We start from the raw sequence: 1,143,834 nt of genomic DNA, 5'->3' as shown, positions 1-1,143,834 counted from the left end.
TGCTTTTCACACATACTCCCAAAAATGTGCAGAAATTCTCTGGCTCTGGCTTCTGAACTGGCAAGCCAGTCCTTCACTCCCTGCAGATCAGCTGGGCTGGTGCTCTCTGAGTTTGAAGTGCATTGTGCTAGCAACATCTGACATCTACAAAGAGCCTGTGCACTGCGTCTGGTGGAGTCACTGGATTTGCTGCAGATAAAGAGGCTTCTGTAGCCACCAGACAGCTATTGAAATTAGAGGTCCTGATCCTTAGGACAACAGGGTCAATAAAATCTTAAAATTGTTGGGATGCCTATGCCTGCTATAGACTGGTAAACCACCACCCTCCTGCTTCCTTCTCCTCTCACCAAGTGGTGCTCACTCTGGTGTAAGGTAGTTAAAAAATTATATTTAAAATGTGCTGTAGCATACTAAATATTTTCTGAAGTTGCTGAGGGATTTAAGTATAGAGCCACATTACTCAGAGGTAGTATAGCAGCTTTTCATCTTGAAATATAATTAATTAGATACAACAGAATATTTTTGCAAGCATTGCTCTTTCCCAAACATAAAAAAAAATTTTTGCAGTAACTACATAAGAATTAATTGTGGACTCCATAATCCATACCTCTGCATATAGTATAAAAAAAGTCTTTCTGCTTGGCCATACTACCTGAAGCCTGAGTTAAGATCAGGGTTCCTAAAACTCACTACAAGGTGGTTAAAAAAACTTCAACAAGCTGTACCAATATGTACATCTCCTCATGTCAAGGGTTCTTTTCTAGTATCACTATGGAAGAAACTCAGAACATTGAATGTAGCTTGTCAGGGCAGGATAGATATTCTACCATCAAGTAGGATATAGTCTATCCCAAATCCCTCTCTGGCAAACAGTGCAAAATCACTGCTCCAAATGGGCTTCTGGCAATTGTTAACGTAAATTAAAAAGCTTCAATTAGCCAAAACAGATCACTGCTTTAAAACACTACCAGGCTCCCATCTTCCACATTTCTTTGAGTTTAATTTTTCCTTTATTTTTCCTCTCAAAGAATATAGGAAAAAAAAAAAAAAGAGAGAGAGAGAAAGGGAGACAAGAATGGGAAAGATCCCTGTGGCATGGTGACTCTCCTCAGCCTGAGAGCTGACACTGAACATTGGGGTTATCTCAGCTCCATACTCCAGCTGAGCTTGTTTACTCCTTTGTGCAATTATGAAGTTTTGCTGGCTCACTTTCAAGCTATTGCAACAGTCACATCCTGGGACTCTTCCTCCATCTGTCTGTCTTCAGACTGTAGTACATTCCCATTTATTGCACCAGGGACAGAGAAAAACTGGGTCAGGAGAAAGGCAGGTCAGTGCTTTTTCCTTTGCAGCAAAGCTAGCGCCAAGGCTTTCAGCTGTGCCTGTGGCACAGGCAGAGTGGGTGCTGGCTGCAGTTCTGGAGTCAGCAAACAGCCTGAGAGGGAAGGAGATTCTAATGGATTTGGTCAACCTGGTGATGCAAGGCTTCTCTAAACAATTTTGAGAACAGAAACTGGTGAAAAATAGAAAAAGGATCAAAAAAATGCACACAGTTCCTTTCCAGCCTCCTCTGCCTCCAGTACCATCTGGTTAAAATTGATGTAGCTTGCCATGGCTTGAGCAGGCAGGGTGCTTGCAATCCTAAATGTTCCTATGGTACACAAAAAGACAGGATATTTTGAAAAAATACATAGTTTTATGAAAATATAGTGTTTGGTATGCTGCCTCAGGAAAATGAGATATGCAGCACTTCCAGCAATGCAGGTAATATTAATACAAGAAAAAATAGGAAATATGATTGCATATAACACTTACGCTATTATTTACTTTATCTGACAACTGCTTTGAACAGAAAATAGCATTTTAGAAAGATTTTTCATTTCCTATACTAATATTAAAAGGATCTTGAGGTGAAAAGGTCACTCATTTTTTCTGAAGGGTGTGGTGACATAGATCAAAAAGTTATATCGTGGCATTAAATTTGCTTCATTACAAACTTTGATCACTATTGGGTTGTTATGATTCTTATTGGACAAACCCTTTGAAAAATCAAGTCCCACTAGCACAGTTTTGAAATGCTATCTCAAGCATCTCTTTTGAAATTCCTTTGAAATATTTTTGTCACATTATTTGTTCATACTAGTTTGTTTTCCTAGTCTTTGAGTTCAATATTTTCACAAGGAACCTTTTATAAAAAAAAAAAAATCTAATAGCTCCATCATAAAAGAAAATGATATGCCAAGTTTGCTGAGTATACTGTATATTACTTGCCACTTTGATAGTTACCTAATATGCAGATATGGGCATAATTTCAAGTTGGTAGTGTTACCTTATATTTTGATTTCAATAAGCTAGGCAAGCTGTGCAATTCTTCTCCTGTGTTTTCATCTCTTAGCACAGATCTGTTAGTTTCTGAAGAGAAGGATATTGTACCATTTCTGGATCAATGTGAATAACTTCATAAGTCACCTCTTCCAGAGAAAGATTACAATAATCTATTATTTGATATTCTAACTAATACAGAAACTGCCAAAACCAGATTCATTACTGTCTAGAGGGAAGAACTGAAAAAAATAAAACATAGGGAACCACATGAATAAACCACATATAGAAGCAATTTATTATTGCAGCCTTCCATGTGCTTATGTATGCAAGCATACTTTTATCCATCAACTTTCCTAATTCATTTTCCCTTCACACTTGGGTTTGTTTCCAGCAGTGGCTTGTTTGGGAGTTTTTTTGCAGAATGTAATCAGTCAGGATTAGTATACTGTCATAAAAGTTGCTTTTTATACACATGAATGTCTATAAATGGATATATATGAATACAGATAAGCCTGTCCTGGAGTCTGCAGTCACATGGCTGAGAGGCCAAGTGTGACAGCCATGGTCCTTAGCCCCTGTGTCAGACTGGTCCCAGTGGCAGTCTGCAGAGCTGAGGTCTGCAGTGCTGGAGCTGCTCTGGTTCCAGGTGAGAGGGAGATGCTGCACTCTCAGCACCAAGGGCTCTGTGCAGGAGGTGATGCTGGTTCTGCACCCACCGGACACACTGGGGTTCACAAGGGGACATTTCAGTAAAACACAAAGCTTCTCACACTGTTAAAGTTTAAAGGAAAAGTCCAGCCAGACCACAGGCCCATGTCAACAGTAACACAGAAATTGAAGCAAATGCAGAAGGAGACATTTAGTATTTTATGTTTAATGATTCTCAGTGTCCATTCATTTTTACAGTTGTGCTTTTTTCCCCAGCAGATTCTTAGCCCCTGCACATCCAGCATCAAGGAGTTCCTTGGAAAGAAGCATCATTAGAGGCTTGGGAGAGATGAGTACCACACAACAATACAGAAGAATGATTGGCAGGTCTGGAAAGACTCAAAGTCAAAACATGAAATCAGTTTTTTGAGAGCCTAATAAAGAAAACATAAATTACAGCTGGCAAATATTAGACAGAAAATTAATAGGAAGGGTCATCATAAATTTCATAAAGAGAAGCATGAAAATGTTTAAAACAAACAGTAAGATTTTTTTTTTACCTGTTTTGGAAGAAAGATCTTAAAGAACATTGGGTTTTCTGGGTCACTAGGGATAAAAGGCAAACCTTCAAATAGACTCAGAAATATGGAAAGGTGTCTGCACTGAAGTTGGTCACTTCCCTTAAGAACCATTAGGCCATCTCGTAGATGAAAAAGTCAGAAATAGAATTTACAGTGCAGTAAATTTTCAGTTCCAGATGTTGCATATATGTAAAGGCTGTGATGAAGCTCAAGGCTGGATTTGCTGAGCAGTCAGTAACTACACACAGTATCCATGGTGGCTCCTCCAGGAGGCCAAAGAACTGCAAAGGCCACAGCTGCTCTTCAAAAACCTTTCTAGACAGTACAGCAAGGGAGACTCTGCCAATATAGTCTATTGGCATCAAGCTGGGAAGAATCACTGGTAAGCAAAAGGACCAGGACAGAGGGCAAAAAAGACGTTATGGACTGAAGCAAGAGAAGTAAGATTAAATCTGGCATAAGAAAGTGCAAGATCCTCTGCCAATGGGGTATGAACAGTTTTTGCTGTGGATATAAGAAAAACTTGTAGATTGATGGGATAATTTTGATCTCCTTCAGACATAATGGTAAAAATAAAATAAACAAACAAACAAACAAACAAATAAAAGCAATCAGATAACAGGATATATCAGGATATAAATTAACATGAGAGAGATGGAAGAACAAATGCCATTCCACAAGGCACTGGGTTGACTTCGTTCATTTGTATTCAAGAATATCCATAAAAGGGAAATCCTAGGTACAGGAGAAGAGCTACTTTGAAAGTGGGAGGACACTTGGAGAGCTTGGCTACCTCAGTCTGTCAAACTGAAAACTGAAGTGTAAATGTCTTGAAAATTTATCAACAGAGTAAATACCAGAAGTGAGAATACTCTTAAAAAACAACAACAACAAAAAAAAAAAAAAAAAAACAAACCAAAACAAAACAAAAAAAAAAACAAAAAAAAAGGCAAAAGAAAAGTGTGCTTAAATATATTGGTAAATAAAACATCAATAATGAAGTAAATATTGATGATGCACATGTTTAGGATGATAAATAAAGTGCTTCCATTTTGCCCTCTAAAATGGTGAGCTGGTCACCAGGAGCACTGCAGCAGTCTGACAGGTGAAAGATCTCATGTTCCTAGTCTCAGACTCCATATAATCCTGAGGAGCATCTGTTTTGCCAGAAGGGAGGGACAGCAAAGGTAAGTGGGCATCCAAACTCTGGTATCCCATTCCCAGCTTGGAGAACCAAGCTATGGAGTAATGGCTTCTCTTACGGGGAGAAGGCATCTCCTTCACTGATAACCTCTGCTATATATGCACCAATTCATCCCTTGCTGGTGGCTGCAGTAACTGCAGTCTGATTTTCCAGAGCTTTAAGAAGTGGCAGAGATTTGCTTATGCTAAGAGTTAATGCTGAATTATGACACTTCACAAACCACTGCACTGCAGATAGGTTCATATCTCTTTATTAGGATTTTTAAAGGTCCTAAATAAAAATAAAAAAATTAAAAAACCCAAAACATTAATTGCATTCATGGTTCATTAATTGGCTTGTTAGAAGTAAAGTATTTGCTCATGATTTCCTAGATTACTGGGCAGGTCATCAGAAAGATTACACCTTTCTGAAGCTTGCATAATTAGCTGTTAGCTAGGATTAGTCCTCAGTATTGAATTAAAATGCTGTGACAGCAGGCAAGAAAAAGACCAGGAATGGAACCAAAGCTGCAGCCTGCCAACTTCACAGATACATGGTACTCTCCTCCGAGATCAGCTCATCAGCTTGTGAAGGGTCCTTCTCAGCACATAGCCCTTCAAAATTGGTGTGGAGGGGTCAGCATCTCACTAAATACCTCGGCCATGTGCTGAATCATCTTGTTACACCCCCAAAAGTAAAGGAATGCTATTAAATCAGGCAAAACTGGAAGTTGTATTTGCAGAATGATCTGGACCTCCTGTTATTTATATCTGTAAAACAATTAGCCCTTGCACTCTCCTTTCAACACTCAATTCTATCTTCTTTTTGAAATGATAAAGGGAATTAAGTTTGTGGGTGTTTCTTAAGTAACTCTGAACACAGTTGCTATCAGTGTGGTCTCAAGGATTTCTCTCTCCTTTTCAGCACTCACCATCTAAGTTTCTTCAAATACTTTTATATATGGGCTGGTGCTGTGCCAACCTTTTATCATTTGCTTACACTTGTTGCCTGTTTGCTGCTTACAGACAGAAAACTAAGATTTTCCCATGGTGGAGAGAAGTATTTTGTTCTGCTTGCTCAGGCTCACACAGCAAATGCCACCTTTGCTTTGTGAGTTTCCTTGTCACTTCTCTGTCTCTCCTTCTTCTCTTCTGCTTCCAGAAGCAAAAATATTTTGTCTTGAAATAAATTCTCTGCATTCCACTTGCTATTTTTGTGAATGATGTGAGGCAAATACCTGATTTTCATTACTCTAGCAACCAGACAGGTTTTTTCTTTTCTCAAAGCTTTGGAAATACTTAGGTGATCAGGGATCCTGATATAGCTCTGTGGATATGACTCACCCTTCACCTCCAGGGACATTCACATTCAACTCAGGGAGCAGAATCTGTAATTTGAATCTGAAGGACAATACTTCTGTTTCTATATTCACAACTCATTGAGTTTTAGAAATAATTTGTGTCAGCCCCATCCTAAGTCTGTGCCTCAACTCCATTAACACACCCACAAAATCTATTAGAAAAATACACAGAGTGCATTGAATGAAAATGTTGCATGTTTCCTACAAAAAGTAACAAATTCCAGCATTAACCAGTGGAAAATGAGGTCTCTGTATCAGCACACATGGAGGCAGAAGGGGATTAGAGTCCTTTCAATAATTAAAAATGTATAAAGTTGAGGCTTGACTCAAAGCCTGAATCACAACCCATTGAACTTTCTGGAGTAATTCCAGAGGCTGCAGTAGGTTTTGGATCAGTTCCAGACTCCAAAAAAGAAGTAGGTGAAATTTAATAACCTGATATATAAATGAGCCCGCATTAGACAAACTAATAATCTCATTTTGGGCTTCAACTCCATGCATCTTGTCAAGTCTGAGGCATTTTTAGCCTCTTAGAAACAGCTGTAGCATGAATGGTCTGAAGAAAACACAAAGTAGATGTCTATGCTACACAACAGGGCATTCTACAGAGACCCCAGAGCCACTGCTGGCTGCACATTGTCCCCTCAGCTGCGTGGCACCATGCCCAGGCTAATAAACCCTGCTGAGCACCATCATTTGTGAGCGTCAGAGCAGCTTTTCCCAGCTCCTCTGCTCCTCACACCCATCCCCATGTGGAAACTCCACCAGTGTCTGTCCTGTCTGCACAGCTGCTCAGAGACTTGCTCCTAAAATGGATCAGGTCAGCCAAAATCAACTCATTAAGCTAATTAAGTTTACCTGGTTCATCTCCATTGACTATGAAAACAGGAATGGCTTTACAGGAGGTGCTCCATGGGTAGATGCAAGTGGTGTGGAGCTGCTTGGAGTGTAAAATGGCTGTGCCAGAACATCTGTCACCCAGCTGCCACCCAGGAGTTTACCCCAGAAATGTTGCCTTGGTCTGTCATCTAAAAGTCTCTGTGTCTTTTTCTCCCTTAAAAACATTGTAGTAAGTCCTAAACATTTTTTCCCAGGCAATGCTTGCAGCCTTCTACATTGGTATAACTGTTTTGTACTGAAGCAAAGCTGTAGCTCAGCTTGCAGTCAGAAATTTGGGATTCAACTTCATATTGATAAAAAGGCATCCAATGCAAGTAGAGTGATTAAAAATAAAACTGGAAAAGTCCTTTACTGACTTCTTTTGTCACATTTCAGCTCTTACAGGACAGAAGGCAAGTGTAAAAGGAGAATGGTATTGCTCCATCTGCTATGGGCTTCTGAGCAGAAAAAATCCCTGCTATCCTAAATATACCAACACCAATATGGTAGGGTAATATTTTCCCCACCTTTGGTTTTGTCAAGTCTTATTCCTTCTTGAGACTGTTGATCATGTTTCTATGTGAGAAGAAAGTCTATGATTGCAGGTTTCTCACTAGTGTTGCACTTTCTAAATATTGAAAAGGCAGCAGTGGCAATTTTGCTTGTGGAGTTGTGGTATGCAACATTTTCCCACCATGCTTTAAAGTTGCTTTTAAAGTGGAGTGAATCAGCACTGTTTTCCAAATTCCAGGAAGAGGCTATAACTCTTATGAACTCTAGAGGAATGGAAATAACAGTTGGTCATTTTACTGCAAAAAGCAATATTGCTCTAATGCATCATTTGAAACCTTCACACAGTTCATTATAACTATATTTTAAATCAAACTGTAAGGTAGTTAACCCCATAAATCTGAAAAGGGTCTTCTGGAAATCACAATACTTTCTTCATAGGCCAGTTTTTGTACCACTGAAATGAAGAAAGATTTTTACTTTCCTGGGAAAAGATAACAAACATTCATGTTGTCAAAACTCAGAGAACTATTTTAAATGACAGTAACACCAACTGAACATATTGAGTGCTGCGTTACAAGCATTTTCTCTCATCAGTCAAAATATTTTCCTGAGCAGTTCAACAAAATGTTCATCAGCTCAGCATAAAAAGATCCCTCTCTTGCCTACGTGGTCCAAATCAGGAGGAATCCCACTGAAATAGCACCACTGCTGCACCCCTGATACATGAAGGAGAACCAGGTAAGAGAATAAAGTGTAAGTTACCTGCCATTTTATATTAACTACTCCAGGAAATCACCTGAGAGACTTCCCAAACTAATCACCTGTTAAAACTATTATTTATCTGTATTATGTGTAGTTGAAAACAAAATTTTTATACACGTGTTTGTATTTTAAAATATAGATTCTTTTCCATTAGAAAGGTGTCATTCTTTCTTGCCCATCACAATAGTTTCTTTCAACATACCAGATCCAATTACTGGTGTACAGCATGGGTTTCCCAAATTTGTGGTACTGCAGAAGTGCTTCATAAGTTAGCAGGGTTTAAGAAAAGGAAGCAGAGAATACCAAGAAATCCTCCCAGTTTGGACAATATACATGCAGCATAAATCTAGGGCCCAATACAGAGACTTACAAAGGTGACCTGAAACTGAGGTCAACATCAAAATGAAGAAGCAATGTCATTAATAAAAGTGTATGTAATATTTTATCCTGTATGCTCTCTCTCCATCTGTAACTAATCTTTACCATGTGTAAAGGTGCTTCTAACTAAAACTTCACAGAATTGAATGTATTAGATAAATATGCTACTACCCTCTCTTTTCTTTTCTTATAAAGTTGTCAAAACAGCACAGTAGATACCAATGAGGCCTCTTAGGTTTTTGCCCAATCTTTACCTTTTTGCAAGACTGTATAAACAGCATGGGCTCAATAGCTCTTGACTTCATGATGGTGAGACCAGAAAATCCCAATCCCTGTTCTTTTCTGATATATATGCCATACAGCAATCAAGTGTGAGCTGCTCTGATGACTTCACTCTGAAGCACACTCCACACTCTGGCAGTCATTGTACAGGTTGGATGGGGATGGAGGAATTGGGAGGAGTGAGAATCTTGACCCCACTTATTCCACATTTTCTGGCCAGTGGGTTTAATTTCTTGCCTACCAGATGACTAATGTCTAATCACTACACTAGACTGACTGTGCATTTGCCCATAACTGCTATTCCTAAATCAAATTATTCCAGATTTCCTCTGTTTGATCACCTAATCCAAAACAAAACCCCTTTGAGATGCTACTACTAACTCTAAGCCTTCCCCAGGAAGATCCATAAAAAGTTCACAGAGGTGAAGATGAATATATGGAATGCAGACAGGGCAGGACTGGAAAAAAAAAACCCACACCTGAAAAATCCTCCCAGCTCTTTTGACATCACTGCCCTTTTCCCCAAAAAATGGGGAAAATGAAAGAAAAATCTCATCATAATTTCTGAGCTGGCAGGGAATACATCCACAATTACTTTTCTCCCAAATATTAAGGGTTAACATTTCATAGTAGTATGAAAGCAAGAAGACACCCACTGCTGCAGCCTTCAGAGCTATAGCATAATGAGCAGCAGAATTTTCCCAAGGGAATGTAAAGCTAATTTCAATGAGATTTTTATGCTGCCAGACAGACCTGGAGAGGAAGACACTGGCTGATGGAACTTGATACATGTGATCTGGAAATTAAAAACTGTCTAGCCTCCTTTTACAGTCATATCCACCAAGAAGGAACTTAAGAGTAGCCAGTTCTAGCCTTCTATATGCAGGTACCCAAGCTGAGCTGGTTGCCTCTGCATTCATGGAAAGACAGCAGTGTCTCCAGAGAGTGATTCAGGAAAGCACTTAATCACATACTTAACCTCTGAAGTGTGCTCAAACAATATTGAATTCTCTAATTAAAAGGGAATGTTTCCAGTGTATAGCCATAGTGATGAAAAATGCAATGGACATAAGAGCATCAATCCCTTGCTCCCTCCAGTTAGAAACTGCTCTCAAGGTTTCTCTTTAGAGCCCGTGCCTTTAGCTGGCCTGCTACAGAAGCAGTAAAGAAATCATCAAATAAGAAAGTATTCTGATTCAGAGACCTGTTGGACTTAGCTCCCAAGGGGAAATCCCTGCACACTTACACCTATGAGTGGGATTAACAATAGCACTGTCAACTCATCTTGTCAACCTACTGCAGTACCTCTAAAATGGTTGACTTGGAACACTATAAACAAGACAGCTTTTGTGTTCACAGTGACAGAAATGTTTGCTTACAGTGAAGTGTGTGTTTCTCTCTGACAATCTTCCAGTATTTCAAGCTGAAATCCTCTATGCAGAATAATGCTTTTTCAAAGAAAAAGCATTTTTTCCAAAGAATTTGAACACACAGCTGAATATTTAAGGCATGTTGAAAGTAAAAATATCCCCTTGACAATGTTGTATACTCTATTTCACCACCAAAAACAAACAAACAAACAAAAAAAAAGTAAAAAAGGAAGTATGTGTGTAAATGCTGAGGCATACTTACAACATTTTATATTCATTACTTAGAGCAGAGGGTGGGTGGTTATCTTGTTTTTGACAGTTCTCACATTTTTGCAGTCTGGGGAAATGTGGAATAACATGCAGCTCTGACACCCTGTAAAATATATGGCATCACCAGTTCTTGTACTTAGTTTTTTTCTTCCTGCCAGTGAGGGTTCATTTTGTCTCACTTCAGGCATCCAGTCTAAGAGTTTATTCAAGTAGACTGGAATAGTTCATGAAGGAAAATAAGTATGCTAAAATGGGCCAAACCTGTGCTTTTTTACATGTTATTTTTTCTTGGGTTGTTGCACTTAAAATAAAATTAGTTTCAGGTGTGTGCTTAAATTGTTACCATTCAGTATTAACAAAAAATAACATGTGCACACACTTCCACTTGAAAGAAAAAACAAAACCAGAAAAAATTGTATTTCCACTGAAGGTGTCTTACTGTATGTAAATTTTTTTGTGTGTTTTCTGGGTTTTTTTTTAATTAATAGGCACTTGTTATAGTGCCTCACCATCTCCAGAGCAAAGGCTGCAAGTTTTCACGCTGAATTCCAGAAACAGACGTATCTCCCAAAAGGTATGTGTATTTCTGCAATTTGTGGTAAAGCTTTAGAAGGATACCTGGATCTCAAAAGCCAACAGTCTGTTGCCCACAAAATTATAGTAAAATCTGGTGTGCACAATAATTCAATGCAAAAATTCTCTCCTTGAGCATTTAGTAAAGCTGATTCTTTTCTTATTTGAAAATGTAGGCGATGGAGGAATAGCGTATAACAGTGCATTGAAGAGTATCATAGAATAACTGTCCTGTGTGACATTACAATCTAGGGTTTGTATGCTCAAAGTTCTTACATCAGTCAATATTATCTTAGAAACTGACCCTGCAGTCAATGAAATCAAAGAGTAGTTTGTCACTGATTTCAGAGGAACATGCTCTAAAAGTGTAGGCATTCCTCCAAGTGAAACACTTCCTTATCCCAAGACTTTTAGGTAACCTATAGGAAGACACAGAATACTGGAATGACAATCTGTTGAACGCAAAAGGGCAGGTGGCTCAAGGATATAAACAAATGCATCAGCATTCACCAGGACTGCTTCATATTGGGCTGATCTTGAGTAGTGAGCAGCACAGACAACAGCATTTGCAAAACGTGGCCTCTGGTCTTGTCTCTCATCATCTGTACTTGGTGATGCATTATTTTTATCCTCCTCACTCAACATAACAAGAAATGTCAGTAAGTGTTCTCTAAGACACAGAGTGGGGGAAGCTCCAACAAACAATACTTTCTGCAAGAGACTGAGAAACTTAAATAAATAAATAAAATCAACTATGGCAGTGTAAAAGCAGTGACAGATTTCCATACAATTTTAGCAGAGATTTGTTTTGAATAAAGGGGAAGTTTGCTCTGCATAGTAAATGCAGCAAAATAGTTTGGTTCCTTGCGGCTTAATATGGACAAATGAAACCTTAGAAGAATATGAAAAGAAAGCTGATAGAAATTATTCTGCACTGCTGTTATTTCTGGGCTGCCAACAGCACTGCTGACAATGCCATTGCTGCATAAAATCATTAGCTCCTTTTCCTGTGGATACCTACGATACAAACATCAGTATCTTCAGGCTTGCATTTGATTATAAACCTTCAGAGAAAATGCATTTCATTTAGACAACACATTGGACACTCCTGCTATTTCATATCCTGCATATCTGCAAAATTGTTTTGCCCTCATGCTGCTCAGATGCACAAATGCTTTGTGATCAATTCAAATAAACACTTTCACTTATTTCAGTGCGTAGCACTTCCAGTCTTCTCTTGTGCTTCAAAACCTATTCCTTTGACTCAGAATACTGATAATGAATTTAAAATGAGATCAGTGGCTATACATACATGGTGGGTAACTTTCAAATTCCACAAAAGCAGAAGGGCAATAGGGTCCTAAAAAGGAGCATTTTTAGATTATTAAGTACCAGAAAGTATTGAAAAATTCAGATTGAGGAAAATAGTTAATTCCTCTGGCATGGAAAATTAAAACAGAAGTATACAAATGCTTTTTGTGTTAGATGGAAGACCTACTTGAGGCCTAAAAGTGAAGTCATCACCCATCCCATCTCCTTACCTGTAGTACATATCTTTCTTTAAAAAATATAATTTACGTTATAAACTTAACCTAGGCATATTTTCTCCCATAAGTAGCCCTTAAAATTGTAATTTATTGGCTAAAAGATTTATAATTCTGGGATTTCTCAGTGTTCTGATAATATACCAAGTATATATAGAGAGATACAGAGAGAGATACACAGGTATCTGTAGTAGTCACAAAATCTTTTAATCAGTTTTTAACAAATTCTGTTAACAAATTCAAATGGTCTACAAAAAATATATCATGAGAGTTAATTAATCACCTAACTGGTGAGACTTGGCTTTCACCTTGGCCCACACTTAACTCTCAGCCCTGCTGCAGCCCTACTTCTAATCTGACTTTAAGATTTAGCAGCTCTCTAACAGTCAACAGCCCTCTAACAGTCCCCAGGAGGTTTTCCATAAGGATCTGTTTGACCCTTGCTGTAATTAACTCCTGAATTCCTGCCCCACTTTTCTTCTAGCTGTACACAAACCCACCAAGCTGTGCCTACAAGCCAGCAAAGCCTTCTCAGCTCTTTCCCAGGAGGGTGAGAAATGGCCAACAGCGTGAAGTGGCCCAGGCAAATATCACCATCCTTCTTCACTTTCTAAAATAATTAAAGCAAAACTTTCCTGCTGCTTTCTGCTCCAGCTAGTTAGTGTATGTGCTCAAACTCCCATTTACTTGTACATCCTGCTTTGCTTGTACTAACTTATGTTTGCATGTACACTTCAATGTTTGTTTGTAGCTCCAGTTGTGTTTGCAGATATCTGAGCCAGGCACAGCGTTTGAAATGTTTGTTCCCTGACCTTTTTGGCTGACAATACAGTTCATCTTAGTAAAGACATCCCAATTTTGGAGTGCTCTAAGTGGATGGAATAGGCTGATACTGAAAGTATTGCTTTAGTCACTGTAACATCACTTTCATGGTGCTGTAGAACAATTAAAACATATTTCTTGATTAGAATTAATGTCATTACAATGGAAACTTCTGTTTTCCAAAGATGAAACTGTATTTGCTAATTCACTGCTCCAGGGCTACAAGCATGCAGTCATTCTAGCAAAGAAACCAGTGAATTACACAAAATAGAGAGCCAAAGGGTGTTAGGACCACACAAGTGTACCTTGTTAGGACTGGAAAGGGTTACCTTTGTGCCATTCCCTTTCTCATTTACAATCATTGCCCCTAGAATGGATTCATGTTGTGCCATTTTCTCTTCTAGCCACAATAACAATGAAGTTTTCAAATCCCCGTCCGCTCTTTGATTTGATGGTCATTCCTGTTGCCTCTTTTATACAGTCTGGCAGCCTGAACAGTAAAATCACCAATGAATCAAAATACTGCTTTTCTTAGGGAAAACTTTTGTTCTCCACTTTTTTTTTCAACTTTCACCTTTTGCTTTCACCGTACCTTCCAAAGAGAGCCCAGGGGGGAACCACCCAGCTCCCCTGAACCGACCCTAAACTTCAATCTTTTCTTTTGCCGCAGTGATTCCCACTCTCCATTAGGTGGCATTAGTTCAAATTCTATCTTGGAGCAAATTTGGTCCAATGACAGTTTCCCGTTAAAGTCCATCTCTGAGTGGGCTGGACCATGTCTTCCTTTCTCTCCTTGTTTCAGACCTGTATGTTGCCCACCGATAGAGCTGTTAATTCTGTATGTTTGCCAGGGTCCCCTGCCAAAAAATATCTTTGCAAATGTATACCATTTTGATTAGTAAATAATCTTTTCAAATACAAAATTTCCTGTTAGTTTCTATATTTTTTTTCAGTGTGTAGAAAGAACTGTGCATATGTGTAATAGTACATATGTGTATAAGACCAACAAAAGAACAATAAACCATTGCCCAACATTATTTCCATTGTTTCCAAAAAATAAAGTTCTTAAAAGGTGAAAGAGAAACATTTCCTTATCTCGTTCCTAAATAACTTCCAAAAAAGAATAAGGGAATAAAAACAAATCCAACAAAATCTGTTGTTTCTGTGTTGTTAATTCTGTGAAAGACAGCACTATGTAATAGACAGACTGGAGTATAAAACACCCTGTTTTCCTATGATTTTTTTTTTAATTATTACTGCAAAATGTGACCTAGAAGAATCACAAGATGCACAAGTTCCCTCAAGATAAGTTGAAACCTGAATAAAATCAAATAGGAAAACCAAGGTGAAGATACAGAGAGCTGGCTGAGGACTGCAGCTTGCTGCAGAGGCTGGGGATGTGCTAAATTAGGGTAAGGCAGAAATAGTTTTCAGACATCTCTACTTCCTGCTTATCTTTTACACAAAATATACACTTCCATTTCAAATGTCAAATTTCTTCAAATGCCCTGGAGTTTGCCTCGGTGGGAAGGGCATCAAAGAGAACATTAGTGTGGTAAGCATAAGGAAAAAATAATGAATCTCTTCCATTTCTCTTTAGAGTATGGGAAGAATTAAACGCAAGACTAACAAGGGGGAAAAAACAGTTATGAAAACAACAACAGATCAGTCCTTTGCTCTAAATATGCACTATGTTTACTCTCTCCTCTTCCTGTAATTTTATGCAAGTCTTCTTTTTAAGTCAAAACCCCATAGTTCTTATAGGCAAAGAACCACCAAAGTATGTAATCTTTATGGCTTCAGGCAAACCATGGTTCCTGCTGATATTCCTGTATCTCAAGAACAGCAGAGGTCTTCCTCTGGAAAAAACTCTTTCAAAGCCTGCATTTACACTGAAGGTTTTATTTAAACTATCTCAACTTTGACCTAGAAGCTATGGGAGTGCAGGTTCTGCCAGCAGATTATATTGTAAATCTCATATTCTAAAGAGGCCAAATTTATGACAGTGGTCTTTTCTCTCTCTCAAGCTTGTCCCGCCCACTCAACCCCCAGTAATTTTGGGATATATTAGCCAATGTCAATTAGAAAAGTGTAGAAGTCATACAGATGTACTGATGCTCTCTCCTCTTGTGTAGGTGCAGGGCTGTAAACAAGTTGACCTGATAATATCCTCTGATTTTGTATATTTCTCAAGAAGTGGAATGAAGGCAAGGGCAGAAGTTTCCATAGAAAAGAAAAAAGAGCAAAACATGAGACAGTCCAGAGAACTGTGAATGACCAGAGGCAAAGGCCATTTTTTTTTTGCAACAACACTGTCCTCTGTCATAAGATTCCAGCATAAACAAGGCTGACACACATCATTCTGGCAGCCTGCACTTCTCAGGATTCACTTTCATTTACTTGTACAGAATTTCCCTTAATGCAAAAAGCAGCATCACCCCTTTGCTTGTCTGATGGCACAATGCCTGTACCCTCAGGATGGTGAGTCACAGCACTGCTGCTCCAATCTCAGCAGCATCAAGGGGCTCAGAGCAGCACTGTTGGGAGGGGACACATGTCCTCCCACCCCGTGGAGACACCTCCAATAACTGCTGGCCCTATTATCTATGCTGATAGTAGAGACAATAAAGAAACCCTCCAAGTACTAAGGTGATGATCCCAGTCTTGTTCCTGAATATTTCCACAAATCAAAGTGTTTGAAGGACTCGGTGCCTGTTTTGGGAAATATCTTTAGCTGTGAGTTTCTTCTCAAGCTCATCTATAATGGCAGCTCACCTGCAAGGTCTGAATTCCATCCCTAAATCAAATTTCTAGCTGAAACTCATTCTGATAATTAGTTCTGAAGATAAAAGGTCTGCTCATTTTATCACAAACTGGGAGACTGACTCAAGAGGCAATCCATTGCTGAAGCGGACTAGTGTGGAGTAATAGGCATTTGGAACTCAATACATTTCAGCTTTGCTCAAGAAAGAAAAAATAAAAAAGCTTGAGAGCTACTTTCTGTGCATGCAATCACTTACTCATATTTAATAGCAATTGGAAAAGAGAAAAAATTTGACAACTTCACTACAATTCGACAACTTTTGCTAAAAATCCAGTGCGCTGAACTGCAGCAGTCTATTAAATTACACGTTGCCTAAACCCACTCTGTCCTGTGTTAATTAAAAAAGACAAATCAGATCTTGAAAAAATGTTTTAGCAAGAGAAAATAGACAATACTAAAACACTCAAAAATTATTGTGAGCTTTTCTTAATGGCAGCAGTGTTTCAGTAATTATTTTAAACTGGTAATATGAAATTGGCAGGTCATGCTGAAAAACAACAACACAAATGAACAAAAAAACACCCCTACTTTTGGCTTTTCATTTGACTGTAAAAAAATGTAATTTCAAACCAAAACTATGGGAGTAGGTGAAAATGATGACAGCAAAATTAAAACTGATCTTAATGGTATAAAGTAGCAATTTTTTTCTGTTACTCTTCTAGCTCCCCTCAGGGTTATTGCAGATTTTAGATGAGAAATATTTACTGATCAACACTGTTCTCCTGTATTTGGTGGAGGCAATCACATGTCTAATTGTGACAAATGTCTAAGTCACATTGTGGCATCTTTATGAGTACTAGTTCAAACCAAGTTAGCATAGAATCCCTGTCTATCCATTCCAGAAGATATATCAGAAGACAGGATGGGTCTTTCAAGAGAATGGAAACAAAAAGAAAGAAATGTCTCTTCTTCACAGTACCTAAGCTGGAGATGTCTACTTGCTTTTCTACAGCAACACTGAGGATAGGAGACCATGACTCCTCTGAAAACTGTTCTAGGAGAATACAATAAAGGTGGTAGGTTAGTTAAAATCTAAACATATTGGAGAAAAAAAGGAATACCAAGTTTTGTTCAAATGCATTTTACATGTCTTATGCTCCTAGGCTTAATGCTATTTACATCTTCTGCATGTGTGGTTGACCACATTCTGACTTAAACTTCATGGTATTTTGAGAAGACTGTGAGCATGGAGAGATGGAATTTTCTCTGTCATGTTATAATTCTGCAGAAGAAAAGGGAGTGATCTGTGCTCACATGTATGCATTGGTGGTCAGGACTGAAGACTCTGTGGTCCCAAACACAGTTCTGTGTGCAGTGGCACATAGGTCTGAGCTAAAATTCCTCTGCTATTATAGGAGTCAGATTTTTTAGGGTAAGATGACTACAACATGTAAGCTATTTCTCAAACACTTTGGAAATTGTGTTTTATATACCAACTACAGCCATGCATATATTATGGCCTGTTGGCTCAGGAAGGTAGAACTGGAAAGCAAATGAATAAATTAATTGTCTGGGTCAACCTTATTGTTAGGTCTCCAGTATTTTGTCTGGATGGCCTTCAGTCCACTCTGGAGTTTCATGCCTCTCAGCCCGCGAAAAAGCCCCTTGGCAGTTCACCGCTGACCCCTGTTGAGTGACAATTAAGAAAGTGAGGGAGAATTCTTACAGAAAACCGGCAGCTTTGCTGGTGTATTAATCGACAGTTTCACAGCGCTGTCCTGCAAACTGGAGGCAGCTTTCCTTGCTCCTCTTTGCAAGAGGATGCTCCTGCCGCTGCCAGCGACACCCGGCCCGCTCGGGGCTCCGTGGGATGGGACTTGTGCGCCCTGGGCAGCACCCACCCCGCCCCTCCTCCTCCTCCCACCCCTGCCACCAAATTACATATATAGATAACGGGAATGACACATAAAACACCAAACAAACATACCCAACACCCAACCCAGACCCGCGGTTGTTGATATTTTTCACCGCCCCTTCGCATAATGAATATATTCGCGTTTCCTCCCACTCTCCCAATGGGCTACCAGCTGCAGAAGTCCTGAATAGCGAGCTTAATTGGGCTTTGTCATGCAGAATATCTCCATTTTCTATAGCAGGTTACAAAGGGGCCCTTGGCAGACGTGGCGGGCTCCTCTGGCGACGGCGGGTCCTGCCTGGCTGCGCCCAAAACCTCCGCACACCGCGCAGGTAGCGCCTCCGCCACCATCCCCCGGCACAGGGCCACCTCCAGCCCACCATCCCCCGGCACAGGGCCACCTCCAGCCCACCGCCCCCGGCACAGGGCCACCTCCAGCCCACCATCCCCCGGCACAGGGCCACCTCCAGCCCACCGCTGTCCGAAGCTGCCCGGTACAGGATCACAGCTGCTTTTCCGCTGCTCCCTGGGCTGCTCCGGGACTCTCCGATCCCGGCGGATCCTTTTCCCTTGGAGAACACGGCAGGAATGTCAGACGTAGTTTATTTCCGACACGACCTTTTATTAAAACTGGGACCGTATGACCAAGTATTCCGGTTTCATAGCAAATTGGTGCGGTGAGGATTAATGGGCAAACCCCGGACTCAAAAGAGATTTGCCATTACGCGTTAATCGTATATTCTCTATTTGATATAAATGGTGTAGAGTATGGAGTGTAAATATTCACCGTGAATTACAGCTAATTGCCATTTGGAATCCAAGCTACTACTTCTGCCCACTGATTGGCATTGTTTTCTTCAGACTTATCTTTTCCCCCTCTTGTTTCTTGTTTTGACAGTTTCAATCCAGGTCTATATGACATAGAAAACTAATAAAATTCTCATTTCATTGTTAATCTGATTTCATCGCAGTATAGGTTTTACCCTCACACCTGCGTAGCAGGGTGTAATTCCATTAATAATAATGATAAAAAAAACCCCTAAATCAACATATTCACTGCATGTCTTTTCCCTGATGATATATTGTGAGCAGTGAGAGTTGAAAAAGAGCCATTTATTCTCACCGTGAATGAGTCTGCCTGGAACTGAAGACTTCACCTGCCTCCTCAGTCAATTAGGAATGTATCGAAAATTCTACCAGAAAACGAGTTAAATTAACCGTTAGCTAATTTCCTTGTGTCCCTCCTACATAATCCCCCCTTTTCAGCTTGCCCCAGAAATTACCACATGTTGCAAGGTTCAAATAGTGCCTAATGAAACAGTGACTAAATGGTTCTCTCAAACCCACAGTGAAGCCCTTTCGCTGTGCCTTCAAAGCCTGGGGGGCTGCAACGGTCGGGGGTCCTAATTTTAAAAAACATTTTACATCTATATATATATATAATAATTATCGAGTTTGGCAGCAAAGTCTCCCCCGGTAGGGCTGCGACGTCTCGCTCTTCCCAGCGCGCACAGTCCGGGGCTGCGGCGGCCCGGCTGCCCCCGGGCAGAGGGAAAATATCGTCCCACCAGAACACGGCGGGAAGGGCCGGGGACCTGAGGGGACACGGCGGGAAGGGCCGGGGACCTGAGGGGACACGGCCACGGAGAGACTGCGCGTACACGCGGAACCGTGCCCCGGCGTGCGTGGGAACACGCATGGGCTGCCTGCGGGAGTGCACACAACTTTATTTCTAACACTCTGAGCCGGCGCTGCCTCCGGGGGTGTAGAAACTTCTTCGGAAAGACCGCCTCTGTTTTGCTGGGCTCTGCCGGGAGGCAGAATTTCTCGCCGTCGTGTCGAGGTCTCCCTTTCGCTTCCTTTACATTCACACGGAGGCGGAGCGTTTTTCCCTATTTCATACAGCGGTTCCACGTAAATTGTAAACCTCGGTTTTACCGAGGCTCCTGAATTTAAGGTCGGGAAGAAAAAAAAAAAAAACCCTGGTCGGCAATCTTCTATATAAAACCCTCCAGAAGAGAAGATTTGCCCCACAGTTACGAGCTCCCATTTCTGTCTAAAGCGGCTTCACTGAAGTGTCATCTACTAAAACTCGGTGAATTCCGTAAAGAGAGTAGAGTCACTTATTTGAAACGGTAAGGCTAATACAAAGTCATCAAAGCACTATGGTTCTTGTCTTTAAGTGACAACCCTCTTTATTGAACTGTTTGAAATACGCCTCCTGCCTTTCAATGTCTCTCTATCCATCTTTGTCTGTTCTTCAGAAAAGCAGACAATATAAAGCAAAGCCTGGCGAGCTCCCCACGCTCTGGCTTGGGCAGTGCCAACGTTAGCCTTGAAATTGTCACTCCTTCATTAATCTGAAACTAGTTATTTTTCCAGAGCACACAGCACACGCTTCCGATCTCTTTGGGTTCGCTTCCAACAGCTTAAATCCCCCCGGACACGCCGGCTGGGGTCGGGGCAGGGGGGAGGCGTGGAGGGGCCGAGGCCGGTTCATCGCCTTGAGCGGGGCCGGCTGGGAAGCGCGCAGGGGGGCGGAGAGGGGCGCGGAGCAGATCCTGCGTGAAATCGGCCCTTTCACGGCGAGGCTGAGCGCGCTGCAGCGCGGACACACGCCCCGAGGTTTTCCGAGTGGCACAGTGGGTTCGGGCTGTTTGTTATTCCGCTGTCATGCGGGACTCCCCGGCAGCTGCCCGGCGCACGGCGTTCCGCCACCGGCGGGGGCCCGGCGGAGCGAGGGCGCCTTCCCAGGGCCGGGTTCCACCCAGGACCCCCGGGCCCGGGCTGCCAACCTTGCCTGGGGTTTCTCGCCCAGACCGAGACCCAGTTCAGCCGACAGAGATGCGCAGAGGCTGCGGGGTGCGCTTCCTGCTATCGTCCTTATGCTTTTCGAGCAGACACTAAAAGAATGGGGGGGGGGGGGGGCAAGTGTTTTGGCCGAGTTTCTTTCCCGAAGGACTGCATGCGGTCATCTTTAGGCTCCGGATCCAGAATGGGAGTGCTCCCCGCCCTGCCCACGTCCTCCGAGCTGGTGTAAGGACGCTCGCCGGAGTCCCGGAGTGGTGGTAATAGGACTCGCCACTTCCTCGCCATCTTATTCCCGTGGGCACCACAAAAACTCCCGGATGATCCTTTCTGGCCGTGGCCTCGTCCTGCTGCTGTGCCGTCGACTGAACCGTACAGGAGGGAAAAAGAGCCCCGGGCAGCATCTGAGCGGCCGAGCAGCGCTGCCGACGATTCGGCTGCCCCTGCCCGCAAGGGCAGCACGAGGGAGGCGCTGGGGAGCCGCACCCGAGGCCGTGTCCCGTTGGGGTTAGGTCAGCGGGAGGGGCGGGAGTAGGAAATCAGGATAAACTAGGGGTGAATGCAACAGGATTAGATAGACTGTCTTCTCTCTGCCCAGCTCCAAGTACCTGAGATACTGAGGAAGGAGAGCTTCCCTGCAGTTTCCTGGCCTGGATCCCTACACTGTGAACCCTCATCTCCGTGAGTGCTTGGGGCTTGACTGATGAGGTCTAGCCTGCCCCATATCCCCTAGAGAGGATGTGCAGCCAGACAAAACACTGAACCCTTCAGCCTGGGAATCTCTAGAGTGTACTTGCCACTGTGTCCCAGCTACACCACATGTGGAAGCATGGAGCTGACCGAAGGGCCTCCACTTCCCCACGTCTGGGGTAGAAGTGCGAGATGCTGGTCACAAACATTGTGACAAGAGCTCAGACAGTGAGGAAAGGCTTCAGCAGTGCCTATGGGGGCTTCAGGGCAGGGTTGGAAAGAGCAGCCGAGAGAGAACGGTGTCTTTGGCACTGCAGTTCCAGCAGCCTGTGAGCTAGCACATCTGCCTGGGAGCAGGTTCAACCAGGGGATCCACAACCAGAGGTTCTGACCTCAGCCATGCAGACCAAGGTCACAGAAACTCCTCAAGAGTGATGTTTTCTTCTTCTGATTTTTTTTTAATTTTTATTGAAAATAGTTAAATGGAATTACAGTTAGTAAATAAATATCTCAAGGGAAAAATTTTCTGGAGGGATGATAACCGAACAGGTTACAGAAGGTCAGTAGTAGGGTCACCCACACAAACATGAGTCACACCTCTTGTGCCAATGCTCATGCTTTAGTTGTGTGACCTTCCCTTTGCTGGGGCCCCTAGGTAACCCGGAGGGCCATTAGGAGCTGTTCCATACCTGAAATCCACACAGGACACAGGCAACTCCTCTGCCACCATGTTATGCCATGAATGGCTCCATCAGCAGCTGAACAGTGAGAGGAAAATATTGCACTTCACACTTTGTGGGAGGAAAAAAAAAGGATAGAAAGAAGAAGGGGTGGGGGGGTAGGGGGACAGGGGGACGGGGAAAGAAAAACCCAACACATTTTAATGTAAATTTGCCTAAATTTCAAAATGTTGAATGCTGGATGTGGACCATACAAAACATTTCCTGCAAATTACAGCATATTCAGCTTCCAGTGGTGTTTCTGTCACACTGACTTGGCCTGCCAGGTTCAGGTCGAGTTGGTTCTATCCACCTTCTGAAATGTGTCAGGGCAAACCATTGCACCAGTCCTCTTTTCCGAAGTTTTTTACATTAAACATATACTATGAAATAAAATATTGTTGAAATATTTTTGAAATAAATATTGTCTCAACTGTCCCAATGATAGCTTGTATCTGATGATGTTGATCACCATCATAACTACCTCCCAACCCTTGAAAGACACATGCAAGCATTGGTTGTTACAAGAACGACCAACTAGCTTCATTTTCCTTTTTTTTTTTTAAGAAATTGCTAAACACTGCAATGAAGAGAAATCTCACTGTTTACTTTCTAGAAACACAGGGAAATACCAAATTATTCACTGGTGCATATTTCTACAGAGGTACACTCAGAACATATACACTCTATCAAGTGTATCCTTGCAGTTTTAAAATATCTTTGAGTTTTGCAATCTTAGATTTCAGAGACTGTGATGCTTTTTCTCACCCAGCAAAGTTTTGCTTTCCTAGGCTGCTGGAGGCCTGTTGACTCCCTTCTGTTACAGTACTGGGATGACATTGCTGAGAGAATGGGCAGTACTTTCTGTGGAACTAACGCCTCTTCCCAGAGCTTCAAGGTTGGGAAAGACCCACTATGATTGTAGAAGCAATTTAGACACAGGTGAACTGAAGCAGAGAATCAGCAGTTTTCAGATTTCACCTCAGCAAATTTTAGGGGAAAAGGGGACAACCCCTCAGTCATACCCTCCATGAAGTCCCTCAAGAAGGAGTCACAAGGACCTCAAAAGCCTTTGGCTCGTTGGTCTCCCCAGCCTGGCAAGTGAGAGGACTGCCACTGGGGTACCAATATCCCCAGCCACTGAGCTGGCATGCTTCTGGCCTCTGTAGTTAGCTCAGGCAGTGAAATAACAGTGGTATTAATCAGTGAGATTTTGTATTTGTTTTTCAAGTCCAGGCTAGAAACATCAGTCCTGCCTTTCCCTTCCTGTCAGATGTGTATGTGCTGACTCTGCCTCTGCCCCAAGCCCTGAAGTTGGTCCAGGCTGTGGGGCAGTGCCCATACCAGGCTCTCTCCATCCTGCCCCAGCCCTGCCCATGCATCTGGCCTCTCCTCCAAGACAGGCCAGCAGTGCAAGTGTCCCTGTGCTGTGCCTGCCTCTCTCTTCAGCAGCCAGGGTGATTGCAGGCAAGTCAATGTGGAGACGTACCTCTGAGCTGAAGCTCCGAAGTTAGGGATAAAACACGATAAATATAGGGATTGTTTCAGAGGTTGAAGTCAAAAGTGTATATTGGATTAGTGGAAAATCCATCCAAGGAAAAGGTGAGAGAAATAACATAATGTGCAAAAGGCATTTCTGATTTGCTTATATTGCTTGCTGTATATAAGCTTGCTGTCTGTCAGTACTCAGGAACTAGGGAAAAAAACTGTAAAGGGGGTCATTTGGGACCGACTAGTTCCAGGTCCATCCCACTCTCATGAGCCACCTGTAACTCTCCTGCAAGGAGCTCAGGATGGGCTGCCCAAGGCAGAGGCAGGATGGGACCCGTGGCTGAGCGCGGCCCGACGCAGATTGCTGAGGACTTCAACCGTGCCTCAGCCTAACGGGTTTGCACTCAGATCTTCTCCCTAAGCCTGGTCAGGGTGCCTAATGAAATCAACACCGAAAAGAGCTAACGCTGTTCCGGCGCCTGAGGGGAAAAACAAACCCTGATCTCTGCTTAACATCGACCTGTAAAATAACTTAAACGGAGCTTCAGCCTGGTGAAGGGTCGACGTGTGCAGCCAGCCCCCTCGGTGAGGGAAGAGCCGGAGCTACCAGGCTGGCGGGGCGGGGATCCCGGCACACAGCCCTTCTCCCGGCCCCGCGCCGCGATCGGCGGCCCTGCCAGCGGCAGCCGCTTGTCCCCAGCGCGGTGCCTTAGGGCTGGCAGACGGGAGAAAGCTGTCAGTCGCCAGGAGGGCGTGCCCTGGCTCGGCTTGGGAAGGAACACAAGGCTGCTGGACTCAGAGGACCGGCTGTATTTGCATTCCGGCCGGAGCGGAGTTCCCCCCCTTCTCCGCCCCCCAGCCGTCCCGGGTCACAGGGGAACAGAAAACATGTTCGTGTTAGTAGCCGATGGCTTTTATTTTCACTCTTTACGCAGATCGGACACATATACAGCGATGCTTTCACCGTGGGAAGGACAAGGACTGCAAAGGAAAGCACCTTGCCCAGCCAGTGCACCTTCGCTGCTGCGACTGGGCTAACACTTCAGGAGAGGAAGGGGGAGTCGGGGGGGTAAGAGGAAAAAAGTTAAATTCTCGTCTGATTTCATTTATTTAAATAAATATAAATATAATTTTTATATAAAACTATTCACAGACAAACAGCCGTCCCAAACCCAAATGGGCGATCATTATGACTTTTCTTATTTTTGTTAAGAAGTCCGTCCAGTAGGTTCTTTACAGGTTTTAATTTGCTTTTCAGGTTAGTTTTTTGTTTTTTTCTCTGTCGCCTTTCGGCTTCAAATGTGTTTCTTTTTTTCCTTTAAATTGCCTGTGGGGATACAGAGGAAGACACCCTGGGCTATGCGAGCCTTGTCCCATGTTACATTTTTGAAATGAGCAGGTGCTCTCTCCTGGGGTTACATAAATAACGTTTAGGTTGACCTCCCACGACTAAAACGTTTGCATTCCGAAAAAAAAAATATATATATATATACACTTCTATTTCTATTACTGCGAATGGATGACAATGAAACCTCCGCGGCGGCGAGGGCCAGCCCGCTGCAGGTTAGCGGGCTGCCGTCCGTGGGCAGCGGTGCCAGGTAAGTCGCCGTGCCGCCACCTCGCTCCGGGCTGGGACCCGGCGGCAGGAGCGGAGCTCCAGCCGGGCTCATAACGGGGAGATCTCTTTATCCTCGGTAGCCGATGAGGGGGATAGAGACTCTTCATCCTCTGACCGGGGGTAATGCCCCTGGCTGGTGCTGCACTTGCAGCCCCCGTGCGTGTTTCGCTGGGTGCCTTTGCCTTCTTTCTTGTGCTTCACCCTCCTGTTTTGGAACCAGATTTTCACTTGCTTCTCAGACAGGTTCAGGTACGTGGCTATCTCGATCCTCCGCAGCCGGGACAGGTACATGTTAGAGGAAAATTCCCTCTCCAGCTCCAAGAGCTGGGTGCTAGTAAAAGCAGTCCTCATCCGTTTTCCATTTTGAATTTGACTGGATTCGGACCCTCCTGGACGGGAGAGAAATACGAACTTCAGCGGGACAGGGAAGAGTGGGAGAGGGAGGCGAGGCAGACAGACAGACAGAGAGAAGACATTCCCCAGTAGCTTTCCGACCCGGGACAGCCGCTCTCCCTTGGCGACACCCCTTCTCCCCCTGCCCCCCTTCCCCGGCGGCCGCAGGGCTCCTACCCATGCCGAGGCAGTGAAACCTCCGGGGGTCGCTGACGCTGTAGGTGGTGGCGGCGCAGGCAGGTGGGTGATGCGCAGGGTGTCCCAGGGCGGCGGCGGCGGCGGGCACGGCGGCGGCGGGCGGCGGGTGCTGCGGCGGGTGGTGAGCGTGGCCGCTCCGCGGGCAGCACTGGGCCTCGCCTGCGGCCGCGGGGAACTGGCTCTTGAGCAGAGGGATGGCCCCGCCGGCGCCGCCGCCGCGGGACGAGTGCAGGTGCGAGGTGACACAGAGCGGGCAGACGCAGAAGGCGCCGCTCTTTCGGGACGGGCAGCCCGGGCCCGACACCGACATGACGAGGGGGGAAGGCATGCTGAGAGGGATGAAGAAGTCCTGGCCGTGATGATGCTCAGGAAGGGACGGAGCCGGCCTCGAGGAGTCTTTGATGATTAAGGAATCGACATAGAAGGAGCGTGACATTGCGGAGGGCTGCGAGGCCGGGGGCGGCTCTCCCAAAGTCGGGTTTTCCTGCTCGGCCAAGTTGCCACTGAAGTCCTGGCGAGTCGAGAAGGTGCTTATGTTTGAGAGCTGAACAAAAGGGTCCCTGGAGAGGGCCGGTCTTAAAGTCCCCCCGCCTGGATCCCCTGCGCCGGGGTTTTATATCAAGTATTTAAACACGTGATGGCTGAAAGCCCCGCAGATCTAAATCTCCCCGGCTTCCCAGGCCGGCAGGAGAGGCTGCCGGGGGGGACCAAAGCGGGGTAGGGGAGGGGGGCAAAGTGTGCGTGCTTGCTCGTTGCCCGATGACTTCACTCCTTTGCCTCCGCCTCAAATAAATTATAGGAGCAGAGAAAGCGGGGAGGGGGCGGCTGCTCCGCGGCCCCGTCACACGCCGCGCTCGCACGCATGTCTCTCTGTCAACACACCCGGGACGCTGGGGATAAATTTAATCGGAAGGAATTTCTGCTCGGGGGTTTTCCCCAAGGACAACGCTCCTTTCCCTCGCCGTGAGGGAAAGAGAGGTGAGAGCAGGTAATGCCCTGAAACACGCGGTTCAACTCCGCCCCCCTGACCCCCAGTAAAAGAACATCCAAAGGGCCGTGGATCCCACAGAGGCCTGCGGCCAACACCTTTCCCCAGTCCGGCCCACTCCCTGCACTCAGGACTCCTTCAGGAGGCTCTTTCTGCATCAGAGGAGCCAGGTACACAAGCAGCCATGGATATAAGGTTAGGGATGGAGCGCGTTTGTGCGTCTGTGCATACGTACGCACGCAGGGTGGGTTGAGTGGCTTTTTTTTCTCCTCGCCCTTTTCACCTCAAAGGAGTCTTGCCAAATTGGCAATTACTGCAACGGACAAAGCCTTCAAATATCTGGACACTTCTCAGCCAAACGGTATCAAAACGGAAAACTTCCAAGCGAACTTTCCCGGCCTCTCCAGGACCGCAGTGCGTAGCGCTAATGAAAAGCGAACATGTCAGGGAGGGATTCTTTGATCTCCACCAAGTTTGCTGAAGCAATCATTCAAACTAAAATTGGATAAACAGCTAAATACGGTCGGTGGCTCGGAAGCATTTCAGAATGCATTACAAAGCCAAGGTATTCGCAGCATATTACGCGATTTTCCAATGACCTGTTTTATGGGAGTTTAAGAAGAGACTTATCGTTAATAGAAGGACTATCGCGTGCTTGTTTAGTAGATGCGAAGCGGCGTTTAAAACAGTGCGGATCCCATCCCACTTGACACGGGAAAGGGAAGTGACAATTGTGCTCTAAAGCAGAAAACACAGACTATGCCTGATTGCCGGAGGCTAACCAGAAACTCGGGAGCCCAGCAATAGCCGAAACGTGTTTAGAAGCGGTTAGTGCAAGGGCCGGGCCGCGGGCATCCTATCATCCCTCCCGCACACCCAGTCTCCCGCTGTTAAACCCAGCAAAATAAAACCGCCTTCTGAAGGAGCCGGCATTTTCTCGCCCGGGAACTCGAGCCTTGCTAAGAGAAGGGCCCGGTCTCGACCGTGTTGTCCCGTCCTCATCCCCATCCCCATCCTGCCGCGGGCGGTGCCGCTGTGCAGGGACCGGCTTTCCCCTAGCCCTGCTCCCCTTTTCCCCTCGCACCTCCCCGGGCAGGCACCATGCAACAGCTTTTTTAGGGACACCCTGCACTCGGTGATCTGAGGATTTATGGATAGCAATTAAAGTTTTATGAATTGCAGCTGAGGTCTGTTATGTGGCTATTTGAATGTGATTAGAATTCAATTAGAAAGTGTTTACCGGCCGGCGGGGGCTCCTGAGTGTAAACAGACAGCTATTCCAGCAATGCGCTAATCCCGCGTCTTGTGACAACAATTAGGGGCTCGCGGGGTTTAGGCGGGTCGGCTCCAACCTCACCTACTTTTCCCCAAACTGCTGCCCAGGACTCAGCCGAGGCCCCGCGACCGCCAGGCCCTGGAGCCCCAGCGACCGCAGCAGCCCGCGGAGCCCTGGGGTCCGGGTCCGCGGGGATCCCCGGGGCTCTGCCTCCTGAGCTCCCGTGGGGCCCGTGAGATTCTAGTCACGGTCACCGTGCACAAACATGGCATTTTTTGGTTCGGCTCTTCCCGTTTAAAGCAAAGTGTATCTGGAGAAGGTTTGAATTGATATCTGCATTTTATTTTAATTTTTTAAATTAATTTTTCTGTTTTCCTTTAGGAGATACTATTCTGGAAAATGAAAATATAATAGTACAACCCCAAACCTCGATGGAAAAAGCTGTCTGCAGTGATGGAGTGGATCTGGGGAGGGGCTGTCGTAAGGGAAGGCAGACAGAGAAAGAGTCGGATCAAAATTGCAATTTGTAATTGTTATAATAAACCGAACGCAGTGATAAAAGGGAGGGGAAGAGAGAGATCAGTAGGAAAAACCCACCCCTGAAAGCCAGAGCAAGAAAAGAAGTCATTTGAAAGCAAAGACATCCCAAACCAGGCGGAATGATGCAAGGCGTGCGCCCACATCACATCGGCCTCGTTACAATTTTATTTTTCAATAATTCTGTCCGATAAAATTTCATTGTCCATTAAGTAATCCCCGAAATGAGAGCTCTTATGAGCCTATAATGAGCTCTAATTGCTACGACTGGGAGAGCCACGTGGAAGGATTTAGAAGGTATTAAGCAGTTGGGTACAGAGCACAGGCTGTTACCTAGCCATTACTTTCATAATTCAAGGAGAAAATTAGTCCTTTTAAGGGAAAATCCTTTGATTCCCTTCATTCTGCTCGGGGTGACAGAGTATAGCTTTGTCTGCCTTTAGTTCAAGACAGTGTAACAAATGAGAATGTAACGAAATTGCCCCCTTTTGAAAGTGGAGCAGTTCAAAAAGAACATCAGAGCCGCTCCCCTGGTCCGCCGAGCGCAGGACTGGGTGCTGGTCCCTCTTTTCTTCCAGATGTCTCTAACACCTTTATGTAGAAGAGATTCACGGCTTAAATGACAAAAGCAACTCTTTCCCTTCCCTCCCCCAACCCCGGCAGAAGAAAAAGCCATGCCCGCCTGGAGAAAGTGCCGGCTTTCAGCCGCGCATCTCCGCGGAGTTCACGGGAGGAGCTGCTTCAGCGGAAAGTGCCGCAGCCCGGGGACATGTTTTAAACTGAAAAACAAAACAAAACCAAACCAAAACAAAAAACAACAACCAAAAAACCAGAAAAATAAAAAACCAACCAAACAAAAAAAAAAAACCCCAAACCAAACAAAAAAAAAACCCACGCAAAACCTAAAAAAAACCCCCAAAACAACACCTGCAGAGCAGCCATGGCCGCAAACATCACACCGGGGTGACATGCGGTGGGACTAGGCAGGCTGCGCCCCGGGCTGGAGCAGTTCCCGTCCGGGAAAGTCCCGCTCAAAATAAAGCCTTGCGTGGGTAAGAGAGGGGCCGCGGGCTCCTGCGCTATAATCGCATTTATTCGCTACTCTAGCATTGATTTCCTATTAATTTCCAAAGTGATCGGCAATCCCGAGGCTGGCCTTTCTGAAGTGAACGCAATCTAAAGACAGGACTTGCCCCCAGCTCCCATTAAGGCGGTCATTATAAAAGCGTGAACAAGTCTATTAATGTTTTATTGAAAGCGCATCGTTAACTTGTATCCATCCTTTTCTGAAAGTGGCATTGTGATATTGCTGTCTGTGGCACATCTTACCCAATATAGCCCGAGATTTCTCCATTATCTGTAACCAAGCAACACTTTCTGAATACCAAAAATTGAAAAGAACCGCTTAGTCTTCAAGAAAGTCCTCAATAATAGTGGAAAAGAACAAAGATCCAGGAGACAACAAAATGCCACAGGGGTGACTTTTCATGAGCAATTATCTCTCATTAATCAGAAGAACAGCTGCAATATTAATTTTCTCTCTTTCTTCCTCTCTTTTCACAGTCCCCAACATTTGAATAATCATAAATTTTGATTTCATGGAGCAGCTACATTGCCAGCGACTGCCAGCTACCTAGGCAGGGCGCACGCTTTGCACATAGCTCTTATTTTAAGGCTGCCAAAGAATAAACTGAAGAAAAGAAAAGAGAGGAAAAGTCCGGATTGCTTTCCCCCCTCCCTTTGCCTCAGAGCACGGATTAAACCAGCAGCCCCTTCCCTCCACCCCTGCCGCTTTCACTCATGGAAAGTAACAGGCGAAAGTACCGAGTGTCTGCGCCAGCTTCAAGCGTGGGAGTTTCTACAACCTCGCTGTCCATTTAACTTCCAAACATGAAGCCAAGCGTTGTAGATCTGTCCAAAGAGACAATCTTTGGGCGTAACACACATTGTGAGACATCAAAAGGCCTTGGCGTTATGCGCACTGAGAAGCGTATTCAGCACGAAGGGTGCAATGCCTCTCTTTTCAGGGGCTCAGCCGCGGATTGTTTAACAAGTGACGTCGCCGCGGCAAGAAAACTGCGCTCTTCCAAAGATAAGGATGTAACATTAAATCTCGCTTTTTTGGATTTCAAAGAATCTCATTAAGGGCAGGGGCCGGAGGCGGCCAAGCCGGGAACGGGAACCATGTCCCGGGGAAGTGAGCGCTCAGTGCCGCCTGCACTCGCTGCCTGGGGGAACAGGGCACAGTGGAGGCCGAGATCCCACCACTCCTGGAACTCTGCTCATCTTCGGGCATCCGCCTTTCCCTCCTCGGCCCCAGAGGGCAGGGACGCAAAGCCTCTCTCTGGACTGAGGAGAGGAAAGGCAACTTCCCACCTTTCCCCGCAGATGCTGATCCCTAGTGTCCTTCCCTTCCGTGAGAGATTTCCTTTGCCTCCATCCCTGGTCATAAATTACCCCACCTAGAGCTTGGCACAGCAACTCCCTTCCCCCTCCAGGACATGGGGCCGTTTCCGAGGGAATGAAGGGGCACTCCTGCACTCTCTCAGGAAGGACAGGCCCCCGGCTGCCCTGCCTGGGACTGCCGAGCCCCTCTTGCCCCAGTGCCCTCTCGCCCCTTGTGGAGTGGGGGTGGTGGTGGATGGTGGGACACGGAGCTCCAGCAGGAGCGGCCCCCTCTCTCTAGGAAGAAACCTGCTACATCTTCCAACCTTCGGAGAGATGATGCTACTTCACGCTGGTGCTGTTCATAAAGTTACTCATTCCCACGATTAGCAGTAAATTTCTACATGAGTCCTCCAGGGAGACACTGATCCCTTGTTTTTGAATGAGTGCTTCCAAAGAGCTCCAGCAGCAGCCTTTGTCTACTTTTTAGTGCCTTTTGCTTTTACCTGCAGGCCCACAGACACAACCATCTTTCATGTAAAGAGCAGCCAGAAGGCTTAATTATGCTATACATTTTATTTGGAGGGGGAAAGGGGCAAAGTTTTCCCTAAGTCAATCAGGTCTGCTCATATATACGCAAACGTAGGCCTTAATTCTCTCCCTCTTCAACACTCTTAAAAAGAGTGTTAGCACTTTGATGGGTTCCCTTCAATGGGAGCAAAAATCTTTTGTCTGCATCTCCTCACCAGAGTGCCCTTCTATAAGAGATCATGTGAAGAAGACTGAATAAGAAAATATCCAATGAGATTGTTATCCACAGTCTTGCCTGATATTTCTTTGAGTCTGCCGTGTTTCTAGTACTCTTCAGGTATGGGGCAGCATCAGGCCAGACACTACAGGTGGTCTGGGCTGCAGTTTCATTACTGGCTGCTGTTTACAGCTCTAACAGCTAAAACTGCTATAGTTGTTATGCATGATATGTGTGAGAGAAAGCTGTGATGGTGTATCTTTAAAGGGGATAAAGTTAAACCCCTGCAGCAGCCTCAGTGGAGTTTTATGTTGGGAGATAGAGATGAAACCCCAAGCTTATGTTAGTCAGAACAAGGATTCAAAATGCTGCTGCGGACTCTAGAACACACCAATCATGATCTGTTTTGGTTTTACAGTGATGTACCACAAATCAACACAGGATTGATACTTTGTAGTGATACAGGCCCCAATCCAACAAAGAACATGAAATTCTGTGTAATATTAAACATTCTACTCCATTTCTCTCCTTGAAATTCAGACCTCATGAATTTCGATCCTTAGGTGTCATGGTTAAGTTGAAGCATTCTGCCTAATAGTGATCAAGATGCAGTCTTTTGAATTTTCTACCACAGGAAGTACCACATTTTTAAAAGGCAGGTTAACAGGAATGGACATTTAATGCTGCTTGTGAGAAAAATGAAGAGGTCATCAAAAAATATCATATTGTAGGAGCTAACTATTTCACAGTCAGAAAACTGTAAATTTTGAGTTTAATTCACAAAACCTAAACAAATAAAATGGTTATAATTTCTTTATTTTTCCTGTAATGAAAGTATGGATGTGGTATAGTTCAAGAACTGTAGCCTGATGAAGGAATTACTTAAGGAGAGATGATACCACTCCTCCAAATTCAGAAAGCAGACAGGAATACAGTTACGACAGAGTTCCTCAAGGATAAGTCTCAGAAGAAGTTGAAATACTTTGTTTAACTTGCTTTCTTGCCACAGACAATAGGACTTCACTATTCATAGGAAGGAGGTGAAGGCAGTACCTGTGGAGGCTGGAGTCCCATACTGGAAGAAGCGCAGTGATGAACAACAAACTAGGAGCTCCACTGCTGAACGTGACATTAACAACCCAGATACATTAAACCATGTCTATCTACAAAGCATCACTGCAGTGTGGCTAGGTGACAGGTGTGACAGAGCAGAACAGGCAAGGCCATTGCACTAAGGAGACAGAAATACTGTGCCTGTGGACTCTGGAGCATGTCAACCATACATGGAGAAACCCACGTAGATGGTCAAAGCCCATGACACTGTGCATGCTCATCAGTGATGGCAGACAGATTTCCATGTCCATCTCAGAAAAAAACTAGATCACAGCACATCCAGTGAACAGAGCTTTAAAAGCATAGTATCAGAGGAACATGGAACCTCATGAAAAGAGAAGACTCAGAGAGAGGAGACATGATTTTTTTTTATACCAGTGAGGTAAATATCCACAAGAGAGAAGAGCTACTCCATCTAAAGAAGAGTATTATCATAAAAACAGGTGGATATACTCTGGCCATGTAGAAATCTAGCATGGAAAAAAAGGCAAAAAACCCCCTTCTAACTATGAGAGAAATAAGGTTCTGGAACTCCTTGTGGGATTTACCAATGGGAATATGTGAAATAGAAGTAGTTTTAAGAGAAAACTTGACACATTTCTGACTGTTATGTAACAGTCCCTGATATGATGAGACTTTTTCTGAAGACACATACAACTCTGCTTAACATCCATTTTGAAACAGTACTGACTTAATTCCAAATTGTTGATTATTTCAGGGAATATGTTGTCTAAAAAATATGCTGGATTTGTACTCCTAAAACCTAAGGTCCACAGAGTGCCTAGAGCAAGTGTGGAAGTAGTGCTCTGCTGTATCCTTCCTGTCCTCTGCCCTGTACCATCCCTACTCATTGCCTGTTCAGTGTTCTGCCTCTGCTCCAACAGAAACTGTTGTTCTTGTTTGGGTTTTCACTCTGTTTTTACATTTGTTGTTACAATGTGTAATAAAAGCCATACGTGTCCAAGTAGTCAGGTTTTTTCATATGTCAGAATTGGTCAGATTTTGATACAATCTGTAAAGCTCTACAAGAAATAAACCAAATCCTCTCATTTTTTCAGTTCCATTTTCACAATATAGTCTTGGCTTTGCATGAGTAGGTGTTATGGGAAAACAAGTATCTAATGCCTGTAGCTGGAAGCAGCTCTTTATCACATTCATCTTTTTACATGTGTTTTTATCCTCAATTTAAAATATAGGAACAAAACCAAAAGTTTCAGGAAGCAGAGTCTGAGTGACTAGGTTACCTCTACAGGCTAGAGGTACCCTACTCCTGCCTTCCTATGAAGAAAGTAACATTGAAGAAGGACACAATATAAGCATGTAAAAATGAAATAAAAATGAATGTTTTTACTAAAAAAATATAAAAAAGGTTTTGTGTAGTCTGCTTCTTCTTTCTCATGAATACCTTGTTCAAACTTGTATTTGAAGCCTTCTGTTTGAAAAATCATGGAAACAAAATAATTGCACGTGTTTTATGACCTTGTCTAAGTATATTAGTTCAACGCTTATTTAATATGCTATCATATTGAGGCTATGCCAAAATATAATAAAAAAGAATGATAGATGTCTTGAAAATAATTGTATAAAGTTAGTAAAAAGACCCCAACACATTAAAGCAAAAGAAACTCCCCAAAATCAACCAAATAATCTAAAACAGTATGAAGCCTCTGAAGGAGGAAGAAGTGTTGGAACCTAAACTGGTAGAAGATATAACCAGGAAGGTATAAGTTACAAGTTTATTGTGCAAAAAAATTACTATGATACATTGACCAGATGAAAAAACATCAGTCAAAAAGGAGTCCAAAGTTTTAAGAGTAGGTCAGACACAACTGTGTCCACATTAGCAGTCTGTGTTCTCTCTTTTACACTTCAGCTGAGCCAAGGAATGAATATTCCTATTAAAACATGTATGTGTCTGGAATACAAGTAACACTACAGTGTATAAGAGGTGTGGCTGTCTGCACTCTCAGATGTACTAGGACAGACTAGTTACAAGTCAGAAGATGGAAAGCTTTGGGTAAAATACTACTCTCAGCTCAGAGCTGTAAGACAGAATAACTCTGCAGCTATTCTGAATGGTGCAGTGGGAGTAGAATTTGGCCTGGTGTTTTCAAAGGTTAGTTAAACAAAATATGACCTTTTTCAGGCTAGGGGAACAAAGGAGGTCAGCTCATTCTCCAGAGCTACAAAAGGTCTTTCAAGGATACCAAAGAAATAAAAATAAAAGCCATGATCACACTTCCTAGATGCACACATAGAAACAACACCTGTATGTTAAGGTATTACCCAGTGGAAAAACTCCTGGGAGCATCCCCATTAATAAGGCGTCCCTCCAGTAATTCACCCACTGTGGGAAAGGTGTACATATTCAAACAATCTATTTTGTCCAGGGTGCCAGAGCAAGACAGTTGCAGAACTGAGATTGGCAAAAACCTCCTTTTTTTCAGCATCACAGTGCTTCATAAGGCACCTTGAAGAATTGCAAAGAGCCTGCTGAATCTGGTTGTACTTTAATAACTCATTGGACAGAGGAAGCCTAATGCAGCTTTCCCATTCCTTTGTGGGTAAGAACTTACATAGGTTATTTTCCTGCTTGCAAGGACATTCTGGTACAAGTTTGCCATCGTGTACAAACAGATCAGTTACCCAAACTTCACTAATTTAATTCTCTGCTGCAGGCTGGAATTGATACTCTAGTCTCTTTGGAGGGAGAAAAACTCTGCTCCAATGTCATAAAGGAGCTGCAGTGAATCTGATCACAAAGTACCTATGAATCAGATGTGCAACTTTTTCCTCTGCTTCTTCTTCACATGCACATCAAGAAACTGTTGCACTCACATAGTGATGCGATAAAGCAGATTTTCACTGAGCTGCATCAGGTGATGCTTAGGGTGAGACTGCTAGCAGTCAAAAATGAACTTGAAGGAACTGGATCCTGCAGAAAGGATATTCTTTTCCAATGTCTCTCTTGCTTTGAAAGGAAAGTAAGTTTGTTTTGAGGTTGCAGATTATTCCCCTCTCTCATGCTTTATCACAGAGGTTGGAATTGTTATTTGTTCCCTACCTTCCTTGAGGAAGTCATGCTCTAGGAATGTAATATATTCCACTATACATTAATTTTTCACACTTTAAACAACTCATAATGAAAATATCTATTTTTTCATTGTTTAAGGATGATGTCCAGTACTATCAGAGAGAAAAAATATCTACTTGGAAGCAGTAAGGATGCTATTTTAAAGATATTCCAAAGGAAATAAAAATGACATTTTTGAACGAGACGTGCTAGAAATCTCTCTTTGCTAATATGCAATAGGAATGAACATGTTAGCATTCCCAAATACTAGTGAACTTGAAAGTATTCAGAGGAAATCTCAACTGTTCATGTTTTGATGATTTTAAATGAAAGATACCCTTCCCTGTTCTCTCTATATCAACATTTGTCACAGTAACTAATGAGGAAGTAATTATAATGTAATTTATCAGAATAATTTGACAGGCAAAGAATTATGTTCTTGATCCTAAAGGACTACATAGTTCTAGTTTTCCAACATGTGGGTAGCATAGCAGAGGGTATTTGTCTTTAAGAAGGATAAAAACTTTTGCACTTTCTATTCTCAAGCAAAAATGGACAAAGGCATTGTCTAATTCTCTAAAATATGTTACATGAAGACATTTCACCTTAATACAGATTAGTAAATCTTATTTTAACAATTTCATAATATAAAAGCTACTTCTTTTTACAGTGACTTTGAGATTTATAGTTCAGTTGCAGTAGTTAAGTAATCACCACTATGTCTTTAAGACAGTGAGTAAAACAATTTAGTCATTTAGTCATATTTACCAAGAGGAAAACAGCTGTCCTCAGAATAAACATAAACTACAAGAAGGTACTGAAGGATGGAAAACCAAAGAAACAAGAAAAAAAGAAGACATTAGTTTAAAATCTGCACTGATATTGAGGGAGGTGTGATTGTTCACTCCAATAGCAGCTGGGGGAGGCCTGCATTTGTCATTGGCCATTTTGTTGTGGGACATGTTTTGGTTCATTTTTTTAAGAATAGAAGTTGACCACAGCTTTACCCAAGTTACAGTATCTGTATTTCTAATATATATGGCAGAGGACTCAGCCCACATTACTCCTTTATACTTGTTTTCAGCACTTCCAGCAGATACTGTTCTTTCTTAAAGGTGGCCTTCTGAAGAAAGTATTGATATTGTACATCTGCTGTTTTAAGAATGTCTTTAAAACTTGATGTTCCATTTGTGTGTTTATATGATTTTATTTACATTTTGCCTTAGTTGACTTTATGCTTTTAGTCTCCCAGCACTGAATAAAACCCCATCAGTTTCAATGCTAGATTAATCTTAAATCAAATACAAAAGAGTTTTGTGTATTTCTGTTTAATTGATGTGATTATAGGAAAAAACCCTAAAAGCCAAGCAGTATGTTGTATTACATTCTAATATTGGTAGGAAGAGAAGAAACAAATTGTTGTCCTCCAAGAAGAAAGCAAAACCCAATGAAATGCCTAAAAACAGCCAAGAGTTTATCCTGCCTGTAGATTATGTGAAACACAAGTAGATCTTTAAGTCAAGCATATCACAAATTCTTTATGGATTTGGATATTCTGCCTTCAGAAATTTGTAATCATTTGGTCTTGAAAGATCAGGAGTATCCAACTCCACCCATCCACAGTTTTAACAGACTTGAAACTACAAGGACTCTATTCTTTGTTTTGTTATATGTTAAGGGAATTCTGAAAAGGAAGCATCTGCTTTTCTCTTTACATGCAATTTATGCTTTCTGTACTTTATTTATGATATAGTCTCTTTCAGAAATACTATATTCTATATAGAGGTATCTTTTGAACTTGTCTCATTAACCTCATGCAATATAGGAAGCTGGAACAAAAGGAAAATAAAATAAATTGCTTGACAGAAAAAAAAAAAAGGCTAATAAAAAAGGACATGAAATGGAGCTATTCAACATACCTTGTTACTCTAAGAGCTTACTCAATCCTGCATCAGAAAGTCAGAAATAGAAATATTACTTACCATAATGGTTTGGTGCCAAGAGTTCCCTTTGATTTTTGCACAGAAAATCTTGGTTCATTTATTTGGGGTTTACAGGGATTTTGCAAAATAATCAGTTAATCAGCAAGAAATGACATAATGAAATTGGTCAGACAAACAAATACAATGCTGTGACTAATAGTAAGTTCTAGTGTGTGAGTTTTATCTATGTACCTGTTCCTCACTTTGCCTTTCCATGTTTCTGAAATACTGTAAATAATTTTTAAAATTTTATTTGATTTTACCATTAGCAGAAACATGTACATTATCAGATACACTTTATCCAGATTTGTCATGAGCAATGACATTTAAGCAGGACAGAGGAGCCAACCCAGAGGTGAGGGAGTCTGTGTCAAGGGAAGGGACTGATGACAAGGTCTCAGAGCAGACCAGGTCATTAAGAAAAGCACAGCCTGATGTGAGTGCCCTTGGAGATTTGCTACAGTTCTGTAGCTTTGTTAAACTCCCTCTGCAGTGTATGTTATTTCTATCTTGTCTCCTCTGGCTTCTGCTTGCCCCCTTTCCTTGCTATCACCACCCACTCTTGTTTTCCTTCTGGCTACCTCTCTTAATTAATCAGGGAAAGAGAAGCTGTTCCTGCCAGCTTTGCTTTGCTATTGAGTAGTGGTAGGAGTTCAAAGAACAAGGTTACGCCTGCACCTGCTGCTTGTTCTTTGATGCCCTGTTGCGTGAAACAATTTCCTTCAGAAGTTCCAACAATGTACTAATTAACAAGGAAAAGACAGGGAGAAACAAGACAAAGACTGTGGGAGGAATGAGGTGAGTAACAACTGAAAGATCTCAGAGGAAAGCAGGGGAAAGAAGCAATTACAAAGGGGGAGCTGGGAAAGAAACATAGAAAAAAGGAGAGGGAGAAACAATAAAGGGAAGGAAAGTAAAAAAAAAAAAAAAAAAAAAAAAAAGGAGAAACCAGAAGACAGGGAACTGGAATAAAGAGTTGCAAAAAAAGAAATTATTTAAAGTCTCCTTTAGATTACAATATGCAATTCTTACAGAGAACTCTGAGAACAGTGAGTACCTCTGTTAGAGAGATCTGTACATAGTATCAGTTCTCCCCTATTGCAGTAAGGAAATTCACTGGGGAGGGAGGGCATTCCTACCTGGAACAGCAGCACAATGCTCCCCAGTCTGGACTCTAAGGCTAATATCTTTATTTAGATATAATGAGAGTTAAGTTGCTTAAAAATGCAATTAGTATCAGCCTGGCATTACTCTCACTGTTCCCAAAGAAAGGATAATGAACTGTAAGTGGGAGTCCCACAGTGTTGGGTCAGAGTAGACACCAAAATAATCACAAGCAAACTCTGTGATGTAAAAACATGGACTTGGAAGTACATGGCTGGTGGCAGGGCTGGCACATAGCAGGGACACATCAGCAGTGGAGAAGAAGTGACAGCTCACTGATACTTCTTGAAACAAAGGACAGGTCTGCCTTCTTCAGTGCAGGTGGTAGAACAAGCTGCACAAAATGATGAGTCTCCTTGCAGCCTCTGAGGGTGGTCCAGTACTGCTGAGTCCAGTGCTGAAGGCTTCAAGCACACCAGGTGCTGTGAACACATGCTGAAGCATCATGGGCACCTCAGCCTAGAAACTTAGAACTTCTACATTATACCTACCACAGCTCCTTATCTTTTAAAGGCTGCCACATACTGAACACCTGAAAACTGTGGACTGTGGAACCAGCATTTGTTAGGCAAGTAATATACACCTAAATTGAGATTGAGAGGCATGAGACTTTCTTTCTCTTTATCAAATCCACCAAGTGAGTTAACCAAGCTTGTCATGCCACACAGCACAGGGATCTGGTAACTCAAACATTTGTTTGAGTTAAGCATACTAGTATGAAAAGTGCATTAAACATGAGTTAAGCATACTAGTATGAAAGTGCATTATTACTCAGCTGAATTCTGTGTTATTCTGTAGAATTCTGTTATTTAGGAAATGAAACCTGTTGCAAGTAGCTCATGATAGAAATACTGTCACACTTCTAGTGTGACAGCACAAAATGCTGCTTTCTCCTTTGCAGCAAAGCCAGTGTTATGAATTCTCTCACAACCACACTGTTTCTACCCTGGTTTACCCAGTCAGCATTGCCACATCTTTATATACACTCTACACCTGAGAAATACACCATGAGGATCTTTATGAGTAATGGAGAGTAAATGGCAATGTAATCTTTCAGAAAATAAACTAATCAGTATAACGAATTCAGGGGAGTGCGACAAAGATGACTAGAGGGATCAAGCACCTCTCCATTGAAAATAGGTTGGTTTTATTCTTTTGGGAGAGCTGGGGTTTTTCAGCCTGGACAAGCACTGGGGAGACCTCACAGCAGCCCTCCAGTACCTAAAGGGAGCCTACAAAAGGCTGGAGGGGAAGTTTTTACAGGGGCCTGTAATGATAGGAGAAGGGGAAATGGCCTTAAATTGAAGCACAATAGGTTTAGATTTAGATGTTAGTAAGAAATTCTTTCCTTTGAGGATGTTGAAGTGTTCAAGGGCACTTTGGATGGGTCTCTGAGTGATCTGGTCTAGTGGAAGTTTCCCTGCCCATGGCAGGAGGATTGGATGATATTTAAGTTCCCTTTCAACTCAAACATTCTATGATTCTATGATATACCGAAACAAGCCAGGAAAAAAGAGCTGCAGGTTTCAAAGGAAAAGTTATAATGTGAAAAGGAGGCTATTGTAAATAAGATATGTAAAGTACTAGGAAAATAAAGAGGAATGCAGAATTCCCTTCACACTTACGAAAGTGGACAATGGGAGTGCTACAGATGTAATTTATTTGGACTTCCGTAAAGCCTGTAAAAGCCCACAGCATCCTTTTTTCTTAATTGGAGAGAGATGGAATTAAGGGGTCGGCTGTGAGATGGATAAGAAAGTGGTTGGATGGTTGCATCCAGAAGGTGGAGGTCAACAGCTCCCGATGGACATCGGGGGTAAGTGATATCCCTCAGGAGTCTGTACTGGGACCAGCACTGCTTGATATATTCATCAATGGCATAGACAAAGGGATCTAGTACACTTCCAGTGAATTTGCAGATGACATTAAGCTGAGAAGAATGGTCAACACACCTGGAGGATGGGATTCCATCCAGAAGGACTTGGACAAGCATGAGAAATAGGTACATAGGAATCTCCTGATGTTTAACAAGCCCAAGTACAAGATGCTGCACCTGGGTTGGGGCAACCACCCCTGCCAACCCAGGCTGGGGATGAACAGATCCAGAACAGCCCTGCTGGGAGAGACTTGGGGGTGCTGGTGGGCGAGAGGCTGGACATGACCCTGCCATGGGAACTCACAGCCCAGAAACCCAAACGTGTCCTGGGCTGCACCCAGAGCCCCGTGGGCAGCAGGGGAGGGAGGGGATTCTGTCCCTCTGCTCTCATGAGACCCCACCTGGAACACTGAATCCAGCTCTGGGGTCCGCAATACAGGAAGGACACGGACCTGCTGGAGCGAGTCCAGAGAAGGGCCACCAAGTTGATTAGAGGGGTGGAGAAATGCTGAGAGAATTGGGGTTGTTCAGCCTGGAGAAGAGAAGGTTTTCAGGTGACCTGAATGTGGCCTTGCATACCTGAAGAAGGCCTACAAGAAAGATGAAGAGGGACTTTCTACAAGGACATGTATTAGACATAGCAAAAAATTATTTACTGTGAGGGAAAGATGCAGTTTTTATATTTTCTGTAAAATGCATTCTATGATTCCTATGATTCCCAGATTTACCTTTTTTTTTTTTTTTTACTGTTTCAGGCTGAACCCTCTGACATTATATATTAGCTACTGCTGCAAGTAGGCAATCCAACAATCTACTCTGTCAAATAAAAAAGATCTTCTCCCCCTTTTTAAAATGTCATCCTACTAGTGCTATATCCTGTGTCACATTGCCTTCCACTGTTGTCACAAGAGCTGATGGCCTACCTGTTGCTAAGGCCATTATGCTCACAATGGCATTTCCCAGTCTTTGTTCTAAGTTTTGGTTACGAAAAATACCAAAACTGCCAAGAGAGAAGAATTCCTGCAATTTTTAGGGTTTTCTGCTTAGCATTCATCAACGTAGTCCTAAATGGGCTGCTACTCTGCAAATTCATTGTTAGTCTCCTCTGCAAACAGTGGCCTAAGCATGATGCTTTCCACGGAGGATTCAAGGCTGCCAGAGGAATGGCAGATCCAGGAACTGACAGTACCAAGGGACATGCACACACCTGGTCTCAGCCTTCAGCAGGTCAGTCTTGGCCAGGGGCCACTTTCCCCACATCTCCATGTACTAAACCAGAGGGACCAATGGGCAACCCCTCAGCTCACAGCAGATGTCCAAATACACCCCCCAACCCCCTGTGCCGTGGGCTTCATGGATGCTCAGAAAAGGGATAAAACCTTGTGATCAAGAAGGCCAATGGTATTCCAGGCTGCATTGGGAAGGGCAGGTGATCCTGCCCCTCTGCTCAGCCCTGGTGAGGCTGCATCAGGAGTGCTGCGTCCAGTTCTGGGCTCCTCAGGGCAGGAGAGACTTGGAGCTCTGGGAGCAGGTCCAGTGGAGGGCAACAAAGATGAGTAAGGGATTGGAGCATCTCTCTTGTGAGGAAAGGCTGAGGGAGCTGGGCCTGTTCAGCATTGAGATGTCTGAGAGGGAACCTAATCAGTATCTATGAGAATCTGCAGAGAGGATGTCAGAGGATGGAGTCAGCTTCTTCTCAGGGGTGCCAAGCAATAGGAAAAGGGACAACGGCCAGAATCTCATGCACAGGAAGTTCCAGCGCGGTGTGGAAGGAGGAAGAACTTCTTTACTGTGCAGGTGACCACCCTCCAGAACAGATTGTCCAGAGAGGCTGAGGAGTCTCCCTCACCGGAGATACTCAGGAACCGTCTGGACACAATCCTTTGCCCCGTGCCCTAGGCAGACCCCCTTCAGCAGGGCTTGGACCCGATGACCGCCGCGGTCGCTGCAGCCGTTCCGCGCCCCTGGGAGGGCCCGCTCCCCGCACCGCCGCCGCACGCGCCGGCCGGCTGGGAGCGGGGCGGGCCCGCGGCCGGATGTTGTTGTTGTTGTTCCTGCCCCGCCCCTCGCCCCCTCCCCCCGCGGAGGGTGACGGGCGCGTCCCCGCCCGGAGCCGCCGCCGCTTCAGCCGCTGCCGCCGCCGCGGCCCCGCTGCCGCCCGGCCCGGCCCGGCCCCGGGCCGCCCCCCTCCCGTCCGCCTCCCTGGCCGGCTCCCGTCGCGTCGCCCCGGCTCCTCTGGCTCATCGGACGCCCCGGCCCGGCCATGGCGGACTTCGATGAAATCTACGAGGAGGAGGAGGACGAGGAACGGGCTCTGGAGGAGCAGCTCCTGAAGTACTCCCCCGACCCGGTGGTGGTGCGCGGCTCGGGCCATGTCACCGTGTAAGGGCCGCGCGGGGCCTGCGCGGCCGGGGCGGGCGGCGGGGCAGGCCCGGGCGGCGGGCCGGGGGCGGCCGGGAGCGCCGAGCTCCTGGGCACAGCTTGGGCAATTCGGGGGGTGGGCGTGGGGAGCACCGGGCCGGGGCTGCTGCCCTGCCCCCACGCCCGTGAAGCTGCGAGGGGGCTCTTGTCGGCCCCACCGAGCCGCCAGGAAACTCGCAGGCAGGTGCGAACCTCTAAGTAGGCGCTGAGGAAACGAGACTGGCTTGGGCTGTGACTGGCAGAGGAATGTGAAGTATTTGCCCAAAATGATGAGCTGTCAGGAAGTAAGGTGCCTGTGTTCTCTGTATAACAGCTATGTGCCAGCACATGACTGGCTGGACTGTTGAACAAGGTTGTTTATGTGCCTCTTACCGACTCCCACTTAACTTGTGGCTGCTGATATACCTCTGAGGACTTTAACAAAGAGAAGGCATCAGTTAGTCAGATACCTACGTGTAAAGTTATGTGGTGGTTGGTGTGTGTTGTTCCACTGTGTTTGACATGGAAGCAACTTCGTTTTGTGCGTGTTTGGTATCTGAGTCTAGCGGGAAGTGACCACGAGCTTGTGTAGTACTTCTCAATAATGTAAGAGATGAGGATATTGTTCCTTCCATCAGTTCTGTCAGTCTCACTCCGTTGAAGTGTAGTAGTTGTCAGTTACAATGTATAGTGTCAGAAGCTGAAATACAAACCTGGAGACAAGGCACAGTAGTACAAACTTTCGGTTTATTTTGTATTCAGAGTTCAGCAGTACTAGGTTTGCAGTACAGATATAAAAGACATACTGTGGTCTGCTTCTCTGAGTCTCATAAACTATATTGATTTTCAGATACTGACTGACAAGTTTTTTTGGCACTTGGGTGCATTGTTGCTTTATTATTAGGTTGACACAAATGCTAATAGCTGATAGCAGTTAGCTGTCTAGTTAAAAACAGGAAGTTATGGATAGACTGAGAGAGATTTGAAAAGTTAGAAGACAAATGTGGCTGGAGGCCAAGGAGACCCTGTGAAAGAGTAGAAGCATGTAGTCAGTGTGTTGAGCTTATGATTGTTTATTGTGAACAAAAGCTGTTCCAGTGATTCACTGAAAATAAGGCAGCAGCCTTAGTCTGTTTCTGAAAAACTGAGCAAAACCACAATCAAATAGTTTTCACATTAGCAAATGAAAAGTACAAACTGAAATGGAGGCTAACACTGGTTTCTTCTCTAAGACTTGAAGGTAAGTTGTGCAAGACAAGATGAAGACCCGTTAGTGGAATGTTGGAGAAGCTTTCGAAGCATTGACTGTGACTAGTAAGGGCCTTGTGGTTGAAGGATGGCTAACTTGATAATTGTTCATTAATAGTTACTAGCTCATTATTACTTTAAGATCTTCCTTAAAGTACTTTTTGTTCTTTAGGTTTTGAATGAGCAATGAAATACCAAAGTGTGCCTCCAAAATTAGGCAATTGATCTTCATCTACTTTATTTACTGTGCCAGGTGTTAACAGTAAACTACTAGCATTTATCAATAGCATTGTCCACTTTTACCTTTGTACAGCCTATAACTTTTTTGTTATTGATCCAGAAGCTTATTATTAAAAGTTAGATCTCTTTTATAGCATTCATTTGGTAGATATAAGGAATAGGTGAAGTCCTGTGTACGTGATGAATTTGTCTTGCCAGTATAAAAGCACACATGCATTCTGAAGGACTGACAAAAATGATCAGCAGTTAAGCAAATACTGGGTTGATCTCTCCCTGGCTCTGCAGTTTGAAGAGTTGCTGACTGCTTCTGCTGTGTGTGTATTTAAACAGAAGCTCTCTTTTCATAGTCTGTTGTCATATCCTTTCTGATCTTACATAGGAGTCATAATGTTGTGTTTGAAAAATGTCAATTCCATGACTACGTATTAACATCAGAAAGACATTTACCATTACTTGATTTCACCCAACAGAGAATGGAAGTGAGTATTTTCTAAGCTGAGTAATTAAAATCAATTAAAGAAAAGCAGTTAAATATTAACCAAATAAAACATAAGTCTTTGCCTCTTGAGGATGTGGAGCTTTTGGTTAGCACTAAGTTTTCTCCTTAAACTCACTGTTTGAAGCAGGCTGCCAGCAATGCTAATATTTTTTTTAACATTGTTTTTTAAATAATTGGGTAAACTGTTTTCACACCAGCAGAGTTTTGATAGCTTAGTAGAAAGGAGTAACATCACCTGGTTGCTGAAAATTTGAGGTTCTCTCTTGTTACGGCAAAAAATTTGAAAGCACTGTGAAAATAGAGATCCTTACTTACAACTGAATTAAAAGTCCAAGGTGTTTCATACTTGTTCCTGAAATCTGTATTATGGTAGGAATGGAGGTACATGATGTATTTGAAATAGTGAAGAGAATATTTATGATAGATGTCTGATAGTGAGTGTTTTCCTGTTCCTCAACTAGTTGAGACATGTATCATATATATAGCAGACTGTGTTAACTGGTAATACTGGATTTATTCCTGCAGTGCTGGAATGATGGAGAGCCATTGGGATGTGCTGATGAATGCCTTTCTGTGCTGTTGTTACAGCACCTTTTATCTTAATGCAAGATAACTTTTTGTAGGGGGAAAAAGAACTTAGAAAAGATGTATTTACCCAAGTAAGTTTCTTTATTGTTAAACTGAAGTCTGCTAATATATTTTTCAACCTTGCTCTGTATCAAGGACACATGAGTGAAAACAGGGCTATGTGAGAATCATGAAGCATGTTAAGATTTGTGAAATATATATTTATTCTTTAAGGGTTGGGGACATGTGGACCTAAAGAGTAGAGTTAAGGTAGGGAAAAAGTGGTTTAGTGTCTCCATAAGAGAGGACAAAGAGATAGAGGATAACATGTGTCAATTTTTTGTGTTAGGATGATCTGAGCTGCATGCTGGGAAAGGTTCCAAATGGTCTGTGTCCTATACTGTAAACTTCTGTACTTTAAAGTTTCCACCTCTCACCATTTCTTTCTCCACTGTATACAAGGGCAGGAATTTATCTGTAACTTTGAAGTGGAGTCAGGTTCCAGAAATGCTTGTTCAGGTCCAGGAAGGGTAAAGAAAGTACTCATGCATAAGGTGAGCATGGATCTCTTGAAGATATGATGTAAAGTGGGAAAGGCATAGAGCAAGCAGAGAAGGGTGCAGGGTGTCACTGTAGATGCTGTATTGTACTAAAGAAAGCTAATAGGACAGCTGTCTAAGGAAATGCATCTCCAAAACATTGATTTCCGATATTTTAAGGCTTATTTTTGTTGGGTTTTTTTTTTTTTTTGTCAAAACAGTTATTCTGTTCTGTAGTTACATTGAACATGTAGGAGTGTTCTATGGAGTTTCTAATACTTTAATTTCCAAATTTTGGCTTGCAGTCGAGTGACAATTCTGAGATCACATAACTACTTAAAATGCTTTTATGTGCTTTTATGGATGCTTTTAATATATGGAGTCACCCTTTTTACTACCTGCATATGATGACAGCACTCTGATGTGTCGAGCTCAAAATTATACTGGTAACTGTTTGAGTTAGCTTCTGCTTTGCTACCCCACCATATATTAAAAATTACCACAAGCCTTGAGTACAAGCTCTCAGTATCTTTGCTTATAACTTCAACCAAGTGTGACTGCATTGGTTGGAAGTTTCTCTGCCTCACTCTGCCTCAGTGTTTGTAATTTCAGATAGCTGGAGAGCTTTTCCAGTGGGAGTTGCTTTTGTCAGGCATGACTTTTTGTGACCTTTATGAATATTTGTTTGTGTTTGATGAAGCTGTCAACATTTGAATACTTAACAAATATTGATTTAATAAACTAATTATATAGTGAAGTGGTGTTACCTTTTAGTTTTGCGACTTGTGATGTCACTTGCGTATCTCAAGCTTGGAGTCATTCTCCAGGCTTGGCTACTTGTAAAATGTATGTGAATCAAAGGGTTTTTTTCAGACTTTGGTTTCCACTTCAACTTACTGGCAGTTTTAAGTAGGGCATGACACTTAACTGATAGGGCATGACTCTGACATTTATGTAACTTTTGCCTCAGCGCTTAGTTTCACTCAGCAGTTTGCAGAAAAGGTGGATGGTCCTCCTGTCATGGAGTATTCAGCAGGGTTTTCAATGGTAGCAATGTTTTCAGTAAGTTAAGTTTCCTTTGTTCTGTGTTGAAGTAGTAAACTTTCCGTGTGTGTTTCTGTGTAACAATTCTCATTTGTTATTTCACCAGTTTTGAGAGACTTACAGACTTGCAGAGCTACTATTCTAGTTGCAAATACTGAAATATGGTAGATAACTTCTATGTAAATAAGGTCTCCTTTGAGATTTTATTGCAGCCTTTCATTATGCAAAGGAGGCATATAAGAAAGGTGGAGAAACACTTTTTGCCTGGGCCTATAGTGGCAGGACTGTGGAGAATAGTTTTAAACAGAAAGAGCATAGGTTTAGTTTGGATATAAGGATGAAGGTGATGAGATGCTGGAACAGGCTGCCCAGAGAAGGTGTGGATGCACCATCATGGGAAGTGTTCAATGGAGCACTTGGTTCATTGGAAGTGTTGGTTGGATGCAGCTTTGAGCAACTTGATCTAGTGACAGGGAGATGGGATTGGATGATTTTTGGTTCCTTCCAACACAAATAATTTTATGTTTCTATTGCCTGTAATGAATGATTGGAAAATTACCTGCTTGCCTTTTGACCCTATGAAAAAGTCACCTACATCCCCAAGCTATGTAGCCCAGTGTGCTGCTGCAAACTTTGGCAACAGGTATTGCTGTGAATGGATTGCATGTAAGTCTGGCTGTTCCTGGTGTCCAGTCTTCTAGTACTGTCTGGCATCTACAGCTATGTGAGTGATATATACTTCAGCATTGTCTTTGCTTTAGTGTGTTTGTCAGGGAACTTGTGTAATCTTGCTTCAAATCTTTTGGCACTGTTTTCATTAGTAATGTTGACTGGAAACAAACCCAGAAGTTAGCTACTTGCACTTTCTTTTTAGCTGCACTTTCTTTTAACTGTAGTAAATAAATTTCTGACTATTTTCACTCAGTGCTCTCTGTTGTGGGATCTGTTGATGAACACTCCCCTTACCCATTGCCTTCTGGAAACTTTGCACTTTAATAATATGTTCCCCTCAACCTTCTCTTTTCCAGCTTAATGTCAGCCTTAGTCTATTGAGGCTTTATTCCATTTATTACACTCGTCTTCCTCCTCTCTGCCTTTTTCTAGCTCCAAATCCTTCATGAAAGATGGATACCAGAGCTGCGCCCAATACTGAATATGTTGGTTTCATGGAGAGTCAAAATGATGTTAATCACTTTCCCAGTGGTGCCCAGTATTTTATTGCTATTTCTGGTGACTGGTGCTTGCATTGAGGTGATGTTTAAGAGAATCATGAGTGGTGATAAAAGATCTATCCTGTGAGCTGTACCTGTCAAACTAAAGTTTGACAGGTACAGCTCACAGGACATGCATATGCTTGTGTCACATAAGCATAGTTTAGGAATCCCAAAATTCACCATCTTTTATTTATCTACAAAGAAGCTCATCTGCCACTTTTTGTCCACTGGATTTTATGAGGTTTCCACAGTAGCTTATCACATAACTGCTGGTTTGATTACTTGGACAAAGTTCTCCATTGGCATGCAGATCATTCATTTCAGTAAGAAAAACAACCCCAAAACTCTCGTAAGTACCTAGTGCTCAATAGCATATTGTGAAAGCAAATTATGTATTTAAAATCTTCAGCTGTCAAGGCTCAGGTAAGCTTTTCTGCATACAATGCAGCAATGTGTGATAGGTGTTGCTGCCAGTATATCAAGTCTTGAGCAGTTTAGTTTCTGATTTTTGTTTATAGTACCTGATAGAGTGCTCTGGTTTATACTCAGGATTTTTAAAATTACAGCTTAAATTTTACAATGACTGCTGTATACCAAACTAGTAGCCAGTCACATCAATGATTTTATAGTCTGTATAGTCTCTGCTTGAAGTTGTTGTCCAGCCCAGATGCCAGAAAATATTCAGATTTTCCTTGAAGTTCATCTGTTTGTGAACCCAAGCAAACGACTGTAACGTAGAAAACATTTTTAATAAATAAACTGTCACTCTTCTGACCTTTAGATCTTGTGAAACTCAGTAGATTCAATAACTTCAGCTCATTTCAAACTGCTTCACAACTTTACATTTATAGTTAGTTATTGTTTAAGCCGTGTTTTGTTACTTAGCATTTTGTGTTTTGAAACTTATTACGTATTTATTTTCTGAAAATCAAGCTGGTGTTTATTCCATTTTTATGCTTAGAACAGTTATTTAGCACCAGATGAGCTTTTCTTCAAGATACGTCTATACTGGTGCAGGAGAGAGGTAGTTCAAACTGTGGCATTAAGTTGCTTCCCTTTCTCCTTAAGTACTTTGCTTACCTCACTTGCCACTATTGCTTAGAGGTTTTGCTGACTTTGGGGAAGAGTCAATAGTGTCAAGAGAACTATGAGAAGAGACTATGGGCAAAGTGGTTTTCAATCTATGTATGTTTTTGTTTGTTAGTATAATTTTAATAATTACTCTTAATAACAAGTGGTGTCTTCCTGAAATTATTGCTGTTACTGATACAGACCCTGAGAGTATTATGAGGTGCTTGTAAATTGTGCCATGGATTAGGGTTATTTATAATTTTGGTACAATCTAAATTTTGTTTTTGCAGGTTTGGACTAAGCAACAAATTTGAAGCAGAATTTCCTTCATCTTTAACTGGAAAGGTGAGTATCTCTGTATAGAAGTTTGGAATTGGAGTTCAGGTTTTATTACAAAATCAAGTGTTCCAAGTATAGAGTACTGGAAAAGTAATAAAGTACACTGCTGTAGTACTAGTTTGTTTATTCTTTTTCATTTCCCTTGTAGGTTGCACCTGAGGAATTCAAAGCCAGCATCAGTAGAGTTAACAGTTGTCTTAAGAAGAATCTTCCAGTTAATGTTCGATGGCTGCTATGTGGATGCCTTTGCTGCTGCTGCACTTTAGGTTGTAGTATGTGGCCAGTTATCTGCCTCAGTAAAAGAGTAAGTTGAATGATTAATACAGTTTTTGATAGTTGGAATTGTACTGATTGTACTGGTTTTGTCTTATTTTGATTTTTTTTTTCTTCCTTCACCATTAAAAACTGTTGCTAGATCTTACTTAAATCACTTCTATTTTGTACATTTTGGTATCAGTTGTCCTCTGTACTGGTTAAAGTTACAGAAGACACCAGTCAGAACTTAGAGCTTATAAGTCAATGAGAGGTAGCTGAATGCCTCCTAGAGCCCTTTGTAAACTACTGTTGTTACTGAACCAACTTTCAGTATGCTCTTTAATAGCTGCATCTTTTCTGTGATACCCTGAGATGATCAGAATTTGCCAGTGAATGAGTAGCAGTTTGTTTTTGAGGAGTTTCTGATTACACTGTGGCTCCAAAGAACCACGTTTTTTTGTTAAAAGAGCAGTTTTTAAAAAGAATACTTGATTTTTCTTTTTGATTTTTTTCTTCCAAGCTTAGTTGAGTAAGATGCTTTTTTTTTTACATGAAGAATTTGAAAACAGGCTTTTGTCTATGTGCACTTGGCACTTAGAGCATTGTTCACAACAGAAGCTCATTACACATGCCTGGTTTTCACTTCCTTTCCTCAGTGCTGTTAGACTACCTTCCTACCTCTTCTGTGTATGTAAAAATTGTGTTTGGCTAGTTCTATTTCACTACTTTGCAAGAAGTGTCTATGCCTCCCCATCATATCCTCACTAGTACTGTTCATCTTTCCATTTCATGTCACGCCTTGTATATGTTCTCTCCTGTGTTATGCCTCTTAATACTACAACTTGTCTACAGTTGCGTACACAAGAATTCAGAACAATGTCATGATTTTCTTTATCAAAATCATAATTTTTTTAGAGGTAATAAGTAAAGGCATTCTGAAAAAATACTTATGGGATGAACATTTATAATAATAAACCTGGTATGCATTTTCGTATCATCTGACTGTGTTGAGATCTAAATGCTTAGTCCCTTTAAGAGATTACTTAAGGCTAGTTTTAATTATATACAAAATAAAGTAGAAAAGTCTCCTGGTAATGTTGAGTCTGTGGAGAAACTAACCAAAACAAAAATATTGGTGTCAGTGTGAATTATATCAAACCCTAAGTTTTTTATCCTCAAGCTGTTGCAAACTAGTAAGTATCCTGTAGCATTATTGTATATCCATAGCCCAAAAAACTGCTAGAAGAAATTAGAATATAGTGATTGCTTCAGCAGATAAGCAGGTGAATTCACTAGCTTGCAGAGAAGACCTTTACCATTCAAGGCCTAACACTGTAGGTAGCAAACACAAGAGAAGCATCCATTAGTATGGTCCATGTTTAACTTCTCAATGCTAATGCTTCTGCTGTTACCAAGTTTGACCCAGTTTTCTCACATATTGTGTTGTAGCAGGAAATGATAACAGGATGTAACTTGGTAGGGGCTGATGTCACGAGCTCTCATCTTCTAGACTGGGTCCTATAATAAACTTTTTTACAGTGTCAAGCAGTGTCAGAAAAAATACAAAGGCTTCTAGCATCTGGAGTCAGAAAACAGTTTGAAGCTGAGGAAAGAGGTTCTGTGTGGGAACCTGGTCAAGCAACAGTTAGAGAAGAAGTGTGGGATAAGGTAAAAAGGTAAGGTCCTTCCAAAAGGATAAATCTGGAAAAGAAAAAAAACCACAGATACTTTGTTCAGAGGAGGCTGGAAAGAGGGATAACAGTTTCATTGTTGCTGTAATATAGAATGCCTAAGGAGAGATGAGTCCTGGAAAGGGTATGTTGCATTTTTCCTGTTCAAGCTGGTACCAGAAGACATTTATGGACCTTTGCATCTTTTTCTGCACTTGGATGTCCAGCATTAGTGCAACTTAGGACTCAGCTGCCTAAACAAAGTATCTTGTGCCATTGTAGATGCACAATGGCATTAGACACTGATGACATTTTGATTATTCTTCCAGAGTAAAAGTAATTTAAATAAATGTGGAGATTTCAGATCAGCATTGCTTGTCCATATCAGCAGCTTGCCAAATGAATGTGTGCTTACAGGGTTGTTTCTCAGATAGAAAACTCAGAACTTGGTGTCTGTTGGACATCTGAAGAATATATAGAGAGAATTAATTAACATGTGTACTTAAAGACAAAGTGAAAGGGAAGAGTCTGCTTTCCCAAGCTCCTGACTCTTAATCCTGGAAATGGCTGGGTAAGAATATTTTTCTTTGGTAAAGGAGTTAAGGGGGAAAGCTGTGGGATATTTTTCAAGGACATGTTTGGAAATTCTAGTGTAGAAAACAAGCAGAAGAATTTTTAATGATTCTAGTCAGGGCTATTACTTTTACTTACAGAAAAATGGTGAAAAGTTACTGCCATTTGGCTTGATTGTATAGATACGAGTGGATTAAATTTTGTCTTGGTAGATCTAGAGCAGGAAAATATGAAGTGATATCTTAAAATCCCTCTTGAAGTGATATCCTTAAATCCCTCATACTGGGAATTACAGGATTTGAACCCTGTGAGATCTCAGTATTGAATTGCATCCACAAGCTTCTGCATTAAAGAAAAATTTTAGGACTTTAATTTATGTCAGAGTGCTGTGACAAGTGCAGGAAACTAACAATATGTATGTTCCTAGAGGTGTGGAAAGTAAGAGACAGTACATTGTGAATTACCTGGAACTGCTCAGCAAAAACAGCACTTGTAAAAAATACCTGGTTCCTCTAGGTTCCAGTCTGCTATTTGCTCAGTAGATTCCAGTAGAATTGTGTTAAGAAGCAACTTCATATTCTCCCCCCACAAAAACAACAACAACAAAAAGCCACCAAAAAACAAAAACCAACCAAACAACAACAACAACAACAAAAAAAAAAACCAACAACAAAAAAACCCACCCAAACCAAAAACCAACTACCTTGGTTTGCTGCTACTGCTGCAGTTTTTCTAATATGTAAGACTAAGGTATTTGGTGTGAACTACTTGTGTCTGACTTTACCTGTGTCTTGGAGGAGGGTTGTGTTGATCAAATTGTCTTCTGTGCTTTGACTTCTTTAGCCATCCTTTCCCTGGCTGGACTCAGCCATAGGTATAGTCACAACAGCCAGGATTCTTGGGGAAACAGGGGTCCATGATGATGTATGCTTGTTTCTTCCCTTTAATTTTTAGATACAATGAATTATTTCCCATTTGTACTCATACTGTAAAAGAAGTGTAACAAATGATCAATAAATAAAAGGTTGCTTTTTTACATTGGTTGCACTTATCTGAGAAGTGTTAGCCTGAGAGCTTTGTGAGCTCAGCCTTGTTCTAAGTGATTCCCAGTGAAAAGACAGTTACTTGGAGCTGACTTGTGTTATATCCTTTGCTGCAGTGATCACAAAAGACTCCCAAGACTTTATAATTAGAGTTTGATTTTTGAAAGCATGATGGGAGTGTTCCCATCATGAAATTTGTGCTGATCATGTGTTAATTGCACAACAAAAATATACAAGTCTTCATATTTGCTCTTTTCCACTGAAATAGAAGACTGATAAATTTGTTTTGTTGAATTACTGATATAGTGAGCTAACAAGTGGGAGGGTTTCTCAAGGATTTTATTAAATGAAACAACAGTTTTAATATAGAAGAGGAATTTTTCTCAGAATGACCAATTAAGAAGTGTCTGTTTTAATGAGTCTTAATCTAGCTACCCTGGTCTTGAATTAGTGGTATAGTTTGTGGCTTTTTCAAAAAAGATTTTTTTTTATAGTTCATGTAGACAAAATGTCAATTGTAGCTTCAGAGTTAGAATAATTTTCTTAATGGTTATCTTCATTCTATATTTTTACTGCCTTTCATTGACTTTTTAAGTTCTAACATGGGAAAGTTATCACAAATCTAAGTACAAATTGTGAAATTGTTGAAAGTTTATGTATAATTGGAATACATGCTTCTTTTTATGTAGTGAAAAATAAGGTATTGGTTTGTCTCCTTAAATCAGGAGGTGCTTCAAATGAGGAATTAAGCCACAAATGTTTGTAAGTTTAATTGTTAATTATATAATTTTAATGGGTTTCCATGCAGTGAAAGCTTTCCTTTCACTGGATTATTCTTTTCAGTGCTGGTTTTGGAGTCTTTTTTATAGTTTTGTTTCCTTTCTTTGTTTGCACTGAGATATTTGGAAAAAGCCTTCTACTCTTCAGCAGCAAAATAAGTGTTTTATTTGATTCAGTATATTATTGCTTCTCTCCTTTTATGTGGTCTTGATTCAATTTTAATTAATAAAAGCTGCAAGAAAGTTGCAGGAAGTACAGTCCTTCATTTGCAGATCTAGATTATAAATTATCATAAGTAGTTTTACTCATAGAATTTGCCATCTTTTCTGGGACAAATTCCAGGTAAGTGAACAGTAAGTCTTTAAGTTGTTCTTTTAAAAAAAAAGAATGCCATAGTGGATTATAATTCAAGAAGCACTGCAGGCTGAGGTGCCCATTTGAAGCCACTTTTTCAAATGAATTGGCACTCATTTTCAGTATTAACTAAATGCTGTAGTTCCTGATGGGTAAATAGGATATATAATTTCAACAGAAACAGTAACAATGAATGCTATGATAGCATTGCAGTACTGCTAGATTTCTTAAAAGCTGGTATTGTACAAGTAAATTGCATGTTTTAAATGTTTCATGGGCAATCTCTTAAAATGAATAGAATTAGATATTTAACAGTGTGATCTGTACTAATACTTTCAAGAGCAATTTGTTTGTTTGTTAATTCACACAAAGCTGATGAACGCTGCTTAAGCCTCATCATTAGTTGTCACACTCATAGCAGTTCACATCTTCGGTGTGCTGTATAAACATAGCTAATTACAACTTCTAAAGTATAAATTAAATATGTAGTGGAGGAGCTGGAATGAATTTTCTTAAATGTGATAGTCTTGTTTGTCAGTGGATGATACTAAGATTAAAATATATCAGATCAGTTTATTGAATTTATGAATACATTAAATTTCTTTTCAAAACTGAAGAAAATGTATTTTTTTCTCCTATGCCCATCTGCCAGGGACTTAGCACTGGAGGTACTCTTAATGGCATAATGCTTTTCTGAGGAATTCCACAAGGCAATTGCTTAAGACTAAAGGTGCCTTGTTTTTGAAGCATCTGTTTAGACAGTTTACATTGTAGTTCAGTTTGGAAGAATCCTTAAAATTGTAATGTATTTATGATTATCCTAACCACAGCGCATGTAATTTCTGTGTTGGCTCTAGTCAACTTAGTATAATTTTTTTTAAAGTGGAACTTGTATATCAAATATGCATTCTTGACCATTGTTTTGAAATGTATTCAGAGGTCTGGGGTTTTTTTAAAAAGTATTAACTATGGAAGGAAACTTCAGGAAATCAGAAGATTCAGGCCTGGAATATTTTGCTTTAGATATTATTCACTATTATTTTTGAAAATTTTATTTTATTTTATTATTTTTCACTATTATTTAGAAGAGTCACTAAGTCATCCATATACTCAAGTAGCTCAGCTTGTAGAATAAATAAATGTGAAATTATAATGTGTATACTTATGTGGTTAGTGTTTTTCTCTATATGAAATCAGGTTTCATTTCCTTCACGCTTACCGGGTTTTAATGTGCTTTCCTAAAGGTTATAGTATAGAGTTGGTGCACAATGGGGTGTGGGAGCAACTAGTTTTACCATGTCTTTTAATTTGCAGACTTGCTTGGTGGAGAACCAGGCAATAAGATTGGCATGAAGAATACTTACAGATAAAAGGAGATCACAGAATACTAGTTTGGTTCTTTATAGATCAAATGTAAACCTTTTAGTACTTAAAAAATATGTATTCTGAAGTTAAATTTGTGATTGCTTTTTTTTTTTTATTTTCTATAAATCCTAAATATAGTGTATCTCTGGCATGTATAGTGAATATTCTAAATGCTATTTAAAATTTAGTTGCATTTGTAATTAGAATTATGTCTCTGAATATTTTAATATTATTCAAAACAATCTGGGTAAAATTACCATTTCCATGTTATAGCCATGTTGTGCTGGCTAAGGTATATAAAGGGATCATGCAGTGGTTTGGGTTTGCTCTTCCTGTCCAGGTTGATGTGTTCCTGTAACTACTAGCATGAGTTGGGTAAAATTGGCATAGAGCTGTTTTGAAAGAGCATGCTAAAAATTATCTAGTTAGTTGTAAGATTTGGAAATTAGTCTAGAAAGGAACATTTTTAGGGTTCTGTCTTTAGCAATTTAGAGATAATCCCAAATAAGGAACATATGCAAACACTGCCGAGGAAAGAATTAGAAGGCAAAATTACTTGAAATTTATATAACAAAATTAAACTAAGTAGAAAGCACTTGACAGAACAATAGCTTGTTAGACTGTTACTGTAAAACAGAAAATCAGATGTACCCTTTGAGAGGGTTCATTCTCTTCAGCATGCAGACTAGTGAAGTGATGGATTTTACAATCTGCTACAGTTTTGTCAAGTCGTGCAGCCTTTCAGTCTTTCTGGCCATGAGGCTTCTCTCCCATTCTTGACCACTGCCCTTAGACACTCCTAACAGCAGAAGTCAAAGGATTCCTATGTACTAATAAACTAAACCTGAGAATGTTCCTCGGAGTTGGTGCTTTATAATTTGTACTTTTAGGAAGGTCCCTGGCAGGCTGTGGGTCTGTTTGGTGTAACAATTCATAGGCATTATCAGAATGCTTCAGGCACTGAGTGGTTCGGAGGTTATGAAAACTTACTGATAGAGATTATAAGCTGTTCCCTGCCAGCTGGCTTGAAATGAATGGGAATGTTTCTGGGCACAGTTTCGTTTCTTAATAGAGATGTAATCAGAGATCTTTTAGCTTCTCAACCTACGCTGGCCTTGAACTATTTTCCATAGCATAACTCTGGGATATTTTGGAAATAAATTACAAGGACCAAAATTAACATCTCTCTAACCTTGAAGGAGGAGATGGAATTTTCATACATGTTCAGTGTAAAATTTCCCACAGATAATGACACCTGATGAGTTATTTGGTGGAGATTTGATCCTATTTTCATCCCTTTGTGGTCAATTCCATTTTACATGTTCATTTTCTGTGGCCTTTTCTGTGAGAATGTCCTTCAGCAGGAGGTGGATGCTTTAGTGTGTCATGGCTAAATTTGAATAATTTCCTTGGAGTGATCAGACTTTCATGGATTTTGTTTCCATATGATGACAGAATCAGAGTTAGAATTTAATCCTAGAATGATTGAGTTACAAATCTTTATTTAAAAGTTCAACAACATGAAGTGTAGTCATGATGCTTCATGGATCAGTTCAACACCTGTCTGCCTGTGAAATGTGTTTTTTTTCACCACATTTCAAGGCCTTAAGGGAAGTGTGTTATTTTTGCCAAGATCAAGACTATTTCTGCTACAAGGCTTCTCCATGTTACGAAATTTTTACAAATGGTTACCTCTAGTCAGTGTTACCTCTTTATAGAAAGTAGCTAGCTTAGCTTACAAGATCTAAGTTAGTGATTTAGCTCTTGTAGGACAGCTAGAATATCCAGTGGCTAAAATATCAGTTAGCATCTTGAATCCTTTAGATTTTGTGTATTTGAGAGGAAACTTACAGAAGACTTGAATGAACTTCTAGGAACTTTCTTTGATAGTTTCTCTCTGCTAAGTGTTTCTTCTGCAGACTAAAATGCCTTTGGAAAATACTCATTCAGTGTCTGTCAATTAGTACATTGGTGATCCTCTCCATTTTACTCCTGGATAATATAAATGGATTGTATGTTTCTGTACACCTTCTCTATTCTGCACAAGTTTCATGGCTTTACTGCTTTCTTAAACACTCCAGGAATTTGACAATCAAGGCAACCAGAGTAACTGAAGAATCATCTTAAGTTTAGATACTAAAAAGTGTTACATGCAGTAGTGTCAAATAACACTGAGCTTGCCTTTATGTCAGCAAATAGTTTGGTGGAAGAGACCTTTCCAGAAAGTAATTGGAATGATTTGGTTCACTAAGCTTTAAATTCATCTCTTAGTGATGTACCAACCCAGGGTTGAGACCCATACAAATGAGGTTAGGTTATGGATCGTGTGACACCATATCCTCAGGGCTATCTTCCAGAATGTGAAGTTTCATGAAGTCAGCTTGATGTTGTCGGTTCTCCTGCTCCAGAATTCTGTTGGTTATATTTCTCTCAGTGTGATCTGGAGCTTTGATCTGTGCTTTAGGTTGGACTCGCTTTCTGCACGAATTAATCAATCTAGTAAGGCAGAATGCAGCAATAGCAATCTTGTTGGATAAGGCAGTTATTTTCAGATATTCTTCATTATATTTAATATAGATTTCACTTGCTTTCTTGCATGGATGCTGAAGTGGCTTCTGGGATGAGCATCCTTAAAATGGTCTAAAATAAGAAATATCCTAGCTACTAATAGGAGAAATTACGCAAGATCTGCATGTTCACCTATGTAGTAGAACAGACACCTTTTCAAACTACTGTGCACTAAAGCAGATAGTCCAGGATGTCAGGATCTGAAATTAACTCAGGTTTCACCTTCGTGATCTTCTCCCTTCACAACTGGAGAATTCCTTAGCAACATGGCAATCTTAAAAATTTGCATTTTCTATTGGTTTACTTGAGGTATAGTGTTCAAGATGAGGACATTCTCAGCACAGATGTACTTCCTTCAGTTATGTGTGCTTTGCGTACAGCTTTGGCATTTTTGTGGTAGCAGCATGGGCCTCAAAATTGGCTTGGGGAATGTTCTGATGTATTGAAAGTGAGGATATGAGATTCAGTTATCTTCTAACTTTCTATTTCATTTGTGCTGATGGCTAAATTACTTGGGTATAAATTTTGTAATCAGAATGAGTAGAAATTCCTGCTTCTGTCTTTTCTCTCTTTGAGTGAGTGGAATATAGTGATACTATAGTTCCAACCTCTGGCAGGATCCTTTGACTTTTTTCTGTGGTGTATAATACAAATTCTGGCCATGTGAGAAGCTAACAAAAGTCTGCTTAGTGTTGTCTCTTTGTATTTTGAAATTTAAGCATAAAGGGTATTTGTTCGGGGCAATATTCAAAACCAGTAATACTTGATTGTGGTAAAGTTTTGTATGAGGGAATTTGAAAATCTCATGCTATTTATTGGGCTAATAGTGCACTACTTATACATATGTATGATTTCAGATGACAAGTTAAAGATCAAATGCATGTAGGGGAGAGTCTTTGGGAAAACAACTACAAATATAGTTGTTAGTGGAGGATCCTGTTGTTGCTATCCAGTTGTTTCCCCATATAATAAAGACAAAGGGAGGTACTCAAATTAGCACCACTTTGGGAGTCATGTAAGATCCTTTTGTTTAGTATTGTACCAGCCATTCACCGATTTACATCGGGACTTGAGGTGGCCTTGGCCCATTTGCTCATGTGGTTTAGTGCAGTGTGCATGTTCCTGGCCATGCACTGCCAGAGGGGTCCTCTTGCTGCACAGCCTTCCTGTCCAGATCATAATTCCATCTGGAACTAACTGGATAGACACTGCAAAGGTGTAACAGAAATGTCTTTCAGTTGGTCATGGATTCAGTACTCTCCTTCTTTCTGCATGGAAAATTCATATTTAGGCTTAGATTTTTCTTTTTTTCCCCCATGTTTGAGGGAAAAACTTTATTTTACTGAATTAAAAATGGTAAGCATCAGTGAAAGTGTATTCTGCACTGGGGTTTTTTGAGAGTCTGATTTTTCAAAAGACACTCTTAGACATTAATGTCTTTAAAGAATCAGTTATGTTACAGAAATATTTCATTAAACATTCCATCTAGACAATCGAAGAGGTCTAATTTACAAAATTCTGTGGATAGCATTGAAGATTGCTTTTTTTGTGAAATATGTTACGAAGCATTGAAGACTGCTTTTTTCGTGAAATATGTTACGAAGCATGTTTTCTTATCATTGGTCTGCTGAAAAGTGTACTTGAATTGCAAGTTTTTTTTCTTTGCTCAAATATTGGACTGGGTGAAAAAAAAAATTAAAAGCTGGATAGTATTAAATCTTCCTAATAAGCAAGTCTCTCTTCCACTTAATTTGTGCTTTTGTTGTGGCTAACAAATAATTTGCTGTATGGGTTTTTCTGTACACCATTGATAGAATATACAAGCTTGTCATCCTAGTGTGCTGGAAATGCTACACTCAAATCAAGTGTTCCTTTCTGGTTTTGTATATCCTCACCTGCTCCTCACTGTAAATCATTGAGATGTCAAGAGCAGTGATTAATTAAGCTGCACGTGCAAGTGCTTTTTTTCACCTGTCAAGTAGGAAGAAAACTTACTATAGTGAATTGTGTGATGCTGTTTAATGAATTTCTTCTTTTTTTTTCCAGGCTCTGAGGTTTGCAGAAATATTTTACAGTCTAATTTTCATTAACATTTCTATATTAGTAATATGGTATGTTTGGGAGCTATGACTAGTCCAGATTATACTATAGGAAGGGTAGGTAGAATTTAAGGCTATGGGAAGATAAAGGATCATGGTCTTGAGTCTGCATGTATTTTTATCTCATGCTAGTCAAATGACTTTAAGCTGTCCTCTTGTTTGAATAAACCAATTAATAGTACCTATCAATTTCTTATTTATATTTATGTATTGTAATATAGGTGTAATTTTATTGGAATTTGAAAAGCTTGGATGTTTTTCACAGTCTTTAGGGCAAACAATGAAATTAAATTGTATAGTGATCTTAATCTATTATTAAAAGGTCCTGGAAAGCAAGATTACAAGGTAGATTCAGGTTTTGAATCAGTTTTGCCATTGGTTTAGCAGCGGGTGGGCAGGCAGATGCCTGCTCAGAGTAGAACCTATTGCCATTTTTCACCATTGATAGAGTAGCCTTTCAGAGTCAATGAGCTCTGTCAATGTGAGCTTGTCAAGGCTACAACTTCATAGACCTGAGAGGCGGTTTGAGAGGTCAGCCCTTTTCAGGTTTGCTGTGATGCAAATGAACTTTAATGCTTAAACAACTATTGGAATTTTTATGTCTGCTCCTTGTTCTTTTTTCTTCACAAAGTCATTGACGAGACATTCAGTGCTTTTTAAATTGGAAGTTGCATTGTGCTAAAGACCTAGTACAGATTTACGGAGGGCTGAAAGCAGTTAGATCATGTTCTTTTCATGGTGCGATTAGAATCAAATCGATTTCCCTACAGCCTTCAGCATTCAGATGGCAATTTTAACAAAGCTTAGGGGCTAGACAAGGGACAAAACGACTGAACTGAATGTTAATTACACTCTGCAGCCTTATTTTCTTTTGATTTGGAGCTGACTGGCAACTAAATTAACAAAAGTGTGACCATAACTGCTGCCCTATTTTCATTTAAAAGGAGAGCAGACTCTAAAAGGCTATCTTTACAAAGAAACAAGTGAGGTCTACTGATTATTGTTAAAGGGCACTGTCTTTAAAAACATAATAATAAGAATAACTCCAAAAATACTCAATTTCCAGTTGATGTGATAAATTAGTCACTGGTATGCCCACCTTTTGATAATTCCTTGGCTTGTGATTTTAAAATAAAACATAATAAAAAATTTGCTGTAATGAATAGTGATAGCAGTGGTCTAATTTTTAATAATGTGACCACAGTACATGCTTAGCTGTGTTTCCCCAAAACTACTTCAGTATTAAACTAGAGGATGTTTGAAAACCAAGATGTTAATGTTTGGGGGGAAATGAGCAATTTGTTGTCTAATTTTGATTTTAGTTGGACATTTTTGTTTCTCATGACAGCATTTAGTTTGGTTTGTTAAGGTTCATTTACTGTACTAGTATTTTGTAGTAATAACAGCAAGATGCTTTCCCCTGACCCTTCTCTGCCTTGTGAGGAAGCTGCAGCTGCATGAAGTTGTATTTGAAACTTGTCATTGCTCAGTCCTTTTGCACCTGCAGCTCTGTTGGTCTCATCTTAACACCTGGCACCATGAATTATCCTCTTTTTATTCACTGTCTGTAGCAAATCCCATTTAGAGCTAAGCAATATATATTCTGGCAGTTAAATGACCATAAATGTCAGTATGTATTTCTCAAATGTAAATATAACTGAATAATTATATTCAAAATGCTGTGAAACTTTGCAGCACAGAATGTCCTTTAATTCTTGCATGCATAATCTTAAAAAGCTGGGCAGAACAGCTTTCAGGATTCTCTATTTGAAATGTCAAGTTTGGATGGCATAGGCAGCAAACCTTTCCTTTAGAATGCTAAGTATTTGGTTTGCTCTCTATACAGATCATGAACTTAGTAATGCTTTTTTGTGGAATTTACTGTAACTTTCTGCATTTGCTTTTTCACTCTCTAAAATCTGGATGTAAGTTTACTTATTTAGAGTAGTACTGTGTATTTACACTTGACCTACAGCACTGCAAAATAGTTTGCAACATTTGTGAGTTTATATGCTGACCTTAGCAGTACATTTAGATCACGGATCCTAAGGGAGCAGTGTTCCTGCTTTTTATACTTAGATCCCTTTGAAATTTCCATGATCTTAAAGTGAAAACTGCCGTAAGAACCCAGAGAGCAAACATACCAACAGTTTTTATCCCAAAGTGATTGAAGGTACTTACTCGGCTATCATAAAAAGTTGTTTCTGTTCTAGATACTATTTAATACCAGACAAGTTTTGATCATACTACAGGCCACCTTGTACTCAGTCACTGTCCTGTACCTCTCTCCTTTTCACAAAAAAGCAGCTGCAAAACAAAGTTTTTCTAAAACCAGTCAAGAGTAAAATTCTTTCTCATTTGTCTTCCAGACACGAAGATCGATTGAGAAGTTATTAGAATGGGAAAACAATAGGTTATACCACAAGGTGAGTGCCGCAGGGAGCAGCTTCGTACTGTTGGAGTTTGAATTGCACAGTATGGAAACAGATGCTTTTGTTGAACAAAAAATATGAAAGGTGAACAAATGGGCTAGTCTGTGTGCTGCAATAAAATACAGCTCATTTTTCTTCTTTTTCTTTCCTCCTTGTCTAGCTGTGCTTGCATTGGAGACTAAGCAAAAGGAAATGTGAAACGAATAACATGATGGAATATGTAAGTTAAAGGGCTGTTTTGTGAGTTTCTCTATTAAATGATCATTTATTTTGCTTCTGATCTTATTCTTTTCATGATTATTAATCAGTAAAGGTGTCAGGAGCTTAATCGCCTGAGTGCAAGGATTTTCTACGGTTCACAGATGCATGGTTTCATGTGCAGGACTGATTTATAAAGTTATGAATGACTTGAAAACAACGCTTCACTGTGTTCTGAAAAATAATAAATTAATTGCCAAGATAAAATAGCTTCAACATGTGCTGATGGAGTGTGAAATTTTAGATGCTGTATAAAGAATAACCACAACTTTGGTTACGCAGCAAGTCAGATATGGCTATTTTATATAATGCTAATCAAGTCCAAAAGTATGGAAGAAGACCTTTCAACTAAGCTGTTGGAGCTTAAGAAACAGCCTTTTTAGATTTTAACTGCCCCTTACCTCAACTATCTTGAAAGTATTTTTATCTCCAATTGGTGTCACTAAAATATTTTCAAATCAGTCTCTGGAGTTTTAATCTACTTTAGTCTTTGGCTGAGACTCCATAAACCTGTCTTAGAAGTATACAGTGAGAAGTTGTGTGGTTTAAAATTAATGGTGTCCTGTGTAGGATTTAGCTTGCAACTTAGTCTTTTTGGTGCTGTTCTTATTTCCATTTTCAATATATCTTGGAAGTACAGAGGATAGGGTGAAATTAAGCTGCTAAAATGTAAACAACATTAGAATTTCCATAATTTCTTTTAATGCTTTAGTAGCTAGGCTGTAGAAGGTTAGGTTTTTAAAAATAAAGATTAGCTTTGAAGAAATACCTACTGCATCAGGTGTAACTTAGTTGTGATCTTCCATTACACCGCAGGTTGTCTGTTCTTTAAAATAACAAATCTACAATGCCTGTAAAAATTTTTAAATGTGATTTAATAATACAAAATTATATTTAAATTATCTTTGTATTTTAGTCTTCCCTTTTTCCCTGTCCCTCCACTAGATCTTGTCTCTTGCCTGAAATAGAGGGTCTTCAAAAAGCATTTTTTTACAGAATGGCTCTATTCAGTTCACGGAATAAGTACTTTTTGTAAAATTTATTCTACTGAAATATTTAGGTTAGATGTAGGGGTGTGACTGAAAATGGAATAAATTAAATTTCAAAAAATAGACTTACGCTTTGCCTAAATTAAGCATTTGTATTTTGCTGAAAACCTTATTTTTCTCCAGGAAACATTGTCAAACCCAATGTTCTGCAGATTCAATTGGAAAAAAAATAATGTGAGTTTGTAAATACTATGGCCCAGCAATATTCATTCTGTCGAATAAAATTTCAAATAATTTGACCTGCTTACTATAATAATATATACATGGGCATATAGTTTTACAGGATAAAGGCCAAAGATTTTATTTTCAATTTGTGAAACGTTGGATATACTTAATGAGAAAATTTTTACAAAACCTCAGTGTGACATTTTCTTGCTTTCAGTGAACTGATCTGTTAGTATCTCTAAAAACTGCCCCTAATATGATTGTAATTTGATTTTAAATAATAGACAAATAGTAATGCCTATCCTCAACTTTTCATAAAATAGATGATTTAGACTCTTATACACAAAACTTGGTGCTTCACCAAACTGAGGTTTGAAATCCACTGTAGTAGATGTTAAATACATAATTAATTAAATTAGGAACAACAAGATGATCTTATACCTTTGGCATAAACACAGTGCTCCAGCTTTACTTCTTGCTCCCTTTTTGAAAACTTGCCTGAAAATCAGAAGCCCTGGTATCTCTACAGAATACAGTGGTTGACTCAGGTCAGTGATAAGTGGATTTTGAGCAGTTTGCATTACTTCTGTGTAAAAAAGTCACCCCTGAATATCTCAAAAAATAAACTTGTATACCTGATTTCCATATTTGTTATTCCAAAAGTGCTTACCTTAGAAATAAGATTGGAGACTTTATTTTCTGAAGCTTTGTATGCTTTTAGAGATAGAAGTCTTTATTCTCTAAGCAGCTAAGTTGTATTCTCCTTTACAATCACAAGCATTGAGAAATAATTAACTTCTTAAAAAGGTAAGCTTCCCTTACAAGTAAATAAAATCCTTATTTATGTTACCTGATGCATTTATTTGTTTATAAATCGGATCATGTTGCTGTGTTATAACTGTCTCAAAATAAAGAATGTGCAAAATTCAACATTTTCTTCAAGCTTTCTATTTAAAGAGGATAAATACTTGAATTGTGTTCTGGAGTGGACCCTATAGTGTACTTAGCTGAGAAAGATGGTGTTTAAATTTGAATTGAGACCATAAGAATAATCACGCAAAACCATTAGTCAAGTTCTCATTAATACTTGAACATTTATACATATGGGAGCTTTGCAAAAGTTGACACACTTTATTATACAGGTACTGAACTATAAACATAGTTTTAGAATCCTGTATTAAGTGGCAACAATTCTGAAGTAAGTGAAATTGCAATTGAAAATTAACTTTTCATGCATTGTGCATTCAGGAGGTTTGTTTATGTTTTAATGAATGCATTTATATCTCTTTTGTAATTTTTTTCCCAATAAATAAATTACTGCATAATAATTCTTCAACATAATTAGCTTACTTCAGTTTGTGTTTCATATGAGTAGGCAAACTTTTCCAGTTGAATTTTATTCTTTGAGTATTGGTTTTCATCACCAAACCAATTACCATACATGACTTTTCTAATGGTCTCTTACCTGAGACAGATGCCATGATTTTTTTCATCACAACTTGATATACTAAAAAAAACCCAAACCTAAAACCATGTGAATTATAATTGTGATAGATAATAGGATTGCTGCCATTTTTAATAAGTATTTGTTTTCTTTTTATACAGGTCATCCTTATAGAATTTTTACCAAAGACACCGATTTTTCGACCGGATTAGCATTCAATTTATTTATAGAGACTTACTCAAGTATGTTGTCTTTCCAATGGTGCCTTGCTTGGTGCTCTCCTGGTAGTGACATAACTTTGGTTCTACAGAATCTTGTGGTGGTTTCATTTGTTTTTGTTTGTTTGTCTTGGTTTTTCATGTTTGTTTGTTTTGATTTATTTTTGGTTGGTTAGTTGTTTTTTGTGGGTTTTTTTAAATAACAGTATGTTCTAAGTGTATTTGGTCAAACTCTGCAGAGTAATTTCATACAAATGTTAATTACTACTTAAGTTATTTTTACTTTTGCTACTTCTGTTTATTAATGTATCTTGATTTTCAAAGAAGTCTTTTATATGTATGCGCGCGCGTGTGTACATATATATATATTACTATAAATACACAGCTGAAAATGATATACAAGTGAACAGGTATTTTTTTATCCCTATATGATACAACTGGTTGACTGTACATTGTGTAAATTCCTTTAGTCATTCTGAAGTTGCTGAAGTTCCTTCTAAGATATTTGGAGGTTTCTGTCAGTGACTAGTCAATTGTAAATACTTCTATTTCTTTTTGGGATATTGACTAGTCCCTTCCAGCAAAAGGAGGAGACAAAGTTCTTTTTGAAACTGATTTTTGGAACCCAGATATTATTAGTAGAAATCTCTGTGCTTTTCATGAAGAAGTCCTGTCAACTGGTTTTGAAAAAAAATGGCTTTAAAAAAATTAAAAAAGGCAGCCAAGTGGAATTATTTTACTCAGACTGGAAGAATCACTGAGAACATTGCATGCATCTGATTAGTAGAATTCAAGATCACAAAAGTATATTATTATTGCATTTTATAATGTAGCTGTTTTAATTCAGTCAATTGCCATGTGCCAGCTTTATTCATACTGTTTACCAGAGCTTGTACACAGGGGTGCAGAAGGACTTGTTTTAGTAAAACTTAATTGACCAAGAAAACCTTTCATGTTTTTTTTTTGGTTTTTTTTTTTTGGTTAAAACTACTTATGCAGAAAAAAATTATTGAATTCTTGAACAGTTCCAGATGCAAATGCCATGTATTCAAGTAATCAAAGCAGGGTGCACTGGGCAACAGTGTATGTTTAAATGTGTTAAGACAGTTATTTATTGCACCCTTTCTTTTGCTCATTTTGGTTTACAAAGCTTATTTTCTGCACAAGTATAAGACTTTTCTTAACTGGATATATGATATGTGCTTGGGTCAGGCCAATTGTATTTCATTTTGTCTGGTTATACTTTAGTTTTACATATCTTCACACATAGCTTTTGGGGTTTTTTTTACTTGCAACTCTCATACTGTATAATTTACTTAAGTATCTAAAATTACTGTACACAAAATTGATCTAAGTTAGGAACATGTTCCTTGTACAGATGTGTTAGCAAGCAATAATGTGAATATATTAAAAAACAAGATATACTCTGCTTAATATTTGTATGAATGAAAAGCTGATACCACTACAAGAATAGTCTTCTCTTTTTAGTCTTTTAAATACAAGTTTTATTTCAAGGTACTGTATTACATGTACCTTGATGCTGTGAGCTATTTTTCTATGTCTTCAAAATATTTATTCTCTGTAAAATATTCCCTAGTGAGTATTCTATTCCTGAATTGTTCATAGGGGGAGTGGTCTAGAAAGTTTTAAGTTTTCTTAAATCTAAGCTTTCTGTATCTGTTCCCAAAATTCATCCTTTGTTCAGCTTTCATCTGTGGATTCCTACTGTTCACTTTGAGAGTAGCTCAGCTATGCTTTCCGTACAAGCCTACAAGGGTGTTTCTTTGACTTAACAGAATATGATTTTTAATTAACAAATCCCAGTTTTGTGCTGGCCTCAGTCTTCGGAGTGCCACCCATGATTTCTCTACAGAGTAACTGTTTATAATTTTCTAAAAATCAGTTTCAACCTCTTCTTCAGTACAAATCTGGGTCTGCTACATTCCTCTCACCCAGAAGTATTAATTATAACCTCGGACTATTTTCAGCCTGCGGAAGGACAGAAACCTAACATCGATGGCAACAGAGATGGGGGAGGTTGGAGGTGCAGAGGAAAGGTTGGAATTGAATGGAAGTGATAACTGGTGATAAATACTTATCACCAGAAATAGAATTGATTTCTTTTGTGTCAGTTTTCAATAAAATGAATATTGGATCATATGAGGCCTAGGTTTTATAAAAAAATTTATTTTACTATAGAGATAATTTGTGTCATGGATGCAGTTTTCCACTGATGTGGAAACCTATCCCTCCCCTCTAGTGGAGGGTATGGCTTGTGATATGGTCATAGCAGCTATTTGCCTTAGTTTAGTACTCAAACTTCCCATAGCATGTTCTGTCCACGTCCACAGCTACCTTGCCAGCAGCACCCAAACCCAGTGAGGGTAAAGCAGCTTTAGGTGTGATGTGTGCTGAGACCAGAACAGTGAACAGCATGTGACTTACAGGTTTGCAGAGTATCCCATTCAGAAAGCTTCCACATCAACAGTAGTGATGCTTCAGTTCTTGTCTACATCTAGGTGCATCAGCAGTCATAGGCTTGGTTAGCAGGCAGGCATTTCTATATTACAGCTGTGACTTTCTCTTTAATAAATAATATAGAGATCCAAAGTAGAGCTCTGAGCAACTAAAAAGTTAAATCCCTTTATAAGGAGGCCAGACTTACTTGCTCCCTCAAAAAGTATTTTGGATATTTTATTAATACAATGTCTCTGACTTAAAATATAATCAGGAAATTTGAGAAAATGCCTATATTGAGAGATTAGTTTTATCTCAGAAGTGGTACTCTCCTCAAGAAGTAGTACATTCACCTAGTAAGAATGTTACAAAACATTTTCATACAGTCCCTTTCAATTCATTAATTACAGTGATGGAAATTGAAGATGGCAGGAGATTTAATCAGCTGTTTAATGCCTGCGGCAGTTGTCAGGATTTTCTTTTGATGTTGCTTCTGAAATACTAAATCTGTTTATTTTGATTGCAAGTGAGAAGACATATATTACCTTTTTTTGTCACTTGGCAAAGAATGAAATTGCACAGTTTGAGCAGACTAGAAGCTGTAGTAAGACTTCCAGGACACAGCCTACTCTTTGCTAAAATAGCTATTACATTATAGTAACTTGTTTAGCTTATTGCAGCTCAGCAGTTCCTACAAATAATCTTATCTAGTTCAAATTTCCTTGAACAGTTAAGTTAGGTATGAAGTTGATAATAATACTTTAGCAAATTATGCTAATTATGCCTGTTTCATCTTTAGCCTGCTGAACTAATGGTGAAGGCATCAATGAATCCCTGTGAGAACTAATTATTAGTTTTAGATATAGTTGCCTTTAACCGGTGAATAAAGATTTTTTACTTACTGTAATATAATAGAAATGAATTCTTTTAAATTTTTTAGTCATAGGTGGAAATAAGTTCTGAGAGAGAAGGACTTTCTCTCTGACCCTATGTGAAGAATTCTGAAGAGCTTACTTGTTGTTAAATAGTTGTGACTCCAAGTTTGTATTGGGATTGACAAACTTCACCAAAAATGAAAGTGTTTATGGAGATACAGGAAGTCAGTAAATTTTTTTGTAGTAGGTCAGTAATTTTAATAAACTATTTATGCAAATCCAAAATTTCCCATGATATTTAAACCCAAGAAAAATAGTTTGTAAAAACTTTTTACAGAACTTAAATGCAAATTATAATCTCTAAATCAATGATATGTTTTTGTAATTCTCAAGACCATGATGTTTAAATGTAATACATTGTCTCTCAGATACAGGCTTACTTAAAAGTCAGTTTTAATTTTTTTTTCCTAAAAGTTATTATTTAGCCCCAAAGATTTTAGGAAGAGCTTTAAAATGCAATCTGTAACTGCTTAGAAGCCAGGAGCCAAGGAAAAAGAACATGTCTTTATTCCCTCCCCCCCAACCCACCCCCCCCAGGTCTTAATTTTAAATTGGTCCCCTTGTTTTGGAGCCTTAGTTTATGGGTTTTGAGCAGCTGGCAATAATGCAAATTGTCCACCAAAACCCCATTTGAATTCTGAACAGTTAAAGAGATCACTTTATTGAAGAAGTGAAAGACTTGTTAAGCAAAGAAAATCCGTGGTTCTTTTAAGTTCTCCCAGCACTGCTGTTGAGTAATTAAAATAAGGATCATGATGACCTTACATTAGGTCAAAATCCAGATGATTTTGTGTAAAGGAAACAGTCAATTAGAGAGGTCTCAGAGTCTCAAATGTCTTGGATTCATAGTAGTGACTTATTAAGGATAAGTGGCACTGGCTAGTTTTGTACCTGTGACTAAAATAATTTATGTTGCTCTTCAGCAACCTCACTTATGAAAAGAAAGCATTTTAGAAATCTATATTCATCACTATTAATTTGCTGTAATTTCTGTGCTTCTCCCTATACCATGTTGCATTTCCATGACAAACAGCTAAGTGTATGATAATTATAATGCCTTTAATAGCCATATTGTAGGTAGAAATATTAACTTCTCAGGGACTAATAGGAAATACGAACATGGAATAAATGAGCTGAATGCCTATCTGCATGAAGGCTTACTTTGCAAATGTCACTCTAGAAACTTGATTGTAATATGCATGACCATTATGAATGTTATTCAATATAAAGTTATGAGAGCTTCTTTTACTCTGTATTACGAGGCTGCTGAATGTCAAAGTATGTTGAAGAAGGATAAATGAAGGGTTTTTTTTTCTGATTTGGGTAGATCGATTATTTCTAATGGTGCTACCTTCTTAATTCCTGTGTTTATTCTTTGTAAAGTTTTCTCTGTAGGCTGAGTGAATCAAGGGATACTGGTGTAGTAAGAAAACAGTATCATTCTTCTTAAGAAAGTAGAATAATTTCAAAGGGCAAAGTACTCTAGAAGTGAAAAAAAGTGACTGCTAAAAACATGCATTTATTATTCATTAGATATCAATTTATACTGTTTTGTTGGTAACTGTGCATTTCATTACTTTTTGAACTTTCTAATACATCAGTCAGTGTAGGCTAAATTAGAAACCATGTTTGAATTGCTTGAAACCCTTGTTTCCTTGCTTGAAAGATCATATGTTGACACTTGTGCTGATGTATGTATGTATTCCTACAATATAGCACCTGAGTAATATACATCTTTTATAAAACTACATTTTACTGGTTTCATGGAAATTGTTCTTTAAGAAAAATAATCTGTTTTTTTAGCTCATAAATATTTAATTAAGATTTATTTTCTTGAAGAAGGATTCATAAATGTTTGGCTCTTCAAAATACAACAGTTTGGTAGGAACAATTTAGTGAGGCAAAAGATGAAATATAGGAATTAGGAGAAGCAACACTCAAAAGATTGGATTTGGGGATTAGGTTTAGAGTTCTGTGGGTATGGCAGAAAATAGTTTTGAACTGAATGAAATGGTATTGAATGATGCAAATTAAACAAAAGCTAGCAGTCCATTTTGGTAATTACGTAGACTGTTTATTAACTTCTGTTAATTTTTTTTATTTTGGTGCGTTATTGATTTATTTTGGTTATGCTCTAGTTGATAGACAATTCTGCTATCATGCAGAATAATAATGCAGAAGGTAAGCTTCCTTCTAAACTCAGAATCTCTTCATTTAAAATTGACCAAAATGGAATTGCTGATGAGAGCTGCGCTGAGTGCGGAACAGTCTTTTCCTAAGCTGGAGCCTGTAATGCATGACTAATTGTTTCCAAAGAAAATTCTTGACCTGTCCAGACAGCTCCTGTCATGTGACAGTATATCTAAGGCCCACAAGTAGGATCCAGTTAGTACAACTTATGTTCAGGTAAGTAAGACTTCTGTAGTTAATTGTAGTTTTACAGAGAAGGGAACCATTGACAAATGCTCACTTTGGGAGAACAAATAGATTTTTATAATGTTTATTGAAACATGCTTTTTTCTTGTTGTTTGCTCCTCATTTATAGCTTAGTAAATGAAAGTTACTTTGCCTCGTATTGAAAACTAGACTTAGTAGTCAGCTGAAGACTTTTTTTTTTTTTGTTACAGTATTTTAAGTTTATGAATACATTTTTTAAGTCATGTTTAGAAATGTTTCAAAAAGTCATATCCTGGTGCAATGTAACTGATATTTTTAGTGGCTGTATGTTTAAACTGGTTTCATTGTGCTGATATAAGTATCTAACTCATCCACTCCAAGTATGTATCTCTGATCCTTTTATGCTAGCAATAGGCTTTCTAACTTGTTAGGATATGCAGTGTACCTACGGCTAATATTGTCAATGAATAGTTTGGTTCAGTGAGATAACAGGGAATGTGAAGTAGTTCCTGATATAAAAAGTGTGATCCAGATTCTTGATTTCATAAAGGGCAGAGTCTGGAAATCAGAATATGGACTCATTCCAAACATAAATTTAAAAGAGAATAGTAAACTACAAAACAGTGCCTAAATGTTGTGTGCTAAATTATACCTGTGTAACTCATGTTGCATTAAAAGAATTTGCAGAGAATTGCATTGGACTGCGTGTGCTTAGGAAAGATCTGTTAAATGTATGAAGCGGTAATAGTAAATAAATCACTGAAAAGATGTTGTCATCAAGAAGGAAAACTTAAACCCCAGTATTTTGGAGTATGCTAAAAATCCATTTCAAGCAAAAAACATGTAAGCAATAATTTAACCTAAAACTGGAAATTAAAGAAGCTGCTAATTACAGAGAGACTCGATGTTAATTTAGCCTGTTGGGCATCTCTCCTCTCACGAAGAGTTTAGAAAGATAGGTTTGCTGTGATTTCTACTATTGTAACATTCCTCTTCAAGTATCCTAAGTCCAGAGACTTAGAAAAAGCTTAGAAGCCAGCACTGTGTTTATAGGGTGCACAGCTTTGGGAGGAGAAGATAGGAATAAAAAGATTTTTTTAAGGCTGCAAAATTGTATATATGCATATTTAAGACTATTTAACCATGTCTGCTAAATTAGTGAGGGTAAACTATTGTTGAATTCTGGAATATTACTTAATACATCAATATTGGTTTTTCCTGACCTGACCCAGAATTGGAAAGGACTCCAGTATAACATTTTTTAAAGCATTTCTTAAGTTGTATGTATTATAAACTAATAAAATAATTGTTTAACCTATCTTCTAAGCCTTACAGTTTTTCATCTGTGTTGCGGGGAGGGTGTGGCAGGGAGAGGAAGAAAAGGAAAAAGTTGAGAAACTGCTGTATTGTGCAATGGTCTCATCTTACTTCCAGTTTATGCTTTTAGTCTAAATGTGGGGGGAGGGTGAGAGGGGAGAGAAAACATTTTGGATAATTTAGGTGACTCCAGGACTAGAGTTACCAAATTACAGGTATTGCCTGCTGTAAGTGTTTCAAACTGGTTTTTCATTAATTCCACATTTGGAGTTCTTTAAGCTTTTCAAGCACTAATGATAGTAGGATTTATTAAATGTACTATCATTATGGTTGAATGGTGACTTTGAAACTGTGTCTATGTTTTTATGTTTTATTCACGTGTGCTCTCAAACAAGACAGGTTTTCCATGTACTAGACACCACCTATTCAGAAAGGAATCATTCTCATCCATGCAATTCACATGTTTCAAGAGCATTCAATATGAAATACTGCTTAACCTGAGTCTTATGAACATAAACCAAGTCTGAGCTCTCCACCATGCTGAGGATGGCCTTGGTTCTCATCAGCCGGCAGCTTTTCCTTGCATGAAATGTTTTAAGCTCGTTGGTTACTCTAGTATGGAAGTCTTGACAGCCTCTTTATAATGTGCGTGTGTATAATGTCTCTAGCGTGCATGAGAGGTGTGTTAGACATGCTCATGTCCCAGCGTGCGGGTGGGGAGGGGTGCTCCTGTCCGGTGCTGTGAAGCATTCGGGTGTTGTAATGTGGGCTTGCAAAGCGGTAGATACAATGTTGCTGAGCAGAAAAGCGCACGATAGATTTAATGTAGCCAATTGTGTACTTTTGAAAAAAAGAGTAACTGTTCAGTGTGAGTTAATTTTGGATTTTTTCAGCATCTCTCTTTTAGGCTTTGTGCTGCATTCTTCTAGACAAATGCGTATTCCATGTGGGCCACTGTTCTGCTAAATGCTCTCAGTTCTCCTTTTGCAATCAAGATTATGTTGCTAAGGAGATTTTGCTTTTATTGGTGCCATTGATTTGTGTTAATACGTTTTGAATACCTCTCGGTATTCTTCCGTAGACAAGGCCAAAAGAAAAACTTCCCTGAGTTTCCCGATTTACATCACAAATGGAGCGGTGGTGTAATGAAGCCGATATAAAGTGGGCAGTTGAAAGGGAACTAAAGAAGGGCACTCAAGTGAGAAATGAAGAAATGTGCCGAGAGCGGTCTGCGGGCCGCCTCCGGCCCAGCTGCGGGAGCGGGCCGGGCCCGGCGCCGGGGCAGGGGGACAGCCCGCGCCTCCGGCCGCCCGGACCACCCACTCGCCGCGCCCCGGCCCCGCGGATTACCGGGGCTGCCGCTGCCGAGCGCCGGCCGCCGCGGGGCACCGGCGGGACAGCGAGCTCTGCGGGGCTGCGGGAGCGCGGCCTCGGCCTCCGCAGGGATGGCCTCACCGCCCGTCTTCCCGTCCCTGCGGCCGGACCCTGTGCGCGGCGCCGCGGCTCTCGGATGGGGCGCAGAGGAGCAGCGGGCCCCGCTTTATCGAAGCACCGCCACGGGCAGGCTGCGCTCAGTCTGCGCTCGGGCACTCTGGCTTTGTGGCGCCCTTGGCGAGGAGCTGGTGGCACTCTCTGGGCATTGCTTCATCCCTGCGAGCCTGCTTGTCCTTTCAAAGGAAACAAACAGAAAAACACCACCACCCTGAAAAAACAACTCCACCAGAAAAACAAATTTACAAAAAAACCCCAAAGTAAGCCCAACAGTTTAAAATAAAAAGATTAATTTTACGCCACTTCAAAGCCTTTTAACCTCATGTCCATAGATGACTCCACTGAAGACAAGTCTCAGGAGGACGTTAGGTCTCCTGCCTTCATGTACAAGGACCTCCATTGCCTGCTCTGGTTCTTCTGTATTACATAGATAAACTCCTGAATGACTCAAAGTCTAGGTAGTTTATTTATATGAGAAGATTATTCAGAGAACATTTGCACCAAAAAACCAAAGAGAGTTCCCATATTCCAGGGTTTGCTATCAGAGAAATCTGCCTGTGCTGGTCTAAAACCCTTCCCCCTGTGTGATGCCAGGACAGCAGAGAAGGTCTGTGTCTGTCCACAAACAAAGTAAAGGAGAGGTGTTTATATGTGCAAAGCAGAGTGGTGGTTGCACATACTCAGAGATGAGGATTTCTCTTGTGCAGCCCCATGGTGTGAAGGGAGGCAGTGTGAGCGCTATGCTGTGTGCTGGCTGATGAGCTGGGACGGTGACTGGTTTCACACACCTCATTTAGATTATGGTCTTCACCAAGACAGAGGTGACCCGAAGTTGCAGATTCACATGGCTTCTGATCCAGAGGAGCAAAAGTGATTTATATATAGAAAGGGTTGCTCTATTTTTTTGTGTCAGGACCAGCAGTCTCCTTTATGATATATATTGCTTACTGTGAAAATGTCCCTTTGCATTTATGAAGGCTCAGCTTGCAAGCTAGAAGTCTTTATTCTTACTGTATTGATCATGTTGTATGTAAAATAAACTTTGTCTTGCATTTTTTGCTCTCTGCAGTATTAAGCCTCTGCCAGGAAGATGACAACAGAGGCTTGCTGAATGGATGGGAGTAGAACTCACCCTCTTTACTCATTTTTGAGGGGGCCTTTTGAGGACCCTAGATGTTAACTGATTTCTTCCTATTTGTGTGCCTCTGAAGATCTGGATCTTGAGTAATTGTTTAATAAAATGAGGATAACTATTCTATCTGAATGATGCAAAAATTATTTTAGCAGTGAGTCTTACTCAGGATCTTATGCCATTCTGGTTTAATTTCACAGTTCTAAGTTAAATACTTCATCATGTTTCCAGAGTGTGTGCAAAAATACATCTCTAGTTTGTTTTTTAATAGTTTTTGCAACACACTCTATGGAAAGGGCCTGTTTTATATGAGATAATGAGTTTTGAGGTTAATGAGGATAAGGCCCAGAATTCGTAATGTATCGTGTGCCGTACAGTAAAAACAAATTGAGAAGCAGACACTATTTTAAAATCCTCTTTTATTTAGCATTCAGAACACAGCCACATTGCATGATTAGCTGATTTTAATGACTGTCCTCTAATCAGTTAAATGGAACTATGTGAAAAACTTAGAAAGATTATATTTATGGAGACAGACTGTTTACATTGTTACACCTCAGCTAAAAGGATATTTGGCATGTATGATACAGCTAAGAGAAAAATGTGGCAGGCTGAAGAAACCTTGAAGACAATTGGATCCAGCCCATTCTTTCTCTCCCCACAATGCAAGCTCTGATGACTTAGTATTTTAATTAATGTCAACCCTTACCATCAGTGCTCATGGGAACAATCATTAAACCAACACAAAAACATTTTAAATGGCTGGCAACCTACCAGATACTGAGCTAAGCATTCCCATGGTAGAGTGGATGGTTTCTTAGCCAATTCTGCACTGGATTCAATAAGTACTCTAACAGTACTGGCTCAAAAGGCTATTATTTTCATATTAAACAGTGCAGTATGGTTTCTAAATTTTATTATAAAATGTTTTATATTTACTTCCCAACACTAATATCGATGTTATTTGTATGGATGTGGTTGAACTTTACTAAAACTGTTACTAAAACTGTTTTTTTTCTTTTTCCTTCTGTTCCCTCCTTTTTTTGTTTCCTTGCTGCTAAACCAAAACCATGTATGTTTTAGTTTTTTCTCTCTCTTATATTGCACATGATCAGATACCGTCTAAACCAATAACTGGTTTCCCATGTAGCTTAAAAAAACTGCTGGCCAAGAGAATTTAAAAATTGGCCCAATTGTATATTTTTGGTTTTGTATTATGTTACTTTTGCATGGTAGGAACTGGGTCGTGTCTCTGACTACCTGATAGATACTCCGTTGTCCTCACCGCTGCAATATTTGCTTGTCAAGTATACTAAGTAGCCTGATCTCGATTATTCCTCGAAGGTCTTTTTGCCTCCTCCCATCCTCTGTTTGCTGTTTGCTCAAATCGTTTAAACGTGGAGCTCAATGACAGGCTATTAGCGCTGACTGGAGCCACACATAATGTGGCCACATGTTGTGTAAGCTTCACAACTTGTCTGCTAATTCGCCTCAGGCCTGACCTGAAATACCCTTACTATTCTAGCTCTTAGCCCTTCCCCAGCACAGACAGACACTCATGCTAGCTCCTATGACACATTGGTGAGCTCTTTGATGTGGGGCCAAATCCCGCCTCGCTTTGTGCCGAAGGTTGTGCCGCGGCAGTCGGTGAATCTCCCCGAGGAAGAGGAGAGGACAGAGGCAGCTGTGCTGTAAGGACAGGGATGGGGATGGGGATGACTCCTCCTCTTCTGGCGCAACCCTTCAGGAGTGAAAGCCCAGAGCTGAAGCGCATTGGGCAGGGCGAGAGACACTGCCCTCCTCTGCCCATGGCTCTGTGAATCCCACTGATGGATTGCTGGGGAAGATGCAATAACCGTAGGGAAAATACAATTTCCATAGGAAGTCCACAAGCTGTGAGGAAGTTACATGGCAGGGGAAGCCAGGCTGGCAAGCAGAGAGTGCTGTCTCTTTCTTTCTTGTCATTAGGCTCTCTGATGCCATTGCGACGGGTACTAAAAGGATGGGTGTTTTAGTTAAGTTGGGAGGAAAAAAAAGAGCAGTCCATGTAGGAAGAAGATAAGGATAATGAAATACATACTGGGGAGCTCAGAGAATGTACTCATTAGAAGAGGAGCTTATTGTGCAGTAAATAAATGTAAAATAAAGTAAATAACCTAGAAGGATCCAAGCCACAGAAAGTGACAAGATTGATACAGATGTGTAGCACTGATATCCAAAAGGGAAATGAGTTGGAGAAATGGATTTCAGGTTATGATGCTGATTAGGAAGAAAAGTGTGTGGTAAATTAGGCAGTAGGACTGACAGGTTGATATGGCTGATTGGAGAATGCAAATATAGAGGAAACCTTAAAAAGGCAATGGAAACCCCAGCAACAGTAGATAAACAGTGTTTAAAAAGTAAAGCCAATAGCAGACTAGAAAAGGGGAATATGAAAGTTTTGGGAGTATGGAATTTAGGAGGACATGGAAAAGGAAAGTTTAGTGAAAATTAGAAAATTATTAGCAAGGAACACAGAAAGAAAAATAAAAAGAATAAATGTAAAAGACCAGAAAAGAAAGATTTTAGAAGTGAAAAGGAGAGAGTTATGTGAATTAAAATCATGGGGGAAGAAAAGTGATATGGTCATAGATAAAACTGGGGGAAAGAAACAGGATAAACAATGCACAGTCTGTGTTTATCTCTTTGGAAATACCTTTAAACCTTCCAGAATATAGACAGCTTTGAAAACTGCAAACCCTAAGATCACCAGCTCTGCTTTGGTGTATCCATCTTCATCCTAGAGGATGAAAAATTGGGAAGATCTTTACCATTCCCATTTTGTGAATACTCTTTCCTACTCATGATTTTTAAGTTATAGGAAGAACTCTCACCCCATTTATTCTTATTTCTGTATCCTGTCACCCTGAAACTCTTCCAGTATTCAGTCCCACATGTATCCCAGAGACTGAGACTCACAACAGGCTGTTTTCAGATCTTTGTTGAGCTTTTCTTCATTCACAACCTGAATTCTCTGACTCCAGGAGATAGAGGTAGTAGGGGAGGCTACATTTTACTTCTAATAAGCTTCTGCAAACATCTTTCCCCATTAAACTGTATTTATTTTCCTGTAGATGAAGGGGTTTTTCAGAAGCACTGTAATGATCTAAGGGTTTTTTTTCCCCACTTCAATTCAGTTTATTACCCATATTACAAATACAGGCTGTAAAACCTTCAGTTGTTACAATGTCCAGAAAGTTTCTGGCAAAATCATCATCCGTTTCATAAAGGTGAAACTTGCTGTGGACAGATGAATTGTTTTTCTAGCCGAGGCATATAATTAGACCAAAAGAATTTTCATGTAAATTCTTCCCCTGGGATTAATGAACAAATATACAGAATGCCATGCCAGACCACGGGCTAAGGACAGATGTTCAGAAGATTTCCAAAAAATTGAAGCCAGGCATATAAAAACAATTTAAAGTTGATGTAAGCAAGTCTGTGACAAAGATTGTCTCTCTGTGAAATATGTGTACAGAGTGTACAGAGTGTACAGTGCTTTAATTTACATAGCAAATAGATGTTCTCATTTATATAATAAAGCTTAAAAGTTTGAATTAGAAAAGTAAACTTGTTTCCCTTTGTGCTGTACAAATATGTGTGCTAGAGATGGACTGTATTTCAAAGAATGTGCAAGTAGTTAAACAGGAGAGGCAAACAGAGAAGCTGAATACAAGGAAAATATTTGTTAGTTCCCTTAGAAATAATGGTGCTTCTTCATCATTTCCCCCTACTCATTTCAGCCTTGCTAAAACTAGCCTTGCCTGTCACAACTGCATACCAAGCATCCTCTGTCACCCCACCCAGCAAGGGTTTAGTTGGGGGGGAGATGTGTGTTAATCAACAGGATTCTTCTGTGTGTTTTTTTTTTTTTTTTTCCATTCTGAAGAGCAATTGTCTTTCTCAGGTCTGGTATGAATAAAAAGAAAGAGTAAAATCAGCATAGCTGACCAAAAAAAAAAAAAAAAATCCCACCTAAAGACAGTTTGGGTTTCTTTCCAAAATACAAGGCATCTCACCCCTGAAAAGTTTTACTTCTGTCTAGTAGCATATAGATGTCTTGCTTTTCCCCATTCAGGTTAGTTAAATGTTAAAACTTATTTTCAAAGATTCTCTTTCCTTCAGCAGAGAACTGACTCAGCATCCCAACAACAATGCATTTAGAGCAGGCATTAGTTTTGAAAATGTTGTTTCAACTCTGTGAGAGACCATGGCAACAAAGATAGTATGAAGACCTTTGAACAAATCTTTGAATACTGTTTAGAAGGAGGAGAATGGATAGGAAAAGAGAGGGAAAGAGAGCAGGATTCATTTGCTTCTTAGTGATGCTACCATTTTAAGGGGCAGTACTAATTCCTATAATAGATTTCACTTCTGGGCAAAGAATGCTGTGGAATAGCACCGAATGAGTGCCACTTCCCATTGAGATAAAGTCTAGGGCTGTACTGAGGGTTTTTTAGCCCGTGTTTGTTTTGACAAGTAGATTCTTTTGCTTTATCTCTCTTAAACAAGAGAAGTTTTAAGGCTGAAAGATTTGAGCCCTCTGAGAAATCAAAACCTAAGTCTTTGAGATTGTGCTAAGTATATTTACTCAAGATTTATGACAAATCCCACAGAAGTAAGGAGAATGCTTAATACAATTCAAATAGGCTGGAACTTACCATCTAAATAAGGACTAATCTACTGCCCGCCTGTGCTTCTCTAGGAAGGGACACCACCAGTGTAAAACAAAAGAGGATTTTAGGGAAATAGAAAGTCTGAAAATCCTCATAGTCTATTCATGGGTTGTCCCCTTTTAACTGGCATTTCAAAAGTTATGCCCGCTCATGACAAATGAACTTTTCAGATTTTGCATTCTTTTTATGATTTTCAGTCTGTGCTAAGAAAACCCTATAATACTTTCTCTTGTTCTAGCTATAAACATGGAATAATTTTGATCAAAGGAGACTGTTTCAACAGCTGTGTTTCAAGGCAACATGTGCAACTCTCTTGGCAGCTTCAGCTAGTAAGGTTTGAAGAAAGAAGTATTTGCAAAGTCTTTGCATGTTTGAATTGTCAAAAATATTGAATATATTTTCTTTACTTGGTAGGATCTCAAAGCCATAGTCAGGCAATAAAAAAAGCCCTGCAGCAGGAACCCTTAATTAGTTCAAAGAAATCAGAATGATTGCTTTTGTGATTTTGTTTTTTTGTTGTTTGGGTTTTGGTTTGATTGACAATCTGCCTTATCCAGCTATTTTTCATCAGGAATAAAATTTTATTTTCTTAGATAAATGGTCTGGGATTAGTTACGGGAGAAAAGGAGGGACTGTTGCTCTTTTTTCCTAAACAGGGAAGAGGGACTCCCCTCTCATTTCTTTTTCACAGCCAGGGAAATGAACACGTCCATTATGCTGGACAATGTGGAGCAGAAGTAGCAGGTGGTGATTGCTACTAATCAGGAAGTTAAGTAATAGCCATACTTGAGCACTTTCTATAGGATTACTGTTTATGGGAAGATTTGTCCCCTATCTGGGCACCACTGGAAAGAAAACAGAGTCTGAAAGATGAAGACGCCTATTAGCTGCAGATTTTCCATCTGCTCCCCAGCTCCCCACACACTACACACACTGCCGGCTGCCTTCCCTTTACTGCCCCAACCTGTTCAAATGATTCCAGCAGACAACCAATAAATCCATAAAAATAGATCCTTCGCTTAATCCTGTCCTTGCTCCTCCATTCCTGCTGAAGAAAAACCAACCTTTGGCTCAGCATACTGGCTGGTGCCACTGTGAGCTGTTCTTGGCTGATCAAAAGGGACATTGATTCCCCTGGACTAGGCTTTTAAATTGAAGTCTTCTCTTTTTAACAGCATGTATTGTCAGGAAAGGGAGAGGAAGCGATTATTGCCATTTGTACTCTAGGAATTACTCCTTTATTGTCTGACAGATGCCAATAAGTGGCTTGGATTTGCCAAAGAGGTGTAACCCTATGTCACAAACCCTTCACCATAAGGTACCACAGAGTTCATCCTCCAACACAGAAAAATCACAGAATGGTTTGGGTTGTAAGGGACCTTCAGAAATCCACCCCTTCTGCAGAATGGACAGGGACATGTTTTCACTAGATCAGATTGCTCAAAGCCCTGTGAAATGACATGAACATTTCCAGCAATGGGACATCCACAGTTTCTTTGGGCAACATGTTCCAGGATCTCACCACTCTCACAAAACAAATTCTTCCTTATATTTACCTTCTTTCACACTGGTCCCACTGATCTTGTTGGCCCTGTTATTGAAGACAGGACAAATCTTCTGAATCCTCAGCTGAGAGTTTGAGTGGTGTTACACACCTCTAGTTTTTCTGTTTCTGACACTTTGCTCTGCTCTAACATCAACAATATGTCATTCAGATCCAAGAGTAGATAAAATTTGATATACAAATTCAAGCCCCAGTACTGCAGAAGCCATGAGCTTCTTAAATCTCCTAGCACCTCACAGGTTGCCCTCAGGACCCAGGGAAGATTAGGAAGCCAGGCACTTTGCTGAGCCAGAACCCAGCAGCTGTCCCATTAAGTTCACTGCTTTTCTTTCAGGGAGGACAGTAAATGATAGACACAGAGTGATTCAGCACTGCCCAATATCTTGCCAAGGGAAGGCTAACTTACATGTATTTTATATGCCTTCTTGAATTTGTCCACAAGTCAAAGTCACCTCAGCAGTGGTTTGATGGGTTTTGGTGTTTTGGTGTTGGTTTTTTTCCCCTTTTTTGGGGGGTGTGGACTTAAAGACTGTGCTAATTAGGTCTGACATTTTGAAATTTTTGGATCAATACAGGGCATAGCATTCTTCTATGCTGTGAGCTGCAGATTTTCAAGTTTCCCCTCTGGACTAATGCAATTTATAAAATTAGGTACGACCCCTGGACTTTGATGTACTGCCAGCATGTCCTGGAAGCGTAAAAGAATATCCTAAAGATCACCAAGTACAGAGCCCTCTGAATTTTCTGTAATTCCTCCAGGACAAAACCTTCTTTAAATACTGTTTGTTCCAGTCATTTCAGTACCACTGTTTGCTTTCTTATCTGTTGACATGGAGGCTTAGCTTCCTCAGAACATTTTTGTCTGAAAGACCAGTATTTTCTTTTCCAAGCATCCCATGAACAGACCAATTGTACTTCATCAATTTTAAATTTTGACTGTCTGCCAACGGCTTTCAAATCTAAAGCCAATCAAAATTTAAGGAGATTCAGAAAACACAGAAAGAGGAATATATCCACTTCAAAAAGGTTACCCAATTGTTTGTTGTTGTTGTTACATTTTGTCTCAGGCTTTCAGCATTTTGGCTCTGTTTATGTGTCCTTGTTTAAAAGTCAGGGCTGTGCCTGCCCTTCCCGAGGCTGCAGACACACAGTGGGCTGCTGTGCAGTTCATCATTCACATTCAAGCCTCTGCTGACTCCAGAGTCCAGGCTGACAAATTGCCAAGAAAGATGACTTCTGCATTTACTTGGAGGGACTTCACTTTCACAGCTGCTGTTTATCATAAGTAATATATCTTGGAAACTTCATATCATGTTGTGGGTTTTTATGGGCATCAAAATTTGCTTAACAGACTACAGATAAGCCTCATATAATTATATCTGCTGGTTACACATATAATTATGAGTAAGACTCTAACCTAGCTGTATGTCAGGGAAATAATAAATACTGTCTGTACCTGGAATAACTAAGATCCAGTGCTACTTAGCTTCTCAGATATGAAATGATTCATGCTGTAACACCTCTGACATCAGCATGACCCCAGAAGGATGGGTTTGCTGAAAGTTGTCTCCTAAAATTCAGGAAATTCTACCAATATAGTATGAAACTATGTAAAAAGCTACTGCTGTATCTCAGGTTTTTTACTGACCACAGGGTCTATATCTTCTGAGGCCATCACCTTCAGGAGCAGGCCTGCCACCCTTCATGGTCATTAGAAAACTCTGTACCAGTAGGAGGCAAGGGCAGATGTCTTCCTGCTGAATGGTGGCATTCTGATTTCTGTGTTATACCTGATTGGCATCCTACAGAGAATTTGAAAAATCAATGCTTCCCTGCAATTACTTGTGGTCATTTTTCATTATCCAAACAAAGACAAAACCATATCATATGGACAGTTTCTATGTTTTCAAAACTGCTGGTGTTTGTAATTTTGATTGCTTTGATATGTACCAAGAATTTCAGTGCTATTTACCTGAGACTGAACACTTTAGAAAAATACTGGGGTTTGAATATTTGAAGAGTTATTTTCCTCCTCCTGTCCAAGTTAGGAATGCTTTGGAAGATATTTTGTCTGTGATAGAAAAACAAAGAATAAAAAGTTATCCAACTCATGTAACTATGACAGGTTTTTGACACATTCTTCATGTTTAATAAAAGAGTGTGAGAACAGACAGAAACTAACATTACTGGAGGTTTACTTATGAACAGTACAGAAAATGAATGCTACCTTTGCTACAGTAGTCAAAGGTGACAACACATGCTTATGGGGTTTCTTGTTGGTGCCCTAGAAAATAAAAAGTAACTAAGGCAAATGTGTTCTGTACCCATGTATTTGGGTAGTGGCAAGGCAAAAGGAGGGCTAGGAGACAGTCTCAGATGTGGTAAATCGGGTTTTCTACACAGGGGATAGGCATGCATGCTGAAAGAGTGGAATCAAAGTAGAAAATTACTTTAAAAATCGGTTTAAGCCTTAAGACTGTGTCTTGGGGGGGAAAGAAGAACCACAACACATTGCTCTTCTTCTGCCAAACTTGAAATGAGAAATGTTGCCCAGGTGCCAGTGTCTTGGGGAGAATTTCTAGGCTGTAAAACTCATCCTCAGAGAGAGGAGATTAACTCAAGCTACAAGGAAGAGTCTGTGTCTCAGAGATGGCTGAGTTACAGCCATACTTCCATCTCTGGTGTTCCCAGAGTGTTGTGTTCAGCTTCTCTCCAGTCGGTTTGCTCAAAGTTGCAAGTTCCATTCAGGTACTCCTAATTCTCCCTTTACAATGTATTACATTATTTTCTGCTTGGACTAAAGTGTCTAACTCAGGAATTTAACTCTGGAAAACATAATCTGAAAGTTATGAGTGACAATTAAGAATGTAAGTTTTTTGGTTGAGGCTATAAGCTGATGTAGATCTGCTGTGACTGTAGACAGTTAACTTTCCTAAGAAATTAGTCTAATTCTTTTAATGTTCCCTTAGTGTTGAAAAGAGAAATTATGGAAAAGTATAAAATGTCTAGGAAAGTGAAGGACATATGATTTTAGTTATAGGCTAATTTTTAGTGTAATAAGTGAAATTGGAATGACAGTGAAGTACCTCCTAAGTAAGTATTCCTGTATTTAAGCTGATAGTTTCTAGGATGCCATTTTGAAGTGCTAAATTGTAAAGTGCTTAACATAGTGATTTATAGAAGTCTAAACAACACTCAGAATGAGAAGTTTTTCCCCCTAGAATTAATGGACTTTTTTTGGTGGTAAAGAAAGCTTTCTTTCTCTTCAAGAAGCTTTGTATAATGTGAACCGATTCTGTATAGATGAGGCAGAATGCTAGAGGAACAGAAAGGTTTGGTTTGTTTTCTTCAGAAGTCAGTTTTAGCCTTCTTCCAACAGAAAATCACCAGATTGTTTGAGCTCTTGTTTGCTTACTTCAGTGCTGGGTTACTATGCTCTTGTCCTCCTGGGAGATTTTTTTTTCTCTTCCCTATTCCTGTCTCTCAGAATCTTGGTATCATCCTTAAATGCTGTAACATGGTTTAGACAAAAGAGCAGTGAAATACCAATTGCAGAAAAAAATCACATATGATTTTGTAGTGTGTAGTGCAGGGTTCTTGTCTAACTGCATTGCCAAGCTAACCAATAAGATATAAATTATGGTTTTTAATTTTTAAATGCAGGTCTGTTTTAATCAGTATTCAGTATATCCTTGTTAAACGACATTTTGCATATGTACCCTCTAAAGGGTGTATTATAAAAATATTAACTGAATGAGAAACCTTAGCCCCATTTTATGTTTGTGGGATGTACAAAATGTAAATTTACATGTGGTTTAGGTAGTTGAGAATACAACATATCTGATGGTGATGTGTAAGGAGGCAAGCTCTCTACTCACACATCACAAAGTGTGAAACCTACACCTACAATCTTAATTGAAGCTAAGGTTTGCTAGCCTGCATGGACCACCAGTATCACCTAAAACAGAAAAAAGAAACAAATGTTTAAGTCATTGAGCATCCCACCCACGCTCCTGCCCATTAGTTCCACTCAGCCTGTACTAACACTGCAGTTGTGCTCCAGCAGCATGCTCCGACCATCTGGCTAACCCCAGAGACACATGTGGGCAGCATCTCTTCAAAGATCAATGCCAGCTTTAGCCACAGCACCAACAGCTGTATCAGCCAGAGAATGGAATATAGATCTCCCAAGTTCCTCTTCTTCCATAAAAGACTAAATGACCTGGGACTGACAGTGTTAGTTAAAAGAAGAATCTTGGTCAGATTTGCCTATATGTTCCCTCTTTCTTTGTAAAATGTACTATACAACTGATTATAGTTAAAGAGCATCAACTACAGTGTGAATCTGCAGTATATATTAGCAGGTTAATATTTTTAAATTGCCTAATGGAAATGAATAATACTCTATTGAATTAAAAAAAATAAAAAGGGAAAATTACCCAATTAACAATTCACATCATCTTCAGCATTCTATTCTTGGGAAGTACTACTGTGAGCTGTCTGAAACTCACTATGGACATGTCTCCTTAACTGTTTGCAAGTGTACTTTGAAAACATTTTTCAAAAAATTTAGGACAGTGGGATAGAATATTTGTATTTCAAGTATCATGCATGTAGCCCATCCTCAGCAATGAGAAGTGTTACATTGCTTCCTGCTTACCTGTTGTGAAGCTAATGTGTACCAGAAATGATAGAGTTACCTGAGCATCTGAATTCCTACGTGGAACTGACCAGCTGGCAGCGTTCTTCCTGATGCACCCCAGCACACCACAGTTCTTGTGAAAATGTAGGTTATGTAGATACTGAATACATAATTGCCAGTCACAGGTAATAAAGGTCACTAAGGAATAATCATATTGGAAACAAAGGTAAAAATGCTTCTCACTTTTTAAAGGGGAATCCCATTTACCTGCATGTGTATGACTGCAGTATCATATGGTGCTGAATAGCTCATACTGCTGTGAGCTCACAGCAGCTACCCAGTTTTACAGCTACCCAGTCAGCCACCCTGCAGAACCCTATACTTGTAAATATATGTGTTCTCTGGACAAATGGTATTTCCAATGACAAACTTACAAATATATTATACAGGCAAACTCAGTCCCTGCAAATAACCAAGAAAGACAAGATGAATATAGATAATACTTTGATAAGTGATTCTTTTCATCTTAACCCCTTTCTTCTTTTTCAAAGCTCCATTTTTAGCCATACACATGGCAACTACAGATATACGACCATGTGTAAGGAAGGTAGAGGGCAGGTAGAAAAAAATCCTTTGATCTTTTTTTCCCCTCCATCTGCAGTGTGCCTTGGAAGAAGCAGATGAAATAAACAAAATACACAGATCCACCTCCAGATTGTCTTTCCTCATTTATGACTACCACCAGGCTCTTACTGGTGTTTCCCAAAGAAACCCTGATTAAGCCACACATCCACATTCAGGATCTCTACTCAGATAACATTTTTATTTTTTTTTATTATTTGAGGCTATACTCTCCCCCACACCATCAGTAGCTAACCACAAGGCCCTTCAGATAGCTTGTCCAACTGCACATTAACAGGCTATTAACCCTACGCTTTCCCCAAGTATCACTTGTTTTTCCACCACTCCCAACCCACTTCATTATATAAGACCCTCCCCCTCCTTGTTTGCTTTGTAAAGATCAGGAACTGAACACAGCTGCTTCTTGTTTCTGAGGTAATTGCCAGCATTTCCACAGCTGCTTCAGGAATGGGTTGAGGTTTGAAGTGGCTGGTGGCTGGCATGGTTTTTCTTTTTCCTTTTTGCTTAGTTTCTGACCTTGTATGCTGGTATCTACTGGCAAAGAGATGAGCACCTCACTGATGATGTGGAAGTGCCTTGGTCCCAAGAAAGATTTTTCACAAAGCAGGAAAGGATTCATCACATCTGCAGAAGAAAAGGTACAGGTTAAGGTTTTATTGTGAGGTGTATATGCTGACTTGTAATCAGACACACATGCCATGTTTCTTCAGCCGGTCAATTTGCAGATATTTCAGCAGGCTTTTGGTCACCATCTGGAAACAGGACAAGCAATCAAACTTTACCTGAATAACATTGTGGAAATTGCTCCTTGATTACCAATGTATACTGTGTGGTTGAAGTTGCATAAAATACACTGTAAGAATTACATCAAAACTGCAAAGCCAAGCAATCCAAAGATTGACTTAAAATTGCCTAATAGGGCTTCTAAGTGCATACTTGTTCTGGTGGTCTCTAGTGATTTATTGTTACATACTGCTTATTTTTTTCTTCATCCTTGCTCAGAACATGCTAAAAATACTTTAGTCTGTTTAGCATAAAATCTTGTTTAATGTCACAACTTTAGAGACAACTTCTGATGTTCCCAGAAATATTCAGTAACTTCAAGTGTACTACTGTCTTTGCTCTTGCACTTTTCTTGCTTCTAAGAGCTACTTTACCATGCGACTCTGTGGCACTGCTAGAAAGTGCATCCCATACACTGGAGAAAAGGCAAGGTCCTGTGGATTAAAAATAAAGACTGCAAATATAGATTGACTGCAATGGGAACATTAAAGCTTCTAAATTATTCTGTATTAGAAATGGCTTGTGCTCTGCTGATTTAGATTATGGGCATATCTGTTGTATGCCTCTTTACCCTTGCTCAGCAGAAATCTTGGCTAGGACAAGGGATACTGCAGGCCAGGCTATGTGAAGAAACTTTGCTTACTCAGAACTGCATGTACATCTGCAGCTGCTGTTTTTGTCTGCTTAGCTTTGTAAAAATAAAGATAAGTTAACCTTCATCTGCAGAGACACGATAGGCCTTTCCTGAGTCTTTCATTCTTGAAGTCTAGATGCCAGGGATGTCACAGTATAAGAGCCACAGTCAGACAAAACTTTTGACAAGGTTTTACACATTTGACAAAACTACAAGTGTGCCCAGTCTTAGGTACAGGTTGCTGTCTGCCTGCCTTGGGGCTGGGAAGGGGGAGAACCATGAAGAGCAATGGTCCCGTGGTTCACTTGTCTAATGCAGGGAGAATCAACTGTGTGCCTTTGTTATTTCAGTTCTGACTCTCTTCTGTCCTTGTTACTAAAAAAAAAAAAAGAAAAGCAGGGCATGTTTGACTGGATTGTTGGTGTCAACTGTAAGGGAAGCGTGCCCTGAGAAATGGTTTGAGGTTGAATAGTAAAATAATGAGTTACCATGGATGATTTTGGGGAAAACTGATGCCATTCTCAGTCACAAATGCAAAGGCTCAGAGGAAGTCAGAAAGGTGCATTGAAGACCTGCTTGCCCCCTTTTGTGTGTTAACTGAAAGGTGTTTGATATGGCACTGACAGGATGAATGTGGGCATGAGTTTAAATATCACAACAGGATCATCCGGCTGCTAATTCTAGCAGTCTGAGAATAAATCCTGATAGAGAAGTGCAGTGAGTTTAATGAGAAATTCTGGTAAAAGGAGGTGGATTTTTTTTCCTCTTTTAAAATACCTAAGTCTTTTTCCTGTGATCTATTTTTCCCCTCTTAATAGCTCTGTGTATTGGTTTGTCTGCTTTGGAAAACAGAAGGGTAAAATGCATGTTTGCAAATGTAATTTCTCTTAAATACTTCTATTGACTTTAAATTATTACTATCAATTTTCTATGCATAGGCTTCTGTGGCCTTGTAAAGGAATATTTTCTGCAGATCCTTTACATCTCAGTGGCTTGTGACTATGCAATTTTGTTGTCTTTTCACAATAGAACATGAAATTGATATTGAACTCCTGATATTTGTTGCACTGACTCATTGGTACCTTTTTGTACTGGAAGGTTTTTCAGGAACTATGCTTGTGTCAGCTTAAGCATTTCTGGAAATGATAGCAACTACCTGATTTTTTTAGTTGATCCAGAAATGGTCTGACTAGCATTGTGGGCTGGTGCCTTACTCTGTATTATTTGAGGGGAAAAAAAGGACTCTATGTACTGTCTGGTTATAGGATGGCATCCTTCACATCTCTCATTCTTTTTTTTCCCTGCAGTAGCTGGGAGCATAATCTGGTAGTGTGTTAATCGCTGTCTGTGAGTTTGCTGCTTTGGGATACTTTAACAGATAAAGTAAAAGGTATGTGAATGGGTGTGTTCTGTCAAATAAATCTGTGAAAAATTACATTCAATTCTAGGTAATTTAAAAATAGCTTAATAATTTATGTATATAATTTGGTGCAAAGAAAAGGTAATTTCATTTTATAAATACAAAAAAATCTAAGTCACAGCATAATTTAGTGATGAAGTTTCCCTTCTATTTAATTATTTTTAAAGACTCCAGCTACTTTCAGGTCTTAAAAGTTACTTTTCAAACAATACTTCAACAGTCTAGTTTTACACTGTTTGAAACTTTACCTAATGAGTGTCAATATTAGAAAAAAGTAGTGATTATGTATTAGTCTTACTTATAAGCACAGGGTGAAGTAAATTCATAGGGATATCTAGTGCAACTTTTCACTTAGTGTCCATGCATCTGTGTGAATCACTCTGCTTGAAGTAAAAAGCTTTCTTTCTCTAGACATATGCAAATTCACCACTGGGGAGAAAAGGGAATTAAACTCCAATACCAAAACATCAGTATATGTACTCTTAAGCACAGTGTACATCTGTCTACTGAGTAATTTTTAGGTAAATGCCTACTTGGGAATAGTGCAGAAAAAGACCTTTCAAAAAAAGAAAAACCTATGAACTGTGTAAATTTACTCAGCCTCTCCTATTTTTGAAATAAATTGCTTCCATGTGTGTTCTACCATTTCTAGGTGGACCTCCTGAAGCTATTCCAGTATAATTCACTTCCAACTTATATAATGGAGTAAAAATATCTCATCTGCTAGTATATGTCCAAACTGACCCAGAATTGCACATTCAGGACCACTTTATAAGGAAAATTTGGTTGAGCAAAGAGAAACAGATGTTTCCTGCCCAGTATCATGAAGTGAGTTAGCGAGTTGGACGGACATCCAGGATTGCAGTTGCTATGATATTCTCTCCAAGCAGCTTCAGGACTAAAGATTTTGATTTTCAGCAGCTTTAGGAGGGGGCCAGCATCCACTGTAGATGCAATTGCCAAAGCAGAATGTGAGAGGGGAGACAAGGATTACTGGGTCAGGAATCAGCACTGAGTGACTGAGTAGGTGGAGTTCGGTGTCAGTCCCCCAGGGTGCTCACCTGTGGTGTGGGCTCTCGGGTGGGGCTGTAGCTTCAAGCACGGTGGCTCAGGACTAAAGCACCACTTGTGGTGGTTCATCAGCTGCCAGTAGAGCCAAGTGAAGTTACTGTAGGCTGCCTTGCGTGTCTCTTCCTGATTGGAGGCATGCTGAGGGTCCTCGAAAATCCAGACCAGGGCATTTTATGGCCACAGAAACAATAAAGGAAGATAAGGGTGTGGGGTGGAGAGGCAGAGTGTGTATGTAAATAATGCAAAGGCCTCCTGTTTTTTCAAAATGTAAGGCAGCTGTGGCTTCTTCTGTGGCTACATGTTTTTCTTGTGGATAATGGCTCCCCTTTGTAGTTTACTTTTCTTCCCCCAGGGACACTTTTGCTTCTTGTGGACTGCTGTTAATATCTAATTTTTCCAATTTCATTTTACAAGCTAGAATAAGTGTCTGGAAACCAAGTATACACAGTCTAGGTAGAAATCAAGGTATCCCACTTGCACAGAGAGTGCTACAGATGCCTGTCTATATGCCACCCCCATGTATTCACGTGACAACATTTTAGAATATTCAGGGTTCTTCAGGCAATACGGGTAAAGTTCATGAGGCAGTAAGACATGGAGTCATACATTTGTCCTAGAATGTCAAAAGGCTTGTGTTTCATACCTACTTTTATGACTATTTCTGTAGTTCTCTATGTTGTTACATGAATAATTTGAGAAAGGTGATTTTTTTATTTACCATCTGATTTACTACTTAACAAAGAAGCCTATGTAGCTTGTTTTTTTCTTTTTTTTTTTCTTTTTTTTTTTTTGTGTGTGTGTCACTGTGTCACAGAGGGAATTTTTACTCCAGATTATTTCTATGTCAGAATAATGCAGAGGAATGATGGGTTCAGAAGAGGTAAATCTTTGCTTCATCAGCACTTTGTATGCAAACAGAGTGACTGATGCAGTCTGGAGCTCTTTCCTGAAGGCATCATGCAGGAGGCTGGTTGCTGGAAATGGAAAAATAACTAGAAAGATAGTGGGCAGATCAGCACTCTATAATCACAGTTTGAGCTGATTTCTAATGAGCTTCTGTCAATCTTCTGCTTCCACAATGTTTCCAGAAAGAGACTTGACAAAATGAAACCAAGGGAGGAGGGCAGAGCAGAAGTAAGTCACCACCAAAAACCTACATGTATAAGGGCTTTTATCTACTGATTAATGGTATGGCTTGTGATTACACTTTGAAAATAGTGACAAGAAAAGCTGGTACAGTGATTTCTGTTACATGGTCTACATCCACAATAGTTATCTACTTTGACTTTTTAGTATTATTTTGCTAGCAAAAAAATTTGGTTATATAGAACATTGAGGCAATTAATATTTTCACTGATTTGTGGTTGTTTCTGGTTTTAAAGAGTGTATCAATAGGTGCCTTGAGAAAGTTATTTATTTCAACTATATTACATTGAAACTAAGTTTGGCTTAGGAATAAAATTAGGTTTTTTTTTTTATCTGTGAAGACTGGAGTGCATTTACATTAGTTATCTACTGCATAAGGAAGAGGAAGTTGCAGTTGGGAGACTGCTTAGTGGAATTAAGGAACTAGGAAAGTTATTTTTAGACTCAAGTTTTCTGTTTTTTCAATATTTTGTCTGGGCAAGAAAACTGGAAACAAATTGAACACTAGGGATTCATGAAGAGAAGAGGCTGCCTGTAACATCCTCATGGGGCTGATGAAGTTTGTAAATTGCTGCCACTCATTTCACTTGTTTGAGTTTCCAGGGAAGGTCAATAGAAGTGAAGACACTTCTAACTGGCTGCAGCTCTCCACTGCTGTTACCCCCTCTGTACATTTGACCTCGAGGTCTCCCACCCCGCAGCAGGGAGCTGGTTCCCTCTGAGCTAGCTGATCCATGCAGCTCCAGAGCAGTGTTTGCTGGCAAATTCCTCTTTTCAACTACCATAGAAAATAGATAGGAGCAGATGGGGCATCTTTCAGGTTATGGATTAAAAAGAGGTTGAGAGAGCAGGTAGCAGAATATAGGAAAGTACAGGCCTTTATTTCCCACCTCAGCTTTTCAGTTGTGCCATGAGCAATTGGATCCAGTAGATACAGTTCTTAGTTTGTAACAACAGTAAGCTTGAAATTATACAAATAGAAGAAAACTTTTACAGCTAACTTATAGAGAAAAATAGAGGAAAGAATTGTTCTTTAACTTCCATTTCCAAACCTTGAGCTATTACTACAATTGCACGGGCACTGTTCTCAATACATTCCAGTAAACAATTATGGTAGATCCATCTGAGTCTGTTTTCTGCTTCTGATGTTCAAGTCAGTGACTGAAGACATTGGCAGCCTTTGTTAGAAATAGCTTGTATTTTGTTGAAATGCACTATGCTTACTCCTACAGGTTTCTTCACAGGAATTTCTGTAATGCATAATCTCAAAAATGGTGATTTAGCTACTACCATGACAGGTTGGTGGTGGCTCATTTTCGAAAGCCAGACGCCAGCCACAGCTGGGGTTAACTCTGGTGCTCTCCAGCTATTCTCTGCTACTGTTCCCTAGGGTGTGACAGCTCTTCTGAATTTTGATTCCTGAAACATCTTAAAGCATTTCTCACTTATGTCCATAAGCCTGCTGAGAAGTTATTTCTAAAATAAGGGCAGAATTAATTTATTGACTTTTTAAATATTTCAGTGACTCTTTTACTAACTTATTTCTGTTGGCATGACAAATATATGCATAACTGTAAGGAAAAGTCCTCATCTGAACTGTCCTGGGTTGTCTGAGCCCAGTGCACACAGAGGCTTGTATAATTCTCAGTGGACTGTGCAGCAACTTTGTTAGAAGTTCATTGACACTGGGCTGGATATGTGTCATCCATCTTGATGTCAGAAAAGACATTTTAGGCTGCCAGTATTGCTGCTGCTGTTTTTGTGGAGGTAAGGATACAAGCTGATTCCACTTAAAACTGCCAGCAGTGAGCATGAGGGTCCATGGGAATGCAGAGAACACAGTTCAGCTTCATGTGGCAGCTGCTGTCCAGTCCTTCCCATGCAGGCTGGGCACATGGGGGTGGCATTAGGCAATACCTGAACTCAGCACACATAGATCCAGGAGCTTGTGAGGGCATGCCTGTGAAGGACAAATGCAGTGGTGGGAGGAGGAAAGGCTGTCTAGCAGAACTTTTGCTGTTAAAAAGGTATTGGTGAAGGAAATTAAAGTTTTGTATTACACAGGTTACATGAAATCATTAAGTCGTATGCACCATCTGTGTTATTCATCTCTAGAGCCACTGGGGTTCTGGTCACTTAAACATGGTATTAATGTTGCATTAACAAGGAACAGCTTAAACATAAAAGGGAAAGCATTATATTTATGGCAGTTATATAAGTCCTTCAACAGATTACTGCAGTTAAATGAAAGCTACTGCCACTTAATCTAGTCACAAAACTATATAGTAATTCTTAAATTTATCATAATTATGATGATATTGAGTAATTTCTGTTTGTTCTTGTTTCTTTGCAAATGAAATTGAAGTATACCTTACAAAGATGGCATATCTAGCTGCATGACTTCCAGGTGCATGAATTCTGTTCGTCTGCTAATCCCTTGCTGGCTCTGGACTTTTTTGGCAGCTAAACGTTTCCTGGGGTGCACTGTAATAACAGGCAGCTGTCCTATCAGCTCCACTGAAAAAGGAGATAATATGGCAGACAGCATTTGCTTTTCCCTAGACCCATTTCTTAGAGTTCCTTAAACTGATTCAAGTAACTGCTCTTAGTTGATGATGTAGTTTGTGTAGAACAAGGATGGATTTCTTGGGAACAAATGTAAAAATTATCTGCTGCAGAGAAGGCATTGTGCCATAGTTTCCAATCACAACACTTGTAAGGAGTTGATGTGTTTGTATGGAGGAATGGCTATTTCAATACAGCTGAGTATTCCCACAGACTTTAATCTGCAAGGAGGCTCCGTGCAGTGATGAACAGCCCCTTCTGGATTCTCATCTCTGTCCCAGTTGCCTTGTCAACCTGGGGATTTAAACTGAAGAGCATATCTAATGAGGCATTGAGTTTTCTGGGTAACATTTGACTTAGTGTCTTGCTGAAGTCTTTGGTCTCTCCTCTGAGAGGCTGAACATCCTCAGCCACCCCTGAGAGGATTCAGTTTTTTCAGTCTGCAATGGAAGTTAATGTTAATGCCCCACAGTGGCATTGAGCACTGCGCTGGGACATATTTCATGTGCCAGCATTCTGGGTTGAACTTCCCTGCTTGAAGCACCTATGTGAAGTAGGAGGTGCCTAAGGATAATTAGGCCAATTAGAACAGTTTAATGCTTTGATATGTCTAGACAATGTGTTATGACAAGATAGTTTTTAGAAAGGCTCAATATTCTGAAGTTAGCCATTCTGGAATTGATGTTCCATGGAATCATCCTTCAGTTTATGGGTGCTAAATGGCTAATCCTGACTACAAAATTTTTCCCAAGAAAATATTTTCATTTAAAAAACAGTCTTCCTATTCTTATTTTCACTTGCAGACATGAACAAGTCTTCTAAGTGAAGTAATTAAAATTTATTTGCAAAACATATTTCCACATCCCAGTCCATCTAGCTTGTATGTTTCTCTCTATATCTAACTATATTATTTTGTGCTGAAGTTGAATTTTCCCCTAGGCTGGTAACCTTTGGAAAGTTATATGTGAATCCAGTTTATCTCCAAAGCTGCAGCATAACAGCTGCATTCTTAGATTTGTACATGGGTAAACTGTTGCTTTAAGTAATCTTGGATCACTGGGATGGAAACCATGTGATGAACTGCTGCTCAGTGTTTATTTTTTTATCAGCTCTTTGATGCTTGCACTTTTATCCATTTACTGCTCTTCTCTAAGTGTGAAGCATAGGGTGGTGTTCAGTGTTGTAACCTTTTGTTGTGTGGTATCTGAAATCAGTAAACCAATGGTGTTATCACTGTGGCTGTTCAGTAGGAACACAGTTCTGTCCTTTGGAAATGAAGAACTATCTTGATATAAAACTAAGTGGTGCTTAAGTTTTAAAAAATAAACACCTTGTAAGCATATATGTGGGCATTATATGATTCCTAGGGGAAAGAGGGAGGGATTTCAGCCAGAAATTTTCAGTTTCTGAAAAACTGTGGAGAAGGGAAGCACAGCTGACTTGCCAGCTACTGAAGTCCTTGAAGTTGATTTAATCCTGATGTCAGGCACTCTTTCCAAATTGGGCAAACAGCCCATTATGTATACTCTGGGGATGAAGTTGAATTTGGTGGTCACTTGCATGTCTTGAGGCATGAAAGCAAATTTGTGGTTAAAGCATCTGTCAGGGGATTAGGAAGGTCTAAAGTTGAAAGCAATGATCTTCTAGGAAAACATAACAAGCTTCCTCTCAGCAGAAAGTGCCTATGGCTGCTCTGCTGAGCACTGGCCGTGCACACCATTCCCTTATGCTGAGCGAGTCACCCTTGGGGATTTTCTGGCTTCCATGCTGCGCTACCAATTTATGCCACCTAAAGGCACAGTCCGTAGCCTGCTAATAGATGTGGCATGGGCTGGGGGCAGGTTTCATCTTTCTAATAGCTCTGTACCAGGCCACACTTGCTAACAGTATCCTCATTCAATGAGCGACTGAAGGACAACATAACCCATTCTTGGATAGGAAAGGGGGTAGTGACTTCTCGTTGCTCTCAGAGCAAGGGATATATTGCCTCCTTCCATCATGCAGACAACTTTTGAACTCTGCTTGTAATTCTGCCCTGCTGTGTCTCCCCCTTGAATCCATGGGAACAGATCCCCTGTGGAGCCTGGCCAGCTGGGCAGTGGGACGAGGTGGGCAGAGGGAAGGGACTTTTCCTTGGATCCCGGGGGGCTTGGAGAAGCTCCCTCCTGAGTCCAAACATGAGCTGCTCCCACAAGCAAAGGAAAGAGGCGCTCTCCCTCAGGATTAGTTCCAAAGTTTAATGAGGGCCTGGAGAGATCCCAGGCCACATCTGGATTTGAAGGGCATCCAAAGCAAGAGAGAGAGGGAGCCCCGCCCAGAGCAGCTGATATAGGGGGGATGGGGAAACCCAAACAGCCAGTGGGGGAAGGACATGGGAGCGGCTCTCAGGGGGCAAGGCCTCAGAGTGACCACTGAGGAGGGGTCCCAGCCAGGGTCCAGTTACCTGGTGACCCTGGGGGAAGGATCTGGACAAAGGGGAAGGGTCACCAGGTGATGGACACATCACCTGGGAGGAGACAGGGGGATGGGTTGGGGTTTGATGGACATACAGGGACTGATGGGAAAGCTGGGATAAACAAACAGGTACAAAGAGGTGATATGGAGGGACAAACCATTATGAGGGGATATACAGTGCAAACACAACTCTACATTGCCCAAATTAGCTCAAATGTAAGTTGAAATTCACTTTTTTGAGTGCTTCTTTCCATTTTGTTTTATCAAGCTCTTGGAGGAACTGAAAAACAACTTAGGGAAAATTTTACTTGAAAATTTCAGAAATTTGGTCTCTGTGTGAAATGAGGCCAAGAAGATTCCAGATATCTCAAACTTGCATGTAAAAAAGACTTAGAAGACTTGTTCCTTAATAACATGGGCTAAAACCTCTCAGTGCTTCAGTCTTGCTCCTGCATGAATCTGAGTTCTCTGGTCTTCAAATATACAATTCAAGATCCTTGGAAACCTCTCAGTGAAATGCAGGATGCTTCTGTTACAATCTCCAATACTTTGTGAGACAAGCAGGGGAGCAGGTTAGGTGGAATTCTTGGGTCTTTCTCCTCAGGTGAGTAACTGACACTAGTAGTGGCAGTGAGTTTGAGATGGAAATACAGAATAAGGATTTCCTTGCTTCTTAATTTCTTGTGGCTATTCATGAAGAGATGCTGATCAAAATCTACCTTTGATTTTTAAAATTTTCTTCAACTTGCCATCAAGACTGTGTATGGTTGTTAATTTGTTGATACCATGTTGAGTGGCTCTTAGGAATTAATGAAAAAATATTATTTTGTTTGCATAACTACTAGTGGAATTGTTAGATGCATAAAAATCCAAATGCTCTAAAGTTCATGGATCTTATTTCAAATATCCCAGCCAAGTGTCATTAGAAGAAATTTTCTTTTATCCGTTATGTTTTCCAGACTACCCACTTAAAACATATGTAATGCTGTAATTCCTTAGTGTGCTTTCCCTAGATGAAATTCAAATATTTTGATATCAGTTGGGTGTGACTGCCAAAAGAGAAAGCTGAGCTAAAAATAAATGGCTGCACCTACTTGAAGGTTTGTTACAGAATAGATGTTTCTGTGGTGTATCAGAATATTGCATGAGCATTGTGAACAGTTGTGATACTGCTAACATAAAATTTTCCCTTTAAATCAAACTATTGAAATTGAAATTCAGCCAGAACAGAACCTAGCTCAGTGCCCTGAAATCCAGTGGGTCACAGCCTCCAGCAATCAAAGGGTTATTTCCAGTCCAAAGGCAGCGTCTTCCACAGCAGTGCCATAAGCCATTGCACTGGGTGGCTTGGTGCTGGTACCTGGGGAAGGATGCTTATCCAGGGAAATGTGGTGTTTGGCAGTGCCCACAAGCCTGCAGCAGCCGGCTCCGCTTGCGGGTGCCGAGATCATTATGTCAACAGCCTGAAATTCTGGTGGGCAGCACGTGCTGGTGGTCTCTCTTGAACTGACTACTCTGCATGTTTCCAGATGTTAGTTGTATTAGAAACAATTGAAAATTTACGGATGCCTTCCATATATTGCTTATTCATGTAAGACACGGTTCTGGTTGCCAAAATGATGTACTGGGATCATGAATAAATAGAGATGTGCAAATGGGATGTGAGAATTCCATAAAACAGTTTTTTTTTAAATGAAGATGTTTAAACAATATGTTGGAGAATAGCCATGTTATAACATAAACTGGACTTAATGGACTGTAGTGCAGGAATGGTGGCGAATGATATCTAGATTCAGTTGGTGGGCCATCAGTGTTTGCTGCTACTGGTTCTCACTGATTTTTATGAGCCACTCTGTGGATTACCCAGTTACAGAACTGCTCAAATGCCCTCTTGATTAAAAATGCTACTTCTGCCAATGTTTCTCCTAATGCACAATGCATTTTTCCTTCTTACAATAAATAATACATTTGTATTTCTCTGTTTTCTTGGCTTTTGCGAATCATAGAGACTGCAGCATATGCTGGAAGTTGCAAAATTGTCCTGTGTTCTGATTCAAGCCCACTTAAAAGAAGAAAAGAAAACACAGATCTGCCCCTTTCTAACAGGTTCAAAGATCCCTTATGCCTGGATTTAGGTTTCTGCTTTTTTGAAGAAGAGGTGTAGCCTTTGAAGGTCTTTTAATGTCTTAGTTCTTGTGTGAGCATTCTACAGTTTTCAGAATGGTTGGCCAGGTCGTTTAAATTGCCACTATCTAAATTGCCATTTGCCAGTTGATGGAATCCAGAAGTAACACTTTGTTGAGTGAAGCTGCTGGAAAGATGCTTCACAGAGGTAATTGATTGATTTAAGTTCTCTTGCTATTCCTCTAAATTCGCTGGTTTCAGTATCAAAAGAAGTATGAAGATGCCAAGCCCAATTTATCTGCCTGTGTGACTGCAAATACATACTGGTATCTGACACTGGGACCGCAAAGCCAGCAGTTTAAGAACGGTAGTGACAAAATGAATATGTTGCAAGAGAATAATGGGCCTTCCAACTGACTTTAAGTCCTTTACCTCTGCACTTTTCAATAAGGACAAGGGAATGCATAATAAGAAATATTGTCGAGTGAAGCTTTGTGCAGGATGGATTTATTCCCTGTATTGCTCCATAATTAACGCTCCAAATGCATTAATTATACTGATTGAAAATGGTCAGAGGTGTTTTCCTCCACCACAGAATAAAGGACAAGCTAGATCTATGCAGTACCATATCTGATACTTGCAAATGTTTAAAATGGTTAAAAGTAGATTTTGCACAAACTCAAGGAGCTCTATAGCAAACTGACTGCACTATTTATCTGAACTTCCCTGCACAGATAAGGCTTGTGATCTCTGGTTGCAGCTCCTGAAAGCCAACTGTGTTCAAACAAACACACCAGCAAACCAGTTTGGGCTCATCTGGCTGATGCTGATGGAGCTCTGTGTGGAGAGTTGATAAGATATGCCAGTCTCTTATCTCCCTGCTTTATATCTGAAAGAAACGTGGTGAGGAGTGCTTGCATGGCTATGGAGAGCATTTGATTTTCCCTGATGCTTCACAGCAAGAGTAAAGGGTGTAGAGGCGTTTCACACCTCTCAGCTCTGCTGCCAAAGGCCCCCAAGAGGCCATAAATAGGTGAACTTGCCTGAGACAGCCCTGGACACAGCACTGAGGTAGAAATCTTGTGGATTTGTGTAGGTTTTTACAGGTTGGGACTCATGTTTCAGATGAGTGTTCTGCACAGCTGTAACATTGCTGTGCCCCACAATTACCTGAGGTTATTGACAAGTCAATTAAGGAGTATAAAAATCACACATGTGGCTTGACTATATCACTCCACCAACAGAGCAGAAGCTGAGATCTGGATCTGAACCTAGGAACTGTCACGTCAGTGTTGGTTACACTACTGACTTGGCTGAATTGTCACCTTTATTAAGTGTATGTGATATATGGCTTCTGTGCATGTATACGTTACTGAGGAGAAAGTGGAAAGAATGAACTGCATCTCCATTGCAATTAATTTTTCTGGTAGGACTGATATTATCTCCTGAAATCCAGGATCTAAAAAAAAGTGCATATTGTGTCAGCATTTAGACTTAACAGGTAATTTTGCTGCTACAATGAAATCTGACTATTGGTATCAAGTCAAAATTATACTGAACTATGTACTAAATAATATCTATTCCCTAATGATGAATTCATTTTCGGTTAATAACAAGTCTTTGTGAAGTATAATGAAAAATACAGTGCCATCCATAGTAAACTGGCCTCTGTTTTCTTTGACAGCATGCCAGTTTCTCAGCTGCAGCACTACTATACTATTCATCTCCATAAAGGGCTTTTTTGAAAGCATTATTAAACAGCAGGAAGGAATGGTGTATGACAGCTTCATTAGTCACTAGGAGCCAAACCTGGCCACTTTCTGCTGGGAAATATTAGCACAATCCAAAACATGTCTGGGTTGATGGCATCCAAACACTTTTTTCCCCAAAAATTTTTGGAGTGTGGCCAGATCTTGGTTTGAAGATCCTGGAATGGCAGCTGTACTATTAAGTCCACTTTAGCTGAAGTTTGTCTTTTTCTATGAGGAAAACATGGATTTCTCTGTCTTAAAGTCCAGAAATATTTACAGGAGACTCTTTAATCTGAAACACACAGACAAGGGAAGTTCTCTCCAAATGCACAATGTGATCTTGCTGAAACTTCAAATGCCCCAGTACCATACCTGCAAGCAAGCCCCTTTGTACCAGACACAATGCTTGATCATTTTGCATGTTTCTGTGCAGTGTTTGGTAAAGGTGCATCCAGCTGGCAGGGTGCTCTGACATGTTAAGATGCTCACAGTTCTACTGAGATCAGTAAATGTGAGGTTCTGAGCTAATATGTTTTCAAGTTCTATTTGTTAGCCTGAGACTAACTGTATGTAAAGTGAGACCCTTCTGCATCTTGCTCAACAAAAGTCCAAGCTACAGGATAAACATCAAGGATAAAAATCAAGTTCCTGAATGCATCTGTTGCATGATTTATTGCTCTTTTGGAAATATACCATGCAATTTGTAAAGTGAATTACCTGTCTAAGAAAAGTATAATGAACAAAGCCTGCAAAAATCATGTTAAATGATTTAGCTAGCTTTGATTCCAAGAAAACACCACCTAAAAGTCAGTTCCTTGTTCAGCAAAGCCTCAGTATTAGAGAAGTCCAGGGAATTGGTGGAACTAGTATTAAAAACAGTGTATACAAAGGAATATTTTATGGTCCAGCTGTTCTTAATTTCTTGTATATTTGTAAAAATAAAAGTAACCCTTAATACATTTTATACTTTTCTATCCACCTGGAACTTTCTGTAAATATTTTACAGGTAACACCATTCATAATTAACAGTAAGCCAACAAATGCCTGGTGCTTGAGTGATAACTTAATGTACACTTGCAAGCTTAGCCAAGACCTGGTGTGACCAAGCCAAACGCAGGAGGGGAGATTGTGCAAGAGTGTGTCTGCCTGCTATTGGAAATCCTGGTTTTTTCTATGTCAGCCAATGTGACCACCCCATATGGACTGCTCTGTGGGCTTGAGCCCAAGCAACAGACTTGGATCAGAGTCCTTGGGGGCTCCAGCTCTTGCTGAGCTGCTCTTGCAGTGTATACCAGGTCATTGTACTTGCACAAACCTGCAGTTGTCAGCTTTGGTGTCTTCTACTGCCAGTAACAGCTGAGACCTTTAACGCATTGATCACAGGAGGCAATTCTCTTCCAAACTGTTTTTTTTTTTTAACATGGAGTATTTGGTGTGAGAGTCAGTTCTCATGATTCTTGGGGGCTCTTCCTTGTTCAAGCTATCTCAGCGACAGCCTTGAAGTTAATGTGTGTTGGCCCAGGAGCCTTGTAAGGGGTTTACTGGTAACAATAGCCACAAAGCCACAACTGAAAAACTGTGTGCTTAATCTACAGGATTAACACAAACAAGATGTCCTTGAGCAGGATAGGTTTACAGCAGTCTAGCAGGAGTAATTTTCTCTGAGAACAGAAAACAAAACCTTTGCAGGCAGTCCTGGGGCGACGGGAGCAGAGCAGACCCCCGGGGTGGCTGTCAGCAGTGGCTACCGGCTGTCCCTGCTGCTGGCCCACACGAGCTGCTCGGCATCTGCGTCTGGGCCCGTGCATGGTGTCTGCTGGTGAAGCTGTTCCCAGCTCTCGGCTGGTGGAGCTGTTCCCAGCTCTTGGCTGGTGGAGCTGTTCCCAGCTCTCCGCTGGTGGAGCTGTTCCCAGCTCTCCGCTGGTGGAGCTGTTCCCAGCTCTCCGCTGGTGAAGCTGTTCCCAGCTCTCGGCCGGTGGAGCTGTTCCCAGCTCTCGGCCGGTGGAGCTGTTCCCAGCTCTCCACTGGTGGAGCTGTTCCCAGCTCTCCGCTGGTGAAGCTGTTCCCAGCTCTCGGCTGGTGGAGCTGTTCCCAGCTCTCGGCCGGTGAAGCTGTTCCCAGCTCTCCACTGGTGGAGCTGTTCCCAGCTCTCCGCTGGTGAAGCTGTTCCCAGCTCTCCACTGGTGAAGCTGTTCCCAGCTCTCCGCTGGTGAAGCTGTTCCCAGCTCTCCGCTGGTGGAGCTGTTCCCAGCTCTCCGCTGGTGAAGCTGTTCCCAGCTCTCGACCGGTGGAGCTGTTCCCAGCTCTCCACTGGTGGAGCTGTTCCCAGCTCTCAGCCGGTGAAGCTGTTCCCAGCTCTTGGCTGGTGGAGCTGTTCCCAGCTCTCAGCCGGTGAAGCTGTTCCCAGCTCTTGGCTGGTGGAGCTGTTCCCAGCTCTTGGCTGGTGGAGCTGTTCCCAGCTCTCCGCTGGTGGAGCTGTTCCCAGCTCTCCGCTGGTGGAGCTGTTCCCAGCTCTCAGCCGGTGAAGCTGTTCCCAGCTCTCGACCGGTGAAGCTGTTCCCAGCTCTCGACCGGTGGAGCTGTTCCCAGCTCTCAGCCGGTGAAGCTGTTCCCAGCTCTTGGCTGGTGGAGCTGTTCCCAGCTCTCTACATGCTGCAGCCATCACTGCAAGGAGCTTTTAGTGCAGTTTGTCCTGGTGCTCTGAGGCGCTGGTGGGCATGAATTACAAGACACCTGAACTCACATGTGTCCTTTCTGACCTCTCTGGGTGCATCAAAGCCAACCTTTGCTCAAAGGGAGGATTTGCTGGTGGTGGAAATAATCCTCTGCTACCAGGGGCCCAGAGAAAATGGTGATGTCCATTTGTGAATGGCAGCTGGCGAACTCCATCTCCTACTGCAGCTTCCAGTTCTCCTCCAGCAATAACAACGTCTTTTGTCCCACACCTTTGTATTTGTTTCTCAGTTAATGACTCTGCAGTTCATTTTTGTTCACTTTTGTTTGTGAATGTGTTCGCTTTACCTTGGCCCACTCAGTCTTGCTGTTGGACCTCATGGAAAGCCCTCCCTAAACTTAACAGAGAGCCAAGGAGAAAAATGTTTCATATTTTCATGTTCTCAAAACTACCAGTTGGAGTGGATTTATCTAAAAATGGGTTTAACCCTTTTCTAGTCCTCAATGCAAAGGATACCATCGCTTGTTGATGATATTCCTTGAATCTCAGCCATCCTGATTTAGACTTTTAAGATGGTCTTTGCATCCAAGAAGACCAGAAGTTGCCTATGAAAATTGTTTTTTTTTTTTTTTTTTAGGTTAAAGAGAATACCTAACATGCACAAATGAAAAAAAAAAATCACGTTCTCAAGAAAAATTACCAAAAAAACCCATATAAACTTTAATTTTATAATCCTTCTTTACCAGTTGGAGTAATTATGCTTACTAGGAATCACAGTATTTACTGGGGTAGCATGGGTTTGCAGCAGCTTCCCTGGTAGCTGATTTCTACAAAAATACAAAATGTAATCCTAGCCCAGAAGTTTTAATGGACACTGTGTCTATGTGCTGCAGCTTTGCAGGTGTGATGGATAAATTAATTTCACAGCACTCCCTTGAGATGGTGCCCACAGCAAGAATCTGGGCCTGGAGATCTGAAGCTAAATTCCTCTGACTAATTTTAAAAGCAAATTGGTGGCACTCTAGAGAATAGTGAAATAAAGCAGGGGAGGAAAGGGGTGTAGGGATGCTGCTATCCAAGCAGGGATGAATCAGGGGGTTAAGGAAGGCATAACAATAAGGAATGGAAAGACTTAGGAGTCTGAGTTAGCAGGTGACTTCTGTGAAGGTAGGGAAAAAAATATTTGCTATTGTAATGCTAGGAACAGATTGCTTCCTAATGCTATGTGTAAAGGCAGATGGAGCAGTGGTGGGTGAAGAAGGCAAGTGAAAGGGCGGGGGGTTACATCTTCCTCTTTCAGAAACTTTCAAATCAGAAGAATTTGTACACTTTTTTGAAAATACTTCTAGCCTTAAATACAAAAAAGATAGTTACTTTGTACAGTGAAATAGTATATTACAAAGAAATTTCAATTTCTGTCATGCCTTATATTGCCCTTACATTTACAGCTCTCTGTACAAAATAGGTACTACATACCTGTGTCAGCTGAGTCTCAAGCAACAGCAGTATAAAAACTGCTTGTGAAGAATGTGCTGACCCTGGACAGTATCAGAATATTTCACCAGCAAGACCTTCAACAGGCACAAGTGAAACTCTCCTTAACCAGAGTAGAAAGACCATATATTAGATCAGCTATAAGAAATGAAATAATGCTAGAAACACTGGTCAAGAAGGATCTTGCTTCATTACAGATATCTGGCAATAAGACTTCTGCCTGGGCTTATAGAAGAGAGTGAAAATCTTTCACTTATTCTGTGAAAGATTTTTATCATAGTCTCTGAGAATATCTAGGTTGTTTGAATTCTGAATAATTTCTGATTAACCATGTTCCTGGTTTTGGCAGTCTTGACTTATTAACATGTAATACATTACCCAACACACTGACCTGTTAACTAGTCTTCTATCTGAGATGCCATAAACACCTCTGCACTTTCATTTTTCAACATCTATGAATGATTTTGGAGCACACTAATTGCTAAAAGAAGCATTTTGACTCTGGAAGAAAAGCAAACCAGTTTGAAGGTCTGTCATCCCCTCACTGTAAGAACCACTCAGCACAGACGTGACTGTCAGCATTTTATCCAGGTTGTGAGTTCACTGTCTTGTGCCTGGTTTGGACAAGTTGCCTCAGAGCCAGGCTGAGGCACTATCACATCTCTTTGCACAGATGAAAATGATAGTTAGGCACTGAAGTAATTGTGCAAGACAGCAACACATCTCCAGCATGACCAGCCCTGCTTTTAGGCTTCTAAGGCTGGATGGACTAGAGGGTGCCCTGTGTCAGCTGGCAGTTTTGAGTCCCTTTCCAATACCCATATTACACACATATTTTCCAGTATGTGGAGCAGAAAAGTTAATAATTTCCGAGTGATTTCTTCTCTATCATTTGTGAAGTTAACCAACTTTACAATGACATCCATTTGTTTTGGGAAGGCTTAGGAGGAGACTGAGACCAGTACAAGTAGCGTTCGGTTAATAGAGTAGAAAATGAAGACTCAAGTGCAACACTGAGAAGACTTTGCTTCCATTAAACTGTGCCAGTACTTCACATGATCTTTTTGAGTGGAGGATGATGAATACATGATTTGAAGTGTGGGCCCAATATCTACATACAGGAGTAAGTTCTCCGAGGCAGAAATGGCTTCATAAGCCAACATGACCTCTCAAATGAGACTACAGGGCTACTGTGCAAATGGGTGCCATCCATCTGCTACTCAGCTGGCAAAGGCTGACTGTGTTTCAGAAGCTGAATGTTCTTCCCATGCAGTTAATTTTTTCCCTGGCAGAAAATGTTGATGTGGAGTTTGATTTTAAACAATGGGAAGAATAATGGGAACTACAAAACGTTCCAAGGAACTCCATTTCTTTCACTTGGCCCAGTTCCTGTCCTCAGGCATTGTACTGCAAGAAAAAAAGCCATCCTGGTAGAGTTCAGGCAATACCCTGCCTGAGGGTTTTTCAAAGGATGTTTGAGAGGTAACTTGTGATTGCACCAAACCAGTGCTGCAAAGAAAGAAATCTTTCCCTGAAATGGTAATAAGCTGCTCTGCTTGTAAGAGGTTTCTTCCCTTCTGGCCTGGGAATGACTAGTCAGTAACTGAAGGGATGAGGTGGTGAGGTCTGTATGGTCGGCTAAGGACTTGGGGCAGCCTTGTGCAGCTCCAGGCACTGTGGTTCCCACTGCAGTCTTGCTGACCAAAGGGCCTTCCTGAGCTCCACGTGTCCAATGTATTGAGTCACTAAAATGCATATGATCTATGCAAGCACTTTTTAATTTTTTTTTACAAAGGTGTACCTACACCTTTGTGTCTATCTCCCTATTCTTACACTATACATTTTGGATATTTATTGTACAGTTTAAGTATTTGCTTTAAAGAAAATGTAATTCAATGTCTCCCCATAGACTTGCTGTTCCCCATAAACATTGCCTGGAAACATCTGTTTCCCTCATATGGATCTCATAATTTGTGCCTTGGATTTCATCCAGTGCTCTGTGGAAAACTGATGCCTTCCAGAGACAGAAACCTGATTATGAGAAGCCTCATGGGCAATAGTGAGTGCCTTTGTTGAAACTGATTTTGAAGACATGGAGAGAAACAGAGATGGGAGAAGCGGTTTTTATAAAACTTTTTTCTTTGCAGGGACATGTCATGCACTCTTGTAGTCCTTTCAGGGAGAGGCAGAGTAGCCTCTGCCTGAGTCTGCCTCTCTGTGTTTTTGACCCTGCACCAACTCCTCCCATACCTGATAGACACAGGGGTCTTGAAGATAACAGTGTTCTTGAAGTTTCACCAACGTAGGTTAGTGGAAGAGGAAAAGGACCATTTTCTCCAAGTGCTCTGGCTGCAGCACTACATTGTTGGGCTTCAGAAAATCTATGCAGAAAGAATTTGCAAAGAATATGAGGATTAAATAACTAGTCACAAAACACAAGTAAATACACCAGACTTTCAGTTCCAACATTGATAAAATAATTGAAAATAAAGCACCTACAGACTCCAAGCATCTTGAAGAACAACATGTGCTGTGTTCTGTACTGAACAGGAGCTTTGCAGACAGAAACCTATAGGACTGGGTCTCTTCTTCACTTTTCTCCCTCTCTCCATGGCAGTGAAAGATGGTCCCTTCTACAGAGGAGAAGTCCAGGAATTCAAGAAGGAGGTGGAAGAAGCCTTGCCCTTTGACCTGCTCTGGCTTGCACCAGCTGATGGTTCAAAGGAAAGATAATGTATTCATTACCAGTCTATGCACTTCTTGGAGTTTGAATGCTCTTTAGTGTTTCTTGTGGCTTTTCCTTGTGGAGAATGAGAACGACTTAGCTTAAAATAAAACAGCTGGAGAAAAGAAGTGACAAAAAATGGTGATGGGAGAAACTTGCCAGAAGAGGCAAGGATTCAAAATTCCTTTTCTGTGTTTGGTGTATGAGTTCTGTCCACCTAGCCATTTGTCTTTGAGAACAAGCCTGAGGAGGAGGTGGCAGTTGTTATATACAGATGAAATGATCAGAGACTTTGCCCAGGGCTGCAGTGTTCAGATATGTCCTCAGCCTGAAGCGCCCACGATCCCTCATCTTCTACTTCCTCCCGTCCCCAGGACAGTGGTGTTAAGCATTTGCGTCTGAATGGAACCATTTTGCACTACTGTGATTAAAATCTGCATAACAAAGTCAGTTGGGCCAAGTTTGCAGTCAGTCAAGAATTTTATTGGATTCAGCTCTGCATTTAGCTTTGCTCCAAGCAATTCTGGATAAATAACCAATCCATGCTGTATTGTATTGACCTCCTAAACATGTCACAAGACTTAGGAGTTCAGCCTGTGGGAGCAGGAACTTCCCTTGTGTTTCATGCAATGCCAAGTTCTTGGACTAACATTAAGAAATGGTCCAAGATTACCATTGTCTCTGCACAGGAAAGTTTTTACCTCTACTTGGAAGAGCACTGTGGTCCACCAGGCTGTACATTTGCTTGTGACATACTACACTTCTTGGCTTTTGGTAGCTGCCCACACCCTTCCCTTGTGTTTGTTGTAATCGGTTACATCTGTCAGTTTGTTTTTGTGGACATACTGACCTCAAATAGGAACAGGAAACTCTCTCTTTGGGAATAGCAGTGATGAGGTACATATCCTTTGTATTGGTGCTCATGATCCCTGGTTGTTTGGTTTGGGCTCACCTCTCTGTACACATATTTGGTTTTGCCAGGCCTCTGGAATTTTCTTCTATTTTGCCCAAAGAAACTTTTAAGGAGGGGCTTTCCTTCTTGAGCAGTGAATTTTGGATACTCCCATGTGCTCGCTATGTCCAAATAGCATTACACATGTGCTGCTACATGAACTGTTCACTTAAAATTGCTGGGACTGGGGCTTTGGTACTGGGCAGATCAGGACCATGGTGAATGTATGCATTGCATCTTGATTAAATGAAAGCAATGGCTTCATTATTCCTACACCTTTAAAAACTTGCTTTTATTGTAGTTCCTTCTTTCTAATTCTTCATCCTGTGCTCTTGTTATCTGCCTTCTTGCCGCTTGCCACCCTGCAAGAATTCTGATGCAAAAGGGTGGTTAAATGCTAAACTAAGTGCTGCTCTCTTGCTCTATCTCTTGGTGCTGGTGAGACGCCCCAGAAGAATGAGCCTGGGTCTGGGCCACCGAGCAGTCCCCAGATGAACAATGTAACTCTGCAAGCATGAGTTGCTTTCAGTGTTCTCCTGGCTCTGACTTTGCTCTGCAGGAATGGAGCTGCCAAATTCTAGTCAGAGAGTGGAGAGTCAGTATTTATGGGATCTGAGCATTATTTTATGTCAGAGGAAGAAAAATAGGGTAGATTATAGTCACCAATCCATTTGTGTTCTACAGACGCACAAGAAGCATCATTAGAGTTTGAGTCCAGCAAAGACCTAGTTTGTTTGCAGCATAACTCAGTGTTTTGCATTCCTGAGGAATAGGTGTCTCTTGGTTCTGAGTCAAATGATACACTTAGGAAAGAAAGGAAAAACCAGAAAATGTGAGTACAGCTTGCAGTCTGCCTCTTCAAAATACAAGCTGTGCTGAGGTAAAACACTTCCCGGGATAGCAGCCATCTCTGGGTGGGGTTGTTTTGGAGGAGGGAATTCAAGTAGGCACAGACATGAGTGAGGAAACTGCTGCAGTTTTCCTGAAAGTGGAACTATGTTTTTAAAATTCCTATCCACCCTCAGAACTTGGGGTTTGCTGTGTGTCTCTTCTAGGCAAGTACATCTCAAAAGCTAGCATAGTTCATATTCAGATGGCTGCTGTCTGTACTGAACATCAGCAAAACGCTGGGTTTGGACCTTGCATCTGTCTCTTCAAGAGCCTGGTCCTTTCCTCACAATCCAACCTGAAGTCTGTCACTGGGAGGGAGGAGGCTCTGTGTGACTGAGTGACATGGCTGGCTTTGGGAAAACCCAGTGTGTGATCCCTCGGACCCTTCCCAGCCCCCTGCTTGCTCACCAACCCTGCCTATCCTTTATTTGTTCGTTGTATTCTTTATATTTACTGCCATCTTTCCCAGAACTGGGGAGCCGCGGGAGCTGCGGGGTATCGCCGCTCCCGCTCCGCCCTCCCTCGGGTAGCAGCAGTGGCGTTGTGCCTTCCCAAAGGCGGGCAGCAGCAGACCTCGCCAGAAGCGTTTTAACCGGGGGCTGGCACAGCAGCGATGCTGAGCAGTGTGCTGACCTCTCCCTGTCCCCATGGGATGCTGCGGACGCCTGAGCCTGGTCCTGGCTGGCTGTGGGGGTAGGGATGTGCTGACGTGGCTCGCTCAGGGAGCCCGGGGAGCATCCTTATCGTGCAGCGGAGCTGCTGCTCTGGGACCGGGCTAGGGAGCGCCTGGCAACAGCGCGATGCAGCAGGAGCACGTTAACCTTTCGGCTGGGCAGTCCAGGGATGTTCAGGGAAAAGAGGAGCCTTCATGTTTCTTAATTTTTTTTTATGAAACCTTAAAAAATATCCCCCGCCCTCCCCCCCCCCTCAGTTTCCACACTTTATATAGGGGGAGGGAAGGACCTCCAGCTCAATATGAAAAGGTGACTTTTTAAAAGAGTAGCAGTTTGGAAGCGACGGCAAATGGAACTCGTTTGTTTGCTTTTGTTTAGGTTTGGGTTGTTGTGAGGATTTTTTTATTTTACTTTTTTTTTTTTCTTGTAATAGCATTGCTCAATATTTAATCTTCTGCAGAACAAATAACTTCTGCTTCCTGTGTTATGAAATCTTGGAAACAGTTTTGAATTTTAAGGAAAGCAAGCACACTTCTGCAGAGAAGATACAGCAAAAGAGCTCCCTCTCTTGTCCATTGTAGGTTTTGGCTGCAACGTAAAAGTATCAGGCTAAAACCAGAGGGAAACCGGTGTTAAATTACATTGAATTGAGGGTTTATCTGCAGTTTTCTGCTTTATATCAATTTAATTCAAATGTTTGGAAAAAGCTGAGTAGCAATTGTCGGCATTCAACACCCAGTTGACAAAATGAAACCAAAACTAATGAAACATCCAACTGTTTTTGATAAAGCACTGAAACGCCACTTCTGAAATAAGTCCTTAAAAACACAGTGAGAGATGTGTCTTTCATGATATCTATAAAATATTCAATAAAAATTGGTTTTGATTATATTTTTCTCATCAGTTTTAGTTACCAGTAAAACTTCATTATACCGGTTAAAAATAAAAATCTCTTTAAAGCCTCTCAGAGTCAGGTCAGCTGGGCTTAAACCAGAGTAAGTCCGAGGAAAAGATGTTTTAACAGCAGCTATTGAGCTGTTGATTGTTAATTACTGTGGAAAGCTAGAAGCAGATAACTTGTGAAGTGTTACTTTTCCAAGGTAGTTCTAGCAATCCTGTATATGTGAAATGTGACTTTCTGGGCACTGCTACAATAAAAATTGCATGTGCAGTGTTAAATGCTCCATTTAATTTGTGCCATACCTTGTAAAGTCAAGTTACTACATTTGTTTGCTTGGTCTTCCAATCAAAATCTTTCATTTAACAGGAAAATGGCTATACTAAGAAGTCTTCTTAATGATACAGTGCTTCTTCTAAACTGTAAATTTTGCTGTATTTGGAATATGTTTTCTTTTATGAAACACATTGTCACTTGAGATTTAATATCATGATTAACTGCATTACCAGTTTTACAATTCCAGTAAATTTTTTTCCTACTGAAATAAATAGATAACTTCCTTACAAGCTTGCATCTGAACACTTTGCAGAAAATTACTCTTATGCCTTAGGAGTAGCCAAGTGCTTTTGATAATTCATCTGAGATGACACAGCAATTGCAGCATTGCAACAGCTTTGCAAATTCTGCCCTGCAAGAAGATAGAAGCCAAGCAGCATGTAAATCTGCCCCCAATATTTTCTTAAGCTCCATGCTGTCCTACCTAAAAGCTCCTACAGATTTCCCTTCACTCAAGGCCAGACTGATGTTTGTGAAGACATTTAACAGTGATAGTTTGGACTGAAATCTGCCAGTCTTATCAAGGCTTGGGGGATACTGGCTTTGCAGAAAGAGTTGAATGACTGTGGACACCACTAAATGGATCCCTTGTACTCAAGATAAATTGTGTTGCTTTAAAACAGTGGGCAGAAAGGTCTTCAAAGTTTTAGACAGGGATTAATTAAAGAGGCAAAACAGATCTTCCATCCAGCTTGGCTTCTTGCTCTTCTTAAAGAAACATTTCACTTCAACTAAAAGCTAATTTAGCTTTTAGCTTTAATATTAGCTTCAACAGAAAGCTAATTTCATTGCCTTATTTAAAAAAGTTACTTTAGCATTTCAGATTTCTTATTACTTCAATGGGATTTTTTTTCCATATTATATATTTAATTCAGTCTTTTCATAATACAATCAGACATTTTGTTGATGGCACTTTCACAGTGTTTTCAAATAACTTGGAGAGTATTGTTACTTTGATTTTAAGTGTTCTGCACTCTTCTACTGATTGGAGACAGAGAAGTACAACTTGGGAAACTCTATGTATGCTAAGAGAAAAATTCTTACTTTAGCAAACAGAAATAAAAACAATTTATCCTTGCAAAGAAAATAGTGGGAACCTCTTGATATGCTTGTTTTCAAAAGTTCTTAAAAGCAAATGGATTTGATTTTTTTCTAATTAAGGCCTCAAAATTTTGTTGTATATCTTAAGTGGGCTGTAGCATAATGGAGATATGTTCTGTAGCAGACTATGAATAAATTACAGAAAACAGCCTAGTAAATTTAATGAGCTAGGTTTCTCAGGGAGGAAGCAAATCTTCAGCTGAAATGGGATGCATTTCCCTCCCCTCAGTGATGGCATGTGCTGCTATGAGCCATCCAGAGGTGATTAGGGGAGATGGATCCTTCCTGGACCCCTTCTGCCTCATCCTCTACCCCATCTTCCCCTCTGTGACTGTTGGGCTACATCTCAGCCCCAGCAGGGCATGGCTGCTCCAAACCTCAATTACCTGGGAAGAGCAAGAGATGGCTGGGAAATGTGGCTTACTACCAGGAAACTCAGTTTTACTTCAAAAGTATGGTATTTATTTTGAAAGTGACACCTAGCATGTTGAAGGTGGCCTTGGCAGACTGCTGGCTACTGTTTTGTGTAGGTTTTGGTACTTGGGTATCTTGCTGGTAAACCAAGTGAAAAATAATAACAAAACTAGAACAGATGCCTACTTTACAAACTGGAAATAAAGAAACTTTTTTAGCTGACCTGCACACAGAAATCCAGAATCTGAAGGCTTAACTACTCAGTCTTTTTTGGCACCAGAGCACTTCTGGTGGCATTGTGCTCTGGGCTCCTGAAAATTTCTTTTTTTTCATTTAAATCTCCATGAGCTGCTGTGTAAATAAATAAGGAGTAGAAGGCTGTGCTGTCCCTTTCCAGAGCATTCCATGATGCTGTGCATGGGGCCAGCACACCAGTTATCAACCATGTCTCCCAGCAGACACCCACCCCATCTGACAAAACAGGTCTCCCAGAAACCTGCCTTTGAACTTAATGTCAACAGCAGAAAAGTGTGGGGAAAGGGCTCTGTGAGGTGAAGACCCCCAGCCCCTGCCAGGCTTTGCTGTGTATTTTCCAGCAAACCATGGCTAATAGCAAAGGAATTTTCTGAAAGTGTTACACTTTCAGAAAATGTTGATTTCCAGTGTGGTGCTTTTTCAGTTTTTCCATACTTTTTTGGTCTTAAATAACTTGGAAAGAAGTTCAGAAGTAAATAAATAGCAGGATGCTTTGTCTGAAGATCTCAGTGTCACGCTAATTGTAAGTCAACTTGAAAACAGCTCAGACAATTGCCTTTTTTTTCCCTTTTTTTTAAATCTAAAGAAAGCCAGCTCACAACTTTAAAGGCTGTAATCCATATAATAAAACACAGAGCAGGAGAGGCCGATTCAGCAGCATCTGCTGAAAAGTCCACAGCATACAGAATGTACAATAATGGATCCTATCAGGCAGTGAACTCTCATTTACAGGGCCATATGCTTTACAAGGAATGTTGATAGGTTACCCTTATCTCTGTTTGTCATCACTTCTTCATTTCACTGCTTCCAAAGGAAAACACTCCAAATTGTTAGCATCCTCTACTGAACCACTGCCATTTCTTATTTCTTATGTTGGACCTTCCGCCTTGGAGCTTTCTGCCCCCATATCTTAGCTTCCTTGTCATTTCAGTTCAAAGATGAGCAAGAGGTTACTTTCCCCCTGCATGGTGGTACTCACACTGTTGTCTCTTTATAACAGGCTAGAGAGCTTGTCACCTGCTGCCAACATCTGAGGACAGGAGCTTAGGGAAAAATAGCACAATAAAGCAAACAAGCCCATAAAACCACACTTAGTGATTTGTCATGCTTCTCTGCATCCTGTGAAAAACAGGCCCCATTTTCCCCCACAGTCCAAGGGCTGCTGTGTTTCCTGCATGCATTCCTTGTGTAAACCTGGTGCTAGCATGCCAGAAAATCCCACAGTAGAGACAACTGCTATTTTTGTTCTCACCTGCAGGATGACACACCAAATTGATGTGTCTGATGTGCTGGAGAACAAGAAAAGAAATAGAACTAATAAGAGTCTACCATGGTTGGATTTGGCAAATACCAAATTCTGCACCATCTTGTAAGACTTAACATTGACAATGACACCCCTTTTCCAAAACAAGAGAGTCAAGTGTGGTGTGACAGTCCTATAGGACGTGGAAGGTGCAGTGGGGCATGTGTCAATAGGAAATAGAATCATGGTGCTCTCTTCATTCAAGAAGGACAGGTTTTGCTTTTTGCATTTTCCCTCCTCTGCCCCAATTTGTCCATGTGACTGGTTACACAGTGCAGGAAATTCTGTGCTGTGCTTTTTGACATTGTAAAGCTCAGTATATCAAAGGAAAGGAGCTATCAGTGCCCAGAGGTTCACTGAAATGCCTATGGTGTGTACCAGGAGAAGAGACTTGCCAAGGAGCTAGCCCAGTTCAGTTGGAGTAGGGCAGCTTATATAGGGAAAAGAGGACACAAGGAATTTCTAGGCTCAGGCAAAAAGGTTGAACAGACTAACAGCCTCCTGGAAGGCCTCAGTTAAGAACAACACTAGGATCTTTGCAGAGACAGGCAGGGGAGCTGTGACCTTCTCTCCCCACACTGAGCAACAGAGCTGGCCTTGTGCATGTGGGCTGTACAAAAGGACTTGGTGAAGCCACTCATGGGACTGGCTTTGTGCTCATCTCAGTCGTAAAGACATCAGAGTGAATGATTCAGGATGTGTCTTGAATGCTGGCTTTGCCTCAGGTTTAATTTAATTCCAAATTCAAAGTATTTTCTTACACAACCACAGTTTTGACCTTCATAGTATGTTATTAGCTTGCTTTTGCTGGGAAAGATTTCCAGAATCTCCAAGTGCCTAGTGCAGAAAGTGAGTTGCAGCTTCCCTTGTACACCACTGTAAAATGTCCATATTCATAAAATATGTTTATTTTGCAAAAATAAGGAATGTTATTGTCTGTAACATTTTGTCTAACTTTCCCGTATTTTAGCTCAGATGGTTTTACAATGTCAGGGGAGTCACACTTTAGGGATGTGTGGCAAACGGGCTGTTGTACAAGCCTTGTAGGAAAAGATTGATAGCTAGGTTGGTTGTTTTGACACATCTGAAAGTCCCATCTCCCCTGTGCTTTTAGAAGCGCAGAATGTGTAATTTCCCTTGTGATGTAAGGGCTCAGAGGATCTGCTCTTCTGAGTCTCCTCTTTCTGGAGCAGATTTCAGTAGCACAGCTCAGATATCAACTGAGCTTATGGTCATGCCTGAGCCACCTCCTGGGGTCGAGTCATTACAAAACTCAAAGAAGGAGGTGTGGGCTGGGGGTAGCAGCTGTAGACACAAAAGAAAAACTGTTAATATGGGAGAGATTGCCTGAAGGAAAATAATTGCAAAATAACTGGAGAAACTGGGAATTTTTTTGCTTTAAAATGATTTTTATCTGACTATATAATCACATAAGAAAACCATAGTAAAGAAACCTGACTCTTCTTTACACCAAACAAAAGTACCTTTCTTCCTTAATAACACACCAAAGGTATGTTGTTTGTTTGTGTGAGGCAAATCTTTCTGTGGGAGCACTAAACTGCAGGGCTCACAGCTGTGCAAACGGAGGGCACACTTGCAACTGCTCAGCACATGCAGCACTGCTCCATATGGAGCAGAGGTGGAAAAAAAACAGGCTTCAAAGCTGCTTTTTGAGAATTCCTTCTTTTTCACTGTTAGCTCAAAGCTAAGCAGGGAGTGGTGCTAAGCCCAGTTCTTCTCATGCCTTGTAGCAAACAGGGGATAATACTGCTTTTCAAGAAGAACTGCTATATTTCATAACAGCAAATGCACCTCCCAGAAAGGTGTCTAAGGTGCAGTTCTCCCCTCTTGGCTCCCTCAGACAATCAAGGTGCAGGCAGCCACCATTCTGTGTCCTGAGAGACTGCAAACAGCAGTACCCTCCACACCACAGCACCTTTCTCTGGCCAAGGGTGGGCAGCTACTTCAATTTACCAGGTACAGGAGCCAGAGGTGATGCCTTGCCCAGTGTGTGTGACTGAGTCTCGTGCTCACGTGTCCCTTTTCCTGCCTCCTGTCAGTCTTTCTTCTCTTGGTCAGGTCCCTGGGCCTCTCTCAGCAAGGGACAGGTCCCACTCAGGGATGTCACCTCATACTTCAAGTTTTTTCTTGCAGTGAGCCTGCCCTTCCTCTGGTTTCTCTGGTTTTTGATCACAGCATCTCCCTTAGCGCCCAACCTCTTTCCCCGTATCCACGCTTTTTCTTTTCCCCTGTGCACATCCTGACTGCCGTTCTCACACTGGCCTTTGCTTAGCAAACACTGCTGTAGGTGGATGTCCAGGCAGAGCGAGGAGCGCAGAGGCTACTGGAAGATGGTGAAACAAAGGGCTGACACATGGCAAAATGCCACTGCAAAAAGATTCCCTGTGGAGAGTGCGGTGGCCTGGAATGGCCTCGGCCCCAGGGCTTGGGGACTGCTTTTTTCTGTGCCATGTTGACTTAACTCTGTAAGAAGCCCATCTTGACTGCATCTGAGCATCCCTGTGGAGTTGTCTCTTTGTTAACTGTGTTATCAATTAAAGTCTTGCAGTAATCCAAAGAACTTTTCTGTTTATGCTTCCTGGTACATTTTTTATTAGAAATAGCTCTTACTCATGCTTGCTGGATACTTTTCCTGCCACAGAAGAGATCTGAGGTTTTCTCCCCAGTTCAGAGCCTTCTTTGGCCAGCTTTCCTATCCTGAGGCAGGAAAGGAACAACTTACCTGCATTCCCTCAAAGCTGACTAACTGGAAATGCGGACACTGGTGTAGTCACAGCTTGCTCTGGTATAAAACATCAGAAACTACAAAACTCCAGTGGCTGCAGCTTTTTTTTTTTTTTTTTCTCCATAGTACAATATTTTAGAAACCAGACAGGAAGTTTTACCCATGTGATGGCCTGTGGCAAAGATAAACTGACTTCTGGTGATTTTAGGAGAGCTGCTGGTGAATTAATTTCCATTGTATTCTCTAATTCAATTGCTTGCACTAAGTAAATGTATTTTCACTCTACTTCTAGCTTGTGTTTGTATAGCTTGATAGTGAAATGGGGTCTGGCTTCTGCAGAAAAAAAAAACTCCCCTGTTCTTTGAGACCCCATGTTCATTCATCTCCTTGCCCCCAGTGCATTTTTCTGTCAAGATCCCCATTCTCTGAGCTCATTACATTCCCCATCTCCTCTCTCCTCCAGGCCCCAGCAAACGTCTCCCACTACCCCTGTAGTCTGACCTTGGACCTCAGTTGCTCTCCCTTTCTGACCCCAGCTGTGCATCCTGGCAATGTGCTGAGCCAGGGAGCTCTGGGAGGGAGAGGAAGAAGGACAGAATTTGCCTTATTTGACTCCTGTTCTCCCTAAAACACAGAGCAGCTGCAGTGAGAGGTCACCACTGGGCACATGGATTCACACTTCCTGAAAGAATAATCTCTTTGTGAAAAATTCACCAAAATCAAGGGCCAGAGCACTTTGCTTTCTGTACCAGTTTGTAAGAACACAGCAATGTAACATCAGGTTTTGGCACTGGATCCCAAATCATATAGAAGTACTGAGAGGGACTGGGGAGATCAAGGCTTTGAGAAATAAGGGACAAGTCTAATGTAGCACAGACATTCAATTATGCTTTAACCCAAATAATAGCTTTTACCAATCACCCCACTGCTTTCAAGAATATGTTTTCATGCCTAGCTATAAATTAGTCCTGCTCAATAACTAAGGAATTTCATCCAAAATACGACAGGCATCAGTTTGTGGTAGAATGCAAATAGCAATTGGAGAAGGGATGATATTAAGATACAATAATGAAAGCTGACATGTTTAGGATATCTGGCAACAGTGACCTACTGGTCATCTCTCACTCTCAGTAATTGCAATTGACAGGCTGCTGCATTTGCAATAATTTAGGAATAGGAATTAGGAAAAGTAATCCATAAAATATTTTGTGTGAAGTTCTTGGAAAAAATGGTCTCCATACTCACCCTTCATTCTCTGAAAAGTTAAGTAAGCAACTCTATTCCAATTTTTTGTGAAAGTAATATGTCTCAAAGGTTAAAAGATCTTTGAGATTTATGATGAAAGGGCAGTGACTTGTTGCAGAAAATGTCATTTTGTGCTTCTGGAGTATTTTACCCACTTTGCTGGCCTTTGTCAGGACTTGATCTGAGGGACTCACTATTATAATTAATACAGTTTGTCAGCCCTCTGTTTCTGAAAGATCCCAGCTTTCTTTCTCCAAAATAGAAGTATAAATCTAATTGCAAAATAAATCTTGAGTCCATGAATGGATGTCAGCCATAAAGGATTCTCCAAACTCTAGAAATCAGCTTGTTTAAGAGTGTTAGATCTGAACTGTAAAGATGTTCTTACAGGTGAATATTGATAGCTGTTTCTTCACTGATTGTACAGACAACCATTCAATATCCCAAAGATATGGTCAGTTTTATTGCTGGGAAAAAGTAACCATTTGGACTTTTTGTTTGACTTTGGACTTTTTACCTTCCATTTTCTGCTCTGATTTTTAGTTTTAGCAACCTAAAAGTAAATATCTTCACTGAATAACTTTTCCTCTGAACTCTGGCATTAATCAATGAACATTAGCATCCTTGTCAGATATCAAAATGAAGTCCATACTATGGGCCTGTCTCAGTGTGCTTGAGTCCTGTGCAAGTTGGTGATCAGCGCTTTTAAATCAGGGAGCAACACTAACCCAGTGGTTGCCTGGCTAGTGGCAACTGTGGATAGAGATGAATAAATAAACTAAGCATGTTTAAACATATGTCTGTGCTTATACAATACACATTCTGAAAATCTACCTGCTATTTTGATAGAATGAGGACAGAGAGTCTCCTGGGCAAAGCTAGTCTTTGCCCAAAGGCCGGTTTGTGTGCCGAAAACATATTTCAGAAGGGAAACTTGGGGTAGATTTTCTGGGAAACATCACAGGAAGCTTTCCTATATCACAAAGTAGTTTTCAGCACAGCCAGACATCACTCTATTTTTCTTCACTGCCCCAACAGATCCCAGTGTGAATACAATTTCCTCAGATTCTGCTACAAAGCTGGGGACAGATAAAAGAAAGGGGAATTTACCAGTTGATCTTTTATTCTATGTCACTTTTCCCCTTTGTTGGAAAAGTGAATATTGACTGGAAGCTTGCAAAGAAATTTGAATCTGGGAATATATATCCTACTTAAATGAAGAGCTGTATTGCCCTGGAATTTGTGGTTCAATGCAAATAACTGTTAAATGTAAGACATTCTGTATATTTACACAAAATCATATAAACAGGCTCTTTTAAGTACAAAACTTAGTCCAAGCCAAACTTTGAAAAGGATTCTGAACAAAAAAAAAACCAAAACCAAAAACAAAAACAAAAACACACACACACAAAAAAAATTAAAAGTGAAAATACAGCTATCAAGAACACAGCCAAAATTGTGCTTCAAATAATCACCTCAATGGAAGATTTGATTTATTCAGTTTAGAATTTGATTTATATCTGGATAGAGATCATTCTCAAAGGGTAATCCTTTAAAACTCTTGTAGTCTGCCCAGTAGCATAGTGGTAGATACTTAGACAGAACTACTTCTTATAACAAACTTCCATAAATCAGCTGTAATTCGTGAGGGACTAATATCTCTCAGTGGAGTTGGCATTAGTTAATTATCTCACCAAATTTCTAAATCTTTTCAAGCTTTACTGATCATTCTGCCCAGCTAAGTTCAGTTTTTTTAAAATAACAGTTGAGGATTTCAGCAGTGCTATTTTCTCCCTGCTATCTATAGAAGAGACAAACTCAACACTAGAGCCAATGCTCAGTCTTTGCACTGGAAGTTCTGCCTGTAAAGAACATATCAGCACTGGATTTGAAGATCCATGTGATAATTCCTTCATGGAGCATGTCTAATCTAGATATTCTTTCCCTTCCGGGAACATGAGGACAGTATTTCTGGTGAATGTTTTCCAGTGTTTCTGAATGGCAATGCACCATTTGGACTTTTGCTACTAGTTTTCCTCTGTGCTTTTTCTGGCCTTTCATGGCCATGTAAGCTTCCATGTAAGTTTCTCTCTGCTTAAAAATTTATTTATTAATTAATTTTCCATTTGGCTGCTGTGATTTGTTCCAACATTACTGCCCCTCAGAGGCCAGTTTGGGATTACCACCATGATTTGCTTGTCCCCGCGTGGTACCACTTTGACAGGACGTCCCCAGCAGCAGCCTTGCTTCCTTATCTGGTGCAGCTTTCTAAGGCACCTTAAATCTGCCACTTCACAATATTCAGCAATATTGACTATTGCTGTTGAATTCCCATTTCTTTCATTTTCTGAGGCTTTTACATGGTGAGGCTACTCCAAAATAATTTGAAATATAGGCTCTGCTCTGTGGAAGTAAACTGGAGTAGGGGTAAAGGTGCAGAAAGAGCGGAAATACCCATTAATTTCAGTGAAGATTGATTAACAGCAATGACTTTACCCTTTTCAGTTCTTGTTTGTTTGTCCAGGCTTCATTATTTCAAATGGGCCAATGCACTCTCTACAGCAGGAAAAGGTTAGAGACATAATTAATTCAAGGCATTTGGCATTTCCTGTCAAAATGGCAGATATTCATCACTCTGTGAAGATTGCTGGGTTTCATGTCCACTCAGGACTGATGCTCAGAGTGTTTTCCCAGCATGGCTCTGCACAACTTGCACATCTCTGCATTCTGAATTCTTCCTCCACAGCCAAGCACAGTTCTTCATGCTGACCCTCAGTCTGCTCGAAACCTCCTGTCAAACCCATTGCTGCCACCTCTTCCTATCCTCTTCTAGGGTACTCTGAGAAGTGGCTGGAACTCACCTGGCTCCCTATGCCCTTAGGAGCAGCAGTGGGTTACCAACATGCTGCAGGGATGCTGTTCTGCCTCTTTTTATTGTGGTGGCAGGGACCCTGCAGCCATTCCATGACCTTGCTGCTGTTCACTGCTGTGCTGGCCAGGAAACTGCATCAGAGAGGGTATAAGAGCGAGGGACAAATTATGGAAAACAGGGAGAACAGAGCTTTGGAGAATTTAAATGAACAAAGTCTATGGCTACATGGCTGGGTATAAGCCAGTTTCAGACTTTCAGGCACATTAGCAGAAAACTGTTAAACAACACTTAAACAGTAAAATAAAGAAACTGTTCTTGGCAGTAAATCTCTTCTGTGGGGTGCTATGCCCCCCAAGGAAACTTCCTGGCAGCTCTCTGCCTTAGGCTGTGGAAATGTACCCAGTGAAAAGGGAAGACCTTGATTATGAATAAAACCAGCAGTTTAAATACTTAGGTGATTTGATAGCATTTAGATGCAGTTTTTTGGCTCTTTCTATGTGGTCACAGCTCTTACACTGCTGTCTGGAGGACACAGGTTCATATATTTTTTTCCCTCTTTGTTATAGCAGCAATGGAGTGGATCACTCAGAGAACCTGTCTGTTCGCAAAACCCTTGTGTGAGACGAGACGTTAAAGAAAGAGTGAAATGGTTTTCTGATTTGTGAAAAGTCTGGCAGGTTAGACTTTAACTTACAGAAAATAATTAAATTAGATGTGACAGTAGCACAAGAAGTCCATAGTATGGCCCTGTCTTGTAACTACCCTGAAATTAGGTGAACAAATCTGGTTGATAATGGCTTTAGAAAAGTAAATGCAGCATCTAAATTTGACAGCTATGCGGCTGAACTGATAGATATGGTGATTGTTGTTGGCACACAGCAGAAAAATAGAATTACATTGTGTTTAATCAAAGGGACCTAGTCGGGATAAGCCTTGGATCCCTTCTCTACATGAAAAGCAGGCTTTAGAACAAAGGAAGTTCTGCATAATGTTATTTAGTCTGCATGAACCGCTAACTGTGTGTCAGAGCCCTGATGAAGTCACTGCTTAGAAACCATTAAGAGATAGCATACAATTGATGTGATATACTTTGCATTAGTTGGGTAACATGTTTCTGGCAAGTAATGCAGCCATCAGATCTAGTGTGCACAAACAAAAATTGCCAACAAGCTAGGGTACGTCACATATAAAACCCCAAAGATTTCTGCCACCCTAAGAAAAGAGTTTCCTTTCAAAATGTGCTGTCATACCATTCTTTTTGTTGTCCCATTTCTAATGTGAATCAGAACAGTAGATTTTTCTGAAAGGGAATATCTCCAAGGATGAGTTTGATATAGCAAAAATATAATTTCTGGACTCCCATAAAACTTTAATATGCAACAAATACTGACACTAGAAGCCAAGGGAAAAGTGATTAAAAAAATAGTTTCCTGCAGGAAGGAAGCCCTTGAAGAATAAAAACCAGCACAAATGGATACCTGAGCATACACCCTTTATTTTTGGGGGGAAACATTTTAATTAAGTCATGCAGTTCACCCCCACCAAAAATCATTAAATCATGAGGGTAAGGAAAATCATGTAGTACCAAGGGCTGCAGCTATGTGAGCACACAGGAGGGGTGAGGAGTGGAAGGGGCATGAGTGCCCTCTATCACCTATCACAGAATAAATCAGAGCTGAAATTTTTCTTTTGTGTGGTTTGGAACAGACGTGGGCCTCAAAGACAGAAGATTTGGACCAAAATACAAGTCATCCCTTTATCTAGTTGTAATTAACTCCAGGTGGTTTCTGCTAACATAATGCAGATTTGAGTCTCATTTATCTTTTTTATTTGGAGAGAGCAGAGCTTTCACATTTTTGGGAAAAGTCAGAGGAAAAAAATTAATTGTTTTCTTATTATGGCAGATCAGATCTTTCAGTTTGAATTCTTGGCGTGATTTTTCTTTCTTTTGATAAAGACAGCACTGCCTGCCACTCTCTGACAGATGAGCTGAACGTGACATGGGACAAACCAAAACTGTTGAAGGTCTGGGCCAGTCATTAAAACTGAATCTTGTCTATCAGAGCAGCAGTGAAAATAGATGTTTCTACTGGTGCATACTCGTCTCTTTCCCTGACAATAAATCAGTGCCATAAAATCCCTTACTTAATCTTACGCTGTATTTTGAAGATTATTGAAGGATTTCTTCTTTCTTGCTTCTTGGCTGTGTCAACTACAAAACCCTGGAGCCCTTACATGTCTTTCTTTTTCTCCTCTCCCTCTTCCACATCAGCATCAATCAGAAAAGTTCACTGGAGAATCCAAGAGAGTATAAAGCTGCTGGGATGAAGCTGGGCTTGTTTCTGTTCTGTGCTGGCCTGAGAGTAGACACCTAAACCACATTGTTGCCTGAATGCTGCTTGTAATCAATATTCCTCTCTGGAAATCAGATCCTTCTTAGGGCAGTCTTGAGGTCTGAAAATTTGGCTTCTTTCTGGTCCCATAAGTCTCCAAAGAGAGAAAAAGTCTCAAAGACTGATTGAGAGACTGAGCAGTGCAATTAATCGGGACAGGGTAAGACCTGCATGGATGGACTTTTTATGACTTGGGATGTGAGAGTTGCATGGTGTGGCTCCACAATGATGGCTGAGAAAAGCAGGGAGTAAGCTCCAAGAAGGAGTTTGTGCTTCTTCTGGAGGGAGAAAAAAAAGTGGTGTTACTCTCATTATGCTGCAGCTGAAGCTGATTCAAGGGGTCTGAGGCGACAGTGCTTCTTAGCACAAACCAAACAGCAGCAAGAGATACTGGGAGTTCTCTGGATCCCTTTTGTGTTGCAAACAGACACTATTTGCATGAGTCCATTGCAATAGCAGAAAAGGTAAATCAGGTGCTGGCAAGTGTGGACACCTGCAGCAATTGACTTCTTTCCAGCACAAGTACAAAGACATTCAGCTTTCCAGCACAAGTACAAAGACATTCAGCTTTCCAGCAAGTAACTTTCTCCTAGGAAAGAGGCACAAGAAAAGGGAAAATGGAGGAGAAAACGAGTAAAGATAATAAAACAGCAAAGTGTTTCAACAGCAAAATGCTCTGCAGGCTATGTTTTGGGAGGAGGAAAGTGGAAAATTCAAGGCAGGGTGTATTTTTGAGGTAGCTATACCTGTCACGTTTGGTTTCAGCATTGCTTGTTATCTTGGGAAAAAAAGGGTGAGTGGAAGATGTGCAAATATGTTAAGGATATTAAGATGGGATGGAAAGTCTCAGTGATGCAGGGTGGTTGTATGGTTGAGGCAGACCATATTGCCTTTTCCTTCACCTCCCCAAAACCAGCAAAAAGACTGAGAGAACGGAATATACCAGAAAAAAATTCCTGTCCTGGCTACTTCAGAGAAACTCCAGAACAGTGCTTCTAGTATAATCAGGGTCAGATTTTGGCCAGAGTTGTGGAATGCTTTAGGAGACTGCTGCAACAGTCCTGACAGGCAGTTCATTTAATGCCACACCAAGGGACTCCCCCTTGCTTACCATGGGTATAAACCCTACTGTGACTTGGCTCTATAAGCAGGGGTACAAACTATTTACTTTCTCTTTAAGTATTTGTGTTAGTTTTGAAAATTATGATGTGTTTTCATGATAAAATTACAACTTCTATAAATTTAAAATTGGCTTCCAAAGCATTTCTGTCCAAGCCTTCCTCACCACTTAAATTTGTTGACTTAATCTAATTCAAGAGTCTGCACTCTTAAATCCTTTAAGTTCTCAAAAAAATGCATTTGAAGACACTAACTGAAAACTTTGAGTTTATTTCAAGTGAGTTTCATTTTGAGCAGCTGACCTTTTGGCACTGGCTGTTGAGGTGATGTTCATTTTTCTTTGGCTGGCTAAAGCCAAGAAATGGTTCTTGTCTGGCACATCAACATGGAATTCAATAAGGGGCATAAGCAAGCAGACGATTTAGTCCCTGAGGAATGTTTTATTAAGTGGAATGGTGGGAATAATACATAGGCAAGTGTACACAAAAAAAAAGCATTATAATTGCTAAATATAGTGTGTAAAGATGCATTTGTAGCTGAGAGTTAGTGACAAGAAATTTGGTGCCATAGAATGTGTTAGCAAATGAAAACTAAAAAGGAAAAAAGAGACTCAAAAGTGGATAAATATTTTAAAATATAGATTTAATTCTGAGTATTTGTGGAAAATCTAATATTTTTGGAAACTATAGTTACCCATTTGCAATGGACTTGGTTTCTTATGAGTAGAAGTTATTCAGTCTTCTCAATGGCACTAATTCACCAAATATGATTTGTGCTTATAATTTGTAGTATATTAATGGATTTTAAGTGGTTCCAGCAATTCCATTAAACGTAGATGGAACAGCTAAGTGAACAGTTTGCCAAAGGTGGAGACACCACAGTTGTGAAACCAGCCAGTGGTTTATGTCAAACACAGTCATTTAAAAAATATAGAGGTGAATTAAAGTAAAAGTGACTTAAAGATTAGGTATTCTACAAAGTGTTGCTCTAAATGAAGACAGGAGTATGAGCAGTAACATCTGGATGGAATAAAGACCAATCTGAGAACTAAAGTAACATAGTGTTGCTTATTTGAACAATTTCAGTGTTAGAAAATAGAAGTTAATATGAAGAACAAGAGTCTCTGGGAGTTTTTGGAAGAGGGACAGAAAGTTGAGAAATGATGCAGAGTTTTCAGTTGCTTTATTGCTCATCATAAGCTAGATACTTTTTTAGCATTTGCTTATGATGTACCCAGTGCTGGATCACACTGTCAGCTTTGGGCATCTTGGAGGTGTAAAATCTGCAGAAGGAGTCATAAAGCCAGCTGACAAGGGAGCAGAGGTGGCAAGAGAATCCCTTCTGTGTGACTCTTCTGGCTTCACCTGGGGCCACGTGGGGACTGAACATATGTGTGTTCTTTTACTTGTAAGAAAACATGCATTACAGCCAAGTTTAGATTTTCCTTTTTGTTTAGACTTTTACTTATAGAGTGGTTTTAGTCAGTATGGAGGTCTCATATGCAAAGACATTTTTACTTTCATAAGAACTGCTCTCTTGCATATAACAATTTTCTTTTTTTGGCCAACTTCTTCCTCATTAACCTACCAGAGGATTATACACACCAGGGTTTATTTAGATGATCTTTCAAGTGTCCTTCCTGTTTATAGAATAATTAGCCACATGCACCAGAAAAAATATGAGGCCAGGGAATGGAGGATACCATGCTAATAGGAAGCACCTTCATGTAAATAAGGGTGATGCTCCACAGCATCCAGTAACTACATCTTCTTCCAGGATGCAACCAGTTTAGAAATGCTTGTTTGGAAATAGAAATATTTATTCTATTAACTGGACTTAGCAACATATGAGATGGCCATGTTTGCACACACACAAAAAGGTGAGATTTGAAGTGGAGTGTAGGAAATTTCTTTGGGTTACTGATGCTGTCATATCTTTGGGAGAGTTGATTATTCCTTTGCCTGATGGACTGAGATAATTTCCCCTTGATATTATTTACTTTGACTACATGAATGAACGTTCATCTTTGCACAGGGGAGGACAATGTAGATGACAGAATAGGCTCCTGTGAGCATACTGTTGTGCTTGCTCAGAAATCTTTATTTCTAGAGTGCTTACTAAAGGCATAATCATATCTGTTGTTAACACTATGTTTATTTAAGGACACATATGGACAACAGAGCTGCTATATCACCAGCACGAAGTCTTCCCAGATTTCTCTCTGAAATCCAAAGTCTCTGTATATTCAAAAATACTTGTCAAATAAAATAATGAAGACAAATTTGTTCATTTTTATTAGAAATTAATTTTTCATTTTGGCATCTTTTGAATTTTGTGGTGTTTCCCAGTGTTGACAGTTGCCAGTGACCTCCTGTGGACCCAGGTCTACATATGGTGCACTGACCTCACCCACTAACAAACAAACAACAAAGATGATCCAGAAACTCATTGATGAACAAAGTTGAACACTGCAGGTCAAATGGAAATCAATTACAAGCTGTGTATTAGACTTTGGCAGTTAACACCAGCTCTCACCCACAAACTGGGATGGAGGCAATCAAACATTAGATCTGCTCAGGTCATCCTGTGGCTTTGGTGTCCATTTTTCACTCAATATAGGATAGGGAACTATAAACATCTGAGAAAGTGGATGAAGTTAATAGATGACTTGGATATAGTGATAGATCCTGTGCTGAACACATTGTGCCAGTACAAACAATTAAAATTATTTAAGGAGAAAAAACCCTTCTTGTAGTAAGCAGTAACACGGTCACAGCCATCTAAACAAAATCTGTTAATTTTTGAATTTAACTCTGCCTCTGATTTATGTATAAATTCTAATTGGTATCATCTGTCTAATGCAATTAAACAGTTTTCAGCACTGAGCCTCTCTTAACATTTAAATAAACACAGATGATTTTTCCTCAGCAATAGACCTAATAGAACTGACATCAACAGACTTGCAAGAAAAGCACTTAAATGAATTAGACATCCAAAGCCCATTAATTTCTATTTCTATATAGCACAGAGCTTTGAAATGACCTATGAATTAACTTAAAATATTATTTTATACCAATAGTCTTTGAAAATTTTGTGAGCTGAGATAGTTCCAGTGCTTCCACTTAAAATACAAGCCATGACTCCTTGTAACACTTAAGTTACACATCTATAACATGTACAAAAGTATCCTGAATGAAGAAATCATTTTTAATGTATCTAGTAGCTATTGCAGACTTCTGGAACTATGAAAAGGACCCATCATGAATTACCTTTGTCTCTTCACATGGAGTTGCTTTCAACCTCAGTTGGTAATCAAAAATGCAGGGTATTTCAGGTTGTGGGTCACAATGGTGATGATGGACACGGATGTCTTAACCACAGTCCTTTTGGTTTCCAAGGCATTGAAGGAAGTCCTGTAGACACACATGGGATGAAACAGCCCAAACTTTATTGACCCAGCACCTGACCCAAAACCAAGGGCTGTTCTATCAATCCTTTTTTGTATCTGAGAGTCTTCAGTCTCTCTTTGTCTTCTTCTTTACATTTGTTGCTACTTCTTGTTTCCTTAAACACCTACTCTCACACAAAACATATCAGGGCCCCATCATGCTTCTCCTCAGTTCCTGGGCAGATGTAAGATGTGTAACCCACATTTGATTGGGGTGGTGATGAATTCCTGCAGCTTGAAAGCTCTGGATGTGGCTGTTTGTAACCCAGGGAGGCTCTCCGTCAAACTCGTTCACAGTAGTGAGCATACCCAGATTCTTTTAGTGTATGTGTTGCACAGTTAATGTGTGAGCGCAGTTAAGGTTTGCATTTTGGGCTAAGGACTTTGTTTATAGTCCTTGGGTACTTAAAGCATTTACCCAGCAATGTTAACTTTGTAATGGGGAGTTTCTGGCTTGTCTGTGGTCTGGATATACTGTGGTGGCTGGGCATTTTCCAGCAATATTGCAGCAGGTTCATCTCTTTCATGGATCATGGGATTAATGCAGAAAAAAACCATAATTTCAGTCCATGTAAGGTGGAAAGCAACAATATTAGTAAATCTGCATATTCATCTCTGTGCTGCATTTATTTGAAGAAAGACTTGATCATAATTATTTTATGTGTAGAAGCCTATGGTATCTCATGAAAGTCTTCTCTGGCCAGGAGTTCTGGAGGCAAAAAATAATTTGCATAAAACTCAAATGGATAACAATCTGTGCTTTTAAGATAAGCATGACCACCAAAGAGGCCCTGGGTCAGAGCATTAAATATTCGCCCTTGATCCCAGGGGCTTGGCTTCAATGCACAATGAGACCTTAATTCTCCAAGGATTGGTAACTACAGCTGCCTGCAAGGAGTCTCAGCTGAGGACTTTTATAGTTTGCATCTGGCTCACAGCTCGTACCTTAAATGTCCTCCAGGGAGCTTACAGTCTCATTTTTGTCCTTTAAACACTAGAACAAAATTAAAATGAAAATATAAATGCAAACCTTTTTCCCAAACCATGCGAAGGTCAAGGAAATAACCTCTTCTGCAAAAACAGCAGGAGCACATACAGCAAAGCAGATATCATGAATAAAAGTAAGCAGCTATTATAACACCACTAGCAATCGCCTTTATAACTGGCTAGCAGTTCAGAAATGTTGAAAATGTTATTTTAAATGACTTTCAACAGCAAAGGATAGGATATTGCACTGGGCATGATATTCTAGGAGGTGGGTCCCACTACCTTCTACTCATATACATTTTTCCATAATAAGTCAAGGCAAAGAACTACTTTCTCTGCTGCTGTTTTTAAAAGTGAGCTTTCAAGAGAAAATTCCACCATGACTCTTCCATCACAAGTGGTCTAACAGCAGTGGTGGGGACATGCACAGAGCCCAGGTCAGAAATGCTGATGGTGCCCTTAGGAACAGGGCTCCTTACTTACCAGCAGATCCTCCATGAAGTACATGAAAGGCTGGAGCCTGGGGGCTTCAGCCACCAGTTCCCATTTGTAAGGAAGCTGTTTGGCATCAGTGTTCCCACACTGCCCCAAGGCTTCTGAGCAGCACGAGGAGAGATGATTTTCCCTGCCTCAGGATGAGCCCTGGCACCTACCCCCTTGCACAGGACACACTGCAGGAGGAAGGACAAGGAAGGCTGAGTGTGGATGGACAGAGATGTTCTTGCACCCCATGCATCTGCCTTTCCCTCAGCAGCAGTTTGCTGACCATCTCTCTCACATAGGTGGCAAAGTAAGAACTGCTCTGTTGTCACAGGCTCTCCCTAGAGCCAGAATCAGTTCTGGGCAGACAGCATAAATGTGTTTGAGTAGAGAACAGCAGCCTCTCCCCCTACCCATAGGTGAGGAGAAGTTTGATCCAACTGCTTTATCAATGTGGAAGAGCAATGATCATTTCATTACACACAAAATGTACTGCAGCCTGCTGACTCAAAAACCCCAGGTCTTTGTTGCAGCATTTTGTGCTGTGTTTCTGTGTTTTTATGATGCATACATAGACTGAAGATCAAAGGCTGTTTCTAGGTCATTTTACCAATAAGATTATTGAGATTTCCTGCTAAATCACTGAGAACAGTGAAAATTTGCAGTGTTTTTATTAAACTTTCATAGTCAGCACACAGCAAAATTAGAAGGTATATCAGCTTGGTTTTGAATACCTCAAAGAAACCAAAATGCTTAAAAACCAAGCAGTCAAACAAAAGTCAACTTATAAATCTCTTGAAAAGTCCCAGAGACCTTCCAATCTGTCTGCTGACACCTTCTGCCTGTCTCTGACCCTCCTAAATCTAAGTGTTTATCTAAAGTACAAAAGTTGACAGTTTGCATTTAATAAAAGTTGCTCATCTTGTCAATCTGCAGAACTCTTGTTCCCACTGGCCATTTCCTTGATGATGTGTTACAGCAGTGCAATAGCCAGCAGCGCTTACAGAAATAGATGCAAAATGTGGCCTGATTAATTTTAAATATGTCCATTCTTTAATACAAATTGTAGGTTGGAAAGAGAGGCTGTGTATTTCAACTAGCAGAAATTCTGTTTTGGGAGAACAATTACTGCTCCTGATAACACACATTGTATAACAAAAGAAAAATAAATAAAATGGACCTAGTTTTCTCACAGGCATTTTCAAGGGCTCTGTAATTAACAATAATTCTGAAACAGTTTCAAGTTTCTGTGTACATTTTTGCTCATCAGCAAAGCTAAAGATCTATTACACTTGCAAGCATCAGAAAAAAAAATTATGTCAACATGTGCTGCTTTTGTGTCTCTGAAGTTTTGCAGACTAGGCTTCATTCCTGTGTACTTCCACATGGGGTCTTCCCTTACCCCTATGCTTTAAATGCAGCATTTTCCCACATTATGTAGAATGTAGATTGGAAGTAAATTATAATTTTGAGAAATACATATTTCCTTGCATATCACATAAGAAGTCCTGTTAATAAGGTAATGTTAATCTTTAATGCTGAGTATCCCAACCAGCCATCACAAAACAGTGTTACATTTTAAAGATATTGAAATTTATTGATTATACTTAGTTTCCCTTTTGTTTAGAAGAAAGATTTTTTTTCTGATACACTGTAGAAAACACACCAGACTGAGGCATTCTTAGTCAATGCTAAACATTATTCATTTTTTTACAAGCAATTGCTCTCCCCTGGACTGGAAGGAACTGTGGAGCCTTCCCGGTGACCATGGATGGCTATATCATCTGAAACAGCCTCTTAATTTTCAGGCTGCTTCAGGTCTGTAAACTCTATTTGGTAGCTTGGAGAGGAAAGCCAAGTGTGCTGGGACCAGTTTAGGCACCATGAAAGATCAGCCAGGGTGTGGGGGTATCAAGCTGCTGGGAGCAGCTTAGGATCACCAGCAGGTCCTGCTGCCTATTTTCCCATGCTGAACCGTTGCATTTTCTTCAGGAAAGGGAAGATGTAAAAGGGAAGCAGACACTTGTGTCCAAGCCCAGCAATAAGGAAGGATGTGCAGGACAGCTGAAGAGCAAACCCAGCCTCCCTTAGCTGCAGACCCCACTGGTGCCTCTCTGGAAGGCTGTGACAGGGCACAGGGGAGTGGGCAGGACAGGAGGGCTGGTGGCAAGCCTGCACTGATAGGTGTGGTGAGACACAGAGGGTCGCACTCCACACAGGAGTTGAGGACTTTTGGGTATGGACCATGTGTGTGTTTTCTAGTTTCGTTTTTACCAAAGTGCTCATTGGCAACTCCATAAACGCACACATAAATATCAGTCTCTTCAGAAGAAGCAGTAATATGTGCTTATCTCTTCTTCTTGAGACTTCATTGGTATCCTCTGTCCAGCTCACAGGTACATTCTGAAACTTTATTTCAGCCTAATGTAGGTGGTAATAAAGCTAATACTCATATTGTCCCAGGCTGTCAGAATACCTTTAAATCTATGTATTGGGCAGATAAGCCAGGTGTTTTTATTTAAAACAAATTGACTTTTAAAGTCTTCTTAATTAGATTAAGTGTGGTTTAAATACATATTTTTTTCCTTAGTTTATGAACTATATCCTTCAAAACAAATATTCCTTAAGAAAATGCAAAAAGGCAAAATTCAAAGTTATATACCTTTATCTTACTGTTGCTACTTAAAAAATGTTGCTGAAGAAGGATTCAGGCCTGTAACTTGAGTTTAAATATGAAAGATTATGCTGGAGGTGCATAGAAAACACTCAAAGTAGGTATATAAACAAACTTACAAATGAAAATTGAAATGAATATTGTATTGAAAAACTGCATATGCAGACTGTGGCATGAGGCTTGGGAGAATGCAGCTGAGCTTCTGTTGACAGAAGTGGAAGGCGGCTTACCTTGTGCTCATCTCCCCAAGGATGCTTGTGGGAGGCCCAGCTCATGAATCTCCTGTTGGACAGTGCTGAATCCTGACCTACGTATGGTTATAATGAGAGGCATTCTTTTGACAGCTTGGAAACTCATGACCCTTGGTTTGCAAAAGACATTTTTAAATAGCAGTGTTTTGGACTCTGAAGAAAATCCGTGCTTCGGCAGAGTAAAACATTTCTTTAGTTTATTTTTCTCTTAAGAAACTCCACTCCAAGTCAGCAATCTCATCTTCTGGTCCTGGTTAAGGCATCAAGCAAGGGAGCCAGGCTTTTACAGACAGGCTTATGCTAACACAGACACCCCTACACTCCCTGGTTTGTTTTGTTATAAGGCAAGTGAGGGTCACCCAAATTTTTAGCTGGGGAAGTTCACAATTTTAGTCGTGACCCAGACTGTGTTTTAAATAGATGGAGCCCAGCAGAGTTGTGATTTAGTTGCCTGAGGGGTTAGTAGTTTATTAGCTGTATTTGTGGTGCTGATGAGAGCTTGGGCTTTTGTAGCACCTTGTCTGCCATGCAGAGCAGACCAGTGGGGTGGTTTCCTTGTAAGGAATCTGCCTTTGGAGAGTAACCTGTGTTGTGAAGATCCAGCTTTATGTCCACCTGGGTTAGGAAGTGTCAGGTTTTAAGGTATTTAGAGAAGTCAGGTTGTGAGATATTATATTTCATTTGGGAGTCCTAAAACTAGCACAGCTGGTGAAGCTGGGGGAGGCCTGGGGGATGATGTGAACCCCCTCTTAGCTGTATCACAGAGATCCTTCCAAGAGGAGGGATTTGATGTTCCTGAACTCCCTGCAGCCACTCACTGCCATCACTGCTCTGCGGAGGCTTTTTGAGTGTGGCTTCAAAGCTGTGCTGTCTGGACTGACACGTAAACCACAGTGCACAACCCTAAAGCTTAGGCTCAGCCTCCAGAGGGAAAGTGCGGGGGTTTCTTCTGGCCACAGAAAGCTGTGTTAGCAGTCTCTGTGCCAGGCTGTGGTGTGGAGGGAGTGTGTGAAAGTGGCCAGTGCTTTCTGGCTCACATGCCCTTGGGACCACTTTTTAAAAATATAATTTATTGTATGAAAAAATGAATTACTGTAGTTTAAAGTAGCCCTGAGCTCTCTGATTTAGGGCTACTTTGAATAACTTCTGGGAATTACAGGCTTCCCAGAATCAGCTCTGTTGTATCGTTATTTTTATGCTGCTTTTTCACTGGGACATGGAGATGGCCATGCTTAGTGAGGCAGTTCCCATTGCAAAAGCTACTCTGCCAGAAGGCCAGATTTCTGTTTGCAGTTCACCCATAACAGCAGAATAATTCAGCTGCAGAGTACAGGTTTGACCAACTTTGGTTTTAGATGTATTTTTAAACCTCACTGATACTCTATTTTGGTATATATGTATATGTGTGTGTAAATATATAATACCTATAATGTATTATCTATAGTAACATGCATTTTATATACCTTTAATGCTTGTTTATATGTATAAAATATGCTATTTTCACTGGCAATCTTACTGAAGAATAATGCTGACAAGACAGTGGCCTGGCATGGATTTTAAAATTAGATCAGTTTTTAATAATTTTTGTTATTCATGATATTAGGCTCTGCAGTATGTACTAGACCCACACTGCTGTGGTCATCTGCTAGATCACTGACCATTGTTTCTCCTGCACCTCTATATTAAGTTTTTATGCAGTACTGAAGTTTTAACAGTACACCCAGCCTTCCCTTCTTCCCACTTCTTGCTGTAACTTTTTCTGTAATACACATTATTCAATTCATTATACCTTTTTCTCCATTAATTGACCATTTACAATTCACTGGAACCATAACAATGACCTGTGCTCTGCAATGAGAGTAATGGAGTGTCCCCCTGACACAGAGCCAGCCCACCTTGAAAGCCCTGACATTACCTCCACCCCGCTGGATTAGTGGAGATGTGGTTTATATTAGTGACCTGAAGGAGGTTCATGCCCTCTGGGAGAAGGCTGTTCCCTGGAATGGCAGTGTGATTAATGGTTTATTTACAGCAGTGACATCAAGGCTGTCAGGACTCTTCATCAGTCTTTGATGTAAAACACACTAAGAGGCCCTAGGTCATTCTTATCTGCTCAGGAAGAGAAATCAGAAATGAGGAGTGGTTCAGTGTGGCCACAATTCTGGTACAATTATTTTCCACGATGGCAAGAGCAGAAAAAAATGATAAGGTCACATTTACATCACTGGCCTTGCTGGTGAGACAGTATGACCACAAAGAGACCATGGCTTCCCTGTTTTGGCTGGGGGATGACAGCAAGGCAGGACTAGTAACAGGCAGTCTGTTGAGAAAATGCAAATACCTACATCAAATCCACAGGGTATTGTGAAGGGGGACTGCTTCAGTTCAGCACAAATCATCAAACAGGACAGGTTTTTCATGTCCTTGGTGAAGCTGAGTTTAGACAGAAAATTTTAGGGGCAACTGTGTAGTCCCCAGTACTATCATATATAGTAATTTCCAATTTTTAATATTTCATACTATAATACTATTTTAGAAAAGGCTTCTGCTCTTGAAAACTTCCTGTGTTCTTGCTGAGTTGGCGAAGCATGGTCTGATTTTCCTCAGCTCTGTGTACTGGTAAATCCCACGCAGCTCGCAGCTCGTGGGCCGGCTGATCAGTGAGATAATGCTGAGGCAGTGTCAGCCTTTCCCTCAGCCCCCTGATGGGAAGGGGTTTGCTGACACTCGGCACGCTTGCAGGGACAGCCAGCTCCTCCCTGCCTGGTCCAGCTCCTGTGGGGCAGGACTCTTCCAGGAGAGCTCCTGAGCTGGGGGTGCTGCTCAGCGCCGTGCCCGCGGAGCTTTGGCTCTGCGGTGCCTTCCCAGGGCGCTCACTTATAAATGACTGAGATGCCTGAGAGCTTCTCTTGGGCCTACTTGAAATAATAACTGAATGAAAACCAGTTCCTGAATCTGAGCCAGATAAGACTCAAAGTAGCGTTGGGGAGGGAAGAAAGCTATGTTGGAGAGGCTCAGCTTCCCCAGAGCTTCTCCCTGTTAAGAAGTTTGGCACTTGTGCTATCTGTGTGTTCCAGCCCACTTGGCTTGCTGTAGGCTCCTCACTCCTTCCTGGTGCCAGAGCAGCACAGCCCCACGATCGCTTTTCTGCGGCCAATATCCTGGCAGACTGCACTCTTTCTTACTGGGTTAACATCTACACACAGCAGTCTGTGACTGGCAGGAACATACATGGGATATCCCTGTGAACCAAACCATTGATCTTAACAGAGCATTGGCTTGTTCAAAACCCTGTTAACAGGCTTGCTTGGCAGAGCACATTTTGTGGGGCCTGCTCTATTCTTGGCTTCTTGTCGAGTACTGTATGGAAATTAGTGTATGCAGTGAGGACCACCCAAAGCAAATGATTTCCATTATACTTAATGAGTACTTAAACACAGGAGTGTAGCATATATGCTACAGAGATTTCTCAACAGCAGGTGCTACTTAGGAGAAGCAAAAAGCCCCAGGATGTCGTAGGAACAAACCACCCAAATAAAGCAATCAAGAAAAAAAAAATGGAAGCAAATTGCAATTTGCACACAATGAAAACAGATCTAAACAAAGCTGTGCTTCCCTGACCCACCTTTAATCCTCTAAGAGGTCTTTAGACATTGCAGTAGATGGCTTCTAGCCTGCTGTAGTATTTTCGTGACAAGTATTTCCATTTAATTATACAGCTCTGTGTACAGGACCTAGAGCAGAAAGACTGGAAAAGACAGAAGAAACAAAATACACACAAAACAAATCTTTGTTGATGACTTTCCCTGTTTCTCTTTCCCCCCATTTCATGGAAGATTTGAGGTAACAGAAGTTTATGTGGCTGATGAGTCACAAACAACAATCATTATTGTCAATACACATTATACATATATTTTAGTATTTTCCAGCTCTAGAGAAAGTTGCATAATTTTCTCATTTTCTAAAACTTTCCCAGACCACTCCCTTTGTAAAATCTGTGAAAGGGCTTTTATCTATTCTGTGGTCAAGGCTCTGTCCTCTGTTCAGCCTTCTTGTCCCAAAATGCACTTCAGTAAAACCAGAACAAAGTTGGGCTACCCTCAGAAGACTCCATTCTCTTTCTTCTCTCCCTCCTAAATTTCTTATGGAACTCAAAAGCCCATTTTGCTGAATGCTGCAGGATTTGTTGCTGACGAGCAGCTGCAGCATAGAAATCAGCAAGGGGAAGCTGGATTTTCTGGCACCCATTCTGGGAAACACCTGGACCTCCATCCTGGTTCTCTCCCACCGCTCTTGTCTGGCTATTGCAACCCCTCAGTATGTGAGGGGAGGCTCACCCCTTGCCATGCACATCTCTTTGTTCCTTCTGTGCCATCCAGAGAGAGGGCTCTGCTCCTCACCTGCCTGCCTGCCTGCTGGAGGGGACATGCACAGTCTGAAATGCTCAGGGCTGTCATCTACAGCGTCTCAAAGCGTGTGCACTGGGTGAAGCACTGGGTGAAGCCAGCAAGAGGTAGGGTCTGCTCAGACACCAGCTGCCCAGATATTAGATGGGAAGCTCTGTCCCTGGGGTGCAGAGGCAGGGCATCTGGAGCTGCTCTGGGCTGCTGCTGGTCAGATCGGGCTAAAGCTCCCTGCTTTTGTCAGACTCCTCCCTACCTCCAATGTCCCAGTGGACAGCACAGACTGTTCTCCCCTTGCAGGGAGAAGCAGGTGATGTACATGACTGTTTTAGGAGGCCAGCAATCCAAGCGTTAAAATGCAGCTCTACTACAAGCTCTGTTTTAGGTACAGTTCAATCATTAGCAGCTGAATCATATCTGCTTCCCAGATCCCCTCCTCTAGGGGAAGGCAGCCCTGCCAGCTCCCTGCATGACTTGAGGAGGACCTGCCGACTTGCTGGCCCAGCTTCCCACCCAGGAGCCAGCTCCCCACCCACACTGCCTACAGAAGGAGGTGCAGAGGCTTCATGCAGCAGTCAGTGCAAAGCAGGAACAGGGACAGTAGGCCCTTTTTCCCACTGGCATAAGTTAATGGGTCACAGATTGTTTCTAAATCTTAATTCCTGCATCAGAAGTCACAGCTTGAGCAAGCTGCTTTGCCTGTGCTCCCTCTAAACAGTATGTCAAATTTCTACTGTATGCTCAATCCAGAGCCCAACATTGCTTCTTGAGTCTGACATAACCTGCTTTACATCGCAGAGTTCTTGGTGTGGGATATATAGCAGGGTCTGACAGTCCTTACGTTGTGTGTAACAGTTCTTCAGGTGTCAGATTTTTCCAGTTTAACATGCAGCAGATGTGCTCACAGTCTTTTCAGAACTGTTTTAAAAAACAGCTACAGTCAATCTATTTTCAAAGCTGGCTGGCTAACTAATGTGTCCTTGTTAAAGGATGAATGTTTTTATAACTACTGATAGAATGTCTCGTCATTTTTTCAGTGCTTTGTCTATGAAACATTGAACTAATGACTATTAAAAATTACTGCCAGATTAATTTGTTGATATTATATGTTCTTGAAAATTTTTGGCACCCAGCTAGAAAGACAATGGCTAATAGTCAAGCACTGACAAAATTCAGTGATGTATTTTTTCAAGGAGGTATTGCAACTTTTGAATTCTGTAAGTGTTTCAATTATCAAATGCCTGTGGGTTTTGTATGAGGTGTCTGAAACACAGCTAAACTAAATGGATATATAACACTGACAAACCAAAAATTGGAGTAACCACAATTCTCCAGGCCCTAAGAGTTATAAGAAATCTCTCTTGAAGAGTGCAAGTGTGAAATGGGTATAATGCTGCTACATCAGAGTTAAAGACAAAAATCCTTTATCAAAGCAAAGAAATAACATCTGATAATGAAGCAAATAGGAACCTTCTTGCACTTGGAGAAACAAGAAATAATGCTGCATTGCTGTACATGAAGTTTTGTTTGACAAGGATTGAGTGTGAGGCATGTGGACTTCTTCCAGGTCACAGAAAGAAGCACTGTTGATCCTGGAGTTTTTACCATACTTTGGAGGTGTTTGTTCTCCTATCAAAGTAGAAACACAACAATGCTAGTCACGTAGTGTCTTTTTCTTAGGCACTGGAATGCAGGGGTGGTTTTCTGCAAGGATGGGCTGTACTTTGGTCAGGATACAGGAATGGGCCTCAAGTATGAGGTGATAATGCTCCTTTCCATTGATTTGCTGGGACATGTTGCCTGTTCTGAAGCTGGACTGAGACATGTAAGTTAGCTTTTTCTGGCCCTCAGTGTGGTGCTGGGGATTTTGTGTGATGCCTCCATGAGTGAGCAGTGTGCCTCTTACAATACCCAGCCACAGCAACTTGTCCCACTCAGCCCAGAGAGAAAGGACCACCAACTGTGCTGGGCGTCACAGGAACTGACGAGGCAAGAGTTGCTTGTTCTGTCTTAGACAAGTCTCTTATGATCAGATCAGTGGAAGAACTCTTACAACTTGAGTAGGATGTGGGACATTTATGGGAAGCCCAAGTCCAATACAATAAAGATCCTGCTCAGCTAGTCTCCCAGCCTAGAAGCAATCCAATCATATAGGCCTTTTCTTTAGGTTCTCCCTGCACTTAGGGCTACTGTGCTTTCCAGTTGTGCCCAGGGCTTTGGCTGAACTTAGACCCAGGACTAGAAATTCCTCTGCAGAAATCCCCTGGAATACCAAGTATGCCGAGGCTCACATTGTGCATATGACCGCCATGGGCATGATACCCCTTTGCAAAGCACTGGAAGCTGCTTCCCTTTTTTCAAGGATGGCAAGAGACAAAGAAGCAAAAGCCCTGCCACTTTATGTTCCCCCTTTCCCTTGAGATCTGGCTCTCTCCTCAGTTTGAAGGAACTCAAATCTTCTGGTCTTGTCAGCTGAACAGAGTCCCCTACCCTCAATCTGCTGTACTGAGAAACCTGACTCCTGTCTCACTTTTCGCCACATACCCACCTTCTCACACTGATGCACAAGCACCAAAGTGATCAAGGCTCTGATGAGAGCTTGTGCATGGGATGGAGTTCATGGTGGTGTAACAGGCATATCCTGGGCAGCACGGAGCACAGCCTGATGAAGAAGTCAGCCTGTCCTACATGCAATTCCTGCTCTGGAGGCATGGGATTAGAAGTCACAAGTGCCCAACAGTCACCTTCAGGATAAAGAATTCACAGTCTTGCCCACTGTCTTCTCATGCTTTTGCTTTTGTCTGTTTGTGTCACAAAATTTAATTTAAAATCAATTTTACTAGCATAAATGCTGATGTCATTCAAGGGAACTGGGCTTTACTGGCAGCAGAAGAAGTGTAAAGTACAGCTGAAGGAACAAGGTCTGAGCAAAACACATTTACAAGCCCTGAGTCATCACAGGCACTACACTGTAATCAAGAGCATTGCCTGTTTACTTCGCTGCGATTAGTATCAGTCAGCTGCTCTTTGTTAAATGGTTAGATCCTTAATAATAGGAAATTTCCCAGAGTTATATTTGGAAATCCCATCCATCTGTCAAGAATTTACCTGCTGGCCCTTCACCTCGTGTGCCAGTAGCAATGGCTTTGGCACCAGGGTGGCCAGTGACAAGGCTAGTCCAGCTGGAGATGCTGGACACCCAGGAAATCCCAGAGGTGAATCAGAGCTGAAAATTAATTGCTTTTAATTAAGCTCAGATCTATGTGCCATATCTGAGATAAAGTAATGCCTGAGATATTAACAGTGTTCCTGGTTATGCTAAACTTAAAAGGAATTAAAAGGAAAGGCATCCCTTAGCTTTATGCAGATTAGCTTCATGCTCCATCTTTGACATGGAAACAATTATTACTTGAATGTGGTCTCCTTTCCACTGTCGTCCTGAATTTGCCTTGTCTCTTAGCAAAGTAATGCATGTTGAAAAGATTAATGGATTAAACATGGCCAGAGCTAAGCCTATTACACTAAAGCCCCTTAAAATCAATCCATAGCTGTAAAGGAAGAGCTCACCTGAAATACAAGCCTCTGGGAATATCTATAGGATGCCAAGACCATCCCTACCCCATGGCTTCTGTTGTAGGCACATCCACACTGGACACACCAGCTCTGAATGTCACAGGCCAAAGCTGGTCACTGCTCACTCAGACTGAGCTTCTTTCTACCTCACCACCACCCAAACCATACCCTACATAGCTAGTTTTAGCATTGGGAAAGATCTGCTCTCAGATGATTTTACTGGACTTTTTCCCCTTGACTTGCCAGAGGTTTCTTTTGCAATTTCTGGTCTGGGCTCAAACCCCAAAGCCACGGCTCTAGAGAATCTTGCTGGTGTCATCTTCCACTCTGTCTTCCATGTGGAGCCTCATGCTTCCTTGCTGCTCCATGATGTCCCTCAGCATTTTCTCAAGAGGTTTTGAAGAATGTTTCACAAATAATTGGCCTAGCATGCTGAAAAAATAACCATCTTGTTTATCTATTTTCCAAATTGTTTACCACAACTGGTAACTTTAAAATATAGTTTACAGTGTTTGAACAGTCTATTTGATAATTTGAGTGTTATCTTTAGATATTTCTAAACATTCTGTAAACTTTTTTTTTTAATAGGTAATTATTTCATATATAAAAATGGAAATGGAGGGAAGAACAAGAAAGCCTGACCCTTAAACCAGGGTCTTTAAAAAAGAGGAGGGAGTTATTCTTTCAAGTCTGGAGCTGACATTACCTTTCTGCTCCATGATCCAAAGGAAACACTGTGCCTTAGGAAACCTGCACCTGGAATTTATGTCCACTGGAAGTGGCACAAATGGAAGACTATATAGAATTTGGATGCTTTTCAAGCCAGCTTTTCATGTATTAATGCTGAAGCCAAAGAGATTGCCTACACAGTAGGGTTCTGCTCCACTGTTTGCATCTGTGGCCAGCTAGCAGAGCCTCCATGTCTCGTTTCAGGCTACCTGTTAAACTTACAGGGGAAGATAAGCCTTATAAACTTCACAGTGTGGCAAATCAGCAGCACTTAATCCAATGCATCAAGATTTTCACAAGTCAAATTCTGAATTTGACCTCAAGCCAGCAAGACCTGCCCATATCTAAATTGTAAGAAGGTTTAAGAGTATTTATCTTACATATGGGGAATATAGTACTGGTGCCAAGCAGAGGCAGTGTGAGCAAACACCTCACATCTCCCAGGGTGTGGGGTTCAGCCCACTCCCAAAACACCTGGTTGTGTTGCAGTTATCTCACTTCGTTTGACTGCAAATTATAGCCATTGATCTCCTGTAGCATGACAGCTCTATACTTGTTTGTAGGTCTCTTGATACTGAAAAATCAGATGAACAAATTTACTGCAAATAAATTCAGACTAAGACAAAATCTTTTCAGGAATATCACTTAAATGTCAAATGCAAAAGAACCCAACAAGGAGGCCAAGCAAAAAGAAGTGAGAATCACCAATCCTGGTGTGAAATACAACATCTTTGGGGAAGTACAGAGGGTCTTTAGTCAGTTAACTAAATCAACAGTTAACTAAGGTGACAATTTAGGGGTGCTTGATTTTTAGGGGTGTTTATCCATTCTTTTCAGGAAAACAGTTCTTGCAGGGATGTCAGATAAAAGTAAGGTAAAAAAGTGAGGTAAAAGTCTCACACTGAGAAATTTAAAATACTTCCAGTGTAGTAGTAAAAATTAAATAATAGTAAAGTAAATAATATTGCAAATAATATTACAAATTACACTTATAGAATATAAGAAAACAACCTTGCTCTTTAGGTGTTTCCATTGCACAAATTTAACTGATGAACTAGAATTTGATTGATGGTCCGAAAATGCTCACCATATGTTCCTTCTCTGTATTCCAGGAGAGCAGATAAACATACAGTCTTCTCTTGACAAGAAAGATTTTGTAAAAGCCATATACATAAAACTCATAAATAAGAGATGTTTTGTCTCCATAGACAGTCTTATTTTTAAAAACATGGTATCTTTCTATTTAGCTAGGAACATAGAGCACGATTTGTTTGTTCCTTTTCTTAAGGAAAACAGGGCTCACTTCTTGCCTGAGAATGTTTTTCTGTCTTCTTTTTTCCTTAATCTTTTTCAGGATGAGCCTTGTGATGTAAATAATACTGACAATTTGAATTCACTCTAAAAAACAACAACAGAAGTGTTTTGTCTTACTGCAATTGCAGTGTAAAAGTTTAGACACTGGCAGGAGCACCCTGAGGGGTGTAGGGTCACTTGTTAGGTTTCTAAAATCCATTCTCTCTTCATTTCAAATGACCACTGGAATGTCATGAGCATTTGGAAATCGCTGCTTTTGCCTTGAAGGTATGTTGAATCTTTGCTGTGGAGAATGACCATAATGCTTTAAAATCTAACTGACCATCAACATTTCCAGATGTGCAAGGAGGACTGATTTCTTTCTCAAAGCTCCTTTTCAACACACAGCCAGCCAGCAACACAGTTCAGAACATATGGAAAAGGCACCAAGCGTCTGACCTTCTGCTGGAAGAGACCTTTACTTGAGATTTGTCCAGTGTGTATCTTACATAGAAACTAGTGTTAAGTATACAAAGCAAAACCACATTTTTGGCTTTAGTGAAACAAATTGCAGCTCCTGACACTCCAAAAGAATGCAGGCTACAGAAAAAGGAAGAAAAAAAATGAATGCATCCAAAGTAAAAGAAATCCAAAATGCTCAAATCCAAACCCTCCCAAATGTTCTGCTCAAATGAAAATATCAAGAGAGAAATTTACTTTGATTGACACAGTATTTGTTTCTGCTAAAAAGATCCTGTGCAACTCTCTTTCTGCATGCACATTTACAGTAATAGTGATTTTAATGATTTCAAATTACTATTGATTCTTTAATAGAACACTAAAGGGAATAATAGTATTAATTTTTGAGAATAGAAAATCCTCATACAAATTAAATTACACATGCAAGGTGGTACATATTTTATGTATTTTTCTATTACACATGTACATGTAAAGCAACATCTAATACCCTAGTTCTTTTTTCAAAACACGAGTCTTTTGTTCTTTCCTCCTCTCCATGTAGAAAAGCAATATACTTTTAAATGAGTAAAATTCCCAAAGCAACAAGCAAACAAAAACCTAAATCTTGACTTAATGTTATAATACCATGGCAGTAAATGAGGACTCAGGAAATGTCCTATTCCAAATGCATAGCTAATAACAGAGGCTTAAGACACTGTTATAAAAGATAAACTATTCACCAATTCTTCACTGGGCTGTACTCCAGGGAAACTGTATTCTTCTTTGCAGAATTCTAGGACTGACATAAAGGTAAATAGAATAAATGTCTATATTAAAGAAAGGTTTTGCTTTTGCACATTGAAATTATCTCAGAGAATTTATAAACCTAAGATTGAATAATACCTTATTTTGCCAAAGCCCAGGTATAATAAATATATCCTCTCAGAAGTACAGTTTGGATTTTTTTAAAAGCAGCAGCAGCAGAATTGTTAATTGTATGAGTTATAACTTATGAGCAAAGCAGGGCACTGAGCTAGGGGAGTTGTTTTGAGGTTTTCCTGCAGAGTATGATGCCTATGTCAGTCCAAGTACTGTTTGATTCTCGAGTGTCTGGCATGCCATTTCACTTCAATTTGTGGCAGAATTTGGCCTCAAAACTCAGGAAGTAAAAGGTGGCTACACAGATTTTTGCAGTTATCACTCTTGCTGCCAGTAAATGCTGTGGATCCTGACATACATTCAGCCTTTTAGAAACATTTGGAAAAAATATATTTCAAACTATGCTAAGTTATTTTTACATTGGAGAAAAGAGTGTAAAAAGAGCCTTTCATGTTAGTTTAATTGGGTCAACTTACAGGACCAGCCATTTGGCAACAACATAAATTTTTGCTTGTTGATAAATTTCCCCCTTGGCATTAGATCACATTGAAATATATTTTGTTTTACTACCATGGATGTTACACCTACATTTTTTTTGTTTTGACAAAGTCATCATATGATGGATGAAAACATGAAATAATTCAAACACAAGGACCGAAATCCAAAATACTAACTGCATTTCCATTTTTTTGTTTGAGCCATTCCAAATTCCTTCATATTTGCAAAACCCTCCCAGATATTTTCAGTCTTTGACTGATGTACAGAGGAACCTCTTTGCAGAAACCCACTCTTTAAGACACTAACTCAGGGACGAGTTGATGTCCTCCTTTGTCTTGTCCAGGTTCAGTATGGGGTTTGTTGTTAAAGAAGGGTTCCTTGTACAAGGCATGGCAAACAATTAATAATAGCTGTATCCTGAGGGTACTTGGTGAGGGGTGACACAGGCAAATGCAGCTGTAGCCACAGGGGATGTGAGAGAAGCACTCATGCACAAAGAGCAGACAAGAGAGTGAGAAAGGGGACAGAAAAATTCCAGGGATACTTAAGCTCTCAGGACCAGCAAAACTGGGGTGGGTTGGTGTAGATTTAAAAGGTTCAAAAGTGAGACATAGAAATTCTGGGTGGTTCCAGAGGCTGCGGAATCCAGCCACAGTTACAGGGAAGGGACAGAATATGATTTGTTCCAGGCAGTTTTTAGCTGTACAATAAAACTCTACAAAATGTTTCAGGAAAAGGTGTTGCTCAGGAGCATTTGTAGATGAGTCTCCAGGGAGATGTCAGGATTTAATGCCAGGTCTTCATACAAATACATCTCATGCTGCAAAAATCTGAGTGAAATTGATCCTTAAGTCACAGTTTGTTGGCCTCTTAGATAACTTCTCTTCACACTTGAAAAATTAAGAGGATGTAAAAAATAGCAATATGCCATGGAAATCATCAGGGATTGCTTATGTGTGTCCACTAGTAGATATATGGCCTCTGGAACCATTTTGTATCTGCTGAAGTCATTAGATTGTTGGATGATTAGCTTGGGGATGAAGGGGTTCAGGTCCTTGGCCCCAGTGCCCAGCATTGGATAGAGAATAGCCCCATCTGTTCCAAGAGGCTTTCCAGCAAGTATGTTCTGTTTAAAAACGTGCCTTTGGAATGAGATCTACTTGGTATCAGTACACATGGGCATTCACATGTTCCTTGTCAATATTTTTAAAAATTCAGCTTCTTGCTAGCTAGTGCAACAGTTGGAAGGCAGCCCATAATGGATAAAAGCCCATGGGTTTACACAGAGACAAGATAATATGTGAATGAGAATTTATATCAGCTTTGGCAGGGCACACTATTATTGAATGTCCTGACTTTCCCAATAGCACAGGATGGTTTATGCCTTACAATAAGAGGGTAATTGAAGACTGGGAATGTTAGAAATGATTTCTTTTGGACCCAACAGATGCTGGAGATTTTTACTATTATTACTACAATTATGTGTGTGCAGAAAATACTCTAGGGGAACAAGCAAGGTCTGTATGTATCTATAAGTGGTTGTATCATAGCATAAAATCCTCACATGATATCCTGCCTTGATTCATACTGACAAAAAATTTATGCTCTCCAATTTATGCCCTCCCAACTTTATGCCCTCCCTCTGGCATGGGACAGATTCATGGATAGAGGTCTCAGGTCAATGAGATGGGGTTTGGTATCTCAAATCAGGTGGTCCTTTCTTTTTTCTTCTTCTCTCATGAATCTGGGTTAGAAGGGAAGTTGCTGTGCTTCAAACCAATGAAAGGAGGAGAAACCAGTCATTGCCATTTCCTCACACTCAACTTTGGTCAGATGTTATAATCTTTTTAGTAAAAAAAAATCCTTACCAACTCCAACATTAATCAATTAGTGAGTTTAATATATATCTTGACTTAAAGGTTTGAAAGTGCCACTTATTTTTAATAAAGCTCTGATCTTGTTTTTCTGAACATGCTAAACTTCTTCCTCTAGTCATATCCCAAGTCTCCCACAGCCTTTTTCTCCCTCAGCCCAGTGTCAAATGTCTTTGAGGGGCAGCTGGTGTGGCCCCTGCTCCTTCTCCTTCAGCTGTGCCCCTGGGGTGGAAGACAACCAACACCTCTGGCATGGTGTTCATATTTGGAGATGGAAAGAAGGGAAGTTGCCTCTTATTGTAAAATATTTTGAGTTGTCTGATATATCTCTGTAAAAGAAACAGCCTCAAAGCTCTCATTTGCAGTACACTAAAGCAGATGTCTAATAATACCAATGTTTGTAAAATTTTTTCACATTTTTACATCAAGAAGCAACACTTATTTTAACTGTGCTTGGTAAGACATTGTGACAGGAGAGTCTCTGTCCTTTAATTCAGTGCTGAGACCATCACAAAGATTTCATGTTCCTTCTGATTACTCCCTTTGCTTCATACTTCCTCAATTTTCTATTTTTTATTTTTGGAAAAGATGAAATTAAATCAATGGTGCTGGACTGAAAGAGGGATCAAGGACTGCAGTTAACTGGATAAAAGTCTAAACAAGAAGGGAGAGAGAAGTGCCATCTTTTGATGACCTGAGAACAAGTCACTAGGCTCCCAGGGGAACGAGCAGCAGTGCTTCCTGAAGTGGGTTTCGAGAATGGGTTCAGGATGCCTATTTTAATAGTCAGCTACACCACGTCTTTTCCAGCACAGCTCTGATCTCCATGTCACAGAACTCCTAGGGGGAGGCAATGGGTGTAATGAATTCTATCAGCTGAGTTGGATAGTACATTAATTTCTTCCTCTGCAAATGCAGAAAGAAGTTCCTTGGTATTCTGCTGGCCCTCCTCACTGTGAAGGGTGCTATGGTTGTTAATACTGGTAAAGAACTTTCCATTTTGTTATCTAAAAAATAATTGGTTTTAGGATTTAATAATGTGTACAAATAATTTTTTTGAGTGCAGAGTTAGGATTATAAATTGATCTTTCTGTAATTCATATCTAGGAACATAAACATTAATTTAGAAGCTTAACATTCATGACATGACCAGTGTTTGAATATAATGCTCCTGTAATTTCATGTGTGGTGATACCTGTAAGACTTCATGAGCACATGTTTTATATCACTAAAATGTCAGTGTGCACTTTTTGTACAATCAGAAGATATGTTATCCATCATGCAAAGAGGGATTTGCACAGTTGCTTAAAAATAGGCCATTATATCTCTGCATATTTTAAATGATTTTAATGTCTAAATGTAGCACAAGTCCTCCCTCCATCTTACTATTCAAAAGGGCTGAAAATTCACAGGTAACACACAGCATATATTTGGCAAACTGCAGGTTTGTGCCATTGTCTTAAACCTTCAGGTAGAATGTTCTTTACTCCCTGAATCCTAGGCTTTCAGACTTCAGGCTGTAGAAAGATCTTTCTAAATAAAAAAGTTCAAAAGATGGTTTCCAAAGCTGAGGCATGCTTTGGTTCAGAGTTCTTTCAAGCAGGGCAGTCCATCATGTAGGGACAATATGGATTTATGCATGTTTGCCTTTCAGCAAAGTCAAGAATGTAGTGACTTTTCTCCCTACCAAAAATACATTAGACCACCAATTTTCCTTAAGGGGTTTCTTTGTAGAAACCACATCTCTTTAAGAAAAAAAATTTTGCTGCTGCCATACCAGGGCCTGACCATCACATGGCAACACACATCTCATGTGAGAATGATGTGTCTTTAATTTACTATGGGAAAAGAGTCTTCAAGGTTATATACCTAACATTTTTAGTTGTTGCTGCTATTTGGGAAACTAAATCAGAAAATCATGCTAAGAAAGTAGCAGTATCAAAAATGTCCCAGTAATTTTCCCCCCAGTAACATTCTGCTGTAATTGCAGCAGCACAGCAGGTTGGGAGGAGAGTTCACAATATTTTGAAAGGCCTTGTTAAAATTTAAAAGACTAATTCTATTGCACAAGAGAGGAAATCTTCATTTATCGCCAGGATTTAACATATTTATGCCGTTGGCAAATGTCTTTTGTATTCCTCACTCTCCCAAAGCCCCATCATGACTCATTAAAAAGCATTTTGTTGCAATAAACTGCTTACCATTGTTCATATTTGGGGCCAAGTTTTCTAAGATGTCTCACAGTAAATCTACAAAGGACAGGGGCTCTGCTGTGCCCCTCATTAAGACATCTCCCTGGATGTCCATGTGTGCTGGCTGGGCTGCCCACAAAGGGAATGGGAAAGTTGGTGCTTTTGTGGAGAGACAGAGGTGAGCACATGGAGTTTGGGGCTGAGCACCTGGCAGTTCAGAGGAGAGGAGCAGTGAGTGATCTAAGTGCTTCACTTTTCATCAAATTTATTAATCCCAAGTTCTCCTCAAGAGATAAGCCAGAGAAGACAACCACTTAATGAGAGCCTGGGCATAAAGTGATTTTGAAGAAATACCAAGACATTATTTTTGTCCAGAATCATTCATGATGGTTAAATGCTAATGATATGAAAAGGGTTCAATAAGTGTTTGCCTTATTTTAAAAGTAGTGACAGGCTGTCCCTGGACCTCATGAGAATGTAGTGCTTTCCATTTTCTCAGTGCCTGAGTGGATACAAAAAAAAAGACCATTTAGGCAGAAGAAGAGTTTTCAGTTTGGTTTCCTACAGAAATGAAGCAAAAAGGATCTTAGTCTGTGAGATCCTGTCCAAATAATTCCAAACCCACAGACTAATTCTTACCAATTTAGCAGAGGAGATAGTTCATAGATATCAGCCCCCGCAAACTTTGTGAAAATCAACATCTGGGCAGAGGAGAAAGGCCCCATTAACGCTGCAGTCCATGAAGGAAAACTCTCCATACTGTTTGACTGCAGACAGCTGTTGCCTAGCCTGCCAGGTATATCTTGGCCAGATGCCCATGGCCTTTGGCCTTGGGTTTTCACATGGCCAGCCAGATTCACACACTTGTGCTCCAGAAAGAGGAGCCTGGGGTGGAAAGGTGAAGCAGGACACAAATTTGGTTTCATGCCTTCCACTGCTATTGTCTTATTTTACTTGCAGACTAGGCTTCATAAACAAATGTCTGCAGGGATTTAAATCCCACTGACTGCAATTTCTATTGTATTTTGGAAATCCCACCACAGAAGTAGAGTTCTGTCATGCAACCAATTGTAGATTGGTTAATTTGATATCACTTATGTCAGCTGCCTATTTATGAGTAAGTAAGAGACAAAGACACAAAAGGACTATACTTACAGCTAAGTCAATGTGGTTTCAGAAGAAAATGGGACTTGCTAAGTGCTCCTGATGTCAGAGCTCTAGAGGCAAGGGTGACTGGGGCTGGTAGCTGGTACAAGTGGTGACTTCTGTAGTGCACTAACAACATATAGCATCCTTATTATAAAGCAGTCCTTTTGTGTATCTAGCAAGATACTTAACAAGTGACTTAATGTATGGCTAGCTGACATCTCCAAATGAGGTCATCTAAAGAGAGATGTAGCTAAACAGACCAGGGATGCTTCTGTGGTGTCACAGGGACCAGTGTTAAATACACTGTTACCTACTGAGGTCTTTAATGACCTTCAGGAAAACATAGAATTTCTCCTGATTATAGTTTTGCAAAGATTAGCATAATTTGCAATTAGCATAATTGCAAGTTGAGAAGAATCACCTTCTCTGGAGTATTTTTTTAAAACCAGGTTACCTTAGGTCTGTTGAGGATCATCCTTTCTCTGTGTATAGTTTAGGAGAATAAATTAGACTTGAGGTCCATTCCAGGGTTACATATCTGCTGGATTGCAGCCTGGACCATAAAGCAACTATGTTAGTCTTATCATCTATGGCTTGGATTTTCCCAAAACTTTTCATTGACATAATACTTTAAAGCATACTAGGATCCAAAAGTAAAAAGTCCATGCAAGACTGATACATTTACAGTCATGCTTAGCTTTGTTACCACAAAGGAGGTTGTGAATTCTTCATAACCAATGAGTAGGTCTTCTAAATGATGGTTTCACTTAAGCTATGAAATGGAAAATCATTCAAATGAATAAAGAATAGAAATATTATTTCCATTTGTATTTTCAAGTAACAGTCTTTAGTAAACTGTTGCCAAGTCAAACTGTCTCTGTACAGAGACAAAATGCATACAGGAACACTATCAAATCTAGAAGCTCCTAAGTGGGTGAGTCTTCCTTGACTAGTGTTTGGAAATTGGGTGGTCTAAGACAAGAAAGAATCTTTGCACTGCTAGTCTGACTCTAAAGTGTTGTGTTTACCCTGCTGTAATTTTGTAGCAGGCCAGTGCTGCTGAATAGGCACAGTTAATAAATCCTTGTGTGTTGGTGGTGTGGCTACCTCCAGGCAAAAAGGGAAGGGCAGGCCACTTCCACTGCTTGGATGACCATTGCCAAGCCTGTATCTGATGGGATCCCAGCCTCTGTCAGAGTAGGGCTCCTTTCATGGCCACACACAAAAGGAAGAAGGCATATCTGCGTTCAGATATTTGACAATCCAATACCACTGAGGAACTGGGAAGACTGAACTGCTCTCACAGCCCAGATAGGGATCCTCTCAGTAGGCGGTAGAGATTTAGGCAGCTTTTTTTGAAAAATCTTACTGTTCCCACTTTTTCTGCTAGATTTCCCATAGGCAGGGGAGAAATTGCATGCCAGAGGGGACTTTTTTGCACTGATGCAAACTGGTTACACATACAGACAAGAAGCTGATCTGTTCTCTACATCAACCAGTGCAGAGGAATCAGTGCAGAAGAAGGAGAAGAGATTGAGCTAGCTGCTTGAGCAGACAGCATTACCTATCATCCTGTCTGTCCCATGGCATCTGGGAAGAAGGACATAGCTCTGGCACTGGGGCTGGTCTCCTGGCTTGGGAGAGGACATATGTGGGTAAGGTGGATCCCACTGGGGTCAGGAGTAAATGGGAAATAGCCAACTCTCAGAAAAGCAGCACTCAGGGAAATTACATGTGGGCATGGTCTGGCTCATCTGGTGCGGGGTGCTGCTGCAGAGTAAATTGCACACACATATATCAATGCTTATATAGGCTGCTTCTGGAAAAGAGGAGAGAAAAATCCCAACTCTGCTGCGAGTTGTGCTGGTGGGTGTGCTCAGGTGTTGGTGCATTCCCATATGAGGGTGCTGGGAAGAAATGAGTGGCTGTTGCCTTGGCTCCAGAGCCACATTATGGAATCTCCTTACTCTGCCTGATACGATAACCAGATGAGACTGTTAGATAGATAAATCATGATAAATCATGAATCATCACCCCTAGTAAAATGCATATGTTACACAGCTGTGCTCTGAGCCAGCCACTTTCCTATCAGCATGTCTCAGGGCTGTGCTAGACTCTCTAGAAGCAAAAAGCAGTAGTCTGCTCATCCTGCCCAAGTGGGTGCATTTCCCAGACTTGCTGCATGATTGTGTCTGATCAGGTCCAAGCAGGCATTATAGCCCAGCAGTTTGAGAAAGCACTGCAAGAGCAATGTGCTAGTTCAGTGTTAAGCAGTTCTTACTTACAGGAAGGTAACTGGACTGGTTCAGGGAACTACTTCAAAACTCTACCAAGCAATTTTTCGAAGACAGAAGTTTATCAAGTGATGGGCTTGATATTCCTAACACCAAAGAATTTGCCTGTTTGAGTTTTGCTTTGTTTTCATTTTGTTTAAAAGCCGTGATATTTGTACCACATGCTTACCCAGGAGAAACATTAGAAGAATGTCATAATGCTTGTAAAATTAGACACTCAAGAAATACCAGAGTCAAACTGCAGTGCACTCTTGACTCGTCTCCATTGCTTTAATAGTAGTGTTTAACCACATGAATGCAGTGTCTCCTCCTACTTGTTCAGAGTGGATGATTGTTTCTCAAGTAATATTACAGTTTTTTCTTATTCAGTACTTAGCATTCTGTCTTATTTTCTTGTGATATTTAAGATAAAATTGTTTGTTCCTGGCTTAGTCTGATGCCTGCCATTATGGTAACTTGATGTTTCACAAATATTACAACAGTTATTTTTCTGGTGCTTCATTGAAATAAGTGTACATTATGGTGACTTTGTGCATGGAAAGTTAGTCAAAGAATGGTAAAAGAGAAAAGTCTGGGATTTGGGAATCTTCTGGTAGAAGGGTCCACTCTGTGAATGCTCATGCAATTCAGCAAACTCTAAGCAGATTAGCTCAGGTTACTAAAAAAAGAGGACTATGCAGAAGGCCAGTGAAGAGTTTAGTTCATCTACTCTAGTATTATCTAGGAATAAGTGAAAAGCAAATCTTATTTGCTGGCCCATATTCTGCTGCATTACATGGGAAATTAACTTTTTTCATCTGCAGTCCCCAGCCTCATCTCCTAAAATAAATTGTTTTCTACAGAATCTGGATTATATCAACAGTTTTATATCGTGTCTAAGTCTATTGTATTTCCGAAGTTTCTCTTCCCTTTGCACTAGCTCTGTTAAGGAAAAAATTCCAACTACTTGTGGAATTGCAAGACAATATCTCAAAAAAACAAGCATAAAAGGAACTGCTTTAAGCTTGTAGAGACAGTCTTACTTCAGGCTTTAGCTGATATTACCAAACTTAGTTTTATAAGTAATGGTCTTTGCTTTGTTTCCCTGGTATAACTTCCCAGTTTGCTTTTAAAAGACTATTTCTGCCCCCAAATATTTTGCAACAGAACATTGTTAAAGTATGTATTTGTCACCTGAACTGCACCTGAGGCCTTAAAAAGTATTACACAGACATCTGGCACTTTAAATAACATAGTTACTGGCTATCCATAATTGCTGCTTATGCATAGGGACCTAGGCAAGGGCAGAGAGATGCCACTGGTCACCATCTCCTTGCACAAAGGGATGGGGAGCATCAGGCCAGCCAGGCTCAGTCTTGGCCTCGGGATGGGAAGATGCTCTGGTAAGCATTGCCTTTGCATATGGGTGTTTCTCACCTCTGCCCACTGATTCCTGCCACTTCTGCCCATGTGCTGTATGCTTTGCTGTCCCTCTTCTATCTCCCCTCTGAGGCTTCCTACTCTTGCAGTTATGCCTTGGCTGTCACAGTCCCTGTGCTCCTGTGCTCCTGCAGCCAAATCCCAAGTCCCACCCTCACAGCAAGAAGGCTTGAATGTTTTTCTTGTAAGTATACAGTGTCTTTTTTAATGTGAGCTAAAAATCCTGAATTTTCCTCAGGCATTTTTCTCAGAAAGAACTGAAATATATGGGTCCAAACTTAAAAAATGTGTTTGAAGAAGAATTCAGGCTTGGTTTCCTTCAGTCCTGCTTCTGGTGTTTGTTGTTACTGTCTTAGAGGGAAAATGGGCAACTATAATAGAACTGGGAAAAGATTGAGAAGCACTACAGACAGGTCAGGCTAATCATACAGTGTGTGTTCTATATACGTAAAGAACTTAAGGTGTTTATATTTCCCCAAACAGTGCTTGACAGCAGAAAGCATTTATGTGCTATCCAGTATCTGTGAAATCTACCAAAGTGCTTTTATAGGATGATTTAACATCAATAATAGTTCCATTTCATGCCAAAAATATTTATACTCTATGATTGCTACAACCTATGTATTAATCAAGGATAGCAGAGAAAGTACAGTTGGTGGAGAAGTTAGGATAGTATTTTCCTTGCAAGCATACCAGGGGCCATGGAGTGCTCTTAGACCCCAGAATTTCAGAAGAAATTTACTTTTTATCTGATCCAGTATGGCAGCTTGAACAAAAGAGAGATTTGGATGAAGCAAAGAAGGATAGACATAAAGCTTCAGCTCCTCGAAGGTGGGGTAATAGCCAAGGAGCGAGGTAATGGCACTACAATCCTTTTGATAAAGGCTCGATGAGTGAGGCTTGAATCAGTTAAGCAATGCAGTAGCTCTGCTGACTCACAGCTCAGGACCTAAAATCCTGGAGCCCAGAGGCCTGGACTGGGAGCACAGTGTTAAATTGAAAGGAAGGTGCCTTCTAATTTGACTCGATGGCAAGCATCATCATTTTTCCAGGAAAATGTGATGAAGTAACTAATGCTTTGTTGCAGCATACCTGACTTACTCCTTCCACTCCACTCCAGTGGTTTTTATATCTTTTTGTCAACAGGATGTATTTTGTGGCTGCTCTTCGTTTACACATACAAAAGGACAGTTTATATTCCCTCTGTAGGCCTGTCGCTATTTTATAGGGCCAGCTGCTTGCAAGAAGTTTCGGAGAATAAAACTAAATTAATAATTTCATACTATAACACAAGAAAAATGCATGTGAAACATACTTTTTCCACTCTGGCTTTAATTTACTTGGTTACAATGTCACAGGGAAGTAATTTTGCCATTTTCTGGAGGCATGATTACATTATTGTTGTGTATGTCTGTCTGGTTTTATCAGCTGTGTATCACATCAAATAACATGAAGTGACATGACTAGTAGAGTCTGACGGGATGCTCTGGGAGAGCCTCTGAGCAGAGATGTCATCTTTAATGCATCTACAAGGAGTTTTGGAGTGCACTTTTTTCATCCTCACCATTCCCTGTAATTAGTGCACCCTAAAGATCCTGCTCCTACTAAGATGGTCCTGGGAAACAGTTCCTGCATTTGCTGCCCATAAATATGGGCCATGTCTCTTGCATTATGATGTCCAGAAGGAAAAAAAAACCTCTGAAGAAAGCAGTGTCTTCTTAAACTAACCACAGAGACATCCGGAACCTTTTCCTTTGTGCTACCTCTTGCCTTTGACATTTATGCAAGGTTTCAGAAGTTAAAGTCCTTCTAACTTTTCTTGATTCTTGGCCAAAGTCTGCTCAGCTTTCTGCCTGGGGCAGGAAGTGAGTTGCTGGCAGCTCTTTGGGCTGTGTGACTTGTTTGGGGACGTTTGTGAGGAACATATACCCATCTACACCTCTCTCCTTGGGCCACAGGAAGCAGGCAACCCCAAAAAGTGCAGCAAATCTCTTCCCTTTGCTCTCATCTTTAAATACTGCTGAGGAGGGGGAAGTGAGCAGCAAGGCAGCCCTTGCCCCCTTGGCAGTGGGATCCTTGGCCTCGTGTAACCTGGCTCCAGTGTGTTGGTGAAAGAACTGCCCATCTCTCTGCATAAGCTGAAGCCTGTCACAGCCACAGTAAGATTTCTGCCCTAACCCCGAGCCTGAAGACCAGTGCTCCTTCTACCTCCATGCCAGACATCATATCTCCCCTAATGCTAATCAGGAAGGCTAAAATTAACCAGGAACGTAGAAGCAGCTCCCAGATGAACCATGGCCAGAAGCCCATGATTAAAGACATAGCAGGCTGCAGGTCGGCTAAGGCTGCCAACAAACCTCCTGAGAAGGAAGAAAACACTTAGAACTGTCAAAGCACTTAAAGGTATGAAACTCCTTTCTGAGCTAGGCTACTTTTTTATTTGTTACTTTTTGGTTTACCTATTTTTTTTTTCAGGGAATTTATGCTGCAAACAGTAGGTTCCTGAAAAAGATGCTCCTTACCTGAGCAGTGTTTTGAGTTTTTGAAGGATCAAGGCTGCAGAGTGGTTGAAAGGGTTTACAACAGGATCAGGCTGTGCTGCTCTCAGCTGTGCTGCTGACTCTCTTTTCTCTTAAGTTTCACCAAGTCACTTAAACCCTTCTGCAGCTTCATTGCTGCATGACCTAAAACTTTTTTTCAGATTGAGAGCCTTCTTTCCTAAGACTCAAATTTCTAATGAGGAACTACAGGACTCTAGAGGTGTTGTGCTAAAGGCAGCCATACTTGAGGTTAATAACTGCAGGAGATGAAACATGTTATGGTCTTTCTCTTTTTCTGTATTTTATTTAATTTGTGCATTTGAATTGCTTGGGGGAAGAATCTTGGCTCTGCTGATTTCTGAGTATTGTCAACCACAATAATACCACAATGTAACCCTTTGGGTATAGAAGTTATGAAGTTTTGTCCATACAGTCACTGTGTTAGTAGCTTTTCCTATTTCTACATGTCTTAACACAGGAACAGAGGAAACATTTACACTTCTTCTTTTTTTTTTTTTTTTTGCCTTTGTTCATAGGAAAAAGTGATGGCTTAACCACATTTTGGCAAGGGAAATAGGAATAGGTGCATGAGCTAAAATTTCTTTTAGCTCTCTTTATATTGGCTAATTGTCAAATTGACTTGTTTCCATTCATGGCTACGCACAGTACTGGAATTCATATCTATGTATATGTTTATATATGTAAGTAAAGGAGGTGTACATATTTTTTTACAAACTTACTTTGTTGTCACTGTAGAAAATAAAAAACAACTGCAGCAGACTGTGTGTTGTGGAAGGTGGTTGGTTTAATTTTGTCACACACAGCATTAGATTGTACCAGTGAGTGGTAGAACAAACTTACAGCAGGCTACTGCCTCAGGTCCATGTGTATTTACTCTTCCAGATTCATTGTGTGGTGAGAGAACTGTAACAGTGAATCAAGATAAGACTCAGTGCATGAGAACAAAAGTAGCAGCTAAAATCCATTTTCCTGAAATTGTTCAGCTGCATCTCTTGAGATATTTTAGACTAAGCTATACATCTAGGGCACCAAAATCTGGGGTGGTTTGGGTATCATGCTGAGCCACAATGAGTTCAAGGAACTATATGCTTCTCTGTAGGAGGCAATGGTCTTTCAGAGAAGGGAACAGGCTGTATTTTGGCCCAGATCAAAGGCTCTGGGAGAACCTGCTGCTCAGCTGCTGTCATAGGATGGCAAATGGTTGGTGCCTTCTGCAGTGAGGAGGTCCCTGGGTGAGCCAGGCTCCTTTAGTCACCCTCCCACTGCTTTGACACTGCCTGCTGCCCAGCTGTGGATACCAAGCAAAGAAAACCAGAAGAAATACATGGATTTTATGGTTTCTTCTCTGCCACTATTTTCCTGTAACAGACAAGCAGTTAGTCTTATTTCAGATCTTAATTGCGTTAACTGTACTATAGAAGCAAAAGTTATAATACATAACTTCTGTTATAATACATAACTGCAACAGTTATAATACATTTCTGGATCAGAAGTCCTTCTCAGGAAGGGATTTTTTGCAAACATAGCTGCCCTGCCTGCACAGGATGGAATTGCTGGCATCCACTCATCCTTTCAATACTTTGCACGCACAATTATGGATCCTAGTCTTTTGCCAAGTCTGTTAAAATCTGGAATTTGACATTTTGAAGACTAAAGTTCTTTCTGAAAGGGAAGTCTGCACTATGTAGACTGTGAGATTTGAAATTCAAATTCAGCTCTTGTTCTGGCCAGGGAAATCCTCCAGCCAAAGCACTCCTGTAATACCAGGGAATAGATTGGAAAATAACCAGCATCATAGAAGTCTCTGCTTGTGAAAAGTACACTTTTTGTTGAGCTGTTCAGAAATGCATTTTGTTGAGAGAAAGGGAAGTTTTTTGGTTTTGGTTTTTTTTTTGTTTGTTTGTTTGTTTTTGGTTTGTTTTTTTTTTTTTTTGGTGTGTTTTTTTTTTTTGTTGTTGTTGTTGTTTTGGGTTTTTTTTTTTTTTTTGCCTGTAAGCTGTTAGCAGAATTTTCTGATTTATACAGGTTGCTTCTTTCACTATCTGTTTCAGAGACCCAAACTGTTTGTGATTGGGTGTGTGAGGTTTGTCCTTGGTTAGGTTGGCTGGTGATCACAGCTCCTCACTGTGTGATGAGTGAAAAGGTAGAGATTGGAAGAACAACACTGTGACAGCTTTACTTGGTGCCATGGAAGGATTGATGTTTATGATGTGCATAATGAACATAAAACACTTTATATTGCTCTTTCTACATGGTGAATGACTGTCCCCTTAGCCTGAAGGGGGTCACCTGTTCGTCTAACACAGATGTCTTAATGAGTTTTTCAGGTTCTGTAGTGATGGTGTTGGCAGGGCACACCACGAGGTGTACAGGGCCCCTCCAGGCCCCTTGCTGCTTCTGCATATTCGAGCAGCTCCTCAAGGCATCTCCTTTCACCCGCAGCAAGCTGCAAGTTTGTATTCCCCACCATCAGTTGTTGGATAAGCCACTGAGATCCACATCTGCAATTTCTGGGCTGGACAACAGATGTTGTGTCCAATCAAGAATTTTTCTTCCAGATCTACATATGGTTGTGACTGTCCCAGACTCTCTCATTTGGCCTCCAGCAATTTGGTTTACTGAGGGAGGATCGCTACAGCTCTCTGCTCATTGCATTGACCTCTGCACAGCCACAGGTCTACTTGATTTTTACTTTGATATCTTATAGGAGGGCAGCCTAGACTGAAAGTCCATATTCTTCATGACCATCTCCAGCAAGATGGGTCCTTTGGCATCCTGCACTGTGAGGTTTGGTGCAAGTATGTGCCATCAAGGCTTGCTATTTTTCTTGAACTGGCTGAGGTGGTAGGAAAAAAAGGGACCTTTCTTATCTGCAGAATAATCTGTAAAGGCACACAGATATATACACTCAGATAGATTCAGAAGGTTTCATCAGTTAGCCTTGAAAGTTTTATGATTCTTTGGCTTGATTTTTAGCCTTTCATCTTTGTACATTGAACTACCAGCCTAATGCATCCTCTGTTTTCCTCTTGTGAGTAGGGATAAGCCAAAGAATATATCTATCTAAAAGATGAGAAAGCAGGGGGAAGATAGAGAAAAGAAAACCCCTATTTTAAGTGCAGTTTATTTCTGTCCCAGTGGAGGTGTGTGAGACTCCTAAGTGTAACTGATTCATCATGAGAGCTCAGCAAGGTCTGGTTTCTGCCAGTCTCTGAGTTCAGAGAGTGCTGTAGGAAAGATTGCATCCATCCAGAGTGGCGTATCTCTGCTGATGTGGCAATGGACTAGCTCTGGATCGTCTGTGTATTAAATTACAAGCCAATTCATTTAAGAATAAACCTTTTTAGTGTGTTTGCATATTAATTGCCATTAAATTGTGAGAAGGATGGAAGGGAGGGAGGAAATGAGATAATCCCATCTCTGCAGAGTATAAGAAATTATCACATTGTTAGCTGGATGAAAGCCATTGCCAGCTCAACTGTAGCACATGATTTGCTGGAAGGCAAGAATGCTTTAGGTATTTCTGAGTTTGGAATAATTGCACTTCCCCTTCAATTGATACCTTGTGTGGTACTTGAGCATATGGTATGGCACTTCAGTGGAATGGATAATTTAGTTTTAATGTGTCTTACGTAGAAGGTTAGGTTTATGAACACCCTGCTAAGTCACACCGCACTGAAAATTGGACTGTGTTGAGGCACAGACACAGATAATCATAGCAAGGCTCTGAGTGTTCCTCTGATGTTCCTTAGATTACATTGAATTTGGCTTGTCTTGTTGGAAATTTTTTGGCATCCATTTATCTGGATTTCCTGTAACTTTTCTAAAAATTGTTTCAGTCTCAAAATCCTTGTTTTAGACTCCCCCACACCCCGTAAACATGGACTTTCCCCCCCTCTTATGGTATAATATTACCATAAAACATCAAAATGTTAAAAAAAAAGTCATTGGAATACAAACTACATTTCAAGTGACTTTATTTTTCTAAGCAGTGCTTTATATTCAAGAGCTATATCTAAAAGACCAGACTTCTGTGAGCTTTTTTATTTTAAATATTTATTAATGGAGTAAACTGAAGTCTACTAATGAAAGACAAACATGTTATGTATCCCACCTACACAAGCAGCAGTACAAAAAAGATGCTCATCTGGAATGAAATCCACTTGGACTAGAAAATAATGTGCATCTAGATGTATTGTTCATCCAGAAAGCATCCTCTCCTTCCTGTTTTGACGAGCATTTCATACTTCCTGCATGCAATTGAGCTATTATTCTTATTTTTAGTTGAGATGGAAAAATGTTTTCTCTCAACACTCTGCAAGTTAAATGTCTTTGTCAGTAAGTTAGAATAGATGGTAACATGTTTGGTAGATTTGTACTAATCCATTGGTATAAAGTAGAAGTGTGTGCTGTGTCTATAGCACTTCTGGCACCAGTGAAAGGACACAGCCATACTTTCAGTCTCTTTCACAAATAGCTGTATCTTTGGTTAGTCATTTAAAAATGTGGAAGTCTTTCCTGTGTTCCTGTGTGTAAAAGAATGTGAAATTTGCTCTGATGGGTGAGACCAGATTTTGCATGATTCAGTTTGTCTGACCTGTTAGATGACTCTAGCTGAATTGCCAGTCCAGTAACTCCTGAAAGAAGAGGCATCATCATGCAGGACAAAGATCCTGGCCTGTGTTCTGGAAACAACCCAACATTCTGGAGAAATGTGCCTGGAAGACTAATTATGATTACAAACCTTTGAAAGAAAATATTTGTGGCATGAGAGACAGGGCCATGACTACCAGCAGTCATCATCCTCTGAAAGAGCAATCCATTCATTTACAAATGTAACTCAGTGGAAGCGTTGCTTTTGAGCAGAATCCTCTGAAAACCAGACATCTAAATCTAAGTTAAAACATCATTTCCATTTCCTGATCTTCTAGAATAAACTCTAATCTAGTCCCACTTGTCCTCAGCAATTTTTCTTTGGCAGTGACATCTCCAGGAAACATGTATAGCAGCTTAGAGCACCACCTCTGTACTTGAACAAAATAGCTGAAATTTAGCACTCAAGCCTCTGAAGATGAAGAATTTAATCCAAACCCTCTCTCTCTCAGCCCAGGATTTATAGCCCCTGTCTGTAATCACACAAAAGTTAATATTTGACAGTTGTGAGTTTTCTTACTGTGAGCATTTCTCGCAAGCTGAGGCTCAGATGGGAGGACAGTTTTAAGGCTGAGCAAAGCCTTTCTAAACTTCATGTGAACAGCAGCAATCAGACCACTGTAACTGCTGAGCAACAGTGGATTGTGGTCATGTATTTTGGGTTGTTTTGTGTTTTCTTTTTAACTTTTTGCTGTTCTGAGGCTGGAGCAGGACAGACCAGTTCCTGTGCCAGGCTCCACAGCTCCTGCCTCAGCCCCAGCGAGGCAGGAAGGCCGCCGGGATTAGAGCCGAAGCTGATGGCTGTGCTCCAAGGTGCACATTTCCTGCAGGAAAGCTCAGCTGGGAATGCTGAAAACCAGCTGGAAAACCAGGTCTTGCACAAGGCTTCTTCACTGGAGCCTGTGAAGCAAAAAGAAGTCAGAGGGAGCTCAGCAGTGTGAGGTTCTGATCCAAACCAGAGAAGGCACAAGGTGCTTTGTCAGGGACCTCATGCAAGACTTAAATATGGGCTGACTCCCTTGTCCCTGCAAATGAAGACAGGTGTGAAGCAAGGGAGTAAAATTTCTGGCCAGCATGTATCTGAGGTGTCTCTGCAAAAGCCTCTGGCTCTCGGTAAGGATGTGCCACCATTTGGGAAGTGCTGTGCTGGCTGCCCTTGGATCAGACACTCTTGCACTCAGAGTTGGGGCTCCTGGGTGTGGCAGCATGAAGCTCACAGCCTTCTGCTCTGGGGGACCCTGATGCTCCTGCATCCACACTGCTGCTCCTTTGCAGAAATCTTTGTTTGTTTGTTTATTTGCAGCTGTTGTACACAGAGTATTCAGTTTCCTTTTCTCCCCTGTATTAATAGGTCTCTGCTGTCACAGTTTGGATCTCCAGCCTAACACAGAGACAAATTCAGACCACACATAGAGGCTGGACAGGAGATGATGACCTGGTAGAGCTGCACACCAGGTGCATCACCTCCCACATAGTGCTTGGGCCACACAAATGCCCCTTTACTGTGCCAAGCAGAAAAAGTCACTAACCACTGACCTAACAGGCACCCTACTTTTACTGGTGCCGTCTGCCTCGGAGTGTACCCCTTTATTGCTGCTGATGCGCCCAGCAGTGCCTCTTCCCCTTCTGCTCTTTCAAACTGTGATGGAGGTTCCCAAAAGAACAGATTTAGGGCTGTACTGACATGCACTGTGGTGCAGAAATAGGCAAGTCCTGGAGCTGGTGGCTTTGCTGGACTTGTAGCCTCCCTAGACCCCAATAGGTGCTGATGTTCAGAGGCTGGACTTTAGGGGAAGGGGATTTCCCCTTTCACTGACTGCTCCCAGCAGAGCATCTATGATGTGGGTCAATGAACCAGAGCTTTTGGCCTCACATGCAGAAGAAGACCAGTGTAACAAACCAGTGGTGAGTTCATGTAGCTGTGTCAGGCTTCCTCTCTCTGCTTGCTCACAGGGGGAGTTTTCCCTCCAGCTCTTGAGGCAGTACAGCTGTGCCACTTAAATCTCCTGCAAGACCTTCTGTCTTCCACTAGAAAAGAAAACTGCAGATGTTGAAAACAATGGTGAAATATGACCCATCAGGTTCAAGGTATAAAATAGTTCAGCCTCTGTGATGTGCTGCTCTAATTCCATAGCTGTTCATTGTTTGAAATGAATTCTTACTTGAATTCAAAAATTAAAAGCATCAAGACAGAAATGAACAAGCGATGTAGATTCATGCAAGGGCATGTCTAAGTTTTTCTTCAAACCCATTGGTGATGGGTATGAGAGAGAGACAAACATCACTGCAGCTTTTTCAGTCTTCATAAATTCAACCTGGTTTAGTGTCTGTCAATTTTGCCTGACTCAGAACACCACCATAAAATTTGTGTTTCTCCAACAGTTTTAATGGACTATAGAAGCTATAGGAGCTATATAGGAGTTATTTCAGACTTCCCTCTGTTACAGACTGACAGTAGGATGAGACCCTTACTGCCCAAAGAACTGCAGCAATAACTCGGTATGGGAACAGCTTTTGTCCAGGCAGCCTGCCCCGAGGCCCAGGGACTCTGCTGTGCTGTGACATGGCATAGCAGTGTGGTCCCATCTCCCCTCCACTGCTTTCCCTTCTGTCTGGGTGCAGAGGTAACAATTTGAGCATTAGTTATTCACTCATAATTGTAGCATAAACCAACAGTAAGATCAGAGAGAATCAGTGATCCCTTCTCAGTCTAAAGCATGGTCATTGAATCTGGTTTTTGAAAGCTCCTGTATTGGTACCTCTCTGCTGCGATGGTTAGCCCAAACATAAATATCTCTGATAGTGATGAAGGGAGAGAAAATCCTTCTTAGGTCACCAGAAGTAATGGATTAGGTCATGAAAACTTTTAATTTTAAACAGAATTACTTGGCCAAGGTGGGCTGTTTGAATGCAGGCAGGACACTTCTGTACTTTTTAGAATTTGTGGTTAAAATATTCCCCATAGACTACCTTTTCCACTCATCCAGCTTACACAAATATTTGACTTGAACTGATACTGCTATTAATCTGTTTAGAATGCTGCTATACTGTTTACACAGAGAGGAAAGCTGTAAGTCTGCTTGTCCAAATAGTTTTAAGCAAGGGCAATGCTGCTTTTTAGCACCTGGCATAAATATTTGGAAAAATTTATAAACCCCAGATAACCTTGCCTCTCTCAGATGTAATTACTGCTTCCTAAAACCTCTTCCCTAAATGTCCTCTCTTTTTTGTTGTTGTTGCTGTTGCATTTAAGAAGAGATTAATTTTTTTTTTCAAATTTTATTTGCACATCCTTCATGAGCCTTACCAATTCTATGACTTAATGAACTAAAATATTTGTCTACCTGTATTTTTACAGATAACACAGTCTGGCAGAATGCAGCAAGATCACTTAAAAGTGCCTGTGATGTGAGTTAAAATATACCTACTTGAACAGATCACTTCAGAACAATGCATTAATCTGACTCAAATTCGGTATGTCCTGTTTTTCTACTTACATACATTTGAATTGCCTCATTATTCCCTTGAAGATTTCTTATACTGAGAAAGATTGCCTTTAAATAATACAAATCTCAGTGCCACTGCAGTATGGTGGACCTTGGTTTTGAGGCTTCTTTAGCTGAGGTATATCTGAAACAGGTTTGTTTTTTCTTAAGATTTTATCCATTACCGATGTTTTTGTCATTTTTGTTAGGAAAAATGATGTGATTTTTCATGGAAGGGAAAGAAACCCCTTCAGTATTCTTGAAGCAGTTTATGGTGGTGGGTTTTTTTGTTGTTGTTGTTTTTTGTTTTTTTTTGACTGTGAGACAAAAAAGCAAAGACCAGACAGAATATTTTTATTCTATTATGATTATTATACCGATATTCCAAGAGTGAATCACTTGTGCTTCCAAGCAATCTCCCCACAGAGAAAGAGGGAACTGAGTGCCTTAGGGGCAGGAGTGTGTTTTGTGCATGGAGTTTCTATACAAACTATTGATAAGTGCTGTGAGACAAAAATATCTTTATGAAGTGTTTTTCCAGCTTCATTTAAAATTTCTGTGATCTTCTCTTTTTTTTTTTTTCTTTTTAAAGAAAGCAAGAAAGTATTGCTTTTGCATGAGAGCATCTTTGAGTTTTAGAGATCAGTTTCAGTGTGCTTGACCTCTTGTACTACTTGTTCAGCTTCCTGATTCTAAAACATTAACTTCCTGATTCTAAAAATCTGGGTCTGTAGAATCACACTAATAAAAATGCAAATTGATGAAGACTAAAACTGATCACTGGAGTTAAAGTGAAGTACAAACTCACTGCAGAAAAAAAAATAACCAAATTTTGAAATGAAAAATCCAATTTAAAAATATGGGAAGAATTTGGAATTTCTTTGCATAATTTTCAACTGCTTCTTGCCTAGGGGACAGCAACATCAGGGAATGCAAGGAGCTGACCCAGAGATCTGGGGATGATGGGATCTGCCTGTCAGGGGATTTGTGGGCACTGAAGGGGAAGAGAAGGCAGTTCCATAATGGAGGAGAAGCAGTTTGGAAAATGCTGTTGGTGAGGAAGCCATGGATGCTCTAAAGAGAGCACGCTGTAGAGAAGGCAAGCTAAGGACCAATCAAGCCAAGAAAGTTTGAAATATATTACATATTTGTTATCAAGGTTGGAAATACAAACCATGTCATCTGTATGACTGTGAAGTTAGATCAGATCTTTTCTATAACAATGTGCACAAATATCACCTGCAAATTCCAATCTATTTTCCCTAGACTCCATGGATCTGGTGAAATTTTGCAAATTGTCCCAAATGCCATGTGTGCAGGAAATGAGTAGTCATACAGATAGGGAAGTGATGAAGGGGTACATATTTCCTAGAGAAGTCAGAGGAGGAAGAGATGACAAAATTTGAGAGGCATTTTGAAAGGAACTGTGCCATAATTATATTCTGTGCAGTGTCACATATAATTTCTTTTTAGCTCACAGCAATCTCATTTCTTTCCAGTCTGCTTTCTCATGTGCAGAAAATCTACTAAGTTGCATTTAATTACAACCCAAAGATTAAAAAATTATTTGTTCCTTTTGAACTGGTGCTCAGTAATTGTTCAAAGTGCCTGTAACCCATACTGTATATTGCAGAGCAGAGCAATTGCTCCCATCTCCAGGAAGCTTTCCAGAACCTTCTTCTCTGCATTGTCTCTGAGCCAGGAAATCTAAACATGTATTGCAGTTTGTCAAACTTCCCAAAGTGCTGCTATGTATTTTGAACTATGGTGAGACTCTCTTTATACCTCCCTCAACCGTGAGCATGAGAGCATGGAAAGAAGAAAGGAAAAATAATAAAGAGAAAGAAGAACAGAAGTAAGATGTTTGCATTGGAAACTTCAAGTATTTGTATACAGTCTGATTTCAAAGCTGGGGGTCTGCCCTCAGCCTTTGCACAGAGGCAGCCAAATGCCTTAAAAAGCTGACAGTAGTTGAGCTGGGTGCAATTTTTTGGTCAAACCTCTTTAGACATAAGTAGAGGGAAGGAGAAATGGAGAGAGGAAGAAGAAGGGGTAGGTGTAAACAATGAATTTGTATTCAATGACATGAAGAAATATTGTGAATTTGTGTAGGTGTTAGCAAATGGTGTTAGGAGAACAGAAATGCAAATACAGATGTCTGACAGGTAATGCACTTAATTTGACATAAAAATATTTACAGATCTTCTTCCCATGTGTCCTCTAATTCTGTTGAAATAAAATATTGCCACTTTCGTAGGAGTTTTATGAGCTGAGCAAAGCAAGATGGACAAAAGGTTTTTTAAAATGTGTACTTTATTCATTAAAATATTTGAAAAATATTTATCAGGTTTATCTTTAAAAATCTCCACCCAAACCTACCTGTATATTTCATATTATTACTATTCACATCCTTCTGAAAAATTCCCACAAAATATGAATGCCAAGACCAGATGTTTTCAGCATTTTGAAATGCTAGACACTCATGAAGGTGTCTGAAAGACACTGAAAGACACACAGAGATTCATCTGTAAAAGCTGAAGTTTGGAAGTGTTGTTGTGCTGCTCTCCACGCCTACTTGCAGCGGAGCAATCCTTCGTAGTAGATTGCAAGACAGGACTGTACTGAACACCTCTGTACTGAACCTTGCTGCCAAACACAGTGACAGAGAGGAGGGGAAGAGGGGAAGAGCTATTGAGTTAGATCTACTTTAATGCTACTAGGAGAGGAAGGCAAGAGAAGCCTCAGAAGATCAGATACTGGGAGTTCTGCCGGCCTCTACCACAACACAGAGCTTCCTTCTGACCTAGGAAGGTCAGGAGAGAAGTCACCATCTGAGCTGCTTTTTGCTGTCATCCTAGCTTTCCCCGTGTTTTCTGTCTTACCCTTCCTAGGAGCACACCTCAGGTACTGCTGGCCTGAGACCTGTGTGTAAGGACAGGACTAGGGAAACCAACAGGTCGAGGGAGGCAATTCTCCCCGTCAACTCTGCTTGTGAGACCCCATCTGGGGCAGTGCATTCAGATCTGGAGCCTCCAGCACAAGGAAGCCATTGGCTTGTTGTTGGAATGAGTCCAGAGGGGGCCACTATGTTGAGCACAGTGCTGGAGCACCTCTTCTGTAAAGACAGGCTGAGAGAATGAGGGCTTTTCAGCCAGGAGAGGAGAAGGCCCCAGTGAGACCATATAGCATCTTCTAGTAGTTAGGAGGGATTGCAACAAGGCTGTAGAGGAACATTTCACAAAGGCATATAGTGATTTAACAAGGGGGAATGGCCTTAAGCTGAAGGGGGGTAGGTTTAGATTAGATATTAGAAATAAATTCTTTACTGTGAGGGTGGTGAGTCACTGGATCAGGTTGCCCAGAGAGGTTGTGGACTCCTTATCCATGGAGGTCTTCAAGACCAGGTTGAACTTCTGAGTAACTTGGTCTAGTGAAAGGTGTCCCTCCCCACAACAAGGGGTTTGGAACTAGATCATCTTTCAGGTTCCTTCCAACCCAAACTACCCTATGATTCTATGATTAAATGGTAGCCAGAAGAAACTTTTCAGGGACAGGTGGATCAAGGTAGCACTCCCTCTAGCACAATCTTCAGGCCATCAGCAGTGATAATTGATGTTGACTTGTGATAATGTGATTCAGGATTCACCATTCTACAAGAAGTACACACAGCACAGAGCTTTCCTTGCAAATATTTCTAAAGTCACAGGACTACCCTGTTTTGTGAAAACCACTTCTCCAAATAATTATATGCAGCCTGAAATAAAGTATTGGGCCTGGGTGGTGGCCGAGATGAGCTGTGCCCTGTGGCCCTGGCTGGCTGCATTGGCTGGTGAGAAGAGAAGGGGCAGGAATTTAGCTCTGCTTCATCTCCTGTCCCCGAGCAGACCTCTGCAAACAGGGCACAGACAGAAATCTGTGCTTGAAATAAATAAGTCCATGTTGCAATGTTTCATGGCAGGAAAGGTTTCGAAAAATGCACAGCCTAAACCTTATGTGCTGCAGAGTAATCCAGGCTCTTCTACAATTGCTGAAGAATTTTCCTTTTGCATCTGAAATGCCTGCACTTCCAGGACAGGCTCTGAGTTTTATGGCTCCAGATGGAACAGAAAATGGTTGAGTTTGGATTCAGCTCATGAAAACAACAGACAGAAACACTGTGCTGTGTTGTCAGCCTTTTTCATTAACAGGCAAGGGAATGCATTGGATGATATGCTCTGTGGTTATATGTTACTTAAATATGCTGTCCCAAACTTATGTGTGTAACAAAATTCATGATAGGAACTACAAGAAAAAACTCAGTACAGCCTCTACAGTGTGATTCTCCTACTGGAAATCATTAAAGAATGGCTTGTTTCTTACTCCCTATTAACACATCCATTTCTGGGACAGATTTTTATTCTTGCATTAAACCAAAATGTAACAATTTCCCAAAAGGAGGGAGGATGACAGGAAGACTGAATGGCTGAGGACTGGGGGAATGGATAAATGCTGTGGTACTGGAGTCTTTCCAGGTCTCCTGAGCTATTTCTGCTTGTGCAATACTGATTAGTTTATAGAGCATTTTCTCTGTAATTTAAACCTATCTGTTTTCATGAATGACTCATTTTAAGAAATAGTGTCCTGGAGAAGGGCAAATCTGTGCTATGTACTTAGAGTAGAAGTATCCATTTTTCTTATTAAAAAAAAAGAAGAAAAAAAAAAAGAAAGAAGGTGAGATTTTCTATGCTGAATAGTTAAAAAGTCTGCCTGAGGTGAAAACAGTTCTAGTATTGCTGTTAAAATCTAGTCTCAAACATAGTAAATCTGAAAAGATTTATGTTGAGCAATCAAGTTAAGACTATAACAAATGCTACTAAAAACACTAAAGATTGTAGCATTCAGTGAAACTCCACAAAATTAAAATAGGCAACAGATGATGAGACAAAAAATTCCAAGCACCATTAGGATATTAGAAAGAAAATGTATGCTTTTATAGCATTTTTCTGGGAACAGATTTCCTACAGAAGACATACAACCTACAGCTCAGATCTAAGAAGAGGAAACAGCATCTTCTAGCCTTTCTATAGTGGTGGCATAAGAATCAGCTGGATAACCTCTTAGTATTGAAAACAACTGATCAGCAGTAAAAAAATTGATATTTTATCCAACTAGTATTACAACAGAGAGATGATTTTATGATCTCTCTCTGGGAGAGATATATATTACAGTTAATTTACTTATTGATTATATTATACATAGATTACTTATATATATACTTATATACATATATATATACTTATATACATATATATATACTTATATACATATATATATACTTATATACTTATATATTACAGTTAACAGTAATATTTTTGCAAAATTGCCAAGCTCCATAAATGGCCTAGAAATGCTACAGGGTATTGAAATTTTCATAGATATATAAATTTACAATGTTTATATTGACAAAAATATTCTAATGCATTCCTGATTTCTGATGAAAAGGAGTAGATGAAGTTTTCCTTCCACAGAAATGAAGATATTGTCTGCATGATGAAACAATTTCAAATGCTCAGCATCATTGGCACAAACAAACTAGTCATCTGCAACTGATCTGAAGTCAGCTTGTAAGGAAATTGGTCCATAATGTCTGGTCAATGACCTTGCAGATGGTATCATACATCATAGTACAAGTAGGAGAAGTGGTGAGAACCCTGAAACAGAGGTTAGATTAGAAAAACTTATCAAATGAGACTCTGTGACTTGAAGCCACAGAGCCTCCAGCTTCCTGGGATGGCATAGACTTCTAACTTCCTTTCAGTGGAACAAGTTTGATGAATTTCCATTTTTCAGTGTGGATGTTTTATTGTGGTGTTTGCACATTCACACTGCAAGTAGGATTCCTTGCTAACCTCTTGCTGACCCTTTTTATACTTTCCCTTCCTGTTTAGGATCTCAGCTTCCTTTATTTTCCTGAGCACTTTCAAATATTTACCGCTAGGTGCACAACCAGATGTGCAGCACCTGTGCTCATCCTCTGAAGATAAATTTCCAACAGAACCGCTCATTTTGTGTTCTTATCCATCACAGCTAGAATATACTTAGCTCTTAAGGGATGGCAGAGGTATAAAAGGCACTGTAGGGTATTTTTATGATTTGCTAGGACTAACAAAAGGGCTAACTTAAGCTATTATTATTTTGAAAAAAAAAAGTGTTTTATCATTAATCTTTCAGACTATGGAAGTAGAAAGCAGTCTTTGTCATCAGAGGAGTTACATATTTTTTCCACATAGAAACTTAAGAGACCTCCCCTTGTTTAGTAACTAAACCTGTAGTAAGAATATATGAAAAATACATGGCACTATATGGCAGCATTCCTGAAGAATATGACATACATGAGAATGAGAAATATCTCTTTTATAAAGCTTTGGGCAATAGTAAATGCTAATGGGTTTTTATGTTTTTAATTGTTCTAAATTCATTGAAATTTGATGTAGACTTCTTTTTTTGTTGTTGTAAATGCACATCATTTATTGGTTTATTTGCTGAAGTACAGATTTCCATGTATAGTTTTATGACTCCAAAGGTTGTCAGTTTGTGCATGTAACAGTTGATGGTGTCAAAAGGAAAAATATTCCCCTTACCTCAACCCCACTGGGGGCTGTTTTTCTAACCATTGATTTGTTAAGTGGCAGCTAACCATTCTGAGGGAAGGGGAGGACTCTTTCTAGCTAGGAACCCCATTAGATATGATTCCCACAGTTCATCCCTGGACTTAACATGCATGAAAACAATGAGAGCGACACTCATGGCTGGAGAAAATATTGAGCTTGTCATATGAAACTGTATTTGACTTCGAAACCCTGATCCAGACACTGTGATTATGCCAGAAAATAAAATCTTCCATTTTCTTGCCAACATTCCTGGCTGTCAGATACTTTAGGCAACAGGAGCCTAGAGCCCCATTATCTATGTGCTTTATAACTCCCCTATGGTTTGAGGTGGACTGAAGGGGTTCACACTTTTTTACTTCACACCTCAGCTGTCTATTATTTTATTTGCTCCCCTGTATCCAGATGTTATTCCCTCACTGAGAGTAGTATTTCTTCTAGTGCCTTCATTTCTTTGAATTGGCAGTTCAATTGCACAGATTCTTTATTGAGGAGGATGGGAACCTTTGGTCAAGGTTCTTCATTCACAGGTGATGTGGAGAAGGAAGCAGGAAAGCATCTCTCTGCAGGTGTTTTCTCATTCCCAGACACCTCCTGTGGGGCCAGAGCAGATCCTCACTCTGACCCCATGGGGCTGTCTTTGCTTGTTACTTGGGTGTGAGCCACTTCATTTCCAGTCAAGACTGCCTAGCTTATGTAAGAGCTCACTTACTTCTTTCTGGTGTGTCATCTTGACATGCTCAAACACTACCACCAGCACTGCTGTGTCTCCACAGGGCCTTCAGAAGGAGGTCAGGGACATCCAGCTTGCACAGGGTGTTGAGATTCCCTGCTGAGCACAACAAGGTTGCGGTTTGATTAGGTATTCAAACTCCTATTTTTGGTTCCATTTTTGTCAGCAGGAGCATTATTTTTGCTGATAACCTCTCATCTGGGCAGAATCTCAGCATAACTCTCCCCAGGCTGATTGATGACTTCCTGGAGCTGGCGTTGCAAAGCCGTCTGCTGAACGCTGCTTCCTCCAGAGGCTCCGCCAGAGCTGCCTGGGCTGTAAATGATTGTGCACACAGGCAGCTCAGGAGCTGCAGCATGCTAACATTTTATGGCTGTTTTTTCCTTCTCATTATGTCTAATACTAGTCATCCAGGTGCTGCAGGCTTTCCCTCCCCCAGCTCTCCTGGTTGCATGAACTTGTTAGGAACTGTTTATCTGACACTTACATTACCAGGATAAAAAGTTGCTACATTTGGTTTTTTTTTTTTGTATTTCACTGTAGCTATACTCTTGCAGAGGCATTAACAACTGTACTGCTGCAAGAGTATTTGTTTCCATCTTTAATTTGGATGATTTCCATCTGCATCTGCTATTTACTTTTGGAGTCATGGTAAAACTTGAAGTTCACATGGGTGATAAAGATCTGTATGAATGGATCTAATCAAGATTTCTTTTAGAACAAACTATGGAGACCTGCTGACCTTCCCAACCAGTCACCCAGAAAATATGTCTATGGATTCAAGTAATTTATTAGTCTTGGCTTTTATTTTATTATTTTGTATATTGCTCACCATGAAATTTTTTCTTGCTAAACATGAGATCCTGCTGGGGATTTTGGTAGCTCTGCTCCAATTCTGTTCTTGTATGATTGAAATATGTTGTTGTTTTTCTTCTATAAATGTGAATATCTTTCAGTTGACAGAGGATTTTTTAGCACATAGATTGCTGCATCCAACGGCTTGATCTGGATTCCATGCTCTTACTCATTCCAGCTTGTTAATGTTATCTGCTGGTTTTTAGAGAAACAATTTTAGCTTTTATTTCCTCTCAGATCAACTTCCAGCCCCATTTACCGCCTCCATCAAAAATCTCTGAGATGCTACTGTCTAAATGTCTTGAGCTATAGTATAAATAGATCTAGCAATTTGTTTATAAACATGCCTTTTTGCACAGATCACAGGGAAAGAAAAGATATAGGAGGCATTTTGAAAAAAACAACCCCACTTAGACCAGTGCATGTTTATTCAGGAGCCTTGTCTCCTTCTGGAGTGTATGATAAACAGATACATGATTGAATTAGATTCTCTGCTCAAGCATCTCCCATGTACTGCGAAAGGATGTAGCAAATAAGAACAAAAAGTCCCATCTTGTGTGGTGTTTGTTTGAGCAACACCACTTGGAGAAAGGAGGCTTATTGCTCCCCAGATCTCATCATCCCGTAAGGCTGGAAAGGATGACAAGTTTGTGGAGGGGGTTGTGCTGCTGCCCTCTCTGCACCATGGTCCTGAGGTCAGCTGGGAGCCTGACCCCAGCCAGCCTCCCCCCACAGCGGAGGGGGGTGGGTGTGTGTCTGTCTGTGTGTCTGTGTGTGTGCAAGGACCCCCAAGCAAAATTCCCACCTCCTCGTGTGGAGGGCATGTATTCCATCACAGCCTTAGATTGATTCCAGATGAGCAGAGACAACTTCAGAGGAAAGTTTGTCTGCAAAGGGGGTGATGCTAGAAATGGACTTTCTCCTTGTATAGCCTTGCTGCAGGCATGCTGAGCCCAGTTTCCCCCTGGAATCAGGGGAGAAGATGTGTGAGCTGGTGAGCCACTCTCTGCAAAGCTCTGTCCCAGAATTGTCCTCTGCTCTGCAGCAGCTCACCCAGAAAACCATCTCTGGATCAACATTCCTCCCTCCCTAAAAAGCAGACAGAGAAGAAGAACACCTTGGTGGCATGGGCTCTGAACCATGCCCATGCCATCTGCTGGGCTGTCATCTGTTGACAACTATGTCTTTAAAGAAAAATAATTTAATGAAGTGCTATTGAATATATTGAAAATATATTCAATAGCCCAAGACTCTTTCATTTAGTGCAATCATGATGAGGAAAGAATTGCCTGTGGCTGCAGTCAGTAGAAGCACATTCAGATGTGGGGTAAGGGGTGGCTGTGTGAGAGGTGATGCACCCAGAGAGTGGGGTTCTGGAGAGGGTCACAAGCTGCCTGTGAGTCAGTAGAGTGGCATTGCCCCAAAAAAAGCAAACTTCCACTGCCTTTATAAACAGGCACACAGTCTGCAAGAAACGTGAAGTAATCCTTCCGTCCGGCTCCACACGGTTAGTGCAGCTGGAGTACGGCGGATGACGCATTTCCAGAGGGTCTGGAGAAAGTGGAGTTAGTCCAGAGGACAGTGGTGGGACAGGTTGTGTTTCTGAGGCCTGTGATCACTGAAGGAAGGATGGAAGAATTAAACCTACTGTTGTACTAAAAAGGGCAATGGATCAGGCTGCAGTTTTAAAGAATGCATAAATGTTACTAGGCCTACTCTGTTCTCCTTGGCATCTGTAGAAAGGATATAAATTAGTGACTTTAATTTCAGCCAATAAAATCCAGGTTAAATGCTGAGAAAAAGTTTCTCTTTGGGGAGGAGGGAAATAGCTCCCAGGTATAAATTTTGTGACAAAGCTGCAAAGTCAAAAAGCTGAGTGACAACATTGGTGTCCATCTTAGGGGGACAGGGAAGCAGCAGGGAGCCTGGTCACTCTTCCCTGTCCTCCCCTTCCCCAGGGCACAGGATGCTTGCCAGGCACCTTCCTGCCCACCTAAGACTGTACCAACCCCCTGGTAGAAAGCAGACACTCAATTTCTATCTGTAATTGACCTCAGCTTCTCAGTGCAGATTTTGTTCTTCCTGAAGGAGCTATGTGTTGTATTTTGTCTAAAAGGAAAACTTCTTATAATTTCTTTGCAGATTTATTCTTGGGCAATGCTGGACATTACAAAGGTTCAAAACAGATTAATGTCAGTGTTGCAATTCCAGATTGTTTCTTTTTCCCCTTTGAGGTGTATTATGCCTGGCATTTTAATGACTCCAGTTAATAACCCAATTTTTGCTCAGTGTGTTTTGGTTTTTGTTCAGAAACACAAAAATGTTAAAATGTGTCATTTAAAGGAATTCTGCAGAAGCATAAACTATGTTAATCTACTTTAGAGCTTGGGAAGTTAAGAGCTTCCATATGTCAAGATGCAGTCCTGGGTCAGAATATAATGTATGCGTTCACAGCATGTAGAAATGGTAAAGCACTGGAGTCAATGTCCGGGAGAATTCAGCATTTTTTTCAGATGAAATAGTCAAAACCTGAGAATATTCCTGGCAAGGCTTTAATAAGCATGATTGTTTCAGGTTAGACCTGCTGCAAGTGCCAGAAGACTATGAATTTCATTCATTTTTCTTGAGGATCCTGGAAAGAGCATCAGCACAAAACATTTTCCTTTTATCTTTTTTTTTCAACTACATTTGATAGTTACAGTTTCCGTTTAGACTGACTCTGGCATTGGATAACTTATAATGGGTATTCCATGGCTTTGGAGACAAAACGTTTTACATGGAAATTTTAGATACCCCTGTGAAGTTGAAGAGCAGCTGCAGTGGCTTTTCATATCTAAATGAATGGGATTTAATTAAATAACAATCCCCAGAAGTTCAATATTAGGAAACGAGTCTCTAAGGTGTTTATCAGAATAAAGCACAGGCTGCTGTCCGCACCTCCCAGCAAACTGGGGACACAGGAGGATGGCAGAAATCTTGCATCAGTTTGCCAAAGCTCCCTCTGAGGGACTTCCCAACAGTGGAAGCCCCTTTGTTTTGTGAAGTCCTGAATCAGAGCATCACTTCCAAGCACAGATTTGTGCAATCTGGACTACATTTTAGAAGGAAATGGTCTGCTACTCAGAGATGTGTTTTTCTAGAAAATGTATTTTCACACAAACCCTTCTTTGATAAATATATTTTCTAAGTTGCTAGTTTAAGGTTTACTTACTTTGTAAAACATGTTATTTGTGTGGATTTTTTTCTTTTAGAAAAAACTGAATGTTCATCTCATATTCAGAAGTGCTGTTTATTTATTCATCCATCCAAAGGCTAAAGCATTTGACTGAAGCATAAATATTTTGGCGGAAAAGATGCCACCAACGTACATGGAAATTTCTCTTTGTGCACCTGAGATCTGTGGATCTCCAGCAGATCTTTGGTTTATGCAGTGCACTGCAAGCACATAACTGCCATGAGGAATTACCATATCTTCTTCACAAAGAAAAGAAAACACTCTCTTGTGTGAGGAGTATGAATTTCCTCTGAAACCTAAATGATGTGCAAGAATGGCAGCATCCCTCTTCTCATTCAGTTCAGATTAAAAATATTTCTTATTTCTTCAACTGCAAAAACTTTGGCCATTTTAGGTGAAAAATTTGCAAGAGCAGAAGCGATGAATAACCTTTTCTAGTTGAGTTCTGAAATAAATTTTTGAACCACATTTAATAAATATTTTATTTAGCTGCTGCTTTTTTGGTGTCAGAGCATATGCTCACAAGTTTCCTTCTTACTGTCTTTTTAAAAAATCATTCAGGGATTTTTTTTGGTATCAGCTTTTATCCCTTGGAATAAACAGTCATATCACAGTGACATAGCAGATTGTCAGAGAATTTTTACCCAAATATGCTTCTGTTTGATTTACAAAATTTCAGTTTCTATTAAATTCTGATAGGATGATGAATTTCAGAAGCAAAATAGCTATTTCTTGTTAGTCAGCCAGTACCTTGCTTGTTTTGGGCTGCAGAATAAAAATGCAATGAGACTAATTGATCTAAATTATGCAGTGATTTTTCTTTTTTTCTTAAAGCTTTATTTTGGATCTTTGGATGTCTCTGACTTGTTCTGGATTATTGGTCTTCCTTTTTTTTTCCTGAGCTACTCTTTGGGAGAAGACGTCATTTTCATTTGGTTCACAGCTTTAAGTGTTATCTTTTAGATATCAAGACTTCTGGGAAACTCAGGCTCTCATTTGGTCCATTAACATCCTGTTACCATCCCTGGAGCCCCCTAGGCCCTTTTCTGTGTTGCTGCCTCCAGCCTGGCAGGCAGTGATGTATTCTACTAGGGTACAACAAGCCCTTCTTCAGGAAACCAGGCACCTCACAGCATTTCTTGTGCCAACCACCACAAAATAGCAGTAAGTAATGAGCAAATGTGATGGGGTGACACAGGCATCACTTCCAAGGAGCCCTGTCAGAGAGCAGTGGAGTGGTCCCAAATCATATCACCAAGGAGTTTCTGCAGTGTTGTACAAAAGTTTATGCTTCATTCAAATACTTTCTTATTTGGAGTTTTTCTGCATTTAAGGAAGAAATTGTGTTGTTTTCTTTTTTTAACCTCTTTGTAAAAATGTTGCATTCCTGAAAAATGCCCAAAGAGCTCCACTAAAAGACTATGGCTACAAGTCTGAAAACTTGCATTGCTCCTGAGGTATCTGGCAGCCCCAGCTTGTTTAGGAACCTGTCACCAGAACACAGGAGGCTCTTTTCTGAGTTTCAGACCCATTCCTTTCTTTTCACTGTTGTTTATCTCCAGTGCTGAATGCATAGAAGGGGAGATAAATCAATGCAATTGCTGGTATTTCATACTTACACAAATGCATAATTGATGCTATATGTACTTCCATTTTGTTAAACGATGATTGCTGCTGAAACTTAAAGCAGGTCAAAAGTGCACAGAAGCCACCTCAGGGTTAAAAACTAAATAAATAAATAAATAAATAAATAGCAGAATATGTTGACTCTGGTGTGGAGAAATGCACATCTGAACTCCCTGTTGTATGCATGAGGTGTTTCCTCACTTACCAGACAGAAAATTTTGGAAGAACTTCCTGTGGTGACACGCCTCACATCAGCACTCAGCAGATAATAACAGGGAATAAGGCTGTGACTCGGGATTAACATTGTGCATGCAGGGTCCAGTTTGGGACTTCCTGCACCAGTGATCCTGCAAAAATTTAAGGAGCCCAGAACAAGAACCACCAAAATGTGTAAACATCAGTGAGAAGAAAAAGAAAAAAATGGAAGGAAAGAAATCCTTTTATATTTCCTATTCATTTCCATCAGGATATCTGTCACGCAGCAAGCAGAGCAGAAAGAAATCAGAAAACAAGTAGAAAGGTGCTTTAGATGGGTAGATACAAGTGGCACAGGCAGTGGAAGGAGGGAAAGAATTTGAATGTCTGTGGTGCCAGGGTTAAGTCTCCTGTCCAGGGCCATGGCCTTGTGGATGAGCACCCCAAACCTGCTGTGGGGAGCAGGAGCCTCCTGTGGCTGTGGAAAGGTCAGGGTTCTCTGCAGCCACCTCCACTCCTTGTTTTGAAGGATGGGTCCAAGTCTGTGTGCTCAGTGATGCACTAAGCAGGTGGGAGGTGGAATCTGTAAAGGAGGCCTTAACTGTTGGAGATGGGCTGACTCAGAAAATAATGAAAAATAATAACAAGAGACAGCAAGAAATAGGAGTGTGGTAAATAATGTGGACAATTCCTGCAAAGGAAAGCAGTGAAAGGCTCACTGCCTCCAACAGAAAGGGAGACATTCTTCACCATAGTAGTGGTTAGGTTATGTAGCAGGTCTTTTCCATCTCTCTTTCTGAGATCATACACAACCTGCCAGGCATGTTTCCTCTAATTAAGCATACCATCAGGCACCATTTACCCAGGGGTGTGCCTTGGCTCCTCTGCTCTTTCCAGAGTTATGCAATTACCTCCATTAGGCATAGCTCCCTGAGCACAAGCACCCATGACTCATGGATGGCTGTCTACCTGTCCAACTGCTCACAGACTCAATTAAACACCAATCATGGAGAAAAACACAGGGTCCATTTGCACTGCAGCATGCCATGGCAGCCTGGTGCATGAAGTTACCTTGTAAAGGTGCCAGGTCAGGACCATGAGGGGAAGGGGGTGGCCTTCCCCTGCATATGCACATGGGAAGCTAGGTATTGCTCCAGCACTATAATGACAACACTGGGCTTAATACAAATATTGCTATCTCTAAAAAAAAAACAACAAACAAACAAACCCTAAAAAATAGATTGGAAGTGATGATGTATGCTAAATGCTGTCCTTTTTAAAGGTCTGATCTCTACTTGCTTTGATTTCAGTGCTGGTCTTCATCAGTGTCATTTTTAACACTGCACACTTGGACCACTGAATAGCAGCGATCCCCGGCACGATGTAGTGGATGGCGTTAAGACTCCAGTCTAATACTTGAGACGCCTTGGTTTTATTCCCTTCTTTGATGGTCTAATCCCAGATTCATCCCAGCTAAATTTAGGAACTGCCTGAAGTAGGAGCTTTGCCTCCTTTCCAGAGGAGCCAGGGAGGATGCTGGGCTGTGTCTCTCTATTCTATGTATTACTTAGAAGCTGGGGAGGGAGCTGAGGACATTGGGGAGGGGCTGGGAAAATATAAAGAGACTGGAAAAGAAGAGGGACTACTACCAAGCACTGAAGTGAAGGACTAACTCTCAGGTAAAATCCATCAATTTTCATCGCTGAAGTAGGAGAAATGGGAAAAAATGTTAAAAAAATGAGAAATGTTAAAAAAAGAGTGAGGAGGAGAAATATGTGGAGCATAGTGAGGCATGTTGAGACAGTAATGGGGAGAAGGGCAGGGAACTTTAATTTAGAGACCAATCCCAGCCTGTTTCTTTATGCACCAGTGCTGCATACCAAGTACTCTTGAGGATTTGAAAAAGCTAGCCTTTCCTTATGGACTTGTCACGCCAAAGCTTGGATTCTCTGTTACAATTAGAAAACAAAGTGACAGGCAAGCTGCTGTCTTTCCATAGATCTCTCGAAGAGGTTCAGAGGATGGGGTGAACCATACTCAGGGGAAAGAAGTGTTCACAGGGTTGCCAGTAGCAGCACTGCTTGGTACATCAGCTTACACAGAAAGTGCCCTCATGAAAGAGAAGAAATGGTAGATTGGCAGATGTTGTGATGTTGAGCATATGAAGATTAGAGCAGATGTAGTATTTAAGACTCTGTAGTATGTGGCTACAGATCATCACCAGAACATGAAGAGAAAAAAATCACTGGATTTCCACAAGCAGATGTTAATGCACCAAAGCTGGCTTCTTCTTAATGATTTGCCTTTTTGTTTGTTTGTTTTGATGAGTACAGCAAGTATGTTATTATGTGACTGTGGTAAAGAGCAGTGGTCTCTAATGATCACAACAGATTAATCCTTACGAAAGCTCTGTGAGTAGTAGCATTATTATTAATGCTGGCAAAAGTACTTAAAGGCAAAGTATGAATAAATGCAAGGTGTTCACATTAGCATTCTGTATGTTTGATAATGAACAGCCCCATGGACGTGCATTTGCTCTCACCATCTCCTCTGGAGCCTGCCACAGATGAAGAATGGGCAAAGTGTTGCACTGATCCTGAAGATGATTGTTGACTTTTAGGAAATGTCGTCCTACATCCTGTTGTAGCTTTGTTGTGGTTGTTGATATTGCTGGTTTCCTTTATTTCTGTAGTAGGAAGTCTGGGGGATTTGAAGCGTGTCTAAAATGCTTCTATTCATTTGTATCTTAGTGGACTTTGACTGTAATATGCAAAATAGCTTTATATAAAACAAATTACAAAAGTACATATAATTACAGAATATATATATATATGTATGTATATATAAATATATATATAATTACAAATAACCAAAAAGCTGTCACTCTACATTAAAAAAAACGAAAAGGAAGATGTTTTAAAAAAGGGGAAAATTAAATATTCCTGGCAGCTTCCCTGCAGCAGATCCACTATGCAGAAACCATGTAAAAATACTGACTTCCTCTCCCTCTATCATTATTCTCTTTCTCTACATTTATGATTTTTTTTAACTGTTTGATAATTTCTTTCTCATTCCTAACACAAGTTTCCTGAAAGTCTTGTTACTGGGTTGAGGGTAAAATCAGATTCAGAAGAAAGTTTCTATTTAGTGACTGAGCATGTGGAACTTCCCAGTAGCCTGTGAAACTTGGTGCTCCTGCTTCTTGGGCAGAGCTGTGCTTGGAGCAGCCACAGGAGGTGGTGCCCCACTCCTGAATCGCTAGATTTTTCCCCTGAAGGAAGAACCAGAAGCATCTCCTTGAAGCCTTACAGGTGGGGCAGCATCCTGCCAGTCAGCACCAGCTGTTAGCCAGTCACCCCTCCAGGCAGTGGCATCCTGAACACTTCAAGCTGCCTTGACTTGGTCACTTAATTGGATGGAGGGACAGGTTGAATTTTGCCCTCAGCTTCCTGAGCTTGTCTGCACAAGTCACTCCACTGTCCTTGTCCCTGCTGTGCATCCCCAAGTTCTATCTTTAAAGTGAGATAAAATGAGCTGCCAAGGTTTTGGGTGACTTGTCCAGGGTACTTTGATGGGTCATTTGGTCAAACAAGGTGAGAGCAGATGTTGTTTTGTCAGCACACATGCTGCCCTGGAGAGACTGGTGTGTTCCTCAGCTCCTTGTCTCTTGGGAAAAGTGATCTGTGAATGTGCAAGAAACATGCTGGACCTTATGAACAACAACTGGAAAAGAGACAAGGGATACTGCTGTTTTATTTATTTACTCATGTGCTCCCAAAGTGGCAGTGTGGCCAGAAGTACTAATGGGGCTTTTTGAATATGGATTCAGGAAATGCTCCTGGGGTTTCAGTCTAGGGCAAAGATGTCATTGGTGTGAGAGAAATTTTGGTCTGGGAATGAAGGTGTGTGTGTGTCCAGAAGGACTCTGACCAAGATGTTCAGCATTTGAAGAGAGGGATGAAGGGAACCTGAAGATTATAAGCATTTCCCTGGAAAATAAAACCCTCAGGCCTTGACACACATCCTGTGGCATATAGCAGGCTGTTAACTAGGTGTTAAACTACTGAGTTTTATAGTGCATTCTTCATCACTGAGAGTTTTTGAAACCACAAGTTGATTTGTAAGTAAATGTAACTAAAATGGATGTGTTTAGTTCAAACTGGCATTCATTCAGGGAAGCCTTCTCACCTGTGTAGTAAGGCATATCAAATTGGATACTTGTGCTAGCCCTTTTGATTTATGAATTTATTAACATTTTTTTCAAATAGTGTGTTCACTGAATATATTTCACAGATTGGAAAAGATGTTCTGTGTGATTGTAAAACTTGTTGTGGTCAGCAGTTTGTAGTAATTTTTGAACAGGAATGCATTTTCCTGTAAAGTACAACTAACTTCTACCCCCTCCTCTTCACCTCCACCCTGGCTTGTGAGTTGGTTCCAGTTTCAAATACTTAATCATGGGAATTTTTGGTGTTTTATATTCTGGGTAGAATTCAGAGATTGCAAACTTTCTGTGATCCACTTTATTGCAGCAAGATTCTTTCCAGAAACATTATACTGTGTGTTGCTGTTTTGTGACTGAGGCATGTGGTAAATCTACTTCAAGAATGAGTCAGTGCCAGATTTCTATGTTGTCATGCATATAGACCAAAATAAGAAACATCTGTCCTTTTTTATTTAATTAATTGAAAAGAAATATATAAGTACAAACTATTGTATGTAGTACAAGGTGATGCACAAGTGAAATAAAAAGAGCCACTTGGAAGCATAGTCTGGAGTTTATTTTAAAAAAAGTAAATCACTAAATATTATTTACTAATAATTAATCTTGACATTTAATATTTTGCATCTCTCTAGGGGTCACCACTATTTGTCTTGTGATGATGACCTGTGTCTATGTGGAATGCTATTATCATCTTTTAGGGTCTGAAATCAATTGCAATTTTTCACCTCTGTTGAAGCTTGCTGTTGTGTTTTTACATATTGACTCCAATTCCATATTTTAGAAATTATTTTTTCTTTCAAAATGTTTTATTGCTGTGCTGTTCTTTGGGTCCTTCTTAGAGGGACACATCCTTCCCCTCTGTTCACATTTTTCATGCAGAGCAGATTCAGCGTAACTGTATGGAAACCTGTTCCTGGCCCTGAAAGCTAAAATTGGAAGTATACTTCTCGTAGGTTAGTGTAAATAAAACCCAATTAATTTTGCTTTAATAACTGCAGGCAGGATGAACCTTAGCTCAATACAAATTTTTCTATAAGCTCACAGGCAGTCCTCTCAATAAAGACAACAAAATTACTGTCATATTTATCATGCTGGGGTGTTTCAGCTCCATGGGATAAACTTGGCAGTGTTCTTCTGAGTTCTTGGAAAGCAGCCCTATACATCTCAGTTTGCAGCATTCCAGCAGATCAGGAAAAAACTATCTCTCTTTTTTCACCCTTCATATTTCATATAGTGATAGTGCTTTCCCTGAGTGCTTGTTACAGTTATTTTTTTGGAAAACAACATGCATTTTTCTGTACAATGTTGGCCGATAACACAACAAGACTATACCAGTGCTCTTCCCTTAGATTAAAAAATCTCAGTCTAAACAAGATTGAGAGAGTAAGGGTTGAGTGAAATGTTTTAGTTCAGAATTTCTTCATGAACCTAGGCAGAATTTTAATATGCTTTGGAAAAAAGCAAATTATTTATTTTGGGGGAAGGCAGGTTATAATTGTAGAAGCCTCTGTATCACCTTTAAAATATCATAAATATAACTAACATATAACTAATATAACTAAAATATAACTAAAGATTTACATAATTTTTATATTTTGTTCAAAATGCTTTGCAAATTTGATCATAAATATTTCATGTTCCTGAATGAAATAATTTCTTTTGGTTTACAGAAAACTTTGAAAAATAACTATAATTTTTTTTAGCAGAATTGTAACCACTCAGATATTCAGTCACATGTGTCGCTCCTTGCCCTCATATTTAGAGCCTTCTCAAAATTACAGGAAGGTATAAAATAGCAAATATTTTTAAATATTTTTTTTCACTTTTGTTTCTAATTTTTCCTGAGCAGTGTTTGTCCTGTCTGGTACTTGCTGCCATGTGACTTCTTGTGACACTTCTGCCTTTGTGTGTGCATCAGTAACTTAAATGTTGGACACAGTGCTTTGGACTTTCGTTAAGACCAAAAAGTAATATTACTGAAAAAGTATTAGTCAGATACAATAGATAATTTTCTTCAAATTTCTACTTTATATTTGTCCTGCTGTTCTTCTAATACCTCATTAGGCACTTTTGCTTGCTCATGGAGACGTGCATTTCACAAGCATTCACTTCCTTTGCTCTTACGGTAGTTTTAGTTGTTGGTGATCATGACAAATTGAAATCGAGCAGTTGTAGCAGTTTAGTGAAGATTCAACAAGACAGGAATGTCAAGAGTGCACTAGCTTGTTTTTAGGAGCACTATCAATGCTCCCTTTATCCTGTGGGAACAGTTGTGCCTTTGTTTTGGTGGTGCTGTTTTTTGGAAGATGAGTGAATAAGAGACCATTGATACTTTTCCCCCCACAAAATCTCATGTGTGTTCTTTGCCTGGCATGCTGCTCTCTGAAGTGTAAAACTAGTGTGTCACTTTGATTTTTACATATTTAAAGACCTAAAAATGGGGGAGGAGCAGTGAGTACCAACTCTGCAGGTACTACTGGATTATTTTTTCCCGAGACTCATAAAATGAGACTATTCCCTGGCAAAACCACGGAGCACCAGCGCCGGGTTCCCAGGCCTCTAACAACTAGACACGTGTTGATGAAGGATGAGGTAATTTCCAGATGAAGGGTGGACAGTGCTGCAGGAGTAACGGGGCAGGACAGCTGTGGTGGGGATGGTCTCCTCACAGGTGGCTCCCACCGTTGGGCTCCGTAGGCGTCTGAGGTAGGTCCCGCAGAGGGAAGGAGCAGGGAAGGTGGAGGAAAACAATGCGTCACTACCAGTTCGCTCTGTGCGTACCTATTTTTTTCATTCAGTTCTCCCTTTGGTTGTAACAGGACAGACTTTGCATGACAGATGGCTTATTGTTTCTCTCCTATAAGCTGCTAAAAGATTTCTGAGCAGGAACTCACAGTGTTCCTTTGGGAAAGGCACTTTGCAAGATCTGGGCACTGTCTTAAGGGACTCGAGATCCAAATCACGTAGACCATGGGCAGAAAAAAAGTGGGGGGGCTTAATATGTAGCATTCAAAAATACATTTGCTGCTTGTACTAGACCCTCTTTAGTCTGGGATTCAGAAAACATAATGATTTCCAGATATAGCCAGTATTAAAAAATACAATGTTTTGGTGTTAAAATGTTAGTTGAAACTAATGGAAAAATACTGAAAATATAATCTTCCTGTAGAAAAAATCAATCTAAATTTACATATTGATAAGAAGCACAGGACCTTTAGAAACATCCATAATGAACCTTATGCTTTTGTAGATGGTAGAGAATGTAAGCAAATTTAATCAATTCTTTTCTAGTATTTTTTAGTTATTACAAAAATTGTGTCTAAATATAAGTATATAATAGTTGTGGAAATAAAATATACAGAATATTTCAGCTTAGATACTCAAGGTCTATCTGGTCTATACCCACAACAGCGAGTGGCTAGACCTCTGGCCCTGTATTTTAGTGCTAGAGGCCCTAAAATACAGGGCCAGAGAAGGCACACTACATAAGGAATGGTTACTCAAAATCAGGGAATATGTTCTGTGTAAATTTCTTTCAGAATTCTCTATACCATAAAGTAAGACAAGAGCCTGGCTCTGGCTGTTTCAGTTTCACAATAATATTTTTATGGATGTGGTATCAATTTAAAGCTCATCCTGTGGCTTTAATTCATCACATGAAAGCTGACTAATCTTTATGTATATTTGTGGATATTTTAGCAAGCACAAAATAACATTATGCTTAATAACAACTTATTCCTTTATTTGTTTTGTTTAAAGATATCATGAATATTGAAGAGCAAGTTTGATTAACATTAAATTTGTTTGTGGTTCTCAGGCATATCCAGTATCTTACAGAATCATGGTAGAAAGTAGTGGAAGAATAACCAGGTGTAGACTTGCAGAAGTAAACAAACCTAAATTTTTTTACCTTACGACTAAAAGAAAATGTGTTATACCTCTGGCCTGTCATTCAAAAGTTTTGGTGATATTCCTAAAAATACAGAAAAAAAACATTCAAACCTGGCCCTGTAAGAAGACAAAAGGTTACAATTTAAAAAACTCAAAAAGTGCCACCAGAAAAAGACAACTTTTGAGCAGGCTGGTGTGAGGTGCTGAACAAATGCAGAGCTGGACCCCTAAGTGTTTAGAGCTGGATCATGTAAAAGGCTACAGACAACAAGCTACTTGTTTCCTCTCAGGAATCATGTGAAAGCTTTCAAACCTTCCACAGTAGGTGAGATCTTACCTCCCTCTAAGTTAGTGGGGCTTTATACTGACTCACCTAGGAGCAGGCTTACATTCTCATGATCTGATAAAAGTAATGCTGAATGAATTAAAAATCATGTTCTCAGAGATGTTCTGGCTCGGTGTTAGACCTTTGAGTGATGCAATATCTTTTCTGTTTTCCTGTGAAGATCCATTACTTGATAAACCTCATTATTAGTTTTGGGGTATTTTTGTTATTGTTTCTTTTTCTTTAATGATTCCCATGTCAACTTCCCCAGATTTGAATGACATAAGGAGCTCCCTTGGTGACCAAATTCCTGTTAACAGCTTAAATGTGTTCGGGGAAGGGAGGAGGATTTGCACTCAGCAAAGGATCTCCAGCTCACAAGCTCTTATTTTATTCTTTTTACTTGAAGCTTCATAACAAGGATGATTTATTTGCAAATGAGTTACTTTAATAATAGGTTTAGAGTTACATAGAATATAGACAATCTTGACCCCCATCTCTGCAGCTGTAAAAGTAACAGCATGGGTGTGGTTGCCTGGTGGCTGGCCAGGATGATCCAGTTCAAGGGGGTGGATAAAATAACATTTACACTTACAGTAACTGTTTAAAAATGTAATTTGAGTTCTGCCAAATCCTTCCAGTTCATTTTGGGAATCCAGCTTATTAAGGCTGCCAACACTCAATTCTTCACACCTTAGTTTCTTCCAAGTTGTCTCCTTCTGCCAGATGCATTTTGCTGCAATACTGTCACTGCAGAGCATGAGGTTCCTCCACCAGCCTTGCTGTGTACATGGTTCTGGTGGGACTCTCCTTGCTGTGAGCCTGCCCAAGCAAGAAGTGACTGAGCCTGGCCCGTGAGACTCAGCATGGAGGGAGGATGCAATCCCAGAGGAAGTGTTCCACTTACAGACAGCTCTGTTTGTGTCTGCTGCAGTAAATGCTCCCAAGACAAGTAGGGTCAGGCATTTGTTGGATCTTGAGAAAGCATGTGGTGGAGAAGATGGAGGCTTGGAAGCTGGAACTTGTCGGTCTGAGTTGGAATTTCAGAAGTGTTCCCAGGCAGTGTGGGCAATGGGAATCAGGCACCATGTCTAAACAACAGAATGAGGTCTTGAACACTTTGCAGACCCACAGCTGCTTAAAAAGGGGCAAGTGTTGTCTGAAATAGCCAGTTCGCTCCAAATGGACTAAGTGCTCACTCTCTCAGTGTTCCTGCTAAGGCAGCACTTGTTTGAGGACACAGGGTGATCCTGCACTGTGGCTGGCAAGGCTGTCACACATAGCTTTGCTGTGTCTAGTCCTTGCAGCTCTAACCTGCCTCACCACAGTGCTGAGCAGTTGTGAAGTGCTGCAGCACTCTGGAACAAAAAGTGGAAGGCAGCAGTTATGGATAGGAATAGCAATCACTTCCAGTGCCATACTGTGAGCTGTGCTTACTCGTGTAAACTGATGCATTATAGGGTTTTTTAGATAAGGAGCCCCAGCAGGGTGGTGCTTGGGCTGCTGCTGCTATTGCAAAGAAAATTGTTTCAGAGAGTTTGCAGTCTCTGCTGTTTCAAGGTCTATGTTCACAGCAAGTCAGTCCAACCCAGCATTTGGGAATACTCACAAAGCTCTTGCTAACACCAACCTGTCGCATGACAGCATCCATAACTAATGCAGAATGGTTCACAGATCTTAAGACCTTAGGGTCCACTGTCTGCCCCGTCTTTATTATACCATCATATTTCGTTCACTTTGGGTAAAATACGTGTTTTTCAAATCAGCATCTAGTCTTGAATATGAGAGAGGTGTAGAATCACCTCTTCAGTGACTTGTTCACATGGCAACTTATTGCATGAACTTGTTAAATCAATCTTTCTCCCTTGAATTTAGCAAAGTTCTTCAGGTTAAAAAGATGTGCTTTTTTTCAGATTAAAAAGCAGTCTTAGTACCTTTTCTTTGTGAAGGTATACACAGGTGCACATGGTCACCAAGTCAGCCTTGTTTTGTGTCTTGATCCTGCAGTGTTAAGATTTGTGTTCTTTTGTCCACTATCTTCTCTTATCCAACACAATTAGAACCCTTTGCTGATTTCAAACAAGTTTGAAAGAGTGTAGAAGTCTCAAAGAAACTTCTTGCAGGCTTGATGAAAAATTGGCCTGGGCAGAGGAGAGAGATTCAGACAAGGGAGACCTCATGTGCCATACACTATTTGGCAGCACATGGCCAGCCAGTCAGTGGGAAGGTATTTATAGGCCACCTGCAGTACACATTAGAGGAGTCAGAATAGACACCAAACTGGGAAGACTTTTCCTCAAGTTTTGTTTACATCAAGCCCATTTGCACTAAAAAATTATATGAATTTATGCATCAGGAAATGTGCTGTTCATAGAACATGTTCTCTTTATTTTTTTTATAAAACTTATTGGTGTTAACTTTTTAAGCTTTTCAGTAAATTCTATTTTCTTCTGCTCTCAAGTCCTCTGTGTCTTCTTGTCTTTCCCTTTTACTCTCCAGATTTTTCAAAACCTAAAGTATGTGTACCAGACTATATGACTATATGTACAAAACTGTTACTGATTTTAACAATGTCTTGTTCACAGACTTACTTTCTCCTTTCTTCAAAACTTTCCAGCTTTTCTTGCTGTAGCTTTGAAAGGTGAATGTTGCTTATGTGTCATGAACCCCAACTAGACCTTGTAGCTGATGATTTTTAATGTGGTGACTACCCAGTTCTGCAGACAGAGGCTGTTTCTGAAAGCATGGCCATTCTTGGCTCTGGACACAGTCTCTAGAATAATGTGAGGAGTTTTCCAGATCACTCTATTCAGCCACTGTGGTATTCTCAGCAGGGCAAGAAGCCCTTAATCAAATTAGTTTTAGCTGATAATTATTTTTTCTTCTACTGAAGTAAAATACCATAGCGCTTTTGCATAGTGCCCAAAAAACTCTGAAATAGAAATGAACAAACTACATTGTCTCATATATGAGAGCTAAAAATTACATCACTGATGGAGTAAGACATCACTGAGGACAATATAATAATATTTTAGAATAAATCTGCTCATTTTCCATAATACACTGACTTTCAGTTAGTCTGCAACAAAAAAGTGGTGGCTTGCCTGAGGTCCTACATACATGGTGTCAGATGATCATCAGTGTCTTTAGAACCACTGCATATAGACTTTATGAACATATAACTCTGCAGTTAATTTTATATTAAATTATTTTATTTATTACTATTTTTTATTTTAAATTTATTTTATTTTTATATTTTCCTTACCAGGAGAATATTCTTAACAAGTTCATTGAAAGCCATTGGATACTCCTTTTTGAATTTCCTTTAAAAGTTTTGAAACTCTGCATTTTCTATAGGAAACTCAATGTTGGTTTTTAAAGGAAAATCACTATAAAAATCTTCAACACCTTTAAATAAGGTGTGGATATTTCTTTTTCTCTCCACAAGCTTCTATTAAAAATTTCACCAAATTAAAGTGATTCAAACACTGAAATTTCCATTCAGTATCAGCACAGAAATTATAGAATTATGCAGCCAAAAATCTGGAAGATATTAACATAAACTGTACCCCAATCCTCAGCATATTTAAATCAGATTAATCAGGAGGAAACAAGAGACTATAAAATTGTTTAGACATTCAAATAAGTGAAAACCAATTTTAGGAAAGTTTTCTATCTTCATTCACTAAACAAATTCAATCAACAAGATGTGCTTAAGGTATCAATTGAAGCAAGCATCTAGGAGTATATTGTTTTAATTAGGAGATGGCAGTTTCAAATGCTACTTTTGAATCCAATCCAATGCTTTCAATGTACACAGACTGTTTCCAAAACACACTTTTAAATATTAGAGCTTCAGCTCTGGTTTTAAGAACTGCAGTTTGATGAGCTGTTCTGGTCTGGGGCTAGTAAACAAGTCTAGAAATTGCTGGACTTCTCCCAGCAGAAAAATCGTCATCCGCTTACTTTTAATGTTGTCTGGATTTGTCAAGTCTGTCCTGCAATCTTTTTCTGTGGGATAACATGCAATGCAGTCATCTCCTGGGAATATGGGAAGATTTTCAGTTGTAATAATAACATTCAAGTGAGCTTTTAGTGAAAAATATTGCTTTTGTCTCTAAAAGAGGTCAGATTCCCTGAAGCTAAATTTTCACAACAATCTGCAAAGTTTTTGATATATCATTCCTGTTGAGTTTTAATAGGGAAAGAGTGCTTAGGTTTGTAAAGATGTTGGATTTAAATCCAGACCATGGGTCTGGTTTTTTGGGCTTCCCAACATACAACAGATGTACAGGTAAGAGCAAACTAGTTTATGTGTGGATACAGGACAGCGTGAATTTGCCAGCATTTGTGTTATGTTCCTCATGGACTTAACTGGTCAAAAAAGATATTTTCATCCATGCAGCATTCTTCTGGTTGTTATGAAGATGTGCAGACTTGTGAACAAAAAATTATTCTGTGCTGGGCTTAAGTGGAAAAAAATGTGTGCAGTTCAGAGAGAGAGATGCTTTTGGTTTTTGTTTGTTTGTTTGTTTGTTTTGGTAATTTTAAAACTTCTTTTTGTTGCTCTGCTCTTCATCAGCCCAACGCATTCTAGCATGATCAACTTAAATAATACTGACCCTGCCCTTATTAACATTATACTGGGCAAACACTTTACTAGGCAAAACATCTGTTGGTTTGAGAAGCAGTGTATTTCTCAAACTTTGCAGGGATTTTTGTGTCTGAAGAGTCTGAAGAGCTTCTTAGGCATAGACAACACTATGGATAGTGTGTGTAGTATGGCAGGCACCTTGTTACCTCTTTATCCATGAACATATTTGGACAAAGTCTAAGACACTGTCTGAGCTACCATATGCCTTTTTATAGGAAGGAGATGCTGATTTCTTCTGCTTTTTTTAACACCTTTAAAAATGCTTGGAGACTGCACAGTATCTGTGTTCTTACTGCCTTTACTGCAGGAAAGACCAGCTATTAACAGTCAAGACTGGGCTCTTTGAACTCAGGATTGCTTTATCCTTTGAAGATATGATGGTGAGGGTGTCACTCCATCAAAACGTAGATGGGTTTTGAAATATATGCACAAAAAAAGTCTGAGCAGAAGGGCCCACTGTCAGAAGTCTGGAGGTGGGTACCACAGGGAGATGGAGGGAGGGCATTATCCAAACTGCTAGGAAAGCTGAGAAATGGAGCTGAGTCACAAGTTTCTGACCAGGCTGACTCCAAGTTTCATAGACATTCTTTCCCATCAGGCAGCAGGGCTCACCCTGTGAGCCATCCAAAGTCTCCCTGGCTGGATGGGGAGCCTTGCTGGCTGGAAGGGAGAAGATATCTCTGATTACTCTGACAGGATCACTACTGTGCAGACTGCTTGCAGCTGTAACAAAGTCCTTTCATCCCACAGAGGGGATGTAAGATCTGGTTCTCTGGTGGGCTGGGTTTCTTTTCTTGGTATGCTGTGTAAAAAGTCAGAAAGACTTCCTTTTTGCACTGCAGTACTGCTAGCCTGGTTGTTACATGACACTTTTTAAGAGCTATTTAAAATCTCAGCTGACTGAAATGTGGGGCAGAAAGCCTGTTTTGTATTTTGTCACACAAAATATTATGTTTATTCTTCACTAGATTAAAAAAAAATCTAAACTCTTTGTTTTAATGTGGGCTGAGTCTAAAAGGCGAATTCTTTAGGTTTCCAAATTTACAGAGTCTTCTTCCTGAGTGATTAACTGTTCCCACATTTGTAAAAAGGAGGGAAGAGAAAACTGCAAAAGAAGTTTTTAAAAATTGTCCTGGACATTAATGGTTGTTTTCTGATTTTTTTTTTTTTCTGCTTCTAATTCTTATAAAGGTTTCTCAAGTCCCAGTATTGTGATCCTCTTAATGTCTACTATTAAAATTAGTTCAATATTGGGAACATTCATATAGAGTTGGTCTGTTTTCCATCATAAAGCATTTTTGTATCATAAAGCTCTGAACCAGGTCTTTACCTCCGTCATTAAACATGAAGGGACAGAAACTCAGCTGGCCTACATTGGCTTAGTTCCATGGAATTTACTGCTCTGAACAAGTCAAAGATTTCACCCTTTGCAATAAGATTCCTCCTTATGAGATTTATTTTCTTTTGGTTATACAAATAATCCTTGAAATACAAAAGAAAAGAATTGAATTGATTCAGCTTTGCCTAATCCATGGAAGAAATAATGAGCAAGGCAAATTGCAGAATTGCAGCCCCAGCTGCAGCAGTCTGCAAGTGGCAGGACAGCACCATGCTGGAGGCTCTCTGCCTGGAATTTGCCCACATGGCTGGGACAGCTGTGAGCTAACTCAAACGCCTGCTTGGAGAATGCACAGGTAGTTGAATCTTAGCTTAAGCCAGTGCCTGTAATAAAATATAGCCCTCTCCTCTGTGCAGCCTCCCACAGGCAGGTTCCTGTGGCAAATCCACAGGCACTGGCCCTGCCTGGCTCCTGGCCACCCTGGCAGACCTGCTGCCACCAGCCAGCTGTGATGAGTTGTCACTGAGTCAGTGACAACTGCAGCAGCGCTGATACCCAGACCCTGGTGCAGCAGCAGAATCGCTGCTCACGTGGTTCCAAAGTCAGGGCAGCCCACCCTAACCACCACTGCTAGGAAAGCCTACTGATAGATTTATTGATTTATTTATGGGTTTATATCAACCAGCCATAAATTATTAGCTAAAATAACAGAAGGACCTGCCTTTCAGGCTGATGGCAGCCACATTTGTCATTTTTTGAGCTGGAGTTCGATTTTGACTCCGGCTTTGCTCTTCCTTGAACTGATAGACAGCCCTGTTTTAAGATTAGATGAAGACATCAAAACCTGAGGACAGAAACCACAAACTTCTAAATACCCAGCCTGGCATTTATTTGTACCATCAGTCTCCTCCTTCCTTCAGAAATCTCCTCCTTACTTTCCCATGCAGTTACCCACACAGTAAATGAGTGCTCCTCTTTATAGGACACTTTCTTTGAGGGCCTGATAATTTTACTGGCTTCTGGGGCTTTTTTTTTTTTTTTTGTCCTCTATCTTTCTTTAAAAACTGTCCCAGCTGAGTTGCAGTAGCATGGAGAGTCCCAGCAGAGTGCTGTAGAGCTGCACTCTGCTGAGGTTCTCAGGTCTCTGCCGTGCAGTTGGAGGGTATGTAGGCATGATATTCTGAAATGGAGAGGACAGATTATTAATCTTCAAAAAGAAATGTAGAAAACATGAAAAACCATTATTTGAGATGTCTGGCAAGTGTACTGTGAGGCTCTGTGAAAGAGATGAGGTGGTGGTTGTAGAGTTTGTTACTCTATGAACTAAACCCAGAACGCAGGAAGCTCCCGTCAGTTGCTTTGTGGTAGAATAGTCAGATTGAGTTTCCACTTCATCCTGTCTTTCTACTAATGAAGAAAAATGTGCACCATTTCAAGTGGCAGTTCAGGACAAAAACACAAGCAAAGTCTACATAAGCAAATGCTGGAGGAGTGCTGCCTCTCTTTAGCTTAGTGCAATTGTTTTTCTATGCATGGGCTTAACCAATGCCAGCAGGAACAGCACATCCTGCTGAATGGGAAAAACTAAAGGACAAAAATCCAGCCTGGAGTCAGAAAAAGAAAACTAGCTTAGGAATAAACAGTACCTGTCAGTCTCAATGACACAGTCATTCTGCTCCTTCCTATAGCATTTTTCTGGTGCTCATTGCAAGTAATTCATACTCAAAAGGAATTCTGCATAGGCTGGTAATTCCAGCCACCAGCCAAGATTTCCCGCTCCCCGTATAAATGAGGTAATTCCCAAGACATGGACGTTTCGGTTTTCACAGCTATGCACTGAATGCAGAACCAGTCTTGTTTAAGGTTGGTGGGACCAGTCATATTAACCAAGAAGTCAGGAAATTACCTGCATGGCATGGCACAAGCAGTAAAGTATCCTTTGCAGTGCAGCAGTAGCAGGCAGATGAAACCCATGGACCCCAGGGGAAAAACCCTCAGTGAGGGCTAGACCAGGGCAGGAGTTCATTCTGGGGAAGGGCATGTCTGAGAGATACCTAGGAGGAACTGGCCTGTATCCAATTCCATCTCACCAATCCTGTATTTACCATCTCTCTCTGATGCATGTGGTGGTGCCTTCTTCTGTTGTACTTGGACTGTGAGCTATCTCCTCCACTCATTCTAAATACAGCAGTATTCTGCATTTTCCTCATTGTCTATATGGAAATTGTACTGTCATTTTTTATTTCCTCCTCTGTAAGAAGGAAGGTGGGAAGTTTTTTTTTGTTTTAGAAATAAAACATTTGAAAAAGAAAAGCCTATCTAAAGAAACCCATATATTTTTCCTTCTTGAACTCTAATTTATCTGAAAGCAGCTCAAGTTTTCTTTCTCCTTCAGAGCCCAGGTCCTGTTCTCCAGCATGGCGAAGCACCTCTGATACTTCACAAAGCCTTCACGAGGATTTGCAACGGTATTTGCTTTCTGCTATCCCACCAAATACAAAAACTTGTAAAATTCAGAAAGCCAAAAGAATGAGGTCTGGACAGCAGTCATGAGAATGCCTGAGAGTATAGCCTCTGGCAGCTGCCTTCTGTACCAGGCAGCACTCAGACAACTTTTCCTAGATATTGCACTCCTGAAATTAGGAGATGCCATGTAAATCTCTGTAAACTGCCACACCATATTGTATATGGCAGTGCTTAGCACTCAAGTGCTGCTTACCTTGTTTCTGAGGTATTTTTAAGTTGGTACATTGTTTTTTTTGCATTTTGTTGCTGTGTTTGTTTTTGAAAACCAACCAGATGTGGAATCTGTTTGCAGTTGACAGAAAGAGTTAAGTGAAAAAACTGTTTTATTGCTTTGATTACCAAGCTCTTTCAGGTGAAGCCATGTTATCTTAAAAGGTCTTTAAGTAGATAACCAAATAAACAAGATATTTTAAATTAAGGACTTCATAAAAGGTCTTGAGAGAAGCTCTTTAGTTTTCCTTTCAAATAATCCTGGAGAGTTCACCATGGAAGTCTCCTATTTTGATATAAATTTCCTGGAGAACAAGGCACAGGCAAGCTCGAGCTCAGTCATGTCTCTCACATGCATGTGCAAACACGCAGCTGCACAGGGAGCTTGCAGACAGAACCAGACTGTTGTGACAGCGGGTTATGACAACACAGGTTTTGGTGATGGAACTTTTCAGTTCTGATTCCTATGTGAAATCATGCCTGGTTTTGGGAACTAGCTAAATTGCTTTCTTATTTAAGGAACTTCAGCAAAGGACTCACAATGGTAATATTAATTAAGAAAATTCACTGTCTTTTTCTGCAGAGCAAATAGATTCAGTGGATTTTTATTTTAGCCTAATCTCTTTTAAAAGTCTGATCAAATAGTTTGGGAATGCTGAGTTCTACATACAAAATGTTGCTTATGACCAATTAGAAATACATAATGCTGTCTCTGTTCTAATTTTGGGTGAACTCTGTATTAAGCAAAGGACAGACTTGTAGGTCTCTGAATGTCCTGGTGCCAGCACAAATTAATTTGTAGCTTTCTCATATTCTCCATGAGCACAGAAAGATAGACAAAGCTTATGAAATAGCTTATGAAATACTTTCACCAGCACTGTTATGAGAAGCACTCTGCTGAAGATGCAGCTTCGGGGTCCTTACATTAACTTGGCTTCTTTTTCTTCTCCACACCAGGGTAAGTTCTACTGCTAAGAATATTGTTTATAGCTGAGCTGTGCCTACACCAGGGCTAATTACTGCACAAGAGCTCTCCGTAGTGGTCCATATACCCAGGTACCCTATATGCAGAAATGGGCAGTAACAAAAATCAGTGGAAGAGATAAAAACAATTGTGCAGAGTGCCTGAAGGCACCTTCAGGAACCTTTACAGGTTTGGAAATCATGGGCCAAAATTTGAATATAAGCTACTGTGTTTAATATACATAGAAGAATAATGCTCTGTAGCTCTGATCAGTTTAGGTTTTGATCAAGGTGTACTTTGGACCTTTAGCCAAGGTTGGAAATGTATTTCCTTTTGTTGGTTTTAAGCCTGCTGCTTGATAACCTGATTGATTGCTGCCTATTTCCTCTGTATCAAGGAAAAGGGAATAATCATTCCCTGTTTATTTTCCCTGTGTCTGTTATGACTTAATAGATCTTCATTGCATGTCCTGTATTGTCTTGATATGCTGCAGTTCTACTGTTGCCTTCAGGGGAAAAAAAATCTCTGAATATATCCATAGATGAATGCAGTGAGAAAACATTTTCTTCTTTAAATGATTTCTGATATTTCATACAGTGTCTCCAGAGCAGCATGTTGACATTTTCCCAGTGATACTGACATCTGTTTTCCACATGGTAATGGGTATTTTAGAGCCTACTACAGGTACAGTTAAAGTAATTTTTCCATAGTACACTACTTTTAATGTACCAATCCAGTTGCAACACGAAAATGTTACATAAGCAAAACTCAAAACTAGCCTATGATATTTCTGGGGAAAAAAACAAACAAACAAACAAAAACATAAGTCCACAATAAAGCATGGCTTTGGTTTCTTATTTTGATTGTTAATATATCATAACTCTGATTATCCATTTTGAGTCAGCTATTACAAGCTGCAGCTTATCTCCTAGGACACACACACTACAGTAGTTCAGAAATGCTTAATTATGTCATATCTTTCATTTTGCTGTAGTATTATTAGAACTCTGTGTACATTTAAAGGACTTCCATGCCTATTCTTGGGGTCTTTTCTAATTTTTTTCCCTATCATTTTTTTGGTGAATTTTCTGCCAGTAGTTAAATAAATGGCTTTGAGAAGTTCATGATCTACAGTAGATAGCTATTGATTTGCAGGCTCTTGGCAGCTTCATGAGCCAAGATAGGATTTAAATATGAGTTGTGTTAATTATGCAAACTATGCAATCAAGCTACACATTGGCTCTTAATTAAGGACTGGCTCAAGCACAATAGATTCCTAATTGTAAAATATATGTTGCTAATTTAATTGTTTAATGCAGCTGTTAACCGCAAAAGAAACATGGAGCTTGAGTTCTCTCCTGACAAAGAAGTGTGCTCCTGAGAGAAATGCTACCTTTAGAATGGGAATATTTGAGTGTTTTTAAAAGGGAATCTCTTAGGCTATGGCTATGTTGCTGAATTATGCTTTCCTTCAAAGGTAAATGCATGCGTTTGGGTGGAGGGGGGAAAAGATCAGTTTGTTACTATCAGCAAAATTAAATTCCTTTCTCTCCAGCCTTCCCCCACCTTGCTCATACTTGTTGCCATTTCTCTCAATGGTGTGAGCCCTAAATATACAGGGATTAAGATAACTATACACAGGGTCTGCTTATGTGTAGTTCTGCATAGACAAAAGGGTCACTAATCTGAGGCCTGAGCTCTGTCACCGAGGCTGTGTATTGCATACTTCATTGCTGGCAGGTTCAGCTCTGTGTACCACTAATCTTGCATGTGTGTGAACTCACTAGGCTTTGTTTCAAAAATTATTAAAATGACCTTTCAAGTAGCCAATTAATTCTATTTAAATACTTGCTAATGGCCAGAGAACAAGCGCAGTGCAAACTAAAGCTAAATCTTCAAGTGCTGTTTTGCCAATAATTAGACTCAGGGCCTGCAAGCAATGACCTGCTATTAGAGTTTGCCTGAAAGCCCTGACACTTTTCCCCTAACAGAAGTGGTATTGAATGCGGGGCTGTCATGAGGGAGCTGCAATTGCATTCATTTGCAGTATGCCCGAGGGTAAGAGACTTGCATACACAAGGTGTAGAAAATACTTAGTTTACTTGTTAAATCAGTTCACTCTGCTGTTTCCCATTGGCAAAAGTCTTTACCAGCTGTGACTGTAGATCCTGCTAAAGCTTCATGGAAACAGTATCTTTTTGCTCCTGTTTTTGCAGGTTAGATCTTAATTCTTTGTGTTGCAGAAATTTTGAGTAGAGATTTCTGAATGAGAGCAGGAAGGAGATGCTCTCTCCTGGGCTGCCTGGGTGGGCAGAGCTAAACCAAGCTACTCAGGTGACAGCAATGTGCTCTTCTTTTAGGTGTCCAAACAAGACAGTGGTGCTTTGCCTGTCAGTGCCTAAAACCTGCCTGGAAATAACAAGTAAAATATTTTATATCTGCCTTTGAAAGGAGGTGTGTGCCTGTAGTTCTGGTTTGGTACAGTTCTGTATGTAGCACATTCTAAAAGGCTTTGTTGGTGGACAGGTAAAGTATTTTCCTGTAAAAAGTTTCTTAATTGTAGCAGAAGGCTTTCTTTCTTTTTCTATTCTTTGTCTTACCAGATGTTTGCACTTTGCTTGCACATTGTGGTTGTTAATGGTCAATACAGACATACTACAGGTTTAATTATACATATAAACTAAGTGCCTAGACTGTGAAGAGCTTTCATGAAACTTTGATGCTTTCATTAAATTTGACAGAAAAACTAAAGATATGTAAATTCTCAAATGGCATATAATTTCTAGTCTTCTTTCACTCTACATTTATGTCACTACTTGATTTGTAAAGTTACAAAAATGTAGACAAGAATTTGGTTCTTATCATTCATACTTACAAGCCAAAATTATTTGAGCAAAGCCAAACCCTTTGAAATAGGTTACATTGCTCAGACATTGCTGCTAGGTTTTCAACCCATTGGACAAGAGTCCTCATTTCTAAGACTTTTTCATTGCTACACTATGGACAGGTAAAGCTGGATGCAGGATACCCTTTTTAATTCTCTAGAACCAGATGATCTGGAGAGAAGTCTGAAAAGCAAAAAATTATGCAGATGAGAATATTTTGCCTCAGAGTGTCTTAGTCTGGTTCAACAGTTGTTGTTTCAAGTGTGTTCAAGAATAAAGATTCCCTTGTCTTTGTATGGTTTAGCTCACTGTAGAGGCAAGAGTTGTCTTTCAAGCTTAAATTTATCCATGGATCCAAGTTATCCAAATGGTGTTGGAATCACTATTCTTTCATAGCATCACCCATTGTTTGTGCTTAAGGAGAGCAATGCATCAGCACTGCATCCTCATCTGCTTAGTATCAATTAAATAATAATGGGGCCTATGGAAAGGCCTGTTACGATTGTTTTTTCCCCCCTAAGAGATCTGATACATGGAGTAGCTTCACCCCAAAAGCAATGTGATCCCTATCCCTGTGATTGATTGTTTGCTAACAACTGTAATGTAGGTCATGTGGGAATTAGAGCTGCTTCCTTCTAAAAAGGTGTGGGATCAAAAGCCCAGCTGAGGTGGATCTACACCAGTGCATACAGTGAGAGCTGCAAACAGAAGGAGCAGGAAAACTGATTCAGTTTATCATTCGGTGATGACAGAGTTGCATGTTTATGGGTAAGAATCTGGAGGAAGGCCAACAAGGCAGGTATCCTGGTGGGAGTCTGTGACAGGCCACCCAACCTGGGCAAAGAAGCAGCTGAAATATTTCATAAGTAGCGGGGAGAAGTCTCTGGCCCTTGGCGGGGATGTCAGCTGGCCAGATATCTGCTGGAAATACAACACAGCAGAGGACACAGCCGAGGAAGGTTCCTGGAGTGTGTGGCAAAAAACTGCCTGGTGCTTGTGAATAGAGAAGAACTGCTGGTGTTTGGAGGCCTCTTGGGCACAGCAGTTACAAAATGACGAGTTTTGATCCACAGAGAAGTAAGAAGGGACTCAGCAGAAATGCTGTCTTGGACTTCCAGAGGACAGACTTTGGCCTGTTTAGGAGACTGGTTGAGAGAAGAGGGGATCAAGGGCCCCTTCAGTCAGTTCACAGATGACACAAAGTTGAGTAGGAATGCTGATCTGCTGGATGGCAAGAAGGCTCTGCAGAGGGAACTGGATAGGCTGGGTTAATGAGGAGTTTTATGAGGTTCAATATGGTGAAGTGCTGTGTCCTGCCCTTGGGTCACAACAACCCGGGCAATGCTACAGGCTGGGGGCAGAGTAGCTGCAAAGTTGCCCAGCTGAGAAGGACCTGGGGGTGCCAATTGACAGCAGCTGAAGATGAGCCAGCTGTGCCCAGCAGTTTGCTTGTGCTGCTCCATTCCCTCCGAGCAGAGCTGCTCCTCTCTAGGTGAGGTGATTTGGTGGCTACAAATGAACAGGAGATAAAGGAGATGCAGGTTATGCAGGATAAATAAATGCAAAGGGTGCTTCAGAAGAGGGAGGAGGGTATATTAAGGAAGAGAAGAAGTGAGTGTTTCCCAGGAGGAGAAGGAGGAGGCAGGGTGGGATGACCATGTCCTGTGGAGAGCCCCAGATGTCCAAGGTAGCCATAGCTCCTTGGCTGGTTTGCCCCTCTGCAGCTGTGGGGTTATTCCAAGAATGGTCCTGGTAGCCTCCAGAGGAAGTTATACATCTGTGCTCTGTGCTCTGCCCTTGAGATGGACATCATGACATGATTGAAAGACCACAAGGAGGAAAGAAGTAACCAGCAATCATGGCAGATTCCTCAGGGCTCCTGCTGTTGACAGGTCTAGCTAAGGCATGAGGGAATACACTGTTATTCCAGAAAGCTTTAATGATTTTAGCAGTTGGTGTGCAAGGAACCCAGATTTTTTAAAATTTTTTCTTTACTGTAATAATAAGTTTCCTGGGGTGCCATAAATCATTTATATTCACTTTGCTATGATGCTTTAGATTTAATTTGATATTTTTTTTTACACCAGTGCAATCTCTTGCTTAATGACAAATAGAACTCTTTCCCTTAACCATTAAGAGATTTTTTAGTGTAATTTGTGTGTAATTTTATAAAAGTGCCTGAAAGCCAGACAACTAAGTCTGTTCCATTTCCTGTGAAAGAGATTTCTTGCTTTGGTGAAACTAACTGCCTTGGTTTCCAATGTGGTTGAGGGAGCTGGGGGAGGATGCATGTCAACGTGTATATGGCCCATATACACATGATTCTATGAAAAATGTGGTTTTCTGCATACATAATAGAACATGGGTGTAATGATGCATATTTGGAGTATGGGTATAATTTCTGTTCTCATTCATATGATTTGGTGACAGGGAGTATGTGTTTATAGTAGATATATTCAAGTATCCTCTATACAATACAGGCTCAGCCTGCACTTGGTGTTGTGGCCAGACTGGTGCTTTCTAGGCAACTCATGCAAGTGTTCCAAGATTAGCTCTGAAATTTAGGGACATTCAAGGACATTCATAATCGTAGGTTGTTCTTACTGCTACCATTTTTAGCTCTCAAATAAACCTCAGCAGAATGTTCCTTGAACATCAAGAAACAGGGTTTTTATTAACCAAGCACTGGCACAGGTTGCTCAGAGATGTGGATCTCCATCCTTGGAGGTGCTCAAAAGTCATCTGTACTTGGTCATGGGCAACTAGCTCTAGGCAGTTCTGCTTGAGCAGGAGTGTTCCAGAGGCCCCTTTCAACCTCAAGTATTCTATGGTTCTGCAATTCTACTCCATATTGGAGCTGTTTTGTACCTGTTCATGTTTAGCAAGACTTAAAATCTCCCCCTTCATTTTAAGTCTGTCTATCTTTCCCTTAAGAAGAAGTAACTAAAGGAATGACATTTTTTTCTGGGATGATGTGAAATCTCAAGATACTTCAGTCTGGTGTATCTTCTGTGCTTCTGCTGCCTAGATTTAATTTGCTCAGAACTAATAGCAGGCCTTCTAAGAGGATTATTCATGTGAAAGTTCCTGCTGCTTTCTGTCTAGCAGAGATCTGCCAGGCAATTCCTAGGGCTTGGTGTAATCTATTTTCTACTAACTTCTTATTTAACTTAGCAAAGCATGCCCTGAATTTGATCTAGCTCAGCCATCCACTTGGATGGCTCACACAGTTGAGTTGTCTGAATTGGAAAGGAATGAAAAGCACCCAGCTGACACTGGCACTGCACATTAAAAAGGGAAGAGCTCCACTGTGTCAGGAAAACAATTCATCTAGTGCTTTTCATCTTGATCTGCAAACAATTTGCATGGTCAGATTGCCCATGCCTGCTCCTTAGAACCTGTGATCCTCATACTCTTACCCCAACTGTTTCAGTGCAATTTTCCCCTTTGAGTTCTATATATAAGTTTGAGTTACAAAGCAACAAGTAATGTCCAAGTGTAAAGGAATTTTCTTCTCATCCCAGCAGCAGGAGGCAACAAAGGATCTCTGTAGGAGAAAACAGGGCTCCCAGACCATCCTATGCACTGGAAGCCAAGCATCTTGTGGGAGCTCTGGCAGTGGTCTGTGCCTCTCAGGTCCAGGTCCTTTGCTCCTGGGGCTGTCACTCTTGCTTCCTTCTTGTCCCTCTGCTCTGCTGCATTTCCTCTGTCTTGAAAATGACTCAGCACTGGGGCTTCTGCCACTCAGCATTGTGCATGAAAAAGCAGATCCCTCTTTCCACACGCATACATTGCATCCTGAGGTGTAAATCAGGATGAGCATTGCAGTCCCATTGTAGACTAAGCAAAACGTCTGCTTTCCCCAGCCAGAAGAACAAGTAAACAATGACAGGCAATATTTGCCATACAGCAGTCTTGTGCAGCCTGTGATTTGCAGTCTGTTGTTGATTCATAACACATAGGAAGATGAAAGGAGACATGATGGCTAAAAACACCCTGCCTTCTGGTCATAGCAATGGGAAAATAGCTTTTCTCACTGGCAATGCTCAAGAGAAAGTTTGCAACTTACAACAACAACAAAAAAATACAAGGATAGTGGCTTTTCTTCCCCTACAGTGGTAGATTACTCCTTGATTTCAAAATGGCTAGAAAACACTGTTTCATGCATTCAGCCTGCTAGCAGGAATTGATCCTCTGGGAAATAGTTGATGTTCAAGCATAAATAAGTTGTGAAAACATACTGGCTAAGAGCTGATTGTGACTAGTGAATATAGTTGAGACTAGCTGATTTATGGTTTTAAATACTGTTTAATTAAAACAGACTTACTACTGTTCTTGAACATGGCAAAGCCCAAGACAGGTGGCTGGCTGTTACAGAGGAGCCATTCCTGGCTACTATTGGAGGGGCTGCCTTTGGCAGTGCATGTGGAAATCACATTGTCTCTGTGTGGTATCTAGTCAGCTTATTTTTGAATAAGAGCACAAATCTTCTGGCAGGTGTGTGGTTGCAGTTACAAGGCTGGGGGAGACAGGGAGAGTTGGGCCTGGAAAGGGCTCTTTCCCCTGGGTCAATGCTGGGGCTGCTCTGCAGCTGAAAAAATGCAAGGCTAAATCCAAGTCAGATGGTACTGAGAGGGATCCTGGTTTCTGGGTTTTTTTCCGACCAAACCCCACAATATTTCTGGTTTTTGGGAAACAAATTAAGAGGTTTTTGAGTGTCACCTTTACTGAGCAGTAAGGAATGTAGCAGTTAAGGAATTGGTCCACTTCTCCTATCACTGTCTTGCCCAAGGCAGAGGCAGTCAGGAGGACCTCAACCTCTCCTTTTCAAGTTCTTCCACTTTGGATAAACAATTAACATTTACTAGAAGAGGGACTGGTGCTCAGGAAGTCTAACCTCTCACAAGAAGACCCACCAGGCTACTGATTCATGCACACATGTGTGTTCTCTCTCAATGAATAGTTAATGTTTTATTAAGGGTGGAACGGTTCCAAGGGGATGATTCAAATCTTCTCCCTGGATCCAATACTTGGCTTTCAGCTAATACACTTTTTGTTCCATTAGAAATGTCATTGCTTTTACACAACTCTTTCTTCTTCTCCTCATCTAAATGGTCTTCTTTGTTGCAGTTGATTTTTGTTTCGTTACTTGCTCAGACACTGCCCTTAACTTTGCTCCTTGACCCTGAGAGAAGATCTGTGCTTCCATTATATTTGAGATTAGCTGAGTCTGTGGAAGGGCCAAAGGCAGTTTCTCCTCTGAACCAAGCTGACGAGGGCTAAATTTTTTCCATCTCCACACTGTCTCCCAAGCCAGTCAGAGAATATTGCCCCTCACCTGCTCCACGTGCCCTTGATGAGCCTGTAGGTTCTTGGCACTTCTCAGCAGCCTGTTTGAGAAATTAGCAAATGTGAAAGGGTGCATTCAGTCCTCATCAGACCCATTTTCACTACCTTCTGCCTCCCTCAGGGTAGTTTTGAAGGAGGAAATACAAACTACAAGTGGTAACCAGCATATGGAAGAAGTGGGGTCATGCTGCATTTCTTCGCAAAGGGCGAAACCCAGAGGTCCTGAGCTGAGGACATATACATGACCTTTATTCTGTGGAATATAGTCCCAGCCTAAACCTGAACCTAACTTGGGTTCACATGAAAAACATCAGCTTTTCAGGACTGATGTTTTACTTGGGCTGTGACGTTTCAGCTCAGGATTTTGTGCTGAGGTTGTAGATACATTTCTTTGCCCACCTGGTGACATTAATACATGTGTTGTTGCACAACATGTTCTCAGGTGGTGGAGGTGGATGGAGAAAGTGAAAGTAGGGGTGAAACAGCTGAAGGAGATGAAGTTGTTGTCTCTGCACTGGCTGTTGGCCTGACTGGTTGGATCAGTCACAACCCAGAGAATTAATGGCCACTTCATAGCTGACAATAAGATCTGTAGCTAAGTGGCACTTACAGGACTGGTAACAAATTGAACAGCTGATGCAGCCATGAACATTATGCGTTGACCTTCTGCTTTCTTTGGTTCCTTCTGTCTTTTGGCCAACATGTCTCTTCTAGCCTCTCTCTCCATCCCTGAAGATGTCTTGTTTGCTTTACCACCAAGTGGTGACAGGAGATCTGCATAAAACAATTGTAGAAACTCCCATGGTAACTGGCTCCTTGGCTAACCAAGCCCTATCTGTTGCAAACCACAGCAATTGCATTGATATCCCAGAGCCATTAAACCATTCCATATGGGAAGTTTTGTCATGTAGATAACCTTGTCCACAACAAAGCCTAGTAAAGGACTTGTGATGTTAGGAATAAACAACACAAATCAAGAAAAGAATTAACATAATGAGAGAACATGTCTGCAGTCTGCTAGTTGTAAATTATAAATTCCAGTTGCCCACTATGCAGCTGTGGGAGAGGAATGTGAGTGACACCAGCACCTACACTCAAATTTCAGATCAGTTGCACCACTTGCTTTGATTCAACTTGGTAAAAACAGTTTTTATGATATTTACTATTCTTCATGTGGAGCAAGTTGATCTTATGATTCAAAATGCGTATAGCTTTGCAAATTGACCTCAACTCCAGATTTCTGGGGGTTTTTAGAGGACAGTCATTGTCCTCTAAACTCCTTAAGATGTTTTCTCTAGTTCGTTGTTGTGTCCACCCCCAGCATGAGCTTCACATCTTGGCTGTCTGAATAAACTCCCTCTTACAGGAAAATCTGTAACACCTTATCACAGTTTTCACTATTGCATATGGCTTTTTCTTATCCCAAATAGCATTTGGGCTAACTTGGGCATTGCAGAATGAACTTGGGTTATGGTATCTAAGCCAGTTTAGGCTGTTTTGCCATGGTAGGGAGAGAAAATTAATGATGTAATTACACTGAGATTTAGTGGCCAGTTAAAGTGCAGAATCTCACAGGAAATGCAGTAAGAAGGAAAAGTCATTCCACTTCTGAAAACCATAGCCAATGTTCCCTCCTAAACTTGCCAGCTGCTGTTTGCCAATGCTTTTATTAGCTGCTTTGTAAAGGGGCCAAAGACACCAAAGAACCTGGGAGCTTTTATTGCAAGTGGATTAAGACTCTCCTAGGTGTGGTGGTTGTTCAGAGATTATGCTGTAAGTAAAGCCAAGCAATGCCACCTTGGGATAGGGAAATTATAGCACAGTAGCCCCCAGCCAGGGAAAGAGATACCTAAACTGTATCCCCCTCATTGGAGAGAAGCATGGACAGAGCGCTGGAAACAAGCGCTGATGATTTTCTCATGTAAACCATTTTCTCCACTGCCTTGCTGGCCTTCATTTGGTCTGTGCAAAACACAGCCCACCTGCAGGTTTTGCACATCTGGTCCCTACTGCTGCTTGGCTGACTTGGGAGTGTGCTGGGAGCAGAGATGCACAGGCTGTGTCCCACCGCTGGTCTCACAGCATGCCTCTGTGTGTGATGCAGCTGGCGGTGCGGACATGGAGCTGAAATGCAGGTCCCTTTCGAGGGGTGAGGTTGGGCTGTTTGGCCTGAAACTTCCAACTGATTTAACTCATGAAGTATCCCTGCCTCTGCCAAGACTCTGCTGCCTTTTTTGTGTCTTTACAGAGATCTTGTCCTCTCTTTCCCTAATAATACTTGTGGACCCTAACAGATCAAGGCAAACTGAAATGATTATGCTACCAGCAGGGTATCAAATCTCCATTTTTCATTAAAGACTTAGAATATGGATTTTTGAAAAAAAAATAAAAAAACCAAACCACAACATCCAGTGGGGAAAATATCCTGGGAAGCTGATGCTTTTTATGCATAGGTCAAAGTCAAGCCTTCCCTTTCAATAATTGAAATGCAATTAGTAAGACACAGCTGTAACTCATTCAGGTTCTCCTCTGAATTTCTGTGTGCTGAGGGCTTATAAAGGAGGCTGCTCTACACCACCTTGCAGGAGTGCAGTAGATGCATTCAGCTGCTTTCAGGATACTTCCTAGTCTTTTATTAAATTACTTTTCAAGTAGCAGATATTTTAGGATTTTTCTGCAACAAGATGAAAGAAATATTCTTAATTTTCTCTCTATTCTTAAACCTTCTTTCCATGTTTTCCAGATCTGAGCAGGTGCTGTGTTTTCTTTCTTGTTGTAACTATCACACTTTAACTCTTACTTTATCTTTGTTAAAAGCTATATTTTTATGAGCTTGTGGAACATGTTCTGCAAGTACTTTCCTTTTCCTTCTGGATGTGTAGTAACTTAGCTTTAAATTGTTATTTTCAGCATGTATTCTGAAGAGGATTTTAGCTATGTTTCATGATAGCAGTGAACAGGTAAATCAAAACACTGGGTTTGAAGAACATCAGACACCTCTTAGAGGAGAAGACTGTCACTTTATAGACTTTCTTCTCTGAAGAATGGCAGCAACACAGATGTTTCATCAACTGTCATATGAAGGAAATTTTTGTCACCTCTCTGTTTCTTATTCTGCATGAGTGTACTTCCGTAGAGAGCAAGGGTAATTTGGAGGTCTGTCCATGCCCCTCACTCACTGCAGCCCAGGCAGCTCTCGTAGATACAAAGGACACTGGCAGACATCACTGCCTGAGCACCAGTGCTCCAGCTCATCAAATCTGCCGAGCAGATGGGAGAGCACTGTGGCAAATCCTATCCTTCCTCTCTCTACAAGGCTAATGTAAAGCAACTCCACTCTCTTTTATGGAAGCTTTTTTATTGGGAAGTTTCAGTTTTGTATATTTTTTTCCTCTTTGATACCTCATCTAGAACAATTTGAGGTGCCATGGGTTTCACAGTCAGCAATATTTCATTAATGGTTGCCCATGTACCTACATTTTCATGAATGTGATTTGCTGTGGTGGAGATAGTTCTCCCTCTCAACATGCAGAGAGCAGCAGGGAGCAGAGCCTCTGGCCCTGGTTCAACCAAGGCACAGCTGAAGTTCAACCATCTGGAAGAGAGAAAGGATGACAGGGTTACTGCTGAGCCTCTCCCATGGGAAGGTATATTCTCTGTTGAAGTAACATAGGCCAGCAGTCCTGTTTGAGCAGCTCCAAGACCAAGTCCAGAATGTGAAACCTCTTTTGTCAACTGCAGCCATGCTAACTGCAATATGGGCTGGAAAAGACCCGAGGAGAATCGTCTCTTATTTAAAACAGGTTGTTACATACATCAAACTAGAATAAGTCTTCCCATGACCTGACAGAGAGGGGTAAAAAATACCTAAAGCAGAAAGTTGGTTATAGAAATTGCTATCCAGATAAGAGTGTCTGCTAAAATATTATTATGACTGGCAAATGAGCCAAAAAGCAGCCATTTACTGCTAAGGCTTTGGGTTTGAAACCTGGAGGGGGTTGAAAGGGACTGTTTTGAACAGGATTTTGGCAATGCTAATGCTAATCTGACAGAAACATTTAATATCCACTCAATTCACCTCCTGTGTTGGTATTGAACTAGCACTCTGTGAAATGACTGAAAGAGAGTGGTGGAATGAAGATGAAACAAACAGATGATAAAATAACACTGCACAGTGTAAAGCACTGTGAAAGAGTACCCTTTTAGAATGAAAAAACCCCTTTCCATTGATAAAGATCAACAATAATTTTGTGGGGGTGTTTTAATATGAGAGCCACAATAGTTTCTAAAATGATGTTTCAATTAACCATGATTTATTTTCTGCTGTTACGCACTTTCCTTTTCCACAATTGTTGTGCTGTGACCTACAATTGCATTCTAATATTTTAGCACATGTTTTGAGTCTGCAACAACAGACACTGTGAGACCATGCAGCATATTCTGGTTGGTCTCTGAGATCCTTTCTGAATGAGTGATTTTGGCCTTGAGAATGTTAGTTGTGAGATGAAGTTAAGGAGTGCAATTCTTGTTCATAAGACCTCTCTTGCCTTTTAAGGAAGACCTTTACAGTCAGTTTTTCCCTTGTTTCTTGTCAATTTTTTTTTCCTGGAGAAGTTAAATTGGGGTGCTGCCCACAACACTCAGCTCTGAACTCTCATAAATGAGCAGGAACAGGCAGTGCAGTTCCAGCTGGCCAGTAAATGAAGTGTGACAAAAAGCTTTACCTTTCTATTTTAAAACAGAACAAATCTTTAAACTGCTGTAGATAGAGAGATTACAGGCATTGAAGCAAATTAAAATAGCATATATCCTGTGTAGCAGATGACAAGAGATGACTATTTCAGTCCTTCACAATTTTAACTCCATTTTCCTCAAATGTTTTATGCAGCTTTCTGAGACACCTTAATTGCTATAGGATACCCTCTCTCAGCAAAGATTTCCATTAATGTTGCCAATTTGCAATACAGGGAATGATAATACTTAAACAAAAGCAATATCTTTAAAACAAAGCCCCTCTTTCAATTTAATATTCTGACAGTACCCCAGTAAAGGAATGAAGTTAAGGTACAAAATTGTTAGTGAGACAATTTTGAAATTACATAGATTTGGGCATGATTAATGCTGCAGACCCCTGACAAGTATCAATTAGCATCAACTGAACATAATTATTGGTTCCAATTGCCTGGAGAAGCTCTAGTTCAGTAAATGAGAAGGTAGAGAACAGCAGGATGAACAGGAAGCAGGATGTACTCAAAGTACCTGGTTCTGAATATGTAAGTTTAGTAACTCCAGACTGATATTCCAACCCCTGCTGACAAACCACTGGTAGGCTCATGATAATACCAGTGGCACAGGGAAACTCATGTCTAATAAGATGAAGGAAAGGTGTAAATAAATCATATAATGGTGACCTGAATATAGAGGGGCATGCTTCAGAGACATGCATTTTTTTCTACTTTAAAAAGTTATTGAATTGTTTTATTTATTTGTTATTGAATTAATTTCCTGAACAGATACAGTTAAGATGCTCAAAAATGCATAGAGAAAACAGTTCCTTTCCACTGCAGACATATGAAAGATTGTCATATTTATGTTGTTTTCATTTCAACAGTGATGTTGAACAGGTAGCTGCTGCCCCAGGTGTTGCTATATGAGCATAAGAGGATGTAAACCTGTTTTTTTTTAAAGTCCTCAAAACCTCCTGGAGTAGAAAAGGGACTTCTTTGGAATGGGTGGTGCAGAACTTTTCTACTTTCATGTAGAATAAGGCCTTGTAAACATTTGACAAGCAGATCTCTCACTTGATTTTACAGAGAACATAGCTTTGACAAAGAGCCAAGTCAAATCCTCTTGTGATCACTAGGAAGATTTGAACAGACCCTGTATGAAAGCAAAACAAAATGAGATTTATTCTTTCAAACAAAGAAACAAACAAAAAAACCCCAGAAATACACTTTAAAAATCCAGCAACAACCTGACCTTATAGATGTTTGTTCTCAGTCCCTGAGAAAAAACATTGTAATGCCATCAGGAACTCAGCCTACCTCTAAGGTGAGTGACTGCTTAGTCATGGTGTACAGGAAGGACTTAAAGGACAGAGAGAGAGAGAGAGAGAGAGAGGGAGGTACCAGGCACATCTGTGCAAAAAGGAACCAACCTGGAGTCTGCTGCTATCAGTAAAAACCTGCAGTTAAATTTCCACTGTCCTTTTAGAATTTTGTTGGCTGTGAAGTGAAGCTGCACTTGTAACTTTCCATCTGTTGTGCTGCTGTAGCATAGTTGGAGGGTGAACATTGTGAGAAGTGGCCGAAGCCTACAGCTTGAAATTATCAAACCCACAAACTGAACCTGCAAAATAAACTGTTCCACATAATATATAGCTATATGAAAAGCTATGAGCTATAAGTATAGCTATATATATAGCTATGAGTAAACAGCCATATCTCAGCAGCTAGTAATTTCAGCATGAAACCTCTTACTAGTCCCACTATTTCCCTAACCATTCTAAAAATCGGCTAACATCAGAAATCATTATTAGCATTATTCCTCATAGTGCAGGTTTCTCAGTTCTTTTAGTCTAGGTTGTAAGCAAATTTTCTTGCTTGGTTTTTTTTTTTATATATATATATATATTAGGAATACAAATATCTTATTTGCTTTTTGTTTCTGCCCTCATCAGAATTTCTTTTTGTATTTCTTACAATTCTGGTTTTACAGAAGATTATGTTCTCCCTTCCCCTCCTTCCAGGTGTGTACTTGCTTGAGCTGCTGGTATGTGATCACATAGCTTTTCTATCTACGGTGCTGAAGCTCATGCAGATACTATCTGTGCTGTAAAGACAATCCCCTAGTATTTAGCACAAGTGTGCCATTTCCTCCTCTCAGGCTGTGATATGAATGCGGGTTTTTGTATGCTACAACTAGAAACATTTGGGAGTTTCAATAGGATAAACTTTATGACATTACATGTCCCTTATGTGCAGGTGATGCTGCTGTTGCTCAGGGAACTTACTCTTTCCATTTACCCTCAAATCTTCTAATCCCTGTGTGAAGGCCAGACAAGGCTGTTTCCTGGCACATTAATCTTGGACATTAAGAAAGATGCCTGATTAATGCATGTGCACATGGAGCACTCCACAGAGATGTGCCTGTTAACATTAATGCTGCTGTCAGTAATGTGCTTTCTGAAAGACAGGATGCTCAGTCATGCTAAGAAACAGAGCACAGGCCATGCCTGGGGACATTCCTGTGGTGTTCAGCCCTAAGACAGATGTGCAAATGGAGTCTGCCTTGTTTTCTGTCCTGACAGCTTTTATATGGGAACTGAGCAAGCTATCACTAGCAAATTAACTGTTTTAGTGATAGGATGCTTTGCTTGCTAGTCCACTAATTTTGGCAACTGAGAAGGCATACACACATTTTCTCCTATCACAGGTACCAGAAAATGCAAGCAGATGTATCACAACATGGATTACAGGAGGATGCTGAAAGGGAGGATATAGCCTTTATGAGGTAACACTTGAAATCTCATGCAGATGCCTGAATTTAGGCATCCGGTGTTAGATGAGAGACCCCAGAATATCTGAGATATCCACATAGAGTTGGTAGCAATGCCACAGGAAATACAGAGGGTCTATGTCATGATGGAGGCCAGGCATCCTCAGCATTTGATTGTCTGAAAGGGCATAAGAAGCCCAACTGTTGAGTTGCAACCCTAAGTCATGAGGTGTCAATAAAAACATGGTTCAGTTCTTAGCAACTGTTTTTCTGTGGATAGTCAATGTTTGTCAACACAATTCAGTATTTGGGAACACAATTCAGCATGAAACAGGCATTATTTCGATGTTTTTGTTTGTGTTTCTGCCTTCTGTTGTGGAAAGAAACACCTCCATGAAGAAGTTTTGAAAGCTGTCAGCTATGAGGTGATATTTGAGCTCAGTTAGCAGGCCATGCAGACTATCTTAATGCCTCAGTAACAATGCAAATGTTGCAAATCAAGGCTTCCTGCAACACATTTTTGAAATAACAAGAATAAAAATAATGGGATTTGTCTTGCTGTGTTGCAGGGATACTGTGTTCCCATCTGGCTTAAAGGTTGCATGGTTTGCCTTATCCTTTCAGGAACAGCTGCTTGGTTTCTGCTGGGGAAGATGGATGGTCCTTGTTCTCCCTTGGTCAGGTCAAGAGCTGAGCAAACGCACAGAGCTGATAGCCTCAGGCAGTTCATCTCCTATGGATCAACACCACTGCTTGCAGCCTCTCCTGTTTTCTGTTTCTCACTCCCTTCCCCCTCCCTACCTCCATAAATATGACAAGCAGAGCTGCATTATACAAACTCTTCTTCCACAGTGGAAACATCTGCAGCTTGAATGCTCCTGCAAAAATGTCACTTGGGGAAATCACTCTTCATTTTATGAGAAACCTCTCTTTCAAGCCCTCAGAGAGGCCGAGGGGGAGGGGACACTGGGTTTGACACTAGTTCTGTGCTGTTTTTCAGGGATTTTGTGGAAGAATGTTGTGTCTGATTTTGTGGATTGTCAAAATGAAGCCAGATGGCAGTGGATTAAGTGTAATGCTGTTTTGTTGTTCTTGGGTTCGCGACTGCGCTTCCCCTGGAGCAAGGGAGCCCCCCCCGCACAGCAGCCCCAGCCCTGCGTGCCCCCGGCCACCGAGGGCCCCTTCCCATGGGCTCCTGAAAATGCTGCCCTGGAGGGGGGTAGAGGGGAAACTGTCTTTTGGTGAGGACTGCTAATTGGAAACGGCTTCCTTGACATTTTTCATGCCTAGATTATTCACCAAGAGCCTGTTTGCTGCGCTGTCCATCCGACGAAATACAGGTATTTTCCAATTGTAGTAATGGGTTTGCTTGCTGAAGTGAAGTTGCTGGGTGAGCAGCTGAGCTAGTGGAGCCTAGTATCTTACAGTTTTGTATTTGGTAGTTGTATTTCCTGATGTTTAGAAAGGTGTGACTTTAATTTAAATGTTTCCCATGAGTCATTCAGGAATTTCAAGCCTTTTGTTGATTTCTCAGTGTACTTATGCTTCAGTCTTTCTGTCCATATGAATGCTTAGTGAGGTCTCTTTCCTCTACTACTCTACCTTACTTTCTTTACATCTATGGACACATAATATGTTTGAAATCACTATCCTTGCTCAAAGATAAAGTAGTGGAAAAGGCCACTGGACTCTGAAGAATAGAAGGAGGATGCATAGACAGACACAGACAGACAAAGGTGTGATTGCCTCAACTTTGTTTCCTTAAGAAATTGAGTTAAGGATAAATTCTTAATTAGGAAGAAGATGAATTTAAAGCTGTGATTCTGAATATTTTTCTACTTTCTTAATTAAAGGCAGACATGCAGAAAATTTCCTCTTGCAAGAATTGTTCTTCTCTATACTCTTTCCCCTTGCCATGACACCTTTTTATTTCCAAGATAACTTTTGACTGATTGGGTAATGGAGCAGTGCTGTCACTCATTCAGTGTGTGAGGGTCACTCAAGCTCTGCTCCCTGTTCTCAGCACCTATAGATCAGTGCAACACCCCCTAGTTTATGAAAACACCAGCAAAGGATGCTCTACATTTTTCTTTTCAGACTGCAGCATCACTTCAGCCGTAAGTTTAATACTTTTCCTTTAATTTACTCCTCCATGATCATTCATTGCAATTTCAGTTCAAACCAGCAAATTTTATTTGGTAATGAAACTGCATGTTCTCATGTAGACCACTAAGAGTCTGCTCAGGCTGTTTCATAAAGTCCTTAGGCTTGGAAAGCATTCTGACAAAAACCTGCTGCTTGATAACACAGGAGAAACCATGAACCAAATCAGTGCTGCTGCCTTGTTGTGCTCTGCCCTGTTCTTTCCTAAGACAGCTTCTCAGCTGCTCAGGAATGTTTTTGAAAGTCAGCCACACTTCACAACTGTTCAGAACTTTTAAGCTTTTTTCAGTAAGTCACCATCCTCTATCTTTTTTGAAAGTCCATCTTTTAAGAATGTCTTTCATGTTGTGCACAAAATCCTGTACAGATCCATGTAATGTTGAGCTGTTCTGGAATTTCTTGTGCAGATCTAGTCTCCTGATCTCAGCTGCTTAGCTTACAAAGTCTTTGATGTGCAGACTGTCTGTGTGGTTTGCACAGAACAGTCTACTCTGAGAGTTTTTAGTAGGAGAAACTGGCAGAGAGGAAGGGCTGCAATTAGGGTACTGCTATTATATTGCATGTTGTCGTAGTGTAGAGTATAGATATCCCTACTCTAGTAATTGTCCCCAAAACATAATAAGTAATGGCAATTTCTATAGTGACCATCTACTACCAAGATGCTCAGAAAGTCTGGGACTTCCTAATCTTCAGTTCAGTGAGTTTAGAGATAATTTTTTCTTGATTCTTGAGGAGATACCCTGGTGCTATAAAGGAAAATTTTCAGTCAATTTGCATCCTAGTACTCAGCTTGTAACCTCTGGATTTCACCTTCTGCCTTGGTGGTCCAGGGGGGCAGCCCCAACATCAATTCTGAGTGTACTTTCATCTTCTTGCACAGTCTGGAAGATTATTAGATAATTAGACATATTCCAGTATTTGACTAATGTACTGAGTCTATTTTCAGCAGAAAATTCAGTAGTTGTCTGTTTAGCAGAGGTGAGTTTGGATGTGCTTTTGTTTGTGTTTATTCTCAGAAGTATTTTTCATTTATAGTGTGAGCATCTCCCCCTCAAATTCTTCTCCTGTTTTCTTTACTGTATCCTGTTGTAATAGTCCCTTTGGAAGGTCTTTTAAAGAGTATTTTTTACAGAGTCTGAAAACTTCCTTCCTGGCATTTGCATTCTCTCTTCAGATGTCAAAATCAAAGATAATGGTCCATTGCTGGTGTTTTGGGAAGGGAGGGGTAGGCAAGAGAGTTTGCAGTCTCTACACACTCGTCAAGTCAACTTACTTTACGTGCAGTGTGAGGGACTTAGTGTGTACCAACAGTAGCTCACTGTTAGCCAGTACAAGAAGGAGACATTTAAATTCAAAGCAAGCATTTTGAAAATTGTCAGTATTTTCTGATCCATTTCCCCACATACAAAGTGAACAGATCTTCCAAGGAACTTTGTGAACGTGGTACAAATCTAAATACGAATGGCGATTTTGTCCTCAGGGCATGAATGTAGACTTGTTCTGTCAGCACCAGGGATGCTCAGAACAACTGCTTCAGTCTGAAGCCTTTGAAAGATAATAGTAATGCCCTTCATTTACCCTTAGTGGTATCTCACACAATGTAAAGTGTCAGTTCCCTAATAAAGCAGCAAGAGAGGTCAGCAGCAGGAAGCACAGGTATGTCATCATTGTACGTGTGGAGATTTGGATTCAGCTCCTGCCATCATATCATACATATAAATAGTTTGATGCCTTTGCTGTCCCATATCTGGAATATTTCAGCATATGTTGTCTTCAGAGGCCTAAAACTACAACAGCAAATGTTATGTTAACATTATCAACTGAGATTCCAATAGATGAGCTGTGGTAGAAGTGCTTTTTCAAAAACTTCTGCTTTGTATGCCTGGGTTAGACCTTAATTTTCACATTTTCAGAAGTTAAACACACTCAATAGATATTCTTCAGAAATAATTTAGCTAGAAAAAGCCACACAAAATATTCAAAACATCACCAGACACTGAAAGCAGAGTTTATAGTTTTGTAATGAGTTAGGAAATAATTCTTATTTTCTCTATTTTTTTGAAGAACTTTCTGTGGTTTTGCTGCAGCACAGAATACACTGAAAGGGGAAGTACACTATGACAATGACCTAAGAACAGATTTCTAGAATCACAGACTATTCTGAGTTGAAAGGGACCCATAAGGATTATCAAGCCCAACCCTTAAGTGAATGGCCCATACAGATGTCAAACCCATAACCTTGGTGTTATTAACACCATGCTTTGACCTGAGCTAATAAGTCAGCTAAAAGGACTTTTGAATTTTTTTCAAATAATTTTGTTGGAGTAGCCACTTCTAAAGTGTTTCCAATGTATAAAACCAAAAATTTTCTCAGGGAGAAATTATATTTGAAATGATACTAAAATAATTTGAAATAATCCTAAGCATTCACATTGTAGACCACAAACAAATTCAATACTACTACTACTAGTACTACTATTTTCTTTATGAACTGCTTAAATGTCATTTAATCTTCTGTTGAATGTTATATATGTATGCATTATATATAATGTGTTATACAGTTACATATTCATTTGTCATGTTTTTGAAAATACACAGCATCTGAATACACAGTGTAGAACACAACAATAGTTAAACTAATCCTTTACTACAGTGTAGAAAACAACTGTAGTTAAACAAACAGATCCATGACCACCAAAGTCAAGGAATCTTACTTTAGATTCATGACTGCTGTAAGCTTCAGGAGAAGATTTTCCGATTTTTGGATATTTAAGACCAGTTTATCATGACAGCAGCAAGAGCTCTGCATTTTAATAAGACATTTTCAGAGAGAGTTTTCTCCTGGTGTAATGCTATCAGTCTTTCATCGCCATGTGAAAGCTTACCTGCTTTCACCAAACTTGTTTAAGTGCTGTTGAAAGCCTCTGTCATCTGACAGAAGTGGCTGAAATTGTTACTCAAATCCAAAAGTCATTGTGGCTTCTTGGAGACTGACAGGTACAGAAGCACAGTTACATGAGCTGCTTAAAATACAATTTCTGTGTTGTGGGAGGGCAGAAACTCATGAAAGGAGGAAGGACTTGCTCTACATGGAAGAGGTCAACAACACAGTTACTCCTCTATCCACTATTTTCAGGCCTTTGGCTTTGTAAATAGAACAACTAAGGACAGAGTAGCACTTGATCATTTGAGTTTTAGATTACATTTCTGAGCTAAAGACCTTCAATTATCACCATCTCAGTTTGCAACAGGCATTGCTAACAAAGTTCTCTGTATATGTATAATGTGTTATACTCTTCATTGGCCTGTGTGTCCTGTGTGGCCATGTTCCTTACAACATTTGTTTCTGGTGTAATCTATACTATATGCACTGCACTCTCCTTTCAGTAAATAAATTAGCAATTTAGCAGTTAGCATGTGAGAGGAGTGTGCTTAGACTGATGCTTAACTCAGTGAAAGAGAGGTTATCTGCAAGATGTGCACTATTCCCTGTTTGCTGAGCTTGCTGGATCAGCACACAGTGCCACAGTCTCCAGGCAGCAATGTGTTTAGATTGAATATGCTGGGCTACTCAGGAACCAGTGGGTTGAAAAATTCTCACTGCCTTTGAGGTGGCCCCTTTCTGTGTGCTCTTTCCCAGCAGAAACCTTTCATGGTTTGCTGTGTGGATATACTAGAACTTGAAGTGTGTGTGACCAAAGGAACACTTGCAGTCCTGAAGGAGCACCATTCCTCCAGTTGTACCAATTAGTCCAATAAAGGATACAACTCTTCCACACACAAAGAAGATCCCTTACCTCTGAGGTAGGAGAAGAGTGCCCACAGTGTCCATAGCATCCTGACTCAAATTTATGTCTTTGCAAGTTCTCATTGCATTGGTGGAAGTGACACACTTTGTAAAGCATGTCCTGTTTTTCTTAGCTAGATTGCACACGCTTTAAACCCTTCCAGGGACAATCCAGGGTTCAGTGCTGAGTGTTGTCCTCTTATGAGAAGGCAGGTACCAGCACAGTAACCAGGCAGATCCAAGGGCTCCGTGGGCCCCTGCCTGTTTCCAGAAGGCTTTCTGCAGAATGTTCTAGTTCGTGCTGTGTGGAAAAAAAGTTGTAAGTGGGTAACTGTGAGACATGCGCAGCTGTTAAGGCATTTTTTCTCCTGTGCAGAGCACATCTGGGTCTCTTCAGAGAGTTTCCATGACTGGCTCAAGCCAGCATTGAGCCTTTTGGCTGCAAGGTGTTGCAAGTATTGCAGAAGACTGCAGTTCCTTGCTAAGTTGTGCTTGTGTGGCCTACATGGAGTACTTATACTGATATTAAAAGTTTTACTTGCTGAATTATTTTGCAAGGCCACCTGCAAAAACATGACTCTGACACAGAAAGAATGATGCTGAGTGCCATTTTTTAAACAGTGCTGCAGAGATTGTATTCCAGCCAGCCCGTGTCAGCATTCCACAGGTCAGCACAAAATATCCATGTTGGTTTTGGACTGACTACATACCATGGAGCTAAACCCTGTACTGGCTTGTAATATATACAGTACTAAAAGATGGAGAGATTGAATAGGTGTGGCTGGGACAAAATATCCTGGCTCTTGGGAACTGCCACAACTGTATTTAAAGCAACTGCACGCAGAAGGGGGTTAAGAAAGTAAATGTGGTTCAAATTTTCCTTGTCAGGAACAAATTAAATCAGCATGGTAGAGGATCCAAAGAGAAATACATTTGGAAATGCTTATATGCTGAAGCTGGGAATCTGGGTAATAAGTAAGAGCAACTAGAATTTATTAATTATCAAGATAAATTCAACTTCATCGTCTCCTCAGGTTACAGTGCTAGAGGGCTCAATATGTTAGAATATTGTATAAGTTGTTTAAACAGACCAAGGGTGACAAAAGAAATTGTGTGAGGGGAATGACTATTTCTATGACCTGATGACATATATCTGCCTTAGAACAGGGAAATGCAGGATCTTAGGAAATGCAACACAATAAATATGCTGATTATCATGACTCAGCAGTGAGCAGAGATGGGCAGAGGTGACATTAGAAGTCACTGAAATGAATCTGAAGACAGCTTGAGCTACTATTGCATGTGGGGAGGCAACTACATAATTATGGGGAACTTTATTTGGCACACCTGCTGAAGATTTTATTTAGGTACTGGTGAAACATCAATAGAATAAATACTGGATGATTGTTCTGCAAAAAAAGTTGTTATATCTAGAGTGGAAGAATTCTCCTTTTAGGTAGCCTGATAAATAAAAGTGAATTTATCCACTAGACTGGAAATCAGGTGTTGTCTCAGGAAGAACTGATCATGACCTGGTTACATTTAATATACTTGAAGAGAATATAGTCCCAAATCATAATATCCACACATGCTAATTTGAAAAGGCCAATTTCCCAAAGCTAAGGACTGCCCTTAATAAAACTGAATAAGAAGAGGCCTGCAGGCATGAACAATACTGAAAGTTTTTCAAGAGCAAAACATTGTTAAGACAACATGTATGGCAAAAGAAGACAGACAGTAGAAATTGACTTACTCGTCTGTATACATGTGTTTAAACAGGCATGAATTTGTCCACATTTATCTATATATGGGACTCATAGGTATACAGGTTTATAGACACTTGTGTGGGCATGCAAACACACAGTAGTTACATATTTAAATAAACCCTGTAGCTGTATATTGGAAAAATAGGCTATAAAAGGAAGATAAATATCCACATATATATATATATATATGGATATATATCCATATATGTATATATATATGTTATTAAATATGGAAATTATTAGTAACTTCTAAATCAAAATCTGCTCTGATTTTACATTCTGAAAGAGTTTTAAATTTACATGAGGAAAAAAAGAGTAGCAATGATGTGGACCAAGAAAGCATTGTAGGTACTGAAAATATTAATAAGAAATGTATAGATGGCTGAAATGTTCAAAAATATTTCTGGTTTATATTTTGAGAGAAAGAATATGGTTTGTATATATCATGTGAGGAGGATAAATTCTTTTCCAACCCATCTGCAACTAAAAGAACGTTAGACAGTTCCTACTTTGAGAAGCCAGCTTTAAGGCAGTAGCCCCTGTTTTGTGAGCAGCTGTGCATCCTATTTTTTTTTTTTTTTTTTTTCTTAAATTGGCTGAGAAGTTTTCTGGCCCTCTGATAAGAACTTTTGATAAATTTGGGAACATTGGAGCAATCTGTGAAGACTGAAAGCATGCTCATTTCTTTTGCCAGTGCCCCAGTGGCACAAACAAGATAATTCTGATGACAGCATGGCAGTCAGCCTGACCTCACTTCCAGCAAAATAATAGAGAAGCTGATATGGGAATTCAAGTATAAAGAACAGAACTGTTGTTCATGACAACCAATGATGTTTTCATTGACTTCAGGTCTTGTCAGGTAAGCTTGGCTTGCTTCTTTAATGTAGATTACCCAGTTGGTTAAACAAGTAACTATAAGCCTAATAGAAACTGAAAGTCTTCAGTTTGATATCCTACCATAATTTGATAAAAATGTAGCATTTTACATTCTTGTTTAAGAACATGTCAAGTGGCTAAGGGTGGATCAAAGGAGTTGTTGCAAAATCACTCTAAGAATAATTATTTTTAGTGAGATTCCATAGCCAGATCAGGAGTCAGAACTCTTCTGGCAATGTGTACCTCTTAGTCTTGCAGGAAAAATACTGAACTATTCACTGATTATACATAGCACTAGAGAAAAGGGAATCTGAGTTGTCTCAGGAGTGGAATTTAGACTGAAAAAAGTGTGCTTTAACATGGTCAAGTGTAAAATTATAAACCTGGAAACTGGGAACATGTACTATACGGGGGAGACAGCTTCAGGAAAAAAAAATTGAGACTTTGGAAAGACTTTGGAGACCTTAATGGACAGCCTTAGAATGTAGTCATAGCTCAGTGAGAGGGCAAAGTATCTGTGTGATCCTTGGTACATGTACAAAGGTCTGATTTTGTTTGTGTTTATTGTATGTATGCATATGGAGAGACTCATGGAGCAACATCAATCGCATCATGGGCAGCATTTTAAAAGAGGATTAAAAATTGGATGAGAATGCAGGGAATAACGAAAATGTTACAGCAGGGCTAGCTAATACACCTGCTATATTGGGAGGTCTCTACTGCTGCCTTTTTGTTCCACATTAAAAATAGATGAGGATGTTAGTACAAATAGAGGTACCAGATACAGATGTTAGTAGATTAAGAGATAGCAGATACAGATTCCAGCTCTTCCATCTTCCCAGGAAATGCATAACATGAATTGATGACAATAATCTTAGGTAGTGTCATCAAATTAGCAATAAATTATCCATGTGTTTTTACATGTATGCACAATTAATTCCCAGAATAAGATACCAAAGAGACCAGTGGACTCACCACCTTTTGGTTCTTCAGACCAGAGTGGAATGTCTTTCTAGAAAGACTCATTCATTATAGGGTTAAACCCAGGTGGTGGGTTCCACAAAGGGACAGAGCAGGGGATGTGCATCTTGTGACATGCAAGGAGTCAGACAAGATAATCTCCATCTCTCAACAAATACTGAACTCTTCAGGTACAAACCTGGATGTAAAAATTAATTCAAGAGTGAACTGAGCACACTATGTATTTATACATGCTTTATGTACAGAAATTTCTCTCCACCTTAAAACATTTCCTTTACTGTGTCTAACAAAGTATGGGAGAATTAGTGAGATGCTTTTTATGCCAGAGACTTCTTCGGTAATTAGAAGCAAATCACTTAATTTTTGTGCCTTGATTTGCCCACTTCTGGAGAATCCATCTCAGTTTTCCTCAGTTCCTGTCTTCATGCTGGAGAGGCCTCTGGGAGGAACTGCATAAATGCATTCTTCCAAAAAGACACAAATAATGTGAAATTTCAGGTAGGGCACAGGACTGATGTTTCAAATAGATCAGAGAGCTTTCATCCTGCAGAAGGTACTCGTGTTACCTTGGTCAGCAATCCATCTGTACTGTGAACCTTGATGAGATAAATAAAATTGTCCTAGGTTTGGTTATGTAATGAGCTTGCTTTGCAATTTAACTAATGAATGTGTTGAGAGACCAGAATAATCTTCTAACTTCAAGAATTTCTCCCAGTGGAAAACATATAGTGCCTGCCTATCTGTAATATTATCCTCTCCCTACAGCCAGTGTGATTTGGCCACTTGAATGTTAGTTTTGCTTATGTATGTAAAGCTCAAGTGTTCACAGATTTTTTTTTTTCTGGAAGAGGTAGAAGGACCCCAAGATTCCCTTGAGAATTTACAGGTGGGTCTGTGGGCTTTCCAAGTCAAGGCCATTCTGAGGAATGCCATATAGGCTCTTTGGTGGGATGATTTTTGTTTCTGGTATGGTACAAGTTGCTGGTTTGGGATTTTTCCCAGTAGGCCCATATTTAATCCTGTTTTCTCTCAGTCTCTGAAAGCAGTCCGTTTCAGAAAAATAGTAGTCTGGTACTACTGTTGGTTCATTAACTGAGGTCAAGAGATTATTTTAATCTTGAGATTTTAATTTCCTCATTATGCTCTTGTTCTCCTTCTCAGGAGCCATCTAGAAAATGTAACGATACTGGATACAGAAGATCCAGTAGGTGCTTATAACAAATGAAACTTGACTTCCCAGAGTAACATACACTTTGTAAGAGCTTTGCCAACTGTAAATTATACCAAGTAGGTCAGTTTTGGAAGTCAGCATCTTAGTTAAACTGTCACACTGTACAGAATTGCTATTTAATATTGGTGATTAATGACTACAAAGTCCAACCTAATTTCCAAGCAGACTGTCAGTGGCACTCAGTAGTCAGCAGAGTCCATAGTACAAGTGCTTGGCAATCCTTTTATATTTTGTGATCCAATTCAGTCGCTCCTTTCACACAGAGGAAACAAGAGAGGGAACTGATATGAAAATGCTGGCCTGCATACTGGAGTTGTGTCTACACCTGATTATTCCCCTCCTAGAGTTTTTTCCTATTCTTCTGTATGCGTCTACAAACTGAGGTGTAATCCCATGGGAGAACATTGAATGTTTGTGCCAGGTGTGCATGTGGTCTGCCATTTGGAGGTCAGGAGAGATAGTTTCCTCTGGGGGACTCCAAACTCCTCCTGTCTCATCTGTCCCCACCACTCTGAGTTGTGACCCACAGCTCTTGCTGCTCCTTTCCTGGCATCATTCCTTCTCACTGCTCCTCCACTGAGTCAGAGGGCCAGCCAGATCTACCTGTCCCCTTTGTCCTGGTCCTCATCCCACACTGGGGACAAGGGTGTATTTTACCATTGTGGGTACATCATAGAAATCCCCAAGGAATCTCTAGTGCTGTTGAGTACTTGAAAGACACAATATGGCTCAGGCCCCTGCCAGAGCTGTGTGCACATGTAACATGCACTGGAAAAAGCTCTTTTATTTCCTTTTTTGTAAGTAGTATGCTGCCTGGCCTGGACCAGGGACTGGGAGAGAGTGGTCAGTGGCAGGCAGAGAGCTGACCTGACCCCTTGCCTCTTCCACTCCAGTTTCACGGGGCTTCACAGGAGGATGCACAGGCCTCTCTGCAGGACACAGTGATCTTTTCAACCCAACACAGATGGCACCTATTACAAGATTATCAACTAACATTGATTACTACAGTTTCCCCTAATATGACATAATCTTTTAATGTAGCTTGCACAGTGTGTACTGCCAATGTTTTCAATGTATGCTGAAATAATTTAGTTGAAGTAAATAAATGAGTAAGTCTAATACAATAGAGTTTATGACATGTCCTCCTGGAAATAATTTCAGCAGTAGTGAAATATGGAATATCTGTAACTTGAAATGTCTGTCTTTATACCTCTATTTGCACAGCTTGAGACACATGTATAGATTTATTTTAAAATTAAACAGCTAAATATGTAATTTTTTTGCCTGCAGTGTATAAATCTATACCAGAAAATTAGAAGTTTATCAAGCAGTGCTCAATGCACCAGTCAGATCTATGATACCCTGTCATTTTGGTGCAAATTAATGAATTGTAGTAGGAAAATGGTCTCAGAAAATCTGCTGTAGGCAAAGGAGACAACTGATAAATAATACAGTACACAGTAGTTTAAAGGAAGTTCTTCTATGCTCTTTCCCAGCAGATAAAAGACAGGTTCAGCTAGGATATTCCATCAACAGGTACCAAAGAGCTCACCAGCAATTTGGTTCAGAGCCAATAAATAACTCACCTTCTAGGAAATTAATTTTCCTGATACGTATAAAGAAGTATAAATGTCATTCCAGAGTGAAGAATTTGGACAGGAATGAGTGCCCAAGAGGGCTGTTTGTGTGAGCAGGAGAGCAGAGAGTGTTTTGTCTGAGCAGAGACTTACAGAATTTGAGTGGAAAGGAAAACAGGAAAGCATATCACGAGATAGGAAAGGCAATTTAAGCAATTCAGTAACATTACCGTGAGAACAAATGAGTTTGAGCTGGCCCTTAGTCTGGAAACTTAGAAAAGCCTCCCAGCAGAGGGAGGGAGGACAAACTTGGCCAGTTGCTAGGATGGAAATTAAGTCTGTAACTGAGTGTCTGATGTGGTCACCTGTGACAACAGGGCTCTGGGCTTCCTAATCTGGGGCAAGCAGCCTCAGAGAGGCCTCCCATGCGAGGAAGGATTTAAACACAGGCTTTGCTCTGTGGGGATGTATTTGCTAATATTTAAGCTTCTGTAGCTTAAGCATGTTTTTAAAAGTACATTTCATATGCATAGTTCAATTTTGCAGACGACTGACGCATGAGGCTTGCATATCTGGCCTTGTGATGCCATGGACATCTGGTCCCGTGCGGGCTGTGTCTCTGCATCCTGCACCCATCCTGGGGGAAGAGCAGCAGCTGCACAGTGCCCCAGATCCAGCACAGCTCTGCCTGGGTTTTGAACAACTGTACACTGAGCACTGGCAGACTGGCTTGGCAGGAACCCATCCCAGGTTTTCTTGAGCAACTTGGAGCTGAGGTGCTATGCTGTCAGGGCAGAAAAGGCAAATAGTACGGCATTCAAACACAGTATCTACAAATACAAAATATAAATACTGCATTCAAATACATCCATCCAGCTAAAGGGTATGACTGTTACACTTGATGGTAGAACTTGATGTGTCCTTTGATGATTTCTTAAAATAAATATTTAACAAGAGATTTAATAGTCACAAATAAGAAGCATGCTTTTAAAATGTTTGAAGGTGGAAACAAACTTGCATAAGAATAAATTGGAGGCCAAGACCTGGTAGCAGTAGATGTTTACATCAAAGGCTGGGGATTTCCTCCTGCATGTTTTCAGCATTTACTGCAGTTGCTTGATTCAACTCCATCTCCAAAGCTGTCTTCCTTCCTAAATAACACCTCCTTCCTTAGGAACAAATGCTTGAGATGGCTGAAGTAATTGCATTTATTAGTGATTCATGTAGTTGGAAGGGTTTCTTTTAGTCTATTGAAAATATTTTTTTTAAAAAATATTTTTTTTGCTGCTGCCTTTTTTTGCTATTAACATTCACTCTCAGCTGTTGCATCACAGTGTAGCAGCAAGACACCTTATCTACAGTACAACATTTTATCCCCTTCTTGGGTGCTTTTTAAACTGACCTTTACTGGGTAAGAGGGTTTAATGCAGTCTTAATTTTGCAATGTTCAGAAAATTAAGAGCTTGTATTTTCAGACAGCTGAATTTGGGATTCACAAATTGCTCTTATGTCGTTCAAGTGTTCACCACCAAGTATAAAGGAATAAGGTGAAGATTTTCAGATTACAAACTATCAATTCTGGGTTAGAACTTGTGGACCCCGTCTTCCTTTTCAAAGGGGAAAGCCAACATGAATCTTCTGTCTTGAAGCTATTTTCAGGATGGTCCACTTGTATTTGTTAAATTTGAGCCATGTTGATTGTCAGGTTAAAAGAAGAAAAGAAACGCAAGGAAGAACCTGACTGAAAATGAACTTTGGTATATCCCGGAAAGAAAAGTAAAAGCTTCAAGTTACACTATTGTATGAGCAGCCTGCACATGCTTATCTGCCTGCAGGAGACATGACCAGGAGGGTGTGGTCTTTTAAACCTTAAATTGCTCAGGTTTATGCAATTCAGCTTTTCTGTATCTTCTGTCATGCCATAGGCTTCACCATCTGACACAGGCATCAGCTGCTGTCTGCCTGCAGCTGAGGGCTGAGCACAGGCCCTGCCAAGCTGCTCCAGCCCCAGCCTGGTGATTTTACACCTGCATGACTCCCTGCAGTGGATGAGAGACACAGCAAAGCCACACACGTGAGTTGAAAGACTTGTATCTTTCTTTGTGCTGTTCTTGCTTTTCTCCTTGAGCTTGGCGTGAGTTGTTCCAGAGGAGCAAAGCTGGGAAAAATGCTCTGGTAAACAAACCAGCCCTGTTTAGTGGCAGGGGAGTGGGCTCAAACCTCAAACCTCAGCCTGCACACTCTAGAGTGCCATGCAACTAGGCAGTGATAAATATCTGTGTCTGTCATTAGTGATTCAGCTTCCCCATAGCCCAGTGTAGAGCTTGTTTCCATAATCTAACAGAAATGGCTATACAACATACCTGTAGGTTGCTGCACTTCTTGGTAGGCAGTGTTAAAATACTACTTACACACATACATGCTGGCATGCAAAAACTGCTTAGTTCATAACCTTTTTGTTAGCTAGATGTGCTTGGGTTTCTGTCTTCCCCATTGCTAAGAAGATATATTTCTTCAGTAAAGTGTGTTGAAATCCAAACAATTATTTGTGGAGAGGTGTCATTTGTACTGTAGCTGCTTTAGCCCATCACTTTATTAATCCTCTGGAAACCCATTTCTTCCCTTCCCCCAGGTTAAAACCCACAAAGTCTCATTGCAGATGTAGGAGGTGAATTGAGGCTACATTCACCACTGCTGTATCTTCCTGCTTGATTTTATGCATATAACTGCAGCTGAGGTGAGGGAAAAAAGAAAACTTGATTCCATTTTTATCTTTAGCTCATGTTCTTCACACTTAATCTTACACTTAGTTCTTTACTCAAAACATCCTGGAATTCAGTACCAGTATATGCCGCAGTTGCAAACCCGTGAATATACATGAATAGGCATAGCTGCTTCTAAGTTTTATTTATATCCATAAGACTGATTGTTCATATGAGAATGTGTATATTCACAGTGCCAACACAGAACCCAGAACAGCAATGAGGATACATGGACATCCTCACTCACTGAAATGCATACTTAGAGTACCCAGCAGACAAGAGGTCCGAGTACATAAATCAGAATGACCTGTTCACATGTTTAAACTTCTTAATGTTTTGGGTTGTTTTTAATGACCAGGGATGGACTGCTTGCATCAAGCTCTTAGCCATTTTTACATCTGCCAAAGAAAAACACAAAAACCAGAAAAGGTGCATATTAGAATTGTATGTCATGGTTTTCTATGATTCCTGATAACTATGAAAAGGTTCCTTCAACAGCAGGAAAAGCAGGACAACCTTAGGTGACTGTACTGGGCACTATGCAAGGCACTTCCTTTCCCATAATCTTTTGTAGAAATGGAACTCCCACTGCACAAAACACTTTTCATTTGCTTATTCAGGTTCATGCAGAACAACATCAAGCAGTTCCATCAGTTCATTGAAACAGCAGTGTTTCTTATCTGCTGTTGCTGGAAAAGCACAAATGCTGACCTGCAAGCAAAAGCCAGAAATCACTGTCAGGAATTTGGAAAGTTGCTGGTGTGTGAGAAGTTGTATCCTCAATACTCCCATCTACTTTCCTAAGACTGAAAATTCCTCTTAAGGAAGTGATCTGTTACTAATTTGCTATTTTATTCTTCCACCCCAAACCTCAGAGCCTACGTGTATTTTCCAAAGATATAAATGGAATCAATCTGGGAAAGCTTTGTTGTCTCTCATCGTTGTTTTATCATTGCCCCCTGAAAGTACTCTCCCACTGCTAACTTCTTTTACTTGTTTGTGGTCCTGTAGAAGTGTCCTCCCCTTTGCTCACATGGGTTCTGCTTTCATAAGGGTATTCCAAGCCCATGTGTTTGAACATTAACTGCGTGAGGACTTTGTTGTAGCAGAAAGCTGGAAAGAGGAATGTTCCTGGCTCTGAGTTGTGATCATCTACTAGAAAAGAAAATTGAATTGTCTTTTGGAAGAAGTTTGAATGTGCTGGCATTTTCCCTAGTATAGCTTTTCTTTAGTAAAATGGAAATAAATTTTGCACGCAGGATGAGATGATAGCTTAACTCCATTTCACTGCAAACCAGGAAATCAAGCAGCATTGTTTCCAGAAGGAAAGCAAATTAATACAGGCTTTCAAATGTATGGAGTCTCCTCAAGGCTGGCTGCTGGAGAGAAGCAGTCTAGTATTTCTGGAGATGTCAGCCTTGTCTGCAGGGCTGGGTGCTGCCACCTGGCTCCTCTCACTGTCGGAGTAGATGGAGGCCTGTGTTTGATTCGGAGAGACTCTGTGGCCAGAACCTTTTGAGGAGGTAATGAGACCCCACTCTTGCTAAATGGGTGGGCACTGGTGTCCTGCAATGCTGCCCAACTGAGCACTTGTTTGCTGTGCATGTCCAGTTCTTTCACAGAAATTAGAAGTTGGGATGGACACATATGCAGTTGATTTTTCCAAGGCTTTCCCTAAAGGCTCAACCTGAATCTGCAAAAATAATCATCATCTGAATCATGGGATTCAAAAGGATTCAGCACAGAAGACAAACTTTCACCTTCAATACATGTTCATGGAATTGTTAGTTGGCAGTTCCTGTTGTGTACAACTGCTTCCCACTGTGTACTGTTCTCATCCCTCTGAGTAAAAATCAATTCCTCCTTTACAAGGAACTAAACACTCAAACTTCCTACATGTCTAGCTGCTCATGGAATCCTCTCATTGGTCCTCCAGTTTCACTTCAATACACCAGCAACATTCTTACTGGAACAGTCTTAATAAGATAGATGGGTTTTATCTGCCAGTAATTTCTTATTAAGAAATGCTTCCTATTTCTCTGTCTGGATTGGTATATCTTTCAGAAAATGGCTTGTTTGAAAGCAGATAGATTTTTATTGATTTTGGATATAATTTCTGTCAACTTTTTGCTTGTCTTTTCCCTAACCTTTTGCTTTCCATGGTTATAGCTACATGGTATAAATTGTGTTGAAATGCTGATATTAAAAAGGCATAGGTGATGCTATTATCTTATTTCATTTTCTACTACAAAGCTGATTTTTTATTATATATTTAACAGTGTCAATTCTCACAGGATTTTACAAGTAGAACCCACTGCAGGAAAGTATAGCTTTGGGTTCTCATAGTTTTAGTCTGAGAACTCATCTAATCACACTACTGCGATTTAAAAGAGTATCTCAGTTTAGAGCCAGTCAAAAAGGGCCTGAAATAAATATGATTTGTAGAAGGAACTTCAAATAATTAAAAAATCCCCTTGCCTGCCTGCACACAGCAGATGACATCTGATTGTGAGATGGATGCAGGAAGCAGGACAGTTTGAGCATGTAATTCCTAATTGGTTCTCATCACGGGACTAAGCAGCACACAATTGGTCTTCACACCCACAGAACCAGTTCTGGAAGCAGATATTAATTCAGCCACAGACTTAACTATCTTTCCCAGGCTGGTGTCACTCGTGTGTCCTGGCTGACAAAACCTTAGCAAGCCTCTTGTTGTTAAGGGGAGTATTACAAGGCCATCAGCACCATATGCATGTTAATTAGCAATGGGCTTTGGGGGAGTTCCCATGAAGCCCTAATTAAAGCAGTGATGAATCAAGTCCTGTGAGTAGTACCATACGCAGGGCTGTTGTTTCCCAGCACTGAGCAGATGAAGGCAGAACCAGGCTCTACAGGATGTGTTTTGGTGGCTGAGGGCTTGGTCACTATAATAAACAAAATTTACTTGCTGAGACTTTTGTTGGGCAGGGAGCTTAGTCATTATCCTGCTACCAAAAAAAAAAAAAAAAAAGAAAAAAAAAATAAGGCCAGGAACAGAAACTACTGCACAACCTCATCTAGAAAGATCTGCTTCTGCTCCTACTTGAATACTTTAGGTTTACCCAGTCCTTTCCATTTTAAACAGACTTATAAGCTCTGCTGAACACCTAACTCCCAAGTGACCAATAGGGACTAACAGCAGATATAAATGGGCACTGTCAGCACTACTTCATAAGAGAGGTCTGTTCAAGAGCCAAAATCTAACTTGTGTCAGCCCCAGAAAACTGATAGTCAGACCACAGTAACTGGGCTGCTGGGTTCAGCCTCTTCAGTGTATCTCCCTTTTTCCAAGAGTACATTTTTCTTAAATGTAATATTCAGCACTCAGCGGTGCAAAAAATTGTAAAGTCATCAAAATTTCTTCCTCTTGCCCACTGAAATATCTCTTTATAGCTTCATATTGTGTGTTTTCCCATCTTTTTGGAGGCTGCCCCTAGGCTGTACCACTCCCCTATGTTATTGAAATTTACCTCTTGACCTCTTACCAGGTCTTGGGCCCTCCTTTTTCCAGGGGCCTGAATGGGAGTGGGCCCCAGCAGTTGTGACCCTGGGACTGAGTGTCAAGGCATGCTTTCAGATTGTGCTGTTTTAAACAGCAGAGTGTCACTGTACCATAAAGTTCTTCAATGGGACAATTTTTTTCTGCTTAGGATTTGTTTATTCAGTCATTTTTGTGGCCCCAAGTAGGAGGAGGAAAAATTAAGATACAAGTATAATTTAAGTTATAGTCCTTTACAGGCCTATAATTTTACTTGTATATAGTATATAATATTTAACAATAATTTATATTATTTTATAACGTATAATATAATAATTACATCTAAATCATATTATCGGATTTATGTGCAACATAAATAAACTTGAGATACAGATGATTAAATCCTTGCTCCACTGAATTTGCTTTATTTTTCCTTTGAGTGCAATGGGCCAGAGGTTTTAACCCAAGCATTTTCTTCTATTGTTTAGAAGTTACTCTGGGGAGCCAATTGCTGTAAGTTGCTGCTATCCCTCCTGCAGGTGCATGTCCATAAAGCAGAGGATGCAATCCTAAAAGTCAGGAGTTTGTCGGGGCTTTCCCTCAGATCAGGTCTAAGAGCATCTTTGGGGTCACCTTGCTGCACAAGGATTGCTGCGACAGAATCTGGGCACTGGCCCCACTGGCATGGGAGCAGCCAGCTGCCCCTTCCCCTGCTCACCAAACCAAGTAGGTGCTTCTAACCATGTGGATTGCTTCTGAAAAAAGGTCCCCACAGGGTGTTGTGAGAACTTATTAAGTAGTTTGCCAAGTATTAAGAAACTCCTGGATCAGAGAAGCAGTTGTAAAGGCAGAGTGTAATTAAAGCACAGTTTACTTTATTATGTGTTATTAGCAGGGTTACCAATCACATGTTCTGTGCTTTGTAGTTATTAAATGTTATCTCGTGGTCACATGAGAAGATGCTGTGTGGTCTGAAGGTGGCAGGTGCCATGGCTGTGGGAGCCAGGTTGAGGTGTAAGGTTTCAGTGTCCTGAGGGGAAGAAGTCTTCCACTTCCATTTTGCTCCCTGTTCATCAGCTCCCTCTTCCCTCCCCTCTCTGGGAGGACAGAGAAGTAGCATCACCCACCTTCCCTGGTGACCCACTTGGGGCCCTGGGAGAGGATTGCAAAAACAGATTAAGATTTACTGTGAAGCTGTATTAAGTCAAGATTTTCACAATCCCATGCAATTTACTCTGCCTATTGTATTTTTATTTTAAAGTTAAGTAGGGCAGCCTGCAGAAAGCACATGTGGTCTGCAGTCCCCATTGCAGACACAGCAGACAGACCTGCAGCAGGGACCAGGGGTGCTCTCCCTCATGCAGTTTGCATGTTGTACCTGTTCCCACTTTACCAGCATCTTAAAAGGCAGCTGGGGCACTGGTTGTCCAGTCACAAAAATACAGTTCTGTCATCTGCTCAAATGGCTGAAAGCAAGCTTGTAAGTATTTGTGAGGCTGCCAGTCTTGGCAAAGTCAGAAGGAGCAATCAGCCAAATCAGAGTGGTAGTGCACCTTTTGTTACATAAGTAGCCATGTCATTTTATAATTTAGTATGTGAAATGCCGATGGCATTTATTATGTCAATTACGATGAGCATATGTTTAGGAAGCCCTTGAGGAGTCAATCATAATTGCTCACATAGCCTTGCTTCAACCACATGATTGACTTCCTTTGAGCAGGTAGACTGTGTGCCTTTGGGAAGCAGTTACCCACAGCCTGCCCATTTTGCTACAACTCATCTTCACACTTGGAGTCTGAGCTTTTAGTTCTGGCATAAGCTGTTGATCCAAGTCTGGGTTTACTGAGCTTTAAAAAAAGCAAGAAACAGAAGTTAATACCTTAACCATCAGTATTTGACAACTAGAGGCATGCCAGCAATAAGTCTTCTTGGAAGCACTACTTTCTACTGAGGTGAGTTCATTCCTAGGACATTTTCCTTGTAGTAAGGAATACTTAACCTGATGGATATGTACTGTCTTACTCAGATCTTCTCTTCAGTCAGATCTTGTCCAGCTGTTCCTAATATTGTCAGTACTTGTGGGCTGATTTTTTTTTTTTTTTTGTATTTTAACATGCTGAGTTTAGTTTTGTATCCATGAAATCATCAGAAAGAGTAATCTAGGTTTACGTGGGCGTGTGAGAGACAGACAAAAAAATAGAATATATTTCCATACATTCCTAACAGGCATTTCAGCTACATAATTCCACAACAAAAATCTTTTTCCAGCATTGGTTTATTCTGTAAATTCCAGCATGAGCCACAGAGAAAAAAATTCTTTTCAAACAGTCTGGTTCTGGTTTTAGAAGTTACTTTGTGTGCAGGCACAGTTTGACGTTGTTGGGTCTCACAGCTTGAGCTACAACTTAAAAAGTTGGGGTTATTCACCTACTGTACTGTACCATTGGATTTTTCTATTCAGTTGGAAATGCCTTTCATCACTCAAGGCTCTGCAAAATACTTTGATTGTTATAAGCTCTGAGAAGGACTTTTTGACTATTAATAACTTTGAAAAATCAGCTGTCTTAAAACTGGGGCCGGGCAGAGGAGAGGTTTTGGAGCTCCTGTTTGTTGTCTTAGAGACGTTCTGTACTGATGTGCTGAACTTTTAAATACAATTATTTTCCTCTAAGAGCCAGTTGTAACAGTCTTTCCTATCATCTTAAAAGTCAAGATGAATTCTTACCTGCTAAATTGGTATCTCTGGGATACACAACTCTCCTCCAGCTACTGGCTTTTTACCTGGAGGTATGCATCTTGCCTCTGCCCATAACAAATTTCTATCTAATTACACATCGGGAAGAAAGAAAATGTTGTGATTCTTCTTTAGTCAGAATAGATTTAAAAATAAGTGGAAAGGTGGGGAAAAAAGAGAGTAGTAATACATAGGAGGAATTCTGGTCAGAAGGCATGATGATAAGATTTTGGGCACCTTAGTGTTTTATAAACTTCCTTCAAACAAAGTTTCAAGTCTAGGCAAACTGACTCATCCCTTTGGCCTTTAGTGCAGCTATACCAAGATTGGTGCAAATTATTAGTGATATTTTAGAGCCAGGTCTTTGGAATGCAAATCTTTTTTAATGTCTTTTTTAATCTAAAATACTGTATAATACGTATTATTAAAATGTAGATCACTCTATAATGTTTTCCACAACTGTTGTATAGTACCACCTTGAACAGTAAAGTCAGTATAATCTATAAAAAACTTCAGCTGGAGAGAAGCAGTTGGTACAAAGCACAGTAATGGGAAACCTAGGAAGCTGTTACTGGGGAAAATGTTTTGATGAAAGGTAGGAGGTCAAACAGTTACCATTTTACTAATGGCAAACAGTTTTCTAAAAGCATTCAACCTCATACTTCATTATAAAATCTGAATATTAAATAAGTAATGTGATCTTGCAACCCAGATTCTGGCAGAAGCAGTAGGGACACAGCTAACCCCGCGTAACTGGAGGACTGTTGTGCTTTTGCTTGAGAGGGTGAAGGAGGACCTCTGCTCCCTCCTAGCCATAGCCACTCCTCTCCCCAGTGAGGGTGAGCCACTAGATGGGGACAATGCCCACATCTATCTAGCCAGTGGCAGCTGGGCTGAGGCTTCATTAAAGAGCTAATTCTGTAACTGTGAAAGCTGTCAAGCCTCCTGGATTTGATGTGGATATTTTTTAACATGAACAGACAAGATAGCAGTCTCCAAACCCTCAGCAAAGAAGCTGATTATCAAGAAAGCATGCTCACAACTAGTGTGGTGAAAGGAAGGCCAGGTAAAAGCATCTCTGGAAGAATAAGGAGCTCCTGCCCTTAGCTGGCAGCTGTGAATGCTGCTGTGGCAGAGTGGTTTCCTTACATGCCTGTGAATGGGCCCCTTTGGCCATACACTGCCTTACTGACCCACAGAAATGGATGGCTGTGAGTCACTAAGAGATGCACATTTGTAGGAGATAACAGCCCATGCTGGGACTGGGGGAAAGATGCAAAATTACTTTGCTATCATAATTTAGCTAAGAAGAGCACAACAGCTCTGTCAGTAGAACCTTCATCTCCCACAGATTGTACAGCAGGAAAACATGGTGTGAAAAGGCATCTGTTTTAATCTGCAGATACAGGATTTGTTATACACATGCTCTGAGTGTGTATAAAGCAGGAACATTAATAAAGTGTCCCTTAATCACAGAGAGAAAACCAACCTACCAAACCAACTAATATTTGTCAATCTTCCTGTGCTATTTAGAATTCATTTTCTTTATACATGCTGGCCACTCTTATCATTGACTGAAGATTTCATTACCACCAAGCTGTACTACTTCAGAATGAACTACTGGAGTTGAACTCCTCTTACTGTTCTGCAGCTCATGTGTTTTGCTCCTCTATTTTCCAGTAACACCTGCTCAGTGGCTTATCTTTCTTCATTTGTGATTTAAGCCAGTAGCTACTCCTCCAGGCTCCATGTCACTTTTTCTCTGGCCTTAAGGCATCTGTTTTATTTTTTCTGTGATAGCCATTTCCACAATATCTTTCATCACTTAATTATTTTTCCTTTAGCTTTTGTTACTCATTTTTTGCTACCTGAAGTTTCTCCCATTTTGTGCCATGCTACTTCCAAGTGCAGCCTCGTGAACTGCTGGGTTAATATTTGATGGTGACTAGGCAGAGGCAGTGAGGTTCTCCAATGCTGCTTAGCAAGCCCTTGTCTAGCTACACTGCTGCCAGTGTAACTGTGGTGGTAAGTCAGAATTTAAGCTTAAGATTGGTTAAATGCTTCACTGGGATGGGATAACTATGGATTTGTTATTGCAAGGAGATGAAAGGTATTCTCTCTACCTACTCTTCATGTTTACTGTCCAGGCTTTTTTCTGTTATTCTTGTAAGTGCTTCTGGTGGCTGCAAATTCCTAAGCAGTAAGGACCAGTAAGATGCAGACTTCCTCAAATCAGTGCAGCCTGTTGGGTAACTTTTTAAAAAATATGTTATCATGACAGTGGTTTTCACTGTGGTCACAGCCCTGGGGTTATTTTATGCCCTGATGTGACCATTGTCATTACAGCTTGTGGCTGAAAACTTGGAAATACGGATATCCAGATAAAAATGTTCTTCCTTCATAATTTGCAATTTATTCTTGTGCTTCAGGTCTCTGCCTTGGACTGAAGCTTGATTCACCACAGTGCCACAACACTGTGGCATTCTTACAAATCAGTACTTGATTTTCTTTATTCAAGCCAACCTGTGCTAGGTGCTGTAAAACTATGCTAAATCTGGGATCTGAGCTGTTGAAAACTTCCTGCACAGCAGGGAAGCAGCAAATGATGGTGATGTCTGCTTAGGCATGGGACCACCACCTCTTCTAAAAGCTTCTCCTGCCAATCATCCTTGCAAGAACCACCCTCTGTCAATATGGCTCTGACTATAAGAAGCATGAGACTGCCAAGGTGACATCCATGTTCCACTGAGGCTGCCAGTGGTGGCTGACACCAACTTGAACATAGGATTCCTCCCCTCTGTTTTCTCATCTCTTCCCCTATGAAGGACAGGGCTTGAAGAATAGAGGTTCAGTGCGGAAATTATTACCTTTCCTATTTCACTGTGGCTTTCCATCTCCCTGAGCAGGTTTTGTTGCTCAAAGTGTATTTTTGTTTTTTATTCATAGATTATGGAAGGAGTAGAAATATGCACTAGTAATCAATAGGTCAAATTTAAATACCTTCTCCCCTGTCTTCTACAATGTTCAAGAGGAACGAAGACTTTAAGTTTCCTAAAAGGACGTAATACAAATTATGTAGCTATTATATGACAGCACATAAATGTTATAAATACAAATGACTGCAAATATTACAAAGAGCATCTGCCTCTGACTGAATCTGTATGACAGTTCCATCACACACCCTGCATGCTAACTCTTTTGGTGGTATAATCATTTCTCAAAAATGGCAATCATTCAATTGCCTGATATGTCCAGCAGTTTATGAAGGTTCATGAGAGAATGTGGACCAGGTTAGCCAGAAGGGTTTGAGATTTTTTTTTTCCAGTATTTATATTAGTATGTAGACAAAATTTTCTAAATAATAGTTCTCATAGGACTCGAATTTCCGGTTCTAAAAACTCAGTGCCTGTTAGTAATAAATGTGGATAGTTTTATCTCCCTGTGCTGTAGCAAGTATTTGTAATTTATGCAAACATTGTAAAATTCAGGTACAGCTCCCCACACCTGCCCTTTTCCACTAGCATTGCATTATTAGTATGTCAGATTGATAAAGAGTATCTGTAACATGGCCAGGACAGCCAGACTTTGCCTCCTCTGAGGCTTCTCTCATCATTTTTGCTGCAGCAGAACATGGCCTTAGGGCAGTGGTGCCTCTCTTTCTCTGTTGTCATTGCGAAAATAATTGCAGTAACTTTGGAGCTGTAGTACTGTTGCCAGCTGTACCTAATTTGTATCAGGGGTCTTGCTGTGTTGTACATGTGGAAGTGGAGGACAGGTACTTTCAGGGTTAGGGCATGAGATTGGGCAGGGGTGGCTCAGATGCCCATGTACCTGTTCCTGAGGGCTGCTCTTTTCTCAGAGCAGGCATTGGCTTTAGCTTTCAGGTTGGCTGATGGGAGCTGTGTATTGGGTTTCCTGCCAGCAAGAAGCAAGAATTCTGTCCTTGAGAGCATCCATGAGACAGCAAAATGCTAGAGTTGGCTGTATTCTGGTGTGTGGTGCATAGGGTAAGCACCCACATGGATGTGGTGGTGCAAGAGGACACAGCTGGGGAGTGGAGAAACAGCATCATGTTGCCCACACCCCTGGATGGATGCAAGGCATTCTGAAAATGTAAAAGACAATGAAGTTTATAACACAGTGCTATTTTGTCATGCTTTATTGGTTTCTAATTAATTTTACATTTATTTTAATAATCATGCAATTTCCCAAGCCATGTGTTGCCATTCTTGAAAGCAGTCCTGTTGACTGGAGATCCCTCCATGAGCAAGGGATGTGGAGAGCATGGACGCCCACTCACAGCCACCCCACTTCACCTAGAAGTTATCCAAGAGGTTCCTACAGGGGCCACTTACAGTGCCCAAATAGTCTCCAGCACATCCCCTGATAATCTTTTATCTCATTTTATTTTGCTGTGTGTCACCGTAGTAGATTAAATAATAATTCCTACATTAAGATAATAGGTGGAGCTGCTGCCTGCACTATCGAGAGATGTTTGTTTCTTCACAAATAATTTTCCATAAAGCTCTGGTGAATTTTTTTACAAAAGGGAACATTTGACCCAGTTTTGCATATTTTAAATATTTGCAAGGGTTCTAAGAGGCAATGATTTTAATTCCAGTGAAGCTACTGCTAATCAGGAGGCAGAGCTTATGCAGAACTCTCTCTTGCAAGCAAAAACAGGCACTTAACATAATTGCTTCATAAGAATAAGATCTAGCAAAACATTGAAGAGAATGTTTGACATTTAAACATCTGGTTAGTGTTAGTGGGGCTATTATTTTACCTTCATGTCAGAAAAACCTGCCATGTTAAAGTTTAATTTCTCAGGTTTAGAACCCATGAGCTTTGCATAAAAATAAGGGTTTATTTATACGAAAATATGCTCTGTCATAGTCATATTTTTCTTATTATTCTTTCCCTCATTTGCCCTCAGACATGGGTGTCTGTGGCTGACACATTGTCTCAGCAAATTAAGTCAAGCTGAAAGCAAGGGTACAGTGCTAAGGCAGAGCAGCAAATAAGATTTACATTTTCAAGCAAGAGTAGTAATTGGGCCATTGCATATTTTATATCTCCATGTTTATTTTCAGAGTGTTATATCAAAATAAGCATAGAAGTAATGAGACATAAGTGCTCCAACAAGCAGTTGGGGTTCATCAAGTAAAAACTACAAATTACTCTTTGGTTTTACTGCCACCCACAGAGTTTACATCTTTAAAATACCATCAGGCAGGTGTTGTGGCCAGAGCTAATTGGGTTTTTAGCTAGGAACATACTGAGTTTCTGTACAAAAAATTATAAAGGAGTAGGCCTTCTTTTGAGCAATACACTATTTAGCATTGTGCTGTGCACTTCAGTTTAAGTTCTAAATTCTCATAACCCAAATTATCCTCCATCTGGCTACAATACAGTGTTTGTATGCTTGTGTGTATTAGGTGAAGCTGCTGCTCTCCCTTGCTGTGCTGTACAGGCAACCTGGCCAGCAATCTTTATTCTTACCTGTATTTCTGCACACAGTCTTGCAGTGTTTGCCCACACACAATGCTACTTTTCTGGCAGAAGTAATGTGGCCACAAAATCGTCTAACTAGAATTGCAATTATATGCTAATTTAAGGTTTTCAACCATTAAATGACTGTAGTATTTCTCCCTATCTTGATATATTTCTTTACAATGAGAGTGTCAGTGTAAATTGAGCTATGTTTGTGAGAGAATTAGTCTCTGGAATTAATTCTCTCTTTTTTTTCTGCCCTTCTTTGCTTTACTCTCTCATCCCAAAGACACAATTGTTTCCTAGTACCTGATATAGTACTTCATATCTAGATACATACTGCAAGTATGGCAAGAAAACACAATCCAGAACATAATCCTTTGGCTTTTCTCCCCACAGATCTGACGGCACACAAGCCTTGCTACAGTTCTCACAATTAGAAAACAGGTTGGGTATTCCCGCCTGCCCCCTTTTGAATTGCATCAATTCTGATTATGAGCCAGAAAGAAGAAGAAATGGAGGATAGCTCCCCACCACTCTGTGTCACCTGCGGCCAAGCACATTTACCGGAAGAAAACCACTTGTACAGCTACACCGAAGAAGTAGATGATGATCTGATATGCCACATTTGCCTGCAACCTTTGCTTCAGCCATTAGACACGCTCTGTGGTCACACCTTCTGCACAGCCTGCCTTACAAACTTCCTTGTGGAAAAAGACTTCTGCCCCATGGACCGCAAGCTTGTGATTCTCCAGACATGCAGGAAGTCCAGCATACTAGTGAATAACCTCCTGGATAAGCTAATGGTTAGCTGCCCTTTCACAGAACACTGCTCAGAGGTTGTGCAACGTGGTCACCTTGAACAGCATTTCCAAACCCAGTAAGTTGTTGTTGATAGACCTTTTTTGACTCTTATTTTTGAATAGAGGAAAAAATACCTTCAAATAATACTGATCAAAATATACAGTTAACGTAAAGAAAGAGTTGTTGATTTCACTCCCGATGAACACAGTGTCATTAATTTAGAGCTCAATTTAGTCCATTTATAGTCCAAGATACAGGCTATATCTTACTTATTCTTTTTTCACAATCAAATGCATCAATGCATTTAAGGTACTTCATTCTATCATTAGCAGTTCTGGGTGAATACTTTGTGGTTAGCTGCACAATGACAGTATGTAGGTAGTCTGCATGTTTTTGGAAGCTGAGCTATTATAAATATTTTAATAGCACATTAAGGGTTTTATAATTGCCCTTTCTTCAAACCTCTTTTGAATCACAAATGACCTATATGAGAAGTAGAGCAGAAAATATTCCAGTTTGGTATTGGTGTTTGAACCTGAGTGCTCCTTTCTTCCAGGTGAGCACTTACTCAGGGCACCATGGGGCTCACAGAGAGACAGAGTCTGGAAGTCGAGCTGGACTCCCTCTTCACCCTTATCCCTCCACCCTATCACCCTCAATCCTGCCTCTGGGAGAGACCCCTCCAGGGAGCAGTTTGGTTCCTCTGCAATGAGAGGACTGAATGATTCTCTATTTTGCAGAGTAAAAGCATGTGCTGCTGCTTTTGTCTTGCATGTTCTGCTTTTTATAAGGAAAGTAGAAGGGTAAAAAGGTACTTTCAGGGCTGTGATTTCTGACAGCAGACTAACACTTGGCCACAGTCTGCAATAACAGCACCTCAGGTCTGAGGAGAGATAAGGTCTAAGATGCGCACTTTTCTGTGAGCTGTATCTGTTACCCAGGGAAATTACTTCCCCTGAAGTTTGGAAGTGTAAATCATGTTGCTAGGTGTGTACTTCTGCATGGGAAATGTGAAGGAAGCCTTGAGCAGCCAGCACGGGGCTCCAGACTGTCCTGCACAGACATGGCAGCACAGAGGACCAGAGCATGGCTGGTGAGCAGGCTGCTGAGCCAGAGGGGGAAGGTATGTTCACATACTGCACACTTGGCAGTCTGTGAGCCCACAGCCGGGAGTGGCTCTGCAGCCTGCCATTCAACATGCCCTCATTTGCACCGGAGACCTCATTTCCTGAAGCACCTCGATTCTCACTAGGGATTTATTCACAAAGTTATGGTATCCTAACCAACCAAAAATGTGATGATTTTGCATTACTAAAACAAACAAACAAAAAAACCACAAAAAAAAAAAAAAACCAGAAACTTTAGGGATGGGTTTATTAATCCCTTGAGAAGGTCATGAGACCACTTTTCACATGCTGGAGGTTTGGTGTTTGTGGATTTGGGTGCCCTTGTCCCCACATTTCTGGACCTGGCTTTCCCTGCGAGGGTGCTTCTGGCTCATGGTGCAAGAGGCAGTGGCAGCAGGCCCCAGCCCAGGCCACCAGTGCTCTGGGAGTTCCACTGCGTTGGCTAAGGGGACAAAATAAGTTACTCATAATTTCCTGTCTTAGGTCAGTACTTCTCTAACAGGCCTCAAACGTTAATTTCAACAGAAATGCAGATAAGGGGACTGTCAGTCTTCTGTGAGCTGCTGTCACTGAATTTGTGTTTCTCTACAGATTCCAACCACAAAATCTTGAGCCCCTAGTGCAAATGTCCTTTCCCTTTGCTATACATACAGCTGAATGTAATGTGATTTAGACCTCCATTTGTCTTCATTTTTTTGACATGATGATGCTGTGGCCATAAAATTAGCAGGATACCCATTCCCAATTTACCCCAATTTACAGTCCCCAGTAAATAAGCAAATTGGAATATTGGTTTTTGAATGGAAGCCACACAGCCAGCACAACTTCTGATTTCTAGTATTGATTTTCCTATGTGGATATGTGCTGTCCTGTCTCTTAGTGTCTTTTCCTTAAGGTGGTAGAAAAAGTATCCTTCACTACATATCTTACAGAATTGCAGTGCTATAAACAATTATTTGGTCCTGTAAAGGCCTGGCAAGTTTTATTCTAGCTCTTCCTGTTGAATGTCAGTGGCTTGGCCTGGATCTTCCCCTCAGGATCTTCAAGATCTTGTGCTTCTGGCTTGCTTGGCCTGAGCCCAAGCAGGGATAGAAAGAATTGTCTTGGTAACATATTCCCACCATCTCTTGCTGTTCTCTCTTCCCTGTGTCAGGTTCCCTTCACCAGGCCCCAGGGTTGCAAACTCCAGGAGCAGAAGACTGGAGAGATAGAGTAGGGTCTTCCTACCCTAAAGCCTCTAATGTAGCATTGCTACATAGGCTGGACATTTTTCTTCTTTGCTACTCATGACATGGATTTTCTTCCCTCAGAACGGTTGGGAGTGCTGAGTTACCTTAAGGTCTAAGGGAGAATAGGAAACCACAGGGAACTTCTGCTGTTGGGTGTTTCAGTTTTACAGGGAATAGGTACTGCAACCCCACTAGCATTCCCACTTGAGGGAAGAAATAGGAGGGAACATTCTGAGTGATCCTTAAAGGTGGACTTCTACATCCTTGTTCTTGCCGACACTGCACAGTACCTTTTTTTTTTGTTTTGTTTTGTTTTGTTTTTTTTTTTAAGCACAGCATTAATTCATCACCTGAGGTTCTTATGCCTTTAATTCTTGGAAATGCAGAAACCCCATCTCCCATTAATAGTAAAGAGAAGGATGCTGTGCTCTGTCATGCCCAGGGACAGATTAAACAGACTGAGCTGATGCTGTTCTCTTTAATTCTGGTGAATCAATAGAGGGAAGGGAAAATGTATGATTTTTATAATTAAAAAAAATCAGTAATAATCATAAATATTTGATGTCTGCATTGAGAACAGTTCAGAGCCCACCTGACATCTCCACAGAACACTATTGTGTTCTCAGTGAATAAATAAAAGTAGACTGCTAAGGTCACCAGCGTGGTCAGCAGTCCTCACATTACTTGCATTATTCAGGTTCAGACCAATCCTGGTTCTCAGAAAGAAAACAAAAGTTTGCCCTGATCAGAGATGAGGTCACTGATGGAACAAGGTGAGCTTGCTGTTTTATGCTTTGTAATTGATGAGAGAACTTTACCATTTTTTTTAAACACTGGTTACCATGGAGCAGTCCACTGAAAGCATCCTTATTTAAAATGTTTGCAGTTGCATCCTTCAAAAAAAACCCTGAGAAGAGACATGTCCTTGGATTATTACAAGATTTATGTTTGTACAAAACCATCTGACTGGATTTGGGGAATTCAGACTGAGATGCAAACAGCCAGCAGTTGGCTGTGATCTTTTGCAGTGTTTTACTTTAAAAAGGTGTGGTCTTCTGATATCGCCTGCTACAAAACTCCACAGGGGGCATTTTTTTCCCCTCCCTTGTCAGACAGCTACACCCTTCCGTGATGCATTTTAGCTCATAACCCATCTGCTTGTGGGCAGTGATGTAAACATACCAGCTGCCTCTGAAGAACCACTCTGAATCCTGCAGGAGGCAGGTCTCTTCCCCGAGCATCGCTCTCCTCTGCAGCATAAGTCACTGTCTCGCCAACCACGCTGTGCTGTCCCTAAACCCTCACATCTACCCATCTGAGAGTCAGATCGAGTAATCCTCTTACAGGTCAATGATTTTTGCAGTGTAGCTTCATTTCAGGGATTTAAGCTCGATTCATAATGTGCTACCATTGCGTTTAAATGGAAAGGCTTGCTTAGAAGGGGCTTGGCTGGCACGAAAGCTTCTCGTTGTGTGTCCCACCAGCACAGAGAGACGGTGGGAAGGAGGAAACCTAGCAGCAGTGCCAGCACTGCACTGAAAATGAAGGCTCTCCTGTTACTGGTCCTACCTTGGCTAAGTCCTGCAAACTACATAGACAATGTGGGCAACCTGCACTTCTTGTACTCCGAGCTGTGAGTACGCACAGTCGCGCTGGCATCGTGCTCTCTGTCTGTCTGTCTGACCCGAGTGGTGGGAAGGGGCTCGCCATGAGCGTTTTGGGGGGTCTGTCTGTGTGTCTGTGCCTGTGCATACATGTGAAGAAAATCCTGTGACGTCTTGCCAACAGCTCCACACCGTGCTGCTTCCCATCCGGAGGGCTAATAATAGCAGTACGTCCCCATTGCTTTCTGCTTTGGGAGCAGCTGAGATGTACTGAGTGAAGCTGCTTTTTTCCTTATCAACTTGTTTTTCTGTGCTGATATATTAGGTGTTTGTTGGTTTGGGGTTTATTTCCATTTCCGAATCCGTGTTTTTCCTTTATTTTCTGTAAATAGCTTTTGGGGGATCTGGGTATAGGGGAGGGCATCAGGCTAGACACCCCCAGTAGAGCACTGTCTGTGTACATGCATAATGTTCTGTGTGTAAAGCTGCATGCCTGTAGCAAAACGCTGAGAAGCCTTTCACCAGAAATAATTCACTTGAGACAGAAGAGAATTTTCCCGTATTTCTGTTTTTGCCCACAGCAGAATGTTGTTTTTTCTGTGAAGCAAATTTAACTGTAACAATCCATTAACATATCTTCATGTTTTTAAAAAACCCACCTCAAATGACCCCATAGCTGGTCTTTCCAAGCCACAAAACAAATATTCTATGATATCTCTGTAAATGTTACTACTTTAATTTGTGCTTTAATTTGAATGTTATTGTACTAGTTAGTGGAGCTTTTATGACTAGAAATAGATATTTGTTTCACTATGTTTTCATTAATTATGTGTTGTTTATATTTTAACAAAATATAAACTTTCAAGATCTTAATTGAGATAATGAATGAAATGTCTAATTCTCTCAAAACTGAAAAATGACTGTATTATGCCTATTGTGGGAATATTTTAGTAACAGTTGTGATGAGTATCAAAGAGACTAATTTTCAAATTATTTTGTCCCTACTGTCAGACAAAAATAGCAGTGTTTTGCAGAAACACAAAGTCCCCTTTTGAAATCCTTGTGTGATGTGCATGGCAACTATTAATAATTTAGTCACACTGCGTACAACAGCTAAGGATTTCTGTATGCTGTAGGTGTTTTTAAACATTTAACAAATCTAGTGTTGAGCTGTGTCCTCATTTTAATTTACTGGCATTTTGTTTAAGAATGTTAATTAAAACAAAACAAAACAAAACAACCGCAAACAAGAAACAAACAAAAAACAGTTAAGCCAAGCAGGCTACAGGAGCAATCAAGCTCAAAACAGGGCAGATGAACACTTATAATGGAAACAATGGCATCTGGGACATCTAGTTTCCAGGAAAACAAACCAATGAGATTAATCAGAGCACAGGCACAGATGCAGCCTACTTGCTTTTCTTGGGGAATTCAGGTTCACTGATTCTCCCAGGATAAAGGGCTATGATGTACGGTAGCTATTCATCTCTTATTTATTTAGCCTTCTAACCCACAGAGATCTTAGTTCTGCTGAATGTCTGCAGTTCTAATGGAGTGGGTGTGGACTGGGGCTTGGACGTGCATCTTCAGTAGTCAGCAATGAGAGGTACATATCCCCTCTCCAGCCCTGGATGCTCTCTGGTGCCAGAAGCCATTGCTCAGGGCCTCCCACACCACTCTGCCTCTGGCCAGGGCAACAGAAAGTACGATTTACTGTGGCTGACACAATCCAAATGGGCATCAGGAAGTTTGACCTCCTTTCAGGAATTTCTCCTTCTCCTCCACACGTATGTAGTGCCTCTGGCTGCTGCTGGATGCTGCACAAGGCATTGATACATTAATCAGTCGGATGGATTCAAGGTCCTTTCTAATAACAGCAGTTGAAAGAAAAAGAGAAGTACTGTTTTCAGTCCTGTTTAATCAGTTTATACAAATGTTATGACCTACAGGTTGATTCTTCAGTTGCTTGGTCACTTGGACATTTTTAATGCAATTTTATGAGTGAAACAGATAAACCACTGATGTCCAGGAAAGCCTGACACCCAGGGGCACAAGTTAACTGCCACAGAACTTTTGTACCCCAAACCAGCAGCTTTGTAAATCTTTTCCCACAGCCGACTGAAGAGCCCCTGCTGTGTGTAGTGTGTCTGATGACTTGCACCATGGCTCAAAACTAGGCCGTAGTAGGCAGAAAGCATTTTTTTCATTGTCGTACTATCTTTGGTTGCTGGCAAATACACATACTGGCCTCAGTCAGGACTCATTTTCTTGGCTGTCAGCCACCAGGAATACCAGTTGAGGAGGAAGAGTGGGATGATGGGTTTGCTAGGAACAAGGAAAGAGCTGGAGGATAGGGGAGGATGCAGTTACCATCACCGGTGCTGGCACAAGAGGAAGAATAAGGGTGCTGGGATTTACACTGGCCTGTCTCTCACAAAATCCATGTCTTCCCTTCTACTCTGTTCAAAAGTTATGTTATTTGTATTGCATTTCTGAGGTTTGCTTTAGTTCCAGGGCATTTTTGTTCCTAAATATGGAATGGACTACTTGGAGAATAAGGATTACAGCATAGCACAAAACTCATCTGGAGAGGCAGGCCTTGGAGTCAAACTAACAAATAAAGAGATTTTAGGAGATTTGAAGAGGAGAAAATTAAGTTGGAGAAAGGCTGTGCCACACCTTTGCACTTCAGCTGGGTGCCACACAGGTAGTTTTAGTTTTCTGTTAGCAGTCTGATAATTACAGGTATTCCCAGGAAGCACATACATATACATGTCCCCTGATGTTGTTACCCACACTAAAACCACTTCCCTGGCTATTGTTTGTTGTCCTTCCCTTAGCACAGATCTCAACACAATTGTTGTTCCTGTCCTTGCTCTTTGCCAAATCATGAAGAGCAGCATGTGGTAAGCCAGGGTTCTCCCTCTTGAGGAGAAGCCCATGGAAACATCTGGCAGACGAACAAGGGAAACCTGTGAGATCTACCTTGAGGGGTCTCTGGGACACCCGCCCAATGTGTCCCTGCACCATTATAAGGGTCTACACGGCTGTTGAGGAAACCCTGCCCAAGGGTCCATGCCTTCTTCTTTATATATCTGTAAAGACTTTGAAAGGCATCTGCTCACTTTCTTTTAGACATATCTTCAGACATATCTTCTAACATATCTTCATAGAGGAAATACTTGCCCCAGCATTCTTTTGGGTTAAGGAATGTTATTCCCTCCAGTTAAAAACATGGTATATGAATGGAGAGGCAGCCTGTGGTCACTCTTAGGAAACTTTCCTAAGTGTGATGACCTGGTGGCACTGCTCACACCATTGCTATCCCTCTCACATCATAGGACAAGCTATACAGCAGGGTATTCCTCAACATCAGGATTTTCTGCACCTTCAGCTCAAAGAGCCACTTAGAAATAAAATTGAGGGGAAGGAGGTTGCAAGACAAGGCAGTAAATAACCTCACCTTGTCTCCTGAAGGACATCAATCATGTGGCAGCATGGGGTGCTTTTCAGCCTTATCCCAATTCAGCACGTGGCCATGCTGACTGAGTGCCTGGGATGGTGCTGGGAATTGCGTGTGCTCGGCATAGGTCGAGCACTAGGAAGTCCTTGGCAGCCACCCTTGCTGGCACTCGTTCCCTCAAAGGATTAAACAGCTCCTGGCCTTAGTCCCTGCTGGTAATCCATCAGCTAGATCTACCCCATTTATCTGAATCAAGCCATTGTTTTTTAAAATCTTTTGTTTGTTAGGTGGAAATGCACAACTTACTCCCTCGTGTGAAAAGAGTACATTTTTTTATTAACCCTACTTGAGTTTTGCATGAAACAGTCAAAGGAATCTCGCCAAATTAACTGGATTGAGTTTCCCCATATGACTTTTATACAATAACTACTCTCTTAAATTTCAAATCAGCACTTTGGGCTGGAATAACCAGAAAAATTTAGTTTCTCTGTTTATTCAGTTTTAAAAGGAGAGATGCATGTGCCAGCTCTCTTCTAGTGCCATTGAGCAAATATTTTTAATGGTAAAAATAGTGAGGTGCACTCTTCCGGCCCCCTTACAGCCCTGAACTCTGCAGCCAACGGTCTTTAATTTCTGTTCAACTCAGTGGGGAAACTTGTGTCTGGCTTCAAGTCTATCCTTGTAAAATATCCTCCCCACACAGAGGCTGGGGACCACAGCACATGCAATACTCATGGCAAAATTGATAAGCCTGGAGCACCTTTTGGGCTCATGTGTTAGTCAACTGCAAAAGCTACATGTTGGCCTCCTTATTCTGTGCAAAGCTGTGTTTATGGAAATCTGTGTCAAAGATAAACTGTGAGGTTAATTAAAGCTGAAAGTGCTAGAAATCAAATCTTGAATGGAAATATTCTTAAATAATAATATAAATTAAATGTTTAGGATATCTATATTAAATAGCCAGGACAAAGCACACTGAGATAAAAAGGATTCCGAGGGTCTTTTCCAAGATATTAGAATTGGATGTCTCTTGGAAAACAGAGCTGAGGTGAATTAAAACAGAAAGTCATGAGTGTGCCATGGGCTACCATTAGCTTCATGCCTATGCTACAGCTTCACAAAGGGATCACACATGGAGTTGGTTTTCCTTCAGAATTCTGAGCTCTCCCCCAAAATCTCCAGCAAAGACCTACTCTCAGCCTAGTCCCTCACTGCAGTTAGTCTCACCCTTCTCCACCATCTCTCTCCCTTGCCCTTCTACTTCTGTCCTCTGCCTCATACCTCTTCTGGTCCTTAGCTTTGTTTATTCCCCTCCTCTTTCATGCCATGGTCCTGCCTCTATTGTGCTTCTTTGTATTTCCAGCCTTTAGATTTGCACAGGAGAGCTTGAAATGTTAGTACAAATAAGGCCAGAAAAACCCTAAGCAGAATCTCATGTAGGTGAACTGAAAATACGCTGTATTATTGTTAAAAGTACAAAAGAGTTGCAATAAAACTCTTAGTATTGAAGTGCCCAAAGAGGATCTTCTAAATATATTGTGTTGCATTCAAGAGTGTTTTATGTTAGCGTTAGGAGTGCAGCAGAAAGCTGTCATTTAGTTGACTGTAAATGTCTGGGTCTGGTCACTCTTTAGCCAAAGATTAATTGCACCCCTTTAGCAGCACAGTGGGATCTGGGTTTCTGCCCCACCTTCTGCCACCCTCTCACAGAGATGGTACCTTTCCCCAGCAGCACACTCTCCTGGCTTCTCTGCATAGGTTAGAGAGTGCTGAGTTTTTGTGGTATGATTAACTGTTACTGGTTAGCATTTTTTCCCCCAGTGTTGTGATTCTAGGTGCAGAAATAAATTTGTCTAGGACAGCTCCAGAAACCAAAAACCCCATGAGAGCATTAAGAATTTGTTGGCTCTGCTCGGGAACTTTGTGTATAAGGAAAATTGGCATTTTAGTTATAGACTGAGAAAGATCCTGCTTCATTCCCTTCTATGCATGCAAGAAAGTTACCTACCTCCACACACTTGAGATCAGAATTAGGCCTTTTATTCTTCTGGATTGTTTTCTCAAGGCTTCTCACACCTTTGGAAAAGGCTGACATTGGCTAGTGTCAATCTCAACAAACATATTTTGTTGCCAAAAGTAAAACCTCAGCCAGCCAAAAAAACACTAAAACCCTGCCAAGATGGAAAGGCAATGTAACAATTATGGTTGGCAGAAATGTTTCTTTTTATGAATGACTTACATCTCAATTATGTTTGATTTTTCTGTAAGTTGCTCAAAAAAAAAGTGCTTACATGGCTGGCCCATGTAACAGGAGCACAGAGGGGTCAAACATTTACCCCACTTGGAAGCCCCCTCACAACAGGCAATCTACATTGGAATGGGGACCAAAGAGGGCAAAGCACCAAAGGTCTGGTGGGGTAGGAGGAAGGAGTGAGGTGGTGGGAGCTGCAGGAGGTCGGTGATCACTCCCAAGCAGCAGACTCTCATTTCTTGCCTGACATTAAGCCACACAGGCCGTATGCTGCAAGTTTGGCCGACCTCTGCAGCTCTCTGACAATTAACCTAGTTTAACACTGGCACTGGCAGCATGACAAGGATATTTTTCCTTGAGCTATTTCTCTGACAAATCTGCCAGAACTGGGCTGTCCTGCAACGTGAGGATAAGCACTGCTCTTGCAGGGCTCTGTTGTAGCTTAAATCCTGCTCTGAATACTGGTTCTGAGATCAGCCACAGCACAGCTTGTTACACTGTAGGGAAGCAGACTAGCGGGTCTGAGGATCTTCTTGGATAACTTTAACACTCTTGACCTTTTGGGGGAATTTTTAAGGTCTGGCCTTTAAGGTCCCCAGTCCACAGAGTAGCTAACTGCATTTCATAACTTTCTCCATAAGAGCTATTGTTCAGGAACTAGAACTGATATTCTGCTTCTTGGCACGTGACAGCATGTCTGAAATACCTCCTGGAGCCATGCAGTAACTGGGTGCACAAGGATGCCAACAAGCACAGGACACAAACTCTGAGGTTTTGTAGTAACTTCACTGGCAAGGTTGGACTAATAACGGCCTGTGTGGCAGCATGCAGGTGACTGCTTGGGGCTACCATTAATATTAATATTCCCCTTTCAAAAGCAGGGTCCAGGCTGGTCCCTCTGTGTTGAACTGGTACCTCAGTGGAGGTATCTGTTAGTCTATAACATGTCACATGTCATGATTAAACCCCCACTACCACCAAAGAATTCCTGGTTTGGATCCAAACTATGTTTTGGGATTAAGAAAGTGAACTGATTTTGTAACATCTTAAAAAGCTGAATGAACCCCTTGGCCTCAACCAAGTTGCAGCTGGTAAAGGCTGCATTTCTCCAGTGAATCCTTGGGCTCTCCCTAGAACATGATTTATCCATACATTTAATTTATTGATTGACAACAGATTTTGAATACTGAGCAAGGCAAGTTCAGCAGCAGCCCAGTGAAATAGCTAGAGATTTCAACAGATGTACAACTTTTGCACAAAGAAAAAGTTCTTTAAATCATCCATAACTTTTACATGGTGTACAGTATTTCCTCCCCACATGAAAGAAAGTAGGCTGACTGTAACAGTGGATAAGTCAAGTCATATATTCAGAAAATTTCTTTGTCATTTTGGTTGGATTTTTGCTGGCAGCATCCTCAAATCGTATTGACAAAGTCTTGTTCTTCTCAGCAGTAGAGGCAGACAACCAGATTTGTAACAATGACACATTGCCATTGGCTGTATCTGCTCCCATTCTCTCTTTTAATATATATATTTAATATTTATAGAGGATACCTGGGAAAGGAGTAAAAAATCACCATTGACTCCTCTGTTTTAATGGAGTTGCCTTGCTCCATAACATTGCTATGACACATGGTATGAAGTAGGGTAAGACAAGATATTTGCAATTGCTGGAGCCATCTTAATTTTTATTTGCTTTTCTACTAACTTACAGCATTATTTATCTGAATAATGTAAAATAAGTGAATAAAATGCCTTTAGAGCTATAAATTTCAGCTACAAAATTCAATCATTAGTCTGTTACTTTGTAACTTGTTTTTTTCTACTCAGCTGTCTTGAAATCATGTTGGCAGTTAGCAAGTGTTTTAGATCAGCAAGTCATTTCATGTGCGTGTATTGTGAAGCCTATGCTCTTTATTACGCATTGCAGTCCCATCATTCACTAGACAGGGTGCAATATATTTTTAATGCAGAATTTCAATAATTTAGCAACCTCTTAAATAGAAGGCAAGGGAAATCTGCTCCAAGGGTTGTATTCTCCTTTCTCCTCTGCAGAACTTAGTGAATGGATAAGATTAGTACACTCGTGGCCTTGGTTTTTTGTGTTTTATTAAGAACAGACAGGACTAATTTTGAAAGTATAATTCAGGCACTTTCTTTTCTTCTCTCATATGTGACAAGCATTATTGTTATATGTTACTTTTAACATGCAGTAAGTACTGGTGATATTCCACTGGTTTTAACTTTCCTTCCCATGTAAAAGGAGTAGTGGAATGGTTTCATAGAAATGTCCACAGAGACCTCTTCACTTGTAGATTTTATAATTCAACAGTATGAAAGGTCAGAAAACATCCCTTGCAAAGCAGGTATTTATGGAGAGGAGATGGGCATGATTAACCAAATCTGTCCAGTGATCCATGGGAGACCACTGAAAGCAGAGAGTGCACTATGCTGCTGCTATTATATGAGAATGTGTATGTTGATATGGATGAGCAAGGCTGTTTCTCTTGATATGTATGAACATCTTCTGCCAAGAGGCTAAATTACAGTCAGAAATAAGTGCTCTGTATGAAAAGCACATGTTGCAACTCAGCTCTTTGCCAGGCAGGTTTTGCAGTGGGAGCAGAAATCCCAGGAGTTTGTTGTGGCTTGCCCTTGTCAGCTCCCAGAGGAGCATCAACTCTGGTTCTGATTTAAACAATTGGCACATCTCTACTTCAATCATTACTACTTGGTTGGTTTCTACAGTGGGAAGATGGCACTGCTGGAGTAAGGATGTATAAGATTCTTTTTTAAATGCAGTGTGCATTGTGTACATACTGGTGTTTCTTTTTTTTTTTCTTTTTTTTTTTTTTTTTTTTTTTTTTGTTCTTGGTGCTGCTGTGCCTGAGGTTGTCATTGGGATCTGTTGAAGGGACACAGAATTGAAAGTGCCAGTGGCTACTACTTTGCTCCAACCCAGGCTGTGATGGAAATGTTGATACTAATAATATTAATAACAATGATAATTACTAATAATATTAGTAAATCAGTTTAGCTATGCTGAGAAGATTTTGCTGTGGATGTCCAGTAGTATCTACTGCAACCCATGGCCCCCTGCTGGAGCGTGGACCCTGCCAGTAGATTGGCAGAATCTTGTGCATCCCACACAGCCCCTAGTGCTGGGAGCATGCTCTGTTCTCAACATTTGCTTTCTACCTGCGTTGTGCTGTCATGGGTCAAAGATATGGCCAAATAAATGTACTTTCCTTGATGCCATATCTGTCAATTTTCTCAGTGTCCATTTTTAGATGGCATTTAAATTTTGCATATCTTGATGAATTTTAGTGGATTGAATGTGCACAGTTTCTAGCAAACGTGCTGCTTTCAGGTTCTTCCCTCAGAGGAGATTAAATTCTAGTACATTTTTTATTCTTCCAAGGCATGAGTGTAATGAAGTTGGACAGTAATGGTTGCTACATTTCAGTTTTTTTCTGCTCTTTCCCCAGTAGCCTAAGTATCTGTAAGTTTGAAGGCACTTACAGTTATGGTCTTTGAGTTCAAAATAAATCAGAAGAGAACAGACCAAAACAGGACACAGCATCTAATAAGTTATATTGTATACATATAAACTTGCACTTAATATGTTCAGCTGGGAAAGCAAACAAATTCAGCCTTGTAGATCTGCCTTTTGTATTATCTAGGTTCAAATAATAGTGAAGTGACCCAAGTGAACAAAAGAAATCTGTGAGGGGAGGCCAAGATTGAGTAACCTTCTTCTGGAACTGATGAACTGTAATCCATACCAGATATTTAAAAAAAAACCCACCATTTGTTCCTGTTCCATTTACCTCACAACAATATGTCCTGTCCTCTTATCTCCTCTTCTCGCCTCTCCTCGCCAGAAGATGCTAAATTGCATCCTTCATATTTTTGCTAACTCAGTATTTGCAGAGAGGTTAACAGTCTCTTTCTCAAAGAGAAAATGCATTTCACAGATTTTATGTTTGTTAAGGGCTGCTAATTGTTGCTCAGATCTTCCTGTGCTACATGTCTCCTCTGTTTTTCAAATCTTCGGCAAACAGAGGTTGACAACCAACACAAAAAATACCATAGTGATTTTGTGCCCTGTGGTGCTTTACAACACTAAGAGGACTCACAGCTGACAGCCTGTGATGAAAGTGTTTGATTTGTTTGCATGTTGGGTAAAAATAACAGTTTACTCTTAAATAGGTGCTTATCTTTTTGCAGTGCTACATAAACTCTCTGGATGCTACCTGCCGAGTATGAATTGGCTACTTCTGCCCTATTTATCTTTTAAGAAAAGATGCAGGGGTGAACTTTAAGTAGGTTCTTCTGTGGGTTCTCTTGACAAGACTTATAAAGCTCACTTAGTCTCTGTCCTCACACCACCCGGCTGACTCCCACACTCACTGGGCCTGATCCCTCAGCTGTCCTCTGGGGGCCCTGTCATCCCCCTCGCCATCATCTGCTCCAGAACCTTGCTGGGCCCTGAGATCAGGCTGACACGCCGGCAGTTCCCCACATCCTCCCTGTGGCCCTTCTTAGGCATGGGTGTCACACTGCCACCTCCACTCATCTGGGACCTCCCCAGCTGGCCAGGACTGATAACAATGAAGGATGGAAGAGAGGCTTAGCCAGCTTTTCCATGGGCTCCCTCAGCCTCCCTGAGGGAGTCTGGGCCAGGCCTCCAGACTTGGCAGCGTCCAAGTGGCTGCACAGGTCACAGACAACTTCCTCCGGCTCTGGTCTGGTCTGCCCCCGGTCCTTGTGTGCCAGCTCAGGGCACTGCTTGTCCTCCAGAAAACCCATCTGACTGTTGAAGGCTGAGGCAAAGAAGGCATTCCATAACTCAGCCTTTTCATCATCCCTTGTATTCTCCTCATCTCAGTGTTGATTAAAAAAGGGAAATTTTCCTCAGAGCTCTGGTGTTCCAAATCTTTCTTAACAGAGAGTTTTGTTCTCCTTTACAGTAGTGGCCAGACTAAATTCAATCAGGTTTTTGTCTTTCTGATGATCTGCCTACCTGGGGTCGGGGCAGGGACACATGGTGGGCTGGGTGGGAGTCACACTTTGGCACGGCACAGGGCTTTCTTGGGGATGTTTGGGGGTGGAGCACACAAAGTGGGACAAGAGAGAGCTGCACACCTTTGGGAGAAGAACAAGCGTAGGCAAAGGCGAAGGGCAGAGGACTAAAAAAGGCTTCTCTGACCAGGGGCATCTACATGGAAACCGCCAGTCCTCGGGGACGGGGGATGGGCAGCCATGCCCACCAGGCCTTTGTGACCTGCAGTGACATAATGCCCTGAGACCACTGTGACACGGGTCCATGTCGCAGATCTTAGGGCTACCTCACCCTGCAGTGGCCACTCTCAGGAGAGCAGCTTTCTGAGGAGGCAGCAGCTTCTCAGGACGCAGCAGCTTCTCAGGATACAGCAGCTCCCTGGGTGATTCTGGCCAGTTTCTGGCAAGGAACACTCAAAATGTGGAAGCAACAGGAGGTGAATGCTCACGGGCAGCCCCGTCAGGGGCAGCCACTGCTGCACAAACAGCATGGGCCAGCAGCAGGGCAGGGCCATGGCCTGCCACCCGTGCCAGCCGCACGGGGTGTGCCGCTCTGCACTGCCACCCAGCCGTCATGGAAGCATCTGGAGCGCTCTGAGACAGAGGAGCTCATCAAGGTGCAGGCAGGGCATGGGGGCAAAACCTGCAGTGACCTGTTTGCAGGCCTGGGCCCGTATCTACGGGAGAACAGGTCCATCAAGACCTCCTCGACAACCTCCAAGTGGCTAAGTGGCCGCCAGGAGGTGCAGGGAATTCCTTGGTCAGCCAAGAAAACTGTGCGTCGCAAGCAGCTGTGCCCAGAGGATGATGAGGCTATGATGCGTCGTCTATGTAAAATGAGGGAGGAGCTGGAGAAGACAGAAGACAAAGTCTATGAAGAGACGTTTAAAGCCATCTTCTCCTCTCTGGATGACACAGAAAGGCCACTTGGGTCCAAGTGCATCCTCAGCGATGCATCAAGCCTCACTCAGGAGCCAGCTGCAGGCCCCTCGGTTCAGCACGGCATTTGCAGTGGGACCAATGACGCCACAGGAGAGACACAAATGTCCTCAGAACTTGTGTCTCCTGAGCAGTTGTTGGCTGACTCAGGCCCTGTCATGGATAATTCGCTGCCCACCAATGCTCTTGTCAAGGACTCCGCAGGAGAGGTGGAAAACAACACAGAGATTGCACACCCTGACCTGTTGGCAGGCCTGTGCTCTGTCTCTGGTAACTCCCCATCCTGTGCCTTCCTCAATGAGCTCCTGGAAGTGTGGGAGGAAGAGGAGCTCTATGACAGAGAAGCGGAAGAAGAGAGTGACAGCGAGCCATACAGCCTGTCGTCTCTCTCACTGCAAGAGGAGGAAGCAGAACCACCAGCTTCTCCCATGGACAGGGATCCCTGCGTCGAGTACCACAGCCAGCCTCTCCCCACGGCATTGCTCCAAGACTTAAATATGTCAGTGGGTGGTCCCTTGCCTGCTGACCCTGTGGAGGAGGCCGAAAAAGCAGGCATGGAGGCTGGCTGTGGCCGGGCTTCCGCTCCCCAGGAAAAGCCCTGTGAGGATGAGCTGCCAGCTGGGCTTTGCCCGGTGCCTGCCCAGCCCCTGGCGTGCAGCATTCCTGCCTGCCCCGCTGGCAGCGCAGCCGTCCCGCAGCCTCCGGCCCCACGGCGATGGCACTCCATGGCCAAGAGGGCCCGGCGGGCTCTGCGCCGCCTTTTGTCCTTCAGCTGCCTCAGCGGGCAGCTGGAGGAGTGAGCCTGGGGCCAGCACCAGGACGGTCACCAAAGATGCCTCAGGGCTCACCCTGAGGCAACCACCTCCTAAAGGTAGGTCCTGCTGCCAGCCCCAGCCCCTCACCCTCAAGCCAACAGCAAGGCAGCCTGGTCAGGGAGAGCTGGCTAAGCAAGGATGACAGCTGCCTTGTAGAATCCCAGAGGAGCTGACTCTAGGCCTGGGCTACATTTTCCAGGGGCATCCCCACCCTTCCCTTCAAGGCTGCAATAGGAGCTGACAACTTCTACTTGAGCCTCAGCCTTGCAGGTAAATGAAGGCAAACCCATTCTCTCTTCACATGGCAAATAGGAAAACACCTCCCTGGATACTTGTTACATAAATTGGAGAAAGCTGCTAACCCCTGATGAATGACCCTAGGGTTTCACCTTCTAAGGAACCACCGGGATGCCAAATGCAGAGACCTGCAGGGTCAGGACAGACCAAGAGGATGCTGCTGCAATCAAGCAACTTGGACTGACCTCTGCTTGATCTCTCCCCTCCCCACCCTAGTCTTGCTCTTTCGCATATCAACCCACCCTCAATCTTCCGCGCACCATCCTCACTCTTCACCCTCTTTCCTTCTCGCCCTCCTCTGTCCCATCCCTATCTCTCCTCCCCACCTATCTTGTTCAATAAAATCCCCATTGTTAAGTTCCATAAATGGTCTCGTTGGCACCTTAATTTGTGCACAGAAATCTCTCACTAATCCCATCTCAGAAGGGTCATACATATACACACAGCACTCGAGGTCTGGCCTCCCCATTGCCCGAAACAGAGTGACAGTCACTCTGTGGCCTGGTCCTGGTGGCCACATTAGTGCTGACACAGAAGCCCAGGATGCCACTCTCCTCCTCGCCAACTTGGGCAAACACTGGCTCACATTTGGCTACTCTCAGCCAGCACCTCAAGGCCTTTCCTGCCGAGCACATTTCCAGCACCTCTGCCCGCAGCCTGGGCCACAGCAGGGGCTTCTTGGGACACAAGGACAGCACCAAGGCCTTGCTCTTCTTGAACCTCACCCTGCTGGCCTCACACCACCCAGCTGACTCACCAGTACCAGGCTGTGTTTTGGTTTCTTTAGCTGTTTTCCACTTGACTGCTCCTGGCTACACTAAAGCTTTGTCTTTCTCTTGCTTCCTCTAAATTCCTGTTTTGTTTCCACCTCTTCTCTTACCTCTTGCCTCTCCAACACTTCTGCCCCACTAGATCCAGCTATACCAAAAGATCAAGGTTATCAGGGAAGTGTGGCTTTGAACACTGAATAGCATGACAGCAACATGCTTCTTCTGTCTGGTAAAGGAGAACTATTCTTGGGTGCTCTTGGATTGAACTGCGAATAGAGATCTCTGCCATTTCAAAACCTCTTGAAGTTGGTAGGTTCAATCAATCAATTGATGGACACTTCTGCTGGGGCTGCACAAGCCGTAGTTGTAGTGGTGTAGTGGTGTAGTTGTAGTTGTAGTCATTGTTGTAGCGGTGGCAAGACCCTGTCTGCATCCTTCTCTTATCTGTGTAATAGTGAAAGAGTCAGTGAAAGGACAATTCACTTGAATGTCTTGTCTTGTTAAAGGAGAGGAAGAAAAAAGATAAACTGACTGACTTGATCTGTCAAAGATCCTTGTGGTTGACTCCAGTGGTGCTGAAGACACCAAGACGTGTTCCCTCTATTACTTTGCACTGTTGCAGCACTGCAAAATTCTGAGCTGATTATGTTTCTTACTTAAAATTTATGGATTAATGTATGAGTAATGTACAGTGAATTTGAGCTGTAGAACTTAACTTCAGCAAAACATGTGGAGCTGAAGGCTAAAAGCAAGGAAATCTTTACGGGTTGACCAGATTTGCTAAGACTCCCTTCATACTACTTTCACTTCAGCAGTCTTGGTGAATTCTAAACATTTGTCTGTTAGACTAAACATAGGTTAAGGCAGGCCATGGAAATAGCTCCCTTGAAGAGCTGACATCTAATCAGAGTTTTATCAACTGATCCTCTGCCTAGTTAAATTACCATCTGGACTGAAATTCTTAAAAGAGTTGGAAATTGTCCTACAAAACCCCCTACAAATGGTGAGAATAAAACAAACAACAAAAAAAATAGGAGTCATAAGTTCTCTCCCAGTGTAATTCAATTCCTCTTCCTTAGATGATTTGTTTAGTTCCAGAACCTTGCTCTAGTTGTTCTATGTGCTGTTCCAGTACCCAAACAGAGGAAGAAGTTATGAAAACAGCCATATCTAAGTGCTTGATTTTTGCCTCACTTAGTCCTATACAGGTATTACTCCACTGACTTCAACAAATTGCTCTCTTGAATTTAATTTGAATTAATTTGGAAGAAAACAAGGTTTTGCATACATGGGAAAACTTCTGCTTTTCACACCTATAGAGCAGAGAGATAGAATAGTAAAGATTCAAAATAATATTTTCGAGAAAAAGACCTCTAACCACACTCATTTACACCATGTGGTTTTTAGCAGAAACATCAATTTTACAAAACAGAACATCCCTTGAGAGAATGTGGGTGAATGAGTTGAAACAATATGAATAAAATGTCCTGGACTCCAGCTTCTGCAATCATTGTGACAACCTCTCCCTCCCTCAAAAAACACACACCCCTGTGTGGGAGATTTGTAAAACCTCAGACTTCAGTTCTCCTGTCCCTTGTGACAATGGTAGTTGTATGACAACAGATCTTATAAAACACTGACTTTTCTCACGCTTTTTAATTTTTGGTGAAATAAATTTATCTCCCTGCACTGGCAAACACAAATTCCATTACTTTATCGCTGACCAGAAATCCCTTTGGAGAAGTGTATTATCAGGAGAGTAGCAGGACTCAGGATAAAACTGACTCACTGCAGAATAGTTACATCTGCTGCTGAAGGGCCAGGGTATAGAAAGATCCCGGTTTGTCTCCAGCTCTGAAGTCTGTAAATCCTTGTAAGGCCCATGCATGCCACCACAGAAGGCTTCTAGATGTTTAGGGGTGAACAGACTTGCTGCCTATCTTACAAATTACTGAGGAAGATGTATGGCATAGCTATAGACTGAGGATTAATCCTGGTCCCCTCTCACCACCTCTCATTGACCATAGTGATGGGGATTACGTAGGAATCAGTTTGACATATCCATTTCACCTCAGTTCTTTTTATATTGACTGAAGGGAAAATTTGGGTTTACAGTTTCTTCATTCAAAATCTGTGTGATTTTTTTCCTCATCTGAAGGTGTCTAAGTGTGGTACCATGTGGCACATCTTCCTCTGTCTGTCCTGCTTCCTGAGGAGGCCGTGGACACAAAGGAGGACAGGAGATAGCACATGTCCATCTGAGACCTGCTTTGGCTTGCTGCATAGGAATACACTGGCAATATTTCAAAACAGCCTTGAGATAGTGTTTTGCCTCTGAAGGTATGTGACTTCCTGCAGAACCCAGGAAAAACAGAATTTTGCTGTTTTCTCTGGGACAGCTGGCCCAAGAAGGCAGACACAAGAAGAGAAGTAGAGTCATGGGTATTACCTGAAATCCTCCTGGGACATTCTGTAGATGTGACTGTGACTGAGCAGGAGAGGATTCATAAGCTGCTGCATCTACACTGAGACACAGCTGTGCTCTCTGTTAGAGAGAAACAGAGAAACTGGATGCTAGGTAATTTCATAATTTACATGTCTGTTTTTCAAGTAGTGTTTGCCATTTGGAAAGTTAGTTGGGCCTGGACTTCCTGAATAAAATTTTCAAGAAAGGTTTGAAACCATGTGAGGCATCATTCTGGAACCACCTATTGTGCTTTCTGACAATAACAGCTCTCTTGGCACCTTTTTTCCCTCTCTCTGACATTTCCACAAAGAACAGCTGTGCTGCTTACAGTCCCCTGTGCTAGGGAAGCAGTTGCTGATGTAATCCTCCCCTCCCTTCTGGCTGCTTTGCAAAGAGTGTTTTTTCCAGGTCTTCTAAAACAGTCACATTGCAGAGAAATGGTCCTCACCCTTTGAAGCCATTGGTGAGTTGTCAGGTCCAGGGCTGAGCACAGACATTCAGGTGACTCATATTTCTGCATCTTTAGCAATATGTGGAAGCAGTAACATATTTAGTAACACATGTTACTAAAGTCCTGAGCTCTTTTTTGGTTTTAGAAGGCAAATGAGTGTTACTTTCATTCCCCTCTCTCCTTTTTTATAGAGATGCTGAGGGAATAAAGTGCTGTTCCTACAGTTAGGACTTTGTGGCAATGCTTTAACTCTTACTACTTTGTGCTAAAGTAGTCTTAAGAGCCAAATCCTGTGTTGTGGGAGACATTAAAAAAAACAAACAAACATAGTAAGCAAAAAAGACCTTTTATTACATATTAAACAAAGCAAACTTAGTAACTATGTGGCATACTGAGGGGTAGACCCTGTCTCTCAAAGAGAACCAGGCTTGACCAATTAGGCATTTAGTATCCAGAAGAAAGGGTGGCAAAGAAAGGGTAGGAATTACCCTAAAAAGATGATTTGAACACACAAGGGAGCTAATCCATAAAAAATTTGGGTGTGAAGTGACAATACTGTTCTTGTTCTAGGATAGCTTCTCTGGTCAATATGAATACTCTTACTCTGGAATGGGTATGTCTGCAGGGAAGCTATTCTCAGATGTGTGTCTACACACATTACATAGTGAGCCTGAGGTGTCATTCCACAAGCACCACAGTGATCAGGTATTTCCCTGTTGCAGACAGCCCCTAGGAAGCAGCACCACCTCTGTAAACCGAATGTGGTTAACCTTTGCAGAATACTTTGTGCTCCATTTTGGAAGGTCATCTTAATGCCAGTGTCTTAAGTACTCAGAAAACCCTTCAACATGGTGCTGTAGCATCTTCAATTAGCTTTTAAAGAAAAGTAAAATAATTTGCCATGCAGCTGTTCTGTTTACAATTGCTAATTGTTAGGTATTTATTTGCCTTTCTTCTTCCTTCTTTTCTCTCTGCATTGCACTCTTATAAACACAGTGCTGAGTATCTGGCTTTGCCCTTCAGGAAGCAAACTTGCTTCAGGGCAGTTAAGGAAGTTCCTCAGAAGTTGAAGATAGGTAAGCTGCCAACCACCGGTCTAAGACATTGTGAAAAATTACTACAGAAACCCATGCCTCAATTTCTAATATAAATATTTAAATGCACTACAAATTTTGTTTAGTCTGCTTACCCATTTTTTTAAATCCTCAGTGTCCATGTCAGGCTGAGGTGGATATTTTGTAACCAGTGGGAAATTACTCATTTTATCTATTAGACTGTTTTCTATTATATGACTTGTCAAGCCATCTGCATTAACAGCGTGCTGTGTTTATATTTACATGAAGTAAGTGGGATTTGTTTTATGTATGTCCCAGTCAGGGCTGCAAACATGTCCAATGCCCCCAGCATGGTGCTGTCTGCTGGACACTAGTATGCATGTCCAGCTGGAGATCCTGTCTTTTGATGATGGTTTGGGTCACCTTGAGTGATGCCTTTGATGTGAAAATTAGCAGATGAGGCATGGCATAAGCATGCTGGTGGAAGTTAGATTGCCAGCTGCCTTCTGAAGGACCAGGGCCATCTCAGTCTGAAGAAGATAGATGTAATTATCCCCATCTCAGAGCTGATAATGAAATTACATCATTTCCAATGCCACCTTCGTTTTCCTCCAGGGAGTCCATCATTACTGCTAACAAGACCCAAGTCTACTTAAATTGTGACGTTAACAAAATCACAGCCTGGGCTGGAACAGCCTCAGGCACAGAGGCTGTCTGAGTCACCCAGATGCCACAAACTGTCACACAGAATTCACAGTTTGAATTCATTTCAGGACAGGCTGTCACACAGCAGCCTCAACCCATTTTGTGGGAGCAGCAAGGTCAGGCAGGATGTTCCTTCTAGGACAGCAAGAGCAAGGCCACTGTCCTGTATTATCTAGGGAAATATAATTTTAGCCCATGCTCAAGGTTCAGTACTGCAAACCTGCTGCTCAGGTTTTCCCACCTTGTTCTAGGTGCCCAGCTGTACACATGATGTTTATATTTTAAAATTGAAAGCAAGACTAGTCATTAGAACTTGAATATTGAAATTTCCAAGGCTGCAGTGTTATAAAAGGGAAAAGAAACTGCAATTTCCTGAAGATGTATTTTTTATTCTATTTCCAGTACTTTAGCTGAATGAATACAAAAGTTAATAGGATGAAATGACTGCCTTTTATCCTGAAGAGGCTTTTTAAAAAATTGAATAATTAAAGGGAAAAAAAAGCAGAGAGAAAACACCCAATATCTGAATGGGGCCTACAGGGAAGCCAGAGGGGGACTTTGCCAGTGACTCTTGTGATAGGACAAGGAGCAATGGGAACAAATTGAAAGAAGGAAAACTTAGGTTAGGTATAAGGAAGAAATTCTTTAATTAGAGGACGGCAATACACTGGAACAGCTTGCCCAGGGAAGTTGTGGATGCCAGCAGTGTTCAAGGACAGGTTGGACAAGACCTTGAACAGCCTGGTCTAGTGCAAAGTGTCCTTGTTCATGGTGGTTGGTGTTGGGACTAGATGGTCTTTTAGGTTCATTCCAACCTAAACCATTTTATGATCTTCTCTTATTTATACAATGAAAAAATAGTATGAAATCTGAGCAATTAAAAGCAGCTAAGAAAACCTAAAGAAACATAAAACATCTGTAAACTTAGGAATATGAAGGAGCAACAGCCTGAGAAAAATTGGTTTAAAGGAAGGTACAGAGCAAAACTTGTTTACTCCAACTTTTTTCACAGTGAGTACAATTGTTCACTGGAACAACATCTCCAGGGATATAGTAGAGTTCCCATCACTTAAGGCTTTCAAGATGCTTAAGGTTAATCACCTCAGATAAACGTTTTATCACTCAAAGTTTTGGAGAGGATGCTAGATAATCTCATCTAGGCTTCCTCTCCTATGAAAGGTTGGACAACATGATCTGTTGGGGTCTCTTCCAGCCTAGGCTCTTCTTTGATTTTGTGGTACTTTTTTTTTGTCAGAGATATGCATTTTGTGTTGTTGGTAATATTGTACCCACTTCTGAAGGCATCTTTAAGGTTTAATTATTGTTTGCACTCTATTTTTTCTGTTTTATTCCTTGATCCACCAGTTATATCCTGGTCACCTGAGAAAACAATACAGTTTTCCAGAGAGGTTCTCAGTCCATATCTGAAACCTCTAAGGCCAGTTCTTCAGCTTCAGACTGAAGACAGGCTTGTGTACCTTGATGGTAATGCCAGACTTTCCCCAAGATACTGGCTGGACTAAAAGGGGAATGCCTTTCCTCTCTCAAATTCAACTGAAAAGCCACAGCAGGTTCTGAAGAAGGACTCAGTTTCTCCCTCCCTATGTGCCAGGTTTTAATTTGGATGCAGCATTGGTCTCCCTCTTGCTTAATTCACCTCTCAGAATAAGCTTCAGCGGGAGGAGCAGAAATCAGCCTTATCCCAACCTGAGCTTTAGTCGTTAAAGCACCCCTGAAAACTGAGGTGGGAGGGTGTGAGCTCCTTCAGCCTCCCCTACCAAGTGAGAACTGAAGTGGTCTGCATACAACAGGAGGGAAGCCACGCCACTGCTTTCTTGGGTGCTTTCCATGACACTGAACACAGCACTGCCTGTTGGTGCCTATCTGGGGAGAAGGGTGAGTGAATTGGGCTTTTTTCAGATTTGGGTAAGGGAATTCAGGTTAAAAGTATTTCTGATAGTTCTGTTATAAAAGTATGTTCCAAAAGAAATTTTTTTTTTTACAATTTTTACAGCATAAGTGATCATTTCCTACTATGTGAGATTTCAGGAGACTATAAACAACATTCCAGCCATACTTGTGCTGTGGCTGGATTTGGACTTTCTGAAGCCCTTAAATGTTTTTACAATGTGTGTTTATTTTGATGGTTGGGTGAAATATCTCACTGAAATAAAACATAAAACACAAGCAGTGAAGATTTTTGTATGCCAGGTGGGTCTGGGGGGATTTGTTCTGAAAAGTGGCTTGTGATGTCCCTCTGATCCACTTTCTTCTAATCATATGTGCAAAAGAGAAGACTGCAATGCAGTTTATTTATAGAGGTGATTTGGGATCCTTATTTAATATTAGACACCAGATTTTATAAGAATATGGGAAACATTTGTGATATTTCAAGAAGCTACTTAGTTGTACTGGCAGAGATGTTTGCTTAAGACTCAGACAGGCATCTGACAGGGATCTCTGTGGTTTCTCAACTGCTGAGGTGTGCTGAGACCTCCTTTTGTTGTGACCTTCCCTATGAGGAAGCAAAAATGCGTTTAGAGAGTGATATGTACCAAGATCTGTTAGGAGTATAATTTAGATATCCATGCTGACCTAGAAGGGATCTTATGTGACTTTTGGGTCACAGTGGTCAGACAAATGCCACCAGAGCTAGACCTGTGGATGGTTGTCCACAGCATGTTTTGTGAATAAGATTGTATGAAGACAGCATTTGTTATTTTCTGGATGTAGCTCCATTATTTTCTATAATTTCAAACTCCAGTGGAGAACATAGTAGTAAACCCAAGGCTTGAGTTGAAAACATCCTGAAAGTGAACACAGTGTTCTCTTTTTATTATATCTAGAGGCTTATGGGCATGTGTTACTTATCTTTGCCAACAGAAGCCTCACACCTGCTCTCAGTAGTGCTGGCTTGCTGAGTCTGTGACACAGCAGATATTGTAATTAGTTTTATTTTAAAAATAAATGCATGCTAAGTACAAAGTTTCTGTCTGTCAGGCTTTTCTGTCTGTAGCTGCAAGAATTTGGGTTAAGCTGATCTTGTCAACCTTGTGAAAAGCCAGCCCCACTTGTCCCATTGCAAACATATTTTGCTCAATGCATCATACAGTTTTTATAGCCTAGGTGGGGATAGCAGGAGGGGAAGACAATGCTGAGATATTAAATTCCAGGAGACTAGTTATACCTGTTGAAAATAATCTGGTGATCAAAAGACCGAACAATAAACATGAAAAATATATGAACAATAAACGTGAAGAGCTTATGAATCAACAGATTGAATGCTTATTCTTAATATTAATTATATGTGGACTTACATAATTTGAAAAATGTAGTGTACTGGATTGAGAGTATTGGATTATGAGTATTGGATGAGTGTATTGGATATGAGAAAGAGCATTGCAATGCCTCAAGGATTCCTCTGTATTTTCACTTGTTGTTTTTGTCACAGATAATCTGATTTTAGCAGAAATTTCTGAGCCTTTGTGTATATATGTTGTGATTTTCCTTAGGTTCATTTTTTTTATTAATGTTCTAGATTAGGAATATTTTTAGTGATCTTGCTGCAGCTTCACTATATACTATCTCAATTCCTAATGTAAAAAGGTGCATTATCATTATTTTATTAGTATGAAGCAAATCAGTGGTCAAGATTGCTGGCTGAGTGCTAGCTCTTTGAGTGGTCTTGGATGGACTTGAAAAGCAAATATGAAGCTCAGAGCTGCTCATGGCAGGTCTTATGTTGCTTTCTAAATACTCAGCTGATACATATTACTTGTGATCACTCCCTCATGCATAACTTCTGTAGATAGACAAATGTACAAATATTGCTAAATACCTACATTTTCCATGAAGAAAACTCTCTTTTTAATTTGTGTTTTCTCATTTTCTTTTGGAAGAATGTTCAAGCTTGACTATTCTTGAGGTAATAATAGCTGAATCTTTTAAGTATGTTTTCTAGGTAATGATACAATACTGAAAGGTGATGAAAACTCTTGGTAAAGTTTTCATCAAGTTCCACTTCTACTGAAGTCAAAAAGAGTTTTTAATACTTCAGTACTTTAATACAGCCCTTGGACAGGATTAGTGGGTTTAAATAATGTATTATTTGTTGAATACTATAAGTATTACAAGCCATCAGCAAGGTTTACAGGCTCTCACCAGCTCAAAACTGGTAGTCCCACATGTCTTGTGTGGAGTTGCGTTATTTGAACTAACAGCCGAACTGGGGATCGGTTTGTTTACGGCTGGCTGTGGCAGATTTTCGTAGCGATACTTAATTATATCGCGAATTTGGAGAGCCAAACGGGTGAATATGGAGAGAGAGAGATCCGACTGTCGCAGGACCTCCCCCGCTACCTGTTCCCAAAAAGGGGCTTGGTATAATTTAGCTGGCGAAATGTCAGGGAAAGTCTGCGACAACCACTGAACAAACTTCTTAACTTCAGATTTTTTAACCTTAATTCCCCCCACTAAAAGGATACCCACAACTTGGGAATAAATGCTCTTCTGCGGCACGGACAGCCTTGCACCCATGCTGTTAGATGTTAAATCGTGCCGCAGCGCCTACGATTGGGAAAACACGAACGAAAAACAAAAGACCACACTTCCGGCTTTGCCGCAGTCCTTAAGCTTCCCGCCCAGAAAGGGAAACACCAAAACCAGGAATTTTTTCCCCGAACCCCGGGGAAAAAGAAACCCACCAAAAAGGGATCCTTTCCCTAAACCCTAGGGGAAAGGAACCAACCAAAAAAGGACTGGGAAAGCCCCAGGGGCCCCTATACTCACAAACCAAAGGGGTCCGAGAGGGAAGGGTGGAAAAGAAAAACCAATCGTAGAACTCCTCCGCGAGAGGATCGACTCCGGCGGTGCGTTCCGGAGCTGCCGATCCTGTCCCCGAGAGCGCCACCCACTAGAACGTGGGTCTGCTCTCGCCGGGGTAGCTGACGGCCAGGAGGACGAGTCTTCGGGTTCGCACGACCCTAAAATCCTCAAACGAGGGGTCCAACGCAGCAAAAACGGGGCCCCACATTGGGCGCCAGCTGCCGCGCTCCCGCCCCAAATCCCTTTTCTCTCAGCCCTGGCTAGCTCTTGTGGGGCGAGGGCGGGCGATGGAGGCACCCTCCGCCGCTCCCAGCTGGGGTTTGGAGAGTGCCTTTGTGGGTTCCGGGCAGCGCTAGCAAGCCTCGCAGTGGTAAATGAAGAGCGGATCCTGCTGGGGGCTAAGTCCGAGTTTATTGTAGCCCAATGGGGCCAAATATCCTAGAACGGTGCCAGCCAACAGGAACAAGCACAAGGTGCTTGCACTGGCTTATAAACTGTAAGGGAGGGGTATCCAACGACCAATGGGGATAGGGATAGGGGGTGGCTCCGGGATGGGGGGATATGATGGGGTCCAATGGGGGAAAGATATGGGGGGAGCCCCAGGTCCTCGCCCAATCACCCGGTGCCCTGAGTAGAAGCTTCTGGATGGATGGGAAGGGGCACCGAGTGATAGACAAGGCACCCGGGGGGGGTAAAATGCCTCTTTCAGGGTGATGGATAGATACTGGGAAGGCGGGAAGGGAGGACAAAGCGGGAAAACTGGGGATAAACCAAGTTGCACACGGGGGTACAAAGGAATAAACCAATACATAATATAGGGATAATAAAACATACAAATAACGCAACTGTCTTGTTTTTCACTTTTATTTTGCTCTGAATCTCCTAACCAAGCACTCACAGATCCCTTGCTGTGTCAATACCTGAGCACCTACCAGGAATTAGAGATAGTGTGCTACCTCTGTTTTTCTTGCTTGTGTCAGCTGTTGTGAGTAGATTGCATGAGATATGTAGATCATTATTTGGAAGCTTCAGTCTTTAATTAAGTTCAGTATAAATAAATATTGCTGTTGTTTTGTATCACACAAGATCACTCTGGTACTGTATGTCTGGACAGTATCTTCTCTGTGATGACAAATGTTTGTTTAGTGTAATGTAGGCAAATTAGTTTGTCTGTAATCTAGGAGTAAATAAAGAATAAGAGGCTGACTGCAGTCTTCCACCCTGCTTAACTGCTCAGTTTTGTAGCTCCAGGTCTACTTGTGCTCTACAAGCATTAGAGGCATCTTAAAGGCAGTATTGGAAAAGATAGAGGCTCTAGAAGCAACTCAAGGCTATGCCTTATGTGAGCAGTGGGAACAGTCTGCTGATGTCTTTGTGCATTCTCAGAGCACTTGTGACTTGAACAAGTAGTTATGTTAAGTAAAAACAAGATGTGCTAACCTGTGAAAAAGGTTTAAAAGCCTGGGTGCCAACTTGCCCATCTCAGTTCTCTCTAGCAATTTACAACTCCATTCTCCTGTATGTAAAACAGTTGAAATTTGTTGTGTTGCTTTAAGACTAGAAATTGAAATTATAATCCCACCTTGGAGAAAAATCAGTACAGTTGTGGTTTCAAAATCATCAGTGACAAAATAAGGGCCTGAAAGAAGTGTCAGGAGAGAAAGAGAACATGATCTGAACCAACAGTTTGTACTGAGTCCCAGCAATAACTGGGATCATTGCGCAATAATCCCAGCCATTATTTTTGTCTGCAATTGCAGGCAACTAATGTAATTTCCCAATTTCTTCCAATTCCTGTTCCCATGATAGATGCTAATGGGCCTTTTAAAAGATTCCATAATAGAAGCTCAAGATGGTGGTTGAAATACAACTTTCTGAGTTTTAAAGAGAAGGGAGGGAAAAAATCCTAAACATGACCTCATGTTAGATGATACTTTGATAGCATGCACATGAAACTTAAGCTCTACATTATATTTAAGATTAAAAATGTGTTCCAAGTTCTTTCAACTCTCCTGAAAACTAATAGGAAATATGGAGATAGCCCCTTTTTTCAGTATGAGCAGTCAAATATGAAATAGATATTTGGTATTCATTGAATGCTTGTTCAGTTTGTGTCTTGACACCGAGTCTTTGTCCATTGGTAGTTTTGGGAACTGTGAGGTCTGAACTCTGCACTGCAATTCTGTTCTTCATCAATGTAAAATACTTTTAAGGGCCTCAAACATGATGATGAGCCATGCTTGCTCCTCCTTCTCAGCAGACAAATCCCAGAAATGGGAGTATGTCACTATAGCTGAAGACTAAATTGTAATTATCAAGAATGCTCAATATATTTTTCCTGATATGCTTGGAAAATCTTACCTTTTTAACCTATGAGAACTACAATCCCTTTTTCTACTGGTGGACCCAAATTCATAAAGAGTAGCTGATGTGGAAATATAAGTATACAGATACTCCTGTGCACGTTCCTTATATAATGTACAAATATATTTTGTTTGACAGCACCTTAGTGCAAAAGCATTGTGAAAATGACAGCCCTTCCCTGGGGTCAGATCTTTACAGATAGGACAAAGCACAAATTTAGGCTTTGCTAGTAAGGTAGTTTTCCAGAATTTATTGAGTTGTGATGTCTTCATTAACACAAAACTGTGGAAAAAACCCTTAGGAAGCCATAATGGGAATATGCAGAAATTAAACTGAAACAGATAAATATATGAGAGGTTTTCCTATCTGGTGGGAAAGTATTTAAGCTAAATAACTTTAGCTTAATATAATAAATATTATGAGGACCTTTATAAATATTTAGAGAGTAGTAATGCAGAAATACAGAACCACTAAATCTGTTATGTGCTTTTACTATGGCAAAGGCCTCTGGCTGACAAGAGAGAGCAAATAACATGAGAAAATCTCTCTGACAGCTAGACAGAGAAGCCATTTGCCTCATCTTAGTTTCTATCATAACTATTTCTGTGCTGACACCGAGAAGAGCAGTGTTTTTGGAACTGTAGGAAGAATTGCTGATCCTCAGCCCTCCAGAGGCAGCAGGGATCATGCCACAGGCCCATGCTGCCCTCCCAGCCAGACCTGATGCCCCAGGTTTCAGGAAGCTGTCTCTAAAAGGCATGGTTGTTAAAGAGAAAGAGCAGTAGTAACTGGGACAATTTCCCACTTAAGTGAAAAATATGCTTTTTTTTCTCCAAACAAGATGGCAAATCTCTGACACTGAGGGATCATCAGGGAGAGAATACCCAAGTGCATCAATGCCAGGGTACAGAGTGCACAGAACAGCAGTGGCAAGCACCTGGAAGTATTGCTGGCATTATGGAATTCAAGTGCAGGTGCAGATCAGCCTATTTCTAGTTGCATGCTTAGATATGGGTTTTGCAGCCTGTCTTTCAGCAAGTGTTCACTGGAAACTGTAATCCAGAAGTCTAAGCTTTTCTTTTAATATGGCTCATTCCGTTCTTTATCAATATTGAGTAAGGTTTAATGTAAGCAGGACCTTCTAGCCGTAGCTGATAATTACAGTAGCTTGAGGATTGTTTTTGACATGAGAGAGTTCTTTCTAAAAAGCAGAAAAGACACATGCATAAAAAAAAATTGTGTACTTAAGAAGCTTTTTTCTATGTGCAACATTTGCACAATTATGAGTATTGGATAAGTGCAAGTTAATCCTTGTGGGAACTTAGAATTACTAAGGAAAAATAATTTCTGTGAAGTGCTCTGTTCCAGAATTAATTTCCCTACACAGCAGGAAAAAAAAAAAAAAAAAAAAAAAAAAAAAAAAAAAGGAGAAATTTTGTACACAGGACCAGGATTCACAGAAGCTAATTTTCTGAGCAAGGATGTTACATTACAATGTCATCAGGTTCAAAGAGCAGTAAGGTAGTGATCACCTTCACTGCCAAAGATACTGGTGTCTCTTTCTTCTTAAGTACCAGTATGGTTGAACTGGATGGGAGACCATGTATTTGCTGCATTTTAGCTTATATCTGTAACATGGGATATAATGGGAACTCAAGTGCCTTGCTTCTTTTTTGTATTTGACTCCATTTTCTTGGAGTATTTCCTGGCAAAAGTGAGATCAGAATAGTTGGTGTTAACCCTGAGAATTTATCAAGTCACTTCACTCCCTTGTGATGGAGTTTCAGAAAACTTCAGAGTTTAAGTGAAATCCATGTGGTTGGTGTTTGGGTTATGTTTGGACTACTAACACTGCTAAAGCACACATGGTGTGAATGGTTCCTGTGGGGCAGGAATTCTCAACACCTTCTTGTGAGTCAACCCCTCCAATTAAACCCCATGTCTCCTTTCTTCCCAGGCACAGCAGGAACCTCTCACCAGTGTCTCACAAGCAAGGTTATCAGCAACAGGTTATCCAGGATTCTTCTGGTTGATCGCTTTGGTTTCTCCGTCATCCTTTCCACTGGATTAGTTTATGGGTACTAGAGCATTCAGGGAGTTTGTGTAACAGAACTATAGCACACACTGTTGATACTTTGGACCCAGCTTGTGTCAAGACCAAATAACACAGGGATGAGGCTTCTTGCAGTGAGACTGTAGCTGAAACATACTTATCTACCCTGATCAGGGTTTAGCTATGGAACAGCAATGACAGCCCAATATGCAGTATTTTCTTCTGATGGGCCATCTTAAGTGCTTTGTATTATATACAAATATTATATATTATTCTTAGTTGCATTCCAACACTGTGTCTGCTGCTTCTGCACTAAAGCAAAACATTGCAAAATATGAGGGGTGCTGGAAGTGAGGTTGAGAAAACACTACTGGAGCTGGGCAGGAGTGGGGTCCTGCTCTGTTTATTTGCATTGGGCCTGGGTCACAACCACTGTGACTCTTTAGATTCTCTCTGTTCCACTGTTTCATGCCCAGGCAGAGATTGTGAAGTGACACAGAAGGCAGGGCATTTTTAAGAACATATGCATTATAGATGATAGGATCATAGATTGGTTTGTATTGGAAGAACTGTAGAGATCATTTAGTTCCAGTGCCCCTGCCATGGGCAAACATATATATTTTTTTTTTACCTGTGACATTGTTTTATTTAGATCACTAGAAGAGAGGTGAAAAAATCCATGCAGTTGTCCTTGCTTATGTTTTGGTTTTACATTTTTTCCTTGTGTCATCCTGGATATTTGAAATCCTTGAGGTCAATCTTACTTTCAATTCCTCCTTTGCTGGGCAAGTCAGGGATACTTCAAGGAGAACTGTCTCTTTTCAAACCGCTGTTTTAATTTGAATTTCAAATGATGTGGATATGTTTCTGTTGGCCTTGAGTTTAACTGAAGGCTGTTTTTATGAATGGTAGGACCAAGTTAAGGCTGCCACAGGATTTTGGATATCCTTGCTCCAGCTCTTGGGATGTGCTGCTCCTGAAGCCTGGAGTGCAGGGAGTCCCTCAAGTGTGGAACAGGGTGCAGGGCAAAGATTGCCCTGTGGCTGCCAGTGTTGATACCAGCCAGAATTGCAGCCCTGGGTGAAATTTTAGCAGCCACCACTGCTCTCATACCGCCCAGTGGTTAGCTCATACCAGAATATCAAACAGTAGATATCTGCTTTGTGAAAGTGGCTGTGCAAACAGAATAAACTATTTTCTCAGTTTCCTGTATGCACCTAGTGACGCTACTTTAATGGCACAAACTGTACAACACACATTATTCATGTATGTTTATCTCTCTGGGGTTTGGCCTTCAAATTGTTTCAGTGTCATACGCCTGCACGGATGTACTTACTGTCCGGCACAACTGAGAAGGAACATAAATCTGTAGTTCACCTTGGCCTCCAGACAGTGTTGAGTTCACTTTCTGACTGCCTATGTTAATCAGGTATCCCACTCTTCCAGCTGCAAATCAGACATTGTGATTAATACTCACAATGAGAGAGCTAATTACTGCTGGCATGTAGCTGTTTTATGTTTCTCTCTTTTCTAGGAGCCAAATCCAACCATATGGAAAAATGTAGCTTGAACACTATAAATATGATTCCACTTAGACAGTCATCTCTTCTGTTTTCTGTTATCACAGCAGTGTCAGCACAAGCAAAACAATGAAAGTGAAGAGATACTGTTGCAAATTTTATTACAAGTTTGAGGTCTTGGGACTTTTTTTTTCCTTCTTCAAGGACACTGTGTTAATCTGAAGAAAGAGGTCTTGATTTGTGTTCATTTATGCCTGCCACAATTATTTAAGAAATAGCTGCAGTGATCATACTTGAAGAGCTCTGGTTCTTCTTTAACTATTTCTGGCAGCGCTAGAAAGATATGCTTTGTGCTTTATATCATGACAACTTGTCTTCTCCAATAAGCCACATCTTAAACTGTGTCAGTCCTCTCTACGTTCAAAGTAGCTGTCTTCTGTTCATTGCTATTGGAATGAAGCTGTTGACTGTGTGTCTGCAGTGCAGCCAGCAGCAGCAAGTGAAGATTTCCACAGAAAGGGGAAGCTGTAGCAGTGAACTGCAGATGGGCACCAGGCAGTGCTTGAATCCAAATAGCTAGGAATCTTTGGGCTGAGCCACTTCTGATCTTCATATTGATCTTCATAGAGCTTTCCAAATAAAAAAAAAAAAACAAAAACATCTGCATTTGAGAACCCATTCACAAGGCTGGTGTTCTAGTATCAGCCACTGGAACTTCACTGACATGTGAAAACCACAGGCAAATGAAATAAAATGAGGAGTAGGAATATCTCTTATCATATTCTGAATCTTTGCAAGATTGTTGTAAAGCTGTTGGACTGTCTTTTGAGAACAGCAAACAGCTCTTCCCAAAGCCACTTCCTTGTCTTGAGTTTTTAGACTATTTTTAAACTATTTTGTCAAGCATTCGTAGGCTGGATTAGCAAATGTGACTTTATTGCAAGAGGGAGATGTCAAGGATGGGTTCCCAAAACACTGTCATGAAGATGTTTAGGTGAGTATCAAGAGAGAAAGGCCTTTGTGCTTCTGCTTCCCATGAAATCTAAAGGAGAACATCCTGCCATGTGTTAGGGTTCTAGGGGAGTGAGAAAATCTGGAAAAATATCTGCTGTAATGTAGGCAGGAGAGCTCTTCCTTTCTTTACATGACTACTGTTGCAGTCTTGCCTAGGAATGGGTGCCTGGAAAAGCTGTTCATTGATCTTTTGAAATAGTTGACTAATCTTCTCTTCCATTAGAGTATTTTCTTCTGCCTCATTTTGCTCGTGTAAAGTTTCGGAAATAGCTTCCATTACAGCCATTCCTATCCAAACCTTAAAGCATATACATAACCCTGACACAGTTGCATCAATATGACAGAGTTTGGTTTGGGTAGTTTTTCCCTCTTTAAAATAAAAGTTGTCAGAAGCAGCACGAAGTAAATGATGGTAAACCATAATCTAATGCCAAAAAAAGGTTCTGATTCAATTGTCTCATCTAAATCAGTACCATGATAGAAATTAAACTGCTACTCTGAAGCTGATACAGAGAGCTCTATGACATCTCCTCATATCATCTTTCTCTCCCAAGAACTGCTTCCATAATAATTTCTCTTCCAAGTCTTCTGTTCAGTGTACTACTTCTTTTCATAACACTTAACCCACTAGTGTTGTGTACTGTATGTTTTATGCATTGCCTTTTGTGCATGCCATATATTACTAAGAGCTTTCTATCCCTAAGGGTTTCTGCATCTATTTCTGTGAGTTTGTCCTACAGGGCACTTTCATGAAAGTCATCAGTTAGCCTTTGCTGTGAAGAAATGGATAATAGTAATTGAAAGTAGGCCAAGCCCATTAGATTATGATTAAAAGGCAGATTTTAATTTTTTTTTTTAATGCACTGAATGTGTTTTTAGTCGGTGGGCACTGGGCAGAAGTGGTGCTGGTGAAGTCATAGGTGCTGTGTCCTTGGTCACTCTGTCTTTTCAGTTATTTTATAGCTTTAATTGAATACTGACTCATGAAGACTACTACAGTGACCTTTAATTTTATTCTAGTGACTTTCTTTCATTAGTCTTAAAAAAGAAATGCCATGCATGGTCCTGCCTTTGCTGTTTAGAATGAATCTAGAGCAGATAGTTGGAAGTGTAACTAAGTGTACGTCAAAGCAGGCTTGTAACTTGCCCCTTATAATGCTGTATCTTCAGCTCTTTTGGGAACATGTATTTCTCCACTAGAAACAAAGGATTTTCCCCCAGAAGTAGTTTAGGACCTGCCTTGAGGTCCCCAAGCTGGTGAAGTCCCAGGCTGGCCCAAGGACAATGTCATGAGGACCTGGTCCCAGCCCCTTGGTGGGAGCTCTGCACTTCCTCCTTGACTCTGGAGAGGTTGCAGGGTCAGTGGGACCCCCTACCCCAACTTGCACCTCTTCCTCTGTCAAGGCAATGACCTGCCTATTTTAGTGTCTCAGCTGAGCTGGAATAGCAGAGTTGACAACTTCATCTCTGTGGCTGAATTCGAAAACAATTCATCAGATGCAGTTCAAGTAGTTAATGGTCTGTACAGACACCGTGTGGGGCCTGGATTCCTGCAGTGTCCAGGTGTTCAGCTCCCACCTGCAGCCCTCCCGTTATTGTTTGCTCTGGTCTCTGCAGACACAGTGCTGTGCTCCACATGTGAGCACGCTGGTGACCAGGAGGGTTTTTCAGGAGGCAGGACTGGGTAAGCTGCCTTTTATTTCACTAGCAGACCCAGAGAAACTGTCAGGCCTCACCCTGCTCTCTTTCATCAATCAGAGGCAAGTAGGAAATTACAGATTGTGGCCTCTGGCTTAATTAGCTACCTGCTATTCTTGTCCTCTTGCATCCACAGTAACTATTTATACACATAAGACTACATACAATGCTGAGGTTTTCTGTTTTTCCTTGACCAGCAGTACTCTTCCCATGTAAGGTGGTAACTCACCTTCTTTGAAGCACACACTGGCATTTTTCCCTCTTGTTAATCATCCATATTTCACTGGTCACCATGATCATCACACGCTGTACTCCAAGTGATTCTCTGGAACCAGAGAATTTCCATAAGTATGCAGCATTTAAACACAACTTGCTATCATGTCTCTCTTTCCCTCTCTTCTCCTTAGATGTAAAGGAGCATCCCACTATGGCCTTACCAAGGAACGGAAGAGGCGTTCCCAGGACTGCTCTCCAGACCATGGCTCCAGCTTAGCAGTAGCTGCCCTGGGCCCTGAGCTCTCAGCAGCTGCAGCCATTGCCTTAATGACAGACGAGCCAGGGCTGGTGAACCCAGCCTTCAGCCCCACCTCAGAGGACAGCCAGCTGGGCAGCAGCCCCGGAGACCCGCACCGCAGCAACCGGAACAGAAGTAAGAGCCAAAAATGGTGGCTTCAGAGCCTGCTAGCCCCTTGCAACATTCATTTTTCTGTTAAATATTAGCCACTGGAGGATTAAAAAAAATTATAAAAAAGAAAAAGGGGTGGGGGAAGTGAAAGCTTTCATTTTTCATGGTTTATCAAATTGTGCACTCCGTGACACAATAGATTTGAGGTTTAAAAAAAATGGCTTGGCCAGGGGCAGCATCAAGCTGAAAATGGACTAGCTGTACACATGTAAACTGCAAATCTTTAGAAAGATTATTTAGGTAGGTCAGCTCAGTTGGAAGATTAAATGTTATGTGTGATGGGCGGGGGAGATGGTGTAGCTGGGTAATGTGTCGCCACTAAATCTTGGTGGCTCGAGTAATGCCCACAGACATAGGCACCTACCCAAAACCCTGTTGGGAACTGTATTTCACATTTGCCAAGTATTTTCAGGAAAAAAAAGCCCTTAATAATTGCCTTAGGAACTTAGAGACATCAGCCAGCTTCTTTGGAAGGTGCAGTTTGGAGGAGCTGGTCTTGCTGAAATAACATTCAAAGACAAGCTGCATCAGGAAACTTTGCCTTGATCTTTCACCTTGTGATACTTCACCTGTGTCTGATGAGTGTCATGTTTGAAAAACATGGCCTGGCCATAGCCAAAGTCAGAAGTGTTAATGCTGAGTTCAAAGCATGTATTTAAGGATTTTGAAGCTAAAATGGAAAGCTCACCTTGTGTGCTGCCAGTTGTGTATTGGGAAAATGTATGAAGGGATGAAGAAACACTAGGAAATGAGAAGCATTATCCTTTTGTTGTGCCAGGGTTTGGAGAGGTGAGGAAAGGAAGGGTGCAAGAAGAGAGCACTATAATCTCAATAAATTCTGTCAGTTTTATTGAGTGTAGAGGCCACAGTCTGGTTTGAGGGAATGTTGTATTATTAGATTACAATATTTGGCTAGCATGCAGAGCTGGAACAGACAGAACATCAACAGCCATGAAGATATCTTTAGCAGGATGGAAAAGAGTTACATGTTTTGAAAGTATTATAACTTTTCTTTTGTGTTGCAGTACCCGAGTCAGAATATATGAGGTTTTGGTCCCTCCTACCTGATAATATTTGAATTTTTTGACATGAAAGAGTTGGCAATCATTGGTAGCTTTAAAAGCATTGCAAGGTTTTGAGGCAATAGTAGTAGTGGGGATTTTTTCAAGAAGAGTTTTTAACAACTTCCAGCTTTTTTCCTTCAACATGTATAGCTTGAGAAGGGCAGTGCTTCTTCCTTTTATATGTATTTTTCACAGAATTGCTGCTGATTCTGTCTTGAAGGACGATTATTCTTTCAAAAGCTACCACACTCACAGAAGATTTCTCCATGTGGTTGGCAAAACAGACAGGAAGGTGGCAATTTGAGGGTGTGGGATTGAGGTAGGGTGATTGCACCCAGACTCAGGTGGGTGCAGCCTTGAAGTATCAGCAGGACTCAGGGGCAAAGCTGAAGTACAAGCATCCCTGATGTTGATGTTACATCCCCATCATATGCTGAGGGCTGCAGAAATGCTGTGGTTCTAGGCCAAAACTGCTGAACTGTACTGATTTGTTTTTTTTCCTGCTGTTGCAGCTCGACACTTTGAACGTTCCACTATAAGAAGCAGATCTTTTAAAAAAATAAACAAGGCATTCAGTGTTCTTCGAAGGACAAAAAGTGGAAGTGCCGTTTCCAACCAGACTGATCGGGAAAGGGAGACTGTTGGAAACTCTGCTGCTGGAGAGGAAGGTAATGTTTTGTTCATCTTGTGCTATCACTCAAAATGGGGTAAGGAGCCCTATTCAGGCAGGAGATGGATATCCATGACTGACGGGCCTTTCATGTGGTGGGCGGTGCGTGATTAAAAAAAACAAACTAGAAAACTTTCCTTATTTTCTTCATTCAAAAGATGTTACTGACTGGCAGGCAAGAATATTGCTGGGGTGTGTGGGACCTCATGTAGGGCTGTTCTGGTAACAGCCTGTATGCTATAGCCAGCCCAGGATCTAACCCACGGGATGTGGAATCTGGGCATCTGGGATCTATTCCTGGAGCTATCATTGATGTGCTCTGTAATTTTGTACAAGTCTCTTCATCAGCATGTGCCTGTGTCTCTAAAACAAATGGATCACAATAATCATAATTTAGATGAACTTAATGAGTTTTGGCTAATGTTTATGAAGCACTGGAAATTCCCAGTGGGAGGATGGTATGGAAGTGTGAAGTACTGTAATTATTCCGCATTTCTGTGGGCTCCTTTATTACCTCAGCAGGCAGGTGATGAGGTAAGAATGCTCTGCTCTTAAACTGCAGGGAGAGGCAGGTTTGTCTGATGTATGTCAGGGATGAGGGGTCTGGCAGGTAGTAACACTTAACATTTGGCATTCTCAAAGCAATAAGCAAATGTTACTAATCAGTTTGGACCATAATTATGAAACCAACAATGACATTCATGCATCCAGAGGAAGTGATGATAGAGTGGAAATCAATGTCTTAATCAAGGTCTTCACTCAGCTTGATGCCTCAGCACCTCCCAGTTCAAATGTTCAGGATGCAGGCTTTAGGAATACAAAGTATTCAACTTCCTTTTGCTCTGTATTCAGGTTCTCATTGAAACACACACAAAATAAGCACAAAAGGCTGCCAAATGCTACTTTCAGGTGTCATTGTGATGCCATTATGAATAGTGGCGAATTAGAGAGCCATGTTCAATATTCTTCTGCTTTATTTGTTCATTCTTTCAGGAGAGTTTCAGTGTTACTGTGTTCTTGGTACTTACTCTCCTACTTCACATACTTGCTGATAGAGCCGAAATAAAACCTGGTAATTCAAAATTGTGAACCTTCTCCATAAAAGGGATGGAAATATACTCCTTGACCTGGAAACATCATGAATAATTTTACTATATTTTGAAATATTTTAAATAATTGTTATTATTAAAAATCATGTTTTTTTCCCCCCCAAGTAAAATTTTACAAGTAAGTTGTTTATATCTCTGAGCAGGCAGATAGATTTCTTGTTCCATAGCAACTCTTCAACCCACTGTGAGCAAATCCTTGCCTTTTTTTAGAATTAGTGAAATTCTCTATGCCTCAAGTTCATATTTTTCAAAAGACATCCCTTCAGGAAGAGATACAGACCATTTTCTACCTAGCCATAAAACTGACATTAGTAAATTTCCACTGAAATCTTGGCTTTATGTCCAGGGTGTGCAAATAACCTGGATGTCAACAGCACCTATCCAGTAGCCCAGTGCAGTCCAGATGTTAGCAGAACTTAGCAGAAAAGTGAGGATGTAATTGGCCTTTACATTCCCAGCAAATGAAAAGCATTGTTGTCTCTGTAAGGGATGTAAAATGGCAATCACTCCAGGGCCCCACTGACAGTGTCAGGATTGTCATTCTCTCCTTGGCTCTGCTTGTGGTTTCATTCCTCTGCACCCAGCACGCCTGTAAACTTCCAAATGTATTCTGCTGCACTGGAAAAACCAGGTAGACATATAATTACTTAATAAGCAGTTACTCTAAAGTACGAGATCACAGAAGCTGAGTACCTAAATTACTTTATTAATTACATTTGCAAAGAATGCATCTGGAACTAGATTTTTAAAAAATGCAAGCAACTAACTTTACAAATATATTCAAATTTATTTAAGCAATACAAATACAACGAACAAAGATTGCAATTTAGTCCTTTGCAACAAGTGCTTTGTGTAATGGCATCTCAAAGGCTTTTTCTGTTTCCTTTTCTTGGAGAAGGAAATGAATGTACTTCTTTCTGTAGCCGTTATCATCATCCTGCCAGCTGGGGGCTGTTTTTCTTCTCCAGTTCTGTATGTTTTCTTGTTTTATTTATTTTTTTTAAACCTCAGCTGCTCTGAGCACTCTGCAGTTAGACTTCTGATTAGAATTGTTGGTCAGTCTTCAGGGATAGTTGCTGTATGTTCTGCCCTGTGCTCACTAAAAGTCTTGCATATTGAAGAAAAGAGAACCCTGCATATCTCACCATTGCCATGCCACTGTCCTGGGAATGGAGGTGCTCCTGTGGGGCTGAATGAGGTGGTTCCTCACTTCAGAGATCCCCACACCCAGTGGGAAAGGTGCTGCTGCCTTGCCCACAGTTTCACAGGTTTGTGTCTGGGACCATCTGAGAACAGAACTCTCACAACTCCTTGCCCCAGGAGATCAAGCAACACTTCTCTGACTCACTGGTGAGCATTTTCCTCACCTGGTTTAGTCAGTGCATGAGCAGAATAAAGCTGAGACTGTACCAGCCTCACAGAGTGATACAAGCCCCTTCTTGCTGATAACCTCTTCTTGATAAAGGAGAGATAAGATCATCTGGCAAAGCTCAGTGTGTAATTCATCTGACTCCAGTTTTCAGAATATCCCATCTTAATTCATATGTCTCTGTTTAATCTATTTTGCCTCTATTTTGGTCAAAGGAGCTCTGAGAATGAACTCAATAGCAAGTACCCGTGTATTAGCCTTCAGCAACCTTTCATTAAGAGTGTGTAGGTGCCTTTAATCTGAAGTTGCTATTTTTGTTGAGAGAGTGCTCAGTTGCAATATGACTGTAAGGATACAAGACAAAATAATGGTTTCTGATGAGGGAGAGAAAAAACATTCAAATTCTGTTAACTTGAAGCTGAATCTAGTACTGGTTTTGGAAAATTCTTTGACACCCAGGGACATTGTAAAACATGATGTATAATATCAAATGTGTTTCTGTTATAATTACAGCAGAGTTACAGTCTAATGCTATCTTACACTTGGAGCTGGTAGCCATCCTGAACTGCAGAGGTTACTTCATGATTTATGTTTATATCCTGTGGTTTGATTTGTTATAGGTGCTCATTTTGGATTTAAATTATTCAGGCTTTCTTTGTTTCTCTGTTTTTGCGGCATTTTCAGTAGAGAGTTGTTAAATGTCCAAACCAAAGAAAATGTTAGAGGTGAATGAAAAGTACAAACACCAATGAGAAAATATTTGGGGGGAAGGAGCTGTTAAGATTTTTTCATTTTTAATATTTAGTTATTTGTAAAAGAAATATTAGTTATTTTCAAAGAAATATTTCTCTGTAGGCAACACCCAAGCTTGTGATATTTATCTGAGAGCAATTTCATTAACAGCATTCACAGCTACAAATAACTTTCCAGGTCTGAAGTAGAAGTTTAGAAAGTTTAAAAGAAAGAATTTCATTCTGAGATGTGAGGGAAGGTGACAGGGACATGCTTAAGGCACTGATGCATTTAAGATGTAATATCTTCTGACTAGATCTACTAGTGTAAATGACCTTGACAATCTACTTAAATGATAAAATATCTCCAAGCAAAGAGTGTCCAGCTTTGCTGTGCTTATTTGTATCACTTGTATTATTTGTGCTCTTCAGTTGGCTTTACACCTTAAATTCAGTTCCAAGAAGGACTATAGATATATATACTCTTTACTCAAACTGATCTACAAATACAAGTTGTGAACAAGCTAATGTTCTAGGAGCAAAGAATTTGCGGGTACAATTGAAAAAACTAAACTTCCTTACAGTTTTAGAGTAAAAGAGCTGTGTTTTTGACTTTCAAAAATACTCACTGATCTCATTTTGCAGTCAAAACATTGTAAAACAAATTTAATTTAGGATTGCTTGAGGATGGCAAATGTTTTTCAAAGTCAAACTCAGTCTCAAAGTGGATGTGGTTCTACCATCTGGTGTTGCTTTGCAGCAGTCAAGACCAAGGCAGCCCCAGCAGGCACTGGCAGAACCACAGAACAGGCTTCCCTCTTGTACTGTTCAGTGTGAACCCTGTTATATTTTTGAGAGATATATATACACACACATATATATGATAGATAGATAATGTAAATGCTTCAGTGTTTGGAAAAGTATGTGAAGAAAAAGAAGGTAAATGAAACACAGGTGGTATCAACCACTTCATGACATTAAGGCTTTCTGTGTACAGAAAAAAAAATTATTTACCCAGCCCCAGGACAAGACAGTGCAGCCCAACCTCTGTCTCAGGACGGTTGCACCCACAGAAATCCCACTAGTTTTCCTAGTTTTCTCAGATTTGATTCAGTTGCCATTCTGATTTCCCAGAACAGCTGTTACAGAACTGGTTCAAAGTACTCTGCTCTGGAACGATGAGCCAGGCAATTTCCCGAAGAAAAAGATTGTCTCTGTAGCATTTCCTCTACTGCAGACTGATGAATTTGCCTTCTGTGTATGAGAGTCACTGCTCTTTAGATACACAGTCAACTCCACAACAGTTTCATTTTAGTTCTCTTAGGACTCCTTTGGTGAGAGGAATGTCCAGAAGCAAGAAGAGAGATTAGAACTGGCATCACCTTCTCCCTGCCCCTCCACTGGAGAAGCATCTCCAAGAATTAATGGAAGGCATTAAATCAAAATGATGGCAAAACTTTGAGAGAATGGCATAATAAATGAAAATCTATTGGGAAGGAAAATTTGCAGAATAAAGTTCCCCACCAATACAAGGGCATGTGACACTTAATTTTCCAAGACTAGGTTATACAAGCTTAATTTAAATTCTGGTGCCCAGATGCTGGGAAGGATGAATGTGTGCTCCTGCAGATGGTCCTATTTGTGGGGGTGAGCTGGCACATTAGTCAAGCTGCCTGATCTAAATGAGGACTTGCAACCACAGATACAAGTTTTGTTTACAGTGACCTTTGATTAATCTGGACTCAAGAGTCACTGCAGACATTGCACATTGGCACACTGAGTCCTGGGAATGAAAGCAGAAGCTACCCTCGTGGCAGTACTGATGGAAGGAGCATGATACGCACAGAAGTCAGCAGAAACCTGAGCACTGAAGGAATGCTACCATTAAATATTATAAACTGTGGGGGAAAAATAGAAAGCATACTTAAAATTTTGTAAATACTCTGTCATGGTGACTATACTAAAGAATTCTCAGTGTCCAACACTGTGCCAGACAAATGAAGTTCACTGTGCAAAGCTGGTCTCTTCTATGTTGTTTACCATAAAGTAATGTGTGAAAATATTGATAACATTGCACACTAACATTAAGAGAATATTGCTTGAAAAAAAAGCCTACACAATCTTTCTGAATGCAGGTGACATTTTATTATATTGACAGATTCAGAATGCTCCACACAACCCTCTGTGACAAAAACACAACACTCTGTGGGAAAACCTGGAAGAATCACCAAAAACAAGACAGAAAGTTTCCTTCTTTCTAGATTCAGCAGCTCTTCGATATTTAAGGACTGGAAATATAAAATGGTAAAGAAAGGTATGCAATATTCCTGGGTTTTCCTGCTCTGGAAAACCTGACCAAAGAGAATGGATAATTTTAAGTAAGAGTGTAAGGGCTGGAAAATGGAATCTGTGAAAATTGTTACTCCAGCCTTACAAAAGAACATATATATGTCTGAAAGGTACAAGCCCTCAATTCAGTTTAAGTTCCTTCAATTGGGCTCCTGAGGCCCCAGTCATTGTATGCAACCAGGTGCTGAAGCAGGGTCCATCTTTTCTGGGTATGGTCTAGACATTAAAAATTCAATTTGAAGACATTGCTTTCTAGACATGGCATCATCATGAAATATGCATGGTAAGTTTTCATCAAACTGCACACAATGTATGCAGATTTTTTTGGTGAAAAAGCAATTACGAATTTTCTTATTTTTAAAAAGTGTTTTTGTGTACTTTATAGTTTATCAAAATAGGCATTGGCCTTTTACTTAGGGCAGTCTAGGTTGTTGAGAATCCAAATCTCCATGTAAATGTCTGGATGAAAAGAAGAGGCAAGTCTTCAAGTAAGAGAGCAGAAATTAATGGATCATAGATAAGTTATTTTGGTTGCTTAGCCCGAGGAGAAAAAATTTGTTTATTGTGTATATTTTATAAAGAATGCAAATTAAATGAAGAGATAAAGTGAGACAGTACAGCCTGCTAACCATGAAAAGGTGGCATTAGAGACTTGCAGACTGGCAAAATAAAAACATCTTGGAAATATTTCGGTTGCTGTAGATTGCACATTTCAGAAGGAAATTAGACATTAAAAATTCCTCTAAAAAAATCTACATAAAGTCATACTGAGAGTCAGCCAGGTACCACTGCAAGGCTTAAGAAACCAGGTAAGGCATTGTTCAAAATGAAAATAAACCTGTTTATGTTTATATGTATGTAAAGATGTGGATAAGTCTTGTACAAGTGTGGAGACTTGTTCACTGCCACATTAACCTGATTTTGCTCTGGGATAATTACACGATAAATACACTGTTGAAATAACACGAGAGTGTCAATAGCTCGTTCAGTCCACAATTTTCCATGGACAAGAAATGCAACTGGATAATTCATTTAGAAGGGTTTTTAGAATGAGCTAGTAAAATGAACATCAGTGTCAAAAAGTGTAGTTTGTTAGGATGTGAAGTGAATAATCATAATAGGTCTATTATAGCACTGTTTTGGTAGTCTTCAATATATACATGTATATTAATTTATTTGCATGCAGAGAAGATCTAGGTATCCTGATTTTCATCTGTATTTTTACACATAACTACCCTTTTAGCCACACTAAGAGTGTGAAATGTGCATGCTTATTCTGATGCAGGGATCAGGCCATTGGTGATTTTTGAGGAGTATTTGTATTGTCTGACTTTAAGCACCCCACTGAGAGGCCAAAGGTAATTGCCTCTTTACTTACACAGCAGTGGAGAACATTTGGCACCTCCGGGTGTGATTTAGCATGGGAATCACTCTCTTTGGGTACCTGTGGACTACAAAGAAGTCAGAGCAAGTAGATCACCAAACTGTGCATTTGAGGCCTGGATTTAGATCAAGTGAATCCACCCTTCAGGCTAGAGAGAATTGAGCAAATTACAAGGTGAGCAAATAGCATTTAGAAAGTAGAGGAGCATGGGTGAAATGAAGCACCTTCCATTCCCGAAACATTAAAGTTGCCTGCAAAACGGAAGTAAACCTGTATTAGCACAGAAACTGCTATTACAAGAATAAATGGTTGAGTATTAGGTTGGTGAAGGCTGTGTAGTTATCTAGACAGACTTTTATTGCCTGTCAAATCTGTGTAAAACCACAAAGTCGAAGTCTGTGCTACTGGTAGGTGCTTTTTACAGACATGGAGGAGGACAGCTTCCCACCCTGAAGAGCATATGATCAAAGAAGTGGTAAGGGATGCAACGTGGTGTTTCTTAATATTTTTTCCTGTTCTTTCTTTCCCCTTGCTCTCTCTCTCAAAAGGTTTTGGTGCCTTGCTGGTTTGTTGCCTGCTAATTCTGTAGTAGCAAATTTTTATTCTTTCTCAGATTCTGGTCTATAAAGTTTCGTTTTTCACTAACCACTGTTCATTAATGTTCACTACGTTAATTTCTAAAACAGGTTCTTGAAAAAATATTAGCAGTTAATTTTTTGACTTACAGGTTTGTCATATAACCACTGGATTGGATTCACATGCAAAAAGTTTAAATGTTTTCTCTCAGCTTTGGGGAATTCAAAATAACTGAAGACTGATATGCCTGTGCTGGAAAATTCACTGCTGCTTTTACTTCAACTTTGCTCACTGCTGAATATGGATTAAAATTTTCAATTGACCTAGAAGGAAAGAAAGTGTTAGTGACATGCTGTGAAATCAGACATGCCAGTTGAAAAGTAGGGTTTGGAAGATGACACTCTAATCCAGTGCATTATAAATACAAAAAGGACTCCTGCCCACTATTAGTCCCTCCTCCCCACAGCCAGATTGCCACGGTCAGCAAGGATATTTCCAGGTACTTTGGGCATACTGTGGTTTTAATAGAGACATCACAGTAAGAACCACTCATTCCTATTTCCTAGAGTTCAAGCAGTGATAAAAGTAGAGCAGTCTGGTAGGGAAACTACTGTGTGCTTTAGTTTGTCCAAACCTTTGATTTGTTGTCTTTCTGGTAGCTAAAGATAAATAAGACTTCCTTGGATGTCACAAGACGAGAGCCCTGTCCTCCACTGTGACACTAAAAATTGAGAAAACAGGGCAGCCTGGGATGCTACCAGTGAGATAGCGTTTACAGCCCAGCACAGCAGGGATGGATGTTTGTCGAGGTGCCCATGACCATCTGTTCTGGGGCCAGCCAGAAACTGTTGGCCTGGTTCTGAGGTGTCTCTGGTGACTAAAATGCATTTGATTCACTTAAAATATTGATGTGTATAACTGTAAGTACATTTTATCTGTCCAGATCACATCAAAGGTTTAAGGCTGTATTTTGTGGGGGAAAAAGGAAGTTTGAATATATTATTTGTAGAAAGATCCCTTCAAGTCCATTCAGCAAGCTTACCTATCCTTTTCTTCCTAATTGATATAAATCACATCCATGCATAAAAGCTAGCTTGACTAACTGGCAGATACTTGAGGTTATGCAGTGCATGTTTCAAAAAAGCAAAGCTGTGTTATCAAATAAATACCTTACAATATGCATTTCCAGGTTTTCCCAGGCTGTATCACCTGATTCCAGATGGGGAAATTACCTGCATTAAGATCAGCCGTACCGATCCCCATGAAAATCTGGCCATTAGGATTGTGGGAGGCAGTGAGACCCCTTTGGTTCACATTATTATACAGCATATTTATCGAGATGGGGTAATTGCCAGAGATGGAAGATTGCTGCCTGGAGATATGATACTAAAGGTACAGTACTGTGGAGGTACGAGATAAAAATATCCTGACAAAGAATAAGATTGTTAAAGTCGATCACAATGAGATTTGCAATGTTGCATGCAGAAAGCCATTCTAAAGTTCAGAGCACCACCTGTAAGGCACTACGATTTCCTAGCTTTTGCTGACTCCAGTGGTAGCTGAGGACACTTGAAGCATGCCAAGATTGTGCTATGCCTTCTGTTTTATGCCAGACAGATTTGGCCAAAGAGATTTCCCAGGATCACAATGTGGGCAGACTTCACTCTAGCAGTGAATAAAAATGCTTCTGGATGGTGGTTCCCAGCAGCATCTGGATAAGCATCCACCACCCAGCTACATGTTTCAGGGAGTCTTTTTGTCCTGGTGCCAGCACAGAGCAGCAGAGTTAATGGCACCACTAAGACAAAGCTATTCCTGCAGAGCACATCCAAACTGCGCAATGAAGCTGTGACTGTAGCACGGATGGGCCCAGCCTAGCTCTTCCCAGTCATGGCTGACTGCCCAGGATTTACCAAGGATTCCTGTGAATTTCAGCCCCATCCTGGTGCAGCTCATGCTGTTTATGGTACCCGAGGTAGCAACCTAAAGCTAGTTGAGCTGTGTCGCTCTGGGTGCAGTCCTCCCCACCAGACTGCAGCAGAACAGCCTCGTCATTTCTACATAGGAAATCTGCAAAAGTCAAGTACTTTTGCACCAGCCAAGTACTTTTGTCCATGCTGGGGAGTATTTTTCTTACATTTTTGGGATGTTTCTTAATATTTAAATGGTTCAACCTGTGCAGTATAAAGCTACATGGAAATATCTTGTCTGATTCAGGTTTTCTAGCCAGTGATGAAATACAATCTTACAACTGGTTTTAATTTAGCAATATAAAATGCAATACCTAGTTAGTCTTACACATAAGAACATGATGGGATTGACTGGAAACTCTTTTTTCCTCTTTATTTTCCTCAGCCAAAATTTATAAATGGTAGTTATACAGTTTTACTCTCATCCAAATTAAATCTTACATGGAAAACACTGGGAAAAAAGGAAAGTCTGATTCTCTAGTGTGGTAAATCAGCATAATTGTTAGTAAATATTCAAGGTATTTAAACTTCTATTTGAGGCTCTTTTCTTCTTTGTAATTAGAGATTCATTAGTGAAAAAAAAATTTTACTGTCGTTAGAACAGCTGGGAGATAAAGAAGAAAAGAAACAGCAGGAAAACAGTAGGAGTGAAAGGAGAGGCTGGCAAGGTAATTTGAAATCAGAAGCCTGTGGAATAAAACTAAGATATATGAAAGGATATTGAAGCTTGGGAAAGAGCAATAAGAAAGATGAAAACTAACATGCATGTCTGGAGACTATCAGGGAGAGAGGGGAAGAAAAAGGACAAACTTTCTGTGCAGTGCATCCTTTTCTTGCGGGGAAGATTGTTCTGCACCACAAACTTGGCCTTCTGTGTGACACAGTTTGAAATAGCACATGTCACTTCATATGAAGACATCTGTGTATATAGATCTGCCCTCCTCAGTGCCAACTCAGAATATATTGTCATTCTGCTGCTGATTTACACTTCTCTATTCTAGGTAAATGGCATGGACATCAAAAATGTGCCTCACAACTATGCCCTGTCAATCCTGAAGCAGCCCTGCCACGTGCTGCGGCTGACGGTGCTCCGAGAGCAGAGGTACCGATGCCGGAACAGCGGACTTTCCCTTGATGCTCACTGCAATAGGGATGACAGCTTCCATGTTGTGCTAAACAAGAGCAGTCCAGATGAGCAGCTGGGAATAAAGCTGGTCCGCAAGGCTGACGAGCCAGGGGTATTTATTTTCAACCTGCTGGAGGGTGGCATGGCTGCCCGTGATGGACAGCTGCAGGAGAATGACCGGGTGCTGGCCATCAATGGGCACGACCATCGCTACGGCAGTCCAGAGAGTGCAGCCCAGCTGATACAGGTTTGTCATCCCCACTTTAACCACAGGGTTTGAGCTGTGCAAAAAACCAAGCAGTGTCTTTTCACCATCCATTGCAAACACTGAGTCTGTGTATTTGGAAGAGGGAAGGAGTCAAGGCTGAATGGGAATTTACTCCTCTGAAAGCTTCTTGGTTTTATTGTGGGTTTGAGTGTGAACATGGGCATGGACTCTCACAGGGGTGCCTGATACCATCAGATTTTGTAAAATACAGATCAGTGCAAACATCTGTATCCTCTGATCATCACCAGAGTGATGCCAGCTGCCAGAAGGCATGCCAGCCTGCACCCTGGCAGAACTGGTTCCAGCAGAATCCTGACTCCTCTGTCTCAGGAGTCACAGTGCTCTCTGGTTCAGTCCTGGAACAAACCAGAGTAGCCTAAGGCAGTGGACTACCAGTATAAGGTAGTCCACACCCTGTAGGTATTTCTTACCTAAATCCAGTATATGGAAATACAGAAGTTTTGGGAAAATGGATGTGTAGTTATTAATATCTGTTTAGACTCATGTGAAGTACTAAATGAGTGCTAATACAGACCTGTCAGATAGAAAAAACAAACAAACAAACAAACAAACAAAAAAAAACTAACAAAAAAAAAAACCTTTCTCAGCCGCAAAATTGATCAGCTTCTGCCTAATCTTCCCTCCAGAACCAATTGGGGTTTTTTGTTTACAGACTATGTTTTTAGAAAACTTCAACATAAAAAGTAAAGCCGAGAATCTTTTGTTGCTTTTATCTCTTTTTTATAACTGTTACTATACATGTGCAATTTTGAATTTCATTTGGAGGCATGTAGACTGTTCACATATTGAAGAATTTCATGGGCTTCAATAACAAGACATCAAATCAGACCAGCTTCTTCTTCTTTCTGACAGATATAATCAGAGTAATATCAGTCAGACTGAAACAAACAGTCAGTTCCATGCATTTTGTGGAAAGGATTCCCATGTTAGCATAGAATCACAGTTGGTTGGTTGTAGCCAACTTTTTTTGTGAAGTTTATAGCATAGGTGAAGAAAATGTCATCCCCTTACATAATGCCAGTTGTTGAAATTCTGGTCCAGCATCTTTCTGGATTACCTTACGTAGCTCACTGAGAACAGAAGGGGAAGGTTTAAATTCTCTGAGGGCAACAAGTCTGGAATGAAAAATTTTCTAAAAAGCTATTATTCTTGGAACAATTCTTTATGGCTACAAAATAAGGCATAAGTGCTTCATAAGCAAAAAACACATGAGATGCAATGGAAAAAATTACTAACAAGAGTATTCACATACAAGTGTTTAAAAATGCTACTAGAGCCCTTATTGGTCTCCAAAGAGTGGATGTTAATTATAATAATGCTTGAAATGCACACCAATCCCTTGGAATTTAAACAAGTCCATCAAAGGGGAAACTCAAGTTTCCAAACAGCCAGGATTATACTGCATTGATGTGAGCTCTATGAATCACAGTTGTCTAATGCAAAATTCCTGGAACCTGTGTCTTTTTTGTTATGTTTTTCATCAATTACCATTTGCCTTTCCTGTTTCCATGTTATGCCAGAGAAAAACCTTTATACTTGAAGCCACAGGTGTTTTGCGTTTGCTTCTTACACGAAGGGCTATTTCACTGTGTCTTCTGATTTCTCAACAGCATCCTTCCTGCCTGTGGAGAGCTCAGCATGCCACTTGCAGTGCATTGAGGTCTTCTAATTTATGGTGGTGAAAGCTGCAAATACACCATCAGTTTCTTTAAAAACAGAACATTCACTAAAAGGTTCAGTGGCTTGTTAAACCAAGCACAGCAGGAAGAATGTCAGATTTCTGTGTAATCTGATTATTTTTGACTTTTAAATAATGAATAATTGAGACAATTGAGGCCTACAGAAACGATACACTAGCATATGTGAAGCAGTTGCTAATCAGTAGATTAGGTGTCTGGCTGTTTATAAGCTCTGAGCTCTGTCACAAGAACTGAAATGAAGAAAACATGTAAGTGCTAATTAGGAATGTGCACACATCATAACACTTGGGAATTTGCTGCCTCCTGTTTGTCACATCATCTTAAGCCATGGCCTTGTGTCAGAAGTGGCACTTTGAATCTAAATAACGAGACATTCCACATCTGTTTTCCATGAGAGTGACAAGAAAAGGAGCAAGGTAACAGATATGAGGTGCCCGTGTGAGCACATCAAGCCAAGATACATGGGCTGAGTCAGATTTTACTGACCCCAAATGTTCACCCTTCTCCTCACCTCCTTCCCCCACCATAGTTCAGAGCAGCTGCTAGGAGCAGATGAGCAGCTCTTCTACCCAACAACTGCCTCTGACAAGCAGGTTGTGATGTGGAGCATATCTGTGCTCCATCATCCTGGTGAGACATGGAGCAGCTTCTGCCAGGAGCAGCCCTGCTGCCTCTTTCTAAGATGCGATTCTCTACTAGATGGTCAGAAGCTGCCATTGTGTCTCTGCCTTCCTGCTTGATTTGCTTTGGCTGTAACAGATTTTAATTCTTACAAAAGAGTGTTTCAGCTCTTACTGGCACTCAGTATCAAAGCTCACCTCCTTTCTTTGATTCTCACTTCAACATAAAATACAGAGAAAGAATTGTGGGAAAAGCCACTGGTAAGAGGGAGGGAGAGATTAGAATGAATCAGCAATAAATAATCTGATCGGTGGAAACATTAATGGGTTTTCCTATGTATGTAAATACAAAAGCTGTTCTTGTTGTTTGGATAACTTTCTAAACCACTCTGACTTCTGAGAAACTACTCAGCTTGACTGGCCCATAGACAAATGTACCATTGCAACAGAGACTCTTGTTGAACTTTTGCTAGTTGTTCTATGAGAATTAATCATGTTTTACAACCTTTCTCTAAATAACCATCTTTGAGGCTTACCATATGGCAACAGATAAATTTCAAAAAGAAGTTGTGTTAAACTGAAACTTCGTTTTTGACAAAACTGTATTTTCATAGGGCCACATGCCCTTGGGAAGTTCGTGTTGTTCAGTTCCACCTCAGTCATATTACAAACTAGGGACCAAGATGGTTTCCTTTCTCCCAACATACAGAATTCTGCTTTTGGGTACCAGTTGAATTAATATTCCATAAAACCGGATCTGTTAAAAATGCCTAGGAAGTTATTTTGAAATATGTGTGTGTACACCAAATTATATATTAAGAAGCTGTAAAGATTTGAGTTTCTAGTTAAAAAAAAATAGCATATCCCAAGATATTGGGAAAGTAACAAAGATGTGCACTTTTTTTACTTCGCTGAAAATAGCATGGCTTGAACATGTATATTTCAAGTTGAAGTTGGAGGTCTAGGAGAGGTAAGTTGCTTTTTCTTAACTAAAATGACATTTTTCCAATGCTTTTTTAAAACTCTCATCTACAGCTATTGAATTCAGCTCCAGAAAGGACAAACCAAGCTATAAAAACAGAAGCTTCCTCTGGCTTCTGTTAATTGTCTGTGGAAGTTTTGATTTCAATAGCACAACTGGATCTGGGTTTAGTTTTCAGCTGCTTTTTCAGCGCCAGCTTCCCTTGGAGCTTCTCCCCATTGAGCAGTGCCAGGAAGTGAGCCAGGACGTCAGCAGCCCCCGGGGCTGTGGTACCAACAAGCATTCCAAGTGCAGCCCCAGGCCATCAGGCTCCAGATGTGTTTGTGGGGGGCTTCACGCTAGATACTGAGCTCTTCCTCCCATATAACCTGAGAGCAAGCAGGCAGGAGTGCCTCTGCAGACTAGTCATCAAGAGCCTCTCCTTCCTAGCATAACAGCCAGGTCTTTAGCCTAGAGAGAAGGAGATTAGAGGATTAATTTTTACTTCTTCTGAGTATGCTTCTGTAGCACTGAGGTTATTGCTACTCTCAGTTCAGTATGTTGGTTTATGGCAGGCATCTATGATTTATCCAGGTAAACTCCACTCCCTCTCAGTTTTATCTTTGCATCACTGTTGTCTTGAACAGATTCATATGAGCCTCACTGAGGGGCAAATGAAGCCATTTGCTTCTAGGGAAACAGTACTTATTCAATAAGACAGAAAAAACCCCACCTGTATACAGAATTAACATTAAGATCAGTCAAACACACACAGAGCCCCTTAAAAATAACAAACATAATCTCAGTAGAAGCACTGCAGCACCTCTCAGGCATGCAAGTATTCTGACTGCATGATGAAAAAAGGCCAAGTAGTTCTTTGAGCTTGGGTTATTTGCTTTGAAGCTGCTCTTCTTGAGTCAGAGTTTGTGAGCTGCTTTCCCATCCTAAACTTCATTACCCTGTGTGCTTTCTTGTGCCTACCCTCTTTCTCTGTGCTCTGTTGCAGTTAGGATTTCATTTCACTAAAGAAAATAACTTTTCTCCCTTTCTTTAAGCTTCCTTTCATTTGTCATGTTCATTGCATGCAGGTGGACTTAATTACATTGTTTATTCCCAACTTCCACTGGGCAAGGCCTAAGCACATCCCTGGTTTCAGGGTTAATTGTATCTTTTTCAGCTTTCCCATCCATTGGGCAGCAACAGCTCTGGCAGTCTGCCTGTCTCTCTACCATGGCAGGGAAATTTCTGCTTTGCAGTGGTATACATAGGTGTAGATGAGAGCTGATCAGAGCTGACTGTGGTGGATCGCTGCTTCCAGCCAAATTTGGGGCAGGTAGAAAGGATTTTGTAGAGTTAACACCAAATTTTCAAGAGAAATATTAAGTAGCTGACAGTAAACTTTTATGGACTTCATTGACCTGAACTGATGCTACTGCTTTATGTCATAGCAACCTCATTAATGGGAAATCCAAGCCTGTTGAAGTGGTTCCTGCATTTCACAGACACTCAGGGGCTGAGGTGCAGGGGTTTGCTGCACTGGGGCCATGGGATTCACACTGTGCCTCCTCCCGCAGGCCAGCGAGAAGCAGGTTCACTTCGTGGTGTCGCGGCAGACCAGGCAGCAGCCCCCCGACCTCCTGCAGGAGACGGGCTGGAGTTCCAGTGCTGGCAGCTCCCAGCCTTGTCCCGCCGAGAGGAACAACCCCAGCAAGGTGAGGGCACTTGTGTGGTTTCTCTGCCATCCGTGGGACAGGGGAATGGGAGGGCAGCTAGTGTTTCATGTCTAAGGGTGTTATCTCTGGCTTCTGTCACCAGAAAAAAACATGTCTTACTTGGCAATGGAAGCACAAGAGCTGTGCTGCTCATTATTCATCCACTGGTTCTGCCCTGACTCTGCCTGGCATGGGGAGGGAAACAGAAGACAATGGACAGGGCTGGGGGGTGCTGATGTGCACACAGTAGTCTGGCCATGGCCACAGATCTCACCAGCAGAGTGAATCTGCAGGGGACAATGCGCTCCAACAAAAATAATTTATTTTTTGGAAGTTTTTCCACCTGTAGCATAGTCTTCAGACAAAAAGCTTTCACATGCTGGCCTGAAAGATTCCCATAACCTACTTGAAAATTATGGTCATCATTAGGCTGTTGCTCGTTTATTAAAATGCCCTGGCTGCTGAGAGCACAAGGACTTTCTGTGGAGCTTTCGACCCAAAGCATGTTTGGTCTGCTTTTGGCAGCACCTGGAACTTGCATGGTGTGGGGTCTGCAAGGGCTGCTGGTGTGCAGCACCCAACCCAGGGACACAGCACAGAGCAGCCTTCTTGGCCAGATAAGGCTGTGGTTACCAAACTGTGCCCCAGCTGTGCCTATGTACCTGGTCAGAGTGTGTGTTTAGTGCATCTAGACTCACGATATTCTCTTTCCATAAGACAGAAAGATGTTGATGCTCAAACTTACAAGGTTTGAAATAGGAGCTAATGCTGCTAGTTTTGAAAATATGTTTTCTGAGCTTGCTTAGTGTTATTCTTTCCACTTTAGATAGAGCAAGGCATGTCCTTGCAGGAACTGAATTTGTTTATTTCACTAAATTTGAAGCCACATGTCTGACTAATTTACATTAATCACTCTGAATGTCACCACTTATGCAAACCCATGCAAGCTTGACCCTGGCCACTGGTGCCAGGGGTGTATCAGGGAGGTGTGCAGGCAGGGCTTAAGTTCATCCTGCTTGATGGATAGCCAGTTGTGTCCTTAAAGGGACCTCTGGACCAAATATCTGGTGCACAGCTGTCAGCCAGGAGACAAGTCTAGCTCTGGATTTTACAAATGTTAAAATATACCCATTTTTGCAGGTCTTTTAAAACTACATTATTCAGTGTTTTTATGTGTTAAAAATGCTAGTATATATTTACGTATTTTTAGTTTTCCACAAAGTCACCATCAGAGCTCCTATTAGGTGAGATCAGATTAGCAGGAGTTAAAACAGAAAGCAGTCAGTGTTCAGTAGCTACTACCAAGTAGCAAGTAGTCCCCACCTAATCATGCATCTGCAAGGCATGACTTTCTGATGAAGCAATGATTTCCTTAGGAAGATATTTGTAGGACAGCAATTAGCTTGTGTTGCTACTGTATGCTTCCTAGGGAAGATCCAAGCACCTGCTAACTCTACCGTGTTGGTCTGAGTAATTAATTGATACCACATGGGATTATTTGGGAACACGACTTGTCTCTCTCTACCCTGAGATCCTCATTTTCTCTTCCAGTACCAAGGGATGTTGGAAGGGAGTTCTTGGTAAGTCTCACACTATTTTGGGTAGCTGTGGGATTGAAGGCATAATGTTGGTTTCATAACAGTCCTTTAATGAGTGAGTGCTATAAAGACTAATGAATCATCTCTTGTTGCATATGGCACAGTTTTTAGGGGGATTTCCATTTTTCCACAAGAGAGGAGTACTGCATAAGCACATGAGTGGGTGTACTGCTGTGGGCTTCTGTCCAATGCCACCATTTGGGCACTTTCCAGGGAAGATCACAGCCAAAAGAAAAAAATTCTGAGCTGTTCCTACCTCCCTTTAGCTTTGTGTGTATGTAGCAGAGGGCTTTTATCAGAGAAATGCTCTGGCAGTAGATCAGCAGATCAGTACAGCCAGTAGATACAATGAGCTTCAGGCCCTGTAGACTTTTGGTCTGGTACAAACATTACTGGAGAGTTAGTTGCCCTTTTATAGGGCATCATTGTGTAGTTTTAAATATTTCATGATATTTTGATGAAGGTTTAACTGAACATAATTTGCAATTCAAGATTTTTAAACTGGCTTTGAAAGATTAAAAATATTATATATTTTAAGTAGGCATTACTGCAGGAGTAATGCTTGCAAGCCTAGGGCCTGTACAGTGTCCTAATGCAGCACATGCTGCTGCCCAAAAACCAAGGTAATGCTTATTGGTTGGACCTCACTATCAGGGGAGCCTCCTATGTGTGTGGTCTGATGAGTCTGCTACCTACTGCTATCTCTGGGATTGCTTTATTATATGTGATTAATAGAGGATTGCTAGCTGCTTTGATTTCTGGCTAATTTTAAGGCTTTTCTTTGTCCCCTAAGCTTACTGAGGAAAGTGATATGGATGGTCAGAAATGCTCTTTGAGTGAAACTGCTCCCACTGTAGAGCACGTATGCATACACGGGCTGAAATCTGCTCTCAACCCATGGCTGTATTCAGCATCAAGAATAAACTCTAGCTTCCAGCAGCCATCTGGCTCGTGCAGTGGCTCAGGAGCCACTTTGGGCCAAGCTCTTGGCCTCAGAACAGCCAACCTCCATCTGTACAGCATGGGGAGGTGCCTCTCGTTCAGGCCAGTGGTAACCAGCCATTTGCCCATAAGGCTCTGGATAAGAAGAGGATCATCTCTTGTGACCATGTCCTTCTCTGGTGGCAGCGGTGCCAGGTGTATGGTGTGCCAAGAGATTGGTCCTGCCCAGGCTCTCATGGATCTGTTTTCATCTGTACAGAGATTGGGGAAGCACAGCCCAAACTGTTCTGGCTGCTGCCTGGATTCAGAGAAGAGATATCACAAACTCTTGTGCAGCTGAGGTTGTGAAGCCAGGCTGTAATGCATAAACAGGCCTGATTCAATTCTTTTGAACACACTGGGAGCTTTGCCATTAATTAAATAGCACTTATTTTTAATTGGAACTGTTTTCTTATTTCTTTCAAATTAATTGTCTAGTACTTAGAGCAAAGAAAATGTTGCTGGAGCAGGCAATGTTTCCTGACCATATGAGCAGGTTAACCTTCAGGTGAAGTACATTTTCCAAACAGACACAGCAATGTTTTTTGCCTGCAAGACACGTGTCATGGCTTTGATGTTGTGATAATTGGCTGTAAATATTTATTTTCCAGTAAATACACAGCAAAGGAGGAAAAAATAAAAAGAGGAGGAGATGAACTGCTATGTTTTTCTTCTCCTGACCTCCAAGGTCACTTCAAAATGACAGAGAAGGAGAATTGTTTAGAAGAGAATGCACTGAAATGCAGTCACTGATAAACACTGACTTTTAACTGGTTTACTTGCTATCGATTATACCTCCAAGCAAGTTCTATGTGTGTTTACTAAAGAAAGCTTTACTTTCCTTTCATCACTGCCTTCGTCTCAGTCAAGTCACCCCAAATCCTTTCTGTCTGCAGCCATATAAAAAATGACATGTGAAAGGGTAGCTTCAAAAGGAAGTTGGTCCTTTGTGATTCAGCATACAAGTACTGGTACTTCTATAATTCTTCACTGAAATGTAGCAGGACAATTTGTTCCCAAGCAGTACTTTGAAATCTTTTCTCTCTGTGCTGATTCCTCAAAAAATACTGATAAACCAGCTAATGCTCTAATGCTTTTGTTGTCTGAGACGGGATGTATGCTGCATAAGTAACAGGACTGCTCTCTCACTCAGAGTGACAAGTAGAATCCCAATTTCATGTTTTGCTACAAATTTCAGATCACGATTTTGGGAAAATTAGTAGTGTTCCTATCCCACATGTTTCAAAAAGTGGCCTTTTCCTGATGCAAAACCATTTCTTTTCAAGAGAAAAAGGATATTTTTGGAAAACATGGTTGAAACATTAAGTTTAAAGATAGAACTATGTTTAAAATATTTACACCTTAAAGACAAAGGTGAAAGGTTAAAATTATCTGGATCAGAACATAAAATTTATCTGGAACAGAACATTTTCTGAAGGTTTTAAAATCTTCAGAAATTCATAGGTTTGTTTGCAAGCCCTAAGCCAAATTACTCTGACATAGTGCCTATGTTCTCTATGGACCACATCTAACATGTCCAAACAACTGTGTTGTTTGGTTTTCTCTCAGAGAATTCTTCTTTCCACTGTGCTCTTTGCCTTTTGTTTCTGGAGCTCTGTGGCAGCTACTGTTCATCTGCTCAAGCATGGAGAAGTCTTTTGCTAAGCTTCTAGAGGGTCCCGTGTTTTGTTGTTAATGTTGCATCATAGAAATCTTGATTTAGTTCCACCAGACATTCCTTTAAAAAAAAAAGCACAAATCAAAGACATAGTCTGCCCTACTCCCATAAAACAAATTCTTGTCATAGTCTCCCTTTGTCCCATCATTGTCACTTAGGGAGACATTGTGGATTCATCTGTTTCACTTTCCATGCTGCTAGCCCAGGAACCAATTTGAAATGTCTTTGCAAGATGTCAGATTTCGAAGAAGAGATTAATGTGGCTTTAAATGAGTTTTACAGATTATTTTTGCATATTAAGAATGCAAGGTCGTATTTATGAAAGAGAAGAGTGTTTTAAATACATGTTTGAAATGGATTTAGAAACGTGTTATTATATATGGGCCTGGAGTGGATAATGCTGTTCCTGCAAGAGGGGCTGGGATTGTCAGGAGTTGGTGTCAGGAGCACTGCTTATGAAATATTTAAGGAAAGCAATTAACACTTAAATCCAGATTTATTTGCCTTTCAAACTCTTCTCTAAGATCTGAGTGCATGGAAAACATGACATTCAGTTCTCAGGTTTTGTTGGAGCTTGCATTGCAGTAGTTCTCCATCCCAAGGGCACCTGTGGATTTGTTGCACCCTTCTCTTACGCACCAGCATGACCAGCTGTGTATATTTAAGTTTTCCTGTTCAAGGGCAGAAGTATAAGGATGACTGTCCCAAATTGACCTTTCAAGCAGAAGCACTAAGAGCATCCTGGAAACTGCTGGCTTTTCACTGTAAATATCCTTCTCTTTTCCTGAGCAGAAACACTTATTATTCAAGCGTATTTCCACCCATAACTTACACAGAAACACAAATATCTGGAAGATCAAATTAAATATGTCTCTTCTAATATATCCCCAATGGTTTCATTCCTCAAACCCAAGAGAACTACTTCTTACTAACTATACAGCAAGCAGCAAGATAAGAAGCATAACCTGATAGTCAAAGATATGATGACCACTAGTGATATTATTATCAAGAACTTTTTTTTTTCTTTGAAAATCAAATTCCTCATTTACATTTCAAGGACTTGATTGTGTTAGCCTTAGCACTGAAACAACTCTGGTTTTCATGGAGCAGTGTCTGACTTTAACTATTAAAGCACAGTTATCTTGGTAGTAGCTCTGACTGCAGATGCTTATTCCCCTGAGGGAGTCCTACTGGTCATCAGGCCAGGTGGCTGGGAAGTGTCTTGGTGTTACTTCCATGAATATTTGTTTTGATAGAAAATGCCAAAACTGTCAGGGAGGTCGCCATGCCCACAAAATGTGTTTCTTGTTGCTATTTTCTCCATCACAGAGCACCCTTCACACTGTCACCTGTCATGAGAAGGTGGTGGCTGTACGGAAAGGCCACACAGAATCACTGGGAATGACTGTGGCAGGTGGAGCATCTAACCGGGAATGGGATTTGCCTATCTATGTGATAAGTGTGGAACCTGGAGGAGTGATCAGCAGAGACAGCAGGATAAAAACAGGTAAAAAGGGGGGATTTTAAAAGCATTCTTTAAATCAAGAGCTTCTTTTGAAAATTATGGGATAGTGAAAGAGCTTTACACTCTGACATCTTCAGCAATTCTATAGATTTTGGGATGTGTCAGATTAGAGACTCAAGTCAGCTACTAGAAAAGGCATAATTATGCAGGCATAATATGCATATATCTGTGAAGTAGGATATAGGAACATTCTGGTAGATAAAAAGATAAATAGCTTTTCACAGAAAAATCAGTTCACACCACCATCTCCTAACTCCTGATATATTCATTGTGCAACCTTCATGTGTTTTTAAAGTAATTTTTTTTCACATTTGTCATTGCATTCATGAATTTGAATGAAATATACAGGATCAAAATTCCCATTATATATGAAGCCATATTAGTGCCTTGTGGCTCAACCTCGTGTCTGGAAATATTGGCTTCCTAACCCCATTTAGCTACTGATATGACAGAGTAAAACGAATAGTTTCTCCCCTTCTGCATGAATAAGCTTTTAGAGCAAGATGAGGACCATATTTTATCAATTGATTTTGTGGGAATACCTGGGCAGCAAAGGAAAGATGAAACTCTCAGGTTTCAGGATGTTACATCCTCAAGAGCTAAATCCCTCAGCAGCCTGCATACAGCAATGACACAGCTCTCCTATCTTTCATCCCCTATATTCTCCTTCAGTCCAGTCAGTGCCTGGAAGCTGGAGGGAAATCCTGAAGGCAGGGAAGTGAAGGCACCCAAAAATGGGGCAGAATAGCTGCAACCCAGTCAGACCCCAGGAGCCTGGGTCTCAGTGCCCAGCATTGGCACACGGAAACTTCCTCTTTGTGTCTGCTCAGTGAAACCCATGTGAGAACACAACAGGAGCAAAACAGCAAGTTTTCCCTTTCCTTCTGCTGGGAGATGACTGCCTCTCAGTGGGACACACTTTCCAAAAAATATTCATCATGAGGTAGCATTGAAAACTCAGCCTAGTTAATTTGATAAAATTAGAAACAAATGAATATGTGATGTTATAATAGCACCGTAGGCCTCTGATTTAGAGCAGCTCTTAAGCTGTTTTCTTGTCCTTCTCATTGGGGACAGACAAGAAGAGGTTAATGTTCATTTGCAGTGCCTGGACTGGCAGTGATACATCCCTGCCTAGAGAAGCATCAAGGCTAAGCACTGAGGGCACCCAAAGCCCTGGCATGGGAGCCTGCTATGAAGGATTGCAGAGCACTTGGCACTGTGGCTGCTTGTATGACATTAGTGATGTCTTTATTGTTCTTCCTGTAGTAATTGAGGTCATCTTCGAATTTTTCTCTCTGGCTGCTGTGCCTATATTATAAATAAGGCACACAGAAAAATGGTTTGGCTTGCAGCCATTCAAACAGGCATTAATGTGAAAATAATAATATATTATTCCAAAAAGCAAACTAGGAAGAGCCAGTTGGAGTGGCAGCTCCTAAGGGAGCGCTGGGAATAAAAACATCACTGAGCTGTTGGGTTTTAAGCTTAGGTTGAGTACAAATGTTGTTAGCTGGAAGTGGACTAGAGAGACCCAGACCAGTAGTAGGCACCAGTACCAAAGCTTGTTGGTACAGCAGGACCCCAGCTGTTTGTTCAGCTCCAGATGCAGGACATGACGTGGAAAGAAACCAGGACAAATCCTCTGTTCAGCCACACAACGTTTCTGTATACAGGAATCTTCCCTCTTGCCTGTGGCATGTTTACTAGCATATGCTTCGTTAAATGATAGGAATAACAAAAAGCATTGTCAGGCAGCCGGTTCTTGGCCCCGGATTTGACTCACTTGTTTGTGGAGGTGGGGAGGGGATCCTGGAAACACTTGCAGGATTTTTTATCATCCGCTTTATTGGTCTCAGGTGACATCCTCCTGAACGTGAACGGCATTGATCTGACGGGAGTCAGCCGGAGTGAGGCCGTCGCCCTGCTAAAGAACACCAACTCCTCGGTGGTGCTCAAAGCCCTGGAGATGAGAGCATGTGAAGCCCAGGAGGAGCGGGGTCACCTACCACCCCCTGAGGACACACAGGTGACCTCCGAGAGCAGCGAGTGGTCACCATCCTGGGTTATGTGGCTGGGGCTGCCACGGTAAGTCCACAGATTGCAACCTCTTGCTAAGGGGGAGTGGGAGGAAAGATTTGCATTTTCTGGCAATACTTTCTTTTGGCTTGATTCATTGCACTGACATCTTAATTAAATCCAGGCTCTGTCAGTGACTTGACTCTAAATAACTCCCTTTCGTAAATGGGTACGTGTACATGGCAAAATAGACATGCAGTTCCCCTTGCAAGGGAGGATAGGATACTGAATTGTTTCAATCTTGTAAACATATCTGGCACTGAGGGAGTGAAAGGAAAATCTTACAGGGATACAAGGGCTTGCTGAACTGGAATTTAGGCTCAACCACTCTGCAGAAGGCAGATAGCCCTCCTGCAGCACTCAAGCTGCACAGCCCTTCTCCTTAGCCAAATCCAGCTGATTTGCTTGACTTTACCCAGATGTTGCAAAGTTTGTGCAGTTGGCCAGTATCTCCAAATCACCTCTTTTAACCCCACCCCCGCCTGAAAAAAGTCCATTTGTCACACACAGGAAGCAGCTGTGTTGTCATTTCAGCAAGGATAATAAGAGCCACATCGCCTGTTGCCAAGCTCTCAGTGTGCACGGTATAATACCTACAGCTTTCATGACATTCCAGAACGTATGAAATGAGGACACGTTGTGAATGTGTCAATGTGCAAAGCTGGGATCACAGAGTTGAAACTGATACTCAGTTTTAAGAAATGAAGAATTTATCTTCTAAGCTCCTCTTGACTGTCCTCCTAACTCTGACAGCAGCTCAGGGTCTCTTTTTTACAGGAGGGCAGAAAAAGATGGTCTGCAGAACAGGTGGGCTTTCCTCTAGGCAGTTTCAGGACTCCTTTTCATTTCCTATTCTTGCATAACAGGTTTCCCTCTTTCTAGCTGGAGCCCTTTTGAGCTCGTTCACCTTGCAGCAAGGTCTGCTGTGAGGGCCAGATGTTTTTCAGGGCTTGGTCTGATGCTAATGACTGGATAATGTGTGCTGAAGCACTGCAAGAGCAGAAGGCAGGCTGTCTGTTTGTAATCCACAGGCAAAACGTTCCTCCTCCAATGAAGAGGACTACATCTTTATACCTATGAAAGAAAAGCAGTAAAAAGAAAATGCAGTAAATGAATGCCCCTTAACTTGCTACCCCAGGCAATGGTAAATTTTCCTCACTCAGTCTCTGAAGACAGGCAGGCCCAGGGAGATCCTCATTCCTGCTAACATCTACACTACCATGGTGAGGGTAGTAGACGATGAGTAATATTCTCAGTGAAGAGACAGCAACAGACCAGAGGCCTGAAGATGCTGCAATCTGCAGTACTGAGTCTTGCCTTCTATCACCATCCTTTGCTAGATGGACTGAAACACATAAACCACCCTCATTGGGCAGTGTAGAAAACCTGAGCTGCCTGATGATCATCATCTACTCACAGCTGCCTGAAGTTCCCACCACCTTGGCATGGTAGTGGACATGAAGGACAGAGCTCCACAGTGCTGCAGACTTGCACTCACAGTTCACATCATTCAGTTCCACTTTGCAGTTTGGCAATAAAATGGATTTTCCCATTTTAGAAACAGTTTCTGAGCTCATTTTAGCCTTCCTCTTCTGAAGGCTGCATGTGTGAAGGCATTCCAACTCTTTTCATCTGGAGGAAAATCAGCCCCAGTGTCAGCAAGGCTGAAGACAAGAGCTCATTGTAACTCTATCCCCAGCTGCGAGGCCGTGCACAGAGCACAGCATGGCCCTTCTCCTTCAAAGAGACATGGGGACATTGGTATGCTGAGTGGGGACACTGCTCATCATCAGACTAGTGCCTGGGACAGGGACCAATGTGCATTAGATGTGACAGTAACGAAGGTGCTCTTTTTTCTTATTAGCAGCTGATTGGCTGAGTAGGGGCACAAGAGGATCAGGTTTGGCATTGCTCACCAGGTATTAGTAGACCCTTCAGTTTTCCCCAGCATAATTGTGTTCACTCATTTACTGTTTTGATTCTCCAGGGCCCGCATTAGATATCTGAAAGTCCTTCAACAAGTTCTCTCACGAGGATGTGTATCATGTTAACTCATTGTGCTTCAGGTTGAGCATTTAACCTTTCTCCGACTTTCAGTTTGCTTTTGGCAAGGATCACATCTCACTAGGTCCCAAGATATTGTCAGCAGTCTCATGACATTTTCCAGATTGTTAGAGAAAATGATATTCTGTCTAAATAGATGTCTGACAGGTCCATCTTGGGAAAAGTGCCTGAAGGGCAGTTATGGGGCAAAATGTTGAAGAATCACCTACTTTAATTAAAACAATTTACTAGAAGGACTGCTCCAAGATATGTGAGTCTAAGAATGTTTGATATAGCTAATGGAAAAGTAGAAATGTCAAAATCATTATTATGCAGGATCATACAAAGTACTTGGGAAGATGGGCAGGAAGGGGTACACCTATGTAACAACAATTGAACAAATAGAAAAGGCAGTAAAACTGGTAGGCCAGGAACAGGCATGGTTTAAGAAAGAGGAAGCTGGATTATTTAAATTCTTTTGAGAAGGGAAAGATGTGGCTCAAGACAAGCCCTGGCAGTACAGTTGAACTAAACACTAGAGCATGTCTACAGACTTCTGTCCATAACCAATGAAGTAGAAATCAGGCTAACATTAATAATAGTTTCAATATTCAAAGTACCTTACTGTAAATGTCTGATTTTCAATACTAGAACAGAACTCTTCTGTTCACAGGAACTGCATGCATATTACAGAGATGGTACAGACAAGAAACACAAATATTGAGAATTGGGGAATTATATCATATTCCTAGATGAAACTGGTAGCAGCAGAATGAGACAAGTTATCTGATCCCTTGCACTAAAGCTCAAAGATTCGGAAAAGCCATCTTGCTAATTTAACATTTGTGGATCTCACTTAAATTTTGTCCTTTTCTTGTGAGATCTTAGAATTGTTTTTTCCCACTTTTGCATGGCTTAATAATACATAAACAGCTCCTCTGTTCTTTCTGTAGTACGATCCAATGTGTGGTGGTTATAAAATACGTGCACATGTGCATCTGACATCTGTCAAAACTTGGCCTGCACGCAAGCGGAGGGGCTGCGGGCTGGGCGGCGGGAGGAAACAGTGATGCAAAACCTTAAGCATTTTTGCCCGAAGACTTATTTCAGGGTAGCTAATTTAATTGTTTGTTGTTTAGGAAGACAGAACTTCTTTATTGGTACAGGGACATGTTGTTGTGAAGCATGCACAAAGGCAATAACGGGGAACAGCTGGCAAAAAGCATTTCCCCAGCTCTGTGATGCTGCTTCTACCCTTGCTTTGTTTTCCTGCTCTCCTTTCTTTGCTCTCCTCACATTTCCTTCCCTCAGCTAGTACTTAGAATACTTTTTACATCGTCCTGTCATAACATTTACAAACATTAGTACTTCACACAACTGTCTTTCTTCATCTGTAAAGTGAGATGAGAAAGAGACAAGGTGGCCAAAGTCATTCTGCAAACCTGGGGTAGAACAAGATGTAAAACATGAAATTAGGTCAGAAACACCTCCAAAGCAACTCAATCTGAACTGTAGGATGCTGGTGGAAACAATTCTCAAATATTACTTACTTGGCTGCCATTTGTGTACTGTAATGGGAGGGAGTTACCCTTTTGATAGCTGTTAATGCTGAAATCGTCCTGCAGTTGGGCTGGTTATCATTCCTTGAGCATAAGGCTACTTGTGCTTTATGAAAATCAGCAGGGAATTGTACATTTAACTACTTGAAAACAGACACTTTGAAATTCCTCATGCATTAGTAACTGATGCTTAGTTGTAGTATTGCTCAGGATTGGACCCTGTGGCTACACTGTATATCCCCAAATCTTGTATCTGAGGCACGTTCACACATAAGTTATTCCTTATCCTCATCTTCCCGAGTATTTAGTGATAAAGGCTGAAGACTGTGAGCTGCTCTCTTCTAAGGAGATGGCTCTCCTTGGACTGGTTGCAGTTTGGTGGGTTATGGTAGTTTGACTGGGTCAAAACACCCAGACTGAGGCTTTCATTATCACAGAAATATGAGCCACTCAAACACACTAAGTATCTTTATATAATTATATTTTTTCTCTATGGTACTTTGTAGCTTGTCTTTATGATTAAACAGCCCTAAAAGAATTGACTCTCTTTGGGCTGCTCTTTGCTTAGGCAGAGCAGGCATCTCTGCTTGGGCACTGAACTCTTTAGGAGAAGCAGTACCTGCAGTACCTACAGCTCAGCTTGGCCTGCCAGCATCCTTTTCACAGTTGTGACAGTGCTGACAAACAGCACTGATGCACTGCCATGCTTATACCTCTATCCTATAGGATGGAGATTAGAAAACATTGAGTTAAAGATATAAACACATTTTAGACACTCCTATTCTTTTGTCAGTCTCTAGCTATGGCTGTTGTGATGGGTTGGACCTGCCTGCACCAATACCCACAGCAGGGTGAGTGAAAAGGGGAAGAGTGAGTAAACTCTGGTCAAAAGATGGGCAAATCCCTCACTCATTATTGCTGTGGCCAAAGCAGACGTGACTTTCAGAACTGAAAGCATTTAATTCCCAATTGGGTATTGGGAACCAAAGAAGACAAGCTTGTAAACACTTTGTGAAAAGGGGAGAAAAGGGGTTTCCCAAACTGACAATCTCTTCTCCTGACTTCCATGTCTCCACTGCCTTCTTGTCACAGCAGGTTACACCAAATCCCTTTGGTGAGGCAACAGGCAGCGCAGGGGCTTGGAGTCACAACAGGGTGTTGCTCTCTGCTGTTCCTTGGTTTCCATGTGTTTGCTCTGGCAGAGAGAACAATCCTAATGCTATTATGCTGTGTCTATTTTACTTAATTTATCATACACTTTGACAGCAAATATGTATTTAGGCTTTCTGGACTGATGGAGACCATGCAATAACCTTATAGACTGCATGTATAAAATGCACTTAAGGTGTGTTTGGCTTGACTGCCTTTTATCCTCCTGTCTTTACCTGCCTGCCTACTAATTTTCTATGGCATTAGGATTTAGCTGATTACCTTTCAATTTCAGGGATGTGCTGCTGAAGGAGTCGTAGGTGTAGCACTGGGTAGCAGAGACCTCTGCCCCAAAATCAGTGCTGAATTAATAGCACTAATAGCTGAATCCTGGAACTGCTTGGTCATACTTGATAAAGTACCATTAAACATAAAGGGTTTAAGTGATTTTGTGCATTTTTTAAGTCCACAGATGGTAAAGTAATAATGCCTGGTTGCTGAGGAAGAAGCAAATGTCACCCATTTCTTATATTAGCAACCAGTGAATTCTTATGCAAATATTACATACCTGCCATCCTGGCAGCAGGTGAATATCAGTAGGCCTTGGGGGACTAATCTAGTATTACTGCTGTGAAAGACAGCAAATGAACTTTTTAAAACACTAGGTATATCAGTCTTGAAGATAAAGTCTGTCCTCCTATAGAAGTGTCAGATGCTTCTTAGAAACCTAAAAAGTCTCTGAATAGAGCTTTTAACAGTTGCCTGCTGCAGGTCAGCCTATATTTTAATATTTGGAGTAGCAAATGTATTTTTTAGTCATTCAGAATTTCAGTCATTTCTGGGGACACCACTAATGATAAGTTAGTAAAGTACTATGGACAGAAATTTTTATCACTCACTCTCTAACAAATGGAATTAATTTGGTTTAAAAAAAAGGAAACAGAAATTAATGTACTCAAAGCATTAGGCAACATTTAAGAGTCTAGTAACACTGTTCTTGTTTTCCCCTATTCCTAGTTTTGGAACCTAAGCTTTGATGAGCATAATATATAGCATCATAAAATACATTAAGAAGACAAATGGAGGGAGAAGCATATTTCAGGTCTCTTACTACAAAATCTTGCGTTAATCGTTACAATACGGACAAGTTATCTTCTTGAGAGCAGATTCAGTACTCCAAAGCACTGGCTCACATGGATAAGTTTCTCTCATCTTCCATGCTCTAACTTATCAGGTTACTCAACAAGAAAAGCTCAGGATCCCTAATTCCACCAATATCTGTCTTTGTGTCATCTGTCATTTTTGTAGCGTCATCTGTCATTTTTGTAGTTCATTCCATTGGCCTTAAAATTATTTTACTTTGATGTGCACCACAGTAATAAGTGCCTGAGCAATTTGACATAATTAATCATATACGGACTCATATCTGGAAGATAAGTCATGGGGTGTACAAGGTAGAAGAAATACAGCTTTTTGAATTGCTAATTTACAAACATTAAATCCAGGCTTAAGTGCTTTTCTCCATCACAGTAACTAGATAATTTGCATAGACTCCTACCCTATGAAAAAAACCTTATTTATTACTTAAGTCCAAGACTAATTTTACTTTTGGGATAACTGGTTATCTGGTTGTAACAGGAAAGCAGTACTACAGGAACAGAAGTGTGGGTGCTTAAAACAGTGAAAATATGGCACTACTTTTAACTCTTAAAAACAGTCTATGGGTGCATGAAAAGGCTGATTCATTATTAGTGGTTCATCGGAATCTAAAGTTACTGTAAGACATTTAATTAAACTGGTTTATTTCAGGTATTTGTACAGCTGCAAAGAAATTGTATTGCGAAGAAATACATCTGGAAGTCTTGGCTTCAGCATTGTAGGAGGTTATGAAGAACATACTGGGAACAAACCATTCTTTATCAAATCCATTGTTGGGGGAACACCAGCATATAATGATGGCAGAATTAGGTAATGTTTACTATCTAAAAAAAGTTGCATTTAAATAAGTTCTTCTGGCTAACTTCTGGGGGTTTTTAAAAACCATGTTTTCATTAAGGCAGTGCAGAGATGGAGGAAGGACTTACTGATACAGAACTAACTCTGGGAGATATGGAAACAGGACATAAGTATCCTGAAGTTTAACAGATCTGCCTTCATAGCAGAATGTTTTCACATGTCTAGCACTCTACTAGTATGTAAGTTAAAAGAGTCAATTTGATCTCTGGGGTGGTACAAAGCATGCCAGCACAAAGGTTTCCCACACGGTTCTAAACACCCCAAGCAAACATCTTCCCTGCAAACACCAATACACTTGAAGAGAGTAAATGCACAATCATGGCATAAACTTACATCAATTAACAAGGTTTAAAAGTTACAGTTGCTCAGAAACGGATCATTCTAGTATCTAAAGAGGGTCTACAAGAAAGCTGGAAAGGGACTTTTTACAAGGGTGTGTAGTGCTAGGACAAGGGACAATGGCTTTAACCTGAAAGGCAGTAGTTTTAGACCAGATATTACAAACAAATTATTTAATGTGAGGATGGTGAGGCACTGGACTAGGTTGCCCAGAGAAGTTGTGGATGCCTCTTCCTTATTCAAGGACAGGTTGGCTGGGGCTTTGAGCAACCTGGTCTAGTAGAAGGTGCCCCTGGCCAGAGCAAGGATTGGAACTGGATTATCTTTGAAGTCCCTTCAACTGAAGCCCTTCTGTGATTCTGTGATGATGTTTCATCAGCATGAATGTCAAAAGAACTATATCATGTTTTCTTTCAAATATGTCTAATTAATTATAAATTTGTAACAAATGCAAAGAGGTGTTTTCACCTGCTTTATTCCCTTATTCATGAACAGTAGTTAGCCAGAGAAGGAACCATAATACTAATTTCTACCCTTCCCCCAGCTTAAGGATGTGCTTTGGCATTTGAACATAGTTACAATAAGTCACCTTGTTTAATTGTTGTCTTGCATTTATTTTTTCAGATGCGGTGATATCCTCCTTGCTGTCAATGGCAGGAATACATCAGGAATGATGCATGCCTGCTTGGCAAGGATGCTCAAAGAACTAAAAGGAAAAATAACTCTCACAATTGTGTCCTGGCCTGGCACATTTTTATAAAACAAGTCTTCCTGGAGAGTATAACAAGTATCGTAACATGTGGAAAAAAATTCTAAGAAAGGAACACCAGTCTTTGCTTTTTTGGGGAGTAAAGTATGTATTTTTAAAGAAAAGGTTTGCGAAATTTCAACCTGCATGTCAAGAAAAGTCAAGTTTAGGCAAAGCAGTGACACCCATCAGAAAATCACTTCAGAGTGATCCAAGCTACAGACTTAAGTCCTTCCTTCCCTGTGTTCTTAAGGGTTTTTTTGTTGTTTTTTTATACATACCTATATATCTATTTAATGCATTATAATAATAATAATGAAATTTAAGGAGCAACAGCTTCTGCTCACCAACTTTATTTTGATTTACAAGAAGAAAATCTTGAATAATTTACAGAAATATTTCTTGCAATTTTTCTAGTTGCAATAATCAGGTGAAGGTTTTTATCCAACACGTTAATAGCACTTTGATTATGTGTACCTTTTCATGGTCAGCATGAAGCTGGTATTTTCAAGACTTTCAAGTACTGTTTGTTAGTCTGTAAAACTGTGAATGAACTTTCTAAAATAATTAAAAATAATTGTATCTGTGTACTTGTACAGACATTATTTTCATCCAAAACCAAATTACCTCGTTTCCCTGGTTCATTCTGATTAATACTATTAAATCTGGGATTTTTATATAGCATATTACTTTTAAGGAAGTATACTGCACCCTGCTAACACCATCAAGTAAGTCTTTTGAATAGCAGTAAAATTTTCGTGGCACTGCCTTATCAATCACACTCGATCCTGTTCTGAAAACGATGATGGTCTTATACGTCTCTTAAAATAGTCCTTTGTCTTTCGCTGGAAATTACTCATGTTCCACAGTCTTGTTTTTATCTCACAAGCTTGCAGTGGGAAGAGGATATGTTTGTTAATCTTTATCATGTTAAGGGCAGCTGTTCCCCTAGAACAAAGACTAAAATGAACTCTCTCTTAAGCCACTGAAAAGCAGCAGGGATGATTATCCAGCTTAATTCATCCTTATGCACCCACACAAACCAGACATAATTACCAAGTGTATCATCACCATGCTCAGTGTTCCATTCAGCTAAGAACAATCGGCACCTTTCCCACTTTCCCGAGGTTGTTTTGCTTCACATTATCACAAGGTTTTTGAAGACCCTGCAGTTCTTGTGTGTCCCTGTAGTAAAGGGTGACCTCTCCAAATATGACTCCAAAAGCTATGCTAAACCCACACTGTTCCAGATGTTGGGAATGTAATAAAATGAATGCACACTGTTTCTAAAGTCAGTAAAAGAATGACCTTCCCGTTGGCTCATGAAAAAAGGAGACAATTTAATACAAAGAATTTAAGCCCTGCTTATATTGTAAGAGCATAAGCCTCTAGTTGTAAGATTTTTTTTTCACTGTTCCTTAAAATACAAAGTCAGTCCAAGAACCTTAACATGAAAAATTCATTCTTTTATTTTCAAAAAAAACCAAAGTAACCTTTGATTTCAAACTAACAGAACAAGATTAAGAGCAAATTATTATAATTCCCAGAAAAATAACAAGATTTATAGTAATCTATTTCTGGCACTAATATATATGCAAGTAGGCAAAAAAATCACACAAGCCTATTCCACAGGGGCAGCTTCAGTGTTTTCCTGTTCAGGAGCAGGTTCACCACTGGCTTCTTTTCCTTCTTTGCTTCTTTTCGACTTCTTGTGTTTGTGCCTTCTGTGGCTATCCCCTTCTTCACTGTCGTGACGACGTCTGCTGTTACTAAATAGACAGAAAATATGCCTCAAACACTTGACACTTCAGGCCCTATTTCATTACAAAATACCAAAAAAACAGCCTCTGCATTCATATTTGAAAACTGGCATCTGCTCCCAACTCAAGAGTTTTTGGATGTCAGTGCAGAACTGAATTTTTCCTGGAATGGAACATGCATCTATCCATCCTGTACATTTTGGGGGAAAAAGTGAATGATTGTTCACATTTATAACCCATATTCTAATATAAATGCTTTTAACAATGTCACACACCTATTGGCATTCCTTAATAATTTGACATTCTTGTTGACCCCATTTTCTGGACGTAAGTTTTATTAAAATGAATCAGGCAGAACAATTTCTATCAAGTGACTGTGAGGATTATTTTACTTATTGAGAATGACTGTTAAGTTGTTCTGTTCATGCTGCTGAATGTCAGCTTCATTCCATCCCTTTCTGACTCACCGTTTTTATCCTTCTTTCCCCAATGTCCTAATTTCTGTTCACATACTGACTGTCACATACATCACTCAATATGAGGTTACCCAGGGTCAGTATTGCTTCTTGTCTGTCTACATTTTATATGGCAGACTTGTTCCAAGTAGCACATTCAAGTGTTTACAGCCTTTCCACAGAACTCCAGTTTGTTTGGGGTTCTTTTAAAAGTTTACTTTTTTTTTTTCTTTTTTTTTTTTAAACTGGGCAAGTCTTTCATATCTTATTAAAAAAAAAGAGAAATCAAACCTTCGAGATGACTTGTGTCGAGTCTCTTCTTTCTCTCTGTGTCTCCTGTCTCTGTGTCTGTCTTCTTTCTCTCTGCTTGTCCTATGGCGGTCATAACCCCTCTCTGCATAGTCTCTGTATCTGTAGCGTTCTTCATCACTGATTCAGAAAGAAGAGATTTTCAGGACAGTAAGACCAAGGAGTATAACAATAACAAGCTAAATGACAGGAAAATCTTAATATTGCTTCTGGGTGTCTATATGAGTTCCAGTACTTAAAGGATAATAAAGTTCTTCATGTTATACACTAGACTTGTGCAGTTAATACAGTTTTGAAAGGAAATTGTTCATTGAAAATGAATGAAAAAAGAATACAACAGCGCCCTATTAAGTTTATATAGGAGTTATCAAGCTGTTAGCTTGAACCTGTATCTAACTGTGAAGGAAATACAATCCTATATAGGCTTCAGAAACGTTTTTGGATCAGTGTTTGAAACATTCAACACTTGTCAGCACACTTGTGGACTATTGTACAATTTGGGTAAACTAAAATTAGATTTTGGTACAGTTATCTATTTCCTTACATTTGCTTCAAGAAAATAAAATGCTAAGCACAAAGAGTAAAATATACTAAATGTTTTGGGCTGCTTTTAAAATGAATTTTTCTCCAATGCTAGTGCTGTCTCTACTTCCACTTCTCTCTTCGATTGCCATAAAATGATGCCCTGCCACAATGTTGGTAAAAACCCCTAAATATCACAGGTTAGACAAGGGTTCAAAGGCTCTACTTAAAAACATATTTTCTATTTTGACTTGATGAAAAGGACAGTTCTAAGAGTTTACTGAAAAACGTCCATTGTTAGCCAACACAACTCAAACAGTACATTAGCATAGCTTAAAAAGGCACGTTCATTTCATCTAAATTCATTCTACTAAGAAAACTAGATGAATTTTTCTTCATTCTACTAAGAAAATGCTACTCAGCATCATTTAATAGTGCAACTTCAAAACAAATGAACTTAGTGTAATTATTTATATATCACATGAAGCCTTCCCTAACCACAGTTGCGGAGATCCCCACCAAGTCCTAAAGAAAGGCACAATGTAACCAGTCTTTCTAAAGAAGTAAAATCAGTAACCATTCAGATACTGTTGACGTAATGACAGGCAAGTGTTTCTGTCTCTGCCAACATTTACCATGAAAGAAAGTATCTTCCTGAGGTGCCTGCAGCAGCAGAACGGATTAGACAGATCACACAGGGAGAACAGCCTGGGGATTGTGAGAAATCCTCAAGAGATTTCTCATATCCTGGAGCAGTGAGAACTGAGACCAACCCCATTTTACCTGCCACAACTTGGATTCTCTGTCCATTTCTCAAGTGAGGATATTACATTAATGATTATTACAGCTATGCATGAAAACTCAGTGAGAAGGGGGAACACCTGAAGCAACAGCACTAGTCTTTTTATGAGTCCCTGTATGATTACATCACTAAGCAAATGACAGAAATTAGTAATTTAAGACACTGTAGAGAAACATTAACCACCCAATAGAAAATTCTGCTTTTCTAAGGGACACAAAAAATATTCACACATCAAAAGCAGGAAAACTACAGCTATAACTACTCAACTCAAAATTATGATTTGCCACTGTTAATTGATTTTATAATGCATTTATAACCTCAGACCTGAGAGTAAGCTGATCAAATCCTGAAAAGCACGTTTGTAATCAAATGGCACAAACACTGAGGTTGGAAGACATGAACGGAGGTCATCAGGACTAAAACTCAGCTAAACCAGGGCCATCAGGACCAGCTAACCAGTACCATGTCCAGACAGCTTCAGGATAGATCCATGGATGGAGACTCCCTGGCCTCTCTGTGCAACTGTAGTTTCCTCTCACAACTGATATTGTTCCACAAAACTAATATTTTGATGATCAGTATCTAATTAAAAAGTTAAAATTTGAATGCCTACCACTAACTTCTGATAATCTTGCCGTGCCAAATAGGATGGCTACTTGTAGACCTACAGCTTGGTTTCAAAGATGAGCTCCAATGCCCTTAATGGTAACTCACACTTTGCATTTATTCTGTTACCCATTTATTTTATAACACTCTAGGAAAAGGTTAAAATATTACTGATACTCCCTTTTAAACCTTATTTTGGCAAACTACTAAAGAACCATGACAGCTTGTAAGTGTGTCTGATGAAAATAAACAACTTCTCTAAGTAAAGCAAAAAATCAATTTGCCAAGACCAGTGTGTTGGGAGCTTTCAGGATCACGCTAATGGTGTTCAATGTTTTTGACCTTTATTGCACGCTAATTGTGGAATCTCATTCAGTTTGCTGACCACCAGGACACCAAATTCTGTAAAGCTGCAATCCAGCCAGGTAGACCCTCATCCGCTCTTCTGCATAAGATTATTAATTTCCAGGACCTTAGAAATACAGTTGCTGGGGTTTGGTTTTTTGGTTTTGTTTTAATTTTTCAAATTGCTGAGGAAGAACAACAATAGAATAACATATCAATCAACTTCCAATGTCTACATTTTTAGTGGTAACTAATTGACTTGAAACTACCAAAATAAAAAAAGAAAAAACAAAACACAAAACAAAATCAAAAAACCCAAACTGAAGTCCCAGCCCTTGCAGAAGGGAAACAGTCCAAAAATGATGGCTTCTTCTCAAGATGCATTGTAAAAATGCACACTTTTCTCTGAGAATAGCAGGGTAAAAGCAGAACAGAATACAAAGACAGCCGAAAGTTCATTTTTAAACCACATTTTGGTTATAATAGAATAAAGATAATCCTATTTTCCTAAAATTTTAAAAAACGTTGTAGCAAAAACACAGGTTATTCATCTGGAAAACAACTGCTAAAAGCATTGAAAGCTGTAATGTCTGAGTAGTAAAATGCTAAAACTGATGCTTACTACAAACCCCACCGAAGTACCACTTGATCAAAGTTAAAACAAAGGGAATGTAAGTAAAAGCTATAAATCTGTGGAATCTTTAAAATGGTTCATGTTCTCCTCACAGTTCCGTTAATTTTATTTTCCTAAGTGCACAGAATTGAAAATAAACCTTCTTAAGAAATATTATATCTGCATGTTCTTTTTTAAGCCTCTCACACATCTTCTGTGATTCCCAAACCAACTTATCCCAGTTAAGGGCCTCCCATTTTCTTATACAGCCATGTGGCAACAGCTTTGCTACAGATGGTGGATAATTTAGTCACATAAAAAAGTTGAGGCCTGTTCTTCCCCCTCCTTCACAGATAACTCTGGCAGCAGCACAGAGATTTCTTGAGGCCTGGAAGCTATTAAGGTTCATTTCAAGCACCCTTGAATGACCAGGGCTCTTTCTGGCCTTCAATCAAGCTGTCTGAGAAACAGATGTTTAGATAGGTCTTCAGCCCTCAGAAACTGACCCTGGAACAAAGCACATGCCCGCAGAAGAGGACATCACCACACCAGCATACATAGAAAATCCCCCAGCCCGCACCCAGTTTGGGTCTTCAGCTAACAATCATCATGCAAAAATGTCATCTCTCAACCGCAGTAATTTTGACTCTCAGTACTCTCCCTTTAGCTTAAAACCATTAGTAAAAACAATCTGCCTAATAGCTAACATATATATTCTGCAAAAATTTAAACTTAACAATGAACACTGAGAAAAGTGTCAGATATTTACCCCAAAAAGCAGATAACAAGAAGAGGAAATTTAGAAAAAACTGGCTAACCAGTAGACCTCTGTTCTATGGAGCCATAGTGAGCTCAACATGAACCACAGAACAGTTGTAGCTTTTTTTAAAAGCAATTAGAAAGCTGAATACATTTTTCTGACATTATTATCAACTATCAAAATTAAGTTCTTGACCTTGAAATAATAGTTTTAAACAAGAGAGGAGAGATTATTATCCAGCCATTTTTAATAACCATATTAACCATTTTAGCAGGTATTTAATACCATTAATTAAGGTGAAATGTTGCAACATGTTGCTCTTAGTACCGAATTGACAACTAAAATTCATTTGGCACTTCTACAGATTTTTCTGTAGATTTTTTCTAGACCTTCTAATGTCAAAAAGAGATGGGTATTTCAGATGTTTTCAATACTTAAATCACCTTTAACCTCTAAAGCATTATGACCAATCTGCATGTATACTGTCTTTTTTTCTGCTTCTGTTTCACATGTAGAAATTTAGAATTATAGTTTTGAAGAGAAAAGGGCAAAGGTGAGGAAGCCACACCACCCAGCTCTTTGGGATATACAGCGGAACACTAAATTTGAATGTTGAAGTTTAACAGAGACAAGGGTTCTGAGCAGCGTCACAGCAGGTTTAGGATGTTTCACTGACCTGTTGAATGCACTTGAGGATGGACTGTGATCTCGGTCCCTTTCCCTGTCTCTGGTACGGTCTCGATCTCTGTCTCGATCCCGGTCCCGGTCGCGATCCCGATCTCGGGATCTCTCTCTCTCACGTTCCCTATCCTTCTCTCTTCGTGCATAGTAATCCCACTGTTTGCTGGTGTCCAAAAGACTAGACCATGAGGGTGCAGAACCTGCAGGGTGTGGAAAGGTGACTAAAGAAAGAGATGTAGCTATTAGAAAGAACAAAATCAAATATCATATGGAAAATAATGCACGAAAAAACATTTGTCATTTTTCAATCTTCATGACATTTTTAAATCTTCCCCTTTCACATAATGCTATGCAAACACTGCATTTTTTCCGTGATTATTACTCATTTAAATACTTCTTATGAGGATGTACAGAACCAAGGTACATACCCCAAAGACTGTCTAAATACTTCTGGGGGAAAAAAAAGATGTGCAACTACTTGCTTAAAGAATCTGATTCTTTGTGGTCAAATGGCTTTATTTTGGGAGAACAACAAAACAAAAACAACCAGAAAAAAAAACCTGCCTTTGAAATGCAGGTGCTTTGAAAATACAGTTCAGAAAAAGGACACTTCCAGCCTTATATTTAAATGCTATTATTTTTATCTCTTGTACTTTAAAATCATTGTATTTAAAATACAATGATAGCTATGAAGTTCTCATTCATTGACTTATATTCTATACTATACTTTGTCATACTTTTCTGATTACAGATGTAAAAGGAGCTTAAGAAATAAATTCACTCTGGGGAGAAGAAATAATGATCCCACTTGTGCTCTGTAAGATAACTGAATACTCAGCACAAACACTAATACCACTAAAATGTAACAGTTTAAGAAAATCAAGCATAGTCTTAATCTAGAAGTGACATGTTAAGAAGGAAGTTTTAACACTGTCGCCCAACCTTTTTTTGACAGCTAGCAATGGGGAGAAGGAATGCTTCTCCACTGCTTTTTGCCAACTTCAGTGTAATACACAACTGCTACTTTTAATGCCCCAGTTGTTCTGTCCTGCCCTCCCTCACCAGAAGTCCCGTGAACGCATCCTGTGAAGGAAAAACAAGGGCTGAGTATTTAGCTGGAAACAGCACTCTCTAGCGGACTTACAGTACTGAGGACTTCTCCCTTTCTGCTTATCTGCCTTGCTAGCTTTCCTAACTTTCAATGAATCGTTTGTTTTGAGCTCCACTTCATCATCTATAATATGAGAACAATATTTACTTGACTTCATGGTGTCACAAAAAGATTAAAAGTACAATTAACATAAAAATCCACTGAACAATGTAAAGTGTGTTACTGGTGCTGTATTTAATACTGTTGAATTACAAAACCATGGCTTCTGCTGATAGCTATGTTCAGACTGCCTTGCCTGTAACATCTGGGGTATGCCTGCCTCAGAAAGCTTTGGCAGAAGCTTAAGAGAGCAGTTTGCCAAGCATCCAGAGGGGGAATACAAAAGACCTATACAGCAGGCAGTGGAGCAGGAAAGAACACTTCATTGTTAAAATACATTTGCAATGAAAAGTATTATAATTCCTTAAAAAAGCAATTATACAAGATTTTGCCTCTAATAAAATGCTTGACACAGTTTAACTTCAGGTCTACAGCAAAATGAAGGGTTAACAGATAAAAATGCCCTAATACAATATTCTGCTGCTCATAATGCTGCCAAGACCTGAAATTCGTCGAAGGAAAGCAGCCAGAAATAACAAGAAAAACCAGCTGGACTTAAAAGACTGCTAATTTCCTTGACTTGCGACTATATCAACAATACATGTATGGTACATGAGACTTTGGCTGTCAGTGTATTCTGATCTAAAGTTTAAACTAAAGTTTAAATGTATACTACAAACCAATTATTAATGGTAGTACAAACTTTTACAATAAATTTTGGGATACTCCAACACATTTTGAGTAATTCTCAATCAGACACAAGTATTTCTCCTCAGTAACATAAGTTAAAACAGTAATTTGACACACTGCACATTTTTATATCTAGATTTTCACGAGGAATTATTCACAACACCAGAAGAAGGTTACTTTCTAGTATGAATTGGTGTTCTGCTTTTACTACATTGAATGAAATAAGTTGTCACTTCTGTTATTTCTACATTAATTATTCCAGTAATTTCTACAAGAAGAAAGACACTTCAAAAATTTAACTCTGATTTTATTTTTAAAAAAAGAAGAGAGCTTTGAATAATTACTAGTTTTGGAGACATGAGCCCAGTTTTGGAGATACTTAAAAAACTTAAATCTTTACGGCATAAAACAAACTATTTAATGCTTCTTCCTTGTACTTCAAAAAATACTGACTCTTAAACTGTTTCTGCAATGTTAAATGTCTTGCAAGTTCCTAAGATTTAAAGAACATTTGGCGCACAGACTAGAGAAGTACTTGAGGAAAAAGCAAACAAGCATATGATAGAAGGCACTTCAGTGGTTGATCAAATGCAACTCAAGCAAATCCAAAGATATGATGGCAGACGTAGCACTGAATTGTGAAAGGATTTAAGTTCAAGTTGACTAAACCACATTGATGTGGTGGAAGAGCACAAAAACAAAACAGACTTTCTTGAAGTTATAAGTTATTACTTTACTATGTAACCTTCCTAAAGGGTCTGCAATGGCAAACCCAACTGACCACAAGAGAAGAGACACCAAAGCATGAGCTAAGGAATTTGAATAGGCAAAAGAAGCGCTAGTACCTTAATCAAGACTGGTACTTTTTATAATTTGTTCCATTTGCACATCTTCCCCTGCAATTCTAGCAAAGCTAGGAAATGCACAGACTGTCAAAGAAGACAACAGGTTGGAGACTCAGTGCTATTATCCAAAGCAACTATTAAATAAATATACTTAGTGACTGTAAATCACAGTGATTTCTGTATCCTGCTGCACTGTGGAGCTCTCGATGTCCCCAAGGTCTGATTCAGAGAGCTGCTAAACACTGTCCTATAACAGTGATCACACAGCACAACAGGGACTGTGACAGTATGATGCTGACTAGGAAGACATTTTTCTCTAAGAGATGAGCAACAGTGATAAAATGCTACTGAGTCTCTATAGATTCAAAAATCCCTATGACACAGACAGCCTTGAGACAGACAATTGCTTTGGCAGCAAATATGAAAGCTTTTGCTGCAACAGGGATACCAGATACACTGGAAGCACACTGGGAAGATAGGAGTGGACTGTGCTCCTTGGTCTCCATAATTGTATAAAGACAAACAATATTTTAATCCTGCTGAAGAAGTTCAAATTCAATGTTGGCATGATCATAGCAACAGTTATCCTTTAGAACTGGTGCTGCAACAACACAGCATGCTATTATCTCTAAAGGTCAACATAAAACTTGGAAATATTCTTATGTCCCTGACAATATTTGACAGAATAGAATATTCTAATAAGAGACATCAAAGTGAAGAACATTCAACACTGGAGACTATGTAATAGATGCCACATATATACATTAGTATGTGTTATTAAGACAGCTTTCCTTATGATACTCTGCATGGCTTTAGTTGTACATCTCAGGTTTTACCTTCTTGCTAAAACACAAATTACTGTTAAAAACAAAGTCTGTGTAAAGTCAATGTTTATGAATTCTTTTTTAAGAATTCTTGAAATCATAACAAGCTTCCAATGCATGAAAGCAAACATTTGATAACTGATGAGGATCCATACAATGTCACTAAAGTACTGCTTGTTACTCCATGAACTGCTACAAATTCAAGAAATTGCGAGCCATTACAAAATGTCATATTGTATACCCATGCTTAAACTTTGGAACATTTGGGAAGGAGATTTGCTGAATATTTGATCTGTGCTGAACATCACACATGCTCAGAAACAGACAAAACTTTCCCTACAACTTCTCACCAGCTAGGTTCAAAGGAACAAAGAGCAAGGCAACAGAATTTAGCTGACAGAAAAGGCACTAGACATGGGGCGGCTTGGCAGATGTATTGAAGGCAGAGATAGTGGCTGCCAACATGCAAGGTCCTGCCTCTGGGTGAAGGCAGTCCTCAATGTCAGTACAAATGGCAATGAACTGATTCAAAGCAACCCCACAGAGAAGGATTTGGGGATACTGGGAGGCAACAATTAAACACGGCCAAGCAGTGTGAGTTTGCAGCCCAGGAAGCCACTTGTATCCTGGCTACATCAAAAGGAAGAGTGGCCAGCAGGTTGAGGGAGGTGATTCTTTGTGCTCCCTCCTACGACACCACCTGGAGTACTGCATCCAGCTCTTAGGACCCCAGTACAACAAAGATATATTAGAGCAGATCCAGAGGAGGGCCTTGAAAAATTAGCAGAGCTGGAACATCTCTCCTATGTTGTTCAGGTTGTTCATCCTGGAGGAGAGAAGGGTCTAGGCACACCTTATTGTGGCTTTTCAATACTGCAAAGGGACTTACAAGAAAGAAAGATGGAGACAGACCTTTTGCCAGGGCTTGTAGTGACAGGACAAGGGACTATGGTATTCCTCTGAGAAATGGTGCGTTTAGATTGGCTATAAGGAAGAAATTCTTTATGACGATGGTGGTGGGGCATGGGTTGCCCAGAGAAGTTGTAGATGCCCCACCATTAGAGGTGTTCAAGGCCCAGTTGGACAGGACTGTGAGAAACTCATCTAGTGAAAGGTATTCTTGCCCATGGCAGGGAGGCTTGAAATAGATAATCTTTGATGATTCCTTCTAACTCAAATATAATTATATCTACATTATCTTATTTTCTCCTTCAGATCACGAAGCAGAGCAGTGCTAGCAGTTCTAAACTCAGCATACATTCTGTGGATGCCCATTTGGTGGCACATGTTGAAGCTTTTATTTTAGTTCATTCTTATTTCACTTTTACTGGAAAAAACCACAAAGTCATGTTTTCCAGCTTCAGATTTTTTTTCCTATAACAGTGATTAGAAAAGGAAGACAGACTTTGCAATACCATAGCTGAAGGTTATAGTGTCTTAGACAAATGGTTTTTCAAAGGAGAGGTACATTATCAGGATTTCTGAATGACTGCTCTTAGTAATTAAAATTCTGATGGTATCTCAACTGTACTTGTTCTCCTGCTTTTAAATCTTTGAAAAATTCTCCCTGACTTGCAGTCCATATTAGGGTATATAATGCTTCAACAATCACAGTTCTTCAAAAGCAGCAGGAAAAGATATCCAGTATATAAATTAATAAGCGAAATAATAGTATTTAACAATAGTAGTTAAATTTGCAACAGCATCTAACTATTTACAATGGTCAGCATTGTGCTTTCATAATGAAATACTGACAGGACCTGTTTAGTTTTCTAGCTAATATCCTCATAAGTGTATCAAACAATTTGATATCACACTGTTCAAAATTTCCAAAGCCAGCAAGCTTGCTTACTTACCACTGCCATATGAAAATGCACGAACAGGACGACCATCATAGCCAGAAGAATGTCCACTGTGGAACACAGATGCAAAACCAGTTTCAGCATATTAAAGATAAACGCTAAAACTCAGCTTTAGCAACAAAGCCACCTCCTTCAATAAATAGATGCATACATATAATATATATATTACATACAATATATACAATCAGAAGTAGCACTCATTCTCAGCAACTGTCAGTACAAAGTAATAAATTTACTTAAGTGCACATATGATGTATTAAGTTAGGATTTTTTCTCAATTAAATCATATGAAGATTTTCTCAGAGATTTTCCATCATCCTCCTGTACCATGTATATTAACAGAAATTTCAATTTCAAAGGAACAGATGTGTGCATCTTCCTTCAGTGAGATCCAGAGGACTGACAAGAGGCTTGTACCATCTTAAGTGAGTTTTGCATATGACCTGGTTTTGGTGTCCAGCAAAATACAAATTATTTTTCAAGGACTGTGCTGGCCAACCTTTTTCCTCCTTATGTATATATTTTACATATATACAAATATATGTATGTGTATACATATAAATTCATATAAAAATGGTATTGAAAAATTCCTAGCCTAACAGATTAGCCTGTTACAGCTGAACACTTAGAACAGAATATAAATACAAATTTAGATTCTGTGGAACTCTGGCACCTCTTATAGTTTACAAGAGCTTGAATTGGTGCTTAAGTTTTTGTGTACATCTGAAAAAAAGGACATGATAGCTGAAAAGTATACAGATCACAAAAATAAGCCTTCAGACTGCTAAGGAATACTTTAATAATAATTCCCTTAGGTCTTGGCATTGATTTACTATCAAAACTGTAACTAATGTGGTATTTTGATTACGTGTCATAACTAAATTAGTAAGTGGCCAAGTAACCTACTCAAAGAATATGTTGAGAGGTGAGACTAGTAACATTTCTGTAAAATTACTGTAAATATCTGAAGCTGTCTCCCCTTTCCCAGATGTAAATCCATAAAACAATAGGCAATGCAAGAGTATTCATTTATTTCAGTTGCAGAATACTGATAGATTGCTTAGTAAGATTTCAAACAGACAATCACCTGTCTATTGTGGGTATGAGGGAAGGTGGAGGACCTCCAGGTGGTGGTGGAAACCCTGTAACAAGAAATTGGGTAAGGAGGGGAGAAAGTAAAAATCTATCAACCATAAAAGAAGCAGGCTAAGCATACAATGGCAAACAAATCCCAGAGAGAACAATGAAAAATCGTTTCCATGTAAATAGGTGTTTATTTTGTAAGACTAAGAACTACTTTTCAGCTTGACAAAGGCAAAACATTCAATACGTATTATCAGTGTTTCAAATTAAAAAATTTATCATTCTTAAAAATATGGTGATACAAAAGCATGGGCAATTCTAACAATACTTAATTAATTAACAACAACCAAAACTATTTACTGCATAGTTGAGAAAAAATATTTTAAAGAAAAAAAAGGAAATATTCATCTAGAAAACTGGCTGATTAGGTCCACTAGTCAACAGCATTTTCATACAATTTCTTTTCTGCCCAGCATCAAAATAACTGAGCCTACATATACACATATAGTATAGTACACATCACCCTTTATCTATGTAATTGACAGAAGTTGGTAATTTGCACATAAGTTTTCATCTCTTAACCAAATGTGGAAAAAAAGTCTAAGCACATTTACCTGGTGGTGGCACTGTTATTGGTATACCTAAAAAGACAACAAATATCAGTTATAGTAATAGTTTCTTATCGGTAGATCTAAAACCAGATTGAGCTTGCACTATGTATATGATCAAGAAGAATGACAACATATTTTCTGTGTCCTCAAGATGTCACATTAATACTGATTGTTAAAATTTTATACAAGCCTTGTGAAGTCTAACTTTTGATTTAAATTCCTATTCTTTAAGATCTTATTTATTTAGAGGCAAAACTAGTGAAGAGTGACTCTGTGTCTCAAGGTTAGAATTAAGTTCATAATTCTAAAATTCTTAGTATTCAGAAGGAAAGCAACATCCCATAGACTACATTCACTTTATTTTACATTCCATTGCTGGATGGAAGGAAATGCAATTGGCCTCTGACCTTCAATAGCTTGGCACAGGAAACAGTAGGTCCACATGAACAAATAATTCAGGCAGCAGTAAGCAATACAGATATCTGAGTCAATGCTATGATACTGCAGTTCATCATTCATTTGCTACATGGAGGGAAAAAGATTGTGTTTTACTCTATTTTCTTGTAACTATCTGAGAAAGGAGCATCCTTTAACAGAAACATGTGTAAGAATTACTCGGACCTGATTTTCAGATCTAGCTAAGCTGTTATGAAACTAATTGTTCCCAACTAAATTAGCTGGCCTAATATATGTACTGCATCAACATATAAACCTATCTTACTGATTAAGAAAGGAATGATTACAAGGTAAAAATAATTTGTACACTTCAAAGGTTCTTATCTTCTCATGCTTTGCAAAGACCTAGCTTTACCTGAACCGAACACATAACACTGCTATATAATAAGCTGGGCTAAAACAATACTGGCAGAAAATAGCCTACTTCACAAGGCATAAAGCACTTTGAATTATCAGCAATTCTGCTTCCATTAAAAAGTATGTATGTTCAATCTGACAGCTCATGGCAAAACTTTGGGGAGGGAGAGAACAGAAAACTCTGGCAAGTGCTTTCATCAGCATTGACATAATTGCATAAACATTTGCACAGAACAGTACTGGCTACTGCATGACAAAGTTTACATATATCTCATTAGTTCAATACCAAAATTAAAAGACCATTGTATGGCAGCAGCATTTTATTAAATCTACATATTTATAATGTTTATAAATGCAAACTGCTCCCAGACTACCTTGGTAGAAGGACAGAATGAAGGAATATGCAAGCAGAGAAACAGAGATCAGTATCAAAGTTCACTAATTGTTGGCAATTTATCTGACATTAATTCCTAACAGCATTAATCCTATAGGATTAAACACATGGTGAAATATAATTGAGATTTCTGTTCAATCTGAAAGATTTATAATCTGATCTCTTAGCCAAAATGTAAATCAGGAGACAGTGAACTTCAACAGCCAAACTTCTGAACTGCATGAGCCATTTTCTTTTCACCAACATGCAAGCTTTTAATATGCACTACAGTTGTTAAGAACACTGGGTATCACACCATAACATTTTTGACAGTGTAACATTTAAAAGACCAAGCACTCCAGATGAAAATTCCTGAAAGAAAATCAAGATTAAGAACTCAAACTGTTGCACAGCCAAAGTGTTTACTATTCATCTTTTTTGGTTAATTGTTCTAATTAACAGATCCTTCATGAGCCGAAAACATAGAAAAAATAAATAAATGTTAAGCATATATATATATATATATATATAATAATATATTATATAACTGCTATAATATAGCAATGTTAAGAATATAAGCTAGAAAAATACCAGAAATTCTCTCAAGGTGATTTATTAGCTCCATCTTATACTAAAAAGGATTTCAATTGCTGCACTAAAACCAGTATATTGTTTGCACTGCAAATGGCACTCAGCACTATCCAGAGAACTGCCTGGAAATCCACCAGCTAACTCCTCTTTATAGAAAGGAAGAATTTTGTATTAAGCAATACAAATTTTGTATTAATCAATAGTCCTCATTTACAAGAATGTTTTCTGTGCAGAATTAAAAGTAAAAATATCACCACAAGACTAAAAGCCAAATGAAAAATTTCACTTAATAACCATTCAAACAAAATTAAGATAGACTGAATACAACTAATATCTAGAGACCAAATGTCCAAATAGTTTTAATGAATCATGTAGAGCATTACACCAAAAACCCATAAGCATTCTTTCCCACAAAAATCTTTAAGAACTTTTAAAGAGTCATGATTAATGCTTATATAATCTTAAAAGAGAAGCTAATTTACTTGATGGTATCACAAAGGAAAAAAGATTCTATGTGCCAAATTGACAAAAAATCTAAAAAGATCTAAACAAATGCTTTTCATCACCTTCCTCACTAATAGACAAATATGACACAAAACAAGACAAAAAAAGATCCTAAGCTTCAGTTAATGGAAAATAATTCCTTACCTTCCTTTGCCTTCTAAGTGTATGAAAATATATTTGTAGTGTCACCAGCCAATTACTGCTTCTGAGAAAAGACACTGGAATATTTTGTCACTTCTTGCAATGAAGAAGAGACTACATTGTACCAGTGCAAGAATGTGGCTTAGTATCGACCTTGTCATGTCCCTACAACACTGTTGTACTCCCATAAAGATACATCCAGCATAAACCTAAATACTCAGACTTGTGGGTCAAAAGCAACACAAATGTCTTTAGTGCATCATTTTACCTACCACACTCAAAACTGCCTTCAGAACATTGTATACCATCCTACTAGCTCAGGCTTGTAAGTATTTACAGAAAATCAAGTATGTTTTCCTAAAGAAAAGCCATGCCACACATGCTCTGCTTGTGGAATAAGGTATCAAATATGAAAAACACAGCCAGAGTTTAAGAACATACTGTAAATTAGCTAAACTGCATAACAGCCCTCAGAAATGTAATGTATCTCAACTTGGTTCTCTTGCCACAGGCTAAATTAGGTTAAATTCTCTATATCAAAAGATAAAAAGTACACACTTAGGATGCTGAGCCCGAGCAGTCACACCAAACCCTGGTGTACATTGCGAAGTTATGCAACAGAAGGTTAGTATTTATGAGAAATTTCTTTTTTCTTAAATCACAAATACATGTCACATTTTAAACTACGTACTTAAACCAAAGCACATAAACCAACTTTTAAAGCCTTGGTAAAAAACATACATATTTTACTTTAGATGGAAATGACACCAACATAGCAATAAACCTAGCAAACAGAAACTAGCACATATTTTGACACAGGCAGTAATTTCCTAGGACTATTTGAGAATTTTCTACATTTGGTGCTCTGAATTGTTCCAGGACTTGTTCCTCAAAAAAGACTTGAATCACAAGAGTGAATGAATACAGAACAAGAGACCTAACTTCAAAGCAAGATCCTTTTTCAAAGGCGCTTTTGGAGGATGTTTTATATTTGGAATACTTAAGTTTTCTGGCAAGTAGTCCCAGTTTAATATTGGCTAAGTGTAGTTTTTTTACTTCTCCTCCAGTGAACCAAGGAGGGATGGCAGAACCTATTTTTGGAACATCTTTGATGATAAAGAGCTGGCAACAGCACAATTAAAACGCAGGCCTAAGGAAACCAAATCCACAGCTCTTAATCATTATTTTAGAATCTACTTGAAGTTCTGAAAGGATGTTCCAGAAGACCTTCTGAACAATCCTGTGTCATAAACGTGCCTGTAAACCATGAGACTAAAGCCAAACCGGCTCGCTTGATCTACAGCACATGTGGATTTCCTTCACCTTACAGGTGAGGGGTTTCATAAGAGCAGTCCAGTAACTGTATGTGACATCCCTGCACCAAGTGTGTCTGGGGTGTCTGTGGAGGTGGTTCTCATGTTTTTGATAATATACAACTTAGAACACCTTTTCTGAACCCAGTTACAATTAAAATAATTACTTTCTAAAAAGTTGCAATGCATTACATATATTGTTTTATCATAAACATTTAAATGAAGCTTAAAACCACAGCAAACATTATTGTCACATCCATCCCCTTTCTGTCCTTCCCCCTCCCCAGTAAGGAAACATCACAAAATCACCAGAGCACTATCTCACTTTAGATACTATATTTTTTATATTTATATTTTAAAAAAGGAAAAAAAAAGGAAAAGGGCACATTTTCTATGTGTTCCTCCATCATGGAGGAAAGTCAGAGCTTGCAGGCAGAATGAGTTAAGTTTTAAAATTAGGAGGGACAATTGAAGAAGCAACTTCTTCTATGAGAATTTAAACCCTATAAAAGCTCATACTAGGTGCTTTCAAATAATGTGACTTCTTTGCTTCTGCATAAGAATATTAACAGAGAAACTTTTAAGAAATTCCTTCTGCAAGCAGAATAGCAAGGAAACTTCCCAGCATGATTTTCAGAGTAAGTCAAGCAAAAGAATTCAAGGAACAGGAGAAAATAAGGAAATCAGTCTTCTCTGCAGACAAATGCCTCACTTTCCTACTCAAATACACCACAAAGATTATCCATCTAATTTAATTTCTCACAGACAGTTCTTAGTTTCTTGCCAAATCCTTTTGAACTTAATGTCTTAAAATGACAAGGACAGGTCACTGTACCTCTTGTGCAAAAGCCCATGACACTTCTGTCAGGAAATTTCCATAAATGTCACATTTCAATAAATGTTTAATAAATATCAGTACATTTTGCAATAGATTAATAATGGGACGAGTTCTCAAAGAGCTTTGATTCCTCTAAGATTCACAGACACAGAACACTGGAAAAACACATCAGGGATTAATAAGACTTCTAACTGGAAGAAAGGATACAGAGCAAATGCAACACTTATCAGACTTTTGGAAATTTACACATGCAGTGAGAAAGAAGGAGAACTAGAACTTCTCTTGCTGTTTTGACCTTAGACATTAGAGAATCCAACTTGCAACATAAATTCATGGTAAACCATACTTCTAGTTCAAAAGTTTGTAGAATGATGTGTTAACATATACCTCTCAATTGCATTAACAGTTACTGAATTACAGAATACAGCTTTTCACTTCAAACATTTTGAAGAACACAATAACCAGCAATTAGTCTCCAAGTAATTATTTACTACTTGGGATTATGCTTACTGAGAAAGTACAAATAAAAGTTTCTGGGTTTGCCTTGCAGACACACTTAAGAAAAGAGCAGAACACAAAATTCTGAAATTCTGCATGATGCACCTCAAGAATCTGATGTTAATAAATCTCTCATTATTCACATCCTATGCAGTGCAGGATATTTACCTGGTGGGGGAATCAGAGGTGGAGCAGTACTGACAGTTGGAGGGGGTGGGAGGAAAGGAGGTGGTGGAAGGTGAGTAGGTGGAGCTCCTGGAGGGAAAAATGGAGGTGGCTTGGTAAAACTGTCTACTTCAGGATTAGAGCGTTCTGAAAGAACCTGTAAAATATCAAACTCTAGTTACAATTGCTATGTGAAAAGAGTACAAGACAGGTTTCCTCTCTTTCAGTTACTAAAATAGGAAAGCATTACTTCACATTTAAAGACCCATATTCAAAATTGTAAATTCTACCCATGTACCTATATTCAGTGTCCCATATTTGCCAAGTACCTTTCAAGGCCTAAGAGCACCTTAAATTTGCATAATGGAAAATATTTACAAATTAATATGAAAAGCAAGAAAACAACCCAAGACTATAAATTACTTAAATACTCTGAGATCAGATGAAAAATACATGGTAGTGTTTTCAATATTAGCACTACAATCCTTTACTATTTTCACTATTTAACCTCAATCTCAGTTGGCATAGAAATGCAACTGGAGTACCAAGCAACCCTGATCCTTCTCTCTGATTCTTCAGGAGAGAAGTGTATTCCATCTGTGTAGACGTAGTTGCTTTCTCAGGATCATAAAAGTCTAGATTAAAACCATAAAGACTAATCTTGCAATTTATGGTAAAGTACTTCAATATAATTAAAAACAACCTACTACCAATTGTTTATTCCTCCACACCTTATTTTTAAAAGACTGCATTTCTCAAACTGCATACAAGGGGGCTTTCACTTCCAGCATTGGTGTCTGGCAGGAATAGGGGGACAAATGGGGAGTTCAAATATTTATGTTTTCACTCCATAAACAAAACAATCCCACACAGATCTAGCAGAGCCAATGCTGTCTCCTGGATTGTAAGTCTGCAACATCACTCGTTTCTTTTCAGGAAGAGGTATACCAAAACATTTCTCTTTTGAAATTTATCAAATATTTAATCTTAATATATTTTGGAAACAGCCAAAATTTTATTCCTGGACTTAAAGTTACTTATGAGTTACTCATTCATGTATACTGATGCTTTAGTCAGAAGCTATGGGGGAAGCAAAAATGTATTTTAGTTGAAAATAGAATGCAAAACTGCAGTGTAAAACCTGTATGTTGCTGTTTTCATTAGCACGCCGTCGTCCTTCCACCCTGCTGATAGTGATGGTCTGTCCAATCACATCTATTGTGCCAGATATTCGCCTGCAACACATGAGAAACCAGGATCAACAAGCAGAATCGGAAAAGGAGGAGAAAAAAGTAAGAGAAGCAAGCTTTATGGACTTCTCTCATTCTAAATGGCAAAAATTCTTTCTTCTGTGGAAAACATAAAAGACTGTTTCTGAAGAACATTAAAGGTGATGAATTTGCTGAACTATGCAAGAGTATAGAACTAAACAATGCAGCAAAAGACTTCTTTGATAGGCAAAGGCAAAACTGACTCTACGGCAGTCTCCTTCCCCCTCATAAAAGACAGTACTTCTGCTTTTCTGTTACAAAAAAAACCCCAAACAAACAAAAAGATCACAAACTTCAGTAAGAAAAGAACATATTAAGCAGAACTTTCTCAAAAATCTAACATAAACAGCTATAAACTATTTATTAGAAGTAATTTCTAAATTGTATGAAACCATAATAAAGGATTCCATGGAAGTTCAAGCAAAGGTAAGGCAGAAGAAAAAACATTAGCATAAAACATAAACACTAAAATTTGAAGTAGAATCAATCTCTCAAAATCTTCAGGAAATTAACCTCAGAGGAATATACTGACACAAAAGAAGTACTCCAGGTACCAGACCAGAAAATATGACAAGTATCTGAATGTCACCTAGTAAAACTAAAGCCTGATGTTTGTGACAACAGGAATCACTATTTTGAAGAGGGGAATAATCTAGTATTTTTCTGTTTGCAGCCTTAAAATGCCAGAAACCAAGGTTTATAGAAAATGTATAACTCTTATGTAAATATAACAAAATCTATTTGCATAGGAGTTATAAAAACCAGGTTGGACTAAGGCCTTGAGCAACCTGCTCTACAGGAAGATGTCCCTGCACATGGCAGGGGAGGTTGGGCTAAATGATCCTTAAGGTCCAATTCAACCCCTTAACATATGATTCTACCTGCTCTGCAGGCCACTATTGATTTCTAAAATAGGTTAAAAAGTAGGATTCACCTAGGTCAACTACGTTAGAAAATGAGATATAAAACTACAGTGCTAATGGTTAAGAGAAACAAAGGCACAAAATCTGTCTCACCTATAAGAGACATATATTTTCACCTGTAGTTTCACCTATAAGGGAAACCACAGTAGATAAAATTGATATTTACCAAGAGCATGATATGTAGCAGTAAAAGACTGGAAAAAAACCTTCCTGAAATTTCCACAGAAAAAATTCCATAGAAAGAAAAAAAATATTTCTAATTCAGAAGACAATTTCCTGTCTTTTTTGCATCTAGTGTACTACTAACCGCATGAATACAAATATTAGGGAGAACAACTGTAAATTGGAATTATAGGCTCAGAGTTCTGTCAGACTGACAGTGTGGACTCCAATTGCTCAGATACCTAGATTCCAATGCAACTGAAAAAGACACAGCAGATACTAGAGCATGAAGTAAGATCTCTCAGAGATAATCTGAAGTTTGATAGCAGACTGCATACTGAGGATGATACAAATGCCTGTCCTCTGAGCTTTTCAGTATCTGGGTTTAGAGCTTCGTCCTGGATGTTAAAAAGCAAGCTTATTAAGGACAACAGTTTAGAGCTAAAAAAAATTGAACAAAACCAGTACAATGGTACAAGAATAGAGAACATACCTTCAATTAAAGAGTATATACTATACAGCAATATATACTATACAATGATAACAGAAGTTTAAGGAATTTTCTGGATCTTAAATTTAAGAAATGACACTGGATTATTATTTTCCTTTAAGTAACTGAATTGAAAATATAGGTATTATAAAACAATTGTTAAAACAACTGTTCTCACCATCTCAGTCTTCACTGACAGTGCATTTTGTTTGAGAATTCTAAGACACTTATTCTCCTTTATTACTGGTATCGTCTCTTAATTATCTAAACCATATCCTAGAAAACTCATCTTACCTAGCTTTAGTCCTTAAGTGTAACAGATGACACTCTTCTACAGCAAAAGGTCCCTTCCTGGCTCACACCACTGATTTACAGGGCTTCCACTTGGGAGTGATGTACACAGCAGAATTAAGACTCTTCCTCTCTTATACTGTTTGCACACTGCCAGCAACTTTTAGAATCAGCACTGAAATCACACACAGTGACACCAGTGCAAGAGAACCAGGCATCAAAGAAATATATGCCTCAACTATATTACAATAATATTAATTCTGGCTTGGGGAGCAGCCCAAACACTCCACTGCAATATTAAATGAAGCAAACCCAGACTACCAATTAGTTGGTTCCTAGGCATCAATTTTACTGAAATAAACAGTTTCACTTAATTTTTTTAGATTCTGAAGAGTATACTTCTACTCACTCAATCTCACTGAGATTATACTTTGCATTTATTATTTAAATAATGCTGTATTGTGTTATGTCCACAGTTCTTCCCAACAACTGCCAAGAGATTATTTTTCATAATGATGGATTTTGCCATCATACCTTGAACTTGACAAATTCTCTATTTCCAAGATTGCACGAATGCTTTCATTGAGAATTTCACTAGAAGAGCTTGCAATTGAACAAAAGAAAGCATCGACTGAGCTGCAAATGAAGCAGCAGATGACATCTCAAATCACGTGTTAAGTCACACACACATTAAGCCACAGCAAGCTGGCACAAGGAGAAATTTCCACAACTCCCTAGACATGATCTAGATTCACAATAAGTAGCAGGCAAGACTTGGTTTCTGTCTCAGTGCCATAAGCAAAGAAAAGGAAGGGCTTGGCTTGTCCTTTACATGATCGAGGCACCTGGGATACAGATGCATTCCCAATGGATCCTCTGAAACGTAAGAAGGCAATCCACACGTGTGGAATGCACATGAACCCACAGCAGAGTTCATACAAAGTGTAGCTTGAAAGGAACATTCCAGCAACTCTGAGTTATCTCACTCTAATTAGAGAACGGTTATTTATGAGCTATTTGCACTACGAATACCACTTCCATGGAGAGTAATTCAGAAAGATAACTCAATCTCATTTGGCAAGCTCAGCTTAGATTCTACAGAGAGAAGAGAAAGAGGTAGAAAAAAGAGGAAAAAAAGAAGGCAAACCCAGTTATTTTCAAAGTTCATAGCTTCAAAAATCCTCATCCTTACCACAGATAAAATAAATAAGCTGCTTTTTGGAACACCCCCATATGACTTCAGAATCAGACTAACTATGGGATGCCACATTTATGCAGTAGACTTATTTTATAGTCTAATATGTATGGAATTACAATATGCTTCAATATTTCTTCCATTCTTTCTTGTTTTGCTTATGTATTTTATGTTTTATTTTCCTCCTCTTGAGAACAACCTCAACTTTGCTGAGCTCACCACTAATTGATACGAATAAGAACCAAGGAGTGAAATGAAACCATTTTTATAAAAACCCACTTTTTTTCAAAACAACATCTGAGTTTCCATCCCTTCCATCACATTTCTCTGAAAGCAAAACCCATTTAATTGTAATATACACTTTAGTAACTGTAAAAGCACAAATGGAGGTTAAAAACCAAAACACTTCTGACAGAAAAAATTTTGTGATGGAAAGCTGTAATTGGTATTACTTGAATGACAAAATACAAGCTTTTGTAGCCAGCTTATAAACGAAACCTATGCTTATTTCTCTATTACTAAAGAAAAACTATCTCATAGTCCTTGAAAAATAACATAAGGAAAAATAGTTGTCTGGAAACAAGACACTTTTATGAAGTAGTTGGTTAGGACACATTTGAAATATGTCAAAGTCCTCTTCTTCGCCTAGAAAGCATTGTAGTCAAAAATCAAAACACGTTCCTTCAGGTTTTTACCATAATTATGAGTATGCACACAATAAGCCTTTAACTGTTCTCTCTCTGGAGAACAAAGATATTACTTTATACCATTCTATCTGTATACAATGTCCATTTACTAAACTGTTTTCATTTTGATTTAACGCCTCCTTCAGGATTATGCAATACTTTATGCTACTCAACAGCCCTAAGTATCACAGAATCAAAGCAAGAAATTCCTGTGTCATTTCTTAACAACTAATATCTAAGCTGTGATTAAGGCAGTCACTGTTCACACAGTATTTCCCAGAGATACACTGTATGAACAAGCACTTAAATTACACATTTAAGGTAATTCTAGGAATTTGCAACAATTATTTGCTGGTGAGCAGTAATACTCTTCCTATTCCATAATCTACAACTTCCATATTGGTAACAAGCAATATTATTGCTAGACCTCAGAGTTTTTTTGAGACAATTTGCAATCACATACAAACATATACTGGACTCAAATCAAAAAGGTAAAAACATAAGCACAAAATTACTTCAATGTTTGTTTACAAACAAATAAAATAAAAAGCAAACACCACTATCTGTCCCCAACCTGGCAACTGAAGAGCTATATGTAATGTCCATGTGTAAAATCATCTATGAAGGAATATTAAAGCCCTGACTAGTAAATGAGGAACTAAAATGTTAAATGAGCATCATGCCCTGAATTGTTTTTCCCCTTTACCTTAATTCCCATGATTGGTCCCTCCTGTATTGTTCCTACCACTTTCTGATGCCTGAACTGGCTTTTCTGGAGGCAGTGTTTGTGACTGAGAAGAGCTGCTGCTTTTCTGGTGTGGTAAATTGCCTAGGTCTTTCTGTTTTCTTACTGATCCTCACACCAGTTCTGCTGTACCAAATCGTATCAGTTTTCTCTCCCTTTCACAAAACATATCAACTACTGCTAGAAGTTCAGAGTTTTATTGCTACATGAGAAATGCTTCCAGCAATTTCTCAAGGCTATTGCAAATGCCACATGGAATAAAGGCAATTATTTTAAATTACTGAAGAGCTACACTGCTGAAAATGTTCTGCCTACCTAAAATAAACTCTTTAACTAAAGAAAGAAATTAGTCCAACCCCATAAAACCCTGTCTGGTTATACAGAAGTTACTAATACAGGCACTTAGAAACACGAAATACTAGATGTATTATGGAAAAATCATTAAAGTGGAAATATATATAATCCACACACCTAATACATATTCATTCACTCATTGAGCGACTCTCAGACTTCAAAGCATACAGTTTTCTTTCAAAATCTCTTCCAACCACTTCATAGAAATACCTTTCTTTACAGAATAATCTATTTTAAGCAAGCGTATCCATAGGAGCAGGTATTAAATAAGAGAAGATGTCAGTTTTGTCATTGTAGCAACTTACAATTACAGTATTCACACTAAATATATACAAAACAATCTATTCTACCTACTGGAATGCACAAGTGATAACAATTCTCAAGGTGACATGTCACAAAGTGATACATCAAAATAAATGTCACAAAGTGACACAGGTACCACAACTGCAAATTTCACACATAATATACACGATACATTTTTTCTACAACTTTATACTTGACTACATTTTAGTAACCTGGTTGTTAATTACTTCCGGAAGTAGTTTAGAGGTTTTTTTGTCCACCATTGAGATGAACAAAGAACTGAAATCTTGTAACAAAACCTCTGCTAGATATAGATTTGGAATCCTTACCCTGTGAACAACACATTCCAGTTTGAGGACTCTGTTACAAGAATATCATACATTAAAAGCAATTCAGAAAAGAAAACTTTAAAAACAGCTACAAGGTTAGCATGAAGTTTGGAAAACTCTTCTTGTTTCTTTGACAAAGTAAAATAGAAAAACAGAACTAAAATCTATTAAACACAGAGCAACATAGCTGACAGCTTGGAGAAAAATTTAGGCTACCAGAAAGAATATTCTGGAAGTGAAAGGAAAGTGCAGGCAAGGATATGATTGATTTCCTCCTGCCCCCCCAAGAAAAATACATTTGGGTGTTGAATTGACTCTTGCAGGATGGAATAACTGAGCAAAAGTGCCTCTAAATTAATCCAGGTACTTATGAATGCAGCACTAAAGATGGGTCATAGCTTCTCATCTTTAATGGTTGACAACAAAGTGTCCAATGTACTCTACCTTTCCTATCATTGTTTGTAATATGATGTAATATAAGGGCTTTTAATTTGCACAGAACCAAAACTTCTAAACAGGATCACTAAATAATTAAAGTAAAGCAGAAGCATGGGTTCATCCTAAGCCAAGTGCCAAATATCAAACAGCAGTAGCTTAGATACAGGAGACAGAAATTATTAAAGCCTGGGGCTGGGAGAAGGAACTCAGTAAGAAAATAATTTCTCTCATTTTGAAGAAAATATAATAAAATACTCAAACATGGAGAAACCAAAGCTGCCTTGCAGGAAAGAGACTAGGAATTCCAGGAATTCCTCCACTTGTTAAAGTCATAGCTGTCAGATTCTGTATTGTTTAACTGAAAAAAATAAGTTACCTAAGACTCATAAGGACCCTAACCAGAAATACTATTATGGCAAATTTAATCATACACAGAAAGCACAGTGTCATAAATCAACAACTGAATTTCTGTAACTGTTTTGTTAGTTGGTCCTGCTGTTTTTTCTCCCCTTTTCTTCTACTTTTTCCCAAATACCCAAGAAGGTAGCACAGCATTAATGTGTGATTATGCCAAATAGGATTACGATATCTCTACCCTTCTTTTTTACCTGTTACAGAAACATATTTCCCTTTCTTTTTCTACAAAAATCGTAAACTTCAAAGCCATAGAGGTAACAGTAGAAAGAGTTTTTTGGTCATGAGTTACAGATAACTGACCTGTTTGTTGGAATTCCTGATTTGAATAAGGCAGGAGGAGATGTGAAATCAGGTTTGGTCGACTGCACTGCCAACTCTTTCTCCAAATTTCCAGTTCTGCCTTGCTGTACCTTCAAAATAATGTTTCATCATTAGTTTACCCTCACAAGTGCAGTAGCTCCAACACTCAACAAACACACAGACAACACAAAAAGAGATTAAGTCCAACTCTATTCAGAATTTCAAAAAGTGTCACCTCTACAGCTAGAGGTGTATTGTGTTTGATAGATATATAATGATCAATATGCCAGAGAATGCATTTTTACAAAGATTAGACAGCTTAAATATTTCTTTTCCAAGAATTTCATTTGTATGTGAACAGACCAAACTGATTTTCTTGAAGAATTTCCTGTATGAACCAAATTACATTTTGATTTTTAAAAGGACACTTATTTAAAAAAAATTCATAATCTTTACAAGATTAGAGATATCTAACAAGCCTGCTATCAACTAGCAGCAAACCGTGAGACAATAAACTTGAATGGATTCTCCATCTGCCTCATTGATCATGAGATCCAGTAACCACTTAATTTCTGAGTCATACCAGTAAGTCATCTCATACTCTGGGTTACGCAAACTGCAAAAGACTTTTTATTAGTTCAGACTGAATACTTCAGAAACACCCTGTTGTTGCTGAAGTACTGCAAAATTCCAGACACTTATTAAAGCTATGCAAAACCTTTGGTGCAAGTACATCAAGTATTGTTTTACTTCAGCAGCAGTTACATGTGAAAGAAAAACCTACATGGGTTAGTATTAAAGACAAATATATAGTGATTCAATTTTTAAACTTACTCCCACTGTACCAGCTACATCACTCTACGTAGCTAGTTTATTCATACTATAACATTGTATATGCTGTGATCTCACAGCTTGTAAGGAAGTGAACGACTATGTTTCTGCAGAACCTCACTTTTAAACATGGGCACGTTTCCCGAACCCACAAAAATGTACATAAGTAGTTAAAATTAATTTAAAAATTAATTAATATTTCCTATCCAGAAGTATGAGGGGAAAAGGTCAAATAAAAAGACTTCTACAAATTAATGAGCAATTGAAAAATGTAGGAGATATTCTTGCCACTTACGGGAGATTAATATAAATTACATGAAATATAATGGAAATTACATGAGACTGTTTCAGAAGAGAAGGAAAAAAAAGTTATTGAAAATAATAATTATGTGTAAACTCCTTTTAAAACATGACCGACTCTTACAACACAATTATTACCTGTACTGTTTGATCACCAGTCAGTACTGAGATGGAAATAAGGGAAGTTTTGGGTTGGACTACTTATCCTTTTTCCTTCAGAACATTTCAGAAAAGTTTGAAATTACAGTCAGTTGCAAATTGTAACTCCTACTGTCCACTATTTCTACTGTCCCACAGCACTATTAAAATGGTAACTGAAAAAGGTATAAAGCCCCAGAAAACTTCTGATCCATTCTTGCTAAAATAAAATCAAAATAACTGAATAGTGTCAAGTAGCACATAAGAGAAAAACACCCATCTGCAATTGACAGTTCTGTATCCGCAATTGACAGGAGTACACAGAAGAAAGAAACTATTCCAAGTAATTTCAAAGACAATTCAAGAACAAAAATTACTACATATTAATAATAGATAAAATAAATAACCTTTGTTTTATAATTTTAAGTTTAGTATCAAATAAGTAAATGAGAAACTGAGAAGATAAAAAAAAGTTCAATCCTTAAAATAAATGCTGTCACATAGGTCTTTCTATTCCCTGAAAACCAGCATTTCTGAATGGAAAAATTATTATACATAACTTGATTTATTGTTAGCTAATCCCATAAGGGCAACAGAAAAATATGGAAGATTGATTTTCATTGTTGACATACATAGTTATGACAACAATCACAGTTGTCAAGGATAACTGTTACAAAACATAGCAAGAGCTACAAACATGCCATAATCTACAAAACTTCCCCACCACATCTGCATACATTCTTTCATCTGCACAAATGAACACACTACAACTACAAATAAACCACCACATCAAGAAAAATAATTTCACTGGAAAATTTTTTAGTTCACCAGGCCACTAACTCACATGCTTGCAGAAGAGTGATCAACAAAGCAACATTTTTTAATCCACATTTTGTGACATATACAGAAAGTCACTGATGTAGGATGAGAGTATGAAATAATGGCTGTGTCCATATCAGTTGTTCTTCTATCAGTCTGTGCTGGCATGGGAAGCAATACCCAAGAAAAATGAGAGCAACCAACAAAATTTTACTAAAATTCACCTTTAAAAGATGGTATCTGCCATCGAGAATCTCTGCACTTGGTCTTACTTCCATAGCTTTGTCTTCAGCCTAAGTTAAATAACACATTGCCCATTAAGATACCACACAATTCTTAAATGATGGGCCACAGTCTCAATAAAGGTACAGATGCAATCTAGCTGTAGCTGTCTGTCACACTATCCACACAAACTGCCAGTGAAGCAACACAGCAGGGTCGAGGGAAGGGAGTCAGGTGCAAACTAACAAATGTACTGAACTGGGCAGAACAAGCTTATGACACACAAGCAGCTTTACAGGGAAAAAACCATGTACAATACAAAAAAAAGCACTATTTACCGTAATTTTATTTGTGGTTGAGGTAACTGGCAAAATTTCAAGACCCATTCGTATTCTCTTTTGTTTTTCACAGTAAGCTTTCCAGGTATCTTCATTGAAGCCATAGTTAAAATAATCTGAGAGATCAGCCCCTTTAAGTAGAGAAGCATGGGTTTTTTTAGGATGTTACAAAGTTCATCTTTCCTCCACTAAACATATATACATCTCTACTTAGAGCATCAAAACTGATTAGGTATTAGTCTAAAAAGCATAACTGAAATGTACAATTCATCAACAGAGATTCATTGCTAAGATTGCAAAGAAATTAAAATTTAGTCAGAAACAGTAACTTGCCTAGCATCATGAAGTGGGGGCCAGGAGTACAGAATATAATGGGTATTATAATCCCCCATATCTTTACAACAAGATAAATATAAGATCTATAGATTTGCTTTATGTTCAGAGAAGAACCGCTCCCTTTTGTTTTGCTTGTTCTGTATTTGACTTCTCACTTTGTTTTGGCTCCTAGTTTCATTTGATGCCATGAAGTATTTTTAGGGTAAGAGAGAACAGCTGTAACTCACATGCATAGAATATAGTTAATATAACTAACATTTCAAACACCAGATAATCAAAGGCTTCTTTTTTTTTTCCATTTTGCAGACACTAATTGTATTACCATAGCAATATACAAACACTAGTAAAAAACCTACATGGAGCAGCAAGATGTACTGGTCCTAAAAAACCAAATCAATGCTGGTAAAATCAGAAAAGTCTGGACAGATCACTTGAGCCAACTAGACAATCCAGAGGAGACTCATGGAAAATCCGTGCGGCAAGTCTCAGTTTCTTATTCAAACCTCATGGATGTCTGTGCATGAACACAACCTAACACAGACAGTTATGTTTCACCATTATTCATGCTAAAACTAGTCAGAACTATTTTCCATTTTGCTTTACCTTGTGTTTCATGGCACAAAGCAATGGCAGTAATCTCCATAGGAATACAGATTTCCAAGGAGAGCTGAGGATACACATGTATTTAAAAAATGGCCTATCTCTTTCTCCTGGCATGTGATAGGGATGTATACTAACAAACAGGGCACACCCAAGCACTCTGTGGCACAGCAGGAAGACAACAAGTAACGCAGCTGCTTTTTGCAAATTATGCTGTACAGTACCTCTGAGGAATAGCTAAAATGACATCCGCATGCAATCAAAAGAAATCACTATTAAAATAACTACTGAACACCTATGAATCAGTTAACATAAACCAGATATTACCTGGCTTCCTCCAAGGTTTATCTTCAAAAGAATCTAAATCTACTTCCAGAAGTGGCACACCATTAATACTCCCTGGTGCATCTAGATCCAGTCCTTTAACTTTTGCACCTGTGAAGAAAGGTTAGTTAGAGCCTTCTGTCTCTACGAAATGGAATTTTATCAGTAGCATTACACTTAGAATAATAAGAAACAAAAGCCAGACAACTTTATCAAGAAGTTTTAAAAGAAACAATTATTTCCTTAATACAAAACAATCCAATTTGTTTTTTACCAATATTACTTTATAAATTTTCTTACCAGAAGATCCATAAGCTCGTCCTCCTGCCTTAATATTGAGATTCACAGGTGCTGCTCCATAACTTCAAGAAATTAACAAAAAAATTAATTAGAAAAAGAAAACTTTTAAACCAGACGAAAACACAAAACAAGAGATAGCTAGATCCAGAAACATATTGGACCCAGGCTCAATCACCATCCTGAATCTCTAGCTTTCCAAGCTGGTAACTGTAAAAGTAAAGAGATCAGCCTAGGAGGAAGAGAGAGTACCTTTCTATGCTCAGTAGCAACTTCTCCAACTAATAAACAGTAGTGAAGCAAGTCCCAGTCACTCTTCCTGAGTTGAAAGGATAAAGACCTTGATAGAAACAAGAATGGACAGAACCAGAAGAAGAGAGAGAAAGGAAAAATGCAGTTCATTTAGGGATACAGATGACAATCTGGGGATTAGAGTAAAAACAAAAGAAAAAAAAAAGGAAGGGTTTAGATGGATAATTTTCTCCTTTCATAATCATTCAATTTTATCTGTACAGATGTGGAAAATGCAAGCATTTCTCTAAAGTTACTGAAGTGCTGTTTCAATGTACTTCTAGTAATCATCCATCCCTGGGAACAACAGAAAAGTATGTAATTTTTCACTTTCTAAAATACTTGAGAGCTTTCTTCATAAAAATGCACTCGGAAACCTAACTACTGAATAGATTTAACTACCTTAGGAATTACAGTATTGTTCATTTATAACATTAAGAGCTAGCTCTCCCTACCATTTGTGTGCAATGTAACTTATCCTCACAGGTAACCCATATACATAAAGAGATTTGCATATAATTAGAAGGTCAGGGTATAGTTTACAGTATCCACTTCCATACAGTGCTTGTTTTCTTTCAAGTGCTACAACAGCATAAACTGATGCAAACATTTAACCTTCTGATCTGCCACACAGTATTTGTTCATGATTTTGTGAAACAAATCTGTCAGGTTTTTTAAACTGCAGTTGACTACTATATGAAAAACTGTTTAATCCTATAAAACAGACTTGTTCTACAGCAGTTAAAATGTATAACAATGTTCAGTTTGTTTTAGATATCTGCTTTTCTGTGAACTTTCTGTCTAATTCACCCAAAAAAGAAGATTTTTCAAAAGACAGGCATTTCTATATAAAATTTTCTACTTTATTTAGGTGTAGGATCATCTGCTCATTGTTTCCTGCACACATGGAAAGAACATCAGCAAATCCACTGAGAATACAAATCTAGTTTTGCTTTAGTACCACAAAGTTTGAAGCCACTGCCTAGGCCACAAGAATACTGCAAGTTACTGAAAGCAGAAAAATAAAGAACTGAAAGAATTGGTGTTTTTCTTGTACATTAAAATAATGTACATTTGCTTGCACAATATTATAGAACATGAAATACTGAAAGTTTTAAAATATTATGTTTCAAACAGGAGTAAATCACCTGCATCCTAAAGTTAAAAACACGATATATATGAGTCAGACCTACCTGCAGACCTGTCATAATTCAGTTAAGAAATGGCACCCTAGTAACTCTGGGTTTAGTAAGCATAAAAATATTAGCGTTGCCAAGAAAAACAAGCAAACCATGTCCCTCAGAAAACTTCCATGCAATGAAAAGTATTATTCATAATTTTGAGTAAAATTAACACTGTATAAAACAAGCTCTTTTTCAAGACCAGAAGGGATAGTAGCAAGATCAGTATAAACACCTAAACAATGATCTTGAGAAATAATCTTCAGCGACTCACAGCTTCATCCTTAAGTACATTAAAATCTTATTTGAGAACATCAATAGGAATTGAAACTACAGAAGTTTAATTAGAACTGTATCCACTCCAAACACTTCTCATGTTCTTGCCATTCTATCCTTTGGAACCAAAATGTCCCTGTCACAGTAACAACCCCAAAAATGCTATATAATATAGCCATTCTCTAATAAAAACCAACTCACACCTTTACAAACTTAATACAATGATTTCTCAAACTCTGAAAACACAATTTAAGCTCATGTAGAACTCCTCCTTGTACTCCACTGATTTAATTTCACTTGTTTTCAAGCCACTGTATCATTAAAAGCATTGTTAAAGAACTGAAAAAGTTCTTAATTGACAGTAATTGTGCACACAATCTGACATTTTTGGCAAGTATTAAATGGCAAATATGTGGCAAAGATAAAAAATATATAAAAAATACAAATATAAAAAAGACAAATAAATGGCAAGCATTAAAGAGACTGCATTAATAATTAAATATAATCTCAGAAGTTTCTCCAGTGTTTGCAAATAACTTACCTAAACTGTGGAGCTCCTGTCTTAATATCCCCTATGGTGACTTGAACATCATCTTCATCATCATCACTATCACTATCACTGTCATCCTCAGCCTCTGCCACTTTCTATAAAAGAAAAAGTAATTGCTTAGACAAAAAGCAGTCACCTTCACAATGGAAACAACAATCCAGACAAAACCATCCATTCTAAAAATCTTTGAAAGAAGAAAATTCTCCTTTTCCTAGACTTTAGAATTGAGTAGCATTAACAGCAAATTTAGGAGGCAACAAGTATCTGAAACATCTGGAACGAAATAGAGAAGTGTCTTTAACACTAGGTTAAATTTCTCAAGCATAAAAGTTTCCACTATCTAATATACTTCTTTGTTCTATCTAGCTCATACACATTGTTTCTATCCTTACCTTGTCATTCAGGAAAGAATGAAAAGATATGGAAGACTACCTTCTTGCCATCATCTATTATATAATCAGCATTTATTTGAGTTATCAAGTAAACGTTTTTCCATTTGATGATAAACACTGGAGAAATCTATTTATTTCTAAGTAAGACACATAAAATACTTGAGACATTTCAGCAAACAGACTGAAAAATCAGATACAAGAGCACGTTGTATGCTGTATGATACACTGAGATTTTTAGACTCCAGAGAAGCATTTAAACATGTCCTTCCTAAGTACTGATGATCAATTCAGACCATTTTATTTGTAATGTTTTTTTTCTCCCAATGAACACCACTCTCCTTTTTCTACGCAGAATTCAATAACCCTGTACTAATTAGTCAGTTCTTCACAGTTAGACCTTGATCTTACTATATTGATTAACCTTGTATCATCACAAAACTTGTGATTTCACAACGTAGCTCTTTTCCAAGTCAATACCTTAAACAGCACAGGTTAAGCATAAAATTCCAGGGAATCCTCCCTGGAGGTGACTTTCTTTTACTGTGAAAATGGAACCTTGACTTCTACCCAGTGTTTTCCATCTATTACAAACCAGCTAAAATTAGTTATCAACATAGGACTCATTCTATTACTGCATAGTTTTGAAAAAATATTTTTAAAAATACTTTGGCGAGGAACTTCTTCAAAAACTTTGTGGACTTTAAATGAACTTTTCCAACCAAATCACCCTTATTCACATATTGGAATCCTTCAGCAAGAGGCTGAACTCATCAAAGCCAAGCTGATTCTGCCCTAAACAGCCTGCAGTTATCCATGCACAGCTGAGTTCCAGCCCTTTGTCTACTATACCATCTATTAAGTTCCCCCGTACATTAAAAAATCAACAAACATCAACAGCTCCTTAGAAGATAAGATGTTGGAGTACAGTTCATCCTCGCTACACATCATTATAATTTCATAATGACAAAGAGTCTATTCTCGGGGTAGGGAAGATGGGGCAAGTCTAGATCAGTATAGATATTCTGTAAATGACAGCTGAAAACAGTCTTTCAATTCCGTATGGCTGAAAAGTGCAAATTCATCATTCATCAGGCAACCCACACAGATGCCATTAAAAAAGCATGAAAAAGGAAATAAAATTTTGCCTCGACAATGTACCTTTTCAACCAAAATCCATTTCACTTATAATCAATGAATTTTTTAGTTCCCTCCTCACAGAAATATTCACCTGTTCCTATTCAACCAACTTGAACAACACCCATTTTTCTAAGCTGCTGCTGAACATTCATGGACACCATTTACCATTAAGTTCTCAATTTTATGGAGATATTCTAATGATAATCTAAAAATGTCAGGCTTTATACAGATAAAAAAAATTAAAAATACACAAGTACAAAAAAATAGAGCCTATAAGGATTTCCAGAAATACAAAAACCTTTGATGCACTTTTAGTAGCTTTTCAGTTTAAACAACTGAAATAAGTTTTAAAGTTTTAATAACATTTTCCCCCTATTTTAAATAAACTGTAATGCCTTTCATAAATAAAGTGTTAGAGTTACTGTAAAAAAAGTACTTCACTAAGAGGCCCGTTCTTGAAACTTGCAGAAATAGCTCAATAATGGCTTCTACATCACTTAAAGTTATTTCTTGGAAGATATGTTAAAAAGTCCCACTGAAATAAAACAAATTTTCTCATAGAACTCATACTTAATTTTTTTCCTCTTCACAGTAACCTGTATCCTTTAACCAACACAGCAACTGTAAATTTAATTTCTTGGTCCTTTCCTTCATTGCACTAACACTGATATTATCAGACAAACTAAACATTGACTACTACAAAACAAGTGTTATGTTGCCTCTGAAAGGCATATGTGATTAATTTCTTGGTTCACATTTTCACATAGTTCTGCAAATCCTGCTTGTCTATCATATGCAAAATAAGAAAAATTATCAGAGGACTTTATTTTCTTATCAGTAAGAAAAAAATGAGCTATCATTTTGAAAAGGATGTCTCTGAGAAGAGAGGTATCTTCAAGCACCGTCTTTCTGTCCTCCCCAAAAAACCTGGGAGTACTATTTATTTATTTTCTGTAAATTAGATTTTAAAAGTGGACTTAGCTGGAAATTTGATTTCCTAATTTAGTAACTTCTACAGTTTCTGCAGATCACAAACACAATTTAGAAAAAAAAAAAAGGTGCACATTTAGGCATTAAGTCATTTAAATGTAAGCCTTAGTCAAATTATTAATTCTTAATAAGTCATTAAATCAAAACAGATTAAAACAGTATTTCAAAAACATGTTTAAAACTACCGTTTTTACAATGCCATTTTCTGCAGCTTCCTCTTCACTTCCAGGCGGGGGTGGAGCGCTTGAACAAAAACAAATAGAAAAAGGTGAAACTAGGTATTTATGACATGTTATTTCACAGGTATCAGCTAATGATGAAAAAAAGCTTGGCTACGTTCATTCCAGATGATAAGCCAAAGCTCCAGTTGTCTTCTGCATTAATTAAAAAACAAAGTCAACTTATTAAAAAAAAAAACCTAGATGAATATAACTTTATATTAGAAACATTTAGCTATCATAAATCATACTAACTGGATATTTGTAGAATAGTTGGAAGCAATGACACCTGGACCTTCCTTTGAAATCAAATTGAAATACTTTGCAACATATGAAGGGAGAATAAGTTGTTTGGGTTTTTTTTCCCCTGCAGACTGACACTTTTCAAAGATATAATGGAAAAAAAAAATAAAAAACCACATTTAAACACCCACAGGTAATGTTCCACCAAAACAGAATTCCCACATCAGCATCGTAAAATTTTCTTCTACCATATGGAATAGTTACAATGCAATGATATTTTATCTGTAGATTGAGAACCATAAAATTTTTAAAACTACTGGTCCATCTAAAAGGATGAGTACTGTGACATCCATGCAAATGAGCTGTCTCACTGAGCCTATCTACAGCTGTTTCCTAGACAGTAATATTTTAATTTCCACAGTCCCATTAGCTGTTAGGATGCTGCATCACAAAAAGCAGAGTAAGCAGGGAGCCATCTAGAAACAATATTTTTTCACTGAAAAGGTTATTTCTGAAACAGAGTGTGCAATTGCCAATTTTCATTGAATAGAATGAATCTAACCCCATACTCTGTTGGCAACACACCCATTAGTGCTGCACACAATACAGCCCAGCTATTGCCTCAGGATTCCAGCTTGATCGTTTCACTTCATCACCTAGTAAAATGACAGGTACAGAACCTCAATAACACATCACCATTCCTGTATATACAAACAATGCCAAAACTGAGAGGCCAGAGACCACAACTTTTAACAGCTGAACTGTCCCCATACTTCCACAGTTCCAAACACAACTCCTAAGATGCATAAGTTAGTATTTTTTATGCTTTTTGTCCAAAACTATGCATTGCAAGACCAAAATGCCAAGCTAGACACTACTGACCAAAAACTGGAGTACACTGTTTCTAAAGATCATTTTGGCCTCCATGCAGGTAATTTTCCTAAGTAACAGTAGTAGTGACAAACACATTGGTCAAGAAAAGGTAACTGAACATAAGGAATGAACTGATATAAATAAAGCCCAAAAATGTAACAACTTCTTTGTTCTGGAAGAGAGAGGATTCAAGTCAAATGCAACAGAGGTCTAGAAACCCATTAAGTGAGATGGAAAAAGTGAAAGAAAACAACTCTGTTTCTTATACTACAGAAATAATGGGAATCAAATAATCACACCTAGTAGCTGCTTCACAATAATATCATATATAGTCATGTCATGGAGATCATTACTGCTTTGTCATTCTGTGCTTGTTAAAGTTGATACGAGCTCAAAAGAGCAACTGAGCAGGCTTATGAACAAGCAATCCACTAAGGCTAAGCAAATGCAAGAGTTCTTACTGAAAACATGGAAAACATCTATAGAAAATAACAATGCATGTTTTATATACTGATTTTCCCTTTATTTGATTCATATACTTTGACAATCAATAATTTCTGTATTTTACAAATTATGAGAATTTCCTTCATTCAGCATGAGTGACTGATTCCCTTTTCCAGTCAGTCCTCATTACTAATCTCCATTAACTTTGTTAGTTTTCAAGGGAGCATCTTTGTGCCTTCACACAGCTCTTTGCAACTCAAGCAGGCTCCCCTCAAATATTTCCAAAGCTTTCCTAAGTTTCTCTAAGTTTCTTTCAAATACTGTCTTACTAGTAAAAAAAACAACCTAAACTAACCCTGCTTTCACCTAAGCAGATCTGATCTGTACATCAAACTACCTGGTAATCTTCCACTGCTTCCTTGTATCCCTGTTTTTGCAACTACACTGAAAACTCTTCAGGAGAAAGAATATTTTTTAGTTGGTAAATTATCTCAAACAAGTCCTGATCCATCATTAAGACCACAAAGCACAATAATTAGACCTATTGGCATTTTGTAAGGGGTTACTGCTACATACAGTTAAAGTAACTTTCATACTTAACGGACCCAATTTCACAGGTATAGTCATTTCACAGAAAAGCAAAGTCCAAACATACTATCTTAAGGACATTTTTTAAGACACCAGAGCGTGTTCAGGTCCTACCAACTTTCAAGGAGCTGGGAAGAAGAATGTAGTGAACACATCTTTTGTGCAGTCATGCTACAGGGCTTTCATTTGTCAGGATACTCACCTAGATTTTTCTTCCTCTGGTCTCTCTGCTTCATTTTCATCTACCATAAGAGAAAAGAAACACAATACTTAAGAACAAAATCCCTAGGGTATCAACTGTAACAGATTATCTTGGCATGCAGAGTATTAGGTAAGTCTTCAGAGACATATTGACTATTGAGATATGTTGTTAACATTTCAACTGTGAAATCAGTCGAGTGCTCACAGTGCTCTGCACTGACAGGTCCACCACATGGACGAGGTTTAGTTTATATGTTTCATTAATATCTGAACGTAAAGATAGTCCCTAAAGTTGTACAAAAAGTTAATAAATTAAAAGTTAAGCCTCTTTCAGTATTTCAACGCCGGGAACTCGGGCAGGAGAGCATCAGGGAGGGCTCGGTGCCCGCAGGGATGCCTGTGGGGCAGGGACACCACGCGGGGCTCTCGCCGCTGAGGCCCGGCCCGCCTCGGCCTGCGCGGCCCGGGCTGAGGGCCTGCGGCACCGGCAGCGGAGACCGGGGAAGGGACGGGGCCGGGAGCCGTCGCCCCCGGGGCGGCTGGCCGGGAAGAGAGAGGGGCCTGAGCAGCCACGGGGGCGGCGGGACTGGGGAGCCTTGTTCAGCGGCCCGGCGAGGCGGCTCACGGCGCGGCCTGCGCACCCCGCGCGGCCCCCCCGCCGCGGCGGCACGGGCCGGCCCGCCGGGGAGGCGGGCTGGGCACGGGGGTCGGGGAAGGTCCGTACCGCCATAGAGCCACTCCTCCTCCTCGTCCCCGGCGGCCCCATCGGCGTCCGCCGACAACCGCTCCGCCTCGCCGGTAGACATGGCCGCCTCCCGCGGGACGCGCGGGCCCGGCGCCGGCAGCGCCTCCCTCCGCCGGCCGCCCCGCCGCGCCGCCCCCGGGCTCCCCGGCGCCTCGGCCCGCGGCCAGGCGCTGCGCGGGCGGGCGGCCGCGAACGCCCAGCGCGGCCTCTCGCGGAGGATCCGCCGCCGCCGCCGCCCGGCGCTTCCCCTCCCCCCGCGTGAGTGACACGCACAGGAAGCGGGCCCGGCCCGGCCCTGCGGCGCCCCGGGCACGGGCTGCGGGGGGCGGCCCGGCCGGCCCGGCCCCGCGACTGCCCTCCCCGCCGAGCCGCCCGGGCTCCGTCCGTGCGCGCCCACTCACCGCGGCCGGCCTGTCGCCGCTCTCCCGGGGCGCGCTGCGAGAGCCGCCTTCCCTTCCTCTCGCTGCCGTGTGCTCTCGGTGGTCCTTGTGCTCTCCTGCGTCCCTGGACGCCCGTCCGTCCCCATAGCAGGGATCACCGGCAGCATGGCCATCTCCTGAGAACATCCTCGCCTATCGCCAGAAGCAGGACTTGGCTAAACACACGTACGCTCCAGTGCCGTGCATCTGTGCATCTACTGGCGGCTGATGGCAGCTGCCGAGGGAGCGTAACCACGGGGTAAACACGCCGCTGCCTCTGCTAGTACTGTCCCTCGGCTCAGCAGCTATCCAAGCTGGACGTAGTATTTTAGGTTTTACAACTCTTCATAGATTTTTTTTTTTTCCTCCACAAATTTCCTGACTTTGTTTTTAGGTACAGTGAGAGTTTAACATTCATAGTATGCTGTGAGTCTTTCAACGTGTTTCTGTGTTCGAAGTGTTTCTATGAATTTCACTAATTCTGTTTTAGAAGCGGTGAGGAGTAGTGAGCCATTTTTCCTGGTGATTTGCTCACTTTACATCTGTGAATGCTAGACAACACCTGCAAGGTGCATTAGAAAGGTTAAGTACCAACAACTGTCCAAATAAGTTTCGACCAGATGTGTGTACAAATGGAGCTTGTGGTGTTTCAGGATGTATGTGAAAACTAAAACAGGGGTCTGCTTTTTCACAGCAGGTCAGTTTGGGAAAAATCAGACTAGAGGACTGTAACATAAACACAACTCACAGTGAGGGGATTTTATTTTAATTGCCTACAGAGAGAAGCTTATTTGAATGTTTCATATATGGCATGACATTTCACTGGAGTTCACAAGAACAACCAACCCACTCAAATTTATTTTTCACCCCCGCAAAATTAAATGTCTGAGTATTGTGGAACAGGTAATGAATTATGTGATGTAACTGGGTAGGTTTTCATCTTGCTATTTCATTTTTACACAAATAATTGTGGAGTCAGCAAAGGCATTTTTCACCACTGAGTCACTTATTTCTCATAAGACAAATGTGTATATGTAGTACCTCTTCATAGACATCGGTGTCTGAATTTTCATTCCTGTTATGTTTACTTTGCCACTTCACACAATAGTAGTTAACTAGCCCCCATCCTTAGTGTTCATTTCTCAAATCAAAATCGTCAAGAAGACTATTAACTTACATATTTATCTAGCATCATGAAGCTATATGCCCTATAGTTAAAATAACAGATTGGTGCTAGAAAGAAAGCACAAAGAAAGGGAAGAATGCATCTGAGTAGCAATATCAGTAGAGAACACTGAAAGGAAAGGATCTGATTTAATTACTGGAAATCTAGTGAATTCAGTGTTCCTCATGTTTTTCAGTGTCCTGAAACCATTTGAATCTGTAAGATAATTGAATCTGTAAGAGACCTAAGAACAGCAGTTAAGATGGAAGGTAAAGTAACTAAGTATTTTATCTCTTTATTAATGCTGATAATCCTGCTGTGTCAGAAAAGGTGCCTTCCTGGCTGTGCACCAAGGAGGCTGCCCAGCTGAATTCTATGTAGAGCACAGATTTGCAGGCGGGCCATCCATTTTCTGGGGAGAAGAAACTGTAGATGCTTGTTATGGCATTTTTTTTCTCGTTAGTTTTGAAACCGATTTCGAGATGATAGGCTTTTAAAGGGGGACATGGAATTAAAATAATTTGTCATACGTCTCTAACTGTACAGCGAAAAGTCGCATTTACTGAGCGAGAGTACTCCGTGTCGCCAGGTCATTCACCAAAGCACTTGCTAACCCTAGCACAGTGAGTACCCAAGAGCAGGGCAGGGGCAGCGATGAAGGTCCCTCCCGCCTCTGGGGTCCGGACACGCAGAGCGCCGTGGCAGCGGCCGTTCCCGCGGGAGCGGCCCGGCCCCCGCCGGCGCCCCGCCCCGCGCGCGCGGCCAGCCCGCGCCCGGCACGTCATCGCGCGGCGCCGGGGCGCGCCGGCACGTGCGGCGTGTTGTGGCTGTCAGCGCCATGGCGGCGCCGGAGGCGCTGCGGCAGCTCAGCCGCCGGGCCTGGGAGCCCGCGCTGGCCCGGGCGCGCCGCGCCGCCGTCCTCATGGACGCGCCCTCCGCCGAGGCGCTGCACTGGGCCGGCGGGGCGGGCGAGCTGCTGGCGGCCGGGGCGCTGGCTGTCAGCGCGTTGTCCGCCGAGGCGGCGGTGCCGGCGGGGGCGGCCCGCGTCGTGTTCGTGGTGAGCGGGACGCTGCGGGGCGGCGCGGCGGCCGCGGTGCGCGGCGTGCTGGAGCGGGGCGCCGTGCGGCACTGCTCCCTGGTGTGCGGCGACGAGGCGGACGGCGGCGCGGCGGCGGAGCTGGAGGAGACCTTGCGGCGGTGGATGGGCGAGGGCGGCCGCGCCGAGGTGGTGCTGCGCGGCCCGCCGCTCCTGGCGCCCGTCTCGGCGGAGCTCTGCCTGCTGCCCGCCCTGGCAGCGCTCCTCCCGCCGTTGCACGGCCCCGGCGGCCCCGGCCCCGCAGAGGTTGGACTGGGTGCGCTGCCCGCCGAGCTGCGGGCGGCGGTGCGGGCCCTGGTGGGTGAGCTCGACTCTCTCTTCACCGCCCTGGGCCTGCGGGAGGAGAGCTTCGCTGTGGGGGGCCTCAGCAGGGTCGTCGCCGCTGAGCTAGCAAGCTATGCCTCAGCCAGAAACAGGAGGAGGACAGCCACCAACAAGGCCTCTGTCATCTTCGTGGACAGGACGTTGGACCTCGCCGGTAAGAAATCCTCACCTGCTACGTGCTGTCATTCTACAGGGCCCATAACTGCCCCACCGGGAGGGTGGCAGATAGTAGGAACCCTGGTGACGTGGTGTTACCAAAAATCCATATTCCACTTTGTACCGTGTCCTCCCATGTGGATATAGCTCTAATTCTGGGTCGTTGGTGGGATTGCTCTTGAGATGTGGTCTGCTAAAATACGCTTGTTCAGTGGTTACCAGGCAGTGATGGTAGAACTCTGGGCTTCTCGTGAAGCTTGGAGAAACGTGGCTGGGTTCAAAGCAGTAGTTCCTGTAAGTTCCACATCATCCTGCTTCAGTAGGAAAACTCGGTGTTGCAGCATTCTGCTGGTGATGCCCAATGTTCTCCTTTCTGTTCCAAAACAGCTATTACCGTGGGGGATATGTCTATGATAAGCTTTTGTCCTGCTGTCAGTTTCATGCTTCCTGGATTTAAAAGCCATTGCTCTCAAGCATCTAGATCATCCATTACTCTTCTTACCCAGTTGTTTGGAAAAGTATTTTACAGGCTGCTTCCATGACCCCAAACTCTGTGCCATACCCCTAGTGCCAGGTGCATCCTTTCATGCAGAAATAGATTAAATGGTTTGGTTAAGTGGTGGTCCCTGGGGGTCAGTGACCCCAAAGTCATACTTAACCACCCAATGAACTGGTGCTGGTTTCCAAGTTAGGAGAAAAGTTGACATAACTGAGCTGATTACTCTCCTGTTCTTGGTTTGTGTTTAACATGATCTTACAGAATAAGCAGTGTTTGGTTCCATTCCACAGGCTAATGGTTTGAAGAGTAATTGTATTTAGCCACCAGGTATGCAAACAGTTCTTCATCTGGCAATACTGGGAGCATGTTTCATCCCATGGCCGTGATGGTTGCTTACACACCCTTGTATCCCAGTGGATTATAGAAATGAAGAGTAAGGCCGAAGGCTCTGCTGGAAATCTTAAAATTTGCTGCAAACTAGAAGCCTTAACTGTGCCTGTGTACCACCTTGAGGTGTGAAGGAAACGGTCTGCATATTTCAGACTCAGCCTTATGGATTGCTATGAAGTATCCAGTGAACCTATTTGTCACTCTTATCTTTATGTCTGTCTAGGCAGACATACATATGTCTCTGTGTAACCCTTAGCCATATCTATGTGCCTGAAAGTGTTTCAGTGCATATTGATATAGGAGTGTCTGCATTTGCTATCCCAGTCATACATACCTCCTGCTGGCATGCACAGGATGTGGGCCTGGTTTTGTTTGTAGTCAATAATTCAGGTCATAATTTTTTGCCACCACATGACATGTAGCAAGTACTTGGCACAAAGTTGCACCCCGCAGCTTGTCTGTTTCTGAATTGTCCTCCGTATTTCTTTTCCTCCCATAATTTTGCCATTGTGTACTCTTGAACTGCTGTAGGGTTCATAGCTATCAACAAGGTGCTAAAGAGCAGCTATGAATCCAGGTAGTTAATGCTATGCTGAGATTTGGAAGATTGCTCAGAAAACTGCAGGAGAGTGGACTTGGATAAGAAACCTTAAAATGAAATTATGAGAAGAGTGTTGGTTTGGGGTGGGAACAGGGAAAGGGTTTGTTTGTGCACTCAGATAGTGAGAAGAAATAAAAACAAGAAACAGAACCAGATGTGGGATGAGAGGGAGCTGCCTGACAAGGAGACTCTTGAGGAGGTATGACGAGAGATATTTGGTACCAGCTTAAACCTGGGAAGTGTGGAATCTCGTACTTCAGTAGGAGAAGGTTTTTTGGAGATAACATCAGGGCTGTAGTGAGCAGCATTGGAAGATATCAAAGCTCACAGAATAAGGGTGAGAAGTTACAGGATTTGTTTTTTTAAGATTCTATTCTCAGTACCCATAAATGAAATTAAGATCCTTGCATGCAACCATTTTTTTTTGTTACCAAAAATGCCTCCAGAATTCATTGGTAATTTCATTGAATTATTCCTATGGTTTGGATGTGATACTCATGCTATACAATGCAAACTGAAGGAAGAAAGATCTGGTGCATTTCAGAGGTAAAGCTGAATTTAGTGCCACACAATAAGATTTGTTTCATTGTTTTTTTAAAAACTGTACAGTAGACACTGTTGCTCATGAGAAGCTGCTGAGCAGTCTGTTGGCTGTCCTCAGAAGTGGTGAGTAGAGAGGATCAAAACTAGTCCCGTGCACCCTTCTAAAGTCAGTGCAGTTTGAAACTGAGTCTCTGTGATTTCTTGTCCTCATCTTGTGAAATTTTACAATCTTTTCAGGCTTGGTTAATTTATGCAGTTCAAGGTGACAATGACTTTTTAAACCTCTAGTAGATATTTTGTGATTGATTTGATGAGGCATGGCAAAGGCCAGTAGCACTGGTGGACCAGTGGAAACCTCCAAGAAGTAACAGTTGTGGGAAAGAGACAGAGGCTCTCACTTGTGTTCATAGAAGCAGCTTAAGTACTCTGAGTTTTCCCCCTGTGCCAAGAAGAAAGGAGGGATGTCAGTAATTAATGTGGGTTTATTTGCATTTGGAGTGTTTCTAGTTTAGCCAAATGTCTTGTCTAACTAAATGTTGCTCGAACGCAGCATGTGTGGAGAGACAGATGTTGCTTTCGGTACATGGGGTGGAGGTTCAGAAGATTACCGTGGGTTTTCCCTGTGCAACTTTGCAATTGTTGCAGTGTGCCTTACACCTGACTGAAATAGTAAGAACAATGCAGGGATTTTGGAGAGCAAGATGGTTTAGGAAGTCACAAAGGCAGCCCAGCTCATTCCGTCTGTATTTCACTGGTCTAACTCTGGCTGGGAATGGTAGAAAAGTAGGTGGCTGTTATTCTGAAATTGTTGCAGTTTTTGGTGAAACAAATGGGTAATAAATCAGCTGAGTGCTCAGATGTCCACGCTGCTGTACCACTCCGTACTGGACATATGTGCCTTCTTTGCTTTCTGTGGATAAAGGCATTGCCAGCACAGACTTTGGCTTCACTTTCCTTTTCCTTTTTCATCTTTGTTTCTCTTTTTGGCTTTTTTTTCATTATAGAAAAGTGGATAAACCATGGAAAACCATGGCTTACAGCCTGGATACCTGGCTGCTGTAGAATTGCTGGAGACAATCTTCTGCTTCTGCTATCCAAGAGCACTTAATAATCTGACCTTAGTAATGTACTTGATGTAAGGGCCTTGTTTGGATTTATGGAGCATGTGAAGCTAATTCAGCTGTTGAAACAGATACTCTGTCTTTGGAAATGGTGAAAACATAAGAGCAGATAGCTGCCACACAGATGGACTTAGAAGGAGTAGGACCATAACCTGAGAGAAATTTCTCCTGCCCCTCAGTGGTGCTTCAAAAGTTCCCGTTTTTCCATGGTTAAAGCTAGGAGAACAAAACTAAGCTCAGCACTACTGTCCAGCCCTGTGTTGATGGCTGAACCATAGCTTAAATGGCAGACTACAAATACCTTTAACTTGTTCCTGACCTAAAGGCAATAAAGTTTCTGGTCCCTCTGTCTTGACTTTTATCTGTAGCGTGTGTCATGTTTTTCTCCTTTGACTTGGCTCACAGCCCTAATATTTTTTAAGTTGGTTGTAGAGCCTGTGTTGAGAGTTCATGAATGGAAAGAAAAGCATGCGTGTTTGAAATCAGGAAAATTGAATAAACCATGCCAGCTGAAGTTCAGAGTTTCCCTTGGAATACAGTCAAATTGACATTTTATACTTTGTAACTTGGTTAGTTTAGTTATTTCATTTTTTTTCACCTGAGCTGCCCTCCGTTCATATAAAAGTGATATGATCTTGATTGTGGCATGCCATTGGTAATTGTTTATTTTAATATTAGGCTAGTCTGTCTAGGTAGCTATTTATGCAGCTTGTATATAGTCCTTTAAAGCACAGCCCTATTAGTTTATGTAGAAAAGTATAGCATGCATGTGAGTGTATATATAAATATTTGCTTGCTTTTTTAATAACCATTGCAAATATTATTTAACAACTTCCTTAGGCAAAGAAAACTGTTTTTCATGTCTAAGTGTAAAATCAGTGAATATCTAACTGCTGTAAAACTAGGTCTAATTTAGTAGTAATAGTAGTAGTAGTAATAGTGCATTTTAAATTAATTTTTCTGAAATATTTTAAGTCCTTTTAACTTTACACATTCTAGAAATTAATTTTACTTTTGTAGAAAAGTATTTTTGAAAAGCTAAATGTGGTTTTGGTGTTAGGAGTACCAGTGTCCTTCTCCCCAAAACATTATTTTCTTTTCAATTCCTTGTGTGTGTTTGTTTGTTTTTCTAGTAATGCAGCTGATAGTTCTTGTGTCTTTTTTTTTTTTTTCCGTTTTCCTCAGGAGCAGTCGGTCATCATGGTGACAATCTTGCAGAGAAGATTCTTTCTGTGCTTCCTAAACTTCCTGGCCACAAGACTGATGTAATGGTTAACATGGTGGAACTTACAGCACTGCAGACTACAGATGAAACTTGCGGTATTATAGCACCTGGCTGCTTAGCACAACCAAAGTAAACATTCTTTTCTTAATTCTTTTTTATTTTAAAATTTTTTTATTTTTTAATGTTGAATATGTTTGTTATCTCTCTGTGAAAAAATGAACAGAGAACAAGTCTTTAAAAAAAACAAAACAAAAGAAAACAGTCAAGCTTACAGCAAAACCCCATCTGGTCATAATTCTGCTGGAATGTAATAGTCTATATGTGTACATTAACTGAGTAGGCCAGATAAGACTTCCAAAAGTGGAAGAATCCCAAGACCTTTTAGATTTAGGTTGCTTAAATTGCTGTAGATTACTGTAGCAGAAATCAGTATAGATTAACACCAAGAATTATCCTTGTGAGGAGAATTTTTTCTCCTACATTTCTTTTTCTGCCTAAGTAATAGGTCATGCAAACAGGTAGGTCTCAGTGGTGACTTTCTTTTCCCTTAAGCTTCTTTATAAAGTTAGCTGGATGGTGAATTTTTGTTAGAGTACCCGTTAATTTAAGGTTATATCCCTGTTTTCAAACACAGTACCTGTGGAGAAAGGATAATAAGGCACAAATTCGGGTGTACAGACAGCTTCAGGGGGCTTGATTTTTGCTTAAACAAGAACAACCAAAAAGCAGTAACTTCAGGCAGTTGTACTTAAGCCATGTATAATGTGTAGCTATGATACAAGTGGAGCTATGTTACAAGTAACATGCATCAAATTTGATGTTTCACTTTCTAAATTTAGTTGTCCAAACCAAAACTGTCCTGGAGCTTCTGTTACTATGCAAAAACAAGGAAACATACCAGGTGCTGGTTTCACTCCACAAGAAAAGTTTTTCTTAGCAGTGCTTTAGAAATTTATACAGTGCAAAGGAGATGAAAAGTTCTTTCTCTTTTACTGTAATGGTCTCCTCATATATTAGAAAATGGTTTTTCGAGATGGGCTATTTAGTATAGTTTATATTCTTCTCTTTTGACTTGTTTTGTGATTTTACACCTGCACTATATCCTTTTTCTTCCCTTCCCCCCAACAAAGATTTCACAGATTTCTACCATTAGCAGCATATGGTCTTTATTTTCTGAGAGCCTCCAGATCCTTTGTCACCTTCCATCTCTCACATGTGCTGTAACTGGGTCGAGTTTCTGGGTTTTGCATTGCATAACTCTTCCATAGAAGTTGGAGGAGAAATGTTTCCTTATAGAGGTGCACTCAGTTGTAACTTGCTGCCAGGGTGACTAGCTTAAGTAAAATTTGTTCTGGTTTGCTTCTCACTGTCTGCTTTCCTGCTGATTCCTAAAGTAGAAGTGAAATGTCCTTAAAGACCTCTGTACACAGTAAAATGAAGAGGTCATTGTCCATAGTAGAACTTTGTGGTAGCTTTTTGTGCTAACTTTGAGTAGCTGCTAGAAATAAAGAAAATCCTGTCAGTGTAGACTAGGAAAAAAAAAAGATATTTACTGCCCTAAGATTATTGACCTGTGCTACCACTCTATTATTCTCACATTATTGACATTGAGGAGACTAAAGGTAGTGCTGGTATGCCTTCCCATGGCTAAATTATTACTTCAGTCATGTATTCGTGTTTTTAGTGACAGCTGACGGAGTTTTACTACGTTCTAAGGTGCCTAGTAGTATATATACACATCCATGCTTGTTTGCCTATTTGCTGGCTAATGGGAAGGTGCTCTCTGGTAATAGTAGATAGTTTAAACATATTTTGCAGTTTCATATGGACACAGCTGCTTAAAGAACAGCAGGATTTGTCTACGAGATGCAAGTGTGGCGAAGTTGGATGACAGCAGCTTATACCTGGGACCAAAGCAGTGGTGCCATTAACACACTGGTCTATAACAGCTTATCCAAAATACCCTCCCTCTGCAAACTCATGGTACAGAATCTGTTAACACTGAAAAATTTTGGGAACAGATCAGGCAAATATTTTAAACAGTCTTAATCTTGCCTTGTAGCACAGCAAAAGGAAAAGATGACTTTTGAAAATCTCTCTTGTTATCACTGTTCAGAAGAGTGAAGTTGTGGGCCTTAGAAGAGTCTCCAAACTGCAAGTGACAGTGTGATGTTCAACTTGTTTTTTGCTTCTTCTTCAATTATATAATGATCAGGAATAGTTCCTGGTTTAAAATAGGCACTTCCAAACTAGCTTAAGACAGTTGATGAAGAGTGCTTGAAACCATAACAGTAGCTAAAGGTGGTACTTTCCATTCTCTTCAACAGGACTATTTTCAGTGTTCACTTATAAATGCTAACATTATTCATCTTTGCTAGTGTAAAATGATTGTTTTTCTGAAGCAAAAAATGAAATGGATTAAAAATTCCCACCAGTAGGTTTCTGTGTCAATTCCATAAGAAATTCCTTAGGATGCTCTCAATTCCTCATCAACTTGGTTGTTGCCCTTGGTAGCTGGCTTAGAAGTGTTTCTTATAATTGAAAACTTAAGTCTTCATTTGTATTTGTAAATGGTGCATGGCAAGGAGTGTTCCTCTGCTTGTATATTTTCTGTTTACTCTGGTGAGTGAAAGTGCCAGCCATTTCCCCAGAGACAAGACCAGTGACTTCAGTTACACCCAAATGAAATGTTGGGGGCTCTTTCACATGAAATTTTTTGATCTGACTGTGGCATTTCAGACTCACATATTCAGAATATTTTTTAAATGTTTTCATTGTTTTCTCTCAAGTAATATTTGAGCATGCTGTAGTAAGGGAAGAGAGACAGTCTGGTCCTTGCATACAGCTTGCTATATTTAACTTCTCTTATGGCATGCCACTCCAGCAGAAACATCTGGGCTCAGTTACAGAGTTAGCAAACAGAATTAATGAATAATTTATGGTTGGTGTGGTGAAATAAAGCAGGGCTCTTTTCTCAAATCTAAGGAAATAATGGGCTTCTTTAAAGATTTAGATGAAAATGTAAATGCCATATGCTGCTTGAGTTACTGTACTTTGAAGGTGCTCTCTTTGTGAGGGAGGGAATTTCTTAAAAAAAAACCAAACTATTTTACAGTTCTTGATTTTTTTTTTAGTTTTATTAGCCTGAAAAATCTCATGGAGTAATTGTTTGCCCTACTGTAGTCACTGATATATTGCTGTTCAGTGTGGATGATAGTAATATTCTTTCAGAATTGTGTCAAAATATTTTATTCATTTTTATATACAGATGGATGTACATAACAGAAGGGAAACAGTTCACAGGTATTTAGCTAAAGACATCCACTCTTGATGAGAACTGCTGGTGTCTGGTTCAGAAAAGTAGTAGCCACCCTGTCCTTTCTAATAGATGATGCATAATAGAAATGAAATTGTAGTGAAAGCTTAGTGATAGGAGTGAATTGAAAAAATTGATTGCAGTTCTCTTGCTAGTCTTTGTATTTTGAAAACCCATACAGTGTTTTTGAAGAAATTCTTCCAAATGTCAGATTCTGATTTTAAGCATGCATATAGTACTTCTTAGGTGTTGGCTGTTTGGATGAACATCAAGCTCTGTGTGTTTGTGAGCAATCCATCCTGTACATTTTATAACATTTTGGCCACATTGTTTCTCAAAACACTCATCTTGTGTTTTGGAGATCTTTTTTTAGCATGTTGAAGTGTCTTGCTGTCAGTAATTAGTTTATTTTGATGGAGGCTTATCTTTTCTGCCTCTTGTGAGCTGGGAGCTGAGGTGCATGAAGCCTCCGTGGCTCCCTAAAACCCAAATGAGGGTTCAGGTGCCTGAATCCTGGTTACAGGCCTGTGGTGTGTGAGAAGTAAAGATTTATGTACACTGTGGTCTACCAAAGGAATATCTGTTTACTCTTTTTACAATATGCTGTTTTATTAGCCAGGAATACTTTTGATATGCTCTCCTATTTTTTGAATAGATTGAATATTTAATTTGCTTATGCACATTTCAAGGACTTGCTGAACAGAGGTTTCTTGCTTGTTTTTCCACTCTTGCTTCCTTTCTCCAATGTTTGAAGTTTATGGGCTTCTTAGAATTCAGTATGGTGTTAAAATCTTTTTAAAAAGTCCAGATTTTAATTTAAAACATATATGTATTTAATGCAATATGCAAAGAACCACTGGACTCTTGCAGCAAACATTTTTCCATAAAGATGAAATACTTCAATGTAACATTGTTCATATCTGGGCTGCTATGCCTAAAGCAATTCAATAGGCAATAGAGGTGAGCTGTCTGGGCTTTTGACAGAGCAGGTGGAGCCTCTAAATCATCTGTATTTGAACTGGGGGGAGAAATAACAAGTTGAGAGTGAAGTGACCATGTTGATGGGTGTGATGCAGAAATCATTTTTATGCAGGCCAGATGTTTGAGAAACAGCACCCACAAACATCTTTCTTTAAGTCTTTTATTAAGAGTGGAAAGGTAGGTGTGCTGGGGGAATGAGTTAGAAATTGGGACATTCCTGGAGATGGAATGATAAAATTTCATTGTCTCATGTTAGTGGCGGTTGAAAATACATACTTCTCCCAATCAGTCTTAGTTCTGAAGTTGTTATTCACATTTTGGACTTATCAGTACTTTTTACAAATACTACAAGTTGGATGGAGAAGAAAGCTCTGTTCCAGCTGCATCTCTGCATTTGTGTGTGATGTGATGATTCAGTGCTCCTCTGGTACTGGTGGAGCCTAAAGAAGGCCATTAGGCCATGAGGTGAGGGGACTTGTATTCCAGTCCTGATTCTGCTTTCAGCTTGCAGCATGATCTCAAGCAGGTTGCTTAATTCCTTTCTGCCTCTGATTCCTCTTTTGTCCTTGTCCAAGGAACTTGTTTTCTAAACCAGTAAAACAGGGAGTTTCATAACATACAAGTTTGCATACTGAAGGCAGAAAAATCCTAGGGATTCTGATCTCTGGGGGTACAAGTAACAGTGCAGATGGGTACAAGGGGAGTTAAGGTGTCAGGACTATTGAGCACAGAATCTCCATTTGTGCTTTCTTTGGTACTGTGTCCTTCCCACTCCTACTCACAGTGCTGTGTTGCCCTGGGGAGGAAAGACAGTTTTGAGTTGTATTCACTTGGCCCCTTTTCCTGGGAACTGATGGAACAGCAGTTCCAGTGATCTCTGTGTAACACACACTGCAGTATTCTTTGAACAGTCACATGTATTATGTCAGTTTCAAATGAAATATTTTTTTGTGTGTGTGTGTATGGCAAAGAAAAGGGCAACAAGGAATAAAACTGAAGAGGAGTATAAAGTCTCCCTTTAACCTGGAAAATAGACTTTTTTTGAATAGTTGATTTTATTCTCTTGAGGTTTTTTTAATTGTTTGTTTTTTTTTTTAATCAGGGAACAAGCATCTGAAGAAAATTGGTGTTTTGTTTTCTTTTTCTTGGATGTTTTTGGTATTTTTAGTCTTTAAAAATATTTCCTTTACATCAGCTGTAGATATTAATTAGGAATAAAATCACAACTTTTTTTTTTTGCATGCATACATTTTTAGAAGCTTATAATGAGAAGGTAATTTGGGACAGTGTTATTCGAATGAGCTTGAAATTTATGGCACAAATACAAGTAATTTTCCTTTCTGGAATGTTACTGTTAAAGAGGAAACATTACTATTGCAGTAAGAAAATCCAGATGTCATGATTGTATTGCTTCATATCCACTGCGAGTCTTGCAGAGCAGAAAGGGTAACCCAAAACAAAGGCTGATGAGGCTCCTTTAGACGGAGAGAGTCAGCTTTGTGCTACAAACTGCTTTTGGATCTGTCCCGCTATGTTAGTGGTGGCTCAGCAGCAGCGGGGTGCTCCCTGCCCATCCCTGCTGCTGGGGGCATTTCTCCAGCTTTTCTGTTGCTGGACACTTCCCCCTGCTGGAGGCTGCACGCTCCTGCTCTCCTGTCTCTGCTGAACTCTGCTCCTAAAGATTGTTTGAAACCTAAACTCAACGCCCCCAAGATAAAAAAGAACCGCAAACCAACCCAAAAGAAGCCACCACCCATGGTACAGCTGTTTCCTTTCTCCCTTTCTGAACAAGATGAGCAGCACTTTCGGGATAGAAGGAAGTTTTAACTGAGAATTTATGAAAAGCAACCGTCCCATTGCATTAAATAAAACTCTGAAACTTTCTTTCACCAGTGACAGGCAAAATTACAGCCTAGTCCTGTGCTCCCAGGACTCATGTTGTGCCCCTAAGGGTCCATTTTCAGGGAGATGAATTGTGCTTTAGAGGGTTTTTATGTTGGTATCTTTTGCCTTTCAGCAGTCCAAGCAGGAGGTGCTTCACAGAGTGGCAGATTGGGCTGTAGGAATGCCCCAACACAGCATTCCTTCCTCTCTTCCCCCATGCTCCTGGACTGGCAGCCTTCCTGATCACCACTTTAGTGTACTCATACAGGCTTAGAGCACAGTTCTGAATCAAGGCCTATTTAGTTTCCTTGTTGTTTGAAATTTCTCAGGGTATCTTCTTGTTGGAAATAAGAGCCCGGGCTGGATCAGCTTCTGGGGTTTGTCAGTCAAGACAAGCTTTCCAGGAGGTTCTTTCTGCTCAGTTTCAAACCAGCCAGAATCAAATGAACGTAATTGACTGTTGTCACAGGATGAGATGAATAAGCTGATAAGATTTATTATATTTTACAATAAATGTGTATATTTACCCAGATCCTTTCAACATGGGACCTCACTGAAATGGAAAAAATGAAGGGGTGAGAGGGCTGTGCTGAGAGTGGAAAATTCTGGACAGAGGTCAGGACCTCCAGCTTGCCTGTGCTATGTAACATACAGTGTTTTTAGAAGACCTTGCTGCCACTCTGCAAAACCCCAATTTGCCGCAGTAGTGAATCTGTTGAGGGAGGCAGCAGAGGAATCTCACAAGGGTTCTTTGTCCAACCATCCTCCTTCTAAAAGGTGTCACATTTTTGTCAATTGTCTGTTATGACAGGTCTCAGAGGCCTTAGAAGCTGTCTTCTAGATAAGAGGAAGTTTGAAGCTTATTTTCCTTGAGATAATGAATCGAGCTGACAGGCTCTTGGCATCAGCAGAGTGGCTCTTCCTTATCTATGCCTCTCAGCCCACAAAAAGGACTTCTGGGGGCTGTGAGAAGCTGGACTGCTCAAGACTTCTTTCTTGTACTTTGAGAACCTCTAACTGCCCTCTTTGTCTAGTCTACCCAAGCTTAGTAATGAAACTGTTCAGCTGGAATTTAGACTGTTTTTCCTGGACCCTCTGACATTATCATAGCAGTCCTCAAGAGTACAAGGATCAAGAGTTTTGATATGGTGTTGCCTGTAGAATGAGTTTGGTGACAATGGTAAAATCAGAACTCTTCATGCTTAATTTTTTGAAGACATTTTTAGTTCTGAAGAAGAAAGACTCCCAGTATTTATATTATTCTCCATATTCTCTCCCTCTATTTGAGTTCTGCCATTAAGTCCCAAGTTTTTGATTTTCCTTTATCCATGGAAAGACAATGAATCTTACCCTGAAGTTGTCCAGCCATCAGCATGTCTGAGTACTTGCATCTTCACCTGATTATCAGAGCAAGGTAACTTAATGCCAGTAAAGAAATTCAGTGAGTACAGCCCCTCAGATAGTTTGTCATCTAGCTGTTCCTTTGTTACCATTGTGCTCTGTTCTGCAGGCTCATTCCTTGCAAGATATAAAGAAGGACAAATCTCTTTCTGATGACCTATCAGAAAGAGTAAGTACTGTCTGTACTCAGGACAGAAATAGAAGATCTTTATGTTGCATAAAAGCAGTGATTTTTTTGTCTCTCTGTATCATTTCTTTTTAAGCTGACAACACTTTCTTATTTCCTTAATGTTTTTGTTTGTTAACTTTGTGAGTTTCTTTTTTCCCCTGTGTAAGTTTGCAAAGTGCTTTTTTCTTGGTGTGGCCACAGTGCCTTTTTTTGCAGATGTATTCAGAGTTTAATAGTAGCATAAAGACTGTGTCTGTTTAAGTAGACTTTATGATTCTCTCAAGTGAGCTCTGATCTTTCTTGTGTTGTAGTACAATCTCCTGGAGACTATTGCTTTGGCTGATGTTGTGAGATTTTTGTAAGACTAGCTCTTACTCTGTTTGGCCATCTGCCTTCAAGTTTGCCTCCTCAATGACCTCAACAGCGAGGTTTTAAAATGCAGTGATATGCATTGGCCTTACTACATACTGCAGAATTACTCATTTGCTGTTCAACCATAGTGCCAGAACAGAGAGTGACTGAGTGACCTGGAGGGGTGTTTTCATTTATCATTTTTATACTATAAAGTAAGCCTGCTGTATCTTACAATAGAGAGAAATGTACTGTAATAGAGTGATGAGAAGAACAAATGACAGCTGCTCATTTGGATGACAAAGTAATGTTTGGGAAGGAAACAGTATTATCTGTTGGCAACTGGTCTGATTGCAAGTTTTGACTATTTGATTTGGGTTATTTCATGATTTCAGACTTAATATGAACCAGGAATCAAAGATTACACAGGCTTAAATTTATGTGAAGTCAACTATTTTCTTGTCAGAACTTGAAGATGCTTTTACTTTGAAAAGCAGATGGAATCTTGCACAAAGAAATACTCTGGTTTTATACATACATAAACAACTATTGATTTTAATTTAATTGAGCCAGAAATCCAACATTCTTTTCTGCTATTTAGGATGGCTAAGCAATATTTAGCATGGCTTCTGTTATTTAGATGGCAGATCTTTGGAATCTAATTCATGATCCCTAGGTCTAGTGTTTACCTGTGTGTGTGTGATTTTTCCAGAAGTGTATTTAGGGGATGCTGAAATGGCTATCTCTGCTTTATAATATAATTGTTCACAGTTTCAAAAGTAGTTTTGAATATTGACCAAGCCAAGCCAGTTCTTATGCCCTGATGAACTGCAACCCCCAAGCAGACCTTCTGCACGTTCTGGATGACTGTACTTCACCAAGTACCACTTAGTTTCCATAGATTGTGAGTATATTTTTTAAAATTATCTTTAACTGGGAAAGATTTCCAGCCTCTGTGGGAGAGAAAAAGCTTTATGACCTTACCTAATTCTCTGCACAACTCTACTACTTATTTAAATAAGTAACAAGAAAAAGATATCCATATCAGGTCATTTTCACTAACTGGAAACAGCCACAGAACACAAGCTGAATGTATACACTGCATGTGACTGCTTAAGCTCCAGTTACCCCTTAAAAGAAAGGGAAATTAACCCCAACAGAAAAAGCTGCAGTTCTTTTTGATTATAGGAATGGGTCGTAGCTTCAGACTTTCTTTGACAGGTCAGAAAACACCATCAATGGGACACTTGGTTTGGTGGTAAGGAGGATATGTGGAGGAGGAGGGAATTAGATGGCACCAAATGATTATAGAAGCCCGTTTTAGGAGGAGGATGCAGAGTTAATGTTGAATGACTACAACAAACAACCAAAAATCCAGAGATGTTGGATTAGGACAAAATTCTGCTCTCATCACTCATTCTGTGGCAGGCAGAAGTGTATCAGGAAGGGGTTGTGAGAAGATACCCAGAACACCAGGTAAATATATACAATGTGGACAGAAGTCCTTTACTATTTCTCATGACACATCAGTCTGAGTATGGAAATGGTTATAAAAATGAAAGCCTGAGGCTGGAGCTTTATTCTTTCTGAATAGCTGTCAGTTTGGTTTTGAAGGCTGGAATTGTCCATATTAGGTTTGCATGAGATCTGAGGAAGCTAGGGCTCTAGGTTTGCTTTGAAACTATGACAAATATGCTACTTTGAACTAAGAGAGGCGAATAATGAAGATATGCAGGATTCAGCCCTTAAGTTGATCTAAGTTTCTCCAACATGCTAGCAAAGAATCTGGCTCTGCATGTTCAAACATCTCATCTTTAAGATGTAAAGACTGCTTCAGTAAAGACTGTTTCACAATTTATTTTGGATCTCAATGTATCTACTTGAATACTTGTTCTCAGCTCATAAAAAGAGTATTTTTGACTATTTTAACTACTTATACCATAAAACTTACTAAACAGTGATTTTTGTGGTAACAGTCATTTATGCAAAGAGTTGTCTTTCCATCTGTGATGAAGATGTATTTTTGCACATTAAGCCCTCAAAATGGTTTGGTCAAGAGTTTGCATTGATGACTGCAGGCCTTAGGCAAGCAAATGAGGGAGGGAGGTCAAAGGAGACTACCAAAAATTGGCCTTGTAAATCAAAAACATGGAAGAGACAGAATTCTTGTCATTCCATGGTATCTGGGTTTATTTTCTTACATTTCTCTAATAAGAAAAACACACGTCAGATGTGTTCTTGGTAAATGTTTTCACTTGTCTCATCTGTCTCTGCTGCCAAACGTGACCCAAAATACATTGGTCTTACATGCCTTGAGGACATCTACTGGATAGCTAAGCAGCGCATCTGTAAAAGTGGACTTGGCACTCCAGTGCAATCCCTAAATGTAGATTCAATTGTCAGCACCTCATTACTAACTGCTCTTTCCCTGGAATCATTTTTATTCAAATAACCTTATGCAATAGCTTTAAAACGCAGAGCAGAATGTTCTAAAGTAACCTATTGTATTACATGTAATACTCTCAAGCAATGTTTGTTGTAAGGATCAGACTTTATATTTAGTATAATTCATTGCTTTGTCCAAAACTGAAATTAAAATCCCTGACAAGTAAGTTTTTAATATACATATTTTAAAGAGGTGCTTGCCAAGAATGCTTGCTTTTGCTGTACCTTGTAGTGCACAAAATCCTACTCAGAAGCTTTCAATTAAGTTGATTCATGCAGTAACTCAGTCTGGCATTCTGGATAAGCTGTCCTGCAGCTTGTAGGAAAGAAACATTTTGCTGAAACATTTTGTTGGACTAAAAGGCAGCCAGTTGAAATTCAGATGGGGTTAAGTGATGGTTACGAGTACAAAGAAATTATTTGTATGCCCCTTTTTTCCTTTACCCTGGCAGAGTTTGGCCACTGTTAGAAGAGCAAGAGTGAATTTTGGGATAATCCTAGAATGATGGCCTGTTTTATTGCAGTGAGCAAGAGGGCTAAGAGACCTGTGATCTATCTGGGAAGCCTTTCAGCATCAATTGTTCCCTTTACTTTATGAAGTAGTACATATCCAGATCTGCTAATTGCAAAACAGGGTGGATCAGGTCACAATAAGCAATTCTACTTCTGACAGAGAATTTCACTTTTCAGTGATTTTTTTCATTTGTTTGTCTTGAAGGAAGCAAGTGTTCATCTGGACGTCAGTTGTTTTTTTGCTGGCAGTCCTCCATTTGCTGTGGTGTGCTTGGTTGTTTATTTGGACCAGTCTGCATTTAATTGTTGCTCTGGGGTCTAAAGATCAGGTGTCACTTCTGCTTTTGAATGGTGATGGACAGCTGGAATAACCTTCTTATTTTTGACTTTTTGTTGATTTTTTTTGTTTGGCCTTTAACTCTGCTTGACAATGAATCCACATGCTATTCCAGTCTACGCAGCTTACCTTTCTATTCTTTCTACAGGAGACCCTTTTGAGAAATCTCTGAAGACTTCCAAGGAATGCATTATGACTGTGGGGGTGGGGGTGCAAGAGAAGACTAGGAAGGAGCACTTCTAGATCTGGTCCCACGCTCAGTCCATACTGAGAAGCTTAGTCCTGAATACCTGTCAAGAAGTGACAACACTACCATATGTTTGCTTGGAACTGAAACTTGTTTTTCCAAGTTCAAGTATGATGCATCGTTATCCACAGAGTGCCTCAGTATCACCATAATTGTTTAAGATTCCCTTTAGTACTACTTAACAATGGAAAAGTTTTGGAGTAGCTAAATGTTGTGTTGCCTGTAATAAAGGCTCTTCTGCAGAGATGACTGCTGTGAAGCAGTCATGAACAGTATGTATTATGTATTTTTAAATAACATAATTTTTAAAAGGAATAGCTAGGGGTTAGAGGAAGGATAAGACTTAAGTTGGTTTGAGGTGTCCTGACCACATCTTAGAGTTAGGACACTTTGCCCAGTGGATAATTAATCTGCTTTTCTCCTTTCACAGAGCATGTTCAAGATCATGTCTGTATACAAGATGAAGCTTAGTGGGTTTTAATACTTCAAGGATTAGTAAGACTAAAGATCAGTTGGCGTCTGTCAAAACCAGCCCTACTTTCCTGAGGTGTGTCTTGTTTGTTCTTCACTACCCTCAAAATAAACTGCTAGCTCCCTCTGCTTCAGCTGTCAGCAAATAGGGTTAAAATGATCCAACCTTGAGTTTGTTAAATACACTTGGTGTAGATCAAAAAAAAGAACTTTAAAAAGAAGATTAATAAAATCCCTCTTTTCTTGATATAGTTTCAGTAAAGGTTTTGAGATAATCCAACTTTTGAATAAGACACACTGAAATTCATTTTAAGATATTCATAGGCATTTGGTTGCAGGGTAATAATCATGCAAGATTATAGACTTCAGAGGTTCTTGAAGTCCGTAAGTAACTGTCATAAAAGGACCTCAGGCGAGGATGCTGATCTGTTTCTTGTTGATACAATTGCCAGGCATGGCTTCTGTTTCAGACTGTTTGTGTGACTAATGCTTCCCTTCCCCTCCTGCTTCAGCCTGGTGAGCAGTGACAGCTCTGCATGGATTCCTTTTCCAACACTCCTTACCTTCCCAAATGTGCCTTTTTTCCCTCAAGACTTGCCTTAGGGTAAGGTAACGTCTTCCAGAATAAGCATGACGACAAAAAATGTTGCAGTTTTTACGTAGTCGTGTAATGGTGTGAAACATCACTGCCTGTTGGTTTTGTAGAATGTGAATAGAAATATATTTAGGTCAAACCTGCTTCTTCGCCAGCCATTTCATGCTGGTGCTGTTGCTTCTTCCACCAGAAGCAGCCTTACTTGTTTAGAGGAATTTTCTTTCTCCCAAAACATTTGATAGCTGATGCAGAAATTATCTTGTAGCAGTAATCAGCTGCCATATGAAGTTGGAAAGCTAAGTCACTTTGCTTACATGACTTCCAGTGCGTGTGTGACAGTGTTATACTTAAGTCAGAATTTTCCAAAGAGAGTTTTGGTTTATTGGTCAGTAACCTAAATCCAGTAATTTTGAAATTTGCAGGCAGTAGAGCTTTATGGAATTAAGCACTACTTCTCCTTTTCTCAGGGTAGTTTGGGAAGATGAAGAGTCCTGATCCAAGCAGATTCTCCCTGCAATATCAGCCTCTTCTGTTTAGTCAGCTGATTTTACAGATTTGATGTTCTGTATTTGGATGCCACAGCACATGTAGGGCATGTTGATTTATATCTGTATTTTCTTACGATGTCACAAATAGAGATATCACGTTTATTTTGTATAGCTTTGTTAGTGTTGGCATATGTCATTTGCAGAAGGATAGCTATGAGAGGAAAGGAAGTCCAGGAATTGCAGAGATTTTGCTTGATGTTTAGTCCACAAACAGATCCCTCTTGGTCTTGAGAGGTGTTGTATTTGTAAGGCTTTTGTGCGTTCTCAGTGTTGCTGGTCACAAGCTTATATGTGTAACATAACATGTCACAGCTGTAGCTTAATAACAATCCATGCAGGCTACAGGGTTCATGTTGCTTATGACAGTGGTAAGATATTTATACAATATTACAATTTTGGGTTTGTATTTTTATTCCATCTCTGGATTGTTTGATAACTATTTTTTCTACTAATTTCATTCTGATTTTGTAGCATTTTCTAGAAAGGCAGAATTAGTTAATTTTAAAATTACTAACTAAAAGAAATTGCTAGTCATTCTGTAAATCCTCCAAATTAAACTCTGACTTAATATGGAGGTCATCTTCCTATCTTTTGTACTAATAAGGAAAAAAATTTTGAAGTGCAGTTTAAGGAAACTGCGTTAATGTTTTGCAATATATAATCTAGTTGAATATTCCATATTATATTGCTTCCTTATGTTTCACCTTTTGTTGACCTTCAAGTTTACTGGTTCAAATGGATATTAATGATCTTGGGAATAGCTAGAATAAACAGAACTCAAAAGGGATGAGAACCCATAGCTCCCCAAGCTGTTTGTTGGACTGTGTAGTTTTGGTTTTTAACATAGGAAAGTGCTGTGTTTGCCATCTATAATCAGCTGAAACTTTGTAGAAATGCTGTCTGACTAGAGGATTATTGTGAACAAATAATTTGACAAATATATATAAAATTCTACATTGAAAAACTTCTGGATATTTTATAGGTTTTTTTTCATTAACTGTTCTACTGTTAAGCTGAAACAGAAATTCTGTATTACTAATCTATATAAATAGATAGAATAAGAGGATTTCTTAATCAATTTTCAGGTACTCTCTGTATACCTGTGCATGCGTGCATTTTTGCTGACTTGTATGATTTGTATTAGGGTAAAATAAGTGCAGGGATTATTTCTCTGCTGTCTTGGTTTAATGCACACTGTTGTCATTTGTTTACACTGTAATTCTTTGATATTGGAAGCAGCAATGAGTGGAGTTGCATTACTTTTTAATAACATCATTCGTGCACAGCTGCATTGTCTCCCACATGTGGTTATTAGCAAGTAAAGTTGTTTTTTGTCATGGATGTTTAAGTGTGCATGTTAAACTTTTTGGCTTTCTGAAGCCAAAATACTTATTTTATGTGTATCAGAGCATATATATATATATACAAATAGGTCTATATTTAGATCCACATGAAACCAGACTGTGATTAAAATGCTTGGACTGAGGAAATGTTTGATAAAACTGAGGATGGTAGGTTTGGCAAGAGATGAACATGCTTCAGATGGTGGTTGACCACACTCATCAGACTTGTGTACATATTTTAATTTATAAATCTGGCTATTTGAAAAGTAGATATATGAATGAGCCAAATAGAGTTAAGTTTCTCTTTTATTTTTTTATTTAAGAAAAAAAAGGGGAAATGTAGAATGCTATGTTATCATTTACTTTGGTTGGGAGTTTTTGTTTCCCTTCTTTTTAATCAATTCCTGATGTGAACTGAATCCTTGCCAACCTTTTAATAATTATTTATTAAATTTTATTTTAATTCAGTTCACCTGTGGGACCAAAAATATGTCAAATGTTAAGAATCTGATTTACTTTCCATTATCTATAAAGGAAGGAAAAGGAATTCATCCCAAAGCAAAGAACTGTAGGTAAACAGAGAAGTTTTGTGACATCTTGGGGTTGCTGTGTTGGTTGTGTTTATAAGTACCTCCTGAAATGTTTATTTTTAAGTTCTCCCATGCTCTGCTGATAACAGGGAGCATATTTCTTCCTGGTTTGGAGTATAGTGGTTGTGGTTTTCTCGGAACATAGTAGTTTATAGTTTGTACAAAACAGCAGTTTTGCAACTTAAAATTGCAGTGATGTTTAAAAACTGGTTTGATGTCACTCTGTTCACATTTTTTTTTTAAATAAACTTTTGATTTTTTTTGTGTTCTCAACATATTTTAGACCTTGCTACTATGTTTGTGAAAACCCTGTCCCATATTTCCTTATGCTTCTTTGTAAGATAAATGGAAACTTATTCTCTCATGATGTTCAATAACAGAGAACACTTTCCTATTACTGTTGGTCTTTGTCACTAGCACTGTCTTGTGAATCTTAGTTTCTCTTCTCCTAATGGTAAGCAATAATCTGTTTTTTCATCCTGTGTCTGAAAATGATTGCAAAATTCAAGTTAACTTGACTGGCATTGCCCTGAACCCAACTGTTCCTTGTCTTATTGGTGTGTTTTAACCCACTTTCCTCTGGTGCACTCCACAATGTACCCTTCTTTTGTGAGCCAGAGCTTTCAAGGAATGCTCTGCCTGTTGGGATTTTTTATGGCCATGTTGAGTCAGCTGTAGACAAAACCAGTGATGAAGGAAAATGTGGACTGTATCCTGTGGAACTCCCTGGCAGCACCTCCCAGCTGTCAATGAGTAGGCAAAGGAAGTTCTTTGCTCCTCATTCAGTTTGCAGAGTGATTCTGCATTCTGGGTCAGTATTACTGGCACAAGAAGACCCATGCCAAAGTAAAAGCAGGGGAGGAGCCAAAATACTAAGGAATTTTTTACTTCTATTGGCAAATCTTGCCTTTTTATGAATGAATCTACTGTATTAGTCCAGTGAATACTGTGCTTCCTTGGTATGTATACCTGGATATTGAACAACATACAGTGAACTGACAAACTCCTTGTCACCTTTTTTATTACAAATATTTCAGGTAGTCCAGAGGAGAATCCATTGTAAAATTTGTGGCTGATAAGCAGCTCCCAGTTTTGCTCAAAGTGCTTCAGCGTTGGTGGCTGCAAGCTGATTTGCAACACTTTAAATATTGTTTTAGAACTGCTTTTAAAATGACTGGCAGCTTCATTTTATTTTAAACAACAGACATAAGTGTTTTAAAATAAATTGGTGACAAAAGGCTCTTAAACATTTAGTCTTACTGTAATGATTTTTGTCTATATTTTTAAATTAGATTGTTTTCTTTTAATTAAAAATTGATGGTGCTTTTGTCTTGCAGAAAATTAATTACTGTATAGTTTGATAATGAAGTTCCCTAACATCTAATAAATAATAACTTCGTCATACAGAACTATGTTCTGAAGTATTTTAACAGTATATGTACTAGGAAATACTCCTAGTTTGGATATACTAAATATCAAACTATATCAGATATGCAAGACCTCTTGTTTTCTTTTGGGGGAAGTTCAATAGTTTGCAGAACTAACAATATAGAAAATTAATTTATGTGACCCTTTCTGTTGTAGGACATGATTTATTTTTTGCTTAAGTATCTCATGAAGCATTGATTATTTTTTAAACTTTGCAGTACAATTTAATTGACAGATTAATTTCTGCTTTCATCTGTTTTTCTAGTGAGATTATTTCTTTAAAATTCCTGTTTGCTGCATGGAAAAATGCAAGTCTCAAAACCTTGTGTTGTTGAGGCAGAAAAGTTGGTGTTTTAATAGCACTCTGTGTGACCTTTAGTGAATCAATTGTTTTATCAATCAAATTATGCTAGTATGAGTTAATTAATTAACTTGATGTGATACAGCCTTCCTGGAGTATACACAGAGAGGAGGGAGGGGAAAGAAGGGTCTGTATAAACACCATATGCAAAGGCTGAAGCTATCAGCCTGCCATTAGCTTTTTATCTAAGAGGCCCTTGGCATATAAATCAAACAATAACCTCTCTGTTTTGACTCTGTGCCAAAGTATACAGCCACAGTTGAGTCTAGGACAGATCACGCCCACCGAGTGGCTTGAGGGCTTGGAGTGAAACTGGGAAATAACCATTAAATTATTCAGGAACATATTTATGTTCTTTAATGTTGGCTGTTGGATGCTTTTTTTGGTACTATTTTCTTCATGTTCTAATTATAAAAGCCAATACATGGAAGCATTTTAACATCCATCTAAGTGAGGATGTGAGATAATGTTCTAAGTTGAAGGGCTGCAAAGAACTTGTTTTGTAAAAGGTTTTGTCAAAATTTTTACTAATTTATGGCAGAGGTGGTAATTTTAATTTTCCTGCAGTTTTCTTCAAGAACAATGCCAAGATGACATTAGTTTTTCTGTATGGTCTTTTCCTAAGGTTAGGCTGGATTGGAATATAGTTCCATTTTCTACTGTCTTAACTGCATTTAATTAGGCTGAGCAGATCTGCCAACTGTACAAAATGTTCAGCAGCACAATGACAGCCCACTGCTAGGAATCACTTTAAAACCTAATGTTATTTTGCTTTCTTAGAAATACTGTTAGTCCCTTCTGGGGATGTGCAACTTACATTTATTTGAAAACAAAAATTTTGTGTATTTTGTATTTTTCTCTGACTAAAGTACTGCTGACTCTTTAGTTGAACACATATTGGCTGAGACCATCAAGAGTACATGCTTGGGATGTGCTCAAATTGCAGCCATGCTAGAGAATGAGCTCCTGGAAATACCGATAGCTGTTTCTAATATGGAAAATTTTAGAGAAACTATGTTGGACTGTTTGGTGAATTTCAGAAGGGTGAAATGAAGAGCAGCTTCATTCTCTGAACCCAGCTGTGTTCTGGGAACATGGCAGTGTGGAGCTCTTCTCATCCACCTGGTATTCCCCACAGTATGTCCACACAATCCCTGTGGCATGGAGGAGCTGCTGTTCCGGCGAGGCAATTCCAGATATTGTTGGTTGTTTCCAGTGAGGAGCTGCTGTATGTGGCATGGGGTGCAGTCAGGGACTTTGTTGTCCCCACCATTGCTGTCAGGCTGGCGCTTGTCCCCAGAAATCTACAGGACTTCTGATGTAGCCTTGGTGCAGCCTCCGCTGTCTGCAAAACAGCAGGGCAATTGGAGATGGGAGGATGTCTCTTCATACATGGCCCTTTGCTCCAGGCTCAAAGCCAAATCGTTGCATCTTATCACAGTCTTGTGCTTCTCTTTGTTTTATCAGTATTCAAGTGACATATTGCAGCAATGGATTTGTCCTTTGTAGTAATGGTCTTCTGACCACCTGGTGTTGCTTTTTGAAGTGATGTGCACTTAAACGTGCGTGTTGCGTTGTCTTTAAAGAAATGTGTTATTGCAAAGGCAATACTTGGCAGCACACCCTTTTTTTTTTAACAGTCACTCAGTTTTGGGCAGCTTTGTGGTATTAATGACCTTCAAATTTAATCTTTACTGAATTTTTCCCTTCTCCCTTTCTCTTGTGAAAATATACAGATGCAGCTGAGCTGTAAAGCTATGTAGACAAAAGGTGAAAGCTTTGCTGATACAATAACCACAGAATCTGTCACATGTCGAGACTACCAGAATTTTCCTTCTGATTTTTTTTTATCTGTGAAAGTATAAACATGACTACTTTGTTATGCTGAAATTCTGTCATTTTGGTTAATTAATTTTTGAAGCCTACTCAGTTATTTTCTGTCTCCTATTCAGAGCCCGTGTCAGCAAATTGCTGTTTGAAATTCCATGTCCTTTGCCAGGTGTATAAATAAGAACATTTGCTTATTATTTCTTCCTTATTAGTATCTTGCTTATATGATGTCCTCCACCTGGTTATTTGCTGTTTATGATGTTATGATACAGGCTGTGCTTTTACCTGATGCCAAGAGGTTTAAAACCAAAATAAAACTGTAAAAAGTCATATTTTTTCTCTTCATTTAAGCTATAGGAGACCTGTGAAGGAAACTGTATGTAGATACTGATTTCTCAAATTGGCCTTTGAAAAGGTTGTGGAAGAGACTTTTGACCTGTTTTTCGGTAAGCCTGGGGGCATAGCAAGGCCTGCATGTAACTGAAAAAAATGCCAGTGTTTTATAAGGAGAAAACAGGATGACCTGAATTTGTCCTGTTAGGCAAAGAAGTCCAGACAAAAATCCAGTAATAGATAATGTACATGTCACTTTTATCTTCCTTGACTGGAAATCAGATCACATCATAATAATTTACAATGGCTTGCCAGAGACTACATATGTGGCTCATAATTCTGGTGATTATGGTGTGCTGCTTGGACAAGAGTGTTTGACTTGTTTTTATTGGTAAATTACTATGCTGATTGAAGAAATATATTGCCAAACTAATACTATAAATGTTAGGAGGGTTGGGAATGGTCTATTTGTACATCCAAAAACATAATGATAAATTAGGAGCACTTAGTAATTGAATGAACATATTTTCTAGTATAGGCATACCACTTCCTGACCTTTTACTCTTGCATTAGAGACCAGGAAGACCATATTTTAATAATTTGTAAATAATAGACAAGACCTGAAGCACTAAGGGAAGTAAATACCATTCTTTACTGGTGGTATGAAGCAAGACACATGTCATTTCAGCCAAGGGTAAATTGTGGTGTTGTGCACGGGGCCCCCTCAGGGTAAGTGCCTCTAGTTTACTGTGTTTGCCTCTAGTTTTGCATCTGCTCTGAGAGTTTGCTCTCCATTGACTGGTGCTTGATTTCACCTGTTTCCAGGCTACTGCCTCCAGCTTGGTAATAGCACATCCCAGTGCCCCAGCCTCCCCTGTTCTCCCCAGATCTGTTCAAAATGTCTAAGCCTACAGATAATCAGGGATAGGGATGCTTTCTGTCTGTCAGAAAAACTTGGCAGTGTTGCCCTTGCAGGACTGGACCAGACCAGATCAAGAGAGTTAAGTGTCAATTATTTTAACAGATGCAAGATTAGGCATTTGATAATCAACCTGTAAATGTCTAGATCAAACAAATTAGTTTAGTTATCAGAACACGTTACTGAAAGGAGTTCCATGGGAATGAGAGCAAGCTTCCCCACAGTGAGTATTGCTGAAGCTAGTGCACCATCACCAAAAGAGCTGCTTACCATACTGTACCCTTACTTTTGCTCAGGGTTTTGGTTTTTTCACCCTGTATCTTTTAAACAACAGATTTCATTGTGTGTTCTTTCCTTTGGATATTATAAATTTGAGAAGCCAGCTGGTTAGCCACTTCATGGCTAAATAGTTTTATTATCAATTTTTATAATTGATGAACTGGCTTCTCAAATATATAATGTAAATTTTTATTTTTGTTTTTCTCTTCTTGAAACACCTGCATCAAGCTTTAGTCGACATTGAACATCCCAGTCTGACTGATTCTCATCAGCACCTTTTTCCTTGCAAAATTGCCAGGAAAATTTCAGGATTCTTATAGACTATGGATCTGATGACTTGGTCCTTTTCCCCTCTGTCTTCCTGATTCAGCTTTGAAAACTGGTATGCAAATACCAGAAGTAGGGGAGCTTCATCTTTAGTTATCTAGATTTCTCCCTCTTTCTTTATAATTATTTTAATTGTCATTTTAAAGTACAAATTATATGCAGTTAAATTTTAATTAGTTTTGAAACAGAGAATGTCTCATTAAAAAAGTTTGTGTATGACGGGAAGGGAGAAATTTGCAATTATGAGATGTCTTTTAAAGGCTGCTTTATGTAAATTTAATGGTATAACTGTGTCCAGTGGGGCTTTTCAGAGACTTATGCTTTTTCTCCGGACTTAATGTGATATTTTTGTTTAATAAATGTTCTGCCAGGTTACTGCTACGCTTGTTTTTATTAAATTCTGTTTTCTGATATAACTGGGTGATTAGGTACAATACAATGACTATAGCAATAAAAGAAATGGACAGGGTATCAAATCTGTGAGCAAAACTCTACCCTTTTTGGTGAAACTGATTTTCTGGAGAGGCTCCTGCATCTTAGTGTTCTCTTCTCTTCTCTTTGTCAGGTTTGCTGTGCCCTGCAAAACATTTTGTAATAGAAAAGCACACAAGTGTGTACTGTAATATTTACCTAATTTTGTTACCTTTTTTTTTTTTGAGGGGTGTTTTTGAATTCCTGAGATGTTCTGTTGTGTAACTGTAAAGGATTTATTTTTTTCTTAAGCAAACTATCATCATTCAGACGATGTCTTTTAAGGGTTTTGTAATACATTGAATATTGAAAAAAAAAAACAACAACCCAAAACTGTTTCATTTCAGAAAACTTATTTCAGAGTGCAAAGGTTGACTAGATAATGTGTAAAATCAATACATAGTTCTTGGGAAGTAAGGGAATGCGAGATGAGGGAGAAATTAATTGGGGTGGTGGATTCCATAGAAATCACTGATTACCAGTGTCACCAGACTGGGGCACTTGCACCAAAGCAAAGGAACTGCAGATGGGAAAAGGAGGAGGGGAAGGGCACCATGACAAGAGCTGGAAGGCAGTTCCAGTTAAATGTTTCCCCAAAAGGGTAAGATAAGATAATAAATTTTCCAAGTGTTAGAAATCTCTAAAAGGAAAATGTGGTAACTTCTCAGATCAGGCATGAGGCAACACCAGAGCCCTGTGCTGTGTCCTACTGACTCATTCCCAGCAGTCATTCCTGTCTTGTTACTGATGAAGGTTAAGAGTGGGTGTTTTTCAAAGCAAAAACCTTTATTGGAAAGGGTAATAGAGCAGCAGAAAAAATACAAGTACTTCTGTGGATTTTTTTCCCATTATATTAAAAAAAAAAAAAAAGAGCTTATAATTGTTTTCTGTGGATTGACCTAGTCAGTTGACTGTTAGCTATTGATATACATTGACCTCACCCTGCTTATATATAGTTATATATATGGTACCTAAACCACTAATTATTCTGTAGAGCAGTGGGAAGAAAAATGTCTACAGAAAATCTGGATGACAGAGATGTAACATACAGGAGTATGGTTGACTCTCCTCTCCCTTAAGGTTGTACCAGAGTTGTTTTGCTTTTTGCTATTTTTGGTGTATTAAAGCAACCCTCAGGAATCCTGCAAACTTTGGTTCTTGGGATTAAAGAAAAACTTGCTGTGGCTAAAGGAGGAAGAAAAAGATATACAAAGCAAAAAGTAAATCCACACCCCTCCCCTTTTTTTGTTTTCCTAAAGCATTAGTATGACTCATTCTTAATGTTTGTTTCTTTGTTTAATGTTAAATAATGGGTCTGTTATTTTGGAGTAGTATTATAGCTTATTAATAAGTAGAAGTACCAGCTGAAACAGGGACTTCTGGTAGTGATGGTACAATATAGTGTGATACATGTTGCTTTCAAAGCCTTGCCACCTAAAATGACAGGACTGATCCACACATGATGTGGAAAGGGAGAGCAGCTGTTGTGGTGCGGCATGACGAAGGAGGGAACCATCCTCTGCTGCCAAGCAGCAAGCAAGGATTATGGAAAAATGGTGTAACCTTATGATATGCACTCTTTTATTGACTTCTATAGATGCTTTTAGGATGAGTTTTCTACACTTTACTATTTGGTAAGTATCTTTATGAAGTATAGGAGTGAGAAAGATGAGACTACAAAAGCCCATGCAAAATCTGGTAGGCTTTTATTTTAGCTTCCTTATGTTGCTTGTTTTCCTTTGTTTGAAAGGCTTAGCTCCTGGTGTCTTGTTTATGTGAGACTGTGCTTACATTTATGGGGATGAAGGGAATTGAGAATGAGTACAGTTAAAGATCTTGAACAGAAACTTTCCTTTTTTTTTTTCTTCCAAATAGGGGAAAAAGTATTTTTAAACCTAGCTTCCTACTGTTTCAGGTTCTGTTCCTGATCTCTATAGATTTGGTATTGGAACTGTGTCTTCAGGAAGGGATTAGTTATCAGGCAATGCAGTGGCCATATAAAATCCAAACCTCAGGCACAGTTGTAAATGACAGCGAGACATGTGAATGTGATGTGAACAGGATCAATACAGTGCATTTACAAGTGATGTTGGGTGGGGAGTAGATTGAGTAGATAATCTGTAAAAATAGCATACCTGAGGATCACGGAATCAGAGCTATTAAAAGACCTCCAAGATCACCATGTCCAACCTTTGACTGAGTACTCCCATGCCCACTAAACCATACCACAAAGTTCCAGATCTACTAATTTTTGGACAGATATGGTGACTTCCACCACTTCCCTGAGGTGCCTGTGCTTTTAGGCACCTTTTTACCCATTCCATCAAGAAATTCTTATATTGTGTTGAAGCATCTAGTTGCTTTGGAAATCTCTCATTTCTTGCACTATTGTATGTTACATATCACTGTAATTTTTTCTTGTGAGGAATCTTCTTGTAGCTGCTGCCCACGAAAAGTTGCAGCATCACTGCTCAGATCGCACTTGGTGATGGAGTAGAGGGAGTTGCTGCAGGTGCCCAGCTGCTTTTAGGAGGTTTTGCCTCCTGCCTCTGTGTTTAGAAGGAGAAATGGAAAGACTGTGTTAGGTCATCTGATTTTTTGTTTATCTTTGCCACCCATGGCAGTAGGGTGAAATTTACACTTCCTATTAATTTGTGATTTGTTCAGAAGAGGGGTAACTCAAACTTCTTCCCACAGTCCTTCCACCCACTCAGGCTTTGACAGAGGATGTGGGTTGCTTGGATATCAGAAATGGAGCTTGGTGACCCTCTTACCTGGTTTGGGAGATAGCTCAGATTTACGAAATACAGCCCTGCTGTTACAGCAGAGCATAAAAACAGCTGCTCTGGAATGGGTATCTAATTAATTACAATGGATTTCTCTTTCCATGAAACAAAGCTTGTTTTGGCATGTCTATAAGCATGTTGTAAATAACATCAAAATGTCTTTAGGAGTTAAATGTCTACTGAGGAGAAAACAGAGGGAAGCTTTTCCTTTAAAACAAAAAATACATTTAAAAAAAATCAACATAGTTAATCCCAATGTGTGGCTTTAGTCCCAAGCAAGGGATTTTCCTACCTTATCCTCCCTTGCCACTGAGAGAACACTGAATTAATTCACACTAGCAACAAATGCAGTGCCTTGGAGGAAAGAGAAGACTGACAGGGAACTGAATGCAGATGAGCTGCACAAATCCTAATTTAAGTTTAGCAGCAACAACAAAAAGGAAATCTTTAATTACAGAAATCATAAGGACAGTTAATTTCGGCTATGGATTATTCATTTCGCCTACAGAGTATCCATGAAATCCAAAGTGACAGTAGTTCATCAAAATTACAACAACAGCCTTCAGCATTGGGAGTACCAACTTTTTGCATCCCAAAGTGGGGAAATTAGAGCCCATCCTTTCCATAGCTTTTTAATAACTGAAGAAGTTTGAACTGTATCTGATATTCTCATGGTTGGACAGTAGTAGTTACTTTTAGAATGTCATGCTTATTAATTATTTGTGAATTCTAATGCATTATAATTGGTAGCAAAAAAATCTAGCTTTTCTTTGCTTGTATCCTGCCTACCTGAGAGATTATTAAGTAGAAGCATTCATCTCAAAACATAAATGTTGATATAAATTTACTCCATTATTCAAACAATGGATGTTTGTTGTGTAACAGTGTCATTTTCTTACAGTGAACCAGCTGCCAAAGCTCTCTGGGAGTCCTTCATGAACCTCAAACAAAAGGAAGCTGTGATGGAGGCCAGGAGACACCTTGTGGAGGCTGCAAGCAGAGAAAATTTACCAATTAAGATGAGCATGGGTGAGTAATGTGACAGTCTCCCTTACATAGTGATAAAGTGAAAGATGATGCTGGCTTCTCTTTTTCCACATAACTCTCTTGGGCAAATCCACTCATTTTTAGTTCATCCCCATCGTTGTCAACAGGTTTCAGGGCAGCCTTCATGGCTACCATAGGATCTTTCTGGTATATAAATGAGAAACTTTTTTTTTTTTTTAAATTCAACAGCCTTAAAAAGATTGAGAACCGTGGTGAAGCATTGGAGTTCTAGAAGGAGGGTTTTAAAGGCATGTAAATGGTTAGCAATGCTACTTGTCTTTATTTTACAGAACATGAGAATTTGTTGTAAAAAAGTTAGCAATATTTGTGTCTTGAAAGCAGACATCATAAATAGCAACTGGAAGTTGTGCAGCTCTTGTATTATATAGGTAGTATTTACTTTACATAGGTAATGAGGTTTATGTTAAGTAAGGCTGCCTGGCTCAGGGGAGTTTAAGCTGAAATCCATGTCTGGATACACTTTATACCTCAGTTTTCAAAATATTAGAGAAACAGATTAAGACAAAATGGTTTTCAATAGCTCTTTTAGAACCTCATTCTCATCATGTACCATACTCAGTAAAACATGGAAATTGATATATTAGGCATATAAAAACTGGTATTGCCTCTATACAGCAATGTTTTTAGTATTGTGTATACTCTTAGGTCTACTTCTTGCTGAACTTTTCATTAAGAGAGAAAAATTCTCATAAAATAAGAGTAAAATACTTTTATCTGTGACTCCACAGTAAACTGCCAAGATGTTCTAGAATTAGATGTACAACCAACTAATTAATTCCTTACAGCTATAACATGTAAGATATTGTATGGTCTTTATAAATTTCTAGAGCATGCATTTAATAGATTATTAATCAGAAATAATGGATTTCTGCAACAGTAATGTTGTAAGCTGTTTCAAAGAAATGGAAAAGGAGTAGCTCAGAAAAGGCTATTATAAATTTGTCTGAAGGAGGGAAGGTTCAGTAAACAATAAAATCTTGTTTAAGTTTTTAATATGTATGTGAGTGTCCACCATAATAATGTTAAGAAGTCCCCACTATTTTTCTGTGACATACACTTTAAAAGCAATTATTATTAATGTTGAAATTAATCTTTGTTATAAAAGTAATTGCTTCATGTCTTCAAGAGATAATGATCGTTCTGTGACCTTTACTCCTTTGTGTGAATGATTAGATTAGCCACCCTTCCCTCTGTGTCCCCTTCCTGTGGTATCCAGTGAAGGCTGCAGTAACCTAGTTTTTAATCACAGTAGCTGACACTTACTGGATATCTTGCATACATAGGCCCGATATGGTGCTATATGGAAACATCAGGAGCTGATGGTGAAATAAATTCCTGATTTTTTTGTTGTTGTTGAAATGTAGCATAAAATAATACTCACAGAATTTTGTTATTTTGTGAATTTTATATTTATCTTGCACTAGACTCATAGTCTTAACTTTGTAGTTGAAATTGAAAGGCTGAAGTAAAGTTTGAAGTAGGCTTGTAAATGATAAACAGGGATAAAATCAGAAACAGGGAGACAGAGGCACTACAGTAACCAAAATAAAACATTTCTTACTGAGTAGAAATGCAGAAAACCCAAAACACATACCCAAATGTCATATTGTGCAATGACACATATTTGTTGATGGCTTCTTAAAATGAACATCTATTCACTGCTTGTTCATGCTGCAGAACATCTTGCTTTTCTGTAGGGAAGCTGGAAATTGTGCTGTTTATCAGTTGCTGCATTTGCTGAGAAGCAAAAAATCGTAGTGGCCTGTTCTGGTCCTGATTGCTGTGTTTTTTTGAAATACTCCTTCCTATGCAGCTGTGATATGAGGCAACTCTGGCTGGAGAGAAGGGAAATGCTTTCACTGGGCTCTGTGCTTAGACTTGAGCTTTTTATGATTTTACTTCAGGTTCTGCCTGTGTTGGAAGATCTCAGTGGATTGCACATTGTTTTTCTCAACACCTAGGGCATTTTCTGAGTTTTTTATGGCCCTGATATTAAATGTCAGAGACTTTCTAGCATGAAGGTTTCCTCTTACTCTCTTTACTAAGACCAGCTGTGTCAGATGGTAAGAGTATTTTCCATAGTACTTCTTTTTTGCCTTCTTTTTCCCCCTGGAAATAAGGAGTGAATTACATTTGAAAGCAAAGCTTTGAATTCCACTTGGTGTAGCTGAGCCCTCCTGCAGTGGCCACCTGCCTGAAAAACTGCATCACTTGTGACACTGGCAGCATGGGAGCCCTTTGCAGTGATGGGAAACTCAATCACATCCTGTTTCTGTATTTTCAGTGAAAGGAAAAGAAATTCTGTTGGTTTCTGGGCTTTGAAAGGCTGCTCATTACTCTGAGGTGTTCTTGTGCTTGCCCATGTTTTCCGTGCAAGGGATTTGCCTGATGCCCACCTTTCCTCTTTCTCTGCCTCCTGTGTGTGGCAGGAGCAGTGACAGTTCTGGGAGGATACACGACTCAAGCCTTTGCTTTCTGATATCTTCTGAATGTGTCTTCTTCCTCCTGAGAAGGAAGGAGAGTAGGAAAACTGTAGAAGGGGACACATGTCTTCTCTCCAGCACCTCTAAATGTCTGCAGGCCATTGAGAACTCCAATCTTTTTCCATTGAGATCAGCAGGAAGAGAGGAGAAGAAATCTGATGAAAGAGAAAAAAAGAGAAATAAAGGATACAACAATTAGGGTTACATTTATTGAGCAGGGTAAATTACAGCTCTGCTTTCAGGTGTTCTTGATTTGCATATTCACTGTTTTAGTTGTGTCAATGGAAGTGGTAGTGGGGGTGTCTGAAGTATTTGTTTGCATGTAAATGGTGCATGTAAAAGGACAGTAAATAAGCTGTCCTTTTCTAGATGTCATTTAAATAAAGAGGCATTAAAATATTTCATGTCAATCTATGTACATACACCCTCTTCAAAAAACCCAGAAGCCAACAGACAACACTTTTTAAGAAATACATCAGCTCCATTTTTCCTCTGAGGTATTTGCATTTGTGTTATGTACCCAGGTGAGGGCTGGTAAGTACTTGCCAAATTCTGGTCTCATATCCTGTAGGTGTGTAGGTGTAAATACATAGGTGTAAATAATTTTGACATAATAAAAATCCTCTCATTTAAAATGTATTTTATTTAAAGAATTAAATACCCTTTTGAAAAGGTCTTTGGAAAAAAGATTGTCTTAATAGCTTTTGGGCAAGATTTATAGCATTGTACTAAATTTAAGTCAAACTGTAAATACTGGAAAGGGATTACTTCTGCCCACCCCTTAGTAAGTGAGTGTAACAAAGCTGCTCTCAAGCAGCAGAGAGCTGCCTTTTCTATTCCTGAATTTCCTGCTCCGTTCTTCATACATCTGATGTATATCTTCATCATTCTCTGAGCATGGCTGCCCCTGACTCTTTGAAAGCTTTACTATTAGTATCGTATTTGGCAGTGGTAAAAACTTTGCTACAAATGTTCTTTTGTGGCTTTAGCAATACCCCTACCCTTCTGATTGAAAAGAAGACAGTAAACCTAGACTGAGTCTGAATTCCTTTATTGTGTCTTTTTACTGGCATGGAGACTGGTGAAAGTTGAAACTCTGGTACAGTAACAGAAACAAAGTGCAGTGTGCTGTTACACAAGCCCTTGTTAGCGGGAGAAAAGCCTTTTGGTTTCTTTCCATTTGAATTGTACAAATATAGTTTTAAAAATCAAGCTCACTATAAAATTAGCAAAGCCTTAGTCTTTGTGAAGTAAAAAAAGAATGCTGTAGCTTTCTCAGATGGGGTGGTTTGTATGGGTTGAATGGAACTCTTATTTGCTTGGGTAGAAATAGGAAGATGCTGACATTTTAGTGTGACAATATGAAATAATATTTTGAGTTTATAGCAATAGCTTAAAATGGCAGGATCAATGCAGTAGATCAATACTTTATCTAAAAACATAAAGCATATAAAATGTGCATTATTTTATTTTTAATGAAGAGTTGCACTGGACCCGCAACAGTGTTTAACATGCTTTTTGTTCTGTTTGAGACCAAAATAAAAATATTCAATACGATACATTTCTGGAATAAATTTTAAGGATAAAAGCTACCATCCAAGATGACGAGCTAATAAGGTAGGTAAGTACATATATCTATATCTTTCTAGATAAAACAAGTATGATCTTGGTTATCTAAAATCTACCCTGGCCAACCATTAGGACAATTTTGTGATGGAGACAAGTAGTGAGACAGCACCACTCTGAGTTTGAGGTCCTTACAAGGGAGTAGAAAGGTCATCGTTGCAGAGCTCAGTGTGGTCTGTGGGGTATTTGAATCCATTCTGCATCATGTCTCTGTAAGTGATAAGTACCTGGATAGCAGCTGGGTTTGGAGATACTATGGCCCCTCATTTTGCAGAGAAGACATCATATTGTAGGCTTGTTCTAGGGATGCTTATTATGTTTCTCTGATGCCTGTTTACCTGGTTTCCTAATCCTTTGGGAGAGCAAGTAGCAGGACCAGTAAGGCAGCAGCTGAAGTTCTCCTCCAGGCAGCCTCATTAAGTGAGTGGCTTCCTGTACCAACTCAACTGACACTGGCCTGGCTTAGCCTGAGGTGTCCCAAATGTCTAATAGTGGGTCTCATGCTGCCCCTTAAGGGCTCATTGATCTTCTTAGGGCATTTTTCCAAAGGGAGGGAATGCTGTTTTTCTCAGACCTGAATTCCTCCCATTGTACAGCCTGGATCCTGAACAGGCACTTCTTAGGTTAAATTAGTCTGTTCTTTGTTTCTTTAAAAGTAACAGGAGTCCTGCAGTGTGGGACTTCCTAACCAAGTGGATTTTTTTTCCAGCCTATTGCAATAGTGAGTTCCTGATTTTTCCCTGTAGTGCAGCTAAAAACTTAGTCTTGACCTGAAGCAAATGTTCCCAACCTCTGTGATGGTCAATGTAGCAGATGTTTCATTGCATCATTCACCCCTGGAGGCAGGAAGGCTTTTTGCTTTTCAGTGTGCTAAATGTTTTTGAAGACTTAGAAGTCAAGTTTCTGTAAAATTTGGAAAGGTTCATATTTGGGAGGCTTCTGTATAGGCCTTTGCATTTCTAGGGGAATGTACTTTGAGTATTGTGGGGGTAGACTTTCCCTGATAACTGTTGATGAAGGTGGTTTCTTAACAGTATTTAACACATTAAGAACTGTAGAAAGACATTGATATTATGGCTATTTCACTTTACAGTATTACAACAGGCTGAATGAAGTTCAGGGCTTCAATCCTGCTAAGGGTTCACCTAAGTAACTAAATAAATCCCATCGTCTTATAGTCATCAGAAGATGATGGGTTTGCCAGTTAAGGACAGAAATGTTCCAAGCTCCACATGTGCAGAGAGTATGCTGTTTTTCTTAAACAGCTAAAATTTTTGCTTAATTTCCATAACTCACTAAATGTAACAGAACAGATGGATACTCATATTCCTACCAACAAAATGCTGTTTTTCAGGAGATGTGACAAAGTAGCTGAAATGGAGAGACATTCATGAGCAGAAGTTTGGTTTTCATCAGTAAGTGACACCGCATTAGCATGTAGCATTGTTTAGGAGCATCACCAGCTGAGGAGCCATCATTAATTTCTTTCAAGCTGTATATTGTGCTTTTCACAATTTTTCTTTTCATTCTCACCTGCTGATACAGAGAATAGCATCTTTGAGAGCTTAAAATAGTTACTCAAAAGCAAAAACAAACACACCTCAAAATTAGTGGAACTATGTGAAGTGAGACATCCATGTGCATATTTTGCGACTTATCTAGACTTTTTTTTCCTGTCTAGCGTATATAGGTTCCTGTAGTTGAAAGATTATGTGGAGCAAGTAGTTATGCTCTTAGTGTAAATCCTGTGCAGGTTGAAGATTGATTTAAGGTCTTACTGGGCTTGGAAACAGCTGTTGGTGTGGAGGCAACTGTGTGGCAGAGGCTTGGTGGTGAGGAAGATAAGGCAGTGGCAGAAAGCTCATTTTGAGAACACAGTTATTTATCCTTTCTTATCAAGTGCATCCTAGAGGAACAATTACTTGATGTAAAGTTGATTGAGAAGGTCTGGTAGGAATTTTGCCCCTTTTTGATAACTGCTTCCATCATACCACAGAATGAAGGATATCAACAAATAGGAATGAATTGTAGAATAACCTTGGGTTGGAAGGGATTTCTGAAGTTCATGTAATCTGATCTCCTACTCAAACCGAGGACAGTTTAAGAGTTAGACTAGATACGCTATACCTTGTTCAGTTGGATTTTGGATATTAATGTGCTAGATTGAGCACTGGCCCACTAAATTCCACAGCCTGTTTGGTTACTCTACACCGGTCTTAACCACTGTTGTGGAGAAAACGTTCTCCTTTCTGAGCAGTTTAATTGTTCACATGCTGCAGTGTGTGACCATGGGTTCTTGTCCTCTCACTCTGCACTTCCAAAATATCTGATTCAGTCTTCCCTGTAATCACTCATCACATCCATGAAGACAGTAACAGATATCGCTGCTTTCATATCTTGAGATTAAGCACACACATCTCCCTTAGCCTTTACCTATGCATCATTTTCTCTAGCCTAGATCATTGTAGTGCCCCTTCTCTGAACCTACTCTAGTGTGTCTTGTACTGTGGAGCCCAAAACTTCATATTCCAGATGCTGTCTCTCAAGTACTAAATAGAGATTTACAACCACTTCCCTCTGCCTGCCAGTTGCATTTGTTCTGATGCCACCTAGTACAGTATTCACTTTAATTGGTGCAGGGGCATATGACTGATCCATGTTCAACTGGACAGACACATTTAATCCTGAGCTTCGAAGGACTTAGGCCATAGATCCACTATTAGCCTATTCTATGAGTTTAATAGTAGAGGAACTCCCAACTAGCACAGCAATACAGAGTATTTCATGAGGAAGAAGTAAAATCTAAAATGAAAAAGGCAGCGATAGGTAGCTTATTTTTATCCAGCTCTGTCCATCTTGTAGCTGCTCAGCTGATTCAGTCAATTATTCTTTCTGGTTTTTTTTGTTTTTTTTTTTTTTCTTTTTTTAAACAACTTACCAACTTCTTTAATTTGTCTCTTATCTTTCCTGGCTCCCCTCCTTCCTTTGCCTCCTGAATTGTCTTTCAGTAGGTTATGTTCCTTTATGAATTGGGGAAAACACCACTTCACATCTACCTGTTATTTGTTCAGTGATTTGTATTATCTTTAATGGCAGAGTATCAGCAGGCTCTCAAAGTGGAGGATTTCTTTTTTGAGAAATGTGCACATAAATACACCTGAAGTGAGAAGAGTTAAAAATGGATAGTTAAATATCTGTGTCATTTATACATCCTGTGTGAAGAAAAAGTACCTTGAAGTACCAAAGCATCATCTGAATTGTAGAGATGAAAATAAGGGTTTGGTATGTGCAATCCCACTGGCTTTTGCTACTGCAACAACAGCCACAGCTTTTGAGAATGGCTTTGGAAGGAATCCTGGGAGTTAGGTTGTGCCCTATTCTTCAAGGAAGCATGCTATGATTATAGAAGGAGACTGAGATTGATCATGTGAAGTGTAGTCATAACAAAAATAAATTTTAAGCAGAATAGGTAAGTAGAGTTTAATCCAAAACTGCAATTTCCCAGAATAGTATTGAAATATATTCAAAAAAAAAAAAAATTCTTAGGGAACATTCTGTAGCCTCTCTATTGCAAGAAGCTTATTTGGAGGCAAAATTTCTCCCTCCATATTTTAGGAAAGTATTCCCTGCAGGTGACTTTAAATGACTTTTAGTCGTTCTTGTTTAGCAGATCAAGTGTTCTTCAAATTTGTTTTGTGTGTTGTGAGTTGGTTTGAATTAGGGTTTTTTTGTTTGATTGTTTTATGACTACTTAATTATGGGTTGTGTGAGTTTACCTTAAAAAAAGAAGTGTAATATTGAGAGTACTCATTCTTGATTTAAGTTTAAAGAAAAATTTTGTCTCATTTGGAAGTACTGAATACAACATTTTACCCTAAGGTCTTGTTGAATTTTTTTTTAATTTTATTTCTAATTCTGAGACTTCATATTCTTACAAAAATAACTTAGGTAAAATTAGTTTTCAAAGTATCCGTAAAGGTATTTTTGTCTTAATTGTCTGTCATTGTTCTGTGAGTAATGTACTGCATGCTAAGTAGTTTCTTGTGGTGTAAGGTGAGCAAGGGTTCAAGCCCTAATAAAATTGTAAAGCCTATTGTATTTATGTCTCATACCTCATCTACTTTGCACTTCACTGCTGTGAAACAGCAGATGGAAGTGAAACACAGAACCCTGTGCAGTGATGGGAAACAGAAAAATATATTGGTAGTATGTTTTCTTTGATTAAATTGTGGTTGGCACATGGCTGCAGAACTATTTGGCAAACCTTACTGTTACTTTTAAGAAGGGACTGGTGTGACATTAGTCTTTCTATGATCCTTGATATTTTTGGATAAAATTTTAATTTTTTTAAAAATTATTTTTATATCAACGTTTTTGTAGAAAATAAGCCAAAACGCTGAAATACAAACATGAGGCCAAGTCTCCTTCTGTGTCTGGTTGCGATTTGAATTTAAAATAATTCTTAAAAATTTAAAAGTAAGCACAAGTGTTGCTTTTGCAGAAGTTCTATAAATATATAATTTCATTATTTGTATTATTTCCTAATGTCATATTGAAAAGCTTATATAAACCTCAATATGAAGTCTTTTTGCCTTAATAAAAGTATAAAGAAAAGGCTATATTAATGTGTCTTTCTCTAGATAATTTCAGTGATGTTCATGGTAGTTAGGAGTAAACATTGATATGCAGATAAACTTTTGTGGAGTTTTGAAACAAAAGTTTAATGAAAATCCACGTTGTTACTAATTTTTGTGCTGTTTAAATCAAGAGAAAATTATTTTGAGTGGAAGGATTAAAAATTTAAATAGTGTTTACTTGCGCATATACTGGCAACTGGTATTATTTTTCAGGATTTCACAACTAACTTTACTTATTAATTTTCTTGTTCATATAGTGATGGCAAATCAGCTACTAATGTATCCAAACAAACAACTTTTATACATAACAAACCAAGTTGTCCAGAAAAGCCTGAAATGCTTCTTCTAGTTTTTGAGCACCTGTGATAAAGCTAGATCAAAAGTCCTTCTCTGTAGAAATAAGCTGATTAAAAACAAAAGAAATATCTATACACACACAAACATAAATTTGTAATGTATCAGTTATGAATGCTAATGCAACTTCCTGAAAAGAAGTAATTGTATTACCATCTTCTGTTTTCTGCTTAAATTTATATTTGAGGGGTTTTTTTCAGGTAAACACCAGACTTTTTTTACTCACTAAACTTGCTTAATTTTTTGCTGATATTGATTTCTATTGTATCATCTCAGTCTTGAAAGGAAATATTTTGATTTTTGAATTTGAAGGGTTTTTTTAAAAGAGGACCTCACTATACAGTAGACTGACCATTTGTGATAAACAAGATGTGGCTAAAAATACAGGAGCAGGTTCCTTAAGCCTCTTTGCATCTGGGGGAAAAATAAAATACTTCAAGTTCAGAAAATGAAATTCACTGCAATTGCTGTTCTTTTATATCTGTGGGGAAGCAGCCTGGTTGAAAATGAGATAGAACTTGCTGTAATGTGCGCTGTGATATCTTAATTTTGTAGGATGCATCAGCCACAAGGACTGTGTTTTACACAAGGAAGACTTGATGAGTATGGGTTGGGAGATGCTGATTCTGGCATGCAGTGGGAACACATGGCACCTGCACTTTGGTGGAGCATTGTTGGGGGTATCAACACTAAGGGATGTGCTTTGTGTGTCTGACGATCACAGAAAGGACTTTAGAATTTGCTTACGTTAAAAAAGGAGGGGGAACAAAGTTCAAGTGGCTGAAAGTGATATAGAAGTAAAGGACCAAAGTGTCACCGAGAAGAACGTGTGCCAAAGGATTTAAAGAAAAGATAAAATATGTGCTGGTGTGCTTCCAATGACTGTAGGTGGAAAACTTGAGGTAGAACATGGCAATTCAGTACAACTGTGTGGGTTGCCCAATGCTTTTTTTCCCCAAGTATAATTGTGCAAGCCTCTTCAGTCTCGCAAAGGATGACTTGTTACACCAGAGACATGGTGAATTACATATGTACATACTCATACATCATCATGTTTTCCATCCCTATTTAATTACTTACCACCCAAATGATTGTTAGGATATTCTCAGCTGCAGAAATCTTCCAGAAATCATAAGAAAAATAAGTCCTGTGAATAGTGTACCAAAGAACAATGACCTCCTTCTCTGTGGGGCAGTGTGCCAACAACACAATGAAGTGCTTCAGTGTCTGAGAACATATGTCGTAGGGCTAAATGAGGACATGCGCAAGCCACCTGACATTCCTTTGGGAATGTTATTTTTAAGACAAACAAGTTGATTCATTTCTGTGTGAAGTTTAAAGTGTTCTGGATATGATTCAGTCAAATTTGTAGATTGCAAGTCCTTTTGCAGAAACAGTGAATTACTGTTTCCAGGGCTTACTGGGTTTTAAGGGCTAGAGACTCTGTTTGGGAGTTGGCCTAGTACTCTGTATTTATTAACTTGGTGGAAGTGGCAAAAACTAAGTAATAAAATCCAACCCCTATGCATATTTACTCAGGATTTTGAGGACTATTGGGTAAACTCTGGTATGCCAGTATTAAATTACAAGTTTAATATTGATGGTAACCCCTGGAAAGCTTAATTCTGGAAGACAAGATTTCACCTGTTTATTCACACAGTTCTTTTTTTAAAAAATTTGCTTTAATATTTTGGGGGGCAATCAGAGAGTATTGTAGACACTGGCTAGATATGATTGTTATTTTTCTGTGCATGCTGACTTAACAGTCAGAAGAGGGAAAACTGAATGGTAGAGTACACAAAGAAGGAAACAATAATTTGAAGGGCCAGAACATTTAAAAACAATGTTCTGAAGGACAGAAAAGAAAAAATTATCAACTGATGTTGAAACCTAAACTATATATTTGTCAAAGCTTTCAGGATGTATTTGAAAACATGAAACTGTAGATGGTCTAGGAGTCATAAATCATAACTAGGGTCATATTTAGACATCTGGATTTAGATGCTTAGAGCCAAAAATCTTGTATTAGACTGCTTTAGTTACATTTGTCCCACCTAATTGATTAGGTTTTATTTAAGGCATGTAAAAGAATTTCAAAAGAATAGTCAATGAAACTGATATTTAAGTGTGGTTTCCATTTTGTAATAAAATACTAAGACTTACTAGGAGAGAAAACTAAAACAGCAAGCATATGGCACTTATGTGAATATAATTGGGCTCTATAGGAACATTGTTAAAACAAGGATTTCATGATACCATACACATCTAGTGATAGAGAGTAAACTGCTTTTGGGATAACTAACTCTATGCTACAGCTGATGGGACTGAAGCCAAGTCAGGCTAGATGTTCAAGCTCACATTGCAAGTGCTAGCTGAGTAGTAAATAGAGTTCAGCTTTATTTGTTCTGAGTATATGCCTCTATTCCAGAATTTGCTAAGCATTAACATAGTTGTCACCATCGTCTGTGGCTCCATGAAAGCCACTGCAACACACACCTTTAGATGTGAGATGTGGCAGGCTCTGCCTCCCTCGAGGTCTTGGGATATACTAGAAAGCCTATGACAGACAGGGAAGAGTGGCTGACCTCCAATGCCTGTGTTCTGCAGATGTTAAGGTGGCAAGAGGAATGGGAGTCAGTAAGGGCCGGTCACAGCCCTTCCTTCATGGCACAGTGCTGTGGGGGCAGGCAGCAGGAGCCTCCCCCTGCCTTGTGGCAGCGTACTTTGTGGTGTACTTCGGGGACTGCTCTGTGGGAACTCAAAATGTCTCTCAGACATTTTTAGATGTTCCAGGCCTTGGTCAGAAGCATTCTAGACCCTGGCAGACAGCTGAAAAACAACTGTGATTTTGAGTTTGAGCCATGGAATGAATTACCAACTTTGGAGGTGGAACAAGCAATCACAAAAGGTTAGATAGTATAGTATAAGTAGTTACGAAGTAGAGGGGAAATTTTTTTAGTATTGTACAGGGGGGTTTTAGCACATGTACAGGGGGGTTTTCACTTTGTACATGGGGGTCAGAAGTTCTAAGATGGAGGAAAGTGGGCTGAACCCATCCTTCTTCCTTCTTCTTCCTTGCCTCCATGTTCTTGGTGATGTTGGCACTCACAGATTGGTTTAGAGTAGAAAAACACTTGGCAATGTAGGTAGTAGGTATTGGGGAATAATTGTAAACATGTTATACGTAATATATCATATAAAAGATAGCAGCAGCCCTGGGCGGGGAGGGAGACGAAGAAGACAGCAGATAGAGAGGATGTCAGGGTGTGTGTGTGCCTCTACCCAGGCCACTGATCAAATAGCTGCAGTCCAATAACATAATCTGTTAGATAACTAGCAATAAACTGCCTTGAGACTGAACAGCTAAGCCTGCGGAGTTTTTCTTTAGAAGCACGGGTTGGAGGAGGAATTTCACCACCACATGTGGCCCCAAAACAAGGCTGGGGTTCCCACATGCTCAGACTCCCAAAAGGGACTTTTCCTGGCATTACTCTAGTAGGGACTTGCTGTTTGTACTCATACCTGTGATCGTGGGGTTTTCTGGGTACTGGTGTTTCTGCCACAAAAAAGGGAGAGTCCTACAAGTGACCCTAAACCCCAGGACAGATGGGCTGACGTTTGCAGGAGGTGAGCATGTGCAGTTAGAAATAAGCCTGAGACATCTGTTTTCAGTCTGCTGTAAGGTTTAGAGCTCTTCAGGTCCAGAGCCTTATTCTGGAGAAACTAGCCAAACAGCATCCCAAACTTCCCTTCTCTCCAAAGAACTAGGGATTAGCTGATATTCTTTTCTTTATTAACAGTTTAAGGGCTGGGTGACTTTTGAAGTAAGCCAAACAAAAGTTGAGATTAAATTATTTTCCTGGCGCTTGTTGTTAAGGATTGTTATTGAAGCTTCCCAAGAAGTACAAACGAATTTTGAGTTAATAACAACATCTGGAAATTAGACTAACAAGGAGACATAAGGGGCATCATCTATCCTTCTCCATTGCTCTGACTCAGTTTGTCAAATATCCAGCTCCCGTAGCAGCACAGTTGCCCATTTGGCTTTGTGGAGTACAAGTGCTTTCTACATTCCTCTCAAGTATCCAGCATTGCTACTAGGAGAGATAGGTCTATGCTGCTTAGACTGTGGACAAGGAAAACAATTTTTCTGGATTTCTTCAGCCCTCTACTGACTTGAAAAATCTCATCTGTGAGCATAAGCATGCCAAGATTGTTTCTTATTCTTCATTCTTTCAAGTGGAAAATGGACCTCAACAAAAGGATTCCAGCCAGTGAAACTGTGTTCTTGCATAAAATTGAACAAAGTTAAAAGCTGTGTGTATTTGGTGGTTCCTGCAGTGTTGGAAGAGCATCCACTGATTTACTCAGTTGGTCACAAAATGTACTTTCCTCTTTACTTGTTTCCTTGTCCCTATGGAGATAATTTACTAAGTGTTACATGAATAAAATAAGGCCTGGATGTTTGGAACAGTGCATTGATAATTCTGACCTTTGCTCTTTAAACACCTTGTTCATCCATAAATTTTTATTGGATGCATAAGCACTTTTGGATTCTGAATTTTAAAAACTTACTTCTAATAGTAAATCCATCTTGAAAAACAGTTATATTCTTGAAACAATGCCTGCATTGCACTACATAGACTGCAGCATTAATTTCAAATGGAAAAGAAGTCATACTGGTAAATTGTGTCTTAATGTTTACAGATGTGGCTGTTGACTTTTTGTTTAACTGTTGAGGTGAAAGTCTTTCTGTTCCACTCAATCTGCTCTTACTACTCAAACCCAGATTTTTGACAGGCCTTTAATATGAGTTGCTGGTAACTTCTGCTACAATATGTCTGCTTTGAGTGATCTGCTTTGCCAGTAACAGAAATACTTCTTCCCTTCAGATTAATTGTGTATGTCATCATTTGTACATGTACTATGAACTGTGTATATTTGATATGGTAAAATATTGAAAATGTTGGTATTCAGTGCTGCTGTTTTCATATTTAATAATAAATTATTTATTCAATTAATTATTTAAAAAAAAAAACGAAAACCGAGCAACACCTGTAATTGAAAAGTAGGCAAAATTGTTCTGCAGCTCTTTTGGTATCTGCTCTGAATACTTGAAAGTTGGAGGTGGAGTTTGACCAATATGTTTACAAATTTATTATCATAGGAATAAAGGATTGAAGGGGGCCATTTATATTAAGTTAAGTCTTGTGAACATTTATGCAGCTGCTCATTAGACAGTCATCAAACCTCACCTTAGAACAAGTTACATTTGTTTGCATCCACTTTTGCCTCCCCTACTGGAAGACTGATTGAAACAGTGATGTTTCTTAATGTCTTGTGTAAATATATTAACATTATTTATCCCCACTGGTTGCAGTACCAGTATTGAACTTTCATGTAAATTTTTTTAATGCATTCATAGAGACCTCTTTTTTTTTTTTTAGCTGATGCACTGAGCCTATATAAGCCAGACATTTCTGTTTTGCTTTCCTAACTTTAGTTTTCCGTTATAGTTATTGTTATAGTGACCTCTCTGTGCATGCATCACAGTTTTGAGTTAAACTTTCAGGAATGGGGGTGATTTGTGCTGCAGAGTGCTCCTGGAGGGAGAGGCTTTGTATTGAGGCATTTCTATAGCCTCTACGTATTGAAGCATTCTGTGGTCTCTGTTTTTACTGCAGCTGTATCGTTTGAAAGGAAATGTACCTGCTCTTTTGCAATGAAGAGGCCTAGACATTATTTCCTCCTTCTGTCATTTCCAGGTTTTAACTCCACATTTTCAGCTCTTACCCTAGCCTCAAAATGCATCGTTTTTATGCTGTTAAATTTCATCCTACTTATATTTGTCCAATATTCAAAGCAATCCAAATCTGCTGGCTGCTCTTTCTCTGTATTAATGATGTTCCAAAAGCTTCTGACAGTACCTGTTTTGGCACCATTTATTACCAAAATTTGTACTCTAATTATGTATAAGCACATAGAATAACACTTTTATTTTACCTTTTATTTTCATATTCTAGTACTTCTTTCTCTATTGCATATTACCTGCCATCTGTTTCTGAGTGTTGCTTAGGTATCTTAAAATTCTTATAATCCTAGTCTTTTCCCATTCAAATATGGTTATAGCACAATTAATGCTATGGTAAATCCATTTGCATTGTAATTAATTCATTAATTGGTTACATCTCAATTTGACATCATGTTCTTTGATAAATGTACTTTGCATTTTATCCCATTTTTAGGTGTTACGTAATTTTTTCTTCTAGGATATTTGTCCTGAAGCTTTTCACACTCTCGACATCAGCTAAATAACATAGCTGATTTCACCATTTCTTTGACACAAATGTTAGATTTCTCTTCTACTAGGCTAGTCTAGTCTCTGTTATGTGTTACTTTTTATCTTCCAGTTATCAGAGCCCTAAAATACAGGGTTGCTTCATCATACTGATGTTCAGGGACTGTTTTCTGGATGGGGCAGGTCCCTCAGTATTGAGATTGGTCACTAGTCTGTCATGTTTCTGTTACTTCTGTAGTATCCAGTCTATTCCCTACACTATTATTTCATTCTGTTTCCCAAGATTATTTCTTTAGTGCACAAATGTCAATTGTGCCAATGTAGCCATTAATTTTGTTTTAGCTGAATTAGTTCCCACACATCATCAGTCTGTTTTTCTTCCCTGCTTCCCATGTTCCTATATTCTGTTAAGTTTTGGGTTTTGCTGTGATACTTCCCAGTGACTACCTACTGATTTTATCCTCCCTCTTATACTTGTGAAGAGGCATGAGGCTTCAAAGTGTTAGGGTGATTTGTGGTGTTGTTATTGTTCTTGAGGTTTGTAGCTGTTTTTATGTGTGTGTGTGTGTGTGTGTGGTTGGTTTTTGTTTTGTTTTAATATTGCTTTCGGTGGATGTAATTTTTCAAGTCCTGTATTGGGATTTAATGTAGTTGACTAAGTTGTTGTTTCACACATTCTACTTGATAACTGTTAATGGCAAAGGTTATTTCTTGGACAATATGGAATTCCTGGCATTTGTGCAAAAAGGTTATCAGTATTTTTGAATCCCCTAACTGTGGTTGAGGTCAAGCTTTTCCTTTCCACATCCAGGAATTTAAAAATTATCAAGTGCTTTGTCAGCATATTCTATTTCTCACAAGTCAGGCTTTGATGCCCACACAGACTTCTGACTGTGCATGAATCTAGAGTTTGGAGCAGCCTATGACTGTTACGGAGCCAGAAGAAGAGAGCAGGACAAGACACTTGCACTAAGGTCTTTTTGCCAGTAGTTGCCATGTTCTGCCTGTGAACCTTGAAATATGCCGTAAGAGAACAAAATGACTGTTGAGACATGATGTGGTTAAAATAGATCTCTTCTTGATTTCTGAGGACCTATCTGCAACGTTGCAATGAAACTATTTAAAACAACAGAGGGACTTCAAAATCCAAGGGCTGGTAGGGTTGAAATTAGATTAACAGTAGTCTGTTGTGCTGAAATCTCCCTCTGTGAGCAAGCAGCAGGGAAGGTGATGAGGATTTAGGCCTCAGGAAAAGTCATCTAATTGCTGATTACTACCAATTACTTTCCCAAATTCCTTTCCTCAGCTACTGGAATAGTAGAATACTGGAACTAGATTTATCAGCCAGCTGTCCAGGGAGATTGCTGTGTAGAAGTTGGCTGGAACTCTCAAACCCTGGATCTGAGTGGTTCTCTGGGTATTGTAAACATCACAGCTGAGATGCTGCACTTCTTAATGCCAGTATAAGTTTTGTTAATGATTTGCTAAGGTCAGGATTTTTCTTGTACTTACATATGTGTTGGACTTTCGTTTTGGTGGTATTCTGAGGGTGGGAAAGAATTTGATTGTTTATCTAAAATGGTGCTGAATGGCTCTCAGACTGATCCAGTGCTTCATCTGGATTCACTTTCATAAGAAACAATGTGGAACAAAACTTGTGCATTTTTTTATTTTTAATTGAAATCAGAAGTCTTATAAGCCCTCCTATTTTTCTGATTTGTGTGAGGGAAGGGCTGGCCTGTTTTCTCAGTTGAAGCAAGTTATCAGATTTTGAATATGCTACAATATATCAGGACTGCTCTGGGTAATAATGCAGTCATTATCAAAGGTATGCTGCAAGGCATCATGGACATTTTCAAATCACCGTGTAAATCTGCCTGACACAGCTTTAAAAGAAATAAAACAAGACTGAAAGCTCCAGTGTTTAGTCTAAAAACACACATGGCCATGGTTGCTGTTTTAGCCTATGTGGGCTAACCGTGGAAGCCTTTTGTCAGCCCTCTGGCCTCCTGAGCAGTGTCAGCTTGATTTGTGTGTTAATTTGCTGACTTTTCAGTTTGACTCTTTCTGTTGAAATTCACATAAAGAGCCCGTGTGTTTTCGCTTTATTTAGCAGCTTTTCCAAATCTAAATGCTCTTCCAAAGACTACCCTTGATATCACTGAAACTAAGAGGAAGAGCTTTCAATATTTATTCGCTGTTGGAATAATTTATTTGCCATTTATATGATACTGAAAGGATGAAGGCAGATGGGGAGCCTTGTTAAGTGATGATATGACCAAATGCAGAGAAGAAACAGTGGCAGTTTTACAAGATTTTTCTCCTTTATGGAAAAATTCTGACCAAAGTGAGCCGTGTTGTAACCTGTGAACCATTTAGCATCAGGACACCCTTATGTCTCCCTGGCACCAAAGAGTGTCCTATTTAACTTAAAGGATCCTCCTCACTCCATCTCATATATCCCTGCTTTTTAGGTCTGGTTTGCTTGAGGAAGATGACTTGTTACTGGCAGAGGCTTCCAGCAACCAGCCCTGGACTGAGTTGCAATCCAGACTTGCAGCTAGGATGGTGTTTTGACACCTTTTTGTCTGTCTGTTGATGGCATGTGTAATTGCCATCTGGGGTGATTTTCTTGGGATAGATGAGCTGCCTTCCTTCCTGAAAGAGATCCCTCCTAAAATATAAATTGCTTGAGCAGTTCAGCTGGCATTTTAATGCTGGATGGAACAACAGCTAATCCTGTAGTGTTCATCAGACCCAAATGGTGCCACTCATGCTTTTCTAATAAGAAGAGATCTACAGGACTGTGTGGGGTCATTGGGGTGTGTATTTTCAAACAGCTGGTGAAATCATGCTGTGGTTACTGCATGTCAGAAACTGAAGGGTTACACCTTGGAAGTATCCTTTCCAAGAAGAGCTCCAGAAATAAGTTTCCTTGTGTCACTAACATTATATTTGTTTCTTGAGTCAAGACTAATCAAAAAATATGCCCTCAGGAAATGGTGAGAAGATCTGAATTTGCTGTAAGGTAAAAAGCTCACAAATTCCCATTGGACTTCTGGTAAAAACAGAAAGACTGTTTAGAAGTAGTCATCAAATATTATTTCCCTTGCTGAAATGAATGTTCCTCTTTGAAAACAAAAATATTGCCCTTTATGTTACCATTTGTTATACATTGTTAAAAACCTGCCATATTACATACCTCAAGGCACAATTCATGGGTGATGCAAGTCTTTGTCCTGACCTGTTGCTGCAGCTGAAACTCCCAGTGATTGCAGCAAAGCTAAGATCAAGCCCATAGTGGAGAGGCCTCTAAAGTTCTCTATAACCTTTTCACTATAATTTAAAAAATTTAGCTTTGCATTTGTCTCCACTGAATGCTGTGTTCTGTTTTCCCTTCTACAGGCAGAGTCACCCCAGAACAGCTCAGCTCATACATTCAACTTTTCCGAAACAACCTCAAAGCTTTGGAGAACCACTGTGGTCTTCTACAGCTTGTGCTGGCCACAGTCCAGACTTTGAAACACCCCCAGACTTCCAAATGGGACAATTTCCTTGCCTTTGAGCGATTACTTCTGCAGGTACACATTCTGTTTAATGGTTTGATTTTCCACTGCATTCTGTAGGTTGTATTTGTTTATGAAGAAGTGCATTGGGATGTCTTGCTAAGGAGCTGTTCCTTATTACCAAATGGATAATAGGAATGGGAACCTACATATTTATTCTGTGTCTAAAAAATTAATTAAACAAAAGAGTAGGCATTAAAGGTGAAGCATATAAGTAATCTGAATTGGGTAAGAATTTTACATTTATATGAATTTTCAAGAAGATACAACTTCTGACATTGCCTAGGATTGTTGTATCATTGTCATCATTTTATGCTTCTTAAGGTAACATGCTGAATCAAATGCAGAGAGGAGTTTGTCACTATATAAGTGTAAAACTTGTGTAATTTTCTGAGTTGGAAATTCCATGCACCAAGAGAGTGAGGTTTCTCTTGTTCAAAACTGTCATCTACGCTCAGTTTTTCCCACCACCACATTTTTTATGGCATCCTGTTTGTGACTACAGTATTATTTACATACAATTTTCTATCACATTTGGATTGCTCTCAGGAAATTAAGAGTAAGTGATATTTTGAACTTTATCCTACTAACCTTTGGAGATGTACCAAACAAAGAAGGAGCTTTTTCTAAGAACCTAGTAAAGCTAATTTCTGCTGAAGTTCATAAAAAGCTTAAAATGTTTCTTCCTGTACTTTTTATTGTTTTAACCATCTTCTGAAACCCTAGCAAGAAGCATGCCTTGATGAGCAAACTCCTAATGAAGTTAATGAGTCAGCCTTAAATGAATGAAAACCAGATACCTCTGTAAAAATCAGGTGTCTAGAACAACCAACCAGTTTGATTCTCCTCATGATCTCTGGCATCAGGGTACAGTCCCTGGTCCTTCAAGAAAAATATGCCCATACTTCATAGTTTTGTAGTCAATGGCTTCCTGCAAGGTTTGGAAAGCAAAAAAACTGCAAAACTTAGATAGTAGCAAGCTCTTGTCTAAATTAATTTTTAAAATTATTGTCTCTTGGTGAGACTGAAATATTTTTGAGTATCATAGGCAACTTTCTTTCTCTATTTAAAAAAAATGAAAAATCCACACCTCAGGTACAAAACTCATTCTAGCCATTCTTTAGTTTTTCTGTAGAGGATGGGACTGACATTGTCCCCTTTTCTCTTCCACAGTGAGTCATGTCACATAGCTCTTCTCAGAGGCTGGCTAAGTTCCATCTTAAAACCAGTTCAGCTTTAGAATTAAAATAAAGCTGCAAGCTCAGCATAGTTTTCACAACAACAGACAGCTGTCTATATAAAAGCCATGCAGTAAATCAACAAGGAATGGGAAAACAGAGGTAAAGAACAACCAAACTATATATTTCATGAAATAGAAATGTTTAACAAGCACTCTCATGATCATAGGAGGCTTTGAATTATACCCTCTGCCTTCCACCCATCATATTAAGGTAAACTGTGCTAGCCAAAGCAAACTTTCTAGGCTAACATTTGTAACTGTTCCTTAAGCACATACTTGTTTTCAATATTTCAAACAACAGTTATTTTGAATTGTATAGACTCTATTTTGAAGACAAAATCTGACATGCATTATCTGCTCTGAGTGCATGGCCTGTCTTTGAGCTGTTGACAGGGGTTTGTAGGGAGAGCAGTGTTGAGACCCAGAAGACATTAGAGATATTTTTATTTTAAAAAATCAGCCAGGACATTACTTTGTGAATGGTTGGTACATAGCACACTGCACTAAATTTGGTGCTGTGGTATTTTGTTTCAGCAGTACTACTGAGAAATTCTTTAGCATGTTTGTTATATTTCATATAGTTTAAAATAATGAATCTTAAAGAATCCTCAATAACAAGTACCTGTTTTAACATGAAAGGAGTATTGTTTCTATTGTATATTGGAACAACATGGAAGACAACTGTTTGCAAAAGATGTACTGGGACTAATATCGTTAGATTCTGACAATGTAGGAGTTCTAGATTTTCTGCTGATGGATGCATGTCAGACTCCAGCTGATGCTAAAGGAGATAATGCAGTAAAAACAGTTGATGTTAGAATCTCAGATTTCCGAAAAAAAAAAAAAATCTGCACAGTGTTGGAATTTCTGTCATTACTGGATCTCTCTGACGGCTCTCATGAATCTCTGCTTAGTCTATTTCACACTTTTCAGAAAAAAGCTACATTGTTAATAAGAAACCTTTAGTCTAACTATTACACTAACCTTTTTGTTTTTTTCTTTTTCTCTCTACTCCTTGATTTACCCTTTTCAATTGCAAGTACTCAGTTCAAAAAATGGTCTGCTAGAGGTCAAAACAGCCTACTTCTACTATTTTGTCACAACTAAAATTTCTACATTTTTCAGACTTATGCTGGCTCATTAAGTTTTTTACATCTGCATCAAGTTTGTTTTGACTGAAAGTCTGCTAAAAGTATAGCTGCATACTTAGCATGGTGTTGTTCTCTCCTTAACTAGGATGGATGAATAGTTTGAGACTGCAATTGGATTTCAGTGGAATCATGGTGTTGGTCTCAAAGGAAAGAGGATCATGATATAAGAGTAATGCATCAAAAGGATTAATTTTGTTGATCACAAGTTTTCTCTGAGTTCTACTGCTCTACCTCTGCACATGATAGAGCTTTCAGTACTGAGGAGTTTTAAATATTGTGTAAATTTAAACATTTTGGCCTATTTACCAAGGAGGTATCCTACCCCATTGTATTTTTCTTCTCTTGAAATCCTCTTTCTGATTTTTCTCATTCTGACCATATGTAAAACTGATAAATGGGAAAGGGAACAGAGACCAAATGCTGCATCACACAGCCTGTAACTATCCAGTATTCCTCATGTGACTGCCTTGTTTTCCTGCAACTGAAGATTTAATATTTAGGGAGGTAACAAAGTAAGAAAGAGTGTTGCCACGCCATGCTTTTTAGTTATATTCCCTCTTCCTCTAAAATGTATGTCTTTATTGAAGGCTTATTAAGCAGTATGGGCCCATGAAATACAAAAACACAGGAGGAGCTCTCTCCAGACTAAACAAAATGTGACACTGTGAGAGAAAAAAACTTGCTGTTTTTAACATAGACTGTTCATATCTTTACTGAGCAGGGATTTCTGCCTCCAAATTCAATTTAAAAGTACCCAGCAGATAGTGTGAATAAGACCATAAATGTGCCCCAGGGGAAAGTGTTGCTCCTCTTTGAATAGCACTATTCTAAAATTGCTGATACAGTTGGGTACTGCCTCTTAGAATTTGCTGAATCCTTCTGGCATAACTTGTTCTCAAGATTTAAGAGTAAATTACTTGTCATACTGAGTAGAAGTCTATTTCATTAATATGCCCACCATTTAAATTCCAAGATTACAGTTTTTTTTAGTGACCCTTCCCAAAAGAGGAAGCTACCTTTCTTTTTTAGAATGAGGACAATTCTCTTCTTTTTTAAGATGTCTGGGGTAAACTTCCTTCTAAAACTGCAGATATACCAGCATTGCTGTCTTAGAATAGCTGGATTGACAAAAATAAGGGTATCTGAAAGATTATTAAATTAATTGTTATTATAGTGTTGGACAGGGAAATCTTGCTTCTTGAGATTGTTTGTGCCACAAAGTTTTTGTACCTGCTGTCCAACATTTCATAGTTTCCTGGGAAATTCGACAGCTTCAGTACTGATGTAAAAACCATGATGCCACTGTTAGATCTCAGAACTGTCAAAATTTTGTTTTGTGATGTTGATTAATGTCACATAATCTCAAGAGTAATTTGAATTAAATTCATAATAAAGAATTCTCTAAAAACCCACAAACCAACCAAATTCACAAAATCAATCCATAATCAAAAATTGTTAACACATTCTCAGTCTCATCCTTTAGATCAGTGGATATAACTACCTTTATGATGCCTATCTGACTTAAAGTCCTTTCAGCTACCGTAAAAAGAAATATTTTAGCAAAAGCAACTGGAATTTTTAGTCACTCCTGTTAGTAATACAAGTAGATCAAATACTTTGGTGGTGGAAGCTGTATACATAAAATTAGGTGGAGAGCTCTTGACAGTATAGTATTTTCATGTTTAAAATTCCAAGTACTAATTAGTACTAATTTGGTGCCGTAAAATTTATCAGAATACCGATTTTATTGTTGTCTTGGTGTCTTGTGTAGTCTTGGTGTCTTGTGTAACAGACAGTATAAACATGTTTTTAAGGAAACAGAGACTTAATGCCAGATGTCATTCCAGTGTTTTTATTTTCCTTTTGGCAGAAAGTAGTTATGAGTTTAATCAATGACATCATTCTCTTATGAATATTAGTGTTCAAACTCAGAAAAAAAAAGAAGTGGAAAAATCTCAATCCTGCTGAGTATTTTATATTGTAGTTAATGTTTCAGCAGCAAGATCTAATAGTAGGGTGTTAGTAACCATGCCATCCTGTGCTGTGATTCTTTTCCATTTTTGCAAATGTAAGTTACACGACTCATTACTTGATCAAGGGTGACGTTATTATTTATTTGCACATAATAGGTTAGGCGTTCCTCACACATACATCCCTGCACAGAATCTTTTGCCAATAAATTTGGAAACTCTTAAGACAGCTTACAAATTTTCCCTGCCTAGAACACAATGTAGTTTTCAGGCTGCTCAGCTTTTCTACAGGATTCAGTAGTTACTAGGTAATATTTATTGACTCTAAACTGGTGTAAATCAAGAGCTTAAGCATGGGCTGCAGTCTGCTGAAGCAAGCAGTTTACTAGAAAGTGAGAAAATAGAAAAACTTTTGTAGTAATCGCTCTTGCTTGCAAGAATAATTCATAGGTCAGCTATTGAGAGACCTTCACTTCCACATAGACTAGATTAAGATCAGTGACATTCCTTGTTATTATTTATATTGCTTATTTATGTGTAATTTATAATTACATAGCTCAGTGCAATAAATTATCTTTTTGGTGGTCTACAATGTTGATAAGTTAATCTCTTCAGATTAGATATTGCAACAGTATTTGGAAAGAAGACCCATAGTGTTAGCTGCCCACAGTTAGAGATTTTACATTTTAAAAATAAATATTGAAATTAGCTCAGTTACTTTTCAACATAAAGCTACATATGGAATGAATTGTCTTAGTGGGAGTCTTGCATGATACCATGGTGGTTGCAAAGGTCATCCTCTGGAATTTTGGATGAGATTGCAGTTTGGACACTGATACACATTCTGTCTTACCCAACTAAGCAATCAAATGTAATTTGTTGATGAAGTGAAAACAGTCATGTATCAATTACTTAAGCTTCCAAATTGTTTATTGTTAGTTCTTATTTAGCTGTCTGTTTGATAGACTTGCTGCATTTTCACTGTAGTCAATTCCATTACAAGTAAACCTGTTTGTATGTGTGTATATATATCTATATAAATTATTTCTTCTATATGTATATATAGAATTCTTATAGTTAAAATAATTTCCTGTATGTAGAATGCTCTTGATCAGACTACTTTGAAAGTACAAAATAAAATACAGGTAAGGATTGTTTTAACATTAAATAAATGCTTTGAGAGTAAACAGGAGCTGTCTTTATTGACAGTTTTTTATTCTGTTGAAAGAAAACTATTTGAAGTTTATCTAACTCTGGCTGACAAGAGGTTAAAATATTTTAAGTGTAGTTACCATATCATATGGGAATTAAGAATATCTTTCAGTATTCTTGTCAAATAAATATGTTTGCATTTGGTCTGAAAATTGCCAAGTATTGCCATTATGGCTCTCATTTAAAACACAAAGATGTCCTTCACTTGCTCTGTGAAGAGGCTAATATTTTGTATCCGGACAGAGGTCATCTAGAACCACTAAATGAAGAAATGGCTTTCTTAAGTGTACAAATGTCAACATCTGTAAAACGTTTAAAGCCCTGTGGGAAGAGGCTAAACATATTAATTCAATTGAAACTGTTAAATTAATGTTCTATGTACAAAACCAAAATACTTGTTGTAAAATAAAAGAATCCCAATGTATAAATTATTGTAATAGGAGCCAGCTTTTCACAGGGGAAAGCAGAAAACCACTATCACCCCCTCTAGACAAATGCACTTTCTTTTGTTAGAGGTTTAAGCAATTAATACCTTTCACTTGCCAGTGTTTTTAGCTAACATGTTGTGATTCCATGGCAGCTGCTATCTGGTTAAGCCATACTGAGGAGGGCTGCATTACTGTCAGTGTCATATGAACACTTGCTGCCAGTGAAACCCAGAGTCCTTCCCCAGTCCTGGGAATCCCTGTGCAGAGCTAGAGCCCTGCATATCACTTGCCATTCTTTCTCCTCTGTGGCTTTTCTCCTTAAAATGTAACATTAACTCCTTACTTTCTGTAAGAGTTAATATTAACTGTGCCAAAAGGTGGGTGCCCTCAATCCCTGCCAGTATATGTAGAGGAGTAGTGAGGAGACACAGTATTAACAATATTGAATAAATAATAATTTATTCTTACACTGACAGTTGTGCTCCAAGAAGCAAAGCTTCTGTTGCATGTACTCCCAGTAAATCCTTTCTTTGCCCTACACATTGCTCCAGTGATAAGAGTTGCCTACTACCTGATTTTCTTTAGATGCAGGATCTGGTTTCCAGTGTCTGCTTCTTAAGGAGATTGGTACCACCCTCACAAACAAAAAAAATTGTCTTACTTTATGGTTTTGCTTGCACAGGACAGACTGAGTCATGCATGAAATGTGTTTTTAAAAGCACTTTTCCTACATGGAAATTGTCTCCAATAGACTGGACAAATGTCATGGCTTATTAACCTGCAGAAAAATGGCTTGCATTATTTTGGATCCAACAAAGTGGAGGAGTCAAGAACTCTTGGCCACAGCATCTTTTATATTGGAAGGCAGGGACTTGTAAGCAATGCCTTTTTAGATGTGGCTTCTGTGGTCACAGGTAAGCAGTGTAACACTGCAGATTCTTTTAGTTTATCTTTTTGCCTCTTAACCACAGAAATCCCATTAGCAATGCCCATTCATCAGTCTCCTGATGGACAAGTTAATCGTCAAGGTTTTGCTGAGTACTGAATCAAGTGTGTTTTTATGGTGTTAAGCCTCTGCTAATAAGCTCATCAATTTGATGTTAATTGAGTATTACTGGCAGGCAAAGTCATATGAATAGAGATGGGGAAGTAGACAACTCCATTTGTATTCTAGCATTTTATTTTGTATCAATTTAATTCATTATGCCACTCATAGTTATTTGATAAAAATACTTGTTTTTTGCTTTCATTAACAGTACTGTAGTCTTTGAGGAAATAAGCATTGCCTTATTTTTACAGCCCCTGTGTCCTCCCTCCAAACAGATGCTCTTGTAATAATAATGAAGTCAACACCACAAAGCACAGTGTATAGTGAGAGCTTTATTTATAGGAACTGCTTATCATTGTGTGTCTTAGCTCCAAGGCAGTAATCACCTATCAAATCTCTTATCTGCAAACCAGTTTGATAGTGCCCACACTGTATATGTGGGTCTGAGTGTGATTATATTAGTCTGTCAGTTTGGTTTTCCTTCCTTTGGAGGATATACTTGATTTCCTACAATCAACAGATTGTAGGAAATAATCAAGTGTATTATTTTGCCTTGCTACAGACTAGCAAGGCAAAAGCAGAGAAACAACACACTTGAAAACTAGTGAAAACTTTACTGTGGCAAAATTAACAGTGGGGCTGCCACTGTCTCCCCACCTTAATGAGTTATATTAACTTTCAACAGGCCCCCCATGCTTCATTGGATCAGATATTTCTAAGCACATGAAGCATGCATAGACATAGAGGTGCACTTACTTTCAGTAGGAAAACGTGTATATTCTTTAATTTGATTTTGCTTATTTGATGGAAAACAAGGTGGTGTTAATTTTCTGAGCTTGCAGGCCAGCTGAGATCAGGGTGGTCTAGGACTTAACTCTTTTCTGACTTAAGATTTTGTCTTTTATGTGGTGAAGTGGAACTGGCAGTGTGTTGGAGAACTCACAGAACTGTTGTTTTCAGTGAAAACCCCACCCCCAAAGGAAGCTACACAGAGAGACACTAGTACATAACAAGCTGATTGTGGCTCAGTCCAGCTGTGAAGCCATGGTAGATTTTTGTTCATTATAAATTATAATCAATTTTTTATAGATGTATAGACCTGTGTGCTATTGTTTGCTCATTCCCAGCAAAGAAGGCAGGTTCAGCTCTCCTTCTCTAGGTTAGAAAAGCAAGCCATGTTTGAAAGCAGCATGCTGATTTGGCCAGCAAAATACTAGTGGAATTTTACCTTTGCAGTAGATAATGAAGAATAATTTTTAAAATCAAATCTGTACTTTCCAGTACTTATTGCCAGGCAATGTTTTGGAGTTGACTGGTTAGGTCTACTTAAAACAGAGTTGTTGCTCTAACTCTTCCCTCTTAGAGAGATGTAGAATATTAGAATTTAATCAAAGAGATTACTACTGTATCTGCTCTCCCACAGGTTTGTGTAACAAACAAACGACTCAACCAACTAGGTGTTTCCACACATTCCTGAGTTTTCTTGGGAAATTAAGAGAGATTTTCCACTAGGGGTTGTCTTTCTTTAGGTTTTATCCATTTCACATTTCTTCAGCTAAGTTATCTTACATTACCATGAAGTTTCTTTAAGGACTCTCAGTCTAAAAAGATGCCTCTTTAGAAGCCTCCCTATTTTACCCCATGGCACCATATTTGAGCAGAAGAGCATTAAAGTCAGCATACCATTGACCTTGAAAAACTGGATTTATGCTCAAAGCTGCCCGCTGACTGTGGTGTTCCTGGCTTGGTGCAGAGCAGTGTGAGGGCTGACACACTGGTGTAATAACACTGCTTGATTCTCATTTGGATCCCACCTTCCCCCAAAAAACAGAAGGAAATATTTGCTCCATACCTAGAAATTACTTGCATTTCCTTATTCTGAAGCTTCTGTAGCATTGTAGTTTCTGTGTTTACTCTTTTGTGTATTTAATAAGAATACTTTGTTAAATAAAAATGTGTTAGGCATAGGAGAAAAAATTAAATTTCCTTCTGGATGTCCCCCCTGCACCACCTCATCCCAGATTGTTTTCCTTTGTGTGCCTTTAAAACAAATAGCATATGGTTCTGTGAGTGTTCCTGTAATTTAAAGTAGTGGTGTTGCCTGCAGAAATGAAGGGTACTTCATTTCATAAAACTTGTATGGTATTTTCTAATGAAATATGACAGCCCATTTGTGCAGCTGTGTCTAATAAGGCATGAATACATTTAACTGCTGTTTACGTCCTCACACTGTTTGTTTGAAGTACAGAAATGCTGTACAGTCACATTAAGTAATTCAGTATAGAAATCTAACTTGGACTGACTATTGATGGGAAGTATTTCATGATCTTGTAGCAGGTTAAAACATATGGTTGTAGTTACAATAAATAAATTACTTGGTCCATAAACCATTGCCATTCAGCACAACTGTCAGGTTGATGTAGGTTTATTCTTCAGGAAAATAAAATGTAGATAACAGATAAGTAATAAATTATAATCTGAGTCTCTGGGGAAGGGAAAAGTTTCAAATTCTTTTTAATGAGGGCACTTGGAAGAGAAGAGGAAAAGGTAATGTGCCAGAGATGAGAAGCTCTCCAAACATGACTTAATTCTATTCATCAGTTTTCCTTCTAGTATTTCTTCCCTACCCATCCTCAAGTCTAGGGAAATGAAACAGCTACTAAGCCGTAGGCAGCAGAGGATTCAGTAGTTTTGTAGTTGCATCTAATTTACCCTTGCATAGTACTGTTGCCTGTTCTGAAAGGAGCAGAAATGTTTTTCTCTGATAAAAAATAAGGAACATTTTCTTTCCGTTTTTAAAAATTGTCTCTGGCTTTATCTGAATTTCTTAACCCAGTATTCTTCTGCAACACAGAAACAGAGATAGGACAGTTGAATTTGGGAAGATGTAGATACTGTATTGTAACTATTAATAGCTGTAGATATTAAATGTATCTGTTCAGAATGTTTTCCAGTAACAGTATCAGAGTGTGGGTAACATAAAGGATCCCTGAAGAAGACTAACACAGATCCTCAACTGCCTTTTTATTAACATATATTTTAATTATGACTTTGGTGTTCCTGGTGACCAGGCTCTCACTGGCATTATTTTTTTACATTCTGTTTGGTTTTGAAAGTATATTTTAAAAAATTATTTAGTCTTACATCTATTTTAACAGATATGGTTATGAAAAAATTCTGCAAGTCTCTTATGTCACAAACAATGAATATTTAAAAAGCTTAAGTTCTTGGTATCATGTAACACTACTTAAAGTTCATTATCTCTATTGCACAGTAGCCTAATCTGGGCATAATTCTTCTGATTGTATATGATCATAGGAATATATTTTAAAATATATGTTCTTGTACAAAAAAAAAAAAAAAAAAAAAAAAGGTGGAAATCTCTCTTGGCTTTCTCACATAATTAGATTATTCTGCTTCCATCTGTATAGGTGTTTCCTCAGACTATAAGTGTATTTTCTGACCAGGTTATTTAATTTCTGGAATTCCGCAAAAAAATACTCAATGCTCAAGGCTTCAATACACAACACTCAAGTACCCTGAATTTCACAGTTCTGGAGAGCCTCTGGAACAATTCAGTTAGCACCTTCTGTGTCCCCATATCTACTGCTTACCCAAGCTTGTCTTGGTGAGACCTTGGCTTTTGCCATAGATGTTGGAAATTTATGTTTTTTCCCTGTCCTGTGGAAGACAAAGCTGTTTGAGAAGCTACCTACTGTTGGAGAGAAATGGTTCACTGCATCTTCTCATTGCATCTACAGAGATGACAGTAGATGCGCAAGGACACACGGTGCTGCTGCTGCAAGGGAGTGTTTTTCAGGTTTGGCTTTCACTACATGCTGGTTTAGTTTCATCTGCTTGTTCACTGCAGAGAAGGGGTTGAATATACTGGAGACATATGTGCCCACATTTAATTTGTAGGGGTCTGACTGCAAGGATTGGCAACAAATGTATAGATTGGGAAGCCACCACATATTTTAGGGGAATTCTGTTGACAGCTTACAAAAATTCAGTGTTTTGCTTTGGGTTCTGATTTCATCCAATTTTTAAGCTACATGGAATGAATATTTTTCTCTTTATGAATTCACCCATGTAAGACTATCGGTTTCAAACATCAGCATCTGCAGATGGTTTTGTTGCTTCTGTAATATTAATTGTTTCCTAGCCTATCACTGTGTACATATGTGTTGTATCCATAGCCTGAGCAAGATCTTCAGAAATGATCACTAGCAGAAACTGAATTGTTTCTTTAATACCTGATGGATAAACTTAGAGTAGTAAAGATAAGCATGGAGTGGTGTAGCTCTTCTCATTATGTTTCCCTTCTCTAAGTCAAAAGGAGAGACACAGTTTTAAGACATCACTAAAGCACTCCTGCCTGGCACTAGTTTTCTTATCCTTTTTCTACACGTGTTGTTCATAGGAGTTTTATTTTCACAAAATACAAAGAGGCAGAGGAAAGCTTTCAATCTTTTAAAATACTTTAAATCTAAATTTTAATTGTTTTCAGTAAGTAATGGCACAGGAATAGAGTTTCTTTATGTAAAAATACAAAAGCTAGATGCTATCTCACACAGCGAGAAACATATTTTAAGCAGATGGGCTTTCAAATAAGGATGGAAACAGCAACTGACCAGGTGCCCAGTTTTTCTGTCCTGAAGAACTAAAAATAATTTACATATTTTTGTTTTCAAAACATTTGCATGTCATCTTGGTGTGATTACTGGCACATGTTGTATTGATTCAACTTTATTGTCACATTATTCTTTCACATTCAAGGGTCACATGTGCTCCACATCTGGTGAACATTGAAAAGTCTTTTGAAAAGCATCACCATGTTTTTGTTCTTAGAAATGCTTATGACAAATATCAATCTTGCATCTGCTTCTGCTATTGGTTGCAAACAGGATGCACTAGGCTGTGCCTACTGTCCAGTTACAAAACCACCAATGATAACATAATACATTTCCTGTTAGCTGAAATGATTAACTGCTTGGCTATTGGTCCTTGTTCCTTGCACTAGAATGACTGATAAGAATTAACTTTTTTATAGTTATTCATGCTAAAATATAGTCTTGCTTTTGAGGACAGCATGCTTTAAAAACTGCTAGCATAATATTCAATGTCGAAAGTCTCCAAGAAACTACTACTTAAATCATTCTCAAAAATGAATGTTTTCCGACAGATCTGCTGGTGCAGTTCTGGTTTGGTACACTGCTCAGTGCATTTTGTAGTGTGATTGCATGACTGTTTAGAACACTTCATGACAATGATGTCGCATTCATCATGAACATCTGATAGTGTGAAGTATGCTCATTGTGAACTCCATCTGTTTAGAATATACATTTCCCTGTACCAAAATGGTTGTATGCAAAGAAGATTGCAGTGTGCTTTTCGCACATTGTTTATTATATAGGGCAAAGTTAGACATCATGATTAGCATCTTCTTGCATTTCCCCCTTAGGTGCATATTATATAAAATCTCATTTGGAGATACCTAAACCCAGACTCAAACCTGAAACATGTTTAGTTGGGCTTAGAATGAAGGAGAAAATATTCTCTTGACTGAATAGTGACCTTCATTTCTCTTTTGGGACTTGACTTCTGACACAGAGCGAAGGCCAAAATAAAACCCAGACTGAGTTAGGGCCCTGACTTAAACCTGCTTTTAATTAAGCCTTGTAAAGAAGCTTTTCTGCTAAAACTCTCAGGTTGAAGAGTTCATGCAAAAAAACCTCCCTGTGCCTTACGAACAGCCAAAGTGGGGACATTCAAAATTACAGTTTTGAATAGTTTAATTCAGAAAAAATGCAAGTGAGAAAGTCCATAATAGTTATTTAATGCAATTTTTTTCAGATCACTCCTTCTCCAGTTATTTTCTTTTTTCATCGTTCTGTGTGTTTCAGTTAAAACTTAATGCTTCTACAAGATGCTTTGATATGAACAAATATGAAAATGAAATTGTTTTGGTTTCCTTTTTTCCTAATTGCACATAAATCTGGTCCAGTTCAGCTGGACGCAGTTACAGCGCATTAGACATGTAATACACATTTCAAATCAGAATCCTTGTGCCAAGGCAAAGGTCAAAGTAATTTTCTTGTTTGTTTGTTTTTAAAGGGATTAAATAAATGTAGTTTTACCACAAGGAAACTGACAGCGTCGATTGCTTACTTATGGCTTTGAAGTCCACATTTTAACGGGAGAGGACAATCCTGTCTGGATCAGTAGCAGGGATAATTTCAGAAGCAAAGGCTGTGTGTTTTCTGTGCAAAATGATGCCCTTTGTGCAAGACGTCTGCTAGATCACTTACACTATCAGCCCCAGACAAGAGCTTATACCACATTAAAATAAAGCTGTGGCTTCAGTGACAGGCTGTAAACAAAAGGGGTGGGATACAGTTAATGGCAGCAGTGTAGTGCTAAAGAAAAATAAATAATTCCCTTTTACTTGCAACTGGCAAATGCCCAAATGCTGAAACATCATCAATCATCCTTGATGACTAGATGAGATCATAAACCGAATGAGGAAAAATAAACTTGAATTTAACTTAAATTGTAATTGGCACAGTAAAAATTAACTTTCACCCTAAAAAATGTTTTCTTCTTCCAAAACATTTCTAATTGCCGCCCTTTCCAGCTTTTCCCCACCCATTGCAGAAGTTCCAAGTACTCCTCGCTATTGGTAATGTCAACCTTCCATGTCTGTTTCAGCACATGCTTTTAGTTTTTTTTGTTGAGAAGCAAGCTGCTTTTGCATTTCTTCCAAAAAAAAATCTTAAGTGTAGTCTTCATATAAATACTGAACATCATGTTATTCATAACCTCATAATTCACCAGTCTACCAGCTGAATAATATAGCAGGCATAGAAGACTGAGAAGCAAAGGATATTATACAGACCAGGAGAGTCATTCTGATAAAAATCTGTTGGGGAAAAACTTCCTGAGAAAACTACACTGAGTTTCTTTTTCAGTTCTTCACACATTACAGTTTATTATGAACAAAATACACACTCTAGGGAACAGTTATGTAGTGTTAGGAAAATTGACTTGATATTTTAATTTTTACAGCTGTTTGTGTTTTGCAGTATGATTTTTTTAAAAAGTGTCTATATCGTATCCCTGGCGAGAGTTGTTTGTTCTTCACAAGTGCATAGCTTTAAATATAAAAGTTAAGTTCTGGAAAGTTTGAGATCTGGTATTGAAATAATACTAAAATTCCACCAATAGTATGAAGTCCTGACATTGTGAAGTCAGCTTTGAAGCTGGCAGACTACAACATTATTTAAAAGATAAAGCAGTGTATCACAAATATTTCAGTCAGGCAATGATCATTACTGATTATTTGAAAAACATCCAGTGTGACTGGAAGAACTGATTTGATTTTGACTGATTTTAATAAGCAATAAGGAAGGAAATGTTGTAGTTTTAGACCATTGGTTTAAAGGCAGTGTTACATCCTAGCTATTCATGGCACATACCAAGTAAATTGAGAATATCAGTCTTGTTCTTAGGGGGTCTAATTGATGCCAAATTGGCAGAGATTGAGTAGTATGGGAACACAGGCTACCCCCTAACCTCCTGAGCTTTTGCATATTTACTTTACCAGTTGTGTAGATAAGGTCTTTTGCTTCACCATGCTGTCAATCTGGTCTTTGCTCTAAGATGAAAACATTGAATTTAATTATGTTGCATAGGCTTGGGTCAGCCCTCCCCTATGATATCAGATGTCTAAAGGGAACCTCTGATGACAATTAGTGTGTATTGCTTGTGAGTGTTGGGAACAAACTATGTGAGCAATCTTTTCAATAGATACACTGAGAGATTGATTTTTTTCCTTCTTAATTAAAAAAAAAAAAGGCATAAATGCTGACTTAGAATAGCTCTGACTATGTTGTGTTAAAATGGTGGATCAGTCATGCTGTTTCTTTATTTGCATAATAAGATCTGGGGGGAAATCTATTCTAGACTGAATTGAATTTCTGCCAGCATATGATGATGCCATGTTATTTTATGTGGAGAGAACTGTAAGCTGAGAACTTGTGATTTTGGAGGAATGTCTTTCAAAGGCTTGCAGCTCATTGCAGCTTGGAGGGATGCAGCTAAAATAGTATTTTAGCATTTTTTTTCTCCTGTTATACATGTCAGGTTTTTTGTCTGTGTTGGCAGGAGGCTCAGTTTGTGGATAGATGTTTATCCTTTTGTACGTGATCATGTTCATGTAGTCATTCTCGCCAGAAAGTGTAAACATAAGTACAGAAGGTTTTCAGACACCCAGAGTAGCTTTTGTGGACGTGGAAGATTTAATAGTAGTCAGTAGGGAGTCTCAGTGGCCAGTGTAGGAGCACTTGCATGTGAGAACTGTGGGCAGTTCTGTGCTGTTGTCAGGAGAGGGAAACATGACTGCCATGCACTAGGGACACATGGCCCTTCTAGGGCCACAGTGTTTTTTGAAAGGCCCAATAGTAAAAGTTAATTGTAACACATTGTAGAGTATTTTGTTTCAATTTTGCTTTACTGAAGTTACCACATACATTCCTCAAGTAGTTTGATGTAGGCATTTAATGACCTTGTCTTCTCAATTGATGGTGTAGTTACATGAGATAGGTGGCTAGTGAAACATGTGACCTAATTCAAGGCTGAGAACTGGGGGAGTGGTTCTTTATGTCCAGTTCTGTTATTTTGCAGTTGGCTCAGTGTTTGCTAGCCTGTGCTGAAAAGAAGAGCTGAGAAAAGATAGTTGTGCTGGTTCCAAGGAGAACTTCTATCAGTTGAAAGCTGAGTCAGCTCTTGCAAAGCCCATTGATACCTCAGTCTCAGGATAAAGAGCAAGTTTGGAACATCCCGGGATTCCCAATGTTTTTTCAGATCAAGAAATTTTACCTGTTGTTTTGCCATTAGCCAAGTTGCTTTTACTGTATGGTTTCTACTTTCCTACCTGCAGCATCAGAGCTTGTTCTGAATGTTGTGGCCATGGAACTAAATATTCTACATTTAATTGCACTCTTTGCTGATTACAGCATGAAGTACTGGCTTTTGGAGCTCACCCTTGCTCTTTTTCTGGTGTTTGGATTATTATTGGTCATTTGACTGTTGATCAGTTGCCTACTAGTTATTCTCAGGCTAAATGTTTTGATATTTTGTGCTAATTTTCTGTTGCTCTATGACTGAGGATTTTATTAGCTTCACACCAAAATTTGGTAGATCCATGTGTTGCAAGGATAAGGGTATGTTCTGGAAGATGACCTAAGTAACAAGTGTTCAGGCATCCTCCATGAATTCAGCACTTCAGTTAAATGTAAAACACTGCTGTTCCTGTAGTAATCTAAAACTTGAGCAAGCTGGGTTTTAGTAAAATCAGTAAGAATTAGTAACAGAGATTTCAGAATTTTTTCCTGATAATAATTTTTTCTTTCAGTAACAGCAAATATATAGTTTTATGTCCTTCACTTTATCCATATGTACTTAAAGGTTGCAAGTTTAAAATTATCACTAAACTAGTAAAACAGTCATTCTTATTCTTCAGTGATCTCTGGGAATTTGGTACCAGAAAGATTCCAGGAGCCAACTCTCCTGCAGGAATGAAGAATTCTGATTACTTGTTTCAGAGTATTTGTCCACTCCGTGGACTGGTTTGAGGGTCAAGATCTGGCAACGACATTTCACTCCCAAAGGAAGTAGAAGCTATTGAAGCCAGTGGGTAAATTTAAGTAGCTTCATTTTTCTTTTCTAATGCTTCTGCCGAGGATCATCTAAGCCTTCACAAAAGTTGTGCTAAATAAAAGGAAACTGTTGCACTTTAAGTATACATTTGCCTTTAGTGGTTAATGGAACATTCACATCATCTTTCATTTTGGACATGAAGTATAGTAACTTCTGGTTTTTCTTCAAGGAATTTGGTTTGTCGAGGAAACATCTGGTTTATGTAAATGAGCAGGGAATTCGATACATGAGAAGATTATTGCAAAATAGCATCTACGTGGTCTCTGCTTCAGTCATTCAGTTACCTTTTGCAAAAATATAAACAGCTATTACATCTGTAATTGCTGTCCCTTTTTCAGTGTGCCGTGTTCATGAACATGTTTTGCTCCTGCGAATTTAAAACAAATAAAAAAAAAAAATTAGGAAGAGAGCGAAGCAGCAGCATGTCGGCAGCAGAAAGGACGCAGCAGGATTTTCCTGATGCCGAGGGCCGAGCTCAGCCTGGATCAGTCTTCCAGGCGGCTCCGCGCCCGCGGCGCTCCAACAGCGCCACCTGCAGGGCGCGGCCGTGGCCGGGGCGCTCGGGCCGCGCCGTCCGGAGCGCCGGGTGCCGCCGAGAGCCGAGAGCCTGGGGGCTGTCCCCCCGCGGGGGCTGTCCTGCCCTGGGGGCTGTCCCCCCGTGGGGCTGTCCCCCCGTGGGGCTGTCCCCCCGTGGGGCTGTCCCCCCGCGGGGGCTGTCCCCCCGTGGGGCTGTCCCCCCGTGGGGCTGTCCCCCCGTGGGGCTGTCCCCCCGTGGGGGCTGTCCTGCCCTGGAGGCTGTCCTGCCCTGGGGGATGTCCCCCGTGGGGGCTGTCCCGCTGCTTCGCCTCCCTCATCCCAGATCCGGTCCCGCTGCAGCGTGTTGGGCTGCGCACTGCACGCCGGCCTGCTTCCACACCAGCGGAGAGGTCCGCGCACTTCTCTTTGCTCTTCTGCACAAAGCGAGCTAGAAATTCGCCTTTATAAATTCAAACACAGAGAAACAGTTCTTGTGTTAGAGTTTAATTATTCTCAGTTCAGCTTTGTTCTGTCTCGGCCGTGTCTTATTAAAATTATTTTGGTGGCATTTCTCTTGCATGTTTTCTGATGTGGAAAAACAAATCAAAACCCACTTATCACATGAATCATTGTTAAAGTCAGCAGTAGTCCTCTGTGTAAAATCTGCCAGTAAAAGCCGGGAGGATGGGGATTAAACCTGGAGCACATTAAATTAGTTCCAGTCTATCCCAAGCAGGCTCTGCATTGCTTGCTTAGGCAGGCAAAACGGAAACAGGCAGTTTATAACGAGGCTGGTTTAAAAACCATGGGGTTCATTTGAAAAAGATTTATATCCCTCACTTACATAAACATTACAAACGTGGGCTGCAAGCAGGAGGCAAATCTTTATCAAAATCTCTTTAAGAGCTTTTTCATTGTGAGTAAAATGGACAGCGTGTACTCTTGTTTGAAGATTCGCCAATATCTGTACACTGATCTTTTCTCAGTGCTCTTACTAATTAAACTATGACTCAGGGTAGAACAGCGAGACCACCAAGCAGTAGTTTGCTAGGGTCTGACAGAAGTGGCGATGACTGAGGTGGCAGAGGGACATTTTTTGGAGGGAGGAGAAGAGATTTTCCTGAGACTAGTTTAGGATTTTTGTAGTGGTTATTAAAAAAACAAACAAACAAACAAAAACCAAAACAAAACAAAAAGTGAAAAAGTGAAATTTTAAAGAGAAATTACTATCTAGATTTATTTCCACCCACCCCCTTCCCATGCTGCTTTTCTTAAACAGTAGCAGAGATATTTTGTGGGGTATGTGATCTTTGCTAGGGCCTGCAGCACTTTCTGTTGGGAAGATCAAAACATTTGCTCCAGGAAAACAAGAAGTATTCTGGAATGTGAGGGTCCCAGGTGACAACTGGTTTGCTACTCACATGGTAGTGCTACTCACATGGTAACATTTCTGAGTAACTTAATTGAAATGATATTGTTTTGAAAGGTTATTTTTAGAAGGGATAAATATACATCAGTGCAGTAAAAAAAAACTATTTCTAGTAATAATGCAGTTATTTCTAGCTGTTGCAATACCATTTTACTGCATTTAAGGTATATCATATGAGTTGTTCCGATCCTGGATTTAACAGAAAGTGCTTTTCATATTTCATTGTGATGTTAATAAATAGTGTCTAAAAGAGATTTGTAATACTAGTCTGTCTTCCAAAATATGATCCAAGACTCAGATAAATGACTTAAAGTATTTTGTGCATTATAATATATAACTAAGGTACTCTGGATTCTCTCATCAAACTAGAGTGTCTCAGACCTCTTTTTGCTTGCTGCAGTGGTGTCTCCATACGGAATATCACTTATGGCCCAGAAGTCTGATTGTCATGTCCTGAGAGAATACCGACAGATGGCTTGTTAGAAAAGTGGAGTGCTGTGGAGTGATTTAAGAATTTTCTAGTAGTTCTTTAAGAAGAAATTTTGATTTTTCTGCTGTTATAGTAGTATGAGTATGCTACAATGGTAAAGGCTGAAAGCACTCCCTTCCTGAAGTGTGGGGAGCCAGATAAGAAGGAAAGAAATTATATAAAAATGCTGTATTTTCTCTTTTGTAAGAGCTGTGCAAGGGAGACTGTGCGATACACAGACATACCCATACTGGCTTTTGAAAAAAGAAGCCAGTTGATGGTGAGCTTCATCTTGTGACAACTTGATGGCTACTGATGCTCACACTAGGTAGGTTACAGGGGGCTCAAGTCTGTCTCTGCTGGATCGGTATCAGCATACCATGACTCACAATGTAGGTGGGGGCTCTAAAGGAAATTCTTAGCTACACTGAATGTTATTTCTCATATCCAGGCCTCAGCGTCAGGCTATCAGAGCACTCAAACTCATGATTAGTAGCATGGGAAGCTGCCACTGCTTACAGGTGTAGCAAGAAGCTCACATTTGGACTTGGAGCTGAGCATTGGTCTCTAGAGGATCAGTCTAGTGCTGACAATGTGGGCCAGTATTCTTTCTTTGCTACCAAAAATCACAATAGGTAACTAACTGAAAAACATCTTGGAACCTCACTTTCTAGCACATACAGCTGAATTTTTGGGGTTTTTCTTTCTTTATTGGATAGGTTTGGGACCTTTTTTATATTGCATATAATAACCACTTTTTTTTGCCTGTTAATGGAATCTGAATTGTGTTGTATTTCAGGACATGTTTATACTCTCCTAAAATAATTTTTTAAAAAGTAGTTAACATAGAAGTAGCTTAAGCCAGATCTGGTCTTATCTTTAAAGTGGAGTTGTTTTTTTTTTTCCCTAGTTAAAATGAAGTGGAATATACATTTGCCCACCTCTTTAGAGTGAAACTTGGAACATAAATGCTTTCTGCATGAAGCAACTAAGAAATATATATGAAATAACTGAAAACTTCTGAAGTCCTTAAATGTTTGGAATGGCATGCATGATTTAAGTGGTTTTAGATATTAGGACCAGATGTCCTGTGCTCCAGTGGTATCCCTTTGTGCAAATGGGATATTATGAGGGATAGCTATGCTGACTCAGGCGTTTGACTGAGTGGGAAGGAAATCCCAGGGGGACAAAAAGTGGGATTGTTTTTCTAGTTGTAGCTCATGCTGGACAAACGGATGGGGAGGAGGTGTGGCAGGAGCAATCCCCAGCAGCCAGGATGCCCTCACATGGCCCTTGCAGCTGGCAGTGGGAAAGCAGTTTGACATCTTTTCCATCCAGAGCAAGGGGCCAAGAGCAGAACCCCTGCTGGTGCCACCCAGCTGGCCTGGCTCCACGTGGGGCTGATGGGAATGCTGAAAGGAACCAAAAGAGGAGAGGACTTGCCACATGCCAATCCAAGGAAGGGCACGTGGGCCAAGAGGCAAAGAGCATCATGACTGACAAGCAGGTGTTGCATGTATTCTCCAGTAACGAGCACCCTAAAAATTCACATGCCCACACCAGCTCTGGCTGTGCAGTCTGCTCACTGCAGGTGAATACCAGCAGAGAAGATTCCTGCCCAGCTAGGGAGCTGAAGAAACAGTTTGTAAGTGGTTGAGTTAAATTGTGTTTGAAAGGAGAACTGTTAGCTTCCAGAGCAGGAAAGCATTTCCAAGATGGGATGAGGAGATTAAAATAGTGGGATTTCAATAGTGTTTCACGATAATTGTCATTTTGCCTATGCCTGTATTTCACTTGATATTTAATATTCTATACATCCTGAGTAGTTCTTGTTGCTCCAGTTCACACATTTATAGGGGAAAAAATGTCCTTTTCTTTGGAGTATCACTGTTCTGCCATCTGCTGCTCTCTGAAACATGATTAGTTTTTCATGGTAACAAAAAACTGGACAGGAAAATTAAAGTTTTAACCTGATACATTTCATAGGATGGAATGAGATATGGTTGTATAATTCACTTTCTTTTATTCTCCCCAAAATGAAGAGAGAAAAAAAATGTTCTTCTGTGCACAAATCATGCTGCAGTGACCATCCTCCAATGAAGATGTCCTGTGAATGAAAGATTCCTTCCACACACAAAAATGAACCAGGGATTCTTAAGTTATAAACTTAGTTATATATATGACATCTGCCTTTAATCACCATGAAAGCCTGAATCCTGCTCGAAGCATAGTGAGCCTTGTACAAGGGCTAGAAATGTCAGTACTCTATTGTGATAACATTTACTGTACTGATCAACAGCCGTGGTGCTTTGCAACAGAATGATAATCTGCCTTTATGTGTGTTGCTGTTGTGTCTCCTTCCTGTAGTTCCAGCTGGGGCTGTGGACAGAGCAGTGGGATCTCCTTTGCAAACCTCCCATGTCCATATATTTTTATGTATTATGTCTTTGTCTATCTACAAACCAAGGTGTAAAATATTTCAAATACAATGCAAAACATTTTCAAATTAGCTACTGCCTAATTTTCTCTAACAGCATATGCTGGCATCTAGTCTCATACAACCATCTCATACAAGTTGATGTTTTAAATCTTTCAAGTTTCTTGACATGTAGGAGTTTCAGTCACTAGTATTTTATTAAATTCCAGTAGTTTTTGGTGTGTGTGTTTGTCTTAGTGGTAGATTTTCACCAAGTTCCTTGGCCACTTTTTTAAAAAATAAAGGAGCAAAATAGAAGGGATAAGGAGAGTGAATACTGCTTTGCTCAGATCTGTATCCATTTCCATTGAAATAGCCAAGAGAAAGTTGAATCTCAGGGATGCTGCAAAATGGATGCAGTATGTTCTGGTCAAGACAGTACCCCTATTCAGCATATTTTATGTAAAAGTATGATCTCTAAGCATCACTAAAAGATATCAGGTCAGGTGTATGTTTGGCCCAACCTCAGCTGAAATCATTATTTGAGTGATGCTTTGGTGCAAACTGTCATTGTGGCTTGTGGCAATGTATGATTGATAGCCTGGTTGTCTGTTAATATCAAACTTGTGGGGGCAGAAGTTGACTGGATTTATTTTAAAAATTCTGATGGCAAGATAACACACTTAAACACAAAAAGCCAGAAAACAAATGTCTTTCAAAAGGACCCAAACAGTCATGCAGGGTCCAAACTATTTTTGTTTTTCATATAACGTTTTGCCTTTTACCCTCACCCCCAGCCCTCATTTTGCATTTCTGGTACCAGAGTCCACCATGGTCCAACCCATCACCAAAAGTCTGGAGGTTTTCCTGCAGCCCTGAGGAGTTTTTGGAACATTTGATGCTAGATTAACATGGTACTGAAGGAGGATGCATAAAATGAAGGTTTGAGAGAAAAGTTATGATAGAAAATGCAAGAATGTGAAGGAGAAGAACAAGATGGGTTTGTTTTGACTGTCAGTTTCCTTTTATGACTCACTGCTTACAGCCTTCACAGCATGTATTGCCTTCCTTTCTGCTGTTTCTGAAGTATTTTCCTCTCACAGTTCACAATTCCTTTCACTGCAATCAAGAATTATGCTAAACAGTTCATAGTTTAATTCACCAGATTTAATACACAGTATTCTATTCCATAAGGCCACCAAGTCTGTGCTTTCTGCTTTTTTTCTGCCCTTTCACCCTCAAAAGTCTTTGAAATGTGCACACCACAGAGAACATCATCACCAACTTGAGAACTGGAAAAGTCATAGTTTCAACTTCCCTCGTTCCTCCTGTGCCTTTCTTGACTAGATTCAAGAGCTGTCTCATACTCTGAAATTTTCTTCTACCCGAAGAGACATACATAAACTTTCTTCCTTTTGATAAAAAACTGTCTCCCACTATGAGATTTACCCTTTCAATTGTTTTGTAACTCCTTTCAATGGTATCTCTAGTTTTTCACATCCTCTTAGAAATACGGACTCTAGGACTCAGCCCGATATATAGGAACTGATCCTGACAGTGCCACATACTGTAGTAAACTGCTTTCCTACTTCTGTCCCGTGGAAACTGTGTTTTATAGTTACATTGGTGCTTTTGCCTTGGCCTTGACGTAAGTATGTTTATTACGGATTGGATCAAAAATGCAGCTGAGCTAGTTTGTTTAACAAAAAAAAGTTCACTTCTGCTCAAAAGCAGCTGCCAAGAGAAGATTAAGAGAACAGGACAAGGTTATATGATATTCTCCCTGTTCCAATCATGAGTTCTGTAACAGTTGTGGTTTCTGTGTATTTACTAATATTTGAGGGATTTTTTTCCCCCTGTGAGATTTCCCATCATCTTTGCAAGCTCAAGTAAGAATTTAGCAGCACAACAACATTTGTCAAGAAGTTCCACATCTGAGCAAATTGCTTGAGGAAATACCTCAATTTAATTTGCTCTTTAAACTGGCTCCTTACCAGCTTTGTGTACTGCCTCTTTGTTGTTGGGGTAAGACAGAGTGAGCAGTCATTCCCTACCTGCCTTCTCTGGTCCACTCATGAATTTTTAGACCTTTTCTCTATACTGAGTCATCTATTTTTCTAATCTGTGTGATTATAGCTAGTTGTCTAAGCAGTAATTCAATAATTTTCTTTGTCCTGAACATCTCCCAAATCTATCTCTTGGGACAGAATCCCCTCCTTTTGCAGGCATGATCTGCACTATTGAATGACCAAATTAGTTATACTATATTTTTCTTGATTTATACCTCTTTTATTTGTTTTCTAACCCTCTGGATTCTTATCCCTTGCTTTGTTTGTGATTGAATGCCTTCCCATTGTTTCCCTCAAAGTTGATATGAGTTTTAACCTCATAGGATACTTTGTTATCCCTGTGCCATTTTCTCAGTTTTGAACCCCTACCATCTTCTAGCAATTTTGTCAGTATTACAATACTTATAGAAACCAACTGCTTCAAAAGCCACACACAAAGAATCCTGGCAAATTCTACAGGTTTTATCTTGACTGTGCCTGTATTCCTTTTTCATTCTTCTGACACTGTTTTTGCTGTGATTGCTGCTGATTCATGTTTTTACCAAGAATGACTGTGCAAGCTAAAAATTTTGACTGAGTAGGTTGGAGTATTCGCTTTTTAACCTGCTGATGAGTCTCTTACGTTAGACATGAGATGATTTAAGTAAAATTCTCCTTATCCTTGCAGAGCTTCATCTAATAAAATCCAGACTTAATAAATATCCTTTTTTCAGTACGCTGTTGCTTCTGAGCCCCCATGAACCCATTAAAATATCTTAACATAGCTGTACATGTAGATGATCTCCAAAGAGAGAGGGAAAACCTGGACTATACTATGTAATGATACATTGCCCAACAGCATAACTTACTACAATGAGGTGATTTTGGTGCTGTGGAAGAAGAGATACCAGTGGGCATTTGAATTTTTTAAAAATGTCTAAGTCTTGCAGTACTGAGATAATGACAGAATCTGCTTGTTGTAGCAAAAGAAACAAAAAAACCTGAAGAACTTGTAAGATTAAAACGAATTTGTTGTCAAGCAGCTGTGGTCCTCAGTGAAGACAGGAGAAATGTGTTAAGAAGAAATCTTAATTATATTGTTCAAAATACAGTTTATTTTATGTCCCAAGGATATTCGTTAAAGAAAAATACTGGAATATACTACTTTGGCTGTGGGATCCAGATGAAATCCAATTGCTTAGGTCATGATCATAGGCTAGGGAGTTATTGGCAGAAAGAACTGTCCTGGGCTTTGCTTTTGTTTTGGTTTTGGGAATGATAGGGCTTGAAAAGCTTGTTTTAAATACTTGTGTTGTTATCACATATTAGCTGTTAAGTGTCAATGCTGTGTTTTTGGAATTATGCAAGACATGTTAAAAAAGTTATCTCTGACCAGAAGAACTTACAGATGTTGTGCTTTTAAAAAGTTTTATGTTGTCAGTAATTTCTTCTTGCCTTTGACTTGTCAGTGTATTCTGTAGTAACTTACCATCCTGGATAGATATTCATCAGGTATATGTCGTGTTGACTGATAGACACCAATTAAACATCTGGCCATTTGGCAGTGTATTGAAGAAGTCTTCAAATGAACAGGTGATTATTTCTATAATTTTCTTTTATCTCTTGTCAACCTTAAACTCTAGTTCATCTAAGCTTCAGGCCAGCACTGTTGTATAAGGAGGCAGTCCAATCTTGTCCTTGACAGCTATTGTGTCTCTATGGCCAAACAGCAAACCCAAGCAGAGAGCCAGTATGGTTAGAATTATTTGTTTAAATGCAGAGTCACAGAAACATTCTAGCAGGTGCAAAAGGAAGAGGCTGCTGTGGTGAGTGAAAGGTGAGAATGAAGTCTAATTGGGAGAGCATGGACATAGGATGAATGTGAATTTGTATCTTTGACAGCATGAGCCAGGTCAAAAATAGCTTCTGGAAAGCTTACTCCTTTTCTTTCATTTTTTAATAGTAAAATTTTAAGATGCTTTCTCTACAAGGGGAACCTGAAAAATGTCTCTCCAGTTTTGAGAACATAGTAATTTTGGCAATGTTCAGACTGGGTGATAAATGCAGAAGAGAGGGCAGGAGATCAATTTGGCTCTTTAGGGATATTTCATTCAAACAGAGGAATCATTAGAAGTAAATGACAGAGGAGGCAGGTCCTTGATTCTTTTACTGTTTCCTGTGTCTCTTACTAGCAGTTTAGTTCTGCACAGTTTTCTTTATATGTGTATTCTTGGTGGGTTTCTGTATCTTTTATCAAGTGAATAGACAGACGCTGCCACTAAAGAGAGGAAGATGCAGTCTCTTGGTATTGGCAGGGGCAAGTCATAAAGCTGTTTTGGTCTCCAACAAAAGGCACTTGATGTCTCTCCTGATCTTGAATGGCTTACACTTTTTTTTTTTTTTTAAACTGGAGGCAGCCATTTACTGCCAGCGTCTTACATCTCCACTCTCAGTCTGCTTGAGTTCACTCAGTGCTTTGTCTGCTTTCCCCCGAGGCCAAAGTTTGCCCATTCTCCCTTCAAGGAGAGGCTTTGTAAGCCCCTCCCCAACTGGAAACATAAGCTTGAGACTAAAAATTTACTTCCTGCAAGAGGATATATATAGATAGTGGACTTTGCTTATCTAAAATCACCTGTCTGAATAACTGTATGCTCTATATTTTGGCATTTACAGATTGAAGTGTTTCCTAATGGTGAGAGTGTGGTACTCTGAAGAACGTTTTTTTTTTGTGTGTGTTGTGTTCTGACCTGCCTAAGTCAATAATTATAATGATTTCTAGAGCTTCATATGGGGAATCATAATTTGAATAGTAAGATCATACTTAACTGATTTCTTGTGTCAAATCACTAGTCATGTGTAGGCCATTTAATAAAAACTAAATACATGAAATAATTGTTTTGCAGGGAGTACAGACATCTTCCCACCCATATGGAAATTATGTGCAACCAAGCCTAAATCTCAGCCAAACAGTGTAAAACAGCAAGTAGCAGAACTGCAGCATTTGATTTATGGGCAGCTGAGCACTGCAGGCAGCAAGGACTCCACCTTAGCTTGGCAGTGCCTGTTGTTTTCACTAAAATTACTATTGCTGCAGAAATCTATTACCATCAAAGGATCTGAGCCAATTTCACATACCCACGAGGTCCTCCTTTGGTGCCATTGCCACTTTTAGCAGTTAGAATGTTCTTGCCTCTGTCTGGACAGTGGAAAAGTTAATATGCAGTGTGGCAAAATCACAAACCACAAACAGTCAAACCCAGGTAAAACATGAAAAATCAAATAGGGCAACATTGGAAAGCTGCTTATTCCACATCTCTTTTCCCACTTAAGTTATCAGTAAAAGGAGCTGTTATTAAATAGGCCAGTCTAGGAGAATGGGGCAGCAAATTACCAAAGGGCTTGTAAGTTTTCACTTATTCTTCTGCTGGTTTTACCTGCAGCTGGGTTTTCTGGTTGTTTTTAGTTTTGGTTTTCCCCCAAAAAAATCTTCTCTTGTATAAAGCTGTTCCCATTCCAAGAAGTTCTGTTTAACTCATACAACCTCTGAAGGAATTAAGCATGTTTTCTTCCTGAACAGAAAGCCACTAGAATATTAACATACTGAGGTAGTCTTTCAAGATTTATCTCCTCCTTCCTCCTAGAATTTAAAGAAAATAAATTCCACTTGGTTGAAGTTGATTTTTGTTTTAATATTTTTAATTACGAGTTGAGGACACTAGGCTGGAAGCACAGGGGTTACAGTGCTCAGTTCTCTTCTAAGTTTTGTCACGGATGCGTGTTAATTCAAGTAAATTCTGACCCTTGTCTTCTCTTGCTCCCAAACTCACTCTTTTTTCTATTGTGAAAAATAAGTCTAATGATACACATGGCTTTAGATTCTTACAGGGTTTTTTAATACTCAACATAATGTCTCTCACAGAATTGCAAAACATTTTTTCTTGGGTTATTACACTTTCTCCTAATTCCTGTAGCTCCTATAAATAAGACTCTAAATAAGATTTTTGAAGCACAATGTCATGTTCAGCATTTAAACCCCCTGCCCCCAAATTTATTTGTACTTTCTTCACTATTATTCCATCTGCCAAAATTCAGGCCTTTTGCAAAAATCAGCAAATTGACATCAGTTTATTTATCCTTAGGGACATCAAATTATTTCACCACTTAAGTTCTAAAGATAAATAACTAAAGGTGGATGAAAGAGACAAAAAACAACAAAAATCTGTCACAAACTCTCCCTGAATTCTGGGGAATGTATGATTAGAGCATTAAAATGTCCAAACAATGCAAGCAAGCAGAAAGTGTTTGAACTTGAGCCCTTTTAGCTGGCTCTGCATTAAGCAGCATTAATGTTTTTATACAGTCTTTGGAAAGCTCTGAATTGACTTGTTTTTATTATTTTTATTGGCTCCCTTGATGATAGACAAATGGGGCCAACTTGAGGGCAACATAACCAGCAGGAAATTTGGGTCATGGGTAGTTACATTTTTAAAACTCATGTTCTAGGGCTGTTCAATCAGGGTAATTGATTGATTGTTAGGTGGTGCAGGGAGCCTCTAAATCATGAGAGGTGGCCAGATAATGACAGTCTGCCAGTGGATTTTATTTGAGGCAAATTTCCCACCCCCTGTAGAGCCATGCTCTGCAGTGAGGTTGTGAATCCCTTTTTTTTTCACGCACAGTCCAGTCCAACTGCCCTGTTTGGACAAAATAGCCTCTAAAACTTGGAAGTTCCATTTGAAGTCCTCTGTGGTGCCATTTCCCAAGAGATAAGGGGAGAAACATTCCAGAGAAGTTCATACCCCAGAAAGACCCTATGTGCATTCTGAAATTAATGGTTTATTACAGCTCTTTAATTTTTTTTCCCTCTTTCATTTTTACTTTGAAGATAAGAGGTGGCAATTGTTACTTGAAGTTGTTGAGTTTTAGCCTGTCCTACAGTAAATCACCTTGAAAGTTTAGACATGATTTTTTTTTTAATCACGTATGTTTGAAATTTTGCCAAAGATGCTGTACATGTGTAAGTTGCAGGAGCTATGAACCTCAGGCAGGAACTGCTCACTCTACTGTTCTGTACAACCATGGGCATCCTCAATGCTCCATGCCTGTGGCTAATCTGTGCATGCAAAATACAGCTTTTTCAAGAACTCATCTTGCTGGTGTAGCAGCATGCTATGCATTTAGAGATGGAGTGAAGTAGAATTTGTGTATTGGGAAGGGAGGAGGGCAATAGATGATGTGCCAGTAGATGATGTTCAGTAATACCTGGCATACATCTTGCCTCTTGATAAAAATGGATTCAGGTTAATACAGACTGAAGTTCATAATCTATTCCAGAATTACTCCACATGTGGGTTTATCTTGATTTCTTAGATTTTTAGGGCTGATTAGGCTTTTGTTCATTGCAGATGGCTTCCTTATGATAGGTGCATACCTCTGAGTTCCTTGAAGCTTTGTTTTTTCCATCTTAGCATCTGAAAGGAGCTGTACTGGCATCCAGATGAGAATTTATTTGTGTCACTTTTTCAGAAGAGCAGTGGTAATACTGAATTTAGGCAGGGCTCAGTTGAAATCCAGGAATCAAACAGCCTTGTTTCGAGGATGGCCCAGTTACCAGCACATGCCAGACCAGTGCCAAACACCATGGATTTGCTTCCTGGGTGGAGCAGTGCTTGGACATACTGTGTATGTGATTTAGTCCCTGCCCAAACACTGAGGGTGCCAACCCCTCCTGGATTTCACAGTGTTCCTTCTTGGCTCCCACATGCTTTTGACCACTGCAGCTTTGTAATTTGCTGCTTCAAGTCTGCAGTTGCACTTACTCTTAGACTTAGTGGATAGTTGGAAAATTCTTCTCCAAGGTATGTATTCAAATGGAAACATAACATTTGACCACACTGAAGTCCTAGGAAAGATGGGTCCATGGCAAAACTTGTATGTCAAGAGCAGGGTGGGGTACAAAAGTCCATGGAAGTGTAGTTTCTTATAGCACAGCCTGGAAAAAAGTTTCTTGGGGCTTAAGTAATTAATGCTTTCTTAATGATTGTGATTTTAGTGGATCACCATACATATAAAAATCACTTTATGATAAGCTTGTTAGTGTTTCTAAGACTGATAAAGAACAACTAAAAATTCAACCAGACCCCCTGAAGTTTTGTGTGGAGTAAACCAGGAGATAAAGCTTTCAGTTTCTGTGTTCTTAAAGCCATTGCATGGTTTTGCTGTTGTATAAATTTGTGTATCTTCCTAGTATGTTTGATTTGTATTTTATTTACTTATTATGAATCAATTTAAAGGGTTTATTGTTGGCTGTGGTGCCTATTTACCATGACTAGTCTGTGTGAAGTTCCTGTAGTAACAACCAAGAATAAATGTCTGCAAACTTGGCTCCTCATATTACAAGAGATTTGATGTTTCACTGTACACTATGAACTGACCCACAGGTTTTCACAGGGGGATGTTGTAGGTGATCACAGGGCAAGGGGCAGGGTACTGGTGTTGCAGGAGACCTCCTGGATGGACCTGAGCAATTGATACCACCAGGCGAGGAAGACTGTTCTTTCCTCCCACACCTCCCTCCCCCTACAAGAGCAGTGTTCCTCCTGTTTGCCTTGCTGTGTTCCCACCTCTCACCTGATCCTGCTGCTGAGTTCCCACCTAAGCCAAAGCAGAAAATTAGCTTGTAGAAGTTTCATCCACAGGTGTTTGTGGGCAGTGAGGGTGGCAGTTTGATGGTACAATTAATCACTGGCCTGTTCTGAGTGGCAGAGACCTGCACAATGGATCTAAATGCTGGCCCTGCATGATGTGGATCTCAGCAAGTCAATGGAATCTGGGCTTTGAAACCCTTGCTCATGTACAAAATCAGACCTGAGGATGAAGCCTAAAATTTAGAAGAAGTGTTTGACCTTGTGCTTTGTACCATTTCTACCCATACCAAGGGATGGATGCTCTCATCATACTGGTACTTGGAGAAGATCTAATCATAAGGCTTTTCAGGTGCTAACATGCTGCTTCCCTAAGAAAAAAACTGTAGACAATTAATAAATTTGCTGCCTGAGCAGCTAATAAATCACATGACCATCTACTGACCACTGAGAATGTGAATATTGAATGATGTGCCACAGGAGTATGTCTGGTCCAACTTACAAGCATTATGGAGGCAATGTGACACAACCTTCCTTCTGTTTTCCAGACTATTGGTGAGTCAGAAATGCCCAGTGTTTTGAACCAGTTATTGCCAATGATCAAGTCTTACAACGAAAGGACAAAAGATGATTACGCCTGTGAGGACTTCCTTGTTTTGCTGGTATACATATATTCTGTGGTTGGAGAAATCAAATGTGGAAAAGAGCTTGACACAGCTGAAGAAGAGGTGAAAAGGGCCCTTGTCAAGGCAATTTGTGATGAGCCAGAGCTATCTCCTCTCTTGCAGAATATTACAGGTAAGGTTCTGCTTGTGTGGTGAGAAATTGGATGTCTGGGAACGTGTGAACTGGGAGAAGTGCATAAAAATGGCTTGACTTGTCTGTGGTGCTGAGAGTACATGAGTAAGCACAAGGATTTCCTGTAGATTTGTTCCATCTCCTGTGTTCATGTATGCCAAATGCTGACAGGCTGTCCTTGAAGAGTGCTGAGTCTGATGAAAGCTCTACAAGTTGTTCTTTTTGTTAAAAGTTTGCTAAGTTTGTGTGTTTTCATAAGGTAATCTTTTCCACAATTTCTTTCATTGATTGGTGTAAAGTTGACCCTGGGAAGTCAGAATTAATCCTGGAAACATGTTCAGTGAACCACAGTTGCTTTGTGAATATGAGGAGCTGGCTTGTCTGGCATTAAAGAAGAAATGTGTCTAAAACCAACACTGAGCTTTTTGCTGAAACAACATGAACATTAGCCTTTAAAAATACCATGCTAAGCCTTTTTTTTAGGTGAGCACTCACAGAATAGGAAGGCCCTAACCTCTTGTTGCTGGTATCACATTATAGAAAAAGATAATTGTTAAAAACTTAATTTTAAGTGAATGAACTGTGGCTCAGGGGTGGCTTAGCATGGCAGAAGTGATCTCACTTTATTCTATCAGTTTTCTCAGTATTTAGTAATACTGAGTAGGTCATTGACCAGGTCATCTTTGAGCTGGGGAGCATATGAACATACATGAAGATGTTGAGAGGAGCTTACAACTGAAAGCATTTGCCAAGAATTGGCCTAAGTGGGGAGTCTCAAGGGAAGTGGAATAATACTGCCGTTGGTTATTCTGGTACTATTCCCTATGGACACTTCTAATTCAAAATACAGGTGTGTTCTCACTGGTCTGCTGTTGCTTTGTATGTAAAATACTGTAGTAGTTAAAAGATTTAGGGTGGGAATGGCGTCACTCAGTCATATTTGTACTGTGGTGTTATTTTAATCCTCCTGGCCACAGTGCCCACAGTGTTCCAGGCTTCTTGTAGGCTTTTGCATTCCTGTTTTTCAGTAGGTACTGCATATCTTGTCCACCAAATGGTGCTTCCCTCACAACTTCAGTGGTTCTTCTAGTGAATGCGATGCAGTAATTTCTAAATCTCTGTTTTCGTATTTTTCCATTTCTCTGATAATCAAAGACGTTTTAAATCACAGTTTTGTCAGCTTGTCTTCATTGTGCTTCATGTAAGTACGTGAAGATTTTAAGTGTCTAAAACTTCAGCCATGTACCAAAGAAAAGCTGAAGAGAAACCCAGTACAAGTAGTTTTAGACCAAGCCCATCATTATTATGTGATCAAATTAATTGCATAACACAAAGCTGAGTCTTTACATCCTTACATATCGATGTTTTAGTCTGTGCAATCTGCACAAGTAGGTGACAGTATTACATACTTTTTTGTGTACTTATTCCTTGATACTTTTTTAGTTCTTCAGCATTTTTTGGTTTTACATCTTATTTATTTTGAGTTATCCATGGGAGAGGGCAAAGGAAAATAACATCTATTGTCATAACCAGAAATAAACATCATGTTGACAGCAAAGTATCACATGAAATTTCTAGGAATACTCCATAGGTAGTTTTCAAGCCTTTATTTATCCAACCATTTGCTTTCAGTGCTAGTGGAATTTGCTGAATTTGCAATTTGCTGTATTTGCAGTACAGTTGAATTGGGAAGACATAAAGCTTGGCCAGCCTTAGACCTACTCCTCCTTGATCTCTGTTTTGCCAGGCCTGTTCTACAGCCTGCTGCCCTCTGAACCTCAGGGAGCTTGTCTGCTACTTGAGAGGCAAAGCAAGGCAGAACTGAAGGACCATCCACAAGCTTTCCTTCAAAGGCACAGCAAAACTCTCTTTGTAGTAGGGCTGAAAGTCAGGGAATAGAGAGCAGTGACAGTTTCTCCTTTTTGTACTGTCATAGATATAGTGCCAATACATATTCTGCTACCAGCAGAACATCTATGAACTACAAACTGACTATTCCTTTTAACAGATGCAGGTTGGCATATTTTCACAAAGTCAGCACAGGTCTGCAAGTTAGCAACAGCCACGAGTCTGGACAGATCTTGTTCCAGACCTACAGCGTTCTTGCCCTCATTTTACTTTTAAGTCAGAAACAAGAAAACCTTTTTTTTGTTCTTAAGGGGCCACAAAATTTAATTGGACTAAAATAAATTTCAATAATGCTTATTCATTCATGATCAGAGCAAAGTAAAATGCTCACGGTCTTTTATTTTCACCTGTCCATCAAGGTAAATAATAGGAACAATGTTAAGGGATTGATCAGGTGAGAAAACTGTGCCAATTATTGGATGGATTTGATGGATTTGAGAGACACTGCCTGCTGGCTCATTCCTCACCTCTAGGATGACGTTTCAAACCCTGTTGGAAATCCATGATTGGACAGCTTGAGTTATAGCAAGAGATAGGAAAATTTACTGTTGCCTGTAAAAAAAGGCACACAGAAGTAATAATATATAGGTTGCAAATCCAAGCACTTCAAAATTGAGAAATGCCAGTAAATAATTTTCCCATGTTACCATCATTTGACTCCTGTATACATTGTAACACAGTCCTCAATTTCATGATTATATAGTGTATTTTCTATGAGCCATGGCTGCATTCACTGTGTGGACTGAACACCACAGAGAACTAGAACAATATAGCTTCAGTTATTCTTCACATGAGAAAGCACTAATAAAGTAAGTGAGACTCTTAGGATATTCAGCAAGTAACTTTCTCTGGCTCCCAGTTTGCAGTTGATGAAGTGGATTTGTGCTCTCAGCTTTGTGAATAATTTTGGAATTTGAAGCAGAAAGTCATTAAATTACATTTTGAGGTATTAGTGATTACATGTCTTTGAACAGAGGGGACTTTATGCTCTGCTTCCTGATACACCTGGTGCCTGATGTTTTAGCTTGGGCCCAACACTGTACTAAGGCTCTGTGGTTGATTTAAATTGAAATTTAAATTAACTGTGGCTCTTAACTGCTGCCTCAGTCATTTGCTTTCTTCTTTTCTGCAAAGCATGAAAGTTGTGCAGTCTTGACAAGTACACGTTTTTCTTGGTTTTATTTGTTGTTCCCATAGAGTCACTTGAGAAATTCAATGCAAAACCTTTTAAAAGAAGACTTGTCTTTTGAGATCAAATTATCAGCCAAAGCATTAGTCAGGTTTGTATGGGTTATCTTTTATTCCCGTTATATTTGTTAAACGAAAACTTATTGATGCTTGTATGAGTGTATGCCTATAGGAAATCTCCAGTTATGTGACTATCTCACAGAGCTAGTGCAAATCTCCCCCAAAAGAGGCAGCCCACAGGTGCACAGGGCATATTTGTGCTATTTGGTGTTACCTAGTGAAACTGGACTAGTATTTCCAGCAGTGCAAAGAAAGGAATTGTCAGAGACAGGGCCTGTCTGTCCCGTTGGGCACACTAGGTTTCCCTAAGGTGCTCTAGGTTACAGCCCTCTGCAGAATATGTTAAAGATGCAGCACTTGCACAGGCTTTTATTGTGTAAAAAGCACAAGCCCTTCCAATTTCCTGGCTGTTGAGTGTTAGGATACTCAACCTTACTATTGCCTGAACATATGTTTTCCCAAATATTTGTACAATAGAATTCTTCATTTATGTAACACCTTGTTTCATTGAAGCACTAAAAAACATCCTGGAACTGTGAAGTAAAATGAAAATGAAGTGCATTAATCACACATTGAATTTGAAGAAATACAATACTAATTTTTGCATGCATAGTAATATAAAAGTACATTAGCAGTGTCTTGTTTGATGGAACTGTTAAATAATAACTGTAGTGCTAGAGTATCCTAATGCCTTGGGTAATAAAACTAAATGTAACAGTTCCATGATTTCTCCTGGGTGTAATTTATCTCAAACATATGTTCTTCATCACTGATTCCAGCAGAATGTTACAAATTGGAGGGGAAAAAGAATAGACCAGAGCATAATGGAAAATGATGCTTTTCCCAGAATTCTAGGTTTAGGAGCCTTAGGGTGGGGCTTTTTGGCAGCTGTTTGAAAAAAAAACAAAACCAACGCTGCAAAATAGCATATTTATTTATCATCTTATCTGTTCATCTAGTTTTCTAAATGTCTATGAAGGGCTGTGTGCAAATGCAAACATCTGCAAAAGTAATGCTAATAGAGCCACAAAACAATAAAAGTCTATTTTTTCAGCTGTGCCATTCTCTTTTTCTTCTGCAAGTCTCTGTGGGATCTGTGTAGAGCAGATCTGCTTTCCATGGTGTGCTCTGAGACCCCAGCCCAGCCGCAGCACAGGCAGCTGGCTGTGCTGCCCGTGTGCAGTAACTCACCTGGTAGGGCTGTATCAATTATATCCTCTTGAGCACAGGTGTAATAGGAATAAAATTCCTCTTTTGTGCCAGGAACTTTTTTTGTGACAGGAATTTTTAATCACAAAATGGATTTCTGGACCTTTCTCTTGCTTTTTCTAAACTCTGTATGTTATATAATGCAGGGGGGAAAAGCAAACTGAGGACTCTTTAAGTAAAGACCAAAGTGGAAATGCAGAGTTCTTTAGTGTCTAGAGTCTTGCATAAAGGAAATACAAGCTGTCTGAAGCCTATACTGTACCCTTTTTGACCTGTGTAAAAGTCTAGGGATTGGGAATCATAAGTCTCTTATTTGTCTGGAAATGGATCTGAATCTTTGGTTGTGAGAGGAGAGGTTGGATGCTATTTCTTCCTCTTTTCTCATAGATTTGGGTTAAATTTGAAAGAACAGAATAAAGATGGTGGGCCAGGGGGGGATTCCTTGCCCATGGCAGAAGGGTTGGAACTAGAGGGTCTCTTCCAAGTCAAATCACTCTGTGATTCTATGATTCCAAGATTCTGTGGAGTGCAGGCATTGCCATATTGGATTAGGCACTTCTCAACTGATTCTGCTTGTCCTCAGCACATGATTTTTGGGGAAGATGTGTCATATTAATGAAGTTACATGCTAATGCCAGTGTGGCCTAAGTATCATTAATCCTAAAGTCACTCCTGATTTTGCAATAAATGTTTGCATTCCTAGACAGGGAAAGCCAGTTCTCTCAAAGGACAGACGTACACACTTTTATTTGGTTGTGGTCTTTACTTAACTGCTGGTTTGGAGCAACAATTTCCCCAACCTGGCTATATTATGGGTGGGTAGGTAGGTATGAAATTGGCTGAAGTTGTACTGTATCCCCTTTAGACTAAATGTGCCACTTGTTTTGTGTAGGAGAGAGTATTCCCAGCTTCACAGTAGACCTATAGCTCAGGTATCTGGTGGTGATTTTTTTATTCATACAGAAAAATAAACCACTGTTTAAAACATAAAATCCAAGAGTGAATTCTGCGTGGTTTTAAAATTTCCATGCTTTTACAGAAAACAAGTGTTTCCTGTAAAGATAATAAAGTTTGCACTAGTCCATTGTAAGTCTAACCCACCCCCTTCTTTGCATACTAGCTTATTTCCAAGTAATCTGTGAGTTTTCCAGCAGAAATGATGGAAAAAAATAGTTGTGACTTGTAAAAAAATGAAGCATATTATGGCAACAAATAGACAAATTAGAGAAAGGGTTGATCTGGTGTTTCTGTGTAGCGTAGATATTTATGTTGGGAACTATAAGTGGTTGTATTTATTCAAAATAAAATTAAAACATCTGCAACCAAGTTGTTACTTGCTATCATTTAGGGAAATACAGGAACAAAAAATTAATATTGTCCTTTCTGAGTTTGCAAAGATTACATAATTCAATAAATTAAAAGTTCTTTGTTTTGAATGTTTAGAGAAGTCTTAATGAGCTGTGCTGTCTGCAAGTCTTCTCAAGAATTTCCATTTTGCCCATTCACACTTCAGGAGCTCTGTATTTGCAATATCTGCACAAAAAAACAAGAGCCATGTGTAATCAATGCTGGATCCTTCTGGGGTGTTCCTGCACGTCTGGGTAGAGGACTCAGATTTAAAAATTGATCCATGTGTGTGGAAATTGGTGCCAGTAGATTTAGTAAATAGGCATCTGTTCCCTACCAAAACAAAAGATTCTAAGTGTTGTGGTTTAACCCCTGTCAGCCCCATGCAGCCTCTGCTCATTCACTCCTCCCCCATGGGATGGGGAAGAGAATCAGAAGAGTAAAAGGGAGAAAACTTGTGGGTTGACATAAAGACAGTTTAATAGGCAAAACAAAAGCTGTGTGCACAAGCAAAGCAAAGCAAGAAATTCATTCACCACTTCCCATGGGCAGCCATCCCCAGAAAAACAGGGTCCATTATCTGTAGCAATGACTTGGGAAGAAAAATGCTATCCTTCCAAATGTCTCAGCCCTCCCTTCCTTCTTTTTCCCCCAACTCTATATGCTGAGCATGACTCCGTATGATCTAAAATATCCCTTTGGTCAGTTGGGGTCAGCTGTCCTGGCTGCGTTCCCCCCCTTTCAAGCTCCTTGTGCATCCCAAGACTGCTGGGGTGAGGTGAGGAGCAGAAAAGGCCTTGAACTCTGTGTAAGCATTGCTCATCAGTAACTAAACTATCCATCTCTTAAAATATCCATCTCTTATCAATCATATTTTCAGCAGAAATCCAAACCAGACTCATACCAAATATTATGATGAAAAATAACTGTATCTTGGTCCAAACCAGCACAATAAGCTAAATGGCTCATGTTAAAATTTCACAGGGGTTACAGAGGGTGAGAGAATACCTTAATACATCAAATAGCTAAATATTTTGAAGGTCCAAATAGGCTTCTCTCAGAAATACTGATTAGCTTCTTCTAGTCCTAGTCCTTGAATATGTAAAGAGCCATCCTCATGCCTAATGTTAGTGGGACAGCTTTTCTCTCTGGTTTGAAATGGGAAGATCTTTTTCCATGAGGTTAGTTTGTGTGCATGATAGTAGGCTGCATTGTTTGGGTAATCTTTGTTCAGTTTCCTGCAAGTCCTGCAGCTCCGTAGTGAAGACAAATGCCAGAAATGTCACATAGTATGATCTGTGTAGAGCTATCTATACATATCTGCTGTGATAGAGAGAGAAGCTGCAAATGGTGGTGTGCTGTGGCTGTGCAAACATCAGGCAACCATGCAGGCATTAATACTGCAGCTAGAGAAAATCCAGATCATTTTCTTCCCAATTCTGAAATGAAAGTTGGATGTTCAGAAAGCTTTTTTTCCTGTTGCCCCAGCTGATTTTATAGACATCTAAAACACCCCTCTCTGTGTGTAAAATGACCTCCTGGTATCTCTGTTTCTCTGTGTGTTTTGGACATGAGCCAGGGGAAGGCACTCGTGGTCCAGCAGTCGCACGTGGTGGTGGATCAGACCTTCACCCTGCCAGGAGCACTGGAGAGCCACAGCAAAGCTGCTCCCTGGCCAGCTGAGGGGTGCCTGGGGAACAGGCACAATTAATGAACCCTGAGATGCTGCCACTGCTGCAACACCCCAGTCCTTTGCTTCATGCTGACATTGAGCAAAACAAGGTCACTTCACATGTCCCAAGAGATTTATCTGATTTACACAACACTCAGAAGGATTCATGGGGATTTTTGTGATCTCTGCAAAAACAAGGAGAAATTGGGTATGCACTGAAGCAATGACCTGCTCTGCTTCAGCTGATGCACGTAGCCTACATTTCATCAGCTCACCTTAGGATTCTTGAGCTCTCCAAGACCACAGTACCTTTCTGCTGTGACCTTCCTAAAGGGTTTTCTCATTTCTGTTCAAAATCTGTGGATTACAACTGGAAGATAAGTGAGCCAAATCAATTGAGCCAAATCAATTGCAGGCCTTTGCTTGGGAGGATTCCTGGCCTATTTTTCAACTGGGAAGTATGAAGGGTTTCTAGTGAATTGTTTGAAAGACAAATTGCAGTCGTTTTCTAGATTAATTTATATCTACATTTGCATAGGCATATTTTTTATAGGTTTTAAAAACTTCAGGCATAACTTAAATATTACTGTTAAAGAGCAATGGTCCTAAACATGAGAAAATCTGGTTGCTTTCTACACATGCAGGTATATTTTGTTTGGATTTCATGATGTACATTAAAATCTATGGTAAGAGACAATCCCAATGGAAGGCCAGTGGCGTTGGGGATTTTTTTTTAACCTTTTTATATGTTGTCTGTTTATTTTGTCTTCAACACCTGCTCTCAGTTGGTTTCAAACTGGATAGTAATTTTCATTGATGTGTTTATTACATGAAGTCTTTTTTTTCTTTTTTTAACATGAGACATATGCCTGCAGCTCCACAGGCCAGTGTCTTGCTGCCAACTTAGCAGACAGCCAGCTGCAACAGGAAACTGATACCCTGCAATTTTCATTAATGATTTATATTATTTTTCATCATGCAATTTCAATAGCATGTAGAAGATGCTTCTAGTATCATATATGTCTTTGCTTCAAGCATAAAATGAAAACTGAAGCATCTTTAGAATTAGGCACCTTTTTAAAAGGTACTTCCGTATGTATTTGGCATGGTTAAATAATTTTTTTCTTCTTTTCATACAAGTCACTTCCTTGTCAAACTTCCAGTTTGGACATCATGTTGTAAAATGATGAGTAAATCTTGCTGTTTTGGAGAGCACACCCAGCCTAGGAAACCAAAAATTGTGAAGTATTAAATAACTGTCAAAACAAAAAGAAAGATTTGTTAGTCATCACCCATATGACAGAAAACTAGTGAGATTGTTTTAGGGTTGTTTTTCTTTTGTATACAGACACAAATGTTAAAGTATTTGCTGTAGACTGCAAATTTTCCCTTGATTCATTTGAGTGCTTTCTTGTAAGAATTTCTAAGTATTCCATTCTAATTCTTGTCAATTTGCTATTTTAAATGCATGATGTGTGCTGGATCTGATGGCCCAAGGACAGACAGCATTGCCTCTGCAGAGGCAAGGAGGAATAATTGCCATCTTTAGATATTTCTAGTTATTTTATTTAGCTCAGTGGTGGTGGTAATTCTCTTGAAACCATGAGATTTTATCAGAGGTGAATGCTGTTCTTTGAATTTTGGACAGCCTATATATGTCATGTTAACAATCTCCAACCATCTCCATATATTGTAATGATAGTGCAATATGTGGAAATCCAGTATTTCAAGAAGGAGTCAAGCCCATGCATAAATGGAGTTCTGCCATACCACAGTGTTAAACCAAAGAAATCTTTTTGAATAATGGGCAATAACCAAGCAATCTTTTATCTTGCAACACTGTTGTTGTGTTGGTCATCTTACCATCGCAACAGAAGAACCAGGACTAGAAAAATCACATTTAAAAGAATTTCTAGAATTTAATAAATAGCTCAGAGAATTGTGGCTGAAACATGCATCACTTGCCCATGCAGTTCACTCAGCATATCCTGACTTTCCTCTCTTCATCTCAAGATTTTGAAGACTTGTGGATTTTGGCTCTGGACGTCTGTTCAACTGCTCATTTTAGTCAAGATTATTTACTTTCTTACATACTTTCACATATACACAATATTTTAAGTGTTAGGTTCTGCTTTTATATAAATTGGTGTGAAAACATATATTTCTCCTTGTGTTTGCAACATCTTAAGGTGAAGTTTAAGGGGTGGATCAAACTGTTTTGGTGTTGTCTATGGATCAATTCTGACTTAAGGGGATAAGCAGGATTAAATATTTTCATTGTCAACCTTGTCTAATGAAACTTTTTTCCACATAAAAATTAAAATTAAAATAAAAATTAAACACCTTTTTTAGAAATATTGTAGTGCAACTACCATTTGCATTTTCAATAATCTTCAAGTATTGTCCTGTGTTACAGAAATTCAAAAACTCTACCTTATTAAATCAGTACTTTCTCACGAATCTCTTCATGTGTACTCATGCTCTACTAAGAAATAACTAACAAGCAGATCTTTCACAGTCTTGAATTTTAAATCAGCATGGGGAAGGCACTCTTATAGTCCTTTCTCCCTATTTGTTCTTGTTTAGTTTTAAATTTTATAGTTGAGTAAATGTCACCTCTTGTAGTTAAAGTTGAGGTCAAGTTACATTTTGCTGTGACCCTTCTGCTCTCGTTTGCAGACACTGGGACTGTGGTCTGTCAAGACAGGAAAGCTCAGAGATCATAGCCTAAGGATTTCTTTCATTCCTCCCCTTTCACAGACATCATTTTGTCAGGCAAGGAAAGTAATGTTTGTAAAATTGGACTGAGGAGGCTTTTTTAATGGAGAGTTCGGTGTAAATAACAGAATGATGTTTGTGTTGTACACAATTTTAAAAAGCCAAGTGCATCACTAAGGCTAGTTTAGTACCAGATGTCTCATTCCCTCTTACTTTCCCACTTTGTTCATTAAAATAAACATTCTGAAAGTCGTTGCCTGATGAGAGGTGGCAACAGCCAGTCACAACCAATTAGACAAATTTAACTGGGGAAAAACAATACAAATAAGGAATTTGACTTGCCTGGGTTTGTGTTAAAGTGTGGAATGTGTGGATATAATGTCTGAATGTTCCTTGTTGATTCAAATCTCCTTAAGGCTTTTGTTTCTGGTACTGCCTATGTATATTTGTTCTACAGATCTATGTACACCATGTGTATTGATGTAGCCACCAAGACCTTAAAAAAATAGCAGAGAGAGAGAGAGGTAGAATGAGTTATAACACAATCTTTGGGGTCCGCTTATAGCCACAGAGAGGTGATGCTGCTAGTTCACCAAGCTGTGCTTCCTAGATGACATCTTCTTTCCCAGGCTGTTACTGAATCTCAGCATGCCTGTACCAGAAAGCTCCCCAGAGATATGCCAGGATCCCAGGGAGAATTCTGACTTTCTTCTCTTAAAATGTTGAACAGTTGGAGAATATATAGAAATGGCAGAAGCATTCTTGTGTTATCTTAAAGGAGATATGTTATCTTTATTAGACTGGAGGTGCAAAAGAAAAAAGCCTAACAAAAATTTGGAAAAAGCCATACCTCCAATAGCCTTACCTAACAGCAGGTGAGACCTGGGAGTCAGAGGAAGTGAAACAAACTCCTCAGTTTCTTCTTCTTTTGCACCTTTCTGTCATCTTCTTCATACTCTGCCCACATTCCTGACAGTCCTGTGCACTAAGAAGAAATCCTGTGCAGAAGAAGTAATAGGGGCTAATTGATTGCTTCTGCATCTTAATGTTGTTCATGCTGAGGGGCTGTACTTCTGGCATTTGTTAACTTTTGAGCACTTGCCTTCATGAACTCACCATTGTTCCTTTGATGCTTTCCACATAATTTCTGAAGTAAGCAAACAAAATTCTCAAAAGCTGAAACAACATTTTGGCTGTAGAGAATGATACTTATTTTACTGCAAGTTCAAATAATTTGTCTGCACATCATAGCTGTCTGCTGCTTGAACTAGTGAAGTAATCAATGCAATAGCAGGTTGTTTTCTTTGTCTTCCAAATGGACCAAATGTTTACCAGCAGGTAAATATACCACCTAGGCTTTGCAGGTATTTGACAGCCACAGAGCCCTGAGGTTTATGAAGAATTAATTCAATTTGTGATTTTCTGCCTATATTCCTTTAGCTTCTTCTGTGGCTTCATGCCACAACTCTTTTCCTCTGCCATCCATCTCATATGCTTCCCTGTCCATCTGTTTTTTCATCTGCCCCCATTTCCAGCCAGCTGTCTCTGTCTCCATCACCCACATGTATCCAGCCCTTAGCTCCTTGTTACACTTGCTTTTTTGTTTACTATTGCGAGCCAGGGGACTATGTACAAATCATGAACAGGACAGGACTGCCGAGGAACGCGTCTCGAGCTGTCTGTTTTCTAGCATCAGTCTCATTACGTGGTTGTGACAATGGGAAGATGCCAGCAGCTCACATCCCAAGCTTTAAAAGTTCTTTGACCAATCACACAAAGCAAAAGCATATTGACAGTAGTTCTATCCAACCACTATACACACACGTACCTTTGGTTAAAACAATGCTTGCTTCTTTTGAATACAATACTTGCTTGCAAGCCTTAAGATACAATGTACAGAGCTCCATGATTAAGCTTAGAACTTCCTAATATCTTGCTAAATATGCTTTTCTGTAACTTAGGGACTTACTCTAGCCAAGCGTTAATACACTCACATTGTTCTATTTGTCCTTACTTTCTACTTCTTGTATAATTTTTCTGCTTACAACTTTTATGGCTACTGCTTAGCTCTAATCACAGTTCTGCTGTCTCAGGCCTGCCTTTTGCAACTTGCCCAAAACCTTCTGATTTTAACGATTTCCACATTTACCTTCTCCTAAAGTTTGGCATTGGTTTCCCCAGACTCCCACCTGCAGGCTGTCTTGTACCCTTGCTGCGTTCATGTAGGTGAAGTATCGTCTTTGTCTTTGTTATTCCTAATTTCAGGTCAGACATTTATTGTGAGGAGACTTCAGTGACCAGGTGAAAATGCCATGTTCTTACCATCCCACTCATGTTCTCCAGAATAAGCTATTTAGGACAGTTCCATCCACAACTGGTTATGATTTTTTTTTTAAAAAAGGAAAAAAAAAATAAAATTAAACAAAGACATGCTTATTTTTTTATAGCTTTCTAAAACTCTCTATGTTAACTCCATCCTACATTGGGACCCCAAAACATTTACTTGTATTGACCAGGAATGAAAGTGAAGAATATTGGGTTTGTTCCTGTCACCTTACTTCAAGGCAGGTTTAAAACAGGAACATTGTCTGTCTGTCTGTTTGTCTGTCTGCCTTTATACAGCACACAGAAAGGCCTTTTTGAGGGTATGACTCATTTTGTTTAGTTAGGTGTCTTGAACCAGCATTAGGAAGTACCTGTCCCTCCATTTCCAAAGAAGAGCTGTGGGAACCATTCTTCACCAAGCTGGTTTTGTACTTACGGAGCAGGCATCCCTGCCCAGCAGAATGGTGGCAGTGAGTGCACAGTCTGCCCTTTCATCAACAAAGGTCAGGTTGCAAAGTTTGGGTGTTGCTTTGTTTCTGTTCATAATTATTCATTTTTGCCTTTTTCTTGCCTTTACATTCTGTAAAACCATTTTTCTTCAGAAATACTCTTATATTGGAAGTTTATCTTATATTTAGGAAATGCATCTCCTTTTACCAACACTGTCATTGTCCAATGGTCTGGATATTTTACTTTGAGTTCATGGCCCCTAAGTTATGTTTATGATGGTTACTTTTCAGTTCTTTGGCTTAGACAGGAAATATGCATTTGTCTGGCATGTATTTGAGAAAGAATACTATATATATGTGGTAATATATACTTATTTACAAGTTTTATGAGACATTATTTGTTACTTTTGCTTTTATTTGTCATGCCAATTTACCATTTTCTCCCTCAACACAGTGTTTCTGGCAGATAGACAGGAACTGGAAATGCATCATGCCTTTGATTTTGTAGTGAGTGGGGCATTCTGCATTTTTCAATGCACATATCCCTTCTTTAATTAACTCTCTCGATGGCCCTGAGTTTAAGGTGCCATCTTGGGTGTTGCCTGTGCAAATAATTTCTTCCAGTCTCTTATTTATAGTGATGGATGGACTGGTTTGATTTGTTTTTCCTTGTAGCAGTTGTGATTGTTGGATTTAATATCTATTTGATTCTAGTATATTTTGCTAGTATCTCTTTCCTGGTTTTCTGGAGATAAACTGCAATGAGTCATAAAGCACTTATTCCCAGAGATAGCTTCAGTAATTGAAGGGAAACCATGAATACTTCAGGCAAAAGAACTAGATATTAAACATAGATGGGAGGAAGGTCACTGGTTTTTGTTATTTTTTCCCCCTCCCTAAGTAGATGAAGTTCTCTTCAAACAGACTGCACAAATACCAATTAGTGTGCTTCGTTCTGAAATGTAATCAAATTTAAAATGTAAAAAATCCCTTTCGGCTACAGTATGATCAGGCCCCTAATTATGAAAGGCATATGTTCCCCTCTGTCTTTCTTCCTTCCACCCATGTAGATAATTGTCCTCCTTGAATGATTTCTTCTTTGCAGAAATCTTTGTGATGCTCTGCTCCAGGTTTGCTCAAAGCAACGCTGTTATCTGTGCATTAGGTTTGTGTTGTTGGATTCTCACAAGAAAATATCCCATATAGTTGCACTGATTACTTGCTATTTCGTCTGTCATCTGTGTTTTGGAATATCTCAAAGCTTGTCAGTCTTCCGCTGGGGATTACATCATTTTGGGGGTCTCAACCGCCCTGAAACAAAAGCATACTTCAGTGGTAAAATATGTACGCCCGGACAGCTGGCAGTCTTTCAAGGGCCCAGAGTTGACACAGAGTTAATCTCAGAGAAATAGCCCCTCCCTCCCCACAACCCCCCGCTTTTTTAACTTCCCTTTCTTAATGTAGGGATTTCTTTATGGATAGTAAATAGTGGCATAAAAATACATTTATTTGCTTTTTTCACAGCAGTTGCAGGATTTTATCTGGTGGTGACTTTGGTTTCTGGTCTTTTGACTCTTTTGACAATGGTCTGTTTGAATTAACTGTTTCTTTAGTGGTAAGCCTGATCATTTTTTGATACATGCAAGTTTCTCAGTTATTAATTTGCCTTTTCTTTCAGAGGCAGACCTCTGAGGAGAAAGTTGCTTGCACCTTCTAAGCTCCCTTGTCCTGTATTGACTGTTAACAACAAATTGGTCTCACAGACTGTACACCCCATAAGCACCATTCATGTTGTAAGGACTTCATAAGGGTTAAACTGGAGGACAGCTGGTTGCATTTTATACAGTATCCACTGTATAAAATGGCTTGAGAGCCATTGCAAGAAGGTTCTGAGAAAAATAGCAATGCAACATTGGACCAAGAATTTGCTGTGAGCGAATTCTCCATGTGTGTAATTAGCCTAGATTTTCATTCTATTTCTACTACTTTGTTGAGTTTAGAAGATGTATCGTGCATTTCAGTTGTTCTGAGAAAAATCTGTCTGCCAGATTACCAACTCCCAGCTTTCTTTTGGGTAGACTGATTCTACATTCGTGCCTTGGTAGGTTCTGTTTTGGTACCAGCTTCTGCTGTAAGGTTAATGCATAGGAAAACCCTGCTTTGGGAGCTACTGCATTTAGAGACACTGCCTGAATATCTCTCTCTCTTAAACTCACTATGTCGGGATGTAGCCAAAATAAAAACATCTACAGAATATTCTCAGCTTTAACAGTATATTTTTTATTTTCCTAAACTACTATTTAATTATTTTTACTTATCTCCCTAACATTAAAAATTTGCCTTTTCCTTTTAAAGAGGATTTAACCGTTGAGTATGAGTAACTGATATGAACTAAAAAATAACAAATAGAAAATATAAATGAGATAATAATACTAACTTATTTTAATTGGCATATAGCACCAATAAATAAGTTGCTATTGCTAGGGACGTAGGTGTGAATCTATTTCTATATTTGATTCACCAGAAAATTTGTGTGAGTTTCTACTTGATTTTTGATCAATTTTTATTTAATTTGAAAATATTTCATAATTAGAGAATTTGGGAAGTGGAGAAATTATGCTTTTGTTTCACATAAGATGCAGGCATCTCTGGTATGACAGATAAGATTTTCTTTATGTAGAAAGGCATTTATTTAAATGCGTGGAAAGCAAATATAAAAATGTTCTGGGATGTTTTTTTAAGACTGTAATTTTCCAAGGACATCCCTTAATAAGATTTTCTATCTCCTTTTAACTTATCACAGATGAATGAACTCCATGTTCCTCTTAATTGTCGTGAAATTTAATTTTAATTACTCTTTCTTTCGTCTTGTCTTGCAGCAACTTTCTAATATAAAGTGATTAGATGGACTTCACAGTCTTTACCAGGCATACCATTGCCTAAAGAGAAGTTGTAAGCAATTGAATGGAGTTGTGCAAGCTCCTGATGCTGTTGTTTAAATCTGTGGCAAATCTGATTTCCCATTGGTTTTGCATACAAGTCATGCAGTCAGGTGTCTGTTATGCAGGTTGTACAAATTAAAATTTTATTGAAGAGCTTGTTTACTGACTAATGGCAGCTGTCCACAGGGTCCTTAACACTGAGCTGAAAATTTATCTTTTGATTTGAATGGTTTTCACCCTTGAAAGCATTAGAAAGTCTCAAGAGCATTGCTATTTTTAACTAAATAGAGTTTGTGTCTTTGAGTTTACTTAGGCATCAGCCCAGAGATCATTGAAGTCCATATGAATTCTTCACTTACATCAGCATGCTCTAGGTCATGCCCTTAATAAATTGTTGTGTTTGCTCGCCAAACCAGAAGAGATTACAGCATAGAAAGTGGTGTGGTACAAACCAATGATAGCCTGAAGTACTAATACTATCTCCAGTCAACTCCTCAAAAAAAGAGATAAACACCCCACAAGAAAAGCTGAACTATTTATTGCACGACAGTTACCTTTCACCTAACCCTGGTGAAAACATCTTGGCATTTCCACCCCATGCCCACACCAGTGTGAGTGAGGAGAAGTTGGGGTGGGCAATAAAATGCCATGTAAGATTTTGGAGCATGAGTGTTTAATCATTAAGCAAACACTGATGCATTTGGGAAATAATAAAAGCATTCTGATCTTAGTTTTTAAAGTCTCTTGATCTTGATTGGACAATTATATGTATAATGCAAATGTTTGGAAAGATGTGATGAAGATGATAGTAACAATTAAGAAGCCCTGTATTAGGAACCATGGAAACATACTTGGATTATAAAATTCAGTAGCCTAAAAATTAGGAATTCAGGTAAATTGTACTGCATTGTACTGTTTCACAATAAGGAGAAGAAAAGAAAGACAAGATAGTATGTAACATTCTGTTAGTGTTTAGAGAAAACCATGAAATTAAGAAAAATCAAAAGACTGTATCAAAAGGCCCTTTCATGTCATTACATTATAACTGAATAATCCTGTGGGTTTAAAAATAGCTTTATAATTTAAAAAAATGGAAGAAAAATACCCTAAAATTAAAAATATCCCAGACAACCAAGGAATTCAGGATAAAAAATGTGCAATAGGGAAAAAAATAAAACCAACCTGATTTTGGAGTTTAATTTTAAGGCAAGCATCTTCATCATTCTCTCTTAAAAAGCTTACAGAAGCAGAATATTTTCTGCATTAAATAAGGCTAAATTCTGTTCAGATCCTTACTGAATGGCATAGAAGGAATAGTCATAGAAGGGGAAAAACATTGGTAGATAGAAAATTGCAGTCTAAATTGAGAGTTGACAAAAACACAAAATCTGAATACAACGACTGAATGGAGAGTTGACAAAAAGTCCTTTAGTCGTGGGTCTGAAAATGCAAACCCTTTTACTTGCTTTTGTTTAGCAGATGTGCTAACCTTACTGCCTTAATGATAGGACACCTTTTTTTCTGTGTGAGGCTGAATTTCATCTTTCCAGTAAGAAAAAGCACAAGCTACTGAAATGTGATAATAGTATGAAAATATTTCATTTTATTTAGTTTAATTTTTAAAATGGCTTTTTTCTTTTGAAAGTACGAAAAGGAAATTGAAAGAAATTGATATTATTATGCTAAAATGTTGTCTGCTTTTCAGTTTTGTTCTGTACTAAATTATTCCCTTGACAGGATAGAAAATATTTATACATCCCATTGTATGATGTATCAGCCTCTGTGTTTGTGTCTGGGCTAGTAAAAACAGAGCTGCTGTTGAAGGGTGGAAATAATCATGCTGGCTTATGTCTGTGGTCAGTACTCCTGCCTCTGTTGGGTACATTTTTTCCAGAATGTATCAAATGCTGTATATAAGGTGCGGCAGTGGCTGAGGAAAGGGCTGCTAAGGGGCCCTTTGGGCAAAGGCTTTCACTTACACTTTATTCTGTTCTCTAGCACAGGTGCCTTGGTATTATTAGTGTTCATATTAAGTGCCTGAGGTTATTTTCTGATGCTGGCAGAATCTCCAAAGATGTTTGTCACTACTGGCCCAGGAATGAGGACTGGTTAGATTGGTGCTCCTCACCCCTGAGAGTAAAGTCCATGTGATTTCTTCAAGCTGCTTTAAGGTCCAGCTGATGGAGTAGGTTCTTTGAACACAATTCACCAGCTACTTTGAAAAGATTATCACTGAAGGCTCTTCAGTACAATTTTCAGTCACCATGAGCTCCTCTGCAGTCCCAGGTCAGATAGGAATTCTGATATTTTGCAGATGGACCCAGAGGGGATCTCAGCTCAGGTTTCTGGACACTTAGCATAAAGCCACAAGGCCCTTGGGAGGGCACCATGCATCAGTGAGAGCATCTGAAGTTCAGATTTATCTAAGAAAAGAAGCTGAGTCCTGGAGTCCATGCTTTCCCTCGCCTTGTCTGTTGGATGGAGAGCAGGGCAAGTGCTGGTGATTAAACAGAGAGGTGCACACCATGAATGCTGGCTCTGTTCCTAAACTCTGTTTATCAAAGAGGAAGGTACTTATTAGCACAAAAGTGAGAAGGGAGTGCTACTGGCCTACAAGTCATTGTTATCTGGATTTTTGCATGGGAATAGTAGGGAAGAAGAAAATGTGCCTCCAAACACAGCCTTATCCACTAGCTAGTTTCATAACTTCCTTCACACAATCAATTTGCATTCCTTACAAGCAGTGTCTTGCTTCTGTTTTCTCTCTGCCAAGGGGAAATGGAACTAAATGGCTCATTTTCTTATGTGATTTTGGCATCTTCTACACTTCATAAGAAATAGTAGATTTTTTCTAAAGATAGTCTTGAATAGAACTATACCTCAAATTATGCATGAAGCCTCATAGCATATGTTCTTATTTATGAGTACAAGTGGTGTTTTGTTCAGATAAGGTTGTTCAGTTTATCCACACAAATGCTACACCACAAACAACTGCCATTGTTTATAAACCAGCATAGAGAAAGCAAAAGGTCACCATGAAATAACCATAATGATTTATTAATTATGATAAATATTAAAAGAATAATGCAAAACACATGCTCGGTTTTCTTAGACACCTGCAAAAAAAGGTATTTCTTTACGCAGGACAATTCAACAGAAAGGATACGGTTTTCTGGCCATTAGATTAAGGACAAGTAATGAAAAACTGTAACCCTGTAAAAAAGCAAGGACTGATAGCAGTTTGCAGCATTTTTTTGCAGGTTGTTGTTTGTTCTAACTTTGATTAATTCCTTGATCTGGATGACAGTGCAGCTTGTCTATCAGCTTATACCAGCATGGCCAAGGGAGTTGGTTTGCAGTGCCAGAGGGTGCTGGGTGGGTTGAGGACTCCTGCTGTCATCCTGCCTGCTGAGCAGCCTAGACAACCATTTGTTTCATGAACTCTGTTCCCCATGATTAGCACTTAATCAGCCAAATTCATGAATTCCATAGCTTTCACCATGGCATCCTTCTGCTCTTTCTGTTCAGTCTTTACCCTGGTTGTTGAATTGCTAGTGAAATAAAATAGCAGGCACTCCTCTTGGAGTTAGAAGTTGTGTCAGTCCCTCTGGTGCCCTTCAGCACATAGCTGGTGCTATCATTGTCCTGCAGCTTTTATCTCCTCATAACAGCAGAAATGCATCCCATCTGTTAGGTTGTTGGATGGTTGCTAATCCCCACTTCCCTTCTTTCTCCCCATCCCCACAGCATTTTTCTCTAGGGCATTGATTATATCTTTATATACTCTTCTTTATTCATTTTAATCTAATCTACCTCCCTTACATCATTCTCTCCTCTTCCTGGTGGGAAGTCACATGGAGAGGAGCTCCCCTAGCCCCGTGTGCATTGTCTCAAGAAGATATCTTGTGCTGCTGAAGGTTCTGTTTTATGCTTTGTGGAACTCAAGGTCTAGACACAAATTACATTTTGCCTTTCAACAACAAGGGCTGTTCAGCCTGGAGAAGAGGAGACTTTGGACAGGTCCAATAGCAGCCTTCTAGTACTACAAGAGAGCTGGTCAGGGACTTTTAGAAGGGCATGTAGTGATTTAATGAGGGGGAATGGGTTTAAACTGGAAGAGGATCCATTTAGATTAGATACTAGGAAAAATGATAAGGAAAAGTTTGCCCTGAGAAGTTGTGGTTACCCCATCTTGGATGTGCTCAAAGCCAGGGTGGATGGGACTCTGAGTAACCTTGTGTAGTGGTGTCCCTGCCCATGGCTAGGGCATGGAACTAGATGATCTTTAAGGTCCATACCAGCCCAAACTATTCTATGATTCTATAAAGTAGTGCATTTTTAACACATACCTCCAGTAAATACAGCAAGAGAAAAAACAGTTAGCAATGGTCCCTTGGGGCAAGTATTCCAGCTGTCTTGGAATTTTATAGTGTCTCAGTTAGGCATGTTTATATCCCCCCCTCAGAAACATTGCTTCAAGGACATGGGGGTGCTATAAAATAATACCACAGTGCTGGCAATGTTCTTGCTAAAGTCCTTGTAGTATTTTTCATACTTTATTCTTTCTAAATAGCTCTTTGTTATGCTGCTCTACAAAGGAATACTGCTTCAGCATAATTGTTAGATTTCCTTTGTTCCCCAGAAAATTGTCTTATGCAGCCGCATTTATTTAAGAGACTACGTAGCTTAGCCTCTGTTTGCATTTTTAGATAGATTATTTTTTTCTCCATAAATTGTATCAATCTCTGCTCAGATGAAATGTGAAATTAAATTTTAAAACTGAAAACAGTTTTTTTGGTTTTAATTGGTTATATAAACCTTCTTTATATGTGCTGAAGGCTTTTAAAAACTGAGTTCAAAGGTACCTTGATAAATTTAAATGCAAGTTTTTCTAGTTAATAATAGAACTGAGAGATCATACCATCCTAAAAGCTTCAGTGGACTAGACCTCATCCGTTGCTATCTGGTTTTTATCCGTAAATTGGAAATTGGTTCTCTGTATCTAACAAGCAAGGATTTTCTCAGCTTCAAGTGAACTAGCCTTTGAATTGAGCTACATGAATAAAGTGACTTAAAATGTTTCTCCCTGCACCTGCAGAAGAAGCTGCAGCTGCCAAAAGATGAATACTTCAAAAAACGTGGATTCAGCCAGTGATTTCTGCCAGTTTAGTACTTTGATGTTCTTTGAAAATTCAACATCAAATGGACAGTAATGTGGGTTATTTTGTAAGTATACCCCTTTAAAAAAACAGCATGATCTCAATTTGGAATCTTAATAAGCAAAAAAATTCAATTTCAATGAAACTGTTGATCGAGGCAGTTTTTAATACTTGCTTTTTATTTATCCTCTTGGCTCTGAAATTAGTACTGGTTTTCTATATGATCATGTCAGTGCAGGAAAGGGAGGCTGTCAGCAGAGACAGGTATTTATTTAGAAAGAAAAAAAAGATAAGCCAGGGAGGGAAGCATCATTTCCCTAAGTCACTAGGACTGAAGGGTGTTCATCTAAGGTTTCTGGAAGAATTTCAGGAAGCAGCAGAATTGCATTCACATGTAACTTACTGAAAACAATTACTTTAACAAAGAAACTGATACGACTGACAGCATAACTAATTTAGGAAAGTGGGTTTATTTCTGAACTTACTTTCCTGCTGGCACAAAGAGTGAAGTACTGAAGAGAGAAGTATAACAGATGGCTGTTAAAACCACTAAGCACAGGCAGGAAACTTCTGGGATACAGGGGAAGACAGTGCCCAGGGCCAGGGGTTGCAGGAGGTAGCAATGACCCATGAAGGAATTCACCCCAGTTTTTAATGGCACTGCAGATAAATTCCTGCTTCTCCTGATAGGACAGTAGTCATCAGAAATCTGGATCATCAACAATGTGCTGTTGGGCCTCCCTCACATTGTGATGGGAGGAGGAAGGAGCTATTCAGTGCATAGTCTTCTTCACTTTATTCTGCTTGAAAATGTAGAAATATTGTGATAATCTTATGCATTTAGAAAGCAAGTTGTAGAAATTCACCATACTCAAATGCAGGAAAGAGTATATAACTCTCTCTCTGGCTTGTACCCAGTACAAATGACATCTGATTAACTCTTTTGCAAATAGGAGATTAGCTGTGTTTTAAGCCTGGACAGCAGTTGTCAAATAAATTCTTTTATTATTAGCATTTTTGAGGGGTTTATATTGCATAAGTTGAGAATGAGACTTACAAATGAGGTAATTCTTCTCTTTATTATGTTCAGTTCTATAAATTAATAGACAAGGTAAAAAAAAAATGAAGCAATGGGAAGTGAATAGATGGAACAGTGTACAAGGAACCAGGATTATCTGGGAAAGTTGAAAAAGGAGAAAAAACAAAAAGTCTAAACCATGCGTTTTTATATGAAGAATTTTGTTCCAAGTTCTTATTTGCCTGTAATATGGGGGTGCTGAAATTAAAATGATTGACAGTTTAGAGGCTGTTAGTGGAGATGTTTCAAATACATCTCTTGTGTTAATTTTCTATTGTGAACCCACGAGACATATTCAGTTAAGTGGTGCACATATGCACCTTCATGCACTTCCATGAATGTATGTGCCCTGTAAAGTCTAGGCATGGCTGGAAGAGATGAGGCAAGATCTAGTGCTAATTTCCTTTTTTGTGCTCTTGTCTGAGCAAAGTTTGCAGGATACAGTCATATGCTGATATTTCAGACTGTTAGGTGTCGTGGTTTTAAAGGTAGCACCATTTCATCAGAAAAAAAAATCCCTCAAATACCAGAATTACATACATTTTTTTTTTTTAAATAGCTGAAATATATTCTATTAGCAGTAATGATGTGGTAGAAATAAAAATCAAAATGCCATATTTCACAGCTGAACACTTCAAAGGATACTCCTCTCCCAGTAATCCTCTGATCTGCTTCATGTCACAGGTCACCTAAACAATATTTACAAAACTCCTGACTGGAGCACTCATTCAGGATTTAAGGTGTCGCAACTTTTTTTTGACATAAAAAGTTCAAGTGCACCGATATTTCTCTAAGAATTTTACATCAGAGTTTTTTTTATTATAGACTTGTGTTTATGCATATGTCTCCTAGATACCAGTGTAAAACTCATCTGGTGAGGGGAAAGCTTTTCTCCTGACAGCTGTGTGATGAGGTTATGCAGTATCTGGTAGCTGGGTTGCTGCTTTGAATGTGTTCAAAAAGGTGAGGACCAAAATAGGAGGCAAAAGGCTTGATGTGCCAAACTGAGAAACTGGTGAGAACTCCAAGTTCCAGTTACAACTGAACATAAATATCCATATATTCTCCACAGTGCTTTGCCTTGGGAGAGTAAAATGCAGCAACTAGTAATTGCTGCTATAATTTTGAGTGTGGGCTGGATTTGGTTGTAAAGTCTCTCTTTTGGCACCAAACTCATCTTGAGAAGCTGGTGTTTACCACACAGTGCTTGGGCAGCAATGGATTCTGCTGTCTCAAGCAGATATTGTTTTTAATTCTAGGTAGTCTTTCCAAGTCCTCCAAGGGATGATGGTTTGGGAGTTTTGTACTGATCAGACAGTTGCTAGTTGCATCAATTACATGGTCCTATCTCCTACACTTTACACAGACTAAGCTTATTTTCACTCTGTCTTATTACTCCAAGCAAATGATATCTGAATGAAGTTGATTACTGCAAGTTCCCATGCAGTTTGTTGCAAACCCTTGCAGTAGGAAGGCTGCTTGGCGAAGCCCTGATGTTAGACATGTTGGCAGGTATTTGAAGAGACTTTTAATTTTTTTTTCCTTTTTTGTTTTTACAAGACAAGAGCATATTCAAAATATTCCTGCCACACCAAGATGAAAGGGCCAAGTTCCCAGGGTCACAACTGAAATAAAACTCGTGAATATTTTACTCTTGCTGAAATAGGAATGCCTGGTTGCTTTGTCCATGAATGATTGGAAGGAAGAAGGATATTTTTTCAAATCTGTTTAATTAAGATGCCTCTTCAGTTCCCCCTATCCTTCATTTCAATAGGTTTTCAGAGGCTTTCAAAACAGAGCTACACAGGGCTCTATTTCAAGTGTGCTGTAAAGACTTGATAATATAGCCTCTGTGGCTGGGGCACAGAATCTTCCTTATATAGCTTTTCTGAACAGGATGCGCTTGTTCTGCTACAGATCTTGCATTGTTTATTCCTGATAACCATTCTCAAGTCAGTATAAATGACACTTCCAGATAACTTTCTTCCTCCCCGATAACAATCTGGTAGTTTATACCACTTTCCAGAAGTGTATATTTCTGTTTAGTTTTTAGGGTGCATTTGGTATGGCCAAAGTAGTAATTCTTTCAGTATCTGCCAGCTAGATCAGTTTTGAGAAGAGTCTCTTCAAAGCAATGTCTGTTTAGAACTGACTTATTTATGTGCAGTTTCTGTTCTACAAAAAAGCAGTCAGTGAAATGGAGCATCAGTTCCCGGTGCCTGAGAAAGAGGCCTGAGAAAGGTCTCAGAAAACAGGTACAATTTAGAAAGTCATTTGCAAGGACTCTGTGTCCTCAATAGCTGTGCACTTGTGCACATTTCAGACCTTATTTTTAAGGCTCAGTTTTTCTAACAAAGTACGGTTGGATGTGGAGACAACAGTGGGTCATGCTAAGAAGGAAGTGATTGGGATCCAGGGAGATAACTAGCAAAGCTCTTCAATGGTGGTGCACTCAGGACAGTTGTAGGGTCCCTTAAATGGCTTTAGCATATTAGAGGTGCATGCATGTAGGTTGCTGGTGTTCTCAGGTGTTGTGGGGGAAGGTGGGCTGTCATTCAGAAAGGAACTGGACCATGTCAAAGAGCCAGAAACTGGGCAGAATTTCATAGGTCAAAACAGATGTTGAGACTACTATTGAGATATGTTGTCTGGAAAGAGTGACTGTGGTATATTGCTGAGGTATCACAGACAGGTGATCCTAAACTAGAGCTTCTTGTTCATGCATGTCAGGCAGCAAAATGGCCAGGCAGATGGGGCATTAATGTTGCTGAATTTGAACTAGGAGATTTCCTTTAGTTCTGTTTGCTCACATGCATGAGAAGTTGCTGTAGATGGAATAAGAAGAGGGCTTGTTGCATGTTAGGGAACAAGGTTTTGGATGCTAAAGAGGAATGTGCGTTTTACAGGATGGAGAATGATTAAGGGTAGGGAGCAAAGCAGGAGTATCTTACATGGGGACTAGCTGGTTTGAGTTGCATAGCATTACAAAAACAAAGGGAGGAGGTGGATGCTCTATGTAAATATGCTTGGGAACCAAAACCCAAGCAAGCAGTGGTGTATGCTGCATCTCTCAGAGGACAATATTAGTGTAAAAACAAATAGCATAAAATTGATGATAAATAATGTAGGAAACCAGTAACAACTATCTAACTGTGGAGTAGCACACTTGTATGTAGGTCTGAGGGCACAGAAGTCCCCCACTAACATCCTGTTCTCCAAACAGAGCTCTGTAAATAAGTAGGACTGTATAACAGGGTGGCCCACAAAATAAGAAATTATTAACAAGGGATTGATAATTGTCAAAAAATACATTTCCAATCCTTTTTGTTCATAAGTTATAATACATCAGAAAAATAAACACAAAGGTTGTAGGGGCTTATTAGCTATAATATCTCTCTTGCTATCTCTTTCAAGCATTTTAAAGTATTTTGATTTTTTTTCTGTTCTGAAATTGCATTTACTAGTAGAAAAATGAAAATATATTGCCATACTTGTAGGGGGAAAAATATGTTCTGTTGGATCTGGCAGTCCATGAGGTGCAGGGCTGCTGCAGTTCCATGTCCCCATGTTCAACCAATAGCAAGGCTGAAGATATATTCCAGCAGCTACATGTGCAGATTGTGTATATCTAGATAAATATAGATAAATACATAAATAAATGTGTATATAGATAAAGACAGATATGTATAAATATAAATATAAATATAAATATAAATATAAATATAAATATAAATATAAATATAAATATAAATTAAATATAAATATACATCCCCTCCTCTGAGTCCTCTGTTCAGATTCCCCATCTGCCATTATGCCACAGTGCTCCTCTGGGCTTGTGCAGATGGGTTATTGGTGCACTGAAACGTCACCTGTGATGGGAGTAGGAGTAGCTGGGCAGGATATTGTTTGGGCTCCTCCTCCTGTCATCTCACCATGCTCCTTCAGGGGTGTGCAGATGAGATTTTGTCAAGTAACTAACAGTGAACAAGCTCAGCTTGGAATGTGGTTCAAAGAGCAAGTGGCTCTAAAAGACGGAGGAGTCTCCATTTGGTAGCTGCACAGCACAGATCCAAGCTTAACATGAAAAACATTGAACTTCACTATATTTTCCCAGAAGATTGGTGGAAAAAAAGTTAAAAAGTAGGACTGCAACATGGAAATATCTATATGATTGCAAATATGTTTGTCAGATGATACTGGGAAAAAGAAACTAAATGCAGACATTCTCATCAGGGTATGCCCTTATGATGCATAGAAATACTCTGTTCATTCTGAGCTTTTAGGGAAATGTTATATAATATTACTTAAAATACAGACAAATGGATATATTAACTTTTTTTCCTACAAAGTAAATAATCCTCTCATCTTCTGTTTTCACTTATCAAAGCTTTCTGTTTAAGTTAATGGATACATATGGGGATTTTGCTTTCATTATACCTAGCTCACTCTTAGGTACCAGAGAAGTTTCCTACATGCACTTTTTGACATAGATGTGGCTTTAATACTTTTCTGTTTATGGTAAATGATTGCTGCCCAGGTAGCTGCAATTATATTTATGCTGAGGTTTTTTCCCCTCCAGGAAATGTGTTTATACACTCCTCAGCTTGTCACTCCTTCCAAGTGGAGTGCCTTAGTGAAGTTGCTTGTGTGACATTATAGTCAGAGGAGAAGAACTGAGTAGAATCATAAAATCATGGAATTATGACCTTCAAAGACCATCTCATGTATCTAGACATCTTTCACTGTCCCAAGTTGCTCAAAGCCCTGTTTAAACTGATGTTGAACACGTCCAGTGATGGGTAGTCCATAACTTCTTTGGACACTTCTCCAGTATCTCACTACTTTCGCAATTAAAAAAGTCTTCTTTACAGCCATTCTACTCTCTTTTAGTTTAAACTGAGTAGCAGTTCTTCCAGCTTTGCTGAACACCCACTTCTCTTTCCTGAAGGAAAAAGGCAAGTACTCTCATCTTATTTGAAACACACAGGTGATGAACAGATTTCCCTCTCCTGTTTCTAATTTTATTAAAATAATCATTTGGACAATTCAAAGCTTTTATTATTTGTTGCCTAGCAAAAATTTCAGTCAAAGATTTCTTTTAAGAAATCATCTTGAATGAAGATGAGAAGGGGCTCCTATTCTTTCTAGCTAACAAATGTCTTATATTTTGCAAATCTTCATTACAAATGCAGTAGAAATCTTTACATTTTTAAGATGGTCAGAGTAGGATCCACTTTAAGTGGGCACATTCCCTAGCAGTAGATATATATTCTCCCACTTATGTCTTGCTTTCAAACAAAAAGGCAAAATAAATCTTTTTTGGCTCTACAACATCATTACATGCCAGGAGTACATAAATTCTAACAGTGGCTGATAGTACTTTAGCAGTAACTAAAAGCTGTTGTTATAATGCAGTCCAAAAGATGTTCAGAGTGGTTGCAAAGTGACATGAACCAAATACATTAGTCTGTAGAAGAGCTGTAAAATCTGCCAACTATGCTCTTCCATCTTCATGTGTCTGGCTTCAATGTAGATGGTGTGGTTCAGCCTCCCTTTAAGATTGGGTGCTTGAAGTGTGCCTGACTGCCAAGATCTATGTAATTGGAACCTCTATTCTTAATTACTTGAAAAATTGAAGGCTCAACTTCAATTTTCAACTTCAACTAAGGATGACATAGAGAAAAATTTGGGGCAATAGGAAGGAGTTGCATTACTCCATGGTGCCCCTCTCTTTTCCAATAAAGCAGTAGTTGTGCAGCAGTAACTGTGCAGCACATTTATGTTGTGCATGCAGAATAGGCCTGGCATGTCCCCAACACACTGGATTCTCCATGGATGGGCTGCACAGCACATGTACAGACTCTTGCATAGCTGACATTTCTTTCACTAAAATATGGGAGCCATGTGTGCACATGCCTGGGTTATGTGCCATGACTGTGCAACATCATCTGGCCAGGTCTGCTTGAACCATGTGTCCACTGCAATGATCCTGTGCCACACAAAGTGGTTTGTTACATGCTGAAGTAAGAGAAGGGAGTGACTCCTTTCTGCAGTTCCAAGTGATGAGAAGTGGGAACCCCAATACTGAAAGATTTAGAAAGTATGAGTCTTTGGCATAAACTGTTTTTGTCTAGGATTGTAGCTAGATTTGGCTACACATCTGTCTCTAAACTTCTGTAAGGAAATATAGCTGTTGTAAATATAAACATCTTTAAAACTTCCATTTAATTGGTAATTCCACAAATCTACAGTATTTTAAAATTTATTTTTTCCATATTTAACTTCTAAGGGCACTGAAATAAAGAGGCTTTGCAAAGTGGTGTCTAAAGCATAGCTGTTAGAATTGTGAACAGCTGTGTATGGGAATCACACAATGCACATAATGTACTGTGACAGCAGGGGAGCTAATCTGCAGAGAATTGATGTTTTTTTTTACTTTCAAGGTCACTTTAGACACTGCTGTGCAAATCAGCCCTCAAAATTACAAGATAGAAGAAACTATTACATATTTTTATGAATGTAGAAGTTAATAAGAGTGGCTTTAATAACATTTATGTGAGCAAGAATTAAAGATCATAAAGGCATTTTTACATGAAAGAGATAAAATATCTGAATGATCTGTAATAGAATTTAGGTCCATTTGAAGCTCAGATTAGGGTTCTTTTTGAATTGAAACAATGCACAGCTTTCAGTGTGCTTAAAACTTTCATTCAAATGCATGTCTGTTTGATTTTTTTTTTAAATTCTATAACCACAGAAGATATTAATCCATTTTCTTTCTGCTTTAAAAAAGACATATTTCAACTTTATGAAGTAGGTGTTTTCTGCAGAATGGGTGCTGATGAGAACCATGCACAGAACAGGAAGTTCAGAAGACAGGGGATGGCAGCCGAGAGTGGCTCCATCTGCTCTGGAAACTCATTGCTGTAAGCGTGGGCCAAAATAACTGACAACACAAAGTCATTATTTATGGAAAGACTCTGAACTCTGGCCATTTGTCAAGCTGACTCAAGTAGTCTGCTGCTGGGCCTGATGAGCTAGCAAGTATCTAACATAGATTTGTGCTCTAATAAATGTCAGATACAGAGGCGTTACTGAAACAAATTGCTAAAATATCAGTAGAAAAGGGGAATGTACATCGAACAGCAAAAGGCCCTAATAACTGACTTCACTAATAAGGACTGGAAAGCATAAAGATGCATTAATTTCAAAAGAAAAGCGTGGGAGAGAGCAGCATGATATCCCAGCCCTGAGGCCAATGGCAGAGCTCTCACTGAGTGTTACAGAGCTAGGGTTTCACCTGCCATGTACATCACTTAAGTGTACTTCTCCATGCATTCACTTCATCCTAAGGGAGTCAGGATGGTTCATGAGTTTATGAAATTGTTTCTGTGTCTTCCTATTTAGTAAAAGTTCCAGTCCCCAAAACAATGAAAACATTCCCTGTTCTCTTTAAAAATGTGCATCAGAAAGGATAGATTATATCTTTTAGACTAACAAAAAATGTTTAGATGATGATGTGCTTTTTTTAATGCTAACTTCTATTGAAAGCTGGGATTTAGAAGAAAATCAGCTGGAAGAAGCATGGCAGATTTCATAGCCAAGTCAGGTTGCATTTTTTTTTTTGACTGTTCTTTTGAGAGATTCCCAAATCTTGTCATCATTCTCAAACGGATAAATTATATCATGTTAAAAAATGACCAGAAGGAAGACTTCTTTCTGTAACTGTATGGTATATATGCTATATATACCCAAAAGCTAGAAATTAGTGTGCTTTCCTGCTCAGTTGCTCTAGTACCTAGTTTAATAGCAATAAGTAACTTGAGGCTGTCTTCAAAATGTGTCATGATTCTTAGTTAGTTACAGGCATTTTCCTATTGCAAAAACATTTTCTAAAATAGGCACTTCTAAAATAATAATAAACCCAAACCTCCAAGTAGAAAGCCTGTCTAAATTCATTGCTTGGCTGCGTGACACACAGCAAGAAAGGGAGCCACATGTTCCTGTCTGGAAAGTGATCAGTTACATTATTCTAAGCATTAAAATGTGTCCATATGTGTGCATATGTACACACAGACACGCATACTTCAGATCATGCTGATAATGGCATTTCCAGTCTCAAAAAAAAAAATATATATATATTGTGTACAAAATACTTTCTTTATCAGGCATAGAATTTCATTGTGGTCTAGCCCTTCAACTTTAAAAATACTCTATTATGATGGCAAGAGCAGTCTTAGAGTGGTTGGTTAACTGATTCTTTCATTTAATCTGTTACTGAATGAAAAAAGGAATCCATTGATCTCCTACTTTATTTATTTTATATATTTTATATTTATATTTTCATATTTTATCTAGTGTAAATGCAGGTTATGCGTATCTGTAGTTCTAAAGAAAATAGTGTGTCTGTTATAGTCCTGTACATTGGACATTCTAGAGAGCTGAGAGTCTCATGATGAGTTGTAGGCATGTGACTGTCTTTTATTACATGGCTGTGTTGTCTCCCTGCACAGAATGTTAAAACCTGTGCCAAAACTCTCTCCGTACTATCAAAGGTAACACTTCCTCCAAAAGTGCTCCCAATGAAGTCTAAAATGAACAAGGTTCAATCTAGAACTAGTGGTGAAGTTGTGGATCGTTTGTATAATTGCAAGTGCTCATAGCCAGACTGGACAGTGCTCTGAGCAAGCTGGTCTAGTGGAAGACATCCCTGCCTGTGGCAGAAGGGTTGGACTGGAAGATCTGTGGTGGTCCCTTCCAACCCAACTATTCTATGATTCTGTGAAGCAGGACATTAATAATGAGGGGGTGAGGGGGCAACCATATTTCTGCTAACCTAAGAAAAACCTTATCACAGGCTGTAGAAAAGCTTTGTCAAAAGTGGTAAGATGGAAAAGAACAAAGCCATCTTTCAGCCATTGGGATTTGAGCATATCAGCATGATTAGGAGCTGTAGATGATGAGGAAGCAGCTGAAATTATACACTTGGCTTTCAGCTTGATCCAGCCTGTTTAGGAGGAACTGGAACAAGGCTTTGGAACCTTCCAGAGTTGTGCTGGTGACAGTAACAGCGTTTGTTAACAGCTCTGACCCTGTATGGGGGTTTGTCTCTTTGTCAGTGGGTGGTGCAGAGAGGCCCTCCTAGGACAGGGTGTGCAGTGGACCATGGAGTCAAGGTGCAAGCACCCTGAGCCATGCTGGAGCATGCCTATCACAATGTTCATTACTGTCTGCTTAAAAATAGACCCTTTGGGGGCTCTGAGCATTAGGTCTGATCTGATGGTGAGCCTTCAAACACATGGCAGTGGCTTTACCTCTGTTGTGTGAGATGTTACTGCACATTTTTTATTATGTTCATGAGATTTAGCTGTGTTTTTGTGTCTCCATTAGGAATTTATTTATAACAAAAGCAATTTATTTTGTCAGTTAACTTATTTACTTTTCCTTCACTGAATTGTAATTTTCAGTGCATAAGACAAGTCTTGGTTTTGGGAAGGGGAGAAGGATCAGATATTTACAAATGAACAGCCAATTTCTAAATTCTGTGCTGCAGAGGTTATTGTGGATTTTTACTGCATTTGATACTCATTATGCTGTACACGATCTGTTCTTTCCATGAGGAATCCTGCAGATTTAAAGGCTCACACAATGGCTGGTTTAATTAAAAATACAGTGTCAAGAAATTTGGCACCTTCTTCATTCTTTGTTCAAATAACAAATGTTAAACACATGGACTCCAATTAATTCCCAAAACAATTTAACTGATTTGAGTGGCATTACAGCAGGGGTCATTTAGGCTGTGACATTCATTTCAACAAGTTATTTTTTTATTAACTTCTCTAATTAGAATTGCCACAAAATATTTGGTGGTAAAAGAGGAGTAACCTGAGATCTGGGAAAAGTGGCATCAGCTATACTTTTATTGGCAAGTAATTTCATAGAATCACAGAATCCTATAAGGGATTGGGTTGGAAGAGACCTTAAAGGTCATTGAGTTCCAACCCCACTACTGTGGGTAGTGAACCTTCCATTAGACCGGGTTGTTTAAAGCCCCAACCCTACCTGTCATTCAACAGGGATGAAGCATCCACAACTGTCCTGGGCAACCAGTTCCAGTGCCTCACCACCTTCACAGTAAAGAATTTGTTCCTAATATCCAATCTAAACTTACCCTCCTTCAGTTTAAAGCCATTCCCCCTTGTCCTAGCATTAATTACCCTTGTAAAAAGTCCCTTTCCAGCTTTCTTGTAGGGCCCCTTTAGCTACTAATTTGTGGGTGATTTTCTGACTGTTGTTCTGCTAAGTTGTACCACTGAAGAGGAGAGTATTTTTATTAATCCCTCTTTTTCTGCTTTTTGGAGAGTGACAAGTCTTCTTCTGTAACTAGAGTTCAGTTATATTCTTGCAAATTGTCAACTGAAGTAGTTTGCTGCTGCAAGTTATTGGTAATAATGATTGCAAAATTAGGCTCTTAAATTATAATATTGTCAAAGAAGCTATTACATACAGTAATAAGAATCTTTAAAATGTTTTAACTGATACTTGCTTTGAGAAATAGTAATTTCACATGCTTTTGCTGCAAATGTTGATTTGTATGTGCATCCATACTCATTTCCAAGGTGCAAAATTAGCAAATGACTAGTGGATTGAATCAGTAAAACTATTGTGCTCTGTGCAGAAGTGAATAAACCAGCTATTTTAACCCCAGCTTTGGCTTCCCCTCTCCTGGGCTTCCTAGCGGATCCTTTTGAGATATATCTGCTCGCACAATAAAGACACTTTTTATGCTTTTTAGTACTTGCTGACTATTTGCCAAGGATTTCTATGAAGTATCTGTGAATATAGCCTGAGACAACACGACACTGCTTCCCCTGTTTCCTGTGGTGAATGGCGAGTCCCAATGATAAACTGTAACACTACTCAAGGTAGGAAGGGTGAGCTGCCAGAAGCTATTTATCACTCCACTGGCTTTGTACCATGTACATCCGTCTGAAGTTAAATTGAGGTTATAAGAGGAGTTTTCTTTTTGCTCCAGCTTTGCCAGCAATAGTATCTTGCATAAAGATGAACATAAAAAGTTCAGTGTTCAGCCCTTAGATGTTCCCATGTGATGGAATAAAGATGGAAGTGATAAAAAAATTTAACTTCAGTCCTTTCATTCTATTTGATGTTGCAGTACAGATAAAAAAGTGATTTCTCTTTTGTCTGTACGACCTCATTTTAGAGATGGTATATATTTCTAAGATAAAAATAAAACTTACATGATATTCTAAGCAAAGCTTTGGGTAATTCTTTGCAGTTCAACTCATTCTAAACAGATAAAGACTCATAAAGTTAATCTTCCTGCAATAGAATGTAATTTTAATTTTTTGTGATGTTTTTCTCTTATTCAGTGCCTAGTGCTGTGAATCCCACAATACATAACTGTTTTGTAAAATGGAAGTATTGTCCAAAGAACTCAACATGCTTTCAGCAGCCTAGCACTTCTCATTTTAGCACATTCAAAGCAGACATGCATCTTCTTTTTATGTGCTGGTTGTGTTTTCATGTTAATGGCTGTGCCAGGTGTTGCTTCACCTCAGAAAGAAAACTGAATCAAAGAAACAAGAGACTTCACTTGTGAAAAGACAGTACTTGATATGCAGCCATGTGATAGCAGGTGGCTGTTGATACACTACATGCTCTGACACATCTTCCAATAACTCACAGTTTGCAGTTGTTGCAAAATATGGTTTTGCTAGGAGAGATTTCCAGTGATTGTATCATTCTTTTACAGTTTCCCTTCCTACTGACTGCAGTTTGTTTAAGTTTGGGCAGTTATTTTTGAGCAGTTGGCTCATGCTAACAGGAATATTGGCAGCCTGTCTCATCAGCTCCAGGGGCAGAGGGTGCTGAAGCCGACCACCCTGCTGTCTGAAGACAAGGAGCCTGAGAGCAGAGCACACTGCTTGGGAGCAATTCTGTGCTGGGTGACCTCCCCTCCACTCCACACAAAGCATCTCCTTTCCCATGCTTTCTCCAGACCTTGGCAATAGCAGAGAGCTAAATGGATGAGAGGATGTGGTAGGAGAGACAGAGCTGGGGATGAAGGGAGGCAAAGGAGGCTTTATTTCTAGACCTTGAGTAGATATGTATCAAGTCTTTATGAATATTTTGCATATGACCCCACAGCTTTAAGTGAGGCATGTTTTAGATAAATCAAAATACATCACTGTAAAAAAAACTTACTTGTATTACCAAAATACCATCATACAATCAAAATTCACTTATTCTTTAAATTTATGTAACAGCAAACTATTTCATGCTTGCATGTTAAAATGCTGAATATGTTAAAAATGTTTAATATATAATTTTAAAAAAATGTCAGTGCAGTAAATATGTTTTCTTTTTACACCAAAATACAAAAATGCATTATGAAAATGCCATGAAGAGAAATAATTGATTGCTAGTTCATGCCATAAAGACTGACTGACTAAACAGCACTATTAAGTAATTAAATTGCTTTAACCACAGATAGCTAGGCCAGATTCCTTTACGTGATTCCTGTCCCCTACCCAGGAGTTTTATTTCACTTGATGTTGGCCTTGCTGTAAGCTACAAACACACAGATAATGCGTCAAATCCAACTCACAACCTTGTTTTTGTCTTATGAAAGAAAAAATTGGTTTGCTCCAGTATTTTAATGTTTGTGCTTAGAGAACTTTAAAGAGGTCAGTTGCTTTCAATTCTTCAATGTGTGGGGAGGGTTCTTTCATAAATAAATGGGGATATTGAAGCTGCTCAAGGAAAGGAGACATTTTCTGCTAAAAATCCAGTTCTCATTACTCACTGCCTGGTTTTACTGTGCATTCCCCTTTTCTTTTGAATTTTGCTCTTACAAGGAAGTGTAGCTAAATAAATACAGTAGCACAGAAGCAAATGGAAAACATCTGTTGTTCTTATTCAGGAATGTAGTGACTCAGGTTTTATGAACATCTGAACTCAGCAATTCTATATATTTGTAGATTTTTCTAGTTTAGTGTCATATAGTGTAGTTTAGAATTGTTGCTATAAAATACATACTTCAAGAGAATACTGTAAGAAGTGTGGAGATTGTGCTTGCACTTTGGAAATGCCAAACCTGAACTGGAATGAGAGGAAGGTGTTTTTTTGGTTTAGTTTTCTCTTAAATGGAAATTATTCAGAACCCCAAGGAAATTTGAAGAGCATGCAGGAACACGCCATGGCTTAGGGTAGTGCCTGTGTCTGGAATGGCCTCTACAAAGAAATAAAAATTCCTGCTCTTCTCAGAGTGATCCTTTCCTGATATGCCACTGAGTTCTCCTGCTATTGGAGCATTACAAGATTTGCAGAGCTAGTGGTGGATCTTCTAGCGATAATAGCAGTGTAAAGGAAAGGGGTAGTCTGGAATTTGTAAACTGCAAGACTAAGGTGTATTTGAAATATATGGAAGCACAGGGGGCTTTTTTATAGAAAATGGGTGGTATTGTGACTAAAAGAGAAGGATACTGTAATGTAACATCTGGTCCTGATAATAATCTGACCATATTGAGAATGCCTTTCTCAAGTTGAAAATGGCTTCTTCTGCTAGTATGGCATATTTTTTGAATCAGAGATCATTGTGGAAATCTTTTGCTGTTTCTCACTCCCTCAGACCATGAGTTCCATCTCCTTTTTTTTCTGCAGCTTTCTCCTTCTCTGCATTTAGAGCCCCTTCAAAATTTTATTCTGTGCAACTCTGGTATTTGAGACATATAAATATTACCACATTGCCAGAGCTACATGTCATTACTTTCTTAAACCCCTATTGTTGCCATATTTTTATTTGCTTGCTTAGGAGTATTGCCAATGTTCATTAATTTAGTACCTGTTATGTTGTTTTTATTTTGGAAACTTAAGGACCCTTACTCACACTCATCTTCTTCAGCTGCAAATTGCTGAAAATGGGATTACATTAATTCATTCATGTATCAAAATATAGCTCTTCATAGAGCTCATTAAAATCTGCTTTCTTGAAAGCTAAGCACTTCGTTCCCACCAAATGCCAATGTACATTTTCTTGCAGTCATGGCAGTAGTGATGTGACATCATCAGTACCTTTTTGGTAATCTTCAAAAAGGGAAAAAGAGCCCACAGTTTCTGCATGTTCAGTCACAGAATGTGCTGAGTTGGAAGGGAGGATCATCGAATCCAACTCCTGGCCCTGCACAGGACCATCCCCTAGAGTCACACCCTGTGCTTGAGAGCACTTGAACTCTGTCAGGCTGGTGCTGTGACCACTTCCCTGGGGACCCTGTTTCAGTGCCCAACACCCTCTGGGTGAAAAACCTTTTCCTGACATCCAACCTAAACCTCCCCAGACTCAGCTTCATGCTCTTCCCTGGGTTTTGTCACTGGTCATCATAGAGGAGTAAAGGTACTAATCTGTCAATAACTGTCTAAAGCTAAAATTGATCTAGAAACATTTTCAAACTTTGTGGAAATTCAACACCTCCAAAGATATTTTGGTTCTATTTATTGGATATCCAAGCTATAATAAAGGACTACATGCTGGGCACCAAAAGCTTGAAAAATTAAAGTTAGTCATATCACCCGGCTTTAAAGTGTATGTTAAAAAAAGCTGAGACTAACACAAACATCAGCTATCAGAAAATATCTTGTGCTAAAAAAAATTAAAATGAGCTTATTAAAACATGCAGATATTTCAGAATGAATTGGTGAAAAATGCAGCATCAGCCATGAGGTTAACAACTGATAATTATGACAGAAAAGACCTTCCTGCTTGTTGGCAGATGTTAGGTTGCAGCCATTCCTCTGCCCTGAAGACATTTACTAGTGTGGAAGGTCTTGTGTAGTTTGAAACACTAAAAACTAGGTATATCAAATCTTCTGTGTTGTTTTCAGCACTGGAATACTGATGCAGTGAATGCCAGCTCTGTTTTCTGTATCTGTTTTCTGCTACATGGGGAGCAGCACCTGGAGTCAGGCTCACCCATAAAAAGAATGCGTGTATTCTGTGATTTTGCTTGTATATGCTAATTATTTGCGTTGGTGTGCATGCTATTATTTCTTAGCAAGAAGGTGAAAAGGGCATATTGCCCTGAAAATTGCTAAAAGAAAAGTGTGAGGGTACCTTTGTAAGGTCCAGAGTGAACTGGGAATTCATTCCTCTACATCTCCCACTTAGGCAATTTCAAATCCTGTGCTCTTGAAGGTCAGTTGAGTCATGTCAGAGCCAATTCGAAGGAGAGCTGTGTGGTTTGTAGCTTGAGGATCTTACTAGTTTCAGCCTTCGCTCTTAGATCTTCAGTAGCTTGTTGTATGCCTCTCTGACAGTTTGTATCACCTAAAACATCTTGCTTACAATGTGTTCCAAGCAGCTAGGTATGTTTGTTCATGCAGGTTTTACTGTCTCTTTTGTGCTTTCTCAAATTTCCAGGTTAGTCCCAATGTAAGGTTTTTAGATACTGAAAATATTTGGTTTACCTTCAGTATATTTACGTTTCCAAAAACATTTCTGTACTATTTTCACTTCATTATGTAGAAAGTTGGTGTACAAAGCCTGGAATTAGAAATGGTTTTATGCTCTACCCTGGTCTTATGTTTAACTGAAAAGAGGGGCTACAGTTTTGCTCACCTAATAGAATGACAACAGCAGTAGGTAGTTACTGATCTTGGGACTTGACTTGTAGACAGTTTTTGTTAAGTCCCAAAGCACATGCTGTTGATGCTGTGTAAGTAGTAAGTAATGATGATGAACTTTCAAGTAAAGATCACAATTTCCATTTGTCTTTGGAGCTGTCATCATGGTATCTGAGGGGCTTGAAGTTGTTAACCCCTCATGTAGATGGATATATCAATCTGGAACAACTGGCAAATTCTTAACAGGAATGAACTGGGGTAATTCCATATACATATGAGCATCTGTGTTGCTTTAATCCAGCCGAGAATTTGTCCCATAATTTTCATAACCTTGTGGGTCTGTCTATGGTAACCATCCTTAGAGAATGCTGCCATCTACCATGACCTAAAAGGTGCATCCAGTCTCAGTTTAGGGGCTCAATTTTTGTTGTGGTTTGTTTTGTTTTGTTTTGTTTTGTTTTGTTGTTTTGTTTTTTTTAAGAATTACTGAGACTGAGAATTCCCCTCCTAATGAGAAAACCAAAACTCCATTCCCTACCATAAGTGATGCTCTAGCAGGAGGAGATGGCTATCTCCAACTTGAAATTAAGGGTTTCAGATATCTGAAACCTGTGTCAGACACACATAATTTTGTTAGTCCTGCTCCCTAATGTTATATTTATTGGCAAAAAGGAAAGACTAGCTACTTTGTAGGAATTTTCCATCCTTCAGGTTTTTAATTTTGTGCTTCTACCTTATGTACATATTTATAGACATACATATATATATAAATCAGTGTCTGTCTGTTTATTGGTTTGTTGTTTTTTTTTTCCCTGACTGTAGTTTTTGGTACAACAAGGAAAAAAATCTGTGCCACAAAATTCTCCAAATGAACGATGGAAAAACACTCAATACAGTTTTGGTTCATAGCTCTTAAGAAGTAGAAACAAAGGCAAAACATGATGAGGCTGTGTTGAATTAAGGTGCTTTTTGCATCACCTTTCGTCTTCCTACTTAATGCACTGCTCTGGGGATGGGAGAGTCTTAAGAAAAACAAGCTGGGGCACACCTAATTTAATACAGCATCCAATAGCTGCTAAAAGGGGCACAAAGTTTTTAGTATTTCTGTGTCAGCTTCATGACACTGTTTTCTATATGCCAACAGTTGTGAAAAGGTTCTTTGCAGGGCTGTGTTATGGTAATCTGTCAGAGTTCTGTACCAGAAAGTCTTCATAGAAAAAATAAGAAGTTGTCGATTTCCTTTGTACTACATCAGCCTTTTGCATGATGCCAGGGTGGGAAAGAAGATCTCATCCTCTGTTTCATGTCTTTATTTAATATACTGGCCCTATTCATATAATCATCAATCCCCTTGGATAAATGCATTCATGATTTCTAGATACAGAACTTTGACTCTTATCTTTCAGCCTTGCATCTTAAAATTCTGTATAAAAATAGATCACTGTGTTCATCCCCATAGTTGTGGATGTGAAAACAGCAACATTCAGGATAACAAAGGGTAGGGCTATGACATAAAGGCTTAGAAATAAGAGTTTCCAGACTTTGTCTAATTTTTTGAGCTATTATTGTTTTCTTTCCTTCCAGAAGCATATTACATGATCATATTTATATAATATTCTCTTAATGTATGAAGAGATTAATTGAAATTATCTTAATTTAAATTATTTTTCAAACTCAAATGGGTCACCATGGGCAGATGAAATTGAAACAGGCAAGACAAGCATTCTTGCTGTACCCCATGGTTATCAACGTGTCAGGTTGGACTAAGAACATTCTGTAAATGTTATTCTGTGTAACAACAAACCCCCTAGCTAGATTACAGCATGGACAAATTTTTACCAGATTTTTACTGCCAAGTTCACTGGGAGCACATCTGGAACTATTCGACATTGTCGCATCTGGCAGATCACGTTCCTTTTCCATTTAGGGCAGGTTGGTCATCACTGGGAGAATTCCTAGCTGCAATCCTATGTCCTTTCCCACCCATAACTTAAAGGGGTGCCCTGAGTTCATTGTTCTTCTCTGTTTGACACAGTTAAGATCTATAAATTGAATTAAGGAGGCACAGAATCAGTATTTGCATACTGACACATCTATTAGAGTTTATTTGGTAAGGTATTTATATGTATATATGTGTCCCAAGGGAGAGACAATTGTGCTCCCAAGTCCCAGGTTGTACACCCTACAGGAGATGGAGTCTAACAGAATCCTGAAACATCCCTCACTGCATCTGCCAACCCTGAGCAGGCTCACTTCTAAACCCTTCTTACTAGATATTTCTCTGCAGTTCTTAAAAATTGCCATGAACAGTTCTAAAACTTCCAAAACTTTCCCAGAGAATCAAGTACATAACTCATTTTACTACAAAAGGTTCTTCTAACATCCAGTACCTTAAACCTTCCTGCAACTTAACTCCAGCCTCACTGGCCATAGAAAAGTCTGTTAGGTAAAGCATGACTAAGAAAAGTATTTGAAAAATGTTCCCCTGTTCCTTCCTGTCTTCTCTGCCCCAGACTAAACAAACCAAGGTCTCTTATTCTTGGTTTTGCTAGCTGTGTGATGATTTTGGGCACTTTGCTCTGGGCTGACTCTGAGTTTTCCTTGTGCTTCCTCAAGTACAGTGGTCTCAATGAGGAGGAATACTGCAAGAGAGTCATCTCTGCATAGCAGAAGACTGGATTATTTCTTGTTTCTCCCACACAATACTTGTCTGTAACTCTAGTGTGGGACTTGTTTCTTCTGCCATGGTGACATACTCTTTGCAAGAGTGGATCATTTCTGTGCTCCCCTTCATAAATACAGGCACTATACTCTGGCCTTTTGAAACTTCAGCCACTGCCTGTACCTCCTCAAAGAAAGCCTGTAATGGGTCTGAGATTAGTTCACTGACTTCTTGTAATTCTCTTAGGTGCAATTCATCTGACCCAGCTGACATTAAAATGTCTCAACTTATCTAGTCTGGTTTTCCTCTAGTCTGTCCACAATTATTCTAATCATCTGATTATGCTATCTTTCCTAGCAAAGGCTGCAGGAAGGAGGCATCAAACCTATTAACCTTATCAGTAATAACTGTGGATATGTTTGCCTTGCATTTAATAATGGTAACTTCAATTTTTGTCATCTCTTTGAAATTTCTTCCTTCCTTTCCTGTTTTCCTCTTTCCTTCTTCAAATATTTTCTTGCCATCCCTCTCAGGGGATGTTAAAAGCACCTTTGTTCATTCTAGTTTTGCCCCTGAGTGCCTGTATTTCATCTGTAGTGGTCTGAGCTGAATTGCACTTCCCATGACTTTTTGTTTCTGAAGTCAGCAAAGTCCTCATGATTTAGCCAAGAGGATCTCCTTCTATTTCTCTAGGTTTTCTGCTTCATAGGGGAAATTTATGTTTATATCTTGATTTGTCTTTTAGGAAAGAATAACTTCCCTGGAGTCTTTTTACCTTGTAGTTTTGATTTGGTTGTAGTCTTGTATACAAAGTTGCTTTGTTTTTTCAGCCTGTTTTCTTAGACAAAAACATAGATTGTTTTTGTGTTCTTGTTCTTCCTTTTCCCATGCTGAACCAGGTGAACTAAGTAATTTCAAGTTTTTTGCTAGTGTAATTGCTGCCTACAATCTCAGTAAGTTTCCTGTTGTTCATAAAAATTAAATGTAGAAAAATCCTGCCTCTAATGACTTTTTCTATTACCTGTATGAAAAAAAAAGATCAGCTGTACACTTAAGGACTTTACTGATTGTATTACAGAAGCTAAAGGTGACCTAGCTAATTAGAAATTTGCAAAATATACTTGAAAAATAACTTCTGTGCCTTGCACAATCAGTGAAAAATACCACCAAATCTCCAGGGGCTAGCTTGTATTTGCAGTGAAACCTCAAATGCACATTTGATTATGAGATAGCTTAGCATATCCCAACTGTTGGTGGTAAAATCTGCCTATGTCAGCAAGGAGTGTCACAGGTTTTCTGAGACAAGATGGGAAAGTACAGGGCAGAGCTTTAGACTGCACAGCCTTCTTTCACAAATTTAAGTAATTTAACCTGCCTGGTGGATGAGAGTCCCAGCAACAGTCAGGCCTACCTGGCCAAGGGCTTTGTGTCACAACTTGTAATGTCTTGCTGTGTGGTGACACTGGACAGACAAGGTGCCTGTGCACCATCCTACAAGGATCTGACATCTATTGCAGTGAGTCAGTCTGAGATACATAGGAATTACAGATGTTTGCCAGGAATGCTGACTTGTGGATCTGTGAGCATTGGTAAATCTGTACTTTACATGAAAGTGTACTCCTAACCACAGGTGACCAACAACTTACTAGTGGCAGGGAGCCAGTAGCAGTAGTTCTGTAAAGAAGTCTGTTGCAATAGGCTGTATGGACATGCTAAATATGGAGGCTGATACAATATTTTGAATGCTGTATTTTAAGTAAGCTTTCTTTGTGTAGACTTTTAACCATCAAGATGAAAAATTACAGAAAATAAGGTGTTTGATTTATAGTTTGGTTTTGAACTACTAGATTATGCTACTTTGTTTTCACAGAGATAGGTAACAGTGTTATTTTTAGTGGTGCTGATAAATGGTGAGTTGTGACTGCAATGTTCTCCCTTTCACTTTACAAATTGCCCATTCTGTGAATCAGTAATATCTTGCATATGATTGCACTATGCGTAAGGCAAGGGTGGCAAACTTACATAAACACGAGACCAGCTTGCACATAGATGCAGGCTTGAGATGAGCTCTGGGGAGTGCCAGCAGAGGAAGCTTAGGTCTGTATTGCCCTTGGGTACGTTGTACCATCTTACAGACAAGTTCAAATTGCCTCAGATTCTTTTTCTAGAAAACAGTGAAAACATGGCAACAATGTCACCTGGGATCTGGAAGGAGCTGAGACTGACCTTCTGTGAGTGAGCACAGGGCTGAGCTGAGGGGTCCTGGAGCTGCCAGCAGGGATGCAAAGAGTGCAGGCAGGGGACACGGTGTGTATGAGCCTGTTCTCGTCAGGAGCTCCGCCTCATCTCCACCACTATTGCAAGATGCTCAACAACATTCCTGGTGGTCCAGGCTTCTTTCAGGTTTGAGAGATCAAAGATCTACAAATCTGTCTCTCTACTTTGGTGTCACATTATGGTTCTTCTCATGTTTGTGCTTTAGCTCCCTATGCTCCTGAAATTGCTGGCTCTTCAGAGGTATGCACTCTGTGGATGGTTTGGTGACAAGCCTTGGATATAAGGTGCTGTATTGGTCACATACACATTCATTATGTTTGTATATACATTTTTATATGTACACATATTATATATATATATACATTCACATATATGCATATATATATATATACTCTTTTATATCTGTATATATATATATAGATATGTGTATATATATACACATTTATTTATTCACAATAATGAAAATATTCCTTCCCCATTCCTAAAGAAATATTTTGCTATTTTTAGTTAAACTTTGTCACTACCTAGTAAACAACTTCTCTTAACCAAAAGAAAATATCATTCCCCATTGTATCTTTGCCATGTAAGCTCTGGGACTTACTGCCTACTGTCTTAGTGCCTGGGTCTGACACTTCCTTGCCGTGAAGTAAAAATCAACAGAGAAATTCTGCTAATTGCTCTGGTATACATCTTCCATGATGAAAAAGATCTGCACGTTTATTTCTTCTTTACTTCATCCAGACACAGCAGCAATTTTCTGACCACAAGAAGGGTGTATTCTGGTATTATCCCATTTTAGAAAGAAGGGTACTTCTGCTAGTTGCTTCTGTAAGAGTTTTAAACATCTGAGCACCAGAAGAAACTACAGCTGAGAGCCAATGTTTCATGATAATGCTGGAAATGCTCTTCTGAGTTCAATGAGTGTTACTATTCTGAAAATTCTGAAATTAATTAGCAAAAGCTTGCAATATGAGGAAGATATATTTGCTTGCATATCTGAAACTCTGATGATTTGCAAACTGGAAAAAAGGAAAGTTGGAAAAAAAGGAAAATTGAAAAAAAGGAAATCACTGTATACTAACCTGAAAAACTTAAATTGTGGTCACCATGTATTCTTTCATTATGGTGGCCTTTTTTTCTTCTTTTTCTGTGCTTTTAAAAGAAGTTGGGGGAAAGAAGCTAATCTGTGACAAGCAGCATATGCAAACTGTAAGGTGGAAGTGGTAAAGGAATAAGACCACATTTGGAAAAGACAGATGGTGCTTTTTCTTGATCATATGGTAGCACTGGCAGTAGAAATGTTTTGGAGTTAGAGAAGTGGAGAGGCCAGACACATTTCCTAAATGCAGGATGATTTATATGTAGAATATGCAGAAATGCAGGAAACAAAAACATTAAACAACCCTTGGAGATGTGCATGAACATGATACATTTATTTGTGGTTTGCTTTGAACTCCTGGCCACTGACATGGGGTCTGTGATTATGTATTCTTGCTTTGGCTGATAACATGTCCCAGCATTTCTTGTCCCCATTGCCAGTTCCTCCTTTTCTGCTATCTGCTTAGCTCCTGCTGCAATGTGTCTTCTTCAGACCCCATTTAGCCAAAATTGTCTTACATCTGCCCACAGTTATTTCTGTTCTGGTTGTCTGTAGGTTAACCTTCAGTCAGCTGGACATCTGATTAACAGATACAACCATAGGCCTGATTTGGCAAAAGCCTGGTCATTGGGCTAGTTTATTACAATGCTAGAGGTACTAAGATGTCCTCTGTCAGGAGGAATGGTGCAATACAGGCATTATGAAGTGGATAAAAACTCATTGTGTGCTCAGGAGATATTTTTTATGTATATATATATATAATGAAAAGGATGATTTCTAAAAATCAGTTGATTGAGGAAATTACTTTCTGCAGCTGTATGTTTTCATAATTCTTGAGCAGTATCTCAGGTCTGTTACTTCTGAAAATATGTAATCAAAAGGACTTTCTGAAAAATAGTGTATCAATAGAATAATTAAACCTTTTAATTACCATTTGTTTGATTGTGTTGTGCGGTTTTTAGGAAATTTTCTATTTATTTTTGTGGCTTTAACAGTAAATCTTAGATATTTTTAACAACTGAGCATCCGAATAAATAGAACAACATTTTCATAGTAGTATTTGGAAGATGTATAATGTGCAAAACCCTTTCTAGAATGTGGTAAACAAATGCTTAAATACAGTTTAAGAGTGAAAAAGAAAAAAAAAAAGGAAAATAAAGTTTGCAAGCAAAACCTGTATGGAAATTGCAGAAGGTACTTTTGAAAATCCACTTGTCACCTTTTTTGTTCTGCAAAGATGATAAAACTAATTGCATTTCACACACTAATGGAAGGAAACAAAGTAGAACTTTCAGCTGACAGGATGGGAAAAATTTTGCTAAAGCTTCAGTAGAAAGTGCAGAATCTAAAGCCTAACAGGGTCAGGAGTTTAAAGTAAATCTGTTTGGAATTAATGTAGTCCTGCTCACAGATATCTGAAATCTCAACAAAAGATGGAATAGTCAGTGTTTTTTACTTTCATAGCATTAAAGAAATGTTGAAATTCAAGACATTTCTTGACAACAAAACATTTCTTGTTTTGTTGACTAAGGGAGAATGTGTTTATTTGTACTAAACATGAATTATTGAGAGTTTTGAGAGGAGAATTATGAAGACAAAATACCTTTGAAAACTTCCACACATTATGAACATTGCAAAAGAATGGATGCTGATTAAATGTTCCTCTACAGCCTGTGATTGTATTCACAGAGAAGACATTTAAAGATTAACTTTGACACCTTCTGCATCATTCTTCCTTGACACCACTTGGACATACCATGACAGGACGCACTCAGAGAGGCACACTGCAGGAGTGAGAATGATGTTGAAGGACATGACTGGCTAAAAGGAACTTCTTAGGCCCCACAAGTTCTTTTTACAGGTTGGTAGTGTGATAAAAAGTCACACATCTCCTGCCGAGATTTGGCATGTTTGAAAAGATCACCTGGTGTCAAAGTCTGTGAAGATAGCTTGTCCCTGGCTGTTAGTGCTGCTTAAATTTATGTTTTATGTACATTTATAATTGCATTAAATTTTATTTTCAGATGGGCATGAGAGCAGTTGATATGGTCAGATGTCTTCTGAGTCCCTCGTTTAAGTCTAAGCATGTCCTTAATTAAGAGTTAACTTCAGTTGAGCTTCAATAATTTCAAATAGTAGGAGCCCATCCACCTTCAGATTCCCTGAGGGCTGTGGTGCTGCCTGTCCCTAACTCACCCCAGACCTGTCTCATGACTCAGCCCACTCCCAAATCAATTCACCATCCTGTTGGCTTATCCTCAACTTCTCAATGGTAGAAAACACATTTCTGTCTTTCCTAGATTTCCTGCAGCTGCCAGGCCTTCCATGTGTTCTGCAGCCCCAGCATGAGATGACTTTATACTCATCAGTGCATTGGCAACACTATCGGCTGGACAAAGTCACTGTGATCTTCCTTCCAGTGCCACACTGGATGAATGCTGGAAAGTTAATCCATTTACCTGAACTGGAAATGCTTCATTTCATTGACCTGTTCCATAATACTTGTAAAGCAGCAAGCTAGAAGATTATGTTTAAATTAGAGAAAGTAAATTTAGGAACAGCCTTTATTCAAAGAGAATTCAAAATGTATCATTTTGGTCACAGTGTGAAACTGTACAATAGCTGACCAGGCAGGCGTAGATAGCAGTGGGGGAAGGGGGGAATCAAAAGGCATATCCACATTCAGCACTAAGGCTGTGCCAAGCATAACTTTATTGAGACCTGTAGAAAGACAGGATTGTGTGAGGCAATGAAGATCAACCCTCCTTCCTTTAGTTCAGGAGTGGGGAATGTTTCAGACAAGCTTTTCACTTTATCAAAGTGAAAATATTGCTGACTGCACAGTACTCTCCTACCTTTGACTCAGGTACTTGAGTTTCCATGCATTGGAGACTTTTCAGGATATATTACTGAGCAGCTGAAATCGTGGAGATTTTAGTTTACTAAGTTGTACAGATTCAGACTCTTAATTTGCAGAGAATTGACCTAAAAGATACCTCAAAATGGGTCCTTGGAGTTCTGAAGTTTATTTTTGTTTCTGCACAGCTGGTGTACATGTGTTTCTTTAAAACCACATGTTTAAAGTCTTCTGAAACACTTAAAAATACACTGCACATACTATGGACTTGCTTAGCAAGTCTTAGTATCTTTATTCATTGAAAAACTAAAAATACTATGTTACTTAATTTTTCATGATAGGTTGACCCATATTTATTGGATTTTGTTACTGAAAAGCAGAGTTTAAAGAAAGAGTTTATATGTACTAGACTACAATTGGTATTCCTTCAAGGTTTAGCACAACAAGCTTGTGTTATAGAGTTTACTTTATGTTCTGGAAGGCCTAGGAGCAGCAATTGAAATCCTGAATCTGCTGAAGCTGATGGCAAATTCTTGGGAACCAAATTTCTTAAGTCTAAAATTTCTTTATTCCATGCCTGTATGAAATGCTGCTTGTCATCAGCTTCGACTGACTGCAGCAAGTTGGAATAGCATTTGTAGCAGAAACTTTGGTAGCCACAAGACTACATTAGCAGGTTGTGAAGCTTGAATTCCTAAAAGGGAAAGGGACACTGATCAGCTGAAGATCTAAACAGTTGTTAGCAAAGACTCCTGTCACCGGCTTGGGCAGTACAGATGTAACTACCTGGGTGTTGCCCAACAGTGGATTCTTTAGCATAATTGCCTTCAAATAAGTTTTGACTGCAGCTCATGAATGTTATATGTGGTCCATGCAGTCCTACTTTATGAATAAGGATATTTTTTTTTGGGGGGGGGGGGGGGCATTTCAAAAGGCATTTCAAGGATGAAACTTGCCCTACTTCTGAAGCTGTCTGCTAGCTATTTCTCATGACAGATTAACCAGTCAGTTTTGGTGTCTCAGAGGTAAGACCTCATAGATGTTTTCTTGAAAAAATGTATTAATTTAAATGCAGATCTCTGTGTGTTGGTAATGCTAAGTTAAGCACTCCACGGTCTGCAGTTAAATGTAAGTCAAATCTTGCAGGAAGGCTGGTTTGGAAAAATCAACAATAATTTGGAATAATTAACATCAAAAGTTGTCTTTCATTAATTAAGCAGCTTGATTACTGATGCTCTGATGTATTGCACACCAGCTTATCCATCAGTAAAGGCTCCCCACAGCATCTTTGCTTTTTGCTTCACTGCTCATTAGGCACCATTTCTAGGGGAGTTTAGGCAGTGACAGATTCTTAAAGCCCTGAGATACTGCGAGAAGGGGACTGTCTCCCCTCTCAGTAAATGCCAATGTTGCACGGCTACTGCAATCAGCTTCCAGCTGACATACCAGGGACCAGATCTGCTCATTTATCTCAGCTATCTTGCTCTGCTCCATAGATCCCCTGGTGGTTTACTAACTGTAAACTTTTCTTATTTGGGGATGCACACCATCTTTGCTTTGATACAGCAATGAATATGTACATAAAAATATATGTATGTATATTACTATATATCTTCAAACCATGGAAATACCATATATGACATTTATAGTCATGTATAAAGTAATGAATGTTTACAGATTATTTAAAAATTAAGGACTTAAGGATAAAGAGGTTGCAGGAATAATGGAACTCTCCTCAAATCAAGGATTACAGTAAATGCTACATTCACATATAACCACCCCTGAAAGTAATCTGAGGATTCAAACAGAAGTAGCCTTAACTCCTTTTGTTAACAGCATGAAGTAAGAATGTCAGGGGACAGCAACCATTTGTGAGCCAACTATCATAATCAAATAGATAAAAAACATATAGTATACACTAATAGCTTTCATGGTACTTTTTTGTTTGTTTTGTTACTTTTTAATTTAATTTATATTTTTATGGTTTTTTTTAATAGGAAATCTGCATTAACAGACTAGAATTTGGTCAGCTTGTGCACAAGGCTTTCAGAAAAGAGGAGAATATTTTCAGATTTAGCCTGCAGGTTTATTTTGCAATAGAGATTGAAATTCCAGAAAATCCTTTCATGAAAATGCAAAAACTGTTCAGTGTAATCAAATAAAATATTTTTGTTTCAGGAAAACAGAAAATAAAAAATGAAGCAAAAATTCAAACCATTTTACTGGGTGTATTTGACATCCCATGTGTAAAATGATCTGGTTCTGATCATGGCCATGAAATGTGAGGTCTGATGGCAGCAGTTCTTGACCCAGACACAAATGAACAGTGCTTCTCATATTAGTTTAATTCTGGTCTATGGTTGAAGCACCACCTCCACTAGGGATTATAACTGTGGGCTTGTCAGAAACATTCAAAGTGGAACAGCATAGCAGCAGAGGTTCCACAGGCATAGACCATATTGAGTCTTTGACTGCCTTTCTCCTTATCACCTTAAATCTACAATAGACCAGGCCAGTAGTTGGTTACTTGCTGTCATTCTCAGCCTTACCAAACTGAAAAGTGAGGCTGTGTATGTGTTCTTAAAATAATCTCAAGATTTTTTAAAATTACAGGCTTAAAAAGTGAATTCTCTAAGCTGTATGGACAGGAGCATACATGAAAGTTCCCTCATGAAAAAGGGAAAGCAGCATCTGAAGAGCAAAAACTATTGTGCATCCATATCAAACACCATAAATTGCTGGTGGAATGTGATAGTTGGGACTTGCTCATGCTCCCATCTGTCCCAAGCAAGGGGTAGTTTTACTTCTCCGAGAGCCAAGTTTGTCTCTCAGGAGTATCCAAGCAGTCATCACATATCTTAGCTGCTCCAGACTTGGCTCTTAAGCCATGATTAAAGCCAGAAATTCTAGATACCATTTTCCTTCTTTGTCTGTTTCTCATCTTGAGTTTTGTATTTGATTCCCCAATATCCCTGTGTCCCAAAGTGTGATCCTCCGCTTTATTTTGTGCAGAGACATTAACTCTTAGCATGAGCTTATTTTTCCTGAGTTTGTATTGGGTTTTGTACCCAGAAACTTGAGAAACTGTCAGCTTCCTGGAGCTGGACAAATGTAATTTTCAGCTCTTTTCTGGGGCCCATTTTCCTTTTCTGATTTCTCAGTCTTTTCTGGCCACTTAAACAGCAGACCCAGATGCGTAAGGCTGTTTTTAGCTTCCCTGCCTGGGCAGCCTTCCTTGTGCCATGCAAGCCCTCTCATACCTGCAAACTTTATCTACCACATGCAAGCTCATTAGGAAGGTGATTATATTAATCTCTCCTCTCACCTGAATTCAAGATTGAACTACAGAGTAGTCCTATCATCATTCCCCACAGAAGTCTGTTCATGACCCCAGAGTGGCAGGAATCGGCTTTGCAACCTGCTCAAAAGCACAGCCAGAACAGCAGTTCCACACTCCCCACCACAGGCAGGCTTTTTCTTCTAGGAGATGCCACAATTTTTTCTTCTCCCTCCATCACTTAACTAGGCTAGAGGCATATTTTTAACTAACCCATTGTCAGCATATTTTCTCTGATAGTTTTGTTTCTAATTCTGGGCTGTCCTTCCTCCACCTCAGCTCTCTCACCTTTTCTTCTCTGCTGCTTTCTGGTGGTTGCCCCACAGAGCTTACACTGCCTGTAGTTCAGTTGCAGCTGTTTGTAGAGTTTGGCTTTGCTGGTCATAGCTCTTGCCATTGTATAATGAAAAATATAGCCCAAATCTTTCTCTTGCTCTGCCTTTGGTAAATATGGCCACTTGAGAAGGTAGACTTGCTGTTTGATTCAAAGTTTATCAAAAATAAAAGGGGCACATGCATCAGAATCCAGGAGTGATTTGAGGAAATTGCCATTGGTATTGGCTTGTGTCTGGCAGACCCTGAAAACAGCAGGTTTCTCTCTGCAGTTGTTTACTCTGTGCTGTAAGTCCTTACTAAATAGCAATCTATTCCCAGGCTGTTGTATCTGAGTGCCTCACAGAAACTGAGTTAGTGCACAGGAGCAAAACACATTTCAGGTGCTGGTGTTTTGGCAGTCAGGGTTAATTTGTAGTCTGAGTTTTCCTTGTTGGGGGAATATGTAGAGTGGAAATGAAGAGTTTGAATTCCATCCTGCTGGTGAGTGGGATGTATCCCTGTCTTTCCTGCCAGGTCACTCTGGCATGGCTTTTTCAACTGCAATCAACTGCTCTTCCTCTCAGTGTTCCTCTGCTCCTGATGTGGGCTAATCAGCAGCAGCTCTTTGGGACTGCCACAAGGAAGGACTTTGCAGATGAAAACCAGCATCTTGGAACTGTCTAAGGGACAGGCTGCACAGACTGCTGCATTTTGAGCTGATTGGTTCTCTTTCCTTATTTTACTCCCTCATGCTTCCTAACTGAAATATTTCTACCCTAAACTGTCCTTTGGTACGTTTTTAATTGCTTTCCAGCAGTAGATGGTTATCTACATGTTTCCTATCTTTCAGCTTTCTCCAGTGTTTGGACTGAGACCTTACCATAAAGTGATTACCTTCAAAAGTTTCTCAGAACAGAATTGCTTATCTCCAGTCTCACTGAAATCCAAGTCATAGTCATTGAAAATTATTGCAAACCTATCGTGCCACAACAGAAGTGTGTAACACTTTGGGGTAAAATTTCTGTTTCCTGAGTGGTGTTAGGAGATAGCTACTAGCTCTAAGCTTATTTTGTTGTTGTTGTTGTTGTTGTTTGTTTCTATTATTGTGAAGCACTTTCAATCTTTTTCTCATTTATTTTTCTCCCATACAACCATTGACAGAGCCACAGTACTGGGGGAATAGCTCCTTTATTATCAAAACAACAAAATTACAGGAATGTCTTCAGTAGCTAGCAAAACTTATTTTAAACCCAAAAATCCAAACTCTCATGAAGATCCTTGTTTTTTTATAGCAATGTCCTCTAAGCCTTTCATACCCTGAGATCCTGGCATTCAGTTGTTTGGACAGGATTGTCCTGCTCTGTAATGGGTTCCAGCTGCTGTCTTGGCATCGTTGCTCAGGAGGTATTGCTCAGTTCCTATCTAGGTCTCTCTCAAGCCAAGAACCCTTGCAGCAGAGCAGGCAATCCAGTGGCAATGAGGTCTTTCTTTTAGCAATAAAAGATTGTGATGATTTACATAAAGTGAAAAAACTGCAGTTTTGAAGGAAACAATCTGTATTGTGTGAGGTTTTTTTCCATGGAAGGAGCAAAATATAACACAATGAGCATTCTTTTACTGTTCTTCTGTAAGAAATGAGAAACAAATTATGTAGCTTTTTTTTCAGTTGTGCTGAACACAAGTTGAAATAGTCTGACTTTGTTGAGAGCTTCAGAGCACAGCTCTTCTCTGCAGAACTGGTCACTGTAGATGCACTCTCACAGTTCTGTGCTGATAATATCGTGTTTGCACACACACCTCAGTTTGCCATGTGTTCCTAATGTAAAAGCATGCAATTAAAACAACATCCTTGTCAAAACATTCATGCAGTGATGCATTGCTTTGGAAAGAAATTCCTATGCTGTTCCCCAATACATGTCAAAAAGTTAAAACCCATGATTTTGAAAGGGAAATAGGTTTTGGGTTTTTTCTGTAGGTTTGTTTTTGGTATTATTTTCTCTCTCCTTGCACTGATATTTTAAGGTTAAATGCTGAACCTGGTTATGAAAAATAGTTTCATTTTTAAATATCATAGGGTTTATATTAAGGTAATTTCTAAGTTAATTACAGTAAAATCTGCATTTTCTAATGGGATATCCTTATATGTAGAATTAACTGTAATAAAATATTAACTGTAATAAGCCTACTATATAGTAGGTTTATTTTGTAAAATGGAAGGTTTTCTTTTCCCTGCCAACCAATACTGTATGTCAAAGCTCAGCATTTCTGGGTGCTGTTATTTCACCTGTATAATTTCTTCCTCAACAAAGGGGCATTTTGCTTTTTTTGAGGTTGGAATTCAGACTCACTGGTCACAGAAGAGAATAGGACCTTATACAGGTGATTTATCCACACATCATGAGAACCCACCCAAAGGGTGGGACCATGCAAGGCTGGTCACACTTATCTGCTGGTCCTGCTGGAAGTTTTTGAAATGTCTGTTGCCCTGTGGATTTGGGCAAACCTGAGGTCAGCACAGATCCCATTTGTTGGTTTATTGTCTGGGCACCAACAATGGAGACAGCTGCTCGAAGCAAACAGGCAAACTGGGAACAACTGCTGGTGTCTCCTCAGATGAGATGTGCTATTGGTGCTCACTCAGGGAAGGGAAGGCTCTTGTTGAGTCCTGTTGTCATGGGTTTGGGTTGGATGGAGGCTGGTCCTTTCTTCCTAGCCTGACAAGCATCCTCCCTCATCCATGTCATCCTCCCTCATCAGAGGTCTCTCCTGCTTGCTCAGCAAGATAGAGTCAGTTGGGGGAGGCTTTGAAGACTGCTCTGTTTAGCCTCTGCACAGGACATCACATTCAAACAGTAATTGGCAAGGGGGTGGAACTAATGCAGGCAATGTGGAAACAGTGCTGTGGGCCCAGCTACTAAAGAAAAAGCTACTACCTTTATAAATTAAATCAGTGTCTTGGGAAAGTTACTGATTTGTCTCTTCCTCCCCTGCCTTTGCTGTTTCATCGCTTCCACCCCAACTGAAATATTTCTAGGCTGAGTTTCAGCAAATACTACAAATAAGAGCAGTTTTCTGTGATACAGACACAATTGATTATGGATGTTCAATGGTAATTGTATTAACGTAGTGGAAGCAAAACATTCTACTCCATTATCAGCTTTTTTATCAGTGATTATGATTTTTATGGGATAGTATTTTTGTACTTTGGTACTATTAGCAGCACTGTATTTGCAACTGAAAAGTAGATGTAGTAAATTATTGCTGGCCAAACACCAGCAGTCAAAAGGTTAATTTGATTGTACAAGTACAGTCCCAGAGTTATGTATGAACATATGCTCTACATACTTATTAATGAGCAAGGTTAGACTGGCATGAACTGGGCTGTATTTTCTGAGTGTTCTTCTAGAGTTTACATATGATCTTTGGTACAGATAATGCAGAGGTCCATTTTCCGGAACGACCTATTTAAGCATAAAGAAAATAGTAGGATACAACTTGTTAGCTGTAAGCTTGATTGTATTTCAGCTAAAGGAGGGGTTGAGTGGGATCTGAAAGGGTGCCAGTAACTCGTGGTTGGCATCACACTCAGGTCTGTGTATTTGGGAACAGCACAAAGAAGGAAACCCATTAACCCAAAGCATTTGCAAGCTGTAGTCAGCTGAACTGTTGCAGGGGAGTACCCCAGGGAACCTGACTGGTACATTTTTATTTAAGTGCAACTGGCTATAGCTTGAGAAAAGCCTCTTTCAAGGCACCCACCTTTCCAAAATCATGCTGCTTGAATCAACTCTGTCATTCTGACAAAGGATCCAGGCAGCTAATGGAAGGTGAAATGAAGCTCCTCAGATTTAGGGCATTTTGCTGTGATTACTTGCTGTAGGATAACTGTACTGGATAAAAGTGCAGCCTTACATTTCTCTTTGTGTAGTTTCAGACTTTCTTCATCATACCTGATTTACTGTGTTATTATATTATTGTAGCTTGGCTTACTTAGATCCAGTTTAGTGTTCACACAGTTCATTCAGTCTGTGTGTCTCATAGTGGGCTTACAATTTGGTGGGTTTATTTAACATCCATGATGTGTCAGAATCCAAGTGTCCTGGCAGTTAATTTTGATGATCTAACAAAGAAACTCATCAAAGTAATGATAAATTGTACTCTTTTACCTAGGAGTAGTAGCTTCATGAGTTAAAAGCTACACAGATTTTTATGAGCTGTGGCCCCACGCCAGTGTTGAATCCAGATGTGAGGTGTGTGCCCAAGAGGTAAAATTAAACTGTTTGCTGAACCAGGTCTCCTTGAAAGTGTACTCAAGGGATTGAACTGAAAATGCTTCAGGGGAATATTGGTTTTCAGATACCAGTGTTCCACAAACGTTCTAATATAACCAGAAATACTAATGGAAGAAATGTAATTGGACATATTCTAGAATATCTGAAGAATATTTTTAATAAATCTAGACTTCTATTTCATGACAGAAAAGGGTCAGCTGGTGGTTATCACTGAGACTAGCTTCCTGTGTTGCAAGGGAACACTTGCCCCGTTGTTCCCTCTTATGTTGAGTAGGTTATGGATTGCTGTGGAATTTAGTGAAATCTAAGGCTGACATTTTCACCCAAGCTTTCCTTCCTTTTTAACATTTTGAGGTGCTTAATATCTGTGTGGCATGCATAAGAGGAAGAACTTAGGTGTCGCTGTGGGACAGTTCAACTTCATTTGATTCTGATAATGTCAAGAGATCTCTCTGTACAGCATCTTTCAGCCGTATGGAGCTAGTCTGGCAGCTCCCACAACCCAAGGAGGCGTCTGGCACTATCTGTCATCTTGTTCACGAGGCTCAGACAGTGTTTCAGGCAGGATTATGTAGGAGCCCCAGTTTATACATTACCTGAAAGTAGATCTGCAGTGACCTTGCATGTACGATGGCTCTGTGCTGGCCTTTAGCCTTGCCATCATGGAGAATTTTGGCCCATGCCAGGCGCTTTTTGAGGTATACAGACATCGGAGAGAGCAGCTTCACTTGTTTCTTCAATGCAGTTGCTTCTGCTTTTTTGTGTTCATATTAAGAGGGGAATAAAATATGGCTGTGGAAAAACACTCTTGAGATTGTCCACTCCCTTGCTCATCTCTGTCAGCAAATACATCATTTGATAATAAGATATAAGAGGAGAGTCTCAATTCTGCTCTCCTAGCTGACAAGTTCAAATCCAGACAAAGAAGTTGAGAAATCTTCTGTGCAAATGAGAAGCTGCAAATGATTTAAAGTACAATTTTCCTGTTGGGAGGAATGTTCAAGATCTAAAGTACAACTTGGTTGTTGGGAGAAATGCTCAAATATTTTAGACCAAGGTAAAACTTTGGGGTTTTTATGTGTTTTAAAAGTTTTATATTCTTCCAAAATATCTTTTTTTGGTTGCACTCACTGCATACCAAACTATTTCTTAAAGACACAGTCTGTCTAGGACACCCTCTTTTCTTAATATATGATCCAAAAATCTTCATACCGATTAATTTGTGAAATCATATTAATCTCCATGACAACTGACTAATGTTGCAAACAAAGGATTAAGTGCTTTGTTGTGGCATGAAGCAGGGAGGGAATTTAGATCACATGAGGAAAAAGTGAAGTGCCTATACAATGTAAACATACTGTAATTGCAAAAGCAATATAACAAAGGAAGAGCTAAATATGTTTTTCTTTAACTAAATCTTCAAATTCACCAAGCTTGTTTTAGTGTTAAAAGTTGCTTTCTGGGGAAGATGTACGAGAATATCAGTTAATTCCTTGTGCAAGGCTGAAGAGCTTATCTCACTCATTGGTCAAGCATCCAAACTGCAACTGGCCAAACATCTGCAGGCAGACAAAGGCAGCTGCCCTTCATGACGCTGGAGAAACCCACACATCTTGTGCTGGTCTTTAGCGTCGGCGGGAACTGAAAAGTGAATTCCCTCCAGGAATCCGGCGTGTTGCTATTTGTTAGCACGCAGTGCCTTCCTGTGGGCACCGCGGCTTACTGCCGCCTGCGAGCCTCGGCGCGGCAGCTCCTTCCCCCCGCCTGCCCCTTCCTAACCCGAGGCAATTCGCGGAAGAAACCCAAGGAATGTAAAACATGTGGGTTTAGACACAGAAATTGCGAACGCATGTGGAGCCATCCAGCTTGCTGTACATCACAACTTTCCATTAATGAAAGCTCTCTTTTGAAGTCTCTAGAAATGGGATGGGTTTGACTTTCACAGTGCTAAGAAACATTTTTCTTTTTTTGATTTGATTTTGTTATTAAAAAAAAAAAAAAAAGATGCAATCTCACACCGCAGTAGATGTAGCCATAACTTGTCGGACATTTTCTCATTGTCTTCCCTTTTTGCAGGAAGGTTTTTATTTTTCTTTCAAATTCAGACACATACGCATACATGCACGTGGATGCCAGACGCTGAGGCACACACATGTACAGGGCTGGGTGGATGGGACAGTAAATCATTTTTGGTATTTCTGATTTGCCTTTTCTGCTTGGGGAACTACCTGGCTGTGCAGGTTACCTCGAGCACCTCTGGGCATCGAGCCCTTTAGCAGCCCTGCACCACCTGTCCCCACAGTCTTCTACCTCCCACTCCTCAAGGATTCTCCAGGCAAGTGTATTTTTAAGTTTCCCTCCTCCCCACAGCCAAGACCATGGTTGCACTTGGTTTCAGCTGCTGCAGCACCGCTGCTAAACCCAAAGCAAAGGGCCAGATCTGATAAGCAAGCAGGCTGCCCAGAGGCGTGGGTGCCTGTTGGGGTGGGCACTGACCAAGGAACAGAGGGAGGCTCATTTCTAAACGGAAGGAAGGCACTCAGAATGAGAAGCCATATCCCTGCTTTTCTTGTAATTGTTGCACTCTTTTTGTCACATGTTTATGGTAAATATAATAACTGGGTACTTCCCCTTCAGTAGATTTTAAATGTTTGCGAGACTAAACTGCAAATGTGTTTATTGCTGAGATGAGGCTTGCATTTGAACCCGGTTCCTGAATTTGCAGCTTCTTTTATGCAGTCAGTATCAGTCCAAGTGTGGTGGAGTTGAGTCTAGTGAAGGCCCCTTCCTGTCATAAATAAGATTACTTTCATTTCACTTGTGGAGTGTGTTATTCCTCAGAGTAATGAATTTCCTCTGTGCCTTTGAGCACATAAACATGGTTTTCATTAGGTTTCTGTTAAAAAAAAAAAAAAGGCAGAGTAAAATTAATAAGAGGAGCATTAACTCCATAAATGCAGATGTATTTTCATAATTCTGTGTTGGAAGTAAACAGCTTCTTTGCGGAAGGCTCCAAATTACAGAAAATGTAACAATTCTGCAAACCTGAATTCTTCTACCAGAGAACAAAAATACTGGAAAATCTGATTGTTAAAAACTAGTTTATTGGGAGGAAAAATAGACTATCAGATTAAATGTAGACAAATAGCTTCAGGCCTTTTACTTAATAAGTAACGTATGAGATAATAATAGTTTTAAGCTGTAAATTCAGAATTAGCATTGCAGTTAAGGGTTTGAACATGGGTTTTTTTCCCCCCTGTATTCTACCAGATATATCCCTACAGTTCCAGAAAGAGGAATAGCAACATTTGCAAATATTTCACTGTTGGACCTTTACTCATAAAATTTTCATGTACCATTTGTATCTGTGACTTAAGATCTATGTCAAGTGGTGAATCCATACAACATCATTGTGGTTTTTGTTTTTTTTTTTTTCATAGCTGCCAGCCTTTTAAACAGAAAACCAAAAATCACCGTGCATGTGAAGCCAGGCATTTTCAGAAATACATACCTTAAACTGCTGGTGTCTCATCCCACCTCACAGTTAAAAATATCTCATAAAATGATAGAAACTAGCAGTTAGAATGCATGCTCTTTGGACTCATCTAATATATTAATTTATTGAAGAAAACTGAGATCACTTTACCACTGCTCAAATACTCTGCAATAGATTTAACTCTCTCAAAATTAAGTTGCTAGATTTGAGTAGAAACTAAGCTAGAAAGGCTACAGCTTGGCAACTAATTAAATTTCAAAACATCACCAGCCTGCTATTTATAGTTTTATATTGTTCTGTAGGCTGTTTTAAGGCTTGTTTTAACAGAAAACAAAAATTCTGGAATTGTTTATGCATAATTACTGTTTCCATTCTCCTCAGGCAAATTCAATGCAAACAACAAAAAGGCATCATGTAGTGATTTTTATCCTTGATGATAATCAAGACATTTTGCTTGAACACAGAAATACAAGTGTTCCTTTCATATATCAACTCACTCTCTTTTAAAATAAATTATCATGTTTTTAATTTTTCTTCTCACTATTTATTTCTTAATAATTCTATACAGAAAACTGATGATTTTACCTGAGAATCATTTTTAGTCTGATGCTAAGCCTTTTAAGTATTCTTCTCTGTTATCATGCAAGTTTCGCCTTCTGTTACTGTTAACAGTGCAGATGTTTACCATATAAAATCATAAGGATGAAGTTGTTTAAAGAACCAGTCTCATTTATGGGTGATCTTTTCTGTTTAAACCTAACAACAGAAGAAGAGAAGGCTTGAATACCAGCTCCTATTTCCCCTTGCTTTTGGGCAGGAATTTTTTTTTTTAAATTTTTTGTGGGGGTGTAAAGATTAAAAGTCCTGCTGCACATTAAAAGTTCTTTAATATTTTCTCAGTAGTGTGCTATCCCCTAATCAAGCCCCTGCAAGCTGTAAATCATGGCCACTATGTCACTGTTTTGATTGGAAGCAAGAGCTGTACCACGACAAATCTCTAGGGACAGCAAACTTCTGCAGCTGCAGAAAACTGGAACTATTTGCTATTATTATGGAAGGAATCAATTTTTTTTGTTGTTGTTTTTATGTGAAGTTGTAGTGAAATTCATAAGGTGCACAAGGGATGTAGTATGAAGATTTTACAGCAAGTGTAGTTTGTAATAGTGTTTCAGTAATAGAAATTAAGTTGTCCTAAGTGTCAAAGTAAAAATGTGAAATTATAGCCCCTTTTTCATGTCTTCCATTGTCCATCTTAGGAAAATTTATATCTGAGTAATCATAAAATATTTCTAATTCTGAAACAACAGACAAGCATTTGGGGCTTCAGTAATGTCTTCCTGTTGAATGTAAGGACATGTTTTCCTTCTAGAAAGATGCTGAAAATTCTATAAAAATTTTTACTATAATTTTGTTGTCATGAAGGTGTTTTGGTCTTCAACTTCTGAACTACAACCAGTATAAATGGAGCCTTAGGACAGAAATGTGAACTTCTGCAGAAGTGCAATGTAAATACTTGAGTTAATTAATGTATTGTTTATCACAGAGGGTTCTAAGCTAGATGATAACTTTCCTTTAGAATATTGTCTTTAACATACTCTAGAGTGCTTCGCCAAGATTGAATTGAATGTCTACAGAGGAAATGAATTTTTTACATATGCAAATCCACCATCCATATGCACAGGCTTTTGCCAGACTGATTGTAATAATATTCCCAGTGGCCCAAATTATATGATAGGCCTTGATTAATTAAAGTAATCACATAGTCACACTGGGATTTTTCCTAACAGTAAGCCTGGCATACTTGTATATTCAGTTTGAATGAGGGAAGTGTGGAGGAATGTGAAAGATAGCGTGCTCATAGGCATGTGGCTTATGCCAGTGATTAGGAATCAAAATGAAATATGGATGTGGAAAAAATAATTCCTGTTGGACTAAAAGATGGCCTGATCCTATTTTGACATCTGAAGTCATCTTTTGCATTTACTGCAGCAGCATCCTGTACAGTAGCATGTCTCAAATCCTTGGTAATGTAATACATTTATAATATAACACATAACATGGATATAACATATAATATCTAATAAATAACTTACATGAGCTGTTCGGAAAACAAAACAAAATCTTTTCACCTTTGAAAATAAGTGGGTAGACATTGAATAAACAATAATCAGAATAAGCAGAGAAGTTTTATTGATGTAATTTCTTTAATAAATGAATCGTTAGCATAAATAACAGTGCTGAGTTTCTGCGGGGCTAATGCTTTTTGCCATTGCCATTTTGAAAGTCCTGTAGCTACAGTCTGCAATCTGCCTGGCTTTATTCAGGATTATTCATAGCTCAGCTTTCATAATTATTAAATGAACCAAATTTACATACTTCCTTATTCAGATACAGATCTATTTTTAAAGTTCTAAGGAAATAAATGTTTTCTAGTAATAAACCCACCTCATTAGTCATAAGTCTTGCTTAAGAAGCAGTAAAAGGTGGTGGTTTGTTTGGAAGTGTGCCTGGAGGGATCACATGTTGAATGTGACTCTCATACTTTGTTCCCAGTTAGGTCCCTTTACACCTCTATCTTTATTTTAAAGTGAATGAGCACAGATCAAACTTGGGGCCTTTTTTCCTTCAACTAACATGAAAGAGATCTGGCAGAAGGCAAATCAGGTGTGTGATATTTTATAATGTGCAGTAAAAATCTAAGTTGGGTAGAGCACACAGTGCCTCCATGAAAGTCTTTTCTTTCTCCTAGGTATGTAAATTCAGAGACAAACCAATAGGCCTGCAGGAGGCCACCTGGTGTGGTTAACAACAACACTGGGATTAGAGCTCAGGAGCTGGTTTTGTGCAACCCACAATCTTCTGTTGCATGTGATTCTCTTTGTGTGCAAACCATGCAGCCACATACCTGCATTGCTCAGCTGCTCCTAGCGAGGTTGAGGGATGAAGGATGAAGGATGAGGGATGAGGGATGAGGGATGAAGGATGAAGAAACCCTTCCTGGCCGTGGGCGATCACAAACAAGCCCCATCCCACCACCAAATCTGCAGTACTGGCACACAGCTGATTTGAACGTGAAGTACGGGGTTTTCTTCCCATCGTCCATCTCAGAACCTTTGCTGCACTACCCTGTATTTAGCCCAGTGTAGAAACCCCATCTGAGATGTGTTGCAGTGTCACCAGGTGACTGCAGCTAGGCAGGATTTGCTGTGCTCTTTGGACATTCAGTCTTCTGCAAATTCATCGAACAAGTGAGCTTGCACTCATCCATGTTTACCACTCTCCATCCTAGGGAGACCAACGATATAAAGATCCCCTCAATGGCTCTGTTTCACTGAATGCCAAACAAGAACAGAAGGATCCCACAACCTTTCTGAGGAATTCTTAAAAGATGATTGTTTTTATATAGCACCAAAGTGAATATTGAAAAAAGAATTCCAGCTGCTGGATGTGTTTGTGTAACCTCATCCATCTCGGTGTAGACAGTTATTTTCTCTCACAGTCATTTTTAGAGCCTGGATTGCTTGTTCTTTCTTTACATTTTTCCCTTCCAATTCTACCATATCACAGTGGAATCTTACAAAAGAGTCAGGTTGGATGTGCTGATGGTTTTCCTAAAACATTCCTATGATGTGAAAGTTAAATCCCTAACTTTGTGTGCCAGATAGAAATATAGCCTGATGGTCCTTCTTCATTTAGAACTTACTTTGCCAATTAGCATACTTTGCCATCTTCTTCTTGAAGTATGTTATGAAAGGCCACCATTCTAGCAGTATGGCATATATCTAATAAGACCTGCATGCGTGAAGTAAAGAATTTATATTTTGACATTATTCATTCATGATTTCATATAGTAGCCCAAATATTATGTCATGTACAAAATTCATTAACAAAATATTAGGGGACCAAATCAGCACAGTTGTAGAAGTCACTCTAATAATATCTAATCAGAAAAAAAACAATAAAATACGATTCATTGCAGTACCTAGCCTTTTTTATTCAAACAGACAACCTAGTAATATTGCATGTTGATTTTATATTGAATTTATCTGTTAATTGATTTTATATTGAATAGATTCATTTATTCACCTGCTGTTGGAGGAAGAGTAAAATACAAGGATTCTTTCTGATAGAACTTTTTTCTCTCTTGTAATGCCCACCCAGCTTTTTGGAGAGCTATACTATTGCTTAGTGCAGCTGTCATATCACCCTCACTACATGCACATTTTGCAAAACCAAAACCAAATTCTCATCTGTCCTATTTGCACAGTGAATAATATATTTCATCTGAAGTATAGGAAGTCTGCTGTATGTCTAAATTGGAGTAAAGCTCTTCAGCTATGCAGCAGAATCAATTTTCCTTTGTGTTTTTATAAATAATACTAACTTCAGCACCAAAGTTCTGCAGTTGCAAGAATATTATTTATGAGATGCAGTTTGGACAGAATCCTCTGTTAGTCTTCTGAGTCAGACTGATTGTTTCCTGTTACCGTTTCATGCTTTACCATGTGCCATCTGTAAGGCATAACCATATGTAGTGTGGTGTTTCCCTCTGTGGCTAAAAACTAAATATATAGGTATCCCTTTCTTTATTGAAGAGCATAGCAATCACAGTGTCTAATTAGAGGACAGCACAATTACTGTTTAGAAGTCTAAGAAGATACTCAGAATCAATTGAAGCTATTTTGGACTTACCACTGCCCTCTATTGCAAACCACCTTGAAGATCTAGCCAGGGTTACCTTTGTGGCTTGTATCATCTTTGAATCCAGTATAATTTTAAAAGTTGCCATTTCCAAAGTGATCAGTACATTTTTTCTCCTGGTGAATTTGACCATAGGTACATTAGTACTCAAATGTCAGAAAGTATCTTTCTGTGGGTTTCTTTGGTTTAGCTTCCCTTTAAAGTGGTGTCATTTCCTTTTCGTTTTCCCCATCTCATTTGTAAAGGAATTAGCAACAAACTCCCTTTGAGAAAAAACACAGCTGAGGAAGAAAAGTACTTTTGATGATTAAGACCCTTCTATTCAAACAGTTCCTGCCTGCACTATGGAATCCATAGATACTGGAGATATAAAGGAGAGGGATAGAAGATAACTGAGACCCCTCAGGCTCGGTGTGTAATCAAAGAAGTATTGTTTGTGAATGACTTAAGGGGAAGTGGAGTGGCTAACATTTTGGCCCCAGTCCAGCTACCACTGGAATTGATGGCAGAATTCCCACTGACTTCAGGAGAAGGGAGAGCAGGTCTTTTGTCTGGTAGAGACAAGCAAATGAAAACACAACAGGAAAGATGACAACTATGCAAATGGAGAAAAACAACCGCGTACAGATTTCTTATTTAAAGGACATCTCTGCCTGGGTAAATGATCTTGATAGGAGAGGCATGTTTCCTCTCCAGTCCCTGGACAGTGCCCAACTCAGTCAGTCAGCAGCAACTTTGGTGAAGGCAGGATCCCACTGTACAGGTAAGAGCAATTCCAGGAATATGGCTGGGTATCTTGCCAAATGAAGTTGTAAGAGCAGCTGAAAATTAGCTAATAACATAAGTGCAGTTGTGCTAGATGGTAACAAAGAGCTAGCTGTCCTGGCTGTCTGCTTTCTGTAGAAGATTAAAGAACAGCAGAATATGTCACGTAGAGCAGAGTGCTTCCTTTTGTACAACATCCCAACTTTCCTAAGTCAGTAATTTAGAGCTGTTTGGGTATGATTTACATTTCAGATCATTGTGGACCTGTGTGCAAACAGTTGAAGTCTGAGCTCGAGGCATAGCATCTCCCACCATATTTATGTTAGCAGGTCTGCAAGTGAGGAGAGGTACTGCAGTAGCCCCACTGTAGGGCACCTCTTGCAGGGTCAGCCACTGAAAAAGGTGCTCTCTACTTCTTTCCTGCTCTCACTATTGTGTTAGTGATCAGAGGCACATCTCTAAGGACTAGGAGGTCATTTTTCTGGGTATTTGCAGTTTAGGCATTAGAAGGCTGGTGTTGGACTCTAGCTTCTGGTTTGGCTTCGGCCTCTTGGAATTGCATGGTTTCCCTAAAGAGCAATGACAGCAGTGATTGGCATTCCCTGAAGTAGAAGAGCTCAGATGCCTTAAACTTGATTAGGAACCAGCACTGGGAGAACTGGCAAAATCCACAAAGAGAAAATTAAACCTTTAGGAAAGTCTGAGAAGGAAAATAAATATGCAAGGTACAGAAACCAGGGGAGAAAAAGGACAGAGTAAAAGAGAGATTTGACAACTGTTCAGGGACCTACAAAAGGGGCCACATCTGTATTGGCACTATCCCAAGCCATGAACAGGTCTGACAACTACAGAAGAAGCTTTCCCCATGGAAAGATTGGAGAGGTGTTTGGTGGAAAGGGTGCAGTGAAAACTAGCTGCACTTTTCTGTGCCTTATATTCATATGGTTTCCATTTATTGGGTGGAATTGAATACCTGCAGACATGGCACTCTCAGAGGAAAGAGCTCATCTTACTGTAAAAGTCTTGGGGGTGTTTTTGCTTGAATGTATGAGAAGGACTCTTTGGCTGTGACTCGTGAAAACTTGCACAGTGCACAACAGGAACTGCAAGGTGGTTTTGTTTCAGTGCAAGTGTGAATCAAGGGCATGTGTGGACACAAATATCATTCAGCTGCTGGAGCAATCTTCAGTGAGCAGAAACAGCCCGGTGCTCTGATATCCACTCTGCAGCTTTGTCAAAATAGAGTTAGAAACACAAGAGGGATGTGGGAAAAATTCATTTGCTTAAGGATTTTGGGCATGGATATACGACCTCAGCCTTTCTCAGGTTCAGGTTGTTGGAAGAAATGAGCCTGGTGTCATTTAGTGGTGACAGGGTCAGTGTCAGTTGTAATTCCTCCCTTGATCATAACTCTTCCACTCGCCCCATGTCCTCTTCTGACAGGTTTTGGTCTTCCACTTCAAGCTCTGGCAGCTGAGTTTAACCTAGTACCTGAGAAGAAAAATAAGTTGATATCTCTAGTGGCTGGGAAAAGAGGCTGAAAACATGAACCTGAGATGTGCCAAAGCCAATGAAAGAATTCAAAATTTAAATTGCATATGGATTTTTTAAGCCTTTTTCCCCAAATGTTTAATGCTAGTTCAGAAATCATTGAATAACTCAGATGAATCAAAATGTGCAGATGATTCTCCCTGCCAGCATTAAGCAAAGTAAACCTCTAATGTTATTTATTTTGCTGCAGAGAGTTTGGAGGAACAAATAGTTTAGTGAAGGATGCCATTTATCTGTAGTCAAAGACTGCCTGTTTCAGGGGTAAAATGGAAGTCTTAAAACAGTGATATCCTTTGTATACTGAGTGGAAGAAAGTCCATTCTCCAAGCTTATTTCTCACTGTGCTAAACAATCCAATAATTTTTTGTATTCCTTAGGTTCTTCAGTACTGTCAGATTTAGTAATTTATATTTTTTGTATTCCATTTTTGAAAAAGCTACTCTTTAACTGAGCATTTCTCCAAAGTACAAAATTATTTTTTTAATAAACTATTATCTCATAAACAAACTCTCTTCAAAAATTTTCTTCATCAGGTGCTAAAACATAACTACTAATGAAAGAAAATTCTGATTGCATTCAGACTTCAGCAGTTTCTATTAATATTGCTTTGCTTTGAAGGTGTAAAGCTCTGTAATAGACAAGGGAGCCAATAAACCAGTCTGATCAGTCCTGCTGGAGAGAAGAATCAATGTGGCTTCTGCAGAATTAATTCTGACATGTTAGTGCTCAGTGAGTAGAGTAAGGAAGGTGCCAGCAATCACCTGTCTTTGGCTGAGCCCCTCTGGATAACATGCTTACATTTTATCCACAGCCCTCACCCAAGGCTTGTACATCAACTGAATGACCACAGGTTAGTATGGAAAATTCAGTTACAGTTTACTAACTAATTACAAATTAGGACATTTAAAAAAAAGCACAAGCAGGGTACCAAAAATAGTCACAGATGTTCAATGCGAGTGTGCTTCAATTTCTCCAGGCATCCTGAAGTGTGATATTGCAGATCAGCTTTGCCACTTCTCTCCCATTTTGACTGTAGAGAAAAGGGTTTACACCAAGTAGCAACTCAATTACAGTCCCAGGGTGAATGAAACATGAGTGAGGAAGATAATATTCGGAAATTGCACCACTACTCTCAGGTTTCTTTGGCTTTATTTTGACAGCTGAATTAACGTGAGTTAGCTCTGCTCAAATGAAATTCCCCAGCACAGCACAGCTTACTCAAGAGCAGCCATCCTACAAAATTATGCTAGAGCACCACAAATTAATCCAAGGATCAACAATGTGCCTGTATAGCAGCACAGAGAGATTAACTTGGGAAAACTAAATATTTTGCCCCTTCTTTATATCTTGATACAAATCACACAAATTTAAAAGTACCATCACTTTTGAACTAGTATTTTTCTTTATGGTTCCAAGTCTGGCTATGGCTGAAATTTTACTTTGGCTCAAATTAATTCTACACTGAAGCTAAGTGCTTTGATTAGCAGTGTACAGAAAAGTATAATTTGAAGAATTTATTTCAGTTTCCTTCTAAGGGATGTCCAAGCAGCTCAGGGACTCCATTGGCTCTTGGGAATGAGAGCAGAATGCCTCTCATTCATTCTGCTGAAGAACTGCTTTTGGAAGCAAAACTCAAATCCCACATTTGTAGTTTACATATATCTCATTTTGCTCTGGAAAGAGAAAGGAAAGTTGTGTCTGGCAGACAAAATGAGACTGGAAAATTAGCAGGATACTTGAGAGTGATATTAAAATTTCTTTTTTCAACCAGAGCCCACAAGCACCTTGGGTGCAGTCAAGGTAGGATCTCTCTTGTTTTAAAGCATTTTGGAGCCCCCAGGAGCATGTTTGATACACAGGGATGGAAATGGAAGGCCATGAACTTAGTGGAAGTTCAGTTTGTTATTTTTGCTGTGTAGTTAAATTAACCTCCCCCTGCCAAAAGACAAAACAAACTAACAAACAAGAAAAAACAAACAAACAAAACCACTAAACAACACTATCTTCATCCTGTTAAAGCCTTGAATTTTCCAAATGAGACGTCCAGGAGGGACTGTTTATCTGTGTGTTCTCCAGCACTAGCAAAGCTGCTTGTTTCTTGTATCTAGAAAAAAGGCTTTTTTTTTTTTTCTGAAGAGAAGTCCCAGCTGCAGACAGCCTAATTTGTTCTTGGCACATGCTAGGATTTATGTTGCTGTGGAGGTCAGAACTGTAATAATTCACAGATCTGTCTCTTGAACTGGGCTCAATTACTCAGTCTTCTTCTCTTTTTTCTTTCTTTCTTTTCCCATTGCCTTTTGGGGTAACTATAGCCTTCCCTGAGCAGAGCAGGGGGTCTTGGATCATATTGTGTGGCACTATGCCTAGCAATGCCACTGGAAAGAGCTGAGACAGGACAACACTGTCTCTGCTTTCAGCAGGAATGGAACTGGGGCTTGTTGGGAAAAGTCACTCATCTCCTCTGCATCCTTTGTTGATACAGGAAGAAATTGCACATCACTTCCTGATATTTAAAATTCTTCCTTCCATCCCTTACAAAATCTGCATGAAATTAACCCTTTTCATTCAAGACTGTGACTTGCTAGACCTGGCAGAGGGCAGCCACAGGAATATAAATTCTTCCTATCCAAGGAAGGTCCCATCCCAACATTTGGCAGAGCAGCTCCAAAAGCACTGGGAAGTTGAGGAGACATCAGCCTGCACCACGGGCATGAAAGCTGCATCTTCTCAGAGGACTACTATGAATTTCTGTGAGGTCTGGGGTGGGCTATGTCATTGCTTCCTGCCTCAGTTTGCCAGGGCTGTGCATAAGCAGTGGAAATACCCCCAGGTGGGAGCTGGTGCAGTGATTCGAGTTTCACAGCTGTGGGATCCTCCAAGCTGCTCCTAAGCATTTCAGGTGCCATTATTCATAAGGTCTGTGTGCTTTAAAAACACTTAAGACTTGGCCATATCAAAATGGATGTTGAACAGACACAGTAAAATATATACCTACCTAATCTCAAACCTGGATTTAAGCTTCCCAGCTACGTCTAGGTGTTAGAGCACAGATAAGCAAAAGAGCTGCTGAAAACATTTAAAATGGCAAGGAGTTTCTCTTCTCTGTTCCCAGAAGCAGATGGAATATTTTTACTCCTTCCTTCTAAGCACATACACGTTTTGAGTAGAAATTGGATAAAAAGTATTTCATTTTGACATAATCATGAGAATCTGAAAGACTTTTGCATGCCACTTTCAGCTAGAACTACCTGTCTCTGATGGCTCCAGAGATAATGAAAGGTCACATTTCCTGCAACTAAACGTTCATTACGTGGAAAAATCCAGACCTTGGTGTAATCAAAATCATGATGTGCTGGCTTGCACTAAGATCTGATATAGGAAATGTGGTTACAGCATAGCTCAGGTGCATAGAGTCTTACTAAAGGCAGTATGAATGTATATACATTCTCTACCTCTTTCTGTATTGTGGGTTGAGGTCTTAGTCTGGTTGGGCTTTTTATAAAACAATGTACAGTTGTGGAGGCATGAAAGGAAATTCTCTTTAAGTAAGATATTTCACTGCTATTATGCTGGTAGTGGAGAAAGTCCACAAAATGCCAACATTTCTCCTTTGCTACAATTAATTGTATAGCCATTAAAATCTTAAGCCACTGGTATATATGGATATTAAGAAATAGCAGTTTTATAACACTAGGTTAAACCTTTGTTCAGTTATCATTTCATTTCTCAGTATTATTTATCTATATGCATGTGCTTGCTGACATTAAAAAGATAAGAAATCAAAGGTCAGACATTATATTAATATAGAATCACAGAATTACACATTGTAAGAATCATTTCCATTGGAAAAGTCATCCTTAAGTCATCAAGTCCAACCATTAAGCCTGCACTGCCAAGTCCACCACTAAACCATGTCCCCCAGTGCTACATCTACACATCATTTATATAATCCCAGAGGTGGTGACTCTACCACTTCCCTGGGCAGTCTGTTTCAATGCTTGACCTTTAAGAGAAGAAATTAAGAGAAGACCTTTGATCCTTTAAGAGAAGAAATTTTTCCTGATATGCAATCTAAACCTCTCCTGGCACAGCCTGAGGCCATCTTCTCTCACCCTGTCTCTTGTCTCTCACCCTTGTCCCTGGGAAAATTGAGCGACCCCCACCTGGCTACAACTTCTTTTCAGGCAGTGGCAGAGAGCAATAAGGTCTCCCTGAGCCTCTTTTTTTCTAGGATAAACACCCTCAGCCCCCTCAGCCACTCCTCACAGGAATTGTGCTCCAGAGCCTTCACCAGCTCCATTGCCCGTCTCTGGACCCGCTGCAGCCCCTCAATGTCTTTACTGCAGTGAGGCCCAGAACTGGACACAGGATTTGAGGTGCAGCATCACTAGTGCTGAGCACAGGGGACAATCACTGCCCGGTCCTGCTGGCCACACCATTGCTGACACAGGCCAGGGTGCCACTGGCCTTCTTGGCCACCTGGGCAGTCACTGGTTCATGTTCAGCCCCTGTCACCATTAACCCCTGGTCCTTTTCTGCTGGGCAACTTCCCAGCCACTCTTACCCCAGCCTGTAGCACTGCAGGGGCTTGTTGTGTCCCAAGGGCAGGACCTGACACTTGGACTTGTCAAACCTCAGTCTATCAATCCAGCCTGTCCAGATCCCTCTACAGAGCCTTCCTGCCCTCCAGCAGATCAACACCCCCACCCAACCTGGCTTTGTCTGCAAACTTGTTGAGGGTGCCTTCTATCCCCCCATGGAGATCTTTGGGAAATATATTAAACAGAACTGGAAAGATATTAAACAGAACTGAAATATATATACATAAAAAGTCCTGGGCAAACAAATATTGTTTCAGGTTGTATGTTAAGAGCTATTGAAAATATATGAGCAAAGGGTTGCAAAATATCTTTTATTCAGAGGTCTGATAATTGTTTCCACTTAATGAGATCATTTGGACAAGTAGTCTTAAATATTGCAAGCCAAGCAAGAATTGCCTATTGTGTCAGTCGAAGTTCACCAGTAGGGTGAACTCTGAAGTATACTTTGGGGACAGAGCCATTAGAGGGGAGCTTAAAGAATTGGATTTAACAGAGAAATGACAATAATTTAGAACAGTACAGGTGAAGGTATTGGAAGGAACATTGTCTTGGAAGGAACATTGTCTTGGAGTACTAATTGACACAGCTAGTGTAAATAGTCTGGGTAAATAGGGACTGTGAAATATTTGACTCATAAATTTTAATTCAGTAGAACATTCATGTAGTATGTGAATGGTACTGGGACTTTTATTTATTTAGAATGTCTTTCACATTATCATTTTTTCTGTTTATTTATTAAGAGTTTTGCAAATATACAGCGATAAGAAAACAACAGCAAGTAAATGAAGTAGAAATTCAGTTAATACTATCCAGTGGAAATAATTTAAAGGAAATTAAGAAGGAGTTTTTGCAATAAAATGGTTGGAGGGAAGGAATAAATGCCTCAGAACTGATGAACTGATGTTTTCCTATAGATTTGTGTCTCAAGTGTACTAAAAATCTCCCTACTACTTGCACGTTAGTAGTTCAAACCTAATAATGTGATGGGAAGCATTTTCATGTCATTATTTAAGAGGTATTTTTACTAGGGTAGAAGCTGTGAATTCAGTGTGACACAGCATAGAGAACAAAGGCTGATACATCAAAAATGCAGACGTACAGCACACAGCAAAAGTAGCAAAGAGAGTTCAAAATTCATGGCTATTTTCATTTCCCATTTATTTAGGCATCTTGGCAGACACAACACATTTTTTGAAATTGTTTCTGGTTAGTTCAGCACATCCCTGTCTTAAATCCTCTCCTGAAGCACCAGTCACACTGTCTGCAAAAGTTCTGTGAAGGAGAACTAATCAACTGTGAGCTCTCCTGTGGATGTGACCTCTGTCAACAAGCTGTTTATGATTCCCAGAATGGATTTAAATGGATACCAGTTCTTCTTCTGCTGTGAGAAACTGTTGACATAGTTGTAGTTGATTTTAAAAAATCCCTGTATCTTAGAGGAGAGCTTTATTTAGGGATCTTTCAAATCAACACTTCGCTCTTTGAAAAAAAACAAAAGGACAACAAAAGCTCCTCTGGGATGTGCTGGTGATGCTCAGAGCAGTTTCCAAGATTTTCCACAGACATTGAGAAGGATTCTCTCTTCCTTTTACATAAAGAACAATAAGAAGCAGTAAGTTCATTCACTGGGTAAGGCAAGGAACAGATCAAGAGGAGGAAGGCAGGGAATTTCTCCTTGCTGCGTTTCCAAACAGGCTCTTTGAGAAGACAGCAGAGGTCAGTGTGCTCATTAGGAAAGAAGTGGGGAAATTGGAAGGCACTAAGGCTGTTTCAGTCCTCAGCTGACAAAAACAGTGTCTTTCTTCCTCCAGAAAGGAATTGCTAATTCACATTAGTTTTTCTGTAGTCAAAAATCAGTATCTTTTAGCCAGTAGTAAATACAAAATCTGCACTTAAGAAGAATCCTCTGAATTCTCACTGCCATTAACCCAAAGAAGTTATTAAAAAGGATATGGGGTTGGAGACTCCACACATGGAGGACTGGAGGGTATGCAACAACAGACCCTGGGCAGCTTCTAGTCTTAGCCCTAGAATATCAAAAAGCTTTTTAATGACAAATGTAATTTGCAAGAGCAGCCCAAGAGGCTTTATTATCATGTGTATTTCTCACTAGGGAGCTGCAGTTTTGAGCATGGTAAATCTGACACTATTCCCTGAGGTATCAGGAAATGTGTGTGGTTCCCTGGGTAGCCCTCATGCAGCATCGCTCAGATGACCCTGGTTAAACTTGAGAATGGAGTGACATAGGAGAGGTGAAAGATAGGGGAACAAATAGAAATCACATAAGCTTTGTATCCTGTCAAGCAGTTGCTTTCAGTCCCCAGTGCAATCTGTGCTCTTACCTACTATCCACAATATAAGTTTCTATCCTTTCTTAAAATTTGTAAAATCAAGTCTAGCTTTGTTTTGACAGCTGGCATTAAAACTTAATTTTTCCTACCTCACAGGAAAAGAAAATATTCTGTTCTTTGCTTGGCTGTCCAGTTGCCTATTTTCTTGTCCAAAGCCAGCAGGCTGAAGCTTGAACAGGAGAGGGCAGTACAGGAGTGTCTGAGCACCCAGACTGTCAGAGCGAAATAGAGTGAGCAGAGATACAGGCATTTAGGAAGCATGTTTTGCTCCCATCGGTAACAAGAGAGAAGTTCTTAAAATTCTATTTTTTTTTTTCAAATAAATGTTTTTGTATCATAGACACACAGTAAATTAAATTCAGAATTGTTTAGTGGCTAAAATCAGAGGATGATATTATTTATGTTGACACATTGGGTTTATTTATTGTGATAAGAGAGGACTATTTCTTATGGGGGCTAAAAAAAGCAAGATAGCAATTTTTAATTCAGGTAAGGGTAATCTGGGATATTAGACACATGTATTCAGGTATCTTTCCTGAGCTGCATTGAATCAGTTTCATGGGACTGCATGAAACTGAAACCTCAGCACATGCATCCAGCTGCATGTGTTGGGATTTGTAGCGTGGCTGAGCAGGGGGAATGTGCTGAGGCACAGCTTAATCCAGAGGCACTCCAAGCATGTGCCATGAAGTGAGGAGAGACAGCTTTGCCCTCTAACACAGGACAGCAGTTGAGCCTTTTAGTGCAATTCTTTCACAGAACAGCCTTGCTCTAATGTCTCCACAATGCTGTACAGCTCAACGAGCACATGAATAAGCATCCGCTGCTGCTGTGCATCCTGCCAGCCTAATTCCCCCACTTCTCCTGGAATGAGGCTCACCCCTGAGCTTTGCCTTTCCCTGAGTCCCCACCAAAACATCCATGTCTTACAGGGTGACTCTGATGATTGTAGGCAAAGGAAGAAGGTCATCCTCCAGACAGGAGGAAATCCCTCCCTCCTCTCTACAAAAGCATGAAAACACAAGGCCAACTCATCAATGGAAGTAGGAGTTTGGCAGTCTGGTCTTTTGACACAGAAAACAGCTAGGACTGGTATAAGACAAATTGGTCAGCTGTTCTACAGCCTCTTTTTAGTCTTCAGAGATTGTATCAGGTGTCACAATCTTCCTAAAGATCCCCTTATTTCTTGAAATAGGGAAGCATTTTATTAGCATAACAAAGAAGGATGCAACTATCTCCTACTCCCTGCTTTGAAGAGCCCTGATCATCATTTATGGTAACACAGATCTATTAGGGGTCACTATGTCACCTGATGCTGTACAAGAAGTTGTCAGTAAAAGGAAGGGAGAAACTTCTGCTCCTTAAATTCCTCCTAACATCCATGTGCCAGTCACTCATACAGAAGTCAGCATGAGGGTTCAACTTAACTCCACGTCTCAGCCCAGTTGTACCAGTTCTGAAGATCCAAACCACAGATACAGGGCAGAGAAGAACTGCACTGAACCAGTATACATTTGCTGCTTGGTTTATTTTGCAAGCTTCAGTATTGTGAGCTGATGGTGGGTCTTTTCTACTCACATAGCTAAATGAAAATATGAAATACAGTAAGTGCATAGAAATAAAAAGCAGGCAAAATAATTTGCCTTGGGTTTTTGTTTTTGTTGTTGTTGGTTTGGGGTTTTTTTAAAGAGGAGATGTAGAGAGGTACTCAATCAAAACAACAACAAAAAATACGGGATCTATTTAAAGACTGACCTTAATGACATTAGTGATTCCTCGAGCACAGGTCTGCCTAGCTTTGTACATCCTTTTAGAAAAAGGGTGACCTAGATCACTCAGATTTTTTCCTTTAATTCTTTTTTTTTTTTCCTTTTCAGAAGCAATCTCTCCAATCTCTAACAAATCTCCTCCCTTTTTTATCCTAACAATTCTGAAATGTTTACTTCTACACCATTATCTCTTATGGAACTTAGCAGCGAGGTCATTTGTTATTTTTAGAGCTTTTCAAACAGCAGAAGGTTTCATTGCAGTTTTGCATATCTTTGCTGCCTGCTAATGTTACTTTTCTTTCATTAAATCACTTAGCTCAGTGTGTATATCACAGCATTTTCTCTTTGAGTGAAGTAACTTTCTGTTTTCCTTCTGCTTAGTCTCCATACACACTGTCACAGCTCATGCTGTGAATCCAGCTTGATGAGCTGGAGCTCATTCTTGTCTGGTCCTATGATATGAATTAGTCATTGGAGGGCATTTTTGGTTTAGTTTCGGTGAGAAGGAATTCTGTTCATGCGCTCCAAGGTTACTCTCTAATGCAAATCAAAGCACAGCAAATGGGAATTAGAAGAAGGTCAAAATTCCTAACCCAAACTAAAATCTAATTTAGATATAACTAATGGGATTTAGTGCCTATACCATAAAGGTACTTCTGAATCAGAATTACTTCTCAGCTTGTCTACATGCATTTTTTAAGGGAACACACAATTAACTTTAGGCACAGTCATGCATGGATAACTGGAGTGACACCACCACCAAATGTCTATCCTAGCTTAGCTAGTTGGTTGTGTGATTTTTATTTTATATATAATCTTTAGATCTGTTAGATATTCTTAGGCTTGGAATTTGAGTAGCATCAGTTTTTTTGGTATAAAACTTGTTTTGGATAAAGTGTTTTCTTTTAAAGATAATAGAGCTGGTAAATATATTAGAAATAAACATTGTTGGGGGGTGAGTTCTATAAGAACGTGACAAAAGCCTTATTTTTATCTGATTTCTAAAATGTTCAGGCTCAAGCACTGGGAATCAACAGTCTGATCCCAAGCTCTCTTACCAGGTAGATTTATCATGCACAGTGCTGACCTCTTACCAGCCTACATAGATTTACTGCTAGATATCCTGCATCAGTAAATGTCACCTCAAGGGGAGGAAAAAATATGGCTCTATGGAAATAATGCAACACAATTTGACAAATTTAAGTTCTTGACTTAAGAAAGCCCTTTAATTTGTTACAAGCACAAATGGGTATGTGCCGAGACACTACCAAATAAAAGATAATTGCCTGCGCCTGTGTATTCACCAGCTTTCTACAAGGGATCTCTTCTAGCATTTTTCTACATTATTAAACACACAATTCTTAATTATTCCTATTTTTTTTCAGTTAGCATCTCAGTTGCAAGAGCTCTTTTTGAGTAACAAATAGAAGCTGATGAGACTCATGCTATTACCTAAGGGAGGATGACAGGGTAGACAGCTACCTTGAAAAAATCTCTGCTTCTTTCTAAATTTTTCTGTTTTCCCTGAGGCCATGCCTTGAACATCAGAGGCCAGAAGGCAGCATTAAGGCTGGGAGTGGTTGTATACAATGGCATGCCCCTTTTCAGTCTAATGAATGTGTAGAGGATAATTTGAAGTAGTTTATAGAATTGTGGGTTGTATTGCTGTTTCTTTGAAGTAGCTTTTTCACACTGACTTGTGCTAAAATTCATTCTTTGGTCCTTAGGGTGGGGAATCTCCTAGATGTCTGTCAGAGCAATTGGCTTAACTCCGTTGATTTGAAGGGTATTGCAGTATTGAATTACTAAAGGGATATCTCTAAAGAAAAGAGAGGAAGGAGAGAAGGAGACCTGGGGAGAGCCTGAGCTGCCTGTACCAAAGCAGTGACCAAACAGCCTTTACTTGCACTTTGCCAAGAGCTGTTTGATCACGCCACACAAGTAGTACCCTGTTTTTACCTGTAGCTGCAAAGTTCTGAAGATATGATTAAAATGTGTTCAGTGGTTTTTTTAAGTCACTGGATAGCTGAACAGTTGTTGCAGTTACTGGAAGGCTAAGATACAACCTGGAGGTGCAGATCTAAAGGCTGTCACTGCTGAAAAGTGGCTGCAGCTGTGAAGAAAATGTGAGTCTCCCTGTTGAGCTTCAGAATTTGTTGGCAAATTAGACTTCAGTCTCTGTTTTGGTGTTGTTGACAGTATCTTATGTATAGAGCTATGAACTGAAATTATTAAAGCAGTGATTTTGCATACCTTATACACTGTAGAGAACTTTAATACTTTAAGAGCACCTCACTGGCCTGTCTTTTCTTTCTCTTGGTTATATAATAATAGACTAATCAAAGCAGAAGTAATTCCCCCATCATCTTATAATGGAAGGATCTTAAAGTGAAAGGAAGAAATCTCACCTTTAAAGTATATACCAGAGTTTATTATAACTACAGCTTCTATGTATCATCATTGGACTATCTCCTAAATGATCCAGAGGGATGCAGGTGTACTCTTCAGAAGAATTTGACCCAGTGCCTATTTCAGTGTGTGTTTATCACTGATCTGATATTAGATGTATGCTCCATTGGTTAAATACATCTGTCTCCTGTTGAAGTGAGCCAGGCTGAAGCCATTGATGCAAAGAGGCTTCATCAGCTATTCAGGGTGCAGCACCAAGCAACCAGCTCTGGCATGCCCTGTGCATTCAGGTTCTCCACCCATCCAGCAGGCTGTCATGCCAGTAGATCTCTTAAGAAAAACAAGTTAAATTTAGTGCTTAGGGATGGAAAGATTTCATTTATCTGGCCACCTATTGTGCTGACATCTATCATAACATTTTTAACTCCTAGCAGAAAATATGCTCAATGTAAAATACCCTTCCAGCATCTCTGACTTTTATTAATACAGCTATAATGCAATTTTCATTGAAGCTCAGTTTTGCTTCATTGTTTCTCTTGGTGAAGCAAGGGATGAAATGCATTTTCACTGAAAGTAGAATGCAGCCCATACAGTTAATTTCTTAAAGTATTTTAATAATTCATAGGGGTTGTAGTAGTGAAAATCCTGTTGTAACAAATATGTAGTGTTTGCAGATGGTCTTCTAAGTTTGAGAAGTAAATGCAGTGGCTGTGGAAGCTACATGCTGACAGTCAGGGCAATGATAAACTCTGATTTTAACACATTTAACATTTCAAAAGCAGAAAAACCTAAAGCAGCAGCAGCATCACAAGTTTCATTATGATTCCCAGAATCCCAGGAGGATCCAGGCTATTCTGTGTGCCAGTTCAGTCTTTGTGTTTTATTTTGACCAATCTAACTTTGGTGTTCTAATTTGCAGGTGTCTAGAAAATTAAAAAGAGTCTATCAACCCAGATCACCTGAATCATGGTTCTTTTTTTGAACAGGCTCCTGTTAAGATCAGTTGTCTGAAGAAAGACATTTGAGCCACAAAGAGATCTCCAGAGCTCTTCTCTATAAATCAAGGTCCTTGGGTGAGGTCTCCCACCTCTCCATTAGCCAAAGGAGCCTTTCTAAAACAGTTTTTAAGCCATATTTGCAAAACAGATTAGTGCAATAATTAAGACTAATTAATTTGTGTTGAAACAGTGGCTAATACTCCTGGAGCCTTTGGTTCTTAGAACTTCTTCCCAAATTTACTGCTAATCTCTTTTTAATGTAGCTCTGATGATGTCACATTCAAATAGTGCTTTTTCAGTAACTGTGTGGATTTTTTTCCTCATAAAGATGTAAAAGCAACACTTACATACAAGCTAGTAAAAAGATTGCCTGCTAAACCTAATTAGTTTCTCTAATGAGAAGCCAGGTTCATTATGTCCCTCAACTGCTCAGTCTTCTGAGGTTTCACCTGGTAGTGTTCAATGTATCCTCCCTAAGTATATTCCTTTTGAGCTGGAAGTCTAGCTCTATGTCACTCAGTCTTCTTCAAAATCCAAAGAGCTGAAAGGTGCACAGAACCATGAAGATTTGGACCTTCCAGGCTGCATTACTTGCACCCTACATAGTATTTTTGGTTCTGATCATTCCTGCTTTCTCCATCTTGAGGTCAGCAGTTCAGGTCCTGTCCAGGGGCCGGTTCCAGGACAACTTCTCATGTTAAGCAGGATCTCCCAGCAGCAGAAAATGCCCAGTCCATCCTGATATCCTCCTCAGTGCTTACTGCCAAGTATTCTTATGAACCCCACCTCCAATTCTCTGATTCCTCTACAGTGCTTCATAATAAACCTCAGCCATATTAGGTCCCATATTTCTAGTAATTTCTACATTTATAATCATGTTTCTTTTAAATGCTTTTTGTGATTTTTTTTTTTTTGCCCATTATAGCATTTATATCCCTAAAACAAACTTGATAAAATTCCTTCTTTGCATACGACACAGAAGCTGTTGCTTCCTGACATCTGATTTTATATTCTTGCAGCAGCTGCTCTTGAAACTTCAGCAAGAACATCAAGAAACATTTTCCCAAAGAAAAGAGTACTCTTCCTTGCACTTCACCCATTTTATGTGCTTACCTATTTTTGTCACTTTTTTATAATATAAACAATTTCTCTGATGAACTAGTATTTTCTACTGACTCCCTTTCTGTAATTCCTTCCATATGTTTATTGTCCTTTGTGAAAAATATGGAGTAAATAATTCCTACTGAGGTCATGTCATTTTGTTTACATTCTTAGTAAATATGAAGAGTGTGATTGGAGCCCTTTAGGCATCTCAAGTATGAATGTCTTTTTCCTGAGTCTTCTATAAAAACAGGATGCTGAATTTTGTGGAGCTAACCTAGCAAGGAATAGGTTTAATAAAATAAATAGATTTATTGGCAAGTATAGTTGGTATTTTGTTAAATTCCTCTCTAGTTTAACAGCTTACTAAACATAAAAAAAAAGGAGGAACTATATTTCTATAACTAATTTTCTATATGGACTCTATCTTTAGACACAGCCTCATCAAAGCCTGGGTGTCATTAGTAGCCTGCTTCTTTCTGAAGCAGTGGGTATAACTGAAGCATGGCACCAGTGCAGTGGGTGAGCAGCCTTGGTCTGGGTAAAGCCCAGGAAATGTGCCAGGCTTACGGTGTTTTTTGAGCATGACACATTTTTAGCTGTCTGATCACAGTTAGGAGCTGGGAAGTAACAGATCACAGCTTGCTGCACTTTAGGAGTGATGGATGGACTGTTCAGTTAGAGCTATGTCCTGTGAAAGACTGGAATATGTTTGGCAAGAGCATCCTTAGACATCTTAATGGTGAAAATCCAACAAGGCTTAGCTGAACATGTGTGAGCAATGATCTTTCAGAGGTTTACAGCTTGCCCAGACTTTCAGAGGAGCAAGGAAATGCATGTCTCTGGCTGTAGAACCAGGCAGTTGCTAAATGCCACCTCCCTGCTCTCTGGAGTACAGGCAGCAGGAGGTGTTTAAAATATACTTTTTAACAGATATATCCCTGCTTCAGCCTTCTCTTTCTAAATAGTGAGGAAGTGAAGTCCGCATTACCATGCTACTCAGAAATATGTGATGCAAGTCCTTCCCTGTAAGAATAAATTTCACATACTACAGAATCTCATGTACACCACAAAACCTCTTGCTTCTCCTGCCTTTTAGAAACGTATCACATAACACTAGTTTGAAGTGTTTTCCTCTGGCTGTTTTCCTTTCAGCCTTGACTAGTTCATTACTTTGCCTCTCAGATGACCTTTCCACATTTCAGTGCAGAAGCAGTTTGGTTTATTAGGAGAGTTAAAGAGCTATGCACCTGTGTTTTCTGATGGCTTTACTATTCCTACTAGGCTTTTCCAATGGCTAGACAACTCATTCAACATTTATGTTTTGAGAGAAGGAAGGAGAACTGCAATAACTTTCTGTGGGGAGAAATATTTTCATTTCTATTAGAGAGTGATTCCCAGCTTTGAGCACTTCGTCATTAGTAGGTTGTAAACCTCTCAGACAGGCTGTCCCATAGCTATCTACTGAGCCATTTGTCAGGGCAGAAAAATGTGCCTGATGAAATTGGTCACTGGCAGCCTACATCTAGACTGAGCAGGCTTTCAAAAAGGCTGCCAGATGTTGCTGCACTTTTAATAGTCAAAATCCTACATTAGCGTTTATGAGAACATTTATAGAGAGTTTGAGCAATTGCATGGTTTTTCTCCTTGATGTAATATTAAATCTCTGAAATGAAAAAATTTATTCTGAATGATTAGGGGTGTATGTGGAAAGACAGGGCAAGGAGGTGCTCCTCTCACCACCAAACCAGACCCCTTGCTCCTTCCAAGGCAAATATATTGTGTAAGCTCACTTAAAAAATTATCAAAATCCATCTTGAAACTGCTTTTATTTCCAGATGCATTCAGCTACTTTCCCACAAAGGCTCCTTTAGTGGCTGGATACCTCATTCAACTCACTAACTTATTTATCTTCAGTTTTCCTGTTGCTGAGCTGAACAAGCCCCATTTTTTTCAGATAAAAATATTTTCTTATTTCTGTAGTCATGCTTACAGATCTGAATAAAGTCTGTTGCAGTTTGAATTTGAGCACTAGTGACCAGATTTTTTTCTGCTGTAGTTCTAACATTTTTAGGACAGAGCTAGCACATCTTGTATATTTACAGGAAGTATATTATTTGATGAGTTTTGCATGTCTCATGCACTGCTGGTAGCCCAGAGTCATCCCTGAATCAACTAAAGCCAGCCAGATTCTTCTCTTTATGTTGTTTTTGATCACAGTCCCAGCTGGAGAGATTTTCTATTATTGCCTACTCAGCTGATGGCCCGGGAGAGGTTATCTCATTTTTTATTGCTGTATTGGTCTCTTTTGTCTCATTTTTGGTTCTTCAGAACTTATATCTTGTATAATATTTTAGCTTCTACTACCTTTAGCAATACTTCATAGCTTTGTCATCAACACTCCTAGTTTTTGTGAAAAGTCATCAATAAACATAGCAAGACCAATCCTCAAGGAATATCACTAAGATTCTCTGTAACCCAGGCCATTGTTGTCTCTCCTTCTGCCTGTTCCTTACAACTCTTTTATTAAGTGCCTTCTCTTCAGTCCAAACTAATTTCCAAGGTGGCATTATATCAAATGTTTAACTGAAATCAGATAATCATCTACCAGACTTCTGTCAGCTGAACATTCAGTTATCTCACCGAGAATATGGGTACAACAAGCTAGGTTATCACCTGCACTTGTCAGCTTTTGTCCTACTTCCTCATTCCTTTTTCACACAGATTTTCTTTTCAAAATCTGATTGAACTTTTTTTTCTGTTTGAAAGATGAGTGACTTGTTTGTTGGTTCCTGTATAATTTTTCCTCTTCCTTTACATTTATGTGCTGTATTTGGTGTCCTGCAGTTACTCAGTTATTCAGTCTTTGATTGAACCAAGTGGATATATGGAGAGAAATAATTTGCAAACAGCTCCGTAGGGGTTGCATGTTTACAGCCACTGTGACTCATATCAAATTTGCTCAACTTACAACTGCAAATATGTTTTTCTAGCTGATATCTCTGAAAAAATGTGCTCAGATTTTTATGCCAACCTAAGTCCATTTTGGCTCCATGCATTGGAGTTTTGTATCCTACTGCTTTTCTGCTTCGTTCTGCCATCACTTTTTTTCCTTTTGTCTACAAGAGTTGGTTGAGGTAATCTTTGTGAAGGCCAGACTCTGAATTTTGTGGTCAGCACTCTGGAGAAGCAATGAAAAAGACCAGGTAAAAAAGATCAAATGAATTAAGCAAGCATTATACATATTAAAGATTCCTCACTAATGGATCGCATTCCATTTATCATTCACAGGACAAGATGTATTCTAGCTAATATCTCTGTCCTTTTTCCTTCCTGTAGTGTTGGTGGAAGCAGAAAGTAGGACAGTTTATTTTTATCTGCAGAGTAAGCGCTTCTGTCTTTGAATGTGCTGGGGGCTGATGGTAGCATCTATTAATAGCCATGTTTTGGAGGAACAACACATGCCTCTTTATGCTTGTCATAGCTCTTTTGGTCTACAGATTAATACTATTTCTTTTTTCTTATCTCAGATTTGTACTGCTTTAGCTTATTCCATGTCAATTATTTGGCCCTTTAGTTGAAAGTGGGAATTATTTCACGGAGTTTGATGTTAGCAGGTGAAATTTTAGAAAGTCCACCTCTAGTCAGTGCAGACAGATTGGCCTTTCCAGGAGATTTTGTGGGATGGGATAATGAGGATGGACTAGGTTTCTGTTTTTAAGATGGCTAATTGTTAGAGATTAATCCCATTTTCTAATATTTCTTGATGGCAAATGATCAACATTAAAGAAGTGCTAGCGCTGTTCTGCAAGAGTAACAAATGGTCTAATTGAGTTTCTGGAAGTGCAGAGAGTTACAAGGAGCTGTGACAGGACAATTCAAGACTGGTACATTGCAGTAGAAGCTTAAACATGATATTACACCTAATGCAGAGCAATCTTTGCTTACTGTGTGCTCTGCTTGGTGACATCTGAGGTGGGTCCCTGCAGCTCAGGAACTGCCCAGAAAATGCAGTATTCCAGTCTTGCAATGGGCAAATCTGGTAGGTTTGGATGAGGTATCATCCTTGTGAGTCAGTGTTTTTCCTGGGAGCTGAAAATGGTGTGTTGCTGTACTGCAGCAGAGACTGAGCTCAACCAATGAGCTTGAGCATGGTGCTGTCTTCTGCCCTCTCCCTCTAGCATAAAGATCACTGTGTAATGATTTCCAGGCTCTACTCTCAGGTTTTGTTCAGTTATTGGGGCTGTTCTGCCCTGAAGAGACAAAATACCTCTGCAAGAACGCAGTGTATTTTTCAGCTGTCATATAAAATAGATAAATTTCTAATTCTTTGGTGTAAAAATAAAAATCTGTTAAAAATAAAGGTGTGTCACAAATATGAGGAAAATAAGACAATATTACATCACAGATAATGGAGGCTGTCATAATTTTACATCTGAGTTTGGTAAAAACTTAACTAAAATGATCTAAAACATCACCATGATGTTGCAGAGTGTGCAGTAAACAGCCCTGCTTATCTGACAAAAAAAACCCCATAGTAACAAAGTGTTTGGGGACTTTTTCTCATGTAATATTTTTCATTGCTTGAAAATGTAAGCACTTTCTTACTCCGGGGTGATTCAATTCTGAGGTGACATTTGCTGCTGCCAAGCCCCATGGCTGGCTGCACATTGCTGGCGGGAGGGGGAATGATGCACGTGGAGGCTGCTCTGAGCTGAGCTGCTCTGCTGTGCATGGCCTCTGTATCTCCTGCTGTGTGTGTGTGGTGGGGGGGTCTCCTTACAGCAGGAGGAAGAAGAAGGAATGACTGAAGGATGTCCATCAAGCAGCGATGGCACAGGGAAAGGTTTTGATGGCAGCTTCCTTCTGTTGTTCCGAAGCATGCTTCCATGTAAACTCATTGGATCAGAATAAGTATTTTCCCTATCTGAAATTAAACAGGGTTATGCCAGGAGTCTAAGGAGTCTCCTCTCCTCCACAGGCTTCATTACATACCCATGGAAGTGAATCTATGCTACTGATCATTTGAGTGCCTATTGGCTTAGATATATTATATATTAATATTTCTATTGTAGCTGCACAATTTTCATTGCATGAACACCCTGGACCTGCCCAGTCCCAGGATAGCAAACAGCATTCAGCTGCTACAAACCAGCCTCATGATTAAACTTCTGCTGTCAGCCCATCAGACTTGACTGGTTGTTTGCACTTAATAATATCTTTGTCTCCTAAACAATATCAATGACCAAAAAAAAACCTCCAGTTAATTCTGAAATTGTATGTCTTCTTTCATTTTTAGGCAGGCACAATTCAAAGAAAAAATCCCTGTGCTTCTGCCACATGCTTGGAATATAAATCAAGTTATTCTTATTCTTTTGGTGACAATAAATAAGCAGGTGTTGAAACTTGACTACAAGATGACTAGTGTTTTTCATTATTTCTTTTTCCTGAAAACATTAACAATTTCTACTAAATGGAAATGACTACAGATCTCAGGCATTTTCTGTCAGTTACTTGTTTCTTCAAACCTCTGTTAAAAGCTGTTTTTCACTAATGCGCACAACATTTTCAATTGGTTTTAAAGACAAAAAATACTGTTTCTTGTGTGCTTAAGAAACATTTTAGACCAACTCCACAAGCCATTCAATTGTTTGTTAATTAAAATAGAACAATTAATTCTGAATTTAAACCAGAAAGTAACTCAACAAGGCATTTAACCACTGCCCTAACTCCATCCTGTCACACCTTCTAAGTTGAATGTGTGTTTACATTTTCTGTTAAACTGAGAACTCTGCCAGCGTCTTTTTTTATCTATTGCACATATTATGAATTATTGTCTGTTTTATGAATATGAGTTCATTCCACTTAATAGTCTAGGATACTCCTACATGCACTTGAGATTTGTTCTGCTGATAATTTTCTTCATTGATTGATACTTGCCATCTGCACTACAGTGTAGTTTCTAATTAACAGACAACAAGAAGAATAAAATGAGCATTGATTGTATAATTTTTTGTTATTCATAGCTGGGGTTCTGCTGTGTCTTAGGGCAGCTGCAACCCTCATGTACTCAGAGGAAGGGATGGCTTGGCACATGATTGTATTGTTCATTCTTTGGGAAAAAGTAGCACTGCATTGGTCCATCCTCCCATAGCAAGGTTCCTTCTCTTGAGATCCTTTCCACAGTCTCACTTCTTTCATTTTGTTTTTCATCCAAAGTATGCTTCATGCTGCCTGTCTTGTCTCTTGTATAAAGTAATTTCAAGTTAAAAATTAACAGAAAGTAGGATAATTCATGCAGTTCTTTCTTTCTAGCTTGCATTTTTTATTGCTTTATTCTTGCTCTTCCCAGGCTTTTTACTTGTTTGCCTTTTCTTGTTCATCCACAGATGGTGAAATGTTTGGACTGAGCTCTGTATTTATGATCTCTGCAAAGGGCAGTGCAGTTTCAATGGGTTATGAGTGTAGATGAACATAGGAGGACTTTTAAATAATTCATACTTAAATAAAACTAAAAATTCTATGATGGTACTTTTAATTGGATGTTATCCTCAATCAGATGTGACATATTCCCAAAACAAGAAGAGATAGTACTACAGCAACTATTTCAAATAAAATAGTTTTACAGCAGGTGATGAAAAATACAAACAACTATTTAAGCCAAAGCTGGAGAGAGAAATAGGCAAAGACCTCCCCTGGGTTTTTTTCTGACTCCAAATGCAATATGGGTTTTGCTTAAATATTTCCATGAGATTCATGAAGAGCAAATGCCTCTGCAAAATACAGTTTTCCTAATCTCATCAGAGACGTAATGCTTATTCCAAATAACGTAATCACCTATACTGTAGGCTGAGATATCATTTGCCTTTTCACCTAAATGCAAAGCATTTTAATATCAAACTCTGGTAAGCAACACATAATACACATTGCTTTTATACTAAAATTAAATTGTTCATGATTCATAGCTTCAAAAATTGACTCATGCATTCCAAGCCCACATGTTGTGCTTTACAGATAAATGAGTATCTGTACCAACAGTGGCAGTTTTTATCTGTGTATTCTTTAGAGAAAGATCTGATACACTGTTACTTCATATTAGGTCATTTATTCAGTAGATCAAGTACAGTACCAGAGACAGGGGTTTGTCTCCAGAGGGCTTGTTTTATGCACAGCATGCAATACACAGAGTAGATGCTGTGCATGGATTAAACCACACGAGCTGCTTGCCATGATCTCTCTTGGTTGTGATGGAGGGGATTGAGAGGGCTGTGCTCCAGCGTAACTTCTCATCTGTCTGCAGAATAGGGACTCTGTGCCCTGTGTTCACCCCTGGCATGACCGAAGGACTCATGCATGGCTTCTTTGCAGCTCTCCTACAGCCTCAGCTCCTTGCTGGAGCACCCCCCAGCAAGGCTGGGACACCAGAGAGAATGTAGCCCATTATTTGTGTGCATGGTGCCACTGACAGTGGCAGGACAAAACAGCTCCAGTGAGGGACAAGTGCTGCTGCAGTGTGAACGCAGACATTTTCAGTGTTCCAGTTCTTAGTCCTTTTGTCCTTAGTCATGTGTGACTTGCGGTGTGGCAGGTTGCCATTAAAGTAGAATTTCTGATTTCACTGTGGAGAATTGTGGCTGTTGCTTTCAGTGTTATGGGTTAAAAAGGTTTGGGGTTTTTTTTTGGGTTTTTTTTTTTTTTTTAATGTTATGCAGTTAAAGCTTTTACCATAAATATTTCTGGCTTTTCTCTGGAAGTTGTTACACTTCAATTACTCTCACTTGCAGGATGAAAGAACAGTTGTTCTGCCCTTAGCCTATTTTATCCCCATATTCTGCCTCAGTGTCCAAAGTTTTAATGTCTATTTTCAGGAGAAGCAGCATCTTAAACAAAAAAAAAGTATAATATGGTCCTTGCCCAGTACAGCTCATGGTCTCTAGGTCGCCAGCAGAGCATCACAAACCACATTTCTCTGCTTTTCAGCATCATAAATGGTTTCACATGTCCTAGTCATCTTTGGGCTACTTTTGCAGAGGCACAGCATGTTATGATTCTTACACTACTGATGGAAGGACAAGCAAAGGTCGTGTACCATCTGCCAGATAGAAAATTGTTCCCTCTAATCACTTGGCAGGTCCTTGATGTTATAGAAAAAAGGGAAGCCTTCCTTGTTCCTCCTAACAGCTGTAACCCCTGGGAGACGTGCAGCCTGATTTTCTCTTCTCATCAGCTTGTGCTCAGCAGGCTGCAGTAAGTCATAACTCCCTCAGCAAACCTGCTCTGAACTGAGCCTGCAGTTAGGTTTTTATTTAGGCAGTAGCAGTATCTGATGTAGCTATCTAAGTCTAACTGGCAATCATTCTATCATTCTTTTCTGTCATTAAATATTGCCCATTGAATGCAACCTAGATGCCCATTTTTTGCCAGTTTTCAGAGGGCTTTTCACCTGTGCAATAATATGTTGGGTGCAGAGGCCTTTTGGAAAAGATAATTATACATAGCATTAGAATGTGATTATTTTTGTCTTTCTCTTAAAAATATTGTTTTGTTTCTGTAGCTGATAAATAGATTCCAGTAATTAGCTTTAATTGTGGTCTTACATTTTTATATATTTACATTATTGTATAAAGCTGCCTACACTATTTATGGATACTGCGAGTCCTGTGAGTTTGGCTCAGAACTTAAACTGGGAAAGAAAATGTCTCTTGTACACTTCTCCATTATCATCATTCTTAGATCCATGAGTTAAAATAGTTTCCTGCATTTTTACAAATTCTAGGTATGGCCATTGCTTTCAGAAGGAAACATTTACCAATTTATGTCCTGCCGGATTTAGCAGTTTGAGGAATACACAAATAAATTTGACTGTGAATGCAAAAAAACATTGATTGTATTAATTTTCATTGTCTAAGAAAAAATGTATGAAAAAATCAAATTAAAATACTGAAATACTTATTTTACTTTGTTATTGTTTTAAATGTAGGATCCATTTAAATCAACATAAAGAAGAAAAGGTTGGGTTTTTTTTAAATAAAGACCTTTACAGATCTTGTTTTCCAGATATTCCCCTCTGAATACAAGTAGGTGAAGCATCTAGACTCCCATGCTTGTATGGGCTTCTGGTCAAGGCAGCTGTGCAGAACCAGTCCTGGTAGCACTGACTGCCTCACCTGCTGCTACCTGGACACAAACCTCATCCCTCATCCTTTGTGCTTCACATATATGGTACTTCTTGGAATACCTTGTGCACAAGGTGGGAGGCAGCAGATCCAAGGGTGAAGCTAGAAGTTATTGGCTAATGCCCCACCTGAATGGAAATGACATCTTTGATGGGAGTAAAAATCGGTCCTTGTTACAGTGCAGCCATTAGTTTGAAGACAAAAAGAGGGTATCTGAGAATAATTTGCAAAAAACTGAGCAACGGCTTTTGATTATATGGGTCCTAGGGTGGTATGCTCATAAAGCTCTATATTCTTTAGTAAAACCTGGAGTTTTACCAAGTTCTTGCAAGAACATTATTGGGAGGCCTTACTGGATTTATAGAGCATCTACCATGGCTTTATTAGCATCTGTGTTTTTTAATTAAGATATGGGCAGCTTGAGGGAGCAACTAAATGGTCCCCAAGTGAATTTGTTGCATTAATTTCCTTCAGAAAGCACATCTGAGCCAAACTTAAATTCCTCCTATAATTAATTAATGTAATTTATTGTACTAAGTTCTGTAATTTTCCCTGTAATTGTTCACTGAATTGACAGGTTTAATTTCATGTAACATGAGATCCAGCAGTACCAAGCTTGCAGTGCTTCATAAAAGTTGATATTACATGTTGTGCTGTTGGATTTTGGCAAGAAGAAGACAATAAAATATTCCTGTAGAATCGAAACATCCAAATGACAGATATTAAGGCCAAAATTAAAAAAAATTACTCTTCTAAGCTCTTAAATCCATATTTAATCACACAGGTAAGTGGCCAGATTCTTACATGTGCAGCTTTAGAGCTTGAGATCCAGCAAAGTTCTTATCCACATGGTGTGTGTGTCCTTTGTACACCAAAGAGCAGTTTCCAGAAGAGTGTTCAAAGACTTGATGCCAAAAACAACCTTTCCAAGCACAGTGCTCTTCAGGGAACTCCAGAGCTTGCAGGATGTGTCCCTGTATAATGAAGATCAGATAATGTGCTGAAATGCCCTTGGAGACATACGTGTGCAATCCCTGGGTGCTCAGCACTGCTGAAGTGTGGATGCATATTTAAAAGCTGAAGCAGGGATATAGGATTCTAAATTTAGTTAACTCTTAAAAAAAATCCTGGGCTTTTCTTTCAAATGGGAGATGTTTGTTGTGATGAGACTAAAACTACAAATTGCATCTTTGTTGGTCACAATGCTGGCTTCTGTGGTTTCCTTGGAAGTGGATCAGATGCACTCTCCTCCTTTCATAGATACCAGATCCATACCATCACTTGCACTGCATGGTGCTGGTGACTGCCTCAAAACACATCATTGTTTTCACTCTCCGTGTGCCAATCAGATCATAAATAAAATGTATAGAAATACAGAACTTTAATTTTTGATATTGTATGCATTTTTCCTTCCATTTCTTATGTTTTTCCCATATGCTGCTATTCTGTTCTTTCCTCTTGCTCCCTATCTTTCCTGCCTGCTAGCATTTGCAGTCCAAATTCTGGGCTGCATCAAGAGGAGCGTGGCCAGCAGATTGAAGGAGGTGATTCTCCCCTTCTGCTCTGCTCTTGTGGGACCCCAACTGGAGTGCTGCACCGAGCTCTGGATGGAAGGATATGGAACTGTTGAAACAAGTGTATAGGAACACCAGAAAATTAATAAGGGGACTGGGGCACCACTCTACTCTGTGAAGACAGCCTGAGAAGCTGGAGGTTTTCAGCCTGGAGAAGAAGAGGTGGTGTGGAGACCTCATAGCAACCTTCTAGAATCTGAAAAGGCCTACAAGGAAGCCAGAGAAGAACTCTTCATCAGGAACTGTAGTGATAGGACAAAAAGTAGCAGGTACAAACTGAAAGTGAGGAAATTTAAGTTAGATGTTAGGAAGAAATTTTTTACTGTGACCATGGTTAGATATTGGAATAGGTTGGCCATGGAGGTTGTGGGTGCCCCACCCTCAACAGTATTCAAGGACAGGTTGGATAAGGTCTTGTACAACCTGGTCTAGTGAAAGGTGTCCTTGCCCATGTCAGGGCAGTTGGAACTAGATGATCTTTAAGGCCCGCTTCAACCTTAACATTCTATGATTCTGTGATTCAGAGCGGTGTGGACTGGCAGAAGGGTCAAGTCCAGGACTGCAAACTCCCAAATTCAGTCTGGATGCTGAAATCTTGGACACCTTGGAAGAGTTTGGGTCTCTTCTGGTACAAAAATAATTTGCACTTCATGAGGTTGGAGTAGTTTTGTAGCCATATGGTCCAAGAGTTCAACCTTCCAAAGCCACAAAGGGCTGAAGCATGACTGGGGCAAGGAGCCATCCCAGAAGACAAAGGGTGAGAAAAGGGATTGAATTGGGATCATACCTTAGAAATCTGCTGTGGTTGCTGGTAGGAGATAGGAAAAGAGCATCCCAAGGCTGTGGATAGGGAAAGTTGTCTGTGTAGGTCTGTGCCTGCCCTTCCCCAGCCGATGAGCTCCTTCCCCTCTCTGCTGGCAGCACCAACACACTGCTTTGCCAGGGTTTCAGCAAAATGCTCATGTTATTTTTTTTATGATGTGAGTTGTCAGCAGCACAGACCTGGCTGTACATCCAGCACCACACATGCTGTGGCTGGGGATGCAGAGGACAGAGCAAGCATAGAGCAGGACCCTCTCCAAGCCCCAGGGATGGATGTGCTGCAGGGAAGCTGTCACAGGCACCACTGTGTCTGTCCTTCTGGACATTCTCTTCTCAAGGACTGTAGAACACACCTTTCTTCTGAAGTCCCTCCAAACTAGAAGGGAATCAATTGCAATTTTTCACCTTCTGCTGGTGTAACTGTAGGGAAATGGCAGATTTCTTGTGTTCTGACCTGTCCATCCTTGTCCTACAGTGAAACACTCACTGAGCAGCTTTGCTTTTTATATGCATCAGAGAGCATCAGGCAATTCATTAGAAATCAGATGGAAGAATAAAGATTCAAATGCATGACAGAATCCATAGGGAGGAAAAGTGACTGGAGAATTATATAAATTGCATCCTAGTTTTGGGTTTTTATGGAAGAATAAAGATTCAAATGTGTGGCAGAATCCATAAGGCAGAAAAGTGACAGAAGAACTATACAAATTACATCCAAGTTTTGGGTTTTGCACTTTTTTTTACCCTGCAAAAACCAGCAATGATCTGTGTCACTGTACACATTTGTAACTTCTTTTGAATACAAAATCTTAATGCACAAATATACAAAAACTGTTGTAAAATGTACGTCTCTGGATATGCGTATGTAGGCCCTTAGATTTATCTGCTAGAGAAAGAAGGGCCCACATTGCTATGCTATCACCTAAAAGTATAAAATTAATTTAATATCATAGTGCTGTATTTTGAGTTCTGACCTTCAAGGAACCCTTTATCTCTCTTGTTCTTCTGTCTTTTGCTGACAAGCATATTAACTCTGCATATCTAGAAAATGAAATCCTGCATAATGAAATCCTGATGCTGGATTTTCTGTCCCTCAAAGTGCAAGTTTGCTGGTTTTGCCCATGATTCAATGTGCCTCTGAAATGGCTTGGTTATTCTGCTGATTCTGTTCCAGGAATTGCAGGGTTTACATTGGTTTATTTATGTGAAAGGACTATATAGAGACCCTAAGGTGGACAGAGTGGAGTGGTAAACTTTCAGCTTTCCTAAACTTTCAACTTCGTAAGAATCATAGGCCTAGTGATGTCTCTGAATTATCAAAATCCTTCAATAAATGTTGATAATTATCGTACTGCTTTGGAGAAAGAACATGTTTGTTTATAATGCCTTTATGGGTACCAAAAGAAACTAAGTACAGTGAAAGGTTTCCTGAAACTCAGGTCTGAAATTCTTGTTTGTTACATTTTTGGAGGTAGAGAGAGGACAGTCAATCACATGCTGCTCTATAATTACAGATCTCACGGGTTCACAGTGCCCATGTCCTTTTCTTAAAGCATTCCTTCCAGTTGCAGAAATTAGTTGAAAAGCCAGTCCTGTTTGGTTCCTGCGTAACTCAGTATTATAGAAAACAGCATCTCTATTCATTCTCCTTTTTTCAAACTCCTTGTGAAAATGAATTAATTGTGGTAATAATGATTATGCAGATGTGTTGCTTAAGAGGAGATGTACTTTGTCTCATGAAAAAGTTCAAAAGTCTCATCCTGGTGGGTACTGAATGCAGCTCCCAACAGACTCATTCTCCTCAAATTTGGCACAAGTGGATAGGAGACGAACAGAAGCAGTATCAGTGAGGATGGGCACCGCTTACTGCAGAACTAGGTGTGTTCTTTAAAATCTTGAGTCCTCTGCAGGTTAGTGGTGATTTTCTCCACAACTGGACTCCTTCAAGTCCAACAGAAAATCCCCAAATTTTATTTAAATGCCTTTTTCCATATATAATAGAGCTTGGGATTCAAAAGAATTCATTCAGCATGCTCTCCATATGGCATTTAACTTCCCAAGAAAAAACAGTATCAGGAAGTTTTGTTTTAATTAGTACATGAGCTGTGCAGCAGCTAATGTATTCCACCTCTTCACTGTTGTAAAAGGGGCAGATTTCCTGGTAGATCGAAGTGAGCAGAGAAGAGGGATTGTGTTCTGCTCTCCATATGCTGCAGACCCCCATTTGCAGGGAAGGTGTGAATGGGAGGTGATTTGTAGCTGCCTGCCACTTGTAAAGAACAAGCTTCTGTTGTTCTCCAGGCTGGAAAGAAACCTGGCTCCCCTCTATAACCCTAGAGCAGTGCTACAGGTAGACAGCAGCCTTCAGAGATTTTAATTTCAACAATAAGGGATTGTAAAGAAAACTTGTTTTTCATGTACATTTAAAAAACAAGTACTGGATGTCAAGCTGGAAATAGATATCCCTGGCTTCCTCAGACATGGTATTTCTTAATGGAAAGTCCCAAGGAAGTCACATTTTAGAGAAAATTTGAAAGTACACCTCTTTTCCCTCTGTCAGGCCAGCCATAAACAGCCAGATTGAAACTTCACCTCCCAGCATCACCTTGGGGTCCCAAACTGGGTCCAGCTCAGCACTCTGGCGTGGAGACTGGAAATGGACATTGGCCCCTCCATACTCCAGTGCTCCTTGAGATACATTTCTGGTTTTGCCAGAAGGCACAGCTGAACACAGCCCAGTGCACCACTGCTCCCACACCTCTCCTCAACAAACGATATTCAAATAAATGAAAGCTCAGTGTCCAATCACCTTGTTCATAACTCTATAAGTGTATGTGTGTGTATGCATTTATATTGTATATAGTTTTTACTGTGCAGAATGCCAAGGTATGAAAGTAATTCAGGTTCACTGTCAAATACTCCCTGTAAATTTTGAACTTACCACCTATTTATTGATTTTTATAAGTACATAAGGATTCTGTCCTTTGTCAGTTGCAGAGAAAGTTTGTTCAGGGATTTCCTACCCAAAAATCCAGGTGCCTTCCTGACAGTCTGGATGCCTGTTTTTAGTGTCAGGCTCCAAGAGTGCAGCACAGTGCAAGCTGGACCTGCAGGGAGACCTTGTCCTCTCAGCAGTATTCTGCACAGACATAGAGGTTTGCTGGTGCAGGACTGGTTTCTGAACTGGAGGATGGGCACACAAGCCACTACAGCAGCATCCGCAGCATCCCTGGAGAAGACAACAGCAATGAGCAGGAGTAGTGAGTGTGTTGGTGAAGCATGTGGCAAGAAGGGTTATTTTGTGATAGATTTTCTGTCACAGGGATGAAGAGTCAAGCAGGAAGAGAGGCAGGCAGAGATGTCAAGAGGTGTAGAACTGTGTTGACAAGGCAATAAAAATATCAGGTGACCATTTACCTCTCACTTGGTTAATTTTCATCAGCAGTGGAGCCAAGAAAACATTTCTTTCAGTGTTTCTGTGCAATATGGGTTGTATGGTGAGGGGGATGGAGCCAAGACTAAGACATTCATTTTTCCAACTCCCTGTCTGGCCACCCAGAGGTACATTTTAGGTGGTCCTGTAGTTGGAATTTAGCCTTAGTGGAAGATAAGCATTATACCTTAGCAAAAGTGCATTGGAAAAATACATTAGAGGTAATAACTCTGCCACTTTGAGGGATAGGAACTTTTTTGTGATAATGCAGCTCTTTCCAATGTCTGGCTGACCTTTCCACTGTATTTAGCGCAGACTCTTCCATTTTTCTTGTCACCAAGGTAGGAAATGTATTTGGAGTGAGCAGGCTGCTAGCCAGAGAGGAGCAGTTCCCTTCTTCATGGCTGTTCACCCAAGCAGACCAGCAAACCAGCTGGCTCCTTTCCACATAACAGGGGGCTCTTCTTTGGGGTCTGCTAGCATGGAACTTTCTGTTTGCTGTGAAGAGCAAAATGTACTCTGTGCTGATGAAAATGCTGTGTGATTGAGGTTACAAAGAGAGACTCTCTTCACTTTGTCTGCTGTCCGGAATTTCTGCCTTCTTGCTTATGTGCAAACACTTGTGCCATGCCGAGGACATGCTGTCTATAAAGCCCCTGAGTTTCTGGATTATAACACGATGAAAATAATTTACAATTTCCTCCCAGTTACTCTTTTCCTACTGTTTATTATCAAAACACATGAACATTTCACTCAGCTGTGTGTTTCTTTATTTCTTTAGGCTGTGACTCGTCACTGAACCTGACATCTCAGAAAGCCATGGATGCAGTGGACGGTATCTTCCGGTCCCTCAGGGATATTGCCAGAGTCCGAATGCACATGAAACAGTTTCATTCCATACATAATCCAGGCAGCAACACCCACCAGGCAAGTGTAGCTTTCTTTTCACTGTGTTTTTTTGTTTCTCTAGCCTGCTGTTCAAAATTACAGCACTGATTCTGTGGATGTGCTAATCCTATACACATTCTACCCATGAAGAAGATATTTAAGCATAGATTTTATAATTCACATAGTCATCCAAAACTTCCTCAAGTCTTTTGTCCAGACTCAGGCATATGCATATCAATGTTAGCTCTGAGGAAGAAATTTGGGTTTTGCTCTGCAGCCCTGTGGAATGACATGAATGCCTGTGAAAGGCAGGGCTAGGTCAAGATGGATATTGACTTAGACCACTCAAGGCAGTGAAGCAGGATGTCTGCATCCATACTGCAGCTATATGTTTGTATCTTCTCTCCTGTCCCTGCAAGCATGAGAGACAAACCTGTTTGTAAATAGGTCACAAATGCAGCTTCTGTTTCTCAAATAGTAGCACATGATATACAATACTGCTTTAGGTCAACGGGACTAATAGACAGTGGTTTTCCTTCTCTCTGTTTCCCCTTTTCCAGCTAAAAATAGAGAAAGCAGAAAGCAGTGATTTAGAGAGAAGTCATAAAACATTATTCTAGCCTTGAGCCATAAAAAAATCCTTCCAAACTCCTAACAGTGCTGTAGACCAGCAAAGGGATGTAGTTCAAATTAAGCATTGCTTTGTAAGAACATGCGTGTTGCAAAATGTCACTGGAAATCTAAGGTGAAGAAAACCTATTCCTGAAGTCTTCTAGCAGTTTGGACCAGTCTGGTGTCCAAAATGGGGAAAATTGTTAAACATTTAATACACCTCAGTACAAGGGCAGTGAGATGATAAGAAAAGTTTCCTGGAAGTGTAATTAGCATCAGTATGTCCTTTGGATGTAATCCACTTTGCTTGCTTAGGGATAAGTGCTGGAACACAGCAAGGGATATATTAACACCTTGCAGCCCCTTAGTCTAGCCATGCAAGGGATCTAGTTGCTGAGGGAAGTCCAAGAGATTTATAATAGTAGAAATAAGCTGGCAGTATGTGATTGTCCATCATACTTACAGTGCTCTGGAAATGGACCTCTCTTTTCACTGGCAGGTGTTGTGTGTGACCAGTTCAGCTGCTCAAAAGTAGTGCCCATCCTGTGACCACACTCACTGCCAAACCTGCTTAGTGCTATGGGAGTGGGTTTAGCTTCTACACTTCACTTTGTCTGTTAAAAGCTGGGAAGCCTCCATTTCTTCTTAGGATTCATAAAAAGGTTTCTATGGATAAGTAACTGGGAATTGGATAGCCTCTTAGAAGGACATTTCGTAGCATTGTAATTTGTATGTCTTACATAAAATGATAAATGTTTTCATCAGGTTATCAAACTATTTCATGTAGTGACCATGCAAGAACAGAATTTTGCCTGTTACTTTCATCTTGACGTAGGTATATTTCTACCTTCCTACTTCCCTTCCTCCATTTCTTCTCCCATCCCTCACTCTCCTTTCCTCATTCTCTCTCTTTGTCTCTCTGTTTTTCTCTTTTCTACCCTTTATAATCTTGTATGGGATGTGTCCCATAGCTATTGAGGTTTTTAACAGCTATTTTAAACAAATTTATATATGCCAAAATTTAAAGTTGTTAAAAGTTTCATTATATGAGATAGAAACCAATGCAGCTTTTGGGGGTTGTATGAAAAAAAAATCCTACAAATATAGCATATTAATTTCAAGTCATAAAATATTTTTAAAAATTTGAAACCATTATACTTTAAAAAGGTAGAGGATCATACTATCTGTATTTTAGTATCTGTGTAGCCTGACTGGGTTGTTTTGAAGGGCATCGATTTTTGATGCTGAAAATTCAGACATGCAAAATCATAACTAATTTTTCACATCTTTTGAATAGATAGTTTTGTCTGAATTATATTTTTCATTTCAGTCAGATGATGTTTTTCCTTTAATATTGTGGAGTAAGTCTCTCTGCTAAACTGTGGTTTGATCTATGCTCCAAAAATATTTCATTCCTAATGTTTTTCTGTTCTTCATCTATGAAGATATTAAACAGATTTTTATAAACAGGACTTCATGCCTGCATGTGTATTTTCAAACAGTTGTTTATTGCGTGACTAGATTTGACAGAAATCTTGACATGTTCTAAAAGGTCCTGCTGCTCATGTCTGCTGTAATTTTCTTTGTTGGCTCAACTAAAAATTATGCACATGTTGTGAGAAGAACTAGATGAGTTGTATATATCTTTGTTGACAGCATTGTATTAAAAAACTAAGCTTTGTTTCTCACTCTAAAGTGTTGGATGAAAAACATGTCTTTAATGACTCCAGAAAATTTTAGTTTTAAGCCAAGTGGTTTGTGTTTTATTTTCCATCCATTTTTACTATTATCTTGCAATATGTCTCTTGTAGATAGCATCTTTGCAAAATTAATGATGTTGCATGTGATTCCCCTAAGTAATCAAAGGGATGATATATACCTGAGGTAGTCCCAAAGCCAAATAAGTGTGCTAATTTTAAAGCTGCTCATCTAAGATGGTTGCACTTTCTGAACTGATCATGTTCTGTTGCAGTTTGGGCATGGTTAAAAGCAGTAAAACAAAGGTCCATCTGTAAACCAAGTAAGCTTGAATTTTCACTAAAGATCTTTCCACTGGTTCCTAAAAGTTTTATCTTCAAAATTTTTTCAGCATGCCAGAGTGGTTTAAACCTTAGTATTGGAATGCGGAGATTATTAGGCTGCTTCATTTTCAGACAGGGTTTTTGGATCCTGAAGAGAATACAAGGTTGATCTTTTGGGAGTAAACCTTCCAGCATATTGACCATTTGTACCGTTACATTTTCCACTTCTAGACCCAAATTTCTCTGAAGCTCTGACATTCATGGTAATGGTGGGGTTGTTTGGCCTGTTTTACAAAAGTCTTCCATAGGTGGAAGTATTATGTGGAGTGCCATGGCCATAGAAGCTAAAGGACTAACAGGGACTCTCTTAGCTCTGCTCTCCCATGAGGGACAAACAGGAAGGTTTGCCTCTTCCCCTCCCTGCTGGAATCCAGACTACAGTGGGGACATGACATATGGAATAAGACAGGAATGGTTAATTTAAAAAAAAAAAATCCCTCTTTAGGTGTTTGTAAAATCATTATAAAGAGAATCAGATCTGGGTGCACAATGGGCAACAGTGTCTCATCTGTATGGTTATCCATTTCTGTATTATCTCCAAAAATATTCCAGAGAAAGTAAGAGTCCTCCATTTCTGCCTTGTCTCTCTTTACTGATATAATACACATGAGGCAGTAAATGTGTGGCTGTGGCTCTCTTCCAGTCTTTTCAGTCTGATGTTGTGCTGGTGGACACCATCTGCAGTCCAGGTCACAACATCTCTGATTGCTTTCATTTCTGGGATAATTATTTCTGTAACCTTTAATAGGAATAAAATATTTAAAATCATGGTTGCACTGCATCTAAACAGGTTTACTCACAATTAATTTTTCTCTTTGTGCAGGCTTCTTACAAACCTCTGCTGAAGCAGGTAGTGGAAGAGGTCTGTAATCCTGATCGGCCTGATCCTGTTGATATTGAGCATATTTCATCAGGCCTCACTGATCTCCTTAAAACTGGATTCAGCATGTTCATGAAGGTAAACTAGCCTTCCCAAGATCATCTGTAAGATTTTCCTGAGGTCAGAGCATCATGCAGCAGTAGCTGATTTTATTATACTGTTCAGCAAAACTTAAGGGGAAGTTAGGAGAGTTAAATTCTTGAATGGGGCTTGGGAATAGCTTGAGGCATCACACTGCAGGTACAGTGCAGACAGGGAGCACCTGCTGAACAAAACAAGAGGAATGGAGCAGACTGAACATATACATAAGGGTCATGGTAGACACCAAAATAAGTATGACATATATGGGAAGAGGCAATGTAGTTTTGCTAAAGGGAAGTCCTAACTCACATAGCTTTTATAGCTCTTCAGAGACACCCAACAAACAAATTGATAAGTGAGTGCCAGTTCCTATAACCTACCTGACATTCCAAAAGACATTCCACATGGCACTGCATCAAAGGACTTTAAGGACACTCAGCAGCCTTGAGATAGGAGAGAAATGAGTATGAGCAATCTGGTCTCACAGGGGATGAAGGAGGAGCTCCATATTCAATACCTTTTCTATAATTCGATACGGTTCAACTTGTACCATAGGGGAAGGAAGGAAGCCTATAAGTTAGGAATTTCTTTGAGGATCCTCTTAGCATGTTTTAAGACAGTCATTCTACAAGAATTTACTCTGCCTTGCAAATTAGCCCATGCTAATTGTCCACTGAATATTTACAGAGTTGAAGTGTGGAGTAGCCAGCATGTTGTACATTCACCCCTGTTTTACTGCATATCCTGAATTCTCCATTGAAAACAACCCTAAACTCACATTAAACCACATCAATACTATGGTTATGAGTACAGTACATTTCAGTACTGTGCCCAGTGTTTTTCCTCCAGTTTTACCACCACCACCCCTCCACATGGAAGAGATATCATCAAACTGTGAAGCAGTGGATGCAAGTTGCAGCAAGGGAAATTCCAGTTGAATAAAGGAAAAAAATTCTGACAGGAGGAGTGATTAAGTCCAGAGAATTCTCCCTCTGTGAGATATTCAAACGTTGGCAAAATAAAGCCCTGAACAACCCGATATAATTTTGAAGTTGATCCTTCTCTGGGCAGGGAGGTGAACTAGATCAGCTACAGACTCCTTCCAATTTGATGCTGTGATTCTATGATAATAGAAAAGAATTTTTTTTTCCTCCTGTGTGAAAATTCCTGCTACGCCTGCATTTAAAGTCAGGTGACAAAAATAGTTTTGACTGTTTTGTTGGTACTATTCCAGAACCCAATATCAGAATAACAAAGTTATTTTTCTGTTATTTCAAAAAAAGCTAGTATTGAGTACATAATCAAGTAAGCCTAAAATCCAGTGCTTGTTTTCAGGAATCTGTTTCCACAGTTGAAATGGATTTCCAAAATACATTCAGTTAGGCTCCTAAATTGAAATTCTCAGCTCTTCAAAGCTAATGATAAAGACTTAAAACAACAGAGGTTACATAGAGAAAAAGTGAACCAATATAACTCCATTCGTGTGTCAGAATTGAAAAATTTATGCCAACATTCCAAAAATAGTAGAGTTAAAACCACATTCCACTATCAAACAAAGTAATCAGACTATTACACTCAAGTAATTTTTTTAAATATTGGTTTAATTTACGAGTAATTTTCCCAGTTCTATAGAATTCATTGTATTTGTTTATTGCAGAATTTTTAAGCTCAAATATAGGTTATTCTTAAAAAGGAAAAAAAGAAGAATATAAGGACTTCAGAAGGCCTAAATGGTTAGATGGAGACATTGACACCTTTAACTAGTTTGAAGAATAATCTGTCCTTTTAGAAGGGGTGTGTGTGTGTGTGTGTGTGAAAGAGACAGAGGTGTAAGTAGTTATGGCAATATATGCCTGCAAGTGCATCTTTCCTGATAAGACAAATATCCTACTATAAGGAATATTTAAAATATGAGAAAGTGAACTTTGTGTTGGGTGAACATTTCATAGGCATCATCATATACTTGACAAATATGTGTCCATGCTTGCTCCCTTAGTTTGTAGCCTGGCTTGCTGGCATGTGCTCGATTGTTGCATGAAAGATGGTCTGACCAGCCTGTATTTCTGACGCAATCACACCATCAGCACAGTAATTATTTTGTGAGCTTCCTTATTTTTGTTTCTTTCTCATTGCCTGAATATAGATGCCAACTCACATAAAAATACTTTGGTGATTGCCTCAGGTGTGTTAGTTCAGGACAGACATTTAAAGATACCTCTCATCAAGAAGGTGTTTGTCTGGCAGATAGGTTTGTTTTGAAGCTAAGGGATGGTGAAGGGAAAACCCCTGTTTCAAGGACTCCTGTTTTGACTACTGCTCTAGATGTCGTGTTTTATGATCATCCAAGCTTGCTATCATTGACACACAGCAGCCTAGTTTCTGGTGATTTACGTGTTTTCCTTTTTCCAGTTATTGAGCTAAATTAATTGGTTTCTGGTTGGTCACAAATACCAGAATCATCAATGCTGCTGTTTTTGTTGGGTGAGTTACAGAACAGTAACAATTGTTTTTGCTTACTTTCCTCAGAAAGAACCTGTGTTTTGTGAGCTGACAGCCATGAGAAAAAACCTGTCCTCTAATGCCTTCCTGTTTCAAAGTTTTATTGACCCTGCTTCAGAGTTCTATTGACCACTGCTACCCTGTTTTGACACCTCCTCCTCCTCTCTCTCCTCCACACAGACACGTGCACCAGCGAACAGCCCTCTGACCACCAGCATCCTGAGCATACCCTGTATAGTGAGCTCAGAGCTGGGGAGAAGCCCTGGTGTCCTGCTGGGACACTCTGCTGGCTCAGGGCACCATCCCCCTTCCTTTGGGCTCTTTCATGTCAACATAATGGTTTTGAGGGGTTTTTGGTTAATCTTTTTAATTGCCTGAGACAGCTCTCTGTATTTTATTTTAATGTATGGCATTTTGAATTGAAAATGACTTTAACTCAGGGGTTTTGGCAAAATTCAGATTTCACAGTAAATTCACAGGCAGTGGAAATGTCCCAAATCAACCAAACTGTAGAAGGATCCCAGAAGATGCACATTGCTTTTGTTGCAATCCATTTCAGTTCTTCTTCTCTATCGCTGGAATGAGTTCTGTTTAGCTACATGCAGCCAGTTCCTTCAAAAGAGAGAGTCTTGGGTGGTTGTATTATCAAACAAGAAAAAAAAAAATTGGCAGAAACTTGCATTCTCAACACAGCCAAATATTTTGTACCCGAAGTACTGTCCTCCTTCAAAACAATTACACATAGCATAACAAAATTACAGATTCCAAGACCCTTTTCATTTCTGTTTTAATTTAATTTAGAGTTTGCATGCCTAATAGTATTTTCAATATGCGTTTCTGGAATTTGTGGTTTGAACTTTCGTCTTCTGAAAAATAGTAAGTTTTATATAGGCACCATGTGTTTGGATCTAGGTTTATTTTGACTGAAGGAAATGATTTGTCAAGACATTTTCTCTTTAGCATTTCCCTGAAAGCTCATGTTTTCCAATTCTTATACTGGGTCTCCTTTCAGTGTGCCCCATGTTCTGCATGCATGTTTATTATGAGTTTGTTTTTGCTAGGAAAGATTTTAGCAATCATAGAATCCCAGAATCACAGAATATTCTGAGTTGGAAGGAACCCACAAGGATTATCGAGTCCAGCTCCTGGCCCTGTGCTGCACCATTCCCAAGTATCACACTATGTGCCCAAGGGTATTATTATCCAGGCAGGCATGGTGTTGTGACCACTTTCCTGGCAAGCCTGTTCCAGTGCCGTGGAATTGTAGTATATATGCTATCAACAAAGTCAGGGAGTAAGAGAATAATACCCAGTATGCAAATACTCAGCTCACTAATACATCTGTCAAAGGCTTTTGTACTAGATTCAAATGCTTAGGAATTCAAGAGCTCCTTGTCTAGGGAGCAGCATTTAACAGGGAACCATCCCCATGTAATCAAAGCCAGCTAGCCTGGAGAGAGAACATGGCATGTCCCTGTGCTGGCTTCAAAAAGAAGAGCCCTTGCTGAAGGTTACCAGGCAGAAAGCCTGACAGACCTGCAGTATGAAAAATTGCCAAAAGACTAAATATAGGAAAGCCACAATAAGGAAAAGAAGAAGAGCTGTACCCTCAGGATCTGGAGCCACAAGGATCAAAGCAAGCTGCTGTGGTGAGGAAAGCAAAGAAACCCAGCTCTGCCCGATCATGGCTTGACACCAATTTCATTCAGTCGAGTGAATGCTGTTAAAAGCCTATGCTCTAAAAAGGAATAAAACTATTTTGTCACTTTTCAGAACTGAACCTTTGGAGTGTTTCATATTACAAGGTGATGTGACAGAGCAATTGCATGGGATCTGTTGACATCCCTCCCAAAGACTGGATCAAGGTAGTGTCAGGATAGTGTGTTTTCTCAAGAAGGAAACAGTTTGCTAGGAAACAGCAAAGTTACCAAGCTTCTAGAAGTGGCTAAGAGGAAACTGATGTAAAGCGTCACCTTCAAATTTAGAATTAAAATACACATTTAAAATTAATTAAAGCATCACCTTCACATTTAAAATTAATTATGAGGTCTTAACTAAAGTGGGCTATTTTTGCCATTTTAAAGATAACTGAGGAAAAATGAGACAAGTATTTTCTTGGAGCTAAAGGTTCTCTATATTAGTTACAAGGTAGTCATAGAAGCATTGAAAACTCTGAATTGAAACAAGCTGTAAACTGATTTTATACTATAATGGATCCTATTTATTTTTATTGGATGAATTGTAAAAGATTATTCACTGCACCGGTGAAAACACATTGCATAAAATTCTTTTCCATGTTGACCTCAGGCAGGATTCTAGCATGTTTAGGCTGGACTCCTTGCTTCTGCTGGGTAGTAATCTACCCCTCATTCCCTGAAGTCTCCTGTGTATGTGTATCCAAAGTAAACATCCACCCAAGTTCTCTCCTCCCTCTCTGGGAAAGGGAGGGAAGTAATGAAGAAGGAATGGAGGGAGAAACTCCAAAACTTCAGGAGAAACTCCCACAGGTTTCAGGGGAATCCATGGAGATTTTATTTCCCTGGAGACAGTTAATTAGCTCTAGTTGGGCTTTATCCTCATTGATTTCCCTCTCAGCTGCTACATCATTCCATTAATATTTCTTTCTGAGCTTCCTCTTGGATCTTCCTCTAGCCACTTAGGGAGCTGATCATTCCCTGGATGGACCTGGATGAAATGAGTAGAAATAATGCTTTTCTTCATTTTACAGGTGAATCGCCCTCACCCTGGTGATCATCCCCTTCTGATCATCTTTATGGTTGGAGGAGTGTCCATTTCCGAGGTCAAAATGGTGAAGGATTTGGTAGCAACACGTAAACCTGGTACCCAGGTACAAACAGCTCTAAGCATAAGTTCCTATCAAAAAAAACCCTAAGAAAATTCATCAAATAGTGTTCCCTATAGTGCTGGTACCAAACCTACAGAAAGCCACAGCCATATGGGCTGGAATGATGATAGGATTTTGCTGTGAAATATCCATAGGCAACAAGTATTCAGGCACCAGGGGTCTGTTTTTTCACATTATAGTCAGCAACAAAAGTTCAAACTCAGGTTGGAGAGTTCAGAACAGACTGGCATTAATTTGAAGGAGCTTCCATAGTGTCTCAAGAGATTAGTTTCTTTCTATTCTTTATAAACAGAAACATTTGCTGTCCAAAAAGCTACAGGGCCCCTGGCTGTCCATCTACGGGACATAGTGCAAGGATTCTCAGGAGCCTGGGTACCACCTAGTGATTTACCAGTGGTAATCCTACAGGCAAGCCATGTAGCAATGGTGAGGAGCAAAATAAATTAACCTAGATACAGCTGTACTGTTCCTGTGTCTGGCCAGGTGTCTCTGATAGATAGCTGACCACTAGACCTTAAGTAGCCTGAAGCAGGTTATGTAGAGAAAGCCCCAAATCTCTGCATCCCTTAAATGTGCTGTTGGACTCCTGGAAGAGGATGGTTCCCACAGTGAAGCTTCGGTAATATTCATGTGTCTGATCTTTGCCACATCTCTGGCAGCAGAACTTGACTACAGTAACTGTCATCTGAATGGAGGAAGGAGAGGAGGAGTGAGCTCTGGTGGTACCTGAGATTTTAAAAATCATCATTCATTGTGGAGGACCAATCAGGTGTCTGTTGAGTACTGCAGATACGTAAGATAATACAAAAACTCTAAAGTGCTGTGTAACCAGCGGCATCATAAACATAATTCTGTTTTCCAGGGTGGCTTGTAAGCATCTTGTCTTCAATTCCTATGGAAGGTGGTTTTGATTAGTGAGAAATCATTAGCACAATGAAGCCAACCAAAGGCAAAGCAGCCCCTCAGTTTGACATGTGTTTCCATGTTCAGTTGTCTTTGCAAGGCATTCTCAAGCAGTATTTTGTAAGATGGAGTACTGTTTTAGCAAGGTTTTTTTTTTTTAATCTGATACCATGTTTCTTCCCCATTAGTCTGCTGCTAATCTCCTCAAAATAGCAAATTATATTTTCCTTCTTGGAGGGGAACTGAGTTGTGACACACTGATGGACAAGTTAATCCACACACAAAATGTATTAAGACACCCTGAAAGATAAACAGAGGGTTAACATCTGAGTTGGTTGAAAACTATGCAGGGAGATTTTCAACTAGCTTTCTAGAGGGACTTAAGGCTTGACAGTGGTGACATGGGATCTGGTGTTGCTTTGCTTTGGCTTAACCCTGGCAGCAGGTCACCCGCTGAGGCAGATTCCTAAAGCATTTTAAGCTTTTACTGCATCTTGCCCTTTATCCAAATGCGCTGTGTTAGAGGTGAAAGAACTTTGGGGAAGAGGCAGGAGGAGGAAGAGAAAGAAGAAACTAAGCAGTTGTGCAAATCTCTCACAAAAAAAAAGTTTGTAAGTTTGTTGGCTTTACCTGGGTTTCTGCACTATAGCTGAATGTGCAGCACCTGTTTAGGATTATTTTCTTTTGAAAAAGCTAGGCATTTATCTAACTCAAGCCAGGGTTTAACAGAGCCTTTTTGTGCTGTTCAGGCTTCAGGGAAATACTGGCCTTCCAAGTCCATTCCAGTCAAACAAAGCACTAACATTTATACTAATTACTGGCTCTTGGAAAAATGGAGAAATGTGTAAGTACAAAAATTTAGTAAAGTAATTGAAGAAAAACTGACGGGGTGCACTGATTACTTCAGCAACTGTTTGGAATTGAAGCAAATGACATTTAAATGTGGAATAAGAGACACATGTTTCCATCCACAGAACTGCTCTGCATCTGAATCTGAATGACAATTTTATTTCTCATGGAGAAGCACAAAGAAATACAGTGTTTCCTATGCATCATTTGGTTTTGGATGGTGTTAAATAGCTCCCCATAACTAGTGAGAAGTATCCTATTTTTGAAGGAAGAAATTACTTCTGTTTTACTGCTTTAATCAGGAGAGTAATAAAGTAGAAAGAGCATAAGAGAATGTTTCTCCCTCCCTTCTCCAACATGCACAACCATCCATGTGGTCATGGGTGAAGACGGCAGACTGATAAACTTTCAGATGCACCTTTAGATGTTAGCGGCATCCTTCCCTGCCTTCCCTGCTGTGCTGTGGGGGAACTTCCCATTGGAGTTCAGTGGGTCAGGATGGGAGCTCCTGGCTCTTCCACCTTGGCTGCCACTAGGAGGGGATAACCCTTCAGGTGAAGCATGAAAGACAGGCATGGAGTATGGAACAAGGAAAAGGTCTGCAAAGGACTGTCCTGAAGAGAGCTGCCTGAAGAAGAGATGGACATTACTTACCTGGGCAATTCTCCTCTTTTCTGTAAAAATGAAAGAAAAAACATTCACATTTATCCCCCTCAACAAGCCTTTCCAGATACTGGAGGGAAAGAAGTCCCTGCTGTATTCAAGCATCTTTTCCGAGACATTAAAGTTGCAGATCTCATTTTTCTCTCTGGGCTTGCTATTTGTTGCACAAATCCCCTGAGGATTGAGTGGTAGGACTCCAAGAAGAAATTGCTTTTATCTGTCAGTGGCTATTGTTGTTTGGCTTGTACATTAAAAAAACTTTAGTAACGTGTCCCTTCGTGTTTTTCAGAGTTAAGCTGCATGATAATAAGATGAGCACATTCTGTACTATAGTCTGATTCTCATGTAACTTAAGTAAGACAGTGTCAACTTTGGCATCTGCAAGTTACTGAGACTGTTTCAGGCTTATGAAGGAAGAGGTAATCAGTGTCAGTTTGCTGCAGATTGTGTGGGAGGACAAGGGAAGAGGAGAAGTGAGGGGGAGGCTATCACCAATACAGAAGGGATCTTTTCAGTATCTGAAGTGAAAAGATGAAAGAAAGAACAACAAAAAAAGTTGAAATGCAGCATTACCACATACTTAAGCCACATGATGGTCAGCACAAAGCATTTGATAGCTGCTGCAGTAGATGGACACACATTCTCTGTTGTTGATGTTTGTGCTTCCTCTCCTTGGTTTTGCGCTGAAGAAGCAAATTCATTTTCAAGTGAGCTAGTGTGATTAAATCTGCCCCCAGATCCCTACCTGCAATCCTGACCCTACGGACACTGCTAAACTTGGGGCTTGGTAAGAGCAGTGTCCTATGATTTCGACCCTGGGTTAGCTCCTCACGGAAAGAGTGTACACACTCACTCCTGGATGATAGCTTTGCTCTGCAGAGAAGTCTTCACACCACATAATTATATACTGGTTTTCACTTAGGGAAAACAGATACCTGCACCTAGCAGGATGTGTATCATGGTTGTAGTGAGCAATGGTTTCATTCATCAGACCCATCTAGGATTAAAAACGGGAAGAAACTAAAGTGATAACATCTGACAGTGCTCAGGCTTGAGCCTGATGTGCAGAACAGGCTGTGCCTGGTCTGAAAAGGTGGTTTGGAACCAGCAGTCTGGCTTCATGCAGCAGGCACTTCTGTGGTGCTCACCTTACCTTCAACTGAGAGGAAAAAGTTGTGACCCAAATCGAGAGGAAACCACGGCTTCATAGGCTGGTGCCTCACAGTAAATGCACTGGCAGTCACAATAAATCACCAGGTAAAATGTGGGTAGAAATGTGTCAAAGCACACATTCATTAAGCATACAATGCTAGTAGTCATTGTGCTCCTTAAAGCGATTTTACTACAGTTATTAGCAAGCAGACAGTTTTGCTGGACAAGTTGTATTGCTCTATCAGTAAACACCAGAAGCAGACAGCCTGACTAGAGCTGGGTAAAGCAAACAGTTACTATCTATGGCTCATTAGTACTGTCTCAATCCCTTTCAGTTTGACTTGTTGCTTCTTGTTCCCCTTCTTTCAGGTAATTGTGCTCTCCTCTGTACTCCTGACACCACACAGTACTGTTGAGTTGTTGTTTGCCTCAGACCGTCTCCAGCCTGACGCTCGTATCTGATGGGGGAGGCTGTGGAAAAGATGAGTGCCTTGCCTGGAAACATCAAATCTCTGCTCTGTCACTCTTCTCAATAGCCCTCAAAAACTGATGTGTCAACTGCTGCACTTACAGCTCCAGGTGAAACAGCTGGGTGTCTGGCTGCAAGGGAACACCTGCAGCAGCTCATGGGCAGCTCTTCAAAATGGTCCAGTTGTCTGACAGCAAACCTCTCCTCCTTGTCGATAGCACTGTGCAGTGCTGAATCACTCCCGGCCTCGCTCAGCATGGTGAGGGTGACTGTAATAATTCCCTAGCAAAGGAGCAGCTGAGAGCCAGGTGATGCACAATTTGCACTTCCCAAGCAGTACCATTTTTCTTGATGGTTTTGCTGGGTTTGCTGGTGGGAAATGCTGATGAAGGAGTGAGAGGCTAGCAAAATCCACCCTCTGTCATGCTACCTTGCAAAATGTGTGCCTTATACAATGTTAACAGCCTCTACTCTGACTTTGTCCCTCACTCCAGAGAGATCATGGAACACAGCCCTGATTTAGCTGGCACAGCAGCTCGCAGCCTGGTGATGCTCTTTCAGCAGGACCGTTAGAGGCAGGGAAGCAGAGCCAGACTCAAAGGCTGGGTTACATGGCTACTTCTCTCTCAGCTTTCCATTTCCTGCTCTAGTTTCTCCACCCACAGTCCCAGAAGAAAAGACAGTTTCTGATGGCACACATCTCTGTAGATTTATGCAGGAGGCCATATGGGCTGTGATGGTTTGATGATAACTCCAAAAGAATCCTCCCCTCATATGCATTTAAAAAAGAAATAACAAAAAAATAAAAAGGGTATGATCCCATTTTCAAGAGGCCACAGCACAGATTCTTTCTTGAGCTAGATTTCTGAACAGCATGGTCAGAAAACAGCTTTTATTTTTAATTTATGCTCATGAAATAGCTTCAATCAAATTCAGTTATGTAATTTTTCTTTATTAAACTTCGCTACAATGTGTGAAGAAAGAGCAGCAGCCAGTAGAGATTTTAATTACATATAGCACCAAGATTTCCAAATTATAACATAAAATGGTGGCACTCTAAACCTGCATCCTCTTACTTCATCCAAGTAATGCCACAACTACAGCTTACACTGAGTATGTGAAATTAGGTGACATTCACTCTATCATGGCATTCTTTATTATGCCAAGGGAGTAGATTAAATGGGAAGTTGTTTTTTAAATTTTGTTCACTAGCTAGCATTAGTTCTAAATGTTTATAATGGTCTTCAGAAAAGGGTGCATTTTGGTTTAAGTTCAATTTCAAGTGGCTAGAAGGAAACAATGGACTGATTATAAAGCATGGACAATGTCACCTCTATGAAAAAGAAATTTATAGGAATGACTATAGAATGGAACTTTGTGCTATAAAAATGAGAAATGCTATGAGATTGCAATATGAAAAGCTCAAGGAATAGTTTGAATAGAGCAACTGGAAAGCAAGTAGCTGGTCTCAATTTTTCTGTCATTCTGTACTGTTCAATGTTAGAATATGGTTTTTTCATAAATTCTGTAATCAATAAAGCAATGCTCTCACAATACCAAACCTGATCTGTCTTCTCCTTTTTTTCATAGTATGCAGAGCTACACATGCCAGAACCTCATATTCCTGCAATCTCTTTTACTTTTGCATTATTTGATTGCCCCTAGGAATCTAGACCATCTGTCTTGGTCCTAGAATATTTCTTAAACTCTGCCCATAGCAGAAAGGCTTACCTATGTTTAGTGGCCATTGCTGAGCTCAGGTACTCACACCTCTGAGATGCTGCTGTTTTCCTGAGCTGATGGAGGCTGCTGGTTGTGGTCTGCACTCCCTGACCTCTTTTTCATCAAATGCCTTCAGGTCTCTAACTTGGCCATCTAAAGACCTGCTGTATTGAGAAGGCAAGGAGTGAGTCTAAGCAGACATAGGTGATCTTGCATTTCCTCTGGGTCAGGTAGCTCCTTTGACTGAGATAGACACTAGTTTTCCAGGCCCACACACGCTTTGGAGGAATCTTCTCAGCCTGTGGGGCCACAGCTGTGGTAATTGATACTGGAACTCAGCCACCATCTCATACTTAAGTACTTATAGACCAAAAGTACAGTGGAGTCTTTCTAGTGGCCCTAGTGCAATAGTAAGCTTATTTGTAGGAAATAGCTGTAGCAGCTACATGGACCCTGTGCTTGGGTAAAAGGTTGAGGGATGAGGGGTCTCCTGCCAGTCCCATGGGAGCAGAAACAGTACAGAAGTTGCACGAGGAGGTGCAAGAGTGTCCGAGCCCTCTGCCTGCCACATCTAGCAATACTCAGAAAGCAAAGAGAAAATGTAAAGCTACTCTTGAGAAATTGAATTACTTCTCTGTTAGTAAGCTAAGCACTATTTGGTATACGCTCTGAGTGGAAGGGGAAGCTCAGTTTTGTTTGCAACTTCAATCCTAAGTCACTAGACTAGTAACTCGTGGTCCAAAACAATACCAGCAGCAGGATCCTGTCAGAGTTTCCCTGCATCATTAATTGCAGCTGTGTGCTAAGAAAGTGAGCCTGTATGGCCATCAGCCTAGCATTAGCACAAGCATCTTCCTCAGAAAGGCTTTTATTAAAGCTACTTTAAACATGAAAAAGGTAGATGAAGGCTTGAAATTTGATTAAGCTCCTCATGATGATATAGCTAAAACCAATTTTTTTTTAAGTGGCAGTCATGTAGAACCTGTGTACTTCCAGGTTTTGACCTACCTCACACCATTCCTTTCTCACTAAAGACCAAAGTATTTTTGACAACTAAAGAATCCTATTTTAATTTGAAAAGCCTTTGCCTTATTCAGTTCCTCTCCTACAAGAATTTCTTAAAAGGAAGTTGTAAAGCACTTGTGAGAGCAAAACCCCTGTGGTTTATGCTAATAAAGCAGCAGCATAGGCAGGAAAGGACACCTTGCTGTTTCTGCAGCATGTTAACTACCTTAAGAAAGCTATTACTTTGTCTCAACAGCTCACTGGTTGTTACTCGTTATTTCTCACCCCCAAAGAACACACAAGGAAACATGCAATTCAAAAATTTAATGTTGAACCAGGCAGTAAGAATGAAAAGTCCACTCCCTAAGAGGAGTAACTATACACAAAATAAATAAGTTATAGTTTAAACAAAAGCACAACTGGCTTTTTAAAGTGCATATGTATAAGGCCCTTAGGCTCTGAACTCCATTGGCTCAATATTAAAAAAAAATTAAGTATTTATATACTCTGCCATGTGTTTAAGAAAGAAGTGGGTCTGGCTCAGCTCAGAACAAGCCATCAGCTTCATTGCCTGGAGCCAGCCATGCTTCACACCTTTTGTTCTTTTTGTGCTTACTGCACACAGGAGAGAGAGAAGGATGTCTTAGAATGGCATTTGTATTAGACTATCACTCCACACACATTCCTCAGAAGCTCCATGTTGAATTTAGTCTGGAAAGTACTCTTTTAGGACAGTAAAAGTTGTTTGTAATTAGATATGTTTACACCCTGTGGACAATAGCTTTGCATACAAAGAGTAAGGTCAAGTTGTCAGCAATAACATGGCTAGTAAAAAATAAAGGACCATTGTTTACAGTCTTGGTGCTCAGTTCTGCCTACTTATTTTACACTTTTTTTTTTACAGAACCATTTGATGTTTGCTTATTTGTTTTGAAATACACAGAAAACAACCCAGTTCTACTGTGCAATAAAATTAAACAGTTGCATCATGCTGTCCTTCATCCATGTGAGAACAAAACTCAAGTGGTTACTTCTGAACAGGGACCTGCAGTTCAGGGTACTTCCCTGCTCAAGTTGAGTTACAGCAAAAAGGTTGTTTCTGCACAAATGAAAGCCAAATCTGTCCAACTGGGGAAAAGGCAAATTGTTTCATTTACTGAAAAGTTCCCTTTCCAAATGAAAATATTTGTTCAACAAGTTGCATACTAGAACTTTTTCAGGAGGTTTTATGGTTTTTTTTCCTTTTCTAATCTGATACTGTTCCTTTTTTAAACCTCCTTTCACAATACCTTGGATTCTACATGTGCCAGTGTTAAACACCCCAGGTTTCAATCTCAAGCTAAACATTGGGTAGACCAAGGGCTGTGCTGTCAAACAGAAGTGACAGTCCTCACTTTGGCAGACAAAGCTTGCTTAAACCTTCTCTTCAGGTCCTGCATGTTGGGGGATTTTGGCCGTGGAATAAGAGAGGTTCTCCTCCTCTCAGGGGTGCTGGTTATTTGCTGTTTATTGACTTCTTTACAGAGGAGATGGAAGGCATTGAAGACGTTGTTGTAGTTTTCACTGACAGATACTTCATAGAAAGTACAGCCCAGCATATTGGCCAGCTGAAGTCCCTGCTGAGGCTCCACCTCTTTGATATGCAAGAGATCAGCTTTGTTTGCCACAATGACGACAGGGACCACGTTCCCTGGATGCAGCTGTCGAACATGGTGGTAAAGGTGACTGAGTAGTTCAAAGCTCTTATAGTCAGTGATGGAGAAGACAATCACCAGGGCATCTGCCCAGCGAATGCATCTGTTCAGCTGGTCATTACAATCCAGACTGTGTTCATGGATCTGAAAAATTAATGGTCTCAAATCAGATAGCTGAAGTCACAAAAGATTAAAGGAATCTGTCTTCAAGACTCTGTAAAGCCAAATGGCATTTTACAGCTTCAGACATGTATTTGGATTTCACATGGTAAGTATGAACTTAATCTGAGCATAGCGAATAAATGCAGATGTTGATTCAGCTGCAAAAAGCTGGAATTTAACACTGGAGTTTGCTATACTCAAATGGAAAATTGACCTGAGTAGTTCTGCATGCAGAGAAAGACTTTGTAGTTCCACAGAATGGGAAATTAACTGGCTAGACAGTAAGTCTGGGGAAGCAAAGATATGAGCTGGAAGCATTTAGACCTGGAGTGTTGCCCAGTTCAAAAAGGCAACAGTCCAGCATTACTCAGGTCTATACATTCAAAACTTCAACTTGTGACACACTAATGAGCACAGCCACAATGTAGCAGACTTCACTTTGTCATACACATTTATGAAGCTTGTTGGGCAATGGTCATGACATTTATTTTATCATATACCATATTTCACATATACCAGTTTTAATTGTTTCTGGGTTTGTGCCTAATGTTCCTAATATACAGGACTGAAGCACTTCAGTAATTCAGCCACTCAAAAGTAATGGGCCTCCAATGAACAAATGATTCATTGAAACAGTCTCTCAGCACAGTTGGCTTGACTGGTTAAAACACAAGTTACCACCTCTCCCACAAAGAACACCAAGCTCTGAAACACACAGCAAAATATTTTAGAGAAAGACCATAACAAGATGCTGCACAGAGGGATGAATGCACACAAACACTTAGAGCTACTCTTGTAGCATGGTTGCATCTAGCTCACCTGAACTCCTGGAGTATCTTGCACTTGGATAGCCAACATCTCTCCATCTACCTGGATGTGCCTGCTGTAGAGATTACCTGACAAGAACATCAACAGGTTCACAAGGACAGTCACCACTCTACAGACAAATGTTGCTTCTGCTGCCCATTAGTTGTGTAGGGAAAGTCATATCGGCACTCATGAAGCAAGAAACCAGTGTTATAAGCTTTTTGGGTGTTAACAATATTAATGAGATGACTAGAAACCTAGGATTACATCATGAATTGACATGTATGGAAGCTGGGAATTAAATGGTAGGCAACTTGGAACTTAATCACTGTTAAAGACTGTCTTATCTTGAAGGATAAAGTAAGAGTGTAAAATAACCATCTTTCATTACATAGAAAAGCAGTTTTCTTGTCATTTAGTATTTCCACAATTTAGTGAAGCTCCCCTTGAAAAGTTTTCTTCCAAATTTTCCCTAAGCTACAACAGATGCATTTTCTGGCTTCCTGTTGGCTGGTCTGTAAAATTTTCTGGGTTGGTTGTTGGCTTTTTTTTCATTTGTTTGGCTCTTTCAAGAAATTTCCTCAACAGAAGGCTGTCTCTTTTACACCAGCGCTAGTTCAGACTCAGCACTGCACTCACTGAATAAGGTATGTAACATCATCTTTCTATTTTCCCCTTTAAACTAGCCCTGTCTAGCCCATGTAACTGCTGGCACTCAGTTTTCAGACAACCATATAACAGTAGGTTTATAGAATGTTACCCTGTTTTAGCTAACAAACTCCTTTTAAAAAAGGGGTACTTTTCACCACATAAAGCTAATTCTGCCAGAGACCTGCAGTACATCCCATCTCTAGAGCTGCTGCGACCACGAATCGCATGTGGCGGTGGCTGACGTGCCCCTTTCCGAGGGCTGCGAGTAGACCGCGGAGGGGAGCGGCTCTCGGCAGCCGCGGAGCCCCGGGGCTTCGGGCCGCCGGCAGCACCGGCCGAGCGCCCGCAGCCCGGGGCAGCGAGCTCTTCGCTCCGCACCTGCGCCTCGGCTCGGGGGGCTTCACACGCTCCCTCTCAGGGCTTGCACCCCGCGCCCCCAGACCAGCCGCCCTCAGGAGGACCCGCCAGCGGCAAAGAGCCGGGGCCGCGCTCCCCCGCCCCATCCCGGCAGGAACACAGCCGCGCCGCCGCCCGCCTACCTGCGTTCCGCTCGTAGTCACCGATGAACCGCCGGGTGAGGAACCGCACCACGAGCGCTGCGGGCAGCACAGACAGCACCATTAGCCGCGCTCCGCCGCTGCCGGCCCCCGCCCGCCTCGCCCCGCCGCTGCCCCTCACCTGTCTTGCCCACGCCGCTGCCCCCCACCACCGCGATCTTGACGAGGCGGGGCCGGGCGGCGGGGTCGCCGCCGGGCGCGCACTCGGCGATGGTGCACATGCTCTGCGTCAGGCGCATCCCGGCCGCGACCCGCGCCCAAGCTGCCGCCGCTCAGCCCCCGGCCCTTTTCTCGCCCCCGCGTCCCGCCCCGGCCCCTGGCGGCCACTCAGAGCGCCCGAACACCGCCCCGCCACTCCCCGCAACACGCCCCGAACCGCGCCCCGAAGCACGCCCCGAACCGCGCTCCGCCCATGCCGGGCACGGTGAGCGGCTGCGGGGGGCGCGGCAGACCCCGCGCCTCGGGTGGGTGGGGAAGGATGTCAGGAGTGAGGAGTCTGCGTCTGTGTGTGACCTCCCCGCTCTTCGGGAGTCAAACACCCGCAGCACCCTAAAGGCGACGGATCGAGCGTTTCTGAAGATCTCACCTCCGCCGTCGGCTCCCAAAATCCCGCCAGGCTGACCGAAACGCGTGCGGTGTCCATAAAGGCTCAGCCACCCGCCTGTGCACAGGCGGTCCTGTGTCAGTCTGGGTCGCACCTGCCGCCTCACACCTCCTGCCACCCACCTGCGGATGCCATGCCTTGCCTTGCCCTGCCTTGCCTTGCCTTGCCCTGCCCTGCCTTGCCAACACCAGAGGTGATGGTGATGGTGGATTAGCTTTGTGAGCAGTGGATGTATTGTAAGGCTACTATGGTCATAGAGCAGGGAAAATTGTTTCATAGGTGCGGTTTAAAATAAATAGATGGGTAAAACAGATTTATAGAAAGCTATTCTAAGTCAAAAGGGGAAAGGGCAAGAGACACAATTAGCAATAAATCAACAAGGCTGAAGGACTCAAGGACTTGAATATGAAGACTGGATTTCTTTATGGCAGTGCAGCAGAAAAGAACTGGTATTGTACCTTGAACAAAGGGAAAGGGTTTCACAGAAGATTTATCTGGCATCATAGTAACTAAGGTCATTGGAAATAGAAAACCTAATAGTGAAAGTGAAGAGGTTCACTCTCCTAAGAAAGTTTTGTCTTCAAGACGAGGAAATGCAGAAGATAAATTACGTCAGCTAGAAGTAATTACTTCAAAACCAGGAAAAAAGAAGCAGGGTGGTATAGTCATATGGTAAGAAGGGCATACAGATTGAAGGAAATCTGGCACTATTAGAAAATCAAGAAGTATTTTGCTTCTAGTTTTAATAAAGATGATTGCATGAAAGATGGATGCAGAAGGAAGATGAGTAATGAGAAGAAAGTCATGGGTAATTACTATAGTGGGTGAAAACAATATTGTCCAGTGCAAACAGGCCAAGTGTGTGGAGATGATGGTGAATGGAGCACAAACTCTCACTCTAGCACTCAAATCCTTCTGGAAGACTTGAATTAAAGTAAGAGAGGGAAATAATTTACAATAATCTAGACAAAATTTGAAGGAAAGAATAATTATAGATATGAGAATAAATGAAATAAAAATTAAGTATGCAGTTACATGAGGTGTTACTTCAGCAGGATATCTTTCTGTTTCCATTTTTCTTCAAGAAATGAAATTAGGTAGATGCAGTCTATTTGGGATCAATAATACCTGGTGCTGTCCAGACAGGAAACAGCTGTTGAAGCAGAAGAGTATGTGGATCAGGAGGCAATGATAAAGGATTGTTTTATATGGGAGGTGTCAGACTGAAGGAAAATGTTCTGTGTGATTCATCATTGCTCCTGTCATCCTTCATGTTTTCGTTACAATAGTGTCATCAAGAACACAAGCAAGCAAATGAAATCTACTGTTGACAGAGCTGGGAGTAGTTAGTATATTGGACTAACTGTATGTCTCTTGGAACAGGTTTAATGAAAATATAATTAAATTCAATAACATTAATAACATGCAGATATTAATAAAAATTTTTCTTCCATTGGCTGTAAGATCAGCATTTGGATAAGAGAGTCTAGTTAATCTGGAGATGAGTAGGAGCTGCTTAAAACGGGAAGCGTAAACCCAGCAATGTCAGATAAGTAATTTCAGAAAAGATCTGCAGTACAGTGTGTGAGTCTGTCAGCCAGTCAAGAGTAAATCAGTGTTTGTTGTGGTTTAACCCCAGTAGGCAACTAAGTCCCACACAGCTGCTTGCTTACTCTCCTTCTCTTGGAAGGAGAATCTGAGAGAAAGTAAAGCTCATTACTCAGGTAAGAACAGTGCAATAGTTGACACAAAATAAAATATACAAAAATGGGGCTTAGAAAATGGACAAGGCATGAAAGTTAAAACTGAGGGCCAATGTCAGCATGAGAATAAGTGAGTATAAACTGAGTCAGAGTACCAAAACACTAGAACAGATCTCTAACAAGAGTGGAAGGAGCAAAATCAAGTCACAATCTGTAGTCAATCAAGTCAATCTGTAAAAACCAAGTCAATTTGTAAAATTGAGCTGTAGGATTTTATAGAAGGAAATACGTGGTGTGATTGACTTCAGTGGCAATGAGATTCAATGAGCCCTACAGAATATTCTGACATCATTCCATAAATAAATATGCTAACATATCGCAATGCATACAGCCCTGGCGTCTCCAACACATGAAGGGGTGTGGTAGAAACCACAAAAAGGGGAAACAGGAAAGGATGATGAAAATGAGACAACATTGCAGTAAACTGGTTTTATAAAGGAGATGATTAATTAGGGACTGGATGAAAGTGATAAAATAATTGAAGAATGGAATCTTCTTCCTCTGTCTCAAAATACTAAAAGCAAAACAATCAGCCAGATTGAAAGGTGTAACTTCTGGAAAAACTGAGATACAAAATATATTCTTGTAAAATGCCTATTTGAGTCACTGAGTCAATTTCTGTAGGAAGGCACTGGAACAAAAACTAAAATTACATCTGTAATAAAAAGAAGGACACATTTATAAAAGAGGAGATCTATTTTTCAGTATTTTATGCTACCTTAGAATTCATTAGCAGCAGTAAATAATCTTCTCAAATTTTGTGTGAATTTCTTAAGTATTATGGACTAGAAAGAGTTCTAATGTGGTGTAAACGGGCTTTCTCATCTATCAGTCTTTTTAATTAAAAAATTCTTATATCATCCTTTCAGGCAGAAATTACTGCTGTCAGAGATTACTTAGCCCAGATGGTCATGGGGCAGAGCTAGTTGGAATACAATTCCACAGTTCAGGGACATATTTGGACACATCTCTTGGGCTTATTTTATGCTACTGGACAGAGGGTATGTTTGTATATGGTTTTACACTTTCTATAAAGGCACTTCACTCAGCAGCCAGGGAGTAAACTTTACCTTGTTACCTAGTCCTTTGGTAATTCCAACTCAGTTAGTCAGAGAAAAAAGTGCTGTGGGCACAGTGGTCAAAGGCTGCTCCTTCCAGATGAGCATTTACTTTCCAAAGCACTGTGAGACCTTTCTGCAGCTTTATGAGACTAAATGCAAGAAAGCTCCATTTCCATGGCATAACACACGTTCCATGCTCCCAACTTTTAAAGCCAAGTGAAGCAGCCCCTGTGAAAAGCCTGAGAAGACTGAAGCTTATCCCTCCTCCAATACAGCCCTGCACCACCTTCCAAGAGCAAAACAAAGGAGGGAGGGAGCAGAGATATTAAAAGAAACTACATAAGCAAGAAAACAACTTCTCTTTGTACTGGGAGAGATCTCCTGACCAGCAAAAGCCAAGCTTACAGAGCAAGATATGATCTTCATTCCAGGGGAGAGAAAGGCGGGAGAGAGGGAACGACATGCTCCATGCACTCTCACCTCCTCACAGGCCCTATGTAGTTTCTATAGCAGCACAATAGCAGACATTTTTCTCTCTCCACAAGAAAGCCTGAATAATGTTCTGCAATTATATTAGTCTGCATTTTAATCAGATTTTATCTTCTTTTAAGCTTGCATTTTTTTCCCATTTCCTCTTTATGTAATGGAACCAAACTCTAATCCAAGAAATGAAAAGCTCAAAGGTTTTGTTTTCCATTCAGGGCTGCCCATCTGCTGTCAGTTTTTTTGTTTTGGTTTGGTTTTTTTTGTTGTTGTTGTTGTTTTCTTTTTTTTTTGTGCTGGTTTGTGCCCCCGGAGCACTAGCAAATTGTTCTGCACACAGAGTGCTGGTTTGATCTGAAGAGTGGGGGAGACCAGTGGCAAAATGTCTTGAATTAACACAATCTCTAATACCTAATTCAAAAATATATGTGAGAGAACATAGTAAAATTTTTGTTTGCCATTTTAGGAATGCCTCAGGATCTATATTTAGCCTTCTAAAAACTATGGGATTAAAGTTGCATTACCAACCTCTCTCAATCTCACCTGATGTTACAACAATGTCAGTTCATCAAGAGGCTAATGCCTGGATTGCCTTAGGGAAGGTCAGTGACAAGTCCTGCTGTGCCAGGCCAACTGTGAGGCGATGCTGACACTGGCAGAGGAATTCTGGAGCTGGTACAGTTTCTCTCAGTTGCTAAGTAAATGAAGAGCTTGTTTCTTATTCCTTCTTCAAGTCTAACCTCTGCAGATCCTTTAAGTTTGTGGAGTCGTCACCCAGAAGTTGCATCCCTGAAACTGCAGAGAAGGAAGGCAGCGTTTTGATTACCACCTCCCCAAATTTCAGCTGGCTCCTCTGGGCACATAGCAACTGGCCAGCTGGTGAATGGCCCTGGGTGCTCATGATCTGCCCTGCTCAGGGTTTCGGCTGGAATGGCACACACCCTCACTGAATGTGTGTTGAGCTGGCCTTGTGCTGAAGTCATAAGGTACCGGAAACTTTAAATTTCTAATATAACTTTTTTAGCAAGAAGGATGTTAATTGAAGTCATAGCTGCATAGTACAACAAAAAGCTATGATACGTGAATGTGTAGGTTGCAAAGTCAATTGCAGAAAATATAGATAATGCCAGAAATAAGATTGCCTGGGCAACCTTAATTCATCCACCTACAGGCATATGCATTTTATTAGAGCCTTAATTGCATAATATCCTACCATTACACTATCTCCTGAGATACTGGCAGTCTGTCTTCTATTTGCCCATAGGAACAGAGAACCTAAATACACTTGAAGAGCTGAATGTTATTCCACATTTCTTTTAAATCATCAATTAATCAGCCCATGCTGCAGCACATGAAGCATTCCCTTTGTACAGGAATTACTAACTCTTTCATAGGCTTATCATGGTGTATAGCATGAGAAAGATGCATGAGAAAAGTTCAAACTCCAAGTGAACTAGGTTGCCTAAGCCCAGCATGTACCTGCCACTCCAACTCCTTATGGTTGCTACATCATCTTGAAATACCTCAATAATTTACACACTCAAATACTCTGTGGCAAAGTCCCATAAACATACTGCATTGAAGCAGAGACTGCAGCTCTGAAGTCTGAGATGAGCAGCTGAAGCACAGAAGGAGTCCTTCTCTCTCTACCTAAATGAACATCAAACCCTCAGGACACTAGAACAACTTGGGCAGCAAGACTGAGAGAACCACATCTCAACCTACCTCAGACCACGGCTCTTCTTCTGTAAATGTCACAGCCTGGGGCCAAGGCCTTCTCTAAAACCAAGGAGAAAAAAGACAACCTGAATATGTAGGCTGCAAGCACGGCAGTAGATCATGTTAGGCCAAGTACCTGGAAAGGGTGATGTGATGGGTGGGAGCTCCCCAGCAGTACCAGGCTCAGGTCTTCCAGCTCCAAGTGGTGCAGCAAGGGGCTGTGAGGGCAGTCAGGGGGGAAATGACAGATTTACAAGAAGAGGAGGAAAGACAGATTCCCTTAGCCTAGCAAATGGTCCCTGTGAGAGGAGATGATAACCTGCTGCCAGCTCACATGAGAGGGATCATGGAAGAGAGCAGAACTCCTTAGAGCAAGGAGCAGCTCCTCAGAGGGTTTTCCTTATGATTGGGTTTTGCAGACCTTAAATGTCTGAAAGAACTAGGTACTTTATTCATCTTGCCTTTCAGTAGGAAATGGAACTGCATACCATTTTACAAATGCAGTTGCTGTTAACAATTTGTAATGGTTTTCTAAAAAGCTTGAAACTATTGAGATTTCTGTAAGGAACCAGGCGATTCAAAACATTTTGTCAATGTCCAAACTAGATAAACAATAAAAAGATAACAGGGAAAACTGGGAAGTAAATTATTCCCTCTTGGGAAACACTACTAACAAGCTATATAGGCATGCAGACTACAGGAGATGGGTTATATTCTGCTTTACTGTGTTCCTATTTCATAAATTTCTATATTCTATTACGCTCAAGGTTCAAAACCACAGGTGAAACTCAGTGAAGGATGTGTTTTAAAGCATTTAAATGAACAGGCTTTGCTGTCCACAAGGCAGTCTTAACAGTCTTAAAAACATTTTATTCATCAAAGTTTCAGGATCGTCATTAACATTCACACAATTACTATGCAGGTAGATGACTACAGATAAGCAGCCAAAAATTGTCAGAGGAATGGCATTCCAATTTTTATTAGCAAAAAAACATGAGACTTTGCAGCTACTGCAACACCCAACATTTTAATAGCAATCCACTTTTCAACATTACACTCTTCAGCTGGCTAAATATGCACAAGGATTAAACACAGGAAGCTTAAGAGCAGACTGTCATCTATGTTTGTTTTCTATAAACTGCTTTGTGATGATGATGAACTGCACCACAACAGAGAAGTATAGCTGAGTGTTATTATATAGATGACTCATGTAGCATCTACACTTTGACAAGAGCACAGGTTTTTGGTTTCTCTTTTTTTCCCCTAAATAAAGCAAGTAGTCGGTCCAAAAATAGAAGTAACACTTGGAAGAATGCACCTCCTGGAAGAATTACAAATTCCATCTACTGAAAACACAGAGGTTGGTATGCTGGGGCGTCTCTGCTGAGAATATTGTGTGAAAGCCATTAATTCCTCATCTGGAATGTAAATCTATGCTGTCCAAATGGGATTTAAGTGTTTCAAGGTAGAACTTCAGTTCCCGGCTGGAACCAGATTTTACCGGTTGAGCAATTTTCATGGTCATTTTTGTATTTGCTTTCTTGCTCAGAGCCCAGAGTTATTTGCCTTGTGCTACCTGCAGTGTTGGCGTGGAATGGCTGGAATGGGTCCCCAGGCGAGGAAGGAAGTGGGGCCCTGGTCCCGCCAGCCACCAGCTTTTCTCCTCCTTTCACCCTGGCATGGCCTCCCCAGCAGCCTGCAGGATGGCTGGCACGCTGCTGCTGCAGCACATTCATTGCACATTTTAAGGTATAACGCCATATTAATAATAGGAAGGAAGAAAAGCATCAATTACTGATAGAAGGAAAATATTTCCATGTGTTTCTTAAACTACGACAGAGCACTATTCCCTTCTGCCCAACATATTCAGGAACTCTGAAAATAAATAATTGTGTTTGCCTGGAATAGCCTGGAGGCATGTTTCTGTGGCTGAACTACAACTTACCTTTAACTTAGTCTCACTGATTTCTCAGAAACAAACAAACAGATTAAAAAGTCTCAATGTATGAATTCATTGGTCATGTTTTATTCTGAATAAATCACAGAAATATCCATCAAATGTGAAAGAACAATTCTAACAGAGAGTAGCTTATTGTCTGACTTCTAGCTAGAGGCTGGGGATGTAAGAGCCTCAGACAGGCTGTGCCTGGGTACCCCATGCCCTGACACACCATAGCTTGGGGGGCAGTTTTATCTAGCTGCCTAGGAAGCATTTGCCATTCAAACCAGATTGAACTTCAACCTCAAGAGGAATTTTCTTGTTCACACTGTCCAAAATAAAGCCCGTTCTTGTTGGATACAGCTGAAGATGTGAAAGAAAACCTGGGATTAAAGTAGCTCCTCTGAGAAAGGTCTCTCTCCTGGTGCATGCTAGGGCAGCAAGTTTTGTCGAGAGTATGAGGCCCATAGAACAAACCAGCTAGCTAAAGGCAGAGAGGTTTCCATTTGTATCTGTTGGTTTAATATGCATTTTCCTTAATTTCTGGTTTCCATGGAGTCACTGTTATGGGATGGTCACAGAAAGGATGCAAGTACACCACAGCATTTTCTCCCTGTCCAAACAGGGCAGGTGACTTGGAGTGATGGCAGCCTTACAATGCCAGAAAGTGACTGGTCTTCTCCAGGGCTCTCAGCAGCAGACAAGCCACAATTTAGGAATTAGGACTGGGCTTGGTTTTGTTGTTAAAAACCATAAAATCTCTGCAATATAACCTAAACAATCAAGACAGCCACTGACTTACCCTCATTTCAGTATTGTTCCTGATGAGACCTCACAACAACTCTGTGCTTTTCGCATCAGGGACATTTTCCTGTGCTTGGAGCAGGTCATCTGCACTTTAAGATGAAAGGCCATTTAAATGCAAAATACTACTCTTTATCCCTTTATATAAGTATGTAAGAAAATGCCTCATTATATTCCACTGTACCACTTATGCAGTATGTGTTTTCCTAGAAGTTTAAGTCCTCTGTTGGTATTAATAAAAATTTACATTAATTTTCATTGTATGGGAATAGAATTACAGACTACAGAATGCATTCCCATAGTCTGAAGTTGAGGAAAAAGGGAATCTAGAAAGTCTGGGAAAATTTATGCTTTTTTACAGTTGTGTTTGTAAAACAGATTTTTTCTTTTATATTGAAAAGGAATTCTAGCCGAGACTGACTTGTGACTCAAGATATTATTTCAAATTGCTTGAATACTAAGAAAGAATTCTAAGAATCAGCACCAAGCTAGCTGTAAAGCAAACTATATGCTTGCTAAGAGCAATAGAAAAGAATGGTGTAATAAGTCAGGCTTCAGAGCAGTTCCAATTAGAATAAACTACTGGAAAATTAGGCAATGTTGAAATTTGATACACATTGGTTTTTACTGCATTCCAGACAAAGGAACACTGTATCTGCAAGTCTAACTACAAATAGTAATTCTCCACAGTAGTTATTGTCAGCATCTTTCCTTAATTCCCATGGGTGTGAAAGGAAATAGATTTTGCACACAAATAATTAGGAAAACCAGTCAAATAGGTGTTATTCCAGCCATACTGCTTAGCTGCAGATGTATATAACAGCTGACTCACTGCTTAAAATCCCCCATTCTCAAACATCTTGACATCTGAAACAGCTGAAACTTCACAAACTGGATTCTCACAAATAGGATTTCTAACTGAGAAGTGGAAGTATTTTGCATTAATATTACATACAGCAATGAATAAAACACTAACGCATAACTAGAATGTTTTTCACTTGTACTTGAACAGTAACTGCAATCTCAGCTGTTTCAAAATATGTATTCTTTCAAAATACCAGGAGGCAGTGGTACATAAAAGATTCATTCTCTTTTGGTCTATGAATCAGCTATAAAAAAACTGAAGTTGCAGTTCATTCTTCTGTCCTCTTAGCAAGCAGTACAACTACATTATTACTGATCTGGGAGAAATTGTAATGTTAACTCTGAAATAAAAGCTCATGAAAAAAAGTCAATGCTCAGTAAAAATACTCCAGGGGGAAAAACAGAGCAACTGTTACAATAAAGCATAATTTTCTCAAACTCTACTCATACAGTATTTTGTAAACCAACATCTATATGTATTAATGGATGTCCCATTTTCTTTGACTACTAGATCTTCTGTAGAAGTTTGAACTTTTTGTTCAAAGTTGTAATAAGATAGTGCATTTACAGAAAGAAACCTTTTTTCAAGACTCTGCAAGCTGTACAGTACCTCATCTGCACCAATTTAGCTTACAATTTTTACTCACATTAGGACAGGCTGTCTTTTAGTTAGCAAAGAAGTGCTAAGCAAGGATATTTTATTTGTCATCTCTCATTATTTTTTAAAAAATGAAGAGGCAAATTATGTGAGTTTTGGTTTGTCTTTCAGGCCTATAACCCCACTAGCACTTTAAAAATTGCCCAACATATTCTCAGGGAAAAATCCTTTGAATGTGGTAGAAGAGGCATCCAACAAGTAGAGAATGGGGAACAAATTCTGCAAAGGAAGTGAATCACAGCCAGCACTTGTGATGGGGAAAGAGAAAGACAATGTAGGCAGGCTGGATATGGAAAGTGGGGCTGTGGGAAGAATGCATTCACTCTATAATTATATTTTGTGGTACATAATGCATAAGTTTCTTAAATACAGCCATACAGACATACTTTTTGCAGGTGGCTGTTTCATCATTATTACATCCTTGGCATTGTGTCAGTCACCAAAAGTGACAGAAATTATGTGCAACAGCATCTATGGACTGAGAGATGAGCCTGCTGCCAGCCTTCACCTGCAGGCTCTGCCAGCAGCTATGGACTCCTGCAATCCAAGCAGCAGAGGGAAACACAAACATGCTTCATTTGTTTCAGAAAACAGAGTACTGCTGCCATGAGCCGAAGCAGTAAGAAACCTATCTCTTTGCTTTGTTCAGCCCAGTCTCTGTCCCTGGCCAGAAGAGAAGTTTACCAACATCACATGAGATCCTGGAGCTTGGTGGCCTTGCCTCAGGCTCTCCAGGATGTGAGAGCCCTCCTAAAACTGAGGTGCTCAGAGTTGAGTGCCACCACTGTGAGCAGTAGCTATCAAAATGTAAAGAGATGGTCAACACCTTGAACAGCAGTGGTCACGGGTCTGTCTCTGGTCACACCTCAGGATGAAGCATGTCCCTATCTACTTGCTCCATTTTCCTGTCACGCAGCCTAACACCAGACCAAGCCCAACCAGACTCCCCTGCCTTTCCTCACCACCACCTCTGTCCCATAGAAAGTCACATGCTGAACCCATCCTTCACACTTATCTGCCAGCTCCTTCCTTGAGCAGTATTTTGGCATCCTGAGCCAAAAGCATGGGATCTTTATTGATGGTGTTCCTGAAGGCTTTGGTGCCAGGCCACCCTCACACCTGAGGGCTTGCTGGGCAAGAAGCTAGAGCTTCCCCATCCTCCAGCAGTGCTGATAGGACACCCCAGGCAGCAGATGTCTGCCATCCCAGTGGTGGCAAGAGGAAGGCAGAGGCAGCTCCAGTTTGGAGTTCACATCTGCTCATGGTCTTACCAGTGCCATGGGCACTGGCACACTGCAGTGGTGCTGTAAATGAGGTCGATGGCCTGGGTCTGAGGTTGGGAAGCCCTGTCTCTCACGGCAGGTTAATTTGTTCACTCTCCCAAGGGCTTTTCTTTTTTTTTGTGCCCTCAACACCTGCTTATGTATTTTACCCTGGCTAATTGCCATAAATATCACATAAGATACTGCCGATGGATTGTAGGTGAAACTTGTGGATTCAAGAATGGCTTTGTCAGGGTGTGTGTGAGGAAACTTAAGCATGACGGTGTGCAGGGATGTTGAGGCTCCCAGGGAGAGGCTGCCAGCATGGGCACAGAGGCTGGATACAGAACATGTACAATTTACATTTCATCATATATTACTGGAGGACATGTACTTCATGCCTAGAAAATGAATCTATTACTACAAGATGAAAATTCATACGCCACAAGGCTTGTTTTCGGCCTCGCTGCACGGCTGTACTCTTAGGAGCAGAGCTGTTGTGAAACAATACGGGACACGCTCTGATTCACCGTGCGATCCAGCAGGAGCTTCCAAACCATGGAGCAGTTGTTTTCCTTACAGCATCCAAATGGCTTTTGTTCGCCTGCCAAATTCAGCTGACAAGTCCTGCCTTGCAGCCCTTCGTGAAGAAAGAGCAGACCCAGATGGCACACAGCACAGCACAGTCACAGCTAAGGCAAGCTCCTCCAAGCTGACATACCTCAGCCCTCAGAGAAGAAAAACTGTGGGTAAAGAGAACAGTATCTTTCAAGGAGACAAATGGAAGCAATATGTGCTGTAGCAAGTACTAGCGAGCTATGGTTTTGTGGTGCATGCTTCTTTTTTCAGAGAGCCAGAGTAAGATTTGTGTGGCTCTCCAAGAAACCCCAAACAAGACCACTGATACAAGAGACATATGAGTTCTTGAATCAGCACCATTGCTCCAGGAGGTTTCTTAGGAGGTTTCTCCTGCTAATGCCTTACTTGCTTCTTGAAATCCCCAGTATTCAATCAGCTTTAACAAGAGGAAAAATGACGTACACAAAAACAATGTTAGTGAGAAAAAGGTACATGTAGGTGATTTCCTAATGGCAGAAAACTCAGGACAACACTTCACTGTTTTCAAGAAACCCAGGATGGTTCCCCCCCTCCTTTCTTCTTCCTTCCCACCCTCTAAGTCTGCTGATAGATATTATGGGATGTATTAATTGTGGCCACAGAATGTGCATTTCTAAAACCTGCTCTGTTCTTTATCTAAGTAAAGAATATGTAGTTAGCCTTCTCCAACTGAAGAGAAATATTGCAACAGTCACCTAGATGTTAGCCGCAATGCTGTATTTCTTCCAGCTCTGAATTATATCTAAAGCAAGCTGAATTGCCTGGTTTTTCATTTTCCCCATCTCTGGAATGAGGCAGTAATTCTTCACATCACCATCAAGTGCACACAGCTGTGTGGATGAAAAGCACTATCAAGGTGTGATGCATCCTTAGTGAAATGGTGGCTTGCAAAAAAAAAAAAAAATAATGTGCAGGTGCTTTCAGAGTGCAAGTGAGGCCAGGTTGTGCTGGCTAAGGATGAAAGTTGTAGAAGCTTTCTGGGAGTGAAGTCCCACGATTCCCTAGGAGGGATTAACTTTTATCAATCATCCTCTCCTGGGGGATGGCCAAAGCACCTTCAGGAGGACATCCACAGGACCTTCCATAACCCAGCACAGCTTCATGGGGACTTTCCTATCAGAGTAAGTAGGAAGGACACAAAGCCAGTCCATTCCTTATGTCCAAAGGGTCACATGATGACTTTGGTTGTATGAACATTGATGCTGTGAAGATTATAGACCCAGGTTTACTAAGACACTGTCTTAAAGGGGACAGTGACTCTCAGAGACATGGGTAAGTTATTTGAGTGCAGATCTTCAGCTCACTTTTTTCTCTTCACAGGGCAGAATGATGGAGACTGCCTATGACTGCTCATGATGGACGAGAGATTGACGTGCTCATCCAGAAAGCAGAAGACCTACATTCAGTGTTCTCCCCAGCCTGAGATGGGTCAAAGCCATATCTTACTCCTTTCAGGACTCTCCTTCAGCCTCTGGACTGGATACTCCTATGGAGACGGGGCATTACCTGCCTCTTTTCTCAAAGCAGAGTGATAGCACAAACAAGAAACAAGCTTCAGAGGCCAGAGAGAGAGAGAGAAAACACACAAGAAAAGTGCTTCCCTATGTCATCCACTATTGTAACATTCAGCTGAAGGAATGAGGCATTTGCTCCAGAAGAGCTTATATAATTTCAACCAGTGCTTTACAGCACTAAATATTCAGAGAAAAAACACCCCAAACGAACAGCTAAAAACTCTAGTTATTATTTAATGAAATACAGATGTCTTCATTAACTCTGAATGCTAAAAGGACTTTAGGAGTTGTATACGTCCATTCCAGCTGTAAGAATAATTAATATGAACAGTCCTTCTCTTGAAAAATAGAATTTTCTCCAGCAACAATGACTGTTGCTAGAATGCCATATCCCATATGAGCAGAGGCAAACCAATGATTCATTCATACTTCAAGCTGGACAGGTATGGCTGCTGTCCTATTGATGAATGTAATGTTCTATCTCTCACTAGAGCACAAATTGGATGCCAGCCCAAGCCAACCTGTATTATCATAATGAGTCAATATGCACTGTGGCAACTGCCCAGACCTCCCCTGGAGCCCTCTCATGCTAGGTGGAATCAGGGGTAGTACAAAGACATGACTTCAGAGACCAGTCCTGTCACTATTACAGTCACAAGGTAAGATCTGCAATGGTGATAACTGGGGGTCAAAATTTGCCAACTCATCAGCAAGGCAGCCTAACAGTGATCAGTTGGAGAGGATGGATAAAATTTGTTAAGGTCATAAGCAAGTGCATGGATTTTGTGGGGTTCTTTTTCTCCCCTTGCCCCAACTCTGCTTTTGAAAACAGCAGGGGATGGAGACTGACAGCGATCCAGGCTTCTGAAATGCTGAGAGGGAGTGAAGGTCAAGTTCAATTATCTCTTATTTGATAAGCAGGGAGCCAGTAGCCAGGATATGGGGCCAGTGCAGTGTGCTGGCATGTGTCATGCATCCCAGGCTTGCTGCTAATGCTGCCCTGCCTGCCAGAGATGTTTAATGCTGCTCCAGCCCATATTTGTAGGCTGAGGCTTTCTATTCGTTATCAGATTTCTTATTAAAAGCACAGCATTAGGTTTTACTTTTGAATCTGTTTTCTGGGTACTCAGGGATGTCATTAAACATTAAAGTCACAGGAATCACGATACTTGTATCATAAAGTCTGCCTTGTACCTGAAACATGAGAAATACCATCTCAAAAATAATTTAGTTAAATAAGACAAAAATTACACGGAATAAAAGATCTTCTTTTCAAAGATCAGTGTATTTTTAACACACTAGTACCCTGCACAAAGGTTAAGTTTTATAACAGATATTTTAACAGGAAAAAAAAAAAAAAAACGCTTAAAAACTGTTGAGTGGAAAGAAAAACACTCGGTAAAACTAAAACTAAGTTTTGCAAGGGCAGGCAACAATAAGGTACCTTATCTTTTAGAATTAACTTTTTGTTCTCTGAGATGTACAGGTTAGTGTCTTGGGAATAGAGGCAAAGCATGGAACAGTGAAAATCTATGAAAATCAAAAAATAGTTGCTGAGTTACACTGATGTTTCACATTTTGAAAATATCTTCAGAAAGTTAATGCTTAAGCAAAAGCAACAAGGTAGGTTAAAAATCTCAACAATCCCATAATGTCTCAAAACCAAATCATAGAAATTAATGTGTTAACTCTGGAAGCTGTTGAGATTGAACTTGCAGGGCATGAAGTAGCCACAAAACCCTTTGAGATTACCATCTTTTAGGTTAGACCCATTTTTGGTAGTATCTCCTACTGTGTTTACAAGTTGGTTAATCACTACTAGACAGCTTGAATGCAAAGGAGAATTAGGAGCTGGGGGAACTTGTAAGACAAATTTCTGGCTCACAGGTTTTAAAATGAGCAAGCAGGAAATGTAGAGAATGAGATCAGACTGCCCAGACTCACTACCTTACTGGCTTGCTGGAATGGGAAGAGGAACAAATACTGGTAAAGAAGAAATACTTGTAACTTAGCATTAAGTTGTTTGGTAGCATCTCTTCCAACTTTAATGTAATACTGATCTTTTAAAGCAAGTAAAGAAAGACTTTTTAGAGGAATGTGATCCCAAAGCCTCAGAAATTACAGCCACATAAAAAAGAGAGGTAAAACAACATAGCAATACTCCTTTTACAAAGTTCTAGGAGGAAAATTACAGGCAATTTCAGTCCTATTCCTATTTTCTTTACTGCTTTGAAGGAATGCAGTAGGTTACCTGCATTAAAATGGCAGGCTTAGAAAATGGTTCTTTTTTACAGGCTGCAATAGCCGCAAAGTCCTCAATGCCTTTGGACATGTCCACACAGCAAAATAAAGGACACCAAATAATGTGGTAATCCTCAACAAACTTTTATCTTGCTACTACAGATAACAATAGCATCAAAAACATAGCAGTTAGAAAGGGCTTTTCACACCAGCGCGTGTCTGTAACATTGACAGAGACTGCCCCAGGAGAGTTTATATTTGGTTTGCTGGTTTGTGCTCCAGACAGTCTGTGTCTGTCCATCATGTTGTGTAGGCTTGTTTTCTGTCTTATAGGCAGTAGATGCAAATCATAACTGTGCCTAATTAACAGAGCTTTCCCTCACTCACTGAAATCTGAACAGGTTATGGACGAAACTGAAGCACATGTAACATCAAACACTATCGCAGACTGTTAGCAGGGGGTTATTTTGCATATTTTCACTTTATCTAGTTGAAAGGAATCTGTTCAGAAAACAATCTGATCTGCCAGTCAGACTATGTATGCATTGACTGTTGTGAGCAAAATTTCCCATCAAGCTGAGGAACATGAGAGCAAGGAGTCTCCCCTTGTCCCACTTTTTGCAGCTGTTTGCCACTGCATGTTCAGCCTGCTGTCATCTATAAGCAGAAACCAACATACCAAGCTGGCCCAGACACCAGAGAAGTGCCAACTCAGATCTCCCTTATCTACAAGCTAAGATGCATCTCTGTGACTGTGACAGACACCTCTTTAAGTTGGGTCTGGGTAAGTCAGTACTTTTCAGGGATAAGACATGCCTTCATTAATGGCTTTCTGTTGATAACCTCACTGGTGTACATTTTTCTAAAGCAGATGATGAAAAAGCACACAACCTTTCCTAATGAGACCTTGTCCTTTACTGCTAAATATCTCTAAAAGGGACTCAACAAGGTCACATAGTCCAACCCCACAACCCCCACCCCAGGCAGGAACAACTAAATTTAAACCATCTATCACAGGAACTGCTTACTATATTTTCTTGTCTGGTCACACATTCTTCTTAACCAACCTTAACCTTTCTCTTTCAGTTAAAAACGGATGGATGATATTGTTCTTGCTCAGTAGACTTCCTGCTGTTTCTCTCTTTCAATGTGCTGTTTTTGCTGGATGTTTTTCTAAGTCAAATGCCCTTCCTAGGAATCCAGGCACCTTGCTGGATCTTAAACTGATGTCAGAGTTCACTGTTGACTAATGTGTGTTGACTAGGATTAATGCCATTTTTGTAAGAAAAGCAAATGTTTGCAGGAAAAGAATGGGAATGAATATATATTATTGTGGACATTGAGATATACATTGTGGAGACTATATTTTCTGTTTCTTATCTGATAATTTCCTTGATTTCCTGGGACAGATTCTCAGCTTAAATAAACAATTTCCAGTGGGACTGACCAATGTGCATTTATACTAAGCAATAAAATGTCTCTCAGTCTCAACACACAGTGTGCTTGGGCAGCCTGAAATGAGAATTCACAATATTTCTCTGTGGCTCCAGCTGCACTGTATTTTAAGGTGTCTACCAAGAAAAGTATAAATCTGTGGGAAAACACAGATTTGTTTGCAATACAAGTTACCCAGAAAAGAGCACCTTTTTTTTAAAATTATTTTCTTTGTTTGTTTTTGGATAGAGATTTTACTGGTAAGGTGCTGTGCTTCAAAGGTTTATTTTGGCCACAATGCTATGCTCTGATGGAGCACAGGAAAGCACAGACCACAAGAAATCAGCTTTGGTAAATGAATGTAGCATTAACACAGTTATCACATAATTATGTCTCTGCCATCCTATGAAAAGGTTGTAGAGTTCTGGAAAGCCCTGGAACAGAAAGGGAATGAATACAAAATCACCATTTTCTCATATTTCAAGTGATGCAGAAGGAGGTAACAGTCTATCCATTTTCACTGTGCATTTTTTCAGTTTTCATGAGCAGCAAAAAGAAGGAAGTCTCCTGCCTGTTTTCTCCTCATATGTATTAAACTAATTATTCTGCTTTAACAAGGGGAACTCTGTTCTCATAATTTCCAAGTTTCATTCCAACCCCTGCAGCTAATCATGACCATGGTCGCTGATAATGAGTAGTAAATTGTTATAGTCCTTAGAGCCTGATAGGTACATTCCAGTCTGCATCATGTAGCCCTGCTGCTCTATACATTATTGTTCACAGATGGTAGCTGTCAAACTCTGTCAACTTCATATACACATTCAGAGAGCTACATCCGCATTCCTGAAATTTATGACTGCACAGCCCTCACCTTCTAAGGCCCTTAATTCAATAACATGTCACGTCCCTTCAGTCTCACCCTGCTTTAAAATACTTTCACCCACTTACAGGGCTTCAATTTAGGGGGAAAAAACCCAAAACACAAACTCTACTGAGTTATTACAATGTAAATATTTTAATAGAATGGGGTGGTAGTAGGGAGGGGGGCAGGGAGAAGCCTAGCTGAGTTTAAACAGCTCCATTATTACATGAAGATTGATGATCAGGAGCTAATGGAGCATTTTCTTTAAAAGTTTATTTAACTACAGAGAAAGTGGATATAGATATGTGTCTCTATTGACTGCCACACCACTGAATCTTTGGGTAACAGTATGTAATACAGGGATATTTTCCAGGGTTTCATTGTCTGAAGGGTATTATTTAGACTAACTTTGCCTAAGTTTAAACCCCACAAGGAAAATAAAAACATATTAATAATTTCCATTTCATTTTAAAAGCACTTCTTTTTACTTTATTGAATATTTCATTTTGAAGATGGATGTCTGAGGATTCTGTCACTAAGAATAATAATGAAAAATTATAAATTCTTTCCTTTCCCCAGACTGAGATAATGTGCAAATTAATAAACAGGGCAAGTAAAACAAATAAATTAAAAGATATTTTTTATTTTTTCTGACTAGCAATGCAAAGCTATAACTAGTAACTCAGAGACAATACTTGTTGATTGTACCCCACCTTCTTCATTGAGCTCCTCTAGCCAAGCTCCTGTCAGCTTAGGGAAGGAAATACATGAAAACACCTTTCCAGAGCTCTTGCACTTTGAAACTGGCCATGTCTCAAATTCATCTAAGACCATCTTCCAGAAAGGACTCAAGGAAAGGAAGTTGCAGTAGTGGTCTGTAAACTGACAGCATCTCAGGGCTAGAAACAAATCAGCCAGAGCTCTGAGCTGGATCTGCCCTGGCATTTTCCATCTCTGAGCTACTCAAAAAGGCAGAAAGTCTTTAAAACTGAGGGAAGTTGGATTTTATTAGGATGTGTACATGACAAATATCAGAAATGAAAATGATTGGTATATAGCTCATTCTGTCGCACTGTGTCCTGAACTAAAGGCTTGTTTTTTTTAATTTCACCTTTTCCACAAATGAAGGACATGGGCATTGCCCTGCTGACACCTGTGTGAGTGTGTCACACACGGCAGGAGTACATCATGTGCTGTGAACAGCACACAGGTTTACAACTAACTCAACAGCCACACTGGCTGTGCAAGAATTTAAGGTAATCTCATGCTGCGAACAAACTGAACTGAGTTTTCCTCCTACATGTCTTTCAGACGAAAGTAAGTGAGTTCTTTTCCATGAATAATGCAGTAGGATGTATCTGGTCTTGTAGAAACACTTCAAATACACCCCCACACCCTCACTAAGAAAACTATGAGTAATCTGATAGGGTTATTCTGAAATTCAGTTGCAATGCTTGTGTCTCCCTTCCCTCATTAACCTTTTTAAAAGAACCCTAAGACTTTCACCGATGTCCCTGGAGGGAGCTGGTGCCACTATAAATGGCATGTAGCACACATGCATTGTCACATTTATGGCCATCTCCTCCAGTGCTGTATCACTATGAGCCCATTGTTGCAGCAGTCGTGTATATGCCACATGAAAGGTCCGTAAGGCTATAATTTATCCAGAGCTGCATGTTCTGAGATTGCAGCCATGCTGACCTTGAGGCCATCACAGTGGGACTCCTTTGTAGGTTCCCCCACTCAAAGTGCATCCTGCCAAGACACAGCCTGGGTCAGAGGACAGCTCTTGCAAAACCTTGTAAATAGCATTCTGAAAACTGCATGCTCTGATATGCTCTTCCTTCAACTTGGGTAAAAGGATCATAATTAAATAATTGCAAAATACATCAGATGATACTTCAAGTACTAACAAAAGAGCTAAAAATTGAGAAGGATTTAATGCAGGTTGTGATTTTAAATCTCAAAGTGTGATAGATCAGGGTATCTAGGAATACAAGCAAAACAAAATATGTCCCCCACCTGCCCTCATTTCTCCCTCCCCACCCCACCAAAATAAAGAAGCAAAAATGCATCCATACAATTAGTAAAACATTAACAAGGTGAGGCATGTTTTAGTAATCTTTGATTTCTGAGATTCCAGTCTGATTGTCTTGCTGCCATAACTGGGTAACTTTATCACAGAGAAGATAAATGGACTCAAGGCTCCAAAATTACTGAGATATCTCAGTAAAAGTGGCTCCAAAAGGGGCTGCATTATCACAGGTCTGGACTTGAGTCAGGGAAACATCAATAGTCAGGAAAGCTCTTCAAATTGCTGAGAGATGTGGTCTATTCACAGCAACACTGTCCCAGTGGCCTGTTGTTTGGAGAGTTGAAGCAGAAGGATATTTGAAAGCTTTTCAGTAAAAGCTTATCTGGTTTCAGATATTAGAAAGGGGGGAAAAAGCAATTTATAAGCTGTGATTTTATAAAGGCTCTTATACATAGGTTTTTGCCATGACAGTACGATGTCTCAATCTGTTCTATATTTTATAGCACTGTGGGGCAGAGAAGAAATGAGCATTATATGGCACACTAACTGCTTACAGAGCCACAACATCCAAAAGCTGCAGAATCAGTCACTCAGATCCATTCTAGCCCTTAGTCTCTTCTGATTTCTTGATAAAAATTCAGCTAGAAGTGCATGAGATATCTGAGAAAAATAGTCTCAAGGATTAATCTGGTCTTCCTTGTAATATCTATCTTGATCAGCCAATTGTCTAAATGAAGGGAGCCATGGATACCAATTACCCTTTTAGGTGCTGGTCTATCACCTGTAACATTTGATGAAGATCCAGGATATAACAGGGAGTGTGAAGAGCAGCAGGCTATAAGATAGTGATTCATACCCTCTGAATCCTATTGGCCAAACTATTGGTGTGTATGATTCTCCAGTGACCTGTATTTGGGTGGGAAAATATTTCTCTCCTCCTATTAGTATGTTTTATTTCAATAGCTTACCAAAATGCAGACTGCCTGAGCATGACAACTGTGTGCAGCATTCAGCAAAATATGGCTTGGATCCTAGCTGATAATTTAAGTGTTAATGTAGGGCAAATTATTTCAATCCATACTCAAAAGAAACAGCTAGAAAAATACATGACTTTTGGAAGAATGATTATAATTGTTATTTATATTTAATAAAGGAGGAAACTATTCATTTGGTCCTATCTATGAGAAGAAATGCAGGTTATAGATAAAAAAATCTAGTAATTCTAAGATTGCTTGGGTTTAGATTTGCAAGCCTTTTCCATTGTTTCAGGACCCTTGAACCAAATCCAAGTTTGAAAGCCACTGAAATTTGCTCTTTTCAAAATAAAAATCTAATCCTCTCTAACTCTATACGCTGCTTGATACAAACAAAAAGTCAGCTTTTTTTCCTGTTTTTTGTATCAGTTACACCTTAACTGAGGATACAGTGGAACCACTGTACTGGTGACTTGCTGCTGATCTCCACCACATTCTTTCAGTTGCCAATTGGAACAGCCTTATCAGGAAGATTTGTGCAGGTGCAGCAGGGAGCGTGCTGGTCTGGCAGCAGGCTAGAGAGCATTTTTCTGCTGAAACATCAGGGCCTATTTACACTGTATTTTTCATTGGAGAACATATACAATACAGAGGATTTCTGATCCAAAGTCCACAAATAATAGCAAAAATCATTTTCTAATGTTAACAAACATGATTTTGCAATATATGCTTTTGCTTCACTTTGACAACAGATTTAAACAGAAACATTTCTTTGTTGAATATTTATACAGAAACATTTATTTGTTGGATGAAACTATATGAAAAGGACACATATTAATCAGTAAATAATAAAATCATTTACAACTAGCTTGTAAATAATGCACTAGGTACATGGGGTTTTTAAAATTTATATGGGTCCATATTACTCTGCTTATTTTCCAAGTGTTTTTTACCTTGAGCAGCTGGATTGTGGACTTCCAGGCTTACCTGGCAGAGAGGTAACGGTGAGTAGCAGGAAGAAGACATGTCAGAGGCACAAAACTAACATATTGGAGGGAAAATAATTTAACCCAGCCCGCTGTTCACCTTCCCTTCTCTGCAGCAAGCTTGCTAAAGAAGATGAAAATGGAGGTGAAAAAGCAGGTTAAAAGGCCAGCACTGGGGCAGGCAGCCTGGAGGCAACTCTGGGCAGGGAGTTGTGGGAAGACAGGAAGGTGCTGGCCAGCTAAGATGAAGCTATACAGAGAATTTGTTTCATGTGAGGAAGTGCAGGAAACATATTTCTTTTACATGAATAAACAATGTTTTAGATCTGAATTAGAGTAATTACATTAGCAGCAGTTGCCAAAAACACTCCCTCCTCTAGGTAAGTGTCCTGGTTTCAGCTGAGATGTAATTAATTTTCTTCTCAGTAGCTGCTACGGGGCTGTGTTTTGAATTCTGTACAAGAATAATCTTGATGACACACTGATATTTTGTTGCTTAGTAGTGCACACTCCAGTTTTAGGACTTTCCAGTTGCCCATGCTTTACAACTGAGGAGGTGGATAAGAAGCTGTGATGGAGTACATCCAGGACAGCTGACCCAAACTGGCCAAAGGGATATTCTACATCATAAAATGTTTGCTCAGTATGTAAACTGGTAAGGGAGAAATAATATGCCTTGTTTAATCATGGATCCTGCTGTAGAGAAGCACCACAGGTGTAAGAAAACAAAATGAAATCCACTATGACAAGATGTGGAAACTACTGAAGGAAAGGCAAGTCAGCTTGCAGAGATGAAACCCATCCAGCTAGGTTCAGACATCACCAAACAAGAAAAATGGCCAATACTTCACCTCTGTACTGATTCAAGGATGGTGGCAGATGCCCTGTGGGAATGGTTGCAGCAATGGAAGCAGAATAACTGGCAGTGCTGAGGTAAAGCACTGACAGCTTGATTGTGAAGGTACATCATGCTGGTAGATGCTCCTGTACCCAAGGGTCAGATCACTGAAGAACAGGAGAATAACCAACAGGTGGATCAGGTTGCTAAGACTGAATTGGCTCAGGTGGATTTGTACTGGTATCATAAGAGTAAATGGTTTCTAGCTCAGTAGGTCCATGACAACCTCGGCCATTAAGAGATGCAACATATAAATGGGTTTATGACCAATGGGTGCACTTAACCAAGGACACTGTGGCATAGATTATGTGTGAATGTGAAACATGCACTGCAATTAAGAAAGCCAAGTGATCAAAGTCTCCCTAGTAAGAAGAATGATGGCTGAGATATAAATAGGGGGAGGCCTGATAGATTGACTAAATCACACTCCCACAAACCCATCATGGCAAGCACCATGTGCTTACAATGGTGGAAGAAGCCACTGGATGGCTGGAAATATATCCTGTGTCCCATGCTACTGCTTGAAACACTCTCCTGGGTCTTGAAAGGCAATCCTTAAGGAGACAGTATAGCACAGAGAGAATTGTCAGACACTGGGACTCATTTCTGAAACACTCAAAGAGTGCAGCACTGAGTGGGTATATCACATTCCCTACTATGAACCAGCCTTTGGGAAGACTGAAGAATACTGTTAAACACTCCACAGAGAGCTGTGGGTGGTGGGACCTTCAAACACTGGGATACACATTTAGCAAAGGCCACCTCCTTAGTCAGCACTAGGGCATCTGTCAGTCAGGCTGGCCCTGCTCAAACGAGACTGTTATGTACTGTGCAAGGGGACAGAATTCCTGCAGTGCACATTAAAAATATGCTGAGGAAAACAGTCTGGGTTATTTCTGGCTTAGACAAAGGCAAACCTGTCCATGGGATTGCTTTTGTTCAAGGACCTGTGTGCACTTGGTGGGTAACGCAGGAAGATGGAGCACTCCAGTACATGCCTCAAGGGGGATTTGGTTCTGGGCAATAATGATCAGTGATTTAAAAAGTGTGATGTTATTTACTGTATAATGTGGTGTATTATAATTTCCATGTTGATTTATGCCCATCACCACACTAGGTGCCTGTATCCATCACTCTAGATTTGAGGGTAAGAACATGACTTCCTTTTGATCATCATGGTAATAAAGAATGAACTTTAATAAAACAGAGTAAGTGCAGCAGTGACAGAATCAGAACTGGCTTTAACAAGCAACAGTCCAAAATGACACACCACAGACTCCTATAATGGAAAGAGCTCCAGGTCACAAACTAAATGAACTCAACAGACTTTCAGAGACATTGTTGACAGACTAAGGGAGTGATTGTTGTGTATGCATCTAACAAGACAGGATAGTTAATGGTGCATTGGAAAGCGTGGGAACTAGCAAGATGTAAATGATGTGGAATAAGGGGTGGATACTCTCCTGGTTTTGGATGGGATAAAGTTAATTTTCTTCTTAGCATCAGGTACAGGGCTGTATTTTGGATTCCATATGAGAGTCATGTTAATAACACACTGATATTTTGATTGTTACTGAGCAGCACTTACTCTGAGTCAAGAAGTTCCCAATTACCCATTTCTGCTAGTGAGCAGGTGCACAAGAGGCCACAGGAAAGATGTCCAGGAGATCTGACCTGAACTAGCCAATAGGATATTCCATAGCACAGAATGTCATGTTCAGTATGCAAATGCCAGGAACTGGCTGGGGAGAAGCTGGCTGGGAGCTGCTGGTCACTGCTCAGGGATAGGCTGGGCATCAGTCATCATGGGGTGAGAAACTGTTCCATGCATCAGTTGTCTCTTCTAGGGTTTATTCCTCTCTCTCTCTCTGCTTTTTGTATTATTACAATATTTTTTTTTCAATTATTAAACTGTTCTTAACCCACAAACTTTACTGGAGATGGGGGGAGGTGAATTAGGTGCTGTGTGGTATTTAGTTGCCAGATGAGGTTAAGCCATGACAGTAAAACAAAGAAACCTTGATAACAGATTTATGGAATTTGATTAAAAGCAAGTATTTCAGAACATACTTTTTTGGCCACTCTGATTTTAATGACATTATTAATATGAAGACGATTCTGTGAGAAGATAATTGCTCTTTAACAGTTGAGTAAGGTGGTCCAGATATACTGTGGGATATATGACACTAAATCTTTGCTCTGTGAAAAAAGGAATTTAGTAATTCAGCACTTTCTTCCAAAAAAAAAAAAAAATAGATGAAAGATGGGACTATTTCCTTCCTCTTCATGCCAGTCATCCTGTGTCACCAGATGAGAAAGCTCACACTGTACTAGTTCTAGGAACAAAAGGAACAGTTTTTTTCCCTAGTGCTGACAACTTGATACCATTCACAAGCATTGTCAATTTAAATTAGGAACATAGAAAAGGCACAAGAATTTTAGGCAGTCAAACTGAATTGGCAGGATTCTTGAAAAGGACCTCTGGTACCCTGAATTTGTATGCAGTTGTAGGAGCTGCAAAACCAGAATAGTTAATCAGCAGGAACAAAAATGTGGGCCAGCCATATTTCATTCAATTAGGACTTCATTAAGATTTTTGTCCTCCATCTAGGTGTTCTAACAGCAAATGCACACAGGTGTTATTTTTAAAATAGAATCATAATTTGAATACTGCCAAGCCAACACGATAGTTACCAGAAAGGTCACAAGCATCCTTAAAAATAGCACAATTGGCCTATTTTCTAGTACAAAAAGCCTTGGAGGTATGATTTTATGACACTTTACATGCAGTTATTTTTGTCTCTTGGTGTTTCAATACCAGCTGAAAATTATCCTAAGTGTCACAGTATGGTGGTGGTGAGTTCCCTGCCCTTGCACTGGAACAAGAAGGGAAGGTCAGCAGAGTTCTTTGTGTCTACTTATTAAATGCTGTATATGTAGAAAAGAGAAAGTTACAGGTAGGCTAGTGTGAACACACATGGTAAAGGATTATACCTGAATGATTTTGAAACCTCTTCAAAAATTATTTTGAGAACAAAATGTACCTGTATGCTTGTTCCCAGTATACTGAGAGATTAGATGAGTACAAAACTGTGCACCAGATGCCTGTCTCAACAAGAAAAGAATCACCAGGTTCTGGCATAAACCTGCAGTAATTCTACAATGAGATTACTATTACTAGCAACTATTTAGGAAGTATCTCAGCTGTCAGATTTCTTGAGTTACAAAATGAAGAGGAGAAAGTCAGTAGGTTTTTCTCCAATTCAATCTTAGAAACTCCTAACCTTAGTTGTTTTAACAGTGTATCTGGACCCTACACAGGCTCATGCAAACCTTAGTGCAAGCCTCTGGATAATTTTCTTCCCTTGTTCCCTTGCTTTATGTAAGCTTGAGATTTTAAAAACTGAATAAAAATTAAACCTAGATGACAAAAATTTATTTCATAATAATTTAGAGTAATGGCTGGGGGGAGGGGTGTCCATATTTTTTTTTTTTTTGATGGTACAATGCAGTGGTTTTGCTTTTCATTAGTATAGTCCAGCATTTTGTCACTCACTTTGTTTCAGATTTTCATTCTTTCAGGCCAACACGTTTTAAGCATTGAAATCGACCCAGGCAAAGTCTCTACCTTCTACAATATATCCTAGATTTGAGACACTAACATTTCCCTCACAAGGCAAAATGCCATTCTGTTACAATTCATTCCGTTTCAAAAGCCCATATATAACACTTCATTAGAACTTTACTGTTTCTGGGATTTTGGAAAGCTTCTTTCAAGTTGCTGTGAGTATGGGTAGACCTGCTGTAAACTAGCACTTGGGGAAAAGCATCTCTGCTGCCATATGCAGCAAACCTAACAATTACAATTCCCTGAAAACAATGGGGCACAAGCACATCTTTAAACAAAACCACACTTTTGTCCTCAGGTAGCCAAGGTGTCTGGCTGTGGCACAGAGAATACAGTGAGGTGATAGATAATGCTAGAAGGAAATAATTTTCTCAATGCATTAAAATCAGTTATTTATAGAAGTATAATTATAAGGAGACATATTTGCTCCTACTGTTTTACACATAATTCCAGCTATGAAAGAGTTGCAGAAAATCAAAATTATCTTTGTAATAAAATACTAATTAATACTAAACATCCTGCACTGCTGCTGAATGTGAACACTATACTCCACTATAGAGAATCAGGTCCATTACAATATATCCAGATTCCATGGCACACACTCCCACATAAAATTAGATCTAAGCAGATTAATTTGCATACTGCAAGAAGGCTGCAGTTTTATGGTATTCCCTACAGCTTTGTTTACCATGTTTCTCTCTGCTACAACAACAAGAGCTGATTCTATATAAATTACAGTGGAGTTTTTTTTCACACTGCATTACATCCCTTTGTAGATGTGCAGCTCCATGGAGAGAACAGGAAATGAACTCCTGAGTGAGGAAACTGTTCTCTTCCCCTGTTCTGCAAATGTCTGAGAGGACACTGTCATGGTACACCATTATAGTGAGGCCCTATCCATTTCCATTACATTCCCTCCCCACTCCCTAAGTCCCCTCTGAAGACATAAAATCCCACAGAAGCAGGGCCTGCCGAGACCTACATTCTTGATGAGTCCTCTACCTTTGTTAAGATTCATCTTGAATAGCCACCCATTCTGAGAGCAGATCCTTTCCATGTGCCTGTTACACAAACAGACCTGCTCCGCAGAGCTTGGAATCAAAAGCAGAAAGCAAATGGGGTAACCCACCGCAGCAGCACTGAGTTCAGCAGAGCAATAGCTGAACAAGGAGCCAGGAGTGTCTGATCTCAAAAACCTCTGTTTCTAGTTAGACCAGCACAGAAGCCACACAGACAATACAAACAATTCTGGTTTTAAACTTAAAGATGGTCTTGCTGAATTTGCATACTTCTTTTCTAACAAGCAGGGGTGACATTACATTTGAGTTTTTTCAGTTGGATTACAGCAATTATGTAAATGAATAACTCATTTTCTGGACAAGCTGCCTGCAAACAGGCTGGGGGGGTGGGACATAGGACAAATTATACCGGATTGAACTTTTACAGCAACATTACTCTGTTTTATGGAATATGCTTAATCATACAGCTTGTGTTTTAGACATCATTTTAGTAGATTATGATTGTGAACAAAGAGTATTTCAGACTGCTAAACAACAAATTTACAGACACTGATAACAAAAGACTTGTATTGAATATCCCACCTCTTGCTAATGTTATAGACCAGAAATGTGAGACATGTGTAAAATATTTCTGGTTTTGCTATTTAAGCTATTGAACATGAATAAAAACTAATTTAGCTTCAATGCACACTAGATCTACTCAGTTTCACAAAATGTCTGCATTTTGTTCTGTGTTTTGTTATGGTTTTGCCAAATTTTTATCAGCTCTAGATGAGCCTTGAATCAACTAATTTTCATTTAAACTTAGATTATATAAGTCACTTTACATCAACACTTTATGGGTGGAACAGACCATTAGACTTATGTTGTCACAAAAAATATTTAACATCTATTTAGCAGGCACTTTGATTCTTCTTTCCCTTCAGTTAATATTTTTAGGAGACTGACAAAATACAATTCCCATACTAAGAGATACTCAGCTAATAGTGTTTATTGAAGTATTCTAAACCAGAGCAACCAAACTGAGCTCTCAAGGATGGCTATAATTGCTTTTTCACTCATCTCATTGTGCTTCCACAAGCTATCCTATTCTAAGCAGATGTGTTTAATAATTGTAACTCTATGTTCTATCTAGTTTTTAATTTTTTTACCCTGTGACGACCCCATGATGACACTGAGATATGCACATTACACTCTGAGACTGTCCTTGTGTTTTAGGTTGGGTCTTCCATACCATTCTCTGTATTAATCTATTTTTTCCCTAGAAATCTTAATCTCTGTGGATGCTGTGATTTACAGGTTGGCACTGTAGAGTGTTACAGACTATAGGTGTGAGCTGTGAATAACTCTATCGCAAGAACTGTATTTTAGGAAACAAAATTCAATCAAGAAGTAAAATATTACACAGGACTAGCTCAGGTTCTTAACAAATGGCATGGTGAGTAATAAAATTTTCTCAAATCAAGCTTCTACCTTATAAAATAGTTAATATTTACAAAACCATTTATATTTTCCAACATATTTGATGGTACCTAGGCCATGAACTAAAACTTCTAGAAAGACAGTCTACAACATCTATGTGTTCTGTATTTCCTTCAGTGCTGACTTGCTTTTTCCTGTTAGCTTCATGATATAAGTATGGAATTACATTACAAGAGTTTCTGTGTGGGCAATCCAAATTACCTGGCTGAAGCAAACACACCCTGCCACTTGAAGAGATTAAGGAATACCAAAGATTTTTATTTTAGTAACCAGCAGTGGGTTTTTCAAACTATTCAGTACAGGCCAACTTTTGTTCTATTGATATCGACAGTAAAACTCTTCAGAAAGACTGGAAAGAATCCAGTTCTGAATACTTCTGAAAAACCCTACCCTAAAAATCTTTATTTTAAATTACTTCAAAACATGCAATTTATGGAATCTACCACAAGAAAATCTGCCAGCATGGATCTAAAAGGCAGCTGGGGATATAAGAAAACAGATGATCCACATGATATTCTTACTTGGAGCTGTGCAGTCTGACAAGTGGAAATAATTTACTTGGAAGGGAAAACAATTTCTCTCTACCCCCTTTTCCATACATGAAATTTTCAGTTCTCATTTATTTTCCACAAGAAAATGGCAACAGCATTTTGTACTACTGAATTTTATGTGAGACCCTCTCAAGTGGTCCAACTTGTTCTCAAATCTCAAGACAATAAAAACATATATAAACTATCGAACAATCCAACTGAATAAAAACAAAGACACTTAAATACAGTCTATAACTGCTTTAATGAATCTGATTACAAATTGCAAGGCATTTTTTCTTTTTGTGCTCACATAAACATGCATGACATTAAATAACCTTCCTAAGGTAGACTCACTGGTAATGCAATTACTCTGAACAAAAACAAAAATTAGTGTAATGGAAATAATTTACAATTGAAGTGCAGAAGTCATAATGGAAGGATGGATCAACTACATGGAAGAATAAAGATTATAATTCTTAAAGTGAAGCACAAAGTTAATATATGAGAAGCTGTGTGAGTCAAGCTAGAAACTTATGACACCTTGCTGAACAAGATCAAAGATGAGTTCAGGTTAACAGCATGAATATTAGTAAACAATTGTATAAATAACTCAACTTTATATAAACCCAGACCCGTGCACCTGGCAGCACAGCACTGAGCAGGAATGGTGAGGTGAGCTACTGAGATAAGAAAAGGCCAAGACTGAGGACAGAACCCCAAATCTTAGACATTAGGTTATGAAAACCCCAGAAAGATAACTAAGGCTTGTAGAGAGGCTGGGTGGCCTGACTCTGCTGAAGTAAACATGCAGGATTTAATTGAATTTTGGTGTAAGTGACTGAAGATCTGCTCTACATTTGTGCTAGTTCTCTTACAGATCCTAGTGACCTCCAACTAAGTGTGCATACCTTATTTTTTGGAAGATTTCAAGTTAGATTCTAGCAGCCTTTTCAAATTATAATTGAGAGAACAGCTCTTCCATCATGTTACAGTTTACATGGAATGACATCTTCATTTAATAAGAAAATACAACGATTTTCTTAAAAACCCCACACCACTAAACAATGGATGTTCCCTATCTATATTTTCTTCCTCATAAATCAGGTTCTACCCAAGGGTCAGGAAGCTGTTACTAACTTCATAACAACTGCTGGTTCTGCTTACAGTTCCTGAAGTGCCAGCAGCACAATAATTGAGTGTTGTGAAGCAGTTTCAAATACATGGTACATTCAGGAGGGTGAATAATATATTCACAATTTTTCTTCACTGTTTTATTTCATACCTAAACTCTATCCAAATATGGAGAGCTCTCATCTGATAACTGAATCTGCATCCAGTTGTCATAATTCTAGTCAAAAGGAAGACCATCAGCCCCTCTCTAACAGCATAAATACACACTCAAATTCTCAAGGCTTTATGATGAATTCTTTGGATGCTTTCTTTTCCCTAGCAATTTCCAAAGAAAATGAGCAAGAAGTTCAAGAAAAGAGTTCATAAAATTGTAAACTACACAATATTTAATGTATAAGCTAACTTAATTACAGAAATATGCAGAAAAAAGTCATGGTATGTCAGGGCATACCAGCAACTCCAAAAAGCTTGTGGCACACTTGACCTGAAATCAGTACGTTCAGTCTGGGTAGGTGGAAGAGAACACATTATTTCTGGAAACAAACTGCATCCTTCTCTATGCTGTAGTTGGCTTTTATTTCTTCTAGTCAGTTTACCAGTGAAGTATGTTGTGTGTATGTTCTGTTTACACTTCAGAGGAACAAAATCCTGAAGTGATGATCCTAATAGGATCCATTACTAAAATCCTGAGAACATTACAGTTGGCAATCTGTTTGAGTAGCTTGCTAAGATTTTTTTTTCTGCAGAGCTATCGATTTTCTTTCATTTTCTGAGCTGGGAGTCTTTGCTTAGAAGTAGAAAGTCTGAAAAGCACGCTGATTCATAGGCCACATACCATTTCTGCTTTAGTGCACAATAGACTACTGAGAAAGAAATAAAATTACCTCACTTACTACCATGTTAAATAAATTAGAGCTCTGCATGACCTGTTGTCTCCAAACCCAAGCAATGCTAAAAGCAGGAACTCCTAGCATTTTTTCTTTCCCTGGTTTTATGCACACTGCTGTTTCTAGACCTCTGCTTATTTCCAGTTACTCCTGCTCGTACATTTAATAAAGTATTTGTTGAAATATATTTATTAGAATGTGTGATCAATTAAATAACTTTGTGTCTTACAATAAACATATACAGTGCAATCTGAAGACAGCAAGTCATTGTTGACAGCTTCTATACTTTTTTAAACTGAAAAAATATGAGTATTGTCAGTTTTACAGTATTCATTATTTATGCATTGAGTCAAAGCTGTGGAAGTTAATTATCAAAGCATAGGAGGAAATCTCTGAGCTTTAAATCAAAGTCCACTGAACAGAAAAAGTCCTCTCCAGGAACAAATTCCAGGCCACTTTACCAAGGTAAGCAAAAGTATTGATGTGTGGAAAAATCCAATGAGACTTGCATCTGAAACCCAAAGCAGAAAGTTTTAAGAAAATGTGGTTTATATAGGTCTGAGATGTAACAAGCAGAAAAAGGACTCTAGTGTGGTAAGAAATGTCTGCCTGCATTGATCCAAACCAGAATGCAGGGGATGCATACACATTGTTTCTTCGATTCAAGTGCATTCAGCCGACATTCTCACCCTCTTTGCATGAACTGAAGGATCTTGGATACAACTGTAACATTATGAAGAAAAGTAAAGAAGATGCAGTCAACTAACCATCAATTCAGAATAATAGCTAGGACAGCCAGTAGCCATTGTTACTTGAGTATTACCTCCAAACTTCCCACTGAATATCACTTAGGCTGACTTCCTAATATAAGGCCACAAAGAGTCATAAAGTTTATTCTAGGATGAATTAATACCTGCATACAAACTTTAGATTATTCAAAACAATGCACTACAAACCCCCAAGATCACAAATTTCTATTACTAAGCAGAAAACACACAAGCTCTGATATTGACAAGCTCCTCAGAACTAAAATTCTTGCAGAGTACCAGACTTTCAAGGTGGTCTCCCAAGAAAACAAAACATAACAAAAAACCCCCAAAACCAAACAAAAATAACAACAAATCAAACAAAAAAGCACATTTTTATGACTTGCCAGATCCTTGCACAGAATATAACAATATCGCTTCGTGTAGCTCCGTGTATGGAAAACTGTCCAAGGCTATGCACATTATTCCACAATGACATTATTCAGATTGTTGTTTTTTTTTCATTCCTTTGATTATTGTCTCATCAATTGTAACTAATCAATTACCAAAAGGAAGCAAAATAGGAAATATCGTGATTTTCAAGTGTGTGTGAGAACAGGAATAAACACATAGGTATGTATATATTCCCCCTTTTGTTTGACAGTCTTCCATCTTGATGAACAGATTAACCTTACATCAGATTTAGTCAAAGAAAACCCAAAGCATCTACATTTGCTACAATAGCTACATTTGCTATCAATAGCCAGAACAAAAAGTGTACAGATTAAAAATTATATTATTTCCCTGTTATTTATTGCCCTCAAATCTCTCATATAATCCCTGTTGTACAAAGCATACATATAAAAATGTATAAAGCGACTGAGTTTTATACATGGTTTCATGTCTTGTATGGTTTCATGTAATTTACCCTATAACAAGGCTGTAAGCCAACTTGGTAGCCCTTGACAATTCTCAAGTAAATCTGGCTATTTTTCTTCTATTAGTCTTCACTTGTCCAAAAAGTAACAAAAGGGACAATTGTAATGTTATCACTCCATTTAGAGCATAGCATTCATCAAACAAACCAGGTTTCTTGGTGAACTGCACAGCCCCAAGTACAGTCCCCCAAGGTGGGGGTCAGGGTGAACGAGCTCCTTTACACCAATGAAGTTACAGGATTTAGACCCACTTCATTCACCTAGATTAATACTAATCCCTTTGTTTTGCTTCACTGCTTTAATGTGATATATCATAAATGTAGTCAGGTGAGCAATGCCTGAACTGACATATTTATACTCCCAAAAGCCTGTAGATGGAATAGGATCAAGCCAAAGTTAACTGAGGAGACATTTCTTAAATATACTCATGAGAAGTCACAGCAAAAAGTACTCTAAAGTGACTTATTCCAACAAGTGTTTCTTCAAAATGAGCTTCCAGCATAAAGCAATGGCCCCAACTTAATTATAACAAATAGCTATATGTAAAAATATATAAGGTTTATAAATACATGAAATAATTTGATACTTTAAAGAAGTCAAAAATATAATCTCTACTTGGATTTTGCATTAAACCAGATCAGGTTTTAAAGAATAATGCTTTAAAATTGCCTAGTTATTTAAAGAACAAGATTGGTGAAACTTTAGGTGTTCATGGAGTTTCAAGTAGACTTTATTTCATTCTTGATCTCCCTCTGTAGATGTACTAAACCCACTCAATTTGATTTTGCTCTGTGATATCAGAATAGTGGATCATGTCTAGTGGCCTCTCTAAGCAGATGTCTCATAAAAAGAGAACAGCAAAGGCTAGACCTTGCATGCAGCATTGTCACTTAGTGGCATGTGGGTATTTCATCAAAAGCAGCAGCCAATTATGATTTCATTAACAGTGATTCTATTTGGAAGCTTTTATACCATAGTGCAAATATACTGTGTAAGCCACTAATGTGAAAAATTTATCTTCTGCATCAGACATACTGACACAAAACTTTAGTTGTCAGTAATAGAAAGAGGTAGATCCTAGAACACTTTTACATTAAACTGCTTGAAACTTAAGACACACCTCTTTTTAAGGAAGGGGGGAGGGGAAAGTGGAAACTGGATAGCAATGAAACAAAAAGCCTGGCTACAGACCCCAACAGACCTTGATTCTGACAAGATCCTTGTGGACAGAGCAGCATGTGGAATTTAATGCCATTTATTGCATGAAAAATTAATCTGGAAAGAAAAATGCCAACCCTAATTCTAAGATAACTCCTGACTCCCTTCAGAAATTCTGCAAGTATAGACAGCTCACTACAAAGATCATGCCATATTATCAAGGGAAACAAGTTTACAGGTTAAGGAAAACAGGAATAAATATTCAGGAATCAGTCTTTACTAGACATCACCAATTAACATTGAAGCTGAGAGGCAAATCAGAAAACTGCACAGGGCAGACATAGAACAACCCCATAACACAACTGAACAGACTAAAAACTAATCCTTAAGCATGGCTACAGAAGACAAATGTCTATAGAACTGTCAAGACTTTAAGAAATTATAGTTTCTTACAAGAGGAAATTGACACTTGTCAAGTTTAATATCATGAAGTACTTCTGTATATCCTTCAAATTTAATTTTGCCTCTTCTTAAAACAAGCAGACTTCGGTGAGCCTAAAAGGCCTTAAGTAGGCTATTACTAATCCCTTTTAGTGTATATTTAAGCAAAGGTAAAAAAAAAGTTCCTGTCTAGATGGCAATTAAATATGACCATCTATGGGCAAATACACACATATTTTGTTCCTAAATCCACACCAACTCACTCTCCTAAGTAGGCAGTGGTGAGCACCTGACAGCCATTTCTGACTATTTCATATCCTTGCTTGTACATTCTATAGAAGCACTGGCAGTAATAGGATGCACAAAATTAAGACCCACCATTAAGAAAAACATTTCCAATATTAAGACATAAGCTACTGAAAAGCATATATAACCTTTTAATTGCTCAACAATAATCTAGCTTTTCAAGGACCTCCTCACTTATAGTGCTTTACATGGAATATTGCAACCTTTACCTTCTTAATTTAAAATAGGCAAGGAATGAGATTCTTGGTAACTTGTTCTTTACAGTTTGAGACAATGCTTTTGTAGAGAACACATACAGTGTACTGAAATAACAATTAGCTGATTGATCTCAGTGCTTTTGCATTACAAAATACTTAAAAATATTCAGTGTTTTTTCAATGGAATTGTAAATTTAAGACTAGCTTGTCAAGTCTGAACATGGCAAGAGAATGTTTCTGTGTGACAACAAAAGTGTTTACATCCACGAAACAAAGTCTTCATACAGAAAGTACCTTAACAAGAAACCTTCAGAACACAAAATTTAGGAGCATACTTTTAATTAATACTCATAATTTATTTCAATTAATCCACAAATAGTCAAATTACAGCAGTTTTTGCTAGGAAACCTGTTTCAACAAATGGTGAGATGCCTGTTTCAACATCATCATTGAACACATAATTTAAGCCATTGCTTGTCTCAATTCTACTTCCAAGACAATACTTCGAGATGACAACTGGAATCATCTTGTATGAAGTCAGAAATCACCCACTCAGGAAATCATAAAACTGATGTTTAATGTCAGTTCCTGACACACATTGTCTTCATTCCTGTAAAAGAAGTTCTATTTAAATTGCAGTCAGCATTATGCACACAAAAAACAGATAACTGTTCTAAGGTTGAGCTACATGAACCTTCTACAAGATACTAACCTTAGGCCAGAGCCATTTCTCAAAAGAAATTACTTTGTAGAGGATGGGATTTTCCTTTCCTATACCATTAGTATGGATTCCATTCCAGAGGACCAGCTATATTAGAATAAACAGATCCAGTAACTATCACTGGCTTTCCTTTGATTTTTTTTTTTGGTTTTGTTTTTTTTTTTTTTTTTTTTTTTTTTTTTGCTAACTCTATATATAACATTTTAAGTTACCACACAAGTTTTTCACCAAAGCTATTTTGCTTTGTTTTCCAGCAAGGAGTAAATTAAACTCCTTCAGGAACAGAATGCATTCACTATTATCTGATAATCTTTTTCACAATTACATACCTGGAGACTAAAATGATTTACAAGAAACTCTTAAGACATTCATCAGGTTTACAAAGCAAAAAGATTTGAGAAACCTGTGATATTAAGACTGAGATATCATAACAAGACAGTTCAAAATCTTCCTACAAACTATTAATAAAGTTGATTCAGCAGTTTCCTGAAGTTCAGCAATTATACAAATGTGTTCCTCCTAAGCACAATCCAAAGAAGAGTTTCAACCTCACCTCTGGGTTTGCGAGAGAACTTTTATTCCCCTCAGTATTGGCCACTTAAGACACTGCCAGACTTAAGAGGGCAAAGCATAAAAGGGGAGTAGATTTTAGTATATTGTTTTCTTATCAACAAGAGATACTACAATTTGCTTGAAATTTGTAAATTATTAAAGAGCAATATTAAAAATGATTGACAATTGTCATTAGACGACAGCACACTTACCTTCCATTAGAAGGCATTATTTAGTCCTAAGAAGTCCCAAGTACTGCTTCACATTTAGGTGTGATTATCCATGTCTAAAACATTGCAAGCATGAGGTTGCTATGTGAGGCCTCTAAACACACAAAAAGTTGGAAAACTATAATCAGTACTGTTTAACTAAAGCTAGAATTTTAAACTAAATTTTATTCTACAAAGTTGCTACTGTGTTGTTAAACATTTCAAAAGTAATTTTCCATGGAGTTGCAGAAGTCATTTACAAGAAGTTTATTTTCAAATCAAAACCTAGAGTGAAAGGTAATTAGTGGTTCAATCTGATGGTAAGTCATGTTCATTAGCCCAGTTAAACTACAGAGAACATATTTTTAACATCTTGTAAAATAAAACATTAATCATAAACAATGGAAAGTTTATTAAGCCTGAATTCCTTTTAGTGCTGACACTACCGAGGTAAGCTGTAAACCTGTAGATTTGACTGAATCTTTCCCTGACAACTCATTGATACCTTGTGTCTACTCACAAATAGCTATGGACCTTGTTACAAATTATACAGCACTGAAGCAAGAGACAAAGGACACTTACAAGCGGAGTAGAAGACCGCAGGGAAAGCTCAAGACAGAGGGTTTTTTCTTTGTTTGAACGGTTATTAAGGCCATTTGAGCCCAAGTCCTAAGTGCCTACAGCCTAAACATCACAGGTTATAATTGCAGTTTTCTTAATGTGTCCTATAAAAAAACTAGATTTAAGGCCTGTGCAGCTCAATAGCTCCGGGTTAAAGAATGGGAGAGCGCAAACGTAGACAGTTCGGCTCAGAGACACAGGGCAGCACCTGATAGGTATGTTTGTCTTTTAAAAATCTGGAGATTCAAAGCCCTCCACTTCTGAAGCCCGAAGCATTTCTTACCAGCCCCAGGCTGTAGGAGGGGTGATGATGTCGGTGTGCCCCTCACCCATGGATCGCCAGCGCTCCCGCCTGCCCCGGCCTGCCGCGCTCGGCCTCCCGCCCATCGGCGGCACCTCGGACACACTGCGGAGGGAAACAGGCATCAGCCGGGCAGCAAGGGCACCGTGACGGGGGCATGGAGGGACGGACCATTTGTGCCTCACGACAGGATGCAGGGCGGAGGGAAGGGCTCCGCACTGGGTTTTAGTGAGGGAAAGCTGCTCTATCCCCCTGTGTTGACTCCCCGGAGCACCGCCAAGCTCCGAGAGGGCAAGATGTGAAGGGAAATCCACATAGGTTCCACCCCCAGTTCCAGGGCCTGTCCGCGTGGAGCGCGGCCGGTTTCCCCTGAGAGCGGACGCAGGCAGCTTACCGCGCCCTCGGCCGGCGGACAGAAAGGCAGAGCGGCGCCTCGCCGGCCATTAAATACCGCCCCGCGCTCCCGCGAGACCCACGCGCTCCAGCCGCCGCTGCCTATTGGCGAGAACAGCGCGCGTGACCCCGCGCGGGTGGACGGCGGAGCCGCGCTGAGGCAGAGAGCGCCGGGGCTGCCCCAGGGCCGGGCGGCACTGAGGGGCCGGGCTGGGCTCTCAGCCGTGCTTCCTGCAGCCGCGCTTCCTGCAGCCGCTCCTGCGGGTCAGGTCAAGGCTTTCGCGGGGACGTGCTCGTCCATTCCTGCTCAGGCCGAGTTCTGGGGGCCCCGAGATGTTTAACGCCGGGAAACAAAAGTGGCTTCGGTGCGAAGTGGCAGCTGTGTAGCGGTTTGGAGGCACTAAATGCCGCTGATCTCTGTCTAAACTCCTGCCTAAGCCCTGCTTAGGAGGCTTAGGAGCTGTGTGTGAGGATGCGCGCCGGGGGAGCGCGGCGGCGCCCGGGCTGCCCCGAGGGCCAGCTCAGCGTGCGTGCGGAGCGCTGCTGCTGCGCTGCCCGCATGAACGGGCTGCCTGTCCGGGGATGCTGCTAAGAGCTTTTGGAGTGAGCAGATCAGAATAAACGGGGAATTAACAGTTTGTAGCACAAAGATTTTGTGTGTTGCTCAGCAAAGCTGGTAGATAGGAATCACAATGTATCATAAAATATACTGAGCAGGAAGGGACCCATCGGGATCTTCGAGTCCAACCCTTGGCCTTGCACAGGACACCCCAAGAATCACAGCCTGTGCCTAAGAGCATTGTCCAAACTGAATTGAATGGAAGTCCCTGCTTCTCAAATAGGTGTGTACGTTGCTGATAATTCATACCTTCCTTTCTCAGCGAGAAACAATATTTCCTGGCTCATGCAGAATTATTACCTGCACAGTACCTGTAAAGTGTGTGGAAATAAAATAACGAGTTGGCCCGCTATCCCTAATCTTAACCCTGTATTTAAATTACTTTCAACAGAGCTAAACCAATATTATGCAGCTGAAAGAAATAGTCACGTAGTTGCAATCAAGGGATGATTCTAGAAATTGTTTCCTACCACTTCTAGTTGCCTCTTCTGTCTACTTGACACTCAAAACATTGTTGCAGATTGTCACAACCCTCTGACAGTTCATTGTCTGTACATCAAGATTCAAAACTTCTCTTATGTCTCTAGGCAAATCCGTCTCTGGAGAGAAATTTTGAGACATGTAGTTTTAAGTTATTTCAGGTGGGCTTCTTGCAATGACTGTTTTCTACAGTCAGACATCTAAGTCACATCAGTAATTTTATGGAATGTATTCAAAAAGATGAAGTGGCATTCAACCTTTAAATTTTTAGCACTTGTGCCAGTGGGATTTATGTTAAGTTTGGTTTCTTCTTTTCCAGTACAGAATGTAAATTGGCACTTCTGTTACACAGAAAACCAGCAATCCTCAGCAACCATCCCAGTATCCATCCCAGCTGAGCATTTCAATAATTCACATAATCCTACACCTTTTTCTTGACCCTCACAAGCTTTCTTCTGTTTTCTCCATACAAAGTTTGTACTGTTTGCCTTCTCTCTGGCTCCATGAATCTAACTGTGTCTGATAGTATCACAACTTCAAGAGAAGACATGCAGAGTCTACCTGACCTATCTGTCCTTTTCCAACCCCTCTCTATAGAATAAAATAACTGCCCTTTAATAAATTACTGCAAGGATCAGATCTGGATTTGAGCCTCTTTACTTGCAGGTTAGTTCTTCCATCCTGGAAAAGTGCTGTAACCACTAAGTTGCTGCCTACAAGGCTGCAGGCAGATCTGCTGTTTCTGTGCGTGTGGGATGTAACTTTTATCTGAATGAACTTCTCAGCTGGGCACTGAGTCTGCCTACAATGTGAGTACTTTGCGGACTTGAGGGAAAAACCATGATATTGGTAGATCTGAGTACAGGTTAATTTTAAGATTACCCTGGATCACTCATTAACTGGGAGAAATACAGGCCTGGTCATGAGCAGACTTTGTAGGAAATCCAGTTATCATGGGGACATTTTAAAATTTATTAAGTGGCAGCAGGGTGTCTTGGTTATTTTCTAGATTAGTGTTGAGCTTTTTAAGGAGTTAGGTGAGCTGAACTAACTTGTTCAAATCTTGAAGAGCGGTGCTCTAACTAGCCAAGTCTGTCTTTGTCACATGCAAGAATTAAGTCTCAAAGTCACTGCTTTGATGCTTCTCACAGAAGAAAGACTCTAGAAAACAGTCGTTTAACAACATCAGGAGTTTACCACAATGTGCAATTGTCATAAATGTTTCACTTCAATTTTACTTTCTCCACACTGATATGAAGGAAAATCAATTAAGTAAAATCTCATTGTAAACCATCAGTCTTTACAGTTGGATTACCTGCAAAGTAGTATTAGTATTTAGTAGCATTAAATAATTGTCAGGTTTCAAATCTTAGAATTTAATAGTCCTACATATATATATATATATATATATATATATATATATGTGTGTGTGTGTGTGTGTGTGTGTGTGTGTATGCGTGTGATTTGGTTAAAACTTCGAGATCTAGTGTAATGTAATAAAAGTGTAATTTAATTTAGGCATAATTTAATAAAATGTAAAGATTATTTTAAATTCATACTGAAAATAGACTAAATGCCACTTACTGCTTATCTGCCCTTTGGGTTTTTTTGGGGGTTTTTTTGCTTGTTTGTTTTTTTTATATATTTTTGTCCTCAGAATGCTTGTGAGTTAAAATTGGAGCCTGTAAAATAGAATAAAACTAATAAATAAAATCTTTGGAAAAGAGAAAGGCAAGCCACAATCATTATTTCCTTTTCAGAGGCAGAAATACCAATATATTTCTGTAAAAAACTTCAATTTTCTGTTATTTTTGCTCAGTGAATCTCTTTTTGTTTGGTAAATTACTTCCATGGTTAAAATTTTTGGTTATCTCTTTCCAGTTGATATGTATGATTAGAATTTAAATAGTGTTTTTCCACCTGAAAGCACATTTTGCATAAGTAAGAAAAATGCCAGTAAAGTTTGTTAGTGAGCTCTCTTGCTGAATAATATACCTGATGAAGACACCATTCTTCAAGATTCTTCTTTCTGGAAAGGTGGGAATATTTATACTTGAGTACTGAGTGTGGGGAAGGTTAATATTATTTAAACTGATGAAGCAATACACTGAAGTTCTCTTATTGTCACTGTTCCAAGCTCTTAACACAGTGTATTTGAAACTCAAGCAGAAGGAAAACGGCAGGAGAAAGATATATATAATGAGATAATCACAGCTCCGGGCCATTATCAACATTGGACTGGCTGCAGAGGCTTTAGCAGCTTCTTCATAGAATAGAATTTAATGGCTTGCACTAGAGAACTCTTAGACCCTTTGTATCTACTCAGTCAGCTTTTGGTACCTTGACATCAATGTACTTGCCTCTGTCTTATTCTGCTCTCTTTGGGCTTTCAGATCTGGTGTCTGGCCAAGAAAAGATGATGTCAGATGTAAATGTGTTTTGTTTTCTTCTGTAGGGTAGTAATTTCTGAGAAAAATTAAGTGATGATATTCTCTACTTGCCAACTAGTAAAAAAATAGCAAAAGGTAAGCAAGATTTGGGGATCAATTTAATGCAGTTTTATTTCTATACTTTATCTTTAGAATGCTGACAAGTCATACTGTCACCAAAACATGAAGTTTTACAGTATTTTGAATCAAGGAATAATTTCTCAGATAATTTGAAAATGCTGGGTAGGTGTTGCTTTGAAGATGACAGTCTTAAAGAAGAATAGTGATTCTAAAGTTGGGTTGATTTTTTGGTTTTAGACTCTCCACATTGTCTATGGATTTCCATGAATTGTTCATGGACTACAACTCTTACCATTCGAATTTCAGGTGCAGATGGAGTGGTTTCCATGGACCTGCTATGAGCCATGTGCCACAGATTCAATCCATAGGCTGCAAGCTGGTGTTTGGCATTGTTCTAAAGCCACCAGTCTGTTCTGAAATGAGGCCAAGCTTCATGGAAGAGCCTGATTTCTCATTCTTGTGTCTACATATTTTCCATTTTGTTCAAGATATTTTGCTATTTTTTGGTAGAACATCATTTAATATTAGATACAAAACATTTTAAAAATTGTAAAATTCTAAACCTACATTGTCAGCACTGCAAGTATTTCAGATCTCTGAATTCTCTTATAATTCTTATATATTTTCCATGCTTCAAGAAAACTTTTTTCCAACTTGTAATTGGTTGGAAATATATCCTGAATTTGATCTATTCCAAATATTTGTTCAGCAAAACCGACTGATGATTACCTACTTCTGGGCCCAAGTTTATTACAAGAAAAACATAAATGAACCTTTTGTGGAATTTTACAAGATTTCTGGAAAGGAAATGCAGTATCGTCTTTGTAGCACAGAATGAACAGATATTCTAGTCTCAGATTTGCTACCAACTTTCCTGTGTTAACTTTGGGCAAGTCACTAAATTTCCGCTGGCAATTTTCTTGCTTTGTAAAAGAACCTAATATTAATTTGCCACCAAATAATTTAACAACTCTGAGTGAGTGCCTGCAAAATACTCTTGCAAAATAGTCTGATGGAAAATGTTATGGAAATCCATGCCTCTGTTAGCCAAGGAGGATATCTACAATAGGTCCATATTTTATGTAGTGAAATCGAAATGTTCAAGTGTAAAACCAGATGAGACCAAGATGGATCTAAAATTAAACGCAGGAGGTATTTTTTGACCTTTCAACAGAAATTATATAAGCACTTTTAGGTTATAAATAGTCCTTTGTTTTCCTTGTCTTTGTCTAACACTCAGAAGAAACACAGGGTTGGTTGTTTGTTGTAAGGAGATAGGGCAATGCTTCAGAGTGGAAACAATTGTGCACTGTTCTTTATTTATACAATTCTTATAAAGTTTGTAACTAATATCTGTTGCATTGCTTAGCACTTTTTTATCTTCAAACAGCTACAGGAATAAAGTTTCTATTCCTGAAAATGACAACAGCAGAAGAAAACAAACACAGATACCAGTCCATTTCTAGCATGAAAGTTTCTTTCTTCTTTCCTGTTTTGATATGTCTGAAGATTGAAAAAGACAGTGCTAGACTATTATCAAACTGAAACATAATTTCCTGTATATTATTCCCTATTTTTATTATTTATCTTCAGAAACAAGGCATGAAATATGTTCACCTTTAAATGAAAGTATTTATATTATCATTAAGGAATATGATACTGAATTCTTTATAGAATGATATGTGTGCATGTTTACAAACATTCCCTTGAACAACTAATAAGTGCTTAATCAGTAGCAATTTAGTTTTGTGTCAAAAATTCTTTAAAAATCAGAAACAACTGAAAATTAAAGTCAAAAAAAGTCAAGTAATTGGCATTTGAGAAAAACAGAAGTATGAAAATACCACTTTTTTCTTTTTTGTTTTCACACTTTCTATGATTTCTCTGGAGTTTGTATTATGGAAATAATGTTATTGACATTAAAATATATGTGAGGCAAATGGCTTTATTAGATACTGCATTTTGTTTCATTTAAATTTTTAATCACCTTTCAAACCCATTTGTTTGTTCCATAACTTTTTACTGATAGCAACTATGATTCTCCACAGTAAATTGGAATAAGCAGGCTGCAGAAAACAATACATGATTAGGCTTGTGTAATAACAGGCATCAGTTTAAAAAACAGGGACGGTGCAGTACTGTCCACTCTCTGCAGGCTACTTAGAAATGTGCTGGAAACCAATCAGACCTTGATTGCTTCAGTCCTGACATGTCGGCTTAACTCCCATTTTCCCTGGTTATGTTGAGAAAACCTGTCATATTATGTGTAATCCAGTTCTCTGAGTTTAAGCAAATTAAACACTTGGGATCAAATTCACACGTAATGTAAGACCATGAACTTAATAGAATTATACCAAAGATAATTTTTTCCCCATGTTATTTAATGGCCCTTTTGCATAGTGATTTGTGGATTAATGAAGCAGTTTAGTGGCCCTGAGGACTTCATTCACTCCGTTAGGTACAAAAATCTTTCTCCATCCTGTATGTTGAATGTCTGCAATGATTTAATATAACTAATCCAGTTTAAGGACGAAAGAAAAGTCTGTCTCTGTGACAACTTGATTTTGAGTTTCTTTGCTGAAGCTGTCAGCAGGATACCAACTAATGCCAAATTTGGTACCATTTTTATAAAGTGGGCATTTGTCCACAGTGAGCTGGATTAAGGCCACTTATCTAACAGTATTCTCAGGGCAAGAATTTATCTTTAGATGTTACTGCTGATGCCAGATTTTTATTCCTAATCATAGATCTTAATTTGAAATTATAATTAAAAAACAAACCCAAAAAAACCCAACAAACCTGACTTCAGAATGTTTCCAGTAAATAAAGCCTGTGGATGCAGGCTCTACATGCTGCAATTATTTTATTCTAGCATCATGAACTGAAAGGCGTAGCCAAGCATGAGCATGCCACGCTTGAGGTGCTGTTAGGAGCAGAGGTGTCTGTAGAAATGTTAATAGTTCTCTCTTCATTTGAATGATTTCCTCAGCATAGCAGAGGAACAATAAACGGGCCTTAAGCTCCTGCTGAACAAAAAGCAATATCTGCTAAGGAAAGGCGAATTCTAAGATGAGGATTTCCCTAGCTGAACTCTGTTCTTGCTTCTCTCAGAGATTTGCTATGTGACCTCAAGTTAGCTATTTAACAACCTTGTGCCTATTACCACGTGTGTAAATTTAATATACTTACACTGCTCTGCCTTGGAGAAAGGCACGGGCCTCAACTTGCTTGTGTTTGAAAAGAAACTGAGATTATTACATTTGCCGTGTTGTATAAATGGTACATGTCGTGAATTTGTGAGTGAGCACTTGCACACGTGGTGTGGACACAGTCACAAAACAGCATTTGTGAAGATAAATGTTATCTGCATGAATGGCAATGCAAAGCACCAACTGAGGGCAGTAAATTACATTCCAGCCTACTGTTCTGGATTTCGCAAGTACCTGGGCTCCTCTGTACCTCCTAACTAGGTGGGGTGAGCACGTCCCAAAGCACAGTGCCGCCGTTCTCCTGCCCGCACTCTGCCTTCCTGTCCTTCACCCTGCTGCCTGCCGGTATGGCTGCATACGCACTGAGGCCGGGTTTCTCAGCCCCATGGCTATTCCCGGCCCGGCGATTAAAGCACCCCGGCCCCTGCCGGACGGCCCGTGCGGAGGAGCGGCGGGCGCAGCTCCCCGCGCCCCGCAGCGCATTGGCTGCGGCGGCGGCCGCCCCGCCGAGCCCGCCGGGTGCCCCGTGCCGGGCGCTGCCTCTGACCTTCCCTTCCCTTCGCTTCCCTTCCCCTCCCCGGCGCTGTCAGAGCGGATCAGCGGGCGCGGCGCTGCGATGGAGCGGCGAGCGGCAACGGCGGCCGCCGGGAGAGGAGGAAGAGGAGGAGGAGGAGGAGGAAGGGAGAGATTAGCGCGGTGCCGGCTGGCGCAGAGGCGCGGCTGAGCGCTCCAGCGGGAGCCCGGGGCCCTGCGGACCGTGCGAGAGGCAAAGGCGGAAGAAGCGGAGATGCAGCCGCTCTCCCCGCGCTGCTGAAGCTCCCGGTCACTCGCCCGGAGGAGGGAGGCCGGGAAGGTCCGTCCTTCTCGCTGCTCTGCGGGCGCAAAGGGTGCCTGTGCAGTCCCCTCCTCTTGCTTTTATCCCAGCCCCGGAGCAGGAGCCGCCGCCGCCCCCTATCCCTTCCTGCGCTCTTCCCACCATGAGCGGGGCTGTTTTCACCTTATAAAGATGGCGGTGTGGGATCGCTGCAACCTTTAGACTCATGACTGTCAGAAACATCGCCTCCATCTGTAATATGGTGAGTGCTGGCGGGGGGCGGGCGGCGCGGCAGCCCCTGCGGGGGCCGGCTGGGGGGCTGCCCCGGGGGCGCAGCCCAACCGCGCGACTCCATCCCTTGCCCCGGGCAGGCTGCGCCGGGAAGTGCCTGGGATGGAGTTGGCCGAGGAGAGTGCGATGTCCCGAGGAGTTTTCCTGGAGCAGCCCGGGCGTGGGCCCGGGAGGCACGGAGATGCAGAATCAGTGCGAGGCCCCACGGAGCGGGTCTGACCCCGGCCGAGGCGCGCCCTTCCTCCGCCTGCCCTTCCTCTTGCCCTAATACTGCTAAAGGACCAAAGTTGGGTTCTGAATCCGCATTAAATCAATGACCCTGTTTAACCCTCTCAGGCAGGCACTCTGTGGTCTCCTAGGGCCGGGAGCTCCTCAGATTACATAGAAAAGGAGGATGTTTAGATGCTGAATAACACCTAGGTGCCTGTTCTAGGAAGTCTTGGCTTTAGAGCTAACAGGGTTTAACTTGCACTATATGCTGCTCGAAAAGAACTGGTGTTTGTAAAGTACTCTTGAATCACTTGGCTTTCTCAAAACCACTCAGGCAATTAGGAAGGAATAAGGAAACGTTTATATTTTTGTTTACTATGTTCACTTTGCTACTTTTCTCCCCATGGAACAGTTGAAACTATGTTTTCTGCATTGTGTTTGGGTTTAATTTAAATTTTAACAAACTAGGAGCACTTAATTTGATTTAGGTTTTTGAAACTTCTTGGCAGGAGGAAAAGCTCAAACTATGTCAAAGACTTTTTAATACAGTGAGACTGTAGCAAACTTGCCAAATAAATGGTTGCATGCTAAGCATCCCAATGCAAACAGAAGAGAATCATATTTTTGTTAATTTTCATTTTTTAGTCTGTATTTTTCACCCTTATTTCCAGGTTCTTCAAGAGCAGCTACACACAGTTGCCAGCTTGCCTCCATGTGGTGCCCCAGCATGCCTTGTGCTGCTGATGCCACACATACCATTGATCTGCCCTGGAGAATGGAGCCTGTCTCTAGGGTAAGGCAATGGGCACAACCCCAGAGGCCTGGCTCCTGCGGGGTCTGAGTGAGGGAGTGCAAATTGCAAGCCTGCTCCCCTTCCATGTGTCCACACTTCCACTTAAGTGGGATTGCTTTTTGGTTGCAAATGAGATGCCTGGGAAATCCTATGCATAGGTTTGATTTGAACCTCAGCCCTCCCTTTGAAATACATGGTTTGAAATGCAGGGAGGGTGTGTTGATTCTGGGCTTAAAAGAATTAATATAAAATCCAGATTTGAGGTATAATAACCTGGATGCTCACCTTTCTTCACCAACAGTAACAAGTTTTCTGAACTCTTCATTGTTCTTAATGATTTCCAGTCCAGTGAGCAACAAATACTGCAAAAAGAGGTTCAGGAAATGGTACAGGACTGCGGAGAAAACCTAGGTGCACTTACCTTCTCTCTGAGACAGGCTTCAGTTTTTACTCATTAATGGTGGATGTAATGCCTTGCAAACTGTATAAAAGAACACTGCATGAAGGGGAGCTGGAGACTCATAGGTGGATGTAATACCTTGGCATAAAGTGCTAGGAACTCTGACTTTTTCATGTGCTTCAGGCAGGTGCACTTGTACGCAGCACACTTCTCCCAAAGACTGAACAGATTCACAGCAGAACTGATGAGGTTGTTGCAGCGGTGTGCTGCAAATGTAGCATCTGAGAGATGGAGAGACCGAAGGGAAGAAGGAGAGCCCCAAGCAGAAAAGGCATACAAGGATTCATACTTTAAGGCAATTCTAGCTCATGGTACTGTAACAGAAGGTGCAGTCGATTTAATATTAATGATATTTTAAGGCTACATATTCCTTGAGGTCTGTGTACTTAGCTTTTAGAGATGCCATGTTGTGTTGGTCACATTTAGCTTCTTCTGGATAACCCTCAGGGACTGGAAGTTCTTTTAGGTATAAACAATGGAGTTTTAGACAGCTACAGGAATTTGGGGCTGTAAGAGAAATACAAATTCTTGCAAGTGTTGACAATATTGTATTATGGCTCCTCCAAAAATGTGTCCACTCTGATGAGGTGATGGACTTGAACCAATGATCTGTAGAAGGAGCTGTGACAACCTTCCAGAGGGCTAGAGGTATAAAAGTAAACCTTTGCTTTTTTAAAACCTAAATATTTGCAGCTCTAGTTTGATTTAGGACATCTGTAGAAATCTATCTAGAAAGATGCTGAGATGCTGATTCTCAGACCTTGCTCCTGCACTATAATATAGTGCTTGAAAACTGAGCTACTGACAAGTTGTGGACTAAGAAATAGCTGTGTAGTTCTTAGGTAATATATAATGTTACATAATAGTAGGTTTCTAAGTTTGTTAACCTGGCTAAACTCAGTAATTAAAAAAGGGGTTCTGGTCTTTATTTTTTCCCATTCCACTTTAGAGTGTTCACAGAGGGTTTTTCAGTTTTTGAAAAAAAAAAGCCCCCAGAATTCAAACAATTATGTCTGGTTGATTTTTAGGGGTGGCATGGAGAGTAGAGGAAGAGAGACAGAGGCAGCAATTGGTGCTGAAATACTTGTCCTTCCCTGAATGCAGCTTAGGTTGTGTTTTCAACGGTAGTCCTTTCTTGACAAAGTTTTTTGTGTGTGTTTGTCCAGTGTTTGGTCTCATGTCCTGAAGAGAAAAATATTACTGAAATTTAACTGAATTAATTGAAAAATCTGGCTAGCCAGCATTTTTGGATGTATGTTTGCTATTTAGTTGACTGCCAGATATTTGGTATCTTGGGTTGCAGTTTTGATCTCCTGAAGATCTAGAGCATGTTAGTCTTTTCAGGAAGGATCAAAACAAGTGTAATGAAGCAAGAAAGACAGGGACAGTATTTAATTCACTTTCAAAAGATACTTAGTACTGGATAAACTCTCACATGCTGAGACAGACACAGTAGGAGCTAGCCAGTAAGAAGTAAATATTGGTTTATTTGGGGGAAGTTTCCACTTGGCACATTTACTTGTAGTAAATATTTAAATGCACAACTTTCTAGAATTAAATAAAATTTCTCTATTGTCTTTTACCAGGTTTGTCCCTTTGTCCCCTAAGTTATAATAGTAGCAATCTAGTTCTTATTCACTGTTTTGCTTAATGAGAATTAAGTGCTAAAACTTGTTCTGAATTGGTGGAGGGGATGAAGGCAACTGTGCCTGAAGGAATCAGTAGGATTCTTATGTGAGCATTATGGCCATGTTCACTGAGAAGGGAGGTGTAGTCCGCAGGATGTTCAACTCACCTGCCCTTCAGCCCCTGTAAAAGCTCAATCACTTCACCTGCACACCAGTTTCACCACTGAGGGATGTATACAATATGCAGTTGTCATCTTTTATGTAGGACAGGTACAACAGATGTGAAGAAGCATAAGATAAATTGAAAAAACTCTATTTGAAGGAGTACCAACAGTCAGTACCTTCTAACACTGGTAGATTGCAGGCACCAATTAGGGATGTGATGTAGCCCCTATAATGCTGTAATTCTCTTTTGTTATTGTTTCTGTGGAATAACTCAATGACTCAAGTACCAAATCCTGGTTCAAATGTAGACAGGCATGCTGAAATCTTCTGCAGTATGTTTCTTTGTTCATGAGCTTTAGGTACAGCCTTGAGTTCTGAGTTAAGCTCATGCTGCAGCTGTGGCCTAGGGATATTACTGTTATGTGCAGTGAAGAACATCTAACCACTTCAGATGTATTGACATACATTTACACTGATCTGGCTAACAAACTCTGTGGATCATATTTCTCTCTTTTAGAATTCTGTTGAGAACAGTTATTAATTCCCTCCCTTTCATAATTTTGTAACAGTATTTAAAATATTCCAATTAGAACTTCATAGTGTTCTGACAATTAATGAACAGAATAATCTAAACACATTCAGATTTGTCTGATACAAGGTATCATCTGATGGTTACTCCTGGTAGTTGTAGTATAGATATCCTTTGGAATAAAAGTTGCAGTTCCTTGGATTAATTTTGGAGTTTTATGTTATTCTTTCTTCTCATAGTCTTATAGTTATGCATTTCAGAAAAATAGCTGGTTTTCTGCATGAAAACATTCACACAATTAATCAGGAATTATGTGAACACCTGTGAATTGCAGCTTTCATTTAAAAATAAACAAGCAAGCAAACAAAGAGTTTCTAACAATTCTGGAAACTGGTTGTAGAGAAAAAACATACAAGCCTAGGAGTCTCTACATTCAGGAAACAAATAAGAATAAATGTTGGATTTTTAAAATTTAATAGCATGATTTTAGAGACTAATTGCAGCATTTGTTTGAATATAGGTCATTGGCAGAATGAAGATTCAAACTACAAACATATTTGAAAAAGGCTTTATGCAAAAAAACCTCAACAATTTTAAGGCTGCAAAAATACTAAAATCCTGTTTCATACGGGAAAAATAATATTATTCAGTTATAGAATTGATCACTATGATTTTCAACTGGATTTATTCATTTGGACAACCTGCAGTATATAGTTCTTCATGTCTTATATATCTTCCCATAAATACAGATAAAGACAAAATAATATATGCCAGACATTAAAAAGAAATATCTGAATGCATATTTAGATTGATAAAAGAAAATAAATTTTTACGTCTGATAAGATTAGAGAGTTCAAGCAATACAGGTTTAGAAGCATAGTCTCAATCGTGCACAATTTCAATATAATATAGAAAATATAGAAACAAAAATATGATAAGAATGGAGAATATGAAGTCTAATCTTTGTAATAACTTTCTGAAGTAATGAGAAACTTGAGACTATGGCTGACAAATGGGTACTGGACTAACAAACAGAAAGTGTGCATTCCATCAGAAGATGAACAGAAGTTCACAAAAGGTATTTTTTATTGGATAGAGGAGTATATTCTGGATGAGAAACCTCCTAATGTATCATTCCTAAAGTAAACTTGGAGTAATGGCTGAAGCTTGTCTTGCATGAATACTTTTAGAAGGCTAAAGTGGTTATTATGTACTTACTAGCTGCTTAGAAAGTAAACACAAAAGGACAATTCATGAACAAAATGTGCAGTGTACAGTGTGTTTCTTTTAGATGCATGTAGTCTTTGGCTTCATATTGCTGAATTAAGAGTAAACCAGTGGTTATGCTAAACACCTCAGTAAAGGAACCTCTTAGTTATAGCTCAGCAAGGCTGAGTGAATCTGAATTGTGGAAGATATTACATTAAAAGCAGAGTCTGGACCCAGATTAACTGTGTGTGGTGGGCAAGTGCCACATAGGAGGTGACGTTCTGATGGATTTGAAGAGCCACAGTCTGTGGAGTCTAAATCCTGGCCAATCAGAGAAGCAGTCAGCCAGTTCCCTTCTGCTGACCTCTTTTAGCCTCAGAAACTGTCCTTCGTTGGCGGTTTTGTAGGTACGCTTGCATATATTTATTACCTACATTGTGTGCTTAACACCCCAGAATATCAGTGCTTCTGGGGAAGAAGCATCCCCACTGTCAGGACTCCACTGCAAGCATGTTCCTGTGTATGCTCAGCCATTGCAGAAAAGGCTGTTGTGCTGAGGGTTTCAAACCAGCCATTACTGGATATTGCATGTTTCAGTCATTTAATTTGATTTTTTGATTTCACAATTAATGGCATCATAACAGCTGTATGTAACATATCCTATGACAATAAAGTCTCCAACTGTCCACCGAATATGATAAACCTGTGTTATTTCTGATGTAGGTCAGCCAAAGTTGGAGATTGCCAATGATAGGAACGACATCGCATTTCCTAATGTCTTACTGGAATCTACATTACGGTAATTTGAGCTTGGTACTTCTAATCCTGTCCATTGCTGAGACCAAGAACAGATTAGTTCCTTTCTGTAACAAACTGTAGACTTTCAAATACAGTCATGCACTTTCCTGCATTATGCAGCCTTTTCTGTCTTATGCAACACAACCCCATTCAACCCTTTTTTATAGGTTACTTTTCTCTAGAGTTGAGTCTTCCATTTTGACTGGCTTCTTTTGGATTCTTTCCAGTTACTTTATCTTCCTTGAAACTAGGCATCCAAACCTGGATGTAAGATGTCTTACCACTGACAAGTTAAACAGGAAAGTTACTTTAAGATCTTAGTAGACCACCTGCAAGATTTTGTTATGTTGTCAACATTTGTTGTTATGGTTTTGGGGATTTTTAAAATAATACTGCAATACCTGTGGCTTATTCATCTTAGGTGACACAGAGACTTCCCTTTTCTTTCTTGCATTTCTAAAACTTTACTACCTTAGTCAGCTGTTTGGACATGATGATTCTTCTCTTCATGTGCAGAATCTTACACTTGTCTCAGGTCCTTAGAGGATTTCTCTAAAAGAAAAATACTATAAAATTTTTTTTTTAAAATTCTTAACCTGTCCTGCAACATAGCAGCAGCCCTCATTACTCACTTTGTATGGAGATGTAATGAATGTATTCCTACTTCTGTCTCCAGGTTATCAGAGTATTCCAGCTGGTGCAGCTGTGGCGAAGTTTAGAAGGTGCCTTGCTTTTAAAATGCTCTGAGGCAGCACATATGCAGTCTATGTGGTCTAGACAAAAATGTTACTGAAGACGTTAATAGTTTGTAAGCAAATCTTAGTTCCATTTTGACACATCAGACCATCTTGAGGCTATGCATTCTGAAGAAGGAAACTGGCCAAACCAATGGTTTTGCTGCTTCTTCCAGCAAAAGCCTGGGTGCCATTAATCCAAGAACAATGAAGCTGGAGATACAAAAAGACTCACAAGAGAATATTGAGTTGCAGTTTGGTAAAAGCTATCTAATCTTAGAAAGTTTAAAGGTCAATATTTTAAAAAATTACTTGTGGATGTAGACACTGGATTTGCAACACTTCAGTAGAACCTCACCTGCAGTACTTTGTTGCTTTGAGAAAACCAAGTTTATTAGCTATGTAAGACTGAGTACCTTAAAAACTTTGTCCATGGTTTTAAGTGGTTCAGGATTTCAGGTCTTGCAATTTTTATCCGCTTCTTGGAAACCACACAGTATATAGGGGTGATGTTTTTTGTGGTATATGTGATACTTAGATCTGTAAATAGAGATAGTTTAGTGTACCCAGCAAGAAAAAAGGTTAGACCTCTCCTTTCAAGCTCTTATAATTTTCCTTAATGAACAGAAGGCTCTTTTACATTTTGATAAATCATCTTTCCTAAAAAAAAATTAATACACAGTCATTTTTCAGTCAGTCAAGGTTCTTTTGCTGTTTACTATGATCCCCTCTGTGTTTTCATAGAATCATTTCTTTCCTCTTTCTTCTTGTGGTAAAAAAGACCCAAAACAGCTTTGCTGGAAGAACAAAAAGTATTTCCTCACAGAATGAAGAGAGAGCTAATGTGGTTAAATTTAACCATCTTGGGGGACTTCCACTTTAAAAAATTACAGAAATTCTCCACATTTGGCATCTAATATCTATGAGCTTTTAAGAAGGCTGGTTCAGCTATTTCATACTAACTAAACCTCTCTGAAAGCTGTGATTGTTCCTGAGGATAGCCAAAGTCCAGCACTGGGGACAGGTGATGCATCTTTGAAAGCAGCTGCATGTGTGCTGCATGCTATGCTATTACTAATTCTCCTTTGACTCTTAATTTTTTGTGTTGCTTCTGGGAGCTAATTTCGGGATTTTTACAGTTGCCTCTTCTTTTGAGTTATCTCTCACTGCCATTTGTTGGCCAGGAGGCTTTCCCCATCTTTCTTTATTTTCTTTTTTCCTTTCCTATCATGTGCTGTGCCTTCCAAAATCCTTAAATTCAGACTGCCTAGCCCTGAAGCCATTTCTATTTTTACTCTAATTTCTCTTCTACCAGCCAGAACATCATCATTAGTTTGTCTTAAGTCTTCAGTTTTTCCCTTCAGGAAACTATCTTGTTTCTCTCACTTTCCCTGAATACTAAGAAAAAAGAAATCTAGTCTATAAATGTATATGATCTGAAACCCTTTGTCATGGATCAGCCATCTTCCTTCATTAATCTCTTTCTCTTTGTGTAGTTAAGTTTCTGTTTTAGTTATTCAATTTTTATGTGTTTTTCCATTATATTTTTTAGATTTTCTTGTGAACAAAATATTTCTTCTTATTTCTTTTTTTTTTGTCTTTGTACAGACATATTTTTCCATACAAAGAAAAATTTAATTAATTTTTTATTTTTCATACCATGTCTCTATTTAGTGCTACCCACTTGGGGTGGGTATCACTAAATAACATAAGGTGGCTTATGAAGAGTCCTAATTTTTTCACTGTATCCATTTACTTTAAATTAAACACATATATATTTCTAGAAAGTTAGTACCGTTTTTATAGCTGTCACAGTATGAAGTTTAGTCTTCTTTTTCTGTCTCCTGTTGACACTATATTTCATATTAGCTCTTGTCCATTTCTCATCCTCCATAAAGTAATTGTATTTAGATTACTTTGCTACATGTGATTTATTGAACCAATTGGATTACTTCTTTTTATCCTGAAGTTTTTTTATATATATGCTAAAGTGTAAAGGAACTTCAGGGTTTTTTTTTACCTAATCTGTTTCATGTGATCAAAAGCACAAATGAATCTCTTAGCAACATTATCAGAAATTTCAGCTGAAAAGAAAACCATCAGTCTTACTCTTTGGAAAGTCCAGGACAAAATAACAAGAGGAAAAAATATAGGTCATATGGGCCAAATGTTTTTGAAGCCATGCTGTGGCAAAAATCTTGGCCTGAATTGACCTGTGCTTGGCTATGTCTCCAGCTGTATGTCTTTTTACAAGGGCTGAATACTGATTGTTGAATTAAGTGGTAAAACTGAGAAATCAAGGTTCCAACACCACAGAATACATAGTAGGAGTTTCCACATTGACCTAGTTCTCACTCTCATTAGGTCTGGATACGTTTCCTTCACTAGTGTATTCTTTCAAGAAGGAGCCAGTCTCCCTTACTGTCTCTATACTTTGATATGATTCTATTTAATATTCCAAAATCTCACTTCATTGACTTATGCAGCCTCTCCTCATTTCAGGCTCTACAGTAGCTACACTGCTGCTCCTGCTTATTTTTATGGAACTACAGTAGATTCAGCTGTTGTAGGATATTTCTCCTAGCTGAAGCTTTCATGAAACAATAGAGAGTGGTTGCATTAAAATGTCTGAACAGGTTTTCAGTGTAGAAGTAATTAAAATTACTTGCTGAGAGTGAGAACAAACACAAACACACTGAAAAAATAGTCATGGTTGACGCTTGCTGTAGATTAACCTCAACAAACTAACTAATATGTTTTCCATTTGATATGGTTGATTTAAACTGAATTCTGAACCACCTTTAACACATCCCTAATAATATATTTTTTCCAGTTTAAACCTGGATTGGGTGTACAGTTTCTGGTATACTTTCTTGGAAAAATTTCCTTCTTCTGTCCTTATGTCAACTACTTATTGAAGAGACTTCATATGCAAAACAAGTAATTTATATGCAATGTGACATGGTTTGAGTTTTACTAAGTAGCCTGTCTACATTTTTTTCTCCATGTAAGGAATATATTCTTCTTTAAAGCACCAGGTGTCTCTGCTTCTTACCTATGTTCCTAAACTTTTTTTCCAAGGATTTAACAGTATCTTTTTGGAAACCTCAGAATAAATAAAAATCAGACTAAAATTCCCTTTGATACAAGAAGGCCCTACTCCTAGTGAAGTCTGAGTAGGTTATGTCAGTTTACTCAAAGATTTAATTTAGCCTCACTGTTTTGTTGGGTCGCTGTCACACTATACTTTATTTTATATTTACAACAGCCAAGGCCTGGATGTTACTAAACATGTGGTTTTTTCAACAGCACTTTGGAAATTTCCATGCAATATTGGGTTTTTATATGAAGACTGGTTAACATAGATCATCAATTTATTTGGTTTTCAGTGATAATTTTGTTTGATAAATCCTGATTCTTGATCTTTCTCACAATATTTACAAGAAAATTTAAATACAAGAAAGGGTTTTTCCAACCATCTGGCATCCTCTGATGTAAGAAACCCTGGCCCTGGAGAAAAGGCAAATATAACTAGGAGCAACTAGTTAGCAGAGCACTTGCATTGTAATTGTCTAACAGAATGCACTAAACCTGTAGTTTTATGAAAGTGTAGGAGGTTACTTTCTAGAGATAATATTTTCCATGAACTGTAGAGGAAGAATTTATTTCAATGTGGACAATACTTCCTACAAAACTGGAAAAAACAACCATTACATTTTTTGTTTAGGGAACTTGATTGTAATGTTCAAAATGAATTCAAAGAAAACTTTCACTTTGATCTGAATGCTGTACTATGAGTATTAATATGAAGATGTTTTTCCTCAAGCTGCATTAATCTTCTGTATTCATGTTTCTCTTGTATCAGACAAAGGTTTAAGAGTAACAGTGGCTGTTTGCTTCACTGCTAATATCAGATAGACAAATATTTATCAGTTTCTTCCCTCTTGGAATACTTTGCTGAATATGTGCATCTTTGGCAAGGCTGACTTTCCAAGCAATGCAACTAACCTTCATATGAGACTTACATAATTATCACACTGTCATCTCTGTTGAATGGTAGCCAATAATTGCTTTGTATTAATCAATCTTTTTTTCCAAGTTTCTTGCCAAGGCTTAGCAGAATCTGGTTGTGGGAATCTCAGCCTTGTTTTGGGGTCACATGTGGTGGTGAAATTTCTCTTTTAACTTGTGTTTTTAAAGAAAAACTCCGCAGGCTTAGCTGTTTGGTCTCAAGGCAGTTTATTGCTAGTTATTTAACAGATTATGTTTTTGGACTGCAGCTATTTGATCAGTGGCTTGGGTAGAGGCACACACACACCCTGACATCCTCTCTATCTGCTGTCTTCTTCGTCTCTTTCTCCGCCCAGGGTTGCTGCTATTTTTTATAAGATATATTACGTATAACATGTTTATAATTATTCTCCAATACCTATTACTTACGTTGCCAAGTGTTTTTTTACTCTAAACCAATCTATGAGTGCCAACATCACCAAGAACATGGAGGTAAGGAAGAAGAAGGAAGAAGGATGGGATCAGCCCACTTTCCTCCATCTTAGAACTTCTGACCCTCATGTACAAAGTGAAAACCCCCCTGTACATGTGCTAAAACCCCCTTGTACAATACTAAAAAAATTTTTCCTCTACTTCGTAACTACTTATACTATACTATCTAACCTTTTGTGATTGCTTGTTCCACCTCCAAAGTTGGTAATTCATTCCATGGCTCAAACTCAAAATCACAGCTGTTTTTCAGCTGTCTGCCAGGGTCTAGAATGCTTCTGACCAAGGCCTGGAACCTCTAAAAATGTCTGAGAGACATTTTGAGTTCCCACACTGGTGACACCATATATCCCTTATGAAGTTTCTCATAAAGGCTCGTGCTTGTAAAGTACTTCAGATTCAAAGGATTTTCTGGGAAATAGCATGGTCTGAGCAATGAACTCCGTGTTATGTGAGAGAAAGAGAGAGAATGGAAAAATATCTGAGAAGGGGATGTGAAATATGAAGTCTTCGGAGCTTTTCTTGAACCTGCCAACTTAAAGGAGATGTCTTACTTTCAAGGCTTGCAAATTCTCAAAGAGCACCTGTACTGAGTTTCACACTGCTAATTCTGTTGGCTAAATCTTCTTTTAATGAATTGGCATGAAATAATAATCTAATTTGGCAAGCAGTGGTGATGGTAGGTGCAGTGGGTGAAACAGAAATCAGTCCTTGGGGAGAAGATGGGGAAGGGACGTGAGAATTTTAAATCTGATTACCAGTTTGAAAATTTTAGCTGATGAAGTTAAGCAAATGCCTACCTTGACTTCACCAAGGCTTTTGACACTGTCTCATACAATGTCCTCATAAGTAAATTCAAGAAGTGTGGTCTAGATGGGTGGACAGCAAGGTGGATTGAGAACTGGTTGATCCCAGAGTCACTATCAGTGACACAGGTTCTGGTTGGAGGCCTGACACTTGAGGTGTCCCCCATGATTCAATATTGGGAATTGTTTAACTTATTCATTAATGACTTAGATGAACAGGCAGAGACATCCTCAGCAAGTTTGGTGATGACACAGAGCAGGGAAGAGCAGCCAATACCCCAGAGTGCTGTGCAGCCCTTCAGAAGGGCCTCGACAGAGGAAATCCGGTGAAGGCAAGTGCAGGGTCCTGCACCTGGGGAGGAGCAACCCCATGTACCAGCACAGGCTGGGGATTGCTGGAAAGCAGCTGTACAGGGAAGGACCTGGGGGTTCTGGTGGACAACAAACTGTCCACAAGCCAGCAGTGTGCCCATGTGGATGAGAAGGCCAATGGTGTCCTGGGGTGCATTAGGAAGAACATTGGGAGCAAGCTGAGCGAGGTGATCCTGCCCCTCTGCTCAGCCCTGGTGAGGCTGCATCAGGAGTGCTGTGTCCAGTTCTGGGCTCCTCAGGGCAGGAGAGACTTGGAGCTCCGGGAGCAGGTCCAGTGGAGGGCAACAAAGATGAGTAAGGGATTGGAGCATCTCTCTTGTGAGGAAAGGCTGAGGGAGCTGGGCCTGTTCAGCCTGGAGAAGAGATGTCTGAGAGGGGAACTCATCAACATCTATAAGTATCTGAAGTGAGGGTGTCAGAGGATGGAGCCAATGTATGTGTATAGGAATTATGATGTTTGCTTTGGCAGCAGCTACCTTACTTGCTTAATAATTTAAGCTTGTTCAAAAATGGGCATTTTAATATAGCCAAAGGACAGGTAATATATCAAACTAGTGGTTGTGCTTTCACACCAGCAGTCACCTAAACAACATTGGTGTTGAAGATATAGCTGAAGATAACTTGCCACACTAGGGCAGTGACTAAGAGATCTAACAGGGCTTGGATTTATCTGCTCTTTAATGTTAGATAGGACAAAATGACACACATATTGCATTTGCTTTTAGCATCTGTGATGTTACTAGAACTGTGTGCCAATCTGAAGCCCAAGTATTGTTACAGGCTGATGTTTAATTCAGAGGGATTCAGAGGAGTTTCAGTAATGCTTAGAAAACCTGCCTTCCATCTAGGAACTGATTTTGAGGGCTGTACTTAAGATCAACTACTGTCTTTATGAGACGAGAGTAATGGGATCCAGATGACCATGTACACAGTAAAAATAAGGGGGAGGTGGGTGTGGGAAGAACCACTATTGTGACCTGTTCATTTCTAGTCATCTATTACTAGAGGGTCCATGCCAGGCCAGCTCAACTATCCAGATCTGCAAATATTTTTAGTGGCTCATGAGACTGTTGTGCTTGCCTAACAGTAAGGCAAAGTTAGCTTGACTAATCATAGCTAAAAGGAATTAATTATTTTCTGTCTTGATACTGTCCATAATTTTACTTTAGAATCTTAATATTCTAAATAATTTCTGTTTTTGTTGTTGGTTGGTTTAGTTTCTGACATTTTTTCCTTTTTTTTTTTTTTTTTTTTTGTAGGGCACCAATGCCTCTGCTCTGGAAAAAGACATTGGCCCAGAGCAGTTTCCAATCAATGAACACTACTTTGGATTGGTCAATGTAAGTACCATTTTGATGTTACTTGAAATTTTCTTTATTCCTTGGATTTGTTTTGTTTTTCACCCCTGCTTTTACCAATCTTATTCTATTGCAGGATTGTATTTTATTTTTAAGTGCTGCTCATATTGCAATTTTAGGCAAAGTGGGTTGCAAAACTCTATCAGATGTTTGAAGATGGCTTTATACACCCCCAGAGAGAACAGTTCTATGAATATTTCCAGGGATTAGAACATACACTTAAATAAAATTAAAAGTCTATTTTAGGTGTGAAATAGGACGGAGGAAGTGATGAAAGTATGTACAAGTTTAGGTACAGCATTCTGCATTAGTGACTCTTAGGAGGAGCTTTTTTATTTGACCAAGGAGAAAATGAGCGAAAAGAATCTTTAATCACTTGTTTGTTCCCTTGGAAATGATAGAGATATAGTAATTGTTTCCATTAAAAACATTAGTCATTCTCCTACTGAGCAATAAGATAGAGCCCAGATATGGAAATAAACTTAATGAAATCCACTGCAATAAATATTTTTCTTACAAGTGGAAACCTTTACTTTGCATCCTAGTTAATTTAGAACACCATAGTGTTTTTCATGAAGTGTCATGGTGGGTGTGGAAATCTATTTCTACTGCAACTACATGGCAAAATAGCTGGTTTGTGACAGTGACAGGAGTCAGAATTTGGATGAACAGCTAGTTTTGTTGTGATGCACAAGGATTAAGCTTGTTTTTAATTTTGCATGGCAGTTTGGGAACACCTGCTACTGTAACTCCGTGCTGCAGGCATTGTATTTTTGCCGGCCATTTCGGGAAAATGTATTATCATACAAGGCCCAACAGAAAAAGAAGGAAAACCTCTTGACTTGCCTGGCAGATCTTTTCCACAGTATTGCTACTCAGAAGAAAAAAGTTGGAGTTATTCCACCAAAGAAGTTTATATCAAGGTTACGAAAAGAGAATGGTAAGTGTAAAACCAAAGTTCTCTAAGGTATCCATGCATTGATCAAAAAAGTATAAATGCATAATAAGCAATATGATCATAGAAACACAGGTTAGATTTGTAAATTGCTTTAGTACTTTGTGAGGTGTATTATTATTTTAGTATCTGTGTATATGATATTATGTTTGAAATAATCATACCAGATTTCATAGGCTTCCAGAAGTGTGTGGATTAATGATGTTTTCACAACATGGTGGGGCAGACCTTACTGTAGGGTGAGCTAGGGCTGGGAATAGCATGACACGGGTGTAATTTAAATTTTTTTTTTTTTGAGTATGGCAGAGAGACACATTGAGGGCAGCTGGCAGTATAGAAACTGTGTGACCTAGGAAGGCTGCAGGCACCACCAGCTCCAGAACACCCTGGAGGATAAGGAGCCGGGTACGCATAAGGTGGTCCATTGATTACACATCAGCTGCTGCTCTGGTTCTTGGAAGTGGTGGACACAGTCTTACTTGGTGAAGCATCAGACCCCTTTTGACCATTAAGCTGGCCACAGCATAGACCTAATCTTGTAGTAGTTCTGTCTAAGGGATATGAGCCTGTCACAGCTCCATTTTGGCCTGGATTCATATCGGTGTGGATGGTATGATTAGAAACAGAGAGGCTTTGAATGAAGAGAAAAAGTATGAGTCAAACACCTGGAAGAAATTGCTTCCTGGTGACAGCATATAAATGAGCAGACTGTTCATTTCAGAGCAGACTTTTGAAATAATGAAAAAATTAACTCTGAGTCATCTAGTGATAAATGCCCCCACACTGTTTGGGATCACTTGTAAAGACTGGATCTTGTTTTCAGCTTTTTTAAATTAGTGCCAGAGTCAGTGTGTATTACCCTGCTTATATGTCCAGGCTAGACACTACAAAGCCAACGGTTCTGTGCAATATTCTCTAAGGAAATCCATGTGAAGTTTCTCAGGAGCAGGGGTATAAAAATACACATTTCTGGGAACATGCATACTTTTTTTTTTGACATGGTGGGCGAGTTAAGTCTTTACTGGAGAAGTCTGTACTATGTCACCACTGGGATATTTTCCCCTCTTACTGCAAGCAATTAGTATTGAACAGGAATTTATTCTCTACCTCCTATCAACAGGTTATTTCCAGGTGCTACCTGGGACACAGGGCCTTGGTATGTGTAGAAGTTTGTTTGGAAGAGATATATCTTACTAATGAAAACCCACACATCTTTCTCTTAGATTTTAGTGATGAATATAAAGTCACATGGCATAAAATATGACTTTGGCCAGTTTGGGTCAGCTGCCTCACCTATGTCCCCTTCCCAACCTCTTTCACACCCAGTCTACCAGCCTTTGGGCAGAATGAGGGTTGGAGAGATAGCCTTGATGCTGTATGAGTGATGCTCAGCATCAGCTGAAACACTGGTACATCACCACCACCATTTTAGGCACACCTACAAAGCACAACACAGTAGCCTGTTGGGCTACTGTGAGGAAAGGTAACTCCATCCCAGACACAGTACACAAGTATGTGGCAGCATCCAATGGCCTCAATTTTCCCAGCCATGTGACTTACTGTCAAAACTCTGTGATGTTCCTGAGTGTCTGAGGGTCTTGGAATATGGGGATAGAAGTCAGTGCTGACTAAAGTTAGGCAGTAAGTGTCTAGTGTAAGGAAATAATTTAGGATGAGTCACTCTCTTGCTTTCTTCGCTGACTGTAATGGGAGCCTACACAAGCAACTCCAATGAGTGTAACTTTCTAGACAGCTGAAGTTAGGTGAGATGAAGCTCTCCCCCAGAGTAACTTCACTGAGGCCAGGGTGACTGGCTGCAAAACTGTTCTTTGGAATGACTCCAAATACTTTGCTGAGCAAGGGCCAGTACAAGTATTTGGGAAAAAAATAATTTTCAGTCTTGGAGGAAAGGATATTCAGCTGTACAAATCTTGACTCTCTTCTTCACAGATCTCTTTGACAACTACATGCAGCAGGATGCACATGAGTTTTTAAATTATCTGCTCAACACCATTGCAGACATTTTGCAGGAGGAGAAGAAACAGGAAAAGCAAAATGGGAAACTGAAAAATGGCAACATGAATGAAGCCGAAGAGAACAATAAACAGGAACTGACCTGGGTGCATGAGATTTTTCAGGGAACACTGACTAACGAAACTAGATGTTTGAACTGTGAAACCGTAAGCATTGGGATAGATTTTTTTTTTGGTTGTTTCCCATTAATAGATAGATACATTTTGTATATATAAATATATGAATCTTTTCAGACATCTGAGAATTGTGGATATTCCTGTAGAATTTACTTCTTGAAGTGAGTATATTCTTTTCTAAAAATTTATTTTTCTAAGCATTACTTGGCTAATCTCTGCCAAGTTTTGCTGTCCTAATACATATGTCTACAGTTAAAATCCTTGCTGGTAAATCAATACTTTTCCTTATCACTGGAACTTTGAGAGAAGGTATTCACATGATATTCATATAATAAGTGAAATGTTATGATTATTTATGTTAATTCCATTTTAAGAGTCTGACAGATATACCAAGGGTTCATTATTAACAAACTGTTTTCTTTTATCCCCCTAATAATTTCTAGAGGATTATGTCAGTTTGAAATGTCTTATATTTGAGCTATATGTAAAAATTATTTTTTTTTAATTGTTCCTGTGAGGTTGCATAAAGGAGTAGCAGAGACAGGAAGAAAAATCTTTGGGGAGACCAGTGACACTGACCTTCCACAAAGGTTGGAATTAACATCACCTAACCTTTGCTCGGTGAAGCAAAGTTGATAGGCATCATGGATGAACTAGTTATCTCAACTCCTGTAGATGATGGAGATTGTGAAAGAGCTTTTGCAGGAAACTCTCCATCTGTCCCTAGGCTGTTTCATGAAACAAAGTTTTTAGCAGTATCTGGTGTTTTGTTCCATACAGCTTGTCCTGGCTTCCTGGTGTTAAAATTGTTGGTGCAGCAATGCTGAGAACTGGGCCAGCAAACTGATCTGGCCTAAGAATTATGTACTTTTACTAAGATCAGTGCTGCTACTATGGGCTTCCTCAAAGAAAACTCAACTTTAGATTAGCTGCATTAAGATGGGTGAAGGTGCCCAGAGAAGGTATCTTCAGACAGCAAGCTGAGGTTCAGACAGCTGAAGCTTGGTCCTACCAGATGTGTAAAAGAACAGAGTCTGATATTTCTAATAATAAAAGAATAGCTCTATATTCCAAGAAAATACATGTGGCTCTTCCAGGAACTTGGTCAGAGGAGGATGGCGAGAAGAGCTACAATGATAGTCAACATAAGATGTTTGAGCAAGTTTGGAACAAGCTTGTAAAAGTGAACACATGAGAGAGATGCTGAAAATTAATTATTTAATCTATTTCAGTTATAAAACCTTGGGTAATAGCAAGTTAAAATTAGTGAAAAGTTAAAATTATTTTTTAACTGACAAGCTTCTTTAAATAGTTGTGGCCTAGTTCTAAATCAGTATCTAATGTTTACTCAGAGAAACTGTGGTGAAGTGAGATGTGTCCTTGGGTAACAGCATAACTGCACAATTCCATATTTGTAATTCAAAGTGATGAGACTATATGGAAAATGTAGCTTGTCTGTAGCTTCCTCTGAGTACAGAAATACTGTATACTGTGCAGGATATTTTTCCAGTGTGTTTTCCTTGGATTAATGTAACTTGAAATCTTAGGAAAATAGTAAAACAGATTAAAAGTTATTATTTTGCTAAAATATTCATAAGTAGTACATGAAGAATCATTCCAATTTTAGCAGTTCTTAGTCTCACTTACAAAGAATGTAGTTTGCATCTGGTTTTCCAGCTACCTTTAGTTTTAATCTGTATTTTTCTAGCTCTAAGTAGCTCATCTTCCCTTCCAGGAAATATCTGATATGCAGAAATAAATAGTAGAATTCCTAGCTTCTTTAAGGCATTCAGATGAAGCATTATGCCTGCCAAGGACTTTTTCAAGTGCTTAAGTTCTCATGATACTCAGTGTGTCTGACAGAAGTCTAGTTCCAGCTGTAGAGACACAATGTCCTCTGAAGCTTTGTTGCTTTATCTTTCAAATTTTAGCTGTATATTTATACTGCAGTCAATTGCTGCTGGTTTAGTGGTTTCCTGTCCTCTGTGAGTCAAGTCATGTCTTGGGGAGGATTTTTGTTTGAAAGACTGTTCTTCATTTCAGTTGGGTGTTCATTATTCCTCTGTACATCTTTGATAATATCAAAATTAATCCAGCCAAAGGTGTTTCTCTGCATTCTGGTCTGATATGGGCTGCATTCACGAAGCTTATAGTATCCCTGGCATAACACAAACATGAGCTCAAGGTGGTACATAACTATTACATCCACAGCATTGCAAAAATGAGGGACTTCTGCCAGAACAATGGGTCCTCACAGAAGTTCTTGATTTGGGCTTCACTATTTTCCCCATCTGATTTAGTTACTCTAAGGAAATGCAAGAACATGGGGTGTTCATGCAACATTTAATAAAAATATTGTAATGAATATGACTGAATTCATATGCAGTAAGTAATTCTGCAATCTTCTGACTCAGTTGAAGTATTGCAAGAATTAGACATTTGGATGATTTTTTTGTTAATATTACTTCATCTTTGAGATTAAACACTCTTGGTGAAAAATAATTTTCAATACAAAAATCAGGATCTGTCATTCTGAAAATATTCGGACTTAAATTTTTTAGATAAAAACTCTTCAGTATAATTTTCTCATCTTGTTCTGTCTAAAAAAAGATTGGTAACACCAAAATTATTTTGCAAAATATTATCACTGAACCATTTTTACCTTTAATATTTTAAAAATTTAATCAAAAATATTGACCAGGAACAATATCCAATGGGGAAATGTAGCTGTGTCAACCAGAAGTATAAACTCACACTTTTCAGTACTCACTAGAGAGAAAGGATAACATGGTATAGTATGACTTTTGTGACAGAAATTTATTTGGAAATGATCTTCATTGCATCCTTAATAGTGGAAATAATTATGTAAGAATAAAAAGTGAATGTATATTGTAATGTGTTATACAAAGGGTAAACAAATTTCTGATAATAAAAGAAAGTAGACTGTGTTATATAACAAGGAAACATACATAATCTCAGATAATATAGGGGAGGATGGTTCACCTTTACTGAACAGTAGGCTGTCATTAATGGTCCATGGTTGGTGGGATTGTATAAGTGGAATAGACAGAAGTTAAATTATATGAAAGCTGGATTGGTAGAATTATTAATAAATATCACACTGAATATTACTCACACTGAACTAAAACTATTAAAGCATTTAAATGAATTATTTTTATGTAAGAGCAACTTCTCCAGAAACAAATATCCTTAGCATTTGCTGAAGATAGAAACACCATTTAGATGTATGGTATCTCTGTTTTACATGTATGTTTTTTGCAACAGGTTAGTAGCAAAGATGAAGATTTTCTTGATCTTTCTGTTGATGTGGAACAGAACACATCGATTACACACTGTCTAAGGTAAATGAATGCATCTTTTTGGCTGTTAATTTTAACTGCTAGATTTTTCAGGTCTAGTAGGTATAAAAAAGTAGAAAAACATTTAGATTTGAGCTTACCCTAAGCAGGAGAAAAAGACTTTAAACTAGATGTTTCCTCTAGTGACAAAATATACATTAATGTACTTTGCTTTACTTGCTTTCTCTTTCAATGTATGTATTTGAAAGAGGAAAATAAATCAACTTCCAGGGAAAATAATTAATTGTGTTTTTGTCTGGAAGAATTGCTGCAGAATAATAATTGTCTTCAAAGAGATTTTAATGTGCTTATCTTTAAGCTTCTACACAAGTGACTTGTTGATTAGGATTTATATGCATATTAAAAGTTAAGTGCATGTTTTGCAGAATGAGTGCTAGAGTCCATAGAGGGCAAAGTATTTCAAAAGTCTATTTTATCTCAAAAATTTCTTATTCTGTCTCATCCTAAAATTATGTGAAGTCTTTTATTCTAAATTTCTGTTCTGCTCCCAGTATATTCTTAACTTAGAAACATTCAGTCTTACATGGGTGATTATGTCCAGTGTTTTTACACTAATACAATAAACCACTACCTATATTTAAGACAATATATTGCTGTTCTAAGGTAGTGATTATCAAGTGGTCAAACTCTTCAAATGTCAAAGTTGCTATCTATGTTGAAATTGTATTATTCAGTTATTCTGGAATGCCTAGGAGGGGCTTCCTGGTGTGTCATCCCAAGGTGAGAGTTACAGAAAGAGAGAGAATGTGAGGTACTATGTCCTGAATCAGAAAGCAGTGACGTCTCTGTGAATATGACAACTGTACTAAGTAGCTTCTGTTATAATTTAAAGTTCCTTCCTTCTCAGTGTTCAGTCTCCCACAGGATACTGTGGCAGTCCTTAGCCCTCAAGTAGTTCCAGACTGCATTAATTAACCTCCCTGTAATAGGTGAGCAAACCAAAGAGAGGCTTTGGAAGGCAGTGCATTCTCTTTTTCCCCTGTAGTCTCTTTCCTCTTCATAATAATCAGCAGTTGAATCTTTATTGGTATTACAGGCTTTTGTTTGCACACTTTTGAGTACTCGTAGCCACTACCCTGAACTTGCCAGTATTACTATTCCCTATGGTGTTCAAAGTCAGTTTGAAATCCCACTGAGCTCAAGAGTGCTGCAGTGCCTTTGTAGGCCCTTTCTAATCTGAGTTGTTATTTGGTTCTGTGGTACTGGAGACTGAGCTCTGACATTTTCTTACAGCTGAGTCTGGTAAACATGTTAAAAACTGCTGCTGTATAGATGTTACCATCTGTTCTTCAGAGCTTTTTCTGGTTTTTATTTACATTCTTGATCTTGCATCTTCTTGGAAATGTTTTCTTAGGAATGGCCATTTTATCTAAAGGCAGAGTAAGTACTTCAGTAAAAATACCAATGGCATTTCTTCTACTGAACAGACGTGGCTGAAGCTTAAGGTGTGGAAGAACTGCATCTGCACAACTGCAACCAACAAGTGAATGGTGGAGTTGAAAGTGACTCCAAAGAGGTTATCCCCTACCTTCATGCCAGAGAGGATGCTTATCCAGCATCTTCCAGAAGATCTTTTTGGCAGTATTATCTTGATTGTCTATATCAGTCGTTCCTGTTTTTTAGTACTAATAAGTTTTCCCTGCTGTGTAATATGAATCTTTGTTGTTTCAGTTCAAGCCTATTTCTACTTGCCCTGTGTACTCTAGACATAAACCAGAGGTTGCCCCCATTCCCCTTTGCAGTAGCCTTTTACATACAAGAAGAATGTAATCACTCTTTAAAAATTTAAACAGCCTAAGGTCATTCAACTTCTTCTCAGGCTGTCTTCTCTGGATCTCTACACATGTTCATTACTCTTCAGCCTTCTCTCCTATTGGACCTCTTTCTTGAACTCTGTTTTTCTTGAAGTCCCGCTGTCTAGAACAGGACATAATATTCCAAGAGAGATCTATGCAATCCTGAGGAGAATGTATGCCTTAAGTTTCTTTATGCATTCCAGTGTAGTGCCTTTACTCCAAAATGCATGACATGCATTTTGAAGTTTACCCATTGCTCCTTTTGGAAACAAAGGAAAGCAAAATCCTGATTTTAATTTTTTTGGGGTGGGAGGCACAGGCCGCTTTTTGCAGATTGAACAGGAGGAGAGTTATCACCTCTCATCTATTCTATTGTGTTTTATGTTAGCAACATTTCTACCTCTGTTTAGAAAACATATATTCAGTTAGGATATTCCTCTCATTGCTGTCTGGTATTATGCATTATTACACAAAATGTAAGTGCTTTTGTGGTTTCTTTGAATAGGAACATCCAAGTTATTACTCTTTTTGGAATCTTTGCTGTTTCCTTTTTTTTAACAACTGCTTTGATGTGTCCTGATAGTTTTAAGGGCTGCTACATTTAAAAGGTAAAATACAGAAAAGCTGTGCAAGATAACATTTAAGGATAATGAATCTCTTTACCACTGCAGATGAATGTTCTTTTATTTTTGTAGTTTTTCAAAATGTAAATAGTCCTTGTGTGCTCAAGATTTCCAAAGAAAAGAAAGAATACAAGCCTCTGACATAGTCTAAACCCACAGGATAGACAGCTGGGCCTGAAGCAATAAAAGTGTTATAAAAAATATAGTATATATCCGTTGTTTTTATTTCCACTTGGAGTTGCAATATTTATCAGTCAGTTTGATCCTGACTTGTGTAATAATTTATATTACACTAATAATTGTCTCATCCCTTAAAACACAAAATGAATACTATTTATGCATATAAGCAATAAAAAGCACTGTAGCAGAGAGGCTGCAGAAGCACTTAGTACATCTTGAGCAGGTATATTCAAATATTTATTTTTCTTGCTAAAATAACATATAAGCAGAATGCAGATTGTACTGTTAATGTGACAGGAAAAAGTCAGACATATCTTGAAACTAGTTTTGCAGGCCTAGAGAAGTGTTCTGCAAGGCTGTGGCTCTTGCACATTCAGACTTTGTGAACTCCAGTCAGTGATCTGTTGTTTTTAACCATTCAACATCTGTTAGAAGTGCCATGCTGAAAATTCTTGATTGCTGAAAGAGTTATTGAAGTTGAAATTATTTCAATGCCTCACCATTTTTCAGTGAAACATTTTTTTCTAATACTACCAAGAATAGATACCATAATGCTACTAATAAATAAACACTACTAATAATAGTAAATCATACTAATAATAGATATTAAAAGTGTCAGAATCACTAGTATATTTTAAAAGGAATTCAGAAATTCTTTGAGTTTAATTAACTTTCATAGGAGACTTGAAATAGAACAAAGCAATATCTATCAAATTTCTACCATCTGCATGTTTCTTCATGTTAGAAAAACATTTTTCCATGCTTCACTTTGAGATGGGAAGAAAACTAATAAATTCCCCAAATCTGTTTGCTTTTTTAAAATTCAGACTGTAGGCTTTGAAAATAAATATCAGACTCTTTCTCTAACAGCCAACACAAAACTTTCACAAGCACATTCTACTGAGTCTTATATTCTCTGCACATATAACTCACCTTAATATTTCCTAAAGTTTCAGCTCTTTACTTACAATTCCCTGAAAGGTTACTATGCTTTTCAGAAGAATTGGCTGAATTAAATTAATTTTATGTTTAAATTCAAATGTGAAATCACATATTGAGATCAGCATTTACCACTGAAGCAAATCCTTCCCAGTAATAACATTTTCATTTCTTTTAAATAAAAAATAATATTTATGATCAAAGTTTAGCTGTAACTAATCTTTCAAAAATATGTACTTTTTCCTAAATTTCAGCACTTTCTCCTCAGTGTTAAGCCCTTAACAAAGAGAATAAATCAGTAAAAGTATTCTCAGTTGTTAAAAATATTATGAAGTCATATGAAGTGTTTATTTGTCATGCTCTGTCAACCTTAAACTTTCATGAAGTTATGTAATGAATTTCTAATATCTATGCCCTAGCAAACTATGTAGTCTTCATCTCTCCCACCTACCCCTAGAGTGATGATATCAGGAAGAAATAATCATCCAGAATCCTCCCTTTGCCTAGTAAGACAATTCTGGTGCTGCCTACTGTGAGAGCAGGCTGAAGTTGCAGACAGTGTGGAGTCAGGCTCCGTGAAAGTGAACTGCAGTGGTAGAAGGGAATTTATTTGGGTCTGAACGGGTCTGAATTTGCCTGGAGTTCAGCAGTCTGTCAAGTACAAGGTAGGGGCACTCAATAAGACAGTTCTGGAGTTCTGATATAGCTATTTAAGGCCTGAAGTCATAGGAAAACCCATGTGTTTAAAATGGAAGATTGGTGCTTCTATCTGCATTCACAAAACACCTGTGCAGCTGCAATGTAACACAAGAGGTGAAAAAAATAATTACTGGGTTTTCTTTTACAGTTAAGTGGTTTCAGGTACCTAAAATTCTGCTCCAAAGTGTATCAATTCTGTGACTTCCAGCAAATCTTTTCTGTGAGCTGAGAGATGCTATCAAAGCATCACTGCCTTTATCACTTTAAAAACTCTGCCTTTATCACTTTAAAAGCCACTGCCCTTATCTCTCTGAGTGTATTTACTTGATCATTATTTACAAAATTTTCTAGAAAATGAAAAAGTATAACCTGAAAACTTCTGGATGACTGTTTAAAAGATTAGAGGACGCAGGAAACTAAGTTCAATTTATTTCTTCTTTATAAGAGGATTCAAACCTTTCTTATGGAAGAGCACCATAAAATATGAGATATTTGGGGATGGCAAAAGTGCACTTAAAGCTGTTTTATTCTTCAAATAATTTAAAAAGAAACAGAATGGATTGAGTGATTATACCCAAGTCTGGGCAGCCCTTTTATGTAAGAGACCCATTTGGTCCCATTTGGAGACACCTGACCTTTCATTTGTATCATGTAGAGGGCCTCTGCTCCTAATATAGCTTATCATAGCAGCCAGACATCCTTAGTCCATTTGCAAACCACAGTACAGTCATTTCAGATTTTTTAGAAAACTGGAATGGGTGAAGATTTTGTCCTGTGTGTCATTTGGGTTCCAGTTCGTCCACCCAAGTGGGGCAAATGTATTCATATCCTTAAAGAAATGATGATTGTATTTATTTCCAGAGACTTCAGTAACACAGAGACACTCTGTAGTGAACAGAAATACTACTGTGAAACTTGCTGCAGTAAACAGGAGGCGCAGAAGAGGTAAGCAAATAGGCTGTTTCACCATGCCCTTCCTGGGCTCTGGCAAACTTACTCCTTGATATTTATTTTGTTTAAATACCTAGAAACCTTACACCCCAAATGCATTTTCTGTGTGGATAAGAGAACCTGCAGACAGATTTGAAGGCATGTGTCTTAGTCTAGAAGCTACTCCTAGCTGATTATTGTTACTTACAAAGTGCTTTTGTAATGCAGCCTTTTGCTTATTAAGGGAAGAGGGAATGGTTTTGAACTGGTCAGGTGTTCATCATATGCATTCTTAATGGTTTCACAGGATGAGAGTAAAAAAACTGCCAATGATTCTTGCCTTACACCTCAAGAGATTCAAGTATATGGAGCAGCTGCACAGGTACACAAAGCTGTCCTACCGGGTCGTGTTTCCTCTGGAGTTGCGTCTCTTCAACACCTCTGGCGACGCCGTCAACTTGGATCGGATGTACGACTTGGTGGCGGTTGTTGTTCACTGCGGAAGGTAGTGTGCCTTCGTGTGTATCACAAGCTATTGGCAGGAGTTTGCCAAGGGCAGAGCAATCCCTGGCAAAATGTGGGGGGTATGGACTTAAAGCCTGCTGCTGCATGGACTTGCATGTGTCTTGGGCTGAACCACTTAGTCAGCATCCCTCATAGTAAATCAGTACTTGTTTAAGAAATAATGTCTCAGGTCTCCGAAAGCCACAAGTTTGGATTAAACTGATGAATCTGCCTCCTTCCTCATAAGGCACCTTAAAAAAGTTGGGACCTCTATGAGAGCCAAAGGCTGTCATCATGTAGGTCTCACAACAGATCATTTTGGTCAATTTTCCCCCCTCCAATACTCAGTTCTTACAGTTTTAAAAGTATTTGATGCCTACCATGAGCAACTTGTTAAGTGTTCTGTAGGATAATTTGTTAAATGGTTCTGGCATGGATGAAAATAACACCTTTACCTTTCAGTTGATTGGCTTTGCAACCAGTTAAAATAAAAAGGGAAAGGACTAAATGTCTAGAGTACACCACAGGTGGATTCACTATGTTTTTCATAACATTTAATTATAATTCTGCATTCATAAAGAAACGTGACTTATCAAAATGGACTCAGTAGTACATTCTAATATTTTGGGTTTTTGTTTTGCTTTCTAGTGGACCTAATCGAGGGCATTACATTACTATTGTGAAAAGTCATGGATTTTGGCTCTTGTTTGATGATGACATTGTAGAGGTCAGTATGCTGAAGGTCATGAGCAACTTTTGTATTAATGTTTGCTTCCCTACTTGGGGTAAAAATTCTGATCCAGAACTGGGTAGAGATTACCAGTTTGCAAAGCCACAGTTTGGTTGTAATGTTTATTTCAACTCTTTTAGGAAAAAAGATTATAAACAAAATTATTAATCCTGTAGTTTGTGCTCTGTCACTGTCAGAGGACGTTTTTATTTCATAACATCATCAAATGTTTTTAATACCAGACTTTAAGAGTTTAATTTTGAATGTTTTCTATATCTAACAAAATCAATTGAATTCATTAAAATCTTATCACTTGGTAAAATTGAACTAAGTAAAGCTAGCATTGTTGTAGAATTTTCAGATTTGAATAGGGAAGTTACAAGAAAGTCTGAATTTTGTTGTTGATCTGGGATTGCCTGAATGTAGATTAGAGTAGAATCTGTCCCACAGCAATTGCAGATTCTGTCTGATTACTCTGAAATTCATTCTTATGCAAACCCTTTATGTCATTGTGGCATACTGACAAAACTGAGGTTTCAAGTCTGATTTCCCAAGAGGTAAAGAAAGTAAGTGCTGAGATGCTGGATGGGGCAAGTCTTGAAGATTTCTGAAAATTTGAGAAAGATGGGATCGCATGGTCACATTTATCTGTTTTAACAGTGTTCATTACTGCATTCCAAGGAATATCTCTATTATTGGAAAAATCTTAATTCAGTTAGGTTCAGTGACAGAAACATGCCTATGAATTTCATGAGTGAGATCACCAAGGCTCAGCCCCTAATCTTTACCCCTTCACTGCTTAAATTGCAAAGACAATTTGCTAATTGTTGCCTCTGAACAAATAACTGAATTTGCCTTTTCTGTTCATGCAGTCATTTAATCTGTGTTTGGTATTTGTTTTATCTAACGGCATATTAAAAAATTTTTTTTTTTGCAGAAAATAGATGCTCAAGCTATTGAAGAATTCTATGGTCTGACCTCTGATATATCAAAAAATTCAGAGTCTGGCTATATTTTATTCTATCAGTCAAGAGAGTGACTTGGCAAACTGTGATGATTGTGCACAAGGATGCTGCAGGCAAAGGAAGGTGATGTCTCCCCTGAACTGACTTTTACACAGATCACATCTCGGATGGTTGAACAACGCTCACTGTCTCCTATTCAATGGTTTCTGTGATGTTGACTATAACTGTCCATTCTTGACATTCAGAACTTTGTTATAGATTGGGGGGGAGGGGGGGGCCTGTTTGTAGTTTTTAAGTCTGATTGAAGAGCTAATTGAAACAAGATTTTAGTGGAATTTATATAGACTAACATTTACAGATAAAAAGATTTGGATGTCAACTGTTAAACCCAATCCAGCTAGAGTAGTATTTTATATGAAAGTGTTCATTACATTTAGGGCAAAATTATTTTAAACTTTCTAGATGGTTTTGGAGTGTGTTGATTTACAAAGCATTCCTTTAAATACATCCTGACATATACTTACCCCCTTTAAGTGTAAGAAAAAAAATCAATTTCATGACAATTTGAATTATGGTTGTATAATAGGGGATTTTTTTTATATGTTACTCTGCTGCAGAAAAGATATTCTTCCAAAATCATTTCATTTTGGTTATTAAAAACTTTCAATGTGTAACCACAGACCTAAAATTTGCATAGAGGGATTTAAATTACACTGGAACTAAGTAACCCTGTATGTTCAGTCACTTTGTTATGAGATAGTACAGATGAGGTGAGATTTCAGAACTTACAGAGCACTGGAATAAAGGGAGTAAGATCACACATATGATACAGAGATAAATTGCTTTTATAAAGATTGATCTTACATTTTTGTTAAAATTATATAGATTGTTTACTTGGATTGTGTTTGCAAAGATTGCAACACTGCTCACATGTAACATATCCATCAGGACTGAAATTATCCAGTCCTTTTAAATAAGCATTGTTTGTACATAAGGCATAACTCCTAAAATTTTCTAAATATCTGTAGGTCCCATTTTCATTTCTCAAGACAGAGTCCATTTCTTAGAAACGTGATACATAGCAACCACTAATGTACATGTTATCATGTATATATCATTCTTAACATTTTGGTTATATTTGACAGAGTTTTGTCATCACAGAAACAGATAGGGATCTAGAGTGCTTGATTTCAAAATTAGTGCAAAATAATTAGTTTGTGATTCTCCTGGATTAATTTGGCTGGCACTTGTTGTGCAATGGCTTATAAAATTTCTGAATTCACCTGAATACCTGAATTTGGCAAAGAATAAAAGTAGAAGAAACTATCAATAGGGTTTGAGAAAGAATTGATAGTGGCTTTAGTCAGTGGTCATGCTAGGTAACTACCATCTTCTGTTTGACACTTTCACCCCATTATATAATTCTTGAACTTCAGCAGCCAAAGTCCTATTCCAATGACATCAAACAGCAAAAGCACTCTTCTTGTCTTCATGGGGACTGATAGTTGGATCTAGTATTTATGAGGAATTATTCTCATCTCACAAAATTTACTTCTACCTGTTACATTTTATTTGCTCATTATCTATTTATCAGACTATATTGATTTTTGTCCTTTTTTTCTAAGAAGCCTGCCTGACACTTTATGGCCAACACTCCCTTTCAAGAAGTGGCTTTTGAAGCACAGCTACGTCTCATTTTAGTCTTCTGTAGAAAAGATAGTAATGTTTTTCATTGTACTCTACTGTGAATGTGAAATGCCTTTTGTGAAATATTGGTGAAAATTAAGTAGCTTCTACTGTAATATCATCTGAAGTTCAGTTGGATTTATCAATGGCCATTTTGTAAACTAAGGCAATGTAGCACTTTACACTGAATGAGAAACAGAAGTTGACTTTTCAGCTAAGATTATTTGTGATTTATCATGTAATTTTACTGATGCAAGAAAACAGATGTAGAATGTAACCTTAGAGGACTTAATTGAATGAGAGTAGTGGTCTACAGAGATCACTCACATGAATGAAGGCTGGTATGCAGGCTCAAGACAAGCATAATTAGGATGAAGCTCTTATTCTTTTATTGGTGTTAGAATGAAATGTTCTGTCTCTAATACAGAAGATAGACATCTTACAGCAGGCTTCAACTCCCACTGAGACCTGGGAGATTTTCCACTGAAAAGTTAAACTTGCAAACCCCTCTTCAATTGATTTATTTATAAACATTGAGAATTTCTGTATAAAAATATAAAAATTACTGGTCTTTTAAAATGGGTAAGGTTTCCTCACTGTGAATAAAATCACTTTCTAGATCAGCATTAATCACTGCTGGTCCAAAGGTCTGTATTTAGCAGTTTACTACTGAACATTCAAAGACATTAAAAGATTCATAAAAAACATATATTCTTAAGGTATCATTTTAATCTTCAGGGCTCATGTTTATATGAAAAGTAATTTTTCATAAAAATAATTTTTAAATCAGTTCAATTTTAGGAAACATTTTCCTTATTTCAATAGATCTCTATGAAAATTGGTTTTTAAAATGTTAATAGTTTGAATTAATATTTAAATGCTAAACTACAGGATAATAATCTCTGTTTTTCTCCACTGCAAGACAGCTTTAGATTGTAAAATATGCAGATCATTGCAGTAAGTTATTGAGAGGAAAATTACTAGAATAAGCTGTTTCATAAAGTATGAAAAAGCATTTTTCATGCCAACCCATGGACAGATCACAGCACTAGTATCACACCAGTCCAGCATCAGTAGTCTGACATCAGCTCTGAAGCACTGTGGAATACACACTTCATATTAACACTGGCTAAACTAGGGAGCATTTTCTTTTGATTAACAAAGTTGTGGTGACAATTCTATAAATTGGATCCAGCCTCCAGTGGGCTGGATGCCTTGGCTTCAGTCCAGAAGCTGTCACAGCTGTATGAATAGTACCAGTCTAGGCAGAGGAACTGTTCTTCATCAAATTAAGCACATTCACTCAAGTTTTGCAAGACTGGGATCCCCACAGGAACAATCATATGGTGTAAAGTATTTCAGTTGGTTAAATAAAGCATAATTCCTTTTCTCTTATGCTTAAGCATAGATTTCTAGTCCCTTATGAAAGAATGGAAAAATATCTAAGAAATAAAAGCTTTTTAGCTAGCAGCTAGAAAACAAAATGGTAGCGCAAACCTCTAATACTATTCTGTGCTTCCCTAAAATGACTATATTTTATGATGTCAGGTTCCAGGTATATTAGGTCGAACAATTGGAGTTTTCCAGTTGTTTCCTATGCTGTTCCTGTGATGCCCTGTCCATTTATAAATACTATGTTCTCTACTTAGAAAAAGAAACCATTTTTTGTCTTGTGCTGTTTCCACAGCACTGCAGTGCTGATGAATGAGTTACCTTAGAGGATGAGCTCAGAACTCAGCTTTTATATTCCCAAGAACAGGCTGTTGGGATTTCATAGAATTTTCAATGTGGGGACATAGCAGAGGAAGCTAGAAGAGTGGAGTGATGGAAAAACCATACCAATGAAACAGAACTCCTTTTTGAAATTCAGTCACAAAATTACTCCTGTCAATAATATTTAACAATTTCATTACCTCAGAGTGCTAGATTATGTATGAAAAGTCTTGTTACTTTAGCAGTTGGAGTAAAGAAAACAAAGAGGCAGGAGTTTTCTTGTCAGGTTTAGTATAAACATTAAGACCTAGCAAAATTCTACTGAAATTCACCTTACATGATTGGTCCTAAAGTGCTACCACAACCTTTTATCTTCAGACATTACATTTCAATCACTCTTCTGTTCCAACATCATGTAGTTGGCACCTAAGCTGACAACTTGCAGCTGCCAGTGATTTGATGCCTCTCAACAGCAGACCCTTCTTGTTTTATCTCTTTTTTGCTCCATGTGGCTGATAGTTGTCAGCAGTGTCTTGCAGCTGAATGAATACTAGAAATTTCAGCAAGTTTGGGCTATGTACCTGTTCTTTGCTAGTATTGTTTAGAAGGGTTTGTTTTAATTTATTTTTCTTTTGTTGGTCTGTTACTGTATTTGTATAATAACTTATGTGGTTAATACTATTTGTTTTGCTTTAATTTTTATGTAGTTTTTTAAAAATGTAATCAACCCAAGCACTTTAAGCAACAATGTCAATCTTGTGAAATTCCAATCAGCTTAATATTTTGCCTTTGTCTTACTGCTTTTGCTGCTGTTTGCTTGTGATCCAATATCTCTAGTTACAACGCATTTTCCATTTTCAGGCTTGTAGTCCTGGCTGAGTTGTAAAATTGGAAAGCTCAAATATTTTCATATATATTTGTTCATGTATAAAAAGGGCAGAGCATTTACTATGTGTCTGCTACACACATCAGTGTGTACTTGACAAGATGCACTCTGCACATTTCACAGCCTCTTGTGCTCTCTGCTTGCTAACCCATCTGAGGATGACTGCAATACTTCAACCTGTGACATGGTTATCAATTACTAGAATTTAGAAAAGTTCCAGTTTTTACAGGAGAATTCTCTTTTACCAGACGCAGAGTCAGCTGTTAGTCAGCTGGTAATACAGGTATTGTTCTCTTTGCCATTTTATCAGCGCTCTGTTTGGTCTCAACTGTGAATAATCTAAGGAGCCACAATTATTCTTGGCTACTGTGTGTGTGCTGGCTAGCAGAACAAATTTTTTCATCTTTCTTCTCTTCACTTGGGCCAATAAAAAGCAAAGAGATAATGAAGTGAGATAAGTGCTTGTGTAAAATGATGGTTTTTAGAGGACAGCATCTGTGGTGTCCGTATCAGAAAGCCAGTGACTTTCTGTGTTGTTAATGCAGGGTTATTCCTAGTGCTTTAGATATTGTATTTTCTTTGATCAATGAAAAGACCAGAACTTTTTCCTTTTCTATCTGTTCTGATACTGAGGTATTCTCAATTTAACATGGCCCTTACTATGTAAATAGCCCTTGGCCAGGCTTGATAGACAACCATTTAATTTATTTTCTGTTATATGCATTACTTCAAAGAGATTGCTAGAACCTGTCTACAAGATTTATTCAGATAACACAGTTCTTTTGCATGCAGGGTCAAATAACACCTATCAGGAGGTATGTGCCCACCTGATGGGACCATCTGGATAAACCCACACCGTTTTACATACTAATGATTCTTAACCCTCTAGGAGGTTTGGTTGCTGGCTTTGCCTGACTGATTTAATATGAAACTGCAATTAACTCCCTTTATTCATGATCTCTTGCTATAATTCTTTAATGAATTCTGTTTCATTTGGTTATTGAGACTGGGACTATTGTACTATGTAAAATAAATTAACTTGTATGTGCTATTCACTGCAGTCAATTTAACAGCCTAATGCTTCTGATGAAGGCTGTTGCAGGTGGCAACTTCACTGTATGTAAGAATATGAAACAGTAAGCCAGTTGTCTGTGGTAGCACAGTAGGTCTATAGGAGAAGCAGGACTAACATGCAGCTTCGTAACCTCCTTCCTCTAGATAATCCTGACCCTTCTCATGGTGTTCCAAAGTGGCAGGACTGAGGCCTTCATGAAGACATCTTGCAGTTCACCAAGGCATGTTGCTTGCTGCAGTAGATAAGTAATGAGTATTTGCAACCCCTCTGTCCCCACTCCCCAAAATCTCATTCATAGATATACATTCCTTGGAGAGGCTGAGTTTTTACCTCGGCTTTGTATTTGCAATGGTGTTCATGTTTGAAATACCCCACACCAGACTCTGGCCACATACTAAATTGTTTCCTCGTCCTCTCTCAACTCTCATTCTAACAGCAAGAGCAACATTAGGGCAGCCATGTTACAGGTGCCAATGGTTTTCCTGGAGACAATTTTCTAGTCTCAGTGGCTTTCATTAAAAAAGACCTGACACAAGCTCCATAATTTATCATGATGCTTTAGGAGTAAAGATACCACATCCTGTATAAATATGAATGTAGGGTAGCAGGAAGAAGAAAGAGAAGAGGATGAAATATGGAAAGGGTCAGTTGTTTTCAGAGGGTTTGAATGTGTGTATCTGTCTGTAAATATATAGTCCCTCTCTAGCTTGTCATAATGATGTAATCATAATAAAACTACTTAAATTTTGTGCTAGTTTTTTAAATGGAATAAGAGGTACCAGAATTATGAGGCACACAACTGGGGACTCATACAAATACTGGATTTCTAGTACAGCGTACAATACTCAGTGTATGTGTACAGATGCATATCTGCTCTTTTTAATTATCATGTACATGTAATTGAAACCTGCACACCTGCAGAACTGTAAGATAAAAATCATGTTGGTTATTAAGGTTGTAACATAAGAAAACAGTATTTTCTCCTGTTAACATGTTTATATTTTACATAAAATAAACTCCCTAGCTGATCTCACTTCCATTCAATTTGCTTTGACTTCAGCTGGAGCCATATTGAGTATTGATGTTGCTTGTTACACAACATGCTTCTGAACATCAGATGCCTGTGTTCTTACAGATGACAAGACAACTGATGCTTGCATTTTATTTCACTTAATGTGATCAACACATTTTAAGTTACTTCAGAGAATATTTCACCACATGGGCTGATTGCATCTTAAAAGAACAAGTTTTGCAAGCAGTTTCGGAGTTGTTTTGCTAGAATATACATACAATTGCATGTCTGAGCTGTACCCAGTAAAGCACACTACTGACCTTGTCAATGTTTCTGAGCTTCAGTGTTTCAGCTAAAACTGAAGTGAATAAAAATCAGCCAGAACTGAGCTACCTTTTATATCAGGGAACAATGAGCCCTTTTAGCCTGGGATTTTACCTGTGACTAATGGAGTGGAAAAGGATTTTGCTAATGAGGTCTAAGATTTTGTCAAAGAGTTGAAAGATTTCTGTTGTCTGCTGATTTTCCTTTAGTTGTTCATTAACAAACACAATTTACATGCTCAAAAGTGAGGTAAATAAAAGGCTGGAGTTTCTTGCTCCTGTCTAAATGCATTCTCTTTATTCCTTCATAATCATTTAGGGAACTGAAATCAAACATAGCTGTCAAACTGCATGTTGTATTTATAGCTAACACACTAAGATTTATGTAAGAGTTATGGGACAACAGACTATCAAAGACTGGGCTGGAAAACACCTCATATCTTACAGTACATGTTTCCTTTCAAATTAAATATATTTGAAGTACTTTTAAATTTATTTCTGGGTTATTGGGATATAAGCATTTGACTGCAGGATGGAGACAGAAATTTAAAACACAGGAGATGACTGAAATAAATTTCACAGAACCATTCTTTTAAAACATTTTGATGAAATAGAATTTATGGTGCACAATAAAGAAACTAAGAAAAAGTTTCCAATGGCAGGATTCATAATCACTGTACATGGACTCCACTAGAATTTCTCTCACTTCAGAAATGCACCTTCCTAGAAGCTGCATGATGTTTACCTGTATCTCTATTCCTTACTCTTTTGTATTAATTAGATTAATCCTTTTATATTAGACTGGGTTATGTTCTGTACACTAGATAACCGGAGAAATACTAAAAATATAATTTAATCTGAATTGAAAAGTCAGATATGGTAGGAGAAAATTGTAAGGTTACTCATTTAGATGTAGTCATTAAGGTTAGTCATTTAGATGTAGATTTCAAAAGATATTTATTAGATATGACTAAATACATGACATGGAAAACTAGGTTCCACATTTCTAAAGATATCAATTGCCTTGAATGCTTGTGTGCAACTTAAAATTCTAGTACCAATCCTTAAAGAAGAAAAATAGGACAGTAATTTTCAATACATAGATACACACACATATATGGTAACAGGACATTTTAATTAGCTGTTCTGAAAAAAACTTCTTATTAATTTTTTCACAAAGACTTTGAGATCACTCCATTGCCTTGTTAAATTTCATTCACCCTCATTGCACAGTGCAGAGTTTAACCAGTCACAAACACTTAACCTACTGCTAGTAGTGCATTTCATCTCACCATGAACACAGAAACAGCAAAGGAGTCAACACCCTGGAGTTTGCAGGTTGTCCCAGGATGCCTGGAGAGACCTACCAAGATGAAGTAAAAGTCAAGAGGTGGAGGCTGATAAAGACTTTTTTCCAAATCTGCAAGAGTAAAATAAAGAGGTCAATGCTAAATGAAATTTGGAATAAGACAGAGTGAAACACCTTTTGGATTTCATTTGACACAAATATGAGAAAAAATATTCATGTGATGTACAGAGCAGAACCAAAGATGTCAAAACAGAAGATACAGATGTCACCCAATATTGCAAATCAGACATCACAAATGCTTAGAGAGCAAATTTTAATAGCAATCACTTTACTATAGCTGTATAGAAGATCCAGGTAGGTTTGCATCTTATGAGTGGGATTAGTAATAACAGAATCTGGAATAAGTGTCTTATAGCATCCTCCTAAAATTCTGGTGTGCAGAGCTGTTTTCTGTGGAGCTGTAAGACGTAGTAATGTGTGGAACACTGTAAACACTGGAGAACTACTACTGCTATTACTGAATGTGTGATTATCTCTGCTCTTTGAAAACAAGTTTCAGGAGCACAAATAAAACCATAAATTTTATTTATTCACAAATCATGTAATTCTCGCTGTCATTTATGAAGCATTTTTCATCCTCAAAGTAGTTCACCTGATAGTCAAGTAAATTGTTAATTTGGTGAAAATTGTAGAAATTGTGTAATGTGTACCAAAATTCGTATATATTTTAGATAACTTCAACCGTGGCTGAATCTGGCCACCACTCAGCTAGAATAGTTGAACTGTAGGAATATTTTCACCAGCTCCTCAGTAGCTACCTTGATTACCTCTTCATTTCTGGTGATGCCCAGAGAGGCTACCTAGAAGAGGCTAGACAGAGTTAAAGGATAAAGGTAGGCATTTATTGAAAGGCCTTCACGAGGTACACCTTGGGCAGTGCAGGAGTCTGGCAGAGACTGCACCCAAGATGGACAACAATCACGAGTTTTTCAGACAGAAGTTTGGTCTATTTGCATATCAGAGGTTAATTGTCCAATTACAGCTTTAGGTAATGTAATCACATTCCCCTAGTTTGCTACCCCCAATTCACTTTTTGTTTGTTTTTCACAGCCTGAGACAGTAAGGTGTACTTGAGTTTCAGACCTATAGAGAAATTGTTTTGTCCAAATAAAATGGGAGAACAGCTGCTGACTGGCTATGGAGTTTTAGAGATACACACTAAAGCAGTACTGATCTACAGAACATAAAAGCTAAAACTTAAGGCATCACTGGATGCAGTTCAAAGATCAGACCTTGTAGCACATTGTTCCAGTAAAACCTGATGCCTTGCTGTCTCTGATGCAGCTCATCTTGACTGGCATGCACTGGGGCAGCCGAGGTTACTCAGGAAGTTTGTCATTACAGCATTTCACTTTCCAAGGAATGAGTTGGTTTTCTTTTGTCCCTTAGTATTCGCTTATTATCACACACTAGCAGAAAATATTAGGTAAAGCAAGGATTATGTCACTTATTTATGGTTTATTTCTCCCTCTTAATTCTGGATATACATTTTCAGATGAACAAAAGTATTCTGAGTTGGGGTCACAGACTGTTTTAATTCTGCAAGATGAGTAGCTCAGGCAGAGACCAGTGTTGATTAAGGCAGCAGCATGACACTCAGAATAAGCCTTGAGGACAGCACAAAGCCCAAAAGAATTCTTCCCCCTAACCTTTACAACTGTGATATTTTTAAATACTCAAGCACAGGTTGCTAACTCTACTATTGACATTTATGGGATATTTCTGCATCACTATCCTGTCATGTTGTTTCAACCAGCATTGAATCAACCAAACTTTTATTATTAGCATGCTCTAAGGTAGTATTCAATATTTATATTAAAATGTATTTTTACTTTGACTTAGCAAACATGGTTCATAATAATTAAAAGCTTGGTTTTATGGCAATGTTTCACATCCATACTTATTTATTGTTCCCAAATGCAGTTCCCAAGGATGAGGAAAGACAATCAGTTTAACCTAAAATAAGTGGTACTGCATAGAACAAACTGTGCCTAGCCAGTGATTGGTGTGGTAATGGCTGTGATTAAAGACTCACTGTTTAGTGTCTCTGTTTAGTTGTCATGACACTTGTAAAAGATATGTACCTGGAAAATGTATTTCCTTAATATAGTGAATCTCTCACTCTTGTGCAGCCAATCCCCACCTCCAGATACTGAGCTGAAAACAAACTACTTCATTATGCTCTAAATACAGCTGAACTTTATTTATCCAAAGGTATTTTACTCAAAATCCCTGTAATATGATAATGAGCCATATCTCCCAGATGATTTTTTTTCATGAAACTGTGTTAAATTTTAATTCATTATACCATTACTTAATGAAAAAAAACCCAAGGTCCTCCTCCAGTGGCAGTCCTCTAGTGACATTTTGTACCCTTCACATTGGGGTGTTGGGTTTTAATTTCCTATTAGCAATTATATATGAGCTACATTATTTTTCCTATTACTCTGGTGATTTTGGACAGTATAATCTACTATTCCAACTCTCCTTAAATGGAAGAGTACTCATCTGCTCTTTCTCCAAGGGATTGCAATATCAGTCCACCAACTTCAGTGAATTTTGCAACCATTATTAGCCTGTACTATTGAGTGCATTCATAGGACTCAGCCTTTGGGAGAGTATGACCAGGAAAGCAGCAAGGGCTGTAGACTGGATAGGCAAGTCTGAGCTTTCCATTTTTATCCCTGTCAAGAAGTCATGAGACAAAGTACCTCTCTCTTCCTCTATTTCTCAACTAGAAAATGAGTAAGCCAATATTTACATATATCAGAGAACTATGGGGTTTAAATCAGAGAAGTAGAAGTTGCCCCCAGAATTACTCTAACATGCACAATAATTAGGTTATCACATTTTTTTTTTCCTCCTTTTTCAGGCATCATCACTTAATAATTGCAGCACTCCTTTTAAGGAGAAAGATTGGTAGATATTGAGTAGTTAACTGCTATTGGACAGAAGATCTTTACAAAGACAACAAATAAATGTGCAGAGGTGGCAGGAATTAATTCAGTGATAAAAATATTCTCCAAATTTGTCTTAAAAGGTCAGTACTATTGGATTTTATATCCCCTTATTCCCTCATAAACACACCAAAAGTCAGTGTAAAAATCAGGTCTAGCACACTGTCTCTCACCATGACTATATCTAGTGATTTCAAAGGAAGGGGAGAAAATTCTATTGCAGACAGTTTATGAAATAAATGACCCATTAAAGATCACTTCCTTAGAAAGTAATGAAAGTTTACAGGGGAAAGAAACTTTCTCTCCAAGCTTACTCAGTTTATGGTTCCTTTTTTTACAGATAGGAATTAAGCTAATGGGTTATGCACTGTGTATTGCCTCATTCTTCATGTATTTGCTTAGCTAATTCCCCTCTGAAGTATTTTGCTATGCATAATAATTTGCCATGTATGCTTTAGTAAGATGCTATCATGTTATTTACAGCATTACTTATTATTACTTATATTGGGCCCTTGGAATGATTACATGGATAAATGAGTATCAACAAAACTGACCTAACAAGCATAAGATAATACCAAAAAAGCCAACCAATCAACCAAAGAATGCCAACAAACAAAAACAAACAAACAAACAAAAGAAGCAGCCCTTTAGTGGCTTTATAAAGTTAAATAGCGAAAAAGCAAGGATTTTTATGGAAATATTTTTTCCTAGAACTTTTTCCTTGAATGATTTTACTCTTGGGTTTTATACTTTCATTTTAATCTTATTTTTCATATCTGCAAAGGAGAGGAGTCAGCTAAGTCATGGCAGTGTTCTGGGAAGGAAGTGGTTAATGTCCATGAAGAGGAGTAAGAGATGCTGTGCTCCCTTTATAAAGGGCAATTCCTCACCCACATGGGCATTTAGAGCTCGTAGGGATCAGGTTTCCAAATAGCCCACATTTTGAGTCTGGAACAAACTATATGCGACAAGCAGAAGTGAGCCATCCTCAGCTGTCACTGTGATGGGCTGGTGGTTTAAAAACCTGCTGCTCATTTCCACTGTCCTTTTCTATCAGACCCTTTTAACTGGTCACCAAACAAAGAAAAGGCAAAAGCATGTAAGACCTTTTCTAGGGGAAAATCTTCATTTAGCTGAATGTTAATTTTATAATGGTGTCCAGCTACGGCAGAATAATTTGCTTTTGCATCCTCCACACACTCAGCACACACACAGCCAGGAAGGGACTCTACAAAACCTTCTCAGCTTCTTTGAACAAGTAAGCAAAGCCATTTCACTGGGTAGCTTTTCTGCTTAATTAAGAGGCACTTCACACTACAAATAAGTGAAGTCAAGGACTTTACATCACGAGGTCACTGTCCCTTGGTTTCAGCCATATCAGCTACATGAAACAAAAATGTTTTGTTCTACTTAGTCCTTTCTTTTGGGGACATTTACCAAGTGTTGCCTTTACTCTTCAGTTTCTACTTAACCTTCTACTAATCACCTCAGCATTCCTAAATTTTGGAAAATCCATAGATCTGTCAAATCCAGACCTGAAACAAGTTCCAAGTTTTATTAATTTGATGTGAAAACATAAGTAATACTTTTTTTTTAGAAGCAGCACACCCAAATAACCTCACTGCTGTTCTGAGTTTTACAAGCTATGCGGTTCAAATCCATTTACTGGGTAGCTTGTGCCCACCTTCCTTCTGGGTGATACAGCAGATTAGGTAACTAACATAAGTGTGCAACACAGGAACTTCTAAATAGCAAGGATTTTTTTCTAAACAGTTAAAACATCGCCCCCTTTTACTTTGCTTCTCTGTCAATAGACAAATTTCACACACAAAGAACATCATGCATTCAGGTTGGAAATCTGTTTGAGAGAGATGGATGACTGCCTCAGGCATGAGCTTCAGGGCATGGGCATCCTTATGCTCAGTGCTGTCCTGCAATGCTAATGAGAACCCAAATATCATCCCACTGTTACTTTGTAAAAAATATTCTTCACACCATGTGTTCACACCCAATTGTTTTGCAACAGAAACTTCTCTTCCCATTGCTGTTTCCTCTGGACTGTAGCACAGATATCAATTCAAATAAAGGAGGTGCAGTAGGAGAAATTTATGATTTTATTTTTCAAATAAATAAAATTTATTTCCTTAGCAGCAGATGAATTCTGACACTGGAATCATTCACAATGGAACTGTATTTTCCTCCTGTGAAAAAGCACTGCTTTTTTTTCTTCCAAATCCTACCTGCCATCCTTCCAAAACTGGAATTTAATAAAAAGCCCAACAAAGCAAACCCTCTGTATCTCAAGAAAAACACCAACTGCCAGTGGACAAAGTGGACCCAGGCACTGATGAATGCGGTCTGAGGAAAGATGAACTCAAAACAAAGCACTTTATTTAAATATCTCCCAACTGGCCTAAATTATCATCATTACATCCATGCAATATTTGATACATATGAACAGATGGGGGAAAAAAAATCTTGCCTTTTGCATGCTACAACTCAGTGTGCTTTGGGGCATTCACTAAAGTCAGCTGGAGCAGTTTTTATTATGCTGTGTTGGAAAACTGTCTAGGACAGCCAGCAACCAGGTTAATTGAAAATGCATAATAATGCTCTCAACTAAGTGCACGTTACTGTGCTTGCAAATACAGTGTGGGGATCTTGGCCCTTGGTAGCTCATGATGAATTTCCTGCTGTTATAAGCTCTCCGACAGTTTTGCCTGTGCTTTCTAGAACAATTTCAAAAAAAAACTGAGTCAGAAAAAACCAAAAAAGAGCCAGATTTCTGGAGAAGATATCAGCTCCAGGAGAGTGGTCATCATGGAACAGCATGGTTTGGAGGTCAGTATTTTTTTCTACTCCCTTTTAGTCCCTGGCTGTCAACTGAGCTTGAATAAAAACACCCTCTAGGCTGTTTGGTCAGGAGACTGTTTGACAGAGGTCTCTCTCTGGTGTTGGGAGCAAAGAATTCAAAAAAGGCATGTGTTAAAGCTTTAAAAAATTCTCTGAAATATTCTCATGCTACATTTCTTTTGATTCCTTGCTGCCTGAGACACTGATCAATATTTATTTTGTCTCTGTGGAAGAAAATTTCCAGTCTCTGATATCAGAGAAAACAGAAGTTAAATTGAAACCTACATCTACTCTTTAATTATTTTATGATTCATTTCACATACATCACTTGCATTTAAGGTGCTTAAAATCTCTCCCAAAGATCTTTTTTTTATTATTTGCTATAGCAACACATCAAGAAGGAAAATTTTTAGTTTACTGTGCACCTAAGTTATAAACCTACATTTTACAGATTCTGACATAATGTGTAGTCATTATTTCCTTTATTAACTCTATTTTTTTCCCCTTCAAAAAGGCTTCTATGCCTTTTGGAACTGGAAAGGGAGCAAGTCTATAAAGCCCTTTACATGTGTTCATCCAGGTAAAGTCCTTGACTGGAGTAGCACAACATGCCAGTGACATGTGGGCAATAAAACCTAGATCTCCTTATTCCTACATTTTCTTAGGCTCCACATCCCAGACAGTTTTTCCTTTTTCCCATTCCCACTGGCTTGTAGGAACCTGAGATATTTACTCAGGTTGATTGTTTCACCAGTAAACTACTGGTGAACCTGCTCTTGTTCCAGTAAAGAGTCACCTGGTTCTGAGAAGGGCTGCAGTTCCACTAATTAATACCACTAACAATACCAAAGTGACCTGGGAAGCACAGCAGTGGGAAGACAATTATTATGGTAATAAGTATAAATGCTTTTACAAGCAAAGATGAGAATATCCTTTATATAATTCTTTCAACTTTCAGCTATTTTTATATTAACTTAGAACAATGTAGCATACTTCAACAATTTTGTGGGTAGTCAAAATATTCTGTTCCAATTTTTGGCTAGAAAATAGGCAAAGAGTATATAATAGCCACTTATATGGCTTGCTTTTGCTTCTTCTGAAATCCAAAGGGACATTCCTTTGAATACAATAGATTTTGAATTAAGGCTGCTTTAATAAAGCTGAGGATCTGGACTTGGCCAGTTCTGGAGATGGGAAAAAGGAAGAAAAGCTCTTTTGGTCTTAGACATCCATTTATTTAAATGAAATTGATGCTAAACTTAAGGTATAAGCCAAAAGTTGCTTTACTCAAACACTATGTTTTAATGTAGCTGTTTATCTAAATTTGAGAATGTTATGACTGGTTAATAAGCATTTTGTTAAAAAAATCAAGATATTCACATTCTGTAATTCTTTTCTAACCATAGATCTCATGAGGATTTTAACAGAAGTTTAAAGTTAATAAAAATATTTCTTGCTCCTCATGGCTCCTTTAAGTTCAAATTCAGCGTGCTCACTGCTGCTCTTCATGAATTAAATTGCTTATAATTCCCCATTAATTATAGTGGAATCATATGATCCAATGGAAGCCATTAAATTGAACAGCCCAGTCCCATTTAGCTGGCAGACTCATCATATGTCAAACCAAATCATGAGATGAAATAATCAGACAGCTATAAGATTATATGTAGATTGCACCGTTTGAAGCCTATTTAAAAAGGTAGGACAATTTATTTCCCTTATATTCCATTATAAACCTCTAAATTCAGAAGTGTCTGACACCGAATACACTCACAAATTCCTGTTTGAGAATTGTTAAATTTCCATCAAGGCATTTCCATCAGTGCTGTCTAGCTCTTAGAGTAAGGAAGAAGGCACTTAAAAACCTGAGATTTCCCTCCAGTATTAACATGTGTTGAGTCCAGCTTTTTTAGTCTTGTGTCTTCTGCTCTAGGGCTTCCAGCAGCTTGCTGACTCTGCATGCATCTCCAAGAGCAGAGTCATCTTTGACAAAAAGGCATGTAGGAATCTAAGGAGCCAGGTTCTCTGCAGTGTAGGTCTACTGAGAGCTGTGGAAACTTACTGATTCTCACCACATCTAAACCACACTCCATCTTTCGTTGGTGCCGTCTTTTCTCAACCAAATGGTTCTGATTTCATATGTGCAGCCCTGGGGATGTGAGGAAGCTGCTGTATGAAACTCTTAGCCCTAGAATTTTTGACACATAATTTTTGATATATTGCATAGTAAATTCATCAGTCCCCTTCCTATACAGTTCACTATAAAAATGGATTATATAATTGCCAAGAATACATAGTTCCAAGTATCTAAACTACACTTTTGCAACAAAGCTTGTGGCTGTAGTTCTGTTGTTCCTTCACAGGAACTCATGCAAAGCAAAATAACATTCTCCCTTACCTGTCTTCATGGATAGATAATGCAAAGAGTATCTGTGCTGCTACCTAGTGCAGGTAGTTGTTTTTTCTATTTGTAACAGAGCATGAGACTGTCTTCCAAAACGCACTTGAGGTAGAGTCACAGCTTCTCTTTACTAAAGCATGCCTGAAACTCCCACATCAGCAGGTTTCTACGTAGGCACTTCTGATTCATATGGCAGTACAGTCGAGTTGTAATTGGCATATGCACTTAAAGAGGGAAAACTATGACCACATCCATCTAGAAATAAGCCCTGACTTTTTAAAACATTACACTGAATCATTAGGAGATGCTATGCTATTTTTCTCAGTCTTCATATGCTAGGGAAAAAAAACACCTGAATATCTCATCACTCGAATAAAGTGATCCATAAGGATGTGGCCTTTGGTTTGCAAGTGCAGGAAAAATGCTGACACAAGTGGAAACTAAACAATTGCCCCAGTGGGAAGCATGTGGGTGCCATGCAGAGTGCTTTTGTGACCCACACAGTGGCTGCAGCCTACATCAGACCAAGCAACTATTCTTCTACCTTTGAAAACAGGACACAAAGTTAGATGGCAAAAATGTTGTATGGCTCCCCACTCCAAGAAAATTCAGTCATAAAGGCCTATGTGTTTAGCGGTAAGAAAATCAGGCCTGCAAAAAAAATTAATTGCCTTTAAAAGAAGTTAAAGATGCAATACTACTATAACTAAAGATATCAGCTGCAAAGAATCATTTGACTTCTTGGTTGTTTGACTGACTTGATCCATTTTATCTTGAAATTTTTTTATAAAATGCACACTGATCAATTTAATTGGGGCAAGATGTTCACTGAAAGAATAAATTTGTGTCAGTGTGCGAGTGACAGTAATATATTTCTGCCAATAATAGTGAAGAATAATACTAAAGAATGCAGAAGAACAAAGTGCTCCTTTCCTATAGCATAAGCCAAGGCATAAGCATTGAGGAATGGTTTGATGTCATAATGGGAGGTAAACATTGCACTGACAATATCAGGCTCAAAAAATTGCAAAATGAAATACAGAGATGAGAGTATATTTGAGACTAAGAAGGAATATATCTCTGATAATCTTTCTTTGTCTTTTCCTTTTGTCCTCCATGTTACTCAGAAACAACTTTCTGTTATTCAAAATCAGAATCAGGCTCCTGCTACAGAAATGTTACTTGTTTCTTTCCAATCTCAAACATTAGAAATATTTTTCTGATTTAGGGTGCTTTATACCTCCTGGATAATCAGTGATAATGGTTTCAGTCTTGATTTTTCTCTCTCAAGTGGCAAAGTGTAAAAGTAGACATGGAGATGCCATATCAGGGTGACCCAGGCTTGCTCCTGGACACCAACCTTCTCCATGGAGTCATCAAGCAGCACCAGCTGGCATTTCTGGTATAGACTGAGGGGCTTGTGAGACACTGGATTTCTTTTAATATTATCTTTTATTAACTGAGTCATCTGCAAAGGTTTGTGGGTATTTATATACCCAGAGAGATGGGACAGGAGACTGGAACCATCCAACTACCAGCAAATGCAATTTCACATTCAAACCAGGCCTGTCAGCCAGAAACTCTTGTTCAGAAACACGTTTACACAGACTGCTACTATTCTTACAGGATCAGTCATAAATTCAGCAATAAGAATGGGCAACACTGTCTTTTTCTATACCTCTGCAGATGGGTGTGGACAGAGCCAACAAGAACTATGTGAAATTGTAAAACTCCTGGAGAAACAAGGTGACTCATGGGCAACATAGGTGAAAAGCTTTCAAGACAGGTGAAAAAAGGATCAGTTGTGAAAAATGCCAACAAATTGAGACATACAGCATTTTATAAACCAACACTTTGCATGTGTGGTAACTGGCTCATCTTCATAACACTCTAGCAAGCTTCTATCTTCCTTTGTAAGATAGAAACTTGAACAAGTAGATTAATTCCCCAGTATGATAGATCATTGGTATAACCAGGACCAGAATGCAACAATTCCTATTTCCCTCTTTAATAAAAACAAAAACATAGCACACCATTCCTTGGGCTTTCAATCTTTGCCAAACTTGAGCAAAGTCCATCTGAACGCTATCCTTGAGGACCACATTGCATCCACAAACATGATGACCTCTTGTCTTATATAGGACCATAAAATATTTTTTTATTATTTGTTTCATTGATCTGTTTTGTTTAAAAATCTTTACAGATCTACCATAGTGACACTGTTGGTCTGCTTTCCCTTCTTGCACAATGACCAGCTCTCTCATGTACTGATATTTTGCAAGTACAGCTCTTTAGCTGTTTCTAGGAGATATTCACTGCAGTATCTCTTAAAAACAGATTTGTTTAATTAAGAACTCAAAGTGTCACATTTCCATACCACTGCAATTACCAGGTAACAGTGTTTTTACTTTTAAAATACCATTTCCAAGTATATCATCTCACTCTGTGACTTGTAATTCTTCTGGATAAACATGTTTGAGATCTGTGATGGTCTCCCTGGTGATGGTTGCCATAGTGCTTCACAAGATTTTATTTCTGTTCATTCCTCAAAAGCAGGACTGTGGTTCTCTATGGGAGGCCCAGAGTTGCACTAGTCTCAGATTTTATTGTCTTTGCTATTCTGCCCCCACTAGGGAATAAACTACTCACACATGCCACTGTCATCTTTACCCTAAACCACCAATTCTGCTCAAAATGCATGTCACAAATTATTCTCCTCCTTTTCTTAGCACCTTATTTTCTTAACATCTTATTTCCTTGGTTTCTACTTAGTTTTCATCTCAAGCAGAGTTTATTCTTTATTTAAAATTTTAAACTACATTTTATAACATCATAAACAATACACCAAAATAGTAAAACTAGTGTGATGCTAGTGACTTCAAATGCTATGCTGCCCACACGAGCAAATACACCTGCCTTAGGCCAGTCCAGCCTTACTCACATTGATAAATACCTTACCCAAATGCCTTTTTTTTTTGGGAAGCTAGTGCATTTGAAGAAGTAGACAATTTCCACTATCTTTGCTTTATATTAAAAGGCACTTTCAACAGTTTCTTGTCTAAACAAGTAAAAGGGGAAGAATCATCTCATAAAATAGGCAGAGAATCTGGTTCACTGCAGTTTCAAAGTCAGGTGTTCAGACTGGGATTTCTAAAGAGCATATATAAAAAATTTTTACCACAATGAAGCTTCTCCTCATGGTAGATAGAGTAGTAATTTTCAATTAGTAAGCCCATACATATACACATATTATTATATAAAATAGTAGTTATTGTCTCTCTTCTGCAGGATTTGCATCTTCTTATGATTAAGGAACAAAGAAAAATGGATGAACTCTCTTAAAGCCCAATTTAATTTTTGAGATTTATTTGCCCTGAGGACAATTTGGCACAAAATATGCAAGAAAATGCAATTGCAATTGAAGGTTATCAAAAAGGAAAAAGGTCTCAGAGAAGCATGGGCACAAGGCAGTGGCCTTCCAAACTGCCACACAGTTGTTCAGACAGCTGGCATTGTAACACCACTAAGCAACTACTTTGTGGCCCTACACCCAGTCCCAAGAAAAACAGGTTAGAGTAACAATATTTGCCCACACAGAATCTTGCACTATGGACCCATCCTCCTCTAGGATCTGCAGCATGGTGTGGCAGGATGGAGATGATGGAAAGACCACAGTGGCATCCACCTGATAAGAACTGACTGCAAAATGGCTTTCTTCCATGAAAATTTAAATTGGAGGCATTGTCCTATTCCTTGACAAATAACTTTAGAAGATTTTCTAGCTCGTAATGCAGTCACAAAATGTGTTTTTGGGAAGACTAATAACTTGTGTTACCACTAGTGTCCATACTAACATACTGCTCACCTCCCTGGGCTTGCTCAGCCATAGCAGTGGATAAAGGGTCCAGCCTTTGGCCATTCCTGTTTCTTGGTGGTAGACAGACCTGTCTACCTGAATGGAGACTGACTGCAGAAACTGTAGAAATTTTAAATTTAGGTCATCTTTATCCAGTGCAATATTTCTCCTTTCTGAGCATTAACAAAGCTGTATGTGCTGACTAACAAAAGGAGATAAAAGTCACCTGCCTGGAGTGGGTGTAAGGGATGGCATGCCCTGTTAGGCTGTTAGAGTTGATAAAGAGCTGCTCCAGGTCCTGTTCTGCCTCATGGCCAGGATCACAGACTCAGAAGTTCCAACTGTGAACACCTGATGGTCACTTAGAACTGGGGAAAAGTTGTACCTGTCACCAAGCATATCATGTTTGGCAATGCAAACCTATCTACATGGCACAGAGCTGTGCCTAGGAGGCAAAGCAGCTGAGTTGGAATTTCCATCAGGGTATTGTCCAGCCTGGATAATGCACCTTGTTCAATAACAGGACAAACTGGGACATCTGTGCATAGCCCTGGTGCTGCAACAGGAACATTCCCTAGTGCTTCACCAGGGCAGAATTTAAACTGAAGGGAAAACACAGTGAAGATAAATCAATAATAAAACAATGTCACCTTTTCATAAGGATGCCAGAGAATGTTCATCTATTCCAGGTAAAAATAGAAACTGTCCCATAATTACCTAGGTTTTCTGGTTCACGCTTCTAGCTCAGTCTAAACTTGCATCATTCAATACTAATCTTTCCAGGGTCCCTAAAGCCTGCCTTATAAACACATCATAGCAGATTTACTGTTGAACCAAATATATTATGTGTGTCTCTTAGAAACACCCAATAAAAAATTATAAATACTTCAAAGGGGTTTTAAGTAGTGATGAAATAAATGGACCCAGGGCATTGGAAAGAGCTAGATATGGTACAGGCAGGGAGCAGCCAAGTTTCCTCACATACTTATGTCTCTAAGGCTTGACCTGCAGCAGCCATTTTTCTCAAGGGCTGGTTGATCTCCTTTCACCATGGCAGATGTCTGCATGTGCCAGCAACTGTCCCCAAAATGTCATTCCCAAAAAAAGGATCGGGGAGGTGGCAAGACGTGCATAAATACATACATGCATATACATACCTACCCTATGTACACATGCTGGGCTAGCCTCAGGGCTTTTAATAGATGAGAAAGAAATTTGGTGGAACAGGCACAGACAATGGAAAGGACCAAGTGCCAAAATCAATGTGTGCTATGAAGCCACAGGGCAAACAGCAGCTAAGAGCAGAAAGAAATGGGACATCTGTGGCCTCCCAAGAGGACAGACACATTCAGACACTTGATGGACTAAATTAAGTGGTCAGTGGTATCAGATGGCAATACTAACTACAAGGTATAACAGCACTTAACCCGTGGTGCCAGCTGGCTGATTGCTTAAAAAAAGAGAGCACATAAAACTGGCAGATTGCTCAGGTGGAGCTGCTCTCCAAAGGATCAATAGGGGACTGAAAATAAGGTCAGTTAGTCTTGCCTCAAAATCAGAGAAGCAGCAAACAAACAGGCTAAAAGTTTTAGATGTTACAGGGAGCTAGGGAGAATGTGGATTTCTTTGCAAAAAATCTCCTCTTCTTGGTATCCCATTTCTCTTGCTCATGTTAATGCAGTTGAACATTCTTTGAATTTGAAATAATTCCCTTTATCCAGCTTTCTTCTGTCCCCAACCTTGTTCTTGGCCTGGCTGAATTAAGGATTTAAATTAATTAAAAACATACTTGTCTGAGGCAAAGCTCTTTTATACAATGCATTAGGAAGAAATACTACACATTGTTATACTTGTTTCAAAAGAGATTTTACCTTTACGACTATGCAGATTTTCCCTGTTGAGAAGACCAATTTTCTGTGATTACAGGGATAACTTCAGTGCACAATTGTCATCAAATTTCTTTCATTCCTCCTTCAGGAAAAGACCTTGATCTTCCTGACTCTCATCTTATTTCAGTGAATAATTTTTTAATGCAAACAACACTTGATTGTTTTCCAAACTATTTATATTCTTCCCTTTAAAACCTTTTGTCCCTGTCCAATAGGATTTCTACACACTCACAATTCCTGGGATATTTCCTCTGTATCTGCCTGTTCCAGACTGAATTGGCTTTTGGGGGTTTCATGAACTTCTACATATATTCCTAGCAATACTTTCTTCACTGTCTCTGCTTACTGATCTTATCACAAGCCTTTTACTGTTTCCAGTTTATCCTTCAATTAGAGCCTTCTTCAAACCCATTCTTTCACATTCCTTCCTTAGGTTGTATAAAAGAGGTCTTTCATCTCCCCTTTCCTCTAATTGAAGCTGTCCTTCCCAGCATGTTTTTCACTGCACTGCTCTGGTTTTCATTAAGCATTGACAGCAATACTCCGGTTGCTGTTGCTTTCTCTTTAATGTGGTTTTGCAAGAAAAATAACAACTTCTTGTCTTTTTACAGAACATGGAAAGAAAGTTTTAATTTATTAGCCTCATAAAATAAAGCATTGCAGTAATGATGCCACATGAGAGGTAGGATAAGGAAAAATAAACTTCTAAGTCCCAAACAAGCAATGTATTACCAAGACCTGATGCCTGATTAGGCACAGAAACTTCAATACCTTCCACTGTAAATGGAATTACTGCAGATTAACCCTGCTTGATAAAAAACACAAAAAGGGGTTGGGAATAAAATGAAGAAAGCTTTCTTGAGGCATATAATTGGTCTATCCAGGGGCACAGTGTACCTAGTCACAAAATCCTGGTCCAGATCTGCATAGATGGAGAAGCTGAGGCAGTCAAGTCCCAGCAATAACCCACTGTAAACTGAGGGGAGATGTTAATCATTCAGACTTTCTTCTCCACTGGAAATTCACTGACTAGCAGCTACAGACAGAACAAATTAAAATAAGACAAGTAGTGATTGTTTCCATAAGCAGGAGGTCTTAGGCTACAGCAATCAACAGAGCACTGCTATTATCCACCAGCCACAAAGCTAAGAATTTCTCAGACAGCTCTCACAAGCAGTGAGCAAGAAAATAAAGCAAGTTCCTAGGCTGACTTGTCTCAAACGTGCGAGATTGCCAGTGCTTTTGTGCTGCGCTGTCTTAGGATCACACTTGCAGACTGCTAGGTTTGCTCTGAGACAAGTGATGAAAATGAAAAGACATACTCAATATGTGCTGTAAATCACATACAGCTGTTGGAGCAGGATAATACCTGCTTTTCTCATAGTTTGTTTTTAGTTAAAAAGAAAAAGCAAAAGCAATTCTTGTTTCTGAGTGGGAAGGGCAAAGAAGGCAAATTGAGGAATGAAAAGCAATTAAAAGCTTCTCAAGAAATTTTCTGCTGTTTTTTCTTGCCTTCTTCCAGCATGAGATTTCAAAGCCGGAGCTTAAAGATCAGTTTGATTTGGAAGCAGAGGGTGTGTCTGTGTTCAGTGTCATCAAGCTCAGGGTTACAGTCAAATGTGATACAAAGCCAGCTGTCTCTGACTCGTATGATTCAAAGCAACTGAAGCTTTGGGGAATCTGTGAGGTATCTCCCAGCCCATAACAGGTGAGAACAGGTATTTCTGACTACTAAAACATGTCCTGGAAATCAGATTACAGGTCCTTCAGATAACAAGGGTTTTCAGGAATGCAAAGGATTAACCATCTTCCTAGGTATTATTCCTATTACCAATTTCTTTGCAGGTCTATAAATGCATTGACTTTTATAGTTTTAAAAAGTGATAAGTGAGTAACTTCCATATCTGTCCACCAAAAAAGAGTCTGCCAGCTCCAATGGCCAGTGAGAGGCTATTTCTCCACAAAGGCCCTTCTTCTCAGGGTGTGGGCTCAGACAAGGGGTGTTTGTTTGGGATAACACCTGGGAGTGGGAATCCAGACTGGCTCCCAAATCCACACATCATGGATTCAGGTTGTCTCTACTTTGGGTATATCAGTGGCTCTGGCCAAAATAAGGACAGTGTTGTACTGTGTTCAGACATCTATAGTGGATGCTGAAATCCAGATGAGCCAGAAGTCTTATGTCTCAGCATAATTCACTACCAAAATTACTGGGCTGGAGCTACTTCTGCCATGGCCAACTCAGGAGCCCGTGGCATCCTTCCTTGTGACCTTCTCCTCTTCAGTTCCTCCTAATGTGCATTCCAGTGTTTAACAGTGCATCTAATGAGACATCAGCCCAGGATCTGGCAATGAATAAAGCTGACTGAAATACAGAATTTCTTTATTATAAGGAGGTTCTGATAGTGCAAGTTAATTCTTGCTGTCAATTACAGTTTGAAACAAAGTATGTTTGTCATATATTGAAAGTATTTTGAGGATTTTCTTTTGGACTGTGGAAATTTTTTAATATTAATTATATTTATCTCATTATTTATCTGAATGATAGCTTTCTACCTTGACTTTAAAAGATCAAAACTTTTAAATATTTAGAAAATTATAACTATTAGAAAGAGTGTAATTTCTAAATGGTAAATACAAAAACTGTATTTGGGAAATTGAGAAAAGTCCACCATTATTGGAATATCTCACTGACATATTTTTAAGTGATATTTCATATAACAAGCATTAAAAAACCAAACAAGCAAACAAACAAAAAACCCAAACCCACAAAAAAAGCCTAAGTATGAAGCAGCATTTTCTGATTGCTAAATGCAATGGCAAAAATTTTTTGTTTCACTTCAGAAAGAGTGCTGATAATGTGTTCCTGTGAGTAGGTCCCCTTAAAACATGATTTGGAACCAGGGACATTAATAGAAAAGGCCTTTAAAGAAAGAGTGCTGGTCTGAGGAGGATATCAAAATTCTGAACTTGCTGCTCCAGTTATTGATTCAGCTTTTTCTAAGGGTTTTTTTTTCACATTTGGCAGGAAGCTCTTGCCTGGGTTTTTTCATAGTCATGTCCATTGACTTTTCTGAAAGAAAATAATGTAAAGCAAGTAGGACAAGACCACCAGTTCCTTTCCTTAAAAGAAGTGGCCACCACAGGAAGTCTCAAATGTAGTATTGATCACCAAATTTTTGTAAATAAAGCTCTTCACTGTTCACTGTCAAGTAACAAGTTTAAGTCATGCTGGATGGTAAGTGCTGGACAAGTATTAATTTAGTTACAAAACCTGATCATTCTGATTTGTGTCTGGAAGTTCCTCAAAGAAAAGACAGGCCACTTTGCCTTTTGTTCCCGGTCACCATTACTTTATCACAATGTATCCAGATCACTCTTTTAGCCACTAAATAATTTTGTGGACTTTAAAAGTAGCTTTCTAATGCACTGTGATTAAAAAAAAAAGTTCTCAAAAGATCTAGTTTATTGTAAGTTATTGCTATAAATTTATCTAAAGATATTAATTAGCATTTTTCTTGATTGTTATAATTTAAGAGTATTCTTAACTGTGGAATGATGAAATTTAAATAAACCAGTTTATATTAGTCATTCTCTAGCCTTTAAGAACAGACCAGATTTCAAATACCTGAGTAACTAAGCCAATGGCAGTTTAACTAAGGAACTTCACTTTTGACTGTTTCATTCTTAAGCCTTAAATTTTGCTCAAAGCCTAAGTAGCCATTCCATGTTCACAAAAAAGTGCCACAATATCCTCTCTCCTGCTTAGTGAAACCTATAGAAACTGCCGCACTTTCTAACCACAGCAGAGAATCCCTGAGGCTGGGATATTACTGCCATCCATCCTCTTTCCATAAGCAATGCTCTGCTTTGGAAACCTTTCCCTGAGACAAAGAATTGAGTTCTGCCATCGCTGGCAGCTGGGCTGTGCAATCTTCTCACAGCTATTGGCTTTGCCTTCTGTCCTCTCATTTTCTACTGGAGTCATTTTCCTTCCCAGCCTGGGCTACCCGGGAGAGATGGTAGTCAGGAAAAGAAAACCTCTTACTAGGATTCTGCAAATATGAAAATTAAATAAGAGCAAAATGAATAATGAAAATTTTAGCTTGAGTCAGTGAGCAAACAATGCAGCTCAGGAAGCAGGCAGAGAGCAATGGGGGCTGTTAACAGCTTGGCAGTGGTTGTTTCCTCTGCATGGACCAAGAAAATGTCCTTTTCCAGGAAGCAACTGAAATGGCAAAGCAGCTGGGGTGAGAGGTGTTCATTAAGAAGAATCCAAAGCAGATTGTGATTTTACTTGAGCTTCTGTACCACAAGTGACAGTGATTTGGAAGTGTAAATCAGAGCATGTCACATACAGCATGTTACAGGACACCTGGCATAATTTTATTGCTAAGCCACAGTTCATGTGCTGTTACATTTTTATTTCCAGAAGCCTAAATTTGGACTTTCAATAACTCCTTAGTTTTTCAACTGTCACCAACAGTTTTTTACATTGCAAAGTGCCTGTGATTGATGGCAGTATAAAACCACCAGTGTATCAAGATTGTATCAAGCATTTTTATTTGCAGGGATGCACTTTGCAGGGGTGCAAATGGCCACAAACACCACTTTTAGTCTTTTCATGAACTATCTTTTTTTCAGTGTTGCATAGCATGCTTTTGGTTTTATAGCTTTCAGTGTCATCATGATTGTCCATTTTGTCCCAGTGCTTTGATGTTAGAGTCCTAAACTTTGTTCATGAGGGAAAAAAAACTAACAAAAGACCTAACAAAAATATCACAAGAGTATAGTTGTATCCAGCTGATATCTTTGGATCCTACTCCTCGTGATGATTGCTTGACTGCATAAAAATATACTCCAGGCTTTGGTGAACAAACATACCACACCTAACATAGCTTAAATAAAAACTCATTCGTCCTTTCAACTTTATTTTCCAAGGAAAAACAGAAACCATCCTCCTCTGTACACCAGGAGCTGCAGCCCACAGCTGAGCTGTCATGAAAATCTTCAGATTCCTGGTCAGCGCTATGTGAAGATTTTCATAATCAGGAGACCCAAATGGTAGGGTCACAAGGTGCACTGCAAAAAGGTGTATAGTGTACCATATAATGTATATATCATATACACTGTATGATACACTATAGACTACTTTGTTACTTCTCTTACAGCCAAACATGTCAAACACTATGTCCATTTTTAAACCCTCATCTGTTTCCCTATGAAAAGTGCATCTACCACATCACATTTCAAAGTCACAAATAACTTACATATACATCTTTGTTCTTGCTATACCATGTGTTTGATTTTGCACTAAAACACCCACCCTGTCAAGCTATTTTTTGGGCTATATGTGCTGACATGTGCTGAAGTGAGAAGCATCCTCTGTTTATTCATTCTTACCCAGATCCTTATACCTCGTTTGTAGCAAGTAATAAAACACAGGCTGAAACATGAAAATGTTGTAGCAGGGATGTCATGGTTTGGCATCACCTTCAAATCCACTTTAAGATATTTCTTATCTTCCCTTTTACTACTCAAAATATCAAGTTCAGGGCTATGCTTGATTCTTGACAATCTGCTCTGGGTTTTGCTTTCTCCCAGTTTAATGATTTTATCATATCTCCTGTGCTTACTGTTGCTTTTCCACACAAGAACCTTAACATCATATATACATTTTTACTGAAATATTCTCTGAAGTTGAACTCTTTCTCTGTCATGGGATCAGGAAAGTAACACTTGATTTCCAAAAACAGCTGGATAAAAGAAATAGCCAAATTAAAAAAATCTATCTAGCAAAATAAAACATAACCATCACAAAATGAAGTGGAGGAGTAATCACAGTGCCTATGTAATGGAATATACAGGAATATACAATGGAATATGCTATATTTGCCTAATAATAATATTTGACAAATAATGGAATATACTATATTTGCCTATATAGTAATACACAAGAATCAGGCACCACTTCTCTATTAAAGTATTCTGATGTTATTTTCAGTGTTCTAAAACATATTTTCATTATTTAGATGGAGAAAGATGGCTAATACTTAGTATATGGTTTCCTTTAGGAAATGTACTACCAGGAAATGGAAACACAAGATCCAAGATGATTTTCCCTCTAGTTGTATTATACACATATTGAAGCCAAGAATAAGCCAGGTAACAAAATATCTCACACAGAGAAAGGCTGCATTTTAGCTATTTATATTTATTTGACTACTAATTACCAGGGTAATTGTGAACTGGGGAAGCTGGCAGAAACTGTTTGAATATCCCATTTATTCTCCTTTCTCTGACAATCAACAAGTAAAAATAAATATAAAAGCATTCACCATAAAAACACACGAAGAAAATTAATTCAGGAATGCTGGTTTATTTGTGATAGGATGATTTGATTAAGAACAATTAAATTTTTAGTCCCATTTAAGTTAAGTACTGCAGTCCACCAACTGTCATCAAGAATGAGTGATAGCCAATGCCAAAGTATCATTTATCACCACATTTTCACTTGTGAGGAGCCAGAGGAACTGGTTATGCAATCCTTAAATTAAACAGCTGTTTAAAAGGCAATCTCAGATCAGGTAAACCCTGCATGTGTTTATTTTTAGTCTCAAAGTGGGTCTGCTGATTTTAACAGGACTGCTCACACACATCAAGTTGCCCTTGCTTTGCAAGAATGAGCCCTATCCCCACTTCTCTGCATCAGACCACGGACCAGTCCTCTGAAGCAGCAGATTGTGACAAACCAGCCATTACAGCTTCTTATCATCATAGCACAAATTTAGTTGTGCTTCCCCAAGCATGATGGTCCAATGCCAAGCTTTCCTTGATATATCCTCCGGAAAGAAGAAGAAAGGGGAAGAAAAAAGACTGTACAGCCTTTTCCTAGAAAGAGCTTCAGAGACACAATTTGGCCATTTCTGCTGCTGATGGGACTTTGGTTGGGTAGGAAAACTCCTTCTCCTACTGGGAAATAGGATTTTCCTATTCCACTGCTGCCCCACATATCTTGGCCCACCTTCCAGTGCAGTTTGGGTTCAGTTCTATGGGTCTCAGGTGGTTTTGCTGCAGCTCCCACCCTTCTGCTGCCAGAGACAGCTGGCCCACACCTCCAGTGTCTTCATATGAAAGACCCAAAACCTGCAGTACAGGGCAGCCAGGCCTTTTTGGCCAACAGAACACAAAGATCCAGATGTGTCAGTGTTATTATGCTTGTTCATATTATCAATCTGTGCACCCCTGTAAATTTGGATATGTGCTAGACTTACAGAATTAACAGTCTCCGTGTGGCACAGCAGCTTTACTGTGTCCTAGCTGTGGAGCAGCAGAGCATGCATAGTCTGGTTACCAGACATATTAATTGTATCTGGAGGTAGCCTTTTTATTTGCTTTTTAAATAAGACAGCTGATCCCAGATGGATTATCTTTATCCTTGTGCATAAAACATGACCTTTCTGGACTGCTATCCAAATATTTAGTCCTTTTTTTGGCACACAGTCATTTCCTGTGCTTCAAACAAAGAGATTATTAAACACAAACACATTTGAGGTGAATGCTCAAGTAAGAGCAAACTCATCATTCTCTTCAGTGAACAAACACAGTGGAAACCTGACAAGAGCAAAAACTGTTGTAGTCTGAAATTCATTCATTACTGACTGAACATATGTTGCAATTGTTACTACCATTATCACTGCCTGGTGGCAAAGCAAGATCCATGACTAAGCAGTGTTGGTGATCTCATAGTGCCCTTCTCTTTTCACAGTCACAGCCTTCTTACAGCTGTCAAATTTTCAAGCTCTCACATCATACAGGTTTGAAAACATGAAGTTAAAGAGCCTGGAGATATTTGCAGGCCTTCTCAGGTCATACAAGCCCACTCTGTCCAGTGGGTGTTCCTTCCACAGTCCTGTTTGATAACACCACGGTTAAATGTAGAATAGCAAATGCACAACAGTAATGAACAGCCCGTTCTGGCATTGAAGTATAGCACCATTTCAAGAATAATCTTTCAAAGGTGCCTTAAGTCCAGATCTCTTTGGACTGAGCAGATGCTAAAAGATTTTGTTGGTTCTGCACCTGTGAACCCCTTGCAAATGCATCATTTTATAGGAAACTTTCCCGTTTCAATCTAAGACAGATGGTATGCTGAAAGGAACTGTGTCAGTCTAGCCTAATGACACAAATAAAATGGTAATTATTTTCTTCTGTGTTTTTCCAATGTTCCGATGTATTTGAAGCTGCTACTGTATTTGCTGTTTCTCTTTAGTGTATGATATGAAATCTCTCAAGAGTGCAGGGTAATTCAGCGTCCATATGGCAGTGGGAAAAAACTAAGATACATTGAGAAACTGGAAATGAAAGAAGCGTTCCATTTCTGTTGATGAAAGTTTAGCAGGTGAAAAAACCCAGACATTTTCAGAGTAAATGGGATACTGCTTTTCAATCTGTTCTTCACCAAGCAAAGACTGAAAATTGTTTACTTTCACAAAGGTCTTTGTTGTTCAGATCATGAAGCAGGGTGCTAGCAGAAGAGCTGCAAAAATAAAGAAATGCTAAAGTCAAATTGCTCAGAGAAGCAAAAACAAAGCAAAACCTAGAGTCTGGAAAACTTCAGGCAAAACCAAATACAAACAAAAAAAAAAGGGAAAAAATCTTATGATGTACAGCAATGCAACTAAGACAGAAATACTTTTGTGAATAATGGCTTATAGCTGGGGGAAGACAGGATGATACAATATACACTACACAGTTCACTCTTAGAATGGTAAAAGTGGGATCAGTTATCTTGACATTTCTTCCTTTCATAAAACTTTGAATCATGTCAGAAGATTTAATAAGACTTGTATGTTGACAAGAAAGCAACATTCCAGTTCCAGTATCAAGATATCAAGGGAAGGAGACAGGTGAGGAGGAGATTGCATCTCCACAGCAGTGTTAGAGAGTGAAGAAAGGAGCAGGTTATGCCTTGTGCTGACTCCTTAGGTGTGTGGCAAACACAAAGCCAGGCTGAAGAGGAGAGTCAAATGGGGCAGGTGGGAGGTTTGCATACATGTGAGTGTAGTTGTGGATATGTGGAAAAGGTGAGAAACCTGCAAAGATCAAGATGAAGAGGGCAGAGATGAAATTCTGAATAAGAAAGGAACCTGGTTCTGTAGATTTCCTTGGAGTGACTATACTGACAAAAGATATTTCTCTGTCCCCACATGAGCTTTGTAACTTATTCCTAATCTGTGTTCAGAAGGTTGTTGTACCTTTGAAAACACTAATTGCAGAAGCTATTAAGTGTGGCCCTTTTTTAAAGTATCCGCTTCCAGTGGTAAATTTTGTATAATTGCAGAGGGCTTTGTCCTCTTGAATAAATGCATTGGTGCTATATATCTTTCTGTTTATCATCCACAGTTTTGCATATGTGAGAAAACACAGACATCTTCCTTTAGGAGAGAAAATCAGTCAAGTTTGTATTAACTGGTGGGAAAAAAAGGACAGAAAGAAAAGGGGAAAAAAAGCACTTTACCAATGATTAGACAAATACCTGACTTGATTTCAACTTAGAGCACACATAGGCAGGCAACACTTCAAACTGAATTACACAGAAGATCTCCTGCTCTCACAGAAATGATTCTGTAGAGCACGGAGAACAGCTTATCATGAAGGCTCATGGACCATGAGTGTCCCATGGTTGTCCCATGGACCCATGATATCTTCTGGTATTTCATCACACTGAATTCTAGGTTGCTGCTGGAGCTAGCAGCCATCACCCATGTTATGTCTTCTTTTTTTCTCTAAGGCTGCTCAGCCACATACTGCCAGTGTCAAAGCTCCATGAGAATGAATGCTACAGCCCTTCAAAGAAAAGCCAAGAGTGGTTAGCAAGGTGCACCTCACCACAGGTAAGGGCAGTATGCTAAGCATTGGATACATTCTGCTTCCTCGTGGATATGCTGGCACAGTCACAGAGCTCTCTCAAAGTGATTCCTACAGTCAGACCGTGTAGATCAAGAAGTAGGTTATTTTTACTGGCCAAATATTATACCCTCTGTCATCACATCCAGGGGGATGATCCTTCATACCCTTCTGTCACCTTTCTTCTCCAACACTGGCTCTTAAAATTGCATTGCCAGCTGAAGTTACCTCTGCATTAGAAGTTACAGTGAAGCTAGAACCATGAGAGTCATTCAAATATGAGTAACACTGCCCCTCAGTATTTATTTATTTGAAATAAATCATAAAACTACATTTCTTCAGACAAATGTTTCTTTAAAAAATGTAACATACCAATTTTTCTCACATTAAAAAAACCCTCCCATCTCATTGTTTCTGTTTCTAGTATCATTTGTCATACTTTTTTTACTATCATCATGTAACAGCACTTTTTCTGGTATAGCATAATTTTGTGTACAATTCTTCTATATCAACATCCCCTGAAAGCAGCATTTTTTAATTTTGGCATGAAAGTAACTTCAAAGTTATCACAATGTCACATCAACAGACTACTGAAGATCCAGCAAAAATTATAATACCATGCAACTTAGCTCTGCTTTCTTATTTAAAATACCAACCTCTTGCAATCACAAAGTGAAAATGGCCTAAGTAATAACAGAATAAAGAAAGATTAACAACTTCTGAAGTAGAATAATTTATCAGAACATTAATTTAAAGCAGACACTGAATGTGAGAACAATATGTAGCAAACAATATGTAGCAAACACTATGAAAGCTGGGTTTTTTCAGAGCACTGCAAAACCTTGGAAGTTACCAGCTTTCAAAAACAGACAGTGGGATGTCCATAAAGGAATCGTTTTTCCTTGAATAAATATTTATCGATAAATATTTATATAAAATTTTAAAATCAGACAAAACACAACACAGAGGGTTTTCATCATTGTTAGAGTGGTTCAAATCTTTCTAGGAAGGTAAAATGACAATTGAATATGGTATCATTACTTTATATATGGAGTATGGACCTAATATTAACTGACTTCAACTGGAGCCAAACTAGAGCAATGCTGATACCGTGGCATTTTGCAAAGACAGAAGACAACATTACCAGTTTAAAGACAGCACTGATGGTCGAAAAACCTGGCTGCAGCCCTCAGTTTCACCACTGAAACCAGTCATGGCCACAAGAAAATTATTTAACTCCTTTGTGCTGGAATACATTCCACTAGCTGGCAATGCACCACTGGCCTCCTTTTCAGGGTTCTTGGTGACTTGGTACTAAACCAAAGAGGTCTTGCAATAAAGTATTTTACTTGCTGCACTCAGACTCTACTGGAAAATTATAAATTTTTTATTTGCTTCATCTAGGTTCATTCTGTACTATAAATTATTAGTTTCCTTCTCCTTTCTTTCTTCTCTTTAAATTAGTACAAAACTGACTTTAGCGGCATTGCCTTCCATGGAAATAGGATTAGAAACTTTCATGGAAATTGCTGGCTGTGTTGTGGAAACATTGGAAACTACCATGAAAAATTATTCTTGGGGGATATAGGAAGCAGAAAGTGTTACTCATTGTAAAACTATACAATTTTTAAGCTGTGTGGTTAGTTCCAATAACAAGAAGATTCTTTAAGAGACATAATGGATGCTGTCAAATTCTATGTTTAAATATTTGATGTAATTTAACTGCCTAAGAGCATCCCATTCCAGGTTGTCTGGATTTCAAGGCACATGAAATCTGATCAGACATGGACTGCATATAACAGTAGGCTCCTAATAGAGCAGTCCATACGTGGCACAGATGTCAGCCTTCTCTTGAGGGATCTCTCTTCAGGAATAATTTGCTGGTGGTGTTACTAGTCAGAAAGAAGAGAAACCTTAAGTGATTTCAGGTTTTCCAATAAGCAAACACACACACAGAGCTTGAATTTAACAGGGACTGTTGTGACCACTACTTTAGGCCCAACCTTTAAATAGCAAATTTCTTGAACTAAGTCTGGTGGTTTGATTTACAACCCAGGGATTAAAGTGATATAAACTGCTACTACTGTAGAAAGATGGTAGTTTATAGTATCTGAAGGTCTGTAGAATAGTTAAGATGATTTCCCAATAATAATCTATCCTTTTCAGGGACTCCAAAGGCTGGAAATTTTGACAATACCATTTAAAGTATGTAAGTGGGTTTACAAGCTGGTTTTGCCCTGTCTCCTGCTCTCAAGAGTGTTTAGCAAGTTTGATATCGTGATGTACCACCTGAAAAATAAGTATAAAACTAATCACCCCTGCCTGCAGCACTAGGCAGCCACATCTCTCCTATCTCACCATTTTCCCCCTGAAATTTACACAGAGACATAGGAAACCTAAATTATTCTTTTTTAATAGGAAGACCTAGTATGATTATTGAAGCAATAAATTCTCCCCTTGCAAAAATCACCAGAATTTCAGACTTAGAGGTGTTAATCACTAAAAGGAAACTCATCTTGCATCATGCTGAAACTCTAATAGAAACTGAACTATCCCTGACTTCAGCTTCATTGATTTTTGCTTTGATAACAAAGGAGCCAATATTGATATCACATATATGATTAATAGACAAAAATAGTTTGCCTGCTGAGGAATATTGGTAGCGGGGGAGATGTCACAAAGAGGAATTTTCTTAAAGATAGACAATAAAAAAAGCAATAATCATTGAAGTTCCACTTATTCCTTTCTCCTTAAAGGCTTTAGTGTTTTCCTGCAATGTTTTGTCTGATTCCTCAGGCATAAAAGTTGCTGACAGTAATGTGCACTAATCTTAAAAAATACAGGCACATTAAAGACACTGAGCTTCAGTTATTGCTTTCTGAAAGCTTCCTCTGCACTTCTGCACTAATCCAGTTGTAGAAAGAAGTCTTCTCATAAATGAGAACAACCTCATTGCTTTGACAAACTGCATCAACATTTCAGAAACAATCAGTGCTGTATATTGCAAAAGGATAAGAATGCACTGCTTTGGAGGACTGATAATGGCATCAGTGAGCAGAGAGATGTAAAATTCTCTGATGGGCTGAATCAATGTGTTCTTATAGAATTCAGGCTCCCTTATGAAATGAAAACTTGTTTTCTGTTTATCACAGTATTGCTTCTTGTGTACTGGCAAAATTAAAAACAAGGTAAGAGGCCAAATTAAAGTGCAGGCAGCCTTGGACTCCACAAGTCCATTTCCTTCCCTTCTGTATATCATATTATCTGTACCATAACACTTTTGCTTATTTATCTTGCAAGCACTTTTTAAGAGGAACAGGCCTGGCAGTGGTCCCCACCTCTTGTACAAGCTTCTGGATGTATCTGATCACGGGCTCTTTTCTTGCATATGGCAAGTTAAACCAAGTACCTACACAGCCCAAAGCACACACACAGCCCAAAACACACACACAGCCCTAAGCACATCTGCACAGTGGTGGGTGCACCCACAAACTGATGGTGGTTTTAGTATATCAGGCTAGTGGCTCTTTTTGAATCGTTTGAGAATCATTACAATGACTTCTTGGCAAATGCAAAAATTTCCAAGGTCTGTATGGTTGGCTGGGAGTCTATGTATAAATCACAAATGGGATGGGACTAATTAGGAATGCATCTTCAGCTGTATATTTTTTAGTATCAGTCTCATTACATGGTTATAATAATGGGAAGATGCTAGTAGATCACATCTTTGGTAGTAGACAAAGAACTTTATGTTACAACTTACTTTAAAAGTTTTTTAACTAATTACATAGAGCAAAAGCATATTGACAGTAGTTCTATCTAACTACTATAAGTACACGTACTTTTGGTTAAGACAATGTTTGATTTTTTTGAATACAATAATTGTTTGTAAGCTTTAAAATATAATGCACAGAGCTCTATTATTAAGCTTAGAACATTCTAATATTTCGCTAGATATACTTTTCTGTCACTTAGGGAGTTATTTTAGACAAGCGTTAATACACAGACTATTGTTCTAGTTGTCTTTACTTTTTTATTTCTTATATATTTTTTTTTTCTGAGAAATCTTACGGTTACTGCTTAGCTCTAATCATAGTTCCGTTGTGTCTGAGGTTTGCTTTTTGTAGCTTTCATAAAACCTTCTGATGTTAAGGATTCCCACAGTCTGATCCAGAGTCTGATCTGCCCTCTCACCCTATCACAATTGTAAGTAAAACAGAAAGCAGCAGTGACAGTATTTAATAGAGTAAAACTTAAAATAGTTTTGAAAGGGACAAAACTACAATTTCATATTTTGGTTTGCTACTTTCATCTACTTGTTGTTTACTTTCAGCATTCAACACAAAGCACAACACTGTGATTCTATCCAGTAAAAAAATATTCAAGAACGATCTGGACATAAGCTTGTGCAATATGTTCTAGGATGACCTTCCTTGAGCAGGGAGGTGATCCAATGTGAATCTTTTCAACCCTGCCCATTCTGTGAGGGGAAAGAAAAAGCAAATCTTGGAGACACCTGTGTATAAAACTGATAGAACCAAAACAGAAAGACCATTTACCATGTAACTTTAGATATGATAAGAAAACAATGGTGTATCATTATAGGAAGTTCTGCTGATTGTAACTAGACAGCAAGTAATTCCAAAGGACTATATAAGTCAGGGTATGTACAATGCTATATGAATATCTAAAAGTTGTAATTAGGACAGCTGCTTTATACTTTACAGTTAATTGCAAATCACCATCAGTTATTGAAGGTGTGTCTGTTTTCTCTACAGCAGAAGTGCATTATGCAGGCAAAGGTTGTCTACATTAGAGACAGGAGTGGAAAACAATGTGTGTATTGCTGGCTATGTGGTCTGAGATAACCTACTTTGCTGCCTGAGTAGTTACCTGTGTGTGGCACATTTTGATACTTGGGCAGAAGTTCCATTAGAACTACAGCCAAGAAAAAGAAGTTAAAATAGCTGCAGGATGCTTGTGAACATAACACTTTTCAGGTAAGCTTTTGTGAGGAAAAGACCACACACACAGAGCAGCCCTTGAAGTATAACAGGTTTCCTTTTTTTCTCCTGCTATAAAAGAAAAAAAAAGGTAGTTTGTAAGTGCTCAGACACTTCTCAGCCAAGTCAATTATTAGTAGTACAGGCTCTCATTTGGGTCACTGCAACCCTCTGACATGTAATAGACTGCTTTCTTGACGATTTTTGTGCTTTGCTCATAGGTGTAACTCCTAGAGCTGCTACATGTTGATCTGACTCAAATCTATCCCATACTGAGGCCATTTTCCCTGATGCACAGGCTGATAAAAAGAAACATGAGATGCTTCTAAGAGAGACAAAATTTAGTCTGTTTTTTTTTTTTTTTTTTCCCCCTCAACATCTCCTTCCAGTAATTTTGCTAAAATTCTTACTTTGACCTAGGTGCAAAAAGAATGGTGGCCTTTGTCTAAAGAGAACATCCTACCTGGAAAACCCAAGCCAACAGTATTTTAGACAGAGCCTGTGGCCAAGGCCAGGGAGCTACAGGAAACTATCAACAGCTTGAAATCACTCTAAATATTGCTTCCTTTTTCCAAGTTAAAAAAATATATAAGAAATTATGGCAAAAATAATCTGATTTGGCTGTTTGACCTCTGCAAGATTGGATGGAGAATTCCACCCAGCAACAGCAGCACATTCTTGCTCACAGCAAACTGCAGGCCTCCTGTATGAGCTGAAGTCTCTGCTTACAAAACACCATCATGATCAGATGAAGCACATCAGCTAAAATCCAACATTTCCTGTAAAAGTAAGGTTGGGTTTCTCTCTGAATGGCCCTGAGTAAATGTGCTCTAAAGAAGATATAGCTTTGGAACAGCAGTATTTGTATTCCTATCTTCCCTAAACATAAACTTCCAGTGAGAAGCTGGTACTGCAGTAATAATGGTTGCTTCTGCTTCCTCTTGAGCTGTCTCAGAATACAGGCACACACTTTCCTGAACCACTGTAGTATCACATGAAATCACTCCCCCTATGCATTTGCACATAATTATACACAGTTGCACTCAGCCTTTTTGGAAAGTGTAGATTTCCACGCAGACTTGAGGAAAGACAGCCAAAATTCAGATATGGAAGGGAAGTTGAGGAGAAATAATCACAAATATTTCTCAGTTCAAGTACAGTTGTCTTCCTAGCATTATCTCAGTTTTTCAAAGTAGTTGCATATGAACAAAAGCATCCATATCCCAGCTGACCAGTATCTACAGTTACTGGGCATTGTTAAACATTTATGGAGAAGCAGCTTCCAAGAAGACTGAGTTGAACACAGGAGGAGCATTTTCATCTAAGCTTACCTCAGAGTCCAGATGTCATTCAGCTTGATCTGTGTCTTGGAAGCTAACTGTGGCTGCAGCATTTATAATTCACAGAAGAACAGCATAACTTAGTCTTGACTGACTTTTAAAAAGTATACAAGGATTTTTCATGCATGCTGCCACCTTACATAAGATAGTGAAAGCCAAAGCTTCAAAAAAGCCTGAGCCCACCTCATTCCTCAGTTGACAGTCCAAGTCTAGGTTGTTTAATACTCAACCCATTTAATTTTTCAGAGGTACCTTGCTCCCCTCTTCATCTAAAGCCCAGAGAATTAGCTCTGGGTAGGGTTTGAGGCATGTGTGGGTGGAGGGGTGATGGTTATAAATGCTATCTTTAGCATGGTAAGCCTGGTCTTCCCAGTACCTCTCATGGCTGGAGTCAGATGGGCACCTCTGCAGGTATCCAGTACAGGAACCAAGCTTTGGATGCTCCTGGCTGCCTTCTGGGGGAGTTTGTTCCCATCCATTTACTGAAGAGGGAGCTCAGAAAGATGTATTTCCTTAGGCTGCCATCCCCCCTGCCATGGAAGGTATTAGCACTGCCAGAAAACAATTCAGAACAGAGAACAATTTGAGGCTTTAGGAAATTACCATTATTTTCTAGATCATTTGCACTTGCTGTTTCCAAGCTCAGTGGAAGCAGCAAATCCTCTCAGAGAGACTTTGTTAGTTTTGGTCACCTGAAAGTGAGAGAAGGACAATTTTAGTGCAAAGTACGACTTTCACTAGTATGCTGCTCCTAGTTCAGAAAACAAGCACTAAGGCAAAATATCACTTAAATTGAGTGAAAGAATAGCTTTGAACATATATCTCTGCTGGCTGAACCCAGCAGGCATAACAAGTGCTGGCTCATTTTCCTTGCTTCAAGAGGCAAGAGCACCTTTCAGGAGGCTTCCATCCTGTAGTTACTAGTAACTGAAATTGTAGCCTGAAACCAGGAGACTGTGATGTTCAAGCTGGAAATCTCTATTGCAAAAATCACCCCCCTAAATCCTTGTGCCTTACTTCATACTCATTGCAGTATCCCACTATTCCTTTATGCTGTTTGTTGTAGGTAGGCTCAAGGATGACCTTTCTGTATTTTTTGCAAAGGAAGGCTAAAGTAAGAGCTATCAGTTCAATCTGTGTAACAGTTGTTCCCCCTACCCCTCACTGCTATACAAATACTCACAGTTTTGAACCACTGTGTGTTCCTGAGAAGCTGCCAACAAAGTTTAGCTGTCTCTTGATAAGCTCCTGAATTCTATAATAAAACACTAAGAGCAAAATGTACTCTGGAAGATGGCCTATTGCAAAACTGTGGCACTGTATTTTAATCATAATGTTACTGCCTTTTGGAACTTTTTCCCTCTTTAATGTGCATGTCAGATGGGATAAAAATATTGAACAACAAACTTTGAACTATTTTGGTGCTCTAGTAAAGTGTTTGAACAATACTGTCACACCAATTTTTCTACATTTTATAATAATCCGTGATTTGGAACAAATTATAGCATAAACACAGCATAAACATAGCACGTCAGAACCAAACAAGTTCTTTTTAAGATATGCTAAATGAAAACATATTTAAGACTATTGTTGTCTCTTTTAGTACAATTACCATGGAAACGATATAAAACTCACTTAAAATATCCATTCTTTCTTAAAAGCTTTGTGTTGCCTAAATGATAAATGAATTGAGCACAATTGGTTTGGTATTTCAATGGTCAGTCACAGAACAACATGTTCTTTGGAACATGCTTTAACTATGTTAATTGCTGCATTTAGTGTATGTGAGATGAAAGTTTATACTAGCTTTGTTTTAAAAAGAGAATGGAGCAAAACTTTTAAAACACTGAAAGGTGTTCTGGGTTACATATATCTCAATTCACTGCAAAATTTTTCAATTCCAGCAGAGGAAAAACTTACATTCACCCCCGACAGCAAACTCAGCTAAAATAAATGCAGTCACACTCAAAAATAATTGTTTCACTAGCTTCAGGGCTAATACCTATATTCAAGGACATTGTTAGAGGTGTAGCCACATGCACAGATCTCAGCACATATGATGACCCCTTCCCAGTTTCCTGATCACAGCACCTAAGTGCTTACTGGAACCTGTCATATAAACTCTTTCCCAAAATATTCTATGGGAGATGAGTGGCAAGGGACAGACTATAATACACAATGTGAGAGACACCTAAAGCTGCCACCACAGGCAGACTGCAGCAGTCAGTGAAGAATCCCCATGTGAGCCTCATGACAAAGTTATGCATCCATAAACACAAGTGGCATCACATGTGAGAGGTTCATTTCCCCTATTTCTTTAACTATTACATGCCTGGCTTTCTTCTCATTAAGCCACAAGACAGCAGTGAATTTCACAGTGCAGTCTGGGAGTCATACCAGCAGAAGCAAAGGCAGAATTTTTTTTAAACTGTCTTTGAAGTAAAAATTGCAACATCAGCCCAAGGGGAATGCATAGTGATAGAACACAGAGAGTTGAAAACAAAATTAAAAAATACATATAAATGCATTTTGGCTGACAAAATTTATTAAAATGCTTGAAATTTAAATTTGAATGCATAACCATCTGCCTCGAGGATAAGTTTGATATAAGCTCTTATTCCAATTTACATACATCTTACTCTGCAAAATGCCACCTGAAACTCATGCTAAGTAGTGCACAGAGGAAGTAATGCATTTATCTTTCAAGCATTTGATTTTCAACTTGATAAAAGACCTAAAGAAAGTACTTCAGGCAATCCTAGTCAACATATCACATATTTCTAAGTTAATTGCCTTGAATCAGTTTCTCTCTAGGAGCAGAAAAGGTCAAATTATGTAGTAAAATTACACTCTCTAGTGGTGAAATCCTGGCCCTCATGTCACTTTTTTTTCTGTAGCTCCATCTCATCTTCTTTGTGCTCCTTGCTCTTTCAAAAGATTAACAAATAATTCACCTCATACATGTTGTTACTGGGATTTATTTTTATTGGTACAGGAACAGTTACCAGGTCTTCTTAATCTAAAAATTAAAGGGGAAAATTGTGATTTCAGCAAAGAAAGATTCAGGAGGTATTTCTCCATCATATTCAATAGTTGAAATGAAGGAGACATCATGTTTGTGCATACAAACATACATTTTATGAACAAATATTTATCTTCTGTATTTATGGCCAGGTGAACTTTAATGTAATGAAGTAGAGTGGGCTGTGAGGTCGGAGTGGGGATTTTGCAGTTTAGACATTTGAGATTGTCTGTACCTGCTCAAATGACCACTCTTTTCTCTTGTGAAGTATTGCAAACCAGCATACAGAAAGATTTGTTCCCAGATTTTACATGTAATAAAAACCTGACCCCAGAATATGATGCCAAAGTATGACAATCTCATCTTTTTCAATATGGCCCAGTTCTGTGGTGCATTTGGGTCAAGATCCAAATTTTGATACCAGATTCTATTTTTGTTACAGGATAAATCAAAATCCAGGCTAAAGTAAACAACTCTGGGGGATAGGGAAGGAAACTATAAATTGTCTTAATTTTGTAACTGAGATTAAAGCCAAGCCTTTATTGTGAAGTGCAGAGTAATAAATCCTTGCTGTGAAACCCATAATTTTGTAGTCATGAAATCAATACATTGGCTCTCATTTTACTTCTGACCCTGCCACTTAACCCCTTCATGTGTCTTTCCTGGTGTTTTATTTTATTTCCTGAGATAGCATCCTTCTCATTTTAAATTTGATCCAATATTTTAGATGCCTCGAGGGGAAAACATTCATGTCTCCTCCTGAAAGACCATGGGCAAAATTATTGTTTTTCCTGGATTGCAGCAGGGTCAAGAAATTTTAACATTTTGCTTTTGCTTCTTGAGAGAAATAAATGAGGCCAAAGCCTGTCCTTGCTGGTGTTGCAAGGACATGCTTTGTTGTTGATTTGAAAATAAGCAGAAGTTTTGTCATGTTAAATGCAGCTTAAATACAGATCACACTCTTTAAAACAACTTGTTCTAAGCCACCTACTACATAATCACTACAAAGTGTTCATTTACAGCACTGGTGGTGTATAAGGGTGTACTCAGGATGAATGACTGGATAACAAGGAGACCATATGCTGCTCTGGCTATGTCAGTAGTGCTTTTCTTACCAATTTTTGAAATCTGCTGTCAGCACTACCTTTCAGCATCCTAAAATATTGGAAATGTTACAGATGTTCCTATGTCCTCTTACTTCATCACTAGTGGGATGAAAAAAGAGTATAGCATTGAGTGGTCAATCTCTCTTGTTCAAAATGCAGCCATTCTTTTTACCCCTGCTATTTGCATGATGAAAGAGAGTAGGCTAAAACATGATTAGGAAGAACATCTTTATTATGAGGGTGAGGCACTGGGACAGGTTGCACAGAGAAATTGTGGAGGCCCCATCTCTGGAAATATTCAAGGGGCTTTGAGCAATCTGGTCTAGTGAAAAGTGTCCTTGCCTAGGTGATCTGCAAGGTCCCTTCCAATCTCACCATTCTGTGATTCTGTGATAACCCAGATGTTGTGCAGATCTCTTCTCTGAGTGCTGTCATGCAAACCTTGAGGTCAGTGCCAGCCCCCACAGCACCCCCCAGCTGTGCCACCTCCCTCCCACCATTGCTCCACCAGCTCCCCAGGGACAGATGGCAGCAGGGCAGTGGATGCAGGCTTTACTCAGAAAGTCTGAATTACAGCATTCAGGTCGCTGTTTCAGCCACTGAACATTGCCCCAGTTCTAAGAGAAGCCTCCTGCAGTGGCTTTGAACTGAGGGCAGCCAGTCAGTCAGCCTGTGCACTCTGCCCTTGCAGACTGCAGGGTGCCAGAATGCTGGTGTGATGGATGGATGGAAGGGCTGCCAGAGTGAGCAGGAAAACAGCAAGAAAGGAGGTGGGATCTCCCAAAATATCAGAATAAGGTGCTCTCAGGTCCCATGGTTACTAGACTACTCAAGCACATGGTAAATAAACAAGAATAACAAACCTCTTTGCATTCCAACCAGAAAACCAGTTTTGAACCTGTTTCTCTAAAGGAGAAAAGCTAATGAGCTCCCATGCTTCCTGTGCCTCCCTGGTTGGAATTATGACAATATTTACACTTGCTGTTAAGCATGCAATAATTATTTCTAGATGTACATAAATGCAGCTTATTTTTTGCACATTAATCTTTCACACAGCCTACATGCATTGTAGAGCTCAGATGTTTACCCCAAATCCAAATAAAACATAAAGGGTTTAAAAAAACCTATGTTGTTTGTTAAGCTTCCTTAAAAGGCAGCTGATGGCATCTGCCTAACACTCTAACTTCACTTTATTACTGAAATTCAGGGTGTAACCATCCTGCTTTTTTCCAAGGTCCACATTTTTGTCCAGCTAACTCGGTTCTCAGTGTCCTTTTAAAATTAAGTGAAAATGAGCACTAAATTTTTATGTCCATGGAATTTTTTATTATACTGTGGACAATACTAAGGGCTCTGGGAGAATTCCTGCATTTTTTTCCTGAACTGAAGATTTTGGGTTGAATAGATGAGTCTCTTCTTCTCCTCACTAAATGGCGGTGTTAAATCACAGTAAATATCAAACACTTGGTTCACTTTTGCAAAATAAGAGAGTGGTGCAAAGGACATTCAGTGCACCAACCCTGATGACTGAGCTGCAAGAGGCAGTGGCAAGGTTGTACCTCACCCTGCCAACAAAAGCTGCCCCTGAGACACACAGTGCCCACATGTTTTGAGGGGACTTGGCACCATTCCTCACTTACCAAGTCAATCTTCCCTCCTCATGCACTTGCAAAAAGGTGCTGCCTCTCATGCCTCCATGCACACATTTTCTTGTCATGGGAGATTTTATCAAAACCAGCTGTACCACCAGGAATATTCTGATCACTGCTTTGCAAATGTATGGAAATGTGAGTCATTTAGCAAGAGCTGGCACAGAGGAAAAAAAAAAAACAAAATCAAACCATCTAAGATGGAGTAATCTCCAGCCATTCATGTGTCTGTAGAATGTGTTTAGTCTTTTGGCATCTGAATATAAGGAGAGCGTGATTAATGGGGTTTTAAGGTGCTCCCCTGCAGGTGTAATCCTTGCTTTGCACTTCAGGTCTTCGACACCTGTCAATAAATGGTGGCTTTTAAACACTAGATGTACTAGTTTGTTTGCTTAGTGATTTCATGATATGCTGTCATATCATGACAGTTTATTTTTCAGATGAATCTGACCTTTACAAGCAGAGCTGGATTTTAATTTCCTCTTCACCTCTGCAGAAGTCTGATAGATTAAGATTTTGGCCCCAGCTGTAGCCAAGGCATCATGGCCAAGTATGATATTTACATGAAGGCTTGTGTTCAAACAGTAAAATATTTTTCTCAGAAGTCTTCGGATTTAGTGTGGTTCATGTCCATAATACACAGTAGACCAAGAACATACATCATCTGATTCAAGGTTCCTTACAAAATACAGACCAATTCTGTGTGAGTTTGGCTCATGTGACTAATAGACAGGCATCCATGAGTTTATTCATATATAGATCATCCCTGTTCATTAACGTCAGCAAACTCAGACTAACGCTTAGCTGAGTTTATCTTTATGGATCCAGCTCCAACAAAGAAATGTCAACACTAAACCTATCACTTAACAAATTGCTTTATCATATTTGAATAACACAGTGGGCATAAAAAAATGAAGATTTTTTTGCACTTTTCATTTAGTTATATTTCAAGCATTTTATTGAACAGTCAAATCTTTATTAATCAAACAACAGGTTTTTTTACCAGAGAGTGTTTTGGCACATGCTTTTTTGTTATAGGACAGGCAGTAGCTGGATACCACTATTTTTTACTACTTCCCACTCCCTACACTATAAAGTTCAGCAGCCAAAAGTTCAGGCAGTTCCTCAATGAGCTGTAAGAAAGAATACGTAGATTATGCAACCTATGTTATCCGAATATTCCTAGGTTGGAGAAGAGTTGCCTTTCTATTTTTCCTATGAATACATTACATTTTCCTGAGCATTTCTCTGAGGTAAAAAAAGATAAAACAAACAGGTGCTGCTCTGTTCTTTAATGAACAACATCTCCCAGGCCACTGGGCAGGAACAGAGGCACAGAAGCTGCTCAAGTCCCTTCAGGTGGCCCTGTGAAACTCTCCAGTGTCATTTTCCCAACTGCAGCATTATCACCTCTAGCAAGGTGAATCCCTTGGAATTACCTAGTCACAGATAAGCTATTTTCCCCTTCCTTCTTTCTCCAGTTTTGTTAACCAAGATCAACACTTCAAAGCAATTACGTTTAACTTGTATCTTGTTTGATTCATACTTCATTTTTTTTCTGTTAGTACAGTGCTCACACCTGTGAGTTTTCATCAACTACTAAATATGAAAAATGGAAGTCCATAGTAAGACTTTCCTCTATCTGCAAAATCTTCACCATGTCTTCAAAAATCTCCTATACTCTTCTCCTGTATTATAATTGGCCCAGTTCCATAAATATGTTTGGTGTCCTTATAAACACTGGAAAACTGAGTTAAATGGGATTTCTCACAGCTTTCTAAGCAGCAAAGCTTTCAGAGACCTTGCAGCCATTATTACTATCTCATACTAAATAATCAGAGGTAAAAAAGTCAAACTGTCATGTAGCTCAAAATGTCTCACAGTCTCATTCCATCACAGACTCCACAAAAAAAGTAGATCAATCTATACTGCTTTTCTTTCCAGACCACCCACTTGCTCTTTGTACTGGATTTCAGTTATTTTTGTTATCAACACTAAAATACTATAGACTACCTAAAGAAAAGTCAACATTTATAAAAGGCCATAATTTTCTACTTATGAAGAGAAAGGTTTTTTCCCATGTTTGTACAATCATATATTTCTCTTCAGCATATAAAGTCACTTTAGGGACTCTGACTAAAGGAGTTTGGGACTGGGTAAAAATAAACCTTGATGGGTTTTGCTGTAACCAGCTACTGAGTGGTTTGGGTTCTGTGGGTTTTTTTTCCTTCTGTCAGCTTCTAGTCTACATTGCGAATCTGAAACATATGAGTAAATACTCCAAAAGTTCCACTGTGTTCTTTGATGTTTTGCAGCTCAGGAGTGTGTTCAGCTTTTCAACTCGGTGTCTTGGAGGTGGTCTCTTACCCAAGGTGAGGGTAAGAAACACCCTCCACTTACAAGGGAAAAGGATGGATTTACATTATGGGGGAAGGCCCCATCTTTCTTGTATTCCTTTTAAACCAAATTTATATGGCATTTGGTTCAAGGCAGTACATCTCTGATCACAGCATTTCTGCTATGCAGCTAAGGATATATGGGGCAAGGCAAAGAAGATAAAGTCTTCTCAGGAGTTATTCTTCACATTATTATCTCATCACCCAAATTCAGGTATGATACTTTTTTCTCAGTAGGAGGCTGTGGTACAGCTGTAAGAAAATACTCAAAGAACAGAATTTGCACTTGTTCTTATTTGTGACTGACCTCCATTCCCCGAACTTTGTCTTCAAATAATTAAATCAAACATCATTGCCAAGAGACAAATGCCAGTATTTTTTGCATGCTAATCTTTATTGAGGACCACAACAGGCTTATGGGCTTAACTTGTCCAAATAAATGGGGAAGACTTTCAGTTGACTGAAGCTCCCCTTAAGTCATTAGAGAAATGCCAATTTATCCTGGAGAAGGATTTGTCCTTAACTGTATGATGGATGAGTCTCTTATTACAACCGTGTTCTCTTTCCATTCTTAATTAGAAGCAAGTAATTAAAGAGAAGTGATCCTAATCACTTGATTAGGAGATGTGAAAGCAAAAAGAACTGGAAAGTAAAATATTCTGCCACAAAGGGTACAGTAACACTCCATAATCATTTAAGGCTTTCCCCAGGATTATGATCAGCTGCTTTCCAAATGCCTCCCTTGTTCACTCCAGGTGAGCTGCACAGGGTTCAGTTGATATGATATGGGTATCTGCCTACTAAGCATCAAGGTAAAACCACAAGTTCCTTTTTCACTGGCTAATTGATATTAAAGACAGAGCTCTAATCAAATTGTAATGATATTTAGTTATAAGCCATTTGGGATGATATTTGAACCAGCAACCTCATGGTACAAATAACATTCAACATCCCGTGTTCTCCCATAATTGGCCAGGAAGGCTGAAGGAAGCTGCTTCCCACAGACATGTAATCACATCCAGGAAACTCACAGCCCAGAGCAAACAGTGCTGTGTTTTGCCACATTTGTCATCTGACACACTGCTTCCGCTAGCCAAGGCTGGAGCTGGTCAAGCCAGAATGCCAAGGGGAGCTCTTTGCATTTGCTCACACTGCTAAATATGCTGTCTGCTGCATTTCTCTGGTTAATCCTTTTTGTTCCAGCTGGGGAAGCAGCATAGTTGTTCTGGTTTCTAAGTCCCATATGATTCCACTACCAGTTAGGCAAGTAAATATCTCTGGGACAACACTACTGGCATTATGAAAAGCCCCATGGGTGAGGAAGCAGTGGAATCTCTTTAGAGCTATCAGGGCACAAAACTTCAAAGCTGGCATACTGAACACGGGATTTTCCACAGACCTCATAGGAGCTTTAGGAAACCAAATTCCCTGTGCAGTCTGTAGGCACAGAGTTATCACTGAATTCCTTGTGCTGCCTTAGCTTTCACAGGCAGCAATTGCTTATTGTGGCTTATTGCTATGAAACTACTGAGTGACTGCAAGGAATGCAACAACAAAATGTAGCGAAAGATTGGGCAAACAACCGCTTAGTAAAGGTGTTGATAAATGTTTTCTGCAGAGTCTGAAATCTATGTTAACTATTCTTTGCAAGACTGACTTAACCTGCCAATTTATTTTAATAGCATTATGTAAACAAAGGCAAAAAATCCCCCTGTCTTATATTTCAGTTTCTAACTTCCACTGACTTTCTTTTCCCTATCACAGTCTTCTGTAACTTTACAGTAGTTCCTCAGTGTCTTGATGGTTGGAGTGGTTTACCCTGACACATGGGGTGGGCAGGCTGTTTTTCTGCCAGGTGACACAGTTCTCCAAGTCCCATGCCAGCTGTAATCTAGGCTCTCGGTCTCACTGACCGGTGAAGCTCACGTAGGCAGCAGAGCTCTTCCTTGTTGCCCCACAGCAGGAACCACCATGGTGCTGCAGGAGTGGTCAGCCCAGGCTCTGCCCACCTCTGCAGAGGCACCATGAGGCAGCTGTGCCCCTGATGTCCCCCAGCAACTCCCCTGACACTGGGTGGCTGCTGTGCCCCACAGCAAGAGCCTGTCTCTGAGGGAGCTGCAGGGGTCACTCCTGCAGCCCCCTCCTTACAACACATCCATGTTTTTAAGACACTGAAATAGAAGCAGAAAGGAGGATTCTCTGTGAATTACAAATTGTGAAGAGTGACTCTGAAAAGAGAGAGATGTTTCAATTTTTAGCAATAGCTCTTTTGGCTGAGCTGAGCTCTGAGATGAAGAGAAATGGGATCAAGCCTACCACAACGTTTTGCTGTGCTTGATTAAATGCCACCCTAGAGAAATAAGTATAAGAAAGAAACAAAAAGTATTCTAGAGAGTTGCTTAATGTGAAACTGTTGATGAATAACTTTGAGGTCGCACCAATCAAATAATCCTCCATGTGATTCTTCAATACTGTTTTCCTTCACTTACATTGTTTCTATGCAAATTCTGTCTGAGATAAAAATAGATGGTAATTGAATTAGAAAACCAAGACATATCATCATCTGTTTTATATCTTCTGGGCTAAAATCTTCAGATCTACTTAGGATAAAGCTTCTTCTAATTTCAAAGGTCACCTTCAAAAAGATACACAATATAGGCAAAGTCCTAAGAATAGGAGTCCACTGGCTGGAATTTTAATTGTCAATTGAGTAATGGGCTAGACTGCAAGTCTCCAGGAGACAATGTTATATAAGTGGAATTTGGCTCACTGATCTATACTGAAACCTTCTGTACACTTTATTGAAGTATATGGGCATTTATACCCAGAGAATTGCAACATTAGCCCAGTTGCCTCCAAGATGATACTTTCTTACATAACAGCAATAAAAGTAGAAATCAGGTAGAAGAAACAAATTACAATAAAGAATAATTCTATGTTCTCTGACTGTGGGATCACCAGCACTTAAAATGGAAAAAATGCCAACCAGTCCTAACACAAAATGATTGACAGTGTCTGAGCAAAGCTGGCCAGAACAAACACGTCATTCTTGTGACAAGCTTAGCCTTTTTTGATTTAAAATCCAAAATATTTGTAAATGAATGGCCTCTTCTCATATATCAACCTTCCAAAATGCAAATAATAGCATGCAAAAATAATTTCAGAAATTCAGTTACCTCTAGTCATTCATCAAAGCACTAATATTACTCTTTAGTCAGGGCTAGAGAAAAGTTTTAAGAGCAGTGAATTATCTTCACACACCCTTAACTGTGTGCCTCAGGCTATACTTCATATGCTTGATGAAATGGCACTCATGCTGTCCCATGTAACAGAAAATCAAGGCATTAAATATACCTTTTTTCCAAGGGAATCTCGGGCATAGTTGACAAGGTCATATGTATTGATAGGGTTAATATTGATTTCTGCAGGACATTTGATCGAGGAGGAGGTGATAATTTGTTTTAAAATGTTGTAAGGGGAATAACAAAGTACATATTAAAATAACTAAAAACTTCCTCATTGGTGAATTTCATCACGCCTTAATGGAGATGTATATGTTACCAAGGTAATTCCAGTCCTGTCTATGGAGAGCAGTCCTTGAGCCAACAATGAGAGTTTATCAATCATTTAGGAACTTGAAGTATTTGGTGGCATTCACTGTAGATGAAAATAAAAATAATGGAATAGTAGACTGCAGAGGCTGAGTTATCTGAATTGCAAGGTAAGTCAGTCACTGTCCAACCTGCACCTGGGAGTCAGGGACACAGGCGATGGCCACAGACTTGTGATAACAGCCACAACTCACACATTGTTGAAAGTAACTGTAAATACCACCACTAAAGACTGCCATAAGCCTTCAATAAATACAAAGGGAAAAAATGAAGAGAGGTAGCAAAGGGAACCTGGTCCTGTGGACAGCCTAAAATTGAATGAATTGCTAAAATTCATTCCTTTGCTGAGCTTATACATTCAGGAGGATGTGGGAATACAAGAGGGAGCATAGAAAATGTTTTTAACTTATCCAACTTCTCAAAGAGACATGATACACCATAAAAAAGATTTATGGTCATCTGGGGAGAAACAGAGTACAGGTTTATACATGCTGGAAAAGACAAGGTTTGAGAGTTAAGGTTAGATATATGTGACTATTTATACTTGGAAACAGCCTATAAGGGGAAGAAGAAACTTATTACCAAATGCACAGATCAGATTCCCAAGCACAGGTGGCAATTTTTGAGATGCCCCAGGGCCTTCAGCCAGGTCTCCAGATGGCATGGAGGACTCTGATGTCCTGCAGCCACAGCAATCAGAGATCAGCCAGGATTCTGCCTGCCCCAGATTCCCAAGGACACCTCCTATGGGGCCTCACCTTAACAGGGTTCAATGTGAGATGAGACACTGCTCTGAAGGAGTAGGATAATCTGCTCTGAGGAGAAAAGCCCAGTGGACAGAGGTGAATGCTGGATGGTCAGTGCACTCACCCAGCCTCTCTTCTATGTGGCCAGGGACTCCTTCTGTTACAGATCCCCTCCCTGTACCCAGCTTGGACATACCCACAGTATTCCTGCCATACCCAGTGCTATATTCAACAGTGGTCAAAACCACACTGCAAAGTGCAGGGCCTCACTCGCCTCCTGGGGGGCTCAGGAAGGTGATTTTGTGGTGCACAGTGATAGAGCCACTTGATAAAGAGACCTAGATGTGCACTAGCATCCCACCACAATAGACGTGGTACAGCATGGATTGAAAATGCCATGAACACGGCTCAGTGTGACAGACTTTCTCCCCTCACTCTAAGGGCTGTGGTAAAGCTGATAAAACCTGATGTATGTCTCAGTTAGCTGCTCAGAGTGCAGTCGTGTTAAATTTGGGATCAAAAATTAATTTTCTTCAGTTTATACTAACAAGGATCAGAGATCTCATCTGCTTTCACCTTGGGGCATATGATTTCATCTATAAGGTCTTAAAAGCTTCAGTCTAAAGTCTTCAGTCTAAAGTCTTCAGACAAAAATTAAAAATAGGTGAAATTTTTGAAGTTCCTTATATAAAGGGAGTATAAATAAACAGTTAAACTACTCTTTCTTCTTCACTTTAATCTCTGTGGAATCAGTAAATTCACGGAGCATAAGAGAATTGAGAGTGAAGAAAAGCAGCAGAGGCAAAATGCAATTCAAAAACTAAAACTACAAAGAGAATAATGTCAACCATGTGTGCACCCAGGATTCAAAGCAAATCAATAAATACTTCTGAATTTTCATCAGAGAGGACACTGGATGTGGAAAGGACAGATTAACAACTGTTAATGTGAAGCACTACTTACTAAGAATAGATATTTTCACACAGTCCAGTGCAATTTATCTCTTCACTCAAAAGGGAATCTGCTCAGTGCTGTGGAACTACCTGCAGATGGGAGGTCAAGACTTCATCAGCCCAAATGCCAAGTTTTGAATTTTGATCTGGAAGGAGAATTTTCCTTCATGCATTCAGAAATTCATACATGGAGAAAGCATCTTGAAGCATGACCATCTGGGGTTTTAAAATAATTATTTCCATCTCTCTGTGGTTTTTTATGTCGACCACCGACCACCAAATGCTTAACTCGATACCACTGATAGTAGAAATCTAATCACTCAACCACAAAGAGTAGGCATACTCTGGATTCTTCTTTTTTCCTTGTAGGCACTTTGTTTCTTGTGTTCTGACATCTTCCTTTGGCCCCATAGCACTCTTGGCACAAAAGGAAATATCTGTTAATCTTATTGCAGTATTGCTAAAGAAGCCCAGTCATGAATTAGGATCTCATTGCACCAGGCTCTATATAAACACAGAATGAAACTTGATACCTAAATTAGGCTTTTGGTTGGAAACTATTTACAATCTCGACTGTAAAAGGATTAGCCTCACCTAAATGGCATGGAACAGTGAGAGGTATATCTGTGCAATTGTCTCATTGTTACAGCATCAAGCACATTTGATTTAAAAAGGACTGTGAATGCATGCCACAATCTGGGCATTACACAGCCTTGTAATGCATATGGGCCATGGGAAAAATCCCTCAGGACACCCAAGGCATGTGATTTTCTTATGGCCAAATCCTGTTTGCATAATTTCCTTCTTTTATTTTAGGATTAGAACTTCTGCTCTTCAGAAAAAAATAGATTTTTATGCCCCTCTTTTGAATTCTTTTGTGAATGAATTACCTGGTACAGTCCCCACAGCTCACTGCTGCACTGGAATGCCATGTAGGAGCCAAGGAGCTTTCTTTAAATGCTTTGTGAATTGCCCTAGTGTTTTATTTCCCCAAAACACAGTCTTGCATCCCAAAGAGCACACTGCTCCTCAGCTCTGTGGATTTTTTTGTAGAATGAAATAGAATGTAATACATATTCCCAGAGGTACGGAAGAAAGAGAAAATTCAATATTTAATACTTAATCTTTAGATTTTTTCAAAATATTTCTCAAAAAATTCTCTTTAATGCAACATGCAATGGGAATTGCCTATGCTTTAACGCATGAAAATTATGTGGTCCTGGTACCTTTCTCTTTCTTGTTTCTGGCTTCCTTGAGATGCTAACAGAACAACAGATGGCAAACCTTGCCTTCCATTTGGTATCAGTGGAATTTAGGGCACACTGCAGTGATTAAACAATAGAGTTGGGGGAGTATCCAAAAACGGCAGCCTCAGCACTGAACTGTGCACTGTTGGCTGCAAAACAGACAAAGCAATGCTTGTAACCATCAGCACTGAGCACTCAATGCAAATCTGCTCATGTAAGAGGAGATGGGATATGGAAGGAGGGAAGGAGATCTCATTAGAGGAGGCACTGGTGCTGTAATAATAAATACAAGAATTTCTAAGTGTCATGAAACTCCATTTCAAAACCAGGTGGCTGAAACAATAGTTTGCCAAAACCAGGCATGTATCAGCATTCCCCAAAAAGCACAGAGAAGGTATGAGTCTCCCAAGGAAAACTCATGGTTCTACTTCTAAACAGTTTCAGGTGTGCATAAGAGTCAGAAATACCAGAGAAGGAAGGCAGTAAAGACACACCAGATACAAACAGATGTAATGTGTTATCTGGTCCAGGTATCAATGCTGATAGAAGTCTTTAGGATTAAGAGCTAGCTGTGATTGATTTGTGAATGTCAATGTATTTTTACAGTCAGGTTTTTTAGATGATGCTGATTGAGAAATAGCTTCAGGCTGTTCTGCAGCACCAAAGAAATGTGAAGAAAAATTACACAACCCAGTACTGAATCAGTACTGTAGACACACAGAAACTTTGACAATTTCCTGTTCCCATAGAAGAAATAAAAAGGGAGGACAAGTAAAAAATTGTGCCCTGGTAAGATGGTGACTGGCTGTCAGATCACCCAGACAAGGTTTTTACTGAAGCTGATTTCCACAGTTAATGGGGACAGCTTTCATCTCATGTTGTGAGAAAAATGGGGCTGGACTTGCAGGTAAACATTTTGTCTAGATACTTACCGTCCTCAGGCTGTTAAAATAAAAACCAGATTTAGAAACATTTGTGTAGCTAAAGCAATAAATCATTAACAAGTGTGTAGACAAGAGTGGGCACACAGGAAAGAGCAGGGAGAATGCTGGAAAGGTACAAGAAGCCCATATTGGTGTCTGCTGGGACAAAGAAAGGTAGCATGGTAAAGGATAGGCCCACAGTTCAGCTCCCACTCAGATGACCAGATGAGTGTCTATCACTCTTTGAACTCTTTGACCAGGAACTTTCCTCCATAAAGAAATATTTTCCTATTTGATCTGTCCCATGCTTGGTTCATAAGTTCTGCATCTAGAAAGTGTCTAGATCCCACATTGTCTTCTCCCTGCCAAGAGGAACATCTTATGGGACATGTATTTCTGGTTAGGCACTTGGGCCAAAAAAGAACTTTACAATACTGAGGTTCTGGGAATGCTTTTCAAACACTGTATGCCTATCCCATGTGCTGGACTGCCATAGTAATTGCCCCTCCTATGTCATTTACATGGGTGCTCTTAGGCTTCAAAACCCTTTTACCTGTTAAAATAAATAAATTCATTAAATAATTTCCTCTGTAAAGTTTTCTTCAAGCATTTTCTTCTTGCTTTTTAACAAAATCAGCCTGAAATATAGCATTAAGTCAGATGCAAAACACTTTGTACTTGAAGTAAGAAGAGTTTGTGATGACACCTGCATCTCTAAAACATAGTAGGCTTCAGATTTTTTTTCCAAATGAATTTTCCAGGCCAGTTCTATTGAGGTTAATTTCCAATGTACCCAACAGCACTGTAACTAGGCATCATTAACAAAATAAATCTAGGAGAGGCAATTCATTTTTCTTAGCTAAACAGTTAAGAGTGGAATGTGTATCTCTAACAAATATTTGTAAATGTCTCTTCTCATGGTGGTAACAAATTACAGAAAAACACAATATTTGGGCAGTTTTGTTGTAGAAATCCACTTAACTTGCTAGGAGACAGATTATAGCTTTGGAAAAAAAAAAAACTAATTGGGCTGGTGAGGCTAGAAAATTGGAAGATACTTTCAGGCTTGCTTAGAATGGAGGATTAGCAGTGAATTATGACCTGATTTACAGAGTTGTTTGTCCATACCTGCAAGACTCCCTGAGCACTTCTGAAAACAGCCCTGCACAGGAGCAAAGAAAAGGTTTACTAAGTAAATGTCAGTTGTGGGAAACGTCAAAATGAACAAAAGTTTTAAAACATTGCCCCAGATTATTTGATCAAACCCACATAGTGTGTGAGTGAGCAAAAGATCAAAACTAGAACCCATGGCCACACATCCCCAATGCCATCATGTCCAGTGGACTCAGACTGAGACTTCTGGAAGAAACGCAGCTTAGGGCAAGAATTTGGCTATTGAAGTGTTCCTGGTTCCTGCAGTAGGAAGGAGGTGAGTCCAATTCTGAATTCACTTTGGAGTGAGGTGTTTTGCAGGAAATCAATCACTGTGAAAGTCCAGGTGGGGAGAAGGATTTTTCGTGCTATGGAGCATAAGTCTATCTGGATTCCTGGATGATATGTTCTGGAGATTTGCCATGCAGCAGATTCCTGCTCTAGGTGACAGGACAAATTTCAGCAAGTAATCCATAATACGTGCTGTGAACAGTGAGAGAAAGAAACATTCTGTAAGCAGTCAATTGTACAGGATGAAGTTACAGTGTTATGCCTAAAGGCAAGGGCATAACACTTCTTCCAGCTCACTAACAAGCTGAATGTAGGAGCTTTCACTATGCGGCAGTACTCCAGTACTTCAGTCCACAATACTTTCATCTTTAGGGATAAAAACAATCAAGGAACATATCAGCAGAGAAATATGTCACTTTGGAAAAATATATTCTGCAGTAGTTTTCATGGATTTCTACAAAATATTAGAGTGGGTTAAATTCTGTAAAAATTAATTTAAGGACAGATTTCAAATCTGTAGCAGGTCAGGGACAAAGAGTGAAATTTTCATCTTTAGGCTCTACACATGTGTTTTGTTCACCAGATATAAAATTTAACCCAAAAACTTTTATTCCAAATTTATGAGGAGCATTCATTTTCCACTGTCAAAAATAAGGGAATAGAAATTTCAATATTACCTGTTTTCTGTTAGAACCTTAAAGTGTTAGAACCCTTCTCATTTAAAACTACATTTAATTTCAACTCTATATTTTAGATCCTTAAAGTCTTTGGAAAATCACAACCATATTGAATAATGTAAAGTGAAATGTGCTTCTATGATGTGGAGTTTTGGTCAACAAACACTACATTGGGTTTTTTTCTTAGATAATGGAGTGCTTCTAAATTCCACTTGAAAAGTTCTCAGTTGACAGCATAATTGAACTAAAAAAATCAACATATAGGGCATTTCTTAGACTGTTATGTAAAAATTTGTGAAGAAGAGCCTCTAGAGAGGAATAATGGGCTGCTCTGAACAGCAGAGCAGTGTTTGTCACACAGTTTAATTATTTTTGCCTCCTCAAGTTGTGTCTGTGATTTTTGTACAGTGTTCATTACTGTGGAATATAAGCAACCACAGCCTTGTAAACCACAGGTTATGAAAAAATGGTCATTGCTTTGATTTCAACATGGAGACCACCCAGAATTTTAGGCTCAAATCTTACTCCTTTTGAATTGAAAAAAACAAAAATATAGAATTTGTTTAGGCAGAAACCAACCCTCTTTTATACTGGTCTCAGATTATAGCAGCACTGAATACAATTAATTTTATCAGACAATTTAATTTATCTTTGGAATATGGAATTAATGTGGAAAACTATCCAAACAGAAGATGTTTAAACAGAACTAAAAAAAAAGTGTTAGGAGTACATTACATAAGAATATAAGAATAGCTTAACTGCATTAATCTGGAGGTCTGTCTCATTTACTGTATTACATCAAAATGTGGTCTGCCATGCTGAGTACTCTTATCACTTTGCCAGCCAGTACAGAAGAAATGCCAGGGTTTGGCCCCATGCTTGGCAGAGGTGCACACTTCTTGACATCAGATGTAAAAAGTAAAACAGGTGCTACAGCACTTACAATTACTCCATGGGAACAACATTAAGTAGATTAATGAGAATCTGAACTAGGATGAACTTCTTGAAGTTTCAACAAAACTAAACCAGGCAGCTTCACTCTGACATATGCTTACAGGACAGTGCTCTGTCTCAGTTTGCAATACTGAAAAGAAATTAAAACACCAAGCACAACTAAATGCTATCCCATTCTGAAATGTATTTTTATTAAAATAGAAGGTGCCTTCAGATAGTTCTTTATATTCTGTCTCCTATTACTCCACATGCACAGTTCTCTAATCCATCCAAAACACTTGCTTTTTTTTTTAGCTTCTCTGTTCCTACACTGGAGAAACAGAGATTTTTGAAGGCTGTGAGCTCAACTGCACTTTTCACTGTGTAGGAGGAAATGTCCACCATTATTCTGTTGACATAAGTTTCTCTAACATGCAGATTGTGCTGAATTTTGCAAATGTTTGTTCATCATGAAAATAAATAATCTGTTCAGAGAAGGTTAATGATGTGAAGAGCTTAAGGCCACGCAATCCTCCTTCAGTTAATGAGGTCATTACTGAAGACAACATACAAGCTGATGATGGTGCTGTGCAGGGCCAGGAGTTGGGCTTGGTGATCTCTGAGGCACCCTTCCAACTCTGCCTTATTCTGTGATTCTGCAAAGCTGGATATTCTTGCTGTTGTGCTAGGGGCAAGCGAGCAGAGGAACCAACCTACTGCACTTGCTCATTCCAGATCACAGAGCTCATTTGTACAAGCCTAAAGTCATATGCACTATGTTTACATGTTACCAGCATGGGATTTACAGGTAGGCATGTAGAACAACTGTGGCAGTAGTTTCAGTTTCTACATTTGCAGGCAGCTACTCTCACCTCCAGGGAACCTGGCTGCCACGTTTCTTCCTACTGTCACCTGAGAAGACACCTGCAGCTGGGTTTCCACTCTGTACCAAAACCACCTTATTTGAGTACATACTTGCTGAAAAGTGTTGGGAAAGTTGCATTACCACAGAGGCGTTTTTTTTTACCTAAATACTAAAGAAAGGAAAAAGGTGTATTTCTATGAGCCTGTAGTGGACAAAAATAGATTTGTTAAAAATCAGATAGTAGAAATGACCCTTTTGCTTTGTCCTTCAGTGCAAAATATTTTCCAAATATATACCTCTCTTTAGAGATTTGCAGAGTACAGGGGAAGAGGAATGCAGCCCAGCAGCTCTCATCATTATATAAGAAATTATTTATTCACAGTTAAAGTAAGTGCTACATTTTGCCGTGTGGTGAAAGCTAAGCATAGCTAATTTCAGATTTTTATAGTGTTTCAACACGAGCATGATAAAATGCCATATGGTGCTCTTGTAACAGGGCAAAGTTTCCAAAATCAGCATGATACCCTTTCTAACCCACTTGGTGAGGTGCACACGTGCAAGGCCAGGTCCCTGCTTGCGCTGGCCCCATGGAGCACATCCCCTGCCCGGGACAGCCCCGGAGCCGAGCTCCGAGCCCCGAGCCCGAGCCCCGAGCCCCGAGCCCCGAGCCCCGAGCCCCGAGCCCCGAGCCTGAGCTCCGAGCCGGAGCCCCGAGCCCCGAGATGGAGCCCCGAGCCCCGAGATGGAGCCCCGAGCCCGAGCCCCGAGCCCCGAGCCCCGAGCCCCGAGCCCCGAGCCCCGAGCCCGAGCCCCGAGCCCGAGCCCGAGCCCGAGCTGGAGCCCCGAGCCCCGAGCCCCGAGCCCGAGCCCGAGCCCGAGCTGGAGCCCCGAGCCCCGAGCCCCGAGCCCGAGCCCGAGCCCGAGCTGGAGCCCCGAGCCCCGAGCCCCGAGCCCGAGCCCGGGCCCGAGCTGGAGCCCCGAGCCCCGAGCCCCGAGCCCCGAGCCCGAGCCCGAGCCCGAGCTGGAGCCCCGAGCCCCGAGCCCCGAGCCCGAGCCCGGGCCCGAGCTGGAGCCCCGAGCCCGAGCCCCGAGCCCCGAGCCCGAGCCCGAGCCCCGAGCCCCGAGCCCCGAGCCCGAGCCTGAGCCTGAGCCCCGAGCCCGAGCCTGAGCCTGAGCCCCGAGCCCCGAGCCCGAGCCCGAGCCCCGAGCCCCGAGCCTGAGCCCCGAGCCCCGAGCCCCGAGCCCCGAGCCCCGAGCCCCGAGCCCCGAGCCTGAGCCCCGAGCCCCGAGCCCCGAGCCCCGAGCCCCGAGTCCCGAGCCCCGCCCGCCGGCCGGGGAGGCAGCCCGGGAACCGCCGGCAGCCCGTGCGGGCGCTGTGCGCGGACAGCAAATGCGAGAGAATGGAATTTGACCCAATTTATGAAAGGATCTTCTCTGCCTCTTGCTGCCCTCTGCTGTCACACGCCGCGGTGGCTCGGCGAGGGCTGCGGAGCCACAGCAAGGATGGTCACTGCGGAGCCACAGCAAGGATGGTCACTGCGGAGCCACAGCAAGGATGGTCACTGCGGAGCACCCGAAAGCCCCAGAGCTGAGCTGCAGCACCGCAGGACAAAGCAGAGAACTTGTAAACCAGGTCGCTGTGAAACAGCGCTGAAGTTTCTCCTGTGTGGCAATCTATTCGTGCTTTGTTGGTGTGGGACAACAGGGTGATGTTTGTCCTGTGCAGTGGTCTGGAAAGGGAGAGAGAAATGCAGCCAAAGGACCTGTAGGGTCTTGGCTTTTCATTTAAAAACCTACATCACAGATGCAATGGTTTCAAATGTTTTTAGCATAGCATATAAGTGAATCCAAGAAGTTCAGTTCACAATACTTTCATCTTGAGCAACAGTAATCAAATACAATCTGACAATTACATTTCAGTGTTCTGGGCCTCTTGGGTCAGCCACCTCTTTCTAAAAATGCACTCTTTCTGCAGTAACAAACCTCTAGCCAGAGCAGAGTGGACACTTCAGTGATATTTCTCAAACACCTTTCCAAATGTGTGAATGTACTGAGAGATTTTCTGTTTGAACACCTGGAGACCCAGTGTGAGCTCCCTTGCTCCTCTGGCCAGCCCACGATGTTGCTTAGAGTCCCATCACCAAGGGGCACCCAGTGGACACTGAGATGCAGAGACCACCTCAGGGCAACCACAGCATGCTGTTGGTTCATTCCCCCGCGTTTGCTTCAGGTGCCACTTGCTCTTCACACTTTAACAAGGACTTGCATGAAGATCTAGGTGACTGCACAACAAGATTTGTGTTTCTTTAAATGCTCATTTTGATACCTGCTCTGTTACATGGATTACAAAGCACTCTTGAACCAGCCTGTTCTGCACAAGATACAGGTAGCACTGAAAATCTTAGTGATATTGCAGCTCTAAATGCAACAATATTTTCATCTGTAACTTGATTTTGTCAAGGTTTTTCTAGTTAAAAAAAAAAAAAAGTTAGTGATGGACTGCAACTAGAGCTACAGCATGCCCAGGTGGACAGTCTCTCTGACTGTCTCTCAGACTTCCCACTGCTGTTCCTCTGTTATATATCCTGCCTCATTGGTATTTCTAATTCTGAAAATGGCATTGACAATATCTTACAGCAGCACCTGCAGATCACCACACACTAAAACACTCTCAAACATAGATGATGAGTCTCTAACACTTATGCAACATTGTAGAAAACTTTTTTTCTCAAAACTTGGACTAGACCCTGATATAATTCTGTAAAGTGGTTTAGGGCGAGGAAATATTTATTTTACAACACTGAAGAGTGTTGACAGCTTGTTCTTTGACAGTTTGTTCCCAGGCATTCCTCAGAAAAGGTGGGAGTTTTACAAGGAGGAACGAATACCTGCAAGAAGGCCACTCCTGTCCTGAAGTGTTAGTTGGATGCCAATAAACTACTCTTTCAGACCCAGACCTTGGTTGGAAAGGCACTACAGAAAATAGGGTGCAGCCCTCAAGGCACTGGAGCCCTCCTGTCAAAATTCCACTCAAATTTCTTTTCCTGCAGATGTCAATTACAGCCATGACAATGGGAGAGGGAGATTGGGTGGTGAGGAGTATGATTTGTCCCGGTGACTGTGAGCTCAAAAAAGAAAACTTAAAAATTGAAGGTACTTGTACCATCATGAAATGCCTGATGAAGGAAGATGGGAGAAACAAAGAGAGGAAGGTGGGTTAAAACTGAAATACAAGAAGACTAGTGAAGAAGCTTCATGGAAGAGAAAAAAGCATGTGCTCTGAGAGTATTCTTGACTTCAGATCCTGGAAAGCTACCTCAGTTTCCCCAATATCTCTATTTCTCTGATGAAAGTAACCACTATTTACATATCTGGCAAGACCAGTGTTCCAGTCCATGTATCATTTTTCCCTGTAATGTAAAAAGGGATTTTCTGGAAACAAAACAAAACAAAGACAACTTTGAAATGTTCAAAAAGCACCTCAGAAAACTGAGAAAAATGTCTAGTTTTCACACAGGACATTGACTAGCATGTAATGAAGGAGGCATTTGACATACACTCAGCCACCTTAATTAAAGGCAACATTGAGCCATGGCTTATTGATTAATTTGCCAGCAGTGAATGAGGCAAGGTTGTCAGGGAACAGGAAAACTTACACTTACACTTGATATCATAATGTTTATAATACCTAAGAGAATTGAATTGCTATTACATATTTAATCTGGCATTTCCTCACTTTTGAAGGTAGAATTTTGCAGCCCGATTTATAATCTTTTCCTGTATCTCATTTAGTAAGCAATAAATATACAGGAGAAGATGTGAATTGGAGCTCTTGGCATTTCATGTCTGAAAGGAAGGAAGGTGGATGAGATTTCCTCTAAAGCTTTAGTATTCTGAAGTCAAATGAGCAAAATAAAGCTAGTAAATATAAATGTAGATACAGACAGCCCTGCCTTTGGAGATTAGGCACTTTTTAAAACCAGAATAAAGGTTAGCACAAAGTAGCCCTGGCCTTTAAACTATGTTACAATACAAATACATAATAAATATTTGAATTAACAATACTACCTTGACATGTTTCCTTCCATTATAGTTTGTTTTATCTGCAGTCTCATTATTCAGTCTGGGTTTCCTCTTGCTTCTGGAGTATGCTGCTGTGATTTTTTTAACCCAGGCAAGAAGGACTCTATATGAAAATATGCCACAAAAAAATATTTTAAGCAGAGCACTGGGCCCAGGCAGAGCCATTGACATTTGTGAATCACTGAGGTCACTAAGCAGCCAGCTCTTCCCATCAATGAGGGTAAGTTGCTGTGCAGGATTTACTGTCAGCCAGGTCTTCTTGGCATGTGGATCCCTATGAAACAAGAATGAGGTTAGCCAAGGTATCTATTTCCAGTATTACTAGAAAGGTAATAAAACTGAATAAAGATGACATAGGGAGTAATTTATTTTAACAAGTAAATTTTTAAACATACATGGAAGGGCACTTCAGCTTGAATTTCTAATATCAGATTATTCTGGACTGTTTTATGACCACCATATTCATTCTTTTGCTTAAAGGATTTTGGCTCAGAAAGAAATTTGATTTTAATATTGCTATTTATACATATAAACCTGCAATTCATAGTTCGTGCTAAAAGCCATGAGACTGTGTTTTGGGATTCAAGACTAATGTATTTCATATCATGTTGCTAAATTAAAAGTTAAGAAAATACTTGGGGGTAGAAAGAAATGAGGAGGGACAGGAGTTCCTCTTTTTCTCATGTTATGAAACAGATAAATTCACACCATTTAAGACGTAAAAGAAATCATCAAGGCAAAACATGAAGCTGTCTTGGAACATGCTGGGACTTGTCTGGAAGAGTTACTAAATTACAAATACTAATGGATTCAGTGATTCCATTGTTTGCTTGCTTTTATTGAAATGACAGAAAGTGGAGAAGCTGATGCATAAATACATAATCATGTTAGAAAATCTAGTAGGAAAAGTGGGGGAATTTTCTCTACAAGGAACATAGAAAGGTATTTTTATTTTTTACCAGGCCTCCCCAGTTGAAGTGGATCAATTTATTTTCAGACTGTGGCTATATTAATACACTTTTCTTGGCCCAGTACTCAACTAAGAAAATCTGTGCTTGGGACTTTTGCTCTTTTCTTCAAGCCTTGGTAAATTGGCAATAAAGCCTGAAATGCCTGTTGCAGAAGGTGATGATCACTGGGAGCATCAGTGTTGCCACATGCAGGGCCTGAGCATGGCTTTGGGCAGCAAGGAGGGGGTCAAATGCCTGGCCAGCAATCTACAGCTTGAGTGGTGAATGCAAGCCAAGGCTGTAAAGGACATTTTTGCATAGTGCTGTATCATGCTTCAGACGTGCCTCCCAGGACGCTTCCAGCAGCCAGCACAAGCCTGGGAATCACAACTGGGTTGGTGCAGCTCCAAATGTGCCAAGCCTATGCCTGTGGGAATTTTGGGCTCAGTGCAAACACAAAGGACATGAGGCAGGCACAGTGCTGCCTGGCTACTTCACTTTAAATGCTATTGCACACTGAAAAAATACTTCTGAAGGCAGTATGTCCTTCAGCATAGGATGCAAAAGTTCTGTTTATGGGCACATTTCCATTATCACTCTCCTTTTTATTTAAGTGCCACCATACCCACCCCCCGCTCCATCCCCCCCACCTTCAAATTCTCCTTTGGGGTATGATCCTTTATATGTTTGGTCCCAGTTGAGGGATGAACTGTGCATGGTATGTGGAAATCATTAGAAAACTCCCTTCAGCTATTTTTGAGGTATAGCAGTGTAAAGCAGACTCTTCCCATGCTCATATACACTTTTTTCAATTTAATTTTAATTCCATTTCTCTACCCTCAGTTGCTGAGTGTCTGTGACAAAAAAAAAAAAAACAAACACAACAACAAACAAACAAACCCCCCCCCCCCCCAAAAAAAAAAAAACACAAAAAAACCACCCCACACCAGAACAACAGAACAAGAGTTTCTCACCAACTCTCCCAAGGACTTCTCAGAGCAAAGCCAAGCTAAGCTAACAGGGAGTGCAGTGGAATGAGTCTTACATCAGTTGTCTTTAATAAACCTGAAGATTTACACACAATGGGAGAAAAAAAAAAAAAAGAAGTGAACATAATGCAGTTCTTTAAGGTTTTTGTCATTAAACTTGTGTGAGTGTTTTTCTGTTTAAGAACAGCACTTTTTATTGCACTCTGCCAGCTTATTTTGATTTTGCTATGATTGATAAAAAGGAAGCATTCCAGAACTGCCTTTTTCCTTAACTAGCATTTAACTGAGACAGAAAGCAAACCTTTGTCCACATATTTTTCTTTGTTTCTCTGTTTACCAGTAAAGCTTATCTTTAATCTTCAACAGCTTTGGAATGATGGGGAGAAGTTACTTTGATGGCATCTTAAAATAAGGCACACCTGTGAAAGCAGATCACTGGCCCAAAATAAGCTTGTTGATCTCACATACATCAGTGTAAAAGTGTAATTCCTCTAGGCTCAGTGTTGCAGAGATCAGCACCTGGCCTAAAAGACTTAAGCATTACATTTTTGGAGCTCGATGTTGATACTGGCTACAGTTTGATTTAATTTAATGAAAAAAGATACTGTTTCGACAGCTGGAGAATCAACTCCAGACAAAGCATAATGTTGTGATTGCACTACATCATATAGTGGAAATCAGTTGCAATGCTGTTCTGGAGGTGAAAATCCACTTCATACAGTTTTGGCTCCAAGACACAGCCCTGCACTTTATCTCAAAATTGCATAGAGCCTACAAAAATGCCAACATCCTTCAATGTCACCCAGATGAGCAGTTTAAGAGGAAGGCTAATCCTAAACCATAGCAGAGGAATCCAAGATTGAGAAAGCCAGACAAGGTTCAAGGATGGCTGGAAAACACTTGCCCTGTAGGTGTTATTTGGAAACACGGTCCCCACAGAATTGACTGCCTAATTCCACCATGGGGATCAGATAGGATGAAGCAGTTTTATCAACCGAAAAATCAGGAGAGCAGGGTCAATAGCCATTCATCTTCCTTTCCTTTCTGTAGCATTCACACTCATTAGTTAGGTCTAAATTTTCCTCCACTTTCAAATTTGTTTACAGCAGCAGAGAGCCAGTAAAAACACCAGAGCAGGCACACTAAAAATAGGCTTGCCAAAAGCAAGCTAATAATGCTAATAACTCTCATGCTAATAATACACCTATTTTCAGTCACATATTTGTATTGTCAAGGCCTTACCTCTTGATTTTTTTTTTTGTATAAAAAACTAGTGAAAATGTTGAAGATGTATCGGGTCTCACTATATGGTGAAAGACCTGGATTCTGTAATGTGTTTATCAAAGCCAAAACCTCACAGAGGGTACTGTTTCTTCTCTAATATCTATTTGTTTTCAGTGTTTCATTGCTTAAAATAAAAGTGGTAGAAAGCCTTACTTTGCACTAGATATGACAGAACGTATTATGTTTCTGTACCTGGATATCCTCCCTATTTTCCATAAACAGATTTCTGAAGGGTATTTTTGTGGCATTTTCTAAATGGTCATGAACAGCTGGAAAATACAGCCAAAACCTTAAACCACTTCCATTGATCTTCAATCACAGTTACTGTTGCTATCTATCCATGAAATCAACATATGCCCATAAACTCTTCATATCTAACTCAGAACCAAATAAGAGTTTTTTTTCTGCACGCTGGTTGGATGCAGTCTGAAACTGATGGTATAAAAGAGCTACAGGAAGTGACGATGCAGTTTAAATCCTGCCATGAAGATTGTTCTGTGCCTTCAGATGGACAGGGAAGAGCTTGTTTGAGATACTCTGAGCTACCTGTTCCTGCCAGCAATGTGTGTGCCTACTGGTGGGACAGCTCACACTGCAACTTGAGGAGCATTACAGAGTAGCACAAGAACTAATAGAAGCCAGTGGGGCTACTCAAAGGCAGTCCTGGAGACACTGAGAGTGTGGGAAATGAGGAGGCAAAGCCAGAACAGAAATAAAGGATAGCATTGCCAAGGAAGCAATGCAAGAGGCAGGAACTGGAACTGGAAGGAGAGAAAATAGGTAGTAAGGAAGGAAGAGGAAGGACAAGACAAGGCAGCAGCAGGAAAGTCAGTCTGCAAAAGCTGTCAGCTTTTAGTTTGATTTTCTGGCCAAAGTCTCTACCAGTCATTCCTCCACTTGGCTCTACCCACAGCTGCTAATGTGCAGTGGTTGAAAAGATTAATTCTTGATGTTTAAGACAACAGTAATAGGGATTTAGCATATGAATGTTGCTATTAAAAACATGCGCCATTTTCCCAGCATAATCTTCTCTAGGATTGGATTCCAGAGCTGAAATCTCCTTCTGCTGTTGTATAACTTGTCATCTATTCCCAGAAAAAAATTATTTCCTTACATAAGTATTTTGAGACCAAGATAGAAATTTGTTAACTTTTTTCTCCAATCCCTCAGTATAAGGAAAACTTTACAGACTGAATCATTTTTGCACATTTCTTCCAAGAAACTTCCAATTTGACAATGTCCATTTTCAAAAGTGTAGACTCCAGAAGAAGCCAAATTTTCTAAACAAAAAAAGTTGTAAAACCAGTTGTGACCTAAAACACCCTGAGTTTGACCAAAAAGCACAACATCCAGCAGAACCCTAAGCCCTGAGCTTGCAGAAGGGCACTGAAGAACTCTCACTCTATTTGTATATGGAGAATAGACTCTTCTGATTAAAGTCCTTATTTGAATGAGATGTCTTGAAATCTTCATCACATCTATGTTTTGTTTCATCCTTTCCAAACAAAGATGAGATACTGATATAAGAAAATGAATGTCAGGAGTGCTTTGGTCTCAAATAAGAAACTAAGCCTGTGGAAACTTTCAGATTTAAATGGAAAGAAAGAATCTTCTAAATCTTCTGGATGTAAGTATTGGATGCTAGGTTAGTCCAAATAAAAATCAAATTATTAACAGTCTGGTTTTTCTATTTTGAGGAGGTAAAGAAGTCTTACTTTTGGTTATTGCTGTATGCTCTTTGAGCAGAGAATACAGACTTTCTTTCCAGGTTAGTAATTTGTCCTGGTGCTGCAACAGAATGAATTTTATCTATCTTGTCTTTGAAATGATTGATCATTATGTCTTTTTTTTACTTCAGAAAATTTTAAAAACTCTAGAATGTTTCAACAAAATACTGTAGTGAGTTTTATACAAGATTTCTCTTCATTCTGTACTTGTCCTCACTCATGACCACTGCTAGCATGAGATGACCATTTCCTCTCTGTATTGTAAAAGTCAAAATCCAGTGCCTTGTGCAGGTTACTCCCTTCTTAGCCCAGAAAGAAACTTTGCAAACATTACCTATCCACAACAATCACATTACCTATAGATGTCCCAAGGCTCTCATCTCCTTTGCCCTCAGATTTCTTGTTGCTGCTTCATCACTGCCTACCTGAGAAATCACTAATTTCTGAGGTCCATACCAGGGTAGGAAGCTTTCTCTTCACATTCTCAACCTGGGCCCCAGGGGGGCAACAGACTTCATTAAGTGGGTCAGATCTGCATATTGAGCCTTCTGTTTCCATTAAGAGAGTCTCCTCTGACAATGACCTGTCTTTTTCTGTATGGAATTGGTTTTGATGAAGGCATATGCCTCCTCAACCTCAGCAGCACCTCTGTGCTGTATGAACCATCATCTTTGCCATTGTTCAGGCCCACTTGCAGAGCCCTGCAAAGGCACCTGGGGACATGGGGCCTGCTGCACTGGGCAGGAGCTCAGGAGAAGCTTCACCAGGAGGAGGGCAGAGCAGCCCTGGAAAAGGCTGCCCAGGGAAGATAAGGAGTCTCTATACTTGACAGTCTTTAAAGATCGGCAGATAAACCAGTGGCTGACCTGCTTTCACTTCAGCCATATACCTGCTGTGAGTATGAGGCTGAACCAGAGAACTCCAAAAGAAGTTCCATCCAGTAATTCTGTGATTCCACAATTCACTGGATAAACTTCAGGAGTTACCTAGGAGAAGCAGTGCTGATGAGAAACAGTATATTACGCCAAGATATTGTTTTCTCAGACAACTCACAGTTAGGCAAATAAAGACAAGTGACATTTAAGTTTGCAATGAATGACAACGAAGTATGGTAATGCTTAAATGCATGAAGTGTATTTCTTCAAACTTCTAAGTCAGAATAGCTTTGAGAAAAAGCATCAAGTTTATAACTAGATGAAACACAGAGATTGTAACCAGAAGAAGATGAAAGAACCTTTGTTCTCTCTCATACAGCCCTAAACACTGTGCTTTCAGTGTTTCACAATGCAGCCTGATTTCTCGTCAACAGTTTCATAAACCCCTGGGGTAAAATCTCTCAAAATCAGGGTGCATGTTACCTATATAGTGGTCAGTTGTAAGAAGCAGTGAAGTTCATTATGGGAGCAGATAGCTGGAAGTACCAAAGCTTTCCGTCCAACCACCAGCACATGTCCTTGTCCAAAAAATGAGCACCTGCAAGACACATGGGTGGAAGGTTTTTACTGGACATTGTTTTGTGATCAGTTGGGTGTCTATGAGAGAGAGACAAAAAGATCAAAGGAAGAGACAGATGGTGGCAAGGAAAAAGCCAACAACACAGACATAACAAGGGCCAGGAATATGCCTCTGAGAAAAGCTAAAACAAAAAGGAAAAAAAGAGCTTTTAGAGAGTTTAATGGAAAATAGACTTGAGCTGTAAACACAGGCCATGCCTGCAATTCTTGCTGTGGGAAGAAAAAGAGAGCTTTGTACTTTCTTTGAAATTAAATGGGATTGCATCAGAGAAACCTCATTTCAGAAAACATAAATTTCTCTTTGCTGGAACTTCCTATGACCCAGGGGTTTTATTTAGACTTTGACCCAGCTCATATAAGTCTACACACAGTCACCTTGGAAAGCAATGTTATTGCTCTATTTACCCCCAAAACAGCACACCCAGTTCAGCAGTTAGTCAGTTATGTTTCTAACATGCCCACTGCTGTTACACTGGAAGAGCTGCAATTCAGGGAGGCTTCAGACAAGCTTGTGAAGTGGCCATGAAATGGGACAGGAGTCAATACTGCAGGGCAGAGTGCTGGTGGGTATGTTTTTCAGTGGCTTCTTTCCCCTCTTGTACTTGCCTTGTTTTTTGTCAAAATGGGTCTGAGAAAATGCTGGCACTGTCAGACCTGACAAAGAACTGAGATCACTTGTCCTGATACTGACAGTGCGATTTTTCGAAATGCAAGGGAGAAAGGTGTTGTCTTCCTATGCAGGAAATAGACTAAGCAGGGGAAACCATCTATTTCCTCATTTATATTCCTTCTAATCTACTAAATGTTCATGGAATACAGTTAGATGAAGATTTGGAGTAATTTGTAGATGGCAAGACATACAATCATAGAATAACCAAATTGTTAATATTGGAAAAGACCTTTAAGACCATTAATTCCAACTGTCAACCCCGCACCACAATTGTGTTTACCATTAAACCATGTCCTCAAATGCCACATCTACCCATCATTTAAATACCTCCAGGGATGATGACTCCACCACTTCCCTGGACAGCCTGTTCCAATGCTTGGCAGCCCTTTCGGTGGAGAAATTTTTCCTAATATCCAATGCAAATCTGGTGCAAGGTTTCCTCTCTTCCTGCCACTTTTTAACCAGGAAAAGAGACCAAGTCCCACCTGGCTGGAACCTCCTTTCAGGCTGTTTTAGAAAGTGGAAAGGTCTTCCCTGATCCTTCTTTTCTCCAGGCTAAACAACCCTTCACATCTTCATTGCCCTTCTCTGCACTCACTCCAGCACCTCAATGCCTTTCCTGACATGAGGGACCCAGACTTGAGGCGTGGCCTCACCAGTGCTGAGCACAGGGGACAGTCACTGCCCTGGTCCTGCTGGCCACACTATTGTTGACACAGGCCAGGGTGCCATTGGCCTTCTTGGCCACCTGGGCACAGCTGGCTCATGTTCAGCCACTGCTAATCAGAAGCCCCAGGTCCTTTTCTGCTGGACAACTTTGCAACCACTCCCCCAAGATTGTAGTGCAGCAGGGGGTGTTATGAACCATGTGCAGGACTCAACAAATCCTATGTATAGACATGTCTTTGCAGTACCTACACCGTGCAGAAAAGATGGCACACTGGTGAGATGAGCAGGTTGTTTTCTTCTCACAGCTCAACATAACTCATGCTTGCCTTGTTTCCCTCACAGTATTCACAACTTGCTCTGAAGACAGCATCCATCATTGCCATAAGAGAGCTTCACAGTAAACTCCCTGCACAGCATCATTTCAAAGTGAGAGGGCTTGGCCATATCCCTTCCCATTGAAAACTGGTGAGTCCCACAAAGAGTAAGGCCAAGCATTACTATGTTGGATCAGATTTTAAATTCCTGAAACCAGATTTTTTTTTTTTTTTTTGTATACTACTTTGTGTTTGGAGCATGACTTCCCTGACTTCAGCTGCAGCTGAGAAAGCTCAACACGCCTACAAGTCCTGCACTAAGAATAAAAGCAATGTAAAGTTATTGACAGCTCCTGAAAAGATTGGCTCGAGTGACTCAGCTATCACCACATGGGAGCTGTTTGACAGGAAAAGGGAGAGTATCCAATTTTCCAGGCTAGAACATCACCCCCTTGCCATATGCTCTCTTGCTAAATTCTGTCTCATTCTCTATACTCTTCCTCATTTCTGGGACCAATAAAATGGGAACAGGTCTCATGGTATCTTTAACCATGTTCAGTTCCTGGAACTCTCTGTCCTGATTATAGAATCAACCTTCTCATGAAACACAAGTTGCATAAACACAAGAAGTATCAAAGTTTTCATCCTTGATAATATTTTAATCAACTTGCATATATTTTTCTTGTTTCTCAAAACCAGGAACAAGTCCCCATATTTGACAATGTCCTGCCACTCACAACAGCTACCAGGAGGTAGATGGAGCCTTTAAAAGGCACTGCACAGACCTCTGCAGTTTGGCTAATGGCAGGGCAGAAAAAGGTGATAGGTGTCAGATACCACTACCAGGGGGCTGGGACACACATATTGATGCCTGGCTCATTTCTCTACCAGGCTCTTATTCTTTCAGCCCTGTTAAGTCTTTATCTTTGATCTTTGGCCAGTCCCATTTATTCTCGTATACATATAGTACTTTTACCAGACCTACAGACATTCATTCAGTCATACATAACTTCTCCCACCAGGCTCCTTTTCTGGACTTTGATTTGAAACTCATCACTTTTCCTTTAGAAAATCTTTAGTCAACAAAAGACTCTTTCCCCATTGTTTCATTCTCAGCAACATCTGAAAATTTTACAGAAATTCTCCAGGAGAAATCAAACTAAAAAAGATGCTTACCATTGAAATGGTAAATGTTTCACAAAATTTTAAGTGGCTGAAAACCAGGAAATGTTTCAGGTGAGAAGAATAGGTCTATCTCCAAAATGAATAAAAGTTGATTGTACAAAACCTGGCATTACATCTCCAACTGTGTAAACACCCTGTACAGAAGATAGCCACGCTAATATGACACATTAAAAACAAACAGAAAATAATAAAACTACACAAGACAAAGCATTAAATACTGTATTAAAATGTTTATCCAAGGCTATTAATAATTTGATCTTAATACTGTTAAATCAGTTGCCTATAAATATGATTTGCTTTTTTACCTCCTGCCACATGGCCTCAATACCTGTGTTGGACTTGCAAAACTAGAAGACATCCCTGCAGAGTATCCCACTCCACATCAGACAGTTACCTCCAGATACCTTCTGAAAAACACCCAATAGTTTCACTTCCCTGAGCTGCAAAGAAAGGGAAAAAGGAACAGCAGCCACTTATTTCAATCACCTCATCAAGGATGGCCAATTGATCCCCAGCATTTACAGGGGTATCCACCCTACTCCCATATAAAAGGGGCCAAAGATTGAGAGCAGCCAGTTTCTACATGTTACAGTTCCTGTGGGTCAATGCACTTCTGGGAACAGAGATACTTGGGAGAGCTTGCCCTGCAAGTGGTGATGCAGATTATGTGACGAGTGCTGCTTAAAACACCAGCCCATCAGTCCCTACCTGCTAAGTGCTGTGGTCAGCCTTTATCTGGAAATGTTATGTAAAATGTTGTTGGTTTTTGGCAAAGTGGAAGGCACCTTTGCTGTTTGCCTGCACTTGGCACTGCTACAAACTCGACCTCTGACTTTGTGTGGCCATGTTTCTTGCTGCAGACACCATTCCTCTCCCTTCACCCCTAGCCTGCTGCTTTTATTTTGCTTTTATCTCTTTTTTTCTCAGGCTGAGGAGATGTTTGTTTTGGGAACAGAAAAAAGAAAACTACTCTGGAATTACTGAAAAATTCAATGCAGGTTTCAACAAAGAGTCATTTAAAGATAGCTAAAGAAATCCATAGAACTCTTTTCTCTCTCTTTGTCTCTTTGGTGGGATTTTTTTGGGTTTTTTGGGTTTGGGGGTTTTTTTGGGTGTTGTTTTTTTTTGTTTGTTTGTTTGTTTTTCAGAAAACAAAGTTGATGGAAACAGCTGGACACTGCAACTTGGAAAACTAAGAAACTAAGATGAATAAAACTTCCTGTTTTCCTCTCCTGTCCTAATCTGCAGGGGACAAGGCTGGCAGCAGCCTTTTCAACCCTCTTCAAAACAGGGGTTGGACTCCCAAAGACTTCAGGTTTGGACTATTTTCATTTAAACAAAAATATAAATTATTCTTTTGTATAGTGTTCCAGGGTCTTTAGCTTAGCTACAGTTTGTCGCACATAAGTAATCGTAGCAAATCTACTACATTATTCTGATTAGCATAAAAAATTGGTTTTAATAAACCTTTATCTTTAACACTGCTATGTACCACTGCTTTCAACTCCATGCCTCACTCACATTTTCCTAGCTTAGCATCTTGAAATTAGCTTTTGTTATCCTAGTCACTAATGCTACAATTCATTGAATGTGAAAAAGCAGTCATGAAATTTGGCTTGTAAATGCTCTAGCTGCAGGTGATAGGACTTCATTCTGCACCATTTCCCCAACTCTTTTCTGTTATACCTTCAGGTGCACAAGTTGGAATACTTTGAGACTCATAAAGATAACAAAGTACCTACATGTCTCAGATCAAGCACTCAAAATTTAGGTTTTATTCTTTTCAGTTTTATATGGGCTTAACACAGGTGCACCAAAGCTAAGAGCTGCTGTGGGATAAAGTTGCCTCGGCTGTTCTCTCAGCACTGCTATAAAAACAGTGAAGACATTGCTCAACCTCTTCTAAAACAGCCACACAGAAACCTATAAAATTAGTAGAACCAGAAGATCTCATTTATATTCCTAGTAAGGCTATTGAGACCTCTGAGATTTTGGCCAAGTGACTAAGTCCTCCACAGACCTACTTCCCACAGCTGAGAAGGGAAAATACTGATTGGTGACAATTAGAGATTTCTGCCCTTAAGTTTTAGTTAAGTCATGAGCATAGAGCAAGGGCCTACAGTCAGCAGAAAAACAATGACAACCACTTCTATAAGTTCAAAGATTTCCAATTGCTAGCTCCTATGCAGGTATCTGTAACAATTTTATAAGGCAGACCCACTACAATATTATGGTTCATATGGTTTAATCAGTGAATTTAGTAATTTTATTTTTAATGAGTTAGTTTTATTAATTTTCATTAACAGCATGATTATTTGAAATTATGAGTTCAGGTTTTCTAACATACTCTGTGGTGAGATCTATTACTGCTGGGGTTCTTTTGTTATAATATCTGTATCAGCTCTACCTCTATTTCTGAAACTCTGTTACTGAACACCCACTTCAACATTAGTGTGTCTATTATGCATCACCCCAGCATTACTTTTCAATTGTAAGGTCAGGCACATGTTCAGAATAAGAAGCCTCTATGAAGGATGGATTTTAAAACATAATTAAAATATACTTACCATCATGTAGAGACCATGCCCAGGTGCAATACTGGATTTTTTTGTGTGTGCAATCTCACATTATTAGGTTCTCACTACCTCCCTCTGGAAACACCTGAAGTTCAAAAAGTATGCTGTTTATACTTTTTAGTGTACAAGATCTCTGTTTAAATTACAGTGAAGGTTTTAAACAAAGTCTTCAAATCCCACATGTATGTATAAGCTCCACAAACTGCAAAACATGCCAAACAACTCTAGAAATTCCTTGACAATACAGAGGCTGGGGCAGCAACCACAAAAACCCAGCACCTCTGGACATTGAGCATATCTGATACAGCAAAGGCATGTCTGTATCTGCAATCTACAATGGGAAAGAGGTAAAATCAATACAAGCTGAGGAAACATTTATCATATTTTTGACAGTATCTGCTAAATAAGTGTTGATTTTCTTTTTTATTGTCATGGATGTCCTCTGCTTTAACTCCAAAGATTCTAAATCCTCATGCAAACCTATATCTGCAACTCTGTTTGTTATTTGGGCTCTTGACTCTTAAAATATTTACCTAAGGCCCAGAGACCAGCAAATTTTATCCTTATTTTATTCAGCCATATATTCTGACTCACTGCTTTTACCTCCTTCCTGTAGAATCAAATGAGTATGAGATATCACTGATTCCAAGTGATACGGAACCAAAGAAAATTCTTTTGGGACCCATGGTATTCATCAAAGCTGTGCTTGTGGCTGGAGACACCAGCAAATCTGTACACATGCCACGTGGGCTAAGCAGTCTTGTTGGCATCAATGGTCATTCCACATCCCTGCCACAACATGGATCTCAAGGTCTTTCTCCAGCTGAGGACTTGGCTCTGAGTCACTCTTCTCTCCTAACAAAGTAGTTTCAGGGCTGTAAAGAGCCCCTGCCCTGCCTGCTCTGGCCTGCCTCATTGCACCCCTGTCCTTGCTTTGTGCATTTGCCAACAAGCAGCAGACACAGATTACAGTCGCCCTAAAGTATTTCTGTACCTTCAGGGTTACTCGTTTGATACAGGCCTGAGGCAAAGCAGATCAAGCAGATCATGGGGCACAGCAGGGATTTAGGTCCATCTCTCTACCCCAAAACACTATATAGAGCAAAATGTTCTTTTTTATGTTTTGGAAGTTCTGGAGCTATGGAGCTCTTCCCCAGACACATCATGTCTGCCAGTGTGCTTCCAGCCTTACTCACTGATTTACTCCTGCTGCTCTCAGGACCTTCAGGATACTTGAAGCTCTACACTGGAAGAGAGGCTGCTTGAATTGTTCTTTCTGTATTTAATTTTTACAAGAAATTTGGGGTTGGGGAGAAGAATATTACTGAAATCAGCTGAAGATTTCATATAAAAATTAAATTAGACTGCTATTAGAGTACCATGCACCTGCCCAGTGGTGCTTTTCCATTGTCCTTGAAATGAAAGAAGAAAGCACTGCCCTCACATCAGATAGAAAGCTAAACAAGTTTAGCAGTGCAGCAAAATGTTGCTTCCAACAAATTGTACAGGGTATTTTATGTCCTCCTGACCACCTAATCAGTGACACTGAGCACAACACCATCTTCAGTGTTCCCTGGAAGAGGCCACAGTGCTGTCCTCTGCCTTGTCAATAAGAAATCTTTCCTGAGAGAGCATCACTATGGGAGACTGAGAGGCTTTCCTCTCATCACAGCCAGAACTAGAAAGGCAACAGCCCAGGGCTACACTAAAAGGCTGATGTTGTCATATCTGCTGGCTGGGCTGTGCTCACTTAAAATAGCCTGGATATTGTTCTAATTTAAGTCCACTGGTCTGAGGAAGAAAGTTAAAGGGTTTATCAAATAGTGTAATTCTAGGAATACCACAAATGTCTAAAGACGTAAATCGGGAAGGAAGACTCTGACTCATTAAGAACTAGCTTTCCAGAATTCTCATTGTGTTGCCATATGCTTATTTCTCCAAAGTCATCACTTGGGATATTTGTTTTAGGAAGGATTCACTTTCAGATGACACATGACAGGGTCAGTTTATGAGCAAGAACTATAAAAAAGTCAAAGGTTTTCAACTATTTTCTCAAATAAAAAAATACACTAGATATGACCATATTTTCTTCAGGAAGGCTAAAGATTTATAAGCCTAAAGAGAAAATGCAGATACATGGGGAAATGATTGAAATTAAATTAAAAGATTCCCATCTGTGTCTCACAGCTGGATCAAAAATGCAATGGAAATGGAAATATACTCATCAAATTCAATATGCTTCAAATACCTGTATATTTTTTCCAGATATGAATGCAAATTTGCATCATCAAACAAAGTTCTTCATCATTTCAGGACAGAATTTCTGCAGAACATGAGGGACAGTTTGAGGACAGAAAAGTATATAGCAAAAATCCTCAAACAAAAAAACTGATGCTGTTTCATATCAACTAAAACTCCTTAGTCAGTGATTAAGGGGCACCACAAATAATTTGCCAAGGAGAACTGAGGAAGGGAAAGTGCTTGGGTGCGATTTGAGCACAAAAAGTTAGACTGATATGAATACCAGTTCAAAATGAACAAGAAACAGATAAAATATTCTGCCAAATTATCCTTCAAAGAAAATCCAAAACATAAATTAACATTGAGAAAAGAAGGTCTAATGATGACAGAGACTTTATGTTGACAGGCATCCTGATGAATTGGATAAGGAGGAAGAACAGAGGGATATTTTTAAAATCTATCATCAATCTGTGCAGGGAGGATTTATTTCCCTCATAAAGACGTGACAAAAATACAAATATGCCTGTAGATTTATGTTCCCTAATCTCCTAATCAAGAAAACACCGAGAGCACAATATTCAAGAATATCAAAGCACAGTTTCAGCTGCACACATAGGTGCTGAAATTACAGGGATCATCCCACAGAGCAGCTGTTACATCAGCAATGCTCAGAAAAGTTAGTTCAGGGTACAGAGGAGTTGAGCCATGAAGCAAACTCACTGCAATGGAAGTGCTTTCAGCATGTTAATCAAACTGATTAGTTATATTAAACCACATGAAAGGAAAGCTCAAAAATGAGGAAACTAAAGAAGGTCAGAACTGAGAAAACCAATGAAGCACCAGCAGCAGACATTATGCTCACTTTCAAGAAGAAAGGACAGAAATAAAGTACATGTGCACCATTAATCTCAGTCCTAATGAAATTATTTGCAGCTCTTATAATCACCACAGTAAGCAAGTGTACAATACACAGTTACACCTCAGATTTGAAACTTTTTTTCTGGTTCCAAAATCCATATATATTTATGGGTTATTACACTGGTCAGTGTACAGAGCACAGTGTCTGCTCACTACCAGAAAATGATGAGCCACAACCTTGCCACAGGACTGGATTCCTGGTGCTCTCATTCCCACTGTCCCAGCACTGTGGGTTCCCCAGCACGGAGGAGCCCTGCATGTCCCAGGAAAGATTTCAGTGACATGATCTTTGAAGAGTGACAAAGCAACTGCATCTTTGAAGAACAGCAACATGCTCTTTCAGAGATCTGAGCAGTATCTCAGGAGAATGGGTTTCTCCAGGGGAACATTCAAAGGGCGGTTTGATCATATGAGAAAATAGGACATCCCTGAGGAAAGTGCTTGGCGTCTGTCAACAGAAAAGAATAAAGGTTCTGGATAAAAGATTAAAAGCTTCCAGAGTGTCCAAAAAAAATTATAAAGCAGAGCCAGCTCAAGCCTCAGAATCAAATACTCAGAATCAAATACTCAGATAAGAAGGCTGTGGGGGCTTCAAAATGTGTTCAAACAGCACAATTAATGGAGATTGGCTCATTTTTGAGGTTTCAAGTTCTGTGTGGACATGTCTGATCACCACACAAAACCTGTTTGTTCTGTTCTGATTGACACAATCACAAATTTTGTGATGCCAGTCTCAATCAAGGGGTTGAACTGAGCAGGATTAGTAGAGTCAATAGAACTTTGTGGTCTCTGTAATGTATTCTGGACCTTTTAGCCAACACTCTCGCTTTTGTTCTCAGAGTAACTACATACTGGGGATGGATACATGCCACTGAATTTGTATGAAGTAGACACTTTTCCTAAAGGGATGTGTCTAGGTACCAGTCAACCCCACCCACGTCTCCCCCCAAAAACCAAACCCAAATAAACAAAAACAACAAAACAAACAAAACAAAACAAAAAAAAAAAAACAACCCCCACAAAAATATCAATAATGAACAAATACTAAAACAAAATTAAAAAATAAAACAAACCACTGAGCAAAGCACTAAATTAGAAAGAATGGTACTTTTTTAACATGTGGATCTGCTGCTTCTTGCCTTTCCTGCTAGGTATGATTTAGCTGAACTTGCCCATGCAGAAAAGTTCTGCTTATATCATTAGTCACCTCCATCTGCCAGCAAATAAATCCAACTCAGCTGTTTGTTGAGACAGCAGAAATACAGCAGGGCTAATGGTTTTATTGTTGAAAGAGCCCTGACTGTATCTCCTCATTCAGGCTCTGGTTTGTTTGATTGTAAAAGGATTTATCTGAAGAGGAAGTATCCATTTTGTGGCTGCAGATCAGAATTCAAAGACAAGATCTGACAGGCAGACTTTTTGAGGCAGGCAAAGTTAGTGATAAAAGTACTAATCACCTAATTCAGATTCAGTCCCATTTGTGTACCATGTACCTTTTCCCCTGGATTGTTATGAACAAGAGGCTTGCATGAGTCTATAGCAGTAGTTTATAGTGGCACAGATTTTTATTGGTAGTTTTACTTAGGCAATTTGATGTATTGTAATAATGTTAAATAAACTTTGTTTTATGAAGCTCAGAGTTTTGTTGTTTAAGTTGTATATATTTTCATCTGTAGTTTTGGTAGGATAATGCATGAAAAAAAAATGAGGACAATTTGTCTGCACAAATCATACAGGATTCAAGTTGAAATTATGACTTTTAATTTCATCATTTTAATTTGTCTAATCAGTAGCTATTTCTTTATCAATTGGTTTTCTCAAAATTAAATGATCATTAAAGAATTGTAGTAACCTTAGGCTTAAAGCCCAGGAAAATAAATGTAGTAAGCTTAGATTAACACAAGAATACTTCAAACCTGAAATAAGAATCCAGACCCTTAGATTCAGGCCAGTAGTAGTGTTGCATACAAGGATGTATTACAAAGCAATACAAAAAGATGGCTGTATGTCTAACAGTGACCAAGCAGAAAAGTGATATTATGCTCTTCTCATTTACTTTACTACACACTTGAAAAAAGTTCAGCTGCTTGTTGATTATATCCGAATTTGGAAGAAGAAACACACTGTAATTCTGTTTCTTTGTAATTTATGTAAAGAACTCCTCTTAAGTGAAAGTAAATAATTTTGTTCCTTTCTGTCAAAAGCAAAGTCCCCCAAATACAATTTTAAGACATGAATTATTGTGCAAGGCAGTTTTCCCCCTATATTTCTCTTAGTTTATATCCCAGTGGTATAAACTGTTTACAAAGCAAGCAAAATTTGACTAGATTTCTATCCATCACATAAAACATAAAATAGCATCTGAAATGTTAGTATACATTATTACCATTATGACATAATTTTTTTTAAGGCTTTTCTTTTCAGTAGATTGCTAAAATGACCATTCGATTTGATGACTAGGTTGTGATTTCATTCCACCAGGACCCATGCTCTTCACAGGTTTTCTCTGACTTAATGCAGTCAGCATATTGTTTCCCCTCTTTCCCAAAGTTCCTTACAAAGAAATATGTTACAGTAGGAACCTCTGTCACCAACTACATTGTGCATTTGAAACCTATACAGAACCAAGCTTGAATAAGGAGAATGACCCTTTGGAATGGCTAAAGCAATCCTATTACCCATTCAAGTACATCCTGGCCCCATGACCTGCTTCTTAATTCTGCACAAGGAAAAAATACCTAAAAAAAAAAAAATTCTACTGAAAAGCTGGGCTTTCCCCATGATTTATTCCACTATTGTTCAAGGACTTGACTAGCTGGGAGGTAGCTGGCTGTAATATTTTGAACTCAGTGGGTATGAGACATGATACACTCTTTCAGACAAGGACCATCAAATAAGAAGATATTTTTAGGTTATTAAAGATTGAAAGTTAGACATTCTGAATATCCAATATTCACCATACCTGGTAAATGACTGTGAACTTCTTGTTACTATACCTGGTAATTAAAACATTTTTGATTTGAAGATATCAAGGACATCATTTATGAGATGTAAAGACTTGACAACATTGATAGAGGAGAAAGTGGATAAACATTGGTCACTAATCAAAGTGAGTTGCAAATCCAAGATCTGGAGCACAGAATTAGAAACTGACATGCAACACAAATGTAATTCTAAACCATTAATAATTGTTTTAAGAAGTTTCAATCTTAAAGAAAAAAGGGACTTTATATTGGCTTTGACCTTAAAATGTTTGGTGTCCCTCACTTAAGTGGAAATCCTCATACTTGAAAATTACCAGTATTTAACTTTCTTGTATTTCCTTTTGTTTAATGACTGCAAAGATTCTGCTATGCTCTGTAGAATTATGTGAACATTTCAATTCCAATAAGTTTATACTAAGAAGGAATCACACAAAATAATTGTACACAAATTGAAGTGCTAGAGATAGATTCCTTTATTTTCATTCCATGTTATTTTTATTTTTTCAGCCTAGTTTCCTAGGACTCTGTTCTGTTAGCTTGTCTGTCTGTTTCTGTGAGATAACCCTTCCACCTTATCTTATACCAATAAAATTGACCTTCTTAGCCAGTACAAGAATGGTGGTGTTGGTAGCTGTTGAGAGGTGGAACCATTAGATGAAATCCCTCTCTGACCTCTCACAGATGGAAAAATGAGTGCTGTAAGGATGACCCTCAACACAATTTGGAGCATCCCAAGACAAGAAAATTATTACAACCAGTCTAACCTCTAACATCCTTGATCAGGGTTTATATTTTATAACATGCTAGAGAATAATTCTTACAAATCAGCAAATAAGCCAACTCTTTCAATTTCTCCCCCTTATGGGTTTTCTGATGTCTCTGTTCAGTCACACTGAATTTTTTTCATGTTGCGGTGTTCCTCAAGTCCTGATCCATAGGAGCATGCAGATGCATATTCTTGTTACAGATTTAGCATAATCCCACTGAAATCATGATCAATGAGCACCCCCTGCCCCTCCTTCTGTACTGACCTTGGTGTCTGCAGAGTTGCTTCCCTCTGTGCAATTCCTTCAGCACAATAACATTTTCCCCCTTCTTAAATACATTATCCCAGAGGTGTTACCACCTTCAGTGATGGGCTCAGCCTTGGCCTTGGAAAGACTGTCTTGGAGCCCCCAGGCATTGCCTCTGTTGGACACAGGGGAAGTCTCTGTTAGTTATTTAGAGAAGCCTGTACCCTCCTCCACTATCAAGACTTTGCCATGCAAATTCAATCAAATACCATGCAAATGGACAACATGAGAAAGAGACAGAAGTGAACTTCACAGAAGCAGAGTCACAAAGGAGCAAGGAGTGGCCAGGAGAGTGCAACACCACACAAAGGGCATTGGTTGCCAGCACAGAACATTCAAAGACAAAGCAGCAGCATGTGAAGTGGGATTCAAATGGCTTTCTATCTGCAAAGCCTGGTTCACCATTCCTATACTAAAATGGGAAGAATGAAGTTCTGGAAGGATGGCTGCTTTCTATCTGCAAAGCCTGCTTCACCATTCCTATACTAAAATGGGAAGAATGAAGTTCTGGAAGGATGGCTGCTGGCAAGAGGGAGGAGACCAAATATCTATCTTTTAAAGAGTGAAGGTGGGCTTGAAAGGAAACACACACTCACACACACACACACACACACACACACACACAGACCAAAAATAAAAAGCTGCAACAGTAGCTCCCATGTGTAGGAGAGGAGAAAGAACTGGATGTGACATGGGAAGCTGAACAAGGCAAATGGAATGGAGAGATGAATTTTGACAAAAATTAAGCCAGCAGACAAAACGGAGAGCTTGTTTTCATCCTCTCAGTATTCATGACATGTGTTCATGGGGAAATATGTCAGAGACCACTGGAAATACTAATGGTATAAGGAGTAAAGAAAGCTGCACTCATACAGCAGATTATCTCCTCCTTTTCCTCTAAAACAGAGGACAGACCAAAAAGCTTCAAAGCGTCAGAAGCCAGAAACCATCCTCAGAGTTCCATTCTGCAGTCATTTCAATGCCCCACCACATGTATGGACAAAATTAGCTGCATCAAAAGGTGGTGTCCTCTAAAATAATTCCATGTGTGAAGTCAGCACGTCTTATATATTTTGCAAAACAAAAGCTAGTAATTCAGTGGCTCTATAGCAAACAGTCTCTCCCCAAAGTGAGCAGTCAGTAAGGCTAGAAAGATTATTTAGTGAATAGGACTTAGGATTTGCTTTATTCAGTAAATAAAGGCTGACAGTGAAGCTGATAGTGAAAACCCAGTATTTTCTTTGAAATTCAGCTTCTCAATAACCATGCATACTGTAACATCTAGAATTTTGTCTACATCGCTCTTCTTTGAAGGAAAGGAATAGGTCTCCCTTCTTTTTGGGAGAGCAATAGAGCAGCACTTTGTGCAATTCATTTTCTCCAAATTTACTCATCCAATCTACAACATATTTTACAAAAAAATCTTCCGTCCCCAGCCAAAAAAAAAAAAAAAAAAAAAAAGAAGAAGAAGAAGAATAAAGTAAAGCTTATATGCAAAATTAGAATCTTGCACCCTTACTGGTGTAATTTAGATGAACATAGGTCTGCTGGTCTCTAACATTACAGACCTGGAATTTTAAACACTTTCCCAGCATCCATCCAGTTTGTAACCAAGGGAAGCCTGCTCCTCTATGCCAAAGATTAAACCTTCATTTTATGAGAACTATACACAAAGGAAATTTGCTACAAAAATAGCATAGAAAGCAGCAGATGTTTGTGGGAAGAAATTAAAGAGGTGTCAAAACTAGAATGCCAGGAATTATAGAAGATAAAGAAAGAAAATACATGGAAAATGAGATGTGAACATCATAGACTTGTTTTCTGAAAATGTATCACCTGTCCTTCCTGATTTTGGAAAGCTATGAGTATGGTCTTCTGCTATTACCTTCACTGATTTGTACTGCACCAGCTTCTCTACTGCTTGTATTTCAAATTGGTCAACCAACATACATGTTCTTTCACAGTATATTGAAAAAAACAGGCAAAAAACCTCCCTTCTGTTTTTGTGTTGTTGGTTTGGGGTTTTTGTTTTGTTTTGTTTTGTTTTTCTTAATTTAAAGTGTGGTCTGCCCTTTGCAGAAGTGTTGCCTTTCAAATGTGCATGTCAAATGAGCTTCAAAGTCAACAAAGGAAAAAGTGTGACTAGAATTGTTCCCAGAGAGGAGCTGCAGACCAGATGTGCATCATGCCCCTATCCAAAACCCACCCCACAGCAGAGGCACTGACTGTTGCTTCACACCATTGCACTTCCCAGCTTGTTGCTCCAAAACAGCAATGCCACTCTGACTTTGGAAAACAAATCATCAGTTACATTAACATTTTAAAGGAAAAAGAAAACAAATTTGTTGCAGCCTTTGGAGAAGAGTCCAATGTAAAGAGTGATGTTTTAGTGCTGACAAAGTTAGTGCCAAGCATTTGGGATATATTTAAGGAAAAATAGAAATTTTACACTTTTGTCCTCAGCTCAAGCTCTTTTCTTAATACGGTGTCACTTCCCTTCTCACACAGTTTTTTCTTGTTAAAAAGCCTTGGTTTTTGCTGATTGGGAAAAAAACACAGATCTGCTCCTGTACAGAGGGGAACACTGCTGGATTTCAGTAGCAGAAGAGTAGGGAATAGCAAAAAACGCAGTAGTGACTGCCACTATGCATATCACACATGTTGATAAGGCTGTGGGGCCCACCATGAAAATAAAGCAGGGCCTGAAGGAAGTTCTACAGTCAGTGGTTTGGCAATTGTAATGGAGAAACAATGAATAAATCCATGGGAGGGGAGAAGTCTGTGGTGGTTCTCAATCTGTTTATAATATGGGTCTTATTTATAGCAGGCACCAGAGAGGTCCTGCTGCCTTGCATAATTACGCTGGCAAAAATTTCCAGTGTAGATGCTGTTTTATCACAGTACTAGTGCTCAGACAAGCATGGTATCCCACCAAAAACTGTGAGAAGGCATAAGAGCTGTTGTAGCTACATCTGTATAAACTGCTTCATCCATGTGCCACTGAAACAATTCTGCCGTGAAGGGCTCTGAAAGCCTTGTTTTACTCAGGGCCAAGGGAAATGAAGGAGGTACAGGAAGACAAATGGGTGGAGTCTCACGTGCAGGTGGGATACACACTGGAGTACTCCTGTGAACATTTTGACACTGCCTCCATGTGGAATTACACAGGTGATCATGAGTAGGTTGCTCCTTCACCCAAGACCAAGTGGCTGTAAAGACTGATTGTTTTACGGCCTGGTTATACTTGAGGTGATGGTATCCCCCCATGCTACAGCCCAGAACGCAAGCCTAGGAATGCAGAATGAGTTATAGAGAAAGGGATTGGACACACAGCTATATCTAGGGGATCTAGATGATTCCACAGCCTAAAACATAACTGAGGTGTTTTTACAGGTAAATGTACCACAAATCCATATAAATCTACAAACAAAAGCTTTGCAATTGCTCCTATCCCATATGCACAGCTGCACATTGCACCAACATTTGATCTTGATCCCAGGTTGCTATTCACATGAACATTGCAGCAGTTGATAAATCTGAGAAACTGAGCAGTCTAAATTAGACATCTGCTAGAGAGCATCTGTTAGACACCAGTATTATTTCTAAAACTAAAAATGTTTTCACAGATTTTCAAAGTCAGACCAGAAAATCAGGATGTGGGCAAAGAACTTGTTTTTCAGTGAGCAGTGCCATGAAGAAAAAGTAGCAAGGACAATTTGAATATTGCAGCCACACTTTTAACAGTGTTTATGTGGTGATTAATCAGCCAGGATAGCAAGACTGCAGGTTATTCATTATTACGGAGACTCCTTTTTCAGTCTTCCTTTGGGTGTTACTCTGTGTCCATATTTAATACGTTTCCTTTGAGTGTTATTCAGTATCCATAATTTTCCCTTCAGCTACATACTAATACAAATTCAGAGAGGGATACAAGGAGGGTTCAGATCTTCATCCCTCCAAGCCCAGCTCTCAGCAGCTGGATGATCACTGACCCATTGTCTTTCCTAAAGAAATTTCCTATCTTTATCTATCATATGCTAGCTATGGATATCTGAACAAATTCTAGCCAAGGGCAGAATATAGCCAAATGCCAAATCTTGGCAGCTGTTCTTTTTGGACAATAGTGAGACATTTTATTGCATTCAAATATTGTTGTACATATCAGCACCTGCTGCACGTGCATATTTTAAGGTTTATGGTTTTATTGCTTTATTGTGGATTTCCTGCTCTTTCTCTATTGAAAGCAGTTAGCTGTGATTTTTCACACCTGTTTTAACAATACATGTAATGGTTGTCAAATTTTAGCACTTCACATGCAAGAATTTCAGTTTCCTGTCTGAAAATCATCCCACAGATTTTATCACCTTGCAATCCCATTTATAAGTTTAAAACGTAAGTATTCAGCCCAAAGAGGCTGGGAGTTTTTCCTTACAGAGGTTTAAAAAGCCATTGAGCTGTTCTTTGGAGATTTTCATTTTGAGAAACTGGGATGCCTTTTACTGGTTATTTTTCTTTACATATCTCAGTGCTTTCAACAAGAGACTTAAGGTTTGATACCACTGAGGAGAAGCTTTACTCCAGAATTAATCAGGATCTGCCATTTTGTCAAAAAGATACGTTGTGACATATTCCTATTTTAAGATAAACTGACATTGGATAAGCATAATCTAATATTTTAAAATACTAAACTGCTAGATACTTCCTCCATAGCTTTGGCTTCTGTTTAATAGAAGGAGTTGAGCAGATCCATATTCTTTCTAAAATAAAGTCAGAAAATCTCTTTCTCTGAAATGGATCATTGGGCTGTTGACATGTTGCCTGTGCCCATGGCAAAAATTACTATCCAGCTGGTAGACACGTGAAAGATAAATACATTAAATTTTGGCATTAAAAGTAAAATGACCTCATGCAATTTAATACCAAATTGCTAATACCAAAATAATAAGCAAATCTTTACTAATACTCCTAAATTATCTTCAGATAAAACAAACCTGCATTCTATTGATTTTAAATTAATACTTTAAAGAAAATGAAGTTCTGTAGTGGAAGGCTAAGAACAATATTACCCTGCCTTCTCATAGCTTCTTTTTAAATCAAAATCATCCATATCATAATAAAAAGAAATGTAATGACACCTTTATAGACACTCCTAACCACTTGTTTCTATCAATGGGCACAGCCTCCTGAGCAAAGCCTCTAACTTCAAGCATCAGATAATTATCCCAACAGTTTGAACCAGCATTTATGAGCTCTTGTGTTTGAGTGTGTAGATCTCTAGGTCATAGTTTCTGTCACAGACTGAAAATATCATCCCAGTGTTGTCCTGATCTGAGCTAGAGCTCCTCTCAGTCTTCCCACCAGCAGCAACCCGAAAGAAAAAAAAGTAGTTGGAAAAGCCCATGGTTAAAAACCCTAGGCACGGCTTTACTCTTGCTTGTCAAGCTGAGAAGACCCTGGAGAGAGTGTGACAGAAATTCAAACACACTAACTTACGAATGACCTCTGATTCCATTCAGGGTAGCATAGAAAAGAGGAAAAGAAGTGAGAAGTGAGGAAGCCAAGCATGGCTGTCCTACGTTGTCTGATGGCCCAAAGCAGTTGCTGCGCAGTGATTGTGACCCACCGTGAAAGCACAACCACGTACCACCCTCATTCTCCAGCACCAGAGAGTGCAGGAAAAAGAAAGGAGCAAATCATGCTGTCATGAAGCCTTCTCACAAGCACTCTGGCTTTAATTTGTTGATCTGACTTCCTTCGCCAACGTGGAAATTTAGGTTATTACAAGTTACGTGCAACCTGAAGGCAGGAAGGGTGCACACCCGTAGGGTGACCTCCTGTCCTTTGGGGTGGTCTCTAAGATAAGACTTCAATCCAGGGAACACTTCTCTTTCTCTCTTTCCTTTTTTATTACTCTAGTTAGGGACTCAGGTCTGTACTGTGAATGCAAACATTAAAGACCACAAGAAACTAAACAGGAAAACCAAAAGTCTTACACTTAAAAAGGAATAGTGCTGGCTGTCCAAGCAGTCACTTAAAAATAGAATTGGGACAGGAAAGACACAGCATGTGAGTAGACTCTCACAAATGGCTTTATTTAATGCAGGGAAAGAAAAGTAGAGGTTTTTAAAATAGCCAGGTCAGATATTCCCTTACAGAAAGGATCCCACAGCATGCTCCCAAGATGGCCCATGTCAAGTGCCAGAGCAGGGTTGGGGTTGCCCCTCCACCCTCTACTGCTGAAGCTCAGCACCATGTCTGGCAAAGCACAACATGTGCTATGGGGCTGATGGACTCTACAGGCAAGCAAGGGTGCAGGAGGAAGCCACAGTGCTCCTTAAGAGAAGGGTACATTTCTGTCTATACACCCAGAAATGGATCAGTCTACACAAACCCAGTGCCTGTTCCCAGGAAGAAACACTTTCTTTTCTTCTGATTTTACAACCTGCCCATCCTTCCACACGCACTCAAAAAAAGAGAAAACTTGTGGGTGAATGGATGTGGTTTTGTTTGCTAAGCTGGCCTTTGTCTCTTTAATTCCCTTACTTCCTTTCAGAAAGAACATTTGTCCTGTGTTACTTAAGACTGGAAAGCATAGGAGAATCTTAATTTCAAACAACACTTTTGGCTACAATACATGTATTTGTAATTACATTTGTTTTAAATACTGCCCAGCTAATCTGGTTATATCCCGGGGACATTTTCCCTGGTTATAGCTCTGAAACAAATTATGATTTATTTTCTGGTTGTTACTAAAGTGCATATAGATGTGATCTTCGAAAGAGCCTCATTTGTCTTTATTCAAGTCATTTGGTAATCAGGCAAAAGAAACTAATCAAAGTGACTAAATGATGTCAGCTGACTACAATATTATTTTCCAAAAACTTTTAAGCAGTGCTCTGCAGCTGTATGTAAGTTACCTTTCTGCTGGGAATTGATGTCTTCTAGGGTTCTGTGTTTTGGAGGAACATGTGTTCAGGGACCTCACCAGCTGCCTTTGGAAACCATTTTGCTCTTAAAGCAAAAACATATGTCAGGCCAAGGTAAGGGAACCATTTTTAAAAAAAAGAAAAACGTCTTTAAAAGTGATGCTGAAAACTGTCAGACAGCTAGCCATGCACCACAGGAAGTGGTAGCAGATTAGAGTTCCCCCAGAGCTACAGGATGGCAGGGCACTGTGCAAAGAGGTTAATTTCCATTCCTAACCTGTGAAAGCAGGAGACAAGAAAATAGAGCTACAATTAGCAGTTTGGCAAAGGTTCTGTTTTGACTGAACAGGGCCCCACAGATCCGTAAGCAATGTGCCAGTTCAGATTGCCCACACCAGCTCCCTCGGTGCCGCTGATGCCAGCACTTCCCGCCCGGTCTGCTCCCGCTCCCCAGCAGGCAGCCATGGCTTCTGCCCCAGGGCCCCGCCAGCCAAACCAGCACAGATCGCCCAGAGCTGGCAGTGTGGGGTTCTGGTAGCCAGGAGAAGGCTGACAAACAGACATTAAGAGCTGTAAGATGCACAGGATGGCAAAGCAGGACCAAAAACCTGGAGGTGTCTTCCCAAAGACCAAGGTCTACGGATTGCTAGAACAGCCCTGTGAAACACAACACTCAGCAACAAGTTTGAGCTTTTAGTGCCTATACAAAATAAACACAGCAGTGTGCAGGTGTCCTGAGTAAATGGGGGGGTGGGAGGAGAATCCATGTTGCTATAAAATCACAAAAGTATTTACAAAGCATGTGCAGTGTCTTGTCCATTCTCCCTCTTGCAATGTATGCCTGTGTAAAAACTATACATACAGATCCGATACATTCTACTTGTTAATCTTGCTCTTTGCTGATGCTCTTGCAGCAGTAGATATGGTTGTTATCAGAGCTTGATTATAAACCAAGTAAGTACTGTATGAATGTAATCTCACGCTTCCAAAACGGGTCAAAGCAAGAAAGTTGTTACATCTGTCATATAAGTCACATATGTGACATAATGATAGAAACAGTAATAAAAAAACTTAGCTCCTGTACCTTCAGAAATACTTATGAACTACCAGTAGTAGAAGAATAAAAATAATAAATAACAAAAAAACCATAAATAACAAAAACAACAATACAGTATCATCTAGATATTGCTTTTCAAGCTGACATTAAACAGGGACATGAACTTCTGGAAGAAATATAAATTTTCTCTCCTGAAAAAAATGTCTCTGCATAGTAGTACAAGTAGACATCTCCCCCCCCCCCCCACACACACACACACACCCTTCCACCTGACTTCAAGATCCAGTACCTCCTCTGCACCCTCCCTTCTCCAGCATTTCATCCTAATTACCATGTCCAGCTAGTCCCTTTCTCACCCTACATGCCAGCAAGTCAGACTGCCCACCTGATCTCAGTCTTTCTGTCTATATCATTATTCTTCTTCCAGCCTGCCTGGGTGCAAAGGACAGAGGACTCACAAGAAAGACAGGTGTGTCCACCCCTCCTGACCATGTACAGACAAAGGAGTGAGAAATGGGCATCGCAGAATCCTTCTAGCAGCATCCCTGAAGCCTGAGCCTGAAGCATGCAATGCCAGGTCTGTCCAGCACAGGAAGCTGTAGACATTCCAACATACCACAAAGATCTTCATTGCTAAATTCTTCTGAGTATGAATAAATTGCAAATTGTCAACTGTTTATGACTTGGTAGAGCATGATGGGGTTTTTGCCAAAGGAATGAAAAACACATCCCTGACAGAAAGGCAGCTCTAGTGCCAAACCAAGAGCCTCTACTGCAAAGCTCCAAGGCACTTGAACTTCCTAAGGAAAAGGTTACTTAACCTTTTTTAGCTTTGGAAACTAGTGCATTGTTTACCCTTTGCCTTTGTTCTCATAAAGAGCAGAACTGCTTTGACTGATGTTTTCAGAAACAAAAACCTGCCCAAGGCATGGAAAAATCTCCTACATGCTGTGGTACACAAAAGCCAGAGTTTTACTGTGGGAAATAATAAGCAGCTTGGGTAACAGGGCTGCCATCCCACCTAAAAGGCTTCCCTGCCTGTGTGAGCTGGGACTCCTGCACACAGGTTTGCTCTTCCAGCCCCCATCAGCACAGTGACTGGGACATGTGAATTCAGCAGGCATTGGTTTGGGAGGCGATTGTCACACACTGCAGAGCAGCAGATGCTGGTGACACCAGGGCTTGTCCAGCAGCTTTCATTTCCAGCAATCTAATATTTCAAGCCAGCAGCATGAGGCCAGGAAGGAGCTCATATGTCACCGAGGTCCTTGCACTTCCCCTCAGCAGACACTGTGCACCACAAGCGGCGCGTCCCGACACGACTCATAGAATAAATAGCTACACCTCCTTCTTCCCCCAGACCTCTACAGCCTCTCAGGGCCATAATATACCTCATAATGTATTCCCACAAAGCCTGCAATAATTCACTTGTCATAATACACCCAGGATACAAGCCAACAAAAGCAGATTTGTGTTTCATCTTACATTCTGATCTCTTAAGTTATGATAAAAGAAAACAAATTGAAATACAAGGCACTTTTTTTTGGACCCGGTTTCTGGTTTATTATTACAATGAGCTAAACAGGCCTAGCAGAAACATTTGATCTACATTGATCAATCTTTCATGTGAGCCAAAAGGCCACTTCCATCACTTAAAAGGATGAACAAAGATCAGGATAGTTCCAAGAGGTGGCAGTGGGAAGGTGTAGACCTCAAAGGGTTTGCAAAACCCTCTACAGGAACAATTGAAGAATCCAAGAACAGTGTCCCCTCTGTTTCCACAAAGGACCCAGTTCAGTAACTTAATTTTCCTTTTCCAAGATGTAATCAGATCTTAGGTTAAAGTCACATGAATTAGTATAAAAATCAGATCACACTATGGAAAAGGTTCTCTTCCATACCAAACAGAAATGCACTTGTGAAAACATATGGCAGGAACAAGCTGGCATTGGTTCATGTTTACTTATCCTGGCAAAGAAGGGAAGAAGCAAATTATTTATAATGATTTGTTCTTCATTATAGTGTTTTGCTTTGCAAATTACAGACAATTATCCTGTATTTTTCTTGTTAGCAATTTGCTGAATTCCAACATGTAACCACCTTCCTTTGTACCATCCTTTCCATTGGTGTTACTTTCCTGGATTCAGATACATTCTTTACACATATCTTCTGTTTTCCTTTTTTTTTTTTCCTTCGTTTTTAAAGTAGGTCTCCTGCACCTATTTTTTTAAGCTGGTAGTAGCAAATGAGTATTAGTGAACACACCAGCAACTGTTCTAGCCTGTTAGCAAGGGGTGGCTTCTGAACCTGCTGGAAAAGTTGCATTTACATTTCTGTTCACACAGGGGGTTCCACTCCTAATCTTAATGCATGGAACAGCCACATGAACGGGCAACCAAAGGAGGCAGTTTCAAGAAGAAACATATGTCAAAGATGACAAACAGCCAAGCACAGGATCTATAAAAGTATGACAGGAATGCAGCAAACCTTATCCACCTCTCCTGGCAGGCTAGAAAAGTTAACAAGAGAGCTGCTTCCAGCCATGGTGTCTGAGAGCACCCATGAAGTCACAGTCACACAGAGGTATCTGAGAAAATGGGCAGGACAGACACTTCAGGGAATCTGATGGAACTAGTCACTTCTTTGATTTGTTCCTATTCCCTAGCCTACATGTTTGCAATCTTTCTTTCATCTTCAGCCACAGTGGCTTTTTTCTTTTTCCTCATCAAAGGAGTGAATGATTTGCTGTCTAGATAGGGATTCAGGTTACACCAAGTCCTCTTAGCATGTGTGCAGGAAGCATGAGTGCATTAGATGTCTTCACTTCTCTTAGGTTTCCTTCATTCACAAAATTCCTGCAGCTATAGAATTGTAAGGTCTGAGGAAATAGTATTTTGAACATTATCAGGAATTATTGACTCCATTACATGCCAACATAATGCAAAGACATTGCAGGGGTAAAATTTGCAACTTCATCACCACTGGTCTCCTTGATAATATGCAGGAAATTTTCATGTGTTCCTTTCCCATTCCACAATTTAATAATAGCTGACATAATTAAATCCTATAGCTACACAGTTCAGTGAATGTTCTGCATAACTGAGTTTATAACAAGTACAAATATTACAAAAGCTAGTTAAATTTTATGTGTTGAACAAAGCTTGTGAATCAATTTTAGGTATCTGTCAAAATAGATTTGTGTGAGATGCTCTTCTATACACAGAGACATAAAGGTGAAGTATAGACTTTTGACTTGGGTACAAAATAAGCTGAAGAAAGAAAGTAGCATTCACTTGGTTTTATTCAGTTACTGCTCTTTTTGCAATCATAGCAGAATTTTTTTTCTCTATGATCTCCAGGGACTGTCTAGAATTCTAACACAGGAACAGCTACTGGCACCGTTATTTTCCTGGACGGATTTTGTATTCTTTTATAATTCTGCCATCCCTTTAATTAGCATCTTCAGAGAAAGTTGGGCATGGTTCTCACCATTTTGCACCATTTTTCCATTTTTCATAATTACATTTACAAGGCTAACAGTACTAAGGAACCTGTATTCAATCACTGGCTGTTGTGCATCTATGACATCAGAAGATACAGCAGAGAGTAAGTTTAGTGCTAAACAAGACGTGCATGGTCTCTGGGCAGAACATCATGTTGTATGTCATTCACTATGAGTACAGCTAAGCATTTATTTATTCCCACAGAAGAAAATTTTAGAGGAGAATCCTCTAGAAGCCAGCTCCCATAAAAGAATTCATGGGTGGTCTTGCCAAACCTTAGAATCTTACTATACATGATGGTGGAGATCAACAACCATTGCTGTCTTTAGATTAAGGCATGCTTGTTATTCCTAAAACCTCTTCCTGAAAATCTTTACAGATTGTTGTGATTATCTTCCATCTATGTGAGTTTGGCTTCTTTGGGTTGGTTTGGGAAAAGATGCACAATAAGTTAAATGTGCCTCTCATCTTGAAAGAGATCACCTTTTTACTGGCATCTTCTAACAAGTGCTTACTCAATGCATACAGATTCTATTTGGGTGACTTAAGGATTCAGACTACATTTTCCTTCTTCCATTCTGTCCTTAGACAAAAAATCATGACAAGAATTCAATTTGTAACTCAAGAGCTGGAGTGTGTTCCTCCTAGATATCATCAACAGACCATCTTAATGAATAAATGTACCACACAAAAGCTTCCACTAACTTTCCTCTTTTTCCCTATATTAATATTTTCCTATATTAATGTTCCCTATATTAATACAAGGGAACAGTTCATTTCTACTTTAGCCAGGTCACTTTTGCACTATTAAGAGCTAACCAGGAGAAACAAGTTTTATGTGCAAACAAAACATATGCACATGCACGTGTGTCTATATACAAGCATGTGTGCACTTATATTCCAGAAATGTGACACTTAACTTCTACAAGATTGTTTTCAAAATGAGACTTCATATAACCATCTGCCAACTGGATCTAAATCCTAATAATAGGTTCAGAACACTGTCCTTACAAATAAAAACTCCCAAGAAGAAACATCTGTTTTAGTGCAAAGGAACTCAAAATGCAACAGTTTATTTCCTACCCAGAACACTGCTCTGGTTAGGATTTAATGGGTGTAGTGGCACAAAAGAAAAAAATCTTTGTTTCCCACAGCACCATGGAATATTACAAATCTTCAAATGCAAATCAGAGCTCTTTGGAATAGAAGCAATTCCACTCTGTCATGGAAGCTACAGCTACACAGGTTTTGAAACTTTCTCATTTAAACCATGTAGAACATCTCCCTGTGTATTCACCATATAATACATTAATGGTTCTCAAAAGAAGGCTTTCATGTTGCAGGTTTTGGGCAAAATTCACAATGTGCAAATGGTAAGTGAGATGTATTTCTGAGCACTCCAATTAGATGCTTAGATGCTAAAATTTAATTTTATGTTCCATCCCCAAATGCCTCTGTGTAAAATTGCATTTCTAAATATATTGTTGCAAAGCTAGTGCAGGTTTCTCACTAAAAAAATCTATACAACAGTGGGAAAAAGCCTTCTAGCAAATGTTACAACAGAGCCACAATGACAGTTGTATTAAAATTATATTAAGAAAGCAATAATGTAGTCAAGACATAACAAAAAAATAATTAATCAAGCAGTTGCTGTAAATCATCAGAGAGATTTTTTTTTTTTTTCATACAGCAACACAAGGCAGAAAAGACTGTGCCCATCTGGAGATCACAAGAGTCAGAAATCTGCAGTTTCTCTATTAAAATACTATCACATACAATTTCAAATCACACTATATATTCTGGACTAAAAAACTCACTGCATCCAAAATTTGCTTACAACCTGACAGCTTTCTGTGCAGAAGCTGGGCACTGCAAATACTGGTGCAATAGGAAAATGTGTTTCACTGCTTTCTGTGCAACAGACAGAGGGTAGCAGAGCACATGAGGGGAAAAAAAAAAACCAAAAACAACCAAACACTCACACACCTCAAAGGAAGGGGCAGAAGTTTAAGTACAATTCTTCTGCCCTAAAATGCAACTATAAATGTCAGTGCATGAGACAATAGCTGAGTGTAAATACCACACAGTGCCTCACACACAGAGTTTTCGTAGAGGAATAAATGTCAGGCTGTCCTAAGGTTGGCTGAGCCTTGACCTCAGCTCTACCATGATGAAAAGAAAGCCCAAGGAGAAGCCTCCTGGGAAATAACTCCAAATAGGTTTCAATGCAGTTCATATTTTGTGTGTGGTTACCTGAATTTCAGACCCAGTGAAAATCCTTGGTTCCAGGTTATGCTTTTGAGATAATATTTATTATCCTATGCTAAACTAAAGCCAGTCAATTGCTGTTTTCAGGCTTCTTGGGAAAAGAAGGGTCCCTGAAAAGGTGTCTGAGATGCACATCCCTCCTGCAGGTCAGCAGCTGCAGCAGGGAAGGTGCAAGACAGCATCCGCTGCCTTCACACTTCTCCTCGCCACTGGCTACTCCAATTTTTCATTTAGATAGAAGAGCAACACTGAGTAAATTGGATGTCTCAGACTCTTTTTTTTTTTTTTTTTTTTTTTTTTTTGCCTAATATCCTTCTAGTTTTCCTGGAAATGTTCCTTCAAAAGTTACAGTCTGACCCTTAAATACTGAACACTGTGTATGTCTAGTAAACATCAAGAGCTTAGAAATATGGAACTGCTTCACAAATTCACAAATCTTCATGTTTGACAAGCCGTGTTGGTTTTTTTTTAATTTGGAACATGCTTTTTCTCCCAGAGAGAAATGCACACATTAGAATATAAAATCAATACACTGAGTGCAAACTTCTGTGCTATTTTCAAAGCTGATTTCAGCCTGTAAAGCATTAAGATATATATGCATTTATGTGCAAAACAATGCCCTGTCTATTCACCTTATAGACAACTAACAAATATAATTTTGACCACTCATTTATGTATTGAATTGCAGCCAGAGCTACAAACCAAACTTTGCAGCTGCATCAGTAAAGCAGCAGAGCAGTAGCCATAAAGGGCAAACTGTCCTCTTAAGGCTGAATTGTGTTGTGGAATTAGGGATACAGTTTAAGGTGAATCTGCATATACTTCATCACAGTTCTATGGGAGGCTTTAGACATTATTCTTCATAATAAATACTTTCAATTTGCATAAGTTTTATCCAGAATTAAGTATATTTGTATATAGAGAAACATTGCATTTTATGTTTACTACCACATGCACAAGCATCCTGACCACAACAGCTTTTATTTCTGCTGAATCAGGACCAACCCACTCACCCTCCACCACATTTCTGCTAGAGTTGCCTAAAACTCAGAGACCAGCGTTATACAAAAAATAGAAAACCACAGCAATCTAGATGAGAAGGTTTTGCTGACAAGACTAAAAGCAGTTCTATTTTCCATGGTGGTATAACTCTTGACAAAAAGTTTTTTGCCAATTTTCTCTGGAGGCAATGAGAGGAGAGTCTGACCCAACATCATATTTACTATTTCATGCAAACAAAAATAAACTCAAATGTCTAATTGTTTTCCTTGGGACCAGTCCAAAGTGTTATGCAAGTGCTTAAACAGCCAACAAAACCTCTCAGATGTTCTACTCCAGCTGAACCATGTAGTTTTTCTGACATCTAGTGGCAAGTAACTGCAGAGTTTTTTCTTCTTAATAGAAAGTTTAGAATTAATTTACTTCCTCCCAGAAATTTTTGGCAGGACGAAGCCTTCAAAAGAGCAAATTATATAGGAGAACCCTAGCCAGCCCCCATGTCCTCCTCTGAAGAACACATTTGCTACAATGCGTACTGAAGACCCATGAGACAAAGCATTAAATCCAGAAGATATTAGAGCTTGTTCTGCAGGCCTTATGGAATGTTTTCTTTCCAGATGCAAGCTCTAACATGGCTTGCAGGCTTCTCCCCCATCTTTAAGAGATTCTGTAGCACCTCACTTAAAAAGCTGTACTCTTGGTCTGGAACTTCTCCTCAGCTCTTGTTGGATGATTAGAGAAAGATATAAGTCTTCCACAGAACTGGCTGCATGTGAGTTATAAGTCTTTCAAATAATGTGCAATTGTTGCAAAGAAGCTGAGTGGATTTTCTTTTCTCCTGAAAGCACATCTTAAAGCAGTAACGAATCATCTTAAAATAGTATAGTAATTATTCCTTGGGTTTCTGAAGCTCTATAATTGCCCAGATATTTAAAAAATGAACTATTGTAATGTAGCCTACCAGAAGTTCTTAGATTAATTCACTGTATCAAGAGGAGTTGCATGGGGAATGGGAAAATTACCACAAAGAAGTTCTTAAACTTTAAGATTTAACATTCTGTATTCCACACATTTCCCATGGTTTGAGCCCAGTGACTTCTCTGGGACTTTGCATACCTGAGTAAGTAAAGCTGTACTAAAGAAACAGACTTGTAAAGCAAAATAGCTGGTCCCAAGCACATGACATCCATACAATCCCCAGCTCATCAGGGACCACCTCAGAGACAGTCCAGCAGTCCAGCTGCACGGACAGGACAGCCACCAGTGGCTGCAGTAGAAAAAGTGCTCCCCTCATGCATGCTTTCCCACTCCTTCTCCCCAGAGGGATGCAGTTTGCATACTCTGAGGCTAAAATGGTAATGCAGATGTATTTTAATCTACCTTCTTCATGCACGAGAACTTTTCTTTCCTGACTATCACTCATCTGTTTGTAACATGCCAGGCGGGTGAGCCACCTGTGTTCCTTCTGTGCATTTCCTGTCTCTGGTCACACACAGCACAAGAGGCTGCTTGGTCTACTGCCTCTGTATTGACCTGTTCTGTAAGATGCTTCAATTCTATGGATTAATAAAAGAAATTAGACTGAAGCCATAGCTCTTCAACAGAAACAACAGAAGAAATTATTTCTTCCATCAAAACAAAAAAAAAAAATACCCACTGCAGATAAAGAAAGATTGAAAAGTTAAAGGTGACTGTGAGACTGAACATTCCCAGAAAGATGGCCCTCATTGTGCACATGACTGCCAAGTAGTAAGATAAATGGTGACTTTTAATTCCTTGAGCAAAACTATAGCCCAGCTTTACATATACTTGTGTTTCGCTGTGCCTCTGTCCTATACTCCTCAAGGACCTCGGCAGGCACACACCTCTGCCTTGCCAGCTGCCATTCCTTGTTCCCTGCCCTTTTCTACCAGCTTCACTTTGAGCTTCCTTTACAAAACAAGACAGAGAAGCAATCTGCTCCTCTATTACTCAGCAGTTATTGGTCCAAACTAAGTGGTTTTCAGCAGAATTAAAAATAGATTATGGGTCTCTTAAGCAGTCCCCCTGTATTCAACAGAATTGTTAATGCCAAATATTTACAAGATGTATATGCAGAAATAAAGTCTTATCTTTTAAATAATCTCTCTAATTCCTCCCATTTCTGATGCTGGCTGCTAGTTTTGCACATAATCAACATTGTTTAATTTTTTCTTTGTCTCAACATATAAACACATGACAAATGAACATTATGGTTCTTTTTCCTCTAAAAAATATTCCATTTACATCATAATTCTTTTATCATCTGGAAGAACCTTCCACCCATATGCAACTGTGGAGTGCGTGACAGACCAACAACATCACTAGAAAGATTCTTCAGAGGAGATATGCTGATGTGAGAGTTGCAACAGGACAGAGCATCAAGAATCACCTCCTTTCTAAAGAGGTGATGATTTAAAGGTACCATTTTGGCAAATGCAAAGCACAGGAGAGTTTTCATCAGCATCCCATCCTCCAACAAAGTGTACAGATTTTGCATAGGGAATTAAAAGCTTAAGAATTCAGACAGTGTTGTGCATATTAAATACAGAACATACAGTATTCCATAGTGGGAAGGAGAAGAAATCTCCCTTCCAAAAGAGACCTGTTACCATGACAAAGATGTACTGCCTGTTTGCATAAATGTCTGCAACACCACTTAAATACAGAGCATGTAATGAGTCCTGCAGTTAAACTGAAGGGAACATCTTGTTTTATTTTTCATACAAGGCCTGATTCTGCTTGTAATATCTTGTAACATCACAAGGCAGGAGTGACTTAACTGAAGTCCTTGGTGTTAAAGTGACATTTTCAAAATCAGGCCTGCAATACCTTTCTTCAAAATAGTGTTAACTGCCAAACCTGCTCTCCTGCAGTTCAACTTCCTTTCAATGAAAATCACAGTTATCACTTGGGCATGAACATTTTCATGGACCCTTCTCCAGTCAGTGTGGCTGTTCCTGTTCTTAGCTACAAGAAATTAATTTATGCCCTAAGCTGTGACTGAAGTACCTCACATACAAACAGGAAAATAGGAGCTACCTTCTCCCCATTTTCAAAACTCAATTGGCTATTGCTGTGGTCTCCTATGTATTGGTATTATATCCAACCAAGTCACTTGTAAATGGATTAACAAATGAACAGCACAGGCTGGAAGTGGTAATAGGAGAGAAACTTTAAGCATTTTTATCCTACAAAGAGAGCACGGATGAAAAAGGACACTGTTTTGTACTAAACTATGCATTCAAGACTACAGGGCAATATTCTTCCAAGTGTTTGGTACCCTTAACTCATTTGGCTGAATGGGATCTAAATGTTTCTGGTTTTATGCATGGCCCTTCCCTAAAGTATCTGCTCACTCTCTGCAAGAGAAAGCAAGTTGAAAGCCCACCTTACTGCTAAAACCACAGTGCCAAGAAATATGCCTTCCATTAACTTCGGGTCTGTGAAATGACACCTATTCGAAATGGACAGGAAATTTAAACAATTTTCCAGGAACTTTTTTTAACTTAGTATCCTTCTGAGAACAATTTAACCTCAGATGCTGGAAAATCCATGCATTATTACAAACTGGGAATTTTCTTTGCATGATGAGTTGGTTTTGCACACATTAACTGAGATTTCACAATTCCCAGTGTAGCAATAGGATTAAGAAAGCACCTGCACTGCAAGATCTCCAAACCTGACCAGAGAAAGTTTTGCTTAATTTTTGGGTATTGACAATTATTTGAAGCACAAACTGCAATAATCAATTCCACTTAGTTCTGATCCTACTTTTAAGGAGCCAGACATTATTTCAAAGTTCATATTTACAGTACCTCTGAATGGTGTAAGTGCCATCTGGAAGTTAGGAGTCAAAAGTCTTCTGTGGACAGGTATAAACTCAACCAATTATGACTTTTAAGAAATTCCTGAAAACACTAGCAAAAAAACCCAAAACCAAATTGAACTTCAGTGCCAATGTAAGGTAATTTAAATAATGTTATAAATTGATTTATAAACTTATAATTTTTGACAATATCTTCCAACATGGCACCATTTACAGTGGGTCTGGGACAGTATACCAAATTTTTGTGTAAATAAGTAAACTCCTTTAACCTCACCTGTGTTATTATCTGCTTACACTGGGACTAAATTTCCCCTGTAGGTTCCTGTTTACTTCTAGGAAGTGTATGTACATGCCATGTCCATTCAAAATAAGTGGTTTGCTGGAGCATTGTACATCTACCTGAGCAGCTTGTTCCCCTTCCTCCATTAGAGTAGGGAAGCAGATTCCCACTCAAGGACATATAATTTGCATTTGCTCCTTTTTGCTCATCTGTAGCAAGAACAAAACCTGCTACCACCAAAGTTTAAGAAATAGTTATGCTGAAAAAATGCCTATGGCCCATTCCCAGGAAACTGGTGAGTGTTACAGTGACTATATAGCCAGTGTGACTCACAATAGAGGGCAAGACCCATTTTCCAGCAGAAAAGTGCTACTAAGATCCACATTGTTGCACAACACTTCGAACTTCGAAGGCATCTTAGACGACAGCACAAAGATTGTTTTCTATTCTCAGCCTTGCTTTCAGTCAGTCATATCCCCCTGATAAATAATCACTAGTTTTACCTTCCAAAAAAACAGTGATGAATGTTAGAGTGGGCTCTGGATAACACATTACCTAATGCTGTTCAAGACTAGGAGAATTACCTGTTGGAAATTATCTGGAAGGGTCTTAATGAATACCACAAGGTTTCTGCTAAACAGACGTTCTCAGCCAGTCTAGAGAGATTCTACCTTGGATCACGATTAATTGCTTGGATTTCATAAGGTGCACCAGATGTCAAGGTCAGCAAGTCCTCTTGCTGTTTCAGGAACACTGCCAAAAATATTGGCTGGCTCTGTTCCAGGGGACTGACTTCATGCAGCAGCAGGATAGCAGTCACTGGTCGTCCCATAAAGGTTTAATTTCAATCTTGATTTCTAAATGGTGAGAACTTTCAATAAACAGGAAAGTCGAGATTTTTTAATACCTATAGGAACACACACCTACCCAAATTATTTCAAGCATGGCAAAGGATATTTAAGATCCATCATCTAAGGGATGGCATGAACACTGACCATGAAGAAAAGCAGACAGGAAAGCAAGGAAGATGTTGCATTTATTCACACTCAGACGAGCATTAGTGCTGTTGACTGTCTTCTGTCTGCCTGGAGAGTTCATTTTGGTAATCCCAATATAAAATATTGCAGCCCTTTAACTGTAAGCTCTCCTGCTGCCAGGGGTCAACTCTCATCAAGCTGGAAGAGTCTGAGAAAGCTGCCCACCCTTTCCATCTCAGCAAATAGCAGGGGTGGCTCAAAGCAGAGAAAAGGCAGGAGGGCAGGTGATTTGTTATGACAACAGAAATTTGTGTTTCCTTTGCCTTTCTCACACAGAAATAAGCATTTTTTTAAAACTTTTATAATTCAAAATTTAGATCCAAAACTGTTCCTCAGCTTTTGTTAGTGAAATTTCTGGAGACCGATGCAGATGATGTAGATCAGTCTTTCCCTGTACCAAATTAAAGCTGTTTGTAATGGTGAGAACCAACTTGATGTCAGGTTTCTGAGTGCAAAAAGGGGTTAAAGAGGGTAAAAAGACTGCAGGATTAGCTTAGAGAAAAATGTAGTACCTACAAGCAGCACCTAAGACAGGTGTAGGGAACTAAAACAGTAAAACAATTGTAACAATTGCATAGTGACAATTTTTTACAGTGTATGGCACAGCCTATGTGGGAGAAGGTCTGGAAGGGAAGGCTGCAGATGGCTGCTGATATGCCTGCTAAGTCTTTTTCTGGCAGTGGTCTAAAGCCAAGGAAAAGGGTAACAAGAGACCATGTCCATTGTTACCATGTGCACAGAAAGCTGAGCTGGAGCTAGACAGCTCTGGTCAGCTTCCTCATAGACCTTCTGATATTTTTCAGCCATCTATTCTCAGAGAGCTTGTCTTTAGTGCTTCAAGCTGGTTTACCCCTGGAGAGTTTCAACCATCTGTAAGTAAGTTTGTCATTGAAGAATTTGCTGTAGGTAAAATAAAGGAGGAAAATGCTTGGAGAAAAGTAGAAATGCCCTCACTGGACAGCTTATTTCTCTGGAAAAGTCATCCACTTCCTCTAATGCTCATGAGTCATTTACTGGACTATATTATTTTTAGTTTAGGTGGTTGTTAAAGACAGGATTATAAATAAATGTATGCCTGAGTGCTGTTCCAACCACTTTTGCTTGACACTGTGAATTGATATTGCAGGCATCATTACATGGTTTGTACTCTAAGGGGTGGGAGAGCTGTGTTAATAAAAGTATGCTTTATAAACAGCCTTTATGTTAGTCTTTTTAGACTCAGTTATGATTGACCTTAAGCTAGGCAAATCTCTGGAAAACATTCAAAAATATCCATTGCCTTTTCAGCTGAAACAGCAATCTTCTGTAAATTGGGTCTCTAAGAAGGAAGGAAGAGACCAGGGGAATCAAGTATGTCATTCTATAGTTATCCAGGCATATCAAGCCTGTCTCAGTAAATTACAGTAGACATCAGCTGATAGTCTAGTATGAAGGGGACATTAAAAAAATTAAATTTAGTAGTCTACCCATTTAGGAAGGAAAGGTAAGCAGCACTTAACAGTGATAAAGATTGTGCTACAATTTATGATTCAGGATTTTCACCCACTTCAAAATGGGCTTACTGAAGGTTTTCAGTGTGTTATTTTAGACTGCTGCTCAGAAAGATAAGGGCATGCATGCTCTACTAAGAGCAAAAATAATAGCAATGATGGTTATCAACAGGTTAGTACAAATATTCATATATTTATAGTTAACTTGAATTTCTAGTCTCTTGGCTTTCCACTAATTCTTGTTGTTGATATTTTATTTCATACTTTTTTGCTAACAAGTTGTGTCATAGTGGCAAATAAAATAAATATGAAAGAAGATTGTAGAGGTCATCTAAGACATTGATATATATTTTTAAGAGACATTTTGAATTGGGGAGAGCATGATCAATCAAACAGTTGACTGATTTAATCAAATTGATTGGCATACCTTTTTGTTTAACATTTGTAAGGAAAGATCATTGCATAGTTTAGACTAATAAGCTATTTTACAGTCATGTTTTCATTCCTCTAAATAAGATTACAAATGCAATTAATGCAAATATTTTAAGAGTGCTCTCAGATCTGCATCTCTGTAATGGTTGATTATGACTGAAGCATTCAATTCATGGCAATGCTTTCATGAACCACCTTTGATATTTCATTGAGCACAAACCCATGAATGACAGACCATAATTCTAGTCTAATCCATGCTCCTGCATCTACAGCATCTACATTCTTTTCCAACTTGGTGCAAATATCCTGTTTGTCAAGTGAGGATGTCAAGTAACACTAGTGTTTGTGTATAAATACTCTTGATAAACCATTCAGGAGGCTGAAATTTCTCATTCTATAGGGCAAGATCAGCACTTATATCTACAGTTTATCTGGATACCTCCTGCTAGATTTCCCAACAACTTCAAACAGCACCCAGAGGCACCATTCTTTTTTCTTGTGACAATCATCTTCAAGACAGACTGCTCTCAAGAGTGATACCAATAGCATTGGGAGAGCTGTAAGTATTGAACAGTTATTACTTATTACAGTTATTACAGCTGTAAGTATTGAGCAGTTATTACTTATATTGATATATTGAATCTCTGGATAAAACAGCAACACAAAACCCACATATTTAATGAAATAATCTAAGTTATACATGTCAGTCTTTAGAAATGCAGCATTAAGATTCTAAACTTGAGAGACATTTTACATGGGATACATTCAGATTACCATGGTGTCTTAGCCTTCAGAATCTGAGTGAGTTTTTGTATGGCAGAAAAAGGGGGGTTTTTTTCCAGATCTGCAGTTTAAAGGCAATCCGTTTTGTTCAAGTTTACTCTTAAAATATTCTTATGTTGATAATTCTTTTAAAATAAACCAAGGTGTGATCGAAGGGGACTACAGTGGAAATTTTAATGGAATCATAACTAAGATGTCTATTGCAAAATTACTGACAGCATGAGGAATGCAATGCAGCAGAGCAACCTCTCAGTGGCAACTAAGAGTGAAGTCCTAGATTTAAAATCTGATGGAACATTGTTATCTGGTGCCAATTTGAAAAGAGTACAGATTCTGAGTTTTTGTTGCACAGCCTTCTTTCATTTGACAAGGTTTGTTTTAATAATCAATTTATTTGCTTGAAATTACCTAGAACTAAGCCCAAGCTCTGGATTGTTCACATCAATAAAAAGTAGATTGCTTCCATATATCCTACTAGTTAATCCAGAAATGTTGCCAAATTTGCAACTTATATTGGAAACAATGCCTTAATATTTGGGTTCTGCAGATTGTCACAGGCTCCTGCAGCAGCTCAGAAAAAATCTCCTACTGGGCACAAATAGGAAGTCATAAGAAATTTAACAAAATGAAAAAATCTCATGCTATGTGAAGGTTGTATCTTACTTAGCAAACTGCTGAGCAAATATTTCTCTTCAATGCAACCAGTAATTGTGACTAGTAGCATTCATATAAATGCTTTTAATCATGAAAAACCAGCTCAGACATTCAGATTTTCTAACAATAGGGAGACACTACTGTTGGAAGTATTTCTGTTTTCTAATTTCAGATAATTCTTTATATTTCAGAGAATTCTTTGTCAGAAGAAAATCAGTAAGTCTCAGTTAAGATCTCAGGAGAGAAGCTTGTTACCAAATATATAGCTGAGTAACTGTTGCTGAGAGAAACCTTAGGGCTGTACAATGGCCCACACCACAGTCTGAAATAAGTATGTGTGAGCCTGAAAAATCAGTTTTAGGTCCATAATGGGGACAGAATTGTATATGGATTCTTACATGTATGCTCTCATGGGCAACAACTTGCCACCAGGAGCTCCCGAGCCTTACTGAGTTCAGAGCCAGAAAAGGCTCAACTTCTCTTAAATCCTTCTCTTGGGCTGGCTCTGTCCCTAGTGCACACCAGCCAAGGGCCAACCAACAGCCCATTTTGGAAACAAACAGTTTCCTTCCCCTGGGCCACTGCTGAAGCAACCCTAGAAAGCCGAGGGACTGACTGATACCTTTTACCTTGTAAAAGGTTTGCTGAAGGAATTCAGCACCTGATAACAACTGGTAAGACAGGGCAAGAGTCAGCAGCTGCCACTGAAATATCCAGGGTGATGTGAGTGCTTCGAACACATCACAAGAGCAAAGCATGCTGGCAACTCTGACACAATACACATGCAGGTAAATGCAACTGTAAATAGGAAAAAAAAAACCAAAAACAAAACCAAAAAAACCCACCAAAGCAAACACAAACAAACAAACAGAAATTAGATAAAAAAACCTTTGCATACTCAGAACAGCATGGAAAGAGAGAGAAGCAGAATAAACAGGGCAACAGGGCCATACTCTCAGTTGTGCTGAGCAAGGAGATGGAAGACCATGAAGACAGATGACTTCAAGCCAGCTAATTCTGTAATGTAAAACCATTTGAAAACTTACAAGATTAATACATTATTTGTGAGATACTCTTACCTGCAGACTTATGGTCTTCAGTTCTAAATATTTGTAGTTCTCCCTTGCCACAAAAGAACAGACAGGAAAAACAATTGTGATAGACTAGAAGAAGCATCAAACATTAGATAGTTATTGTGGTAGGAAGAAAGGCTGTGTTCTTACTTTCTACTCAGGCAAACTTTTTTTGCCTGGAGTTAGAAGTTTGTTGGACAGACAGAAAGAATATGAGATAAAATAGATTTACATTTGTTTTTTAGGTTTTTGGCCTTGATCAGGATTGTTTGCTGACAAGTAAATCCCCTTTGGTAGAATTAGGCGGTTATCATTAACGGTCTAGTCACAGCAGGGAGATGGGAGGAGAGAGTTATGTAGTTTATCATTTGATGTAGCTGTCTGAAAGGATGACCTCATTTTTCACTGCCAAGAATAGCTTTAAGAATTTGTATTTAATGTTTGCTGCTAAAGATGAATCTGGTTAAGTTTCAAATTAAGGTTAATTAGACAGTCTACAGCTCAGTTCTTATACATGACATTTGATCAGGACTTCAAGACTGAAAGCCGTTAGTTAATATTTACTATTTCCTCTTTGTTTAAACACAGGATTAATTTCTTGTCTGCGCAGTGAAGCTGTTGAGGCTGTCTGTAAATTAAATTCATCAATCTAAAAGAAGCAGTAGTAACTGAACAACTACATCAAACTCAAATATAACTGACAAAATTAAATGCTGGGTGAATTGCTGTCAAACGTACCCACCAATTTAAGCTTATGGGGAAGGATTCAGGACATCTAATTAACAATTATGACAGGATAAATTTTTGTTACTTTTGTCAACATCCTAAATGAAAGTCTGGTCTCTCTAAAAATCCCTGCACAATTGTGGAGGCGACTAAATCCATTAGCTGTCTTACTTGAAGACATTTGCCTCTTGTCTGAAACTACTTGCAAACCAGTTCAAGGCAGACAGACCCCTGAGCAACACTTCACTGTGGCCTGGTGATCAGGACAGCTAGGATGGGAGACAGATTTAATTCACTTTGGAGTTAGCTGAAGGGAGAAACCTGTGCTGTGACCAGTGGAACAATACACTAGAGACAGCAACAACCTCACCACCACATGGACTGGTGGACTCCCATCAGGACAGACATGTGCCATATTTTCCAGTTCCCTACACTGTGAATTGAGAGCTAGATCTCTTCCTCAGAAGAGCCAGGGCACCCTCAGGAGGGGTTTCTCTCAAACCCAAGTGTTGCCAGGGGAGCAGAAGGCAGGTGTCTCTGCAGACCTGCACAGGAGATGTGATGTGTCTGTGTGATGGCTTCCCCACAGCTAAGAGGGGGGGGCTGTGTGGTGTCTGGCCCCTCTTCAGTCCTAACAGATAAAGCTAATAAAGTAGTGCAAATGTTAAGGACTAAATCCAGGCAGATCAGACTCCCTCAATTTCCTCTTTTACTTTTCTAAGGAAGGTATTAGATAAACAGTATCCCTTTTATTGATATTTCAGCCTCACTGGCACTGAATGGTCTGCAGGCAGCAAGAAGGAAGAGCAGAGAGAGGGGTGAAATAAGTCCTACCAGTTAGGTAGGACTAACTGGTCCTTTCCTTGAATGTTCCCATATCACTCACCTCTGTTTATTGGTCTGACACTTTTCTACATGTCTGACCAGCTAAAGAGCCAAGACTACATGTGAACATTTGAATGAAGGCCTAGAGAAAGTAGATCAAGAGGAAGGAACATAATCTGAATGTCTCATATTGCCTTATTTTTAACCCTTGAATCTTGAGCAGGATGGCAGAACAGAACAGCTTTCTGCAGGTAAGTGAAGTTAGAAAGTCAGGATAGTGGAAAATAAATAAATCAAAGATGCAGAAGGAGGAGCAGAAAAATCAGATTCCTGTCCCCAGACAGATGAAGAGGGAAAAAAAGTATTCAACAGCTATATGTCTTTCCCATGGTGATGCGACATTATTAAGTCACAACATCAGGTGAAAAGAACACTGCCATGGATAATGGTAACCACAGCAGCCATCTGAAAGCATGGCACTGGAAACACTCAGGAATGTTCCAACAGTGATCTCAGCCTACTGAGAGCATCAGGAACTGGCAACAAGGACATGTTGTCAGACCCTGCTACTTGTCCAAAATGTGTAAGGACACTACACATGCAATTTCTATTTCTGAAGACAAATAGTAGAGCAGCATTTGATAGAGAATATGCAGGAGACTGAATAATAATTAGGAAAACCTACCCTGCCTAGAACAAGAGCAGTGGGCTGTTAAAACTCAAGAATTTTTTTCACAGACATCCCAAACACAGGTAACGTTTCGGGTAACTCAAGGAAAGCATTTGAAATAGGCAGTCAAACTGGCTGGAGGTTAGAGCATGTGTGTGTGCATGCACTTTGTTTTCTTTTTAAACAAACTCATCAAATGAAGGAAAAACAAGCTACAAAGACAATCTTGGGATACACAGAAGAATGCTAGATGAAGGAGACCTCATATGTGAGACACAAGTGATTGTTCTGCAAGAAATTTTTTCTTGCCTACAGCAAGGAAATGTAGTGAATGAGAATGAGATTTTATACATCCATAGTATTGATATTAGTACAATAAAGAAAAAAATAATTATAAAACTTGAGAAAGCATACAGTGTACATCTGATGACAGCCTAAAAGACACTGTGAATGGCAAGGAAATGACAGAGCCTTGGCAAATGTGCTAGACTACCAAGACTGCTTTTGTTTAAATTACAAGCAAGAAGAAGAAAAATATAGAGACTAAAAGTCAAGTCAGCATGGACAGCGCAGAAGTTCATACTTTATGTTACTGACATTGAAGTGTGATCAAAACAAGCCTCACAAGATATATGATAAAAAAGTAGTCACAGTCTCAAAAGCTGCTGAAGGTTTTCTATCCTATGTTACTCCCTAAGATAATGAAGCCAGTTTAATTCAGAAGCTAAGTGAGTTGTCACCAGGACATCAGGTGCTTTTATATATCTTGTTTCCCAACATTTTGCTACACAACCATTTGGCCATGAGAGAGATACCATGCAGTCTCCAAGTACCCAAGTCAGACTGGTAATATGCTTAGAGCCAGAATCATCAACACTTTATGATGGTTTTGGTTTTTTAAAATAGGAGTTCCTATGTGAATGATGCACTTATGGAGTCCACAATATTAAATTAAATATTATTAAATACTATTAATTAAATATTAATATTATATTAAACATCAAATACTAGTTACTAATACACTACTAGTTGTATTCATCCATGAAGGCATCAGTATTTGTTGGGACTGTAAACATTGCAAACTAAACAAGCCATCTGAATTGTTGCCCCTTTCCATTTTTTTCAACAAGCCTTGCAATAAGGTAGCTGAGTAAAAGAGGTGTGCCAGATATGAAAGCCAAGGTAAGCTGTATTAATAAAGCTGACACTACACAGAGGTTATCTTCCTTCTCAACTGTATTATAACTCATGACAAACAACATGATTACTGTCACTGCAGCTAATTTTACAGCAGTTTCTGCCTTTCAGAAAACTGAAGCTTTTTCTTCTCTAAGTCAAGGTCTTATTTGATTTTTCTTGCACATTTAAACCATTTAAAAATATGATTTTCTTTTATCAAATAGAGCTTTTCACATCAAAGTGAAAAAAACACAATCCCTTCTGCCAAGACTATACTCTAGTTGCTCCCACTCACTGAAGTTACTTGTCTCCAATTGAAGGGGATTTTATAGAGAGAGATAGTCTGTAAGAATATTCTCTTGGCTCTTCAATTGTAGGACCACTGATTTCCTCTTAAAAGGCTGGCTAGCTAGGCTTCATACTTGTCACCTGAGACAGCACTACCACCATCCCAAGAAATATACTACATCTGAAGGACTTCAATCCATCATGCACAGATCCGGCAAAATATCCAGATGCCATTAACTTGGAGGTGTTACTGATGTTAACACAAAACAAAAGCTGACCATATGACCATGGAGTAACTCAAGTTGGAGGGACCCACAGGAGGTCTCTAGCCCAGCCTCCTGCTCAAGCACAGCCAGCTGTGAGTTTAGAGCTGACAGCTCAGGGCTTGGACCTGTTGGACTTTCTAAATGCCAGTGATGGAGTCTACCCACTCCAATCCTTTACTGCTGCCATGGGATGTCTTGTATCCATTCAGCTAACCTCCCCACAAGCACTGTGGCTCTGCAGATGGCTCCTTCTGAAACTCCCTCTCCTCCAGGCTGAACAGGTTCTTGTCCACCAACCTCTTCTCACAGGGCAAGTGCCCCCACATGACCAATTTGGTGGATTTCCCTAGAACTTGTTCCAGCTTCCTAACACTTTTTCCTGTATTGGCTGGAGAGCTGAAAGGAGAAACAAACCTAGATGTAGTACCCAGATTTGGTCAACCAAGTGCTGAACAGGGGGAATGATCATCTTCCTGGATTAGGCTACGCTCCTGTTAATGCAACCCAGGATGCTGATGCCTCTCTCTGCTGCAAGAGCACACTAGTCCTCATGCCCAGCTTGCTCCTCAGCCAGTCAATATCCAGCTTTTAAAATTTCAGAAGTTTAGTCCTTCCCAGAGTTTTGGGTCTTTTAGCACTTTTTTTTTTTTTTTTGCCATTAAATTTATTATGACTCAGCCTTTGCTTGACTTGAATACCTAAACATCTTAAAAAACAAAAACAAATCAACAACAAAATCCAAACAAACAAAAAACTCCAAACAGCAAAATCTTCAATTAATTATCCTGTTAGGTCACTCAGCAGTGCTGTTTGCATAAGAATAAGTTTTATGCATAGCCTTTTTTCTGAAAAAAATAGCCATTTATGTAAAAATTCCAATGACAGTAGATTCAAAACAGACAACAGACTTCAGTGGAAATTCTCCTGTTTCAGGCAGACATCCAGCTGCCCCTAGTATGAAGTGTTTTAGTACAAAGTGCTTCCACACCTTCAGTCCAAGTGGAAACCAAAGCTGATCCAATATTCATTGCCTTGAGAACCAATAAGCAAGAGCCCAGTATATCCTTGTTTTCTCATCCCAAGAGGCCACATATTCAGAGTGGCATAGGACTTTTTATTTTGCCTTTTTTCCATATTAAATGTACCATATTGTATACAGCCATAAGTAACTCTCAGTCTCTTGTCTTAGAGCGTTACCAGCTGGACTGTAGCATTTCAGCTGTGGGGATAACCCTAAGCCAAGGGGGAGCCTTGGTGATCCATCCCTTACACACTGAGATACCATGCAAAACCCCTTGCTTTTTGTTTAGCCACAAATATGTCATTCCAGAGAAAAAGCTTACATACAATTCCTTCTCTATACTTCGTATTTAAAAGTATATATATATATCCCCTATTTGTCACCCTTCTAGTGGGAAGAAGCCTATGACCTGGTTCAGGCATGACCCCTCAGTGCTGTTACTGCAAGACCATATAACTCACAGCTGAATATCTTCTCCCCACCCTATCCTTACTTAGGGGAGACAGGTATGTCTCAGAAGGCCCTAGATAGCTGAAATAATTTTGTAGAGTGACAACCTCTTGCTCCTGGAGTGTCTCATAGGATGCTGGAGTGTGTCATGAAAGTACACCTGAACCAGTGGGGTTTCCAGCAGGATCTGGGCCTTTGCATCTTAATGGCAGTGAGGACTGTGTTGGAAAACAGTCAGCTCACTCCAGGGAACTCTTCCTCCTACAGAACAAAAGTGCATGGTTCTTGACAAATGATGCCACTTCATAGACAAGGGTATTAGTGATTCCTCATGCAGAGCAACCATATGGTAAGGCTTAACAAGCTACATCTAAAACCCAGATATGTTTGGAGGTTGGCTAGATATCATCAATATAAGCAGGCTTTCAAATAACCTAAATCAATTATTAAATATAATTAAATAAGTAATTCACAAGGTACTGGATAGAAGGAGCAGGCAGAAAGGAGTATCCTAATGCTCAGCAGATCCTTTGTCATTTTTGATCTCTAGATACTGATCCAGCAGCATGACATTCTGGGTCACTATATTTGGATAGGGTTGGATTGGTTACAGAGGGCCATGACTAGGGTTGGAAGCTTCCAGAAATAATTCTCAAGTACAAAGGATATGTACATTTAATCAGTTCTTCCACATCTGTTTCATAACATTGCATAATTTTTCTGTGAGGCTCCACAGTTTCGTTTCTCCCGTTTGTAGCAATTGATCAAGAAAGACACTGTCAGGTTAATAACTTTGTTTTCTTCTTGCCATTCCCCCTTTTAGTCCTTTGTTTTGACTCCAGTGACTAAGCAAATTAATATTATGATTCTGCTTTGCCCCAGGAAAGTAACCGAGACCTGTAATTCCAGCTTTTGATGAGATTTGTACAAGATGTTTGCAGGAGTCTCCTAGAGAACTGTATCAGACTTCACTTTTCTATTAAGTTAGTCATGTTTCAGTTTATCATTCCAAATGCTCAAAATGAAAGTGCCCCTCATTTGTTTACAGAGGCTGCATCCCTTGATGAGAACCAGCAGCTCTTCACAGATATCAGAGCCATGCTCTAGCCAGAAGCCACACGGCAGGCGGGAATGGAACAGGACTAAGCAGAAAATTCCCTTTTCCAAAGGAGGGAAAGCCAGGCAGACAGTTTGAAGAGAACCAGTCCTCAGGGAAGCAGAGCACACTTACAGATGCTTGCAACTTAAGAAATATTACCTTGTCTTTTGCAAAGCCAAGAATAATCCCAGAATCTAACAAAGGAAGATGTAACAAAAGCCATGCTGTCAGAAGATCAACTATTTCATAGAATATAATCACTTCAGTATTATCTAGCAGTAACAAGTAGCTGAGAAGGCTGTTTCAGATTAAATTTGCATGTCATGCTTATTAACTTCATTAGTCACAAAATCTCCCTTGGATCTGCATGCAGCTTGACAGCCCATCTGAATGTCATTGGCTGAACAGTCAGAGCCAGCCTTTCAAGACCGTGACAGATTATGACCACCCCTTCTTTCTGCCAGTGTCTGCTAACATTAAAGAGACAGAACACAAGATAAGCTTTGGCTTGCCAGGAAAGCCTCATGAGACATTTCCTGTCATCTCAAAGTATGACCCTTAGGAAGCAGAAGCAGCACAGTAGTTACAGACAAGCATTAAAGCAGATCCAGTATATAGTGAAGCTGGATATCTCCACTGCAATCTTTCATGCTAGGTATGCTTCAAACCCTCCTCTTCTCTTTCTTCCATCTTTATCACATCCTCTCTCCACCGCAATCCCCAAAATTAACAACCTTAAGCATAATACCTCTGCAGATCTGCAGTATGAAGTGCAACATACTGCTTGGGATAGAGCATCAAAAGTGTTCTTGTACACTTTTAGGTTACTTATCTGAGGGTTGCTAAAGAGCACGTGTGAATAAAAGAACCCAATGGCATTTCAGTCAAGTTAAATGATGGAAAATTAAAAAGAAACAAACAAGCCTAGTTAATATATTGCATAATTCAGCTTCAGAAATTGTGGCCAAGCAATTAGCAAGATTCAAGAAGCTGGATATTTATACAAAGAGCCAGAATTTCCTTTAGTTACTTATTTAGTTAGAGACATTAAATATTCTACACTATTACATTCTTCATTTCAAGATTTAAGATAAACATAAAATCCAAAATGGGATTAAATAATGCACACCAGCACTTCAAACAGCTTTCACTAAATCATTTGTACTGGCTTCATCCAGGGATGAAATACTGAATATTATGGACTTCTGGTATCATTAGTCTAGACTTCAGGAATTGCCATGATTTTCTGTACATCAAAACATATTAACATTGTGGAAGGTAAAGGTATTCATTATTACAATTTTATATATACAAAAATAATCTACCAAAGTCAGAGAATGTACAGCTTCATGCAAATAAGGAGCAGGACAAAGCATGGGAGATTTAGTTATCAAACCTCTACTCTAATGACTTCTTAAAGCAATTCAAAAGCACAGTGCTGTGATGCACTTTCATACAGAAAATGGCTGACACAACCAAGGGTCTATTTTCAGTGTGGTTTATGCTCAGTGTGTGCTGAAGTCAGACTGCTGCAGCTTTCCCTAAACAGTGCTTTGATACCCACAGAATAAACTATCCATCTTATTTCTTAAGCCTTCTCATTACTTTTTTCTTCCTGTTACCTTCTAATATCAAATTTAAATACAGCTTAATTATTAACTGTTCCATGTTAAGACAACATTTCTGCCTATCTTGTCCTTTCAAAGGTTACAATATTCAGAAAATGCACTGTGAAGGTGTTTCAAGCATCACTCCTCTTAAGGCTTTCCAAAGTTACCTGCAAGACATCACGTGATGTTTGCATGTTGGAAGAGCAGCAGCAAAACCTTGTGGCAGCCCAACAGAGTAGTAGGGTTCAGGTTTCTTCAGCTCAACAAAACACAGTTTATTTGGTCAAGCCTGCCCTAAGCAACTCATCCAAAGTATTTGATTCTTGTCTCTCTGATGAGATGAATCTGGATCTCAGCTCAGCAGGTCACTCTACACCAGCACTGGATTATAACTGTGGCACAATGTAATGGGTACATCTGCTATCCAGGATCAAATGGTGTCCAGGTGTGGTTAGAGGTGACTGTGGAACAGTTGTTAGCCAAAATAAAACTGCAGAGGTTTATTTCTCCAAAGAGTTATGCAGACTTTATCCAATGGAGTTACAGTTCAAAGTTCAAAACTTCAGGTTTCTGAGAAATTATGAATCCTACTTAAAGAATAACGCTACTAGATAAACCATAACTTCTTGCCTAGCAGCATCTAGAAATATTTCTGCTGCTAGTTGTCTGCAACACTGAGAATGAGAATTTAAAGGAGTAATACATCCTAAAGAACATAATGATCTCAACATACTATTGTTTTTGACAATAGTAAGGATAAACACACAGCTCTTAAAAAGGAGTGGGAGAGTGGTAGATGTACAAATGCTTTGAAAACAGCTTTAAAAATGGATGACAGCTGGCAAACTCCAAGTTGGTTTGTGGTTCAGCAATCATAAATCTTATTTTTTTCTTCACCTTTTACAACATCTAAAGAGCCACAGCTGGCTTCTGAAGCCTTCAAATTGATCCACTCCATGAGAATTAAAGCCATTCAAAGTTAAGGTGTATGCACTCAAAGCTTTGATTTCATCTGGCTCAGATCAGGTGTCTTAGTACAGGTTTAATTTGTATGTGAGTTCCTAAGGGAAAAAAGGCCCTTTATAGTTCTTATTTCACTGAAAACTGCATGCCAGATGCTATGGAAATCCAAATGATCTGTGCCAAAAAGAAAGGAGAATGGAAGAGTAGTTATTATTATTATTATAACAGGAGTTTCAATAGTATCCTGGAAATTTCTTCTCTTCGGTGATTTAAAAAAATTTGGTATACACACTCAGTTTCATAATAATTAGTTACTTTTCACTGATTTAAAATTTCTTCAAGGGCTAAAGTTTGGCAAGGGCCCAAGCCAGACAGCTACACATGACACATAAGCTTCCAGGACACCAACACAAGGATAAAAGAACCTGTGTCTAATTCTGTCAGCTGGCCCCATCTTTCCATTCTGACTGTAACTGACACTGTATATAGTGCAGAAGTACCCCCGGGTCCCTGAGCAAGTCACACCATCCAGTTCATAGTCTAAGGGCTCACAAACCCTAAGCAAACAAAGCACTATCAGGCCACCTTGCCTTGTTTGAGAACACAAAGAGGCAGAGAAGTCTCCCCTTCCCATGTTGGAGACATGGGCAGTGGGACTGAACACGCCCCCAGCAAGTTTGCTTGATGACACCAAGCTGTGTGGTGTGGTCACCATGCTGGAGGTAAAGGGGCCATGCAGAGGAACCTTGACAGGCTTAAGAGGTGAGCTGGTGCAAACCTCATGAACAACAGCAAGTACAAAGTCCTACAACTGGGGCAGGGCAAACACAAATACAGACTGTGAGTAAAATGGATTGAGATCACTCCAAAGGAGAAAGATTTGTAGATGTTCATGGACAAGAAGCTTGATACAACCCAGCAATGTGCACAAAAGTACATTGAAGCCCACAAAGCCTGGGCTGCATCCAAAGCAACATGACCAGCAGGTCAAGAGAGGTTCTCCCTCTACTATGCTGAGACCCCATCTTGAAGAGTGCACCCATCTTTGGGGCCCCCAGCATAAGAAGGACATAAACATGCTGGGGTGCATCCAGGGGAGGACCACAAAGTTATCAGAGGACTGGTGCACTGCTCCTGTGAAGACAGGATGAGAGAGCTGGGGCTGTTCAGCCTGAAGAAGAGACTACAAGGTGACCTATACACCTTCCAGTGCCTAAAGTGGACCTATCAGGAAGCCAGAGAAGGACACTTTACAAGTTGTGCTGATAGAACAACAGGGGATGGCTTTAAACTAAAAGCAAATATGTCTAGGTGGGATATTAAGATGAATTTCTTTACTGTGGGAGCAGTAAGGCACGGGCACAGGTTTCCCAGAGAAGGTGTGGATGCCCCGCTCCTGGAAATGTTTATGGCCAGGTTGAACAGAGCTCTGAGTAACCTGACCTAGTGGAAAGTGCCCCTGCCCTTAGACAGGAGGGTGGAACTAGGTGACCTTTAAGGTCACTTCCAACTTTCCTAATTAACAATTGTGGTGACCATTCACTTTTTTCCCCCTCAAAGTGCTACTTCACTGGCAGCACAAGAGAGAAAGCCAGAATCAATTCTTCCATATCACTGATCTAAGCAGGACAGGATGACCATACCTCTCTGCCTTTTGATTCTACCACTTCTATAAGCACTGGAGAGATGAACAGGTCAGAGCTTCATAGCATGTCATCCCTTGCACTTAATACTCTACTCACCAGCAACACCCTTAGTAATTAATCTCTTCAGCTTTTCTTCAAGCACTTCCTACAGCACAGGACAATAATAGCTGAATTCTCATAATTCCTCAGATACTTAAATTCATGACCTAATCTGGGAGTGTCCTTCTGTCCCACAAGAGGAATCCACCAAGTCCTCACCTTTTAGCCCACTCAGCTGCTCTCCACCTTAAGCTAATCACTCATTTTCTCTCTTAAAAATTACTTTAAGCAGCATAAGCAACCTTCTTCTCACACTATTCATCCTCACCTGCATACCTAATCCCACAGTTTCTTAATCCAGAACACTCTTTTCCTCCAGGATGTGGAAGCCCCACACATAACAACCTTATCCTGCAAAGTATCAAGTATCCTTTCCCTTTTACCTTTCCTAGCAGCTGCCTTCTATAGCCCCATTTTTATGTTAATTAGATCATTCTGGTGCATAACCGTGGTGGACTAAGGGAACCCCCAAGATGCTCAGCTGCTTGCTGAATCAAAATCCCCATCCTTGCAATGCTGCTAACTGCTAGAAAAAGTCAACTGAAGGTGGCTAGTTGATAACAGACATTTGGATATGGGATGTCTCCCTCATTCATCAGTTCTCTCAGACTGAAAACCAAGCATAGAGACTTTGTCCCAGAACTAACACACCTGTCTCTTGTCATTATACTTCTTTTCCATAATTTCAGAAAACTAATGTTTTCAAAAATTATCAATGCCAGAGTGACTATGCCTGCGTAGGAACAGTAGCTCACTAATTTACCTCAGCAGTGACAGGTGAATGATGGACAACTGTGATGCTCATGCTGAAGGTAAAGGACTGCCATAGTAACTATGGTATACCAAGTAAAACCATCCATGTCTGGAACACCAAACAGAAAAATTCCCAGTTCTGTGGTGGCCATTACCTATAAAAGACAAAACAAGAGGTTGTTTTGTACCTTATGAGCAGTCTTGTAGCATGAGGAATGAGATTTCTGGTTTGTTGGAAATTAAAAACATCTGTTAAGTTTTCCTCCATAACTGGAATGAAGACTCTGAATTTGTTAATTTATTGCATAAAGGAAGTCTTGTTTCAGAAAATTATAAAAAATTTCCTGCTGACCTTTTTGAAATCACAGTGATCCAGGATTCACCTTGAGTCCCTGGGACTTTTCTCAGCCCCCTGGGAGATCCCTCCCAGGCAGCCTCTCCTGGAGTGGTGAGCTCAAAAACCCATTTTTGTTCTGCAAATTTCTGCCGTGCTTTGGAGAGCTGAAGTCACCTCTGCAGAGCCATGCTCTCCTACGAGTCACATGAATTGCTCAAAAAATCAACATCCTCCTACACATTTATTTGAGCTCTAGCACTGCAGTTAAGAAAACCTGTCAAGGAGTTATGAGCTGTAACTATATGAATTCTCCTCTCTGCAGCACGCAAGGTTATAAATAGAATAGGAAACATATAAGCATTTCATGTCTTACCCAAGTCCTTCAGCTGGCTAAATTCCAAGTCTGCAGAACATGTTTCTTCTTTAGTCTTTGACTTTTTCAGTGCTTTGCTGACATTTTGGCTCTTGTACTCTTTGTTCACATTGGCTGCAAGCTCCAAATTGGCCAGAGCAAACCTGATCATATTTTGCTTAAAAAGCTTCCTGTCCATGGCAGCCAGGATGCTGATCACTTTATCAGTTCATCTTGGTAAGCCAGAGGTGTCACAACTGCACTTCTCATCTAGCCAACTGTTCCTTCACAAATAAATGGTTTTATTTTGCCTGGAAGTATTTTATCTGGTCCTTCTGGGGAACCTCCAAAACCCAAAGCTCCTTCAATCCTGTGAAGGTTTACTCTTCAGTACTAGCCTAAACTACTTTTGCAAAGTTTCAAATAATTTGCATGCTATTTCCATCCTTTAGATCTTCATTGGTAGCCGCAAGCTCTCCCAATTTTTGTCCCACCTCATCGGAACAGGAATATCCCAGAAATATCCTAGTCAAATTTCCTTCTCAAATGTCTCCTCTTCCTCCATCAGTTTATTTAGTTGCCCCTTTCTCCTTGTTCTCTTGATCATTGTCCTGTTGAGCAGGTGTTCTGGGCTGCTGCTTTAGCTCAGTTGGTCAGAGCATGGTGCTACTATCACCCAGGTCATGGGTTTTAATCCCCAAATGGGCTATTCACTTAAGAGCTGGACTCAAGGATCCCTGTGGGTCCCCTTCCAACTCAGAACATTCTGTGATTCTGTGAAAACTATCTTCAGACACAGCAATCTCCTGTCAATGACAGCAAGCCTCCAGTGTTTCCCACCTCTTGGCCAAAAAGTTGGGAGATGCCGCATAACACCAGGGCCTGTCCATTCTTTTGCTACCATCCCCAAGACACCTGTGTTCATGCACCCTTTCAGAGAAATAAAGACACTTCTTGGAATGAGACTTCCCATCAACAGGGCTATGCCAGGAAGGACATGCACACATCTGAGTATTCTGCCTAACATATTTGAAAGTGCAACCAAGTGAGGGAAGAACTAAAGAGCTCTGAAGCCAAAGGGTTAGGCCCAGCTCTCAGCTATTCTGAATCTCAAACCTCCCAGTTCATTCCCCAGTCTTTCAGAGGCTGTCTGCTTCCCACACAAACTACTCATTTGCTCTTGGAGATGTGAATATGCTGCCCATGCAGAGGCTGAGCACAGGGGAGTTGAACACCAGTAGTCCATAGGCAATAAGGACATAACACACCTAAACACACCTAGGGAACTCACCCAGAGAACAGATACATGTTTTAAACCACAGAAACACCTAATGCTGGCTGCTGCAAACACCTTTTGTATGTTGTATGTTGCTAGATGAAAGCAGCCATAGGGGCCTTACATAGAGGCTGCTGGCAAGGCATGAGTCCAGGCAGTCATTCCACACTTCCCAACACTATGGGGACCACCTGCCTCAGAGATCGGGAAGCAAATGAGTATCAGATGTCAGTCCTTGCACCAGGGCTACTGGTAAACTGTTTGTCATGTATCCTGGAGCCAGGGCTCAAGGCATGGAGTCCTTGGCTGGAGTCATACTTATTCATCAAAGCTAGATTAGATGCAAATTTAAACACTGAGGTGATGTCTATACAGCTGGGTGCCTATGCTCACAGCAAGCTCACTTACCTCTGCTTGCCAAAAGAAATAAGGTACAGCCTGTCCCCAGAGGTACACCCTTTTAGACAGACCTCTCCCACAGTGGTGGGGCCTCCTGGAAGCCCTCTGAGTCTGTCAGCCTTCAAGGACACCTATATGAAATGTGCCTGAGGCAGATAACCCTGAGAAGGACAGCCTATGTGGTGATATGGCCTTTAAAAGCAATGAGGACCAAAAGGTGATGGCACAGTGACTCAGCCCCAAGGTGTTCTGCAGAATTCACAGCATAACGCAATTAGCACCAGTCCCTGGGGCTCACCACACAATTCATCAAGCCTGTCATCACAACTTGTACATTTGTGGCTGTGACAGCCAACCCCACAAAGGCAAAAGCAAAGAAAAAAATAATCACTGCCAGGATCCCCTCTCAGCTTCCACATCCAGCTGGTTCCTCATTACCCAGATCCACCATTGCCAAGGGATATCTTTGGGAGATAACGCTCCAGAAAGGCAGACAACATTGCAGATGTTTCCTCATCCATCTGCTAAAGGTAGATCCATCTGTTGGAACGGCTTAGGAGCGAGTGAACTCAGGCAGCAAGATGCCCAGCTTGTCCAGATGGCTGCTTGGCAAAGACATGGGAATTGTCAGCTTGGTAGCTGGCAAGCCCACTGCACCCACAAGCTGCTGAGTGTGCTGACCCCATGCCAGGCACACTGCTCTGCAGACACACCTGAGGCTCCCCATTCCCATTTTCCTTCCAGGCAGCAGCCGTCTTGACTCCCTTCTGCAGCAGGAGGGCCGTCCTTGGTATTGCAGATATTCCATCTGCTCCTCTGACCCACTCCCCAGGCACGTGTAGGAGGGAATGGTCAGCTAGCTGCTCTCCTCCAAAGGGAAGCATTGTAGAGTGCCAGCTTTGCTGCCCAACAGAAATCATCCATTCTGACCATCCATTCTGATAACATCCAGGTGGGCTTACAGGTAGACACAGGCAGGTTGTGTATGCAGCCCGAGACCCATGCACAGACTACAAGTGCTGTGTGCTCAAGCAAGAGGGTTCATCCTTGGAAAGATGTCAGTACAAGCTTGAGAACAAAAGCTGGTCCTAGCACTGTGACCTGGGTTTGCCTCTATCTTGCTTGGATGGCTGAAGGGCAGGACTCCTGTGGTCCCTCTAAAAAGGTTGCGCCTCTTTCCTTCAGGTTTAGGAGATCCCAGTATTGACTCAGATAAACCACTCATTTAGTGGTCTGACAGGTCTCCCTCTGACATCAGTCTCTAGGAGCACATCACCCACAAAATTCTTCCCTTTCAGGCCTGCCACACCAGCAAGGGGACATGACAGGGCTGACAAGCCAGCCACAGCATCATCCCTACACAGCAGTGACAGCCTGGGACATGCTCAAGAAGGTGAGCTAAACAGCAAACACCAGACATGGCCTCTAAGATTCCTGCCCTGGTGCTCTCACCAGCACTGGGACACTGGCAAAACTGCATCTCATGGAAAAATAGGCACAACTGAGGGCTAAGCTAAAATAATACTTGATTTAAGCCCAAGTTTATATAAATGAAGTCTCCACATGCATTTTTTAATTATAAAGTATGCCTTTTTCTGCAACCTAAAAGCAAGTTTTATTTTTTTTTTTTAGAAAGCCTTGAAATAGTTTTTGCTATATTCATTTTGACCAGAAGATGAGCTGGCATAAGTTACTCAGAAGGAACATGTTTTAGGGAACATGTTTTGACCAGAAGATGAGCTGGCATAAATTACTCAGAAGGAACATGTTTTAGGGAAGGGAACATATGGAAATAAAAAGGTATAGATAAAACTTCATTATCTCATTTGGACCATCTTATGTGAATTACTGCCCTGAAAAGCAGAAAGTCTTTGCTACTGAATGTAGATGGAAAACATAATTTGCCAAAAAATCCTATTGAAAGATGAAATCAAATTTCTTAAGCTAAAAGAACTCAGATGTTAGAGAATTTGTATATATTACTTATTTTGCTAAAAATTATACAGCTGAGTAAAGCTTTTAAACAAACAGTGAAGAAAACAGAATGTGTCTTTATAAAACTCCCTTTCATGAAAAAAAAAAGGGGATTTGTTCCCATCTGGATCCCCAAATAAAGCGTTTACCATTGTTTAGCAAACACCTTTTCAGCTGCTTTTGAACAGCTAGTCATATTCAAGGCATTTATCCCAGAATCACACAATCACAGGATAAGCTGAGTTGGAAGCCACCCTCAAGGTTCATCAAGTCCAGCTCCTGGTCCTGCACAGGACACCCTCAAGAGTCACACCATGTGTCAGACAGCAAATGCTCCTTGAACTCTGTCAGGCTGGCTGCTGTGACCACTTCCCTGGAGGAGCCTGTTAAATTATGCTTGTCCAAGCTTGCCTCAGAAATATCTCCCCCTCCACAAGTCTCATCATGAGAACTGAAATTTGCTTTACATGTTCTCCACATTTTCTCATGGCACTAGCAGAGGTTAGTTTGGTTGTAAACTTCCATAATCTATTCCCTTCCCTGAGACACTGGAGGTTGCCTCAGGCCACACAGAGAAAAGCATTGCAGACTCTAGTCCTTGGGAACAGGAGATTAAGTCCAGAGCAGCCAAATCAGGGAGCAGCACAGATCCTTGATGGACATCAGAGTCTAAGTGGTTGAGATGGCTAAGATGGCTAAGACCATTCATGAGGTGAGACCAATATCCTATTTTTTCCAAAGTGATTTAACCAAAACCAAATATAAATAGGAGTATCTCCTCCTCTCAATCTCAGACATTCTACAGACAAAAAAAACTTGACAGACTTTAGTTGTTTTATTTCAGTCACATATGAGTAATGATTTATCTCACAGCTGGAATAATTTCTGATAAATATAACAGGCCTTATGGTAAATTTAAAAAAAAAAAAAGAAGAAAACCATAACATTTTAAATTCTAGTTAGGAAAATACTATCTTCTCATTTAATTTCAGGTTTTAAGATTGGTGAAGGAATTTTTATTTCCATACTGTGATGATAATTTAAAATAATCAATCCAACAAACAAAGGAATCAAAATACCATTGAGGGGGACTCTCTTGCTTTGGGAGCCACTGTGGTATCTCAGAGATATCATTAACTTACCTCATTCTCTATACTGAATGCAACATGAGCATGACAAATATCAGCCTCATCAAAATTTTAAACAGCAAAGAACCCCAACATTGCCTACATCATACTGTACTGTCCAAAATGAAACCTAAGCTACAGATTGCTGAACTTTTCTGGGTAAAGATTTTCCTATTTAATCTCTTCTTTGATCACAGAAGTAATTTATGTCTTTCTGGTGTCTCCTCCGCAAGACTGAAAGATAATTAACTCCTATTCCGATCACTGCATTTTCTTCACACTCTGTGAATGGAGATTCCTGAGGGCTGCCTACCAGCTGATGTGCCTGCTCACAGTGGAAGCTCTCCTGAAGTGAGCAGGGCATTTCTGGCCATGGTCATCTTCTGCACAGAATACTTCCATAATGATGTCCTGTCTCCCTTCAGCCAGAGTCTCACACCTCATTTTCAGATGTTCACCCTTCCAAGCCAAGACCAAACCCTCTGTGGAGAGACCACACAGACAGAAACAGCATAATTTCCTCCACTTACCATGCCAGGCACAGCTGGTAGACCCAAACTTGGCTTCTAACTTCCAGCTGGGGATGTGATTTAAGCCAGATGTCCTGCCAAGCATGTTGTCTTCCTTGAACTGCACTGACCTGCTTCCTGTCCACTTTGTCCTCTTCAGACAGCAGCAGCAGCCTCCCAGGGGATTTCTCAGGAGGGATTTGCTGGTAAGGCACAGCTCACACAGCTCTCTCAGCTACATGAGGCTGAAAACCCTATTGTTTCCTTTAGATCTTCATGATGTAGAGTACAGCCTGGGAGCTAGCAAGGTATTTCTCGGTTTCAGCTTTCCAGCAATTCACTTTCAGTCATGGCTTGTGGTAGTGAAGAACACCACATTTTGCTTTCTCTTCTTGATATTTATTTAAGAGGGTTTTGTATTATCAAAAAAATCAGATTCTTGAGAGGCAGTGACCTCTCATGGCACTTATGTTGCCTATCACCATAGAAAATGTAGCCACTGAAGTCTGTGGTGAGTTTTACTTTCAAATATTTTTCAATCTAAAAGTATAAGTAAAAACTACTTCTGGAGTCCTCTGGCATCTGTGTGGCCATCCATGAACTGCTTTTTACACCTGGAACGTGTGAAAATCTGATTTCAAAAGAAGTTACTACTCATGAATGGACTAGGTTGCTGGTAACAGACTAGCCAATGGATTGCTTCCAGTCCACACTTCAGCTAAAAATAAAATATGTCTGGAATAAAATTTTCCTCCACTTGTGTAGACTTCTAAGTAGATGTGCTGAAGTATTATGCCTTTCTCTCCAAGACTCACCTGAGATCAGGTGAAGTATATTTTAAGCCTTGAGAATGACACCAAAGCTTTAAATAGTTTATTATTCTTTAATTTGTTGTAAGTCCTTTGAAGGTCACCTAACTACATCACTCCCTCTTATTATGGGACACCTCTCCCCAGGTGAGACAGGCTCATAGCCTTTGGGTGTTAAGTAGAGAGATAATCAATGTAGAATTATAAGAAGAGACAGGAAATTTCTGAGTGTGAAGTTTGCTTATCTTTGTAAAAAATGCCTTACATAAACCAGATCTATGCCCAGTGCTGCATCCCAGTTCATAGTAAGCCCTTAGGAAAGCATATGTGCAGCTAATGGAAAACAAATGTCTATTTTGGCAGGGCCTGCAGCTAATGTCAGGTTTTTTCCCCGCTTTGCTAAATAAATAAAAAAATCATCACAATGAAGCAGACTGACTGAAATACTTCGGTTTTTTCTTAACCGTTTGAGGGCTTCTCTGATACACAACATATGTGACAGACCTTATCTCTGTGGTTCATGAAAAGAAAAAAATCCTGAAGAAATCATGTTCATTTTCATTAAAACCTATAATGTACTCAGGAAGGAAGTTCAGAGTTGAAAACATAGATATGCTTCATGGCTTGATAGCTCTCAATAATGACTGTTTTAATTAGAGTGTAATTTCTAGACTTTGTTTTGCTGGAGTCTGGCCAAAAACAGAACAAAAGCACCACACAATCTTTTAACTGTTTTCTAAAGCAAACAAAAGCCTAAAGAGGGCAGAATTATTAGCTGTGGCTAATACCTCAAAGCAAATTAACATAAAGTATAGTTATTGTTCATTTCTGGGGCAAGAGCAGTACTGTCGACACAGGCATGGAAACCACCAGAAAACAATTAATCATCAGGATTATGGTCACTAACTCATAGAAACAATACCAAACTACAACCCAGAACACAAGTCAGACTTCAGCTCAGTAACAACATGAATTGAGGGTCACCAAACAGTCTGTAGGATGTTAGCTCATACCATGGTTGAGAAATAAGTAATATGGAAATACCAGGGTGGTAGGAAATTTTGTGAATTTTACCTTTCTTGGGCCTGAAGGATCTGATTTCCCAAAGCTTTGTCTCTTCTGAGACAGCAGATTTCCAAAGGCTGCAAGGGTGTACCAGGAGACGAATCACTCCTCTGCCATGCTCCCTTTCCTTAAGCAGCTGCTGGAAGTGTGGTTACAGGGAGACCAGACTGGTCTTGGTTTCATCAAGCCATTGCAGTCTTCCATTCTTTCCCAGGCAGCAGCTGAGGAGGTTCACATCCTGAACCCAGGTGCAGCACCTTGTCCTTGGGCTTCCTAAATCTCATGAGATTTCCACTTCTTGAGCCTGTCCAAGATAACTCAGCCAGAGTCACAGAGTGACACTGGGAGAAAGCCACCAGAGCGTTTTCGGGGATAGATGTTAGAAAATGTGCCTTGTGACTGTATGAAAATAAACAGTCATCTAGTTTTTGACTACTTTCATGTTAAAGCCAATAACCCTCTTTGGCCCTTTAAAAATAAGGAGATTTCACTAGAGAAAGTAGTAAGGTAAGTAGACATTTCTCTCACATTTGAGGAGAAATTCAAACCACTAGCATGACCTAACTTTTGAGGAACAGGAAACAAAAGAGGCCAGGAGCTTTTAAACTGATCTGGAAGTTGCTAACATGGGTCTTGCTGGAGTGACCAATTCAGGCAGCCATTTCTCTACCTTCCGTACAAGTAGTCTTCCACAAAATAACAGCCCACAGTCAGCAATGGCCAAATGAATCTCCTTGTAATCTCTCTGTTTGCCCAGAAATTGTCTTTGCTCTGATCTTCCATCTTTTTACTTGAGCCCAAATGCCTCTGTGCATGACTGAGGCTTTGTTTAGCCTTTACTGCAAGGTCTAACACCCTGGCCTTCAGGCTCACTGGGCAACATTGAGGTGAAGCAACTGCACTACCCCTGAGTCTCTGCTAGCCTCCCTGCTTCTCTCTTCACTACAAATTTAATCTCAGATTGCCAGTCTGCTGGACTTCTCTGCATATATGCCAGCAAAGACCTACCAATAAAATGATGGATGTAAGATGCATTAGATCCATAAAAAACTTAATGTTAAGACTTCAGTCAAAAGTCACCACCTGGGTACTGAATTGGACCCATAAGACAACTTTGATACAACAGGAATTTCACCTTTTGGCAGCCTATACAGGTTCAGGAACTAGAATTCAGATTGCTTCAGTTCAAATAAGGAAAACAACTGCTGTTTAGGAAGACCATTTGCTAAGAAGGTTATTTCTCTCAGTTATCCAGCAACATGGATTGTTGGGAAGATGAACAAAAAGGTCTTGAAGACGCCAACTCTGAAAGACATAAAACAATGAAGAACATTCTAGGCTAGAAGCTCCCTGCATTTATTTGCATTCAGTGTGGTTCAGTATAGCATGGGGTGGATCTTAAATTAATGCCTTCAACACAGCTTGAAGATACCTTTTGTTTAGGAACTGTCCTTATCTCAGAAATTATCAATCATAGAGCATCAGTCCAAAAAAGACTGATGCAGAGGGAAGAGGCTCTAAAAACAACCACCTCATCATTTGGTAATTGCAAAGGACAAAGTCATCTTACAAGCCATTAAAGATTGAGAGACTTTGGCTATCACTTAGCAAAAGAAAAAGACATCAGAGACCATCTAGATCTGGCTACAGAGGAGTTACCAAAGTCACCGTGAAGGAATATCATATTCCACACACACACCAATGTTACCCTTGGTGCAAGAGTGGACCCGATTTTTTTTTCTGTGCTGGATTTTAAGCAAGCAATGAAAAATGGACTCAGAAGATGGGGGAAAGCCTACAGCACAGAGTCTGAGACAGCAGAAAAGACTGTGGTTGCAACAGCTTGTAGAACGCAGATGATCTTGGAATAGCGGGCAGACCTCTCTAACCATCTTGGCTAAATCTAAATTCCAACATGTTGCATGATAAAAAAACCCCAAACCAACAGAGAAGCAAATTTAGCAAGGATGGAATTTCCATCAACAAAAGCAAAATTAGATGTGCAAAACCAGCCAAATCCCCAACTTTACAGATGTGCAGAGTTCAGTAGGACTCTGCCATGACAGAAAGCACATTTGGAGCTTCTACAGGATCCTCAAAAAACTCCTCATACCTAGTAGAAACAGGTATGTGGAGAATATTTCTCTGGTCATCTGAATGCAATTAAAATTTTCTGTAATTTTAAGAATCCCTTGTGACCCCTTTTGTCTTAGTTTTCTTGTATCTCGAAATTCCTAATACTGGACAGAGATGCTACTGCACGCAGTTTGGGGACAGCATTATTAAACAAGCAGACAAAAAATATCCCATTAATGTTAGTCTGGTACAATATAACTTAAGACCTCGCAGGTAAACAATTACTTCATTCATGAGAAGTATCTGAATATAAATTATCCTTGGCCCATATAAATATAAATTATCCTTGTTTTCTAGCAATCACAGCTACTTCAGAAACAAAGCTTCAAACACACAAATTGGGAAATAGGGAACCTGTCAGCAGCCAAAATTCTCATTAAGAGATGCTGGGCCTATCCCAGGGTCTTCCATGCATTTTCCCTTGGACTGTACATATGCTTTACATTAAATACAACTGTAATGATTCAGAAAATCTCACTATTTCTTTTTCCTCTAATAATTTTGCCTCAGAAACCTACTAATGTGCCCATAATCCAATGGGAAGTCATTGCAAATCCATTGCAAGCCAGCTGTACAGGCATGTTGGTTGGAGAGCTAAATCCCTGAGAAATGCTATTGCGGGAAGTTAAAACTCCAGTTTGAATTTTAAAGTGGTAACACCAGGACCTCTTCTGGCTCAGCAAGGACCAAGATCTGATCATCCAAATTATTTTATTTCCTGGAACCTGATAGCATATGATAGGAAATAGCAGTCTTCTTAGGAGCTCATGCTCTCCAGTCACCATCTTCCTGGGCTTCTATGAGTCTTCCTGAATTACCTGGTGAGTGTTTTCAGATGTTCTGCAGACTTCAAGGCTGTGAGCAGCGTAACCCCTGCATGGAGCAGGTACCAGTGGGAGCACAAGCAAAATTGCACTCAGCCATGACTGACAGGGTTGCTGAGACACCCCGAGTGTCTCTTCTGAATACACCAGACCACATGTTTTGCTGACATTAGCCAAATTTTTCTGTGTTGACCCAGATTTATTTCAAACACTGCCCTTGGGCTGGTACCTCTCCTTCCATGCCCAAGTGCAAGCATATAGAGAGGGGACAGAACTCTGCTCAGAGAAGAATAATACTGGGAAGGAATAAGTGGTTACATTTTCTGACTAAGCAAGCAGCTCTATTCTTCTCAAAGATAAGACATGGGAACATTTTTACAAGGGAAAAGCAGATGATTAAAAAATTGCATGCCTCTTCATTCTTTTAATCTGGAAAATTTTATGGAAAAGGCAAAATCACTTTTTTCATGTTGCTAAAACCAAAAGGTCTTTGTTCTTTTATTCCCCTATCAAAGATAGGATAGAATATATCAAAAGCGCTTTCTATCTTGTCTTCTGTCTCCCACCTCTTTCTCTGCCTCTATGTCTGTAGCCTTGTGGAATCCTGCTAATCCAGCCTTTTGCATGGAGGTAAAGATATCATTCATAACTGTACACTTAGAGCAGCTCTCTCAGAAATTTTCCAGCAACCATCCACTACAGTCCTCTGAAAAAGATGTATGAAATAATCTCTCCATGTTAGTATTACATTATTTATGCTTCATTCCAGCTATCTCCTTATTTCCTGTGGACAGCATGCTGATTTATTCATGCTGTCAGCCAGCCTCTTCTGAATGTGTTTTCAGTAAAAAAACTGAAAGGGAGATTTAGCCACCTACTCCCCAGATGTGCAGTGGCTCCAGCTCTATGGCATCTGTGTAAACATCAGCAATAAACTTCTAATTTAGAAATTAAACATGGAGAGTTTTTCTTTTACTTCACATTCAGGCCCCTTGCATTGAAATATTTTAAAGGCATCTCTGGCATTTTTTTGTTATGAAAGCATTTTCCATGCTATTCATCAAGGAAATATGTCCCCTGAAAACCATCCATCATTGAGAGACATAAAGCCATAGGACAAACCCAGTGTCAAGGCTGCTGGTGTTCCCACCAGGGAGCATGCAAAGGAAGATCAGAGCTCTGAGGTGTGCAGGTGTTAGACTGGAATGCCAAGGTTTGGTTGAGCTGTGGAGGTGTCACTGCTGTCACATAAATAAGGATGTTATAAGAGGAGTTTTACTAGGGTATTTAAATATGATCAAGTTAAGCATGTTATTTAACTAATGGTACTAGTATACCTACTTACATATAGGAAGAAAAACAAATAGAAAAAAATATCAGCAACTTGCTGCTTATCAACATAGTGATTAATTCCCTGAAATCAGTGATCTGTTTGAGAATCTTACAGGAATCAAAGCAATGTTCATATTTATCAAAATACTGCAGAAATGGCCTAGAGGAAGAGCATAGTGCAGTGGAGCATAGCTGCCTTGAGAAGTGCATCATCTGGAAATCTCCTTTTCACATGAGACAGGTTCAGTTCATTACCCTAATGACATTTTTTTTTTTACTCAGCTTGCACAAAACACACCACTGTAGTTGGGTCCACAGCTTCCTGGGGGATAGAAGAAGGGCTGGATGAGGACAGCTCAGCCTGGTTCACATTGACACCAGCATTTTCTTAATTGTAGCTTACTGCAGTGGTGGATTTTGACCTGCAGGACTCTGAAAGGAAAGGGCCCTCTCTTATCTTCCACATCACTCACTTTTGACTAGGCTTACAATTGCTGGCAAAGAGGGCTTTGGCTCGAGGCTGCACTGGTTTTCCTGCTGGTTCAGTGCTTGACTTCTCAAACATGGAAATATTTCAAATATATTTTAATATAAGAAATGGAGCAGTTTCTCATTAAAACCCACTTAAATTGCCCTCTTCAATAATGAGTTTAATCCTTAAATTATTAATACCCACCAATGAAAGACACAAGATTGATGTTATTTCCCTGAGTTATTGACGTTGCTGGAAGAAGTAAACACTACACTAACAGACAACAGACAAAGGGCTGTAGACTTTCTTGTGTGGCTGGTTTTTCAGTTCAGCAACAGCTGATTTCAATCACTTCTAAACAAACTTCTAAGTGTTTTGTTCAACCAGCTAATGCCTCTATAAATATCTTCTGTTTAACTACGGACAAATTAACTCCCAGCTTGAAAAGCTAACCAAGATTTGTTGAGGGTTTCCTTCATCTGTCTATGACAAATACTTATCAATAAGAGACAAACCGTTGCTTTGGAGCTCACACAGCTGAATTCTGCCATGTGTTCTGTGTAGCTATAGAATACAGAACCACTGTGTCCTATTTATCTTTGTAACTCTGGAGAAGTCCTGCAGCCTTACAATTAAACTTCCTGCCTTGTTAGGGGTTACTTTCTGAGTCAAACATCCAAACCCCAAAATGCCCCAAACATCAACTTAATGAGGGGAGTCTTTTGGCCTTACTTCACTTTAGAGTGGAGTCTAAGATCCCAGGCAATGCATGGTCTCCTTGGGCCACAGCATGTCTTTGGCCAGCAGACTATCCCACAGAAGGAACTGCTGACCATCTGCATCCTATCAAAACCCATTGGAAATTGCACAAGATAGTGTCCTTCTGAGTTAACCTCAGCTTTGTGGAGCTGTCCAGAGAGCTTCTGGGCTAAAGCACAGGCTTCTGGGAGCATTGGACATTATTTGTCCCTTAGATGTTTTCTGCCTGTCTGTACATCTGTCCCACATGTGACCCCAGCACCAGGTGAGCTGTGGACAGGGGTTTCCCCTCAAAGCACCCAACAGGCAAGACAAAGAAGACAGGGAGCCAGGACTCAGCTGCCTGAGGCAGGGCAGGGCTCAGTGGCAAATTGCAATGGTCTGGGATCTCTCACTTTTCACAGCCTCAAACCTGCTCTTTGTACCATCCTCAGAGGAAGATTCCCACTGGGAAAGGGATGATGGTATAACACAGGCAATATCCTCCCTCAACACCTTTACATTTCACCTTGGCCTCCTCTCTCCTCTCATGTGCCAAAAGGCATAAGAACATAGGTTGTGTTTTCTGACTCAAACACACATTTCTTGTCGTGTTTTGTTGTAAGAAGGGCATTTAAAACTATTTTCATAAAAGTTGCTCTGGCTGTGAGAGTCATCATATGTTATATTTGAGTGAAAGCCATGTCTTCCTTTGGTAAACAAAACCTTCTTAAATATCCTGATGGGAACTACTCTAAGGAAGCTGGTGCATTGCACATACCAGCCAAGGCAGAGAGAGCCTGAACAAGACCAGCTCTGAACAAATGACTTCTTTCAAATTTTCCACTAAGAACTGTGGATGTGCCGTAAAACATGGCTCCTGACAAAGGAATTAGTCATTTGAAAAAAAAAACCCAAAACACTACTGGGACATAGGTATTAGACAAAATCAAAGCATTTATATTTCTGTATTTCATAAATTCAAAATACACAATGTTTTGAAAGTGTCATATCAAAATTTAAAGGAGTTGTTGAAATCTTGATTTATGAAACTCTTAAACTCAGCTTTGGAACATCTGTTTGTCAATGACTGCATCATTATGAGCAGATGCTGTCTTCAAAAACTCAGACAACACAAGGGGAGGAGATATTTCTTTTTTTCTCTCTCGTGTATATGTATATACACCCATATACAACAATCCAGAGAAACTGTACTTGAAGAAAAATATGGAGCTATGCCACAGTACCTTGGCATAATAAACATATATATGTCTACAGCCATCCATTACACATGAGTACTATGGCATAGATCCGTAATTTTATCACCATACAATTCCCCTTGATTATGCTGACAGCTTTAATAAGTTCCAAGGAATTTGGCTTCCATTATATCCTGCAGCTGAAAAAGCTTGGCAAGAAATAACTTAGCAGTAAACTTCAATTTTCCCCTACCTTTAAAAAAAATTTAAAAAGAAAAGAAAGAAGGAAAAAGAAAAGTTTGGCATAATATCCAGGTGTAAAACTAATAGCATAGCAGTAGTGAAACCATTTTGCTGTTATCTGCTGGCAATCAGAGAGGTAGCAAAAATACAGTCTGTATTTCTGTTTTCTTATCACTGTTCAGTGTTTTATTCCTTTTAAAGACATGTAAGACAATCCTCCTAGCAAGATAATAAAGAAAAAATATACCTGAACCTTCTTCTTTTCAAGCAGGAAATTCTTATATACTTGAAAGCTCCTGTGCACATCTATTACTAGAATTTTGCTAATATTATCATTATCACAGAGTTATCTGGGGAATGCAGTGATTACCAAGCAGCAAGGAACACATCTGGAATATGTCTACAAAAAGGGTCCAAAAAACACATACCTTGATACTCTGTGTCCAGAAGAAAACCTTCTCTGTTACTGTTCATTAACCAACCTTATATGAAAGGCACGGTAGAAGGTTCACAGATGAGGTCTTCACCAGGCTGTGATTTGTGGATGACATCTAGCACCCCAGTGGTATTTACATCACCACAAGTAATCAGGGGCCACGGAAAAGACTGCCAGCACCACGTGCAAAAAAATTGGGTTTGGAGTTTGATATTGTGACTCAAATTTTGTACAACGGGAATGTAGACAACTATTTACACAAGCAGGAAAAAACCTACCCAGACAGGATCTCAAAATCACCTACAAATGAGACAAAGAAGTGATTGCTGTTGCTGGCAAGGGACAAACTGACTCACACTTCATTCATGTGGCTTCACTCTGTTCTGCAGGATCTGGGTTTCCCATGAGAAATAACTGAGTAAGAGAACAGCTAAATAGAACTCATAAGGTTCTGCTTTTACCAATTTGTGTTGGAACCCTCCATGACGAGAATTTTAAACTTTCTTTTCTGAAAGGCTCAGATCCACAAGAGAATATTATATTTGACCTAAGGCCATAGAGAAGGCTTCTAAAATTGAATTATAAAACTAGGATTATGAGTTTGTAGTTTGATTAGAAGTGTGCAACATTGCATGGTGGAATTTAAAGTTTTAGAACATAATATTATATGTGAAACAAGACAGAAGTTTAAAGGTAGTAGCTAGTCCTTCTTCTTCACCTTCTTCTTCATGAGTTTAAGTGGTGTTTTGTAATTAAACAGGAAAGTCCACATTGCAAGACACAAGAGATTAGTTATTGAGTTAAAAGTGAAAATAATTTAGGTGTCCTTTCTTAATTAGATTGTTTAGCCCCAAAAGATCTTGCAGAGAAAAACAGTTAGCCATTTTGTAACTTATTAGTAGAATACTGTAGAATTCGTGACTTGTAAGACTGTGATCTAGATAAGAAATAATAAACACCTGAGTCTGAACACAAAATACCATCCCTAGAGCTTTCAATCCCAACCTTAACAGAAGCCAAAAAGAACAAGAAAAAGAAACCAAAAACCAACAAATTTGATCTTGTGAATTACTACGCCTGTCCTTCGTGAATGAACCTGCTCTCTCCAAATTACATAGATCTGCTTTTTTTCAATGTAACCTGATTTAATGTTATTACTGTTGTTTCCACTATAATGCCACAAGACAAGGCATTCAATTTTAGAATAAAAGCTACTTCCTCAAATGTACACAGAACTTGAATACTTACCATTAATACAAATGCACAGGCAAAATGTATTTATAACTGAAAGGCAATCTAAAGATTGACTAAATTATTTTATGTATGAAAGTAACTGGAATGCACCTTTTTGTTTCCAATTTACAAAACAAAAGGGTACAAGTCAGTGGGGTCCTCTGTGAAGCCAGGTACATTCACATGTAGAATATTCTCCTCTGCACCCATTTTTATGGATAGCCTACCAAGTGTCACTTTTTCAACTTTCCTGGAGAATTTTTTTTTATTCATACAGGCTTTTCATCTACAAGCTTTTTCCACTACATGAGTCTGCATGATACAAAATTTGGCATTCAGATGTAAAATTGTCTTCTGCTGTCTGAACTGCCCTGGCCTCTACAGCCAGAACCAGAAGACACCATAAACCAGGCTGCAAATCAGTCCCTGGTGACACCCTTCAAATGTTGACCAAATTTATGCATAATCCAGGATTACAGTTTTAATAATAATTTCCTAGAAAAGTGTCCACATTTTATTCCAATCCAGTGCAACAGGCATTATTAAACTCTTTAAAAGCCTCTGTATTAATAGAGTAACATTATTTCTCTGTCTGAGTCATCTTTTCTGTCCACAGTGAAAAGCAGTCTTGCTAAAAAACCATCCAGAGGGTTCCAGTGGTTTCACCTTCTACATAAAGAGGTTAAAAACATTCTACCAAATGCTGATATTTTTCAACCAAGTATTAGTTATCACTTTGTCTGTTTATAATAGCAACATAAAGAAACAAATTCCTGTTTCCGAGAGTCATCACGACACCTATAAAACTGGACAGGCTGAAAAATCAAAACAGCCTAAAAAAAGATGCAGTATAAATTTGCTATGCAAAAATACTTTAAAGGTTGTTTTGTAAAATGTCAACACATCCATATTTTTAGAAAATGAGAAGGTAAGTATCAAAAAGAATTTGATTTATACTGACTGCATGGTTGTTCACATGCCAAAACTGGATAGCATTCATAAAAAAGAATAAAAAGATCCTACATAATTTTAAAGCAAGATAATGTTTTGTCTATATTCTTCCACCCTTCCAAAAGCAAGTTATACTGCAATGCAGTGTGCTAAGAGACACTGAACCTGGAAAACCTATCAAATGGCTACAACATATTTAAAAAGATAATCAGTGATAATGCTCTACAGAGAGCAGTGAAAAATAATGACATCAAACCAAATACATGGCTTGTGCTGTTAATACATTTGTCTGTGTGCTGGCTTTGTATGAAGTAAAGAGCACAAACAAAAAAGAATAAAACAAGTAACAATAAAATCCACCAAAAAATCTCAGTTAAACAGACCCTGAATCAAAACTGCAGATCTGAATGCTCTGAGTGTCCAGGAAAAACCAAAGAGTCTAATCAATGCAAATGAAGTAAAATGTCACTATTTATTCAGTGAAAGTCACTAGAAGAAACAACAAATCAAAATGAATTTGGTATCAGTTTTATATGCACCAAAATCACTCTATGGCTGTCAAACATGACCATGTAGGATTTGATGTAATTCTATGTCTTGGTCTTGTTACTACATTCTGTGGGAGATGCCTTCCTGCCTCGTGTGCCAGACAGACCTCAAATAACACTGAATCCCAACATCACAACTTGATGTGTTCTGCACAATGGTAAAGGACACAAGTATGTTTATTTAACTAGAAATAAAAAGCTATTAGTCTGCTGGAGCTCAGGCTTGTTTTGAAAGAATCATTTCCTTCCAAATCACTGGGTGACAACAAAGAGGGGATGTAGAAACCCCATGTCAATAGTCCTTTTGGACAGGAACTACGCTTGAAGGAAGCTGGGCTGCAATCTCTCCTCTAGGCATATTGCAAAAGGTAATTCAGGACTTTTAGGCAAAGGCAATTGTCATCACCCTAAAATCACTAAGGCAATACAGCAAAAGCTAAACTGTGGCTTCAGCATAGAATAGTTGATCTATATCGAAAAGCAAAAGATTTAAGGAAGCCAAGTGGACCATATTATACACGCTGCGGCCAATGCGGGCTGTCTGCTACCAGATAAGATTTTCAGTCACACAATAGTTCAACAGAGAAACTGGAAACACTGAAATCTAAATTAGACAGAAAGCTCACAATCTAAAGCTGTCTGATGTCTCTCCAGCTTCAGACAAACTTAAGGTCTCTTTTAGAAGGGGAAGGTTAAACAGACTGACACATCCTGAATGAGCACAGGATTTTACCATTCCTCCATCTTGGCCCAGTCCTACAAATTTCCTTCCCTTCCTCCTTGTTTTGGGCAGAATGCCTTTTGCTTGCAGCACCTCACCATCTGGTCCAGCCCAAAGGTACATCCCTGCTTTATCAGTTCAGCACCTCTTTTCACAATTTCACTTGAAAATGCACATGCCAAATAAGGAGAAATTTCTTCCAGATGTCAGGAACTGAACATGAACTTATACAGAGAGAGGTGATATTATGTGATGAGAATACTGTAGGATAACTAGAAATAGATAAAAATCTTCTTTTAGAGGTCAGTGTTGAGCTGTCTGTCAAAACATTTTAAGTATTTAATGTCTCCACAGAATTCCCCACTCTAACTATGCCATCTAAACAAAGACTTAGGAACATTTCAGAAATATGGTCCATGTAGTGAAGAAAAAAACCTAAAAAGATGATAAAGACAAATCTCCCTTAAATCCAGCTTGGTCCTAGGATTTGTCCTATCCAGCTCCAAGGGAGTGCCTTCCACACCCACAGCTTCCCTAACAGAATTGGGTGCACCCCACCATGAGATACAACTCAGCATTCCCCTCTGTGAGGACAAAAGTGAAAAGATACCCTTTGAGTTGGAGCTACAAACTCCATGAAACACAAATGGGGCATTTTCTAGATTCAAAGCATGCTTTCTCAGCTCCTCACCACTACAACTTTCCTTGTACAATGGGAACAAAACAAATGCACCCCTTGTTCCAAAATCCAAGTGTGGTACATGCACATGATTGAATGCTTGCTGCCATAGTAGTGGTTTATGACTTACTACATTTAGCCTGGTTCTTTGTAGCTGCATAATATATATTATTTTGCTTCACAAGAGACTAAGTCTGGTTTTGATTAAGCTTATAGAGAGCTGTCAGAAAGTCAGACTCAAGCAAATAAGCCCCTGTAGGTTCTCTTGGAAAAGCCCATAAAATGTCTGCTGTTCATTTAAATTAGGCTCAGAAAGAAACACAAACCTGAAGGCTGCCAGTGTTTATACATTTGTTTAAGATTTTTTTTTTTCTTGTGGGGCAGAGGAGGCTGGGAGAGAAGTTATTCTGGGAATAAGCCTAGTCAGAGAGCAGCCATGGGTCCAGACCCTCATTCCTGCACACAAAGAAAAGGAAAAACAGGCTTATGCAGGCACCCTGAGCTGTAGCATAAATCCCTCCCATTAATTTAAGCCCAGCAATGGAAGAGCAGCACAACTATTATTAAGACATTTCTGAAACCACTAGGTTGTGGCAGTGGCTAAAGTGAGTTGTGAGAATACTTTCCTGTATATGGCTTGCTTAATCACAGGTTTTCTACACATCTCTGAGCCTTGGTTGAGCAAATCTGCCTGGGCCACAACCCAGATGGCAAGGCAAGACTTCCCATGGCACCTGAGCTCCTCCACATCTAGCTCAGGCTGCCATGGGGCTGCCATTCCCAGAATGTGGTACCTGTCCTACACTTAAATTTCCCTACACACAGTAACATTTTGCCCCGCTTAGAATGGGCAACCAGCCCCTTTATCTTGTAGTGTACAAGATACATTTTCTTAAGTGCTCACTTAAGAAATGGTTTCTATATCCATGCTTTAGCTGCCAGGGATGAGGGCTGCAGTGCCAGCTGAGATGATGACATTGCTGTGTCGTCTTCAACTCTCTCTGTGCTGTCTGAAACTCTCCTTACAGTTGGGTTTACTTTGGAGGCATCGCTTGAGCGCCTGTCTCTGCTGCTCCTGAGCCAAGCAGGCTGGCTGCTCCCTGCCCCTCTTCCTTTCCTGCATGTGTATGTGGAGCCTCAGATCACCCACACCCCTGACTCACACATTCTCCATATGAATAGGCTCAAAATTTCATTTATTTGCTCTGTCTCATCTGAGTCCCAGAGGCTCCAGCATGTCCTTTCCCCATGTGCAGATCCATGGCTGTCCTCCAGAGCTCTCCTCCAGGCACCTGCCTGCACATTTCCCCACCCAGCACCATCCCTCAGGTTTTGGGGTCATATCTCCTACTACTTGGCTGCCATAAATCCAGAATTGCCTCCCAAAGCCTCTGGCTGCATGTTTTTTTCTGGGGGATTCACCTGACCACTGCACACATATGCACACAGTTTTTGTCTGCAGCTCCTGCTTGGCACTTTCTCAACATGTTTTGACCTCCCAAGCTGGGACAGAGGACAGGAACAACCTCTGAGGTCTCTGAGGGTGCAGAGCCTCCCCCAGGACCTGCATCAGCTGCTAGTCTTGACCTCTCCAGGGGTTAAATAAGCCCTGTCCCTGTACAAGTGTCCCAGCCTTGAGGCTACCACTCTAGGGGGCAGAGAGGACTTATTTCCTCAGGATTTTGATGACTGTTAATTATGTAACAGTTTGAGAAATAAGTAAATCTAAACAGAACTTGGAGGTCCTACACACCTGTCTTTGACCACTCTAGATGAGCATTTAAGTCCCAGCAGGGAAATTAGTATCTTGGACCCCAGAGGAGAGAATTCCTCTTTCCTTTTTTCTGTCTGGCCATCCACTCAAATGCTTACAGATGTGTTGTAGCTGCTGCATCTAAGCCACCACAACAAGGTCCTTTGCTGCCCACTGCAGGGTCCTGGGGACAGTTTGGGAGTCTCTCAGTACTGAAACTTTCTACTAATTGTTCTCATTGTTGTTAGCAGGAAGGTGGGAAGGCACTGGTTGCCTCTGCAGGGCAAGAGACAGGTGCTGCCCTCCATTCACTCCAAACCTCTCCTTCCCACCACATCAGGGTCAGGCTGCATTTGGCTGAGCACACACATGCTAATTGTAGAAAGCAGTTAATAAGAACAAAGCATTATCTGTATCTTATCTAGTGTCAACATTTGATTAATTGTTCCCAAAGACTGAGGCTTTTCAAACTTTAATTTTAATTAGGAGGAACAGTTGCCAAAAGCAATTTCTCTGAGGCAACTTTCACCATTTGTTGAAGTATTCATTTATCTGATATTATTCCAAGGCCAGGTTTAAAAAAACACAACAAAACAAAACAAAAAAAAACCAAACAAAAAAAACCCCAAAAAAAACCCACCCTATAAGAACAGCCCATCTATTCAAATTCTGAGAAGTCTCTTAAACAGCAGCTAGGGGGGGAAGAGCTGACCTTACGAAAAATCTTCTGTCCTTGGCCCAGCTGAATCTCCCAAGCAGCTTTGCTCCCTGTATGCACTCCATACTTCAGGGAGATAAGGAGGAAGCTACTTTTAAGCCTATTCAAAAATAAGGAAAAAGTGTACAATTACCTTTAAGAGCATTTAAAGGCCCACATATTTTAGGGGTGACTTAGGAAGGTTCTTAATAAGAGGCAATCTGTCTTTTGATCATATTCCCTCTAATCCTTCCTCCCTGTCTTTATTATGCATAGGAAGTTGTGCATGTAAACACTCATCCAGATGCCTGGGTTGTTTTTATTTATATGAAATGATTGAGCTGCTCTAAGTGCACAGTACGTGGGTACAGAGAGTGATTGACACTGTGCAACAGGAGGGTGGATGGGTTTGCAGCCGATTCACGGGACTAGGAGAGCACGTTGCACCAAGCACTGATAATGGTGAGGCTGCATCTGCTTTGCAGACTCATCACCTGTAAAATCCAGCCCTGCTCCACAAAAGAAGGGTTCCTTTTGGTTCCTGACCTAAAGATTTTAGTCTGGAAGCTGCAGAGTAGATGAACTATGAAGGAAACCCATGAGAACAATAACCCCATCCTGTGGGTGCACAGAGATTTACATACACGAACAGGGTATTTCAGTGACAGAGGAATCCTGTATAAGTTGACTGCTTGACTGTTACTGGTTGCATGATTCAGACAAGAAGTGATGGCACAAAATAACCTGGGGAAAGTGCCATTCAACCAAGGGAGCATACTTCAAAGCTGTGGATGATGCAGGACTTACAGATAAACAGCACAAATCCAAAATCATGGCAGAAAATATTTTTAGAAGGGCATTTTTTTTCTCTGACAAGTGTTATCCATATATTGTGGAGATGCCTATGAAGGCCCTCATCAAATCTAAGGGGCAGGCAAATACAACCAAGAAAAAAATCATGTCTCAAGAAATGAGAGCCATGTCATCAATAAATCAAAAGGCAAGGTTAGATGACTTATAAAATATTTCAATGTTATTTAAAGCTCTTGCTGCAAACCATCAGGTATATAACTTCTATTCTTTTCATGAGGAATTTCTAGTAATTCATTCTGTTAATACTGACAGAGATCTGTCCATTGAATGGTCTCCAATATTTCAGCAAGTTTATAGTGATACTCTTCACATTTACTTCTTCTCTTGGAAAAGTAGACATAAATAGAGTTAAGAAAGATATTTTCCTTTGCATTATCAAGCTCCAGGTAGCTACTCTGAAACTTTGTAAGGCTAAAATCTGTTCAGGCAGCTTAATGCAAAGAATCACCCTGCAGTAAGTTTTAGCAATAGAGGAATACACCATGATGCACTATGGCATCCACAGACACCATAGTCATGGTATGTGGGCAAATGGATGACCAAAGTTCAGTATTTCTAAAACAACCATGCCATTCATATGAAAAGCACTTAGACATCAAGAGTCCACTAAAAAAATGGATGAATTAAGTTCTAGGGGTAAAAAGACTCATCAATTTGAAACAACTGAGGATAATGAAGCTTATTAACTGATCAAAGATAATGAACCACTTCCCACAGACACAATACAATGGTACAATGAAATTGATAAATGTATGATACAATGCCCTTGTCAGGCCTTATTCTGAATACTGGGCACCATTTCTAGGCATCTGTACTCAAAGATGGACTGAAACAGAAATACACCCAAGCCACCCAAAAAGGATAATCAAAGCAATGAAAAACCTCTCTTCAGAGCAGATGGAAAGATTTTGGTGGTTTTAGTTCAGAGAAACAAAAACTAGGAGAAAAGATAACTGCTCTCAACAGTAGGGCAAATACCAAAGGCAGGAACAAGGACTTCTGAAGATAATCACACTGGCAGAAGAACAAAGATGTATAGCCTCTTTGGCTATAGGAGATGAATAAATTTCGGCTGGATACAGAAAATTTCCAAGCATTAGAGAAATGACATTCTGGACCAATACTGCAATTAAAGATAGAGCATGGTGCTAAACAAACTTTCTTTTAAAACAGTAATTAATAAGTTGAAGAATATAATTATCCAAACCAGTTGCTGTGACAGTAGCATTCCCTTCAGCTGTATCCTGAAGGTTCAGCAGGTGCAATTGATTCTATCTTTGATTAGAAAATGAACAGAGGTGCAGCTCAAAGCAGTGAGTAGGTTCCTGATTCAAAGTCTTTGCAGACACCATTAGAAAACATCTATTTCAGTCATAGACAAAGGGAATCATGAAGCAACTTGCCAGTCAGCCATTGCTACAGAAAAATCACACACAAGGTAACAATTTTGCAAGCTAGATAAGAACTAGAAGTAATTTTAAAAGAACAAATGTTAAAATAAGTTAATTTTCAATCTGAATTTCAGGTTGGGATTTGTTTTTATATATGTTCTTTAAGAAGATTGGTCAGAATACAACCAGATAAATACAATTCACTTTGGAAAGACTCATTAATGTAATTTTGAAAAATTGACCCCTCAACAGGAAAAAAACCTAAACTCAAACAGTTTCTCCAATGATGTACTGATAGTGATGTTCATCTTACAACACATATGTCAGGGTTTTCAGGGTTTTCATATTCTTATCAGGCAGCAAACTTCAATAGTTCAATCAGTAAGCTAATTCTCCATTTGACATCTGTTGATACTGCTTCAATCTGTGACTATTATGCATTTACTGGCAAACTTTATGATGGCAACAGCTTTTAAAACTGCACTTGAAATTAAAAGCTGATTCTTCTGTTCTTAAGGCAACAGTGCCATCTCGTGGGAAAATATTCAGCTCTGTGTCCTATGCTGGGCAAAGGAGTCCGGAGCCTTTCTTAGACAAACAATTCCTCAAGAAAATGAGATTTATTTTTTTTTTTTTTACCTAAGTTGATTCCATCAGGTTAACACATAAGCTTTCATCTAAAATGCCCACTAGCCCTTTCTAGTCATTCTGGTAAGGTTTCATAAGGTTTTTGCTCTGCTTCAAGGTGTTCTACAAACCACAGCCCCTGTCTGGGTACATGCCAAGGGAGAGCACAAGTCCTGCATCCTGCCAGGAGGGTCCCACGTGCAGGAGGGACAGCACCCAGCCGAACTGTAAGTAGTGCTACCCTGCATTGTCCAGCAAGACCAGCCGACCAAGTCCATGCTGTGAGTCCTTGGTTTTGCTGCACATTACACACACACACATGCACACAATAGCCAGTCGCATCTTAACCCTGCTTCTCCTGGCAACATTTTTGGATTGTTTTATCTGATTTTGTGCCTCTTCTCCTTTTAATGGCTTTCCCCCTCAGTTTCTGCAGTCAAAACAAAAACATCTCATAGGCCAGAGAGCACCAGACATCTTCTTACACTTAAAATGCTGTGTGTCCTGCAAAGTGTAAACAATGAGGATGCATCTGATTTCTCCACAAGCAGTGGTCTTCTTTATTTCCATTTTAATAATGAGGGTTATGTTTGCCCTTTTCCAGTCTATGTGAACTGCATGGGATTACCATGACTTCTCAAACATGATGGATAGTGGCTTAGTCACTTCCTTGGCCAGTTCCTGTGGATGTTACTCACCAGATGCCAGGGACTTGTGCACCTTAAGGCTCATTTTCCTTCTACAGCAGACAGTTCTTTGTGGAATCTTGTCCTGCTAAGATCTTTACCTCAGATGCTTTTACAGAGGGTTTTGACCTCAGACTGCGGCAGACAGTATACTAAGGGGGGGCACCTAGTCAGGTCACAGTGGTAACAGTGGGTTCTTGGGAGTAGTATGCTAATAGAACCTTCCTATATTTGGTCAAGTTTAGTTTTCCTTCTCCGTTGGTTCAGGACTTTTTTCTTATAAAGTCATGTTCTGAGTTCACCTTCCTGATTGGACCTGTGCCCCTACACCTGGCAGCGTTTGCCCTGCCCAAGGGGTCTTTGGAATCTAGTCTCTGTACCCTGCACCATGGTTGTTATTTTATTAAAGTTTTTATTTTCTGGAATATTCCATCATTCCCATTCCTCTTTATTAGCCGACTCCTCCCAGCTAACCCAAGTAGGTTTCACCTTCTACAACTTTGGCAATGTGGCTGGAGCACTTGCTGGTGGAGACTGAGGCAAAAAAGTCATTGAATACCTCAGTCTTCTCCATGTCCTGGGTAACTAGGTCTCCTGTGTTCTTCCTGACAGGACTCATATTTTTCCCTAGTCTTTCTTTTATCACTGATGCACCTGAAGGCACTTTTTTTGTTAAGTATTATGCCCTTGGCAAATTTACTTCTGCTGGTGCTTTTACTTTCCTTAACAGTTCCTTGGCTTTTGGGACAATTTCTCTGTGTTTATCACAGGTTACCTTTCCCCGTTTCCACCCTCTGTAAACTACCTGTTTAAGTTTGTTCGGGAGCTCCTTGTTTATCCATGTAGGTCTCCTGGTATTCTTCCCTGATTTTATCTTTGTAGAAAACATTGCTTTTCACCCTGGAGAGACAACCCTTGAATATCATGCTGCTCTCTTGGGCTGCTCTACCCTCCAGGGCTCAATCCCACAGCAGTCTATCAAGGAGATCCTTGAATAAACCGAAGTCTGTTTTCCTGAAGCGCTGGGTAGCAAGCTTGCTTCTCACTCTTCTCATTGACTCAAGGATCTCAAACTACACTTTGTGGTCACTGCAGCTCAGGCTGCCCTTGAGCTTCACATTCCCCACCAGCTGCTCCTTGTTGGTGTGAATGAGGTCCAGCATACATCTCCCCTCATTGGTTCCTCTGTCACTTGGAGAAGTTACCATCAGTGCACTTCTGGAACCTCCTAAACTGCCCGAGCCCTGCTGTGCTGTCTCTTCAATAGGTATAAGGGTGGTTGAAGTCTCTCACGAGGACCAGGGCTTGCAAACACGAGGCTGCTCCTACCTGTCTCTAATGGGCTTCGTTGACTCAGTCTTCTGGCCAGGTGGCCTCTAGCAGCTCCCCACTCGCTCCTGCCCTCCCTTTAATCCTTACCCATTTATGCCCAGGCAGAGCTCCATGCACTCCAGCTGGTCGACAATACCATTTTGAGAGGACAATACCATTTGTCTCCCATGCCTTTCCCTCATAAAGTGCCTTTGCCTTTCCATTCCAGCCCTCCAGACACAGGAGCCATCCCACCACTTCTGAGAATGCCAATATGGACCGTAGCCCTGCAGGCTTGTGCATGTCTATAGTTTCTCCTGTTTACTTCCCATCCTACCTGCTTTTTTTATAATAGAGGATTTACGCTGGGCTCCTGGTGAAGCTGACTCTCTGCCTGCAATGGCTGGAATTCCTTGCTGCTATTCCTTCAGGTGTTCTCCACTGACCTGCACACCCTCTCCAGGCTCTGGTCATCTCTTTTTGGCTCAGAGAGCCAACCAGTACAAATGGGATGGTATGTCACCCCACATCTTATCACTCTTCAGGTCTCTCCAATTTTTACCCTTAAAGCGCAATAAATGCCCACAATAAGAGTTAACTGGACAGGACTGTTTCACTGTATACACAACAATTACTGATCTATCAATACAGTATGAAAGCCCATTAAGTGTGACACTGAAGAGGCCTCAATCAAATATTTCAAGTCTATACTCAGTGGCACACTTTCAAAATACTTCTAGTATCAAACTACAAATTTTTATTATAATAATTTCTAAGTCAGAATGTATTTAAACAAGGACTATTACTGCCTTCCTAAAGGATACATGAACATTCATCCATAAATGTCAATTAAGCCCTGGGGATTGCTGGAGTTTTTGACTGTTCTATGAAACTTCTGCATTGTAGTTAGAAAATTCAGTCTATCACAAGGATGTATTAAAAGGTTGCTGTGTGAGACTGCCACATCCTGTGATTATTGCTATTTTCTAAAATTCTAAATTAAGCACCTATTAATTACATTGATTTCAAGTAACAGCTAATCTCAACACTCTGCAATATTCACCATATAGGTTATCTTAAACATCCTGTCAAGATAAACTGCATCATTTGGAATCTGAGGGAAGCAAACATTCTAGATGCAATAATTCTATCTCCATCTTCAAGATTACATCATGGGTTCCTGAGAGCTTTGCAAATTTTGCCAAATGATCCTGGATTGCATGGACTTTTTTTTTTTTTTTAATCAAAAGGGTTTAATTTTTAAAATTATAAATAAGCCTTCTATAATTGTAAAAAAACCACACTGAACACAAACTCCATTTGGAGTGACAATTGCCATTTGCATTATTGAGAGATTTAAGTATTTCTGAAAAGAAATGGCACCAGCAAAGTTGTTGAATCCAGATGTACTGCACTGCAGGAGGATGTTCAGTTAGCAGCGCCCTATGGAAGGAAAAGATACATTTCAGTGCAACTATATTTTCTAAATCTCTAAATTGGGCTGGCTTCAAGATAGGCACACATTCATACTGCCTGAAATCCCTCACTTCACTGCCACCACTTAGCCAATTCTTTGGAATTTGAAAGGCAGGAAGAACAGCAGGTGTGCATCAGCAAACTCTCTCTTGTGTAGGGAAGGAAGCAAGTTCCACTGACTACAGCACTGGCCACAGTGAAGGCAACCAGCAGAGAGAAACCACGACAATGGTCCAAGTAGAGTGAAAAAACAAGCTTTCCTCCATGTAAGAAATCTCAGCCTTTTTCCACACATAAAAAAAGGGCTACCCAATTTAAGACTTCAGCAAGTATTTTAGAATTGGAGACATTCAACACGTTATTTTGTTCTTTTGTTCAATCGTTCAAGGGCTTAGTGTGAAAACCATGAATCACTAGGAACTAACATGCCCACTTACTTTTGACCCTCACTGTTGAAAGACTGCGGCTTCGAGGCACCTGCAAGACAAACAGAAAAGGAAAATCAGGTGTGCCAAGAACTGTAACCAGGAAAGCCACCTGGGGACCCATCAGCATTCAGAAAATCTGCACATCTATCAGTGCAGCTCTAATCTTACTAAGTCAAGTTCAACAATTTTCTGTTTTTTTTTCACAGCCTTCACACACGCACACAAAAAAGGGAGCCCTACACAAAGCCTCTCACATTTTCAATATTTTAAGTTGAGGGCACCTGAGTTTAAGTTGAGGGCACCTATATCCATTTAATAAGATTGGCTAACAATTAAAAAAATATACACATTTTTAACAGAAATAATTAAAAATGTTTTGTAACCATATGGTATGCAGAACTCCGCTAAAGTTTCACATATCTTATTTGTACCACCTTCCCTTCCTGCTCACCCTACACTTATTTTTTGCTCCCTTGATGCATTTAGTAAATTAGGAGTAAATTTAGGGTATTAATTCCAGGAGGCAGGAACTATGTGTTGTATATATACTCCAAAATGACTGAAACACTTGCAGATGATGCAATTATTTATTCAGAAGGTCACTAAAGCAAGGTCAGTAGGGGCAAAGCAATACAAGATACACAGTTGATACTTCTGGGAATTTAACTATAATCTACTTCTCATACAGTATCTCTACTGATCATTATACCAGGCAATAATTATCTGTCTGTTCAGCTTCACCTCATTCAAGACCATAAAGCAAAGGCACTTATCCCCAGTGTTAAAATGTACATGTGGCACATCAGAATTTTTAACAGGTTGTCTATGTTCCTAGTTAAAATATTTGATGCTGTTAACACTACAAACATTCAGCTGAGGCTTACTTGACCACACAGCAGAGGACGGCCACAGCTGCAGCTTCTGCTTCTAAGTCTGCATCTGCGAGGACACTACAAGAGAAAAGTTTGATAAACCTCTTAGGAGAGAGAAGGTTTAATAAAGACATATTCTGCAAGCAGACTTGACATGCTGGAGACAAGGTCTGAAGACAGAGAGGAAACAAAAGTAAGCTTTCTCCTTAGAACAGGCTCTGACAACCAGCATACATCTGCATAATTAATGCATTAAGGAAAAGGGAACTATTCAACCTATATACAGGATGAGGCACTAAAACCTAATTGATACTTTATATACTACTCCACCCATATAAGGAACAGTTAAAAACATATCTTTTTAAATTTTATAAACAGTGTTGAAATCCACTGACTTCCCTTAACATAATTCTTTAACAAAATACATACCGTAAATTTTTTTGTGACTACCTCTCCCTTCACAATTACAGTACCATCTTCTATCAGAGGAGGCCACACGTGATAGGCCACAAAGGGAGCTGTGAAATCTGAGTCAAAGCTACGATAGTACCTGTTGAAACAAACAGTACAAGAAATGTCTGCATATAAATGCCAAAAGATAAGTATGTTCCAAATCATCAATGCTGATAAAAAGTAGCTACAGCTATGATATGTTTCCACATCACAAAAATACATATTCTTTATGTGATCCTGTAAAAGAAATGGACTTGGAAGACAGACTTAGCAGAACATACTGTTTACTTATACTGACAGACATTCTAATAAAGCCATCTCACACTTCAGAAGGCAACTCGACCTTAATTTTTCCATAAGCCCCACACAAGCCAGGGCCTCTGTGTCCACTGACAGATTAAACCTTCTGAGCAGCAATTTGGCAGACACAGTCATCCCCTCTTCCTAGAATACTTGCTAGAACAAGCCCCCTTTAAGGATAAATAACACATTTGGCTTTATGGAGTCAAACTCAAAACAAATACAAAATAATAGAAATTGTATTAAAAGCAATGCATCTATACTTTAGTAATGTATTACAATAGCAAGTTATATAAAACAACGTCATAACCAGAGGCATGAAGCAAGGCATAGGGTACAACAATGTTTGGTTGGCCCTTTGTAGAATGCTATCACACATAATAAACAGATATTTTAATTTCTACAATTTTAATTTGCTCCATCTCTGTGTACCACATATACATGTTATACATGTAAACATACACATATGCCACATTTATCTAGCTAGATAGACAGATATGAGTATGTGTCTCCCACAGCAGCACACAAAAACACATTACATATGGTTTCTTAAGGCCATACACACCAAGTAGGTGGAGAAAGCATCTCAAGAGTATACCACAGTATTGGTGCTTCTTAATTTAGCCAACAGCTTTGAGTGTCAAAAGCTAACTGTCCTGTATTTGAATAGGATCATTGAGTAGTCCTGTATGATTTTGCACTCTCCTGTTGAGAGTCTACTTTCATCTTCTCTATTTCTCTCCTTGACTTCGCAAGCTCTTCACAACCCGAGTTCCATTCTATTCTAAATTATTACTAGAAACCGCCTTAGTGCTTCACATTTTAGAGCAATTTTTTATGACTTATCAATCCCATTAATTTTCTTGACAACATGGAAGCACCCTACAGTTCTCTGTCTGCTAAAAAAGCAGCTTGACCCTACAGAAGAAAGAAAAATGATTAACAAAATTTCCATTTTTAAGAGGTAGTTTTGGTTTTGCCCAGCTCTAAACCAGAAGAGATGGGAGCATATGGGAGCATACAACTCGTATGTTGTACAGCAGCCACAGCCTGGAGGTTGCAGCAAAAATGTTGATGATCCTGGTAATGACACCAACTGCCAGATCTCAGTAAATATGACTTTTACAGAACAGGCCAGTAAGGAGGAACAAAGATGCAAACATTTTTAAAAAGACAGATAGAGACTAAACTGGGAAAACTGATGATTATTTGCTTCTTAAATGATAAATCAAATATGCTTTTGAGACTGAAATGTATCCAGAAAATTGCTCTGCTGTTCACTAAAAAAAAAATAACACTTGTGTACATGCTAGTATTTATACACTATCCTAAACCTTAAAGACATACCAAATTCACTACAGGCCAGGGGGTTTTGCCCCAAATTAATGTTTAGCAATCTTGAACTGCTATATTAATTAGGAAACAAGTAGACTACAAAATCTTTAATGGTAAGAGTCTGACTGAATATAAAAATTTCTTACATGTTCCTATTGAAGCATTCTCCATCAATACCAAAGGCAACATCAAGAGGAGGAATGAGTGTCTGCATTGAAAAAGCCAAACAGCACAACTCTCGAATCAAAGGGCTGATCACAACGAAATCAACTTGTCCTGGACATAGAAACTTTGGGTTCTTGTTCATGGTGCAAACTACTTCCTGCAAATAAACATACATGAGTAATTTGTACCCACTAACAATTTTATTCACAAGCAAGTATAGAAATCCCCCCTAAATATGCCTCTCAGCTTTCCACATTTAAAAATCAGTATAAAAAGCTCACAGTAATGTTGCCTTGGACTATTCCAGAAAACAACAGCTTCAGAAAAAATGTGCTGCTACAAACAAATCAAACAAGCTATTACTAAGTCATACATATACTAGTCCCAGCACTATTGTTCTAGAAAGTAAACTGCTACAAGACAAAGTCCATCCAGTAACTCTTTTCTCCTTCAGGTTACAGTGCACTTCTAATTTACATATTCTGAATTTACTAGCTCCTGAAAGAGAACCCACGTCACTTCCCCACTGCCCTTGACTTACATGGACACTGCAACAAACGTCATACAGATCCTTGTGGCAAGCTATATAATCCAGGACAGCAATTTCAAGTGACGAAGGTCCCCCTCTGTGACATACAGCCAAAGTGTCTTTTACATTTATTCTGACCTTCCAGAAGGCCATCTTTGCCGAACGGAAAGATTCCTGCAAACATAAAGAACATGTGGGGTACCTAGGTGGTTTCAAGGGACCCAATTAAATTAAAGAAGTACATAGCTACAAGCATAAGGAAAGCGTGATGCGGAAAGATTTTTAGCTTTGTAATGTCGTAGTATTTAATATAGCATTTCCAAAAGAATTTTTCTAACTAAGGCAATGTTGCTCACTGCAGATATCATCTACTTTTCAGACCAAATCAGTCTTCTTTTAGTACCTGTACAACAAATCATTGACTCTGTTCCAATCTGGGGACAGGTCAGGTAGGACACTACATTGAGAGTTCAATGTGGAAGTGTGAGGGGAAGAAAGAAAAATCAAATAAAAAAAGGAAGAAAGTTTTTCTGCACTTGACAGAAATGCTAATTTACCCACAATTTAATCCAGTGCAGACATAGTGTCTCACAACACACCTCCAGCCTGTAAATTAAGAAATAATATTTCTTTCTTACCACAGCTGCAATGTATAATATCCTATGTATGGTCTCCAAGTCACAGAAGTATTGCTTCAAGGTGGCCTCTGCCTCCAAGCGTTCTTTAGCATAAATGAAGTTATAGCGAGCTATGAGGCAGGCACGGTGTGAAGCGCTGCCCCGCCGGAGCCGGGGAGGTGAGCAGGGCCTCACGCAAAGGGCACGGCACTTGGGAGGACGGACACAGGGCCTCAGACGGCACGGTGGAGGAGAGCAGGGCCTCAGACGGCATGGAGAGACACAGGGCCTCAGACGGCATGGAGAGACACAGGGCCTCAGACGGCATGGAGAGACACAGGGCCTCAGACGGCATGGAGAGACACAGGGCCTCAGACGACACGGTGGAGAGCAGCTCCTCACACGGCACGGTGGAGGAGAGCAGGCCCTCAGACGGCATGGAGGAGAGCAGGCCCTCAGACGGCACGGTGGAGGAGAGCAGGCCCTCAGACGGCACGGTGGAGGAGAGCAGGCCCTCAGACGGCACGGTGGAGAGCAGGCCCTCGGATGGCATGGAGGAGAGCAGGCCCTCAGACGGCACGGTGGAGAGCAGGCCCTCGGACGGCATGGAGGAGAGCAGGCCCTAACAGGGCACGGAGAGCAAGCCCTGACAGGGCATGGTGGAGAGCAGGCCCTGACAGGGCACGGAGAGCAGGCCCTAACAGGGCATGGAGAGCAAGCCCTGACAGGGCATGGAGGAGAGCAGGCCCTGACAGGGCACGGAGGAGAGCAGGCCCTGACACGGCATGGTGGAGAGCAGGCCCTGACACAGCATGGAGAGCAGGCCCTCAGACGGCATGGAGGAGAGATACAGGGCCTCAGACGGCACGGGCGAGGAGAGCAGGTCCGCGCAAGCCTACAACACATGTGCGAAGAAGCTTCATGTCACTTTACCATCCTCAGATGCTTTTCCCTAAGGCAGATTTCTTTGTCAATTTAATTTTTACAAGGATAATGTGAGATTTTGAGCCAAAGTGATTAAATAAGCCAAAGTGATTAAATAAGCTGGTTGGTCTAATATGAAGGCATTTTCATAATATGTTTTATGGGCTAAAGCATAAATGGTAAAAGTAAAATAATTTGTAAAGCATATAAGGCCAAGCACTTTGTTCCTAGGAAACACACTTTTAACTAGTAATAATTTGGAGATTTGCTCCTCTTTCAGTAGCACTGAAGAGTATGGCTGAAGTCAAACAAGTGAAAATTGAACACTACAACTACAGGGCAGAATTCTTTAAAAGAGGACCCATCAACAAAAAAACTCTCTATTTCATACAGTTGCTTTCCATGTATTTTGTAAAGGTGCATTATTTCCTCTTTTGTCTGAAACCTAACATAGTTGCTTTAAAATAAAATAATTGGGCATTAGAACAAATCTTCTAAAGAGTTTACGTTCCTTCATAAGGAAGTAAAAAAGCTTGGCTTTTGTTTATATTTCAATTTAAATTATGAAGAAATTCATGCTACCTAACATGACCAAATTCTATGATTCAGTGACTCCTCTGAGTAAGGCCTCTACCTGCTCTGGATAAAAGACTTTTTGCAATCCAGCATAGCAATCTCATCCCGCAATTTTTCAATCTTCTGCTCATAGTTATCCAGTTGCTGTAACCTCCTTAAGCTGCACTGTTCGGCACGGGAAGCCTTCAGACTTAATCACACAGAACAGTCAGTCACAAGATGTCCTTCTACCAATGTAAACTATCTATCAATTAATCCTCAGCATCAAACAACAGGAGCATAAAAAAGAGGAAAATTATTGAGCAAGCTCCTTATGTTTGCTGAATAATTTCAGCATGCTTTCCTTATGCTGAGATACAGGAAAAATCCAGAGTTTAAAAACAAATGAAACAAAGGAGACCCTTGATCTTACTTTTAAATTGTATAAGTGTATTCTGGTAGGAAAGTGGATATAGTACTGTGTGCTATAGGAAAAATCAGTGGTTAACATTTGGTGTCCTTATGGTAGCTCAGATGATCAGGTCAGTAAAACAAACTAGTTTTTTTCTCATATTTAACATATTAACTAAACCATCTCAGTTTCCTTTCCTACAGATTAAGAATCTATGTATTGTCTTCTGTCATGTTACTGGGCTCTTTTCTTTGCTGTAATACATTAATCAGTCAAAAGATATCACAGATTTTAGTCAAGTAATACCAAAAGCTAACAGTTCTTCTCCTACTGTCCCCAAAAGAAGGAGTGATTCTTAAAGACTGGCAGATAACCAGTGAAGTTTATCTTCTGTCCTTTACTCTTACTTAACATTAAAAACTATTCCAACATCTCTGCTTTCCCTCCAAACACCAGTATTACTGTTGCTTTTCTCTTAGCAAAAGTGGAAGGAAAGAAGAAAATATATTTTCTATTTATTTTGAAGGTATTCACTATGTCCTTCCTTTTCTTTACTGAAGGACCCTGGTGAGATTTTTGAGAATCTGAATCAACAAAATCTCTAACACTTATCAATTGACAGGATTCTTGTTCCACCTTTTTAAGGAACAAGCTGACTGAGATGACTACAGGTAATAAGGCCAGCAACATCTGCTTAAGAGGAAAGATGGCCCAGTTCCATCCTAAGTCAGCTCCTTCAGGAATGACTTCTAGCAGAACTGTAGAGAGCTAAAGAATTCTACTGTAAAGGACAACAGGGAAAGAAAACCAGATTTGGGAAGAGGAGCTCTAGAAATAGGAATGGGGAAAATCCAAACTGATATTATTGGAATCACTTAGCAAAGGCATGAAATTATAACACTTAATGTACTGACCCAGGACTTGTGAAATGTTCATTGTTCTCATGCTAATAGGATGCATGAGAATGTGCCACTTGGAGCTACCTCTTAAATGGCCTTGGAACTGATAATAACTGCACAAACTTGTATCGGAAGCAATTTAGTAATTTTTATATTATAATGCTCCATAAAATATGTTTTATGCAACTAGGCAAAAACTCCCCAGGCCTCTTCACTTATCTGAAAATCCAACTCTCTTCCTCCAGTGGCTTTTAGCTTCTCAGATATTTACATATCAATTACATTGCATAATTAATTGTGACATGTTGTAGGTCCTTCAATAAATGTTCCACTGTAGCTACTCAATTGATTTTTTTATTTAAGGTTTGCTCAGCATGCAACATTTCATAGACCATAACTCCACATGGGATTGTCATGGACTATGCAAAACCTTTTTATGTAGAATACTGGCATGTTTTTCAACACCTCTGCCAAAAGCAAAACTTACCAAGTCAATTTATGAATGTGGATATGACTGTATTATTTGTACACCACTTTGGATATATATACACACGATACGGAACTAAGAGTTTGAAACTCTGGTTTTAGGCCAGAAATCAAACATTTTATAAATCTCCATCAACCTTTAGAAATCAAGGGAAAAAAAACCAAAAAGCAAACAGAAAGAACTGCAGTTAATCTCCCTACTCTCGTTCCATCTGGTTGATCTGCACACGAGTTTCATTTAGTTTGTCCTCCAGGTCTTGAAGTTCACATTTTGGTTTGCAGGCCAAATCTCTCAGCTGTAGCTCTCCTTCAGTTGAATCCTACCAGGAAATGAAGTCACACTGTCTGAATGTTCTACGTTATAGATTCCCTCAGTAAAGTACTAGAGCATTATGGGCAGATGTATTTCTAAATATTTCAGCAACAACCATTTCTAAAGAAACTGAGAACAAAGAGAACTGAGACATAAGCAATACCTTTCAGGCACACCAAAGAAAGACTCAATTATATAAAATAAAATATTCATTTATTTTATACCTCATGGCAGGAATTATGGAAGGTCAGCATATGCAGATTTACTTCCCGAATCATCAGAACAAAGCATTTTGCAGATGTGTTGCACAGTTGTTCTTTTTCAGTTAGTCACCTTCTGATTGACTAAATCACCAACTCAAGTAAACTTTTTGGGAATTCATGTGTACAAAACAACAGAAAAAGTTATCAGAACACAGAAGGCAAGTATTATCTTTCCAGAAAGCACACTACTATACATGTAGCTGCCTTTACTGGAATTAAATAAGTAACTGTGCAACAGGCTTTTCTTTAAATTTTGAATGTCACATGCAATTACGAATCTGTAACTGGTATGCCTGGTGTAGTATCATTTAATAACTTTGTTATTTTATATTTTGCGGGGGTTTTGGCAGACCACCACTCCTGCTTTATACTAGACACCACAACTCTTAAGGGGTATCACTTTTTATTTGTCCTGTTTTAATTTTTAAAATAAAAATGTTAATAAATTCAATAACTTTAAGTAAGAAAGCCTCTGCAGGTATAAATCCACATAGTTCTAGTCTCTTAAAGTAAGTTTCTTACACACCTGAGTAGGCTTGTCACTTCCTGAACCAGCACAGCATATGCTTGGCAGGAGACAGCTTTTTAGTTTTGCTGCACATTCTTCTAAGAAAACACATACATTAAGAAATTGTGAGAACACTTACAGAAAAAGCCAGACTTGGAAAAAATGCCACATGTGAAACGTGTTAGTAATTAGACAAGGCACCAATTTACCTCCTTGAGATGTTTCATTTAGAATTGAGAAGAGCTGATTTTGAATTGCACTGTTCAGTTTTAATAATTCACAGCATCTGCTCAGATTTTCATCAGCAGAATTCATCTGTAAATTAATGTGCATTATTACATCTGTGTGGGCTTTCTTACTTATAGTTATTCCTCTTACAATCATGGCATTTTCCCCCCACAAATAATTACATCTTCCCAACCTTCTCTTACTGGATCCATTAGAATACTCACTGTTCAATGCTCATTTCTAATAGGCAAATGAGCAATACATAAGGACTTCTATGACTCAGTTCATTCACTATTTGAGAAAACGTACTCCTTTTCCATCATAAACAGGATGCAACCACAAGTTGAAGTTGAGTTAAAATCTTTCAACAGTTATTAAAATAATAATCTAGCATATTTTTGGACTTAAAAACTAATCCAAAATCTGGTTTTCCATAAGAAATAACACATGTAAGGTTCTTATATTGCTTTGTCAGCAGTCACATGAAGCCTCCATGCAATTTTACCTGATTTTTAAGTTAGAAACTGAAACATATACTACTGAAGGAGCAAAATACAGCATTATACCTAGGAAACAGCAAAACTACATCACTTTCAGCAAATGCCATTTTGAAAAGGAGTTGATGGGGTTAATCTGTCCAGGATACTACTGCACCTGCCAGAAAAATACATACTTTGTACCTGTTTCCCTTATCTTTACCTGTAACCTGCGTTATCACTGTCCACATAGATCACCCTCTAGGTGAAAACCCATATGGTTTTTACAAGCTTCCAAAACAGCTGAAATTCCCGCCCATACCTCCATCAGCTTGTGTTGTTTTGATTGCTGCAACATGCTTTCCTCAGACCTTGGGGAGCACAGTAAACCTGCTCACCTTCACAAGAACTCATCTGCAAAGTGTGTTTTTCCAGCTCATTACAGCAACATAACACGGTATTTCCATCTGGTAGCTCCTCTTTTTCTGCAACAGCAGCCTGAAACTGTTCATCTTCCCAAGACCTGAAATACTATTCCCAACCAACTCATGATGGAGAGGTCAGCTCCCACTGCTGCTCAGCCCTCCTAAGGTCTACCTCCAACAACCATTTGCAAGATTTTGAAATGCACGGTGCTGTTCCTTCTCTGGCTTCCTCTCTGGTAGTTTTACCAGCAACTCCCAAACTCGTTAAAACTGTCCATTGCCGTGAATCTCGCAGAGTTACACTGGCTATGTAACTGTAACGCCTATTCAACCATGAAGTAAAAGAAAAAAACTCTTTTCCCCGGAAAACACTGCATCTCTTTTCTCACCAACCACAGCACACAGTAAGTGGTTACAGGCTCATGACCAACTATCTGCATCCGGAAGGTACAGAAATCTGGGGATGCAGGAGTGAAAACTGTCAAAATTTATTTTTTTTTCCACGGAGCAAAGTCTCATCTTTCCCAAATTTTACACCTTCTCTACTGCTTCAACCGTTTCACCTCCTCAGTTTTCTGTTACTCCTTCACGGATCCCACCACACCCGTCTGCAGCCTTCCCCTGATAACGGCAGCTCCCCTCACGCCCGCTCCTGAGCCCTTCGGCGGCCGTGCCGCCTTGCTGCAGCCTTTCACTCAACAGGTTTCCCACCCCGAGGAGCTGGGATGCTGGATAACCTGTTCTGGCTTTCAGCAGCCTTCCTCCTCACGTTCTCCTGACAGCCCCTGGCCCACAGCCGATTCCTTCGGAGCACAACGGCACCCGTCCTTCCACCTATCGGTCTTCAACGCTCTCTTCTAAGCACACCCAGTACCGATCAAACCTCACTTTTAAATTCCGACCCTTGTTTTCAGGGAACCTTGTCACGGACAAACAGCCAAATAACCGAAGTTGTGGGCGCTTAACAGTAATTAAAACTGCGCTAACTGGAGGCGCGCGCCGGGCAGGGTCCCATACCGGCCTGTGCAACGCCGAGCGGGCGCCTCCGGCCCCGAGGAGCGACAGGACTCACCTCGTAGTTCTGCTGCCAGCTCTCCAGCTTCTCGTGCATCTCCCGGGCACTTCCCCCGCCCACCAGACTCTTTAAGTCCTTGGCCATGGCTAGATGTCAGTTCGCTCCGCTGTCCCTCGGGGAGTGCTCTTCAGGCGGCGCAGGTGTAACGGAGGTGGTAATGCCAGCCCGGTCCCTTTCCCTGGGCTGGGCCGCGTCCGAGGGTCTCCGCAGCCGCGGTGGTGTGGGAGCGGCCGGCGCGGCGATGGCGGTGCCACGGTAATGGGGGAGCGGCGCGAGAACGGCCCGCGGCCGCCCGGTGGCACCGGTGGGCGCGAGCCGCAGGCACCCGGCCCGCGAGCGGCCGCAGGGGGCGCGCGCGGCCCCCGCGCAGCGGCGGCGGCGCGAAAAGATGGCGGCGGCCGCTCCCGAGCAGGTCCGTTCGCAACGGGACGCGGGCACGGGGAGGCAGCGGCGCCGTCCCCGCCGGGGCCAGGGGGGAGCGGGACCGCGGGGAGCAGGCGCTCCGGCCGGGGGTGCTGCAAGCGGAAGGGACGCTCGGACGGGGGCGCCATTTTCGCGACGGTGGGCGAGGCTGGTGCGGTGCCGAAGCGCTCCGGCTGGGGAGGGGAGAAACGGCGGTCGGGCGGCGCTTGCCGCCTTGTGCCCGGCAGTGTCTCTCCTCCGGGGAGAGGCGGCCCGAGCCTGCCGTCCGGGCGGGGCGGCCTGCAGCGGCGCCGTCCGGCCCGCAGGCGCGGGGCTGTGGCACAGGAATCCTTGGCGCGCCGGGAGCGAGGCGCCTGGCGTTGGCGCGCTGGCGCTTGGCGCTGGCCGGGGGCCAGACGCAGCCGCGGGTGCCTGCGGGGCCCGCAGCTTGTGTGAGTTCTGCAGGGTCACGCTGCGCCCAGAACATCTCCGAGGGAGCCAAGCCTCCACAAACTCGTCCGGGTCAAGCACCTTTCTCAACACCATCTCTTATAGTTCTTCAGCAGCGGAAGAAAACGCGGTGTTGTTACTCGTTATATCAGTGTAGATATGTGCGAGTGCAGTTACTTCAGGTGTAGCTTTAGGATTCGTTTGAAGTGAACAAACTTAATTCCATCCAAAAGATCAAGCTCCTTTGAAAACGTGAATCACTAAATAACAAACTGTTCCGTTCAAGGGAAGTAGAACAAATTTTTGGACAGCTACGAAAATACTTTAAACGTTAATTTCACTATGAATATGTACAAGAGTTTCCTCTGTTAATTTGTTACATTGACAGGATATCCCTTACAATTTCATAACTTCAGATTATTACCTGAAAGCTATGCTGACCAAGTTCCCCGTGCCAGGTTTGAAGCCTCACAGTATCTTTCTCAATGCTGTATGCAAGCAGCAAGAGTTGAATGCAAACCCTGCGCTGTCAAACTAATTTAAAAACTGTATCCACCACACTTTTTTTGAATAGTCACTGAGAGTCCATCACATATGAGCATGGAGGGAACTAAAATCATGTGTATTGGCAGATGACCTACAGGATTATGTCCTGTATCATCCCTGAGAGGTAAAAACTTGATTAATTTCTTGGTAGCTTGTTTTAGTTTTTTAACTGTAATAATGTCATTAATAATTCGTATCTGCCATGATTAAAATTATATATTAAGCCATATATTGTCTGAAAGTATCTGTATTTTAAATTTAGTGATTGTCCTAGCAGAGGTTGCTGTGGTTCTAAGTGTATTCTGATAGCTGGGTGTCAGACTTAAATTAAATACTGAACATAATATCTAATATATTCCACTAGTCAATTTACATTTTTTGCATACATATATGTGCGCCATTGTAGGTAATTTACATGCCTTTTAAAGCTAACCCATGCCTTGTGTTACAGCAAAGCTCTAACGGCCCGGTGAAGAAGTCTATGCGAGAGAAGGCTGTGGAACGCAGGAATGTTAATAAGGAGCACAACAGTAACTTCAAAGCAGGATACATTCCAATTGATGAAGACCGTCTCCATAAGACAGGCTTACGTGGCAGGAAAGGCAACTTGGCCATATGTGTGATTGTTGTTCTTTTTATTTTGGCTGTCATCAATCTGATTGTGAGTATAATAGCTATAGTGTAAGCAGCATTAGGTCATATTTCATTCTGACAGTTCAGTAAAAAAAAAGTTTCCAGTATGGCTGAGGACTTAACACATACTGAAGGAGATTCTCATTTTTCTGCATTCTTTTTAGTTCTTTTGTAGTCTGAGCAAGGTTAAGAAGAATGATGTAAGCTCAGGCATGATTATTTTGGTTATCATGGTCATCCCATGAGAAGTGTTACTCGTACATAGGCATTCGGGATATATGGCATATAAAACATGGTTATATTTTAATATTTTACGTTACAGAGCTGTATGTGAACATTCAGAATTAACCAGCCACTGCAATTTAAAGCTTCATTGTTCTAATAACCACATTTTTATTACTTGGTCAATGAGAAATAATAAATTATTTTTCATAATTGCACATCCATCTGTGAGGATGCATTCTTGCAGTTCAACGTTAAGTATATACCAAGCTGAACTGTTCAGGAAATTTGTTTAAGTAATTATTACCCTTAAGTAGAAAAAAGATATAACCATGGATGTGATTTAATATTTCATATATATATAAGTCATTTCAGTTACTGTTTCAAGTATGTCTAAAAATAATTTAAAATGCTTTTCATAATTAAATGTGTTATGATGTTTTCAGTAGGAACAAACTAAAGTCAACTCACACTTAAAGCTCACTTAAACACTGGCATTAATAATTGTTCAAATAAAATATCTAATTTATACAATAATTGTGGTAGAAAGATCCAAACAACCACCATAATCCTTGAAAATGTGTTTCTCTTTCAGATTACCCTGGTTATCTGGGCAGTGATAAGAATTGGTCCCAATGGTTGTGACAGTATGGAATTCCATGAGAGTGGCTTGCTGCGGTTTAAGCAGGTGTCTGACATGGGTGTTATACATCCCTTATATAAAAGCACTGTAGGAGGGAGACGAAATGAAGACTTGGTGATCACTGGGAATAATCAGCCTGTAAGTTATACCATGAATTGACAGTTTGTGAGCGACACTTCAGAATTACACTCACATTGCTAATAAATGTTACATTTGAAGCATCATTAAGTTCATGTCTTTGTTTCTGAAGATTGTATTTCAGCAAGGAACAACCAAGCTTAGTGTAGAAAAAGACAAAACTTCTATTACCAGCGATATTGGAATGGAATTTGTTGACCCACGAACACAAAATACTTTGTTCAGCACCGACTATGAAACTCATGAGTTTCATCTGCCAAATGGAGTTAAAATCTTGAATGTACAAAAGGCCTCTACAGAGAGGGTATGTTTCTTGTATTTTGTAAGTAATGAGAATACAGCCCATCGTTTGTCTAACAGTAGAGTAGGGTTAGTGGTATAGAGGATTGAGTGTGCCTTTGGAAGCAGTGAGCAATCCTGTTGCTTAAAAAACACCCTCAACTATAAATACATAGGAGGAACAGATTAAGTGAAAACAGAGGGGTAAATTTACATAATCTGTTTTAACAGGAAGCCTGTATTTGGTACCAGTGTTAGCTGTGTATCCCATTAAAATTTTCATATGAATTGTTATCTTTATACAAAAAATTAATTTTACATACCTTCTAAAATTCAGTAATCCTATTTTGAAATTGAACATGGAAAATAACAAATATGCAGAAGCTGCAGAAGTAGGAGGAGGGAAAAAAGTACTTTCAAGTTTTTTATTAAATTGCTCAGCACTACTTTTAGGGTAATTAAAGTTACTCAAACACTAGTGGCACATTTTTACTAATCTGTAATACAGTTTTTTTGGTTGTGTTCTTAGATTACCAGCAATGCAACCAGTGATCTGAACATAAAGGTTGATGGTCGTGCCATTGTCCGGGGAAATGAAGGTGTTTTCATCACAGGGAAGACAATTGAGTTTCGAATGGGTGGAAATATGGAACTTAAAGCAGTAAGTATTTCAAATTAAAGGATTTTTTTTTAACAGCTTAGTTTCAAATTTAGGTTGATAGTAAACTGATGTAGTTTTATGTAGTTTCAATTTTATATAAATTACTCATGCAGTATATTTAGTAGGATTTAAACAGATTATTTATTACTTTGCTGTTAAGTAGTGTTTGAGTAGCTTCAGGTAACATTGATTTACTACTGTTAAAATACCAAAAACCTACTATGCAGTTAAAGCTAAGCTATTGGCCTCTCTACTGACATGAATACCAAAAGGAGTTTATTTCCTCTGGAAGCTTAACCAGGATTGACAACCTTTGCCAGAAGAGCAGAGCATATAGTTTGGAGTATTACCTTCTGTGGTGCTGCTGTAAGACTCACTAGCACTGCTTTAACATTTTTGGAGATTAAGATGGCAGTATATATGGAATGATGGAAAAGAAGGATAAAAATAGAGGTATATGCACTTTCAAGTGTGAATGAATTTCATGTATGAATTCAATTTCAGTTTCATGTCCATGTTTTACACTTACTGCAATTGCTAGTAAGAATGTAAAGGGAAAAGTCACCCTACTGCTGTCTTTCTCTATATCGATCCACCACTGGAATAGCAAAGTACATCACTGACTAGAAATCCATAGGCATCGCTATAATTTTCATTAAAAAATTAAACATTTGTATACATACCTTTTTTATTATTGTTGATTCTACAGCCATCCAAGAAATGTTATTTATCCATTAAACCAGCTCGTCCTTCTCAGAAACATTTACATTAGAGGTTGTAGTTCTATAACTTCTTTTTGTTTTTTTCTCCTTAATAGGAAAACAGCATCATCCTGAATGGAACAGTGATGGTCAGCCCGTCACGACTGCCGAGTTCTTCTTACGGGGAGCAGTTCAATAACGGCAACTGGCTGCGCTTCAAGCTGTGCATGTGTGCGGACGGGACGCTGTTCAAGCTCCAGGTGACCGGGCAGAACATGGGCTGTCAGACCCCCGTCAACCCGTGCGGGGCCACGCACTAACACAAACTGCCACAGGGACGGCCCTCGTTTGTGTTTACATCGATTTGTATGAAGTAACTGCATGCCTTCCAGGGTTTCTTTTTTTACAGCAGTTTATACTAACATTTCTTACATAGGATTTTTAAGGAAAGGCTGTTACAGTCAGCAGTGGTAGGTTATCATGCTTCTAGCTGCAGTAGTGGCACTGAATCTGTAAGCTTTCAGTGTACGTGCATACTGAAGTATCTTCTTGAATTGGGATCAGTAGAATATATGTAAAGAACATGATCTTGGCAACAACTCTACTGCCTACAGTTTTCTCTAGAGGAGGTTTTTGTCCTACATCCCAAGACCTTGAAGACTGCTGTGAACACAACTGCAGTCTGGAGTACGTCAACAAGAATGTCAACTTTTTGTTGGAAATAGATTTTCCTAGGATGGCTGAAGTGGCACTTTTCTCTTATTTCTTGTTGATACATTGATTTACCCCAAGCTTAGGTGGTTTACCAGATGTGTACTAATAGGCGTAATGGCAGATTCACTTTAAAATATCGCATTATTTCTGCCATGTATTCATTCTCACATTGTTAAAAAATTATGTATTGTAAATAATATTTGCAAAGTAATACTGAGTATAGAAACATAACTTGAATTTTGAAGTAGTCTTGTGATTATTGAAGTGTTGCTTGAACTTCCATTCTAACTGTGCAGTTAATCCATTCTGCAGTTGCTTAATTTATGTGAAGTACTTATAAGACGTTTTTATATTAGAGGTACGTTTTTAAAGATGTACTTACAACTTGCTTACTACCCAAAAAATATTGTTTTCCTGGGTGTTCTAATGTGAACAGCATCTGAGTCCATTACTCAATCGGTAATAATCTAAGCATAACTGTTGCAGCAGTGTCTGAGGTCAGATCTCTCCTCATAAATGTCAGTACTGATGCATTACTGAGACTAGTGAATTGAATTCTGAAGTTAAACTGGAGGTCTGTAATAGTAAAGGTGGTGGTAGGGCATCAGGGTAAATACATGTGTATCAGAATTTGTCAGCCGTGAACCTATGGTGAACTGGGGCCTATTACAGCCTTCCAACTGCTTGTGCAGCAGTGAGGTGTTTTGTGCTAAAAATAGACCCACTATTTATAAGATTCCTTCTTTCCTCACCCCATGTATTTCTTCAGTTTAAAATAGCTTTGTTTTGCAGTAACATCAAGTAACCTTAATGTTAGAGGTCTCAAAGTGACTTTGTAACAGCTTTTTGACAAGTTTTTTGATAAGCACACACTTCTTTACCTAAAAACTGTGCGAGTTTTACACATTAACTTATAAATTGAAGTTTATGTGTAAAGTTTATCTTCCTTTTAAGTTTAATATCTTCCTTATTATCTTCCTTTTTTTGTTACAGGAAGATAAACTATCTACCCTTGTTTTACAATGCTCAAAGTACATAGGATTCCATAAAATAACAATCAGCTTCTGCTGTAACAAGAAATTCATATCTAAGGTCCTAATTTCTGAATTTACTGGCAGGCAGTAAGCACTCATGCAGCATGTGTATGGGTGGAAGCGATTTTTGGAGGGGTAGTCATCAGTGAGGCATTACAGCACACAGGGGAAGTCAGAGGAGTCGTATTTCCCTCACTGCTCAAAGGCAAACGCAGATTTTGATGCTCATTCAGTTGTTGCAGTTTTGGGGCTGGACAGCAGTGGAGCTGTTCTGACAAAATCAGAATAAGCAGAATATAATGTAGCAAAAACCACTGAATTCTCACATTAAAGATTATGGGGAAGTACTAGCTTTTTGCATACTGCCTTCATGGACTTCATAGTTTCATCAGAGTTAAGATTTACTAAACACTTAACACACATTTTGCTGCTTTACACCCATCTTTGCTGCTAAGCAGTGCTTCAACTAGTATCTGTTACAGTTAAGAGGAGGAAATGAACTACTGCTTTTAGAATTTTCACTCTCATACTAATGGAAGTTTGTCACTTTATTTTTATGTATACAAATGCAAACACATATTAAAAATATAAAGAGCAGTATCCTCAAAGCTGAAGTACATCTTGAAAATGACAGATACTGCCTTGGTCAAGTAGGTTAAACACATATTAAAGCTTTTCTCTGATTAATACTGACATGCGTATATGCTAATACTGGATTCTTGAAATTATCAAGAGTTCTTTTTAAAATACTGTGTGCAATGTACAGCTGAAAGATCTGTCACAAAGGTACTCTTAAATCATGATCTGCAGAATTGTTTTTGAAGTGTGGATTTTTTGTCAAAATGTAGCAAAACCAATTATAAAAATACCAAATGAAATAAATTATCTAATTTGCTAGCCACCATGTATTGTTAGTATAATTTATATTTATATTACATGGTTTGAGAAACGTTGGCACCACACATGCCTTCTGTTGAGCATTTACTTGTTTATCTTTTAACTGCCTAAGGTACATTTTTCTGTATGTATTTAAAACATTGAGTGGAACACTGTTTATTTCAGTCCCACAGATGCACTTAAGATTCTGTGTTTATAAAGTGTATTATTCTACATGCCTCTCTAAAATGCCATACTGGGTATGCCAAAACAACTTGCATGTGAAGAGCTCTCGCCATCTGTAAGTGTGGAGGTTGTTCCAATGAATGAAAGGCAGTAGAATTTCAAATGCTTGTTTTGAAATAAAATAAATTCTAAGATGCAGCTGCAGTTCAGAAGTGTTATTTGTAAGAATATAGTTGTTCATTAAAAATACATTGTTGTGTTATTGATATGACAACTGGAAGTATAAAAATTGTTCCACACCTGTTTGTCATAGATTGTTTGTGGTGAACTTTGCTCAGTGTAATTGTGTGTGATACCTGAAGCAAAGTTCAAAAGTCTCCACTGTTGTTAGATCTCAAGCTCCCAAGAAGTTGTGTTTCTCGACCAAAAGGCTGGAAAAGAAAAAAAAAAAGGTTCTGTTTTTTGGGATAGATGGTGGGAGGAGGGAGGTTACCAGTTTATGAATGCCCTTTTTGAAAATAAGACTCCAAAACTGAATGTTTAAGTAGAATGTTGGTAATGCCATGGTTATTCGGTGTTGATTTTTTTTTTAATGTCAAATTGTTTTTGCTTTCTATTCTTGTTGTGCTGAATGTAACCATAATTCTAATTTTACACATAGATACTATGGATAACTATCACTTGCATGTCATAGCTGTGGTCCTTTATTTTAATCTTCCTGGATCGGTGGGAACCAAGTCACAGCAAATTCTTCCTGCTACACATCACCATTCAGAGTGCCGGTGGGATGGGCAGTTCTTATTGAACTGCTCTTTTACCAGAATATCTACTATTCCAGAAGATTTATCACAAATAGCAGTAACAGCTGATTTGAGTTACAATAATATTAAAACTTTTGTGTGCTCTGATGGAAGAAATGAAGAGTGGATGCTAAAACACCTGAACCTCAGTAACAACCTGATTTCTGAACTCACTTTAACTACTTGTACAAATTTACCCAATTTAGAAACTCTAAACCTCAGTGGTAATGCCATCCACACCCTCACACTGGAAATGCTTATACCTGCACAGGGGTCTAAAAAGTACAGCATTGTTGATCGTCTCCTGCCTGCTTTGAAAGTATTGTCAGTTGAAAGAAATAATCTTAATACAGTTCCAAGAGGTAAGCATTTCAAAAATCTTTTAAGAACTTGACTCCTATGGGGTAGGTTGGTTTTGGGTATTATTCATACATCTTACTGAATCCAGAATGTGACTTTCTTGTTTTATTATCCTTAAGGTGAGGGAAAGTTCCACCAGCAAATACAGAGGCGGAAGTAAATTGGTTGCTTGTTTACTTTGTTAGGTTTTTTAATACAGTCTTAGCAACTCTACTGTGTTAATAGCAGTCAAATATAACCAGATTTATCATTTTAAGAGCCCAAGCAGTATTCTTAATTGTTATATAGAAAGGGGGAATAAGGATCTTTGGAAAACTACCGGCCTCCACATCCCAGTCATGGACTTTAAGGTCAAAAAAAATTACAGATCATTAATTTCATACTACCCTTCAGAAGGAAGTCAGCACTTTTAAATAAAATTTGGAGCAGTTTCAGTATTTCAGAGTCAGGAAAATATATTTTGTTAATTTCAAACATTTTTGCTCTGTGCCATTTAATACATAATCACAGTGACAGCTTGGTGTAACAGGAGAGGGCTGTAAGGTTTCAAGAGACTTTGAGGAAGGCTTTGCTGGTCACTGAACTATGCTGGGCAGCTTAGCCTTTATCCAGGGATGATTCACAGTGGCCAAACGGTTTAAATGAAGCAGAAGCTACCAGATAAGCAACCCTGTCCTATACAATATGTTGAATTTATTGATGTCTGCTAACATAATCAGATTCATTCGTTTGAAAATACAGGAAGACAAGTGATGACAAACAAAAATACCACTTATCCCACCAAGTCACACAAAGATAATATATTTTCCCCTACACAGGATCATTCAGTTTTTCTCCTTTTATGCTATTAAATAATTCTCTGGCATTTCATTTTATGATTTTGTGGTGTTTGTATAGACAAGGTATCTGAATAGAAGTATAGAAAAGCTTAAATTTTAAAATCTATTAAGATTTGTTTTGATAAACATAACTGCCAATTATAGGATGCCTCAGAGGATCAGACAGATGAATCCTTTTCTATAAGAGACTAAGTTTTTTAAGTTCAAATTGCTGTGCATGGTACCACCATTTTTAAAGTTACACTTAATTCCTATATTCATTTAAATACATGTTCAGAACCTTATTCTTGTCCAAAATACTTCACTAAAATTCTGAGGTTTAAGCTCTGGAAAGAAAACACAAACTGCAGTTCTATATTGGAGGTTTCCCAGGGAAAGGAAGGAGAGAAATCCTTCCCCTACCTCCCTCCACCTCGCACCAAGTAAGGCTGCTGCCCACTGCTGCCACTGCCATACAATTGTATATTTTTGGCACAAACTTAAATTCAGGGAAGTAGCCACAGTAAAATTCCTCATGCAGGTACACTGATGAATTTATGAACTGACAGAACTTCTGTATGCTTTTCCTATCACCTACCTTTAAGTTTTATACCAGGGATGAATCATTCCCTCTGCTTTTCACAATAACCCAGAGATCAATTACTCAGTAAACAGAACTGCTGTCTGAGAAAAGAGGTTTCTGGTAAATAGGGTGACACTAAGGGCAAATTTTTTAAGAACTAGTAGCTTCTCAACACCCCTGTATGATCAAAAATCACTTTAGAGTGACATTGTGGTGTTGAACACTCAGCATCAGTGGGCATGCTGAGTGTTCAAGTGCCTGCTTTTCCACTGGACCTTGCAGACTGGAGCTTCAGGAGCTGCCTTCCCAGCACCTCAAAACAATTAGGTGTCTCCAGCAAACAAAGTGTTCTTTGTGCAAGATGTTATTGTAACTAGGATACACTGAAGAATATACTATCATGCTTCATAATTCACAGGCAGATAGGCATAAGCAACAACATGGTTTTGTTTTCATTTGGTTTTACATCCTATTAATACAGTTCAAGTAATTCCACATACAAAAAACTCCCATGTTACTGCCCATGCAAAAGAATAGGAGATACTGTATCACCTTTTGCATCTCTATCTTCTCCTTGCAAATAGCATATTTGGACCTTGTCAGCTCAATATAATCCACCCTTTTCACATTCCTTTCCTCTCCAGTTCACCAGAAAAGTTTGCTCAAAGTACAGAGATCAAAGTCAGAATAATTTTGATAGCACAAAAAAATGCTAGTGCTTTTATGAAAGTATCCATTTTTAAGACATTCATTGACTGTGAATGTTTTAATGTGCCACCTATTGATGCTATGCAGCTTTTAGAATGGGACAACCCCTGGCTAGGAAAGGCATAGTATAAACGATGCAGCCACTCATTGCAATAGTGAGGAATGGAAGGAATTTTGTTGCAAAGAATTTTATAAGGACACTTGATGCAATTGAGAAAACAAGAATATGAAATGTAAAATAGGGTTTTTTCTTCCTAGGGCTAGGCCTCCTGCAGTCTTTACAAACTCTCCATATGTCATCCAATGCCATACAACAGATTGACCCAAAAGATTTTCAAAACTGCTTACAGCTGAAGGACATTGACTTGCGAAACAACAAGATAACTAAAATTCATCCAGATGCCTTCAGAGATCTCAACAACTTACAGGTTGTAAAGCAATACAGTTGTTTCAATATTTTATGGTGATCATTAAAGATATTATTTACCAACTATTCAGCATGATTACATGGTTCTGATTATAATACTAGTGTAGAATTTAAAAACTAGAGAAAATGGTGACCTTAATATTTTATATATTTACTTTTTATATGTAGGAAAACACACATGCTGAAATATAATATATATAATCATAAATTCACCTTTTCTGTATCCCACAAACCAATCCATAGCAATACATGTCCCTTTCTACCCCCATCCCTTCCATGGCAAGAGCTCTGCAACTCCCTATTCAAACAGAGGTAAGTCTACAATGGGAGAATTCTAAACACCAAAATTTAAATTTTCATCTACATTGAAAAGCTTAGAACAACATTATTGAAACCCTAAGCACATGTACTATTCACAGAACTACAGAAGTGCTTGTACACTAAACATTGTTGTAAGATGTTGCAATAAGAATTCCATTGTAAGCCTTATCAAATTAATTCTGTATTATTTCCAAATAGGTCGTGGATCTCCGTGAAAATGCTCTGACAATCCCACTACCAAAGATACTAGTCAGTTTGAACTTTTTTCAACTTGAAGTGCATTTGTCAAAGAATGCCTGGATATTTAACTGCAGGTTAAATGCTTTTAAGCATTTCTTTCATTTTGTCTTTGACTCCACAAGGCAGAAATGGAGCCTTTCATATAATAAGTCTGCCAACAACTCCCAGAAACCTCTGTTGTATCTTTCAAGTTTCCATTTAAACTGCAGGGACAATGTTTTCTTTAAAAGGGCCACAGTCCCAACAGGGAACACATCAGTGCTGACCTGTAACTTGGACAACATAAGAGGTATGTAAATCAACCACTCCGTTCAAATGCTACTAGAATCCAAATGAATGCAGAATGATCAAATAAATCTGGTTTTAAAAGTGGTTTCTAAAGACACTGTTTAAAAATAACTGAATAACAATTTAACATGCAAAAATATTTCATGAGAAAGTAGTATTCTGCTTAGAATATTTGAAAGTTAGGTTTCCTGCGTCTTCATCTCCTTCCTTACATAAAGGAGGAAGTGATGCTAAATTCCATACAAATAAGATTCAGTAAGTAATGCATTACAAATGTATTGGTTCATTTTGACTGAAGCAAAGGACCAAATACCAAGGTGGCACTTCTGAGTTACAGCAAAATAAATTGAAGGTTTATTTGCAGGGAAAAAGATTTTTAATTCTTTTAAAGAAGCACAGCCACTGTAGCATATACTTCACTTACATTTAAAATTAATAGATAACATTGAGGTTATAAGCAACAAAACCTAGAGATGGAACCATGCAGATGGAAAACTAAGACAAACTCAGAGCAGAAGGTGTATTTGTAATGTAATGTGCCATAAGGCAAAATGGTTTAAATCTAATAGACTAATAGTACTTGGAGGTGCCAAGGCTTTCCCCGGGGAATACTTCATCCGCAAATGAAAATATGCAGGACCTATCAGAAATGCCACCTGCTCTGTTTACAAGAAAAGTCACAGAAACCTGGATTAAAATAAACACACTGGATTGCAACAAACTCAGTTGGGAACGAAAGCTGATCCAAAGACAAAGCCAAAAACACAACCTTGAAACAAACTGCTAAAAGCCAACAACCAGCCATGGTCCACACTAGCTCAAGTTTGGAACAATTGCTCAGTCTATATAAATACCCTTGCAGACCAGCTGGCTGTAGATATGTCTCTTCCACAAGGAAGATCAGCAGGTGTTTCTAGTACAAACCTGAACTTGCTTAGATTATTTCAGTGACCTCCTGCCTCACATGACTAATTTTCTTGTAAAGTCTGTGATTAAGAACTCACTGTGTACTGTGTTTTTAGATGGGAGGCAATGGGGACATGCCTGTAATATGGTTTAACAGACTTTGTACCATGTAAAATTATTTAGGATGGATATAAAGAAAATGGAGTTTATGATAAACTGTAAAAATTATGATAGTCCAGAGTATATTCTTAAAATCATCACTGGACACTATAAACCTAGCATACTATGGTTTTAACAAAGACTGAGTTTGTATTTTCTTTCATTTCAGGCAATGGAGTCTCTTGGTGGACACCTAAGGGCAGAATTTCAAAAAATCACCATCTCCCTCATATGACACTGGATAAAATGAGTAATTTAGTGATATACAATGCTGAGAAAACTGCTGAAGGATTATATTTGTGTATTTTTAATACAACCAACGAGAAATATCTCATTTATAATATAGAGGTGAAAGAAGGAGTCTCAGCATTTTTGGTTAGAAAAGCCAGGGACACTAACACTGTTTTTAGACAGAAAGAAACAGAGCCAAATTTTGCACTGGCTGTCTCCCTCTCTGTGCTCATTACATTTGTTTGTGCTTTTTGTCTGGGTGCGTTTGCTAGACCCTACCTGGAGAGCCTGTGGAGACTCGTGCACAGGAATAAAAATTCACGGCCACAACGCACATATTCTAATCAAGCTTTTTCACATGAAACCTTGAGCAGAGAGTCTTCTGCAAGCAAACCAACAAATATGCAGTGCAACACATTATTTTGTGATAAGAATTCTTTAAGAAACACACAGATTTTTCTTACAGAAACTTCTACTGTGTACGAAAATGGCACTGGCAGTGGTGTACATTCACCAAATCCCAAAACAGAGGACCAGAAACAAAGCAATACTGAGATCAACATGAAGAAAATACCAGCATTTTCAAAAGTCCAAACTAGTATTGACAATAATGAAAGTATAAATGTTTTTAATACTGGACTATTATTTGTAAGGACAGATTACCAGAAAAGCAATGAAATAAAACCAAACAGCAATGAAATAACACCAAACAGCAAAGTAAGGAACAACTCTGGTCTGCTGCAGTCTGAGATCACAAAAGCTACACTAGATTCTCCAGAAAGAAAAGGTGTTCTTTCACATAATAAACCCAGGCACACTAGAAAATTTATGCAGGAAAGGCAAAGCTGTGAAGACCTTTGTCTAAATGGCAACAAAAATATACATAGTGATGCTGGAGATTTTATTTCAACATGCAGGTCCAGAAGAGATGCAGATATTGAGAATTTAAGCATCTATGAAACAATAGAAAACTCTCCCCTAACAGAGCATGACTGTAAAAGGATACATTCAGAGAAAAAAGATGCTGCAGATGATATATTTGGTGACAGTTCTTCAGCTGAAGGGACTCCATTCACAATGAGTGACTGTAGTTCTTTATCAGACTTTGAAGTGGAACAACCTGGTATTAGTGACAACCTGCCAGTGTGTAAATCATCGCTAGATGAAAGCAATACAGACAGTGGAACTGAGAAGTTTGTATCATCACCAGGGTCTCCAAACATTACTGCTGAACTTCAGCAGACTGGGAAAAATGAAGATGAGAACAGAGCCTATTTTGAAACCACTATTAATTATGGATCAGATACTACCATGCAGGAAACAGCATGCCCTTACACTGATAAAAGAAGTGGCCAGGTAAGCGTGTCCGATCCAGATACAGTTAGTTCTTCAAGTCAAGAAATTCCAGATACATTTGATTATTTTACTAATGCAGAGTCAACAGTACAAAACTCTATTTCTGATTCTCTCCACAGTCAAAGTACAGATTTTGGTAACATGGTACTTAAGTTAAAACCTTTTCCCACATATGACACAGAGAAAATTTCTGAAGAGGATGAACTGCAGCATTCTCTTCTTCCCAGAGAACCACAGCATTCCCTCAGCTTCAGTCACACAGAACAAAAAGGAAATGCACCAGCAGGAAGTACAGATGAGCACATAGCCAGGAACTCCCCTGAAAAGAATAATGGTGAAGCAGACATTACATTAAGAAGAAACATGAGTATATCTGAGGACAATGGCCTTATTTTTGCTCCCATTGATACTGATTTGAATGAAGTTGTAAAAAAACCATCACTGCTGCATTCCAGTCAAGAATCATCTCTTCAATTGCTGCCTGAACACACAGTTGAAAAACATTTCATGTTTGTTACACAGCAAGATGATTTGCTACCACAGGAGAAGCAGGCTTGTGCAGATAAAATGCAAGGAGGTTCTGATGAGAAAAATTCTGATGGATTCACAGAACTACAGGATACCAGCAATTGCAGTCTGCCTGAAGAAACACAGAGTCCTACAGCAGTTCTGCTGCATCGTCATAGTTCTGGGAAAACACAGTCAGAATTCACAACAGATGATCCCTTCCAACTGGATCAGACTGATGAGGATGAGTATTCCTTCTCAAACCCACAAGGTTTCTTCAATGAAAGCACACCACGCAGTTCATGCTCCTTCCCACAAAAGCCTACAAGAAATACAATCTCTGATTCCAGCACTGATTCCAGCAAGATGAAGGATCACACTACTTTGACAGAACTGGAGAACCATTCTGCAACAACTGTAGAACACCTCCAAAATTCCAATGAAAATCGCAGCCAAAAAAGTCAAACAAATGCGGGACAGGACCATTTTTTTGTTAAGAAGAAAAGAGCATTTGATGGATTTGCTAATATTTTGCAAAGCAGGAGAACAAACTTCAGTAGTTGAAACACAAAATGGTAACAACTAAACTCCCACAGTGTTTATGTCATTACAGCAGGTACAAACATTATTTTGTTTTAAAGTGAAATTACTTTTGTTTAGAAGGGTACTCATAAAAAACCCAGTAATAGACTTTATAAAATACTACTCCAGAATATTAATAAAGCTTTTACTGAATTATATTTATTTTCTCATTATTGGTAGTTGATACTAGTATATAATTTCCCTTGGAATTTGCTTCAGATACTGTCTTGTCTTTTTTCTAAAATAAATGCAATATGGAAATTTATATTATTACTATTAATGTGTTTTTGTATGGGAGTCAACCTATACAATGAAATAGTACATACTACAGTCTTCTGCCATTTGAGCCAGAATTGTGGATTATCTCTGAATTCCTAGTGTGGCAAAGATAAGTAAAGTTCAAGCAGTATTCAATTAGATTTCAAAAATTACTTTCTAACTTGTCAAAAGAGAGAAAACTACCTTTCTCAAAGACACAGAATATAATTCAATTCTACAGAAATATCAGTTATAGAAATGTAGTTATAATGGGACATCACCCGAAGTTTGCAGATGTAGTGATATAGACAGGGTCATTTTAAAAGAGACAAAGGATCCTATAACCACTTGAGAATTTTACTTAACAGAGGAAAATCAAGAGCAGTTCAAAACTGCTATTTTAGAACATCAGCAACCAAAATATAGCAATCGTAAGGTAAAATTACCTCTGAATATAGCCTAAGACCCTTTCAACAGACTCAGTATGACTGATGCAGTCCTTGAAGGGAAATGTCATCATGAAGGAGAGCAGACCCAGTTCTGAGAAAATGCAGGAAGCTGGCTACAACTCTGAGAAAACTCTTTCACAAAGACACAGTTAACTCCTAAAAACCCCAAACAGAGGAACACATTTCAATTCCTTCACAAGAGGAGTAAGTCCAACGGCACACTACATCACTGAACCTACCTTTAAAAAAAAAAAAACTAAGAACAAAGCGGCCACTGTGAGTTTCAGTAAAGATCATTATCCACACAAGTTCTTTGTGGCCAAAACAACTTTAAAAATGCAATGCCTGAAAAAAGCACTGACTCACTCTTTTTGGTATCTATGGGTCTTCAAACACCATTAACACCTCTCCAAGGCCTGTCACCTTTTGGCTGCTGCAGCTGCTAACAGTTAAGAAATCTAACTACACAAGCAATTTTGTGAATCATGAGGAAAAAACCCACTCATACACTAGAAAAGTTTTGCCATTAGCTTTTGCAACAGTCCAATAGGATTTCAAAATATGTATTAGAAAATTATTTTCTCATCTTTTTTTCTGACCATGAAAATGCTGCAGTGGTGAGGCAGACAGTACACTACTCATAAGAAGCTACAAGATTTCTAAGATTCCCTTTGTGCCATAAAGTTGTGGAAAAGTTTCTGTTCTTGTGAGACATAGTAAATTCGCTCCTTTATAATGGAATTTTAAAATGTGGCAAAATATTCATTCTACTGCCAAAATACTATGTTTCATCTGAAACTTATCTTCGTATGTCTGCCTAATCTTGCCGCTGTCCTTTGCTACTCATCTCTCCATTCTATCATGTCTTCATTCAAACACTCAGCTGCTTCTCCTTCATATTAGTTCATTTCATTAGCAATTGCTCTTTAATACAACACCTTTGTATTTTTGGTGACTTCCACACAGTACTCATCATACTCTGCTCCTCCATACCCACCCTATGTTAGCATGACCTTCTGTATACACTTAGCTACACAGTCCCACACACACTGACCCCAAGACTGTATCCTCACATTTCTTAACATTTCATCCATTGTATCTTGTTCATACTGAAAGCTGATTTAGGTTATTTGGCCAGTGAGAATTTTCCAGGACACCTATACTAGTAGCATGCCCACTGCTGTTACTATCCCAGTTGATTGTGGGTAATCAGACAAAGTCACAGAATAAGCTTGATAAAAAAGGTGTAAGCCTGAGTGTGCGCTGAATGAATTTGTAAATGAAGCATGAGGAATTGGCAAAGAGGATGTTGGCAATAGTCTGGACACACCCTTCTCACAGAGCAATGACCTGCCAAGCTCCACAACTGACAGGACACAGAATCCTTCATACAGTCAATCAGGACAGGACAAAACACAGGAGTTTTAAAAGCAGATCAAGAACTTCAAATATAGTAATGAGAATGAAACAAAACTCCCATTTTCAAACACATACTTATAATAGTTTGATAATTGTCAAGTATATTTGCTGTAGGTACAAAGCATTTCAATCTTTCCTGAATATGCTGAAAATTGGGCTGGAAAGAACCTCTTAAATATAAGAAGACATGCACATTTAACCTACACATAATCAACAAAAATATTTTTCGGATAGTAAATTCTTCATGGTAGAGAAGACTGTGACTCACCCCCTCTGATAAATGCAGGTAAGCAACAGCCTACATTCTAAGAATTGGCAAAGCCAATCTCAGCCTTCATCAGAGACACAAACACAATGAAAAACTTCTTCAGGATGGGTTCTGCAATACGATATTCTAATTAAAATGTAAATATATCCACAAGTAATATTTTAAGTTGGAAGCAATATCTGGATGTCACCTAGTTCAATGATCCTGATCAAGCAAGGCCACCTAGAGACAGTTACTCAGGACCACGTTCAGATGGCTTTTGAGTATCGCTGAGGATAGACTCAGTAACAGTGCACGGCAACCCTCACATAAAAAGAGAGCAGTTCCTGATGTTCAGATGGAGCCTCCTATGTTTCATTTAATGACCACTGTCTCTGGTCTTGTCACTGGGCATTGGCTGAGTAGTCTTTGTCTTCTTTACACCCTCCCTTCAGATATTTAAATATTTTAGTAAGACTTCCCACAGGGCCTTGTCTTCTCCAGGCTAAACAGCTGTAAGGCTTTCCTCATAGAAGTTCCCATGCCTTCATTTATCTTCATGGCCCTTTACTGTACCCTCTCCAGAACATCACACTGTCTCTGCTACTGTGAAGTCCAGAACTGGACACAGAACTCAGGTGAGGCCTCATCAGTGCTGTGTAGGAGGGAATAGTCACCCCTCAGAATGCTGGCAACACTTTGTCTGAATCAGACCAGGGACCACTCACCTTCTTCACAGCAAGGAATTGCTGCTGGCTCGTCTCCAGCTTGGTGTCCACCAGGACCCCCAGTCCCTTTTCTGCCAAGCTGCTTTCCAGCTGGGTGGCCCTCAGCAGATACTGGCGCAGGGGGTCCTCCCCAGCTGCAGGACTTTGCATTTCTCCTGGATGAAGCTCATGAAGTTCCTGTCAGGCCATTTCTCAAGCATGCTGAGATCCCTCTGGAAGGCAGTATGATCCTCTGGCTTATCATCCTTCACTTCCAGCTCTGTCCTATCAGCAAACTTGCTGAGCAGACCCTGTGCCCCATCACCCAGGTCAGTAATGAAGCTGTTGAACAGGGCTGGACCCAGATCTGTACCCTGGGGTACAGCACTAGTTACTGATGTCTAGTTAGACTTTGCTCTGCAGACCACCATTCTCTGGGCCCGACAATTTTCAGGTTTCACCCATCTGCTTATCCAGTCTATACGTCAACAGCTTTTCTATGAGGACCTTGTGGGTCAAAAGGCCGGACCAAGATGAGTGGGTAACAATTATGCCTCTGCAAAATTTTGTTTTGAGACATTTCTGCTCAAATTCACTTACTGTTAAAAACTTTTGTATTACAGTACTGTTTTACACCAACACATTCAATTTGAACCATAACCTTTTTTAAACATGTACCTGTTCCCAACAGTTTTAAATACTGATTTGCTCCACTATTACAAACCAGGGGGACAAGATCGTACACACAAATTCCCTGCTAATATTTGAGAAAGGCTGCCTGTTGATGTATATTCAGATATGAGAATTTCTGAAGTATGAATCACAGAAAAATCTGAAGTCAGTTTCTGAAACCAACACAAATACTGTTTATTTGTGGGATGCCATTTTACAACAACACCAAGAAAAGACCTAAAAATCAACTGGATTAACTCATGTTAGATGGCATAATAATATTTTCATCATATTGCGAGTCACAGGAGTTTAGCACATCTTATTTATGTAATATCCAAGTAACTAAGACATAAAGCATTCACAGTTACAGGTTAACTGCTGTTCCTGCCACAGCAGTGTCAGTAGGTGCTATTTTGACACACGTACACATGCACACACACAGAGTGGGGGAGTGGGCAAGAATTTAAAAAATAAGCAAACAAACAAACAAAAAAGCTGAATTTTGGTCTCAATTACAGAAAACAAACCATTCAATTTGTGGATGGATTCTGTATAGTTTTACAACAATATGTAAAGACAAAATATAAGGCCTAGAAAGAGGAATCACAGCAGCTGTAAATAAAACCAGGGCAAAAGCTAACCTTTAAAGCTGCCTCTATAAATTCCAAGAGTATCAAAAAATTTCTTAGACTTGTGACTAAGGGTCAACAGGCACCTGGGAAAACCTTAGCACAACTGAAGTCCATTTCTTGTCCTTCAAAATAGTAACTTGGGAACATTAACCAAGTCACAATAAGCTATAACTAATTTTGATTGCATAAGCATATTTCTGATGAAATAAAAGACATGTTTGTGGTAACATGGGAGAAAGCCTCTACAGAATTAGAAATTGCTACACAAAGATAACCCAAGTAGTTATTGTAGCTTAAAGACAACCTTAAAGAGGTTTTAACTGAAAACTCAAGTACATAAATATTTTCAGTAATTTCTATGTTCTTCAGCTTGCTTTCCTTGGAAAATATAAAAAGTGTAGAAACAACAGCAATAGAGAATTATGATAATACTTTAAATACTTAGTATCACTTCGCTTTAGAAGGAAATTTAATTCATTACTGTTTTGGTTACTAATATTAATAGAGCAATTTAGGTTGAAAAGATCCTTAAGTTGAATGCAAAGAGCTCCAAATGTTTCTCATCTATCAAAGAACATCAACCGCTACAGTCTCTAGACACTGTTTTCCTTTCACTGTCTTTCCAATTTACATCTCCCAAATGCCAAAAAAGAACTGTAGATTGATCATCAAGTTTCTACTAAAAGTTCAATAACAGCACACCAGTAACATTAGTACAAGACTCGTAACACTTTTTCAGGAATGACCTCTCAGTGTCTTGTCCCAGAAAACAGCATGTTTTGTACATTATTCTTCATAAGGGCTGGGATGGGAGCACACAATCCAACAAAAAAAATTCTACATCAGCTATTTGATGGCATAATAAACAAAAAAAGCAAATGCCACACTTGTACTAAATACAAGATTAACTGAGCATGTTAGTTATGTTTCCATTATTGCAAGTTTCTCCAATACACAGGAGCAGGCAATGTTAGCATCTTATGCTTATCAACATACATAGCAAAACCAACAGGATGGATAGCACAGGGAACCTCATCAAACCCACAGGTCCATTTTAGTCCATTTGTTCACTATAGATTTCAGTAAATCTGTCTCTACTAGCTTTAATTGAATCTGTGGTTTATTTTATGAAGATGCATGTTTATGAACCTGCTGATGGGTTACTGATTCACACTGTTTCAAATGGAAGAAAAAATTTGCAGCACCTGATTAATTTCCAAACACATTCTTCCTTTTCATCACTCCCAATTACTTTTACCCAAATTAAAAAAAAAATGTGTTTGCTTACACAGCTCAAGTACTTTCAGAGGTTTCTTTCATCATTTCTTTGCTTTTAAGTAAATTTTTTATTCTGATAAACATTTGCAAAATTGCCAACACCTGGCTGAACCAATTTCTACCAACCCTGTTATATGAAAGCTATACCTGTAACAGTAATAGATTAAGTGTCTTTGGCTCTTGCTTCCATTATTGGAAGCTCAGTTATCTGTGACATACAAAACCTTTTATACAAACCTGTATTTGTTGCAGGACTCATACCAATTTGTGCTAAACAGTTTCCTCAAGTCAACAGCTAGCTTAATGTTTTAAGAACAATTACACCTATTTCACATAAAATCTTGGCAATCACAATTTGGCCTAATGTTAAAAGTTATATTGCTTCTAAGTTCATTCTTTGAAGAACTAAACCAACAGCTCCACTGGTATTTCATTACAGTAATACTATTGTAATAAACACATTTACATCAGAAATTTTAATAAAAGGTGTATTTTCTTAAGAGGCTTATTGTAAACATTAAATATCACACTCCACTCAATTAATTTCTTGTGCAAACTGGCATCAAACATGGAATTAAGGTTATGTGCATTAGTACATGAGAAAGCACTGACTGTGTATGTTTCACCACTACTAACTTTAAAAAGCACTATTTAGTATTATGGAAATACAAATGTAGCTATTTCACAGGAAAGGTAGTATCTTCTTCTTAGCATCATGAAATTCTAGGTTTTGTATATGCATGTATATTGTATATTTATGTATATACAAATATACACAAACAGACATGCAGTTTTGTCTTTGGCAGCTGAGCTTGAAAAACAAAAACCAAGAACAACAAATGGATCTGAACACAACTGACCACCTCTACCACGACAATTACAACCTCCTGGCCCAGGGCAGCAAACAAATGTGCTTTTGCTAAACTAGACTTAATCCTCAAAGGAATCAAGTCAATGGCAGTTGTTCCTCACTTGATGGCAAGGACAGAACCTTCAACACAGAAGAGAATTTCACTTTCAATTTAAAATGCTTTCCTCCTGTTCCCCTGGATGGCATTCTAGGGAAATAACGAAACTGCCAATACCTTGTAAATATTTCTACAGAAAAGTTATGTTATTTGTTGTTCCAAAACACCCACTGCCCCTTTGCTGTTAAATGCTCCATGAATCAATAACATTTTAATAAATCCTTAGGGATAAAAGTTTAATAGCACCTGATACTGTAAGGACCTATTTATAAATATCAACACTAACATTAATAAAGAAGGGTAAGGCAAAGACAATATGACAAAATTACAGAACTTAAACATTATTCCATTCACTCATTTTTTCCCAAAATAATCACTAGAACCATCCCATACAGATAAAGAGATGAGTGAAGCAGGCAGTGGTCCCTGCTAAAAAGTACTGCCACTTAATGCTGGTGTCTTACATGCCCGTTGCCTGCAATGGACATTCTGCCAGGAAACTTTAATCCCCAGTAGGAAAGAAAAGGTAATATTTTGACTATTCAACATCATATTTTTTCCAGTATCACATATTTAAGTACTTAGAAACACGAAGCTGGAGGTCCTTGGAAAGACTAGTGTTACAAACAAAAAAAATCCCCAAAACCTTTATGTCTGTGCTAGGGCTGAGCATACTTCATTCCCCAAACCACTGCTTTCAGCTAGAACTTTTAACGTCATTGGGTCACTAGATCACAAGATAGACCAAACACTCTTGGTACACCAAAAATTAAAAGAAGTATGCCAAAGGCAATTTACAGAAGTCTAAAACCCATTTTTAGAAGGTACTTTAATTTGTTAATTGGTACCTGTAACGACTACTGCAGTTTTAACATTAAAAAGTCAGTACTTTTTTCTTCAAATGGAAATAATCTGTGGCATGTACAACTATTACAGTGTTTAAATATTTGTATGTATATATATTTTTTAAGACACCAATGTTTCATTCCTACAAAGCATTAGGTCAGGTTTGGCAAATTCTGGTGAAGGAAATCACAGCATGCCTTCTCTTCTCAGAGATTGGCATCTCACATAGTAACATTGAAACTGTAAATAGTTCTTCACATAACTATGTCCAGAAACTCTGAAATGCTACATTTGAGACCAAAAGAAAAACAAAATAACTAAAGTTTCAACAGACATGTAAGTTATGATTAGAAATATGCCACAAAATTATTTTTACAATACATTTCTGCAGAAATAATTCCTAGGTGAAGCCTTTTTTTATACACATATACAAAATTTAGACAGCAATATACACATAATCACAGTGAAGACTCTGGCAAGTTCACCAATTTGTAGTGTAAATACAAAATGCAAAGCAGCCTTCAAAGAGAACAATGCTAAACAGCAAGCATAGCTAGCTTGTTAAATAGCAAACATCAAAAGTTCCTTGCCAAAGGGATGCAGTGCAAGAAAAGCAGCATGCACTTTGATACAAATAGCAGTTTATGGCTAATGGTTGACATAACTCTGGTAACAGTGACTCTTGAGTGGCTGTGCATAGTTAAATTCCTATGTCATCTGTTTTCCTTTATACCATTCCACAAACTCATCCAACAACACTGGCCCTGTGGAGAGATCAAATAACTGTATTTTACAAAATTTTGTAAAAGAACACTGATTGATTAAGCTCAGAGAAATAAATTATTTTACAACATCAACATATGGTAATACTTACAGGCTCCATCTTCATCATAGTTACTGAGGTCAAGGTTAATTGTTCTGCTGAATTCAAGAACATTACACCATTGGTCCTTATTGATAACTTTGTATTTTGATTGCTGCTTGAGGCAAGAAACAGAAATTACTGAAATGTATTTTCAACTATCTCAGACTCAGATTTTCTTACAGAAAATTTAAACTTTTTGGTGCCTTATTATTTTAATCTGTATGCCATCTAAAACTAAAAAATATTAAACCAGTAAATATTGAAACTAGTGTTGAATCATGCTTCTGATTAAGACATCTTTTAGAGGGCAAACATACAGCAGTAAAGTCCAAAATGAAATAAATAACATTCTGTAGTTTGTTCTGCATTACACAAATCTTAACAGCATAGGAATTTTGGAAAAAGGAAAAATGGAAAGATAACCAGTTGCATGTGCTGCTTGGTGGTTACTAGTTCTTAAATCAGAACACAGCATTCTTAGCTCTTCATTCTATCTCGAGTTAAAAGTATCAGAGAAGATGGATTAAAAACCCCCATAATTTTCTTTCCAATTCCATACCTCTAGAAACTGATGAAACACTGGAAAAAGGGACCATGCTTTTCCTAAAAGAAGGCCCAACATACATTTGGCAGTATTGATATCTAGGCTGCGCTGGTCCTTTTCCTGCATGAAAAGGTCAAAAAGGAAAACAGAGCATGAATTCCAGATTTTTCACTTCCCTCACAGCTCACCCATGGACAAAACAAATTAACAAATAAATAATACATAGCGGTATCTAAAAGTGTTTTTTAATAAAATACAACTTGCCCGTAAAATTTCCTTCCTTATAGGTAACGGCTTGTTATATCGAGATGTTGCCTTCTACCGATGCTCCCAATAAAAACATCACTGTTCTGACAGATGAGGCATAAGGTCATTTCTGACTTCAGACCTCCCGTAGGAAGCAATAGCCACCACATCCCCAGCCACGCTGGCACGTATCCTCTGCACAGCCACACCTCTCAGAATAGCGGTGCTGTACCCACTTCCCTCCCTATCATTACAACTATGTGGGCTGTCAATAGACACGCATTGCTAATTGACATTTCCTTCCCGACATGAGAGTGAGCCAAGGCAGGATCTTTGTTCTGGTATTCTAACTGATTACATGAAATTCAAATTAAATTATCAAATGAGTAGACAGAACATAGTACACTAGCACATTGAGACTCCCCTCTGGACTGTCCAATTTTAGTTCAATGTAACAACAGCGTATTAAGCTTTTTTTGTTTCTGGTAAGTAAGAGCACCACCATCTGTACCCAGCAGGTTTGTTAATCAGTAATATTTAGTGACATAGCTTCTGCACATCTCAAAGTAACATGTATGTGTATGATTTGATTTTGTTAAGTAGTTTATTCATCTACATTTGTTAACACAAAATTAAAATAATTTTGCTGAGAGATGAGACGTAAACCCCCACACTTTTATGCCTTGGTTTTAACACTACAAATACACAAGTTAATGAAATTACAAAAAATAAATTTCCATACTAGCTAATGTAGACCTTATTCTGTGAATGTATTCATGACAGCAGACTGCAAAGTCTCACTTAAGAAAATACATGGTATCACAGAATCATGGAATGGGTAAGGGACCACAGTGGGTCATCAGGTCCAACCCCCCTGCTCAAGCAGGGTCACCCTAGAGCACATGGAACAGGATTGCACACAAGTGGTTCTTTACTATCTCCTGGGAGGGAGACTCCACAACCTCTCTGGGCAGTCTGTTCCAGTGTGTGGCCACCTGCACAGCAAAGAAATTCTCCCCTATATTCAGGTGTAACTTCCTGTGCATCACTTTCTGCTCACAGCCTCTTGTCCTATTGCCTGGCACCGCTGAGAAAAACCTGGATCCATTCTCTGTTGGTGTTGGTGCTTGGCACCAATCAACGGTGGATGGGAACTGACTGCCACCGTCAGTTTATCATCCTACTGTAAAACTTTCATACTTTCTCTCTGTGAGCTCTCACGGGCAGCTCCTCACAGCACTGACTCCCTTTCTCTTTCTTCCATACAGCTGGCTGACCTCTCCCTGTGCCTAGCACGACCTTCTAGCCCTTTCTGTCCCAAGCAGTACATACTAACCCTTACTGTCCCTATCACGACCGCCTAGCCCTTTCTGTGCCTAGCAGCACATACTAGCCCTTACTGTCCCTAACATGAACACCCAGTCCTTTTTGTGCCTAGCAGCACATACTAGCCCTTACTGTCCCTTGCACAACCACCTGATCCTTACACCTTGCAGGACAACCGACTCCAAACCCCTCTTGACCAGCTAACCCACTCTTTCATAACACCCATCCTTATTGCACACAGCTGTGACCTATTGAAGGCAAAGCTGTCCCTACTCTTTGGTAATTAGTACAGCTACAACTCCTCAGGGGCAAGATTGCCTTTAGCACCATCTCTGTTCTTTCACAGTCCATCCTCCCACAATTCTCTGACACTCTCCCTGCAGATACTGTAGACACTGGTAAAGCTCCTATCCTTTAACCAACCTCACTGCCCTCCACTGGACCTGCTCCCGGAGCTCCAAGTCTCTCCTGCCCTGAGGAGCCCAGAACTGGGCACAGCACTCCTGATGCAGCCTCACCAGGGCTGAGTCAAGGGCTGATCATCTCCCTCAGCCTGCTGGCAATATTCTTCCTAATGCACCTCAGGATACCACTGGCTTTCCTGGCCACAAGAGCAAACTGTTGACTCATGGATAGCTTGTTGTCTACCAGGACATAACCCACACAGGGATATTCTGGATGCAGGGACTGTCTAACAAGTCATTGCAAGACAGCTAGCTGCCCATGACAAAGGGAATCGTGCCTTATATTTCACCTGCAAAAATGCACTTGTATGTATAACAGAATAGGCATCTTTATTAAAAATAACAAGCTCAAATCATAACTGAACTGTCTTATATCACATAGGAAGGATGTGACAGAGCAAGATCCCAGCTCTCAGTCAACAAATGAATGCCCTAGTCTCAAGTTTATGTTCATTTCATACTAAACACTCCTCAGTTCTATAATTGTATAGACAGAATTTAATGCAGATTTGTTTTGAAAGTAAAGTGGGGAGACCAGTAATTCTGAAAACATGAGAAACTGTTTTGCATTCTGTGCATTCAATCCAAGAGGGATTTAGAGAAAAAAAGAAATTCCATGATTAACAAAGCTTTTCAATTAGTAATAAAGATGAAAAAGAAATCTGCAAGGGCATTTTTGTAGTAGTATGATATATATCTTTCACTTATTTCCAACCTCAAAAAGTTCTAAAAAACTAATTCTCCTTCCAAAGCTCATCTACACTTCTGTCACAAATACCTTTTAAACAGAAATAATGCTGCTGTCAGACTACATTTTATTTTACCTACTGTTCATACTCTGAATTCTTCCCACACACTCAAGTATTAATGAAATCAAGCTCTATTGCCTTCACTTTGGCCGCACCGGTTTTTCATGCCTTATATTGTTACATTTCTACATTCTCTCTCTCAGACTACTGATCAGAACAAATTGTTCAGATAAGCCCTTTCTACCCACCTCCAACTGCCTAATGGCACATCTGCCATGAGAGATGATGCAATTGCATTCTTAGCATACATTCGAGACACAGTCCTTGGATACAGTTGAAGGAATTTACTAATAAACTTTGTTTTAGCTGAGTATTTATTTTACACTAATGATAGACAGTCTTCCTGAGATTTTTTTCCCCCCTAATATTTCACATTAAAGATTGATTTAAGCCATGTAATAGATGCATCTGTATGTTCTCAAACTTGGCAATAACAAGGGCAAACATGGATTGAGGAATGTTATTTGTGCTTAATATGAACATATGGTGTTATAAATTATTTCCTCAAATCTATGCTGACTTAAATCATGCATGCCACATGAAACCTTGGTGACACATTTTTCTTCACAAACTAATTTCAAATGCCAAATCAACAGACTCTTTAAAAACATTTTTTCTTAAAACTCAGTAAGTTTAGACAAGTGGCTTTTTGCCATAGAGCACTCCCCTGAAATAATTATCCTTAGGACAGAAAGTATACAATCTCCTGAATGTGAAACCATCATCTTTTTCCTATCAATCACTTCAGTGATCCTGAAAAAAGTTATGCCCAGTTTAATCTGACATCTATAAATATATCTGCCTTTGTTGTTTTCTATTCTTATTGGATGCCACTCCCCTATAGACTTTCCCTAAGTCTGTAGTACAGAAAGTTCAATAATCATATTAGCCAAATATTCCCCAGTTTATATGTCTTTTGACTTCAAGTTCTATAATCTACAGTGGCTTTTTGTCACAAATGAAGTCACAGCACCTGTGTCTCAACGTTTAATTTTTTTTCTTGAGATCACTGTTTTGTCACACCAGTTTGGTACCTCTTGAAAAGAACACACACTATCTGCTTTTTAAGTATCTGCACTTACTTTAGACTGGCCATCAGCTGGCACAGGTTTGCTTTCTATACCAAATATTTCATCAGTATCTACAACTTCTTAGGCAATGCCTTTGCATTTTACATTGAGCAAAACTGGCAGAATAAAGCTTCATACAGCAAAGGAGGAATTAAGAGGTTGATATAGCTTTTCCTTTCCTCTCATACTAAAACTAATCTCATGCATTTTTTTTAATTCAACTGCAAGTTTCCTTGTTTAAAAGTGAACTATCCAAATGCTGAGATGCAGAAAGCACTGAGGTACCAAAAAGCTGAGTTGCTATCAGAACTGAGAGGCCATCAGAATGAGAGACTATCAGAACTGCTATCAGTTCAATTTCTTCTTATTTTTCTCATTTTCTCATGCTAATTTTTTTGTGCAAATTTTCTTATAATTTTTAATTTTCTTGCACTGAAATCTGAGGTTCAGTTTTACCTTTCTATATGAAGGTACCTTCTGTACACTCCATCACATTAGCAAAACAGATGTCCAAATTCTATTTCAAAATGTTATTTCAGAAAATAAAGTTCTCTTATTACTCCTTCCAAGTATGAATAGTCTTATGTATATTGGTTCCATAACAGGTAAAATTTCATTCATTCACCAAAGCATGTTTTATAGCAGGAAGACTAATATCAGGGTATTCTTTAATAAATACTGAAAACATCATTAAAGCCATTCCAACAATCTTCTGAATCAGTATTTATAGAATATCCAGCATTTATCATGCTACCCATTTTTACCAGCTATTGAAATGCGTGAAATGTCTTCCTGTTTTAAATATGCTTATGCTCACAAAATTCAGAGTAAGAAAAACCACAGTAATTATAAAGTATGGGGAACTCGTGATAAAGCTCCACTATACAACAGAATGGGACCTAAATTATTTCCTTGAAGTCATAAAATACCTTGAAGCAGAGATGTAACAAAACATGTCACAAAACCACTAAGCATACACATCCTTTATACTTTTCCAGTTTTGACATCTTGCATATACTGTTTTAGAACACAAATTGTTCACTTGTTAGAAGCAATCTTGAGTGGTACCTTCAGAGAAACAAACTTAGAAGTTTGGTCTTTCAATTATTATTTATGACAGTAAAGTCTCTAATTTCAAATGCACAGTACTTACCCGTGCAAAGTCAAAGGCATATCTGTAAATAAGTTTAAAATTGGTAGGCTCATTTAATAAAGATCTCAAGTAATCCAGAGAATTTCTCAATTTTTCTGTAGTATCACACCTACAAAACAAGTATCAAATGAGTTTAGAGTCTGCATTCTTATTGAGATGTCTGATGTTCTAGGAAAGAATCTCTAACATGTATCCCCATTAACCTGTTCAAAACACACCACTCTGTACAAAGGCATGTTTTTGAGTACATCTTTATAAAATGCCTTATTAAACCTGTAGGGTGAAACAAATTTAGATAAAGAAGCAAAGTCTTACACTGGGACTGACTGGCTTTGTAAAAAATGCACTCTCCAACAGATAAAACTAAGAGGTTGTCCATGTATGGCACACAAACTTCAAATCAAAGCAGTGAAAAATACTTCTGAAGTCTTGCTGAAACTATAGAACTTCTTACACAGTTTAATTCTCTTCTGGAAGGTAAGTCAAAACAGTTCACTCTTTCTCCAACTCTCAATGAAACATGACTATTCATCTTTATTTATGCTAATTTTGCCATAAAATTAAGCTCTTAACTGGAGAAAGCAATTCTTAGAAAGAGCAATGCAGAGTTAGAAAGGGGTTGTATTATTTAGTGCTTTAAATCACTCTAACAATATACCAATATCTAAAAGATAGGTGCACTCCAGCAACAAAAGAGGTGTCCCTGGGGACAGAAAGAGAATCAAATCTCATGACATTTCACTTTTATTGAGACTGCAGATCATTTAATTAAATGTGCAATGTCAGGTTTCAAGTTGTCTCTAAGTGACCATATTATCATAAATCAGGCCAAAAACGTGTGACTTCTACTCCATGGCAAAGCCCTTTGCTTTAGGTGTTATGAGTTAAAACACTAAAGTGTTTTTCTGAAAATCTATGTTTACTATAACAAACTTAAGAGAATTTCAAGGCACTTACTGTAGTGATGTCATTCCTTTTAACCATTCTTGTAATGTAAAGTAGCCCATGTTTTGTGCATCCAACTTCCATGCTAGCACAAGCATAACTACCTGTTTTAAAGAGAAAAAAATGGAGACTGAGAATTAAACAAAAAGATCCATGTGTTTCATAAATAACCACTGTTTAATAGGATACAAATGCTTTTACTTTTGTAAGTGGAAAGTTCAGAACTTTGCTACACTATTTCAGAAGTTTAAAAAAATCCTCTAAGTGACAAACCTGTACACAATTCAAATGAAGAGAAGGTAACAGTACAAATATATAGAGTGTAAATCTACCCAAGTTATCAGTCATCTCATGAGCAATACAATGGGGAGAAGATGAGCTGGTGCGAAAGCTGCAGAAAAGGTTTCCCAAAGTAACTACAAAATTTCAGTATCCATTTGACAAGCTATACCTGACATTTGTTAAACCCTCATCTCAATGAACATCAGCTGCAACCCACAAAATCAGTTATTTGAAAGCTAATAATGATCCCACAATTCAAGCAGATGATAAGCAAATCTAGGTGAACTAACATTAATACACATCAAAACACAGGCTGATACATAATACTTCAGTTTTGCCCCAAAGGAAACAGTCTTTTTCACATCTCAAACAGAAGACCAAAGCAAAAAGTAATTCAGATAAAGCAATACAGTAAGATGATTATTATCTTAGTTATCAACTTAAGAAAACACTTTTGACAAATATGTGAAAGAAAAACTCTCAGGATAAATGACCCTGCCAACCTGGAGAGAAAAATAATCGTCATTTAAATTTGCAACTCAGCCATTAACTAGCTAAGGTTAGTGCAGCTCTATACAGCTTATAATGTGAAATCAGAATACCTGCTTATACCTCCAAATGTCTGCATAAATCACAACATTTATTAATATCCTAAACTCTGAAATTAGCAAATTACACTTCCTTTTCCAGTACATGTTTCAAAGCCACAATTCTCATTTACTTATATGATGCTCCATGAATTCTGCAAAAGACAGGACTTACAAATGCATTTAAAGAACAAAAATTAGGCACTAGGAAAAAGCCTGTAAAATGCACAATTGTTTTTTAGATTTTATTTATATAAATATATATAACTATACACACCTCACATACAGAGTATGTATCTGTAAATGTATTTATATTCTTCATTTGTTTTTTTTAATAGTATAATGGTAGTGCCACTACTGCCCATAATATTTGAAATCTCTTTCTGTCCTAGAAAACCCAAAGGAAACATTACTAGCTTGTTAGTTGATATATTAAATCTTGAATGTTTTCTCATTGTTTCAGAAAAGACAATAATCAGCTTTTTTTTTTTTTTAAGATCTCTCTTTTTTTGGAAGAGACTGAAGGTTGGTAGTGTTGAAGTGAAAGAGAAGGGGTGGCAGTGAAGCCAAATTGAGGTTTTACAGGTTAACAGTCTGGGGTTTAAAAAAATGGCAAGTTGTTCCCAAATGTGTTTCAAAACCTCCCTGGTTCATATTTCTTGTATTTTTTTAAACTCTCAAGAATTTTTAAATTCTTGGTGGAAAAGCAAAAACTCTAACACTAGCTCATGTACACCATGGCAGATGAGGCATTTTTAAAATGGATTCCAAACTTACATTTTCTGGTTCAACTCCAATGTCTTCACAAAATTTCTCCATACCTTCTGGCCCTACAATGTCATCTGTGCCTGCAAACAAAATGTATTTTACTCATCTCTAAGAATTAAAATAGCCTGTCCTTTATAGCACAAAAGAAGTGCAACCATATAGTGCAACCTAAATTTCATACAGCTTGTTTGTTTTGACATTAAATAAATATTTCCACATTATTAGACTTGGATACACTTAAATCTTTATCTCACCTTTGAAAACAGAGAAACTGTAAACCAACTTTTCATCCCTGCCAATCTTTCTACTTGTTTACTAAGATAATCTTGGAAGTGTAAATCAGCATGATTTTTTCATAATGCACTTAAGACTAACAGAACACCCACATAATATTACCACGCTTAAATGACTGGACGATGGCTAGTGAAACTCACTCCCTGGTTGGAATGTCTACTTTATCACAAGATCAGATCACATAAAAACATGACTCACAGCTATACATGATACAAGGCAGTATCATTCCCAGAATCTCATTCCTCATTGTCTCATATACTATCTTTAGATTATGTTATCCTGCTTATTCATATTGCTACACCATGGTCACACATCATCTACCAGTAAATGCAATGGGAAGGAAATAATGAATTACAGTTATTTCTTTGCCTACTTAAAAGGAAAAAAAAGATTCAAAACACAAATACTACTAAAATGCACCACTAATAAAACATAGGCTTAAATCAAGGTATTTGTAACTTCCATAATACTCCTGAAAAAATTATACAGACATTAAGAACTGTACTGTGCAATTCCACACTTTAATTATGTGAACTAATTTGTTATAATTATTTGACTCATGTTTTAAAGGGCTCATTTGAAAAAAAATACATGCTGAAATGCCTACTTTCCTCCAATATAAAGATCACATGTGCAAGAAGAACAGGATTTATAAAGGGAAGATCAATCTGTATTTTATTATTACATTATCTATTCTAGAAATAACAAGGTTTAATTATGTCTTTTCCCATCTTCTCATAACAGCCTCTCAGTTCTCAGAGTGTACACAACAACCTTTAAAAAGACTCATTCGGTAATGCAAAAACACACCAAGGGAGGGAAAAAACCCAAATGCAGTGTCAACTGTCTGCATACATAAAGAAGACTTATGAAGCAAGAACACAAGAGATTATTTCTTGAAAATTCAATTTTTAGAATGTTAATACTGTAAACAGAATCGTACTCTCCACTTTTCTGTGTTTTATCTTGGTGTGTGCATCCAGTGGAAACCCCAAAGTTCTTTCACAAACAGCCTTCCTTTCATCCTTTCTTTCCATGAAAGTCTTGACAAAAATGAGTCATGCCTGTTGCTAGAGTAAAAAAATAAATCAAGCTGGTCAGAAAGGCAGACAATCCAACAGGTTAGATTTGGCTTGAATTTGTCTGTATCTCCTCTCACAGACTGCCACAGACAAGTGAGATCTCAAAGTATTTAATTTCATTTATATAATTTTATTAGGAGAAAAAAATATTTTATGGCATCAAATTAAGTCACTCTTCATTATGTTTAAAAAGTGGACAAAACAGAACAAGTTTGACATGTTATTCAAGACATCACCAGAAAACTACAAGATCACACAAAATATCTATTTCATTTCTTTTTGGTCTTTACAGTCATGAGATAATTTTCCCCCATATGTAAAATTCTTCCTTTCAGAACACATTTGCAGGAAAACAAATACAACAACCAACTTCATTAATAAAGGATCATCTTCTGTGACCACAGACCATAATTAACATTCCTAGAAATAATGTCTGAAGAAAGTTCTCATACACAAGGGCAAGAATAAATAATACAGGCTACCTTCCATATACCTTGTAATGGAAAACTATCTGATAAAACTAGTATAGGATATTTGAATTCATTCACTTATTTGCTTGAAACCCTAAGCACCAGATTCAGCAGGAATAAAACTAGTGTTACTACCTCCCTCACCCTTTGGGTTTTATTAATTAAAGACACACCACTTCTGAGGGTAATTCTGTAATGTTCAGCACTAACATGGCAGATGACAGAGAGGTAACAATATTTTCAACAGAAATATAGCTTTAACTGTAGATTTCAATAGTAACATATACAGGTTCCAAAACATTTCAAATTGCACACCTCCTGTATTCTTTTTATAGGATATACACAAAGACAAAACTGAACCTTGAACTCTTCAACCTCACATCACACAGGATAAAGGAAAGTTTCTCTAAGACTTTTACAAAAAATCTGTTATATTCCATCTTCTGAAAGTTCAGTTAATGCAATTTTCATATTCCAATATAAATTTAATTGTTATTGGTAGGAAATTTGCATTTCACACTTACCTGCATATTCATAGAACCATTCTAAGCATCTCTTACTTGAAAAGACTTCTTCCTCCTCTGCTTTTATTCTAGTTGAATCGTATTTTCTATACATACTTAGAAAAAAGAAAGAGAAACAAGTAATTAATACATCAACATTTTTTAAAAGCAAACTTTTAGTCAACAGGCACTCTTAGCAGAAACATTATTCCTTTCAGTTTACTCAACATTCTGTCCGCATATCCAGTCATGTGGAACACTGCTTAAGAATGAATGACGCTAAATACTTTGCTCACTCTGTCATACTTCCACTGATTCACAATCATTAGCCATGTAAATGACCTTCCCTTAAAATGAATATAGGTTAGTTCAAATTCAACCCAAACTGTTCTGTAAAAATTCACAGAAAGGCCTTGCCTTACACCACTAGTCACCACAGTCAACTGATGGGCTGCAATCCAGCTGTGGGTCTACAGCCAGAGTAATTCCATGTCACAGTCAACACAGGTCCTACTTCTAGGTGCACTCTGAATTATTGCCTAAAGAAAACTGCAAACATTCTTTTTGCTGCTTTGAAAAGGTTCTACAAAAGGCATAAAGGTCAAAAGAGACAAGACCTACACTTATTCTAAAGCCAGTAAGTTGATAACACAAAAGAACCATAAAAAAAAAAAGGTGAGAAGTCCTCATGGATGATAACTCAAGGAACATCATTCATCATGGAGCTAAGAACCATCTAAAAAGCTGACCTCTTCCCCCAGAGACTACCAGCAGGGTAATACTCTTCTTGTCCAACAACAAGTGTAAGGAATTTTAACTACACTAAGGAAACAAATTTAGTATCTCAAACACTTAAAGCACAGAAAACATGACAGAATGTGAAGGGTTACTCCCCAGTTAGACCTTCTGAGACAGGCACAACATCATTTGTGCCCACTAGAGGAAAGAGACTCAGCAGTCCAAGTAGTTATCCACTGCTGCATATGCATTCTCTGATCCATTTCCACCACTCTTCAGAACTTGGGCTCATAAAAGGCTGAAAAGAGCAACAAATAAATGGTTTAGTCTAGAGGAGGTAGCCAAGAACAGCTCTGTAAGTGTTCCAAACATGCAGTTTCCTCTCTCAATGTCAAATCCTGATGGGGGAAGACAATAAAGCGGCTAACTGATTCAAGGAGAATTTTCAAACCGTTTGAATAATGAAATTAATTTGGAGTTGATTTCATTACTGTTTTGTCCTTCTAGAAAGACATGTAAAAGACACCTAGATTTATGAGCTTAAAAGACACTAAGTCTTATTATTATTACTGTAAGACACTAAGTCTTATTACAGTGGGATAGTGATCCCACTATCCTCCACCTAGCTCAGCTATCAGCTGTGAGGAAGTGTAGCTAGAACTTAACAGCACACAGATCGTTCTGATAGGAATTCAAATAAATATTTCATGTTTACTTCATAGTTCCTTTAAAGCAGCTAACTGTTAGAAAAGTAATACTAGTCAGAACAAAATGATAAATTGCTAATTGGAAGACAAATACAAATGAGGCCCTTAAGAAATTTCTTATGAAAAATTGATGCTGTACTGAAACACAATGATCTACAACAAACTGAAACACTGCATAGAAATGTCAGCCATATGTGTTCCAAACACATTCATATACTCACAATTTTAGGTCTGGGGTTTTTTCATTTTGAAAACACTCTTTTCCTATTTGAATTTTCTATTTTGCATAAGCTCTACTGAAGCTGCAAAGGAAAAGGCTGACAGTATTGCTCAGTAAGAGCTAATCCAGAAGGTATAAGTCTGAGTTGGAATAATATTTTTTTTTAAATAGGTCTGATAACATTTTCATACTTGAAGAAAGAACTGTCATTATGAAAGACCTATCCAATAATTTTTAGGCTATTCTGAATTCAGAGCAATCAAGGCAAAGAAAGGAGGCATTCCACCACTTTGGCAAAAGTCTTAATTATTCAGTATCCCCTTTTTTGTCACAAACAAACGTGACAAACACCAAGTAGAATACCAAGTTGGAAACTGCAGCAGGAGCTGGTCAACATGTTTATTCTATTCTCTTCATTCAAGAAGTCTGTAAGACTACTGCTGGGATTGAGGACATGGCAAAGTTAAGAGGTTCACAAAGAAAGGTATTTATCACAAGACTCAATGCTTTTTCTTACAGAGGGAGGATAACCAATTGTCTTGCCCTGCTTGTTCATGTAAATCATCAACACGTTAACCTGACAGTATGCAAACAGTGCATTTAAGAAGGAACTCTCAAGAAACAGACTTACTGACAGAGCTGTAAGTCATTCAGGTATTTCAGAAAAAAAGGTTTCCCATATCTACAAATGGCAGAGCTAAATACTGCAGCCTGAAACAAGACATCAGTGCCAGAAGTCTATATAATAGGAATGGTGAGCAAGAACATACAAAACCAGCTCCTTTAATATGTTCTCAGCATCCACAAATAGCAGAAAAATTCCAGACAACTGATATGAGACTGAAAGTCACTTGTGTTTAAGGTTAAGGTCACAGTTTAGGAACTGCAGAAATAGCAATAATAATAAATTAAGTCCATGTGCCCCGGCCAAGTAACTCCAATGAAAATGTTCTAGCCTCAAACTTATGATTGTTCAAGAAGCTCAAAACCTGACTACTGGAGTTCAATTTTTATGAAACCAAAACTGCTTACAGATATTCCAGTTTGTGCCAGTTCATAAGTTCAGAAAATAAAGTCAAAAGGGTTATAATCTTGAAATATCATGCTCTCTGCTATAAGCTAATTAGTCAGACATGCATTAACAGTGCAGATAACACTGTATCACATTTATAATGAAAACAGACTATGCACAGTGAGAATTACTGATCTCATGTATAAAGACAAACCCTTTTCCTTCCCTGCTTACTCCAAACATTAAATGAGTTTCTCACCCCAGCCTAGCCAAGCCAGCTATTTCTACTAGTGAGAGACTCCTAATCTCTGAAGCGCCTAGTGAAGCAAGATGAGTGGGGAGACACAAACAAGTAGACAAGTACCTGAGATTACTCAGCCTAGGACAACTTGGTTCAACCTAGTGGCACAGAGTAAAGGTGTTTTCAAGGACTACATCCACTGAATTATGATTAATATGGATTTTATTATCTCAAGAACCATATTTACAGAGGAGAAAAACACAAACTTCCAGACACATCTGGCATCCATTTTATATCTTGCAGTATTCCTAATCTCAGGGGAATTTCTCAGTATATACTGCAAGATGATGTGCCCTGTCCTTGCTCTAATGACAGTATCTCTTGCTGTGCAGAAAAATGCACTACTAGAGTGCACAGGGTAGATATCTGAATACTTTGGGAGTACCAAACATCTAATTAACAGATCTCACAAACAGCAAGTCCTCAACGGCTCACAGCTTCATCAAGATGACCAGCACCAGTACTTTCAAACAGATGCATAATCATTATGCCAACCAAGTTCTGCTTAGTAATTTTCTTCTCTGTTAATAAATGGTCTGTAAAAGGAGACTGCCTGTTACAGGAAAGTGCCAGGAAAGTGTTAATCACACACTGCTCAAAAAAAAAAAAAAAAAAAAAAAGGCAGTGGGGGCAAGGCATAGAGGGGAAGTAAAAAACTCAAAAAGATCCCTTCCATAAAGGAAGAGCAAATGAATATACCTGCCACTTTTGGTACTAGGATTTGCACACTGTCAAAGAATGCTGGCACCAAAATAGGATTGCTAAAGGGCATTTTCTCCATCATCAGTTAGAAAGGCGCATGCAGTTTTATCCCAGAGTGTCTGCTATACCTGTCACTACCAGACAATACCAAACTAAGAGCCCTTTTTTTTAGAATTACCCTTCCATTTCTGACTCATGACATGATATCCATCAGAACAGCAAGAAAAAAAGAAAGGTATTACCTACAGGGTAATTATGTATTTTCCTCTCAGATGAAGTATCTTCCCTTAAAAAATACAATTTTTTTTTAGTTTAGCATGACACTGTGTCAGGACAGTGAAAGCAATATGCAAGTTATTTGTAACAAATATCCTGTAAGGAGCATTTAGGGTTTTCTTTTTTATTGTCTCTTTCTAACAGCCATTTTGCCAGCTAGAGAGAGGAAAGAATGTGGGACAGGACAGGGCAAAAGCAACAGGAGATAACCAGTCTAAATTTTGTAAATGTGATTTCAGTTACTTAACCACATCAAAATGTAACAATATTCTCAGAGATGCTTGCACCTCCATCATGACCTAATAGCTGACTCAACATCCATGTTTAAACCTACATTTGAAATATTCATGTGAGCTAGGGAATTGCAATATACCGGCAAACAAGGTAAGACAATGCAGTTTATAACTCGAAGTGCTATAGGCAAGCATTGATCAAAAAAAAAAAAAAAAACAAAAAACAAAAAACAAAACAACAACAACAAAAAAAAAACCAAACATACCAACAACAACAGTGTCTAGGCATTTCACGCTTTGTGGGAACTTTAAATACATGGTCCTCCACGTTTTTCCAGATTATTTTCTTCTCTTCCTAACTGATTTGGTGGAAAAACAAAAGAATGAAAATTCCATCCAGATATAATGGGGTGACTAGGCAAGTGATTATAAAATTTGATGGTTGCTGCCAGCAAAAAGAACAAGGTAAGGGCAATTTTCTTCAACCCACTGCAGTGTTCAAAGCTGGGTTATCTGCTGCTCTGAGTATATTCACCTGCATTGGAGTTGGTTGTAGCTCCAGCCACAGCCCCTCCCACTGCACCAACTCCGGGCTGTGTAGTTCCACAACAGTCAAACCAAAATCAGTGGAAATATGGAGCTTAGGGCACACAAAACATTCTCCTCATGGTGGAAGCTGGTAATAATCCATTGAGAGGGCAAAAGAAAATAAAAAGAGAAGGGGAAAAAAGCTATGAAGTTCTAGAGCCTGGTTATTTCATATGGTCAGTGCTTGGTGAATGAAGACATCAAGAAATTTACTAACAGAAGCTTTGTTTCTAAACAACCAGAACTTAGTCAAAATCTTTACCAAATTTTGAGTTTTGAACTAAGTAACTAATTGCTTCCAGATTATTTTTTTTTAAACATGCCAATTTTTGATTGAAGAAGATGCCCCACACTACTTCCATTAATACTAATTAATTTAAAATTTTGGCTGAGAATTTTCATTAATGCAGCAAAATGAAAATATTTTAATAAAGCCTTATCTATTCACTCACAATTATGATTCTAGAAATAGTTTCATAAAAACTATAGTAGAAACAGAAGGGTGGGAGAAGAGATGTTTTTCAATTTGCAAAATATGACAAAAAGAGTTTAAAGCAACCCTCAGGACTAACTTGACTGTTAAGTTTTATGAATTAGTATACCTTATGTCTCCTTGTTTAAAGACTTTCAATCATTCCTAATCTGTTAAATGTTTGGAACTTTCTCAGGCTTACTTGATGAGCACATGCTGATAGTCACATGTCCAGTTTAAGTGAAGTGCACTGAAAAGCTATAGGAAAAGGAAAAATTATACTTGTGTGTACCTGAAAACCCCTACTTCAAGGAAAAATATCTACTACACATCTATGACAGCTGGGAACACAGGAGGTCTGCATGGGGCAGGACCAAACCAGTTAGTAAACAACAGCAGAACAAAAACCAAACCAACTCTCAACACCAAAGGTTTTGAAAATTTTGGAAGTTAGTACATCTCATGTTAATGACACTGTGTTTTTAAAAACTGCATTTTTCCACTATAGAGTATGGAGTTTACTATTCAATACAGAAAACCTGTTTTTCATATTAATAGGCCCTTTTGTAGCTCCTAGACACATAAGGGTAAATTCATTGAAAACATTTATCTAATTGTTTGAAAACATAAATTTCAGGGAAGTAGATAAATATTCTTAATTTTCATCCTCCTAAGGGGACAATATCCATTACTGCAAGACTTTTGCCCTCAGTATGATTCCAGAATAAGGAGAATAATTACTTTTTAAATGAGACTGTCAAAACAGAAGACATTATATTAAACAACTAATTTTTCCCTATTTGGCTAGATATTTGTGTAACAGATAAGCAACATAAGACAATTACCCAGTGAGGACTATTATTTTACCTAGCAAATATCTTTACATAAATCTTGCTTTACCTTTCTGAAGATGCTTAACACAGTGATGGAAGAACAATGTACAGAAAATGTAATTTTAACTCAAATTTGAGACTACTCTATACTGTGACAGTTTTAAGTACAATAAAGTCAAGACTGTGATATTAAGATGAAAATATAAACTAAGTCTCCAAGTCATTATGTTCAAGTTAGTACATGCTCAACTGTTTACTTCCAAAAGCTATTCTTTAAGGCAAGACAACTCTTACTGTTATCTATAAAGCACTGAGTTCTTGTTATATATCATCTGGTATAAAAATTCCCTCCCACTGAAACACTGCATTCATGCATGGTTCATGGTGATGCTATGAACAGTAATTAAGAGAATTCAAGTTCTTATTATGTAAGGGTGGAATACTAATGAACATGTTTGGAGTCTTCCATTTTCACACTGAGAACAAACAGGAGACTTGCAATTACTGAATTTGTTAACACTGACACTGTAAGTATGCCACTGTAGCTGGGAAACATACAAAAGTTTATGTAATTGCATTAAGTATTTGAGGTGACAAATCACTTCTGTTAGGAAATACAGTCTCTTCTGGAGAGGACTGTGTAGCTCTTCAGACACTGCCTGCCTCTCTTCACTTAATACAGAATGCACACACAGACTAGTGTTCCGTGAAGGCTCACCCTGAGTTACTAGAATGCAGCTTCTAGGAAGACTGTCTCCAAAACAGAAGCTGAGAACTGAGCCTAGGACCCATTATTCTATAAACTGGCATTCCACTAGCCATACTGTTTTTACTCTATATAGCATTCTCTGCACACAACGTAAACAGAATTGGCTTTGCAAACTAGGTATGCTACAGCACACTGTTGTAGAGTTTCCCAATTTCAGACTGATTTCTGCTCAACTAACTGAGATGTCTGATCCAAAAACTAAACTTAACAGGTATGAACTCCACCTCACAAAACAAGCATGGAAGTATGAGACTGCTTTTTGACTAACCAATTCACAGAAGATTACAGGGGTAAAAATCCTTCCTTGAAAGAAAATACAGCTTAAAGACCAGGCTGGATGTCCAGCAAGTAATTTCATATTGCCAGTCATGCTGAAATAAAAAACTGTTTTCTTGAAGACCAAAACAAAAGAAACACTCTGGGAAGCAGAGAAAGCTCAAAAACCTTTACAGGAAGTCAGTCAAATAAAAACTGGAACCACATTAGAGGATATTACCCCATGGTTCATTACTAGCAGATCTGGTTTCTCCTCCAATTCTAAAAGCAGGCTGAGGTCTTTCTTTTAATAAAGACTTACATAGCAGTAAAATGAAGACTAGATCCATTAGTTATAAGCTCAGAGGCAGATATAAAAAAAATCCTTCAAATTACATTTGCAACAAGCCCTTAAAAACTATTAAATATCTAGTATTCAGAGAGCAAAAATCATGCTTTTATAATTTTCTTATGTAATTACAGAAATCACTATTTCTTACTTCTAGGCAAGCTTATTTTTTCTATCGTTATTGCCTTAGCTAAGGTAGGTAGAGAGTTCAGTTTTATGAACCTCTCTATATTCTAGAAAGGATCTGTTTTTGTATTGCTTCCACATTGTATGCCTATCTTTGAATAAGCTGTAATGTCCTCTATCAACTGTTTAGCTATTATATTCACTATTTCTGAAAAACAACAAAAAATATTAAAAGCATGAACGACTTTTTTGTTCTAGTTAGTGTTACGAAGCAATGAAAGAGTTGAAATCTCTTTCTTCTGCATCAACAGATCATTTAATAAATTCCAGAGCAGTTACAGTTGTGCAACCCTATTAAACACAAAGGGGTTACAGGGGCATGATCAGAGGCTTAATTTGGCTACCAGTATTTTTCTTACTCATGCTAGAGTATAAAAAGGAAAGTACCCAACCTGGCTTCAGGCTGACAGTTAGGAGAAAAATGCCTTTTTTAACCTCCCTGAAGGTACTTGCTATGGAAGCATGTGTTTTCTGAGGCATCACTAATACATGAATATAACAGATCTCAAATTCTACTGATTGATGCAGCACCAAGGAAACTTTCTAGTTGTATAAGCTGTTTTTCAACATCAGAACAGTACTACATCTATCATGCAGAAGTGTGCAGTTCTATACAGCCTGAAGTTCTGATTTAGTCCACAAAAATAGTGATTCTTGCACACAGAGAGCACACTCAATGGTGTCTGAATGACTCAACACACTACACATACTTGCAGAGGTCTCAGCTATCCAATACTTCATGGCAAAATAATACACTGTTCATGCACTCTCTATGACCTATTTGGCTTCTGCTGTCCAGTGAGAAACCCTTCAATAACTGCTGAACCAGTGGCTATCACCTTACCTGGACAATTTCCCCTTATAAGTTCAGTATCAAATCACAACATAATAGGGAGAGACTAGCAGGATTTCAAGAGCTGAGTGGACCATAACTCACATTCACTTTTTTGGTAGGCTAGAGACTGATAATAGCCAATCCAGACCTTATGCATGTATATGAGAAAATACTACTGTGTCTGTTAGAGGTTGGTTTTGAACAAACAAGTACATATTTTCACAGCTGGCAACTACAGCAAGGAAAAATTCCCTACATGCTTCTTGTATGTCTAGGGAAAGGCGACTAGATATAAATATCCCACAGTTCAATCACCAGCCATGGTGATTGAAACCACATTGAGAAACCAAGTAAATTTCAATATTATTTCCATTAGTATTTAAACACAAATATATCAGCTATTCAACTTTAGATATTCCATCAGTCTTAGCTCATGGTAAGATGACATACCCATCATGTCTACTTTTCTTAGCAGATAAATCATCTCCTGCTGCAGGTCTCCTCTTTTTCCTTGGAGGCATCACTTTACTAAAGCAGTCTGATGAACTGCAAGACCGAAGACTTCCTACAGAGGGAATTAAAAACACCAGCACAAAGAAATGAAACTGTTGCAGACCAGTTAAACTGTGTCCACTAATAGGCATATTACAAAGGAAAGGGAAGGAACTTAGGGGACTTAAAAATTAAAAAAGAAATGGTCTTTCAATAGCAAAATCCATCTCACTTTTCAATGGCATCCTATGACCAGATTTCCATTAAGGTCAAAAGTCCTATATCAAAATGTACAGTAGCACTAGCATTACTTCAGTCTAACAGCAGTCAAGAAATGACACTATCCTGAAGATTTAGGTCCTCAAAAAGTCATCCTTATTTTTAGTCTTTTATTCAAATAACAAGTTCTAAGAGTTGATCATTGTTTTTTAAAATACAGATGTGAGTGAACACCTACCTCTAGAAAACAGAACCCTTTATTTTCAAGCCCCAAGTTTTTTTGTGATACAGAGAGCAAGAGGTAGGAAAGGTTTTGTTTGTTCTTTGGTGAGAGGGTTTTTTTCAGGCTTTTTTTTTTTGTTTTGCAGGGACAGGAAGAGACATTCAGCAACCACCAGGGAAAAAACTAAGTGGCTGGCTGTATTATTTGAACTGAACAGTTATCAAAAAATGAAGGGGAAATAGCCAATTCAAGATACTGATGCCAATCAGGTGGCAGTCTTTCCCTCCCCTTCTCTCAGCTACACACTCCTATGTCTCTGGTAACTCTTCCGTGTGCCAATCCAGCTCACCAAACTTGTAGATAATTAACCAAAGGAAAGAAGAATAACAACTTTCTGTTCATTAGCACAACAAAGAGCACAGGACCAACCCTTTTGACCACAGCAAGTCATTAAATTGCTTTAGCTATCTCATGAAAACAGTAAGCTAACACTCCAGGCACAATTTTGTCCTACTTTCATATGCTGAAGACCACAGTAACACCTGAGAAAGGTGTATGTAGGAGCAGCTCAAAGAGCTATCACAGCTCTAAGTGTTACACAGAGAATTTGAAAAGAAAAGGAAGAGAGAAGTGAGATATAAAAATCCAGACATAAAGCGATGCCAAAGAAATTTGCAGGAAAACATTAAGAACTCCAGCATTTCTAAGCTATCTTCTCTGCTACAACAGCATCCAAGTTTAGCTATGCTCAATTAAGATGCCCACAAAATCTTTTAACTTACATCACAGCACAGAAGCAAGCAATAAAACTTTGACTGCTTTTTGACACCAAGGGAACAGACTGAAATCAGAGGCCCAATTCCCAACAAATACTGACAGCAATCTTCTGCTTACCTATTCTTCGAATCTTTGAAAGGCTCTCTCCTGTTATAGGAGAAACACATGTAAGGAACCTTACAGCCTCACAGGCTTTGCTACATGTATGTTATTTCAAACATTCACAGAAACTCTAACCCATAAGAAAGTACATATTTCTCTAGTATTATGTTAATATTTCTCTAGTATTATGTAAGATGTTCAACCCAATTTTTACACCAAGATGAACTAATCTGGTTTCAACTAATAAAACTTTTGCACTAAGTATGCCTCCTTTGGTCTTATTTTTATATTAATTTCTATCTATTAAGAAGAAAATTAATCTCTCTAGTTCAAGAAACACTCTCCAATTCAAAAAATTCTTCCAATATATTCTTTTTATTTTAACTCTAAAACTTCCTCCCCATTATTGTCCCAGGAGAATATACACTGTCTTTCTGAAAGAGAATTAAAAACATTGTAAATTCAAATTACAATTTAACTAATCATCAAGAAACTTGCAAGTATGCTCCATAAACTATTATCACAAAAAAAAATCATAACGGCTGTGTCAGAAAAACATACTTCTAGAAGCACTATCTAGAATACATTACAAAAGGAAATTAATTACAATAGTATTTATTTTCTTCTCAACAATATTAGATATACTTGAAACAGGTAAGCCAGAGACCATTAAAAACTCAGAGTACACCCAAGACATTTTACCAATTAAACAAAGGAACCTAACCTGCTGAATGTCACTTGTTCCATCTGATTATGCCTGCATATTAATGATACTGAAAAACTGTACTCTCATAAGTTATTGAACCTGTGATACTTTATCTTTCATATCAAATTTCTAAAGACTCTGCCAGTAAGTATTTTTTGTAAGCCTACACAGACTAAAAACACTTAAGATGACAGCAGAACTCAACAGATGGCTAGAAAGAGCCAACAGACTTAAGACACACACTGAACTTAATAAATGAAAATGTGATAGTGAACACCTCTTATGCATTTACTTAAGTATAACCTGTAGCTATCTCATTCCTTTGAGAGCAAATGGATTGTTTTTAAGAGCCTTTCTTTTAAAAAAGTAAAAATCCATTTGTGATGGCCACAGGTATTGGATGCTGGTAAAATGCAAGAAAAAAATCATACATCCCCTTCACCCTCCACAAATCTGTGCAGTTGATTGTGAAAAGAAATATGCAAGGCCTCTGTGAAAAAAGAAGCAGAGCAAAAGAAAAAAAAAAGTAAAATAAAGCAGTTATAGAACAGAAAAATCATTTTGTCAGACCTGCAACCCCATACAAACCAAATAATTTAACTCAAGAATTCCTGCTTGGACTCTGCCTTCTTAAATGATAGGACATTTTAAAGAAGATTGGTGAACTTGTTTTGAAGGCTTAAACTGATCACAGAATTCTCTACAACCCAATTTCTCCAATGACTCCTATAAAAAACTTGTATCCTCTTTGGTTTGAATGTATCTAGTTGCAGCTCTCAAAGCACAGAAAAGGGAAGGAAAGAGACAGCTCAGAAATTGGAAGGTGGCTATTAAGTGCACACATACACTGCCCTCACACACTGACAGCACACAGACACCAGGTGGACACACAGATTGTAAATACTTTCTGAGACTTAATATCTTAATAATTGAGTTTTGGAGCAAGTCTTCACTAAACTTTAGTTGCTAAATAATCTCTAAACTACTAAAATCACAATGTGAGGATTTAACTTTCAAAGCATTTCTTTTGTTACTAAAATTGGTGTATTAAATTTGAAGGGCTGTTATAGCTTCTCTGTAACAGCAGCAGAATATTTATTTCATTTTCATATAAAGCTAAAAATTATCAGTTTGAATTTTTTTACTTTGAATTCCTGCAATGTCTTTATTTACAATACAGCTCACTAAATAGCAATATTATCCTTTCTTACACAGAGCTTCCTAATGCTAAATGTAATTTTACGTCTAGCAATGCACAGCTAACTTTACTTCCCAAAGATCTGACTATCTGCAAACAAAAGTGCAGCTACCTCTGACTAAATGCAAATTTGACAAAATTTTACTTACCAAGAGCAGCTTTGCTGAAGTGATTACCTTCAAAGTTTCTCACTCCTAGGCCTCAACTCAAGAATGGCAGAACTCTTCTAGTTCTTACTGTTTTTTTGACACTTTAAGCTAGCATTTGCAAGGTAGAGCCTCCAAATGGCTGCTGAATAGACTGCCACCAGCCAAAAGCCTGTCGAGTTTAAATGCTGTTTGCCAAACATCCTACTGAATACTTGCAAATTTACAGGAGACAGCTTCCAAAGGGAAGTATCAATTCAAGAGCTAAAATTCACCCTAGAAAATTTAAAACAATATATAAAATAAAACCCACAAGGGAGGCATAGTCCTAGAATAGCAACAAAACCAGAATAAACAAAAGGGAAAAAAAGTCAATAAAGAACTCTGCAAGCTGTGTCCCTACAGAAATGATTCAGAGGCATGGAATTTTCGCCTTCTCTAGATAAAGCCTGTGAGGAATCCTGCTCTTCTGATGCTTCAGTAGGAGGATGCTTCAAAGGAAAAATAAGTAGAAATTTTGAATGCTGAAGCAATTGGTAAGATATAGCAGATCACTTAATAATGCAACAAAATGACCACAAGTACAATTAACAATCATCAGTTTTCAGACACAAGATGAAAAAACTAAGATATTCACCAAAACATTAAACAACTTGCAATCCTGTTGCAAAAGGAAAAATCATCTTCTCTGTCTTGAATTCCACACTACAGAACTGCTCTGGACTCAAGAGGGGTTTCTTCTCTAATCAAACAAAAGAAAATACAGCAGAGGCAAAAGCAATTTTTCCCTCTCCAAAGATTCATGAACAGCAATGAAGCCCTCTTTTTGTAGAAGATATTATCTCACTGTTTTAAACAAGCCAGGTGACAACAATAAGCATACTTTTAAAGACTTTTTAGTCTGGATAAGTAAGTCACAATTTAATTACCAAACCATGACTTTAAGCTATTAACAAGCTGCTAGATTTGTATGACATTAAAACAACTATTATTTGAAATGTGAGTTCTCCAAGTTAATGCACATACATAGTAAAAGAAAAATTGTTTACAGAATCTGAAAGCCTGATGTTCTTACACCTACGAACAGGTGAAAAAGCAAAGCTGATGACACATTTGAAGTCCCTCTTATTTTTCAGACAGATATGCATACTAAATGATAGCATGTCAGACTGCAATCATTGTTGGGGACTGGAATTTTGAAAAAAGATCCATCTTGGCTCTCAAATCACTGAAGGAATTTTGAAACTGCCACTTTCCTGTAGTTCTTTGATGTTTTAAGGCCTGGTTACAGAAAGGAACTCTGGCTAATACTTAGAAAAGATACAATTTACTTCAAGTAATTTAGATGTCCAAGACATTTTCTGTTAGCTTAGAAACAACTGCATTGAAGTAAATGTTAATACTATCATTAATAAATATTAACCTAAGATTTTTTAAATAGTTTTTAGAAATCCCAATCAAATTTAGATATGCATACATTATTAAGTCATCCCAAAAACAAAGTCCACAACGTAATGACAATAACCCAGATAATTATGTCTATAAGAAAACGAACAGCAATCCTTAAGGATAAGACCTGGGCCAGAAGATTTAGCGTTAAAATAATCTCAGAACTATAAAAAATCTTGACATGGGGTTGGCAATACTCAAACCTTTTGCAACAGTTTTTAATCTGACTTTCAAATGAATTCTAGACATAGAATCTCAAATTCACAGCACCTATACAGTTCTATAAATTGTGCAACAAAATTAATAGGTCTTGACAACTTCTTACTGGAAAACAGAAGTACCAAAAGTTCAGGCACATTGAAAGCAAACCATTTTCAAAAGTAACTATGTGAGTGTCTCCAAATAAGATGTTTCCAAAGCGTCAAGTCCCATACAAAACAGAAACAGAAGACTTCTCCGTACTACATGCATGATGGCCAAAATAGCTCCTTAAATGTGTATTTGTCCTCATATGAGTCAAATCAAACACACATTTCAACTAAACATGCCTGGAACTTATGCAAACATTTGGGCTTCATCTCTTCGTACAAGGAGACATAAAATAGGGCAGAAGCATAAGAAATAGTAGAAATAATATCTGAAGATGAGGAGGGAACCTGGTATTATCAACCTTTACTTTTGGTTCTCATTTCATATTTGTTTCTAGTTTGAAAGGTTCTTTTACAACTATTGCAAAAAATTGTACTCTTGAGTGGGGATTTTGTGCCCCAACTCATTCAACAGGCATGTTCACACTTTTGAAACAGCTTAATTCAAACAGCATGCAGGCAAGAGGATACTGGCTTTGATTAACGTTTTATACTGACACTGATGGTAACATGTTTGATCACTTCCTAATAGAGGTAATGAGAGCACCAAGGCTGGTTTCTTATATTTTATGACAGAAATGCTAGGCATGAGGTAAGACAAATTCCAAATACCTCAAAGTACATCAGCACTTACTGATTAGTGACAGAAGGGGACTACTTCAATGCTTCACAATGGGTCTTGGTGATCAAAAGTAAACAAAGATTATAGAACACATTTTCATACACAAAATCAGTACATAGCTGTTCAGTTTAGATCACCTGGGTCACACAGGAGAAAATGCCAAGTCTCCATCACAAGATGGGAGAGGACATCAGTTTTATAATATGGGCATTAAAATCTCTGTCTTCAACTATAGTCACAACCTCTTTTTTCAGAGGCTTTTCATTTACATAATGAGCTAATTTCAAGTATCAAATCACTAATCACAATAAAAGAAAGTATTTCAGAGAAGCCTTTTGTGGCTAGAGTAAGAGTTCAAGCATGATACAATGTCACCTGCTGCTGTACAGAGGAGAGTGCAAAATCTCTAAGTGAGTTCTGCCCAATCCCAAGCAATGCAGTCCTATGCATCTCTTCTCATTGCTTGAGGCTAAGAGTGTGCTAGATTTTTAAGTGTGTGCCAGAAATCTCCAGGAGGAGCTGACGGCTCTCTCCACTCTCCTAAATGCTCAAGGTAACATCAGCAAATATAGCCATCACCCCAGGATAGTGAAAAAGCTTTGAGTGAGGTGGTAAGACAGACATGGTCAGTTTTAAAGAATAGTTCTGCTGAGTGAGTGATCAGGGCTTGAAGGCAGTGCAAAAGGAGGTAAGAACTCTTGCAACACATCATGTTACAAAGCTCGAATGCTAACAAATCAAGAATGGCAGGAAGCTGGTACCAGGCACCTGAGAAGACTACCTCAAAAAATTATGACCTTTCATAGAACAAAACACAGATATAAACCCATAAATAGGTAGTACTCAGACACTGACTGAAAACCTGCACAAGAAACAGAAATACCCTGCATCAGAACCAGTCAAGAAAAAAGCAGATTGTTTGGAGCACAGCATTTAAACTCGGTCACGGGCATCAAAAGAGCCAGAAGAGGTCTTGCTTCTACTCTGTTCTCACTAATTCTCTTTCAAGACTCAAAACACTGTAAGAACATGGATATTTTGTAGCCCAACAGGCTGAGTCCCAGGAGTGAGAGAAATTTTTCATTAAGTCTTCTAAACTAAGAGACAGTAAAATTACAGATACTGCTGAAACATGTTCAAGTCCTTCATAATTTGATAAATTACAAGCAAAAATGCCTATTTTGAAAAAAAATAAGAAACCCAGGCACTTGTTTCCTAAAACTCCTTTAGCCTTCTAAAACATCATTTTCAGTTATGTTAAAGAGACTTGTTTAATAAAGCGTGTTTAAATTGTTTCAATCTATTTTTACTCCATCTCTATTAAATACCTGTCTGGTGATCGTCTTGACCAACGTCCTCTGTCAGATTCTGCAAAAAACAGGAATGACACAGTTAAACAAGATTCTTCTGTACTATTTTTAAATTTTACTTGATGTTAATATTCATCCTAATTACTTAAGGATCATCTACCTAAGATTGCAGTCTTTGTGCTTTCAGCTCATATTTACCTAAAAAGTTACACTTGCAAATTTATCTAAAAAGTTCAAGTAAGCTAAATTTGATATATATTTTTGAGTTTTTTCAATCAAAACCATATCAAATTATTTCAAGAGTGGAATAACTACCCATCAGGCTGGGAATTGGCATTATTTTATCAAATAATTCCACCAATAAATGCAGCATTAGAAAGACTGAATTTACCATTTAGGACAGAAATGGTTTTGCTTAACGATAAACATACAAATGCGTTCTAAAGGAAACTGATTAAAAACCAACTGAAACCTTGGAAACAAGTTTACCCCCTTCTTCAGGCAGGGTCTTTTCCACTAAATTTGCAGTGTACACACAGAAGCTGTAACACCATTTCCAGCTATGGTTGTAATAAAACAAATGTAAATACACACCACATAAGCAGGAAGAGCCTTCACAAAAACTTTGTTTCACATTTTGCATGGGTGTAAGAGGTCAGCTTGCTCTTTCAATATGTTTTCCAGAAGAACTGCAAGAAACTGGGTAACTATGATGATTACCATCACTTAATGTTTCCAAGAAAGCTTCTTGTATGAGGCAAAATCCAATGTTCAAACAAAGTTCAAACTCCACTCTGACCTCTGGAGAATAATCTTTCACCTTTTGCTTATCTTTTCACCAATTCAAACCCAACAGCCTTTCATACAACAAGGCAGTTATAATTTTTAGAAGTGTAATCACTTAATGATTTAAATAATGACATATTCTGGACCAAAGCCCTAGCTATTTTGCTAAGAGAAAATGGCAAGTCATTACCAGTCTATTGAGGGTGTGGTAAATCTTGTGAATATTTGCCAGTGTTGATAGATGAGAATTCAGTTGAAAATCTAGAGGGGAGGAAAAGAAAAAAGGTTTTAAATTTCTGGTTTCCAAATGCAGCAGTCATGATGTTCCGGCATTCTGGCTATTTAATAAAATCATCACACAACTATAAACTAGAAGTCAGCTCAACTTTTTCAGCACTGGCATTTTCAATACTTGAGTGGAACAACTGAAATCTGCAAAAATATGTCCTATGTATGTATTCTTCTTATGGCATAGATGACCCTTAGCAGAAGTATAGGTAACTGTAGCTGAATTAAAAAAAACTTTTTTTTTTCCCCCTGATATTTGGAAACATTGTAACTTCCATGTTACCCAGTCCTTCTGTTTCATCTATTCCAAAATCAAGTACCATGTAACATTCTAAAATCATTAATAAAAATCCTAGTTTTTAAAATATCAGATTTTATTAATACACATGTACTTGCCTTTATATTAATTTCCTTGCAAAAATAAGTGACTAGAATACACTTGTGCAGTTGAGATACGGCTTTTTAATAACAAACCAAAGATGACAATACAGCAGCTGTTAAGACAACAGCCAAAAAACTAATAATGAAATATTCTGACACTTCTTGGAAGAAGCCATAGCATAGATGTTAATTTTGCTTCCACACTCCAAATATAAAACACTTGAGTCTGCTTCAGTTGCTAAAGAGGAAGAACCTAATTTTTCTCTATTCTTTTGAATCCCCTATTTTTGCTAGGAATGTGGCAAGAACAAAACTTGCAAAAGAACAGCTAAGATCCAGCTAGAATGCAGGCAAACCAAGAAGAATCTCAGAAGTTGAACACAAACCAGCCAAGAGGGCTTAAAGACAGTCAACTACTATAGAGTATCTCCATTTAAACTAAAAATAAATTAGCTACCCTGTGGGAATTCTCAGTTCAGTCAGAGAGAAAATGAAGGTTTCTAACCAAGCAGAAGCCTGGGAAACCGTTGGGAAAGAATGTAAATCTTTATCTCTCTTGTTGTTCACACTGTTTACAGATAAGTTCCGCCACTGTGCGTCATTCACTGCATGCCAATGGTGAGAGTTGTTTTTACTCTAGGACCAATAGAATTGGTCTAGACAAAGCTCTCTATAAAAAGAGCGGTGTATTTGAAATAAATCAAAGTTCTACTCTCTCGCCTTCTGATCTGAAGTTATTTCATGTCCTGCCTCAACAGCGTCACTACCCCACTAGAACTCATGTGCCAAAACACTCTAGAGAAATGTACTGTACGATAAGCAAAGTATTCCAAGTAAATTGTTCTATATGTGAAAAGCTTCTGTATGTGCCTAGTTTCACTACCCAGCTAATGCACTACAGCATTTCTAATGAGACGTTTAATTTGGCTTTGCCCAGCAGCTGATACAAGATGCAAGTAAGGTCAAAAAAATAATTCCCTTATTTCAATCCAGAGCATTTCAAAGGAATGCTCTCAAGATACACTTAAGGTGATCCAGATAAACAAGAATCATCATTAAACATCCGACTGCCAAGTCAGTGAACCACACTGCTACGAAGTTAACAAGTGGAGCTGAAGATACTGCCTGCTCTAAGTGTACTTGTTACACACATCTCTGTGGAATTCTCTTGCCACAGTGACTTTAAAAAAAAAAAAAAAAGATACTTTTAGGAATTATACACTTCATTCATTACGTTAGACAGAGTATTATTTAATTAACTGCTACCTATTTCTTAACATGTTGGCCCCAATCCGCCCACAGCAATACAATTGCTCTAAGTCAGAAGCACCACAAATGGAATCTCCAACTTTAGCTAACCTTATATATACAAAGACAATCCAGATCTTCTTACCAAGCTACAATAGGAAGTTCTTGAACCTTCAACAGGGTGTTAAGAGATTTTTCCTGCATTAAATGCTCAATAAAGTTCTATTTTTGCTAGTCAAACAATACTAAGCAGAACCATTCTGCAAGAAAAAAATAATCCTGAGTTTCTTAGCCAATCCTCAATTCAATATAAAGCAATGAGAAAAAACAAAAGGAGAGGGGGGCAAACAGGGATGAGCACAAGAGAAAACATAAAAGCCATTCTGAGGAGGGCAAGATTAAAAAATAAGATTTGATTTTTTAACTGGCAGATCAGACTAAACTTTCTGGAGTATGAATTTTACAGTTGCCCTTGCTGCTTAGCCTAAAATCTACAAAGAACAAAGAGTGGTTAGAGAAACCAGTTATATCTGGAGGTAAGAAACTGAGAGCACTAAGCAAATATTTATTTATTCTAATGTAATATTAACTTTAGATAGCACTCTTAAAAATGGTTGAAAAAATACTCTAACAGTAGGATTATAAATACATAGGTGTCACCTTTGAAGCAAAACATACCTAGGCACTTCAAAACACATAGTTCATGCCAGTATGTTTTACACTTCCACTAAAAATACCTGTACAATTTTAAGCTGCTGCTTCAGAAATAAATTACATAATTATGATGGACTTAGCAGAATTACACAAATATATTTTCCAGTTCTAATACAAGAGATATCACACCATACACCACTTGAACATGGAGGACCGGAATACAACGTTTTCTTTCTTTCACAGGGGAAGCTTCACAGTGAAGGGATATTATCTAAAACTGAAAACAGGCTTTTTTTACAGTTATAAAAAGCAAATGCAAGGAGCACCCATTAAATTAGGGAAGTTAAATTACAGTTCAGGTTATTCTCTGAATTGGTCAGTAAGTCAGTGTTTGCTTTATCTATAGTTCAAGAATGATACACAAAGTATCCTATGCCACTGTGAAAAAGCCTATTTTGAAAAAAAAAATGTAAGAAACAAAATCCAAAAAATAACACCTCCCATGCTCAAATAACACTATCTGGGAAATTAGCAAAATAGCACTGATCAGCAGTGGTCAAGATGGCAAACAACTGGACAGCTGGTTGCAACTGCATTCTTCAGGAACACACTCTATCCCCTCCACCTCCCAAACTTTCCACAAATGCTTATGCAGCCTCCAAAACTGTGCTTGCTGATCCCCTTGGTCGGCCCACTACACTTGGAATCTTATGCACTGAATAAACAAACAAACAAACCCTGCCATCCCAGTGCTCTGAATCAGATCACCAAGGAGCTGCAACACCAGCTGAGCTGGAGGAAGAAACAGGAAAGGTCTTCTGAAGTGGGAGCACAACCTCTTGTGGCAGCAGCAACGTGCTAGATGGATCCACCACCACCCCAGCGCCACCTCCAGAGGAGTGATACATCACAAGAAGCGCACACTCAACAGCTGGTTTTATGAGCTTTACACAAATAATGTCGTCCTGTGTGAAGCCATTATTCACCTGAAGACAAGAGCTCCAAACCACATGAACTGGTCTGAATTTTTTTTTTTTTCCTACAGAAACTGCATCTAGCTCTGGGGTCCTCAGCATGGGAAAGACATGGACCTGTTGGAGCAAAGTCACAAAGGACAACTGGAGGAACACATCTCCTATGAAGAAAGGCTGAGAGCTAGGGCTGTTCAGTGGGGAGAACAGAAGACTCCAGGGAGATCTCACAGCACTTTTAAGTGCACTTACAGTACTTTAAGGGGACTTCCAAGAAAGCTGGAGACAGACTTACCAGAAGAGCACGTATGACAGGACAAGGAGGAATGGCTTCAAACAGAGTAGGTTTAGACTAGATATTAGTATGAAATTATTTACTGTGAGGGTGGTGAGACCTTGGTATAGGCTGCCCAAAGAAGCTGTGGCTGCCCCAAGCCTGAAGTGTGAGGCTGGATGAGGCTCTGAGCAACCTGGTCTTGGTAGAAGGTACTGGTGCTCATGGCAGGGGGATTAGAACTCTATTATCTTTCAGGTCACTTCCAATTCAAGCCATTCCAAGACTCTGATGTACCACACAGTTTATTGACCTCGAATCAGAAGAAGGAAATCTGCTTGCCTTGTAAATAGAGAATGATGATACGAGGAAAGTTTGCTATGACTTTAAGGGGTGTATGTTAAGCATACGTGTTTTGTTGATTAAATTATTTTTCATGCAAATGGTAGCTGATCTTCAGTGAGGTCTGAAGCAATGGAAATTCCACATGGTATTAAATACTTTACAGTAATTCAGAATGTAATGGCTAAAAAAAAAAAAAAAAAAAGTAGAATAATTGCAAATCCAGAACCTAGAAAGGAAAGAAACGACAGAGCCAACATAGTATTATGGAATTTAAATGTTGTCTGCAGTCTGTGATTAACACAATGTTAAGGGTTAAAGGCTGGGTTAGTCAATTAGTCACAATCATATACAATTTAAAAATAAAAAGAAAATAGTTTAAAAATAATTTTTAGAATATTATAGGTTAAGGTTTATACTATGGACATAAGAGTTACAGAGAGGTAAAAGAAGCAAGAGCTGGCTGGGTTTGCTTCCATAACAAACTAGAGAAAAAACATTCTACACCCTCTAATTAATGCACACATTAAATAAAATACAAAAAAACCAAAAAAATTCCAGGTAAACTGGACTCAAATACTCTTCCCTATCTGAAAAGAAAAAACTTTAAAGGTCAAATCCCAATTTTTTATTTTTTTTCATCAGACAGAGTAATGTGTTGCCAAACTATTTAAATAAAGATCTGAACATTAAAAAAAAAAACCACCACAGAAAACCACAAAGAGTACCTGCCTGAAGAAAACCTTTAAATTTCTCTAGCAGGAATTAAGTTAAGGCTTGGACAAAACACAGCTACAAGGTACAGTAAAATCTATTAAAAACCTAGTAAGAAATAAACAATAGTAGTAAACAAGATCAGCTGACTTCAAGTTTCCTTTAAAAGCTGCTGATTTTTTAAGCAAATAGAAAACCTATACAAAATCTCACTTTACAGTAGGTCTAAAAATAATTATCCCTAGTAGATATGCCATATATACAATATTTAAATATAGAAACAGCAGTAGTAATTACATAGTAGTAATTCTTATTACTGCTAAGATACAGCTGTAAACTTCTCAGAAAAAAAAATTAATGGAAAACACACATCAGGCAAACTCATACCTAAAAATTAAAATAGCATACTTAGGCTTTTATTCAATTTTTTCCTTGCTTTCAAGTAACAGAGATAGAAAAAAAACTTGTAGTAGTACTGGCAATAATAGTTAAAAGTTCTGTTGCCTTAGTTACCTTTAAATAAGCTTTACTTACTAAAAAAATAATTCAATCTTCTAAAAAATATACCATTTTATATTCTGTAGCCTACTTACAGAATTATTCTAACAGCAATACTATTCATATTGATGAATGATTAATTGATTAATGAACTTAGAAGTTCAGATCTGAAACCTACACTCAGTGAAAGCACTCAACACTCATGTTCAGGAAGCAAAATTATTGTATTAATTTTTAAATACAGAAGCAAAAAGAAAATGTACAAGAGTCTTATTTACACAAAAACTTAACAACACACCTGAAGACTGAGAATCCCAAACTGCAGCACAGAGAAGATAGGAGCTGACTCTGCGTTCCTGTCAAATACAGGCTTAAAAATCTATTTCCAGTGTGTCTGTAGCTGCATCCCTGCAGGCAGTGACACTCTATAGCAGGGCCAACCTGCAGAAGAATTCTTTCTCCCAGTCCATCATGGGACAACTAACCCTTGGGTCAAGGGAGACAGAGAACAGGCTTGAAAAACAGGGTCTCCCTTGATTCGGCATGCTCAAATAAAGGGCATGATTCAGAAAGTAAGGAAAACTGAATTCCAGCTTGGAAAGTAAGGAGAAGCAATTAGATGGGATGATCCAACCTATCTTGAAGCGCATCAGGATCTAGCCATTAAAGCTGAAGACATGATTCTGCAGAATGTTTCTCCTGCCTGCACCCAGAACTGCACCAAGCTCAGAGCTTCTGCTGACACCAGTGGTATCCAAAACCCACAGTTGCAAATTTGTGTACATTTTGCAAACACAACAGCCTAAAGTGTTCTGAAGCAAAACACAGACTTGACTTAAGCTTATAAATAAAAAACCCTACAGAAAACTCAAACCCAAGCAACAAAATATGGTAGGAGTTACTATACACACTAAAATCATTTAAAGGTAAACATTCACATTCAACTCTTAACATTTGGTATTACCACTCAGAATGACTACTGCAACAAAATATTTTAAGATCACTGCATGCTACACAGATAGGAAAAAGCATAATTATTTTTTGCCCTCATAGGAACAAATGTTTATTTTACCTAGGTGTTTTTGGAGTACCTAATATGAAGGTTTGTTTACAAAAAGAGCTACAGCAGTTTAAAGTTAATTGAGAATTTTAGAGCAATTTAGGCAGTGTAAAATTTGTGTAACTGCTACTTTAGTTTGAATACATTTCCATTGACCTTAAATTAATTGAACGAGTAAGAGGAAGGCTAATTCTCCTATACTAATATATAGGATAAAATACTCTGCACAACTGGCTCATGGCAGGATTTGGGTTTGCTTGGGAGGGGGTGATTTTGGTTGGGTGTTTTGTGCTATATAGCAAAGACCTAACACTAAGTGGGTTTCTGGTGCAAAACATCAGCTTCCATTGATGAAAAGTGTTCATCCAGTCTAACACTTATTCTACCATGACCTGAGAGTTGTTTGCAAGCATTACTCTTAACTTCATGCCACATGTCATCTGGCATCCTACAAAGGGCATAAGGTAATACAAACTTTGTATCTTGTGCTCTAGCTAATTCAGCAGCAATGCAACCCTGTCAAGTACATGTTACGGGGGTATCCAGCACCGGGCACATCTGCTGTGTGGCTCACAATGGAGCTGCAACAGCCTAGGAACAACCATGCCAGTCAAAAGCATTACTGTCCCAGCTGCTTGCTTCTTCCTCCCTGCCAAAATTTGCTGACCCCACAGCTCTGCCAGCAACACAGGCCATGGCCACATTCCCTAATCCACTTCAGGCAAGAAATCAACCTGTCAGTTTAGACAACTTAAGTAAGTGGCAAGAGCTACTTTTGACTGAGTGGATTAGAAGTGCCCCTACAAACTACTTTACCAACAGAGCACGGGAAGCAGTAATCTACAGCTAATGAGCAGTAATGAGCAGCTGAGCAGACCCAGTCCCACAGTATACGCAGCGACACATCTGCTTCAAGTGTGTCACACCAGTCAGCTCCCCAGCAATAGCTAAAGCCTTGCAGCTTGAACTGTATATAAATATATAAAACCATCTATATACACACAATTTTATATGTATATACACACACACACACACCCACTGAATGAACCAGTAGCTGTTTCTTTATGAGCCAAAACTAAAAATTCCATTTAAATCAGACCACAATTCTAAGTAAAACTAATTGGACAGTACAACAAAAATCCTGGCACATATAAATTAAGGGTTCTGCTTCAAGCCTGTTAGTAGTCTTGTAGTCTTACTTCCTGTAGAAGAAATAACCACACTATTAAACCCTCTAATATTTAAATTGTACACAAGAGATGAACACTTTCACAGGATGTACTGTACTTCTTAGTGCTATGCTTTTTGGCAAGCACAGGACAGACAAATTAAGTGAGTTATCTTCTTCTGCTTGAAGACACAAACAAAACTAGGAACTAATGCTTTGAAAAATCCCAAAGTCTTTGCTTTCAATACCTGCAAAGAAAGTGTGGGAGGAGGGGAATTAAAGAAAACAGGATTAATAATTCACTAAGAGCACAAAAAGCACTCGGAAAAAAATAAATTTAAATGAAGTGCTGCAATTACACAAATAAGAACTCATCCTGATACAACAGAATGAGGAGAAGCAGTAAAAATAAACTTTACCTGCCTAATTCAACCTATTACATGCTCTTATACAGAGAGGGTTTTTCTAATAATAGCTACAGGAGCTACAAGAAACTTTCAAGCAAACACGTTCAATAGAAAAAAGGAAAGTTGATTTCTTCATATAATGTAAAAGATGTTTTCTCAGAAAGTAAAACTGAGACTGAGCAAAAATGTATTAATGGAGTTTATATCATAAGAACAGATAAGGATCTAAGAAGGACCAAAAAGGTTGGCTCAAAATAAATCTCCAGTCAAGAGACTACTATAAACCAGCTTCTGTATGTGCAAAATTATGCTACGAACACTTCTTGCTTTAAGCATTTAGATCAATGAAAAAAACCCAACCACTGTGAAGCTAGAGAAAAATAAATTAGTTAATTTAGGAAAATATATCTATTTAAAACAATACCTATACAAGCAAAAAAAAAAATTTGAGGCCCAAGATCTGATCACACCATAGAACATTTTTAATGAAAAGCCAGTAACAGCTGAAGACTGAGGGATACTACTCTTACTGTTTTCTGAAGACAAATTAAAATTTAAAACAATTAAAAATCACTATGTCACCTAATCATCCTACACGAGGGAGCCCTGGAATATTTGTAACTGTAACTCACACGTGTATATATTGAGGACCTGCATTTTTTTTGACAGGGCACATGACAAAGACACTGAACAGAAGGCATTTTCTAGAATAATTATCCTTCTATTTCTAATATGAGGCAATTATTTCTGCTTTAATGGCAGACTTCACCACCAACACATAACGACCCCTAAACATAAAGGTAAAATAAATCAAAACCACTAAAAAACTGATATAACCTTATGAGTTAGAGCCTTTACCAGGCTGCCCCTGTACAACATCTCAATCTGAGAAACACAGGAGGATTCAAGAAAATCCAGGCATTATGCAGCATTTCATTCCACCACTGCTTTCAGGACTTTGTCCAAAATCGTACCATCATTCACTGATGTATCAGCAAAGCTTCAATTTTCATTATCTTTCCCATAAGCAAGTTCTATGGTAATAAAGCATCTCAGAGCTGCAAATCCTTTCGCAGCGCGAACACGTTCCTGGGAGATTTCACAGGGACGTCGTTGTGGCAGGATAGCTTTGGGTTCGGGACGACCACCAGGTCACTGCAGCGGACAGTGCCTATCTCTGAGCCCCGGCCACCCCACGGCCACGCAGATGTGGACCCCCTGCACCATGCAACCCGTCTGCAGCAGGCTGCTCGAACGCACAGCCAGAGACTCTACTGAGGAGACAAAGCCCTCGCTGCGCTCCTTCGAAGCAGGCGGCGCGATGCGCCCGTGCTCCCCAAGGGACGGCGGGTCCGGCCGGGGGTCCGCGGGGCGGGGGCAGCGCGCCGCGCCGCCGCAGGGCCCGCTGGGAGTTGTAGTCCGCCACGCCGCCTCCCGCCGCCCCGTTGCGTGGGGCCTCCGCCGCAGGGACTCCACCTCCCACCATGCGCCGCGGCTCCAGTCCCCCGCACAAGCAGCCCTGTTCCCCCGCACCGGCCCGGCGGAACCCGCTGAATTCACCCCCGCCCATCTTCCCTTACACACGCAGCTCCGCAGCCCGCGCTCTCCGCGGCAATCCCGGCTCTCTCACAGCCGGCCACGAGGGCCGGCCGCAGCCTCACCCGCTCACCAGCTGGGTCTGGCGAACTGCGTCACACCCTCCGAGTGCCCCCGGCCCTCTCTGGTGCGGCTGCCCCTGCCCGCCCCCGCCCGCCGGGGGAGCGCGCTGAGGGCCGCGGGGCTGCCGCTGTCCCCGCGGGGGCCCCGCCGCCAGGCACGCAGACATCGCCCCGCTCCGCGGCGGCCCCGCACCCGCGGGCCTGAACCCTTTCCCGGCATCGGGAGTCCCGGTGGCGCGTTCGGCCAACCCTCACGAGCCAGAAGCAAGAGAAGGCACCCCCGGCCGGGCGGTTCTTTCGGCCGGGCAGCGGGGCGAGCGGCGGGCCCGGGCCCGGCCGCGGCGCTACTCACTGACAGCGGCGGCATCCGAGTGCATTTTCGTGCAGCGCTGCACACGCTGCCGGCCCGGCCCGGCTCCTGCCCTGCTCCCAATCCAGAGCCTGGGCACGGACACCCCCGCCCCGCCCACTGCCCGCGCCCATTGGCCCGAGCTGCCGCGGGACACGGCGAGTCTCGCCCTCCTACTGGGTGAGGCCGCTGCCACTCTGCCCCCGCCTGCCCCACACTACCGCCCCGGCCCCCCATTGGGCAGCGGGCCGGTCCGGCCACGCCCCTCTCCGCTCTGACTGGGCTGTGGCGCTGCCAGTCTTTCCCGGTCTTTAAAGCGCGTGCAAAGAGCACCACTTTGTGTCACTCGCGGCGCTGATTGGCTATGGGGACCAAGTGCCGCGCCCATACACTGATGCGATTGGCTGAGAGGGGGAAGGGGGCGTGGCCTGTGGAGCTGCCCCGCCCCCAGGGGCCGCGGTGGGGCCGGACTGCGGCACTTCCCAGTTGCTCCGTGAGCCCCGCGCGGGGCGGCGGGATCATCGCCTGCTCTGGGCGGCTTTCCTTGTTTCTCCCCTCTCCCTCTTCCAAAGGAGACAAATGGCAAGCTGCCAGCGCCCTGAACCGGGGGAGGAAGCCACCCTGCAGGTCATTGCTGCTTAGCATGCGGGTGCAGCATCCCGTGGCGTTCCAGGGATAAATGCCGTCCCTGGCGCTTCCCGGCACTGAAACACAGGTGCGAGGAGACTGCTAGAGCAGCGTCTGTGCACAGTGGAGGATTGTAAAGACAGAACTGAGTAATGAAAAAAACCCTTCCGCTAAAAGGTTAAGTTAAAAGAAAGCCAAGGACTATGAAACTGAAGTAGTGCCAGATTTAAGGTAATTGTCCCTTTGGGGTAATGCATTAACATACAGTCCTGAATTAACTGATCACCGGCTTGTGTTTCTTTGGGTTTTTTTGTAAGCTTTGCCTTACTCGGTGAGTCAGAATGTGCAAGTGCAGATGATTTATTTTCCTTGTTTTCCATTGCCTGTTTTACAGAGAAGAGGGTGGAGTCCACAAAAAAATTAATCTGCTTTTCAAAAGTTATGGACTAAAACCCATGTCAGAGTAATGAAAGCTCATATTATTTGAAACTCTTACGCACTAACACGTTGAAATTATTTCTTTATAACTTCTGCCTGTGTCTCAGGATATTCACCATCTTTTCTTGAGCTCAGTTGGTTGGTGTTAATAACATTAAGGTTGGAGTTCAGTCCCTGTATGAACCATTTACTTGAGACCTGGACTCGGTGGTCCTTGTGAGTCCCTTCCAATTCAGAATATTTTGTGATTCTGTGAAACTTCTGCAAAAAAACCCAATAATTATAAAGCAGTGCAAGCTACATTTCACTTTGGTAGTTTTGTAACATCCCACATGCCAGACATTCACATTAGTATGTGTCATCCCAAGTTCTTATACCCAATAGGGGCACCACTGAGTAGCAGTTCATCTGATCTAATTTTGGTTTAAGAGGAACAATTCCTTCAGGGGTGTTTGTTTGTTCACTTGACCATAAAAAGCATGCAGGTTGCTAGTTCAGAATGAAAACATATTCAAAAAGAAAACTTCTTCCATGCCTTATAAAGTTATAAAATGATACAGATGTAAAGAAAGGTGGTACAGAAAAACCCTTTTTGGTTGTATTTGAAGACTGAAAGGTTTGTACCTTCTCCCCATTTATATTAAATGAAAAGAATAAAATGAAAGATACTACTTGGCTTAAAAGTATTTCCTTAGACTAGAGCTTCCTAATTGTAAAGCAAATAGGTTTGACAAGCAAAACTTCAATATATTTTTGAATGCACAAGTATAATCCCTCACCCCTAAAAACAAGATCTGAAAAGAAATCTATAGGGAAACATAATTTGTTTTCTGAGCTTCTGCCTGCTAAATAGGGGATTCATGTATCAGGCAGAAAAGGCCTGCCCTGTGAGAACAAGGCCGTTAAAACATGCACCTTCATTCCAACCTCAAGAAGTTATAAATAATCCCCTTTGTTACTACTAGCTGTAAACCACTATGGTGGTTTATGGTCTCCAAGCCAACAGATAGTACTAAATCAGGCCTGTATTTCCTTTATAAAGCCTGAGTTCATAAAATGCAGAAATGCTTCATTTTACATAGAGGTGATCAAACATTGTATTGGGCCACTAGGCAAGGTTCTGGCTGCAGAAGGATTACAGGAGAGGCTTCTGTGAGAAGCTTCTAGAAACTTCCCCTGTGTCTGACAGAGCCAAGGCCAGACAGGTCTGAGACAGACAAATCAGTGGTGTGGGTAATGCCTCTGTGGTAACATATTTAAGAAGGGGGAAAAAAATAATGCACAGATGTAATCATGGCCAGAGAAGTGAGGAGTGAGAATGTGTGAGAGAAACGGCTCTGCAGACACCAGGCTCAGTAAAGGAAGGGGAGGAGGTGCTCCAGGTGGCAGAGTGAATATTCCCCTGCAGACTGTGCTGAAGCTCATGGAGCTCCACAGGGTTGCAGCGATCCACCTACACAGCCCATGGAGGACCCCACATTGCAGCAGGCGGACGCCCAAAGGAAAGGTGTGGCCCTGGGGGAAGCCCACACTGGAGCAGGGTCCTGACAGGACTTGTGACCCTGTGTGAGATCCATGCTGGAGCAGCCTGTTCTTGAAGAACTGTACCCCGTGGAAGAGTAGAAGAGTGGCCCACACTGGAGCAGTTCATGAGGAGCTGCAGCTCATGGGAAGAACTCAGGTTGGAGTAGTTTGTGTAGGACTGTCTCCCATGGGAGGGACCCCACACTGGAGCAGCTGAAGGACTCCTCTTCCTGAGGAGGAAGCAGCAGCAGAAACAGTACATAATGAACTGACCATAACCCCCATTCCCCATCTCCCTGAGCCACTGTTTGTGAGGAGTAGAAAATTTGGAATAAAGTTAAGTCCAGAAAGAAGGGAGAGGCAGGGGAAAAGTGTTCCTAAGATTTGTTTTACTTCTCATTGTCCTGCTCTGATTTTGATTGGCAATAAATTCAGTTAATTTCCTGAAGTCAAGTCTGTTTTGCCCATGACACAAACTGCTGAGTGATCTCTCCCTGTTCTTATCTGAATCTCCAAGTCTTTAATTATATTTTCTCTCCCCTGTGCAGTTGCACAGGGGAGTGATAGAGTGCCTTTGGTGGACATCTGGTATCTAGCCAGGGTGGAACCACCCCATGGACTGAGACAGCTTAAGCAGTTCCACCATTAGTGTCTTAATACTAACCCTCTTGGCATCCTTTATTTTGTGCCAGTGCAATTACTTGGACAGCTAAATAGCAAGGTAGGTCAAAGAGCAAGACTGTCCTCAATGCTCCCAAAAAGCAAAAAATCCCAAAACAAAACAAACCTCTCAACGCTTCTTTAGGTTTTCTTTATTTGTTTGTTTTCCCAGCCAGCTGAATATCCAGATCTGGGTTACTACACATATATGCAAGTGCTCACATCAATGCACAGGTGAGGAAGTTAAGAGTGGCAGTAAATGCACCTGCCAGTTTGCACACTGTTAGATCAACCTTGGAACTGCAGACTTTTTTTCTGAAAAAGACTGCCATTGTTTGCTTTTTTTATGTTTGCACTGCTTTTTTTTTAAATTGATAGCTACAATGGCGATCACATTAAAAAAAAAAATCTTAATTGCAGACTGTGAAACATACTGGATAACAAGAGAAAGAGGAGCCATTTAGTTGTATCTTCTTCACTATCAGAAACAGTGCAGATGTGTCTGAGAAAGAATTTCCAAAAGGAAACTCTATTTCCAAAGGATATCAGACTCCAGATTGCTAAAGTCATTATATCTCTTGAATACTTCAATTCATCTTGCCTTGCTTAGAAACAAGCTTGAAAATTAATTTTAGGCACCAGAATCACATATCATGATGTGTTTTAAAAGTCAGAAGGGAAAGAGAACTGTATTTAAAAGAAAAACATTACAAAGAAGAATATGCCGAACATTAAGAAAGCAGATAAAGCAGCAACAAAGCACAGTGCAGGGTATTATAAGAAAATAAAGTCCAGCAATCACAGTTCTAAATCATTTGCAGATAAGAAGATGTAACTGATACCCAAATCAACACCGGTTTGTGTAATGCTTCTGAAAAGATTTTTCACCCTGAGTTACAATGAAAAAGCCTAACACCTGTAAGTTACTCCTGCTTGGTATCAGCAAATTGTACCAATTAGGGACAAAAGAGGACCTCAAGTGGCAGAAACCAGCAGCTGCAGGTTATACAAACTGCTTCAAAGCACTACTCATTAAACAGTTCAGCTTATTTTAATCTCCCTGTCCCATGGACCCATACTGTGTTCCCTGTTGAAGTGAAAAGTCTGTTTTCTAACTCCTGCTCCACAGGTACATGACTTTGGCCCAAAGGTCCTTCTGTAACATCCTGCAAATAAATGCCATTTTACATACAAGGGAAAAAAAATCATGTTTCAGCACTGCTGATACCTATATGTAATTCTTACATTCCAGTTATAGGGTCTTTCTCAGCTTCAGTTTAAAATTTTACATTCTCTTCATTCATCATGCTGCAACTCTAAGCAGCCAAGCTTGAGAGCAGCTAGGAATTTATTCCTAAACCCTGGGGGTGCATCAAAACAGCCAGCACCCCTCTCTGGGGCCACAAAGCTCCCTCACTATCAGCAGAGGACCATGAACATACTCAGTGTTCTGTTTCAGTGGGACAGGTGGGAACTGGTTACCTGTACACTTAAGCTGCAACAACTTGTTTCAATAACATCAAGTCTGGTTCAAAACCAAAGGGTGTGTCCAACTTTTGCTCAGCTTGTAGCTGCAGTACTGTTTTTGAAAATGGGAAATAACAATTTCAGGGTTTTTTTAACCCAAGAGGTTTGAACTGCAGCTCCCAGGTTTTGGAGAGCTCTGTAACAACACTGGAGTCACTGTGCCTGACTCAAGGCAGGAATATATATGTAAGAGGAGACTGGAGTCTCCACGCTGCTGAAGAATCCAGTACTCTCAGAAGTTGCTCTCATATATGTTACCTGGAGTTCTTTTCTCATTCCAAGATAAACACTGATAGGCCCCTGATGTACTGCTGTCTCTTCCTGTACATTCCTACAAACTTCAACAGACCTGCACAGAATTTCAGAGGATGGGATTTGGAGCACAACAGAATACATATTATTTAGAAGTCAGATATATGTAATCTAGACCTTTTACCACAAGCAAAAGTTCAAACCTTTATACATTATTTTATATATTATTTTCTTTGCATGCCATCTCTGAACACATAAAGATATCCACAAACTTCTTCTTTTGTAACATACTTTCTTATGAAAGCTGACATGAGGAGAGTATTATTAGAAAACTAAAAGATTAGTCAGACACCCCTGCAGCAGGACCTGTTCTAGCACATTTCTGTCATAGTTTGAACCAATGATTGTGACTTAGATATATAATGCACATTTTTCTAAACCACTTAAATATCAAGGGATTAGATCAGTGTGTAGATGTAAGGACAAATAAAGTTTCATTTTAGCTTCCCAATTATAACCACAGGTGTAGAAGAAGTATACAAACAGTTTGTGGTCATGTTTTTTCTTAATCATTCTGATAAAATAATGCAAATGTCAACAAATATTAGCTACTAATTACATAGATTAAACTACACAAGCTATTTAGAAGAAGAGAATATTCAAACTTTAGATTTTTTTTACTGTCAACATGAACCTTTCTAATGGGGTAAGCATGTCTAAATCCTGTAAAAAATCCATTAAAGTGTGCTCAGAGACTTTGAAGATTACATATATATATGATTCATAATCTAATCTGTTATGCAAGTCATGTTATGCTGTCTGGCTTCTTGAAAAATATCCTCATCCTATTTTTGAATTGTTAAAAAATTGGGAGTTTACAAGATTTTGTACTTATTTGTATAATTTCTTGCATTTCACATTAATAATCTACTCACATTACAAGGTATTTGCAGAGTCAGTCTGTGAAGAATGTTAAATAATGTGGCAAGATAATGTTAAGTGCTTTACAGGCTATGAAAAGGCAAACCTGTGGCTGCATGTGCATCAGAGCTAGCATGAGAACGTGCTGAAAATAAATGAGGATACTCAGAGCACTGTGCAAAACTGGTGCCAGTACCAGCTGCTTTTGCAAGCTGGGAGAAAGAAGAGACAAGGTCTACTGGTGTTTGAAGAAGCAAAGTGCTAAAAGTTCAATTATTTGTATCTCTCAACAACATCATTTATCCTCTCTTGCTGGAGAGGCACACAAAGAACAAGTTCAGAGGGCTTGTAAAGACACACAAAGCACCCATAGTTGAGAAATTAGTTCAACAATGGCTGGTTAATTGTCAGTTACATCTGAGATGATGAATGCATGACCATTGAGACTTTGGAATACCTTTCATATATCCTCTGTCAATAAAGACCAGTGATCAGTTTCACTGTCAGAAATATAGCTCTAAAAACAAGGGAGCAAAATTATACGTGACCAGAATAAAGCGATACGTGTGGTGCTGGCAGCAATTACCTGACTCCACAGAACAAGAAACCATGGATAAGAACACATCCTGTATTTACTTACACAGAGAAACCATAAAATGGAATATGCTCAAGCTCTTCTTAAAGTTATATGGTGAAGAATTAGAGGGAGAAAACAAATCCACCCTCTTTCCTGCAACATATCCTATTCCTCCCAGTTATTGTATGCTTAGATATGACTGGAAAGACACACAGTATGAAATACTAGTATCACAAATGTGGTTTCCAAACTGAATGCATCACTTAAATTACCTAACATGTTTCTCAGAAGCAGGAAACATCCTTTGGACAACACTGAAGGTGTCCTCATTGTTAAAGGGAAGCCCTGCATGTATACTGAAGGATCAGGAGTTAAATAAAAGACATTTGCAAGAGACTCCAAGAAGACACAAGATTTTACATTGGGTCACACGTGCATGGCATAACAGGGAATTCACTGCCTAGGTCAAAAAAGCAACATCTCTATTTAGTCCTACTGAAGTGTGATGCTAGCAAAGAAACAAAGATAATTTTTTTCCCCTTTATTACAGTTCATTTTAAATAAAAGTTACAACCAACTTGTTTCCATTTTCAGAAACCTTGTTATGTTGAGCACAATTGTTTTTAATTCTTCATCAGTGTGTTCATGTAGGTGTCTCATAACCATCGTTATTTAGAGGTACTCTACTCTTCCCTTTGTAAAAACATTTAAGTGCCTAATATCTAGTTAATAAAATGAAGTCTATAAAAGTTACCTTTTTTTCTCCAGTATTATGAACATCAATAATCTGCAAATTGTTGTAAAACTCATCTAAGAATAAAATGTAGAATAGCAGCAAGGCACACACTTCAGACACATACTTAGTGCATACCTCCCAATTAAAAAATAACACTATTTTTCAAAATTTCTAGTTTGAAAAACCCTAGGTCAATCTTTTTATTCCAGTTGCAGCAATAGCACTCTGAAACATCTTGATATATGATACCTCCCCAAAAGATGAAGAAGTTGTTGCCAAAGCAAGTTCCCATCCTTGCTTTGTTGCATACAAAGTAGGTACCCGACCAATGTAGATACCAGTTTATCAAAATGCAGGCATATTCCCTCCCTCACAGTGATGGCAGCTCATTCAAGAAGTCACCAACTATTACACAGACATTCACAGTGTTATGCAGCATTGGAGTTGCTCATCCTTAAACACTGTAATCTTTTTGGCTGTAAATTCAGTGTCAAGCAACAAACCTTTCTTGCTGGTCTCAATAATAATCTTATTTTCTTGCTCTAATTTGTCCGTTTAAAATATTTAGGAGTGCTCATATGAAAGTGATGAATAGGCACATAATTATGTCCATCTTTATAAGATCCAAACCTAAAAAAAATATTAAACAAAGTAATACTATTACAACATTATTTATCTCATGCAATTAAATCATACAGTTACTACCCTACTTCTGAATGTTCTAGGCAATTTGTTTCAGAAACAGGCCCCAACACTACTAAATGTAAATCAGGTTCTATGAACCCTCTCCTACTAAAGGTCTTTGAGTATACTGGAGACAATTAATTACATTGATTCCACTGATGCTATAGGCAGTCTATAATTTGAACTCCAGATGAAAAAGCTGAGTGTTGCAATTATCTGCTTAAATTCTAAGCTAAGTTTTTAGTCTTGATTTTAGTGGAGATACAATTTAAACACCCATACCACCCATAGTATCAAAACTGTCAACCCTGTTATAAATATTGTACATCTTACTTTTGCAAATTATGATGAAAACTGAAATTTTTCACGCCAAATTTAAATATGAAAGTTTGACAACTGACTATTCTGGTAGACAGACTTGCAAAAGTAAAATGGAGTACTTATTCAAAATATCAGTGCTAAGTAATATTTAAGAGCACTGCCACTGTATTTCTACAGAAGTAGGGTTAATCAGAAAAAGTTAAATACATTTTAATAGGGTATACATTTTCTGATTATAGGCAGACAAAAGAAATTAGGACAAGATTCTGTGCTGAAGTCAACTGAGAATAATCTGAACATGAGTGCTAACTGTAGGCAAGTTCCATCATGTGGAAAAGTCAGGACAAACCGCTTCTTAGTCAGGAAGCCAGTGGCTGAGTGGTACATAAAAAGTGAGTACACTCAACTGTCAGATGTATATGAGAAAGTAATATATTCTGCATTATGCATGTTGGGAATAGTAAACATGGCATTCCTGGGAATTATTCTCTCCATGGCAACATCTGTCACAAACTTCATGACTCTTTCACTATTAATAATAGAATAAATATCTTCCTCTATATATCTCTTCCTTATGCGATACCAGTGGAAAAATGATGGCAATTTAGAAATAAATGACTCTTTTACATTAAACCTCGTTCTTTTCTTTTCCTCCTTGACACATGCAACATACTGCCTTAGGCATTATTTTTAATTTTTGCTCCAATTATATGGTATGGTTTAAAATGCTTATGCAAAAAATATTTATTGTACATATTTTATTTCATATTCTAAGTAACAGTATATTATGAGCCCAATCTCCAAAGTGCTGGAAACATGGAAGATCTTTCATCATCCATCAAGCGTCATCACAACACTTGGCAAATATCCCTATGAAACAATCTCAGAAATTGCCTGCTTAAATGAGCATTGCTTGCACTTTATGCTGTGACACAACAGACTGATTTTACCAGGGCACATGCCAAATTAATCAAAAAAATGGAATTACAAATCAGAAGTTCCTGACTTCTACTCTTCTGCTCAGTTGGGTACTGATCAGTGCCTCTCACTTTAGAAATAATTCTGTTCCTAGACTTCTCTTTTACAAGATGTCAGGTACATCATCCCCTTCATTTCCTATGAGACACACTGACCTGGGATTGAAATGGATGTCCTCAGGAACTTGGCTGGGATCAGTGACAATTCTGTCATTGTCAACAAAGCTATCCATATGATCTGGAATTCTAAATTTGGCCATCTGGACTTCTGAATCACTTAAACCAGCATGAGATATGCGGGCATAACCCAGCCTGTCAAATATGAGAAGAGTTAGTTTGAAGAAATAACTTGCCACAATTTGATCACATTCTTAATGAATGTATTTTATTTTTCTCAAGAGTTACGCTTTAGCTTATCAATGCAGTTCTCCATTTCTGTGAATCTCACCTTCAAAAAACTGAAAGTGTTCCATAAACAGGATCGTGATACCATGTCACAAGCATAAAAACTGAAAAACTGTGCTTGACAGTAAAAATAAGTTCTGTGTTTAAAAACCTTTTTTAAAAAGTACAGCTTTAGAATATGAGTGAATGTGTAAGCTCACCAAATTTTCACTGAAAATACTTCAAGATTCAAGAAAGGAACTCAGGCATCAATTGAATGAATAATGTGAAAAAATCAAATTGCGAATAGAGTTTTAGCTGAGTTTTTTAGTTGCCTTTTTTTTATTTTTTACTCAATACTGTTAAGACAGCTATCAAGTTTATGACTTGTGAACACGGCAAAATTTGCATGGTTTATTCAAAAGAAGATGAATTTCATTCCTGTACAAATACCACCAAGAGAACTATTTGTAAACCATTTGGTATTAAAAGATATGGAGTGCATAGGTCCTGTGCCTCAATATAGGCTTACACAGTTCAAGTTGCCACTAAATCCAGCATAAATATTGGCTGAATTAGATCAGTATTTTGCTTCAAGAAACCCTAAATCATAGTTCAAAATTTGTATCTTCCATGTCACATACAAACTTGGTCTTAGCCTTCACATTTTAGAATGAAGTTGCAAAGCCAGAGCTCTGGAGAAATGTAGTTTTATGCTACTAAAGCAGAGTAGATCTGAAGGCTTTTGACACAGAATGATGAAACTTTTAATAGTGTCTTTGTGAATTATATTCAGAGATACACTCATTCTTGTGACCCTAAGACCAATGTTTCACACAATTTTATGATAGCTCCAACTGTCCGTAATAATTGTTCAGGGATCTGAGACTCTTCCACAATCACTTACAAGAGATTATAAAACTGATAACCATAAAGATGCTTAAGCCTACAAATAAGTGATTTACTTTAACATACCTTATTACTCCACGATACATAATATAGCTACACCATCTGTCCCGATCTGTACTGTCAATATCCTAGAGGGATGTTGAAAGGGGAAAAAAAGTCAAACAAATAAGGTAAGTGCTCATCTGGGTAGGCTTTAAATCAGTAATAGGACCAATATGTAAACTCACTGCAGAAAAATATGTTGCCTAAAACATTGTAATACGGTAGAAAGAAAAAAAGCTCACTGTTAGACATGGACAAATGAGACAACTTTTTGGTATCACTTGACACAGAGCTCATTTTTAAAACAGAAGAATCACAGAAATTAGAGGCTATCTGGAGGTCACCTATTCCTAACCTTGGTCAAAGTCACTTCAGGCAGATTGCTCAGGGCCTTATGCACCTAACTTCTGAACATCCCTAAGGATGAAGGTTTCACAACTTCACCAGGCCCCTGTTCTAATCCTTGACAACCCTGTGACCTTTTTATTCCTTCTAACAGACATTTCCCTTGGGGCAGCCACTGTCCATTGCCTCTTGTTCTTTCACTATGTAACTCCACCTTTGCAAGATATCATGAGGTAGCTAAAGACTATATTTGAAAATGGTCATGTGTTCTCTTCTCTGTCTATATTTAAGTTATCAATTTGAAATATTAGGCTGAGTATTCCCAATATATATTTTCTTTAAAGATGCACTATTTTCATATTACCTGCACGTTTCCATTTTTTATTAATTCAGTATAGTCTCTGGATCCAGGAGCTGAAGTGATGTATCCTAGAAACACAACTTGCTTAGAGCTAGTCTTCAATAGGTTTGAAACAGCTATTGCTTGGAGTTTTCTGTCCAAGTCCTCTCTGAAAGAAAATGGAAAAGATTTTAAGACATATATATTTTAGCTCACAATCTCTGCACTATGACATAGTAGACTACAAATCAATCTGGTACCATTTTTTTGCTCAATATTAGAGAGTATGAAAGTTCACAGAAAGCTCAAAATTATCACTACATTTGATAAAAGCCAGATGGTCATGGTAGATGTAATTAACATTCTCTTTCTATCCATCACAGGAACAACTTTTTCTATTACTGTTTTGTTTTTAATACTGATATCATCACTAGGAGATGTGAATGTTAGTATTTTGGTTATCTAAGGCTTTGTCTTTGCTTGCACTTAAAATTTAACTGTGCTAGCTAGCATGATGTGGTGGGTAACAAAGAACTTACACGCTAAATAAATTTTCTCATGGATAGATCATGGTAAATAAAGTCTTAAAGTCTGGGTCCCATAATTTATGAAATGTAACTAGAGTTACATCATCCCATTAGCATTAATTAATTACATTTGGCATGTATTTCACATCTCTTTAACAAGATTTACACAAGAGTTCCAACATGACCAAAAGTGATAGCTTAAAGTGGAGGCTAGTAAAATACTTCATTGGACCCCACTCCCCAGCCTTGGATTTGTCATAAAATAATGAATAAACAGCTCTCTTTCTATGATTCTTCATGTTAATGACCTTAAATGGTTGCATAAATCATGTTGTCTTCTAGATTTTGATAGTCTGGGCTAACAGGTAAAAACAGTGGCAAAGAGAGCTGATTTTGAACATGTAAACCCTGAAGAAGACAACAATTTAAGTGCAGGTATGCTTCCTAAATAGTGGTTGCTTCTGACTGAAGCAACCGAATTAAGGAGAAAGAGCACACAGACAGAAGACAAAAAAATCCCCTTAAGTAGAAGTCTGACCCAGGTATATGTGAAGCTGCCTGCTTAGCTAGCTGCTCTTTCAAAAATGCACCTCTCCAGAAGATAGGGTCTTTTAAAAGCACATAGTTATAGTCCCACATTTTAAAAATAATTTTAAAATAACCCTAGTTATCCAGTATTCTATATTCTATGTCAATGTAAGCAGCAGAAGAAAAAAATATTAAAAATGAGCAGTTATGTGCAGTATTTAGTTACAAAGTCATTCCCCTCTGAAACACAATCTAATTTGCACTCATTTCCCATGGACTTCTCATATTTTCTCTTTCATCTTTATCTCATTTCTTTGTGAAGGTATTATACAGTGTTATTTTCTCTACTTTGACAAAGAGTTTCTCAGACAGGCAAGTCTAATCATCTGTGTGAGGCACAGAATTAAATCCTGCTCTAGAGTTAAAAATGGGGAGTGATTTCTGACAACTATATTTGTTTAATAAATGGGAAATCTATAAACAATTTGAATGTTTGATGCAGTTTCTACTCAGGGGAAGGAAATGGGATATAGAAAATTCCTTTGGTTTTCTGAGCAGCTTCTTTGTGTTATAATATTCTGCATCCTATCCATAAATATGCCACTCTGTGAATTGTAACATTTTCTTTTAAATTCCAGGTATCACTACATAGCCACAAACATACTAGATATCCCATCAAATATAACAGAAATAACAGCTACATGGAGCATTCACAAAACTATCTTTTATTAATATTCTTTACACACAGTTAATCAAAACATGTTTTTCAAGAACTGAAATATATATCTTATTATTTTCCATAATTTAGTTGATTTATTGGTATAATATTGCTTTTCTGAATTCAGAGACCAGACTTCCTATTTCTACTTGCATACTCTCAGAAGGACACTGATGGATATTTTTGCTGCTGTTTCAACACTGTCCTTTATTGAAGGTTTCAGCTTTGTTACTTAAAAAAAAAAAAAAACAAAACCACATTTTTCCATTAATGCTGTCTATCTCTAACTGTACCTATCTGCATTCATTGTGGAATGTAATACATCTATTCCACATGCAAAAAGTCAGAAGGATGATGTCTTACTCTGAGTTGCATCCTATCATTTGTTGTGACTTTGCAGAACTGTACATTTAAATGTCTAGTAATCCAGATAGTAGGTTCAGCTGAGTTTTGCATGACACATTAAAAAATGCTTCAAAATTTCAAACCAGTAGTTTAACCAATTTTAAACTGTCATAGTATTTCTTCAAATGTGCTCTGCTACAACCAGTATTACAGCAGCAGATTTTAAAGAGTACAAAATAAATCCCAGAAGTTCACAGATTACATTACATTACTTTACACTCTATGTAAAAATAAGTGAAATACGCACTCCTCATTTCCAAAGTGAGCAACAACAAAATCAATCAGCTTCCCTGTGAAGTTGACAGTCAGGGAGATAGCAGGTGCAATCTCTCCCTCTGGAGATGGAAGGAGGTGATGGGTCGATTTTACAATTGGATACCTGGATAGTGCCATAATCCTACATGAGGAGAGGCAAAAAGTTACATTTTGTGATTCACAAGCATCAAAGGTGTGAACTAAGCAGATATATGTGAGCAGAAGACTAACTGTCACTGAAAAAACTGTAAGACCAGAATACAAACTATGTCTAGTGGATTTTTCTGAATATAGAATATTTCCCTCCAAAATACTGCTTAACTACATGTCTAAAAATATATTATCACGTTAATTCCTACACTAAGAAATATCATTCCATAAATATGAAGTCTTTCACTGAGATTTTCATGATCTGTATTTCATACAAAACAGAATTTTATGCTACCAGAAATTTAAAGGTATATTAAAAGTAGAAGTAGGTAGAAATACATCTTTAAAATGAGAGATTTCTCTTTTGTCAGCTTCTGTTTTGACATTTTGCATCAGGTTTTTCAATGTATTTAATTTAAAAAATCTCAGAGAATGACTTCTCTCCCCCATTCTGCCTCAAATAGGCAAGATCTGGAAGAAGAAAATTACTAAATGCCCCTCACATATTGAAAAAATTCAATAGCCATAGCAACATCAGTAGGAAGTTCTATCTACCACAGAAATGTGTATATACCCATGAAAATAAAAAGTTACATTATATGCCAGTATTTTTCTAGAGGACAAACATATTTAAAGATATGCAACTGGTAGGTGGTCAAGCATTAAGATAAAATTAGACACAAAATATCTGGTCAAACAGACATGTACCTTTCTATTCCCATTTCCCATTATTACAGCCCAAGCTAGATATGAATTCAAAATTTCTCATACCTTTTCCAACGATCATATTTTAAAGTCTGAAATACAAAATTCTCATAACCCAAAACAAAATAATGTGAGAAGGGCATCAGGTGCAGTACTTGAAATGCTAAACTTCCAAATCTGTACATTAAAGGGCAGGATGCCTTTCTCTGTATCACCAAAACCATAGTAGCTTATGGGGGCAGGCACCAAAATCTGATCATGTTTAGCAATAGGAAAATTTCATCCACACTGCATGGTAATGCTAATGTATCAAAGCCTGTTGCTAAAGGACAAGCTTTAACAAGTGATTATAGTGAGTACTATTCCAACTATTCTTTGCTTTTGTATTAGTGCAGTTTGTATTAGGCAATATATTCACATCTATTTACTGCCACTGTACATGTAAATGTGACTCACCCCCAAGTGTGATCTCTTGTGCTTGGACCAAAATCTGTATAAAATCCCAGTCTTTCTCCTAGCCACATTGTTGGATCATGGTTTCCAATGAATGGTTTAGAGGCATCACTCTCTATAATAGTGATAAAATCTGCTTCTAAGATGGAAGGGAAAAAAAGAAAATATTTTCACATTTATAACTGTTACATATAAATGGGACTTATATATAACTACATAATATCATTATTTCCCATTTGATTACAGAGGGATAGACACAAGACCTTCTGTCAAGGCAAATCGATGTTGGCAACAAAGTCATGCCCAAACTTTTGGCTACTGCAGGCCACACAAACTCTGATGAAGATGCACTTAGTGTCTGCTGGCCATGGCTCATCCCTGGTGCATGACCAGAGATACAGAAGACTGCAGAATACAGCTGGCCTGAGCAGACCTTGTGCCATTTCTAAAGCACTAGTTACTATGCACACAGAAATTAACTCCACAGTAGCAAGTCTCCTGCTTTCAATTTGATGAACAAACACTACACAGCACATCTGCACTTCTCTTCATCTACCAAATCCTATTGTGCTTCAAAGGGTCCTGTGCAAGACCAGCAAACTAGATGCTGTTGCCAAAATATTATTCAGCCCAGAGCAACCTTGCATCAGCCCCAAGGCATGGTAGCAGAAGGATTCGCAGCTCAGTGGATTGCTGACCATCTGCAGCCACCTCACTTTCTCAAAGCACTGTGGTCCCTCCCTGTTTACATGCAGAAGTGTGGTTTTGCCAGGGGAACATGATGGGTTCCCCTATATTTTAACTGCAGGATACAGGAAGAACTATGCAGTTCCTTGAGGAAGGATTTTCCTTAGTTGTTTTCTAAGAAACAGCTGCCCATGCCTGAAGGAAGGTGGGAGTCTGCAAGCTGCCCACAGGATGGCTGAAGCATTCAGACTCAGCTTGAGCAGTAGGTCAGTATAGCTGCAGCAGTAACAAGGGCTCCAAGTGCTCCCTTCTTGCTGAAATTATGCCCCTCTTGGAGTGTTCTCCTACACAGGAAGGCAAATTGAGTCACCATTTCATCCACAGCCCTTCCATAAGGAATTATGGCCATCCAGAACCACAGAAGATTTTTTGCTTTTGAAATATCATATGTAGCAGTGTAAAGCATTGTCAGAAGGGAAAATGGGAGCCCAGTGTTCTTAAATGGATTCCCAGGTTTTTCCTTCTACATCATTAGCATACATGCTGATCACAGAAAGAGTAACTGAAACCATTAAGAAGGGTTGATGTTGAATCCCTCCAGGGCAAACAGAAATTCCAGACACAAAAGCCATTACATGTGGCATCTTCACTATTCCAACAGAGAACTGAGCCCAAGAAATGCACACCACCCCACCACACCTTTAAAGACAACCCCTACCCTAAAGCAGATAGCCATTCTTTTCTCTATGGCTCTCAAAATCAGGAACTCTTCTTATAGGAATTTCTAGACAAACTCTGAGTGCATTTACTGACAATGTTAATGTAGCATTTTATATAAAAATATGCATGTAACATAAAACTCCAGAATACCATTTCTACCTATTAAAATTATTAATTTATATTTTGGGTTAATTATTAATATAAATAAACTATCAATTTATAATTTAATAATATTAATTTATAGTAAATATTATTAATATTATATTACTATTAATACTTTATGTTATTATATTAATATAATCTCCATTATAATATTAATTTATATGAAATATATTATTTATTATTTAACATATTAATTTTTACTTATTAATTTATATTAAATACATTAATTTCTAATTAATATGTTATTAATTTATATTTTGGGTTATTATTATTAATTTATATTTTATTAATTTATATTTTGGAATTTGCTGCCTTTTTGACTTAGCAATTGTCTTTTTCAGAAGTGATATTTTACTACCCTAAAGAAATGCCAATGGACATAGATAAACACTTTTTCTAATATTCATTAATTTAAACTAAAGGTGCCAGAAATAAATGCATTCATCAAAATAGATAAATAAATATGCAAGGATTAAATAACCACCCAGACACCCAGACATGAACTATGGAATCAGCTATGTAGAAGAATGTTCCTAATTTCAATTCATTAAATGTCCTGGCTGTTTTCTTATATCACCAGACAGCCAACATAGCCCAGCTCTCTGAACCTTTGGTCATGGGACAATGGAGTGAATGAGGTTAAATCAGTCTCTTCACTCTTCACTAACTCCTGCCACAAAATCAAGACTTGCACAGGAGCACCTGTCAGTGCCTTTTCATTGCTTGGGTTTGTAAAGACTGAGCTGCTCAGGAAAATACTGTGGCAGACCAGAGAACAACAAATACTGGGATTACAGCATGGACATTTCCTAATTCCCTGGGCTTCTTTAGATGTTAAACTGTTGGTCCCCTGTGCACCCTATCTCATGGGTATTGCAGGGAAAGAGGAACACCTACAAGCACTACTGGCCAATTCCTTTCAATGACCTCTGCAACAGCACTCGAGTCCAAAGTTTTTGTTTCTTATAGCTAATTTTCCAACCAAATTCCTGTCCATGAGCAACAGTTTAGACACTCTTCTTTACAGTGAAATCATGACAACCAAACCACAATCACTACTTTTCTTGTATACATTGCACTGGTTCAATGATGGAAACGGACTTGTCTGTTTCTTCTCTATATTCATTGTTAAGGGCATTTGAATTTCACACCCTTTAGGAATTATATAATGCTTCACATTTTAAATAACCCACATAGAAATTATAAAACATTATATTTTACCTAAAACTATATTTGCCTTTGGAAATACCATTGTATTTTATCTAAAAGGATATTATTTCATTTATGCAAAGAATTTCTCTAAGACAAGTAACTCATCAGTAATATGAGAAGAAAAATCTAAATAAGAAATATAATGTTTCCTCTGATCAGAAACCTCTCTAAAACATATTAAACAAATTATCACATCTGCAAATGGATTTTTGACTGAAGTGATTCTATTGGAACAGGTCAAAAATTGAGGAGAAAACCACTAAACACAGGTTCTTGTGTTAATGCAAAAAATGGCCTCAATTACCAAGGTGTTTTCACTTGTCTTTTCAGATGAATACTCCCAAATATAAATGAAGTTGGGAAAAAAAGACTTACCTGTCTGATTAAGCAAATTAGCTGATCCTTCCAAATTAGACCATCCTTCATTGTCATATCCAAATCTAAAAGGCCAGATCATAGCAGAGAAATCTCTTTTTGGAACCTCAAAAAAAAAAAGGAAAAAAGTAAAATAAAATTTGAATTTTACATATTATAGCTTTGCAGTAAACACCAGATACATGATGCCATAAAATACATACAGAAAGAGATGTTTTAACCAATATATTTTCCTAATAAAGCTGTCAGAATTACAAAAGACTAAATCTGCAATTAACAAGGGAATAAAAGTCATCATTCTTCAAATTAATTTGTACAAGTAACAGTAAACAAAGAGGAAAGAGACAATGCACTTTTTTCATCTTACTAAGAGGAACTGACCACTTTTTGCCACACAATAAGGCGAAACATGATTTAATTGAAAAAAGAAGGCCAACTGTATTAATCTGTGTATATTTGTGAAACTAACACTGAATCCCATGACTGTTAACCATCTTGTTATTCATTACCTTTGCAATACCTATTTTCTTGCAAGATAGAAAACTGGAATCTTCAAATTTTTATCTGATTTCCATACCTAGTCTAAGTCTAACCTATGTCAACCAACTTTTCAGAGAGCTCCAGTTCAGAGTTATGATATAGTATAGAGACATAGAATTCCTTCAGCTGGAAGAAGCCTCAGAAAATTATCTGTTCAAACTCCCCCTTCATGAGATCAGCAGGCTAATAGCATTGTCCAGTTTGAATACCATCCAAATAAACTCATTTATAAAACTAATGTTCAAATTGAATATATGAGACAAGAACCTCTCAAATTTTCAAAATATTTTTTTCCTTCACAGCATCACTATAAATCTCAAAGACTCAGACTTTTCAATTTGACATTAATTTATAAATTAAATTTTTGCATCTTCATTTATGCATTAGTTTTTCTGAATACTTGGTTGCAAAGATTTCTTCAGCCACAATTAACACACCTAAGCTATTACACACACATTTTACTGTATATTTGAAAGTTACCGTTCTCACACTTACCCCTTGGCCCAACTTCTTCTGGTAAGTTTTATAACGTAAACCTAATCCAAGCAAACCGACACCAACAAACAGCCACAATACTTGAAATAGAAAAACACAGAAAAAAATTGTTTTAATTTGAGAAAAAATAATGTTACTATTGCTGTTAAACAGGACACTTATTCTAAGGTATGCTATTCACAGGATGAAAAATATGTCCATTTAAGTGACAATAGCAGATCAAGGAGGCATCTATGCATGCAGAATGTGTATATGTGTGCAAATACACTCTCTAAAACACAACATGCTGAGCAGATAAAATGTACCAAAACTCCATGGAACAGTTATGTAAAAATTACACCTACCGAAGAATTCATTATAGGACACGAATAAGAGCATCATGTAAGCCCTTCAGTGTTTTGCTCTCTGTGTGCAAATGTGCACCCGTAGTAGACAATTTTCATCTTGTATTAATACAATACATTACAATATTAATTACAATACATACATCTTGTATTAATACAATACATATAGAATAAAATTTAGTTTACTTTGCAAGTTTTTAGATGTCAGAAAGATGTGGCTCTTGTCAGACTTAAAGAGTGGTCATTTGTTTGACAGACTCTTGGAAAAACAGTGCAGCTTCAAAGAAAGCATATTCAGAGCTTTGTAATTGCTCCTGTAGAATTACATATAACCACAGTGTGCACCTAAGAGCTTTCACCATTCAGCACTGTTTAATTTGATGATCAAAGCCCTCTGCAGTTATTTCATTTATACAGTGGCATATGCTATCTACAATGATTTCAGTACCTCCAGTTTATTCTTTCATATATTTAAAAATATATGAAAATATTTTAATGCAAGTTTTCTGGAATTTTGTGTAAAATGTAAATATATTTTATAATAGAAGATGTCAGGAAGAAGGACATGCTACCTATATTAGCACATGTCAAGCTATTTCATACTCTGCAAGACACAAAGGTGCTTAGAGTGGAAGCTGAGAAACAGAACAAGTGTGGGCACGATGAGGAAGAACAAGTACTGTTGCAACATTGCAAGGGTAGCTAAGCAAGGGCTGTGCTTCGTGACAGGTAGTATTTTGAAGTATTAATTTACTTTTGTGAAATGTTCCTTAGTGGTAATATTCAAACCACTTGAAAGGGTGCTCATGTTTTCTTTGACACACAGACTCTCACAGGCCACATTCTTTTGGCCCTTGAGTATACAGGGTAAAGATCTCCATAAAGATTCCAGAAACAGCACTGAAAAACGGTGAAGCACTATTGTCTTCTTTTTCCAAATGCAGCAAAATATACAAAAATGGCAAGCAATTTGATCCAAAGTCACAGAAGAAAAGATGCAGGAATTGCAATGTTCAGCATCCTTATCTCTGTAGGATTACCATGCCCTAATGCCTAGCATTTTGCTCCTCTAGCAAACTTCATGCTATTGACAGGCATTTTTTTCTTTAGAAACAGTAAGCTGATAATGAAAAAAAAAGTAAAGGACTCAAATGATTGTAGAGAAATAGTTGAAAATATTTGTATGCTTTAAAAGCCATAGAGTGATAAAACCTCAAACATTTGGTTTTCATTTCTCTTCAAAACCTAAGGAAAAAAGCAAACCCCATACATATAATCTGAAAATCTGGGATCCCTAGGCATAGTTGAGAGGCAGCAGATGACAATGGCTTCCTGAGGACAGGCCAGGTCTGAGCACACAGCCAGTGTCCAGCGTTGTGCTGTGCTGCTGGCCACAGCAGGCGCTGCAGGACCTCCTCACATGAGTGTCACACTGTACAGCAGCTCAGGGCCAGCCGAGTGCCACCGCACTGCCAGGCAGCCCACACAGCCCTGGCAGCGCTGTCACCCTGAACCGCCTCAAAAACGCCGTACCGCGTGCTGGGAAACCATCGCATCTTTTGTACAAACAATGTCAATCCCAAGGTCCAGAGAGGCCTCCTCCTCAACCACTGAAACAAAACCACCAATGATGCTGAATCCATTTTCGCATTTTGGCCAGATTCTTGTCTCTGTTTAACACACTCCAATAGGAATAGCCTCTATCAGTCACAACCACAGTTATTCAGCTCCTCCAGCAGTATATGTCATCATTAACCTGGAACTAGGGAAATACCAATTACCAGTCTAAGACTAGCACCAAAAAGACATTTCTAAAATATCTGACCAAATACTCCACAGTGTTATTTTTTTTTTCCTTAAACAATATTCCTAGATTCATGGAGAACAGGAACTAAAATTATACTTACATAGTTTAATACAGTTTTTACTCCTTTTGAAGAATAGTTTTTGATTGCTTTTCACTTCAAAGACAGAGCTAAGGTCTTTCTTGGGTCCTGTTAGAAAGTCTACCCCAATACATAACATTATAAAACCTGTAAAAATATAAGTAATTAGTTTTTTCATAGACCATTAACATATTAAACATTGCTTAAAAACACATTTTATAAACTCCCAGCTGTTGTGTTACAACATCACAGCCTTATGGTTCCAACAACAAAGAGGATTCAAAACAAAATGCAGATAAATGCCATACCTTATGAGACAAGGCAGGAACTATGAGATTTATTGGCAGGTCTCTCAAGTAAAGACTGATTTGCAGTGCAGTTACAGGGTATTATGTCAAAAAGGTTAGCACATGGCAGATAAATTATGCTAAAATCCTTCCAGGCCCTATTGATGGCTACAACTCTCAGCTGAGTCTACAGTTTTCAAAGTTTACTGAAATTAACCTGGACAAGAACAATTGAGTTACACCTACATATTATAGAACCTCAAAACAACAGCATGCTGAATAAAGGACATTGATGATTACACATATCTATAACCTTTGGCAATGAACTGCTCAGTCACCAAGATAAAAGTAACACATTTTTCATATAGGAACTACAAAAGCAATTGTTCAACACTTGGCTATAAAACAGTGTAAAAAGACTACAGCAGGCTGGAAGGTCAATTTAACATGGCAGCAGCTTGTATTCTGGAACTCCAGAGCCAACAGAAGTACTTCTGCTTTTTAAGAACAGAAAACTAAATATACCTACAGATAAATTTTAAAAGCTAGTAAGCAACTTCAGTGCACTAACTGTTGCAATGAGTGGGGATTGAATCTTTTCAGTAAGTATCTCAGACAAATAATACAAGGTCTTTTCCAATCCCTAATGAGCTAAAGAATGCAATTACTTTTTAAAAAAGCATGGAAGGATAATGAACTGGATAAGAGCTCTGCCAGAGAAGATATATGCCCTTAATATCTTTGTGGCATAGTTAATTAATTATAGAAGCCATATTTTACTTCAGAGTAATAGCTAACTATTAGTCAGTATTTTTTTATTTCCCTTACTTGTTACATTAGCTGTAGTGAAAGTTTACCAACCAGGATACTCGGTCTAGCACAATGAAGGGGAACACACAAAACCTTTCTCAAAGGGTGGCTGATTCACAGCCATTAAAGTTGATGGAGATCCGGAATCTGACCCCTCAGCATTATATCACACCACAGTGAAGCAGCACAGAAGTTTTGAATTTAATGATCTTACTTTCATTGTCACTTTTGCTGGTGAAGTTCCCTACCCAAACTGCAGCAAGAGAAAGGCAGGATATTGGACAGGAGAAGAAAGCAAGAAATAGCACTTGCACCTACAAGAAACCAGAAGAAAATGACCCGTTTGCCAGAAAGCCAAGCTGTAAGGGTAAAAGCACAGCAACAAATACACAGTCTCATGGTATTACTTTGATAAGCTATGGGATGGCATGAAAAAGATAGAGACTGCATTCCCAGATGGAAGTTAAACTCATGCAGTGCCATCAGTTGTGTTCCATTTACAGTTTTCTTTACCAAAGAGAAAATTAGAACCATCTCTCTGTTACTACCCAGTGATCACACCAGGTAAATTAATCACAAGTGTGCATTTAAAAGAAAGTAACAGAAAGGAATTTTGAATAAAAGTATTTCTTTTGTGAAAGCATTACTTTTGTGGAAGCATGACACTCCTCTACCACACTCCATTCTTCATATAACTTCAAAAAATTAAATTTAATTGGCTAAGATAACTATTTCTAAAGACTCCTCAGAGTGCTTTCAGAACAAAGAAAATAATGCAATAATGGAATTAAATTCTCCTAAAACATAATGAACTCAAATCCCTCATGTGAATGCCGTAATATAAGAAACACACATGGAGAGTAAGAAGCTGGAGTGACACAAAGTAGTTGCAAACACATTTATAGAATATGAAACCTTTGGAGCAACAAGTTAAATTAGTCATTAATTTTTTCAAAATAAAATATACTAATGCATCACATTTTTTAAAATGTCCCACATTTAGCCCAAGACAATGTCTGGCATTGTTCAAATGTAGTCAGTGAAATATGCCATTGAAACATGTTAGAACCTATTGAGAAAATATTTCTGGACACAAAACCAGGAAGGGTTGGTTTCCTTTCCACCTCTCCACCCTCATCAAGTCATCATTTTGCTAAAGCCTTTATATTTGCTCAACTCAGTTCTTATTTGAAAATACCTAACAATTTCTTTTCTGCCTGTCCTGTTCACATGTTTCTGATGCTACAGGCTCATCTGAAATGCCCCAAACATGCTGGTGTGTCCACAAAACATAAGGTAGAGACACAGGGGAAAGAAGCTCAGGTCTCTAATGTACACTAGCTAGATCATCAGGATGCTGCACTTTGCCCTGCAGAGCAGGGCTAAATAATGCACTGAATTACATTACAGTCCCAGTAGCTACCCTGTTACCTTAGGCACTGCTACCTTAGGTAGCCAGCATATTTGTGCATTCACACCCTGGATTGCAGCCATATTTTTAGGGTGACTGAATAACAGATCTCCTTCTCCACTGCGTACTTTAATTATCAGACATTTTTCCACTTTTGAATTCCATTTTCTGTCCACATTTTAGACTATTTCTAACGGTAAAGAAACAAGTAGAATATTTTTTGCATGTCTCATTAATTTTTGCACTGAAACTCTTACCACAATAAGTTATTAAACAGTAATCAAGCATTTGAAAAGACTCTTTATACAATAGATATATTTCACGTGTCTGTCTGAGGCTAAAGCAAGCATATTTGTATTTGTTCATTATCACAAATGTACCTAGAAGAAGATGGGAGCTTTCTCTAATGTAAACTCCTCCAGGTACAAATTTATAAGCTGTACACCAAACACAGAAGAATAATTCAAGAACATAGACAAACATAGCTGTGCTCATGGCTTTCCCAGGATGCAGACAGCTGACAAAGCGTCCAGCTAGTTGAGGCCACACACACATAGTAAAGACACCAAGAATGTTGCCTGCAACAGCAGCACTCCAGGTATGTAAATAAAGGAGACCAGCTGAAGATGCCAAACCTGTGAAGGGATAGAAAAGAATAGAGTAAGTCTCAGTCAGGTATATTACCCACCACATTCATTTTCATATTCTGGCTAGTGAAAAAACAGAGTCTGGGAAATATAATTGTGCTTTCCAGCCTTAAAACTGCATCACTAGAAGGACAGGTATTCACAGCAGCTAAAGAGAGTCTTTTATTTTCCCAGTATCTCACTCTTTAAGCATTGCCTATTCAGCTGAAAACAATATAGCAAAAAGAGGGCAGAGAAACATCAAGAGCCAAAACCAAACAGTTTTTTCTTACAGAGTTCTTCAGCACAACAGAGGAATGATGCAGCTCTTAAGAGAGTAACAGGCCTATCAGTTATGAATCTCTTTTACCATAATACAGAAAGAATCAGATAGATTAATATGAAAACATAGAATTTCATTATTTTTCCCTGTAGATAACTATAGAAAGGGCAAGAAAGCAACTATTAATCTTTTACTGACTGCAAGGTCCTTGACTTACCATGCTATCTTTGATTTGGGGATTTGACTCTAAACAGAACATCTCTATAACAGGACATCTTCATTTTAAAACATTCATATCTACAATAAAATATTATTGTAGATATGAATATTTACTGTCACACCATAAAAGTAAATATATAGAAACACTTTTAATATTTAACTTTAATACATCAAGGTTCCGAGCATTTTAGAATACAATGCTTGAATCAGCAAAAGAACCTTTCTGTGCCTGTTTTAAATAAGCAATGTGTGTACATCAAAAATCAAAAGTTCATGCTTACATTACAATCTGCACACACATTTCTTAACCCTAAAACCTGCCTGTTCATAATATTTTACTGTCTGTAGAACTTAGCAAGTAAAGACACAGGAGGTAAACTTGTCTCCGGGTAGACTGCTTGTTAAATTACAAGTTATTTTGCCTCCTGTGGAATTGAGAGGCTTGTGTCCTCTCAACTCCATAATCGTAGCTTTGGCCTTATCATAGAATCACTAAGGTTGGAAAAGACCTCTAAGGTCATTAAGTCCAACTGTTATACAATGCAGGTGGTCAGAACTAAGATGCTGCTCAAGGGAACAGAACCTTAACAGGGCTTCTGGAGACAATAACACTGCTCTGCAATGGCCTGGAGATTTGGCCTGTAACCCTTAGTCAACTGGTCAGACATATGTGTACTACAGTCAGTGGCAAGAGAAAAGGAGGCTTTGATTAGCCACACTTTTCTGAGATGTGGTGTCAGGTCAGAGGACTTGAGTAAAGGGATAAGGTAACACAAAATTCTGCTCAGGATTTGCACCTACCTATAAGAAACAAGGCAAAACTGATGACAAAAGACTGGCTCCAAAATGAAAGCATCAATCCATGAGCAAGGCCCAACAGAACTGTACCTCTGATACAACAATAAGGAAAAAGAAAACATACACGGATATGATTTTAAAACTACCTGATATTGAAAAAGAAACTTCTAGATATACAGACAAGGGTCCTTGTTATTATATTATAATTCTTTTACTTTAAACAAAGCTAAATTTTGTTCACACCCAGCTATATTTTCTTCACTTTATTGGATGTAAAAAACATCCAGTTGAAAATAATGGCAATTTACTGCTGTGTTCGGCAGCAAAAGCAGTCCACTGAAATCTTGGTACAAAAGATAAAAACAACTCAGAGAAAATGAAAGGGAAGAATCTACCCCAAACAGAACTATTTTCTTCATGTCAAATAAGGAATCCTAAAGTATCTAACACTGCTCACAGTCTTTTGTATACCAATTTTGTATACAGCTCTTTTGTATACCAATTCCAAATTATAAATTCTGTCACCTGCAAGCACATGTAGTTTACTCAGAATAACTAATTTGGTCTCTTTCTAGATTTTGGAACTTGAATGAACCACACACAGCATTTAGTCTACATTCTTACTAATCAAAACTTCTACTGAAGTATATATTTTAATAGTGTACACATTTATTTATACTTCATGCACACATCTCTGATCATCTCCTCTCTGAAGACAACTGCTAGACTAATTTACTGCATATTATAGATACACTGCATTCATAAGTCCTTGAACCTCAGTGCTAATCTAAAAATTGTTTTGAAATGTGGCAAACCAAATTTTAGTGCTGAAATAAAAATAAAAATGTATCAGAAAAGTTTAAGGTCTGCACAAAATGCTCAGCAATATCTCAAAGGAGGAATGAATCCTCTGTGTAAAGCACCTTGTACCCACGTTTTTCTATCTTATACCATAATCAGGTTGAGTTTTAATTTGTCACCCACTACAGCACTGGATTTTCATTACAATTTGGTAATAATAATAATAATAATAATAATAATAATAATAATAATGTACTTACCCATATGGATTAGGATCTGGACCTGTATGTGGATGTCCACTTACTGCCCATCTAGAAATTAATGAAACCTCCCCAAATATCCACAGAGTGAGGAACATGAGGCTGCCAAAAGCAATCCCTGATAAAAACCAATGAGGATGGGAAGCAGTCTCTCTAATCACATTACCAGTTTTGTTTGTTTCTTGTTTCCTTTTGTTTCCATCTAGAATAAGAATAGAAATACAGCTAAGCAAACTGTCAAATCCTATTTGCAAGAGTTACTGAGAAAAAGAAATAGCTAAAATCACAAATTTACTATAATAAATTGCATGCTGAACAAAAAGCTAATTTATCTAATTAGGATTGTGTTATCAGAATTTGATAATACAAAAAAAAAAAAATCTTTACTAACAACCCGAGGTCTGTCAAGAAAATATACTTGCCATAAGTGTTCAAAAATGCCAACCCATCCATCTGATTATTTTCCATAATAACTTCTAAATGTTTAAATTGGCTTTGAAAATGAGCAGAAAAGTTATTAGAATTTACTCAGAGGCTTCTGTTCTCTGAAACTCTAAACTCTGATAAGAACAAAACCTGACACTTCCAAATAAGCCAGAAATAAACTCCCTTACTTCTCTTTTTTCCATGTGCTTTAGAACATCTCTCATCTAAGGAGAAAGCAGCACCTTTAATTGCATAGACATATCATTTTGTCACCCACAAACAAGACAGATTTCCTTCTTAATCTCCTGCAGCAGATTCCGTTTCTAAATTCTGATGAAAACTCAGTCTTAATTTAGATTGTGTAATGCAAGCTTACAGACAATATGCATGATGCTAATTTATACCCACTTACACATAGATAAGGTTTTATCTTTCAATTAATTCATTAAGGTTATACTGAGAAGGAAGGAGATTCTAAGGATTTAACATGAGCTGCCTTAACTAACCAACCCAACCTTGCTGTCTTCCTTGGCAATACCATCTCCACAGTTTAGCCTATGCCAGCCCCCACTACTGTGTACTCTGTGCAAACACTCCAAGAACTTGGGCAAAGTTTAACTGGGACAACTTGTCCATTCCTCCAATTCTTTCTGTTTACTTTCACATATCAGCTGTTCCCCAACTATATCTCCTCTGTTAAAAGATACACACTGGCAGAGGAACTCAAAGTGTAAACTGAATTAACAAAATAACAATAACACCACAAATGTTTCATGCTGGAAAGACAATAATCCATTCTGATTTTATTGGCCTATATTATGCCTTTGTTTGTGTTACTGTCATATTGTTGGCACTGCAATAAGGAAAGAGGCAGATCTGGCACTAACTTACTACCACTTGTATGAATTGTGATACCAGTTCTGCCATATTATGGGCAGATTGAAGTACCCCACGACTTCTAAAACCTGCAATGCTCATGCAGCAGGTCTAAAACCAGACTGTGAAGGGGAAAAAAATCAAAGAGCCAAAATCCAGTGACACATAGCTAGGTATACTTTTGATTCTTTTCATAACCACCATCTTTGCTGTAACATACTTACTTGAATGAATTTGCTCCACTGCTGCTATGAAACCAATTGTCAGTATGACAGTATTGGCAACTTGTGAGCTCCAGACTGGATTAAGTGATGTGTACCAGATACGAAGAACAAGGAGCATTATCTTGCCTAGCATGAAGCCCCATATCCTGATGAATCTGTAAGAATCGGTTTTTAAAATAGTGAGATGTTTGGGGGATTAAAAAAAAAAAAACAGCTTTTAATATAAATAAACATCAGTTAAATTCCATCAGTATAAGATACCTTTGTAAACTGTTTCCTGACCACCATGTTACTGTTTGAACCAGCAATGAAGAAGAAACACCAGCAGCCAAGATGAGCAGTCTAATTGTAGCATTTGGTGCATGGTATGATGCTAAGCTTCCTACAAACAAATACATGCACACAGGTTACTTTAATGATCAATAGAGACCGGGTAATAAGGATTTCCTGTGCATTAGGTCAACGTTGTTTGTAATTTGAACAGCTACACCACATATCTGAAAACACATGACATTACACATTTTTAAACAAACCAAAGAAATGCAGGTATGCATAGAAACTGGGTAGAGAGGATATATGGATATCAGAGCACACAGACATTCTTCAAGCATGCATTTAGATAAGTCAAAAGCCATAAAGTTTTATGTACTGTGACTGCTCCACTGTGACTGTGGCTTTTGCTGCAGTGCACTTACAAAAGTACTCTGTGGCACATTCTTTATTAGACAGGAGCAGTCACCACACATAGCACAGGGATTAGAAATCAACTGCCCCAGAAGGGGTGAACAAGGCTTTCTCTGGCTCAGTATCTGGTCATTACTGGCCTGTGTTGTTTTATTTCTGAGAACTACCATTTTCCCAGCCACTGAAAGAGAGCACGTGCACACATTTTTGCCATTTCCCAGGGCACAGTGACCCCACATTACCAGCAGTTTCAAACTCTGCTAACAGGTTTCCAGGTTTCCAATTCAAGTGCAATGGACCACATATAGTCTCGTAACTTCAGTCAGTGTGGCAAATTCCCAGGACCAATGACAAACAGCAGGAGAAGCAACAACACTGTTATGATACCAGCCATTTGCTAAGTCAGTATGAGTCAAACTTGAAGAGATGTTAAGCAAGAAATGTCAGAAATGGCGCTGCAGGTTCTGGCAATGCATGTTAGAAATCCTCCAACTGTTTACCTGCTCACTCTGCTCAGGGTAAAAGATAAAAGTTTAGAGCCAAGACAATAAACAAGATCGATGTGCAGTGAAGGTGCACTTGCATGAACTTCAACAGAGTTTTCATGTACGGTACACACAGATTTCTGTCACTAAATTGTGCTGGCAATCCATAAACCTGCCTCTTCAAATATTTCATCATGTGTGCTAGCTACCCTGATTAAAGGTAGCATGGGTTTGCCAAGTTAGAGCAGACACACCTTTTGTTGCTGGGCAAGTACACCTAAGATTTGAATATATCTATCCAAACACCCAAATTTAACGTATGTTGTCTGAAGACTCAGATGCCAATAGACACTACCACAGGGTATTTTGCTGTAGTTTGTTTTCAAATAGAACACAAAATCAAGTAGCACAAAAGGATACAGAAATTAGAAGTTGCAGGGAAAATAAAGCTTCCTGAAAAGGCAGAAAGAAACAGAACAGGAAAAAATAATCCCCATAAATATTCTGGTCTTAGCTAAGCATGAAGAATTTTCTTTTTTGATTGTGAAATTGAAGACTGAGTAGAATGGGGTGGAGCATGCATGGGGTAGATTGTTCTGCCTGACAATTCAACAAGTGCCAGAGGAAGGCCATGGCCTTTTTAAGAAGCAAAAAAGATCAAAAAGAAAATAAATAAAATTGTATCAGTACAAAGGAAAAAAAACACAGGAAGAACTGAGAAACAGGAGAATCAGCAGCACATAAAAGACCATCATAGGCCTGTCACTACTCTTTATTTAGCAGAACAAAAATTGCACACTTCTACGTGATTTCCATCTCTTTTGATAAAGTGAACTAGTAAACACAGCAAGGTGATCTGAAGACTCAACCTTAAATAAACATGGCAAATTTTGTGTTACTGTCACATCTGAAGGAAAGTAAGGTGCAATTTTAAATGCTTATACTCACTCCTACTTTCTAAACTAGATCTTGCTGAAGGCAACACATGAGGCACTGCTGCAAGAAGCTGAAGATTCTGTTCACTGAGAAGCTTATTACTAAAGAAGAAAATACTAGGATGGATATAATGGGAAGAGCAGGAAAAGAAAAGAAACAATTCTTAATGAAAATCAATTACACTAACAAACTCTGCTCAGTTCTAGTATTTTTCTAGAGATAAAGAACAGTAATTCTTTTTAAAAAACTACACAGGGAAAGTAAATAAGATGATCTTACTCTGTCTTCTAACAGTAAAAGAGGAAAACTATAGGGTAAGTTATTATCTATCTATCATTTTATATTGACAAATGAGGAGCTAGGATCTGCTGCTTCTGAACCACATCACTCAGCAGCAGCATTTTCACCTCTGCACAGGATGGAGACACTTGTCTCCTTCGATTCATCCAGTGTGGCAAACTCTTTAGCATAACTCGCCTCTGAGCGTGGCTGTAACTGCCAAACCTTCCCCTGAAAAACTTAAAAAATCAACAAGAGCTAAGATTTGAACCAGTTATCTGGAGACTGAAGTGGGAATCCCAGCAAATCTTCATTTAAGGAGGAGCCTATGGAATGGGAAATGGGGCATCTATTTCCTGAGTTTATTTCATATTTAGGATGAGCCTATAACCCCTCTACAGGCATGTAGATAGATAGATTTAATTTTAAAAATACATTCTTAGAAGAAAAACTGCCTCAGAAATTAAAAAAGAATGTTTCACTCATAGAAACTAGCCCCAAGCTGTTATGTAATGCCTCATCCCTACCCATAGTCACAATTCAGAAAACACCTGTTCTGATGATATTTGAGTGATACTGTAAACACCTTTCCCATTGGGCATGACTATTACTAAATTAAAAGCTCCTAGAAATAAAAGTGAAACTATATTTTTCTGTATTTATGCAATACAATGGCTACAAAAAACATTTCTCTATACTATACTCTAGACTATAGCTAAAACCTTGAGAGAAAAAAAAGAAACCAACAAAACATGAGTATGGGGAGAGTGGGAACTTTTTAGTCTTGTCTTTTTTGCAATTGTCTGAATTTTAAGGTAACTTGCAATGTTTGTTCTTATGCACTGATACCAAAATGGAATCTATAAGTGCATACTTACCAACCATAGTCAATCTCAGAAAGGCTAGGACGTACTCATTGTTAGCCAACTTCCAAAAAGGGCCAATTGTCAAGAATATCGGGGAAAAGAAGGCAACAGCAAAAACTTCTAGGCCTGTAAGTGCCAGTGTTTGAAGAGGGAAGTAGTAGATCATCGGTGGCAGTGCATGATAAAGAGACCAAGAAATGTAGCCTAAAACAAGAACAAACCAAAAAGAGAAAACCCCATCATGCGTTTTCAACAAGATTTCCTGGAGATTACTTAAAAAGTACCATTTTATACTTTCGCATACAGGCTATCAAATATATTTGAAAGCGGTTCAAGTAACAACAGCCATCTTCTTTGAAGAAATGTTTGTTATTTAATGTTAAACAAACACATTTTCCGAGGAAATACAACGATGAGAATACAACAGCTCTTCCCCTACTCAGACAGCAGTTCCTACTTTGAACCTCAGTGAAGTGCTCTAATTCGGAAAGGATTAGTGTTCGGAGGGCTGGCTAAATAAGCAGTCCACCCACAGTCTCAGGGCTCCTCAAAGGCAGACTGGTGGCTAAAGGAATTATTCTAGTAAATCGGTGCGCTGTTCTTTCTCCCCTGGAGACGCCTTGTCCGGGCACAGCAGCCCTGCGCTGTGAGGTTCCGTGCTTTGCAGGGGATGCACCGAGCAGACGACACTGCGGGCGCTGGGTCTGGCGACCACCCTGGGAGCCCTGCCTTGAGCAGGGCAGAACAGCACCCGCACAAACACCTGGCCGTGAGCAGCAATACATTCTAGGCTGATCCAAGAGACAAAAAGCATTCCAGCACTGCAGGGAAAAAAAGAACCCAGAGACGAGCGCTCAGATGTGAGCACTATTTACTCGTTCCGGAGGGGAGCTGTTCCTCGGCGACACGCCTGCACGCACGGTGAGCCCCGCGGCGCGCTGCCGGGGCTGGGCGCCCCCGGCGCCCCCAACCGCGGGCCCTCGCCCCCAGCCGCGCCACCTACCCAGGAGACTCTCCGAGAGAACGGCCTTCCACAGGGGGAACATCGCCCGGCGCCGCCCGGCTCGGCGCGGGCTGCGTCCCTCTCACCGGGAGCCGAGTCGCGAGTGCCGGCAGGGCGCGGCGCCGCGCCCGGCCCGCCTCACGGAGCCGCGTCCCCGGCTGGGGCGGCAGCCCGCACGGCCGCACCGCGCTCTCCGCGCCCCGCACGGCCCCGCCGCGATGAACGCCCGGGACATCTCGCCCCGCCACTCATGTGTCGGCAGTTTGTCCCCTGAGCAGTCACGGCAGCAAGAAATACAAAAGTAAACGGTTGTCATAGCACAAGCTGGCGGGGAAAAGAGGAGCTAAGCCACTCGGCAGCTTGCACAAACACATGGTTGACTATGCGGGGTTCGAGGATGTGCGATTTAGTACTGTGCTCGCCTTTGTGAAATATGTGTTGTTTTATAGCAGAGTAAGGACTTCTGATAAGCAATGCTGTCTACAAAAGCACCAAAGGAAGTGTTTCGTTTGCTGAGATTCCTGAGTAACTACGTTTGTTAATTTTAGAAGAAATCATGAGTTAAATTAAGCCAGCCGCAATCACAGCTGTCAAGTTCTGGCAAGAAGATTACATAAGCAAAATCTCAATTTTAGAATTCGGGGGGGGGGGGGGGGGGGCATGAGAAGTAAAATTGTAAATATAAGCTAAGAACTAAGTCCTTTTGCTCTTGGAATATACCATCATCTTAAATTTTAGTAATTCTCATACAGCATCCTATAGAACTGCCATAATTTGTGTTTAAAAGACTGTCTCATTCTAAATAAACCTTATGGTATGCATCTTCTTTCCCCTGTTTTTGAACTCTAAATCCATAGGAGTAAACTCTAAACACCTATCATCTGTCTGACCTATTATTAGCAATAAAGTCTGGTCTAGACATTTGAGAGGAGATGGTACTAAACTAAATTTTGCCCTAGAAGTCTCAAAGTCAAGTGATTCATTTACCCTGCAGTATGATGGGGTTTGGCTATTACAAAAACCCTGTTGAATTTTGGCTGCTATTTGAAAATGTGCTTTAAAAATTTGAAATGTGTTTTAAATGTCCACTAAAGAATTAAAGTATTTTGATGGAAAAGTTGACCTCACTAGGAAAGGAAGAATGAGACTCATAGATTTAATGAGCTTCTCTGTTTTCTCCAAGTTCCATGTCATTAAAGGCATCTTTCTTTTTCTTCATTAAAGAAAAGTCATAACAGAATAGTCACCAAACTGACTTATCACTGGATATCAGGATTATGTCAGTGATAACACGATTTCATCTTGCTGTGGTGTGATGCAAATGGAAGATGAGATCTTTGGACAGAATAAACAAAGAACATGGCTGCTTTTGGAGCTGCTTAGCGGGAGTGTGCGGCTCACCGCATGTATTCAGCCAATAAATATTAAAAAAATTTTGCAACCCTCTTTGTAATTACAGTATCTTGCTTCATGGTTCAGAGGTGGAGTTCCAGTAAAACAAGACATGACAGGAATTGTGAACCTGATATGCTTGTGTGGCTTCCATTAAATTCATAATGCAATGAAAACAATGCAAATCCTTACAAATTTAGCAATTGTATTCCGGGTACTCTTTCTGAGATTCTTATTAAGTTTGGCTTCACATGTCACAAAGTTACATTCTAGTGCTCTCTGTAGGGCTAATATATGCATGAGAATCAGAGCAAAAGAGGAGAGAGTTTTCAGGTGTATTGTCTTAAATACAGAAGTCAATGCTTGCAAGGTGCTTAGTTACACATATACGTGTAGCAATGCCTTTCACTACATTTTTTTTTTTTATTATTCATGGAGTGCCACAGGTGTACTTGACAAAAAAATAAAGCAAAAAGCATTTGGTCTTTTTAGGAATACAATGATGTCAAACCAGTAAAGTCAAGAAAACACTATAGTAGGACCTTCCACTCACAGAACAAGAAGCATTTTCATTCTAGAATAGTATTTAAGACACCCCTACCCTAAGGCAGATATAAAAATTTAACAGCCCCATAATTACATTGGTTGACAGGGGTAAACTTTTCTAAAGGTAGCGATTGTAAAAAACAATGCTTTATTTGGGCTCAAACTGTAATACAAGCATGTTTTGAAACCCAAGTGAGCACATGGCATTTAAAAGAACTTTCAGAGAAGCTATCCTTGCATATTGCCTGAGATGTGTGAATGGGCATGATGAAGAAGCAGAAGAAAGTGTTAGAGAAATGGGAGAAAAAAGCATGAAAGTAGGATTAAAACTGCAACTCTGGAAAAAAGCAGGAGTGGATGAGTTAAGCACCTGTCACAATCTCATGGGAAACACAAACACATGCAGGTCTCTGCAAGCACTTTACTGGGTTCTTCACAGTGAGAAGAGGAAATCCTATATCTTAAACATTTTGTAATTACCAACTATTCACTTCTAAAAGATAGCCCAGACCAAGTATAAATAGAAGTACACCCAATAATCAGCCAAGACACAGAAAACTTACATGATTCCTTATAAGTGGTGAGGGCAGTTTAATGTTTTACTCTGAGGTATGTTGACTGTTTCCTGCTGGGACTTTTCACGTCTTTTCATTTGCCCTTAACTCCTGCTCCCATCAGCATAAGAACAATGCCCTGGCATGTAATTCTTACTTTGTTTTCCATGCTGTTATGGTTACAAAGCAAAGGAATGGAGCTTTGTTTCTCAGGGAAATTTCAAGCAATTAACAGGGTTTGATTTTGTAATAGACAGATAAACCACGTTTATCATAAGTGGCAATAGTTCCTCCTTCTGACACTCACTGCATTCACACGGGGAGTGGTTCTGTTAAATATGCACACCCGAAAGGTTTTGCTTTGGTGACTGTGGTGGACCTCAGGGCCCTGGCAACCCTTCAGTGTTTTCTAAGAGGTTCTTCAGACAAGCAGCCGAAGCCTGTAAACCTTCCCAGAGTTTGTGAAATCTCAGTCCTTGATCTGCTTCTACTCTGACAACAGGTAATTCCTCAGCCAAACATTCAATTCTGTATTGGTTGTTTTATTTTTGGTATCACTTGAGTTTGTTTTTTTTTTTTCTTTTATGCATAAAGTTGGTTTTGTTCCAGGAGCAGTAAGAATCTCTTTTGCTTTGTGTTTACTCTTCCAAATCACTAACATTTACTTGTTTCTGTCTATTACCTTCTCTCCATTTTTATAACTCTGAAAAACTTTCAGGTAAATCTTGGAAAGAAAGTGTTTGAAGAACATATTCGATTGTGATAACCAACTTCACATTTAAAGTTAAAATTAAAAAGAAGCTTAAACCGATTTTTAATAGGCACTTTTGCACAGAAAGGTGCAAGAATCCAAACAGTCCTATCTCTAGGCAACCACTATCCCCAGGCACACATATGCCCCATGAGAAAATTATCATTCCAGTGCTCTTTCATTTTATGTTCATTTTAATCTGGACCAGTTAAGACGTTATTGGTTATTGAGTACTCACTCCACAGGGGATTCTCTTGTGTACTGTATTTTTCAGAATAGCCAGCATGTAGCCAGTATCTATTAAATTGTTTTCATGTATGTTTCAAGAATACCTTTTAGATCCCAGGAGGTGTTAGAAACACTTTCAAGATTTGTTTTAGGACAATACTCTTGCCCAGCCTCCATGTGAAAAGCACATTTTGCAGCAGCAAAGTGTGATCCTCTGGTTTGGCAGGCAAGAGTGGGAGAACAGTCTGGAGAAAGGGGCTTCAATTAGCTGAAGTAGCTTCAGCTCATGAAAGCTGAAAGCTTTTTTTGGACTTAAGAAAATTAATGACAATTTATGTTTCTTATGAAACTGAGATGCCAAAGTCATGCAAAAGGAGGATGTTTAATGATGATCTCACAGGCTATTCATTTCATGACAAGCACTGAAGTGTCATATCACCATTAAGGATACTCTACTGAAAACTACTGTCTTGCAGTAAAAAAAAAAGAAAACAAATACCACAAAAACAAAAACAAACCCAAAGCAAACCAAAATAGAAACAGAGACTTTTTTAGTAAAATAAAATGCAAAATAAAACTAATGTTTATATTTTCTGTTTTAGAAAACTTATTCTTAAAGAAAGGCATTGCTTTTCTCACTTCAGAGAAAGTAGAACCACATTTTTCAAAATTCCTAGAACAACCCCTCCCACACCCAACTAATACTTTCAGGATAACTTTTTCTTGAAAAGTTATTTTTGCTTGATGAAAATGCCTTTCTTATTTCTTTAATTCTTGTTAATATTAATGTTTAATTATTTACTTACATAATGAACATATTATTAAAACCAAAGTAGATAGGCAATGCTTTTCATTCCAAAATGGTCAAAGTAGAATTTCTTGTTTCTTTTTTAAAGAACAAGATTTCATTTCTAGAAAAAATATTTTGAATTTGTAGGACAGACCCCATATGTTGTATATGGGGCTCCTCACTACAAGAAATACAACTGGAGAGGGTACAGGAATGATTAGAGGTCCTGAGCATCTCTCTTGAGGAGAGACTGCAGGAGCCGGGCCTGTTTAGTGTGCAGAGGAGAAAACGGGGAGGGGATCTCATCAGTGCATGTCAATACCTCAAAGGTGGGTGTCAGAGGATGGGGACAGACCCTTTCTGATGGTGCCCAGCGACAGAATTGTTATGAGTGAGCACAAGAGGCCATCTGATCCAATTAAAAGAATTTATTTAAATTCATTTAATTGAGTATATGAGAGCAAAGCAACACCCTTCTCTTACAGGACAAGGAGTAATGGCCATCAATTAAAACAAGAAGTTCCAATTAAACTTGAGCGAGATCTTTCCATTGAGAGCGGCAGAGCACCAAACAGGGTGCCCAGGGAGGTCATGGGGGTCTCCCTTTCTCTAGACATTCCAAATTCATTCCTGTGTCACCCGCTCCAGGTGGCCCTGCCTTCGCAGTGGGGGTTGGACCAGATGACCTCCATGGGGCCCTTCCAACCCTAATGATTCCGTGATTCTGTTACCTTCATTAACACATACCCTCGCTGAAACAGAGCTCTGAATTTCAGCGGGGAAATCCGAGGACGCTGAATTTCCTCGGCGCGCTCGCAGCTCTCCTACCGGAGCCGCGCCGGGGAGGGAGGAGCGCCCGCACGGCCCCGAGGGCGCGAGGAGCGGCGCCGAGGGCCGCCCGCTGTCCCTGCGCCCGGCGGCCGGCAGGCGGCGCTGCAGCCCGGCAGCCCGCGGCCCGGCCCGGCAGGCGCGGCTCGTGCGCTTCCGGGGCCGCCGGGCCGGGCCGGGCCGGGCCGGGCCGGGCCAGCCCAGCCCAGCCCAGCCCAGCCCTGCCCATTCCGTTTGCTCCAGCGGCCCGCGCAAGGTAAGCGCGGTGAGGCCCGTGAGTGTCGGACTCGTCCTCTCCGCGCCAAGCGGCTCCGGTGTCAAGGCGGGGGAAAGGCGGGCCTGAGACGCGGCTTTCGACGGCCGGCCGCAGCCTGTTTTGCCGCTGCCTGTGTCTGTGCCTGTGTCTGCGCCTGTCTGTGCCTGTGTCTGTGCCTGTGTCTGTGCCTGTGTCTGTCTGTGTCTGCCTGTGTCTGTGCCTGTGTCTCTGCCTGTGTCTGTGCCTGTGTCTGCCTGTGTCTGTGCCTGTGTCTGCCTGTGTCTCTGCCTGTGTCTCTGCCTGTGTCTCTGCCTGTGTCTGCCTGTGTCTGTGCCTGTGTCTGCCTGTGCTGCCGCCCGGCGGCGCTGTCCCCCCTGAGGGGCTTGAGGGTGCCCAGAGAAGGGCAGCGGAGCTGCTGGAGGGTCTGGGGTACACGTCCTGCTAGGAGCGGCTGAGGGAGCCTCGGCTGTTCAGCCTGCAGAAAAGGATGTTCGGGGAGACTGCATCGCCCTCAGCAACCACCCGGAGGGAGGTTTAGCCTCCTCTCCCAGACCACTAATGGCAGGACAAGAGGACGTAGCCTCAAGCTGTGCTAGAGGAGGTTCAGGTTGAACATCAGGAGGAATTTCTTCACAGTAAGGGTGATTAGACATTAGAATGGACGTGGCTGTGCCACGGTTCAGTTGACAAGATGGTGTTTGGTCATAGCTAGGACTCTGCGATCTTAGAGGCCTTTTCCAGCCGAATTGGTTCTGTGATTCGAGGAAAGAAATGGTCAGTGCTGGCCGGGCGTGCACTGCCCTGGGCGGGGGCACTGAGCAGCTGCTGCAGGGCTGGGCAGGCTTGGGGCATTCCCCAGCCCCGGCTCTCAGGCTGCTGGCAGCGACCTTTTCATTGACCACCCAGTGCAGCTACTCTGTAGACTCACCTCTCTTTTAAACTCGGGCTCTTATTTCAAAGAGCCAGTTCAGATAGGTGTGAAACATCATGTTGAGGCTTGTCATCTTCCATGGTCCTTGAAGTGCCTCTGAAATCTTTGATGTGTGGTGCCTGCTCTGGGCATCACAGCCCACTGCGTAGACCAGTAAATACATGCAATTTTGACTCCCCCTTTCTTCTCCGAAGTAGTCCTAGAAATTATGGGGGTCACTATTCCTATTCAGAAGGAGGCTTTTTATTGAAAACACAGTACATGAAGTTGGCAGCTCTCATATTTGAAAACCTTACCCGTGTTCTTGCATAATATTTCTTTGTCATTCCATTAGAGGTATTCAAACTGTGAGATTTTTTCAGGAGCCTAAAATTAGCATTTTCTTCTCTAAATGAATAAATTACCTAGAACATTTCTTGTAAAAGATGAATACATTTTTTTGACTATTTGATCCTTACAAATTGCATAGATTTAATCTTCTATTATATAGGCATTTCATTTAAACAGAATAATATAACTGGGAAATTCTTCCCAGAGTATACACTTAATTATTGCACTAAGAATTACATGTAAGGTTGAGAAAACAGTAATGAGTATTGCAGAAAATGATAAGAAATTTCATTTTTCCAGTACCTTAATGGAAATACAGTTATTTTTGGGGATAACAGTTGTCTTTGCAAGACACAAGGCCTTGAAATATTAGAACATTTTTACATTCCTCAGATAGGAGACAGCTTGTCTGCTAGGTATGAATATTAATAATTCAGTTACATAATATTTTGATGACATCAACTCTGTCTCTTTGTTTCATTCTTGCCAGTAGAGCTCTAAGCTTTCATCCCATGTGGGAGACGTACCATGAGGCTGCTTAAAGGGCTAAATATTTTTGGGGTTCTTCATTATGTTGAAGCAGTAGCATAGCTGAATAACTTGTAATTCAGGAGAAATGTGTACTTAGGACAACATAGGAGGCCCATGGCAAACTGCAAATAGTTATAATCTTTATTTATACCCATTCTTTTTCCTTCATTTTATTTTATTTATTTTCCTCCTGTGACTCAGCTGTTTTATTATCATGAAAAAGACAAGCTCTTTAAATCTGTTGCAGCATTTAGAAACTGTTTCCAGTGATTATTTTTATGCAGCCGTCTGCACAAGTAGGCTTTGTGAGTAGATAAGAATAAGAAAGCAGATAAGAAAAGAAAATTTGATTCATTCTTGATTGATACAAACCTCTTTAAAGTTTTATACATCTTTCTGATATTTTATGTCTTTTTTTGCATTAAGTGACAAGAGACTGATGAAAATAAATTGCTTTCAGATTGAGGAAGACAGTGTAGAGCTGTGAGTTTTCCTGATATAATATGGGTTTTCAAACTTACAGTTTTTCAAAGACACAGTGATCATTGTCATTTTGTGAGTGTCTGTGAATAAAGTGCAGATTGTTATGAATTCATTGCTTTATTTTAGTTTTTTTTTTTTACCAAGGGGTAGGAGAATATTTTGCTTCTATTGCTTAAAAAAGCTTTGGTGTCTGAATATCTAGTGTATATGAAGCAGATGTTGCTTAAACTTCATAGCTGTGTAACTGACCCCAAAATAAGTGCAGGAAGTGGTTTATACGGTAATATTATGAATGCAAAAAAACATTTAGGTCAGTAAATTGTTACATATCTTTTCTATTGAAATCACTTTAGCCTTGTTCAGTGCCACCATTCTCAGAAGGTACTTTTCAGAAAAGCAGAAGTGTCCTCTATGTTAATAAAGTGCCAGACCATGCAGCAAAGTGCTAGGTAAAAATCACAATTTATATTGTTTGAATTACTCTAGAAATAAATGAGTTTCCTTCTTGCTTTTCCCTAGCAGTGCAGCTCTCAAGCATGGAAAACTGCAACTCTAAAACACTTTGGAATGTATTTATTCTTTTGTGGGGTTTTTTTGGGGTTTTTTTTTTTGTTTGTTTGTTTAATTTTTTTTTCTTTAAAGCATGTTTGTAACTGAATTTGGTTTCTGGAGATACAGATGCAGATGTAGTTTGTGACAGGCTTGCTTGGTGGGTCCCATGGAATCCAGGCTTCAGATGGTGGCAGTGAGGATAGAAGTTCTGGACAGCACACTAAAGAGGCTATTTCTTGGACCTGCAATACATTACAAAATTAGAAAGGTTTTCAGTTACTTGCTCATATTTATTTGCATTTCTTTATGATTATGCATACTATACTAGGTCATGATTCAGCATTTAATTGTAGTTACTGACTTACCTGTTTAAGTTACATACAACTCTGTGTTGCTGATAAGTGACAAATTTTGCTATAAATTGTGTATTAGGTGACTGGATGCTATGTGCTGTAAAAAACACACTCCTTTCAACCTGGTCATTTTTTTTCTAGATGAACTTAGGAATTGGGCTTAGGAATATCAGTATGATATCTTGACTTTTTACCTTTGTACCTAGCAGAAAGAGAGTAGCCAAGCATAAAAGGCATAGCTTCTGCTGAACAAGAGCAGTAGCAGACTACAAGGAAAGAGGCAATGTCTTCTGAAACAGGTCAACAGGGAAGTCAGACACCTCCAATAAAACAACCTGTATGGGTAAGCTGGGTTTCCTCCCTTGTATTTCAGTGCTATTGCTATGAATAACAGATTTTGCCTCAGTTGCTCTTATTGAAGAGAGAAATGGCTTAAGTATAGATGAAGAGAGGAAAGGATGGTGTGTTATTTTTCCTGGTTCACTGTGCTCAGAGGGCTGGGAGTTGTGAATCTTGAGGCTCTGATTTATGCCCTGAGTTATGAGCTGGCATAGCTGTGGTGTCTGAGTACAAGTCCAGTACAACCTGAACCCATCAAGCTCTGCATGCACATGTTCAGAAGGGGAGAAGGGAACAGTACAGCACAAAATCTGGCCTACAGTTCTACAGAAGATGAGCATTCTCCTCTGACGGAGACATTTAGGAATTTAAATGTGATATGACTTTTTGCTAACCAGTCACTACCAGAGGGTAGCAATACTGGGCTGATCTGCAAGGAAGAGGCACAAGTGACAGCAGGGTGACAGGGGCTGGGGCCTCAGGTACATGATGCACAGTATCACAGTACCCAGAAAGAGGAGGAGAGCAGATCCAATGATGTTAACCAGGGTCAGCCCAGTCTGTTCAGTGATGGCCAGGCAAGTCTGATGCTAAGCTGCATGATCAGGTTAGCAAGGCAGGGTGAGGATCTCCATGTTATAGCTACAACACAGTTAAGGCAAGGGCCTGAGCTTATATAGAGCTCCTGAGCTGAAGGGCAGAGGCCCTGAGCAAAGTTTCTTGCTGTTTCCTCCGAGCTTTTCTGTTTTCTCAGCAGTCTAACTTGGTGTTACACAACTGTGCCATGGTAGAGCTGACTCTGAGGCCAAGCAGCTAAACAGCTGGCAGGGTGTGTATGGAGGCAGAAAGGTTGCAGAGCCTGTTGGTGCACTTAGGGCTCTGACATGCATTTCCTTATATTTCAGTCAGCCTGTTTGTATTTTACTGTATTTGCTATGACCTTGCTCTGAAACCAGTTTGAAGCAGTTCTCTATGATCTGGAGTGGAGCCAATTCTGTATTTTTTGCCCAGCACCACCATTAACTTTTGTGGGAGCAGTGCTTGAAGAAGGGCTGAGATATTAATTACCTATAATGTGAAATGTGTGGCTATGGCCAATAAATGCATTTCCTTATTATGGCTATAAAATCATGCATAAAAGGAGTCAGGCATAAAAGGAGATAGAAGAAGCAATGCCTTGGAAAAAAGAGTATATTCATCTATTACAGGATTCTATGATGCCTGGTTTTTCTTTCAAGAGTATGTACATTTGAAGATGATGTGTTTTTACAAAAAAAAGTTAAAATTTCAATTGATTTTAACTTAATGAAACTCTTTTCCCTTGGCTTTTCTTGCTGAGCACAATGTCACGGTATGGAATTGGAATATCCCTTGGGTCAGCTGTCCCAGCTATGCCCCCTACCAAATTCTTCTACATCCCCAGGCAATTTGCTGGTGGGGCAGCTTGAGAAACATAAATGGCCCTGACTCTATGTAAGGTCTACTCAGCAGTAATTAAATATCCCTGTATTGTAAAGACTGGTTTGGTCATAAATCCAAAACCTAGCACCATACCAGTTACTGTGGAGAAAATAAACTCATGTCCAGTCAAAACCAGTACACCCATTTATCTCAGATGTCTGATAACAACACTTCAAATGCTAACACTGAGTCTTTTCTTAAAGAAAGAAAAATAATCCTCATATGTTTACATGTCAATACCCTGGATAGTAGAATGCAAGGGAGAACACTGTCACTTTTTCCTCACAATCACAATGAGTGAAAAAAGAGCTACCTTCAAGAAGTCTGTTGGCAGCCTGATTTGTACTAGGGTGAAGCCAGTATGGTTGAGTTCAGTTAATGCCATGGATATATTTAAATTGCTCAGAGAGAAAGTTCTACTAGTGGGGAGTCTAGTCAAGTTTATGCTGACCTTCTTCTAAATACTTCCAAAGTCTGCTTTTATTGAACTTCAGTTGACTTCTTTACAGAGCAGAACTTGATTTTTGAAAACTGCCACTCTGCCTTTATTTCCTGTCATTTCTTCCTGGGAGACATAATGTAGATCATGAGAATGAAATGACTAACAGATATAAAAGAATATGCTTCCGGGGTAAATAGCAGCTGAGCAATTTTAGGAAAGTAAAGATCAACAAGATAAGTTCTTTAAACTTAAAACCTATGTAGTTTGTTCTGTATTGGTGTATCAAGATTTCATCACACTGCTAGCAACAGAATAAGGAGTTTTGCTTGAAGGTTTTTGTATTTTATTTGTTTTTTAAATAATTTATCTTCTTTAATTGATTAATTTTTTTTCTTCCTGTGCAATTAAATTCGGGAAACTAATCCAGGTTTATGCTTTCAGCCAATGTTATTTTGTCCCATGTCCCAAATTCAAGACAGAGAGATTGCAAGGATCATTAAAGAATGCAAACAGGAAAGTTTCTGGTACAGAGGAGAGTGATCCAAAGTCATTCTTACCACACTTATCACACATCAAGAATGACTTCTTGATGTATATTTGCAAAACTGTCTGCAAAATGCTTTTTTGTTGCAACACTGCTGTGGGTTAAATCTGTCATATTAAGTTAAGCGTTGTATTCTTAAAGGTTTAATTGAATTATTGGCATAATTGTTGTAGGTAAAGGTGGTTGGATTGAGGTCTTGTTTAATATGAACTTCATCAGTTGGAGAGTTGGTTCTATTCTTGAAGTCCATTATAATAACCACCTTAGGAATGTTTTACTTTGTTACATACTTATCCTTGCCTTTGAATGGAAGGCTGGCATGTGTCTTTGATTTGTGAAATTCTAAGTATGTTAGGACAGCTAAAAAGATCAGTGCTTGGTGCTGTAGTGCCTTTACTTCCACCCTCTCAGTTTGTGTCTAAATTATGTATTTCCTGAATGGAGAAGATTGAAAAGGGTTTCAGCATTTTATTGGAGCTGCTGTCATAAAAAGTGTTGCAGTAGTTAGAGGAGATATTAAGAGTGAGGAAACTATTATTTAATAAATATATATACATTGCATTAGCTCCAGATGTTACAGCATGGCTGATGTCTGGCGCTGTAAGGATATCTTGACTTTTAAGAGAATGCAATCTGAAGGAGCAGATGTAATAGATTATTAAGACAGTAGGCAAAATGAATGTTTAGAAATAATGTGTTTAACATTAGAAACAGAAAACATTTAATGTGTAAGAGAGTATTTACCAAATACGTAGCAAATTTTGGCTGATAGCAGCTACTCTCTTTTTACAGCTCTTCCTTTATCTCTTGGGAGCATACTTGTCACCCAGGGGCTAATCTCAAAAGGTAAAGATAAAAAAATACATCATTAAAGTCCTGTTTTTCAAGATCAATATTCTTCTCACTCATTACTGTCATTGCTATAGTGATTTGATTATTATGTGTGCATTTCCCCAGTCGTTCTTTTGCAAGAACATGAACTGAAAAGAGAATTTGCAAATCCAAAGACTGGTGGCTGGATTTTGTCACCATGCTCACATGTAGTTGAGCAGTCTTCACTGGGGCAGCTCGCGGGGCAGAGCATTGTACAGCCCGAGCAGGGGCGTTAGAATCGGGTACTGGAGCTCTAACTGTTGTTCTGTTTGCAAATGCTGGCAATGTTTTGCCAGTGGCCATGTGTCAATATGACTACAGCTTTGGTGCAAAGGGACAAGGAGTACTGCCAAAGTGAGGAGACAGAGAGCTTTCTGTAGACATGGCTCACGATCTGCAGGCTAACACAAAAGAAAATTGTGTTCTGTTTATGTGGTGGGTGAGCCTGGTTCTATGCCTGGCGCCTTCAGTTCCCCTGCTGGGGACCTTGACTGTGTATAAGGTTGATGTTGGTGTTGTGGGGAGAGAGTGAGGGGCATGCACCCTGAAGTCTGCTGAGCTATATCCCAAGAGGCTGATCCCTACTGCATCCTTGATCTATGTGCTTGTAGGGAGACAGGGAGGGAAGGAGTAAGAGTGCATCAGAGAAGGATTACACATTGGAAAAAGGATGAGCAGTAATAGGAAGGGCACCTGGGCTGTCTCTGTAGCTAACATGCCAGCCTCTAGCACCAGGTACTCTTCTCAGTTTCTGTTCATTGTACTTGGATGTTTCTGATCAGCTGTGAAATAGCAAATGCACTTAGTAAATAATCATTACTGTGTGTCAACAGTTGGAGGGGGGTGATTAGAAACAAACAACATTTTGTTCCTCCCTCCCTAGAGAGACCCAGTATAAAATTGCATAGATCACAGTGGGCAAAGGCCCTTGTGCTTAGCATAGGCTGAATACTTCTCTGTCTAAATACTTTCTTCTGATGGCTGCACACAGTACCCTGCCTCTAGAAGATGCTGGAGCTTCTAAGCCTCATTATTACTGTCTGAATGCATGTAACAGTGCAACCAGTGTTTACTTTCCTTCCCTTTGCCTCTGTAATCTTGCTGTGTGGAACCCTCCTCCACAGCATGGCATTCCTCTGGCAGACACAGAGTTCTCAGAGGAATACTGTTTTCACCTCCTGAGATTAACTGGGGGAATGTGGATTTTGGTGGAAAAGCTAAAGATAATTTTTTGTTTTTCTTGTTTAGCACACTGTGCTCTCCTCTTAAAGGCCAAAATGTGTGATCTTTCCTCTCCAGAGGAGAGGGCTAGATACAAGTGGTACAGTTTTAATTGATAGCGACAGAAAGCTACCAAAGAGCAGTTTCATCCTACTTATCACAGCACAAGGAGCTGGACCCTGTGTAAGAGATTTAATTTTGCTCTTTTATGTGCAGGGTTGGTTTTGCTGAAACATAAGCCACTATCACTTCCTCTGCAGTGCTGCAGGTGTCACCAGTGGCTGATGTGCTGCTTTCATGTTGGCTTACACTCTGAACTCCTGCCTGAGCTGAATCCTGCAAAATCCAGATTCTCTTCCTCCTATGACTCTAGGACTGCTCCAAAACACATGCACTAAGAACTAGTGGAATAGAAACTGCCCTGATGTACTGAAATCTGAGTTAGTGGACTTCATACCATCCTCACCTTACCTTAAGAAATGCAAAATCTGTAGGAAAATTAGTGCTGGTTTTGAGTGCTGGTGAGTTTCTCAAGTGAATATGCTTTCTGACTATTTCCTTTTATTGTAGGCATTTTCTCAGCAAGCCTAAGATTTGGTCCATACCCCAAGATGGCAAGTAAGCTGTGCCCGATTCTAAAAGAAAAAATTCCAAAATCTTCTTTTTTTGCAATTTCTATGTTAACCCAGCAGATTAGAAAATCAGATTTCTGATGTGTTTAAGAATAAATGTATGAAACTAGATTTTTCTAATGTAAATATTTTCAGTAGCAGCTTATATTTATGTAATGCAGTCTTTCATATTGGTATAAAGTAGTCTCCACTTTGTTTTATAAATTATGTCAGCTCATTGATCAGCTGTGCTTGGCAGATTGCACAATTTGTGATATCACAATGTCACAATACTATAATATATAAAATAGTATGGTCCTTTTCTTGTGTTTGCTTGATTGATCTCAACTGTCTAATTCAGAACCATGGATTGATAAAGAAAACAGTAGAAGCACAGAAACTGTACTGTACAGTTAGGTGGCTCGTAAATGACAAGAATTTAAATAGATTCCCTCTCCAGCAGAAATTCACCAGGAAATCAAGGACATTGAAGTAGTCTTTTATTCTGATTCTACGGAGTGAAAGCCATAGTGCAAGAGTATGGCAAGCTGATGTTCTAGCTTCTTGGAAGGCCAGAGAAGTTGGTGTTAAAAGTGTGATCATTAGAAGTAAACCATGGTGTGCAATCAAAGGCAAGAACTATTAGTGCTGACATTGTGAATTTATTTTATTTTTTATTATCTGGTCCTTTAAATATGATCTTCTTTTCCTGTATGCAGGAATATTTTATCCTTTTTCTGTATCAATTATTTTGGACCAGTTGTTCTCTCTCATGATAGGTAACCAGTTTTCAGTAGTTAATGAATTCGCCCTTGTAAACCCTGTATAACTTCAAATGTGTTTGTAACATGTTCTGAGAAGATGTGGTACAGAATTTGTTATATTATTAAAGTGGAGCTTATAGCACACTCCTGATTTTAGCTGTTGTACTAACAATGTTTTGTTATCTGCCTCTATAGTTGCTGGTGTCTTGGGTTTTGCCATTGGAAGAATGTTATACATAGGAGAATGCCAGAAAAAGTTTCAGAAAATTGGTATTGCACCATTTGGTCCACAACAAAAAAGGTCTGTGCTGATTTAAATTATTAAGCCTAGATCAAAATAGTCTAAAACACACTAAAAATTATATGCAACAAAACTATGAATTTAAATTCTGTGATTAGATCCTGAAGTACTAGTTATAGTCTTGGACTATATTGCAGTATTAGAAACTATTACACATTCTTCAGAAAATACAAATTAAACTCATTGTAATACCTGTTACTAGGATATCCATTATTTAAATGAAATTATTGTACTTTTAGCTGTGATGTGACTCATTCTCTTTTCATCTAGTATCATACTGCTAAGATTGTCCATGTTATCACTTTGATCCTTTAAGTCTTCCTTTGGAACATACCTCAGGCCAAATATGCTACAGCTTTTTTTATAATGTTCTCATATTTTAACAACAATGTCAATCTCAGCCAATATTCCAAGCCTTCCTCTCATCTATGGCTTTGCCCAGCCTCATGCTGTCATGCCAAACCATGAAGAGCACAAACTGAGGGGGTGCTTTTTCCACCTTGCACTTCTAACCATAGAATAAAGCTCAGTGGTTGACTTCTGTCACCTGGTGCCTCCATATTTTATTGATTGTTTTCTCAACTTCACATAAAGTACTCCTTCACATCAAATCAGACTCTGACTTCCTTCCCAGCTCCTCCTTCAGCTGCCTGTTATGCTCTCCATTCTCAATATCACATTTGGTATAAAACTTTCGCTCACAGAACACATTTCCAAAAATCCTATCCAAAAAAATCATTCTCCTTTGTCTTTCCACATCTTTCCCTGAGACCAGCATGAGACCATTTTACGCCAATAAAAGTACCTGACTGATAATGGGAAGTTTCTTCATGGTTCATCTATTTCTCTACTTGTATTCTTCCCCCACATAACAAAGTATGTACTTGGTATTGCACAAAATGTTATACACCTTATTCCTAGCTTGGTTTGCTCATAGGTACAATGACAAGGACTGTCTTTTGCTGCTTAGAAAATCCTGTTTTATATTGGCAATTGCTAGAAGGAGTACTTAATATTAATTAATGGGCACTTATTGGCTGAGACATTTAGATGTCATATTTTGCAGTTTATTTCCCATATTACAAAATTGGAGAATATCGGCAAGAGACTACTTCTTCAAGAACTTTTGTCATCAAGCTTTATGGTTGTATTAGAAAAAATCCAGCAAAATTCTACAATGTGTTATTTGCTTTCAATATTGTAGGAAGTGTCATCATACTTGCAAAGAATGCAAAGCAAAATTGGGATCAAATGAGAGAGAAGGTTCAAGTCTTCAGCAACTTAGTGCCAGGTAAGCAACCTTGTAATTAAAAAAAAAAAATATCATGTTTTTTTCCATGGTGAATGGTATTCTTCTTTTGAACAATATAGTGCAAATCACAGATTTTAACAATGGATCAAAGTCCAAGCATTACTCAAGGAGATATTCTGTATTTGTAATTCCTGATTAATTTTGTTTCTTAATTTTTACCTTACATATCTTTATCGTTCATGCTAATTTGAAATCTCCCATCTCTGAGGAATTTTTTCTTTAACTGTAGTTGAGTATTGATGATTAACTTAAGTGGAATTAATTTGGATTGACTGTATTAAAACAAATACAACTCCTTTCAATTTCTAGCTTGTTTTACTTAAGAATCAAATAATTATGGATTTTGTTGATATTTAAAAACGCATTGAAATATTCAGAACTAAAAGCAGACACGGCTGGGTGTGGGTCTTTTGCATTCAGTCCTACAATTTGGCTAGGGCCTTAGTGGGGTATTGTAATAGTGGTGCAACAGCAGTCTGCTGTGGTGGGGCAGGGAACATGGTTCATGTGGTGTTCTCACCCTAGAAAGGGGGAAGTTCCCTCTGTGGAAAAGGAGGTTTTACAGGGTAGAAGGTAGGCAAGTGTTTAAAAGGACTTGCACGCTATGAAAAACAGGCCAGCAGCTGGGTTTTTTAAGAATGTTTCACACTGTCTGCTTGTGGTAAACTGGCCTACATTTCTCACAGGCGGGAGAATGTGTGAAAGTGTTTGCAAATAGCTTGGCTGACTGCAAGAGAGAAGAGCAGAGGGCCTGTTTGAAACCCTGCCATTGGAGCTTGTACAGCTAAGAACAGAAGTCTGACACAGAAATTGTTGGATTGAGTTTAGCATATATAAGGTAAAAATTTAGACAAGGATATTGGTAATGGTCCCTTTCTTATTCCAAAGAGCATGCCCACAGACAGTCTGTAAGGAGGAATATCCTACAGAAGCTGTTTACTTGCCTAGAAGAGAGATTTTGATGGACTTTTAATATGCAACAATACATTGTGGCAATGAGTTTTCTGAGTCCATGAAGCAGCCATTAGAATAAAGTCCTGATTTTAATCAGCTTTGCCACTGGTTCAGCATTTTATATCAAATGTTGCAAATGCTCATCCACTAGCAGAAAATGCACTTTGGCTTAGGCTCACCTAATAGGGTTGTGCCAAAAGAAGCAGTGCTTCTCTTGTGCCAGCTATACGGATCATGAAGTGACCTGGCCCTCCAGGCCAGCTCTCTGCTCTAATTTGGTATGAGGACAGGGATAAAAAAATTCCCCCAAAACTTTCTGGAGGGTTTCTTGCTAGTGCCAGTATGAAGGAGGGAGTGAGCCAGACTTAGATAACTCTGAATAAATAAGACTCTAAATCCATTAGCACCTATGAGCTTAATTAACCTCTTGCAATACTTTGTTGATTAACTGCTTTTGAAGATTTTGTCTTAAATAAATGCTTACATAGGCTCACTTATTTCAAATAAGGACTCCAAAGCATATTTGAGAATGGTCATTTACTAGCAATTACCTGTGTAGAGGAATCAAATATTTATTATGGAATTTATCTCTGCTGTTTGTCAGAGCTGCCGCTTGCTGAACTTTCAATCCGAACACATTTTATTTTTCAGCCTTTCTCTGTGAGCTGACAATATTTTTTCTGGTGTGCGAATACCAATTAGCTTTTAGATAAATTTCAAATGTTCTGAAATACAAAGGAGACTTGCAGCTTTTTGAGGGGAAGAACACAGGATACCACAGGCCTCTCTCCTTGTTTTCTTCCTGTAATGGGTCCTGAAATTTCTGCTGTGGAGCTTGTTCCCTGCTCCAGCTCACATGTTCATCAAAGACCTTGATTGCTCCACATTTTGCCAGCAGCTTAGATCTTGTCTGGTTTTTAAAAGGGCTTGAAAGCTTAGTCAGAAAATCAGTATGAAAACTGATGTAGGTGTATTTCTTTCAAGCTTTAATTGATGTAATGAAAAAGCCATTACATTTGGACCAGTGTAGTATTTTGATGGACAGGTTTTAAAAACTTAGGAAAAGAAGTACTGTAAGCATTATGTTGTTTTCTCTGTTGTTAAACCTCTTCTGTGTTTCAATAAAAATTCTTAATTTAGCATGCTGTGCTCTGAAAATATGCAGAGCCCCTGCTGAGCACATTTTGCTACTATCCATGCGAAGCATATGGTGCAAGCACTAGTAGTACCTGGGAAGACCACTCAGATAAAATTGTATTCATGTTTAGGAGTCCAAAGGTAATGTATTTTATCCTCAGGGGCTCTGGAATGTTCTCAGAGAAATCCCCAAGAAGCTCTACATTTCACATTGAGAGCAAGGTGGCACTCATGTAAATAACAGGTCATTTTATTCTGTTTACAGAAGTGGTGAACATGATTAAAACTTTATGGACCATCTTCTTTCAAGGCACTTTCCTGTAGCCTAGAAATAATAATTTTGTGATTCTGTCTCTTAGATTTGGTATAAATTGATTTATTTGAAATAGTTGCATATTGTTACAAAGTTCTGTTTGTACAAAATACCAGTGTTTTGAAATGCACTTTTTGAAATACACTCCTCTCTTTCCAGCACATACTGGTTTATTTACCTCTCTTTAATGCAATTTAGCTCTTAGTGCTGATAAATTACATTTGTCTGTTGTATTTAGATGCTAGCAATGCTTTGTGTAACAGACAAAGTGGTTTATGTTGGAATGTTTGTCTCTGTCAAACAGAAAAGGTGTGAGGATGTTTAAATGGTTTGCACAATGAAGCAGCTATCCAGTCTCTGAGCTGACCCCTTGGTTATGGAGTACTTTAAGAGCACCAAATTCAGGGTATTGTCAGACTGCAGTTACTGTGCTGAACCAACTTCCCATAAGCCAGTTTTACACAAAGGGCCGCTTTGCCAGGGATACCAAAATCATGAACAAGAACACACAATATTTTGGAACAATTTATGGTTGCATAAAATCTGAGGCCACCAGATGCTGAGAAAACCCCAGATCTAGATGGCACATACTCTCTACAAACAGCAGGACACACAGTCTTCCATGAAACATCTCAGCAAATCAAAAGGAGGCACTTCCCCTAAACAAGTAATGGCTTTCATATGGAAAGAAATGCAGCTACTGAAAGTTTGGGCTTCGCTGTCGATGAAGACTGTCTTCTGTGGGCTTTTTCTGTTTGCTTGTATATGAAGCCTGTGGTTAGTGCTCCTCTTTTGAACTAGCTTCTGTGGGCATCTTTACTTCGACACAAAGAAATTCTGCAAGCAAAATATATAGCGTGGAAAAGTATAATGTAACTATTAATTGGTTAGTGAACAGAAAAGAGATTCTGGATTTGACAAAGTGATTAGACTGAATACTCAACTTCCTAATAAAGCACTTGGATAGCCTTTCCTAGTCAAGCAAGAGGGCTTTCAAGCCACCAGGCAAAAGGGGAAGGATTAGACTGACTGGCCTCCCTGTTCTTTTTTTTACTATAAGATTTTATACTTTTCTACTTGGTGTTTAGCCTCTTGAATTCTTCATCTACTAAGAACCCCAGTGTCAACAGGGCTTCAATTTTACACTTGTTAGTTTTATATGGTATTTTTGCAGTGTTTTCAATGGGAGTCAGGGATACACAGCAGTGCTGTGTCACAGCTGCTGCTGTGTACAGGCAGGTGAGCCTTGGAGAGCCTTCCACGGGGCCTCCAGGGAGAAGGGCTTACACAACCACTGAGAAGGCAACTTCCTTTGTGAAAATCATATGTTGTCATGGGTGTGCTGTGATAGCCACCAAAACTTGCATGGTGACATGTCTGAGCTACTTTCCCTTCATCTGTCATCTGCTGTCAGGATAACAGCCAGAAGCTGCACCAGGGTTAGTCGTGCCTGGATTATCTGAGGGAAGCCATTACATCCAGGTGACGCCAAGGAGGGCAATGCCTGTGACAGACCTTGCATGTTAGACTTCGAGGCTGTTCTTGTGGTCAGTGTTACCTCTTGGGATTACAACTTAGCTGCTGGACATTGCTTTACATGTAATTTTGTATTTTTTACATGTAATTTTTGTATTTTTTACTTTTGATTATTTTTCTGTAATAAATATACTGATGTATAAAATTTCTTGTCTCCTTTTTTTCTAACTTTGTTTCCATACTTTGCAAAAGGCTGAATACCTACTTGTGTTGATCCCAGTTCATGAGTATTGCGACACAGGTATGAAAAAAGGAAATTTGTGAATAAGATGTATTAGCACTAAATTTATGCATATCAAAGGAAAAATGAGCACAGCTAATGGGCAAACTCTTCTTTCAAAAGTCGTTAAAAGCAGCTGGTTTTTAGTAATTATGTGCAGTTGAATGAGCTAATCTTTGTTTAGCCATTGCCATTGCTATTGTGCATTCCATACAAGCAGGTTAAATTTATGTTTAATTGAAGCAGAAGTTGAATACATTGAATTTAGGGGTGACCTATCAAAAAAATAGGGAAAGATTTGAGGTAATCAGTTGCTTCTTTAATAAGAGAGGAAGAGGTCTCTAGGAGGGGAAACATTTGACCTTGCAAAGGTAAACTAAACTTTTCTTAGTGTTTTCTTACACTGATAACAGGCTTCACATCCCCCACTTGACAGAAGATGTTATAAAAAGGCCAAAAAATCCAATGAACTTACACAGCTTCCTGTGAGTCATTTGAATCTGGAAAGTTGAACTTTTCTTCACTCAGAGACAAGGGAGTTGAACTGTGTGCTTAGGCATCTCACAGCTTAGGTGAAGTCCACATAGTTGTTAAAATCAGGAAACAAAATACCTCCTTCAGCTGTGATACATACAGAGTGGATAGCTGTGTATAAGCCTCTGTGCACTTACGAAATTATGGCTAGAAAAAGGGTGCAAGAGGAAAACTACAGTGACATTATCCTCAAACAACTGCAAAGACTGCTTATCTTTGTGGATTTTTATATTAGCTGTTGGCATTCGTTTTACAAATATGGTATCCGCTCCAAATTTTAAAAAAGGGGTTTTAGAAGAGAAAGCAATTGTAGGTTGAAAACAGCACATTCCTGTTTAAATCCTTAGTAGGTGGACTCTAGGGAAGCCAGCTGTCTATAATTCTATATCTGGGAATGAAAGGGACATGAAAGCTCACTATCCAGGTTTTCATAAATCCCTACCAGAAACAAGATTTTCTTATTTTATTGTATTTTTAGAGAAGAATGAGTGAATAGGGCATGCTATGCAACAGGTAATAGAAGGGGGAGAGCTCTGGAGTGAACTGGTAAGAAGAGAGTAGGTTCTGGGGCAGGATTTACAACAGGGGCATGCTGGACCAGGCTCTGTGGGAAATACAGAGTGGCAGCAACACTAACTTGGGAGCAGCAGCCCTTTCCTCATGTCCATTTCTACCAGTGGAAGAGCTGCTGGTAATTTGTCCCACTCGCCCAACTTGTTTTTGGCATCACACAAAAAACCCATTTGAGAGGACAACTTCTATTGCAGTAGTTCCACATCCTTGAAATACTAAGAATTTGTACATTGTATGAGTATGGAGGGTTGTTTGTTTTGTTTGTTTGTTCGTTTTCCTAGTAAGTCCCTCAAAAAAATAAGGTTCTCCAGGAAATAAATGAGACTTCTCAATGCTGTTTAAAATCTAGAATGCCTGAGAAGGCATTTGGGGATGTGTTGGGGGCATCTGGTCAACATTTTAACAGATAATCTGCCAAAGGAAAACACATGTATTTCTTGATGACAAAATTATAGACCTAGGAAAAAAATCTTAATGTCAGAGGCTGACTAATAAGCGTCATAGTAATGCAGAAAAATATTAACTGCATCACACAATTGGTTTTAAATTACTCTGACTTTTTCAGTACAGGGACCTGGCAGTCATTTTGAGTAGTTGCAAGACATAGGATAGTGGTCTCTGACAGCCAAAAGACAAGTAGAACATTAACAATTCCCAGCAAAAAAATAGATTTAGACTACAGAGCACTTCTATGGCGTGCCCTCATTTTGAATATTATGATGCTTCCAATGCATCTCAGAACCTGTACAACACAGAGAAAGAAACAGGAGAAAGAAAAATTAAAGTAAAAAAGAATGATCACAAATACAAAGTGATTTCATCACCAGAGATTATGTAACTCACTTTCCAGGCTGAAAACATCTCCAGGTGAGGAATACCATGTCTAAAAGAGTGAAAGATGAATAGGGAGCAAATAATTGCTGTTTTTGTAGAATCAAAACTCATCAGCACTCAGTGAAATGAGATTTAAACCAAACAGAAAAGAAACTCTTCTTTACACAGCACAATTCCATTTTGCCACAGGGTCTGATAGAATCACAGAAAGCAGCTTCAAGAGACATGACCTTCACAGAGATTTGGCTACAAAACACCTGCATTTGCATATCCAAATGCAGCCTTTGTGTCAGGGAATTGTGCAGCTATGATCAATGAAGGACAGGAGTGGGCACCAGTGAAGATCTCCTTCTAGAAGGATCACTAGCCAGTGTGGGAGACAGGGTGACCATCATGGCAATTCTTGTATTCTTGCAGCTATTGAAAAACCAAGTTAAGAGCATTGTCAAACTAAACCTCAGGTAGGCCGTATCTAGAAGTGGAGACAGAAGCATCTTCATGTGTAGAAAGGACAAGATGCACAATTCCTGAGAAAACACACCTTTATTTTTATTACAGTATAGTGACTTCCTCTGCAGATGAAGGGTGAAAAAGAACTAAGGGGGGTAATGGATGTTTTTCCCATTTTCTTTGGCACTCAGATTGTTTGAGAGCAGTGGTGCTTCCAACTTCTTGTATAGAAAAACCCCACTTACCAAAATTTTTAAATGTTTCTTCTTACTGAGAGCTTTCTGTAGCTTGTGTTCAGGCACATCAGCAAGCTCAGGCATTTCAGAGCAAGAGATCTTTAATACTTCGTCCCAGAGACACATTTTAAACCTCGGCTCAGACCTCAGGAGGGTGAGGTCTGCCGGGGTTGGGCTGGACGTGCCCAAGCGTTCTTCCTTCTGCACTGTCACATCTGTAATACAGGAAACCCTTCCCAGCAGCAAACGCTTGCCAGTTACTCACTCCCATTCTGCTTAGCTCCGCGGATCCGTGCCAGGCACGGAGCCTGCTCGTGTCTCCGCTGCACAGCTGGCGGCTGTGGCCGCCGGCCGCCGCAGATCGGAGCAGCTCCAGCAGCCCGGCTTCCCCCGGTCCGTGCCGTGCCGTGCCGTTCCGTGCCGTGCCGGTCCGTGCCGTTCCGTGCCGTGCCGTGCCGTGCCGTGCTTTTCCGTGCCGTTCCATGCCGTGCCGTTCCATGCCGTGCCGTGCCGTTCCGTGCCGTGCCGTGCCGCTCCGCTCCTCCCGGCGCAGCCCGCAGGGCTCCCGCTCGCCCATGGCTCCCGGCCATGCAGCCTCCGAGCAGGCTGAGAGCTGCGCGTTCTCTGATATGTGCAGGGGCAGTGAGGAAAAATGCATGCAGTCTGACATAAAATCTTCAGGGGACCCTAAAAAACCCCTTCACTCTTCTGTGAAACACACAGCCATATGCACTGACTCCACGGCACTGTACCAGGAGAAACGTTTTCTACTTACAATAGCTAAAATTATTTTGACATTGTTAATTATCCACCATTAATGTTTAGGGATCAGCTACTGCAACCAAATTCACCCTTAACTGTATCAGTTGCACTGTTTAAAAATGCTAGTTATCCTAAAATAGTTAAGATTAACAATTGTATTCGAAGTACAATTGTATTCAAAGTACAAAATTAAGCCAAACAAAATAATTTATTTTGGCATTAGATTTATATAGAAACTAACTTTAGCTTCATAGCTAAAATAAAAATCTAATGCACTAGAAATGTGCTTCCACTGTGGGTTAATAGGAGTAGAAAAGAATGTGTATCATTCTGTGTAAGTAATAAATTAAAAATTTCAGGGTTTAGAAGCTGTTCATGCAAGATCTCATATCCTGGAAATGGAGTCCTATGTCATCAGTGAACAACTGGAAAAACAGCAACACAAAGGTTATACACTATGAATTTTTAATCATGAATAAGTTACTTCAAATTTTGGCAAAGGAAATCTAACTCTCCATTTCTCCTTTGTGTTAAGATTTTTTTTCTCCTTTCAAGGATAAGTGAATATTCTGTTTGATTGAATATCCATTGTATCAGATGATTGCGCAGCCTCTTTACCATATATCCTTTGTTTGCTTGCTGCAGCATCCCATTGTGAAAGCAGCTCATAGCAGGCTCTTGCTTTTTAGTTCTGAAAGTATAAACTCGAGGCATATGCATGTCCAGGCCTGCACTGGCTGTGCTGAACTAGCACAAACCCAGGGCAAGGGTCTGAAGTGGTAACGAGATGCAAATTGCCCCAGTTGCTGCCTTGAGATTAAAATCCAAGGATTTGTGGATTTCTATTTTAGATCCCCTGCTTCATGAAAGAGATTACAGAGAACTTATTCTGGTTGTGAGTCAGGAAGATTGGGCTGCAAGCAAAGCCTTCTTCTGGCAGGTCTGGTGTATTTATGGGAGCCAAGGAACTGAGCTGGACATGCCTCCTGCAACTGGGCAAGGTCCTCACTCAGAGCCACAGAGTCCCCCATGAGGAGAACAAATAGGTCTTTCAACTTCCAGCAAACTGGACAAGTGAGAATTTCTTCTTGAATCTCAAGGAGGCAAGAAAATTATGGGTTCAATCTGGAATATTGATGATTTCCCCAGGTTTCTGCAAATCTGCTTAGCTTTCATTAAGCAAATCAAATCACTTTTCTCTTCCATGTAGCTGTATTTCAAACATCAGTAGGGAAAAAGCCCTGCAAAGGTCAGATTAGTACCTACTTGGGGCTTTAAACATGCCTACTGTTTTGGGGAAACACAGAAACATTCAGGACCAGGATTTTTGGTAGCTTTACCAGCTAGAAAAGAGCTAAGGCACATTTTTGCAACCCTCTTCTTTCTGTTCAACAAGAAACTTGGGGCTAATGCTACCAACTAATTTAAACTGGTCTGCTTATTTTTAAGTTTTAAGAAACTGTGAAAACAATTATTTTATAGGGTTTCTTTGAAACTTTCATAGTGAAGCATTCAGACTCCTTTACTTGTGCTTGATTTAAGGTATAAAAAGTTACTTTTTAAATGTTAATTTGAAAAAGAAAATTTACCTAACTGTACAATAAACATTGAGTTAATTTTTCAATTATTGAAAAATATACAGGTATGATGGACCATAGGAAAAAATTAATTATTTTTAAACACCATTGTTCTATACATCTAGTCACATTGCTCCCAGCAACAGGAACCCTGCCGTCAGCTCCAAGACACTTGGCTTCAGTTAAAAATTCCCAAAAGTCATGGAAGTGCATTATGAGCAAGTTATTAGTGGGTGATTGGGTAGCTGCTATGAAACCACGAGTGTAAAGGCCCACTACGAAACAAGGAGGTACTAATGGAAGGGAGGTAGGGAAAGGGAAGGAAGATTGAATTCCCATGGCTGTTTAGTAAATCAGGGGCTCAACACATACACATTGTCACAGCAAACTGAATGGGAGCCAACTTTGATGAAACATCAGATCCCAATACCCTACTAAATTAACAGCTATGATTGTGAACTCTCCTGTATTTAACGTGTACTAAGGGTGTGAAATCAAAAGAATTTTAAATTGATTGACAGGAAAACAAGCTTGTTCAAGTACAAAAGAAAGTATGTCCTCCGAGTGTAACTAAATGCAACAGAATAAAAGCTTTATACTCAACTTAAAATGCTGTCAATACAGAACATTAATTGACATGCCTTTTATTTTCTCGTCTAAGAAAGGAAGAAAAATTCTGATACAATTTATATAAAACACTGTGCTTGTCCACTCAAAAATATAAATGTGAGGCAAGACACTTTGCAGGAAGGCACTATCGTAAGAATATGCTCTATTATTACCACTTCAATTTTCTGCCTCCTGTTACTTGCATAACTGACAACTAAGAAACTCTGTGAATATTTTAATGATAAAGCTAATCAGCTTTGGAATAGCACACTGAAAACCATAGCAATGCAATTCTGGCAGACTGTGTATTGTCAGAGTTCACTCGTAACAGCCATGAGAAGCACTCTACAAGGTAAATTTGTGATACCATGTCAAGATTATCCAACTTGCACATTAATTTTTTTAGAAGGTGAGCTTTTCTGAAAGAAATCTTCCTGTTTTATTTTAAGTAGTATTGGCTCTTTAAGCATCCTCCTCTTCCCCACTTTTTCCTCCTCGTTTCTGCCACTTGCTCTGTACAACTCCCCCAGTTACCTTCTTATTTATGCTGTTCTGCTGCAAGTCCACTAAATCAGTAAGGTCTTTGAGAATTTTCAACTTGGTAGGTGTGTTATTTTTCAGCTCCAAGAAGGATGTCAGGAATGCTTTTATGCTATCAACTTCATCATGGTTTTTGATCCCTTATAGCCCAAATGCCCAAATAAACACAATGCTGGGAGATGAAAGTGCACAGGCAAGAACATGAAAATCCCTAAGTGAAGGCAATATGTTCAGAGACAGAGCAGGAGATGCAAACACCAGGAAAATCCTCTTCAGGTTTGCCAGTGTAGCTCTTTTCTTACAGGTAATAATAACAAAATATTCTACTGATTGTGATGTCTTCTCCATAAACATGGTGGTTTTTTCATGGCTTGCAAAAATTGAGAAATAAGGTCAAATATACAGAGCCTAACATTAACAGTCAATTTATCATTCAAGGTTTTACCAAAGTTTGTCAGGTTTAGCCTTCTGCACTTAAATGTAGCTATTTTCAATACGTGCAGTTTCGTTCAATTATTTTCTTCAGAAATGACTGTCTGTAGAAACCTGTTGTGAGCAAGTCAGAGTATCAGCCTAAAAATACAGCTGGCACCATGAAACAGTTTTGAAAAAGTTATGGTTACTCCAGTGTCTGGCTCAGCTCTTCAGCCCTTTCCCTCTCAACAGTTTAGTAGTATTTCTGACATTACAAACCAAGTTTGATGACAATTTTAAATTCCTAGCATATCACTTTCAGACAAAACAAGGTGAGAGGCTGAGTTGTACAGGAAACGTTTAATGCAAGTCTTGAAGATTTGAGAAGATTCCAATATTCTTCCCTTCTCAATATATGGTATTGCATTTATTTACATGTATTATTACCTCATGCCATATGTTCATATTACCAGTTACCCTTCTCATTGTTAAACAACAGCACAAATGGTTTAGTCATGACACTTCACAGTAGTCTTGTTTTTCATTTATGCAAAATTAAAAAAAATTCAGCATAAATACATTTTTATAATCTTCTGGAAAGTCAGGATTTTCTCCTCATTTATTAATAGTTGTGTCTGGCAAAGCACACCAAAGGTGCTGATATAATTACTAATCTAGATGAAGTTCAAGTTAGCTGACGGGAGGTGATTTTCTTCAGTTCTTCATTTGACTGTTACTCATCCCAGGTATCTCCATATTTATTTACTTTAACTAAAGAAAACAAAAGAAAAAACAAAAGTAGTCGTGATAGTTCAACTGCCAAAGTTTATCATATACAGTGCCAAAAAGTATAATGAAGTACACTGTCATCTGTAGTGGTGCATGGGGAGAGAGAGTCAGGCACAGCACAACAGACATGTAATTAAAGCTACTTTTGAATAAATGGGGAGAAGAGCTTGCTAATCATTTTACCTTAATGAATTAATATTCAATCAGGAGGCCTACTGTGCTAATTGCTGCTCTACAGAATTTGTAATTACTTTGAAACAAATGTAACACGTGAATGAAATAAAGACAATTGGAGGAAACAGGCAAGGAATGTTACAATAAATAATGAGGCTACATAATCTGGTTACATGCATAGTTGGATGTATTCGGGATAGTTAAAAACACATTCAAAGACAAACAAACAAAAATCAGTAATCCTGACTAGGAAACTACTCAGCCATTATTATTTGGCAGCTTCCTTTAGCATAGGATTGAGTCAGAGAGGAAAAAAGCCAAGGTAGTGGTCCAATGGCTTTGTTCAGAAGTGTGCCGCTGTAACTGAACAACAACCAGAAAGTGAAAACAGGCTCCCCTGAAAGTGAACTGCAAAGTCCTCTGTAATTGACTGCCAGCACTGAAAAGGTTAAGAATGGCTCCATTTGATCCAGTAGGAATGCTGACACTAGTCAGGCACCCCTCTATAAATTCACTTGCAAGTTAATAATTAAGCTCAATGTTTATTACTAACTATGCAGCAGAACAAGTGGAATGGAGCAAAACGCCTGGTCCTTGTCTCTGAGCTATCAGCAAACTGAGCATAATGCCCTGACAAATAAATCTCTTTGGAGTGACTGATATTGCTGTGAGACACAATGACAATCTCTCTCAAAGTAGGATTTGATTTCCATTTCTATTAACCACGGCAGCTGAACAGGCTGCACTCATTCCCTGGAAAATGGGCCAGTCTAGATCACTATGCAGATGCACGTATTTGTGCTGCTGCAGGGAAGGGAGAAGGCACCGGCAGATGGAAGTTAGGGATTGCTTAAAGCTGGTTCAAATGCGGTTTGGTTTCCCTTCTGCCGTTGCAAGGGAGGGCAGAAATCACTGTCTTCTATTTGCCAGGGGCTCAGAGATAAGAGGACGAAGCGAGGGGTGGTGACTCCAAAAGTATGAACAAGCACACAGCAAGTAACATGTCCAGTTACACGAGACACAAGAAGCTAAATTGGATCTCAGCCCACAACATCAGTGTAATCCCTGAACTGCAAATTTAAATGTATTTGCATGTGTAAACCACTCCCGAATTTTTGTATGCCCTCCTTCCTCTTTTTTCCTAAACATGCGAAGAGATACTTTAAAAAGTCTATTTACAAATCTCACACACTGCTCAGTTTATTCTCAAAGCCCAAGTACAGCCCTCAAACACAGAACCCATAAATATAATACAAAGAATGCAATATTTGATCAACATTTTATAGAGGTCTTTTATATGCCTCAAGTAACTAAAAATAAAGTAGGAAATGCACATTCTTATTTCACAGCCACATGTGCCATGGAATATGGCAAGGTTCTCATAATGCTACTTAACATGTCTTTGCATAGTTCACAAGTGACATTTCTAGGGATTCTGTTTGTGGAAAAGTATCTTGAAAAAGAAACATTGTGTAAATCCATGAAGTGTCAGCCAATGGAATTTAAAAGCAATCTGAAACCACAGCTTCAATAATTTTTTCACGTCTTCTCATTTGGCACAATCACATTATAAGAGAAAGCCTTTTATCCTTCAAATAACAGTTAAAAATCATTATACAAAAATGGTTTATAATTTTTCTTTCAAAACTCCAGATCTGTCCAAAGATACATGATCTGCAGAAAGTAATTCACAAGCATCAAAGAGACTGACACTCTTAAGTACCACTGTTCCAGAGCTTAGTGTTACTGCTTCAGAACTTTTTGCTTTCTGTATGTATTACCACCCATTATGCCTAATAGGAGACAACAGCTGTTCCTAGAAGTCTTGTTGCAACATGGCTGACAAGACTGGGCAGTGCACACAAACCCAAACAATTCAAGGTGACTAATTCATCAGTGTGTTTAATGGTAAAACTTTCCTCTTACTACAGTTGTTTTTACAGATGCCACATTAAATTTAAAAAGTTCTCAAGCAAGCAATTATGAATTGCTTCTGTGTCTCCTTTTCAAAAAATTGACTGAGTCAGAAAGTTGTCTGAATGGCATCTTGCTCTTCAGGATATTGCATTCTTATTTTGCTCTGTAGAGTTTTCTTTTTCACTGTGAAAACAAATCTCGATATTGCTGCCAAATACCATTTCCTTCCTCTGGGTTTTAATGTAGAAAATGAACCTCTACAAACAATGCCTCTATAGAAAGTCATCAATTCCACATGAAACTATTCATAAAAATAAATACCCTTCCCTTCAAACCATCAGCCATGTGCTCTATTTTGAGAGAACAATGCTATATAAAACACATGCCCCCCTCCCATAGCTCTTTGGTATAGCTCTGAGCTCAGAGAATTCTTTGTTGAAAGCGGTTGCTCAATATAATCAATGGAGCAAAACTTATGGGCTTTTCAGTCTGGCACCAAGCAACATGGCTAGAGAAAATGAATTACAATTTTCTATGGGATGATCAAAATTTTTGAAAAAATAATTAATCTGAAACGGGAGACTACAAACCGTATTATCACATATGAGACACCTACAGATACACTAAATATAAATTGCTTAAACGGTATGCAGAATTAAGCTTTGTGTTTGCAGCCATTTTAACATTATGGCAAATATCTGAATTTTGCAAGTATTTCTGTAAATCAGTATATTACCTTCCTTAGCTGGTTTTTCCTGTGAAAACTTGCTTGGAGTTTCTGGCTTTGGTGGTTGCATTACTTCATATGTCTGTCTGTGTTTATTCCTTAATTCTTCATATGTAATGCCTTTTTTTTTACGACCTTCTTCTGGAGCTGGAGCAGGTTCTGGAAACAAAATAAACAGAAAAATACTAAATATACACCAAAATTTGGCTTCTAGAAAACCAGTTAATTATTGCTCAATCCCAAATGAAAAGGTGCATGACAACTGCAATATACAACAAATACAACAGTGAATGTATATGGTCTTCAAGCAATCCATTCCTTTTAGCCTTTTAATTTTGTCAAACTTCTTTGAAACACTGGTCGTTAATTAATTTTCTTCATTTTACCATAAGAAATTCTAACAGCCATGTGGTAGCTGATGGATAAAATAGCTCTGGTCACTTTATCTAACATTTACGATAATTACACATTTGACATATGTATGATTTCTGAAGAGAAATTTAAGTGAAGCTCAAGGGTTTGCACTAAGGCTTTAAATTTTGCTTTCAAAGGATTAGGACAATATCTATCATATGATGCCTGATAAACATTTGATCCTTTTATCTATATTTATAATGCAGAATCTTTGTTATATAATAAAGGTTTTACCAACTATTGATATTTGTGATGAAATGCAAAACAATTTTCTTGACACATTTATATCTGATACTTTCATATAATTATAACCAAGTTGCATGAAAGGACTTTTTTAGTGAAATAAAACATTTTTCATAAGTAAGTTGAAAAACTCCACACTAATTCAAAGTACAAAACCCTGCATTTGACAGTATCTTCCTCCTTGAATTCAGAATCCTGTGTTTTCCCTGCAACAGCTGAGGACAGTTCATACTGGAAGGAGGGGAACAGCTGCATCTCACTTGAAAGGCATTTTAGTTCTCTGTGAGAAAATCAGACTGTAGGTGGATAGAACAATTATCCATTCACTTCCTAAGAGACATAAATGTTTGTCTGTCACCTTGTGAAAAAATTAATAAAAAGTTTAATGTCATGGAGTTACAGCAGTTACAGCCCCACAGATGGTGGAACTGCAATCACCTTGGAAGGGCCAGCAGGCAATTGGTAGCCTGTGGTTTATTCAGTGAAGGGATGGCATAGTCCCCTTACCTTAAGTCAAAGAGAATTTTCAGTCAGGGTGAATTTTTTGCAGGTTTAGTTCCACAACAGATTGCACCTTCTAAATTAATTCAGGATCTTTACTTGCAATTAAAGCCATTTTCAGCTAGAAAACCCTGAATCTAGTTTACAGTGAGAACACAAAAAATGCTGAGGAACTGCAAATCATATATTAATCTTCTGTCTACCAACAATTCTTGCAATTCTTTCACAGCTCTTTGATTCAAAACCACTATATTGTGCCATGTATGTTTGCATAGGGTGAGAATACACAGTTTACTAAGAGCAGTATCTAAGAGAAAGGCAAGAGTCCTTGCAGTACAAACTGTTAAACACTAAGACTCACCTTGAACAGTGTAATCAGTAATTCCTGTAGGTGAAGATTCATTCAGAGAAGCACTGAATGGAATGGGTTCATAACTTGAGAGGGCTCTATCTGTTGAGCTGTAATCATCTGAATAGCTAGAAGAAGGTGGAAATCCAGCTCTTGGAGATGACTCAGTAAATGACTGAGAAGGTACGTCTGAAAATTCAGATTTACGATTGGAACGGCTGGAAAATAATAGAACTAAGTATTAAATAGGAAAATACTGACATTTAAAATTGAACTCTAAAAGTAACAATACTTGCAATTCAAGAAAACGTTCTTTGATTTTAAATAGCTTAATTTCCAACTGAACCATAATCTTAAAAATTTTTGGGATGTTTCGTGTGTTTTCTTTACATGGCAAAAAATTTCTGTAGCCCTTTCCCCACAGAATCTTAGCTCATACCTCCAGAACAGGACAGAAGAGACAAAACACATTTCATTTTACAATAACTGAAGTTACAATCCTTTTTCTCAAGGAATCTTCATATAAAAACACTCCACATCAGACACAAATAGCATACAGTGTGCCCATGTAACTAGTGGCAGTATGAACTATAATGAATTTTAAAAGCCTTTTAGGAAGAATTTGATACTTGAAGCCCTTCATCATTAGAAGGTGCTGTAATTGATCAGGACTGAAGAACAGAAGAAGAACAAACAGCTATCTTAGCAAAATTAAATTATGAAAATTAATCAAGTTGCTGAATTCTGCAAAAAAAATTAAAGAGAAAGGTAATGTAATATAATATAAAGAATATTCTGGAAGTTGGTGCCAGATATTTTAAAGTGTTCCTTTATATTCTTAGAATGGCCTTGCAAGCCACTACACAACATGTCCCTCTATCAGGAATGCCACCACTAGAATGCAACTAGAATATCTCTAGAGTATTTATTAATTTTTTACTTTTAATTTTTGCTTTAGCTGTACTTTTAGTTACCTATGAAAAACATTTGCAATTAGTCTCTATTTAATTCTCATAATAAACGTCTAGAACAAAGCCACTTTATTGCCTTAATTATGTTTTTAAAGTACATGTAAACACAGCTTTAAAAAAACTACGTAATCTTTTCATTCCCTACAAGTTTTTAAATGCAGATCAAATTACCAAAATACATGAATTAGTAAACATACAATGCTCAGGAAAGTGTAATGATTTCTGTTGCTGGCTTAAAAGGGTAGTGTGTATGGATAATAATGCAATTGAAATTAATTTATTTATTCAACCAAGGAAAAGGAATTTATCACTTAGGAAATAAAACTTTACAGATACAAATGGGCCATTAACAGTAGAAGGACCTTAATGGTGTGGCAGATGATGGTACTTAAACTTAAGTTCTCATGTAAACACAATTAATGAGCATGACGATTTCATATTAGAAACGAGGGGGGTGAAGGGACAAGTCCAACTCCAATTCAACTGATTCTATACAATAAGTGTATGAAGTGGTAATGCCTGAAATTGTTTGATGTCATAAAACCATAGAAATTTCAGAATAAAGGTAAATCTTATCTTATGACAAAACAGTAACTGTCATAAATCTGAATTTATAGAGTAATTAAGAATTTAAGCAAATCCTTTATAAACATTTAACAAATCTCAGCACATACACAGGAGGACTACTACTCACTATCCAAACACTATCCTCCCAGTTTTGAATCAAGGGTTTAAGTGACATATTCTGAAAGCAGCTTGCAATTATAAAACCCAGTTGAAGTAGAAAACATTCTGGAAGAAAACAGGAAATAGTTTTAAGAACCTGATGAGTTTCTCATATGTACAGCATAATGCTGTTACAGATGTAAAGGATTTAAACAAATAGCAGTAAGTTTGACCAACATGCTTCTTCCTGCACTGATATTGTTTACTAAGCTCTTTCCTTTGATAAACACTGAAATCATTTCCACCCTTTTCCTCCTTCAATCAAACTAAACTATGGGAAAAACTTCGAGAATGTAACACTATTTTATTTTGGTTAATTTAGTTTACTTCTAAACTACAGAGGCAACTTATGCTGTCACACTTCTCTAAGTAAATTCCATGGGAAACACTCTCAAGTTTACAAGGAATACAGTTTGCTAAATTTATTTTTCTACTCCTCAAAGTGATCTACTGTATGTAAAGAGCTTAAAATACATATTTCATAGCTTGCCAACTGTTACAAATACAGACATCTGAAAGTGGTAGATTTGAGGTAATGGGGAATGAAGGTGTAGCTCTGAAGGTGTTGGAAAGCTGCAAAAGTAGTATTGATCTGTTAGTGTTTAAAATACTCTATTCAGAATATGCATTAAATTTAAAATATACTTAAATTCTTACTTAGGTGAACTATGTCTCTGAGCTTGTCGTAGAACATCTCCTATTGGAGAATCCTTCAGTTTCTTAAATTTCTCGCTACAGATTGGCAAGTAGGATATCTTTCCAGCCAGGTATCCACACATTCCAGCAACTTTTTAAAAAGAAAAAAGATGGGTTTATATGCTGTACTATAATATCCAACATTGTTTTAGAATAATAATTTCAAATAAATAATGTAGTATCTTGAATAAAAGAAAGAAAACCAGTTTAGATCTAAGCCAAAAACATGCAGTGATCATCTCTGCTTCTTCTGCAGACAAAGGGTACTAAAACCAAATGCAACAGCTGAACAGGGATATAAAGCAATGATTTAGACATGGTGCGAACATCAGATAATTTCAGCTAGTACTTGGTGAATGAAAGGTGACAAAAAAAACCAAACCATCATTTTTCTCCAAGATCCAGAAACCACAATTAACTATCAAAGATGATAAACCAATCAGAAATAAATACAGGCAGTAAGTTCTGCTAATTTAATCCATCAGAACAGCCAGATGCTGAAAAGGCTTTACTAGTATGAAGAGAGGTCTATATCAATTTAGCAGTAGGCTCAGTATTTTTTGTAAAGGATTCTGTGATTTGGCTGCCAGGGGGCAAACAACTGAATTAGCTGAACCCTTGTAATCCCTAAGCAAACGGTTTCAATTTAGCGCATGAGCTGCTTCCACCTGCTGCAAAGGACATAAGAATAAAATACCAAGATCGTTCTTTTTGGGCTTAAAACTTATGATTGGCTCCTTCAAGTTTTATGAGTGGGTCAATGGTATATGAAGGATTCAGTGGGAATTAACAGTTTTCTTGTTGACTTTGTAAGAAAAAATAGCTATACCCTTCTTTCATGTGCAATGAGTATTTCCTAAATATAAGTATTAAGAGTCTTAATTATCTTTAAGTCAGGAAAGAGTTAATTATCAGTAACATTAATCCTCTGCAATCCTCAGCTGTAGATTACATTGCCTGGGAATCAATATAAAGGGGATTTTGCCCTAGCCTGCTGTACTGATACTGAAATTTTGATTCCTATTACAATATCTTATTTTCAAAAGAAGTGTAAAAGCCCTTTTCCAAGGGAATAGAGAAGAACAGCCACAACAATGAATGATGTTTACAAATGAGGAATGTAAGGGTTTAGCAGTTTAGTAGGTTAAAAAAAACCCAAACACCTTACATGCAAAAAATATGTGCAAAGAGAAAAATTACAAGCCCTTAGATTGGCTTAAGAATTCAAACAAAATATTTAGCAAAATAAAGCTTAACAGAAAAGCTGATTACTCTTTTGCATAAATTACAAAGAGAAAGTATCTTTTCCTTGAGGTCTTCTAGTAAAGAAAAAGGGAAGTATCTCTCTGGAAGATATTTCACTCAAAGTAATTATTGGCCAAAGTATTTGGTTTATTTTATTACAGAACTAACAGCCAGATGATCCACATTTTTCAAGTCAGCACAGTAAATTAGGTATTGTTCTTTGCCTCTGCATTCACTATGACAAGATATTAGAGAAGCTGATTAGACATGGCCAAGTCCCACTGCAGACTAACATGAAGCACACACAGGCATAGGAATCTTCCTCCTCTTTGTCAGAGAGGACCAATAGCTCTCTGCTGTGTTGAAGGGGATCCTCTCAATGTAGTGAATCAGCCCTGACTAACTTAAGTTTCAGTAAATTGTCAAGAGTACTTAGAAAACTACTGAGAAAAGTATAGTAATTCCTATAGGCAAAATATCCTGGCCAGCCCAGCTGCCCCTTATTTTTTCCCCTGATTTTAATAAATTAGTTCTATTAAATAAGAATGCGGCCCTTATGTGTAGGATTGGGGAAACAGCAGTTCTATTAATTATTAGAAATGTTTGTGTTATACCATTGTTTGGTGTTCAAAGAAAGTAACCAGAATTTAGCATAAACAACTGGAGCCCTAGTCTCCCACATTCATTTATCTGCTTAAACAACACTTCCTTGACCACAAATCATGGGGTTTACCCTCTTCCCACCGAAGTAAACTGGCTGTATCTGCACAGATTGGCAAGATGGCAACTTCCTGTTTTACTGTCCTGTATTACATTGAAAAGGTTAATTTATTAAATTAATAATTTATTTTTGCTTATACTTCATCCAAAAATCATTCACATGAAATTGCTTTTTTCCTACAATTGTGCATACATAATGTCCAGGAAAAAAAGGTAATTAAAATAGCCTGAATGGGACACATAAGATACATGAATTAAGACCTTCAAATTCGGAAGGGAGTGGTGGGTGTATTCTGGCAATGTAATTTAAAGTAAGGTTGCACAGTATCTATTTACAATGTTTTTATCTTAAATGATTATGTTACATTTATCAAGCAATTGTATACAAACCTTATAAACAAAATTTGTCCAAAATGCGCAGTCCAAATTCAGACAGTGAATAAATCACAGAATCATGAAATGGCTTGGGTTGCAAAGGGACCTTAAAGATAGTCTAGTTCCAACTCTGCTGCCATGACCAGGGACACCCTCGCACTAAACCTGGTTGTTCAGGGCTTCATCCAACCTGTCCTTGAACACTTCCAAAAATGAGGCCTCCACAACTACTCTGAGCAACCTGTCCAGTGCCTCACCACCCTCAGTAAAGGATTTCTTTCTAACATCTCATCTAAATCTCTCCTCTTTTAGATCAAAACCATTGGTCACACTGGGCATTAGGAAAAGGTTCTTCGTGGGCAGGGTTGTCAGGCACAGGAACAGGCTCCCTGGGAAGCAGACATAGCACCAAGCCTGTTAGGGTTCCAGGAGCATCTAGCAAACACTCTCAGTCACATGGTGTAGTTTTAGGTTGCTCTGTCAGCAGCAGGGAGGTCGGACTCTGGTCCTTACAGGTCCCTGCCAACTTGAGTCACAGTGAATCAGCCAGTCGGCCCCAAGGGAATTACATCTGCATAATAGAGTCCAGAATATACACCATGAATAGAAGCTGAACTTATATGTAGCTTTTACTTACATGCAACTTTAACAAAAGAGCCAAATCTTGTGGTATCTCTTAGAACACCTGAAAATGAGGATGAAATCAGATATTAGGATAAGATATATGATATTACGTAACACATATGTAATCGGATATCAAGAATTAACTTGGAAAACTTCAACATAGTTATGTTTGTAGAAGCAGGTTACTCTTTTACACTTCACCTTAAAGAAAATCTAAAAAAAACCCTAATGTCTGAATTCCCCATAAAATTTAAAAAATCTAGGAATCATCTCTTTAATCATATTTAATCACAGGGTTATTAACACACTGAGAACATACTGTTTCATAATCAGTGAGATATTGCACTTGTCACAACATAAAATACACATGAACTTGATTTTAAGTTCATGTGTTTTTTAAGTTTCCTTCTTTATGTTGAGGAACTGCAAATCATGTAGCTGCAGAGTCTGAACTTCTTTTATTTACAAGTAGATTGGACATTATATTATCATAATAACCTTCCAGCAGAAAGGTATTTCCCTTGAGCAAACTGAAATGAAACGGAAGTATTTTTATACTTTACCTTTTCTAATTAAGAAACTAGTACCCAGCATGCTCACTGCAGCCAAAGGAAAAGCTGTGAAGAAGAAAAAAAACTGCTTAAAATACAATTTTCAATATTTTCTATCACATTTAACAAATATGCAATAAAGAGTTGCTATGCCTTCCTAAGCTCATTTGTGTAATATAAGGATAGATATATAATTAATAAACTGTATATAAATGATCAAAATTGTCAATTCCAGTTTTTAAGACCTACTACAAGTTATGTTGTACAAGTCAGTGAGTCATCCCGCCTGCATTACATTTCATACTTCCAAAAATACAAAAGCCAGCATCAGATGGAATAAAGCTCTCCAGACGGGACTCCAGGTCTAGCTACAACTGCTACAGCATCAAGGTGCAGAACTTTAAGCTAGAGAGGCATACACAGCTCTTCACAAAAGGAGGAAGTCATATAGAGGCCAGTGCGTCTAAAAATTGTTGATAGTCTAAATTCTTGATGTTTTAACATAAAAATTTTGGAGAAAGTTTAACCCTTATAGAACTATAAATCAGATTGATTAATATCAGGTAATGTTTTGTTTTCCAGCAAATTAAAAAACAGGGCAGCTTTTCCTGTAGCTTACAGATCAAATTATACAACGTGGAGTTAAACTCAGGAATGCAGAGAAAACAACATTCTGGAGGGCCATCACTGCCTACCACAACCAGCCTAACAGTTCATGTCAATTTTTCTTATATTGAAAGACTTTATGTGGCAAGAAGCATTTGGAGATTGCCAAAAGCAAAATGAATGCTTCTTTCAAGCAATGATAATTATTTTATCAGGAAGATTACTGTGCAACTATTCATAAAGACCATCACCACTGCACAAGATACAGGGACAACGAAGTAACAAACATGACAGAAGGCTAAAGTTATTTACATTAAAGATTTAGACATGCCATAAAGAAATTTAGTTTCATGCAAGTCTGAAAATGTAGATGTTACAAAAAGGCTCAATGACTTCTAGGAGAGAAATTTTTGCAACAGCACTAGACAGTTGAAGTGTATTGATGCACAAAATTTGCTAATTAAGTTCATACTTGAAGACAAGTTATATTTTGGGAGAGCAAATTAACAGCTAATCCCCTCACAAATTCTGACATGTCTAAACTAGGTAACGAATCCAACCAGCATCTAACTCAGGGTAAATGTGACTGGATGTCACTTTTAAGAAGAAATATTGGCTCCTTGGTTCAAAGCAAGATTACAGCAAAACATCAGAATAGAGAATCAAACCTTCCAACTTATTAGATATTAAAAATCTGAAGCTTTTAGAGATTCCAGACCTAGATTTCCAAAAATTTACTGTTCTAGATTTTCTGAGATATAAAATGACAGCACAGATTTGAAACTAAATTGTAAAAGAAAAACAAAAACAAAGCCAACAACAAAAAACCCCAAAAACCCACCAAAACAAGGGGAAGGAGAGTGTGTAAAGAAAAATATGTTCAAAAATTATTGCAGAAAATTTCAGTCTAATCCTTAGAAGTTTGAAATTATTTATAGACCTAACAGAAACGTTCTAGATATTAAAACCAGGCTACACTCGTATGTGAGCATGTAAGTGACCTGAAATGGTAACAAAAAGTTTTTTAAAAATAGCTAAATGAAAACTTAAGATTCATGACTAAAAATCAATATGAATTATTCAACTGTAGAAAAAAACAACAACAACAAAACAAACTTAATAAATCAGGAACCATTAATGCTATGGGAGTACTTTTTCTGCTTCAGGAAGAAAATAAATCTAGTAAAAATAACAGAAGCCTGATATATCAACACATAAGGATGGCAATAAAATGTACCCAAGTCAAAATTGTTGTATGGGGAAAAAGTTGTATCAGTATGATTTGATTTTGTTAGCATGGTTTGAAGTGTGCAGGATGAAGCTGAAGGTTGTAGTGTGCATTTTTAAGAGTAAGAATTTATACGATAACGTGATTACAAACCAGTAACTCCAGTAAAGCACATATTAAACTCAATTGTGAAATGACTAGTGGCAGAAGCTGTCAAAAGAAACTATGACAAAACAGACAGCTTGTAAGAATGAGTAAAATTTGCTACAGCTTGAAATTTGAATAAACAAACTGAAAATACACAAATTTATAGTAACCTCAGTGAATAACAAAAGCTATCAAAATACAAAGTGAGGATTTTAGGGCAGTCACACCAGCACCCTCTTGCAAAGGGGTGTTGAAGCAATATGTATTTAATACAGTGAATACAACAGTCTGGTATGTGTATGCGGAACAGGGAAACAAAGACAGGAGACCTAGAACACAGTGATGGACTTTAGGCTATCACAGTGAGATAACAGCACAGTACACAACCCCTGGGAAAAAAAACTGTTACTGTTGTAGTTCCCTAAAGGGAAATGACTCAAGAAACTAACTTAGGGCTTTCAAGTAATACCTACATGTTGTTTCTTCAGGGACTATATAAAGATGCACAGGACAGTAACCTACACTGCCAAGCAGCAGAACAGCTTAGGAACAAACAACTGTCTCTCGTCTTTGTCTTCCAAAAGAGAGATTATCAATAAACCATAACCATCATCATACCACTAATGGACCTGCCTCTTTCGCTTATAAAATGACACAGAACATGGCTACATTGTAGCAAATATGCTGAAGATTTCCAAGTATTTGTGTAAAAGTGGATGAGGAGAATGCCAAACCAATGGAGAAAGACAAAACAGAACTTTGAATCATTAATTCAAAATCACAATGCCTTAGGAGCTGTCCCTGAAAGTATTGGCTTCCATGAGAAATCAGAGCCCCAGTGTGCTAAAATTAGCAAATCAGCCACTGAATTCTTCATCTCCTGTTTTTTGCCAAGCCATCTATCAGCATCAGTAACCTACTAGTGCGTGATAAAACAGCAGGTAACAATCACATCAGAAGGCCTTTCTAATCCTCGTGACCAGGTGTACAAAAATCAAGTATGCCTTGAACCTTAGGGTTACAGACACCATGCACTGACACAGCAATTTTCTCCAAAAATTCAACAGAGTGACTACCTATATATTGTTCTCTTCAGAGGTCTCTATAAAAATGAAAAGCAATGGTTATAAGTTAAACTATTTTATTCTTGCATGTTAAAGATAAAAATAAAATATGAAAATAAAAATGCAGAAATAACACAAAAAAGAAAATCCAGTAATATCAATGAGACTCATTAATTAGATCTATTTTCAGACTTTTAATAACCACAATAACTTAAAATATGAAGAGATCTTTTTATGAGGTATGAAACTTAGAAATTATGCTGTACCTTTTATGAAACTGCTGCAAACTCTTAGTAAATACTACATGGATCAGCATTTGCTGGGAAACAATTCCAGTACATGTGAAGCTCATTAATGCTTTGTTGTGCTATATTGACCCAGGCCCTCTGTAATGCCTCAGCAAAAGCAAAGGGTGTAAGGAAAGCAAGCAAGTTTACCAGCATAGTGAACTTACCTCTATACCGGAAACTCTCTTCAGCACATTCCTTGAGGAGTCTTCTTTCCTCCTCTGTTGGAACATAAGGCTTTGGTACTTCCCTCTTTCATTAGGAAAAGTAATTAGAAAAGAATGGACAAAACAGTTAGGGGGCATTTTTCAATCAATAAACTTAATGTCTAACTTTCATACCTTGTAGTTTCTACACTTTCACCCTGTTATACTTAAGAAACCAGTGCCTTTTGTCCATAAATGTTACATGAAATATTTAATTAAAAAAAAAATCCATTGCTTCTAAAAATTATAGGAGAGAGCAGGAAATACTTTGTGCATAGTCAGATCCCAACTTAGCTCAGTCCTTTTACTTCAGAGAAGCCTGCTTTGGTCCCTCTAACCAGCCTTCCAAATAGCTGACATCTGACAGACCATTAATCGCCTTTTCGAAGTATTCCTCATGGTTTCAAAGACAACAGGACGTGTTGTTGGTTTACACAGACGCAATTCAGCGAGAGCTGACCCGCTGTTTCACCAGTGTGTGAGAGGTTTGTGTGGAGGTGCTGACCCTGTCCCGCCAGGCACACTGCCAGCCAGGAGAAGCACAGCGGTGAGAAGGCCATTGGCACCAGGGGAACAGAGAGTTGCAGAATCAGTTGGGTTGGAAAAGACTTTTGAGGTCATCCAGGACTGAACACCACTTCCAACTGAACAGTAGCACTAAGTGCCATGTCCAGTCTTTCCTAAAACACCACTAGGGACGGTGACTCCAGAACCTACCTGAGCAGTCCATTCCAAATCTAACGACCCTTCCTGTGAAGAAATTCCGTCTAATGTCTAATCTAAATCTCCCCTAGTACAGCTTAATGCTGTGCTCTCTTGTCATATCGCTGGTTGCCTGGGAGAAGAGGCCGATCCCCACCTGGTTACAAGCTCCTTTCAACCAGTTGTAGACAGTGATAAGGTCTCCCTGAGACTCCTTTTCTGCAGGATAAACAACCCCAGCTCCCACAGCCACTCCTCATAAGACTTGTACGCCAGACCCCTCACGAGGCTGCCCTTCTCTGGACATGGTCCAGCACTTCAGCGCCCTTCCTGAACCGAGTGGCCCAAATCTGAACGCGATACTTGAGGTATGGCCTCACCAGTGCCGAGTAGAGGGGCATGGTGACTTCCCTGCTCCTGCAGGCCACACTATTCCTGATACAGGCCAAGATGCCACCTCGATGTCTCACGGTCAGACACGAACACCTCCTTACCTCCTGCCAGGATCCCCCACGCGGCCCCCAAGAGGCCTCAAGGGCACCGGCCCGGCGTGGAGCTCAGGGCAGGGGCGGCCGAGAGGCCGACAGGACTCCCCTTTCCCGAGCCCGCCCGGCCCCGCCAGGTTTCCCCGCGGAGCGAGCCGAGCCAGCGCAGTTACCTGGGCCGCGTCGCCGCCGGGGCCGGGCCCGGGGCCCTGCCCGGCCTCCATGGCCGCCGCGACCCGGAAGTGCGCGCGGCGCACGCCGGGCGCGGTGCGCGTGCGCGGGCGCCGCGGGGCGGCGGCACCGCCGGCGCTGGGCGCGGGCCGCGCTCTCGGGAAGGGTAAAAGCTTCTGTCCGTCCCTGCCGGCTCCGGATGGCGGTACGGTACCCCCAGCATTGCTACCCGCTTGCTGAAGATGCTTGGCCAGAATTGCCTAGAAGGAAAGCATCTCTGTTGCCTAAAAAAAGAGGTTTTCTGGGTGAGGACTAAGCGATGGCTGCTGGGCAACTCTTGAGCTCGAGAGCAGTATAAATTTGAATTGTCATGGAGTAGAAGACTAGGGAGTTGTGTGCTTGATTCTAGTCAATGCCATGGCAGCTCTAGCGGGTGCCTGCAGTTTTTGAGAAATAAGGAGAAGCTGAGGGGGAAAAGAAAGGTTTTCATAGTGCAAGGTATGCCTTGACATGTTCTTGTAAACAAGCAGTACTGTGGCTTGAGCTCGCCATATGCCGATATGCCCATACTTGCCTGTGGAATGTACCACTCCCTTTAAGCCTTTTGCAGAGCAAGCCATTGTCTCTTTACCCCAGAATCTGGTTTAAATTGCAGCTTTCTGATGGCTGTACATAAAGGGCCCATGCCTGAAGATAGGAGAAGGAAGGTCTTTGAGATTGAAGGTCTGAAATTGGTAGAGAACTATAAAAGGAACACTGTGAACATGTGAAGGGCATAGGGCAAATAGACTAATGAAAGCTATAGAGGAGATAGGATTCTTGAAACAAGATAGGTGAATAGAACCAGAAACTATGTATACTGGGGTTCTTTTATTCATACCTCTTATCATAAAATACATATATTTTTAATTTATTTTTGTGGGGTTGGCCATGCTTGAGCTGCTGATGACTCTGAGCTGCTGTTTTGCTCCTCTCTTGTAAGATTGATAGTTATCCATTCAGTTTTCTCACTTTACTGTATTCAAGTCTCTTAGACTTCTAATGGGGAAAAAACTAAAATCATGCAGCAGACTGGTGAGTTTACCATCCATTCAAAAATATTGTACAGCCTGCTTGTGAGGTACTTTAAGGTTTCACCTGGCTACATACATCCATTTGCTGGCTTAGAACTTCAGTTGTAGGGCCATACATGAAATAGATTGTAGGGCATATCTACATCCTTGGGACTTCATTCTCTGTACTCAAGACCTGTTTTTGGAGTTCATTCATTGAAATAAATGTTAACAAGGACACCCTTTCTGACCCTCTGGTCTTTTTTTTTACAGCTTCCTTTATAATCATGCTATCTTTCATGTAACTAAGAGAACTTCAGTTTACAATTGGTGATTGCATCACCAAGTCCTTCTGATAAACATGAAATGTTGTTCTCTTGCAAGGCTTAAGGCTAGATATTTAACCCATTTCTTGAATACTGTTTTCTCTAGTTTCTGCTTTAACAGGTGCCATTATGCAATATGCCAATTTTTGTTTACAAATCTATGCACTAGAGTATTTTTTAAGGTAAAAACTCTCAGGGATCTTGAACTGTTTGTTTTACCAATAGGCACAATGGTGCTTTGACACTTCAGCAGATGTTTTATCGTTGCTGTTTTGTATTGTTTTAAACACAAAAATAATAGATTATTTGTAATATCATAAAGTTATATATTTTTAGGCCACTTTATGAGTCAAAATTATTTTTAGAAGTATTACAACTCACGTATCTATGCCTCTTAAACTTTTTCTCCTTTATGACTTAGTATTATGCAAGAATGAAGAATATATTTGAGATTCAAAATACTGTAATAAAAAACTTCATAATTAACCTTTAGAAATTGGAATTTATTTCTTGTGAAGGAGATGCCTCGAAAGAAAAATGAAAACTTTAAAATCACGAGATTCTTTTAAAACGAGCTGATTACTTAGGTTAACAAGTTGGAAAGTGTGAAAATCACATGGTTTCTAATAGCAGTACTTTGCAAAGCAAAGTGGTGAATATTCAGAACTCTTGAAGATGGAACTCCAAGAATTATTAGGGTGAGCTCTGTGCAGTCTGTCAAGTGGTTTAAAAGTTTCTGTTTTTGCTAAATTTTTTTCATTCCCTTGTTAACAGTCAGTGAGAGATTTTATATAACTCCACTGCAAAACAAAGAGGTGGCCTAACAAGTTTTACAATGCTGTATAAGACATAACTGAAACTATTAGATATATGAAATAGTTGTAGTAAACGCTGATCTGGTAAGGAAACTCTCTAAAACAAGTACTGGAAGTGTATGTACTCAATTACAAAGAACAATGTGAATGGTGATTTTTTTTGTTGTTTTTTTTTTTTTTTTTGCTTGGTGTACTGGGACAATACAGTAAAATGCAACAGCTGAGAGATTCTGGTGGCGGCCAAGAGTTAACAGGACTGTATTTGGAAAAATATCTCCCTAATGAGGAAATAACAGTGCCTCATACCAAAAAAAAAAAAAAATCATTGTTGTAACTACTGCAACTGGTGGCAAACAAAGAATCAGTTATTTGCCTGAAGCATTATGGCACATCAGCAAGAACCAAGAGTGGGTGTCTTTGAGGAGCTGATAGTCAAAGCCTCAATTAGTAAGGACTTTACCTGTATAGATAATGATTTCCATTAATATTAACTGGTACTGTAATGTATTTTGAAAATTATTTTACATTTGTAAAGTTGGCATGTAAAGGAGCATTTGGGTTCTGAAAGTGATTGTACATCCTGTGAAGTTCAGGTGCTCAGGGTTAAATACCAGTGATCTGATTTTCATTGGTGGTGAGGTTCTGCTGCTTTTATCTGTTATCTGCATTTATTGGGAAGATCACTGTGGCCCTAACTCAGAATAACTTAAAAATCAGAAGCAACTTGTGATATACTTTGCTTCAATCAATTGTGTGAAGTGATGCACAACACCAGTAGCAATGAATCCTTTTTGTCCTGTTAGGTGCTCTATCACCTACACTTGGACTGTAGTACAATTGTAAAAAGTACTCCACAAAATTCTTAGATCTACAGGGAAGACTTAACCTCAGCTACCAGGATACCTTTTTCTTCCTCTCCTGCTTTCTTTTCCTACTGGTTTCTGCAAGTTGATGTACATCATGTGTCTTAAGGGTATGCAGCACATGGACACAAGTAGTTGAGCATGGAGGGGCTTTTACTGCAAATAAACTATAATTGTACCAAGTGTGGTACAGAACTTTAAACTTCTAATAGAAAATTTTACAACTGTTGTGCTTGTGCATTTGTTCTTTGTACTTTTCCCTCAGTTCCGCTTTTCTTGGCAATGCTTATTATAATACAGTACTTGAATGACAGGCTTATGTTTGACAGTGGGAAAATGTTGACTTCAGGATTCTTTCTAATAATGTTTTGCAAATCTTGTGTTATTTTGTCACACTTGACATGTATTTATTTTTCTTTCTTTCCCCCCACCCCGTGTTTTTTTGGTTTTTTTTTGTTTTTTTTTTTAAAGCCTGGACGCTTTGAGGCACTTTAACAAAAAATATAGTTACTTTTTAACCTGTTAAAATGTTAATGTTGGTACTGTTCTGTTAACATTGGCTCCCTGATCTTTGCATTGTTTAGAAATACATTGTTATTTCCAACCACCAGACTTGTTGTATTAGTGAAATCCCGGCTAGTCCCAGTATCGGCTCAGTTTTCTGAGGATGATAATAAAAATTATCTTACTACTCCGACTCACTGTTAGTGCGTTGCGATAAACCTTGGAGCCTGGCGCCTGCGGAGCTACATGAAATCAAAGCGAATATCCAATGGCCAGAGCAGTGCAAGTGCTTTATATGCCACGCCGGGGTGGCGGCAGCTTGCCCTGCCCTGCCCCGCAGGCTTCCTGGGAGCCAGGCTGCTTCTGCGAGGGAAGCCCGCCGATTCGTCTTGGAAGAACAACGCCAGTAATTCCTGGCAAAAAAAATTTAAAAAAATTCATTTGTGCAGCTGGCCGAGACACAAGTATTTGCCCTTATTCGCTGGGGGGAAGGGCGGATTTTCCGACCGCTTCCTGCGGGCGAGAGGAGCGCGCTGACGGCACGGGCCCGGCGCGGCGGGACCTCTGCGGGGCCGCACCGCCTCAGCAGCCAGGACACTTCCTTGATGTTTCCCAGCGACGCCGCTGCGTGCCCAGAAAGCCGTTTGATTCCCGGCTACCTTGATGACACCGGCCTTCCTAACGGCGGCGATCGGTCCTGCTCTGTCCGGGGGCGCGGAGACATGCTGGGCCGCCCTGCCCGCCGGCCCGGCCCGGCGCGGGGCTGCGCGGAGCCGCGGCCGGAGCGCTGCCCGGGCGGCCCGAGGGGAGCGGCGCCCGGAGCGCTGCGGGGGCGGGACCAGCCGCCGCCCCGGCCTATCACAGCCACGGGAAGCGGGAGGGGGTCGGGGGCATCGCCAATCGGGGCTCGGCTCGCCCCTCGCTGCGTCGCGATTGGCCGCGGTGCGGAGGGGCGGTGCCTCGAGGGCGGGCCGGACGCTGAGGAGCCAACGGGGAGGGAGCGCGGGGGCGGGGCCCTGTGAGTGCCGCGCGCCTGCCCCAGTGAGCGCCGGGGCCGGGCGGGGCCGCGCGTGCCAATGGGGCGGCGGGGGGGGCGGGAGCGCCGCGCCGGGACGTCGGGGTGCTGGAGGGGAGAGGCGGCGTCGGGATAAAGCCGGCGGGGGATGCCGGTGGCGCGCGTTGCTCGCTGGGTCCCACCAGGCTCGCTCTGAAGTGTCGGGGGGACCGCAGCCGCGCTGAGGTAGGCGGCGGCGCCCAGGGCTGCGGCAGCTTCTACCGGCGGGAGAGGTGAGGCGGCGGCGCAGCCGGGATCCGGTCGTGGCTGATCGGAGAGAGGAGGCGCCTTGCCCCGACGGGAAGGGAGCCCGCGGGTTGTGCTGTGCGGCCCCGGCACTGGCTCGGCCCCGGTCCTCGCCGCTTTGTTTACGGTGGGGAGGGGAGGGACGGTGGGAAGGGCAGCGTGTGGCCGGGCGGCCCTGCCCGCCGTCGCCGCGGGGGCATGAGTAGGGCGGAGACGGGGCAGGGGTCGGCGGTGCTGCGTGCGCCTGGCCGCCCCGCCCGAGCTCCGGACCTTTTGCCCCGGGGAGACGGCGCCTCCCCCGATCCCCGCCGCGGCCCGCGCTCTGTCTCCTTCCGCCCCTTCCTCCGCGGCCCCACCCGTGCGTGCCCAGCCTTCTCAGCCCGCGGCCCCGGAGCCTCCGGGGTAGGAGCGGCTCCCGCACAGCCCCGCGGGCCGAGCGTGCAGCGGCGGCCGTCGCTGGGCTCCTCCCGCCCCACGCCCGCACCCGTCCGGCCGGCTCCGGCCGCCCCCCGGGACAGCGGGGCCGCGCAGCCGCCGGGCAGCCGCCGCCGCAGGGGATGGCGGGGCTGGGAGCGGGCCAGGCCGGCCGGGAATGGCGGGACGGAACGGGGAGGGTGGCACGGAGCCGGGCTTTGTTCCCGGCCCCGCCCCGCCTGGGGGTGCCCGGGGGCTCCGGCGGAGAAAGCGAGTCCCGGCGCCTGGTGCGGAGGGCGGCGCGGGCGAGCAGCGACGCCCCCGGCCGCCCGTGCCGCCCTCCGCGCAGCTGGCCCGCTCCCCCGCCTGCGGGTGAAACTTGGGAGACTTGAGCGGCGAACGAGGAGACGTGTGTGCGCGCAGTGTGCTGCGCCTCGCTGGTGGAGTCGCTCTGAGGTGATTTTAGGACCAAGTTTGGCTTCCGCAGTTTTTGCAGCCTCAGACAGGCGTGCTTGTATGGCTGTAAGTGTTGTAGGGGCTTGATTAGTTTTCTCCTCACCACTTTCATGTGTATATTTCTAGTATTTTGATAATGTGATAATTTTTCTTACTCAGTAGGCAGTTCAGACTGTGTCTTGACCAGAAATCACTGTGTGATGATCAGGGTAGATCTAGCTAAAGCATCCCATGGATCAGAAAGAAAACATAAAAAAAACTCCCTGAAAACTCAACAAATCTAAAATATTTTGGTGGTCACTCATACTGAGGAGTTGCAACAGCAATTTGCTAATACGATCTTCAGGAATAGTAAGACAATCTGGACATGAGGCAGCAAGAGTATAACCTGGACTTCCTTCAGAATTACAAATCTCAAATGGACATTAGGAAAGAAATATACTAAACCAGAAAACTAATTCTTTCCTCGTTTGTGCATTGCGTATCTCCATGCTGCAGACTTCATGGAGTATATAGAGTACTTTGAGAAAGGTGATTTGCTGATTGAGGGTTGAGCAAAGACTGAAATTTTCTGTCGTTTCTTAAGAAGTATTTCCTCACGATGTCATTTCCTCAGTAGGCTGTTTCAGTTGCTTTGCTTCTGTGGTGTTACTGTCATGCTGAGGATATGTGCCAAATACTTCAGAATCTTTGTGGAAGATCACACACCAAGTGCTGTAAAACCACGCTGATTCTTATCTTGTGACACTATCTCAGGAAGGAAACAAACCTCTCCGTAAAAATTGTGTTGCAGGTTTAGTAAGTCACGTATTTAAAGATGAGAACAACATTTTCAGTGTCAAAAGCTTCCTTTATCTGTGGTTTGTAGAGGTCCTTAGTGGTACTTGATGGTGGTTGTTTCCAGTAGACAGCCGACTTCCCTGGGTAAATTGCTGCTGTGAATGACTCCTTATTTATATTCCAAAACTGATCTGGTTAAAGTCTGTGCTGACTTCTCATGAAGTGGTTTCCTTGGAGTAGAGTGGTGGTATGTTACTTTGGGATGTTGTAGAAAATTGTTGCTGAGCTTCATTTCGAAAGAAAAATTGTTTAGTTCTTATGTGAGGTTAGTTAAGGTAAAGTTGGAAAATTCAACTGATTCTATTTCTGTTTGACTGGCTTGAGTGAACCAAAGCATGGCGATAACTGGTTTTTGTGTAATACCATAATACTTTTAAGAGGGGAAGTTTTAGGTTGTAGAGGCTAAGGCAAAAAGTAGAACTGTTCATTTTTCATGTTACCGAATTAACACTTTGCAGTCGTCCTGCTAGGCTTCAACAGCTCAAGAGTGGTTTTATTTCCACTCATGTGTTTATTTCACTGTGAATGCTTGTCTTTCTAATTTGGGGTGATAAAATTAATTGGTATGCTGAAAGTTCTTGCTAATACAGTTGAGATCTTGCTGTCTGTATTTACTTTTTCTAAGAACTTAAGAAGATTATAATTCCCTTCAGTGGCTATGCATCAAGGAAAACAGCTTGGAAAACAGTGTGTTCTGCATGAGGCAGGAGTTGCCTATTTTACATCTAGCTTTGTATTTAAGGGGGTTTTGTTTTCACCATCTTGCCAGGTGAAGACTACTTCATTATTGCATAAAGGATCAAAGGATAAGTTTAATTTTTTTTTGTCTGAACTTCTTAAGACATGTGAAGGCAAACTTTTCGCTTCAGTGGACTTGCATAATACAGAACATGTCACAAAACAGCTCCTTGTAGCTTAGAGTGCCATGATTTTTTTTTAGCAGTTTTTGCCTTCATTTAAGCCTTAGTTGGAAAGAAGCTATAGGTATTGTGCAGATAATGTCAGAGGAAGGAGCTATATGCACATGTGGGCTATGTGAATTACTGTGAGAAAAATGAGGATGATATTTCAGGGTTTGTGACCCAGTACCTGTGGTTACTGGCCTGCCTTACCATTAGAAAATGCGATGTAGCTTATCCTCAGTGTGGGGGCAGCTGGCCTTGCACACAGCCTGGCTGTGGTTTGCTGCTTTGTGCAGCTTCTGCATGCTCACACCCAAACAACTTTTGGCCCTCAGGACTCTTATATCTATAATAATCCTCCCAGGAATCACAGCGGGCTGGAGAAGTGTTGCAATGTTAGAAGGTTTTAGAATTCAGCATTATTCTTGTCTGGTCTTGCTCTAAATCCTGATGAACTCCTGTAATAGATGCTAGCCAGACTGACTCAGTTAGGGTTGCTTCTGCCTTTCTGTATTCAACTAAAGGCGCAATTATTTCTGGTGTTTAGCTTGCTTATCCTCAGTGCTCGACAGTCAATTGTATGAGTATCTGTGTACTGCCATATAGCTCTGTCTCTTCTAAGACTTCTGTTGTCCTCCCTTTCCTTCCTTCCCCTCCCCCAAATCTATTATAATCCTAATTCCTTCTGACATGAACACCTCCCAGGAAGAATGACTGAATACAGTCTCAAACAGCAAGTGTCCAATATCATCACTGGGAGATATCAAAAAGGAAAAAAAAAAAAAATCCCCTTCAGCTAGTTGAACAACAGTGTTTGCTCTGGACATGGCTTCAGTTTTGAGGAGTTTTTGTATTTATCCCTAGTTTTTCCTAGTGATTTATGTTTACATGCAAAAATATAGGAGGAACAAGTATTAAAAACAAAATCAAACTTCTAAAGTTGAGTTTGAGGTTCTCTGAAATGTCTAAATATTTGATCTGGTGCAAGGACCTGGTGCCCTGACATCATTGCTATAAACTTTGGTTTGTTCTTTACATGGGCATTCTTGCCCTTGTCACCAGAAGCAACATGAATTGTTTTTCATGGTTAGTGACAATAGTCAAAGCTGAGCAGCGTGGAATTTGCACAGAGCTTGGTATAGAAGGACCTTTCTTCCGTCATTCCAGCTGCTATTTTGGCAGCTGGTCCATACAGGTGTAAGAGAACTTTACTTTTCAAGAGCTGGGGCTGGCCTAGCCTGAAATAGCTGCAGACAGCTTGGGACTATTGATGTGCCACTTGAGTGGTGCAGGTGGTCACTTCGGAATTAATGTGGTGACCTATTTTCTTCTTATTCCCTGTATTCCAGAAAATGGAAGAAGACTCCTGGCTTGGACCTTTTCCTCCCCTCTCTTGTTAGATTTTTTTTAAGTGAAGTTACATGAGATAGTCATAATAATAAAATAAGATTTGTGTACTTTGTCAGCTAGCTGTTGGAAGGTTACTTCAAAACTAAGTAACTGATACTTGGGTAGTATTTGCAGTTGTATGTTAAAGCAGTTTGGCAGTGTCAGTTGCCAACATTATTTTTCATCTTAGGTAGCAATTTTTCTTTTTAATGTTTGTTTCCCCTTACCTTGAGTGTGTTTATCTAGAGAGTAATGCTGTAATTTTGCTAAACCAGATAAACCAGACTCTCTCTTGTTTGGGTGAGACTTCACCTTATCATACTAAAATGCTGTAATTGCCTCCTTCATATATTAATTAGTCATTTTAACATGCATTGGCCAGACTTCTATAAAGTATTCCAAGGATGGTTGCAGTGAGACACAATAAAGGCTTTTTAATACTCTGGTGGGTGTATCTTGCTAGTAAACCTTAGGGATCCTGTTTTCTTTCCATAGGCCTGTCAAGGTTTCTCTCTCTCTTCATAAACTGCAGCTTATAACAAAAAAATATTACTGCTCAAGTATGTTACCTTAAGGGGGAAGAGAATCTGTAGGTTAAATGCAACAGTCCTTGGGCCTACTATAGTTTGGGTCTCAGTGGGCATGATGTTAGTCATATTTGTGCAGAGAGTATTCAAGGAGCACAAAGATGCCCCAGCAGTGTGCAAGTAAGCAAGGGAGAAGAGCACAAAATAAAGTGGTGTGTGCTAAAAAGATCCTTGTGAGGTTATGGGTAAGACCTGCCTTGCCATATGCAATCCTATTTGCTTAGCGTTTCACAGACTTCCTGCTGTTGAACTTTCACTGCTGGTTTTTGTAGTAGTCTCAAGGACAATAATTGTGTAGGTTCTACCAGACCCATGCAGTTAAGTTTGTTTAGAGTAACTGAATATAATGTTGGATGTGTTTATGAAATAAGAGCTGGAGAGAGCATAAAAACTACAAATAGAGATAGTTTTGTTGTACTGATCCAGAAGATAAGGCTCTAGTAATTCAATGTGGGAGACTGTTAAAAGAGATTAATTAAATTTCTTTCAAAGTGAAGGAATATCTATACCATAAGGCTTGGGAATGATCTGATAAAATGAGACCTCAGGAATTTGCATTTGAAGTTGATATTGCAAAGAGTGACTTTCTTTCTCTGTTGGTGTTGTCCAGATTTGCAAAATAAAGAAGCATCTTCTTTTGTAAATACCTGTCCTAAAGAGGACTTGGAATTAAGAGTAGACCTGGAAAAAGGCTGATTCTTTTTAAAGGCATTAGCATGGGAGATAGCTGAAGTGTTCCTAGCAATTTTTATCTGTCTTTCATGAGAGTAATCCTTATCAACACTTCTGCTCTTGTGATAAATCAGAAAGAACTGCTGGGGTTCTGCCCGTGGCAGCTGGACATATTGACATTGACAGAATTTTCATGATTTTTAATTGAACTAATCTAATCTGCCAGTAATGCTGATTATGTTAAAAAACTTGCTGTAAGCAAAAATACTTATATTTCTACCTCTGTAGACATCATCCAAAACCAATGTCATTCAAAAAGCTGAAGAATTACTGCCCAGTGCACTGTGACTGCTGACTGGCCTGTTTATTCCCTGGGATAGGGTGATGAGTAGTCACTGGTCCTATGATGGCTGTTGGTGTGACTTGGGGCTCCTGGATACCCCACATCAGCTCGTAAAGAGAAGGGAGTTGCAAATTAGTGCTCTTATTCTTTGCAGGAGTAGCAGCATGTGTACGTCTCCTGGACATCTTCACTTGGATATGTCAAATCTGGTACTCTTTTTCTTGACACAGAAATCATGGGGATCTTACCCCATTCCCTTTGTTTCTTCAGTTTAGACCCTACCGCTGCCACCATATTTGAAATTACTTTGGTGGTAGATGTTGCATGTAAAACTGGGAATTGGAGCTTTCTTTTCAGATGGAGTTGATACATGTGTTTGTGTGTATATGTATTTACATGCACCTACCTGCAGAATTGATAGGTGAATAGCTGGGGATGGTGAGAGTGGTGGATAGTAAGTGTGGGAACAGAAAAACTGGGTAAACAGAAGTACAAAAGAAGTAGAAGAAGCTTTTGGTGCAGGAAACTGAAAGTTTTTACCTACAGATTTCTTTAACGCTTTTGTATAGTTCTGGGCTTTTGCTGTATTAGGGGAAAAATGAACCTTATTTCAAAGTGTTTATGACTGCTTCTCTTCCTGTAAGTCATGATCAGGCTATGATATTATGGTCTGTAATTCAAAATCTGTAAACAAACCATCAGCACAGATTGTACTTGTATTTTTATGGTGCTGAGGTAAATTGTGTACAACTCATTTGATCTGGCTGGAAACCCAACCTTATATCTCCTGAGAGAGTATCTAAAGAAGGTATTGCATAGTGTATTCCATGTTATGCCATAGTGTGAGTTACTGTTCTCTTGTCTTGCCTTTTTAAATTAAGAATAAATAGTTCAATTTTCAAGTTATGTCCTAGTCTCCATAATTTGAAAGTAGCTTTTATTGCATGTTTATATCAAACCATATCTACTATATAAAACTCTTATATAACTTAGGTAGTTTAAGGGCATAAAATCTTTGTGACTGTAGCCCAGTGGCTCAAATGTTCCAAGTTGAGGAACTGACATATGTTAGCGATGCAAGGCATTCTGAATTTTGCAGGTGGCTGTTTGAAAACTACTATGTGATTATTATGGGAAGCCTAAAATGCAGTAGAAAGAGAAATCACTAGGGCTTTCATAATGTTCTGTACCTAGAAACAAGAAGAATAATTCAGCTACTTTAGTATTTGTTATTGCTATGCTGGAGAATGCAGACTGGCCTCATTTGAGATTTTTTTTAAGTGAAAAAGCAAGTTCATATCTCACTCTGTGTAAATATAGACTCTATAAACTCTACAGTTTAAGAAAAAAGAATGAGTTGAGATGGTCTGCAGGTACAACAAAGTCCCCATTCTGATCACTGTAGTTCAGAAGCAGTTAGCATTACTGCTTTCTATGCAGTATTTGTATTCTACTTCGAGAGGCCAGATATAATTGCACTAGATTGGGATATATCAATTGAAATGTTTTTCTGCAACTGCTTGAGTAGCTAAGAAAGCTGCTAACTGATGTTATACTTGCTATATTATACATTATTGATGTTCTACTTCTTTATTGTTTGATCAGCATATTGGAAGAACTACAGGTGTTTTATATACAGGACCTTAGTTTAACCTTTGCTGGAGATGCTTTGAGGGGAGGAAGTGGAGAAAGCAGTTTCCTGCTTTGTTCGAGGGAGTAAAGCGGTGAGGTTTTTTTTTTTGTGTGGGTGGGGTGGTGTTATTTATTTATTTAATTCATATAGACCTTGGTACTGACTGTGTGTAAAGTTCATGTTGGTTCCTCCTAATGTTATATCATAACTAAGAAAAATTGCCATAGTTTTCTTTGTATAGATACAGTAACAGAACTGGTCAGTGTTTTATAATTTTTGTCACTTTTTTAAAAAGAGAATACATTTTGAGCCTTAGCAGTCTGTTAAGAGAAGGAGCAATCAAAAGGCATTAGCACCTTGGAAACGTATAACTGCATCACTGGTTTCTGAAGGCAGCGAGTTCCTTGGGCACTAGTAAAGACAATTATTCTAAAGAGAATAATCTGAGAAACTGAAAAGGTCTTAGATCTAGATGGAAATATCCATTCTGCTGTGGTAAAAACACAGTCTGAGTTTTGGCATACTCCTAATACTTTGAAATGAGACTCCAAAAGATATAACGTTATGGTAAAGAGTCAAAGAACAGGCAGGGTTTGTGGCCCTGGCCCATTGGATATGATTTAGCATTCACTTACTTAGCCCCTTGTCATGATAACCAAGGAAAAGAGAATTAAAATAACTAATTTTAAGTTTATCATGGTCAAATTATTACATATTTAGTACCAAGCCCTCAAATTTATCTTGCAAATTCTTTGCTACAAATGGGAGTATTTTCAATTGAACTTTATCAGTTTGTAAATGGAGAGCTATTTATAATTCTTGGAAGAAGAAAGTAAAAAACATGTAGTTCTCAGGTGCAGGTAGTTGACTCTATTCCAAAATTTTGTTATGACTGAGATAGGCACTTTTTTCTTCTTGTCCCATGAATCCTTTTAGGTGATTTTGACATGCCTTTTAAGTGTTCTCTCATTTCCACATCAGTTATGTAAAAGCTGAACCTACATTAATTTCATGCCAATGATCTATACATCTTCCAGCTGCAATATTTGTATTTAATGAACTTCTCCCTGCCCAAGCCCCCCAAAGGCTTGTTTTTTTTAGTTAGTGACCCCGTGTCTCTCCTGTTTACGACTTTTGTGGTTCCTCACAGTTAATTGATCAGCAGCCACCCAGCCTTGCTGGTTGTGTGGATTGTGGAGTGGAAAAAGACCTGGTTTTCAGTAAGGAGATGGTTGATGAAATTGGGAGAGTATTGCATGACTACTGTGTTCTTGACAGCATTTTGTAACACTCAGTTTATCATGTACCATTTTTAGTTTGTAGTGCTGATTGTTGTTATACACTATTAATATTCTTAAAGCTTTTACAGGAAGCAAAAGAACAAAGTTGTTACTAAAAATCTTCTGTTGATACACAGTGTGCCAAGCATCTGTAAGGAAATTGAGTAGATTTGAGAATAAGGAGCCTGGGAAACTTGATTCCTCCTTTTTATTCTTATGACATCCAATTTTCTGAGGTAATTAGCTTAAAGGTGGTTTCTGTAATATTCAGGTGCTCTCAAGCTATTCTTTTCTCTGTTTCTGATGTTAGTCACCAATATTATACTTGGAAGGACAGCAAGCCATAAGCTCAGTATAGTCTAGTTGCAGAGGAAAAGGTTGGGACAACAAGGGAGCTGGTCAGGCACTGGAAATCTTTCAACCTTCTGGTATCATTTTCCCATGCTGTAGTGGAAAAAAATGTGTAATTGGCCTGTAACAGGGAAGTCTTGTATATAGTCAATATGTTGTATAATAAATCTAGTTTATAGTTAGCAATGTTGTTTTCTTCCTTCTACCTCCTGTTTGAGGGGTGGTGTAAGTTGGCAAGAGGACCAGAGCTCACCAGGGGTGGTGTGTTATCTTAGGAGTGCTTGTGACAGCAGGTTACTTAGCTCTAGAAAGTGCTGAAGTTATAGGTCAGGCACAGATTTGGGTGACCATAGTACCATTGGGTAAATGTTTGCCCCTAAACTTCAAGCTTCTTGTAATTTTTCAAATGATGTCATAAAAACTGATATAGTTCATCTCTGCCTTTATTCTACCTGTGTAAAAGCAAATAGTTTATTGAAGCCTGTTTAGAGTTTGTCGTGTGGAAACACCACTTCTAGCAGATGGCTAAAACTATTAATATTTCTTTTTTTCTTTCTTTTGAAGTATCATCTTATTAAATCTTTTGGGCCAGTAATTGGGAAGAAGGCTCTAATTTAGTGTATTGTGTGTATCTTCTTAAATGAAGTTGCTGATACTTGGATTTCCAGCAACATTTGTATTAATCCCCATCCCTGAAGGTTTTGGAAGTGATCTGCTATACTACCTCTCCTACACTTAGCAATGTGTGCTGAATTGGAGCATGTTAATTGCTGCTCAGAAGTTAAAGTCGAGTTCCATTTTGCATAGTAGTCAACATTATAGCAGCTACTCTGTAAATATAATACAACAGCCTGAAAATAATGCTCTGTGAACTCCTCTCCTTCCAAAGAAAAAGTTCATGTAAATTAGAAGTTACATGTGCTGTTACTTGATCAGATTTGAAGTTGACTGAATTTTTAGTTGCATTTTCCAATTCAGGTTGTTAGAGGAGTTCTGAATTCTTTTAGATATGAAAACTTAGAGGTAGCATCAGTTTTCTTTGTACTATTTTTTGAACCTTATGATAGCAAATCTTTTGTATTTTCAACTTTATTATGTTTCTTTTTTTCATGTTCTGCGTCTTAACTTTTTATAAATCTTCCATAGGAGCGAACCCCAAACACTAAAACTACACCTGTGTGATACCTTTGACTTCAAATCTGATATAGTATAGTTATATTTTAACTTGTCAGCTGCCATTAGGAATGAAGCTAAATGAACCAGCAATGTGCTGTAGCTACTGTAGGCTTCACTGGCATCTTTTGGAGAATTTGACCTTTTTGCTGCCTTTTCTGATACTTTATTTTTCCTGTAGTCTGAGTTAATCTGATCAGATTGATTCTGTAGAATACCCTAGGTTGTATTCAAATCCAGCTGTAGTTGTTCTTGAAGTTCTGGGCAGCAGCTACAATATGAAATTCATTATAGCGCAGTGTGCACCAAAAAAACTTGAGTACATTGCATGGGTTTTCATGGACTTCCCATCCTCTGGTCTCTTTCCAAACTGTCTGCTAGGTGACCTGACAGTGCCTTCCTAAAGCTTGGACAGTCAAGTCAGTTTTCAGCTTAACTGTGTTTCCTGTGCCAAGCAGCTGGGCTGTTGTTGGGTGTTGTGGTGGGAGAGGGAGATTGAATCTGGTGTGGTAAAGAAGGAAGATGTGTTTGCGTGTGTCTGCTCTGAAGGCTGCAAGCAGGGAAGCCTCTAATCGGAATGGATGATGTACCTGTGAACGTATGTTTTGCTTGAGGTAGTGAACTGAAATGTATATGCCAGGGTGGTTTCTGTCTGGGTATTCTGTCAATTTTCTGGAGGGTAATAATGCATAGGTTTGATTGTGTTGAAGTGCTGTTCCCAGTGATTGTATTAGGGGAGGAGTTAAAGGACAGCTGACTCACTCTCTTTCAAACTGGGGTGAATGTAAGGTTTTGCATAAACTGAAATAAACTGTTGCTTACCTTTAATTTAAAAAAGGGAGCAAAAAGAAGAGGAAAAAAATGGAATAGTACAGCTTGTTGATATTTGTAGGATGAAAGGTAATGCATTTCTGCTGTGCAGAAAACAATGCTAACTTATTCTAGTTGTCTGAAGAGGTAAAAGTGATGTGTATTTGTTGCACTGCATTGTCAAATGCACAGACTATGGAAAACAGTTCAGATTTTTATTAAGGTGTTGCAAAATTTTACAGGTAAAATTCAGTATTTTGTTGCGAAATGCTTTCCTTTGTAACTGGTCAAGTCTTTGAAACATATGACTGTCTTTTCCAAGGAATTACATAATGCATTCCTAATTTATATATATAAATATCAGGTTACTTCCTGTTTGCAAGAGTTTATCTAATTTTCTTTCTTGTCTCACAGTCCCACTTTTAAGCTCTCTGTTACATCTTAAAATCTTCAGGATGTGGCTTTTTACTTTTAGATTGCACTTATATGGGTCTCTCTTTTGTATTTTTGGAAACACTAATTAAGAAGTAGAACAAGTTGTACATAAAAGAATTGATGATGTTTGAATAGTTCACACATCCTTAAAGGAAACTTACTACATTTGTGCTGCATCAGAGCACTGAAAATCATGTTGGATATGCAGGGCTTTCTACAAATATTTCCTGGAAAATTTCCAAGCTATGGAATTTTAAAATATCTGGAATTTTTCAAGCTATGAATTTTTAAAAGAAGAAAAAAAACTTCCTCCTATAAACTAGATGTTCTGGAGTGGTGGACTGCTACTGCATGATGAGACTTGAGTTGTTAAAAGCAATTGAAAGTGCTTGATCTGCCTTCAGGGTAAAATTAAAAATATTAAAGTGTTTTCTTGTACTGTAGTTTGGCACTATAGAAGTAAAAAAGAATCTGCTGCTTAGGCAAGTTGTGGCAAGTATGTCTGCTGCATACAAACTTCTATTGTGAAGGAATCTGCAGAACTTCTCAAGACCCAGCTCTGAAGTATTGTTTCTTTTTCTGACCACATCCTCCTGCTAACTGAGCAGATAAAAAAAACCCCAAAAAATCAGAAAAGAAATTAATAAAAGGAATAAGATGAAAAATTTTATTCAGAATTACTTGCATTTTAGAGTGGCTAGATATAATTAATAAAAATATATTTGTAACTAAAGTGCAATTAAAACCTTTAATAAGGAATGGATGCATGCAGAATATGCTGAGTGTGGGAAACCAGATGTAATTTTGGTGTCAGTTTTAATTTTTCTCTTTCATAGGGAAAAAATAATTAAGAATAATTAGCTTCTGACCAGAACAGCAATTTTGAAGGCAAATGTAACAAATACATTTTTATAGTTTTTAAGTTTTCAATGATAAATTTAGAATTCTAAAGCATTGGGAAATTGTTCACATCTCTGTTAAATGTCTAAGGTTTGATTTTTTTTTTTCTTGTTTCTTTTTCAGAGTTCTGTATTTCATTTGTCTGTACTGTGTTTGGAGATCTTTCTCCAATTTTTGGCTATATACCAGCCAACTCGAAGCTGTTTACATCTTGTCTGCTCTTACATCTCAAAGCACAACGTTGGACTGGCGGGGAAAATGTCTTGATGGATCCATCCTAAGTGTGATAGCTCTCATCAGTGGTTAACAATGGCTTCTAAGTGGTAAGGTCTTTCTCACAGTAGTGTCATAAACAGATTTTCATCTATCGCTTTCTGTTTTGCTTGTCTATATTGTGCTGTTAACACACCTTGAGCTGTTACTTCGGATCTCAGTTGTCTGACTAGAAGACTGTCTGTACTGTGTTAAATCCAACAAGAACATGTGTTTTAATACAGTGTAGTAACTGATCACGGCCAAAAGTGAACGTCTAAGGAAGAGGGCAGGGACAGGGCAAATACCCTCCCTGTCATCTGCGTCCTGGGGACCTCCGAAGCCAGATGTGGTATCTGTGCTCTTAATACTTATCGAATTGTACATTTAGTATTTCTTTCGTGCGATTTCTGCATGTTCGACAGTCGTTTCACGGGCGCCAGTGCTCGTGGGAATCGGAGTCGGTGGGAGCGGAGCCGTCCCGCCTTTGGGAGGTGCGGGCGGGCGCCTGCGCTCTGCCCCCGTGTGGGCGAAGCCGGTACTGCAGCCCAGTGGCGAGGGCCGGCACGGACTCGTGGGGCGCTTTGGGCTGGAAGCCACCTCCAGTTCCTTAGGCAGAGTTCTCATTCCTAAGTCAGTGACATACACAGATGCTCTTTCCTTTGCTGCTTTGCATGTAGGATTTTACCAGCAGGAAATAGATAGGCACTGATGTCAAGTACAGGGCAGCTATTGTCATTAAAGCACTTCAGAGCTGAAATGAGTATTGATAGATCCGAACAACATCTAAACTTCTTAAAAAATAATATAACATACTGCTTTTCTATAGTTAAGTAGTTAAACTGATAGACCATGCTTTCTTTTGGCTTTTGAGAGCAGAGGGTACATTGGTGTGACAGGATGAAAATATTGAAGTGCTGTTGTTGATATGCTGTTTGCTATGTGGACTTTCATATTCAAGACAATTTTATTATTTATATATTCTATAGTACTTTGTAGAATGTAATAGACTATGTTTTATTATTAACTAATTGTCATTAATAATTAGAATATTATATGTTATGTAGTATTTCCTCATAGCTCTCACTTCATTTTATATTGTTTTATATTTTCTGTGAAGGAGATGTATACAAAGAAATAGAATTTGGATTCATAAGAAGATCTGCTTTTGGAACATCTCCATTATATCATGAACCCATGTGTGCTTCTGTTACTGTTTTATATTTCCAGTAATATAACATGCTGACCTGCTTAACTGTCCTTTGTTAGAATTTTATACCTTAATTATTTCTGTACTGATGTGTTCTTTCTCTCGAAGTATAATAAATTTGTTGCTGCAGAAGTTTAAAGACCATATCTTGTTATTGTTCAAGGAAGGCAAGTACATCTTTGAACATTAGAGTAGTCACTCCAAATCAGTCTTTTAAATGAAGTAGAAAAATGGAGGCAGAGGGTTTGAGAACATTAGTATAATTTTTTACTATAAGTTTTTCTTCTGTCCATGCTTATCCTGCTTAGGACAACTTTAGTTTTATATAATTTTAAAAGGTTTTAGTGCTTATGTATGTTTCTACATTTCTTTATGTTTATATAGAAAATGTGCTCCACCTACAAATTTCAAATGTTGAAGTTTCTTTATTGGGAACAAGACTGTCCAGCACTGATCTAGTTTCTGGAATACTTTTCAGTAATTATTGTGCTTTTTATACTTGCTGTGAGATGTTTAAAAAGCAATCAGGTTTTTAGCAAATCATGTTTAAAACAAATATTCTTAGCACTGGGGCCACAGATTTTGTATCTATTGTCTTCTATATTAAAAGCCTACTGTGTTTTGTATAGGCAGTAAATGTGTTGTGTCTGGGCTTCATTTTGTTTTTCACTTTAGTTAGAAGTGGTCTTTCAGGGTCTATTTTCCTGTAGGAGAATGCAGATGCAAGTGCATTCCTTTAAAAATATGAGTGATAAGGAAAAATAATATGGATAGAAAAGTGTACCTGTTGCCATTCTTCTTCTAATTTACTCCCAGGAATCAGTTTCCTGATCAGCCTTGTAGCTCAGGGCTTTGTCCAGTCAGGTCTTGGAAAGCTCACATCACTTCTCTGCAAAATTGTCTGGAGCTCCAGTTATGCAGAGGAACTATTTCTGTAAAAGCAATTCTTGAGCAGCATACAATGTAACTATGTGCCTGTTAATACTTGACAAGCATTTTTGCAAGTGTAGCACCTATGTTTGGTTAATTTATTTTCCGGCATAATTAATAAAGGATCATCATGAGGAGAAAAGTGTAGTGTTTTTTTAAATGTATTTTATTAAAAAAAAAAATTCTTATTCCTTTTTTCTTCTTTTTAAATAATCATTTAGGATTAAATACTTGTTACTCACTTGGTACTCTGCTCAGCAGTTTCATTAGTTCTGTCAATATAAATTCTAAAGTGGATATTGGAAAAATAAAAGAAAATTTAAGTTCTTTTTTTATCACAAAGTTTCTATTAAGATATAGCTCAGTGGGCCTCACTGATGTTTAATAAGGCTTTTTGTGGGCTTTCCCCCTTGTCTCCTGCTTCATTTGAACATTTGTTCTCACTCTGATGCCTGACTAGAGAGGTATGTTTCTGCTGAAGAGCTTTGTGGACCATACCTAATTGTAATGACAGATGACTTGCAGAATCCTCACACTCTATGCCTTGTGTTGTTCAAATAATGTGGAGCATCTGAGGCACATCTACCAAAGAAACCCCAGAAGATAGAAATGCTAACAGGGACACAGAAGAGCTGTTTAATCTGTGAAATGGGAAAGTGTCTGTCAGACGAGTGGGGAAAAAAACTGTTGAACCTGTCTGGTAGGACTTACTTTCCCTAGGATTCTGTGGACTTTGTGCTTTGTTTCTGTTTGTTTGGTTTCCTTTTTAGGTGGTATTCAACATTCATAAGTTTTCTGTTTTCAACATTTTGTAGCACATTTTTTTAAACTTATTTTCTGAAGAACATCTATGTGTCTTGATAATAAACAATAAATTTTAGTGTGATTTTTTTCTTTTGACCACATTTTAAAAAATGTCATCTGTTTGTATATTGAGCATAATATACAAGGTACTACCTATAGGTGTTTTCTAACACCTAAAATGAAATACATTTGGCCTTCAAAGGGGCTAGACCTGTGGTGAATTTCTTTTAGCAGTCTTATTATGCATCAGCAGGAAGATTGTGGAGAACTCTGTATGCTAACTAATTTTGCTCCTGCTTAAAATTGCACAATTACAACCCCTTTTTAGTATGTATATATCCACACATATATACAGCTATCTATATCCATATGTATCTTCAACCCTTATTTTAATGCTTTTTTTGGTCAGGCAGCTGTTATATATTGGTTGTGGAGATGCTACTGTTCTCCATGTGCAGCCAGCAACTGTTTGCTTGAAAGCAATTCACTTTGAGAGGTGTTTAATTTAAAAGTAACAGTAACTTCTACATTAGAGGTGTAGAGTAACTGTACAAGTTGCAGTAAAGACTCCATATTACAGTTTGAATCTATGATATATAATAGAATGGAAACCAGAAATCTTTAATGAGCTGGAGAATGCTTATTCCTTGTTTAGCAGCTAATAAAAATATTGTATGTCTTTAAACAAAACAAGTATGTCAAAGATAAGAAAAATTATATTTTCTTCAGAGGTTTGGGTAAAGCACAAGTGATGTAGCTACTTCTGATATCTCCTGTGTAGCCACAGAACTTTCCTGTGGAAATTCTGAGTTGCCCTCCCTTGTGCCCCTTCTTACCAGGGCTTTATACATCTTGCCTGACTTGGCCCAGGGCAGTTTCCATGTACAGTGCACTACTGGTCATGAAGTTCTTGTTTCTGCTATGGTTAGTTCCTCCTCAGTAGTGCTCTGACTCAGAAATGCATGATGAAGTGCAGCAAGCCTCACTGCTGATGCAGAACCGTTCTTCAATTTGGGCCACTCCATAAAGAATATAAGGATTCAGCCTAAAACATGCAGCAGAGTTAAAGAAGGAATAACAGGGTTGTGTGAGGAAAGGAGCTTTCTCCCTTTCAAATGTACTTAGCTCCTATTCTTAATTTTAACGTTTCATTGACTCTTCTGTGTGAGTGATAAGAGGTAATCCTAGCATGGACAAAATGACAGTTGTCACACCTCTTTTACATTTCCTCTAAGAGGAAGTAATTCGAGTTTGTAAAAATTTTTGGAAAAGTGTTTCACTAATTCTGTGTTTCACTATTACAATTACTAGTCTTATTATTAAAAGTCGCACGTGAAGAAAGCACTCAGATGTTCTTTAGTCTTTCTGTTCTCATCAGATGACTGGAGCATCACTTCTTTAAATAATGGAATTCTTTACATCCTTGGTGATCATGTTTAGCCAGGTCCTTAAATTTCAGTTTCTTCTCTCTCCTCTTCAAAGGCAGATGATTTTTATCCTTCCTGCTTCTAATAGGAACAAGCTTAACCTCTCCTTCAGATAGGTAATACAGCAATTCTCTTTCATAATAAGGATACTTTAATAAATCTTTTACAATACATGCTAATCTTGTGTATGTTTCTTGTGGCATTAGAAATTAGAATAATCCTTTTAATATGATGATGTATGAGTAAAAAGTATGCCACCACTCTTTAGCCTTAGTTCTGTACTTTTCAATTTAAAACTCATAATCTGTCTGTTCCATAGATCCACCTTAAGGTGTGGTACTTGGGTAGAACTGTTGATACCTGTAAGTGCCTTCTGAGCTTTGCTGTTGCCCCCAGGTGACTGTCAGAATGCCTGAGCAGCAGAGCTGGTGTGTAGAAACAGTAGCTTTGCCTTGATTGCTGTCTTTTAAGCAAAGTCTGTTCACTCTCCTTCTGAAGATGCAAAGTCAGTGTGCTGTATATTGCTTCTGGATTTTTTATTTTATTTTTTATGGTGATCTTGTTTACCACTCTTCAATTTTATAATTTAGCAAACAAACTTGCATGGTTGTGTATAATTACATAAATGTTCCATATAGGGTAGAAATTAATGTTTTCTCTTGGGTGGCTGAACAATTTTTTTGTTTAGTTCCTTCATCTTCATGTGTTTGTTTAGTTAGCAACTGTGATACACGGACAATTAGTTATTGTAGCAGTGCATTTAGTGACTGTGTTTAGTTATTTGCTAATAATCAAAAAAGTGTTTGGTTTCAAACTTGGGGTTTTTTCCTCCCCTTCTTCCTAGAAACATTTTCGAACTTTAATTTAGTATCTTAGTTGGACCTCTATTTTATTCAAGTATGTTGTATGTTTCCAAATAGGAAATTAGATTTAATCTAACATCAAACACTGAATGTTTGAATTTCCTCTCCTGTGCTCAAAGCCCTGAAACCAAAACCTCACCAGACCTAAACTATATCCTTTCTTTTTCCTTTATAGAAATTCTAAAAGTGCAAATTCTCTGCCTCTTTTCTTGTTTTGTGTTAAACATGAATGACATTTTGCAAGTGTTTATGGCTACAGGTTGCCTACAGGTCCATGTGGAATTCTACTGGGAGCATTCTCTGCAGGATGTGGTGTTTTGGTTGTTGTTACTTATTTTTTATCTCCTCCTTAAGACAGGACCCCAGAGTGTCCTGTTCACAGTCCAGTTCATTTGCTGAGGCAACACCAAAAGGAAACCTATTAAATACTCAAACTGATACATATGTTTTATTCATACAATATATATAGTGTTTCAGAGTTTTAGTATTATGGTCTGCATAACAAGCCTAAATTAGTAGAGACTTGAGCATGTCAACCCACATGAATGGACTTGTGAATGCATCCACCCGGGTGGGTTGGGTTTTCTTTCAAGTAGGTTGAATATTAGTTTCTACTTTCTATTTTGCCGTGTAGATTAAGCTTTCTGTGGCCATGTTTCAAGAACCCGGTTAATTTTGGAAGAGAAGAACTAAAATAGATGGGATGGATGAATGCGGTGTAAACCAAGACAGAACCTGTATTTAATGTAGGCATTGAGAGTTTTTTCATTGCTCTTGCAAATGGAGCTTATCCTGTGAACTCACTAAGCATGGTTTAAGTAATAGAAGCTAAGGACAAAAGCCACAGTGGAAAAAAAAGGATAATGATAGTTCCCCCAAGTCAGTAGCATTTTTAAACGTGCCTGCTTTGTATAAAATTTTAAACAATAAACTACAGTTAGATTAGACTTGGTAAGGGAAGCAAGATAAGTGTGCTGTATGTAGGTTTGGGATTGGCATGATGGTTATTTTGAACAGTGGAATATAGATTCCCTTGCTGTTTGACTTTTATGCTTTCAACATGATTTTAAAAGTTGGCCGTTCAAGCATGAGGAAATTCTTCTACAGATGTGTACTTTTATGTAGTGCTAGAGAAACTCTTTAAGAAAGACTGTGACAATAACTCTAGAAATAATCAACTCAATAGCCCAAATGCTTGTTTCAGAAATACATGTTGACTCACTGTTCTTGAGTAATTCTGGAAATACATATGTGCTTGGTCTCTGGTTATCACTTACTGTCTGTTCTGGCTGGTCTATGCATTAACAGTTGGCAACTCTTGTTTTTTGTAAAGCACTTAAAAAGCTTTTTGTAAAAGTTTTCAGGTCTCAGTCCCTTAGAGATCCAGTTTCACAGTGGTGTTGCCATTGTTCTGGCAACGAATGTTTGGTTTTAAAATGTTGCTTATTTTAAAGTCCTTTATATAGAGATATCAACATCAAGATTGTCATAATTCACTTCAATTATTTTATAAGAAAAAAGGTCTGGCCACTTGTATTGTTATGGGATTGCGTAACAATGTCTTCTCTTGCTGTTTCTACTTGTGTGGAAATGGGTATGGTTCATGTTATGCTGCATGGTTTGGAAGATCTTGTGCAATGTATCAGTACTTGGAACAAGCAAGAGATTAGCAACAGGAAGCCCGACTGAGCATTGTAGAAGCTGTGGTGTAGACAATACCTTGGTCTTCTCAGGAACTCCTAATGAGTTCAGGAAAGCATTGTGTTCTTGCATGTGACCTCAAGATAAGAACAGTTAAAACGTAATACACAAATGGTAAAATTCTGGGGACTTTTCTGTTAAAGAGAATAATACAGTATTCAGTCAGTGAATATAACAGTTTTATATTCAACTGCTGATGGAGATATTTTGACAGATATTTCTATTTTTTTTTCATTCGAATGTTAGCTAATCAAAGCCAAACTCTGAAACCTCCCCCTCAAATCATTCCTGGAAATTTGCAACCTTCCAAAGAAAAAGCCCCACAGCTTGCCCCAAAAGGATCTCCAGCCTCGTTTAAAGCAAATAAATACAGCATAACTGATTGAAGGAAAAGTAAAACTTTACCAGAAATTGACTGTTGTTTGTTTCTTTCATTTCTCAGGAAATGCCTAGGTATGTCTAAGAAAAGTGTGGCAATAACTGAAACTATTTACATTCTTACATTAACAAAAGCAGTAAGCCAAAACTATAGAAAGGCTAAATGGCTAAATTGGAAAGTATTTTGTATGCAAAATAATAGCTGCAACAAGTTTATGCTGATATAGAGAGAGTGTATTGCAAAATTGTACTTTGATTTGTCCCTGGTTGGGTTTTTTCTGTGAAATTACAGTAGTTGAACAGAACCAAGGAAAACTATAATGCCAAGTAGTTTAGGAATTAAATGTAAAGTTAAGTGTAAGTTATATGAAGGATGACCTCTTAAATATATTTTTAAAGTTTGAAATAGACATGGCAAGTTTAAATATGTTAGGTCCTCACAAGTGGTTAGTGCAAACTGCTAAATGACTCCACAATATGACAGAGACACTGTTTACTCTCTATACATGTTTGCTAGGCTATGTTCTTTGTTCAAAGCTATGTGACAGTTGTAGTTCTAAAGCAAAAAGGCTTGCCATTTAAAAAAAAATGCAGCATATACAGAGGAAGAGACAGGGTTTGTCTTCCCTACCCATGCAGGCTTTTGTGTGAAATTATGAGTGTCCTACTGTTTGCCTAGCAGGTATAACGTGGATGTCCAGTACCCACTACATATCATGAGTTTAATGCAGGTGTGTTAATTGATACCTGTAGGCTGGACTCTTTGATTTGTAGCTCTACTGCTTTATTCTGCTTTCACTTGTGTATCTTGTATCTTTTTTTTTTTTTTTTTTTTTAAGAGTAGATTATTTTCATTGGGATAAGACAAACTGTTACATATAGTCTTATAAACTTGTCTTCTCTTCTAAGATCAAGAAGAAACTTCATGTGTACTTGGGTTTTTCCCCTAAATATTTGGATCTTCCTGTAATTAATCTATTTTCTTAGCAGATTTGCTTCCACATGAAACAGTGTTGTCAGGCTGAAATGAGGAAGTTGGTGGAAACACTCATGTGTATTTGGTGCACATTGATGCTGTGTTCAGTATGTTTTATATGCTATGTTCAGTATGAAATGCATAGCTAACACCCTTAATCTCAAGGAATATTAATGCATCTTGAAGACCTGCAAACACATAGAGACCACTTTGCATCATTTGGCCCACCCACTCTTTCAAAAGGCAAAACTTGTACCCTTTCTTATGCTGCTGAGTCTTTCCTGTTGAAACTCCTTTAGTGATGCCTCCAGTACCAGTGTTCCACCAGCAGGAAGGATAGTTTTGCTTTATAGGTTCTTGTTTTGGTGAGCTGTTGAGCTGTTTTTGCAGGGGAATGTTGGTGCTTTGTTTCTTTTGGGTTTTTTTTGTTTTGTTTTGTGTTTTTTTTTTTGTTGGTTTTTTTGTTGTTTTTTTTTTGTTGTTGTTTTTTTTTCATGGTGTGTCATTCTGGGAAATACAGGCACAGAGAGCTCCCAAGGCCTCGAGCATACAATTTCAGAGATAGAGATGGATACAATATTTGACTTAAGAATTTGGAGAAAGCTTGAAAGTTTAGGACAGAAAAGTGAAACAGACACAAAGTAAGAATAAAGATTTTCAGTTTAAGCAGAAATGTGTTTTAAGCAAGTAGAAATATGCCTCACGTAAGCATATAAATATGCTAAGCAAGATAGTAGAAAGTTTTAAAGTCTAGTAATAGAACTTGTTACAGAGTTGGTAAAAAGTAGAAGATACAGCATAAGTTACTGTAGAGTTAGATGATTGGATAAAAAAAGATGCATTGTGGCAGAATCATGTTAAACAATTAATGATTGGTTTGTGAAGATGTTAGCAAGCTTTGTGGAAGTAGCTGATTGGAGAAATATATAAAAGACATTGTAACTGGAATTAAAACGGTTTCTGATGTGATGGCATTGGATGTAACAACCTTACGTTTTCACTTCCATCAGACTGATTTTGCAAGAAACCGTTTCTTAATCACCTCATCAGTTGACCACATCTGTATCCCAAACATGTTGTTCTGCCCAGTTAACATTGTCCTGTTGCTGTAAAGCTGGGATAAAGCACAGGGTCTGTGTGCCAATAGATGTGCCCACCCCATAGCAGTGTTTACCTGAAGGGGAGATCATAGAATCGTTTAGGTTGGAAAAGACCTTTAAATGAAGGTTTGCAGTGTGAACTTCCACTTTGATGGCCCAGGAATAGCCTCCAGCTGTGTCCTTTGCCAGTGTGGTTGTACCAATGGCTGTTGGGGAATACATTCCTCACATGTGGCTCGGTATGCAGCTGCAGGCTGAGCTCTGCGGAGCCAGGAGCCTGAGGCAAGAGAACGTGAGTTGTCAGCCGGGAACAGGAGGCTCAGAGACACGGCTGCCAAGGACTCAGCTGGAAGCCCCAGGCATCCCTGTGCCGATATAAACGTCCAGGGATTCCTTTGCTCAGGGTCCCTCTCTGAGGCACCAGCTCCAGCTGTGATTTTATGATTTAATTATTGCACCATGATCAAATTATTTTAAGGATCTGGACATCTGAAGCTCTGCTGTGGGAGCCCTGGGCCAGAGCCTGCAGGGAAACCTCGTCTGACAGTGAGTGTGGGGTGTGCAGCTGCGGAGGGGCCGTAATCCCATCTCAGGCGGTGCCAGGGTGGCTGGCAGAGCGGCTCGCGGATGGGCGGACACACGGCTGTTACTTTGCACGTGTTCCCAGCGTGCTAAGCAAGCTCCCCTGAACTCGTCGCCTTCTGCGGAGGCCGGTGCAATGGGGCGCGGCTCTGCGCTTTGCTGTGCCAGGGCGGCCTGCGCGGCAGCGGCCGGGTAAAACCAGCCCGCCGCGAGGGCCGTGGGCCGGCGGCGCGGGGCCGGAGGGGCCGCAGTGCGGCCTCAGGGCGCGGGGGGGCGCTGCGGGCAAAGCCGCGGGGCCGTCTCACTGTGAGTGTTACAGAAACCTCTGCCCCTCGCCCACAGCAGGTCGGGCTGGGCTGGCGTTCCTCTGGCGCAGCGGGGTAGTTCTAGAAACATTCCTTGTTATAAAGCTGCAGGTTCGCACTGCACGCTTGCTCGGGAAGAGACCTGTCAAATGATTGATGTGTTGTCTGTGGTAGGCTGTAGGGCCTCTAGGCGCACAAAATTGTACTTCCCAGTATCTTGTCTGGTTTATAATTGTCTTTTACGATTGGTAATTCTGGGAATTCTCTGCACATGTGAATTCAAGTCACTTGTGAGTAGTTTACTTTCACCTGGATCTTTCTTTCGTTGACCATGTTTTGTTTTTCAAGTATTTTTCATTTTTGTGATGTTCCTCCATCAGCAGGTTCACCTGCTTCAATGGAATTCCCACGTATGTGGCTTTCTATGCAGCCCTGCCAAACTGCTTGTCTATGTGTGTTCTGAAAGGTGTAATCCAAGGAGACAGCGCTCTGAGAAGTGCTGTTGTGCTGCGATCATTCTCTGGGTCTCCCACTATTACACTTCTGCATGTTTCATGATCTGTTTGCAATCCCTGCTGATGCAAAGATCTGCTAATGTGGATTCTTGTTAGTGAGAGGTGCAGAACTCAGACGTTTTCTTGCCAGCTAGTGCTACAAACATCAAGAACTGTGGCAGGGGAAGCCTCAATGACTTCAGCAGTCACTTCAGTGCAATATCAGAGTCATCCTTTCAGTGTAACAAAACTGGAATACACGTGAAAAGACATCAAAGAACCTGCTGTAATGCATATAACAGTTTTAAGAGCAAGTCTTCTGTTTTTATCTTTTTGTTTAGAGGTTCCAGAATAAGAATTAAAAATTCTTATTATTCTTATTCTGTTAAAATTTATTGAATAAGTCTTATTATTGCCTGTTTTGCTTTTGTTTAAACATGCTCTTAGGTATAACAACTGTAAGACTTTTGCTATGTTTTACACTGATAGATAATCTGTAAAACTTGCTTAGGTTGTATAGAACCCACAATTGTACATTTTTCTGTTTAAGAAAATGGTAAGAACAAATGTGAGGGAGGAGTGTATGTGAAATGACATACCAAGGCAAAAACATAAACCTGGTATCTTGCCCTCATTTTTTATAAAATACTGTTTTCATAGAATGTAGTGAAGTATGGCAATCTTGGAGTTAACCTGGAACCATCCATACACATGTATAAATATACACATATGTATCCCCTGCTATCTTCTGTAGAAAACTTATTGATGTTCTTTTCTTAAGAGTCAGAAGCCACGCTGAAGGAAAAATCAGTCAAAAGCTTTTTGATATGTCTGTTTTGTATGAACTTTATTAGTTTATCAGGTTTAATATTGAAATATGATCTATGGTATGGAGGGTGGTTTTTGTTTCTTGTGTTTTGTGCGTCCTATTACTTGAAAGGCTGTTGTTTTCTAATTTTACAAAAAATATAGCTTCAATATCTAATTGTCTTTTAAATTTGTGATTAACTCACATGTGCCCACATGTGTAAAAGGTCACACCTTGTGCACTAAGTGGTGCACTAGGTACTTGAACTTCACATGTCGACTCCACCCTGAGTCCACACACATCATAAAACCTCCATAGCATGGTTAATAGTACTTTGATACCTGATTTGAGCCTTTCAGAGGGTGTTTAAGATAGGTACAAAATGAAATAGATATCTGGTTGCCCCACTGCAAACTGCAGTTTGACAGGTAGATGGTTGGAAGCATTCTCAGTCTCACAAAAGCATCTGAATTTCTCTCTTGCTTCCAAATGTTAGGAACTGCAAAGTAGGTTTGTGGCAAGATTTCAAGGGCAAGAAAAGGAATTCTATAGAAAATAATGCTATTAGGAATAAATGATGGCTTGAGCTTGTAATGACTCATGATCTATTGTAATCACAAATTGTCTTTGTGGTGTCTTTATTATTGTTCTGAAAATGCATAAACCCACATCTCTGTGGGTTTTTTTTTTTTTGGGGGTTTTTTTTTTTTTGGGTTTTTTTTTTTTTATTGTGGATAAAATACTGTGAACGAGATCATTTTAGGGAGACTTTTTTGCTTGATCTCCCTGCAGGAAGTGGTTTTCTTTCAATATGTCCCTATGATAAGGTCAGAATTTTGTATTCATTTATAAGGAAAAAATTATGTAGATGTTTGTATTCATTTACAAGGGGAACTTGGACTAACCCGGGTATCTGGGGATTTTAATGCAGAATTGAATAGAAAAGACATTTTCAATCTATAAAGAACTTGAAAAAATATCTTAGGTGGCAGCTTTAATGAACTTGTACCAACTTTTTCAAGTTGTGGTATTCTGAACAACGTATGTGGCAGTTAAGTAAGACTGACAACTTAATCCAGTTGAGCAGCCCCTTGTCAGCATGTAACTGAAACTCTGAGACCTAAAACATGTTAGGCTGCATACCTTTCATAGACTGTTTTTTTCTTTTTAAGAGCTAAGCAGTAGTGAATTTCAGATTAAATACCTTCTTTTGAGGAATGTGCAGAAGTGTGCTATGCTTCATGTGTAGTTCAGGTAATTGTGTTGTATGCATTCAGCAATTTCTTGGACACCGTGCTACCTTCATAAAAATAACAGAATCATGCAGGCTGCCACTGAGATATTTGGAGCAAATATTTAGTGTATTTCCTCTGAGCAATGTGTACAGTCTTCAGTGGTAAATGAGGTAGGAATATATTGCCTAGTACAGTGTCTGTTTATCTCCACTCTAATTGTAGAAAATAAAAGAATACTTTAAATCGAACAATGATATGTATTCCCAATTGGAGAAAGCCTTAAGGAGCATTCTTCTTCTATGATAATTTATTTGTTTTATCCTTGAGCTTTCTGCTCCAAATGCAAGTCATCTTTCTGGCTTCTTTAAGCTAAATATAAAACAACATTTAAACTTCCAGAAATAAAACCAAAAAAAATTCAGCTAAACCAAGCATGTATGGAGAAGTAGCCCTAGGGATAAAGTGGATGTTTGGACAAGAGACAGGTTATTTCTGTACTTGTAGTTTTCTGGAAGGTGGTGCAAATATTTTAAGTGGTAAAAATAGGACCAGAGTCTCTGCAAAACAGAATATAAATATTATAAAAGTTCGTATTTTTCTAGTCAGGGGCTAAAACTATGTGAGAATTGAATGGTGATGTTATACACCAGCTTTAAAAACAAAGTGCCTGGAACTTTCTGAATGGTGTTATCTTTCAAATACAGAGGACTGCTCCTCTCTGTGCACTTCATGAAAATGAAGAGCTATTGAACTCTGTCAGATGTGTGTTTGCAAATGTGTTGCAAATTTTCTTAGGGCTTAAAACTTTTGCAGTGCTAAATGATGTCTCCTTGGCGTGCGGAGTTGGGCATGCATTGGTTAATATATAGGCTTGGTGGTGTTTGGTTTTCTTATCAGCCCGCACAGTTAAATGTCTTTAGAATCTGCCTTGGAGCAGCTGGCTGGCAGCTGACGCTGCTGTTGGCACCACCCAGGTTTAACATGACATCACCAGAAGAAGTCCACCTCTATGCTCAAGGAAGTTGATGTGGGAGCCACACTCTGTGAAGTGGAGCATAACTGCTGAGAACACAGAGGGCATGTAAAAATGGAATTCCTGAAAAAAATTGTTCCCACTGTTGCTTCTGGAGATGTTCTGGATGTTGGGAGTACAGCCCGTGAAAGCTCTCCAAGGCTGCTGAAGATGAGACGGGTCAGACTGTTTTCATTAGGACAGACAATAGATGAAGACGAGGGGACACATGTTTTACATCCTGATTACTGTATGTATCCATGTCATCAACCTGGTGGAAACTGATTGCTAAGCTCTTTCTTCAGATCATGATTATTTTGTTAAATTGACAAATTTGTTTATAAAAGGCCTTTTTGTCAGAGTTCCTATGACTATGGTGTCTTCAGCTTTAGAACTATTTTATCACTAATGCATTATCATTTGTTAGTGACCTATATGGAAGTAATTTTTCAGGATTTCTAATTTCAAGATTTCTTCATGTCTTTGCATGCCTTTGTGGCTTTCCCCCCTCCTTTTTCTGTAATAAGAATATGTTTGAGTTTTTAAACTGTAATGTACATGAAATTAGGCACTAAGTTGTCTAGACAAAAGTGTGCTACACAGAGCTCTGTGACTGCAGTGCAAGATGCAAGTTTTGTCATCCTTTCTCACCCTGTTTTTTTGATCCCCTAAGTTTTCAAAGGCTTTCCTTTTAAGAGTTTTTGTCTCAAAACAGTGTATGTTTCACTTTTTTATTGTTTTGAAATTTTTTCATTTTTAGTAAACATAATGTATAAATAAGTCAAGTAAGATGATGGGTATTGTGTAGAGAATTTTTAACCTCAAGAACCATGGGTAAGCCTGGTTATATGATTTCTTTTTAAAAAAAATTACTGTGTGTTAGTGGCTAAATATTACTAGTGTGTTGTGCTAATAAAAAGTCGAATTAGTTCATGTTTCTTTTTCAGATAGTACAGCTGGGTGGTAATGGAAAATCCAGTTTTACTTTTTTTTCTTTTTGCCTTCAGCTAAAATAGTACAGTCTTTAGCCCTTACGGTCTTGGATTCTGCTGGCTGTCAGATGCAGTTTTTGTTTGCCCTTCACTGTGTGGTTGGATATTTTCAAGAATTAGTACGGCTTTTAAGTTTTTTTCCTTACCTGTAATTTTTTCCCCATCTACCTGAAGTGGTGGGAGATGGAGACATTCATCTGTCTTACTGGGTGATGAACTTACACCCTTAGGGAGTTAAGCCTGTGGTGGTGGTGGGAGAAAAGGATTTTCTTGGAAAGACTTCTCTTAGCCTTTCTGATTGCAACATGAACCACTTTTTTTGGTGCATCAGGTTGAGTAAAATAGGCAGCTGAGAAAATCAGGGACAGTTCTGACCTGTCCTGTACACAGCAAATTACAACAAGTTAATGTTCTAATGCTGTGGGTTATTGAAGGCTGCCTACAGAATAAAGTCTGTTATGGCTGCCTATATACTTCAAAACTGATCAGAAGCCCATGGTTTCTGATAGTGAAGGTATTTTAGCCTCATTTAACTTGGAATGCTGTACAACAGCCCTGGAGTTTATAGCTGGATATCACTGTGAATTGCTCTGTATGTATATCTCACCAGTCTTGCTTTTATGCTATATTCTAATTTCTTTATAGCTCTCAACTTAAATAATATTTTTCCACATGTTCTAACTTAAGAAGAAATAGAATTGTCTTTGTGTCAGGTTAAAAGAAAATGCTGTAGGCTGATTCAAGTTTGTAGACAAAACAGATATATTCATCTTTGTTCAGTGTCTTGTTGATAGTTTGAGCAAGTGGGGATAATAAACTACTCTGACTGTTAAAGATGAATTTTCCTCTCTTGGTCGTTAAATATGTGCCAAATGGTGACTATAAGGAGTGATTTAGTGGAAACCAGCAATGCCTGACTAATATTGCTTAATAGCGTGATGTCATTATTTACGAAATGAAGACTTAGAGTCTGTTCTGGGATCATGCTTTTACAATAGCAGATAGTAGCTGAATCCTCTTTAAATTATCTGCTTATTTCTATTTTTGTATCTTGGTAATGGAATGAGCTGCTCTGCTGGAATAGAGCAAAAGAACTACTGTGTTTACCAGTTGGGTATGCTGCAGAAGTCAGGTGCTTACCAAACAGGTAATAAAACAATAGAATTATTTGAAAAAATATTGTAAACATTTACTTGCTTATTGTTGGCAGATAAGGTTTTAATGCACCTCAGAATTTAATATAATGAAGCTGTTGAGGAACTCAATAGTTTTTTAAAGCTATGGTGGTTTGTCCTATTACTGTGTTTGAATTTGAGAGTGAGTGGTGTTTATTATTTTTTTTCTTTTCACTTTCTGTTCCTTATTGATGCTGTTTAAGATTTTTTTTTTGTGAGATTTTAGGTGAAATTCTGAGCCTGACAATTATTTTTAAGTATAACCATATTTTAGAAGTTCTCCAACAGACAGACCAAGCAAAAAAAACCACCAAAACTATTCCTGGCATTGAAATTCTAAAATATTATTTTTATAATACCAGCTAGTTGGGTTTGCATCTAGCTGACCTAAAATTTTTGAGAGAAATTCAGGTGGTGAAATTTTTTGTTGTTTGTTTTAAAAATACTTATCATAGCAGCTGTCAAAATATTTACTCAGTATATACTTTGTTTTAAGAGCTGAAAACAGGACCTTACAAATATATGCTCTGTGAGACATCTTTTTAAATATGTAGACTGTAAGATTAGTACAATTATAGAAGAAAACCACAACTGACTTGTTTGAAGGATTTGTACGGGACTGTATGCATCACAATGATAAATAGAGGTTAGTAAAAGAGTAAAAGAGCAGGAAGGTTTTTCTTAAATTTTCTGTAGCATTTAAGAGTGGACATGTTCTCAGTTGTAAAAATTTGTTTCAAAAAAATGTACAATCCAAATGAAGCATGCAAAGTTGAGCATGGCAGATTCAGATTGTGGTGTTAAAGGAGGGTAATGCCACCACTGCCGTGTGTGAGCTGGCAAATGGCAGCGGTACCTGTGCCGTGTGAAATGTGCCTTCCTGTTGCAGCTCTGTGCTTTCGTTGTGTTACAAGGCAGGGTAGCCAATACTGTGGAACTGTTGTAATGGCCAGCTGTGTAAGTCAACACTGCAAGAATTGTAGAAGAGATGTTAATTTTATCAGTCATGTGAGTATTCTCACTGCTTACAGCACCCATGTTTTTTCTGTGTATGGAAAACATGCTTCACTTCAAGTGCTTCTGCTAGGAGAGTAAAAAGACACCAACTTTGGTGGTAAAGTAATGGAGCCGGAGCCGTGGCTGCCTCAGGGGTTAACAACCGGGCTGGATACACATAAAGTACCTGTGAGCACTGTGTCCCTATATTATCAGCAGCTCTGCAGGGCATATTCACCTCCCAGTTGCATCTCTAATCAGCCCTGTGCAGCAAAGGATGACCTGGAGCTTGGTGTTCATACATGAAATACAAGTCAGTTTCTGTGCACAAGTACAGGGTTTTGGTTAGAAAAGACTGGGAGGGGTTGATGTGCAGCTAAGTCCCATGGCTTCCCCCCACAATCTCTGCTCACTTGCGTTTAAAGACTGTTCCATAATACGGTTTGGGATCCAGAATACTCTTTACATAAAAGCCTCTAACCTCTTTCCTTGTTTTCTTATCACTACAGATAACATTGTTTTGCTTGAGTAATGCCCCAGGAAATTGTTCTGGGTATATTTTCCATAAGAAAAAATAAGGGAACCTCTCCTAAGGGCCTTTGGAATCTGTGCTTGAAGCTCTTTGCAACAGAGGGGAGGGAAAGGAGATTTTGGGTTGATTTTTGAGTGCAGTTTTACAAGCGGATCAGGCTGATCTAACAGTTTGCCATCAATGAAAAGGGCAATCTCACTCACAGCTGTGCAGCCTTCCCCATCTTCTCCTGAGTTCTGGTGTGGCTTTTCCCTGAGCTGATTATTTTCACAAAGCCAACGGAAAATGTTCCAATGTATTAGGGGCACTTTTTGAAATGAATCGGCAAGGGGAATCAATGTGCTGAAAAGGCCTTTTGGGTCAGTAGTGGGGACAGCATTAAATATCTCACCATCACCAAAAGTAGCAGTCACCTTTTGGATATCCTCTGTTTTAATTGATTTATGGAAAATGAACTCTTAAATATTTTAGATAAATGGAAAAACAAGCATCTCGCCAGAGTTTTATTTTAGGTGCAGGCATGATAGGTTTTATTATTACTGCTTATAAGCAGATAAAATGACCACTGGGTAAATGTCTCTTAAGTAAGGCATTAGCTTAAGATGGAGTCAATAAAGAACTGAAATAAGGTCCAGCAAATATTTTTAAAAGTAAGCTCAAGTGCAAAGAGATACGCCTCTGACTTCTTTATTTTACCATTAATACAGAAAGTCAACTGTAGGTGTGCTTAATTGTCAGACACATCTCAAATATAATTTCTTTTTTATTGAAGATCTGATTTTTTAAAATTGCATACTTGACTATATACCTAATATATTTTTGCTGTAGTTTTTCTCTGGGTTTCTTCTGAAGAATGTGTGCAGAAATTTACAATGAATATATTGTAGTCAAGTGGTGAAGTAATTGAAATTTAGTGCTTCATACAAGGTGTGTATCAGTACAAGTCAAGGGTGGATCTAGAAGTATTTCTTCATACTTAACAGATACTCATGTGGGTTATATTGATATACATGTGTGGAATATATGTATATAGTGAGGAGATAATTTACTTGTTTTCCTCTGACACATGGTGAAGAGAGCTTATCAATTTTTTTATTGCTATTGGTCACTTACTAGATTATCTTTGTATCGAATTTGCAGGGTCTGTTTATGCATCTTCTGGACTTCAAACACTTTAAAGGTTTTCTCATACATGGTGTTACTATGAGCTTTCAGGTGACAGCTGAATCAGTGTAATGGCTCAGTGTTGTGGACAGATGTACCCTTCCACCTGTGTAGTTGTCTTGTGTATTCATTTTTGGTATTCCTGCTGCATGTCTATCTTTGGTGAGACTATTGTACTTGCTAAACCAGAGGAAACTCCCCTTCCCTTTCAATACCAGTGGATAGGCAGCAAACTGGACCACTATGAGAAGTAACCAACAGCAAGTTTTGGAAGTGAATGTCAGTAAACCTGCTGTTTGGACTTTGTTTTTCTGTTCTTTTGACATTCATTGAAATGTTATCTTTAGGCTAATTCTTTGAAATAATGCAGATAAAATTTAGTGGGAGGATTGTAAATTAAATAAATATCTCTTTACCTTTCCAATCTACAATTATTTTAAGGTAGTTGAGAGAGGGACAAAATAAAGCTTTTAACTTGAAGGAGAGGGAGACACGATACGTATGGGAGATGTGAGAAAACTTAAACATAGACAGAAAAACAAGTTTTCTAGAAGATTCTACAAAAGCTGATTGAGGAGATTTGTTAAGTGCTGAATTCAACAAGATGTGGAGAAACTTGTTGCAAAAATATCTACTACTGTAAAACTGTACTATCTATGATATACTGGTAATAGAAGAACAAAAATACTCTTTTAAATTTGTGTCTAAGGTGTCCACAGGCCTTAGAAGTGACATTTTGAGAGAGACAGAATAGTTTAGCGTGTTGTTCCTGTTTTGCATTATGCTGTAAATATCTTGCACATAGAACAGATTTTAAAACTTACTCTGCTATCAATAATGTGTGTTAGTGATCCCAAGGTAGAGTATATAAAAGGCTGGATAGCATTTAAAATAAAAGTATCAGCTTATTTTTAAGGCTCTGTTTTCTTTGAAGTAAAAATTGACCTATGGGCTAAAAAAATCCCAACTAATATCCTCCTAATGTTCAAGAATGTATTTGAAAGGTTAGTACAGTACTTGCTAGCAGCATTAATTCAGCAACTGCATATGAAGATGCTACACTTGTGATACCAGCAATTCAGATTAAAGTTACAGAAAGATAAGAATTGGAACATTGTGAAACAGTTTTTCAATTATCACTTGAAAAAGAAGTCTGTTTCAAGTGAAAAAAATTTAGCTTACAGGTACCTGCACCACCTGAGATGGGATTGAGGCCTGTTCTCAGCTGCACACCCCACACTCACAGTCAGACAAGGTTTCCCTGTAGGCGCTATCCCAGGGTTCCCACAGCAGAGTTTCAGACTAGTCGTAATCTCCTTTAGGTGTGGTTTTTCTGTTTCTAATGAAAATGTGAATTTTAAGTGGAAGAGTCAGATATGGTATTTTTCAGTAATTGATATTTTTGGTGACTACTAATAGTTTCTGTTGCTTGCTTTGTTAACTGTTTTCTGTCTTAGTTTTGTAACCTTTTGTGTTTCTAGATGCTTTTGTTCTAAGCTCTTCAATAATAGGATGATTCTTACCCTTTTGATTTCTAACTTTATGTGTGTTCCCCATACCATGTGGATCCAAACTGAGGGGGAAAAGGCTGCTATTTCAACTATTTCCTCTTAATCAAGGGCTACTTTGGAAAACCTTTCCATTTTCAGTAAATGTCATTTTTTGTGTCTCTGCCTTAGCACTGAATAGCCTTTAGTTGCTGTTCAAGTAAGAATATGTTCTCTCAGGTAGTGAGTGCTATTGAAGAGTAGCTTTGATTAGTGTTAGTTGGTTGTTTTAGTCGACATGTATCCTCTTGTTCTCCAGCCAAGTTCCAGAAGGTCCCTTCAAGCAAGGACCCACCCTCCCAGACAGGAGGGTTCTTGATTCTTGCTTGTATTTATTTAGAAAATAAGGATTTTGTTATGAAAAATCCAAATGCACTACTGTTTAGAAGAGACGGGTAAAACTTTCAGAAAGCCGTGTCATTTTACCAGTGGAACCTTCTGAAGAGATTAAGTTTCTATCTGCAGCAGTTTTTCTCGACATGCTCTGGATGTTTAGGACTTGGTGTATCCTCACTTCATGAGCTGTGCAATATGCCTTTCTAGGTCAATACTACATAAATAATAACAGCTCTTTAGGTAATTAGTCCAAAGAGGTCTGTAGTGACAGGCATGTTGTGGACCCTGATTGCTTGGGATACTTTCAGTGCTCATTGATAAGACCAGTATGGCAATATAAGCTTCAGATATTCGACATCAGGATGCTGTTGCATGGTCATATTAGAGATGGACTCAAAACTGGCTAGTGTCACTTGGCATCTCTTAAAAAAATGCACTGGTGTGAGCTTTGTCTAAGTTACTTCTTTGAGAGGATGACTTGCTGAAGGAAGGATATTTTTAATTTCAAAATATTTTCTAAATTAAAACAGAAAGCCAGTAATACATGTGAAAGAAACTCAAAACTTGTATAAAAATATTGTATTTATCTGGTATGTTGTTTTCAGTTTATTAGAGTTAGTTTAAAACTGTTTTTCCTTTGTTGATTGGGATTTCCATAAATTCCTGTTTCATGGAAGGAGCCGTGCAGAGCGGAGTAGGTTAATTTGCCCAGATATTGAGGAAGCTATAGACATTTATAGGTCCATTGTATGTTTGGATAATTAACATGTTGATATCAGTTACTGGGAGAAATGAAGAGTATGCAAATGCTCTATCAATAGATAATATGACTAACAAATAGGGAGAGCCAGTTGAATGAACAGAAGAAGCTAAAGCACATTGTCCATTTTATGTGAACACGTTTTTACCACCTGATTTCAGCTGTTTCTTTTTCAGTCATTAGCAGGGCTTGAAGTGGTGACACCTTGGCTCTCGTTTGATGTGCTGTGCCCTGTGTAGGTGTGTGGATGCAGAGCTGCCTGCCATGGTTCAGGCGGAGTGCTGGGCTTTGTAGCTGCTGCCCTCTGTGCAGCTGCTGGCAGAGGCTCTTTTGTAGTCCACCAGCTAAGGCACTTTAAGGAACTTTGTGTTGTGGACTATTGGCACAGCTTCCAGACAAACATAGCCTTGTAAAGTTTTAGTGTGTGTTGGGTGTTTAGTATCTAACTGTTGCATTTATCTGCCCTTGGGTTTGTTACTACTTCTGATTCTTCCCCCTTTCTGATTTTTGTATTTCTTTTCTTTCTTTAATGTAACAGCACGCTTGCTCATGATAAAGGTTCAGAAAAGAAACTCATATGAATTATTTTATTTCTGATTTGCAACACAGTGTATATTTTATCTTTTAATTACCTTTTTAAATCTTAAAAGCATGTCTATTTTTTGCTTGCACTTCAGGTTCCTACAAGAATAAGTTTTTCACAGAGATTGGAGACCTGCAAAATTCAGCATTAAAAACACTTAATTGTTTAAATCCTGGTAACTAAAGCAGTAAAAAAAAGGCACTGTAAATATTTGCTGACTTTGGAGTAAAGAAGTATGCCAGTTTAGTTAAACTATGAAGAATGCAATGTTAATGTAATTACTCCATTTATTTCTCATATTGGGTGGTGGAGCTCCATATGCTTCTGCCCTGTGTAACTGAAACATCAGGAAAGGCAGTTTCAGGAGTTTCAAGAGAAAATTGGCTGTCCATGCCTTGCTCCTTCTTGCTTTTCTTTTCCTGACTCTCAAGTACAACTGTCTAAGTCCTTATACTATTTGTGCTGAGCTGCTGCCTATATAGGGATTGAAGCCATGGTGGAGTAAGTTGGTAGGCTTGTGATTGTGAGGAGGTTTTACAGAGACACCTGTAGTACTTCCCTCTTGTCCCACGATGCCATTGCCCATCCCTCTGCCTACTAAGTGCCCTGTGGCAGAGGTGGCTGAACAAGATATGTATCTGCTTTTGCAGGGCTCTACAGCGTTTAGTGTATGAACAGCAGTGGACTGCAGTGGCTCAGGGCAAACACTCAGCTTTGCTTATGGCAGAGGCAGGAAGCAAGGAGGCAAGGGCAAGCACATACACAAGGATCTTCAGCTGCTCTGCGAGTTTGGTGATAATCTGCATCCAAGAATATTTTCTGCCCAAGTACTATTTTGCTCATGAGGCTTAATAGATTGCAGCTTCTGTACTGAGTTTATCCCTATAGGTACCTATTTTCTTTAACTTTTTCTTCTTTAAAGCTTTCCCAGATGAATCATAAACTCTCAGTGGTTTTTTTCCCCCCAATGCTCTCTATAGGGATGTAATAACTGATCCTTGCATAATGTAAATATGATGTTTCCCATCAAAGTGGCACAGACATCCAGCAGCTTGGGAGGAACAACAAAAATAGAAACATAACTGATTTGTAGCAGTTGTCTTGAGGCCTTGTAGGGTAACAGAGTTAAGCCATTCCTTGCTCTATCAATTTAAACGCCCAGCAACTAAGCAGGGATTTTCTGTGTAGCTCCAGAACTGTTTCCAGGATCCATTTAAAAGATTGGTGAAAACTGGGGGCTGCTTCCCCAAACCCAGTGCATTTTTATGTTTGTGCTGAAGTGCAGTGAGGAGGCTGACACGCTACAGAATTGGACAGATCACACCTTAAGGCAGTTGTTTCAGGTTGTCTGACATTGAACCATCCTAATTGGGTTTTATACCTATAATTTTTATTTTCAGTCATTGAAAATTGAAATTTAGCATCTGAGAAGGGAATAAATCACTGTGTTTTCCAGAATTTTAATAACAGTGCTGCTTGTGACAATTGAGAAACTTGGATTTGTCAGACTTACGAGGTGTGGTAGCAACTTTAGGCTTGGGTATCACTTTACCTGCCTCATTTTGTCTTGGAGGAAGATTGGTTAAATATAATCTCAGAACGGCCTATTGCAGTTTTTGAAATGTTTCACCTTTTTATTACTGATTTGTTTCCTTGTAGTCTTACAGTCTTTGCTGATTTGGAAAGCTAGATTTTCAGGAAGAACTGAATATCTGTTTAGTATAAACTCTTACAAAACATAAGGCTGTTGTTAAACTACCTTGAAAATGATTTGATTTTTTAGGGTTTGATTACTCTTGAAGGTTGTGAGGGATTCTTTTCCTTTATTTTTTTTCCATTTATGGCAGATTTACTATTCAGTCTGGATATTGTTAACTTAACGAAAAGTTAAATATTAACTGTATCCTCTTTGATCCTACTCAAAGACGGTGTTCTGCAAGAAGGCTGTGCATATGCATCTTCAGTGTCCATCCAGAGCTAGCTGGAAAGTTCATAATTTTCTTTAAAATGGGAAATATTATTTGTACTTCTGAATACATTTTCTCTAGTCTTTATCATCCTGAGGATGAATGTAGTAGGTCTGAAAACTGTAAAGAAACTTCTGGAAGCAAGAGTAGCTGCATGTTTTTTTGTAACTGAAAAGAATGCCTTTAGCTTTGGTTTTTAATTGAGTGTTAATGCCTGAATGCTTTGTTCAAAATAATCTAAATTATTTTGCAGAAAAATCATATTCTGTTATCGTGGCCGTGCCATTACAAAAAAGCAAGAGCTGCACTGGGTGTTTGAGGGAGGGGAGGTAGTGTGTTACTATTATGCTCCTAGAGAAATGAAGCTATTATACAACTGGGGAATAATGCTTCAAATGAAGAGGGGGAAAAAAGCAAATGAAGCTAAAAATCTGTAATGCTCCCTGTAAAACACAAATTAATGACTTATAAAGTGTTACTTCTTTGCCATTTAAAAACAAACTTTTTGAAGCTAAATATTGCTCTTTTAAGATAATAAATACATCAGTGTCTTCAGTCATGAAACCCCTCTTACCTTTTCACCCTGTAGAAGTGAAGCACAAATATGGTAGATCTCTGGCAGTTACTGCAGCAGCAGGATTATGCATGTGACACTTCATGTACATTGTTCACAATAGTTGCCAGCAATGTTTCTGGGCATCTCCAAGAAAATGGCATGATGTTACTTGAATTAAAGCAAAGCTGTGCAAATAGCCTTTGTGTACACATTTCTGGTAAAGGTATTGATCCTGCTATGGATAATGGTGCTTTCAGAAATATTTTTATTAAATATCTAATGCTGCAAATAAAGAAAAGTTCTGTTACCTGTACTATCTACAGTGCTAAAGTTTCTGATCTCTTACATTGCTTAAACATTAAAACACTCAAGGCAAATCTTGCTTGTCCTGTGACTGGACATACTGTACATGTATTGAAAATTCCATCTAAAAGGTATGTGTGGAAATGCTGAGTGGGCTTTGCTTGTACAGGTCAAGCGTGCTGTGGATGAATGGCCAGTCTAATGCTTCCTGGGGCAGCTGGGCTTACAGCGTGTGAATCTGGTAATGTATCAGTCTATTTCCAGCCTGGAGTCTGCTGACTTAGGTCACTGAAGCAGCTTGAGTGATTTGCTTCTGGCCATCCTCTTTACTAGAAGTTTTCCATACCAGAGCAGGAAGCATGGTGTGGACTGGGTTCTTGGATAAATCATTTTAGTAGAGTACAAACAGCTTGTATCTGCAGATTGAGCACTTCTGCTTTACTGCACCTACAGTCCAATTCTTGTTGTGTTCTTTTAAGAGCTTGCTGATACTAGTGTGCTTATTCATGCATACCTCACCTTGACTCTTGAGAAAGTCTCAAAAAATGACTTTAGAGTAATCTGCTCCCTTTAGAAGAGAAATGGATCTAGAATCTAAAGGTACACAAATACTGGGATCAGTATATAAACTGTGTATTTATTAGAATTTTGTAATGTTCAGACTATTTATAAAAGTATTCACAGATCCTCTATTTCATATTTTCTTTTTGGATGTTTTTCTTACATGAACCACCTCCAGATGAAAGCTATTTGCTTATATTTAAATGCAAGTGCTTTATTTTCCATTTTATCTAAAATACTAAAATCTTACGGAAGACTTCTAAGTACTCAAAGTGATAGGTACTTTCCAGAAGACTCTTTCATTTTCCTCTCTGAGAATGAGGAAGTGGAAAAAAAATCCATGTTGTAAATTACATTTTTCTAACACTGTTCTAAGAAATACATGGTGTTGATATCTTGTAACTCTGCATGATGAGTTTCTTTGGGCTTTTCTCAGAGAATTAGTCTTGTCTGTGCTTGTCTGAGATTCAGAGGCTTGTAATCCATAGTTTTTCTTTCCTGCTTTTACTTACTTGTGTTTTGATTAAAAATAAAAGATTACATTTTAAACTTTATGGTTTATACTGAAATCTTCCATTGAGTCTAATATTTGGTAGGTTGTTTCATTAACTCATTTCAAAGGAAAACCAAAACCCAAGAAGTCTGATATGGCAGGAATTGTTATTAACACACCTTTGGTTGTAAAGCAGTTAAATTGAGTTGTGAGGAAGAAGAATTGTTGGAAGGCTTGTGCACGGTTGTACAATAATATAACTACTGTGACACTTATGTTGTATGATAGGTCTAAGATACTGACAGACCCATTACTCTACTTGTGAAATGGACTTGTACTGCTAATTTTTTTACCTTCCTTGGGGGATGGGGAGGGCTGTGAAAATACTTGGTGTAAGCCATTTTTAAGTCTAATAAATTAGTGATGTCCATTTAGTCAAAGTTGCTCTGTCTGCTCATGTATATATTCATGTAAGTATGTATGCATGTAGTATTAAAAGAACATATTCCTTTTCAAAATATTTTTGTTTCTAATACTATATATTCCTAGCCTTCAATGCATATACTGAAATCCTTAGAAGGAGAAGCTTGTACTCTTGGTACATACAGTTTTAATTTCTTAGAAGTTGTTAATGGACTAATATTTTTTTCTATTAATAATTTAAAATTAAAATTGCTAACATGCTTGAGGAAGCCCAGTTGATGGTGATTATTAGTTGATACTATGAATAAATAACAGTGCTACAAAATCTCAGATGCTGTGGTGAAAGGCCATGTAACTTCCTTGGGCAAATGCCTCAATGTCATAAATAAATGCAAATCTTGAAAAATATTTCCTAATAATAATTTAATTTTGAAATGATACTTTACAGAAATACTGACAACTTCTCTGAAAGTTGAAAGTCTTCTTAACAGGATTCCAGAAGGTGGAACATGGAGACTAGTATTTTTGTGGGGTTACTTTAGTATATCTCCAGGAGTTTCTGGGATGATTGTATTTAGTAAGTTTTTGGCACTAATAACTTCAAGAATAAAAGCTGAGGGAGAAAAAAGGGCAACTACAAAGAATCCAAAGTGTATTTTAAAAAGTCATTATTTTTGAGGTGCTGAGAGAGTTGGCTCATGATTTTGGAATGCACACTGGTAACAACGATTCCTTTGAAGAAGTCTCTGTAGCCAGTGTTAAAGTAGTCAGTGACCAACCATAATTAATACAGTCTTTCAAATTAGTGGTGAAATTCATCAACTGGTTGCAAAATCTGACCTTTATCTCGTACTCATAACAAAATACCTCTGTTATGTCTTATTTAGTAAGAGGAAAAAGGAAGGCTTGCAGTGTAACTTTGAATGTATTTATAAAAGGAGTGATGAAAAGGAATTTGAGGTAATGCTACCTACTGTATGCTGCCTTTGAGGTAATACACCTACTGTGTAGGCAGTACTACCTGAAACAGGCTTATGCAAGAAAGTTTAATGCAAGGTCCCAAAGAGTTACTCTGTGGATGAATGTTCTGCTGTACCCCATTTGGGAAGAAAAAAGTACTATTTTGATACAGGTGGCAATTTAGGATCTAATTTTAGAAAAATATTTTTTGCACGGGGAAATGGGATTATTTTTAATCCGTGAAAGCTGAATTATATTACTGGTCTCTTTTAATAAACCTGTTCATCTCCTAAATGACAGCAGCTGGTGCTTGAACCAGCCTACTGCAGTGACAGGCTTGTCCCACTCTTTCTTCAATGTCCTTCTGCTGCCGTGTTAGACCTGTCACTTAGAACCACTTAGTTTTACATCAACTGGTTTGTGTTACCTGTCTGTTAGTGATAGTTCTTTTGTCTATGTGGAGTGAAGGATATAAATTAAAAAAGCCCCAAACAAAACCAAACCCGCAAATAAACCCCAAACCTAAAAGTATTTGATGTGCACTGTTCTTTAGTCTTTCGGATATTTCTAATTTGTCTGAGGACACAGGTATTCTTCCTCATGGCTTGTTTACTCCTAGTACAGTATGGGCAGCACTTTTGAAACTGGATTTAAAAAAAAAATCACCTTAAAGCAGATTTATCAAGTCTACCTTGGATTCACATGCTTTTTTGGTTCATCTGTATGGTGTGGGTCAAGTTATAATTTAAGTAGACATAGTTAAATTGCTGTTGGCAGCCACTGCTACAATAATCTCAGCATCCAGTTCTCTCAGTTTCTGTTACTTGACCCAGGGGTAGTGTTACACATGTACTTTGGTGGCAGTTATGGAAACAAGCATTACTTTCTCCATTTCTTCTTGTCAGAAGAAGTCTTTGTGAAATTTTTGAAGTGTCCAATAAAATTTTGAGACACTTTCAGGTGTATTTTGATTTGTGTAAAGATGACACGTCAAGCTGACAGAGAACCACCAACTTTTGGTTGTACCTGGTAGCGTGGAGGTGAAGGAGGTTTATCTGAAACCCTGTGCTGAAGTGGGCAAAGGCTATTGGTAAAGTATGTTGCTTTATCCCAAAGAATGACATTAAAACCTTAGTGCTACCTAAGGCAGTAGTGGATTGCATCCCTAGGAACCCAGAACTGTAACTTCTAAGAGACTTTCCATTGTGGTGTTTCAGATGATACTCAGTTTTCAGATAATTTTACTGTGAGTAAACGATCAGAAATACCAATATTGTGTCAAGTCCTTTAGAAGACACTAAGAAAAAAACCAAAACCAAACAAACCCCAGCTCAAGTCCTTTAAAAGACATTAAGGAAAAAACCCACCACTAAACAAACTCTAAAGAGCTAGTAGAATCATAAAAGGATTTGGGTTGGAAGGGGCCTTAAAGCTAGTCTAGTTGCAGCCTCCTGCAATAGCAGGGACACCTTCACTACACCGGGTTGCTCAGAGCTTCATCCAGCCTGGCCTTGAACTCTTCCGGGGGTGGGACATCCAGACCTGCCGCTGGCTGTGGTTCTCTTGCAGGCATCCACCGCGGGAATACTTACGGCTTTCCTGCCCTCCATTGTGTTTGTTTTTCACATTTGTGATTTCCCGACCTCCCTACCGCCACCCCCCTTTGATTTTGACGATCTTTTAGTGTAGACGTCTTGATTGGCTTTTGGCACTGTGCAGAGCAACGCTGGGCAGTTTACTTAATTCAGCACGATTTTAACAGATCGGTTGGAAGTTTACTTAAAACTCAGAAAAGCACAAACAGCTTTTTATAGCCCCTTTTGGTTGTAGTTGCGAGGAGTCGCTTCGTTCGGCTGCCAAGGGCTGGGTAGCTGTGGCTGTGTCGCTGGGAGCATCCCCCGGAGGAGCGTGGGTACACCCCGGAGGCGGGAGCGGCCTCGGGGCGGGGCCCGGCGGGCTCGGAGGGGTCGGTCCCGGCAGGGGCCGCCCCCTGCCCGCCGCCCCCGGGCCCTGCGTCACCGGCACCGGCGCGTCCCTCCCGCGGGTGCTGGCGGAGGCGGCGGCGCGGCCGGCGCCCCGCTCCGCCCTGCCCGCACCATGCTCAGCCTGCAGGACTCCCTCTTCTTCGAGATCAGCATTAAGTCTCTGCTGAAATCCTGGAGCAGCAGTAGCAGTAAGTACGTCGCTGCACCGGGAACCACAGCAGTGTAGCACATACCTTATTCCTCTTTGATTCCCCCATCCCCCTCCCTTTTTTTTTTTTTTTTTTTTTTAATGCTGCCGTGTGACATTGTCCTTTAAAAACCAGGGGTTTAGTGGTCCTGTGTGCTGGTGCAACTTGGCATAGCCAGTCTGAGAGCTATCTGCTTCTTAGTTCGCATGAAAGATTGAGTATGTATTTATTTGTTTATTATTTTATTTTCTGACTGCAGTTGTTTCAGTCTCAGAAAGTTCTTTGCACCCTTTGCTGTCCAAGACAGAGGTGACAAGTAGATGCTCATCTCTGCAGAGTTACCAGATGCTGATGATGTCTTAGTTCTTTCAAGCTCCGACTGCTCCTTTGAAGTGAATCGGTCACCCTTGGACAGTGTATTTCACAGGGGGGTATTATTTTTGTGCCTGAAACCTATTATTATGCCTACAAAAAACACCCACTTTTGTCTTCTAAATGGCCTGAAACGAGAGTTTCTAGGAGGATTCCTTGTCTGAATTGAGCCAGCGAAGCAAGGATACTGCTTTTGGTTCAGACAACCCGTCTGTCCTCACATCACCCCTTCCCACATGCTTCAATGCAGGGTCTTGGGCTGGAGCTGCCTCGCACTGTGTAGAAGGCTTTGCTAACGTAAGCACAGCAACTTCATGACAGCATGCCAGGAGGTGATAAAGATGACGTAATTTAACGTCAGCTGAGTATTTCCTACGTCTTAAGTTTCTTGTATATGTGAAAATGAAAAAAAGTTAAGATGTGGAAGTAAGTGATATCTCAGTTTTGTGTTGCATTAATTGCTGCTTGAGATGTACTGGGATGCACAGTTTCTACTCTCCATACATTTCATCAAAATAGCTCCATTAGGATTTTTACCCCAATACAGTGGTATATATTTTCCTGTCTTTTTTGAAGGAATTAGTAACAAGTTATTTATTATAGAGTGTATTAATCAGTGCTAGGAGAGTTTGCAGATACTTAGTTTGTCCTAATAGCTCATTCAGACCTGATTTGCCTTTTGTAATGACTGCTGTAATTCCATTTTAGGCTGATAACTTCTAGACTATTGTCTTAGAAGTTAAAGCAATGCATGTTTCAGAACAGGTTTTCCTTATGGGTTTTGCTTTTTAGTTTGTTTAATTTGTGTCTTGCCGATTAACAGTATCTGTTTCAAATTATACTTTGTAGTTGTACTTGGTAGTTATTAAAATGCTTGCTGCAATAGAGATAACCAGAAGGATTTTTGCAGTGTTTTATAGTGGAAGTTGAAAATTCCTTATGAAAAATATTCAAAATCCTTAATGTTGATTCATGTGTATTGTTTCCAAACTAAAGTAAATTGTAGGATACAATCAGTTAAAATAAATTTAGTCTTCAACTATATATATAATTGTATAGATAAGGAGATAAATCTCAGCTTTCAGACTAGATAATTGTTGGCTGTGACAATACGAGTAATAATAATAGCAAGATAGAGAGTAATAATAATAAAAAGGTTGTCTGAGAAGAGGTTATATATGATGCTATGTTTTCTCCTTTATGCCCTCTGTTATGTAAGCACAACGGAATAAGATCTTCCTGACTCCTCCATCAGGAAGTGTCACTTGGATCATCTACCAACAAACCAATTTTCTGTGTGCGCTGGTGAGATAGCTGGGGTTTATTACACTTTTTCCAGGATTGTCACTCCATTTGTGATTGGTTGTGAATGGTTGTGGTTCCAGCATAGCTGCACGTCTACTCCGTGAGCGTGCGAGAGTCGCATTCTGATGGTGCTGTGTAGACTGGCCAGAGCAGAGCCCTCTGTGCAGCCTGTGCTGGCTCCAAGGATTGTGATTCACGTGCATACCTTAGTGAGTTTTGCTGAGGTGGGCAAGCCATTTGCTTTGTTCCTAAAACATTCTCTATTCTAGTGATGCAGTATGTGCAGAGCAAGGAATTGCACAATATTTATGTTGAGGATGAGCTTGGAAATTCAATAAATATCCATTTGCTAAGAAATTACTTCAGAAAAGTTTTTGGTATGTTTTCATAAAATTTTTAGATGCAAATGCTACTTTTTATGATTTTTATCATAACTTAAATTTTTTACATGCTGAAGGATGTCAGAAAAGGAGTGGCTGTGCTTGCATGCATTTCCATGTACATAAAAGTAAGCATCTGCAGAGGGTGTTTAAGTGTGTAACAGAAAGGCAGCAAAGCTCCATGGGTCTAGTTAAGGGCTTGCTTAGCTGGCATAACGTTGCAGCGCTGGCTAAGGTTTTATTGTAGTTGATCTTTTTTCTTTCAGTAACAACAATGAAGTGACATTCATACGGCCTAGTTTCAGAATGCTGTCTCTGTGCCAACAATTTTAGGCATTACTTCTTTTTAAATGGAATCAGGAATGTTCTTTTAATCCAGCAGTGAAGTGAGGATGTTCCTGATTAAGAACTGTTTGCTTACTGAAGTTGTGAATGTAATGGGGGCTTTATACTTGCTTGTCCTCAAGGTTGCTTGGCTCCTTAGTTGTGATGATGTATCTCAGTGCTCTTGGGTTCTGTTGTTAAGCCCATTGCAGTTTCAGTATGTGGTCTGTCTAGTGGTTCTTCTGAGTTCCTAAATTGTAAGAAAAATACTAATTTTGATTGTTGTTTATGTTGCATGGTGTAAGAAAGGTCTTATATTTTGTCCACAAAAACCTTCATTTAAGGTTAAGGAGGTCTGGATGCCAGGAGAGAGAATTCTTTTAGTAATGCAGTATGTGGGTTCAAAAACCAAATGTGTAGTACTGCTTACAGTGAAAAGCATTAAGTAATAAATACCTTTCTGTAAGATATGACATAAGTTTTAATGAAAACTAGGCATGCATTTCTGGGGCTTACAGTCTGGACAGGAGCAGTGGCTTTTCAGTAAACACAAGTACAATCCATAACTGCTTTATTAAAAACTTTTTTGCATTTCCAATATATACTGTATTAGTATATCCTGTAGTCATATCCTGTTTGGAAATAAATTACTATTTCTGTTTTTTTTTTTTTTAATAGGATGTATTGTCTTTCTAAAATCTTATCACACAGCTTTCTGTTGCTGTGCTGCAGTTGTGCTGTATCTGTCTGGTAAACAGAAGGGATTAAACAGAAGGGTACACCTGTCATGTGGGTGCTTTCTGTCTTTGAATTCGTCCCCATCTTCTTCCTGATGAATCAGTTTTGGAGGTGCTTTGTGAGATTTTTCATACCACCTTGCTCAGCTCGATTCAAAAGTCCTGCATATATCTCAAGAGCTTATGTTGGTTAAGAGAACAGGGCTGCACTTCGACGATGTCCCTGCCAAAGCTACATTGAGGTCATTGCCCTTGGCTTCTTTTCGATAAAGGTTTGTGACAGTGATTTTCAAAGTTACTGAGACTTGTGAGCCTGGGGACAAAGTTCTGCCAAGAAAGTGAGCTGTTTCTGCCTGTACAGCAGTTGGTTTGAAAACTGTTATAAAATCAGAAAGAAATGGAGCAGCTTTAAAAGCAGGTGAATTTTTGGAGCTATGGCTGCCAGGTGCTGATGAGCACATGAAAACTGGAGAGTTGCTTGGCAGATATTTTTGAATCATTCTTCCTGTGAATGAAAAAAAAAACACTTGGAGTTTGCTTTTTCGAATTCACTTATCATCCCATAGGATTAGTTTGACTGAAGATTACTTCCTCCTTTAGCAACCAAAAATGAACTCTTGGTTCCCAAGAGAGATTCTAGTTTGCTAATACAATATTTAACAAAGTAGATGTAGTGGATTCATTTTTATCCTGTGACTTTCTGTTTGAGGACAGCAGTGAAGCTATAATTTAAATAAGAAAAGTCATGTTACAGTGCCATGATAGGAATGTATATAAAGGAGGACCATAGGAAGAATTCTGGGGGAAAAAATGTTTTCTTGATGGTCTTATTCTTTAGGAGAAGATGGGTGAGATAGAGTATACATGGAGGTGTGTGGCTTTTGAATAAAACCACATATATGCTGCTTCTGTGGCAATTTGCTAGTGGATTATACTTTTTAAAAGTAATAAAAACACCAGTTTTTAAAATCTTGAAAGTCATTATTGTATGATAAATTTCAACTTTTTTTCCCATTAATTGTTAAAGGGCAAAGAAAAATGAAACTTCATGAAAGAATTGGTCTGAGACGTTAACATGATTGCTTCTCCTCCAGACTGTCTTTTGGGCTCAGTTATTAGCGACATGACAGTGCTCTAGAGAATTTTCATGCAGCTTTTGTATTCCAGTGGAAAAATTAGTATTATTTCACAATGTAGAGAAATAATATTTTCATGAGATAGTATTTTTGGTGCCTTCTAGAACATTATTAAATAAAGTACAATATTAAGTTGGGTGTTAACTTCCGTTCTCTAGTGTTAAGCATCCCAAACAATAATATTTTTTATTAAATGTATTTAAAAGCTCAGCCTTTTATTGTAAGAAACTTTTTCTTTATTGTAACCTTGACTTCAAAAGATCACATCAGTTAGTAGTGTTGCCTTGTATGCTGAAACATGATAGACACTTTCTAGAGAATGTAACAATTTTTCTTTTTGATTATATCTTCCAAAACTGTTTTGACATAAAGAAAAGTGAATTTTTAAAATGAAATATGAATCCAAATGTACTGAGTTTTGGAAAAGCTACTAAATTCTACTTTTTTGAAAAAGCGTCTACATGTAATTTGTGTTAGTACATGTAGTTACAGGTCCCTGTACTACTTGAGCAGCAAATTTTTTCCCTGTAGAAGTGACATATGATGACCTTTTCACTGTCTTTAAGTTGTCATGGGAAAAGCAAGTTTCTGTCAGTCATTAATCACCCAAAACAGTATGAATATATCAATGTATTAATGTACTGTGGAGTGTGACCTCCATGTTTAGCTCTGTTTATGAACTGCTGTGACCTTTGATGATGATCTCTTGTGCAGTACATCTTGAGGCACATAATGAGTCATTGCATTTCCAGATATGTGGTGTGTTGGCATATTCATTAACAGAGGTGCTAGCAACATTGTGTATAGTAAATTTGCTATGTAAAGAGAAGATTGAGTGGGGGTCTTTTTCCCCCCTTCCTTCTTTCTTTGTTTCTGGGTACGTTTTGAACCACAAGGTCTACCAGTGGATGTAGGCTTGAAGAGTATAACAAGGCTGTAAGTGTACCATCCAAACTAGTCAAAGCCAAGTACCACCCTGAAGCTGAAGAATACCCAGCGTACATAAGTGAATGATCTCAAGGGATGTTGAGGCTCCTGTAACAGAATGCTCAGGACCAGCTGCCTAGCAATGAGAGGTGGCCTGCCTCTCTTGGTGGGCATGTATGGATGTCTCAGCTCAGCTGGATCATTGAGTCTTGCCCTCCTGTCTTTTGCATAGAAGCCTTTTTATATTTGCTCGTTTTTCTTTTGTATGACTGAAGATTGGGGTGGGGGGGAGGGGTGTGGTAGGGTATTTTGGGGTTGGTCTAGCTTTCATTATTGCTAAGCATTCATACCTGTTTGTATACTTTTTGCCTGCCTTACCTATTTGATGTCAGCAGTCTGTACTGTAACACCTTCCATGTAAATTGGGCATTAGGGTGTGGATGCTCATAAGGGAAATGTATGTATCCAGATTTTTACCAGTTGTATTTAGCTAAGGTTATATGATGTTTTGGGCCTTACTTTGGACTTCTCTGTGTGTAAAGATGGAAAACATGGAACTGTTATTTAAAACAAAAATGATTTTGCGGATTGTTTTGTGTAAAGTTCTTAGTATTATTTTTTTAATAAAATGTGTTGTAGGAAGTACATTATATGTTGGAATATACATTATTTATCTTCATCAGACATAGATATGATAGAATTAGCTTCCCTTTGGGAATTCTTTCTATGAAAGTGATAGACTTTCTGCTAAACCTATAACTAGATTCTGTAATGATTCAAATTGCTGAAGAGAAAGCTGTTGAAAGGAGAAAGTGCACCAAATGCAAATCACTCTGTCAGCTACTGTTGCTGGAATAAACTGCATGCTCTGCATGGACTTCAGGAAAGCTCCAGATAAACCAATTGCAACAAGCCATATCAAATACCCCATTTCTGCTGACTGTTTTGTTTTTACACTCTAGCTCTGGTGCTTTTGTATTTGAAGGGGAAAGGTTTAGACATTGGGGGTTTAATAGTATTTAGGAGATAACTGACACAATGACATTTATTTATTTGGAAAGTTTGCCAAGTTTTGTTTGTTAGATTATATCCTGTGTACATGTAGCTAGTTTTCCGCTCTATAGAAGTAAATGTTCTTCCTCATTGCTATACAAAGAGTAATGGTCCTAATCAAAGGGAGCTGTTAAATTCTGTTACGTATAGTGCAAAGCAAAGGGTCTATTTAAAGAGGAAAAGTCCGTTCTAAATCAGAAAGGACACTCAGAACCTAGAAGAAACTGGGCCATGCTACTGTAAATAAGAATTAAGTTTTTGAACTCTTAACACTCCCAGTTGTGTGAACGTCACAAGCAAAGGTTTGTATTAGTAGGTCTGGTGGAAACTACTTTTTATGAGAGATTTCAGGGGAGTTAAGTGAAACATGATGTGTGTAATAGACTACCAAGCTGCAATAACAGAAGAAAATGTTGAGGCATAGAATTGCTTTGTTTTAACTGCTTTTAATATTAGAATACTAATTATTGGAAGATTAAGGTACAGAAAGAAATAAACTTTTTATCACTGAGTTTGCTTTGATAACTCTCATTAGACAAAACCAGGAGTCTCTTATTGACTGATCTAGAAGTACTTAAAATACAGTGATGGTCAAAAAGCTAGATGTTGAAAGTGTTTCAATACAGTTACAGAATTACATGGTTTATGATTCTTTAATTAATTTTCATCAGAATTTAAATTTGATATCCCAAGTAGGTGTAGTTAGAAAAAACAACAAAAACATGATGTGTAGGACAGATTTTACTCAGTTCAGAACAAATTCTACTAATGAATATATATGTATATATTTTTTAAATGCTTTCAAAGTAATAGTAGGAAACAGTAGGCATATGAAACATTTTCTCTGTTCTTTGCCTTTTCTCATTCTTCTCCTAAGAATCAAGAATTTGAAAATCCAAAGGAAAGTAAGGGTACTCTTTTCATGTAAGTCTTGTCTATGTAGCCTCAGAAACACACTGCTAAGAGTTTAAAAAACAACCATTTCAATCTTCAAAAATGAAATTTTTAATTTTAAACATTAATATTTATAGGTTTCTTGCTCAGGAATTGGTTTAAGTTCTAGAAGGAATTAGTTTTATAAAGAGATATTAGGAAAGCACAGCATGGGAGGTATGAACAACTCCTGTGCTTTTGCTCAGCAGGCACAGCTGGCATAAGATTTGGGGGATATTTGCAACTATATTTTTGAAGTTTTCTTTACAGACAACTGATGCAGACAAGAATAGTGATCTGGAAAGATCTATGAATGCCTTAAGCCCTTGCAAATCAATGCTAACTAATGAATGGATATTTGAAAGAATTGTTACATTCACAGTGCTATTTAAGCGGTGTAAGTAGCTCTGGGGTTTGTTCATTTTCCTCCTTGTGCTTCTTTTATTCATCATCCCTGTTTGCTGCCTTTGTTCACGCTTCTGAACTAGAACTGAAGATCTTCAGGTTAGGAACAGTGACGTTTGTGAGGTGCCAGGGTCAGGGGTCAGGAACAACTCAGCAGCTCTTAATGCAGCCCATGTTGGGCTTAGAAAATTGTGTTTGGCATCTCAGTGGAAACCTGTCTCCATTTACTCTCCAATATCTTGCTTTGTTCTGGCTATCAGCAGGACATAGCAGCTGGGCCAAATATCTTCAGAGTTTTACTGTTCTTCCACTTACAAATGAGGTCTTGTCCTGAAAAAAGTGCTGGCAACTGGCACTTTGTTTTTATGATAGCAAAGTGAAGAAAGAAAGAAGCTAACCCAGGTGTACTGGGGTTTGGCTGGGAAGTTCAAAGTTTTTTTGGTAGCTGTTTAAACTCTGTGTCCGTAAACCCATGATAGACTAAGCTGGGGATATTAAAGTGGAATCAAACATTGTTCTGTTCGTAGAGGTATTTTCATCTTTTAATCTCTCTCTTCAGAAAGTAACTGGGTAGGAGAAAAGGAAAGAGGAACCCAAAACCTCTGTGCATGAATGGAAAGATTTTGCAGTCTTTTTGTATTTACTTTTTTTCTGCTTAAATAATCATTTAAAAAACCCTTAAAGACTACTTCAAGTTAGAATTTTTCTTCCATAGGAAAAAAAAATTGTATCACTAATTCTAAAAGAACTACCTTAGGAAAATTATGGGCAAACCCCAAGTTTCCCAAATGTGGCAAAAGGTGGCCAAAAGGAAAGTGATTTCACTGTTAAAAGTTTTCCTAGTATCTATCACTGTAGTATTGTCCAAAGGTTTATTTGAATAATTTTTACCTATGTATTTATTTTTAATTTATAGTTCATGGCTATCTTTTATGGCTACTTTTTCCCTAAAGACATTACTGTAACTGGAAAACTGGAGTGCTCATCTTGGAGAAGACAAGGAAAAACAAGAACATAATGTGTTTAATCAAACAGGGGAGAGGATGACAGGACAGAGCCTGGGAGGTCCTCGGCATTGGTTCTATATTATTTGAAGTAAACCTGTAGCATTTCACTATCTAAAATGTGGTAAAGGATATGAATTATGCTACCATTGAGCACAAAAACTTTTTAAAGTATGTTGAAGCTAAAGTTTAGCATCACTAAGTCAGTCTTGGTGTGCTAAACTGGTGTCTTGCTGTAAATGGAAGTCTTTAAAATAAACAAATAGTATGCACTGCACTTCATATTCTGAAAACCTGAAGTGAGGAAGTACTCTGTTCTCTTAGGTACTGGTTTTTTTTAACATGTAAGCTTGCACATTTCTAGCTTTTTCTCAAGCTTTTGTATCTCTTTTCTGCTTGCTTACTTCTGCTGAGACCATCTACCTAATGGTGCTGAGATAAATGATGTTAAGTCTTTGAGAATTGTTTGAAGTTTTAAGACTGAGGTTACTGAGTAAGACTGACTGCCAGAATGCAAATGTGAATATTGGACAGATTTAGCTATTTGGGACTGAAAGAGCTGTACCATGAGGTGCAGCTGTGCTATCCCTACATGATTAAAACATCTTGGTGTTTTTTGGTGGTGTTTATACGTGACCTCACAAACTTAAATACCACATCCTGAAAGAAAAAGATGAGCAATGAGCTCTGGACGTGAAACTCGTGTTTCCAGGTCACTGGCCAAGAGTGTAGCTTGGCAGAGGCCAGAGCTTGTTATGGTTTCGTGGTTTGAATTTGGTCTCCTTCCAGGTGTCAGGGCTGGAGTGCTCCCTGCTTTGAGGCCCTAACCCCCGACTGAGCCACTGTGCCCAAACTGCACCTCTGCTTCTCTTCCCCCCCAGAAGCTGGTCAGTTGTTCATCTCAGCTGTGTTTTGTTACTGGAGAGTGATTAGTGATGTAATGTTTTATTAGAATAGACATAGGATTTGCCTGTGTAACCTCAATATACTGAGGAATTTTGTGCTTCAAAACCTTGATCAGAGAGTCTGAGATTTCCAGGGTTAAGTGGGAATAACTGGGCAATGTTTAATATCAGTTCTGTTAATAGTATACCTGAGCAGGAATGAAGAAAGTATTGATCCATTTTAAGAACAATGCTGCAAAGATATTTATATATTGCAGTTTAGGAGATGGAAGCATTCACTACCTGTCTGTACTAATTCTCATTGGAAACTTAAGTGACCTAAATTTTTTTAAATCATGTAGCGGTTGTAAGGATCCCTACAGATTTGTTTTGTGATGTCCTCTACTAGGGTATTTCACCCTCTCTTCCTAAAGAGGGATGAATATTGGAGAATTTTTAAAGTAGAAATTTACTAGTTTCTTATAATTTTTCCTGTCTCATTTTAATAGTTGTCATGAACTGTGTAGTCTTCTAAATATCATACAAGTACTGCTGTCATTATTGGTCAGCCATGGTTGGTGTCAGCACATGCAGTTAGGTACTTATTTCCTTTTTAAGCCTCAAAACATGGTAGTATTTGAATGACTGCAGATCTGAATGTAGCTATGACACAGTTGTCTCACCTACTTATGTGCTGCTCTCTTTAAAATATAGATTGATGTATAAACATGTTTTTATCCCTGTCCATCAGCTTGTAGACCTTCTTGCTGATAGACTGTGGGTATTTTCCATGTCTTCCTACAGAAACACAAAACCTATTATCTAATTTTTACCACAAAAAGGTGTAGGAAATGCTGTTGCAGTATTGTATAAACCATGTAACAGATGATACCTTGTAAGAGCGAAAGCAGATGTTATTTAAATTGTGAACTGAGGGGAGCAAAGTGTCCAAGAGGTCCACCCAGCAGCCAGGCACTAGGACAGGGGGTGCTCAAGGGGTCTGTCCAGCAAGAAGACACCACAATGCTTGTGTCAAGCTATGACATCTGTAATCTATCATCATGATATGGGAGCCAAGAATGCCTGGTGTAACATTTTCCACATGCCCTTGACTCCTTTTCAGTTAGCAACAGATTTTGGAGCAGTATTTTTGGAGTTGTCATTGTTCAGTGTGCCCATCCTGTCCCACTTCTGTGAATCATTACAAGAGTCTGTGTCTCTAGATCTGGGTATGTTGTGAAACTGCAGGTGGGTGCAGGGGGGATCTCCATACCCACTCAGCCAGGTGTTGTTCATGCAGGTCATGCTGAAAGCCTCACCTTCTCTGGTGGCTGCGCAGCCAGAACTTCCTATTCATATCAGCCTCAGCCTCTCAGTTACAGTTCTTTGCAATGCATTTGAGGAGCTTAAAAGAATGTATTGAAACCACATAAAGGTTTCTACTGTGGAGAGAGCAAACTACTTTCTAAAGTAAATTAGAATCAGATATAAACTTAAAATGAAAGTTGAGGGAGGTAGGAGAAAAAAAGGTGGGTTTTTTTCCCCTTGTGATACCAATACACGCAGCTCGAATCTTTTAAATGACCAATTTAGCCATTTATTTTGGAGTTCCATGGGCAAGCATATGAGAACCTATTTTTATTTCAGATGTGACTAGTCTCCTCCCATGAAACTGACAAAGAAGCTGTTAACTCTGAAACCTTGGTGTGTTTATGGTGGTTACAAATAGCTCTGTATGGCGCTGAGCATTGTCTTCATATCGAAGTCCAGTTTGAGTGCTGGCTACATACGTGCATTCTGGGTGGGATTTTTTTGCAGGTTTGTGCTATGCCCTTGTGCTTTGTCTGAGGATTTAAAGCCCTGAAGGCTGTAATCTGCTTCCCTAAGTAATTGCACAACTTGGGATTCTTCCTAATTTAGTTGACTTTTATTTGCAGTAGGCATAGATAAATTTAGTCAGAAAGTCTGATTAGAAATACAAGTGTCTCATGCTTATTCTTAAAAAAAATTTGCTAACTAGGGTCTCATGTGAACCCACCACTACCTTTTGCTGTTAAAGACTTAAAAAGCACTGAGAAATCTCAAAAAACAATATCCACACTAACCCACACATGCAAAGTAAATTTGGATGTATCCTAATGAACAATCCTAAATTTTCCATTTATTTGTTAATTTTCATATTCATAAAACTTTTTTTTCCAAGAAAGGAGATATCCAAGTCTGTCAATAGATTAAGCAGCTGACACTGCTGTTTTTCTGTAGAATTTGATGAATGAAGGACTTGACTCAGAAGAGTACATTCGATAAACAGGAAAACCACAGACAGCTAACTACACCTAATTTAAAAACAGAACGTACAACAGCATTATAAGATGTGTTTATGCCTTCACAAGGAAATTTTTGCTGTAGTTGAAAAATACTCAGTCTCTCCTATGTGCTAATAACTCTTTGGTAATATCTACTGGGAGCTGAAACTCATTGGAGTTGAATTTTTAGAAGAGCTGGTCTTCTGAATACAGGGCAGAAAATTTCATTCAGGGAAGTGAGCAGATTTTTTCTTTACTGTTAAATTTAGGTAGTTACCTGGATGTGAAAAGAAAAAAGTTTTGTTTTTTTATTCCTCAGCAAAATTACTGTAAGAATATTCTTTTGAAAATGTTCGTTTCACTTTTTTTGTTTTTCTGCCTATGACATGTTTGTGTTAAATGTGACAGATTGAGTTAGTCTAGTATATTTTCTTATTCAGCTCATATGTTCATATGGAGGATTACCAGGCAAAACTGACAGAATCGGAGCATGGAACAGTTGTTCTTTTGTGAAATTGATATTTAATGCATGAGACATTTTATATCCCTGATTTATGTGTGCTTGAGTATATTCCAGTGCTGGATTGTATTTGTTTATTTATTCTCTTCTTTGCTTATTTTAATCCTTGTGTATATATACCTAACACTTCAATTTTCAAAACAAACTTTGGTATCAGAAATACTATTAAAATATTTCTGAGCACTTCACTAAACAGTTATTACAAAGATGTGAAGGTGCTCTCGAAGTGGACCCAGTCTGGGCTAATATATTGGTTTTGGGGTGGGTTTTTTGTTTGTTTGTTTTTTAATGATTTGAAGTTTATGGTTGCTTTATAACTGATGTTCCAGAGTCCTTTTCCGAAATAATCTTTTAGAGCAAAACTGCCAGCATTCATTACTTTCTTGAATGTACTCAGGAAAGGTATCAATTTGACACTAATGAGGATAATTGAGGATAATGAGCATAATGAGGATAATGAGGAAAAGTTTTTTCCTCTTTGAACTGGGAGCTGGAATTGCCCTCTTCTTACAAGGAAAGAATAAGCAGGCAGCGAAGTGAAAGAAGGTTAAACAAACTACCTTGGGTTGTGCTCTGCAAGAGACCTCTTTGCAAAAGCTGCTGGCTTTTGACACAATCTTATTTGGAAATAAGATTAAGCATAAATTTGTTGAGTATTTTGACATTGTTTTTTCTTCAAATACGGTGGACCAATAGAGTTTTTTATATCCTTAAGTCTGCAAACTGAGGATGTGAAGTTTTGTTTTTCCAGAGAACTGTGGATTAGGAAAGATGAGATAAGGTATTTAAGTTTCTTTTTGCTAGTTAACAAAGGCATGCCTGTGGTCACTTTGACCTTGTTACAGGATGCATTTTTTTGTGTGTGGTGCATACCTATCTTTTAATATATTGAAAGGAAATAAAACATCATCACAGGTGATATGTTTGCAGTGACAATTGTTGGAGTGAAGTCTCTGCAGCCCGCACTTATATGTATTCCTTTGCTGCTACATTCTTGCCTTAGTTTTAGGTTTTAAATTCTACTTCTTAAAACTTCAAATTTAGTTTTGAGTTTTTCTTTCTCTTCATGTAGTTAGCATACCAGGGAAATGAATTTTTTATTCAGAGTAAGTTCACTCTCATCATTACTGTGGAAATGTGTGCTTCCTTAACTTACAGATCAGTGTTTAAGGAAATCTCGAATAAACACTAGTGAATAAAATTTCTTTCCTTCTCTTCCTATTCTTTCACTCCCGAGGCCTTAGTGTTTCTTTCCACTGCTGCCTTTGCGTCCCTTCTGCTTTTCAGTTTAACATATTTAGCCAAGCATTGATATAATTTTATTGCCTTTGTTAGCTCATGCTTAACGGAGGATTCAGAGCATTAGAGTGTTTCTAGCCTGGTGCAGCCTTCATTCTGATGACAAAAATGTGTTTCTTTCTTAGCAGTAAATGTTCTGTTCTCTGCCCCACTTCCCTCACCCCATGGCTGAGCAGGGCACGCTTTCTGTGCCAATCAGAAAAGTCATGAGTGCATGCACATTTACCAGCATGCCCTTCCCTGTTGCTTGAAAACCATCAAGTTGCATGAAAACCATCAGTATCTGGCTCTCAAATGGGAGTCCATCAGCCAGGAGAGGGAATGATGAGAAACCAAACTGCCCTCAGTAAACTTAAATTTGCTGCGTAGGAACCTGCATCCCCTTTAGAAACTTCTTCTAAATAATAAAAAACTCCAGGAGATAGAACTGAAGGAGAAATAATGCTGACCTGTTATGGCCCCTCAGCCATTACATGAATGCACATACCCTCTAACAGCACGGGAGCTGACTGGTGTGTTGGTGACCCTGAACTTACAGGCCCCCATGAAAAGCAGGGAATACTACTGGTTCAGACTTAGTGGGAGCTTGGTTTACATTTTCCAGAGTGCAGGTGAATCAGAAGAACTAACAGAACAAGCCAATGTTATGCATTTCTGTCTTTGCTTTCCATATTCAGTGGGAAGTTGATGTCTTTGTTCCTGTCACAGAAATAAAGTGAAATAAAAAATAAGCATCAGGTACTGCCCTTTAAAACTAATACCGTAAGCTTTTTTTTTTTTTTTTTGGCAAGTTAATCATATTGGAATAGAATTGCTTCTGTGTTTGCATCATTAATAAAAGTATGATTTGCAATGCTCTAGAACCCTAATGATAATGAGGATAAGAAGTAAAGAAACAAGTTTAGGGATTTTTTATACTTATGTGGTTATTCTTTTGTGGGAACACAAAATTTGTAAATGAGTGAATGTTGATCGTTATATAAGTTCATTTCTTAAAGTTCAGTGTTTTGAAGGAAGCTGAGATACCAGAAGGGATACCTACATCCTTTGCTTGTGCTGTGCAAAGTAGTTTGACAGAAGGGCATGTTAAGTCTTCACAAGGTCTATTGGGAAAGGAGACTGTGGTTCCCAGATGTGTGCTTGGGATGTCAGTTGTTTCTCTGAGAAGTTTGAACTTGATTACAGAGCTGTTTTCAAACAGAAATTCATGTATTAAAGTCTAACTTGGCTGTATTGTATGTGCAGCTTAAAATTGAATTGAAGGCTGCAGTTGTATAAAACATCCAGACACCAAGAGCATTTCTGAAAACTACTGTTGGGAATTTAACTTACAGCCCTGAACCTTTACATTCCTGCCATTATCCTGCTTTCAAATGTGATGGATTATGTTTAGATTATGGACAGATGAGACTTAACCCTTTACATTCTTTGAAGCCGATCTTGGATGAGAGCAGCTGACAGTGAAACAAGGCATGTTAAATAAATTAGTAGTTTGGAAGTATGCCATTAATTAAATCTCACTTCTTTCTAAGTAAGGGTTTCTGTGAAATTCAAAATATTCTTTCAAATCAAAGCACTTTATTTGAAGGGGTTTTCTATTTGGAGTGTTGTTCTAGAAAATGAATTACATAAACTATATTTTTAATGATCTGACACTTTAATGGCCAGGATATCCTGATAGCATGCCGTAATCAAGAGTGACTGGGCAAGACTTGAGACAATTGAGTTCAAACTGATTTCCTCTTCCCCCTCCAGTTTTTGTGTTCTATCACATTGTTTTCCACTGTGTATGGTTTACTCTTTTGGCATCTTGTACTATCAAAATTATTTTTAATTTTTCTTTTTTTTCCTGTCTGATAATAATCTACATGCATGGTCTACCATACAAGGCTCTGTAAAATGAGTCAGAAAATGAGTTGTACTTCTTGCATATGCGTGTAGAAGTTTCAGCCAGTATTTCCCATCTATTGCTAGCTGTTGTGTTGTTGAAGATTTTTTACAATAGGTGTAAAAATTATCTTATATTTGTCTTCATAATTTTTAAAATATTTACTATTTAATTTTAAATTTCTTGATTGCCATGGTAGTTGATTGTGCCTTAGGTGGGACATTCTGTCCTGCTGTCAGACACTACATTAGAATTACACAGCACTAGAGATCAGATGATCTTCAGCAATATCTTTGGAGCTGTAACTTCTAGCAGCCTTTGATGCTGTCAAATCCAACATTCTCAGTGGACAGAAGGAGCCCAGTAACAACTTAACAGTATTTCTGACTACCGTCCTGGGTTTCCTCACACAATCCTGTATGTCAAATCCGATCTCTTTTTTCAGCCATTAAATTTTTTAGTAAAAGTATTTATGTGTTCTACTCCAGTAAATAAAAAATACTCACCCATCTGATTTAGGTGATTGTAATTATGTACATGGCTGTTGTTTGTCCTGTTCAGCCACAGTTCTGTAGAGAAGCAGGTGCTCTTTGTACAGTATGAGGATAGAGATTTAGAAAAACTGTTTAGTGGAGTTGCTACTTCTCCCCTATGTATAAAGATAAGAGGAATGACCGGCACAGTCCATAATGGCAAAGCCAGTAGGATTTACTTGGAGAAATTCATAGCCCAGTTTCTCTCTTCTCATGTGTCTGGGTTTACACAAAATAAGTATTTAAAAATAATTTTCCTGATTTTATCTCTAATCCATTTTATCTTTCTATCTATTCTAGAGTTTCAGGAAAGAAATCCTATACCTATTTTAGTTTTGACTTTTCAAAGTAGGGAAGGGATGAAGAGGTAAGAGATGAAGTTCCATACAGGAGTTGGAGTATTTGCTGGTTAGAGTTTGCTCAGCCACTAAAGCAGCTAGACAAGAAGAATGTCTAGTTCTCTTCATAATGCTTCCTCAAAGAGCATCTGACTATTAGTACAGAAAAGGGGAAAAGAAGCAATGTGGCAGAGAATATAGCAAAATGTCTCCAGAGGATTATGATGATGGGGAGTTTAGAAGGGAAAAAGACCTTTCAAGCATTTTTTTGTGCTTGACATGTAGGAAATTCAATTCATACATCCCAGACAATGGTTATAGGTGTGGAAAAGATGCCGGAGAAATTTTCTTCTAAACTGGAATATTTGTGGTTTGTTTGTTTGGGGTAGTATTGTTTTTAATTATAAAAGCATCACTTTTAAGTTTCATGCAATACTACTTCTCTTTGGCTTCTTCTCTTGTGGAAGACTGCTTGCATTTCTAGAAACTTATGCCAAATGAAAATCTAAAAATTACATTTTAAGAATGAAAGTACCAGAAATATTAACAGCGGTGAAGAAGGCTACAGAATCTCTGGAAGGACTAAATTACTTAGTTATAAGACAAAACTCAAAATTGAGGATTGTCTCAAGGAGCAAGACTTCTAAGGGATTGTAATCTGGCCCACATACCTAGAAAACCAGATATTGCCAGACAAGATTTTATACCTTAGAATATCTGTGTCTTGTGTTACAAAAAGTAATGTTTCTATTACCTTTCTTGCCTGTGTTTTCAGAGGCTTTGAGAGCAGAAAACAAGCTTCATGTGAGTACCTGTAACTAGACTTAATTTACAGCTGCTCTCCCAGTTGAGTCAACTTTCCCTAAAGAAAAAATGTTCATGTTTGCTGAAGGTTAAAAAATAATCTTTGCAATAAAACTTAGAGGATTTCTGTGAAGATTTTGTTCTGTGGGGATGTTTTTAGTCCAAATGAAAGCCCAGCTGTCATAGCACCAGTTCCCACAATAAACTCAGAAATACTTTCTGTATTACCTCTCAGGCTATCCTTTATGTTACAGCCATATGGTTAATTAACTTCTTGTTGAATTGAATTTATCTTCTGTTTATTGATGCAGCATTCATTTATATTTCTTTGTCCCAGAGTTTGGCTGAAATGTAACATATCTGAAATACCTTAGAGAAGTTTTTAATAGGGAAGTGTTTCTGTTGCAGAAGTAAAATGTGAGTTATGATTTAGACGTGGAGGGGAAGTTATCAATACACATAAAACTTCCTCTCACTGAAAGGTTGGACTTGGCTTTATAAACTTTACAGTGAACCATACCACTGAACAAAGCCACTTGTAAGCCTGTTTCTACTTCACAGGTAGGTAACCCATTCATCTTATCATCATGTGACATATCATAAATGCATGACAGAAGTACCAGCTACTGTTGTTGGTTATTTAATTGTTTCCATAAGTCACTTAAAACCAGTAAAGAGTTGAGAGAGGTGAGGTAAGAATTTGCATTCTGGGCTTAGTCCATGTGACCTGTTAATGAGTAATAGTTTTTCTTTGCCTGTTGTGTAGTTGGACACATGTATGAAGCCAAAATATTTGTTAAATATTTTCCAAAGAAAATTCATTGTGTACTGGCAACACAAAGGAAGAATGGAGAATTCTATACCTGGTGTTGCTGGATTAATTAGTTATGTAGTCTGTATTGAAAATAATAGGAAGTTTGTGCATCAAGAACTATGTATCCAGACTAAGGTATGAGAAATAGGGAAAAAAGAGCAGGTTTGTTTTCTTATCATGTATATTCTAATGTCTTTAAATTGATTTCAGTTTCTACTGCTGTGTTTGTATTTGTGGTGTTACCAATCAGTTCATGTGTATTATATAAAGCAAAGGAATATCTAGATATCACACTCTATGAAAATGTGTGGTCAGCCGCCCATAATAGATACTTAATTTTGCTGTTAAAGACTGTGAATTTTGTTCACATTATTTAGGTTATCTTGTAAAATGTAAAGTGACATTGCTCTGGTATCAGGAGGCTGCTTTGCCTCTCCCTTGGCATGGTTCCCTTGAGTGGTTCATACCAGCATGAAGATTAATATTCATATTAGGTATGGGGTTTTTTAAGGACCTTGTAAGAATGCCTCAAAAAAGGGCATCTAGCAGAAACTCAATTTTTTGATCTGTCTAAACATATAATTGAGAATAATTTACATAACAGAGAAAATCAGAGTAGCACTTGTATAAAAATGGATGTGCTCAAAATGAGTATATATTTTATGAGTTTGCAATTTTTTTCTCTTTTATTGTATCTAGTAGCGCAGTTTAAGATTAGTACCACTTTGCTGGTAAGTACGTGTTAATGAAATAAATGAGAAAGTCTGAATAAATGCAGTATAATGCATAAGTGTCTGCTAATTCTGCAGAGGCTGCTGAGTCTAGCACTTGCGTGACGCTGGTGAACCAAGGAGCCAGCCACGTGTGCCACAGTACTGGGTGTGCATGACATCAGCAGGGATTCAGTACAGCTGGAGCAAGTAAGGCTGGGATAAATCCATCTTTCAGACAGGCTTCATGCACTTATACGGAGTGCTACATAGTTGGAAAAAACCACTGCAGTGAAGTAGACCTGCTTGTCTGCTCTGCTGTCACATGCTTCAGCAACCCAGTTAAACTACATCCTCCCATCGCTACTGTGAAAGCAAATCCAGGAGATTTGAGTGAAGAATGGCTCTTTCTTTATATTTGCTTATAGGCTGGGAGCTAAGATCTGGAATGTGCACCTGTTTTAGAGCAGTGTTTGCTGAATTTCACTGTGTTCATAAAGCTGTTTACCGTACTTTCATGAAAGTCATAAGACTTTCTTTTCCACCGGTAGGAGTAAGCAGACTTTGGAAACAGTAGAAATCTGATGATCAACAGGACTTTCAGAACTGTGAAATAACAATAAATTTAGTGAAGAAGTTGCTCTGAAAAACAAGGTTCTGATTGGGGACATGGGAAACCTAGGTTTAACATTTGGGCTCTATTCATAATTTGTTGGGATGATTCTGGATAGATTGCCATCTCTTTGAGCATTGACATCCTTTTTAGGAAAAAAAAATATTATTTTGGTAAAATAAATAAAGATTTTTTGTTACGAAATACTCTAACAATCACTACAGACAAATTTCCTTGTATATTAATATAATTTCTATGAGGCAGGATAAAATGTTCTAGATGCTATCAGAGTAGAATGTAAGTTTAAGTAACCACATGTAGTATTTTTAGTCTTTGGAAATTTTTGTATTGTCAGTTGGACATGCAAGCCCTATTCTACAAGTGTCACAGGAAACATGAAGTACCTCTGAAAGTGCATGTGCTTCAAAAATAACAGTAAAAAGCTTAATTGCTAAATGTGAGTGATGTAAAATTATCTACTACTTTAGCAATTAGTTATAAAAATAGCAACCAAGAATATAATCTGCTTGATGAAAACTGCAGAGGCCCCTCAGGATTGTGTTTAGCGTGTTTATTTTATAGTTTGGTACCTTATTTTAAAAAGCTATAAAGTAATTCCAGCTGTGTTTTCAGATATCTGGAAAGAAGGGAGATACCTATTGAAGTTTTGCTTCAGTCCAGCCATTCCAACTTCCTGAGACACAGCAGCAACTGAACCCAAATTTCAGTTAAAGCGAAAATCGTGAAAAACTTGGGGGAAAAGCACATAAGAAGTACCAGTGCTTGGCTAAGTGTAAAGTAATACCAAAAAAAGTCTGAAAGCTAAAAATCATGATTTCCTATTAGCCATGAAGTAAAATGGACTCATCAGCTGTCACTGGCTGGGGTGTGTTCATTACCTTCCAGTACCTGCCTTTATGTTTGAACCCTCATTGGTAAATGGGATGCTACTCTGTATCCTCAAATACTTGATGCATTTGGGCTGTGTGAAGAGAAACAGGATAATAAAATAGTAGCATTCTTTACTATCAAATTAGGTATTAAATAACCTTTCCTAGTTCTAGACACTTGTGTTTAGCATGAAACAACTTTGTTTTTCATTTAGCGAACACCAGGGTGTGTTGCCTTTTGACCTAGGAGTGTGTTGTCTGTCTAATTATCTTTTGTATTGTTTTACTGTTCCTTGCAACTATCCAAACAATTTGGTGTGGCCCTAGCAACCAAACAATACTGTTTAACAAAGATTTCCTTACTGCATTGCTCCCAGATTTCCCACGTAGCAGTAGCTCACATCAGAGCAAACAAACAGGATATTGTTTCAAGTGAATAATATTCACTGTTTTCAAGCGATTTATGAAAGTTTTTTAGTTTTGGACTGTTGCAAGTTGAATGGTTTCTGGTTCCAGATCTCATTTGAAGTTCTGTAGAATGCTTCATGTTTTGAAGCTTCCAAGCTAAGTTGAGACTTATATTTTCTCTGGCAGCTAAGAGTAAATAATGGCTTATGCTTTGATGGTAAAGAATAGCAGAAAAAATTATTTAATCCTGTCCTGCAATGACTTTTTTTTCCATTAAGCGTATTGAAATTCATATAGATTCTTCTTACAATTTTATTGATTGCAAATTCATGAGTAAATGAATCCCACTGAATGTAATTATACCAGATATAATTAATAATGTTGTTTGACCTAGCTAAGAAATATGAGAATAGATTTTGGCTTTTCTTTAACAAGCTCTTGTATATTTACATATTAAACAGTCGAGCTTCCTCTCCATTTTCCCTCCTACATGTTTTTCTGTGTGTATTTAACTAAATTACTGGTTTTACAAAGGAGATAAAACCATGAACATTGTCATATGCAAGACAAGTGTCTTGATGCTAATGTGAGTTAGAGTTCTCAGCAAGGTCATGGATGAAATTAAATCCTAATAATTTTTTCTTCCTTTTATGTGCTCTTATATTTTAGCAAAACAAAGGTGTTGGTAATACTCTCATGGCAGTGTTTATAATTACTTCAGTTTGACAGTTTTCCCTTGTTTTTTGGGGGTGGTAAGTTCATTGCCACCTGGAGAGTGTGTGCATGTGAACTCAGAGATTAGTGACATGAATGGCTGTAGGATAGCCTTGGCTCTGCTTTGCTGCTGAAAGAGTAAAAAGGCAAGCCCTGTCCCTGCACTGATTCTGTGCTTTGTCCACGGCACACATCACACTCTGTGATGTGTGCCTTGGACATACAATTGTGGCAAAATTAACCTGGGGAAAAAAATTATATGCATGCTGCCTTTCCAGTACAGCACTTTGCACAGCTGAATCTGTTTTATTTGCTTGCACAGGAAGGGAGAGAGCTGGCTGGAAGGGATTGCATCCCTTGTTAGTACTGCAGCATTTGCCATCCAAAGGAGGCTGTATGAAACCATAGCCAGGGAATGGGGCTTGCTAATGCTGGTGCATATAAGGCTGTCCTGGCTTATAATCATGACTGTTTCCTTGACTGCATGGTCATGAACTCTGCCTTGTACTGAAATTTCTGCAGCAGTTACAGGAGCTAGTCTGGTTAAAGTCCAGTTGCTTCTTTTTTTCTTGCCAGCATTACATTCTTGCCCAGTTTATCCATTTCTAATGGTTTTGGTTGAGCCTGAGGAGGGAGTTTACCTGTGTTTAGATCAGTGTAGACAGCCCTTTATCCTTAGTGAGGGAAGCTGTTTTATAGCTTTGGAAGTTAACACTCTAAGGTGGTCCCTTTTACTGAGGATTGAATTGCTAACATAAAGTAAAGATAGCACTTTAAAGATGATCAGCTCTCAATGTTTCCTGATTCTTAAGTGACAGGGGATTTTTGAATGTGATCTTTTAAAATATGAAGACGGAAACGTATTATGTAAACACACTATTGAGAGTTGTCTACCTAATTGTCTACATCTAAATATAGTTTGGGGTTAAGGAGCACAGTGGCACAGTGGTCTTTCTTAGTTTCCCCAGAGAGTGAAAAGAACTGGTTGAGTACCAGCTCCTAACTCTCCAGGAGTAGGAACTGGACCAGAGCTCTGGCATTCAGTCCAGATCACGTGGCAGTTGTGGCCTATCCAGTAAGTCTGGAATGAGATGAAGCTGCTGCTTCGCTAAATTTCTTCTGACAAGACACAAGTAATGACATTCAAAAGTAGATTTAAACACTCTCATTTCTTTCCAGTCTGTTAGCGTTAATGTCTTTTAAAATAAGGCAGTCCAACTTGCATGTTGACTATAACAAAGCTTTAGGTCTCTTAGAAACTCTCATATTTAGGATAAAAGCAACTGGATATGTTAGAAATATGTGGTATCTGTTGTGGGCCCTTACCTACTCAAATTTCTATTTTGTTTGCCTGATGGAGATGAAAGGAAAGTTGTTCAAAATCTGCATGTTGCAGCATTCTACTGTTTTGCCTATCCCATGCTTGGTATTTCTGTTTGTTACCTGCTATGGCTTTGATGGATGTCCTTATTCCCTCTTTTCATCTCTTCTCAAACCTCTGTGCTCTTGTTTTTGACACATTTTCATCTCTCATTTTCTGGGCTGCCTTTGGAAACATTGACACTGCAGGATGGCAGGAGTATGGATGCTGGAGAACATAGGCATTGTAAAGACATTAAATATTTTTTAAGTCCCTGTAATGTTTATGTTTCTGTACTGAAGGACAAGCCAATCATTAGATGTGGGGTGAGAAAGAGTTTTGGGTTGTAATCTTCCTTTTGCAAGCCTGCACTTTGTTCTGCTTCTCAATGCTTTTAGATGTAGTGAGCTTCTACCACAGGGATCTAGATCATGGCAGTGTCTGTGATGTCCCATTGTCTCTGGCTGTGTGGGACATGCTCTTCTCTGGCTTTTAGGGCCTCTGTTACTGAGATCAAAGTGCTGAATTGAAGTGTTAGAGGATGTTTAGAAATGTTTTATGACATATGCAGTGTTTGCCTGTTGTTCTGGTGTTACCCTTGGTTCCTGGGAACTCAGTTTTGTGACTTTGTGCAAGTCTTTCCAGCCTCAAAGAAAGGATTCTGCAATTTATGTTTATTTCCTGTTTTATACAACAGGAAAAAATATGCATTGCTCCAGCTAAACAGCAAGTTTGTACAATAGTGTAGAGATTAAAAACAAGTCATGTGTAGTACTCACAATATTATGCAAGGTAATCTTCCTTTTGGATTAGACACTAAGGTAGTTGGGGGCATTCAGTTTTCACTCCTACAGAATTTCTCACTTCACTAATGCATTTGATAAATGATCAATTTCAATGGAAGTTGCGGTAGTCTGTGTTATATTATGTAAAACGTAACTTTCTGAATTGATAGAAGACATAATGAATGGCCAAAACTTAACTTGAGAAGATGTGATGTACCATGCCAACATTTGGTCTCCATGTCTGGTCTCATGTTTTTTCATAAATGAGTTGAAAAAAACATTTGAGAAAATGTTTTGGATAATAAAGGGTTTGAACATATAAAAACTGAGAACATGTAAAAAAAATTCAGGTTCATCAAAATAAACCAAATGTGTCTCCTCACACTTTACTTACAAAAAGCCTTAAAAAAGCTTACCTAAACACATAACGAAGTGTAGCAGAATAAAACAGATGGGAACTAGGCTCCCTGCATGACTGTCTTATGAAAAAAGAAAATATAAATAGATAAGAATTGTTAATATAAATTCCTAATATCAATTGAAAAATAACATCTGCAGTCATGGAATACACTAGGGAAATAGCAGACCTCCCTTGGTATGTCTGGGTCATCATTAAAAGGTGTCAACAGTTTTTTTGATATATAGTGTGCAAGACAAGAATTGTAATTATTTACCCTGATTGTTTTGTGTATTAAACCTCTGTGTGTGAGTTCTGAAACATAATTTTCAGTACTGCAGTTCACATTGCTGGCAGCTTTCACAATAAATAAATGTTTTGGAATGCTTAGGGAGAAAGAAGAAGGTGGATAACTACACATAAAGTCTGTATATGAAAATTTTGGTATAAAAGTACAAACATTAATTCTTAGAAAATGAAACATATATACAGTGTTATTTGTACTGATTAATAAATATTTCTTAAAAGAAACAAGTTTTTAATGGGGGGACTAGAAGATCATTTATCATGACATGTTTATAAAGGGTTTTTATTCTTGTTAGGAAAATCAGCTTACTGAAAAAAAGTGCCAAGGAAGAATTTCTCTTGATGGTATTTGGACGCCACATAGAAACATGAACTTGATGGATGATCTATAAAGTGGAATCAAGCAATGCTTATATATAGAGGATATAACCCTTTCCATTCAATCTTCTGATTTTTAGTCATACTTGAACTGAAGGTGCTGTATGTTAATCATGGTCATTGTAGAGCATTGGGTTGGTAACAGAAGTGACCAATATTGTAAACCCTTGTGCAACTTAAGAGCAGAAATTCCAACCTAACTAAAACAAATTCTTGTTGTATGTTACAATCTGTTTTAGAGAACTTACTGTGTGAAAATGTGTGTGAGATGAATGAGAAAATGTAAAGTGACTGGCACCATGTTTAGAAGCTGTGCTTTATAGCTCTGTTTTAATTTTTTTTTCTTTTTTTTTTATTTTTTTTTTTTTACCTATAGCCTCCGCACCACTCAGCAGAGTAAATAAACGTAGAGTTCCTCCAAGTATTGTTTCCACCTGGGAAAAGAGAGGCATCATCATGTCTAACATTACTATTGACCCAGATGTGAAACCGGGCGAGTATGTCATCAAAAGCCTCTTTGCTGAATTTGCTGTTCAAGCTGAAAAGAAAATTGAACTTGTAATGGCTGAGCCTTTGGTGAGTCCTTTTTTAATAGAATCTCTTAAAACGGTCTTTTTTTTTCTTCTGAAATAGGCTGATTTATCATATGTATGGTTACTGAAGAAAGTACTCCCAGATATTGTTGACTTTTCAAAGAGATTACTTCAGGAATAAATAAGCTTCTGCAAATAGGGTTGCTACCTGATTTGTTTTATTGACTTGTGTCAAAACTGTTACCTACTAGTTACTGGAAACAAGATCTCTTAGTGTATCCCTAAGGTCTGTGAAGTTACAAAAGGAAATAGGAACAGCAAAAATATTCCTTCATTATTACTGTGAAGTATATTTCCTGTCAGTGTTTCTTTTATGTAATACTTGGGCAATATACTTTCAAGGAAATATGCATTTGGTTTGTTTTCTGAAGTAATGATACCAACACCTGGAATAATACAGTATTCTGCATATATTGCAGATTAAGCAACAAGGCAAAATTCCATTGGTGATTGAGACCTTGTGGTCCTGAAATAAATGGTTTTCTTTTAATTTGGAAATTTCTGAAAAAAAACCAACCAAAAAAACCCCAAACCACAACAAACAAAAGCAACTTTTTTTTTTAAACCTGGAAATTCACTGGGCAGGTGAGATGCTGTGGCTAGCAGAAGACCAGCTCAAAGAAAGCTTCTGTTGGCAGCTGCTGCTTGCTGAAATGTTCATGTGCAGAAAGTGCATATGTGAGCATTTGACCCCCAGTTTTGAAACTTCAGAAAAAAGTTTTCTTAGGAGGCAGTCCAAAAGAACACAAAAGCAGGACTAAAACTGTTTTGTGGATTATGGAATCATCTTCAACTACAACCATTAGTAGATAAAAGGCTGAGGAAAATGAAACTTTTCTTTATACCTATTCTTTATATATATGTCTGTGTGCACCAGGCAAGTTTACAACTTTAATATAACTTGTTTATTTGTTTTTAAGACATCCAAAAAAATAATGTATTTGGGGGGTTTTAAGAAAGCACAAGAACTTCATAGCATAAGGGCCGCACAGGTGATGAAGGGTACCTGGCTAAAAATGAGAGGAGAGCTGTAGTGGCAGTGATGATGTGAGTGGAAAGGCTGGTAGCTCCACCATCCATTGCAAAACTTGTCCCTAGACCAGATAAAGTAAATCCTCTGTCATCAATCCCAGGTTGTGTCTCACTGCCATGCTGTTGACTGTTAATTAAACAAATGTTTTTAAATCTGTTAATCATACAAAATTGAAACATCTCACCAGATTAAAAATTAGAAACCCCATGAAACTAATTAAATAATTTGCTTTTCACAGAAGAGTGATTCCCAGCTCTTTTGCCTTTATGAGGCTTTATGGTGATTGCATGAAGTCTACTTTAGTAAAGATTTTTTACTGATAAGAATCTGAAGTCAGTATTTTATGTGTTTACAGTCTGTATAAATTTTTTTTAGGATAAAGTAAGAAATTACAAATATTACTAAAGTAGTCCTCTATAAAGGTTTTGAACTGTTCGGTCTGGGTTCATTTGCTAAGCTGAATTCCGTTAAACAAAATGTGTTTTAATGGAATCAAATGTAATTTATATGTATAGTCAGCTTTCCTTATTTTATATTGGTGAGAGAGACGGAGTGTATAGAAAAACGGCAAATTAAGAGAGGTGTCAAAAGCTGTGAAAAAGTGAAACAATCTGAGGCTGTATAACATAAAGAGGTAGAAGGGAATCCTTAGGTGTCTCACTAAAAGGAAATACTGAAATATTGAAGCAGCTTTATTTCTGTATGTAGAATTTAAGTATTGAACTTTCAGTTCTAGTGTATGAAATTTAAAAAGAAAGATAAAAAGGCTGGAAGAGCACCAGAAAAGCACTGATTGTAATTGGATAAAAGGCTTTAATGGAAGAGTGGAAAGCCCTTTATTATTTTAGTGTGATTTGATTTTGTGGAATGACTTGGCTGCAAACAAAAGTATGAAGAATATATATAGAGTTACATAAATCTTTAATGAAGCTTGGCTGTTGGGTGAAGCTGTTTGAGAGAATTTAAAGCCAGTCCAATAAAAATTAGGAGCTGGACAGTTTTTAAAACTTGAACATGTCAGTAGGGGAGCAAAAATTAATTAAAATATAAACTTAAAAATAGTCAGTGCAGATCAAGACAGCATCTGTGGGTGAGGGGTAGTACCGTTTTTGCTATATGTATAGATTTTGCTAGAGGTATGGATTACATTTAAAAGTAACTAACTTATGATTTCAAAAATTACTGAATGGTTTCTCTGGCTGTGATTTTTACCTAATTTCTTCTTGCTAATTTAATTAAGAGTTTCCTGCTTGCAAAATTGTAATACCTCAGCATTTTCAAAGTTACAGACAGAGCTTATCAGCAAATGCTTAAAATAAATGAATAAATGAAAACAGCAAGTATAATGACAGGAAGGAAAATCATCCTTTTAGTGAATAAATAAAATAAAATCACTTCTTTTTTTAACCAGCTATGCTAAGTCTTTTGCAGCAGTATATAGTTTTAATGAAAAAAGAGCCCAGGAGCAGTCTTGAAGCTTAAAAAATACTCTTCCTCAGCTGAGAGGGATGACACTGAGGAATGACACCAGCCTTCCCCAAATGTGACATAAACCATACCAGATAAAAAGATTAGCAATAAACTCAATTATTTTGCATTTTGTCAAGCTGCATGTAAATATGGATGGTTAGAATTTAAGCAGAGAGTTTAACATGGTGCCACCTACTAAACTGTAGTTGTCTCACATGGAAGTCACAACTAGCAAGAGTATTTAAGCCAGTTACCCACACAATTTTATTCTGTTGAGGAAATACTATACATGGCTCTGACTAGCACTGTACACTTTTACAAGTCTTGCTTTGTTGCTTTCAAAAGTTTGTCTGAAGTAAAATTTAGCACAATACTCTGCTTGCCCCTGGGGCAAGGGTGCACTGCACAGCCCTTGAGGCTTCAGGAGGCAAGGTAGCATCCCTTGTCTGGTTTCTTCCCGGCAGCTTGGAGCACAGCCAGAAGCACTCTAGTTTGCTGTGCACACTTGAGCCACCCTGCTGAGGTGTGCTAGCCATGAGGGATGGTGCCAGGGAATGCTGGAGAGGGGCCAACGGGTGGTACCTTTTTCCATGGGTGCAGTTGTTTGCACAGCACATGCACATCCTGATCCCTGCTGCCTGCTGTATGTTGACATTTCTCCTTTACACAATGGATGCAAACTGCTCTTTGCTTAATGTAATAGTGTTTTGGGTTTTTTCATTTCACTTGTAGAAGATAAATGTAGACCTATTATTTTCATCTGTCTCTGAACTACAGAAAGCCATGAAAATAAATCTTAAATTATTAATTCAGTTAGAGTTTCCAGATCTTTTTGCTGTTGAATAGATATTTTTAAATCATGTGAGATGATTTGGAGCCTTGCAGAGTAGAGGTAGAAGAAGACATTAAAAGAAACTAGATTTTAAAGCCAAATAATTCAAAAGACTTGATAAACCTGTGGTTGGGTTCAAGAGTATTATTTGGTTATGTCAGGTTTGTTTGGTCAGTGTTACATTAACTCTACAGTATATTTACCGTTTAATAGCTAAGATCCTTAGTGCTGAGGAAACATAATAGAGTTGGTTATGAACTTGTAAGGTCTTCATTCTTTCTGACCTTAAAATCTTAAACATTTGATATACAGTCATATCTAAACTAGTATGGATTATGGGAGGGAAGCTGAACTTTCAGAACTAGTTTGCTCTCTGTTGACAGGGATTTCAACTTCTTTGTGTAAAGACTTACAGATTATTTCACTTCTCTTTGATCTGTCATTCTTTTCTTTAGTGATTTTTGGGTTTAGACACATGAAATGGGTATAGTGAACCCAGGATTTCTTCACCTGTATAAGAGTTTTGTAGTATTATGGTGAAAACATGGTTTGTTGGGATGTTGTATCCTAATAGTTTTCTAATTTTTGTCATTTAACTTAATTAGCAATGATACAATGTTTGTATAGAGTGAAACATTTCTTGTATTTTTGCTTTATAGATAAGCTAGTAATTATTGCGCAATTTATCTGAAAGCATAATACAGGTAACACACATTCATCTATTATAGCAGGCGTTTCCCTGTAAAATAAAAAGGAGGGAAGACTGCTAGCTAAAAGAAAATTTGGCTTTGCAAGTTGTCTCTGGAGATTTTAGTATACCTTCAAAATACCAATTCTCATAACAATGTTTTGAACAGATTTAACATTGAAAATTACATTAATTTAAAATAACCAAGAAAGTGAAACCTTTTTCCCCTTGCTTTTGAGTAGACAGTGAAAGAACATTGACTATTACATCAGTTGATCAAAAACTAAAGCTTTTCAAAATACTCAATGCATTTTCCTAGAAACCCCCTTCTTAAAATATTTTTTAATTTGAGCATACTGGAAGTGAACATAAATGGTAGTATTTTCATATGGAAAGGGAAAACAACTATTGAATTTGCATCTATATTATTTTAAATTATACTTTCAGAGTAGGTAAATGCTTTTTGCCTGGGCAGTGTTGAATTCAAGTTTTCAGAGGCTGTAATAGTTGCCAGATATTGCATTCTTTTTAACACCAAATACAGCTGTACTTACAGGAAAAAATGCTGGAAACTGTGCTGTATTTTCAAGGTTACAATTAGGACAAGGAAAAGTAAGTTTCCCGTTCAAACCTTGGATTTGGGACATGCAATATGAATTTTTATCTGTTGAACATACAGGCTGTCTCTTGCAGCATTGCAAGTGTTAATCGTCAAGCAGTGTTGACTTTCTCAGTTTTTGTCAACAGCCTGACAGCATGGGTGTTGTCTCATACTGAACTCCTGAGCAGTTACTTTGTGCTGAGTTACAACCTGTTGAGTGCAGAACTGGCTATCAGTATTGCTCACACCTCCTTTTATGTGCCAAACCAGGCAAGTTAAGTACTTGACTTACCTTGCTCTATAAAACTTCCTTGTTTGCTTACTGCAATCTAATGTGAGCTATTAACCCTTTACTCTAGGTACTTTTTAAATTTACCTTGTGAAAGATTACATTTTGAACTCATTTATATTATCAAGTGAAGGGTAGTTTAAAATTTTTTTTAAATAACAGGAAGTGCTCAGCAGATCTTTATGTATGTTACTGCTTTGCAGTGTGCCCTTAAAGCTGTTACTTTGGTACTTGGGTTGCTGTAAATCAGGGATCCTCAGAGCCAGTCCACAGGACTCAGTGTCCTTTCTTATTTTTCTTTTTTCTTCCTTTTTTTCTTTTTTTTCTTTTTTTCCTCCAGAATACCTGAGCAAGGTATAAAAGGTATTTCTTGTAAGTGTATAATTTCATACTCTACACAGCGACTAGTAAGAATTACTGTTTACTCTTAGAGTTGGTAAATGTTTTGTTTCTGTAATGCTTTAATCCTCACTAAATTATTTTGTCAGGAATATAATTTAATTTTGCTTTTAACAGAGCAGTATGTCATATGCCACTGGTAGCACTAAATATTGTAGGAAGTAAAATTCTATTTTTTTTTTTGTCCCTTACAGTTATTTCAAGTTAAAGCAAGTGATTATTCACATTCTCCTTTTACTGGAGTAGGTCTTCTAGCTGTGTTTCACTGCAGTTCAGGGGAACAGCAGATTGGAAATGCATTGAACACTTGTCTCTGCCTTTGTGAAGGCATTTTAAAAATCATTATTGTAACTTAGAATAATTGCTATATATGAACATGAATACACTTGTTAATTGAGATAGGAATAGCTTTCCCTCCAAGTTACACTTGACACCCACCACCAGCTGGTCCCTGTTTGGCCTCTGACATCTTCTGTTTGTCAGTCTTTAATGTTATTATTGTTTAGTTACTTACTTTTTAGAAGTTTACTTCATGTCTCCAGAAATATTTCTATCTAAAAAACAATGCAAATATTTATATTAAAAGTTTTTTCTTTGTTCTGTAATGTAACTGGAAAGAAGGAATCTATCTTTGATAATAGTCAATGACATTGTGAAATGTGTGTTTATTTTTATTTTTTGTGCAGGAAAAGCTCTTGTCCAGATCTCTTCAAAGAGGTGAAGATCTTCAGTTTGATCAGGTAGGAGACATATAATTGAAGGCAACTTTCATTGGATTAAGGTGGGCTTTACTTTTGCAGAATAGTGGTTCCACTGTTGTAATAACTTCGAACATTTGCATGTGAATCTGTGTCAGAAGGTTTAGATTCTGAATGTTAGTTAGACTTTATTTTCCATTGTAGAACATGATAGCAAGAAACTACTAGAATAGGTAATTATTTGAAGGTGGCAGTGAAAACTGGTGGAAGAAAGATGCTGAAATACACTACAGGACAAAAAGTCTTAGTTTATTTCTACTATGACTTATTGTTTGAGTGTTTGGGGTTCTGTTTTTATAAACAGTGTTAATTTTATTTCAGTAAACACAGCTTTTACTGGATGCTTTTTGGTCCTATTGCAGAAGGTATAGGGTAGATCCCGAGTTTACTTTGTCCATTGCTGAGAATATAGATAACTGCTAGGCAATTCCATTTCAATTCCTCTCAGTGAACTGTGTCTGGAAAGGCTCTCTGCTCAATTTATTCCTATTTATTGTCTGTATTTCTAATTCTTCAATAGTGTAGGCTTGTTTGTGTCCCATAACCCCTTCCTTGCAGTGGAGAGGCAGCATTCAGAGGAAGCCCCATTAATTGCCTGTTCCTGTTCTTGGCTGTTCCTGAGTAGCATCTACTATATGTGTCCAGAGAGAGGTTCTAAAAACAGGCTGAGTGAAGAGAAATAAAAAATAGAACATGTAACTTTTAAAATTTTATGATGTATAAAGAAATTAGTTTTCCTGAAAATAGTTTTTTTAAAAAAAAGTTTAGATTATATATATATATATATAAAATCAAAACGTTTTTTGTATATATATATATGTGTGTGTGTGAGAGTTCTTATTTTGTTCTTTTGTTATTTTTAATCTACTTTGAAGTCAAGATATGAACTTTATTGCAACTGAATAACTGCTTTAGACATACCTGAATGGCTGGGATTATGAACTTTATTAGGGAATTTTGCACATTGTTTGGCAAAAAGAATTAAGACTGTGTGTCTCTGTTCATTGCTTGCTGTATAAAACCCTTATTGAGAACAATTCTCCAGCAGTGGAGAAGATTACAGATTAAAAAAGTGATTGGCAAAATGTGGGAATGAGGAGGATCCAGAAGTCACAGCATCCAGCAGAGAAGCTAGAGCTGTTGCTGGGCCAACCTTGTTCACCCAGAGGTCTTTATGGAGCCAAGAATCTGAGTCTAAAAATGGCTTTACCTATAATGTACCAATAATGGGGTCTGAGCTAGTAAGCGTTGTACTTTGTGAATAAAGAGAGTGTGCTTGGAACACAAGAGGGCCCTGGGACTAAGGTGGTACCTAATTAAGACTTGTTCTCTCAGCTCAGTAAGTGATGAGAAGAGGGATGGAGGAGGAAGGCATGTAGTGTTGTCTGTCCCTCTAATGAAAAGTAAAATAGCATTTAATGGGATTATAAGTTATTTTTGTTAGAAACATAACCAGACCAAGAGAGCTGCTATTAAAACAAGTTTGAAAAATCAATAGCTTTTAATTTTCAAACAGCAGAAATCTTCTGTTTGTCATTTGATATCTTAATTGGAATGATAATATAAATTCAGCTAAAACAGGTGAAATTTTGGAAAAGGAGAAGGAAATCTGTATGTTGATACACTCATGAACTGTTAAAAATTGTAGCATTTTAGTACCAGTGCTTTCCCTTTATCATTCCTAGGATATCATCAGGAAGCTACCAGACAGGAGATTTTTTATAGAACATATATTGCATTTCTTAAAATATTTTTGCTTGTACAGCTTGAAACTGAAATAGCCTGTGTGTTTCTTTTTTTTTTGCTTGTTGTAGGAAACATACTTGGCAATTTCCTACTCTTGTCCTAAGACATCAAAACTTTATGATCACACAGAAGCCTGTGTTGACCTTCTCAGTGACTGAAAGCAGATGTATGTGAGGTTCAGGCTTGTTAATGATTAAGCACAACTTGAGGAACGTTTTCAGGATTTTGGCTAAAGCTGGAATTTGTGCTTTAGCATCTTACTTAATCTTGCTTCTCTCTTTTTACCTCTCACTGTGCTGTTGAATATGTTATGTGAAGCAATTAGCAGTATGTTACAGCCTTTAAGACTTGAGCAGGATTTGCTGTTTCATTCTGAGGAAGTGAAGTATACGTCATATCTATTGCAGCCCTGTCCTCCTGGGTATTACAGGAACACTTTGTCTGGATTGCTGCTTTCAACCTAGGCATAATGTAAGGCTAAAATAAAAAGAGTTTTCTTGTATAAGAAATATATCTTCTATATAAGAGAGATTGTTTTTAATATAGGATGATTTTGAATTTAGTATCCAGGCAGTGTAGTAATTATTTAAAATGAAACATAGCTGATGTTCTGCTTAGAAGACATGCAGTATTAGCAAAGATATCATCTTCCTGGTGATTCCAGGGCCTTTTCATTAGAATACAAAGAATGCAAAACTAGGCAGGAAATAAATAATTATTGTTTAAAACTTTTTATTTTTCAAGAGGAAAATGCTTTATTATACCAGTAGTTTCTGGGTTTAGCATTTTACCAGTGACATTTTTAAATGTGTATGATACATGCTTGTTTCTGTGGAAGCCAATATAAATTGCCTAACTACTTTTATGATCATCTATGAATGGTATTAGTATTGATAAACTCTGTAAACCTGCAGGAAAACCTAAGGAAAAGGTTTAGTAAAGCTTAAAATGCAGCTTGCTTATTTTCCTACTGCTAAAAAATATATCAGTTCAGAGCACTATTTAATTCTTGTGACTTGAATAACTGACTAATTAACAAGCTGAAGTAATGTATTCAGAAGATTAAAAGAGGTCCTTCTGAGGTTTGCCTGTGGTTAACTTGTCCCCATCCCTTCCACAAACCTAAAACCCCAACATGCTTCAAATGAGGAAAAAGAAATAACTGCATTAATATTATATCAGAGCATGTAATGGCATAATATTGTATTGTTACCTGGAATAGTGAATAATAGATGTTAGAGCCTGAGCATGGCTTCTATTTAAACCTTATTTGAAAGATCCAAGAGGTAGGTAACACATGGCATCAGTGAGCAACATGGTAACTTTCCCATTCCAGCCTCTGTTTAGGGAATGGGCTTGCTCCCTTCTGCCTCCTGGAAGCAAGTTTATAATGGCATTTTGCTATCTTCAGTCATTCTTCTCCTTTCCAAGCTGGGGTACTTAGGAGTTCTCTTAAGTTTTTAGTTAAGGGAAGCTTAAATAATTTAAGTTTAATAACATTCTAAAGTCTTCCTTCTATAATGGTTTCTATTGCCACATCTGTTGTACAGATGAATTTTCTACTTCTACAGATTTTCTGAAAGGAAGCAGAAGATAAGGGTATATACTCATACGCTATACTAAAAGTAAATATTTCTTGAGACCCAGACTAGTCAAATGTATTACAGGCAATGTAGAATATCTAAAATGCTCTTATTTTTGTTTACATAACAACCAAAGAACTAGGTTTTTTTAAAAGGTATAAAATTCTTCAGTTTAGGAGGGTTGGCTCTTGTCATTTGTGATGTGAAGGTGTGTATACTTCAGACATACATACAGCTACATTCAGGGACATCCTGAAACCTCTGCTTTTGTTTTCTCAATGATTTTATACATGTTACATGTCTATAAATTTGTCATTTTTTGATCCCTGTGAGCTTTGGAACACTTTACTTAAATTTATTTTAATAATTGACTTAGTGTGTAATATTTACAGTAATTGTCCTAGGTGAAAATGAATATAAAGTTGCCACTTTGTGAAGTTATGTGATATATGGTTTTTAACATTAAAAAACAATTTGAAAGATTTATTAAACTGTAGGATTTTCATTGCTATATCAGGCTAAAGTATTTTTCTTACTCTTTCAGTTGATAAGCTCTATGAGCTCAGTAGCAGAGCACTGTCTCCCCTCCTTACTTCGCACCTTGTTTGACTGGTACAGACGCCAAAATGGAACAGAAGATGAATCTTATGAGTATAGACCTCGGTCAAGCACAAAATCAAAGGGGTAAGAATCTTCCTTGCAGAAGTCTGTTTGATTTTTGTGTGCTTTCACATAAGAAAATGTGTACCTTGTACTTCTGTGACAAGTATGTTGTATTTGGATTTGTCCTTACCTAAACTTGTGTAGAAAAAACACAGACATCTTTAAGGTAGTGTATTTAACTTGTGTAGATGATATACATGAAGTGACTTAATGGTTTTGGTGTGGATATACAGAAGGAAGTTGGATACTGCTAATTCTAAGCTAGTTTATCTTTTTTCTTTTTTTTTTTTCTTTTTTCTTTAATTATTGGCAGGTCCTTTCAGGAGGAGGGGGAAAGATGTCAGTACTGTGCCAAACCTCCAAGTCTTTCCACCTATCCATTTATCCATTTTATATACATCTGCAACAGTGATTGCATGAAAAACAATGCAGTCCTTGTCTCTGCAATATTTGTGTTCAGTCATGTGTCTGATACCTGTGTTCTTGATTTGATTTTAGGGATGACCAACAACGTGAAAGAGATTATCTACTTGAAAGGAGGGACTTAGCTGTAGATTTCATTTTTTGTTTAGTTTTAATAGAGGTTCTAAAACAGGTAAGATCTTCTGCTTTGGCAAATTATTTTTTGTATTTTGCTTGTAATGTTGGTTTTGATAATCTCCTTTAAATTTTTATTTTAAAAACTAGAACATCTATGATGAGCATATGCAAGGCTGTAATTATGCTCTCAATTACATAAAGCCTTTGGCCTCTCCTGCCTTTTTTTACATGCCTGCATTATCTCAGTTCATGTGTCTTGGAAAGCTGCTGCTCTATTACAAAAAGCAGAACTGTAAAAAATAGCATGTAATTTATGTTCAGTATGCTTTGTCAACTTAAATGTTGTTGAAATACAGGTTGAAATTTATAGATAATGAGGTTAAAATGTCATGTTAAAATTATTCTTATTTGGCTAAGTATGCCAATGCAGATTGTGGAAAATTGTATATTGCACAATTAGCTTGATATATGCCAGCAAAGCATGTGTCCTTGGACACTGATGGGAGAGATTTCTCCAGGGCATCTCACAGTACTGTTTATTTGCTTTATATATGCATGTATGTATAGGTGCTACATACATGTAAGTGATATTTGCATTTCAGATACCTGTTCATCCAGTGCCAGATCCTTTAGTACATGAAGTTCTAAACTTGGCTTTTAAGCACTTTAAACATAAGGAAGGGTAAGTTTTACTTGTGTAATTTAAAATAATTTGTATTACCAGCCTGTGCTTCTTTGTTGTGATTGCTTTCCTTTGCCTCACATGTAACATGTTGGTGATAATACCAGTGTGAATGAACATGAGTCGATGTCTTTCAATTGAAAACACATCTTGAAGGAACACAGCGGTGTTCAATGCAGCACTGAGTTTATTTTGCTTAGAATATACAGAATGATTTGCATCCTCAGACACAGTAAGAAAAGTCTGAGTTTGGATAAATATAGTAAAGTTTCTATCCAGAATACATTTCTTTTGAAATAAAAAAATGCAAGTACATTACTTTAAATGTCACCCATGCATTTCATGTTTGAATTTAATTGTTTTTATGGTAATAATTTGCCTGCTAAGGGACGAATTTTTTGTTTGTAATTGAGAACTTGCAAAGTTGTTTTTAATGAGTTTTCTTTTTCTTTATTGTGTTTATTTTTTAAATTTTTTTTTCCTCCTTAGGTATTCAGGAACCAACACTGGGAATGTGCATATTATTGCAGACTTATATGCAGAAGTTACAGGGGTTCTTGCTCAATCAAAGTAAGTTCAGTCTCTGATTCTTTGTGTTTAGGGACAGACCAATGGAAACTTAAAGACTATTTGATATAGTGGAATCTATTCATGTCCCCAGTTGATAATCCTGTAAGGGTCAAATGTAGTCAATTGTAGTGTGTTTTGTCTGTCTGATGTTCCAGCAAAAAAAATATGAACAAATCAAGAAAAAAATCTTTTGTACAATTGCTTTGCAGTCAGCTTGTTAGGGCATGGAAAGGAGGCCCTGTGTCAGTCAGCTGTTGTTTACTTCACTGGTACATTCTAATGTACTGATCATTGTAGGCACTTTTAAATGCCTAGATTTGAAGTACCAGGGTTTCATCTCCCTTATTTTTCTCATATAGTAGCTGCTGTTATTGTTACAGACTGGAGAAATTGCTTCAAAATAATCAACCTCATACAAAAGTAACAAAGAATGCAAATAATTGCTATCTGTATCCCTTGTTCAGGTTTCAAGCTGTTAGGAAGAAGTTTGTCACTGAATTAAAGGAACTGCGTCAGAAAGAACAGAGTCCTCATGTAGTACAGAGTATCATCAGTTTGATTATGGGAATGAAGTTTTTTCGAGTAAAGATGTATCCTGTGGAGGATTTTGAAGCATCATTTCAGTTCATGCAGGTAAATAAATGCTACAGAAAACTGAAATGAGTATAATTTTAAATGCTTAAGTCATGAAGTTACAATGACACTTGCTGTGATCAATCACCTCCTCTACTTGTGTGCCATCCTTCATCCTTTTTTGTTCCTAATTTTTCAGAGGTGTGAATTACTTGTTTCTCTACAGGTTGTGAGTGCCTCTCATCAGGAGAAACCTCTCACAATTGCCTTAGTAGTGTGTCAAACCTCTAATATATGAATTTAAGACTGAATGAAAATGGGCAGCAATCAAATAATTTTCTGTCTTTATAAAAGGCAGTATATTAAAGGAAAAGAATTACTTGACACATAATTTTTTAACAGATGAGATGCCAAGACATACTTTTCTTTAAAAACACTTCACTATGGATTATTTCTTGTGTATGGCATATTTAATTATCTTTAATTTTCTTTGCATCAAATTCCTTTGAAAATAAAAACTGATGTATAAAAATAAAATACGATTTTCCAATCATTTTAATAGAGGTAAGCATTAAAATTTTTTAAGCTTCAAAATAATCTGAGGGAAAATGTGCATATTTATATTATTTTGTATTCTGAGTACTCAATATTCGGAGTAAAAAGTAAATAGCTATATGGTATTACAGATGTTCTCCTTTCAATTCATTGAGGTGTATTGCTGGGCAAATAGGTTTTAAAGTTTCTTATGTTTTGTGAAATTGATACTGCTAAGGAATATAAAACTAACTCAAATACATTGCATATTCTAAATTAAAACAGACAACGAATGTTAGACTGCTAGTGGTTTTTATGGCGTAGTTACATTTGTACTCTTTTTTTCTAAATATTTTTCTAATGTTTTCTTACTTAGGAGTGTGCTCAGTACTTCCTGGAAGTAAAAGATAAAGATATAAAACATGCACTTGCTGGTTTGTTTGTGGAAATTCTCATACCTGTAGCTGCTGTAAGTATTTTAATCTCCTCTGCCATACTGTTCCTCCCACTTCAAATTGGGTTCTCATTACTAAAATTCTTCAATTAATCCTGAAAATTTGAAATTTCTATAGATTCAGAAAGACATCTGGTAGCGAGGAGGGCTTACAAGGAGGCTGAAAAGGGACCTTTTACAAGGGCATGTAGTGATAGAACAAAGGAGAAGGGCTTTAAACTGAAGGAGGGTAGGATTCGATTAGGTTCTAGGAAGAATTTCTTTACTCATAGGGAGGTGAGGCACTGGCACAGGTTGCCCAGAGAAGTTATGGATGCCCCATCCCTGGAAGTGTTCAATACCAGGTTGGATGTGACTCTGAGCAACCTGGTCTAGTGAAAGGTGTCCCTGCCCACAGCAGAGGGGGGAGTTAGAACTAAATTATTTATAATGTCCCCTCCAACACAAACCATTCTGTGACTGTTAGATTACAAGCACCTTCACAGTCTTAAAGAGAAATAAGTTGGCTTGTGTGTTAGCTAGTTTCTAAAGTTTTTCCAGAACTTTAAAGAATTTTCTGTTTTCTAGATACCTTTGTTACCAGAGCATTATGTAATTTTATACATGCTCTTAAAAATTCAGATTTCCTTGGTTTAATTTTTCTTTGCTCAAGGGTCTTGTTGACTTTTCTTTATTAGCTGAAACCTTTAAGTTCTTTCTGTAGTAAGCTGTGTAACATTTTTACAGTTTGATAAAGAGAGTGTGAACTCTTATGCAGGAAGGAAGAATGTAGGTTTTGGCAAGTTAAATAAAAATAATTTGTAGAGGTGAATGTCCACTGGATTTAATTCTTTAAGTGGAAGAACAGTCAGTCATCTCCTGTGTGTGTTTTAAATCAAAAAGTAGAAATTTCACACAGCAACCATGAACAAGGAAAAAAAACCTCATTATCATCCCACTGTTAGATGTACTGTGCCTGTAATGCTGCTAGTGAGAATGTTTCCATCAAGACAGGCTCTGTTTCCTACCAGGCTGCTTCGCTTGGTTTTGTGAAGCTTGTTCAACAGGTCAAGAAGAAATTATGGCATCTGAGTGGAATTCAAGTTGACCATTTACCACAAGCTCAGTTAATTTCATCATAGTAGATTGATACTTTCTAGGATTGTTGTCTAAAATGCTAGTTCTATTAGTAGATGCCAGGCCACACTGCTTGACATGCAGTCCCAAAAAATGGCTCTTTCTGGCTCTGTGTTGCCACATAGACTATAGGGACACAGCTTGCTATGAATGGAAAATTGGGACATGTAGCTCTTGTTTTGTAGAATAGGATCTACAGAGTAGCATGCTGGGTGGGTGTCCCATCTGAGCAAAATTATAGGAGAAAGATAATTCTCTCTGAGTTCTTCATCCTCTTTTAAATGGTTTACTTGCCCTGGGGAAATGCTTCTTTCTTTTCCATGGTGTCAGTCTTGGTGTCAAAAACCCCTTTTTTGAGGAGGTTTCTTGGTTTGGTTTTGTTTGTTTGTGCTTGTTTGTTTGTTTGTTTTGCAGGATTTTTGTGTGTTTGTAAGTTTTGTTTGGCTGTTGTTGGTTGATTGGTTAGGTTTGGTCTTCTTGGAGGTTTGGGGTTTTTCTAATTACTTTTAAATTACAAAGAAGACAATCTTATAAGACATAACTAGGAAGAGGTGTTTCTAGTAGTAACTATTTATGGGAAGAAGTTTTGATCTTACCCAGACATACTTACACTCTTCTAGAGAAGAACCGAAGAATTTCTTCCCTATTAAAGAGTGAACACATTTTGTCATTTTGAATTTCATAGTCTCTTGGCAGTTGGAGTGGGAGTGCTGAGTGAAACTACTTAGCATTTAGGTAAATGCAAATATTAGTTTGCAGAATCATAAACGTGGTGAAAAGTGCCCTTGAAATAAGGAGGAAGAAGCAGCATTTGGGAGCTGGGACTATCCTCTGACAAGGGCAGAGGCATGAGCATGGGCTGTGCAGAGCACAGTGCTGCTGTGTGATCCCTTCCTACGAGCACAGCCTGAATCAGCTCTTCAGACAGCTGGGGAGGGAGGCTTGATCTTTCCTTCTGACTCACTGAGTCTCTAATCATTTCATACAAATGGAGCTTCTTAAACAGAAACTCAGAGCTCACTCCCAGGCTGAGGTGCAGTTGAGCAGGTTAGTCATTCTCTTGGAAGATATGAGATGCAAGTTTGAATATTTTTGATGCAGCTGAAGGAATTGAATGTAGATTTTTCTGTATCTTGGATACAGAAAATCACTCAAGTGAGGAAGCTGTTGGGTTTCAGCATTGCGACTTCCTTACTGTCATTCTCTTGCTTAGTCATTCAGGCATTTTAAGAAACCTGACCTGATTTGGACCCTGCAGGTATGGTGAATCACAGTATATTTTATAGCGGGGAAGTTAGGGCTGCTCTGAAAGCCTAAGGTTACATCCCAAAGCAACAATGCAGTGGTGACAACAACTGACTGATTTCTCATGTGGAGCTAGCAGAGTACTAATCAGCCCATAGCCTAAGAATAGTAAAAGAGAAATAATTTGGTACATAGGAAGTGATTTAAATCGTAACTACTTTCTCAGTTCTTTTTTTGTGGATCTGTACACATTACAGAGATACGTGCTATTTTTGGGCTTCTACATCATGAAGGTTTTAGAGTGTTCTTAGCAAGATGGACATGATTTTTCTTTGTGTAGTGTTAGTAGATATAATGTTTATGTAGCATTAATAACTATAAATAATCAAAATAACAAAAATTATCATATGCTGTAAGGAAATTGTATGTACAGAGGACCTCTTCAAAAAAAGCCATTTCAGTCTCCAACACCCCACCCCTCAATTTGATAAATAAAGCAGAAACAGCTTAAAACAGAGAATAGTGTTTAAATAGATCATCCAGGGGATCCAGAGAGAAGCCTTGCAGAGTTTTCAATAAAAAGGATGGTAGCTGCCTGGATTGTGGAAGGAAACCTGTTATATGTGCAAGAACAGAGTGGGTCAGAAGGATGTAGGGCTCCATGTATGTTCCATTAATTCTGAAAGCTGAGCAAAGATAACTTGAATGATTGGTTGACTGGTAATCCTGTTGTTTTTTTCTTAACTTTACAGTTTTCACTATTAAAACAAAGAAGAAAACAGGAACAGTTTTCTTCTGTGAAGGTTACAGATACTAATTTTTTGAATAAATGTAAATATGCATATGAAGATCTTCAGCGTAGTGTTTTTTTTAGTTGATATCAAATACATTTTCTTCTTTAAGTGTGGAATAGAGACTACATTCCTAAAGCAGTTTATTTTAATGGACTGTTTTGTTGGGGTGGAGCTTTTTGTATGTTTGCTTTAACTGTTAATTTTAACCATATGGTTGTAGTGTATGGCATGATTTCTTATGCTTCTGTTTATATTTCAGATAAATATACTCAAATACTTTCCTAATGTGAAATTTAACTTTTGAATGGTTCTGAATTAATAGACATCTTAATGTATATTTAAATTGCTTTCTGTGTAAATTTTTAAGCCCATTAATTTGTGGGTTTTTTTGTTTTTTTTTTTAACAGGCTGTTAAAAATGAAGTGAATGTGCCATGTCTGAAAAATTTTGTGGAGATGCTTTATCAGACTACCTTTGAATTGAGTTCAAGAAAGAAGCACTCGCTGGTATTTTAAAGAAATATTTCAACTCCTCCATTTTTGCTCACTTAGGCTCCTAAGCTAGTACATTATATGAGGAAAAGCTTATTGAGCCATATTAATTTAAATCTTAACATCTCAGTATAATTAAATTCCCACAGTGCATTTCATCCAATTTTGCTTTGTTTCTTCGTGCAGATATGTGCTCTTATCTCACATGTGAGATTATCTTGAAATCAGTGCTTGGTTTTGATTGTTTTAGTGGGTTTTAGCAGAGTTATTTAACCTAATGTCCTTTCTTGCATTCAGGAAGTCTGAATATATTTAAATTAGGGTTAATTAAAAGATGCAAATGTCAGACAAGGTTTTTTCAGTAAAATAGCAGCCTCTTAATAGCCCTGCTCTGCCTGGTTCTCTCATCTCTGCATACACCTTGTTTTTCTTTTTCCAATTTTTTTTTTTTATTATCTCTTTATTTTTGCAGTATTTGGTTATTTTTGATGACTATGGCAGCCATGTTTGAAGTTGATTTACTTCACTTTGCTGAAAATGTGGAGTTAATTTTTGTGTTTCATTTAGCACATTCAGTAAATGCAAGTGAATTTAAAATGTTTTATTCCCACTTTCATGTTATGGACAAACTTTACTTTGTAGTATGCTGCACATATAAAGCATATATCATTGTACTGGTTAAACTCCTTATGTAAGAGTAACATAAAGTTGTTGATATTAGTATTCAAAATGTAATTTTATTTATGAAGGTAGAAATGTATCAAGAGTACTATTTGCCTACTCATCCTTCAGTTTTGCTTCATAACAAGAAAAGCTGCAGTCAGATTTGGTACTAATCACCATGATGTGTTAAAAGTATGTGGTACTTAAACAAATCTTATCTTACTAAAGCAAATCTAAATTATACTTTGCATATTCACAGATTTAAAATAAATTATATTGTGGTTTGTTCTTCATTAAAAGTAGATCTTGAGTAGAAGTAGCATTTCTGACAACTTAAAGCCTGTCTGAGTTTTTACTGACTTGATGTTTTTCCTGAATATTCTTGGAGGCAGTTCACCTGCCCAGCATGTAGAACTATATGAATTGAGTCTTGCAGTTGCAGGAAAAGCCTGAACATTGTATGAAGGGTAAGACTGCTCTCAGCCCTTGTTTGAGATCAGGCCTTGCTGGGGGATGAGCTTCACCTTGGTCCCACTGCCCCAGTCTGTCCCCTGGAGCTCTTACAGCACTCAGGAGTTACCCAGGGCACTGTGCCTGGCACGAGTGTCCCAGGGCAGGGGAGAGGCTGCCATGCAGTGCCAAAACTGTGAGAGTGAGAGGCAGCAACCAGCTGTGTCTCATTCTCAATGTACAACACATAGGAGGTCTACAAAGAGCAATTTGATCAATTCTTTTTCCCCCCCTACTCATAGGCTTTGTATCCATTGATCACCTGCCTGTTGTGTGTCAGTCAGAAACAGTTTTTTTTAAATAACTGGCACGTTTTCCTGCAGAACTGTTTGTCACATCTGAAGGTAAGAATCCTTTTTAATTAAGGAACTGTTGCAAATCACTAGCATTTATTACAATATGTTCTCAGCATTCTTGTGCCAAATAAACAATGAATAATATTTGGCTGTTTAAAAGGACACTGAAATATTTTTCTAAAAAGAAATTAAATGTTTCAAGTCTCTGTATTAAACTTAATAGTATTAAGTTTTTGTGATGCTATATCGTGTTGGAAAATAAATGTGGTCCCTTTGGGGATTATCATTTTTATTGAGTAAAATCTGCAGAAGTATCTGCTAATAAGGGCTATTAATGCCAGAGAAAGTACAAACCTTATTTCTTTATGTGAAAATTATATGTGAGAAAATAATTGACTTGTCTGCTCTTCTAAATAGAATGTATAGGAACTGCAAACTGTCTATCTCTTGTTCACTTTCTGAAGGAATAGAAAATGAACTGTGCAACCAGAAAAGATGTTTTATCTACAGCCTGTGATACAAATTTTAAAAAACCAATTACAGTGTCCCTTTAACTTGTGCCTTCTGTTGATATCATTGTAACCATCAATTGGTTGGTAAAGACATCAAGATACTTACAAATCAGTTGCTTTCTTGTAGTTATTGTACATGTTCTTTCCTTGATTATGATTAACATAATTCATGATTTTGCCTAATGTGTTGATTTTGAAAATGTGAATAAATTCTTTGATCTTCCTTTACAACGCTGATTTTGGTTAGCTATGAGTGACAGTTATGAAGCTTATTCATAAAATCTGTAAACCAGCATGAAGTCAAAAGGAAACCGGTTTAGCTGCTTGGATTGTTTTGGGTCATTTTGTTCTTACAACATCTTTCACATCTTTCTGTTGCTTGTTGGGTTCTGTATATTTTTCATCTAACATTATTGCAGTTCTTTTGAAATATTTGCCTTGATTTTTTTTTGTGGTTTATTTTGCTTATGGAGGCTGCTTGTGCTTTTGTTTTTAAAGCTTTAAAAAAAACTCCTTACAATCTAGGAGTTGCCTTTTTCTGGCATAATGTCCATTGCTGGTAATGGATGTATTAAAACTATAAATGCCAGTGAATTTAACTGGTATTTGCTGAGCATGCATTTTATATTTTACTTAGATTTGTTAACCACTAACAGCTTAACACATTTACTGTAAGGCTCTATTCAGCAGAAATTCCACATATGAATTTCTGCAATTCAGAATTTGCAGTGTTATGATGCTATGCCATCAGTGAGTTCCTTAGGATAGTTTTTTGGCTTGGTTTAATTTGGCACACCAAATGCTATCAAGTTTTGTGGGTGCCTACCTTGTTCAGAAACTTTGTTGAGCTTAATTTTGAAAAATACACCCCCACTGTCCTGATGTGTCTTATGAATTAATGTGTTCCTTTGTTTCTGAAGCTAATTAAATGCATGCACTCTGTAATAAGTAATCTCATTAATTTATAAATCTGAATTTCACAGCAGTTTAGTCTTTTGGATTTCCCCTTCCTCATTTTATTTCCTGATTTTCTAATTACTAAAATTATTTCATTTGGAGTTATTTAAATATGTAAAATGAAATGAGAAATTCCAAATCCATTGCCTCTAATGTCCTTGTTATTAATAAAGTAATTTTGAGTGTTACTAGGAGATACTTAGAACACTAATAGGATTCATCTACCCCCACTGTATTTGTTAAAATTAACGAATTAGGAATTGGAATAATGATCACACTTAGAGTCTGTCACAGAATATTCTATGAAGAGTACTGGCATGCTAGCAAGTCACCAAGAGGTAATGTAGGTCATGGATTCATGGTGCTCTCTTTATTCTGTGGTGAGTACCCAGTACAAATTCTTCCTTAGCCATGAACACCATGTGGCATGTTGGTGACTGAAATGAGCCATTTCCCATTTGCCATGCTGTGAAAACTCACACCTTTGCAGTGGCCCCAAAGTACCTCATGCAGTTTGTTCATACCCTGCCTTTTCTTCTGGTGCTTTATTAAATTTGATAATGCTCCTGAGAGTGCTCTGAATCCTAAACCTGGCAGTATTTATGGTCTTTGTAAACTCTCTGTGCTGGGTTTCAATGCACATTGCCTTTAGTTTTCCTCAAAGCAGGCTTAATGTGTGGGGAGACCATCCTAGCCTTGCTGAAAGGAGCAAACCTAGTGGTCTGGACCAATGCAAATAGCACATCAGTGAGTTGTAAGAGTCAGTTGAGACCAGGAGTGTATAAATAGGTTGGTTTTTTTCTGGTGTTTATATATATATATATATATATATATATATATATATATAGTTGGCTTTGTCCCACAAATCTGTTGGGATGCTGTTTCAGCACTGAGCCCAGCAGGCTGTTTTAACACACTGTAGTGTAGGCAAAATTCTGAGTTTGTTCAGCAGACAGTAAGGCTGGGTCAGTATTATAAAACACTTTGCTTACTTTTTTTGACTAGTATTTACACAGAATAATTCTAGCAAGTTTGTCAGAAAGTTGATAAATTCTTGGATGAATCTGAGTTGTGGTATCTTTACTACCTCTTCTGGAGGGAAGAAGGAACATTTTAAAAAGCTAGAGAACTGGGAGAGAGCAGTGTCTGTCATTCTGCACCACTGTTGGCTGGAAAAAGAGGTTGATGGGTTTTTTCTCACAGTTTATCTATAGAGTCAGTTACCACAAAACCTTAAAAGTTAAAGGACTGTTTACTGCCACTATAGTAAGCTCTTTATTTCTACTGAATAGAGTCCTTGCTAGACAGCTATCTGTTGGTTTTGAGCTTTTTTTCATCTAACATGCATGTGCCTTCCATTCTCATGTTTGTTATGTTTTGCTGTCTCACATTGCTTTATTTAGATGCCATCTAACAACAGTATCAGAAAACAAATAGAAACACTGCAGGTGAGTTAATAATATGTTGTTGTAACTCAGTGAAATGTTGCTTTGTCTCATGTAAATACTTTTGGTTTGGTTTTTTATGTTGTTTGTTCTATTTTGTGCTTTCCTTCCTTTGTAAAATTGCTGCTAGTACTGTTAGAAGCAATAGGACTAAGAATAGCTAATGTTTCAAAGATGTTTTTCTCTTGCCAGGGAGTAAAGGAGAAAGATCAGAAAATTGTCTAATACCAGTTTTTCTTTGGGTGTGAAAGTGTGGCTTTGTGAGATTGATTATTAATATCACAGCTGGTTTCCCTGAACGGCAGTGCATGTTTCCTCTGGAAGTAACTACCTACTCAGATGTATGGGTTTTTCTGTTACTTCATTTCAAAAAGTGTCTTGCATGTGAGCAAACTGAAAACATTTTCACAATAAAAAAATGTGAAACTGATTTGCTGTAACAACTTGCAATGCACTAACATGAAAGACTTTTACGCTGTTGGTTTTGCAGGTTTTAAAAGGTAGAAATTGTTTTAGTTCAGAACAGAAGAAAAGTTTAACATCAGTATTAAAAAGTACTTTCTTCAGTAAGTGACTACATTTGACTAACATGGAAAAAATGCTATTTTGTTTCTTGCCATCATTGAGATTTGTTTCATTGACTCATTTTAATGTGTCATGTAAAACCACCATAATTTGCTCTTACATTTTCGGTTTTGTAACAGATACTGTTCCTGGCAACTTTTTTTCATAGTCTGCTGATACCATAATAAATTTATGTTAAAAAGTTTTAGGATTTTAAACAAAAGTATGTTTAAAAAAAAACCCAAGCCATATAGAGTACCTTAAAATCTGACAGACATCATCTAAAAAAAGACTAGAATTCTGCCAGGTTGAATTACATAGCCATCTATACCTTATTCTAGTTGCTCTAATGTTTAAGAGAAAATACTGACATCTTAACACCAGGTGTACATGCAGTAATTAAGACCCCAAAAGCAATTTTCTTCTAGCATATTTGTTTAGCTCTTCATTATAGGAAATGATAATGAAAATTTTCAATGCTTAAAGTAATAAAAGTACTGCAAAATTTATTTCCTCTTTTAAAAAGGTGAATGCCTCTATATATGCTCCTTTTTTTTCCTTCATAACAAACAAACTTTGTCATGACTACTCAGAAATAGCTCTGTTGGTTTATACACCTGCTAACAGATGGAACATTGTTTACACAATATTAAACTATCTGCTACCTCTACAATTTTTTATTAGATGATTGAATTTTTTTTTGTTTACTTCTGGATCTGTAAATTAAATTCCCCTGTAGAATATCAGAATTTAGAAAATTGAAGCATTACTCATTTCCAGATGCATTTCAGATAGACTTTGTTAACACTTTTACCAATTAATTCCCCAACCTGCTTTGACAATCAGTAATTGTTGGCCTGTAAATTAAATACAAGGAGTAATAATATTGTGGGTTTTTTGCTGTTTAAGCTGATTAGAATCAAAGCTATCACAGTCTCTCCTCTGGTACAGTTACATTTTATTCCTCCTCACAGTAGCACTGCAGGCAAATTAACTGAGTAGTGAGACATTTATCAGTGTGACTATTAACCAGGGACAGGTGTAACTTCTTACTGGATAGATTTTATCCAGATCGCTCCCCTAAATTTACCCACTGCCTAGTTATAGGTGCTAATTCAGAGGTGATGGCAGCACACATTTATGTGTGAAGGGAAGGTAGAACAGCATTATCACTGATGCAAACTGGGTTAAGTTATTCCCTCTAATATTCTGGTAGTCAGTCTTGTGTATTACTTGTTGGTCCTACTTTGAAATACCACTTCTGCTTCTGTGATTCTGTGATAGGCTTTTAGGCTTTCTTAAAATAAGATGCTTCCAAAACCAGAAGTCTGGACCCACCTGTTTTAAAAACACCAAAATTACTCTGTTTTGTGTATATAGTCTTTTACACAGACATGGACATGAAGTTATTTTGATCAGCTTATGGGTTCAAGTTGAACTTTCTTACTGCTAGAATTAATATAGAAGGAGCATTGAGGTTGTGAGGGAAAGAACCATGAATGAGACCATCTCTTTTTGAACAGTAGGGTTTTAGTTCCACTTACACCCTTTGTGAATTTGCATTCCATTTGTCCTGGAAGGACAAAGTCATCTGCTATTCTGACTCATTGGCTTGTGGCACAAAATATGAAATTAATTATGTTCAAGTCATCATACAGATATGTCTTGAAACAGAGAGACTTCACTAGAAATGGGGAAGGTTTGGTTTTGGGGTTCTGTTTCTGCTTTTTTGTTGATTTTGTTAGTTTGAATTGGGATAAAGCCTAAAAAGTTGATGACTGGGAATCATTTATTATATTCAGAAGTTTATACTTATGGCCAAATCGAGGAATCTTGCTGAACACTTATAGATTGTAAGTACTCAAAGAATCCCTATTTGGAAAGGAGGTTTCTGGAGCTGGTACAAAGAATGTTAGTTAGTTACTTACTGTTTTACACAGTTTAAGAGCTCAGAGAAGTCAAGCTCAACTCATAGTAGTAGCTTTAAGACAAAAGTAGTTTTGCATCCAGTACATAATTTAAACTGAATTGTGCTGCTCGATTTTATAGTAATTCAAAAAGCGGTAGTATAATTGTTACAATAAAAATTCCCTGAAAGTGGGCAAACACTAATACAGCCTGCAGGAAATGTCTGCGTTGTCTGAAGCCACACCCAGAGATGCATCTTTGTGTGCCTTCCCTGTTTTGCATTCTTTTCTTCTGCACCTGCTATTGTCTGCTGTCACAGGCTGAGTGATGGACTGAGACCTTGTGCCTGATCCAAAGCAGCTACTCCAATGTTTTAGACAAACTATAAATTAGTTTGCTATGAAGTAGGTATTTGTTACCAGTGGCTTTCTGAGAAAAGTTGTTGAAAACAATATACTGTTGGTGTGTTCATCTCAAGAGGAATATCTGCTTTTTAGTTACTTCTCTTCCCTCAGAGATGTGTAAAATGAGCTGGCATTACTAGTTAAAAATTTAAGATTAGGAAATATGCAATACAGGCTCGTTTTTATGGAAAAATATCAAAAACTTGTAGTCAGTATTAAACCCATCTACTTTCATTGTTAAAAAAATTATTTTCACAAGTAAATAAACATTATAATAGAATTTCGTCAGCATCTCACAGGCAACAATAACTGTATTTCTAAATTTATTTTACAGAATAAAGATCCCAAAATGTCCCGAGTTGCACTGGAATCTTTGTATAGGTTATTGTGGGTTTATGTTATTAGAATTAAATGTGAAAGCAACACTGTAACTCAAAGGTAAGTTCTTTGTGCAAAGTATTTTAAACTACTGATGATGGAGATTTTATTCCAACCTAGTGATATCAGAATAGAGCTTGGAGCCAGCTCAGGGATGGTTTAGTCAAGTAAGCAGGGGACCAAACATTTTGTCTTAATAGAGAAAACGAAAAGCCCGTGAGTACGTTGATGGAAAGAAGGAATAGAGTCTAGAATTCCCTTTGCAGTGATAGAAGAAGGCAGAGAGAAGAGCAGGAAATTTATTAAAATTAAAAGGCAGTAATGGTGACAGAACAAATTGGGTGTGAAGTGTCCATCACTAAGTATGGACTGGAAATGAAATGGTTTTCTTTATAATTGTGTATAATGAGAATTTTGAATAGTCATTTTCAGATTTTGCCCCCTGACTATTAGTAATTGGTTTAAAACAGGATATTTTTCAGTTCATAGAGGAACCCATGATCCTATTGCCTGTGACAGCTGGGGCTGTGCTTCCTGTACGTGGTCCTACCTGTATAGGCTTTTGTATTATTTGATAGTAGCCCCACACACACGCAGTTCGAGATTTGAACTGTAACATCTATGCTGTTATAAGGAACTTTTTTTAAAAGATCTTTTTATTTCTTTTTGTTTCTAAATTCTTGAAGCCGTCTCATGAGCATAGTATCAGCACTTTTCCCAAAAGGATCGCGCAGCGTGGTCCCACGAGACACACCTCTGAATATATTTGTGAAGATTATTCAGTTCATTGCTCAGGTGAGAATACCTCTAGGTAGTGCTGGAATAGTAGGATGAACATTATTTGGAAGAAATGTAAATTTAAGATTCATTTTTCAAATGTTCGTACTGAATTAGTGGTCTCATATCTTGACTAGAATTTCTCAAAATATGTGTAACAAATGAAAGAACTCTTTCTAGTAGGGGCAAAGCTTTTTTTTTTTTTAAACTTCACAAACTGTTATGTATGAACATTATGATGATTAATATTTACATTTGTATTGCATTGTTGGCAGCTCTGTGTGTATATATGTACATATTTATATATGTTTGTAATATAATTACAATATCCATTATGATATTTTATAAGGGACAAAGCATTAGAACAGTAATGCCTACTTATGTTTAGCCTGGAGACTGGCCTCAATAGACAGAAATAGTATGCAATGAATGCAGTAGTGTATAGTCAGCATTGCATTATGATTTATATTATTTTAGATACTTCTCTTGTCCTGATATCAAAATGCAAGATACAATCTTATAAGACAAACTCTCATTAATCTTTAACTTTATACATTAGAGACATATTTTGCTATCTTAGAAGTAGCTTGTCTGTGCTTGAGCTTCGAAAACTATTTGCTATTGGTCATACAGGGATGAGGCAGCATACACAATTCATCACTGTTTATATTTTTTTGTATTTATATTGTAGTGGTTTTTTATACCTTAGGGCTTCTCTTTATCCCTTTTTTTTTTCTATAACTGCTCATCTTATTTGTAGAAATGTGTTTGATCTGATGATTAATTGTCTGGGAATTGTTTCAGGAGAAATAGTTCAACCATATCAGGGTGTGAGCTGTGTTGAATTGTACTAGATTTAAAAAAAGTCATAAGAATGAGGAGGAAAAAAGAAATATTTTATAAACTTTTTATAACTTTTAAGACATGATACCCAGATGTGCAAAGTCAAGAAATTATGCATATTAATGGAAAAGAAATGATCATACAAATCTATTTTCCTTTATAGGAACGTTTAGATTTTGCAATGAAAGAAATAATATTTGATCTTCTTAGTGTTGGAAAATCACCTAAAACCTTCACTATTAATCCAGAGGTAATAAAAGCTCATTACTTGCATGCCGTGAGAACAAGGCATTGGGAGATTTTTGGGGGGGAAGTGGTTAACTTTGTTTAAGCCAGGATAAAAGCAGATTAATGAGTATCTGAAGGAGTGTTCTGCTAACACTAAAGAAGTAATTATTGTTGTGCCCTGTTGCTGTTTGATTTTAGGTGAGCAAGCCAGAAGCAGTCCTACAGTTAAGACTCATTTCAACAAAAATTTCAGGAAATACAGGGGTTTTGTTGCAGTATAACTGTAAAGCATTTTTTCAGGAAAGTCATACCTAGCTCTTCAATACGCAATCTAACAGATGGGATGTTTAGAAATGTCTGTCTTCAGTGTGTTGCTCTAGAGGCTCATATCAAGTCCCTTGAGTGCACTTGAATCAAAGTGTGGAGTGGCACAGAAAACTTAAGCTCTATTCTTGTTACTTCCATTACTTTAGTATGTAACATTTAAGTAAGGTCTGTTCTACTGGAACCCTATTGCTATCTGTTTAAAAGAGAGGGAAAATGCAGTTTGTGTTTTTTCGCTGTGTTATTTCAGTATTGTAATTTTTTCTCTTTCTTTTTTTGTCCCTTTTTTGTTCTTGAAGAGGATGAATATTGGCCTCAGAGTCTTCCTTGTCATAGCAGATAGCTTGCAGCAAAAAGATGGTGAACCACCAATGCCAACAACAGGAGTTGTTCTTCCATCAGGAAATACTCTACGTGTGAAGAAAATTTTTCTTAATAAAACACTGACAGATGAGGAAGCAAAAGTTATAGGTATGTTGTATTCCTTTGTAAGCTGGCATTTCAATATGTATGTGTATATTCCCAATCATTCTCAAGCAGTACCTTAGTTTAACTTGTTTGTGTATTTATTTTAATTCTATTTTTGTATGATATCTCATATATATATAGATATATATCTATATATATAATATATATATTTCATATATACATGCATTTGTTTTGACACTTAAAGTATGTATTTCATGTTATCTGTGCAGTAAGAAATTTGTCCTAAGCTGAATAAGTGGCAGATATTTTAATAAAAATATGAAGAAAGGTGATGGAACTCTTTGACTTTTCAGGAATGTCTATATATTATCCTCAAGTCAGAAAAGCACTGGATAGCATTCTTAGGCATTTGGACAAAGAAGTTGGAAGGCCCATGTGCATGACTAGTGTCCAGATGTCCAATAAAGAGCCAGAAGACATGATTACGTATGTACTGAATTGCAGCATTTTCACTGTCTCAGTAGCATGACATTATTTTTATTCTCTAATGTTGCAGATGCCATCATTGAAGTGTTACAGTTGAGGGTATTTTACTGGTCTATTAAGTGAATGTTAGTTTCATTAATTATTGATAAAAATGTTTGTTACCTCCATAGTTAATGGCATGAAATTGAAAATACACATTTAGTGTACTGAAGTAAATTTTCCCGTTTCTTTGTTGGTTATAAACTGCTTTTGTAGGGGTGAGAGAAAACCTAAGATAGATTTGTTCAGAACATGCATTGCTGCTATCCCAAGACTGATTCCAGATGGCATGAGTAGGACTGACCTCATTGAATTGCTTGCAAGGTAAGAGAAAAGGGATTCTGCTCTTAGTGGATGTTCATTTTCACATGCTGCATGTGCGCGATTGTCAGTGCCCTCAGTATTCAGTGTGAGTCACCACATGCAGACTGTCCTTGCTGCTCCTGCCAGCATTCTGCAGTTAGTCAGGTTTTACTGGCTATAGTAGGAAGTAAATTAATCCTGCAGACCTTGCAGTTATTTTTAGAGAGAGTATTTTGAGAAGTAGGAATTTATTGCTGTTGCTTTGTTTTTTTGAACTTGTTTTTTCTTTTTGTTACAGCTGTACTTCTTTTCCTTAATTTTTTTTCTCTTGCAAATACTATAAATGTTCATAAAATCATTCATGTTTTGCATTACCAAAATTTGAGGCAGGCATCTGGGGGAAGCTTTAGTATTTTTCTCTACTAATCTGCTTTGTTTTTCCATTTATCTGTGATCCAACACTACCCATATTCTTCCATCTCTTATCTCAGTTTAAATTGAATGTACCTTATCAGTACTGATAAATAGTTGAGAAGGTTTTTTAAAATTTTTAATGTGAGAATACTCTGGCACAGAAATACAGGACAGCTTGTAGCTTTGAAATTATAAATCCATTTTCATATAATGTGTTGAATTACATATATAAAAAGTTAGTAATGGCTTAAGAAAATTAGATTTTTATAACATCTTTCTTCAATGTTTAAAGTAATATTAAAGACATGAAATTATTAAGTAATAATATAATACTGGAATAGGTGTTTTCTATCATAGCAGACTTAGACAGACTTTTAAGTATATGTACAAAGGATTATTTTGTGAATTTTTTCTCATATCCAAAGTAAATGTCCTTTTACTGCAAAACAAATGTCTTCTTTTCAATTGTAATTTGAAGAAAATAGCCTATACATCTCAGGGGGCTGGTCTGCTGAGCTCAGATGCATGCAAAGGTGTACCTTTGTTAAACACTTGATGGTCTCTCTTGAAGGCAGTTTATTTGTATTAAATTTTGTGAAACCTTGTATTATTTTGCTGTTGTAGAAGTGCCTTCTGTTACTAGCCAGTTTCAGTTTTACTCAGTGTAGAAAATGAATCTCTGTGGAGCTCTTCTACATTGTACAATGAAGAAGGAAGAGTAAACACCAAACTATAAACGATAAAGGCTGGTCAAGAGTATGCTTATCTGGGGTGATGATACCAATATTTTTTCTAAACAGGCTGACAATTCATATGGATGAAGAACTTCGTGCCTTGGCTTTCAATACACTCCAAGCATTAATGCTTGATTTTCCAGATTGGCGGGAAGATGTTCTTTCAGGATTTGTTTATTTTATTGTGCGTGAAGTGACTGACATCCACCCAACGCTTCTTGACAATGCAGTAAAAATGTTAGTGCAGCTCATAAATCAGTGGAAACAAGCAGCCCAAATGCACAATAAAACCCAAGATGCTCAGGTATATCTATATAAGGTCCTTTGATGTTAAAACATACTTGGAATCTACATGCAAACTCAGTAGTAGGCTTTACTGTTTTTTTTTAATTAATAAAAATTCAGCTACATTTCGTACAGTGCTTCTAGATCTCTTATTTTAAATCAACATTTTTAATCAAAATAAAATTACTCTCAAATTATTAAGTATTATGTAAAAGCTAAATCATGACCACATTTTGCTTATATTGTAGGGCATCATGTGTAACTGGAAATATGTAGGAGTTATTAAACAGTAGAACTAAACCCATCATTTTTTACTAGCCAGTAGAAAGAGTTCAAATAATTTAATACCATCATCTTTTACAAAAGAGTATTGCTTGAGGTTTTCAAATTTTGCTCTCATTGCATCATCTTGTGAGAAAGTGAAATAAAAATGTTCTTGTGATATTTGTTTGGACTAAATTCAGAGAGGTAATAAAAAATGAAGTGACTAATATTATGTCATAATCATAATGCAAAATTTGACCAGTAGCCAAAAATCTGAATATTTTATGATTAAATCTGCCATTGTCAATAATGGAGCTGTATCCTCATTGTATTTATTTTTTTCTTCATTTGCTTAACTTCTGTGTTGTTTTTCTTAGCGTGGTGTATCCAATGGGGCTGCCCATACCCTTCCCCTGGAGAGAACCCTTTATTCCAGTGTATTCCATGTGGTGGAAGGCTTTGCTTTGGTCATCCTTTGCAGCACGAGGCCTGCCACCAGGCGATTAGCTGTCAGCGTTCTCAGAGAAATAAGGGCCTTGTTCACACTCCTAGAAATTTCAAAGGTAAGAGATGATGACCCATTCTTAGGCTACCTGGTGAAACTGCTTTTATTTTGACATTCTTTGAGCTTGGTATGCTCTGTGTTTTGTAGAGTGATGATGAGTTGGCTATAGATGTAATGGACAGACTAAGTGCTACTATCCTGGAGAGTTTCATACATCTCACTGGGGCTGACCAGGTAGGACCATTTTAATGTAAAGTTGCTTTAAGATGAGGTCATTCTGTAAATCTATCCCAAATAAATAGTATGTATTTCAAATGATAGTGTCATGCTAATTTTATCAACAATTTATCACCACAAACAAAAAGGCAAAAATCTGAGGAATGTTGTGAGGTTGATGCCACCATTCTAAACTTTCTGACTGATAGTGTGTTGTTACCACTACCATATAAACACAGAGCTGTGTCTTTATCTGTTTTTTCTCATCTTGCTCACAGACTGCAATTTCTTGAAAGCAAAGGGCACTGCTTTTTTTCTACAGTAATATAGTGTCATAACAGTCAGTGTGCCCTTTATCCATGATGAATGCTGTTACAACTGTCAGTGAATAACAACTGAATTCCATACTTATGTATTTATCACTAACTCCTAAGTATCAAGAAAACTTCTGATTTTAGGATTTTAGGAAACAAATTGGAATTCAATAGTAAGGCTTTTAGAGTACAAATCTTTTGGAAGAATTAAATCATTATCCATGAAAGGGTCTTTTTCTAGGATTTGCTATTTCCTAATACCAGTTTGTTCACAAACAACATGTTTCTATAGCTTTTCACATTAAGAGCTTCTGTAAAAAGCCCCATAAATTACTTTTTTCCCTGTTACAGGTGTGCTTTTGATACTGATACTTTATTAGATATATAACAAAAGTTGCTGTTTAAAATACATGGATATTAAAGATTTCCTCATTGTCTTTTCTACGCATACAGACTACTTTACTGTACTGTCCCAGTTCAATAGATTTACAAACTCTGGCTGACTGGAATTCCTCCCCAATCAGCCACCAGTTTGATGTGGTCAGTCCCTCACATATTTGGATATTTGCACACGTGACTCAAGGCCAAGATCCATGGATTATAAGCCTCTCAAGTTTCATGAAGCAGGAAAATCTTCCAAAACACTGCCCAACAGCTGTAAGCTATGCTTGGACATTTGCTTATACAAGACTTCAGCTTTTGTCTCCACAAGTGGATATCAAGTAAGTTTATTTCTGAAGTAAATACAGTATATTATTTGAGTATTATTTCACGATTAATCATCATTGTAGTATTATTATTGTTTCAGTGAGGTAACATAAATTCTTGATATTGTCTGTGGATTTAATTCAGCTTTATGTAACAAAAATTTAAAGCAGATTTATCTGCATAAAATATCATCTGCAGCTGACATTAATTAATTGATGCCTGTGGCCATATTTTAGTTCAGCAAATTTGAATATAAATATGCATTATTGATGTACAAATCTGCTCTGAATAACTTATTCAGAATTTACTGTGTTAACAATTTGGGGAGCCATATGCATAATTGAAAAATAAATTCAATAGAAAACCAAAGTAAAATGTAGTAAGCTTAATTTACTCTACTGAGCTCTTCTCTTTCTTTTTTAATAGCAGCCCTATCAATGCAAAGAAAGTAAATACTACTACAAGCAGTGACTCCTATATTGGGCTCTGGAGAAACTACCTGATTCTTTGCTGCAGTGCAGCATCTTCTTCAAACTCCTCCACTTCCACAGGCTCTGTGAGATGTTCCCCTCCTGAGACGCTGGCGTCTACCCCAGACAGTGGTTATAGCATTGATTCAAGAGTAGGTTCTTTTAATACTTACTGTAAAGAAGTCTACATCTTATTGGAAATAGAAACATCAGAGGTGTTCTATGGTACCTATTGTGATTAGAAACTGGTGTCATTTGTCTGAAAATATTTTTAGGATACGGATTTTTTTCATTTGTTTAGAATACTGTTTTGGTTTACTTTTCCCATTCTGTGCTGCATATGTTTTTAAAGCAAATCCAGTCACATAATGAAGACATTTACTCAATCTCAAAGTCTTATCTAGCAGTAATAAGAAAATGCTTTGTTTATTGTTAAAGGTGTAGTTCTACTGTCATTAGACTTCTGTAGTTCTGAGCAAATAGCCTCTCACTTCAATAACTGAAACAGGGACCTATTCAGGCATGATGAATCTAGTTATATTTTCCCAATTGCAGATACTTTTCTGTCTGCCTTGTTTCATATCATCTGCAAATTATGGTTTTTTCCCCTCTGCTTCTTTTTGTTCCTTTCCTTTTTGTCTTCTTGTAAAAGGAACCAACCTGTAAAAGATGTGAAGATAATTCATGGACTATGCAGCAGATTTTTGGCAGAAGTAGCCTGTTCTTGTTTTGTTACCAAGATACTTTCCCTAAGTCTGAGAAACTATAGACTGAAAGCTTTGATCTCTTTGAGAACCACTTGGGAGTCTAAGGAGTCGGACACCAGAAATCTACTTCTTCCCCAAAGAAGGCAGATACACTAACGTGCAAAGCATCTGTATAACATATTGTTGTAATTCATTGTTGTCTGACTAGGAAAGTTCAGTAATGCAAGAAATAATTAATACTACTTTACTATTTCAGGAAATCTTTTCCATGTAGATTATCATTTTGAGTCACTGGTCCAGTGTGTATAGACTGTGAAATTACAGCAGATGTTTTCATGTCACCACCTTGTGGTAGCTACTTCATTGTGTTTTGTTCTGGTTTTCTTCTTAGATTATTGGCATTCCATCCCCTTCCTCCCTGTTTAAGCACATAGTTCCAATGATGCGCTCTGAGAGCATGGAAATTACAGAATCTCTTGTCCTGGGACTTGGCAGGACCAATCCAGGAGCTTTTAGGTAACTATTGTGTTTAATCTGTCTCTATTTCTAATTTTATTCTATTCTAACCAATTCTGTAATTGGTTACAAAGCTGGGGAAATTGAGTTAATTTATTCTTTCCTTTTTCTTTTTTTTTTCCTCCCTTTTAAAAACTTTTAAAAAACTGTGACAACTGATTCTCATTGTCTTTTCTAGCATTTAGAGGCATGATAGAGATGGTTAGAGATTGTAAGAATTTTATGTGAAGGTCATGCCTGCATAAAGAAAAAGACGTTAGTAGAAAGAATAAACAGTTTATTGGTATTTAAAGCTGCCCTTATCTGAAAGAACAGATTGTGTGAACTATATAATTTGAAATGTTAATTACAGTCAAGTTTGTAGGAGTTGATAAACTCTTCTTACTGGTATTGCCAATTGCTCTTTATGAGGATGAATGAAGAGAGAGAACATCTGAGGGCAAGAAAACCTCCTGGGAAGGCCATCAGATGTTCTCTGACAGCAGCCAATCTCTGCTGCTGAGAGAGATTGAGTTATTATGAGAATTAAAAAGTTGTACCATGCACAGAAGCCAACTCTGCTTCTGCAGAAGGAACCAGGAATTGCTACTACTATTGGTTTTTAATAAGATGATGCTTCTCTTCAGTCATTTGTGTCCCATATTATCATAGATTAGAAGTCAATATTGATATTAATGCCAGGTTCTCAGTTGTTGTATTCTGGTTTATATACCTTGATAATCTTATATAATATCTGACTTTATTTGCTACCAGAATTAAAGCAAGACTTTGTGCCATGATCCTGAAGAACTGCTTAACAGCTGTAAAGTCTAGAAAATGCTTTCAGAGATAATTTTACCAGAAATCCTTGATTTCTGAATTAGAAACCAACTCATCCAGCAAATTAAAAAAAAAAGATCTGATCCTCTAGTTTTATCATTTTTGTACTCAGAATGTGGGTTTTTTTCTTATGGCCAGCTTTTTTCTCTGTCCAGTTCATGTGCTCACACCAGATGTAGCTGTAGCTGCATTGAGTTGGTGTTTAGCTTTTGTGGTTTTAGGCACTTTTCCTCCCCACTTATGTTTGCTCAGGAACTTTTCCATAAATTTGTTAGAATAGTATTTTTGTATTGTATAACTGATCGTATGATCACATGATACCTCTTCTAGGTATCTCTTGATCTCCATGTAAGCTGACCCTTTACTATATTTTAGCACCAAAAAAGTTTCTTCCAAGTTATTTTCTCTGTTTTCTGTGTTTGAAAGAAAATATATAACAATATCTAACCAGCTTACTTTCTTGTAAATGAGTACACCACAAACATTTGTGCAGCATTTTGATCACCTGGACTCATTCTCTGAAGGAGAAAATTGGCATGAGGTATCAGAGGAGTCAGTAATTTACCGGGAAAACTTGAAGTGGTTTATACTTTTGATATATCTCAATTAGCACCACAGGAAGTAGAAGAATGTGTACACTCTAACAAATCTGGAGGCAGTAGTGACTATGTTAACAAATATGAAAGTAAACCAATTGTATTTTTACTTAGCATTTTGTCTCCATACTTCCATACTAATGATCTCTTTTCCCTGCCTCATTTTTGAAATCATAAGAGAATCTTAGTTTGGCAGAAGTAATAAACTGAGAAGTAATAAAAACTGTGGAGCTTCAGAACACATGGAGAATATAAGCACGGTGTCAGAACCTGTTTCAGTTTTCAAGGAAATTGGTCTTAGTTCTGTCAGTGTATTGTTACTGGACTTAAAGAAACAATATTAACAACTAAATGCATTATACAGCTGAAAGGGCATTGTCTTATAAGCTACCAGCATCTTATTTTTTCCCCCCTAATGATAATCTGTTTGCACCATATGGCTTTATTAAACTCTTAATATGAAAATAAATGAAAATTATCTGTGATAGAAATAAGCCATAATATTTGGAGAATGTAAATTTAGGAATAATTATTTATGCATTAATTTTATAACCTGCCTTAAATTAGAAAAATACCTTTCTAGGAAACTTCGCTTTTAAAAGCTACAGGTAAGGAAGGAAAACCTGAGGGTGTTTTAACTTCTGTTGTAGCACTAGTTCCTGAGAAACATCTTTCAATTGAGATGTTAATTTAATGTTTGTTTTTATCCTTTTAATTATTTTAATTTAGGGAACTAATAGAAGAATTACATCCTATAATTAAGGAAGCACTTGAAAGAAGGCCAGAGGTAATTAAATAATTTCCATTATACTCAGTACAGTTCGGTGTTTTCACAAAGAGGAAGTGTTTGTTATTTTCTTTAATTTGTGCATGTAAAAACAGTCAATGTAACAGATAAAAAGGTGAAATATTCCTTTTTTTAAATGATTGTGAAGTGTTTACATAGAGGAGCTTAATGTTTGAGCTGTCTTATTCCTGTATCAGAGATTTTGTTTCAAATTATGAAAAAATACTGTGAAGTTTTCCAGATTTCTTTTAATTTCTTTAACCTAATCATAGTTTTACACAGTTGTTACTTTGTTATATCATCAGTGACATTCCCACAACTAGTGGTACCTATGACATAGAATAGAGTTTTACTGTCCACCAACTTTGTTGGGATTTGGTGGTGATTGTGGTGGTTTTAGTGAAAAAGGTTGTAAACTCACCTGACTGCTCCAATGAAAATGCTGGAAAGGAACAGCACTTCTGTTTCAAAATGTTACTGTACTGTTGTGTGTTGTATCAGGCTTGCGTACAAATCATAGAATAATAGAATTTTTTGGGTTGTAAGGGACCTTTAAATGTCACCTGGTCCTCCCACCCTGAAATGACCTGGAGTATCTTCAGCAACATCAGGTTTTTCAGAGCCCCATCAACCTGACCTTGAATGTTTCTACTGATGGCGCATCTCTCCCCTCTCTGGGCAACCTGTTCCAGAGTTTCACCACCCTCACCATAAAAAGTGTCTTTTTTATATATAGTCTAAATCTACCCACTTTAAGTTTAAAACTATTGCCCCTTGTTGTATCACAACAGGCCCTGCTGAAACATTTGTCCCCATCATTCTTAGAAGTCCCTTTTAAGCATTGAAAGGTCACAATGAGGTCTCCTTGGACCCTTCTCTTCTCCAGGCTGAACAGCCCTAGCTCTCGCAGCTTCTCTTCTCAAGAGATGTGCTCCAGCCCTCTGGTCATTTTTGCAGCCCTCCTCTGGACCCACTCCAATATGCCTATGTCCTTACTGTGCTTGTGGAACCCAGAAGGCACTGCTTCAGGAGGGGTCTCACCAGAGTGGAGCAGAGAGACAGAATCACCTCCCTCAAAATATGTGGGAAGACTGCCTTTTGCACTTCATTGTTTTATATATTGCACTTGATGACAAGAGACTGGATAATACATGTAATAGCAAACGTGGTATATCTCAGAGCTGCAACAGGGAAAATGTTTGTTCACTGTCTGGTTTATTAAACTTGTTAGCAATGTTAGTAACTTTCTTAAAAGATTGGCACCTCTGATAACAAATGCCAGTTGTAGTACAGATATAATAATGCTTTTATATTCTACTATGGTTTTCTACTTAGTCTCTGCTTCATTTAATTTTGTGTTTCCTCTGATGGATAGAACATGAAACGGCGCAGGCGTCGAGATATTTTACGAGTACAACTAGTACGAATATTTGAACTGTTGGCAGATGCTGGTGTCATTAGTCACAGGTAAAGGCAGCACGCATGAGAAGTTGTTGTTGTGTTCATGAATTGTCACTGATAGACTTATGATTCAATATAACAAGCAAAACTAATCAGGTAGTTTCAGTATACCATTAAATAAATAGACATGTGTTTATAAAACTCAGAATTTTGCTGACTTTCTAACCCCTCTCACTCCCATGTTCATGTTACTGTATTCAGTGTTTTATTGAAAATGTTACTATTCCCCATACTTTGAACAGGCAGTATGTTGTGGTCCCTTTTGTTTGTGTGTGCTCAAGCATTGTACCAGTTGTGCAAATCGTAACTATTCTGTGATAATTCAGCAACTTCTGCCTTACTTGGAGTGCTGGTGCTAGTCAGCACATCCTATGCAGAGAAGGCTATTGCTCATTAATGTTGGACTTTTGAAGAATGGAGAATATTAACTTGGATATCGAGATTTTTTTTCCTCAGTTTACCCTGCTTGTGTAGGGACACTTTGAAAGAAGAAGTCCCCAGGAATTTTTTTTCCTATGCGGAATTGTGTAAGAGCAAGCAGACTAGGAGATGGTTAACCCCCTCCTCCCACTCTGTTCAATAATGATACTTAGACATGTATTTGTCAGCGTTAACAATATAAGCAGTGTGAAATTCTCAATCTTCAAGTGAATTTCAGAATGTTGCCTCAGAAGCATTGCTGAAAGTCTATCAGCATGCTGATATTTTAGAGTCCAACTATTAAAACTGTTCTTTCCCTTATCTTTTAAGATTCTCACTATGGTAGGGGGAAGGGACTTAGTGTTTGGGGGTTTTAATGAATATTTTTAACACTTCTTCCCAGTATAAGAATTGGTTCTGTGGAAGAATAAGTGACATCAAATAATGAGGTTTGATTCTTAGCTTTCACTGGAGCATTTTATTTTATTGCTGAAGTAGAAGATGGATGAAGAAATTACTTTGAATTACGTATTTGCAGTGATGAGAGTGTAGGGTTTTTTAAAGATAAAACAAGGATGATTTTCAGATGTTATATGTAATTACTGTGTTCTTTGATTTTCTAAATTTTATTTGTTCAGTGCAAGTGGTGGCCTTGATAATGAAACACATTCCCTCAACAACACTTTACTTGAGTATGTTGATCTAACAAGACAACTCCTAGAAGCAGAAAACGAAAAGGATTCTGATACATTGAAAGATATCCGATGCCATTTTAGTGCCTTAGTGGCAAATATCATACAAAATGTTCCAGGTATGTAAAAATGTAACTTTTGATTACTGTTTTTAATATGCAGTATCTTTTAAAAAAACTAAACCCAGCCAAACAGAAACTAAACAGAAAGGCACTTATTATCTGAACCTTTAGAATACTTTTATTAAAATAATTTGTGACATCAGTTTTGAGTATAACTTTAGCAGTATGAGTTTTAAGAGATTTTTGGTACTGCTTGGCAAAGTCTTGTTGATTGTCTATGTATTTGAGTTCTGTGTATTAATAAATAGCTTATTCTTGTACACTACTGGCATTAAATGGGACAACAGTAAACCTACATCTAGGCATTATGATGTTAAAATAGCAGTGGGTCTTTACATGGATTTTTTCTTTTATATTCATAGTGTGGGTCTGTTTGTGTTACCTGCTTTATCTTAAAGAATTACAGGGGGGGAAATAATTACAGGAGGAGTGTGTGTAACTGTGGGCTTTTCTTGCAGTGCACCAGAGAAGAAGTGTCTTTCCACAGCAGAGTCTACGCCACAGTCTATTTATGCTGTTCAGTCATTGGGCAGGTCCTTTTAGTATCATGTTTACTCCCCTGGACAGATACAGTGATAGAAACATGCGAATAAACAGACACCAATACTGTGCATTAAAGGTATTTTAACACTTTAGAATTTTGGAAATAGATTGTTATGTCAACATGATGCAAATTTAACATTTGGGCATTTAGATGTGGTTTTCACATCCATGTTTTAGTGCCTTTTTATTCCTTCTGCTTACACGTGTATTTATATCAGTTCAGCTTTTGCCATACTGTAACTATTGCGCTTGCTATTGAAATTGCTTACAATTACTACTGAATGTTCACTTCCTGACTTTAGTTCTCTTTCGCTTAAGTTAAAGGCTTTCATCTAAATGTACATTAGCAATGAAACTAGTTAATGGTGTATTGACTCTTCAGTATGGCAACATTTTAGTATTGACCCTTTCTTGTATTGGAAAGTTGAGAAAACTATTATTTAATAATTTTTGAATAAAATGTTAAACATTTTTTATTACCTTTGGTCTTTCTCTTTTAATAAATTAGAATTTAGTTATCTGGTGTTTTAATGGACTGAGTAAGATCAATTTCTGTATCTGAGATACTAAATTGTATTTTCAATTGCTTTCCAAAGGCTATGTCTGCTGTACTGTGTTGTGGCCCTGTTGCAGACAATGTTGGGCTTTCATCTGATGGCTATTTATACAAATGGCTGGATAATATTTTGGATTCACAAGATAAAAAGGTAATACAAGCAATGTCACCATCACTTTATAACTATCAGTGCCTCAAACAGATGTTTTAGTGAGTTTGCAGAGAGATTTTTCTAAGTGTTCTACTTAAGCTTTATGCTGTTTTAGTAGCACAGGGTTTTGCACTGTCCTTCATGTGTATTCATCCTGTTGAGGAAGGCAGTCCCTAATCAGACCAGAAAAACAGAATGCAAGAGGAAAGGACAAGGGATGAAGCACTGGATATTGTTTATGAACTGATCAACCATATTAAGTTGTAGTAATAAGTCAGGTCTTCCACAAATTTAAAGGAGATGAGTTTTTGAACATGAACTCTTGTGAGACTGTAGAGTTCCTTGGGGTTCTTAGTAAGACCAAACTTTTCATCTAAACAGTAAGGAAAAGTTTAAAGGTAGGACCTCTATTGCCCTATAATGCTAGGACTGCATAAAAATACAGCTCCTGTGGGCTACTTTGATTCCAGGAAAAGTGAAAGTCTCCATGCTGATGTATCACTTGTATCCCACTGGAATTCTTGCTTATGTTTAAATGCTTCTTTGTATCTAGTGCTTTTAAGGGCAGTGTTTCAGTGCAAGTTATCGAAATGGTAAATAGCTGAAACTAGCCTTGGAACTGAAGGGGGAAAAAAAAGTAGATCTCTAGTTATTTGTGTCGATAATTTATGACTGTATGCAATTTGAACAGTAAACGGTGATACAATTATCTGCTGCCACTTTAGGCTATGGTGTCATTGGTTTTGAATGGAACAGATTTTATGTTTCCAAAGGTTTCAGCTTTCTTAAAGTTTTCCTATTTTATGCCATTTTCTAAGTTGGTCTTTTTTTCTACATTTTGAAATATATATTTACTCTTCCCTAGGTTCACCAGCTAGGCTGTGAGGCAGTCATGCTGCTCTTGGAACTCAATCCTGACCAGAGTAACCTCATGTACTGGGCCGTTGACCGGTGTTACACAGGTTCCAAGCGGGTAGCAGCTGGCTGCTTTAAAGCCATAGCCAGTGTGTTCCATAACAGGTACTACAGCATTTTTCAAAACTTCAAAACTTCCATTTTCAGTGTGCTTTTATGTAGAACTGTGGGTTTTGCTTCCATAGAGAGAAAAGATCATCACTGTTTGTGTGTCTGTGTTCCTAGAGAACTTTCTTGAAGTGTTAGTCTGTCTCCTATCATATGCCTTGTAAATGAAACTTAAATTCAAATCTTAGAAAACCAAATGTAACTTTATTTTTTTTACACTTGCCATTTTTTCCTAGGGATTACCAGTGTGATACAGTGACCCTCCTGAATCTGATACTATTTAAAGCAGCTGATTCTACTAGGGCTATCTATGAAGTTGCTATGCAACTATTGCAGGTTTGTAAGCTAATTCTGATTATTTTTTCTTTTAAAATAAGACTAGTCCTATACATTTTAAAAAAATGTGATTTTGTTTGGTTGTCTTCAGTAATGAAAAACAGTGGGTTTTTTTTTTTTTTTTTGCTTCTCTGTTTTTGTACATAGTAAAACCAGATTCTTACCTGGCACAAATATCCTTTCCTGAAAGTCTGTATGTTTCCATGCACTCAAGACCTGTATTTTCATAATACCTGCTTTTTCAAGAAACAACCTAAATCAGGACTCTCTTGATTTGGCCCTGAAACAGAATGATATATGGTCCATATGTTCAAAAGCACCTCAGGGACAAACAAATTGCTTCCCAAGCCTTTGCTGTCTGCTGGGGTAGCAATCAGTTTTCTGATTTTTGCAAAATTACCAGACATTTTTTCATCTGTCCATGTGGAGAAATGACAGTGAAGATCTTGTTACCCATTTAATTTACTTTTGTATATTCCTTTCTGATATCATTTAGGGGTAAGCTTAAGGTAGCATTAGTGTTTAAAAATCTGTGCTGATAGTAGCTCAGACCTTAAGTCTTGGAGTTTTTTTCAAACGTTTTTTGGTCAGCTAAATTCAACAATGAAGTCCTCACTGAAGTCACTCCCTTACTGCTACATCATCCCTATCTTTCTTCTCAAGTGGACACTGCATCTTAAGATCAGCCCAAATTGATTTTTAAAATATCAGAGTGCTTTAGTCTCCTGCTACATTTCTACCACATCAAAGATTGTGTTGTTCCTATCTATGTCTCATAGATGAGCAAAAATTGGTATTGTTTGGAAATGCAAATGTTAAATAGTATTTCACATTTCATTATAGATAAATTTGTATTTAAGATGATATTTTTTGGAAGCAGATTTTGGAACTTTACTGCTGGAAACTCATCAAGTGGAATGTATCTTAGCTAGTCTTCTATTAATTTACCACAGGGTTAGCAAATGCTGTAGGTGTATGTAGATCTGCATTGATAAGAAATGTTAAATGAGAATAGATACATGAATTTAAGAAGTGATTTTTATATAAAAATTTCTACAGTAGCTCTATACTTAGCTTCAAATTCTGAATATTAATGTTGTAGATTTTGGAACCAAAGATGTTCCGTTACGCTCACAAACTGGAAGTTCAGCGGATGGATGGGGTTTTGGGACAGCCTTCTCCTTTACCACATTTGTATTCTATGTCATATTATCAACTGTCAGAAGAATTAGCAAGGACTTATCCTGAGCTTACACTTGCTATCTTCTCAGGTACGATTTTAAAACAAAACATAAAACTTCATTGAGTCAAAAGCATTGTACAAAATGTGTCATTCTTATTTTTTAATAACTGATTTATATGTAATTCATTAAAATCAGGACAACAGCATCATCATTTCAAATAGACACAAGAAAGCCTGCTAATTGACAGGTTTTGTTCACTTGTGTTTGAGATATATTCAACATGAAAGAACATGCATCAAAAATAATTTTACTGACTTTCTAATAACCATGAAAAATCACATTATAGAAATAATTTGCAATTTAAAAAAAATCATTCCTTCATTGTTCTGTCTAGTGTTATTTACACTAGGTTGCTTAAATACATTATTCTATAACATTTTAAAACAATTTCACAATAATAACCTTTTACATCAGTTTTAAAAACAAAACCTACTATGACTAATCTAAAGAAGAACAAATTGTGGTTTTTTCCCAAACTTGGTGCATTTTTTATGCAATAGATTTTTTAGTTCCCGCCTTCAATTTGAGGAATATATGTGCACACATGCTTATTTATTAATGATAAATTATCATTATTTATCATTATGAAATGGCACTAGTCAGCTAAACAAAAATAAAGCATCTGTATCAGCATTACCTTATATCAGTATGGTGTGCTGGGCTCATGATTGTTGTTATCACCAAGCCAGTGCTCATTATTGATTTGGAATTCATGTATGTACCTAATTTTTGAATGGCAGAAGTAAGTCAGAGAATCCAAACAGCTCACCCAGCTGGGAGACAGGTGATGCTGCATTATCTGCTGCCATGGATGAACAATATTGAGTTGGTGGACTTGAAACCTTTGCCAACCATTCGTCGGCAAGATGATGATGAAGAAGATTCTCTGAAAGACAGAGAAATGATGGTGAACAGTAGGCGATGGCTGCGAGGAGAAGGCTGGGGATCACCACAGGCTACAGCTATGGTTCTGAACAATCTGATGTACATGACTGCAAAGGTAAAATTAATTACTTATATGCTTGTTTCAGTGGATTTTTCTGTTTAGGATGCAGGAAAATACTGTTCAGAGATACTATGTCACCAAGCTTTTAAGAGTTACTGTTCATATTTGTGGAGGTGCTTTGTATACCCAAACTATACCTCATAATTTTGAGGTATTCCAAGAAATATGTAATATCTAACATTATTGTTATAGTAATTGTTAAGTATAGTGACAGTGTATAACTACTGTTTTGCAATATAGATGTCTAGCTGGATAGAGAATACCTAACTGCCTGCATACCTATTATCTCAAAGTGGAGTTTTAAAACCTTTCTTGCTACCAGAGGCTGATTGACTCTTCTTTTTCCTATCATAGCTACTTCCAACAGAGGAGTATTGCTCACATGCAGTGCTCCTGTCAATGGAGAGTCCTAGTGATGAGGGATCATGTTTTGAACTGTCAGTTAAAAGCTCTTGTCAGTGTGTGGTCCATGGAGTTTTATTCAGGATTGTCAGCAACTGGGAGACTGGGTCTCTTTTAAATTTCATAGAATTGTTAGAGTTGAAAGGGAGCTCAGGAGATAATCAGGACCGACTCCCCTGACAGGGGAGAGTCACCCTGAGCATGTTACACAGGAACTTGTCTAGGTGGGTTTTTGGTCTTCAGAGAAGGAGGCTTCATGACCTCACTCAGTAGCTGGTTCCAGTGCTCTGTCAATCTCTACGGAAAGAAATTCTTCTCCATGTTGAAGTGGAACTACCTTGTGTGTTAGTGTATGCCCATTGCTCCTTGCCCTGTCGCTGGGCACTGCCAAAAAGAATCTGGCACCATCCCCTTGGCCTTTGGGATATTAATATGCATTAATGAGACCCCCGTCTCAGTCTTCTCTAGACTAAGAAGGCCCAGCTTCCTTAGTCTAATGTATTATATATCAATGAGATATATAGTATGTACACATATCTTCAGATACATTTTTATACAATTATATCTATAGAAGAAAAAGCTATTTCCAGAGTATGTTTTTAAAAATACATGTGAAAGCATCATTCTGGAACATTAAAAAGGCAACAGTTTCCTATAAGATTTATGTCTCTTTTTTCTAGAGCCTATTTCACTTGATCAGTATAGATAACGTTTTCTGATGAAGTTTTCAGGGCATATATTTATTTTGTTTTCTAGTATGGTGATGAAGTGGCTTGGTCAGAGATAGAAAATGTCTGGACTACTTTGGCAGACAGCTGGCCAAAGAATCTGAAAATAATTTTGCACTTCTTGATCAGTATTTGTGGAGTGAACAGTGAACCCAGCCTTTTGCCTTATGTGAGTATGTGACAGATCTCTCATTGGTGCTTATTGATATTTTAAAAATAAGTATGTCTAGCAGCAAAGATCACCAAATATGTAAGGTAGGATTTATAGTATCAAAATCTCCGCCTTGTATTTTATGGCAGCTAATTCTGTGAATAAATCAAATTCAGTTCTTCTGTTTGCATTCTTTGGACATCTATGTCAAAATTACAAGAATCGATTTGTCAGTCAATTAAATCAATTAATTTGTCATTCATGGAATGAATGTAGGACTGTATGAAGACCATAGACATTTTTAGTGATCAAATAATAAAAAATGTAAAAGAGTTACTGAAATTCTACATATGTCTTAGCATTTTATTTTCTTTTGTCATAAAAATAAATCTTATGAAATTGATAGCTAAACTTGGATTAATTTTATTAAGAGTACACACTGAACAATTTTATCCCATGCTATAATTTAATATATTCCTAGAAAGCAGACAGATAATACAGGAAAATAAAGCATCTGTTATACCCTGTAGAGCATCATTCTTTCATGACCAATATTACACCAAAAAAACCCCAGCAACCACCCTCAAAACCAATTTTATGTGAAAATGTATGTGAGAGCAGTGCAGGATAGCATGAAGAAAAATATGATAATGTGAAGGAAAAGAAATAGTATGGAACAGAACTGTGACATATCAAAAAGAAATTATATCAGAATACATTCATTCCAGTGTTGATCTCAGGTGCTGCTAAAACCTTTGTAAGAAAATCTTTTGCTTAAATCATTTTCAGAAGACATACTTTCAAACTTTATTATCAGATGACTAGAACTCAAAAGATTTGCTTTCTTACTGTTGTGATGTATTTCCCATGTGTCCTGCTATTGTCAGCTAGGAAAGCAACTTTGGTTGCTTTTAGAACTAAAGTTTGATCTATTGTGGCTTGCAGTGCAGGTAGATACTGATTCTAACAATTAGTGGTATTCAAATCTCTTTTTATAAAAAAATACATATATGTGTTTTTTATGGCAGGTAAAGAAAGTAATTGTTTATTTGGGTAGAGACAAAACAATGCAACTACTAGAAGAGCTGGTGAGTGAACTTCAGCTTACAGATCCTGTCAGTTCAGGAGTCACCCATATGGATAATCCACCATATTACCGCATTACATCCAGTTACAAAATCCCCTCTGTCACCTCAGGTAAGCATTTACTGACTTAAGTAATTTAAACTGTTATTGTTCGTTATAAACATGCTGCTATCAATCAGTTAATGCTACTGGAGTGCATTTGTAAATATTCAATAGGAATGTAAGGTTCTGTTTCCAAAAATAAGGTTAAAAGTTTGTTTTACAGGTTTTGGTGTACCCAGAGTTTTGGTGTACTTGCTGAAGAACATCTGATAAGTTCAGGAGCAACGCGTTTGTCTTAATATTTGCGTCAGACTTTGTCTGTGTTCAGAGATCTTGCACTGTTTACCCTCACTATATGACTTTTATGTCTAGTCAGTAAAACCATGGGGAAAATGTATATAATTTTAAATCCATCTAAGTTGCTCAATTGTTTCAAGAGGATCTAAGTTAGTTACTTAGGAAAATTTATCTAGAAATTATTAGCATTAGATCAATCATTAAAAAAACCCCAAAGTGCTGAAAATACTGAGTGTCTACCTTACGCTTCAATTCAAGAACATGCTGGGGAAAAGCAGTCTTGTCTTGATGGAGTATCCATCTGTCATTGATGGAGTATCCATCTGTCAAATTGAGCTTCAAAAGACATGGATGTGAGGAGGGTATCTAAGCAAGGCTTTAACTTCTCTGCTGCAAATTTGTCAATATTATAAAACAGCCTGGACCTATCATATGGTGTTATCTGGATCACCAGGTGAATGCATTGGCACTTGTTCTTGGAAGTGTTTAGAAAATATTTTAAAAATTTTGGGGCTCTTGAACTTAGTGTAATTTAGCAAAGGCTGGAAGGGTGCAAAATTGCTTCCAACTGGGACTGTCAGTTTAGTGCAATGCTTGCAAATTTTTCCTAAAAGAAAATTGTTAAAAGCTTTACCACAGGCTATTAGGTTTTAATCCTTAATCTGCTTGTGGTTTGAATTAACTGGATGACAAGGTCCAACTACATTTTACAGATTACTATGAGGTGTATAATAGAGGAAAAAGGGATATAGGTCTCTAGATACTGCTTAAAAACTTTCTACTTAATTTACATTGAAGAGTTAAAAGATTCCTGAAATAGATAATTTTTCTGGTTACTGTAATTATGGTAGCAGCTCACAGTCCTTTATTTCACGTGAAAGTAGTTTGTATGTCTCAGTTAGCATTTGTGCCAATTGCTGTAGAATACACCTGATTAGGACTCTGAGCAAGGACCAGTAAATAAGGGTGATCTTGTAGTGCTTAAGACTACTTTTCAATTTTATTGACCAACATTCTTCCTTGTCCATAATTCACAGGTACCACTTCTAGCAGCAATACAATGGTGGCTCCCACAGATGGCAACCCTGACAGTAAACATATGAAAGACAGTATTGAAGAGAAGTAAGTATGTCCTCAAGGAGCAGTTATTAGTTGAATGACAGGAATTCCTTCTAGGTACTTTAAATACTCCCATCTCAGCAGCTCCAGGTATGTCTTCATTGCAGGGATTCCATTCCATGTAATGTCATGCATGTCAACAGAACTGGAATACTGTTTAGGATTAACAATAGCAGCCTCAATTGTAGTTGGAACTCCAGGTCAGGCACTGTATTGCTTACAGCTATATTGTCATTGGTGCCTAAAGTAGGTACTATTACACTTGACTGTGTGTGTTCACATGAGAACAATTGTACTGTAAGGTGGGGTTGGTGAGACACTGGAACATGTTGCCCAGAAAAGTGGATACCCCATCTCTGGAAGTGTTCAAGGCCAGGCTGGATAGGGCTCTGAGCAACCTGGTCTAGTGGAAGGTGTTCCTGCCCATGGCAGGGGAGTTGGAACCAGATGATCTTTAAGGTCCCTTCCAATCCAGGTAATTATGTGATTTCATGACTTGCAGATTGGTTTATTACCTCACTGGAAGTGAACAGTGCCTATGTGTTGCTAGTTTATTTTCCCTAACTAGGGTATTTGGATGACTGGTATGTGTCAAGATACCTTACAGTTAACTTTAAAACAGATTTCTCCCTCCCTAATTTTTGAGCTATTTAAATGTAATCTTTTGGAGAAATTTGGCAGATACTGACTGAGGCTGGTGGAAAGCAAACAGTTGATATAGACTTGGTCTGGCTGTGTGCTTGGAGCTCAGCAGTAACTGACTGTGGGCATGCTGTCATTTTGTGTTAATATGGATAGCTAACCTTCAAAAAGGGAGTGGAGACTCTGTAATTAGCATGAGCAAACTGTGCACATATACCGTTACTGCAGAATAGCAACTATGTTGTAAGTTCACAAATGAGTTTCTGACAACTTGAGAGCTTTAATAATTACAGTTCCGATATAATTTCCCAGTTGGACACTTTCTTTCTTTCCCTAGGATAATTATGTCAATATAATTAGAATAGTAAATATATTGGTAGGGGCAGCCCCAATACTTAAATTAAATTAGGGTGAGCTCTATGATAATAAATCACAGAAACCTGGAATGTGTCATTCAGAATTCAGCCTAGCAAGGCACAGACAAGTAGTTGGCTGCTATGGGGGTCACATATGAATTTCCTTATTTTGTTCAAGAGTTAGAAGAACTTATGTAAAACAGTAACAAATATTTTAATGTACTTAAATATTAGTGAAAATGATGGAACAGAAATATAATTTATAGTGGATAATCTCTTTGAATCCCCTTACCTGGTGTTGCTTAAGAAGGTATGTCTTACATGGCTGAGGTGCTTTGGCATCATGTTGATTATCCTTGTAAGATGAATTGTTTTTTTGTAGAGGAGTTTTACTGAAATACAGTTTTACTGAGAGACCCTGATTAATGTTTGTCACAGAGTGTCAGTTACTAATTCTGCTTTATTTGCACCTACAGCTACACACACCTAGACATCTACAGTGGGTTGAATAGCAACTTAAACCGCCAGCACCACAGACTGGAATCTCGCTACAGCAGCAGCTCTGGAGGATCATATGAAGAGGAAAAAAGTAATATTCTTTATTTTTAAATATTTCTATGAATAGCACACAGAATTTTCACAAGTTAATACTTCTGAAGGTTGTGGAACATAAAGAAATGAGCATTATCAATGTTTTTTGCATAAGCCTATTAAAAAATCAGGGTTTTTTAAATCTTCCTTCATCTTATTACTGTTACTGAAGTCTAGCATATATTTGACTGCAATAAAATATTCAAGGAAGATAATATGCTTTATTCTTTCTATTTTCCTCTGGAATGAGTTGTGAACATCTTCCTAAATGAAATGGTTTTACTCTTTCCTTTGACAGTTAGGCACAAGAAACAGAGATGAGCAGGATGAAGATGAGATTTAAAAAAAGGTGATGAAAAAGAAGTTTTTTAAAAAAAAGAAAATTACAAGTAATTGGTCTTTTAAACTATAGCATTCCTTGGGTTATTTACAAAAAAAGGTACTAAACTTTTTTGAAACCATAGCAAAGGAAAATATAGCAGGGAAAAAGTTTTCTTTATGCACATCTGATTTCCAAGATTGTTCTGAAAATGTGTTTTGGGTTGTTTTTTGTGATCTATGTTTGGGTTTTTTTCTGAGATGCAGAGGTATGGAAAGAGGTAAAAATTTCATCTGAAACTCCATTGTGCATTTGGAAAGATTTCCTTAACAGAAGCTTGTTAACTGTGTCTACTTTTTTACCAATGCCTAAGATGCAAATCACCATGGCCATGCTACAGAAGGCAAAACAGGTCATGTAATCAGGCAAAAATGAGGATAGTAAATTATGTGTTACATTAGTGGGTTCTGTATGCTTGGTCAGAGGAGTTGTTTGGCTGAAACTCTTGTTTCAGCTAACAGGTTATTAGTAATTTAAATGACTTTGTACTTCACCCTGCATGGGATAATCAGATATATATCAGTTGTGAAAGTGGTCCCACAGACTTAGGTTTCACTCAATTTTTTATTGACCATTGATTTTACTACTGGTTGTTTGTTTATGTTACAGCTCACAGTACAACACTGCCATTTCCTTTATTTTCTTGCGTGACTGAGCAACAGGAGGTGAACTTCTGCATGTTGAGCTTTAGATGTCGGTATGGAACTATCCTGTCCATGCTGTATTGAGGCAACAAGAGTCTATTAGGATCTTCTAATGCAGTCTTCAATGACTGATTCATTGCACACTGTGAAGATTAGAGTGAATATATGGTTCTTACATCCTCTCTCGAGGTGAAATCTAATGTCCTCTGCAGAGATTGTTGTAAGGGCTGGACATACTAAGGCAGAATCTGCTAAACTTTGGGTCAGGTTAGTGGCTTCTGGTGAGCCAGAGTTTATTACTGCATGGATAGGCATTATCCAGAATCACAGCTGCAGTCATTTTTGGATTTGTTTGCTGTTTGTGATAGCAACAGTGAGTATCCTGAGCTAGATGTTCACATGTTCTATCCATAAGGAGTTTGTCACTACCAGTGGAGAAGGTGGTAACAGGCTGATACATGTGTGAACATCTGAAATTTCTGCAGCTATACTTCCAAACAGAGTTGGTAGAATCACTGAACTGTTCAGGCAATTTCCTTGTTTCTTGTCTTGACTGATAGTTCTGAAGTCCAAAACAACTTCTAAACCAGAAAAGTATTTTGGGTGTGTTAACAAAGTATATTCTCATACAAAACAGCTGATGTTTTTCTTGCACTTTTGAACTTGCTAAATAAAAAACCAAATGTCTTTCTGTGCTTTCTTGACAAATTTACCCATTTTCTGAGCAGTATCTTTTATCAACCAATGGGATTGAGCTATGCTGTTGTAATAGTGGCAATTTCTGAGTTACCCATGGATCAGGCCAGCATTATCTGGCAGATAACACTGGTGGGGTTCTGCTGTGAGATCTATAAAGATGTGCTCTTGAGGAATACTTCCTTAGCTTAGAATGAAATGCTCTTCAATATGAGCTCATTTAAAATCTTAGGACCCAACCTTAATTAACTCCCTGTCTGGCATGAGGTTTGAACTTCAAGGAAATTACATCAGATCACTTTGCCTTTTATCATAAGATTTATGAACCTATTCAAAAACATCTTACTCTGTTATGTGTGTAACTTCTGTAGAATTAAAAGAAATATTAAAAGAAATAACACTTTTTTTCTTTTAAGAAACTGTGTCCAGCTACGCCTGTTTACAGTTGGCTCCCCTTCCCCTCTCCTAGATCTCAACTTTTCAAGAATTTAAAAATATTTCTTCAGAAGATTGTAACATACAGAAATATGCATTGTAAATATATTTCTGGTTTAATTTTCTGTTGTGTTAGGTGATTCAATGCCTCTATATTCCAACTGGCGGTTGAAGGTGATGGAGCACAATCAAGGAGAGCCTCTCCCTTTCCCACCTTCTGGAGGTTGCTGGTCACCGCTGGTGGATTACTTGCCTGAAACTTCTCCTCCGGGCATGTCACTTCACAGGTAGTTGTTTTGGCAATGCCAATGGCAGTTCATTATGTTTTCTTTTGTGTTGCACAAATACAATTTGAAGATAGTAGATTTAAGGGCAGTTGATAGTAGATTTGTTTTCTGTGGGTTTACTTGAAGGTCTAGCAATTTAAGATTACTCAAATTTTTAATCTGGAGGATTAAATTGTTTCTATTTTTATTATGAGCATTCATCTTTTCCCTTATAACACAGCTTTGTGAATGTTTATAGACTGAAGAGTACAAGTTAGAAGCATATGAAGCTCTTTGCAGCTCTTCATGAAGTTCCTGTTGCATTCTTCTAACATACTATTTTTTTGTTTTAGATGCAATATAGCAGTGATTCTTTTGACTGATTTGATAGTTGACCACAGTGTAAAGGTGGAATGGGGAGGATACTTGCATCTTTTGCTTCATGCAATTTTTATAGGTAACTAACTTCTTACAGAAATACTTATAGTAACTTGAGGAATTCTCAGTTGTTCTTTTTGATATTTAAATTCATTTTTGCCATTGCATTGAAATCCCATTGATTTGATAATATTTACAGTATTTTTAAAAATTCAATTAAATGTTTTTCAGCTTAATTAGTATAATTAAGATTTTTTTAGTTGTTTTAAGGCACTTTGTTTAGGAGTCACTTTTACCTCTTGTAGAAGACAGTAAAATTCAATGTTTTCCTTTCTAAGTGTAATAATTTTCATACAGAGCACAAATGAAGTTCTTACTTAAAATTCTTCTTACTTAAAATTACTTTGTACTTTTACCTTGCATGGAATTATCAGATATATATTTTAGTCTGATCAACATACAGTTTGTTAAACTATATGCTGTTGTTTCTATATGGAAACACTGAAACAATACTGTTTAGAGAATTCTCTATCTGTTACTTGGTAAAATATAAAAGACCAATTTAAATACTGCTATTTTTCAAATAATGTAATTCAGCATGCCCTTGGAATATCATAAAGCCTTGCTGTTTTCCTTTTGTGTTAGGTTTTGACCATGGTCACCCTGAAGTCTATGAGCATTGTAAACGACTACTTTTGCATCTACTGATAGTGATGGGCTCTGGCAGTAATGTCCAGTCTGCTGCTTCTGTCCTACTCAGAAACAGAGAGTTCAATGAGTCCAGGGTGCTTACTGTCAAGCAAATGACCCATTTAGATTACACTTTCACAGGTATGCTTTTGATTTATTACATGTTGCCTGTTAAAATTACATGGGAAGTTATCTTTTCTTACAGGCATCATTAAGATTTCTGTTGTTTGTAATATCTTCCTGAGGCCTTGGCATCAAAATTTATTTCTTTGGATTTTAATGAAGTAAATTTAAATAGAGTTTTCATTGGCACTTTGTGGCCATTCACTAAAGTAGGGACCACAGTTGTATGATGAATAGTAGTGGAAATCAAAGAGGGAGCTCTACGTTTTGGAATTTTATTACAGCATTTTTAATTATGCCTTTTAAAATAGAAACCAAGAAGCTACATCTCTTACTTGTTTTAAAACTTGTTAAAATTTCCAAGTTTTGTCAGCTGTGATTGCATTCTTTATTGGCTATCAGAATATTTTTTAGATACTACCTTTAAATGTTCCTCTGAACTTTACAATGTTGTAATTATACAGTATACTTTTTTATGAAGGGAATATTTTGATGGTGAGACTGTATTGTAGTTTCTGTTGAAATAGTTCTTTGTGTTTTGGTTTTTTTTTTAATTTTGTATTTCAAATTATTTCATTAGGTGGCAGCATATTGCCATACAGTTGTTTGTTCTCTTTTGTTCACATCAGCAATGGTTTTATTATTTAGCAAAAGTAGTTATCTGATTTGTGTATATGGTTTTTTGTAGCAATGAAGAATTAAATTCCACTGTATATAGTGGAAGGATTATTTTATAGGAATTTGTTCAGCAGAACAGCATGTACACAGTGGCATATACAAACCATTCCCTTCCTAATCTTTAAGGGCTTGGATAAAACTGTCTAAACATGACACAATAAAACAAAGATATTTAATAGAAACTAAAATTAGGTCAGCATCAAACATTTCTAGCTGGGGATTAGGATAAGGTGTTTACAGGTATGCACACCTAGCACAAGTTTGAACAAGCTGATTTGAAATTTTATTTGAGCTGGCTAAGCTCAAATACCCCAGCCCAAACTCTGTGATTCTATAGTGAAAATTTGTGGTCGGTCAGTGAGTCTTAAGCTTATTTAAATACAAGTGTTATAGTCAAAGGCCCTAACGGTTTTCCTTGGTAGTTTACTTTCCCTCAGCCCTTCATAGATGGATATAAGGGCAATGTGAGGAGTTGCTGCAGTTGTATTGTATTCCCACATCATTCTTTCTGTGGAAAAGAAAAAATCTTCTAGCCTCAAGATTAAACTGACTTCAGAGAAACTTTGTGCAGCCACAGGGGTTCTGCTTAGAGTCCATTCACTAGATAATACTTAGTGTTCACTGATTCAAGTGCTGTGAGTTACTCTGGGACTGGGTTTTATCAAAAAAATTCTGCTCATTAGTAAGAAATAGTCTTTATAATTTTTTAAATTAAGCTGAGATTCCTCAGAAGCTGATGAGCTCTAATATTATTAGTACAAAATCAAGGATAATACAGGGGTTTTAAAAAGGGATCTAGCAGTTCCCAATTGAAGTTCATATAAGTTATGTGAAGAATTTGCATATATAAGACTTGTTGATTTCATTGAAATTATTTTATCCATTAATTTATTCTCTTTTAAGTATTCTCATTACATTTACTAAGTTATTGATATTTTTAGAGGGCTATTTTTAATTTTTATATATTTAATATTAACTGTCAACTTAAAAGTGCATAATCATCTTGTTTCAATTTCAGCAGGTGTTCATGATTTTATACCTGATTACCAGCCCTCCCCAATGACAGACTCAGGGCTTAGTTCAAGTTCTACCTCTTCTAGCATCAGTTTAGGAAATACAAGTGCTGCCATTTCTCAACTGCACACCACAATCCTCAATGAGGTTGACATTTCAGTAGAGCAGGATGAAAAAGTGAAAACACTTATAGAATTTATTACCTCAAGGTAAGATTTTAGTTTTTATTTTTGTTAAGATACATATTTTGTGGAAAAATGGCAAACCTCTCACTATTTAGCATCATGTTGTCTTAATTCTGTCTCTGTTTTATCACCAGTAAATGTTTTTATATTATACACATATGAAAAGCTCTAACTTTACAACACTTTCAGAGAATTTTGGCCATCCTTTCAAGTCCTGTCTGTTTAAAAGTATTTTGCCATGTTTTACTCTGAATTAGGGCAGGAATACATTGAGATGATTAAAGAGTTGCGAGATTTATGTGCAGTTTAGAGATTATTACTTAGTAGTAGAGAGATGACTATTCAGAAATGATGAATTTGTTGCCCAGGACATGGGTAAAATCATCCACATTTCTGTACTTTGTATGGTAGTTTATATTAAGCTTTCAAAATGGTGTTAATATGAAATCCTACCTGTTTCTCTATGCTTTTATACTTTTCGTTTACTTCAGCCTAAATTTATAATAGCGTGGCGTATCTATGGAAAGGAATTGGAAAGAAAGGAAATTAGGAAGTGCATAATAGTGGTAGTTGTACTGGTTCTTTCTTAGAGACTATCTATTGTACTCTAGCTGTACCAGAGACCTCTTCCATCTTCTTATCCAGTTATTTCAATTGGAACTGATACACTGCTTTTCACTTTGCCTTAACTTCTTGTATATTGTATAATATTGGTCAGTTGTCAAAACTCTTTCTGATTTGTGCCTGCACTACTACTTGGTTTCTTTTATGTGGTATATAGTAGATTCTTTTGCAATTAACCTTGCGGTTTAAATTTCATTTAAATAATATTACGCACAAAGGCTGCGTTTTATATTCTGTTTACTCTATTTTTATATTTTTTAGGAAAAGAGGCCCACTTTGGAATCATGAAGATGTTTCAGCAAAGAACCCTAATATAAAGAGTGCTGAACAGTTAACTGTGTTTTTAAAGCATGTGGTATCTATATTTAAACAGTCTAGCTCAGGTATGTTAGAAAACAGACAATACGTGATTGAGTCTGCAAGACTGCAAACTAAAGAAATACTTTTTAATGCGTGTAAGCACATAGGTTATCTATAAAATCACTCTTAAGAAATTACTGCTTCTAAATAATAGTTTTCTTGTATATTGCTCACTTCAGTTCATGTTTCTATTATGACAGATTTAAATACAATCTTTTAGGAATAAGGTAAAACATCTTATTAATTTATTGTGAACACTTAATATTCTAATCATCAATATTTTATTGTCTACCAGTCTCTCTAGCATTAAGTATTTGGAATACATGTTTGTATTTCTGTGAAGATTTTTGAGCTTTATACTTGAGAAAAATGCATAGGATGTGAGAATATTTTAAATTTGGGAATGACTTTGGCAATTTGCTCTTCAGTAAATTCAAATGAATTTGTTTTTTTATAAAGCAGTGTTGCTTGAATATTTATTTGCTTTAATAGGAGGATATCAATTGGAACATCGTCTCAGTGAAGTTGCTTTGCAAACTGCTCTTTCGTGCTCCTCTCGGCATTATGCTGGGAGGTCCTTTCAGATTTTCAGGGCTCTGAAGCAGCCTCTCACTCCATCTACACTTTCTGATGTTCTCTCCAGACTAGTAGAAACTGTTGGAGATGCAGGAGAAGAAGCTCAGGTATTTGAAATTTTGCCCCCACTTTATTAGACAGCTAAGTCTGCCTAAATGATATGCATGCATTATTAGCAAAATTTAAAAGCATTGTTTTATCCATTGTTTTTTATTTTTAAGTATTTAAAATATAAAACAGTTTTAATCATGGTACTTCCTGAATTTCACCTAATTAACTGAGGAATAGTTGTGCACATTCTCTTCTACAGCAAGAGAGTTTGATATGTCCATTTCCTGTAGACACCACATCTTTCATTGTTAGATAATACTGGGATCAGCCATATAAGAAATTATTTGTGTTTTCTTTTATTAAGAACATTACCTGATAAAGATTCAACTTAGTGTCATTGTACATCTTAGGAGGGAATCTAATCTTTTAATACTGCAAAACGTAGTCTGAATGACATCATCCTTCAATCCATCCTTAAAAACAATGCAAACCAGAATTCATTCAGTAAATGCTTATAAATAAATTGAAGTTTTTCCTTGTCTTGAAGCTATACTGCTAAACTGAGCTGTCTCATGAGATTGTGGTCTAATTTAAGCATGAAATAATTTAGTTACTGACACCGATTTTATATTTTTAAATTACTACTCAGTAGATTTTCTGTGATCTTCCTTATGCATATTGCATAATTTATAATGGCCTGTGGCTTTCCCCAGGGTTTCGTCATAGAGCTGCTTTTGACTTTAGAATCTGCTATTGATACATTGGCTGAAACCATGAAACATTATGATCTGCTTTCTGCCCTTTCTCAGTAAGTTCTTTTATTAGTCAATCTTCATTATGCATTTTTGTACATTTGAATTAATAAAAATTTATTGTCATCTTTGCAGAATAATTGTATCCATTTAGCAAAATTGCTTGCTCTGGTATGTTTTTATCATTCTGCCTCAAGCAAAACTTGTAATAATCTCAATTTCCTGAAAAGAATATCTTATTGCCTTTCTGATTTACCCCCTTGGGTTCAGTTCTGAAATATTGTCAGTTCTTCTTAAACTTCTTGAATTTAAAGGCTCTGCAAATGTTAGTCTGTCTTAGGCCTCAAGTTTGTTGTCCCTATATAAGAAGTTTCTGAGTCATTAGTGTGTCTCATTAGAGTTTGAGTGGTTACCTTGATGACTTTTTATCAAACTGAAAAGAAATCCCTAAATGTACAGACATCTGCATTTGTTAGACATCTGTATTTGTTTGACTTCCTTGCAAAGTTTTTGAAAACGCTGAGATTTCTAGGAATATGTTCAATTTCTCAATATCAGAATAGGAAGGTGTTGGGTTTCCTAGGTCAGATACCTCAGACAAATACATGGTAATAATTGTATTCATTCATTTCCCTACTTTTATCACATCTTTAAATAAGTTGGGATGCTGGATCATCGCTTACACATAATCTTTTACATTCTATGGGCTAATTTTTCCAATTTTGCTGTAATTTTTATGGTATTCTGGATTGTAGCAAATAGATTTGGTAGAAAAGAGAACAGGATGCTTCAATCTTGTCTTTATACCACAAGGATATTTTAATAATAGATACAGAAATCCTGTATTTACATGTATCATAATACTCTTAGGGTGATAGACCAGAGTATTCACTGCATGTGTGTGTGATTAATGTAACATCTTTCATCCTTCCCTTTTTCTAATTTCTTTGGTTTTTAAGTATTTTACATGTAGCAATATGTAATACTGATTTTTGTTTTAGAACTTCATACCATGATTCTGTGATGGGAAACAAGTATGCAGCTAACAGGAAAAGCACTGGACAGATAAATCTAAGCACAAGTCCCATTAATAGTGGCAGTTGTTTGGGATACTACAGCAATACAAGGAGTAATTCCTTGAGACTGAATTTAATCAGTGAACGGAGAGGTGACCGACGACGGAGCAACACACTGGATATAATGGATGGAAGGATAAATCATGGTGGAAGTTTGGCAAGGACTAGAAGCCTTTCCTCCCTGAGAGAGGGAGGGATGTATGATGTGCAGCCCACTACTGACCCTGTCAACTTGATGGCCACCATATTTTGGATTGCAACTTCGTTGCTGGAGTCAGATTATGAGTATGAATACCTTCTGGCTCTCAAGCTACTCAACAAGCTTCTTATTCATATGCCTCTGGATAAATCAGAGAGTCGGGAAAAGATAGAAGAGGTGCAGAATAAACTGAAATGGAGTAACTTTCCAGGCCTTCAGCAGCTTTTTCTGAAGGGCTTTACTTCAGCTTCTACACTAGAAATGACAGTTCATCTGCTCAGTAAACTCATCACAATTTCCCGGCATGCTTTGGTGGATCCTTCTCAGTTAGCAGGTATCTTTAGTAAATATGTTTTAAAAATACATTTTTTCATCTAATTAAGTGGAGTCAAAAATCAGTAGTAATTGTGCATTTGCCTTAAAGAAACTTTTCCATTAATGCTTTCTGCACTTGTCCATATTACACTGCTGCATAGTGGGAATATGTTACAGACTATGATTATCTCACAAGCAAGATTTCATGTAAACTTTATGCATTGACTGTTGTTTGCAAGTGAGTTTTAAGAGCTGTGTATTTTTTTCGTGGCTCAATTAGCACTATTTACACATTTTTAGAAACAATATGACATAGTGCCTAAAACTATCCAGTTTCATGGTAGTTTTGCTTAATTACTCCAGTGAGGATTTATTTTCATCATGCATTTTTATACCTAACACAGATATATCTATATACATTGTTCATACATACATACTTAGGTAAATGTATATGTATATATAATTTATATATCTGTGTGAAAGTATGTGTCATGCTGTCAGAATTTTAAATACTGGCTAACTTAACATTACACTAAGTCATATTAAAAACTTTAAGGGTTCATATAACTCTGTTTATGTCTGTGTTTAGGATTTCCCCTAAATATCTTGTGCCTACTTCCTCATCTGATACAACATTTTGATAACCCAACTCAATTTTGTAAAGAAACAGCTGACAGGATAGCAAAGGTATGTAACATGATGCTTGGAGAAGTAGACAGAAGGATATATATACCAGCATTGTTTCTGTATTTTTTAGGGTCCCTTATGTAATACTTATATGTGATTCTAATAGTAATATACACGTAACTATAAGAGGTCATATTTTAAAGATGTGATCCAGTCAAGTTTATATATCTGGACCTTGTATCAACCCCTGAGTGTGTTTGTCAATGAAAAAATACATTTAGTTTATTCTGTAAAATTTAGATTTCAAGAACAAATTTTCTTACCAATTATATCAATTACTTTTCTTACTTGTCTGATTTTTCTACTTGTAATTTTGAATGTCAACCTTATCAAATTTTAAACATGCTTCTTAATTTTCTTATGGGAAGGAAGTGATCTTACTGGTAGAGGAGAAAAGGTTGTATGTTCTTTCTGTTACTGGTACACAGTAGAATGCACCTTGAAATGTTTCTGAAGCGTAGTGGCTGTTACAGCAGTAGGTGGTGCACACCAGCTGTTGTCAGCCAGGATGGTGTCACACTGGCCTGACAGAGTCTTTCTTTTAAGGAAGAATGTGGAAAAGGGACTAGGAAAGAGCTGTCTGGCACAGGAGATGCAGGTATACACCTCTGGCTGCTCAGGCTGTGACATGTGAACCACTAAACCACTGAAGCTGTGCACAGGCTGACTCAAGGAGTATGTGCCTGATGCAAATGCAGAAATCACTGCTGTCCTTAAATACTTGTATTACATTAGTGAGGAATACTGGTTGATCATACCAAATGTATGATGAATAAATAAACTTGGAACTTGGATGCCACAGTACCAAAATTCAACAGAAACTGTAGGTCATGCATGTGTGATTGGTTTGATTTCACTTAACAGAAAATAACAGAAGTGAAATCTTGGAAATGAAATCTTGGAGTGAAATCTGGGAGAAGTGTGTACTCAGAAATGCTTGGATTAAAAAAAATATTTCTAATATAATTAAATATGGTTTTGCTTTTCAGGTTTGTGCAGAGGAGAAGTCACCAACTCTTGCCAATCTGGCTCATATGATGAGTTTATACAGTACACACAGTTATTCCAGAGACTGTTCTAACTGGATTAATGTAGTGTGTAGATACTTGCATGACTCTTTCTCAGATGCCACATTTAACCTCATAACTTATCTTGCAGAGGTAAATTTTTACTAGAAGTATCTCATGTTGAAAATTCATTGCCAGTTCCTAATTACTCATTATTCTGAATGTCAAGGGGAATAAAGCATATTTTCTGAAATAGGAAAATATTACTAAAATGTTCTAGGATGTAGAAAAGGGAGGACTGCTGCCATTTTGGGGTGCAGTAATTTATATATACTTTGCAATGATAATACCTCTAATGACAGATCTCCTTTTGTGAGAATGCTGTTTGGCAGTAGGTGTTTATATTACATAAATATACACTTACCTTTAGCAAAATAAGCTTAATGCAAATTTTAAGAGACCTTCTTTAGCCAGGTACACGTCTTTATCACAACCTTAAATATTGCAAAGTTAATTTATAAGTAGTGCATAATGTAAAAAAAGATAATTTAAATTATAGAAATCAGTATATTATTCTGCTGGCCGTTCATACAGGAAAACTGTTAAGTAATTTTTATGAAAATCTTGTAGAGCTTGTACTTGAAGTGTATCATTTCAAACTGATAGAGGCATTTAAAAAAATTGTTCATTCTTACAAACTATATGTACATTTTTTGTTTGTAAAACTGCATTTACTAACCTTCTTTAAGGTGTTGCTATAATTGTTTTTCATACAGTTTTAAGATTTTGAATTAGTATGAACATTTTTGTTTAGTGAAAAGTGTTTTACTGTTAGGTGCTTTCTGATCTGTGCTAAAAATACATCTGTAATCTGTACGTCAAAATTCAGGGGAAAAATTAATTAGGACGAAACCCATTGTTGCATTACTGTTTTTTAGTGCTAAAGCAAAAGTTTGAAAACCAGGAAATGGTACATTTAAGTTTCTTGAAGAGAAAAATAAATGTATTTTAATCTTTGCTTTCACTTTTTGCTGCCATTAAAGGCCCTAATTAAATTTTGTATTTTAAAAACCATCTTTTAGCTGTTAGAGAAAGGCTTATCCAGTATGCAACAGTCCTTGCTGCAGATCATTTACAGTCTTCTGAGTCATATTGACCTATCCACAGCTCCAGTGAAGCAGTTTAATTTGGAAATCATAAAAGTTATTGGTAAATATGTTCAGGTACGTACTCTTGAAGAACAGTAAAAGCCTGTCTGCTCATTATCAAAATGGTATCAAAATTACACTTGAATTTTGGGAGGAATTTATTTCAGATATAAAAACAGTTGCTTGTAGTCAGATTGCATAGGGTTTTTCTATGTACTTAATGCACTAGATGCTTTTGTATTTGTCCAATGTGGTTTGCATCTGGTGGAACACATTATCTGGGTGCATCTGTTTACAGATGTAGGCAACTTACGTAGTTAGAGAAGATGATCCTTCAATTATTTAAATACAAGAAAATGTTTACTGCTAAGCTGGACAAACATTTTATTTATGTTATGTTTTAAAAAGAAAATTTTATGCTCAAATGAATATTTAAATCACTCTCAGTAATAGATCCATGAGGAACTTTAAGGTGCACCTTAACAAAATTGAGTACATCTTTTATTAAAGAAAGTCCTCAAAAGATGAACCACAGTGTTTTGCCCAAGGAAATTTCAGCCTTTGTACTTGAAACACAAATTTACAAATTTTTTTCTGTGAAACCTATTTCACAGAAGAAACTCTAGCATCTTACTGAAAGATTTCATAAAAATGCCTGGAGCATAAAACCATTTCAGTGCACAACATTCTCTTCTTTTTTCTTTGAATTCCATTATTGTTGAATGTATTTCAGTCAAATGGTTTAATCATAATTAACCGGGAAAGTCATGTTCCCTGAATGTTTTGTTATTGATGGATATGTACTTTAGATATTGTGCTCCTGTCAGAGTGCATTAGGCAAAATTAAATGATTAGCATTAGCTATAGTTTTTATGGCCTAGTGGCTTCTTGCTTCACCTCTAACCCGTCTCTGAGCTTTCTATGGAAGCCCACACTACTGTGGAATGTAATCTTAATTAGATGTAAACTACCAAAAGATAATACTAGCAAAAAAATATTCCAGAAAAAGTCTTAACATATTTTTGATAAAATGTGTTACTATAAAAGACAAAAGAAAATATCATAAATTATCATGTCTTGTTCAAATTTTCTACTAACTTTTGGGTATTTTCTGCAATGACAATGGCTGTAAATAAATCTAAGTTGCTACAGCATAGTCACAGTTTGAGACTCCTTTTTTTATGCTTATGATGCACAGAAATTGAGGAGATTATTGAAGACTCTCATTGTCTACAAAGAAGCATAAAGCATATGCTACTTAGAGAATTGGAAGGAGTGTTTACTTTTTTAAAATACAATACAAAATTTGACAAACATTACAAGAAAAGCAGACATGCTGATTTCAAAAATTGGAAGATTTAAGTTTCAGGCAGAATTCTTGCATTTCTAGGAGTGTAAATCTTAATCTAGAAGTGTAAATCTTAATCTTTGCACAAAGCTGTTTTTATTTTATGTCTCTTCTGATTCTTTCCACAGTATGTGTAATTAAAACTGAATTATTTACATTGTCTTAATCATCTTTTTAGGGAAAGTCCACCTAACTCTGGTTCTGCCTCTTATATTCTCATACTTTTTCTGTAGCATTTTTAAAGCACTCCATTGGCTAAAAACTTTGTAAATGTTTTCACTTCTTTGTTAAAATCTTTTGTATTTCCACATGTATTTCAGGGAATAGTTTTGCTTGTTTCAAATTCCATTTACTCTCCCTGTAACTGTAAAATAATTAAAGATAGCCAGAGGTGGAATTGTTAGTTTGAGTACTGTCAGTTAGGGCAGTTAAGTGATAGTTAAATACTTTCTGTCTCCTGGATCACAAAGGGCAGATGCTTCAGACAATGGTAAAAAACATGGTGTAACTACAGGGATGGGGGGACATGGACATGGTCTGGTTGTGGCTGGCCCTGTGAGCTGGAGCTACTGAGCCTGCTTGGCTGGACCTCACCACGCTCCATGGGATGGCCTGGTACCTTGCCACTGCTTTGCTGGCACTTCAGGGTCTGAAATTTCCCACCTGTGCTAGCCCCTTCACCCATGGGTAATAGATCAGAGGTTTTGGGTTGGGAATTCTTACAAAATGTATATAAAAATTGTGGTCTTGGTGGAAGGGATTGTTGTGTGATTTGTGTATGTTCTCTTCAGAGTCCATACTGGAAGGAAGCCCTTAATATTTTGAAACTGGTGGTGTCTCGGTCAGCAAGCCTTGTTGTGCCTAATGATATTCCAAAGTCTTATGGAGGTGACATAGGCTCTCCGGAAATCTCTTTCACGAAAATTTTTAATAATGTCTCCAAGGAGCTACCTGGGAAGACCCTAGATTTTCATTTTGATATATCAGAGGTAATTATTATATTTAGATAACAATGCACTTACGCTGTTAAAAACTCGGGTGTTATTTTTTGTTAGCCTTCTACATTTATGTGTTTTTGAATAGGTACAGTTTTTAAGAATGGCAGAGATTGAAGTTTTACACACCTGTAAATGAGAGCTATACTGGAAGATAAATTTCAAATTCTTTTATGATGTTCATTTGCATTTTTCCCCTTTTGAATATCTGGAGAGTTAATTACTAGAAGTCCATTAGATTATTTTCAAGGGTATCTCATCTGTGTGAGAGAGAAGACAATGCAGCTGGCTGCTGCTTGCAGCTGAATATATCAAGCTTTCAACAAATGAAGGCTGTGCATTCAAGAGCTCAGAGGATTAAAATACTGTACTGCAGTTTTGGCATGACTTTGGAAGGGAGAGGACATTCAGAGGATGGGATTGGATACAAAATGTAGGAAATTCAATGTAAGAGGACTGGAGAAAAACCTCCTGTGGTTAAAAATATGACCCCTACTACCAATGATACTCATTCTACATCTGAAAAGGGAAGCATGGCCAAGTGACTGCAGTGTAATGTAGAAACATGAAAATTGTAGACACTTTAGAAGTGATTGCAAGAGCTCCTGGTTGAAGTAACCCAGGATAATAAGAGATACAGATGTCTTAGGAACAGTACTTAAATTTGTAAGTGCATTCACTACTGAAATTTCAGGGCATGCGGATAATTGAGAGACAAGATAAATTCCCACAGAGTTCATTGGGTTAACATTTGCTGTCAAAAGAATTTAATTTGATCATTGTTTTTTCAGAAGTGTGTGTGTATGTTTGTGAGGTTGCTGGTCTGCAAAAACAGTTTTTTTGTTTCAGGGAATGATTCTACAGAGAAGCTTTGCATCTTTTAAACTTAGAACACATTTGGTTTTAAAGTGTGTTTAAAAATATAATTGGATTGTCACCATAAAATGTGCATAATTCAAAACCACAAAAGTGGGCAGAATGGCAGCTTGCTGCATAGGGCACAAGTATTCAGCTTTCTATTTCCTATTAGACATGGACTTTACAGAATTGTTACAAATAGACCAATCCTCCTACAATTCATATAATGCTAAATTTTAAAGTCAAAAATGTGGTCTTTATTAATACAGATTTGAATTTTAAGAAAGTGTTTGTTGTCTTTCCTAGACACCAATTATTGGGAATAAATACGGTGATCAACACAGTGCAGCTGGTAGAAATGGGAAGCCAAAAGTCATTGCTGTGACCCGGAGCACTTCTTCAACTTCATCAGGCTCCAATTCAAATGCACTGGTACCTGTTAGCTGGAAGAGACCACAGCCATCTCAGGTATATTGTGCCTCAAACACTTCATGCATATATTAGAGAGAGTGTTTGTGAATGTATTAAAGAAATGTATTTAAGTGTTATTTGAAGTCTGTATTATGTCGTAGCAAAACAGTAAACTAATATGGCATAAACTAGAAGCTGATACTGGTGAAAAGTAAAAAAATTTAAGATTCCTTTTAGAGGATGTCAGTATGCAATATGGCTAGTTGAAAACGCAAATGTTTTCTATTTTTACCTGGATCTCCAGCAGCTGCCATGCTATGTGATTTTCTTTGGTGTATTTTTCAGAGAAGGACTAGGGAGAAGTTAATGAATGTGCTTTCTCTGTGTGGTCCAGATTCTGGTCTTCCCAAGAATCCTTCGGTAAGTGGTGATGGTGGTTTCTTTTGGTTTTTTTAACTCAATTAGCAGAATGCTATTGCATTTTTAGTTGTTGATGAAGTTATGAACAGTGGATTTGGACAAGCTAGTTTCGGTTCAGCAGTTCACAAATCCAATTGAAAAAATAAAAAGAAGAATTGGAAGTAATGGATTACTATTAGTCCTCAAGGACTCCAGTGGGCATAGTTGTCTTGGCTAGAAAATAGAATTGAACTAGGTCTCCCCTGTTTTGACTGAATCTCTACCTAGTCCATTACAGATGCTTTTGAGTGAAGGGATAGCAGTAGCTGAGGACTGCAAGGGTGTTGATGCTGTATTGAAAATAACATAGAATCAATTGAAAATATCCAGTGGGTCATGTATCTTGAAGCATGGTTATTTATAGAAACAGTAGTCTTAACTGTTGAGTAAAAATAGGTTGATAGTTTTACTTCTGTATAAAGGACCTCACTGGCATACCATGCTCGATGGTGGTGATGACATTTAAAACAAAGGGGATATCCTACCTTGGTTATCATCTAGAACATATTTTTTTATTGTGGCACAAAAGTTCTTACCTGGGGAAAATATTGGTGGGAGAAGGAGCTTGAATCTAGCAGAAGAAGCTAAAATAAAAATAGATGCCTGAAAGCTGGAACTGGAGATATTAAAAAACAGCATATAGAAATAAACAGAATGTTGTCATTTGTGAAGGTTGTGAAGGCCACTCTAGCTCAGTATTGGATCTCTTTTAAAGGTGTACAGTCCTTCCACAGAAGTTTGTAGGTGAAAACAATATCGTCTCTGTCACGTGGCTGTGGTTATTATGATAGTTTCTTTTGTTCTTAAATTTGACTGATATTGTGGTTATGAAAATGAAGTTTGGGTGATATGTTTTTCTCCCTATGTATGTCTTTGTAACTTAGTTACATTAAGGAGAGAATGGTAAAGATGTAGTTAGATGTAGTTAAAGATACAGTTTAAAATACAACCAGTCTTGAAGCAAAGTGTTGTCAGTATAGGGGTAGACATGCTGCCTGCCACTAATTCATTAAATGGCAGGGAGCAGGATAGCTGACTTTTGGAGTTACAGAAGTTGGAAGTTCTTACTTCTGTTTTTATGTATATGTACAGGTTGTGTTTTCTTCTAATGAAGACTTGGAAGTTGGAGATCAACAAACTAGTCTAATTTCAGCAACAGAAGAAGTGATTCAAGAGGAGGAAGTGGCTGTAGAAGACAATACCAGTGAACAACAGTTTGGAGTTTTTAAAGACTTTGACTTTTTAGATGTTGAATTGGAAGATGCAGAGGTGAGACCTTGGGGTTTCTTCTGTGTATTTCCATTTGAGAGCATTTTGAAAATAAGGTTGTGTTGGTGCAATTCTAAGGAATTGGCAGCCCTACTAGCTAATCCAATTCAGAAGAATTTATGACATGATGGAGCTTAGATAGAAAACTTTGCAGGGCCAAGTTGTTGCAAATTGTTGACTGGTTTTGGAGGGAAGAGTTGAGGTTTTTTTGGAGGGATTTAAGTGACTTTATGTGAAAGTTAAGTGATATGATAGTGTAAGCCAATGTCAGCGTAAGCACCGGCACCATGCAGGAGAAAATTTAATAATGGAAGTGTGTTAAGAAGAAAATGGCATAATCATTGTTTCTGATACATTTCTGGATTTTAAGAACTTGATAAAAGGCTTTCAAAGTAACAAACTGTATTATTTACTATCTCATTATATACTATTGACTTGCTCTCTATAATTGCTTGCTTTGACTTTTACATTATATCTGGTATATTGAAGTTCTTGTATTTCCTCTACTTCTCCTTCTGTCAAAAAGAGAGAGGGAAGGTAAAACAAAATTAAGTATTGAGAAATAGTGAAGATTCTGTTAACAACTGTTACTTGTTTCAGATCAATAATATGCTTCAGACCAGAATTTGCTGAAGCTTAAAAGTATGACTGTAAAAGGACTGGGAAAGAAAAAGTCCACAAGCTACTAAGAATATCTAAACACTCATTGTTCTCTTGATTTATCTAGACCTCTTTACAGGGTCTCCCCCCTAATTCTTTAGTTTTATCGCACTTTCCTCCTGCTTCCTGTGTATTGCTTACCTTCAGCCAGTATTTGCACCTTCTACGAAAGGTACAAGCTCATTATGGGCTATTGCATAGATGTAACCACACACTATTCAGATACCATTTCTTATATTGAATACAAGTAGTCAAACAGTTCAGAATTAAGTCTCAGTAGTATTAAACCATTATTTTAACACTAGACAGGACTTGGTAGATAGGAAGGCAAAAGCTGAAAACTTCACCAAGCGAAGTTAACCTTTAACTTAATTTTCTGTGCAATTTTAATAGCAGATCATAATTAAGAAAAGCCAGTTAATTTTTTATTACTTTCCTGAATGCAGCACGTAGTGCTGTACTGGAGAAAAAAAAAAAAAGACCACAGATAGTACAGATTTAGGGTGTTACATATAAACAGTGCATTTGGTAAAAGAACTCTGGCTTATTTTTTCACCAAAAATATAGAATGTTCTTTATTGCTAATAATTAAATGTCAACAGTATGAACTGGGGCTTTTACATTAACATCTGTGTAATATCCAGATTAAACTTAAGTGCTTCAGCCCACAGTAGTAGTACTTTGTTGTACTTGAAATTATTTTGCTGTTCCATAACTTTTTATCCTCTTTTGAGGAAAAGAAATGTTTCGTTTGTGTATTTAATGAGTCATGGTAATTTCTTAAGTCACCGCAAGAGGTACTCTGTTAAGGCAGTTTTGGAGCCGTGTTTAGGGCTAGATGTAGTGTTATAGTAACTGTAGGCCAGTGAAGTGAGCTTCACCAGGTTTTCCATATCAGTTAGCATAATTGTTGAAGGTTGATGAAGTGCTTGAGAAAATGAAAGATCATTATTGTACTTGTAAATGAAAATAACTGTGTTTTTAAGATATGAATGTCATTTAGTATTACGGATATTTGAAACCCAAATATCCCAGCTTGAAAATGCACAAAAAGAATGGATCCAGCTATTTGTATTTAGGATGCACTTCATAAAACTGACACCAAGTAGCTGGTAAAACAGTTAGTGACAACATCATCTTTTCTACACCCTGTATATAATTATTGTTGATAGTGTTTTGTCAGTTGGATGTGATCAGTATAGAGTCATGTGTGTTAGTTAAAGAACTTCATCAATGTTTGTTGGAACAGTTGCTTTACATGTTACGCTAGAGAAAATGTATCATGAGCATGCTGATTTTAGTGTTCTGTCGTCAGTTTGTTGTTTGTTTTTTTTTTTAACCTCATTAGAAAGAGACATTATTTTAAATACTAGCTTTTTGACTAAAGCTTTTTTCCAGAGCTTGAATCAGTCTTTTACTGTTGGCAAATCCTATGTAATAAAACATTTTTCCCTGGCTCTAGAGTATCTTTAAGTGTTTGTCCTCGTTCTTTCTAATTATATGTGTTTTCCTTTTTGCTAACCAGGAGCTGCAGGTAAGTTGCAGCCTGGTGCCCTGGCTTGTTCATCTGTTGTTGTCTGTGATGTGTTTGTACTTTCTAGTCAGATTATAAAATCAATACTGATGTAGTTCTAGATTACATATTGAGTTACTTTCCAAGAAGATATTAAAAATAGTTCTACTTCCTTTGCCATATATTTTATTTACAAGCATTTAACAAGGTACTTAAAATTTTAATAAAACTAAAGGGCTGATTGAAACTCTGTTCATGATGCATTCAGTACTCATGTTTTCTCTGTCTCATTTGTGTATTAACTTAGTGATGTTGAAACTCCTACATACCAGATGTGTGCAAACTTTTCTATTACAGGGCGAAAGCATGGACAACTTCAACTGGGGCGTTCGCAGGCGCTCTCTTGACAGCATTGACAAAGGAGACACGCCGTCCCTTCAGGAGTGCCAGTACTCTGGTAGCACACCCAGCCTGAACTTGACCAACCAGGAGGATACTGATGAGTCTTCAGAAGAAGAAGCAGCACTGACTGCAAGTCAGATACTGTCTCGTTCACAGATGGTAGGTTATTTTTCTGTGGAAGAAATCTGAGAACTTAAGCTTTCCCTTGCACATTTAATGGATAAGTGTGGCTCACACTTTCAGCCTAAGTGACATAGTAAGGAACTAAGTTAATGTGGCTAAGCTTCTTCTTTATAAAAGTGTCAATGAAGGAAAAAAGCTACTTTACCACATTGTTGGTACATAATTTATAATTTTAGATTTATAATTTTCATACAATATTAATTTTCAGTGCTTTTACACTTACATTTTTTAAAATATAAACATACATTTGCATTTGTTGTATATAAAGTGCATATCTTTGTGGATTTCTAGATGAAAAAAACGTCCCAAATGCTAAGTAATATCAAGAGTATTAAATTGTCATATAAGGGTTTAAGTCGTGTTTTAGCACAGAAATTGCAAAACTAATTATGGATTTTGAAGCCTGTGTACATATAACTTCGAAAAATCAATAATGCTGGCCATCTAAAAGTCTCTCTGCTTTACATAAATGAAATTAGGAAAAAGTTGACTTGATGGAGAGCAGCTTGATGTATATGTTGCTTTTCAGACTTTAGGCAAAGCTTGTATTAATGTTGTTCCCAACAAAATGCTCTTTTCAATGGTTTCAGTCCAGCAAAAAGACCTAAAACTATAAAGAAAATAATTTTCCCTAAAGGAAAAGCTTCTTTTCAAAGTGAAATGTTACAGAAATGCATGTGATGTTTTGTAATAGTTCTAGTGTAAAGCTGTGAAATTCATCATAGGTGAATAAACTCAAATAGCTAACAACACTGAAACAACCTATTTCAAAACTAATGCATTCTTTACCTGCAGTTTGTGTTTCCTTTGAAAAAAAATTGTTTCTTTCTTTTCTGTCTTAGTTAATCAGTGATTCTGCCATAGATGAAACAGTGTCAGATCATGCTGGTTTATCACTTCAGTCTCAAGATTCCACAAGCAGTGTGGGAACAGAAGAGGTGCTTCAAATCAGACCTGAGACCCCAAGTTTGGAGGCTTCTTCTCTAGATAACTCTAGCAACCAGCTGCCTGAGGTGGGGAGAAATGTGGGCTGGTGCATGACTGATTTGAGCTCCTTCTAGTTTTAGTAGCAACTTTGGCTTTCTTTTCAACTGAATTTTCATCTGTTACACTGATTAGTTGATTTGCTTTTAATATTTCTAACCTGTTGGCATGTTCCTACAAAATGTTTCTTCAGCATGGAGACTTCTTGGATGGACTGAGGGAACTTACCACAGGTTAAAAATATTCTTGAAGGGCTGATCATGATCATTTCATGGTGCAGAATGAAACAGGCTAATATTAAAAATGCTTTTACTTGATATGGTTGAAATCCTTCTTGAGCGACATTTTCTTTCCAATGCTTTTTTATTTCCCTCTCCCCGTCCTCCCCTTTTTGGTTTCTTTTTTGCTTTCTTTGGGTTGTGATTGGTGCTATATGGGAATAAAACCTCAGGCCAGCTGTGTTAGCAGTTGGTTCCATTAAATGATCCTTTAGTAAGGACTACAGATGCTAGTGGTATACTTTTTTGGAAAGGCCCATGTGGACTGAGACAGATTTCAAGCTAATGGCCGCCTGCAAATCTGTGAGTACTTCAGTTTATTGTGTTTTCAAACATTTGAATAATTTAAAATTTAAAAAGACACCCCTAATTTTAGACAAACTGTCATCTGCTACAACTTTTCTCCAAGTGGCTTGGTTTAGGTGGATTTTTATTTGCATAATGTTAGCTAATCTCATCTTTAACTATGCATGCAGTTTTATTGAGTATTCCAGAAAATTAAGCCATTCCTATGTGTATTTGACTAACCAGTGATATACCATTGACACTTAAGAATGAGTCTTGAGCCAACCTGCTTTAAACAATCTACTGACTAGTTCAAGTTTCTGGGCTAGTTCAAGTTTTCTAAAGGCTCTACTCTACCTGCTTGCTACTAGAAAAATTGCTCTTATAAGCAGGCAGACCATAAATGTACCTAATATTTAATGAAGAAAACTGTAACAAAAGAGTCTAATAAGGGGAGAGTGGCTGATTTCCTGTGATAAAATCCTCACCTTTTACAATTGTAATATTGTGACACTCTTAAAAGTGCTTCCCCCCACATTTTTCCTATTTCCCTGTTATGATTATCTGTGTGCTTTTTTAAAAAATGTTTCATTACACTGATGTTGATAAATTGTCTCAGCTATTGCAGAGCACCTGTGCTTAGATTGTCAAACAAATTGTTGTTGCTTCTTGTGCTCATCTACAGCACACATTTTTGATCCAAAATAATGTTGAGGAAGCACACCTAATCTGGGTGAATTTTTTGCACACAGAATAGATGCTTTATGTTAAGATTTCAGAAGCAAGAAGCAATATATAAGATAGAATTTTGTAGAATGAAATTAATCACAAAAAACATATCTTCTCTGTTGTTGGTGTGTGGTACATCCTCAGCTGTAACTAATTCTTACATTTTCATAGTTCTATCTGAGCCTGCCCTTAGAATTCATTGTTCTCTGCAGCTCTCTTTACAAAATCACTATATACTGCTATAATACAGGTGAAAATATCCATGCAGAAAAGCACCATTGTAATTTAAAAATACTGAAAACATTTAAACTGGGCTGTAAAATAATTCTATTACTAGACAGCATTCAGAACAAATTGCTGTATATAGAAAAAAAATACTGTAGGTGCATACAAATGCATTCACTAGATATGTATTCCAGGTTCATTCTGTGCTTGTTAGAATATGAGATTTGGACAAATACATAGGTTTCTTCAAGCACAAGTCAAACACTCAAAGTTACTATTCTACACAAGTTAGCTATCTGATTTTGTTGCTCAAAAAGTGAGCTGGCCTTATGCCTCTTACCAGAATGAGCTTGAAAATGTGCACACTGTTGACTCATATTGAAATATTTATGAAACCAGTAAAACTGATTGTAATGAATACTTATACTGTACAACTTGTAGCATAGGGCAGTTGTTTTTCCCTGTGCTCATGTACTTTATATATATATATAAAGTATATCTTCTCTCTCAGCAGAAGCATTGCATTGTATGCCAACTTTCAGTTATCATAATGTTTTTGATATAAATAAGTATATATCAAAGTTATCTAAGACAATATGGGAAAAATTGAAGCAATTATTCATAAACAGGAGTGTGCTGGTTAGATGACTTGAGTTCCTTGTTTTCTCATAGGGATGCTGTATTTAAACTAATTGTGTACTTAAATGTACTGGCTGATCCCCAGAAAATGCAAAAAAGATATTTCACATTCCAGTTAAGAATTTACTGTCTATCTGAAAATAATTTTATTCATTTGTTCAAAATAAGTTTTACAAACTAATGCATATGAAAGTTTCTGACTAAGATGATTCTCTATTTTGCTCACTTGCACTGTAGATTTGTGAGGGAGTGGTTTAGTAGAAGTAATTTTCCTAAGGTTCTGTGGCATTGGTAACCATATAAATCATCTTTCTAAGATACTTAAGGAATATTCATACTGGTAGTAATGTCTGGTGACACACTGAAAATGAAATCAGGAGTCATGGCACTGTGAAGAATTAAACTTGGCAGTAAATTTATTAACTAATAATAAGCATATTTTGAAAAATTGCATCTCTCATATGTATGTTTACCAGTCATGATCAATGTAACTCTGTATCCTCTACTAACATCTATAACAGAAATGGACCATTGGTTCAACCCAGAGTTTTTTGTTGAGGTTTTGTAAAAGTGTCCTGCATTCCCATGTGCCTCAGCTGCTCGGTAGGACAAAATGACTGTTCTGTGAAAAAAAAAAATAAAAATCCAGATTTTACTTTAACAAAAGAGGCGTAAGAAGTGAAGTCACTAGCTGTGTCAAATGGCAGCAGTGTCACATTGAGGAGTACCATAGTCAAAGTGAAATTTGGTAAGGATCACTTGAAAGAAAATAATATGGTTCTGTTTAAAGCTGAATTGTCTTTTCTAATATGTATACAGTCATTTAATCTGTCAGAGGTTCTGTTTCAACTGCTGAAAACCATGAAATTATGTGTATGCTTAGAGGCTGTCCAAAGGTTTTTTGACCAGTTTTGGATATGCCAGTAGAGAAGACCACCATACTAAGAATGAAAATATGTGGTAATTTCTTGAGGAAATAGCAAGTGTTATTTTTATTCCACAGAGAAATCCAATATAAAGGTTTCAAATTAATTAATCATAAATTAATTCATCGTAAATTAACTGAATCTTAATTAATCTATCTGTTCAATATAGTGATGTTAATGAATATAATAATGTTAATGGAGGAAGGGAGAAAGGGTTGTTTTAATATTACCTACCTGAGTTTAATTATCCTCTCTCTGTAATTGCCCATTAATGAAAGCCTACATTTAGAGATTCAGGATAAAACCCTTAAAGATGCCCATATTGGTAGTAATGACAAAATAATAAAAACAGTGGAATGTCTATTTTCCACTGTTTATTTATTACACTGTTGCTAAGTAGTTATGCTTTAGAAATTTATTAAAATGGAGAATGAAAAGGAGAAGTATTCTGGTACTTGTTCTAGACTCCAAAGGCAAGCATGAGGCAGTCATTTTAATTCTTACCTAGAAAAGCAAAACATTAAAGTCTTTGGTTTGTTTGATCTCACTAAGTTTGAGACTGTTTGCATATTTTTCTGTCAGCATTCTCTAACAGTTTTAATTAAATGTATTTGGGAAATTGTATTTGCTCTACATAAGTCACATTCTAGGATATTGTTTACCAGAAGTTATAAACATTACAAATAGACTGCCTGTCTTTGCCCAAGTAAAATTGTGTGAACGAGCCAAAGACCTGAATAGTTAAAGTAAGTATTTGTAAATAATCTTTTATAACTGTTAATTTACCATAATAAAAACTGGTAAGAATACAGAGGCCCTGACAGTAGTAATAATGAGAGGATGTGTGATCCACAGGAAGGCAGTTCAGCAGTGAGGGATGAACAGGTTAGCACTGCTAGTGAAGACACTGGCTCGTACCTACTACATGAGCAGCAAGACTGTCTGGTCTGTCACGAATCTCTGGAGCTGGAAGAGACCCCAGAACTGGTAGAGGCAGCAGCTCCTGAAAGCTATTCTGAATCTGTCTGTGAAGAGGATGTCACTCTTGCTTTGAAAGAGCTAGATGAGAGATGTGAAGAAGAAGAAGCTGACTTCTCTGGTTTGTCTAGGTAAGATTAATACTGATTATAAGTAACAGAAATTACATGTTATCAGTGCATTATCAAATATGCTTTTCTGTGCTATGGAGATTTCCATTAATCCCATAATACAAAAATCTAAAACAATAGTTTGCATATCTGAAATAATGGTTGATCAGCTTTGCTTGTTACAGCAACTCTATTTTTTTCAGTAATTGTTTTTGATACAAGGAAGGCAGTTGTGCGGGAAAATATGAGAATTCTTGAATAAAAGAAATTGGCACATTTCTTCACCATCAGTAGGACAGAAATTTGAAAAATCATCTACAAACAGTATAACAGAGAAAAGCTCTTGGCACCCAAAGACGGGAAAGAAAAGGGAAAAAATGTTATTTTTTTTTTTCTAATCAAAGCTCCTGTAGAAGTCAGGTCAGTTTGTCTTTGAATCTGCTCAAGGGTTATTTTCATTATTAAGGTTCATAAATTTCCTGTATATTTCTAATACATTTTAAAGTAAAATAATATTTTTTTCATTTCATATGGAGAGCAGAAATAACTATGAGAGGAAAAAATAAAGTTAGTTCTAGTTAGTTGAGTCATATTTAAAGTGAAACTCTTTAGTCTCCTGGAAGTAACAGTCTAAGAAGAAAGGAAAAGGAACAAGAAACCCCAAGCAAACAAATAAAACCCACAAACCAAACCAAAATTAAAAAATTCCAAATAGATCATAGGCTTCTTCATATTTAAAATTTGTTCAGAAGTTTAGATTGAATAATAGAGAGACTTGGTGTATATATAGGAACACAGGCTTGACATTTATTCTTTCAGTGAGATCTGTTAAGGAGGGTTTTTCAGAAAAGAACACAACAGGAGATACAAAAGAAGTTGTTTGAGAAGGTTTTACTGGGAGAGAGAAACTTGACTTTTGTGATCCCATAGGTCACCTACTGCATATGCCTTGTGAGACTTCAAGGCTGGTACCAGTTAAGAGCAGCTTAGTTCCTCATTTGCAACTGAACAATCCCTCAAGGTTTTATTTTATTTACACTAAGCAAGAAAATGAAAAACCCCACAGCTCTGAAGAGTGACAGAGGTGATAGCATTGGTACACTAGTTGGGAAATATCTAAAATCTTTTTTGAAGCTTTGTTTACGGATGATAATCAGATGGGATTTGTCTTAGCTTTTGAGCTTTGTGATACTAAAATGAAGGTATCTAGAGCCAGCACCCATACTTCTTGTTTAAGACATGTTTAAATCTTGTTTAAGTGCTGCTGTGGATGAGGCAGTTGTCATAAAGAAACACTGTATGTGATTTAAAATATTATTTTAATGAACTGTCTGTATACCTGGAATCCTCCTACACATATATGTGCTGCCTGCATACAGTTATACAGCAAGAAATGTCAAAATGTATCATCCCTTGTATACAGAATATTTTAGGTTAATCCTTATTTTAATGATTGGAAGTAGTAGCATGAATTAATTTATTGTTTGATATTTTTATTGGATGTTTGTTGCCTAATGGACAGTATGACAGCAGACTGTTCTGTGAACAAAGGCCCATTAAACTGATTGCCCATAAAATGAAAGTGTTTTGATCTATCTCCATTTGCTTATGTTACTTTAGACAGTTATAAAGCACTATTACATTGCTAAATGAGCTCTTGTGCTTCCCTTAAGAAGGCTAAAACTTGTTGCAGATATTGGTGGACCATCTGTTCAGATCAATAAAAATTTGAACAATGGGATGTTAATAACCTTTAAGAATTTTAAGGAAAAAATGCCTGTTTCTAAGTGGCATCCATATATAGTGCTATATATATATATATATATATATATATATACACCCATATATAATCTCCAGGAAGCCCTATATATATAATCTTCAGATAGCTTTCTGTAGTTCTGTGTAGAACTGACACATGGTAGTAAATTTTGGAGAATATAAGCAATTTTTAATATATTACAGCAAAAGTTTTTGATTGTTTACTCTTTTCTTGGCTCACAGATACCTTAGTTGATCTGTTATTTATTTTACAAAATGCTGTTCTGAATCCAAAATTCTTATTTTTTTCCTTCTTGCCAAAATGAAGGTGATTTTGTCCCTAAAATGTTTGCTGAGGAGGCAATTTCTGTTATTTATTGTTTGTAGCCAAGATGAAGAAGAACAGGATGGTTTCCCAGAAGTGCAAACTTCCCCTCCTCCTTCTCCATTTCTTTCTGCCATATTGGCAGCTTTTCAGCCAGTGGCATATGATGATGAAGAGCAAGCCTGGCGCTGCCACGTCAATCAGATGCTGTCAGACACAGATGGATCTTGTGCTGTCTATACATTTCATGTCTTCTCAAGATTGTTTCAGGTCAGTGAATTCTCTGTGTATGATTGCTCATCTGAAATCCTTTCCTCCTACTTCTAAAACTATTCTTTCCCTTGAAACTTCAAAAGCCACAAGATTATGGTTGCAAGAAGCTTTAGAAAACAAATCAAAAGCAGACCAGAAAAACATACTGCTGAAGTAATGTTACATTGTCGTACTCCATTTTTCCATAGGATATCTGCTGTATTCATTGCCTAGGAATGAACCTGCTCAGGAAATAAACAAAAATTGAGGAAAAACTCAAAAAAATTAGTTCAGTGTTTTTTGTAAGCTCTTAGTTCAGGCTGTGTCCCTTCTTTTTTTTTCTGAACATCACCCAGGTTTTGTAATGATTACAGAATTAATGTCTTTCTCCTGGTTTCTTTGTGGGAGTCATTATTATGGGATCGCAGCATGACAAACATTAATGAATTTATCTTGCATCTGTCTTGAGAGAAAAAGGTTTCTTTCTGCAGAGAAGTAATTGAAACACCAGGAGATCACTAGAGCTATATTTACCTCATAGATCTGCTATCCAACACAAAATGCCTATGGCTTAATTTTTCTGGCTCCCTCCTCCCTATATGTAGGGGATGAGATTTTACATTTTAAAAGTAAAGCTTCTTTGCAAATTCCTATGGGGTAGAATAAGTATAATTAATTCATTTTATGTACAGGCAATGTGCCAAATGAGCTAAGAGAATATTCAGGGCAAGGCTTTATGGCTCCAGCCCTTCCTTGTATCTCTAATATTACTTTTGCTTGCTGTTTGGCATATCATAATAAATTTCTCAGTGAAAGACCCACACTAGCACATATTTAGTCCCATGTATGGGCAGTAACTTAGATGTGAATAATTCATATTCTGCCTTTCCCATGGAATAATTTGTTTGCACATCTATACCCTGTCACACTACAACACGAAATAACTCACTCTAAGATGCAAAAGAACAAAAGGAACAAATTTTATTTCTGATCTCGCAATATGTAGAATTCCAAAAGTCATAGTGGATTGGAGGATGAAATTGCCACCTCTCCAACCACACTGGCCAAACCAACGGTCCATCAATTCTCTCCTCCTGCAAAGAAGAATACAAAACAATCATTATTTACATGAACAGTGTGTAAGAAACTCCAGTAGAAATATGTAAACATCAGGAGGCATAGAAAACTTCTTTTAAGAGAACTTTAAAACCTTTAGAAGAACAGGACGACAATGCCCATTATCCATTTTAATTTAACTAATTTCATGGCCACAGTGCCATGCAATTTCTATTACAGGTTGTAGATTTTTGTCTTTTTGCTTCATCTAGACATCAGGGATTTGGCTTGTCTGTATTACACCAAAGCTTGGCTGCAGTTGGTTTCCACACATTCATTCATTTCCTGGAAGTGGTAAAACAAGAGCTCATATTCTCTTGTGTTCATTAACAAGGGAGCTAAGGAAGAAGGATGAAACTTGGCTTAACAGCTGGAAAGTTGGATACTCTGCAAAATAGCAAAGTGTTCAAGCATGGGAAAAATATGTTCCTGAGAAGTTGTTACTGGGTACAGAGAAAGGCTAACATGATCAAGTGATATTTGGGAAGCCTTGTTTGACTGGATCTTTCCATTTTGCCTTTTGACTCCTTCTTTCTGTGCTTAAGTTTGCATCTGTCTGTATAATCTTTATATAGTTTTATTCTACATGTAACTTCCAGGATTAATGAAATAGTACATAGCAGAGTGCAGTGTTACATTAGGCTAAGCTGACAGTCTGCATAATCAAACATGATAAACTCAGGACTGATTTTTGAAGAAGGTAGAAACCCTGCAGGTGGCAGTTTTGGACACAGATTGTGCTACGCAGGTCGCATACTGACTCATAAAACTATATTTCTGCAACACAAACACTTGAAAACAAATTGATCTGTACTGTGTAAAGGCAAATAGTCATCTACCTATACTGAGGCTAGAAGCCTAGATATGAAAGGAGTACTTATCTCTATAGATACCGGCTGGTTTTATTGATTTACTGCATTTTCTAGAGCTGATTTTACATAACTATTCAGATAAAATTGCATATTAGTTTTTCTAATGAAAAAATATAATGTGATGGAAACTTTTCAGGATAGAAATTTGCTCTGAAACTCTTACCTAAAAAGACAGAAGAGTAGAAAAACACAACACAAGATAAATGTTTTTCTGATTTGACTTCTAGACCATACAAAGAAAGTTTGTATCTATAACAAATGATTCAGTCAGCTTTCTTGGTGAAAGTCTACAGCGCATTGGAACAAAGTTTAAGAGTTCTCTGGAAGTGATGATGTTGTGTTCAGAGTGTCCAACTGTCTTTGTGGATGCAGAAACGGTAAGAATCTCAAACTTGCACATTTAAGAATCTCAAACTTGCATGTTGCAATATCTGTCTGCTCAAACATTTCATGTAAATTATCAAACAATGTTTTAATATGTGGAAAAAGGAACTCTGAAATCAGAAGGGAATTAAGATTTTAAGTGGCCCCTATGTGTCATAAACACTGGAAACCACCAGTGAGAAATGCATTTCTTAAAAAATAGGCTCCAGCTGTAACAGTGAACAGTATGGAAACTTACTGATAGTAGGTATCACTTTAATTCCCTTACTACTTTTTACCTTTCCTGCCTGTTCATATTTATTCTATGTTCTCTGCACAAGTAAGAAAAAGGAAAACTACTTATCTAGCAGCAACTTTGCCTTTTTCTGTTATATTGTTTCATGTATATATTCAGTCATGCGTGAGAAGAACATTCTTGCTGCAAATATACAAGGAGACTTTGAATTATTTGTTGTCATGTAAGTTGAAATCCTGATTATAATAGATACTAATCCAAGAAGTCAGCTCAGTGTTTAGCAGCAGTCAAAAAAAACTGTGCTAGAATTATCAAGAAGAGAGAGACAGCGAAGCAGGAAATATCACTGAGTTAATGTACATATTCCCAGTATACCTACATCCTGAATGCTGGGGGTAGTTTTGGTCCCTTGCTCTCAGAGCAAAGGTAGTAGCACTGGAAAAAATTAAAGATAGATCACAAGAATGGTGAAATATGTACATGTAAGATATGAGTATGTAGGCTAGGATTTTTAGCCCTTTAGAAGATAAATCTGTCCATTGATGTCTTATCATGGATAAGATAGAAATTATTTGCTTTTCATCTTAATTGATTTTAAGGGTGATCAAATTAAGCTACCAGTGACTTTCAAAACATACAGAGCCAAGGTCCTTCATGTGATACATAATCAAACTGTGAAATACTGTCACTTCGGTTGGTGTCTGTTCATGTTTTCAAAAAGCCACTAAAGAAATTCATTGAAGAAGTAGCCCTGGACAGATCCTTTAAATATGCAGAATAACGTGTTGTCAGAGGCTAAGAAAGCACTCTGGGGCAGGTGGATCACCACGTTTGCCCTTCCTTAAACAACTGCCATTAGACATTGTCAGCTGCACGGCTGAGGTCGATGGATCTTGGGCCTTGATGCCCAGTGTGAGACACTTCTCCTGACCTGCTTTTTTCCCCTTGGTACTAAGGGGCAACTCTTTCTTAAGGTCTCACTTAAGAATATGAGAATGAAAAAAGCATGATACAGATAGTGCATTTCAAGGAAACCACCTGCAATGTTTTTTGGTTTTACTTATGCCACTTTAAAAGCAGTAAAAATTTACAAAAAAAATTTTTTTAAGGTAAGAAGCCTTAAGAAAAGTTACACTAGTGTCTAACTAAAACACCGTGTGTATTTTAAAATAAAAACCAAATCTATATAAAGACAAACATTAAAAGGATATAAATAAATATAGCACACAAATATTTGCATGTATACATGGACATACACACATTAGGGTTGTTACATTGACAAATACTGTATAAATAAATCTTTCCAAATAATTAAAATGAAATGAACCTGCTTGTCAGATTAATTCTCACTGATAAAAGTATGGAGCTCTTATTGTGTGCAAGGACTGACTAGTGTGAGGGAGGAAACATCATGTTAGAGATGTTTCTTACAGGAAGTGTCAGGAGAAGGACTAATTAAAAAACTAAGTGAAAATAAAATACAGAGAGGAATGGTGTGGAAGAAAGCTGAAGTAGCAGTCCCTGAAGGAGAAAGAGATTCTGAAACCATGTTAAAAGAGGCAGTCATTAATAGTAGAAATTTTTTTTAATATCCTAGTGGTTCCTGCTTTGACAAAGTCCTCTTTATTACAGACTGCAGAAGCTTTTCTGGTAGCATGGTTTGTATATTGAGAAGGGCAAGTAACCCTCAGTGGATACTCATTAGGTTGCTACAGGAGCAATCCAGCAGCATTACCTTTCCTTCCTTCAGCAGGCTGTTCTATTTACACTAGTGGTATGTGTGTACCAAATAGTATTCTTCATTATGAAAGATCTAAAAATTGCTTTGAAATCTCTCTTTCACATGTTAACTAGGTACTGCTCTTCTTATTTTGGAATTAAAAGTGTGGTTCACTGATTTAAATGATAGAGCTACATGTGTTAATTCACTTACTCAAAGGTGTCAAAAATTACATGCCCAGCTAATTCTAATTTGTTTTTCCAAATGTGAACGTGGGATTCTCTATTATGTAATTTAGATATTAGACTGTATGCATTATAGTCAGATGTTACATGACTACAGAGTTAGATTGCTTTTATCTTCCAGCTACTGTCTTGTGGCCTGCTAGAAACACTGAAGTTCAGTGTTTTAGAGCTCCAGGAACACTTGGATACCTATAACGTCAAAAGAGAGGCAGCAGAACAGGTGAGTCTCTTATATCTCAAAACAAAAATATTAGAACTTACTCATCAAAAAAATATTGCAGGTCCTTATCTCTCATCAAAGTCATCTAAAGGAAATGTGTGGGAAAGGAAAAGTGTGGAAAAACACTTCTGAAATAAAATCCTGTTTCCTTTTCTTACTGTTATTCTATGTGTATAACCTGAACCTGAAGGATTTTTTCTTATGTGTGATTAATTTTTGTTGCACCTATTTCTGAAGCTGATTTTTAATATATAACACTGCACAAATCCACTAAATTCCTAAAATTCCTAATTTTAAAATATTCAAGTATTTCTAACATGAATATCAGTAAATAATGGGGTTTTAAATTTATGTTCTGCTTATTAGACTGGGGATTCACCTCCAGATTAAGACATTTACAAATAACTATCTTTCTAGAATGCTGAGTGCATTAACACCCATAGTATTTAAGGATCAAGTCTATATATTAAAAGGAATCAAGAAATCAATGCATTTATCCTAATACAGATACTGACTTGTTTAGCTGAATAATTCTTTAGACTTCTTTTTGGTGACTGAATCTTCACTGACATGTAATGGGGGTTATACAGCTATGTCACACAGAGACACAAATTTAGGGCCCGTCTTACAGCTGGATCTCATTGAGGATGATGTTTATGTGTTACTTAGAATAATGCAGTTCATTTTTCAAGGTATATATTAGTGGTTATATCCTTTTTCCAAAGAAATGCAGTTTAGAAGAAACTGAGAAAATTTCTGTAGCGAGGGTCTGTATATTTGGTTATGTGAACCTATGTGCAAAGCTCAGAAAGTAAGATACTAACTTCAGAAAACTGTCACAGATAAGATTTGTATTTCAAGAGCCAAAAGAAAACATGAATCTACAGTTGAACATACTGAATTTTACTGATCTCAGCAGCCTGCGAGGCTGTGACAATGGCATTATAGGCAAGTCTGAGTGATGCAAAACAGAACCAGAATTCAAGCCATGATGCTCTGGCAGATATTTTGCAGCACAAGTGGCTCCATGTTTCTTGATCATGCTGGGTTTATTAGGAAATTATGGCCTTTACCTTGCAAAGATTGCTGACAGCTCATCTGTTGAATAGACCAGACATGCACTTTTTTGTGGAAAGGATCAAACAAGAAATGTGGTTTCCTTGAAACCAATGATAAAGTATGCCACAGAGCACTGTTAATGTAGATAAACTCTTGTCAGGATCCAGGCCTGCATTTCTGCTAGAGTTGCTGCATTTATTTGCCCTTCTCTGTGGTAATAACAATTTTTTTGATCTAATATAATTAGCTACATTTTGCCATGTAGGCTTAATCAGAAACAAGTGCTCATCTAATGACTAAGATAATTTTACTCGATGTAATATTTCATGTCTGGCAATCTTTAATGCATAATTCTCTCAGCACTCCTATGAGGGCACAATGTATTTCATTCCTCCTTTTAGAGAGCAGCCCTGAGGCACAGAGGGTGTAACTGATTTCCCTATCGTTAGACAGGAGGATTTGTGACAGGGTTAAAAGGGACCCATGTGTGTGTATAATTAGAATGATGAATATCCAAACATGGAGGAATTTTACTCTCCATTTAGCCTAGTTTATCACAGCAGTAATCAATGGTAATTTTTTGTTGATTTGTCAAAGTATAACAAATTAAAGTTACATCCCTTTCACTAAAGGTATTGTTATCTAATTTTGCACTGCTACATTTCATATTGATATAATCCATGCTGGATATTAAGAACTCCTTTGTATTTTATTTTACTAGGTAAACAAACACAAGTATCAGTTTGATGGCCTCTGTCATTATATCATAGTGAAGGAATTGTTTTTTCTGTCAAAAAGGGAGTCTAGTAACATGTTTCTATGGTCAGCCTGTCTTCTGACAGAGATATTTGAGTGACTGGAGCAGGAAGAAGGTTCACAGGGTTAAAGGAATTCTTCTGAAACAATGGAGAGCATTTTGTCAGGGTTTTATTTTTATTTAATCATTTATAAATAAAAATAAGCAGTATTGAGAAGGAAGAAACTTCTGGCTTTGACCAGTCATCTCTGACTCTTGATAGCCCGTCATTTAGACAATTTAGGGCATTACTTAAGTGCTTACTGAGCATGTTAATTTAGAAGTAGTGACTGTTCAAATTATTTACTTCCCTAGAACATTTTAGAAGTATTTCTTTAGCTGTTGGCCCTCTTTTTCTAAGGTGTTTATATTTTAAATGTAAACTAAGAATCTTCTAAGCTATGTCTTCGATATATGCTTTATTGTTTTCTTACTCTGTCCTCTTAAACAGTATAGGGAAAGACTGAACAACACTTCCTCAAGTCAAATCTGAATTTCTGTTGCTATACACAGCTGTGCTATGTATCCTATTAAATCTGAAAGTATTAAGCCAAAATACTTAATCAGCTTTATGCAGACCCTTGTTTTTTTTCATAGAAACACACAGAAAAATGACCAAATTAAGTGGTCGGCTACTATAATAAAATAAATAAAAATTAACATATTTTTTAATGTTAATCTGGTATCCTTTAGAATCAACCACTGAGAGAATCTGTATGTTAATTTCTTTAATGAAAAACTGTTGTTTAAACTTTATCCTAATAGATGATGTTTGTCACTCTCAGTGCTGTGTGGTGTACAGGGATTCACATGAATCAAATGGAAAAAGTAAAAGGCTTGGGCTGCAGTTGCTTGAAACAGTTACCTATGTACCAAGATAAGACAGAAAGGTACCTATAGTATAGGCTGTTTAGCATGTCTGTTTAGGGTGTAATCTGACAGACCAACCTGAGCTATAACCAAGACTAACCTCAGACTTCCCTGTGTTATGCTTTCATCAACACTTTCTAGGAGATATATTGAGGAAACATGAATTGACACAAAGCAAACACATAAAGAAGGTTATTCTGTCACACTATTCCCAAAGGGAAAAAAAAAGCTCTTTCTACCATGCTGGACATATATTCTGTAAAAATTCTTACCAAATTAATTTTGACACCTTTTTGGAGCTATAGTTCTATTTTATTGCAAGGGGACTGCTTAGACTTCATGTGTGTATTAGGGGCAAAGATACTGAATCAAATAAATGTAATAGAAAATGCAAGCTTATACACACAGTACTCTAGGCACACCCTTTATTCAGACTGGTTCTAAGATTTTAAAAAATATCTTAAAAGGGTGGTGTGTGAAAAGAAATACTAGCTTCCCAAGTGCTGCTGCTGTTTGTTGGAGTGCAAACCTATTTTGTCGCTCCTGATGGAGGCTGTCTGATAAAAAGAAAAATGAGATTTGCTGTGGATGTTGGTATCCATATCACTAATTGACTCTGACACTGCAATGGTCAGAGAATTCCATTTCTCCTCTTGATGAGCACACTGGCCTAGTTAATTCACTAAGTAACCTTTATTAAATTGAGCAGATGGGAAATCACATTTTTCTTTTTCTTACATCAGACAAAGGTTAGGAAAAGGTCACCAAGATTCCCTCTGAGATTCAAGATACCAAACACAAGCAGTATGCTAAATTATTCTTCCTTGGACGTATAGAGCCTATTCTTCATTTCAGATGATATTATGCATTTTATCTCAACATGATGCATTCCTATCTCAGTAATGACCATGCTTGCAATTGTTAACACTGTACAGAAAAATTTATCAATGGGGTGATCAGGTTGCATTGTCCAAAAAGAACATACTCGATTCTATAAATGCTTTATAGTAATACAGAAATTAATGGGAATGCCAGTACACATGGAGGTTATTTTTTGAGATATTTGCATGGTTGGTTAAAAGTAGAAAAAGCGACTTTTTCTACTTTTTTAAAATTAATAAACTTATTGTGTGATATAGGAAGTGAAGTTAAATTCAGCCCTGAGTGGAACCTGCAGGTTTGCATTGTGTAATGCAAGAATACTTCATCTCCTTTGCTTGTATGAACTGGAGGTGATGCTAAACTCCCACTGAAGAATTTGGGTTTTCTCATTCCAACCTGTAAACCTGCACTTACACAGGAAAGCTCTCTTTCCTTCTGTTACTCAAGTAGTCCCAAGAAATGTAACAGGCTGATTCTCTTACATGAATTAGTGCTATATTTTAAAGGCTGACAAATCACATTAGTGTAAGCCTTATGCAGAAAGTAAAGAGAGGGCTATTTCTGCTTCCACCCTCTCATACATTTTCCTCTAACAGTATCAATTAAATAATGGGTTAGTATTTATGCTGAAGTGTACTATCTCCATCTTGGGTAATGAAGGCTACAGGAAATAAAAGTTACAAAGTGATCTATCAGAATGGATATCATCACTGCAAACAACATTGGTAAACGATTGATTTCATACCACAATTTCTTATGTTATCCAAGAATGTACTAGACAAAGTGACATAAGCAGTTTTAAAAAGTACTGTCTTCAGTTTGCTGTTTCAGAAGATGTTCAATCTTGTTTTTATTTATTTTGCAGTGGCTAGAAGACTGCAAAAGGACATTTGGTACTGATGATGGTATTCATGGGACTAACACAGATGCCCAGGTAGGTGTATGTCATTTGTGAGTCTCAGGATATGAGATTAAAAATCATCTTCATTGCACAAAAATTCCAATATTTGTAGAGAGATTAAAAATGTATGAAAAGCTTTTCATTTCAGTTATCATCCTATCTTTTAGAAACTCAGAGTTTCATGAAGTGGCAATAAAAATGGGTCTTCTTAATAAAAGCTGGCAATCCATCTTGGGTTCTAGATTTAATAACACTGAGTAGATAAGCAGACTAGATACCATCTGTGTACCAGCAAGCCTGCTTTTCTGCTGCTGTTTCTAGAAGGCAAAAAGATTAAAATTCTGGTTATATGCTCAGATACATTGCCTACTCACAAAGTTAGAACTGCATAAGACCTTTCTGGAGCCAATATATGGGTGAAAAGTAACAGGGAGTAAAGTAGCAGTATAGCAAAAAGCTCATTAAACACATGTCAAAATACCATCTAACAATAGGTTAAGTAACCATTAATATTAGTTGAGTATTTTGTATGTATTTGCATGGCACTTATCAATGTTTAATATTACTAATTGCTGTTAAAAGTGATAGCTTTTCCCAAAATGGACTAGGACTGGGTTTTTTTAAAAATAGAGTAACTGCATAATATTGATAAAGTAAAAAGAAAGCAAAGGCAAAACTCGACATTAGTAGGTACAAGGAGTCTGCCGTCTGAAGCACTGTGGTAGGGACAGTGAAAGATGTAAGAACTGCATGTAGCAGATGAACTTACCTTTTCACGATCACAGGTTGACAAAAATCTCAAATCCAAGCTGAAAAAGAAGGAATTTTACTTCTTTTATTCAGTTGAACCATTCATTGATGCACTTTGTCATGTTTCTGCTGCTGAAAATGTAGTCTTTACCAATAGAAATGTTTACTGTATCTTTGGACCATTTCTTCTTTTACACAGTTTTCTTTTGCTGTTCTTCATATATATATATATGTTTGGGGGTTTTTAATGCAATCACAAAATGTATCTGAACTTTTAGAGTAGTAAAATGTGGTACTATAATGTTAATTTTAATACTACAGTAAAGCTGCGTATTTTTTTAAAAAATCAAGTGAATAAGCTTAGGTAATACAAAACCGGCAAAATAATTTACTGCTATTTGCAAGGACTTTTATTTTGCCTATGAACACATGCTTTAGTGTATTTTACACTAAGTATACATCTTTGTATACTGACTGGTATATCTTTAGAAATAGATAACATTTACTATTAAAATACAGTAAATGCTATATATATATATTAAAAAGCAGCATTTATGTATTTCAGTCCATACTTATAATTTTGTTTACATACAGCAAGAAATTGTTCTAACGTTTAGTTGTTAGAACAGAGCCATTCTTACCACAAAGACAAATGTTACTGTTCCTACTATGTAGCTGGGGAAACTAAGAAATGGAAGACAAGCAACATGCAGGTTTTCAGATAGCTTGTACAGAGATAATCCATGATTCTCTGGCAAGGCAGTTTGGCCTATTCTTCCCTGTTTCTGCAGGGTTTGAAGATGGCCTCTGAAAAGGAATTTGAGAGCAATCACACTGATTATTATTTGTGGGGACTTGTTTTTATTTTGGTTTTTAATCCACCCTGCAAGGGTGGCATGCTGGTAATTCTTCAGAAGTCCTTGTAAATAGAGTGTGGGCCGCTAAGTCTGAGCAACCAGTTAATGCTAAAAATGTGTAAGTGTTGTCTTTCTCAGGAAAAGAGATATTTTTCATTTACTAACACAAAAAAAGAAAAAATTTCTTACTAATTTTTGGCACTGTAGTCCATACATCTAAGGAATAGCAAGATTAATTCTGTTCCAGCTTGTGCATTGCCAGCAGACTTGCAAGTAAATCTAATTATTCAGTTCTTGCTATTAGTACATCTAAGCCTGAAAGAATGCATCTGGACTCTGGCTTGACTGTTTCTACAGGACAGGCAGGTAGAAAAATCAGATTATTTCTCAAGTAAGCATGTGTGTGAAAGACACTGAAGCGGTACAAAGCCATTTTTAAAGGAAAACCTCTCCTGAATTTTTAAAAGGTAGCTATCAAGGAGTGTTTTGGGGGAAAGGGATTAATTATGGTTTATAGTAATAATGAGACTTGGCTTTAAGAACACTGGAATGTAATGACTAAAAGTATTAAATAGTCAACCCTGCCATTTCTCAAAGTCTGATTCTCTGTGCTTCAATAAAGTGATTCATTGAAGTCATGCTAACTTCTGCAGTTCAAGATTTTATGTCTTCAGTGTTCTGTGTATCAGAAATATGGTAATTGTGCTGAGTATATGATATAATAGCACAGAGTGCAGAACAAAAGCATGCAGTGTAACAAAATCATGCAATGTTATAACCTGGGAGGCACATAGTATATAACTTACCATAACACCACGTACAACTATGTGCTCAGTAAAGCTCAGCTGCTTCCATCTCTTGGGAGTCAGACATCCACTGACATTCCTTTTTTTTTGCTCTCAGGCACATGGTGTGATTACAATGGGGTTGTCCTGTGCAGGGCCAGGACCTGGACTTCAGTGATCCTTGTGGGTCACTTCCAGCTCAGGATATTCTGTGATTTGGTTTGCTGTGACCACTGTTCATGTCTAAGTGCCATCAGTACACTCAGTGCTGTACAAAGCACAGGAGTGGTGAAGTTCACATCCCTAGTCTGACACATATATTTTCTGACTGCTTCTCTCCCTTCTCCTCTTCCCCAAACATTTTTTCTGAAATGGCTTGTAAAAATCAAGTGCAATTACAGTACAGAAATCTCTCAGAGGGGCTGAGAATTGAGTTTGGCAAACCCAAGAATTTCTAAACTGATTCAGAATCCAAATTAACCTTGCATCTCCAATTTTTAAATGCATTATTTTGCTTAAACTACTGTGATACAGAAAAAGTAAGAAGCTTTGTACAGATGTTCAGATCTAAGTGTCCTTGATTTTTATTACCTTAAATTTGTGCACCTTTCAGATTACACAATGTATAAAGACCAAACAGGGTTGTAAGAGTGTTATTCATGCTGTGGGACAACAAAACCAGTACTTTTTATCGTTAGTTATAGCAGCAAATAATTTAACATCAAATTCAGCCTGTTAATTTTTTTTTACATTCAGGATATGTTTGGAGCATGTTACTTGTATTTCTTCCTCCATTTTACCTGGAACATCTTTTACCCTAATTAAAATTATTTCCTACACTAATTCTTGCTCTTTTTTCTTTCTTTGTATTTTTGTGACCTGCTCATCTTCTTGCTTAGCAAATGGAAATTCTAGCAGTAAGTGACAGTTCTTGATTTATCAAATACTTAACCATGCCAGTCACCAAACTGGTCCCCATCTGTCTTGTCCATTTGTAAAATAATGATGTCTTGTCCTAGACTACTACAGAAATGCTGTGTGCTTCAGTTTTGCATCATCTAACCCATTAGACTGTTGGTCCTTTGTAGATAATAGGATCCTGTAGTTAGTAGAATGTTATAAAGATTATTCCATTAGCACTAGCTTTTATGTCTGTATGTGAAGCAGTATTAACACTGTCTGCATTTCTGACTAGTGTTTTAGAGGCATAAAAATGGAAGCAAGACAGTGGGTAAATTAATACTGCTATTTCATTTCCTTAAGATTATATCATGTGTTATTTTCTAAAGCAGAATAAGGGCTACTTTTTATAAAGAAAATAATATTCTTGTCTCCAGGAATGGAATTACTCTCTTCCTACTCTGTCAGGCAGTGTAAGCTAAGGGCCAGGTTTATATACTGTGCTTACAATATAAATATTAATAGTTATGAAAGATCCTGTACTTATGGACCACAACTGTTTCTTTTGGATATTAGATCTTGAATTTAAAACAGTAAAATATCAACAATAAAAGTGATTTATAAAACTCTTGGTTTTAAGACATGAAATCTTGAAATGTTCCAGACATTTCAAAATGCCTTTTGAATCATTTCACATCCCACTCCTCCCCCTTTCTTGGAAATGTAACTTATTAAAAAGTGAGCTTCAAACCTCTGTGAGAGGCTACTTGTAAATCTAGAACGGAATGAAGCTTTCACCTGCTTTTCCTTAGCTTACTGTATGTTAGCTTCTAAATATTTTTGGCATATTCATTAGTAGCCAAATTAACTACTTCTGGTTTTGCACACTCTACTGAAGAAGCTGTGATTTATTGTCTCTTGCACTGGATAGTAGTAGGTTTGCACTTCCTGAATGTAATAGTGTTGTTTACATTTGTAGGAGCTGGAGTTATGTCGGAGGCTATACAAGCTGCATTTCCAGTTGCTGCTGCTGTTCCAAGCTTACTGCAAACTCATCAGTCAAGTAAAAACAATCAAAACAGAAGCAGAGGTAATAAAAACCATGCCACTCAGCTAGTAATTGTTGAAATTTTAAAAGCAGACAATTTAAAACACATTTTGATAACATTTTCATCAGTGGGACATCCTTTTAGAAACTGGAGGAGGGTTCCAGCTGATTTACAGCCAATTAATAAAATATTTAAGTAGAACTTACAAGAACTTTCTAAGATGTTCAATTATCTGTGTTGATTTTTGTACAGCTTGAAAGCTCTTTAAAAAAAGACAGGAACCTAGGGAGTCACTGATGAAGATTGTAAGTATTTCAATAGCACTCCTGGTGTATTCTAATCAAGCTACAATCAAGGCACATCAAGTCCACTCAGAAGAGCTCAGCCTTTCCATAGCCCTGGTGTTTCCTATAGCAAACACCACCACCACTTTCTACCAACTGATTCATTTAACTATTCACTTCAGCCACCATTCAATTACTCTGCAACCTTAGTCCCCATCCTAAGCAGAGTTAGTAGTGCACAAGCACCTCTTATGCCTGATTTTTAGTTGTAGTAACTTCAGAAGTAAAATGTGTTTTTCAGCTGTGCACATGTGGTACATATGTGATGTTAATTGAGTTGTGTGCATTATGCTATTAATAGTGCCTTCTCTAAGTTCTCCCCTGGGTCTGGAATGCAATAAACAGGGGTAGCAGGAAAAAAAAAAGTAGACTTGGTCTTTCTTGATATAGTAGGGAGGAACATGAAAATTCTGAATGAAAGTCTTTGGTTTATGAGTAGTTTTAGAAAAAAAACTGTGCACGTTCCTCACTTGTATTTCCAGATTTTTGTAGAGGCTGCAAATAAGTTTGTGTTTGATGAACACTGGGAGGTTGGCATCACATCAGTCCCACTTCCTGCCTAAGTTAGTCAGATGCAGAACCGTGTTCTGGGAGATGGCCTCCTGTTTTACTCATGTTTGCAGCTAAGGCCAAAGATTGTATTATATATACTGGCTGCACTACTGTTACTGTGCTGGGTTACCACTCTTCCAGATTTTTTCCTTGGTATTTAAGACAGCCTTGTAATGGCACCACTGCTGTCATACCTTTCTGAAATGTTTCATTCTTCTTGTCAGTTTGTTACTAAGTAACATAAGGAGAGAAGAAATTTATTTTTTAAAATAAATTTTAAAAGAACTAAGAGGAAAACTTCATCAGGGAAAGCCCAAATAATTGACATAGATGCTTGGACCATTAAATTGACTGTATTAATGGTATATATTAAGCAACTGCAGAAAATATTTGTGTGTTCTTTTTCTATTTATCTTTATTGCACAGAGAAGGAAAAACAAAAATCTGATCTTCTGAAAATTATTTTTGCTTGAAATACATTTAAACTAAAAGAGATAAATTATACTTGTTTTAGGTAATAAACATGTCTGAAGAACTTGCTCTTTTGGAGAGCTGCCTGAAAGAGGCTGAGGCAGTGTCTGACAGCGGTATCGAAGAAACTGTAATTGCAGAGGCTTCCCAAGCTAGCATAGAAACAGCTATTCACTCCCTCATTGAATCCCTGAGAAACAAGGAGTTTGTGTCAGCTGTGGCACAGGTCAAGGCTTTCAGGTAAGTTTTGAAGGGTTGCTTTCTGATCTTGAGTTTCTTAGTAGACCTTTTTAAATTAAAAACAGAGACAGACACTATTCCTTTTTTTTCAGTTCTTGTCAGACATCCTTGTTGAAAAGGACAAGCAGTATTACTTCATTATAGGTTTTGGGGTTTTCTTTTCAGTAATTTAAGAAAAGTAAAAAAAAATTTATTAGTACTTATTTAGAATTTATCTCTGAGGACTTATACTGATATTTACTGGGACTCAGTGGAAGAAACTTTCCTCTAGCATTTTTCTGTCTTTTGTTCAAATATCTGCTTAAAGGTATTTAAACTTTTGATTTTTAAATCCAAATTGCATGTTATTGTCCCTTGCATTTTTCTGTCTTCTGTTCAAATATCTTTTTAAAGAACATTTAATTTTTTTTTTTTTAATATTTAAATCCAAACTGTGTATTTACAGATCTATTTGGCCCCACGACATCTTTGGCAGTTCTGAAGATGACCCAGTTCAAACACTGCTGCACATCTATTTCCGTCATCAAACACTTGGCCAGACTGGCAGCTTTGCAGTGGTAGGCTCCAACCAAGATATGTCTGAGGCCAGCTCAAAGCTGATGGAACTTAATCTAGAAATCCGAGAGTCTCTCCGCATGGTGCAATCCTGTCAGCTTCTAGGGAAGATCAAAACAGGAATAAATCTTGTGACCACTGGATTCTGAACAGTTGTCAATTTAGAAGAGAACTGATGATGAGGACATGTCAGACTATTATTGAGCACCTTTCAGAAAAAAAAAACAAAAACCTCCAGCAATCCTGACAACCAACACACTTTTATCACAGCAAGAAACTGTTTCATCACAAGTGAAACCCTGAAAATTGAAGTGAAACTCCTACTTGACTGCTCTTTCTGCACAGCAGCCTGTGTGGCAGTAGTATTTTTTTATTAAATTTATGTATAAAAACTACATGAAAGGAAAAGGGCTTAAACCTAATGCATACATATGCATTATTTTCTGTTGTAACAGAACTATAAAGGATGTTTGCAGCAACAGCCTCTAGAGGTTGGATCAATATCGCAGGTGGGATGAGGCTAAAATCAAGGCTGGTTTATTTTGGCTGAAGACCTGCAAGGCTTCCTGGCTTTTCAGCAGTAAAACCATCAACTTAACACCTAATGAGACACTTTGCAATGTCATGAAGAATGTGCAGTCAAACATGAGTAGAATGATATATGACTGCAAAAACCATTGACTTCTAAGCATTTTATTTGCTTTTTTGTCTGTTATAAGGAAATAATGTGTGTGAGTTAGAATGTATGGCTATGTGGCAGTTGTTTTTTGAAGGTATGGATGATTGTTAAATAAGGTCTCAGAGCATGCTTAAAAGAGCTGCAAGATTATTTTTGAAGAAATTTTATTTTATTAGATCTAATCCTCATAGTGTGTAAATGTTAGGACATTTAATAATATTTTAAACTGGGATTTCCCAGTGTTTCTAAAAGAAATAATATATCTGTTAACTTTATTGGAATGCTGCTCAGTTCTCTGACCAGTGCTTATGTTAAAATACTGATAACAACTAACCAAAAAGTAGCTGCCTGCAGAGACTTTAAAATGTATATTAAAGATATATGCTGCCCATCAGCAATTCTCATTAGAAGTTAACTTATTTTATTCTGTATATATTCTAGAAACTGTATAGTGCAAAACCAGTATTTTTCATGTAAATTTGTGCAATGCACTGTTAAAACAGTAGGTGTGTAAAGCTATGAGGAGAAGGGGGCATTCCCTCTTGGTAGTCACATGTAGTATGAGTAGCCTGCAGGGTTTGAAGAGTTTGAATGCATGTATATGCATCTTCATGACTCAAGTGAAGCCTAAGGAACTGGGACTATAGAAAAAAAATATATAAAAAATACCCTGACTACCAAAACACACAAACAGGCAATATACTCATGGTTTAGTATCAAAGTCTGTAGCATAAAACAAACTGGATTCTGTTGAAACAAATAGCATTTTGTAGAAAAAAAAAAAACAGAAAAAACAAACAACAAAAAAAAAGAAAAAAAAAAGAATGTAGTCCCACAATTCCTATGATTTAAAAGGAACAGCCAGTATTTTTATATGCATCTCTTACCCACTGTGATTTCTTTTTAATGGGCTCTAATTCCAGAGTTTAGAATGTAGAATTGAAGTTCTTAGCTCTGCCTTTTTGGGGGAATTAGGCCCCACTAGAAATGTAATTATGCTGAAATGCATTAATTGAAGGCACTGTGCACGCTGTTGGACTGCTGACAGTAGTTTTGTTATCCTAACAAGTTCTGTAACTGGTCAAGGCACATTCATATTCACTGTATTTTTTCCCTTATCCCTGATAAAATTTAATTATTTTGATGGTTTTGTGGTACTGTAGATGGTGTTCTTAATTATTTAACAAGTATTTACAGGGGAGAGGTAGTTTTATTTAGGGACGCATTACACTTTTATTTACATCATCTTTTACCAGTTTTTTTGTAAAAATAAAAGACATTGTATCTCTCATTTTGTGTATTTTTACAAGCTAGAATTTCAGTACTTTAGCTAAACAGATTAAACACTGACAGAGGCCTGGGTGCCCTGAAGTAATTTTTTTCCTTTTATGTCCTGTCATTGGAGCAGCATTTTTCTAAGCATCTTCTGAAACTGTTAATGGATTTCTCATGAAACACAAACCTGAATTCATATATGTAATTCTTATGCTACACATCTTCCTCCATGTCTAATAGCTAGTGGAGACTGCCCTATTGAGCAGAATCATGCTAGATGACTGTCTTTTGATATTTCTTTAATTTCATTAAGCTTTTCAAAAACTACTCAACTACTGCATGAGCTGTTACTCTGCATCACCTGGTGCCAGGTCCATACCAAATCCAAAGCTATAGTAAAGCTGTCCTGAAACAAGCAAAACATCAGACAGCTCCTGTAAGATGCAGCAAATACAGCACTGAGCTAACATGTGCAAATGAATCTTTATGAAAAAGCTGTACAGAGCAAGTTCAGGATAGCTTTGAAGAACTGGCACCATGAAGGCTGTTCCCTTCCACTTTGCATAATTACAATAGGTCAGGAGTAGCTTTCCTTCCTGCTGAGTCTAGGAGCCAGTGCCCACAGTCAGTGTGTGCTCTCATGGACATGACATGGCAGTAAAACCAAAAAGCAGCTAGAAAGTACAGAATTGTACTTGGGCATCAAGCAGTAAATGCATCAAACATATTTATGCAAGAGGGATGACACAAAGAGCTGTGAAGAATGCTACAGGATTAAGGAATGCTTGTTTAATATGGCTGCCCACTGCACTGTACTCCAAGCCACAGAGCCTTGAAGTAGCTGATGAAAGCAGGGGTGGCTCCTTCCTGCTACCCACCATGTGGAGCCTTCATCAGCTACTGGTGAAGCACAGTTCACATCAGCTAAGCCTTTTCTACATCTTACCATGCAGAACCAAGTGCTGCTTTGGCTGTAGTTAGTGGGGATCACAGCCCTTAAGTTGTACTAGATTTCACTTTGGGTTGATAATCATGTAAGAGTCACCATATTCACAGCAAGTAATCCTTAAAGCAGTAATTTCTAAGCATGCCTATAAAAATAGAAAGTTCATGGCACATTGCCATGAGTTCATACTGACATGGCAGAGAGCTCCAGTTCTCTGACTCATTACCAAGGTGCACAGACTCATCACAGTCAGTTTCTCAATGCATGCATCAGGAACAGACTACAGCCACAAGAATGGGGAAGGCAAACAGGAAAACACTGAAGAACATCCTTGGAGGGGAATATGCTCAGAAATAAAGACATCCCAGATCACAGCTGCAACTGCAGAGGCAGTGGGGCCAGGTGGCTGCAGAGAGGGCCCCAGGTGCATTCCTCAAGCTGGAGGCTTGCTACTGCTCATCACAGCAACTACAGGTGAGTACAAGGCATGTGCATCTACAAAGAACACTGCCCAGCTGCAGGGGTGCTCTTCAAATTGAACAGGGCAAGGATGGAATTTGCCATGAAAGTGACTGAGGGATCCCTGGTAAAGCAAGGGGTATTTCCTTTTACTGTGGTACATGGATAAACACTTCAGGTAGAAGTATGAAATAGAACAGTGCTCTGCTCTGGAGGGAGTAGGTCTACTTCTTCCCAGAATGCCTCACACTGCTATAATAATGAATGTAGCAAGAGTTAATAATATTACTTTGAAATAAATTGACACTGAGGCATTAAGCCTGCTGCAGCAGGTTCAAGGGGCATATTGAAACAAGGCCAAGAATTTACAGCAAGATGAGTTAAGCATATAGAAATAACACTGCCCCTCAAAGAAATGTTGATACGAAGGATATTGTTTGACTACCCCGCCACACACTAGCTGCCACTTGGAGAAACTGGCACTGAAGCTGTTTTACAGCATGGGCTCAGACTGATACTCCCTTTCACATTTAATAGAATGATCTCTCAAGCTGGGTACAGGTGTAGATATGTTTGCTATAGCAAATATAAAAATCACTCTTTCGAAAGAGAAGTTACCTCAAGAGTTCTGCAAAAGGTTGGTGACTCTATGCTCAATTTAAAAATTAGCAGCATGGGTAGCATTCTCAGAAAAGTAGGTTTTCATCTGCGTTTTTGCAGCTTCATAGCTAAAAGGTAGAGTCTGGGGCAGTGGTGTAGGTTTTATTAGCTTATGAATCGCTCAGATGGTGATGCTGACTCTCCAGAGTCAGCTTGTAACACTTGGCTGAAGCATGGCATTCCTATAAAGAGCACCACCACTGAGAGCACCAATAGCCCACACAGAACATCATCAGCAAGTAACCAGGGCTGTTTCTGCTATTAGTACCAAACACTACAACTCCTAGCTGCAAACTCAAAGCCAAAGGAGTGTGGGAGTGTCAATCCTTCTGATGGCAGGCATTGAAACCATAATTAGATCAAACTCTTCAAGTATAATCCACCAGAAGGGAAGCCAAGTAGATGCCATATTATTGCACCTTGCTCCTCTGAAGTGTCACTTCTCTCCCATAACCTTGTGCAAGTAAGATGAGCAACACATTTACCAAGAGACCATCACCATAACATCAGTGACTCTGTTCCTCAGCATTTTGTGAGAGCCATCCCTGAAAAGCTTTCTTTGGCTTTCACCTACAGACAAAAACACCAACTTAGCTAAATGCAGACCAGCTGTACCAGTAGAAGCAATTCAGTACTTAACACAGCACTTCCTCAATCATTTTCTAATGATGAAAAACAGGTGCAGGATACATTGTACATTGAGTGGAGGTGTGCAAATAAGTGAATACTACTAGTGTTTCATTCATCATGCAGGATGGTCTACTACCTACTGCAGATGTTAATTTTATGTTAACTTCAAGCATTTGATTAGTTTAAGAGCAGGAGCAGTAACAAACCCTTTTCACCTGAGAGTCTACAGAATCCCGAGTCAGTTGCTTCCAAGACCATCACTGACTTGCAATACACCTCTAGGCTTGTTGCCTATGCAAGTTACAGAATTCACAATATGCAACCTCTGAGCTGGGCACAAACCCACTTGATCATTTGAGTATGCTTTGCAATACTTTTATTTTCATGCTTTCCTAGCTACATCTCGCCAAGTACCTTCAACAACACCCACAAAGACAACAAAAAAAAGTCTGCTCGACTTGCAGTTTTCTTGAAGAGCCCTAAACAAAAACAAAGAACCCCATCCCAACTCAGATGATGTATTTGAAACTGAATGTGCTATCGCAGGAGAGGCGCTTCCCTTTGCATCTCCCACAGAGGTCCTGGCGGTGTGGCCTCTTGGGATCCACGTGGCGCATCTTCACGGGGCAGGTGCACCGCGTCTGCTTGCAGCTCTGAGGGAGAAGGCGGCGGTCGGCGGCGGCGGCCGGGCCTGGCAGCGGCCGGGCTCAGGGCAGGGCGGGGGTCCCTTACCTGGCAGGTGATGTCCTCCACGCGGTACGGGTTGTAGGACTTCTGGCAGGTCCGGCAGAACTGACGGAAATAGACCTGCGAGGAGGGCGGGGGTCAGCAGGGTGGCGGCAGCGAGGAGCGCCCGCCGGGGCAGTCCGGGCCTGCCCTACCTTGTTGGTGCCCTGGACGCACCAGACGTAGGCGCTTTCCCAGCGGATGTTGCAGGCCTTGCAGTGGTAGTACCCGTACTTCTGCTCCAGGAACTGCCGGGGACAATGTTACTCGACGGTGCCGGCGCCCCCCGGGCCAGCCCGGCCCCGCTGCTCCCCTGCGGCCGACACTCACCTGGAAGCGCAGGCGGGTCTTGCCCGTCGACGGCTGCTGCTTCTGGGGCGAGGCCGGCGGCTCTGCCGGGGCCGGCGGCTCTGCCGGGGCCGGCGGCTCTGCCGGCTCCTCCTGCCTTGCCTCCGTCGCCGGCTCCGCGGGGGCGGCCGAGCGCTGCCCGAGCGGCTCGGCCGAGCGCTGCCCGAGCGGCTCGGCGCCGCCCTCGGGGGGCTTCTCCCAGCTCGCCCGCACGGCAGCCGCCTCCGCCGCCCGCTGCTCCCGCAGCGCGGCCGCCTCCTCCTCGACGGCCGCCGCCTTCTCCTGTTGCTGCGGCCGCCCCTCCGGCTCCGGGCTCGGCTCCTCCAGGAAGGCGGTGAGTCTGCGGGACGCCACGGGCGAGTAGACGGCGATGGTGCGGGGGAAGCGCACGGCGCGGGTGCTGGTGGTGGCGGGGCTGCCCAGCTCCTGCTCTCGCTCCGCCTCACGGGGCCGCGGCGCGGCGGGACCGGGGCGGCGGCGCAGCAGCGTGCGGGGCCCGAGCGAGCACTGCACCGAGGCGTCCTGCCGCGGGTTCACCTGGACGCCCACCTCCTTGGTGTTGGCCTTGCGGAGCCGCGGCGTCAGGTTGGGGTTGACCTGGGAGAGGATGGCCTTCAGCTGCGCCCGCTGATAGTTGTCGAAGTACTCGGCGGCCGCCTCCCCGTAGCCCGAGAAGTAGTTGCTGCTGCTGCTGCCCCGCGGCCGCCAGCCGCCCGCCACCCCTCCTTTGCCCTTGGGCGGTGGGTAGCGGTAGGAGTAGGGGTGGTAGGTGGCGTAGAGATAGCTCGCCATCGCCTCCTCGGCCATCTCACTGGACCCGGGGCAACCCCCGGGCAGTGGCCTTAAATACCCCCGGGGCGGGGCCGGCCTTCCCTCGCCCCCGACGGGCGCCGGCCTTGCGACCCCTTACCATCCCCACCTGGTGCGCGGCCTCGGGCCATTCCCCACCCCCGCACAGCTCCCCAGCTGGACCAGGCAGCGCGGCTCTTAATTGCCTCCAAGAGAGTAAACAGCGGAGAACACGGGTTTCGTTCGACTTCGCCATGTATTTGAGGTGACAACAATGAGAACAATGCTTTTACAGCAGGTGGGAGGCACAGAGATACACACGCGACGTGGTTTTTTCTTGTCATCTGAACTGACACTGAGTTGGTGTCGACTCTGTAGAACAGTTTCTTCCTTGTACCCATTCCTGCTGCACTCAGCCAGGCAGCAGCCTCCTTGCATGAAGTTTTACAGTTACTGGTTTGTGTCGCAGTGATGCTTTTCCTTTATTTATTTTTTTTTTTTTTCACGTTTACTTTTGAGGAAGTAGAACTGTCATGGTAATAAACACACATCACCTTGTACAATGGGAGTAGCTGGAGAAACAACAGGGGCTGGGCAGCTCCGCTTGCACAGCAGCGAGCACAGCCCTAGCCTGGTTGCAAGCACAACACACATTCACGTCTCTGGGAGTTACCTCTTTGTCCTGCCTAAAGTGCCGTCTGAGTCGGCTCCATCTGAATGGAGTTGTGCTCCTCTGTGGTCACTGTGCCATATGAAGTATCAGCTACCTCCTCTTCCTTCAGTTTCTTGTAGGAAATATCTGTGTCTTCCTCTTCACCAAGGGTATCTTGCTTGTAGCTGTCTTTTCCGTACATTTTGTATGCCAGCACAAACAGTCCTGCTTCTGCGGACTGAAAAAGCGCGTAAAGCAAGGGAAACATGTACATGCTCCCTATGAGCTCCGGGGAGAAGGTGAGTTTTAGGATGGCAGTGCAGAGCTGGACGTTTTGGCACCCTGTTTCCAAAGATACTGTTCTCCTGCAGTGTGGGGGCATTTTAAAGACGGTGGCTAAGCCGTATCCCAAGGCGTACCCTGCCAGAGGCATCAGCACTGCAATGGCGTAGACAGACGCAGGGATCTGTGCCAACAGATCTGGGCCCAGCATGGTCCCAGTCAGGATGAACAGGACCACCAGAGTCACCAAGAGGGACCACAGGGAAATCTGGCAACAGATACAGACATCGGTAAACAACATGAGGGCTATTATTCTGAAAGGATAAGCATAGCAGGTAGAGGCTTGCTAAAGAATTTAAATGGCAAAACATGGTTGCACTGCCCTTCCCAGATTTGCTCCTGGCCTGGGATTTTGATGTGTTTGATCATATCCCGAGAAAGGAACGGGCTGAGGTCACCCTCCATCATTTTGCTTTGGGATGACTTGCTGGGAAACAAGAGTCAGGACTTGTGCCTCACTCTTCCTTTCTCAATTAAGCTTATTTAGTTGCATATTTTAAAGAAGTGTGGCTGTGCCTGCAGGTTGGTTTCGCTGCTGGGTGCAGCAAGAGTGGGGACAAAGCAGGATGTCACGGAATGCCTCTGCTACAGGGTCGAGGATACATGCCGGAGTAGAGCATCACGTTGCCCTCCCTCCTGTGTGCTGCGGTAGGGGGTAACCCGCCCTTTCCCTCCCTTTCTCTGTCCCACCGTTTTATTTCAAGACTGTAAGTCTTTATATTCCACCTAAATAGATGAATATGCCTGGGTGAGACCAACACCGGTTTGGAGAGAGCAGAAAGCTTACTGCCGTCGGCTCCCCGTCCCCGGTGCCGCCCCTGGTCATTCCCCGCGGCGTGGCCGCCCTCCTCTCCGGGCGCCGTGCCTACCTTGACCAGGAGGTCGGCGGCGCGGGGGTGCCGGTAGCGGATGAGCACCCCCAGGCCGATGGGCAGCAGGGTGCTGCCCAGCGTCAGGCTTACCGCCCCCAGGGGCAGCAGCTGCACCACGGCCGTGTTGATCCAGTGGCGGCTGTAGATCCAGAGGCAGAGGGGCATCAGGAAGAGGGCCAGCAGCGTGGAGGAGGCCGTCATGATAATGCTGCGCCGGGGGAACCAAAGAAATGCTCCATCACCGCGCGGCTGGCCGGGGGGTAGCCCTGGAAAGCCCCATCCCCGCTGGAAGCGGGTTCTGCAGGCGGCCGGGCACTTCTAGCGGCAAGAGCCCGCTTGCTCTCCTCTCGCCCCTCTCCATCCTATACCCCTTTCCCCGCTCCCGCCACGGCGCGGGCACGCAAGCTTTTTAGGGAAGGAGGCAGGAGGCGTGTGTCGGAGCTCTTGTAAGATCCTCCACGGGAGAGGCAGGAGCAGTCCTGCGATTCCCAGCGCACCGTGCCCGCCCGCCGGCCCGTCCCGGCTCCACCGGCGGCAGATGCCCAGCGAACCCTCCCCGCCTCCCGGGGCCGCCGCAGCCCCCCGGCCGGCTGGGGGCGAGGGGCAGCGGAGCACCTACCTCAGATTCATATCCCCGTCGACGAGCACCGACATGAGGTTGGAGAGGTTGCCCCCGGGGCAGCAGCCGCACAGCAGTACAGCCACCGCCGCCACCTCGTCTAGGGCGAAGATGAGGGCGAGGAGGAAGGCCAGCAGTGGCATGGCCACGAATTGCCCCAGCAGCGCCAGCAGCAGCCCTACGGGCCGCCGGAGCTGCTGCCCCAGCTGCCCCAGCTCCACGGCGCAGCCCAGCCCCAGCATGGTCACGCAGAGCCCCAGCCCCACCAGCACGCTCAGGCCCTGGCTGAGGGAGCGGTCCCCGAAGGTCTCGCCGCCCCCCGCCAGAGAGCCGCCGTCGGGGCCGCGGCCCCCCGCCGCCGCCGGGGGCTGCGCGGAGCTGGCCATGGGCTGCGCGGCCCCGGGAGCCGCGGCTCCCGCCGAGCCCCGGAGGAGAGCGCGGGCGGCGGGGCGGCCGTCAGTGCGGGACACGGGGAGGTCTCGCCCGGGCGGGCGGCGGTGCCCGCATCCCTCCCCGGCGCCGCTCGGATCTCCGGGCGCTGCTGATGCGCAGCGGCCGCGGTCCCCGGCTGCCTGTCTGCTTCGGGCGCCGCCCGCTCGTCCCCGGACCCACGCGGGGCCACCCCCGGCGTGGGCGGTGTTTCGCTGCCGCCTCGACGGCGGTCATCGCCGGCCGCCAGCGCCGCCCGGCCCCGGCGGAGGGAAGCGCAGGCGGCGGCGGGTTCGCGGCTGCATCCCCCTCTCCGGTGCGACCCCCGGCATCCTCTTCTGGAGGCAGCAGGGCCCAGCCTTTCCAGCGGAGGACCTGAGGTATCACAGGAATTACTTTGGCGTCGGCATTACAAAAATTAGCGTCCATTAGCGTCGCAGTGTCACGCGATGTGGGTGGGCAACTAGACCCCTCTGCTGAGAGATTGCAAAGCTCATTCCCCCTCCAGGCAGGTTGCTATTGATATGAAAGTTTTGGAATGTGTGAGGAAGGATGAGGTCGAGAAGGCACCACTTTCTGCTGGTGGGGACCCAGAAACTTGTCAGGAGACGTGATACCTTTTAAAGGGTAGTCAGTACATGTGAAGGAAGCAGGCAAGCTCACAGGCACGCAGATATTCAAACCAGAGTAAGACACATAGTCCGTCACCCAAAAAATCACACGCAAGGGCGATTAAACTGTTTTCAGTCATAACATTGTGCTTACAACATTTGCTTTGCATTTAATAATTGTGTGTCACTCTGTTCCTTCAGAAGTACAGTGCTGTATAGAATGCCCAAATAGACTCACAAGGGCAGGCGTTCCTGAGAGAGGAACTTCAGCCGCTTCAGAGGGCAGGAGATACCTCAGTGACTCTCACTCTTGGCACTGCTATTGCCCTTGTCTTAGGAATGTAACTCTTTTCCTTGTACACTCACAGGTTTTAGAGGGGTCATAGCTACCACTTCACATTATCACTCCTGGGTGAGGGTAGCTGATTCAGGACAGAGCATCCACAGGGGCTCCCCCTTGGCTTCTGCATTTCGTGTGTGGCTCTACTTCTGCATAAAGCATTTTGGGTCACTGCTGAAGGAGGGCACACTGGATTTAAGGAGAGAGCTACAGGAGCTACCCTGACTGGCTGCTTGATTTAAGCTCCATCAGACAGCAAATTTGGGTAAAATTTTAGGCTGTCCTGGGACTCAAGTAGAAACTATTGGTGACTTGAAAGAAACCAGACCGTTTGCTTTTTAAACCTTTGGTTCTTTCTTGGGGCACAGGTAACAGAAGAAGTGCAAGTAGTACCTGGTGACTGTAAAATCCTGGAAAAGCAACTTTGCCAAAATGATGCCAAGTTCGATACTGTTCTGCCTGTGTTTGTTTCCTTGTCGTTAGCCGAAGAAGAGCTCAGGGGAGGTGAGTCATTAGAGCTGAACAATCAAATAGGATCTGGATTGTTTTAGTTCATTCATATTTTTGGCCTCTGGAGGAGGGGAGCTCAGGATCTGGTTGGCTTTTTGAGCCAACAGCATCCTCTGGATTTAATTTTCTGGTTTGCATGAAACAGAGAAGTGCTTGCAGTGTATTTTTTGTGCTTCATAAAATCTTACCACTGTTATATCTTATTCCATCTGTCATGTAGCCAGTACTTTGCTTTGCAACATGCAGGTCATTCTCTTATCATACCCTCCGTGGTTTGTAAGAAATACCCAGGGGGCTCCCTGTGGTGTGGCTGACCAGGGATCACTGTGGGCAGACCCAGGATGGATCCACTGTGTGAGCACAAAGTGGCTGCTTATTGAGCAGGTGGGAAGGGCACAGCCAGGCTCCTGCTTTATCTACCACTGCCACTCCCCAAACTCCCCACTGCAGCAGGGCTGGTCACAAGAAGATATTTTTATATTATGTGTGGCACCTGTGGTGCAAGCAGTTACAGGAGGAGTCCAGTATCCCTGAATGCAGATACAGGCTCTTTTAGAGCCCACCCAGTCAGCATAAACTTCAGTTTCAAGGGACACAACTATAGTAGGAAAATGTCATTAATGTATTGCAAGAAATCAAGACCTCTTGAGAGTTTTTCTTATAATTGATCAGCTAAAATTAAAATTGAATGCTTGATTTAAACATGAGCAGTGAAACTGCCTTCAGGGAAAGCCAAGTCTGAATGCAGCCAATCGGTTTTGCAAATTGTCTATCCACAAAGTACCTCCACTCCAGGCAGACACCTGGCATATTTTCACATGAGGCATTTAGAATGAAAAAAACGTTGTACCTGCTGCTGAGCATGGTTCTTGTCTCTAACTTGCTGCAGGCTTTTCTGATATGTCATAATGAAAGCACAGTCTGGAGTCTGGAGTGATGCTGAGTAGTTTTGCAGGATCTGGCTGTGAGGCAGCCAGCTCTCACATAGTGAACACCTCAATGTATCTAAATCCATAGATAATTCCTTTCTGCTTTCTTTTGTGGAGGGCAGGAGAAAGGATACGGCATACCTTGCTATTACTGGAAGCCACAAATTGAATATTTGAGTATAAAAAGACTTGGCAAGTAAACCTGATCATACATCATTCTCAATTATCCCGTGTTAGTCCTTCTGTTGAAAAATAGGTAAAAGGATAAGAGTTAGCAAGAACAAAGAAGAGGGAGGGAAAGAACCACTGAACTATCAACTTGTAGTTTGTAACTTTTATTAAAAATATTGCCTTACAAATAATCTTAGAAGAGGGTTGAGTTCCACAGAAGAGCACTTGTACTATAAGCCAGTCTGGAGAGGGAGATGTCTCTCAAAACCAAGGAATTTTGTTTGCTCCTTTGTAACGGGATTTTTGTGCCTTCCCTTTATTCACCTGGAAGTAAAGGTGAAAATTAGAGGATAAACATGTAAGGAATTCTGATAGTAAGGAATGAGCAAAGCAACCTTGCTCTTTACTCAGGCCTGTCCCAGGGCCTGAATTTCAAGGTGCAGAAAATTAGATAAATGTTCCTTCCTTTCTCCTCCTTAGCAGCAGTCATTGCTACATCCCTGTTGTCTCCTCTTACAGGTGAGATCCCATCAAATCATCCTTTACTTCTCCTGGCTGAGGTGGCAGAGGCATCCAGGCACCTCCTTTTGCTGTGCTGCCTCTGCCTCTCCTCTTCTCTGTTGTCTTTGTGATTTCTCTGTTCAAGGGAGTGCTGTCCCCCTTTTCTCATGGGTTCCTCTTCCTAATGAGTCCTGCTCTGTATTTATGCCTGCCCTGGGAGCAGTGCTCTCTACCAAGCAACTTAGAGCTTCTGAGATGTTATTAAATTGAAGTGATGTGGAAGGGAAACAAGCATAAGCTTTGTTACCTGGCTGGGCAGTCCCTTTGTGTACCCCCTATGTGTTCAGTCTCTGACCATATGGGAACAGATCTGAAGCTCTGGGTTAGAAGTAAAGGGCAGAAATTATTAAGATAAAATCCTCCTGTTGCACTTGGTGTTCCCCCACATTTATTTTTAAGATGTCTGAAACAATTAATCAACAAGTAAGTGCATGATGCCTCAGGTCGTGATGTTCCAGTACTTCATAATTAGAGCTAAGTGTATAAGGCTGCGTGATCTGCCTTCTAAATGAAGAGGCCTTTTGCCAGTCATCCCATTAGAAAAGGTCTTCTGGTCCATGAAAAGAGATGAAATCAGGGAATCACTGAAGGATAATTTTGTAAATTGACTGCTGACAGTAAGCTGTTTAGGCAGTTGTATCCCTACAACTGTAAAACAATTACTAGCAGCAAGTTTTTCTTTAAGCAAGTAAATGCCTTTGTGTGAGGTACCTTTACCCAGATTCAAATAATAAAGGATTCTGCCTCGTTCATTATTCCCTTTTGTTGTCATTTGATCTTTTTCTGGAGTTAGAGTATTATCAGAATTAAGATGAAAAGTAGTAATAAGTGACCTGATGACTAATGCATGCGTTGGTCCAGAAGAGCCAAAATTAGCATCCTGCCCCATCAGACAGGGACAAGGAGGTGAAATGAGGATGATTCTGAAAGCACTGGATTCAGATTTAAAAGTCAGTGGTATTTTGCACTGCAGGCACAGGTTCTCACAGGCAGGTGTTCATAGGACTTTAGAAACAGGCATGTCTTGGATGTCAGAGCTCTGATTGACCATCCCAAGAGCGTCACAAACAGCCTGCTCAGCATCTTCACTGATGGTGTGGGGGACCACACTGTGGTGTGGGGCACCTTGATAGCTGTGAAGGACAGCACTGCCATCAAGGCTGGAGTGATGACGGGATGTGCACAGCCTGGTAAATGGTGGGGCTTCAGGATGGATGGGCAGTTGCAGAGCCAGGTCCAGCTGGGTTTACTTGGCATCCTGCTGAGGGTCCCAGCCCTGGGTTTACTTGGACCTTGGCATTCTTCTGAGGGTCCAGCTGGGTTTACTTGGACCCTGCTGAAGGTCCCAACCCCCTTTTAATTTGCTATTTAGGAACCTGGGGTTAGAGGCTTAAATCAAGAGAGGTAATGTGGAGGTAGCTCACACAAATGTAGTTTTGTGCCTATATATTCTATGATTTGGGTTTTGCAAAAAAACCCAAAAAACAGATCAGAGTAAATGACAACAAGATATTGTCTCACAGATTGATTTAGTTGTCAAAAAATGTATAAATACATTTAATACCATCTACAGCAGCAGTTGCTTCATATAGTGTTCGTTTAATTGAAGAAAGACACACAAAAGAAAAATTACATTACTCACCTGCCAAAGCTTTCTCCGTATTAAAAGGAATGTTAATGATAAGCCCCGTGGGAATGATAAGAGTTAATAGCATTAATATTCTGTATCTCAGGTTACACACAGAAAATGTCTTTGCACTCAGTTACCAACCATTTGTATCTTGCCATTGAAGGTGCCTGGATGTGGACTAAAGGTGTTTTGTGCTAACCTAACTATAGAATAAAAATGCTTCTTGGCTTGCTGCCAAATTTTACCACATATGAAAAATGAGTATTAGTAATGCTGATCAGCAAATAAGCAAGCCCTTCAAAATAGGTGCACCATTACCTAAATTAACTCTTGAGCTATCTAGAAAATAATGTCAGGGAAATGGGGAGAAATAAATCTTACATGTAATAGACATCTTTTAATACTTGTCTTAGCTAACGTTGTATATTAATCCTATGAAAATAGTCTTGACACAGTGTTATGTGCACTTTTAAAACCGTGATGAAGCAGAACATTTTTTAATAAACCACGGTATTTGTAGAGCCTGTATGTCACTGCAGCTGAGGCAGAGGTACTCGGCTTTGTATATCCATTGATTTTCCAGAGAGATGAAAGCATGAATGTCTTCATCACCAAGATCTTTTATTTCCTTTCTGTGATGCCTAAGCAGAAATACTCGGTGTGAAGCCAGGGGAATATTTGTTCCTGCCTGAGGTGTCCATTCTACCACTAGCTGAGAGTAATCTCTTATAAATTCACAACTCCTCAGAAACAATGGGTTTAAGGTGCTGTAAGAGAGATTTGGATTAGATAGTGATGGGGCCAATAAAAGTGGTGGTGCTGAAGGCCGGATAGTCCGGGCAAGCAGCAGCGATCTCCCGGGAAAGGTCAGGCAAACATCTCTGCGGCAGCGTGAGCTGCAGCTGCTGCCTTCGCTTTGGGGTGGCACAGGCTCCCCTGGCCCTGCTTACCTGCTGCCTGGTACCTGTGCAAACGCCCTTTATCCTCCGCGGTGACTCCCGCCGCTGCCAATAAAACCTCGCGTCTCCGGGGCTGGCTGTGCTTGCGGCTGGAGCTGCTGGCAATGCCTTCGGGATCCCAGGCATCTGCCCAAGCTGGAGACGTCAGGTGCGGTTCACAGCCCAGAAATGAAGTCCGTGTCCTGATCTGCTTGCAAATTTTATTAAGCTGGCAGCATCTTGCATCCTGCCTGCCAGAGAACGAGCCTTGGACAGAGCTGTTTCGGATTGGAGAGTTGGTGGAAGGAATAAAAAGCGATCAGCCCTTTGTTTCAGGCTGAAAGAATTAAAGAAAAACAAAAGACTGGAATAAACATACACAAAAGGGCCACCATAAGAGCTCCTTTACTCTGCTCAGTCCATTACAATGTAAGAAAGCAAAATATTAGCAATATTATTAAATTAATTTTAAGATACTAAAATACATCAATTACTAAAATAAGATAAATACATAGCATTTCTTTAATACACACTGTTTAAAGCATATAATTTCTAAATGTTACCCATAGGTACATGAGTAATCTAAATGCTGAGGAAGCTTCAGTAGGAGATCCTTGCTGCTGAAATCAAAGCCAACAGGTACCAAAGGAGTAGCTGCCCACAGACATCTGTAAGGTGTCAGTGCCCAGTTATTTCCACCCTGCTGTGAGCAGTACCATGCAGTAACCCCATGCCCAGGAGGGCAAGTCTACCCAAACAAACGTGGCCCAAACCCCTCCAGGCAAGGGAGCTCTGTGTAGGATAGGAGCTGGGGATGAACAGGAGATGACAGAGTCACCACATCCCATGGAATTACAGAAACTCATTCTTGCAAAACAAGTTGCTTCAAGCTAACACCAAGAAGTCTAAACAAATCCAGGTCCCAAATGCCAGGTGCTAACGCAAAACCAGCTAGGGAAGGGACCTTCCCTGTCCCCAAAGAGTTTATTATTATCAAGTGCAAAGATGCAGGCTCATTACATTGTCATGCTTATGTCATGTACAGAGGGAGAAGTTATACATGGGAGTGATTAATTTGCATAAGATCATGCTGGAGATAGTGGCAAAGCTGCACACTGGCAACAAGTGCATTAAGCTCCAGCAGGTACCATACTCCTGAGGAGGCAGCATGTACAGTGTGATCCCTCATGACAAAAAAATTCTGTTTCTCTACCATCTCCAAACATCCACAGAATCTATTTTCACTTGTAGTATCTTGGAGTGTTTGAGTGGTATTGCTGAGACCCTCCTTAGGACCTGCCATAAGCAGTGAGCAATCACCTCCAGCCTCTACAGACACATGAATCCTGCTCCCAGAGAGACTCTACAGGGAGAATGACTGCTGGGTTCCTCCAGCAAGCAGAAATTCATTGTAAGGGATTCTTTAAACCCTTTGATTCAGTAGCAAAGCAAAAGTGTCCAAGCATATTTTCACTTCAAGTGGAGAGGCTGTCTCATAGCTTGTGGTTGCTCCCTGTCCCTGCAGCTTGCTGGCACTCACCGTTAGCATCCCAGGCCTTTTGACATTCAAGACATTTTTGGCAGTGATCCTAGCCTTTATTAGATAATGAAAGATACTATCTGAGAACTCAGAAGGAGATTTTAGAAAGACCTTAAGCAACCAAAAATTTAATTTTGATGTCATAACAAACAGTAAGAGCCATTGGCCAACCAGCATAGGAAGCACTAATATCTGAGTGCAAATTTCACTGTTGCTTGTGCAAAAAGGCATGTCACAGCTGAGCTCTTCCCAGAAGATTTCTTGGATCAGATGCCCAATCTGGAAGCCCTCAGAAGCCAAGCTCTGCAGAAAAGGAGACTGACCCATGCTCCCTGTTGCAGAGTAGTAACAGCATCAATTTGCAGGCACTGCTGTTGCCCCAAAGCAGAAGCAGTCCTGGTGCAATGCAGACTCCCAGCTCCTCCAGTGATTTCACAGCTGTGCCAGTGGGAATTGGTGGCGTGTAGCAGCGTGTGGCTACAGTGACCATCGCGATCCAGGGAGGCCACTACCAGCAGCAAGCAGGGAAAACAGGCGAGACAAGTCTCTGTTGTTTAGCAGGGGAGTTCATTTTATTCCCCCCCTGCCCCCCGCCGGGGCAAGCAGGGGGCAGAGGCCCGAGAGCCTGAGCAGAGCCCAGGGAGCCCAGAGCCAAGAACCGAGAGGGGCCAGAGAGAGCAAAGAGAAAGCAAACCCAGGGCTGTGGGGTTTTACTGGGTGTCCCATGGGAGGAGGCTTAAATTCAGATTACAGCCTCCTCGGAAAGGAAGGCTCCACAGTGGCTCCGTGCTGCCCTTGGGTTGCTCAGAGGGGCTGCTCTGGGGGTAGGCTGTGCTTGAGCGCTGTGCTAGCTGCCACAGCAAGAAGGGGAGGGGTGTGTATCTTGTGTAATGCCTGCCATCTCCGAGTAGATAAATACAAGCCTTTGTGCATACCACAGTCTTGAGATGTTGCTGTGTCACCACACATTTAACTGGAAAAACCCAGACCAGTAGGAAAATATTTCTGGAATCGTAAAAAATTTTAGGAGGTTTAAATCTACGTGACACTGAGTACAAAGTTTAATGGGGGTGTTTCAAACTCCTCAAGAGGTAGTTTTTATGACCTGTTGTGTATGGCTTCATCCTTCCTCAGACTAGGGCTTTCCTGGTATAAATGCAGCTGTTAATTACATTCAGGACCTTATGGACAATTCAGTGAAAGCTCAGGACAGTGTGTTGAATTGAAGCTGAACTAGACTAAATTTGGGATGAATAAGCACAGTGAAGGCAAGATCACCCTCTAGTGTCTGAAGAGTCCTGGGTAGGAAGCAAAGAGCAAAAAGAAAACCCTGCAGTATTTAAAAGAGTAATAAAAGGCAAAAAAGGAAAATAGAAGGGCTAAAAAGAGTGCATAAATGGGTTATAAATGTAACCTACCACTGGTAGGTTACATTTCAAATTTTGAAAGAAGGTTTCTGGTAGGCAGATTTCAGTAACTTGTTTTGGTAATTAATGTTATTTAATTATCTTGATAATGAGAAGGATGCAGAAAGTAAGAGCACACAGAATCTGCTAATGAAAGCAGTTGAGAGACTACAGGGTGGAGGGCAGCACAGGGAAATGGCCTGGGCGAGGAGCAGGGGAAATGGGCTGAGTCAAGGCCCTGAACAGGTTACATGGTTGGAGCTCCTTAACAAGAAACACCTATTTTTGTACTTCAGTTCTGCCATTGAGGCACTTCTGCTGGGGAAAGGAGTCTTAAACTGATGTTGTACCTGTATGAAGGTGTGGAAATATGGTACAAAGTCAGTAGAGCCTACTGCACTGTAGTAAGTCTTGAGCAGTAAGTTGTGAAGTGGCTTTGTGAACTGTGGGTACACAATTTGAGGTAATTGGGAGTAGGGCTGTGGCTGAACCTCATCCCCAGTGGGTGCAGCTGTGAAAAGCAGGTGAGCAGCATTGACAGCAATGAGCCATGGAGTGCCCAGGTTAGTGACCAGTCACCCAAGGGAACAGAGGGCACACAGGTGCAGTGCATGAACATGAGGGGTATAAAAGGTTGGGCAAAAGACCAAGAAGGACAGATGCTTGATGCCTTCTGAAGTGGTGTGCTGTTACTCTGTATGGGTTGAAGTGTTCTGAAATTGTATAATGCTACTCTGTGTATCAAGGCTGTCTCAACTATGATAGTAAATGTAATTTTGCTTTTCTTCCACTGACAGTGGACCACTGGGCAGGACAGCTGGCACTGGTGGCTGGGTGCAAGGACCTGCAGAGAATTGTATTTCAGTTCCCTGGGCAAACTTTCACATGGGGGCAAATTGTAAAGGTGAGAAGTCCACTATATATCAATTTCCTCTGTTCTGCTCTGGTAAAGGTAGCCTGAATTTGCCAGACTTTATCAGAGCCTTGTGTTGCCAAACGCTGCTCCTTTTGCTGAGGAAGGCTGAGCTGGGCTTGGGTGCTTTACCAGATCTATGATTTTAAGCATGTCCCTCTAATATTTCTACAGTATGTTTGCATATGTGGACCCCGCCATTCATGCTAAGCCTGTGTGAATGGCAGCATCAATAGGCACTAAATCTTTGTTGATGTTCTTTTAAAGTGAACATAAAATTCCCTTGGCTCTGACATTTACAGTAGGTATTAACTGCTCTCTGACATTTGGGCTCATAAACTGAGGTCAACCAAATTTCTGTTCTTAACTTACCCTGCTGTATCAGACCAGATATGAACTGACTGGCTGCCCCTTCCTCTAAATAGCAGCCACCTGCCCCTTGCTCCCAGCACTTGAGTCAGGAAGCCTGGGAGTTGCTTCAGTGATGATGGACTGAGCCCCAAGAAAATAAGCGTCTTTGGGAGGGTATGGCAGGGCAGGGAACCAGCTTAGGGTCTTCTGGATGCTCTTGCACCATAACAAATTATTTCTTTGAGCCCACAGGCATTCAGGAGGTCTGTGTGCACTGAACCAGCAGTGCTGGTCTGGCAGCTGCCGTGTTACTGAAAGCTGCTGTGGGTGCAGGCAGGGGCATCCTGTGGCTCAGGAGCTGCTGGTTCCTCCTGCAAGGCTGGCCGTGGATGGAGGGGTATGCTCCGGGCTGCTTTCCCGAGGCTGAGTCTTGGTGGTGATACCACATTGCTGTCTCTGACATGTAGGCATGGTTTTAAAGGGCTGAGAATCAGGACAAGGATTTCATGACTCCTTTAAAGACAGGTCACTTGAAGCAGCATTAACAGCGGTTTTCTGTCTGCATTAGCCTGGCGGGGAACAGATGAACAGAAACAATATAACCATGCCCTGGGCTCAGCAGTTGGGTGAGTAAATGTAGGGGTAAATGGATCACTGTGGAGCTCAGAAATACAGGGCTAAGGAGCTGAGGCAGAGTCTGAATAGCAGAGGATTTGCCTGATCTCCCTCTCTTTTCTTTTTCTTTGAGAGGGGACTCAAAATGGTAGCAAGTGCTTCAATAAAGTTTTAATTTTTAAAGGAGGAGAGTGACAAAGATAAAATTACAATGGCACAATACTCTGTCCTGGTGCTCATCATTAAGACAAACAGCTTTGAACAAGAACACTTAGTCTGCCTTTAATTTGGCATATATTGGGTTCAGTAAGCCAGAGCACATTTGGCCTTACCCTCTGCTCTGAACAGGAACCAAACTTGCTGTAACCCAGAGCTTGGTGCAGCATTACTTTCTCCTGGCAGCATTTTGGCACTCATGTGCAGCACAGAGATCAGCAGCAGCTGTAAAATTTGCACAGCAGTGTTAACCCTGCTGAGTGAAAGGCAGGTAAGGATCAGTTGGATAATTAAGCTTTTGAAATGGGTTGTGCAGTTTTGTTTGCTGATAGTGTCTGAAGGGAAACAGCTTAGGAAGAGCACTGTAAGAGAAAAGGAGGAGACTGCTGGGAGTTACAGGGCAGTGATGCTGGTGTCAGAGCAGGGCCCCCCCATCCAGCCCAGCAGCTGATGTATCAGTGCCCAAGGCAGGTGCCTGGGAAGAGCAGGAGACTGGGGAAAGCCCTGCATGTCAGGCCCCTACCCTGACCACTCTTCCACCATCAACACATCACACCTCAGCTATTTCCTGATCACCTTTGTGGCTTTAAGCAGCCAAGGCCCCAGAGAGTCCCAAGTCAAGTCACTGATGACCTACTCCCACATTTAATAAGCACCTTTTTCTCTTGGGCAGGGCAGAGGTGGGGAACAATGTGGAACAGAAGTGTCTTTATTCACCTTCCTGATACAATGTAGAGAGTTTCCATGAAAAAGAATCCTAGCCTTACTACTGGAGGAGAGTGGAAGTAGCTGGTATGAGGCTTCTGTAGTAGTTTGATGCTTCTGTCAGTAGTTTGTCTGATGTTTATTGCTGAGGAAGGCTGAGCTGGACTTGGGCTTGTCTGATGTTAGTCCAAACTCTTTGCACTACTGAGGTTTTTAATCAGCCTGTCATAGCAGGGCTGTGAAAGGTTGCAATTTTCCAAGTCCCAAGAAAATCATGGCAAAGAGAATAGAAAAGAGCAGAATGGAGAAGAATATATAGTCTGTAATTCTGTGCATTGTGTATGATAACCAGCAGCCGAGTGGTGCTGGGGATGAACTGCAAAGTCACCTTCTCAGTAAGGCACCCATACTGTAGGGCCAATGGAAGCAAACTTTCAGGGTTAATTTAAAAACAGCAAGGAGGAGGAGAACATGCTGAGGGAGAAGGCATCACATGCCACTGTCTTCTAAGCTTTACTATTGCTAGTTATTAAAACTATTATTTACTGTATTTACTGTTTAAGCTATTAAAACTATTTTCAAAAGAAAATTGATTTACGTTATTTTTGTTGCTTTCAGGGCAATGAAGCTGGTGAAGAGTCTGGAGCCCTAGTTCTTGTGTTCTAGTTTTAGCACAAAGAGCAGCTGAGGGAGCTGGGGGTGTTTAGCCTGGAGAAAAGGAGGCTCAAGGGAGACCTTATCCCTGTCTCCAAGTGCCTGAAAGGAGGCTGTAGTCAGGTGGGGATTGCTCTCTTCTCTCAGTCAGTGATAAGAGGACATAGCCCCCAAGATGAGTCAGGGGAGGTTGTGTTTGGACATAGAGTTTTCTTCACAGAAAGTGTGATTAGACATTACAATGCACTGCCCAGGGAGGTGGTAGAGTCAAAGAGTTGAAGGAAAGATTGGACATGGCACTTGGTTGAATTTGATGATTTCAGAAGTCTTTCAACATGATTCCATCTGCTTATGCTGCTGATGACAGAAGCTCAGATTACAATAGAAGTATCTTCTTTTGTTAAGTTTGGTGAAATATACAATATACTTCTGTCCCCGGGGAGTGCCACATTGCATAGAGAGATCTCAGGCATTCCAGTTTTCAAATCTAATTTTTTTAAAAATTCAGTTTCTAACAGGTGGATGATGCACCAAGTTAAAAAATTGCTGTTAAGAAGTAATTTTTGCTACCTATTCCTTTAAATCCTTTAAATCAATGCTGAAGAGGTATAAATCAGCTTAATCACTATGTTATGTTTTGTGTCCTTCTAAGTGCTTAACATGGTCCCAACGGAATTTATCATTTAGTGCAAAGGGACAATGACACACAGAACAACCCTGTGTGGTATCACAGCTGGAAACAGTTGTAAAAAATCTTGTGGAGAGTGAGTCAGGTGGAATTTGCTCCTTTAACTCTTAGAGCCAAAAGCATTTTCTTGACTGGGCAGTTGTGTGTGAAGCAGGGATGCTCCTAGAGCAGCCAAATCCCAGCCTCACCCTCCTGAAGCTGTACAGTGAGCACAGATAGGCTGCCTGTAGGTATCAGACTCGGACTGCACAGAGGCATAAATGCACATCAGGAGCAGGTGGGGCTTCTGGTTTGTTTCTTAAATCAAAGTAACCTCACATGTTGCTTGTTTTAGTTGAAAAGTAAACATTAAATATAAAGTTTGTTCTGTTCCAGTCAAAAGAGGGAGAACTGCAGACAATACTGCTGACATGGTCATGTCCGATACCTGTTTTAATGCAAATACTTTGAGAAATAAAAAAAGTAAGTTTTAAATTATTAAATTGTGCACTCTGCAGCCATCTCAAGACCAGCAACATAAACATTTTCAGTCTTCTGCCCCCTTATATATATTCCTAACTTTTTTTTCTTCACCACTGCTATCAGGCTTCCAGAGGGGAACATACATGAAATGTAAGAGGACCCAAAGGAGCTGTCACACCTTCCCTCAGAATAAAAAATACTATTTCTAATCTTCAGTCTTGCAGTATGGTGATAATACTGATTATTATTAATATAGGAGAGTTTGTTGCAGAAACCTACTAAAAGGGCAAAAGGCTATTAATTACCAGATTTTGACACTGCTCTACTTTCCTGAAGGAGTGGGGCAAATGGTACTTGACTGCAGACTAAAAAGTGACAATACCTTTTAGAAGCAGCAGGTCTGAAGCCAGTTCTCCATAAATGTCAGTTAACTAGGGGGAAACATTTTAACCTACTGGCTTATGTTGGGATAAATGATTGATTAGAAGTTTTACAGCTTAAATTTTGTTAAATGTAATATTAAGTGGCTACCAAATAAAATTATACCTGCCTTTATTTTAATACCAAGATAAGACAAAGATGGTATTCACATTACTATTGAATCCATTGCTTTATAGCAAAATGCATATTACAGAAAAATACTAAGTTCAAAACTAACTTATTGCTTGTATATGAGCCAAAGATGAAGGCATTAATGTAGAAGGTAGAGAAAATGTGTACTTATCAGTTCCAAAAGGGCTTAGTAGGTATATTTTTACATGGCTCAATTTTCTGTATAAATTCCAGAATTATTTTGTTTCATGTGGTGGTCTGAAGTGAGTAGAAATCCTGAAAAATGGAAAGGCAGGCTTGTATACGTCAAACTGCCCTATACTTCAATCATTCTGGATGAAAATTCAGAATACAGTTTTTCATACAAGTCTGAACTATGCAGGGTCCTTCTAGAGCAGAGGCACAAGTCCACCTCTGTCTGTCAATGAAATCACAGATTTCACCCAAATACAGTGTTGTACTCAGTTAATGAATTACAGTAGGCAGAAACCAAAACTGGTAACCTCTAGAAAAGTGAATACAGCTCCTGAAAAACCACCCAACCAACCAGACAAAACCCCATAAAATAATATCCTCTAAATTTCTAAAACACTTTTTAAAACACTTTGTTGTAAAAATAAGGATCCAGGAGGTGTTTTGTGGTAAGAATATTTCATATATATTTTTTTACACTTTTAACACTTACAAAAACATTCAAACACAAAAAAAAATTAAATAACTTTGGGAGCAGAATAAATCCTTCTGCCTACACACATACATCAATTCCAAGCTGTTGGCACAAAAAGTAATCCACATTCATAAAACCCTTACTACTATATCAAACATAAGTTAAGTAAATCATAGGCACTATTTTATCAAATCCATATTTCCACAATTCTGCAGTAAATCTCTAAACACAGAGTCCCATGATTTCCTGATATCAATGAACTGGTAATGCACAAAGGCTTTCTAGCAAACAGTCTGTCTTCTCAGGAAGTCATTTTCAGGAAGTCATTTGCTGTATTTCAGGGAGAATAGCAGAGAAAAAAATCCCTAAAAAACTCAAGCTGAATTTACCCAAGCGATGAATTACTTAACTTAAGGAAACGTACAAGTTTGATGCAGCCATGGTAAAACCCCAATATTGTCACCTAAACTGACTTTCAAAATTTGTAAGTCAAACGGTTTGATAAAATCCACCCATTTAAATTCCCCTTTCTTCAGTGAAGACTGCAGTATTGATTTGTACAATACTGAAATATTAAAATTTAGGCTTTACTGAGAGTATGCACATTTGATCTAGTCCTGTTTTCTGGTGAACAGTGCCGTGAGATACATGCATTCCCTGTACCTGCAGGTGACTCAAGGCTAGATTAGTGGTATGTACTGGTGAAAGGTGGTTTCTGCTGGAATCTTTGACACCCCAACTTTGAAGTCTTAGCACAGCTCTTGGTCTGGTGTGAGAAGTCACCCATCAACCTAGAGCTTGCTTGAGTAGTTTAAATTGCAAGTTAGTCTCCACTCCTTCCTATTTGGTTTCTTCCAAGTCAAGTACTATTGCATGGCTTTTCATCCAGGAATATGTTAATGTTGGCCTAAAATTCAAGTACTGGAATTTTGGGATTAGTTATCCTCTTAGTGGTGGGGGCAAAATCCACCAGCAGTCCCAAACTCAGTTACTAATGGGGTTGAAGGCTACCTACTATCCAATCCGACTTGTAGTGTTTGTCAGTCATTGCACAAAGGATATACCATTCACATTCTCTTACTTCATCAACTGTACATCCAAAATACTGAAAAACCTTCAAATAAAATCCCTTCCACTTAACTAGTCCCACTCAATACAACTTTAACTACAGATTTTTGCATGATGTCTTCCGAAACAGAAAACAATGGTTCAATGCTAAATATATCAGTTGTTCTGAGCAAAATGCATTAGAGTAAGTCAGAGCCACCAGAGGAGTTTAATAGCTTGTAAACAGACACAGCAGGTTTTATACTCTGTTACCAGTAATGTAAGATACACATAAGTAAGGCAAAGTACATATTTAAACACACTTACATGGGCAATATCTTCTGTAAAAATATTTACAATTTAAAATAAACCAATTTAAGAAATGGATGAAAGTAAAAAAATAGGATACAGAAAACTCCCTCATACCATGGAACATCACCTAAATTAATATCATTTGGCATCAAGAGTAACTCATTTCCTTAAAATTTGTATGTTACAAGTGCATAGTTGTGTTTCCTTCTCCTTAACTATCAGCATTTACAGTTGCTGCAGGCTGCATGTATAGTGGTATGGTTTTAGAACAAATCAAAATTATCACTTGCTCTTTCTTTTGCAAGGAAACCTGCTATAAAATATTTTTCCCCAAATAGCATGCCAATGTGTTAAAAATGTGGCTACAATAGTGAAGGCCATCTTTCCTGAGCCAGGAATTTAAGGTTAGAAAGATTGTACAGCTGATACTAAGCCCTTCTGGCAATCAAACATAAGAGTAGGTAAAGCCAATAAATCAACATAGGAAAGATGCAATCTATACTATTGCATTGTGTGTGTCTGCTACATTCAAACCTTTTAATGTGACAGAAGTCATGGCTACAACTCCCTGTTCTACCTAATCCTCCAGAGTAACTGCTGATTCTTCCAGAAGGACGTATCCAGTCCCAGCTGGGATCTCATACAATTGTTAAAAGCAACATTTCCCTAGCACTGTAGCAGTCTGCAATCAGAACATCAGCTCTGATTCATGTAGCCTTGTTTCAATAGTACATATTCACCAATCTTTCTGCCGAATTAAAACAGGCTGAAAATGAAGTTGTGGATAATGTATGTTGGTAGTTGTCCTTGCTGTTTTTCAAGATGGGCATTTCTTTGGCATTCATTCATTTTTGCCCCGACATTGGCCACTCTCATAAATGCTCATATTGATAACATCTTTAGCAAGCAATAAAAAAGCCCCCAGAACTGATAGCAATTTAATGTAGAAGTGATTGTATGACCACCAAACATCTGATGTTAGATGTCATTAAAGTGCTGCTTTGTAATAATCTCTGCCAGTTTGTGCTAATCAGAGACAGAGAGGTTTGGAATTTTTACAAATTCCAAGAGTCACATCTGAACAGTTTGTTTAATCAAGCTGTCTTTTTGCCTGGTGAGGAAGTATCCATGAGCACTGGAACTCTGCATTGAGCTGTGCAGATCAGTAGCAGCCATCTTTCCAACTCTCATCTTTCACGTTGCTATATGTCTTGGGAGTGGGTAATGATCTAAAATGAAATGAGATGTTTTTCAGTTTCATAAATAACTGTTGAAGTCTCTATCTACAATACATAAGAATTTAAACATTTTATGAATAACTGAAATATACAATTCATTAATTTACTTCCCTGCAATACCATTTACTTAAGACAAACCCTACAGTATTTTCAGTTTAAAGTTTCATGTGTTGTATCTTGGAAACTACCACGCCAGGAAAAAGCCAAATAAATAAACAAATAGACAGAAAACTTATTGCTATTATACTCTGTAAAAACGCAAACTTAATCTGCTTCCACCTAAAATGGGCCATTTTTTCAGTGATGTATATAAACAGACAAATCCTCGTTTAGAGTATTGCATTTGCTTACATCAACATCTGACATTTGTAGAAACTTGATTATTGCACTGTGTACGGAGTCTGCATTATAGAACCATGGAATTGTTTAGGCTGTCTCAAAATCCCACATATACACATCTTTTGGATATCTCCAGGATTGATGACTCCACCACTTCCCTGGTCAGCCTGTTCCAATGTTTGACAACCCTTTTGGTGAACACATCTTGCCTGTTACCTAATCTAAACCTCCTTGGTGCCAGCTAGGGCTGTTTCCCTTTGTCCTATATATGCAAACTTTAAAAAAAAGAAAAATTAAAAGCTAGTTTAAAAAAAGTTTAGTAAGTGAAACACTTTAAGACAAGCTGTCATTTGGACAACCACACTTCACTACTATTAGCAAACTCCTGGCAAAACAACTGCTTTTTATTACACAGAGTTCTGTACTGCTGACCAGTGCAGGCTTTAATCACAAAAGTCAGTGCTGTGACAGTTGCTTGTCATTCCCCTGCCTAGCACTCGCTGCAGAACAGAACTTTTCCACTCCGCTATTTACCACCATTTCATCTTTTTTACAGTACTGCAGACTAATTGTTTTTCCCTTCCATTTAAGGAGATTGTTAGTATTTCTCACAGATGACTGCTTCCTTATGTCAGCTTCCACTTAACACCTTCAGTGAAAAGTGACATTCACAGTTAATATTCAGTCTCTCTTGCAGTAGTTTTCGATAAGACACTGACATCAAGCAACTTCTATAGTTGGGTGCTAGCACAGTTATGTTTAAGCTAAAAATTCTGTTTCATCCTGTGGGTTAACTGGAGTGATTTCTTGGTGCATCTTCCTTCTGGAAGTTTCCAGCTGCCCAAGGAAAGAAACTACTTTCACCATGTACTGTTGCTTTTGGAGGCAAGCTATGGAGGCAAGCAGTTCCGACTTCAGAATGTGTCACTCGCACAAGTGAATTTTCTCTTGCCAGCTATATTTTGGTAACTTTTTACCACATGCAGACAAATTCTTGCTGCCTTCTCAGCCCAGACTATGATTTTATTTACTTAGTTCAATATCTTCCATTACCAATTCCACTTTCACTCATTCACCTTCACTCTCTCATTAAAGAACCTTTATCTCTCAGTTTGGATTCCAAACTATTATGGAAATACTTCACATGGAGGTCTCCACTTCTGTTCTGAAAACTTTAAGATCAAAATAACAATTGCAAGAAGAAGCAGCACAAATACACAGCGAACAAAATTAATTTTGAAAACTTCAACGTAAGACTACCTGTCAGAGACTCACCTGCGAACAGGCTGTGCAAGTTTGCTACGAGGCACTGGGATGCCCCCTGTGGAAGGGGCACTGGGTCTGGGCAAACCACTCCTCATCCCTGCTGGTCTGGTAAGAGTAGTACTGTTAATACTGCTGGCAGGGCTCGGCAAGCCTGAGCTCTGGGCTGCAAGAGGCCCTGGTGAAGAACTACTGTGCGTCAGCTGTGTGGCTTCTGGAGAGGCGACCGAGCCTGGCCCATGGGCACTGAACGCTTTCACTGGCTGTCGGAGAGCTAAGGGAGACGGTGCCGCGGGCGAGCGGAATTTACTCGAAGAAGGTACTGGAAAATACAGAAATTACTTTCAGCTTACCTTACAATATTACAGAAATTAAAAACTGGAAACTACTTTATGTGATTATACAAACAATATGGAATGTATAATGGAATACAGCCAATCAAGCAGCAATGAGAAACAGGAATTCAGATGTCCTCTTTGTCATGTGTTTTTGATATCACAACTCTAATGCCCTCTTTGCTGACTACAAATATTTATCTGTATTTGTAAGTAATCCTAATCAGGCTATAACTGTTGTATCAGTTAAGTCAAAACAAATAGAGAAGAAGGCTTAAGAAGAAATTTAACTGCTTCAGAAACATGTGAACTTAATTCCAATCCATGAAAGAACATGTTGAAGAATACAGTATTCTAGTGTGACATAGGCTTTAAACAGATTCAAAGTCTGTATTAGTCTTCAATGATGAAATTTTGAGCTTAGAGCATCTTGGTACTTCTTTTATGCTGTTTTTTTTAACTACTGAATTAGAATTCATCTGAAGATATAGTTACATCCCACATTTTCTGGCAGATGGAAAAAAAAAGATGGGGTTAGCTCTCCTGATTTCAGCTGGGATACAGTTAATTTTCTTCCTAGAAGCTGGTATAATGCTGTAGTTTGGATTAAGGATGATGTCTGCCAACCCCCAACACCAAAGAGTTTAAGGTGCTGCTATGAAAATTAAACCAGACAACTCTTAACAATTTATAGCCTTCCTCTTCTTACAAACATTACCTATTTATCAGTAAAACTAACACCTGTTTTCTAGTACTTTGTACTTGAGTTAGTATGCAAGGTTTGGTTATCAAGTCCTTTCTGAGATACGTTAGTAAGACAGAATATTTAACAGTCCTTTGATAATGCCGAACCTTAAGCATAATTCTACACAACTCTGAGGAATATTTATATATTATGCATAATTTATCACTGAACAGAATAGTTAAACTAACGCATAATCTTAGTAATGCAATGAAATTTCACCAGCTTTTCAAGCTTACTAGGGTGCATCAGTAAGAGTCAACACAGGATGATCAAATCAATCATGTAACAAAAACATGTTTTACATTTAGTAAATTTGCATTAACTGTTCTTTCCTCTACTAAATAAATGTTTTATACTGAGACCAAAGTTGCATCATTTTTGACAGATGTTGTGCATAAGCTGGTCCTGAACACAGCTTTTATTATAATTTTAAAGGTAGATCCAGTAAGAACACGAGGAGTGAGAAAGGAGACGGGTAATGCAGGAATGTAGCATCCTAAATGGGGTACAGAGGAACTGGTAATTTTGAAATTGTATTCTGAAGCCATTTCTTATAGGGGATGTCTAGGAAGATTAATATGTACCTCATTACAGATGTGAATTGGATTTGATTCCTTTCTGGATTACCCAAGGGGGCCTTTCCCCTGACAGCAATATCAAACACAGCATGAAGCCACTCATGGGAAAAGCTGACAAGAAAAGGTGACAGAGAGGTCAAAAACACGTGACAGTTGCTAAGTGGCAGGGAGATAAAGTAAAAAACCTTAAAATAAAAGCTGGCATCAAGCCAGAGTATGGATTAAGGAAAGCATTACCAACAGAATGACTGGACAAGAAGAGCATCCAAGTGCTCCTAGGACTAAGATAGATTATATGTAAGTTTTTAAAATGTGACCTCGCCTGTTAAAAACAATGCAATCAAATCTGCAGAATTTCCAAGTGGCTCTGCAGTGTAAACACTGGAAGTTTTTATCACTGAACTTCTCATTACAATGCTTGGAACACAAACACAGTACCATGTTAACAGCTACCAAGAGAGCAATGCCAGTGTATAAAAACTGAATAGAGCTTTGGGCCTCTTGCAGGCACAGCAGCGAAAAGGTTTTTAGGTACAGAATATAAGCAACAAAAAGTTGCAACAGAAGAAAGCTGCTTGCATTCCCAGCAGAAGTAAGGATCCAGTAAATCAGTCTTCTCCATCCTCTTTAACCTTCTGCTGGCCATATTTTACCATGCTGCAAATTTGAGCTGTCAATTCATAAAACATTTCCTGTCAGGACAGCATTGCAGACATTGCTGAGAGCTATATTCATTTTTGTGCACAAGGGAATGAATTGTCTTCCAGAGCAGCCCACATGATGCAGTCTGGCAAACTGCCTAATAGTTCTGTTCTACAGATAAAGAATTTGGTCTCGGAGCAGTTTTGGATATTCATTATAGTCAGTTTGGCCTATCTGTAAGATAGAATCACAAAGACTGAGGTACTGCCTCACAGACCATTTGATAACTATGGTGTAACCATGTAGAGGATTTAGCTGATCCATCTTTAACAAAAACATTTAAACATGTAAGGGTAGTGCTTAATAACCTTGCACAACTCAATCTCCTTATAAAGTGAACTAGAAACAGCTACAATTAAAACATCTGGCAGCCAAAAAAAAAAAAAAAGAAAAAAAAAAAAAGAAAAAAAAAGAAAAAAGAAAATAGGAAAATTAAAAGGCATGTGCAGTTATGACATTTAGATGTCCTACCCTCTCTGGATTCTGTCCTGGATTGTGGGCACAGAGCACGAGATCTCCATGTAGCAAAGTAGGGTGCTGTGAAGCTGCAAACTTATTTGGCTTGCACTCCAAGGCCAGCTGCTGCACACCAACTTGAAAACAGATTAAATTCTAATGCAGTTGGTTAAATCACAACCATTATGATGAGATGAATCAGCCCAACATGAAAGAAGAGATGAATTCTAACTATCGGAATCAATAAACTGATCTTTCATCTCAGTACAGGAAAGATGTGGACCTGTTGGAGCAGGTACAGAGCATGGATGAGTATGTCTCCTCTATCTGGAAAGAGGTGGAGGTTTGCAGCCTGGAGAAGATGCTGGGGAGATGCTACTACGAAGTGATAACAAGCCAACGTGTGTGAAGGGTGTCAAGCTACGTAACGAACAGTATTTTAAGAAGGTAAAATCAATTGTTGCTCAGTTGTTAATGTCTCTGAAAGGAAAGTCTTGCTTCACTACTGTTCAATACTTCTATACTCATGAGGATCTCAGATCAGAAGAAAGAAAACCAACACATAAAGGACTATAAAATAGCAAATAACTGAAGAAGACAAAGCAAGTAACTGAAAGGGTCCTCATTTGCAGTAAGGAATGACAACAGCCATAAACTGGAATATATAACGGCAGTGCAATGTGCACTGTTCCTCATTCTCTAAAGTTTAATAAATTTTTACAAATAATATAAATTCAAAGAACAACTAATTTTCTGTACATTCCTACAGGTTTAGCCATTGACCTAGTAAGTGTTCCAGACATCCAGAGGAGGGCATGGACAACTGGAAAGAAAGCAAAGAAAGCTCTGCAGAGAAATAGTGATGGTGGTCTTATGCAAAGCAGAACATTGTGAGAACTTTATCTGGTATGAAGTATGAAAACTGTTAAGAGACTTCCTTTTAAGACATGTCAATCTGTTTCACAGGCATCATACTTTGCTAAAACTTTCTGCATGGCATGAAGATGACTCTAAGGAGTTGGCACTGTTGAAGCCCCAAGAGAAACATGTACATTCTGTCAACCCCTCATGTCTGCACCCATGACTCTCACAACACTTAAAAGATTCTAGCATCTACAAGCTTATTAATTAGTCTCAAGTGTAAAGTCAAGTTCAGCCATTAGCAAACTGGAATATTATATACAAGAGTATCTAATTCCTTGAGTCAAAAAACCTTGATTCATCTATGTTGGGATTAATCTTCTGGTTTGGTTAGGAAAAGAGAAAGCCCAAGTACATGCAAAATAAGTTGATAGTCTACACTCATCTTTTCAAGGATAAATTTGTTAGCTTTTGTTCCCAGCACAAAGGATTCTATGAGTATTTTTTACTATTTCTGTTTTTTAAAACTGTATTTTTTTATTTTAAAAATTCCTATCCAAATATAGGCCTAGTGAATATGTATTTAGGTGTCTACTTTTTAAATCTGTATTTCCTGATTAATGTTAGTAAGTCACTATTCCTTGGATTTTTAGCTCAAAATTCAATCTCCTATATAACACAGAGTTTATTTTCAATATTTAGACCAAGAAGATAACTTTCATACATCAAGGACCACTTGGTTAATTTCTACAGTACTTGCAAGAGCAAGTTTATTAATCTAGAACATGTGAGATTTAATGCAGGTGAACCATTATCTGAGATTTGCTGGAGCTTGACAAGAGGTTGTAAGTTAATTACCTCCTTTTGTAGATGGAGTTTGAAGAAACTGTTTGGTTTTGAAGGCAGCACGAGGCAAATTTTTCTGCCTTTGCAGAGCTGTTGAAAGACAAGAAGTGTTATATTTGTCTAAGAAGATAAGAAAACTAAATTTACTGGGAATTTCAGAATTGTATCCACTTGTGAAGCATCAAGGAACAGTGTGAGTAGAACACTCAAAAAGCTGCTATGACTCTGGAAGTGATGGAATTTTGTCAATGGTGCTTGCTCGTAATTGCAAAGAGTTGCACAGGAGCGTGTCAGAAATTTTGCGGTGCAAAATGCGCAGATTTGGTAAGAGTAAAGCTTCTTGCAGGGCAAAAAGCCCAGAAATGCAAAACAAAAATTAAAACACCAAAGGGAGAACAAGCCACCTAGCAAACATGCTACAGCAATATGAGAGCAAGATTAGATATAGATGAAAATTAAACTGTTGTATTTGACCTAGCAAGACTAATTTTTTGATTTTAAAATTGTTTTCAAAAAAATATTCTAACACTATACAAAAGCATAAATATTTGTCTAATATGATCATCATATAAACAAATAGTATTCTTCAGCTGTGGAGAATTAAGCCTTCTTGAGAGATGTATTTTTTCTCCCCTCTTCAAATGCGAGAAGACTTAAGCTTAAAATGAAGACTTAACACTTTTAAGATATATGAACTGCCAGCATGTACCTAGCACGATGGAAATTGGTTTTTATTGCTCCTTTTCTCCCTTGTCCTGCCTTTTATCCAGTAACATTCAAGGGCTGGTACTGCCTTGAAATGACCTCACTACCTACTAGTTACCAAGAGAGAAGCCAATGTTCCAAGAACTGCAGAATCTTGGCATGGGAGAGAATTACTTATTGCCAGAAGGAATGCATTGACTCAGCCTATTTCCATTGCAGCACATTTAAGGGGGAGAAGGAGGAAAGTAGTCAATGAAATAAAGCTTTGACTACACAGAGACTTCATAAAATGATAATGTATGAATAAACATCTGTGCTTATCTCAGTGTATGAAGTTTTATACCAGCATAAAACTGATTGCACTAGCAAGGCTTATTTCCATAGTGAGAAGGAAGAAAGATGGGGGAACAGCTGTACAAAAAGATCCTGACCCTGAGTAAGGAATAATCCCATCACCAATTACTGAATACTGCTATAAAGAAGGTGGGGGGGGGGGAACAATTTGAATCCTAATATTAGTTAATCCTTTTGTTTGATAGCATATAATGATTACTATCACCTTTCCTATGCTTCAGTCAGTGCAAAATACACAGTATTTTATGAACTATAAAAAATTAATAATGTGTTTTAACATCATGCTGAAATTATGACTAGACAGTCTATTCAATTTAGTCCTAATAACTAACTATAACTGTCATGTTCAACAAACAGGAAAAAGGAATTAGTTTGTTCATAAACACAGTAAAATTCTGCCTGTGCCTACTACTAATAGAAACCTTATTCCTTCTATCAACTAGAGTCTAATGCAAAATAGCCTGTGGCAATATGTAATTCTTATTCAACTGGCACATGGTCTTCCTAGAAACTTTTTTTAAAGCATACATATGAACAGCCAATTAAGCAGAGTAAGGTCTCTAAATATGAGTACAATTCCTAGAAATTTACTGAGGCAGACCACTGGCCAGACTGCTTCAGTCGTCAAGTATTCCACTTTATTATTTTCTACTGAATCACTGTTTTTGTTATACCACACAAAATGAAGAAAAGCTTCTTCCTTCATATTTTGAATATGTTTTTTCCTAATCTGCTCAGATTTCAATATGCTACTGCACATGGCACTTTCTTCCCCCATCATTATTCACACTTCTTGCAAGTCAGAGAGATGGGATAATGTGGAAAGTATTTTAAATGTGCATATATCAAATTCCTTCCTTCTCAATGGAGACTCCAGGAAATAGACACTCAATAGCAAAACATTTCTGTGCACTGAAACACTGAACAGAGCTTAGGCAGTACAATTTAAGCAATGCTGAGCAAACATGCAGTTTGAGATAAGCGCCTAGTGCATGTTTATCCACACCACTTGCTGCTCTTGAAGTGCTCCGTGTGCTGTGACATTACCTGTCACAACTGCTGCCTGCTGAACACATGTAGTCACATTTACTTCTGATCAACAGAACTGCATTACTTGGTTTCTTCAAAACTTACTCTTCCTCCTTTTACTCTGAACAGGCCAAGCAGTTGGATCTTGGCAAGCAGATCAGTCACTTTACTGACAGTTTGAAGAATCTACAACTCTTCGAGAAGGTTTTGTATTTAGCTCTTCTTAAAAGCATCCAAGTGCTCATAGTGCCACTAAGTACAAAAGCATCACACAGAATCCAAAAGCAGGTAGCCCTTACATGGAAGTCACCTTACAATTTCTAGAGCTTTGTACAATCTATGTGGTATAGGACCCAAACAAGAAGATTTCCCATCACTAACACTTTAGACAATACCTATTCCTTGGGGAACACACACATTACCGTAAGTGTTTTAAGGTGAAATATTTACTAGCTTTCGTATTTTAAAAAAAGTAATTTCTGCAGAATGGCATGGAGAATCAGATGTAAATTAAGATTCAAATTGTTACAATTGCTTTTTAATTCAATGTCTCTTCAAAACCAATTTGGATTGTTCACTACATTGCAGCTAAAAGTTAAAATGCCAATGTTTTCATGTTTGCAGTTGTACCTCTAAACAAATCATATGTGTCTTCTCTCTCTTCTGTAAGCGAGCAAATACAATTTGGCTATAAAACTGTAAGAGGAATTGTCATTTCAGAAACTTACTGGATTCCTAGCTCATTTTTGAATGCCAGCAACCATAGCAAGTTCAGTATTGCAGCCACAGCAAATGTGCAAGTAAATTATGAACCGCAAATCTTTGACAAGGAGCAAAGTAGTGACCTCGGGTGGCAAGCCAGCATCCTCGCAAAGGTAAGCTCATGCAAAACTAGCAGGTGTATGAGGAAGCTTCAAATCCCAAGACCCAGAAATCATTGCCAAGGGAAAACAAAAATTTGCTGCGATTTAACAGTGCTTTGTGCAAAGTGACAAAATATAAAACCAATAAAATAAAAAGTATACAATAAAAAGGACACAATTCTGGAAATCTTTATACAATGTACAGTATTGCAGAAAAATTTTTAATCCAGACTAAGCAAAGATACTTACTCATTGACTTCACACACAAACCGTTTTACGATTGTCAATAGCAAGACTCTGACAAACATCTGTAAGAGCAGGGAAACTGTAAAAGCTAGAAATCTGACCTTTATTAATGATATTTAACTTACATTTAAATGTAAGTTGATCTAGAGTGGTTCACATTTGGGGAAATTGTCTATGAAAGAAAAGCAAATTTACCTAGTAATTCTTAATGCATCCGCAAGTTGAAAAAAATAAACACAATCAGACCACTTTTGCTCCTGCAATGAAATAATTTACTAAATATTGAATACTGAGACTTCTGTTGTCTCATCTTTCCAGAAAATTTAATCATTAATGTACTTTTAATTCTGGAAATAGCCTTCTAGCTAAGTTGCTCTCTATGCTCTTCCTGTCCCAGTTCACTCAATTCTAAAGCACCAAATAAAATCTGTAGATATTTTTACTAAAAATATGTTTTCGTTAATTTTCTTTCAGCTCATTTTGATAATTCTTCCTATCTCTGAAATAGCACAGCTGTAAACCAGCTGTCCAACTGCTCTGAGTGCTTTACACTTTGATAAGGCTGCCTAAGAGGTAACAGTCGTGCATTTGAACTACACAAACATCCTTTCTGCTGGAAATCCCACTTTCTGAGTGTCTGAAAAAGGTGGAAGAAGAGGGCCAAGGTGCAAGGGTGCTGGAGTAACTTACACGAGAACGGTAAAGTCACACTAACTTCTATCTACTACAGTATCACACACCTGGGAGTGACTGTCCATACAATCCTTACATCTGCTCTAAGTCTGTACAAACACAGAAATCTTGGAGTCTTTGGCTTGATCTCTATTCCTTATTCTGTATTTAACTATACTTGGAAGCTTTAACACATTGTTTTGAAAGTTTTAAGACAACCAGCCAGGTATGCCACTATGCCTTTACTGTTCTATAGGTAAAATACTCCTAGTTAAATTCACAAACATTATTTTTACATTTCCTGTCAAATATTTAGATTACTGATGAACCTTTATCACAGAATTTTTACAGTTTAAAGCTCTACACATAAAAATATTCATCATGGGTTCTTCCCTTGAAAATGTCACACAAAGTTATTAAATTCAGAAACCTGCTTTAAAAGAAATGGTCAGGAAATATTTAAACAACAGGAACTGGTAATACTGACATATAAAGAAACACTGAATATTTAATTTTTATTTGCTTTGGCTTCTTTAAGGTCACCATTTTCAAGAGATTTGTGAGAATAGCAGCATTTTCATATCAGCAGTTAACTTTTGGAGAAACTAGGAAAGTAGGAGTCCGGCAATGGGCTAATATGTTTTATGAGACACAGGTTCATCCAAACCTTTTTTAGGAAGTAACTGACACTTAAATAAGATTGCCAACTGGATATATAACCCATGTGCCAAAAAAAAAAAAAAGAAACTGCAGACGGGTTAATAACTTAAAGGGTTAAACTGAAATAAATCCTTTCAGGTCATGTTTCACTAGTTTAAAAAAAAGCAATAAACATCATCTAGGTGTTTTTTCAGAACCTATAAAGAAAACAGTTTCAGACTGTTTTCCCAAATACTGTATTCATAATTCATATTACTTCTACATATACTTTTAGGAGGAAACTATGAATGATATCTTAATAAGAAACCAGAACTTTTCTGAGTATTTTCTGTACCATAAAAACAGAGTCACAAAAGTCTGATTAAAAATGAAGATTAGCATCTCCAGTATGGCAAACAATGTTTTGTTTTGCCCTGAGACTTCAGAAGACAGCCGAATACCGTCGCTTAATTCTGAATTTTACACTGAAGTAGTACTAAAGGTACTTACTGGCTGAGGCTTGAGGTTGAATGCGAGGTATTCCTCCATTTGGCACTTGGAAGTTTGAGTCACTTCTGCTGTTTTTCACAGACTCTGCTTGGATGTTAGATGTCCTGGACAAGTTTGGAAGACTACGCCTTAGTTTTTCTGTATGAAATAATACAAAGTTACCACAACGTCTGATGCTGGACAAAGGTCAGGTTGTGAACCCATAGTTGAACCCCAAATGTAAGTGACACAAAACGTTAGACATATAAAACTACACTGCAGTTTAAAAGTGTATTTTGTTACATTACTTCTTCTCAAATCTATCACATGCAAAATATTTATGTATCTAAAAAAGTAAGAACGTACATTTTTCACCTATCGTGAAAAAAGTCAAGCATATTGTGTTTTGAAAGTGAAACATATCTGGATTGTGATTCTCTGGGTTTTATTGTATTGTTATCAAAGCTGAACAGACAAACCTAATTTGCAGTTTTGCAGAGTTTTCAAATTATTCGCTTAGAAAGTTATTTGTAACAAAATGCTTGCCTTAAGACAAAAACAACATAGATGTTTGAGTAAATTTTTGAGACTACCTTGTCCCATATCAGTCCATTATACAAAAAAAACCCAGATACCTCTGGAAAGGACCACTTCATACACAGCATTCAAAATTATTGAAGCGTCCAGTTATGCTTCATCTTTCACATATGACTTGACTTATCTATTCAGCTAATGTTGATATTTCAGGGGCCTTCTAATATTTGTACCACTGTTCACAGAACAGGAAAAGATGCCATTAAGTACTTCTCAATTCTAATGACATTCTATGTATCTCCAACCCAAATTGCAGAGATTGCAGAGCTGGGTTGATGACATACTTTGGGTAGAAGACTGAAGATGCCTTGACAGGATGGGTGGCCAACCTGATTCTGCAGAGGGATGCAGTGAAGAAGTAGGTTAACCATGCATAAGCACTAAAGGTGAAAACAAAACTAAGTCTTTATTGGCTGAATATTCCAACAAGTGTACTTTTCTTCACTTTGTAGTTTGCATTCCTTTGCACTGCACTTGGTACATTGTTGAACCCTGTCAACCAAATTTCCCTCCAACCATTCTAGAAAAAGAATATTTAAAAAAAAAAAGAAAACCTGAACAACTTTTTTTGGCTGCTGCTGTATCAACTCTGAATATCCAAGCAACACTCAACTGCACAGAAACCACTGCAAGATAACTACTTGGAAGTGCTTCAGAAATGCACGATCACACTCTATTTTGATCCGTCTGGTATGTGGGATACTAGCTTTTGGTACCATTCCTCTCTTAGGATATTTTCATTGCAGCCCATCTAGCATGGATTAAGACTTTAATTTTAAGAAATCAATAGGAAAGGAATTCTCAATTAAGTTACGGTATAATTAACTTTTGTGGTGCACATTTTTCTAGATACCTAAAATTTCCCCAAGCCACTATTAATAGTAAGGGGAATTCTTAATATCTAAATGTATTTTCTTTCTAAATTTAAGATCTTACTTGCTGGATAAAAACTATGTTTGTTGAAATGGGAACATCCTTGCAAATTTTCATCCCAGTAGAAGGAGTTTCTGCTAGATTGCTACTAGGAAAAAGTACATTCAAGAAGAAAAGTTGTATCAGGATTGTATTATTTTTTTTCTATGCCAATATAGTATAACTGCATTGAATTTACTCCAAATTTTATTACGCAGCAGTTTTCACAGCTTTGAGATATCTAAAATATTCAACAAACACATGAGTTAAGTACTAACATTTTTAAGACTATATTAATGATTGAAAAGTTTCAGAGTCCTGTGCAACCAGAAGAAAGCATTCAGCTGCCTCACAGGCTATAGGCATTTATAAATCGCCATGTTACTCTTATCTGACCACAGTTACTTTCCTCTGCATTTTGTTCTGTCATCTGCAAGGTCTAACTCTACTAGTCAATGAGCTTCCCTGCTTTTAGTGCATTTGCCTGCCAAATATAGACCTTGGTCACTATGAAACTCAATTATACTCACTGACTGGATAACATCTAAAATAAATATAAGCCTATCAACTCATCTGACTGTAAGGGTGCCCCAGCAGAACTTAAGCTTTGCTTGCTCTGCGATTTCTTCAGCAATTCAGAGATTAAACCACAATGTTACACAGCCACATAGTTTTAGGACTGCACACTGACAAAACTCCTTTACAGAAACTACACAACTACTCACGTAATGAATTTCAAACAGATTTTTACCTTCACTTTTGACATTACTAGTTTGCAAGTCTGTAGGATGGCCTTGAAGCGAAAGACGAGGTTGCTGTAAACGGCTAATCATAGGCTGCGGTGACACTCTACTGTACTCTATGCTTCGAGCAGGTGATCGTGAGCGAGGTGAATTTCTTGGAGATTGTTTTGGTGAAGGCCAGGGAGAACTGCGAGGTGATGGTGAGAACCTGCTAACAGCAGGGTGCACTGTGTGATGTGTGCCATCTTCCTCATCTTCTAAGCTCTGTGCATCAAGCTCCTGGTCGCTGAATGTGCCTCGCCGGGTGGAATTGCAAGAGGAGCCAGAACTACGCCTAGAAGCTGTGGCTGCGTACTCTTGCCGCAGGCCTGGCAACAAGAAGAATGTTTACTTGTTTCCAGCCCACAAATGGTTCAAACTAGAGACAGTGCCCACAGATACCTTCACAGCTCTCAAATTTGGCTCACCTTAACTCCTGTTATTGGAGGCATTAAATAAATTCTGATTAGTACCAAAAAGTTATCTACCAGCTAATAATGACTTCAATTAGGTGAGCTCATTCCTTTTCCTAGTCAAGCAATCATGCGTATAGGTCTGTTGTGTATGCATTTGTTAATTTCCTCTCCCAGGCTGCAACTAGCAACACAGGCTACCTCATAATTTTGGTATCAAGTAACATCCTATAACAATTATAGCAGCCACAATGAAATGTCTCTTGCAATGTATTAGTGAATCCAACCAAAAAAGCAACACAATAAGCTACTCCTAGAGAAACTGGAGGTGTCAGATCGGTGGTCTCTGAAGTGTGGCGCCCACACCCTGGGGATAAGCAAACCAATCCACTGGCATACAGCAAGAAAATTCTGAATAACTAGTGTCTTTAAAACAGCATTTATCATGGCTTTATCTCATGCTTTTTAAAACAATAATTTTGTGTATATTTGTGTATTTTTGTGTATGTTATACATTAGAGTAATATACGTCTATAATTTATTAAAAAGTACATACACTGGGCATTTGGTTTTGGGTTTTTTCACTGATAAGGATACACAGTAGTCTGGAGACCATGTAGTTAGACAGTCAAAATTATTTCCACTTTCTACAAATTCAGAGGGACATAAAGTCTCAACTAAAGCTATAAAGACAGACATCTATATAGGCACTTTTCTTAATAATTCTTTGCCATATTGACTTTACATTTTGGTGATTTAAATTATGGTTTAAGCATTGATATGAACAAGACTGGATTACATCAGGAAGACACCAGTCTCCTGAGAAGAATGGTGGCAGGCAGTAGTCCATTCTAACAATCATCCTTTTAGCAAATACTGTACCTTACAAATTCATTCTCTCCAGCATTGTCTTGTCCATTGTTCCTAAAGAAAACTTCTACACAGCAGCTTCCTTTCCTTAGCCTGGAGGCTGAAGTCCTTAACAGCTTTCTTGGGCAAATTACATTTGTACATCCACAGTAGAAATTATACTGCTTTTCCATGCTTACTAAACAAATGCTACTGCAGTTATTAAAAAAAAACAAAACAACACAACAGCTCTACTTTGATTTCAGGAAAAAAAAAACCCACTTACTTTCTTCCTGCATTCGTGCTAAAATTTGTACATCTGTAACATCATTTAACTTGTAATTAGACCCAATAGAGTCTTCATCCATCTCCGATGCACTTAATTCACTGTCCAGAGAAGACTGTGGACTTAGTGGAGGATTTCTATCTCCTGAAATTTTAAGGTGACCTATGGAAAAAAAATAAAGTAACAGGATTGTTGTTACTTAAAAAAAAAAAAAAAAAAAAAAGTAACCTGCATTTCCTTTCCTAGTAAAAGCCGCCAGTCTGAAGAAATTGCCACTGAGACATTGATCTGGCAAACCATTTGAAACATTTGATTATTTTATTGCAAACCTAGGCTGAAAATGTAACTTACAAAAGCACACCTCAGCCATTACCTTCTAAAAAGCAATTCTATAAAATCATTGCAATAGTCTCAAAACAAACTAGTGGCAAATAATTTGGTCTATCATAGCATGTCTCAACTGCTATGAAGTTTGGACAGCTCTACAAAAAGAGCAAGTGCATACCTGGTTCCATCTGTGCTTTCATTCTTACCTGTGTATACTACCTTGTAAGAAATAAGTTTGACTGGATCTTTCTTAACAATAATGTCTTGCTGATCCAATGACTATTGATTCAGTTTGGAATGCTTAAAATATTACTTTATCTGAAGATACTGCCTGTTGCACATACACACCTTTGCTCAACATGGAAACCATAACAAAGAAAAACTCTGTTTGCTGCCTTCAGCCCTCCCACTGCCTGTTAGATCTCTGTCCCCCAGGCAGACATGTCATTGTAGCACCAAGCTACCAAAATTAAACCAAAAACTGGGTGATGGCTCTCATGTAGTGCAGGCTTCAGTAGAAGTCCACAGTGAAGTAGTAATAGCTGGATTGTCACTGCAATGTTTTTTCATCTTTCCTGTAAACTAACTTAAATGATATGCAATAAGCCAGAGCAGAAATACGTTCCAGGCAACAATTTTTTTCATGCAAAGAAAAGTGTAGAATAAAATTAGAAAACATAATCAGAAGTTAATTTTTACACTGATGGCTACAAAGTCTCATGGAATACTTAACTAGAATGCATGCTTCTTCCTTATATTATACTGTTCACATCTCAGAGGTATTGATGAATACACTGCATACCAAATGTTTCAGTTAGTAAATAACAGGATAGTTGAAAAGACTTCACAACTACCAACCCCTAACCTTTGAACACCCACCATGGAACTTACATCCCTGTCAATTACAGGGTCAGTTCCAGAAGCCACTTGGAACTCCACAGAATGAACTCTGGTGTTTTGGTCTAACTGCTAATCACATACATCAGTAATTTTTGGGACATAGACACCCAAAGAAAACATTTTACATGTTTCTCATGACAGAAAGTATGTAAAAAAAGCCTTTCCTAAGAAGCTTAAAATTGTATGATGCACACATCCTACAAAACACTGGAAAGTTCTTGAGTCTTTCTTACTCTAGTTCAATACAAATGTTGTCTATTTGAGCACATTTGTGAAGGAAGAGGAGGAAGAAAGGAAAAGACCAGGAACACAGTGAGTTACCTGAGGTACCAGGAGGTATGAGCTGTTTCACTAAAGCAGATTTCACTGGTGTTGAGGAGGGAGAGTTGAAGCCACTGCTGTAGGGGCTACCAGTATTTGGACTGTAGGAACTCGCATAACTGACTGCACTGAAAGGGCTGCTGTACAAACTCTGTCTCTTGAGAGCTGCAGGAAAGGGGAAAATGATAAATTATACTGAATGAAATGAGGAAAAACAAATACAATACTATATTGTGTCTTCAGTGTGATTTAATTACTATGCAATTCAAGTAGAAAATTTCAGTCACCAGAAAGTTTTGCCACTGCTTTCTTCACTCCGAGGTATAACCATAATGTGAAAAGAGTGGGAGAAGAGGGCAAGACAAGACAGTGACAAGTTACAGTTTCCTTTTAGAAGTCATATCTAAGCTCACTATAGCTGATGTCTTTGAAATGTCCAGTGTAGGTGATGGGAAGCAGGAAGGCAGCAGTAGCTCAGTTACACTAACATACACCATATACATAACTACATCCACACCAGAGCACGGCACGAAGTCACATTCTCAGAACTCTCAGACCTGTCTGAATCACACAATACTTGAGCAGTAACCCCAAGACAGCACCACACAACTAAGCAGTATCACCTACAAAATTTCCCTAAGCATATGCTAAAATGAAAAAACATTAAGTAAGGCAAATGCTTCTGTATAGATCTGTGGGTACCATGAACCTATCAGAATAAAGCAAATTGATTATTTCCTACTGTTAACTTTCTGTTCTAATGACTTGGGATTTTCTGACCATAGGCTTCAATCTCATACACAATATAAGATCTAAATTGGGTACTTTCCTCTGCCATTTATTGTAAATGTTTCGATGCTAAGCATTTTCAGATGAATTTTAAACACTGGTGAGTATTAACAGTAGTGAACAGTATGATACTGAAATTCCACTGGTTGTTGGGTATTTATTATTTGTTTAGTTACTTAACTATTTTGTTCAAAAGTTTACATTTAAAATATAACATAAAATGGAATTTCAGCTACAGGGGTAGTGGGATCCAAAAGATATTTAAGACAGTTTTGCTATAAATCAGTTCCTTCACTGCTGGAAGTATATTAATGCAGAAGTATATATAAGGACAAATTAAATTGCAAAGTGTTAAGATAAAAAAGCTAGAAAGGCCAACTTGATGTTATGTAAATCCAGATTAGATTTAATTGTAGCTCACCCAGCTGCTGAAAGTAAGCTATTAAAAAATATTGTGTGACATTTCTGTTAGTGAAAAGGGACTTCAATGAGTGCAGTAAGAATTAGGCTACTGATAACAGTGGACAGAAAAAAAAAAAAAAAGGAAAGGAACTCAAATTTCCTTACTAAAAATCACTGTTGCTTTGACATTAGAAGCCAAAACAGACTACAGTTACCTGAAATGCTGCTTTCAGCAGCCAAGCCTAGCAAAGCTTTGGCTTCTCCCCTTTGCTCTTGGTCACCAATCTCCAGTTGTCCAGTGCAAACATTGGTGGGGCTGCACTATTATCTGACCTACTAAAGTAGATTTAGGTGAAAAAATATCAGGAGTATTTGACTGCCTCATCTAATTTAAGAGTGCCCCAAAATAACCACAACATCCAACCTAACCAATAGCAGAATACAGCACAGAGGCAAAAGCAGCAGAAATTAACGCTGACTTTCAAATTCCTAAAATTGCATCTCGTGTAAAGATCCTTTCTAAACCAGTTAATATTACTAGTGTTTTAGTTAGAATGAAAAGACAGTTATAGATGAAGGATGAAAGGTTTATATTCCAGCTTTCACTGCAAGTCTTAAAACAATATGCGTTAATTTCATCAAATTGTGAATTCACTAAATTCTGGCAAGTATTTATGAGGTATCTTCAGTTTGTGTGTCAGAAGGGAAAACCTCCATTTGATAACAAAGCTCACTAAACAAAACCAGTAATTAAAAGTCACTCTGTTCTGGGTGACTATGATGAGGCCTTTTGATATCAAACTTCTAGCATTCACAAAGGAACCCCAAAGCATCTATTGCAATTGAATCTTTGTTCTCACACACAAAAAAAAATTACTTTTCATCTCTTGCCAAAAAAAGGTCATTAAAAATCCCTAAAATGCAAGTCTGCACAACAGTTCTTTTTTTTCTATTTATTACACAGACAAGTATTTTAAAATACTGACCACAAATTAGAAAACAATTCTACTACTATATGGTCTTCAAAACAGGCTCTTTGTCTACATTCATAATGATACAAAGTATTTGATCGTACACAGAGTTTTTTGGATTAAATTTAGTGACTTTGCTACATGTAAAAAGTTTGCTCTGGTATGTGGTGAGACTTGATACACAGAGTAGTTTTCACAGTAGCTAATGTGAACCTTCATCAGCACGTTTTCCCAGACAAAAAACATCTGGATTCAAAACCATTTTCTGGACCAGAATTCCTGAAGGTTTTCCAGCAGGGATTTCTGTAACTCAGGAAGACATCGCTATTTTTGCAGTTTGAGATACAGTCTTTATTAGAAGTGTCAGACAAAATTAGCAAGACAGTTAATAATTTTAGCATTAAAATGATCCTAATATTGAACACTAGCTTACAAAAGATTACGCATTAGCTTTCGAAACACCAGAAGGGAGGTTTGATAATCAACAAGTTTATTTTAACGTAAATTTTCTTTTATAACATTCAGAAACCATATGCAGTATCTAACTCCTTTTAGGTATGATTTTGCTGAAATGGTATTGAATTTTTCTTTTGCTGTAGAAAATAGGAAATCTGAGCGCAGAATATACATGAAGTTCCCTCTAGTCTGAACACACTTCCAACACTGAGCATGACTTGCTCTGCAATGGTAAACCTGACTGCTGACAAGGCATTGTGCATCAGTAACTGCTAACAGTAGCATGGAGCTGAGAGCTCCTCTCTCCTTTATTGTCATGCAATGAAAATACAACGGAAGAAGAAAATGTGAAATACAAGAGAGCATTTGAGAATGAAAAAGAGGAAAAAGATTAAGATTAGAAAGACGTAACAACAGGAACTAACAATGTAAAAAGAGTCAATGCCAAAGAAGCATCAGCAAGGATTCAGGAAAAAGTTATAGAAGTATGAAAAGCCTTATCCATGGAGACTAGAATCTATTAACTGAACCAGTAGCTAGTAACAGGTTAAGTGATGGGTCCCTGCGGTACAAGTACTATGCAAAATGCAAGTTATAGGATACTCCTGAAGTGTAGATAGGAGAAACAAAGTTACAAGAAACACTACTTGTCTTCTCCAGTGGAGCTACCTGCTACCCTTATTCTGTAAAGGAGGCTGATGGCTCTAAAAGACAATTTTCTGTTTTGTTGAAAATTCACGTTTACATGAATCTGCTCCAACCAGCATGTGCCCATCTTTCCTAGCATTAGTACTTCCACCAATTATTACTATAAATTAATTGTGGTATTCTTGCAAGTATCACTGCCAGAAGCAGATTCACAGGTCTAGGGGAAAACAAAACAAAAGGTGAAGTTACCTAAACACATTCTTTGAATGTTAAAACTTTCAAATATATTCATTTGATAGAGAAGTTTCCTGCCATTCTGCTTCAGCTATGAATTTTTAAAGATACCCTGTGGGTAACAGAATTAGTGGTAGTTCTGGAAGACTTCTACTCAATTCTGAAAGAAGTGAAACCACAAACAGAATTATGTCAATCAACTGCTATCCATTCATAAATACTCAGTAGTATTCAGATTCCCAAACATTTAGCATCATTCATAAATCTCTGTGATGTGAGTGCTTTTTGTTGCTCAGAATCTGTCTTTGCCTGTATCTAGTCATATATCATGTTAACTCTTCAGGTAAATTTTTAACAGACTTTTGTCCAGGCAGCATAAAAAAGCACAAGAAATAGGGAAAGATTGAGGGTGACTCATACTGAAGGCACTTCCACCACTACGCCCACAATTTCTGTAAGAATAAAAAATGGATTTATATTTTACTAAGAACAAATTCAGTACAAACCAGAATAAGGACTAAATTGCTCCAGAAAACAATACAAGGACAGGAAAGAAGTTACAGTCAAATAAACTCAGCATAAAATTTATGTATAATCACAGAAAGGAGGTGGCTGTTGGAACCACTCCTGGAACTGTGTGTTCATACACTCTTAGCTCAAGTCCAACTATTCTGCTAATTCCTGAAGATAATAGTTTAACATGTAGTAGTAGCAGACTACAAAAAGATGGAACAGGACGAGAATAGCTATTAAAAGCAAGAAAGTAAGTTGTCTCACAACAATTTAAAAAAAAAAATAGGCTCCAACAAAGAAACAAAACAAAGCCTGAAACCAGGTGGACAGAGAATTCTAATCAAACCTTCAGCATTTTGCTGCTGGTTTGACATAAAAAAGTCTGGTAATAGGAGGATGGAGAATGCAGGCTTTCATTCTCACAGGGTCAAACACTCTTCAGTTTTGAATATATCCAACTAATTAGTATTAAGGAAGAATCATAAACTCTGGATTTTTTAAGATCTCATTACAGTCAGATTTTTAAAGTTACTGGGAATGGGGAAAATAAATCAATACCATTTCCCCAAAGTATTGAAAAACTTAGGCCTCCATTTCTTTAGATGAAGTAAAATAATTAATTTATCAGAAAATCAAACTTCATGCTAACACACTGACAAGTACCTAACAATTATGATACCTTATTACAGACTTCTATTAAAAAAAAAAAAGAGAAAACAAAAGAGTTAAAAACATTGTTTTTTCCTGAAAACATCAGACCAAACTATGGAGGTATTACAAAACTCTGAAATCATGACTCATGATTTAATGCCTTCTTTCAATTCATTCATACAATCCAGAAAATGAGTAGAATTAATGACTTTGTAAATCATAATGAAAGCTTTAGACACAAGTAATTAATAGATATTTTATCTCACAACCATTAGCTAATTTTGATGCTGTTTCAGAATATACACATACAACCCAGTGGTTTCAGTGTGCAGAAACTCACCTGACATTGTTTGTTCCAGCTTGTGGATCAGTGACTTCTTAGCACATTCAACATCAGGACTTGGGTAATCCAATACCTGTCTGCACCAAACTAAAGGACTGACACTTTTTTGCACTGGATTCAGTTTCTTCTTTGGAGACGTATACAACCTGGAAAAGAGAGATAAAATATAATTTATGAGGACAGACAAAATGAGCATAAGAGCAGACATGCAACAGAACACCACACAGTATGCTATTTATCGTTTTACACTCTATTTACACTATAGTACAATCCCAAAAGATAAAGAAAGCACAGATTTGACCCTAAAATTAACTCTTTTGGATAAAGCATAAAAGTGATAACATATGGCTACCAAGAACTTCAGACACGTTATGTATATGGACAATTTCACTGTCACATAAATGTAGAAATGATGATTAATCTTTTCAGATTCACCTGAAAGAAATTAAAACACTATGCAATAGAGAACTCTTGTTTTCCTAAGCAAAGGAAGCAATAAACATCTTAATAGCCAAGGAGCAGTGCTAAAATACACAAAACACAACTACTGTTTTAGTAGCCTAGAACAATAAAGAATTTATTTTTATTTATTATTTCTATCCTAGTACCTGATATTTTCATTCTCTTTGAACACAGAAAAAGGAACTATCTCTGTCCTAAGGAGGTATACAAGCATTAGCAACAAGGAAAAAGAAATAATGCACACAGGAGAGTAGAAAGAAACAATGAGATCAAACTGTTTTGCCAGATATACTTAAGCCTTTGTCTGTCAGCATTTCCATTCATGTTTTTTAACATCAACATTCCATGACTGAAGAAAGTAGTAATCCAGTTTAATAACTCTAGAAATTTAGCTGAAAGCTTCTCCTCACTCAACAGACAGATCAAAGGAAAAGTCATAACCAATCACACACTCAAAATAGGGAACTTTAAGCCTTACTTTGGACTAGAACCAAAGTTGGGAATGTGGTTCAGCAAAAGACAAAAGTGAATTGCAAGACATAACTCTTAACTAGAGATTATGCATGCGTAGAATCAGCTAAACAAGCATTTCTTCTAGAGTAATGACAGACTTCATATTCCAAGTGAATGACTGTATTCCAGTGTCACATAGGAACATCTGACAGTCTAATCAAACATGCTTCTATACCAAATAGACAACAGAAGTTCTTCTCTTTATGCCAATGACATTAAAACACAGAAGTTATTTCCCACAACTTTCTCTACAAGATTATCTCATCTCTCCTCTGTAATTCTAGAACTTGAACTGTTGGTGTTATAATAGCTTTTAGAGATTCTTTTTGTAATTACTACCATTAAGTTAACTTCTTACAAAAGCTTGTGTTTATAAGACCATCACTCTACTCAAAACACTGATCTTTATTAAGAGTGAGCTCCAAAACACTCTTCCCTCTAACACTGAAATTAGCAAACTATGCTTGCAGAACCAGGTGAGAAAATATTTATTAGCTGCCAGGTTTTAAAATAAAATTGAAGCTCTTTGTAACAGTCCAAATAGTCACTGCCACTTCCTGTAGTTCAAGGGGTTTATGCTTTGTCCAATATCATGCTGTCATAACTAATTTTGTAGAAATGCCTACAATTGGACACTCAACCCAAAAGAAAAGCTAAAAGCCCTTCATGTATTTATAGCCCTGAAGATCCTTGAAAAGCACAAAAGTCACTCAATTATCACAGTTGTGTAAACAATGATGCCACTTTCTTTAATTTTTATGACATCTCCATACCATTAAAAGTAATGTTTAACATTTACTATGTCTCTAACATTTTGAATTTACTGTCTTTTTAGTACTTTCCTGTACTCCTTTCTGTCCTAAGGTATGTTTATACAATACAAAGAAGCATCAAAGGCAACAAGGCCAGCTTTTACCCAGTACAGGCCAGACTCACTCCTGGTTCTCTGGATAGCTGACATGCCTTGCTGTGTGTGAGAAGTTCCATGCACATTCAGTTTACAGTAGTAGCCAGTATAAAAGACAAGAAATGAAAGTGCATGTCATCTTTGAGAAACACACAAAAGGGGCATCTTCAACAAACCTCCAAGACTGTTCTAATCAAAACTCTACCTGATATTTTAAGCTTTGACACATTCTTTTCAGGAATTCCCAATTGTTCAATTTGTTTCACAAGTAGTTTATTTACTGAAGCAATCCAGGCTCACACAGTTCCCCCCTCTTTTCCACCTCCCTTTCTAACCAAATATATATCCCATATTGCCCCCACCTCTTCCCAGTCAACTGTTTTCCTTTATCAACCTTTGTTTCATGACTTACAAGGAAAGACAGAACTTGACACCATACACATTTCGTGCAACTCCACTACAACACACACATGTACACTGATGCAGTGACAAAACAGCTCTTTCAGGACAGTTTCTTATACATCATGCAATTATAAAGTCTCACGATAAAGCGGTGATCTTAATATCCCACCTGACAAAGAACAGCCAATCTCAAGTCTTGAGACTTAATTTTACTTGCTTTACCTAACATGGATTTTACAAAAACTAAAAGGACCAAGGGCAAGGCTAAGAAAAGAACCAGAGTGATGCCTCTATTACCTCTTCCCCTTTTCCCAACATCAGAAAAAGAACAGATTCATGAAGCACATACAAGTAACTTCATACAGCTAAGTGGTGTTCTTTGTCAAACTGTTTGACCCAAATGATACAGGTCCTCTTTAGCTGGAGAACCTTCCAGAAGAGATCCCATTTGTACCTGTCAATGCATTCTGCAGCAACACAACACCACTCATTGGCAGTACAGCAAGTTCAAGATAGAAGATTAACAGAATAACTTAATACATCTTTAACTACTGTAAATCAACTCTCTCAAAACAGGAAGTTAAAAATGACTGAGGAAGCCGACAACTTACAGTTGCCACCCATACTACAAATGTTAACACAGAAACACATACTCCAATCTCTCCACAACAGAGTAAAGACTCTACAACTCAGTGCCATAAGGTAAAGCAGAACACAACGGTATATTAAAAGGTGCTTTGATCTACTTTGAAACAACATTAAGGAGACCAGACACTATGACTGCTGCAGCCATTAGTATTTCCTTCCTTTGGCTCTTACTTGTCAACCACACCACAGCAGCACCAACCTGAGGCTGAAAGCAGCCAGGGGCTCTACTGATTCGTTCCAGGAAGAGGCAGCACACAAAAGGGCAGAGCTTCTGCAGGAAGACTGCTGAGACTACAAGCATATATGGTGTCAGCCAAACGGGGCAAGCTGCAGCATGCTGCACTGGGACACAGATGAGTCAGAAAAGGCTTTGAAGAGAGAGGACACACCACTGCGGTAGGAGTGGAACATCTGTGTACAGATTACCTCACCTGAGAAACACCTCCCAGTGCATTAAAATACAAAAGGCTAGTTGCCATAGGCATGAAACAAGAAGCCAAAACTCTTAACTGGGAAAAAAAGGAAGTGTCTTTTTGCATCAAAATCCTTCCACTGCTCAGTATAAGAGTGAGGGAAAACATGCAGATGAACATGAAGTCACAAATCTGAATTAGAAAGAAGATGGCAAGTGGAAGGAATCTGAAATTAGAGCTAATTTATTTTAGCTACATTAGCTTTAAACAAAAACTGGAAGGTACAATAAAGGAAATTAAATGGGAACACACAAAATGCATGCAAAAGCAAGATTAAAAACCTGAAGACGTGATGAGGAGAAAAAGCTGAAATCCAAGGACAAATCAATAAGAAATGCCCCTAAAATACAAGAAGGAAACTTCACAGCAAAAAGCTAATGAAAATATATAAATCAGGAGACAATAATACTGGACAGTATTGGAAACAGACAATTCAGAACACAACAGTGTCAATCTAGGCTATTTTAAAACAATTTAAAAGTTTCAGGAAACCCTATCTGAAGTGGCTTAAGCATGTTAGTATTTAAGAGGATTTTGAATGGACAGTTAAAGATCTGAAAAGCATCTCTGGTTGAATGACAAATCAATCAATCAAAAAATTAAGTGACTGCACTTATGTGGCCCATGGATTTCCTTTCCTTCTCCCTACCCCACAAAATTCCTGTGTTACAGCTGTGATTGAGATACACATTGCTTAGCCTGAAATTATTAGTTTTCAGCTCTACTTCACACTCTACTTCACAGACTACTTCTAGTTCTGAGAGATTGAACAAACTACAGCAAACTCCAGTCTATGAGTATAAACTCTAGGATATGAATACTAGAAAAAGGCTTTGACAGTCTCATTAACCCTCATGTTACAGTGGCACATTTTAGTTACATAATGCAATTTTTAAGTAGAATTGAGAATATCCAAGAAATTGCAAAGTGCAATTTGGAACACAATTTTCTGTGCCCAGCAATTAAAGATAGCTAGCTGTGCCCTGAGTAGTTGCTGGAAATTACTCCCATTGTTCATTTCCTCATCCAAAAGAACATGTTTGTGTCGGAAAATGGAGAATGGGAAATGGGCCATCAAAACTACCATCATGTAGCTTCCCTAGAACTATCACACAAATTGTACAACTGTCCACTATTTGAGAAACTTTTCATAAGAAAATTGTTAGTGCATATGTGCTCAAACATAGCACTGTTGATATTTACAATGAAGACAGAAAAGTTGAAAAGTTCTGTGTTCTAATGTGTTCCAAAATAAAATGCTATTAATGACTATGCTTGAGAGCTCTACAAGTAGCAGAAGTGTGAATCATGCCTAAACAAGACATGATTATGCACCAAATTTCAGCAATAGCATTAGGACAGTAAAGGAAACCATATCAAAGCTTTCATTTTATCTAAATATCAAGCATGTTTAAAAGCCATAATTATCACAAAAAAGGTCAGAAATGGAAACAGTTCTTCCTCAGGATTCTTCCTCCAGTCCTCAAATATCTGTTTCACAAAAAACATAGATATCTCAAGGACAATAATCAAACGGAGTATTATTTAATGTTACCAGTTGTTTTTCATGATAAAACTGGCAACTTCCATAGCCCTTGCTTTTCTTACATGCTTTTCATATTATCTCCCTAGTTTGTGAAGACATTATCTGCATTTGGTTAAACCCCCAAAACTTTAAATCAAATTGACTTTTTATCTGCCACAAAATGAAAAGCAGCAATTTTTCTTCTACTTACACCATGAAACAGAAATTGATCAGAATCTGTCTGGCTTCCAAGGGGCCTAAACCACATTAATAGAACAAAATTTAACAGTTGAACAGGAAATGCTGCAATGTAATTTCAGCAATGGGGTTTCATTCAGGTGGAGCTCTAGCTTAAAATAGTCACGGTATACTTTACCAGCTCACTGTGGCAAACCAGGATTCCAAACCAATGCTTGTGCTCAAGGGACACCAAGCAATACGAGAGGGAAGACAGCCATTACAGATGGCAATCATGTACCTCAAACAGGCCCTTGGCCAACTAACGATAATGGATGGCTAGAACAGAAACTGACACTATTATAAACAGGTGCAAATTAGAAATAGCTGCTGAATGAGAGTGGGTATAATAGTAAAAGTATGTGCCTTCCATTTTAACTAGTCAGAATACACAACCAATCTGAGGTCTTAAGAACCACTGAAACGATTACTTTTAGCTATTTAGTTAGTAAAAAAAACCCCAGTAATTTCATTTTAAATACACAAGAACTGCCTTTTGTTTGTAAATGAGGTCAGTCAACTGTCAGCTATTTTAACCCTACCAAGGAGACTTTATGCTGATATGAAAACATAAGTGCTAGGCTAGTTTTTATAGCACTGTCATTTAAAGAGGACACAACTGTTCTGAAGTTTGCTGAGCAATTACATGTACGAAATAGTTATACAGCAAGCTCTATGCTCTCTTATGCACATGCTGCAAGTAAATTTTGAAGAAAGGCACTGCATGCTTTGCTCACATTTAAAACAAAACTTGTCAGAAAGCTTAGCCTGAGTGACTGTTTAACAAGTTACAGTGGGTTCACAGCACAGTAACTAATCTACAGTAATTGCCCACGTGTGCACGCTTATCCTGCAATAAACTCAAGACCCAATAAACTCTTTTTAAAAGCAGCATGGCAAGCCACCCTGCACACTGTTATCCAGATGTCTCCAACATGCTGCTCATCCACACCCAACCTTACCCAGCCAGTCAGGCAAGGAGCTGCACACCACTTCTCTGAAGATTTCTCCACTCTGATCACCCCTTTTGCCCTATTGTTTTTTCAATTAATTAGTAAGAAAAAACTCATTCAGATTGAACTTGAAAATTTGATGCAATCTGGCTCAAGAACAGCTAAACAGGAACACCCACAGAGTAGATTATGGAAGTCGCTGATAACTGGAGGAAATAATCAGCAGGCCTAAAGCAAAGTCTCCACGGGTCTGTGCAGAGCTCAGTACAGTGTGCAAATACAGACGTGCCCATCTGCAACCTTTGGGATCTAATCAGGAAGAAAGTTTCAGTACATTAAACATTATTCAGAAGCATACAGACAAGACAATCCAAATTCACTGAAATATATTTACTAATTTACCACATAATTTGAATATTGTCTCATGCAAAAATGTTTAAAACTTGAAGTGAATCTGGATTTAACTAACCACAGAGGAGAAAAGCAATCAAGCAAAAATATAAACAATCCCAAAATTCACTAATACTGTATGGATGTTTTAATAGCTAATGCTGCTATGAAAAGAGCAGTGTCAAAAAGTTCCTTTGCCTGTTTGATAGTTGCACCTTCTCCTTACTTTTTCACTTCACACTTCTCTTCTGTATACTTACCTAAATGCATTTTAAAATGCATTTTAAAAGCTAAAAATAAGTTGATCAACTCTTCATGTAGATTTAAAGAAACTGGTCACATTCTAGTATCAATTTCAATCACAGTATCAAGTGCTCTGTCTTAAATTCACAGCCACTAATCTCATGTGAGCATTAAATGTAAAACAATGTCATTTTAACAGTTAAAAAAATATTTATTCTGCCATGACAAAACTGCAGACAATTTCATAATGGGGTATGAAAATGTCTGTATTACACAAAACAGAAAAGAATAGCAATAACCAGCACCCTCTACAACCTATTGTTACCCACAGCAAGGTCCTTTTGAAATCAAAAGTAAAGACAAATCTTAACTTCTATGTGTAGACAAGCAAAACACGCAAGATGAATCAATTTTTTATGAACAAACAATGATTTAAATTTAGTTTGTTTCCACAAGAGGTGTCCTCAGCAGCTAAGAGATATTTGATTTTGACAGTGTGTAATCCCATATTTTAAACAGGATTTTGGGTTAATCCATTTGAACCTCAAAGAGTTCATATGAGACTTAAATTTCATTGAATACATTCACTCTTTCAGTTGATTAAATTATTTATGAAACAGTTTAAGGGAAATCCACTTATTCACACCAACCCCTCCTACCTTCACGGGCTTGTTTGTTTTAGATTGCTCCATCAGCCCTCTGAAAATTTCAAATTTCATTAAGACCAATAACCTCCATTAATCTAATGCATAAAGGCATCTTCCCTTCATAGAAAAATAAAAGGGATTGGACTATTTAGTGTCTCAACAGTTGAATTAGAAGGTGTTTAGAAATTCCAAGAGTTTAATTCCCACTTTAATTAAGCACTTTGGAACAAGAAATCATCAATCTAGCCAAACTATGTTTATCATTAGTTGCAGATTAAACTACAGCAGGAAAACACTTTTTTTTTAATAACTACATACCCATATTTTGTGATATGTATGACAATTAGCAAATTTTTACAGTTGCTTTTTTTGTTTCATGCATTTCTGTCTCAGTCAGTGTCCCATGCCCAAAATTAGCTGCTAAACACTTCAGCATTATAGTTGCCAAAATATTAGTAAAGGAATGAAGACCGCCTGTAAGTTTTGCTGGTTTTTGAGCACTAGAACTTGCACAGAAACATGACAGTGCCACAATAACTGGCAGCCAGACACCTGACACCAGCAAGGGCAGTGCTCAGAGAACCATTTGGCTGCCCCGTGAGTACCCAGAACTGTGTCAACAAAAACACACGCCACTGTCACCACACATGCTGTCGGGACATTCACTTTCACCTAAGAGACTCATTATGCTACCCATGATTTAGAATGAATGTATAAAACAGTAAGATCTATTGTCACTAGAATTCATGACATTTACAAATTTGGCCATCCTACCCCAGACCTGCCGTGCAAATTTACCAGATTGTACTTCCATCAACGGCTGTAGGCCCTTGTAGATTACAAGGCAAAAAGTAAGAAATAAGAGCAGCTGCTTTGCACAGACAGACTCATCTTCTGGGAGATGATGCCTTGTGTTAATTTAGTGTTGGATGAGAATAAACCTATGCTCTCATACTTCTCCAGTGGATCAGGCTGAATGTCAGGCAAATGACTTTGCCAAAGAAGTGCACACACTGTCTCCTCCCTGAGCAACTAAAACATTGCTCATGCATGGAATCAGTCCAGCATTTCTAAAGGCGTTTCTAACTCTACAAGACATTTTTGTTTGTTTTGTAAATTTGTCTCCATGTTTGCTCCCAGAGACCTTGCTAGATGGACCCACAATCGGTTCTGCTGCAAGACAGTTTGCTTGTATTACACTTTGTGTCCCTGTACACGTTTCCCTTGCATCCCTCTGTTGATATGGTGTTGACATGTTATTGACACGGTGCTCCTCCCCACTATCTGTCCTGCAGCTCTGAGGCTGCCCCTCAACAACTCTCATAGGAAACTTCAAAACGACAGCTAGAAACAGTGTGATGTCTGGAGAGAGCAAGTCTTCTTGATTCTCAGTGGAAGCTCATCCAAGTGCGATAATGACAAGGCAAACAGCCACCTGCAGCTGTTTCTGCTGAAGCAGCAGGGTAAAGCAGTCCATTTATAACGAGGAACAACCTAAGGGAAACCGTGATCCTACTGCATCATTAGCAATAAATTAGAACACCTAAGGGCAACGCGTTTATGAGATGAAAAAGTGTTACCTTTGCCATCTTTACAGCTGAAAGAAATCGAGGCATAAAAGATGCCTGATGCATGTCTGAAGTCTAACAGTACCTGTGGGCTAGTTCTGAACTACGCTATAAATTTCCCACAAGTTTCTCCACGGCTCCCACCGCCTGCAGGCCCGAGAACGCCGATGCTGACGCTGCGGCAGCACTGGAGCCCGCTCGGTGTCCGAGCGCCCCGAGGCAGCGCTCCCGCCGGAGCTCCGGGGAGCTCCAACGCCGTGCGCAGAAAGCGAAACACCCTTCCCCGGCAGGCTTCGCTACGCCTCGCACAGCTCGTTAAGCCCTTCACCCAGCGCAGAGGGCGAGGCTGCCGCCGCACACAAAGCCCCGAGACCCCCTCCGACATCAGGCACAAGCCTGGAATCAGCCCCTTCCCCCCGGGCACGGCGGGGGCAGGGGGACGCGGAGCCCTGCCCGCCTCCTCACCGACCGCCCCCGCCCCATCCCCACCCCGGCCGCCTCCTCACCAGCCGGTCTCGTCCTCATCGCAGCCGGCCAGCCGCTCCAGCTCCTCCGGCCTGAGCACCGCCGCGTCGTCCAGCAGGCCGTTGCCGCCGCTGCCGCCATCGCCGCCGCCGGGCTCCTCGGGCAGCGAACGCCGGGCGGCGGCCCTGGGGCTGAGACAGCGGCCGTCGGGCGACGGGGAGGCGGCGGGCGGCGGCGAGGAGGGCCCGGCGCTCGGCAGGCGCTTGGGGCTGGCGGGGGCGGCGGGCAGGGCGCCGTGGCGGCTGCGAAGCTGTTCGTTCTGCTTCTCGAGCTTCTTCACCAGCTCCTGAAGCTTCCGCACCTCCGCGTCCGCGTTCACGCCCGAGCCCACATCCTCCATGGCGGCCGGCGGCGGCTGCGCGGGGAGAGGCGGCCGCGCCGCCCCGTCTACGCGGCCGGGCGGCCGGCGGCGGGGCGGGGCGGGCCGGGGCGGGGCGCAGGACGCACATCCGCCGCCGCCATGGCACCGCCTGCCGCGCTGCCGCCGGAACCGCCGGGCCTCGCCCCGCCTTCTGCCCGGGCCGCGCTGCGCAGGACGGAGGGGCACGGCAGGAGCGGCACGGCACGGCACGGCACGGCCGAGCCTGGCGCCCCGGCAGCGGGAGGCCGTGACTCGGCCCCGCCTGGGGCCGGCCGAGGGGCCCTTGCGGTGGGCTCCCTCCTGAGGGAGCGGCGCGGCCGGGCTGGCCTGGCCTCCCGTGTCTTGGGCATCACAGGTCCCAGGCAGGAGTTGTAGGGAAAGCCCGGAATACCTTCCAAAACCGTTCAGAAGCTCTAAAGAATACAAGGCGTGCTCATGGTCCAAAGCGTAGGTGATAGTGTTGGCCCTATTGTGCATGACGGATGTGTGAACCAAACATCCTTTGAGTCTACGTGTATAAATACATGCATAGTCATTTAAAGGTTGTGGCGATTTTGCCTTCCATAGCAAAACTTACACCTTACACTTAATTCCTTTAAGTGTAAGGAATTAGTGGGGCTTGGGGATTTGTCGCAGAATCACAGGGTGGATAATGTTGGAAGGGACCACAGTTGTTGATCTGGTCCAACCTCCCTGCTCAAGCGGGGTCATTCTAGAGCTCAGGGCATACAATTGTGTTCACTGTGCAATGTGTTCCAGTAAAGAAGTTTTTTCATATTCAGGTGGGACTTCCTGTGCATTGATTTCTGCCCATTGCCTCCTGTCCTATTTCTTGGGATGTTTTATGTCTTGTGACAAGTTGTCTCCAAATTTCATTGGCTGGATTGTGGGGATACTGTTTGTTCCCTGGTCCACTGAAGACAGTGTCCTTAGTGCCATCCTTTCACAATTTTTTTCCTCTTGTTATGTTCCATCTACTCGCCAGCTTCATTTTGGAGCCTGCTATAGCTGAGGAGAGGAAGAACACCAGCAAGTGGGCCAGAGAATGGCTGGAGTCTGCAGGGGATGATACCGCTGTGAGCAGTTTTTACCAGGCTCAAGGAAGGGAAGAAGGAAAATAAAGACTGGGTTGCTCAGACCTGCGGGATGTGCTGAGAAGTTGCAAAGTTTAGGGGCATCTAATGGTACACAATCTGGGTTGTGTTAGGTATAGTGCATGGACTCTTGGCATGTTTAGACTGCCAGGCATGAGTTTACAGCATCCTTACAAGACTGGGTCACTTCCTTGCCTTACACAACACTCTCCCCTTATACATTGAAAGATTACATTCTCTGTATGTACAACATTATTTGAGGTTTTATTCTGGGGTGGTTTTGCATTGTTACTGTTAGCTTCTCACCAGAATCCAGGCCTTTGATCCATATATGGAATTTATGTCATTGTTTTCCCAAAACAATTATCACCTTAAGTGTTTAACTGTATCAAAAGACACCAGGGCTGGTATCTTTCAACAAAGCAATTTAATCACTCTTACGGTAATGTCTTTGTTATCTGAAAGTGAAACAAACTTTTATCAGTAGCAGATTTTCCTACAGATTTTGTATAATTCTCACAGCTATAAAACTACTAAGCACTTTTGGCCCATGAGCTGAGACCTTTGGCACTCTGCTCACTGACACCACGTTAATGGCTATCATAACTCCTTAGAGATTGGTCTGTAAGTCAGTTTGTAAATCCAGCTTGTTCTTTATGTCTGTATGATATGGTACAAAGTCAAGTGCCTTAAGGGAATACAGATATATTCTGTGAGAACAGTTACTTATCAACAGAATTTACAATCCTCCAAAAGGCCAGGGAAACTATTATATAAAGGTTTTTTACATTAAGTTTCTTCCAGGACTCTGACACAGTGACACTGCTGACAATTCAGTGGTTAGTGGGTCTTAAACTATGCAGGGAAGTTTATTCCAAATTAGAACATCTATATCAGGACCACACAATATAACTTCTTTATTCTTCTATAACTACCCTCAGGCCAAACATCAGTGGCACAAGAAACCCTCAGTCACTTCAATTAATCATGCTTTTATGGTAACAACAGGAGGAGTTTAATCCTTTCTATAGTGCAACTACTGGGATCAGGATGGGACTGGTGGCTGGATCTGGGAGCGTGACAGAGTGTGAAGTGGGGCTGTGACAAAGGGCTCTGCCTGGAGATGTAGACAGGCAGTGCAGAGGAGAGCCAGGACCACAGAGACGCAGGCTCCTGGGAGCTGCTGCCAACACTGCAGCTGTTCCTGGTGATTCTGTCATGTTTAGGGGTCTCCTCTGTTAAGTAATGGGGCAGCTCTGAGTTAGTTATCAGTGCACTGCCTGCATCCTGCTCTACTCCTCTCCCTCCTCATCTCCTCTACTTCCTTCTCCCTTCCTCTTCTCCCAGTTCATTTAATGGTCTGTTTGTCCCCCAGATTTCTTACTCCAACCTTCTGTCCCCTGCTGACACCATTACTTTGCTGTTAGCAGCTGTAGCAATTTTTTCTCCTCACAAGACCCACTCCCTGCAGGTGTGTACAGACAAAGGGGGAGGAAAGTGAGAAAAAAGTAGCAGAAAAAAGTTTCAGAACTGCTGAATTATCTGCTATTTTTACAAAGAGTACGAGAAGTAGAAATGAATGGAGTCACTGCTTAATAGTCACCATAGACTGTGCTTTGAATAGCAGCAATCATGATTTCGCTTTCTCATTCATTCTTGTGCTGTGAGTACCCTTCTCATGTGCTGGGAACTGAAGAGCAGCAAGTCTTGGTCCATAAGCTTCCTATGAAATATCAGGTCAATAATAGGCTTCCACGACTTTCTTGTTGCTCAGATTCCAGGCTTGCACTGGCCAGATGTGAGACCACACCCAAGCAGAGGCCCCTGGGTGACTATACAGAAATAGTAATAATTGATGCTAATGCCACAAAAATGAAACCTTTCCACTGCATCACAAGAGCAAGAGAAATTCCTCTGTGTGTGAAATTAGATCTGTTGCAGATTTTTTTGTGAACAGCTGCGATTGCACCCACACTGTGTTTTTCCTTTTCCCTGAGAAGGAGGAAAAAAGCAGCCTTTCCACAGTACTATTTTCTCAGGACATGCATGGGTGCTTGTCTTGCCTGACTTGGGGCAGGTTCTAAACTCACGAGATGAAAGGAAATGAGGAGCAGTCTCTCCAAAGGAAAGGAAGTCTGTGCAAGGCTGTCATGTCACTCAAATAATTCAACACACCTTTTCTGATGAGTGGCTCCTAGAAGAAGGCCACCAGGAGCCTTGTTTTGCTGACCTTTGAGCTCCCTAGCATGGACAGCCCTATGGCTGGTTCTCACAGCAGTGATCTGCTGAATATTTTTCTTTACATCTGTCAAAACTGTTAGAATCTGACTTTGAAATCTTGATTTCACTTGTCACCTGGGAGGACAATCCCTCAGGGGGAATACTACATGAAGATGGGCAGATGCATGGTGGGAAGTTAGCATTTGTTGTAAATATTTAACTTGATGCCTGGAAAACTGGACTGGTTTTTAAGCAGCTTTTTTTATTCTCCTGCAGAAGGCTTGTTGCCTGCCAGCCTCCTCAAAGGAGGTGTTCAACAGGCCCACACATGTTTGTGTTAGGCAGTGTTTAGCTAAACCTTTGACAAAATATAAAGTATTGTTTATCATTATAATATATGGCATGTGCAGACAATGAATACTGAGTGGAAGAAGCATGTTCCTGTCATAATATGTTCCTTTCAAAATTAAAGTCAGAACTATTACTCTGGTTCTACTAAAAGAACCAACATTGTAACTTCAGTTATTTTTAAATATACCTCTGAGTATATCAGGCTCTTCAGTGGTGAGACGACAAGTTTAGCCCTTTGGATTGGTGTTTGAAAACTAAAAAATTCAGTCATTGTCTCTGCACACATCTTCAGGACCCATCCCCTAAAAGCTTTAAACAGCAGTGAGGTGTGCATAAATACACTTTAAAAGTCTTTATAAAAATTTTTACAAAGTGTTTTCTGCTGATTGTGTAATGGATGATAGATCCACAATCAGTACAATGGTCTCCTTACCAAGTTACAAGCCTGCCTGAAGGGCAGGCAAAATTCCAGCCAGATTCTGCTACTGAAAGTACATTTATTTCTGGTGTCATCAAGTAGAAAATGTAGCTCTTTGGCATGAATTTATATGCCAGATATTTTTCTGTGCAGAAAAAAAAGGTGTTAACATTTTGACCACAACCATCTTTAGACATGTATTTTGTGCTCTGGAGCCAAAGGAATTCTAAAGTACTGGACAATCAGATTCCTAAAGAGGCTGATAATCATGGCATACCATGTGGCTAGGAAATGTATGTACTTCAAACTTTTTTATAATCATGGTACTAATGATCATTTTCAAGTATTATCATCACAGTTAAGCATTGTAATAAATACTTCATTTCAGAAAATTGCAGAGTGGCTGAGGTTGGAAGGGACCTGGAGGTCATCTGGTTCAAGCCTCCTGCTCAAGCAAAGGCACCTGTTTGACCGTGTCCAGATGGCTTTTGACTACGTCTAAGCATGGAGACTCCAGAACTTTGCTGGGCATCCTGTGCCAGTGCACAGTCACTCTCGGAGTGAAAAAATGTTTCCTGATGTTCAGATGGAGCCCCTGTGTTTCAGTTTGTGCCCAATGCCTCTGGCCCTGTCACTGGAGATAGGCTCTCTCCCTCCTCTTGGTACATTCCCTTCAGGCATTTATATTCACTAGTAAGAGCCACACTCCCTACCTTTTCTTTTCTGCAATAAATAGTCTAAGCTGACAGTCTTTCTTGGTTTAGAGGAAGGCTCCAGTCCCTTCATTTTTGCAGCCCTTTGCCAGACTATCTGCAGTGTCTTGGTTCCCTTGTACTGGGGAGCCCAGAACTGGACACAGAACTCTGGATGTGGCTTTCTGAGTAAGGAGGGAATAGTCATCCCTCAGCCTACTGGCAACACTGTGTCTGAATCAGACCAGGGACCACTCACCTTCTTCACAGCAAGGAATTGTTGCTGGCTCATCTCCAGCTTGGTGTCCACAAGGACCCCCAGTCCCTTTTCTGCCAAGCTGCTTTCCAGCTGGGTGGCCCTCAGCAGATACTGGTGCAGGGGGTCCTCCCCAGCTGCAGGACTTTGCATTTCTCCTGGATGAAGCTCATAAAGTTCTCCAGCCAGCTGAGGACCTTCTGGATGGCAGCATGACGCTCTGGTGTATCTATCAGCTGCTCCTCCCAGGGTGGTGTCATCAGTAAACCTGCTGAGGGTACTCCCACCCCCATCACCCAGGTCATTAATGAAGACATTGAACAGGGCTGGATCCAGCTCTGAGCATTAGTGTACAATATTAGGCACTGACCCCCGGTTAGACTTTGTGCTACTGACCACTACCTTTTGGGCCTGGATCATTGCAGACACCTGTTCCGCCCTGCTCTGCCCAGTGCATTTAGGGGAAGGTTGTTTGATTCACTCTGCGTGATGTACGGGAGAAACAACAGAAGTATCTGCAAGTTCAACAACAAACAAGCTTATTAACGTAGAGGAAGGACCTTGGCAAATCTTAAAACAACATCCAGACAAAGTAAGGCACATAACAAAATTTAAATGAGTAAGCTTACGCTTATCCAAATTGAAATAATTCAGACAGAACAAGGTACTTTCTAAGGCATTGAGTGGAATTTTTTAGTCTGGCATGCAACATATTTTGAAAAGAAGTAAGGGGAGAGAGAAAAAAAGAAAAGAAAGAAAGAAAAAAGAAGGGAAGGAAAGAAAGAAAAAAGAAGGGAAGGGAAGGGAAGGGAAGGGAAGGGAAGGGAAGGGAAGGGAAGGGAAGGGAAGGGAAGGGAAGGGAAGGGAAGGGAAGGGAAGGGAAGGGAAGGGAAGGGAAGGGAAGGGAAGGGAAGGGAAGGGAAGGGAAGGGAAGGGAAGGGAAGGGAAGGGAAGGGAAGGGAAGGGAAGAAGAAAAATAAAAAGAAAAGAAAAAGAATAAAAGAAAAAAAAAGAAGGAAGAAAGAAAGAAGGAAGGAAGGAAGGAAGGAAGGAAGGAAGGAAGGAAGGAAGGAAGGAAGGAAGAAAGAAAGAAAGAAAGAAAGAAAGAAAGAAAGAAAGAAAGAAAGAAAGAAAGAAAGAAAGAAAGAAAGAAAGAGGCAAATTCAGTTTTATCATGGAGTTGACCACCAGTATTTCATGTTTATCAATGGAAATAACTTATGGGAATAACTTAGTTGCTCTTTAAAAAACTACTGAGTTCAACATACTTAAAATGCTGGGGTGACATTGAAATTGAATTGACATTGTGGTGACTCAGGACATTGGGAAAGGATTTTCTGTTGTCAAGAAGATTCATGATTTATGTTCAGTTGCGAATGCAGTGATTTTAATCACTTGGGTAACAGTGAGTGAAACCTTGCATGTCTCCACCCATATGAAGCAACCTTCTGTTCTATAATTAAAAAAAAAAAAGTTTCTAAATTTGCTGAGAACTCTCCCAACATGGCCTTATTAACGGGCCAATGGTGGAAGGAAAAAGGCTTAATTGCACTCAAGAAATTTTTAAAACAGTTTCCCCTCTGCTCTTTTTTTTTTTAGCATGAAAAAGATCCAAATCTTCAGAATGCAAAGTAATTGGAAAGTCAGTAATTTTTCAATGTTCTGAAAGTTTGAAAGTTGCATATTGGAAAAGCTAGTATGTTTTAAATGTCTTTTTGCTTAGATTTGTTACTGAGAGAGAGGGTATTCACATTGCATAGACAAAACTTTGCAATTAAATTAGGTTTATGCTAGATTTATTAATGGCTTGTATTTAACAAAACTCTGCTTCTGTCTGAAGACAGTAAGCGAAAAAGTAATTAAGATTTGCAATCAAGAAAGAAAGATGTGTGACCACGAATAACCAAAATACTGCATACAAACAAAAGAATTACCAAAGAAGCCTGGATACTACGTTGGTACTTGAGCCCGGAGAGAAAACGAGAATATGTTATTTGAGATATGGCATATCGCTGTATAATGCAACCTCTGATATTTTTTTTTTTTTTCCTTGTTCTCTTTTGAAAAAGCTTTTCGCTGTTTTGCACAGTATCGAAGGTATCCATCGCCATCTAGCGACACACGCTGTGCCTGAGTCTCGGCAATCACCAGAGCGCTCCCAGGGAGAAGATGGTGCAGCAGGACTCTCGCCAGACTCTTCAGAGGTCTTGCGGTCAAGAGACCTCCGTCATGGCTCTGGTGGCTCAGGGCTCACTGGGTCAGAGAAGGTACAAATATGTGTGGAGAGCTCCTAGTGGGACAGCTCTTGCCATGCCTGTGCAGTGGGGAGGTAGCACAGTGTGTGTGTGTGTTCTGCCTCTGCGCTGACATTTTCCTGCCCGTGTTTTGGGAGCACTTGGAGAGGACACCCTGCATATTCCACAGTGGAAGAAGTTCCCTGTATTTGGAGGACGCCATGAAGTAAATCCTATGGTGTAATCGGTCCCAACGCGTACTGATCTTTTCTTCAAGACCAGTATTATTTAATGCAGTGTCATGATGGTTTTCTTTTGGATTCTTGTATGGTAATTTTTTAATATATTGCATGAGGTCCGATTTTACCCAAAAGTGGTAAAATAACAAATAATTCATAGGACTGAGTAAAACATTCCCACTGTAGTCTCCTGCTGCTCAAATAAACGAGCTAACCTCAATGAGGAGCTGAGTTAGTCACTGTGCCCTCTGTCAGCAAGGACAAAAGCAAAAGGAAAGGCCCTGCAGGGAAACCAGAAGAAAATTTAAATTCATTTGTTTCCCAAAGCATGTTTTTCAGGGCCTAATTAAGTGCATACCTTTTTGCTGAAGTCCACAAGAAGAACTATCATTAGATTTCCCACTCCAAGAATATTACAGGGTTTGTGAATTAGAAGCAAATTTGGAAAAAATTGTTTAGAAATCACATTGGAATACAAGATCAGGCTGCCCAGGAAGGGGGGCAGGAGACCCCTTGGAAGGGCTTGCAGGCAAATGTCCCTCTCATAGTGATTGTCAGCAAAGTCAAAGGAAAATAATCTGGTCTTGATATGACAGGTTACTCACTGTAAGTCAGTAGGCTTGACACAGAGATTCAGCTGCCCAGTTGCAGGTGGATCTTGATAAACAATTTGATGTAAAAAAATCAGGACAAATGTATTCCAGTATTTCACTACTAAATTATTTGCTTCCCTTCTAATATTATCACAACAGTCACCAAGTAGACTGGAATATTTTTCTTTTTCAGTAATGACTGCAACAGCAAGATCATCCTTTAAAGTATACAGTATAGCTAATTTTACTTATTTTCCTGTGGGTTTACTTTATTTTACAGACATTTTAGAGACTACTAAACATTAGAAAAACCAGCCTGATAAAATAGTCTGTGTCATTATTCATGCTCCTGCATGTATAATGTATTTGTCTTTCTTCTGATTCTGTTATTATCCCCTTTAGATTTTAAGGTCTTTGTTTGGAACAGTTATCCAACTTCTGTTTTTTAAGTTTTTCTCTAGTACACCTTATAGAACTACTCAAGTGGAAGTCAAGCTCTGCAGAATATAACCAGCTGAAATATTAATTTAAAAATATTGGTGCTACTCATCTGATTTGAAGCCAAAAGATAACTGTGGAAGGCAACTGGAATTCCTTTAAGCCTAAGTGCTCCAGAAATTATCTTCAGCATGTATCACAAAGGGAAAAAAATATGGAAATTACTCCATTCACAAATAACTGGGAAATCCTGAACTTTATAAGGTAAAGAGTGAGTGTACAAGGAACAGAAAATGAAAAAATGTTCTACCAGACATGTGAAAATGTCAAGAGTCAAGCTTAGGAAGAGGCTGCAAAAGAAATTTAAGCAAATAGTAAAAGGTACCTTGGCCATATAAACAACAAAAAAGGAGTGGATGTCTTATAAATCATGGATGTGGTTGCAATTAAAGGTAATTAAGGTCCCACCCCAAACTACCTGATTATTTGGCTCAGCATGAGTAATGATAATACTGAGGTACACAGAGCTAAACCCAAAGATGTTCATGAGAATGGGTGTGGAAAGAAATTGTGTGTGAGGTGAATATGAAGGGCAAAGAGCCTGCCTGTCAAGTAGGCCCAGTAGCAGAGATAGTAAATCCAGCAGTAAAGTTTTTACTAAAACAGACAATAATACCATATTATTAAAAGACTAAAAATTGAAGAAGCAGTATTTAAGGAAAAAAGGGATGTACAAAATTGCATTATGATGATTTCAGTTGTCTGCAAGGACTCAACATTTTGTGAAAGAAACAGCAGATAAGAAAAAAAAAACAGATATGAAAGCAGATAAAAATTGGAGACATAATTACCAAAGATAGATTGTGAAAAACCAATTTGTATTTTTCA

General features: G+C 39.1%; 18 protein-coding genes, 2 long non-coding RNA genes and 2 other non-coding genes across 92 annotated transcripts; 9 read left to right on the top strand and 13 right to left on the bottom strand.

The window, feature by feature from the left end:
* Window positions 1-25,154: 25,154 nt before the first annotated feature.
* GSX2 (GS homeobox 2) lies at window positions 25,155-26,666 on the bottom strand. The gene is made up of 2 exons (XM_021529727.2): window positions 26,066-26,666; window positions 25,155-25,884 (listed from the first exon to the last, which is right to left on the bottom strand). Exons 1-2 carry the CDS (start codon window positions 26,520-26,522, stop codon window positions 25,544-25,546), a joined length of 798 nt encoding a protein of 265 aa, XP_021385402.1. The 5' UTR covers window positions 26,523-26,666; the 3' UTR covers window positions 25,155-25,543.
* Window positions 26,667-43,325: 16,659 nt separating this feature from the next.
* CHIC2 (cysteine rich hydrophobic domain 2) lies at window positions 43,326-67,608 on the top strand. Its single transcript, XM_021529851.4, has 6 exons — window positions 43,326-43,610; window positions 50,341-50,395; window positions 50,538-50,693; window positions 63,466-63,522; window positions 63,689-63,748; window positions 66,606-67,608. The coding sequence occupies exons 1-6, from the start codon at window positions 43,492-43,494 to the stop codon at window positions 66,654-66,656; spliced, it is 498 nt and encodes a 165-aa protein (XP_021385526.1). The 5' UTR covers window positions 43,326-43,491; the 3' UTR covers window positions 66,657-67,608.
* Window positions 67,609-163,786: 96,178 nt separating this feature from the next.
* Window positions 163,787-310,470, top strand: LNX1 (ligand of numb-protein X 1). Of its 10 annotated transcripts, XM_085577858.1 has the most exons (15): window positions 198,271-200,373; window positions 212,389-212,466; window positions 213,076-213,791; window positions 226,758-226,906; window positions 239,738-240,218; window positions 276,260-276,501; window positions 278,114-278,269; window positions 283,639-283,794; window positions 286,979-287,181; window positions 288,761-289,132; window positions 294,030-294,167; window positions 299,754-299,931; window positions 301,809-302,037; window positions 308,589-308,747; window positions 309,759-310,470. In XM_085577858.1, the coding sequence occupies exons 5-15, from the start codon at window positions 239,833-239,835 to the stop codon at window positions 309,892-309,894; spliced, it is 2,355 nt and encodes a 784-aa protein (XP_085433984.1). In that variant the 5' UTR covers window positions 198,271-200,373; window positions 212,389-212,466; window positions 213,076-213,791; window positions 226,758-226,906; window positions 239,738-239,832; the 3' UTR covers window positions 309,895-310,470. The 10 variants fall into 10 exon arrangements, with proteins under 10 accessions (XP_085433987.1, XP_085433989.1, XP_085433990.1 ...); XM_085577861.1 differs by lacking the exons at window positions 198,271-200,373; window positions 212,389-212,466; window positions 213,076-213,791 and adding exons at window positions 163,787-163,898; window positions 165,169-165,284; XM_085577863.1 differs by lacking the exons at window positions 198,271-200,373; window positions 212,389-212,466; window positions 213,076-213,791 and adding an exon at window positions 165,163-165,284.
* Window positions 310,220-349,494, bottom strand: FIP1L1 (factor interacting with PAPOLA and CPSF1). Of its 5 annotated transcripts, XM_085577868.1 has the most exons (18): window positions 349,314-349,477; window positions 348,591-348,630; window positions 346,208-346,265; window positions 343,495-343,598; window positions 341,209-341,270; window positions 340,912-341,019; window positions 339,649-339,779; window positions 339,313-339,381; window positions 337,001-337,110; window positions 330,238-330,331; window positions 329,100-329,253; window positions 323,864-323,890; window positions 323,254-323,308; window positions 322,161-322,216; window positions 317,880-317,969; window positions 316,731-316,956; window positions 312,389-312,526; window positions 310,220-311,651 (listed from the first exon to the last, which is right to left on the bottom strand). In XM_085577868.1, exons 1-18 carry the CDS (start codon window positions 349,393-349,395, stop codon window positions 311,504-311,506), a joined length of 1,752 nt encoding a protein of 583 aa, XP_085433994.1. In that variant the 5' UTR covers window positions 349,396-349,477; the 3' UTR covers window positions 310,220-311,503. The 5 variants fall into 5 exon arrangements, with proteins under 5 accessions (XP_085433994.1, XP_021385197.1, XP_021385114.1 ...); XM_021529522.3 differs by lacking the exon at window positions 317,880-317,969 and having other exon boundaries at window positions 316,731-316,935; window positions 349,314-349,475; XM_021529439.3 differs by lacking the exon at window positions 317,880-317,969 and having other exon boundaries at window positions 349,314-349,473.
* Window positions 349,495-351,727: 2,233 nt separating this feature from the next.
* SCFD2 (sec1 family domain containing 2) lies at window positions 351,728-540,706 on the top strand. Of its 4 annotated transcripts, none has more exons than XM_021555815.3 (9): window positions 351,728-352,492; window positions 356,834-357,002; window positions 381,700-381,827; window positions 400,670-400,845; window positions 431,670-431,919; window positions 525,984-526,129; window positions 529,607-529,741; window positions 534,972-535,091; window positions 539,046-540,706. In XM_021555815.3, exons 1-9 carry the CDS (start codon window positions 351,757-351,759, stop codon window positions 539,136-539,138), a joined length of 1,953 nt encoding a protein of 650 aa, XP_021411490.3. In that variant the 5' UTR covers window positions 351,728-351,756; the 3' UTR covers window positions 539,139-540,706. The 4 variants fall into 4 exon arrangements, with proteins under 4 accessions (XP_021411490.3, XP_085434733.1, XP_085434735.1 ...); XM_085578607.1 differs by having other exon boundaries at window positions 525,960-526,129; XM_085578609.1 differs by lacking the exon at window positions 534,972-535,091.
* Window positions 540,707-542,181: 1,475 nt separating this feature from the next.
* On the bottom strand, window positions 542,182-546,007 carry RASL11B (RAS like family 11 member B). The gene is made up of 4 exons (XM_021528895.4): window positions 545,865-546,007; window positions 545,726-545,782; window positions 544,548-544,624; window positions 542,182-543,710 (listed from the first exon to the last, which is right to left on the bottom strand). Exons 1-4 carry the CDS (start codon window positions 545,980-545,982, stop codon window positions 543,243-543,245), a joined length of 720 nt encoding a protein of 239 aa, XP_021384570.1. The 5' UTR covers window positions 545,983-546,007; the 3' UTR covers window positions 542,182-543,242.
* Window positions 546,008-582,154: 36,147 nt separating this feature from the next.
* On the bottom strand, window positions 582,155-582,273 carry LOC116183625 (small nucleolar RNA SNORA26). Its single transcript, XR_004148287.1, has one exon. It is a non-coding gene; the product is annotated as a small nucleolar RNA SNORA26 (small nucleolar RNA).
* A 136-nt stretch (window positions 582,274-582,409) lies between these two features.
* LOC110485016 (uncharacterized) lies at window positions 582,410-583,817 on the bottom strand. Its single transcript, XR_002467857.2, has 3 exons — window positions 583,724-583,817; window positions 583,312-583,434; window positions 582,410-582,522 (listed from the first exon to the last, which is right to left on the bottom strand). It is a non-coding gene; the product is annotated as an uncharacterized LOC110485016 (long non-coding RNA).
* LOC146767568 (small nucleolar RNA SNORA26) lies at window positions 583,502-583,624 on the bottom strand. Its single transcript, XR_014955274.1, has one exon. It is a non-coding gene; the product is annotated as a small nucleolar RNA SNORA26 (small nucleolar RNA).
* A 7,165-nt stretch (window positions 583,818-590,982) lies between the features above and the next one.
* Window positions 590,983-625,451, top strand: USP46 (ubiquitin specific peptidase 46). Of its 2 annotated transcripts, XM_085578624.1 has the most exons (10): window positions 591,074-591,616; window positions 592,527-592,648; window positions 605,109-605,189; window positions 605,934-606,147; window positions 608,113-608,342; window positions 611,598-611,674; window positions 616,791-616,874; window positions 617,167-617,364; window positions 618,012-618,090; window positions 619,031-625,451. In XM_085578624.1, exons 2-10 carry the CDS (start codon window positions 592,568-592,570, stop codon window positions 619,130-619,132), a joined length of 1,146 nt encoding a protein of 381 aa, XP_085434750.1. In that variant the 5' UTR covers window positions 591,074-591,616; window positions 592,527-592,567; the 3' UTR covers window positions 619,133-625,451. The 2 variants fall into 2 exon arrangements, with proteins under 2 accessions (XP_021384440.1, XP_085434750.1); XM_021528765.4 differs by lacking the exon at window positions 592,527-592,648 and having other exon boundaries at window positions 590,983-591,616.
* Window positions 625,452-651,780: 26,329 nt separating this feature from the next.
* SPATA18 (spermatogenesis associated 18) lies at window positions 651,781-775,795 on the bottom strand. Of its 17 annotated transcripts, XR_014955100.1 has the most exons (18): window positions 775,457-775,795; window positions 773,465-773,570; window positions 773,274-773,353; window positions 772,373-772,491; window positions 770,454-770,585; window positions 769,461-769,790; window positions 768,917-769,346; window positions 768,291-768,452; window positions 767,731-767,906; window positions 765,926-766,046; window positions 765,509-765,574; window positions 764,634-764,673; window positions 764,104-764,163; window positions 700,037-700,193; window positions 692,854-692,947; window positions 690,615-690,726; window positions 687,293-687,407; window positions 678,231-681,258 (listed from the first exon to the last, which is right to left on the bottom strand). XR_014955100.1 is itself a non-coding variant. In XM_085578611.1 (13 exons), exons 1-13 carry the CDS (start codon window positions 775,541-775,543, stop codon window positions 764,153-764,155), a joined length of 1,860 nt encoding a protein of 619 aa, XP_085434737.1. In that variant the 5' UTR covers window positions 775,544-775,795; the 3' UTR covers window positions 764,040-764,152. The 17 variants fall into 17 exon arrangements, 7 of the variants coding, with proteins under 7 accessions (XP_085434737.1, XP_085434738.1, XP_085434736.1 ...); XR_014955095.1 differs by adding an exon at window positions 651,781-674,618 and having other exon boundaries at window positions 680,970-681,258; window positions 687,293-692,947; XR_014955098.1 differs by having other exon boundaries at window positions 678,231-678,631; window positions 680,970-681,258; window positions 687,293-692,947.
* A 30-nt stretch (window positions 775,796-775,825) lies between these two features.
* SGCB (sarcoglycan beta) lies at window positions 775,826-783,142 on the top strand. Of its 2 annotated transcripts, none has more exons than XM_021528637.3 (6): window positions 775,826-775,871; window positions 777,309-777,518; window positions 778,308-778,493; window positions 778,606-778,797; window positions 779,302-779,433; window positions 780,251-783,142. In XM_021528637.3, the coding sequence occupies exons 1-6, from the start codon at window positions 775,848-775,850 to the stop codon at window positions 780,452-780,454; spliced, it is 948 nt and encodes a 315-aa protein (XP_021384312.1). In that variant the 5' UTR covers window positions 775,826-775,847; the 3' UTR covers window positions 780,455-783,142. The 2 variants fall into 2 exon arrangements, with proteins under 2 accessions (XP_021384312.1, XP_085434753.1); XM_085578627.1 differs by having other exon boundaries at window positions 775,826-776,981.
* Window positions 783,143-783,493: 351 nt separating this feature from the next.
* Window positions 783,494-795,378, top strand: LRRC66 (leucine rich repeat containing 66). Its single transcript, XM_077782835.2, has 4 exons — window positions 783,494-784,106; window positions 786,472-786,641; window positions 787,160-787,490; window positions 788,724-795,378. Exons 1-4 carry the CDS (start codon window positions 783,494-783,496, stop codon window positions 791,210-791,212), a joined length of 3,603 nt encoding a protein of 1,200 aa, XP_077638961.2. The 3' UTR covers window positions 791,213-795,378.
* DCUN1D4 (defective in cullin neddylation 1 domain containing 4) lies at window positions 795,153-837,064 on the bottom strand. Of its 4 annotated transcripts, none has more exons than XM_085578628.1 (12): window positions 837,004-837,064; window positions 827,179-827,249; window positions 826,221-826,260; window positions 820,419-820,448; window positions 819,041-819,155; window positions 810,136-810,230; window positions 807,775-807,845; window positions 806,141-806,232; window positions 805,184-805,292; window positions 800,131-800,235; window positions 799,581-799,686; window positions 795,153-799,470 (listed from the first exon to the last, which is right to left on the bottom strand). In XM_085578628.1, exons 1-12 carry the CDS (start codon window positions 837,026-837,028, stop codon window positions 799,415-799,417), a joined length of 915 nt encoding a protein of 304 aa, XP_085434754.1. In that variant the 5' UTR covers window positions 837,029-837,064; the 3' UTR covers window positions 795,153-799,414. The 4 variants fall into 4 exon arrangements, with proteins under 4 accessions (XP_085434754.1, XP_021384015.1, XP_085434755.1 ...); XM_021528340.3 differs by having other exon boundaries at window positions 799,581-799,683; XM_085578629.1 differs by lacking the exon at window positions 820,419-820,448.
* A 3,320-nt stretch (window positions 837,065-840,384) lies between these two features.
* On the bottom strand, window positions 840,385-872,384 carry CWH43 (cell wall biogenesis 43 C-terminal homolog). Of its 5 annotated transcripts, none has more exons than XM_085578604.1 (16): window positions 872,202-872,383; window positions 868,710-868,901; window positions 865,709-865,829; window positions 865,448-865,602; window positions 863,922-864,123; window positions 862,864-862,952; window positions 861,315-861,569; window positions 858,448-858,573; window positions 856,197-856,276; window positions 855,162-855,267; window positions 852,009-852,144; window positions 850,690-850,839; window positions 848,289-848,433; window positions 847,604-847,665; window positions 846,401-846,556; window positions 840,385-844,892 (listed from the first exon to the last, which is right to left on the bottom strand). In XM_085578604.1, the coding sequence occupies exons 2-16, from the start codon at window positions 868,861-868,863 to the stop codon at window positions 844,805-844,807; spliced, it is 2,025 nt and encodes a 674-aa protein (XP_085434730.1). In that variant the 5' UTR covers window positions 868,864-868,901; window positions 872,202-872,383; the 3' UTR covers window positions 840,385-844,804. The 5 variants fall into 5 exon arrangements, with proteins under 5 accessions (XP_085434730.1, XP_085434728.1, XP_085434729.1 ...); XM_085578602.1 differs by lacking the exon at window positions 872,202-872,383 and adding an exon at window positions 869,701-869,848; XM_085578603.1 differs by lacking the exon at window positions 872,202-872,383 and adding an exon at window positions 869,701-869,831 and having other exon boundaries at window positions 868,710-869,518.
* Window positions 872,385-874,921: 2,537 nt separating this feature from the next.
* OCIAD2 (OCIA domain containing 2) lies at window positions 874,922-930,052 on the top strand. 4 transcript variants are annotated; one of them, XM_085578633.1, is made up of 7 exons: window positions 874,922-875,045; window positions 878,435-878,568; window positions 881,804-881,857; window positions 883,676-883,723; window positions 884,676-884,781; window positions 885,986-886,072; window positions 888,450-890,178. In XM_085578633.1, exons 2-7 carry the CDS (start codon window positions 878,565-878,567, stop codon window positions 888,466-888,468), a joined length of 318 nt encoding a protein of 105 aa, XP_085434759.1. In that variant the 5' UTR covers window positions 874,922-875,045; window positions 878,435-878,564; the 3' UTR covers window positions 888,469-890,178. The 4 variants fall into 4 exon arrangements, with proteins under 4 accessions (XP_085434759.1, XP_085434758.1, XP_021383802.1 ...); XM_085578632.1 differs by lacking the exons at window positions 874,922-875,045; window positions 888,450-890,178 and adding an exon at window positions 929,869-930,052 and having other exon boundaries at window positions 875,052-878,568; XM_021528127.4 differs by lacking the exon at window positions 874,922-875,045 and having other exon boundaries at window positions 875,052-878,568.
* OCIAD1 (OCIA domain containing 1) lies at window positions 897,124-912,775 on the bottom strand. 3 transcript variants are annotated; one of them, XM_085578630.1, is made up of 8 exons: window positions 912,425-912,775; window positions 911,304-911,388; window positions 907,817-907,870; window positions 907,267-907,314; window positions 904,251-904,380; window positions 901,909-902,114; window positions 900,399-900,548; window positions 897,124-897,553 (listed from the first exon to the last, which is right to left on the bottom strand). In XM_085578630.1, exons 1-8 carry the CDS (start codon window positions 912,443-912,445, stop codon window positions 897,516-897,518), a joined length of 732 nt encoding a protein of 243 aa, XP_085434756.1. In that variant the 5' UTR covers window positions 912,446-912,775; the 3' UTR covers window positions 897,124-897,515. The 3 variants fall into 3 exon arrangements, with proteins under 3 accessions (XP_085434756.1, XP_021383554.1, XP_085434757.1); XM_021527879.2 differs by having other exon boundaries at window positions 912,703-912,775; XM_085578631.1 differs by lacking the exon at window positions 907,817-907,870 and having other exon boundaries at window positions 912,703-912,775.
* FRYL (FRY like transcription coactivator) lies at window positions 929,927-1,078,532 on the top strand. 11 transcript variants are annotated; one of them, XM_085578599.1, is made up of 63 exons: window positions 929,927-930,068; window positions 984,243-984,442; window positions 990,458-990,511; window positions 994,403-994,542; window positions 995,020-995,116; window positions 995,664-995,743; window positions 996,233-996,313; window positions 996,778-996,946; window positions 997,797-997,889; window positions 1,001,437-1,001,535; window positions 1,002,936-1,003,037; window positions 1,005,862-1,005,906; window positions 1,009,114-1,009,217; window positions 1,009,844-1,009,952; window positions 1,010,941-1,011,027; window positions 1,011,629-1,011,800; window positions 1,012,112-1,012,244; window positions 1,012,500-1,012,607; window positions 1,013,801-1,014,038; window positions 1,014,661-1,014,846; window positions 1,014,936-1,015,022; window positions 1,015,772-1,016,040; window positions 1,016,453-1,016,648; window positions 1,017,595-1,017,719; window positions 1,019,864-1,019,921; window positions 1,021,297-1,021,388; window positions 1,022,441-1,022,613; window positions 1,023,075-1,023,235; window positions 1,023,756-1,023,866; window positions 1,024,732-1,024,886; window positions 1,025,126-1,025,225; window positions 1,026,328-1,026,496; window positions 1,027,210-1,027,469; window positions 1,028,634-1,028,774; window positions 1,029,785-1,029,953; window positions 1,031,219-1,031,303; window positions 1,032,775-1,032,887; window positions 1,035,180-1,035,330; window positions 1,035,663-1,035,766; window positions 1,036,333-1,036,518; window positions 1,038,197-1,038,401; window positions 1,039,263-1,039,384; window positions 1,039,854-1,040,044; window positions 1,040,702-1,040,796; window positions 1,041,742-1,042,349; window positions 1,042,920-1,043,017; window positions 1,044,007-1,044,177; window positions 1,045,107-1,045,247; window positions 1,047,312-1,047,509; window positions 1,048,680-1,048,841; window positions 1,049,130-1,049,204; window positions 1,050,336-1,050,512; window positions 1,053,043-1,053,246; window positions 1,054,113-1,054,283; window positions 1,058,192-1,058,445; window positions 1,060,570-1,060,777; window positions 1,062,975-1,063,124; window positions 1,065,453-1,065,551; window positions 1,070,024-1,070,092; window positions 1,073,351-1,073,368; window positions 1,074,331-1,074,441; window positions 1,075,811-1,076,007; window positions 1,076,453-1,078,532. In XM_085578599.1, the coding sequence occupies exons 2-63, from the start codon at window positions 984,323-984,325 to the stop codon at window positions 1,076,709-1,076,711; spliced, it is 9,105 nt and encodes a 3,034-aa protein (XP_085434725.1). In that variant the 5' UTR covers window positions 929,927-930,068; window positions 984,243-984,322; the 3' UTR covers window positions 1,076,712-1,078,532. The 11 variants fall into 11 exon arrangements, with proteins under 11 accessions (XP_085434725.1, XP_085434719.1, XP_085434718.1 ...); XM_085578593.1 differs by lacking the exon at window positions 929,927-930,068 and adding an exon at window positions 940,186-944,072 and having other exon boundaries at window positions 1,016,456-1,016,648; XM_085578592.1 differs by lacking the exon at window positions 929,927-930,068 and adding an exon at window positions 940,187-944,072 and having other exon boundaries at window positions 1,038,200-1,038,401.
* A 3,038-nt stretch (window positions 1,078,533-1,081,570) lies between these two features.
* ZAR1 (zygote arrest 1) lies at window positions 1,081,571-1,083,222 on the bottom strand. 3 transcript variants are annotated; one of them, XM_021555779.4, is made up of 4 exons: window positions 1,082,268-1,083,222; window positions 1,082,093-1,082,185; window positions 1,081,944-1,082,018; window positions 1,081,571-1,081,864 (listed from the first exon to the last, which is right to left on the bottom strand). In XM_021555779.4, exons 1-4 carry the CDS (start codon window positions 1,083,090-1,083,092, stop codon window positions 1,081,721-1,081,723), a joined length of 1,137 nt encoding a protein of 378 aa, XP_021411454.4. In that variant the 5' UTR covers window positions 1,083,093-1,083,222; the 3' UTR covers window positions 1,081,571-1,081,720. The 3 variants fall into 3 exon arrangements, with proteins under 3 accessions (XP_021411454.4, XP_085434748.1, XP_085434749.1); XM_085578622.1 differs by having other exon boundaries at window positions 1,082,093-1,083,222; XM_085578623.1 differs by having other exon boundaries at window positions 1,081,571-1,082,018.
* Window positions 1,083,223-1,083,311: 89 nt separating this feature from the next.
* SLC10A4 (solute carrier family 10 member 4) lies at window positions 1,083,312-1,086,156 on the bottom strand. Of its 2 annotated transcripts, none has more exons than XM_021555766.3 (3): window positions 1,085,560-1,086,156; window positions 1,084,938-1,085,148; window positions 1,083,312-1,084,276 (listed from the first exon to the last, which is right to left on the bottom strand). In XM_021555766.3, the coding sequence occupies exons 1-3, from the start codon at window positions 1,085,943-1,085,945 to the stop codon at window positions 1,083,761-1,083,763; spliced, it is 1,113 nt and encodes a 370-aa protein (XP_021411441.1). In that variant the 5' UTR covers window positions 1,085,946-1,086,156; the 3' UTR covers window positions 1,083,312-1,083,760. The 2 variants fall into 2 exon arrangements, with proteins under 2 accessions (XP_021411441.1, XP_085434752.1); XM_085578626.1 differs by having other exon boundaries at window positions 1,085,031-1,085,148.
* Window positions 1,086,157-1,086,215: 59 nt separating this feature from the next.
* Window positions 1,086,216-1,124,285, top strand: LOC116183622 (uncharacterized). 7 transcript variants are annotated; one of them, XR_014955110.1, is made up of 6 exons: window positions 1,086,216-1,086,368; window positions 1,087,308-1,087,443; window positions 1,095,422-1,112,132; window positions 1,112,841-1,114,373; window positions 1,115,017-1,115,118; window positions 1,115,285-1,124,285. It is a non-coding gene; the product is annotated as an uncharacterized LOC116183622 (long non-coding RNA). The 7 variants fall into 7 exon arrangements; XR_014955107.1 differs by having other exon boundaries at window positions 1,115,213-1,124,285; XR_014955109.1 differs by having other exon boundaries at window positions 1,112,841-1,114,406.
* SLAIN2 (SLAIN family member 2) lies at window positions 1,100,415-1,134,460 on the bottom strand. 6 transcript variants are annotated; one of them, XM_085578618.1, is made up of 10 exons: window positions 1,134,032-1,134,422; window positions 1,124,555-1,124,703; window positions 1,119,551-1,119,715; window positions 1,118,003-1,118,164; window positions 1,116,424-1,116,783; window positions 1,115,045-1,115,095; window positions 1,114,188-1,114,325; window positions 1,109,182-1,109,259; window positions 1,104,659-1,104,968; window positions 1,100,415-1,103,035 (listed from the first exon to the last, which is right to left on the bottom strand). In XM_085578618.1, exons 1-10 carry the CDS (start codon window positions 1,134,388-1,134,390, stop codon window positions 1,102,969-1,102,971), a joined length of 1,839 nt encoding a protein of 612 aa, XP_085434744.1. In that variant the 5' UTR covers window positions 1,134,391-1,134,422; the 3' UTR covers window positions 1,100,415-1,102,968. The 6 variants fall into 6 exon arrangements, with proteins under 6 accessions (XP_085434744.1, XP_085434745.1, XP_021382153.1 ...); XM_085578619.1 differs by lacking the exon at window positions 1,109,182-1,109,259 and having other exon boundaries at window positions 1,134,032-1,134,421; XM_021526478.4 differs by lacking the exon at window positions 1,115,045-1,115,095 and having other exon boundaries at window positions 1,134,032-1,134,417.
* Between the last annotated feature and the right edge of the window lie 9,374 nt (window positions 1,134,461-1,143,834).

This window comes from Lonchura striata, chromosome 4, assembly GCF_050655825.1.
Source record: "Lonchura striata isolate lonStrDom1 chromosome 4, ASM5065582v1, whole genome shotgun sequence".
Lineage (NCBI taxonomy): Eukaryota > Metazoa > Chordata > Aves > Passeriformes > Estrildidae > Lonchura > Lonchura striata.
This window is presented reverse-complemented; position numbering and strand designations above follow the sequence as displayed.

Excerpts from the sequence above, each read along its gene's own strand:
- SCFD2 (XM_085578607.1), top strand. The coding sequence starts at position 351,757 with ATGGCGGCGCCGGAGGCGCTGCGGCAGCTCAGCCGCCGGGCCTGGGAG. Across the intron at positions 400,846-431,669 it reads TTGAGCGATTACTTCTGCAG|ACTATTGGTGAGTCAGAAAT; the intron begins GTACACATTCTG and ends TCTGTTTTCCAG. Across the intron at positions 529,742-534,971 it reads GATTCAGCATGTTCATGAAG|GTGAATCGCCCTCACCCTGG; the intron begins GTAAACTAGCCT and ends TTCATTTTACAG.
- LRRC66 (XM_077782835.2), top strand. The coding sequence starts at position 783,494 with ATGTTGGTAATGCCATGGTTATTCGGTGTTGATTTTTTTTTTAATGTC. Across the intron at positions 784,107-786,471 it reads TCTTAATACAGTTCCAAGAG|GGCTAGGCCTCCTGCAGTCT; the intron begins GTAAGCATTTCA and ends TTTTCTTCCTAG. Across the intron at positions 786,642-787,159 it reads GAGATCTCAACAACTTACAG|GTCGTGGATCTCCGTGAAAA; the intron begins GTTGTAAAGCAA and ends ATTTCCAAATAG.
- GSX2 (XM_021529727.2), bottom strand. The coding sequence starts at position 26,522 with ATGTCACGCTCCTTCTATGTCGATTCCTTAATCATCAAAGACTCCTCG. Across the intron at positions 25,885-26,065 it reads GTTTCACTGCCTCGGCATGG|GAGGGTCCGAATCCAGTCAA; the intron begins GTAGGAGCCCTG and ends TCTCCCGTCCAG.
- USP46 (XM_085578624.1), top strand. The coding sequence starts at position 592,568 with ATGTGGTGCCCCAGCATGCCTTGTGCTGCTGATGCCACACATACCATT. Across the intron at positions 592,649-605,108 it reads GAATGGAGCCTGTCTCTAGG|GGCACCAATGCCTCTGCTCT; the intron begins GTAAGGCAATGG and ends TTTTTTTTGTAG. Across the intron at positions 608,343-611,597 it reads GATGTTTGAACTGTGAAACC|GTTAGTAGCAAAGATGAAGA; the intron begins GTAAGCATTGGG and ends TTTTTGCAACAG.
- FIP1L1 (XM_085577868.1), bottom strand. The coding sequence starts at position 349,395 with ATGTCTACCGGCGAGGCGGAGCGGTTGTCGGCGGACGCCGATGGGGCC. Across the intron at positions 339,780-340,911 it reads TAAACCTTGGAGGAAGCCAG|GGGCTGATCTCTCAGATTAT; the intron begins GTAATATCTGGT and ends CTCTACTTAAAG. Across the intron at positions 329,254-330,237 it reads ATGAAAACAGCAACATACAG|GTTCTTTCAGAACGCTCTAA; the intron begins GTTTTACACTGC and ends GATATTTTACAG.
- SGCB (XM_021528637.3), top strand. The coding sequence starts at position 775,848 with ATGGCGGCGGCCGCTCCCGAGCAG. Across the intron at positions 777,519-778,307 it reads TGGCTGTCATCAATCTGATT|ATTACCCTGGTTATCTGGGC; the intron begins GTGAGTATAATA and ends TTTCTCTTTCAG. Across the intron at positions 778,494-778,605 it reads TCACTGGGAATAATCAGCCT|ATTGTATTTCAGCAAGGAAC; the intron begins GTAAGTTATACC and ends TTGTTTCTGAAG.
- LNX1 (XM_085577861.1), top strand. The coding sequence starts at position 239,833 with ATGAGCCAGAAAGAAGAAGAAATGGAGGATAGCTCCCCACCACTCTGT. Across the intron at positions 278,270-283,638 it reads CTCTGCTGCTGGAGAGGAAG|ATTCAGAATGCTCCACACAA; the intron begins GTAATGTTTTGT and ends TTATATTGACAG. Across the intron at positions 302,038-308,588 it reads ATGTGGCTGGGGCTGCCACG|GTATTTGTACAGCTGCAAAG; the intron begins GTAAGTCCACAG and ends GGTTTATTTCAG.
- OCIAD2 (XM_085578632.1), top strand. Across the intron at positions 881,858-883,675 it reads CCAGGGGCTAATCTCAAAAG|GCATTTTCTCAGCAAGCCTA; the intron begins GTAAAGATAAAA and ends CTTTTATTGTAG. Across the intron at positions 883,724-884,675 it reads TCCATACCCCAAGATGGCAA|TTGCTGGTGTCTTGGGTTTT; the intron begins GTAAGCTGTGCC and ends CTGCCTCTATAG.
- SPATA18 (XM_085578610.1), bottom strand. The coding sequence starts at position 775,543 with ATGGCCAAGGACTTAAAGAGTCTGGTGGGCGGGGGAAGTGCCCGGGAG. Across the intron at positions 772,492-773,273 it reads GAAGTGACAAGCCTACTCAG|GATTCAACTGAAGGAGAGCT; the intron begins GTGTGTAAGAAA and ends ATTTCCTGGTAG. Across the intron at positions 770,586-772,372 it reads ATCAACCAGATGGAACGAGA|TCTGAAGGCTTCCCGTGCCG; the intron begins GTAGGGAGATTA and ends TGTGTGATTAAG.
- FRYL (XM_085578591.1), top strand. The coding sequence starts at position 943,898 with ATGGAATTCCTGAAAAAAATTGTTCCCACTGTTGCTTCTGGAGATGTT. Across the intron at positions 1,048,842-1,049,129 it reads AGAGACCACAGCCATCTCAG|AGAAGGACTAGGGAGAAGTT; the intron begins GTATATTGTGCC and ends TGTATTTTTCAG. Across the intron at positions 1,065,552-1,070,023 it reads AAAGAGAGGCAGCAGAACAG|TGGCTAGAAGACTGCAAAAG; the intron begins GTGAGTCTCTTA and ends TTTATTTTGCAG.
- DCUN1D4 (XM_085578628.1), bottom strand. The coding sequence starts at position 837,028 with ATGCACTCGGATGCCGCCGCTGTCA. Across the intron at positions 800,236-805,183 it reads ATGCCTTTGACTTTGCACGG|GAAAAGGACCAGCGCAGCCT; the intron begins GTAAGTACTGTG and ends CTTTTCATGCAG. Across the intron at positions 799,471-799,580 it reads CTATGATGAAGATGGAGCCT|GGCCAGTGTTGTTGGATGAG; the intron begins GTAAGTATTACC and ends ATCTCTCCACAG.
- SLC10A4 (XM_021555766.3), bottom strand. The coding sequence starts at position 1,085,945 with ATGGCCAGCTCCGCGCAGCCCCCGGCGGCGGCGGGGGGCCGCGGCCCC. Across the intron at positions 1,085,149-1,085,559 it reads GACGGGGATATGAATCTGAG|CATTATCATGACGGCCTCCT; the intron begins GTAGGTGCTCCG and ends CCCCCGGCGCAG. Across the intron at positions 1,084,277-1,084,937 it reads CCGCCGACCTCCTGGTCAAG|ATTTCCCTGTGGTCCCTCTT; the intron begins GTAGGCACGGCG and ends ATCTGTTGCCAG.
- OCIAD1 (XM_021527879.2), bottom strand. The coding sequence starts at position 912,753 with ATGGAGGCCGGGCAGGGCCCCGGGCCCGGCCCCGGCGGCGACGCGGCC. Across the intron at positions 907,315-907,816 it reads TAGTTTCTTAATTAGAAAAG|GTGTTCTAAGAGATACCACA; the intron begins GTAAAGTATAAA and ends CCTCATTTTCAG. Across the intron at positions 902,115-904,250 it reads CAGAGACATAGTTCACCTAA|CCGTTCCAATCGTAAATCTG; the intron begins GTAAGAATTTAA and ends ATTATTTTCCAG.
- ZAR1 (XM_085578622.1), bottom strand. The coding sequence starts at position 1,083,092 with ATGGCCGAGGAGGCGATGGCGAGCTATCTCTACGCCACCTACCACCCC. Across the intron at positions 1,082,019-1,082,092 it reads GCGTCCAGGGCACCAACAAG|GTCTATTTCCGTCAGTTCTG; the intron begins GTAGGGCAGGCC and ends CCCTCCTCGCAG. Across the intron at positions 1,081,865-1,081,943 it reads TGGAGGACATCACCTGCCAG|AGCTGCAAGCAGACGCGGTG; the intron begins GTAAGGGACCCC and ends CTTCTCCCTCAG.
- SLAIN2 (XM_085578618.1), bottom strand. The coding sequence starts at position 1,134,390 with ATGGAGGATGTGGGCTCGGGCGTGAACGCGGACGCGGAGGTGCGGAAG. Across the intron at positions 1,124,704-1,134,031 it reads GATGAGGACGAGACCGGCTG|GTTGTATACGTCTCCAAAGA; the intron begins GTGAGGAGGCGG and ends TCTCTTTTCCAG. Across the intron at positions 1,104,969-1,109,181 it reads AACTCCATCTACAAAAGGAG|TACCTTCTTCGAGTAAATTC; the intron begins GTAATTAACTTA and ends TGTATTTTCCAG.
- CWH43 (XM_085578602.1), bottom strand. The coding sequence starts at position 869,743 with ATGTTCCCCCTGTGGAAGGCCGTTCTCTCGGAGAGTCTCCTGG. Across the intron at positions 865,830-868,709 it reads TCTGAGATTGACTATGGTTG|GAAGCTTAGCATCATACCAT; the intron begins GTAAGTATGCAC and ends ATTTGTTTGTAG. Across the intron at positions 856,277-858,447 it reads TAAAAACTGTATTAAACTAT|TATTGTGGCTGTTTGTTGGT; the intron begins GTAAGTATAATT and ends TTCTATTTCAAG.
- CHIC2 (XM_021529851.4), top strand. The coding sequence starts at position 43,492 with ATGGCGGACTTCGATGAAATCTACGAGGAGGAGGAGGACGAGGAACGG. Across the intron at positions 50,396-50,537 it reads CTTCATCTTTAACTGGAAAG|GTTGCACCTGAGGAATTCAA; the intron begins GTGAGTATCTCT and ends TTTCCCTTGTAG. Across the intron at positions 63,523-63,688 it reads ACAATAGGTTATACCACAAG|CTGTGCTTGCATTGGAGACT; the intron begins GTGAGTGCCGCA and ends CTCCTTGTCTAG.
- RASL11B (XM_021528895.4), bottom strand. The coding sequence starts at position 545,982 with ATGCGCCTGACGCAGAGCATGTGCACCATCGCCGAGTGCGCGCCCGGC. Across the intron at positions 545,783-545,864 it reads CAGCGGCGTGGGCAAGACAG|CGCTCGTGGTGCGGTTCCTC; the intron begins GTGAGGGGCAGC and ends TGCTGCCCGCAG. Across the intron at positions 544,625-545,725 it reads TGACTACGAGCGGAACGCAG|GTAATCTCTACAGCAGGCAC; the intron begins GTAGGCGGGCGG and ends TGTTCTTGTCAG.